The 1,059,014-nt window shown below is 32.8% G+C and overlaps 6 protein-coding genes, 2 long non-coding RNA genes, 1 other non-coding gene and 1 pseudogene across 17 annotated transcripts; 5 read left to right on the plus strand and 5 right to left on the minus strand.

The window, feature by feature from the left end:
• The first annotated feature begins 74,187 nt into the window (after window positions 1-74,187).
• LOC126890020 (SCAN domain-containing protein 3-like) lies at window positions 74,188-76,000 on the plus strand (annotated as a pseudogene).
• A 61,529-nt stretch (window positions 76,001-137,529) lies between these two features.
• On the minus strand, window positions 137,530-183,966 carry LOC126889518 (integrin-linked protein kinase). Its single transcript, XM_050657858.1, has 3 exons — window positions 183,637-183,966; window positions 171,804-171,969; window positions 137,530-144,538 (listed from the first exon to the last, which is right to left on the minus strand). Exons 1-3 carry the CDS (start codon window positions 183,723-183,725, stop codon window positions 143,444-143,446), a joined length of 1,350 nt encoding a protein of 449 aa, XP_050513815.1. The 5' UTR covers window positions 183,726-183,966; the 3' UTR covers window positions 137,530-143,443.
• A 3,502-nt stretch (window positions 183,967-187,468) lies between these two features.
• On the plus strand, window positions 187,469-190,589 carry LOC114335545 (uncharacterized). The gene is made up of 3 exons (XM_050659115.1): window positions 187,469-188,491; window positions 188,548-189,645; window positions 189,721-190,589. The coding sequence occupies exons 1-2, from the start codon at window positions 187,469-187,471 to the stop codon at window positions 189,583-189,585; spliced, it is 2,061 nt and encodes a 686-aa protein (XP_050515072.1). The 3' UTR covers window positions 189,586-189,645; window positions 189,721-190,589.
• Window positions 190,590-198,321: 7,732 nt separating this feature from the next.
• LOC126890822 (U5 spliceosomal RNA) lies at window positions 198,322-198,439 on the plus strand. The gene has a single exon (XR_007700475.1). It is a non-coding gene; the product is annotated as a U5 spliceosomal RNA (small nuclear RNA).
• Window positions 198,440-219,424: 20,985 nt separating this feature from the next.
• Window positions 219,425-894,535, minus strand: LOC126889519 (serine/threonine-protein kinase tricornered). Of its 8 annotated transcripts, none has more exons than XR_007700061.1 (8): window positions 894,072-894,535; window positions 294,676-294,811; window positions 271,066-271,324; window positions 253,652-254,033; window positions 244,211-244,520; window positions 237,946-238,133; window positions 222,381-235,724; window positions 219,425-222,348 (listed from the first exon to the last, which is right to left on the minus strand). XR_007700061.1 is itself a non-coding variant. In XM_050657859.1 (7 exons), the coding sequence occupies exons 1-7, from the start codon at window positions 894,223-894,225 to the stop codon at window positions 235,609-235,611; spliced, it is 1,545 nt and encodes a 514-aa protein (XP_050513816.1). In that variant the 5' UTR covers window positions 894,226-894,535; the 3' UTR covers window positions 219,425-235,608. The 8 variants fall into 8 exon arrangements, 1 of the variants encoding a protein (XP_050513816.1); XR_007700062.1 differs by lacking the exon at window positions 894,072-894,535 and adding an exon at window positions 710,032-710,384; XR_007700065.1 differs by lacking the exon at window positions 894,072-894,535 and adding an exon at window positions 571,597-571,934.
• On the plus strand, window positions 814,343-817,321 carry LOC126889521 (uncharacterized). Its single transcript, XM_050657861.1, has 2 exons — window positions 814,343-814,680; window positions 816,278-817,321. The coding sequence occupies exons 1-2, from the start codon at window positions 814,548-814,550 to the stop codon at window positions 817,273-817,275; spliced, it is 1,131 nt and encodes a 376-aa protein (XP_050513818.1). The 5' UTR covers window positions 814,343-814,547; the 3' UTR covers window positions 817,276-817,321.
• LOC126889520 (uncharacterized) lies at window positions 814,686-817,732 on the minus strand. Its single transcript, XM_050657860.1, has 2 exons — window positions 817,343-817,732; window positions 814,686-816,166 (listed from the first exon to the last, which is right to left on the minus strand). The coding sequence occupies exons 1-2, from the start codon at window positions 817,645-817,647 to the stop codon at window positions 815,248-815,250; spliced, it is 1,224 nt and encodes a 407-aa protein (XP_050513817.1). The 5' UTR covers window positions 817,648-817,732; the 3' UTR covers window positions 814,686-815,247.
• Window positions 894,536-946,118: 51,583 nt separating the features above from the next.
• Window positions 946,119-948,489, plus strand: LOC126890258 (transcription factor Adf-1-like). Its single transcript, XM_050659116.1, has 3 exons — window positions 946,119-946,478; window positions 947,333-947,345; window positions 947,494-948,489. Exons 1-3 carry the CDS (start codon window positions 946,345-946,347, stop codon window positions 948,370-948,372), a joined length of 1,026 nt encoding a protein of 341 aa, XP_050515073.1. The 5' UTR covers window positions 946,119-946,344; the 3' UTR covers window positions 948,373-948,489.
• Window positions 948,490-1,037,960: 89,471 nt separating this feature from the next.
• On the minus strand, window positions 1,037,961-1,040,410 carry LOC126889524 (uncharacterized). Its single transcript, XR_007700070.1, has 3 exons — window positions 1,040,173-1,040,410; window positions 1,039,920-1,040,114; window positions 1,037,961-1,038,142 (listed from the first exon to the last, which is right to left on the minus strand). It is a non-coding gene; the product is annotated as an uncharacterized LOC126889524 (long non-coding RNA).
• A 2,790-nt stretch (window positions 1,040,411-1,043,200) lies between these two features.
• LOC126889523 (uncharacterized) lies at window positions 1,043,201-1,046,213 on the minus strand. Of its 2 annotated transcripts, XR_007700069.1 has the most exons (4): window positions 1,045,169-1,046,213; window positions 1,045,023-1,045,114; window positions 1,044,765-1,044,920; window positions 1,043,201-1,043,478 (listed from the first exon to the last, which is right to left on the minus strand). It is a non-coding gene; the product is annotated as an uncharacterized LOC126889523 (long non-coding RNA). The 2 variants fall into 2 exon arrangements; XR_007700068.1 differs by having other exon boundaries at window positions 1,045,023-1,045,802.
• Window positions 1,046,214-1,059,014: the final 12,801 nt, after the last annotated feature.

Below are 1,059,014 nucleotides of genomic sequence, written 5' to 3' on the forward strand. Positions count from 1 at the left end.
TTTTTTGTTCTTCTTAATGGCGGTACAGGCTCCTTTTTGCAATATTTTATTTATTTATAGAGTAATTTCCACATACTAACATATTTCTCAAATTGGGCTCTGTACCGCCATTTTTTATTATATTACGAATATGTGTGCCAAATATCTCGTCAAAATATTCAAAATTACAGCCGCAATCTTGGACCGCGTTTGTTGCTACCTGTTGATCGCTACTGTTGGCGCTTAATATACTTATTTTGACATGTTTATGCACTTTTGGATGCATTTTATGCACTTTAAAGTGCAATTTATGCATTTCTACCCATTATTGTATAGTAGACTTTTTTCCTGACATCATCCTGAATAAACTGCAAAAAGTTAGTCTCTAGGTGCTGTATTTAAAAATCTATTTATTACGGTGTTTTAATGCTAAATTCCCTGGTCTAAAAGTCTCCATAATAAGTGATATTATATTAAGTAGCGATCAACAGGTAGCAATAAACGTGACCCAAAATTGCGGCTGTAATTTTGAATATTTGGACACCATCAGATATCAAATTTTATGAATATTATACGAGGTATGTCAAAAAATATGAATTTCGCTCAAGAGTAAAGTAGCTTTATTTTTCACAAAATTGAAAATTGTGATTATGAAAAGTTGTTTGAAATTAAGAACTATATTCTAATATTCAATTACGTCCTTCTACTCGAGAAAAAAAAATTTTGAAAATGTTTCTTAAATTATTATGGATAACCAACATTATTTTCCTCAGAAGAATCGTTGGACCTTATCACGACCCTAATAGCAACCAATACCGAATTAGAACAAATGCTTAGGTCAAGCAGATGTATAGGGCGAGTGACATAGTCCTAGAAATTAAATCTCAGCGTCTAAGACCATGTCCATAGACTCCCTAATAACCGTCTTACCAAACTGATCTATTAGGAAGCCCCCACAGGAAGAAGGCCCTTAGGACGCCCAGGAATGCGATGGAGAGAAAATATATGGTCAGATCTAAGAACAATGGGGCTACCCATTGACCCAACTATCATGGAGTACCGTTCGAGATGGAAGCGAGTTGTGCAGTCAGCCAATACCCACCCCGGGTTGTAGTGCTACCAGAAGAACATTATTTTCAGTTATTTCAATTATGATAACGTTTTTATTATTAATTTTACGAAAAAAAGTTATTCGTCATAACAAGTTCTGCATGGTCTAAAACCTAAAATACAACCATACTATATCAAATTTTATCAATTTTATACAAGGTCGCACGACTGTTTGTCGTAACGACCAAAGTTGTACTGTGTGAAAGGAGGGTTATAATAAGTTATAACACTCGAATGTATTATGATTCAATAAAATTGTGTTTTGACTAGGAAAGTTTTGGGGTAGTTCTGATTTTTTTCATTATATATGGATTTTGGGCTGCTGAATGCGAACATGAGGTTTGCGGACAAAATTTCTTGCCGGAACATTGAAAAAATCGCGAAAAAAGCGAAACATTTCAACTTTTTTCCGCTTTTTTGCACAAATCTCGAAAACTATTAACTTTTAGTAAATGGTCTGTTAACAGAAATTAAAGTACTTAAAATTATCTACAAATATCACTATTTACTTTTTTTTTCAGACGAACCGTTCGGTCTAAAGTACAAGTTGAAAATTTCCAATTTTTAACTGTCTCGGCAAAACCCACTTTTTACATTCCAAAACTTTAGTTTTAATTAGAATACTGTCATTTGATAAATTTGTCCTAGTTTTCTGTACAAATAATAAATGGTATGTCTCTTGTGACAGCTTCCATGAGTCCATTCCGTCCCTACTTTTGTCTCTGCTTTTCCCTTAGAGCCACAGAAGATCAGGCACAGATGGAGTCACAGTTTCAGTTGGTGTGAACATTTCCTTCAAATCTGTTATCTTGATTTCTGATAAACCTTGAGGTTTTGTCCTTTTAAAATGAATTACTTGAACAGCTCCCTGACTTCCATAAACCTCAGGCGCGGGTCTCTTTTTTATCCGAGCAATGGATTGCTTAGGACCTACTGCCTGTTTTGGTGCAATACAAGAAATGCCACATATGACGTGAAAAGTGTGGTACTTGTCGATTGTATGTACGTTAAAATCAGCGTTATCGTACACCTGCTGTGTAAAGCACGGCAGGTCAATTTTCTGCGGATCGCCTGCGAATGCTGACACTTCCAGGCGAACAGCTTTTGTATAGGATGAACAAAACCCCAAAGAGGAAACTACATCAACCTATTTTCTTGAGCCGTACTTTTTGTAGAGAAAACGGCCAACCCTGCAAGGAATGGTAAGACCAACTATCTGGGCCTTACTGCCGCTACAAGACTTTGAGCAAGCGCGTTGCTTATCTGGAAGTGTCAGCAATCGCAGGCGATCCGCAGAAAATTGACCAGCCGTGCTTTACACAACAGGTGTTCAAAAACGCTGATTTGAACCCTTTCTATGTCAGGCCTTAATTTGCATGTTAGTCCCTCAATCCCAAAGGTTTTTTCATGCTTAGAGTCCCATTGCCTTATATTTACGTCGCATATAAATAAACAAATAAATGACCAAAACATGTTTTTTTATGAGTTTTTTTTTAACCAACTTAAACTTGTAACTTAAAAATGTAACTAACTTAAAAAAAATAGTGTAATGTAAATTAACATTAAAAGTTTTCTTTTGTGTGGTACTCCTCAAAACATGACACTAGACAAAGACCGACTCCGCATCTTGCACACATGTATCTCGATTCGCTTCTTTTTTTTTTCTGGTCTTTTCTGTGGCTACAAACGCTTCAAATCCTAGCAGCTAACTATAAGCGTTGCAACCAGTGCTACAATATACAATATATATCTAAAATATGTGAACAAATATATACGGCAATGGGTCCGCATGACCTGTCTTAGGTGGCAACATTTTGAGGCTTTGGGAACAATAATCTAACATTTTCGGACATATTTCTACGGCATTGGGACACCAATGAGTCTAAAATTTTATAAGCAACGCATATTTTCGGCTTTGGTAAATTGAGACCATAACACCTTGAACGTATATATACGGCGGCTGGGAATACAGACCCACTTTTTCAAAAACATATATATGCAGCATTGGGACAGAAAGGGTTAACGTACATATAATGGACGGATACCACACTTTTTACGTCATGGGTGCCATTTCTTGTATTGCATCTAAACATGCAATAGCTCCTAACCAATCGATTCCTCGGCTAAAAACTAAACCCGCACTTGAGGTTTATGGAAGTCAGAGAGCTGTTCAACTAATACATTTTGAAAGGACAAAACCTCAAGGTTTATCAGAAATCAAGATCCGAAGGGAATGTTCAAACCAACTGAAACTGTGACTCCATCTGTGCCTGATCTTCTGTGGCTCTAAGGGAAAAGCAGAGACATTATCGGTATTTTAGAATGGAATGGATTCATGGAAGCTATGAGAAGAGACATACCATATTCATATTATGAACTAACATTTATTATTTGTACAGAAAACTAGGAAAAATTTATCAAATCTTAGCATTCTAATAAAAACTAAAGTTTTGTAATGTAAAAAGTGGGTTTTGCCGAGACCGTTAGAAATTGGCAATTTTCAACTTGCACTTTAGACTGAACGGTTCGTCTAAAAAAAAAGGAAATAGTGATATTTGTAGATAATTTTAAGTACTTTAATTTCTATTAACAGACCATTTACTAAAAGTTAATAGTTTTCGAGATTTGAGCAAAAAATCGGAAAAAAGATGAAATTTTTCGATTTTTTCGCGATTTTTTCAATGTTTCGGCAAGAAATTTTGTCCGCAAACCTCATATTCGGATTCAGCAGCCCAAAATCCATATATAATGAAAGAAATCAAAACTACCCCAAAACTTTCCCACTAGGGAGCTCGTAGGGTACAAATTCACTGAATCATTACTCGACCGTGTTCGAAAATTCAAGTGGTTATGATGATGTTCATATTATGTCAAAAAAGTATATTTTTCATATAATATTCCAATTACCTGTTATTTTGCTATAATAGTAGGGGAGGAAAGTATGCTAAATTTGCAGTTACTCGAGCGTTATGTGCACCTATTGGGCTGTGAAGAGTAGGTCCTAAAACCAAAAATAGGTAAGTTAAGTTTTTCAAAAAGTGGGGTACTTTCCATTTATTAATTTAATTTTCTATTTTCAGCAATCGTTTTTTCCGATTATAGCACCATCTATCCATAATCCGAAAAAATGTCTCGAATAAAAGTTGCTTATTTTTATGCAAAGAATTCAAATTTGCAATAATTTAAATTTATCCCCACCCCTCTCCGTGGGGATTGTGTTTGGTATCATTCGATAGATTTTTGAAAAATATTGAACGCGTATTTTTTAGTTTTTCGATCTGACGTTTATTTCGCAAAATATTCGCTTTTTTTTTAAACTTTAGGACTCGCCCATTTTCTTACGCCCCGCTGAAATCGTCAGATTTGTGACATGTACACTCTTTTGCATGTACTTAACTTACCTGATCTTAATCTGACGATTTCGAATTTTTCTAAGGATAGCTTTTTTTCGGACTCCCCTTAACGAACTCCCCTGTATTAAGAGCTAATATATTGTAGAGGTACATTTACAGGGTACAAGGTTTCTCCCCATGTGATAATCTGACGTGCTCTAGTAACTGCAAAAATCCCCACTTGCGCTCCCCTACCATAAATATAAACTAAAAATATGAATATTCAAACTAATATTATATTAACAAAATACTCAATCCAAGAAGGTACCACAAAATTTTTATTAAAATTTTAAGTATTAAAAATATTGGACGCGTTTCGGCTCAACACAAGCCATCATCATGAAAATACAGAAGGAACCAAAGAACTAACCCAACAGGAAGGAGGAAGAATCGATTAGATTCGATTAACAAAATTGCACGTACACAAACATTTTAAAAAATTACGTTTTTTGTAACGATTTACATTATGTTTTTGATAAATGGTGGTTTTTGGTGTGGATGATATGAAGAAACGGGTTCATCGGGAGGAACCATCTTGCGAACAACAACTGTTCAACTGTCCTACTAGTACATTGTTTGTCTCGGCCATCTCAGTTGTTTCTTACCCAAAATAACGGTATTGCTAATCTTCATTATCACTTCCTCTTCTTCGACTCCATCCCATCGTATATTAAAACTTTTTTTCGGATTTATCCTTTACTTTGGTCAATTTTCATAATATCATGACATTAACCTCTTCTTCTTTTCTTTTCCTCGGTCTGAAATTATCTAGTTACAAATTTTGTCATCATCAATGACACTTCATTCTATGGTCACGGTACTCTGTGTCATTATTGACAGTAATTTGACACTTCACCTTCTTAATGGCCCCAGTACCATAGATATAATAACATGTAGATTAGGCTAGCTATGGGCCGCTCTGTGCATCGAGGTGTAACGTCGATATCAATTGGTCAATATTCATTTTGAGTGGTCTAGCCATCTTTGTCCGTCATATGAGCTGTATCGCTTAGTAAAAAGAGATAGATAGACCACCGATCGACTGCCCGTACATTACGCTTTTTTGCTTAGTATGCCTTGTCTACGGTTAACATGTCTCTCTGCCCAGTAAACGTTGGCCAATTACTTGGGCCAACTTGTACAGGACCACTTGGCGTAACCTTGGGATTGGCGGCCGGCGTTGGTCTACAAACCGAATGTTGTCGGTTTTTCGTGCACACATCAAAGGATTTAGGTGTAAACTGCCAAACAGCGTTCACACGTTGGTCGTTGAGTTGACTTTTTCTCGGTCCTCGGTATTGTCATATTGTTTTATATTTTTACGACATAAAAAAGTAACTTACTCTTATTTCTGAATATGGCTGAAATAATGTCATGAAATAAAATAGAAAAAAATACTTATTTAAACTTTAAAGTTTAAATAGATCGGCAACAAAAGAAATGTTATAATTTATGTAATCGATCTGTTATTTCCTATTTTATATTAATGGTGCTTGGAATCGTAGGTATAGTCTTTTACGCTATTTGTTTTAATCACTCTCGTTTGGTGCACTTTTTTTTATAAAAGTTAATACATTGCGGTGGCTGCTACAGTCTCCACATCCATAGTCACACCACGGAAGGCCAATGCAGAATAAGCAACCCCACCGTCTTCAACAACGTGTAATCACTGTTCTTACTTAACCCAACTTATTGGCCCATCTCATTGGCCCAACTAGTTGGCCAAACATGTACTGGGGTACATTACACCTGAATTGTTCGCAAGATGGTTCCTCCCGATGAACACGTTTGTTTATATTTTCCACACCAAAAACCACCATTTATCAAAAACATAATCATTATGGAAAACGTAATTTTTTAAAACGTTTGTGTACGTGCAATGTTGTTAATCGAACCTAATCGATTCTTCCTTGTTCTTGTTGGGTAAATTTCTTGACTGAGGTGGGCGCTATCCCAACATATCGGTTTTTCATATCTAATTTGATTATATTACAGGGTGTAACAAAAATACAGGTCATAAATTAAATCACATATTTTGGGACCAAAAATAATTCGAATGAACCTTATGTAAAATATGCACATAAAAAAAGTTATAGCCAATTGAAGTTTCAAAATGAAAATTGATTTTTTCGAATATATCGAAAACTATTGGAGATTTTTTATTGAAAATGGACATGTGGCTTTTTATGGCTAGAACATCTTAACGAAAAATTATAGTGAAAATCGTGCAACCCATAAGAATTTTATGGGGGTTTTGTTCCCTTAAACACCCCAAACTTTTGTGTACGTCTCAATTTTTTTTTTTTTTTGGGAGGTGGGAATCTTCTTAAGACTGTCTGGGAAGGTGTCCCAGGTGTGTCGGATTCAGCCCGTCCTATCTCTATCTTGCCGGGCCGCCTACCGACTAAACCCACCTCCTCTTTCTCCAGCCGGCGGGTCCGGAACCGCTCTTAGCGAGCATATCTGACCCGTCGACCTTACTCATAGCTCCCCTCCGGCATGTATTCCACGGATTAGCCGGCCGCCTGGCCGCCCCCCGCCCCCGCGCGCCGCACCAGACCGGTCGCCGCGCGCGGGGTAGTGGGGCAGCCAGGACGCCACCCAAACCAAGATGGAATTAACCAAAGAATGTCAGTTGACAGTTACGAGCAACTCCAATCATTCATGCTTTCATCTATGCACGCCTTCTCATCCACCCATTCAGTCACTCACTCTGATATTAAGATGGGACAGTCTGTGTAGGTCGGATGTAAAAGGTCCTTCCCCACTGACTGCCCCACAACGATACGAACAAATATAACATAAGAAAAAGAAACAAGAATAAAAGAGATGAGGGAGAAAAAGAGAAAATAAAAGAAAGAGAAACAGAGAATAGAAAGAAAAGATAGAGAACATGAACAGGAAAAAGTAGAAAGTGAAAATAAAAGAACGGTAAGAGTTAAAAATAAAATTAAATAGATTAATTAATAAAATCCGATAAAATAATAAATAACAGATAAAATCAGCTAAAAAGTAAAATAGGTAAAATTAAATACGCAGTCAGCGTGGTTAGGGTGTATAGGGTCCTCTCCCCGCTGACTACCAACCACAACACAAACGATTTTTTGAAAATAAATAATATGATATGTAATATGGGTCATCCCGCCTGTAGTCGTCTCTCTTTTTCTTCTTTGTGCTTCATGGTTTTTGTGACAAAAGCAATGAACAAGTCGAAGTCCCTCTTGCTTCCGATAATTCTATCCATGAGCTCTTGTGGCTCACCTAGAGGAAACCCCAGATCCAGCTGCAGCTCAGTTCGCCCCGCACGATATGCAGGGCACACGAATACGACATGCCGCGCGTCATCCACCACCCCACATTCAGGACATAGATCATCTACCGTTTTCCTTATACGGAAGGTGTAGTTCCTGAACGATCCATGTCCCGTCAAGAACTGTGTGAAGTAGTAGTTGACGCGACGATGTCGGCACTCGCACCACTTCACTACATCCGGAATACGACATCTCGTCCAGGCAGCCTTTCCGACTTCAGTTGTCCATTCCCTCTGCCACATCTCCAAGCTCCTCTTTCTTTCTTGTGTCCCTGAACCAATTGCCCCGTTGCCCCTCTGATGCATTCGGACCCTTTCTCTGGCCAGGATGTGCACCGGCACAGACCCAGCCACCACTTGTAAGGCAATGGTTGAAATGGTTCTGTACGCGCTGCACACCCTGATCAGAGGTTTCCTCTGTGCTCTAAGAAGCATGTATCTGCATTTGGCCATCTCTAGAACCTCGTGCCACACTGGGGCCCCGTATAGTAAGATGGACATGATTGATTGTAACATTACTACTGATCCAGGACCCCCTATATTTGGCATTCATTTGTTTAGTGTGGAGGTCCTTTCTTCCGCTTTCCGACATGCCTCTTCTATGTGTGGTCCGAATTTCATTTTGTCATCAAAAGTTATTCCTAAGTATTTAACTGTTTTCTGTGGTCTTATTACAGAGTCTTTGTACTGGAATAATATATTTTCTCTATATCTCGGTCCCCTCAAGATTATCGCTTCCGTTTTCTCTACTGCTAGTTTTAGATCATTTTCTTCTATCCATTCCGCGGTTCTTTTTATTGCTCGGTTTACTTTTTCTATTATGCCCCAATCATTTTCGACTAGTAAGGCCAGGTCGTCCGCGTATGCAATCGCCCTTACTCCTCTCTCCGTGTTTACTTCTAGTACCCGGTTATATAATATATTCCATAGTGAGGGTCCCAGGACTGACCCCTGGGGTACACCCGCGGTCATTTTCATCTTCTTTTTCTTGGATATACATACGGTTCTTTCAGATAGGTAGTCTTTTATTATGTTGGACACATACTCCGGAGCCCCACTCTCGACTATTCTGTCTATAATGAGGCCCCAGTTTGCCGAGTTGAAAGCGTTTTTAATGTCCAACAGAACAAGGATCACCCACTTTTTTTGCTTACTCTAGTCGTGTCTCTTATCCAGGCCGCGGCATCGACTGCCGATCGGCCTTTTCTAAATCCATATTGCTGGTTTGATAGCACTCTCTCATCTTCCAACACGCCTTCCAGCCTCTTCTTGATAAGCGCCTCATAGAACTTACCAAGGCAGTCTAGGAGGCATATTGGCCTATAAGAGGATGCTGAATCGGGGGGTTTCCCAGGTTTTAGGAGCAGAACTATGTTCGCTTCCTTTAGGTCTTTGGGAAACTCTTGTTTCTGCAGTAGGTCGTTGCATATTCTTCTGATCAAACCTGGTTTCTCCGTTGCTACTATCTTGATTGCCTCTGGTGGCAGCCCGTTAGGGCCGGGAGCTTTCCTTGTCTTCATCTCTTGACCAGCGGTTTTTATTTCCTCTTCTGTAAACTCCTCCACCATATTTGGAAATATTTTTATAAAATTCTGGATGTCTTTGGTTGGGAAGAGGAGTTCAGCCGATTCCATCCGCTGGTCCTCATCCAATTTATATGGGGCGATTATTTTCAGGGCCTTCATGGTTATCTTGTAGGCATCGCCCCATACATCTTCGTCCAACGCTTTTATAAGGGTCTGCCACTTTTCCTTTTTTCCTGTTTTATTTTTTTATTTAATTCTTTCTTTAATTCCTTGTATATTCCTTTGAGCTCGAAGCTGCCCTGGCTTCTCGTATAATTCCTGCGAGCTCTGAGGCATCTCTCCCGTAGACTTTCAATCTCATCCGTCCACCAATAGGGGGATTTTTTATCATTTTTTTTCTTCACGGTGGCCAACTTTGCTGCATCTTTTAGTGCTCTTTTTAGTTGGCCAAGGTCAGAAATCTCTTCCTCGTTGATCTTTCTGACCTCCGATAGGTACGTGGTTTTGTTAAAATAGATGTCAGTGTGTCCTATCGACCGTCTTATTCCCCCCTTCACCTTAATTTTGTACCTAATGTATCGGTGGTGGGTAAACAGCTGGTCGTCGAGGACATCCCAGTCGTGTATTCTGCGGGATAGCCCTTCACTTGCTAATGTTACATCGATGTGTGTCTGGCTGGCCCCTCTCACAAAAGTTGGTTTGTTATTGTTCAGAACTTGGAGGCCAGCCTGGGCTATCCATTCATTCCAGAGTTCCCCCTTTTTATCATTTATGGGGGAACCCCACAACCTTGACTTCGCGTTGATGTCCCCAGCAACGATCACGTCTTTTTCGTTTGTAGCGGCACTCATTATTTCGTCTACGATGCTTTGGTATCTCTGCATAGGGATGTTCGGAGATACGTAGCATGCCAGAAGGCTGAAGTCCCTCAGTTTAATGAGGATATGATTTCCGCCCCTGACAATATCCCGCACTCCTTGATCTCTATTTCTAATGAGCACCGCCACATTTTTTCCGTTGTCTTGTACCCATCCACCTTCCGAGGTTATCTTTTTGTTCGGTTCGGGGACGATGAGCAGGTCAGATTCTAGCATGCAGGCTTTTGCGTTGACAAGGTCATGTGCTCTTCGAGCCCTGTCCACATTCACCTGCAATATCCGTATACCAGGTTGATCCTTGAGGTCCGTTTGGTTCAGTTCCCGAGAGCCGCCCCTAAATTTAAAATTATTAAAATTTTATATAAATAAAATGAATAAATAGATAAAAAAGTATAAATAAAGTTGACTAATAAATAAATATAAATAAATAAAAATATAGATAAAATAGTTAATAATATAAATAAATAAATAAATAAATAAAATATATACCCTAGGTGGGCTGTATATGGGCCCACCTTTGTTTTCCAAAGAATCTGTTGTTTCTTTATTATTCGTTTTCTAAGGGGGTTCTCCCTCTCCTCTCCTTCCGTAAACTAGGGCTCTGTAGGCTGGACAGGCCATCCTGTCCATCCTGTGCCCCTCCTCCTTGCACACTAAGCAAAAGGCTTTGTTTGTGCAATTTACTGCCGTGTGTCCATTTTTCAGGCAGTTGTAACAACAAGCTGCTCTACTTTCTTCTTTGCAGTCATATGTATTATGACCGAACTTAAGACACTTGTAGCACCGTATCGGGTTGTGCCTCTCCATGACTGGGCATATCACCCAACCTACCTTTATCGAGCCGTACTTCCTCAACTCCTCTGCTTTGGAGGGTCGTACGGTTATTGTGGCTACTTGCTCCCCATATTTATTTGTTCTAAGGACTCTTACATCAACTTCCTCCTCTGGGATGCCCGTGTAGCTTCTTATGGATTTTTTTAGGCTTTTTTCACTAACCCCCGGATCTAAATGCGTTATCGTGAAATACGTTTCTTTTCTACGTATTGCGGTGTCCATACCACTTATTTTTTGATCCAACTCTGTTCTTAATTTTTGTGCTGCCCCCCTCCCCTTTAGTTTTACTAGTAAATCTCCTCCGTTTGTTTTCTTTAATTTCTCTACCTGTAGGCCCATTTTCCCTATATCAATTTTTTCTCTCATCTCCGTTAAGACTTCAGTGTACTTCCTCCCTCCCATCTTTATTAGGAGGGCTTCCTCTTGCTCTCCTTTCCTCTCTACACCTATTTCCTTACCTCTTATAATTATTTCCCAGGAAATATCCTCGCATTGTCCTGCGTACTCGAGTGCTTTTCTTACTGTTTCTTTGTTCAGATCGTTTCCAATTACCACTCGTACGACCGTTGGGATTTCGCTTACACGTTTCATTGCTTTTAGTGCCTTCTCTGCCATGTCGTATAGGCTTCCTTTCCTCTCTTTCCCTATCCTGGCCACAAAGGTGTACCAGGTTGTCTTTTTGTTATCTCTTTTCTTGGAGGTCTCTAAGTGCTCTATTTCTCCTTCTTCACCTTTTTCTAACATATCTGCTAGGTCCTCCCCTGTCTCCTTTAAAATGTTTTCGACCCCTTTATCTTTAGCATTTTGTTGGATTATTATTAAGCTTGTTTTCTTTTCAACCGACTCCAGTAGCCCCCCTTGTTCCTATTTTGTTTTCGTAAATACCTTTTCCTCCCATTTACTATCGCATATGCTTAGGAATATTGTTTTCCCTCCCCTCATATGTAGTGCCTTTGTAATTCTTTCTTGTTCTTCTTTCTGTTTTTTTCTTTCAACTTTTAGTTTACATTGTTCACATTTTGTGTCTTCATGGGTTTTGTTGATTTCGTCTATGCTGTCGTCTATTTTATTGTTGGTAGATTTTATAATCCCAAACAGCTTTCTTATTTCAGTATCCATTCCCTCCCCTAGTTTATCGCTTACTTTCTCGAATAGTTCCTGCAATTTTCTATTTATTTTTTCTTTTCTTGTTTCGTTCGGGAATTTTATACTTTCCTCTAGTCTTTCCCTCTTGAGGTCATTTATCCTCTCTATGCTGTCCCCCTTTCTTTTTTTTGTGTTTATACTCCCTCCATCTCTTTCTTCTTCAAGCAAGATGGTGGCTAGCACACTCTGTTGAAGGGCATTTCGCCATCCTTCCTCCATTTCTTCTGCATCCGCCTGCGATTTTTCCTCTCCTATATCTTCCTTGTCGTCCTCGCTGTCTTCTAAATCGATTGTCTCCCCGACTAATGTTGACTGCTTTTGGACAGTCGACCTATTCATTCTCCTTCGTTCGTTGTGTGGGCTTAAGAGTTCTTTTTCGAAACTGGTCATTTCTTCTTTTTCATCCTTTCTAAAGTCGTCTAGCGATGTTCTCCCCCATTCGGTTGTGAATCGTTTTCCTTCTCATTTTCCTGTATGTTTTGCCTGTGTTCGTCATCTTTGTCCCCCATCGGTATTTTTTGTGTTGGTCTATCCATGTAGTTCCCACGCGTCGGGACGTGCTACACGTCCGACGCGGCAGTGCGCCCTTACCGCGTTAAGGCTAGGTTACTTCGGGAGGTCGCCAGGTATCCCGAAGGAATCGTTTGTGATGCTCTAACCCTCGCATCTCTCATATCTTTGGCACGATGCCTTCCACCGTGATAGTGGGGATTATTTTATTGAGGTTTACTCCTCTAGGCTTTTTATCACGGTTGCCTCCGGACGCAGTGACAGTCTGTATTCGCAGGCTACCTGGAATTTCCGCGAAACTGCTGCATTCCCTGTTACGCGTGATTAGGGGTGAGACATTTCGGCTACTCTTTATAGAGGGGTTAGTATCATTCTAATAATGAAAAAGTGTTTATCGATAGCCGACAATTAAATTATTATTGTGGTACCATTAGTTAAATTCAATATTTTTAAAACTTTTTTGTCCCTTAGTATTTTTTTGATAATGCAGTTTTTATCGAGTTGAGGCTTATTTTTTAATATGTTTACATAAAAAATTTATGGGGGTTTTGTTGTTTTAAACCCCCCAAATGTTTGTGTACGTTCCAATTATAATATTACTGCGGTACCATTAGTTAAACACAGTGTTTTTAAAACTTTTTTGCTTCTTTGTATTTTTTCGAAATCTCGATAAAAACTGACTTTTCAAAAAAGTACTAAGAGGCAAAGAAGTCTTAAAAACAGTGTGTTAAACTAATGGTACTACAATAATAATTTAATTCGAACGTACACAAAAGTTTGGGGGGGTTTAAAGGAACAAAACCCCCATAAAATTTTTATGGGGTGTCCAAATTTCACTATAATTTTTTCTTAAGATGCTACTGCCATAAGAATGCCACATGTCCATTTTCAATAAAAAATCTCTAATAGTTTTCGATATATTGGAAAAAATCGATTTTCATTTTGTAACTTCAAAGGGCTGTAACTTTTTTTATGTGCACATTTGTACTAAGGTAAGTTAGGTTCAATCGAACTATTTTTGGTCCCAGAATATGTGATTAAATTTATGACCTGTATTTTTGTTACACCCTGTATATTGTAGATCAATTCTTTGATTTTCACTGTATTTTGCTGATGATGGTGTTGTTCGCAAGATGGTTCCTCCCGGTGAACACGTTTCTTGATATATTCCACACCAAACACGACCATTTATCAAAAACATGATGTAAATCGTTGAAAAAAACGTAATTTTTTAAAATTAAGTGTTATTTAAGTGTTGCTGATTTCAAGTTGCAGTATAATAAACAGCACATTTTGATTTCTGGATTGAAAAATTTAATTAATTGTCGTAAAGTTTTATGTTCAATTATAAGAGATTTTTGCAATCTCAATATCGTTAGTCTGCGTTTTTAATTTCTTCTTTAAGATTTTATTTGGCCCAATGGAGAAAAAAAATATCAAAGACATAATATAATTTTTGGTGGACAAACGTCCACCATTTTATGTGATTTTAGAAATTTACGGAACGGACCCCTACTTTTTCAATGCAAGTATAGTTATTTTCCTAACAAGTGCAGAAAGTCATACTTTTCCGCACGCGACTGCAGTTTGAGTTCGGCAAACAGTCGAGTGCGGAAAAGAGACTTCTGCAAGAGTTAGGAACAATATTTTTTCTACGAGTCTTTAAAAAAGGACCAAATCTTAATCAATTAATTTAATTAATATGAAAATACATACACAAATTAATTCTTTGACAAGGTTGCCAAAACCAAACTTTCAATGTAATTAATTAGCAGGACTATCAGAATTAATCTTGGTTTCCATGACGATGATTCAAAACGACTGTTTATAGGTGCGTTCGCGGGTACAGTTGACAAATTGTCGCCGACAATTTCTAACCTCATTTAATATAAATAATATCGTTAATAGATAAATAAACTAGGTATATTTACTTTAAATTAATATTAATAACTAATTATTAAATTATAATAGGTAAATATACCTTGTATCTATTAACGATATTATTTATACCATTTTAAAGTGCGCATGCGTTTTGCTGCTAATTTGTCGCCGACTAGTCGCCGACAGGCACCCTCGAACGCACTTATTGTCTACCGATTTGACTTTCGAATATTATGTCAAAATAATTTTATTTCATCGAATTGTCAGTAGTAATTGCACAAGAGCTCTAAAATTATCGAATTTTTCCCGAGTGACACTTGGACAGTTTTAATTTCACGAGGCGAAGGCGAGTGAAATTATGTCAAAAGTGTCACTAGGGCAAAAATTATATATTAATTTTAGAGATCGAGTGCAATTTGTTGCGATTATTTCATGAATAAAACTGTTCAAAACCAAAATTTTATTCTAATTTATTTATGTAAGTACAAATTAGTACAATTAAACACACAGTTGTTATAAATATTTTACGGTTGAAAGTCATCACTTTTAAAATTTTTAAAACATTAATTGTCATTTATGTCACCGAATGTATTTTTTCGTAGCAACGAAGGGCATCTGACGTAATATACTTGACGACGGGAAATTATCAAAAATTATCGATTTAATTTAGATTTATGTAGCTTTCTATTGGTCAGAATCTCCTATGAATGAAATAATAAAAAATTATCAGTCTAATTTAGATTTCTGTAGCTTTCTATTGGTCAGAATCTCCTATAAATGAAATAATCTCGTTAATTTCATTAAAACAGGAACACAATAAGATACATTTCAAATAAAATAGTAAATAATATCTAAATATTAGTTTATTGCATATATTGTAATTATTTTTATCTATGAGCGTGCAAAAATGTCTACTTTCGCGCACGCATTTTAGTTTAGAAAGTTTCACTTTTCCGCACGCGTGTTACTTTTCCGCACGCGGTTTTTACTTTTCCGCACGCGTGTTAATTTAGATATGTTAATATGGCCTTAAAGTAATTATAATACATGCAATAAACTAATATTTAGATATTATTTACTAATTTATTTCAAATATATCTTATTGTGTTCCTGTTTTAATGAAATTAACGCGACAATTCGATGAAATAAAATTATTTTGACATAATATTCGAAAGTCAAATCGGTAGACAATAACAGTCGTTTTGAATCATCGTCATGGAAACCAAGATCGTCGTCATGCTAACTAATTATATTGAAACTTTGGTTTTGACAACCTTGTCAAAGAATTAATTTGTGTATGTATTTTCATATTAAATAAATTAATTGATTAAGATTTGGTCATTTTTTAAAGACTCGTAGAAAAAATATTGTTCCTAACGCTTGCAGAAAGTCTCTTTTCCGCACTCGACTGCTTGCCGAACTCCCGCTTCGCGTCGTTCGGCAAACTGCAGTCGCGTGCGGAAAAGAATGACTTTCTGCACTTGTTAGGAAAATAACTATAAGGCCATATTAAAATATCTACACGCGTGCGGAAAAGTAAAACGCGTACGGAAAAGTAAAACCCGTGCGGAAAAGTAAAACGCGTGCGGAAAAGTAAAACGCGTGCGGAAAAGTAAAACGCGTGCGGAAAAGTGAAACTTTCGAAACTAAAACGCGTGCGCGAAAGTAGACATTTTTGCACGCTCGTAGAAGAAAATGTTTTTGTACGTTCAATTTTGTTAATCGAACATAGTCGCTTCTTCCTCCTTCCTGTTGGGTCAGTTCTTTGGTTTCTCCTATATTTTGCTAATGATAGCTCGTACTGAGCTATCATTAGCAAAATGTCGGCGTCATGTCGACGCCGACAGGCGTCCTATATTTTTAATATTTAACATTTTAATAAAAATTTTGTGGTACCTTCTTGGAGTTGGGTACTTTGTTACCTCTAGACCACATTTGTGTAGTATGAATGCTTCTTTTCATGATATTATATTAGGCATATTTATTTTTCTTTGTTTTTGATAATTCACATTAAATAGTGGTAGGTAAATACAAAAGCAATTTATTTTTGCAACTGTAGAAAATCACGTTAATCATGTGCATCACGCGACGTTGTTTATATTTAGGCTGAGGGTCAACGCCGCCAGCAACGACGTCAGTGTCATGACGGTCAACGACGCGGCGCGGCGTCCCCGGCGTCGGGTCGACAATCGCACAAGAATATTCCAAGCTGGTCCAAGGTTTCGCTTTTAAAATGTCTTTCTTTAATACCTACAAGTAATTTCTTTAACGAGTTCATCAAAGCCTAAAGAATGCACTCGTGTTTTTATTTAGATATATTATTTAAGAAGGCGCTCAAAACAAATGTAATTAGTATAATACACATAGTTTTAAAAGTTATGCATCACCTAAAATTATGCGTATTTTCATAATAATTTTTTCGTGTGAACAGATTTTTCTTTGGTAAGATTGGATTTAGATTTTTCTTTGGTATTTACACAGTTGGGCACAGGTTTACTCAAACTTCTTTTTTGAGCTTATACCGGGTGGAAGAAAAGAAATGTTTTGCTTATGTTAAGTTGAGACACCCTGTAGGGGTTTACTGTAAAGAGACCGAAATCATTAGACCGAAAGCAGTAGACCGAACTCATTAGACCGAAAAGCACTTTACCGAAACCTCACTAGACCGAACAGTAGGAGACCGAAAAGCAGGAGACCGAAAAGCATTAGATACATAATACAGGGTACTCAAACAGGATTTTAATCTGAGCAAGGGAAACACCAACCTCCTTTCACCCTTTATCCATAATGATTGTTGTCATAATCATTAAATTCAAATTAGAAGTAAATAAAATTTACCCTTAATTTATTTTTACTTGTCGCAGTAAAAGACAAACGTAATTACAACTAAATCTTATTTGGATGGTTATTAGAAATAGTTAAAATGGTGTTAACGTCACTCTACCCTCAATTAATTTTTAGCTTCACTAATATGTTTAACGGATGAAAATGATTTCATATCAGACTGTACAGTACTGTACTACCGTACACGGTCTATATATAAAATAATACAAAAAAAAAACACAATAAACAAAAAGACAGATATAAAAAATCTTAACATAATTTACTGCAATCTTTTTTAATTTATGTACCATTTCGGTCTAATGCTGTTCGGTCTAATGAGGTTTCGGTAAAGTGCTTTTCGGTCCAATGAGTTCGGTCTACTGCTTTCGGTCTAATGATTTCGGTCTAATGATGTCGGTTTAATTGTCGTGTACCCCTGTAGGGACGCGAATTTACAAAACTTATACTATTTCAGCCATGGGGAATTCGTGTAGGTTTTGTATGCAGAATATTAGTTACATATCCTATACTATTTCGGTCCAGAAATTAACTGTATCGGTGTAGAATTTGTAAGCGAAATGTTTGATTATTTTGCCGTCCTAAGAAAGAAGGCAGTATCTCCGCAAATGTAAGTTTCGAGATAATGCAGATTTTAATAAACGGGGCTGAGCCACCATGAAAATATTTATGGATTCTGGAATTGTTTAACTGCGTTGTAGTTATTTTTCATGTCTTTCATATCATTGAATAAGTTTATTTTTTTATAAGATATTTTTGTAAATTTTAATGAAAATGTCGATTACTGCTTTTACGCAAAGTATGTTATTACAACCCTGCTGTCAAGCAGTTGCTAGATTAAAAAGCAGTATCTCCATTTTTTCTGTAGGAGATACTGCCTTTTAGGCGTGTATAAGATACTTACTGCCTTTTAACTAAGTAATGCCTAACAGCAAGTTGAGTTACTGCAATTTTAATAGTCTACCAGACCCAGGAATGAAGGCTTACTGCTTTCTAACTTAGTTAGGTATATTAATAATTGTATAAGAACCCATATAAACGAGCGAACTCGAAAATTGTAAAAATTGGACATACTGCCTTCTTGGTTAGGACGGCAGTATTATTGAGCAAATGTCTATACTGTTTCAGTCATGTAAGTAAAACTAATCAAATATTTACTAAGTGGATTTATTATTATATTATCATAAAATTTAGATATGTTTTGAAAATTAAAATGAATAATATATATTTGGATAGTATTAAAAATTAAAAACAAATGAATAATTACTAATATACGAATATATACAGTATGTCCCTGTAAGTTGGAACCATATGGAAAACTTTTTTATTATTGATTTTACGAAAAAAGATACATATTCTTCATAAAAAGTTCTGCATGGTCTAAAACCGAAGATGCACTCATCTGATATTAAGTTTTATTAATAGTATATGAGAGATGTCAAAAATATGGATTTTTGTCAAGAGTAAAGTATCTTTATATATTTCACAAGATGGCAAATTGTTATTATGAAAATTTATTTGGCCTTAAAAATAATGTTCTACTATGCAACTACATTCTTCTAATTAAAAAAAAATTGAAAATTTCTCAAATTATGTCAAATTAATTTTCTCGATATTATTAGTTTTACGAAAAAAAAGTTATTCTTTATAAAAAGTTTTGCATGGTCTAGAAACTAAGATACAACCATAATTTATCAAATTTTATCAATTGTATACAAGATTTGTCAAAAAATATAAATTTTGTTCAAGAGTAAAATACCTTTATAGATTACAAAATTTCAATTAAAAAGATGTAATTGTATACTCATACATATTTTTGAATTCTGAACAACTTTTTATAATAAAATTTTTCAATATTGTGCAAAATACAGGTACTTTACTCTTTAGCGAAATTCATATTATTTTTTGACATACCCCGTATAAAATTGATAAAATGTGAAATAATATTATTGAATCTTATTTTGTAGAACGTGCAAAACTTTTTATAAAGAATAACTTTTTTTGGTAAAATTAATAATTTCGGAGTTAAAAATAAAAATGATGTTAGGTATCTTCAATTTTTTTTTCAATTAGAAGAACATAATTGTGCATTAGAACATAATTTTTGATACCAAACAACTTTCGATAATAACAATTTTCAATATTATGGAATATAAAGGTGCTTTACTCTTGAGAGAAAATCATATTTTTTGACATACCTGGTATAATTTTAATAAAATTTGATATCTGATGATTGTATCTTAGGTTTTCGACCATGCAAAACTTTTTATAGAGAACAACTTTTTTCGTAAAAGTAATAATAAAAAAGGTTTCCATAAGGTTTAAACTTAGTGGAACATATTGTATAAGAATTAAAAAATATCTAACCTGGGTATTTACTAATATCAGATACTTACTACATTATTGAACAGAGTTAAGTCAGTATTTTTTGCACTAGACTCGTTTTTTTCTATGCTGAAACTAATGTTGTGAGGTTTCTTCTTTTTCTTTTTTTCCAGAGTAGTTGGTCTTCCAGACTGTATGCGATTCTGACCTTTTAGTCCCCTATCCTTTCTTCGAGCTATAGCGGTAGGTTGTACTCGAATTTTTCGGTTCCTGGCAAATCGAGTGGTGTGAGAAAACATAGATACTATTTGTGACGGAGTTTTCATTTTTTCCAATATTGTCACAATTTTTTTCAGCACTGTGGTATTCGAGGTACATTGATCTTTTTTTAATATATCTGAAAGTCTTATAAATGCGGCGTGCATTCTATCGTTTTTTTTTTTCAATTAGAAGAATGTAGTTGCATATTAGAAAATTATTTTTAAGTCCAAACAAATTTTTGTAATAACAAGTTTCAATCTTGTGAAATATATAAAGGTACTGTGCTCTTAAGACAAATTCATATTTTTTGACATCCCTCGTATACTATTGATAAAACTCGATATCAGATGATTGCGTCTTCGGTTTTAGACCATGCAGAACTTTTTATGAAGAATATCTTGTTTTTTTTTCGTAAAATCAATAATAAAAAAGTTTTCCATAAATATGGTTCCAACTTACAGGGACATACTGTATATATTTGTATATTAGTAAGTATTCATTTGTTTTTAATTATTAATATTATCCAAATATATATTATTCATTTTATTTTTAAAACATATCTAAATTTTATGATATAATAATAAATCCACTTAGTAAATATTTGATTAGTTTTATTTACATGACTGAAACAGTATGGACATTTGCTCAATAATAATCAAAAATTTCGCTTACAAATCTTACACCGATACAGTTAATTTCTGGACCGAAATAGCACAGGATATGTAACTAATATTCTGCATACAAAACCTACCCGAATTCAGTCGCCCCCATGACTGAAATAGTATAGGTTTTGTAAATTCGCTGTAGGGACGACAAGGTATAAGTGTGGGTATACATCGAAATCGTATATCGTCTTATGTTTTATGAACATTTTATTTTTGAATATCCCTGATATCTTTAGATACAAAGAAAAAAGGAGGTTTTATTCTTTAGCATGTGTTTTAACTGCAACAACATTAAATTAACAATAAAAAATAATAGTTAACAAAACTTTAAAAACAGAAAGGTGTATAACCTAAACAGTTCTGAATCGACATTCTTCAGTTTACATGATTCTAAATTGAAATACATAGACAATTGACCGAGATAATTGCAAAAAACTCTTATATTTGCACTAATTTATAAATGTTAATAAATTTTTTAAATAATGACATTCTTAAAACATGATGGAAAGTTGATCTTGGGTCCGGTAGAGCTATGCAACTTATAGAACAGATACGCTCAACTGCTGTTTGAAGACCAGAGATAGCAAAAAAGCGGAAAAAGTAACACAAAACATGCTACCGAAGAAATCAAGAGACGCATACGACAGAAAATATGAAAAATTACTAAACTCGTTGACAGAAAACTGTGTAGGACATATGAGTATTAATGAAACTGTACAGCTTGGATATTTCGGCGATCTCGTTCCTTATGGTCCAAATGTTCAATGGTAAAGAAGACTTTATAGTCCAGGGCGCATCTGTTTTGAGATGGACGTTGAGAGGTGACTCAAATTTTTTTGCAGAAATTGCTTGAAAATAACTCAAATAATAATATTTGAGTTATCCTCCCACTCAAAATGGTCCGGAACATTGTGTAAATAATCAAAATGTCAAAATATGAAGGAAAAAATCGATTTTTTTATTGGTTTTTTGATTATAACTTTAAAACTGTTCATTTCTGAGAAAAGTTGTACTAACATAAAAGTTGCGTAATTAAATTTCCTACAATATAGAATTGATTAAAAATTTAAAAAATAGTTACCCTTGTTGCAAAATAGCAATATGTAATTGCGAAAAAAACCATACAAAAACAAGTATTCGCATTTTACGTTTCTCTACCATTTATTATATACTTAGAACCTTCATATTTTATCCAGAAAAACTTTATGATATAGTAAAACAACACTATAAATTTCATTAAGATCGGTTTAATAGATTTTGCAAAATAAATTTTGCAATCCAGCTTTCGCAAAAAAAATTCATTTTTTTTTTTAATGTTGCAGGAATGAAAATAAAGCAGATAGCAAGTTGAATTTATTTTTTTTGCTTATAGAAGTGTACTGTACCTTTCATTTGCAAGTTGCAAAATTATAATCGATTATTTACCACGGCGTCAGGAAATTTTTTAAATAAACATTAATTTTTCTACGAGCGTGCAAAAATGTCTACTTTCGCGCACGCATTTTAGTTTAGAAAGTTTCACTTTTCCGCACGCGTGTTACTTTTCCGCACGCTTGTTACTTTTCCGCACGCGGTTTTACCTTTTTTGCACGCGTGTTAATTTAGATATGTTAATATGGCCTTAAAGTAATTATAATACATGCAATAAACTAATATTTAGATATGATTTACTAATTTATTTCAAATATATTTTATTGTGCTCCTGTTTTAATGAAATTAACGCGACAATTTGATGAAATAAAATTATTTTGATATAATATTCGAAAGTCGTATCGGTAGACAATAACAGTCGTTTTGAATCATGGTCATGGAAACCAAGATCGTCGTCATGCTAACTAATTATATTGAAAGTTTGGTTTTGACAACCTTGTCAAAGAATTAATTTGTGTATGTATTTTCATATTAATTAAATTAATTGATTAAGATTTGGTAATTTTTTAAAGACTCTTAGAAAAAATATTGTTTTTAACTCTTGCAGAAAGTCTCTTTTCCGCACTCGACTGCTTGCCGAACTCCCGCTTCGCGTCGTTCGGCAAACTGCAGTCGCGTGCGGAAAAGAATGACTTTCTGCACTTGTTAGGAAAATAACTATTTCCACCTACCTCTACCGAAAGTATACTTTTCCGGACCTGATTGTAGGGAGCAAAGTTGTACTTTTCCTCCCTAGGGAGGAAAAGTAAAAGTGACGTCATGGTATTTCATTCATGAAGTATAACTTATTGGCGCCCTGTACAATATCTATTTTCTATTACGTAAGTGTCTATACATTTTAACGTTTATTTAAAAACACTCTGTACTTTGCAGAATGGTAAAAAACAGTAAATTGTTATTCTGATTTAACAATGTTTACATTAATAATTTGACTTATCTTTGACAGTTGACAGTTATATTGTACCTACTTGTTAGTTTTAGTTTTAATAAATTTTGTTGGTTAGTTACATAAATAAAGTAAAAATGAAAAAAATTATTTGAGGAAGGTGTAAAAATCATATGTATAACATGGGAGTAAAGTGCCTTTTCCTCCCTTGAATGATAACTGCCCTCCGCTACGCGTCGGGCAGTAAACTTCATTCTCGGGAGGAAGAGTAGCACTTTCCTCCCTTGTTATACAAATAGCCATTTTGGTGCTAAGCGCAGGACAGCGGTGTTTGATTCACACAAGTTGACTTCCACCAAAATTTCTTCCAATCTTTATCTAATATATTATTTTCTTACTCTATATTTTGTTGTATTTTAATATTTTAATTCCACAAAAATCAAACTAATTTTATTATTGTTTGTGAAATATTGTTTTAAACAATTGCATATGTTTAAAAATAATAAACTTTTATTCTCTAAGTTAAAATATATGAACAAAGAAAGTTTTTGCTCAAAAAAGTGTTATTTCAAAGGATAGATTATGTGTTTTTATTTTGCAATAAACAAATTTATTTATTTATATCGAAATGTAATAAAAACTAAAATGTATCAATCATTATCAAAGGTCATTGGAATGCCCAATCAGAGCAAACTATCCGCTGTCCTGCGCGTAGCACCAATAATTAATGTTTATTTAAAAAAATTCCTGACGCCTTGGTAGTTAATCGATTTTAATTTTGCAAATTGCAAATAAAAGATAGAGTACACTTCTATACTCAAAAAAATTCAACTTGCTATTTGCTTTATTTTCAGTCCTGTAACATTTTGAAAAAATGAATTTTTTTTGCGAAAGCTGGATTGCAAAATTTATTTTGCTAAATTTAATAAACCGATCTTAATGAAATTTACAGTATTGTTTTACTATATCATAAAGTTTTTCTGCGAATACTTGTTTTTGTATGGTTTTTTCGAAATTTTTGCTATTTTGCAACAATGGTGACTATTGTCACCACACTTTTTAACCACTTTTATATTGTAGAAAATTTAATTATGCAACTTTTATGTCAGTACAACTTTTTTTGGAAGTGAATACTTTTAAAGTTACAATAAAAAAACTAAGAAAAAAATCGAATTTTTCCTTCATTTTTTGACATTTTGATTATTTAAACAATGTTCCGGATCTTTTTGAGAGGGAGGATAACTCAAATATTATTATTTGAGTTATTTTCAAGCAATTTCTGCAAAAAAATTTGAGTCACCTCTCAACGTCCAAATGTAAGATGCGCCCTGGTCTATTAATGGTAAATAAGAATATTAGGTCGCTAATATCCAAGTTAAGAGAATATTTGACGCAAGGTTCAAAAGGATACCAGCCAAAAAATTCTAATGTTCTATCTAGAGAAACTGTTTTAAAATTTATCCATGAAGCACCGAATGAGAGGTTTCTAATAAACAAAGTTGCATTAATATTTGGTTTAGTTGGTGGATGTCGACAGCAAGAACTGGTGAATATGCTAATTACTCACGTAGTGCTATAATAGTAGTAGTGCTATAATATTATAGTTACTCATATACCTGAGACAAAAGCAAACAAAATACGCGTTTTTTACCATTATTGACGAAGACAAAATGAATAGTTTGAAGCTTATAAGAGATTACATGATGTCCTTACGGCCCCGTGGTTGTTAAAAAATACTACATTGTGTACCTAGTAGGAAAAGCTTAACATTCCCGGACGATGTAAAGATTGCCGTCTAGGCGCAAGCCGAGACAAGGCAATACAGAGTCCGGGAATGTGGCTTTTCCTACTAGGTACACAATGTACTATTTTTTAACAACGACGGGGCCGTAAGGACATCATGTAATCATGGGAAAGAACAAAAATAACGCATGCAAATTAACGAACTATAAAAACAGTAACTAGTTGGGTTTGATAAGGTGACGTGCTTCTGAGCTTTTGAGGCGGGCTCGGCACTTTTTCGCAAACCGAACAGTTACAAAATAACGATTGGACTATTAAGTAACGGGAGTGAATAATACATGCACGCTGCGCCACAAAAAATGGCTTCGAATTTGTTAACACCGGTAAAAATAATGGATAGATACATAGTGGATTCGGACCACGACACATCCGAAGACCATAGAAAGAGGAACAGAGAAGACGAGGAAGAATTGTTCCGAAAAAGTAAGAAAGTGTCTAGATCGCCAAACAAAACCCTTAACGAAGATAATAAGCTCGATCAAATTATTAAAATGATGCATGACTTAACCAAAGAAACAAAAAATTTAACAACGGAAGTAAAAGAGATAAAGAAGGAACAGAGAAAGTACTGGGAGGAATTAAACAACCTGAAAACAGAATTAAAGAAAGTTAAACAAGAAAACCAAACTAAACACAAGGAGAAGGAAGAAATGAAAAAAGAGTTAACGATATGAAAATACGTGTACAAAGACTAGAAAAGGAAACCAAAGTAAATAATGTTGTAATACAAGGCTTGCCAATAGATACAATCGATAGAAACGCACTGAAACAAGCTGTAGGAAACTTCATGGAAAAAGAAATGAATATCAATGTTCAAATCGAAGAAGCTATCAAACTGGGAGAAAAAACATATTTAGTCAAACTACCGAACAAGTTTGAAAAAGAAAAGATCATGCAAAATAAAGCTAAACTAAAACACATAAAAGACTATAAAGTGTATATAAATAATGACATAACAAAAGAAGAACTACAAACACAGAAAAAAATAAGACAAGTCACAAATGAAGAATTAGTAAGGGTAAAAGTGTTACAATAAAATATAATAAATTAATAATAGATGGAAGAACACACAAATGGAATCAATATAGCAACCAACTAGAAGAAGACCAGGGAAACCCAAAAAACTAACAGAAGGTGAAAATACACAAACAAAAGCACAAATCACGACAGACAAGACACAAAAAAAGGAATTGAACAAGGACGAAAATAGAAATAGAGCAAAAACGAAAGATAAACATGAAATAGACATAAGAGAGAACATATTTATAGGTGCATGGAATGTAAGAACCCTACACGAAACCGAAAAATTGGAGCAGGTAAGCCAAGAGATTGATAAGTACAAATTAGACATTGTCGGACTAAGCGAAACAAGATGGAATGGTAGTGGATTAACCCGAGTAGGTGACCAACAACTAATGATATATTCTGGGAACACGGATGTAAATGACAAACACGAAAAGAGAGTGGCAATACTGCTAGCCCAAAAGGGGAGAAAGGCTCTAGTAGAGTGGGAAGCAGTGTCAGAAAGGATTATTTGGGCGAGACTGAAGGCAAGATATTATAACATAATAGTAATAAATATATACGCTCCCACAAATAAAAACGACGAAAATGAGAAGGAAGAATTTTACGAGCAACTACAAACAACGTTTAATAGGATTAATAATAAATATAGAAGAGATATAAAAATAGCAATCGGAGACTTTAATGCAAAAATAGGAAATGATAAAAAAGGACATGAACATGTGATGGGAAAGGAGGGAATCGGAGAGAGAAACGACAATGGAAATCCATTAATCGAATTTTGTGAGCAAAACGAGCTTTTAATAGGCGGAAGTATCTTTAAACATAAGCGGATACATAAGGAAACATGGAAATCACCAGGAGGGAGATACAAGAACCAAATAGACCACATAATAATTGAATCTAAATGGCGAAGCTGGCTGCAAGATGTCAGGAGCTTAAGAGGTGCTGATGTGGGATCAGACCACATGCTAATCAAAGCGAGACTAAAAATGAAATTAGCCAGAGATAAAAACCAAAAAATCAGCAGAAGGAACAAGTACAACGTTGATGCCGTAAAACAAGAATGTATAAGAAATAAATTCAGTGAGAAACTGGCAATTAACCGAACAGTATCACAACAAACTGGAGAGTCAGTCGAAGAAACATGGAAATATTTTAAAGAAGTGATGATGAATACAGCAAAAGAAACAATCGGACTAAAAAGAAGACAAAATAAAAAATGGATTACCAAAGATACTATACTACTGATAGAAGAAAGAAAAAAAATCAAAGAAGAAATTCTACAAAAGGAAGGATCGGAAAAAGAGAGGGCACTTGAAAGGAAATACAAGGCAAAAAACGCAGAAGTAAAAAAACAAGCCAGAAAAGATAAAAGAAACTATATAAATGAGATGCTAAATATATCAGAAGAAGCAGCGAAAGAAAACCACTTACGAACACAATATACAATCATACGAAACTTAACAGGAAAAGGACAACGAAATATACGAGAAGTAAAGGATAAACAAGGAAATAGAATAAAAAATGAGAAATAAATAATACAGAGATGGAAGGAATACTTCGAAGAGATATATGCTAAGCATGAAATAACTTTCGTCGGTTATGACGGTCCAGTTAGCTGGGGCTCAGTCTATCGACAAGTTTAGTGGATTTGCGATTTGCGGTCGCTGGTTCGAGCCTCAGCTAGGTCATGAAATTTATAAAAGGCCAACGCCGTAGTATAAAACTCAATAGAGTCTACGGCTTGGTCTGGATAAACTGGCGTCGGATCGGCCTATGGAGGAGCGGTACGGCAAGGGATAAGGGCTTGCGGCTTGGTGATACTCCTCCATAGATCCCTACCGAAGGGCGTTGACGCCTAAGAACGGTGTATACATACATGAAATAACTCAAATCATAGAAGATGAAGTAGAAGCACCAGAGCTAGAAGTGAATACTGGAGAAATTACAAGGGATGAAATTGGAAACACCCTAAAACTACTAAAAAATGGCAAAGCCGCAGGAATCGACAATATACCCATTGAAATAATAAAAGCAGACACCGAGCAGTCAGTAGAGATGCTACATACACTTTTGAATAAAATATGGACGGACGAAGAATTGCCAAAGGAGTGGAAAGAGGGATTGATTGTAAAAATACCCAAAAAAGGAGACCTGAGCAAATGCAACAATTGGCGTGCAATAACACTACTAAGTGCCACATCCAAAGTGCTGACCAAAATCATATTGGAAAGATTGAAGCCGGAACTATGTACTTCTTAACACGTATATCATACAATATTTTTTCTACAAACGTCTTATATATCAACAATTATAATTTATTCATTCTCAATTACAGGATAATATCTACAAAAACTTTTACTTGAACTTGACTGACATTCAATTTTTATATTTTTCTTGACATTACATCAAAACTGCCTATACTGTCAATACGTAAATTATAACGTGAATCGTAACAACATGTTAATGAATAACATCTTACTTTTATTGTTGTATATTCTAACAAATTTTCATAGTTTTTTTCTACAAACGTGTTAAATATGCAATAATACAGTTTAAATTAAATTTTAAAGAACCTTTTAAACCACCTTTTTCAAATTGCGCAAATTGTACTATTAATATTAATGTTAATAAATGAAATATAAATACTTTGACGCTTCACAATTTGACAATTCACTTTTAACTGCAGTGCCTTAAAAATTTTAAAGCACTAGTGCGTTAAAGTAGCATTTTTAACGCTCCCATGGAGTGCTAAAAATTTCATTTTTAACACGGTTGTAGAAAAAATATTTTAATGTCCGACTCGTATATTATTTGACAAATAATGACATGATTTCGAAGTCAGTTAAATATGATATAATGCCCTAGGGCGTTATTTTGAAAAATAACGCCCTTAGGCGTTAAATTTAAATAACTAGTTAAATACTGTCAAGTTGACAAATAAAAACCTAAGTAAAACTATGGTTACCACAATTACGTTACGACTATTGCTGCTAAATGTACTTATTTGAAAACTAATTAATTCAAATTTCATTCAAATTTTTTGCATATAAAGAAGAATTTAGTCGGACATTAAACATTGAATGCACCACGGGTATTATAGATAATCACGCTTTCGGTCAACGTATACACCATTGATCTCAAGCGTTATTATCCTTATAATACCCTTGGTACCTTAATAACTATAAAAAATAAAAATAAACTTGGTACCTTAATAACTTTTTTAAACTGGCGTTTAAAAATAAATGTTAATATCATTACTTTAAAATAATTATTTTTTTAATGTTTTGTATTTTAATAACGATTTCCGAAGTGGACATCGAAAGTCAAATAAAATTAATTTCAAACTAAAATTATTGTGGATTATAGTGCAGTCACTGAATGTGGGTATGAGCTGTTACCTCCGATTTCGTTGAACCTCCATCGATTTTCATGGAAATTGGTGAGTCGTTAGAGGACACCTTAAGGAACAAGGGTGACATGGTGCCAACTTGCTCCTTTACCCTGGGTGGATGCCACCCTTTTCTGGCGGGTGAAAATTATTCTATTAAAAATAATCCCACAAATCAATAGAGGGACAAATTCTAAGCAAAATTTGTTATATCATGCTACTAAAATTGCTACTAAAATAAATCAATATTTTTTGAGTTATTAAAGATCAATGAATTTAATTTTTCGTGAAAAAAATGCATCTTTTATAGCGGATTTTCATAAATAACTCAAAAACCAACTTTTTTGATAATAATTACTTTTTACAAAAATGTTCAAAATAATAAAAATCTCACATAATAAGCGATTTTAGTAATAATTACTTTTTTGTTAAAACTTATAGTTTTTGAATTATTTATGAAAAACCACTTTACACCATGCTTTTTTTCACGGAAAATTCAAATCTTTGATCTTTAATAACTCAAAAACTAGTGATATACTTTAATTACTTGATATAACAAATTTTTATTAAAATTTGACCCTTTGTGGGGTTATTTTTAATAAAATAATTTTCATCCCCGAGAAGGAGTGGCATCCACCCCCAGGGTAAAAGCCCAAGTTGGCACCATGCCACTTTTGTTTCTTGAGGTATCCTCTAACTCTTCACCAATTTTCATGTACATCGATGGAGGTTCAACGAAATCGGAGGTGAAAACCTGCAGTGACTGCACTTTATTCCCAAATAACATAGTAAATTTCATAAGATTTTTAGAACAACATTACATTAAAAAGTTACATTTCTACGATATATTCGAGTTTTTATGGAGATAAGACGTTAAAAATATATCAAGTTTATAGTTTGCTGCAGTCATGCATGATAATCGCTGTATGCCTCATGCTAAGAAATTTAAATATCTGTTGTCGTCTTTAATGAAAAACCGTTATGATTAGTTAGATCTTTGCCTATTACTTCTGATAACTATTACGAGCAAATTGCGTACGATAATCTCGTTGAAGGATGTTTAAATACCAGGTTATGCGTGCATTCACATTGATGAGAAATTTTATAAACCACACTAATTATTTTGCTATATATCTAACGAACCAATTGTACGTAATACGAAAACAACTTTTTGATTAGTATTCTTAATCATTTTATTTGTGACATACCTTCAGTTTTTTCTACTTTGGCAATTTGCCCTCTACTCTTTCGGTGATGTTTTTCTTCGATCTGACCTATCTTTTCAGTAATCCCTGCCGCTTTTAAGTATCCCTGCCCTGTACAGTAAGGGTATAAACCCTTACATTATAATATATATCATAAAATGTACATAATGATTTAATCATAATATGGTTGTTGTTGGTCGGTTAACAAGGTGATGCTTTGCTAAATACAAACAACGCGAAGGCTAGTTATATTTGTTTGTATACACAAACTTGCAGTAGAAAGCATTTTTCACGTATATCTTAAATACAAAGTTCGATATGAGGAAAACATAAAAGACGAGAATATTTTAAGAAGGGCATCATTATAATTATTATTGCTCGAGATGGATATCTGAACGGCTTAACGTAAAGCAACACCCCAGTAAGCCCTACGATCATGTGCGCGTATATTCATAAATAAAAGATAGTGAAGAATCAGTGGTTTTTCCTGAGTTCGAGAATTGGCCCTTTCCGTCCCTTAAAGACCAATACGACATGACGACCCTGCCAGAATTATTTAATATTTTTTTCGTTATGATCCACTTAATAATCTTCTAAATCACTTGTTACTGTTTTTATGTATTGTATTATTTCCATTACCATTAAACAAAACAGAAAAGCGCACGAACATCAACACCAAATAGAAATATTATTTATAGACTTTGAACAAGCCTTTGACTCAATAAAGAGAAAGGAAATAATAAAAGCCCTAAAATATCAAGAAGTAAAATGAACAAATCAAAAGTTAGTATTCTAACACAAAAAGGGGAAACAGAAGAATTCGAAATGCATAAGGAGTGAGAAAAGGTGACTCACTGTCAGTAACGCTATTTAATCTAGCAGTAGATTTTACGTTAAGAAAGATCCACAAGGGAAAACTAGAACATCAGTTTGCCAACTAATAGCCTTGCAGATGATATAGCGATAGTAACAAAAACAAGAAAAATCATGAAAAAATTATTACTTAATGGAGATTGAAGAAGAGGGGAAGAAGATGTGACTAAAAATCATTGAAAATAAAACAAAACTAATGACACTTGGAAAATCAGAACAAAACAGAGAGATAAGTATAGAAAATAAAAAATTCGAAGAAGTACAAAACCTTAAATACGTGGGCGTTATGATAAAAAACAAAGGGGAAAGAAAAAAGGAGATCGAAGAAAGAATAACTGCGACAAACCGAGTATACCAAAAAATAGAAAACTACTAAAGAGTAAAATATTGACCAACCAAACAAAAATGCATATTTATAAAACAATAATAAGACCAATAACAATGTATGCAGCAGAAACGATGACTATTGTAACGGGTAGTTCTTTCAGGTCAGGACAACAGACTCGGTAAAACACAGGTTAAAAATAAAATACATATTATTATATTTAGGATATTTATACAGAGTGCCCTGAAAGGATTTGTCATAAATTATACCACAGATTCTGGGGTCAAAAACAAGTTGATTGGACCTAACTTACCTTAGTAGTAATGTGCACATAAAAAAATGTTACAGATTTTTTATTGAAAATGGACATGGGCATTCTTATGGCTGGAACATTTTTAAAAAGAATATAGTGAAATTTGGGCATCCCATAAAAATTTTATGAGGGTTTTGTTCACCCCTCTAAACTTTTGTGTATGTTCCTATTAAATTATTATTGTAGTACTATTAGTTAAACACACTCTTTTTAAAACTTTTTGCCTGTTAGTACTTTCTCGAAAAGCCAGTTTTTATCGAGATATTATGAATATTTGTCAAATCCACCCCATATTTCTATATGGTTAAGAACGGTTATAGAGACCTGGTATATGGTATTTTTTATATGGTATTAATGTGGTAAGAGGTATATTTTGAAGCATATTAAACAAGAAGCCACATCTCAATAAAAGGTACCTTATCGAAAAAATACTATGAGGCAAAAAAGTTTTAAAAACACTATGTTTAACTAATTGTATAGCAATAATAGTTTAATTGGAACGTACACAAATATTTGGGGGTTTAAAGGAACGAAACCCCCACAAAATTTTTATATAAACGTATACAAAAGAAGCCGCATCTCGATAAAAACTGGCTTATCGAAAAAATACTAAGAGGCCAAAAAGTTTTAGAAATATTGTATTTAACTAATGGTACCACAATAATAATTTAATTGGAACGTACACAAAAGTTTGGGAAGGTTTAAGGAAACAAAACCCCATAAAAATTTTATGGGGTGTACAAATTTCACTGTTGTTTTTTTGTGGTATGTTCCTGCTATTAGAATACCACATGTCCATTTTCAATAAAAAATCTCAAGAGTTTTCGATATATGAAAAAAAAATCGATTTTAATTTTGTAACTACAAAGGGCTGTAACTTTTTTTGTGTGCACTATAGTATATAGGTAAGTGAGGTTCAATCAACCGATTTTTGACCCCAGAATCTGTGCTATAATTTATGACCAATATTTTCGTGACACTCTGTATATAGTTCAAAATTAAAAATAACAAAATAAAATATAATTTTATCTTCGCCCCGTCCCGGAGCGAGCTGCAAAAGAAATAAGTTTATATTTATAACTATTATCAAAAATATAATAACAACACAGTATTATACAATCACGATCTCGCTATACGGAATCAATCTATTAGGCCTGGATCCCGCGTACCAAGAAATTTTTATTAATAGCAAGCTGAAAATTTGTTAATAGCTTAAAGGTGTCTAGTCGGGCAAACTTTAATGTACGGGCACTGTATAATCTTCGAGCTCAGCTGCAGGATCTATCGTCTTTAGTGAAATACCATAATATGTGAAACACCATATACTCTGGGCTAATTAGCAAAATACAAGGAAAAGTTATTTACCAGCAATTTTATTGCTGGAATCGAATCTTATTATTGTATGTATTAATAATATAGATATGCAAAGTCCACAGAGAGTGTGCTACTTTTTTTATAAACAAAATGGCGCCCGAAAATCATGTTTTTTTCAATTTTTGCTCTATAACTCCAAAGATTTTAACTTTAGACCAAAAACACCCAAATAAAAATTCATCGCAATTAAATTCTGCATAGACATGTGTTTTTTCCGATTTACTTTGACGAAAACTTTCCCCGGAAAAAGCGGGTTTTTCCAACAAAATCTTTAATTTTCAACTAAACTTTTAGATAAGTAGTTGTTAATTAATAATTAAATAACTTAGTAACGTAAAAGCCCTTTCCGTATATATTATAATTCCAGAAGGCTATGGAAATTGAATGAACAGTTTAGCAACAATTAAAATGTTAATTAAAAATTTACGGTCGCTATAATAACGACAATAATTATGATGCATAAGAATAACAACGATTTTTTCATAAAAAGGCACTATACCTATCTAATGTAATTGAAATTGGTCTATTTAAGCGGCCTCAGTAATATTTTAAAATTATAAACAATTTTTTGGTTTATAAACAAATATAATATCTCGGGAGATATTAAAATAAATTAAATTATGAAAACGGTATTCGAAAGACAGCGGCAGGACACTTCTTTTAAAAGAAAAAACGTTTAATTATAATGAGTGGTTCCTGAGATACAACCGGTCAAAGTTGACCGGAATTTACGGCAAAGATATAAACAATAGGATCATAATTTTCAAACCGTCACCTTTTTATTTTTCTCCTCTTTCTCCACACCAATTTTCATATCTTTATAATCCTCATAACATATATTATTATAATAAAAACTATCGATAATACGTGTGAAAATTGCCAAAAATAGCAAAATTCCAATCAAAAATTAGGTTGGAGAAAATGTAACCCTCAAAGTTCAAAATCGGTATATGTTAACAAAATGCATTTTCTCGGCTTCCCATGGAGCAATTTCCTTCATTCTTTTTTTGTTCCCTAATAACTCGAGTAGAGCCATCGAACTAACGCATTATTAAATGTCAAACTTGCTTTTGTTTTGTTATAATAGATTAATTTATTTATAAGAACAGAAAATTACATATTTTTTCCAGTTGTAGGCTTTTTTTAGATAAACTTACTACAAGTGTACCTTTTAAAGTTAAAAACATAAATATTCTCATTTGAAAGCTGTATAATTATTTAAACAATTTTTATTTAAACAAATTAAAATATTGTGTTATAATAAATAAATAAATTTATTATAACAAAACGAAAGCAAGTTTGACATAATAATGCGTTAGTTCGATGGCTCTACTCGAGTTACTTGGGAACAAAAAAAGAATGAAGGAAATTGCTCCATGGGAAGCCGAGAAAATGCATTTTTTTAACGTATACCGATTTTGAACTTTGAGGGTTACATTTTCTCCAACCTAATTTTTGATTGGAATTTTGCTATTTTTGGCAATTTTCACACGTATTATCGATAGTTTTTATTATAATATATGTTATGAGGATTTTAAAGATATGAAAATTGGTGTGAAGAAAGATGACAAAAATAAAAAGGTGACGGTTTGAAAATTATGATCCTATTATTTATATCTTTGCCGTAAATTTCGGTCAACTTTGACCGGTTGTATCTCAGGAACCACTCATCATAATTAAACGTTTTTTCTTTTAAAAGAAGTGTCCTGCCGCTGTCTTTCGAATATTGTTTTCACTATTTAATTTAGTTTAATATCTCCCGAGATATTCTATTTGTTTATAAGCCAAAAAATTGTTTATAATTTTAAAATATTTCTCAGGCCGCCTAAATAGTCCAATTTCAATTCTGTAAAGGACATTAGATAGGTATAGTGTCTTTTTATGAAAAAATCATAGTTATTCTTATGTATCATAATTATGGTCGTCATTATAGCGACCGTAAATTTTTAATTAACATTTCAATTGTTACTAAACTGTTCATTCAATTTCCATCGGCTTCTGGAATTATAATATATACGGAAAGGGCTTTTACGTTACCAAGTTATTTAATTATTGATTAACAACTACTTATCTAAAAGTTTAGTTGAAAATTAAAGATTTTGTTGGAAAAACCCGCTTTTTCCGGGGAAAGTTTTCGTCGAAGTAAATCGGAAAAAACACGTTTCTCTGCATAATTTAATTGCGGTGAATTTTTATTCGAGTGTTTTTGGTCTAAAGTTAAAATCTTTGGAGTTATAGAGCAAAAATTGAAAAAAACACGATTTTCGGGCGCCATTTTGTTTATAAAAAAAGTAGCACACTATCTGCGGACTTTGCATATCTATATTATTAATATGTATAATCATAAGCTTCGATTCCAGCAATAAATTTGCTGGTAAATAACTTTTCCCAAAAATGGCCTATTCTCCGATAATCAGCCCAGACTAATAGTGAAACACCAGTTCAAGATGATAATTTATTTCTGTAAATGACACTAACTTCCCGGGAGACCTAATGACGCTACTTTACTGACCGCTTCGTATGATAGTTGAACTGAGAATCATATGATGATGAAACTACATGTTGAATGTTCGATTTGACTAGATTGAATGTATTTAAAGCACATCTTGACTCGTTGACTTGACTCGAATGAATGTATTTAAATTAAAAGCACATATTGACTCGTTGAAGTTACTCGAATGAATGTATTTAATGTATGCTCTTTCTTAGCTGCCCTAGTATTCCGGGCAGCCCACGCGTCTAATTAACAAAGACTTTTATTTAGTCAGCGCATTTAGTGTGTCCAAGCCAAAAATCTATTCTTCTTCTTCTTCTTATACTTGTTGTAGATCTGTCGATCTGTTAATTCCGACGTTGAAGTATTTCTTGAGAGGTAGACTGTCAGCTATCTCTCCATCTTTTTGGTGGTCTCCCCGGTCGACGCTTTCCTGCTGGTTTTCCTTCTAGAGCAATTCTTGGTAGTCTGTCCTCCTCCATTCTTTTTACGTGACTGAACCATTCTCTTCATCTTTTCCTGCCCCATCTGACTACATCTTGCACGCCACATTGTTCCCTGATGATGTTGTTTCGTATTCTATCTCTTCTTGTCTTCCCTGCTATTGCTCTTAGTGTCTTCATTTCGGCTCTTCGTAGCATGCTTTTGGTTTTATTTGTGTCTTCTCTTGATTCAATGCCATAGATCATAACAGGTCTGATGCAAGTTTTATAAATTCTAACTTTGCTGTCCATTCTCATATATGGGTTATTCCAGACCACATCTCTCAAACATCCGGACAAGACAGCGGCCTTGTGAATTTGTCCTCTTAGGTCTCTGGCTGGGTCATGATAACTTGATAACTCTACGCCTAGATATTTGAACTGGTTTAGCTGTTCTATGGGTTTCCCCTCTACCACTAGCTTGCATCTAATTGGGTCTTTCGCAATGGTAATGCATTTTGTTTTCTGCGTGGATATGTTCATGTTGAGTCGTCGATATGCTTGATAGAATCGATAAAGTTGCTTTTGTAGGTCATCCTCGTCCTCTGCAATCAGGGCTGCGTCATCCGCATAGCACACTATACTGATTCTACTGTGGCCGAGTCTGTATCCTAGTTGTAGCGATTCCACATCTTCTATTATTTCATCCATTAAAGCCAAAAATATTGTTTATAATTTGCAATAATTAAACTAATTCAATAGCCCGCACATGTTTGCAATATAATAACAATTGCGTTAGTGTGATATACGGGGTAATAAAAAGATTGTTTAATATTGAATATGAAAATTGAATGTTTGAGATTAAACAGACACACTGGAACAAGGGAAGTGTTAATTGTGAAACAGGTTACAGTTTTCGAACGTCAGACTACGAAAATGTCCCATGTATTTTGCCGGAGAGAACTTCCAATTGATTTGTTACCCTTTCATTAAACTCTCATGCAAAAATCAGACTGCTATTTACCACCAATATAATTCCTGTCATTTGACATATTCTACGTGTCGAACTTATTAAAATATCATACATATTTATCGGACAAACATTTTTTCATATATTATATAAAGTTTGCTATTGAATAAACCTAAAAACAACCTGCTAGTTTTCACAATCATAAACTTGTCAGGATGACGCGTTCAACAATTAAAACTTCCCCTGTTCCAGTGTTCCCATATATCAAAGTTTGTTCGACTAGACATCGTTAAGCTATTGACAAATTTTCAGCTTGCTTTTAACCATTTTTTTTGTACGCGAGATCCAGGCCTATATCCACATGATTACACAGTCAGACTCGTAGTCCCCAATCAAACATCGACCCATTGACACAGTTACCCATCAGTCACCTCTGGGCGAGGTGGCGGCTACCGCTCGCTATGGTTACGGTTCCGGCGGAACGCTTCCTCACTACAGAGCGCGCCCACCTCGACAGGTTCCAATTTATTCCATTGCATCTCCGCCGTTTGAGTTCTTCCCGGTTCACTACACCAAGAAGAATTGCCTCATGATTCTCCTTGCTCGTCTTAAATACACTCTCGGTAGCCATCACTTCTCGGTTTCGCTAGAGATATGGTACGAAGGGGGTTGCGCGAATATGGAAACTCGCTCGATCCTCTTCTGTTGATCTGCAGGCATCATATTATTACACTTGTCGACCGCCGAGTTGCAGGCATCATATCATGCCGTGACAAAAAAAGAAGAGAAATTAAGGATAAATGAACGAAAGATAATAACAATACTGAGTCCAGTGAGAATCAAATAACAAGAGTATAGAAGGAGAACGAATAAAGAAATTTTAGAAGAATTAAATGGAGAAGAGTATCCTCAACACCTAATGGTAAAAGAGGCAATCGATTATGTATGTATGTATGTAAATGGAGAAGATATAGTAAAGAAAATAAAGGTACAAAGAATCAAATGGCTGGTCATATATTGAGACAAGGACCAGAATCAGTATCAAAAGCTATGATTATGATATTATGGCAAGAGACGTGGTCGATCCAGATCCAAATGGTTAACTGAAGTAGACGAGGACCTAAAATGGAAAGAGAAGACAATAGACCGGACGAAATGGAGATATATTAGTGAACAAATACAATGATGATGGGGACTGATCCTCCCCGTAAAATGGATATAGAAAGCGAAAGCGGCAAAACCTCCCATATGGTGTTAAGTCATATACTATACTATTATTTGATACTACTATCACTAACTGACTACTATAATGACATACCTATGCGCTCCGTTAGCCAATTGGACCCTCGATAGTGGTTGCAAGACCTTGATGTTGGTTCGGGGGTTTAAGCTGACTGTTCAGACAGGGCTGTAATCTGGCGCAGGAAGTGGATCATGTATGTGTGTGTGAATGAATGGGATCTCCCTAATAAGGAGCTCTCCGATGAATGAAGGCACCTCCTATAAACGTACAAGCCTGGTGAAGATAAAGTATGAAAGGATGTGAAACGACCTCGCTAGAGCAGTTCCTGTCACAACTTAGCTCTCTGAAATATCTGGGAGTCCTTCCTAGGTAGTCAAGAGCCTAAGAATGGATGAATTGCTTCAGCGACCAAGAAACAACCTACCCAATACCACCATTCACAGCGTGGAGGATGGTGCTCGCCCCCTACAATGGAATCTCAAGACTGGATTAATGTCCAGATTTATGTTTTGTTGCGGAGGGAGACAGCCATCTGCGGAAACCTGCTTGGTATAAACCAATAAACCGTATCTATTACGTCATAAGACGAGCATAGATGTGGGGGCTTGCCTTAATCGGCCGGCCAAATGGAAGGGAACCACAATAAAAATCTTCCCAATTTCAAGGTGTAACAGCATAAGCCGAAGAGATGAATGGTTAGAGGGTATCTAACTAGTATTATGCGAACGCTGGGGCACCTGGCGCACCCCAGTTTCAATAGCCTTCCTGTAATATACGGGGCTCTGCTGCAGGCGATTTTTATTTCCCTAGCTTCTCGTGGGAACTTTTATGGAACCTAAAAATAAAGAAAACGAAGGGACATCCGACTCCCAAAGTTCGGAAACAGAAATGGAAGTTGGCGAACCTCATGTACAGGCCGAACAGGCCGTACAGCTTAAGTCCTTAAGTCCTGAACAAGGGCAAGAAAGGATAAAACTCAGTGGTGCCGCAAGAAAAAGGTTTAAATACCTTCTAAACAAAGGTCTCCGAAAGAAGCCCGAGAGAAAGCAGTCGAGCCCATAAAGGAGAAATCTCTGAGAAAAGGACCCTAAAGGGTCCGTTCCGAAGTTACCAACAATGAGATACTTCGGCGCATGAGCAAACAAAAACAACTGTGGAAAATACAATCTTCTCTTCTTTAAATGTAAATCTACTAATGGATGTTAGCAATCACATTTTTCATTAATTCTCTTTTTCTTGCAATATGTATCAGATATTGTATTTCGTCAATTCCTCTCCATTGCCTTATGTTTCGAAGCCAGGACATTTTCTTGCGTTCTAGTCCTATCCTGCCTTCAATTTTACCCTCGATTATAAGTTGAAGGAACTGGTATTTTTCGTTTCGCGTGGTGTGACACAGTGTAACTGTGAAGCAGAAGTTCGCAGAAGTTCGGAGACGTATTGGTATGGCAAAAAATGCGATGAGTCGCCTAACAAAAGTTTGGCAAGACAGATCTGTCTCTCAAAATATCAAGATGAGACTGGTGAATGCCCTTGTATTCTCAATATTTCTGTACGGAGCAGAGACTTGGACTCTTCGCGCATGCGAACGCCAAAAAATCGAAGCCTTTGAGATGTGGTGCTGAAGAAGAATGCTGCGCATACCTTGGACAGCTCATAGGACAAACGTTTCCATTCTAAACCAACTCAATATTAAAAAAAAAGGCTGTCTACAATATGTCTGCAACGAATTCTGCAATTCTTTGGTCACGTGGTTCGCAGAGGTGACGACAGTTTGGAGAGATTAATTGTTTCTGGAAACGTTCCGGGGAGAAGATCAAGAGGACGAACACCAACTAGATGGTCTGACCAAATAAAGCATTCACCTGGAAACTCATTCTGCGAAGCTCTTAGAGCAGCTGAAGATAGAGACCAATGGAGAAACATTGTTAGGAATATTGGAAGAAATCACGATCCTCAGTAATGGGGAAACGACAGGAGAGAGAGATGGTGTGACCCAAATATGCCATTTTCCTTTTCTTGATAATTTCGAAAATTTGGCGTTCTTGGTTGATTCTCTTGAGGACATTTACATTTCTCGACTTTCGGCGATAAAGCCACATTTCGAAGGCTTCAAATATGTTTATATCCCTCGTTTTGAGTATCCAGCTATCTCTGCCATATAACAGCACCGACCATACGTAGCACTTAGTAAACCTTAGTCTCGAGTAGTTGAAGATCGAACGCTGAACAGGTCAGTACCTTCCTCAATTTTACGAAAGCTTATCACGCTTGTTCAATGCGACATTTTACTTCCCTGTCCGACGCCCAGTCTTCAAAAAGCCACGTTCCCAGGTATTTAAATTTGCTCACTCTTTCAATGGACTTGGGATTCAGTGTTATAGTGGAGTTTTCAAGTGCATCCAAGTTTCTGGAGATGATCATGAATTTGGCGTTTTTGGTATTAATCTCTAATTCCATTCGCTTACTGTATTCTTCAATTATAGTGACAAGTTGTTGAAGATTGACTACGTTGTCACAAATTAAGACACCATCATTAGCGTATCGTATGTTGTTGATCAATACTCCATTCACTTTGATTCTCATCTTTGCATCTTCCAAAGACTCTTTAAATATGGCTTCCGAATAAATGTTAAATAAAAGAGGGGAAATCACACATGCCTGTCGAACATCCCCTTCTTATATGTATGGGTTTGGATATAGAATTGTCTATTTTTAATTGTGCCGTTTGATACCAGTAAAAGTTTGTGTCATTGTACAAGAAAATACAATGTTTGTGTCATTTGTTGAGAGGTGAAAGATATGAATCACTCCGAATCATATTAGAAGGTAAAGAATAGGGTAAAAGATCAGTAGAAAGATACCATAACTTATGGCTAAACCACATGAGGAGATGGTTTGACTGATTTTACATAATGATTTTTCGTGCAAAAGTTTCCAAAGGGATGTTCACAAAAAAATTAATAGTAATTTTAAACATATAAAACGATTAAGAAACACCCTAGGAATAATTGTCTAAAATATTAAGAAAATTAACAAAGCCTTTCTATGAAAAAACCTCATTAGAAATCTAGCATTATTTTAAATTTCAAGAAAACACTTCTAACGTCACTAGTCGTACTCGTATACTCCAGCGCGCGCCATGTCCATAAGTATTCTTTCTCTTTGGGTATTACCTGCTTGACGTTAGTTCAGGTCATTTTATTTTGTATTTTGTTCTCTTATTGTTTTATCAGGGCTAACGTGGAGTTTTATGGTGAATTTGTTTAGTTTAAAGTGGATAGACTGTTTCTAAGGACATATTTATTTTGGGTGGTACAAATAAATAAACAAAATGAAAGGTTTTAAAATAGCTGATTCGCTTAACCTACGTATTGTACATGTAACAATGGTGTCTGATTTCTTGTCATCTTGTAAAGAAATAAATCAACCACAGAGTAGCGGAATGTTTATTTTAATAAGGTACAGGGGTGAAAAAAAAAAGAGAAAATTTAGTGTGATTTTTAATTTCAAATATTTCATTCAAAGGAAACTTATTGTTTATTCTAATGGACTTTCGGCCCTCAGTAATAATGTAACCTTTAGTTCTGCGTTCAAATTGTTCAAAAATATTTATTAGTTTTCTCAGGATTCGAAAAAATGAATGCATTTAAATAGCATTTGCATAGATTTTGCCCTACTAATTTAAATGGTGTCTAGTTTATAGGGTATGTCGGTAATAAATAGGTACCTACTTTATTACTATGTTATGGACACCAAGTACTTTAAACCTCCAGACAAATTGAAAGATCAAAAACTATATAGGTACCTACTTTTTATTTTTGTAAAAAATTTCTTGCTAATCCATTTCGTTGCCTGGATAATTAGAAACACATATTTAGAAGTCCAAAATACGAAGTTTTCGACTGTAGGTATTAAGAATTTTTATAATTTATTTTTTTATAACCAAGCTAACTTAAATCTAAAACATATCATAGAATTCATAGAATCAAAACCCATTTATTTAGGAAAAGATCCATCATCAGCATTCTCTTTGCCTTATCCATATGCGGGGTCGGCTTCCCTAATTGCATTTCTCCACACAATTCTATCTTGGGTCATATCAATGTTAATCCCCTTTACCAACATGTCCTCCCTTATTGTCTCCCCCCAGGTCTTCTTTGGTCTTCCTCTCCTACTCCTTCCAGGAATCTGCACTTAAGCTATTCTTCGTATTGGGTGATTAACGTCTCGACGTTGAAAATGACCAAACCATCTTAATCTATGCTCTCTCATTTTGGCATCAATTGGTGCCACACCTAGACTTCCCCTAATATACTCATTTCTAATTTTATCCTTCTTTGTCACTCCACTCATCCATCTAAACATTCTCATTTCCGCCACATGCATTCGTTGTTCGTCTTTCTTTTTCACTGCCCAACATTCAGTTCCGTATATCATAGCCGGTCTTATGGCTGTTTTATAGAATTTTTCCTTTAGCTTCATTGGAATTTTTCTGTCACACAACACACCACTCGCTTCTTTCCACTTCATCCATCCAGCCCTAATTCTACTGCATGCAGCTCCATCTATTTCTCCATTACTCTGTAATACCGATCCCAGGTACTTAAAACTATTGCTTTTTACAATCAGTTCACCATCCAAAGATACCATTTTATTTGTAGTAACTCCATCTTTAAATGAACATTCCAAATACTCTGTTTTTGTCCTACTAAGTTTTAAACCTTTTTCCTCCAGAGCTTGCCTCCACTGTTCCAGTTTTTGTTCTAAGTCTCTTTCACTATTTCCTACTAACACGACATGATCAGCATACATTAAACACCATGGAATGTTACCCTGTAGTTTCGCTGTTATCTGGTCCAAAACTAATGAGAATAAACACGGACTAAGCACCGAGCCTTGGTGCAATCCTACTTTCACATGAAATTTATCAGTCTCTCCCACACCTGTCGTAACACTAGTCGTTACTCCCTCATACATATCCCTCACATACTTTACATATTCACCAGGGACTCCTTTCTTATTGAGTGCCCACCACAGAATCTCTCGAGGAACTCTATCATATGCTTTCTCAAGATCAATAATACCATATGAGCGTTTGTTTCTTTACTGCTGTATTTTTCCATCAACTGCCTTATAATTAAAATTGCATCTGTTGTTGATCTGCCCTGCATAAAGCCAAATTGATTCTCGGATATTTCGGTCTCTTTACGTATCCGTCTATCAATTACTCTTTCCCATATTTTCATGGTGTGGCTAAGTAGTTTTATAGCCCTGTAGTTTATGCATTGTTGTATATCTCCCTTGTTTTTGTAAACAGGTACCAGTATACTGCTTCTCCATTCGTCTGGCATTTGTCCAACTTCCATAATTCTATTAAATAGACCTGCTAGCTACCTTGTTCCTGTCTCTCCCAATGCTCTACATACTTCCCCAGGAATATCATCTGGTCCTACAGCTTTTCCATTCTTTATTTTTTGAAGCGCTTGAGCCACTTCCTCGTTTGTTATTTTGGTGACCATTGCTGCTACTGTCTCCGTTGACTCTACAGGCTGTCTGTCAAATTCTTCATTTAATAAGCTGTCAAAGTACTTTCTTCGTCTCTTCTTGACATCCCTTTCGTGAACTAGTATTTTATTATTTTCATCTCGGATACATCTGATCTAATTTAGTAAAAGATCCATAACTTACAATAAAGAAGTGATCTTCGCAACAGAAAAGCTTGGTTTTTATTGATACATATACATAATTCTTTTTAAGTTTCTTTTTACGATTTAAATTAGCTGGAACTGTAATAAAAATCTTGTCAGAATTGTTTTTAGAGGTATTTACACACCAAGGAACAAAAAACCATATTTATTTTATTTGTTTTCATTTTTGCTAATTAAATACGTAAAGAACTGCACACATTCAAATACACTTCGTAAATAAGTATACAAAACTAGTCGTCGATCAAAGACGATACGACTGCTGACGTCACAGACCGTAGCCTCGCTGCAGGGTACCGTTTTTCTAGCCTCCAAGAAAATCAACATTATAAACTCATTTATCTTAAAAAGTATTCATTTTTAAACAGTTTTATGATTGTTACGTTTTTGTATACCTTATAATCTATTGAATTTAACTATATTTCAAAATTAGTGAACATCCCTATTGCCATTTGGATTGCAACCTTCGAAAGGAGACGGCGCAATAAGAAGAAGAACAAGCTGGACGGAAATGTCAACAAAAATAAGTAGGTACAATGATTTAAAATGGGAATGAGACAATGGGAATTAGTGGCACAAGACCAACAAACATGGAAGGCAATAGTAAACGCGGCAAAGACTCACTAAGAATTGTAACGCCATTGATGAAAATGATGACAATGATTTGAAATCATACACTCTAAAAATTATACTAGAATAATGTAAGGCATATATTGCGGACATAATAGTTATTTTCCTAACAAGTGCAGAAAGTCATTCTTTTCCGCACGCAACTGCAGTTTGCCGAACGACGCGAAGAGGAAGTTCGGCAAGCAGTCGAGTGCGGAAAAGAGACTTTCTCTGGAAAAGAGTTAGGAACAATATTTTTTCTACGAGTCTTTAAAAAATTACCAAATCTTAATCAATTAATGTAATTAATATGAAAATACATACACAAATTAATTCTTTGACAAGGTTGTCAAAAACCAAACTTTCAATATAATTAGTTAGCATGACGACGATCTTGGTTTCCATGACGATGATTCAAAACGATTGTTATTGTCTACCGATTTGACTTTCGAATATTATGTGAAAATAATTTTATTTCATCGAATTGTCGCGTTAATTTCATTAAAACAGGAACACAATAAGATATATTTGAAATAAATTAGTAAATAATATCTAAATATTAGTTTATTGCGTGTATTATAATTACTTTAAGGCCATATTAACATATCTAAATTAACACGCGTGCGGAAAAGTAAAAACCGCGTGCGGAAAAGTAACACGGGTGCGGAAAAGTAACACGCGTGCGGAAAAGTAAAACTTTCTAAACTAAAATGCGTGCGCTAAAGTAGACATTTTTGCACGCTCGTAGAAAAAGAAAGTATCCTGGAAAGAATAAGACAAAATTTAATTTAATTTGGTATTTGTAAGTAGGTACTAGGTTTTCACCCAATCTGACCGAAAGTAGAACCGGAAATCGATACTTAAAGTCTTATAATATACTATTTCATTAATTTTGAGTCCTTTTTGCCAAACTTCCGATCATAATTTTTTGACCGGAAATGATATCAAAACTGGAACTAAATATGAATCAAAACTAAATATTCAACCTCGAGTTTTCAATACGCGTCGACTTCCAGTTACAACTTTTTAAACAGAAGTAATACAAAAACTGGAAGTAAATATATGTAGTCACATCTGTTTAGGGTGCGTTGAATAATATATCGCTTGTACTATTTCGGTGACTTTAAAATAATACTTCCGGTTCCAATTCTGGAACCGGAAATCCGGAAGTCCGAGGTCAAATGCTCACCATTAATACCATCTTTGGGTTATAAGCTCTCATTTGACATCTCATTTGCCATTCTATAATTTATTCATTATTTGAATGAATTGTTTAAATTTTACTTCTTGTTCTTCGTATGCCATGTGCTTGACTGCACGTTAAAGGTTATCTGTACTCTTCAAATCATTTGTAGAGTGCCGTTTTGGGCTTTTAAGCTCCAATAAGTACCGACGTTTTTAAAAGTTTCACTGGATTAAACTTCTTCTCCTTTTGGCACCATAACTCTGGATGGGCCATTTCCTGTCTGGCTATGTACTTTTCAGATCACTCTTGTGTTCTTCTCCTCCATTGTTTTCTATCCATGGCTTTCAGGTCGTCTTCCACTTCATCCAACCATCTCTTTCTGGGTTTTCCTTTTCTTCGTCTTCGTATCGGCTTCCATTGTAATTATTTTCTTTGCTGCCTTTGCATGTTCTTGTCTTTGGAAATGTTCCAACCATGACAATCTTTGACTTTTCACAAATCTTTTAATATCATATGGCATACCCTATCTTCAAATTATTAACCTCGTCGTTTCTCCTTATTCTCCAGATATACATTTCTCAGTATCTTTCTCTCAAATGTTCTGTTTAGCTTCTTCTTTTTTGTCATTACCTAGGTTTAACATCCACAGGTTACTAAATGTCTAATCAATGTTCTGCAGATAGTCATTTTGGTTATTTTGTCTAATAATTTCGATGTCATTAATCTTTTATTAGCATATAGTACGTTCTTTGACGGCAAAATGTTTCAAAACCTATAAATTTTGAAGAACCGCCTAGATTCACATGAAATTTGGCATACACATAGGTAACATGTCAATGAAGAAAAGTGATATTGTGCCGATGTGTGCTTTTGCCCTGGGGGTGAGTTTCACCCCTTCTCGGGGGTGAAAAAATATACGTTCAAAATAAGTCCGGAAATGGATAAACTGGCTAATTCTAAGCAACTTTTATCCGATAGTATTTGTTCATTAAGTTAATATTTTTCGAGTTATTTGCGAGTAAATATGTTCATTTTTCAATAAAAAACAGGTTTTTTGTCGGTTTTTTCCAAATAACTAAAAAGTAAGTACTTTATCGAAAAAAACATTATTATGAAAACTATAGACTATAGCCCATAAAAAAGTAAAAAAAATGGTGAATGTATGAGATCCCTAGACTCCGTAAAAGAAGAGTTGTAACTAATGAAAAATAGGTTAATACTCGCCAAATTCCAAATAGAATATTTCAACTTGAAATAACCAAAAAATGATGCACTTCTCGGGAAAAATTCATTACATATTTTTTAAAGTGTTTAAAAGAAACTTTATTTTTGTTTTTAAAAAAGTTTCTAGCAATACAAGTAAGGAAGTTATCGCTCAAAATAAAGTTGGTAGCTTGTTTTTTTTTGATAAAAAAATCGTGAAAATCACCCCCTAATTAGCATCCCAAATGAAATTAATCGTTACCACTTCACAAGTTGCTTTACTCGTGTATGTATTTTTTATATGATCTGTAAGTTTCATCAGTTCAAAGTGCTTATTTCTCTAAAGGGGCTGTGGTTGAAAGGGCTTGAACTAGTCAATAATCACGAGTGTATGCAAATTTTGAACAGCCATATGGTAACCAATGTTTGCCTTACAGAAAAACAAAAAACACTAATAAATTTGAAGTTATTTAAAAAAAGTATTTTATTCAAAATTAGAAATTAAAGAAAAATTACTTAAAACCAATTTTTTTTAAATAGGCCCTTTGAACCGATAAAACTTGCAGATCATATAAATAATATACAGAGTGGGCCAAAGAAAACAGTCCACCTCGATATTTGGCAGTATTTTTAGATTTTAAGGAAATGACGAAACAGGTCGATTTTTGGTATAAGGGGGACACATTTTTACGGTACATACATTTATCATTTTTCAACCCCCTCTCTTCCACTTCCTCCACCCATTATTTTTAAATAGGGAATAGGGGTCGTGTGCTAGCTCATTTAAAAGGTATTTCAATTCTCTGTGTAGTAATATAAACATTAACATAATTATTTATACAGGGTGTCCAAGAAAAAAATGTTTTAATTAAATTAATTGACACAAAAAAAGAATATATGTAATTTATTTAATTCAAAATACACTCTACTGCTGTCACAAAACAGAAAAAAATGTTTTTTGATACATAAACATTGCTTCTCGCTTAATATCAATGTTCAAGCCGCCACCCATCTGCCACTTGATAGGTTGAATATTGAATTTAAGCGGAGAACAATATTTATTTGTCAAATAAACATTTTTCTCTGCTTTTTGTCAGTACTTAGTAGTATATATTTTGATTTAAATGTGTACATTTTCTCCTTTTTGTGTCAATTAATTTAATAATCCTAATAATTTAATAATTAAAAAATAATTTTTCTTGTACACCCTGTATAAATTGTTCTGTCAATGTTAATATTACTGAATAGAGAATTGAATAACCTTTCAAATGAGGTAGCACACGACCCCTATTCCCCATTTAAAAATAAGGGGTGGGGGAAATGGGAGGGAGGAGGTTGACAAATGACAAATGTATGTCCCGTAAAAGTGTGTCCCCTTTAGACCAAAAATCGACCTGTTTCTTCATTTCTTTAAAATCCAATAAATACTGCCAAATATCGAGGTGGACTGTTTTCTTTGGCCCACTCTGTATATGTAAGTAAAGTAAATTGTGAAGCGGTAACGATTAATTTGATTTAAGATGCTAATTAGGGGGTGATCTTCCCGAGTTTTTTTAACCAAAAAAGAGGACCAACATTATTTTGAGCTTAACTTGCTTACTTTTGATGCTAGAAACTTTTTTAAAAAACAAAAATTAATATTTTTTTAAACACATTTTAAAAAGGTTTTTTCGTTTTTTCACTTTTTTAGATGCCATATTTTTGTAAGAATGTTTTTTCCGATAAAATACTTACTTTTTGAGTTATTTGCAAAACTCCGCAAAAAAGTGTTTCTTTTCTTTGTTGAAAAATGAACATATTTACTCACAAATAGCTCGAAAAGTATTAACTTAGTGAAAAAATGTTACGGAACAAAAGTTGCTTATAATTAATCAGTTTATCCATTTGCGGACTTATTTTGAACATATATTTTTTCATCCCCGAGAAGGGGTGAAAGCCACTCCCAGGGCAAAAGCACACATCGGCACAATATCACTTTGCTTCTTTGACATGTTACCTATGTGTATGCCAAATTTCATGTCAATCGAAGCGGTTCTTTAAAATTTAGAGTAGAGACCGTGAAACAATGTATTATGAATAATAGTATGTACGATTCCCACTAGAAATAGGTGCATTAATTTCGCTACTTAAGGAATTCGTCTGATTGATTTCTGTGCCCAGATATGTGAAGGCATCCACACGTTTAATGGTATATTACTTGCCTATTGAGATATTATTTTCATTGACAGGTGTTCCTTTGATGGTCATGTAATTCGTTTTTTTTTTTCGTTTATGTTAAACCCTCTTTTTCGTGCTTGGGATCAATTTCCTTGAACGCTTCCATTGGTCGTTGCTTGTCCCTACTAATAATAGCTACGTCGTCTGCATATGCAGTAATTTGTACTGTTTTGGTATTTATATGGCCGGTTACATTGGTTTTTCTGACGACTGCCTCAAGAACTAGGTTCGTCTCCATGTCTCACTCCCACATTGATGTCAAATATGGGAGTCCCTTCTCCATCTACTCTAACTACGGGTTTTGAATCATGCAACGTCATTTTCATGATTTTAGTTATACCTAGATTACGGAATGGGACGTTTCATCACCGCCGGTTCATCGCCGCCGTTTCATCGCCGCCGGTTCATCGCCGCCAGTTCATCGCCAGTCCATTTCGTCGCCGTCCGTTTCATCGCCAGTTAGTCAGTTGATTTTGTATTATGGGCGATGACACGACCCGACGTTAAATTCAGTTCAAAACTTATGACAATTGAAAAGATAAAAAATATTATTATATTAATTTACTGTTCTATTTCTACTTCCCCTAAATTTGATACTAAATAGTATTAAATTTGTATTGTTAAATGGCTTTGTAGAAATATATATGTTCAAATTTATGTAGTGTCAGGTTAGGTTAGGTTAGGTTAGGTCATTTCTTAGAATTCCTAATTAATATTAAAAATAAATAATAAATGTAACTGTAGAAAATTGGTCGGAAATTTGGAAATAAATCAGTTAGCGATTAATTAACTGGCGATGAATCGGCCGACGATGAACTGCCGGCGATGAAACGTCCTAGACCGCCTAGATTACGAATATCTTCCCAGTATTTTTTGTCTCTTCTCACACTATGAAAAGGTTCTTTAAGGTCTATACATATATTATTATGTACATATTATAGAGTTATGTATCGCTTTTTCTTGCATCATTTTTAGTATGAGTGGCTATGAGTTTATCGTCTGTAGTGGCTTTTTTTGGTCTGAGCCCATTTTGATAATCACCAATTATATTTTATTACAGTAGTACAGGAGTATTCTAACAGTCTATTGTAGATAATATAAACCAGAAAGAATTTTGTATACTACATTTAACAATGTAATTGGCCTATAATTCTGGCATTCCCTCTATCTTCTTTCTTATTTGGCTGTATAAGACCAGCTGCCCATTCCTCCGACATTTGCTCCTAGGTCCATATTAATGTTTTTAAATAGTGAATTCTTCCCCAGAGTTCCAATCCTCCATGTTTTAATAATTCTGCCGAAATTGCGTCCGTTTCTGACGCTTTATTGTTTTTTTATTATTTGAACCACTTCTTCATAACTCGGATTTTCAATGTACTGCTGCGCCCTATAATAAATATATTGTCTCGTTTTGATGATTTACATTGTCAGCATTTAGGTTTTCTTCTAAGTATTCTTTCCATCTCATAACTTTTTGCTTCTATGTTATTAGTTATCCGTCCTTATCTTTGCTAATCGTCAATTTTGGTCTAAATGACTAAATGATTTTATTTATTATTTTATCGAATTTTTTGCTAGCTGCCTTTTAGCCCAATAAATGACCGTTTTGGAGTGTAATTTCCAGGGGCAACTCCGAATTGCATGAAAATTTGGATTTAGGTTCTACTTACCCTCCACCTCAAAGTTGAATTTGTGCCGTTGGTTGCTTTTACTTGGGGGGTGCCATTTACCCCTTCTCGGGAGGTGAAAAACGCGTGTTTAAAATAAGCCCGGAAATGGATAAATTGACTTATTTTAAGCACCTTTTGTTCTATAAAGTTTTTTACGTAAGTCAATACTTTTCGAGATATGCGCGATTTAAAATGTTGATTTTTCGACAAAAAAACTACGTTTTCAGACCGTTTTTCCCAAATAACTCAAAAAGTAAATATTTTATCGAAAAAAATATTTTTGGCGAAAGTGTAACCTATTTTTCTTTTGAGTGAATTTGATGGCCTTGGCCGAGCCAATTAGCCAGACATTTTGTTATTTTAAAAACAAACAAATTTGATTTTTCAATCAGAGGAATCTGTATTTCTAACTCTAAAGACATAACAAACTAACATTATTATCTAAATAATACTCTGTTTTGGTTGTTCATTTTTTTTGTAAATTTTTATTTTTTTTTGTATTTTTTGTTGCATTTTTTTTATATTGTTAATTTGTTTTTTTTATTATTTTTTTTATTGTTATTTTTTATAAATTGGTTTTTTTTACTACGCTAAGACGTAAACCCGATTCATCCTCGCGGAGGTTTACATCTTCTTAGTTTTTTTTCTTTTTCTTTTCCTTTTTTTTTTTGTTGCTTTTTTTATTTTTTCTGTTTTTTTTTTTCTTTTCTTTTCTCTTTTTTTGTTCTTTTCTTTTTTCAATTATAATATACAATAATTACTTAAATCTACAGGGTTTAAAACAAAATAACAACAAAACAAACATGTTTGTTTTGTTTTAACAAACATGCCTGCTTTGTTTTAACAAAATTTCTTAAATACAGGGTAAATTTTATTGCTACAATCTATATTTACAGTTTTTGATATGTTCGTAAATTGTTTTTAATATATTAATATCTTCAGAAAATATCAAATTGTTCAGGTAGACGGGAAGTCGAATTTTTAATATATTAAGATTATCATAAAATTTGTTTATATTTACTGATTGATGTGAACATAAAAAGTGTAACCTATAAAAGAACGAAAAAATGGTGTATCAGTAAAGTCTACAAATTGAGTAGAAGCAAAGTTGTATCTCATGAAAAATACGTTCTTATTCGTCTAATTCCAAATCGAATAATTCAACGCGAAATCACCGAAGAAATAAGCGTTTTTGGGGAAAACCTTATTAACATTAACAAATTACACTGAAAAAAAAAAAAAAAAGTTGGCCCCTTTTTTTGGTAAAAAAAATCGTGAAAACCTCCCTCTATTCACCCTAAATGAAATTAATCGTTTGGCTTTACCATCTATTTTAACTGTATGTGTATTGTTTATATGATCTGTAAGTTTGATTGGTTTGAAGTGCTTATTTTTGAAAACATTTGATTTTATAGTACAAAAAAATTTTCTTAAAATTTTTGAAAAATTTCATTTTTTAACTATTTAGAATGGGAAATAAGCCACAATATTATTAAAAAATGATTTTTATTAACGTTTCGACGCCCAAATCGGGTGCCGTTGTCAAAATACAAAATACTATTAATATAAACAAAAATGTTGTTGCTTAGTAAAAAAATTCTTCTAATAATTTATTTAATTTGACTCATTTATATCGGCAATTCAGATACATATGATACATTTTAAAGTAGAAATAAAATAAAATAAAACTAAACCTAACAATGAACAAGAAAGGACAAAGAATTGTATTTATAAAATACCTTGTGAATGCGAACAGTTTTATATAGGTGAAACATCAAGACCATTAAACGTTAGAATAAGTGAACATCAATCTTATATTAAAAATAGAGAATTTGATAGATCTCAAATATGTCAACACGCATGGGATAATGAACATAGAGTTCAGTGGAGAGATTCAAGTATAGTCCTGAAAGAAACAGATAGTAAAAAGAGAAAAATCAAAGAAGCGGCTCTAATTATGCTAAACGAAACCAATTGTGTCGCAAATTCCTCGGTGGAATGCAGTAGGATGTGGATACCCATACTGAAAGAGGAAGTCAATAGAAAGAAAATACCACAATTAGTAAGTCAATAGTCGAGTTAGTACATATTTTATATTTTAGTATTACTTATATACCCATGTATTATTGATATTATTTATAATTTAAACAAAATTATAGTAAAGTCAGAATTTGGTATTAATTTTGAGAGTAAATTAAATGTAAGACCAAATACTTACGATGTCGGGATAGTATCACGAGGTTTTTCCTGGTTTTCCCTCGTGATTTACTATGAGATCTCTAACGCGAGAATTTTAATGTCACCGTTGCATGTGGTTGTCTTTTTAAAGACAGATCACATGCTATGATTTTTTTTTTTTTTTTTTTGTGACGGATATTCTTGAGTTGGGGTTGATTTCATGTAATCGAATGAACTATCTTTCAGTAAAGTCGTCCCAGGAACGCAACTCATAAATATTGGCAATATCATTTTAAAGTCTTCTACTTTAAAATGTATCATATGTATCTGAATTGCCGATATAAATGAGTCAAATTAAATAAATTATTAGAAGAATTTTTTTACTAAGCAACAACATTTTTGTTTATATTAATAGTATTTTGTATTTTGACAACGGCACCCGATTTGGGCGTCGAAACGTTAATAAAAATCATTTTTTAATAATATTGTGGCTTATTTCCCATTCTAAATAGTTAAAATTGTAAAAATGGCACAAGAAAATAGCTTCAGAACAACATTAAGAAACCGGTATGGGCCTAGTGTGTGTCAAAATTTTAGGAAATTGGAAACCTTCTACGAGAAACTGGCACACTGTCAAAATTCTATCAAATTCTTAAAACGATGTAGAGATAACAACTTAATACCGAAGGGCTTGAAGTTACGGCCAGCATACTCAAGCAGAAGACTCCAAAATATTCTACATAGAGCCAGTTTGTCAATGATAAGGGAAAGGTTACAATTTCACAGGTCAAATTTATTTTTTATTGAACAAGACATCGTAAGTATTAAAGATTTGCTTTTCGGCATGATATCAAGTTCTGATTTTGATCGAATTATTTTTAGTTTACACATAATTTATCAAAATTCATATCAGAAACAAAGAAATATACATTTAAATAAATTTAATATTCTTTTAGAACAAAATAGTATACATACTTTTGATAACCTAAATAGAAATAATGACATATTAGCGACAGTTGTCAATCTATCAAATAGACAGTTAAATGCAACGGAGAATTTGGTATTGTCAAAGGGTTTAAACTATGCTGTTACTCATCCATCTATTCCAAAATTAGACATAATTAGTTCAGTGGAAAAAATATCACAGTGTTTACCAACTCATGAAAAAGAACAGTATAGGGTACTATGTAAACTTGAATTGGAAAAGACAAATCAAATTGAACAGAACATCAGTAAAGAGGAAATTAAAGCTTTAAAAACTTTAAAAAATGATGACTCCATAACGATCCTACCAGCGGATAAAGGAAATGCAACTGTAATAATGGATAAAATACAATACGAGGACAAAATTACAGATCTAATTACAAATGGACCTTATACCAAATTAACGAAGGATCCAACGAAAACACTGGAAAACAAAATCTATAGAACTTTATTCAAATTTAAAAATGATCTAACATACTATCAAAGAAAATTAATTACACCTCATTACAGTAAGTCACCACATTTTTATGGAGTACCGAAAATTCATAAAGCGAACATACCACTTAGACCCATTTGTAGTACCATCAGTTCTCCTTGTAGTGAACTATCAAAATTTTTATTAAACATTATAAAACCATTTGCTAATAATGATGACACATTTATAAAAAATACAAAACATTTTGTAAACAAATTATCAACTATTGAGTTTAATCCAAATAATATTTTAGTAAGTTTTGACATAAACAGTTTATTTACAAATGTGCCATTAGATAAAACTTTAAACATAATCAAAACGAAATTAGAGAATGATGATACATTGACAACTAGGACAAAACTAAATGTATCAGCTATAATGGAGTTATTGACATTATGTACTAATAATACCTATTTTCAACTAAATAATGAATTTTATAAACAAAATTTTGGTCTAGCAATGGGCTCCTCTTTATCTCCATTATTGGCTAATATATTTATGGAGGATTTCGAAACTAATATCATTTCTAAACAAAATTTAAAACCCACTGTATGGTGGAGATATGTAGATGATGTGTTTTCAATATGGCCTCATAGATCAGAATTGTTGGATACATTCCTGAATATTATAAACGATCAAGAAGAGACAATAAAATTTACAATGGAAAAGGAATATAATAACACCCTGCCTTTCCTCGATGTTTTAGTCTTAAAGAAGGATACTGGATATGAGACTCAAGTGTATAGAAAACCAACACATACCAACAGATATCTCAATTACAAATCAAATCACAACATCAACGTTAAAAAGGGAATCATAAAATCCTTATATGATAGAGCCAAAATTACTTGTTCTAACGAAAATTCCTTTTTAGAAGAAAAACAATTCTTAACATCTGTTTTATTAAAAAATGATTATCCTTTATCGTTTATAAATAAGGAATTGTCAAGATTGGATCGAATGGAACAGAACAACATAGAACGGGATCTTACAACATTCACAAGAAATAATACGAGGAAAATATCAATACCATATATAAAAGGACTATCCGAGAAACTTAAAATAATAGGAAATAAATTCAACATTTCAACAACATTCAAAACAACCAACACATTGAGATCTATTCTATCTAAAACTAAACCTAACAATGAACAAGAAAGGACAAAGAATTGTATTTATAAAATACCTTGTGAATGCGAACAGTTTTATATAGGTGAAACATCAAGACCATTAAACGTTAGAATAAGTGAACATCAATCTTATATTAAAAATAGAGAATTTGATAGATCTCAAATATGTCAACACGCATGGGATAATGAACATAGAGTTCAGTGGAGAGATTCAAGTATAGTCCTGAAAGAAACAGATAGTAAAAAGAGAAAAATCAAAGAAGCGGCTCTAATTATGCTAAACGAAACCAATTGTGTCGCAAATTCCTCGGTGGAATGCAGTAGGATGTAGATACCCATACTGAAAGAGGAAGTCAATAGAAAGAAAATACCACAATTAGTAAGTCAATAGTCGAGTTAGTACATATTTTATATTTTAGTATTACTTATATACCCATGTATTATTGATATTATTTATAATTTAAACAAAATTATAGTAAAGTCAGAATTTGGTATTAATTTTGAGAGTAAATTAAATGTAAGACCAAATACTTACGATGTCGGGATAGTATCACGAGGTTTTTCCTGGTTTTCCCTCGTGATTTACTATGAGATCTCTAACGCGAGAATTTTAATGTCACCGTTGCATGTGGTTGTCTTTTTAAAGACAGATCACATGCTATGATTTTTTTTTTTTTTTTTTTGTGACGGATATTCTTGAGTTGGGGTTGATTTCATGTAATCGAATGAACTATCTTTCAGTAAAGTCGTCCCAGGAACGCAACTCATAAATATTGGCAATATCATTTTAAAGTTTTCTACTTTAAAATGTATCATATGTATCTGAATTGCCGATATAAATGAGTCAAATTAAATAAATTATTAGAAGAATTTTTTTTACTAAGCAACAACATTTTTGTTTATATTAATAGTATTTTGTATTTTGACAACGGCACCCGATTTGGGCGTCGAAACGTTAATAAAAATCATTTTTTAATAATATTGTGGCTTATTTCCCATTCTAAATAGTTAAAATTGTAAAAATGCCACAAGAAAATAGCTTCAGAACAACATTTCATTTTTTCAAAATAACTTAAAAAGTATTAGTGATAAGAACAATCTTACAGAATAAAAAATGTAGGTTTTGCTATTACAAATATGCTAGTTTATTTTGTTTCTTCGTAATACAAAAATTGGTTAAGATATGGCTGTTCAAAATTTGCATCTACTCGTGATTAGTGACCCATTCAAGCTTTCTCAATTATAGCCCTTTCAAAAATAAACACTGAAAACTGGTGAGACTGACAGATCATTATAAAAAATAGATAGGTAAGTAAATTGTTTGTAAAGCGGTAGCGATTAATTTCATTTGGAGAGCTAAACACGGCGAGATTTTCATGATTTTTCACAAAAAAAAAAGAGGGCCAACTTTATTTTGAGCGTAACTCGCTTATTTTTAATGCTAAAACTTTTGTTAACAATTAAAACAAAGCTTTTTATAAACACTTTAAAAAAGTTTAAATGGGTTTTTCCGAAAAGTGCTTAATTTTTCGGTGATTTCACCTTGAAATATTCGATTTAGAATTAGACGAATAAGAACGTATTTTTCATGAGCTACAACTTTGTTTTTATTTGATTGATAGACTTTACTGATACACCATTTTTTTGTGTTTTTCATAAGCTATACTTTTGCTAAGGATATTTTTTTGATAAAATATTTACTTTTTTAGTTATTTGCGAAAGACCGTCTGAAAACGTAGTTTTTTGTCGAAAAATCAACATTTTCAATGGCAAATAACTCGAAAAGTATTGACTTACGTAAAAAGCTCTATAGAACAAATGTTGCTTAAAATCAGTCAATTTATCCATTTCCGGTCTTATCTTGAACGTATGTTTTTTCACCCCCGAGAAGGGGTGACTGTCACCCCCAAGTAAAAGCAACCAACGGCACAATTTCAACTTTGAAGTGGAGGGTAAGTAGAACCTAAATCCAAATTTTCATGCAATTCGGAGTTGCCCCTGAAAATTACACGGTATCGCCGAATTTCCAGTTCATTTACTGGGCTATTTATCGAATTTTCTGTTTGCCTTTTAGTTTTTTATAACAGTTTTCTCTGCAAATTCCTTTATTATTGTTTTAACTGTCTCCATTCCTCCTCTGCAGTATTTTCCTATTTGCAACCTTATTACTGTCCTTTATACATAGACTTACCATGCGTCCCGGTTTGACCATGACGGTCCAGGTTTGAGATCCCTATCCCGGTGTCCCGGCCGGTCTGCATTACCGTTCCGGTCAAACTTATGTAAATAACACCGATACTCCTAAAGAACTTGAAAATGGCTATCCGTTTCTCAAAAAGCTTTGCGGTCATAACCATAACGATAGAGTGAAATGTCAAAAGTGTTTATTAGAACTTTCAATTGAACACGGTGGAAGAGTAGACATCAAGGACCACCTAAAGTGCCATTGCAAGCTCCTCTACCAAAACATCGTTTTTCAAAAATGTCGAACCCGCAGAAAAAGAACTTTCCATTGCTGTTAAAGAATCTACTTTTGCATTTAGTACGTTCTTTAAAGGTAAAATATTGCAAAACTTCTAAATTTTAAAGAATCGCTTGGATTGACATGAAATTTGGCATACACATAGCTAACAAGTCAAAGAAAAAAGTGATATTGTGCCGATGTGTGCTTTTGCCCTAGGGTGAGTTTTACCCTCTCTTGGGGGTGAAAAATATATGTTCGAAATAAGTCTGGAAATGGATAAAATCACTAATTCTAATCAACTTTTGTTTTATAAAGTTTTTTCACCAAGTTAACACTTTTTGAGTTATTTGCGAGTGAATATGTTAATTTTTCTACAAAATAATCACGTTTTCAGACGGTTTTTCGCAAATAACTCAAAAAGTAAGTATTTGGTTGAAAAAAAAAATTCTTATCAAAAATATAGCGCGTAAAAAAGTGAAAAACATGGTGTATATATTAGGTCACTATACCTAGTAGAAGCAGAGTTATAGCTAATGAAAAATAGGTTCATATTTGTCAAATTCCAAATCGAATATTTTAACGTGCCATAACCAAAAAACGAAGCACTTTTTTGGGGAAAACTCATTTTAACTTTTTTAAAGTGTTAAAAAAATGCTTATTTTTGTTTTTTTTTTAAATGTTTAGCATCAAAAGTAAACAATTTACGCTCAAAATAAAGTTGGTCCCTTTTTTTTGATAAGAAATCGGGAAAATCATCCCCTAATTAGCATTTCAAATGAATTTAATTGTTACCACTTTACAAGTTTTTTACTTGCGTATGTATTGATTATATGATCTGTAAGTTTCATCGGTTCAAAGTCATTATTTTTGAAAGATACGAGTGTATGAAAATTTAGAAACACCGAATTTTAACCAATGTTTGTCTTACAGAAAAACAAAAAAAAAACAAAATATTCAAATAAGTAAAGCCAACTTTCTTTATTGTTTAATATTTTTGGTATCTCTAACAATTTTTAAGTTATTTTGAAAAAAGGATTTTTTTCAAAATTAAAATTTTTAAAAATTTTACTTTAAAACCAAATTTTTTCAAAAATAAGCATTTGAATCGATGAAACTTACAGATCATATAAACACAACATAAGTAAAGTAACTTGTGAAGCGGTAACAATTAATTTCATTTAAGTTGCTAATTGGGGGGGTGATCTTTCTGATTTTTTTTTGCCAAAACAAAAGGGCTATCTTTATTTTGAGTGACTTGCTTACATTTGATGCTAGAATTTTTTTATATAACAGAAATAAAGCTTTTTTAAACAATTTAAAAAAGTTATAATGTGTTTTCCCCAATAATGCTTCATTATTTGGATATTTCACATTGAATTATTCTATTTGGAATTTTCCGAATATGAACCTATTTTTCATTAGCTTTAACTCTGCTTTTGCTAGGTATAGACACCTAATATATACACCGCTTTGTTCACTTTTTTATAGGCTATAGTTTTGCTAAGAATATTTTTTTCGACAAAATGCTTACGTTTTGAGTTATTTGCGAAAAACTGTCTAAAAACGTGGTTATTTTGTTGGAAAATGAACATATTCACTTGCAAATCACTCAAAAAGTATTGATTTGGTGAAAAACTCTAAAGAACAAAAGTTGCTTAAAATTAGTCAGTTTATCCATTTCGGGACTTATCTTGGGCCGGGGTTGAAAGTCATTCCCAGGACGAAAGCACACATCGGCACCATATCACTTTTTTTCTTTGACATGTTAGGTATGCGTATGCCAAATTTCATGTCAATCCAAGCGGTTCTTTAAAATATACAGCAAAATCCGTGAAAGAATGTACTAATTCCATACAACGATGCACGATAAAGTCTTAAAACATCTGCGATCATCACGGGAGTGATCGGACCGATGGTTAAGAGATGAACTACACAACGAGCTAAAAGAATGCAATTATTTGAGCATTTCAACGGATACATCAAACAGACATCATTGAATTGGCACCGGTAGTTTGTACCTGAGAGGTATCTCTGTAAAATTACTCGATTTTCGATCTGTCGTCGGAGCAACGTCTGAAATGTTGGCAAATCACACAAATGTCGATAATCAAAAAACACGAAATAGAATAGAATAGAAAACAAGGTGGCTGCTTTCTGTGTGGATAACTGAAATACGAATTTTGGAGGGGTAAACAGACGAGGCACCAACAACGTCCATTCCAGAATCAAGGAAGGTCTCGGCGTTAACATAAAAGATATTGGTTGCAGCGCACACATCGTTCACAATACAACATGCAGTTAATGGTCGTTCTGCCGAAATCAAGTCTATCGTTGTAAAAACATACAAATATTTTTGTATGTATACCATACAAACTTACAAAAAAGAGTTTTGTGATACAGCTGACATCGAGTACAAAAAATTAATACAAGATTTCTGTCTTTATTACCAGCTGTGGAAAGGATTCTGCAGCTATACGAAGGCCTGAAATCTTATTTTCTTACTCAAATAAACTGCCCGCTCGCATTGCGATAGTTATTCACAACAGAAGTTGGAGCACTTTACTTTTGGTTTGTGCTCGGACAGTTAAATGTATCTAACAAAACCATTAAGTCTATGGAGAAAGGAGAAGACCAACTCAACTGCGACAGATGTAGGATGTAGGTATGGAGTTTAAAAACTAATCTTAAAAACGGGATGTAAAACAAATTTCTTCCACAAGCAGCTAAACAACTCTTAAATAAAGTAAGTTGTCAATCGAAGTAGCATAGAAAACGACAATAAATATCGCCTCCGTACCACCAGATTGACAACAGGTGGAATACTTTCTTTGGTTATACCTCCTGAGATTTTCAAAATTTATAAATCATACAGGATGCCGAGGAAATTAAGATGACAGAATTTTAAATAATTCACAACTCATGTGCTCAGCGTGGTAAAAGTTCCAACAAGAAAGATTCCTTAATACTCCTACAAAGGAGTAGATGAATTAAAAATGTATAAACATTTTCAATTTCTTTGCAACACGAAAATGCAGCAGCTACATAATACTCTGGTTAAATCGGAGAGTCTAGGAAGAGTCTATACCGGTTTCGAAGGTCTTTTCCCCCTCATCAGTAGTCCCATATCCTCTTCTCTCCGATGTCCCCAGGCATCACACTTTGGGCCTTTCCGAATTGCAAAGAAAGAAATGTCACGGATGAACTAGAGCCATCTACCGAAAAACAAAGTAAGTTATCAATCGAAGTAGTACAGAAAACGACAATAAATATCGTTCCCATACCACCACATTGACAACAGGTGGAATACTTTCTTTGGTTACACCTCCTGAGATTTTCTAGTTCATCCGTGACATTTCTTTCTTTGCAATTCGGAAAGGCCCAAAGGGTAATGCCTGGGGAAATCGGAGAGAAGAGGATATGGAACTACTGATGAGGGGTAAAAGACCTCCGAAACCGGTATAGACACTTCCTGCACTCTCGGATTTAACCAGAGCATTATGCAGCTGCTGCATTTTCGTATTGCAAAGAAATTGAAAATGTTTATACATTTTTAATTCATTTACTCTTTTGTAGGAGTATTAAGGAATCTTTCTTGTTGGAACTTTTATCACGCTGAGCAGATGAGTTGTGAATTATTTAAAATTCTCTCATCTTAATTTCCTCGGCATCCTGTATGATTTATAAATTTTGAAAATCTCAGGAGGTGTAACCAAAGAAAAAGTATTCCACCTGTTGTCAATCTGGTGGTATGGGAACGATATTTATTGTCGTTTTCTGTACTAATTCGATTGATAACTTACTTTGTTTTTCGGTAGATGGCTCTAGTTCACCCGTGACCTTTCTTTCTTTGCAATTCGGAAAGGCCCAAAGTGTGATGCCTGGGGAAATCGGAGAGAAGAGGATATGAGACTACTGATGAGGGGGAAAAGACCTCCAAAACCGGTATAGACTCTTCTTGCACTCTCCGATTTAACCAGAGCATTATGCAGCTGCTGCATTTTCGTGTTACAAAGAAATTGAAAATGTTTATACATTTTTAACTCTTAAATAAATTGAAATATTCCATAAATGTCGAAAACTTCATGAGTGACGTTCACGCTTTTTATGAGCGCTGTATTTCGTATTTAGAATTGTTGGAAAAGAGCTTCGACGGAGCTGAAGATTTTAGTGATTCTGCTTAAAAAATGAGCTTATCTGCAGTGAAATCGAAAAAGCGGAAGAAAATATAAATAAAATACAAAAACCTCAATCAAAAACCCAAATAATGATTAATGGCCTATTAGATGAGATGCTATTGGCACAAGGCTTCTTTCAAGAAAATTCTAATGAAGCTAGTTACTCCGAGAAATGGGTCCAGTTATTCACCAATTTTCACAAGCGGCATATCGAGGTGCCAAATTAAAAAAAATGTGGAGTTTGCTATGTGTCCACCTGGTACTTTAGAGTGGAACGCATTTTTCACAGATGAAGAAAATGTGGTCTGACGATCGGGGGAGGATGGAAGAATGCGTTTAGTCCAGGGTAATAAGGTTTTCTCCATGACACTCGAGCAGCCAGGGTACTGAAGCGTTTTTTCGACAGGTAATACCTATAAGAGCAAATTGTAACTATTTCCTGCGTAGGATCTGGCGGCCATTTTTATTTATAAACAATTAAGTGTCAAAAAATGGCATTTTTCCCTTTTTTCAAATCAATGGAAAACAGTGAAACTTATGGTTCTTTTAGTACAAATATCTTTGAGATTATGGAAAAAGCTTTAAAATGACGTATTACAATATTTGATATACTCATTTATTGTTAATATAATTGCGAAAAAAGGTCGGAATTTCAAAAAAAATTAATTTTGCAATATCTATTGTAAAAATTAGTGTACAGCTTTGAAATTTTTGTCATATAAGGGCTCTTTGGTGATTAAAGAATTTCAAATCGATTCATTCAATTGTTTAAATTTTATTCAAATTGTTTATCCCAGAGAGTATTTTTTTGCAATAACATAAGTCAGAAAAAAATGACGTTAGAACCATTCCACAGATGTTAAATGAAAGAGCATGAGCTATATTTTCAACTTGGTTTAAAAAAAGCGAATAAAAAATGCTTTTATTAGTAATAAATAATTATGCAAAAGTATCGTAAATCTTTCCTTATAAACTTTTTATTTTGTTATATAAGAAATTATATATATTTATTACAATTTTTTATCAATTATGATATAAATAACATTACTTGGTAGTTGTGCACTTAAAACAGGGTAAAATAGTTAATTTTTGGAAAAAGTTATTCAAAAAGTTTATAAGGAGAGATTTACGATACTTTTGCATAATTATTTATTACTAATAAATGCATTTTTTATTCGCTTTTTTTAAACCAGGTTGAAAATATAGCTCATGCTCTTTCATTTGACACCTGTGGAATGGTTGTAACGTCATTTTTTTCTGACTTATGTTATTGCAAAAAAAATGCTCTCTGGGATAAACAATTTGAATAAAATTTAAACAATTGAATAAATCGCTTTGAAATTTTTATCACATATTAAGCACCAAAGAATCTTCATTTGACAAAAATTTCAAAGCTGTACACTAATTTTTACAATAGATATTGCGAAAATAATTTTTTTTGCTATTCCGGCCTTTTTTCGCAATTATATTAACAATAAATTATATCAAACTTTGTAATTTTCATTTTAAAGCTTTTTCCATAATCTCAAAGATATTTGTACTAAAAAAAATCATAAGTTTCACTGTTTTCCATTAATCTGAAAAAAACAGGGAAAATGCTATTTTTTGACAGTTAAACGTTTATAAATAAAAATGGCCGCCAGATCCTACGCAGGAAATAGTTAAATACAATTTGTTCCTATAGGTATTACTTGTCGAAAAAATGCTTCAATACCCTGGCTGCTGAAGTGTCACGAACAGGGTATATTTTTGTCTTATTACCCTGGCCTAGTTGTGGAAGAACTTACTTGCAGACTCAACTTGAAAATGTCATGCAGTAAATTTTATGACAAAATTAAGCACGACAAAAGTATTCTGAAGAAAGTGCGCTCTACCTAAAAATATTAAGCAAGCGTGAGCGAATAAAATTTGGGCAAATTGGGAACTGGGCTTTAGTGTTGTTTGTATTAATTGTACTTTTTTTTCTTTTTAATAAAAATATAATCGCATTTATTAATATGTTTCCAGTTCTTCATAATTTTATTGCATTTCAAATATGAAAAACACAAATTAAGCGAAAAGCAAAACGAAAATGAGCCTCTTCCTCTTCTGCGTCCAGGTTTGGCCCTTTGTAATTATGGTAAGCCTATTTATACATACCTTCACTAATGAACCATACAAGTACTAATGACAGAATATAGTACATTGTATCTTTCACGATAGGACAAAACATAAATCTTTACCAACATTTTAATTATCTCACGTATATCTTTATAAGCTCCAATAAGCACAGACGTTTTTAAAGGTTTCACTGGATTAAACTAATTTATTATAAAACCGAATTGTCGTTACGCACAGAGGGACATTCTCACCTGAGAAAAAAATATCACTGAAATTGGTAATCATTGAGCCATTACACTGATTGCTGCGGAAGTAACGCTTATTTGAAAAAAAATGTCAATAAAACCGATAAAAAGGTTCTAACAAGAAGCATAAATTTAAATTCTTCGTTTGTTGGTGAAAACTGTATCTTCGTTGATGTTACTTTAACGTGGTCAACAAAAGATTTGGCCTAATAAAATAAAATAAAATAAAAATGTAATTCCTTACAGGTTGGTACAAAATAGTTATTTATGAAACAGTTCGTGAAGTATGCTTTTTGCGAACGCACGCGATTTTTAGAGCACGAGCGACAACGGAGCGAGTGCTATAAATCGCGTAAGTTCGCAAAAAGTACTTCACGCACAGTTTCATACAATATTTTATCTACGATAAACAAATAAAAAAAGCTGTAACTCTTCGTCACTGAAATTCATTTCTATTCTACAATTTTTAGAACTTTGACATTTAAAAATTCTAACTACTTTCAAACCACCAAACTGTCAAAACTTTTGTTGTAATTCATTGCTCATATTGTCATCACCATGACAACGCGAAAGTTAAGGATTGTCACCATGACAACGCGAAGGTTAAAACAGTGCGAAAAAGTAAATCCATTTAAAATACATTGTTACTTCACGCACACTTTAAATCATTCACGCACTGCTATCTATAATGACAGTTTTCAGAAACTAAAAACTTATACATAATATGACATAGACTAGATAATAGTTATTTATGAAACGGTTCGTGAAGTATGCTTTTTGCAAACGCACGCGATGTTTAGAGCACTAGCGACAACGGATCGAGTGCTATACATCGCGTAAGTTCGCAAAAAGTACTTCACGCACAGTTTCATACAATATTTTATCTACGATAAACAAATAAAAAAGCTGTAACTCTTCGTCACTGGAATTCATTTCTATTCTACAATTTTTATAACTTTGACATTTAAAAATTCTTAACTACTTTCAAACCACAAATCTGTCAAAACTTTTGTTGTAATTCATTGCTCATATTGTCATCACCATGACAACGCGAAAGTTAAAGATTGTCACCATGACAACGCGAAGGTTAAAACAGTGCGAAAAAGTAAATCCCATTTAAAATACATTGTTACTTCACGCACACTTTAAATCCTTCACGCACTGCTATCTATAATGACAGTTTTCACAAACTAAAAACTTATACATAACATAATAGTTATTTATGAAACGGTTCGTGAAGCATGCTTTTTGCGAACGCACGCGATTTTTAGGCTATAAATCGCGTAAGTTTGACATTTAAAAATTCTAACTACTTTCAAACCACAAAACTGTCAAAACTTTTGTTGTAATTCATTGCTCATATTGTCATCACCATGATAACGCGAAAGTTAAGGATTGTCATCATGACAACGCGAAGGTTAAAACAGTGCGAAAAAGTAAATCCCATTTAACATACATTGTTACTTCACGCACACTTTAAATCCTTCACGCACTGCTATCTATTATGACAGTTTTCACAAACTAAAAACTTATATAGTATTTTTACTACAAAAGCGATATTACGTAGGTCAAAATTTATGACGTAAGAGAACTGTCAAAACATTAGAATGTGACTTTTCATTATTGCCATGCTTATTATAAACATGGCAATAATGAAAAGTCACATTCTAATGTTTTGACAGTTCTCTTACGTCAAAAATTTTGACCTACGTAATATCGCTTTTGTATTAAAAATACTATACATAATAAGTATGACATAGAGTAGATAATAGTTATTTATGAAACGGTTCGTGAAGCATGCTTTTTGCGAACGCACGCGATTTTTAGAGCACGAGCGACAACGGAGCGAGTGCTATAAATCGCGTAAGTTCGCAAAAAATACTTCACGCACAGTTTCATACAATATTTTATCTACGATAAACAAATAAAAAAGCTGTAACTCTTCGTCACTGGAATTCATTTCTATTCTACAATTTTTATAACTTTGACATTTAAAAATTCCTAACTACTTTCAAACCACAAAACTGTCAAAACTTTTGTTGTAATTCATTGCTCATATTGTCATCACCATGACAACGCGAAAGTTAAGGATTGTCACCATGACAACGCGAAGGTTAAAACAGTGCGAAAAAGTAAATCCCATTTAAAATACATTGTTACTTCACGCACACTTTAAATCCTTCACGCACTGCTATCTATATTGACAGTTTTCACAAACTAAAAACTTATACATAATAGAGTAGATAAACAGATTTTATGTCATAGATTACGTCTAAACAAAAGATATTTATCTATTCTATCTCATATTATGTCTAAGTTTTTAGTTTGTGAAAACTGTCAGTATAGATAGCAGTGCGTAAAGGATTTAAAGTATACGTGAAGTAACAATGTATTTTAAATGGGATTTACTTTTTCGCACTGTTTTTGGCACACTTTCATATTATAATCAAATATCCTTAACTTTCGCGTTGTTATGGTGATGACATGTGAGCAATAAATTACATCAAAAGTTTTGACAGTTTTGTGGTTTGAAAGCAGTTAGAATTTTTAAATGTCAAAGTTCTAAAAACTGTAGAATAGAAATGAATTCCAGTGACGAAGAGTTAGTTTTTTTATTTGTTTATCGTAGATAAAATATTGTATGAAACTGTGCGTGAAGTACTTTTTGCGAACTTACGCGATGTATAGCATGATAAACATCGCGGGCGTTCTCAAAAAGCATACTTCACGAACTGTTTCATAAATAACTATTAATAAAGTATCTAATTTATATAAGGGGATCATTGTTTAAATAATTAAAAATGGGTAATTTTTGCACACAATTTACATTTTTAATTGCTGCGGTATCTAATTCATCTTTTTATGGAGGTTTTTACGATTTTTTCAGCAAAGTTGAAAAAAAGCTTTTATTTAAGACTTACTAAATTAAATTTGATCCATTCTTTACTTATTTAAATAATAATAAGTATGTATAAAGCTTGAAAAACAAATTTGCAAAAAATTATTATTTGCATTATAAATAATAGTAACTTACCTTATCTTAATCTGACGATTTCGAGTTTTTCTAAGGATAGATTTTTTTTTCGGACCCCCCTTAACGAACTTCCCTGTACTAAGAGCCTATATATGGTAAAAGTACATTCACAGGGTACAAGGTTTTTCCCATGTGATAATCTGACGCGCTCGAGTAACTTCAAAAATCCCCGCTTGCGCTCCCCTACCGTAATCACTATAAAATATTTTATTTTGCAGGAAAAATTGCGTTCCGTTTCCAATATAAAGCAAAAAAATATGGTTGAAAACTATTCAATAGTTTTAGTCTAAGTCTTCTTCTTCTTCTTCTTTAGGTGCCGTGTCTGTATTCAGACGTTGGCCGTCATCATGTTTACAATTTCCTAAAATCTCTCTCTATCGGCTGCTGCGCGAAATAATTCTTCTACTGTGCAGCCACACCATTGTCTAATATTACGCAGCCATGAAAGTTTCTTTCGACCAATCCATCTCTTTCCCTCCACTTTTCCTTGTATTATAAGGCGAAGCAGATGGTATTTAGGTTCTCTAATTATATGGCCGAAGTATTCTGTTTTTCTCCTCTTTATGATGCTTATGAGCAGACGTTCCGAATTCATCATTTGAAGAACATCTTCATTGGAAGTGTGCGAAACCCACGATATCTTTAGGATTCGTCGATAGCACCACAATTCGAATGCTTCTATTTTGTTTAGCATTGTGGTTTTTAACGTCCATGTCTCACAACCATACAATAGGATAGACCACACATAACATTTCAGCACCTTCTTTCGAATATTCATCGACAGGTTTCTATTACATAAAACTGGTTTCCAGGTCATAAAAGCCTTCCGTGATATTTCGATCCTAGTTATTATCTCTTCATCAGAGTCACAATTTACATTTAACCAGCTGCCAAGGTACTTGAAATGATTTACCCGTTCTAACTCCTCTCCATCAAGAGAAAGCTGACCTTGATCTATATTAATCTTTCCAACTGCCATCCACTTTGTTTTTGAAATGTTGATTTTAAGGCCTCTCCGATAGCTTGCTTCACTGACTAGATTTAGTAGTGTCTGAAGATCTTGTAAATTTTCAGCAAGAATGGCTGTATCGTCAGCGTATCTAATATTGTTGATTACTTCTCCGCCTAGCCTTACTCCCTCTTGTGTGTCATCCAAAGCCTCGCTAAAGATTTCTTCAGAGTACAGATTAAAAAGGGTGGGTGATAAAACACAACCTTGTCGTACTCCACGTTTTATCGGCAGTTTTTCAGTACGACTGTCTCCAATTTGGATAGAGGCTACTTACTAGTCCAAGTAATGAAGCTTAAAATACGACAAAACCTCGCAATTTTTACAGAATGGATCGATTTCCTTGAAAATTTGAGAATAAGTAGTGGATAGTTCAAGGATCAAAATCTATATGATGCCGAAAGACGCTTTTACCATGGGGGTGGTTGCCACCCCATCTCGGGGGTGGAAATTTTTTTTATATTTTGAACACAAAAGTTGGTAAAAACATTCATTATAAGCAAAAAACGTTATATACATTTTTTTGATAAAATTAATAGTTTTCGATTTATTCGCTATCGAAAGTGTTAGTTTTATATCGAAAAAAATCAATGTTTTTAATAAGTTTTTTACTAATAACTCCAAAAGTTTTCGTTTTATCAAAACAGCTCTACTTAACAAAAATAAACAAAACTGGTTTCTTTAATTTTCTTTAAGACCAATAGTAATCGAGCTATACTTTATTATATGTTAGCTCTTCTTCGTCAAATTCTAAATATTGTAGTTTCAAAGTCAAAATACGGACAAACTATGCATTTTTCTAGGATAACTTGTTCAAACTAATTTAAATTAGACTTGCTTCCGTACAGCCATGATGTGAACTTGTCAGATAGAGCTCATTGGTACTTCGGGCGAAAAACATTGGATATTTTATTCATCCATGTTATAATTCACATCTTTGTCATATGCTCCGATGACGGATCAATTGTAAAGGGTTTTTACCCATATATTTTTACTTTGGTGGTTAGCGTGTAGATTCTAAGATTGCACTGATGATGATCGGTCAACCGATCGAAAACTAGTTCTGTCTCTGATGTAGCCCTGTATAGGGATTTTAACAAATATACCTTTTATAAAGGATTTTATGGTTTTATGGGTTTTATGTAACTTAAATTATTTAAAAATATCTATCTCCAGAAATTAAAAAAAAAGTCTCTAGCTCAAAAATTAAGAGACTTATAATGAAAAGAATGTCAGTCCCTATTTTTTTCAGCGAAAAAGTGATCGGAAGCAACCTCCTAATCACCACCCTAATTAAAATTAGTCATTGACCTTATTTAGTCTTCTTTATTTATGTATTATTAATAGGCTCTAGAAGTTTGACCGGCTAAGAATGGTTAGTTAAAAATGGAGTTAAAAGCAAATTACGAATTTTTGTAGTTTGAAAAAAATGGCCTTTTCTTCAGAATAGAAAGATTAGCATCAGAGATATAAAAAATGTTTAAATATGAAATTGTAGCTTATTTAATTCCCAAGAAACTGGTTTGCAAAAAATTTTTCTACGGCAAAAATTGAGTGAGCTATTGACAATTAAAACTTGTAATAACATGCAAAAACCACCTTTACCAACCCTTTCAAAGTCACCTCTTTTTGCAACTGAGCATTTTAAAAATATTTAATATTAATAGTCTTACAGATCTTGAAAAACCCTACAAAATTCTTTTTACCAAACTTTCTATGGGGAAAAATAAAAAAGTTACGGTAAAAAAATCAATATATTTTTTTGAAAAAACTAAAGGAGAAATCCAATTGGAAGCATAATAATGTAAGTTAGCGGTGTTTTTAGTCATTGACCTTATTCATTCTTTTTTAATTATGTATTGTTAATGGATTCTAGAAGTTTGACTGGCTTAGAATGATTAGTTTTAAAAAAACTGGAGTTAAAAGCGAATAACGAATTTTTGTAGTTTGGTAAAAAATGCCATTTTCTTCAGAATAGAAAGATTAGCATCAGAGATACGAAAAAATGTTTAAATATGAAATTGTAGGTTATTTAATTCCCAAGAACTTGGTTTGAAAAAAATTTTTCTACGGCAAAAATTGAGTGAATCGTAAATGAGTATATCGAAAAATATTGATTTTTTCGATAAAAAACTAACACTTTCGATAGCGAATAAATCGGAAACTATTAACTTTACCAAAAAATTTATAGAACACTTTTTGCTTAGAATGAATGTTTTTATCAACTTTTTTGGTCAAAATATAATAAAAAATTTCCACCCCCCAGATTGGGTTGGCAACCATCCCCATGATAAAAGCGCCTTTCGGCATCATATAGATTTTGATCCTTGGACTATCTACTACTAATTCTCAAATTTTCAAGCAAATCGATCCATTCTGTAAGAATTGCGAGGTGAAAAGCTTCGGTTCCTGGACTATTGTGAGAGATTTAATTTGTTTATTAAATCTTACTGTTTTGTCAGTTGCAAAAACGTGGTTGTTGCCGATAGAGTAAATATACACTTTTATAAGATGTCATTTTTTGTTTTTATGTATATCTATATATTTAAAAGAAAGTCGAGTTATGTTAGTTACACCATTTATAACTCGAGAACGGCTTAACAGATTTTTATGAAATTTTACACGTGTATTCTACCGGACTGGGAATAGGCATAACTCTGAATTCATGCCCGTACGTCATAAGGGGGCTTGCCCCCCTGATATATTTTTTTAATTTTTTGACAAACGGTTTTTTCTTAATTTTGTATGATGTAGAAGCAAAAGATACATAAATCCTAAATTTTCACTTTTTTATCTTCATCCGTTATTTTTTAATAGCCATTTAAATATTTTACATATATGTAGTATATATATAAAAGAAAGTAGAGTTATGTTAGTTACACCATTTATAACTCGAGAACGGCTTAACAGATGTTTATGAAATTTTACACGTGTATTCTACCGGACTGGGCATAGGCATAACTCTGAATTCATGCCCGTACGTCATAAGGGAGCTTGCCCCCCTGATATATTTTTTTAATTATTTGACAAACCGTTTTTTCTTAATTTTGTATGATGTAGAAGCAAAAGATACATACAATCCTAAATTTTCACTGTTTTATCTTCAACCGTTATTTTTTAATAGCCATTTAAATATCTATATATATAAAAGAAAGTCGAGTTATGTTAGTAACACCATTTATAACTCAAGAACGGCTTAACAGATTTTTATGAAATTTTACACGTGTATTCTACCGGACTGGGAATAGGCATAACTCTGAATTCATGCCCGTACGTCATAAGGGGGCTTGCCCCTCTGATATATTTTTTTAATTTTTTGACAAACGGTTTTTTCTTAATTTTGTATGATGTAGAAGCAAAAGATACATACAATCCTAAATTTTCACTTTTTTATCTTCAACCGTTATTTTTTAATACCCATTTAAATATTTTACATCTTTGTTGCCATACTCCTCCGAAACGAATTGACCGATTTTTATGAAATTTGGCAGGTAGACTCGAACAAAACGCTGCTATTTTTTCTTCTCTAGCGCAGTCCATTTCCGAAATAGCGAACCGTAAGCCGTAGAAAAATTCTGAGCACAGAAGAAGAACGAACGGAAAATTTCATAAAAGAAAAGTGCAACAGATTAACTTTTGGACTCAAATTGGATAAAATATGATTTTTTTAATTATACGCAATTTTCAAAAAATCTTGCTTTCGCCTGGGCAAACCATCCAGTTTATTTATGTTTATTAGATGAACTAACGAAAAATATCATGTACACTATTGCATGTATTAAATGATTGATAATATTTTTTGTTATTGTCATAAATAATTAATATTTAGAATTGTAAGCTTTAACTACCCGCGCATCAAAATATAACATAACTACACGCGTGGCGTACTTTATACGCCACAAGAAAATACACTTAAAAACAGCGGATTTGTTTATTTTTTTTTGAAAAATTACACTTATTTGTTTGTTATAAACCTTGCTCGGCGTCAGCGAATACTTGGAGTTCCTTCTCAGTAAGCAAATTGGGATATAAAACTGGAATCTGATTCCATGATAATTAAAATTACTAATAAAAATTTTTTTGAAATATTTTTACCTGAGAAAAAGTATTGTTTATAAATAATATAAGTATATTTTGTGCTATAATGACTAAAAACATTTGAAATATGTACTTATATTACTAATTGTATTACTATAATTGTGGCGTATGTTATCCACCACCGGAAACAACAAATAATAAACTGTAAATTACGATCTTCCTAGAATGCCGATTATAACGAAACTAAATCCAGTGTAAAGCACATTTCCAGTGATAGGTTAGATCAGTGGTTCCCAACGGGGGCGGTACCGCCCACCGGTGGGCGTTGAAGAGAGATAAGGGGGCTTTTTGGGTCCAAGGAAAATTTGGGGGGCGTTGAGGAACAGCTGCCGCCCCCCTAAAGTAACTCATTGCTTCTCTGCTTCTAACAACTTTGCTTTTCGCTCCTCACACAGAAATAGAGAAGGTGAATCCGAAAATATAAACGAAATGCACAAAATGCATTTTGGTTATGCACCGTGCAATTTTTTATTTATCACTCAGTCCAACACTGCAACAATTTCGACGTTGCAGTCGAACGTTTAAGTTTGGTTAGTATAATTCCACTTCCAGTAGAACCTTTCTGCTTTAAGTGAATTTTGGTTCCTTCGCGCAGCGGCATGATCAGGCATAACTTAATCATTCGAGATTGTTTCGCTAAAGCAGGGTGGTAAATTTTCTGTGTGTTATTTGCAGAAAGTTGCAGTGCATTTATTAGAAATATATTTTATTGTAATACATATTTGTCACAAAGGTAAGTATCTACGTGGCATTTATATCACTTACTATAATTCTTTATTATTTTTCCCTATCGTAATTTACGAGGTATTTGTAAAAATGTAATAAATCTAAATTCGTTTCCTTATATGTATAGTTATTGTAAAATATTCAAAAAGTACCAACTTGCACAAACTGGATCAAAGTAAAAAGTTAATTAGGACTTACCTACACTGAAAGAAGAATTGGGAAAAAAGTACAAAAAATCTTAATAAAATTTACTATACTGAATAGTAATCTGATCAGACTGCCAAAAATAAACTATTTACTGAATATAAAGTTATTTTTATAATATGTGTACAGTATGGTAATTTTTAATAAGTTGTTGTGTAATTTTTCCTCAAATTCTTCTCTCAGTGTATATTTATTTACTTGTGGCATGTTTTAAATTTCTCGACTACTTGCTTGGATATTCCGCCACTCTGAAATATTGATTTTGCTAACTAAAAAAATATTTAAAAGTTTATTATTTAAAATTATCAAAGCGGTGGCTACAGCATATTTATTTTTACAGATGTCCGATCCAAAGAAAAAGTGCAGACAATACAATGTAGAATATTTGAAGTATGGTTTTATTCAGTTGCCTTCTAATAAGGCATTACCAATGTGTTTAATTTGCCAGAGAGTTTTCTCAAATGAAGCCATGAAACCTTCACGATTACAAGAACATTTGACCAAAATACATCCCGACAGAAAAGACAGAAATTTATCATATTTTGAAATGCTCAAAAAACAACATTTCAAACGTCCAACTTTAGCTAGTATCTTTTCAGCAGCATCAAAGCAAGACGATGATGGGCTACGTGCTTCTTATAACATTTCCTTACTTATAGCTAAATCAGGAAAACCCCATACTATTGGCGAAGAATTAATACTGCCAGCTGTAAGTGAAGTTTTGCGGACTGTACTGCACCAGCCGGCATCTGATATTATTAAAAAAATTCATTCCATTAAGCAATAATACGGTACAGAGACGAATTGACACAATGTCTGAGGATGTGGAGCGTTCTCTAACTGATTATTTAAAGACTACTGAGTTTTCTTTACAGCTTGATGAATCAACTCTGCCAAACAATGAGTCTTTACTTCTTGCGTACGTTCGCTTCATAAAAAGTGAAAAAATCTGTCAAGAACTGTTATTTGTAAGAACACTGGAAACAGATACTAAAGGCAAATCGATATTTGATGTTCTGGAACACTATTTTACAGATAAAGGTATACCTCTGGAAAATGCCATAACTGTTGCTACAGATGGTGCTCCGGCAATGGTTGGACGACACCGCGGACTGATAGCATATTTGAAAAAAGCGGTACCAAATATACTCGCCGTGCATTGTGTAATTCACAGACAGCATTTAGTTGCAAAAAATCTTAGTGATCGCCTTCATTGTTCACTACAATATGTAATTACTGCAGTTAACAAGATCAGAAGCAGTGCTCTCAATGATAGATTGTTTAGAAAACTGTGTGATGAAAACGACGAGAATTTTAATCGTTTATTGTTGCACACAGAAGTTCGATGGCTTTCGAAGGGTACCTGTCTAAAAAGATTTTATGATCTCTTTGACTCAGTTTTAGAGTTTTTTGAAAGCAAAGATGATTCTTTGAGAGACAATTTATTAAAATTTAAGAGCGATATTGCTTATTTAACTGATTTATACGATAAATTTAATGAAACAAACCTACAGCTACAAGGTGATAATTTGAATTTGATCAAAGCAAAAGGAACTATTTCCTCGTTCGTGTTAAAACTTAATTTGTATAGGCAAAATTTGGGTCGAAGACAATTTCATCAGTTTCAAAATCTTTCCTCTGTGGACACAAATGATGAAGACATTCTGGTATATTGCCAGCACTTGGAAGCACTTCAAGAAGATTTTAGGAATAGATTTCAGGATATCCTTGGTCTGATTATTCCAGATTGGGTGCTAGAACCGTTCTCAAGTTTAGAAACAGCAGAATTATCACTACAGGAGGAATTGATAGAATTGTCAACAAATGAAGAGTTAAAAGTGAAATTTAAAAATGGATATCAAGAATTTTGGCTGCAATGTCAAATTTCAGTATTATATCCAGCTTTATGGGCTGCATCAAAGAAGTTTTTCATTGCCTTTCCTTCATCGTATTTAGCCGAAAGAGGATTTACCATTTTTTTTTTAATTTGTTGTTGCTTGGATTAGTTAAGGGGCCGTCCAATCATATTTAAGGTAGCCTTTGACCCAAAAAAGGTAAAACAATTGTGAATGAAAGTGCGTTACTAATTTTAAGAATGGAAGAGTTTTTTAAGGGGGGCGTTAAGTATTTTGTTTTTGGAAAAATGGGCGGTAGGCCGAAAAAGGTTGGGAACCACTGGGTTAGATAAATAAACAAAGACAAAAATTAAATTTTTAAATACATTTGTAATAGAATTCTTATATGTGAACAACCATATTGTCATCGAGAAAGCTCAGTTGCCTCAATTATCTCAATATAATACAATGTATGTATTTATGTATCTATCTAAATCTATATATTGTATGTTCCCTATGTCCAGCTGAATGATTTACGTACTGTATACGTGGAATATCATATAATTTGTCATATTATGTATCTTTTTTATGTATTGTACCCTCGGAGATCGCTGGCAAAATTTACACTGAAAATAACAAAATCCAGTTTGGCAACACTGTGTGAATGTTGATAGTAACATATCCCTTTTAAGAAAAACAGAACTGTAATTTAGTCCAGACAAATTAATATATTTTCTGCCAGCAAAAATGAGATTTTTCAACCAAATACTGTTTCAAATATGATGTGCAAAATAATTTTTAATTGGGTTCTGCTAATGAGTTTGCTTTTTTGTCATTAAAGTAGAAAAAAATTTAAATTTCACTCATTAAATCGTTATCGTCCAGTTATCGTCTTAATTGTTTTAACTTTTAATAACCGTCGACTAATTCTGAATGATTGAGTTGTTAAAACATTTTATCTGTAGCGGCTTCTGGAATGCCTTAAAACTATTGAATTTCATTCGACCATACCTACAAATTTTGCATTATTGTGAAAAAATATTTGGACATATAATTTTCTTTTTTATTCGAGCAAATTGCATTTCGATAAATTTTCATGTCTAGCAATTCATTTTCCAGCAGTTGATTTTGAGTAATTGATTTTTAGCAATTGCGTTCAAGCAACTGATCTAGAATCAAAATTATGACAGATTATCTAATTATGACACACTAAGGTGCAACGAAGTTCACCGGGTCAGCTAGTTTTTGATAAATACAGTTAGTCCATTGAAATGTTACATTTAGGGTTGCGTTTCTTAGAGGAGTCAATTTTATTTTTTTAATGTGTAGGGGGAGTCTGTAGAAGCTTAAGTTTAAGTTTTTGGGGTCGTCGCCCGTGTCCCCCGGCCGCCATCTTGGAAAAGGGGGTGCAAAGGGCTTTCGTGCCGTATCTCGTAAACTAGAAACCCTACAGAAAATTTAATTACACAGTAAATGTTGAAAATTAAATTTCCTATAATTTTATATCTATTACATTTTATCGTCAAGTGACCAACAAAAAAGTTATAAACAAAAATAAGAGAAAATTTTGTAACAAGTTTCCTATTGGAGATTATAACTTTTTTTCCTTTCATTTTACAATAAAATGATATCAAAGCAATTTTTTAGAGGGTTTTTCAACTGACAATTTCCAGTATAAAGTTGCTTAATATTATTTATTTGTCTAGGTTTCACAGCTCTCCAAACTTAAACAGATTCTCGAATGCTCATATGGATACAATAAAAGCAAAACCTTGAGCTTACTTTTCTATCTATTTTTTATTCATACAATTTATTATAATCTTAATATTCCTATGCTATTTTTAAACTATTTTTGCACCTTTTCCATTGGCATTATTCACATAGGATGGAATGAGAAAAGGTACCAAATCATCTTTGTTTAATGCCTTTACACCAATAGAACGACCCTATAATAACAGCCATAGAAGAAACTTTGTTATCGATGGTGGTTTTCTGATACATAAAGTGGGTTGGGATAGAAATTCCTCTTTTAACAACATTCTCGATAAGTATGTTCGGTATGTGCAATAACATTATATATATTGTCTACAAGTATAGTATTTGATGGCTATTCCGAAAATCCTGATATTATCGCAGGAACAAAGTCATGGGAGCGCTTGCGTCGCACTAAAAAGCACCAAGCGACAGAGGTACAGTTTGATAAGAGCACCCTACCAACATTATCGCAAGAAAAATTTCTTGGTAATGAAACGAACAAAGCTAACTTCATACGCCTTCTGAAGATTGCTCTATCAGAGATGTGGTTTTAGTGTCGACCAGGCTGAATGTGATGCTGATGCTGTCATCGTCCGTTGTACGCTTGCTGCATCAAAGTCATATGATTCGGTGACATTCATATGAGAACACATCGACATCCTTGTCGTGCTCACGGCAATAGGAAGAAACCAATCTAATGTATTTTTTTAAGCCTGCAGAAGGGCGAATGACGACGTAATTGCAGAGAATTTGCTGTTTGTTCATGCCCTCTCAGGATGCGTCAGCACTGAATAACATGAGCAAAGTAAAATTCATAAAAGATTTGCAGAAGCATCCTGAGTTAGCTAGTGGAACAACATTATTTATAAGTGAGAAAGTCGAGCCATCTTTACTTAGTGTTGTTGGCGAACGTTTTTTCGTCTATTTATATGGCGGAAATAAAGACGATTCTCTGGACACCCTGAGATACAAACGATTTGCTAAGACAGTGACAAAAAATTCATTTAATCGCTCCTCACTTCCTCTAACATCAGACGCAGTCCGTTTTCACAGTCTCCGAGTATATCACCAGATTCAGTCATGGCTCGGTAAATATTGTGATCCCAAAAGATTGGGGCTGGAAAAGGCATGGAAAATATTGGATACCAATCCAAACTTTCAAGCCTTCAGCACCCCCCCCCCCCCCCATCTTATGAAATTATTAATCTTTTGCAGGTGCAAAGGAAACTGTGGAAGTGGATGCGGTTGCCGAAAAGCAGCCCCCAAATTTTCACAAGTGTGCCTCCACTGTGGTGGTGAAAGCTGCAGCAACATCGTGGACATTTTAACATTAATAATTGAAGAAAATGAATTGGATGACGAATTACCGACAATGACGCCACCGCTAACTGCTATTATATCACAAAAACTCACCTCGGATACTGATTCAGATCTTAACTCGCAGCCTTTTTTTTTGGGAGGTGAGAATCTTCAAAAGACCGTCTGGGAAGGTGTCCCAGGTGTGTCGGATTCGATCCGTCACGCTTCACCGTGCCGAACCGCCTACCGACTAAACTCACCTCCTCTTCCTCCAGCCGACAGGTCTGGAACCGCTCTTGGCGAGCATGTCTGACCCGTCGACCTTACTCATAACTCCCCCGGGCACCCTCTGCGTGCACTCCGTAGATTAAGCGGCCACCCAGCCGCCCCGTCCCGCACACACCCCGCACAAAGACCGGTCGGTGAAGACAACCGTCCCGTGCAGCCCATGTGCGGGTGGGGCGACCGGGGTGTCCCCAATCCAACATGAACTAGCAAAAGGATACCAGTCGACAGTTACGAGCAACTCCAAACATTCGTGCTTTCATCAATTCGCACTCACACTCATACCCATTCATTCTACAGTTAAAAGGAAGCAGTCAGTGAGGTTGGGTGTAAAAATCCTCCCCCACTACCTGATACAAAACAAAAAACAGACTAAAAAAACAAGACAAAACAGAAAATAAACAAAACAATATAAAGGCGGTCAGCATGGGTCAGATGTAAAATGTCCTCCCCCTGCTGACTACCGCTTACAACACGTAACACATTTGAGTAATAAAATTGATTTAAAATGACAAATATTGTATAAATAAGATTGAAGAAGTAAATAAGGAGATAAAACAAGATAAAATAAATAAATAAGTAAAACTAGTTAAAATAAGACAGACAGCGCAGGTTGGATGTAAAGGATCCTCCCCCCACTGGCTGCCATCTGCGACACAAAAATAAAAACATTAAAAAATAAATAAATAGACGGTCATCCCGCTTGCAGTCGCCTCTCTTTCTCCTCTTTGGGCTTCATTGTCTTCGTGACAAAAGCAATGATCAGGTCAAAGTCACTCTTGCTATTGATAGCTTTATCAATTAGCTCGTGAGGCTCGCCTAGAGGGGATCCCAGTCCCAGCTGCAGCTCGGTACGTCCCGCCTGGTATGCAGGGCACACGAAGACGACATGCTGCGCGTCATCCACTACCCCACACTCAGGGCATAGATCGTCCACGGTTTTCCCTATACGATGAGTAAACTTCCTGAACGATCCATGTCCCGTCAAAAATTGTGTGAAATAGTAGCTGACGCGCCGATGCCGGCACTCGTACCACCTCACCACATCTGGAATCAGGGATCTCGTCCAGGCCGCCTTCTCGACTTCGGCTGCCCATTCCCTCTGCCACATCTCTAGACTTCTTTTCCGTTCTTGTGGACCTGAACCTATTGCCCCGTTGCCCCTCTGGTACATTCGGACTCTTGCTCTGGCCAGGATGTGCACCGGTACAGACCCAGCCACCACCTGTAAGGCAATGGTTGATACGGTTCTGTACGCGCTGCACTCCCTGATCAGAGGTTTCCTTTGTGTCCTAAGAAGCACGTCTTTATACTTTTTCATTCGAAGGACCTCGTGCCACACTGGGGCTCCGTATAAAACTATGGATAAGATGGATTGTGCCATCACTATTCTCTTCTGGGATCCATGACCCCCTATATTTGGCATAAATTTATTTAGTATAGAGGTCCTTTCTTCTGCCTTCCGACATGCTTCTTGTACGTGTTGTCCGAATTTAAGCTTGTCGTCGAAAATAATTTCGAGGTACTTAACCGTCTTTTGAGGTCTTATTACTGAGCCTTTATAGCCAAATATTATGTCATCTCTCTTTCTTGGTCCCCTCAAGATAATGGATTCTGTCTTCTCTACTGCTAACTTTAGATCATTTCTCTCTATCCAATCTGCGGTCTTCTGTATTGCTTCGTTTACTTTTTGTATTATTCCCCTATTCATGTCGTCTTCGACCAGGTCGTCGGCGTATGCAATCGCTCTCACTCCTCTCTACCTGTTTACTTCTAGTACCCCGTTGTATAGTATATTCCAAAGTAAGGGTCCCAGGACTGACCCCTGGGGTACACCCGCGGTCATTTCTTTCTTATTTTTCTTCGATATGCATACGGTTCTTTCAGATAGGTAGTCCTTTATTATGTTGGACACATACTCTGGAGCCCCAAATTCGACTATTCGGTCTACTATGTGACCCCAGTTTGCTGAATTAAAAGCATTTTTTATGTCCAACAGAACAAGGACCACCCATCTTTTTTTTACTTGCTTTAGCCGCGTCCCTTATCCAGGTCGCGGCATCGACTGTCGATTTACCTTTTCGAAATCCATATTGTTGATTTGATAACACTCTCTGATCTTCCAACACGCCCTCCAGCCTCCTCTTGATAAGCCCTTCGTAGAACTTACCAAGGCAGTCCAGAAGGCATATTGGCCGATAAGAGGCTGCTGAATCGGCGGGTTTTCCAGGCTTTAGGAGTAAAACTAAGTTCGCTTCCTTTAAGTCCCTGGGAAACTCTTGCTTCTGCAGTCGGTCGTTGTATATTCTTCTGATCAAACCTGGTTTCTCCATTGCTATTATTTTTATTGCCTCTGGTGGCAGCCTGTCAGGGCCGGGAGCTTTCCATGTCTTTATCTCCTGACCAGCTGTTCTAACTTCCTCTTCCGGGAACTCCTCTACCATCGTTGGAAATATCTTGATGAAACTTTGATGATCCTTGGTAGGAAAGAGGAGCTCAGCTGATTCCATCCGCTGGTCTTCGTCGAGTCTATATGGGGCGATTATTTTCAGCGTCTTCATAGTGATCTTGTGCACATCGCCCCATATATCTTCGTCCAATGCTTTTATCAGGGTCTGCCACTTTTCTTTTTTCTCTTGTTTTATTTTTTTATTTAAAGTTTTCTTTAGATCTTTATATATTTCCTTGAGCTCGAGGCTGCCCTGGCTTCTCTAACTCGCAGCCTGGACCATGGAAAAAAATGAAAAAATATTAACTATGATAGACCTTTTTCAATATATAATAATAAATAATATTATTTTGTCTAGAACTGGAGATACCACAAAAAACGCGCCTCCAGACTCTACCTCATGGGTAGTGGGAAAAGGGTCAAAAATAGTTTAATCATAGCATAGGAAGATTAAGATAATAATAAATTGTATGAATAAAAAATAAGGCCTAATGTTTTGTTTTTATTGCATCCCTATGAGCATTCGAGAATCTGGTCAAGTTTGGAGCGCTGTAAAACCTAGATAAATCAATAAAATGAAACAATTTTATAGTGAAAATTGTTCGCTAAAAAAATCTCTACAAAATTGATATAATGTTATTTTGTTGTAAAATGAACTGAAAAAATGTTATAACCTCCAAAAGGAAACTTGTTAAAAAATTTTCACTTATTTTTGTTTATATCTATTTTGTTGGTCACTTGACGATAAAAAGTAATGTAAAGAAAATTGTATAAAATAAAATTTAATTTGCTACATTTTGTGTGTTATTAAATTTTCTGTAGGGTTGGTTTTTTAGGAGATATAGCGCGAAACCCCTTTGCACTTCTTTTCCAAGATGGCGGCCGGGGGACAACAGTGGTGACCCCAAAAACTTGAACTTAAGCTTTTACTGACCCCCTACATATTAAAAAAATAAAATTGACTCCTCTAACAAATGCAAGGTATGGCCTAAAAAATGTAACATTTCAATGGACTAAGTGATAAATTAAAATTTTAATTAAAAGCTCCCCTCCAATTGTTTATACTTCACTTGTTTTTTTAATAACGTCACAGGGATTAAACATTTTGAAATGCTGTTTCGATATTCGTGTTTCTGATAATTTTCCACACATTTAAAAGAAAAATAGTTTTTCTAGAACCATTTTTTACCGAGATATCTTTTACAAATTTGAAAATTCATAATTTGTTTATTTATCAATATTAACATTTAAAACTGCGTGAGTACATATATCAACTCTACTATGTAACATTGCCATTTATACATATTATAGTAAAAAAATTGGAGAATATTTTGAAAAGTAAGGATTTTCGTAGCAACCTTAAATAAAAATTTCCTCCACCATTTTGCCTGAAAAATGGTGGAGGAAATAGTTTGCAATATCTCCGATAATAATGGACCAATTCCAATGATTTTTTTAATTTGGGGTAGCATATAAAAATAATAATATCAGCATGATCCTATTTGCAATAAATATTCATTATTTTATTATAAACTGTGAAAAAAATCACTAAAATTGGTATTCATCATTGAGCCATTACACTGATTGCTGCGGAAGTAACGTTTATTTGAAGAAAAAATGTCAATAAAACCGATAAAAATGTTCTAACAAGAAGCATAAATTTAAATTCTTCATTTTTTGGTGAAAACTGTATCTTCGTTGATGTTATTTCATCGTGATCATCAACAAAAGATAATGTTAGCTATCTTACGTTTAATATTTCTGACTGATTGTAGATTTAATTGTAATAGCAACAGTCGTTCTATTGCAATTAAAATTCTACTCTTTCTCGTAATCAAATATTTAATTATTTTCTCTTCGAATATCAGAAGAACTTTTACGACATTTTAAATGTAAAGTGAAATAAACTGAGTTAAAAAAACATATTTGGATGTATTTTAATATTTATACAGTGAGCACGTAAAGGTTGGAACAAATTCATTTTTCGACCGAAACAGGTCGATTTTATGTTTAAATTATAATTTTTTGGCATATTTATAACACTAGTGACGTCATCCATCTGGGCGTGATGACATAATCGATGCTTTTTATAATAGGAGCAGGGATCGTGTCTTAGCTCATTTGAAAGGTTCTCTATTCAGTATTATAATCATTAGTATCACTACATATTTATATAGGGTGTCAAAAAAATGTTTTTTTAATTAAATTAATTTTCACAAGAAGGAGAATGCATGTAATTTATTTAATTCAAAATACACTTTAATGCTGTCAGGAAACAAAAAAAATGGGTATTTGAAAAATAAACACTGTTTTCGCTTAAACTAAATGTTCAAATTTAAACGAACCCCCTCTGTGGCTCAGTGGTAAGAGCGCCTACCTTTGGATCGAAAAGTCCGAATGGTCGTAAGTTCGAATCTCACCAGGGTCGGAAATTTTTCGTTTATTGTAAATTAATGAATGAAAATAGTTTTTCTACGGCCGTGCAAAAGGAGCCACTTTCATGTACGCATTTCGTTTCCGAAAGTTGCACTTTCCCGCACGGCGTGCGTGAAAGTCAATTTTCCCGCACGGCGTGCGGGAAAGTAAAATGCCTTTAATATGGCATTATAATATATTATAATACATGCAATAAACTAATATTTAGATATTATTTACTAATTTATTTCAAATTTATCTTATTGTGTTCATGTTTTAATGAAATTAGCGCGATTATTTCATTCATAGGAGATTCTGACCAATAGAAAGCTACAGAAACCTAAATTAAATCGATAATTTTTGATAATTTCCCGTCGTCAAGTATATTACGTCAGATGCCCTTCGTTGCTACGAAAAAATACATTCAGTGACATTAATGACAATTAATGTTTTAAAAATTATAAAAGTGATTACTTTCAACCGTCAAATTAATATTTATAACAACTGTTTGTTTAATTGTACTAATTTGTACATATATAAATTACAATAAAATTTGGGTTTTGAACAGTTTTATTCATGAAATAATCGCAACAAATTGCACTCGATCTCTAATATTAATATAGAATTTTTGCCCTCGTGACAATTTAGACATAAATTAAAACTGTCAAAGTGTCACTCGGGAAAAATTCAATAATTTTAGAGCTCTTGTGCAATTACTATTGATTATTTCATTTATAGGAGATTCTGACCAATAGAAAGCTACAGAAATCTAAATTAAACTGATAACTTTTTTGATAATTGCCCGTCGTCAAGCATATTACGTCAGATGCCCTTCGTTGCTACGAAAAAATACATTCAGTGACATTAATGACAAATGTTTTAAAAATTATAAATATGATGACTTTCAACCGTCAAATACATATTTATAACAACTGTGTGTTTAATTGTACTAATTTGTACTTACATAAATAAATTACAATAAAATTTTGGTTTTGAATAGTTTTATTCATGAAATAATCGCAACAAATTGCACTCGATCTCTAAAATTAATATAGAATTTTAGAGCTCTTGTGCAATTACTACTGATTATTTCATTCACAGGAGATTCTGACCAATAGAAAGCTACAGAAATCTAAATTAAACTGATAACTTTTTTGATAATTGCCTTCGTTGCTACGAAAAAATACATTCAGTGACATTAATGACAAATGTTTTAAAAATTATAAAAGTGATGACTTTCAACCGTCAAATACATATTTATAACAACTGTGTGTTTAATTTTACTAATTTGTACTTACATAAATAAATTAAAATAAAATTTTGGTTTTGAACAGTTTTATTCATGAAATAATCGCAACAAATTGCACGCGATCTTTAAAATTAATATAGAATTTTAGAGCTCTTGTGCAATTACTACTGATAATTCGATGAAATAAAATTTTTGACATAATATTTAAAAGTCAGATCAGTAGACAATTACATTGGTTTTGAATCGTCGTCATGGAAACCAATATCGTCGTCGTGGTAACCCATTATATTGAAAGTTTAGTTTTGACAACCTTGTCAAAGAATTAATTTCTGTATTTTCTCTTCTAAATAAAAATTGATATAACTCTATTTTTGTGGCTTTTTTCCAAACGTACGGCGTTAACAAAAATATTGTTCCTAACTCATGCGGAAAGTGTCTTCCCCGCACTCGACTGCTTGCCCGAACTACGCTATCGCGTCGTTCGGGTCAACGGCAGTCTCGTGCGTGAAAGTATCACTTTCCGCACTAGTTAGGAAAATAACTACTCTGTCCTTGTGGGATCGGTACTCACCGGAGGGACCGCAGACGTTCGGATACAATTAGCGTCTCTTTGCGAAGACAATGACGTCGACTTTGCAAAATAACAAGACACTTACTCAACACACACACTACACATGACACTAGGTACCTAACTGCAAAAATTCACCGTATCTACCATGCCAATGGCCATTAGTTGTCGAGGCATTAGCTAAATAAAAAAAAATTAAACGAAAAATAATATTTATTTGTTAAATAAACATTTTTTTTCTTGTTTCTGGCAGTATTAAAATGTATTTTGAATTAAATAAATTACATACATTCTTTTTTTTATTTATATTAAATTTAAAAAAAAATTGGACTATTTTTGGACTAAATTTTGTATAAATGATTATATTAGTCATCAAAGAGATTTCCATCTGTTGTCAATCTGGTGGTATGTAGAACGATATTTATTGTCGGTTTCTGTACTACTAGATTGAGAACTTAGTTTGTTTCTCAGCAGATGTCGCTACGATATCCGAGACATTTCGTTCGTTGCAATCCAGGACGGCACGCGTCGAGGTATCTGGTTCAATCGGAGAGAAGAGGATATGGGTCTACTAATGATGGGGCAAAAAAACCCGAAATCGGTATAGACTCTTCCCGCACTCTCCGATTGAACTAGAATATAATGCTGCTGCATTTTCGGGTTGCAACGAAATTGAAAATGTTTATACATTTTTAATTATATTAGTGTTTAAATTACTGACCAGAGAATTACATAACCTTTCAAATGAGCTATCACACGATCCCTACGCTCATTTAAAAAATCATTGAATACGTCATCACGCCCATATGGATGACGTCACTAGTATTATACAGGGTGTTTCATTGGGAAACGAAATACTTGAATGGTGAATAGAGGTCACTGAGGCTATTCTAGATACACTACATTTATTGCCTCACCGATTTTTATAACCGAGGTACAGGGTGTTTTATCGATTTTGCCCATTTCTTGCTGGACCCAGAACTTTAGAACCACTTTGTATATTTTTTTTGATATTTGGTACACTTATGTCTCATTTAGAACCCAAACCACTTAACTACTAATCACAAGAAAAATCCAGGTCCGGACTAAAAAAAAAGTTATAAATTCACTGTGACGTGGAAAAAATACCCTGTGTATTGAAATTTTCAGAATCCTTTTGCATATTTGAAAACAGCACAAAAAACTAAGTTTAACGGTTCGCTTTAATTTTTTGGTCAGACAATCTAATGACTTTAATTTTGAAATTATTATATTGAAATTTTTAAGAACTCTGAGATTAAAAAGCACGTGTATAATACGTTTAATAACAAATTATTACAGTTAATGAAAAAATACTCCTTTTAAGAGTAACCAGTAGTTATTTACTACATTGTAATGACCCATTTAGTAGTCACAAGGAAAATCCAGGCCCGGATAAACAAAAAACATAAAGTAATTGTGACCTTGAAACAACATCCTGTATACGTACTAAAATTTGCAAAATCCGATTGCACATTTAAAAAGAGCGTAAAAAACTGAGTTTATAGGTTCGCTTTAATTTTTTGCGCAGAAAATTTAATGACTTTAATTTTGAAATTAATTGTATTAAAATTTTTAATAACTCTGAAATTAAAAAGCAGGTTTTTACGGCACTTTTAATAATAAATTATTAAAGTTAATGAATAAATACCTACTCATTTTAAACATAATCAATAATTATTAACTACATTGGAACAACCCACTTACTAATTGCAAGCAAAATCCAAGTCCAAATTATCAAAAAAATACAAAATAATTGTGACCTTCAAACAACACCCTGTATATTGAAATTTTCAAAATCCGTTTGCACATTTAAAAAGAGCACAACCATCTAAGTTTAATGACTCGCTGCAATTTTTTGCGCAGACAATTTAATGACATTAATTTTGAAATTATATCGAAATTTTTGTTTGAGTTCTCAGAGTTGTTAAAAATTTCGATATACTTCTAAAATTAAAGTCATTAAACTGTCTGCTCAAAAAATGGAACCGAACTATTAATCCTAGTTTTTATACTCTTTTCAAATAATGTGTAAACGGATTGAAAATTTAAGTATACAGGGTATTGTTTCAAGGTCACAATTACTTTATATTTTTTTGTTAATCCGGATCTGGATTTTTCTTGTGATTAGTAAGTGAGTCGTTCCAACGTAGTAAATAATTATTGATTATTTTTAAAATGAGTATTTATTCATTACCTTTAATAATTTATTATTAAAAGTGCTTTAAAAACCTGCTTTATAATCTCAGTTATTAAAATTTCAATGGATTTAATTTCAAAATTAAAGTCCATTAAGTTTTCTGCGCAAAAAATTAAAGCGAACATGTAAAGTCAGTTTCATGTGATCTTTTCAAATGTGAATCCGAATTTTGAAAATTTCAATATACAGAAGGTTGTTTCAAAATCACAATTACTTTATGTTTTTGTTAATTCGGACCTAGATTTTTCTGGTGATTACTAATATAAATGGGTCGCTCCAACGGCTCCAATGTAGTAAATAAGTACCTACTGATTATTTTTAAAATGATTATTTGTTCATTAACTTTAATCATTTATTATTAAAAGTTAATAATCTAATTATTATAAAATTAGTAATTGTAACACAATTTTCTTCAAAAAATTTTGAAAATTAAACGATTTATGTACCATCTACTGGCGCCTTGAAAATAAAAACGTAGCTCCACTGCTGCAGTGATTGGGACTAATATAGATCCTGAAACATAAAATTTCAAAGTTATTATTGAAATAATATTTGGGTCACATTACCAGAGGAGAAAAATATGAGTTGCTGAGAATTATTATGCAAGGAAGGATCCAAGGAAGAAGAAGCATAGGAAGAAGACCCATCTCCTGGCTGAGGAACCTTAGAGAATGGTTTAACTGTAGTTCATTACAACTATTCAGAGCAGCAGCCAACAAAGTGACCATAGCCATTATGATATCCAACCTCCGATAGGAGAGGGAACTTTAAGAAGAAGAAGATTGAAATACTAAGTTATTTTCTATACTAACTAGGGGTTTTTTAATGGGATAAAAATGTCAATTTGGCGGTTTTTGAAACTGAAAATGTTTTAATGTTGTTCTGAAGCTATATCCTTGTGGAATTTTTATAATCAACTATTTTCAATGGGAAATATGCCACAATTTTACCAAAAAATGATTTTATTAACGTTTCGACGTTTAAGTCGGGTGTCGTTGTCAAAATACAAAATAATATTAAATTAAACAAAAATGTTGTTGCTTAGTAAAAAATTCTTCTAATAATTTATTTAATCTGACTCATTTATATCGACAATTTAGACATGTATTATACATTTTAAGGTAGAAGACTTTAAAATGATATTGCCAATGTTGATGAGTTGCGTTCCTGGGACGACTTTACTAAAAGATAGTTCATTTAATTACATGAAATCAACCCAAATCAAGAATACCCGCGACAAAAAATGATAGCATGTGATCTGTTTTTAAAAAGACAACCAAATGCAACGGTGGCAGTAAAATTCTCGCACTAGAGACTCCATAGATATTCTTGAGTTGGGTTGATTTCATGTAATCAAATGAACTATATTTTAGTAAAGTCGTCCCAGGAACGCAACTCATCAATATTGGCAATATCATTTTAAAGTCTTCTACTTTAAAATGTATAATACATGTCTGAATTGCCGATATAAATGAGTCAGATTAAATAAATTATTAGAAAAATTTTTTACTAAGCAACAACATTTTTTTTAATTTAGTATTGTTTTTTATTTTAACAACGACACCTGACTTGGGCGTCGAAACGTTAATAAAATCATTTTTTTGGTAAAATTGTGACTTACTTCCCATTGAAAACAGTTGACTATGAAAATGTTTTAGCTAATTTAAAAAAAAATAACAATTCGTCATTTTTCTAAATTGTAATATTTTTCAAAAATCCTAGTTGATGGTATAGGAAATAACTTATATTTCAATATTCACTTTAAAATTTTATGTTTCAGGATCTCTATTATTAGTCCCAATCACTGCAGCAGTGGAGCCATGTTTTTATTTTCACGGTGCCAGTAGATAACGCAGAAATCGTTTAATTTTTAATATTTTTTTGTGAAAATTGTTTTACATATACTTCTTTTTACAGTAAATGCTCATGCAAATTTTCAAAATAATCGGTACAGTACTTTTTATTTTAGAAATTCCTAAAAAAAATATATGAATTTCGTACTTTTACACTAGGATAGCCCCTTGAGGTCATTAGATTGTCTGACCAAAAAATTAAAGCGAACCATTAAACGCAGTTTTTTGTGCTCTTTTCAAATATGCAAACGTATTCTGAAAATTTCAATATATAGGATATTTTTTTCAACGTCACAGTGAATTTATAACTTTTTTTTTAATCCGGACCTGGATTTTTCTTGTGATTAGTAGTTGGGTGGTTTGAGTTCTAAATGAGACATTCTTCTTCTTCTTCTTCAGCCTGTGTTTGTCCACTGCTGGACATAGGCCTCTTCCATTTGCTTCCATCGATTTCTACTCTTGGCAATTCTCATCCACTGTTTGCCCGCGACTTGTTTGATATCATCTGCCCACCTCTTCTGCGGTCTGCCTACTCCTCGCCTGTTCTCTCTTGGTCTCCAGTTTGTTAGTCTCTGTGTCCATTTTTCGGGATTATCTCGGGCAACATGTCCGACCCATTGCCACTTGAGCCTTGCTATACGTTCTGCGACATCAGTAATCTTTGTTCTTTCACGAATGTCGATATTTCGAATTTTGTCTCTCAAACTAATCCCTAGCATGGCCCTCTCCATCGCTCTTTGAGTTGTACTGAGCTGCTCTAAGGTTTTCTTTGTAAAGGCCATGGTCTCCAGTCCATATGTAGTTACAGGCAAGATACATTTGTCATAAACTCTACGTTTTAGACACATTGGTATATCTCTATTCTTCAAGATAAAGCTTAACTTGCCGAAAGCTACCCACGACAATTGTATTCGTCTTTTTATTTCGGCTATTTGGTTTTCTTTGCCGATTTTAATGGTATGTCCAAGATATATATAGTGGTCTACATTTTCAAGACTGACGTTGTCAATAACAAGATTAGTTTGTATATTACTCATTATTTTTGTTTTCTGAAAATTCATTTTGAGACCTATTTTATTTGACTGCTGGTTTAGCTCCTTCATCATTTGCTCCAGTTCCTTGATATCTATACTGAATAATACTATGTCGTCCGCAAACCTCAAATGACTAACGTACACCATCAATGTTTAGACCTTTTTCCTCCCAGTCGAGCTGTTTGAATACATTTTCCAATGCTAAGGTAAAAAGTTTTGGTGAAATAGTATCACCTTGTCTAATACCTTTACCAAGGCGTATTTTTCGGTTTTTTGGTCTTCATTGATTTTGATTTGGAATGTGGCCTGTTCATAAATGTTTTTAATGAGTGTAGTGTACCGTGAGTCTATTCGAGCATCTCTTAGGGCTGACAAAAAGGACCAGGTTCAAGGGCGCCCCCAGGGAGGGGCCAGGTGGGGCCATCGCCCCCCCTGAGAATTTGGCGAAAGCGTGTAAAAAATATTTAGCTCTCTCTTACTTTATATTATAAAATAAATTCCATATTAATCATAATCGCTCACGAGATATGCCAGTTTAAATGTATTTTTTCTCAATCACTTATCCCTTCTGACTGAGACGCATATGTTTGGATGGAACCGCATCGTTTTCGGTGCGCATGCCGCATGCACTGATGATGTCCGGTCTAGGCTTATCCAGTTGAGAAATGAAATAGGTGGGCTGAACGGCCGATCTGATACGTCTAGTAGTACGGTAGTGCTCACAATTGATATACTGTTATTCATAGAACTTATATTAACGTGTTGAAAGTGTTTTTTGTGCAACGTGTAAGTATTATATAATATACTTTATTTCTCACTTGACCTTAAATAAAATAGGCTTATTTTTACGAGGTAGTTATCTATTGTGTGTAAAGGTAAAAAATACTTTTTTATGAATTAAAATAACATCATTTACGTCTATGAAGTACAATTACAATATTTATTTCAAAAATTGTGCTTGAAGTAATAACATCTTTATAAGTACCCTTCCTACTTTAAGAAAATAAGTTATTCCTGTATCGCAGTTGAGATATTCAACTGTGCAAGGTATGTAGGTATTTTAATCTACAAATTTTAATTAACTTAGATGAATTTTTACTTCTCTAAAAGGTTTTAAAAATATTTTTCAATGCAACTAAATTATCCATTTGGTCTTATTCTGTCCATTTATCGGCCTACTCCCCGGTTAAATGCGTTAATTTATTTGACACCTAACACTTAGCTGATTGAATGCATCAATTTAATTAGCCTACTGTATTTGTAGAAAAATGGACATAAGGAAGTTCTTTAACAAGCCAAACAAGCGGCTGAAAATTGATGATGGATCTGACATACCGAACAGTACCGAAAACAGTAGTATAGTATGCAGTCAAAATGATTTAGCTGTAGCAGGGCATCTGAAAACTCAAGTAACTTTATATCTGTCATGAAAAATGAAAAGAAAAATGTTGAATGTCTTGCAAATTATGGTTTGGCCAAGCAAATTGAATCGCTAAAGCACTTCAGACTCTATCGACTGAAGGTAACCGTGACACAAGGCAGAAAGCTTTCCAGCTTCATTGCGCAGTTACAATACAGCATTTGTGATATGTCTACATGTGATTGCCAAATACTCTGCCAAGTTAGAAATCGTTACGCAAATGTTACAAGGTGTCAGTGTAGATATTTTGAAGATATCAAAACACATTCAGAAGGTTACTGAGCTATTCAGTTCAGACCGACAAAATGGAGAAAAAGAGTTTGATAACATTATGGCAAATGTTGAAACAACAGCAAACAAGCTTGGAATCGAGCTCACATGTCCTCGTGTTGCTGCGAGACAGGTTCACAGACCAAATCACTCTACCCAGACTATCAACGAATACTATAGAAAGTCCATTTTCTTGCCTCATTTGGATTCTTTGGTTCAATCGTTGAAAGATAGGTTTTCAGATAGAAACAAACCATCATTTGAAATTTTCAATCTGCACCCTAAAATCACGAAAGATCTTTCTAAGGAAGATTTTGAAAAGTCTATTAACAATATAAACAGCACGTATTGTGAATTGTTAGACAACTTTAAGGAGCAATCAATTCTGTGGTTCGACCTTTGGAATAACACGGAGATAGATGCCAAAGCCTTGGAAAAACTGAACTTAATAGAGGTTCTTGAGCATGAGCATGCCTGCTTTTTGCCGTCAGTAGCAAAAGCCATCCAAATAGCTCTTTGTCTGCCACCAACAACTTGCACCATCGAGCGATCATTCAGGTAACTAACTATAATTTTATTACGTTATATTCTTATCCATGTGTTTCAGTTCTTCTAAAACTTACATTACAATATAACAACCTCGATACTTTTTTACAGCACTCTCAAACGTGTGAAGACCTGGATAAGGAATACGATGTCGAACAATCGTCTAAGTGGGCTATGCCTGTTATCTGTACACAGAAGAAAAATAAAAGAAAATAAAGAAAACTTCATGCAGAAAGTAATTGATTTATTTGCGATGGACACCAGAAGAATTCAATTATTATTTAAGTAACATTTTACTGACACTAACCGTGTTGCGTTTTAAACAGCAAAACAATTTTTCTTGTATTTTTTGTTTCAATACCCTTTGCCCCCCCTGAGGAAATATCCTGTGGGCGCCCTTGACCAGGTTTCAATACTATCGAAAACCTTGTGAAAGTCAATAAATGCCATATGTAAGGGTACATTATATTCTGTGATTTTTTCTACCAGTGTTCTGATGGTTTGTAAGTGATCGTTAGTACCAAACCCTTTTCGAAATCCCGCCTGTTCAACCGGTTGATATAAATCAAGTTTTTGTGTTATGCGGTTGGTTATTATTCTTGTTAGCAATTTGTATAAATGTGACAACAAACTTATAGGCCTGTAGTTTTCAATATTAGTAGTGTCTCCTTTCTTGTGTAAAAGTATTATTTCGGCGTTTTCCCAAAGATTGGGTATTCTTTTTTCTATTAGACACCTATTCAGCAAGACTTCCACAACCTCTACAACGGTGTTGCCACCCATTTTTAACATTTCAGACGTTATAATATGATCCTCGCCAGGAGCTTTTTTATTCTTCATTTGCTGTAAGGCATGTCTAATTCCGAAGAAGTTATTTTAGGGAGAGTTTCCGAGCCGACGTTTAGAATTGTTCTATGGTCTGTTCCGGGGTTCTGTATAGTGGATGTATAAAGATTCTTGTAGAACGTTTGTATGAGACATAAGTGTACCAAATATCAAAAAAATATATACAAAGTGGTTCTAAATTTCTGGGTCCATTAAGAAATGGGCAAAATCGATAAAACACCCTGTAACTCGGTTATAAAAATCGCTTAGGCAATAAATGTAGTATATCTAGAATAGCCTCAGTGACCTCTAATCACCATTTAAGTATCTCCATCCACAAATAAAAATTACCTGTAGCTGGCTGTATACCATTAATTACAAAAAATTGAAGAAAAATCTTCTGTGAAGCAGGTATCTTTATTTTAAAAACCCCCAATAAAGGGCCACCATTACAAAACAGAACGTTTTCGCTGTAAAGAGAGCATCATCAGTGTTCTTTGTAAGCTCTACATGCTAAGCCACCAAAAATACATGGGTTAAAACCCTTAAAATGTCGACTAAAAGTCTTACATTAAAATTTTATATACTAAATCCTGACGATGGATGAAATTAACAAAGATACCCTAAGACATTATATGACTGTAATATAATGCCTTAGGGTATCTTTATTAACTTTATCACAGGGTGACATGTGTTCAGTGGAATCATGTTGGTTAGTAATAGCTGTTCCACAATTAAAACTTCCCCTGTTCCAGTGTTCCCGTACATCAAAGTTTATCCGACTAGACACCGTTAAGCTATTAACAAATTTTCAGCTTGCTATTAATCAACTTTTTTTGGTACGCAGGATCTAGGCCTATTTAGCTTTTAAAATTACTAAAAGTTTTTTAAAACTTTTCAATTTAAACTAATAGGTCTTGGGCCCACATATAAAATTATTATTTATGACTACACCGTTGAAACTTTTTGTACTTGTTATTTGGGTGGAGTCGGACAAATTTGGAGCTTGGCGCATTATGGTAGTGGGGCGTTTATCTGTCAAGCGGTGACGAAGTTTATCAATTTTATGCAAGAAAAAAATTTATAACCACATTGGTCATTTTATTTTAGTTAATGGTTTTTATCATATAAATAGCGAAAACAATTTTGTCGGACAAAAATATTGGGCCATATGACGCGTCGGACACGCTAAATATGTGAAATTTATGAAAATAATAAATTTATTACCACATGGATAATTTTAAGTGATTCTACCATAAAACCTTTTTACAATAATGTGGTAACCTTGTCGGGCAATTTTCACAAGGCATATGCGCAGTCGGATGCGCCGAAGATGTCAACTTCCTGAATTTTTTTTTATTTACAACCATTTTTCCGACAAAAATAGGAGGTTATATGTAATTATATTCTAAATCAAAAAATCTAAGTGTCGGACAAAAATATTGGGGCAAATCGACAGTCGGACAAAAAATTTAATTTTTATTAGTAAACTATACTTTTAAACTATGCTGGGTTCGTGCATCCCTTATCAATTTCCTGAAATTTTTTTATTCACAACCATTTTTCCGACAAAAATAGGAGGTTATAAGTAATTATATTCTAAATCAAAAAATGTAAGTGTCCGACAAAAATATTGGGGCAAATCGACAGTCGAACAAAAAATTTAATTTTTATTAGTAAACTATACTTTTAAACTATGCTGGGTTCGTGCATCCCTTATCTTCACAACCATTTTCCGACAAAAGTAGTAGGTTACAAATAATTATATTCTTAAACAAAACATGTAATTGTCTGACAAAAATGTTGGGGCAAACGAACAGAAAACTTAATTCTTTTAGGCTATCGACGAGGAGCTATTGTAAAAAAAAATTAAACAGTTTTTATTGGTTACTTTTGAATAGATTTAGCTGAAAATTGGTATACACATTAAGTACAACATTTAAAAGGGCATGACGTAGAGCTGTACCTAAAATTTTCCAAAAAAAAAATTTTTCGACAAGAGAGAAAATTTAGGAAAAATTGTGATCTGGAAATATGTGTGCTCTTTGAACAATGCCAAACATAGTTCTGTAGTTTTTTTCTCGAATTTAAAAAAAATCCGACAAAAGTAGGAGGTTATAAGTAATTATATTCTAAATAAAAAAAATCTAAGTGTCCGACAAAAATATTGGGGCAAAACGATAGGCGGACAAAAAATTTTATTTTTATTAGTAAACTATGCTTTTAAACTATGCTGGGTTCGTGCATCCCTTATCTTCACAATCATTTTTCCGACAAAAGTATTAGGTTACAAGTAATTATATTCTTAAACAAAAAATAAAAAAATTGAACTTATTAAATGAGCGCTGAAAGGCGTATGTGGCGCACTCTGGATAATATATTATTTTTGGTGGTAGAGTGAGAAATAAAGAAAATTGAACCTATTAAATGAGCGCTGAAAGGCGTATGTGGCGCACTCTGGATAATATAATATTTTTGGTGGTAGAGTGAGAAATAAAGAAAATTGAACTTATTAAATGAGCGCTGAAAGGCGTATGTGGCACACTCTGGATAATGTATTATTTTTGGTGGTAAAGTGAGAAATAAAGAAAATTGAACCTATTAAATGAGCGCTGAAAGGCGTATGTGGCGTCCTCTGCATAATATATCATTTTTGGTGGCAAATTTAGATTTCTTGTCCCGAAAAACCCCTGCTTACCAAATTTCGTGTTATTGTCCCACTCCTGTTAGGAGATATTATTCAAGAATAAATAAAATAATAGTTTAAGATTGGCACCTTGTATTTCGGTTATTATCAACTTTCGTACTAAAGCAAGTTAGTTTATATCGACCTATTTAAACCTCAGGAATCTAAGGTTAAGCTATGGCCCATTCTTTACCAAACACCCTGTATATGTACACTCTGGACCAAAATTAACCGCCAACCTTAAAAATGGGTCGTTTTTGATGGCTCGTATTTTATAAACCTCTTGTCCGATATTTAAGTGATTTTTTCAATACATTAGCGCCTACTCTTTAGCAATATCCCTGTAATAATATTGTTGATAAACACGTAATTTTTCATTGCAAACCTAGTGTACGAATCAAACTGTGTTTTTTTCTCAAAGTTCGCATCACCCTGTGGAATATTCTAGCATCTATAAAATACTAAAATTAAAACCTAACTATAGCCTCATGTTTTCACAACATTCTGTTTTTTCATTCATTCGTTTATGTTGGATAATAAAAAAGTTAAGGACTTTAACAACTAGCCATGTTTTTCATCGACGCAGGGTGTTTTTAAATAAGTATGGCAAACTTTAAGGAGTAATTTTGCATGACAAAATAAAGTCAGTTTGCTTTATAAACGTATGTCCGCAAATGCTTCGTTTCCGAGATAGGGGGTGTTGAAGTTTTTCTGACAAACTCACGATTTATTTATTGCTTTAAAACTAGTTGAGATATGCAAATGAAATTTGGTGGGTTTTAAGAGGTACCAAAACGCCCCATTATTTTTGTCCGACAAGCAATCCAATATGCATTACACATGTAAAAAACAGTACAAAATAAAAATGACATCTGTGGTAATAAATAAAAAATTCCAGGAAATTGACATCTTCGGCGCATCCGACTGCGCATATGCCCCATGAAAATTGTCCGACAAGGTTACCACATTATTGTAAAAAGGTTTTATGGTAGATTCCCAGATTCCGTTAAAATTATCGATGTGGTAATAAATTTATTATTTTCATAAATTTGGCATATTTAGCGTGTCCGACGCGTCATATGCCCCAATATTTTTGTCCGACAAAATTGTTTTCGCTGTTTATATGATAAAAACCATTGATTAAAATAAAATGACCAATGTGGTTATAAATTTTTTTCTTGCATAAAATTGACAACTTCGTCACCGCTTGACAGACAAACGCCCCACTACCATAATGCGCCAAGCTCCAAATTTGTCCGACTCCACCCAAATAACAAGTACAAAAAGTTTCAACGGTGTGGTCATAAATAATAATTTTATATGTGGACCCAAGACCTATAAACTGAAAAGAAAAAAATATTTTTTTGTAAACAAACACATCTGACAGCTAAACACTTGGCAAACTCGGTTGGATGATACTTGATACTGCACAAGACGAGTGTATGTAGTTAGCCACCCTCTCAGATATAGATCGGTGAAGTTAGTACCGGCACAGGTATCGGTGTTTATTCTTCCTTATACAGATTCGATAGTATCACTATTACCAACGCTATTACTATATTACGTACATACATAGCAGTACTCGCTTTATGTATTATTTCTGATACGTTAATAATTAGATCTTCGTGTTCGTTGCTGATATGTGTGCGACAGTGTGCGTGGTATAAATTCTTTATCTAGGTGTCTGATGGTTTTAAAAAGTTCACGCTATATACACGCTATTTAAAGCTCCCGTGTATTATCCTAAGGCTCTGAATTTTTTGTACGATGTAGTTAATGAACCTAATGGTACACAGAATGAAAACTAAGAAAATTGTCTCTTATTATAAAACTGGAATACAGATAATAACTCTTCTAATGTATTCTACTACTGTTATAATTAGCGTTTGATGGTCTATTTATAAAAAAACTTAGGTTACAATTAGGTACATAGATAATCAATAAAATCGTGTGCATATTCCGTCGTTTTAATCAGAAGTGAACTAGAACTTGATAGTTCAACTGTAGCTAAAAATAAACTATTTTTCATATTAAATCATTCATAAATATATTATCATATAAGTAGGTATATAAAATATTTTCTCTTTTCTAAACATTTTCTTCCTAAGTTTAGAACTTAGAATAATATAATAATTTGATTATTAATTCCTTTGTGTGTATAAGTAAACATAAATAACAACGTATATGCATTCTTCTTCTTTACGTGCCATCTCCGCGACGAAGGTTGGCAACCTCATTGCTATTCTAACTTTTGACACTACAGCCCGAAAGAGTTCAGTTGAGATGCATCTAAACCATTCTCTGAGATTTCTCAGCCAGGACATTTTTCTTCTACCTACGCTGCGTCTTCCTTGGATCTTTCCCTGCATTATTAATTTTAGGAGCTCATATCTGTCACCACGTGTTATATGACCCAAGTATTGCAGTTTTCTTATTTTGTTTGAATCCAGTGTCTCCCTGCTGTTCTCTATTATTCTTAGTACTTCTTCATTGGTTATTATGTCTGTCCAGGAGATTCTCAGCATTCTTCGATATGTCCACATTTCAAATGCTTCCAACCTGTTGAGACATTGTTTATTAAGAGTCCATGTCTCCACACCGTACAAAATAACAGAACTATATGCATTAGATATTATTAAGATTAGAGAATTATATGCATCAAGTTCCCTTAATTTTCCTAACTAGCTTGTTTATTGGGTTGAATTTGTCTTTCTGTGTCTCCTCGTAGATCCGCCACTGGGCCCAATATAGACATAAAACTACTGAAAGAAAACAATATCTAGAAAAAAGTAAAAACAAGAGTTAATATGAATTCTGCGAAAATAGTTGAAAATACTACTAGCGGCATGTAAGAACAGTGGAGCGAAATGAAGGCATCCATTATTCTATTACCATACTTTCGCCTGAAAATCGTAAATAAAAAAAGTATGACAGATAAAATATTGCAGATGATGGAAGAGCGAAGGAAATTAAAAGGTAGAAATGTCAACTAGAGATGTCAACTTCGATGTGTATATGTCGTAGGCAAGTATGAAATGCAGGCATTTAGTCCAGAGAAATAAGATTTTTCTCGTGACACATCCCCCTCCATGCCGAAATCAAATTTTTTGAGTAGTATGGACATCTATAATAATAACCTATATGTTTTCTGCAGCCGATTTTGATGATATATATAGTTATAAACAAATGAAGATCAAAAAACGGTAAATTTTCGCTATTTTCGTCTTTATAAATTTGGTAAATTACCAAAAAGTTAAGCACTTAAACAAATTTGAGAGTAAGAAACTCATAAATCGTATAATAAACTTCAATATGGCGTTCATTGAATATGTCCATCCTTATTGGTTGCTTAGAAAATTGCAAAAGAAATAATAAATTTTCAGTTTTTATAAATATACTTAACTTATGTAAAAATTAACTTAGAACCTTCTTATTACACGGAATGTTGAGACTTCTTGTTAGTCGAGGCGTTGAAGGATTGAAGTGTCGATATTTTTGCAGTAAGACGGATTTTAATGCGGATTGGTGCGTTGGATTCGTGAGAATCTCAGGAAATTTTGTGAACTAATTTAATGAATAAGAAATCTCAAATTGCATTTGTGCATAAGAAATATGCATTTCAAAAAATCATTTCGGTAAATAGTGGGAAAAATTGACTCAATTTTCTTACCCGGGGGTTTTTGGGGTCGCTGAAAACAAATATGAGGTCGGCGAGAGTGTGCAAACTACCTGGTGCCTGCAGCGGGTGTAATAAACGTCTTCCTCTGGAGTATTATGGCAATTTGTTAAATAATTGGCCCAAACTTGTAACTCGGGGGTTTTTGGGGTCGCTGAAAATGATAATGAGGTCGGCGAGAGTGTGCAAAGTACCTGGTGCATGCAGCGGGTATAATAAACGTCTTCCTCTGGAGTATTATGGTAATTTATCATATAATTAGTTTAAACTCGTTACTCGGGGGGTTTTTGGGGTAATCTATTTTCTTCGATGTAACTATATTGATCGAAAAGGGTGGTATTTTTATTATAAATAAACATAAATTTTTATTATAATATATTTATGGTTAAAAAAGTTCATTATATAAAATTTATCGTAATTTATCTTTAAAAATCATTTTCTTCATTATTATCATCTTCTTCTTCATTATTGCCTTCCTCTCTCGAGTCCAATGCAATATTTGTGCAATCAGAGCCTGCACAATTTTTGCAGGCTAAATTACAAACTAACCCATGCTTCCTGCACCCGCATGAGTTGCCGCAGTCTGACTTACAACTACAGAATATTAAATTTAAAATGTTTGGAGGACCAGGTGGCTGAGTCATTTTAACTGGAATTAACACATTATTTTGTAATTCCCATCCCCAATCGGTTGGGTTCATGTTACTGTCCTCTCCATGCAGCCAAATTTGTGTTTGTATATATACCCTTTTTAAATGCTGGGTAAATGCATCAACAGGTGAAAGAATTTTTCCAATGACAATCTTTTAATTTTTGGCAATAGTCATTAAGTACATTCTGTATCTAGTAATTTTCTCTCAAAGCAAAACCACATTATCCACTTGCGCCTTAATTCAAACTGCTTTAAATGATATGAAATTAGAATTTAGTCGTTGCGATATTTATTTTGAGTGACCCCAAAGACCCCCGAGTAACAAGTTTGGGCCAATTATTTAACAAATTACCATAATAGTCCAGAGGAAGACGTTTATTACACCTGCTGCAGGCACCAGGTAGTTTGCACACTTTCGCAGACCTCATATTCATTTTCAGCGACGCCAAAAACCCCCGAGTAATAAGTTTATGCCAATTATATGATAAATTACCACAATACTCCAGAGGAAGACGTTTATTACACCCGTTGCAGGCACCAAGTAGTTTGCACACTCTCGCCGACCTCATATTCATTTTCACCGAGCCCAAAAACCCCCGAGTAATGAGTTTAAGCCAATTATATGATAAATTACCACAATACTCCAGAGGAAAACGTTTATTACACCCGCTACAGGCACCAGGTAGTTTTCACACTCTCGCCAACCTCATATTCGTTTTCAGCGACCACAAAAACCCCCCGAGTAAGAAAATTGAGTCAATTTTTTCTACTATTTACCAAAATGCATTTTTGAAATGCATTTTTCTTATGCACAAATGCAATTTGAGATTTCTTATTCATTACATTAGTTCACAAAATTTCCTGACATTCTCACGAATCCAACGCACCAAACTGCATTAAAATCCGTCTTACTGCGCCAAAAATCGACAGTAAGGCCTATTTTTGTGCTTCAATGCCTCGACTATGTAATTAAGTTATATTTTAAAAGTTAAGTTTTATTTTTATATTTTAAATTTCAAAGCAATTGGTCAAATAGTTTAAAAGTTATTTAATTTGTTTATCCCAAATTCTTTTTTTTTGCAACACTTTTGCAAGTCAGAAAATTATGAGGTTACAATAATACTTCGGACAGTTTATGAAAGAAGAACATTTATACTATTACCTTAATTAAAAATAAATGACAAAAAAAATTTTAAACAGTGTAAAATTAGTTTGCAAAAACATGTCGATTTTTTGCTTACTTATAAACAATTAGAATAACTTTTTAACCGTTACCCGTAGAAAAATAATTTTTTCATATTTAGAAAGACTGAATTTTTATACATATTAAGAAAAAACATAACATATTTTGTGCTTCAATGCCTCGACTATGTAATTAAGTTATATTTTAAAAGTTAAGTTTTATTTTTATATTTTAAATTTCAAAGCAATTGGTCAAATAGTTTAAAAGTTATTTAATTTGTTTATCCCAAATTCTTTTTTTTTTGCAACACTTTTGCAACTCAGAAAATTATGAGGTTACAATAATCCTTCGGACAGTTTATGAAAGAAGAACATTTATACTATTACCTTAATTCAAAATAAATGACAAAAAATAATTTTAAACAGTGTAAAATTAGTTTGCAAAAACATGTCGATTTTTTTCTTACTTATAAACAATTAGAATAACTTTTTAACCGTTACCCGTAGAAAAATAATTTTTTCATATTTAGAAAGACTGAATTTTTATACATATTAAGAAAAAACAACTGTCCTATTAGCCCCCCCCCTCATTTTTTAATTCACATGTTTTTGCAAAATAATTTTACAATATTTATAATTATTTTATCTCATTTTTTTTTAATTAAATTAATACTGTAAATTTTCTTCTTTCATAAACTATCCAAAGTATTACTGTAGCTTTACCATTTTCTGACTTACAGTGTTGCAAAAAAAATTAATTTGGGATAAACAAATTAAATAACTTTTAAACTATTTGACCAATTGCTTTTTAGGGTATGATTTAAGGGGGGGTATGGTTTGAAATATTTAATTTTTTTTATTATTTCAAATAAAAGTGCATACTTCCAAGAATACTCTTTGAAAATTTCAAAATAATCGGAGTAAAATTACCAGAGATACAGGGTGTTGAATATCCCTACCTTCGACTCACGTTGCCGCGGCTTCGCGCCAGCACGCTTGAGCGTAGTGAGAAATGTTAAACAACTGTTCGCCTTCTCTTTTGTAGATTACTCCTCGATTTAAAAAACATATTCCAATGTGCATCACTTTACGATTTGGCAGACAAATAAGAAGATGAAGATGCAGTTGTCAAAACTTTAAACGCATTTTTCTCAAAACTGCTTTTTCAAATGCGGTGGACATTGTAACTGAAAAACTACTGGGCCGATCTACCTGATATTTTGCACATATTTTCTTTGGACATTTCATGAGGTAACAACGTCGAGATATTTTTCTTTTTTTTGCTTATTTTTTGTTCAACAATAATAAGTCTGTTGATTTTCACAAAATTTTTACCAAAAATTTCATTTTTTTGATTTCTGAGTGATACCAAAAATTCAAAAATCATTAAAAATAAAAAAACTCGACGTTGTGACCTTGTGAAACTCATAAGCTTATTAAATCTTTTTGATTTTTTTGTTTCATATGATCGAGTGATGAGTTCTGATGTCCACCGCAAAATCCATTTTTTGTGAGCTGCCTGTCAAAATTTGTCACCAATGGCTTATTTTCCAATATTTTGGATTGGATTTTTTTCTAAGTATTCTTTGAATTGTACTTAATATGCTTATATAATTTAAAAATAAAATATTTGTACCATAGCTTCGAAAAAAATTCACAAAAATGTACTTGATATGTTGATTTCAAACCATACCCCCTCCATAAGTCTCAGCATTCCTGGTAATAAGAAGGTTCTAAGTTAATTTTCACATAAGTTATGAATATTTATAAAAACTCAAAATTTAAGATCTATTTTGCAATTTTCTAAGCAACCAATAAGGATAGACATATTCAGTGAACGCCATATTGAAGTTTTTTATACGGTTTATGAGTTTCTTACTCTCAAATTTGTTTAAAATACCTAATTTTTTAATAATAGACGAAAAAAGCGAAAATTTACCGTTTTTTTGATCTTCATTTGTTTACAACTATGTATATCATCAAAATCGGCTGGAGGAAACATGTAGGTTATTATTATAGATGTCCATACTACTCAAAAAATTTGGTTTCGGCCTGGAGAGTGTTGTGTCACCAACAGGATATTTTTTTCCTTATTTCTCTGAACTAATTCTTGCAAAAGCCTAGTCATTTTCGTAATGACTTGGCAGTTTGTATAACGTTTTCATTTTTACGAAATGACTTCACCCTTTAGGCATTTTCGAAACTACCGGAAACAGTAATTCTATTTTGAAACAGTGTTTCAATTTAGGCACAGATCAAATAATATGAAAAAAGTTTGTCCTAACCTAATTTTCTAACCCTTCCAAGATTACAGCAGCGTCTTCAAAAGTTTTACATTGACAGCACCATTTACAGTCTAAGTGTACTATTAGGTCACATTACATTACAGATATTAGACATATAGACATGGCTAATCGGGAAAAATTCTATGAAGAATTACATAAATTTTACTCTATTAAGTTGACGTAACTTCTAAATTCTTCTAGATTTCTCGGGATTTTATTGAAACTCATTGTAGGAAAATAGGTAGTAATGCTTGATTGAAATTTTTTTATTTGTTGTAGAACTAAATAGCTTTAAAAAGCTGTGGAGTTTCGAAAAGCTGAGGGAGGTTTGTACGTTATTGAGAACAGCCAGAGAACAAAAAGAAATTGGCATTGGCGTTCGTAGTTCGTAGAACCAATGAACAACACTACTTTTTTTATTAATTATGAATTATTTGAAATTGGTGAGGTTCAAAAAGTTATAAAAAACGAACTGACGAAAAACAAGATCTCACCTTCGTATTGCCGATTGAAGAGTATGTATTACGAAAAACTCTTCTTGGTGGCTGTGTCTGTGCCTAAATTGTAACCATAGATATATTGCAACACTGTTTCAAAATAGAATTAGAATGAATTACCCATGATACCATGGAATTACCGTTTCCGGTAGTTTTGCAAATGCCTAAAAGGGTGAAGTCATTTCGTAAAAAAGGAAACGTTATACAAACTGACAAGTCATTACGAAAATGACTAGGCTTTTGCAAGAATGCCTGCATTTCATACTTGCCTACGACATATACATGTTTCATTGATTTCTAGAAGACATTGAACAAAGGACCACATGGTAAACTAATTGATTTATTACAAATATCAGCATTCGACAGTAAGGATATAAGACTAATCTCAAACTTATATCTCCAACAAATAGGTGATGTTTTGTTTGTATCATTCGAAAGAACCATCAAAAGCAGTGAGCACCAATGTGTAACAATATAGCTCCCGCAGAAAGTTGGGGATTAATGTGAACAATGAAACTCCCAAATATGACGGCCAATTATTTAAGGTTTCGTCTAGTAGTCCAAGCTGTGGATAAAAAGCAGGTCGATTTCAGGATATAATGCAGAAATTTTTGAAACTGTTACAATTAATGTAACATGTTTAATTTTTGTTTAAATTTAATTTCAAATTTCTTAAAAATATTTTCAATATTTCGAATTAATTGTTATATTGTAGTTAATCGTAGACAGTACCACTTTCTGTCAACTCGTTCCGATTCTGGCTTTTTAAACGCGTGTCGCTTCTGCTAAGAATTTAGTTGTGTTTTATCAATTCCTGGTGTCTAAAAAACACCAATCAGGTTAGAGGGTGAGCCCTGTATTCGTTAAAGCCGTTAAGTAGCCTAATCCAGTCTCTGGATATATTTTAAGGATTACCTGCTACCGGTATTATAATTATATGCTGGATGGAGTGACGAGTGCCTCTATATTGTTTCTCGTTTCTTCCCGTATTGGGGACATTTTGTATGGTTTCTTCCCGTATTGAGGACATTTGGTAGGAGTTTCGTTTGGAATATGGATTTTATGGCTTCTACCCGGCTTTGAGCCCGATTTTTTTTATGTTTGGCTGGGTCCACGTGGCATGGAGCATGGCAGATATATCCAAGTTAAGTACAACCTATTGTGTTAATTTTACGAGCCTGTTGGGATTTAATCTGAATTTTTAATTACAAGTTCTTTTAAATATATTTATAGCTATTCTGTGTGCGTTAGCATATGGTAACTATTTATTGAGGTAATTTTTATCGAGCGCCAAGGCAAAAAATTATCATATAATTTTTTTTTATCTGCGGTTGTTATAATATAGATCCTTGCACACATGAAGAAGCCGACACTAGAATTATAGTCTGGGCTGATTATCGGAGAATAGGCCATTTTTGGGCAAAGTTATTTACCAGCAATTTTATTGCTGGAATCGAATTATAAGATCCTATATATTAATAATATAGGTATGCAAAGTCCTCAGATAGTGTGCTACTTTTTTTATAAACAAAATGGCGCCCGAAAATCGTGTTTTTTTCAATTATTGCTCTAGAACTCCGAAGATTTTAACTTTACAACAAAAACATTCAAATAAAAATTCACCGTGATTAAATTTTGCATAGAAACGTGTTTTTCCCGATCTGCTCCGATGAAAATTTTCCTCGGAAAATGCGGGTTTTCCTAACAAAATCTTTAATTTTCAAATAAAGTTTTAGATAAGTAATTATTTACCAATAATTAAATAATTTGGTGACTTAAAAGCCTTCTTGGTTTAGATTATAGTTCCAGAAGCTGGTGAAAATTAAACGAATATTTTAGCAACAATTCAATTGTTAATTAATAATTTACGGTCGCAATAATAACCAAAATAATTATGATGCACTGATCAAACTTTGAAATCTTATAAAGATGAGATGCCTATTTAACATTTTGTCGACAAAATATAAATTTTTATTTTTTTACATAATCTTTAAATGTTTAAAAAAAATAGTTATAAACAAATTAACGTTTCTCAGAAAGTTTTTATTATATTATAATTTTAAAAAATAGCTAAAATGCGCATTTCAAATATCTTGAAAATGAATGCTTTAAAACTTTTTTGCAACCATTTGCAAAAAAGTTATCAAACAGCAAAGTAAACATACTATTACTACGGTGTTAATAATTTTTTTTAATTCTTTCAAAGCGTAGAAGTGAGTTTAAAGTACAAGCTAATTATTTATAAAACAATATCGATTATCAGCTTAATGATTATATTTTAATTAAAGATTATAAATATATTTTTTTGTAATTTACACGCGCGAAAGTAGAATAATACAGTACCGTAGGTACCCGCCCACATACACAACTCACGCGAGTTTAAGCGTGTCAGTCGCTTCGAGTGGACATTTTATCTCCGGCTCTGTATCAAGCCTACTTTCGCGCTAAAAATTACAAAAAAAAGTATTTTTAATCTTTGATTAAAATATAACCATTGCACTAATTTTTGACATTCTTTATGAGTAATTAGATTGTACCATAGACTCACTTTTAAGCTTTGAAACAATTAAAACAAATTATAAACAATGGAGATATCGTATATTTATTTTGCTGTTTCCTAACTTTTTTGCAAATGGTTGGAAAAATTTTTTAAAGCATTCATTTTCAAGACTTATGAAATACACATTTTAAGTATTTTTAAAATTAGAATATAATAAACAATTTCTAAGAAATGTTAATTTGTTTATAACAATTTTTTTAAACATATAAAGATTATGCAAAAAAATGAAAAATTTATATTTTGTCGACAAAATATTAAATAGGCATCACACTTTTATAATCTTTTTAAGTTTGATCAATGTCTCATGATTATTTTGGTTGTTATTGCGACTGTAAATTGTTAATTAACAATTGAATTGTTGCTAAAATATTCGTTTCATTTTAACCGGCTTCTGAATTTATAATCTATACCAAGAAAGCTTTTATTTCACCAAGCTATATAATTATCGATAAATAATTACTGGCCCAAAAAATTTATTTGAAAATTCGAGATTTTGTTGGGAAAACCCACATTCTCCGAGGAAAATTTTCGTCGGAGCAAATCGGGAAAAACATGCCTCTATGTAGAATTAAATTGGGGTGAATTTTTATTTGAGTATTTTTGGTGTAAAGTTAAAATCTTCGGAGTTATAGTGCAATAATTGAAAAAAATACGATTTGTCGGCGCCATTTTGTTTATAAAAAAAGTAGCACACTATCTGTGGACTTTGCATACCTATATTAATAATATATAAGATCTTATAATTCGATTAAAGCAATAAAATTGCTGGTAAAAAACCTTTCTTTGTACTTTACTAATTAGACCAACGTATTATAACTATTTTTTTTTCAAAATTTAAAGATTATGCAAAAAAAAGAAAAATTTATATTTTGTCGATAAAATATTAAACAAGCATCTCATCTTTATAATCTTTATAAGTTTGATCAATGTATCATGATTATTTTGGTTATTATTGCGATCGTAAATTGTTAATTAACAATTGAATTGTTGCTAAAATATTCGTTTAATTTTCACCGGCTTCTGGAATTACAATCTATACCAAGAAATCTTTGATGTCACTAAGTTATTTAATTATTAATTAATAATTACTTACCTAAAACTTTATTTGAAAATTATAGTTTTTGTTAGGAAAACCCGCATTTTCCGAGGAAAATTTTCGTCGGAGCAAATCGTGAAAAACATATCTCTATGCAGAATTTAATTGCGGTGAATTTTTATTTGGGTATTTTTGTTGTAAAGTTAAAATCTTCGGAGTTATAGAGCAATAATTGAAAAAAATACGATTTGTCGGCGCCATTTTGTTTATAAAAAAAGTAGCACACTATCTGCGGACTTTGCATACCTATATTATCAATATATAGGATCTTATAATTCGATTCCAGCAATAAAATTGCTGGTAAATAACTTTTCCATGAATTTTGCTAATTAGCCCAGAGTATTATACTGCATTTAAGTGATGCTGAAATAAGCTGAACTACCGGAGCTTCGCTGCGCATGACTTAACAAGAACTTTGGGTCGTGATCGCTGTACTGCCTTGTCATTGTTTAACGCTAAAACTGGATTTTGTACACCGTACCATTCTTTGGAGGAAGAGGGAAAAAGACTACATGGGACACCTGGAATGCATATTCAGACATTACCACAACGTGTTGTGCATTGTCCGACAGATTGGAGAGGTTTGTAGTATTTTTATATGACCGTACTAGCAGTCACGAGTAGGTTAATGATTCACGAAAACACCTGTTTAGCCAGAAATGTAGACCTATTGACAATCTTCCTTTGACACAATATCGTCTCATTCAGGACACAAAGAGAGCGATCTACCAGGCTAGTTTCTGCTGGGTCAAAATGATGGTCACAGCCCCAGTGATCTCGTCACCAGTGGATTGGGACTGGAAGAAAAAAAGATGCAGAGAACTAGTTCGGTGTGGCTGCAAGGCAGTGTCGTCGATGTAGGAAGGCTGCCTTGCAGTGTACTACACTTTGTGCTTGTGGCAATTGAACGAATGCAGTCACATTTGTGTGTGTCTCTTAAAAATTCAATTTATTACATCAAATATCGGATCTCATGTAAGTAATAAACAATTTACTTCCTTTACCCTGAATTTCACCCTTAAAATATGATAAGGCGCTATTGCTAAGGCACCCATATTCAAAATTCGAGGATTAGGGCGTGTTAGCCCGCCTTATCAGTAGGGGAGCCCAAGCGGGGATTTTTGCAGTTACTCGAGCGCGTCAGATTAGCATATGGGGAGAAACCTGGTACCCTGCAGATGTACCTCTACCATATATTCGCTCTTAACACAGGAAAGTTCGTTAAGGGGGGCCCGAAAAAAAATATATCCTTAAAAATACTCGAAATTGTCAGATTAAGATAAGGTAAGTTAATTACATGCAAAAGAGTGTATATTTCAAAAATCTGACGATTTGAGCGGGGTGCGGGCGTAAGGAAATGGGTGAGTCGTGAGTCAAAAAGTTTCACAAAAAAAGCGAATATTTCGCGAAACGAACGTCAGATCGAAAAAATAAAAAATACGTCTTCAATATTTTTCAAAAATCTATCGAATGGTACTAAACATGACCCCTCACGGAGAGGGGAGGGGGGGTAAATTTAAAATTTTAAATACAAACTCCGCGATATTTCGCAAAATGAACATCAGATCGAAAAACTGCAAAATACACTTTTAAAATGTTTTTGAAAAATCTATCGAATGGTGCCAAACACGTCCCCCCACGGAGGTGGGGTGGGGAGCTACTTTAAAATCTTTAATGGGACCCCCAAATTTTTATTGCAGATTTTTTTTTGCAGAGACATTTTTTCGAGTTATTGATAGATGGCGCTATAATCGGAAAAAACGATTGTTGGAAAAGGAAAATTGAATTAAAAAAATGGAAAGTCCCCACTAAAATGGAAAATTTTACTTAACTTTTTTTGGTTTTAGGACCTAATAATCACAACCCAATAGGTCCACATAACGATCGAGTGACTGCAAATTTAGCATACTTTGCTCCCCTACCATAACACAGGTTTTACCTGAGTAATTTTTCGTGGCAAACAAATGCATTATCGCATGTTAGAGCAATATTCAACAATGAACGGTACTTACCACACATCCACTCTCGACCACAGCGTGATGCAAAATGGTTTGTGGCGAGCTTACTAATGCTTCTTCTTCTTAAAGTTCCATCTCCTAGCGGAGGTTGGATATCATATTGGCTATGGTCACTTTGTTGGCTGCTGCTCTGAACAGTTGTAATGAACTACAGTTGAACCATTCTCTAAGGTTCCTCAGCCAGGAGATGCGTCTTCGTCCTATGCTTCTTTTTCCTTGGATCCTTCCTTGCATAATAACTCTCAGCAGCTCATATTTCTCTCCTCTGGTAATGTGACCCAAATATTCTAGTTTTCTTACTAATTGGCGCTCCCAGCATTACTAATGCATTACTAATGCTGGGAGCGCCAAAACCGGAAAAGGTAATAATGGAGTGAGGCACAATATCAAGATTTTAAGATAACTAAATTATGACAGTATTCCACAGTGAAGACAACACCTAAAGGAACGTGTTAGGCCAAAAAACGATTTTCCATTTTTTTTTTAGGGTTATGGCACTTACAAAGTCGGGTTGCGACTTGATTTCTTAACAGTGGTCTTGTTTCTCTCATATAAAAATTCTTGTATTTATAAGATACTGTTCTTTGATCTCCCTGTGTGTTGTTTCGTTTGGACAAAATAGATCTCAGTGTGTTGGTTGTTTTGAATATTGTTGTGATGTATTTATTTCCTATCTTTTTTCATTTTTCTGATAAGCCCTTTACATAAAGTATTGTTATTAGCTGTGAGAATTTCTTGATTGTTTTTAGTGATTTGTTGTTTGCTTTCTTCAATCTTGTAAAATTACTTGTTTATACATGACGATATATAAAGCGGGGTAAAACAAGGATGTGTGCTGTCCCCGACATTATTCATAATAATAACGGACTGGATCATGCAGAAAGTAAGCGATAATAAAACTTAGGTGGAACTTACATGACCAGTTGGAAGATTTGGAGTTCGCAGACGATATTTTTGTCTCTTAACCGAACATAGCAGTCATATGCAAAAGAAGATCAACAAGCTTGCAAAATACTCCAAGGTAATGGGCCTGAAAAAAATACAAAAAAAAAACAAAATTCTTAAGAAACAGCAACCAAGAAACTAAAATTGAAATAAGCGGAAGACAAATAGAGGAGGTAGATAACTTTACATATCTGGCATCAATCATGGAAAGAAAAGGCGGTAGTAGATGAGATGCAGAAAAAGAATAGTAAAGGCACAACACGCATATAACTCATTAAATAAAATCTGGAACACACGCGATATATCAAAATTAACCAAAATCAAAATATTTAGCAGCTGTATTAAGACTATATTGTTGTATGGCGCAGAATCTCAGAGACACGAAGAGACAACTAGCAAAAAATTACAAACCTTTATAAATAAATCCTTGAGAAAAATCCTAAAAATATACTGGCCGGATAAAATATCAAATATGCAGAATGGAGAAGAACAAAACAAGAGAAAATAACAGTCACGATTAAAAGAAGGAAATGGAAATGTATTGGACATACTCTGAGAAAGGACCGTAATAATATAACCAAACAAGCTCTCGAATACCACCCAGATGGAAAAAGAAGAAGAAGAAGAAGAAGAAGAAGAAGAAGAAGAAGAAGAAGAAGAAGAAGAAGAAGACCTGATAATAGCTGGAGAAGAACTGTAACAAGAGATCATGAAAAAATTGGCCTGAGATGGAGAGAAGTCAATCAGAGAGCGAGAAACAGAGAGGAATGGAAAATACTTGTAGAGGAAATTTCGAAAAAATAAAACAGAAGCGGATGCGCTGATCCATCAAATCAGTCATCTTTAACTTTTGGCTAAGAAACGCAATAGCTCCCAATACTCCATAAGGAGGGAAGCCATTAGAGAGATACATGACGATGGATAATAATTTTTGTTAAGACCTTTGTTAGCAGTTTTTATCTTTTTAAAATGCGTTTTCATTGGAACAGGTTTGTTGGGCTCTACATAGTGACTTAATAATTCCTTTTTTGTTTTTTATGGTATGGTTTGAGTGATAATTTAAATATCTGTTAGTGTGGGTTGGTTTTCTTTAGACTTTGGTTACATGTCCTGTATCATCCTTTATGATTAGCACATCCAGAAAAGTGAGTTCTTGTTTTTTTATTCATGGTGAATTTGATTGTCCTTTACAGTTTAAGTCCATCAAAAATTTATTTAATGCTTCTGGGCCGTGAGGCCAAATGGAGAACACACCATCTACATATCTCCACTATGCTGTGGGTTCTTGGTCGTGTTTGTACACATGTATTGTTCAAATTCTTTCATGAAAATATCCGCTAATAATGGAGATAATCAAGAGCCCATGACTAATCCAAAGTCTTGTTTCTAAAAATCATTGTCTATTGAAAATAGGTGTTGTCTGTGAATACAGAGATTAATCAGTTAATAGCTCCATTATAGATGACACATTCAGTTTGGCTTTTTTTTGTCAAGGTACCATCCTTCTCTAATTTGTTCCTATTATTTTTGAAGCTACAGTTTCCAAAGGTACATTGGTGTTAATAATTACTGTTCAATTCATTTTTTTAAACAATTTCCGGATTGGAAATCGAAACTCCACTATAAATGAGCAATTAATTTCGAACCAGATTGAATTTCTACAATTGAGCAGCACGTCATTCATTGTACAAAACTGTTAGCGGACTCGTACACCAAAGCAATATCCTACAGAAATCGCATACATTGCAGAAAATGGTTGAGTGTCACATCTGGTTTTCGATGGACGATCCTTATGGTCCGAGAGCTGTAAGACATTTTTGGGAAGGTATTTGTAGCAATAAATGAACGGGAAAGTCGGCGATACCGTGTAATTTTCAGGGGCAACTCCGAATTGCATGAAAATTTGGATTTAGGTTCTACTTACCCTCCACTTCAAAGTTGAAATTGTGCCGTTGGTTGCTTTTACTTGGGGGGTGACAGTCACCCCTTCTCGGGGGTGAAAAAACATACGTTCAAGATAAGACCGGAAATGGATAAATTGACTGATTTTAAGCAACATTCGTTCTATAGAGCTTTTTACGTAAGTCAATACTTTTCGAGTTATTTGCCATTGAAAATGTTGATTTTTCGACAAAAAAAACTACGTTTTCAGACGGTTTTTCGCAAATAACTCAAAAAGTAAATATTTTATCGAAAAAAATATCCTTAGCAAAAGTGTAGCTTATAAAAAACCCAAAAAAAATGGTGTATCAGTAAAGTCTATCAATCAATTAAACACAAAGTTGTAGCTCATGAAAAATACGTTCTTATTCGTCTAATGCCAAATCGAATATTTCAAGGTGAAATCACCGAAAAATTAAGCACTTTTCGGGAAAAACCCATTTAAACTTTTTTTAAAGTATTGAATGGGTTGCATATGTGAGTTCATATTAAATGTAGTAATGAAACAAAGACTTACTCACAATCATTTAATTATACTTTGACGACCGGTTTCGATCTCTGCATTATTCAGATCATCTTCAGGTCGGCGTTACAAGTAGTTAAATGCTACAATTAAAGAAAACCAGAGTTAGAACATTGTCTGGTTGCACAAATGTTAATAGAAAGCTAAATTCGAAAACATTTTTTTTTAAATAAAGGTTTGCAACTGTTGACATTTCAGAAATGCGATACATACAAATGCACACTTATGAGTAACAGATACTCATAAGCATGTATAAGTAAAGGGATGCATGCAGTTTATGAATATTTGTTGAAAAAGTTAAAAATAAAATTTTTTAAAAAAATTAAAAAACTAATTAAAATATTAATCAAAATTAAATATGCTTCCAAAATTCAAAAATAATAATAATAGATAGTAATATTGCTCTGATCTACTCACATGCCGTTACAAGGGATGCGTTGCCACTTAGTTGTTAACATGTTAATACGTCCAACTTATGCTAATAGGTTAGCTGGGAGAGGAACAGGGCAAACAGACATGTTACGTAGGTCAAAACACAGTAAATTTTTTGAAATTTGAATGGATCCTGAAGGAAGATGCGTGCTGTGAAACAAAGGATGTTGTGTTAGACAGGAGAAAGACAATGCTCGAGTGGATGTGTTTTAAATGTAGTTAAGTTTGAAATCACTTTATTGTAGACTCTTGTACTAATGTGATGGTCTTTGCTCGTTGATGTTTTGCGATATGGGCAGAGGTCAAAGTATGGGAAATGACAAATAGGAAAGTATTTAATTAAATTAAATTAAAATGTCTTGTTCCCGGTGAAAGGACTAAGGGATGCCACAAATTTAATAAATTGTAGGTGCCAAACACTTTGAAATCTATGAAATGTATAGAAATTATAAGAAGGCTAATTAGATGAAAAAATAGTAAAAAAATTGTCAAAAGAGAGTGGTTAAGAAACTGTAAAAAGTAAAAAATTGTAAAAAGATCAGAAAAAGGCAAGGGTTATTTTGTTTGAGTTATTGTATGATGGAATATGTTATGGATGGAGAGAAAGTTAATGGTAGGTTTAAAGTGTTTATAAAAAGCTTTGTTTTAATTGTTAGCAAAAGTTTTAGCATTAAAAATAAGCGAGTTACGCTCAAAATAAAGTTGGCCCTCTTTTTTTTTGTAAAAAATCATGAAAAACTCGCCGTGTTTAGCTCCCCAAATGTAATTAATCGCTACCGCTTTACAAACAATTTACTTTTACCTATCTATTTTTTATATGATCTGTCAGTCTCACCGGTTTAAAGTGTTTATTTTTGAAAGGGTTATAATTGAGAAAGCTTGAATGGGTCACTAATCACGAGTGTATGCAAATTTTGAACAGCCATATATTAACCAATTTTTGTCTTACGGAGAAATTAAATGAAACTAGCATATTTATAATAGCAAAACCTACATTTTTTTACTCCGTAAGATTTTTCTTATCGCTAATACGTTTTAAGTTATTTTGAAAAAATGAAATTTTTCAAAAATTTTTAGAAAATTTTTTTTTACTATAAAATCAAATGTTTTCAAAAATAAGCACTTTAAACCAATCAAACTTACAGATCATAATATAAACAATACACATACAGTTAAAATAGATGGTAAAGCCAAACGATTAATTTCATTAAGGGTGCTAAATAGAGGGAGGTTTTCACGATTTTTTTTGCCCAAAAAAAGGGGCTAACTTTTTTTCAGTGTAACTCGTTTATTTTTGATGCTGTAAACTTTTGTAAAAAACAAATAATAAGCTTTTTTTCGGTACTTTAAAAATGTTAATAAGGTTTTCCCGAAAAACGCTTCTTTCTTCGGTGATTTCGCGTTGAATTATTCGATTTGGAATTAGACGAATAAGAACGTATTTTTCATGAGCTACAACTTTGCTTCTACTCAATTTGTAGACTTTAGTGATACACTCACTATTTTTTTCCTTTTTTTATAGGCTACACTTTTGCTAAAAATATTTTTTTCGATAAAATATTTACTTTTTGAGTTATTTGGGAAAAACGGTCTGAAAACGTAGTTTTTTTGTCTAAAAATCAACATTTTAAATCGCGAATAACTCGAAAAGTATTGACTTACGTAAAAAACTTTATAGAACAAAAGGTGCTTAAAATAAGTCAATTTATCCATTTCCGGCCTTATTTTAAACACGCGTTTTTCACCCTCGAGAAGGGGTAAATGTCACCCCCCAAGTAAAAGCAACCAACGGCACAAATTCAACTTTGAAGTGGAGGGTAAATAGAACCTAAATCCAAATGTTCATGCAATTCGGAGTTGCCCCTGGAAATTACACTCCAAAACGGTCATTTATTGGGCTATTGAGGCAATCTGAAAATTTTTCAGGTAACTCTTCCATGATAGCGTGATAGAAAAATGCCCGTCTGGCTGGAGAGTAGCGGTCATTTTCCCCAAAAATCCCCCCAAAGTTAAAAAATGTTATGTAAAAGTGGAAACTTCTTTAGGGACGTTGTGCACTTTCTAGATGGGGAAAAAGTATTGAATTAGTGACCGTCATCGCTTCGGCAAAATAAATTTTTGAAGTGAAAGCTTCTTTAGGGACGTTGTGCTTTTTTTAGATCGGGAAAAAGTATTAAATTAGCGACCGTCATCGCTTCGACGAAATAAATTTTTGAAGTGAAAGCTTCTTTAGGGACGTTGTGCACTTTTTGGATCGGAAAAAAGTATTAAAGTAGCGACCGTCATCGCTTCGACGAACTAAATTTTTGAAGTGGAAACTTCTTTAGGGACGTTGTGCACTTTTTGGATGAGGAAAGATATTAAATTAGCGACCGAAATCGTCTTTAGGAACGTTGTACTTCTTGGATGGGGAAAAAGTATTAAATTAGTGACCGTCATCCCTTCGGCGAAATAAATTTTTGAAGTGGAAACTTCTTTACGGACGTTGTGCACTTTTTGGATGAGGAAAAATATTAAATTAGCGACCGTCATCGCTACGGCGAAATAAATTTTTGAAGTGAAAACTTCTTTAGGGACGTTGTGCACTTTCTAGATGGGAGAAAAGTATTGAATTAGCGACCGTCATCGCTTCGGCAAAATAAATTTTTGAAGTGAAAACTTCTTTAGAGATGTTGTGCACTTTTTGGATGGAGAAAAACATTGAATTTGCAACCGACATGACTTCGCCGAAATAAATTTTCGTACGCATATATATTATTATGTGTACGTGCTTATACACAAATAGTATAGGACGTACGCAACGCTTATATAATATAGGTGGTATAGCTCTTCCTTTTGGATGGGGAAAGACCATTGAGCTTGCGACCGTCATCGCTACGGCGGCGAGATATTAGTAAATATAGTATATACTATAAGTTGAATTGCGTATAAATTCGACCGAAGTTATAAAAGTTGTAAGAGGGATAGAGTTTGTACAAGAAGGCGCTTGGTTCGCCAGAAGTTTTCACTTCTGTCTGTCGGCACTCCGACGAGCGCCTTAATTTTTATTTTTCACAGACAGCAACATCCACTGATTGATGTAACGAGCTCAACAAAATCTCATTTTTATCACTCTTTCATTGGTATTCAGTAAGTGTTATTTTTTGTCGCTCTGGAATATAAGGGTAGTACATATATATGTTACAGTACAAGTTGATTCTCAGTTAGAGTTGACTATTCCTAGTTCGAGTCAACTCCAACTAAAACGAGCAGTAAAAGTTGATTTGAAAAATTTAATTCAACTTTTACTAGTTTGAGTTGACTATTCCTGGATCGATTCAGTAAATGTTGATTATACGAGTATAATCTCACGTGCTTTTTTGATGACTGTGCATCTCTTTGTTTTAACCGTTTCAACTACTTATCATGATTTGAACATATAGGCCAGGAAATGAAGCTGAAAAAATGGAAAAACCTCGCAATTTTTTCGTCCAGCATCGATTTGTACAAAAAATTTGGGATTAGGCGCATTTTACCCTCTAGTACCTTTTCTATATTGAGCCGTGGTTTTTTAAGGGTGATAACTACCCCTAATTATTGTAAAAAATTATAAAATAACATTTTAAACTTTAATGTGGTCAACATTCAGTTTTTATTAGTTAAATCATCATTGTTTTATACTTTAGGATATAATATTATAATATTTCAACTCTTAAAACCATCCTTGTTGGAGCTATATATAAAAAAAATTATTTATCCTAAAAGAATGATTTCGGCGTGCATCGATTTGCATAAAATTTGGGATTAAAATCATCTCACCATGTACTTCATATTCTATATCATGCCCAAGGGCGTTGATTATTTTTAGGGGTGTTAATAACTACCCCTTATTGCCAAAAATTATATAAAACATTGTAAACCTTAATACTGGTAAAATTTGGTTTTGATTGGTTAAATAATGCACTAATAATAACTGCAAGCACTGTATTATGCTTTAGGATATAATATAATACTTCAACCCTTAAAAATCACCCTTAATAACATTGCAATTTTTATAAGTAATTTAATAGATCTATACAGAAAAAAAAAGTAGAATTACGTACAAAAACATTTATTTACACAAAAATACGAATTTACAAATACAAATACAAATAGTTTTTTAGTCATCTTCGTCTTTTTCTATAACTGGTGGGCTATCTTATAGCTATAAGAGCTAAATTATATACAGGGTGATTGATTAGTAGGGTAAAGCTCAATAGCTCCGCTATAGTAATAGATAGCAATAAAAGTTAATAACAAAAATTTTAGCCACCTTTGAGCTTCACATTACAAAATTAGGTAGAATATTACATGGTGTTCGATAACACAGTGGCAGACCAAACTTTTGTTTTTTTAAATGGAACACCCTATATTTTATTTTAAATTCGAAATCCTGTTAACTTCTCCATAACAAAAATATAAAGGTTTGTTATGTTATACAGGGTATTTACAAAGCTATAACCAATTTTATATAAAAATCGTAACAAGTTCAACTCCCTGTATAAATAAAAATAAGCAAAACAACAATGGTTTATTAATGCCATATTTTTTAGCGTATTGTCAAAATTTTCAAGAATGGTCGATATTGCTAATTTTCTTTATATCAAATACAGGGTGAGTCAAACTGCAAGTACATTATTTTCTCAGTAATTTTAAATGGAACACCCTGTATTTTATATCACTATTGAAAAGTACCATTACCGTACTTTAATTTTTAGACAACATTCCCTATGTCTAAATTTATTAGTTTTCAAAATATTTTCATTTTTCAATGGACCAGTAGCGTGGCCACCCAAATCACCAGAATTTAATAAACTGGACTGATTTTTTTGGGGTTACGTTATTAATGAAGTTTATAAAATACCTCCAACAACAAGGGATGAGATGAAAAATAGAATACAAAGTGTATTTCGATGTGTTAATTTACAAATGCTCCGTAGAGTAAGTAGCTCATTCAATGATCGTTTTTAGGCGTACATAAATGTGTTAGGAGATAATTTTGAACACCTTATGTAATTAAATATTAAAAATATTTTATTAAAAGTAGCTTCTAATTTTTTCAAACATGTTTTTTTGCAAAATGTATTACTGATAAATTATGTTTCGTTCTTTATTTGTTACATTGTTACATTTACATACAAAAGTAGTGTTTAATTGTCTTCACAAAATATTGTATTTTGTGTTTGTGTGTTTTTTTGTAAAATTTATTACTAATTTTATTTGTTTATTTGTTGCATTTACATAAAAAGATAGTTTTTAATTGTTTCAAAAATGTTGCATGTAGTGGTTGTGTTTTTGTATGTAAAATGTATTACTAATAAATTATTTTTATTTCTTTATTTGCTTATTTGCTACAGTGTTACATTGATTACCGGATTGATAATCGGTAATCTTCAATTGTCAATTCAGTCATGGCTTACTTAAAATTTAGATAAATTTAAACACCTAAAATAATTTGCTCTGAAAAATGAAAATATCTCAAAAACTAATAAATTTGGGCATAGGTAATGTTATATAAAAATTAAAGTACGTTAATGTTACTTTTCAATAATAATATAAAATAGAGGGTGTTCTATTTAACATTACTGAGAAAATAATGTACTTGCGTTTTGACTCACCCTGTATTTGATATAAAGAAAATTAGCAATATCAATCATTCCTAAAAATGTTGACAATAAATAAAAAAATATGGCATTAATAAACCATTTCTGTTGTGCTTATTTTTATTTATACAGGGAGTTGAACTTGTTACGATTTTCATACAAAATTGGTTATAACTTTGTAAATACCCTGTATAACATTACAAACCTTTATATTTTTGTGATGGAGAAGTTAACAGGATTTCGAATATAAAATAAAATATAGGGTGTTCCATTTAAAAAAAACAGGTTAGGTCTGCCACTGTGTTATCGAACACCCTGTAACATTCTAACTAATTTTGTAATGTGAAGCTCAAAGGTGGCTAAAATTTTTGTTATTAACTTTTATTGCTATCTATTACTATAGCAGAGCTATTGAGCTTTACCCTACTAATCAATCACCCTGTATAAAGACTTTGTAAATTAAATTCCGTAAGATCCCTTAGTTTTTAAGTAGGGTGAGTGTGCAATGTGTGCGGCACACACAGGCGCCAGCAATTAAGGGGCGCCACTAGAGTTAGGCGGATCAAAATAACACTTACCTATTTTTTTCAGCTTCTACCAAACGTTAGGATATCATAAAACAACATTTTACAAGCATTTATCTAATACACGCTGGTCCAGCAGAATTGATGCTTTAAAGCCATTATACAAAAATTTGTCAGAAATTTATTATGCTTTATGTGATATAACGCATTAGGATAAAGATCGTGATTGAAATTATCAAGCGAGATGCTTCTTCTTCTTCTTCTTTCTCATAATCCTTAGTGCCCTTCAGGGCGTCGGATGTCGGGTTCCGCCTTTTATCCACTTCTTCCAATTGCTTCTATTGGTGGCCAGGTTCTTCATATCCCTCATACTGATGTGTCTCCTTTCACCTATATCTTGGATCTGGTCCATCCATGTCTTCCTCGGCCTTCCCTTTTTTCTTTTGTTTCCCATTTTGGCTTCATGTACCTTCTTTGTAAGTCTATTTTGCTCCATTCGTTGTATGTGTCCAAACCAGCTTAATTGTTTGTTTTCGATCTTCCTAATTATCGGTTCTTGTTCCAACTCTCTTCTTATATCTTCATTTCTGCATCTGTCAAACTTCGTAACTCCGGCTATTTTTCTCATGTATTTCATCTCCGTCGCGTTTATCATTGATTCATGTTTCTTTTGGACAATCCATGTTTCCGCCCCATATGTCATTATCGGATTTACTATGCTGTTATATACTCTGAGTTTAGTTTTGTTGCTTATTTCTGACTTTCCAAAAATTGTATTATTTAAAGAGTAATACACGCTAGTTGCCTTCTTCAGTTTATTACTTATTGCCAAGTCCGTTTTCCCATCATCTGTTATTATATTTCCCAGATATTCAAAAGTAGATACATGTTCTATTACTTTTTCCCTTACTATTATATTAGTATTCCTTTCTCTTTTCTCGAGATGCTTAGGATATAAAATATCAACATTTACATTCACATGTTCAGTTGTGCAGCCTACATGCTTATGCCTATGGTATAAAGTTCTGATGAAAGTTAACTTCGTTAGCAAAATTTTTCAATCAAAAACAATGAATATGCAGCTGGCATATTCAATTTAAAAGAGATAAAACAATTGTTGCTAGAGTTCCGGACAAATATCAAATTTAATGATGTAATTACTACAGCAAATGAAACTGCAGAGAAACTGGATGTGGAGTCCAGTTATCAGGGCCGCGTTTAGGTCAATTGACGCCCTAGGCAATTCTCTAGTAGCCGCCCTTCAAACATGTACCTACCATTTTTTGCAAAAAAAAATGCAAAAATTTTTATTTAAGTAAGAATACACTAAAAATGGATTTAAACTACGATGTTTATATACCTATAACAGAAAAAATCGTCTCTCCAGTTCGATCACATCAGAGAATTCTTTTCAAAAAAAGACTTTCCAAAAAAATTTTTCTTAACAAATTCGACTAATTGTTGATGCGTTCTTGCGTCATACTTGATGGGAAATTATTTTTAATTCTTGACATTTTCGAAAATGAGCTTTCAGCGGACACGTTGGCAATTGGGATGCACAAATAAATGTGCAAAGCAATGTCAAAATTAGGAAAAATATCTTTCAATCCACTTAGTGCAGTCACCGAAGGTTTTGACCTCCGATTTTGTTAAACCTCCATTGATTTTCATGAAAATTGGTGAGTAGTTAGAGGATAGCTCAAGAAACAAAGGTGGCATAATGCCAACTTGCGCTTTTACCGTGGTGGTGGATACCACCCCTTCTCAAGGATGAAAATTATTATTTTTTAAATAATACCATAAATCGATAGAGAGACAAATTCTAAGAAAAATTTGTTATAGTTATTAAAAGTTATATTAAAAAGTTATTAATATAAATCAATACTTTTTGAATTATTAAAGATCAAATATTTTATTTTTTTCGTAAAAAAAAGCATGTTTTATAGATGTTTTTCACGTATAACTCAAAAAGTATAAGCTTTTGTTATTATTACCAAAATTAAAGATAATAAAAATCTGAATACACTCCTCACTTAAAGAACTAAACTACTGTTAATTAAAAGTGAGTTAAGGGTAATTAAATGTATATTTTTTTCGACGAGTACGCAAATCTAAGTATTCAAGCTTAAATAACGGGAAAACGATGCATTTTATAAAAAATACCTGTAAAATTTAATGATTTCAACAATTTTGACCGGTTTACAATTCATATTTTTGAAAAAAAGATATAATTTAAAAAATCAGAATTTTTTAAATTATCGGAATTTTCATATTCTTTTTATAATAACTCCAAAAATACTCAATATACGTAAAAACTTATATACATATGTATAACCAAATTTTAGTTTTTTCTATATCAAATATTTTACCTTTTTACTATTTCTGTAGGGTAAAAAATAACCGAGATAGAAACGTTTAAAGCTTAAATTTTGCTGCGAACACCATGTAACCAGGGCCATTACAACTTTTTGGTTTTAAAAAAGTAAGGCTACGGCTCCACGGGCGAGAAATTGACGCTAGAAGTAGCCGTAAAACGAACTTAAGGTTCCGCGGAATGGAATAGGAATAGCCGAACTGAACCGACTACGCACAAGTCCTGTAGTCGGTACAGTTCGGCTATTCCTATTCCGTTCCGCGGAACCTTAAGTTCGTTTTACGGCTACTGCTAGCGTCAATTTCTCGCCCGTGGAGCCGTAGCCTAAGGGGTTTAAAAGATTAAATTCAACGTGGTTTAATAGCCCTTAAAATAAACTTTCTAGGTTTTGAAAAATTTTTAAAAGATAGGTTTTGAAAAATATTGGGTGCATAAATTTGAATGCTATCAACTTGTTCGAGGGCTAATTTTATAGATATTTCTAACTATTTTGACAAATGTTTAATAAGATTATGTTACAAAATGTATCATTTTCACGTTATTTAAGCTTGAATAGGTACTTAGATTTGCGTACTCACCGAAAAAAATATACATTCAATTACCTATTATAACTCACTTTTAGTTAACAGTAAAAGGTTTTTACAGTAAGGAGTTTATTTAATTTTTTGTTAGCTTCAATTTTGGTAATAGTAACAATAACTTTTTGGTAAAATCTTATAGTTTGTGAGTTATTTATGAAAAATCGGTTAAAAACATGCATTTTTCTCATGAAAATTAAAATTTTTGATCTTTAATAACTCAAAAAGTTTTGATTTATTTTAATAACTTTATGTAACAAATTTTGCTTAGAATTTGCCCCTCTATCTAATTTTGGGGATATTTTTAATAAAATAATTTTCACCCCCGAGAAGGGGTGGCATCCACCTCCACGGTAAAAGCGCAAGTTGACACCATGTCACCTTTGTTTCTTGAGATATCCTCTAACCACTCACCAATTTTCATGCAAATCGATGGAGGTTCAACGAAATCGGAGGTAATAGCTCATATCTACATTCAGTGACTGCACTAACTCTTCTTATATCAATTAGTGATTTTATTGTGATATCGAAATGACCCCTTAAGTGAATGCATTCATGTATGAATGATGTATTTTGGTCGTCTTTATTTTGTATCAGATTTTCAGCTTCTTTAATAATTTCTTCATTGGCTAATTTTGGCAAATCTGTTAATATGTAACACGAAAACGTTGATAAATAAGTCGATAAGATTCCAGACGTCTATTCAGGTGTCTTATCAGTGTGTTGATTATAATATAGAATGTGTTGATTTTCATCTCATCACTAGCTGAAAAGTTTAGTTCATCATCGGCCTCCTCGTCAAATTGAATTTTTCTTTTTCTCTTATTTCTTTATATGTTTTATTTGGGCCCAATTTTTTGGCTTAGAGTAAAGTAAAGTAAGTTTTGGAAAAGTAATTTGAAAGAGCTTCATAATCTTTATTGACAGAACCCAGATCCATAATTTTTATATACAAATATTTTTTGTTCAGTATTCTTGCCGCCCTCTCATAATGTGCCGCCCTAGGCAACTGCCTATATTGCCTAATGGATAAAGCTGCCCTGCCAGTTATCAACCAGTCACACAGTTAAGGCTTCGGGAAAAAGCGGACAGTTCGATTACTAACATAAAGACGAACCGATTTTGGATCCTAAAATGTCATACAAAGTTAATTTCTTTCATTGTGTTCTTGAGCAAGCATTAATGTCAGTAAACGAAAGATTTTCATATTGGAAAATAATGTTAATTCTTTAAAATCTTTATAAGTGTAATTTTAACGACAATACAGAAAACTCACAATTAAAACTTTTGTGTAGAAATTTGGAAAAAAACTGAGATTTAATGATCATCTATTGGGACCGTGCAAGTTCGGCAAAGCGACCTCTATTTCTACGCTCTGTACTTTTATTCGCACTTTTAATTATATTCGCCAATTATATTAGTCCTGGTTGCTGGATAATTGTCAAGACCATAGTCCAAAAAAATAATAAGAAGAAAAAATAAGATGCAGGTTATGTTTAGCAAACGTAAACAATTGTATGTAGTAAATAAAATCAGTTATTAAAATGCAGTACTGCAAGCAAAATACAATTAATTAAATTTACCTTTATATAATAATTGCATATCATATCAATATTGTGGAGCAATATATAATTTTTCTGCGTCAATGACAGAAGGTATGAAATATACGTCAATTTGGCAATTTCAATTGACAATATGAATTATTTAAGATAGTTGCAATATTTCTCCGCGACTCGCGCACAGTCGTTTCTCGTTTCCCTTTCCAAGTACTTGCACACCGCGAATATATTATGGAGGGAGACGATTTGTTTAAAGATTTATATTAATTATACAGCTTCAGCCTTTGTTAAAAGAATTAAATAATGATGTTTGTAAAATTTTAAAATATACAGGTTGTAACAAAAATACAGGTCATAAATTGAATCTCATATTCTGAGACCAAAAATAGTTTGATTTAACCTAACTTAACTTAGTACAAATGTGCATATAAAAAAAGGTACAACCCTTTGAAGTTACAAAATGAAAATCGATTTTTTTCAATATATCGAAAACTATTAGATATTTTTTATTAAAAATGAACATGTGGTATTCTCATGGCAGTACAATCTTAAGAAAAAATTATAGTGAAATTTGGACACCCCATAAAAATTGTATGGGGATTTGTTCCTTTAAACCCCCCAAACTTTAGTGTACGTTCCAATTAAATTATTATTGTAGTACCATTAGTTAAACACAATGTTTTTAAAACTTTTTTGGCTCTTTTTCGTACTTTTTCGAAAAGACAGTTTTTATCAAGATATTTTGAATATTTGTCAAATCCACCACATATTTGTATATGGTTAAGTACGATTATGGAGACTCGGTAATAATATGAAAATTTATGTATGATTTACATTTTTAGGTATATTTTGAACCATATTAAAATAGAAGCCACATCTCGATAAAAGGTGCCTTCTCGAAAAAATACAAAGAGGCAAAAAAGTTTTAAAAACACTGTGTTTAACTAATGGCATCGCAGTAATATTTTAATTGAAACGTACACAAACATTTGGGGGGTTTAAAAGAAACCCCCATAAAATTTTATGTAAACATATTAAAAAAATAAGCCTCATCTCGGTAAAAACTACTTTATCGAAAAAATACTAAGTGGCAAAAAAGTTTTAAGAATATTGAATTCAACTAATGGTACCACAATAATAATTTAATTGAAACGTACACAAAAGTTTGGGGGGGTTTAAGGGAACAAAACCCCCATAAAATTTTTATGGGGTGCACAAATTTCACTATAATTTTTCTTTAAGATGTTCCTACCATAAGAATGCCACACGTCCATTTTCAATAAAAAATCTCTAATAGTTTTCGATATATTCAAAAAAATCGATTTTCATTTTGTAACTTCAAAGGACTGTAACTTTTTTTATGTGCATATTTGTACTAAGGTAAGTTAGGTTCATTAGAACTATTTTTGGTCCCAGAATATGTGATTTAATTTATGACCTGTATTTTTGTTACACCCTGTATATTTTTAAAGGAAATAAATGTTCCTTCTTCTTGATGTGCCTATCCGTGACGAATGTTGGCGATTATCGTGGCAATCTTTATCTTAGCTATATCCGCGATATGCAGAGCGGAAAAGCTGCACAGATGTTGCGTTGAACCAGGTTCTGAGGTATTTTAACCAGGATCTTTTTTTTCTTGCTGGACCTCGCTTTCCAAATATTTTTCCTTGCACGATGGTTTGTAGTGGGGCATATCTGGATTCATTTCGCATAATGTGTACAAAGTATTCTAACTTCGAGATTTGATGGTGTTCAGTACCTTTCGGTTCTTCTTCATTTTTCTGAGGGCTTTCTCATTTGTGACCCGGTCAGTCCACGGGATTTTAAGAATTCTACGGTATAGCCACATCTCAAAGCTTCCAATTTTCTGCATATATCTTAGTTCAAGGTCCACGATTCAACACCATAAAAAAGGACGGAGAAGACGTAGCATCGCAGCATTCTTACTTGTTTAAGTACCAAGAGAGAGGTTGTGACCCTTGAAGAAAGGCCCCATACGGTTGAAGGTGGATTTAGCTTTTCCAATGCGCGCTCTTATTGCTTGGTTGTTAGTCCATTCTTCATTTACATATTATGGTGTTGAGGTAGTTGTGTGCGTCACTCTTTCTACGGGGTTTTGGTTGATTTAGAGTTGCCATTCTGTTATCTTTTCCTTGCTAATGATCATAACCTTTTTCTTCATTACGTTTATATTGAGTCCATATTATCGACTGTAATATGTGATTTTGTTCATAAGAACTTGTATGTCTTCTAGGTTGTCCGCAAATATTATGGTGTCATCTGCATACCTGATATTATTTAGCAGGTACCCGTTTAGTAGAATTCCTTTTTCAGTTTCGTTCAAAGCTTCTATAAATGTTCTTTCAGAGAGGTTGAAAATTACAGTGTACAAAATACAGCCTTGCCTCATCAGTCCACGCATTATGTTCACGTATTCGGTGTGTTCACGAAATGCGTATTTTTGGGCGCCATTAAATGTTTTGCACACAGACGCTAACACGTGGTGGCGCGGCACTGTTTAAAGGGCTCGAATAAGGAGTTGTGTGCTTGTAAATAGAAGTTTTAAGCAGCTATACCTCGCTAAATGTTCACTATAAAGAAAATCTTTGCAAAGGTTAATTTTAGTTATTAAAATAGATACAATTTAATACATACTGTATAATGTTTTTTGTATCTCTAATATTTTCGGAGATATTTTGAATAAAAGATAAGAGATATTTTGAATAAGAAATATTTGACGAAATTTCAAAAAAAAAATTATCTCTCCAATCTCCAATTTTATCTCTTTTAGCTCCAATTTTTCTAAATTTTAAATAGGTCAAACTTCTTGAGTGTATTGTTAATACATATATAAAAAGAATTACAGAAGGCCGAAGATCAATTTGAATTAGGAGGGTAGTTTTCACTGATTTTTTTCGTAGAAAAAAGTAGGTACCGACCTTATTTTGATCATAAGTCGCTCAATTTTTATGCTAGAAACTTTTTTTGAAAGGTCTAATTTAATACTTAAAAAAATATTCTGTAAGTTTTCCTCGAAAAATGCAGATTTTTCCGTTATTTGCCTTGGAATATTTCAAATTATGCATTTGACGAAAAAAACTAACCTTTAACATGCCGTATCTCAGTTTGTATTGGTTGTAGAAAAATTATAAAAAAAAACGATTTTGTTTCTGTTTTAAAAGATAGAATTTTTAAAGCTACAGTTTTTTTATTCACTGTATATTTTTTGAGTTATTCTCAAAAAACCCTCTAAAAAGTCGATTTTTTTGTCGAAAAACTGTTACTTTCAACCGCGAATACCTCGAAAACGTAAGGAACAATTTTTTTAGAAGTGCATTTTTTATGGATTTCCCTGGTTAAAATGTAATGAAAAATTCCATCCCCCGAGATGGGGTGGCAACCACCTCTAAGGTTTCATCGTACAGCGGCATGATATAGAAAATGATCCTTGGGCCATTCCCTATCTTCTGTGAAGATTTCAAGTAAATCCATGATAAACGAAAAAATTGCGAGCCAAAATGCTTCATTTCCTGAACTAACATCCAGTAACATTTAATTTCTAAATAGAATCGGTTGTTTGTGTGAATAAACTTTTACTAAATGGCATTGAGAAGAGTATACTTTAACTAGTTGGCAGGGCCGTCTTAATCAGGGGGTGCAAGCGGTGCGAAGCACCCGGGCGCCAAGTCCAAGGGGCGCAAGCCGAACCCTTGTTAGGCTCAAACTTGCGCTTCTTGTCCTTAAAAAAACTACAAATAACAAAATTATACAAGTGCACTTTCGGTATTTTTTGCAAAGGCATTAATGCTTATACACCTACGATATGAAAATGAAATATGAAACCCATTTAGATTAGGAACAAAGTTCCGATTCTGCTGACAAAAGTATAATTATTACGGTTTTGCGGAGCTATGTATGTAAAAGCGGCGCATTTATGTAGTCGTTATTTTTTAAAGGTGGCGGTAGAATCTTTTATGATGACCGAAGTTAGTCAGTTTTTTACCGGTTACTGATACTACCGAACAAGGATTAGCAAATTATTTGTTAAAATATTTGAAATTAATGAATATTGATTTAGATGATTTACGACGCCAAGGGTATGATAATGGGATAAATATCAGAGGAAAAAATATGGGCCTTCAAAAAAATGATTAGCCTTAGATTAATCCTGGTGCTCTTATGTTCCTTGTGCAGCTCTGCAGCTCACAGCCTTAATTTAGCGCTAAAGTTATGCTGATAAATGCTCATTGGAAATAACAATTTGTTTTTTCAATTGTTCAAGAAATTTATGTTTTTTTTTCTTCATCAACATTACGGTTGAATGTCATAATGAATAAGATACCCACTTTTACATTAAAAGCGCTTTCAAATACGCGATGTGAGAGTAGAATTGACTCATTAAAAATACTTCGTTTTAATATGGGGAAAATTTACGATGTATTATCCTCAATTGTTGACAACTACGACAATGACACGAAACATCGCAAGCTGATTGATGACAAAATTAAAGAACTTTAAGTTTATCGGCTCTGTCGTGACATGGTACAATATTTTAGCAAAGGTTTAATATTATTATCAACAAAACTTTGCAAACGAGCGATATTATTATTTCCGAAGCTGTCAAGATGCTTGATCAAGTCAATAAAGATTTAGCCAATAACCAGAGGAGGATTTGAAGATTTGCTGTCTCTGGGCTATCCACAATTTGCCGCCCTCCCCTCCGCATTTTTTCCTTTTTTACCAAAATTTGGCGCCCCCTAAATTCTGCCACCCTGGGCTATAGCCTATTCAGACCATATGTAAATCTAGCCCTATCAATAACCACACTGACACTGCGTTTGAGCAGATATTAATTGACTCAGTATATCAATTGCTAAAGAACTACATTGCGAAACTAAATTTTCTGAAACTGTTCGTCCATGTCCCCAAAAAATACATCTCAATCTCAATTACGAGGCTGCAGACGAACCTCTTTTAGACTCAGAACAAAATTTTAAAGTTAACTTATTATAATTTATTGAACATTGTCGTTGCAAAATTAGTTGAAAGATTTGAAATGTTGTGCAAACATAATTTTAATTTTTCTTTCCTGGAAAATGTATTGAGTTGGAGAAACTCAGAAATAAACTTAAAAACAACGCAATGTTTAAATTGAAAAAAAAACTAGCGCATGAAATGAGAATTAATTAGAATATCTTACCAATATTATTTTTTATAAATAAAGACATAACATCACTCGATATTATCAGTTATATGTATATTCTAATAATTTACTCTGTGTTTGCCCAAATTTTCTAGGTGTCTAAGGATATATTTAACACTTCCAGTAACAGTAGCTGAAGATAAAAGGTATTTTTCTAAACTTAAATTGATAAAAACTTATCTGCACTCAACAGTGGCCCCCGAAGTAATAAAAACTTTTGCCAAATTAAAAGCTAGAAAAATTGACTTTGATATGTGTTATAAAATTGATCTTGTTTGAATACTGAAACCACGTTTTTTTTTTAATATAGTTTCATTAGTTTTAATTTTACCGTAACTATAACCTATATAATCTTCTGGCCAAAGGGGGGCGCAAATATGAGTATTGCACCCCGGCGTCATGTGTGCTTAAGACGGCCCTGCTAGTTGGAGTCTACTTTTACTAGTAAATGTTGAATAAAAATCTTCATTTTATATTTATAATCAACATTTACTGAAACCAGCCGTTTGAGTTGTCTCGAACTAGGAATAGTCAACTTCAACTGGATAATCAACTTGAACTGTAACATATACAATAATTCTCCATTTTCACATTTTACGCTTAGAAAATCTTCCTTTCTGTTGCGATTCAAAGAACCTACAAGACTTGTTAATTTATTTTGCAATGCCTTGGCCAATTTCAACGAAGTGAAGTAGTATCTATCGCAACATTTTTGCATTTTCTCAGTTGATTTTCTATTATCCACAAAACAACGTATTCACCAACAATTGTATCTTTATTGCGTAGATGATCAGTACCAGTATAAGGGTAACCATTTATAATAAATAAACAACAAACATACATAAATATAAAGATGAAGTAGTTTTCAATCCTAATAGCAATATTAATAATATTTAAAAATATTAAAATATTACTAAAAGATTTTTAAATTGAAAAATTATTGGTCCATTTTCTTGGTAACACCTCCAAGGCTTCTAAAATTTGCAAGCCAGATGGATGCTGAAGCGAAGAAGACAAGAGGGAATTCAAAAAACTTACAATTCACGACCCCGTCTGTTCAGCTGGTAAATTCCAACAGAAAATGGACCTAGCTACTCAAAGAAGTAACGACCAATATAAAAATAAAATAAAAATTCCATTTCTATTCAGTTACAATGCGAAGGCAAAACAATCTTATTTTTCACTTAGAATACGGAGCGCAATCCAGCACTCTGAATCGACGATTTTCGACTCTTGTTGGAGTCTCATCGGAGAGAACGTAGGCCTGCTGCTCCATACTCTAAGTGACCAACACCGAGAGTTTATCCCCCACACCGCAACTGACGTGAATGGACTAGGTGACTAGCGTCATCTGGCAATTGAAAGATGAAGTAGTTTTCAATCCTAATAGCAATATTAATAATTAAAAATATTAAAATATTACTAAAAGATTTTTAAATTGAAAACTTATTGGTCCATTTTCTTGGTAACACCTCCAAGGCTTCTAAAATTTGCAAGCCAGATGGATGCTGAAGCGATGGATGCTAAAAAAATCTGGAGTAAAAATTGCCTGGAATAAAAAAACTACAATAACTTCAAATCGCAACAGGAGCCAAATTGGCCCCTCCGACTTTCTAGTGTTAATAATTAATAAAACAACATCTGAGAAATCTAAAATATATAATAATTACTGGAAAATTTTGAGGAACATGGGTATCGATCGTCAGGTCACATAATTTTGCTCGAGCGAATGGAATCGCTGCGATAGAGGACGCAAACAGCTATCGGTATACGCTCTTTCTCACACTGGAGCTTACATTGCGCTTTTCATGCACATGAACGCGTAATTTTTTTGATCACCTGGCAGGTAGAAAATTTTACCAAAAAAAAACTGTATTTTTTAGAATATTTATTTTTAATATTAAAAAATACCCTGTCAAAATAGCAATTGCACCCGAAATTGTCCGGAAAGAAAGTACCTACATAGCTGTACATGTATAGTTGTATAGTAAATGACGAAAATATGGCATTAGGCTGCTTGGGAAGGTATGGAGAAGAGACGATAAATATGAATAGTAGAAGAATGATAAGTTTCTGTCAAATAAATGACTTGTTCATAGGTAACTCTTTCTGGCATCAACCGAGAAACGAAAAATATACATACGTAGCAGAAGAAAGAAATGTGAGAAGCATAACTGACTATATATCTTCGAGACGCAGACCTAACGATACAAAATATAAAAACAGATAACGAAGCCGAACTCTGTACCCAACACAGACTAGTGACAGCAGAGATAAACATGAAACTAATGGAAATAATAGAGAGTCCTCAATATACAAGAATGGCAATATGTACATAAGATGAAAAATATGGAAGTGAAGATTATACCAAAGAGAGACAGATAAAATACTGGAACAGCATGAAAACAATGAGGAAATATGGAATATGGAAGAGAGATGGAAAAAATTGAGAGACACGTTATGGAACACTGCAAAACAAGTATGTGGAATAAGAAAGAATGGAAAGAATAATAAAAGAACTGGATGGTGGAATAAGGAAATAAAGCAAGCAGTAAAAAGAAGAAAGAAATGTGGAAACGATACATAAACACAAATGAAGAGCAAGACAGAGACGAATACAGAAGACAGAGAAATATAGTGAAAGAACTAGTAAAAGATGCGAAGAAGAAGAGATGGAAGGAATTCGGTGAAGAATTGAACGAAGGTTTTGGGAATAACAATAAACAGTTTTGGAATAAAATAAGAAGCATGAAAGGAACAAAAAGGAAACAAATAAGAGGATTTAGAAATGAGCGAAATGAATTGAAAACAAACATACAGGACATACTAACCATATGGAATAAGCACTATAAAGAAAAATTCGAGGCATGCAACCAACAAAATGAGGAGAGAGGACAGCAGGAAAGAGAAAAGGATAGGGACAATCGAGTAGACGAAATTCATATCACAGATATTGAAGAAGGATTGGCAAGAATAAAGATTGGAAAAGCGGGAGGTGCAGATGACTTAGATCCGGAGATGATGAAGTACGTGGGAGAACGAGGTAAGTTTTGGCTACTGGAAATAATGAGGGAAGCATGGAGAACAGAAAAGATACCGAAAGACTGGGAAGAAAATTTATTGATACCAATACACAAGAAAGGAGATGAAGCGGAATGTGATAACTATAGAGCTATATGCTTATCATCAGTGGTATATAAAGTCTACACCGGAATAATAGAAAGGAAGCACAGGAAAGAACTGGAGGGAAAATTAGAAGAAGAACAAGCTGCTTTTAGGAAGGAAAGAGGAACAACAGATAATATATACATACTGAGAAATATAATTGAAAGGAAAAACGAAATAGGAGAAGACTTATATATTACGTTTATAGATATTAAAGCTGCTTTTGATTCTATAAATAGAGAAGTAATATGGTCAGTAATGGAAGACCTGCAAATCCCACAACAAAAGATAGTAAGCGTGGTAAAAAGTACATATAGACACGTACTTGGTAAAGTACATATAAACGGAAACAGATCGCCAATAATAAACCTAAGGAGAGGAATAAAACAAGGGGACAGTCTCAGCCCAGTTTTGTTTATATTAGTAATGGACAGAGTAATGAAGAGTGCTAAAAGAAAGTAAAGGCAATTACAGTCAACAATAGGATACAGGAATTTGGTACCAGTGAGAATGGAGGGATTACTATATGCAGATGACCTAGTAATAATAGCAGACAATAAAGACAAAATGCAAAAATTAATCGATATCTGGGTGGAAGAAATAGAAAATTTGAAAATGGAGGTAAATGTAAAGAAAACGAAGTCCATGATAGTAGCCCAAAAGAAAAGGGAAGAAATAAACCAAACGATATTTAGGTGCAAAAACGATATAAGAGAAACAGTCTCGACGTTTGAATACCTGGGAGTAATAATATCAGAGGATGGAAAGCTAGATCAAGAAATCTCATACAGGGCGAAAAAATCAAATAAGATCTACTATGCACTAAATGAAACAATATTTGGAAAGGAAGAAATAGATAAAGAAATAAAACTGAAGGTATACAATGCAATATATGTACCAACTTTAATATATGCAAGTGAGACATGGGTAAACAATGCAAAAATAGACAGTACAATAAACGCAGCGGAGATGAAACAGCTGAGAAAAATAGCAGGAAAAACGAAATTGGACAGAATAAGAAATGAAGATATTAGACAAAGACTGAAACAGAAATCGATAATAACCAAGATCCAAAAAAGAAAATTAAAATGGTATGGACACATTAACAGAAGGGACCAAGGAAGACTACCAAAGCAGGTGATGGAATCAAAAAGATATGGTAAAAGAAGGAAAGGGAGACCAAGGAAGAGATGGATCGATCAAATTATAGAAATTGAACAGGAAAAAGGAAAAACACTTCAAGAAATGAAAGAGTTAGCAAAGGACCGCAAGAAATGGAAGATATGGATAGAGGATGAATAAAACCTCTGACGCCCCTGAGGGGCATAAGGAGTTTCGAGAAAGAAGAAGTATAGTTGTATATTTTATACTGGTTAATAGTATGTCCAGATTCAAATGCAATCCCCTAAAGTTCACATGCACCCACTGAAAATAATCCTGGGGCGCCCATGCAAGCATCTTGCAGAGTTGAACACCCTCGAAAATCGCCTGGCTTATTTATTTTCTTAATATTTGAATATTTAAATTTACTTTAGTCACCTCAAAGATATTTGTTAATAACAATTTTTACCCTATTATGGAAGAGTTAGCTGGAAAATTTTCAGATTGCCTAAAATACCTACCCAAGAATGTCTACCAGCTCTCGTGTTATTATCCCCGTTGCGCCGTTGAACAAATTTCCTGGAATCCTAGGTAGTTTAAGTGCGTTCAAGGGATACATATTAACCGCCGATATTTTATGGGATGTTCAGCGTTTCATGTTGCGTTTGGATATTGCTTTGGTGTACAGTGTACGAGCCCACTTAGTGCAACAGCCCAATTTAATCGTAGGTGTATATAGGACCTTTTATGCCAGTTTTTACTACATACACAATCAGCCCTGTGATGGATGACCGAAGTTATCTTTAACGTTTGTGTTAAAGTTAAGAAAACACTGAGGGATAACTATGCCCATAACTATTTACGTAAATCGGTGTGACGTAACCGTCACCGTTATGACATGAATTATTTCTTAAACGTTAAAAAACGAAATAAGTATTGGCACGTATTGGTTTCTCTAACAAAGAGAACCTTATGTAGAAATAGTACAAGTTGGAGAGAGAAAGTGAATCATGAGAAGACCTACACGTCATCGGCCACCACCGATGACCGAACAGCATGCAGCTGTTCGGGTTCGGTGGTGTATCAAAAAGTAGATAGAAATAGGTTTGCCAGATTGGGGTATTTTCCCACAATTTTGGGGTAATTTGAAAGCCTCTAGGGAAATTTTTCTAAGTAGAAATTGTAATGGATTTTTTCGGGGCGGAAAATTATGGGAGTATTTAAGGGGACATGGTAAATTAAATTTGCGAATGTACATAGAACTATACTCCCATATAATAGAAGACGATAGGAACTATGAATTATTTCCAGGACCCTCTTTGATAAGCAGTATAATTTTGGTTTACTGTTCTCTTCATTTGACTACTAATTTATTAAAATGTGGCAAACATTTAAATTTGGGGGATTTGAGCTTCAATTTGAGGGAATTTCAGTTTCTAAAAGGGGAATTTATAAAATCTCATCTGGCAACTCTGGATAGAAAGAACAGTAGGTACTTAAAATTGCTATGTTTATAAATTTCAACTTATATATCTCGATTTGATTTTTGTATAATGTTCAAAATTGTATTACCCTTCTATTTTTAATTATTAAATTAATAGCCTCTAAATTGACTTGATTTCTGTCTAAAAACAAGTCAAAAGATGAACCTAACCTTACATATCCTTACATAACTACAAAGTTATCTCATAACTTGAGGTTTAACGTCGCGTTATAAAGTGACAGTTGATATATCAGAAAACTCAACAACTGTCAAGAAATAGCGCAAGTAAATAAGTTAAATATGATACATCACACCAATTTGACGATTATAATTATAACTTAACTACAGGATAACTTCACGTTATATTTAACGTGAGTGATTCATCACAGGGCTGAATATCCTTTAGTCAATTTTTATAATCAACTATTTATAATGGGAAATAAGCCACAATTCTACCAAAAAAAGATTATTAACGTTTCGAAGCCCAAATCGGGTTTCGTTGTCAAAATACAAAATACTACTAAAATAAACAAAAATGTTGTTGCTAAGTAAAATAAAATTCTTCTAATAATTTATTTAATCTGACTCATTTATATTGGCAATTCAGACGTATATTATACATTTTAAAGTAGAAGACTTTAAAATGATATCGTCAATATTTATGAGTTGCGTTCCTGGGACGACTTTACTAAAAGATAGTTCATTCGATTACATGAAATCAATCCCAACTCAAGAATATCCGTCACAAAAAAATATCATAGCATGTGATCTGTCTTTAAAAAGACAACCAAATGCAACGATGACAGTAAAATTCTCGCGTTAGAGATTCCATAGTAAATCACGAGGGAAAACCAGGAAAAAACCTCGTGATACTATCCCGACATCGTAAGTATTTGGTCTTACATTTAATTTACTTTCAAAAAATACTAATAATTATGAAAGTAAATTAAATGTAAGACCAAATACTTACGATGTCGGGATAGTATCACGAGGTTTTTCCTGGTTTTCCCTCGTGATTTACTATGGAATCTCTAACGCGAGAATTTCACTGTCATCGTTGCATTTGGTTGTCTTTTTAAAGACAGATCACATGCTGATATTTTTTTGTGACGGATATTCTTGAGTTGGGATTGATTTCATGTAATCGAATGAACTATCTTTTAGTAAAATCGTCCCAGGAACGCAACTCATAAATATTGACGATATCATTTTAAAGTCTTCTACTTTAAAATGTATAATATACGTCTGAATTACCAATATAAATGAGTCAGATTAAATAAATTATTAGAATTTTTTTTTACTTAGCAACAACATTTTTGTTTATTTTAGTAGTATTTTGTATTTTGACAACGAAACCCGATTTGCGCTTCGAAACGTTAATAAAATCTTTTTTTTTTTGTAAAATTGTGGCTTATTTCCCATTATAAATAGTTGATTATAAAAATGCCACACGGAAATAGCTTCAGAACAACATTAAGTCAATTTTTAGTATCACACACACACACACACACAGAGACTTGGAGTCTGAAGTATCCCACGACTCCAAGTCTATGTGTGCCTGGGAATAAAAATTACCAATTTAAAATAAATTTATAACAATTTATTAATTTGATCTTTAAGTAACTACAATTAGCGGAAAACACACATTTATAAACAAATTCTTAAGTAGTTAACACCTACATTATTAAAACATCTTACAAAATTAAATACATAAATATATTATTATATTAATTTAAAAATCGTTAAAAAAATAAAAGCTATGTTACAATCCCTAATAAGGCAGTTTTAAAGGCACTTAAATATTTTTTAGTGTGAATTACAGATCAATTTTACATCTATAGATCGTTAAACGATTGTGCCTACGGTTATATCTTTTTAAATGGAACGATACATTAATAACATAAATATACTGAACATTGTCACATGTTAATAAGTAAGGTAAGACTCCTAAGATTGAAAAAATAATAATCTTGTCACCAAAATAAAAAATGATCCATATAAAAACGCAAAATGCATATTGTTTAGGCTGCAGTATGATGGCAGTCTATTCATTTTATGTTTATATACAGAGTGTCCAGAAACTCTCCTGGCAAACGAAGACCTGAGATTCCTCATATAATTTTAAGACAATTTAACCCCATTCACTTAGTCCGAAAATGCTAAAACTCCGAAAAGGGAGTTAGAGCTCTTTGAAGATGGCCCCTTGTAATTAGTTTTTTTAAATACCTCCAGAACGCTTCTATTTAGAAAAAGGAAAACTAGTACGCCTATTTATCTTTCAGAGATAAATCGGTTCCATCAATAATTGCGAATTTCTAGTACCGGTCATATACATCCGTTTTGGGCAGGGCAACGGTTATTTTATCGCATAACTTTTTGATCTTTAACTTTTAAGCATTTTTGCACTGGATTATTAAATTATGAGGTATTCTCGTACTAAAAGGTACTTTTACTTCAAGTCGGTACGATACATCGTGTTCTAAAAAAATCGATTTGAAAATTATTCGTTTTTTGAATTTGAAAAAATTTGAAACAATTTTTCAAAAAAACGTTGTATTTTACTGACTTAATCAAGAATAACTTTTAATAATAGAATGTCTCATAATTCAATAATCTAGTGTCAAAAATGCTTAAAAATTAAAGACAAAAACTTATACAAATAACCGTTGACCTACCCAAAATGGACGCATATGACATAGAAATTCGCAATTGGTGAAATTGATTCATCTTTGAAAGATAAATAAACGTACAAGTTTTCGTTTTTCTAAATAATCTTTTTTTGAAATTTTTTTTCAAATTCAAAAATTGAAAAATTTCAAATTGATTTTTCTAGAAAATGGTGTATCCTACCAACTTAAAGCAGGAGTACCTTTTAGTACTAGAATACCTCACAATTTAATAATCCAGTGTGAAAAATCCTTAAAAGTTAAAGACAAAAAAGTTATGCGATAAAATAACCGTTGCCCTACCTAAAACGGGCGCCTATGACCGGTACTAGAAATTCGCCATTGATGGAATCGATTTATGTCTGAAAGATAAATAGCCGTACCAGTTTTCATTTTTCTAAATAGAAGCGTTCTGGAGCATGGGCGCCCATACCCAAGGGCAGGGGGGCACGGCCCCCCCGGCTCTTCGGGTGCTTTGAACTATATATGGTTATCCAAAGTATACAAAATATAATTAGTCTGGGCTGATTATTATCGGAAAATGGGCCATTTTTGGGAAAAGTTATTTACCGGCAATTTTATTGCTGGAATCGAAGCTTATGATTATATATATTAATAATATAGGTATGCAAAGTCCGCAGATAGTGTGCTACTTTTTTATTAACAAAATGGCGCCCCCAAATCGTGTTTTTTTCAATTTTTGCTCCATAACTCCGAACATTTTAACTTTACACCAAAAACACCCTAATAAAAATTCACCGAAATTAAATTCTGCATAAAGACATGTTTTTCTCGATCTGCCCCGACGAAAATTTTCCTCGGAAAATGCGGGTTTTCCCAACAAAATCTTTAAATTTCAAATAAAGTTTTAGATAAGTAATTATCTACCAATAATTAAATAACTCGGTGACATAAAAGCTTTCTTGGTTTAGATTATAATTCCAGAAGCCGGTGAAAATTAAACGAATATTTTAGCAACAATTCAATTGTTAATTAATAATTTACGGTCGCAATAATAACCAAAATAATTATGATACACTGATCAAACTTTGAAATCTTAAAAAGATGAGATGCCTATTTAATATTTTGTCGACAAAATATAAATTTTTAATTTTTTTGAATAATCTTTAAATGTTTAAAAAAAATTGTTATAAACAATTTAACGTTTCTCAGAAAGTTTTTATTATATTCTAATTTTAAAAAATAGGTAAAATGCGTATTTCAAAGATCTTGAAAATTAATTCTTTAAAACTTTTTTGCATCTATTTGCAAAAAAGTTATGAAACAGCAAAATAAACATACGATTGCTACGTTGTTTATGTTTTTTAATTCTTTCAAAGCGTAAAAGTGAGTTTAAAGTACAAGCTAATCACTTACAAAAAATATCGAATATTAGTTTAATATTTATATTTTAATTAAAGATAATAAATATTTTTTTTGTAATTTACACGCGCGACACTCGACTAATACAGTACCGTAGCTAAAATTTTCACTCGAGACGACGACCGTCGCGCGACGTGCACTAGTTAATAAATAAAATTATGCCTACTTTCGCGCTTAAAGTTACAAAAAAAAAACAGTTTTAATCTTCGATTAAAATATAACCATTGAACTAATGTTTGGTATTTTTTGGGAGTAATTAGTTTGTACCATAAACTCACTTTTAAGCTTTGAAACAATTAAAAGAAATTTTAAACAACAAAGTAATCGTATGTTTATTTTGCTGTTTCATAACTTTTTTGCAATTGGTTGGAAAAAAATTTTAAAGCATTCATTTTCAAGACCTTTGAAATACGCAAATTAAGTATTTTTTTTTTAATTATAATATAATAAACAATTTCTGAGAAATGTTAATTTGTTTATAACTATTTTTTTAAACATTTAAAGATTATGCAAAAAAATGAAAAATTTATATTTTGTCGACAAAATATTAAATAGGCATCACATCTTTATAATCTTTCTAAGTTTGATCAATGTCTCATGATTATTTTGGTTGGTATTGCGACTGTAAATTGTTAATTAACAATTGAATTGTTGCTAAAATATTCGTTTAATTTTCACCGGCCTCTGCAGTTATAATCTATACCAAGAAAGCTTTTATTTCACCAAGTTATTTAATTATTGATAAATAATTACTTGCCCAAAAAATTTATTTGAAAATTCGAGATTTTGTTGGGAAAACCCACATTTTCCGAGGAAAATTTTCGTCGGAGCAAATAAAACAAGCCTCTATGTAGAATTAAATTGGGGTGAATTTTTATTTGAGTGTTTTTGGTGTAAAGTTAAAATCTTCGGAGTTATAGACCAATAATTGAAAAAAACACGATGTGGGGGCGCCATTTTGTTAATAAAAAAAGTAGCACACTATCTGCGGACTTTGCATACCTATATTAATAATATATAGGATCTTATAATTCGATTTCAGCAATAAAATTGCTGGTAAATAACCCTTCTTTGTACTTTACTAATTAGACCAGCGTATTATAACTATTTTTTTTTCAAAATTTAAAGATTATGCAAAAAAAGGGAAATTTATATTTTGTCGATAAAATATTAAATAAGCATCTCATCTTTATAATCTTTATAAGTTTGATCAATGTATCATGATTATTTTGGTTATTATTGCGATCGTAAATTGTTAATTAACAACTGAATTGTTGCTAAAATATTCGTTTAATTTTCACCGGCTTCTGGAATTACAATCTATACCAAAAAAGCTTTGATGTCACTAAGTTATTTAATTATTGATTAATAATTACATACCTAAAATTTTATTTGAAAATTAGAGTTTTTGTTAGGACAACCCGCATTTTCCGAGGAAAATTTTCGTCGGAGCAAATCGTGAAAAACATCTATGCAGAATTTAATTGCGGTGAATTTTTATTTGGGTGTTTTTGTTGCAAAGTTAAAATCTTCGGAGTTATAGAGCAATAATTGAAAAAAAATACGATTTGTCGGCGCCATTTTGTTTATAAAAAAAGTAGCACACTATCTGCGGACTTTGCATACCTATATTATTAATATATAGGATCTTATAATTCGATTCCAGCAATAAAATTGCTGGTAAATAACTTTTCCATGAATTTTGCTAATTAGCCCAGAGTAAATGTGCAACATCTTCACGTCTGCCCCACCCCTAAAAATTTTTATATAGGCGCCCGTGTTCTGGAGATATTTAAAAAAAAACTGATTACAGGGGCCATCTTCAAAGAGCTCTAGCTCCCTTAGGAAACATTTTCGGACTAGGTGAATTGGTTAGATTGTCTTAAAATTACCTGAGGAATCTCCGGTCTTCGTTTGTCAGAAGAGCTTCTGGACACCCTGTATAATTTAATCTGAAACTTGTTAGAAACATAGATATCGCCATTCATGATGAAGTGGTGCAAACGACGTACCTGCACCTCGAGTGACATGACACCCGCACCTACGAAACGATCGAGAACTCAGCATTCGCTTAGTGGCCTAGTAGATGGCGCCACTATCGCAAGAGAAATCTACTATCGTGTAGTACATTTTCATAGACGGTTACTGTCAAAATTTCAGCCAAAGCGGACTCGTAGTTTTGTTTATATCCTGATTTAATTTTGAGCAAGAGAACGTAATAGGTGCCGCATTTGCTCACTCTGGACAACCAGCCCAACCGTGAGACCAATTCAGAGCAGTTTAACGGTGTTTAAGCGCAATCTGGAGAAATTTCTGTGTCGTTTCGTGGCCGTCGACGAAACATGTATCCAATGGTAAACAACAGAGACCAAGGAAAAGTCGAAAGAGTGAAATTCACCTGCCGAACGTTCTCCGGAGAAGGCGAATATTGTCCTATCGACCGGAAAGGTTATGGTCATCGTTTTCTGGAATTCATAATGTGTGATCTACATCGACACTCTAAAGAGGGACAAAAAGGTCTTTACTATTAAACGCAGAATTGCAGAAAAAACGGCCCCTTTGCTGAAGAAAAAAGGGCTCTTCCACCATGAAAACATATCGGCTCACACCACTGCCGTCGCCACGGCCAAATTTTACTACGAACTGATGCCCCATCCACCGTATTCTCCAGATTTGGCAGCGGAGGACTTCTTTTTGTTTCCAAACTTCAAACCTCGCCGGGTTTGAGTCGAATGTGGTCATCGCCGCCATGGAGACCCACTTTGCAAACTATGAGAAAATGTATTTTTCAGACGGGTTAAAGAAGTTGGAGCATCGTTTGGTCAAGTGTTACAAGCTTACACAATTGACACGAGCGGCTCAAACCAAGTGCGGAAGTGCGATTAAAAGTTATTCTTGTCTTTTTCTTAATGTGCCATAATCAATTCTGAACATGAGCAACCACTCTGCATATATCTGTGTTGTGTATCATTAAGTGTACGAGATCTACAGAATGTTAAATCCGAATGACTAAGTATATGTAGAAGAGCTGTACTAGACAGAGTAAGACGTCGTGGTTTGTGAGGGCCTTCTAAGCATCGGCCTAACATTATACTTTTTGACTTTTATACTGATCTTCGAAGCTATATCATTGAGCACCAATGACAGATACACTCACTTCTGAAGTATCTAGGTGCAGCTCCTCTAGAGTGACAAAGTTTCAGAAATAAACACTTTCTAAACACTACAAGATTTAAAAAAATGGATCTATGGATCATTTTTTCCGTCAGTGTAAACTTGTGAAGTCGAGTTAAAGCTAGATTTAAATGTCCTTTATATAAAGAGTTACAGAAAAATTTATATTAATTCATGTGAGTAACAATCCAGATGAGACGATAACCGTTTTTTTAAGAAGACATTAAACAAACTTCCTAATCGATAATAAAATGGCAGGACGCCAATTATTAACGCACCATTCGGTCCAAAATTGGCAAAATCATATCGAAAGTGGGCCGTTTTCCTGGATCCTCGTTCATGCAAATATTGATTAATTTGGTCATATGAGATGAGATTCCTGGTTTGATACTAATTCTTAATCCTTCCAAAGCGATCCTCATGCCTACTTCCATCGGGCTTTGATCGGCAAATGGCACTTCTCTCGTAGCTAATTCCCAAAGTAAAATAGCATAACTCCACATATCAGAAGCTTCCCAATTTCTGTCAGTTATTTTTTTCTGTAGAGCTTCTGGAGACATCCAAGCAGGGTAGTAAATTCTACCTTTTTCTTGGAAGCTGAACTTGGCATCCGCCATACTAAGTCTGGCAGTCAGATCATCGTCGATCATGACATGTCGGCTGTTCAAGAAATATTCAGGCGTTGTTCTTTCCAAACTGTGTAAGAAGGCCATTCCTTTTGCAATGTCTATTGCAAAACGAAGAGCTTGTGCCGTATCTACAACAATACCTCCGCTTCCTTCATGTAGTACATTATACAATGATCCCAAAGGTAAAAGCTGACTAATAATAATTAGATGAGGAGGGCTATTGCAACAACCAATAACAGGCAATATATTTGGATGAGAAAATATACGCAGTTTTGGAAACTCTTCATTAAAGTCTCTAGATATTCTGGAAGTCACGTCTCTTACGTTAAGTATTTTAGCCACAATGTCATTATTTTGCCATCTTCCGATGTAAGTAATGCCGCTATGTGTATCAGCTATTTTCTTTTTCATTTCTAATTCTTTGATGTTAATGCCTTTATGACGAGATAAAGTCGCATCTCTAGATCTTGTTTTTAGACCTAGATAACTTTGATCCTTAAACTTAATTTTTTTCAGATCTTGTCCAGATTCGACGGCTATATCATGCAAGGCTTTGGCTAAGTTTCCTTTACTTTTGTCAAGTGCAGTTTGTCCATATTTGTTGGCTATAGCTACTTTTGCACCATGATGAACTAAATCTTCTGCTATTTCAATATAATTCCAGAAACATGCATAATGCAATGGCGAATTTCCATGTTCGTTTGTAAAATTTACGTCTGCCCTTTGACGGAGAAGCTGTAACAAATATAAGCATGTTAAATCTGTTGAAATAAACAAATACAGTAAGCAAGTTTGTCTATTTACCATTGCACTTTACAAATAACATTTATCAAATAAATCGTGAGTAATATACCACAAAGAGTGGGCCAAAGAAAAGAGTCCACCTGGATATTTCTCAGTATTTATTAGATTTTAAGGAAATGAAGAAACAGATGATTTTTTATCTAAGGGGGACACATTTTTACGGTACATACATCTGTCATTTGTCAACCCTCTCCCTTCCATTTCCCCCACCCCTATTTTTAAATAGGGAATAGGGGTCAATTCTCTATTCAGTAATATTAACATTGGCATAATTATTTATACAGGGTGTCCAAGAAAAATTCTTTTGAATTAAATTAATTGAGACAAAAAGAAGAAAGTATGCAATTTATTTAACTCAAAATACATTCTACTACTGGCAGAAAACAGAAAAATTCAACCTACCAAGAGACAGATGGGTGGCAGCTTGAACATTGAAATTAAGCGAAAAGCAATGTTTATTTATCAACAAACATTTTTTCTGTTTTGTGACAGCAGCAGAATGTATTTTGAATTAAATAAATTACATACATTCTTCTTTTTGTCACAATTAATTTAATTAAAATAGTTTCTTGGGCACCCTGTATAAATAATTATGTTAATGTTTATATTACTGAATAGAGAATTGAATAACCTTTTAAATGAGGTAGCACACGACCCCTATTCCCTATTTAAAAATAAGGGGAGGGGGAGTGGAAGGGAGGAGGTTGACAAATAACAGATGTATGTACCGTAAAAATGTGTCCGCCTTAGATCAAAAATCGACCTGATTCTTAATTTCCTTAAAATCTAATAAATACTGCCAAATATCGAGGTGGACTTTTTTCTTTGACCCACTCTGTATACATAATATTTCCACAGGCATTATATAGAACTGGTCAAAATTACTCTTGAATCAGCAAACAGTAGGATTACAATACGAGGAAGACTCTCACCAAGTCTAGAATTAACAATAGGTCTAATGAAATGAGATGTACCTACTATTTTTATTCACTGTGTTATTCAACACTCTCACCACCTCTAGGAATAACAATAGGTCTAATGACATGAGATGAACTATTTTTATTCACTGTGTTATTCAACAATTGCTCTTGAAAGAATCAGAGAAGGTTACCAGGTAATCTAGGTGGAACTCTGTTTAACAGAATGACTCAAAACCTAGCTTGTGCAGATGATATAGGGAAACTTTCAAGATCATTAGCATACTTAGAAAAGTTCTAGACAAAATTCAGAAGGAAAAATAATTTTCTTTATACCATTAATAAGAAAAAATTAATTAAAATCCTTTATAAAAGGTATATTTATATTAAAAAGACCCGGGTTACATCACAGAAAGCTTTCGAAATAAAAATTTCATCTATCAGTGCTGGTTATAGATGTACCTACATGCTTGAGCCACCAAAATATATGGGTGAAAACCCTTTAAATGTTATAAACTTGTAATAAAATTACATGTTTATAAACTGCTCGTCAAAAGTTAGGGATATAGAATTAAGTTGATTTTTTCTTGAACGGATTCCGCTAATTTGTTTTTATTATTTTAGATTTTTCTTTAGTATTTACACAGTTGTGCAAAGGTTTACTCAAACTTCTTTTTTGCACTTATACCGAGTGGACGAAAAGACACCCTGTAGGGAGGAGTGGACACCCTGTAGGGAGGACGAGGTACAAATGTTAGTATACATCAGAATGGTACTGTAATCTTATGTTTTGTGAACATTCTGTTTTTTGAATGCCCCTGATATCTTTAAAAACACAGAAAATAGGTGGTTTTACTCTTTAACATGTGTTTTAACTGAAACAAAACTAAATTAAAATTAAAAAATAACAGTAAACAAAACTTTAAAAACAGAAAGGCACATAAGGTAAACAGTTCTGATCGACACCTATAAGAGTTATTTGTTGACCAGGTAAGCGAGACGAGATTGTTTAATGGAGGCTCTGTGATGTTTTGAGGTGGAATTTCCTTGAGAATAAGTACGGATTTGGTGTCTACGTAGAGGCTCTTTATATAGCGAGAGGTACATTACACAAATGTTTTTTCTTTAAATACTCTGTTCCCTTCGCACTATATGTAGAAAATAATTTTATCTTAGTGGTATGATAAGACATGGGCTCATGACGTATCGCATGTCGTCAGTTAAAACACATATTAAAGAGTAAACCCGTGTTTCTTTGTTATTAACCCGGGAGTAGTCGCGCTCACTTCTGTAACGTGAACAGTCGCGTGTTAGATTTCATCTCACAATATGAATTTAAATACGAATTTACAACAAATTTTTATTTTATAGTATTTTTATTTACTTGCTATGTTAGAAATATTATTTCTAACAATTATTAACCCGACACCTGCCACGTGGGGTGCTACCAGCAGCCATAACATATTTTCATCAAATATTTGGTATTTCAAGTTTGTTAACCGTGATGTGCGTCACAGTAGCTTTCTATAATATTATATAGTATAGGTCTGTTTGCGTTTGAAGTGGTTATTTAGTGTCATTCTGAACTTGTAGCTCTAAAGTCGAATCGGGGTGTCATTATCTACCAGTTTAAGTTTTAAATTTTTTTGTGTTTTTGATAAACAGGTCAGATTTACATTTTTTTATTGTAATAACTGATTTAAATTATTAATATAGTCTCTATACTCAATAAATCTTAATTTTTTTAGATATTTTACTTCACTTCATTTATTATGGGTTGGTACTCGCTAATTTGCTTATTTGATTTTTAATTTGATTTTTTAACTTTTATAATATGGCGACTAAATGGTCGGGAGGGCCTCGGAGCGGGTAGAGGATGTCCAGGCCTCTACCCCACTAAAACTCTGAGAAATACCCACAGTGTAGCAAACACTAACCGATAAACCCTACCCCCACGTCCAAGAAGGCATGAGCCGCGTGGTCGCTGGGCAATGCACGGCATGCAATGGATGTATGTCGTGTAGCTGACGGGCAGTGTTGCCAGATGAAAATTTTTCGTAACAGTAGAATAGGACACAAAAAAACAGAAGAAAACAGGAGATTTTAATAATTTCAAATAAAACAATAAAATGTAGTTAAATTGAACAAAATAACTATCTTATGGCTATTTTTCAAGGCCATTAATTAAGTAATTAATTATTTAATTAATTAAGCAGTAATTAATAGAAGTGAAGCCAGACAGTCCATGACTAGTTTCTGACTGATTCGCATGCGCAGTTCCGTTTTCAAGCGCTTGAAAACGGAACTGCGCATGCGAATCAGTCAGAAACCAGTGATGGACTGTCTCCATGAACAAAGTTTGAATTCAGGTTTCACAAATGTTTAAACTTATTGTCTGATAACGCTAGATAATCTCTCAAATTTAATACTAACATACCATATTCTAGTGGAAAATATAACAGAAGATTTGGGATTGAAAACAGAAGAACAGAGAAGAAGTATGAAAACAGTAGATCTCCTGCTAAAACAGGAGATCTGGTAACACTGCTGACGGGGGAGGGTGAAAGGAGAGTCTCCGGCGCCTAAAAACAGGAGCAGCTGGACTAAGGGAGAAATCCCTGACAGAAAATCCCGTTCCTACAGGATGGAGGTTGAGGCGTTAGACTAGCTCTCTAACACTCTTAAAAAGTTTTATTGCTAAAAAACCTAACGAGAAGCCTCGGAATCGATCTGATGTTAATGGTAATCGACACACGCAACGACAAAGGACATTGAGAATTGGAACCTGGAATGTCCAGGGAATATCCACAAAATACAGGGAAGTAGTGACTGAAGCGAAACGAAATAAGATGGACTGCATTTGCCTAACGGAAACTAAAAAGAAGGGACAAGGAAATCAAAATCTTGAAGATTACGTACATATTTGGTCAGGGGTTCCCAAGTCAGAAAGAGCAAGCGCTGGAGTAGCTATTCTAATTAGGAAGACTTTGTTTCGGCACATTATTGACATACAACATGTAAATGAACGAATTTTACGAATCGTGTTACAGAAATTTGGAATGCAAATTGTAATCTTCTCAATATACGCGCCTACCGATGACGCTTCAATACAAGTAAAAAACGATTTCTTCCAGGAATTATGCGACCAATTGGATACTGTAAAAAATGAACAGTCTTTATATCTAGCGGGAGACTTTAACGGGAGAGTAGGTATACGAGATAACGACGATGTTGTGGGACAAATATGGAGACCCAGCATTCAATGATAATGGTGAACGAATAATAAATGTATGTAAGCAGTACAATTTAAAGGTTAGCAATACATTCTTCCCACATAAGCGTATACATCAATATACGTGGACACGGCCATCACTTAATCAGAAGTCTATAATTGACTTTGTTATTACGAGACAAGTATCGAAGGAAGTAGTCAAAGACACAGTGGTAAGAAGAGGGGCTAATTGCGGGTCTGATCATCTCTTAGTACGGTCAGAAATAGTTTTTCCCTTCTTTAGGCAACTACACCCCTGCAATGCTCAAGGAAAAAGTAATGATATAAATATCCCACAATACAATATACACCTCACTAGAGACGAGACTACTAAAAAGCTATATGGAAATAGACTTCAACAGCAGCTGGAGAATCGTGAAGTGGTGGACGACGTGGAAGAAGAATATAATAATTTGTTAACAGCGTTACATCAAGCCGCCAATGAAGCCTTTGGACAAAAAAGTAAAACGAAATACAATCCGCTCTGGATGTGTCCTGAAATAGAAGATAAAATAAGACAAAAGAACAAGCTTTATAATACTTGGCTATCAAATAGTACACAAGAAAATCGAATAAAATACAAAACCATCCAAAGGCAAGTTCGAAATGAAATAAAGAAATGCAAGAATGAAATGTGGTCTAGGAAGTGTGCTGAAGTAGAAAGCAAATTAGGTGGCACCCAATCGACAGAAGCCTGGAGACTATTACGAACGATGAAAACTAATAAAACAGATAGACGCCCATCCACAATCCGAACTCAAGACTGGAAAGAATACTATCAGGCCTTATTTAGTGAAGATCGACAAGAATTTATAAAGCAGGCGACACAGGTTGTACGTAGAGAAGAAGATAGCCTTATAATAACTGAGGCAGAACTAGTTAAAGCACTTAATTCGATGAAAAACGGCAGGGCTCCAGGCCCAGGAGGAGCCATGACAGAGATGATTAAATATGGAGGGAAAATGCTTATAGAACGCTTAACTAAGTTAATGAATAGATGTGTTGCAACTAATTATTTTCCTCGAGAATGGAAAATATCCTACATTTCGAGCATCTACAAAAAGGGGAAACATAGTAATCCGTCTAATTACAGAGGCCTTAGTGTTAACAGTACTATTAGTAGACTATTTAGCAGAATAATAAAGAACAGATTAGACGTAGAGACAAGAGGGAGAATAAGTGAAGATCAAAGTGGTTTTACTGCGGGACGCTCATGTGTGGACAACCTTTTCGTCATCCAACAAGTTATAGAGAAAAGGACGAGCGTAAATTAAGAAACTCACATTGCCTTCATAGACTTGGAAAAGGCATATGACTCCGTCCCTAGAAACAAGTTGTGGCATGCCCTTGTTGAAATGAAAGTTAGTCCGGCTATTATACATATTATCAAATCATTGTACAGCGATAATGTGGGATATGTCAAGATTGGCACACAACTATCTGAAGGAATAAAAATAGAAAAAGGACTGAAGCAAGGGTGTAGCTTATCACCGTTGCTATTTAACATATACTTGGAAGTCGCTTTAAAAGAATGGAAAAGAAGTTGTGGACTAATGGGAATCATGATCAGAGATGACTGCCTGTTTAACATCCACTTTGCTGACGATCAAGCAGTACTGGCACAAGATTCGTATGACATGGAATTCATGTTAACCCGCCTGTATTCAACCTACAAAAAATGGGGATTAAATATAAATATAGAAAAAACAGAATATGTAGTCGTGAATTCTGACGCCCACTTTGAAATCCTAATAACAGAGAACACATCAATTAAACAGGTTGAAAAATTCAAATATCTGGGAGCTGTAATAAACAGAGAAGGCCTAGGCAACAAAGAAATTCAAAGGCGAGTTGAACAAAGTAGGAAGGTAGTAGGTTGCTTGAATTCCGTGTGGTGGGATAAAAATATATCCAGAACTACAAAATTAAGAATAGGGAAGACATTTGTGGAATCGGTACTCATGTATGGAAGCGAAGTCTGGACATTAACAGCAGAGTCCAGAAGAAGGATCAATGCTGTGGAAATGGACTACATACGTAGAAGTGCTGGAATCTCCCGATTGGACAGAATACGTAACGAAGAAATAAGAAGAAGGATGCAGGCACACGATACAGCGGTAGACAGGCTCGAGAGAAGAAGCCTAAAATGGTTCGGTCACTTACTTAGAATGGACGACCAACGATGGCCAAAGAAACTTCTGAAATGGAAACCCCCAGGTAGGAAGAAAAGTGGAAGACCAAGACTATCCTGGAATGACACGATAAGGAAGGCCATGGAACACCGAGATTTGGAAGAGGAAGATGCCCAGGATAGAAATAGATGGCGGTTAGGTGTGGGGATGCGGCGTCAGCCGATATGACACCCCGTATATATATATATATATATATATATATATATATATATATATATATATATATAACTTTTATAATATATTAGTAGCTAATAAATTAATAAAACATGTCTTTTTTATATACTTGTGTAACTCAACACATTATTTTGTTTATAAACAAGTAGATCACAGAAAATTTTTAAGGGGTGCTGTGAGTACCCCACGTGGCAGTTGACGCCTTGCAAAGCCACGTGGCAGGTGCCGGGTTAAAGCTAATTGGCTCTCCCCAAGCCATAAAATCCACAAAAAGGAGAAGAAAAAAATACCTACGCATTACTATACACCCTTCCTCGAGGCACTTACAATTTTTTTTCAAAATTGCAAAATTTTTCATCATGTTATCGCGAAAAAGGATAAAATGTGAGATTCTACCTAACGGCGCGACTACTCGCGGGTTAAAGATATCAGAGAAATTAATAAAATAAAACATTCGCAAAATATGAGACTACAACATAATATCGATGTATACCCCTTTGTGCCTTTTCCTCCCTACAAGGTGCCTCAAAGTTTTGTTTCGGTTAAAACACATGTTAAACTACAAAACCTTATATTTTGTTTGTTTCTAAAGATATCAGGGACATTCAAAAAACAAAATGTTCACAAAATATAAGACTACAATACGATTCTGATGTATACTCACATTTGTACCTCGTCCTTCCTACAGGGTGTCTCAAACTTAATATAATAAAAACATTTCTTTTTTCCACCCGGTATAAGTACAAAAAAGAAGTTTTAGTAAATCTTTGCACAACTGTGTAAATACTAAAGAAAAATCTAAAATAATTTAAAATGAGCGGAATCCGTTAATCTGCTATATTTAATTATATCCGTTAATTTTCTATAGTCCTAACTTTTGACGAGCAGTTTATTATAGTATGTGTAGAAAATACACATAGTTCCAGTTGCATGGACGGTCTTGTTCAAACATCCTTTCAAACTGGCATTCAAATAACTTGCTATTTAGAGTCCATAACGTGAGGTTAAAAATAACAGAGATAGAAACGTTTAAATCTTAAATTTTGCTGTGGGAACCATGCAACCGGGGTCATTTAACCTTTTATTTTTTAAAAAGTTAGGGGTCTAAAAGATTAGGTTCAACGTGCTTAAATAGCACAACCTGATATCGTAAACACGAACGGAGTTATTAAAAAAAACAATAACATTTTTTGGAAAAATTTTTAAAAGATAAATTTTGAAAAAATTTTGGAACATAAATTTTAACGCTATCAACATGTTCGGGGGCTCATTTAATAGATATTTTTAAATACTTTGACAAATGTTTAATATGGTTATGTTATAAAATGCATCAGTTTCCCGTTATTTCAGCTTGAATACTTAGAGTTTTTTACTCGCTGAAAAAAATATACATTCAATTACTTATAACTCACTTTTAGTTAGCAATAAAAGGTTTTTGTAGTAAGGGGTTTATTTCATTTTTTATTAGCTTCATTTTTGATAAGAATAACTTTTTTGTAAAAACTTACACTTTTTGAGTTATTGATGAAAAATTGGTTAAAAACATGCATTTTTCTCAAGAAAAATTAAAATCTTTGATCTTTAATAACTCAAAAAGTTTTGATTTATTTTAATAACTTTATATAACAAATTTTGCTTGAAATTTATCCCTCTATCGAATTATGTGGTCATATTTAATAAAATAATTTTCACCCCCGAGAAGAGGTGGCATCCACCCCCAGGGTAAAAGCGCAAGTTGGCACCATGTCACCTTTGTTCCTTGAGATATCCTCTAACCACTCACCAATTTTCATGCAAATCGATGGAGGTTCAACGAAATCGGAGGTAATAGCTCATATCCACCTTCAGTGACTCCACTAACTGAGCAACACAAACCTTTGAAACACAAAGTATATCAGTATACTGAGCCTATTCGGTTCACTGTGTGTTACGAGGTTTAATGTAAATTTCTAATCTGGTTAACAAATTTCCACTTGTGCCAAAAATTATTTTATTTCAAATCAAGTCTAGTTAGTGGTGTTAGAAGACAATATTCTCAAGAGAATATTCTCGAGAACGAGAATATTCTCGGCCAGAAAATTCTCTCGAGAATATTCTCGGAAAAAATGTTCTATATTTTCAAAAACCGAAACAAAAATAAAAACTAGATATGGGTCAAATTATTATAATTTAAAAAATATGTAGGGATATTGTTTTTGCCAATTCCATGAACCACTAGAAAGGGTGTTTACAGTGTCAATATTTATTGTTTTGGCGCAATATTAACGTGCAAATATTTAGAATGGTGTTCATTTAAGCAGAGAAGAACAAGTTGAGGAAACTGAGTTTGTAGATAATTTAGCAACTTTAAAATATGGTGATGAGTCGGCTGAAATAATGGCTATTTGGCATTTTATCGGTCTAAGGAGGGATTTTTTGGAAAACCATACGTTGTAAAATCAATTGAAAAACTAGACTTAATCATATGGTGAAAAGGTACATGTCTCGGAACAAAATTAACTAAAATAGTAGCTGATATATTAAGCATGCCTTCATCCAGTGCAGCGACTGAAAGAAGTTTCAGTACTTATGGTTTTTTTATCCACTCTAAAAGAAACCGGCTCACTGCTGAACGGGCTCGTAAGGTAACTTTTATTGCTCACAATTTAAAATTGTTAGACGTAAACCAATCCATGACTGAGCTGACCACTCGTGAAAAACAAAATCCCCAACTCATCAGTACATTGAAATGCAGATTGTAGATGACTAGGATGAACTAATGATAGAAATAGATTCTGAATGTGAGGTCTCATCTTTTATCATACCACATCGATTATTTGTTGTTAAGAAGAAAATTTCATTTTTTTATCAAAGAAACTTTGTGTTTTCTGTTGTTTTTGTACTTTTTTATATACAAAGAACACTGTTGTTTCGTCTCATAATTTTGTATATAAGATCATGATTTTAAAACCCTATTTTTCATCTTCAACAATATTCTTAAGTGCGTCATGGGGTTCATTCTCAGAAAATGCTTCATATCGAGAATATTCTCCAATTTTTCATTCTCGAGAATTTTCTAACACTAAGTCTAGTCAGGTCAAGTCATTTATTCATGTTAATATACAAAAGTACTTACATACGTCAAAAAATAGTGTACAACTTTGGTTCACAGATATAAAATACAAATATAAAAACACAAGGCATAATATGAAATAATACATACATTAATTAAGACAAACACTTTCTGGGTTCCTAAGAAAAAACAAAGTACAATTCAACAATTCACAACCCAGTTCCAAACATTAAAGTTAAAATTTAAAAATTCATCACTGCTGTAACATGCTTGACTAATGAGAAAATTCTTTAGTGATTTTCTAAATTGTAAAATTGGCAATTCAGCAATTTCAGTAGGCAGCTTGATGTAAAATGTTACACCATAAGAGTTTGGTCCGTCTTTACTTCTTTGGAGCCTAGTGTAGGGCAGTATTAGGGCATGCTTATTCCTGGTTTCACATCGGTGTACATCCTCATATCTTTGATGACAATCTATATTTTGTTTTACATGAACAATACTCTCTAGAATAAATAGCGAAGGCAGAGTTAGTATGTGCAGTGCAATAAATGCTTGCCGACATTCTGATAGGACAGGCCAGCAATTATCCTTACTATTCTTCTCTGAATACGAAAGACATCTTTGCCTCCAGCACTGTGACCCCAATCCAAAATTGCATAGCTGATGTGTGAATGACACAGTGCAAAATAGGCCTGTTGTAAAGTGAACTGAGATACACACTCAGAAAGTCTTCTAATCAGAAAAGTTGCAGTTCACGACCAAGTACATTTCAAGACCTCCACCTCCAAGAACGTAATATTAGAAGGAATAATAATGTTAATAGGGAAATCCGAGTTTTATAAAGTTTCTTGAACAATAATAAAACATCCTAAAGTATAAAATATTTAGGAAATCAAGGAACAGAACAACCGTGGCAAATATAGGCCATTCCACGAATATACAACGGTTTTGGATTATCGTGACAACAAATATTTTAGTGTGCAACATAAGAAGTACGAAAGTAAATGGCTCTAATAATTATTTCAATAAGCAACAATGTAATTTGCAATTTATTTTCGTTCTTCACATTTTGCAAAAACAAAGTATGTATATGGAATGGACAAATAAGCAATTCATTCGGGGGCAATATATAACAATGAAAACAGCGAAGGGAACACAGTATAAATTTGAAGAAGTTGAAAGATTTGAGTACTGTCTTCACAATAGATCCTAACTGTGAAGAAGAAATACAAAAAAGAATTATGTGGGGCAACCGCGATATACAGAGTGTTCCAACGAAAATTTGACCGCTCCCCCAGAAACTCAGAAACCAAGAGTTTCTTCAGAATTAAAAAAAAGACATGTCAATTTGTATTAAAAGGGGAACGAATTTTCATGCAAAATTCGTTCCCCTTTCCCTACCCCGCATCAACCCTCAGTTTTTTGAAGTTATACTTGTTTACGCGCGATATGAGGGTGAATTTTTATATGTTAAAACCTACGATCCGGGCGCATGCGCATTATAACTTTGTTCTATATGGTTGTTACGTTTTAAAATTTGTGGGAAGAGAAACAACAAACAAAGGATAGTTAATAGTTATACTGCCTTTTTAAATAGTTTTCATATTATATTTTTGGACTTATTAACATATAAGAGATGCCTATTGCATGCCATTGTGGCATGCAAGCCCATCTACATCATAGTGTGAGTGCGATTTTCAATCACAAAATTACTGATAAAAACCTATTAGCTCGAAGACGTAGATAACTGTGGATAACATCAATCGACCGGGACGATCTACGATCTCACTTATTCAAAACTAAAGAATCGGACAGTCCAGTACTGGAGTCTTTTATTACTGGTAAGGTAAGTGTTTTAAAAATAGTTGATCAAATTTTGTTTAAACATAGCCACTTTACACGATGCAAGTAATTGCGAAATTTATTGCACAAGTTCTTGCAGCAAGAACTTCTGCAATAAGTTGCAACTAGCTTTCTGCAATAAAATGATTACAGGGTGCAAGTAATTGCATAAACTGACATGAAATAGACAGAAATTTTGACCTACCATAAATTTTAGGTTATGTTGTTTTTATAAATTAAATGTGATTTTTTGAGTAGAGATCAGATATTAGATTAAAAATGTTAGATTATTGAGAAAATTATAATATGTATTATACAGGGTGATTGATTAGTGCGAGGAAGCTCAGTAGATCTGTTATAGTAAAAATTACAAAAAAAAGTTATTAACAAAAATTGTAGGCAGCTTTAAACTCCACATTTTAAAATTAGTTACAATCTTACAGGGTGTTCCGTAAGATGGTGGCACACCAAACTTATGTTTTTTTAAATGGAACGCCCTGTATTTTATTTTAAATTTGAAATCTGCTTCACTTCCACATCACAAAAATGTAAAGTTTTATTATGTTATACCGGGTATTTAAAAAGTTATGACCAATATTACCTGAAAATCGTATCAAGTTTAACTCCCTGTATAATTAAAAAGGAGTATAGGAACATTGATCTATTGCAACCATAGTTTTTTAATAATTATTAAAAATTATAAAACATATTCGTTTTCATAATATTCGTTAAATCAAGTACAGGGTAAGTCAAAATGCAAGTACATTATTTTCTTGGTAATTTTAAATAGAACACCCTGTATTTTATATTCCTATCGAAAAGTACTACTATCGAACTTCAAATTTTATGAAGTACTCCCTATACCTAAAGTTATCAGTTTTCTAGATATTTTTATTTTTCCATCAAAGTATTAATTTGGTAGATATTTTAACGTTTACCAATAATTATTGTGAGTTGGACATTATTGATTTGTCAGAAACTGACAGTTTGACATTATTATTTATTAATTCAGGAACGAAATAACGACACAGAAAAGAAAACAATTTATTTCAAATAAAATTTATAAAAAATAACCGACGGAAAAAAAATAACACATAGAAAAATAAAAAACAACAGTAATTTTAACTTATCTTACTTAAGTAAGGTGTTTAAAATGACCTCCCAAAACATCTACAGTCGGAAAAATGAAAGAATACCCATGAACGAACATATAAAACACGCTGTATTTTCCTGTCACCGTGTCATAAAGAAAATTGTCCAGTGCAAGTACATGTAACAATAATTATTACATGTACTTGCGCTGGCTAATTTTTTGTGTGACACGGTGACCGGCAAATACAGCGTGTTTTATATGTTCGTTCATGGGTATTCTTTCATTTTTCCTACTGTATGCATACTTGAAAGCGGTCATTGAAAGAGTTGCTTACATTATTAAGCATTTGCAAAGAAATATTTTGAAAGGCAATTCGGATTCTATTTTTCATATCATCCCTTGTTGTTGGAGGTATGGAGGTCGTTCTTAACGTAACCCCAAAAAAATGACTCCATTTTATTGAAATCCGGTGACAATGGAGGCCACCTTACCGGTCCATCCCTTCCGATCCACCTTTCACCAAACTGATCATTAAGTTCACCACGTACTAATTCATTGTGGTGCGCAGGAGCACAGTCATGTGGAAACCACATTTGTTCACGTATATTAAGTGGAACCTCTTCTAGTAATATCGGTAACTGATTTACGATAAAATCTAAGTAAATCTCACCATTTAAGTTATCTTCAAAAAAAAAATATGGTCCTACTACATGGTTACCGAAAATACCTCCCCGCACATTTAGAGACCATCTTGTTTGACTATGTGTTACTATGTGGTATGGATTACTTGTTGAATCTTAGTGAAAGTTATGTCTATTAACAGAACCGTTTCGATGGAATGTAGCTTCATCACCAAATAGGACATAATCAAAAAAATCTCTGCTCATTAATTTTTTCTAAGTCCCATTCACAAAATACTATTCATTTCTGCTATTTTTGGTGCTTTTGAATATGATAAGGGTGCACCTTGTTTTTAGATAGAACGTTTTGAACAGAGTAGTAACTAAGTTCTTGTTCATTGGAAATACTCCTTATACTTGTGTGTGGGTTTTCTGTATCTGCCATCAACACACTCATTTCGTCTTCCTCTGTCACACTAGTTTTTGTTCGTTCGTGTTTTTCATAATTCACTGAACCAGTGCGGTTAAATCGATCTTTAAATTTTTCAAATGTATCTTGTCTAAGTTGTCGCCTATCTGGAAACCGTTCTTGATCAATTCTAGCTGATAGTAATGAATTTTTATTGCATTCCCCCAAAATCCAGATCATATCTACCATTTTTTCATCAGTAGTAAAATTCATTATTGCTAATTTAAATTAAATTAATTACTGAATTACTAAATAATAATTGTTGCTAATTTACGGTGTACCCCAATACTGAATTAATAAACAATAATGTCAAACAAATCAATCATGGCCAACTCACAATAATTATTGGTAAACGTTAAAATATCTACCAAATTAATACTTTGATGGAAAAATTAAAATATCTAGAAAACTGATAACTTTAGGTATAGGGAATACTTCATAAAATTTGAAGTATGATAGTAGTACTTTTCGATAGAGATATAAAATACAGGGTGTTCTATTTAAAATTACCAAGAAAATAATGTACTTGCATTTTGACTTACCCTGTATTTGATTTAACGAATATTATGAAAACGAATATGATTTATAATTTTTAACAATTATTAAAAAACTATGGTTGCAATAGATCAATGTTCCTATACTCCTTTTTAATTATACAGGGAGTTAAACTTGATACGATTTTCAGGTAATATTGGTTATAACTTTTTAAATACCCGGTATAACATAATGAAACTTTATATTGTTGTGATGTGGAAGTAAATCAGATTTCAAATTTAAAATAAAATACAGGGTGTTCCATTTAAAAAAAACATAAGTTTGGTCTGCCACCATCTTATGGAACACCCTGTAAGATTGTAACTAATTTTAAAATGTGGAGTTTAAAGCTGCCTACAATTTTTGCCAATAACTTTTTTTTGTAATTTTTACTATAACAGATCTACTGAGCTTCCTCACACTAATCAATCACCCTGTATATAACAAAATCAATTAATACCTAATGCAAGTACAGTGGAACCTCGATAACTCGGATTAATCGGGACCGCGGCCGATCCGGGTTATCGAAAATCCGAGATAGCCGGAGAATATGGTAAAAATTAACAAAATACGGTATACTTACAGATAAACTCCGTTAGAATTGAAATAACATGAAATATATTTATAAATATGCACAGTACCTACTCATTAAAATTATTAAAATTACTAAAAAAAACACCAAACACAAACGGAAGCAAACAATACAAGACACACAATACAGTCACAACGATATAATGTTATTTAAGAACAGTGAAAATAGTCTAAGAGCTAGTGAACCCTCCGACTAACGGTCGTCCTGTAAGGCTAGAAATTTTTCTAGTGATAATTCATAGCACATCAAGGCTAAAAACCATGACCTGGCAGGCCTCAGCGGTGCACGTGTATTTACCAGGTGAATCGAAAAGTGCAAATTTAGGGGGTAAAATAAACTTTCTCCTGTAAGGTTTAAATTTAAGTATGTGTTTGAGTAAGTCATTTAGAAGAAATGTGTACAATGACAGGCGATTCTGAAGAGCATAAGACCTTGCCAGGCGAGGGGAAAGATTAGGGGTTTTTCCTAAAATTATTCTTTTTGCATCGAACATTTTTTTTTAGGTTTTTTGAATAATTCCAAACAGAAGTTAATAGTCTTTGTTATATAAGCGATTGAAAATTTTGAAAATTGCGAAATCGGCCATTTTTAACCCTAGATCGGACATTTATCTAAAAATTTCAAAGTTGCCAAGGTAGGTAGATATTCTTTAAACATTGATTGATGAAATCCCAAAGAGTTTTTTTAATACAATATCGGAAACGCATTTGTTTTTTAATTGCTAATCAAGCGGGCGCGACACTGTGGTATAAGTGAGGACGTTTGAGTTGGCATAAATTCATTATCTCGAAAATGGGCAAATTTCGAGAGAAATCCTCAGACAGGTCGATTTTTATTTTTAAATTAGGACTTTTTGGCATATATGTAATACTAGTGACGTCATCCATCTGAGCGTGATGACGTAATCGATGATTTTTTTTAAATGAGAGTAGGGGTTGTGTGATAGCTCATTTGAAAGGTTATTTAATTCTCTATTCAATAATATAAACATTAACATAATTATTTATACAGGGTCTACAAAAAAATTTTTTTTATTAAATTAACTTTGATTAAATTTGACAAATAGAAGAAAAATTTTTTTGTACACCCTGTATAAATAGTTATGTTAATGTTTATATTACTGAATAGAGAATTAAATAACCTTTCAAATGAGCTATCACGCAACCCCTACTCTTATTTAAAAAAATCATCGATTACGTCATGACGCCCAGATGGATGACGTCACTAGTATTATGTATATGCCAAAAAGTCCTAATTCAAAAATAAAAATCGACCTATCTCAGGATTTCTCTTAAAATTTGCCCATTCTCGAGATAATGAATTTATGCAAACTCAAACGTCCTCACTTATACTACAGTGACGCGCCCGCTTGATTAGCAATTAAAAAAACAAAGGGGTTTTCGATATTTTATTGCAAATAACTCTTCGGGATTTCATCAACCAATGTTTAAAGAATATCTACGTACCTTCGCAACATTGAAATTTTTAGATAAATGTCCGACTTAGGGTTAAAATGGCCGATTTCGCAATTTTCAAAATTTTCAATCGCTTATATAACAAAAACTATTAACTTAAGAGAAAAATCACTAAAGACGTTTTCTGTTTGGAATGTATCAAAAAACCTAAAAAAATTTGTTCGATGCCAAAAGAATAATTTTAGGAAACACCCCTAATCTTTCCCCTCGCCTGGCAAGGTCTAATGCTCTTCAGAATCGCCTGTCATTGTACACATTTCTTCTAAATGACTTACTCAAACACATACTTAAATTTAAACCTTACAGGAGAAAGTTTATTTTACCCCCTAAATTTGCACTTTTCGATTCACCTGGTAGATACACGTGCACCGCTGAGGCCTGCCAGGTCATGGTTTTTAGCCTTGGTGTGCTATGAATTATCACTAGAAAAATTTCTAGCCTTACAGGACGACCGTTAGTCGGAGGGTTCACTAGCTCTTAGACTAAAACTAAAGACTATTATTTATAAAAGAATTTTTTTAAATAGTCTTTCCTAAACAATGCTAAGACAGTTTGAAATAAAAAGGAATAGGTACTACAGACAGGTGGCTGTTGTTTCTGCGGCGTGTGCTATGAGTCATTTTTAATATCGTATAGTTCAAATTACACACATACACATTATCTCTCAAATATTATATTACATACATTTTTATTGTTGAAAGGTTTGTCTGATAATTAACTATTTTGATGGGAAATAAGCCACAATTAAATTGAAAAATACAAAATATTGAAAATCAAAATGTTTATCTGATGAAAATCGGTCCGGGTTAGCCGGACTTCCGGGTTATCGGGGGCCGACTTACCGGGGTTCCACAACAAGTTGTTACAAAAGAAATAAAAATAGAAAATAGTTTCTTTAATCCTTATGTTGTATAATTAAAGGTATCCACCAGAATAATGTTATCTGTGAAGCGTGAAATTGGTAAAAAGTTCCTATAGTTTCCTTAAAAAATTGTTTAGTTTGAAATTTAGGCTGACAGAATGTCAAAACAAACAGTGTAGCCTTAAAAGTTGCTAAAGATATAACCAAATTGCATAAACATGTTCTATTTAGCTGCAACGTCTTGCAGCAAGAAGTTGCTGCAAGTGATTGCAGCTTTTCTGTTCAATTCTCGTGTGACACGATGCAATTTCTATTGCTGCAAGAAATTGCGCAATTAGTTGCATCGTGTAAAGTGGCTATCTCGTACATTCACATAACAATATTTTACATAAATCTATTAATTTTAGACGAACCTGCTTATTTAGAGAACGAAAATCATCCTGATCAAGTTCAATCACAGGAAATGGTACGCAAGCCTCAAAAAAGTGCGTAGGTAACATGATGTTGAAAGAATGGGGAGATTGGAAAAGAAGAAGTAAATTGAGAGTGAGTAAATCCAATAACACATTTATCTTATGCTTTTTCAAGTGGATATAACAACTAAAAAATAAATAATGAAGAATGTTGACAAATTTGTATAGAAATGTGATTTTGAGTTATCAATTCTAAAAACAGTCTTCTCCTCTCCAGTATAACAGATTTAATATTTTGATTTTTTGTTAAAAAATATTCTCAGCTAAGTACTGTGCGGTGGTAATAGACTGTCTCCTTCTATGCAATAAACCATCAGCTCATGTGATGCTCCAGCTACAATTTGGTTAATCCATATTTTATAACTTTTCCTCAGCTTTTCGCTTTCATGTATCACATTGTGGTTAGAATTAATGGTTCTGATTTAAGTCGAGTTGCAATTCCACTTTTTTTGAATAGCGTAGTTAACCATATATCTGTTATGTTTAAAGTATCCAAAAATGTTTCTTACGAACTTGGTGTTAGTGTTCTGCTGACTGCAAATTATATTCATATTTACCAGTTTCACGTGTAGCCCGATCAAAGAAAAATCTGACCTCAAAAAAAATAAAGGAAGGATGAAAATTTGGGAACAGGTAGTTGAAATTGTCTATTATTTTATAAAAAAAAGTTTACAATTCTACACCCCCTCCATTTTACAAAAATAGGGAAATAAAGGTTGGTTTTTCATTAAAAGTGCTGTATTTCGGAAAATAAGGCAATAATAACAAAAAATTTTATTTAAAAATCATCAAGGTACTTTTATCCTAACATTTTAACTAAAAACTTTGTTTGCATCTTGAGTCGTTTCTAACCTATAGCCCTTTTTAAAGTACTTAACAGGGGCGCTTATTTGAATTGCGCGCGCAACAAAAATGTCACATTTTAAAATTAACTAACTTTTAAATCGATAATTTGGGGCATTTATAAAACATTAAAATGTACGAAAAAAACACAATACCTTTAGAAAAATATAAATTTTAACGTAAATATATTTTCATTGTGAATTACACATTATTTAATTTAGAAAAATATGTTTAAAAATATACTCATACAAGTTTTGAGAGCAACACATATTTTTTGTCACAAAAATTTACATAATCATTTAAATTAAAATTCCTTTTAGATTTACGTTTTAAGATGGCTAATTAACATTTAGATTTAAAATTGCACAACGTTACTTTAAAGGATAAAAATTTGTATGGCGATAAAAAATTGATATTTTTTTGATTTTTATTTTAAGTAAATTTTCAAGATTTCAGTCAATAATATCTTTGTTGAAAATTTATAAAAAAACTTTTAAAATATGCTTGTAGGTACTTGAAAATGTACTCTTTCGAAAGCGGTATCTATTTTGCTTATGCATAGAACACTTTTTAAATAAGGCTCACTTATTATAAACAACTACAAAAAAATGTCATGTTTTAATAAAATCGATGTCATTCTTTTCTGAAAGCCTTTTTTTAAATGAAAATATGGGAACATTTTAAAAAAGGCTTGAATAACATATTACATATATATACAACAGGCCTATTGCAAAGGTAAAAATATATGGGGCACGTAAACACAGGTGAAAAAGTTGCTTAAAAGAGAAAACGGCGCGCTTCCTAAACACAGTAGACGAACATAACCTAAAAAATTGGAGCAATGTTCACGCTGCAATGTTTTGTTATCGTTTTCGGCTGTCAAAGTTTTTGATGTTTTATTTGTGAAAAACATTTAGAATGTGATAACGAAAAAATTGTAATTGTCAAACGTGGAATTGAAACATTAAAAAGTGTAAGTTTAGAAAGAAAAGATGATATACACAAATTGCTTTTGGACTGTGATGAAATTAGAATGTAGACAAAAATATGTATTAAAAAGAGGAGAAACGTTTTCATACTGCATGCGGAAGTTGTCAAACTGGTAATTGTACAAATCATAAAAAGGAAGACATTATAGTTTCTGATGATTAAGATGATAATAGTTTAGATGGTAACTGCCAAGAGACCCAAAATTATGATTTTACAGTTGATTCTATTATAAATGAAGTTGATTCAGACACAAATTTTACATCAGACGAAGATGAAAATGAACTTTGAATAATTTAGATTAACTAATTAAATGTAAACAGTGACGATCCAGTTCGATATACAATAAACAATTTTTCATTGCACCTTTTATCATTTTAGTACTTCATACTCATTTGATCCTTTATAACTTAGGAGGCAACATCAGCACGCGAAAAACGCGTTCCAAGATTGCAACTTCAATTTTGAATATTCTTTCGAGATATCTGGCACACATATTCGCAATATAGTAAAGAATTGTGGTACAGAGCCCAATTTAAGAAACATGTTAGTATGTAGAAATTACTCTAAAATTAAATTAAATATAAAAAACGAGTCTGTGCCGCTTTAAGAAGAACAAAAAAATACAGTTTCTTCAAATAAACTTTTTTATCCCATGTCTAGATTTTGTGTCACAATGGAATTACTAAAAAACGATTATCTATAACAAGAAATCGAACTTGACTGACATGGCAACATTTAGCGCGCCTATGAGTATAATAATTATTGTTAACACATTACTGTGCCTTTGTTTCTGATAGTATAGTATATAGTGTCACTGACACTGTAGTACTGCCGACACACTGTTGCCGTACTGTTGAAAGTTCGGAGAACTATCGAAAAAAAAATATTGACGCGCTGATGTAGCCTCTCAATAGAGTACATTTATTTTTAATTAAGTTAATTTAATTTTTAAATGAACTTTAGAAAACCTAATAAATATTTAGTAAAAGAAATATTTTTTTGAGAAATTTTGATATATTTTCATTTTATATGTTTATATTGAAATAATTAACTTAAAAATACAAGTATGTACTTTAAAATTATAGTTTTTCAAATTATTAACTTAATTCAAACAGAAAATAATATAAGATATGTGCACGCGCATGTAATTCGTTCAGGTAAGTACATACTTACAAGAAAAACCAAAGTTTTCAGTTCTTTTTCCAAATTTCAAAAAAAAAAAATTCCAAAATTTTTCTACTGGCCGTAAATTTTTTTTTGAAAATTTTTGGAAAATCTTAACCTCAAGCCCTTAATAGATCTGTAAAGAGTGCGTTCACCAATTTTCAGATTAATTGATACAAAACTAACCGAATAAGACCGTTTTAAAAATTTTTGGTTTTCAACCCTTATTAAAAATAGGCTATATCTCATAAAATAATCGAGATCTAAAAAAAAATTTAAAACCAATCTTTAAGGTTAAATCACTCTGATGACTATTTTATTTTTCACTGCTACCTTTTATTTGTATTATTTCATTATTTTTAAAATACAGCACTTTTAAGAGAAACCAGCCCTTATTTCCCTATTTTTGTAAAATGGAGACGGTTTAGAATTGTAAACTTTTTCTTGTATAATAATAGACAATTTCAACTACCTATTCCCAAATTTTCAGCCTTCCTCTAATTTTTTTGAGGTTTTTGTAAAGTCTTGTGTTCCTTGATCGGGCTAGTGGACTCATTTAACTTTTCTCTATTGTTTGAGAACATATAGGCCGTCCGCTGTAACTTTTCCCGTGCGGTACGATTCATTTTCAATCAAATTAATTTAAAACAGAAAGTGAAACGTACGCCCAAGTGTGTAGTATATAGTATAGTATGCAGTATACAAAATGTATATACACATCGACGTTCGTTTCAATTTATGTTTTGACTTTATTTGATTGAAAATGAATCATACCGCATGGGAAAAGTTATAGCGGACGGACTATATCTGCATAAGTATGCTCTACATAAATAAAAGTATGCACTCTGTTTAAAATGATCAGCTATTGCTCAAAAATTATTAAATGAATTGAGTCATTCTTTTTTAGATAATTTCGATTTACATTTAATGTTACATTTATCGTTACATCGAGGCCCCAATTCTCTCATTTACGTTAATTTTATAGTTTTTCTAATGTATTCTTGGTCAGAGTTCTTCAGTTTCTTCAAAATATTAATTTTGGAAACACTTGGATCTCTTTGTCTCTTCTTTCCAAGATTTTTCTTCTTTGGGAATTTTTTCTTAGCAGACGTATCTAATAATAAACTAATGCCTTTGATGCATGAAGGGGTTTCCGCTGTTGATGCTTCTTGAACATGTAATCACTGTGAACATCAGGTACCTTATTTTTATCGGTGGAAGTTAGTTCACTCGTAAATTATATAGATGTTACAATGTTTTTATAAAAATATTCATCAATTATAGAAATTAATAGTATTGGTAACATTGGTTACAAAGTTTTTTCCACAGAGTGATTCAAAATTTGCACTTACAATGAGGTTATTTTATTAAAAAACTTTATATTATTTATAGGTCTGGATCCCGCGTATGAAAAAAAAATTGATTAATAGCAAGCTGAAAATTTGTTATTAGCTTAAGGGTGTCTAGTCGGACAAACATTGATATATGGGAACACTGGAACAGGGGAAGTTTTAACTGTGGAACAGGTTAAAAATTTGGAACGGTCAGACCACGAAAACGGCACATGTATTTTGTCCGACAGAACAGACTTAAACTCTCCGAACGGAGATTAAACTCTCAAGCAAAAATCAGACTGCTATTTATCACCAAATTGGCGTTTTAATGAGTGGAACATGTAGAATGTCAAATGACAGGAATTATGACAGGTGATAAATAGCAGTCTGATTTTTGCATGAGAGTTTAATCTCTGTTCGGAGAGTTTATATCTGTTCAAAATAAATGTGCCATTTTCGTGTTCTGACCGTTCCAAATTTTTAACCTGTTTCACAATTAAAACTGCCCCTGTTACAGTGTTCCCATATATCAAAGTTTATCCGACTAGACACCCTTAAGCTATTAAAAATTTTCAGCTTGCTATTAATCAACTTTTTTTCCATACGCGTGATCCAGACCTATTAGGTACATAAGATAGGATAAAAGTTTTTAGATCAGAATGAAAGTTGTCCTTTATAGATGTCACTTAAGGCTATGGGTACATAATTCGCAAATATTTTACGTGTATCCCTACTTTTTCTGTCTTTACACGGCAAATTATGTGTAGTAAAATTCACACTGGTGTGGATATGTAAACATTACTAGAATGTCGTTCTACTTGAAAATGTCATAATTAATTTAAAGAGATGGCTTTTGAATGTTCTTGGATAACTGTTATTTTTATAATTGCAAATTATTAATTCAGTTAATAAATGTGATAATTTTTTCACTAACTATGTTTTCAGTGATTGTAATAATTTATTTGTACAACAAAAACTAATAATCAATCGAGAAAAGAGGAAAAGTGTTAAAGTGATTTTTTAATAATATGTAGTTATTTTGGAACGCTTACAATTTTGAACATCTCTAACAACAAAATACTTGGATCACAGGATATATCTGATGTATTCTCTGCTTGGATCTTCCACAAATAATACACAATAAATAACTTTTTATTAAGTTCACGTCTTAAATCAATTATTTATCAAATACACTATATATCAATAATATTTAATCAATTTCTCAAAATATTCCCGATGCAATGTCAAATATTTAAAATTGTCACTGATTGTCAGTGTCTGACTGACAATATATGCTGACAATATCATATTCGGTTGAGTGCGTTGTAAGACAAAGACAGATTTGGAAAATATTACCACGGCATTGTGTTCATTTTTTTCAAATCCTGAAAAAACCAATAAATATTTTTGAAAAATTTAAACGCAGAATGAAAGACTAAATTATTACCGAGGGCCGAAAGTCCCTTAGAATAAATAAAAAGTTTATTTTGAATGAGATATTTGAAATTAAAAATCACACTAAATTTTCTCTTAGTTTTTTCACCCCTGTAACTTATTAAAATAAACATTATAGAAGTTCTCAGGGACTTTCGGCCCTCGCTAATAACGTAATCTTTCATCCTGCGTTTAAATTTTTCAAAAATACTTATTAGTTTTCTCAGGATTCGAAAAAAATGAATCCCCATTTGAATAGCATTGCAGCCGAAAATACGTACCGATCCTCTTAAGCAATAGTTGAAAACATTATGAGTGGAGTTACAATGTTATTCTTATCAGGTGTAGTTGTGATCTAAAATTTAAATTGGATTAAATTTTTTTGTAGGCTGAACAGATAAATCAAAAAGTTAACATAGAGGACAATGATGCATTAGCGACTGGCATATTATCTCATACGGACAACACCACAGGAGAGTTTTTTTTTGTATTTGAACAATTGAGCTTCGTTTCAAAGAAAGTTGGACGCCTTGAAAAAAAAATTGGAAACTCAGCGTTTGGACTTACGGAAGATATTGAAAATGCTATAAAGTAGGGATATTATACGGGATGTGTATATACTTTTGTAAATAATATATTGTATGATATTTTAAAAGAAAATAATGAGTACCACTAGTGTTACTACAAATGGCTAGTGATTTTAGTAAGTAATTTTGCCAATTTTGTAAAATTAGCAAAAAAAATAATTTCTAAATAGTTAATAATTTTGCCAATTTTCGCAAAATTGGCCAAAACAAAAAAAAATATCTACTAAAAACACTAGCCATTTGTGTCTGAGTTTAGCGAACCGATTATAACTCTTGTTAAATTAAGGTTAAGTTTACACTTTTGACTTGCCTACTGATTTAAAAATATTTTTGTCATCCTGTAAGTTGGAACCATAATATGGAAAACTTTTTTATTATTCATTTTACGAAAAATAGTTGTTCTACATAAAAGGTTCTGCAATATCTAGAATCTATGATTCAACCATCAGATAATAAATTTTATGGGTAATATACAGGGTATGTCAAAAAATATAAATTTCACTCAAGAGAAAAGTAGCTTTATTTTTACAATATTGAACATTGTTATTATGAAAAGTTAATTGGAATTAAAACTATATTCTAATATGCAATTACATCCTTCTATTTGAAAAAGAAATTATTTTTTGTTATTTCAATTATGGTAACTTTTGTTATTAATTTTACGAAAGAAAAGTTATTCTTTATAGAATGTTCTGCATGATCTAAAACCTAAAATATAACCATCTTATATCAAATTTTCTCAATTTTGTATGAGGTATATAAAAAAAAATGTTTTTTTTTATCACGACAAAGAAGTATAACTTCTTACGTGCGTACACAAGTACACACACTCTTTTTTTTTAATATCAAGTGTAGTCGAGTGGCACATCATTTGAAAGGTATTTTTTTTTCTACAGGACCCTCTAATTTTTTTTAGGTTGCGGAATAACTTTAAAGATAATTTTGGATTTAACTAATTTATAATAAATTTGTATTTTTTGTATAAATTTGTATACCTAATAAAGTCCAAAAGTATCTTCAAACTTATTACGTAAAAAAAAAAGAGCGTCGTTTAGAGAAAAAATTACCTTTCAAATGATGTGCCACTCGACCACACTTGCTATTTAAAAAAAAAAAGTGGGGGTCGATGCTGGGCAGTAGGGGGTTACATTTGAGGGCAGGAATTTTGCATGAAAATTCGTCCCCCTCCCATTAAAAATTGACGTGTTTTTTTAAATTTTGAAGAAGCTCGGTTTCTGAGTTTCTGGGGTGGTCAAATTTTCGTTGGAACAGACTGTATTTGCTCTCAATGGGTTGTTAAGAAACAAACATATACCACGAAGAGCAAAACTAAAAACTTACAAGACCGTAATAAGGCCGATAGTAACGTATGCTTCTGAAACATGGGTCACAACAAAAAAACACCAAAAGTTGTTATTAGTTTGAGAGAGGAAAATACTGCGCAAAATCTTCGGTTGGAAAAACTTAAATGGACAATGGATCAGAAGAACAAATAAGAAACTAACAGCTCTATCAAGATCCTAACATATCAGCAGTAATTAGGGCGCAAAGACTTAGATGGTTGGGCTATGTGCAGAGGATAATTCCATCTAGAATTCCCAGAATGGTACTATCTAGTGCATTGGCAGGGAAAAGATGAAGAGGAAGACCGAGGTCACGATGGAGTAATGGAGTTAGAGAAGATATGAGAAGACTTAACGTATTTATTTATTTAGCGTATGGCTTAAGTATATCACAGAATATATTTAGATTTATGCATTATACAATGCATCACAAACAGATGTCCAATTTTTTTATATATTCGATTGACCCTTCGGTTGCCATTACAAAGTCTATAGGGTCGCCTGTGTATGCTCTGCGTGGGCAGTCCTGAACAATGTGACTGATCGTCTGTCTTGCAGCGCCGCAGTCACAAGAAGGCGAGGGGAGTTTACCCCATCTGTGGAGGGAGTCGGCGCAACTTCCACAGTTTGTTCGAATTCGATTAAGGGCTGCCCAAATCTTACGGGGACGTTCAAATTCGCCAGGTTTCCCTATGATGTCCGGTAGACTATGGTAATGCGGATCTGTCCTACTTTCCCAATCTTCTCTCCATCGGGTATTTAAGTCAAAGTTGGATTGCTGCAGCGCTTGAGCAGATTGTAGAGGGGGTAACCTGGATCGGAGACGGTTTCCAAGAATATCGGGGATGTCGTTGTGGACTAGAAGCTGGTGACTGTCCATTATTTTGTTATATTCTTTAACCAATGCATGTTCGCGGCGTAGGTTGGGTGGTGCTATATTACTAAGGGTAGGTAGCCACATTGTAGGAGTGGGCTTAATTGTGCCTGTTATCATACGCATAGTACGGTTTAGTTGGGTGTCGACCAGGTGGGTATGCCTGCTATTTAGCCACACTGGAGCACAGTATTCTGCCACCGGATATATCAGGCCAAGAGCAGAGGATCTTAATGTTGATGCTGTGGACCCCCATGTAGTGCCGCAGAGTTTCTGTATTATATTGTTGCGTGTTTTCAATTTTGCTGCTGTTTTCGTCAGGTGTTCTCTGAATGTGAGCGTTCTGTCTAGAGTAACCCCAAGGTATTTCGGGTATTTATTGTGTTTTAACAGCTTGTTATTAAAATACACTCGCAATTCTCTGTTTGCCAACTTGCTGTTTAGATGAAAAGCTGATACTTCAGTTTTTGTAGTACTTGGCTGTAGTCTCCATTTCTTAAGGTATTCGCTGAGGATGGATAAGTCATTCGTGAGAGTGATTTCTGTAGTTTCTAAAGATTGGTGGCTTGTTGCAAGGGTCCAGTCGTCAGCATATCCAAACTTCCGAGATTCGGTTTCAGGCATGTCAGCAATATAGAGGCTGAAAAGTAAAGGGGCAAGGACAGAACCCTGTGGAAGACCATTGTTAAGTTTCATCTGTCTACTCGTCTCCTTTCCCATTATAACCTGGAAGGCTCTGTTGGTCAGCATGTTGTCAATGAGGTTAATTATCTTTCTGCAGGGGATAATGCGGGCCAGTTTATATATTAATCCCTGTCTCCAAATAGTATTACCAAACAGACTTAACGTAAGGAACTGGGAAAGAAAAGCGACTGACAAAAGGGAGTGGAAAAGAATAGTACATCAAGCCATGGGCCTACTAGGCTCGTAGTGCTTACATATTATTATTATTATATTTTGCACAGTAAAATATTCGTTATCGATATAATCCAAAACAGTCATATATTCGTGGAATAGGGTATACACATGGTCATGGTACACAGTTGCAGTACAAAACTTACCATATTAACAATTTCCCTGTGACCATGAGCAGCTGCCATATGCAAAGGGGTATCATCTCCTCTATTAGTGGCATTTACTCTAGCTCCTCTAAGCAGTAACATTTCCACAATTTTGTTGTATCCTTTCATCGCAGCCCAATGAAGGGGGCTGAATCCATGATCATCACTAAAATAATATCAAGAATAAAGCATAGGTGACAAAATGTATATTCAGTGAAACTTAAATTAATTATCACTCTTTTAACCTTCAGTTTCTGTTAACTATCAGTGCTAAAAAAAAACATAAACAGTTATATACAGGGTGTCCCAAAAGTAGCGGAACGGTTGAGTATTTCGCGAAATAAACATCGGATCGAAAAACTGAAAAATATGTGTTCAATCAATTTTAAAAATTTATCGAATGACACCAAACATGACCCCTCACTCCACCCCCTTGAGGTGGGGTGTAGGGGTAACTTTAAAATCTTAAATGAAAACCCTCAGGTTTTATTGTAGACTTGGATTCCTTACGTAAAAATAAGTAATTTTATTAGATATTTTTTTGAATTGTGGATAGATGGCGCTATAATCGAAAAACTCGATTTATCCAGATACCATAGGTAAATTATAGAAACGAAATAATATCTCGAGAAATACACTTTCAAATGAAAAACCAAAAAATACATATTTAATATTTTTCAAAAATCTATCGAATAACACCAAACATGACTTTCCACCTCACTCCCTGGACGTGGGGTGGGGGGTAACTTTAAAATCTTAAATAGGAACCCCCATTTTTTATTGCAGATGTGGATTATTCGAAACATTTTTTAGAATTGTTGATAGATGGCGCTCTAATCGGAAAAATACCATTTATTAGCACCATCTATCAACAATTTTAAAAAATGTTTCATATAAATGTTACTTATTCTGTCCTAAGGAATCCAAAATTGCAATAAAAAACGGAGGTTCCTATTAAAAACTTTCGATAGGTTTTCGAAAAATATTACACATATTTCTTGTTTTTTCAGTTTTGTGATCTGACGCTCATTTCTCTATATCTCAATCCAAGGGGAGTAATACTTTGCGCAAATGCTACCATAGATTACACCTTCTTCTTATTGCTTGATCTTCTTTCGAAGGTTAGCGATCCGAATGCCATTGTCATAATTGCAAATAATTGCCATTTATTACAAATTATTGTAGCTTTTGAAACTGTTGCACGAAAAATTTCTGCAGATGAGCGGTCAAACCATTCCCTCAGGTCTTTCAGCCATGCATTCTAGTGTTTTCCTACTGACTTTTTGTACTGTACTTTACCTTCCGATATGATTCACAGTAAATATACCTTTCACCTCTCACATATTATGACCTAAGTATTATATTTTCTTCCCTTTCATTGTGCTTAGTAATTCCAGTCACATTAAGTAATAATTTTAATGAATATTTTTTAAATGCTGCTACACATCTTTTAGAAAATATACCAAAAATAGAATTCAGCGCCAAAATACAGTTTAACAAAAACTCATTTTTTCTAACGGCAGTAACTATAAATGAAGTAATTGAATTAATTAGAAAATTGAAAAATAAATTCACTTCTGGTTATGATGGGATACCTACAAATATAATAAAACTGTATGCATATGAGCTAGCTATACCATTATGTCATATAATAAACAATACTTTCATAAATGGGATATTTCCAGACAACTTAAAAATAGCTGTAGGATATTTCCAGACAACTTAAAAATAGCTGTAGTAAAACCAGTGTATAAAAAAAGGTGATGCCACTTTACTAGAAAATTATCGTCCGATAATAGGTCTGGATCCCGCGTATGAAAAAAAAGTTGATTAATAGCAAGCTGAAAATTTGTTAATAGCTTAAGGGTGTCTAGTCGGACAAACTTTGATATATGGGAACACTGGAACAGGGGAAGTTTTAATTGTGGAACAGGTTAAAAATTTGGAACGGTCAGACCACGAAAACGGCACATCTATTTTGTCCGACAGAACAGACTTTAACTCTTCGAACAGAGATTAAACTCTCATGCAAAAATCAGACTGCTATTTATCACCAAATGGGCGTTTTAATGAGTGGAATATGTAGAATATGTCAAATAACAGGAATTATGACAGGTGATAAATAGCAGTCTGATTTTTGCATGAGAGTTTATTCTCTGTTAGGAGAGTTTAAGTCTGTTCTGTCGGACAAAATAAACGTGCCGTTTTCGTGGTGTGACCGTTCCAAATTTTTAACCTGTTCCACAATTAAAACTGCCCCTGTTTCAGTGTTCCCATATATCAAAGTTTATGCGACTAGACACCCTTAAGCTATTAACAAATTTTCAGCTTGCTATTAATCAACTTTTTTTTCATACGCGGGATCCAGACCTATAAGCCTCTTACCATCATTCTCTAAGGTTTTTGAAACAGTCATGTGTGTCAGGCATCTCAGTTTTTTCTATAGTGAGGGACTGTTATGCCAAGCACAACATGGGTACCTTAAGAGAAAATTTATAGAGAGTGCCATTTATGATTTTATAACAAAGATAAATGAGGGTTATGAAAACAAAGATATATCCATGGGCATATTTTTAGATTTATCAAAGGCATTTGATACTTTAAATCAAAAAATACTAATGGAAAAGCTTTACAGATATGGAATTAAACGGCCAGGTTATAATTGGATAAAATCATACCTATCAAACAGAAAACAGAAAACAGAAAGAAAAATTTGAGTATGAGGGAAGAAATTGCTTCTCTGATGAAGGTCTCATTTCGGTGGGAATTCCTCAGGGAAGTATTATGGGTCCTCTTCTCTTTGTTTTTTATGTAAATGATTTAGCTTTAGACATTACAGATAACAATCGGAATACTCTTATTGTGGAATTTGCAGATGATACATACTAACATTGTAACTATAGGGTCATCCTTGAATAATTTATTGAATATCGCTAATAATAGATTAGATAAAGCACAGAGATGGCTCAATGTGAATAAACTCAAACTAAACAGAGAAAAAACAAATTATATCTGTTTCGTCACTAAAACAAATAATAGTACCTTACCAGAAATTGTCTCAATTCAATCGCAAATGGTTACTCTAAACCAAATCACAAAATTTCTGGGGGTACGTATTGACCAAAATTTAGATTTTGGAGTGCATATAGATAAGATCTGTAATAGGTTAGCATCTATCTGCTACTCTTTCAGAATAACAGCAAATTATTTGGACGAAAAATGTAAACGAGTTGTATATTTTTCAAATTTTCATTCTGTAATGCGATTTGGAATAATTTTCTGGGGCGGAAGTAGTAGCGATGAACAGGTTTTTATATTACAAAAAAGAGCAATCAGAACTCTACTTAACTTGAAATACAGGGATTCGTGTAGAGGTAATTTCAAAATTATACTACATAACATACTCAACATACTAACAATGGCTGGAACATACATATATAGTCGGTTCGCTAAACTCAGACGCAACTGGCTAGATATTTTAGTCGATAATTTTTTTGTTTTTTGCCAATTTTGCAAAAATTGGCAAAATTGCTAACTATTTAGTGATTATTAACGATTTAGTAATTATTCTTTGCCAATTTTACTAAAATTGGCAAAATTACCAACTGAAACTTGGTTAAATGACCAAATATTTGACTCAGAACTTGATCTTACTGATTATGTAATATATAGAAAGGACCGTTCTCACCTCACTAGTACTGCGAGCAGAGGGGGGGGGGGAGTTCTAATTGCAGTACGCTCATCTCTCCCTAGTAGACTGCTGGAATCTTTTCCAGGTATAGAACAAATATATGTGGCTGTTGGCAGTACTAATTGTCCGCTTATTGTGGGAGCGCTTTATTTTCCTCCTAAGTCTGCTTTAGAAAAATATATCTCTTTCAATAACAGTATCGATAATCTTTCAAATACATTTCCCACCTCTCATTTCTGTATTGCAGGGGACTTCAACCTACACTGTACTTGGTCTCATGATAATTTTTGTTCTACGCCAATTCCTGCTCCAGACATTCCTTTAATCGAAGAAGATACTATAAATATTATGAATCATATATGTTCCTATCAAAATCTTTTCCAACGCAATAACATCTATAATAATGTAAACTCATTACTTGATCTAGTTTTGGTTCATGATGAAAATTGCATTGTCGCAGAAGCTGATGAGGGATTAGTTGACCCCGATAGTTTCCACCCTCCTTTATGCTTTGATTTGGGCCGCGGAGATGTTTTAACTGATGAAATGAAAGCTGAAGGCTTTTTCTACGACTTTAAATCAGCAAATTTTCAAGGTATTTCTGATTACTTAGACACAATATACTGGGATGAAATTTTCAGAGACAAAAGTTTAGATGATATGGTCAATATACTTTATGATGTCTTATATGGCGCTATCGATGTTTATGTACCAATGAAAAAGTTTTATACCGGCAATTTTCCTAAATGGTATACCCGAGAGTTAAGAAACTGCATCATTGCTAAAAAGAAAGCTCATAAGAAATTTAAAGTGACCAGGTTACCTCAAGACTATAATGAATTTTCTAGATTGAGGTCGATATGCAAGTCCTTATCAGGTCAAGCATACAATCAGTTTGTAGCAAACGTTGAACATACACTTCCTAGTAACATTAAAAGCTTCTGGAGGTTCGTAAATTCTAAAAGGAACAATAATAGCATTCCGAACACTTTAAACCATAATGGCCAAACCAGTTCCGATGGTGCTACCATAGCCAAGATGTTTGCTCAGTACTTTGCTGCAGTATATAGTGAGGACGAATGTCCTATTCCAAATAGTGCAAGGGCTAACACTAGTTTCAACATTACTGGTTGTGACTTATCTATTTCAGAGGTATATACCAAATTATCCCAGCTAAACATACATAAGGGTCCAGGGCCTGATGGAATCCCACCCAAGTTACTGAAATACTGTAGTTTTAATCTTGCTCGTCCCTTATTCTTTATTTTTCAAAAATCATTACAAACGAGTGAATTCCCTCCCGTTTGGAAAGTTAGTTTTATATCACCGATATTCAAGAATGGAGATAGAAGCAGGGTACAGAGCTACAGACCTATTAGTATCCTTAATACTATACCTAAACTATTCGAGAGTTTAATATGTGACAAAATTAAGCCTACTATACAAAATGTAATCATTGAACAACAGTATTGTTTTGTTATGGGGAGATCGGCTGAAATGAACTTGTTAAATTATACCTCCTTCTTAAATGAAGCATTGGAAAGTAAACAATAGGTAGATGCGATTTATACAGATTTTTCCAAGGCATTCGATAGAGTCAACCATACGTTATTGTTACATAAGATCGAACAGTTGGGTTTCTCTGATCCTCTGCTTAGTTGGATTCGAAATTATCTATTAGATAGAAGGCAGATAGTTCGTATTAAGAATTATTTCTCTAATGAAATTATAGTTACATCGGGTGTACCTCAAGGCTCCCACTTAGGACCTATCCTTTTTAATTTATTTATAAATGACATAAATAAAAGCTTCAATTTTGCTCAATTTCTTCTATTTGCTGATGACCTTAAATTATTTCACATAATTACCTCTGATTTGGATCACTACAATTTGCAATCAGATCTTAATGGTCTTGTGGAATGGTGCTCACTTAATGGTATGGACTTAAATGCAAACAAATGCCATGCTATAACTTTTACTCGACTAAGACACTTTGAGAATAATTCTTACTTTATACGGGACACTAGGTTACAATTAGTTGACTCAGTTATAGATCTGGGTGTTATTCTTGATACTAACTTGAATTTCAACCTACACATTAACAGCATGGTTTCTAAGTCATTAAGGATGCTTGGCTTTGTTAAAAGATGCAGCTATGACTTTACGACTGATCGTTCTTTAAAATTTCTTTATTGTTCTTTGGTTAGACCACATTTAGATTATGCATCATGGGTTTGGTCACCTCAATATAACTGTCATTTTAATAAAATCGAACAAGTTCAGCGTAAATTCTTACGTTATTATGCTTATAAGATGCATCTCACTGGTCAAAGTTATGAGTCTTTACTGCAAATTATTCGACTTGACTCATTACAGAGTCGTCGTCAACATAAAGATCTTTGCTTCTTATATAACTTAATTCATGGTCATAAATTCTGTATCCCACTTTTAAATAAAATTGGTCTACATGTACCTTCAAGAACCACCCGTTCTGTGACCACCTTCCACGAGGTCATTAACCGCACAAATTATGGTTCAAGTTCCTATCTCTCTAAAACTATTAAATTAGCAAACACATTATCTCCGCAAATTGATTTCTTTGTGAACGACTTTACTGCGTTTTCCACACAATTACATTTATACTTAACTTAATGTTCTAATTTCAAGACTGATTTGTCAACTACTGTTACTGTTATTGTCTTTGTTCTAGGATAAGTTGTATTTGTCAATTTCAAAATGTTCTAGCTCTCAATTGTTAAATGAGAGCAAGTAATTTTATTCTTTATTATTGTTTGTTATGTATTTACCAATTTTGTACCTACTAGATCTTATTTTTCTAATTTGTGTGACATTTTAATTTAATTGTATCATGTACTAATGGACTTCGGTCCGTAAATAAATAAATAAATAATAATAAATAAAAATATCTAGAAAGTTGCGTCTGAGTTTAGCGAACAGACTATATGAATGCTTACTTTTCATTTTTAAAAATAGACATAAATTCTTGAAACACATAACAAACATAATACTAATACACAAAACAATCACATAAACTATAATATACCAATACATAGACTAACAGCATCTGAGAAAACCACAGAATATGCCTGTATTAAATTCTTTAATAAACTGCCTTACAGCATCAAAATAGAAACTGACATAAATAAATATAGAAAGTCTGTTCAACAGTTGCTCATACACCTTGAACCGTACAAAGTGGAGGAGTACCTTCAAGCTGGCCTGCGGGGAGACTGAGGGCTCTTATCTGAATCTCAATTGTCACTGTTATTGTTATTATAGTTTAATATTACTTTTATGTAGGTTGTTACAGCAACCATTATAAATTGTAATTGACACCATTCTCTCTATTGACAATTTATATTTGTATGTAACTTGTGAATCCTGAGAATAAAGCTTTTTTCTATTCTATTCTATTCTTTTTGTTTACTCATGCACCAAAGTACCTCATCGTTGGTAACTTTTTGAACCCATGAAATTCTCAGCATAATATGTCTGTAGATATACATACATCTCAAAAACATCTGCTCATCTACGTAAAGTGGTAGAAATTAAAGGATAAGGATTTGGCAAGGGTGTTTAAGAACAGAGTGCTGGAAGAGCTTGAAGAAAAAGATATGCTAAATGACTGGTGGGAAACCAACAGCAAAGTTCTGGTACAAGTGGGAGAGAAAGTGCTAAGAAAAACATCTGGTAAAGGGCCTCCTAGGGAAACCGGGACCCTTTACAATGTTTTATGAATACTTATTTTATCTTACTTTATTTTATTTCAGTTGTGTACACTTCCTTTTATTTTAACTTTGTTCATATACTCTTCTTTTTGTACACAGTACTCAATGTTTTATTTCTAGAACAAATAAAAGAATAACTACTCCTCACAGTCGGCTCCACCGACATGGAGTAGAGATAGGGTCAGCAGCAGGGCATCCGAAGTAACGTTTGTTAAAAATACGGATTGGGTGTCCACGGCTGGAATGAGGGGGTTTTAGTGGGTAGGCAGTTGCATTTTCACGATTGATTCGCTCGGCTTCGCGGGTGTCTGAATTGGGCAAGCGGACTGAATCCCACACACCAGGGTAGAGGGCAGAACACTCATTTCTTGGGGTGCTGCGGTCTACCCTGACAGTCTTATGAAGATTTCCTCCTTCCCAAAAAAGAAAAAAAAAAGGAAAACCGGGTGGTGGAATCATGACGTGCAACAGCAACAGCATTGCTAAAGCAAGGGACAAGTCATCACAGGACTTGACTCATGTACAGCAGAAGAGTGAGGATGAAAAAGTGTTAAGAAATAAAGCAAAGTTGGTACCAGTACTTTATAAAGTTGCAAAGAACACCAGAGGAGAGACAGAGGATAAGTGATTCCAAATGGGAATGTTACACCAGAGAAGAGGTTGTCGAGGTATAGGATGAATAATTGTCATTTTTTGTTAATGTTTGTTATTTATTTAATGTTCCTAGTTTGTATGATTAAAGTTTTTAAATTTACTTTAGGTTAGGTTATAAATCTCCTGTGATTAATGTTTATACTGTATTTTAATTGGGTGATTGCCCGTTGATAAATAAATAAATAAATAAATAAATAATGGTAAGGCAATAGGTGTGTATGGTGGTGGAGTCGGATTTGAGTCTAGCCCATCTCCTGGCTCTCATGCATCAGTCTTTGCGATCCTGGTATGTGCTCAAGAGAATACAGACAGGGCTTGCTCAGGCAGGCCATCTCTAACGGCTTTGACAGCCAGGCAGCGCTAAGGGCTTTGGAAGCACTCAAGGCGGTTCTTGAGCGCAAGAAGCACTGGATGATGTTTCTCTGACCAACAGGGTTAGGTTGGTATGGGTACCGGGACACACAGGTGTGGAACAGGCTGATGCCCTGGCAAGATAGGGCTCATCCACTCTGACTGTGGCACCCAAACCTGTGATTGGGGCGCCCTTCAGTACTTATCGGGGTAGTCTCAGGAAGCTTCTTCTGCGGAGGTTCCAGGACTCCTGGGCCAGTTGTGGAGGTTTGAGACAGACTAGGCTCCACATAGTGGGAACATCCAAAAGTCCCACAACCCAACTGCTTCTACTAGATCGTAGAAGATGCTCCCTCTATGGATTAGATGCACTAGAAATAAACAAGCACGAGGAGCACTCCCAAATCATGATTTGGGAGTGCTCCTCGAACATTCAACATGTCTTGGTTTGTTTATTTCTATGTCATTTTTATTGTGATTGTAGTGTAGACAGTTCTGTCTCAGATTAGTGAATCTACTTTATCTGGTCTTTAGAAGTAGAAGAGGACTTATAGATTGATTCTTTTCCATCTCCGCGATGGAGGTCAGCAATCATCATAGCTATTCGGACTTTAGAGACGGCTGCTCTGAAAAGTTCATTTGATGTACATCCGCACCATTCTCTCAGGTTGTGCAGCCATGATATTCTGCGTCTCCCTATGCTGTCTAGATCAGCGGTTTCCAACCTTCTTTAGCTTGAGGCACACTAACTTAAAAACTGGTTCAGCCACAGCACACTTGGGTAAATAATCTCTATAATGTTAGTGAGTATAATCAAATTTCACGGCACACTTGCAGGGACTTCAGGGCACACCAGTGTGCCACGACACACTGGTTGGGAACCACTGGTCTAGATAAAGACCCATGCTTCATGGGTTCTTCATCTGTCCTCATTTCAACTTTCTATGCAATACTCTAGAAATGAGTACCAAACAGAAAATCTGACCAGAAACCTTTGTAAGACAAATTAATGCTTTCATTAACCCTAGAATACGGGTCATTCGTAAATTTTACGACACTCATAATCGAGCTCATAATACATTGGGCATTTTTGTCCACTCTCGTTTATTTTAACAATTTCCCCAATTGAGTACCGTCCACATTAGTATTGAGCTTGATAATGTAGCAGACGGTTGTTATAATTTCCAATTCTAAGACCATTTTTGTAACTTGGTTCGTAAATTTTACGAAAGTCCCGTGTTTATATCATAAATAAATCAGCTGGTTATTATTGTTTGTATTTTGATTTTAAGTGTTTTAGTAACAAAAAATTAAGGTAAATTGTTTTTTCATACTCATTACATAATACACTATTTAATATTTGAGCTTTTCTTATTAGAATGTCAAATACAAAGTTTTTGTCCACAAAACAACTGGAGGAGGAAGCGTCACGTATTATGAACGGGGCAAAGACTGATCCAGATCCATTTGAAGATAGTAATAGTGACTGGGAAGAGGACAATTTGGAAACTGAATCCTATGGTTCCGATAGCAGTCTTAGTCATGGCGATAAACAGATACAACCCCGTAAGTTTACGTCAAAATATTTGCCAAGACATAGCTGAAATCCTCAACATAACTAAAGGAGATAATGCGAATATGACCCAGAAAAAGATGAGGAAGACTTGTTTCTACTGTCCAGGCAAAAAAAGGATCATGACCACCAACTATTGCAAGGAGTGCAAGAAGCCAATTTGCGGATAACACCGAGGAGATATTTGTACCCTATACCCTTTGTTCCTAAAAATACCCAAATTATGTTTGTTTCATAATTTTATGCTTTTATTTTTATTCTAAGAATCTTAATTGTTTTCTATACACTGAATAAAAAATTCAAAGTAAAAAATATAGGCTTTTTTCTATGGAGTAGTAAAATTTAGGATAGTCCCATATTTACGTGTGGCAAAAACGGTCCCGTATTCTAGGGTTAAAGGCAGCTTAGAGACACTTCTTTGAAAATAGTATAGTTAGGAGGAAAAAAGCAAGGCAGAACAATGGCTAGATCCTCCCCCATGAAGTAATGTCTTACAGAATAGTTCTGTGAGGGAAACATAGGCAAAAGACAGGGGACAGGTTTTAGTTATTAGTTATATTGTAACATATAACATATGAGTCTACATACCAATACCAACAGAGCTGGGTAATCCCAGGGTACAAGTACCCGAATTTTGTACTCTATGTACATTTTATATACTCAGCACCCAATACCCACGTACATTTTGGGTACTCAGTACCCAATACCTGAGTACATTTTCAATAAAGTACTTGGTACTCGTAATAACCGTAGCATACAGAGTAAAATACCCGGTACCCGTGTTTATTATACAAGTACATTTTCCGAGTACTTTTTGCAAGTCTAAACTTGTTGCTGCATGTGGGAGATTAAATTAATAGCAACACGCAAAAATTAGTGATGGGCGAAATGATTCATTTGAATTCTGCGATTCTGTAACTTCATAACTATCTAGACAGCAAAAAAAAGTTTTTTGAGTTCGTTAAATGAGTTTTCTATAATTAAAAAAGTTTTCCTAAGATATAATACATGCTTGCGTTCTTGCCTATTCTCTTATGCTACAATAATTAATACTTATCCCTCGAAGAAATACTCTAACTGATGAAAACTGTTACCTTAAAAGCCAATAAAATTAATCAGCGAGTGTGACTGATAATTTTTAAAATGCTAGACTGCTAGAGCAGATTTTAACAAAATGAGAAAAGTGTAAGACCGTCCGCACATGGGTCGATCGAAAACACGTCTCGAAGTTCGCACGTCTTGCTCATCTTGTACGAACCCTGCATCACAAGCGATTGCCCTCCGCAGACTAGTCGATTCTGTTTTTATAAATTAACGCATTTTTTATATAGTAACCAAAACGACTATTTCGATTTGTGAAGAGTACGGTATTATTACATTTTTATACAGTTGCATTATACAGTTGAGGATATTTTTAGGGAGAGATCTATGCGATTTGAATCGAGTCGAGTGCTTCGAGCGTCGCTCCATGTGCGAACGGCCTAAGAGTTAGGTTGGCTAGGTGCTTGGTTTTCTCGACTCTGTTTTATGAAAAGACTTTGTTTTTATTCTTTTATGTTTGAAGGTGTTATGTTTCTTAACTCATCTGTTCAGATCTTGAATTGATTCATTGCCATAAGCTATTAATTGATAGCCTTGATAAAATTAGAGTAATAATATAAACATTTCTAAAAATTAGCATAAAGGACAATTCAATAATATGGTTTTAAAACCCATGCACAGTCCCCACTCCATAATTATTTACAAATATTTATTGAACACTTGCCAAATATGGAGCTCAACACATGTAGTCAAAACCAATAAAAACCTACTTACCCTTGATTCATATCATGTTCCGGTTCATCCAGCCAAACCCTAACTTGTAGGGCATTCCCTTCTTTGCACCATTGAAATATATCTTCCATTTTATTTACTTACTTTTTCTTAAAATAAATACTTGGGCGTTCACTTCAAACTGGAATTCTTATGATACCTTTAAAATGCAATAATATTCAAGTAATTTTACAAACACTAATTCTAAAGGAAGCACTGTGTAACCACAAACACTGATAAAGTAGAATTACCAATTTTTCTTAATTTATTTTAAAAATTATGTCACTTCCATTTCAGGTGACATTTAGCTGCCATAACAAAATAATTTTATTTTTTTATTTGGAACAAACTGGAACAAACAGTGTTGCCAATGAAATAGGAAAAGTCATTGAGCGAACTTTGTTTATTCACTCAAAGATGGCCATATTTATTTTCATAGAGATGGCCATATCTATAAATATATATTTTTATAATTATAATCATAAATAAATAATCATAATTAAATTATGTATAATTATATATTTTGTTAGATATTAATTTTCTTATTTTTCATAATGTAGTCAAAAATTAATTACTAAATTCAATTAGTTTATGTTTATAAATGGTCTTCTGAATGTAGGCAACTATCATGGCATGGCTTCATTACAGACTAAATTTTTTACTCTAACAACAGAATTACGAGAATTACAATTATTGCTGTTGTTCTGAAGTTATAGACCAAGAGGCAGCGCTGAAAAATCTATTTGAATTTACTAAAGCTAGATTTTTCACAGTTGATTACTGTGAGTGTGTAGAGAAACATACTGCGGTCGGTCAAGTGAAACGTAGAACAGGGGTTACTGAGAGGGTATCAAAATTGCTTTCCTACGAAGGTAATTATTTCCATTTACTAAGGCTGAAAATCAGTACACACATTCTAAATTAAATATAAATAAAAGTTATTATGGTCGGTCAGCTGTATGACGGGACAGAGCCGGTCCGTCGGCCCCAATAATCGATCGAGGAAATGAAGCAATTTGGCTCGCAATTTTTTCGTCCAGCATGGATTTACTTGAAATTTTCACAGAAGGTAGGGAATAGTCCAAGGATCATTTTCTATATCATGCCGCTATCATTCGCTAAAACCTTGGGGGGTGGTTGCCACCCCATCTCGGGGGTGGGAATTTTTATTACATTTTAACCATATAATTCGATGTAAAATGTGATTCTAAGAAAAAAATGTTTTTTACATTTTCTTCGTAAAACTTATATTTTTCGAGTTATTCGCGCTTGAAAATAACAGTTTTTCGACGAAAAAATCGACTTTTTTAGAGGGTTTTTTGAGAATGCCTCGAACAATATGCATTTAATCAAAAAAACTGTGGATATCGAAATAGTATCTTTTAGTAACACAAACCAAATTCTTTTCCTATAATATCTTTAAGACCAATACAAACCGAGATACGACATGTTAAAGGTCAGCTTTTTTCGTCAAATGCACAATTTGAAATATTCAAAGCCAAATAATGGGAAAAAGGGCCTAGCCGGGTAAGATGGTGAAAAGTGCCCCCAAGCCGATTCGAATTCCATATAGGCCACTTTTTAGCACATATAGAGGATATCACTTTCTGAAATTTTTAACCCCCTAGGTGGTCACGTGACCCCCCTAGAGCCTAATTAAGCTTTTTATGTTTTTATTTTTTATCTCAGCCGCATCGAGAGCTAGCCAAAAACTTTATTTAAAAAATTTGTAAGTTTAAAAAAGATCTATATGAAAAAATTTTTTTTTTAATTTTTGGCGGGAAATTCGAATTTTTAGAACAATTTTAAACTTTTAAATAAGTCTGAAAAAAAAACTAAGACACTCGTTTTTACGAAAATCAATTATAATGTGTATTTTTGCACAATCTTTCACCCTGAAATTTTTCAGATTTTTAAAATTGGTGAAACGTACCTTTAGAAATGAAAAACCGCATTTTTTCGCTTTTTTCGGGTATTTTTTGAAGAAAATCCAGTATTAAAAATCAGAAAAAAAATTTTGCGCATTTAGCATAATTTTTAGATTGTTCAATACCTTCTATGTAAATAATATATTCTTCATTCTTAACGATAAAATCATTAGTTTAAGAGATTTTTGAAGTTAAAACCGAAGGGATATAATGCATTACTCAAAAAAACTCTGCGTTTCATTTTAACTTCAGATATCTCGAAAACTAACGATTTTATCGTTACGAATTAAGAATATATTATTTTCATACAAAGTATTGGAGAATCGAAAAATTGCACTAAAATAGCAATTCCGCCAGTGACGTAGAATTTAGGAAGGGTCAACCAATCATTCTCCCCTGTCGTACGCCTCTGGTAGTAGCCTGAAACATTTGTTTAACATAATTTAGTAGGGTGTATAGTACCTACACTTGCTGCCAAGTATGACAAGGATATGTCGAACAGTTTTTTACTTTTAGCGGGAAATTCGAATTTTTAGAACGATTTGAAAATTTTAAATGAGTCTATAAAAAACTAAGAAACTCGTTCTCACGAAAATAAATTATAATGTGTATTTTTGCACAATATTTTACCTTGAATTTTTTCAGGTTTTTAAAATTGGTGAAAAGTAGCTTTAAAAATAAAAAAACTCATTTTTTCGCGTTTTTTTTTTTCAGAAAACCTAACAAAATCAGAAAAAAAATGTTTTGCGAATTTAACACGAAGTGCTGCTGCTCTGAATTAGGTAAAGATACTAGATGGTTGTTTGTAGATGCTGTAAAAAATCAAATACTAATTTTTTCAATTTTTTTTTTTTTTCGTATAAAATGCACTGAAAATTCTGAAAACACTTTCTCACGTGTTTAACATAATATTTTAAGAGTCAATCAAATAGTCAAATAGATACCATAAAATATCAAAAATCGATTTTTCAAATATTTCTTATAATGCTATGTTTACAAAAAAGCCCCCATGAAACTCTAGAGTTCAGCCTTTACATTATTTCGGCGTATTCAGCTTAGTTTCACAGCGTGATATAATCCATCAAAACAAAATATATAGCAACATCTCAGGAGAGCGAAGTTTTCTGAAGAAGTTATATTTCTATTATATGATTTCAACGAAATATATATATATATATATATATATATATATATATATATATATATATATATATATATATATATATATTCTAAACAGTTTATTTGTATTTTGTTTAAACATTAGACCAATTTTAATACTTACTACTTTCAAAAAAAAAATTTTAAAATATGTAATACCAAAGATTAAAAGTGGTCACCCATCCAAAACATAACTGCACTCGACACTGCTTGATTCCGGTTGTGGATCGACAACCGCTTAAGTCAGTAGGCTATGATGCGCGTATGTATCTAGGTAGCAGTGGAATAAAATTGACACCAAAATGACATTTAGTCAGATTATATAAAAATAATTCTCAACATTTTTACTGTGCAACATTTACTGAAATAAGTTCAATTCGTGTTTTTATTTAAATTAATTTCAGTAATAGATCTGGACACTTGAAATATTGAAAACAAAAAGTGGTTAAAAAGCAAATTGGAGTCTGTGGAGCCAAGCTGTTTAGCAGTCGTTTACGTGTTTTATCCATTCACAAAAAATACTGGTAAAATAATTTTTCTTTATAATAATTTTACGAAAGAATGACTTGTCTTTATTGCAGTCCTGTATGAAAATGTGTGTTTGTTTACATTGTAAGTGAAAAAAAATGTTGATTAGTTTATAAGGTGGCATATAATTTATGGTCTCATATAATATTTTTCATTGAATCTCAATTTGCGCTAATTTTTTAGTCTAATACTAACTTTAATCTATTTATTTCAGGTTAGTAATGTCTGATAGCACTAGTAAAGGCAAATCATACAAAAAGTGCATCAAATGCGGTGCCGATGAAAGAAAAGCTACGTCGTATAAAAAATTCATTGTGTCTGATTCTTTAGCCAATCAAATAAACCAAGTTTTGAATCTAAATAGTGCACTCGGTGATTACATCTGCAAATCTTGTTATACAACGTTTCAATTTTTAAACCCAAAACCAAAGGAACAACAGGATTCATCGCAACAAGAACAATGTTCACAAAGTACACAAACTGATAGTCAAGGTTCAGGACCGATTACTTTGTCACAATCTTCTAGCAATGTCTCAGAGTTCGTACTTGAAGAGTATCCTAAAGAAGAAGAAGAGTGTATAGAATTGCCATTTCCTCGTCCTATTTCGACACATAAATATTGCTTCTTATGTGGAAAATCAACTATTATTGTCAATGTACCCTTTAATGCTCGCAAACAAGTCTTTACATCCAAGAAAATATTTATTCCTGATGGCAACCGGTGTTGTTCTACCCATTTAATAAAAAAACGCTTTTTTGAAGATGAAATAAATAATATTCAAGTATATACACATTATAGTTCAATTAAAAAATCAGACGTCATAAAGCTTCTTGAAAACTTGAGAGTTGATATAGACAAAGAACTAACAGACAAAATTGGCGAGTGCTCTCTATCCGAAGAGCGTTTACTTATTTTTACTGGCTTAACTTGGGAAAATATTATTATGCTACGTGATATGATGACGTCACTGAGAAATACGGAATCGAGAAATATAATTCAAGCATTGGTCGTATTTCTTTTTAAATTACGATCAGGAAACTCAAACAACACAATTGCAGCTGTACTTGGACTTGAGCGCCCTCAACAAGTATCGGATTTTTCTGCATCGATTTTAAGTTCTTTTGAGAAAGATGTTTTGCCATCTCGTTTTGGAATTCAAGCTGCTAATCGACAACATTTAATCGACCAAACCGCGCCGGTTGCCAAAATATTGTATGATATTCGGGGCGATCAGCTAGGTCTCGTATGTGATGGCACATATCTCCGTCACGAGAAAAGCAGTAATAATGAATATCAAAGAAAATCATACTCTGGACAAAAAAAGCTCCTCTGTGTAAACCTTTTACAATTTGCACTACCAATGGCTACATCATAGACATACTCGGCCCGTACTATGCAACTGACAACGATGCTAAAATTCTTGAGAGTATTCTCAATGACCCAAATGGATTGATAACGCTTTTGCAGGAAGGAGATAAATTTTTTTTGGATAGAGGGTTCCGCGACGTTATACAAAAACTGTCAAACCTTCAATTTCAAGCACTGATGCCTGCATTAAAGGGAAAAAGGAAGCAACTCACAAGTATAGAAGCCAATGAGTCACGTATGGTTACAATGGTTCGTTGGGTTGTCGAAGCTGTACATGGTGTAATAAGCCAAAAGTATAAACTTCTGCATAATCAGTTCGATAACAAGATGATTCCCAACGCAGCTCTATATTGTAAGATAGCGGGTTTTTTGATAAACACATTTGGAAAGAGATACGTTTCCGAAGTTTCAAGTAAAAACGAAATAATTGCACAAATCAACAAAATAAAAAGTTTAGAGAATACGTTGCTTCAAGAATGTGAAGAAAATAGATGGGGTAGGCGGAAAACTTTATTTCAACCACTCCAGTCCAATGATGTTTTAGATTTCCCCGAAATGACAGAACAAGATTTAATAACTTTCTTCACAGGTACATATCAACTGAAACAATCAATTTCATATTTGGCCGAGTTAATTACTGAAGATAATAAAGTGGATCTACAGTTCTTGAAAGAAACTGCAGACATAATTAAAATTCAAGTTCGTTCGAGACATATAAAGGCTAAAACATACAACTGTTACATTCACTATCAGCCTCATTCAATTGGTACCAGTGGAATCAAACGCCATTATTGCGATTGCGCAAATGGTGCCAGAACAATAGGATGTTGCTCACATGTAGCCGCTATCATCTACTACTTATCAAATGCAAGATATCTAGCTAAAATTGTAAATCCAGCAAAAATACTAACAAACATATTTGATTCCAATGTTATACCTGTTATAAATGAAGACAGTGATGAAGATTGAATGCAAAAACGATATTAAACTATTGCAACAGGGCCATTTCGCTCCCTACAAAAAATATAAGTAAGTACTCTTTTTAATGTTAGCAATGGAAAACTTTTTTCAACATAGGTTATTAAATTAAGTTAAAAATTTTAGATTACGAGGTCAAACAATTATTTCGACGTAACTCTCCAATGCTCAATCAATAGTGTCCAAATAGTGTTCCGTCATCATCTAGTATAACATAGAACAATGTCCAAGTGGCTTGGTCCCGGCTAGGATTTGTAACAGTTTCTAGCATCGGCGTCGACTGTATATTCAATTTATGTATTATAATATTATGTATATTGTTGCACTTATGTAAATAACTTCAATAAATATCTTTTTTAAAATACTGTTATAACTAATACGTACTATTAAGTGGGTTCTATAATATTATTATAGAATGTATTCATTATGTATATCGTTTATAAATATACAGGGTGTTTCATTAATAATTAGAAATATTTTAATAGTAGATTCTTGGGCTCAAAAGATTAAGATCCAATAACCAAATACCCAAATCACTTAAATAAAATGTGGCTAGTTACAAGGTGTTTTATTAATCAATTAAAAAATTATATTTGTACCCAGTACTTTAAGATTGTTTGACATATCCTTGTCATATTTGGCAGCAAGTGTAGGTACTATACACCCTACTAAATTATGTTAAACAAATGTTTCAGGCTACTACCAGAGGCGTACGACAGGGGAGAATGATTGGTTGACCCTTCCTAAATTCTACGTCACTGGCGGAATTGCTATTTTAGTGCAATTTTTCGATTCTCCAATACTTTGTATGAAAATAATATATTCTTAATTCGTAACGATAAAATCGTTAGTTTTCGAGATATCTGAAGTTAAAATGAAACGCAGAGTTTTTTTGAGTAATGCATTATATCCCTTCGGTTTTAACTTCAAAAATCTCTTAAACTAATGATTTTATCGTTAAGAATGAAGAATATATTATTTACATAGAAGGTATTGAACAATCTAAAAATTATGCTAAATGCGCAAAATTTTTTTTCTGATTTTTAATACTGGATTTTCTTCAAAAAATACCCGAAAAAAGCGAAAAAATGCGGTTTTTCATTTCTAAAGGTACGTTTCACCAATTTTAAAAATCTGAAAAATTTCAGGGTGAAAGATTGTGCAAAAATACAAATTATAATTGATTTTCGTAAAAACGAGTGTCTTAGTTTTTTTTTCAGACTTATTTAAAAGTTTAAAATTGTTCTAAAAATTCGAATTTCCCGCCAAAAATTAAAAAAAAAATTTTTTCATATAGATCTTTTTTAAACTTACAAATTTTTTAAATAAAGTTTTTGGCTAGCTCTCGATGCGGCTGAGATAAAAAATAAAAACATAAAAAGCTTAATTAGGCTCTAGGGGGGTCACGTGACCACCTAGGGGGTTAAAATTTTCAGAAAGTGATATCCTCTATATGTGCTAAAAAGTGGCCTATATGGAATTCGAATCGGCTTGGGGGCACTTTTCACCATCTTACCCGGCTAGGCCCTTTGCATTTTTCGAGGAAAACTTAAAGAATCTTTTTTCAAGTATACAATTAGACCTTTCAAAAAATAATAATAAAAAGTTTCTAGCATGAAAATTAAGCGACACAAAAAAATGTCGGTACCTGCTTTTATCTACGAAAAAATCAGTGAAAACAACCCCCTAACTACCTTCCTAATTCAAAATTGGTCTTCACCTTTCTGTAGTTCCTTTTATATTTATATTATCAATACACTCAATGAGTTTGACCTATTTAAAATGCCTAATTTTGGAAAAATTGGAGTTTAAAAAAATTGATTTTTTGCAATTTGGTATTTTTCACCATTTACTTTTCACCTTTTACTGATTAAAATTACCCTGTAGATAGGTTTTCATTACAGTGAATAGTTAGCCAGATATAGCTGTTTAAAACCTTTATTTACCAGCAAACACCCCCTTATTCGAGCCCTTTAAACCCGCCCCAATTAAAAACTAAGGCATCTTATGGAATTTAATTTACACAGTCTTATAGCTCTTTAAAAATCCTACAAAAGAGGGCATCAAAGTTGCTTTCCTACGAAGGTAATTAAATCCATTTACTAAGGCTGAAAATCAGCACACAGTGAGATATAATATTTTTCCAAAATTAGCCATTCTAAATAGGTCAAACTCCGTGAGTGTATTGATAATATAAATATAAAAGGAACTACAGAAAGGTGAAGACCAATTTTGAATTAGGAAGGTAGTTAGGGGGTTGTTTTCACTGATTTTTTCGTAGAGAAAAGTAGGTACCGACATTTTTTTAAGTCGCTTAATTTTCATGCTAGAAACTTTTTATTATTTTTTTTTGAAAGGTCTAATATTGTATACTTGAAAAAAAATATTTTACGTTTTCCTCGAAAAATGCAAATTTTTCCCATTATTTGGCTTTGAATATTTCAAATTATGCATTTGACGAAAAAAGCTAACGTTTAACATGCCGTCGGTTTGTATTGGTCTTATACACTGCGCGTCATAGAAAACGGGCACCCTAAAAAATGGGTAATTTTTGATGTCGCGTATCTCGTAAACCTGTTGTCCGATTTAAGTGATTTTTTGAATATGTTATAGCATTATTCTTTGTCAATATCACTGTAATAATATTTTTGCTAAGCATGTAAATTTTCATTGTATACCGGGTGTACGAATCAAACTGTGTTTTTTTCTCAAAGTTCGCAACACCCTGTGGAATATTCTAGCATTTATAAAATACTGAAAATAAAACCCAACTGTAGCCTCAGGTTTTCTTAACATTTTGTTTTTGATTAATTCGCTTATGTTGGATAATACAAAAGTTATGTACTTTAACAACTAGTCATGTTCTTCATCAGTAGGGAGCGGATTTTATGCTAAATGCATATTGCATGCATATTTCGCATATTTGAGAACTTTACTAAATTTTGCATATTTTTAAAGAAACATGCATATTTTGTACATATTTAAAAACATTTAAGTCCAAAAAAAATTAAATTTTTTAATTCGACACAAAATATTTCCCCGCACAGGCTGTCGTATCTATTAATTCGAGAACTACCTGAAGAGAGACGGTTCATTCAGTGCCTTTTAGATCAGATCCCGTCTTTAACCTTCCGATGACCAACCTTTTTTTGTTACACGGATGACCAAGGGGGGAAAAATGACCCAGGTCAAAAATGTCAAAAATGACAATTAACAAAAAAATTAAGTTTTTTTTATGGCATGGACTTAATATCATTCAGTCAGTCACAACATGAGTATTAGTGTCATGTGTAGTGTGTATATTGAGTAAGTGTCTTGTTACTTTGCAAAGTCGACGTCATTAGCGTAAAACTACTTGGAATTACACATAATAGACGGTATTTTACTAAACATCAACGTCAGAATATATTTTTTATTCGTAAAATATAGGGAATTTTTTTTATTTCAAAATATGAGGATATCTAGAATGATATTAAAGTCAAATAAAAAAATAATGAGTTAAAAATTGAAAAGACTTTTGAATTTATTAAAGAAAAACATAAGCTGGGGTCACAATTTCCCCCGCTTGGTCATCCGAAGGTTAAACGGCTTTAAAACTTTGGAGGACATAATATGCGAAATTTTTAATGGACATTTTGAAATTGATTTTGGTGCAGCATTTTCGGCTTATTTTGGAAAAACACAAATTTGTAAAAACACATTGTAGTGAATTATAATCGAAGATATACAGTATGTCCCTGTAAGTTGTATCCATATGGAAAACTTTTTTATTATTAATTTTACGAAAAAAAGTTATTCTTTATAAAAAGCTCTGCATGGTCCAAAACCTAAGATTTAACCATCAAATGTCAAATTTTTTAAATATTATACGAGGTATGTCAAAAAGTTTGAATTTCACTCAAGAGTAAAGTAGCTTTATTTTTCGTAATATTGGAAATTGCTGTTATGAAAAGTTGTTTGGAATTAAAAACTATATTCTAATATGCAATTACATCCTTCTAATTGAAAAAAAAAATTTTTGAGAAATTATGGATAACTATCATTATTTTTTCAGTTATTTCAATTCTGAACTCTTTTATTATTAATTTTACGAAAAAAAGTGATTCTTAATAAAAAGTTCTGGATGGTCTAAAACTTAAAACACAACCATTTTATATCAAATTTTATCAATTTTATACGAGATATGCCAAAAAAGATAAATTTAGATCAAAAGTAAAGTACCTTTATAGTTAAGAATATTTCAATTTATAAAGAATAACTTTTTTTCGTAAAATTAATAATAAAAAAGTTTTCCATATGGATACAACTTACAGGGATACTGTATATAGTGATATTGTTGTTTTATTTTAAATAGGTAACCATTGGTTACAGTTTTTGTAAAAAATGTGAATAAATTGCATATATAAAAAATAATGATTTTATTTGAATGATAATAAATAAGATTGCCGCCCCCCCCCTATAACAGAACCCGCTAGAATAGAATAGAACAGAAAATTTGTGGTTTCTCGAAATGCGAATTTTTTGAATTTTTATGCATATCTTGCGCATATTTCGTAATTTTTTACTGCATATATATGCGCATATTTCATCAAAATTGATCGCATATAAATTCGCTCCCTATTCATCAGTATAGGTTATTTGTAAATAAGTGCGACAAACTTTAAGGGGCAATTCTACATGAAAAAATAATGACCGTTTGTTTTATAAACTTATGTCCGCAAATGCTTCGTTTACGAGATACGGGATGTTGAATTTTTTATAGAAACTGATGATTTATTTTATTGCCCTAAAACCGGTTTCGATATGCAAATGAAATTTGCTAGGTTTTAAGAGATAGTTATTGCGAATTTTTTGACTTGCAACTAAGAATTTTATATTCACTATTGGCGTGCATACGGGTAATATGACCAATCATATTACCCGTATGCACGCCAATGGTGAATATAAAATTCTTGATTGTATGTCAAAAAATGTGCAATAACTACGTCTTAAAACCCACCAAATTTCATTTGCATATCTCAACCGGTTTTAAAGCAATAAATAAATCGTCAGTTTGTAAGAAAAAAATCAACATCCCGTATCTCGGAAACGAAGCATTTGAGGACATACGATTATAAAGCAAACTGTCATTATTTTTTAATGCAGAACTACCCCTTAAAGTTTGCCGCACTTGTTTAGAAACACCATGTACTGAAAAAGAACATGGATAGTTGTTAAAGTACCTAACTTTTGTACTATCCAACATAAGCGAATGAATCAAAAAACGGAATGTTAAGAAAACCTGAGGCTATAGTTGAGTTTTAATTTCAGTATTTTATAAATGCTAGAATATTCCACAGGGTGTTGCGAACTTTGAGAAAAAAAACACAGTTTGATTCGTACACCCGGTATACAATGAAAATTTACCTTTTTAGCAAAAATATTATTACAGATATATTGACAAAGAACAAGTATAACATATTCAAAAAATCACTTAAATCGGACAACAAGTTTAGGAGATACGCGACTTCAAAAATTACCTATTTTTTAGGGTGCCCGTTTTCTATGACGCGCAGTTTAGATATTATTGTAAAAGAATTTGGTTTGTGTTACTAAAAGATACAATTTTGATATCTACAGTTTTTTTTTGAATTAAATGCATATTTTTCGAGATATTCTCAAAAAAAACCTCTAAAAAAGTCGATTTTTTCGTCGAAAAACTGTTATTTTTAAGCGCGAATAACTCGAAAAATATTAGTTTTACGAAGAAAATGTAAAAAACCTTTTTTTCTTAGAATCACCTTTTCCATCGAATTACATGGTTAAAATGTAATAAAAAATTCCCACCCCCGAGATGGGGTGGCAACCACCCCCAAGGTTTTAGCGTATGATAGCGGCATGATATAGAAAATGATCCTTGGACTATTTCCTACCTTTTGTGAAAATTTCAAGTAAATCCATGCTGGACGAAAAAATTGCGAGCCAAAATGCTTCATTTCCTCAATCGACTATTGGGGCCGACCGACCGGCTCTGTCCGTTCATACAGCTGACCGACTATAATAACTTTTATTTATATTTAATTTAGAATGTGTGTACTGATTTTCAGCCTTAGTAAATGGAAATAATTACCTTCGTAGGAAAGCAACTTTGATACCCTCTCAGTAACCCCTGTTCTACGTTTCGCTTGACCGACCGCAGTATGTTTCTCTACACACTCACAGTAATCAACTGTGAAAAATCTAGCTTTAGTAAATTCAAATAGATTTTTCAGCGCTGCCTCTCCGTCTACTACTTTCTTGTGGCATTTTTATAATTAACTAGTTTTGATGGGAAATAAGCCACAATTTTACTAAACAATGATTTTATTAACGTTTCGACGTCCAAATCGGATGCCGTTGTCAAAATACAAAAAATATTAATGAATTAAACAAAAATGTTGTTGCTTAGTAAACAATTCTTCTAATAATTTATTTAATCTGACTCATTTATATCGGCAATTCAGACATATATGTATTATACATTTTAAAGTAGAAGACTTTAAAATGATATTGCCAATATTTATGAGTTGCGTTCCTGGGACGACTTTACTAAAAGATATAGTTCATTCGATTACATGAAATCAACCCCAACTCAAGAATATCCGCCACAAAAAAATCATAACATGTGATCTGTCTTTAAAAAGACAACCACATATTACAACGGTGACAGTAAAATTCTCGCGTTAGAGATTCCATAGTAAATCACGGGGGAAAACAAGGAAAGAACCTCGTGATACTATCCCGACATCTTAGTTTAGTTTTTTTAGTTTAGTTAGAACATTAGGTCTTACTTGTGTTTACTCTCAAAACTAATACCAAATTCTGACCTTAATATGTACATATAATATGTTATTTTAAATTATAAATAATATTAATAAGATAATACCAAATAATAATATTGTAGATAAATAATACCAAAATATAAAATCTGTACTAGCTCGATATGATATTGACTTACTAATCGTGGTATTTTCTTTCTATTGACTTCCTCTTTTAGTATGGGCACCAGAAGCGAATCAGACTGTCGTTTCCATTGATTTTGTTGGGACCGAAATATTTGATCTTGTGCACCAGTTACAGAATAGAACTTGATGTTCTAAAGAATAGACCATTCCAAACGATGTAATATTTTTGACAAATAGTTACTAAATAAATATGAATTATAAAATTTAACTATAGAAGTAAATAAAACATAAAATAAAACATATTATGTAAATATAAAATTTAACTATAAACACCTATAAGCAACTGCGTCACTGTCAGTCGCAGAAGTGAGGTTGCACCAGTTACGTGACGCATGAGCATGAAATTTATGTTACCGTTTTGTGCCTGAGTTTTGCTTCTGTATGGTTAGTTATTCTGTGGTATGGGTAACCACATCCTACTATCTTTCAGTAAAGTCGTCCCAGGAACGTAACTCAAATATTGGCAATATCATTTTAGTCTTCTACTTTGAAATGTATAATATATGTCTGAATTGCCGATATAAATGGGTCAGATTAAATAAATTATTAGAAGAATTTTTTACTAAGCAACAACATTTTTGTTTAATTCATTAATATTTTATTTTATATTTTGACAACGGCATCCGATTTGGACGTCAAAATGTTAATAAAATCATTTTTTAGTAAAATTGTGGCTTATTTCCCATCAAAACTAGTCAATTACAATTATTATTGCATTCAAATTTTTTTATTTATTTTATTTTAATTTATTCAAATCATATTACAACAAATGAGGCGACCCGTTCAGAACCATAGTGGATCAAGTCCACTTTTTACGAAAATTAAATTAGCGGTGTATCTATGTTCTAAAAATAGAAATCTTTTCGGTAAATATTATAACAGTCCACATCCAAAGTTACCACAATAATAAACAGATGGCGTTTATTGTAACAGTAGAGATCTATTAATATCGTTGATTGAGGTATTGGAGTTCAAGTTCAATCAACGTTAATATGTAATAGTGCAGACATTGATAATAAACACCCAGTGTGTGTTTATAATCAATGGTGCAGAACTTGCTAACTTTAACTCGAAATATCTCTGATTTATGTATTATATGGACTATGGACTTGATCCACATGGTTCTGAAAGCCTCAAATTATAATATATTTGAAATCTTCAGAGATGACATCAGTATTGGGTTGGTTGGTTGGTGTAAAAATTACCTTCACATTTCTCTACCTAAAGAGTGTAAAAACTACTAAACTAAATTAATACTGGACATTTATGTATCGAGTGTTAATTTTTGCCACATGTGTAATAAATCAGAATTTAAATATTATATCAATTTTAACCAGTGATATGATGGAAGAGAGATGATTTTAACACTTCATACGACATATTATTATATATCTTTTCGTGGCGCCATCGGGCCAAAAAATTCCAAACCTTTCTAGTAGAGAACTGCTGAAGTTTTAGTAAATAACACAAGATATTGCCTTAATGTAATAAAATTAACTACAATAGTCATTATAATTATGTTGTAACATATATTTTTAATTTTACTCAATGTGGATTTAAATTGTGTACATACCGTTGATTGTATAACCGAATTGTACTCAACTTTTTAAACTATAGAAAACTATATTTATCCTTTATTCAGTTCATTAATTATTTACGTACTACTCCAAGAGATGGCGATAATTTTTAAATGTATATGGTATTGTAAGAATAGTCTAGTAGATCTTTTTCGACTTTTTAATCGTCACTCTGGTTTCCCTTCAGAGCGAATAAATCTTTCGCCTTTTACTAAAGATTTCCGTGGAGGGGAACAACTCAAATGAGTCTATAACCAATTTTTTGTGCCCAACGAAAGTTGGGCTTTTAAAATAATCAAAACAAAAATGTGAATGTTATGGACGTTAGTGTAACAGATCTGTTTTAGCAGGAGATCTACTGTCAGTGAATAGTGATGCCACAGCTACCGATTTACCAATACTTTTATCAAAGAATACTAACACACCCACGTATTCTTGGCTTTTATGACCAGTCCTGTGTGCTTTTATATTATGATTTTGGGAGTAAAATGTATCTACTAACCCGGTCTATATAGACATTTGAAATAACAAAAATTGCCGGAGAGCCAAATTGTGGTGGAGAGCTAGGGTATACCATAACAAATAAAGTTTTAAAAGTCCCCATCGATCCCATGTGTGCAACAAAAGTTATTCGGGGTCAAAGGTCAAAATTTTAGATTTTTTGGATTTTTTTCGAAAACGGTAAGTTTTATCAAAAAAGAACCTTAAACCAAAGTTGTAGATCTTAAAATTCTCTACAAAAATAGTCCTTACTATTTTTTTCCTAAGAGTTGCCATTCCTGAGATATCGCGATTCTAATGCTGGCCATTCACTTACGGATATCGAAGAGGCCGGGCGACTGACAGGCGGTTAATTGAAGCCAAAATCACCACATATAATCCGGTCAACTTAGACATCAAAATGCTTGGCAAATAACAAAAATTGCCGGAGAGCCAAATTTTGGTGGAGAGCTAGGGTATACCATAACAAATAAAGTTTAAAAAGTCCCCATCGATTCCATGTGTGCGTCAAAAGTTATTCGGGGTCAAAGGTCAAAATTTGAGATTTTTTGGATTTTTTTCGAAAACGGTAAGTTTTATCAAAAAAAAATCTCAAAACAAAGTTGTAGATCTTAACATTCTCTACAAAAATTGTCCTTACAATTTTTCTCCTAAGTGTTGCCATTCCTGAGATATAGCGATTTTAAAAGTTACTTTATACATTATATGCACATATAAGCCACGTATATATGTGGCCCTTAAGACAAGTATAAATGCCTATTTGTGTCTCTTTTATATAGAATATTATACTATTCTGAAAATATTTCTTCAAAAGGTAATCAGTCCCAAACTGAATTTCCTCTATCCACGTGGCCTTGAAAAGCATTTGGCTATACCATTGTTTAAAAAAGAACAGATTGTCTATTATAGGCAATGGCTACAGTATTGTCCGTAGATCTGGTTCATAATATTATCTGTTTCTTTTAGTGCTAAAGGTTCAGTTCAAGTGAATATAAGTACTTATTACAAGCGTCTACCATTTAGTACCGTTACCGTTATTTGTATAATTTTATAGTTTTAAAAATGTCTCAGTTTTGCTTTATTTGCAATAAACTTTTTAGTGAAACTAAAACAGTTGTGGTTGATCGTGGAATGCCAAATTTAATCGAGGCTGGTGTCGAGAGAGGTGATGAGTTTATTGAGTATTTAAGAACTCAAAAATCCGTTACAATACACGTGAATTGCAGAAAATCATACATTCGGAAAACTTCAATCGCGACAGTGAAAAGACAACGTCAGGAGGAACAGGCTAGTACTTCAAAAGTAAGTCCACCTCATACTAGAACGTGAGTAAGTAAATCACATTTTTGTTTCAAAAAATACTGTTTATTTTGTGGGAATGAAGCCAATGAAGAATCTGAGATAAAGAAAGCACAGCATCTTCGAAAAATAATTCGTAACGTGACTACACTAAAATTCAAAGAATCCCTGTTGAAATTAGCTAAAGATCGTTCTGATGATGTTTCGAAGGCTGTTCTTGAACGTATTAATTTTGAGTATGATTTAGTCGCTGCTGATGCAAAATACCATGACAGTTGTTACAAATCTTTCTTAAAACCTAATACTGGTCGTAAAAGTGGCCGTCCACAAGATGAAACTGTAAACTCTGCGATGGAGAAAATGTTTCAATTCATAGAAACGAGTGATGATTGCCAGTTTTCGTTGGATGAATTAAGGAATGTTTGTCAAGATGTAGTTTTTAGATGACAGAACTATAAAAATACGATTGAAATTGAAGTATGGTAGTAGAATTATTATTACAGAAAAGCCTGGAAAATTAACATTTATTTGTTTTATTGACAATTACCAAGATATTTTAAGTCAAGTCTGGTCTGATAAAAAAGACTTGGATGAAAAAGACAAGCGGTTAAAAACTTTGAAAGCAGCAGCAGGAATCGTTCGTGAAGAATCTTGTGTTTTCGATAATACTATGTACCCCCCATCAGGTAGAATGTTCGAGGATATAAATAACGATATTCCCGAATCATTGTCATATTTTTTGGAACAAGTCATCTTAAAAAAAAAGCGTAATAATTTAGATCATCTAAAATTAGTTTGTACGAATATTAGCCACTGCATCATGACAGCTGTTCGACCTAGAACCTTTAAATCTAAACCATTTTAATGAGAGACCAATGACTCAGTCACATTTGAACAATTTTTGAACATCCAGCAAGAGGAAGAGGAAGAAGATGAAATCGAAGAAGACTTGGCTGTTGAAGTAGACTTTCAAGAATATGAATCTGATTAAAATATCTAAAGAAATCAAAACAATAGTTAACCTAATAATCAATAGCAATGTCAATAATCAATATCAATAATAAGGTAATATCTAGAACTTGACCGGTATTGTTTCCTTAAATTATCCTAAAATTGTCAAAACAGTTAGTGGAGTAGGCCTACAGGGGAAGCCACGGTAAAAAAAAACGTGCCGAGTACACTACCTCACAGGTGAGGTGGTGTGGAAACGTGTGCATATCATGTATAATGTGACTCTTTGAATCGCGATATCTCAGGAATGGCAATTCTTAGGAAAAAAATAGTAAGAACTATTTTTGTAGAGAATTTTAAGATCTACAACTTTGGTTTAAGGTTTTTTTTCGATAAAACTTACCGTTTTCGAAAAAAATCCAAAAAATCTCAAATTTTGACCTTTGACCCCGAATAACTTTTGACGCACACATGGGATCGATGGGGACTTTTTAAACTTTATTTGTTATGGTATACCCTAGCTCTCCACCAAAATTTGGCTCTCCGGCAATTTTTGTTATTTGAAATGTCTATATAGACCGGATTAATACACGCAGTTTTCGTAAAGGCGTTGGCACGCTCGATCACAAAACTGCATGTGTGTGGCGTCTCAACTGCAGTTCATTAACTTAACTACTCAAATAATGGCCTTCAGTCCTGTGCATGCCACGGCCTCTTCGATATCCGTAAGTGAGTGGCCAGCATAAGAGTAACATTATACATGATATGCACACGTTTCCACACCACCTGTGAGGTAGTGTACTCGACGCGTTTTTTTTACCTTGGTTTCCCCTGTAGGCCTACTCCACTGATTTCTTTAGATCTTTTAATCAGATTCATATTCTTGAGAGTCTACTTCAACAGTCAAGTCTTCTTCGATTTCATCTTCTTCCTCTTCCTCTTGCTGGATGTTCAAAAATTGTTCAAATGCGACTGAGTCATTGGTCTCTTCATTAAAATCACAGGAGTCTTCCTCTGTTGTACTAAACTGGACATTTGAGCAAGACTGACCTTGGCAGTTGGTACACGCTAGAGAACACAGCAACCCGACTTCTTTACATCCACATTTGGCACTACAACCTTTTTTGCAATTGCAAAAAATAGTGTTAAGGAGTTTATCTGGAGCAGGTGGGAGTAAGGTTTTAATCGGTTCCAGACTATTATCTATAAATTTCCAACCCCAGTCTTCTGAATTCAGTTCATTGCCTAGCCATGTTTGAACTTGATAATATACTCGATACAAATGTTGAAAAGCAGATGCTGATGTTGGAGGAAGACATGATAGTTGTACTTGTTTCTTGTTTCGCGTATTTTTTACAAAAGTGAAGTATCGGTATTTATCAAGACAACTAATTTTTTTTGGAGCTCCATAAACCGCAAGAAGAAAGCGAATTCCTTCCGTAATTATTGTTTGCGGTGTGGAATCAAGTTCTGTAAAAACTTTACTGCAGTCAGCCAAATCTTTTTTTTTCGAATAATTTAAGTACTGACGTTTTGCCCCTTCTGTACATTGCTGACGTAGTGTCGCAGCCGGTTATCGCATGTAAAAATAAAATGTACTTTTGGCATTTGGGATAAGCCGATAAACTTTTCGAAGAATATATCTCTGTTCGCTGTTGAGCCCTTCTAGGTTTCAGAAAATAAATAACTTTATCTACTGGAGTCCTTGCAGTAAGCGGTACTAACAAATCAACATTTTCACCAACTATAATTGTTGTGTTTGTTGCCTTAAATTTTTCAATTGCTGTCTCAATTATAAGGACATGTGCGTCATTTTTAGCTTGTTTCACTTCAATATTCGCAGCTGTTAATTTGTCAGTTAACATGGAAATGAAACGAGATTTATTATTAATGTTAGCGAAAAACTGTTGTTGATTCGCTGGAACTGTTATATTTTCATCAAAGATAATCTCGGAACCCGATGATGCTTTTGTAGTTCGACGACGTTGTTCTGCAGCTTTAATATTCTTTGTCGAGTCACTGTAGCCGTCAAATACCACTGTCACTGTAAGCCCGTAATGTCTGCTAAATGGTAGACGCTTGTAATAAGTACTTATATTCACTTGAACTGAACCTTTAGCACTAAAATAAACGTATATAATACGAACAAGACCTACGGACAATACTGTAGCCATTGTGTACAATAAACAATCTGTTCTTTTTCAAACAATGGTATAGCCGCCAAATGTTTTTCAAGGCCACGTGGATAGAGGAAATTCAGTTTGGGACTGATTATCTTTTGAAGAAATATTTTCAGAATAGTATGATATATTATATAAAAGAGACACAAATAGGCATTTATACTTGTCTTAAGTGCCACATTATGTATATACGTGGCTTATATCGCACCTTGAAAACCATAGGGCAGTAACTGCGAAAATCATAATATCGAGTTTTGAGCATTTTAAGTTTTTGTAAAGTTAATTTTATTTCCTGTAGTTCCAAAAATTAAACTACAAACCTGATATTTGGTATAATTGTCTTTAATTTTGCATATTTTTATATAAATTAAGAAGTACATACATAAAATTTGCTAAAATTAATAGGTATTTTAGCACATACGGCCATATGGTTTTAAAAAATATATCAATTTTCGCAAATGACGCAGTAAAAATGCATATCAAGTAACAGTTTTTTTATTTAAGATTGTACTTATTTATTACAAATTTTTAGTGTTAACACTTAATCAAAGTGTTGCATATTATAATCTGTCTGTTCATCTTCTATTGTTGCATTGGTCACGTGTAAATCTGCATAAAACCTATGATAGTGCTCTTGAATAACATTAGCCTTACATAGTGAGAGTCTACATCTTGTTTTTTGAGATTGCATATTCCTGGTGGATGCGAATATGCTTTACTTAGTGTCATCTTAGCCACCATCCCTCGTTGTTTTTGCCTTATATTAATGGTTCTGAACTGTGTATCGTTAAAGCTTGCCTTAACCTGAAACTTATTTTTAAATGTCTTCTCCACCTAGTTCATCTTATGTCATTCCAGACGACAGACGACCTGATTTCCTTCTTCGTCAATGTTATAATTATTCCCCATTTCTTTACATCGTTTTTTAAAGTCCAATATATCCGATGTACACTGTACACCTTTCATTAATTTTATATAAAGTTCACCTGTTTTTTTCGCTGTTTGAACTACTGTGAACCATTGAGCAGCCACGTAAATTGGTCATCTTTTAAAGCCCTTTTTTGTTTCTCAATCAAAGAATGCACGTTATCTACCGTATTTTGGGAGTGACCAGTTATCAAAAATTTGTGGGTAATTTTAGGTATGTTTTCAATTTCTGTACTGCATATTGATAAAGATAGACAATATACTTGTTCTTATTTCGCCCACAGTAGTTATCTGAGTATAATATTATTTCTTTTTCCCTGGCATGGTTCCTCAGAAATTGTAACAGGAACGACGCTATTTCATTTGAATCACGATTAGCAATTCGCTTGAACCAAAGACAGAAGTGTCCTGCATTTGTGGTCCGGTAAAAAATTGTGAAATTAAATAATGTTGATAATCTGCTTTTGTAATAAAATAAAGAGACTTCGCCTGAAGGCGTCGGTAGTAATGATTGTAAATCAAAACAAGAAGTGATGCAATTGTTGGATTTTGCAGATTTTAAGTCATTTATTTCTCTTTCCTATTGAGTTCCACTTCCTGACGGTGAGTATTATAGACTGTTTCTAATGTCGATTTATCTAATTAATTTCTGTAACTTTCTCACAACAAGCAAAGGTATTTTTAGGCTTGAAGGAGTGTATATTAAATTCTGTGTGAAATATGGTTATCACCGTAGCGTAATTTCCGAACACCGAAACTTTTTCTTTGCAAAATTTTATATAATCGCGATGAATATCAGCAAGAGTTTTGTCATCGCTGACGAATTATCTGGTAGTTTGTTTCCTTAGGCAGGCCGCACATGAAAGAAACATGAAACGTAAATTACGTTTCATGGAAATAAAACACTGCTAAACAAATATACGTCCGGCCATTTATGAAACTCTCCGAAAATAATAATGTGTCATGAGCATGAATCACACTCGTTTCATTGGTAGGCGGACTTTGAGATTTGTTTAGCAGTGTTTTATTTTCATGAAACATGTTTCACGTTTCATGTTTCATGTTTTTCGTTTCATGTTTCTTTGGTGTGCGGCTTGCCTTAGGTAGTTAGATTTCACTCTAAGAATGGACTCAATGTAAATCATTTTGTTTTGCTTCACGACTTCGTTGATTCTTTTTCCATTCTTATGAGTTCCTCGCTTTTCTTTTGGGATAAACCTATCTGCAGTACGACGTTGTATATTAATTTGTTATAGTCTTGTCGCTTATTTCCAGTGTTGCAATGAAATCTCTCTGCAGCACTCGTATGTTTAGTTGCATTTAAAAGATTTTTTCTTAGTACATCTCGCTTTTATTTTACGAGCGTGGGTCACATTTTGCACATATTGCCATATAGATCTAAGTTTTTGTTCCAATTTTAGAACCGTAGAGCATCAACTGCAGATAATGCCTGATGGTATAAAAAGAAGAATCGATTTTTGATAAAAGCCATAGGGATGTATCTTTCTGGTGCCGAACTTAAAATTTTTTTGCAGATTCTGCTATATAGCATTAAAAAATAGATTTTTTTTCCTATTAGACTGCATTCAAAGGTCATTTCATGAAAAAATTGCAGTTATTGCCATATGGTTTTCAAGGTGCGATATGTGCATGTAATGTATAAAGTAACTTTTAAAATCGCGATATCTCAGGAATGGTAACTCTTAGGAAAAAAATTGTAAGGACTGTTTTTGTAGAGAATTTTAAGATCTACAACTTTAGTTTAATGTTTTTTCTTGATAAACCTTACCGTTTTCGAGAAAAATCCAAAAAATCTCAAATTTTGACCTTTGACCCCGAATAACTTTTGTTGCACACATGGGATCGATGGGGACTTTTAAAACTTTATTTGTTATGGTAAACTGTAGCTCTCCACCAAAATTTGGCTCTCTGGCAATTTTTGTTATTTGACAACTATTTTGATGTCTAAGTTGACCGGATTATACCTGAATAGTGAAGGATTGTGGCTTGTTTTGATATAGAAGATAATTCCAAACTAAAAATAGTAGCTATTTATTTTAAAATCTTAAAACAGGAGAAACTTCTATACCTTTTAACTTTATTATTTATAATGAAATCTTGGTATTTCGACATATCTGAAGAACATTAAAATTTTTTCTCGTTATCAATAATTGCTTCAACATACGACATGACACATACGTACGTAAAGACGTACAGCTAATAATGTTGCTTTTTCTATGGATGCTATACCATGTGCAACTTCTCTCACTACTTACATACATTCAAAATGAACAATTCCTCAGGCAGTGAGAAAAGTCGGCCATTGCAGTGAGAAATATTTTTTCTCACGGGTTCACCGCCGGTTTACATACATATGATCGCCATTTCCATGGTAACATGCACAATACAAACACAATTATTTTTGTCAAACAAAATTCGTTTAAACTTGTCAAAACTTTATCAAAAATTACCTTTTAAGACTGTTCAACTGTGAATTATAATTTAAAATAAATAAAGTATATAAATATTAAGAATATTAAATACCTATTTGTATACATATATGTATTTTATTTCAATTCAGGCATATAATATACCTAAAAGCACCTAAATTATGTAATTTTAAAGTTTGAACTCTTGACAAAAACGCATCCATAGAAAAAGTACAGTGTACAACACGAGAGAAAATTACATATTTATCTCTCGCTTGATTTGCGGCTTCTGCGCTCGTGAGAAATATGTCTTTTTTCTCTCTTGTTGTACAATATACTATTGTTTTGATTATAAAGTGTAAAAAAATCATTTTTTTGCCTATAAAACGTTCCTTGTGGATTTTAGAGAAAAATGTTTCAAATAAATGTTGTAGGTAGATATTAATAGTTTCTAATTTGAAAAACAAAAAAAAATTATCGAGATAATTGCAAAAAACCCTTATTTTTGCAGTAATTTATAATTGTTAATAACTTATAACTGCAATTTTTAATAACATTATATTATAATATAAACATAACTTATAACAATTTATGAAAATATAACAGCAATTTTTAATTTGTTTAAACAAAGATTGTTTAAACAATTATACAGCTTTCAAATGAGAATATTTGTATTTTGAATGTTAAAAGGGACACGTTTGGTAAGTTTTTCAAAAAAGTCTACAACAGGAAAAATATTTCCTTTTTCGAAAAATAATTCGAAAAATTGATGTATAAAAAGCCGAGAAAATACATTTTTTTCTATGGATGCTACGAGTATACAATGTGCAACTTCTCTCACTACTTACACACATTCAAAACGAAAAATTTCTCACGCAGTGAGAAAAGTTGGCCATTACAGTAAGAAATAATTTTTCTCACTGGTTCACCGGTTTTCCATACGTATATGTAATAGGTAGCTGTTTCCATGGTAACATGCACAAAACAAATGTATCTATCAAAGACTAAAGCTTTTATAACCAGTAAATATAAGTACCTATAACAAAATCTATACCTATAATTTGTAGGCTACAAATAATATTAATTTAAGATTGAAATAACAATAAATATTAAAATAGGTAGGTACTTAGGATTTCAACTTGATAACACCCTTTCATTGGACGATCCTTTCTGTTCATCAACTTCAGACACCGATTGACACCTAGAAATTTAATGCTGAATACATTGAACTGGTTTTCGGTATAATCAAAGATTTCAATATTTTGCGTTAATTTTGATTTATAAAATTAAAAACAATATGGCGCTAGATTATATTTATATTTTCAGCAATTTATTAATTTCCTTAATAAACATGATACGAGAAATAAAAATGATACTGAACTCATTAACATTTAGAGGTTTCAAAGAATTCAATGAATTGCCTAATGCATAGGACTTTTCAACGCTTCTTATTTGTTTCGAGCTTGTGTCATATGTAATATATTAAGATTATACAAGGATTATACGATATATGACTGAAGCTCGAAACAAATGAGAAGCGCCTATTAAAAGACTTTAGGACAGTTAATAGTTTTGAAGATACATTAAACGTGAACAATGTTTTTATTTATTTTTATTGATTTTTTTTAGTTCTTGAACATTTTATTGATTGCATTTGTTATTGATTTTGAGAATAGATTGAAGGTTTACGTTAATGTATCTAGGTATTAATATATAAAATGATATTGGAATTGACAGTGAACGTAGATAATATTCTTGTATATTTTTATTGACTGTTTTTTTTTTTTGTTAAACATTTCATTTATTTCAATTTGTTATTGATTGATTTTCTTTTGTTTGTATGTAAAAAATACCTAGGTATTTAAAATAAAGATATCCACCTTATTTACTTTTTTACTATAAGTAATTTAGTGATACTAAAGTATCGCTTTTTTGCAATGTAATAGCAAAAAAAGCAAAAAATATCATCTACCGAAATTTGACAATTTCTACCGGAAAAAATCTACCGAAATTTGACGGTTTCTACCGCAAAGCAGCAGCCTACCGAAATTTTGTCCAAGACCTGTGGGCCTCCTCCTAGTACCCTACAAGAAGTAGAAAAAGTAGCTCTCGAGATTTCGAATAATGTTGATCAAGACTCAAGACCAAATAACAAACCTCATTTCGTGTGTTTCGTAGATGTGAAGCCATCACTAGAAGTAAAGGCGGAAACACTCGCTACTGACGCGCATTGTATTGATTTATTTTTGTTACTTTAATGGTGTTATAACCTCTGGTTCTTACGTTATGCTATTAAAAGCGTTTTGCATTATAAAAGTACATATCTCTTTTGCTTGAACCCACTTATCACGGGTTAAATTCCTTGTAGTACATTCCATTTCCACCAACCAAGAGAAAAAATTACGAACTTAATTGAAACTTTAAATAATAAATCTACTAATTTTCACAAAAAAACAGACATTTTTTGACTGCTGACGTCTATCAAATTGTTAATTTCTCATAGCCTACTTTAGGCTTGTTTATTACTAAGCAGAAAATGAGGATTTATTGATGAAAACCATAGCTAGTATACCTAACTTTTTTGTTATCCAACGTAAGCGAATGAATCAAAAAGGAAGATGTTAAGAAAACCTAAGGCTACAGCTGAGTTTTAATTTTAATAATTTATATATGGTAGAATATTCCACAGGGTGTTTTGGAATTTGGAATTGGGTGTTTTCCGAACTTTGAGGAAAAAGCACAGTATGATTGTTACACCCTGTATACAATGACATTTACCTGTCTAGCAACAATAATATTACATCGATATTCTTAAAGAATCAGGCTATAACATACTAAAAAAATCACTTAAATCGGACAAAAGGTTTAGGAAATTCGAGACATCAAAAATGTCCTATTTTCAAGGTGGTGCGTTAATTTTGCTGCTCAGTGTATTTTATTTATTCAATAAAAACCAAACCAAGGCCATACATCTAAACATACGCACACACATATTTATTCAATAAAATATGCGCTGGGGTCTGTTTGGGACCCCGCTTGACGATTAACGTTAGACATAAATTCAGTGCTCTATCGACTTCAAATATTTTGTCTTTCATTTTTTTCAACTTCCGCTTTAGAATTTGCAGTAAATAGTCCTCGGCCTGGATCCCACAGGCACATTATGAGAGGGCTGCACAAATACTGTACAAAAAATATTTGTATATAAAAATTACGGATCTGGGTTCTGTCATTAAATATCATGAAGCTCTTTCAAATTACATTACCGCAAGGAAGCCAAAAAATTGTGCCCAAATAAATAAAACATATAAAGAAATAAGAAAGAGAAAAAGAAAAATTCAATTTGACGAGGGGGCCGATGATGAACTAAACTTTTCAGCTAGTGATGAGATGAAAATGCACACATTCTATATTATAATCGACACTCTGATAAGAGACCTGAATAGACGTCTGGAATCTTATCGACTTATTTATTAACGTTTTCGTGTTATTAACAGATTTGCCAAAATTAAGCAATGAAGAAATTATTAAAGAAGCTGAAAATCCGGTACAAAATAAAGACGACCAAGATACATCATTCATGCATGAATGCATTCGGAATGCATTTGGATACCACAATAAAATCGCCAATTGACAATATTTAAAGATTAAAGAGAGTGCAGTCACTGAAGGTGGATATTAACTATTACCCCCGATTTCGTTGAACCTCCATCGATCTACATAAAAATTGGTGATTGGTTAGACGATATCTCAAGGAACAAAGGTGACCTGGTGTCAACTTGCGCTTTTACCCTGGGTGTGGATGCCACCCCTTCTCGCGAGTGAAAATTATTTTATTAAAAATATCCCCAGAATTCGATAGAGCGACAAATTATAAGCAAAATTTGTTATATAAAGTTATTAAAATAAATCAAAACTTTTTGAGTTATTAAAGATCAAAGATTTTAATTTTTCGTGAGAAAATGTTTTTAACCGATTTATCATAAATAACTCAAAAACTATAAGATTTTACGAAAAGGTTATTACTACCAAAATTGAATCTAATAAAAAATTAAATACACTCCTTACTAAAAAGACCTTTTAATGTTAACTAAAAGTGCGGTTATAGGTAATGAATGTATATTTTTTCGGCGAGTACCCAAATCTCAGTACTCAAGCTTAAATAACGGGAACATGATCCATTTAATTTTAACCATTAATTTGTCAAAGTACATACTTGGAAATATATATCAAATGAGCCCTCGAACAAGTTGATAGCATTAAAATTTATGCACCAAATATTTTTCAAAATTTATCTTTTAAGAATTTTTCCAAAAAAGTTATTGTTTTTTTTTTAAATACCTCCGTTAATTTTTGCGATATCAGGTTTGCCTTAACACCATTTGAAGTTAATTTTATTGACTATTAAACCACGTTGAATTTAATCTTTTAAACTCCTTACTTTTTTAAAAATAAAAGGTTAAATGGCCCCGGTTATATGGTTCTCGCAGCAAAATTTAAGCTTTAAACGTTTCTATCTCGGTTATTTTTTACCCTATAGTTTTATATAGTTATATAAAGTTAAAATATTTGATATAGAGAAAACTAAAATTTGGTTATACATACATCACTTTTTACGTATATTGAGTATTTTTGGAGTTATTATCAAAAGAAAATGAAAATTACGATAATTTTAAAAATTGTGATTTTTTTAAATTATATATTTTTTTAATATGCATTCTAAACCAGTCAAAATTGTTGAAATAATTATTTATGCTAATATAAAGAAATTTTTCTAAGGATTAGGTACTATAAATTTTAATTTTTGTGAAAATGGCGTATGTTTTATTTTTCATTTTTTCCTAAAAAGTTCTAAAGGGTTCTCTTATTTTCATCATAACTTGCTTAATTGTGATGATATTGACTTCTACTGGAGCTCATTTGATAGGTACTCCGAAGTACTTTGACAAGTGTTTAGTAGGTATATTTTATAAAATGCATCTTTTTCCCGTTATTTAAGCTTAAATACTTAGATTTGAGTACTCGTCGAAAAAAATATACATTCAATTTACCTACCATACAGTAGGAAAAATGAAAGAATACCCATGAACGAACATATAAAACACGCTGTATTTTCCTGTCACCGTGTCACACAAAAAATTGGCCAGCGCAAGTACATGTAATAATTATTGTTACATGTAGTTGCACTGGACAATTTTCTTTATGACACGGTGACAGAAAAATACAGCGTGTTTTATATGTTCGTTCATGGGTATTCTTTCATTTTTCCGACTGTAACTCACTTTGAATTATCATTAGTTTAATTCTTTAAGCAAGGGGTGTATTCAGCTTTTTATTATCTTCAATTTTGATAATAATAACTTTTTTGTTCAAGCTTATAGTTATTGAGTTCTACGTGAAAAACTGCTTTAAAATATGCATTTTTTTCGAAAAAATAAAATCTTTGATCTTTAATAATAACTCAAAAAGTATTTATTTATATTAATAACTTTATATAACAAATTTTGCTTAGAATTTATCTCTCTATAAATTTTTGTAATTATTAAAAAAAAATAATTTTCATTCTCGAGAAGGGGTGGCATTCACCACCACAGGAAAAGCGCAAGTTGGCATCATGTCACCAAGTATCCTCTAACTACTCACCAATTTTCATGAAAATTGATGGAGGTTCAACGACATCGGAGGTGAAAACCTTCCGTGACTACACTATGTGGATTGAAAGATATTTTCTCTAATTTTGACATTACTTTGCACATTTACTTGTGCATACCAGGTGCCAACGTGTCCGCTGAAAGGTCATTTTCGAAAATGTCAAGAATTAAAAATAATTTCTCATCAAGTATGACGCAAGAACGTGCAATTTGTCGATTTTGTCAAGAAAAAATTTTTTTTTTTGAAAAGAAGTCTCTGATGTGATCGAACTGGAATGACAATTTTTTCTGTTATAGGTATATACACATCTTAGTTTAAATCCATTTTTAGTGTTTTTGCAAATTTCTGCAATTTTTTTTTTCGCAAAAATAGTACCTACATGGTTGAAGAGCGGCTACTAGAGAATTGCCTAGGGCGTCAATTGACCTAAACGCGGCCCTGGTAACCACAATTAATACTTCCCCTGTTTCAGTGTTCCCACACATCAAAGTTTGTCCGATTAGACACCGTTAAGCTATTAACAAATTTTCAGCTTGCTATTTTTTGAAGTGAAAACTTCTTTAGGGACGTTGTGCGATTTTTGAATAGGGGAAAAAGCATTGAATTCGCGACCGTCATTGCGACCGTCATCGCTTATGCTATATATTATGTGTATGTATATTATATAAATTGTGTAGAGGTATTTAAATTTAAAATAAATGTAAAACCTATTTTAGGATGGGGGAAAATGATTTATTTCGCGACCGTTATCTCTTCAGCGAAATAAATTTTGTACGTATCTATATTATGTGTATGTATACATAAATTGTATATATAAGTATTTAAATTTAAAATAAAAGTAGAACTTATTTTTGGATGGGAAAAAGGATTTATTTCGCGACCGTCATCGCGACCGTCATCTCTTCGACGAAATAAATTTTGTACGTATATTTATTATGTGTATGTAAGTATACAGAGTGGGCCAAATAAAAGGAGCCACCCCGATATTTGGCAGTACTTATTATATTTTAAGAAAATAAAAAAACAGGTCAATTTTTTATCTAAGAGGGACACATTTTTATGATACAAACATCTGTCATTTGTCAACTCCCTCCCTTCCACTTCCCCCACCCCTTATTTTTAAATAGGGAATAGGGGTCGTGTGCTAGCTCATTTGAAAGGTTATTCAATTCTCTATTCAGTAATATCAACATCGACTTAAAAATGTGTACAGGGTGTCCAAGAAAAATTATTTTGAATTAAATTAATTGACACAAAAAGAAGAATGTATGTAATTTATTTAACTCAGAACACATTTTACTGCTGACAGAAAACAGAAAAAAATGCTTTTTGCTTAATTTTAATGTTCAAGCTTTCACCCATCTGCCTCTTGGTAGGTTGAATATTGAATTTAAGCTACAAACAGTGTATATTTATCAGATAAACATTTTTTTCTGTTTTTTATCAGCAGTAGAATGTATTCCGAGTTAAATAAATTACATACATTCTTCTTTTTGTGTCAATTAATTTAATTTAAAATAATTTTTCTTGGACACCCTGTATAAATTTTTATGTCAATGTTGATATTACTGAATAGAGAATTGAATAACCGTTCAAATGAGCTAGCACACGACCCCTATTCCTTATTTAAAAATAAGGGGTGGGGGAAGTGGAAGGGAGGGAGTTGACAAATGACAGATGTTTGTACCGTAAAAATGTGTCCTCCTTAGATCAAAAATTGACCTGTTTTTTTATTTTCTTAAAATCTAAGAAATACTGCCAAATATCGGGGTGGCTCCTTTTATTTGGCCTACTCTGTATATAAATTGTGTAGAAGTATTTAAATTTAACATAAATGTAAAATCTATTTTGGGATGGGGAAAAAGGATTGATTTCGCGACTGTCATCGCTTCGACGAAATAAATTTTGTACGTATATTATTATAATGTACCAATAATAATAGTAATATTATTGAAGTGAAAACTTCTTTAGGGACGTTGTGCACTTTTTAGATGGGGAAAAAGTGTTGAATTAGCGACCGTCATTGCTTCGACGAAATAAATTTTTGAAGTGAACACTTCTTCAAGGACGTTGTGCACTTTTTAGATGGGGAAAAATTGAATTAGCGACCGTCATCGCTTCGGCGAAATAAATTTTTGAATTGAAAAGTTTTTTAGGGACTTTGTGAACTTTTAGATGGGGAAAAAGTATTGAATTAGCGACCGTCATTGCTTCGACGAAATAAGGGTTTTGAAGAGAACACTTCTTTAAGGACGTTGTGCATTTTTTAGATGTGGAAAAAGTATTAAAATAGCGACCGTCATTGCTTCGACGAAATAAATTTTTGAATGAAAACTTCTTTAGGGACGTTGTGCACTTTTTAGATGGGGAAAAAGTTGAATTAGCGACCGTCATCCCTTCGGCGAAATAAATTTTTGAAGTGAAAACTTCTGTAGAAACGTTTTTAGATGGGGAAAAAGTATTGAATTAGCGACCGTCTTCCCAACCGTCATTGCTTTGACGAAATAAATTTTTGAAGTGAAAACTTCTTTAAGGACGTTGTGCACTTTTAGATGGGGAAAAAGTATTGACTTAATGACCGTCATCGCGACCGTCATGGCTTCGACGAAATAATTTGTGAAGTGAAAACTTCTTTAGGACGTTGTGGCCTTTTTAGATGGCAAAAAATATTAAATTAGCGACCGTCATTGCTTCAATGAAATAAATTTTTGAAGTGAAAGCTTCTTTAGGGATGTTGTGCCCTTTTTAGATGGGAAAAAGTGTTGAATTAGCAACTGTCATCGCTTCGGCGAAATAAATTTTTGAAATGAAGACTTCTTTCGGGACGTTGTGCACTTTTTGGATGGGTAAGAATTATTGAATTAGCGACCTTCATCGTGACCGTCATTGCTTCGACGAAATAAATTTTTGAAGTGAAAACTTCTTTAGGGACGTTGTGCACTTTGTAGATGGGGAAAAAGTATTAAACTAGCGACCATCATTGCTTCGACGAAATAAAATTTTGAAGTGAAAACTTATTTACGGGCGTAGAGAACTTTTTAGATGGGAAAAAGTATTGAGTTTGCGACCGTCATCACTTTGCCGAACTAAATTTCGTACGTAAATATATATATATATATATATATATATATATATATATATATATATATACATATATATATATATATATATATATATATATATATATATATATATAATTATGTTTGTGTATACATAAATAGCATAGAACGTACGCAACTCTTATATAATGTAGGTATAGCACTTCTATTTGGATGGGGGAAAAGCACTGAGCTCGTAAGTTATATACTATAAGAAGTTTTCACTTCTCTCGGCACTCCCACGAGTGTTTTAAATTTTTTTTTGGTACGCGGGATCCAGGCCTATCCTATCTGGTTTCATTGCTACTTTGTCTCTGATATTTTATGGCTCGGGTCGAGGTATAGTATAAGTCGAAACGGAAATCCGTCAGAATGCGCAACAAAGCGCCGATATCAATGTTTGGTATACGAAATTCCATATGTTTAAGAAATTGCAGAAGCCGCTTAAAGATAAGACATTTTAACATTTCATTAAATCATTGTAAATTAGTCGGTGAATATTATTACAGTTGAAATAATTGCACAATAAAGATTCTTTTTCTTCATCTACCATGTTATTTCAGAACGTTGGTTACCATCATAGCTATCTTAATTTTATTCGCTGCCACCCTAAATAGCATGATTGTATCAACCCCATACCATACCAATCTCGCAAGTTCTTCAACCATGAGGTTGAGGTTCTTCTTCGTCCTGGACTGTGTTTGCATGCTATTTTTCCTTGCATAATATTATGTAGCAACCTATTTTGGGACCTCTCATTGCATGTCCAATTACATGTACCTAATGAGAGGATAATTAATAAAAACTACACAAGAGAAAGTAAACGTATTTTGTCCTTTTAAGGACAAAAAAAGTAATCATTTGTTTGTAATCAACACAAAGAGAGGAAAACAGTTGTAAAGTGTATCATCGATATATAAAATAAATAATAACAAAACTTTAAAACAAACCTGTTTATTTTTAGTGAAATCTTCAGTTTTTCATGTAAACTATTTTTTTCTAAGAAAATAAAAGCTTTTAACATTGAATTTTGCATAACATGTTATTTAGGGCCTAACGTAACAAAAAAAATTTAAAAAAAAAACAAAAAAAGTCAATAAACAAACTGGGGTCCTTTTGGGACCCCGCTTGGTAAACAATGTAAATACATATATTTAATGTCTAATCATAATTATTCTCAACTCACTCTCACCTCTCACTGTCAGTATACAAATTTTGACACAAAATTTGAACATTCTATAAATGACAGATCAAATGGACAGATCATAAATGGCGAACATAATTTTTTAAAACTTAGAACAATTAGACATAAGAGTTTACTATAAAGGTTTTGATTTTTCTGAATACGAAATTGGTATCAAAAGTGAGAATTAAAATGCTGTATCCAAATGTTTCGGTTGTAATATTAACATGTGCAATAAAAATACAGTCGGAAAAATGAAAGAATACCCATGAACGATCACATCAATCACTTATTTTGTATTTGCTGTCTTTTTCTATAACGAACGTTTGTCATTTATAGAAAACGACAGCAAATACAAAATAAGTGATTGATGTGATCGTTCATGGGTATTCTTTTATTTTTCCGACTGTATGTAACCTTTTCAACCAGTGTAATAATTCTTTGTCAGCTTAAGAAATTGCAATCATCAATAAATATAATTTATTTATGTAAAACATTACAAATATTACAATCGTATACAATAATCTTTTTCATCTTTATGTTTTTCCACTCCGCTGTCATATGTAAGCGTTTCTTCAAAACCTCCATCTTCAATATGAATTGGTTTTTTTAAAGGGCGTCATCAACATTTTTCTCCATTTTTATTTTAATGAAGTTTTTGGTTCATTGTTATTGGAGCTATCAGTTTGTTTTAAAAGGGCAGTTGTTCAACGCTACTTTCTATGCCAAAACTTTTTTTCAATTTCCCAAAAGTTTAGTTTTGGTCACTTAGGCCTTTACAAAAAATACTGATTCATATAACTCCGGAATCTGTGGTTCCACAAACATCGTCTTCTGAATCATCATCGGTGTCTGACGCAATCGGAAGTGGGCAATCTAAGAAAGGTCTGGCTTCTTGTAATAAGCTTTTTCTTCGGTGAATATATCGAACCAGGGATATAGTTAAACAAAATACCTAACTGTTTCTGTAATATACTTCCAAAATTTTTTTATATCAATTTCTTCACCACTCGAAATTGTTTGTAAAGTAATATTAAACCGATAGATCAGTTCTTCGTCGATTCCGGTTCTAGGAGCTGATATATTCCTATTCTCAAATAAATGTCAAAGATATGTTTCCATCATTACTACTTACTCCAGTCAATGGGAGCAAGAAGAGGATATTATCTCCGAATTCGCTCCTACTGCATGGATTTTAATGAAATTTTGGGAATAGCCTCTACTTATCTCTTAATTGAAAATCTACCCTATGCCTATGTGCGCTTTTTTCTTGGGGGTGGTTCCCACCCCTTCTCGGGGGCGGAAAATTTTTTGGTTAATATAACCACGGAAGAGGCTAGAGAACATAATTCTAAGCAAAAACTGTTCTATAACTTTTTTTTGAAAACAACATTTTTTTGAGATATTCGCGGTTGAAAATTGGCCATTTTCATTAAAAATTGACACCTTTTCGGACGGTTTTTTGCGAATACCCTAGAAACTATGCATCTAACGAAAAAACTACAAAAAATATTTCTGTAGCTTATAAAACAACAAAGAGATTCGATCCTTCATGAATCTTCTAGTTATCACACAAAAAGAGACATGGTAGGGGAAAAGTTTGTTTTTTGGTGTATGCTCAAATCGTTGTATTTAACTTGAAATAGCAGAGAAACGGTCGATTTTAGGTGTATAATGAAACTAATACCTTATTTTGTAATACTTGAAAATACCTTTAAAATGAGCAATATTAAATGTCGATTACATTAACACTAAGCGAGATTTGCTGCAAAAAGTTGATGACTACTGCATTTCAAGAAAAAATGAGAAGTATATTTAACCCCCCATCCGTCAGAATTTAAATGCAACATTTTCCTTCTAAAATACTTTTTACTATAGTGTTATGTCTATGTTCAAAAAGTTGGACGGGTTAAAGAGATACAGTAATGACAAAGAAAAATTTTTTTATCTAAAATACCCTACTTTTTGTGTAGTACATATCTTTTGTTCCTATCTCTACCATTTCTAGTTACATGGAGAAAAAGGAAGATTTTTAAGAAAATTTAAAAATGCCCTCTATAATTTGATCTTATTTTTTTCAAAAACCATTAATTTTAAACCCCTTCAACTTTTAAACATAGAAATAACACTATAATAAAAAGTATTCTAGAAGGAAAACGATGTATTTGAATTCTGACGGATGAGGGGTTAAATAAATACTTCTCATTTTTTCTTAAAATACACTAGTCATTAACTTTTTTGCAGCATATCGCTTAATTTGAATGTAATCGACAATATTGCTCAATTTAAATGCCTTTTCAAGAACTACAAAAGGCATTAGTATCATTATACACCTAAAATCGACCGTTTCTCTGTTATTTCAAGTTAAATACACCGATTTGAGCATGCACCAAAAAACAAACTCTTCTCACCTACCATATATCTTTTTGTATTATAACTAGATTTATGAAAGAACGAATCTCTTTGCTTTTTTATAAGCTACAAAAATATTTGATATAGTTTTTTCGTTAGATGCATACTTTTTAGGGTATTCGCAAAAAACTGTCCGCAAAGGTGTCATTTTTCAATGAAAATGGTAAATTTTCAACCACGCATAATTTAAAAAGTATTGAGTTTTAAAAAAATTATAGAACAGTTTATGCTTATAATTAGGTTATCTAGCCACTTCCGTGGCTATTTTAACCAAAAAATTATCCACCCTCGAGAAGGGGTGGGAACATCTCTCACGATAAAAGCACACATCGGTATAGGGTAGACTTTGTTCCTCGATCTATTCCCTACTTACTGTGAAAATATCATTCAAATCGATGTAGTAGGATGGAATTCGGAGCCAAATACCCTCATTGACTGCCCTAACTGCCAAAACCGGGTTTTGGAATGTCTATGAGGAGTCCCAATTCTTTTCTGAAACCACCCTGGAGCATACGCTGTCTTTTTTGTTTCACATCTTTGTCTTCGGCTTTGCGCGCTTGTCATTTTTGTATGAAACTTTGGTAGGATTTCGACGCAATACAAAGTCACAGTAGGTTTGAAATAAATAAAAAGTCCAATAAAGCACAGAGGAGTTTATTTTTTAGTTATACACATTTTTGGAAGTAAACATATGTACAGTCCTGTTAGCGAGACCAACTATAAAATACAAATAGGAATAAATAACAAAGTATCCATAAATATACATTCTACTATAGGCTTATCTGAAACGTAGTCAAAACAGTTTGCAGGGCAATTATAGAGAGCTACTTTACATTAAACTTATTTTAAATTTTGTCTCCCTACATAGTTTTACAACCATAATCAAAGGCTATTTAACAGCCAAACATTGATATGTCTAGCAATCCATTAACAAAATGACATCTAGACTCGATACAAACATTTTTTTTAAAGGAACTAAGGTACAAAAAGTTAACGTTTAAGCTCAATCAAATTGCTAAACATCTAACAGTTTACTGAGTAAGTTTCCCGATACTCGTGGATATTAATTGCAGTTACACTACAAAAAACTCGATAAGCGTGCTACATACAACGCATTTGATGGTTATGTACATGAAATGCCGTCGTGCATGTCGACAGTATATACATGGCAATTTAGCGACATGTTGAGGAGGGCAGACACTTATCTGGTACAGTTGTACAGAAATATCTGAAATTGGAAGGTAACTCAGTTGAACGCGTTGGTGCAAAGAGTAAACATCAATTTAAAATGCATTGTGTACGAAATCAGTGGTTTTGCGACATTGCCAGATAAAATCGTCGAATAGTTGTTTATTTAGAATACATTGTTTTAAAATGTATGCAGGAAGAAATACATAGAAAGAAATGAAACAGGTAGCAAATAAAAAACAGAAAAATCTTTGAATTCCGATTGATCTGACAATATCGCGTAGCCAAAGTTTTCGATCGGCTGACCTTGGCAATGTCAGATAGTTCTGTAGTCTTGTACAGTACTACTGATCTGAAAAATTAGCAGAGGGTCGGAAATTTTGGGCTTCTCTAATGAATTGCGTAGAAATGAGAATAAATTTTATTGTGTGTACTAATAAACGTATAAATCTTTTTACTTCTTTGATAATAATTGACTATAAAGTACGCAAAATGGCTTTTTTTCTGTATCCTTGCATGTAACATTCCCCATTGATGTAATATATTCGAACTACCAGCCAACAACTTGTTTTATTTTAATGATTTTGCCAATCAAAAATTAACATTAATCGTGTTATTATACTGGGTATACACAACGCCATTAGATAGTGAGCACCTAAAATAGCGAATATACAAAGGTATTGAAAATTTTGAAAAATATCAAATCTTGAATGTTTTTATACTTAACTATGGTTTATTTTTTAACCAGGAGGAGTAAACTAAAAAGACAGATTCACACCCATGAAAGTCACTAGAATAATCACGAAATACATCTTCTTTTTTGATTGATCATGTCGGCCCTCGACGGTAATCCATAAATGTTATATTATATTAATACGTCGCTAAAGAGTTCTAAAAACAACTGCTTTTTATACCGGGTGTCCACTTATATTTTCCCCCATTTTAACTGCCTATAACTTCTAAACGGCTCAAGATAGAAATATGCGGTTTTCGCTGAAATGTTTTATTTTAGTAAAAGTTTTGTCTGAATGCATTGCATTTTTTATATCGCTGTCAATTACGAAAAGAAAAATGGCGGATTTTTGAAAAAACTTTGTTAATTTTTTTTTATTTGAATACCCAGTATATTTTTTTGTAAATTGAAAGAACGGTCATTCACCTATCCAGCGATATAAAGTTTTTTAAAATCGGTTGTTAAATGACTGAGTAATTAATTTTTAAAATGAGAGCTGCAACGTGGATATCACATAACTAAATAACATATAACTAAGCAAATTGGTGCACTACAAAAAAATATACTGGGTGTTTCAATAAAATAAGTCAACACCGTTTTTTTTTCAAAAATCCGCAATTTTTTATTTAACAGTGATATAAAAATTTAATCCATGCAAACAAAACTTTTACTAAAATAAAACATTTCAGCGAAAACCGCATATTTCTATCTTGAGCCGCTTAGAAGTTATAGGCAGTTAAAATGGGGAAAATATAAGTGGATACCCGGTATAAAAGCAGACTAAAAATCTAAAAATTAAAGGAATAACGCAGGAAATACAAAAAATCGCTGATATAACTTAATTAACCTATGAAATGCCAATTGTGTCAAAATTTGATAACTGTCATTAGTGTCAAAATTTTATAACAGTGGAGTAAACTTGCCTGCGATTACAAACAAGCATTACAGCGCGGTAAATTTGAATCACTCCTCTTGGTTTAAAAACAAACTATAGTATAAACTGTAATACAAACAAAATCTCACATCCACTGAAATAAACATATGTATAAATGAAAATATAATATTTTCAAACAATCAGGTGACTCAGAATCTTACAAAAACTGTAATGCTTTATTTTTCAATATATATATTGGGATTTTCAATTTAACAAGTGTCTATCCATACTGATATAAACACATCATAACCTTGAAGAAATACATCATCAAAAAAGCAAAAAAATCGATATAAAAAATGTGAGTTGTGATCGGATTGTTTTTAGTTTTTTTCCCATTTAGAACAATAAAGTTTTAATTTACAAAATAATAATTAGACCATTTTGGTTATACGGAGTGAAGGGGTAGCACAAGCAAAACTGACATTGCAATAATGGGATTAAAAATATTTCGTATACTAACTGAAGCTACATGTTACATAACCAAGTATTTATACAAAGCAAATTCCTGTTTCTTTATCATGAAAGGAATATTGCATTATGACAGACTACTGCTCCATCCAAATCCCTACTACAATCATTAATAGAACCGTAACCAACTAAAAGATCTAAAAAATATTCACCAGCTCATCTGAGGAAAACTTCAAGTAAGACTTTTCATTGTAGAAGAAACTCATCATCTCGCTCACTCGCTTGAGCAATAATACTCACTCTCCAGTTAATGACGTTTAACTTTCGTTACAAAGTTTCTTGTCGTTTCACTTTTTCCCATTTAGTTCCCCATCACGAAAATTAAAAAGCTTCGCTTCAAAAAATGTATTAGGTCGGACATACACGTAGAGCTTCAAGCAGTTGAGATCGACTGCTTGACGCTGAGACAGTACCGTGAACTATAATCTTATATTCGCTGCCATACACATGACAGCTTGAGCAGTCGCGACCGCTTCAAGCTGTCAACAGCACGATGAAATTTCATTATGATGTCGACAGCTCGCGAGCGGTTGCCCTGGCAGACACTGACTACTCGAGCTATTAACTGCGCTAGGAGCAGTCAAAAGCGGTGCTTGTGCTTCGTCGTCAGAATCCATTAGTACGGGATCCGAATAAGAGGTCAAAATGTACCCATCTGCTTGCCGGATGAAACATTTTTTTTTATTAAATTTCATATATAGACAAATATTTCTGGCATGGGTTGCCTATCAAAATCGTGTCATAGCTATCCTTCAGTGGGGCCGAAGTGGTTGAAATCAATATTTCAAACATATTTCTTTTTGAAGGTATGGTAGAATTATTTTATTTTTAAATTAAATAGGCATATTTAGTACAATTCATAGATTCCTCAAAAAAAAATTCAAGGAAAAATACTGAAAAATAAGCCAACGGTTGCCAATTTTTGAAAGATACCTCAAAATATAATGAACTTTGCGGTGGACATCAAAACTCACCATTGAATCACGGTAAACAAAAAATTCAAAAAGATTTTATTAGCGTATGAGTTTCTCGAGGTAACGCTGTCGAGTTTTTTTAGTTTTATCTAATTCTAACATTTTATTTTCACTTAGAAATCTAAACAAAGAAATTTTTTTTGCAAAAAAGGGTGAAAATCAACATATTTATTATTGTTAAACAAAAAATAAGCATTAAAACAAAAATATCTCGACAGCGTTACCTCAAGGAATTTTTGTAGAAAATATATACAAAATTCCAGGTGAGTTGGTCAAGTAGTTTTTGAGTTACAATGTCTACAGCCTGAAAAAAGTAATTTTGAGAGAAACGCGTTTAAAGTATTGTCAACTTTTATTTTCAATTTCTTTTTTGTCTGTCAAATCGTAAAGTGATGCACACCGGATATGTTCTTGAATCGCGGAGTAATTTACAAAAGAAAATAAGAACAGCTGTTGACCGTTTCTCACTACGCTCAAGCGCATTTGTCACGAACTTGCTATAAAACGAGTCGAAGGTATTAGGGAGGTAGGGAGATAGTGTTAAATAGCCCTACCTCCAATAATGAGTTCTTATGTCCACCTCAAAATTCATTATATTTTGAGGTGTTATTTAAAAATTTGCCACCGTTGGCTTATTTTTCAGTATTTTTCCTTGATTTTTTTCTTGAGTAATCTATGAATTGTACTGAATATGCCTATTTAATTTAAAAATAAAATGATTCTACCATACCTTCAAAAAGAAATATGTTTGAAATATTGATTTCAACCACTTCGGCCCCCCTTAATGATAGCTATGACACGATTTTGATAGGCAACCCATGCTAGAAATATTTGTCTATGTATGAAATTTAATAAAAAAAAAATGTTTCATCCGGCAAGCAGATTCGCGTAAAGTTGAAAACATTTTGACCTCCTATTCGGACCTTAGACTACATGATTCAACTGCGGCAGAAAGTCAATTGCTAAAGTAAAGCAGTTGCAAGTAACAGCTCGAGCAATTAATAATCGATCGCTCCAGCTGTCGGCGACGACCGCTCGAGCTCTCCGTGTATGTCACTCAGGGTAAACTACCCCAGCAGTCCCTGTACGGCCGCCCTTACAATTAACACGTATGTGGCAAAATATGTTTTACACTGGATACCTTTTTAAAACTTGTAATATTTCCTTCATAAACTAAAAACTTTCGTTTCTTCTTTCTTTTAACTAAATATGTTTGATCCATCATAAATCACATTTCTTCACTGCAAATATGCTTGGCTTGTGCCTTGAATTTCCAAAGTGTTTGAATGACAAAAATGATCTCACTGACAGAAGCAGAAAGGAATGTTGCTAACTTATAGCACAACCACACTTATGATTTGCCTTGACATGTCTCATATAATATCTATTTAAAAATTAGGGGAGTCAACATTGTTTTCGCAAAAATTGACTAACTGAACTGTTATACCGGAAAGTGTAGTAGTACAATAGGCTAAATTTGTAATATTAGAATGAAACCATAGACTCAAAAATTTTGTTATATCCTACTTTAACTCCTTTGCCTGTTTTTCTCTTTTTTAATCACATAAATGAAAATCATATTAATTATTAATTTTTATCGATAATTTAAGCGGTTGAAACACAAAACATTAGGTTTCATGTATCAGAAATAAATATATTCAGAATTTTAAATTTTTTTTCGTTGAAACGTGAAATTGAAAATAAAACTTGATACGGCTGCGATTAGTATGTTCAAAGAGTTGTTAGAATGTCTGTCACAAACTGTTCATAACTTCCATTTGGGATACATCTCTAAACATTAACTCTTGATTTCACAGACTTTCCCTTTACTGCAATTAACAGTGACTTCAGCACAATCCAACATGGGAATATGCTGTACCAGTGACAACAAGTGCCTAGTTTGTAATAGCATGTTTTCCCGTATCTCGGAAACGAAGCAATTGCGGACAGACGTTTATAAAGCAAACTGTCATTTCTTTTTCATGCAGAATTACCCCTTAAGCCGATGCCGCACTGCAGGATGCTAGCTGGTCGCTTGGAGGGTGGATTTTAAGGGTGGATGGTGGAGAGGCGCTGCATCCTGGACGCAGTGAAAGAGTGAAATGAAGTCAGTATCCAACTGACTGCTGAGGAATCGTTTGTTTCATTTGTTATGTTACATTTGGTTTGTTTTTTAGCATGTCGTCCAATTAGAGGTAAAACGTTAAACTCACTAATTACACTTTTCAGAAAGTGGAGAAAAATCGACTTAAAGGTATAAATTGTTTTTTAAATTCACCTGACTTGAATATTGGATTTTTTTAATGCAACTGCAAAGAATAAATAAAACGGATATTTTAAGCCATTTTTCGTCAAATAGTGGGTCTGTTGGGTCCCAAATTGCCCTTCTTTTATATACAGCACTTATTACGCTTTCCTCCATAGCCAGGCTACCCGGATGGAATATCAAACATGACTGATTTGGGTGGATAGACGCCTGGCGGACAACCAGATGGTTAGATGGTAGTGGGAGGCCACTGCGGCTACCGTCGTTGTATTATTCGTGGTATAAGTAGCTGGATGGTCGTCAGGCAGGTATCTACCATCCACCATCCTACCAAACTTCCTGCAGTGCGGCATCGGCTTTTTGTCGCACACACCCTATTGATAAAAAACATGGCTAGTTGTTAAAGTATGGTTCTTTTCATGAGCATTTTTCAGTGCATCACAAATGATAGAAAAAAAGGTTAGTCCGTGATAAATACACATTTATGACATTTATTCTAACATGACATTTTAGTTAAATCTGACAGTTGTCACATTTTATTTGCAATTTGGTATAAAAACAAATCAATTGTTTTTATTGCATTTATAAAATGGTATTTTCTTTGATTTGTATAGTCTTATAAATTGTACAGATTAAATTTTTTTTATATAGAATAATATAATATTATTTAATATTATATTATTAGCGCCATCTATTGACAACTAGATTAGATGTTATAAAAGTCACCGACGAAATGTAATCAGCGACGTGCGTTTTTTTCTGTCACATACAATTTAATGCGTTAGAGAAAAATCGAAAAACTGTGACGCACTGAAAAATGCTCATGAAAAGAACCATACCTAACTTTTTTATTATCCAACATACGCGATTGAATAAAAAAACAGAATGTTAAGAAAATCTGAGGCTATAGTTAGGTTTTAATTTCAGTATTTCAGAAATGCTAGAATATTCCACTGGGTATGGTGAACTTTCAGAAAAAAAAGCACAGTTTGATTGGTACACTCGGTATACAATGACAATTTAAATGTCTAGCGACAATATTAGTACAGCGATATTGTTAAAGAATAAGGATATAACATATTAAAACAATCACTTAAATCGGACGACAGGAAATTCGAGACATCAAAAATGACCCATTTTTAAGGTGGTGCGTTAATTTCTTGGATTTACCATCTTATGTTACTGAAGTTTCAGAAAAGCCCATGACTAGAACAGACATTTAAATAAGACCGACTTCAATCTTGTAAATCTTCTCTACAAAAATCGTTACGAAATTATGAGCCTTCAATGACAGTTTAAATGTGACACAGTTTTAGTGCAACGGTGTACCGTACGAATGAAAAATATAATGGCAATTAAAACGTTAACAAAGAAAAATACATATTAGCGACATTTTTGAATAATTTGACGTTTTCATACTTTCGGTGGGTTGTAGTTAATTCGATTAAAAAGAAATTAATACAAACTAAACCACTTCCAATATTCATCGGAAAACAAATCCATCCAAACTGTTTCCAAAATTCTATACCAATTTGTTGTTAAGCAGTATATTTGGTTTATCGATTGATAGGTGATTAATCAAGCTATAAACGAAAAATGATCAAATTAAGGACACATTTTGGATGGTTCCTTTTTTTATTTTTAAGTGCACACTTTCATTAGAAATGTTAGTTCTCTACTCTCCTTACACTTCATGTGAACTGTGACAGAATTAAATATGCAATGACTACGTATCATCTTAATTGTATCTAAGCAAATCACAAATTGGTTTATAATATTGACCATCATTATTATAAATCAAGCTACGTAATACAAAATATTTCTCGGCTGCTCAAGCCCGAAAAACACGATTCTATAAGTTAAAAACAATGTAAAATAATAAAAAGTATCACTTTGTAACAATGAACAAAAATTAACATATACACAAAAAATAAAGGCTTGCATCGAACTCGAAACCAACTCCCGTCTTCTGAAATCACTGGTTCGTAGAATTATTTGCGAATTAAAATGCATTTTATGAAAATATTTGTATGTAAAAATACCACTTTTTTCTATGTACAATAATTAAATTGACAATTAAGTTCAAAATGTCCGAATATTCGATCAACAATGTGTAAAACAATACATAAGAGTAGTGATGTACATTTTGGTTACTTTTGAATATTTGTAAAGATTCGTTACTTTAACTATCAATACCCGGTACTAGTTACTTTCGGTAGTTTTAGTTTTTAGGTAGAATACGCAAAATAACGCAAAAGATGGAAAACATAACACATTGTGAAGCAAAAAGAGATGAAACTAGCAGAGGTGGAAATTATCGATATAAACGTATAAATTAACATTACATTACATAGTTGCCACCTTTAGACGTATCGGAGGAGTATGACAACTGTCACTGTGACAGGATAATTTTTTTTCTCTGATTCTGGCCTTGGTTTAGAACTAGAACCTTTAGCCACGTAATTGTATAACTTATCACTATCTCAGGTGTAATGTGTAGTGTGTGTGTTGAGTAAATGTCTTGTTACTTTGCAAAGTCGACGTCATTGTCTTTGCAAAGAGACGCTAATTGTATCCGAACGTCTGCGGTCCCTCCGCAGGATAATTTTATAAAATACTCCTGTCACAGACGTCTAACGGTGGGAAACTATGTAATGCAATGGTAATTTATACGTTTATATCGATAATTTCCACCTCTACTAGTTTCATCTCTTTTTACTTCACAATGTTTTCCATTGTTTTCTCAATGTTTTCTATCTTTTGCGTTATTTTGCCGGTCATTATCGCGCTCATCACTGTATTTATGACTTTAAGGATTTGTATTTAAAAGGTAATGGTAATAATAGTTTTCGATACTTGTCTCTTTCTCGTCTTATCTCATTTATGTCTAGAGCGGGGTGTTTATTTTCATTTGTTTTTGTAAATTCGTAACACTTCCATTTTTGTAAGAATAAATGTTTTTACAAAATATATTTCGCTTTTTCATTGGAAATACTCTCGAAATGTAACCAAACATTTTTTGCACTCTTTTTTTGAAAATCCATTATGAAATTAGATAATTTTAAAAATAAGTCGAAACAAATTACAGAAGATATAGTTAAATGAAAAAATGCATCCACTCGAGGCAAACAATAATTATTATTATTTCAAACTAACAAAGTAAAATATTAGATTCTTTTTCTGGTTTCTGGACCATCATTCTGCCTATTTTTTTTATTTTTATATTATATTTGATTTCTTTTTATTACCGTTGTAGTAATAAAGCGATAAATAATAGTGTAATAGTTATTTATGTACCAAGTCAGTAAAGTGACTCTTTATCGAACGAGTCTTTATGTTACGAGAAGAGCGAGCGTAGCTAGCGAGGCGAGTAACAGACGAGTTCGATAAAGGGTCTTTACTGACGTGGTGCATATAAAATTTTTTCGCCAACATAATGTGATTGATATTTGATATTCGCACCTTAAAGTTGACTACGTAAGAGTTTGGGCTCTGTAATTATTTAAAAATAATATAAAATTTATAAAATAAATTAAATAAAAATCTGTCGTTTATTTAACTTCCTTAAAATCTCATTATAACACTATTTTTTTAAATTTGATTATCTTCATTATTTCATAAAATTAATTATCTTTAACTTTAATAATCCCTGAATGAAAAAGTGGAAAATGAAGTACTGAAAGCTGGACAGCTTGGATAATGCCAAAATATATTTTTCCACCTACCTCTACCGAAAGTATACTTTTCCGGACCAGATTGTAGGGAGCAAAGTTGTACTTTTCCTCCCTAGGGAGGAAAATATTTTTCCTCCCTAGGGAGGAAAAGTAAAAGTGACGTCATGGTATTTCATTCATGAAATATAACTTATTGACGCCCTGTACAATATCTTACATTTTTACGTAAGTATCTATACATTTTAACGTTTATTTATAAAACACTCTGTATTTTGCAGAATGGTAAAAAACAGTAAATTGTTATTTTGATTTAACAATGTTTACATTAATAATTTGACTTATATTTGACAGTTGACAGTTATATTCTACCTACTTGTTAGTTTTAGTTTTAATAAATTTTGTTGGTTAGTTACATAAATAAATTAAGTAAAAATCAAAAAATGACTTGTTATTTGAGGAAGGTGGAAAAACCATATGTATAACGTGGGAGTAAAGTGCCTTTTCCTCCCTTGAATGATTACTGCCCTCCGCTACGCGTCGGGCAGTAAACTTCATTCTCGGGAGGAAAAGTAGCACTTTCCTCCCTTGTTATACAAATAGCTATTATCTACAATTTCACTTTCTACAATAATTTGATATTGGTTTTAACACTTACTTGCAATTTATAATTTAAGAATTTTTAAAATTTTAGACGTCATAATAATTTCATGACAGTGATGACAGATAACTTTTGCAAGATGGCCGCTTTCGATTTTTAATCGATAGTTATCAATATTGAATAATTACTAAATCGGTGTAAAGTTTTAATTTATTTTATATGAATATATTTACAAAATGCTACAGAATTTCACTTTTTTTGACATAAATTTAATTGATAATAACGCAAATTGTGTACAATATTTTTAATAATTAAAGTAAATAAATTTTAAGCTCACTCAAATTCTCGCCATTCGATTAATCGCGGCAGGTAAAGTAAAATACTTCTTTCAGTACAATAAAGTGTTACGTTACTGTCGCAAATGAATACAATAATGAATGACTTTAGGCTAAGGCTCCACGGGCGACAATTTTACGCCAGCAGTAGCCGTAAAACGAACTTAAGGTTCCGCGGAACGTGATAGGAATAGCCGAACTGAACCGACTACAGGACTTGTGCGTAGTCGGTTCAGTTCGGCTATTCCTATTCCGTTCCGCGGAACCTTAAGTTCGTTTTACGGCTACTGCTGGCGTAAAATTGTCGCCCGTAGAGCCTTAGCCTTAGTGACGGTTGGCGATAAAATATAAAACCGTACACCTTCGGCGGGCCTTGTTACTGTTTACATTGTTATTAAAACTGTTATTACTGTTACAAGTTATTAAAAAAACTCGAGCCATAGTACTAAGTTTGGACTCATGGTTAACTATAACAAAACCAACATCATGATTATTGATCGCCAACAACACTTTCCTAAAACCCGAGCTCTAGTTAGCATCACAGGCAGTTGTGAACTGGCAAGAGCAGCAATGACTGAACTAAACGGGATATGGCGTGAACATCACATTACTATGAGAAACAAGAAGGGGCTCGTTTCAACTCTGGTCTTTTTTATACTTTACTATGCATGCGAGACATGGACAGTCACAGAATCATATAGACCAGCGGTTCTCAACCTTTTTGAGTCATGTACCACCTACAGTTATTTTTATTATTTTTGTTACCACCTATATTTTTAGATAGTATTATCAAGACTTACTAAGTACTATTATAGTCCAAGAGGCAGCGCTGAAAAATCTCTTTGAATTTACTAAAGCTAGATTTTTCACAGTTGATTACTGTGATTGTGTAGAGAAACATACTGCGGTCGGTCAAGCGAAACGTAGAACAGGGGTTACTGAGAGGGTATCAAAGTTGCTCTCCTACGAAGGTAATTAAATCCATTTAATAAGGCTGAAAATCAGTACACACATTCTAAATTAAATATAAATAAAAGTTATTATAGTCGGTCAGCTGTATGAAGGGACAGAGTCGGTCGGTCGGCCCCAGTGAATGTACAGGGTTATTCACTATATTTTGACCGCCTTGTAAACTGCTTTATTTACAGAATTAGAAAAAAATGTAAAATACAAAAGTTATTCGATTTTTTAATTATGATTTTTTGACAAATAAATATATTGTACTAGTGACGTCATCCATCTGGGCGTGATGACGTAATCGACTATTTTTTTAAATGGGAATAGGGGTCGAGTGCTAGCTCATTTGAAAGGATATTCAATTCTCTATTCAGTAATATAAACATTAACATGATTAATTATACAGGGTGTCCAAAAATTTTTTTTCATCAAATTAATTGTTTAATTAATAATTCAAATTGTTTTTGGACACCCTGTATAAATAATGATCTTAATGTTTATAGTACTGCATAGAGAATTGAATAACCTTTCAAATAAACTAGCAGACGACCCCTATTCTTATTTAAAAACATAGTCGATTACGTCATCAAACCCAGATGGATGACGTCACTAGTGCGATATACATGTCAAAAAATCATAAATAAAAAATCGAATAACTTTTGTATTTTACATTTTTTCTAATTCTGTAAATAAAGCAGTTTACAAGTGGGTCAAAATATAGTGAATAACCATGTACATTCATTGGGGCCGACCGACCGGCTCTGTCCCGTCATACAGCTGACCGACTATAATAAATCTTATTTATATTCAATTTAGAATGTGCGTACTGATTTTCAGCCTTAGTAAATGGATTTAATTACCTTCGTAGGAAAGCAACTTTGATACCCTCTCAGTAATCCCTGTACTACGTTTCGCTTGACCGACCGTAGTATGTTTCTCTACACAATCGCAGTAATCAACTGTGAAAAATTTAGCTTTAGTAAATTCAAAGAGATTTTTCAGCGCTGCCTCTCCGTCTATTATTTTAAATTTTTTTGTGTTTTGTGTACCACCGCAAATAATGATATGTACCACCAGTGGTACAGATTGAGAACCGCTGATATAGACAACTCATAGACGCTTTTGAAATGTAGAGACATGGAAACGACTGTTTCGAATTCCACGGACGGCTCACCGCACGAATGTCTCGGTTCTAGATTTAATTATTAAACCCAATCAACGTCTCTCTAGTACTGTTTACTCTAGAATTTTGAAGTTCTTAGGTCAAAGACCTCAGTAGGCGAATTCTATAATTTTCCTTATTATCGCGGAAACTAAGCTAAACGATAGCGAAGTTGATTTATGTTCATATTATATAAGGTTAGTTTTCGCTTTCGCTTCGTTATCATAGCGGCATACGATAATATACGAGTTTAAACGACGCATGAATAAATAATTATGGCAACATTGCAAATAAATGTGCAGGAAGTAAAAAAAGAAGAAGTAAAGAAAGAAGAAGAGTAACTAGATAGTTACATGACATATTTAACCACAAGTTTGATTGAATTATTTCCTTGAATAACTATATTTTTATTATATTTTAATAAAAATGTTGCCGGTGCAATTTGTTCTACATATATGGAGAACTCGAGCGAAGAAACCAACTGCGGTTAACGCGAGAGGAAAACAGGCTCCTTCGAGATAGAAGTGACCCATTTGGTTTAACAGATAGAAGGTTTATTGATATTTTTCGCTTAAGCAAAGAACTAGTTCGATTGAGGAGCTACAGGAACTTACGGAAGATGGTGTAAGAGCATCACGAATTCATTATCAACAATAATTCTTGTGGAATCAACAACAACGAACAACCCGCTTAGCGCTTGCGCTTGTGTGCCACGTGAAAATGATCGACCAATCACTACCAATACCAATAGTTATCGCTTTCGCTTTGTAATCGGCTTCGTGATCTGCTTCTCCGATTCTTCCCGAATGAGCTTACAGGATAGCAAACCGTGCGACAACGAACGTAATTGTTTCGCGTTGATCTTATAGAATCGGTCCACAGAGTCGACGCCAACGCGATAAATCTCTACAGTGATGGGCAGACATTGCGAAAAAGCTTCTCAACAAACAGTATACAGTACATGTAACAGATGACTTCGACCAAAGCTATCATTAATCAAACTATCCGAGCTGCTGAAGCTCAATGATGATCCCCAACAAATCTGCTAACATATTAATGTCTATGATGATGATGATGTTCTTTAACAAACTGTTTTCGTAGAATTTATAAAGAGCTGTTTAGAATCGGGGGAGAATCAGTTTAGAACGACACTCGAATCAATTGCAAGTATTTATTCACTTGCTGCCATACTGACACTATGTGAACAAGTCCAACCATAGCTCAGATGTTACCTGGGGCGTATTAACGAAATATTGCTAACATCCATGCTTAAGTTAGCATTTTTAACCGATGTTTCCTTGACGGATCACTTGTAAAAGGCCATGACCCACATATTTTTGTAAAAATATATCTTGGGGTTAGCATGTAAATTTCACGTAAGCACTGATGATGATTGGTCAACCAATCGAAAACTAGTTCTGTGATGTAGCCCTTTTTAGGGATTTTAAATATATACCTTTTATAAAGGACTTTATTGCTTTTTGTATTACATGGTATATAGCCAACTACAGGAAAACTTTTTCCTTGTGGATATTTATTTATTATGGCTCATTTACGATAATCAATGTGAAAGTAATCAGATAAATGATACAGGAAAACTCTAGACTTCGAGAACTCTAAAATTAGTACAAAAAGAAGAAAATTCAACTGAAAATATAGAAACACAGAAGGGATTTCGTCAGAGTTGTGTGCTTTCGCAATCCTGTTCAATATGAACTCGGAGGAATGAATAAAACATTGAGTGGTCAAGAATATATATAGCGTTAAAATTAACGGAAGCCGAGTTAACAATCTGAGATATGCAGATGATACAGTGATGATAGTCGGAACACTTCAAATACCTACAGGCGCGTATCAATACAGTCATGGAAGATAGTGAGGAATATGGACTACACTAAACATAAACAAAACCAAATCTATGCTTCTAACGAGTGAGAAAAAGCGAGAAAGTACAATTATTTAGGTACTCTTTTTAATGATAAAGTTGTCAGTTCTCTTGTAATAATCCGAATCAAAAATATTAGTTTTTTTCAAATTACCATTTCGATCATTTTGATAATCACATCAAATTTCTCATTTAAATAGAATGAAAGTATAAAACCAAAAATCTTTAATAATGTTTAAATATAAAAAGCAGATCTTTACATTAAAAAATAGGAAATAAAAATCTATTATTGTAAAAAATAAAAATTGTAACATAACTGATCACATAAGTTAAAATGTAAAATTGTTAATCGTGTAAGCGTAATGTATATTTAATATTTGACGAAACGATGTAAGTCTTGTACAGGAAAAGTGCTTATAATGAATTAAATAATTTTGAAGTGTACGATACTTCTAGAAGTATAGCGTCGAGAACAATGCAAGATACAGTTTTCACAGCTCTTAAAAAAGCAAAACAGTGCAAAACTGCTTCAGACCTATAATACACAAAATAGCTTATTTTTAGAAAACAATACAGCGCAATCGATAGAACATTTAACGATTTCGGCACAAACAAATTCCACATGTTTTATTTTTATTTAGTTTGCTAACGAGTCAGTAACTTCAACTGTTTAATGTATTTTTTAAAATTATTAATAATATATCTATGAAGCTAAGAAATTCCTTTTGTATTTTCAATTTTAGTAATATACTCTATTTATCTAATATATTTTATTTAATCTTAAATTAGAGAGACCTAATATACATTATTGATTAAGCAGTTAATTTAAAGATAATTTAATTGATAAATTAAAATCAGTAAATAAAAAATTGAAACAGTATTGGAACGTGAAGAACTGGAATCAAGGATTCAAATGGAACATCGTTAAGAATGTTACGGAGATAAAAAAAGCAGATACAATACAAGGCATTTTATCGATTTCGAGTTTTTTTTTTCAGTTAATAGTATTACTTCAGGATTTACGTGTAATCAAAAACGGTATGTCGTGTTTTATAAAAACATAAGTAAGATATTTAATAAGAATCCAATTTGCAATAAAATGACCAAAAAATTATTTGTCTCAAATGTAGAGCAGATTAGAAAGAATATAGTTTATTGATATAGGAAAAATAATGTTAAATTTCACTATACGAACACAACTTACAAAACATATTTGGTTATTTATAGAGCAAATGACACCAAACTCTTTAAAACCGCTGTAGTGACTTTATCAGAAATAAATGAGTAGAAGTAGACTACACTTGCAGTGTGGCAAAATGTATCCACTGTATATTCATTCATGTCTTGGATTTCCAACCTTGTATAAACCGTTTGAGTTGATGGTGCAATAGTTAAAAATTAAAAGAACACGATGAAACAAATAGCATAGTTTTAAAAATCAAATAATAAAGAAATAAAAATTAATAATAAACGGAATGATCGATGGCATGTAAAGATATTGTGGAATTTGTCTTTACCGAAACTTACTACTTTTTATTTAATATAATTAATAGAAACATCTCTTAAATGACTTTATTTTCTAAAAATAAGTGCTGGGCATTCAACTGCCTAGTATATCTTTATCGTGGTAAAAACTATTAACAAACAACTATTTCTTCGTTGGAGTACCTCTCTGGGTGAGTCCCTCGAATCTTTTGAATGTGTAGTTGATGAAGACCCAATCTTTATAATTGATCTCGCCGTCTTGAGGAAGGGGCGCAGAAGCTAGAAAAATATAAAATCTTTTAGTGTAACTCAATAATATACTATAATAATTTAATGAAATAAGGTAACGCTTTAATATACCATAAAACAAAAAAAAAACAAAATAATAGTCTCCCTTTTATACCGCTAACGCGACTTGTGATTATAGCAGGGTAGTCTGCTATCTCTAAGGCCTACGGTATAAAAGAAAAGTAACAGGGCCACTGGTACGCTTCAACCGCCTATTATTAACCCTGGTTTTATCCAAGGTACTTATTTTATTCAGGCTGAGTCGACCTGGGGCCCGCAGATATTTTTAAAAATATCTAGATGTTCTCGCCGGCGCTGGGATTTGATCCCCGACCATCGGCGTGGAAGTCAGACATTCTACCGCCTGAGCTATCCGAGCCATACCAATTGTTTTCGAGAGTTTATAGACCGTGGGTCTCGAATGGTTTCTGCTTTAAATACGTCTGGAAGTACGACAGGCATTATTAAAGTCGAAAAAGACTGTAAGACTTGTAAATATATTTTCAAAAAGCCTTTTTACCATATAGTGGTGTAAGACCTGTAAGACTTGTACACACTTCTAAGTAGGTCAAACCGGCAAACAGGTGTATGTTCTCAAAAACATTTGATAGTGTGTAAAAAATTATTAAAGTCGACACAGCAATGGTCCAACCAAACTGTTCTCTCGACTGAGGCTGATCGCTGCATAGGCTTATTGGTAAGTTATTTTAATCAATTGTCTAGCATGCAGATAGAATCTACTGTCTTATTATCGACTCTCATCTTGAAAATATAGTAGATGATTTCTGTTATTTTCTGGATACATTGTTAGTATTTCTCTTATCGTGCATGCTTTTACTGGCATCATGTACTTCATAACGTTTCATTGCTGCCTGGTTAGTTTTTATATAATATATCGTTTGTGGATACCTTCCTCTAGTGCCGTCAATATTATCTCATCTTTTATTATTTTCTGCATATTTAATTGCAACCCACTGTTTTTATATTCACAAGGGAGCCAAATCGGACCCGGAGAATTACAGAGGAATTAATTTATTAAACACAACGTTCAAATTAACGACCAAAGTGATAACAAATAAACTGAATGAAATTATAACATTAGCAGAAGAACAACAGGGTTTTAGGTCGGGAAGATCATGCACGCGCGCTATATTTATAATGAGGCAGGTTCAAGAAAAATCATTAGAATACAACAAGCCGGCGTATTTATGTTTCGTGTATCTTAGAAGGCATTACATGGTCAAATTCAAAGACGATATCTATTTACTGTAAGCAAGAGAGATACTTCTACGAATAATTAAAACAATCGAAAATATCTACCACAACAACACTACTACATCTACTACAACAAGTAAACGTAGAAGAAGAACTAATTGAAGCTGGCAATGGGATAAGACAGGGGGATTCCTTGAGTCCTCTATTGTTCAACCTGATCATGGATGGAATAATAAAAAGTAAGAACTAAAATAAAAGTCCATAACAACAATTTCATACAACCGTTAGAAAAGTTAACATGTTAATTTTCCAAAAAAGACAAAATACATTGCTATATCAGCAAATCTAAGATGTAAATTAGAGGCGGAGGGTGAGATAATAGAACAAGTGATGAAGTGATGGGGTTTCAATATCTAGACAGCTAATCTAGCTACGGAAAGCTCGAAATAAGTGAGCGATCAAGTGAATGGAACAAACAGAGCTGCAGGTTGCCTGAATGAAACAATATGGTAATATAGAGAAATAAAATTATTGGGAAAGAAATGAAAGGCAGAATTTACAATAGAGTCATCAGACTAATAATGACATACTAATTTCTCTATATTTATATATCTATTTCCCCAATAGGAAGACGATCACTGCGAAGACCACGAAAATGATGGAACAACTTACCGTAGGCACATTGAAAAAAAAGTCATGTCTGTCTTTTTCAAAAAGAAGAAGAAGAATAATAAGAAGAATAAGAAGGTTTTATATTGTAAAAAATATATCTGCATTCTCATTAATGTCTCCATATATCGGTTTCCATTCTTGGTACAACGTTGATCCTACAGTTTTGCACCGATAAATGTTTTTCTGTCTCTTTTCGTTTTTACTGACTTTAGGTAGTGTACAGGCCCTTGATAAGTTGACAGTAACACTTGATTTTAATTCGATGAATTTAATTCCATTTAAGAATTAGATATTCCAATACAAAGAAAAATAAACGAACACTTACGAATTTCAAGTTTAACATCAGGAAAATCATCAAAGTTTGATGTGTCATCAATTGACTTAACTTCTACTGGTATGGCTGCTGGCCTTTCCCTTATATGCTCCCAATCGACGCCTCGGAAAAACTGATTTAATTTTAGGTCTTCTAGACCTTTTTGAGATCCCAGTCTTCTGTCTGCTTCACAACAGAATCTGAAAATAAAAATTTATAAATAAATATATCGTAATCAAAATGCTATCGTAAACATTGGAGATAACTACACCGACGAAATCTCCATACAACGAGGAGTCAGACAAGGTTGCATTTTGTCCCCAACATTATTCAATGTTTACTCGGATCAGTTATCTAAAAAGGCACTTACGAGATAGCCATATGGAATAAAAATTAACGAGAAACTACTTATCAGTAATTGTATCAGAAAATATTGAAGGTCTCAAAATTCTCCTTCAGACTCAAAACTCTTTCAGACCCGGTGTCCATTGCAATGGACATACATTTACGTAAGCCCTAAAACAAAATTAAACTCCTGTAAATTGCTGACAACTACATATTTTTTATTTTGCATAATCTCAGTTACTGCTAAACATAACACTTAAATGGTATACATTTTTATTTTATAACACTTATTAGTTTAGTGTGAATCATAGCCAAGTTAAGTGCTGTTAGAGATAGTGTGACATGGCGAATTCAGGATATCCTAGAAAGCCCAAGTAAATATTATGTTTCTTCACGTTGTAAATTTGTTATATGTAACCAAATATTATTTTATGCAGTAGTAGACATATCAATTTATATACTACTTTTTCAACATTGATAATTTGTTGTTGTTTTTTTGTTGATAACAAACATTAAAATATGATGTCCATTGCAATAGACAACAGGTCTATATTGATATTTTTATTACAAGTTTTTATCCGGATAATCCAAAAGATCAAAAGATTTTAATGTTCTTTTTATATGATGATGAATTAGAACAATAATTATCTGATAATGTGCTGTCTCAAATTGAAGATCAATCAGATATTAATCTAATTGAAGTGGGAAAATCCATTAAAGATGCATTGGTCATCCCAAAATATCAACTGAGAATTCTCAGAAAAAACCAGAGTTGAAATGAGACCATTGAAGTAAATACGCATAGATAAAATAGATCATATACCAGATTACGATAACAAAAAGGAAGCATGCAGATGCAAAAATGTTGAGTGCAAAGGGAAAACTCATGTTTTTTTGTGAAAAATGTAATGTACATTTATGTTTGGTCAATGACAAAAATTGTTTTAAATATTTTCATTTAAATTAATTAACATTTGCTTGATATAAATATAATAAATTAAAAAAAAATATCACATGTGACTATTATCCTAATTTCTTATTATAGTCACAATGTCCATTACAATGGACATTCTGTCAAATGACTACCTATTAAACAAAAATGTCAAAAATGTGATTTTAGTCTATTAAATTTTTCCGTTAAGAAGATTCAATGAAATTTTTTTTCCTACAGAGAAAAAGTCAGGTCTGAAAGGGTTAAGAGGCTACAGTAGCGCGTCATCAAAACGGAAAACGCGTTCCAAGATTGCGGCTTTAATTTTAAATATTTTGTCGAGATATTTGACACACATATTCGTAATATAGTAAAGAATGGCAATACAGAGCCCAATTTGAGAAATATGTTAGTATGTGGCAATTACTCTATAATTAAATACAATATTAAAAAACGAGCCTGTACCGCCATTAAGAAGAACAAAAAAATACACTTTCTTCAAATAAACTTTTTTATCCCATGTCTAGATTTTGTGTCACATTCGAACTACTAAAATTTTTTATTTCTAACAAGAAATCGAACATTAACTAATAACTGATTAGGCAACATAGAGAAATAGTCACTGTCATTTTGACAAACCTGCGTCAGATTTCTAAGTATACCAGCACGATGGTCTTATCTGTTCTGTTATCTGTATCGATATCTGTTCAGTGCAGTAGTGTATTATTTTAAGAATTCGTTAGTGTTGATCCATAGGGAAGTATTGTTTGTTTTATAATTAATTTATTATATTTTTGTGTAATCGAGCTCAGTTGTTGGACTATTTGAAAAGATAGATTATTGTTAATTGTTAGTTTTACTTATACCTACGTAAGTATATTTACGTAAAAATATTTCGAATTCTAATGAGAGTAAATAAAGTTTTAGGAGGATTTTTATTCTAGAAATATCATCAATAGTTTAAAATTTTAATTTTAAATTTAAATAAAAAAACCAAAATACACGCTTTTAATAAAATTTTCACCTATTGGTTTATTTTTATAAAGATTTATTTACTAATAGTAAAATTTTTTCTATTACTTCCATTTAGCGCGCCTATGAGTATATTGTCAAAATATTGATCTTAGATAATGTCAAATATTGCCACTGTTGCCGAAGTTTCGCAGAACTTTCGAAAAAGGGTACCATTGATACTATCTCCCGAAGTTATATTGATGACGCGCTACTGTAGGCGCTTAATCGTATTCACGAAAAGCGAAAATACAGCCAAACCATATTCTAGTCCAATCAGAGAGTGCAGCAAGCACCTCTACCGGTTTCGAAACATATTAGTCTCTCATCAGGAGGCACATATGCTGCTCTATCTGATCCAACCAAAACAAACCCCAGCGTGCAGTCCCGGATTGCAACGAACGAAATGGCATAGATGCCCTAGGGGCAACTGCTAGCAAAAAGACTAAGTTTTCACTCTAATGGCATATAAAACAACATAATGCTAGTCTACATCCCATCAGAATGAAAACAATGGGAACCTTCTCTGGTTACACCTCCGAGGCTTCTACAATTTGCAAGCCATACGGATGCTGAGACTAAGGAAGATGAGGGAATTCTACAATTTACAATTAACGCCCCATCTGCTCAGCGTGGTAAAGTTCCAACGAGAATGGTTGCCTTCTTACTCCAATCAGAGTAAATGTAAATAAAAAATGAATAACCATTTTCAATTTCGTTGCAAAGCGAAAATACAGCCAAACCATATTCTAGTCCAATCAGAGAGTGCAGCAAGCACCTCTAACGGTTTCGAAACTTATTAGTCTCTCATCAGGAGGCACATATGCTGCTCTCTCTGATCCAACCAAAACAAACCCCAGCGTGCAGTCCCGGATTGCAACGAAAGAAATGGCATAGATGCCCTAGCGGCAACTGCTAGCAAAAAGACTAAGTTTTCACTCTAATGGCATATAAAACAACATAATGACATTAGAGTGAAATACATGCCATTAAAGTGAAAACTTAGTCTTTTTGCTAGCAGTTGCCGCTAGGGCATCTATGCCATTTCGTTCGTTGCAATCCTGGACTGCACGCTGGGGTTTGTTTTGGTTGGATCAGAGAGAGCAGCATATGTGCCTCCTGATGAGAGACTAATAAGTTTCGAAACAATTAGAGGTGCTTGCTGCACTCTCTGATTAGAGTAGAATATGGTTTGGCTGTATTTTCGTTTTGCAACGAAATTAAAAATGGTTATTCATTTTTGATTTACATTTACTCTGATTGGAGTACGAAGGGAACCATTCTCGTTGGAACTTTACCGCGCTGAGCAGATGGGACGTGAATTGTAAATTGTAGAATTCCCTCATCTTCCTTAGTCTCAGCATCCGTATGGCTTGCAAATTGTAGAAGCCTCTGAGGTGTAACCAGAGAAGGTTCCCATTGTTTTCATTCTGATGGGATGTAGAATAGCATTATGTTGTTTTATATGCCATTAGAGTGAAAACTTAGTCTTTTTTTCAGATTTTTAGCCTTTAGTCGTAACCCACATACAGATGAAGAGCTCCAATTATGGAGTTCATAGATCCGGACATAGAAACAAAACGCAGGATAGCAATAATTAAAACTACTTTTATGAAAATGAAGACATTTCTTTGCAATAATTATCTCAGTTTAGAATTAAAGCAAATAATGGTTAAGTGCTATGATGCTATGCTTGGTTTCTACTTTTGTATGATGCAGAAGTGTGGACACTAAAAGTATCAAGCGTGAACAGAATTGAAGCATTGGAAATAAGGATTCATAGACGAATGCTGAAGATACTTTGAACAGCAAGAAAAACTAATCAAGAAGTATTAAGGAGGGTCATCAAAGATAGAGAGCTTCTAAGGACTGTTTAATACCGGAGAATGTCTTATCTGGGACATACAGTGAGAAGAAATCGACATAAAATATAACTGATCCTTAAAGGAAAAATAGAAGGCCGTAGAAGTGTAGGAAGAAAACAAAATTCTTGGTTAAAAACGTTCATGAATGGTCCAGATATCAAATGCAGGACAATTATTCCACGTTGCAGAAGATCGAGAAGCCTTCGCAATTGTGATCGCCAACATCGGATAATTCTGATATGGCACGTGAAGAAGAAATAAAAAATGTAAACGCGGTCCAAGATTGCGGCTGTAATTTTGAATATTTTGTCGAGATATTTGGCACACATATTCGCAATATAATAAAGAATGGCGGTACAGATCCCAATTTGAGAAATATATTAGTATGTGGAAATTACTCTGTAATTAAATACAATATTAAAAAAACGAGCCTGTACCGCCATTCGAACAAAAAAATACACTTTCTTCAAATAAACTTTTTTATCCCATGGCTAGATTTGGAGTTATTTTGGACCTACTAAATTTTTTTATTTCTTACAAGAAATCTAACATATATTATAACTAATAACATACTTCAACCAGTAACCGATATAGATAATATCAGTAAAAACCATTGCAAACAAAATTGGCAACGTGTATATAACCAAAGTACAACGGAAATAAATTTAAAAAATTGCCAACCACTAATTCCCAATGAGAGATGGTTTAAATAGGAATCGAATAGGTTATTTATGAGAACAATTAACAGAATGAGATCAAATCACGCACTAACCCCGGCATACAAACACAGCATAGGTATCAGTGATAACCCATATTGCGCCTGTGGTAGAACTGGAGATCTACAGCACCTCATATTGGAGTGTGGACAGTACAGACAAAATATTAAAATAATGTATGAAAAATTAATTGATCTAAATTGTCCTTTACCTGTCAATTTAAACGAAATTATTTTTCCAAAAAATAAGCAGACGCTAAAATGTCTTTACGAATATGTAACGTCCTGTGAATTTAAATTTTCAAAATGCTTAGATAATAAAATTAAAAATTCACACAAAAAAAAACATCACACAAAATTGAAAAATGTATCCATTAATATATTATAACACTCTGTAAATTTAGTTATAAGTAGGCTTAGATATTAAATTAAAAATTATTATTGTAATACCATACAAAAAAAATAGTCTGGCTAAGCCAAAGCCATTATATAAAAAAACTAATTAGGCAACATAGAGAAATTGTCACTGTCATTTTGACAAACCTGCGTCAGATTTTCTCTTATCTGCTGTTCTGTTATCTTTATCGATATCTGTTCTGTGCAGTAAGTAGTTTTCATTCATTTTAAGAATTCGTTATTGTTGTTTCATAGGAAAGTAGTGTGTATTTATAGTTAATTTATTATATTTTTGTGTAATAGAACTAAGTTGTTGGCCTATTTGAAAAAATAGATTATTGTTAATTGTGAGTTTTAGTTATATCGTTGAGTTATATGTATAAGTATATTTTACATAAAAATATTTCGAATTCTAATGTGAGTATAAAAAGTTAAAGTGCCTTTGGAGCTGTATGAACTAAATAAAATAAGACGGCTCTTGTTTCGCTTAACAACTAAATGATTATTTATTATTATTATTTCGTGCAAATACTTATGTTAACATAACATTTTCACCCATTTTGGTTTATTTTTATAAATATTTATTTACTAATAACAAAATTGTTTTCTATTACTTCCATTTAGCGCGCCTATGAGTTATTGTCAGATTATGTATACTTTTCAGAAATAGTTTATCAATATACAGAAAGAAATATTATTACCGGTAATTTCGTTTTCGACCGAATATAATTAAATATATCGATGGCATAACATGAAAACCTCTTATCTCATTTTATAGACAATTTTACCGGAGAGACTTTAAACTGAATTTCTGCATACTTAACCTAAAAACAAAAAAAATATCTTTACATATTTTTGATTCTGAGCACATTTAGATTAGAGTATGCAGAACTTCAGTTTAAAGTCTCTATAAAAACGATAAAAAAGACAAGGAGAGGTCGTTGTTAAAAAGTGGATAGACTTAGATTCTTTCTTTCTAGTTTCAATTTATTCTTCTACTAATATAATACTTACTTAATGATTGTATCTTTGGCCTCTTCAGAGATCGGTACTTCAGCGGGGAAAACCAACGTATCCCTCCAATTCATCACTTTTGTGTATGTATCTTGAGGGTTTTCCGAACAGAACGGAGGATAACCTATCAACATTTCATACATAATAACACCTAGTGACCACCAATCGCAAGCAGGTCCGTATCCCGTTTGCATGAATACTTCTGGTGCTATGTAATCAGGTGTGCCTACTGTACTATAGGCCAGGGCTCTCCTATTTTTCTTCCAGCTTTCCGCTCTGCGTTTACTATCCATCGGACTTGAGGTAATAACTGAAAAAAAAACATAAATTGATTTGAAAATTAATTAAAATATAAAATACAATTTCTCATTAACAATCGACTTTTGGACATTTTGTAGTATGTATTTTAAACTATGCAAAATTGTAAGAGTTCTATAAGTGGATACGTCGGTATGTACTTGTAGATCACAATGAAAATTTATACAGATAAGATACAAACTCATCAATAACAAAAATAGCAAACACTCTCCTTGACGAAATTTCATTCAAATTCCAAGAAATATATTCCCAGTATATCCTGTTGTTTGTTCTACGTGGTTGTGGTGATTGGACTTGAGTCAAGTATGTTGATGCCAAAGTGCTGTTTCACATTATAAGAATTTAAACGTGCGAGGGTTAGAACGCACGACGACATTCCAATGGTGGCGCATGTAATCATATGGAGCTCTTCTCACTAGACGGTGGTTGGAACGTTCGGTGAAGTCACCGTGTTTATGCCGTCCCTCGCTTACAACAACAGATGGCAGCCGTGCCGTCTTTACGCACCCAGTAGCATAGGGTACTTAATGCATCCTTTCATATGATACTGTCGTTCAGTCGCACGAAGGTAGTTTCTTTGGTTGTTTAGTACATTATTTTCATTTACAATTTGTGGCTGTTTGAAGTAGGTGCATATATTTTATATTACGATGTCTCAGATTGACAGTGAAATATTAATAACATTAATTGAAGCGAGACCTGTTCATTGGGACAAAACAATAGAAATATATAAAGATGGTGTATGCCGTGCACTGAACAGTGCACGAATTAATTTGACGAATTAGGTGATAAAGGAAAAAATACATTTTATAATTACAGCAAAATTAATTATATGTTACTGATAGCAACAGTAATTAAAACTGCTAAGTATATTATAATAAATTTTATTTTACATAGTTGCAATTAACGTTGAGTATAGAGGGTGTTCCATCAATATGTGTGAGTATAAAAATATATAAATCGTATCTTTTTGTGTTAATAGGATGGACCCAATAACTTCGGTTCCTCTTATTTCTCTTTCTTCGACGATAAAGTGAACACAACGCTATAATTTGATTTCGCTCCATATAAAATATACCTTTTATTCTACGAAATTATATTTAGTTTTATAGGGTAAACAACTCGGTGTAAACTGGAGTAGGGCGGCGGTCACGTCTTGTGTGAAATTATCTAAAAACAACATTTACAACGAGGGGAACAATATTTAAAAATGAATGGATGACAGAGGGTCTTTTACATTCTGTACATGAAAAACATAGATTGTAATGTTGTTCTGAAGCTGTTTCCTTGTGGAATTTTTATAATAAACTAGTCTAAATGGGAAATAAGCCACAATTTAACTAAAAAAATAATTTTATTAACGTTTTGACGCCCAAATCGGATGTCGAAACGTTAATAAAATAATTTTTTTAGTTCAACTGTGGCTTATTTTCCATTTAGAATAGTTTATTACATATATTGTATGAGCTAATTAGATGAGCTAATCCAAGATCCCACAAATAATTTAGTAGAACAACGATTATAAAAACAAATTAAGGCTTTTAATTAAAAACATAAGAAATAATAACTGACAAAATAGAAAATGCAAATGAATTAAATACGCATTACAGTACATTAGGACAAAAAATACCCATTTGTAATGATACATCGTAATGATACATATCCGACATCGTATTATGTACCTACCTCAGCCGCAAAGTGTAAATAAAAATAATATACCAAACAACACAGCAAAATATCTTCGTGCTACTCAATTCTTATTGTGTGAAAAGGATAGGTGCGTCAAAACTATCGCACGAGAAAACCCTCGCACGTTAAAAATTCTTATAATGTGAAACAGCACAAAGGATCAAGAAAACAGCAACACACAAGATAATTGCCCACTGTAGAGTGTATTATGCATAGCAGTTGCGTGTCTAAACAGAACAATAATTGTAACGCACTCTACTGGAAACGCTAGGTCGCATACATATTTTTATATTAAGAGCCCGTTCACATGAGAGGCGCTTAACGCGCGTTAAGCGCCCCTCATGTGAACGGACTCTTATAGCTACTTTGGCAACGGAACTGTAGGTAAGCCTGTAGGTACGGAATCATATTTCTACTACACTTGTGGTACCAAAAGGGGAAAAAACAATAATACTAAAAAACGGGGAACTCATAAGAAAGTCTTTAAGAAAAGTTTATTCAACAAATAAAATGTTCAGCAGACTAAGGAAGAGATAGTTACTAGTCCCCACAATATCCAGAAATAAATAATATTCGCAAACTCTTACAGAAGACAGAGAGAAATTTTTCTCGGCAATACTTACCCGGAGCTGAAAGAAGTAAAGCTCAGGAAAATCAGCAAAGTCACCACACCACGCAAACCTATAACTTTTTCTCGAAAGAGAACAGATGTGACACAGGCTATTAAGCAAAATAGAGGTAAAAGAAAAATGTGGGAGATGAAATATTACATGGAAAGTGTACCTGAGAGTGTCGCAGTTAACAGAATTCTTAAGAGAAGAGATTAGAGCAGACTAAATCCAGTTGAACTATCAAATGAAAAGTATGTGGACAGTAAAAAGAAGACTATCGAGTTTATATTAAAAGTTTACTTTTCAGGGTTGGATCAGCTGACTTTATACTATAACGCAACCAGGGCTGACTGGTTGGGACCATACAAACCAGCAGGTATATAGATGTTATATTCACAAAACTCTTTCAAAAGAGACTTGATACAGACTGTTTAGTGTTTGGTTATATATATCTCAATGAAGGAAGTGCAAATTATGATTGAGCAACTCGCAGGCAGCTCCCAATACCTCGGCCTAAAAATGAATATGAGTAAAACAAAAAAAAACAAACAAACACAGATGACCCCAGACGTATAACTATAAATGGCAGTGAGATAGAAAAAGTCCAGGAATATATCTACCTAGGCCAAATCCTGAAACTTGACAAAGAGAACCAAAGTGCGGAAATTACTAGGAGAGCAAGACTAGCATGGGCAGGATTTGGAAAACTTGATGTATACTTAAGAACCGCAAAATACCCCAATACTTGAGGAGCAAAGTGTTCAACCAGTGCATCCTTCCTATCATGACATATGGACGTCAAACCTGGACCTTAACCAAGGCAAATATGAATACACTAGCCACAACAGAAAGAGAAATGTTAGGTATACGACTGGGTATGATGAAAAACAAAAGTCGAGGACTTAACAACAAAAGTTGCCAAACTTAAATGGAGCTTCGCAGGCCACACTGCTAGACAAAAAGACCAACGTTGGAATGCAACAATACAACACTGGAGACCTTACGAAAGTAAACGACCGAGAGGAAGACCACAGATGAGGTGGGTTGATGATATTAAAAGAGTAGCCGGAACACATTGGAAATATGTTGTTCAGGATAGAGACTGCTGGAAGGAGTTTGGAGAGGCCTATGTCCAAACGTGGACGATAGAAGGCTAAGAAGAAGGAGAAGGAAGCGCTAAAATCGGCAACATTTCTTATGAGAATGAGTTGCATTGCCACTGTAGAATGACAAATGACTGAATGAATCGGCGCGAATCACGTGCATTAGGTGGCCAGGAGGACGGAAGCAGTGTTGCCATTTATAGTGCGTATATCTAATTGAAAACTAAACAGTCTATATCATCAGAGGTCCCATTTATAGCGAGCCATCATCTGAGATATATATCCAAAATTCCACTCAACCAAAACCACACAGATCAATAAATCTATCGTCGAATAATTGATGGATTCGACCGTTACTTGATGGACGTTCATTTTATCTAACAATAAAACACTGAAAACGTTTGTTTTCTATACTTCCACAAAATTTATTACAACTATCTGACTACAGCTGTTTCGGCAGAGTGCCTTTCTTAAGTGATATAGTTTACAATGTGCTTGCCTTTTTAAGTCTTTAACTGAAGAGGTTGAGGAGTGGGGAGCTGTTTGTCTCGAGTTGGTCATTCAGAATTATATCTGTATTTTTCAGTTTATTAATTTCCATAGATTCTAAAAAAGATAGCTTAAGGCCTTTATTTTGAATATGCAGGATTTGAAAATCTTCATTGAAAGAATGATTATGATCTAGAAGGTGAAGTGCGTATGTAGAAGTTTCTGTTTTTCTATTGTTGAAAGCCCTTTTGTGTTCTGCTATCCGTTTGTCAAAAGTTCTGCCAGTTTGACCGATGTACGTTTTCGGACAGTCACCACAAGTTAGTTTGTACACACCACTCTGTAGTTGTTTTCTCTTTCGGCTTTTATTGTTCTTAATATATTTGCTTAAGTTGTTGTTAGTTCTGAAATCTGGTGTTATTCCTTTCTTTTCTGGCTATTTTTGTTGTTATCTTGCCAGTATATGTAAGAGAGCAGAAGGTACTGGGTTCTTTCTGTGGTGGTGGATACACTAATTTCAGGGCTTTCTTATGGAGTTTTTGGTTTAAAATTTTGTTAACTGTTTATTCGTTATAGCCGTTGTTTACTGCTATTTGTTTAATGATGTTTAGTTCTATCTCGAAGTTGTTTCTTGTCATGGGAATTTCTGTCAGTCTATGTATCATGCTATGGTAGGCTGCTTTCTAGATGTAACGATTACCAGACAACACAACAAACATGAGTTCTCCGTATATCATAAACCTACCCATACTGACACAACTATACACAATTCATCATCCCATCCTACACAACACAAATTAGCAGCCTACCATAGCATGATACATAGACTGACAGAAATTCCCATGACAAGAAATAACTTCGAGATAGAACTAAACATCATTAAACAAATAGCAGTAAACAACGGCTATAACGAATAAACAGTTAACAAAATTTTAAACCAAAAACTCCACAAGAAAGCCCTGAAATTAGTGTATCCACCACCACAGAAAGAACCCAGTACCTTCTGCTCTCTTACATATACTGGCAAGATAACAACAAAAATAGCCAGAAAAGAAAGGAATAACACCAGATTTCAGAACTAACAACAACTTAAGCAAATATATTAAGAACAATAAAAGCCGAAAGAGAAAACAACTACAGAGTGGTGTGTACAAACTAACTTGTGGTGACTGTCCGAAAACGTACATCGGTCAAACTAGCAGAACTTTTGACAAACGGATAGCAGAACACAAAAGGGCTTTCAACAATAGAAAAACAGAAACTTCTACATACGCACTTCACCTTCTAGATCATAATCATTCTTTCAATGAAGAGTTTCAAATCCTGCATATTCAAAATAAAGGCCTTAAGCTATCTTTTTTAGAATCTATGGAAATTAATAAACTGAAAAATACAGATATAATTCTGAATGACCAACTCGAGACAAACAGCTCCCCACTCCTCAACCTCTTCAGTTAAAGACTTAAAAAGGCAAACACATTGTAAATTATATCACTTGAGAAAGGCACTCTGCCGAAACAGCTGTAGTCAGATAGTTGTAATAAATTTTGTGGAAGTATAGAAAACAAACGTTTTCAGTGTTTTATTGTTAGATAAATCTATCGTCATCCATGTTAAAACACCGCAAAACAATCTTGAATGACTACATCAAGATATAATTTCAGTAGGAAACACAACTTACACAACTTACCTATACCACTTAGAACTTACAATGCAAAACAAGGAATTGTTTTTGGAATACAAAACGGGAACCTTACAAGGAATAATCAAAACGATCGAAAATATCTACCAGAACAACACAATAAAAGTAAAAGTAGAAGAACTAACTGGCCCAATTGAAGCTGGCAATGGGATAAGACAGAGGGATTCCCCGAGTCCTCTAGTGTTAAACTTTATCAGGATGAAATAATGAAAAAAGCAAGAACTAAAAAAGGATACCGAATGGGAGAAAACAACAAACAACTAATCTCTCAAAGTGAAGATAATTTACAACGTATTCTGTAGCAATTTAATGTTACTGCCAAAAAATTTAACATGTTAATTTCCTCAAAAAATGCAAGATGTAAATTAGAGTTGTACGGCCAGATAATAGAGCAAGTGATGGAGTTTAAATATCTAGACATCGCACTATCTAGGTACGGCAAGATCCAAACAGAAGTGGAAGATCAAGTGAATATAGCAAACAGAGCCGCAGGTTGCTGAATGAAATAATATGGACAACTAACAAATGAAAAGCAGAATTTGCAAAACAGTCATGAAACCAATAATGGCATATGCGGCAAAAACACAACCTGACACAGAGAGGACAAAGAAATAGCAGAGATGAAAAATCCATATTAATACACTATGGGACAGAGCTAGAAGTACAGATATACGACGGAGATGCAAGGTGGAGAACATTAATAACTGGGTAAGAAATGGAAAAGTCGAAGGAATATTCACAAAATAGGAAGAGGACGAAAACCGTGGAACGAAAACTTACTAGAGGCACATTGAAAAACAGACAGAGTCATGTCTATACAAATAGAAGAATAAGAAGAAGAAGAAGAAGAACTTAAAAGTTCTACACAACTATTTTAGAACTTTAGAAGAGTTCTAGTTACCAGCTGTGCCTTAAAACCAAAGGTAACCTGCTGGTTGTAAACAACAGTGATAAGACTAGAAGTAAGAGTATTGATTATAGTCCAGGGCGCATCTGTTTTGAGATGGACGTTGAGAGGTGACTCAAATTTTTTTGCAGAAATTGCTTGAAAATAAATCGAATGATAATATTTAAGTTATCCTCCCTCTCAAAAAGGTTCGGAACATTGTTTAAATAATCAAAATGTCAAAAAATGAAGGACACATTCGATTTTTTCTTCATTTTTTGATTATAACTTTAAAAGTATTCATTTCCGAGAAAAGTTGTACTGACATAAAAGTTGTGTAATTAAATTTCCCACAATATAGAATTAGTTAATAATTTAAAAAATAGTCACCCTAGTTGCAAAACAGCAATTATTGCGAAAAAAACATACAAAAACAAGTATTCGCATTTTACGTTTTTCAACCATTTATGCTACACCTAGGACCTTCATATTTCACCCAGAAAAACTTTATGATACAGTAAAACAATACTGTAAATTTCATTAAGGTGAAACAGTAGCGATCAACAGGTAGCGAAAACGCGTTCCAAGATTGCGGCTGTAATTTTGAATATTTTTTCAATATATTTGGCACACGTATTCGTAATATAATAAAGAATGGCGGTACAGAGCCCAATTTGAAAATATATTAATATGTGGAAATTACTCTGTAATTAAATATAATATTAAAAAAACGAGCCTGTACGGCCATTAAGAAGAACAAAAAAATACACTTTCTTCAAATAAACTTTTTTATCCGATGCCTAGATTTTGTGTCATTTTGGAACTACTAATGAAATAAAAAATTTTAGTAGTTCCAAAATGACACAAAATCTAGGCATCTGATAAAAAAATTTATTTGAAGAAAGTGTATTTTTTGTTCTTCTTAATGGCGGTAAAGACTCGTTTTTTAATATTGTATTTAATTACAGAGTAATTTCCACATATTAATATATTTTTCAAATTGGGCTCTGTACCGCCATTCTTTATTATATTACGAATACGTGTGCCAAATATCTCGAAAAAATATTCAAAATTACAGCCGCAATCTTGGAACGCGTTTTTGCTACCTGTTGATCGCTACTGTTTCCTCTTAAGACCTGTTCAATAGATTTTGCAAAATAAATTTTACAATCCAGCTTTCGCAAAAAAAATTCATTTTTTCAAAATGTTACAGGACTGAAAATAAAGCAGATAGTAAGTTGAAATTTTTTTGCTTATAGAAGTGTACTGTACCTTTCATTAGCAATTAAAATCGATTAATTTCGCATTAATTTTGCAAAATTAAAATCGATTAATTACCACGGCGTCAGGAAATGTTTTGAATAAACATTAATTTTTGGTGCTATGCGCAGGGCAGCGGTGTTTGATCTCCACCAAAATTTCTTCCAATCTTTATCTAATATATTATTTTCTTACTCTATATTTTGTTATATTTTAATATTTTAATTCCACAAAAATCAAACTAATTTTATTATTGTTTGTGAAATATTGTTTAAACAATTGCATATGTTTAAAAATAATAAACTTTTATTCTCAAGTTAAAATATATGAACAAAGAAAGTTTTTGCTAATAAAAGTGTTATTTCAAAGGATAGAGTATGTGTTTTTATTTTGCAATAAACAAATTTATTTATTTATATCGAAATGTAATAAAAATTAAAATGTATCAATCATTATCAAAGGTCATTGGAATGCCCAATCAGAGAAAACTATCCGCTGTCCTACGCGTAGCACCAATAATTAATGTTTATTTTAAAAAATTTCTGACGCCGTGGTGTTAATTGATTTTAATTTTTCAAAATTGCAAATGAAAGGTGCAGTACACTTCTATAAGCAAAAAAAATTTCAACTTGCAATCTGTTTTATTTTCAGTCCTGTAACATTTTGAAAAAATGAATTTTTTTTGCGAAAGCTGGATTGCAAAATATATATTGCAAAATCTATTGAACCGATCTTAATGAAATTTACACTATTGTTTTACTGTATCATAAAGTTTTTCTGGGTAAAATATGAAGGTCCTAAGTGTAGCACAAATGGTAGAAAAACGTAAAATGCCAATACTTGTTTTTGTAAACGCCAAAACAATACTTGTTTTTTTTTCGCAATTATTGCTATTTTGCAACAAGACTGACTATTTTTTAAATTTTTAACCAATTGTATATTGTTGGAAATTTGATTACACAACTTTTATGTTAGTACACCTTTTCTTGGAAATGAATACTTTTAAAGTTATAATCAAAAAACGAAGAAAAAAATCGAATTTTTCCTTAATTTTTTTGACATTTTGATTATTTAAACAATCTTCCGGACCTTTTTGAGAGGGAGGATAACTCAAATATTATTATTTGATTTATTTTCAAGCAATTTCTGCAAAAAAATTTGAGTCACCTCTCAACGTCCAAATGTACTAATATTTTTACAGATGCGCCCTGGTCTATTAGTATAGTCGTAAAACAGTACGTGCATAGCCAGTCTCTCCATCCTACATAGACTAGAGCTCATCTCATGAATATCACAGGAGCCCTTAGAAGTTACCAAGTTCAGTAATAAAAAAATATATTAAGGATTGATAACGATTTTTATTGTAAAAAAATCTGTACTTACTAAAATCCGAAGGCTTTGCTTGACTTAAGTCCCTATAAAAATCCGTCCGATGGGATTTCTTTAAACCAGTGCATAATCCGAAATCAGACAACTTCAAATGTCCTTTGGCGTCTAACAATAAATTATCCGGTTTGATATCTCTATGAATGAAACCGAGTTTATGAATCGAATCAATGGCTAGTGCTGTTTCTGTTATATAAAACTGCGTACTATCTTCAGAAAGGGTGTCTTTTTTCATGAGTAGGGTCATCATATCACCTCCCGGTAGAAATTCCATTATTAAATATAGATTAATGGGATCTTGGAAACTATAATACATTTTTACTACCCACTGATGATCGGCTTCTACTAAAATATCCCGTTCTGCTCTCACATGCGCCACCTAAAACATTAAGATTAATTATTATATTACTCAATTATTATTTTTACTAAAAAACTAGCTGACTCGGCGAACTTCGTACCGCCTTATGTCAAAGTTCAAAAAATAAAAACTCAAAAAAATACTTAAAAATATTATGTACATAAAAGAATCAATTTAATTCATTCTGATAAGCAATATTTTTTTACGGTGCGTAAATATACAACGATGGCCGTTTCCAACGCGCGGTTAATTTTGAATGCCCGAAACATGAACACTTTTATTTCGCAAACTTCCACAAAACTTGCAATTTGCTGGTCGTCGTGGCAAAAGCCAATTTCACGGGAATTTCACGCTTAAAATCAAATGGTACGTCTGTTGGAATCATTGGTATACGCGGGATAAAGACATTCCTTCCTTTGTATTTGCCTTGATGATGTATACAACAGAATATAAATAATTTTCTTAATTATTGGTAAAATAGGAAATAAATAATTATTGCCCTGTAAAATAATAATATATTTACATACTTGAGAATTGCACTGAGAAGGTGAAATGAAAATTATAAACGTCACCACGACGATCGATACACAAACAAATATATTGCTGTTACTGAGTATGGGCGCGTCCATAGTTTCCGAGTCAGACAGCCAGCGCTGAGTCGATGTGCGAATTATCATTCGTATTTAGTTGTCAGCGCGCTGGTGCACTTTAGACAGGACCATTTAAATACGAAGGATTTAGCTACACCGACTCGGTGTCGACTTTCTGACTCGAAAACCAGCGCGCACTATGTACGTGCACTATGGACGCGCCCTAAGAAGTGACACCGGTAAACGCCTGGTGGGGATAACTGGTCTCTGGTCTAGTGATAATTGGTCGGTTATCGAACGCGGTTAAAAATTATTAAATTACTAATATGGCTATTAAAAAATAGATGTAGGTGATAAAAGGGTGAAAATTAAGTGGTGTATGTATTTCTTAATTAGCGAGCCACATCTACTGCGATGGCTCCTCGATGCCGGACTCGGGAAGAACAGGAGCAGGATATGTCTCAACGTTCTTCAAAGGCTCCATAGCTGTGGGTGCCCCTCTCACCAACTACGACGGCGAAATTGCTGCTATACACGAAGCTGCTAGAAATCTTGAGAATTTCCAACACCCCCAAAAAGTTGCCTTCTTCATCGACTGCCAAGCCTCAATCCTCGCCCTGTCGACAAATCAATATACCGACTGTGCCAAAACAATATCTTGCCGCGTCCAGCTATCGAACTTGCTGGAAAAATAGTGGCTGGTTACTTTACAATGGATCCCTAGCTAGTCATGTCGGTGTTGAAGGGAATGAAGCGGCGGATGAACTTACAAAAGAAGGCACTACTCTTCCACAGCCCCATAGCTTCCAATCGAACACATCAGCAAAGTCCACCATTAGAAGAGGAATCAAAGCGAAGATAAAAGAGCAGCAAATACAAGCCGGTGCTGGAAAATCTTGGGCCCACCTAATAGAGTCACCAATCCCTCGCAACTTGCCGAGACCCATAATGGTTTAATGGACACTAATGATTAGTGTAGCCGTGTTCAGAACAACTACGAGACATGACTACCTGGCCTCACATCTACATCCCATCGGCGTCCGCGTAAATGACAACCGTCCACTATGCAGTCAGCCCCAGATGGATGCTGCTCACCTCCCAGTGTGCCCAGCCCTGATAACAGACCCACCCGAGGAGGATGAAGATCGCCTACGAGAAACGGCTCGTCTATACTGGTCAGCGCGCCACCAAATGGTTAACATGCCAAGCGTGGGCGTTGGCTGGTAAGTAAGTATTTTTTTAATTAAAAAAACCATGAAATCGTTTATAAAAGGTATATTTGTTAAAATCCCTATACAGGGCTACATCATAAAACAAACAGAACTAGTTTTCAAACGGATGACCGATCATCATCAATCATGCTAGCAAGAAATCAATCATGGTTTCTTGAATCAAACATGCTAACCACCAAAGTAAAAATATAAGGGTAAAAACCCTTTAAAATTAATCCGTCTTAGGCCCGGTTTTTCAGTGAGCGGTTAAAATTTTGGTTAGCTAACCTAGTTTAAATTTTAACCAATATTTTAACCCTTATATCGTTTTTCAGTGCTTTAAACCAAGATGTGCAATTCTATAGATTTTTGACAGAAAAATAAACAAAATAGAATTTCATAACCTATTTTATAAATAACAAATAACATAACATTACAAAAATGATTAATGCATTCAAGTTCCGATTCTTCATCTGATGATGAAGATATAATCAAGAATATAATAATACATAATACAATATTTCCCGCGATAACACAAAATGTCATAATTTAACTAACCTCTTCTGTCAGCAAATATAGATAAACGTCTGTCGGAAAATTCGGAGTTAAACCACCTATGATAGCGAGTATCGGTTAAAATCTTGGTCAACTTAAACGGGTTTAAGCGATAACCTAGTATTGAAAAACTGATTAACCATAAAAATTTCGGTGACCGAAAAATCTGGGTTAACCCAGCACTGAAAAACCGGCCCATAGGAACATATAAAAATGATGTGACTTTACACATGGATGTATAAAATATCCAATACTTCATGCTCGAGGTACCATAGAGCTAAATTCGACTTGTTCACATCATGGCTGTGTAGAAGCAAGTCACGAGCTTCATGCTCGAGGTACCATAGCTAAATTCGACTTGTTCACATCATGGCTGTGTAGAAGCAAGTGACTTGCTTCTACACAGCCATGATGTGAACAAGTCGAATTTAGCTCTATGGTACCTCGAGCATGAAGTATTGGATATTTTATACATCCATGTGTAAAGTCACATCATTTTTATATGTTCCTATGACGGATTAATTTTAAAGGGTTTTTACCCTAATATTTTTACTTTGGTGGTTAGCATGTTTGATTCAAGAAACACTGATGATGATCGGTCAACCGTTTGAAAACTAGTTCTGTTTGTTTTATGATGTAGCCCTGTATAGGGATTTTAACAAATATACCTTTTATAAAGGATTTCATGGTTTTTTGTAATAAATGGTATACAGCCAACTACAGGAAATTTTTTCCTCGTGGATTTTTTATTATTTATTTTTTAATTATCATTTTTCTTCTTTTGACATCATAATCCTGGATGGGTCTTTGCCTGTCTGGCTATGTCCTTCCATTTAGACCTTCTTTATGCCTCCTTATCCATTGTCTTACATTCATAGTTTTCGGGTCGTCTTCTATGTCAACCAACCATCTAGTTCTTAGCTTTCCTTTTTTTTCGTCTTCCTATCAGCATTCACTGTTATATTTTCGTTATTGTTTTTGTATTAACCTGAGTCATGAACATGAATCTTAGTCAACAAATAAGTGTAATAAAAAATATCACATGATTTTATATATTAAAAATCTGTTATCAATTTATTGGGATATTAGATAAGCAACTGATTTTTATATAAAATATTCAATTATTCCAACAAAACAATAATTTTGTAAAGTATTTGCGTATTTCCGCCAAAAGCTGTGTTATGTGTAATAAAAACGATTAAATACCGTATTATTGCCAATTGTTGATAAGATATGTTATATTCCTCGATTAGAAATATACACACCACTGTTAGTTTATTACGACACGAAACCACTTAAAGTACAACAAAATAATTTTTATGTTTTTGTCACTGTAAAAGATAGTTAAATCAAACAGACAATATTTTAATCTATCTACAAATAGTCCTGTCGCCAGGGGGTACAACGGCCTCCTTTATTCAGATGGACTTACCCAAGTTTTTTTCATGTATTTTGACCCGTAGAATACGAATTTTTTGGGTAACAGTTGATCCGGATGTCGATAAGATTGTTATTGACCAAAAACTTGAGGAATTACATAACAGAGATTTCTCGCAAAACAAAACATTTTTTTTGTATTTTTTGGGTCATTCTAAGTAAAAAATGTTCTAACAAGTTTTCCCGTAGGATGCACAGTTTTCGAGATAAACGCGGCTGAACTTTAAAAAAATCGAAAAACTGCAATTTTTAAACCCGAATAACTTTTGATTAAAAAATAAAATAGCAATTCTGCTTACCGTCTTTGAAAGTTCAAGTCAAATTATATCGGTTTTGATTATTTGCATTGCTAAAAATTTATTTTGTTATTGTTAAACAAAGCTACAAACACCTAGTGCGTTAGTGATGTTTTCAATGATTTCTCATTTAAAATCGAACGAGTAGGTAGAGTCGGTACTGGTGCAATCGAGGCTATTTCTACGTAGCATGCGTTAAAACGCATGTAAAGGCACGGGAAACACTATGTGTTTATAGCTTTGTTAAACAATAAAAAAATTAATTTTTAGCAATGCAAATAATCAAAACCGATATAATTTGACTTAAACTTTCAAATGCGGTAAGCAGACTTGCTATTTTATTTTTTAATCAAAAGTTATTCGCGTTCAAAAATTGCAATTTTTCGATTTTTTGAAAGTTCAACCGCGTTTATCTCGAAAACTAGGCATCCTACGAAAAAAATTGTAGAAACATGTTTTGCTTAGAATTACCCAAAAAATACCAAAAAATGTTTTGTTTTGCGAGAGATAACGGTTATGTAATTCCTCAAGATCTTGGTCAATAACAATCTTATCGACATCCGGATCAACTGTTACTAGATACGCTAGAATATTCCACAGGGTGTTCCAAACTTTGAGGAAAAACACACTATCATTGTTACACCCAGTATACAATGACACTTACCTCTTTAGCGATAATATTATTACGTCGATATTCTTGAAGAATAAAGCTATAATATACTGAAAAATCACTCAAATCGGACAACAGGTTTAGAAAATACGAGACATCAAAAATGTCCCATTTTTAAGGTGGTGCGTTAATTTTGATCCTTACTGTATATTGTTGAGATAAGTCGTTTGTTTTATTCCAATAATAATAAAAATAATAACAATAACCCTATAGGAAGGTTCATTACTGGCCATTCAGGATCAGGTTATACCTTATACCAACCAGAAATTACCTGAAATATATTGTCAAAGACCCTCAGGTTCAAAACGACAAATGTCGATATGGATGTCAAGCACAAGAAACCAACCAACATTATTACCGGGGGCTGCCAGGCATTTGCTGCAACTGAATACAAGGAACGGCATGACTCAGTAGGACAGATCCTTCATCAAGAGATAGCTATAAAACTGGGACTTCTCCAAACGGACCATCTCCCATATTATCAATACGTTCATGAGAGTATGCTTGAGAATGACAACTATAAGCTATACTGGGACCGCACTGTGCTCACAGACCAAACAGTGGCACATAATAGACCAGATCTCGTATTAGTCAATAAATTAATGAGACAAACAACACTCATTGATATGGCGATTCCTAACAACAATAATCTACGTACTAAATTTACTGAAAAGATCACCAAGTACGGAGATCTGTAAATTCAAATACGGAGACTATAGCGGATGCAAAGTACCCAGACAATACCGATTATTATGTCTACTACTGGAGTCCTTCCGAAGACCCTCCTCGAAAGCATAAAAAAGCTGGGTCTGAATGAACATCTTTCTAAGACCATGCAGAAAGCTGTACTACTCGCGACCGCCAGAAGTGTACGAAAATTTTTGGGAGATACACCTGCATTCCAAGTCACCTAGGGCTCGATAACATGGAAAGACTCCCACCAGAGCTCAATCCTTTTGATACCGTAGGTTTCTGTGATGAGTCAATTATCACCTTAGAGGGAGTGTGAGGCGTATGGCTAAACAACAACCCTATTTTATGTAAAAACTATCATTTATATACTCTTATAAAATGCAGGAATTCAAAATAATATCAAAATTTAGACCGTAATAATTATTACAATAATGGAATAAAGGTGAACGGAGTTCTCATTAACAATATTAGATATGCGGATGACACTGTCGTCTTAGCCGAAAATATTGAAGATTTTCAGAGACTGGTTAACAGAATAGCGACATATAGCCAAGAATACGGTTTAACAATGAACATCAAGAAGACAAAATTTATGAGAATATCTAAAACTCAAAGAAATAACGAGAATTTCCTCATAAACGGAACCAACGTCGAACAAGTAGACCAATATGCATATCTTGGAACAATGATCAACTCCACAAATGATTACTTCCAGGAGATTAAAATTAGAATAGAAAAGGCTAGAGCGAATTTTAACAAAATGAGAAAAGTGCTCTGCACAAGAGATCTAAGATTAGAGCTAAGAATAAGGTTGGCTAGGTGCTACGTTTTCTCCACTCTGTTTTACAGAATGGAAGCTTGGACCTTGAATGCGGCATCAATGAAAAAACTGGAATCATTCGAGATGTGGGTATATAGAAGAATTCTAAAAATATCATGGACAGAACACGTCACAAACAAAGAGGTTCTGAGAAAGATGAATAAAGAAATGGAAGTCTTAAATACAATTAAAACCAGAAAATTGGAATATCTCGGACATATTACACGTGGAGAGAGATACAGCTTGCTCCAATTGATTATGCAGGGAAAGATTCAAGGAAAGAGAAGCGTAAGGAGACGCAGAATATCGTGGCTGCGCAACCTGAGAGAATGGTACGGATGTACATCAAACGAACTTTTCAAAGCAGCCGTCTTTAAGGTCCGAATAGCTATGATGATTGCCGACCTTCGTCGCGGAGATGACACTTGAAGAAGAAGAATTATTACAATTTATGAATTAACATAATATGTAATCAGTTGTTTGTTGTTTGTTTATTTTATTATTTGTCTGTCATAATAAATATAATATAATCTCAGATCAATCAAATACACTGCTCAAAATGATCAAATCTTACTAAGAGTCGTATCAGTTTTTTTAGAAACCAGCTGTATGGTTCTTCTCAGAGGCTTTTTTCAGTGTGACGCAAGTGACATAAAAAAAGGCACGTCCGTGATACATACACATGTATAAAGTCGATTCGCTTTTCTGACACACAACTGTCTAGTGACGTTAGTAATTTTTTTTTTGGGAAATTCAGTTGCTAGCCGTGACTGGAATTTCTACACAACCAAACGTACCTGCTCATTAGCCAATAGTATTAATAGTAAACAGACATAAATGACAAACCTTACGACAATCAATAATTATTTATTTACACCATTATAATGTATTGATAACAAATAAGAAAATTATTTATTGTACAAAATAAAAATATTTTGTAGAAATAAACTCCACAAAATTTTATGAGATTAGTATACACTCCTACTATTTCTAATAATTCTTCCTTTTTTAATGAAAGATTAAGTTGATTTGAGCAGTTAATAGTGTGAGGTAGTAACTTTTGTGTTGTATGTTTCCTATTCCGAATGTGTCAAAGTGAATCTCGGTCAGAGACATGTTAAGGATAGACTTGGCCAGGGATATGCCACTCAATGCATGGAGGTATAACGTCGACATACGAGCCGTTAAATACCGCTATGAATTCCACGATTTTATTGGTTAGAACTACCCACGTGATATCTGTGTTCGTATTGGTCAGAGAATTAAGCAATAAAGACAAATGACAATCAGCTGTTAGACATCATTATGTGATGGAATTTTTATTTTGATGTAAATAAATATTATTACTGATAATTTGTATAAGCAAAATTATTGTACTGCACCTACAGTGACTCACAGCCTCAATTCTGAAATGATACAGTCGTTACTCAATAAAACTAGCTTGTGTCAGTGACCCAATATTAGAAAAAAAAATTACATACTGAAAGTAAGTTACTAAGTCCTCTAAAATAGCATAAGCTATGTTTTGGGTTTCAAATATACCATACTTAAATAACAATAGTTCTTTAATTATTTTGTGTACGATTTTGATATCAGCTAAAATGATGTAAACTTTTAAAGGAGAATATTAATAAAGAAAACAAAACTCCTTGTTGCTTATTTCTTTGGCTGATAGAAGATTTATTTCTTGCAGTTCAGCTATGTAGATTATTCTTTTGTAATATCCGTCTAATTATTTTAGGGTTACATCTTTTTCCAAACTGTATTTCCACCTCATCTCTCAATTTTGGTGGACTTTTTTGGGATTATTTGCTATTTCTCTGACAATACATCTTAGCTATTAGGACTTTGCAGACGACTGCTCTGAAAAGTTCGTTTGATGTTCATCCGTACCATTCTCTCAGGTTGCGCAGCCAAGATATTCTGCATCTCCCTATGCTTCTTTTTCCTTGAATCTTTCCCTGCATAATGAGTTGGAGCAAGTTGTTTTGGTCCATACATGGCAACATTTTTCATACGAATTTCTAGTTACATACAATCTATCTTTTTATGTCATAAGGCCAAACCCAGTTATACCAGGAAATTGGCTCAGGCCATAGCATTATTCTCTACATATAAAAACTTAGGAAAGTGTGTCCTTTTAGGTGACACAATAGATCGAACACAACGAGCCATGTGTATCTTTTTCGGTACACAGTGTTGAGGACAGTGTATATCTAAAAGGATACACTGGCGCTGAGGGTGTTAATTATTGCATATTTGAAACCCAAAACATAGCTTATGCTATTTTAGAAGACTCATACTAACTTACCTACTTTCAGTATGTAAGTTTTTTCTAATAAATATTGAGCGACTTACACAAGCTAGCTTTATTGAGTAGTGACTGCATCGTTTAAGCTGTGAGCCCCTGTATATGTTTATCAGTCATGGCCTAGCTACACATTAAACTTGTTTCGTTATCATTCCCTGTGTTGCTTTCTTCAGCGTGCACACTGATTTTTGTACAGCAACTTTTGTAGCCAATAGTTACTCTTGTTTGTTTTCTAGATTTTTCCTAATCAGGACTTGATTTCTTTTTGCTTTGTTACTAACTCCCTTCTACAATAGAGAGTTTGGGGCTTATTATTCGCTAAAGTGTTAGAATGCTTGTGGGTTTTGATATATGTACCTACTACCACAACTCTCAATATAAACTTTGATCAAACTGATAGTGTGACGACTAGATTTTTATAATTTGAACAAACTGCAGTTGTGACGTCACTTCCTGAGTTTGCTCAAACTGTTTGATCAAATTATTTGATAGTGAAACCACGACTTTAAGGATTTAAGTAACATCAATTTAATTTGCAATAAAAAAGATCATGAAGATTTGACGATGCTTGTAAATACATACACCCAATTTAGATAATTTAAGTGACAGCAATGTTTAGATTGTTTTGTCAAATATACCTACATGCAACAAAAAATTTAATAAAAATTTGCATAAAAAAATTGAAGTGTTTTAAAGGTTTCAATATGTAAAAACATTGAACCACAGAAACGGTTTTTCTCCACAAAGGAACAAAAATCGTAGCAACATATTAATAAGTGATACGTTTAAAAATCCAAATGTAAATGAAATTTCAGACTTTTTAAAAGGACACAAGACACAACATGCCCTATACTTCACAAAATGCCGAAGAAAATCATAATTATTATATAATATAACATATAATTTCTCCTAAATTACTTTTCCCCATATCCAGTATATTAACTTTTATGTAAATTATCTCTTTTTGATTTTCATGCATTTATAATTTAATTTATAAGATCTATTCTAGTGCTGCCGTGTTTGTATTGAACAACTGAAATAAATTAAAAGAATATTATAGCTATACAATAATTGTTTATATTTTTTATGAGATAAAAAGAAATATTTTATGAGACTAAGGTACAGTCTAGAAAGAAGACTAGTAGAAACGAATAAATAGTGTTTTTCAATCAATACCGTTTTTCAATACATATTGATTTTCTACCACACTTTTATTTCTCTCATAAAAATTGTCAATTGTAAGATAAACAAGAAATTAATATTTATCCATCATCCTCAGTCAGCTGACTTGTTTTCTTGAAACGACACTTTGCATACAATATTGGTATTTAAATATCCCGCTCTGTCATTCTTAATCATTTGACCAATACGAACACAGATATCACGTGGGTAGTTCTAACCAATGAAATCTTGGAATTCATAGCGGTATTTAACGCTTCGTCGTCGACATAGGATTGAGTGGTCTAGCCATATTTGTCAGTCGCATGCGCGGGATCGCTTGGTTAAAAGAGATAGATAGACCACCGATCGACTGTTTCCATGCTGTTTCCGCGTTACGCTTTTTTGGTGAGTATGTCGAGTCTACGCTTAATATGTCAATGATCTCGGTAGAGCGAATTCAGTATAACAGTTATTCCAGTTGTTGATAGATAGCACTATAATCGAAAAAAAAAAAAGATTTAGGTTTACCGATTTACTGATTATTTACCTATTACATATATATACGACTATAATTTAAAGTTCTTGTCAGTATTTCAGTGTGTCATTAATGATGCAGTGGTGGCCAAACTGTGGCTCGCGAGCCACATGTGGCTCTTTGAAGGATTATTTGTGGCTCTCAATAAATGTATCTACCTGAATTCTTTTAATTTTTGTGTTTCAAAATGTCTTAAATTACTGACAACAAATATAAAAGACTAAGTGTATCATCAGGACTTAGACAAGGAGACCCCTTATCACCGTTGCTATTGAGTTTGACCTTAGAATAAAAGTAAAATATCATCTGAGCTGACAGAGGGATTTGCAAATCGAGGATCAAAACGATTAGACCTGGATCCCGCGTACCAAAAAAAAGTTGATTATTAGTAAGCTGAAAATTTGTTAATAGCTTAACGGTGTCTAGTCGGACAAACTTTGATACATGGGAACACTGGAACAGGTGAAGTTTTAATTGTGGAACAGGTTAAAAATTTGGAACGTCAGACTACGAAAACGTTCCATTTATTTTGTCGGACAGAACTTCCCAATTGATTTGTTACCATTTCATTAAACTCTTATGCAAAAATCAGACTGGTGTTTATCACCAACTGGGCATTTTAATGAGTGTAACACGAAGAAAATGTCAAATGACAGGAATCGTGCTGGTTAGTAATAGCAGTCTGATTTTTGCATGAGAGTTTATTGAAAGGGTAACAAATCAATTGGATGTTCTGTCCGACGAAATAGTGAGACCTTTTCGTAATCTGACATTTCAAATTTTTAAACTGTTGAACAATTAAAACTTCTCCTGTTCCAGTGTTCCCGTACATCAAAGTTTGTTCGACTAGACACAGTTAAGCTATTCACAAATTTTCAGCTTACTATTAATTAACTTTTTTTGGTACGCGGGATCCAGGCCTATATTGTTGTTGCTGATGATCAAAGTGCAGTCGCTCATTTTACAAGAAACGGGAGATAGATGCTTTTCACAACTAGAGGAGGAAACAGGTAGTCTGAACTTTCGAATAAATGAAGAGAAGACGAAATACATGCTACTAACCAAAAATCCAAGACCAAGAGTTAGACAGAACATAACTAACAATGACTCCAACTTCGAAGTAGTAAAAGAGTTGAAATATCTAGGGGCGATAATAACAGATGATAATCATAATATAAAAAGATGTCTCAGCAAGGATAGCCGCGTGGAATAGAGCATTATACTCCCTGTCGTCATAATTAAGATCTAAGCTGCTAAAAAGACAATCTAAATTAAGATTGTGCATGCCAATTATTCGCCCAATTATTACATACGGAAGTGAAACATGGACTCAACATCAGCGGAAAATAAATATGTTGTTGGTTTTTTAGAGGAACGTTCTCAGAAAGATATTTGGCTCTCAAAGAGATGAATTGACAGGAGAGTGGAGAAGGTGTCGCAAAGCTGAATTGGTGACTGTATGGTACTGAAAATATCGTCAGACATACGAGTATAATAAAAGCTAACCGGATAAGATGGGCAGGTCATGTGGTAAGATCAGAGGAAGACAGAGTATTATAGACAGTGTTTTTTGATAGACCAGATGCTAGAAGATCAGTAGGCCATCCCAGAGAAATATGGAAGGATCATGAAGAATCGAGTTATCCTGAAATCACTTGCTTCCTACAGTCATGATGTGAACTTGTCAGATAGAGCTCATTGGTACCTCGGGCGAAAAACATTGGATATCTTAATCATCCATGTTATAATTCACATCTTTGTCATATGTTCCGATGACGGATCAATTGTAAAGGGTTTTTACCCTGTTATTTTTACTTTGGTGGCTTGCATGTAGATTCTAAGATTGCACTGATGATGATCGGTCAACCGATCGAAAACTAGTTCTGTCTTTGATGTAGCCCTGTATAGGGATTTTAACAAATATACCTTTTATAAAGGATTTTATGTTTTTGTAATGGTATACAGCCAACTACAGGAAATTTTTCCTCGTGGATTTATCCTGAAATAGTACCTAAAGGCTGCTTGTAGAATTATTGGCATATTTGAAACAACGATGTGAACCATTTTATTTCACCTTAAAATTCGAGAAATCCAAACACAGAGAAAAAAATTTAATACCATTAAAAATTTAATAAATTTAATACTTTTACACTTTTTAAATAATTGTTTAATTGCGGCTCGCGAAAAATTTCAAATTTTGACAAATGGCTCGGACTATCGAGGAGCTTGGCCACCCATATATGATTTTAATCATGTAGAGAATCATATCATATGATATGACATTTTAATTAAAACTGACAGTTGTCAGAATCGTAATCGTAATTTGGTATAAAAACAAATAAATTGTGTTTATTTCATTTATAAAAGGTATGTTCTTTGATTTGTATAATTTTATAAATTGTACAGATTATAGTCGTATAGATAAAACATAAAGATTTTTTTGTTCGATTATAGCGCCATCTATCAACAACTACAATAAATGTTATAAATGATTTTAATCACGGACGTACCTTTTTTCCTGTCACTTCCAACTTAATGCGTTAGAAAGAAATCGAAAAACTGTGACGCACTGAAAGATGCCTATGAGAAGGAGAATACATGTATTTATGCCGTTTGCTATTATTCCGGTAACAAATTTTTTTGGTTAGATGGCATTATACGGGGGTGAATGGAAGCATTGTTGTTTTCTCCTAACTTTAAAAAATTATGTGGAAAAATTGGAGGGCTGATTTTGTTTCCTACTCCTTTTGTTTTATCCTGGAGGTATCACTAAGGTTTTGTTTTTTGAATTATCCGAATATCTCTTTTCTTGTAAGAGCTGTAAATAAAAACACTGATTTGAAGGTTTATTTAATTAAAAATACCAAGCGCACTAAAATTAACAAAATACAACAAAATTAACAATAAAACAAAACAATGCAATAGGGGGTATGCCCACATCTTGCAGCAACGACTGCTCGAAATCTCTTTAGCATCGAATAAATATGTGTTATCCTTGCCTCGGGAATGGCCCGATATTCCTCTACCAGGGCCATAACTGTACCCATATTTCTGGAGTCCTAGGATGACGGCAAATAGCTTTTTAAATTCATCCCATACATGCTCAATAGGATTGAGATCTGAGCTGCATGCGGGCCATTCTAATCTTATTAATCCAACCTCTATTTTATGAGTCAATCAGTGTTTTTATTTACAAAAAATGGTACAGCAAGAGATAGTCGGATAATTCAAAAATCAAAATTTTAGTGATGCGTCCGGGATAATATGACAGGACTATGAAACAAAATCAGCTATTCCATTTTTCCACAGAATTTTTTAGAGTTAGGAGAAAATACAAGGCTTACATTCACCCCAGTATAATGCCATGCACGCAAATTTTTTTTGTTACCGGAGTAATACCAAACGATATTAATACATATACCCCAGGCTGTGGGTGAAAAAAATGTGATATAATTCAGGAATTTTTGAAACCTATCAGGTGTTGTAAAGGACGATGCCAGGAATAACTTCTACTAAAATGTGACCAAAAATATTGTGAGCTTTTTTTTAATTGCGATTTTCATTTGTTAAATTTGCAATTTTTAAAGATTTTTAATTTTGCAGCTTAGGATATTGATTTTAGAGAAAAACTTTTTAATAGAAAGTTGTAGTAAATTAAAAAACCTACAATTTCAGCTATGGTAAGTTTAATTTCGTTTATTGGTTATTGCAAAACAGCCTGCGAAAGGTCCAAAATGGCCGTTTTTTACAATTGCATTATTTATTGTACAAATCATTTTTTTTATTTTTTAAAGCTTTAAAATGAAGATCTTTCTATTCCAAACATAAAAAAATTGTAAGGCCGGATTAACGAATTTGTTGCTTAGATATTATAAATTGTGTATCCCAAGAGGTCAAATGTCGAAGGCTATAACTTTTTGAAACAAAATCGTAGAGAGTTGGTGAAACATCCAATCTCCTTCTAAAGAGTTATATTTTCATATTCTGATGTAAATAAATGCGTAAAACATTTTTAAACCTCTAGTTTTTGGGTTTGAAAATAAGGGGGCAGATTTCGTTATAAACATTTAGAGCTGAAGCGGCCCAGTACATCCTATGAGTTTTTAACTTACAGATTATTATTTCTGAAGACAAAACCAAGATTTATAAAAAAAATTAAAAATTTCTACGACCAACTGAAGCCGAGCTAAATGTTGGGTTTGAAAATAAGGGGGCAAATTTCGTTATAAACATTTAGAGCTTAAGCGGCCCTGTACATCCTATGAGTTTCTAACTTACAGATTATTGTTGCTGAATACGAAGCGAAGATTTATAAAAAAAATTAAAAAAAATTACAACCAACTGAAGACGAGATAATTGTTTCTTTTTTCTTAAATCGTAGTGCCTTTATTTATAAAAATTAAGAAATTATTTTACAGTCATTGACTAAAGAAAGACTTATATTATCTTAAAATAAAAATTATTATAAACTATAATTACATTTAATTATTAAAAATTACTTTTAAAATCGGTGCTTTTGCGAGCGGCCGAATTTTGCAAATCGCCCGGCTCGCTTCAAATCCGCGCGCTCGGAAAATTTTTACGTAACTTGTATTAAATTTTGACCGAAAACAATTTAATAATATTACCATTATAATATACAGTGTATTTACGGATGTTGGCGACCATCATGGCAATTTGGCAAACCCCATTTGGAAACTGAGAACCAGGAAGGCGAAGGATTACCTTGCTAGAAAATTTACGTACGTCGCGTCGTTCAACTCAACAACTACAAATCTTTTTAGAGCAGAAGTACCGATTTAGTGTGCAAGTACAGATTGCCATGATGGTCGCCAACATCCAAAACGGATAGTCACTACAAGAAGAAAAAGTTTTATATTGTATAATAAGAAGTAACATTCTTATTATTATATTTATATATCAATGAAAAAATTAAAAATATAGTTACAGTCGGAAAAATGAAAGAATACGCATGAACGAACATATAAAACACGCTGTATTTTCCTTTCACCGTGTCACAAAGAAAATTGTCCAGTGCAAGTACATGTAACAATAATTATTACATGTACTTGCGCTGGCCAATTTTTCTGTGACACGGTGACAGGAAAATACAGCGTGTTTTATATGTTCGTTCATGAATATTCTTTCATTTTTCCTACTGTATATATTTCATATATATGTATCATTTGTGTAATATTATTTCTTCAGAAATGAGATTTCACATATAAAAGTTTATCAAGAAAAACAAATACAGTGGTAAATAGACTGTATATTATAATGGTAATATTATTAAATTGTTTTCGGTCAAAATTTAATACAAGTTACGTAAAAATTTTCCGAGCGCGCGGATTTGAAGCGAGCCGGGCGATTTGCAAAATTCGGACGCTCGCAAAAGCACCGATTTTAAAAAGTTTTATAATAATTATTTTATTACGATAATCTTTCTTTGGTCAATGACTGTAAAATAATTTCTTAATTGTTATAAATAAAGGCACTACGATTTAAGAAAAAAGAAGCAATTATCTCGGCTTCAGTTGGTTGTAGAAAATTTTTATTTTTTTATAAATCTTCGTTTTGTCTTCAGCAACAATAATCTGTAAGTTAGAAACTTATAGGATGTACAGGCCCGATTCAGCTCTAAATGCTTATAACGAAATTTGCCCCCTTGTTTTAAAGCCCAACATTTAGCTCGGCTTCAGTTGGTCGTAGAATTTTTTTATTTTTTTATAAATCTTCGTTTCGTCTTTAGCAACAATAATCTGTAAGTTAAAAACTCATAGGATGTACAGGGCCGCTTCAGCTCTAAATGTTTATAACGAAATTTGCCCCCTTATTTTCAAACCCAAAAATTAGAGGTTTAAAAATGTTTTACGCATTTATTTACATCAGAATATGAAAATATAACCCTTTAGAAGGAGATTGGATGTTTCACCAACTCTCTACGATTTTTTTTCAAAAAGTTATAACCTTCGACATTTGACCTCTTGGGATAAACAATTTATAATATCTAAGCAACAAATTCGTTAATTCGGCCTTACAATTTTTTTTATGTTTGTAATTGATAGATCTTTATTTTAAAGCTTTAAAAATAAAAAATAAATTATTTGTACAATCAATAACGCAATTGTAAAAAACGGCCATTTTGGACATTTCGCAGGCTGTTTTGCAATAACCAATAAACGAAATTAAACTTACCATGGCTCAAATTGTAGGTTTTTTAATTTACTACAACTTTCTATTAAAAAGTTTTTCCCTAGAATCAATATCCTAAGCTGCAAAATTAAAAATCTTTTAAAATTGCAAATTTAACAAATGAAAATCGCAATAACAAAAAAAGCTCACAATATTTTTGGTCACATTTTAGTAGAAGTTATTCTTGGCATCGTCCTTTACAACACCTGATAGGTTTCAAAAATTCCTGAATTATATCCTGAAATCGACCTATTTTTCACCCACAGCCTGGAGTAATATATTAAATACAAACTGGTGCAAAAATCTTGAAAATCGGAGCACAAATAATAAAGTTATAAATTGTCAAACTTAATCAAAAATTTTGGGTGGCGGAATTTTGTGCCGGTGAGTGTATATTAAATACTACTTATCACTACAAATCCATTATTATTTATTCATAACAATTTAAGAAGAAAATACGTCTCTTTTTAAAAATATTCCCAGACTTTGCCGATGTGTGTATATTGACTTTTTTCTCAGAATACCAGCACCAGCTTTCACGGATATGACAGGGAAAGTTAAAACAAAGATTGAATCATTTACCTGTTCTTTTTCTAACATGTCTGCTTTCCTGAGAATTTTCATCGCATAAACGTGGCCAGTATCTTTCTTCTGCACTAATCTAACTTCTCCGAAGGCCCCTCTACCTATCACTTTGAGGGGTTCGAAGTCTTCAACGCCTAGTCGAGATCGTTTTAACCTAAGAAATTCGGTTTCTTTTTGGGCATGTTGTAGCCTCTTTTCATGTTTCTGCTCCTCAGAGAGACTGTCGTCTTTTAAGGATTCTTCTAATTTTGCTAACCTAAAAAAACGAATAATGAGATGGATGACATTATGCAAAGAATTGATAAAATTATTTAAATTTTAGTATTGTAGATGAAATCTTTATAGGATGATATACAGAGTGGGCCAAACAAAAGAGTCCACCTCGATATTTGGCAGTATTTATTAGATTTTAAGGAAATAAAAAAACAGGTCAATTTTTGATCTAAGGGGGATACATTTTTACGGTACATACATCTATCATTTATCAACCTCTTCCCTTCCACTTCCCCATCCCTTATTTTTAAATAGGGAATAGGGGTCGTGTGCTAGCTCATTTGAAAAATTTATTTAATTCTCTATTCAGTAATATCAACATTAACATAATTATTTATACAGGCTGTCCAAGAAAAAATATTTTAATTAAATTAATTGAAACGAAAAGAAGAATGTATGTAATTTATTTAATTCAAAATACATTCTACTGCTGTCACAAAACAGAAAAAAAATGTTTTTTATAAATAGACAGCCAGCTGCCACCTATCTGCCTCTTGGTAGGTTGAATATTGAATTTAAGCAACAAACAATGTTTATTTATCAAATAAACATTTTCTTCTGTTTTCTGTCCGCAGTAGAATGTCATCATCATTCTCTTTGCCTTATCCCTATGCGGGGTCGGCTTCCCTAATTGCATTTCTCCATACAATTCTGTCTTGGGTCATATCAATGTTAATCCCCTTTACCAACATGTCCTGCCTTATCGCCTCCCCCCAGGTCTTCTTTGGTCTTCCTCTCCTACTCCTTCCAGGAATCTGCACTTCAGCTATTCTTCGTATTGGGTGATTAACGTCTCGACGTTGAACATGACCGAACCATCTTAACCTATGCTCTCTCATTTTGGCATCAATTGGTGCCACACCTAGACTTCCCCTAATATACTCATTTCTAATTTTATCCTTCTTTGTCACTCCACTCATCCATCTAAGCATTCTCATTTCCGCCACATGCATTCGTTGTTCCTCTTTCTTTTTCACTGCCCAACATTCAGTTCCGTACATCATAGCCGGTCTTATGGCTGTTTTATAGAATTTTCCCTTCAGCTTCATTGGAATTTTTCTGTCACACAACACACCACTCGCTTCTTTCCACTTCATCCATCCAGCCCTAATTCTACTGCATGCATCTCCATCTATTTCTCCATTACTCTGTAATACCGATCCTAGGTACTTAAAACTATTGCTTTTCACAATCATTTCACCATCCAAAGATACCATTTTATTTGTAGTAGCTCCATCTTTAAATGAACATTCCAAATACTCTGTTTTTGTCCTACTAAGTTTTAAACCTTTTTCCTCCAGAGCTTGTCTCCACTGTTCCAGTTTTTGTTCTAAGTCTCTTTCACTATTTCCTACTAACACGACATCATCAGCATACATTAAGCACCATGGAATGTTACCCTGTAGTTTCGCTGTTATCTGGTCCAAAACTAATGAGAATAAATACGGACTAAGCACAGAGCCTTGGTGCAATCCTACTTTCACATGAAATTTATCAGTCTCTCCCACACCTGTCCTAACACTAGTCGTTACTCCCTCATACATATCCCTCACAATCTTTACATATTCACCAGGGACTCCTTTCTTATTGAGTGCCCACCACAGAATCTCTCGAGGGACTCTATCATATGCTTTCTCAAGATCAATGAATACCATATGAGCGTTTGTTTCTTTACTCCTGTATTTTTCCATCAACTGCCTTATAATGAAAATTGCATCTGTTGTTGATCTACCCTGCATAAAGCCAAATTGATTCTCGGATATTTCGGTCTCTTCACGTATCCGTCTGTCAATTACTCTTTCCCATATTTTCATGGTGTGGCTAAGCAGTTTTATAGCCCTGTAGTTTGTACATTGTTGTATATCTCCCTTGTTTTTGTAAACAGGTACCAGTATACTGCTTCTCCATTCGTCTGGCATTTGTCCGACTTCCATAATTCTATTAAATAGACCTGCTAGCCACCTTGTTCCTGTCTCTCCCAATGCTCTCCATACTTCCCCAGGAATATCATCTGGTCCTACCGCTTTTCCTTTCTTTATTTTTTGAAGCGCTTGAGCCACTTCCTCGTTGGTTATTTTGGTGACCATTGCTGCTACTGTCTCCGTTGACTCTACAGGCTGTCTGTCAAATTCTTCATTTAATAAGCTGTCAAAGTACTTTCTCCATCTCTTTTTGACTTCCCTTTCGTGAACTAGTATTTTATTATTTTCATCTCGGATACATCTAATCTGATTAAAATCTTTTGCTTTCCTTGCTCTCTGTTTGGCTATTTTATATATCTTCGTTTCGCCTTCCCTGGTATCAAGTTGATCATATAGGTTTGAATACGCTTCTGCTTTGGCTTTTGCTACTGCTACTTTCGCTTTCTTTTTCGCCACCATATAGTTTTGAAGATCTGTGTCGGATCTGGTTTCTTGCCACTTTTTATATAATTTTCTCTTCTCTTTTATTTTTCCTTGTACTTCGTTTGACCACCACCAAGTCTCTTTATCCTCAAACTTTTTTCCTGACGTTTTCCCAAGTATTTCAATAGCAGTCTCTCTAATACTACTGGCCATTTTTCTCCAAATTGTATTAGGGCTTCCTTTCATGTTCCAACATATTTTTTCTACTATTCTTCTCCTGAATAGACCTTCTTTCTCATCTTTCAGCAGCCACCATTTGATTTTTTGTGGTCCTCTCCGATATTTTTGTTTAGTTTCGCTTTTTACTTCGATGTCCAGAAGAAGCAGCTTATGTTGTTGGCTTACTGTCTCACTCACTATTACCTTGCAGTCCTTGCATTCACGTATGTCTTCTTTTCTTATCATGAAGTAGTCTATTTGGGATTGATGTTGTCCACTTTTGTAGGTAATAAGTTGAGTTTCTCTCTTTTTAAAGAGAGAACAATCTACTGTCCGCAGTAGAATGTATTCTGAGTTAAATAAATTACATACATTCTTCTTTTTTTGTCAATTAATTTAATTCGAAATAATGTTTCTTGAACACACCCTGTGTAAATGATTATGTTAATGTTAATATTACTGAATAGAGAATTGAATAACCTTTCAAATGAGCTAGCACACGACCCCTATTCCCTATTTAAAAATAAAGGATGGGGGAAGTGGAAAGGGAGGGGTTGACAAATGACATATATATTTACCATAAAAATGTGTCCCCTTAGATCAAAAATTGACCTGTTTTTTATCTCCTTAAAATCTAATAAATACTGTCAAATATCGAGGTGGACTCTTTTCTTTGGCCCACTCTGTATACGTGATATTGTTTTTCTCTATTAAACAATCATGCACAAGATAAAAAAATTTTAACATTTTTATATATCGAAATAATCAGTGACTTCAAGGATAGTGTAAAGATGCGTACTGACTTAAGCATTTTTCTCCGAACGAACCAAACGAGCAGAGCGCGCTGTAACAAACTGCTCTAGTCAGTATGTGTTCGCGATAGTCAATACATATAGTCAATACAATAGTTTCAATAGTCAATACATTTTTCATATATTTTTGGTTCAATTCCCCATTTTCTGTTTTATATTATAGTTTATGTTAAATAAATCTTTGTAGCTATTAGATTGTTTTAATGCTCAGAAATAACCGGGTCACTTTCTGCTGAACTCACTCATAAATCTCTGAGATGAGATAGGGAGATTAACTGAATTTTGTATAATATATTAATATTCATTTTATTTGTTCAGTAAAATCTCTCTTTAAAATCTTTATTTTATGTAACAATGTTTCGAATAAATGTTACTTATTTTTTTACGAGGAATAAAAATCTGCAATAAAAAAGCAAAGTTGATTCCTGTCCCACCACCAGAGGGTATTATTGAAGGGTCGTTTTTGGTGCCATTTGATAGATTTAAAAAAAATATTGAAATGTACAGGGTTATTCACTATATTTTGACCCCTTGTAAACTGCTATATTTACAGAATTAGAAAAAATGTAAAACACAAAAGTTATGCGATTTTTAAATTATGATTTTTTGACATATTATATATCGTACTAGTGACGTCATCCATTTGGGCGTGATGCGTAATCGGTAATCGACTATTTTTTTAAATGGGAATAGGGGTCGAGTGCTAGCTCATTTGAAAGGTTATTCAATTCGCTACTCAGTAATATAAACATTAACATGATTAATTATACAGGGTGTCCAAAAACATGTTTATTGAACAGATAAACATTACTTTTCACTTAAATGCAATGTTCAAGCTGCCACCCATCTGTCTCTTGGCAGTTTGAACATTGAATTTAAGCAAAAATCAATGTTTATTTGTGCAATAAACTTTTATTTCTGTTTTCTAACAGCAGTAAAATGTATTGTAAATTAAATAAATTACATACTTTCTTCCTTTTGTGTCAATTAATTTAATTTAAAAAAATTGTTTTTGGACACCCTGTATAATTAATCATGTTAATGTTTATATTACTGAATAGGAAATTAAATAATTTTTCAAATGAGCTAGCACTCGACCCCTATTCCCATTAAAAAAAATAGTCTATTACGTCATCACGCCCAAATGGAAGACGTCACTAGTATGATATAAATGTCAAAAAACCATAATTTAAAAATCGAATAACTTTTGTATTTTAAATTTTTTTCTAATTCTGTAAATAAAGCAGTTTACAGGGGGTCAAAATATAGTGAAAACCCTGTACTTACGTTTCTAATTAAAAGGTAAATGCTGGAACCTCAGCAATAAACGAAACGAAAAAAACTGTGATACTTAACAAACGTATATCTAGGGGTAACCAATATAAATGACATGTCAATTCTCATATGGAAATTGTGTGTCATATGGAAATAGGTATTCTGGCCTGATATGCTATGGATATGAATGTATATTATATGGATACTTAAAAAATCTAAGAAGCTGCAGAAAAAATGAGACAAAAAGGTTAAAAATTAAAAAAGTTTTTGTAATGGGAAAAGAAAAGTATTTTAAAAGTGTCAAATACCTAGCAAATACCTAGTTGAGCGCTTTCGGCTTAAGCCCACGTTATCTTACGACGGGACGTGGACGGCACGTGCGGTAGAACAATGCACGGCGCACGTCCTCGGTGTCGCTCCGTTCCGTTGCACCATAAACTAGCCAATACTTTTCATATCAGACGATTCTTCAACGTGCCCTGTAAGACAGGCGTATCGTCTACGTCCCCTTCGTAAGATAAATTGGGTTTTACAAGCCATCTTCAGTGTTATGGTCTAAATTGAAAAAGTGCCACTGCTAAAGAGAGATCCCATTGGTGAAAAAATTTATTAAAAAATTTCTTCTTTTTCTTAACGTGCCATCTCCGCGACGGAGGTTGGCAATCATCATGGCTATTCTGATCTTATCATCCGTACCATTCCCTCAAGTTACGCAAACCATGAGATTCTTCTCCTTCCTACACTGCTTTTGCCCTGGATTTTCCCTTGTATAATTAGTATAACATGCTCCAGGTATTCAGTTTTCATGACTTGATGGTTTCCAATAGTTCCATTCTTTTGTTGACTCTTCTCATGACTTTATTTTATTTAGCGTATAGACTTTCACAGTACGATAAATACACAAATATAATATATATTATTCAAACACTAAAATATAATGAATGAATCTAAACATTAATGATCAATTTACATAGCCATTCAATTGCTTCTGGGGAGCATTCCACAAAGTCTGGAGGTTTCCACGGTAGGCACGATTTAGGCAATCTGAAACACAATGACTTATGATCTGTCTAGGCGATCCACAATCGCACTGTGGACTTTCCGCACGACCCCATTTGAACAGAGAATCAGTACATTTACCATGTCCGGTACGTATGCGATTAAGCCTCGCCCAGGTGGACCGGGGCAGACCCGATCCGACGAAACCCTGGGTTGGGGTGGATATCTGAATATAGTCTGCTGCTATTGTCGGCATCCATCTTGTGGACCATTGCCTTTGTATATCATAGGAATCACCAATTGTTCGGACAGATCTGATTGGAGGATTTCTAGACCTCAGTCGCTGGTGCTCTTTTGAGATGTCTGGTATGCCTTGAGGGATTGTTAATTGTATGTTGGCTACAATTTTCTGATACTCTCTCACTAATGCTGCTGTACGGCGTAGATCTGGTGGAACAATATTGCTCAAAGTAGGCAGCCATCTCACTGGGTTTGATTTTATTGTTCCAGTGATTATTCTCATGGTTTGATTAAGTTGGACATCGATTTTGTTTGTATGCCACTGTATTTTTTGTTTGTATGTATATTCTGCCACTGAAAAAACCAAAGCTAGAGCAGACGTCCGAAGAGTATCTGCAGAAGCACCCCAAGTTGTTCCAGCAAGTTTTGTTATTATATTGTTTCTTGTTCTCAGTTTACCGGCTGCGTTTGTAAGATGGCTTTTGAAGATGAGTGTTCTATCAAGTGTGACGCCTAGATATTTGGGGTTGTTGTTATGTTTGATAGCTGCATCATTTAGAGTACATTGAGGGTATATTCTCATGACTTTGTTGTTTGTATTCGTTGTTTGTGAAAATTTACAGATTCTTTATCAGGAGTTAAAGAACTGGATAATTGTTGAAAAAACAACAAACAGCGCATTAAGGGGAAAGACGCAAAATGTCGCCTGTCAACAATGTTCAAAGTGTTAATATTCTCAAAAAACCTTCCTCAGAGAGACTGGAGAGAGACAGAGAAAGAATGAAGAGTCAAAAATGCTAAAAATATCACAGCATTGAAATTTGATTGTTTTTTGTATTTATTTAACATTCTCACTATTGAGATCCAAATATCTAATTTGAATCTTTTTGAATTATATTTTATTATTATGTTTGTTATTTTTTGAAAGTCGTATTGTTCAATCAAGTTTCAAATTGTAAAATCAACATTTTTATAGATTTTATTTATTTGTTTACGTTATACATAATACAAAAACACTTTACCGATTTACTACATTATCGATCAGCGAACCACAATTTAATGTTTTTGTTTTTGTAATATCAAAAGGTACTTTATCACCTTGAATAATTATATTGATAAACAACATATAAAAATAAAGAGTCTTTGTTTAACTTTAATAGAGCGATTTAAATGCAACTGTCTAATGCATTGCGAGATCTACAAAAATAACTTTTTCTACGAGCGTGCAAAAATGTCTACTTTCGCGCACGCATGTTACTTTTCCGCACGCGGTTTTTACTTTTCAATATGGCCTTAAAGTAATTATAATACATGCAATAAACTAATATTTAAATATTATTTACTAATTTATTTCAAATATATCTTATTGTGTTCATGTTTTAATGAAATTAACGCGACAATTCGATGAAATAAAATTATTTTGACATAATATTCGAAAGTCAAATCGGTAGACAATAACAGTCGTTTTGAATCATCGTCATGGAAACCAAGATCGTCGTCATGCTAACTAATTATATTAAAAGTTAGGTTTTGACAACCTTGTCAAAGAATTAAATTGTGTATGTATTTTCATATTAATTAAATTAATTGATTAAGATTTGGTAATTTTTTAAAGACTCTTAGAAAAAATATTGTTCCTAACTCTTGCAGAAAGTCTCTTTTCCGCACTCGACTGCTTGCCGAACTCCCGCTTCGCGTCGTTCGGCAAACTGCAGTCACGTGCGGAAAAGAATGACTTTCTGCACTTGTTAGGAAAATAACTATTTAGCAATGCCTATGTACTTTGACACTAAAAATGTTTTAGATCAAAATCCAAGACGAAAAATTTTCCTGTAGTTGGCTACACCATTAGTTACAATTTTTTATATTACGATAAATTCTGATCACAGACCGATCTTCGGAGGTTCAGATTTTTTTGGTTGCGAATTCCACATGATTTCCTATTCACTATTCAGGCGGAAAATAAAACCTAGACTCATCACAACTATCAACCAAAATATATTGAAATATTTTGGACACAACTAGAAGAAGAGAAGGCATGTAACGAATGACAGTTGAAGGCAATGTAGTGGGCAAAATATCCAAAGAAAGATCTCCAACAATATGGTCTGACCAAATAATAGTATAAGCACTCGGGATATTCACTTTTGAATTTTCTCGGACTGAATCGATTCAGTTGAAATTTGGTTAGTTGATAGGAAAGTGTCAAAATAACAAAAGTTACATAACGCCCACGTGTGCTTCCGCCACAGGGGTAGTGTTGCCCAAATGCACGACCAAGACGAGACTTGGACAGTCTTGGTCTTGGTCTTGCACCAATACACCTGGTCTTGGTCTTGGTATTGCACTCCCAGTCTTGGTCTTGGTCTTGCAGCAAGAGTCTTGCAAGTCTCGCAGTTACCCAGTAGCATATTGCTATTTATTAAATATTACTTTAGATCATAGAACAACGTAAACGTGTAGGTACATTTTCAGCTTGACTTAACATAGACATAGTAAAAACCAACCAAATTAATAAATGTCTAAACAACTTACATTGGGTAGGTTTGAACCCACGATCTGATCTAAACTATCCCTGCCTATAGTCTAACGTCTAACTAACTGAGCTATCTACCATGTCCCACGGGAGTCAGTCTGTTTCTTAATATAAGTTTGCATTTTGTGTTTGTTGTCCTTCGATAGATTTTTCAAAAATATTGAATACGTGTAATTTTCAGTTTTTCGATCTCATATTCTTTTCGCAAAATATCGTGAGGTTCACATTTACAATTTAAAATTTACCCCCCACCCCTCTCCGTGGGTGGTCGTGTTTAGTATTATTCGATAGATTTTTGAAAAATATCGAACGTACTTTTTAATTTTTCGATCTGACATTCATTTCGCGAAATATTCGCTTTTTTGTGAAACTGTGTGACTCACCCATTTCCTTACGCCCCGCTCAAATCGTCTGATGCTTTAAATATACACTGTTTTGCATGTACAGCTGGTTCCTAAAAAAACTGATACGACTCTTAGTAAGATTTGATCATTTTGAGCAGTGTATGATTGGTCTGACATTATATTATATTTATTATGACAGACAAATAATAAAATAAACAAAAAAAAACAGCCATATTTTTGGAGGTTGAAGTTATCTGACAAATTTTAAGATTTGGCAGTGACAGTGACAGTATGTAAATAATAATAATAAATTAAATATAATTAAACTCATATTCATTATATCACACCCACACCTCATCAAAAGCTTTTTACAAGAACATAGTCAGCGATTTTGATATGGCTTAGAGCCAGACTACATCAAGATCGCCTATAAATCGTGCTGGTAATTGCCTTGCAGCGAGACCAAAAACAAAAAGAAGAAGAAGAAGAAAGTACACTGCTCAATTTTCTACAAAATACGCTTTAAGAGTCGTATCAGTTTTTTTTGGAACCAGCTGTACATACTAAACTTACCTTATCTTAATCTGACGATTTCGAGTTTTTCTAAGGATGTATATTTATTTCGGGCCTCCCTTAACGAATTCACCTGTATTAAAAGCCAAATATGGTAGAGGTACATTTACAGGGTACAAGGTTTCTCCCCATGTGATAACCTAACGCACTCCGTCATCGTAACTGCAAAAATCCCCGCTTGGGTTCCCCTACCATTAAATGCATCATTTTATTTAAATTTTTTATAAGATATATTTTTGCTTAGAATATTTTTTTCGAGAAAATACTTACTTTTTGAGTCATTTGCGCAAAAACCGTCGAAAAACGTGTGTTTTTTTTTGGTTGAAAAATGAACATATTCAGTCGCAAATAGCTCGAAAAGTATTGACTTGGTTTATTTGTAGATGAATAAAATAGAGCAAAAGTTGCTTAGAATTAGTCAGTTTATTCAACCTTGACTTATTTTGAACCTTTGTTTTTTAACCCCCCAAGAAGGGGTGAAAGGTGAAACTCACCCCCAGGGCAAAATCACACATGCATCGGCCAATATCTCTTTTTTTGGTGTGTTAGCTATGTGTACGCAAACATGTCAATCCAAAATCCAAGCGGTCCTTTAAAATTTCAAGGTTTTGTAATATTTTACCGTGAGTGAATGGACTATACAGGGTAGCCGGGCATTATCTTATTTAGTGCTTTTTCAGCAAAAAATTTTGTTTGGCCTATTGATCTAATATCTAATTGCACACTCTGCAAAAATTTTATAAGTAGGACGTTTAGTCTTTACGATATGGTATTATTCCCACTAACTGATAAGGAAAAACAATTGACTGGGTGTCCGTAACAGTGGATATGCTATTCGTATTATATGTTTATCAACAAAGGCGATATTATATCTTTAAAAGTTTCAATGCGATATTATTCTCAAAATCTAGTACAATTACTTTCGGAGCGAAGGCGTTGTCTGATATTAGGAAAGAATGAAAATAAATATTTTATTTTTACATTGTAATAATTGACCTCTGAGTGTTCTTATATGGATATTTTAATTCGTTATATATGTTTATCGTATTGTTAATAATGCGCATAAATCCAATTTTCCGAATTTTTGTTATATATTTTTGCGTCTCTAAGCATACTAGGTCTGGATCCCGCGTATGAAAAAAAAGTTGATTAATAGCAAGCTGAAAATTCGTTAATAGCTTAAGGGTGTCTAGTCGGATAAACTTTGATATATGGGAACACTGGAAGAGGGGAAGTTTTAATTGCGGGACAGATTAAAAATTTGGAACGTCAGAACACGAAAACGTCACATGTATTTTGTCCGACAGAACTTCCAATTGATTTGTTACCCTTTCATTAAACTCTCATGCAAAAATTAGACTGCTATTTATCACTAAATGGGCATTTTAATGAGTGGAACACGTAGAACATGTCAAATGACAGGAATTATGACAGGTGATAAATAGCAGTCTGATTTTTGCATGAGCGTTTAATGAAAGGGTAACAAATCAATTGGAAGTTCTGTCGGACAAAATACATGTGACGTTTTCGTGGTCTGACGTTCCAAATTTTTAACCTGTTCCACAATTAAAACTTCCCCTGTTCCAGTGTTCCCATACATCAAAGTTTGTCCGACTAGACACCCTTAAGCTATTAACAAATTTTCAGCTTGCTATTAATCAACTTTTTTTTCATAAGCGGGATCCAGACCTATATTCCCGAACTAATATATTCCATAAAACGACTCTCAATCCTAACTGCAAGACGCAAGAGTCTCGCAGGATTAGTCTTGTTCTTGCTCAAGTCTTGCACGGTCAGTCTTGGTCTTGGTCTTGCTAAAATAAGGCGGTCTTGGTCTTGATCTTGCTAAAACGCAAGAACAAGACCAAGACTGCAAGACCAAGACCGATTTTGGGCAACACTACACAGGGGCGTCGCCCCCCCCCCTCGGAGATGGAAATTGTTTTCCTCAAAATAATCACGAGATGACAAAATGCTAAGCAACTGCTGTTCTATAGTTTTTTTCCGAAAGACAATATTTTTTGAGCGAATCAAGGTTAAAACCAGCGAATTTTCATTAAAAAACTCACGATTTTTTAGCCGGTTTTCATGAATAACTCAAAAAATATGGCTCTGATCGAAAAAGTATAAAAAATAAAAATGAGGCTTATAAAAAACAAAGAGATTGATTTTTTATAAGCTAAGATGCAATACAATGTGAGATATGGTATGTAAAAGGAGACTTTTTTGCGAATACTTGGATCGAAGTATTCAAAGTTAAATTATAAGAAAGTGGTTGATTTTTCGGGGATATTAAAGTTGCATGCGAATGAAAAAACTTTTAAACTGGGCACTGCTAACAGTCATTTGCATGTTGACTGAGTGAGTTACAGCTCGTAAAAGATGGACTCTTTGAATATTTTAAGAGCGTAGGTGCAAAATTTCGCGCCAATGTTTTTTAAATGCTTTCATTTTTTTAATCCTGAGAAAACCAAAATTATTTTTGAAAAAATTTTAAAACCATTTTACCGAGGGCCGAAAGTCCCTGAGAACTTCTATGTTTATTTTAATAAGTTACAGGGGTGAAAAAAAAAAAGAAAATTTGGTGTGATTTTAAATTGCAAATATCTCATTCAAAACAAACTTTTTGGTTATTTTAAGGAACTTTCGGCCCTCGGTAATAATGTAATCTTTCAATCTGCGTTTAAATTTTTCAAAAATACTTAATAGTTTTCTTATGGTTCGAAAAACTGAATGCATTTAAAACACATTGGCGCGAAATTTTGCGCCTACTCCCTTAAGGGAAAAATGGCAGTATAATTAACCTAATATCCTCCAGAATCAAAATTAATCGTTTTCCTTCTATGCTACATTTTATTTTAGTGTCCTTCATTAGATTCAGGACTTGTCTGCCTTAAAATGCACATTATCATACATTTATTTATTATTACAACAAACTTAACTTCGTTTATTGCGTTATTCTTTTCCTATTTTAAGGCATATCCTTAAGCTCTACAAGGTTTACATATTTTTTTTTTCTTTAAACTTTGGTTGTTTAGATTCCATGATCCATGCTGGATTTAAACTGTTCAGTATTAAAGAGAACAAATGAGAAAATGCGAGACATATATTCAACGACGGGTGTTATAGTCGATTACAAAAGTGGATATCAAGATAGACAACGAGAAAGACGAACATTTTTCAAAATTTGTTGATTTTACAGACTCTAATGTTTGACTGGAGAGTCTAAGTCTAGAGAGTCTGTAAGACTAAGTCGTTGGAATAAAAAAGGCGAGGAATTTCTGTCAATGGAAAGAACTTTTCATCTTAGATACGCCGATGATGCAGTTATAATAGCGCCCGACTAGAACGAAGTGGAGAGCAACAATCCCAACAAAAAGAACTTAAAATGAATCTCAATAAAAATAAACTTATGTCTAACGAAGATGAGAAAATCAGTGAAGGGAACCGTTGTGGAAAATGCAGAGGAATACGTCTATATGGATCAAAATGTAAAACCAAATAAAGATAAACAGACAACAGAAATAATTAGAAGAGTAAGAATGGGATGGGCTGCCTTTGGAAAGCTGCCGTATTTACTGAAAAATAAAAAAAATACCTCAGAAACTCGAACCAAAGTATATATTTAATTCTGGTATCTTCCCTGTCCCAACATATCGAGCTCAGACGTGGACATGGACATTCCTTAAAAAGAAAATTTGGAACAGTTGAGGAAAACTCAAGGAGCCATGGAACGACAGATGCTGGGCATCCTTCGGGAACAGGAAACTAATTTATTAATTAGAGAAAACAAAAGTAAAATACGTAATTGAACACGTAGCCTTATTTGAATGGAAGTGGACTGGACACAATGACAACGAACGTCTCGAGGATGGTAGACGGAACAGAGAAATAGGGACTTGGAGACCTTAACGGAGCGAAGAGATCACGAGGAAGACCCCAAATGCAGCGGAGGAGATCACAATTACAGTATTGCAGGACCAACATGGAAACGTTTAGCTCGGGACAGAGAAGCATGGAAGGAAATGGGAAAGGTCTATATTCGATCTATCTAATAGAAAAAAGGGTTTAAAAAATGGTTTGGCCTAAGTCCCTTACAATTATTTGCAATTGAAGAGATCTCTGTACAAGTGTTATGTGCAATTTACATATATTTTAAGAGAATGACAAAATGGTTTCACTATATAAAAAGTTTTTCTATTACAGTTCCATTATAAAAAAAATAGATATTTGTAAAAAAAAATTTGAGATGATGGTTTTCCGTTTTGATTGCATGTTTTGTATCGTTGATATCGGAATAGACCACAATAACATAAAAATACCACAAGAGAATAGTTTTAGAACCATATCAGTTATGGTGATAATTAAATTATGGTTGCGTTATTTCTCTACTGTTTTTATATTTAGGTTAAAAAGAAAAATTTAGGGACCTTAAATAAATTACATTCCTGGTATTAACCAACAACCATAAATGTAAATCATTATGCTGGGGCCACACTAGCGTCTAATGCCGTTAACAGAGAAATATCGCAAAGGCTAAAGTTAATACCGTGTCAAGACGTAAATAACGGATAACGGTCTATTTCAACACAGGCATCAAGAGAGTTATCGCAAATGTTCTGGGGCGGGGTTTAACGTTATAATGACAACCGACGTTTGGGATTACATGTAACCTAGAAATTAATGTTGAGGAATTATAAATGTTTTTTTCTACGACCGTTTAATAACATGCTCATTATTCGCTATTTTTTCATAGATAATAGCACCCATTACTGTACCCGTGAGTAATAATTCATTACTCACGGACTGAAGTTACTCACGGGTCATTACTCACGGGCTGAAGTTAGATTCAAGTGGCGCATGCCAATTTTAATATTAATCGTATATAAACTGCAAATAAAATTACTTAAACTTGTTTATTTAATACAATAATTATTGTAATTTATACCAATAATTAACTTCGAAAAATTTTTAAAGAAATTTTAACTGTAACAATGTCAGTATATTTTTTACTTTTATATTTTGTTTACTAAAAATTTTGACGTTTATCATTTAATTTAGTGACAGTGACATTAGCGGATTTTGTTTATGTTAATTGGAATTTATAACTAATATTGTGTTTGTTTTTAAGTTATATTGTGTTAAATATGTTATATTATGTATAGTTATAATATTATATTATATATAGTTAAATGTAAATATACATTATAACTATATTGAAATACGTCCACCGACACCAGCCATTTCCTATTTATTAGATTCACTGACAGTAGGTACAAATTTAAGCTTATAATTTCTCGGAAACGAATAGAACATATTGACTATTTTACTAGTTGTATTTTTACAATAAATAAGAATTTAGTAATAGTAGGCAACCGATTATTCAGCCACGTACTAGGGGTAAATAGCATTTAGGTATTTTTGTAAATTATTATAATTTAAATCTCAAGTAGTTGATAATTAAATTTTTTACTAATTAAAATAAAAAAGGGTCGTAGAAAAACTATAGTATTCTACTCGCATGTAATGGCTATTACTCACTCTGATGAATTACGACACTCGCCTACGGCTCGTGTCGCAAACTTCATCATCGTGAGTAATAGCCATCATTACATGCTCGTTGAATAATATACTATTTTTATTTAAAAATTAATTTAGATACTGATTAGGTTGACATGCATTTTAATTATTTAACCAACAATAAATATAAATAATCAGTATAAAACTAATATAAAATATTTGACTAACTAATATCCTAACCACAAAAAGTAGTGTATTGTAGACAAAATAAAAGCACGCGTGTTTTTCAACACAGGAAACAATAAAATATGGTTCACAGTTTTTACTTTATAAAATTTGTATTCTATAAATTATTTTTTGTTTCATCCCAAATGTCAAATTAGCGTTAATGTTATTACCGTCCCTTATTTCGACCTAAATAGCGGAACACGTTATCCGGTATTAGCGTAACATTCACTCTGCGCTTGCGTACATGTCAAAATAGCGTATTCCGCTATTGGCGTGCGATAAAAATTCCTTTGCGATATCTCTCTAATTATCGTATTATTTGACATATTTCTAATGCAAATAACGCGATAATTAATGGTATTAGATGCTAGTGTGGCCCCAGCATTGACGTATAAGCTGAGCTGGGCTAAGCTGGAGCTTAAGATCTGTTGGTGCAACCAGGCATAAGTAATTTTTTCTCTTTCATAAGTAATTTAAAGACAATTTTTTCTCCCTCTTGAGAGGAATCCCTGATCCAGGACCATAGATACGATAACACTTCTAGCTACATTTCTCCGCTGCTCTGGTGAAACTTTTGAGCCAGGACCTATTCCACAAGCGTTTGCCGCTTTTAGGAAGGTGCTTTGGGTTCAGTTATTCAAACTTCAGATACAGACTTCCTTCTATGTGCCTGCCGCTTCTAGGCACGCATAATAGGATTTTTTAATACGTAAGATATCTTCAGACCTCCTTTTTACACTCCGCGGAATATCCCCATGTTTCGTTCATCCACTGAGCACGTTCAGGGATATTCCGGGTCGGAAGAGGGGGTGGTTTTAGTTGGTAGGCGGCTTGTTATGGGGGGCACGCGGGACGCAAGCTGGCGTGTTCTCCGCTCCTGTCTGAGTCCAACAGTACTAGGGACATCTACCCTAGTCAGCTAAGAGCGTTCCACCTCAGTCCAAAAAAAAGGCATCAGTAATTTATGTATAGATTTTACAGCCTCTGCCGCCTTTCGATCTTTACCTTTTTCGGTCGGTCCATTCCTCCTCATTTATGGCCCTATCTCTCATTATTCCTCTGATTTTTTTCTTCATTATAATGCTGATCTTCATCTCCTTCCATGAAACATAGTTTAAGGCCTGTTAGAGTGCCTGTTTAAGCCAGTAAGAGAAGACAGTGATGATAACGTTGAAGAAGTTAGTAACCAAGAAAAACTTTCTCTATCTGACAATGACATTCAAAAATATAGAAGAAGTGTAGCAGAGAATCTTGTGGAATAGGCTAACAAAATGAAAGCAACTTCTGACAAGTCTCATCCACCAGCTAACATTGTAGAGAATTTGACTACACCTATTTCAGATATTGACAAAGGCAAAGGTTATTTCGGAAACATCGTTGGAGTTATTCTTCAGACAAATGACGAAGGATTTTACAAAGTTGGTCCAAACTTGGTCTATTTCAAAATCTATAGTCTGGGTTTTATTTTTCTTACTTAATAACTTATCTAACTTTTTGGGGTATTAAGATCTCTAATACGTTTTTAATATTTTTTTCTAGATCAGAATTCGACATTTGCTATCAAACTTTTTAGAGGTAGCAGATATAAACCAAGGCTTTAAAATGCAAGTGCAAGAAGATAATGATACTCCGCGATTCTAAGTGCAAAGCACTCCATGGAAAAATAAATAATAATTTTTTTCTTCAAACGTCAAATAATGATGACATTACTTATCTAACTTGATCCTGTCAAAGTTTGATGTCTCCGCCGGCAGCAGTTTTTTTTCCCATTTCTTTACGGCGGAGGGAAAAATGTTGTCATGGCAACAATATGAAACATGTCACAAAGCAACAATACAAATGTCATTAACAACAATTAAACATCATTTTTATTTATAGTAATATTAAAAGTACAATTAGTTGATGAGGCATTTTCAAAATTGAAACCGTGCAAAAATGTTCCCGACTCTTGATACGCATTGGTAATTGTTGATGATACTGATGGTCGAGCACAACTTTCAGCAATCATTCCCGGTGTTGGCGAATCATGACTTAATTATTTTAATTTCTAACATCTAGACGACTTTGATAGTTGTCACAGTTAATATCGAGTAAAAATAGCGTATGAATTGTACTATTTATGGTTGAAAATTGCTACGTTTGAAGAAAAAATAGTATACTTTATTCGGCAAAGAAGCGACTTTTCTTGACTTGCCCTCTATTACGCGCCTCACTTCGTTTGGCGCGCAATATCGGGCGCGTCAAGAAAAGTCATGCTTCTCCGCCTGATAAAGTAATATACTATTATAATTGAGGTATAATTTTTATTTCTATAAAAAACACTGGTTATTTTTTAAATTATGATTGTTTGTATTACCAATTTTGTCCATTAGTTTAAAGAACGAATCATTATCGTTTTAATAAAAATGATTATTTTCCAATTACAATGTATTTTATGCAGTTTATCTATTTATTTTAGCTTTGTAGGTATACTATAATGTTTATTCTAGGCCGTACTAGTTTATCCGCTAGTGTTTGTATTAATATCAGGATAAACTAGTTTGGCCTAGGCTAAACTAGTTTATCCTATCGCGATTAGGACAAACTAGTTTGGCCTAGGCAAACTAGTTTGTCCTGAAATCGGGTTTGGCCGGTACCATATCCATCACTTAGGCCTGCCTTCATCAATATTTCAAACAATGTTTTTAAGGGTACTGTATCTTATGCCTTCTCTAAGTCAACGACCACTAAATGAATCGGTGAATTTCTGGCTGTTTTTTTCTCTATAATTTGTGGAAATACAAATAAGTTATCAACAAACGATCTGCTAGCACGGAATCCACTCTGATCTTATATTTCCTCATATTGGTTTTCGATTCGTTCTTTTATCAATCGACCGTATAACCTCCCCAATGAGCTAATAACGCTTATACCTCTGTAATTAGAATACGACTGACTAACTTAAAACCTTGTAGAAGTTACCTTTGGAAATGTGCCAAAGATATTGTTCTCTCAAAGTTTACATCCCCTTACTAAAGAAACGGTGGGCATCGGGCCAAGCTGAGTTGTTCGTTACACATTTTTGCATTCAGTCACACTGAAATTTTCCTTAGTTAGAAATGGGACAACTTAATTATAGCAAAAAACCAAGTAACCCATTCGAAGGAGCAGTAAAATTATGCTAAGAGAATGCCACCGTAAAACTTAGAATTCTCAAGAGGTATTAGAAGTAGTCGACTAATATTTGATTATCCACGAGGATGTTCCCGTTTACAATAGGAAACAAAAAAAAACTTAAACAAGGATTAAGGACGGAAGAACGAGTATACAAATTATATGATAAAATAATTACACTTTTATAAAAAAAGAACATTTTATAATACCACGTTTTTATTTGATAGTACACAATATAAATAAAGAAATTGAAAAAATCTAACACATTCGTCAAAGAAAAGCGTCATCGAATAAACGGTTTTGGCACCACGCTTTTCTTTAACGAATGTGTTACATTTTATCAATTTTTTTTATTTTTTGCTTTTTAGTTGATTTTTTTATAATATGTTTAATTTTAGTCACTCATTTTTTAGTAAAAAAAGCGTTTCTTAAAAATATTTTTTCATACTTTTTAATTTTTTAATTTTTAGTCTTACACTTTTCAAACATTAAAATATATCGTCCTGTTTATCGTATATTATCGTCATCGTCATGTATATGTATAAAACATATGATGTACAAACATGAAAAGTAGCCGGAATCGGCAAAAAAATTGAAACTTTATTGTGTATTTATGAAGCATAACGTAAACAATTAACGTAAAAAGTGAAATTATGTATAGTTCATATAATTATCTACAATCTGTAAAAGTTTCAAGTTTCTTCAATGTAAAAACAAAGAGAATTTGAGCATTTTCCATTAAAATCGTTTTTTTTTATTAAAACAATTAATAAACAAAACAATATTTTAATGACTATTCGTGTATTGTTCCCGCGAATGCATATGTCTGCAAATTTTTAGTCATTTGCATTGAAGAAAAGGCAGTCAAATTAACGTCCAAAGATTTGACTCAAACGATTGAACTAAAGAAAAGCGTTTAATTAATTAATACGACAAAACGGATTTTAATGTTAATAGGGAACTTGCATAAAATTTTAAATTCGAAAAAACTGTTATAAATAACAACAGAACATAATTTAGAACCTGTATCAAAGATAAAAAAGTTTTGTTTGTATTTCGTTTGGCCCCTAAAGACGACTAAAAATGCAACTTATACCAGCCACCCCAAAACGCGTCGTGACGTCACGCCGTTGTATGTTTACATTCTACACCAATTGTATATATAATTTTAAATTAGACATTATAAACGTCAGTAAAAAATACAGTTATGTGACGTTAAAAGTGTTTTTGATCGTTTGAACTATTCATAGAAAATTTGTACTTTTACGAAATGGTTTTATTTTCAATAGTAAACCTTCTTTCCTTTCCTTCAAAAACTGTATCAAACTCCAATCTCAACAAACTGGTATATATTATTACAACGACATACGATAAATGTCATTAGGATATAAATATTTTTCCTTTATTCCCCGACGACGATCTGGCCAAATACCCAAGTAGGTGGAGGCCAATAAACTAAAGAAGGAGAAGAATATACCTAAATATAACACTGTGTCTAGGTACACGCTAACGTGTACGCAAATAAAAAAGTCAGAGTGTTGGAATTTGTTTAATCGCGTTGTGTTTACACTTAAATTTTAATATTGATTAGTAAAGAAATTTCTTATTTTTTTTATTTGTTTAGTGTTTGTTTTTAAATTAACTATACAGTGTGGACAATTATTTAGTTGTTTTAATGAGTTTAACAACATTTTAAAACAGTATGAAAAAGTTAAGAGACTATAAATTAATATATATTTTTTTAGTTATAAGTGGAATAGTAACGTCCAAAATTAAAATAAAAGGAAGACCTAAAGCTTTCACAATAATAATTAATTGTTCTGAAGCTATTTCCTTGTGGCATTTTTGTAATCAACTATTCTAAATGGGAACTAAGCCACAATTTAACTAAAAAAATGATTTTATTAACGTTTCCAAGTCTAAATCGGACGTCGTTGTCAAAGACAAAATATTATTAAATTAAACAAAAATGTTGTTGCTTAGTAAAAAATTTTTTCTAATAATTTATTTAATCTGACTAATTTTTGTATTTTGAGAATGACATCCGATTTGGACGTCGAAACGTTAATAAAATCATTTTTTTAGTTAAAATGTTGTTGCTTAGTAAAAAATTTTTTCTAATAATTTATTTAATCTGACTAATTTTTGTATTTTGACAATGACATCCGATTTGGACGTCGAAACGTTAATAAAATCATTTTTTTAGTTAAATTGTGGCTTATTTACCATTTAGAATAGTTGATTATAATAATTAACTTACGTATAAAAATTATTTTAACAATATTTTGTACGTGCCATGTCAACTAAATACATATATTTATTTTGCTAACCTAAATATATACTTTTATGTATACATTGATTTATTACAATTAAGTTTGAAACATCTGAATAGTTCTGCTTCCCTTCCCTTAACAAATATTTTTCTATCAAACAAACACTAAACATATCAAAATAGCATGTACCAAAATATACAGTCACTGCGCACGCTAAATAATGACGTCACTGGCTTGATGAAGTTTAATTCGCGTGTACCTAACTTTTTTATTTGCGTACACGTTAGCGTGTACCTAGACACAGCGAAATATAACCATAATAATAACTAATGTAAAACTATGTGACGTCACGGGTCGTTTGAACTATTTTATACCGCAGAAGACTTTAAATATGTATTTCTAAGTTATTACGAGTTTTTGAAGCGTGAAATTTTGGAAATCTCATTTTTAAACAAAACTGAACATTATTATGTAATAAAAAAAATGTGCAAGTTCCCTATTGTAGCACAAAACGTCTCTACCGGTGGTTTTTCTAAGACTACGATAAAAACACGAATTTTTTGAATTCGAGTTTTGGTTGAAGTTTTGTTTCGTATCGTATTGAAATTTTACATGAATAAACGCCGATTTATATATAAACAAATATATGGGCGTTCAAAATTTGAAACTTTATTGTTTATTTATGGAAGCATAACGTCGCCCTAAAGTGTTAACCTGCTAACTCCGTTTTACCAAATTTTACAGGAGAGGCAAAAAACGATTTCGCAGCGTGTACTTGTCAGGTCAAGTTTTACTATATAAATGCATGGCTGTCAAGGACTTAGCTGCGTTTACGCGGGAAAATCAAAGCAATCGGAGTTAGCTGATATACAAATCATACAATATTTTAGGTTTTAGATAAAAATTGTAACTTGGCTGTTTAACTAATCGATAGACTAAATTAATACTATTATGAAGATGTTAAAAACTCATTTTGCCTAAAATGTGGACTTAGCAGGTTAACACTTTAAGGCAACGATAACGTAAACAATTAACATAAAAAGTGAAATTATGTATACTTCATATCATTAGCTACAATCAGTAAAAGTTTCAAGTTTCTACATTGTAAAAAACAAGAGAATTTAAGCATTTTCCATTAAAATCGTTTTTTTTTTATTTAAACAATTAATAAACATAAAATTTGTATTGTATTGTTCGCGCCAATGCATATGTCTGCAAATTTTCATTAATTTGCATTGAAGAAAAGTCAGTCAAATTAACGTCTAAAGATTTGATGCAAACTATTGAAGTAAACAAAAAAGTACTACAAAAAAAATTATTTTTTAAATCAAAATGTCAATAATTTTAAAAACAAAAAGGATTTCCGATACCGGGAATCGAACTCGAGCCTCCTGGGTAAAAGCCAGGGGTCGTGTTTTCAAATTCAGTCGAATTTTTTCGTATACGAGTTAACTCGAATGAAAAATTTCGTAAATGTATATTTTTGAATATCCTTCGAAATGTTATACGTATACGAGAAGAATATGTACCGGCAACACTGCAAATTCTAACAATCAAAACTCAAATAAAAAAAGAGAAGAATAATTGACAGTTTTACTTAAACTATTTTATGGTGATTTTGTGTGAAGATGAGACGATTTTAGACCCGGAATGGTACTTCGGGGTCAATACATATTATTGCTGTTTGGATATGTTGGTTTCTTAAACCAAACAAAGGTTTCAAAGTCTCTGTGACTTGAGTAATACATATTTGAAGTATTGCAACTCGAGAAATTTCTATCATTTCCAAAGAGTAAGTCGAAAGACTAACTACTAAATACGATAAAGACATTTCATTTGATCTTTATGAACAGTTACATACTTGCTTTGCTTTATTACTTTATACTTTATTTTAATTTATATTTGTTGAATAATTTTTGTAGGTTGGATATAAACACATAATATTATGTAATACGCGTAACTGTATTTACAATTAAATTTTTTTTGAATGGTACTAGTTTTTGTTTATTTAAACAACGCTCTAGAGTGCGTAAATTGAGTTTTCTAAAACGCGCGTGTTTTAAAGTGACCATGGCAACATCAGTAGCCTTAGAAACGTAAAGTCTAGAGCTAACTTTTTAATTTGAACTGACAGAAAAACCTATAACATTACCAATTAATTCCGACGCCGAAATGGCCGACGCCGAAACGGCTGACGTCCACTTGGCTCGACGCCCAAATGGCCCCGAAATGGCAACGCCCAGATGTCCCATTCCGACCTTTAACAACGGTTAATAATGTAGTGGCTATTACAGATTTTTAAGTGAAAGAAAACAAGGAAAATATTCGTTATATTTAAACAAGGAGATTCAAGAGAAAGTAACAAGAAAAGTAGCGAATAACATCAGACGATATCACAATAGAAATAGAGCAGAATATGAAACCATCACACCTGTATAATGTGAGAGTTATCATTGAAGTTCTTGAGGTAGAGTATTAAAGAAAATAAGAATGGTAATTACAATAAGAATGGGAAAAATACAATAGTTTTTTTGGCGAACTGTGACCGGACAAATCAAGGAAAACAATAGAGACTTATCATTATGTTATATTTTAACTTTTTATGACAATAACACCAACTAAGCATGAAAAATAAATGTTTCTTGACATTTGTAGGTACTTCACAATCATTATGAGCAATTTTTGTCACCACAAGCCTTACAAAACCACTCTTACATTAACCAAACAGAGGAAATATTCTAAAAACGTGTTTAAACAAGAAATTGGCAGACATATTTTTGTTTTTTGTTTTGAATTTTTGATAATTTTTAACCTTACCTCTGCTTTCGTTCTACATGTTGGGCTATAAGATTACTGTAATAATTTTCTAAAGTAACTTTTGCTTTGGTTGCTTTGTCCAGGGTATGGACACTAAAACGGATGGTGTTCTCCGTGGCGGTCATGTCCAGGACCCCTGAAATAATAAAAAAAATATGATTATTAATAAGTTTTTTTAACAAAAAATGGCATAAAAAGAATTTATAGTAGAGTACACATTACATACACCGCTTATACATCGCTTATTAACAGAGCATATAATAAATTCTATCAATTATCTTGCTAAAGAGGCTCACTCCGGATACGGAAGATATTCTAGGTGACTACCAATTCTACTTTCGTGCTGGAAGGTCAACAAACAATATATTAGAAAAAAACTAAGAATTCAACCGAAATGTACGCCAAATTTTCGTGAATTTCTAGAAAGCATATGATTGGATAAAAAGAAGCAGACTATGGCCAGCAATGCTAGAAAGGGGAATACGAAGAAAATTAGTGGAGCTATCTCAAATGTGCGTGAGTCATATGCACAGGTAAAGGTAGAGATTTGCCAATCGAGGGTCAAAACTATTGTTGGTCTTTGCTGATGATCTAGAATTCTAGATGCAGTCGCTCATTCTACAGAAGACAGTGTTTTCACAACTCAAGGAGGAAACAGGAAGTCTGGGTCTTCGAATAAATGAAGAGACGACGAAATACATGCTAGTAATCAAAATCCAATACCAAGAGTTAGGCAGAACATCACTATTAACGGCCACAACTTCAAAGTACAGTATGTGCCAAAACAAACGACACTGAAAAACTAAAGCTTTATCAAACATGAAAAGTTAAATAACAACATTTCAAATAATGCGAATTTTAAGTTTTGCTTCTATACAAAATGTGTTCAAAGTGCTCGCCATTGCGTTCCAAGCAGTACTCATAACGCTAACAAGATTGCTTAGCATGCTATTAAAAATAGGCTGCTGCATTTTTCTGAAAAAGGTCAAAATTTTTTCACGGAGTTCATCAATAGTTGCCGGTGGACTTTCTGTAAAAACGGCTTGTTTCAGCATACCCCATACATAAGCATCAAGAGTTGTTAGATTTGTATCAAATTTGATAAAAATTTAGCATCAAATTAGGTCCATTTGATCGTCCATTCCCGTATGAGCGGAAATCATACTCAATAATAAATATTTTTTCTTGCGTTGTAAGCACCATTTCGAATCTTTTTGACAGTTTGTTAGAATAAACAATGTTTAAAAATACCATGACAACTATTGTCACTTGTTTCATATGACGCGATTATATTTCACAGGCTTCCTGATTTCAGTGTCCTTTGTTTTGGCGCATATCGTAGTAAAAGAGTTTAAATATCTGGGGGCGGTAATCACAGATGACAAACACATAGAAAAAGAGGTCTTAGCAAGGATAGCTGCGGGAAATAGAGCATTATACAGGCTCGGCAAAATGTTATGGTTGGTATAGCAAAATTTAATGTGATATCTAACAAAGATATCAAATCATGTTTTCAGCGAATAGACAAAGATATCAATTGTATTTCCCCTTGTCCTCCCTATTTGAAAGAGGAAGTCAATAGAAAGAAAATACCACAATTAGTAAGTCAATAGTCGAGTTAGTACATATTTTATATTTTAGTCATCATTCTCTTTGCCTTATCCCTATGCGGGGTCGGCTTCCCTAATTGCATTTCTCCATACAATTCTGTCTTGGGTCATATCAATGTTAATCCCCTTTACCAACATGTCCTGCCTTATCGCCTCCCCCCAGGTCTTCTTTGGTCTTCCTCTCCTACTCCTTCCAGGAATCTGCACTTCAGCTATTCTTCGTATTGGGTGATTAACGTCTCGACGTTGAACATGACCGAACCATCTTAACCTATGCTCTCTCATTTTGGCATCAATTGGTGCCACACCTAGACTTCCCCTAATATACTCATTTCTAATTTTATCCTTCTTTGTCACTCCACTCATCCATCTAAGCATTCTCATTTCCGCCACATGCATTCGTTGTTCCTCTTTCTTTTTCACTGCCCAACATTCAGTTCCGTACATCATAGCCGGTCTTATGGCTGTTTTATAGAATTTTCCCTTCAGCTTCATTGGAATTTTTCTGTCACACAACACACCACTCGCTTCTTTCCACTTCATCCATCCAGCCCTAATTCTACTGCATGCATCTCCATCTATTTCTCCATTACTCTGTAATACCGATCCTAGGTACTTAAAACTATTGCTTTTCACAATCATTTCACCATCCAAAGATACCATTTTATTTGTAGTAGCTCCATCTTTAAATGAACATTCCAAATACTCTGTTTTTGTCCTACTAAGTTTTAAACCTTTTTCCTCCAGAGCTTGTCTCCACTGTTCCAGTTTTTGTTCTAAGTCTCTTTCACTATTTCCTACTAACACGACATCATCAGCATACATTAAGCACCATGGAATGTTACCCTGTAGTTTCGCTGTTATCTGGTCCAAAACTAATGAGAATAAATACGGACTAAGCACAGAGCCTTGGTGCAATCCTACTTTCACATGAAATTTATCAGTCTCTCCCACACCTGTCCTAACACTAGTCGTTACTCCCTCATACATATCCCTCACAATCTTTACATATTCACCAGGGACTCCTTTCTTATTGAGTGCCCACCACAGAATCTCTCGAGGGACTCTATCATATGCTTTCTCAAGATCAATGAATACCATATGAGCGTTTGTTTCTTTACTCCTGTATTTTTCCATCAACTGCCTTATAATGAAAATTGCATCTGTTGTTGATCTACCCTGCATAAAGCCAAATTGATTCTCGGATATTTCGGTCTCTTCACGTATCCGTCTGTCAATTACTCTTTCCCATATTTTCATGGTGTGGCTAAGCAGTTTTATAGCCCTGTAGTTTGTACATTGTTGTATATCTCCCTTGTTTTTGTAAACAGGTACCAGTATACTGCTTCTCCATTCGTCTGGCATTTGTCCGACTTCCATAATTCTATTAAATAGACCTGCTAGCCACCTTGTTCCTGTCTCTCCCAATGCTCTCCATACTTCCCCAGGAATATCATCTGGTCCTACCGCTTTTCCTTTCTTTATTTTTTGAAGCGCTTGAGCCACTTCCTCGTTGGTTATTTTGGTGACCATTGCTGCTACTGTCTCCGTTGACTCTACAGGCTGTCTGTCAAATTCTTCATTTAATAAGCTGTCAAAGTACTTTCTCCATCTCTTTTTGACTTCCCTTTCGTGAACTAGTATTTTATTATTTTCATCTCGGATACATCTAATCTGATTAAAATCTTTTGCTTTCCTTGCTCTCTGTTTGGCTATTTTATATATCTTCGTTTCGCCTTCCCTGGTATCAAGTTGATCATATAGGTTTGAATACGCTTCTGCTTTGGCTTTTGCTACTGCTACTTTCGCTTTCTTTTTCGCCACCATATAGTTTTGAAGATCTGTGTCGGATCTGGTTTCTTGCCACTTTTTATATAATTTTCTCTTCTCTTTTATTTTTCCTTGTACTTCGTTTGACCACCACCAAGTCTCTTTATCCTCAAACTTTTTTCCTGACGTTTTCCCAAGTATTTCAATAGCAGTCTCTCTAATACTACTGGCCATTTTTCTCCAAATTGTATTAGGGCTTCCTTTCATGTTCCAACATATTTTTTCTACTATTCTTCTCCTGAATAGACCTTCTTTCTCATCTTTCAGCAGCCACCATTTGATTTTTTGTGGTCCTCTCCGATATTTTTGTTTAGTTTCGCTTTTTACTTCGATGTCCAGAAGAAGCAGCTTATGTTGTTGGCTTACTGTCTCACTCACTATTACCTTGCAGTCCTTGCATTCACGTATGTCTTCTTTTCTTATCATGAAGTAGTCTATTTGGGATTGATGTTGTCCACTTTTGTAGGTAATAAGTTGAGTTTCTCTCTTTTTAAAGAATGTGTTAACAATCGCCATATCCAATGCTGTTGCTAATTCAAGCATGTCATCTCCAGCTTCATTTCTAGTTCCAAAGCCTAATCCCCCATGTATTGTTTCATATCCTGTCTTGGTTTGGCCCACATGTGCATTGAAATCACCTCCTATTATAACTTTCTCCTCTGCTGGAATATCACTCAGTACGTCTCCTAATTGATCATAGAAAGCTCTTCTTTCATTCTCACCCAGACCTGTTTGGGGAGCATACACACAAACAACATTCAATACCTCTTTATCAATTACAAATTTCACTGACATCATTCTATCACTCGTTCTTACAACTTCTACTACGTTACCTTTCATTTCACTATCAGCAATTATACCAACTCCATTTCTAGTGTTACTACTCCCTACATACCACAATTTGTATCCTTCACCTAGTTCTTTCGCCCTTTGTCCTTTCCACCTAGTTTCTTGAATACAAGCAATTTGAACTCTTCTTCGTTTGAGCGCATCCACTAACTCCAGACTCTTACCTGTAAGACTACCAAGATTCCAAGACCCTATCCTGATTTTTCTAACCTGCAATGGTGTTCCCCCTGAGATAGTCCTCACCCGGAGATCCGAACGGAGGCTCATTTTACTTCCGGAACATTTTACCTCAGGAGATGCCATCATTTCAGTATAAGTTTTTACTGCGTTTGGAGAAGGTCTTTTCATTATTATGGCCTGAAAAGATTTTTGGATATTTGATGCCTGAATGCCTTTTCTATCAGCACCATACCCTGCCCTGCACGTTTAGCCAATACACCACCAATGCAACCAAAGTGCAGTATTACCCCACACCCGCCTGCATTTTTCTGTATAGGCCAGGATCCCTACTGTAAGGACTGCCCTATAAGCCAATGTATTGTTGCCCGTATCCCGCCGCTAGGAGGCACGTACTTTGGTTATTTCGGGATACATATTTTATATTTTAGTATTACTTATATATCCATGTATTATTGATATTACATATTTATAATTTAAACAAAATTATAGTAAAGTCAGAATTTGGTATTAATTTTGAGAGTAAATTAAATGTAATACCAAATACTTAGGATGTCGGGATAGAATCACGAGGTTTTTCCTGGTTTTCCCTCGTGATTTACTATGAGATCTCTAACGCGAGAATTTTAATGTCACCGTTGCATGTGGTTGTCTTTTTAAAGACAGATCGCATGCTATGATTTTTTTGTGACGGATATTCTTGAGTTGGGGTTGATTTCATGTAATCGAATGAACTATATTTCAGTAAAGTTGTCCCAGGAACGCAACTCATAAATATTGGCAATATCATTTTAAAGTCTTCTTCTTTAAAATGTATCTGAATTGCCGATATAAATGAGTCAAATTAAATAAATTATTAAAAGATTTTTTTTTACTAAGCAACAACATTTTTATTTATGTTAGTAGTATTTGGTATTTTGACAACGGCACCCGATTTGGGCGTCGAAACGTTAATAAAAATCATTTTTTAATAATATTGTGGCTTATTTCCCATTATAAATAGTTAAAATCTTTGTTTAAATTTAAAACTATGTTTTTAACAAGATAGAAACCACTTATTATTGTCATAATATTCTTACTTGTACCTGCTTGAAGGTTTAAAGTTAAAAATGGCAAATAACTGGAAAAGAAGCCCTCCCTCACCAGCCGCCACTGCATATAGGTATTTGATAATTCCCTTTTTGATATTTATGTTGAGGTTTGAGTGATAATTAAATTTTTTTGTGATTTATGATATACAGCCAGTTACAGGAATTTTTCCTTGTGATATTTTAATTTACCTATCTGTGTTGGGTTGGTGTAGATTGGTTTTCTGTAGACTTTAATTATGTATCCAATATCCTCATTTAACACATCAAGGACTGGTAATGAGTTGTGGTTTTCTTTTTCCAAGGAGAATTTGATTAATTCAAAAATTTGTCAAACGCCGAAACAAATGTAAAATGTAATTATTCTGATTACAACCAATCGAGGTTTAAGGGCACCCAAAGTCTGAAAATTTATTTTTTTTAAGTTTTTTGCGTTACATTGAAAATTATTCTCTGAAATCTTCTCTTTTCAACGATATATAACACATTATAGTACAAAATATCCATGGTTACGAAACTATTTATTTTCTGAACGTCTGCACTCAACTTACCGTGTACCAGTAGCTTTATAACCTATTAGAGTGTTTTATGTTTGTGCGATTTCCCGAATACTAGGTTTTTAACTTTTGATGTCAGATATCCCTGGATTCTTAGAAGATATAAGGTCCAAATTTTTACAGTGGTTGTAGATAGATAATGTCTAGTCCCGCGTAAAGTTTTATTGAAAAATGTATAAAAACACGTAAAATAAAAAATAAAATCCAAACTTTTTTGGGTTTTTTTTGTAAGAGTATTTTAAAAAAATTTAAAATAAATGTTTTTTTCACTCTAACTTTACAAAAATCTACGCGGGACTAAACAATGCATGTAGTTTCAAAATAAAACAAAAATTAGGTCTCTAAGTGCTTTGGTTGCAGAGCTATGTGACATAATGTTAACATTGTCGTTAAATGGGACTTTGGGTGCCTTAATCCCTAAATACAAATTTAATTCAAAATTGTCACAAAAATAACGTTTCAGAATATGTATCTTCAAAGTTAGGAATCAAGAAAGGCAAACGGTAGTATTATAGTAGCACGCTGATCAACTCGAATGTGCAACCAGCAAAAAATTCTAATGATGGCGTCAAATAGACTGCTATGAATTGGATTATTAAGCATTAAATCTTTATCCGCAGTATCTTCTATACCCACTTTTAACTCAAAAACACCGTTCTAAAAATGTAGAGTAAAATCACGAGTCGTGCAGATGTATACAAAAAGATATCGATAAAATCACAATCGACTTTTGAAATTCACAAAAACGATAACATTTACACACATATTGAGTAAATAAAGAAATGGAAAATATTTACGTAGAAGGGTATAGTCATTAAACAAAATATTAAATGCAATATACGCCAGGGAAATAAGGCAAAAATATACCATGTTCGGGACACTTGAGCAGCCAGGTTGCAAATGGGTTTTTTGGGTACTACATACCTAGTGTGACCAACTAGCCCGAAAAATCCGGGACATGGCCCGAATTACGAAGTCGTGTCCCGGCGTCCCGGAAAAGGTTTCTGGGCCATCCGAATTTTCAACTTTTTGGTAAAATTCAATTTTTTTCGTTATTCTTTTAAGAATACACATCAAATTCAATTTTTGGGACAAAAAAAATCGACAATAATTATGATTTTAAAAAATAAGCAATGTAAATAAAGAATTACATTGCAAGAATACATTATATATTTTATTTGTTGAGGTCAACTTAAAATATGAATGGATTGATTTTTAAATGTTTTGAAGCTGTTTTCTTGTGGCCTGTTTGGCAATTATATTTTTAACCTAAGGTTATATTTACATGGAAATGCAACATCACTTTATTTTCTAATTTTTTTCTTTTTTGAGAATGACTGGTAGTCGAGACGTCAAAAACTAACAAAAATATAATTATTATTACATATAACCAATTGTGGCTTAATCCCATTAAAAATATCATTGTCAACATAAAAATGTTAAATAATCAATAAAATGATGATATTAAAGTCCTATATTTAAAAAATAAAAAATGGCCCGATTTTCATTGAAAAGTCCCGGATTTCAAGTATTTTTTTCAGTCTTGTCCCGAATTCAACTGAATTGGAGTTGGTCACACTATACATACCTAATACATTATAAAAATGTTATAGTCAAAGCCCGAATTTCAGGCACTCCTAGGTTTGACTAGGCAATCCTCAGGTGTGACTGACGATCTTAGTCAAAGCACGAAATAAATTACAGTTTCGGCCATCGGCCTTTGACTAGTCAAACCTAGGAGAGACTAAGTTTGTCAGGCAAATGTCGAAATTTAATTTTATGAAATCGGGGTTTGACCAGTCAAACCCCGATCAGCTATTAAAATGTCGTAATTTGTTAGATTAGGTTTAATAAAACGTCATTTTTTAATTTTGATGTTTATTATTTTTATATTATCGTAATTAAAATAAAAAAAAAAGTTTTATTCTCACATGTTGAGGCATTATGGCATTTAGAGTTGCACAATACGTTAGACTTTTTACACTTTTGAAGAACATTTATATTGCAGTAGCATTTTATAAAGCCTTGTCCTCCAAATTTACAATATTTTTTACTAATTTCTCTTAGTCTTAGAGACAGCTTAACGTCTGGAACATCTTCGAAATTAAGAAAATTCTCTTTGCATTCTCTTATTCGATTTCTTGAAACAAGTTTGTTTATTGTTCCGTATTTCGTACCAACTCTATATAAACCGTCAATTGTTTTATTTTGTGTGATAATCAAAATATTTCGATCATAAAAATTGGAAAAAATCCTTTGTAAAAGGTATAAATTTTTTATTAAAAATCCCTTTAAGGGCTACATCACAACAAAACGTTTTCGATTTTATAAAAAATCATCATCAGTGTTAGACAGATTGGATGCCAGCTGAGCCACCAAAGAAATTTTCGGGGAAAAAACCCTTTAAATATTATATGGATGCATTAAAGGTGCATACTTAAATAAAATGCCTTAGGATGGATATATAGCAACAAGGATAATGCCCTTTGGTAAGGTATTGAATTTCCCAACACGTGGGATTTTTGTTTACATTACAATTGAGTTGTTTACATTACAATGACTTAATGGCAACTCTTAAGAGTTGGAAACACCCAAATTTTGTAGGAAACAACATGTAGTAGGCAATAAAAAAACCTACAAATTAAAAGAAAACAGGAGTTTCTTAGATGATTAGAACCTAAGATATCGTCAAAAAACGAAATAATATACGTTTTGAATTTTTTTTTGAGGTTATGTTCAGCTTCTAGGAGTATACAATTTTTTTGATCTTTTTTAGGATGTAGGTACTTGAAGGAAAATAAGGGAGAGAATGATTTTAAAATTGAATTAGGGGTCAAAACGGTTAAAGAATATTCCGAAAAGTGATTTTTAGGTATTTTGACCATGATGCTCCACCTAAAAATCTGAAAAAAAAAATCGTGAAGATAATATGACATCCAATAAATATTTTTTTTTCGGCATTTCGGTCGGCCTAATTTTTTTAAACAAAGTTTAAAAATTTCAAAAGCAAAAAAAATTGAATTTCGCATCAAAAATTTTGGAAAAAAAATACTATGCTACACTATAGCTAATAAAAAATCCTACAATATGAAAGAAAACCGAAGTTTCTACGATGATCAGAACCGAAGATATCGCAAAAAAAAACAAAAAAACACGTTTTAATTTTTTGGGGGGTTATGGGTGGGGCTAGGAGGCTAAAATTTTTTTTAGTCGAATACTTCTTGATGTAAAGCAGCATGGTATTTTTATTTTTGGAATATCGCTGGGAAATTTTTCACTGTCTTAATCAGCTAGGCTAGAGCCTTTGAGGGAGCCAAAAAAAATTTGAGAGTCAGAAAAAATTGGAGGGTGTCAGAAGAAATTGGAGGGTGCCAAAAAATAGGGGACCAGGACTAATCTGTAAAAAAACGTCTATTTTTGGATGTGAGAGGTGGCATTCGGATGTTTGCAGATAAAGTTAGGTGACACCTTCAGTAATAATAATAATTGACTTATGCTCCTTTTCACATATGCCCGGAACATTAATAAAAAAATTAAAATTTTTAAAAATTTCGAAAAACATCGATTTTTTTCTGCTTTCTTTGCTTATAACTTTAAAACGATTCGTTTTGGAACAAAGTCGTACAGAAATAAAATAAAGATCATTGAATTTTGTATGATATACGACTGGTCCAAAATGTCTTAAGGTATTACCTTTTCTGCAATATAGCAATAAATACAAAATAAGGGGACAAAATACGCCTGTTGTTATTCAATGTTTCTTAACCACTTTGGTGGCACTTAGAACCTTAGTTATTCGCTTAGAAAATTCTTATAACTTACTTAATGGTCTACCAAATTTCATTAAAATCGACCTAATAGATTTTGCATAATACATTTGCAATCTAAATGTTTTTAAAAAAGTTCAAATTTTTTAAAATCTTTCTGAACAAAAAGTAGACCATTTAGAAGTTGGCTAATATTTTTACATATTATAAAGAGGTGCTCTACCTATCTAATACACTTTACAGAATTAAAATCGGATTATTTAAGGGGCCTCAGCAATGTTTTAAAATTATAAACAATTTTTTGGCTTATAAACAAATAGCTTTGTTTAATAATAAAAAAATAAATTTTTAGCAATGCAAACAATTAAAACCGGTATAATTTGACTTAAACTTTCAAATGCTGTCAGCAGAATTGCTATTTTATTTTTCAATCAAAAGTTATTCGCGTTCAAAAATTGCAATTTTTCGATTTTTTGAAAGTTCCATCGCGTTTATCTCGAAAACTATGCATCCTACGAAAAAACTTGTAAGAACATTTTTTGCTTAGAATTACCCAAGAAATACAAAAAAAAATGTTTTATTTTGCGAAAAATCGATGTTATGTAATTACTCAACTCCTTTGTTTATAACAATCCTATCGACATCCGGATCAACTGTTAGCCAAAAAATTCGTGTTCTACGGGTCAAAATACATAAAAAACTTGGGTAAGTCCATCTAAATAAAGGAGCCGTAGCACCCCCTCCTGGCCACAGCACTAATTTGTTTATAAGCCAAAAAATTGTTTATAACTTTAAAACGTTGCTGAGGCTGTTTAAATAATCAGATTTCAATTCTGTAAAGTGCATTAGATAGATGGAGTGCTTCTTTATATGTAAAAAAATTGACAAATCTTTGTATGTTCTAGTTTTTGTTGTGCAAGATTTTAAAAAATTTTAATTTAAAAAAAAGTTTAGATTGCAAAATTATTATACAAAATCTAGTAAGTCAACTTTAATGAAATTTGGTGGACGGTTTTAGCACATTACAAAAATTTTCTAAGCGAATTAGGAAGGTTCCAAGTGTAACCTAAGTGATGGAAAAACATTGAATAATGACAGGCTTGTTTTGCCTCCTTATTTTATATTTATTGCTATTTTGCAGCAAGGGTGATAAATTAGGACATTTTTAACCAATCGTAGCTGATAGAAAATTTAATTATCTTTGTTTTATTCCCATACAACTTTGTTCCAAAATGAATCGTTTTAAAGTTATAAGCAAAGAAAGTAGAAAAAAAAACGAAATTTTTTTAAATATTTAAATATTTTATTTTTTTTATTAATGTTCCGGGTATATTTGAGAAGGAGCATAAGTCAATTATTATTAACGAAGTTATCACCAAACTTTATCCGCAAAAATCCGAATGCTACCTCTCACATCCACCTAAAATCAGATCCTTCCTGGTCTAACAATATAACAGGCAATAGAGAAGAAAAGAGCTAACAACAGAGATGTACACATGGCGTTTGTAGACCTTAGGAAGGCATACGACACCGTGCCAAGGAAAGAACTCTACAAAGCAATGACTAAAATAGGGATATCACCTAACCTAACACAAGCAATCAAGAACATATACAGTGGAAATGAAGTAAATATAAAAATCGGAAACAAGGTAGTTACTAACTTCAAAACAACAAAAGGATTACTGCAGGTATGCCCAACGTCACCAACTATTTTTTTAAAATATTTTTAGAACACGCACTAACAACTTGGAAGATAAAATGTAGGGGTACCGGGAATACCGATAAGGGACGATTATCTCTACACATTGTGTTTCGCAGACGATCAGGTGGTGATGGCTCAAGATGAAGATAATATCAGTTACATGGTAAGAAAACTAAAAGAGGAATAAAAAAAGGTGGGCCTGGAAATAAATCTGAAGAAAACGGAATACTTAGCAATATCGGAAAAAGACGTCAAAAATTTAGAAATAGAAGAACAAGTAGAAATAAAAGGAACGAAGAATTTTAAATATTTGGGTTTTATAATGTCGAAAAATGGAACAACAGAAGCAGAAATAAAAAATAGATTGGGACAAACAAGATCTTGCATCAGATAACTCCATAATGTAATCTGGAATAAGAACATTAAGGGAACAACAAAAAAAATGATATACCAAACAATGGGTGCGTTCGGACGACCATAGCGGCTGACTGTCAGCAGAAATAGGCTGAGTGGTTGTATCCAGCCGTGATAGGGAAAGCTTAGTAAATCTCTCAGCGGCTGACTTCCAGCGGTCACGTCTGACAGCTACTGCTGGCTCAGCTGTCCAGCCGCTGTGGTCGTCCGAACGCACCCATTAGTACGATTTAGAAAGTAAATTTTTCCCTGTGAAGTAGTAAGCCTAGAAGATGTTTTTAAAGTGATTACCTTTTATTGTTTGTTTTATTATTCCTCTGTGATTTACCGATATTATAGTTCACTTGGTACTCACAATTATTGGTTCACGCATTTAGATAAAATACTATAATAGCATTTAAATATTTAATTTGTTAAATAATCACTTATTTTTAATTACGTTTTTAGTTAAGTAAGTAATAATTACAAATGTACATACCAACACACTGTCCTTTTTTGTGGTTATGTATTTTTAGAAATAAGCCAAATCCATCACCGGAAGATATAAACTTCCTATTATGACAATTAAAAAATTTATTTGTTATATTTACCACAGAACTATAAATTATAGAATTATATGTTTATAAAAATAGTATAATAGAAAAATAATGGTCTACCTCTATCTCTAAACCAGGGAGCACAGAATCCATTCAAGAGACTGGACATTTTTATTAACTACAAAACACGTCGACCATTACAAAAAACCCGGTATCAATCCGAAAGTGTATATCTGACGATAAATGAGTTCATACTAAACAGGTAACCCTAGCAATAATACGGCGAGCTATTTCGACAATATTTTATCTAATCTTCTCTGATAATTTGCTAGTAAAATCAAGTCAATATTAAAACTCAATATTCATTATTTTGAAAATTCTTTATAGTTCAATCATTTGGTCGAAAAAAAGGGAGTTACCTGGAAAGTTTTCCGGGAGTTTTGAAAATTCGATATTTTATGGACTTCGGTATGCTTTTTTTGAATTTCAACTTTGCTACCTCGTATCTCCGCCGCTCGCGCCGCCATATTGAAAAAATGGCGCCTAATAACAGATTGTGGAAATATCTCGTTTCCGACGCATTTAAGAGAAAAACATTTCGGTACAAAATTAAACTAGAAAAAATTTCCTACAATTATCCGCGTACCAGCGCCAGAAAGTATTACATATTTATCTACACCACCACGTGTTTTTCGTATATTTTTCTAAAATATTCTACTATTGCCGCCGGTATTAATCCTTTACAGTCAGATGATCTCATTTATTTGATGATCTTTAGTTTCTGATGTCGTACTCTTTTGATAGAAAAGAGTACATCAAAAACTCTACTAGGGTAGAACTGTTAAAAGAGATGAATGTGGACAGTCGAGATATTTTATAGGTACGGGTTATTGTCAATCTGTACTTTAATCAAAAAGCAAAGGTTAGAATCGAAAATGTCGAAACAGAAACTACAGAAATCAAAACAGCTGTTAGACAGGGTTGCGTGTTGTCTCCATTGTTATTCAATCTGTACAGCGAAGCCATTTTTAAGGAAGCAATAGCAGAGGAATGAACAGGGTATATCAATAAAAGGAAAAATCTTGAACAACATTAAGATTCGCAGACCACACCGCTATTTTTGCAGACAGTCTAGAAGCACTGCAACTGCAACGATTAGTAAATAGATTACATCAAGACAGTATAAAAGATGAACCACAAATGAGCGTTAAGAAAACCAAGTTCATGATTATTTCTTAGCAACATACAGTAGGAAGGTTAGATGTCAAGTCAAAACAAGTAGAGAGAGTGAATAACAGCTGCAGATCATATTTTATTTTGCATGCCTTCACTGGCTGTGATAAAACATGTCGACGGTTAAACTGCAAAACCTCGTAAATCAGATTTATGTAACTTTAGAGGAGAGACGAAAAACATTTTGGCTTCTTTATGTAAAATTCAATTTATTAGTTTTCTGTGTGAAGGGTTCTTTTTAGGTAACGATTCCATTACCATTAAGTAAAATTCAGTAATATTGTTTTTTTTTTCCAAAGAGCGACTTACGATGTTTTGTTACTTAAAATCTTAAACTATCATTAAACTTATGAGGTTTTGTCTCATAAAAAATGCAACTTTAGGAGGTTTTGTAACTTAAAATCTTACTTATGAGGTTTTTGTTGTTACCATTAAATTTAAATATTGACTTTCAACAAGTTTTCGTAGTTTAACCCTGCTGTCCTGTTCGGGTCTATTTGACCCAAAAAATCCGTTAAAAATTACCTGTGTATGTATGTTTAGTTGGCAGTATTCATATTCTCTATTATTTATATATTCATATTATTATTATAATATATTATAATATGTATATTCATATGCAGAATAAACATATTCTATATTGTCAGTACCTGTGTGTTTGTCAGCCGGATACGTCTGTAAATAAAAACAGGTTTCTGCAAGCTAGAACTTGTAAAATAAACTGTAGTATAGCTGGACGATGTTGCAAACCAAATTATAAATATGACCAACAAGGACGGACAGCATGTCTTTGGAACTAACTGGAAAGGCATGAATAAAGTTGGTTTCCAAGCAGTGCCGTTTTATCCATTGGGCGCTTGGGGCGGGCGCCCATGGGCCCGGGCCCCGGAGGGGCCCGTATGGACCCTTCCTCGTATTAATAACAAATTAAAGTCCGCTAAATAATCGAAGACTATTTATTTAAATAGAGAAAAAGACTACGAAATACCTGCGATTTCGATATGGTCTGATTTTAAGGCTGATAAATAAGAACTGTGACAACTTTTAAACCAAAGAGTCCTTAGAAAATTGTAAAAAAATGTATATAGCTGGAGACAAAGCTTATTATAGAATATTAAATGAAAGCAACTCTTATAGAGTAAAACCCAATGGAGGCAAAGAGAAGTGTTAAAGCTGTTTATTGTTACCCGTGCAAATTATTTTCAATTGAAAAAAAAATAGTTTAACTGATTTTGGATATATTTTACCCACTGGAAATATTTGAATAGTTTGCTCAAATCTCACGAAGAAAGTAAATTTCATCTTAACTCTATGGTTACATTAATAACAAGATCATCAGTTGGAGTTAGATGGATCATCAGTTAAATTGTAGTTATAGACGCTGGCTTGACAGAGCAAGTAGAACGCGAAGCTGACTATTGAGTAAAGGTCCTAAGAAGAGTTGTTGTCACCTTTAAATTACTTGCTTCTTAAGGACTAGCTTTTCGTTGATCTCATGAGAATTTAACGAGTCGTCATAAGGGAAACTACTTAGGTAAGTTGTCTTGTATACTTTGCTTTTGACAACTTCTTAGCTCAGCATTTACAGCGGAATGCGAATAAAGAAAAAGGTTCGGTTAGCTATCTGTCTGACCAAACTTGCAATGAATTCCTGGAAGCGATGAAAACAAAACATGTAGAATCTTTTGATGCTGTACTTATGATGTTACTTAAAAACTACGGATCCATCAAACATATTTTTCCAGTTAAGCAATAATAGGGATTTTCATCGATTGTCATTTTTTTCGAGCTTATGTCGTATGTTGTATAATCTGTGTATAATATTAATATATACGGATTGTACGAGATATGACAGAAGCTCGAAACAAATGACTGTGAATGAAAAGCCCTATAGAGACAAAAAATCAGCAGTTAGAAGTGAAGCCAAGGCACTGTATAATAAAATGGATACCTTTAAGACAGGTTAACTTGGATTCTCTATTGACACTGGTTTGGGCAAGGATTTTAAAACGAGTGAATGCAACAAGCAAAACGTTAGAAATTGAACTAGAAGCCAAAAATATTTTTTTGTGAAGGCAATAATCTCAAACATATTCTATAGTCTATAGAATTGGCCTTCATAAAACAAAGAAAAAAACAGTTTTCGATGAAGCAGTTGAAAGTGAAATAATTTTAAAGGGGCAAGAGATATTCAGAATTGAAGTACCTATTTAATGTTATATCCGCAACATTTCTCAAGATCTTTTAAAGAGAATATAATGCTACAAATATGTAATATCAGCTGTTAGATTTTTTTTGCGCTAAATAAAGAAGAAGTCAAAAAGTGAATTAATATTTTATGCGAGGAATATAAAAAAGATGTTGATGAAACCAAAGAGTACTTGCATAATGAAATTATTAATTTTATAACGTTATGCCAAAATTTGAATAAACATTTGAAAACTTGGTGTCATCCAGGATGTAAAGGCAACTTTTGCCAATTTTTAACTTTACTGCAAGTTTATTTGACGATACCAATTTCTAATGCGTCAGACGAGCGGTCTTTATTGGCTTTAAAAAGAATAAAGATACATACATATATTAAAGGTCAAAGAGTCGAGAAAACCTAGACGCATTATCACTATCGTATTACAAAAAATGAAGAAGTGGAGCAACTGAATTTTGATAGTATTAATATGACAGTTTGCTAATGCCTAGTCAAGAAAAAAAAGTGAGCTAATTTTTGTCTTATATATTTTTTAGAATATGTTTTTTTGTTTGTCGTGTGTTGTTCTGTAGAACTTTCTGTTTTTTCATATTTTTAAATGTATCTTTTGGAATATTTTTACGTTTGCTATTTTTCTCGTTTGTTTTAAAAATATTTTTTTAAATTTTTAAAAATGTATGGGTTTTACAATAAACGTTTTTAGTTAATGCATGTGTTTTTTTGTTAAAAAAAAATGACAACGAATAGCAATCAAGGGGGCCCCTAATTCTCTAGTGCCCAGGGCCCGAAGTTAGGTTAAACCGGCACTGTTTCCAAGCATACATTGGCCTTTTATTTTTAGCTCGAGTTTATAAGTCCCATGGTGAATCAACTAAAAGTTTGTGGAATGAAGAAACGGCTCGTAGTATATTTCAATCAACAATGTCGCTTGACAATTTACAAAAAGTTTGCAAGTAATACGTTTTGATAACAAAACTACTAGACATGATGAAGACGTTTTGATAAACTTGGTACAATACGTGAAATTTATGAAACATAGGTAGAAAATGTACCAACATTTTTTAACCCTATTGAAAATGTTACCGTCTATAAGCAACTAGTTGCCTTTAGAGTCCAATCTCCCTTCAAATGGTACATTCCAAGCAAAGCGAAATATGGCACAAAAGTTTGGGTTTTATGCAATTATGAACAGTAAAACTTTTTATGCTCTAAAATTGCGGATCTATACAGGAATGCGTGTGATGTGTGATTTGAGTAGTGATTTGGAAGGCCACAATATTACGTGTAATAATTTTTCTACATCGTAAAATTTAGGACAATTTCTTCTAAAACAAGGTAGGTACAATGCCGGGGATTATAAGTAAAATAAACAGGAGCCTTCAGCAAAAATCGCTTATAAAGAAGTTCATAGCTCGTCTTTTTTATTTCACGCAAGATACCACTGTTGTTGACAATATTAAAATAATAAAAATGTTGTTCTTATGAGTACTTTGCATCATGCATCACTTTCATCAAATGAAAAAGCCAAAAATTATTTTGTATTACAATTCCAATAAGGGAGCAGTGGATACTCTAGATTAGCTTGTTGGCACGTATACATGTGAGAAGAGATAAATCGCTGGCCAATGATTGTTTTTTTATAATCTGCTGGACAAACCTGCCTACAACGCGTTCGTGTTATGGTCATCAATAACTATCCAATGGAATACCAATAAACTGGCAAAACGGCGAATTTTTCTTGAGGAATTGGGAAAAAACTAATGAAACCAGTCATCATTTCCAGAAAAAATATACCAATAACTAAAGGCTCTCATGAACTGGTAAAAAGGACACTAGCAGGAACAAATAGATAAGATGGAAATGCTAGTGAACCGTCTATGGACAATCTAACTCCGCCTGCTAAACGAGCACGCTGTAAACTTGCAGTAAAAACGATAGCAGGACTAATTATATAATATATCATAAATATATTTGTAAAATCAATTCTTTTTATTACCTACTGTCCTAGTTGTAAACTGAATTAAATTTTTGTAGATATTTGTTACTAGGCTTTTTTGAAAGAAAAAAATACTTTTATTTTTGTTAATGTTAAGGTTTAATTTACATTAACAACATAATTTTTGTTTAGTTAACCATAATTTCTTGTTAATAAAGTTTTATTTATCACCATTAGCTTATTTTTATTTCCATTAAGGAGCGTAAACCTTAGTTGGGTCATATTGACCCGAACAGTACATTTGTGTAGTTGACTCGAACGGGACAGCAGGGTTAAAAGATATGTAAAAGTATAAACCAACAAAGTATAAAAGTAATAATGGACCAAAAATCGACTTACGAGGTTTTGCAGTTTAACCGTCGATGTGTACTCTTTAACCAAGGAAAAATGTAATTCCAGAATCCGAAAAAATCCTGATTTGAACGAGGTTACTGAGGTATTAAAAAATCCAAACGTTGATCCAGAGATCATTGCTTAAACATGAGAACGTTTCCTCCTTCAATTATACGGTGGCAGTGATGTAAACGAATATGGATATATATGCTTCACAAAATCAGCATATAAAGTAAATTTAATATTGCGTGGCTACCACCAACAAAAGCAGCAGCACAACATTCATTCCCAACCTATCACCAGGTTCAGCAGTGGTACGAGAATGAAAAAAATGCAGAACAATGGGGACGGAAAAGAAACAAGAATGGACTATTTTACACATTTTACGAAAAAAAACACAAGAGCTTTCGTCGTAAGATAACCCAATTTATCAAAAAAACTAATTTAGAAGAGAAAAAACAATTTTTTATAATTTGCTTAAAAATATATAAATAAGTTACCATGGAACATTTTCGGTAAACTCTTAAACATAGCGTATTGGCATCATATTAGATAGAAATACTATCTGCCTGGGTCAATTTTTTTGTAATTCTTATAAAAAAATTCATTTTTTAATTATTAATTAATTATAGTCACAACAAAATTAGGTCGGGCACCTTGTTTTTTATAATTGTTTTTTTTTTATACGGGATACGGGATGCAGCCAGAAAGCAGTTTATTAACGAAAACTCTTAGATTTAAAATATTGTTTATTATATTTTTATTTCAATTATTCTAATTGTTTAAAAGGTAGTAAACTTTGTATCTGGGGCTTTTCGTTGTTTTCCTCGTAATACGAGAGATGTCGCTAAATTGCGTCTCAGAGGTGGGTTCATTGCATTGCGATGGTTTGCCTTAAATTGGCAGAATTGTTTGTATTTCGTTCACAGTTGAGATTTCTGAGCTTCACTGATGAGGCATAAGGATGCTGAAATAGCTATATGGAGATGGTGGTCCAACTCTGAATCAAATATAAACAAAGCCTGCCTTGATCTTTTTTATCTTTATGTTTTTTTTTGTTTTATGGCATAGACTTATGTGTCAATTAGCCAGTCACAACTCTTCTTTCCTATTCATACATAAAGAAGGCAATGCGGTCCTTACAAGTTCCATAGCAAACTCTTCCACAGCTTTCTACTCAGTTCAAAAGCTGTAGCTGGTTGACTATTCAACTTGCTCACCACATTTTCCATTATACATCTTCTTCTTCTCTTTTTGTAATTGTTAACATCCTAAATTACATATCCAATAATTTTTATCCATTAAACAGCTTGGTCCCGATCGACCTTATATCGTACCTTAGACTTTAGACTAATATTTTGTCCGCGATTGTAAGTAGGCTCACTAAAAAGATAGTGAAAAAAAAAACACTAAAAAAATCTTCTATAAACAATAGGAACCAAGATACCAATTTTTTTTAAATCATATTTTCACTGTTAATTAATATTGAACTGAAAATTGAGTATATTATAAACGACGATCTAAATATATTATGATTAATTTTACATATTTCCACATTATACTTTTTTCATTATACACATTTCCGCATATATCGGAAAGGAATAAAAAGGTATACTCCGTTCCAGTGACAGTACTCGTAAAATACCGCTCCGTTTTTTTTTGAGAATGGAACTTCAAATTGGAGCGCGTTGAAAACATTTATACACTGGCGGGCAAAAAATTTAGGTCACTAGATGAATTATACACGTTTGATGCCTCGAATTTCTAAACCTGTTGTCCGATTTGAGTGATTTTTTTAGTATGTTATAGCTTTATTATTTAAGAATCTCAATATGTTAATATTGTTGCTAGACAGGTAAATGTCATTTTATACCGGGTGTAACAATCATACTGTGTTTTTTCCTTTAAGTTCGGACACTCTGTGGAATATTATAGCATAGATAAAATATTGAAATTAAAACTCAATTGTAGCCTTAGGCTTTCTTAACATTTTCTTTTTTGATTCATTTGTTTATGTTGGATAATAAAAAAGTTAAGTACTTTAACAACTAGCCACGTTCTTCATCAATACAGGGTGTTTCTAAATAAGTGCGACAAACTTTAAGGGGTGATTCTGGATGAAAAAATAATGACCGTTTGCTTTATAAAAATATGTCCACAAACGCTTCATTTCCGAGATACAGGATGTTGAATTTTTTCTTACAAACCGGTTGAGATATGCAAATGAAATTTGGTAGGTTTTAAGAGGTAGTTATTGAGCATTTTTTGACATACAATTAAGAATTTTATATCAACCATTGGCGTGCATAAGGGATGTATCTAAAATATTTATACCCGTATGCACGCCAATGGTTTCATTTGGATATCCCAACCGGATTTAGAGCAACAAATAAACTGTCACTTCGTAAGAAAAAATTCAACATCCCGTATCTCGGAAACTAAGCATTTATGGACATATCTTTATAAAGCAAACGGTAACTATTTTTTCATCCAGAATCACCCCTTAAAGTTTGACGCACTTATTTAGAAACACCCTGTATTGATGAAGAACATGGCTAGTTGTTAAAGTACCTAACTTTTTTATTATCCAACATATGCAAATGAATAAAAAAGAAAATGTTAAGAAAGTCTAAGGCTACAATTGAGTTTTAATTTCAATATGTTATCTATGCTATAATATTCCACAGAGTGTTCCAAACTTTAAGGAAAGACGCAGTATGATTGTTACACCCGGTATAAAATGACATTTACCTGTCTAGCAACAATATTAATACATTCAGATTCTTAAATAATAAAGCTATGATACTAAAAAAATCATTCAAATCGGACAACATATTTAGGAAATTCGAGGCATCAAACGTGTATAATTTATCTAGTGACCTAAATTTTTTGCCCGCCAGTGTAATATCTCGGTTTCTATGGCACGCAGAAACTTAGTTATTTTTATTATGATAGCTCGATAAAATAAGAAAAACTGATATTTTCACCTCCCGGAAAAATAGGATATTCCTGGAAAAATCAACAAGTTAAATTTTTCAATAAAAAAGTTTAATTTTACGAGTACTATTATTTCGTAAGAAATATTTAATGCCAGATTAATTTATAAGACAATAATAATATGTACTGGTAGTAGCCAGTATACCCAGAAACTATAAATAAATCGTAAATATCTTCTTCTTCTTATGCAGTCTGTTTGCATCCACTCCTGGATAAAGGCCTCCCCATGAGCTCTCAACTTTTCTCTGTTTTGTGCTATTTGGTGCCAGTTTCTCCATACTTTGGCTTTGATGTTGTCTCTCCATCATTTGTGTGGCCTTCCACTACGTTGTTTTGACCCATATTGAGCTACGCCCCCCCCCCCCCCGCACTTACAAAAATTTAAAATCAAATAGCGCTGATTTATGAGCTATTTACGACTTTTCATATTCCGCAAATTAAAAATTTTGAGCTCGTTACCCTGAGCAGGAATTTAATATTTTAGTGGGGGGTTTTTACACCCCCAAACAACCCTTTAATTGATTTAACTTAAGAGAAATATGCTGAGAAAAATTAAAATATATCGTATCGCAGATATAATTGAAGTTGGTTAAAAAATAAACTGTCGTTAAAATATTAACTAAATAAATAAAATATAATTTGAAATCAATAATTTGACATTATATTTAACCTCCAATATTATGACAGACGTCAGTTACCATTTATCATCTCACCAATAATGACGTCATAATATATACTCGACACTACTTCTAGCCCATGAAATACTCGCTGTAATAGAAATGGCATCTTAAGAAAATCTGAGTATTCTCTATATTTTTTCAAATTTAAAATATGACAACAAGGGGAAAATTGCGTGCGAGCCGTATTGTTTGACTTCGACTCATAGCATTAAAATCACAAATATGAAGGTCTTTTGTCCAACATAGTACATATTAAAAAAGTAAATCACACAACAGCGCAGGAAACAGTAACCGATGCAGCTATTGAACCAGAACCTAGACCAGAACGCAGTTTACTGTTGTGTGTAGCGATGGTTAAGCGAACTCGAAAACACCGGAAGCAAGGGTTAATTTTACAGTGTGTAATCAGTTACTTTCTTATGCCTTATGCTGAATGGAAAAAGTTCCTGTCTGTAATAAAAACTATGTAATGAAAACCTATTAAAAAAAAACCAAGAATTATAATACTACACTTGCGAGCAAAAAAATCGACTCAATAGTAAAATAAGTTATATTTTTTGACTACGTTGTTTGGCAAGTGTGTGACCACATGTAGGTAAAATTAGAAGTAAAATATTGTGAACAGAAGTCACAGCTGCAATGGCAGTAATATTTAGAATTGCGCAAGTTTGACTTGAATGTTTGAAATTGACTTGAGTTTGACTTAATTTCAAGTCAAACTCAAGTCAATCCTTTTGACAAATAATTCAAGTCAAGTCAAACTGGTCAATGGTTACAGGTTTGAAAATTCAAACTATTGGTCAAACTAGTTTGAAAGAGTTTGAAAAATAATTTATCTACTCTATGTCATATATTATGTGTAAGTTTTTAGTTTGTGAAAACTGTCATTATAGATAGCAGTGCGTGAAGGATTTAAAGTGTGCGTGAAGTAACAATGTATTTTAAATTGGATTTACTTTTTCGCACTGTTTTTAACTTTCGCGTTGTCAGGGTGACAATCCTTAACTTTCGCGTTGTCATGGTGATGACAATAGGAGCAATGAATTACAACAAAAGCTTTGACAGTTTTGTGGTTTGAAAGTAGTTAGAATTTTTAAATGTCAAAGTTCTAAAAATTGTAGAATAGAAATGAATTCCAGTGACGAAGAGTTACAGCTTTTTTTATTTGTTTATCGTAGATAAAATATTGTATGAAACTGTGCGTGAAGTACTTTTTGCTAACTTACGCGATTTATAGCACTCGCTCCGTTGTCACTCGTGCTCTAAAAATCGTGTGCGTTCGCAAAAAGCATACTTCACGAACAACTGTTTCATAAATAACTATTATTTTGTAGATATACTTTTTGTTGAGATAGAAATGTTAGTTGCCAATTCAGATAACAAAATTAAAAATACAATTAGTATGGTACAAAACTAGAACAAACCCAAACTTTCATCCGAAGTGAAAGTTATCCTCCAACACCAGATTGTTCTATATGGTCCACATAATGTTCAGAAAAAAGTCACACCATTTTGAGCGTCGGGTTTGGGGGGAGAGGGGAGAGAAATCGGTAAATTCGTAGTTTTTTAAGATTTTCGTCAATATTTCTGAAACTATGCGGTTTAGCAATTTAGCATGAACAACCATCCATACAAAAATTTTCTACATTAAATTTGAAATAAAAAAGGCCCTATGCATAATCCTTCTAAAATGAACGGTTCCAAAGTTACGGAGGTAGTATAGTATAATTGGTCCAAAAAAAGGCCTAGGTCAAACATCCAAAGTAAAAGTTTTTCTCCAACACCAAATTGTTCTATTCTATATGGTCTACAGTCGGTCTAGATATTGTTCAGTAAAAAGTTACATCATTTTCACCCTCCGTACCTCTGGAACCGTTGATTTTATAACAACTATGCATAGGACCTTTTTTGTTTTGAATTTTATGTAGAACATTTTTGTATAGAACATTGTTTACGCTAAAGCATAGTTTTAGAAATATTGACGAAAAACGTAAAAAAACTACGAATTTACCGACTTCTTTCCCATCTCCCCCCAAACCGGACGCTCAAAATGGTGTAACTTTTTACTGAATAATATGTGGACCATATAGAACAATTTGGTGTCGGAGGAAAAATTTTACTTTGGATGTCTGGGTTAGACCTTTTTTGGACCAATTTGACTATACTACCTCCGTAATTTTGGAACCGTTCATTTTAGAAGGATTATGCATAGAGCCTTTTTTATTTCAAATTTAATGTAGAACATTTTTGTATAGAAGATTGTTCATGCTAAACCACATACATGGTTATAGAAATATTGACGAAAAACGTAAAAAACTACGAATTTACCAATTTCTCCCCTCTGTCGCCCCCAAACCCGACACTCAAAATGGTGCGACTTTTTTCTGAACATTATATGGACCATATATAGAACAATTTTGTGTTGGAGGATAACTTTCACTTTGGATGTCTGGGTTATGCCATCTTTTGAATCAATCGTATCATACTAATCCCATGTAAAAGTAAATTGATACGGGAGCGATTCAAGTCAAAATGGAGTCGTAAAATTGCTTGCTGGAAAGTGTCGTTTTATCGGTAATCGGTGATAATTTTATGCATTCTATTCACTTTTTTATATTTCTATTTGAGTGTTACCAGATTACAACAAAAAATTCGTTGGATGGTTTTTTTATCATACCAAGTGTAATTTAATCTACTTCAACAAAAATGTATGAAGGAACAGCAAAATATAAATATATTTTGACAGAGTAGGTTCAATGAATTTTTTGTGACTTTGCATCAGATGTCGCTTTAAAGAACTAGTTCCACTATTTGTCATTTTATAACGCTGTTCTTTATTTTTACACAACACGCGCTTTGCAATTTTCATTGTTTTGCAATCGCCTGTCGCAACATCAAGTAAATCAGTATACAGGGTGTCCCGGAAAATAGTGCGTTCCTTAAAGGTATAGGTAGAAGGCACCATGTAGAACAAAAAACTCTTATAACATTTTTTTCTAAATGCAACCGTTTGACCAAAAAATTAAAATGTATTTTGGTAGGCAAATTTAAATCTGACAACTATGTGCGGTACGCAAATTTAAGCATAGACAGTCCCATGTAAATAAATAGATAGAAGATAGATAGTAAACAGATAGTTTTAAAGAATCCTGTTTAGTGTCAATGCCGAAAATGTTTTCGAATAGTGAGTGTATTACCTATTATGTTATTACCTATGACTGGTGTTTGTGAAAGGTTACTCGAAACATCTATTCGGTATAATAATTATTTTCAAGTAAGTACAACTTAGTTATTTCAGTTCACAAGTAAACAAATTACTGAGACATTATCTGGTGTATGTAAGTTCCACTGTAAACTATTAAAACTATGTAATTCAGTTAAAGCCCTCAGCAATACTCAGCATTCAACCCATTTAAACCTTACTAAATACATAATACTAGTTCAGTTAAAAGATGTGTTTTTATGTTAAAAGATGTGTAATTCGTTTAAAATTATGCAATAGGTATTTCAATACATTTCAAAAGAAAATAATTTTAGTAAACAAATAGTAAATACATAAGTATTACCTACTATTAGGTTGGATTATTTTAAATACTGTTAATCACAATCACAAACGAGTTTTTATTATGTTATTATTCCGTAGTGAGTACGATGTTGCCAGTTTATTAAAATTTCCAAACATTAAAATACAGGTATATGGAAAACAATGTTAACTTTTTTTGGAAACGGTTAACTTTAGAAAAAAATGGTATAGGACTTTTTTGTTCCAAATTGTGTATTCTCTCCATACCTTAAAGGAACGCACTATTTTCCGGGACACCCTGTATTTTATTTTTCTTAATTACTTCTGTTTCGTTTACAGATTTGTTTCTCTTAATTTTGCAGTGGAAATACCTTCAAAATCAGACTCAATTTGTTCTGATACGTATTCTGAGCCGAAAAAGGTTCAGGTTCAGACATTATCGCATAAACCGATATACGATATACAAAGCGAACACTTCAAAACGAACGTAACAAACAAGCCAAGCATATACTTCTAATAAGAAATTATAAAGTGCAGCAATTCATGAGCTCAAAATATAAAAATTGGTTAGGCGAATGGATCCAGTAATCCGCAGTAATTTTTTTTTCAACTACACATACACACACATATATGTACTTCTAAATATGAACTACAGTAGAAACCCGCAAAACCGAACCCCGATAATCCGAACGTTCGGCAAATCCGAACCAACGCAAAGTGAAAAAAATTAAAAAATTCAAGACAAAAATTTAAAAACATGTTTATTATACAGAGTAAAACCAGAAATTTAAACAATGTAGGATTAATAGGACTTTGACATTTAAAATTTTCTTAATAAGCCTTTTTCTAAGAGGCAAAAGTTTTAAAAACACTGTGTTTAACTAATGGTACCACAATAATAGTTTAATTGGATCGTACACGAAACATTTGGAGGGTTTAAAGGAACAAAACCCCCACAAAATTTTTACGTAAATATATTGAAAAAGAAGCCGCATCTCGATAAAAACTGGCTTATCGAAAAAATATTAGGAGGCAAAAAAGTTTTAAAAACGTTGTGTTTAACTAATGGTACCACAAAAATGAATTAATTGGAACGTACACAAGGGTTTGCGGGGGGGGGGGGGGTTTAAGGGAACAAAATTCCCCATAAATTTTTTATGGGGTGGACAAATTTCACTATAATTTTGTTTTAAGATGTTACTGCCACAAGAATGATACATGTCCATTTTAAATAAAAAATCTCCAACAGTTTTCGATATATTAAAAAAAACCAATTTTCATTTTGTAATTTCAATGGGCTGTAACTTTTTTATGAGCATATTTGTACTAAGGTAAGTTAGGTTCAATCGAACTATTTTTGACCCTAGAATATCTGGTAAAATTTATGACCAATCTTTTCGGGACACCCTGTATAGTGTTTATATAGTGTATAAAACATAAACTTATTTCGGTTCTCTCGTAGTCAACACGAGTCCAAAAATATTGTCCACACTCTTTCGAGAACGTTTGGCGACTCAAAATCAACGACAATGAAAGCTTTGAACTACTAGTTACGTTAACTTTCGGATAATCCGAACTTTTCGGAATCCGAACAGGCTGTCCCCCCAATTAGTTCGGATTTTCGGGTTTCTACTGTATAACTAATTTGCGGAGTAGCAGTGTACAGGTTCAGATCTATCCAAATAAATCAAAACAAAAGGCTCTCAATTAGAATTGGAAATAAGCACGTTGCGAAATATGATATTCAAACTTCAAACTGTTTGAAGAAGTTTGATTTCAAGTCAAACCTAAAGATATCGAAATCAAGTCAAGTTTGTTGAGAAAATCAAACTAGTTTGACTTGATGCAACTCTACCAATATTTTTATAAAGTTAGTAACTAAAGAACATAACAAACCTAACTTAATATTGTATGTGAAAAAACATGTCATGAATGTTTGCCTCGTGTTATATCTATTGTTCTAGATGTTGTATTGTTGTAGTATGTGTTCTAGATATTGATTAAGAAAGTATTTCATTTCCAATTTTACAGATTTTATCTTCTGTTTCTAACGGTTTTCATTTTATAATTTTTCTCATAATTCCCATGAAGAGGATAACCCAGATTATTTTATTTAATACATTTATATTATTTAATTTACCTATATTGGGATAAATCATCGTAGTATATCCGACTTTACTAAGGTGTACTAATATAATAATTTCGATTTGCTGATATTAACCAACAAATGTTGCTGAATTGATTTGTTTTCACGAATATGTGGGTCAAGGTGCATCTACGTAATTTACATCATCGTATCGTATTGTTTCAACATTGATTATTTAATAACATTAAGAAAATATTTTCCTACCGCTTGATTATCAGTAAAGTTGCCACAATCTCTATAGAATATAATCCCTAGATGAATTCCAAGATAGAATTTTTATTTGTATTTTTTACACCTTTTAGAAATTAATTTAGATATTAGACTAAGAGCCGGGATAAGTAACATTTGCTTATCGCTATAGACACCATAAGAGAATATAACTTATGTAAATAGTAGAACCTAAAAGAAAACGTATGAGTACTATGCCGTCAATTTTCAGTGGCACATGCAAAATGGCCCCACTCTCAGACTTCAATTTTTTTTACATTATATGTGATAAAAAATACGACTCAGCGCAATTTTAACCCACCACCACCCTTCATGTACCAAAACATGTATATTTTTAATAGACGCGTAGGTTGAGTATACATAACTTCAAAAAAAATATATTTTTTTTTTTGGAAAACACCGAATAACTTTTTTTGGAGATGGCTACAGGTCTAATTTTTTTGTGTGTACTTCATTAAACACTATATTTCTAATTTTTTTCAGATTTTTCCGTAAATTTTGCCAGGTTCAAAACTCCGAAAAACTTTTTTTAGGGGGTTTGAACGTGTTTCTCCCACTTTTGAATTTTCTTAAGATCTAAAGGACTCAGTTCAATTTATATACCCTATAAAAAACCTGGATTTGATCTATTTCGAAGTCTATAAAATAGGGAAAATCACCAGGAACCCCCTAAAGAAATATTTTTGGAGTTTTGAAGGGGGCAAACCTTACGAAAAAATCTGAAAAAAATTAGAAATATAGTGTTTGATAAAGTACACAAAATAAAAAAATGAGACCTGCAACCATCTCCAAAGAACAAGTTGTAGGTACGCCTTAAAAAAACAGAAAAATTTGAGGTTGTGTACACTCAACCTACAGGTCTATAAAAAATCAACATGTGTGTGCCTGTGAATTTTTTGAAATTTTCAAATTGATTGCATCTCACCTACAAAAGTAAAAACGGAAAATGACGTTTTTGGTGGGGGGTGGAGAAGAGGGGTGGTGTGTTAAAATTTCGCTGAGTTTTATTTTTTAATCGCATACTATGTAAAACAATTTACCCTTTTATGTACTCTTTAATTTTTTTATCCCGTCCATAAGTGGAAAGTTTGTTTTTCCACTGGCGACGCATGTGCCACTGAAAATTGACGGCATAGTGTTCATACGTTTTCTTTTAGATTCTACTATTTAAGAGGCTATAGCAGGGCTTCCCAAACTGTGCGTCGCGACGCCCTGGGGCGTCGCTGAGTTGTCCCAGGGGCGTCGCATGTCAGAGCGGACTTTTAATACAGAAAATATATTTATTACAATACTCATATCCTGCAATTTGCAGATAAAGTTACTGGGTTTCAGAAGAAGTTGCTCTTATGGAAGAGAAAATTAGAAGATCAAGAAATTTACTGTTTCCCTGCTTTACAAAGTATTCTAGAAGAAAAATGGATAGAAATCCTCGATCCCCCTTTAAAAAATATGTTTACACAACACATGTTATCATTGAGCGAACACTTTAAGAAATATTTTCCCGAAGATCTGGAGTAATATGACTGGGTCAGAAACCCTTTCTAGTTATCCACATCATCGACACTTTCAACAGAGGAAGAAGAACAACTGACAGAATTGTCCTGTGATTCCAACCTAAAGCTTCAATAAGACAAGTTGTGTTTGAATTTTGGAGCTTAGTTTCTCATGAACATCATGCCATCAGCACTGCAACATTAAAGGTTTTATTACCATTTGCAGCTTCGTACTTGGCGAAACGGATTTTTCTGTAGTGGCAGTAAAAACAAGTACAGGTCAAACGTAAACTTAGAAAAAGAAATGAGAGTGGCAATTTCTAAATTGGAGCCCTGGTTTCGTAAGCTTTGCTCAAAAAAGCAAGCACATCCCTCACATTAACCAGCCAGTTACATAAAAAAATATCCCTTTTTATTTTTGTGCCTATGTTTTGATTTCATTCTTAATTTCTAATAAAAATATAAATGTTCAAATAGTTTTTTTGTTATAACTATAACCTGTTACTAGGCTAGTACTTACTAAAATTGGTAAGTTTTATTGGGGGTTGGGTTGAGGGGCGGCGCAAAAAATAGGAAAGTCTCAAGGGCGTCACAGTACGAATAAGTTTGGGAAGCCCTGGGCTATAGTAAAGCGGCATCAAAAACGGAAAACGCGGTCCAAGATTGCGGCTTTAATTTTGAATATTTTGTCGAAATATTTGGCACACATATTCGTAATATAGTAAAGAATGGCGGTACAGAGCCCAATTTGATAAATATGTTAGAATGTGGAAATTACTCTATAATTAAATACAATATTAAAAAACGAGCCTGTACCGCCATTAAGAAGAACAAAAAATACACTTTTTTCAAATAAACTTTTTCATCCCATCCATGACTAGATTTTGTGTCACATTGGAGCTACTCAAACTTTTTATCTCTTACAAGAAATCGAACATATTATACCTAATAACTGATTAGGCAACATAAAGAAATAGTCACTGTCATTTTGACAAACCTGCGTCAGATTTCTAAGTGTATTTTGGCTTATTTTTATAAATATTTATTTACTTATAATAAAATTGATTTCTATTAACTTCCATTTAGCGCAACTATGAGTATAATGTCACAATATTAAGTTATGTCAAATAATCCCGACGCACTGTTGCCAAAGTTTCGCAGAACTTTCAAAAAAAGGTGTGCTACTATCTCTCGAAGTTATATTGATGACGCGCTACTGTTGGCTCTTATGGTGCCTAAAATGATTAGCAACGTTTACCTACCCCGGCTCTTAGTCTATATTTATGTTCTTATCGCTGTATTCTTTTATACTCTTATTTTATATTCATTTCTACTCATTTGATTTTTTTTATTTGAGCGGTATGGTTAAGTTTCCGGCTCAGGTAGAAAATAAATGTTAATCTAACGTCGCTTTAATTAGTATACCTGCTATTTAGTATGTTTATTTCTCGAAACTTAAGGACGTCATTTTAATACAAAAATGACTTTGTAATATGATTAAGATACGGTTTTCTGCAATAATTTGATGGCAAGTATGTATACCTATCATTTGTGTATTCCTTTTTATCGTATTACAGCCAATTTTAAAATGTCAGCTCAATTATTACTAGCACAAATAATCAAGCATTATTTTTTATTTTTATTAAAGCTTCCCCTAATTAAGCGTATTAGTAAAAGTCGGTTAATATTGGAACACGTTGTTCTCGTTATCATTCAAGTAATGAATACTCATGCCCATTTTCATTAATGAAAAAGCATGCCCATTCTCTTAGGTTATTTTTGGTCCTCTCGATCCTATTTTGCCATTACTTTTTCTTTACAATATAAGATGCAAAAGCTTGTATTTTTCGCGTCGATAAATATGTACAAAGTCAAGTTGAATTATTGGGTTTATTCTATTGATTCGCATTCATAAGACTTTTCTTTAAAATTCTTTTAAAATTTCATCAGTCATTTTACTTCAATACTATTTTTAGTATAGCATAACTCCTGCGAAAAGGATTTTGAGAAAATAGACATACCAAGAGAGTTAAGTTCTTTATGTTCATTAAGTACCTGTTATTGTTTAACTCATATTCGGAACAAATAATTCAAAAATTACTTGAACAAACAATAATCAGAATACACGACTTACACAGATGTTATAGTTGGTAAAGTAAGAAATATGGTAGATTTATCAGAAAAATGGTACAATAAATAATTTGTCAGTCACCATAGCTGGTCAGTGTAATTCCTCTTCTTTCTCTCCTCTTCTTTTTGCATAAACATGACTGTCTGTATTTTCAATGTGCCTCTAGTAAGTTGTCGTTCCATCGTTTTCGTGGTCTTCCCACTGATCGTCTTCCTATTGGGGAACCGTCTCTCGCTGTCCTGACTACTATATTTGTTGTCATTCGGCTTATGTGGTCATTCCATTCTATTCTTCTATTTCTTACCCAGTTATTAATGTTATCCACCTTGCATCTCCGTCGTATATCTGCACTTCTAGCTCTGTTCCATAGAGTCTTACCATCGATTTTTCGAAGGGTTTTCATCTCCGCTGTTTCGAGCAATCTTTTTGTCCTTTCTGTGTCGGGTCGTGTTTCTGTCGAGTATGTCATTATTGGTCTGATGACTGTTTTGTAAATTCTGCCTTTCATTTCTTTTTTGATATTTTTATTTCTCCATATTGTGTCATTCAGCAAACCTGCGGCTCTGTTTGCTCTATTCACTTGATCTTCCACTTCTGTTTCGAGCCTTCCGTAGCTAGATAGTGTGATGGCTAGGTATTTAAACTCCATCACTTGTTCTATTATATGACCTTCCAGCTCCAATTTACATCTTATTGGATCTGCTGTTATAACCATGCATTTTGTCTTTTTCGGGGAAATTAACATGTTAAATTGGTGCAGCATACGTTGTAAATCATCTTCACTTTGAGAGATTAGTATTGCATCGTCTGCATAGCTTGTTTGTCTCCCTTTTTTTTTGTGACTAAAAAGTCAATAAACTTTTAGTAACTAAAAAAAGTGTAATTCCTAGGTACTTTATTTCCATTGCTTGCTCAATGCTAACTGCACCGACTACCAGTTTACATGTTATTCGTTCTCTATTGATTACTATGATTATAGTGTTCTGTTGAAATCGTCATGTTAAATTCTTTTGATTTTGTGTTAAATTTGTGAACTACTCTTTAAAATTTTAATTTTGGGCTATCAACATTGCATCGTCTGCGCGTAACAGGGATTTTTAATTCCATTTATCATCATCCATGATTAGATTGAATAACATATTATGTAGGTTTTAGTGAATCCGCTGTGTTCTTCCATTACCTATATCTATACGTTGTGAGCTTCGCTGGTACCGCTAACTAGCGGATTACGAATGCAGCTTTTGCTAGAAATTTAATGAGAAAAGTATTGCGAATAATAGCAAATAATTGTTTCAAATTTATTATTTCTTATCGTGTAATATTTACAATGTAAAGAAGTAATTAGATTATTTTTTTAAGATTTTGCTTATTATTTTAACGTATTGACTGGCGAATATTAGTTTCCTTCTTTCCTACTTCTGATACTTTGACAAGTAATTATCGTGCAGATGGCGCTTAGATTAATAGATTAATTATATTATAAAATGTAAAAAACCAAATTTTAATATTTAAAACGTAGGTATATTTAAGGTAAAAAATTATGTCACAGCTTTGGCCAAGTAATATTTTTTCCTATTAATTTTTTAATTTCAATATTTGAATGGAATCACTTTGACATTTATGTCAAATTTCCAGCAAAAGTTCACTGACTTGTCACTACTGGCGCTCGCGAACTTTTAATTATCCCCTCTACCTACGAGCTCGCAGCGGATAGATTCCGTAAGTTGTCCATCTGTTCTGACTTCCATCTGATTGTTTTGATAGACGGTTTCAATTACTTTTATAATATTCAGCTATTACATATTACTGTACACGAACCATGTAAACAATAAAATAATACAAGTGATGTAAATGAAATACTTGGGAATCAAATTGTTGAGCTGTGAAAAAGTGGAAGGAGAAATATAAAAACAAGTGAATAAGGCGAACAGAGCAGCAGGATGTAAACAACACAATATGACGAAACAAATCCCTCACAAAAAGATTACTAAAGACAGAAGAAATGAAAGTCTTACCAAAAGTAACAAACCAAACGCTAAGAGATAGATTAGGAAGTGAAGAAATAAGATTGAGATGTGGAATAGAGGAAATAAACATGTACACAAAAAGAAAAAATAGAATGGAATGAACATATAGAAATAATGATAGAAAACAAAACAGTAAGAATAGCAAGATGCAGATCGCCAATTGGAAGAAGGGCAATAGGAGGCCCGAGGAAAAGATGGTCTGACAACATCAGCTAAAATCCGAATAAAACACGCATGTGCCATAAATAAAACAGGGAGAAGAAGAGGACATTTAAAACCAAACTTTGTGTTTGAGATTATGACAGACGCCATGCGTTGGATGACAGATGCCAAAACTGAGAGCAATTCTTTCTAACACACCACCATCTACAATCTACAGAAAGAGAGATTAAGTAAAAAAAAACCCTATTAAAAGGCCCTGCATATATTCTATTATGTTAATGTGAAAATAAATTAAATATTGCAAATACAAATTAATACGACTACCATTAATTTAATTTAAAATTGGAAAAGTTTTAATTAACGATCAGAACGACAGCAATTGATCAATTAATACAAAATAGAAGTAGAACTGGTAGTTTGTTTACTGTTTTAATATCAGTAAATCAGGCACCCAAGGCCTAATTATAAATACCTAGGATTAGTTACGTTGTAATACCTCCAAACCCAATTAAGTACACGTTAATTAATTACGCAATAACGGATAGCGATGGGTGGTAAACTGGTGACACCGAACAAGATTTCGTTTAAAATTAGCCTATTTATGTTTCAAAGGTTTCTTTCTTATTTTTAGCTAATGTTATACGATATTCACTATACAATTACTTCTCAAAAATAGGTAAAAAAAAGATCAAAATACATTTCAGCTCTCATTCAGCTCTTAATAGCCTGCTATTAAGAGCATACAGTAGCGCGTCATCAATATAACTTCGGGAGATAGTATCATACCTTTTTTCGTAAGGTCTGCGAAACTTTGGCAACAGTGGTAATCTTTGACATTATCTAAGATTAATATTTTGACAATTATACTCATAGATAGACGCACTAACTGGAAGTAATAGAAAACAATGTTGTGTGTGTGTGAAAAAATGGCTTGGATGCGAGTCCGTTAGCCACAGATTTTTATTTTATTTTTACCTCAATTGTTGTTAAATAAATAATTATAAAAATAATCCAAAATAGGTGAAAAATGTATTAAAAGCGTTTATTTTGTTGTTTTTTTTTTGTTTAAATTTAAAATTTAACTTTTAAACTATTGATGATCTATCTAGACTATAAAATCCTCCCAAAATTTTATATACTCGCATTAGAATTCGCAATATTTTTACGTAAAATATACTTACCTATAAGTAAAACTCACAATTAACAATAATCTATTTTTCAAATAGGTCAACAACTTAGTTCTATTACACAAAAATATAATAAATTAACTATAAATGAACACTACTTTCCTATGAAACAACAATAACGAATTCTTAACACAATACACTACTGCACTGAACATATATCGATAAAGATAACAGAACAGATAAGAGAAAATCTGACGCATGTTTGTCAAAATGACAGTGGCATTTTCTCTATGTTGCCTAATTAGTTATTAGTTATAATATGTTCGATTTCTTGTTAGAAATAAAAATTTTTAGTAGGTCCAAAGTGACACAAAATCTAGGCATAAAAAGGTTTATTTGAAGAAAGTGTATTTTTTTGTTCTTCTTAATGGCGGTACAGGCTCGTTTTTTTAATATTGTATTTAATTACAGAGTAATTTCCACATACTAATACAGGTACAACTAAAAATTTTATATTCACCATTGGCGTGCATACATGGTATATACTGGGTTATATGACCCGTATGGTGAATGCCAATGGTGAATATAAAATACATAATTTTACGTCAAAAAATGCGCAATAATTAAAACCCACAAAATTTCATTTGCATATCTCGACCGGTTTTAGAGCAATAAATAAATCGTCAATGTGTAAGAAAAAATTCAACATCCCGTATCTCGGAAACGAAGCATTTGCAGACATATATTCATAAATCAAACGGTCATTATTTTTTCATGCAGAATTACCCCTTAAAAGTTTGTCGCGATTATTTAGAAACACTCTGTATTGATGAAGAACATGGCTAGTTGTCAAAGTACCTAACTTTTTCATTATCCAACATAAGTGAATCAGTCACAAAGCAGAATTCATTCTGCCTCCATATTGCAAAATGTAGTAATGTCGAAGCGAAGATCGGTCGGATATGCGCATTTTATCAATGAAATTCGATATTTTTAAGATATTCCAGAAGCCGCTATAGATAAAATGTTTTAACGACCTATTAATCATTTCAGAATTACTCGACGGATATTAGTACAGTTAAAATAATTAAGACGATAACCGGACAATAATGATTTAATGAGTAAAATTTAGTTTTTTTTACTTTAATGACAAAAAAAAAGCAAGCCCCTTAGCAGATCCCAATTAAAAATTATTTTGCACATCATATTTGAAACATTATTTGGTTGAAAAATCTCATTTTTGTTGGCAAAAAAAATATATTAATTTGTTTGGACTAAATTACAGTTGTGCTTATCTTAAAAAGGATATGTTACTATCAACATTCGCACAGTGTTGCCAAACTGAATTTTGTTATTTTGGGTGTAAATTTTTTCCACGGATCTCCGAGGGTACAATACCTACTGGCACTTTAATTTATCTGTTTTGTCCCTTGTTCAGTGTTTAGTTAGATGTTAATTTAAGTTTGCCAACAAATTATTTATTTTAATTAAATGAAATTCGAGGATACCTTCTTTTATTGACGAAATGCCCCTGAGGATGCTCTAGATAGCGAAAGTATATAGATAGCGAAAAATCTCATTTTTGTTGGCAAAAAAAATATATTAATTTGTTTGGACTAAATTACAGTTGTGCTTATCTTAAAAAGGATATGTTACTATCAACATTCGCACAGTGTTGCCAAACTGAATTTTGTTATTTTGGGTGTAAATTTTTTCCACGGATCTCCGAGGGTACAATACCTACTGGCACTTTAATTTATCTGTTTTGTCCCTTGTTCAGTGTTTAGTTAGATGTTAATTTAAGTTTGCCAACAAATTATTTATTTTAATTAAATGAAATTCGAGGATACCTTCTTTTATTGACGAAATGCCCCTGAGGATGCTCTAGATAGCGAAAGTATACTTGGGCAAGATTTAATAAATTCAGTGCTCGATATCTGCCTTTTGACTTTTAAAATTCATATATTCGAGCATTCAACCATTTCCTATTTTACAAAGCAGAATGTTAAGGCTACAATTGAGTTTTAATTTCAATATTTTTTAAATGCTAGAATATTCCACAGGATGTTCCGAACTTTGAGAAAAACACACAGTATTATTGTTACACTCGGTATACAATGCCATTTACCTCTACAGCAACACTGTTACTACATCGATATTCTTAGAGAATAAGGAAGGCTATAACATATTAAAAAAATCACTAAAATCGGACAACAGGTTTCGGAGATTCGAGATATCAAAAATGACCCATTTTTAAGGTGACCGGATTTTTTTGGCCAGGAGTGTAGAAATCTTGCAAAAGTAAACATTGATTTTTAAGATTTTTAAATAATATACTAGCGCAGCGGTCAAAACATTATACATACTGGTTTCAAACAGCAAAAATTAGAAAGCTCGAAGGCAAAGGAAATAAGTATTCAGAAGTGTGTACGACACGAATTAATTCTCCTGCCAATGTTATTCAATTTATACTCTGAATATATTTTTCATGAAGCATGGAAGATGAGTCAACTGGAATAGCGATCCAATGATGCACGGTTTACGTACCTATCAATATCAGGAAACCAAAATGATATCACGGTTTCAAAAAAAGTTAAAAGTACTATGACACTAAAAATCAGAACGGTTACATAGGTGTTATGTTTTCCATACTACTGTACGGGTTGGAAAGCTGGACACTAAATAAGGAATTCCTTAAAAATATAGGGGCCTTTTAAATGTGGGTATATGGAATATGGAAGCGAGTGTACTGGATGGATGGAGTAACAAATGAGGAAGTGCTGGATAGACTGAATATTGAAGAAGTTATATTTATTATAAAGAGGAAACTTGAGTTTACATGTCACGTCTCTAGAGGGACAAGACATGAATTCCAACAGCTTATAATGCAATAAAAGATAGGTGGACGCATGAATGACATTGGTCGAATTATTCCGAGCAGCAATTTCGAAAAAGCAAATAGCCATGTTAATTAGCAACCTCCACAAGAGATGCTGAATCCAAAAAGAAGAAGAGATATGTTAATCCTAAGTCTGTTGATCCAAAAAGGAAAAATGCTGGATAGTAGTTTTGCACTAGAAATGGGAGTTTTATAACACACTCTCCATCTGACTTCACTACCATAAAATATATTTTCTTCTCTTATTCCGGATTCTGATATTTAGAATACATATTTAGAACATATTTAGAATTTGCTATGTTTATTTTATAGACCTCGAAAATGACTTATTCGGTTTTAACGCGATACGATGTGATTCTAATATTTATTGACACTAACAGTTGAGATCATCCCAATTAGGAAATGCATAATCAAAATAATGGATTAGATTGTTTTGAAATAGCTCAACGAACGTAATAAAACAGTTAAAATTATCGACATATCTTGCAGATATGGCAGGACTATAAAGTTCAAGAGAGAACGGATTAGGTACTTTTATGGATTATCAAGGTTAGTTCCTTATTCGGAATAAGATATTAATTATTATTTCATATCTAGTGACCGATTTCTTAAAAATACAATTATTTCTACTGACCGATGTATTTTTTTAAGTGTATAATGCACTTAACGCAATGTAATGAGTTTTATTAGTAAATGTGATCCAAATAGGTACCTGATGATGAAGAAACAATGCAATCGCTGCAATAAATACCGTAATTATGAATAAATATACGTAGATATCATCAACGACATTAACATTGCAGTATCGCTTTCCGTTATATTTTACATGCTGTTCATATAACATAAAAAATTAGAAGGTTTTACCGCACTTGTATCAAGATTTGAATTAAAGTTTGCACAACGTTATAATTATTAATTATCTCTTTTAATAATTTTAAACAAGCTTGTGTAAAAAATTCTTTTAAAAGGTAATAATAATAATGAGTGATAAGCTAACTAAAATAGCCTTGGTCGAAATTATACAATTAATTCCAATCCGAAAAGATAACAAAAATTACATCTCTTTAATTCTCTTCAAATAACTTGAACTTGAAGGGCTATGGAAAAATTTGCAATATCTTGGGGTAGCTCGGGAAAATAATAAGAACTGGGCTAATTTCATATCCCGAAAAAATAGAGAAATCTAGGAAAAATATATAAATATATTTTCCATAAAAAAGGTTATTGAATTTTACTATTATTTCGTGTGAAATATTTAAATTTTAATAATTAATGTATATTATTTATATAAATATATAATATTACCTAATATAAATTAATACTCGAAATGTGTTTATTTAAATTGAAATATAGAACGTTTTTTTTTAAGAAATTTTTACTCTCTGAATAAATGGTTGTAAAATAAATTTTAAAACGAATTATTTTTTACTTCACAAAAATAATTAATAATACTTATCATACAGTTATATAAATAATACACAATAATCAATAAAATTTAAATATTTTTTACGAAATAATAGTAAAATTCAGCTTTTTATGAAACAATTTAACAATTGAATTTTCCGGGATTTTCCTATTTTTCCGGGAGGTGAAAATAGCACAGTTATTATTTTATCGAATTACCGCAATTAAAAAAATCAAGCTTCTGCACGCCATAGAACCCGGGATATTGCAATTTTTTTCGACACGCCCCAATTTAAATTTCCATTCTAAAAAAAACTCGAGCTCGAAAAAGCGGTATTTTATGAGTAAATTTTAAGCTCTCAACGTTTAAACAATGGAAATATATTTTAAGAAAAGTTTGCCACCTTAGTTCCTATTTGCCAGAGAAGGGTCTTTTTTAAGATTGTGTTTTTTCACCATCTTTTCATTGAGCCTACTCACAATTATTGCGTGACAAAAAATATAAAAGTTATTATAAATGTTTATAAGCTAAAAAATCCTTTTTCAATCGGATTTTTTTAATAATTATTTTGATAAAATGTTGAATTTTTTTAATATAGCCTAAAATTGAAGCTTCAAAGAATCGATTGCAATCTGCTAAATAACCATAGGGCCACTGTTTGGACAAGTATATTTGTTTAAATAATCACTCTTCGAGATAAACAAATTAGGTAAATAACTTATAAACTATTTGGTCCATTTAGCTGAGATTTACCACACCTCAATTACTCATTAATTTCCATAATTTCAAGTACCTATTAAACCTACTTATATTACATGTCATTTGTAAAATATAATATATATAAAATTTATAAATTATTGCAGAAATAAGGGTTTTTGCAATTATTTCGGTCAATTGTTTATGTAGGTATCTTACATAATTTAGAAACTCCGAAATTAAACAAGGTTTAAGATCTACAACTTTTATATGAACAAATTTTTTCTAAAATGTATAAAGAGAGTTTTATAGGGAAAAATACTTTTTTACTTTTTAAGACCGTTTAAAAAAACAAAGAAAAATCAGCTGTACGTCTTCAATAATTGGCAATCAGCTATTCCATACATTTTAGAGCCTTTAAAAATCTGTATAAGATTTATTAAGATCTTTTTTCTCTTTACTGGCCAATTTGTAGAAATTTGCCAAAACGTTACGCCAAAACACTTTATGAAATTTTTCATTCTGCAAAATTTCACTACGTGTTTGTTACAGGGGAGTTTTAATTTGTTTTTCTACGACCGTTTAATAAAATGTTCATTATTCACTATTTTTTAATAGATAATAGCGCCCATTACTTTACCCGTGAGTAATAGTTCATTATTCACGGCTCATTACACACGGGCTGAAGTTAGGTTCAAGTGGTGCATGCCACTTTTAATATTAATCGTATATAAGCTGCAAATAAAATTACTTAAACTTGTTTATTTAATACAATAATTATTGTAATTTATATTAATAATTAACTTCGGACAATTTTTAAAGGAATTTTAACTGTAGATAACAATGGGTCAGTATATTTTTTACGTTTATATCTTGTTTACTAAAAATTTTGACGTTTATCATTTTTAGTGACAGCGACATAACGCATTTTGTTTGTGTTAATTGGAATTTATAACTAATATTGTGTTTATTTTATAAAGTTATAAAAATGAAAATGATCAGTTTCATGTAATCATGTAATGGATATTACTCACTCTGGTGAGTAATAGCCATCATTACATGCTCGTTGAATAATATACTACAGTAGAACCCCGCAAATCCGAACCAATTGGGGGGGCAGCCTGTTCGGATTCCGAAAAGTTATGATTATCCGAAAGTTAACTAATAATTCAAAGCTTTAGTTGTCGCTGATTTTGAGTCGCTGCACCTGTCTCACTCTTTCCCTCTCCCACCCATCTCAGATTGATGTCACTGTTAACGGTCACTGGCAAATCTAAAAAACCACGAGCTTTGAATAACATGAACGCTTTGCCTGTTTATTATAGGGCCCAAAGGAAAGCATAGATGAATATTGCACTTTTTAAGGAATGATTTTAAAAACAAGTTGAACCATCCGTTTCGAAATTCAATAAGGAAGTGGGGCTTCCCAAAAGAGCCCTACTTTTCTTAGACAATGCTACTTCACAGCTACTTCGTACTATACAAAAAATTTGGTACGGACATATTAGGGCTTGTCCATATGAGGGCGGTTTGCCAACGTCGACTACTTACCTGTTTTCCCCCCGTTTTCCTTGATAACTTCAAAGGCAGCATTAGGGTGAGATCACGTGAAACAGGTAAACCGCGCAGTCGACGTTGGCAAACCGCCCACATATGGACAATCCCTAAGAAGGAGAGGAAAGTTTAATTACTGACAGCCTGAAAAAAAAATCACCGTAAAAGGTGATATTTACTGGTTGGCTGAGGCCTGGGACAACTGCCCTGATACTTTAATTAGAAAATCGTGGAAGAAGTTGTGGCCAAATTTACAATTTAACGAAGGTCTATTTTTCCAAGCTCCATTATAATATAACTTCCTAGAAGTCGTCCAACAACTTCCAGGATGTGAAAACGAAGAAAAAAGTGCAATTACAGAATGGATTGAAGTTGACGATAATGGGCACCAAGGATTTACGGATGAAGACATTGTAGACTTGCTTCAACCTCAAGGCAACCCTAATGAAGATGAAGAAAGCGAGGAAGAAGTTTCCCTGCCAGATCGAGTGATACACGTAGATGCCACTAAAGCTCTGGATGTTGCTCTACGTTACGTGGAGCAGAACTCTGCTGCATTACCGGTCGATGTAATGTTTATGAGTAAATGGTTCAACAACGCTGCGTCAAGTCGCTACACTTCCAGGCATCAGAAGAAAGGGATCGACTTCTTTAAGATGCGCCTTAGGGCTGTACACGTTCTTGTAAGAGTGTGGGCAATATTTTTGGACATAAGTTTATGTTTAACTTTTATAGGCACTACGTATAAAGTACGCATTTATTTCTAAGACATTTTAAAAGTCAAAGTCCTATTAATCCTACATTGTTAAATTTTCTGGCTTTACTCTGTATAATAAACATATTTTTAAGTTTTTGCCTTGAGTTTTTTAATTTTTTTTTCACTTTCCGTTGGTTCGGATTTGCCAAACGTTCGGATTAGCGGGGTTCGGATTAGCGGGGTTCGGATTAGAGGGGTTCTACTGTATTATTATGTTCGTTGCACTTAGTGATAGTTGTCAAATTCTATTTATAAAATGCTTCAATCCCAAGCGAAATAAATTTATCAATATGTGGCCCAGTTATTCGCGGCGTGCAAGTACTTGGAAGGGAAACGAGAAACGACCGTGCGCGAGTCGCGGAGAAATATTGCAACTATCTTAAATAATTCATATTGTCAATTGAAATTGTCAAATTGACGTATATTTCATACCTTCTGTCATCGAAGCAGAAAAATTATTATATAAAGGTAAATTTGAATAATTGTATTTTGCTTGCAGTACTGCATTTTAATAACTAATTTTATTTACTACATACAATTGTTTACGTTTTGATAGCATAACCTGAATCTTATTTTTTCTTCTTATTATTTTTTTGGGCTGTGGCCTTGACAATTTTCCAGTAACCAGGACTAATATAATTGGCCAATATAATTAAAAGTGCGAATAATAGTACAGAGCGTAGAAATAGGGGTCGCTTTGCCGAACTTGCACGGTCCCAATAACACGTTTCGCACATTATCGCGATTAATAATGACCACAATACACCTAATACACAAATACTAAATCTACTAACAATAATGGTATTGTATAGATCTAATAGTATATATATATATATATATATATATATATATATATATATATATATATATATATATATATATATATATATATATATATATATATATATATATATATCAATATGTGGCCCAGTTATAACACGTTTCGCACATTATCGCGATTAATAATGACCACAATACACCTAATACACAAATACTAAATCTACTAACAATAATGGTATTGTATAGATCTAATAGTATAGATATAGTAATGCCAGTTGTACACCAAATAGTATGTTAAAAATTATTAATGTCTTGTACATACAGTATGGTGCAAATGAAATGAATAAATTCGTTATTTCGTATGCTGGCGACTTTAAGGAAAAATCCCGAAACAGGTCCATTTTTATTTTTAAATTGTGATTTTTGGCATACATACCATATGAGTGACGTCATCCATCTGGACGTGATAATGCCATTGATGATTTTTTTAAATGAGAATAGGGGTCGTGTGCTAGCTCATTTGAAAGGTTATTCAATTCTCTATTTAGTAATATAATCACTAATATAATTTTTTATACAGGGTGGCCAAAAATTTTTTTTGAAATAAATTAATTAACAAAAAAAAAAGAATGTAATGTAATTTATTTAATTCAAGATACATTTAAATGCTGTCAGAAATCAGAAAAAATGTTCATTTCAATAATATGCTTTCACAAATGATTTTTCGCTTAAATTCAATGTTTGAGCTTCTACCCACCTGCCTCTTGGCCGTTTGAACATTTAATTTAAGCAAAAAGGAAAAAATTGTTTTGGACACCCTGTATAAATAATTATGTTAATGTTTATATTACTGAATAGAGAATTAAATAACCTTTCAAATGAGCTAGCACATCCCTATTCTCATTTAAAAAAAGGCATCGATCACGTCGTCACTCATGCTAAAATATCATAATTTAAAAATAAAAATCGACCTGTTTCGGGATTTTTCCTAAAAGCCGTCGGTTTAAGAAATAACGAATTTATTCCTTTCATTTGCTCAATACTGTATATTATGTATGTACAGTATTGTGATTGTTTTCTTATTATTGCAAATTCTTATTATTAGCATAAACTTATAGTTTATGTATATTTTATGGTCTCATTTATACACTGATCCAAAATTATTGTCATCATAGTGGGCTCTGAAGGACAGAGATAGCTCTATACAGCGCATGTCTATTATTAATTCAGATATACATACTTCTTGTCAGTTTACGTCAACTTTGACTTTTCAAATTTTAGTATACAAAATTATTATTAAAAATGGTTTTCACGGATTAACAAAATCGATCTATGGCACAGAATTAACGCAGAATGGGTTTACTCCATCCAACCGAGATGCTTTTGAAGATTTTGCTGGAGAATTTCCCAATGTTGCGGGTCTTTTGCAGAACTATTCGTCATTTCGTCGCGTTGTAGATGTTAATAGAGAAACGGGAAGCGTAAAACACAAGTCCGGGGCAGGCAGGCCTAATAGTCCATTCTTTCACGGTTTTTTAAATTTTAAAGAACCGCTTGGATTGACATGAAATTTGGCATACGCATAGCTTACATGTCAAAGAAAAAAAGTGATATTGTGCCGATGTGTGCTTTTGCCCTGGGGGTGACTTTCACCCCCTCTTGGGGGTGAAAAAGTATAAGTCCAAAATAAGTCCGGAAATGGATAAACTGACTAATTTTAAGTAACTTTTGCTATATATAGCTTTTTCGGCAAGTCAACACTTTTCGAGTTATTTGTGAGTGAATATGTTCATTTTTCAACAAAATAACTACATTTTTAGACGGTTTTTCGCAAATAACTCAAAAAGTAAGTATTTTGTCGAAAAAAACGTTCTTAGCAAAAATATAGCCTGTAAAAAAGTAAAACAAAATGGTGTACGCGTTAGGTCTCTGGACCTCGTAAAACCAGAGTTATAGCCAATGAAAAATAGATTCATATTCACCACATTTCAAATAGAATACTTCGAAGTGAAATATCCAAAAAATTAAGCACTTTTTGGGGAAAACCCATTATAACTTTTTTAAAGTGTTTAAAAAAAGCTTTATTTCTGTTTTTATAAAAAGTTTCTAGCGTTAAATTTAAGCAAGTTCTCAAAATAAAGTTGACCCCTTTTGTTTTGGCAAAAAAAAATCGGGAAGACCACCCCCTAATTAGTAACTTAAATGAAATTAATCGTTACCGCTCCATACATTATTTTACTTATGTTGTGTTTATTAAGTTTCATCGATTCAAAGTGCTTATTTTTGAAAAAATTTATTTTTAAAGTAAAATTTTTAAAAATTTTAATTTTGAAAAATATGTTTTTTTTTTCACAATAACTTAAAAATTGTTAGAGATATCAAAAATCTCGAAAAACAAAAAAGTCAGCATTGCTTTTCTGAATATCATGTATTTTTTTGTTTTTCTGTTAGACAAAAATTGATTAAGATTTGCTGTTTCTAAATTTGCATACATTCGTGATCAGTGACTCGTTCAACCCCTTTTAACTACAGCCCTTTCAAAAATAAGGACTTTGAACCGATGAAACTTACAGATCATATAACCAATACATACACGAGTCAAGAAATTTGTGAAGTCGTAACGATTAAGTTCATTTGAGATACTAATTAGGGGGTGATTTTCCCGATTTTTTTACCAAAAAAAGGGACTAACTTTATTTTGAGCGTAACTTGTTTACTTTTGATGCTAGAAATTTTTTTTTTAAAACAAAAATGATGCTTTTTTTAAACACTTTAAATAAGTTGTAATGAGTTTTCCCCGAAATGTGCTTCATTTTTGGTTATTTCACGTTAAAGTATTCCAATTGGAATTTGACGAATGTGAACCTATTTTTAATTAGCTATAACTCTGCTTCTACTAGGTATATAAACGTGATATATACATCATTTTTTTAAAATTTTTACAGGCTATATTTTTGCTAGGAATGTTTTTTCGACAAAATACTTACTATTTAAGTTATTTGCAAAAAACCGTCTAAAAGCGTGGTTATTTTGTTGAAAAAATGAACATATTCACTGGCAAATAACTCGAAAAGTATTGACTTAGGTAGTGAAAAACCTCTATAAAACAAAATTTACTTTAAATTAGTCAGTTTATCAATTTCCGGACTTACTTTGGACGAATACTTTTTCACCCCTAAGAGGGGGTGAAAACCACCCCCGGGGCAAAAGCACATATCGGCACAATATCACTTTTTTTCTTTGACTTGTTAGCTATGTGTATGCCGAATTTCATGTCAATCCAAGCGGTTCTTTAAAAATTAGAGGTTTTGCAATATTTTACTGTTAAAGAACGTACTATAAAGTGCGAACTGAAGAAAACATCGAACTGGCCAGAACAGTTATTGTAGGTAGATCTTTCATATGGAAATGGAACTTGCCAGCGAGCAGAGTATTCTTATAGCCACTTTACACGATGCAAGTAATTGCGCAATTAATTGCACAATTTCTTGCGCAAGAACTTGTGCAATAAGTTGCAACTAACTTTCTGCAATAAATCATTACACGGTGCAAACAATTGCATAAACTGACATGAAATAGACAGAAACTTTGACAAAATAGCATAAATTTTAGGTTATGTTGTTTTTATAAATTAAATGTAATTTTTTGAGTAGAGTTATCAGATATTAGATTAAAAATGTTAGATTATAATTTGAGAAAATTATAATAATATGTATTATAACAAAATCAATTAATACCTAAGAGGGCGTTCAAGTATTACGTAACGCGATTTTTGAAGATTTTTGACCCCCCCTCCCCCTACGTATCGCACTGTAATGGACGTTTAACTATTACGTAACGCAATCTTTAAAGATTTTTGACCCCCCCCCCAACCCCCAACCTGCGTTACGTAATACTTGAACGGTCCCTAATGCAAGTATACCTATAATACCTACATTCTTCATTTACAAAAGGAAACAAGTTGTAAGAAATATAAATAGAAAATAGTTTTTTTTAATCCCTATGTTGCATAATTAAGTTATCCACCAAAATAATGTTATCTGTGAATCTGTGCAGCGTGAAATTGGTAAAAAGTTCCTCTAGTTTTGTTAAAAAATTGTTTAGTTTGAAATTTAGGATGACAGAATGTCAATGTAGTAAAAACAAACACTGTAGCCTTAAAAGTTACTAAAAATATAACCAAATTGCAGAAAAAATTGCATGAAAAATAGGACATGTTCTATTTAACTGCAACTTCTTGCAGCAAGAAATTGCTGCAAGAAGTTGCAACTTTTCTGTGCAATTTTCGTATGACACGATGCAATTTATATTGCTGCAAGAAATTGTGCAATTAATTGCGCAATTAGGTGCATCGTGTAAAGTGGCTATTATAGCCACTTTACACGATGCAAATAATTGCGCAATTAAGTGCACAATTTCTTGCGCAAGAACTTGTGCAATAAGTTGCAACTAACTTCCTGCAATGAAGTGATTACATGGTGCATAAACTGACATGAAATAGACAGAAACTTTGAAAAAATAGCATAAATTTTAGGTTATGTTGTTTTTATAAATTAAATGTAATTTTCTAAGTAGATTAGTTATCAGATATTAGATTAAAAATGTTAGATTATAATTTGAGAAAATTATAATAATATGTATTACAACAAAATCAATTAATGCCTAATGCAAGTATACCTGTAATACATTTATTCATTTACAAAAGGAAACAAGTTGTAAGAAATACAAATAGAAAATAGTTTTTTTAATCTCTATGTTGCATAATTAAAGTTATCCACCAGAATAATGTTATCTGTGCAGCGTGAACTTGGTAAAAAGTTCATCTAGTTTTGTTAAAAAATTGTTTACTTTGAAATTTAGGATGACAGAATGTCAATGTAGTAAAAACAAACAGTGTAGCCTTAAAAGTCACTAAAAATATAACCAAATTGCAGAAAAAATTGCATGAAAAATAGGACATGTTCTATTAAACTGCAACTTCTTGCAGCAAGAAATTGCTGCAAGAAGTTGCAGCTTTTCTGTGCAATTTTCGTATGACACGATGCAATTTCTATTGCTGCAAAAAATTGTGCAATTAATTGCATCGTGTAAAGTGGCTATTAGGCACAACCTTTTTTACTGAAGAATGTTGGTTTCATCTTTCTGGGTAGACAAATTCTCATATGAGGATGCAGAGTGCAGATAACCCGCATTATTTTATTGAAACGCCTTTATAATATCCACAGAAACTTGGAATTTGGGCTGCTATAAGCAAGCGACGTATTGTAGGACCCATATTTTTCAAAGAGATTCTAAATGCTGAAAGATACCGTCAAGAAATTTTAACTCCATTTATAAATCAATTGATGGATGATCAATTAATAGAAGGATATTTTCAGCAAGACGGGGCTCGAATTCATACAACGCTGCAAAATTTGGACTTTTTCGACAATATGGCCATAAATTTAAATACGCCTATTATATTCCCCCCTCGATCATGTGATTTGACTCCCTGTGAGTTTTTTTTTTGTAACCACATTTAAAAATTCGATTTTTAAAACTCCTGTAGCGGATTTGGAAGATCTTAGACAAAGAATAGAGAACCATATTGAAGAAATAAATAATACTCTGTTGGTCCTAAACAATGTTGTAGACTCGATGAGAAGAAGAGTTACGTTCTGTAGAGATGTTGGTGGTGGACATCTTCTTTGATTTTATTATTGTTACTTATTATTTTTGTTATTTTTATTAAAGTTCTCTGTTAAAGGTTTTGGCTGATTTTTTATGTTTTACAATGTTAATCAATAGTAGATTATACCACGAGTCAATAATGATGGCTATTATTCCCGAGGAATATTATTCCCGAGAGAGTAACATTCCGAGGGAATGAGAGCCATTATTGCGAGTAGTATACTCTACTTTATCTACGACAAATTAATTAATTTAAGATTTTTAATGAACAACTTTATTTGTTAAAAACATTAAAATTAGTAATAGTACAATTAATAAACTGAATTGGTTGAGAATCATCATTAACTTTAGTAGAGTTTTTAATACAAATATTTACATAAGGTATTAAGGTAGATGCTGTTGCTGTAGCTAGTTCTACAATTTCTGGTGGTGTACAATTAAAAGATTCTTCATTTTCGTCCATCTCAACACAAACTGTCAAATATACTATTCGTTTGACAGTGACACTTTTTGAGGTTGATTATTTTGTTTCCGTGGTGAATTTTGTGATTGTTGTGCCAGAGGGATTAATAGCTATAATCCCTAAGGGATTATTATATGGCATTATATTGCAAACACCACAAGTATAATACATACATTATGTATCAGTCGTAGATAAAATTAGTTTATAAACCAATGACACAAATTCAGATTAAAACAAGACATAAGTAATTCTTTGCTCGGATAGCTTTGATGAAAATAATTGTGGATCGCTCGTTATTTATAACCAATAATTACAATTAGCTGAGCGTACTTACCGTTTATGTATATTTTATGGTCTCATTTGTAGGATTCGTTGTTACGGAAACTGATTATAAGTCAGTGTAGGTATTGTTCCCTTGACACCCACGTTGACTAAGAAGCTACAAGGCCGAAGTGATGTTATCTTCAAACGAATTAATTAGTTTCTTGTTTTAAACATGATTGTGAATTTATTTTAAACTTTTTTCACTTTTTAATTAAAATTTACTGAATAATACCTGCAAGAATAATAAATCACTTGAATAACTTTATCCTTATTCGATTCCGACTTGATTCCCATGTATAACAAGCACACAACGATTAACAACAAAACAATTGTTTCTAGAACTGATAACGACCGAGACACAACAACCTATTTCACAACGTGAACGTACGGTACCAGCGAACTCTTCAGGTGCACTAAACTGAAATGGTAGTAGTGGTACCTCTTGGGAAAGCCACTGACACAATCATCGACTCCGGTGCCAATTGTAATGTAATAAAATATAAACGTTGGGTTCGAGTACTACCTGAAGTCTGAACCCGGGCGACTGGAAAGTCAGCAGACGCGCCGGATACTGAATCACTAAAAAGCATTGTTAGTTTGAAACTGAACTATTCACAAGACTATTTTAACCAAACTGATATGGCAATAATAATAGACCAGGTAGCGTATTTCCGTTTACGTGTCCATTTCAAGACATTGCGGTTTTGAAACGGACACCGAAACGGTGATACATATCTAGTTCCAAAAAGGTGTTGATTTGAAAGCGGCAACCCCCGAAATGTGCACGAGTTTGTACCGAAACATGTGGCGTTGGAATTCTACAAATAGGTGCATAGAACTAATAGGTCTATTATCATTTGCCGTCTAATTTGTCGCAACTAAAAACTCCATCGAATATTATATCATTTATTTGTGAAAATAATATTATAAGAAGATCTCGAAAAATCCGTGTATGTACAGCTACAGCCTACATCGATCGCTCGACACAAAGATAGAGGCTTACCTTGTAGTGGAAGAATTCAATCAGGCAGACCTACAAAAGCAGAATCCCGAAAAAGAAAACATAATATTTCATTAAACATTAAAAACAATGAATCTGTTGCAAGAAACATTAATACTATTGTTATAATGTACGTTTGTAAAAAAAATTACTTTCAAATAAATGTACATACCTATTTGTGTTTCATACTACATACTTCAAACATTTTTACACCATTAGGTATAACAAACCGACTCCTTACTACCAATACCTCCTATATACCAATTTTATGCAAAATGATATATTTACATAAAAAAATTATAATTTTTCCCTCGATATCTAGCCTTCCTATTGTATGTTGCTTAGAATTAATCATGAACTTGGTGTTCTTAACGTTCATTCGTAGTTCATATTTTATACTAACTTGATGTAATATATTTAGGTACTAATCGTTGCAGTGTTTTTAAACTGTCTGCAAAAATAGCGGTGTCGTCTGCTAATCTTATGTTTTTCAAGATTTTTCCGTTTATTGATATACCCTGTTCTTTCTCTGATATTGCTTCATTAAAAATAGCTTTAAAAATAGCTAAATATATGTTTGCTGAACAATAATTGTTTAGCTGAAACTAAAATATGTTTTTAATATAACACTTTTAGTACCTACATATATTGTTGTGCATTACTACAAAATGTATACGTATCGTAATAGTTTATTTTGACAGGATATTTTGGCACTACTTTGAGTTTTTTTAACAATTATTAAATAAAAAGAAGGTAACTTTGGTAACAAAAAACAAAATTGTTTTATTTCCACAGATCCAATGAATGATAATTTGTTATTCTGCAGATAGGCGCTATTTGTGATAAACAGTTCAAATAAAATAAAATAATGTTACAACTTAACACATATTTGTGATAATTTTACGCGCGAAGTTCTTTTACAAACCAGTGCGCATTTCAAAATTAAACGTCTTGAAATGGACACGCATTTAAAAGCAGATATGCTCCGCCGTTTACGTGCCGATTTCAAAACTACCCAGTCTTGAAATGAACAAGGAAACGTAAATACGCGACCAGGTACAGGGCACACTTTTATGTACCACTTTCAATTACACTATATATGCATACCTACAAAGAATTTAGTCGATAGCGCTTAGTTCTTCCAAAGAATACACCATCCAGCTTGGTTCTTCCTTAGATAAAAAAGACTATTACGTATACGCGTAGAACCCAAGGACCTTTAACACTAGTCTTTTGAACTTATAATATGGTAATGTAAACAAAAGGCAACAATGGATAAGAAAATCATAATTACAAGCACATAATCATTTTACAGCAAAACAAATTAACAACAAATTTAATATTAAAAAAATTGTTTATTAAAATCTTTTATAAAAAAAAATCCACGAGGAAAATAAAATTCCTGTAGCTGGCTGTATACCATAAATCACAAAAAATACAAGATCCTTTGTAAAAGAAATATTTAAAAGACCCCAATAAGGGTTACATCACAAAACAAAACGTTTTCGGATTAATAGGTAATCCATCATCAGTGTTAAGCCAATAGCATGCATGCGTGAGCCACCAAAAAGTTATGGGTAAGAACCCTTTAAAAGTTTCAAGATCTTAAATTAAAATGAAAAAAAAATATGTATCATTTAAGATCTTGAAACTGTTAAAGGGTTCTTACCCATAACTTCTTGGTGGCTCACGCATGCATGCTATTGGCGTAACGCTGATGATGGATTACCTATTAATCCGAAAACGTTTTGTTTTGTGATGTAACCCTTATTGGGGTCTGTTAAATATACCTTTTATAAAGGATCTTGTATTTTTTCCTTTATAAAAGGTATCTAATTAATTAATAAGTCCCTTAAAGGACTACATCACAAATGCAGAACGTTTTCGATCTATTATAGATCATCATCAGTGCTGAACAGGATGTTCACATGCTAAACCACCAAAATTAAAAATATGTGGGTAAAGAACCTTTGAAATGTTACAATCATGGGAACATTGGCATTGTTGATTTTAAATAACATTGATGTTTTAAATAATCCTAGATTTAGCACCAGGCACCATTTGACTCCCCGCGTGAGTTGGACATGTCCTGATGTTCAGCGTCCTCACATAACGGACGGTCGGTAACAACTGAGAAAAGTTAGAAACAACTAATGAAATCGTTCAAGGAAATTGATCATGACGCACGAAAATGGGGGCTTAAAATAAGCGAAACAAAAACCAACTACACAGCCGTCAAAAGAATACCTGACAATGAAAATAATATCGAAATAGACAACGACACCAATGAACATAGGATGTCTTCATATACGTGGGCACAGAAATCCATAAGTACCGAAATATTGCACGTATTTCCAGTGGGAATCGCACACACTCATCATCATTCTCTTTGCCTTATCCCTATGCGGGGTCGGCTTCCCTAATTGCATTTCTCCACACAATTCTATCTTGGGTCATATCAATGTTAATCCCCTTTACCAACATGTCCTGCCTTATCGTCTCCCCCCAGGTCTTCTTTGGTCTTCCTCTCCTACTCCTTCCAGGAATCTGCACTTCAGCTATTCTTCGTATTGGGTGATTAACGTCTCTACGTTGAACATGACCAAACCATCTTAACCTATGCTCTCTCATTTTGGCATCAATTGGTGCCACACCTAGACTTCCCCTAATATACTCATTTCTAATTTTATTCTTCTTTGTCACTCCACTCATCCATCTAAAGCCACGGTTTGTTAGAACGGTGAGCGACGCACAACTCACAGTCAGTCGAACGCCGCGCACGTCAGTCGAAATCAAAGGAATGGTTTCTGTATGTTAACGGATTGTTAGGTTCACTTGCGGTTAGCGAAAACCAAATACTTTGGCTTCGGAGCTTCTAGACAATTGACAGTTATAATTATTGGGGACTTAGAAATTTTACACCCGTATTTTGAATTTCTCTAATAGATGGTTTGTTTAAACCCTAAATTTTCCTTTAAGGTTTTTCTTATTAATTGAAAACAATCATTTTTGTTTAAGAATATTTTTATTATGTGAAATATTTATGTTTTTCTTTGTTAGTAGGTACCTACTGTTTTTGATAATGTGGTAATAATATAACTTTTATAATATGGTTAATTATTTGACTGTAATTTATAACTTTCCTATGGTAAATTATTTTATAGAGAAATTCAAAATACTGGTAAAATTGCTAAGTCCCCAAGAGGTACCGAACTATAAGTAACATATCCTATACATATATAAGTACATATAAGGTACCTACATGACAAAGTTTTTATTTAAAATATTGCATATAATTAAGTTAATAAGTATATTTTGAATTTCATTTACATTTATATAGATAATCTACCAAGCGAATTGAGGTTTTTCATTTACTGTCTTAAACTCAATGATGTATAAGTTGTATATGATGTATAAGTAGTATAGGTACAATATATATACTTTTCAAATTGCCCGCCAAATCCAGAGAACTGTCAATTGTCTAGAAGCTCCGAAGCAAAGTATTTGGTTTTCTCTAGACGCAAGTGTTAGGTTCTGCTTAGTTGCGCGCTCTGAAGACCGACAGCAGTGTACGTCGACGGTGTGCGCTGGAATCAACTGCGATTTGATTTGGACGCAAACGTTCAGCTGAACTCACAGTGTACAACGTTTGCATGATTTGACATATTTTTAATTGCACAAAGTAAATGAAAAAGTCACTTGTATTAAATTGATATTATTAGTATTTAATTGCTATTTAGATTAATTGGTATTATTTATTAAACTGAAGCATGCATTATAATAAAACAACGTTTGTACAAAATAAAGTGTAATTAAGTGTATCGTTATTATTCAACAAATGACACAATTTTGTCTTGCCATTATCCCTGATCCCTATTTTAAAGTATGCTTTGAATATCTCATTTTTTATTATTCTATTTGCGTATTTTTAAATATGTACGTAGTTCTCTATAAATTGACCTGTTTTCAGGTCAATTATTTGGGGACATATTCAAAGAGAAAAGCAGCTTGCATTTAACAAAAGGTACCTACTATAAACCTTTCCCTTTCAGTAGTGCATTTCAAAGACACCATGTGCCTCACCGGAACCCAACATCTAATTTATATTACTACTGTATTAGACGATTTATTACTCTTTTTACACTTTTATAATACTATATTGTATTGGGTACCAGGAGCACCGAAAAAAAAAGTAAATGTCAAACAAGAAATTTCTCATTAATGAGCGAATTAAAAATGGGACGAGAGGAACGAACCGCTTTGATTGAAAAACTTGTTAAAAAGTCGGAAACATCATCGACATTGACTCAAAAATCAGGTGATCCACTTGTTTTTTGAAAGTGTTGCTTCCACAGTATCGAAATTTCCTACGATTGAAAATGCAAGAATAAAAGCTGAAGTAATGCATATTGTTTCGCGATATGAAATTGAGCTGGTTGCAAATTAATTAGGTACATGAATTGGTTCCTATTACAACAAAAAATAATTCTTGTGACGAAAATTCTTTGGAAATATATGTAGGATCTCAGAGCGTGAATTTGTTTGTATTTTCGCCAGAATCAAGCAATGTAGAAATGTAAGATACAATATAATATACTTTACATTTTTAAGAAGTTTTCTATTTTGTACTTAAGCACATATTTTTATTTTTTCTCTAAATAAAAAAAAATTATATTCAAATTTAGATAAAAATTCAAAGTTATGCTTAATTTTTCTTCTTTGATGTTGTCTTCTGTTGTAGGGTTTTTTAGTAATATTATCCCTTATAAATGGTAATACAGTTTCCAATAAATCTCTGGAAAGTCCAAAATATTCTCGAAATTTTTCCTCGTTCTGAAACAATTTTCTTTCGACTGTTAATATAAATGCACCTTCTGTATTACGACATGAAAACATTTTTAGTTTACATGTTTATTTCTTTGATTTAAATTTAATATTATTATCTCTTCTTCCTCCTCCTTTTCTAGGAGTAATAAAATTATTGCCTTGATTTTGTCAGAATTTGTTTTTCTACGTACACTCTCCGTGAGAATAAACGTCAAACTCAAACTATTTTGAGAGCGACAGAAGACAGAATAATATGCTAACAAACCGACTTACTCAAATCTGCCGTGCGTCGAGTACAACAGATTCTGCTGTACCCGTATGCCGTGCGTCGCTCACTGTTCTAACAAACCATGGCTTAAGCATTCTCATTTCCGCCACATGCATTCGTTGTTCCTTTTTTTTTCACTGCCCAACATTCAGTTCCGTGCATCATAGCCGGTCTTATGGCTGTTTTATAGAATTTTCCCTTCAGCTTCATTAGAATTTTTCTGTCACACAACACACCACTCGCTTCTTTCCACTTCATCCATCCAGCCCTAATTCTACTGCATGCATCTCCATCTATTTCTCAATTACTCTGTAATACCGATCCTAGGTACTTAAAACTATTGCTTTTCACAATCATTTCACCATCCAAAGATACATTTTATTTGTAGTAACTCCATCTTTAAATGAACATTCCAAATACTCTGTTTTTGTCCTACTAAGTTTTAAACCTTTTTCCTCCAGAGCTTGTCTCCACTGTTCCAGTTTTTGTTCTAAGTCTCTTTCACTATTTCCTATTAACACTACATCATCAGCATACATTAGGCACCATGGAATACTACCCTGTAGTTTCGCTGTTATCTGGTCCAAAACTAATGAGAATAAATAAGGACTAAGCACCGAGCCTTGGTGCAATCCTACTTTCACCTGAAATTTATCAGTCTCTCCCACACCTGTTCTAACACTAGTCGTTACTCCCTCATACATATCTCTCACAATCTTAACATATTCGCCAGGGACTCCTTTCTTATTGAGTGCCCACCACAGAATCTCTCGAGGAACTCTATCATATGCTTTCTCAAGATCAATGAATACCATATGAGCGTTGGTCTCTTTATTCCTGTATTTTTCCATCAGTTACCTTACAATGAAAATTGCATCTGTTGTTGATCTGCCCTGCATAAGCCAAATTGATTATCGGATATATCGGTTTCTTCACGTATCCGTCTATCAATTACTCTCTCCCATATTTTCATGGTGTGGCTAAGTAGTTTTATAGCCCTGTAGTTTGTGCATTGTTGTATGTCTCCCTTGTTTTTGTAGACAGGTACTAATATACTGCTTCTCCATTCGTCTGGCATTTGTCCAACTTCCATAATTCTATTAAATAGACCTGCTAGCCAACTTATTTTTGTCTCTCCCAATGCTCTCCATACTTCCCCAGCAATATCATCTGGTCCGACTGCTTTTCCTTTCTTTATTTTTTGAAGCGCTTGAGCCACTTCCTCGTTTGTTATTCTGGTAACCATTGCTGTTAGTGTCTCCGTTAACTGCACAGGCTGTCTGTCAAATTCTTCATTTAATAAACTGTCAAAATACTTTCTCCATCTCTTTTTGACATCCTTTTCGTGAATTAGTATTTTATTATTTTCATCTCGGATACATCTAATCTGATTAAAATCTCTTGCTTTCTTTGCTCTCTGTTTGGCTATTTTATATATCTTTGCTTCGCCTTCCCTGGTATCAAGTTGATTGATCAAGTTCACTGGTATCAAGTTGATCAAGTTGGGAATCGCACATACTATGCTAATAAAAAATTGATGACATCGAAATTATTAAACAAAATATTCAAAATGACTATCTACAGTAGTAATCTATGGTTGTGATAGCTGGGTAATGACCAAAAACGACGAAGCGCAAGACATTCGAGAGAGGCAGAGAAGGGCACGATATTATAACATTTGTTAAAAGTCAGAGACTGCCATCGCTGGGACAGTCCAGAGACAAGAAGATACAAAATGAACAAAGAAAATATTACAATGGAAGCCGATAGGTAGACAAAAAAGAATGTGTGTGTGTACTTTGTACGCACGTAAGAAGTTATACTTGTATTATATGATTTCTTAAAAATAAATATACTTTTTTGCACGATTGATCATTTTTGACTGTTTACCGTGACAGATTTTACGTCAGTAGGTGACATTTACTAGCAACTCGACGGTAAGTAATCCAACTCGACGGTAAGTACTCCAACTCGACGGTAAGTAATTCACTTACCGTCGAGTTAAAAAATCTCTCAATTTTAATTTATTTTTTGAAAGAATAAAGAAAACTAACGAATTATTTATTAATATTGAAACTTATGGTACAATTTGTTAAATTATTTTGCAGAATTTCTAAATATGGAATTTTATCGTCTGGTTTATTAACGACTGTAAAAGTACGCTGGATGTTCGTTTTTGTATTGGGTACTTTTACAATCATTAAACCATCGGTTTGTTGGATGCCATTCATAGTAATATTATATAATTCTTCCCTTCTACAAATTATGAAAAAATCTTCATTAGAGTATTTCTTTTACCTAAACTAGCTTATATTACCTGGTGAACTAGAAATTCTTCATCCGGTGCTTCCATCAGAAATTTTTCAAATTGCTCCCGTGTAAAAATGCTCGCTTTCTTAGGCCTACAGCCAACATTTTTTCTCTTCAAATACGCGATCAAAGTTGAAAACTTGGAAATATCAATGCCATCATAAAGAAAAAAGGTGGATTTAATCATTGAATATTCTGCCCAGAGGCTTTCAGGAGCTTTCAACTGCATGTGTTTGAACGAAATATGCCAATAGAGTCTTTTCTTCGATTCTTAAATTCTTGCCTTCGCACCATTTTTTAAAACTTTGGTAGGTATTTTGATAACGGATTTTGGATTTTTCGGGAATAATTGCGGAACACCCTTCTTCCCAAGCCCGTTCAATTTCTTCAATTTCACTTTCGCTCATATTTTAATTTATAATAATCAAAATTGTACTTAAAATTATTGACAACTAAATAAAAACTCAATTCTCCATTGTTGTTATGCACCCTATAGTCCAGAAAGCCACTGCGCATCCGCTAGTAAAAATATTCTAATTCGGATTTTTTGCACAATCTTACTCAAAAAGGACCCCTTTTAACAAATTTGCATGTTGCCAGGACCAAAAGTGGGTCAAAAATTTTTTAAACGTTTTTTTTGTTTTTTTTTCCTAAAATTATTTTTTTTGCATGGAACAAAATTTTTTTAGGTTTTTTGGATCATTCCAAACAGAAAAGGTCTTTAGTGATTTTTCTCTAAAGTTGATAGTTTTTGACATATAAGCGATTAAAAATTGAAAAATTGCGAAATCGGCCATTTTTAACCCTCAAAAACTATGTGAAAAACTGAAAATTTTAATGTTGCCAAGGTAGGTAGATGTTCTTTAAACATCGATTGATAAAATCCCGAAGAGTTTTTTGCAATACAATATCAAAAACCCCTTTGTTTTTTAATTGCCAATTAAGCGTGCGCGACACTATTTTCCACCGTTGCATGTGTATACAGTATGGTATACAAAAATCCCAAAACAGGTCGGTTTTTATTTTTAAGTTGTGATATTGTGACATTTATGGTATACTAGTGACGTCATCCATCTGGGCGTGATGACGTAATCGATGATTTTTTTAAATGAGAATACGGGTCGTGTGCTAGCTCATTTGAAAGGTTCTTTAATTCTCTATTCAGTAATATAAACATTTACATAATTGTTTATACAGGGTGTCCAATAATTTAATTTTTTTGTAATTTGTTAAATGATTTAATTTAATAAAAATTTTTTGGACACCCTGTATAAATAATTATGTACATGTTTATATTACTGAATAGAGAATTGAAGAACCTTTCAAATGAGCTAGCACACGACCCATATTCTCATTTAAAAAAATCATCGATGTCGTCATCACGCCCAGATGGATGACGTCACTAGTATACTATATATGCCACAATATCATAACTTAAAAATAAAAACCGACCTGTTTTGGGATTTTTGCTTAAAGTCACCGGTTTACAAAATAACGAATTTATTTCTTTCATTTGCACCATACTGTATACACATTCAACGGTGGAAAATAGTGTCGCGCACGCTTAATTGGCAATTAAAAAACAAAGGGGTTTTTGATATTGTATTGCAAAAAACTCTTCGGAATTTTATCAATCGATGTTTAAAGAATATCTACCTACCTTGGCAACATTCAAATTTTCAGTTTTTCACATAGTTTTTGAGGGTTAAAAATGGCCGATTTCGCAATTTTTCAATTTTTAATCGCTTATATGTCAAAAACTATCAACTTTAGAGAAAAATCACTAAAGACCTTTTCTGTTTGTAATGATCCAAAAAACCTAAAAAAAATTTGTTCCATGCAAAAAAAATAATTTTAGAAAAAAAAACAAAAAAAAAAAACGTTTAAAAAATTTTTGACCAACTGTTGGTCCTGGCAACATGCAAATTTGTTAAAAGGGGTGCTTTTTGAGTAAGATTGTGCAAAAAATCCGAATTAGAATATTTTTCCTAGCGGATGCGCAGTGGCTTTCTGGACTACTAGTTACTACCTAACAACCAAAGTATCTATCTTGATAAAATGAATGAAACTAGTCAATATGACGAAAATGTTTAATTTTATAATTTATAATGGTATCAATCGTGCAAAAAACGTTATAAGCATGTCGAAAGTTAAGGGTAACCGATCTCAGACAATAATTGGAGTCGTCGCTCCGCTCCTCCTCCAAACAATTGTCTTCGATCGGTATAAAACCCTTACCGTTCTCCATACTTAATAGAGTTTGTTTTAATTTTTTTAAACATCAAACTAATTTTGTGCTTATTGCTTTCAAAAAAATAAAAAAAGTATAGGATTGCTCCGGACTCGAACTCAAGACCTCTTGATCTCTGGCCGAATGATATACCAAATACGTTACGAGGACTGTGTCTGTATCGGTTCGGACGTACCTAATGACAATTCACGGTAACAAACAGACAAGTATAATAAATATACAATAAAATGTTTTAATAATACTCATCTTACTCCTAAGGAAGACAAATCCAAAGACACAAAAATTATAATAAATATATTTACTAAAAACACTAATATATTCTTTTCACACCTTTTCTTGCACTGATATTTATATTTATACATAACTAGAAAGATTTAGCAAATAAACGCCATACTGTCTGTGTGCGCATGCGCGCAGTATTATGAAATTTTACTCTCAATCGCGCCTAAAAAAGTATAACTTCAAAAAGGAAGACCCACAACGAATCGGTTTGGTGACGAGGAAGACGACCTGAAAACTATGTCAGGCAAAGACTCATCCAGAGTTATGATGCCAAAAGGAGTCTTATGTCAAGTCACCGTTACATCCAGAAAAGTCGACTGACAATGGTGACCGCCCTAGAGCCGTGATCACTAATTTTTTCGTTTCTGAATTATTGAATAACCGATATGTGGTGTCAACAAGACGGCGCAACATGTTTCACAGCTACAGCTCGTGCCACAGTTGATTTATGGAATGGCCACAGATGTTGCAAAAAGGGGGTCTAGATTAACCTATATCCAAGCAAGCCGCCGCAGTTATATACCAGAAATAACATTTAAATAGAAATAGCAAAAGATTCCCTTAGTACAATGAATCACGGTTTTTGCTCCAAATATTAAATAACCGCTTGGATTGACTTGAAATTTGGCATACGCATAAGTAACATGTCAAAAAATAAAAGCGATATTATTGATTTACCCTGGTGGTGAGTTTCACCCCTTCTCGAGGGTGACAAAATATACGATCAAAATAAGTCCGGAAATGGATAAACTGACTTAGTCCAGAAAGCCACTGCGCATCCGCAAGGAAACATATTCTGATTCGGATTTTTTGCACAATCTTACTCAAAAAGGACTCCTTTTAACAAATTTGCATGTTGCCAGGACCAAAAGGTGGTCAAAAATTTTTAAACGTTTTTTTTGTTCTTTTCCTAAAATTATTTTTTTTGCATGAAAAAAATAATTATGTAAATGTTTATATTACTGAATAGAGAATTGAACAACCTTTCAAATGAGCTAGCACACGACCCCTACTCTCATTTAAAAAAATTATCGATTACGTCATCACGCCCAGACGGATGACGTCACTAGTATACCATATATGCCACAATATCATAACTTAAAAATAAAAATCGACCTGTTTCGGGATTTTTCCTTAAAGTCGCCGGTTTACGAAATAACGAATTTATTCCTTTCATTTGCACCATACTGTCGGTGGAAAATAGTGTCGCGCACGCTTGATTAGCAATTAAAAAATAAAGGAGTTTTGAATATTGTATTGCAAAAAACTCTTCGGGATTTCATCAATCGATGTTTAAAGAATATCCACCTACCTTGGCAACATTCAAATTTTCAGTTTTTCACATAGTTTTTAAGGGTTAAAAATGGCCGATTTCGCAATTTTTCAATTTTTAATCGCTTATAATTGTCAAAAACTATCATTTTTAGAGAAAAGTCACTAAAGACCTTTTCGGTTTGGAATGATCCAAAAAACCTAAAAAAACTTTTTTCCATGCAAAAAAAAATAATTAAAAAAAAAACAAAAAAAACGTTTAAAAAATTTTTGACCACCTTTTGGTTCTGGCAACATGCAAATTTGTTAAAAGGAGTCCTTTTTGAGTAAGATTGTGCAAAAAATCCGAATCAGTATATTTTTCCTAGCGGATGCGCAGTGGCTTTCTGGACTAACTAATTCTGAGAAACTTTTATTCTATAGCATTTTTTCATTAAATTAATACTTTTCGAGTTATTTGCCAGTAGATATGTTCATTTTTCAACAAAGAAAACACGTTTTTAGGCGTATTTGCAAATAACTCAACAAGTAAGTATGTTATCGAAAAAACATATTCTTAGCAAAAATATAGCATCTAAAAAAGTTTAAAAAATGGTTTATGTATGAACTCTCTAGACTCAGTAGATTTTAGCTAATGAAAAATAGGTTCATATCCGTCAAATTTCAAAGCGAATATTTCAACGTGAAATAACCAAAAAATGGCGCACTTTTTGGGGAAAACTCATTACAACTTTTTTAAAGTGTTTAAAAAATATTTATTTTTGTTTTTTAAAAAGTTGCTAGCATCAAAAGTAAGCAAGTTACGCTCAAAATAAAGTTGGTCCCTTTTTTTGTTAAAAAAACTTAGGGAGAAAAATTACCTTCCTAATTAGCCTCTTAAATCAAATTAATCGTTACCGCTTCACAAGTTACTTTACTTATGTATTATTTATATCATCTGTAAGTTTCATCGGTTCAGAGCTTATTTTTTTTTTAAAATTGGTTTTAAATTAAATTTTTTTTAAATTTAAATTTAAAAAAAAATGCTTTTTTTTAAATAACTTATATTAGTGATACCAAAAATCACAAAGAGTAAAACATTATAGGTTTTGCTTTTCTGAATATTTTAGACTTTTTATTTTTAGTAAGACAATAATTGGTTAAGATATGGCTGTTCAAAATTTGCATACACTCGTGATTATTGACTAGTTCAAGCCCTTTCAACTACAGCTCCTTCAAAAATAAGTACTTTGAACCGATGAAACAGATCATAAAATACAAACAATACATACACGAGTAAAGCAACTTGTGAAGTGGTAACGGTTAATTTCATTTGGGATGCTAATTAGATGGTGATTTTCACGATTTTTTTACCAAAAACAAGGGACCAACTTTATTTTGAGCGTAACTTTCTTTTTTAATGCTAGAAACTTTTTTGAAAAACAAAAATAAAGCTTTTTTTAAACACTTATTTTAAAACGTAAAAAGTTGTTTTGAGTTTTCCCCAAAAAGAGTTTCATTTTTTGGTTATTTCACGTTGAAATATTCGATTTGGAATTTGGCGAGTATGAAAATATTTTTCATTAGTTACAACTTTTTTTTTATTGGGTCTAGAGATCTCATACATTCACAATTTTTTCACTTTTTATGGGCTATATTTTTGCTACAAATGTTTTTTTCGATAATATACCGTGTGTCCACGGATAGGGTGCCCAAGAGGAAAAACTTTTTTATTTTAAATTTTAGCGAAAAATGTCATTCTTGATAAAAAGTTTTGCTTGTTCTAAAACCCCATAAAACGAAATCAAATTCAAGTTTTTCAAAACCTGCTTAATTTTGTAGCCAATTTTATGTAAATCCTTATAAATTTTTGCACTAAGTTCAAAATCGTAACAATAATCTAGTGTTGCTAACCTACAATGTAGCTTAGTAGCTCTCAACTCCGATAAATAATTTGCGAATTATCATTTTTTTCGACAATGTTAAGCGTTCAACAAAGAATTTATTGTTGGATGGTTAACATTGTCTTGTCGAAAAAGAATGACAATTCGCAAATTATTTATCGGAGTTGACAGTTACTAAACTACATTGTAGGTTAGCAACACTAGATTATTGTTACGAGTTCAAACTTGGTGCAAAAATTTATTAGGATTTACATAAAATTGGCTACAAAATTAAGCAGGCTTTGAAAAACTTGAATTTTATTTCGTTTTATGGGGTTTTAGAACAAGCAAAACTTTTTATCAAGAATGACATTTTTCGCTAAAATTGAAAATAAAAAAGTTTTCCTCTTGGGCACCCTATCCGTGGACACACGGTACTAATTACTTTTTGAATTATTTGCAAAAAATCGTCTAAGAACGTGTTAACTTAGTGAAAAAATGCTATAGAACAAAAGTTGTTTAGAATTAGTCAGTTTATCCATTTCCGGACTTATTTTAAACGTATATTTTTTCACCCATGAAAAGGGGTGAAACTCACCCCTAGGGCAAAAGCACACATCAGCACAATATCACTTTTCATCTTTGACATGACCTATCTGTATGCCAAATTTCATGTCAATCTAAAAAATTCTTTAGGCTTTGTAATATTTTACCGTCAGAGAACGGACTACTTTCGAATGAAGATCTTTTTATGCCAATGTCTAATAACAATCCAAAATAATTTTTTATCGTAATGGAAAAAGGGGCTACCGGTTTTGGGGTCAACAATTTATCTTCAGGGACAGTAGAAGAAGCTGGTGGCCAAAATGATACAACTTCCAGTCAAATAGCTTAAAATATATAAAAAATGAGATTCTTAGTTTCCAAATCTGCGTCGAACTTGAATTTTATCCTCCGTTCCTTGGTCTATAAAGTCAAAGTCCTATGTATCTCGTTGTTGGCTCGGTCTTTCTCTCTCGTGGATGATGGTAATTCCAATTCTACGGATGATGGTCGCGAGTACGTTGCTCGATCAAAGTCCGTGAAAGAAGATACAATGGATTGCCAGTACGCTACCTGCGTGAAAGTTGCCAAACTTCGAGGTACGTAAATTAACATAAATGTTCCGTTTCCTACATATAAAATATGAAGTTTTCCCATACGTGTTATTAACATTATTGATAGTTCACATATAAAAATAATAATATTTGGCATTGCATCATTATATACAGCAGGATTGCAGGATTTCCTGTAACCCACAAAATATTGGTGTACTGAAAATTACATTTTTAATTAACTAATGTTTTACCGTTTCGGAAAATCGTTCTCGAAAAAGATTATTTTAAAAAGTTCTGGGAAGATACACCAGGGATATCAAATTCTGACTGCTTTTATGTGTTATTTTGTGTTGATTTGTTTTTGTAATCTGTATGGTAAAGTTAAAAAGGTCACTGGCTAGCTGAAGCCAGTAACGGGCGCACATTTGGAGGAGAAGCTATACTGGAGGATTCACCAAAAAAGAAGGTAAATAAGGGCGAAAGAAACTACAGCTACAGGGTAACATTCCCTGGTGCTTAATGTATGCTGATAATGTGGTGTTGGTGGGAAACAGTGAAAGCGACTTAGAACAAAAATCGGCTCTTGAGGAAAAATGTTTAAAACTTATTAGGACAAAGACAGATTATTTGGAATGTTTGTTTAAATTAAAGATGGAGTTAGTACAAATAAAATGATATCTTTAGATGGTGAAATGATTGTGAAAAGTGAGAGTTTTAAGTACCTAGGATCGGTATTACAGAGTAATGTGGAAATAAATGGATATTGCATGCAATAGAATTTGGGTTGGATGGCTGAAATGGAAGGAAGCGAGTGGTGTGTTGTGTGACAGAAAAATTCCAATGAAGCTGAAGGTAAAATTCTATAGAACAGTCATAAAACCGGCTATGATGTACGGACCTAAATGTTGGGCAGTTAAAAAGAAAGAGGAACAACGAATGCATGTGGCAGAAATGAGAATGCTTAGATGGATGAGTGGAGTAACAAAAAAGGATAATATTACCATCAAACGCATAAAACTGCAGTATCTGGGACACGTTATAAGAAATCAGCACCGTTACTCCCTGCTGCAGTCCATATTGCAAGGTAAGCGAGGACCCGGTAGAAGGAGAATATCATGACTGCGGAATTTGAAAACATGGTTTAAGAAAACTTCAACGGAACTGTTTCGAGCCGCAGCGAGCAAGGTTATGATTGCCAATACGATTTCCAACATCCGAAACGGATAAGAACCAGAAGAAGAAGAAGATTAGGGGAAGTCTAGGGGTGGCACCAATTGATGCCATAATGAGAGAGCATAGGTTAAGATGGTTTGGTCATCTTCAACGTCGAGACGTTAATCACTCAATACGAAGAATTGCTGAACTACAGGTTCCTGGAAGAAGTAGGAGAGGAACACCAAAGAAGACCTGGAGAAAGACGCTTAGACAGGACACATCGGTAAAGGGGATTGATGTTAATGTGACCCAAGATAGAAACTTATAGAGAAATGCAATTAGGGAAGCCGACCCCGCATAGGGACAATGGTAAACAGAATGATGATGATGATGAACAAGTAAAAAGTAGCATTCAGCTGAATGGAAGTACATATTATACGAAACAATTACGTTTTTGTGGTGGCGGTAGATATACACAAGGAAAATTAGCTAGAGTGAGAAATCGATGGCCTAGAAGCAATACCTCGTAAGTGCATCTGTCAAAATTTGTGGTTTTTTAGCAAAAAACTTTTTATCGATGGCCTAGAGGCAATACCTCGTAAGTACCAAAAATCACGCTTTTGGCGCTGCAATACATACACCTTTTCTACCAATCGCCAGACTGGTAAACTTTATAATATAAACTTGCAACACAAACTTTTACGTTATAATCGACATTAACTACCATAGCAAAATAAACACATACGAGATATTGCACGCAAAAATATTTAGGCGAAGTATTGGCACATGATGAAAAGTACGATATTCTTTGCTTTGCGCTTTTATAATTTTGGTGATTGGTGGAAAAGGTTTAAATCAGTACTGTGGCGCCAAAAAAGCGTGATTTTTGAATTTTTGGTACTTACGAGGTATTGCTTCTACGCCATCGAAATGTAAATGACGTGAATATAAATGGTGTGTCACACAATTATTAATTTTATAGGTATTTACTTTTTGGTATGAGGGGAAAATAATTGGATTAAACAGTATAGTCGAAGTATAGTATGAAGTGGCAATATCGACCTATTTGAAGTTATGTTGGATGAACTTATTTTGTCGACCTGTTTCGGGATTTCTCCTTAAAGTCGCCGGTTTACGAAATAATGAATTTATTCCTTTCATTTGCACCATACTGTATATAATTTATTATATAAAAAAATAAAAAGTTTATAAAGAAAAATTTACGATACTTTTGCATAATTATTTATTACTAATAAATGCTTTTTTTTAAACAAATTTGAAAATATATCTTATGTTCTTTCATTTGACACGTGTAGAATAGTTCTAACATCAATTTTTTCTGACTTATGTAATTGCAAAAAAAGCTCTCTGGAATAAACAATTTGAATAAAATTTAAACAATTGAATGAATTGCTTTGAAATTTTTGTCACATATTAAGCACCAAAGGACCCTCATTTGAAAAAAATTTCAAAGCTGTACCCTAATTTTTACTATAGTTGTTGCGAAATTATTTTTTTTTGCAATTTCAATCTTTTTTCGCAATTATATTAACAATACATGAGTATGGGCCATTCCACGAACATACGCCTGTTTTGGATTACTTCGACAATGAATATTTTACTGTGCAACATAAGAAGTACGAAATTAAGTGGCGCTAATAATTATTCCAATAAACAACAATGTAATTTGAAATTTACTTTCGTTCTTCTTATTTTGCACAGTAAAATATTCGTTGTCGAAGTAATCCAAAACAGGCGTATGTTCGTGGAATAGGGTATATATCAAACTTTGTAATACGCCATTTTAAAGCTTTTTCCATTCTCTCGAAGATATTTGTACTAAAAAAACCGAAGTTTCACTGCTTTCCATTGATTTGAAAAAAAAAAGAAAAAAAACCGTTTTTTGACACTAGATTGTTTATAAATAAAAACGGCCGCCAGATCCTATGCACGAAATAGTTAAAATTTGTTCTATAGGTATTACCTGTCGTAAAAACGCTTCAGTACCCTGTTGAAGTGTCATGGAAAAAATCTTATCACCCTAGGCCCTAGACCAGCGTTTCCCAAATAGTGGGTCGCGACCCGGTACCGGGCCACGAAAGCAAAATGCCGGGTCGCCTGGCTTTGACGAATAGGTTTTTTTTTTAAATAAAAAGAGAGAATTAATAGCTACCATAAAAAATATGTTTTTGATTTTTCTCAAAACGCTCAATCTGAAAACCTTGTACTGGCTTCTTATGAAATATCAAAATTAATTGCTGAAAAAGGTTATCCACACACAATTGCAATACAAGAAATTAATAGTTCTAGCAATGAAAATAGTAGCATTTCGGATAATATGTGTTCGGATATGTGAAAAGCAGGAAAAGCCAGAAGTGAATTCGCTGGCTCTATCAAATAACACATTGAAGCGTGGAGATTGCAGATAATATTGAAGAAACTGTTACATGTCACTTAAAGGACTAGAACTATTTTTCCTTGCAACTTGATGAAAGTACAGGCATATCAGATAATGCTAATCTAATATGTTTTGTAAGAAACGATTTTGAAAATACTATTCACGAAGAATTTCTATTTTGTAAATATTTGTCAACAAGAACAACACCTGAAGAAATATTTAATCTAATTGTGATACATTAGTGAATTTCTATTTTGTAAATCTTTGTCAACAAGAACAACACCTGAAGAAATATTTAATCTAATTGTGATACATTAGTGATAATGGAATTGAATAGAATAAATGTGTGGGACTTAGTAGCAACGGATCACGGATAATGACAGGCACTCTTACTGTACGTTTTCCGGGGATCAAAGCCTTAGCACCAGAATGTATTTGGGTGCATTTAGCATCCACAGAGAGGTATTAGCTTTTAAAAAAATGCTACTGATTTTAACCGAATCTATGAAGGGGAGAAATTTTTTAAAGTTCATAAAATCTCGCCCACTGAACTCACAAAGTATTCTCTGCTTTGTGCAGAGAAATGGGAAGTCAACATGAAGATCTTATTTTGCACTACGAAGTGCGTTGGCTATCAAAAGGGAATGTTTAAGAAAGAACTATTGAATTGAAGGAAGAAATTTGAACATTCTTAGAAGCACATCCACCAACGGCTAGGGATGCAATATTTCAATTTAAAGACAGTTTTCATGATGTCGATTGGTTAATCAAGGTAGCCTACTTTGTGATATTTTTGACTTCTTGAACAATTTAAATATGACATTATAAGGTAGCAATGTCTGTATTTAAAGTACAAGAGAAGGTGGAAGCTGCAACAAAAAAACTTAATTTGTAGACACGTCGCGCGGAAGCAGGAAATTACAAAACTTTTGCAGCTAACGGAACTACAAAAAAAAAATAATATCGTAAATTCATTCTCGGATGAGATTTCAGCGGCTTTCAAGAAACACCTGCTAGGACTGTAGGTCCTGCAAGAGGCAAATCTGAAGGAATACTTTCCCCCATCCACAGCAACAAAGCGTGGATAAGGTACTCATTTACAATGGACGTATGTTGAGTCAGTAATTGAACTATCGTGTGATAAAGCACTCAAAGACATATTAGAAAAAATACCACTGATAGATTTTTGGCTGTTTTGCCGCCAGGAGTAGGTACCCAGTTTTAGCAGAAAAAGCGATAACATTTCTAATTCCTTTTGTTACGACCTATAAGTGTGAGGTAAGGTTTTTAACACTGCTTTTCCTTAAAAATAAATATAGGAACCATTTGGAAGTCGAACCGGACCTGAGGATAAAATTAACATCTACTTCTCATTAATATTTGATTATTATTTTGTTTTATTACATTTGTGTTAGAGCAAATGATTATTTATTAAAATATATAAAACTGTAATAAATATTTAAATATGTTTTCTTGTACTACACACACCAGGCTATGCAAAAAATTAGTGGGTCACGAAGGATAAGCACAAAAATAACCGGGCCACGAAAAAATAAGTTTGGGAAACGCTGCCCTAGACTATAATACTTAAATTCGACAGGCCACAAGAAAACAGTTTGAGAACAATTCTTTTATTTTAATTTTTGTTTAAAATTTTTTAACTTCTGTAAAATATACATGAGATTCACATTAAAAGTAAAGGTATAAATTAATAAACATTACAGCGCTAAAACTACTGTATCTAAACGAATTTCATTAATTTTTAATTTTGATTTACATTAATTTCTTAGAAAATAAGCTATTCTAAGAACAACGTTAGGATAAAAATATATTATCTAAGGATATTCATGTATTTTAACAGTAAAAGTAATTAAAGGAAAACCACAACTTTACTACTCAGAGTTATTGTCCTTGTCTGTGTGTGTATCGATTTAGTACATACATATATTTTGTATGACTCACCAAGTGCAGCGGTTTCTCTGTATCAGTTTTTTAATAGTATGTATGTACAAGAAACACGAAACAATATTTTTAAAACACACCCAACATTTGCCCATGATTCAACATGACACAATGAGACTATGAGACACTTATGCCATCATCTAATCTGACTTCAGTAGTAAACTTGAATTTTTCTATTAGTCCATGCTGTGGTCGCTCCAGTATGAAATAATTTCGGATTAGGTTTCTTTGCGGATTCTTGTCAAAAATGCCCCCTATGGTCTAAGAGAAGTTACGTTTTCGAGAAATAAAAAAATACAAGATCCTTTGTAAAAGGTATATTTAAAATACCCCAATAAGGGTTACATCACAAAACAAAACGTTTTCGGATTAATAAGTAATCCATCATCAGTGTTAAGCCAATAGCATGCATGCGTGAGCCACCAAAAAGTTATGGGTGAAAACCCTTTGAAAGTTGTAAGATGTTAAATGATACTACATATTATTGATAATGATGATCGATGTTGCAAATATTCCTGGATATAACCCAGGGCAACACAGGACTCTAACCCACGTGGATATGATTTGCAAGCAATGAACCTTACATATTGAAAATTGAGTGTCAACTCTCAACGGTTGACACTCAATTTTCAATATGTAAGGTTCATTCCTTGCAAATCATATCCACGTGGGTTAGAGTCCTGTGTTGCCCTGGGTTATATCCAGGAATATTTGCAACATCGATCATCATTATCAATAATATGTAGTATCATTTAACATCTTACAACTTTCAAAGGGTTTTCACCCATAACTTTTTGGTGACTCACGCATGCATGCTATTGGCTTAACACTGATGATGGATTACTTATTAATCCGAAAACGTTTTGTTTTGTGATGTAACCCTTATTGGGGTATTTTAAATATACCTTTTACAAAGGATCTTGTATTTTTTGTGATTTATGGTATACAGCCAGCTACAGGAATTTTATTTTCCTCGTGGATTTTTCGAGAAATCATGTTAAGACGGCCGATTCTTTCATATTTTGTTCCCTATGCTTCCTCGAAAGCATAGCTAGGTGAAAAAGCTTAGTAGATCCGCTATAGTAATAGATAGCAATAAAAGTTAATAACAAAAATTATAGCTAACTTTACGCTTCACATTACAAAATTAGTTAGAATGTTATAGGGTGTTCGATAACATAGTGGCAGATCAAACTTTTGTTTTTTAAATGAAACACCCCATATTTTATTTTATATTAGAAATGTTCTTAACTTCCCCGTCACAAAAATATAAAGGTTTGTTATGTTATACAGGGTATTTACAAAGTTTTAACCAATGTTCTATGAAAATCGTAATAAGTTCAGCTCCCTGCATAAATAAAAATAAGCACAACAGCAATGGTTTATGGTTTATTGGTGACATATTTTTTTGTTGATTGTCAAAATTTATAAAAATGATTGATATTGCTAATTTTCTTTATATCGAATACAGGGTGAGTCAAAACGCAAGTACATTATTTTCACAGTAATTTTAAATAGAACACCCTAATTAATAACTTGCTCTGAAAAATGAAAATATCTCGAAAACTGACAAATTTAGGTATAGGGAATATTATACAAAAATTAAAGTACAGTAATGATATTTTTCGATAGTAATATAAAATACAGGGTGTCCCATTTAAAATTTCTGAGAAAAGAATGTACTTGCGTTTTGACTCACCCTGTATTCGATATAAGGAAAATTAGCAATATCAACATTTCTTAAAAATTTTCACAATCAACAAAAAATTATGGCACCAATAAACTATCGCTGTTGTGCTTTTTTTATTTATACAGGGAGCTGAACTTGTTACGATTTTCATAAAAAATTGGTGATAACTTTGTAACAGCTCTATATTACATAACAAACCTTTATATTTTTGTGATGGGGAAGTTAAGAGGATTTCGAATATAAAATAAAATATAGGTGTTCCATTTAAAAAACATAAGTTTGGTCTGCCACTATGTTATCGAACACCCTGTAACAATCTAACTAATTTCGTAATGTGAAGCTAAAAGTTGGCCAGAATTTTTATTATTAACTTTTATTGCTATCTACTACTATAGCGGATCTACTGAGCTTTATCACACTCTTCAATCACCCTGTATATTGAATTTAAATTATTTTAGGACGAAAATATTTTTGTCATTACTGATTAATTGCCACAGTTATAAACAATTTAAAATTGAAAAAAAAAACGAAAAATGGCGATATTCAAGGCTTAATAACTTGGTTAAAAGTTATTATTAAGAAAGTCAGAAAGAGACTAAATCAAAGTTTGATGCCCACCCTACAAGATCCTGAAGAAATTTTTGTCATTATTTTATTACTATTAAGAGAACAAAAATTCACGAACAGCTACATGCGCGCGCATTCGCACGTGCACACGTGCGCGGTGAATAGTTCTGGAAAATTTTTTCATGAGGAAACGACTGAGGAGGATGACTTCGAGTAGAATACAATAGGTTCCATCGTCAACTAGTACTACCCAATATTAATCAATGTATTTAGTAACCAATAAATCAGATTGAAAAAATAAGTTGTATCCAGTATTAATTAACCCCATAACAAAGTAAATCCACATTTATTCCTGTATACCTTAACTCTCACAAAACATCAGCTGAGAAATTGATAAGGACACAACGAAAGATGGAGAGACCAATGCTTGGAAAAAGCTTAAGAAATGTAGTAAGAAACGAGGAAGTTCGTAGACGAACTAGTGTGGAAGATATTATCGAGCGCATTACAAGGCAAGCAAAAATGGAGACAGGCGGGATATGTTGCAAGAATAAAAGACGACAGATGGAGAAAAAAATTGCTTGAGTGGAGACCACGATCAGACAAGCGAAGCCGAGGAAAACTCCCAATGCGTGACAATCCCAAAATGTCTGGCAATTACAGTTCATATTTCTAATAATGTTTAAAAAGTACATAATAACAAAAAATTTTTTCGTCTTACAATAATTTTAAATTCAATATGTTTACCTGTACAAGTGTGCTGCGCAGTAATAAACGCAACCTGTATCAGTAGCCAAATGGGTACGGTGGTCGAGGAAGCGTAGGGAACAATATATGAAAGAATCAGCCGTCTTAAAATGATTTTTTTTTTCGACGCGTTGCTAGCTCTTTGTCCATTAAGGGGTGGGGGATATTGTTTGAAATCAACATTTCAAGCACATTTTTGTGAATGTTTTTTGAGACTGTGGAGAATTATTTTATTTTTCAGTTAAATAAACATATTCAATACAATTCAAACAATATTCAAAACAAATTTTAAGGCAAAATATTGAAAAATAAGAAACGGTGGCAAATTGTTACAGACACATGGACTTTTCGTATCAGAGCTAGTCATTGGATCATGTGAAACAAAAAAATCAAAAAGATTTTGTTAGCAGTTAACTTTTATTGTACATTTTATTATTAACGTTTATTATTAATTTTATTAAGAGTTTCTCGAGTTAACGCCGCCGTGTTTTTTAGTTTTAACGATTTTTGAGTTTTTGGTATCACTCCGAAGTCAAAATAACGAATTTTTTGCAAAAAGGGTGAACATCAACATATTTATTATTGTTAAACAACAAATAAGCATATAAACAAAAAATATTGCGACAGCTTTACCTCACGAAATGACTAAACAAAATATGTATATGTAAACTTTCAGGTGGATCGCTCAAGTAGTTTTTGAGTTGCAATGTCCACCGTCTTTGAAAAAAGCAGTTTGGAGAAAAACGCATTTAAAGTTTTGACAACTTTTATGTTCAATTTCTTTTTTGTCTGTCAAATCGTAAAGTGATGCACTCCGGAATATGATTTTGAATCGCAGAGTAATCTAAAAAAGAGACGGGGAACAGATGTTGAACGTTTCTGACTATGCTCATGTGAGCTGGTGCGAAGCTGCTGCGAAGGTCAACATGCTATATAAAATAATAAAAAATCGGAAATTTCAAGGTTTTCGAACAATACCGCTCTCCTTAAATAAATCAGGAGGGTGCCGGCGCCGCGCAAAATGTTTGGACAGGAATTGTTTAAACAATCTTTTATCACCTTTTTTCTCATTTTAGGCAATTCTAAACAAAAAATATCTTGTGTCATTTTTCTAAAAAGTTGGCGGTAATCGAGTTATAAGCAATTTAAAATACGAAAATGTGCTTTTTCGAAGCTTGAAAACTCATATGTAAATTATTATTTTTGAGATTGCCAAGTGCCTAAATTGAAGTTTAAACATCCAATTTAAAGATTCTGGCGAATAATCAGTTATTTAAATTTAGACCGTTTTTTTATTTGTTAAATCTGCGCGTTCACTCGACTTTTAAGCCGCCGCGCGTCGCACTATATGGTACGTCTCTGTGGCACTTAAGTATACATATTATACGTAGTTATGCGAAAAATTCGAAACAAATACTTGATATTTAAAAAGTCGAGTGGACGCACATAATTAACAATTAAAAGACAACGGTCTTCAGAATCTTGAAACTAAATGTTTAAACTCCAATTTAGGCACTTGGCAACCTCAAAAATAATAACTAGTAATGGTGTTTATGGTACTCTCTGAACGAACTGAAATATAAGACGTCTCTTGGTTTCGTTTTACAACGAAATTATTATGTTCTATTAGTTTTACTCCTAACTGAGTATCGGGACCAATTTTTCGTTGGAATTTTGCCACGCTGGACAGGCAGGAAGTGAGGTGCAATTTATAGATCTCCCTTGGCCTTCTTTGTTTCCAGCATTCGTTTAGTCTGTAAATTGTAAAAACCACGAAGGCGTTACCAGAAAATTGGTATCAATAAAAGTTTTATTTTTAATATTATTTTTAAATTTATTAAAATAAAACTGTCGATTGTTGTATGCAGATGTCGCCACGGCATCCAAATCATGATATTTTGTTGTAATTTGGTACTAGCACTCGGATTTGTTTCAGTTCGTTCAGAGATAGTCGTATATACATTCTCCGATGAAAACTAACGAGCTTGAAACCGGTAGGGGTGTTTATGGCACTCTCTGAACAAACTGAAATATAAGACGTCTCTTGGTTTCGTTTTACAACGAAATTATTATTTTCTATTAGTTTTACTCCTAACTGAGTATGCGGGACCAATTTTTCGATGGAATTTTGCCACGCTGGACAGGCAGGAAGTGAGATGCAGTTTATAGATCTGTCCTGGACTTATTTGTTTCCAGCTTTTGTTTGGTTTGTAAATTGTAGGAACCACGAAGGCGTTACCAGAAAATTGGTCTAATAAAAGTTTTATTCTTAATATTATTTTTAATTTTACATATTAAAATAAATCTTTCAATTGTTTTATGCAAATGTCGCCACGGCATCCATATCATGTTATTTTGTTGTAATTCGGTACTAAATAGCAGTCGAATTTGTTTCAGTTCGTTTAGAGATAGTGATGTATACCGTTAAAACCTGATTTCAGTTAAAACCCGAACTTACTAGGAAAAACTAGTTGTAACTATGCGCTTTAGACAATTCTAGTTTTAAGTTAAAAAACGTTAGTTTACTATTAAAAAGCGCAAACTGCAATACTTGGGACATATAATGAGGGGACAAAAGTACCAGCTACTGCAATTAATTATTCAGGGAAAAATAATAGGTAAAAGATCCATTGGCAGAAGAAAACATTCATGGTTGAAGAATTTAAGAGATTGGTACAAGTGCAGCAGCTGCCAATTATTTAGATCTATGGTATCAAAAATACGCATAGCCTTGATGATAGCCAAACTTCGGAACGAGGACGGCACCTGAAGAAGAAGAAGAAGTTTTAAGTAGTCAAAACTACATTTGACTGCTAAATTCAGTTAAATCTAGAAATTCCGAACAAATTTTTTTCTTTTTATTTATCTCCTAACTGCATCGTTTTTGAAGTTATTCTTCTTTTGGCGCGATTGAGAGGAAACTTTCATAAATCTGCGCGCATGCGCACACAGACAGTATGGCGTTTAGTTGCTAATCTTTCAAGATAGGTATGTATGTATATTATGTATCAGCGCAAATAAGTCATTAAAAGAATATATTAGTGTTTTTAGTAAATGTATTATTTATTATAATTTTTGGATTTGTCTTTCTCTGTAGTAAGACAATAAAATATTATGTAGGTATAACATTTTTTTATGTCTATTTGTCACCGTGTTGTTAATTATATCCGAAACTTACGTGTCACTTAAAAGGAGCTCTGTGGCGTAGTTGGTAGAGCGGTGGGTCAGAGAACGAAAGCACACGGAAGGTCGCGGGTTCTAATCCTGGACGATTCATATTTTTTTTAATTTTTGGTTGTTTTAATAAAAAATTTTTGAAAGTGGTAGATAAGAAAGTTAGTTTAATATTTAAATGAAATACAAATAACCTGTTAAATATATTTACTTCGTTGAAATTATATAATAGAAGAATACCTTCTTAAGTGCGTACAAAGTACACACACATTCTCTTTTTATTGGTTATATTACACTACTGTGTATTATTCACTATGAGTGACAACGTCGAAGATCAGGTTGAGAGCAGAGATATAAGAACGTGAAAAGAACGTTTTTTGGAAAAGATGTTACAAAAGGAACAGAGCGAGAAGAAAGGAAGTCACTACAACGTTTTTACCAATAAATAATATAATATGTATAATAAATTAATGGCCGAAGTACAAGATGAGGAACTGTCGGCTAAGAAAACAATAAAACGAATTAGAATTGTTGAAGTTGGCTTCTAGAATTGAACCCATCAAATATTATGTACCTAATAAAGATATTTTTGACGTAATTGAAGCAGCCCACGTTGCTATTGGTCATGGAAGTTGGGATAGTTTGAAGACTGAAACCGACAGAAAATACACAAATATAACAATTGATATGTTCAATAATTTTATATCAATGTGTGAAACCTGCCACCGGAAGAAGAGTAAAGCGAAGAGGGCGTTTTGTGTCTAAATCTATATTGCATTCTGAAATTAATAGTCGCTGCAGGTATATTTGATCGATATGCAATCACAAGAGGCTCACGACAATTAACAGATATATTCTTGACTCTTGGCGCACCATGCATTTTACATTCCGATAATGGGGTCCGGACAAATAATCCCCGGACAAAAAATCCCGGACAAATAATCCCCACAAAATTTTTTGGACAAAATAACCCCACAAAAAATCCCGGACAAAAAATCCCCAAGAAATATTTGCTGTCGAACTAAAAGTTTTCCTGAAATTTTAACAAATTTCGAATTCCAATTCAATGCTGAAAACTTTAAATTTTACATGACAAAAGAGTGTGAGTTTTTTCAAAAATCGTGGAAGACATGGGGAACGAGCTAAGGCCTCGTTTTCATGACAGGCGCTTAACGCGCGATTACAACTACATACAGTTTACTGAAGACCGTTCACATGCTAACCCGCGTTTTAGGCCATTAAGACGCGCGTTGGCATGTGAACGGTCTTAAGTAAAATTATGTAGTTGTAATGGTGCTTTATCAAAATGAGCGTTAAGCGCCTGTCATGAAAACAAGGCCTTAGCTCATTCCCCATATTTTCCACGATTAAAAAAAAATCACACTTTTTTGTCATGTATAATTTATTAAAGTTTTCAGCATGTAATTGGAATTTGAAATTTGTTAAAATTTCAGGAAAACGTTTAGACAACTATATTCGACAGCAAATATTTCTTGGGGATTTTTTGTCCGGGATTTTTTGTGGGGTTATTTTGTCCAAAAAATTTTGTGGAGATTATTTGTCCGGAATTTTTTGTGGGGATTTTTTGTCCGGGGATTATTTGTCCGGGGATTTTTTGTCCGGCGATAATTTGTGGGGATTTTTTGTCCGGGATTATTTGTCCGGGGATTATTTGTCCTAGCCTCCCGATAATAGCCCAGAGTTCGTTCATGCAGTTATTAGATGAGGAAATGTTATACTGGCCTGAGGCAAAATTATTTCATGGAAAACCAACGCACTGCCAGAGTTAAAGGTTCAGTCGAGCGAGCTAACCAAGACATCGAGAAAATGTTAGCAGCCTGGATGTAAGACAAATAACACAGCAACGTGGTCAAAAGGACTGGCGTTTTTTACGTTTACGATCTTGTCCAGTATTTTAAGTTTTAGAGAAATTATTTGCAAACAACCAGGGTAGCAAATTATTTAACAATTTTTAGTTGAATCTGGAAATTACTGAAAAGTTTAGTCAAAACTAGTTTTGACTGAAATATGTTTAGTCTCAACTAGAATTAACTGAAAATATTAGATAATTCTAGTTTTTACTACACTTGAGAGCAAAATAATCGACTCACTTGCTGAATAATTGTACACGTGGAATTTCCTAAACCTGTTGTGCGATTTGAGTGATTTTTTTAGTATGTTATAGCCTTATTATTTAAGAAAATCGAAGTAATATTATTGTTGCTATACAGGTAAAGGTCATTTTATACCGGGTGTAACAATCATACTGTGTTTTTTCTTAAAGTTCGGAACACCCTGTGGAGTATTCTAGCATATAAAAGATATTTAAATTAAAATTCAATTGTAGGCTTAGGCTTTATTAACATTTTCTTTTTTGACTCATTTGCTTATGTTGGATCATAAAAAAGTTAGGTACGTTTAAGAAAAAAAAACACCCTCTGATATTTACACCCGGTATAAAATTACCTTTACCTGTCTAGCAATAATGATATTACATCGATTTTCTTAAATAATAAGGCTGTAACATACTAAAAAAATCAGTCGAATCGAACAACAGGTTTAGGAAATTCGAGACTTCTAACGTGTACAATTCAGCAAGTGAGTCGATTATTTTGTGCTCAAGTGTAGTTAAAACTAGAATTGTCTAAAGCCCATAGTTAAAACTAGTTTTTCCTAGCAAATTTGGGTTTTAACTGAAATCGGGTTTTACGGTAACATATGATGGTATTACGGTAACTCTGATGAAAGATAACGAACTTAAAAGGGTATTTAAGACACTCTCTGAACGAACTGAAATATAAGACGTCTCTTGGATTCGTTTTACAACGAAACTATTATTTTCAAAAATATTAATTTAATTTACATTTGAGTTTTCAAGGCTCGAAAATGCGTATTTTCACATTTTAAATCGCTTATACCTCGAAAACTGTCTACTTTTAAGAAAAATGACAAGAGGCCTTTTTTGTTTAAAACAACTTAATAAACATAAGAACATACATTTTTCAGAGCCAAAAAAGTAATCTTTTGAATTTGTTTAAAAAAATTGTTATGACAATTTCTGCCCAGCTCGGCACCTTTCTGATTTGTGGGGACATTTTTGAACAGAAATCCGCAAAGAAACCGAAATCAGAAATTTTTTCGTACGGAATCGGCCTCCAACATCGACTATTAGTAGTAAACTTGAATAATTTTCCTATGCATTGACGACAGCTAATTATTATGATACTCGTAGTCGAAACAAGTTTGGTCCGCCAACACATGACACACCAAAATTTATCTTTTCTTAATGACACAAAGGTTAGCTAATAGTGTAAACAAACAAAGAGAGGAAAGGTTAACACATTCCTCTTCCGGGATTAAACCACGCGTTTTTTCTAATAATTCACTATTTCGCGACTGGCGTGCTTAAAAAGATGCCGAAAAGCATGTGTTTTTTGTTACATCAAATTTATTTATATCAAATAGGTATAATATATAAACATAAATCTTATAAATAATCTAATAGGTACATATTCGGTGTTTGTAGTCAAGGTGATTTTAATGTCATCTGAGATTCCATATTTTTTTATTTTTTCTTTGTAATTACTAGTACTGGTAGTCAATCAGACTATGCTTCACCGCCAATAGACCAGGGCATGTGGAAAAAATAAATCGATTTTTAAATACAATACAGATATTTCGACTTGCAACTTTTGCATTGTATTCGGGATGACGTCACGAAAAACGTCTACAATAGAAAAATGGGTGGAAATGCATAATTGCATTTTAAAGAGCATAAGATGCACCAAATAAAATAATGCCCGGACAAATAATCCCGGACAAATTATCCCTGGACAAAAAATCCCCGGCCAAAAAAATCCCCGAACAAATAATTCCCGGACAAATAATCCCCACAAGTTTTTTGGACAAAACATCTCCATAAAAAATCCCGTACAAAAAATCCCCAAAAAATATTTGCTGCCGAATAGTTCTCTAAAAGTTTTCCCAAAATTTTACCCGAATTAAAATTCCATGCTGAAAACTTCAAATTTTACATGACAAAAGAGTGTTGAGTTTTTTTAAAAATCGTGGAAGATATGGGGAATGAGCTTAGGCCCCGTTTCCATGACAGGCGCTTAACGCGCGTTTTGATAACGCGCGATATACCTACATACATTTTACTTGAGATCGTTCACATGCCAACGCGTGTTTTAATGACCTAAAACGCGCGTTAGCATGTGAACGTCTTCAGTAAAATGTATGTAATAGTTGTAATCGCGCGTTAAGCGCCTGTCAAGAGAACGGGGCCTTAGCTCATTCCCCATATCTTCCACGATTTTTGAAAAAACTCACACTTTTTGTCATGTAAAATTTGAAGTTTTCAACATGGAAATGGAATTCGAAATTTGGTAAAATGCCGGGAAAACTTTTAGACAACTATTCGGCAGAAAATATTTCTTGGGGATTTTTTGTCCAGGATTTTTTGTGGGGATATTTTGTCCAAAAAAATTTGTGGGGATTATTTTTCCGTGATTTTTTGTGGGGATTTTTTGTCCGGGGATTATTTGTCCGGGTATTTTACCTGTGGGCACACAGTGGGAGCACAGTGTGGGGACGAGGTGCTGACTCGGTGCGGATATGTGTGTCCCGTCCTTTACTTGGGGGTTTTTAGGGTCGCTGAAAATGACTACGCAGTTAGAACTGACACCCGGAGCACCTGATACCCAGGGTAACTGCTGAGTAGCGATGTTGATTATAGTTACTTTCGAGTATCCGTTACAAATCGTTACTTTTGTATACAATAATCATTTACAGTATTCGTTACTTTGATTACTACGATTACTTTTGTTACTTTTGTATTTGACTACCGGTAATCATATCGAGAATCGTATTTCTCAGTAGGTACCTAGGTAGGTATTTTGTATAAAGTAATCATTTACAGTATTTGTTAGTTTGATTACTATGATTACCTTTGTTACTTTTGTATTTGAGTACCGGTAATCATATCTAGAATCGTATTTCTCAGTAGGTAGCTATTTTGTATAGGTATTCCGATATAACAACGACCTTCACCGATCTGTTTAAGGGATAAAAATGATTTGATTACTATGATTACTTTTGTTACTTTTGTATTTGAGTACCGGTAATCATATCGAGAATCGTATTTCTCAGTAGGTAGGTTTGTATAGGTATTCCGATATAACAACGACCTTCACCGATCTGTTTAAGGGATAAAAATGATTTGATTACTATGATCACTTTTGTATTTGAGTACCGGTAATCATATCGAGAATCGTATTTCTCAGTAGGTAGGTATTTTGTATAGGTATTCCGATATAACAACGACCTTCTCCGATCTGTTTAAGGGATAAAAATGATTTGATTACTATGATTACTTTTGTATTTGAGCACCGGTAATCATATCGAGAATCGCATTTCTCAGTAGGTAGGTTTGTATAGGTATTCCGATACAACAACGACCTTCACCAATCTGTTTAAGGGATAAAAATGATTTGATTACAATGATTACTTTTATTACTTTTGCATTTGAGTACCGGTAATCATATCGAGAATCGTATTTCTCAGTAGGTAGGTATTTTGTATAGGTATTCCGATATAATAACGACCTTCACGAAGTACGAAGTAATCCGAGTAATCAAAGTAATCAAAGTAGATACAATAGTCGTTACTCGCTCTGTTACGATTGGTACGAAGTAATCAGAGTAATCAAAGTAGATATAATAGTCGTTCCTCGCTCTGATACGATTGGTACGAAGTAACGAAGTAATCAGAGTAATCAAAGTAATCAAAGTAGATACAATAGTCGTTACTCGCTCTAATATGATTGGTATGAAATAACGAAGTAATCAGAGTAATCAAAGTAACGATTTGCCTCTTTGTAAAGTAATCGTTACTTTCGGTATTCGTAAGTAACGAGTACTTTGTAACGAATAGTTACTTTTTCAACATCACTACTGCTGAGGCACGTCATCTTCTTAAGTTTCGAGGATTTTCGGCAATAAATTTTGGTCCAAACAGATTACTAGGGCGTTTTTGGGGTTGCTGAACACAAATGTGACATTAGAACCGAACCTCGGAGCAGATGGTGCCCAAGGTAACTGATATGCACGTCATCTTCTGGATTTTCGAGGCTTTCCAATACTAGATTGATGCAAATAGATTACTCCGGGGTTTTGTGGTTGCTTAACACGAATACGCCATCAGAACCGACCTCAGAAAACCGAAAACACTCAAAAAAGTCCAGATAACGTGCCTTAGCAGTGCTCCGAGGGTCGGTTCTGATGACGTATTATTTTCAGCCACCCCAAAAACCCCCCGAGTAATCTGATTGCATCAATTTAGTGTAAAATAGTATAACATTTGTTATTTCATTATTTCTAATACTTTTTCTCTGATACACCGACTATAATACTGTGCATAGACGCCCACCGGCACCTTTAGAATCTGTGCACCGTAAGTATCGAACATATTTATTTTTTTGTATTCTCGAATCAACGCCCCCTGAAAAACAATTATCACCAGCCGCCACTACTAATACGAGTATTTGACATGCACATAAATGTTGAACAAATAATTTAGCGAACTAATTATTATCCTTGAATATTATTACTTGTACAACCAATTACGACTTTTAACAGAAATACCACAGAATCGATACATATTGGCTTTTAAACTTTTATACCATTAGTAGCCGATCATTTACTCACACTGTAATTAACTCATCTATCAAGAACATCAGTCATTGTAAATTTTTTACCATTTTTTTAACTAACCAGCATGAAACAGCAATTAATCAATATCATGCAATAAAAATTAGTTTATTGCTGATTTCAGAATGACCTTGCAACTCTTTAAATTTTTATTCAGTTCTGAACAGATGTTAAAGACAATTTTAACAAGAAAAATGACAAAATAATATATAATCATACAGAAGTAAAAACTTCGTTTGTACAATGGTATAAAAAAAGTTTAGTAAAAACCTTGTGACCTTGACGACCAGTTCCCTAGGTTGGCTGTATACCATATAGTTAAAAAACTCTAACATGAAATCAAAAACCACTTCCACGTAATTGGTATATTTATTAAAAATTTCAAAATTTAAAAATTTAAAAAATTTTAAAATTTTTTTTTTTAATTTTTAATAAATATACCAATTACATAGAAGTGGTTTTTACTTCATGTTAGAGTTTTGTTTTTAACCGCAAAAGTTTTGAACCACCAAAAATTATGCTCATTTTAAAAGTTGATTTTCTCGTGAACGGATTAACGGATTCCGCTAATTTTTTTCCATCCAAAAGGATTCATCCAAAAGGCCATCCAAAAGGATTCGCAAAACGTTTTCGATCTAGATCAGATCATCTTCAGTGCGTTTTGCTTAGTACATGAAACCTTATGGAATTGGTAACATCGAGAAATATGGTTTACATGATAACTATATAATATTTATAGCGACTCCAAGTCGATGTTAAAAGATTAAATGTGTTAGGAGTGCTCAAAGGGCAACATGGTTCCCTGCTCGATAAAAAATTGTAGTTCTTGCCAGTTCAATGGACACAGACCAACTAGTTTACAATAGTAAAATAATATATTTTTAATCTTTCTATAATAAACTTAACAGCAAAAGTTTTATGCCACCACAAATTATACTTATTTTCAAAGTTGATTTTCTCGTGAACGGATTAACGGATTGCGCTAATTTTTTTATTTTAGATTTCTCTTTGGTATTACCACTGCTGGGCAAAGGGTTACTCAAACTTCTTTTTTGAGCTTATACCGGGTTATCAAGAAAATAAATGATTTTTTTTTCGGTAAGTTTGATACGCCCTGTAGGTAGAAACAGGTATAAACGTGGGTATTTAATATCAAAATCATTTTATAGTCAACTGTTTTGTGAACATTTTTTAATTTCCCTTTAATCTTTAAGAACACAGAACATATACGAATTTACTCTTTCATGTGTTTTACCACACAATACATACTAAATTAACAATAAAAAGTTATAACAGTTAACAAACCTTTAAAAACAGACAGAAACATAACGTAAAAATATCACGAGTTCTCATAATGTGATCAATAGGATTCATGTCGGGACTATGAGGGGCCAATTCAATAACTGAACATTTACTTCATTTAAATATTGAGTAACGACACGGTTACGTGAGGCGGTCTTGGCTTATCATGCATTAAGGTGAAATTATGTCCTATATAAGGTAGGAAAGGAACAAAGTGCTCAAAGAAAAAAATCTCTGTAATATACCTTTCGCTATTCAAAGAGCCTCCACGTAAAGACGCCAAAGCTTTCCTTTCTGTAAAGGAAAAGTCCACCCCAAAACATCATAGAGCCTCCATTAAACAATTTCGTCTCTCTTATGTTGCATTGTGCATACCGCTTACTTGGTCGACAAAGAACTCTTATAAGTGTATATCAGAAAGGTTTACGTTATGTATCTTTCTGTTTTTAAAAATTCTGTTAACTTCTGTTATTTGTTATTGTTAATTTAGTATTGTTTCAGTTAAAACACAGCTTAAAGAATAAAACCGTATATTTACTTTGTATTCAAAGATATCAGGCAAATTAAAAAAAAAACAAAATATTCAGAAAACATAAGACTACAACACAATTTCTATGTGTACCCACCATTGCACCTTGTCCTCCCCACAGGATGTCTCAAACTTAACATGAGAAAAACATTTCTTTTCTTTCGCCCGGTATAATCTCAAGTAACTATTTGCCTAACAGTGTAAATACACAAGAAAAATCTAAAAAAAAAAAATTAGCGGAATCCGTTAATCCGTTCACGAGAAAATCAACTTTTAAAATGAGCATAATTTTTGGTGGTTCAAAACTTTTGCGGTTAAGAAAAAAAACTCTAACATGAAGTAAAAACCACTTCCATGTAATTGGTATATTTACTAAAAATTTTAAAAAAAATTTAAAAATTTTTAATAAATATACCAATTACATGGAAGTGGTTTTTACTTTATGTTAGAGTTTTTTAACTATATGATACACAGCCAACCTAGGGAACTTCCCTTTTAGTTTTGCGGTTAACTTTATATTATATTAATATCCTTGTAGTCAAAGAGCTGGGAGCGGATTTTGCTCGTGATAAGTAATATGGACAAACTATACGCGGATATGTTGAACTGGTTGTGTACATGACTTTCCCCAACGGGCAGAAACCAGAGTGGGGGACGAGGGTACTTATAAGGGGTCAAAATCGCGGTTTTTATTTTTTTTGTGACGCTCATGATCGAGATAGTGCACCAAAATTTGGGAATAAGTAGGTCATCATGTAACTAAGCAAAGGGGTGGGGACAGGGGTGAATATAAAAATATAAGGGGTTTTCTGTGACATTTGTGATCGAGATAGTGCATCAAAATTTGGAAATAAGTAGATTATGACTTATCTAAGCAAAATCCTCAGGGGCGCAACGTTGCGTGGGGGCCAAAGGAGTGAGGGTAGGGGTGAATATAAAAATTATAAGGGTTTTTTTGTGACGTTCGTGATCGAGATAGTGCACCATAATTTGGGAATAAGTAAATCATGACATAACTAAGTAAAATCTCCAGGGGCGGAACGTTGCGTCGGGGACAAAGGGTTGGTGGGGTGGGTAAGGGTGAATATGAAAATTACAAGGAGTTTTTTGTGGCGTTCGTGATCGAGATAGTGCTCCAAAATTTGGGATTAAGTAGATCATGACGTAACTAAATAAAATCTTCAGGGCGGACAAGGGTGAATACGCAAAATTTTTGGGTTATGCTCATAAAAAAAATAAAAACCGCGACTTTGACCCCTTATAAGTACCCTCGTCCCCTGCTCTGGTTTCCGCCCCTGGAGATTTTACTTATTTATGTCATGGTCTACTTATTCCCAAATTTTGGTGCACTACCTCGATCACGAACTTCACAAAAAACCCCTTATAATTTAAATATTCACCCTTGCCCCCACCCCTTTGTCGTCCACGCTGCGTTCCACCCCTGGAGATTTTACTTAGTTACATCATGACCTACTTATTCCCAAATTTTGGTGCACTATCTCGATCATGAGCGTCGCAAAAAAATAATAATAACCGCGAATTTGACCCCTTATAACGACCCTCGTCTGCCGCTCTGGTTTCCGCCTTTGGAGATTTTACTTAGCTATGTCATGATCTACTTATTCACAAATTTTGGTGCACTATCTCGATCCCGAACGTCACAAAAAACCCCTTATAATTTTTATATTCACCCCTGCCCAACCTTTTGTCGGCCACGCACCGTTCCGCCCCTGGAGATTTTACTTAGTTACGTCATGACCTACTTATTCCCAAAGTTTGGTACACTATCTCGATCATGAGAGTCACAAAAAAATAATAAAAACCGCGATTTTGACCCCTTATAACTACCCTCGTCCCCATTCTGGTTTCCGCCCCTTGGGTAAAGTCTAATTTAACATATCCCCGTATAGTTTGTCCATATTACTGATCACGAGCAAAATCCGCTTCTATCTCTCCGACTATTGTATTTGAATACAAATGTGTGCTCTCACACAAAAATACTAAATTTGTAAGCATCTCTAAACCTTAACAATGTATAAAAAAATTATAACCACAAATATAATAGTTTTTAAAAATAATATTTTCTTTCCAATTTAGAAAGTAAAAGTTCCCTTAACAACAAGAAGCGACATGATAAATTCTTTGGCATTCTCAATCTCAACAGTTAAGTGACAATTTCTAGTATAAATCTGAAATAGTATTTTAGAGCGAATAGAACGTCTATTCACTCCCAAAACAAATTCATGGTATCGAATCATCTGGAACGGATCCAAACCACCCTATCACCTCCATTGGTTATTGGTTATGCAGCATTTGGAGTTTTAGATGTAATTTCGGATTAATAATGTTGTTTTATAACTATGGTATACAGCCAACTATAGACCAGGGCATTTAGCACAAAATAAATCGATTTTTAATTACAGTCCCTAGAGCAGCAGTTTTCAACCTTTTTTAGCTTGAGGCACACTAACTTAAAATTTGGTTCAGCAACGGCGCACTTGGGTAAATAATCTCTATAATGGTGTAGTGAGTATAATCAAAATTCGCGGCACACCTACAGGTACTTCACGGCACACCAGTGTGCCGCGGCACACTGGTTGGGAAACTCTGCCCTAGAGACTTGCAAATTTTGCATTATGTTCAGAATGACGTCAGGAAAAAAGTCTACTACACAAAATTGGGTGAAAATGCATAACTGCATTTTAAAGTGTATAACATGCATTCAAAAGTGCATAAACATGTCAAAATAAGTATATTAATGGAACGGTGACCATATCTTTTTAAAGAAAAAAAAGTACAAAAAACAAAAATGTATTAAAAACGCAAAATGTATCCTGTTATTGGACAAATATAACTTTTTGGCATTAAAAATAAATAAACTATGTAGCTAAACATAAAAAAATTGTATCAATTAAACTAAACATAACACATTACATTAACTTTGAAAAAGTTACAAGCCTGTAATTAAGAGTTTTTAGATGAGGGACCTGGAATAGCCTCATCTTCTTCCGGTTTTTTGCATCATTCATATTTTTCTGAACTTAAAATTAATTTAAGAATGTCCGGTTTCGACTGGAAGTAAATGAAACATTTCATACAAATCTCATCAAAATTTGCGTACACTAGCATCGCTGCCTTGGGAGTGGATATGGACATTTGTGACTTTTCCGACGTCCAATAATAATTATTTATTACAGGAAATAAACGCTCGATAGCCGCACTAGTACCCGGAAGACAAAAAATAAATGCGCGTAATATTTGTAAGTTTTTCAGTTTGAATTGATCTACACACTTAAAAACTTTAAGCCATCGATCCTGACTATATTTATCTTCTCTGTTCCACTCAGCAATCTTTTCACTTGTAGCCACGTCTTTCAAAATTCCCAGTTCGCCAAAGAGTTGATCTTCGTTTAACATGGTTGCCTTGATATACAATTTAAAAGCTTCGGGAGAATAACAAACATCGTTCCATGTTATTTCACTTCTTATGCGAGCTCCACACTCTCGCCGAAGTCGATCGAGGTTCAACAAGTACGAGAGTGTAGACGGTCACCTTGTGTAACTTTGCCTCACTTCGTTCTACTTCCATTATCTGTAGGGTACTTCGGACTTCGGTCAACTTTGACGAAGTAACTTCGCCGAGAGTGTGGAGCCCGCTTTAGATCTATGCTTTTGAATAGTTTAAATTCACGAAAATTTGTACTCCAGTTTTCTAGGTAGGTTACACATTTTGTGTAAAAATGTTTCACTTGTGCAGTGAAGTTTTGTGTACGACCACCGCACCATAAGCCTGATGTCTCACACACTTAAAATGTTTTTAAAGATCATGCATAAACGCATTTACCAAACACTTGATATGGATATTGAAGAAACCCACTTTGGAGTTACACTACTAATTTAGAGATTCTTGGATGTGAACCAGGATATGTACGTCTGTTTCATAGATTACAACAAGGCTTTCGATAAAGTCCGCCACAAAGAGCTAATGGACGTCCTCAAAGCAAAACAATTACAATACAATGACCTTTGAATTATATCAAATCTATATTATAAACAGCAGGCACACATACGCATTAACGAACACACATCAGAAGAGTTCTAAATTAAAAGAGGAGTGCGACAGGGGTTTGTTTTGTCACTACTACTATTAAATGCATACTCTGAAGAAATTATGAAAACAGTTTTTGAGGGAAAAATAGCAGGAATAAAGGTACCTAAATGGAACGCCAATTAACAATATTAGACATGCGGACGACACTATCATAATAGCGGACAACCTCCAAGACCTCCAAAAGCTAATGAACAAGATAGTTGAGTTTGGAGAACAATATGGATTATCAGTAAACATCAAGAAAACTAAATTTATGAGGATATCAAAAACCAAAATAATGATAAAAGCCTGACAATTAAAGGTAAAACTTTAGAACAAGTTGAAAACTACAACTATCTTGGCACAATAATTATTAATCACACAAAAACGATTACTTCAAAGAAATAAAATGAGAAAGGTAGTTTGTGCAAGAGAACTGAAATAATTAAGACTTGAGAGTGAGGCTGGCAAGGTGTTACATTTTCTCGACTCTGCTTTACGGGATAGAAGCATGGTCAATTAACGCGTCGACTACTAAAAAGTTGGAAGCATTTGAACTGTGGGTGAAGTTATTTACCTGAAGATAGCATGGACCGAGCCTGTAACAAACAACGAAGTCATGAGAAGAGTCAACAAAACAATGGAAATATTGGAAACCATCAAGACACAAAAGCTGCAATACCTTGAATAGTATACAAAGAAATTTGTTTAAAAGTAGTAAAACATAAAAATATTCATTTTTTAGAAAAAATAAGTACATTCGCGTGTCCTTAGAAAAGTTTTAAAGTACATTAGGACAATATTTAAAAATAAGTACTATCCTACTTAAATAAGTACATATGGTCACCGTAATTAATGGTCACGTTTTGTTATTCAGGGAGTTTTCGGGGTCACTGGTGCTCAGAGTAACTGCTAAGGCACGTCATGTGGAGTTTCGAGGGTTTTCGACACTCAATTGAAGCAAATTGATTACTCGGAGGTTTTTGAGATCTCTGATACGTCATCAGAACCGGCCCCTGGAGCACCTGTTGCCCAGGGTCACTGCTGAGACACGTCATCTTCTGGAGTTTCGAGGGTTTTAGGCACTAAATTGGTACAAACAGATTACTCGGGGGGGGGGGTTTGGGGTTGCTGAACATGAATATGACATCAGAACTGACCCTCGGAACACCTAGTACCCAGGGTAACTGATATGCACGTCATCTTCTGGAATTTCAAGCCTTTCCGACACTAAATATATGCAAATAGATTACTCGGGGGGTTTCTGGGGTTGCTGAACATAAATACGTCATCCGAATCGACCTCGGAAAACCGAAAACCCTTCGTGCATATCCCCCGAGTAATATGTTTGTATCAATTTAGTGCCAAAACACCTCGAAACTTCAGAAGATGCAAGATGCACAATGCAAAAACTTGCAAGTCTCTATTAGGTGCTGTATACAGGGTGTCCAGAAACTCTACCGACAAACGAAGACAGGAGATTCCTCAGATAATTTTAAGACAATTTAACCCAATTCACCTAGTCCGAAAATGCTTCCTAAGGGAGCTAGAGCTCTTTGAAGATGGCGCCAAGTAATTAGTTTTTCTTAAATACCTCCAGAACGCTTCTATTTAGAAAAACGAAAATTTGTATACATATTTACTTTCCAGAAATGGATCGATTCCATCCATCCGAATTTGTAGTACCGGTCATAGGCGTCCGTTTTGGGTAGGGCAACGGTTATTTTATCGCATAACTTTTTTGTCTTTAACTTTTAAGCATTTTTGATACTCTTACTCTTACTTTAAGTTGGTAGGACACACCGTTTTCTAGAAAAATCGATTTGAAAGTTTTTAGTTTTGGGAAATTAAAAAAAAAGTTGAAAAAAATTGAAAAAAAAACGATATATTTTACCAACTTAAAGCAAGAGTAACTTTTAGTACTCGAATATCTCATAATTGAGTAATCTAGTAACAAAAATACTTAAAAATTAAAGACAATAAAATTATGCTATAAAATGACTGTTGACCTACCCAAAACGGACGCCTGTGACCGGTACTAGAAATTCGCCATTAATGAAATCGATTAATCTCTGGAATATAAATAAATGAACCAGTTTTCATCTTTCTAAATAATTTTTTTTTAATCTTCCTTTTTGAAATTCAAAGAACGAAAAATTTTCAAATCGATTTTCTAGAAAACGGTGTATCCTATCGACTTACAGTAAGAGTACCTTTTAGTACTAGAACACCTCGCAATTTAATAATCCAGTATCAAAAATGCTTAAAAGTTAAAGATAAAAAAGTTATGCGATAAAATAACCGTTGCCCTACCCAAAACGGACGCCTATGACCGGTACTACAAATTCGCAATGGATGGAATCGATTCATTTCTGGAAAGTAAATATGTATACAAATTTTCGTTTTTCTAAATAGAAGCGTTCTGGAGGTATTTAAGAAAAACTAATTACATGGCGCCATCTTAAAAGAGCTCTAGCTCCCTTAGAAAGCATTTTCGGACTAAGTGAATTGGGTTAAATTGTTTTAAAATTATCTGAGGAATCTCCTGTCTTCGTTTGTCGGTAGAGTTTCTGGACACCCTGTATAAAAAACGATTTATTACGGCGTTTTTAGTGCTAAATGCCGTAGTCTACTAATGGGATTTTTTTTTAATTTTATTGTTTTGTTTTTGATAAAAGGTTTGATGTTTGAATTTATTAGCTTCGTGGTGATTTTAACGGATGCGTCTGTTGTAATGCTTCCTAATAGGCGAAGCAATAAAGCACTAAAATCGGCCTTACCTCCGAAAAAAAAACGACAAGGCGGATCTTAATAATTCTTTTTACATTCGATTCGTGAATGCGTCAGGAAACTTTGTGACCCTGAGCCATGATACAATATTAATGAAAAACTGCGTTCTTAAATTGCATCTCAAACAGACAATAAAAAAAATTCATAACTCGTCAATTATCGGTGGAAATGAGTTCAATTTTGTTACTTGGGGGTTTTTGGAGTCGCTGAAAATGAATATGACCTCGAAAGTGATCTCCGTAGTACCTGCTGCCCAGGGTACCTACTGTTTACCTCGTCTTGTGGAGTTTTCGGCAAAAAATTTATTAAAAAATTAGTCAAAAATAATAACTTAAGGGGTTTTTGGGGTCGCTTACGACAAATATGACATCGGAAGTGATCTCCGGAATACCAGGTGCCCAGGGTACCTACTTCTTCTGGAGTTTTCGGCAAATTCATTAAAAAAATAGGCAAAAATCATTACTCGGGGGTTTTGGGTCGCTGACGACGAATATGACATCGGAAGTGATCTACGGAGTACCTGGTAACCATGGTACCTACTGTTTATCTCGTGACTAATGATTTTTGACTAATTTTTTAATGAATTTGCCGAAAACTCCAGAAGACGAGGTAAACAGTAGGTACCCTAGGCATCAGGTACTCCGGAGTTCATTTCCGATGTCATATTCGTCGTCAGAGACCCCAAAAACCACCAAAGTAATGAATTTGCCGAAAACTTCAGAAAACGAGGTAAACAGTAGGTACCCTGGGTACCAGGTACTCCGTAGATCACTTTCGATGTCATACTCGTCGCCAGAGACACCAAAAACCCCCCGAGTAATGATTTTTGGCTAATTTTTTAATGAATTTGCCGAAAACTCCATAAGAAGTAGGTACCCTGGGTACCAGGTACTCCGTAGATCACTTTCGATGTCATACTCGTCGCCAGAGACACCAAAAACCCCCCGAGTAATGATTTTTGGCTAATTTTTTAATGAATTTGCCGAAAACTCCATAAGAAGTAGGTACCCTGGGTACCAGGTATTTCGGAGATCACTTCCGATGTCATATTCGTCGTTAGCGACCCCAAAAACACCCGAGTAATTATTTTTGACTAGTTTTTAATAAATTTTTTGCCGAAAACTCAACAAGACGAGGCGAACAGTAGGTACCCTGGGCACCTGGTACTCCGGAAATCACTTCCGATGTCATATTTGTCGTTAGAGGCCCCAAAAACCCCTGAGTAATGATTTTTGACTAATTTTTAATGAATTTACCGAAAACTCCACAAGACGTGGTAAACAGTATGTACCCTGGGCACCAGGTACTCCGGAGATCACTTTCGACGTCATATTCGTTTTCAGCGACCCCAAAAACCTCCCGAGTAACAAAATTGAACTCATTTCCGCTAATAATTGACGAGTTCTGAATTTTTTTTTATTGTCTGTTTGAGATGCACTTAAGAATGCATTTTTTGTATGCAGTTTTTCAATATTATATCATGGCTCCGGTTTACAAAGTTTCTTGGCGCATTCACGAATCGAATGCAAAAAGAATGATTAAGATCCGTCTTGTCGTTTTTTTTTTCGGAGGTTCAGTGGTTTATTGCTTCGACTAAGTAAAATAACGATAAAAAATTACTTATAGGCAAGACATTTGTCTTCAAATTTACATTTGTTTCCTTCAAAGGAAGGATCGAATGAAATCATCTATTGGTTGGAAATTATTGGTCAATCACATTAACGTATTGCTTATATTATTATACTTACACATGTCAAATTGTATAGGAGTCAAAAATGCTTACCTGTAACAAAAAAAATTATTAAAAATAAAAAAGTTACAAAATTTCATTTCAGCGTAATAACTTGACTTCAGCCGAGACTAAAAAAATAAAAAATCAAATATTTTCCGATACATATTTGTTAAATATATACGATAGATAAAATGAGAACAAAAAAAAAGTTAAATACATACGATAGATAAAATGAGAACAAAAAAAAGTTTGTAACTTCATAAACGTCACATGTTTGCTATTTTTATTTAAATAACTATTTTAGTACAATTTCCGTTGATTTTATTTATTTGTTAACTTTCTGTTTCATTTTACTATTTTTATTCTAGAACTAGTTGGCGCTCAACTATTCTATCAAAGGCATATGTCAAATGTCTTAGCTATACTTCAAACGACAAATTATATTTGTCAGTTTGCACCTCCGTTCGGTCATGTCGGTTTTCGCTTTAATGTAAGGTTAATATTTTTTCTGTATCTTTCATCTATTTAATGACATATTTTAGTCGATAAATTCATTTATATTCTTAAATATCCACAGAGTAAGTCGATTTCTTTATATGTATTTAATATTTCACCAACATTCAGTGTCTTTTTTTTTGATAATTTCTTCCATTCTTTTCGACTTATTTTAGTTTTTTATTTTCGGGACGTTAAAACGTCAAAACATTAGATAATTCAAAATGTAATTTTTATACACCAATAATTATGGTTAATAAATCCCACATAAACATACTACTTAAATTGCTTTGAGAATTACAAATGAAATGTTTACATTTTTATAATGGACTCCCCTTTAACTGGAATAAATTAATTCTTCCTTACTCGAACTATTTACTACTTCATCCATAATTCAATTTTTTGAAAAATTGACAAAAAGATTGTTTACTTTATTAAGAAAATACTTTATATTCACTTGGTTTTCATGCAAGACGTTTATTATTTTTTTTTCTACGAGCGTGCAAAAAAGTCTACTTTTCAGCACGCGTTTTAGTTTGGAAAGTGTTATTTTTCCGCACTGAACTTAGATATTTTAATATGGCCTTAAAATAATTATAATATACGCAATAAACTAATATTTAGATATTATTTATTAATTTATTTCAAATGTATCTTATTGTGTTTATGTTTTACTTAGTCCAGAAAGCCACTGCGCATCCGCTAGGAAAAATATTCCGATTCAGATTTTATGCACAATCTTACTCAAAAAGGACCCCTTTTAACAAATTTGCATGTTGCCAGGTCCAAAAGTGGGTCAAAATTTTTTTAAACGTTTTTTTTTTATTTTTTCCTAAAATTATTTTTTTTGCATCGAACAAAGTTTTTTAGGTTTTTTGGATCATTTCAAACAGAAAACGTCTTTAGTGACTTTTCTCTAAAGTTGATAGTTTTTGACATATAAGCGATTACAAATTTAGAAATTGCGAAATCGGCCATTTTTAACCCTCAGAAACTATGTGAACAACTGAAAATTTCGATGTTGCCAAGGTAAGAAGATATTCTTTGAACATCGATTGATGAAATACCGAAGAGTTTTTTGCAATACAATATCGAAAACCCCTTTGTTTTTTAATTGCCGATCAAGCGGGCGCTTGATTGGCAACCATTGCATGTATTATGTAATATGCGTAAATATATGTGCGTAAAAATATTTCGATTCAATTTTTTTTCACCATATTGCTTGAAAATATCCCCTCTTAACAAATTTGTATGTTGCCAGGATCAAAAACTCAAAAAAATTTTTAAACGTTTGTTTTTTGTTTTTTCCTAAAACTAATTTTTTGCATGCGACAAATTTTTTTAGGTTTTTTGGATCATTCCAAATAGATATCTTAAGTGACTTTTCTGTAAATGTGATAGTTTTCGAGATATAAGCGATTGAAAATTTAAAAATTGCAAAATCGGCCATTTTTCACCCTCAAAAACTGTGTAAAACACCGAAAATTTCAATGATACCAAGGTACGTCGATATTTTAAGAATATCGATTCATGAAGTCCCGAAGAGCTTTTTGCAATACAATATCGAAAACCCATTTGTTTTTTAATTGTTAGTCAAGCGGTCGCTACACTATTTTTAACCGTTGCATGTATACAACATTGTATGTAATATGCGTAAATATATGTGCGGAAAAATATTCTGATTCAATTTTTTTTCACCATCTTGCTTAAAAAGGTTCTCTATTAACAAATTTGCAAGTTGCCAGGGTAAAAAATGTGTCAAAAAAAATTTTAAACAATTTTTTTAAACTTAAAATGTTCTCCGATTACATATAGTATAGGAAACAGAGGTTGAACCTTGCAAAATGGACACAAGTCCGGTTTTATTTTTTTTCTGGCATATCAAGGAGTGCTTATTATAAGACTAACTTTTTCTGAAAAAATTTCGCCCCGGAACCCCCCTTTTCACCCCTTTAAAGGGGGTAATTTATGGTTTTTGCAGAACGTAGCCCTTCCTGTACCTTTTACAAAAAATTTCTTTTATAGAAATATGAAGAGAACTATATTTTCTACGATTTATTTTCAACAGCATCTCTCTATCATCCACCGTTTAGCAAGGGTGGCGCCCCAAAGTTGACAAGTTTTTAAAAAAGATGTTTTTAAAAAAAATATATTTTTCCCTAACTGTAACGGAAATTAAAAAGAAATGCTGCGGAAATTATTCACAAATAGATGATTGATTTTTTGGTATAGGTTTCACTTAACGGTAATTGCCCTTTTTTTAATTACAGGGTGTTACATTTTAAAAAACCCCTGTTTATACCATCTGAACCGTATATGCTAGAGTAAAAAGACTTTCAGCGATTACCCATGTACTGGTGTTATTTACAAATTTGTATAATGCATCCCCATTTTTTCCCCGGGACCACCCAAAAAAAAAGAAGAATTAATAAATAAAGTGATTTTCTTGGAATCCTTCACACACAATGCCCTTCATTAATATGCTTCATATATCATTTTGTGCAAGTTATTATTACCCATGCATGGACACTAAAAGCGATTTCCTAGTGCAACCCCTGTAGCCAAAAACAATAAATAAAATGGGGGGTTGAAAATTTTTTTTTGTTTTTTGCTTTTTGATCCATATGGGCATATGCTTCATCAATAGTGCTTTTCAAAAATATATATGGTTATTGCAACATCCCTGCGCAAACCACCCCTATCCTTGAAAATATACTGCAGAAACTACCCCTATACCTTATCCAGCATGTTTTTACGATTTTCTCATTACCTATTCATTTTTTTTAAACAAAATTTATACAAGGTTAAAGACCATTATTTACTCTAAAAATTAGGTCGTATTCATTTTTTTCGTTTAAGCAACCGTTACGGCACAGTGGCGCCGTAAACCTCATATATGCTTTGACGGGCCCCAGTTTTTGTTTATTTTTTCGTCATCTGTTTGTTTTATTCATAAAGTACTTATGCAAAATAAAACAACACAGTGTAACCTACAAATCATGACCTATGCACATTTTACATTCTTTGCTCCCCAAAGCTACAGTGGTGGCCCAAAATAAATTTTTTCATATTTTCGCCACCTACACGCATTTTATTGCGTTAATGCTACCTTAATAGCACAATATTCACCCCTAAGTGGTCGCTAAGTAGTGGCGGATCCAGGGAGGGGTGATGGGGGCGATCACTCCCACCCCTCTCAAACCAAGTGATATTATATTTGAAGATTATAGAAATATTCATTTATTTTTATAGAGATACTTATATTATATTAATATTATTTTTATAAGAATGACTTTTTATGCTTTAGCGACAGTGGCGGATCCAGCATCGTTAAGAGGGGGGTGCCAATTGGTTAAATTTCTATAAAAATAAATGAATATTTTTATAATCTTTGAATATAATATCACTTGGTTTGAGAGGGGGGGAGGTGATCACCCCCATCACCCCTCCCTGGATCCGCCACTGCGTAGCGACCACCTAAGGGTAAATATTGTGCTGTTAAGGTAGCATTAATGCAATAAAATGCATGTAGGTGGCGAGAATATGCAAAAATTTATTTTGGGCCACCACTGTGGCTTTGGGGAGCAAAGAATGTAAAATGTGCGTAAGTCATAATTTGTAGGTTACACTGTGTTGTTTTATTTTGCATAAGTACTTTATCAATAAAACGAACAGACGACGAAAAAAAAACAAAAACTGGAGCCCGCCAAAGCATATATGAGGTTTACGGCGCCACTGTGCCGTAACGGTTGCTTATACGAAAAAATGAATAGGACATAATTTTTAGAGTAAATAGTGGTCTTTAACCTTGTATAAGTTTTGTTTAAAAAGAATACATAGGTAATGAGAAAATCGTAAAAACATGCTCGCCAAGGGATAGGGGTAGTTTCTGCAGTATATTTTCAAGGATAGGGGTGGTTTTCGCAGAGATGTTGCAATAACCATATATATTTTTGAAAAGCACTATTGATGAAGCATATGCCCATATGGATCAAAAAGCAAAAAACAAAAAAAAAATTTCAACCCCCCATTTTATTTATTTTTTTTTGCTACAGGGGTTGCACTAGGAAATTGCTTTTGATGTCCATGCATGGGTAGTAATAACGTTCACAAAGTGATATATGAAGCATATTAATAAAGGGCATTGTGTGTGAAGGATTCCAAGAAAATCAATTTATTTATTAATTCTTCTTCTTTCTTGGGTGGTTCCGGGGAAAAAATGGGGGTGCATTATACAAATTTGTAAATAGCACCAGTACATGGGTAATCGCTGAAAGTCTTTTTACTCTAGCATAAACGGTTCAGATGGTATAAAAAGAGGTTTTTTAAAATGTAACACCCTGTAATTAAAAAAAGGGCAATTACCGTTAAGTGAAACCTATACCAAAAAATCAGTCAATTATTTGTGAATAATTGCCGCAGGATTTCTTCTTAATTTCCGTTACAGTTAGGGAAAAATATATGTTTTCTAAAAACATCTTTTTTAAAAACTTGTCAACTTTAGGGCGCCACCCCCGCTAAACGGTGGATGATAGAGAGATGGTGTCGGAAGTAAATCGTAGAAAATATAGTCCTCTTCATATTTCTATAAAAGAAATTTTTTGTAAAAGTTACAGGAAGGGCTACGTTCCGCAAAAACCACAAATTACCCCCTTGAAAGGGGTGAAAAGGGAGGTTCCGGGGCGAAATTTTTTCAGAAAAAGTTAGTCTTATAATAAGCACCCCTTGATATACCAGAAAAAAAATAAAACCGGACTTGTGTCCCTTTTGCAAGGTTCAACCTTTGTTTCCTACACTAATATACGAGTACATACACATGCAACGGTTGAAAATAGTGTCGCTCCCGCTTGATTAGCAATTAAAAAACAAAGGGGTTTTCGATATTGTATTGCAAAAAGCTCTTCGGGATTTCATCAATAGATATTCTTAGAATATCTACAGTCGGAAAAATGAAAGAATACCCATGAACGAACATATAAAACACGCTGTATTTTCCTGTCACCGTGTCACACAAAAAATTGGCCAGCGCAAGTACATGTAATAATTATTATTACTTGTACTTGTCCCGGGCAATTTTCTTTGTGACACGGTGACAGGAAAATACAGCGTGTTTTATATGTTCGTTCATGGGTATTCTTTCATTTTTCCGACTGTACGTAACTTGGTATCATTGAAATTTTTGGTGTTTCAGATAGTTTTTTAGGGTTAAAAATGGCCGATTTTACAATTTTTAAAATTTCAATCGCTTATATCTCGAAAACTATCACATTTACAGAAAAGTCACTTAAGATCTTTTCTATTTTTATATATATATAAATCCCGTTCACAGCGTAATACGCCTTTGGGTTCCCGTTCGCCAAGCCTGTCTATTCTGCCAGTCTTCTTCAGATAGATTTCTTGCTGACATTGCTTTTGAGATTCCTTGGATCCATGTTGTTGGTGGTCGTCCTCGTTTTCTTTTCTCTGGTGGTACCCATTCTAATATCTTTTTGGGTAGTCTTTCTTCCCCCATACGTCTAACATGTCCGTACCATATTAGTTGTTGTTTTTCGATGTCTTCTATAATTGATCTTTGTACTTTCATTTGTCTCCTGATGTCCTCATTTTTCACATGTTCTAATCTAGACTTTCCCGCTGCTCTCCTCCAAAAATCCATTTCAACTGCCAATAGGTTACCTTTAAGTTTTTGTGATAACTGCCACACTTCTGAGCCATAGACGATTACTGGTTTTAATATGGTATTATATATTCGTTTTTTCGTTTCCGGTCTTATATTTTTTTGCCATAATACTGAATTCAACGCACCTATAACTTGTTTTCCTTTGGTTATTCTGTCTTTTATGGCTTCATCACTTCGTCCTGTCTTTGTCAGTTTTACCCCCAAATATGTACATTGGTCACATTTCTTAATAGTTTCATCTTCTAAGTCGAGGTCATCTGGATTATTTTCTCCTCCTACGCAAAGATATTGTGTTTTTTGGACATTTACTTCGAGGCCCCATTTTTTGTACTCTTCCATTAGTTTTCTAGCCATATACTCCAGGTCTTCTTTGTCTTGGGCAATAACTACCTGGTCATCTGCATAGTGCAACGTATATAACGTTTCATCCCCAATAGATAGCCCCATCCCTTTACACTTCTTCTTCCAGTGCCTGAGTGCTTCATCGATATATATGTTGAACAGTATGGGAGATAAACAACAACCTTGCTTAAGTCCTTTTGTTACCTGAAAACCATTAGACACCTCTTTTCCTATTTTAACTTTTGCTATTGTGTTCTTATAAAGCTCTTTAATAGCATCGATTAGTGTAACGCTGATACTGGTTTTCTCCAATACTTTCCACAACTTCGCAACAGGCACGGTGTCATATGCTTTTGTTAAATCGACTAAGAGTAAATGCACTTCTCGAGATCTCAGTGTTCTTTTCTCAAGTATTTGGGATAAGCAGAAAATACTATCTATTGTGGATCGTCCTGCTCTGAATCCGTTTTGTTCTTCTGACTCAAAAGGGCGGTATTCTTCGCATATGCGTTCTTTTATAATTCTTCCATATAATCTGCTAAGCGTACTCGTAACAGTTATACCCCGATAGTTATCTTTTCTATTTTTAATGATCCAAAAAACCTAAAAAAATTTGTCCGATGCAAAAAAAATTTAGGAAGTTTTAGGAAAAAACAAAAAAACAAACGTTTTACTTTTTGATCCTGGTAACATACAAATTTGTTAAGAGAAGATATTTTCAAGCAAGATGGTGAAAAAAAATTGATTCGAAATATTTTTCCGCACTTATATTTACGCATGTTACATATAAGTACATACATGCAACGGTTGCCAATCAAGCGCCCGCTGGATTGGCATGTAAAAAACAAAGGGGTTTTCGATATTGTATTGCAAAAAGCTCTTCGGGATTTCATCAATCGATGTTCAAAGAATATCTTCTTACCTTGGCAACATCGAAATTTTCAGTTTTTCACATAGTTTCTGAGGGTTAAAAATGGCCGATTTCGCAATTTTTGAATTTTTAATCGCTTATAATATGTCAAAAACTATCAACTTTAGAGAAAAGTCACTAAAGACCTTTTCTGTTTGAAATGATTCAAAAAACCTAAAAAAAACTTTGTTCGATGCAAAAAAAATAATTTTAGGGAAAAAACAAAAAAAACGTTTCAAAAAATTTTGACCCAGTTTTCGACCTGGCAACATGCAAATTTGTTAAAAGGGGTTCTTTTTGAGTAAGATTGTGCAAAAAATTTGGATCGGAATATTTTTCCTAGCGGATGCGCAGTGGCTTTCTGGACTAAATGAAATTAACGCGACAATTCGATGAAATAAAATTATTTTGACATAATATTCGAAAGTCAAATTTCAAGTTTTGTATCGGCGTCATGGAAACCAAAATCGTCGACATGGTAACCAATTATATTGAAATTTTGGTTTTGACAACCTTGTCAAATAATTAATTTGTGTATTTTCATATTAATTCAATTAATTGGTTAAGATTTGGTCATTTTTTAAATTCTCGTAGAAAAAATATTGTTCCTAACTCCTGCGGAAAGTCTCTTTTCCGCATTCGACTGCTTGCCGAGCTCCGCTTCGCGTCGTTCGGCAAACTGCAATCGCGTGCGGAAAAGTATGACTTTCCACACTTGTTAGGAAAATAACTATAAAAATTTAATTTTTAATTCTTTTGAGACTCTTTTGATACTAAAATTTTGGAAAAAAATGAGCGGAGTGACTGTATACGAGATACCAATGGTATCGTAGATACCAATTGATTTCCCAAATCGCGCGTCGCATGGCGACGGGCAAAATCACTAGTCGACTAATATTTTTGCTAAATTAATAGTAAAAAAATCGAGACTTAGATTGTACCACATTTCTCCATAATATGTGTTAAATTTGCAAGAATATATTTATCTTTGACCTACAAAACCCGTAATAATAAGTTTTGTTGATAAAGCGTGCTAAGTTGAAGGTTAGTGTGTTTAGGTGATATGTTTAGATTAGAACTGATAAGTTATTTAATTAAAATCGTGCTACAAGTGAGATAACACGTTACATTTGGAAATAAACATATGTTATTGTATGTTTAACATTTTTTTTTACTTCCACAATTGATCTACTTTAGTAATCCATATGTAAAAAAATAATAAATATTTATACTCTTCGAATAAACTGACAAGTTAATCTCCCTTGAAATATCTCTAACAAAGAAAATTCGTCACTTTAAATTTTCAAAATTGTATTGAAACACAATAAAAATATAATCGACTAATAAATTTTATTCGACGAATAACTATGTAACGATTTATTTGTTGTTAGTCAAACCGGCCCTTAGTAAGCAAAATTATACAAAATAATTTGCTGGTATACGCTGTAGCGACATCTGAACAAGAAGTCTTAAATCCGAAAAACTTAAAACTTCCATCGTTGGAACCAGCATTCTAGTGGCAACCTAAATCCGTGCCTTCTAAAATTTGCCAGGCAAACGAACGATAAGTGAAGCGGATTAGGTAAATGCTATTTACCTAGATAAATTGACGAGTTGAGGAATGCAATCTTAGATTTCCCCTAGTCTGATTCATTTCTCGTTTGTTTGCCTTGCAAATTCTGGAAGGCACGGATTTAGGTTGTAACCAGAATGTTGGTTTCAACGATAGAAGGATTTTCGGATCATTGTAAAAATGTATAAACATTTTCAATTTCTTTGCAATCCGAAAATGCAGCAGCATTATACCCTAGTTAAATCGGAGAGTGCAGGAAGAGTCTATACCGATTTCAGGTATTTTTTTATCCTCATCAGTAGTCCCGTATCCTCTTCTCTCCGATTTCACCAGGTACCCTGCTTTGGGCCTTTCCGAATTGCAAAGAACGAAATGCCGCGGATGTACTAGAGACGTCTACCGAAAAACAAAATAAGTTATCAATCGAAGTAGCACAGAAAACGACAATAAATAAAATATCTTTTACCACGCTGAACAGATGGGACGTGAATTATTTAAAATTCCTTCATCCTAATTTTCTCGGCACCCTGTATGATTTATAATTTTTGAAAATCACAGGAGGTTGTAACCAAAGAAAGTATTCCACCTGTTGTCAATCTGGTGGTATGGGAAAGATATTTATTGTCGTTTTCTGTGCTATTTCGATTGCTAACTTATTTTTTTGTTTTTACGTCTCATTGTGTTGAACAAATGTCACTACAGCGTCTACCAGCAAATTACTTTGTATAATTTTGCTTAGTACGACAGTTGGTTTTCGTTTTGATTCAGAGCAGATCACAGGCCTCTCTGAAAATCTCAATAGGGTGTAACTTTCGTAAGAAGAAGGTGGTTGCCTCTGAAATAGAATGAAATATTAACTATCTTTCTGCTGTCTAACTATTGAATGCAATCTTAGATTCCACTTTTTGAGTTGAAATCATCATGTTACATTATTTTGCTCTTGTATTAAATTTGTGACCTAGTCGTTGAAGGGTATCTTCATTTTGGGCTATCAATGTTATATCGTGTACGTAACAGAAATTTTCCATATAATTGTTCTCCATTATGTATTCACTTCCTTTATTGAAGCTTTTTATGACTTCCATGTATTCCATTGTCTATATCTATAAGTCTATCAATAAGTTTTAAGTTCTGTAAGTTGTCCATCTATTCTCTCTTCCATCTTATTGCTATACCTCTCTGTAATGTGTTTTATGAACATTACATCTGTACACGACCTTCCCGTACGGAAACCTTGTTGCTCATTTGCTAAGGCCCGGCGCAAATTGAACCTAAGCCAGACACAACCTGTGCCGGCGGGACGGGTGACCCGTGCATTTATTTTTCGAGCGTGCCGCATATTAAACACAACCTAACCCAACCGTTGTCTATCGAAGTGGCGAATAGAGACGGGGAAAATCAGTGCGGACATGTAACGGTTACTTTTGATACCGGTTCTCAGTGGTACAAAATACTGATGTATCTGATCCTTGTACTGAATTGAGTAGGCAACTTAGAATCGGTATTTCCGTACTTGTAACTAGTAACGTTTTAAAAATATCTTACACGTCCCTAGTAGTCGTAGCGGTATGACTTTCGAAAACATCGAATTTGATCATGAGCGGGTGCATAAAAAGGTACCTTACACTGAGTATTTTATTTCTGCACATAATACCTACATATTTAAAATAATCTCTCCCCTACTGCTCGGACATAACTCATATTCCTCAATTTACTGCTTTTACAATTACTGCAAGTAATAATAATTCATAATCCCTACGCTACTGATCGGTCATAAAAAATAACACTATCTGCATATTTCGTTTTTAATTTTTAAGCATAAAAATGTAATATGTAATAAACAAAAATGTAATGTATGCCGACAAGTTGAATTTGAGGGTAATACGATATTTTTATCGATCACGGTTTTAAGTAACAAGTAACATAAATAATATTTCACCTTATTTTTCTAATAATGTGTTTTTGTAAAGGCATAACTTTGATTATTAATTTCGTATCGCCAGGTTGTGTCTCGCTTCGGTTCAATTAGGGTCTAAGGCCGGGCGCAAATTGAACCTAAGCGAGACACAACCTGCACCGGCTAGCTGCGTAGACAGTTCTGCGCATCCTAGTATCAGTGTATTTGTTCGCAGGTGTCGCTTGGGAACGTTTGTCATCGGTGTACAGTTTTCTTGGGCCGTGGGGCGCGTGACTCACCGCCAGATGTTTAATTTTACTTGTTTTTGTTTGCAAAATGGACTTATCTGAAATGAATACGGATGGTACCTAAGTACAATTTATTATGATAAATAAAAATATTAGCATAGTCAACACCCCGAGTGAAAATTGCGTTGTCTGTGTCATTAAATTCTGATAACTTTTGGTAGACTAAATAAGCGGCGATACGAAATTAATAATCAAAGTTATGCCTTTACAAAAACACATTATTAGAAAAATAAGGTGAAAAATTATTCATGTTACTCAAAACCGTGATCGATAAAAATATCGTATTACCCTCAAATTCAACTTGTCGGCATGTTACATTTTTGTTTATTTCATATTTCATTTTTATGCTTAAAAATTAAAAACGAAATATGCAGATAGTGTTATTTTTTATGACCGATCAGTAGCGGAGGGATTATGAATTATTATTACTTGCAGTAATTGTAAAAGCAGTAAATTGAGGAATATGAGTTATGTCCGAGCAGTAGGGGAGCGATTATTTTAAATATGTAGGTATTATGTGCAGAAATAAAATACTCAGTGTAAGGTACCTTTTTATGCACCCGCTCATGATCAAATTCGATGTTTTCGAAAGTCATACCGCTACGACTACTAGGGACGTGTAAGATATTTTTAAAACGTTACTAGTTACAAGTACGGAAATACCGATTCTAAGTTGCCTACTCAATTCAGTACAAGGATCAGATACATCAGTATTTTGTACCACTGAGAACCGGTATCAAAAGTAACCGTTACATGTCCGCACTGATTTTGCCCGTCTCTATTCGCCACGTCGATAGCCAACGGTTGGGTTGGGTTGTGTTCAATATGCGGCACGCTAGAAAAATAAATGCACGGTAAAATGTATTTTATTTTTGCAACGAAATTGAAAATGGTTATTCATTTTTGATTTACATGTTTACTCTGATTGGAGTACGAAGGGAACCATTCTCGTTGGAACTTTGCCGCGCTGAGCAGATGGGACGTGAATTACAAATTGTAAAATTCCTTCATCTTCCTTAGTCTCAGCATCCGTTATGGCTTGCAAATTGTAGAAGCCTCGGAGGTGTAACCAAAGGAGGTTCCCATTGTTTTCAGTCTGGTGGGATGTAGAGTAACATAATGTTGTTTTATATGCCATTAGATTGAAAACTTAGTCTTTTGCTAGCAGTTGCCGCTAGGGCATCTATGCTATTTCGTTCGTTGCAATCCGTGACTGCACGCCGGGGTTTGTTTTGGTTGGATCAGAGAGAGCAGCATATGTGCCTTCTGATGAGAGACTAATAAGTTTCGAAACCGGTAGAGGTGCTTGCTACACTCTCTGATTGGACTAGAATATGGTGCGGCTGTATTTTCGTTTTGCAACGAAATTGAAAATGGTTGTTAATTTTTGTGTTGAAAATGTTTATCTTGATGCTCGTTCGTTAAATTGATGAACGTAATTTCAATTGTAACTGTAATAAAGGTTAGTTTTCACGTTAACAAAAATAAACAGAATAATTTAATTTTAACGTTACGAATTGTCCGTTACGAATATGTATAGTTACGAACTGTCGCGGTTACGAACTGTCATCGGTCATCGTTACGAACTCGCGCCGTTACGAACTGTCGCCGTTACAAACTGTCGACATTACGAATGGTCCGGTATCATTTGTGTGGTTACGAACTGTCGCGTTACGAGATGTCTGGTCACGATTTCTACCACCTGATAATCGTGACGAAACACAGATGGCAACCAACGCAACTTGTACTGCTTGTTTTCTTTCTAGGATAAACGCTCTCCAAAAAATTAACGGTATTCTCCAAAGCACGAGTCCTATTATAATCCACGGTATGTTTCAATTACACATTACAAAGTAAAAAACAACAATGGAATTATAGGTTTGACTATCACCCGGAAAGAGAGAACAAAACAAAAGCCGACCGCAAAAATTTTTTATACAAACGTGCGTGAACTATTGTGACACCATAGGCGGACTTATGATTATTTGCTAAATGAGTAATGCAGATTATTTTCAGTAAATACCGTTCTTGAGAATGTAGAAACAAACTAAACATTCTTACTTAATTAATCAGTTGTGTAGAAAAACCATTGTAATTATAAATGTATACAGTCAGTACAATATAGATACCGTTGCACGTCATTATCTACGTCAGAGATCTAAGTTGACATTGTTGCTCAATTACAAAAAATTCTTGAATTCATTTTAAATCAAATTATTGCGAAGTGGATTATACAGCAAAACAAATTAATATTCAATGTAAATAAATAAAAAAATTAGAAATATAAAACAAGAATTAAGTTATAATCTTACGTTAAAGTAAATAATAAAAACAATAAATATAATAAGACAAATCCTTACTTATAGTAAAGAGTAAAAACAAAACTGAAATGTCAACACCGCAACTGTCAAATAAATATTACCAATTTATGCCAAAATGCCATTTTTGTTCGATCGCAGTTAAATCCGAACGAATGTGTTGTATAAAAACGCTTATATTCCACTTATACAAATTAAATGAAACACGTTAGGGTATGTTTCTTTAAATTTACAATAGAAATCTTCCAATATTATCTCTACGCGTATTTAATAAAATATGTCTAGTGGCTGTAATTCCAGTGTACTCAGCTAAGCGATTCTAAAAAGGGACACACTTACGTCTTAAATATTTCGTGTTGGTATCATGTGACGTCACGTGCTATGACGCGAATGACGTTTAACGGTAATGCTACAGTTTGCCGAATGGTAATCCGTTGGTCAAGAATAATTTCGGGTATACTTAAACAACTATTCCAATAAATTCATTCGAACATATAAAACATTTAAAACTATTTTTAATTTTATAATAGATATATATCTCCACATTTGACAACATTGAAAATATTGTAAATATATAAAAGACAACAGTGTTTAGTGTTCACGTGTGCCTAAAAGACATATGTTTCAAAAAAACTTCCACCAGCCCCCGGCCTACCCTCAGAGTAAATTAAGACGTTGACCAAGCCACATCTCTGTTCTCAAAAATTTGTCATTAAGGGTTTTGTACTGTACACTGTACATTTACTCCACGTGTCCAATCTGTCAAGGATTGTCCGGTTTTGATAAAAAGCAATTAATTAACATAAAATGAAATGAAATTTGTGTCGACGACGATTCGAGTAATCTGTTAACCCAGGTGCTTAGTTAACAGTTGTGTAGTCTCCCTTACGTGTACCAAGTGTCAGAAATTTGTCTTCCCATCGTTTTCTTCATTTTCTTCTTAAACCTAAGGTTCCCACATCCCCACATCTCTACAGTCAGGATCTGCGTGATAGTAACTTCCGAACAAGAGTGCATATAGACATTCAAAAAACTTGTTAACTAGTAAGAAGTAATAGCGTCACTTAGTTACTTAGCCACTTAGTCATTTAAGCCTGGGTTTCGTCGAAAGCGGCACCGACAAACAGCGACCGTAGCACTGCGATGAATTACGTCAGATTACGGTGAAAAATTCAAGGTTCTTCACTGGGGCAATGGAATGTGCAAGCTCAGCAAGCGGTGGCTTCCAACGCATCCTTGGAAACCAACGCTATTATTTTGCATGGTACAGTTTTTTATGATGTCATTCATCGCAGTGTTACGATCGCAAGTTGTCGGCACCGCCTTCGAGGAAACCAGCGCTTTAGTCACGTAACGTAACTTTACGTCGTACTGACATATCTAAATATGTACCAGTTAGATTGCTAGCCACTCTGTGATGGTTTATTCCTAGAGTGGGCTGTTTTTGTTGGATAATACACCATACCTGATTTTACTACAACCAGCATCTTCACCCAGGACCTTACAGTAGAACTTACTCACCACAGCAGCCAACCAGCGTTATCGTGCCAAAAGAATTCATTTCTATGGACTTGCAACCCTACTTTTAACCGGCTGTTGTGTAAAAGCTAAGTTTATTTACTTTTTCATTATTTACTTTTGGGTACTATATATTTGCTACAGTGTAAACTTTTCGTATGCATACGATCAGGTAGAGTACATATATTTTCGTGATAGATAGGGTTTTAGGTCGTTTTTTGATTCAATATAAGTAGTAGTTTGTTCAAATAAATAAAATCAGGTCATGTTTAATAATCATTTTAAATAATTGTATCTTAAAATTTAATAGGGAATCGGGTTGTTCAAATTTCGTCGAGGGTTTTTAATAGGGAATATGTCTGGTAGGTTTGTTTGTTTAAATAGGATATAAAGAGTAACTGACCAACTCATTATATAATTATTAGTATTTTAGCTAGATGAAATACTTAATTTTTTTGGTAACGGTAGCGTTCTTGTCGTGTATCTCACTAGTCGAGTTCAATTTAGGGAATATTACTAACTTTTAGTTGTAAGGACTTCGTGGTATTCTAACGGACTTTGTTTTTGGATTGTGATAGTGATACCTTTGCTTCGCACAGTGTGTAGTGGATATCTGCTTGTTTCGTAACCATTAGGTCCTATTTGATATTTACCTTACCCACTACCACTGTTATTAAGTTTTGCTTTATATATTAATTGTTATATATATATCATATTTATAATAAATATATTTATTAGTAGTAAAGTTTTATGTTTTATTTCAGTCTATATCACCAGTATATAATATACCAAGACAAGGTTAGTATTTAATATTTTTGTATTTCAGGTGATTGTATCCAGTGTCATTTAGTTCCTGTCGTTCGTTACTTCCAAAAATCTCGATTTTTTTCTTTTTTGCTACAGTTAAGTAGAGTGAGCTTTCAAATACTGGGCCCAGGAAGCTGAGCTGTCCGAGTTGGCGCCCTTCTTCTTCTTTCTTTATCGTCCGATTAGATAGATCTAGTTCCAGTGGTCTTACCTAGTTTTATTAAGTTTTTGTATTAACAGGTCTCATCTTCTTCCTAGTTACTATCATTTCATTATCAAATCTTTGCTTTTATATCTCTAAAGCCAATATTCGGTGTATTGAAGCTAGCCCGAATACGCACTTGAGATTTAGTGTCTCTCTGCCCTTTTGATTTTTCCTTCAGCTAAGCCACTCTTCATTGTTGTCTTAAATCTCTTCTCTCCTATTTTCCCCATATTTCGTCATTATTTTCTTCAAAAATCTCTATACCCAGAGTATAGAGGTTTCAATTGGCTCTAGAATTTGGTTTATGTTGTTTTTGTTTCCCTTTATTTCAGAATAGAACTTTCATAACCGTCCCACAAAGATTTGAACACGCCATTTACTTGACTTTCTAAAAAAATATCGAATAAGGAATAAATTAACAATCAGTTGATGCACTATTATAATACGTAGGGCATTACTTATGCTTTCAGCTTGGACAACAGTGATTGCTGTTGGTCTATCTCAGGGTTTCTTAATCTTTTATATGGATAAATGGAAGCCTTTTAGTAGTCACTTTTATTGTGGAACCCCTGGTTTGCTTCCATAGTATGCTGTTAATATAACATATTGTAAATTTATTATATAAAACAAAAATGATAAGTATTTCAAAAAATATTTATTTTCTTCAAAAAATAATTTAAAATTAAGATAAAAATACTTATTTCAAAATTGTGTCCTAAAAAAAGCATGCACCTTGTCCCGTAACTCAAGAAAACGGGTTAGTATATTTCCTCGAGATAACCATCTGACTTCAGTATGCAAAAGAAGAGATGTATGTACACTTCCAATCTCCTCAGAGTATTTTGAATAAACGATTATTTAGCGGCCGAGATTTTATAAAGTTAATGATTTTGATGACCTCATCAAGATCATTCTTATAACTGAGGGATAATTTTTTAGCAGCAAGTCCTTGCCTACGGATCATGCAGTGGCTACTAAAACAGTTTTAGAACAGTTTTTAGATATATTTTTAATAAGCTATAAAGCTCCATAATTATACACTAATGGTTTTTGCTCCACCAGTAAAGATATCAATACAGTTGTCCCATGGTATTTTATTCTCTTCAAGAAAAGAATTTAGAACACCAAATATTTCGACTCCAGTAGTACGTGTTGGTAGAGATTTGCATAAAAGAAGATACTCCAATAATGCGTTTTCGTCCTGATATCTAACGATTACAATTAATATTGCGAGTCTAGCTACATCGGTTGAGTCATCCATTTGTAATGAAAATTTGCAGGATTTGAGACGAAAAGTTCTTTATTATGGCTGCTAAATTTCTGATACGCTGAGCTGCTGCGTCATTCGAAAGTGGAATTTTGGCCATTTCTTTTGCAGATTTTTCACCTAACGCCAATTTTACCATCTCCATACAAGAAGGTTTAATAGTATTTTCCGCAATTGAACTTTTGTGGAACCCCTGAGTGATCTCCACGGAGTTCCGCAGAACACAGTTTAAGAAACGCTGGTCTACCTGATCTTTCTACTGGAACACTTGAAATTTTTTTTATATCTTTCTACAGTTTTATTATTTGAGCGAGATTTGTGTTATTGACAGTCACTTTAAAATAGTCCCAGCGAAAAAATGGAATGCAAATACTTTGCCACTGTGAAACCCCGGTGCAAGAAATTTAATGGTCGTAACCGTTCACTTAAGTGAGTCGTGAAGATCGTCTAAATTTAGTTATCAAGTCAGAAAACATGTATCATGTATAAAGGCTCATAGTACAATATTAGTCTAGAAAGCCACTGCGCATCCGCTAGGAAAAATATTCTAATTCGGATTTTTTGCACAGCTCAAAAAGGACTCCTTTTAACAAATTTGCATGTTGCCAGGACCAAAAGGTGGTAAAAAATTTTTTAAACGTTTTTTTCCTAAAATTATTTTTTTTTGCATGGAAAAAGTTTTTTTGGATCATTCCAAACAGAAAAGGTCTTTAGTGACTTTTCTCTAAAAATGATAGTTTTTGACAAATACGCGATTAAAAATTGAAAAATTGCGAAATCGGCCATTTTTAACCCTCAAAAACTATGTGAAAAACTGAAAATTTGAATGTTGCCAAGGTAGGTAGATGTTCTTTAAACATCGATTGATGAAATCCCGAAGAATTTTTTGCAATACAATATTCAAAACTCCTTTGTTTTTTAATTGCTAATCAACGTGCGCGACACTATTTTCCACCGACAGTATGGTGCAAATGAAAGGAATAAATTCGTTATTTCGTAAACCGGCGACTTTAAGGAAAACTCCCGAAACAGGTCGATTTTTATTTTTTTTAAGTTATGATATTGTGGCATATATGGTATACTAGTGACGTCATCCATCTGGACGTGATGACGTAATCGATATTTTTTTTAAATAAGAATAGGGGTCGTGTGCTAGCTCATTTGAAAGGTTCTTCAATTATCTATTCAGTAATATAAACATTTACCTAATTATTTATACAGGGTGTCCAAAAAAATTTTATTAAATTAAATTATTTGACAAAAAAAGAAGTAGAAGGACACCCTGTATAAATAATTATGTGAATGTTTACATTACTGAATAGAGAATTGAAGAACCTTTCAAATGAGCTACAACACGACCTCTATTCTCATTTAAAAAAATCATCGATTACGTCATCACGCCCCGACGGATGACGTCACTAGTATACCATATATGCCACAATATCATAACTTAAAAATAAAAATCGACTTGTTTCGGGATTTTTCCTTAAATTCGCCGGTTTACGAAATAACGAATTTATTCCTTTCATTTGCACCATACTGTCGTGTCGGTGGAAAATAGTGTCGCGCACGCTTGATTAGCAATTAAAAAACAAAGGAGTTTTGAATATTATATTGCAAAAAACTCTTCGGGATTTCATCAATCGATGTTTAAAGAATATCTACCTACCTTGGCAACATTCAAATTTTCAGTTTTTCACATAGTTTTTGAGGGTTAAAAATGGCCGATTTCGCAATTTTTCAATTTTTAATCGCGTATTTGTCAAAAACTATCATTTTTAGAGAAAAGTCACTAAAGACCTTTTCTGTTTGGAATGATCCAAAAAACCTAAAAAAAACTTTTTCCATGCAAAAAAAAGAATTTTAGGAAAAAAACAAAAAAAAAACGTTTAAAATATTTTTTACCACCTTTTGGTCCTGGCAACATGCAAATTTGTTAAAAGGAGTCGTTTTTGAGTAAGACTGTGCAAAAAATCCGAATCAGAATATTTTTCCTAGCGGATGCGCAGTGGCTTTCTGGACTATATCGTCATGTGACATAGGTACCTCTTAGACAAGGCGAAAACGGCGGGTTCGAAGGGAAAAATATTCCCATGAGATTTTTTTGCATAATCACATTCGTGGGACATCCCAGAATAAGGTTCAAGAAGTCGCCCACGTGAAAAGTGGGCCAATTTTTTTTAACATTTTTTTTTTTTAATCAAATTGCAAGAATCAATATTTTTGGCCCAAACAATTTTTTCTTTAATTTTTTTGACCATTCTTGACAAAAAAGATCTCTTATAATTTTTCTCTAAAGTTGATCGTTTTCGACTTATAAGCAATTTAAAATTGAAAAAAACGAAAAATGGCGATTTTCAAGGCTTAATAACTCGGTTAAAAGTTATTATTATGAAAGTCAATATATGACTAAATTAAAGTTTAAAGCACCGCCTACAAGATCCTGAAGAAATTTTTGTCATTATTTTATTACTAAGCTGTTATTTTTAAGTAATAATAATAAGCGCCATGCACGTGTGCGGGGCTGTAAATGCTGGTGCGAGAGAGAAGCCATTCCAGCAGTCCAATTGTGCATCTTACTCGCACTCACATTTACAGCAGCGTCAATACGATCTAACCACTCATTGTTATTAATTAAAAATAACAGCTTAGTAGTAAATTAATGACACAGATCTCTTCAGGATCATGTAACGGCGATTTTAAACTTTGATTTAGTCACTTTCTGACTTTCAAAATAATAATTTTTGACCGAGTTAAGTCTTAAAAATGGCCATTTTCGCGTTTTTCAAATTTTAAATTGCTTATAACTCGAAAAAGATTAACTTTAGAGAAAAATTATAGGAGACCTTTTTTGTCCAGAATGCTCCATAAAATGTAAAAAAAAATAGTACGGGTCAAAAAAATTGATTTTTGCAATTTGATTAAAAGAAAAATTGTTAAAAAAAATTGGCCCACTTTTCTCGTGGGCGACTTCTTGAACCTTATTCTGGGATGTCTCACGAATGTGATTATGCAAAAATATCTCATGGGAATATTTTTCCCAACGAACCCGCCGTTTCCGCCTTGTCTATCTATGCACTTCAAAAGTCCATACTTTAAAATGTATAATGTATGTCTGAACTGTCATTATTATGTCATTAGAATATTTTTTTTGTTTTACCAAGCGACCCGAGCAAATAATTTGTATTTTGACAAAGATTTCCAAAGTGGAAATCGATATGTCGAAATAAACTAAAAATATTGTTAATTCCCATTAACGATGGTAAATAACATAAAAATGCTACAAGAAAATAGCTTCAAAACCATATTTAAAATAAAAGAGAAAGATACCAGAGATTGGTTGTGTAGGTACCATAGTTTAAAAAACTTCAGCGATGTAAAAAATTTCTAATGTAAAGTTGTCTGCTTTAATATTATTATATAAATAGGTTAATAATTAATTAATAAATAGGTTATTATACCTTTTCAAGTGGCTAGTTTCAATTGCTAATTATATTTGCACTGATGATGGTCTGATAAGATCGAATATGTTCTGAAATTTTAATCCGTATTGAAAATTTCAATTTTTTATTAAAATTATTTTTTAAATATACAGGGTGCGCCAAACCTCTGGTCTTCTTTGATTACGGCTAAACTATGAGATATACAAAAAAATGTTTATAACAAAACTAATGTGTATCAAAGAAGTCTATAATTTAAAATTATTTTCAATTATACAGGGTGAGTCAGAACGACGGTATGAACCAAAGTTGTATTTTTTTAAATGGAACACCCTGTATATTAAATCATTTTTGTATATATTATTTAAAAATATGAAAAATTTGTATAAGGTCTTATAGGTCTAAAGTTAATAATTTTCAAAATATTTACATTTTTATTGAGAAAAATGGTAATATTTATAGGGTTGTGGATTATGTTTCTAAGGAAATAAAAATTTAGGTGCTAGGTCAAAGTTTTTAAAATATAGTGTTATTTTTAAATAATTTAATATTTTTTACTTTTAGCCATAAAATATACAGTGTGATCACTATTTGCAAATACAAAATTTTCTCAGTTTTTTAAATGGGACACCCTGTATATTAGTTTTGCGTTTGGTAGTAAATATTACAACCTTTCTTTTGGTACAAGGTTGTATGTACCTAGCATATTTCGTTTTGTAGATATTTTAAAAAAACTATAGATTTTACGTTTTTGCGGATTTTTTATTTAAAAATTTTTTTGCAAAAAAAATAATTATAATCTGGTTTTAAAAACATACACTAAAATATAAAATATGAAAATAAAAATGTAATTAAAGATTAAAATAAATCGTATGCTAGTACAATTCAATTGAATTTAATAACTTTAAATTATTTTACAAAAAATATTTTACCTTATTAATGAATACATAAATTAGTTACTAAATTAAATAAACAACCAAATTTTAAATCAATCGTAGTAATTCTTCTACCGCAGCAACTTTCCTGTACCAAATTAATTGTTAGTTATATTGTATTTACGAGTAAGATCAGTTAATAACTTTTTAATTTGCCTACATCTTGAGAACGTATAAAGTATGCTTTGAAACAAATGAACGTTATGGAAGTATATTAAGAAGTAAATAGTATCTATGTACCTACTCGTGTCACAAAAGCTGGTAATATTTCTAATGGTTTCGCCCAAAACAAATGTCATATCCAAAAATTTTTCGGTTAAAAAATTAAAATTTAAAATATAAAAAATTGTTACAAAAATTTCAACTACAAAAGTATTACCAGTTTTTGTGACACCAGTAAATACTATTTATATTAATAAATAATCTGGATGATACATTTAACATTCATTTGTTTCAAAGCATACTTTATAATAATTTTTATATTCTCAAGATGTATGTAAGTAAATTTAAAAGGTAAATTATAAGTTTAACTAAATACAATTTAACTAACAATTAATTTGGTACAGGAAAGTTGCTGTAGTAGAAAAATTACTACGGTTGATTTAAAATTTGGTTTGGTTTATTTAATTTAGTAACTAATTTATGCATTCATTAATATGGTAAAATATTTTTTGTAAAATAATTTAAAGTTATTAAATTCAATTGAGTTGTACTACCATACGATTTATTTGAATCTTTAATTACGTTTTTATTTTCATATTTTATATTTTAGTGTATGTTTCTAAAACCAGATTATAATTATTTTTTTTGCAAAAAAAATTTTAAGTAAAAAATCCGCAAACACGTAAAATCTATAGTTTTTTTTAAAATATCTACAAAACGAAACATGCTAGGTACATACAACCTTATACCAAAAGAAAGGTTGTAATATTTACTACAAAACGCAAAACTAATATACAGGGTGTCCGATTTAAAAAAAAATAAGAAAATTTTGTATTTGCAAATAGTGATCACACTGTATATTTTATGGCTAAAAGTAAAAAATATTAAATTATTTAAAAATAACACTATATTTTAAAAACTTTGACCTATCACCTAAATTTTTATTTCCTTGGAAACATAATCCACAACCAGGGCCCCCGCTACCATATGTGCAAAGTGTGCAATGTACACTGGCGCCATCCTTTAGGGGCGCCAAAACCCGGGGTCAAAAATTGCAAAAAAAAAACAAACAAAAAAACAAAATTATCCAGTTACTGCCGATTCCCATTTGCGAGAACATGTCAGAAATCAGGCATTTTAATTTATTTTGTTATGATTTTATTCTGTTTGTTTCATATTGATATTTTAGTCTACAAATAATAGGCCATTTACTCACGGTTTTTGCTGTTAATTTTAAAGAACCGCTTATATTGACATGGAATTTGTCATACACATAGCTAACAAAAAAAGAAGTGATATTGTGCCGATGTGTGCTTTTGCCCTGGCGGTAAAAGGGGTATTTTCAGGGGAATACACCCGAGAATACCTGGGAGTATATGGCGGTGAAAAAACATACGTTCAAAACAAGTCCAGAATTGGATAAACTGACTAATTCTAAGCAACTTTTGTTCTGTATGTTTGTTAGTCAATACTTTTCGAGATATTTGCGAGAGAATATTTTCATTTTTCAACAAAAAACCCCGTTGTTAGAAGGTTTTTCGCAAGTAACTCAAAAACTAATTATTTTATCGAAAAAATACTCTTAGCAAAAATATAGCTTATAAAAAAGTGAAAAAAATAATTTACATATATATGAAGTCTGCAAACCCAGAGGAAGCAGAGTTGTAGCTAATAAAAAGTAGGTTCTTATTCGTTCAATTTTAAATCGAATATTTCAACGTAAAATAACCAAAAAATTAAGCACTTTTCGGGGAAAATTCATTACAACTTCTTTAAAGTGTTTAAAGAAGTTTCTAGCAACAAGAACAAGCAGCAAGCATCCTTTTTTTGGAAAAAATAATCGTAAAAATCACACTCTAATTAGCATTCTAAATGAAATTAATCGTTACCGCTTTACCATTTACTTTCTATGTATTGTTTATAATATGATCTGTAAGTTTCATCGGTTTAAAGTGCTCATTTTTGAAAAAATTTTGTTTTAAAGTGAATTTTTTTAATCTTGAAAAAATTCCTTTTTTCCAAATATCTTAAAAATTAATACCAAAAATCTCAAGCAGTAAAAAAATTTAGGTTTTGTTTGTCTCAATATTTTGGATTGTTTTGTTTTCCCGTAAGACAAAAATTGGTGAAGATATGTGAATTGGCATACACTCGTGATTAGTGACTCGTTCAAGCCCTTTTAACTACAGCATTTTCAAAAATAAGTACTTTGAATCGATCAAACTTCAGATCATATAAACAATACATATTGCAAGTAAAGTATCTTGTGGTGAAGCGGTAACGACTAATTTCATTTAGGTTGCTAATTAGGGGGTGATTTTCACGATTTTTTTACCAAAAAGGGTACCAACGTTATTCTGAGCGTAACTTACTTATTTTTGATCTTAAAAAAACTGAAAAAAAAAAACAAAAATATAGGTTCTTTTAACACATTGCTTGCGGATGTCTGATCCTAAGATTTATACTCTGAACGGACAAAAAAACACATATTAAAAATATGTATAATCAATGGCATACATGCGCGCCATCCGCCAAGTGGTGAAGGAATCATGTGGACCACATGTATGCTATCCACACGGAACGTGAAACACTTTAAAAAAGTTATAATGAGTTTTCCCTCATAAGTGCTTGATTTTTTGGTTATTTCACGTTGAAATATTCGATTTGGAATTTGAAGAATAAGAACATCCTTTTCATTAGCTACAACTCTGCTTTTACTGGGTCTGCAGTCTTCATACATACGTACTTACACCATTTTTTCACTTCTTTATAAGCTATATTTTTTTCGAGAAAATACTTTTTGATTTATTTGCAAAAATCCGTCTAAATTGAAAAGTATTGACTTAGTGAAAAACTTTATAGAACAAAAGCTGTTTATATAGTCATTTTATCCAATTCTGGACTTTTTTAAACGTATGTTTTTCACCCCTGAGAAGAAGTGAAACTCACATTTAGGGCAAAAGCACACTTCGGCACAATATCACTTTATTCTTTGACAAGTTAGCTATGTGTATGCCAAACGTTATGTCAATCCAACTGGTTCTTTAAAATTCGGAGGTTTTACAATATTTTACCTTGAGGAATGGACGATAAATACGACTTCTAAAGTTCAGTTTTTTGGTTTGTTTCAAGCACCTACCTACCTTCAAAAATTTAATAAAAAACATGATCCAAAATACCTTAACGGGCGTCAAAATCCTTTTTTGCACCCAGGCGCCAGTAACCCTTACGGGGGCCCTGTCCACAACCCTATAAATATTACCATTTTTCTCAATAAAAATGTAAATATTTCGAAAATTATTAACTTTAGGCCTATAAGACCTTATACAAATTTTTCATATTTTTAAATAATATATTCAAAAATGATTTAATATACAGGGTGTTCTATTTAAAAAAATAAAACTTTGGTTCATACCGTCGTTCTGACTCACCCTGTATAATTGAAAATAATTTTAAATTATAGATCTCTTTGATACACATTAGTTTTGTTATAAACATTTTTTTGTATATCTCATAGTTTAGCCGTAATCAAAGAAGACCAGAGGTTTGGCGCACCCTGTATACATACTGTTTTACATTAGAAGTTTTTTACTTCACTTACTATAAGTTTTTTATATTTAGATATGGTTCTGAACTGGTTCTGGTTACAGGGGAGTACGATGAGAATAAATTACTTTTGGTTTCCAATGAGCAATAATTCAAGAATATTGAAACTTTTGCAATCTGTAGAAAAAAGAAGAATTTAACACAAAATTTTTGTGTTTTGTATTTTGTAGGAAATTGAATTGTTTTGTCTTTTTAGAAATATGATTGAATAATATTGTCATTTTCGTATTACACTTTTCTGCCTTCAGCTCGGAAGCTGTTTTAATATTATATAAAACAAACTAAGAATATGACAGAAATAAAGTACGTGCATACAATATGCAAGTCTCTGATTAGGGGAGTGCATATAGATTTTCACTTCGGAAAAAATCAAACAAGATAGAACTTTTTGTAATTTCATTAAGAAATGTTTAATAAACAACATATCAAAAAGTTCTACTCGAGAAGTGGGTGCTTCATTTTTTATTAAACAAATGAACTACGAAATTAGATGTTTTTTTTAAATAACTCCGAAAATATAAATTTTAGAAAAAAACTGACTTGACCATTGAAAAATTCAGAAAGTTTTACAAAAAAAACCTTATATAAAGAATTTTCTAAAATTAAATCTGTATCTTCTATAATTTTTTATTTATAACGCTAAAGTCACCCTTCTCACAAACATAGGCGCACTGTAAACTAGCGTACGGCGAAGTGCATGGTTGAGTCATTTTAATGTAATTCTTTAACTAATGGATCAAATGAAATTTTACAAATTGAACATTAAAGAAGAATAATTAACCTATCTCATGGTTATAACAGAAAGAAATAAAATGTATGGTCATAAGTACGGTGTGGGCGGAAAGTGAGCCTTACATGAATTTTGTTTAAAAATGATTTAAAAATGTGTAACTAATACAATTTTTCTTATAAAACTCTCAATTTTGCACAACTTACCTTTCAAGCATCTTACTGAATGATGTTTCATTCAAAAAAACTCAAAAATTTAATTCAAATGATATGACGTCTCAAAAAATGTAATTTTTGAAATCTTCGTAGTTGTATAGAATTACCACCACTTTAAGACGGATTACCACCACTCAAGTTTGAACAGATCTATTACAGTTTTATAAGTGCTTTTTTAAAGCTTAGGATGTAATCTTTAAAATGCACTGAATTATTTTACTTTAGAAATGAAATAAACTATTTCTTTTTGAGAAAATTAAGAAAGATAACAAAAATGTAATACAAAAACCGAAAATTACCAGCTAAAAAAATGTTTATACAAAGTGATCAAAACTTTTTTCTGTAAAACTTACCTAAAATACATTTAATAATAAGCTTCAACAATAATAAATGTTCAGTAAAAAAAATTTTTTTTAGCTCTTATACAGTATCTATGCGTAACTTGGAATATATTGATAACTTTTTTATTATCAGTTTTACGAAAAAAAGTTATTCTTTATAAAATACTCTACATCGTATATAATCTAAGATGCAATCATCAAATATCAAATTTAATTAATTTTATACAAGGTATGTCAAAAAATATGAATTTCACTCAAGAGTAAAGTACCTTTACATTTCACAATATCGAAAAGTGTTATTAAGGAAAGTTGTTTGGAATTAAAAAATTTGTTTTAGTGTTCAATTACATCTTTCTAATTAAAATATTGTGAATAATAAAGGCACTTAACTCTTAAGAAAAGATCATATTTTTTACATACCTCGTATAAAATTTAAAAAGTTTGATATCTCATGATTGTATCTTAGATTTTAGACCAGGTAGAGCATTTTATGAAGAATAACTTTTTTTCGAAAAAGTGATAATAAAATAGTTATCATAATTGTAATAAAATGATGATGAGTATTCGTAATTTGAGAAAAAATTGATTTTTTTTTCAATTAGAATGATGTAATTGTATATTTAAACATAGTTTTTAATTTCAAACAACTTTTCATAATATCATTTTTTGATATTCTGGAATATAAAGGTACTTTACTCTTTAACGTAATTCATATTTTTGACATAACTCATATAAAATTGATAAACTTTGATATCTGATGGTTAATTTTTAGATTTTTGACTATCCAGAGCATTTTATGAAGAATAACTTTTTTTCATAAAATTGATAATAAAAAAGTTTTCCATGTGGTTCCTAGCTACGCATACATACTGTATAAGAGCTTCTGTACAAGAATTTTCAAATTGCAATGCCATATTCGGATTCAGCATAATCAAAAACAAAATAGAAACATATTTGATCAAAGTAAAATGATGAATTTAACGATATTTTTAAAATTATTTATACAGAACAATTATTGTTTAAACAATTAATAAACAATTAGCGGCCAAATCTGCGAGTAGAACTTTTTACTTTAACAAGTATAAACTAACAAAAAAAGTTTTAGAAAAATATAAGCTTGTTTGAATTTTTCCGAAACAATGCATATTTTTGTTCTAATTGCACTCCCCTAGATAAACAGATTCTTCCATTGTTATTTTAATTACGGCGTTTATAAAGCGTGCTTAAAAATCGACAGACAAACGACAAAGAAATTTTTGAAGACACACGTAAAGCAAAATATTATTAGGATATAAATAGAAAATCTTTTTTTGAACTCTTTTATAATTAAAACTTGGCACTTATTGAAAGCACTAATGTCCTACAATACCTACGGACGTGTGGTAAGTTAGACGAAAAAATAATACAAAAATAATTTTGGCAGCTAGTACACCTAATGAATGGTACGTCTCTTTAATGTCTAGTAAAATAAATATGATGTAATACAAATATTTTCGTTTTTTCAATAAACCACTTTTTCATTAATAATACTTTATATTCTGTCATTTCGATTTCCATCCTTTCTCAAAATATAATTACACAAGTCATGATGTTTTTAACTGGAGAGAATAATATTATAATATAGTTTAATTTTAAACACTTATAATGACAATTCAGATATGTAATGTAATACCTATATTTTAAAGTACGTTAAAAATGGTATAGGCCTGGATCCCGCGCACCAAAAAAAGTTGATTAATAACAAGCTAAAAATTTGTTAATAGCTTAACGGTGTCTAGTCGGACAAACTTTGATGTACGGGAACACTGGAACAGGGGAAGTTTTAATTGTAGAACAGTTTAAAAATTTGGAACGTCAGATTACGAAACCGTCCCATGTATTTTGTCGGACAGAACATCCAATTGGTTTGTTACCCTTTCATTAAACTCTCATGCAAAAATCAGACTGATGCCATTAAACAACATGATTCCTGTCACTTGACATGTTCTTCGTGTTCCACTCATTAAAATGCCCGGTTGGTGATAAACACCAGTCTGATTTTAGCATGAAAGTTTAATGAAATGGTAACAAATCAATTGGAAGTTCTGTCCGACAAAATACATGGAACGTTTTCGTAGTCTGACGTTCCAAATTTTTAACCTGTTCCACAATTAAAACCTCCTCTGTTCCAGTGTGCCCATACACCAAAGTTTGTCCAACTAGACACCGTTAAGCTATTAACAAATTTTCAGCTTGGTATTAATCAACTTTTTTTGGTACTCGGGATCCAGGTCATATATAATAGTATTGTCAATATTTTTGTCATACGTTCCAATTTAATTTTTGTTCCAATGTAATAGTTTACTACGTAAACAAGAAGTGTAACAGGTAGTAGGCAATCTTCCGCATTAGAAACCAGCGACTTTGTAGTAAGTCGTGTTTACATTCATCCCCTTGAATAGATTGCATAGAAAGTCCAGGTACAAGTACAGTGTACAGGGTGTTTGGAAACGAATGGGCCGTAGGTTAACCATAGATTCCTGAGCTTAAAATAGGTCGATTTAAGCTAACTTACTTTAGTACGAAAGTTGATAATAACCGAAATACAGGGTGTCAAAAGTTAAACTTTTATTTTATTTATTCTTGAATATTTCCTGACAGGCATGGGATAACAACTTTTATTCTCTTAATATTTTTACTTAAAAAAGATATACTACAATCATCTCGCTAAACTCAACCGTTTTCGAAATAAACTCATTTTAAATCTGCGATGCAACATAATTTTTTGCATAATATCTAATCTAAAGTAGATACACCCGAAAAATAAACTTGAAACCATAATAATTGTGCAAGTTCTCATATTTGTCATTGTACTTGTACATTATACTTGTACATTTTTGGAAATTATTATGGTTTTAAGTTTATTTTTCGGGTGTAACGACAATGTTCCTTACATCAGACGAAAACCCAGATAGAGCTTCTAACAGATTGCAAAACTATTTAAATTCACTTCAAACTTGGTTAACAAAATGGAAGATTAAAGTAAATGGTGAAACGTCTTCACCAATTACGTTCACAACAAGAAGGATCGACTGCCCACAGGATCATATTAACGACGTTCTACACCTTCGTTGCGGGTTATGCCTCTCAGAGGAAAGGGGGGAAACTTATATGCAAGCGAAAGTTGGTAACAATGCATTTATAGCAGAATACTCAAATCATATGTTTCAGTACTGAATACTTTATAAAAATAAATTATAATAAATTACGGAAATTACGGAATTAATTATAATAAATAAATTAAAAATAAATGGTACGGTAAACAATCCTCATTTTTTAATATGTTATTCCTTACAAAAAATCCTTTAATTTAACCACAAATAATTTAAAATCATAAATTTGGGTCAAAAGTTATTAACTTTTTAAGAATTCCCATAAGAGCCCGTGTTCAAACTTAACTTTGTCCCTTAATAGTAATTAAACGGCACGGTAAAACAATTTTTAAAAAATCAAATCTTAGTTTTTTGAAGTAAACTATAACATACTAAAATTTCATGCAAATCCTTAATTCTTTGCCGAAGGTGTAGAACGTCGTTAATAACATTCCTATCCCCTTAAAATCAGGTGTCAAGTACCTGGAACTCCATTTGGACCGAAAGCTGACATGGAAGCAAAGTATTAATATAGTCGGTTCGCTAAACTCAGACGCAACTGGCTAGATATTTTAGTCGATAATTTTTTTCTTTTTTTTCCAATTTTGCAAAAATTGGCAAAATTACTAACTATTTAGTGATTATTAACTATTTAGTAATTATTTTTTGCCAATTTTACTAAAATTGGCAAAATTACCGACTAAAATATCTAGAAAGTTGCGTCTGAGTTTAGCGAACAGACTATTTACAAAATTATACTAAAGCCGATATGGAGTTATGGTATAGAGTTATGGGGCTACAGCAAACCGAGCAACACTAAAATACTACAAACTTTCCAATCAAAGATTCTGCGCATGATAGCGAATGCACCATGGTACGTTTCCAATATAACTATCCATAATGACCTTGGGATACCATTCATCGAAGATGTTATTAAACTACACGCAAACAAAGCCTACGAAAAAAATTTCGCCCATGAAAGTCAAACTATTCAACAACTCTACCAGCCGCCACTTGTGGGAAGAAGACTGAAAAGGACATGGCCAGAGAACCTAACTGATTAGGTGTATTGGAGAACCATCGATGGATGGTGCCCAAAGCATGCCAGGATTCAAGACTGTTTGCTACTACATATTTGCTAAATACTCTGTGTTGTAATTTTAGAGTAGATTGTAAATTTTCACATAATAAAATGATAAAAAAAACTAACAGGCAAATTGCATCGCTGATTTAAAATGCGTTTATCTCGAAAACGGTTGAGTTTAGCCAGATGAATGTAATATACCTTTTTTAAGTAAAAATAATAGGGGAATAAAAGTTTTGATTCAAAAACTATGTAGAGTGGGCAATAAAAAAAATTGAACGTTTTAAATGAGCGCGTGAAAGACGTATCTGGCGCCCTCTGGGTAATACCTAATTTTTGGTCGCGAATTTAGATTTCTCGTCCCAAAAAACCCATGCTTACCAAATTTTGTGTTATTATCCCATGCCTGTCAGGAAATATTCAAGAATAGATAAAATCAAAGTTTAACTTTGACACCCTGTATTTCGGTTATCAACTTTCGTACTAAAGTATGTTTAAGTAACCAATACAGTGAAACGGGTCAGATTTGTAAGTCCTGCTAATAGTTCCCCTTTAATATAGTTCGGAGGCTGGTTGTTTTTTCTGGTGATTAAATATGTAATTAAAAATATTTATTTTTACTTAGATATACCGTTAAAGCAGGACATATCGTAGGTGCTAAAATTAATTATTAATTAATTAATTAATCTTAAATTAAACAACATTTTACACTCCATTATCGAGCTTTAAATCACACACCTATACTCCAGTAAGACATACTACTGAACTAAAAGTTTTGTAAAACTTGTAAATGTCTGAGGGGACCGATTATGCGGGTGTGAAAAACAGATGTCATCAAACGAACCGCCTCTTAAAACATCTTTGACAAAGAATACCAAATTTTGCCGACCTTAAAGCTGTTTCACAATATAAATTTCTCGAACATTAAGAGCTTAAATAGACCTATTTAACCTAAGGAATCTGGGGTTAAGCTATGGCCCATTCGTTACCAAACGTAATTCGTATATATGTACTTTTATGTGTTCTTGAAATTATTATCTTATTGACACATATACGTTGATTTCTTCTTTTTCTCCTATATTTAAACTGAAATCAACGGAACAATTCTCTACAATTTGAGACTAACAAAATGTCCAAATAGAAGATATGTAAACCGACAACCAAGGAAAGATGGTTAGAAAAAAATAAATGGATTCAGTAAAATAAATGCTTTGTATTAAAAGAGTATAATACGAAGAAAAAAGAAGAAAACTATATTAAATAGTCTCCATACAATTCTATCTTGGGTCATATCAATATTAATCCCCTTTACCGACATGTCCGGCCTAAGCGTCTCCCCAGGTCTTCTTTGGCTTTCCTCTCCTACTCCTTCCTGGTTGAACATGACCAAACCATCTTATGGTTACAACATGCATTCGTTGTTCCTCTTTCTTTTTCACTGCCCAACATTCAGTTCCGTACATCATAGCCGGTCTTATGGCTGTTTTATAAAATTTTCCCTTCAGCTTCATTGTATTTTTTCTGTCATACAATTCATCTATTTCTCCGACAATACTCTGTAATACCGATCCAAGGTACTTAAAAACTCTCACTTTTCACAATCATTTCACATTTCACCATCCAAATATATAATTTTATTTGTAGTAACTCCATCTTTAACTGAACATTCCAAATACTCTGTTTTTGTCCTACTTTTAAGTTTTAAACCTTTTTCCTCCAGAGCTTGTCTTCACTGTTTCAGTTTTTGTTCCAAGTCTCTTTCACTATTTCATATTAACACTACATCATCAGCATACATTAAGCACCACGGATTGTTACCCTGTAGTTTCGCTGTTATCTGGTCCAAAACTAATCAGAATAAATAAGGACTAAGCACCGAGCCTTGGTGCAACCTTACTGTCACATGAAATTTATCAGTTTCTACCACACCTGTCCTAACACTAGTCGTTACTCCCTCATACATATCTCTCACAATCTGTACATATTTTATTTTTTTATGCCTGTACTTTTCCATCAATTGCAATGTCCATTACGCCTTACAATGAAAATTGCATCTGTTGTTGATCTGCCCTACATAAAGCCAAATTGATTATCAGATATTTCGGTTTCTTCACGTATCCGTCTATCAATTACTCTCTCCCATATTTTCATGGTGTGAATAAGTAGTTTTATAGCTCTGTAGTTTATACATTGTTGTATATGTCCCTTGTTTTTGTAAACAGGTACTAATAGATATACATACTATAATATAATGGATAGGTCAATCTTTATGAATTCTCCATTCGTCTGGCATTTGTCCAACTTTCATAATATTGTAGCGGTTATTTGTGTAATTACTTCTAATTACAATAAAACTAGCGGTTCGTAATTTATATACGACTTTATTTTTTATTTATACAAGTTTACTTTACAAACTTTAGCTTAAGACTCAACTCTAATAACAGCGCGCTCCGCTTAAATAGCCAATAGGTCCTGTTCTCGAAATGTCTACATATCCCTCGGCCTAATGAATATTCTGGAGATCTTCACTCACAGCGCCGTCGCTTCTGTGACGTCACGGCTACTGTTAATCCGACGGTTGGAATTCTCCCAAGCCGGGGACTGTTTATTGCGCCGATTCGAAACTCTTTCGTTACACTGCTCCCCTCTTAAGATCTGAGCGTCCCGATCAGCAACTCTAGATGAAGGCTCAGGATGGCGGAATCTACACGACTCTCCAGCTTTGCATACACCCTTCAAGAAGAAATAACAGTCTACTGTCTTTGAAGGATCCGACATCTTCGGGTTCATGCAACACACAGTAATTCGTACGCCAGTTTCTCTGAAGACCACCTCAAGCATGTTTCTCACAATCTTCCAATCCAGATTTTCTACTGCATGGCCTATTTTTGGTAAAGCCAAATCTTTGATGTCATAATTACACACGATTTTCTTCAAATTAGTTAGAGCACGCCATATGTTCTCGTAGCTTGGCGTGTCCGTATAAGACTTCCTGGTCACCATATACAGCAAAGATCGAGGACCATCTTCCAATCGCAGTACTCTTCCAATTTTAGGTTGTTGATTTCTTAACTCGTCCAGGCGGCCGAACTTTCTATTGAATACGGACGAGATTCCTTTGGTCATCTCGAGGTCTTGGGCAACACAGTGGGCTAGAGAGACGTTTTCTGGAACACCAAACAGATCTTGCTGAACTTCTGTGGTCACGCCGAATCTAGCACTCTTTCTCGCTGCGTAATTTGACATAAATTGATTAAAACTTGGCTGTGCGGCGTCTTTCATCTCCTGTTGGAGGACTCGGGCTTCTTCTGTTTCATTTGAGCCAGCATATGGTGCAAGACGATTTATGTGAATAACTTTTGGTTTACCGTTTGGCAACTTCTTAATTCTGTATATTACGTCATTTATTTTCTTCTTAACTTCATACGGACCTTCCCATTGTCTTTGCAGTTTAGGACACAAGCCGCGACGACGTTGTGGATTATAAAGCCAGACAAGATCACCTACTTCGAAGCTTTCATTCTTGCATCGAGAATCATATTGATCTTTCATTCTGTCACTGGCTATCTGGATGTGTTGTCGGGCAAGTTCATGAATGTTGTTCATTCGTAACTTCAGGCGGTCGACGTATTCTTCGCCTGCAACATGTTCCTCAGAAGGTCTGCGGCCAAACTCTAGGTCGCAGGGCAAACGAACTTCACGACCCAACATCAGGCAGGTTGGTGTTTGACCTGTAGTTTCATTCACGGCCGAGCGGTAGGCCATCAGGAATAAATGAATGTGTTGGTCCCAATCTCGCTGATGTTCAGATACAACTTTGGACAAGTGTTTACCCATCGTTCGGTTCATCCTCTCGACCATTCCATCTGATTGAGGATGCAGGGGTGTTGTTCTGGTCTTATTGGCACCAATCAATTTACAAACGTTTTGGAAAAGAGCTGACTCAAAGTTTCGCCCTTGGTCGGAGTGGATCTCCAAGGGAACACCAAATCGGCTGAAGAATTCTTTAACAAGTACCTCTGCAACGGTAGCAGCTTCTTGATTTGGTAATGCATAGGCCTCGGTCCATTTCGTAAAATAATCCATGGCTACCAGGATGTATTTATTTCCAGCATCAGTTTCTGGAAATGGACCTGCAATGTCGATTGCTACTCTTTCCATAGGACTGCCAACATTGTACTGTCTCATGGGTGCTCTCTTTTTACCAACTGGACCATTACCGGATGCACACAGTTCACATTTCTGGCACCATCTTCTTACATCATCTTTACAGTTCACCCAATAGAACCGTTCTCGAACCTTTTGCAGAGTCTTCGTAATACCAAAGTGTCCACCTGATGTACCGTCATGCAACTGACGCAATACTTCTGACACTTTACTTTTAGGTACAATCAACTGAAGCTTAGATTCTGTACCATCATCGTTCTCAAAGGTTCTGTACAGAAGATCATCTTTTAGTATCAGGCAATTCCATTGGCTCCAGTAGGCCTTGACTTCCGGACTACATGCACTAATGTTTTGCCAACTAGGTCTCTCACCTCGACGCATCCAATCCAATACTCTTTTTATACATGGATCGTCTTCTTGGGCTTCTTGTAACTGTTGTGGCTGCCGTTGCTCATTAACGACGGTAGTTCGTCTCACAGGGCAAAGCTGTTCATCTACTTTAAGCCGGTGATTACAACTTTCACTGCATGGCCGTATCGAGGAAGCATCTGTATTTGAACCAACTCTTCCAGCCCTCTTCATGCGTCTCTTCGGCATCGTGTCACGAATCACCCTCCGTACCATTTCCACCAAACGTTCATCTTTTCTCTTATCGCCTTTTTCCACGGTTATTACTCGATTGTTTCGTGAAGCTTGGCTAGCTGCTTCGTGTTCCAAGGCAATAGCAAGTGCTTCATCTAAAACTTTCGGCCTTGCTAGTCGTAAAGCTTTCTGTAGTTCATTATCTTTCAGCCCATTGACGAAGGTATCTACTGTAATTTCTTCTAAAACGCTGTCTGGCACCTCTGGATAAGCCAACCGCACCACACGAGCCACATCTGCTTCAAATTCTTGCAGATTCTCACTTGCTCGTTGACTTCTACTTCGCAGTTGTGCTTTGTATACTTGTTGTAGATGGGCATATCCATAGCGTTTTTCTAGACGAGTGAACAAGGTCTGGTAACAATTTTCTTGACCCTTAGGAATTGATCTTAATATATCTGCAGCATCACCTCGCAAAGCAGCAGTCAAGGAAACAGCCTTTTCCTGTTCGGTCCAATGATTGGCGGTCGCAATAGCTTCAAATTGTCTAAGATATATGGACCAAGAGGACTTTCCATCGAATGGTGGTAATTTGAATCTCATATTATGCGACGTTTCGTCTCTCGGTAGTTCATCTTTCACTACAGGATCTAACGCTGCTGCATTAACTGATGGTTGTACTTTTGTATCGGTTATCATGCTCTCTAGTTGTTTGATCTTTTCTTCTACGGTCTCTACACTTTTCTGCATCTTATCGAATGTTCTAGAAACTTCTTCAAATTTCTCGTCATTCTGTCTACAAACGTCTTTAATTACTTGAGAAACACTTTCAAATTTCTCGTCGCTTTTTCTAGAAGTTTCATCGATCTTTTGAGAAACACTTTCAAATTTCTCGTTGTTCTGTCTACTAACTTCTTCGAGTTTTTCGTTGTTCTTTCTAGAAGTTTCATCGATCCTTTGAGAAAGACTTAGACTTATCTTAGACGTTTCATCGATCTTTTGAGAAACACTTTCGAATTTCGATAAGATCGCTTGTTCTGCTGACTGGAAGTGGAACGTCTTTGGGTCATCTCCATTCTTCTTGAGGACCTCCTCGAGTCGTGCTTTCAGGACTTTCTTAGACCCACTGGCATCTTGCTCGTACTCTTCTAATTGTTCACGGAGCTGTTTTAGCGAAAGTTCTTCTAGCAACATCTTTAGTCGGCACACACGTACTTTTCAAAATGTCTTTTAAAAGTCTTTCCGAATACCGAACAATTAACGCACTCCGATTATTCCCGACGAATAAAGTTCAAAAGTCTTTTTTTCACTTTTCATTTATTTACACTCCACACCGTTAACACCACTGTAGCGGTTATTTGTGTAATTACTTCTAATTACAATAAAACTAGCGGTTCGTAATTTATATACGACTTTATTTTTTATTTATACAAGTTTACTTTACAAACTTTAGCTTAAGACTCAACTCTAATAACAGCGCGCTCCGCTTAAATAGCCAATAGGTCCTGTTCTCGAAATGTCTACATATCCCTCGGCCTAATGAATATTCTGGAGATCTTCACTCACAGCGCCGTCGCTTCTGTGACGTCACGGCTACTGTTAATCCGACGGTTGGAATTCTCCCAAGCCGGGGACTGTTTATTGCGCCGATTCGAAACTCTTTCGTTACAATATCTATTATATAATATATTAATAGTCCTTAACCACTATTCCATTGAAAATATCAATGTTATGACATCCATCACGAATTCAGTGTTTAAAGACACACTTCTTGAAACTCCCAACTATAAAACAATAGTAAACCTCATTGTGCAGCGGTTAGCAGGGGCAGCATGAATGGGTGACTGCCCATCGGTAGATTGACTTCCGTCAACATAAATAGGTTTATAATAATGTGGATTAAATAATTAAAGGAAACAAATCAATGATGCAGAAAATTGAATGAATTATAACCCGTATTGTAAATACCATTATAAAAGAGTTCATTCTGCTCTAGACAATTTCCTGAATATGGGTCTGTGTGTGATATAAATGGTATGTTAATTAGTATGTTAATGTTAAATAGTACGTTAAGGTATGTACATGCCCTTCTTTTTATTTTCTTTCTCTAAATAGCGTCAATACGTCGAGAATAGTTAAAAAACTAAATATCTGAAAATCAGTTTGGATTTATAGTAATAAAGAAACAAAAACTCATGAGATGTACAGCTGGTTCCAAAAAAAACTGATACGACTGTTAAAGCGTATTTTGTAGAAAATTGAGCAGTGTATTTTGAAGGATAACTACTTATTATTTACATGCTGTCACTGCCACTGCCAAATCTTAAAATTTGTCAGATTATTTCATTCATAGGAGATTCTGACCAATAGAAAGCTACAGACATGCAAATTAAGGTGATAATTTTGATAATCTCCCGTCGTTAAGCATATTACGTCAGATGCCCTTCGTTGCTACGAAAAAATACATTCAGTGACATTAATGACAAATGTTTTAAAAATTATAAAAGTGATGACTTTCAACCGTCAAATACATATTTATAACAACTGTCTGTTTAATTTCACTAATTGGTACTTACATATATAAATTACAATAAAATTTTGGTTTTGAACAGTTTTATTCATGAAATAATCGCAACAAATTGCACTCGAACTCTAAAATTAATATAGAATTTTTGCCCTCGTGACACTTTGACATAATTTCACTCGCCTTCGGCTCGTGAAATTAAAACTGCCAAAGTGACTCGGGAAAAATTCAATAATTTTAGAGCTCTTGTGCAATTACTACTGATAACTTATTCTGTTCAACCTCAAAAATGGCTGTTTGTTTGTTTATTTTATAATTTGTCTGTCATAATAAATATAATATAATGTCAGACCTATCATACACTGCTCAAAATAATCAAATCTTACTAAGAGTCGTATCAGTTTTTTTAGAAACCAGCTGTACATTGATCTTGAGAGATCGTATGATCGTGTATCTCGAGGCGGTATGCAATGGGCACTCAATAAGAATTAGTTCCCGGTGAGTATGTGAAATATGTGAGTGAAAAGTAAGATGCAATAAGAACTAGTGTTAGGACGATAAGCGTCTAAATGCCAACAAAATACCACTATAGAGAAGCTGAGTAAGTCTCAACGACAAGCATGCTTATACGAGCATGCTTAATCATAACAGAAACGATGAAGATTACCCAAACCGCCCCCATGTAGGTCATACTTGACCTATATCTATAACGTATATTGATGGAGGAATTGGCATAGGTCCACAAGGTAGGAGCATACAGAAGGCGGTAGGAGCATACGGAAGAGCATAAACCAGGAAACAATGCGAAAGGATACCAGAGTTGGAAAAGCTACCAGATGTAGTGAAAGCTAAATATAATTTCGGAAAGCAGATCAAGCTCATAATGACAGATCAATGCTAGTATTCGTCTTATTGTAGTTCCTTCTCCTATCGGAGGTTGGCTACCATCACAGCTATCCGTTCCTTATTGGCGGCTGTTCTCAAAAGATCTACTGAACTGCAACTATACCACTCTCTTAGGTTTCTCAGCCAGGAAATTCTTCTTCTACCTATGGATCTTTTACCCTTAATTTTACCTTGCATTATGAGCCTTAATATCTCATATTTCGCACATCTGGTAATGTGGCCTGAATATTACAGCTTTCTTGTTTTTATGTTCTTTATAACCTTGCAATCCAGCTGTCCATTCCATACAACAAAGTCGAGAACACGTAGCATCTTAAGGCTCTTATCCTCAGCTCCAGAGGAAGGTTTCGATTAAAAACATTTTTTTCATTTTTATAAATGCCTGTCTTGCAATTTCAATGCGTGTCCTGATTTCTCTACTTTAGTCATTGTTTTCATTTAAAGTGCTTTCATATTTTCATTTTCATATTTTCATTGCTTTCATATAAAAAGTGGCAAGAAACCAGATCCGACACAGATCTTCAAAACTATATGGTGGCGAAAAAGGAAGCGAAAGTAGCAGTAGCAAAAGCCAAAGCAGAAGCGTATTCAAACCTATACGATCAACTTGATACCAGGGAAGGCGAAACGAAGATATATAAAATAGCCAAACAAAGAGCAAAGAAAGCAAAAGATTTTAATCAGATTAGACGTATCCGAGATGAAAATAATAAAATACTAGTTCACGAAAGGGATGTCAAAAAGAGATGGAGAAAGTACTTGACAGCTTATTAAATGAAGAATTTGACAGACAGCCTGTAGAGTCAACGGAGACAGTAGCAGCAATGGTCACCAAAATAACCAACGAGGAAGTGGCTCAAGCGCTTCAAAAAATAAAGAAAGGAAAAGCGGTAGGACCAGATGATATTCCTGGGGAAGTATGGAGAGCATTGGGAGAGACAGGAACAAGGTGGCTAGCAGGTCTATTTAATAGAATTATGGAAGTCGGACAAATGCCAGACGAATGGAGAAGCAGTATACTGGTACCTGTTCACAAAAACAAGGGAGATATACAACAATGTACAAACTACAGGGCTATAAAACTGCTTAGCCACACCATGAAAATATGGGAAAGAGTAATTGACAGACGGATACGTGAAGAGACCGAAATATCCGAGAATCAATTTGGCTTTATGCAGGGTAGATCAACAACAGATGCAATTTTCATTATAAGACAGTTGATGGAAAAATACAGGCGTAAAGAAACAAACGCTCATATGGTATTCATTGATCTTGAGAAAGCATATGATAGAGTTCCTCGAGAGATTCTGTGGTGGGCACTCAATAAGAAAGGAGTCCCTGGTGAATATGTAAAGATTGTGAGGGATATGTATGAGGGAGTAACGACTAGTGTTAGGACAGGTGTGGGAGAGACTGATAAATTTCATGTGAAAGTAGGATTGCACCAAGGCTCTGTGCTTAGTCCGTATTTATTCTCATTAGTTTTGTACCAGATAACAGCGAAACTACAGGGTAACATTCCATGGTGCTTAATGTATGCTGATGATGTCGTGTTAGTAGGAAATAGTGAAAGAGACTTAGAACAAAAACTGGAACAGTGGAGAAAAGCTATGGAGGAAAAAGGTTTAAAACTTAGTAGGACAAAGACAGAGTATTTGGAATGTTCATTTAAAGATGGAGCTACTACAAATAAAATGGTACCTTTGGATGGTGAAATGATTGTGAAAAGCAATAGTTTTAAGTACCTAGGATCGGTATTACAGAGTAATGGAGAATTAGATGGAGATGCATGCAGTAGAATTAGGGCTGGATGGATGAAGTGGAAAGAAGCGAGTGGTGTGTTGTGTGACAGAAAAATTCCAATGAAGCTGAAGGGAAAATTCTATAAAACAGCCATAAGACCGGCTATGATGTACGGAACTGAATGTTGGGCAGTGAAAAAGAAAGAGGAACAACGAATGCATGTAGCGGAAATGAGAATGCTTAGATGGATGAGTGGAGTGACAAAGAAGGATAAAATTAGAAATGAGTATATTAGGGGAAGTCTAGGTGTGGCACCAATTGATGCCAAAATGAGAGAGCATAGGTTAAGATGGTTTGGTTATGTTCAACGTCGAGACGTTAATCACCCAATACGAAGAATAGCTGAAGTGCAGATTCCTGGAAGGAGTAGGAGAGGAAGACCAAAGAAGACCTGGGGGGAGGCGATAAGGCAGGATATGTTGGTAAAGGGGATTAACATTGATATGACCCAAGATAGAATTGTGTGGAGAAATGCAATTAGGGAAGCCGACCCCGCATAGGGATAAGGCAAAGAGAATGATGATGATGAGTCATTGTTTTCATTTAACCAGATATTTGTAGTTATCCACTCTTTCTACTTGTTTCCCTCGATATCTAGCATTCCTACTTTATGTTGCTTAGAAATATCATCAACTTGGTTTTTGTTAACGTTCATTTGTAGTCCATATTTTATACTGACTTAATGTAATCGATTTACTAATCGTTGCAGTGCTTCGAGACTCTGCAAAAATAGCGGTGTCATCTGCGAATCTTCTGTTGTTCAAGATTTTTCTGTTCTTCCTCTGATATTGCTTCCTTAAAAATAGCTTCGTTGTATAAATTGAATAACAATGGGGACAACACGCAGCCCTGTCTAACATCTCTTTTAATAACTATAGTTTCTGTCTCGAAATTTTCAATTCTAACCTTTGCTTTTTGATTCCAATATAGATTGACAATAACCCATATATCTCGACTGTCCACATTCTTTTCTTTTAAAAGTTCTACGAATTTCTGATGTCGAACTCTATGAAAAGGCTTTTGATAATAAAATAAAAATGTATACCATTTGATAATCTTTAAAGCAGACAAAGCAGACATTTTGATAATCTTTAAAGCATACATAGATATCCTGGTTCATATCTAGTCGTCTTTGCGCGAGAACGTCAAAAGCGAACAGAGCCTCTCTCGTTCCTAGTCCTCCTGTGAATCCAAACTGGGTGTCATCTATATCTTCTTTTATCTTTTGTAGTCTTCCATGTATTATTTTGAGGAATATCTTAAGTGCGTGGAATCGTTCTTATTAAGGAAATCGTTCTGTACGGGGAGCATTCTGTTGCATGTACTGACTTGGGTAGTGTTACAAACGTGGACAGCAACCAATCATGGGGTATTACTCCTGTTGTGTATACCTTGTTGAATAGATCTAAAAGTGTATGCAGTGTTTCTTCGTCAATGCATTTAATTGGCTCAGTGGGTATCTGATCTGGGCCTACTGCTTTTGAGGTCTTTGTATTTCGCATTGCCTGTTCTAATTCGCACATTATTATTTTCGGTCCTGTTTGTTCTTCTTGTATCATTCTATCATCGTCGGATACTTTCGGCTTCAGTTTCAAAATGGTATAGTCACAGCTCTAAAACCGATGAAGGAGTTGGAGCTGGAGTATTTGGAGGGAAACCAAGGCTACACATTAGTCAAAGCCTACATTGCTAACAAACATTTAAGCAGTAGAACGTGAACTGCCAATGAGAATTGCATTTCCCAACATAACCGAAGTTCAAGGATGAACCTCAGTCAATTGAACTATAGATTAACTTGTTATGAGAAATTGTCGGACTAATAACTATTTTTAAAGAAAGCGGGCCGGACACCTCAGGCGGTAAGATGTCTGATTTCCATTCAGGTAGGCCGGGGATCGAATACCAGCCCCGCGACGGCGAGAACATCTTAGACATTTTAAAAAATGTCTATAGGCCCCAGGTCTACTCAGTCTGAATAAAACGAGTACCTTGGGTAAAACCAGGGGTGGTAATAATAGGCGATTAAAGCGTAGCGCTGGCCCTGTTACCTTCCTTGTATACCGTAGGCCCTAGATATAGCAGACTACCCTGCTATAATCCCAAAGCCGCGTTAGTGGTATAAAACGGGAGACTATTATTATTAAGAAAGTCTAGAAGTGAGTACGCTCAATACAAAGAATAGTCTATTCCCATACTCCCTACTCGAGGAAGGATAAAAAACGATCAAGATCTAGTCAGAGACTTTTAGATAAGATATGATTTTGGAGGGGATTAATGTTGGTGTGGAGTAAGATGTTATTAAAAAAAACCAATTTGACTCTTTAGTTAGATGATGAAGAAATATAATGACAATCGACTCCGCAAAGAGATACAGGCAAAGCTGATGATGATGATATGTATAAGCTGATGATGTTGATATGAATTAGAGCTCCATTTTTCCGGTCTCTTTTGATTTCCCGGGAATCGGGAGTCGATAATTTGGATTTCCCGGATCGGGAAATTTAAAAATAAAAAGAGGAAATTGTTTTTTTTTAATTCTTTATTTTTTTTAATGCAATTACTCAGTATAATAACGTATTTTGACGAAATATTAAAAGTTTTTATAAAAATTCAAAAATTTAAAAGAAAGTTCAAATTTTTAAAAATAGGAAAATTATAAATTTGTGTTTATTTTGAATTTTCGTTGTTTTTATTATTGAAATATTATGTTTTAAGAAAACAATAAGTTTTTTTTCATAATTTCAGGCTGGTTCTTTTTTTTGTACACAAATTTGCTGAAGTTGACAACGCACGTTCGCTTTCTGTTGATGTAGGTTTGATGGTTTTAAGTACTGTGAATAATTTTTTTAAAGGTCTGGTCAGCTTATTTGAATTGTCGTACAGTTTAATGACCTTTTATAATTCTTCATAGACATAGTTTTAATTGAAAATAAATATTTATGTTATAATAATTCTGGATGCTTCAAAATGGTTCGTCGCATAAACAATAGAGTGTTTATGCTAACCGATATGGTACATTCTGATTTAACGCCAAAAAAGGTTTAAAATATAATTGAAAAAGAAATATTTTAAGTGGAATAATTGAAAATGAGTTTAAGCAGACAGAGATAACTGTATCAGAATCATTTATTAATTTTGAGTTATTAATATCTATGCTCAAAATTTAAAATTAAATATTAAAAAAATCCAGGTAAATCTGTAAGAATTCCCGGGAATCGGGATTTCCATTTTTTTACTGATTTCCCAGGAAATTTGTCCCGGGAATCTCCCGGGAATGGAGCTCTAATATGAACCGATACACGATTACCGTGGATAAATACATATACAGGAATATACTGTTGTAGCATTGTTTTTTTTTGTAAAGAAATTCAGAAAAAATTAAATTTATATCGACGACCATGAAATGATAGTTTTTCATCACCCTGTATTTTCATCACCAAAATTGTTTAGAATTTAATTTTGCTATTAAGCAAGTGTTTCGGGAAAAAGTGAAACGACTAATAAGTGATTCGACGAAATGCACGGGACATGAACAAACATTTCGGTGATTAGAAAGTAGACATCGTTGACGAAAACAAAGACGGCTTTAAGATCCTTTCCGGGAAGGTTTTTAATGTGTTATACAAATTGTATGAGGTTTAGATTTTAAAGTAGAAAGTAGGAAAGAACTAATTATGATATCTCTTGAAATATGACAAAATGGGAAAGTTATGTAAAAAAAATTTGGTTCAGAAGAAATGGGTATGAAAGGTTTTGAGAGAGGCGTGGTTTTGATTGAGTGGGAAAGATGAGGTAGAAGGGAGTCGGAATTTGGCGAGAGACGAGAGGGCACTGTGTTATTAACATCGGTGGAAGGCAGTCCAGTTTTTTGTTTTAAAAAGTTTAGTAATCAGTGTAGAGTGTGTGTAATCGGCCTTTGCGAGCAGAATCAAGTTGAAACCAAATTGTCGACCGGTTGAAGAGTCAATTTTACTGGCCCGAGGGAGCTTTCTTTGTTTTGTCTAGAACGAGTAGCTGATTAATATCTTTTTGCACAAGATATCGAACAAGGAAAACTGAGTAACAGAATTCGAGCAAATCCTGTATGATTTTGGAAGCAGTCGTGACGAGAGGGACTTTTTCGCAACATCCAGAGAGTACACGTTTGGAAGAATCAAGGACGGCGCAATCCAGAGAACGAGGCAGTGAAGAAACAAAAAGGTCAGTCAAATTATTTGTCGGAATGGAGAAAATTTGTTTGTATCAAACCCATATTTGTTTATTTGTTTATTGAACTTTTCTTTTACGCAGTTAGTCATTTAAAATTTAAGAAATCAATTCAAAAGAAGAAAAGTAAATTTTATTTAGTATGAGTAAATAATAAATTAATTAAATAATTTTTTTGTCAAAACAAGGAGATATCAGAGTTAGAGTTTAATTGATTAAGTAAGAGATTGTTGCAACAAAGTTTAACTTTAATATTTTTTGAATCACATGTATACGGCTTATTTGATAAAAACAATAGATTACATTTATATGATATTGAGTGTTTTCAATTTCCCTGTTTCCACCCCGGAAGAAGTAAGCAATCAGAAATATTAGAAGCCACAGATCACAGGTATTGTCTACAATACAAAATTAGCCCTGAGAATAAAATTGATTGGAAAATTGAATTTGAATTTAGTTTTTGTTTTACATATGCAGTAAATAAAATAATTGAATAATTAACTAAAATAAGAATTTGCTAATCAATCTAATTAAATATATATAATAGAGCATAACAATACATAATAATATACTCTGTATATTTATCAATCAACGTTATAATAATGTACTTTAAGGCGACACAATGGCAATGTGTCAATTATTTGTACTATACCTATACAGAGAGGTTCTAAATTATGGAATAAATTCATTTTTTCGAGAATAGGACACCATGGAGAAAAATCCCGAGACAGGTCGATTTTTATTTTTAAATGATTTTTGACATATATGCAATAATAGTGAGGTCATCCATATGGGCGTGATGACTTAATCGATGATTTTTTTTAAATGGGAATAGGGATCGTGTGGTAGCTAATTTGAAAGGTTATTCAATTCTCTATTCAGTAATATAAACATTAACACCATTTTTTATACAGGGTGGCAAAAAAAATAATTTTTTAACTAAATTAATTGCCACAAAAAGAACAATTTATGTAATTTATTTAACTCAAAATACATTTTAATGCTGCCAGAAAGGAAAAAAAATTGTTTATTTGACAAATAAATATGGCTTTTCGCTTAAATTAAATGTTCAAACTGCCAAGAGGCAGGTGGGTGGCTGTTTATTTAATTTAAGCAAAAAGCAATGTTTATTTATGAAATAAACATTTTTTTATATTTCCTGACATCAGTAAAATATATTTTGAGTAAAAAAATTACATACATTCTTCTTTTTGAGTCAATTAATTTAATTCAAAAAATATTTTTTGGCCACTCTGTAAAAATAATGGTAATGTTTATATTACTGAATAGAGAATTGAATAACCTTCCAAATGAGCTACCGCACGACCCCTATTCCAATTTAAAAAATCCATCGATTACGTCATCACGCCTAAATGAATGACGTCGCTATTATGGTATAATATGTCAAAAAATCATAATTTAAAAATAAAAATCGACCTATCTCGGGGTTTTTCTCCAAAGTGGCCTGTTCGCAAAAAAATGAATTTATTCCATAATTATGAACCTCTCTCTATAATCCATGTATTGTTTCAGGTCAAATCATTCAAGTATTTTGTTTCTGAAATAGATATGAATAAATGCAAGAGGTAAAAACTGTATAAATATTTAATATAGTAACCATATAATTTAAGTTTGATACTAAATGAACTCTTCCGTTTATATTTTTAAATAAAATCAATAAACCGTTTGCTTTCAAGGTCAAATGGGGTTTAAAAGCTGTGTACACATAAACGATGCATTTTAAGATATTTTTGTGTCAAATAATAATTTTTTCAGTTAATTAATTTAAGTATTTAGATTCAAAAAGTTAGTAGAATTTATGGTGATAAGCAGAAATTAATGCAAATACTGAAAATGAGTGCATTGCAAAATCTAATTTTTATGAAGTTTGATTCTCAGTACATCCTCAACAACTGTACTCTCAGTTGTAGGTTGTATTACCTCAATTCTATACCTGTGATGCTTCCAAAAAAAGGAAATGCTAAAAAGTGCTCTGAATATAGGAAAATCAGTCTTATAAGTTAAGTCTTAAAAAGCTTTCTTTGGATAATTCACTATAGACTTTATGCTAGAATTAAAGGAGAGATTAATAAAACATAATTTTGATTCCTTAATGATCTTGGAACAAGAGAGGCGCCGCTATTCAGCGTGAAAGTACTGGTACAAAAGTGTTGAGATGTCAATCATCCTATGTAGATGTGCTTTATAGACTTTAGAACAGATTAGACAAGGAAAATGAGACAAAATTAGACATGGAAAATGATGAAAATTCTTGGACGAGGAGGAATAGGCGACAAAGATTTAAGAAGTATACAAAATCTCTACTATCATCAGCAAGCAAATGTCAGGATTGGCCTAGATACTCTTGAATCAATTGAAATTCTCTGTAGGGTAAGACAGGGGTACCTATTATCACCATTGCTTTTGAATCTATACTCCGAGCATATTTTCAAAGAGGCACCAGCCAGGGTGGACGTTGGTATCACAGTCAACGGAATTAAGATCAGTAATCTAAGTGAGATATGTGTGTGAGATATAATACTGTGTTGCTTGCGAGTTCTGCGGAAGAACGACAATTATTAATTGACAGTGTTAATACATACTTCAATCTGAGACACAACTGTCTACATTACAATCACAATAAAAAAGCACCATATAGAAATAAACAAACCAAAACACGTTGAATGTTCGAGGAGCACTCCCAAATCATGATTTGGGAGTGATCCTCGTGCTTGTTTATTTCTAGTGCATCTTTATTGTGATTGTAGTGTAGACAGTTGTCTCTCAGATTAGCGGATCGACACAGTCGACTACCTACATAAATACTGCATAATATGGTACTTAGATAGAAAAAACTGAGAACATTACTTATCTCGGTTTAAACATAAATGATATTTGGAATATGAGCAGAGATAAAAATCCCCATTGAGAAAGCCAAAGCAGTGTTCTTCCGAATGACAAAATTACTATGTGGACGGAATATTTATAATAACCTGAAAATAAGACTCGAATAATAGTTACTGCCTTTCAGGGACGATTTACAAAATATACTTATTTAAAGTAGGTAGGTATAAGAAATGAGAGAGAATGAACATTATTAACTTTCGTTTTTAACGGTTATAGTGTTATAAGTTATAAGGTTTGTTCCAACTCGATACAAAACCGTTCTTGAATCGTTACGCGCATGCGCAATAACGAATAATGATGCGCAGTAACACATTTTTCGTTACTGCGCATACTCGTAACCGTTCAAGAACGGTTTTGTATCGAGTTGGAACAAACCTATCATCAGACTGAATTTATAATCAATTAAAATTAATTACATTACATATTGAAAAAATAAATATTATTCAGAACTTACAGTTTTCGATTTAATATTCTAAATCCTAGATCAATTTACCGATAACGACCCTAACGACATACAGTTACGTAGGAGGCTGTGCTGCGAGCTATTAAAGTTGATTGGATGAAAATTAAAAGATCTTTTACCGATCATAATTCCTCCCCAGAACATGATCCTTCCTCTATTATATTTGTGAACAGATCTGAAAACCAAACACTAAATTGTGTGACCAACATAGAGTGATAAGCCTAATTAATGATATCACCACAATCATAATACTAGGGCAGTCCGATAAGTACTTAGCCTCTCCACCCGATGGCGCCTCGCAAATGAAGTGTACTGTCATTTAATGCGTTCTCGTAGACGGCTAATGTCAAAATTTCAGCCAAATCGAAATTATAGTATGTGAAAGTCAGAGCGTGTCCGCGGATTTTAATAAACTGGAAAAAGAGCAATATCGGTCGGTGATTCGATTCTTGTTTTTGAAAGTGACTCACGCAGCGAAATCAAAGAGCGCTTGGATGCTGTGTACGGTGACACTTCTCTTTCGATGGCAACTGTCAAAAATTGGTTTAATGAGTTTCAACGTGGATGAAGGTCGGTTTTTGATTAGCCTCGCGTAGGTGCCCCGAAAATGGCTACCATGGAGAATAACGTGACAAAAATCCACGATCTTGTATTGGCAGACCGCCGACTGAAGGTGCGTGAGATAGCTGACACAGTAAGCATCTCAAAAGACCGCGTAGGCCATATCCTGCATGAAATTTTGGGCTGAGAAAGCTGTCGGCATGATGGGTGACGCGTTTGCTCACTTCAGACAATAAGTGCAACCGTGAGGCCACTTCAGAGCAGTGTTTGAAGCTATGTAAGTGTGATCCAAAATAACAGAATCTACAAGTGTGAAGAAGAAATCAACGAGTCACAATTTGATTTTAGGAACGCTTTGGGCACAAAGGAGGCAGTGTTTTGTCTGCAAGTATTAGTACAGAGGTGAAGAGATATGAACAAGGATGTCTACATGTGCTTTGTAGATTACTCGAAGGCCTTTGACAATGTCAGATATGACCAACTAATTGAAATTCTACAAAACATAGGAATTGATGACACAAGGACATCCGAATTGTGACAAGTCTCTACTGGCATCAGACAGCCAGGGTAAAATTCGGCAATGCGTCCACAGAGAGCATTGATATCAGAAAAGGTGTGCGACAAGGATGTCTTCTCTCCCCTCTCCTTTTTATATTTACTCCAAACAAATTTTTAAAAAGCACTGGATGAAGCAAACGAAGGCATAAAAATCAATGGGGAATTGACAAATAACATCCAATATGAGGACGATACAGTCGTAGTTGCCAGTAGCATCGATAAACTTCAGTATCTTATGGACGGGGTACAAAGAGCGAGTGAAGAAAAAGGACTTAAACCTCAACATAAATAAAACAAAATGGATGCTGGTCAGCAAAACTCAAAAACCTGCCAGACACTTGAAAATAAAAAACCAATTAATTGAACACGTTGACTCGTATATTATATACCTTGGAACAGTCGTCAACTCGAAATGGGATCAAACAACCGAAATACGATCTAGAATTGAAAAGGCCAGAGCAACATTTTTAACCCATTCCGACATATCTCTCCCACTAAAAATACGGCTGCTAAAATGCTATCTATTTCCAGTCTTGCTGTATGAAGCAGAGGCATGGACACTAACGGAAACATTAATGAGGAAGCTGGAGGCATTCGAAATGTGGGTGTATAGACGTATCCTCAAAATATCCTGGACGACTCACACCACCAATGTAGAGGTATTGCGCCGAATGGGAAAAGAAAAAGAAATCTCTTTCACAATTAAGAAACGGAAACTTGAATACCTCGGTCATATTATGAGACATGATAAATATCATATACTCCAACTGATAATACAGGGTAAAATAGAAAGCAAACGCGGACCCGGAAGAAGAAGACACTCATGGATTCAAAACTTACATCAATGGTTTGAACTAACATCGATCGACTTATTCAGAAACGCCGCAAACAAAATTAAAATAGCTATGATGACATCCAAAGTCCGCAACGGACAAGGCACATAAGGAAGAAGAAGAAAAGTACTGGCAATTTCCGTTCTTGCTTGTCTTCCTCGTCCTCTAAGTACACGAATTCGTTAATCATCTGATTTTACATATTTTACTTTCGTTTGAAAATTTTCCAATTTTCAATGTTCCAGTTTTGGTGTTGAAGTAATCAATCTTGTGCTGCCGACTCGGGATCTCGTAACTTTTTCCTGCTATATAGTCCTTGGAGACGGCGTCCCGGACAAGGCTTCCGGGCCATCCAAATTTTCAAAGTTCTGGTAAAAATCTATTTTGAAATTTTGAATACGTTATTCTTCTAAGAATTTACATTAAATTGAATTGGTGGGACGAAAAAAAGTGGACAATTTGTAGAGTGTAATACTAATACCACATCCAAAACGCATGCATTTTATATCCTGGTATTAAAGTTCTACGAAAACTAAAACGGGCTTTTTTTTTCGTTTCTGTATTTTAATTATCGTCTTCTGAAAAAAATGGCCCGATTTTCATTGAAAAGTCCCGGATTTCAGGTATTTTTTTCAGCCTTGTCCCGGATTCGACTGAATTGTAGTTGGTCACACTAGTTATAAATTAAATATGCTTACGTACTGTTTACTGCTGAATTTCTGTTCCCTTACCTGAAAAAAAGGAAAAAGATAAATAACAAGCAATATTAAATAAATATATATAATGTAGTATGATTTATGCCACATATACAACAACAGATACACTTCCAATTATAAGGTCTTTTTTTTCCAATTCTAAGAAAACGATACTGCTAGAGCAGCGGTTCTCAATCTTTTTGAGTCAGGTACCACCACATACTTTTTATTATTTTTGGTACCACCTAACTAAAATACCTATCTAGCTAAGTGATCTAATTACCTATAATTGTGCCAATAGTGGTGCTGATATTTTGGCTGTTTTGAGTTTTGTGTACCACCTCAAATAATGAAATGTACCACCAGTGGTACATGTACCACAGATTGAGAACCACTGTGCTAGAGCACAGTAATGGCAGCACTGATGTTAATGATTATAATATTATCCGTAGTAATAGACCAATGCATTTAGCACAAAATATGTAGAATTATTATTTTATAGTCTTCATATTGGAAATACTTATAGGCCTGGATCCCGCGTACCAAAAAAGTTGATTAAGAGGAAGCTGAAAATTTGTTAATAGCTTAACGGTGTCCATCCACTGGAACAGTGGATGTTTTAATTGTGGAACAGGTTAAAAATTTGGAACGTCAGACTACGAAAACGTCTCATGTATTTTGTCGGACAGAACTTTCAATTGATTTGTTACCCTTTCATTAAACTCTCATGCAAAAATCAGAATATCACAAACTGGGCATTTTAATAAGTCCGACACGTAGAACATGTCAAATGACAGCAATTATGACAGGTGATAAATAGCAGTTTGATTTTTGCATGAGAGTTTAATGAAAGGGTAACAAATCAATTGGGTAACAAGTTTTGTCCGACAAAATACATGATATAATGACAATACATGACAAAATACAAAATACATCCAAATTTTTAACCTGTTCTACAATTAAATTTTCCCTGTTCCAGTGTTCCCGTACATCAAAGTTTGTCCGACTAGACACTCTTAAGCTATTAACAAATTTTCAGCTTGCTATTAATTAACTTTTTTTTGGTACGCGGGATCCAGGCCTATTATTATTTGTTTTTCATATGATTTAAATTAAAGTGCCTGATAATAAAATTTTACATTTATAATTATAATTTAATTCTAAAAATATCCATTACGGTTAACATTTTATAACCTTCATGCATTTAGTAACACTTTCAAATGCTGGTAAATTTTCACTATTAAAATTTTCACGCGCCTACCTGAAGCTTAGGTAACTTGATTACATATTATGTAATGATTGAGTATATTTATACAATAATGTATTTATTAATACAGGTGCACCATCTCATTTGCCTAATTAGATTCTCCTGGTTTTATTTTTATTATAAATTTAAATGTTTTAATGATCTTTGACCAAACGTATTACTTTTAATTGATGGAATTGATCTGGCCGGTTCGTTATAAATTTTCACTAAAAAAAAAATATTTTCAGTAGATACGGATTTTCTTTTATTTAGCTTAATTTCTCGACAACTAATTAGTCTCACAATAAAACACTGAAAAACGTTTGTTTTTCTATACTTCCACAAAATTTATTACAACTATGTTATTACTACAGCTGTTTCGGCAAAGTGCCTTTCTCAAGTGATATATTTTACAATGTGTTTGCCTTTTTAAGTCTTTAACTGAAGAGGTTGAGGAGTGGGGAGCTGTTTGTCTCGAGTTGGTCATTCAGAATTATATCTGTATTTTTCAATTTATTAATTTCCATTGATTCTAAAAGTGATAGCTTAAGGCCTTTATTTTGAATATGTAGAATTTGAAACTCTTCATTGAAAGAATGATTATGATCTAGAAGGTGAAGTGCGTATGTAGAAGTGTCTGTTTTTCTATTGTTGAAAGCCCTTTTGTGTTCTGCTATCCGTTTGTCAAAAGTTCTGCCAGTTTGACCAATGTAAGTTTTCGGACAGTCACCACAAGTTAGTTTGTACACACCACTCTGTAGTTGCTTTCTCTTTCGGCTTTTATTGTTTTTAATATGTTTGCTTAAGTTGTTGTTAGTTCTGAAAGCTGGTGTTATTCCTTTCTTTTTTATGTATCTGGCTATTTTTGTTGTTATTTTGCCAGTATATGTGAGAGAGCAGAAGGTACTGGGTTTTATTGTGAGATAAAATGAACTTCCATCAAGTAACGGTCGAATCCATCAATTAACTAATTAGTCCAGGGCGCATCTGTTCAGATGGACGTTGAGAGGTGACTCATATTTTTTTGCAGAAATTGCTTGGAATTAACTCATATAATAATAATTGAGTTATCCTCCCACTCAAAAAGGTCCGGAACATTGTTTAAATAATCAAAATGTCAAAAAATTAAAGAAAAATTCGATTTTTTTCTTCGATTTTTGATTATAACTTTAAAAGTATTCACTTCCGAGAAAATTTGCACTGACATAAAAGTTGCGTAATTAAATTTCCTACAATATAGGATTGGCTAAACATTTTAAAAATTGTCACCCTTCGTTGCAAAATAGCAATAATTGCGAAAAACCATAAAAACAAGTATTTGCATTTTCCGTTTTTCAACGATTTATGCTACACTTAGGACCTTCATATTTTACCCAGAAAAACTTTATGATATAGTAAAACAATACTGTAAATTTCATTAAGATCGGTTTAATAGATTTTGCAAAATAAATTTTGCAATCCAGCTTTCGCAAAAAAATTCATTTTTGCAAAATGTTGCAGGACTGAAAATAAACCAGATGGCAAGTTGATTTTTTTTCCATATAGAAGAATACTGTACCTTTCATTTGCAATTTGCAAAATTAAAATCGGTTAACTACCACGGCGTCAGGATTTTTTTAAATAAACATTAATTTTTGGTGCTACGCGCAGGACAGCGGTGTTCGATTCACACAAGTTGATTTCCACCAAAATTTCTTCCAACCTATATCTAATATATTATTTTTTTTCTATATATTTTGTTGTATTTTAATATTTTAATTCCACAAAAATCAAACTAATTTGATTATTGTTTGTGAAATATTGTTTAAACAATTGCATGTTTAAAAATAATAAACTTTTACTTTCTAAGTTAAAATATATGAACAAAGAAAGATTTTGCTAAAAAAAGTGTATTTTGAAAAGACAGAGTATGTTTTTATTTTGCAATAAACCAATTTATTTATTTATATCGAAATTTACTAAAAATTAAAATTTATCAATCATTATCAAAGGTCATTGGAATGCCCAATCAGAGCAAACGTATCCGCTGTCCTGCGCGTAGCACCACAAATTAATGTTTATTTAAAAAATTCCTGACGCCGTGGTAGTTAACCGATTTTAATTTTGCAAATTGCAAAATTTATTTTGCAAAATCTGTTAAACCGACCTTAATAAAATTGACAGCATTGTTTTACTATATCATAAAGTTTTTCTGGCTGAAATATGAAGGTCCCAAGTGTAGCATAAATGGTTGAAAAACGTAAAATGCAAATACTTCTTTTTTTATAGTTTTTTCGCAATTATTGCTATTTTGCAACAAGAATGACAATTTTTTAAATTTCTAACTAATCCTGTATTGTAAAAAATTTAATTACGCAACTTTTATGTCGGTGCAAATTTTCTCGGAAATGAATACTTTTAAAGTTATAATCAAAAAACGAAGAGAAAATCGAATTTTTCCTTCAATTTTTAACATTTTGATTATTTAAACAATGTTCCGGGCCTTTTTGAGTGGGAGGATAACTCAAATATTATTATTATATGAGTTACTTTCAAGCAATTTCTGCAAAAAAATATGAGTCACCTCTCAACATCCAAATGTACTAATATTTTTACAGATGCGCCCTGGTCTAAATGGCCATTAGCATGGTACAGTTGGTTTTGCAATCAGATGGTAGGTACCTAGTGTAGTGTGTAGTAATGTTGATTATAGTTACTTTCGAGTATTCGTTACAAATCGTTACTTCTGTATAAAGTAATCATTTACAGTATTCGTTACTTTGATTACTATGATTACTTTTGTTACTTTTATATTTGAGTACCGGTAATCATATCGAGAATCGTATTTCTCAGTAGGTAGGTATTTTGTATAGGAGTATAGGTATTCCGATATAACAACGACCTTCACCGATCAGTTTAAGGGATAAAAATGATGTGATTACTATGATTACTTTTGTCACTTTTGTATTTAGTACCGGTAATGATATCGAGAATAGTATTTCTCAGTAGGTAGGTATTTTTTATAGGTATTCCGATATAACAAGGACCTTCATCTATCTGTCTAAGGGACAAAAATGATTTAATTACTATGATTACTTTTGTTACTTTTGTATTTGAGTACCGGTAATCATATCGAGAATCGTATTTCTCAGTAGGTAGGTACTTTGTATAGGTATAGATATAGATCTAGATAAAAATATAGGGTTCTCGCATTCGATCTTTGTTAAGAGATACATTACATATTTTACGTATACCATTATACCTCCTTTTTCCCTTTTTCCCTGTTTCACCTTCTATCTTCTCCTCACCCTCACACCTTTAAAACGCTTTATACCGATAACGATATTCGATAACACTCGTAAAATACCGGTCCCGTCCGTTACTCGCTGGGATACGATTGGTAGAAAGTAATCAAGTATACTGGTTGTACATACAATAGTCGTTACTCGCTCTGATACAATTGGTACGAAATAACGAAGTAATCAGAGTAATCAAAGTAGATACAATAGTCGTTACTCGCTCTGATACGATTAGTACGAAGTAATCAGAGTAATCAATGTAGATACAATAGTCATTACTCGCTCTGATACGATTGGTACGAAGTAATCAGAGTAATCAAAGTAACGATTTGCCTGTCTGTATAGTAATCGTTACTTTCGGTATTCGTAAGTAACGAGTACCTTGTAACGAATAGATACTTTTTCAACATCTCCAGTAGTGTGCAGTGTGTGTGTGGAGTAAATGTAAAGAGATGCTAATTGTATCCGAACGTTTGCGGTCCGTACGGTAAGTACCGATTCCACAAGGATAGAAACTATTTCACTTATTAATTTTTAATAAATGAGAAACTTATCCTGTTGAGGTACATTTGCCCCTTCTTCTATCAGACGTTCTCGGAAACGAGGCGGCGTATATTATCTTACCCATATGTGGGGTAATTATTCGTTGAAGTATGTCCCATACATGCTCGATGGGATTCAGGTTGGAGGATTATGCTGTCCAAGGCAACACATCAATACCTTCGTTGGTAAGCCAGTCTGTCACTGGGCATGCGACGTGCGACATGTAGACAAGCATTATCATACATTAGGTGGAAGTTTTGACCAACCGCATCAGCAAACGGATGAACGATAGGTTGTAGAATGGTGTCCAGGTACTGCTGAGCTATAAGGAAGCGGTTTGGAAAAATGAGATCCGTTCTGCCATCGACTATTATGTCACTCCATAGCATTACTGTAGGTATTATACTACCTCTGTATGTGTAAACGTGCTGGATATGTTTGAAGCGTTCTATATTTCCAGAAAGTCTCCATATTCTTACTTGACGAGAATCTGGCTGAAATCCAAATCTAGATTCGTCGGAGAATAAAACTGTAGCTAAATAATTTACATCCCAGTTTTGATATTCTTGACACCACTCTAATATTGCAGCGCGATTGCCTTTGGAGGTAAGTAGACATCTCAATGGCCTTCGAATGTGGAGATTGTCTTCATGGAGACGATTTCGTACAGTACCATGGCCTATGGTGATCTGATGTGCCCGCTGAAGTCGCTAACCAATTCAGGTGCTGTAATTGTTGATTGTCTTCTAGCGGTTAACATTAAAAAGTTGTAGCACGCCCACGTCCTAGATGACGTTCGGCTCGACTTCCAGTGTCCCAAAAATGCCGCCACAATTGATTTGTAACACTTTGGAAGACTCTCATGTGTTTAACTACATTAGTTTGCCGCATGCCACATTAAAGAAGGGCTATTTATCTCATCCAAGTTAAATGACGTCATTTCAAGATAAAAAATAATATTTCCAGTGCACTAAGTCACTAAGTAAACAAGAACTTTCTAGCATGAATAAACTATCAGAACTCGAAACTATCAGAATATTCAGTATAATAGGGGAGTGCATATAGATTTTCACTTCGGAAAAAATCAAACAAGATAGAACTTTTTGTAATTTCATTAAGAAATGTTTAATAAACAACATATCAAAAAGTTCTACTCGAGAAGTGGGTGCTTCATTTTTTATTAAACAAATGAACTACGAAATTAGATGTTTTTTTTAAATAACTCCGAAAATATAAATTTTAGAAAAAAACTGACTTGACCATTGACAAATTCAGAAAATTTTACAAAAAAACCTTATATGAAGAATTTTCTAAAATTAAATCTGTATCTTCTATATTTTTTTATTTATAACGCTAAAGTCACCCTTCTCACAAACATTGGCGCACTGTAAACTAACGCACGGCGCAGTGCACGGTTGAGTTATTTTAATGTAATTCTCTAACTAATGGATCAAATAAAATTTTACAAATTGAACATGAAAAAAGAATAATTAAGCTATCTTATGGTTATAATAGAAAGAAATAAAATGTATGGGCATAAGTATGGTGTGGGCGGAAAGTGAGCCTTACATGAATTTTGTTTAAAAATGTTTAAAAATGTGTAACTAATACAATTTTTCTTAGAAATCTCTCAATTTTGCACAACTTATCTTTCAAGCATCTTGCTAAATGATGTTTTATTCAAAAAAAATCTCAAAAATTTAATTCAAATGATCCGTCTCAAAAAATGTAATTTTGGAAATCTTCGTAGTTTTATAGAATTACCACCACTTTAAGACGATATCACTCAAGTTCTAACAGATCTATTACAGTTTTATAAGTGCTTTTATAAGCTTAGGATTTAATATTTAAAACGCACTAAAATATTTTACTTTAGAAATGAAATACACTATTTCTTTTTAAGGAAACTAAGAAAGATAACAAAAATGTAATACAAAATCCGAAAATTACCAGCTAAACAAATGTTTATACAAAGTGATCAAAACTTTTTTCTGTCAAATTTACCTAAAATACATTTAATAATAAGCTTCAACAGTAATAAATGTTCAGCAAAAAAAATTTTTTTAGGTCTTATACGTCTGCGTAACTTGGAACCTATTGATAACTTTTTTATTATCAGTTTTACGAAAAAAAGTTATTCTTTATAAAATACTCTGCATCGTATATAATCTAAGATGCAATCATCAAATGTCAAATTTAATTAATTTTATACGAGGTATGTCAAAAAATATGAATTTCACTCAAGAGTAAAGTTCCTTTACATTTCACAATATTGAAAATTGTTATTAAGAAAAGTTGTTTGGAATTAAAAAAATTGTTTTAGTGTTTAATTACATTCTTTTAATTAAAATATTGTGAATAATAAAAGCACTTAACTCTTAAGAAAAATTCATATTTTTTACATACCTCGTATAAAATTAAAAAAAGTTTGACATCTGATGATTGTATCTTAGATTTTAGACCAGGGAGAGTATTTTATGAAGAATAACTATTTTTCGTAAAAGTGATAATAAAATAGTTATAGGTCTGGATCCAGCGTATGAAAAAAAGTTGATTAATAGCAAGCTGAAAATTTGTTAATAGCTTAAGGGTGTCTAGTCGGATAAACTTTGATATATGGGAACACTGGAACAGGGGCAGTTTTAATTGTGGAACAGGTTAAAAATTTGGAACGGTCAGACCACGAAAACGGCACATTTATTTTGTCCGACAGAACAGACTTAAACTCTCCGAACAGAGATTAAACTCTCATGCAAAAATCAGACTGCTATTTATCACCTGTCATAATTCCTGTCATTCGACATATTCTACATGTTCCACTCATTAAAACGACCGTTTGGTGATAAATAGCAGTCTGATTTTTGCATGAGAGTTTAATCTCTGTTCGGAGAGTTTAAGTCTGCTCTGTCGGACAAAATACATGTGTCGTTTTCGTGGTCTGACCGTTCCAAATTTTTAACCTGTTCCACAATTAAAACTTCCCCTGTTCCAGTGTTCCCATATATCAAAGTTTGTCGGACTAGACACCCTTAAGCTATTAACAAATTTTCAGCTTGCTATTAATCAACTTTTTTTTCATACGCGGGCTCCAGACCTATTATCATAATTGTAATAAAATGATGAGTATCCGTAATTTGAGAAAAAATTGAATTTTTTTTTTCGATTAGAATGATGTAATTGTATATTTCGACATAGTTTCTAATTTCAAACAGGTTTTCATAATAGCATTTTTTGATATTCTGGAATATAAAGGTACTTTACTCTTTAACGAAATTCATATTTTTGACATAACTCGTATAAAATTAATAAAACTTGATATCTGATGGTTGAGTTTTAGATTTTTGACTATCCAGAGCATTTTATTAAGAATAACTTTTTTCTGTAAAATTGATAATAAAAAAGTTTTCCATGTGGTTCCTAGCTACGCAGACACACTGTATAAGAGCATCTGTACAAGAATTATCAAATTGCAATGCCATATTCGGATTCAGCATAATCAAAAACAAAATAGAAACATATTTGATCAAAGTAAAATGATGAATTTAACGGTATTTTTAAAATTATTTATACTATTGTTTAAACAATTAGCGGCCAAATCTGCGAGTAGAACTTTTTACTTTAACATGTTCTATAAACTAACAAAAAAAGTTTTAGAAAAATATAAGCTTGTTTGAATTTTTCCGAAACAATGCATGTTTTCGTTCTAATTGCACTCCCCTATAAAACATATATTTGTACTTAGTTTTTTCCTCTCCTGTAAAAAGTCTTTGTCAAATATTCGTTATCGCTTTTGCCGTTATGTTTTAATCACAAAAATCTACAGCATGAGGAACTGTACAAATTCAACTGAAATTAAACGAACACGTGAGATTATTTTTATTAATTTTGTTATGTTATAACAATATCCCTAGACCTTTCCGAAGTGTGTATTTACAAACAATTCATGCATTTCTAAATCAAGTATAATACTTGTATAAAAAAAGTATGAACACAGTCCAGATTATGACTTCAGCAATCAATGAACAGTTGTTGATGAAAATGTACAAAGGAAACTGGTACAAAATGAAAACGTAAATCTTTCATTGTAAAGTAAATTAGTTAACAGCAACAAATCAAACGTATTTTCGATATTAAATTAGATTACCCCTTTTATCTGATTGCAAATTATTTGTGTTGAGTAATCGTAAGTCACACATCTTTAATAGGTCACCTTGACATATAGAAATAAGCATATACATTAGAGATTGGCTCATAAATTCCGTGTGACCAGTTTCCTATTTTAAGTCTTTTATACACAAAACAATTACTTTCCTACCTGCTAGGCTAATTTTAGCACGATAGAGCTATAAATATATCAAAAGCAAACGTACAAAATGAAGTAAGTTTTGAGAAAACGTTTTTCCGGTAATTTCTACACGTGGTTTTCTGATTTTAAGACTACGAAATTGATAAACAAATTATATGATTGATCAAAACTATTTATTAAATAGGTGAAACAGTCTCAAAAATTTCGAGAGTGGATTAATTTGGAAGATTGCCCAGTGGAGAAATTACTAATATTTTAACTAAAACTTTAAAATCTTAAAACAGTGGGAAATATTATTTATATTCGAGCATACAATTAAAAGAAATTTCAACTATAAAAAAATGGATTGCAATAAAGTTGTGGATAAAAATTATTCTTCAGAATCTTGTAAAATGGAATTTTAGGTTTAATTTGATGATTGTTAAACTTAAAAATATTAATTTTTCGAGCCTTGAAAATGACCATTTACACGTTTTTATAGACTTTGGTAACTCGAAAACGAAGCATTTTAGAGAAAAGTTACTAATATGTAAAACATGTAAAATATGTAAAAAGTTTCAAGATATTTAAAAAAATGTGACTTATCCCCTTTTTGAAATGACGGGTACAATTAGGAAAACCGATTCCGTATAGGGATAAAGGCAAAGAATGATGATTACTTAAAAAAATTTAAAGGAAGACCAACATGGACCTTTAGAAAATAAACTAAAAGCACAAACCAAAATATTCTCTCTTATTACCTAACCAACATGTTGAATAGGAAGAAGACAAAAAGATAAATGAAATATAAATATGATGGAATAAAACAAACAATAATCGAAAACTTCGATACATGGACATGGAAGATTGCAAAACAATATTGATCAATCATAGTTGAATTTACGTAGTGAAAAAAACTAGAAATAAAGGGGATATTTATGTCCAAAAGTGATCGTGGATTAAATAGGGAGATTAAAATTACGGTAACGAATCCCATAAATTAATAAAATTATAGGAGTATATAATTATTAGAGAGACTTACAATAACATCCTTATTTATTACTTACAAATTGAGAAACCTTGAAACCTAGTACTAATTTTTACAGGATATTCGAAATAAAAAGAAATATACCTGACATGTTTTCTTTTCGTCTTATAGCCTTTAACACTGAGGTAAACATAGATCACAAAGTACATAATATCTAACTAGTACAAAAAAGACACTATTATTATTCGTCCTTAAACATATTTCGCGAGTCACCTGAACCTTAGTAACAAAAACAGTTATTATATAATGCTTTCCACTGGCCTCAATCAATTTAATCAGAACCAAACAGGAAAAAATCCTAAAAATAACTTCCGCCTGACGTAACCTTAATACTGACATAATTTGTTTCAGCTGAATAATCTAACGAAAACAAACATGGCATGAAACTTCCCTGTAACGGGGTAATTTGCTCATCAACACATTTATAGCCCAACTTTAAGGCTGAGTGGAAAAAACAAGGATGTATAAAAAAGATTTTTCTTTGATAAAGATTAAAATAGATGATTATGTATCTGTATTAAAGAACATAATTTTATAACATCGAGATTTAATACAATATTTATGGTATTGGTACCTACTGTTACTTTACCGAAAGTTCAGTCTTTAAACTGCTGAATTAGTTTTGATCTCAGATTTTTTAGAAATCGTTATCTAATTTTTTTTCTTCTTCTTCCTGCTTCCTTAATAGGCTCGCGCCTGTTCCATCTTTGGATGCCTCCTAATCAAAAATCCAGGTTGTCACTCCATCTTTTCCTTGGTCTTCCTATACTCCTTTTTAAGACCTCTGGATTAAAAAGCAGGTATGTATTATTACCTTTTAATAATGCATTATTAAAGTTAATGAACAAATACCCATTTTAAAAATCGCAAGAAAAATCCAGGTTCGGATTAACAAAAAACATAAAGCAATTGTGATTTGAAACAACACCCTGTACATTGAAATTTTCAAAATCCGTGTCCACATTTTGAAAACAGCACAAAAAAAGTTTAATGGCTCGTTTAAATTTTTTGCGCTGACAATTTAATGACATTACTTTTGAACTTATATCGAAAGTTTCTGTAAGAAATTTATCCAATGACTATTCTTGAAAGTGGTATTCGCTGTGTGCAAGTACTTGGAGGGGATACGAGAAACGATCGTGCGCGTATAGCGGACAAATCTTACAACTTTCTTAATATATATTACTTAAATAATTCATATTGTTAATTGAAAGTTGAAAGTGTCAAATTGACGTATATTTCATACCTACTGTCAATAATGATATGATATGCAATTATTAAAGTGAATTTAATTAATGGCATTTTGCTTGTAGTACAATGTTTACCTTTTAATACCATAACCTCAATCTTACTTTTTCTTCTTATTCTTTTTTGGGCTATGGCCTTTGACAATTATCTAGTAACCAGGACTAATATAATTGGCCAATATAATTAAAAGTGTTAAAAATGTTGCCGAGCTATGAAACCAGATGTCGCTTTTCCGAACTTGAACGGTCCCAATATCAGAAAGGAAATAACGATAATTCCATCTCACAATACCAGTGGTTAATGCACAAGACACAAGACCCAAAAATATGTGAAAAGACGGAACATAAGTTAAAAAGAATTCGTCATAAGAGGACAAATTTGAAAAAAAAATAGTTTTAGAAATTTTTTACAAAACTCTAATGTACTTTTGTATAAAAGTAATGGCGAAACATAATTTGGAAATCAATAAAATTATTTTCAATAAGAATTTATACTTTTATTAAACATAATATCATCTAGCAACCCTTTTCAATAATTCAGAACAGGTAAATATGTAACCTTTATGTTTACGTTAAAAATTCTAACAGCCTTAATCAACTACGTCGTTAGAACATTACTAAGAGGATTAACATTTTACAAATTACCCCGGTATTAATGAAAATATTCATTTGGCAAAAAGCAAAAGGGCGAACCTTGACCTTCGGCGGCGCACGACCGCGACCGATGACGAATGGCCCGTAATGGTGCAATCTATGAATTAACACAGCTGACTATTATCCGCACTGCGCATAAGATCACCGGTTTCTCATTTCTCCTTCCAGATGTAATACCTACGTTTCGTCAAAATGATCCATATATTCAGAGACAGAATTAGCATATTTGTTCAAGGGTTTATCTTTAAGGATTGTCGATATAAGTTAATCTTACACAGTTTTTTCTGGCACTTCAGGGTTTAAGAAATTAATATCTCTTTTGGAAACACATAATAATATAAAATAAAATCTACATTTCACGATTCGGCTTTCAGATTAGAATCCGCTTTCAAAGTGTAACGTGTATTTTTTTACGTATTTTTTATGTATATGATGACTGATGATGATGATTGAAATAGAATAGATACAAGTTTGTTGTGAAGTAACAGTCAATGGTTTTGGTCTAGAAATTTAGAAAAACTCTTGAACTTTTTGTCTAGCTTTCGAATTTAATTAATTCTTCTTCAAAACATCTAAAAAAACTTACTATATTAGTAAGTAGATTTACTTATATAAAATGAATGATTTCGCAACTTACTCGTGGCAAGATTGGGTTTTAAGCTATGACTTCTACATGACATATAGTACAATCATTCAAGCTTAAAATAGATCCAAACCTCGCAATTCTAATTGCCTTCATCGATCTTCTTGAAAATTTGGAATTCAGTTCATTTTACCATCCTCTTCAAACCTGACTTGGTCGAAAAGTATGCTTTTTATTTTTAAGGGGTGAAAACTACCCCTTACTCCAATACATTGAAAACTAATGAATTAAAGCGGTAATAGGCTATAATTATATTCAAATATGTTAAATGTTGATTGTTTTGAATCGTGACTTTAATATTTTGATATTTTACAGCTCACAACCCTTAAAAACAACCCCTCATACAAAGATTATTAAAAAAATATGGTCAAGAAACATGAATTTTTTTTATTTTGGATCGTAATAGGAAAATTTCTTTCCTTTGAGTACAAGAAATCTGACACTTAATTTTTTGAATAATGCAACCACCAAAAACCACCCCTTAGAATGAAACTTGGGAAAAAATTGAAAATTAATAAATAGAAGCAGTTATAGACATCAATATGTTTAAACATGTTAAATTTTTGTTGTTTTTTACAATGTAACTAACTAATAGTTCGATAATTTATATATGTAATTACCCTTAAAAACTACCCATCATACAGTTATTAAAAAAATTTCTGAGATTATGAAATCATTTTATTTTTGATCTTAAATAGAAAAAATATATATTATTTAAATATAAAAAACCCGATGCATACAAGTTTTTAATTTGATTCAACCCCTAAAAACTACCCGTTATCATAAAAACTAGGGAAAAAATCTTTTTGAAAGCTTGAAGTAATGGAATTCGTTAAGAAAATGAAAATTAATTGTTGCTTATTAGTCTAGGCGCCAGAGGGGTCACCGTGTCCTTTTCAATTCTGATGGACAAACTCAACGGTTTCTTATGGATTTTTGGCTGATAATTACGAATTTCGAGGGTGGATTTCGATCCGAGTGGTCAAAAAATTGTTATAAACAATTTAATTGTTTATAAGGCTCTGGCTCATAAACTAAAAGAGATAAAAAAAAATGTTTCAAATAAAATTTGTTCGTTAATAAAAAACGAAGAAAAAAACGTTCACTAAACTTAAATCCAACAATTAGAACTCAAGATATTGTAAAATTAGTGCACAATGCAAATTGCAAAATAAGTATTTTTCGAAGCTTTATTGATCGTAACTCGGCTTCTGCACATGCAAATGAGCCTTAGAATGTCTCATTTCAAAGCTTCATTAATTGCATTCCAAACAAAGTTTGTTAAATTACTTTATCTTCATTTGTTTTAAAGTTATACCCTTTTGAAGTTATAATTTTCTTAAAAAAATTGTACATTAATTTGTTTATAAGGGTTTCAGGTAAATTTTAGCTATAAACATTTATACTTTAATTAACAATAATGATAGAAGAACTCAAAAGCAATAATTTCAGCTTAAGAAAATGCCCGTAAGTTTATTTTTGGTCAAGATATCGATATTTTAATGGCGCGCTATGACGCGCAATCGGCTCACAGTCAAGTATTTTTCGACGTTTTATCGATCGTAACTCGGCTTCTACGCATACAAATGAGCCAATATGTGATGTCCATGTCCATATAAAAAAGGATCGAGCATTTATGTTGTGGCGGCATACACACAATTGACGTGCCTTGATGATGCTGCAAAAGACGTGAATCCACTTTATATGGATACTATCCACTATCCACTGGATATCTATATGATATAGATTATATCTATATCATATAGATAATTAGACTCTGAAGCACCAGAAAGTTTTAGTTTTACTGCCTACAAGAACAGACTTAGTACCACCATGCAACTGTAAAAATTGCTCTAAGAACTTATGCAGATGTAAAAAGCTGAGATTCCCTGTATATCTCGTTTCAGATGCATAAAACAAAAAGTTTGTAAAAATAGTATGTATTAATAAATAATATCAACTTACTTTTAAGTTCTATTTCTGAAATATTAGTTTTTAATGTTTTTTTTCTCATTTAGTACAAAAATAGAAGACAGTAAATAGAATGAAAGGTGATACGAGGTACAGTGTGATGATTTAATTATAAGAATTATATGATAAAATTTTATTAGGATCTGCAAAAATGAAAAATGAAGATAAAGTATATATACATAGAAATTATAATTTGCATCAAGAAGTTAGCGCGTGAACCTTTACGCGGTGAGCCGATCTGGCGCCTCAGAGCGCACTATTAAAATATCGATATCTTGGCAAAAAATAAACTACAAACATTTTCGTAAGCTCAAAATGTTTCTTTTGAGTTATTCTATCAATATTGTTAATTAAAGTATAAATGTTTATAGCATAAATTTGCTTGAAACCCTTATAAACAAATTAATGTACAATGTTTTAAAGAAAATTATTACTTCAAATGGGTATAACTTTAAAACAAATGAAGATCAAGTAATCTAACAAACTCTGTTTGGAAGCCTATTAATGAGGCTTTAAAATGAGACCTTCTAAGGCTCATTTGCATGCGTAGAAGCCAAGTTACTATCGATAAAGCTTCGAAAAATACTTATTTTGCAATTTGCAATTTGCATTGTGCTCTAATTTTTACAATATCTTGAGTTCTAATTGTTTGATTTATGTTTGGTAAACGTTATTTTCTTCGGTTTTTATTAACGAACAAATTTTATTTGAAACATTCTTTTTTATCTCTTTTAGTTTATGAGCCAGAGCCTTATAAACAATTTATAAACAATTAAATTGTTTATAACAATTTTTTGACCACTCGGATCGAAATCCACCCTCGAAATTCGTAATCAGCAGCCAAAAATCCATAAGAAACCGTTGAGTTTGTCCATCAGAATTGAAAAGGACACGGTGACCTCTATTTGGCGCCTAGACTCCTAGACTATAATATGATATAATGATATATTTATAAAATTTATAATATAATAGTCTCCCGTTTTATACTGCTTTGTGGCTTTGGGATTATAGCAGGGTAGTCTGCTATATCTAGGGCCTACGGTATACAAGGAAGGTAACAGGGCCAGTGCTATGCTTCAACCGCCTATTATTACCCCTGGTTTTACCCAAGGTACTCATTTTATTCAGGCTGAGTCGGCCTGGGGCCTATAGACATTTTTAAAATGTCTAGTTGTTCTTGCCGGCGCGGCGCTAGAATTTGAACCCCGGCCTACCAGCTCTCGAGTCAAGCACACTACCGCCTGAGCTACGCCGGCCCTTATACGTTTATAAAATGTATATCTCATAAAAATATACCTTTGAGGGAAATTAAACTTTTTAAACTTTACATTTTGATGATAATGAAAAATATTTATTTTACAACATTAAATTAAGTATAAAATTAATATGATTTTTAAAGTATATATCAATAATTTAACTTCAACTTCCAAATTCGTCTATTTCTTCTGCATCAACTTCCTTTTCTTCTTGGACGACCGGAGGACAATTTTGGCAGCTATCACCAGATTAAAAACCGCAAGATTGATTGCAATATAATCCAAGTTTGCGACACCCACAAGTTGAGCCACATCCTTTCTTGCAATTGCAAAATATCATAAGTAGTTCTTCCGGTGCAGGAATATTCGTCAAACAATAGTTTGTAAGATATTTTGAAAAAATAACGTATTTTTTGAAAAATCAAAAAAAAAGAAATTTACTTAAAAAAAGTTTTTTTCAAAATGTATTTGTTCTAAATAATTCAAACTTCTGAAACGTATTGTCGGAACATAAATAAAGTTAATTTTACATGGACTACGATTAATAATAATTTTGACGCACATGGCATACATTTTACCGTCATTTTCTCTTTTATAAATTCGAGGCATTGACTAATTTTCGTCATAACTTGAATAATTTTTATGCTATTATAGAGGTTTTTATCAAAGCTTATTTTGAAGGCCTAAAAAAGTACTTTAAAAATGTTTATTAAAATTTTCTATGAAAAATTAATAATTTTTTCCGTTATTTGAGCTCAAATCTTTGCATAAATTTACGAAAAACAAAAAATTCGTTTTCAATGACTCATAAGTTGCTTAATATTATCTAAAATATTTAATTAAAACTGACTAGTTTCTTTGTTTTTTTTATAAGCTTCAATTTTAATAAGAATAATTTTTTCCTGAAATGCCCAATTTTCGAGCTATTCGCGAAAAACTATTAAAAACGTTGTTTTTGTGGAATCTTCAATCGCGAATAACTCAGAAATTATTGAGTTAATTAAAAAAATTTATTCTATATTTTCTTCATAAAATTCAATTCTCTATCGATTTCCGGTGTCATTTTGAAATTTCAAATTTCCACCCCCCGAGAAAGGGTGGCATTCACCCCCGGGGTGGAAGCATACATTGGCACCAAGTCAGGTTTGTTATTTGCATCATTTTTGAGCTACTTTCAAAATTTCAAACAAATCCATGAAGGCATTTAGAATTGCGAGGTGAATTGCTTGAATGAATGTACTATTAGATTTATTTTTTTTTTAAATCAAAGTACATAATATATTATGTACTTATATTTTCTGAATATTTTTAGGTGATTATTTCACTAGACTGTTTTTAACTGATAAAACGTCATAGCAACGCATCGTTTCCTACTGATAAACTCCTTAGCGACGTGATTTCTCAGCGACAAAATTATGACAGATCCGTCACGAAAGTGTCTGGTAATAACAAATAAATAAAGATTATATTTCGTTGATACGGTGCATTAATTGTCTCGTAAAATAGTCTTGTCGAATATCATTCGAGAGAAAATTATTTACCGGCAAAATTTTCTCCTGGTTTCATTCAAGTTCGTTGCCTTTTGGTAATTTTCGCTTATGAAATTTTGACAAAATCACTCGACTGACGTCTCGTGATTTAAGTCAATATTTAATTCGCGAAAATTGCCAGGCAACAAACTTTCATACCAGTCGAAAATATTGCCGGCAAAATTTTCTCTCTTGTGATATTATATACGAAAATTGTTTAGCTCTGCATATGATTTCTAAACAGACGTTTAGGTTATGTTATCAGAGTAAACTGATAAGATAACCGAGAGTACTTATCATAACATAAGGCTAATAATAGACATAACAAGAATATACTAGGTAAGCTATGGGCCTCTCTGTGAATAGAGTTGTAACGCCAATATCAAGAACGTCATTGGCCAATATTCACTTTGAGCGGTCTAGCCATAGACATGTTAAGGATAGACCTGGCTAGTCATATGCCACTCAATGCATCGAGGTGTAACGCCGACATAGGATTGAGTGGTCTAGCCATCTTTGTCAGTCACATGCGCGGGATCGTTTGGTTAAAAGAGATAGATAGACCACCGATCGACTGTTTCCATTCTGTTTCCGCGTTACGCTTTTTTGGTGAGTATGCCTTGTCTACGCTTAATATGTCAATGGGTCTAGCCGTCTTTGTCTGTAAGATACGCGGGATTGTTCGGTAAAAAGAAGTAGATAGACCACCTTACCACCGACCGACTGCCCGCGCGTTACACTATTTTACTCAGTATGCTTTGTCTATTCTTATTATGTCTATGAAGATAATATGTACAGTTGTGACCGTTGAATAGTTTTCACCCTAATATCCACAGTGGCCAATTTTTTGAATTTTTGCCTCGTTTAAACGCACCTTCTACATCAAAGTGAAGTTTCCAGTAGCCGACCCAGAATAGGTTGATTAAAATTAAAAAATCAAAATAAAATAAATCTATTTTACAAAATGTAACAAAATGGAAATTATCGAAAGAAGTTTTTTTGAATAAAATTGAGTCAAATTATTGAGTTTGACAATTGTTTTTTTTTTTTCATTTTAGACACGTTTAATAGCTTTTTTCTACAACCGTGTTAAAAATGCAATTTTTAGCACTCCATACGAGCGTTAAAAATGCTATTTTAAGGCACTAGTGCTTTAAAATTTTTAAGGCACTGCAGTTCGTGTTGACCGTATAGGCAATTTTGATGTAATGTCAAAAAAATATAAAAATGGAATGTCAGTCAAGTTCAAGTAAAAGTTTTTGTAGATATTGTCCTGTAATTACGTTTGTAGAAAAAATATTGTATGATATGCGTGTTAAAAAGTACACTTTTAAGGCACTCATGTGAATTGCAGAACTCGCTATCGCCCATTCTGCAAACTTTCACATGCGTGCCTTAAACGTGTACTTTTAACACTTATATCATAAATAACTATTTATTTTATTTTTCAATACGAGCGAAACCTTTGACAAGCAATTTGACATTTAGTAAATCCGTACGACATTGTGATTTTATAGTATTACAATGTAAAATAAAGGTAAAAACTATTCAGTGATCGCGACTGTACCAGTTAATAAAAAATTACCCACCCAGACGAACCCCATTAGCGGCACCAGTAGGAAATAGGAATAGAGGTAGACCAAGACTGAGATGGAGGGACGGTGTCTAGAGAAACGACTGGCAAAATAGATTTCTATATCAGATTTAATGTTAAAACATTTTTTTGTTCCAAAAATAAACGTTTTTGTTAATTTCTTTCCTTTCATAAAACGATTGGTTTAGAAAAATTAAAGTCATGCTTGAGATTGATTGCGTGATCTGTTAATTAGTGGAGTCACTGAAGGTGGATATGAGCTATTACCTCCGATTTCGTTGAACCTCCATCGATTTGTATGAAAATTGGTGAGTGGTTTGAAGATATCTCAAGGAACAAAGGTGACATGGTGCCAACTTGCGCTTTTACCCTGGGGGTGGATGCCATCCCTTCTCGGGGGTGAAAATTATTTTATTAAAAATAACCCCATAATTCGATAGAGGGACAAATTTCGAGCAAAATTTGTTATATAAAGTTATTAAAATAAATCAAAACTTTTGAGTTATTAAAGATCAAAGATTTTAATTTTCCTTCAGAAAAATGCATGTTTTTAACCAATTTTTCATCAATAACTCAAAAAGTGTAAGTTTTTACAAAAAAGTTATTATTACTAAAATTGAAGCTAATAAAAAATGAAATAAACCCCTTACTACAAAAACCTTTTAATGTTAACTAAAAGTGAGTTATAAGTAATTGAATGTATATTTTTTTCGGCGAGTAAAAAAATCTAAGTATTCAAGCTGAAATAACGGGAAACTGATGCATTTTATAACATAAACTTATTCAACATTTGCCAAAGTACTTAAAAATATCTATTAAATGAGCCCCCGAACATGTTGATAGCGTTAAAATTTATGCTCCAAAATTGTTTCAAAATTTATCTTTTAAATATTTTTCCAAAAAATGTTATTGTTTTTTTTTAATAACTCCGTTCGTGTTTACGATATTAGGTTCATCGAAAAACTGTTTGAAAGTTAATTCCAAGTGCTATTTAAGCACGTTGAACCTAATCTTTTAAACCCCTTACTTTTTTAAAAATAAAAGGTTAAATGACCCCGGTTGCATGGTTCCCACAGCAAAATTTAAGATTTAAACGTTTCTATCTCGGTTATTTTTTACCCTATAGAAATAGTAAAACAGGTAGAATATTTGGCACGGAAAAAACTAAAATTTGGTTATATATAATTTTTTACGTATATTGAGTAATTTTGGAGTTATTATCAAAAGAATATGAGAAGTACAATAATTTTAAAAATTATGATTTTTTTAAATTATATCTTTTTTTCAAAAATATGCATTCTAAACAGGTCAAAATTATCGAAAACATTTAGACCGGGAGATATTATACAGAAGTTCAGCCACGATTTTCTAAGTCCTGCCTTTTGCAATAATGGAAGAGTAGACGATGTACTTACAATCTGTGGAAACATCCACAAATTTCCTGTGACATTTTTCTGTAAAAATTAGATTTTCCCAAAAAATAAAAATAGGGTTTTGCGATGAATTTCTCTAAGTCCTGACATATCCGTAGATAGACAGGATACTATCGATTTTATGAAGAAAATTTTTTGGGCAGGAGGGTTGCAAACGGGGTAACGGAGTATATATGTATACAAACATGTAAGGAAAATAATGAAATTTTCATGATTTTCTAGGTCCTGCCAACTAAATAAACTTAACATATTTATTTCAAAATGCTCAAAAAAAATATTGGCATGACGTCTCCTAATGTTCAAGTAGACTTGTCCTTGGAAAATTCGGCGGAAAATTTTCACCCTGATTCCGTGATTTTCTTAGTCCTGCCTTTAAAAAGTTATAATACTTAAATACAACCAATACCTTTTCGGTACTCGGCAGGAAGGTTAAACGGTTCTTGTAAGACGGCAGGAGTCCTAGATTTGTAAGAAAATTCGTGAAAAAGTAAACGATTTTCTGAGTCATGCCATTTTGCACATGTTTCAAGAATCTTAATATAAGTCTATTTACAAAGAGGCAGGATGGTTTTATGGTTATTTTGTATACAGGGTGGGGCATTAGTGTGACAAAGTCCAATTACTCGTTTGTCGTAAGATATACGAAAAAAGTTATTTAGGTAAAACATGGGCCACAGATAGGACTATGATTTAACAGTATTTTCTAATATACAGGGCCACCCGTTTTGACAGGGTGACACAAATTTCTGTTTTTTTAAATGAAATACCCTGTATATTTTTACATTTTTGGATTCTACTCGATGTTCTCTTTAATAAAATATAGTATTTTGAAATATTATACGAGGTAGTTTAAAATATAATTACGTTTTTTTGTTAATTTTGTAGGAATATTCACACCCTATACATATTGTTAGTGATTTGATATCCAAACTTCTATTAATTTATGTTTAAACGATTTTTAATATAGTATACTATTGTCAATTATTAATAGTATACCAAAATGTTTAATTTTAGTATGCGGGGTTGGTTGAAACTAGGAATGAGTATTTTCTGAGTTTTCTTAAATGGGACACCCTGTATTTTAGTATTATAATAAAATTATATTTTATGGTACCTTTTTATTTGTTAAGCATTTTATATACCATATTTATATACTAATTTCGGCAGTAAATTGATACAGACAGATTACTCAGGTGGTTTTTGGGGTTTCTGAACAAGAATGTCACATTAGAACAGATCTTTACCTAGTGCTGGGGGTGACTGATAAACACGCCATATTCTTAAATTTCGAGGCTTTCAGACACTAAAGTGATGCAAGCAGATTACTCGAAGAGTTTTGTGGTTGCTGAACATGAATACGCCATCAGAATCGACCTCCAAAAACCCTCTAAATTCGAGATCAGTCCATCTGGGCACCAGGTGCTCCGAGGGTCGGTTGTAATGTCATATTCCTGTTTGGCCATCCCAAAAACCCTCGAATAATCTGTTTGCTTTAATTTATTGCCGATATCCCACGAAACTCCAGATGACGTGCCTTAGCAGCAACTCTGGGCACTAGGTGATTCGGAGGTCGGTTCTGCTTGCGTATTCGTAACTCCATAAACCTCCCAAATAACAAAATTTTGCCCTTAATACACTGATTTTGACAGGTTTATGCACTTTTGGATGCATGTTATGCACTAAAATGCAATTTCCACCCATTTTTATATTATACACCTTTTCCTGATGTTATCCGGAACACAATGCAAAAAGTTGCAAGTAGATAGGTGCTGTATTTAAAAATCGATTTATTCTGGTGTTGTTAGTGTTAGGACATTTTGCTATCAAATATAGGAAACAATATCAGGACAATATCTACAATCCTACAATATCAGGAAAACCAGTTGAGTGCGGCAACTTAGCACCTGTTACATGCGTGTGTATTTTGTGTTCGAACAAGTAAGAAGGCAGGATAAAATTGCTATGCAACAAAAATATATTGATAACAAAAAACAACGTTCCATGAAAATAAAACACCGCTAAACAAATCTTAAAGTCCGCCTACCAATGAAACGAGTGTTATTCATGCTCATAAAACATTTTTATTTTCGGAGATTCTAGGTCTGGATCCCGCGTATGAAAAAAAAAGTTGATAAATAGAGCTGAAAAGTTTAGAGCAGTTGGAGCAGTTAAGGCTGAAAATTTGTTAATAGCTTAATGGTGTCTAGTCGGATTAACTTTGATATATGGGAACACTGGAACAGGGCCAGTTTTAATTGTGGAACAGGTTAAAAATTTGGAAGGTCAGACCACGAAAAGGCACATTTATTTTGTCCGACAGAACAGACTTAAACTCTCCGAAGAGAGATTAAACTCTCATGCAAAAATCAGACTGCTATTTATCACCTGTCATAATTCCTGTCATTTGACATATTCTACATGTTCCACTTATTAAAACACCCATCTGGTGATAAATAGCAGTCTGATATTTGCATGAGAGTTTAATCTCTGTTCGGAGAGTTTAAGTCTGTTCTGTCGGACAAAATACATGTGCCGTTTTCGTGGTCTGACCGTTGTTCCCATATATCAAAGTGTGTCCGAGTAGGCACCCTTAAGCTATTAACAAATTTTCAGCTTGCTATTAATCAACTTTTTTTTCATACGCGGGATCCAGACCTAGTCGCATAAATGGCCGGACGTCTATTTGTTTAGCAGTGTTTTATTTCCATGAAACGTGATTTACGTTTCATGTTTCTTTAATGTGCGGCCTGCCTAAGGGAGCTAAAACTCTTTACAGATGGCACGTTGTAATTAGTTTTTTATATCTCCAGAACGCTTCCATTTCGAAAGACAAAAACTGGTCCGCCTTTTTTTCTTCCAGAGATAAATCGATTCCATCATAGGAATCTTTTTTGTCTTTCCCTTTTAGGTATTTTTGACACTAGATTATTAAATTGTGAGGTATTCTAGTAATAAAAGGTACTCCTGCTTTAAGTCAGTAGGATGCACGGTTTTCTGGAAAAATCCATTTTAAAATTTTTCGTTTGTTGAATTTGAAAAAAATTTAAAAAAAATTTAAAAAAACGGTGTGGCCGACTTAAAGCAAGAGTAACTTTTAGTACTAGAATACCTCATAATTTAATACTCTACTCTCAAAAATATCTAAAAATTTAAAGTCCAATAAGTTATGAGATAAAATATCCGTTGATCTACCCAAGACGGATGCCTATGACCAGTACTAGAAATTCACAATTGATAAAATCGATACGATTCATCTCTGGAAGAGAAATAAACGTAGCAGTTTTCGTTTTCCTAAATAGAATTTTTCTAAATTCTTTTAAACTCAAAAAACCAAAAAACGAAAAATTTTCAAATCGATTTTTCAAGAAAACTGCGTATTTTTCTGAGTTAAAGCAAAAGTACCTTTTAGTACAAAACTATCCTAAAATTTAATAATCCAGTGTCAGAAATGCTTAAAAGTTAGACAGAAAAGTTATTCGATAAAATATCCCTTTCCGTACCCAAAACGGACCCCTATGACCGGTACTAAAAATTGACAATTGATAATTGACATTTGACAATTGACCTCTGGAAGATCAATAAGTGTACCAGTTTTCGTTTTTCCAAATAAAAGCGTTCTGGAGCTATTTTAAAGAAACTAATTACAAGACTTCGATATGCTTCTTCTAGACGAAGCATATCGAAGTAGAGGTCGTCCGCCAACCAGATGGTCTGATGACATCAAACGGATCGACAGAAACTTGATGCAGACAGCACAGGACAGAAATGCATGGAGAAGACTGAAGGAGACCTATATCCAGCAGTGGATAGATCCGGGTTGAATTATGACGATGATGAATTACAAGACGCCATCTTTAAAGAGCTCTAGCTTTCCACGGAAGCATTTTTGAACTAGGTGAATTGAGTTAAATTTTCTTAAAATTATCTGAGGAATCTCCGGTTTTCGTTTGTTATGAGAGTTTCTGGACACCCTGTATAATATAATGGGTAGGTAAATTCTCTACAATAACCAATAAATTGTAAAAATCGTTTATTAACTTTTATTGCGTTTACTTAGATAAAAATATGATCTAATCACTTAAAATAAAGATGTTACAGTTTGCTATTAGATTTGAAAAGTGTGTAAAAATTCCGAGACATTATTCAGGAAAATAATATTTAATAGGATATGATTGGTTTAATGATATACAAATTAACTTTTTCTATCACATATTCATCTTTGCGGTTATCCTGCCAAGTTTTAAACGGTTTTAGATTAGTGTTTTTTAAGCATACTCGACATGGCATGACTCAGAAAATTGTGGTGATATGAATATGTTTGTATAACACCCTGAAATAATTTTACAGACACACAATTTAAATTTTTTATACGAAATAACTATACAACCATCCTGCCTCTTTGAAAATAGATTTTTATTAACCTTCTTGAGATATGTGCGAAACGGCATGCCTTAGAAAATCGTGTAATTTTCCACGAATTTTCTTACACATTTTTTAACTATATATAGTAAAAAAGGTGTAACTACACATCCTGCCATTTTGAATAATGTCTACTGAAATTATTTATTTTATAACAAAATTTATTTTATGACTTATAAAATCACGGAACCAGAGTGAAAATTTTATACAGAATTTTCCAAGAAACAAGTGCAGTTAAATATTAGGCGACTTCATGCCAACATTTTTTTTTGGTCATTTTGAAATAAATATGATTAATTTATTAAGTTGGCAGGACTTAGAAAATTATGAAAATTTCATTATTTTCATTACATGTTTGTATATCTGTATACTACCTTAGTTCTTTTGCAACCGTCCTGCCCAAAAAATTTTTTTCATAAAATAGATAGTATCCTGTTATTCTATGGATATGGCAGGACTTAAAAATTCATCGCAACTCCCAATTTTTTTTTTCATGGAAAATCTAATTTTCACAGGAAAATGTCACAGGAAACCAGTGGATTTTTCCACAAATTGTAAGTATCTTCTCTAACCTTCCAGTATTGCAAAGGGCAGGACTTAGAAAATCGTGGTTGAATTTGTGTTAATATCTCCCGGTTTAATTACTTATACTAATATAAAGAAGTTCTTGTAAGGATTACTATAAATTTTAATTTTTGTGGAAATGGGGTATGTTTTATTTTTCACTTTTTCCTAAAAGATGCGAAACGGTTCTTTTATTTTCATTATAACTTGCTTAATTTTGACACTATTACCTTGTTCTGAAGCTCATTTGATAGGTATTCCGAAGTACTTTGGCGAATGTTTAGCAGGAATATTTTATACATTGCATCGTTTTCCCGTTATTTAAGCTTGAATACTTATATTTGAGTATTCGTCGAAAAAAATACACATTCAATTGCCAATAACTCACTTTGAACTAACATTAGTTTAGTTCTTTATGTGAGGAGGAATGTATTCAATTTTTTATATCTTCAATTTCATTAATAAATTTCATAATAAATTTCGTAATAATAACTTTTTTGTAAAAGCTTATAGTTTTTGATTTATACGTGAAAAACCGATTTAAAACATGCATTTTTTTACGAAAAAATAAAGTCTTTGGTCTTTAATAACTCAAAAAGTGTTGATTTATTTTAATAACTTTATATAACAAATTTTGCTTATAATTTGTCCCTCTATCGACTTATGGTATTATTTTTAATAAAATCATTTTCACCCCTGAGAAGCGGTGGCATCCACCCCCAGGGTAAAAGCGCAAGTTGGCATCATGTCACCTTTGTTCCTTGAGGTATCCTCTAATTACTCACCAATTTTCATGAAAATCGATGGAGGTTCAACGAAATGGGAGGTGAAAACCTTCAGTGACTGCACTAAATGGACAAGCTTTTGATTTTTTTGTGTTATTTAATGGTAAAAGTGCAGTCACTCGAGCGCTTTGAGGACCTATTAAGTGATTATTAGGTCCTAAAACCAAAAAAAGTTAAGTAAAATTTTCCATTTTAGTGGGGACTTCCCATTTTTTAATTTAATTGTCCATTTCCAACAATCGTGTTTTCCGATTATAGCGCATCTATCCATAATTCGTAAAAATGTTTCGAATAAAAGTTGCTTATTTTTATGCAAAGAATCCAAATCTGCAATAAAAAGTGGGGGCTCCCATTTAAGATTTTAAAAAAACCCCCCATCCCACCTCCGTGGGGGGTCGTGTTTGGTACCATTCGATAGATTTTTCAAAAATATTGAATAAATGCATTTTGCAGCTTTTTCGATCTGATGTTTATTTTGCGAAATATCGCGGGATTTGTACTTAAAATTTTAAATTTACCCCCCACCCCTCTCCGTGGGGGGTCATGTTTGGTATCTTTCGATAGATTTTTGAAAAATATTGAACACGTACTTTTTAAAGTTTCGATCTGACCTTTATTTCGCGAAATATTCGCTTTTTTTGTGAAACTTTTTGACTCGCCCATTTGCGTACCCATCCGTAAAATTGTCAGATTTTTGAAATATACACTCTTTTGCATGTACTTAACTTACCTTATGTTAATCTGACAAATTCGAGTATTTTTAAGGATAGATTTTTTTGGGGCCATCCTGAACGAACTCCCCTGTGTTAAGAGCCAATATAGGGTAGAGGTACATCTGCAGGGTACCACGTTTCCCCCCGTATGATAATCTGACGCGCTCAAGTAACTGCAAAAATCCCCGCTTGGGCTCCCCTACCATAATGACTTCTGTATGATATAACCCTATTGTGCAATGTTCTAGAAGTTTTTCCTCTATATATTTTGTCACAATTTGAGCATGGTATTTCATACACAACCCTTAAAATTTTATTTAGTGTCAAAGGATCCTTAGTTTTGGTGTATATATTGAAGATGGTCTAAATTTTGTGGCGATTTTGAAGTGATGGTCCCTAACAAATTTTATATAGTTTCGGTGTTAATCACGAATGTACGTTAGTGATCCAAAAGTCGTTGGTAATTCTGTTATTGGACGGGATGTATTTGTTGTTGCATTGTTTAATGAATACATAGTTTGTCGGTGTTGTTTGTTCTATTTTTTTATTTTGACTAATCACAAAAAATATCCAATAAATATGTGTCAAAATTAAAACCTCACAAAATTCTGCAGTGATATAAAATAAAATTGTCTTCTAAACGTACCGCAGAGCATCAAGAAATAAATATATATGGCCTTGATCTCGGTGAAGAGTAATTTACAACCAGCATCTCCACGTGGTATATTATGTCTTATTAATTATTGGTTAATGGTAGATTAATTATTATTAACATACTTATTATTATGACATACATACATAATTATTATTATGACATACACGGCAGAAACACGACCTGATACAAAAAGGGCAAAAAATGCTAGAAACGGCAGAAATGAAAACCCTTCGAGAAAAATCGATGGTAAGATACTATGGGATAGAGCTAAAAGTTCAGATATACGAAGGAGATGCAAGATATGGACAACATTAATAACTGGGTAAAAAACGGAAGAGCAGAATGGAACGACCACATAAGCCGAACGACAACAAACAGAGTAGTAAGGACGACGAGAGACGGTTCCCCAATAGGAAGACGATCAGTGGGAAGACCACGAAAACAATGGAACGACAACTTACTGGAGGCACATTGAAAAAACAGAGTCATGTCTACACAAAAAGAAGAAGCAGAAGAATAAGAAAAATTATTAACATCGAATATACTAACTTCTATTTTCTTCTTTTTTCTCTATAAATTGTTTAGCGAGCCTGTATTTTTTTAATCATACTGCAAATTGTAAATCAACGCAGAAAAATAGGAGTATAACCATTCATTTAAACAGAATTCCAACTAATACGTTAACTGTATATCTAACAAAGGATTGTAATATGTATGACTTATAGCAATAATTAAGGCGTCTGTTTGCACAGTCTGTTATTAGTAGCAATGTCAAATCGATCATGTATTGTTAAAATAAATTCTATTCGATTGAAAAAAAACATTGAGCCTACTCGTAGATCTTTCACAATTACTATTGATAAATTTTGTATACTCACCAATATAAATAAAATTTTATCTACTCTATCTCATATTATTAGGCTATTGATTATGTACTATAGAAAGGAACTACAACGTTAACGGGGTTTTATTATTTCATATGGTCAACGAATCTCTATATATGAAAAAACCGCGGAGTGCTACCATTTAAAGGGGTGCGTTTTTGAGAAATGGGTGAATTAGTCCCTGGGCGCAGGTTACATTAGGGTGAGTTCTAAGCACTTTTGGTACAAACACGTCTACATAAAAATTGTTCCTGGTTAAATTTCCTATCTAAATATAACTTTTTAAAGTCAAAGATACTTTTTTTTCCAAAAATATATTCAAAAGAAAAAGCACAAAGAAACCCAAAAGAAAGAAATTTTGTTTTTTGTCCCATAACTTTTGTCCACGGGGATATAGGTATAGACATTGCTTCACAGAAAAAAAAACACATTTTCTCTTTAAAATGATGTTTGGTAGAGGTCATTGGGATTTACAGTTTTCGAAATATGATTTTTCAAATTTCGCCACTTACAGCAATTTTGGGCATTTTTCCTTGTTATTTCGCAAATATTGTTCTGTAATTTTTTTCTACGTAACTTTAGGCATATGCAATGGTACATGTAAGAGGAATAGAAATCAATTACCTTTAAAATGTTCTACTGTATAATATTGTACGACTTCTTTTAAAGAGGTTATCTTTTTCAAGACTTTATACTTTTAACTTGTTTTTATATTTTTACGATTATTTTTTAAATTTCCCATTATAACTTTTTTTTCTACATTTAGGTATATAATATATCATAAAAAAGAAATATTATTCTGTTTACTTTAAAATGGTGTATTATAAAAAATTCTATGATTATTTTTGAATAAGATATGCTTTTTCAAAATGTAATAAGTACTTGAAGCGATTTTTGATTTTAGGATTATTTTTTAAATCCCTTATTATAACTTTTTTATATGATTGTGTGTTATGATTGAATCTTATTTCTTATAGGTAATACTTTGGATCCACTTGACTCGGCCGGTCAAACTTCAAAATATGGATTAATTCCAATATTTACTGTCAAAGCTCCTGCACCACAAGCTTTGCTTGAAAAAATAGCATGTAAATGTACCAAAGGATGTACAAAAAACTGCGGTTGTAGGAAGATAGGAATTAGTTGTTCAATATTATGCAAAGGGTGCATGTGCATGGGTACTAATTATTGTGGGAACTTTAAGATAACTGAGGTGTCAGAGGAAGATTTTGAAGCTAATGCTAACAAAGAGATATACTTTGATTTTGAAAATTTTTTAAAAGTCAGCGTTTAAATAATTTTTACGTAAGTGATGTTTTCTAAGACTAATGTTTGTGTAATTTTTGTAAAAGAAATAATTTTAAATAATACAGGTAAAAAAATATCAAAGATTCACTCTGTTTCCATTACATATTTAAATATAGATGATACACCATTTTAAGAACAGAAAGTAAGCCCTCTTTATTGAGCAATATATAGTATATTCATGTACAAGAAAAAGAAAGTTATAATGAGAAATTTCAAAAACAATCGTAAAAAATGTAAAAAATAAATTTTTTTTTATATTAGGTATTATATAATATATAATATGTAATATATAATATATAATATATAATATATAATATATAATATATAATATATAATATATAATATATAATATATAATATATAATATATAATATATAATATATAATATATAATATATTATATACTATATAATAATATTATTTAATTTTTATATTATATTATAAAAAATCGTTAAAAGTATAAAACCTTGAAAAACCATAATCTCTTTAAAAAAAAGTCGTACAACGTTATATAGTAGACAATTTTAAAGGTAATTGATTTCTATTCCTATTACGTGTGCCATTGCATATACCTAAAGTTACGTAGAAAGAAGTTACAGAACAATATTTGCGAAATAACAAGGAAAATTGCCCAAAATTGCTGTGAGTGGCGAAACTTGAAAAATCATATTTCGAAAACTATAAATCCTAATTACCTCTACTAAACAACATTTTAAAGAAGAAATATGTAGGTTTTTTTTTCTGTAAAGCAACGTCTATACCTATATCCTCGTGGACAAAAGTTATGGGACAAAAAACAAAATTTCTTTCTTTTGGGTTTCTTTGTGGTTTTTCTTTTGAACATATTTTTGTAAAAAAAAGTATGATTGACTTTAAAAAGTTATATTTAGATAGGAAATTTAACCAGGAACAATTTTTATGTAGATATGTTTGTACCAAAAGTGCATAGAACTCGCCCTAATGGAACCTGTGCCCAGGGACTAATTCACCCATTTCTCATAAACGCACCCCTTTAAATGGTAGCACTCCGCGGTTTTTTCATATATAGATGTCCATTGACCATATGAAATAATAAAACCCCGTTAACGTTGTAGTTCCTTTTTGCTATCTTATTTTGAATATAATCAATAGTCTATATGTATAAGGTTTCAGTTTGTGAAAACTGTCATTATAGACAGCAGTACGTGAAGGGTTTAAAGTGTGCGTGAAGTAACAATGTATTTTAAGTGGGATCTATTTTTTCGCACTATTTTTTTGGCACACTTTCATATAATCAAATATCCTTAACTTTCGTGTTATCATGGTGATGCCATGTGAGCAATAAATTACAACAAAAGTGTTGACAGTTTTGTGGTTTGAAAGAAGTTTGCATTTTTAAATGTCAAAGTTCTAAAAATTGTAGAATAGAAATGTATTCCAGTGACGAACGAGTTGGTTTTTTTATTTGTTTATCGTAGATAAAATATTGTATGAAACTGTGCGTGAAGTACTTTTTGCGCACTTACGCGATGTATAGCACCCGCACCGCTCGTGCTCTAAACATCGCGTGCGTGCGTAAAAAGCATACTTCACGAACTGTTTCATAAATAACTATTATGTTCTAATATAATGATCTAAATTTATACATATCAAATTATGTGTTTTTTAAATATGAATTATTAATTTTAAATTATAGCACATTTGCAATATAAATATTTTTGCACAATTTTATCATTTGCGTGATTAGTCATAAATAAGCGAATGTTTTGTTGCATATTTTTGTCTACTAAACTACGATGCACGACCTATTTAAAATAACATGAGTACATAACGGTTGTATGTACATTTTTAGGAAAAAATAAATCGATTTTTAAATACAGCACTTGCAACTTTTTGCATTGTTTTCAGGATGACGTCAGGAAAAAAGTGTACAATAGAAAAATGGGAGGAAATGTATAGTTGCATTTTAAAGTGCCTAAAATGCATCCAAAAGTGCATAAACATGTCAAAATCAATATACTGAGAGTCAAATTTTGTTACTCGGGGGGTTTTTGGGGTCGCTGAAAATGAATTCGCCATCAGAATCGAACCCCAAAGCGTCTTCTGGAGTTTAGAGGATTTTAAATTGATGCAAACAGGGTAGGTACTCGGGGGGTTTTCGAGGTTGTGAGTACGATTATAACGTCGCCTCGGTGAAGGCCTGTGGAGTATCTGGTGTCCAGGGCGGATACATATAAAAAAGGATATAATAAATTAATACCCTTTGTTCTTAAAAAAACCAATTTTTCATTTTTTTCAATCAAGAATTTGAATATTAAAATGACTATGTTATTAATTTTTTTAATTATTTATAATTACAGTGCGCTGTAATAAGTGTTACCCCCCTCATTAACTTATTTATTTTTAGCACATAAGCAAAACGCTCGGACAGGTCGATTTTTAAAATATTCATAGTATATTATAGCATCAATGTTTCGAACTTTACGCGATCTCTCTTCAGGTGACAGGCATAACTTTGATTTTTTTAAATGGGAAAGTACATTATGTAACACCTCATTTAAAAGCTTTTGAAATACTGATTATAAAAATGTATAACACTTTAATCCTATTTGGGAGCCTAGGTGCAAAATTTCGGTTAAATTCTTTTTAAACGCATTCAATTTTTTCGAATCCTGAGAAAACTAATAAGTATTTTTTAAAAATTTAAACGCAGAATTAAAGATTACATTATTACGAAGGGCAGAAAATCCTTTAGAATAAAAAGAAGTTTCTTTTGAATGACATATTTGAAATTAAAAATCAGACTAAATTTACTCCTTTTTTCACCCCTGTGACTTATTAAAATAAACATTATAGAAGTTCTCAGGGACTTTCGACCCTCGATAATACTGTAATATTTCATTCTGCGTTTAAATTTTTCAAAAATACTTATGAGTTTTCTCAGGATTCGAAAAAAAAAATAACGCGTTTAAAAAGAATTCGACAGACATTTTGCTCCTACGCTCTCAAAAAGGATTGAAGTATTATACATTTTTGTAATCAGTATTCCAAAAGCTTTTAAATGAGGTGTCACATGATGTACTTTCCCATTTAAAAAAAATCAAAGTTATGCCTATCACCTGAAGACGCATCGCGTAAAGTTCGAAACATTGATGCTATAATATACTATGATTATTTTAAAAATCGACCTGTTCGAGCGTTTTGTTTATGTGCTAAAAATAAATAAGTTATTAAGGGGGGGGGGGTAACACTTATTCCAGCGCACTGTATAAACTCAAATTATAACCGACTATTCTAATTTGATCGTTATTATTAGGGATTGACGTTGTTATTCGTGATCCTGGATAACAGATACTCTAGAGGCCCTCGACTACGACATCTTCGTGTTCAGTCAACCCCAAAACTATCCAAGTGCTCTGTTTGCATCAATTTAGTGTCGGGAAACCTCAAAATCTCAGAAGATAACATGCATATCAGTCACCCTCGGCACTAGGTGCTTCGAGAGTCGGTTCTGTTCAGCATCCATATTCTGTTCAGCATCGTCAAAAACGACCGAATAATCTGTTCACATCAATTTAGTGCCGAAAATCCTCGAAACTCAAAAAGATGACGTACCTTACCAGTTACCAGTGACCCTGGATGCCTATTGCCTATATTAGCTTAACTAACCACTGTTACATTGTTCTTAGTAAGAACCAAGGTAACTAAACGTTTTGCTAGGTTTCGCTACGAAAATTACAAAATCTTTGATGAAAAAACAAAAGTGTGGAATAAAAAGGAATAAGGAATAAAAAAATATGAAAAAATATTTTTAAGAAACGTTTTTCTTTAGTTACGAGTAACTAAGATTAAACATAAACATATCATAAAAAAATCGACTAAAAAGAAAAAATAAAAAAAAAACACATTCGTCAAAGAAAAGCGTAGCGCGTCTTCATCGAATAAACGGTTTTCGCACCACGCTTTTCTTTAACGCATGTGTTAGATTTTTTCAATTTTTTTTATTTTTTGCTTTTTAGTTGATTTTTTTATAATAGGTTTATGTTTAATTTTAGTTACTCGTAACTAAAGAAAAGCGTTTCTTAAAAATATTTATTTCTTATTTTTTACTTTTTAGTCTTACACTTTTCAAACAGTATAATATATCGTCATGTTTATTAAAATATGTATAAAACATGATGTACAAACATGAAAAGTAGTCGGAATCGGCAAAAAATTTGAAACTTTATTGTTTATTTATGAAGCGTAAAGTAAACAATTAACGTAAAAAGTGAAATTATGTATAGTTCATATAATTAGCTACAATCTGTAAAAGTTTCAAGTTTCTTCATTATAAAAACCAAGAGAATTTGAGCATTTTCCGTTAAAATCGTTTTTTATTTAAACAATTAATAAACAAAAATTTTTTTATTGACTATTCGTGTATTGTTTCCGCGAATGCATATGTCTGCAAATTTTTAGTCATTTGCATTGAAGAAAAGGCAGTCAAATTAACTTCCAAAGATTTGACCCAAACGATCAAACTAAAGAAAAGCGTTTAATTAATTAATACGACAAAACGAATTCTAATGTTAATTGTAGTACAAAACGTCTCTACCGGTGGTTTCTAAGACTACGATAAAAACACGAATTTTTTAATTCGAGTTTTGGTTGAAGTTTTGTTTCGTAACGTATTAAAATTTGACACGAATAAACGCCGATTTATACAGGGTGTCCCGAAAAGAATGGTCATAAATTATACCACACATTCTGGGGTCAAAAATAGTTCGATTGAACCTAACTTACCTTAGTACAAATGTGCTCACAAAAAAAGTTATAGCCCTTTGAAGTTACAAAATGAAAATCGATTTTTTTCAATATATCGAAAACTATTAGAGATTTTTTTATTGAAAATGGACATGCATAATTCTTATGTCAGGAACATCTTAAAACAAAATTATAGTGAAATTTGTCCACCCCATAAAAAATTTATGGGGATTTTGTTCCCTTAAACCCCCCCAAACTTTTGTGTACGTTCCAATTAATTCATTATTGTGGTACCATTAGTTAAACACAACGTTTTTAAAACTTTTTTGCCTCTTAGTATTTTTTCGATAAGCCAGTTTTTATTGAGATGCGGCTTCTTTTTCAATATATTTACGTAAAAATTTTATGGGGGTTTTGTTCCTTTAAACCCCCCTAATGTTTGTGTACGTTCCAATTAAACTATTATTGTGGTACCATTAGTTAAACACAGTGTTTTTAAAACTTTTGTCTCTTAGTCTTTTGTTCATAAGTCACCTTTTATCGAGATGTAGCTTCTTTTTCAAAATATACCTAAAAATGTAAATTATAAATAAATTTTCAGATTATTAACAGGTCTCTATAACCGTACTTAACCATATACAAATATGTGGTGGATTCGACAAATATTCAAAATATCTCGATAAACACTGGCTTATCGAAAAAGTAATAAGAGGCAAAAAAGTTTTAAAAATAATGTGTTTAACTAATAGTGCCACAATAATAATTTAATTGGAACGTACACAAAAGTTTGGGGGGGTTTAAGGGAACAAAACCCCCATAAAATTTGTATGGGGTGCACAAATTTTACTTAATTTTTTTTTAAGATATTGCTGTCATAAAAATGCCACATGTCAATTTTCAATAAAAAATCTCTGAGAGTTTTCGATATATGAAAAAAAATCGATTTTCATTTTGTAACTTCAAAGGGCTGTAACTTTTTTTGTGTGCACTATTGTATATAGGTAAGTGAGGTTCAATCAACCTATTTTTGACTCCAGAATCTGTGGTATAATTTATGACCAATCTTTTCGGGACACCCTGTATATAAACAAATATATGAGCGTTCAAAATTAGAAACTTTATAGTTTATTTATGAAGCATAACGTAAACAATTAACGTAAAAAGTGAAATTATGTATAGTTCAGATCATTAGCTACAATCCGTAAAAGTTTCAAGTTTCTACATTGTAAAAAACAAGAGAATTTAAGCATTTTCCATTAAAATCGTTTTTTTTTATTTAAACAATTAATAAACATAAATTTTTTTATTGACTATTCGTGTATTGTTCCCGTGAATGCATATGTCTGCAAATTTTCATTCATTTGCATTGAAGAAAAGTCAGTCAAATTAATGTCTAAAGATTTGATGCAAACTATTGAGTAAAGAAAAGCGTTTAAAAAAACAGAAATCTCTTCGTTAGAAGCTTAATAGTAATAATCTATTAGTAATTTCCGAAGATAAAAGTTATCTAAAACTTTGAATGAATTAATATTAAGTCGGCGAGTGTATCTTAAGTTTTATTAATGATATAATACGAAGGTGAACGGTTGCCTACGTAAAAACTGTTCATTGTCAATTAACTTAAACTAAACACCTCCACATCTTTTGTTGGCATATAATCATACTCGTCTCCTGAAAACCAGCCAAATTAACTGCATTTATTACAATAGAGCGCATTTACAGATCTAGATTAAAATTTTTATTTCGGAATGTACATTGTTAGTACCTCCCTCAAATACAACTCTCAAATATTAAAAAGTAAATTTTAAAAATTACTAAAAATGTCGTCATTCGTTCATAATAAAAAAATAAATTCTAAATATCGCTAAAATCATTATAGTCCACAGAAACGAGATCAATATGACACCGGAGGGACCGCAGACGTTCGGATACAATTAGCGTCTCTTTGCAAAGACAATGACGTCGACTTTGCAAAGTAACAAGACACTTACTCAACACACATGACACTAGGTAGGTACCTAACTGTAAAAATTTACCGTACCTACCATGCCAATGGCCATTAGTTGTCGAGACATTAGCTAAAAAAAAAGATCAATATGAAATTTGTATCTCGAATAGTTATTTATAATCTTTTTAAAAAACACTGCTCATTGGTGTTGTTTGCCTTTGTTATTGTATTCTTCTTCTTTAAGTTCCATCTTCTATCGAAGGTTGGAAATCATCATGGAAATGCGGACCCTGTTGACTGCCGCTCTAAATAGCTCTGCACTACTGCATTCGAACCATTCCCGTAAGTTCTTAAGCCAGTACATGTCCCAAGTACTCAAGTTTTCGTCTTTTGATAGTTACTATTATTTCTGGTTGATTTCCTATCCTTCTAGTTACTTCCACGTTATTGTATAGATACATAAAATTGCATTGTTTAACTCCATTAGATCAGCTTCTGTGTTAATCTTGGTATGATCCAGAAGTATGCTGCAACTGGATAAATAGTATTTGAGTTTAATACGAATTTTTCGGCCTCAACACTGATTTCCTTCTTTCTTTCATTGACCTCACATGAAGATTTTGCTACTTTTATGTAGATATGCATCAGTAGTGCGACAGTTGGCGTCTAGTTTCTTAAAGATTGGCTAGCCGTAGCCATCGATATAGGTACAGAAGAGTCTCGGTTATCCGCCCATCGGTTATCCGCCGTTCCGTTTTATCCGCCGCACCATTTAAGCAAAAATTTTTTTTCAAATTTATATAACTTTGAACATATTAAAGAATGAGTAAAAATTTTTTAAGATGAGATAAAATACGCCGAGCAACAAGAAGCCAGAGCTGTCGATATTATGATGTTTTTTCGTTCATTCTAAATCATTCTATCTACAATGTCCAATGTCAGTGAAAATTAAACTGATTCTCTTCTTCTTCTTTTTATGCCACTCCTATCGGAGACTGAAAATCATCAAGGCCTAAACTTGTGTTTCATTTAACGCTCCCTATTATCCGCCATTTTTGCTTATCCGCCCTTCCGTCGGCCCGTTTATGGCGGATAACCGAGACTCTACTGTACCTGGAAATAATTATAAAAAATAGTTTTTCTTAGAACTATATGACAGAGAGGATGGACCAAGCCTCCGAATATGTCATTTAAACATAGAGGGACTTGGCACATCAAAATTTGAGGTACTGTAGGAGAGCCTGAGAGAAAATAGCATTGCCGTGGCTTTCAGAATAAGTATTCAGGACTCTCATGTAGGTGATGAAACTGATAGGCCTGGATCCCGCGTACCAAAGAAAAAGTTTATGCATATCAAGCTGAAAATTTGTTAATAGGTTAACGGTGTCTAGTCGGACAAACTTTGATGTAAATGAACATTAGAAGAGGGGAAGTTTTAATTGTGGAACAGGTTCCAATTGATTTTTTACCCTTTCATTAAACTCTCATGCAAAAATCAGACTTCTATTTACCACCAACATAATTCCTGTCATTTGACATGTTCTGCGTGTCGGACTTATTAAAATGCCCAACATATCTGTCGGACAAATATTTTTTCATATACAGGGTGATTGATTAGTGGGGTAAAGCTCAATAGATCTGCTATAGTAATAAATAGCAATAGAAGTTAATAACAAAAATTTTAGCCACCTTTGAGCTTCACATTACAAAATTAGTTAGAATGTTATAGGGTGTTCGATAACACAGTGGCAGACCAAACTTATGTTTTTTTTAAATGGAACACTCTATATTTTATTTAAAATTCGAGATCCTGTTAACTTCTCTATCACAAAAATATAAAGGTTTGTTATATTATACAAGGTATTTACAAAGTTATAACCAATTTTATATGAAAATCGTAACAAGTTCCTCCGTAACTCCCTGTATAAATAAAAATAAGCAAAACAGCAATGGTTTATTAATGCAATATTTTTTACGTATTGTCAAAATTTTCAAGAATGATTGATATTGCGAATTTCTTTATATCAAATACAGGGTGAGTCAAAACACAAGTACATAATTTCTCAGTAATTTTAAATGCAACACCCTGTATTTTATATCACTATTGAAAAGTACCATTACCGTACTTTAGTTTATAGATAACATTCCCTATGTCTAAATTTATTAGTTTTCGAGTTATTTTCATTTTTCAATGGACCAGTAGCGTGCCACCCAAATCGCCAGAATTTAATACACTGGACTGATTTTTTTGGGGTTACGTTGAGGGTTATAATGAAGTTTATAAAATACCTCCAACAACAAGGGATGAGATGAAAAATAGAATACAAAGTGTATTTCGATGTGTTAATTAATTTACAAATGCTTCGTAGAGTAAGTAGCTCATTCAATGATCGTTTTTAGGCATGCATAAATGTGTTAGGAGGTAATTTTGAACACCTTATGTAATTAAATATTAAAAACATTTTATTAAAAGTAGATTCTAATTTTTCCATACATGTTTTTTCTGCAAAATGTATTAATGATAAATTATTTTTCGTTCTTTATTTTTTACATTGTTACATTTACATACAAAAGTAGTGTATAATTGTCTTTACAAAATGTTGTAGTTTCTGTTTATGTGTTTTTTTGTAAAATTGATTACTAATTTTCTTTCTTTATTTGTTACATGTACATAAAAAAGTAGTTTTTAATTGTTTCAAAAATGTTGCATGTTGTGGTTGTGTTATTAAAAATTATTTTTATTTCTTTATTTACTACATTGTTACATTTATTACCGGATTGATAATCAGTAATCGTTAATTGTCAATTCAGTCATGGCTTACTTAAAATTTAGGTAAATTTAGACACCTAAAATAATTTGCTCTGATAAATGAAAATATCTCGAAAACTAATAAATTTGGACATAGGAAATGTTATATAAAAATTAAAGTACGGTAATGTTACTTTTCAATAATGATATAAAATACACGGTGTTCCATTTAACATTACTGAGAAAATAATGTACTTGCGTTTTGACTCACCATGTATTAGATATAAAGAAAATTAGCAATGTCAATAATTCTTGAAAATTTTGACAATAAGTAAAAAAATATGGCAATTATAAACCATTGCTGTTGTGCTTATTTTTATTTATACAGGGAGTTGAACTTGTTACGATTTTCATACAAAATTGGTTATAACTTTGTAAATACCCTGTATAATATAACAAACCTTTATATTTTTGTGATGGAGAAGTTAACAGGAATTCGAATATAAAATAAAATATAGGGTGTTCCATTTAAAAAAACATAAGTTTGGTCTGCCACTGTGTTATCGAACACCCTGTAACATTATAACTAATTTTGTAATGTGAAGCTCAAAGGTGGCTAAAATTTTTGTTATTAACTTTTATTGCTATCTATTACTATAGCGGATGTATTGAGCTTTACCCCACTAATCAATCACCTTGTATTCTATAAAGTTTGCTATTGAATAAACTTAAAAACAACCTGCTAGTTTTCACTTCTAGTTCTTGCCAGTTCAATGGTTGGTCTGTGTCCATTGAACTGGCAAGAACCACACGTTCTATTCGAGCAGGAAACCATGTTGCCCTTTGAGCACTATTAATATATACAGTGATGAGCGCACTAATAACCGGCAAAATAGCTCAAAAGATAGAAAACATAATACATTGCGAAACAAAAAGAGATGAAACTAGTGAAGGTGGAAATTATCGTTATAAACATATTAATTAACATTACCTTGGACAGTTTCCCACCTTTAGACGTCCGTGACAGGAGTATTTTATAAAATTCGACTGTCACATTGACAGTTGTCATATTCCTCTGATACGTCTAAAGGTGGGAAACTATGTAACGTAATGTTAATTAATACGTTTATAACGATAATTTCCACCTCCACTAATTTCATCTCTTGTTGTTCCGCAATGTATTATGTTTTCTATCTTTTAAGCTATTTTGCCGGTTATTAGCGCGCTCATCACTGTAATATTCATACAGGGTGTCTGCGTAACTTGGAACCATATGGGAAACTTTTTTAATATCAATTTTACGAAAAAAAGTCATTCTTTATAAAGTGCTCTGCATAGTCTAAATCCTAAGATGCAATCATCAGATATCAAATTTTGTCAACAGTATACGAGATATGTAAAAAAATATGAATTTCGCTCAGGAGCAAACTACCTTTATATTTCAAAATATCAAAAAATTTTATTATGAAAAGTTATTTGTAATTAAAAACCATATTCAAATATGCAATAACCGCCTTCTACTTGAAAAAAATTTCTGAAATTTTCCTAAATTACTCTTGTAATAATAAAATTACATGTAATAACTCTTTTATTAATAATTTTGGGAAAAAAAAGTTATTCTTTATAAAAATCTGTCATGGTCTAAAACTCAAGATGCATACATCAGTTATCCAAGTTTGTTAATTTTATACGAGGTGTGTCGAATAATATGAATTTAGAAAGAATTCTAGAATTCATATTATTTGACACACCTCGTATAAAATTAACAAACTTGGATAACCCACAAGGAAAAGAAAAAGTTTTCCTGTAGTTGGCTGTATACCATCAATCACAAAATTGGAAAGAAATCCTTTGTAAAAGGTATAAAATTTTTTATTAAAAATCCCTTAAAAAGGGCTACATCACAACAAAACGTTTTCGATTTTTATAAAAAATCATCATCAGTGTTCGATCTAAAAATAAGTATAACCGATTTAATGAATATAAAGTTAGTATTTAAATGTTGACAAAGGTTAGAGCAAGTTGGTTATACTTACAAACTGGATGCTAGCTGAGCCACAAAAGAAGAATATCCGGGTAAAAACCCTTTACATAGAATATAGATGCCCTAAAAGTGCATACTTCAATAAAAAATGTGACCATCACAGGCCTTTTTATTGAAGTATGCACTTTTAAGGCATCTATATTTTATGTAAAGGGTTTTTACCTGGATATTTTTCTTTTGTGGCTCAGCTAGCATCCAGTTTGTAAGTATAACCAACTTGCTCTAACCTTTGTCAACATTTAAATACTAACTTTATATTCATTAAATCGGTTATACTTATTTTTAGATCGAACACTGATAATGATTTTTTATAAAAATCGAAAACGTTTTGTTGTGATGTAGCCCTTTTTAAGGGATTTTTAATAAAAAAATTGTATACCTTTTACAAAGGATTTCTTTCCAAACTTGGATAACTGATGGTTGCATCTTGAGGTTTAGACCACGTACAGATTTTTATGAAGAATAACTTTTTTTCCTGAAGTTATTAATAAAAGAGTTATTACATGTCTGATAAATAAAAATGATGTTCGAAATCGGTAATTAAGGATAATTTTAGAAATTTTTTTTAAGTAGAAGGCTGTTGTTGCATATTTGAATATGGTTTTTAATTACAAATAACTTTTCATAATAAAATTTTTTGATATTTTGAAATATAAAGGTAGTTTGCTCTTGAGCGAAATTCATATTTTTTGACATACCTCGTATAATGTTGACAAAATTTGATATCTGATGATTGCATCTTAGGTTTTAGACTATGCAGAGCACTTTATAAAGAATGACTTTTTTTCGTAAAATTGATATTAAAAAAGTTTCCCATATGGTTCCAAGTTACGCAGACACCCTGTATATAATCTATTAACATCGACTTGGAGTCGCTATATTTTTCATAATCTTACTATGTAAATCATATATCTCGATGTTACCACTTTTAATAGTGTGCTAGTTTCATCTACTAAGCGGAACGCACTGAAGAAACTTTTTATACCATTATACAAACGAAGTTTTTAACTTCTGTATGAGTACATAAAAAGTATTCTGTATGAATACAAGTTCAGGCATGATATGCGATGCCTTAAATCCGTTGGAATGGAGTTGGGAGTTGGAAAACAAAAAAGTTATATCCCATACGGATGACTTAGGACGCAGGCCCCCGTAACTTAAAGTTAGTTAGTACAAAAAGCATTTTGTAACTGTCCTAGAGATTGTGGGAATATGTGCGAGTGTCGGCGACACGGATTATCATGTACAGTTGCATGTAAAAATTGTTTAGGCAGCATTTGCTTCACTTCCTCCTCTCTAAATGCTAATGACAGTGGTACTAGCGAAGACGAAGAAGAATTTCCCGACGAAGATTAAAATTAATGTGATAAATCATAAATGTGGCAATTAATTGTAATTGTAAAATCTCCTCTAAAATGTTCAAATTCTGGATTTTTTAAGAACGAACGATATTAATTATTACAAATATTCTTTTTTATTTTGTATCCGCCCTGGACACCAGATACTCTAGAGCCCTTCGCCTAAGTCATAATCGTACGCAGCAACCCCGAAAATACCTAACTACTCAATTTAGAGTCGGATCATCAATTTTGCATCAATTTAGTGTCGGAAAGCCTCGAAATTCCAGCAGATGAAGTGCACACTCAACGAAAAAGGTACGTAATATTAATAAAAATGTTAATTCAGACAACAAAAGCAATACTTAAAAATTTGTCCAATTCTTGGTTTTATTGGAACAACAAAGCGATGTTCATCAATTCATTATGTTCGTTAGTTGATCCAATGTATTACGTTTATTGAATTGATGAACATCCATTTATTAATATTACGAACACTGTTCACTAAGCCAATGAACACTATTCATTGAAACAACAACGTTGTAAATTGACCGACGAAGACTATTTGTTGTGTCAATAACAGTGTTATTTCTCCTAACGTATTTCGTTTATTTCTACAATTATTTCCGTTTATTCTTACAAGCAATTCTATTCATCCTTACTATGAACGTATTTTATATTGATAATTACTGAATGCATTAGCTCAATGTATGATATTAATTAATTAATATTTGTCCTAAACCTAATGGACTTTACACTGTGTGATTTCTCATATGATTTCACTTATACAGTGCGCTGGAAAAAGTGTTGTCCCCTTATTAACATATTTATTTTTAGCACATAAGCAAAACGCTCGGACAGGTCGATTTTTAAAATAATCAAACTATATTATAACATCAATGTTTCGAGCTTTACGCGATCCCTCTTCAGGTGACAACCACAACTTTGGTTTTTTTTTAAATGGGAAAGTAAATCATGTGACAGCTCATTTAAAAGCGTTTGAAATAGTGATTTCAAAAATGTATCACACTTCAATCCTTTTGGAGAGCGCAGGTGCAAAATTTCGATCGAATTCTTTTACGCATGCATTTTTTTTTGGAATCCTGAGAAAACTAATAAGTATTTTTGAAAAATTTAAACGCAGAATTAAAGATTACATTATTACCGAGGGTGAAAGTCCCTTAGAATAAACAAAAAGTTTCTTTTGAATGGTATATTTGAAATTAAAAATCATACTAAATTTTCTTTTTTCACCCCTGTGGCTTATTAAAATAATCATTATAGAAGTTCTCAGGGACTTCAGACCCTCGATAATACTGTAATATTTTATTCTGGGTTTAAATTTTTCAAAAATATTAATTAGTTTTCTCAGGATTCGAAAAAAAATGAACACGATAATAGACACACGAAAACTTCCTTCCAGTACGGACTACACTTGGAAACGAAATGAAATTATTCGGCACTTCGGCAGAGGTAACAGCATTGTTTAACAAAGAACGATAAGGAAAAGCCGTTACATTTCAAATGGTCAAGCAAACCATTTATTGTTGCAACAACTTCGTTTATTGTTACCATGAACGCATTGATTGTGGTTATTAAACGCAGTAGTAGATTGATTAATGCATTCGTTGTCACAACAATCAGTTTACATCTATGGAATAATCAAATATTACTCTATATTAACAACATTTGTACATTGTTTTAATTAAATATGTACGTTGTCACGATAAACCAAGGTAATTACTTATCATCTACGAAATCAAGAAAGTGCTTTGCTGCCACAATTACCATTATTTATTAAATATACGAAACTAACTTATTGTCTGAATAAATTGAGTGTTATTGATTAATGTACTCTAGTTATTTTCATAATTATTATTCAATCATTGTGACAATAACCAAATACATTCGTCAATGTCTAAAAGTTCGTTGAAACAAAAAATTAAATTGTTGTTACAACGAAATACTATTCAATAATCAATGTTAATCAATATTACGAACTAAATTTTTTTGAGTGCATAGTAACAATCCTGGGTAGGTTCGATGTCTATTCGTATTCAGCTTCCTAGTAATCTTCCCCAAAAACTTCCTAGTAATCTGTTTGCGTCAATTTAGTGCCGAAAACCCTCGAAATTCCTGAAGGTGGCGTGCCTTAGCAGTAACCTTGTCGTATTTGTGTTCAGCAACCCCAAAAGCCCCGAGTAACAAAATCTGGCCCTTAACATACTGATTTTGACATGTTTTCATTAAATTTGATTGGCCCCAAAAATTTCATGCACTTTTGGATGCATTTTATGCGCTTTAAATGCAATTAAGCATTTTCACCTATTTTTCTATTGTAGACTTTTTCCTGACGTCATCCCAAGTCGATAGGTGCTGTATTTAAAAATCGATTTATTTTTTCCTGGTGTACTAGTAAAAATAGTAAATTGTACTTTAAAAAGTTTGCTTTTATTTTTAGTATTAAATTGGTAAATTTATATTTCAAGTGCGTCATTGAACATAATATACTCTGAAATCTATATTCTTTCGTTAAGGAACTCACAGAAATCTGTGTATATTATTAATACAAATTCACGTCATAGTTATAGCAGTTTTAAAATTAATAAACAATCAGCCAGAAAACAAAAATAGTTTTTATTTTTACGACTTATCGTTTCTTATTACTAAAATGACGGCTGTGGAAATGAAACAGATTTTTTCTACGAGCGTGCAAAAATGTCTACTTTCGCGCACGCATTTTAGTTTAGAAAGTTTCACTTTTCCGTACGCGTGTTACTTTTCCGCACGCGTGTTACTTTTCCGCACGCGTGTTACTTTTCCGCACGCGGTTTTTACTTTTCCGCACACGTGTTAATTTAGATAATATGTTAATATAGCCTTAAAGTAATTATAATACATGCAATAAACTAATATTTAGATATTATTTACTAATTTATTTCAAATATATCTTATTGTGTTCCTGTTTTAATGAAATTAACGCGACAATTCGATGAAATAAAATTATTTTGACATAATATTCGAAAGTCAAATCGGTAGACAATAACAGTCGTTTTGAATCATCGTCATGGAAACCAAGATAGATCGTCGTCATGCTAACTAATTATATTGAAAGTTTGGTTTTGACAACCTTGTCAAAGAATTAATTTGTGTATGTATTTTCATATTGATAAAATTAATTGATTAAGATTTGGTAATTTTTTAAAGACTCTTGGAAAAAATATTGTTCCTAACTCTTGCAGAAAGTCTCTTTTCCGCACTCGACTGCTTGCCGAACTCCCGCTTCGCGTCGTTCGGCAAACTGCAGTCGCGTGCGGAAAAGAATGACTTTCTGCACTTGTTAGGAAAATAACTATTTGTAGTAGTTTAAGTGCCCCCGATGCGTTTTTCTAAAATACTTTTTATGCATTTTATTTTTCCCTTCTCTACTAAACAATTGCTATTGAATTACAAAATGAGGAGCATAACTGAAAATCAATACGAACTATTGTAATTAACTTTTTAAAATAGTATTTTTTCATGCACATATTAAATCTGAGAAATTATTTAAAATACTCCTGAGAGATCTTAAATACCAAACTGGGAGAAGAAGTAGTACTTATAAAACAATAATTGGACGAAACGGCACACACAATGAAAGACAATGATCAAAGATTTATAGACCTTCACAATAATGAACAACTTATTCACGAATACAACCAACAAAACAAAAAAATGCATTATAGATTTAATTATGTTATGTAACAAAATTCATTTGCTACAAGATTTCATACAGCTAATGGAAACTATCTGCTACATAGAGACCGTATACGATCATCAACCAGACGAACCAATGGCACATAGTACACCAGTTCTCATAGTAGTTAATAAACTAAATAAATAAAAAACACTCACACTCACATATAAAACCTCATATATCATCAGTCGTGATATCTAGTAAAGAAATCTTGGGAAAAATAAGGAGACAATGAAAAACGGAAGGACCCCAGACTACTGTCCTCTCTAGTACTGATTTTCGAAGAACCTCCTAGAGAACATAAAACAGCTGGGATTCGATACTTCAGAATAGCCCCCAGGTTATTTTAGCTATAATATGGTGAATTTCCCTATTAAGAGAACACACAGTAGCGATCAACAGGTAGCAACAAACGCGGTCCAAGATTGTGAAAGTTCTGCGAACTTTTAAAAGTGAGGCAACAGTGCGTCGGTAATTCGACACTGACACTGACGTTTATACTATCAAAAACAAAAATTTTTATACACATAGGCGCTAAATGTTGCCAAGTCAGTGACGTTCGATTTCTTATTATAAAAAAAATCGATTTTTAGTAGTTCCAATGTGACACAATATCTAGCCACGGGATAAAAAAGTTATTTGAAGAAAGTGTATTTTTTGTCTTTCTTAATGGCGGTACAGGCTCCTTTTTTCAATATTTTATTTAGTTATAGAGTAATTTCCACATATTAACATATTTGTGAAATTGGGCTCTGTAGCGTCATTCTTTATTATATTACGAATATGTGTGCCAAATATCTCGACAAAATATTCAAAATTAGAGCCGCAATCTTGGAACGCGTTTGTTGCTACCTGTTGATCGCTACTGTTTGCTCTTAAGCTTAAATCTGGAAATAATGTTAGTTATGTGCGTTCTAAAGTTCCTATCAAGTGTACCTATGGTTAAAATAATATAAAGTTTTAATATTTATAAAAAAAATACAAGAAAAAAGTTCATAGTTCATCTGGAACGGGTCCTAACCAACCTAACCTCTATTGGTTAAGCTTATGCACCATTTAGAGTTAATTTCAGATTAACAATGTTGTGTTTTTGATAAAATGTTTGAAAATTCAATTCATTAGCTTCGAGGTGATTTTAACTTATGGGTTAAGATTTTAACCTATGCTTCCTAACGATTAACAAATTACTTATAGATAAGGCATTTTTTCTATGGATGCTACTTCTCCCACTACTTACATACATTCAAAACGAAAAATTTATCACGCGCAGTGAGAAAAGTCGGCCAATTGCAGCTAGGAATAATTTCTCACTGGTTCTCCGTCGGTTTTCCATGTGTTTACATCGCGACGGAATGATAGTCGCGGTTAAAAAAACATATGATCGCCATTTCCATGGTAACATGCACAATACAAACACAATTATTGTTGTCAACTTTCCAAGACTGAATATAATTAATATTTTTTTAAAATATTTCATACCTACTAAAAGCAGTTCTCATTACATATTAATTTGTGTTAATCATAATTTTTTTCCTTCAACTTCGACTTTAGCTAATTTTTCAATTACCGAAAATGTGTTGAAGCAAAACTTACCAGGAATTAACTTTCAAAACTGTTCAAATATAACTGGTAATTATGATTTTAAATAAATAAAGTAAGTATATAAATATTAAGAATATTTATTTCAATTTAGGCATAGAATGTACCTTCTTCTTCTTAAAGTTCCCTCTCCTATCGGAGGTTGGATATCATAATGGCTATGGTCACTTTGTTGGCTGCTGCTCTGAATAGTATAATGAACTACAGTTAAACCATTCTCTAAGGTTCCTCAGCCAGGAGATGCGTCTTCTTCCTATGCCTCTTCTTCCTTGGATCTTTCCTTGCATAATAATTCTCAGCAATTCATATTTTTCTCCTCTGGTAATGTGACCCAAATATTCCAGTTTTCTAGTTTTTATACTTTTCATAATTTCTAACTCCTTATTTAAACGTCGTAGCACTACTACGTAACTAGAATGTACCTAAAAGCACCTAAATTATTTAATTTTGAAGTTTCAATTCTTGACAACAACGCATCCATAGAAAAAGTACAGTGTATAATACGTGAGAAAATGACATATTTCTCCCTCTCTTGATTTGCGGCACTCGCCTTCGGCACGTGCCAACAAACTTCTGGCGCTCGTGAGAAATATGTCTTTTTCTCACTTGTTGTACAATATACTATTGTTTCGTTCCAAAGAAGGATAGAATATCATTATTGGTTGGAAATTATTGATCAATCACATTAATATTGCTTATATTATTATACATACTTACATCAAATTGTAGGGGTCAAACATGCTTACCAAATTAACAAATTACTTATAGATAAGAATTTTGTTTCATTCCAAGGAAGGATGGAACGAAATCATCAAATTGTAGGAGTCAAAAATGCTTACCTGTAACAAAAAAAAAAATAATTATTAGAAATTACAACAGTTACTTTTTGCGTCATTTCAAAGCAATAACTTGACTACAACAATATTTACAATAAAATAGCGCGTTATAGGTCTGGATCCCGCGTATGAAAAAAAAGTTGATTAATATCAAGCTGAAAATTTGTTAATAGCTTAAGGGTGTCTAGTCGGACAAACTTTGATATATGGGAATACTGGAACAGGGGAAGTTTTAATTGTGGAACAGATTAAAAATTTGGAACGGTCAGACCACGAAAACGACACATGTATTTTGTCCGACAGAACAGATTTAAACTTTTCAAACAGAGATTAAACTCTCATGCAAAAATCAGACTGCTATTTATCACCAAATGGGCGTTATAATGAGTGGAACATGTAGAATATGTCAAATGACAGGGATTATGACAGGATTATAATATATCAAAGTTTATCCGACTAGACACCCTTAAGCTATTAATCAGCTTGCTATTAATCAACTTTTTTTTCATACGCGGGATCCAGACCTATTACTTTTAACACAGAGACTAAAAAATATTTGATAGATATTTGATAAATGTGATCGAGAGATAAAATGAGGATTAGTGCAGTCAATGAGGATATTTGGGTCCGAATTCCATCCTAATGTATCAATTCACTTGATACTTTCACAGTAAGTAGATATAGCTCAAGAAATAAAGTCGACCCTATATCCTATGCCGCTTTAGGGTGGTTTCCTATTTTTTGGTTAAAATATCCACGGAAGTGGCTAGATTCTGTGGCTAATTCTAAGAAAAAACTATTCTATAATTTTTTTTTGAAAACTAAATATTTCTTGAGTTGTTCGTGGTTGAAAATTTGCTATTTTCATTGAAAAATGACACATTCGGACGGTTTTGTGCGAATACCTTAATAGTTATTTATGTACCAAGTCAGTAAAGTGACTCTTTATCGAAAGAGTCTGGTATTACGAGCAGAGGGAGCGAAGCGAGCGACGCGAGTAACAGACGAGTTCGATAAAGAGTCTTTACTGACGTGGTGCATACCACGTCAAATTTTTTCGCCAATCATAAAAAACATTAACACTTAGTACTTAACCCTTACTTAATTACATCCTTCTAATGAAAAAAGAGTGTGTGTACTTAACAGTTTAATCGTATGTTTATTTAAATATTTAACTAATTTTAATACTTAAAATAAAATACCAAAATTCAAACATACCGTTAGTAGTTATGTGTTATGTCATTGTTTATGAAGTGTAGCCTCCCGCAGCGCAGTTGCTTTTCCCTTGATGAATAGTAGAAAATCTAAATAAATATATTTGATAACAAATTATCAATAAATATATTATCACCGTCCTACATAGAATCGAATTAACAAAAACACCATTTCATACTATATTATTAGCATTAATACAAAACTTAAAAGATTTAAGATTTTTTTTTAATTTTAGACGAAATAAAAATTTCGTATGACAGTAATGACAGTGACAGAATGCTTTGGAATGATGGCCGATTTCGATGTTTAATCGATAGTTGTTATCAATATTGAATACCTAATTACTAAATCTGTAAAGTTTTGATTTATGTTTTATGAATATAATTGGAAAATACTACAGATTTCACTTTCTGACATAAATTTAATTAACAATAACGTAAATTTTGTACAATATTTTTAATAAGTAAATTAAAAAAAAATTTTAAGTTCACTCAAATAAATAATCGATTACTGCCATCGATCACTTACATTCAATCTCAGTTAATTTGATTAATCGCGGCAGGTAAAGTAAAATTCTTCTTTCAGTACAATAAAGTGTTACTTTACTGCCGCAAATGGTTGCAAATGAGTACAATAATGAATGACTTTAGTGACGGTTGGCGATAAAACTATTATATGCATTTAACAAAAAAAAAACTGTATAAAACATTTTTGTAGCTTATGAAAAAACAAAGAGATCCGTTACCTCTGGAATTTTCTAATTATAATACAAAACGAAATATGGTAGGTGAACAGAGATTTTTTTTGGGTATGCTCAAATCGGTGTATTCAACTTGAAATATCAGAGAAACGGTCGATTTTAGGAGTATAATGGTAACAATATCTTTTGGAGTGCTTGAAAAAACCTTTAAAATGAGCACTGGTAAAATGTCGATTACATTCAAACTAAGCGAGATATGGTGCAAAAAAAATTGATGACTAATGTATTTTAAGAAAAAATGAGAAGTAGATATATTTAACCGCTCATCCACCAGAATTTAAATGCATCGTTTTACACGATGCATTTTTTTTAGTTTTTTTTTTAAATCTTTTCTTATATTTTTTTACTTTTTAGAGGTTTCTTCTAGTCTCCCAGTTTTGAAAAATTGTATTTCGAGAAAAACGCTTTAAAGTATTTTGACCGTTAATTTTGTAGAATAAAATGGAAATATCCATTTTGTTCCCCTAATCAGCGATTCCTGATGCATATTGGGAGCGCTCATTATCCAGCAAAAGCTGTAACTGATCGCTCAAAGCTTTTTTTATAATTCTGCCCTCTCTTGATGTCTCGATGCTCCTTTTATTGGGCTGAGCAATACGAGCTTCGTCGATATTTTCCGACCAACTCGTTGCTATTTCTCCAATTTTTATTCCCATAAGGTCAAGCAATTGTAACGTTCCGTTAACTTCTAATTATCTTTATAGTTATTTTATTTTTACTTTTAAATAACGCTTTTAGTGAATTATACTCAAAAACAATAATATCTAATTAATATATATATTATATATGTATATCTTTTCCAAATATTTTAATAGTTGGCTAGCCTGTTAAAGTTGGTAGTCGTCCCCTAGCGGTGAAACTAAGAAAGAATTTGACGTCTGGCTTTTGGCTGCCGAAAGGCGGAAACGAAGTGACACTGTCTTTTTGATACTTGTGGTTAAAAGTCGTGGAGTGGCGGAGAATTTCTCTAGAAATTCATTAATTATTCTTTTATCTACAGTTCTCAGTTTTTTGTAAAATAATATTCACATACGCAGCTGTGTTTTGAACCAGGGAAACGTCAGTCAACTAGGAGAATTCCCGGTAATTATTTACTTTTTATATACGTAGTCAGGTTTTTATATGACCGCTGATATTGTTTTTGTAAAATATTTGATTCTCATTGTTGGTTTCAAATCAATTTCTATTTGGATTTTATGTAGATTAATAGGTGTCTATTTAAGATTCCTTCCAGGAAAATTCTATATCCTTTTCCTAATATATTTTTTCAACATAACACATAACCAAACATCAAATTCTAAATTAATGTTGGAAATACATAATCCAATTTGCACATCCAATATTTTGTATAAATTGTCAAATAGATATTCCTGGCTGGTTCCACCTTATTCTGGTAATGCAATGGTTGATTATATATCATATTAATATCATGTTCTCTCAGATAAATTACATTCTGTAGTTACATTCCAAATTCATAGGCCCTTCAAGATCACAAGGCCAATATACTTGCTATCAGATAGACTTTTTTCCTGATTAATGATGTCGAGTTTTTAGATAGTTTATTCCTATTAGGAATAAAAGCTCTTCCACGTTCTCTTTTTCCTTTTTTTTTTCATTTGGAGCATCGAAGTAAATGGGAATTATGTTTTAGCCACTCCCATGAAACTTTAAGAAAAAACACATCTCATAACACCGAGAGTCCACCACCTCCAAGTATCAAGCGGTCACAGGGGCAAACCTGGGGTCTCGCCAGCCCCCAATTTTTCTATTGGATTGAAAAGGAAATTTCTGCGCCTCCAGAAGGGCAATTTTGATTAGCAGTGTAGCACCATATCTGTGCTAACTTCAAAGAAGGTTTTCGGATTACACTGCGAGGAACACTTTTGGGAACCATATCGGGTCAACCGGGTTTGTTTCGGGAACTTTTTACATTTATATTGCAATAGTTATCCACCTATACCATTATACCACAGTTTTTGTAATATCTAGAACATTTAATTCATTATAACCTTTTTCCCATACAGTAGTCCCTTACATTTATTTTTTATTATTGTTATTAGGCTTGTTTCCCATTTTTTTTCATATAACTACACTCAGGTGCAAAAAATCGATCCACTAAAAATTTGGTCATTTTTGAAGTTTCGAATATCCTAAACCTGTTGTTGTTTTTAACTGATTTTTAGCCTTATTCATTGACAATATCGCTGTAATAATATTGTTGCTAGACAGTCAAACTGTCACTGTATACCGGGTGTACGAATCAAACTGTGCCTTTTTCTCAAAGTTCGCATCACCCTGGGGACTATTCTAGCATTTATAAAATACTGAAATTTAAACCTAACTATAGCCCCATGTTTTCTTAACATTTTGTCTTTCGATTCATTCGCTTATATTGGATAATGAAAAAGTTAGGTACTTTAACAACTGGCCATGTTCGTCATCAGTACAGGGTGTTTCTAAATAAGTGTGACAAACTTTAGGGGGTAATTTTACATAAGAAAATAATCACAAATTGCTTTATAATCATAATGTCCGCAAACGCTTCGATTCTCAGATAAGGGGTGTTTAATATTTTTTTACAAACTGACGATTTATTTATTGCTTTAAAACCAGTTGAGATATGCAAATCATATTTGGTGGGTTTTAAGACGTAGTTATTGCAAATTTTTTGACATACAATTAAGAATTTTATATTCACCATTGGCGCACAAACGGGTATTATGACCCATAATATTACCCGCCCGCAACTTAGTCTATTTTATTTATCTCCTATATTCTTCTGTTTTTATTATATTATTATATTTATTCTATTTATTTTCTGAGCATCTATTTTTATCTTCATATTTCCCTTTCTAGTCATCATCCCTATCTATTTTTATCTACTGTCTTCGACAGGCATGAAAATTGGCCGTATCCATCCTTGAGTGTCAAGTTGCCGTTGACTTGCATATCGAGCTAGCCTAACTCCATTCAGTTTGCATTTGTCTATTCATACTCTTATTATCAGTTTATCTCACTCCCTTCATCTTATCACTTTTCTTTCTACAAATACTACTGCAAAGTAGTATTTTGTTACACAATGCATCACTAGATTTTAATTTTTTTTGCCAAGAACCTGGGTAACTTAGAATTGTTTTCTGCAGTAAACTGATTACCTTTAAACTGTCTTTTAATATTATGCTTATTCCGATGCGTCCCCTTACTTGGACTGTCTTTTAAATTACCATCATATTTAGGCATTTTTCAAAAAAAAAGGTATTTTGATAAATTTCAAGAATATAAACACGTGCTCGCTTTATAAGTTTTAGAAACCAACTGTCGCGTTGCAGCTGCACAGGTCAGGCGCCGCGCGCGTATTTTATACAAATGAGTTTTATCTCAGGTATGTACCGTTATAAATACTGCTACAACTTCGTTTCTATTTCGAATTTCTTAATAAAATTTTAAGGCAATATTTCTATACAACTAACGAATGTTTTTATTTAAAAAAACAAACATTATTATTTTTTTAAATTCAGAAAGTAAAAGTCTCTAAGAACTTTTACACTGCGAGCACTAATTTAATAGGGTACAAATCGAAAAAATGTATATCATGATTCATGAATATACCTTATACAAACTATACTCACTGTTGCTCTTTATTATTGTTAAACAACCGCATGTTGAGGATACTACGGAAACTTTTGGTTTAGTTTTGGCATTGGATAATTTTCCTGTATTGCGGTTTTAAGACAATTTGACGTAATTGCAATTCAAACTGCATAATTAAGAGTAAGGTCATCGGTCCGTTCACGAGAAAGTTTCCTAGAGTGTAAAACAAAATTATCGTGTATTTTACAGACCACGATTACACGTTTTCTAATTCTTCACTGTCTGCCTTGTAGCCATTAACGTGTTCAACAAATCATTATTATAAATTCCCGTTTTCCGTATTTTTCTTACTGTACTACAATTTTCGACGAGTCAAAGAGCACAATTTAACAATAACTGACGAGTTTTAATAGTGAGTCACTAATAATTTTCATTAATATTCTGTTTATATTTTATATCATCACTGTTAAATCTGTACTATTATGGGACACTCTAGTTTTTTAATATAAGCTGAATTGCAATAATTTACTTAATTATTTCAGCCTGCAGTCGTCTAAATTTGTAGAGAATTCAATTGTTTAAAAAATATCACTTGACGTTTCTTGTCGAGACAAAAAGTATACTGCAATAACTTAGGGGGAGAGGAAACAGTCCCCAAAGAATGAAAAACGGGACTTAATGACAAACCGTGGGGAACCAATGTTAAGAAGGAACAAGCCGGCTTTAGACCAAATCGATCATGCATAGACACATAAGAAATTAATACACTTAGAGTAATATGTACTAGAACAGTCGCATGAATTCAACTCTTCATTGTTTCTATGCTTTGTGGACTTTTAGCCCGACCGCACATCAAAGAAACATGAAACGTAAATTACGTTTCATGGAAATAAACCACTGCTAAACAAATATACGTCCGGCCATTTATGAAACTCTCCGAAAATAAAAATGTGTCATGAGCATGAATCACACTCGTTTCATTGGTAGGCGGACTTTGAGATTTGTTTAGCAGTGTTTTAGTTTCATGAAACATGTTTTTCGTTTCATGTTTCATGTTTTTCGTTTCATGTTTCTTTGGTGTGCGGCTTGGCTAAGAGATACTTCGATACGCTCACACATATGACCAAATGGAAAGCAATAGAGGAAATGGGAGTACCTACCAGAAAAAATTATAAATCTCATCAAAGAACTCTATAGTGATACAGAAAGCCAGGTTCTACACAACAGCATCTTATGCAATAGCTGTGCTAAACGAAGTAAAACGGGGCTGTGTTTTATCCCCCCCACCCCTACTATTTAACATTGTACTGGATTCTGTACTAATGGTAGGGGAGCCCAAAGGGGATTCTTGCAGTTACTCGAGCGCGTCAGAAAATCACATGGGGAGAAACCTTGTACCGCAACCATATATTGGATGTGGTTGGGGTACAGGGGAGTTCGTTAAGGGGGGTCCGAAAAAAAATATTTCCTTAGAAAAACTCGAAATTGTCAGATTAAGATAAGGCGAGTCACAAAGTTTCACAAGAAAAAAGTGAATATTTCGCGGAATAAACGTCAGATCGAAAAAATAAAAAATACGTTTTTAATATTTTTTAAAAATCTACCGAATGATACCAAACACGACCCACACGGAGAGGGGTGGGGGGTAAATTTAAAATTTTAAATTGGAACCCCGCGACATTTTGCGTAATGAACATCAGTTCGAAAAACTTCAAAATACACGTATTCAATATTTTTGAAAAATCTATCGAATAACAAACACGACCCCCACGGAGGTGGAGGAAATCTTACATAGGAGCCACCATTTTTATATTGCAGATTTGGACTCCTTACGTAAAAGTAAGTAACTTTTATTCGAGACGTTTTTCGAATTATGGATAGGTGGCGCTATAATCGGAAAAAACAATTGCTGGAAATGAAAAATTAAATTCAAAAGTGGAAAGTCCCCACTCAAATGGAAAGCTTTACTTAACTTTTTTTGGTTTCAGGACCCAATCGTCACAACCCAATAGGTCCCCATAAAGCTAGAGTAACTGCAAATTTGGTATACTTTCCTCCCCTACTATAACAAACAACGTAAACTCTAATAGAGGAATTTCCTGGAGATTAAGTCTAAAGATAATTTTTTATTTTACTCATAGTATATCAAAATGATGATATATCACTTTTTATGAATGTTAAGTTATTTATTATTTTGCCGATATGCATGTTCATATTACCGTAACGCTACGGTAATGTTAGCCAGTTACGGGTGTTAAATAAGAATTAATTTTTCAAAGCCCATAAGGAAAACCCATAGGTAATTTTAGACCAAAAGTAATACAATGATAAAGTCACTACTTTTCTTTTCAATAATAACTTCACTTTACTTTCGAAAGACCCTTCAAAAAAGTTCATAACCAAATTAAAAGACAACTTCAAACTTTTCACCGATTTTTTCTCAGAACATGATGCACCATACTATAAAATACTTAGCAACCCATTGACACCCAGACTGTATGGTTTACCTAAGATACATAAACAGGACATTCCCATTTGTCCAGTTGTTAGTTTCATTAATACTACATTTAATTAAAAAATATATTTCGAAAACGGAGTTCGATCTGAAACGACAAAACATATAAAAATAAGAGTAATAAAAGTAAGAGACTCGAATTGAATCGAAACGCATTCGTCTATGTTTATATGCATAAAAATATTTATTTATTATAAAGGGGTAATGATAGCAGATTTTATCGCGATACATGAAGTAACGTAATCAACAGAGCACTAAAATCTGCATTTTGCCCCGTACATAATACAATATTTTTTTTATAACTCGCCAGAAACACCAGAAGTTTAAACAATTTTGCCATAAAAAATAAATAGAATATCAAGAAATAATCACGAAAGCGGGGGACATTGCCTTGTTGCCTAGCTAACTACTAAAATAACAAATAAAATTGTGTCAAAGTGTGGTCAAAATAAAATGTGACGTTTCAGCAACTGACAATAGGTGGCAAATTATGACATTTCATGTCAGTTATAGAAAAAAATAATTTTTTGATTTGAATTATTCCCAATACAATATTCGTAAAACTTTAGGTTCTGCTCAGACATCTTGGAATCAATAAAAAGTCGATATTAACGATAAATGAATAAAAACTGTATCATATAACCGGCGAAATGAAATTCATCAGATTCGTTTTATAACGCCATGAAATTGGTCCGAATTTATTTTAGAGATTAAAAGTAACCATGAAATTTGTCCGATGTCACCATGAAATTTGTCCGATTTTAATTTTGTTCATTTTAACCAAATGCTTATTATCGGTATTTTTAATATAATATATTAAATATATTCATGCAATAGAGATGCATGCATTAAAAAATCATTAGAAAAACCAGGGCGTTTGTTTTTTGATTGTTTACTTTGGTAAGATAAAATTAATCTTCATTATTATAACATTCATGGCTCTAGTTGTCGCAAATTACTTTTTAAGTATTTGTTGTTTTGAACTATTGTTGTTTGGATGGGGGTAGTTTACAGGTAATTTTCATTGTCATAACATGCATGGCGCTAGTTGTAGCAAATTGTTGACTCTTTAAAAAAAATTCAGGTAGAAAGTTTTAGAACTTCTATTACAATTAGAGCAGATATTCTCAAAATTTCTGATTATATACCGAAACAAATAGATTTATATAATGCCGGTAGAAAAACGAGAAAATAATTTATTACAATATTAGCATATAGATATAAGTGTAGTATATGTATATAATTTATGTATTTCTATGTTTATAGCATATTTATTATGTGTGTAAAATAAAATGTTAATATTTTTTATAATGTGTGTACTACTTATTTCATGAAATTTGTTCGAATTTATATTACTTTATATTATTTCGGACGAATTTCATGGTCATTAAATGATTCTTATTGCCTAATCCTAAGGTTCAACTCAATCGGACGAATTTCATTGCAAGTCGGACCAACTGCATTGCGCCCCATATAACTACTTCATCGCACATACACTACACTTCCATTAAAAACCATAATAGTTATCGTTATGTTATCAGCCAAACTAACATAATATGTAGTTAAAAATATTCCGTAATATATCATTCGGTTTTTCTACTATTAGCAATGATTTTAGGAATCTCGTTTTCTTGTTAATTCATTATATTTTCCGACATGTGGTGATTAACCATTTGAGAATGTGCAGTGTTTACCTGACAACAATTTTATTGTTCTCCCAATCGTGGAACAACACAGAACCAATCAACGATGAAAACGTACACAATTATTGTCAATAACAATAAATCTTTTTAATACGCAAACAAACCACAAACTCTCGATTGTCTAACCGATCGACTAAAAATACATACTAATATTTTAACAACGGAACACGGATACGAAATCTCCAGATTGAATTTAGAACTTAAAAATATTTAAATATAAACTATTGCGATCACCACCACGGAGTTACCATGATCTACGAAAACGTAGTCCGAAGGAATTGGACATTCAACAGAATTAAATGACGAGTGCTTGGCAAATAACGCAAGTAAAAAGACATGATTTTAGCAAAATTTTTAAAATAGAATATGCATAGAAAAGTTATTTTTCTACGACCGTTTACTAATATGCTCATTATTCACTATTTTTGAATAGATAATAACACCCATTACTTTACCCGTGAGTAATAATTCATTACTCACGGTCTGAAGTTACTCACGGGTCATTACTCACGGGTTAAAGTTAGATTCAAGTGGTGCATAGCACTTTTAATAATATACGTATTATTAGCAAATAAAATTATTAGCTTATGCCTGGTTGCACCAACAAATCTTAAGCTTAAGACGTGCTTTAAGCTCTGCTTACGAAACATACGCGTTACACCATTGAGTCTTAGATCAATTTTCAGCTTGTCACAACAGACAGCCATGTGGATTGGATATATAAGAATCGAAATTTATAGTGCAAAGTAAGTTAAACTTAAAGCGGACCTATCTATAAGCTGAGCTGGACTAAGCTGGAGCTTAAGATTTGTTGGTGCAACCAGGCCTTAAACTTGTTTATTTAATAAATTAATCATTGTCATTTATCTCAATAATTAACTTCAATTCATGTTTAAAGGATTTTTAACTGTAACAATGGGTTAGTATATTTTTTACGTTTAAATTTCAACATTTGACATTTTAAGATTGACGTTATTAAAAGGTAAACATAAACATTTGGGTACTAATTCCGTAAAAGGGTTTACAGATGTGAAATTTATATCAATGAATTCTGTTTCACTTACTGTTGATTGTACAATAGATTTTTATTGGGAGCAAACGTTCTTTTTCATGTAATTGCCTTCAAATATGTCTTATTTTTAAAAGCCGCCGCCATTATACCATGACACTAATGACAACTACTGTTTCATAAACTCAAGAAGGGTAATTCTAACAGTGTTGCCATAGTTATATAAAATATGTTTTCCTATACAAAATAAAATCATACGATTTTAAATAATGTTAGTAGTTGAAAATTATATTTGTCTACTAATCCAAATAAAAAAGGTCGTAGAAAAAGTATAGTATTCTACTCGCATGTATTGGCTATTACTCACTCTGATGAATTACGACACTCGCCTACGGCTCGTGTCACAAACTTCATTATCGTGAGTAATAGCCATCATTACATGCTCGTTGAATAATATTCTATTATTACAAATATTACACAGATATTTAGTAATGCCATCATCATCAAGGCTTCACTCCTGATAGAGCGGGTGTATCGTCGCCCCCGTTAGCGAAATTATTCCGATTCGATTTATTTGCACAAACTTATTCAAAAAGAGGTCCTTATATCAAATCCACAGGGTGCCAGGCGATGCCGTAGTCGAAACTCGAAACATTGTTTAAACAATTTTTTTTAAACAAATTCACAAAAATAATGTTTTCATTTCTAACAACATTTTTTAGATAATTTGGGTCATTCTGAGCAAAAAAGGTCTCTTGTGATTTTTCTCTAAAATTGATTGTTGTCGAGTTACACGCGATTTAAAATTGGAAAAATACGAAAATTGCCATTTTCAAGGCTTAATGACTCGATTAAAATTATATTATGAAGGTCAGAAAGTGATCAAATCAAAGCTTAAAACCCCTCCTTCAAGATCCTGAAGAAATTTTTGTCATTATTTTATTACAAAGGTGTTATTTTTAATTATTAATAAATAGCGCTATAGTCCAGGCTTCATCGTCGCCCCCGTTAGCGAAATTATTTCGATTCGATTTTTTTTGCACAAAGTTACTCAAAAAGAGGTCCTTATAACAAATCCACAGGGTGCCGGGCGGTGCCGTGGTCGAAAAATTGTTTAAACAATTTTTTTTAAACAAATTCACAAAAATATTGTTTTTATTTCTAACATTTTTTTAGATAATTTGGGTCATTCTGAGCAAAAAAGGTATCTTGTCATTTTTCTCTAAAATTGATTGTTGTTGAGTTACACGCGATTTAAAATTTGAAAAATAAGAAAATTGCCATTTTCAAGGCTTAATAATTCGAATAAAAATTATACCTATTATCAAAGTCAGAAAGTGATCAAATCAAAGCTTAAAACCCCTCCTTCAAGATCCTGAAGAAATTTTTGTCATTACAAAGCTGTTATTTTTAATTATTAAAAATTAGCGCTATTATAGCGCGAAATTATTTCGATTAGATTTTTTTGCACAAAGTTACTCAAAAAGGTTCTTATACAAATCCACAGGGTGCCAGGCGGTGCCGTGGTCGAAAAATTGTTTAAACATTTTTTTTTTAAACAAATTCACAAAAATAATTTTTTCTACTGGGTCATTCATATAATTTTCATATAACTCGACAACAATCAATTTTAGAGCAAAATAACAAGAGACCTTCGTTTCTCAGAATGACCCAAATTACTTATCTAAAAAAATTTGTTCGAAGTGAAAAAATTATTTTTGTGAATTTGTTTTAAAAAAACTGTTTAAACAATTTTTCGACTAAGGTACCGCCTGGCCCCTATGAATTTGTTATAAGGACCTATTTTTGAGTAACTTTGTGCAAAAAAATCTAATCGAAATAATTTTGCTAACGGGGGCGACGATACAGCTTGGACTATAGCCCTAATTGTTAATAATTAAAAATAACAGTAAAAATAAAAATGTATACCATTTTTATTCATTCAGTTGCGGTGCGAAACCAAAACTGTCTTAATTTTTACTCAGATCAGAGAGTGCAGCCAGCACTCTTATCGACGATTTCACCTCTTGTTAGAGGTTCATCAGAGACTGCATAGGCTGCATTTCTCTGGCCCAGGTAAAAATCTTCGACACATCCATCTCCCACCGCAACTGACGAGATGGTAGTAGGTGCCTAGCGGCATCTGCTAAATAAAAGACTAAGTTTTTCAACCTAATAAAAATATTTGTAAATTAAATATTTTTAAAAGATTTTTAATTGAAAAACTTTATTGGCCCATTTCCTGGTGACAACCTCCAAGGCTTCAACAATATGCAAGCCAAATGGATGCTGCAGTGAAGACTAAAGGGAAGGAATTCTACACTATGCAATTCACAACCCCCGTCTGCAGCGTGGTAAAGTTCCAACGGAAAATGGACCTAGTTACTCTATAGGAGTAATACTAATATAAAAATAAAAATGTATACCATTTTTATTCATTCAGTTGCGGTGCGAAACCAAAACTGTTTTAATTTTTACTCAGATCAGAAAGTGCAGCCAGCACTCTTATCGACGATTTCACCTCTTGTTAGAGGTTCATCAGAGACTGCATAGGCTGCATTTCTCTGGCCCAGGTAAAAATCTTCGACACATCCATCTCCCACCGCAACTGACGAGATGGTAGTAGGTGCCTAGCGGCATCTGCTAAATAAAAGACTAAGTTTTTCAACCTAATAAAAATATTTGTAAATTAAATATTTTTAAAAGATTTTTAATTGAAAAACTTTATTGGCCCATTTCCTGGTGACAACCTCCAAGGCTTCAACAATATGCAAGCCAAATGGATGCTGCAGTGAAGACTAAAGGGAAGGAATTCTACACTATGCAATTCACAACCCCCGTCTGCAGCGTGGTAAAGTTCCAACGGAAAATGGACCTAGTTACTCTATAGGAGTAATACCAATATAAAAATAAAAATGTTGTAAACGCTGCAGACGGGGGTTGTGAATTGCATAGTGTAGAATTCCTTCCCTTTAGTCTTCACTGCAGCATCCATTTGGCTTGCATATTGTAGAAGCCTTGGAGGTTGTCACCAGGAAAAAGTTTTTCAATTAAAAATCTTTTAAAAATATTTAATTTACAAATACTTAGTCTTTTAAAAATAACAGCTTTGTAATAAAATAATGACAAAAATTTCTTCATGAGATTGAAGGAGGTGTTTTAGACTTTGATTTGATCACTTTTTGACTTTCATAATAATAATTTTTAATACTGGTATCTCCAGCATGTTTTGTTGCCTGCTAGTATTAGCTCCGTTATTTCATCACTTCTCTTACTTTTGCCATTCACAATTACTCCCAAATAAACTGCTCGTCAAAAGTTAGGGATATAGAAAATTCTGCTGAATTTTTATAGTAGATTTTTTCGTGAACAGATTAACGGATTCCGCTAATTTTTTTTTATTATTTTAGACTTTAGTATTTACACAGTTATGCAAAGGTTTACTCAAACTTTTTTTTGTACTTATACCGGGTGGAAGAAAAGAAATGTTTTTCTTATGTTAAGTTTGAGACGCCCTGTGGGAGGACGAGGTACAAATGGGAGTATATATCGAAATCGTATTGTAGTCTTATGTTTTGTGAACATTTTGTTTTTTGAATGTCCCTGATATCTTTATAATTAAAAAAAATAGACGGTTTTGTAATTTAACATGTGTTTTAACCGAAACAAAAGTTTGAGACACCTTGTAGGGAGAAAAAGGCACAAAGGTGAGTATACCTCAATATTTTGTTGTAGTCTCATATTTTGTGAATATTTTATTTTTTAATTTCTCTGATATCTCTAATAACAAAGAAACTAGACGATATTACTGTTTAATATGTGTTTTAACTGACGACATCACACATGTGAAACATAGAAAAACATATTAAAGAATAATACCGTCTAGTTCCTTTGTTACTAAAGATATCAGAGAAATTAAAAAAATAAAATATTCAAAAAATATGAGACTACAACATAATATCGGGGTATACTCACCTTTGTGCCTTTTTCTCCCTACAAGGTGTCTCAAACTTTTGTTTCGGTTAAAACACATGTTAAATTACAAAACTGTCTATTTTTTTGTTTCTAAAGATATCAGGGACATTCAAACAACAGCATGTTCACAAAACATAAGACTACAATATTATTCTGATGTATACTCACATTTGTACCTTGTTCTCCCTACAGGGTGTCTCAAACTTAACACAAGAAAAACATATTTTTTTCTTCCACCCGGTATAAGTACAAAAAATAAGTTTGAGTAAACCTTTGCACAACTGTGTAAATACTAAAGAAAAGGCTAAAATAAAAAAAATAGCGGAATCCGTCTGTTCGCGAAAAAATCAACTATGAAAATCAGCAGAATTTTCTGTATCCCTAAGTTTTGACGAGCAGTTTATTTAAATTGTTGAACACTTTCAAAAGTGTAGTTTTCTATATTGATTTCTCTCGTCTTGTTATCTTCTCTTCTAGAGCAGATTAGATATTTTGTTTCTCCTTCGTTAATTTCTAGACCTCTTTTCCGTGCTTCGTTTGCCAGGATTGTTACTCCCTCTTCTAATCTTTCCTTGTTTCTTTCCATTAGAACTATGTCATCTGCATATGCTACTATTTCTGTTGAGGAGTGGGCAATAGTTCCTTTAATACCGCTGGCCTTGACTGTTCTATCTACTACTATGTTGTATTTGTATAGTGCGGATGACAGGGAATCTCCTTTCGCACTCGTGCTTCTCTTGCAGTTGTGTTTGTGATTCTTTTTCTGTTGTTATCTTAGCTTGAGAACCATCCATGGTCATTTTTGTTAATCTAAGTAGCTTTGCCAATATATCTTAATTTTGAACTAATTTATTTTTTCCAATACAGTCAAAGGCTTGCTGGAAGTCTCCGAAGAGGGTGTGGATTTCTGTGTTGTGTTCGTGGCATTTCTATTGCTTGTGTGATTATGTGGAACGCATTTTAATCGCATTTAGTAATGTACGATAGTAAAAAAGTAAAAAAGCAACAACAATTATCTAATGTATACCACACGAAGTCCCACATCGCAATCAGTGCAGTAATATATTAAACTTCTTTCATTGATTGGGAAGTGTAGAAAGTCTTTTTACACTTCTATCTCTATCTCTTAGATATTGAGTTCGTTGCGTTATCAAGCCCATTCGAAATTCTAGATGCGTTTCAGTCCCTCATTTTTCTTATACGCTAGCAATGCACTCCACCCAGCGTGTTCGAGAAGATGGAAAATTGGAATATAATTACATTCTTTCCTCTCTTTTCCTCTGTACTCATTTCCTCATTATGTACTATCGACAGAATGCAAGCCTATACTCTATATATTTTTCTTTCAAATTAATATTTTTCGGATTTAATTTTTTTATTATTATTATTTTTTAATCGCCAAAAGTCGGAAATTTTAGTATTAGTATAGTATTTTAGTATGTATTTAGTATTTTAGTATTAGTTTTAGTATAGGGCGCGTGAGTTATTTAGACTTATTTTTGTTAACATTATCAATAAAGTTGGGTGCGCAAGTGTTTTTCTACCTTGACAATCCGAAATAATCAAGTACTTTTTATTATTTTATGGTTACAAATACGTATCTACCTATCATAACACATGTAAAAATTTGTTGGTCAATGTATATGGGTTTAAAGAATCATTTAATATGGTAAATTGTCTACAAAAGTCTCCATTTAAGAGACCTTTTTAAGATTGCTATAAAACTGCCTGCACTTAAAGTGTCTTTTAACATGGTTTTAAAAGCACCTTCACAGCAGTTTTAAAACCAGTTGCTTAAGAAAACAAAGTTTTAAAAAGGTTTTTATTTTTGGTTTTATTGCAACCTTAAGATGGACTTAAAAACCAATTGGCTTTAATTTTAGTTTTTGAAAGCATCCTTAAAAGACTTAATTAAGACTTAGCACCGTTCGGTGCTACTTGGGTTATCTTTAAAAGAGATAGGCGAGATATCCATCCATGGAGTGTACTTAGAAAGCCATGGAGCGTACATATTATAAGCAAGAACTACCTACAAATAAAAGAAAATGAAGGGGCTAGGATCTGAAAAGAGAATAAACGAAAGCCGACCACTCACGGTACTGCGGCGCCGTTCAACTTTGTCGAATTCGACTAATTGACAAAAATTTTGATCGTGTGTGACCGTGCAGACAGACTGGCCAGTCTGCTGCAGTACTGCAGAAACTGATATCATCGACCATCTTGTCGAACGACACCGCAGTACCGTGAGGCTTTAGCTAAAAAAATAAATAACTGTTTTATCTTTACTAAATAGTATTAGCGTTTAAAAAGTAAAATTGCAAAAAGTATTACAAAACCAAAAAGCAGAACTATGGTCCTTCTCAGAGGCATGTTTCAGTACGTCACAAGTGACCGAAAAAAAGGTAAGTCCGTGTTAATACACAGCTATAACATTTATTCTAACATGACATTTAAGTTAAATGTGACAGTTGTCAGAATCGTAATCAGCCAAATATGAAAAGTGTATTGCAGTATAACCCTTTTATTTGCAATTTGGTATAAAAACAAATCAATGTGTTTATTGCATTTATAAAATGGTATTTTCTTTGATTTGTATAGTCTTATAAGTTGTACAGATTATAGTTGTATTCTCCTTCTCATAGGCATCTTTCAGTGCGTCACAGTTTTTCGATTTCTTTCTAACGCATTAAGTTGGAAGTGACAGAAAAAAAGAAGGTACGTCCGTGATTAAAATCATATAACATTTATTCTAGTTGTTGATAGATGTCTCTACAATCGAACAAAAAATTATTTATGTATTATCTATACGACTATAATCTGTATAATTTATAAAACTATACAAATCAAAGAACATACCTTTTTATAAATGTAATAAACACAATTGATTGTGTGTGAATTGTGTGAATAATTGTTTTTATACCAAATTACGATTACGATTCTGACAACTGTCAGTTTTAATTAAAATGTCATGCTATTATATGATTCTCTACATTCTTAAAATCATATATTACATCATTAATGACACACTGAAAGAGTGAGAAGAACTTTAAATTATAGTCGTATAGATATGTAATAGGTAAATAATCAGTAAATCGATAAACCCTAAATCTTTTTTTTTTTCAATTATAGCGCCATCTATCCACAACCGGAATAACTGCTATACATGTGTATGTATCACGGACGTGCCTTTTTTCTGTCACTTGCGTCACACCGAAAAAAGCCTCTGAGAAGAACCATATATACCTCGTCCAATTTACTTACCGTTGCACGTCATCCGCGCCATAGCCTGTGACACGATACCAACACGAAATATTTAGGCGGTGGGTGTGTTCTTTTTTAGAATCAAAATGATTCTAAAGGGAAACACACCTACCGCCTAGATATTTCGTGTTGGTATCGTGTCACAGGCTATGGCGCGGATGACGTGCAACGGTAAGTAAATTGGACGAGGTATATATAATTCGTAAATCATTTTGTGTTCGATTATAGCGTCATTTATCAACAACTAGAATAATGTTATAAATGACTGTGATCACGGACGTACTTTCTTTTCTGTCACTTCCAACTTAATGCGTTAGAAAGAAATCGAAAAATTGTGACGCACTGAAAGATGCCTCTGAGAAAGAGTATACAGTGGAACCCGCTTATTAGAATACCGGTTATAGGAATATCCCGCTTTAAGTAATAGAAATTTGAGGTCCCAAAATGTTTCTACTAGCCACAAATGATCGGTTATTAGAATAACCTGGTTATAGGAATACTTTTGCTTAGCACGAGGGCTATTCCAATAAGCGGGTTTGACTGTATCTGTTATGGCGAGCACGCCACTGTGTGTGCTTTTATTTCAATATCTAGACTACATCGGAGAAGATAAACACCCACGCTGATAATTTCGAGGTGTCATTGATATGTTCCAGGACTATGAAAGATTTTAAGAAATAGTTTGTATTCATTAATTTAGTATCGTTTTGTACCCTAAGCTGTTAACATCTCAATAAACTTGTGCATTTCCTTCAGTGTTTCGTTACTTAATTCTCCAACGAACACACATCATTTTATACAGAATAAAAGTTATCTATGTTGTGTTATGCAATTCTCCTAATATAAATTTACTTCGAAAACCCTTTACAAAATCTGAATTCGTGTCGAAGAAAAGAGCTCGCTGAATAAGTATATCATTCCAGAAAGTAACAACACAAGCGGCCAACCCACAAAATAGGTCGACTAAAAAACGCAATATTTGCATGCAAATAATATTCTGCATTAGCTTTTATGGATGTTAGCCAAGCTTTAACATGTTATGGCGTATGGCGTAGAACACTATTAGCTAAGTAAAAAATAGGTTTCCACCGGTTTTTAGTTCATGAACTGAAAGTTACTGAGTTAACTAAAAACCAGTAATCAATCATAATAATATGAGTGAAATAATAGTTATTTATGTACCAAGTCAGTAAAGTTACTCTTTATCGAACGAGTCTGATATTATGAGCCGAGCGAGCGTAACGAGCAAGTCGAATAACAGACGACGTTTAAAAACTTTTTAAATTTTAAACGTCATGATAATTTCATGACAGTGATGACAGATAACTTTTGCAAGATGGTTGCTTTCGATTTTTAATCGAGAGTTATCAATATTGAATAATTACTAAATCCGTAAAGTTTTAATTTATTTTATATGAATATAATTGTAAAAAAAAACTACATAATTTCACTTTTTGACATAAATTTAATTGATAATATCGCAAATTGTGTACAATATTTTTAAATAACTAATCGATTACTGCCATCGACCACTTACTTTCAATCTCGATTAATCGCGCCAGGTAAAGTAAAATTCTTCTTTCAGTGCAATAAAGTGTTACTTTACTACCGCAAATGTGGGCAAATGAGTACAATAATGAATTACTTTAGTGACGGTTGGCGATAATAGCTATTTATGTACTAAGTCAGTAAAGTGTTTCTTTATCGAACGAGTCTTGATATTACGAGAAGAGCGAGCGTGTAGCAAGCGAGGCGAGTAACAGACGAGTTCGATAAAGAGTCTTTACTGACGTGGTGCATACAAAATTTTATCGCCAACATAATTTGATTGGAAATCAACTTTTGGAACAAATTGGAATTTGAATTCGCATCTTAAAGTTGACTACGTAAGAGTTTGGGCTCTGTAATAATTTAAAAATAATATAAAATTTATAAAATAAATTGAATAAAAACCTGTCATTTATTTAACTTCTTTAAAATCTCATTATAACACTACACAATTTTTTTAATTGATTATCTTCATTATTTCATAAAATTAATAATCTTTAATTTTAATAATCCATGAATGAACAACTGGAAAATGAAGCACTTAAAGCTTGACAGCTTGGATAATGCCAAAATATATTTTATCTACAATATCACTTTCTACAATAATTTGATATTGAACTTTTTAAAATTTAGACGTCATAATAATTTCATGATAGTGATGACAGATAACTTCTGCAATATGGCCGCTTTCGATTTTTAATCGATAGTTATCAATATTGAATAATTACTAAATTGGTAAAGTTTTAATTTATTTTATATGAATATATTTACAAAATACTACAGAATTTCACTTTATGACATAAATTTAATTGTTAATAACGCAAATTGTGTACAATATTTTTAATAGTTACAGTAAATAAATTTTAAGTTCACTCAAATTCTCGCCATTCGATTACTGCCATCGACCTCTTACATTCAATCTGGGTTAATTTGATTAATCGCGACAGGTAAAGTAAAATTCCTCTTTCAGTACAATAAAGTGTTACTTTACTGCCGCAAATGAGGGCAAATGAGTACAATAATGAATGACTTTAGTGACGGTTAGCGATAAAAGAAATTATTAGTCTAGGAGCCAGGGGCGTAGAGTATGCACTTTTATGTCCCCTCGATACCTTGACGATTTTTTATGTTTTTTTGGTGCGTAGACTCGATTTTTCGAGGGTACCAGGTTGAAAACCTGTCCGATAAATTTGTTATTAACAATTAATTGTTTAAATGATTGTATCTTCTAAAATGTTAAAGATATTTAATTTTACCAAAATGAAAATTGTTCCTTTAAAAAAATAAAATGGCGTTTGGTAAACTTTCATCCAATTGTTAGAACCCGAGTTACAATAAATTTCGTGAAAAACAATTGAAAAATAGACCTTGAATGGGGCTTTTTCAAGTATGTATAACTTAACCTCAGCTCAGCGTTATAACTGAAGAATAACTGAAATTATTGAACAATTGAACAGCACTCCCATAAGAGCAAATAATATATACGGCGTCCAAGATGATACCAATATCAACAGGAGTTGGTCAAAGGGATAGTCTCAGCCCAGGTCTTTTTAACGTCTTTATGGATCATATCATCAAAGAAGTGAAAACCGTGGGAAGAAGTTACAGAATGGACAATACAAAATTTAAGATAATTTGATATGCTGAAGTCGCGATGATAATATCTGAAGACAAGGATAATCTACAGAGACTCCTATACAGCCTTGAAATAGTTACAAAAGAATTAAATATATCCGTGTCCAGAAAACGCAGTCTATAGTAATATCAAGAGAACCCAGAAGATGTAAGTTAGCAATTTATAAAAAAAGTGTAAACCAAGTCATGTTCTCCCAAAATTTAGGCGCTAATATTACAAGCAATAGAAATCTAAAACAAGAAATGCAAACAAAAGAGATTACATCGGCAAGGGTATCAGATTTTCTCCGCGATGCAATATGAGCATCTAAAGCAAAACGAAAATTTACAAAACCTGTGTAAGACCTATTATGACCTGCACCATAGAAACAGCCACTACTAGGAGACCCTACAATCAATACCTGGCAAAATCTTGTGTAGCATCCAAGACCTCCTAGACTGGGTAAAAGAGAAACCAAACATCGACAAACCGCCCAAAAACTCCATCATACCCCCCTCCCTTCCAATGCTGGTATGAAATGGACATCGGAATCCCGCCTAGGATACAACTTTGAAAAACAAGATATTGTCTTAATATAAGAAGAAGAAAACTGAATGAACTGGTATTGTAAATGTTGAGTCAAACAAAAGTGTATTAGTGATTTCAAGAACGTAGGAAGTACTAGAAGAAATATGATTTGTTTACTTTAAACGCAACTTTAAAAATGACATTTTTATAGTCAAAAAAAATTTTAGGTAAGAAATACCTTGTTGCACCAACAGATCTTAAGCTTAAGACGTGCTTTAAGCTAAGCTTACGAAACATGTGCGTTGCACCATTAAGTCTTAGATCAGTACTTTAAAACCTTTTAACATATCCTTGATCATACTTGGCAGGAAGTGTAGGTACTGTATATTCTACTAAATTATGTTAAATAAAATAAACGTGTCTGGCTACTACCAGAGGCGTGCGGCAGGGAAAAGTGAATGGTTGACCCTTCCCAAATTCTACGCTACTGGCGGAATTGCTATTTGATCGCCATTTTTCGATTTTCCAATACTTTCTACGTAAATAATATACTCTTCATTCGTAACGATCAAATCATTATTTTCGATATATTTGACGTTAAATGAAGCGACACAGTTATTTTGACTAATGTAGGTATTAACTATGTCGGTGTTTTGGGTCACGAGATTACATTTATTACGCAAATTAATTTTTAATCACTATTAACAAAAAAAAAATAATGTTATTGAAATTTCTTAAAATGGATAGATGCATTCAAAATTTAAAAACGAATTGTGGTTCTAAAAAGAACAGCTTTGTTATAATCTAAATAAAAGAACAATTTTAATTAATAATGAGGTAAAACGAGATTAAGGTAAATGGGCGTAACATTGAACATTTTCTGTGAAAGGTTTAGTTAAAATGAGTTTTTGATATTTTCGTGTTATTAGAATTATACTAAATTTACAATCAAGATGCAGTAGAAATAAACAAACCAAGACACGTTAAATGCTATTAGGAGTACTCCCGAATCATAATTTACAATGTATAAACCTTAGACAAGGAAAGAGAGAGGACGGGTAACACTCATTTAATACACACGTTCCAAAAGTGAAGCCAGTTTTTGGTTTGTTTGTCACCAAAAACATGGCGCACGGTTCCCGGGAAGGGGGGTTATCGTGGAAGGTCTTGTCACTGGGAATTTTTCGGCGTCTACTTATTTCTTAATGATTCTTTAGTCAAAATTCACTGAGAGCGAAATCGCAACACGTTCTTTTTTTAACTAAGGGCGAAATGCATTTTTTCTGCACAAAGCTCTACTATTCCGTAAAAAATTTACATAGTTTGAAATGCACATTGTATTACCAATATTTTTTTCTTTCAAAAACTATCAGAAATAGTTTTGGGGATATTAATACATTAGCCTGAATTTTTTCAGATTCTTCTGACTACACTAAGACCACTTTTTGAGGCTTTGAAAATGATTTTTTTACTTTTTTGGCCCTTTTAAACGCTTTTGAGATAGTGCTCTTGTTCCGGGTGTGAGTATATAAATATACTTTCATCATCATCATCATCATTCTCTTTGCCTTATCCCTATGCGGGGTCGGCTTCCCTAATTGCATTTCTCCACACAATTCTATCTTGGGCCATATCAATGTTAATCCCCTTTACCAACATGTCCTGCCTTATCGTCTCCCCCCAGGTCTTCTTTGGTCTTCCTCTCCTACTCCTTCCAGGAATCTGCACTTCAGCTATTCTTCGTATTGGGTGGTTAACGTCTCGACGTTGAACATGACCAAACCATCTTAACCTATGCTCTCTCATTTTGGCATCAATTGGTGCCACACCTAGACTTCCCCTAATATACTCATTTCTAATTTTATCCTTCTTTGTCACTCCACTCATCCATCTAAGCATTCTCATTTCCGCCACATGCATTCGCTGTTCCTCTTTCTTTTTCACTGCCCAACATTCAGTTCCGTACATCATAGCTGGTCTTATGGCTGTTTTATAGAATTTTCCCTTCAGCTTCATTGGAATTTTTCTGTCACACAACACACCACTCGCTTCTTTCCACTTCATCCATCCAGCCCTAATTCTACTGCATGCATCTCCATCTATTTCTCCATTACTCTGTAATACCGATCCTAGGTACTTAAAACTATTGCTTTTTACAATCATTTCACCATCCAAAGATACCATTTTATTTGTAGTAGCTCCATCTTTAAATGAACATTCCAAATACTCTGTTTTTGTCCTACTAAGTTTTAAACCTTTTTCCTCCAGAGCTTGTCTCCACTGTTCCAGTTTTTGTTCTAAGTCTCTTTCACTATTTCCTACTAACACGACATCATCAGCATACATTAAGCACCATGGAATGTTACCCTGTATTTTCGCTGTTATCTGGTCCAAAACTAATGAGAATAAATACGGACTAAGCACAGAACCTTGATCCTACTTTCACATGAAATTTATCAGTCTCTCCCACACCTGTCCTAACACTAGTCGTTACTCCCTCATACATATCCCTCACAATCTTTACATATTCACCAGGGACTCCTTTCTTATTGAGTGCCCACCACAGAATCTCTCGAGGAACTCTATCATATGCTTTCTCAAGATCAATGAATACCATATGAGCGTTTGTTTCTTTACTCCTGTATTTTTCCATCAACTGCCTTATAGTGAAAATTGCATCTGTTGTTGATCTACCCTGCATAAAGCCAAATTGATTCTCGGATATTTCGGTCTCTTCACGTATCCGTCTATCAATTACTCTTTCCCATATTTTCATGGTGTGGCTAAGCAGTTTTATAGCCCTGTAGTTTGTACATTGTTGTATATCTCCCTTGTTTTTGTAAACAGGTACCAGTATACTGCTTCTCCATTCGTCTGGCATTTGTCCAACTTCCATAATTCTATTAAATAGACCTGCTAGCCACCTTGTTCCTGTCTCTCCCAATGCTCTCCATACTTCCCCAGGAATATCATCTGGTCCTACCGCTTTTCCTTTCTTTATTTTTTGAAGCGCTTGAGCCACTTCCTCATTGGTTATTTTGGTGACCATTGCTGCTACTGTCTCCGTTGACTCTACAGGCTGTCTGTCAAATTCTTCATTTAATAAGCTGTCAAAGTACTTTCTCCATCTCTTTTTGACATCCCTTTCGTGAACTAGTATTTTATTATTTTCATCTCGGATACATCTAATCTGATTAAAATCTTTTGCTTTCTTTGCTCTCTGTTTGGCTATTTTATATATCTTCGTTTCGCCTTCCCTGGTATCAAGTTGATCGTATAGGTTGGAATACGCTTCTGCTTTAGCTTTTGCTACTGCTACTTTCGCTTCCTTTTTGGCGACCATATAGTTTTGAAGATCTATGTCCGATCTGGTTTCTTGCCACTTTTTATATAATTTTCTCTTCTCTTTTATTTTTCCTTGTACTTCATTTGACCACCACCAAGTCTCTTTATCTTCAAACTTCTTTCCTGACGTTTTCCCAAGTATTTCAATAGCCGTCTCTCTAATAATATTGGCCATTTTTCTCCAAATTGTGTTAGGGCTTCCTTTCATGTTCAATAAATATACTTTATTCAATTTAATGATATTGGTATTTATATAAACACAAAATACAAGCTTAAATTAGGCGCCAATTTGAAAAATAAACTAATATACACTCACGGACAAAAATATTTCATATTTTGAAATTAGCGTGTGAAATAAAAAAAAATTTGTGCTGCCCCCAGTGTCATAGAAATAGGATTTCTTTTCAGAATCCGATGTTTTAATGTTTCGTATAAATGGTATAATCGGATTTAAATTTAATATGGGCTATATGGTGGCCAATATAATTTTTAAATTCAATCTCATCAAGGTAAATATTCACTATTCTACCGACATTAAGACCTGCGTCATGGTACACGAATTTGTTATCCAATATGGCTCGTAAATGGCAAAACCTGATCTTCTAAAATGTTTTTAATGTACATATCAGCTGTCATTCACCCAATCACCTCCACAAGTTCAGTATCTCCTTACCAAGGAATACCACTCCATAGCACTATGCCGCCACCACTAAAATTAACCTTTTGTATGAGGTTACATCTGGCATACCGTTCACCATATGGAAGCAAGATTTACAAGACTTCGTCTACAGAAGAGTTGGCGAACAGTATGTCAGTTGTAACCTCATACAGAGCGTTAGTTTTGGTTGTGGCGACTTAGTGCTACGGAGCGGTACTGCTTTGAAAGGACATACCGAACACGTGAAGGTGATTAGGCGAATGCCAACTGATATGTACATTGAAAACATTTTAGAAGATCATGTTTTGCTATTTGAGAGCCATATTGGATATGACATATTGGTGCTAATGCACTTCTTCTTGTCGCTAGCATAGTGAATACTTATCTTGATGAGATTCAGTTTAAAAATTATACTGGCCACTATATAGCCCAGATCAGATTTAAATCTTTATGTAATACTTTAAAAAATGGCATTCGTAAAAAAACAAACATTCCACATGCATATGCAATATTTTTGTCCAAGAGTGTATAAGTGAGATACGTATTTTTGCATTATAGATGTTACAGGTAGAAATTCGATAACATACATAATTATAATATATTATTTATTTATTATATAAATAAATATGCAGATATATGTTGACCGCAAAATATTAACAATTAGAGATATTAGATGTATAATAAATTGGCAAAGTGTTACAACATTTTTTGTACTAAAAAAGAAAAAAACATGTTTAATAATAATATTATTATGATATTATAATGCCATTTTAAATATGCGTTCATGGCATTTTAAACATGGTTATTGAATTTCTACCTCTAACACATGTAATGCAAAAATACGTCTCTCTTATAATATATTAGTTAATTTTTTATATTGGCGCATAATTTAAGATTGTATTTTGTCTTTATAATACTAAAAATATCATTAAATTGAATAAAGCATATTTATATACTCACACCCGGAAAAAGAGCACTATCTCAAAAGCGTTTAAAAGTGTCAAAAAAGTGAAAAAATCATTTTCAAAGCCTCAAAAGTCTTAGAGTAGTCATAAAAATCTGAAAAAATTCAGGCTAATGTGTTAATGTCCTCAAAACTACTTCTGATAGTTTTTGAAAGAAACAAAATATTGGTAATACAATGTAAATTTCAAACGATGTAAAATATTTACGGAATAGTAGAGATCTGTGTAGAAAAAATGCATTTCACGCTTAGTTAAAAAAAGAATGTGCTGCGATTTCGCTCTCAGTGAATTTTGACTAAAAAATCATTAAAAAATAAGTAGACGCCGGAAAATTCCCAGTGACAAGACCTTCCACGATAACCCCCCTTCCCGGGAACCGTGGGCGGTCATGTCAAATATAACAATGGGTTGCCAGTGGTGGGGGTTCGTTGAAGGTTAAAATTTCATAAAAAATAAAGTAAATCCTCATCTAAAATTCGTAATAAAAACATATGTATGTATTGAAACATATGTACGTAATATGAGCAACTTAATAAAACATTTACCGTACACAAATTCTTCATTTTAAATACATTTTTGCACGATTGATCATTTTTGACTGTTTACCGTGACAGATTTTACGTCAGTAGGTGACATTTACTAGCAACTCGACGGTAAGTAATCCAACTCGACGGTAAGTACTCCAACTCGACGGTAAGTAATTCACTTACCGTCGAGTTAAAAAATCTCTTAATTTTAATTTATTTTTTGAAAGAATAAAGAAAACTAACGAATTATTTATTAATATTGAAACTTATGGTACAATTTGTTAAATTATTTAATGAAATCCCACTTGTTTGGGCTGTGGTTTCACTTCTAACAGAAACTCCTGCAGAATCGCATACATTAGTAGTATCCAACATTTTTTCTCTTTAAATACGCGATCAAAGTTGAAAACTTGGAAATATCAATGACATCATAAAGAAAAACGGTGGATTTAATCATTGAATATTCTGCCCAGAGGCTTCCAGGAGCTTTCAACTGCATATGTCTTTGAACGAAATATGCCAATAGAGTCTTTTCTTCGATTCTTAAATTCTTGCCTTCGCACCATTTTTTAAAACTTTGGTAGGTATTTTGATAACGGATTTTGGATTTTTCGGGAATAATTGCGGAACACCCTTCTTCCCAAGCCCGTTCAATTTCTTCAAATTCACTTTCGCTCATATTTTAATTTATAATAATCAAAATTGTACTTAAAATTATTGACAACTAAATAAAAACTCAATTCTCCATTGTTGTTATGCACCCTAGTTACTACCTAACAACCAAAGTATCTATCTTGATAAAATGAATGAAACTAGTCAATATGACGAAAATGTTTAATTTTATAATTTATAATGGTATCAATCGTGCAAAAAACGTTATAAGCATGTCGAACGTTAAGGGTAACCGATCTGAGACAACAATTGTCTTCGATCGGTATAAAACCCTTACCGTTCTCCATACTTAATATACTATTTATGTTTTCATTTTAAATACTGAATGCATAACAATACCCCAAAGATACGTCGATGATCAAAATCTCTGGTGACGGTTTGGCTTCACTTTTGGTCATAGGATTACTCGTCCTCTCTCTTTCCTTGTCTAAGGTATAAACTTTGAAAATCATGATTAGGGATTTAAAATGTACTTGTTACCGTAAAAACCCGATTTCAGTTAAAACCCGAATTTATTAGGAAAAACTAATTTTAACTATGTGCTTTAGACAATTCTAGTTTTAACTAGTCAAAACTACATTTAACTGCTAAATTCAAAACTACATTTGACTGGAAAGAACGTTTTTTGGAAAAGATTTTATAAAAGGAAAAGACCGAGAAGAAAGAAAGTCACTACAATGTTGTGACCAAAACAGTATGAAAGTCACTACAATGTATAATGAGTTAATGGCTGGAGTATAAGAAAACACCGTTACAAAATAGAAGACTAAAACGATTTAGAATTGTTGAAGTTGGCGAAATAAAAAAGTTGGCTTCTAGAATTGATCCCATCAAATATTATGTACCTGCCGAAGACATTTTTGACATAATTAAAGCAGTCCACATTGCTATTGTTCATATGTTCATGAAGGTCAGGAAAGGTTGAAGACTGAAACTGCCAAAAAATACTCAAATATAACAATTGATACATATGACCAATACTTTATTTATTTAGATTATAACAAAATGTTCCTCTTTAGGATCACTTTTTAAAACATTTGTTTTTAAATGTTGAATGCATCTATTCGTTTAAAGAAATTTCAATAAATAACACTATGCTTTTTTAATAGCGATAAAAATTTCATTGGCGTAATAAATTAATGTAATCCTAGAACCCAAAAACACCGACATACAATAATCAACAACTGTGCCACTTCACTTATAACTTCAAATATCTAGAAAAATCATGACATTATCGTTACAAATTAAGAGTATATTATTTACATAGAAAATATTGGAGAATCGAAAAATTGCGCCAAAATAGTAACTCCGCCAGTGGCTTAGAATTTGGGAAGGGTCAACCATTCACATTTCCTTGTCGTACTCCTCTGGTAGTAGCCAGAAACGTTTATTTTAACATAATTTAGTAGTGCGTGCCAAGTATGACAAGGATATGTTAAATTGTTTTGTAGTATTGGGTACAAATAATTTTTGTATAGATTTTAAAGTGATTTGGGTTCAGCCTTACTATTTTGAGCCCAGAAATCTGCAGTCAAAATATTTCCAATTATTAATAAAACACCCTGTAGAGTTTAAAATGATTAATTATTAATATCCCACCAGTATTGTATTAATTTTACTGAACTACAACGTTTATACTCTTTAACCACTATCTGTAACAAGATAATTGTTAAATATTTTATAAATAATAAAGTGTGTAAATATTTATAGAACCAATGTACCAGAAATTCACGACCTATGCCCTCGACTGGATTGAATAAATGACCATAACACAACTTTATAATATACATGTTGTATTCTGAAGATATCCACTTTTTGTGAATATAAGAAATACTCATTGAACTGGTATTCAATAATTGGTATTAGAATTTTCGGTGTCAGTGTGAGAGGTTTTGCATTTTCTACGCCTGAGACCTACATACTCAAACTGTTGAAACTTCTGGTGTATCTGGCGAGTTATAGAAAAAGAATAATATTGTATTATACATGGGGCACAATGAAGATTTTAGCGCTCTCGTGATTCGCTACGCGTCGGGACGTAATACATATGTATCGCGCTAAAATCTGCTATTTTTGTCCCTTATATAATGAATAACCACATTTCAGCAGATTGGTAATAATTAGTAATTTATCACAAGAAAAAAAATACTGTAACTGGCTGTATACCATAAATCACAAAAATAAAAACATTATCTTGTAAAAGGTATACAGGGTGCGGCATTAGTGTGACAAAGCCCAATTACTCGTTTGTCGTAAGAGATACGAAAAAAAGTTATTTAGGTAAAAGTTAAGGCACAGATAAGGCCATAATTTAAAAGTCTTTTCAAATATACAGGGTCACCGGTACTGACAGGGTGACACAAACTTATGTTTTTTTAATGGAACACCCTGTATAATTTTACATTTCTGGATTCTCCTCGATGTCTTCTTTCATAAAATGTAGGGTTTTGTAATATTATACGAGGTAGTTTCAAAGATAATTACGTTTTTTGTCAATTTCGTAGCAATATTCACACCCTGTAGAATTGTAGTGATTTAACATCAAAATTTCTATTTTTATGTTCAAAAAAATTTTAAGATAGTCTACTATTGTTTAAACATCATTGATACAGCGGAATGTTTAATTTTAGTATACAGGGTTGGTCGAAACAAGGAATGAGTATTTTCTGAGTTTTCTTAAATAGAACACCTTGTAGTTTAATATTGTAATGAAATGATATTTTATGGTACTTTTTTATTTCTTAAGCATTCCCTATACGTAAGTGCTTTAATTTGTGAGTTATTCGTGATTCTTTAAGCCAAACATTAATTGCAACAAAAATTACGTGAAATTTTATTAGATGACCGTGAAAATATTCAATCAAAAAATAATTTTTCCAATAAAAACCATATTAATGACAGTGCGTCAAATGTATAAGCAAGTGTTGTGATACTATATGTATTTTGCAAAGTAGAATAGGGAAAATGCAACGTCTATAGACGCTGTGTCACATTACATCAATCGAAATTACACGTCTCTAGACGTTCTGTCCGTCAACGTGTTAAATCACCGTCAATGTGTTTCAGTTAAATTAAGATCTAAAAAAGCTATGTTTGTCTCCCCTGAAAAACGTTGGTTTTTGACTTGGGACACTTTTCTTTCGGATGAGCGATTTCGAAATTTATGGGCTACCCCCACCACAATAACTTTAAAAAATTTCCTAAACCCTTTTAATTTTTCAAAGTGCGTTTGAAAGCTTGTGCCTTTTTTATATGTAAAAATAATTAGGATATTTAAAGTGCCTATTCTGGGCAAAGCCAAATTTTACTTTGCAATTTTTTGTGGACCCTGGATTGCAAAATTTACGCAGAAACTATAGAATTGATCCCAACGAAATTTAGCTTTCGTTTCAGTCATATTATAAATTTTTATGTGGAATATAAAGGCTGTATTTGTTTAAGAGGTCAATAAAATTTAAAGGAAAAACTCCATTTATTTGCACAATTCTTGCTATTTTTAAAGAAGACACATTAAAGTTTATATTTTTAGTTAAGTACTCCAATATTGTGTAAAATTGAAAAACGAAACTTTTGCCTTGTATAATTTTTTGTAGTAGTAGCATACTCCTGCAGGAGTAGTATCTCTCGAGTTATAGGCGAAAATAATATGGGCGCAAAAAGCACAACTTTTTTGATGATTGGTGATTATTGGAACAAGGTAGATACATCCTGAAAACTCACCACAACTATCGACCAAAATATACTACGATATTTTGGACATATAGCTAGAAGAAAAGAAGGCATTGAGTCATGGAGCGAATGATAGTTAAAGGCAACGTAGAGGGCAAAAGATCCAGAGGAAGATCTCCAGTACGATGGTCGGACCAAATAAAGGACATGACTGGTTACTCATTCTCCGAAGCAAAACAACACGCACGGGAGAGAGATAATTGAACAGAAATAGTTTAAAAAATAACATAACGCCACTACATCCTTACGATCGAGAAAAGATAGAGGAGGAGGACATGCTGAAGTGATTCCAGTAAAAAAATAGACTGCTATGGAAAATATCGATTGTAGTCTGCTTTTCGACAGATCCTGCCTGGACTAATACGATAACTCTTTTATATTGAAGCATGAATTGAAATGGCATAAAAATTAACTTCGATAATATAGTTGGCGAGTTTCAAATCTAATAAGAGTTTCAAATAAACAAACCTAAAATATTATTTTAAAATTTTACTTTTGTTGATATACAGGGTGTAACAAAAATACAGGTCATAAATTTAATCACATATTCTGGGACCAAAAATAGTTCGATTGAACCTAACTTACCTTAGTACAAATGTGCATATAAAAAAAGTTACAACCCTTTGAAGTTACAAAATGAAAATCGATTTTTTACAATATATCGAAAACTATTAGATATTTTTTTATTGAAAATGGATATGTGGTATTCTTATGGCAGTAGCATCTTAAGAAAAAATTATAGTGAAATTTGGACACCCCATAAAAATTTTATGGGAGTTTTGTTCCTTTAAACCCCCCTAAAATTTTGTGTACGTTCCAATTTAATTATTATTGTAGTACCATTAGTTAAACACAATGTTTTTAAAACTTTTTGGCTCCTAGTACTTTTTCGAAAAATCAGTTTTTATCAAGATATTTTGAATATTTTTGTCAAATCCACCACATATTTGTATATGGTTAAGTACGATTATGGAGACTTGGTAATAATATGAAAATTTATGTATGATTTACATTTTTAGGTATATTTTGCACCATATTAAAAAAGAAGCCACATCTCGATAAAAGGTGCCTTCTCGAAAAAATCCAAAGAGGCAAAAAAGTTTTAAAAACACTGTGTTTAACTAATGGCACCGCAGTAATATTTTAATTGGAACGTACACAAACATTTGGGGGGTTTAAAAGAACAAAACCCCCATAAAAATTTTATGTAAACATATTAAAAAATAAGCCTCAACTCGATAACAACTGCCTTATCGAAAAAATACTAAGAGGCAAAAAAGTTTTAAGAATATTGAATTTAACTAATGGTACCAAAATAATAATTTAATTGAGACGTACACAAAAGTTTGGGGAGGTTTAAGGAAACAAAACCCCCATAAAATTTTTATGGGGTGCACAAATTTCAGTATAATTTTTCTTCAATATGTTCCTGCTATAAAAATGCCACATGTCCATTTTCAATAAAAAATCTCTAAAAAGACTAAGTTTTCACTCTAATGGCATATAACATATCCCACCAGAATGAAAACAATGGGAACCTTCTCTGGTTACACCTCCGAGGCTTCTACAATTTGCAAGCCATACGGATGCTGAGACTAAGGAAGATGAGGGAATTCTACAATTTACAATTCACGTCACATCTGCTCAGCGCGGTAAAGTTCCAACGAGACTGGTTCCTTTCATACTCCACACAGAGTAAATGTAAATCAAAAATGAATAACCATTTTCAATTTCGTTGCAAAACGAAAATACAGCCGAACCATATTCCAGTCCAATCAGAGAGTGCTGCAAGCACCTCTACCGGTTTCGAAACTTATTAGTCTCTCATCAGGAGGCACATATGCTGCTCTCCCTGATCCAACCAAAACAAACCCCAGCGTGCAGTCCCGAATTGCAACGAACGAAATGGCATAGATGCCCTAGCGGCAACTGCTAGCAAAAGACTAAGTTTTCACTCTAATGGCATATAACATATCCCACCAGAATGAAAACAATCGGAACCTTCTCTGGTTACACCTCCGAGGCTTCTACAATTTGCAAGCCATACGGATGCTGAGACTAAGGAAGATGAGGGAATTCTACAATTTACAATTCACGTCACATCTGCTCAGCGCGGTAAAGTTCCAACGAGACTGGTTCCCTTCATACTCCACACAGAGTAAATTTAAATCAAAAATGAATAACCATTTTCAATTTCGTTGCAAAACGAAAATACAGCCGAACCATATTCCAGTCCAATCAGAGAGTGCTGCAAGCACCTCTACCGGTTTCGAAACTTATTAGTCTCTCATCAGGAGGCACATATGCTGCTCTCCCTGATCCAACCAAAACAAACCCCAGCGTGCAGTCCCGAATTGCAACGAACAAAATGGCATAGATGCCCTAGCGGCAACTGCTAGCAAAAGACTAAGTTTTCACTCTAATGGCATATAACATATCCCACCAGAATGAAAACAATGGGAACCTTCTCTGGTTACACCTCCGAGGCTTCTACAATTTGCAAGCCATACGGATGCTGAGACTAAGGAAGATGAGGGAATTCTACAATTTACAATTCACGTCACATCTGCTCAGCTCGGTAAAGTTCCAGAACTTTACCGCGTTCCAGAAGATGGAACTTTACCGCGCTAAGCAGATGTGACGTGAATTGTAAATTGTAGAATTCCCTCATCTTCCTTAGTCTCGGCATCCGTATGGCTTGTAAATTGTAGAAGCCTCGGAGGTGTAACCAGAGAAGGTTCCCATTGTTTTCATTCTGGTGGGATATGTTATATGCCATTAGAGTGAAAACTTAGTCTTTTGCTAGCAGTTGCCGCTAGGGCATCTATGTCATTTTGTTCGTTGCAATTCGGGACTGCACGCTGGGGTTTGTTTTGGTTGGATCAGGGAGAGCAGCATATGTGCCTCCTGATGAGAGACTAATAAGTTTCGAAACCGGTAGAGGTGCTTGCAGCACTCTCTGATTGGACTGGAATATGGTTCGGCTGTATTTTCGTTTTGCAACGAAATTGAAAATGGTTATTCATTTTTGATTTACATTTACTCTGTGTGGAGTATGAAGGGAACCAGTCTCGTTGGAACTTTACCGCGCTGAGCAGATGTGACGTGAATTGTAAATTGTAGAATTCCCTCATCTTCCTTAGTCTCAGCATCCGTATGGCTTGCAAATTGTAGAAGCCTCGGAGGTGTAACCAGAGAAGGTTCCCATTGTTTTCATTCTGGTGGGATATGTTATATGCCATTAGAGTGAAAACTTAGTCTTTTGCTAGCAGTTGCCGCTAGGGCATCTATGCCATTTCGTTCGTTGCAATTCGGGACTGCACGCTGGGGTTTGTTTTGGTTGGATCAGGGAGAGCAGCATATGTGCCTCCTGATGAGAGACTAATAAGTTTCGAAACCGGTAGAGGTGCTTGCAGCACTCTCTGATTGGACTGGAATATGGTTCGGCTGTATTTTCGTTTTGCAACGAAATTGAAAATGGTTATTCATTTTTAAAAAATCTCTAATAGTTTTCGATATATTCGAAAAAATCGATTTTCATTTTTTAACTTCAAAGGGCTGTAACTTTTTTTATGTGCATATTTGTACTAAGGTAAGTTAGGTTCATTTGAACTATTTTTGGTCTCAGAATATGTGATTTAATTTATGACCTGTATTTTTGTTACACCCTGTATATGTTACCGACCAAACCCGATTTCAGGACAAACTAGTTTGGCCTAGGCCAAACTAGTTTGTCCTAAGCGCGTTAGGTTTGTCGCGTTTGTTACAAGCGCGTTTAAACTAGTATGTTTGTCCTATCGCGCGTAGGCCAAACTAGTTTATCCTAGGCCAAACTAGTTTATCCTGATATAATTACACACACTTCAGGCCAAACTAGTTTGACCTAGGCCAAACTAGTTTATCCTGATATAAAGACGCACACTTTAGGCTAAACTAGTTTATCCTGAAGTGTATGTTTTTATATCAGGATAAACTAGTTTAGCCTAGTCTAAACCAATTTAATCTAGTCGAAAGTAATTGATTACCGATTGGTTGCTGATTTAAACGTAAGTTTAGAAGACACTATTAAGAATTGTAAGACGTTTTTAGTATTTAGGGTAAATGATAAACCGAGATGGCACTTGTATGAAAGATATAGAAATGAAAATAGTGCTGAATATAGAACATAGTGCTGAATTTTACCCTACAAGAGCGAAAGAATGGCCAGTGACAATAATAATACGAAATAAAATACGAACAGTTGAATTGGAGTTTATGAGAAGGTGTCTACAAATTACCAGGTAGGATAGAATAAAAACAGAGGAAATATGAAACAGAATAGAAGTAGAATGCTCAAAAAGTTGTGGTAGTAAAAGTAGAGCCCTGAAATGGTACGGGCATGTACAAAGAATGTCGGAGCACAGGTGGCCGAAAAGATTACTGGACTAGATTGGCCTAGACCATACTAGTTTATCCTAACGCGCTTAGGACAAACTAGTTTGGCCTAGGCCAAACTAGTTTGTCCTGAAATCGGGTTTGGCCGATAACATATACACTCTGGACCAAAATTAACCGGCCACCTTAAAAATGGGTAATTTTTGATGTCATATATCTCCTAAACCTGTTATCCGATTTAAGTGATTTTTTTTAATTTGTTGTAGCCTTAGTTCTTGACAATATCGCTATAGTAATATTCTTGCTAAACAGGTAAATTTTCATTGTATACGGGGTGTACGAATCAAACTGTGTTTTTTTCTTAAAGTTTGTATCACCCTGTGGAATATTCTAGCATTTGTAGAATACTGAAATTAAAACCTAACTATAGCCTCATGCTTTTTCAACATTTTGTTTTTTGATTGATTCGCTTATGTTGGATAATAAAAAAGTTAGATGCTTTAACAACTAGACATGTTTTTTATAAATACAGGGTGTTTTTAAAAATTTTTGGCAAGTTTTGGTTTAAGTTTTAATTTTAGTATTCTACAAATGCTGGAATATTCAACAGGGTGATGCAAACTTTAAGAAAAAAAACCCAGTTTGATTCGTACACCCGGTATACACTGAATATTTACCTGTTTAACAACAATATTATTATAGCGATATTGTCAAGGAATAAGGCTATAACATATTAAAAAAATCACTTAAATCGGACAACAGGTTTAGGAGACTTAAAACATCAAAAATGACCCATTTTTAAGTGGCCGGTTAATTTTGGCCCAGAATGTATATTCGAAATAGTTATTTTCCTAACTAGTGCGGAAAGTGATACTTTCACTTTCACTCACGGGGAAGACACTTTCCGCATGAGTTTTCCGCATATCAATTTTTATTTAGAAGTGAAAATACACAAATTAATTCTTTGACAAGGTTGTCAAAACCAAACTTTCAATATAATGGGTTACCACGACGACGCTATTGGTTTCCATGACGACGATTCAAAACCATTGTAATTGTCTACTGATCTGACTTTTAAATATTATGTCAAAATAATTTTATTTCATCGAATTATCGCGCTAATTTCATTAAAACATGAACACAATAAGATAAATTTGCAATAAATTTGTAAATAATATCTAAATATTAGTTTATTGCATGTATTATAATATTATAATGCCATATTACAAGGTATTTTACTTTCCCGCACCCCGTACGGGGAGATTTACTATCACGCACGCCGTGCGGGAAAGTGCAACTTTCGGAAACGAAATGCGTGCGTGAAAGTGGTTTTTTTAGCACGGCCGTAGAAAAAATAAGTTTTTCAACTAATCGTTTATAAGTAATCCGTTTTGGTACAATTTAGTTTCTATTGTTCATCGTGATCTGAGCTGCGAGCTTTACGAAACAGCAATCGATTGTGTTATGTGACCGAGTTGCGACACAAAAACGAATGATTTGTTTCTTTTTTATAGTTAAATGAGAAAGTGGCGTGAGTGAGTCTTGCGATACACAATCAGTAGAGGAAATATAGGTTATTCTTTGTAAGTACGCAGCCACATTAAAGGCACACTTTCTAATAATTGAAGTTTTATAAAAAATAATTAAACCCATGACGAATAACTAATGCGATTTCAAGTGCTATAATTTAAAATGAAACGTGGTTGAACCCAGTTGACTTATTATTTTAATGTATTAGTTGGTTTTTTTGTCTACAAATATCTAAACATACATGCAAAATAGAGAAACGGATACAAAATGGTTACTAATAAAGATAGAAATAGATAAAAGTCGAAAAGAAATTCTGACACCAATCACATACAAAAAGAACCAATGGATGATGGAGAAAATCTTAGATGTAACGGAAGAAAGACGCCAACATAAAAACAAAGAAAATCAAATGTATAAAAAAGTGAATAAACAAACAAAATACAAAATTAAACAGGCGAAGAAACATTAGTTAAAAGAACAATGCGCAGCAATAGAAGAATACCAGACAATATAATATGATAGTTTCAACACATATCAACAAATTAAAGAATTCATTCACAAGAATAGAAAAGAAAATCGGAATTATTGAAAGATACAAATGGGAAACTTGAGTTGAATACTAACCAAAAATTAAAGAGATGGACAGAATACACTAATAAATTGTTTAAAGACAATAGAAAAGAGCAGGTGGAAGTAGAAGCAGAAGATGATAAGGTTTTAAAGATATCTATTAAAAGAGGAAATTAACATCAACAGCAAACATGGTAAAGCAGTAGGTCTAGGTCTAGACCAAATCCCAGTAGAAAGAAGAAATCTTAAAATGCATAAATGATGAAATCTTAGGCATTATAATAGACTTGATTAACACAGTATACAAAACAGAACACATACAGACACATTTGTGTTATCCCTAAAAATACAAACGCTAAAGATTGCAGTGAATACAAAACAATATCAATAAGTCATGTTCTTAAATTATTCTTGAAACTAATGCATGGTCGTATAAATAAAAAACTGAAAGAAGGAATAAATGATAAGACAGTTTGGGTTCAGAAACAGACTAGAAACCAGAGAGGCGTTATTTTCTTTTAATGTGATAGCTCAAATATGCATCGATATGATTGTGGATGTGCATGGAAAAACATGGACAAAAGGGACTTACGCATAATAACAAACCTTTACTGGAATCAACGGCAGTCCAGAAATTGAATTCAGAATAGTAGGTAGGCATGGATGTATTATGTCTCCATTACTATTTAATGTATACCTATAGTGAAGCCATTTTTGAATAAGCATTACTATCTCAAAGTGAAGGCATAATAATTATCAGAAAATCTATTAACAACACATGCAGATGACACCGTGATTATGGCAAGCTCCGCTGAACAACTCCAATTACTAGTAAACAAAACAAATAGTTTCTGTGAAACTAGTAGTTTCTGTGAAACTATTTGTTTTCCTACGTGCTACGTGTTTTCGATACTGCAATATGGACTTGAAAGCTGGACATTGAAGCAAGAACACATAAATAAGCTACAGTCATTTGAAATGTGGTGTTGCAGGGGGATCCTTAGAGCGGCATGGACATAGAAGAAAGCGAACAAGGAAGTATTGCGAGAAATGGACAAAGCGAAATGATACACAGAATAAAAATAAAAAAGTTACAATATCTGAGACACGTAATGAGAGGATGGCGATATGAAATGTTGACTGATAATACAGGAAACTATAAGAGGAGAAAGGAATATATGAAAAAACAGTGTGTCATGGTTGAAGAATTTAAGGGACTTGTTTAAATGCAGTTCTATAGAACTCTTCAGAGCAGCGGTAGATAGAGTTAAGACAGTGATGATGATATCCAACCTCCGACTGGGAGAAGGCACTTAAAGAAGAAAAACTTACGGGATATATTATCCATAAATATTAGTGAGGAGTTGGCAAATGTGGAGAAAAATGAATTTTTTTCTGGAAGCCATTTGTGATAAACTGACGTTACTGCAGCCAATTACTATTGTACATACATCTTCCACTTAATCATGATACCCATTCCAGAATTCTGCAACCCTGTATCAGCTTATACAGCGAACGTGAAGCGATGCAGTGCGAGAATGACTCGGGACAATTCACGATTGGACTCTTTCCCTTTCACTGTATACTGTATAGTACGTTCTTTAACGGTAAAATATTGCAAAATCTCTAAATTTTAAAGAACCGCTTGGATTGACATGAAATTTGGCATACACATAGCTAACAAGTCAAAGAAAAAAAGTGATATTGTGCCGATATGTGCTTTTGCCCCGGGGGTGGTTTTCACCCCCGGTTGGGGGTGAAAAAATATTCGTCCAAATAAGTCCGGAAATGGATAAACTGACTAATTTTAAGTAACTTTTGTTCTATAGAGTTTTCTCACTAAATCAATACTTTTCGAGTTATTTTCCAGTGAATTGTTCATTTTTTTAACAAAATAACCACGCTTTTAGACGGTTAGTGGCAAATAACTCAAATAGTAAGTACTTTGTCGAAAAAACATTCTTAGCAAAAATATAGCCTGTAAAGAATTTAAAAAAAATGGTGTATATATCACGTCTCTATATCTAGTAAAAGCAGAGTTATAGCTAATTAAAAATAGGTCAAATTCCAAATGGAATACTTTAACGTGAAATAACCAAAAATGAAGCACATTTTGGGGAAAACTCATTACAACTTATTTAAAGTGTTTAAAGAAAAGCTTCATTTTTGTTTTATAAAAAAAAATTCTAGCATCAAAAGTAAACAAGTTAGGCTCAAAATAAAGTTAGTCCCTTTTTTTTTTGCTAAAAAAAATCGGGAAGATCACCCCCTAATTAGTATCTCAAATGAACTTAATCGTTATGACTTCACAAGTTTCTTGACTCGTGTATGTATTGTTTATATGATCTGTAAGTTTCATCGGTTCAAAGTCCTTATTTTTGAAAGGGCTGTAGTTAAAAGGGATTGAACGAGTCACTGATCACGAATGAATGCAAATTTAGAAATACCAAATCTTAATCAATTTTTATCTAACAGAAAAACAAAAAAAATACATGATATTCAGAAAAGCAATGCTGACTTTTTTGTTTTTCGAGATTTTTGGTATCTCTAACAATTTTTAAGTTATTTTGAAAAAAAGCATATTTTTCAAAATTAAAATTTTTAAAAATTTTACTATAAGCACTTTGAATCGATGAAACTTATAGATCATATAACCACAACATACCTAAGTAAAATAATTTGTGGAGCGGTAACGATTAATTTCATTTAAGTTGCTAATTAGGGGGTGGTCTTACCGATTTTTTTTGCCAAAACAAAAGGGACCAACTGTATTTTGAGCGTAACTTGCTTAAATTTAATGCTAGAAACTTTTTATAAAAACAGAAATACAGTTTTTTAAACACTTTAAAAAAGTTATAATGTGTTTTCCCCAAAAAGTGCTTAATTTTTTGGATATTTCACTTCGAAGTATTCTATTTGAAATTTGCTGAATATGAATCTATTTTTCATTGGCTATAACTCTGGTTTAACAAGGTTCAGAGACCTAATAACGCGTACACTATTTTTTAAAAAATTTTACAGGCAATATTTTTGCTAAGAACGTTTTTTTCGACAAAATACTTACTTTTTGAGTTATTTGCGAAAAACCGTCTAAAAATATAGTTATTTTGTTGAAAAATGAACATATTCACTCGCAAATAATTCGAAAAGTGTTGACTTGGCGAAAAAGCTCTATAGAACAAAAGTTACTTAAAATTAGTCAGTTTATCCATTTCCGGACTTATTTTGCACTTATATTTTTTCACCCCCAAGAGGGGGTGAAAGTCACCCCTAGGGCAAAAGCACACATCGGCACAATATCACTTTTTTTTCTTTGACATGTAAGCTATGCGTATGCCAAATTTCATGTCAATCCAAGCGGTTCTTTAAAATTTAGAGCAAAAACCGTGAAAGAATGTACTAGTATCAGTTGCGACGGTTTACGTTATGGGACTAATCTCACTTGCGTTGTCAGAATGAAATCAGAAGAGGAAATTGAAAAAGACATGGGAAAAATCTTTTTGAAGAGAGATATACATTTGTTAACCATAAAAATGAAGAAAGTGGTGTGTGGGCGAATTTTGAATTGGCAATTACAAAAAAGCAAAATATACAGACTAGTATAGGAGAGCAGTTGGAAAAAGTAGAAAACTATAAAAATTTGGGGACGTTGATACACAACAATGATAAAATGAGGAAGAAAATAACAAGTATCAAAAAGTTCCGTGATTGGATCTTTTAAAGCAACTGGGAACAACTAAGGGCCGGTTGTTCGAACGCTAATCAAAAATGATCATTATCAAATATTTAATTACTGTCACCAACTGTCAATGTCAACTTTGTTTGGGTTGCTGAAAACATAATTATGGATTACAATTATGAAATTAGTTAATCAATTATGTTAATAATTGTTATGTTAATTGATTAACTAATCTCATAATTATAATCAATTAGGTTTTCAGCAACCCAATCAAAGTTGACATTGACAGTTGGTGACAGTAATTAAATATTTGATAGTGATCATTGTTGATTAGCGTTCGAACAACCGGCACTAAATCTATTAAAAGAAGGAATCTTTAATACGTAGGATATGCGATGAGTCATCACTTGTGATAATACTGGGAAAATAAAAGGAAGAAGAAGCACAGATTGAAGAAGGGATGAATTTGAGGGAGTGGATACAGAACTTACAGCAGTGGATAAAATAAAAATAATCACGAAGGTGAGAGAGAAAATACAGTTTTTGTTTTTATTTGATTCAGAGTTGGACCACCATCTCCAGATAGCTATTTCTGCCTCTCAGGCGTTATCTATGGAGAGCTATGTAGTCACAACTCTGAATCAAACATCAACAAGCCTGCCTTATTTAAGGGAAATTTGAGACGCAAATCAGCGACATCTGTCGTAAAACGAGAAAGACGAAAAGTCTCAGATACAAAGTTTATTACACTTAAACAATTAAAATAACTGAAAATATTTTTGTATCTTAATTGTTTAATTTTTATTTCAGTTATTTTAATTGTTTAATTGTAGTAAACTTTGTATCTGAGACCTTTCGTCTTCCTCGTTTTACGAGAGATGCCGCTGATTTGCGTCTCAAAGGTGGAATTATTGCATTCGCGGTAATTTCCCTTAAATAAGGCAGCCTGTTAGTGTTTGATTCAGAGTTGTGACTACATAGCTCCATTGATAACGCCTGAGAGGCAGAGATAGTTATCTGGAGATGGTGGTCCAACTCTGAATCAAATAAAAACAAAAACTGCCTTTTCTCTTTTTCATCTTTTCTCAGATTTTTGAGTACTTGAAACTGTCTCTCGGTCCTTTTCCTAGACGAAAAGAAAGTAGATACGTGACCGTGTCCTTTCTGCTTTCTTCTATATTCGTCGTCTTCGTGTTTATAAAGCCATAGATATGGGATGCAACCAGAAAGCAGTTTCTTAACGAAAAGTTTTAGATTTAAAATATTGGTTATTATTTTTATTTCAGTAATTTTAATTGTTTAATTCTAGTAAACTTTGAATCAGGAAAGTATTTCGCCTACGCCTACGAAAAGTATAACTCCGAAAAATGCCGTTAAGAATAGAACTTTCAATGAACGCCGCAAAAAATATTATTTTCGATTATATGATTGTGAAAATTATAATCCCCAATAATGTGTTAACGAAAAAATTTATTTTTTGAGGAGTATCAGCAAAAAACATCATTTCTGTTGGTGGGTCCACGAAAATTATAATTACTAAAAAGTTCTCAGAAATAATTGTTTTCTTCGGCAGAAACAGAAACAGAAAGGGAAATAATTGATTTCGTCGGCATCTATTATGAACTAAATTGTTTCGTTATAAATATTTTGTGAGTTATAATCTTCGCGGACACGCATATAAAAAAAATTGTATCGCCAACACTTATCAAAGAGTTATTATTTTCACTGGAAATGTATTAGGAATCATATTAATCATAGGTACCAGCGATTTAACCTCTGCTAGGAGACGGGACTGGAAAAAGAATCAGATATATAAACTAAATAATACGTTTTATTAAAAAAAAAAACAGAAAAGGTTACAGATGAACTGGAGCAGCGTTTCTCAATCTGTGGTACATGTACCATTGATGGTACATTTCATTATTTGAGGTGGTACACAAAACGCAAAACAGCCAAAATAAGCACCACTATTATAGTTAATTAGATCACCTAGCTAGATAGGTATTTCAGTTAGGTGGTACCAAAAATAATAAAAAGTATTTGGTGGTACATGACTCAAAAAGATTGAGTGACACCGAACTAGAGTAAGATTACGATTCGATGACAAATTAACATCGTAAAAGGTACCTACATGTAAGTGACAAAATTTGTATTCAATAATGCATGGAAAGAACAGAAATAGACCAAAGGAGGGGGTAAATAGTTATTTTCCTAGCAAGTGGAGAAAGTCATACTTTTCCGCACGCGACTGCAGTTTGCCGAACGACGAGAAAGGGGGAGTTCGGCAAGTAGTCGAGTGCGGAAAAGAGACTTTCTGTAAGAGTTAGGAACAATATTTTTTCTATCAGTCCTTAAAAAATGACCAAATCTTAATCAATTAATTTAATTAATATGAAAATGCATACACAAATTAATTAGTTAGCATGACGACGATCTTGGTTTCCATGACGATGATTCAAAACGACTGTTATTGTCTACCGATTTGACTTTCGAATATTATGTCAAAATAATTTTATTTCATCTAATTGTCAGTAGTAATTGCACAAGAGCTCTAAAATTCTATATTAATTTTAGAGATCGAGTGCAATTTGTTGAGATTATTTCATGAATAAAACTGTTCAACACCAAAATTTTATTGTAATTTATTTATGTAAGTACAAATTAGTACAATTAAACACACAGTTGTTATAAATATTAATTTGACGGTTGAAAGTCATCACTTTTATAATTTTTAAAACATTAATTGTCATTAATGTCAATGAATGTATTTTTCGTATCAACGAAAGGCATCTGACGTAATATACTTGACGACGGGAAATTATCAAAAATTATCGATTTAATTTAGATTTATGTAGCTTTCTATTGGTCAGAATCTCCTATGAATGAAATAATCGCGTTAATTTCATTAAAACAGGGACACAGTAAGATACATTTGAAATAAAATAGTAAATAATATCTAAATATTAGTTTATTGCATGTATTATAATTATTTTAAGGCCATATTAAAATATCTACACGCGTGCGGAAAAGTAAAACGCGTGCGGAAAAGTAAAACGCGTGCGGAAAAGTAAAATGCGTGCGGAAAAGTGAAACTTTCTAAACTAAAACGCGTGCGCGAAAGTAGACATTTTTGCACGCTCGTAGAAAAATAATTTTTTTTAATTGAACACCGAGTATTTGTTACATTCTAGCATCTAGAATTAGAACTAAAACCATTTATTTGTTTGGGTGATGTTCACTTTCATTGCCTATATTATTCCTTATGACTAATTTCAGACAAGTAATTGACGCCTTCTTCTCATAACCACCCATAAATAGCACAGCACAGTTTGAAATATATTGCCTTAAAGAAATGTTCGTCGATTAAATGCCATCACTAGAAATGGATGCTATTATAGAAACGGCAACAAGTTAAAGCAAATAAAAATGAACTGGTCGACTTAATTCTACAATATGCTCATCACAAAATATAACGGACATTTCGATAGTCGATTTTTCTTGAAAATATGCCAAAAGCAAAGCTTATTTAAATAACACTGATGTTTTTGTTGAACCAATATACAAAATGATTTATTGTTATTTTGACTTTTTCCGGAAGTAGGTAACGTTAAATAAGCTGCGTGTGATTGGTATTTTTATTAGCACATATCTTAGCATATACAATTACGACAGAATCATTAGGTTTGTTCTAGCCTGTAGTTTTGTATGGTTTGACACCAGGTTTTATACTGCTTTACTGCTCATGTTTAATCCACAAACTGGTAGCAAACTGTTTTTTGCTAGAACGCATTTATATTACAATTTTGAGGTTAGATTAGAAATATGTACATTCTTCTTATAAGTATTAAAATTTTCAATATTTATGCTAAATATGTATTGAAAATGGATGTTATATTAGTTATTAAGGTACCAAGGGTATTATAAGGATAATAATGCTTGAGGTCAATGGTGTATACGTTGACCGAAAGCGTCATTATCTATAATACCCGTGGTGCCTTCAACGTTTAATGTCCGACTAAATTCTTCTCTATATGAAAAAAATTTGAATGAATTTTGAAAATTAGTTTTCAAATAAGTACATTTAGCAGCAATAGTCGTAACGTAATTGTGGTAACCATAGTTTTACTTAGGTTTTAATTTGTCAACTTGACAGTATTTAACTAGTTATTTAAATTTAACGCCAGTTAAGGGCATTATATCATATTTAACTGACTTCGAAATCATGTCATTATTTGTCAAATAATATACCAGTCGAACATTAACGTAAATAATGATAAGTAATAGTCAAAACATATTTTTTTTAAATTTATAAACCTCAAACAAATAATTCAACTGCGCAAGTCGCAAACTAAATATCTGAACAAAATCCACAAAATCTTTTTACCGTTTCAAGCCAGTTTCCAAATCAAGATTTACTTTCGTTAGAACGCCTAGTAGTTTCAAACTAATAATTTTGTGTGCTTGAACGCCATCAAACAAATGCGCATGATTCTGATAATTTCAAACTGTTTGAAACTGATGCTAGAACAAACCTGTTGTAAATCATCAACAGCAAATTGTATTTCACTTTCAAAATCACATAAAAACAATTTTTTTTACAAATAAATACCATCCTGTACACTGTACATACACCAGGAAACGAAGCATTAAAAAATCGAAAAATTACTGGCCGCCATTTTTTAACTGGAGTATCTGGGGGAAGTCAATAGAAAAGGCGTGTTATCTCGTGGTTATCTACATTTATACTCCGTCATGGTTTTTTTATTAACATTAAGTAAAAAAGCGGCTGAAAACATTTAGTAGACGACTTTCTTGAAAATACTTTCTCTCTAAAATGATATTTTACAAATTAAAACATGTTTATAAACAAAAACGTTATTGTAAATTAAACACGAAAGTAAGTATTTTTCGATTGTTAATAATTACTAAAATACACAATATAATAGTTATTTTGAAACAGTTCGTGAAGTATGCTTTTTTGCGAACGCACAGTAAGTAAGTTCGCAAAAAGTACTTCCCGCACAGTTTCATACAATATTTTATCTACGATAAACAAATAAAAAAACTGTAACACTTCGTCACTGGAATTCATTTCTATTCTACAATTTTTAGAACTTTGACATTTAAAAAATGTAACTTCTTTCAAACTACAAAACCTTCAAAAATTTTGTTGTAATTTATTGCTCACATGGCATCACGCGAAAGTTAAGGATATTTGATTATATGAAAGTGTGGCAAAAACAGTGCGAAAAAGTAAATCCCATTTAAAATACATTGTTACTTCACGCGCACTTTAAATCCTTGACGCACTACTATCTATAATGACAGTTTTCACAAACTAAAAACTTATACATAATATGAGATAGAGTAGATAAAAATATTTAAAACATATTTCACAATATGAGTTTTTATGTACCTAGTTACTGGATAAGCAATAAATGGGTCCGATCGGTCCAGTAGTTTTTAAACAATTCTGTTTATCTCATTTCAGAAAAAAAGGTAATTTTCAAATGGCTGCACAGGTGCTTTGTCAATTATTATTTAAAAGGGCTTTGTTAGTCTCATTCATTTTTAACCATCCTTTCTATCTCATTCATTTTAAATTTTTTATTCATTTTAATGCAGAATAAAGTACCATTTTTCGCCCTATAAAAAATTAAATTATCTACGCCGTATTAACCTTTACAAAAGAACAAAATACAACATTGAGTTTTTATGGAATGTGAATGACTAATGCCTGGTTTCACCAACAGATCTTAAAGTCCAGCTTAGCTAAGCTCTACTTATAGATAGGGCCTCCTTGAGTATCACTTACCTTGCACCATAATTTTAGATTATTATCAATCATATCTATTATTATATTATGGTATTCTTATTGTGATATATTATAATTATATTATTTTAATTCTTATGATATTCTCGACTTAAGCTTAAGATCTGTTGGTGCAACCGGGCATTATTATTGTTCTGAAACTATATTGTGGCGTCTTAATACAATTTCCTATTTTGTTGGGAATAAGCCACAATTTCACTTTAAAATAATTGTAGTTTGTTCTTCATAATAGTTATTTATGTACCAAGTCAGTAAAGGTACTCTTTATCGAACGAGTCTGATATTATGAGCAGAGCGAGCGTTAGCGAGTGAGGCGAATAACAGACGAGTTCGATAAAGAGTCTTTACTGACGTGGTGCATACAAAATTTTATCGCCAATCATAAAAAACATTAACACTTACTTAACACTTACTTAATTACATCCTAATGAAAAAAGGGTGTGTGTATATACTTCTATTATTATAATTTCAACGAAATAAATATATTTTAAACAGTTTAATCGTATTTTTATTTAAATATTAAACCAATTTTCACACTTAAAATAAAATATCAAAAATTAAAAATACCGTTAATAGTTACGTTATTGTTTATGAAGTGTAGCCTTCCGTAGCGTAGTTGCTTTTCCCTTGATGAATAGTAGAAAATCTAAATAAACATACCTATATTTGCTAACAAATTCTCATTAATATTTGTCACCGTCCTATATATAATCGAATTAACAAAAACACCATTTCATAATATATTTGCATTGATACAAAACTTAAAAGATTTAAGAATTTTGTTAATTCTAGACGAAATAAAAATTTCGTATGACAGTAATGACGATGACAGAATGCTTTTGCATGATGGCCGATTTCGATGTTTAATCGATAGTTGTTGAAGTTATCAATATTGAATAAGTACCTAATTAGTAAATCTGTAAAGTTTCGATTTATGTTTTATGAATATAATTGCAAAATACTACAGAATTTCACTTTCTGACATAAATTTAATTAACAATAACGTAAATTTTGTACAATATATTTTTAATAATTAAAGTAAATAAATTTTAAGTTCACTCAAATAAATAATCGATTACTGCCATAGACCGCTTACATTCAATCTCAGTTAATTTGATTAATCGCGGCAGGTAAAGTAAAATTGTTCTTTTAGTACAATAAAGTGTTACTTTACTGCCGCAAATGGCATCAAATGAGTACAGTAATGAATGACTTTCGTGACGGTTGGCGATAATAGTTATTTATGTATCAAGGGCGTAAAATTGGCGTTTTACCCCAGGCTGTGGGTGAAAAAACGTGATATAATTCAGGAATTTTTGAAACCTATCAGGTGTTGTAAAGGACGATGCCAGGAATAACTTCTACTAAAATGTAACCAAAAATATTGTGCGCTTTTTTTTTAATTGCGATTTTCATTTGTTAAATTTGCAATTTTTAATGATTTTTAATTTTGCAGCTTAGGATATTAATTTTAGAGAAAAACTTTTTAATAGAAAGTTGTAGTAAATTAAAAATCCTACAATTTGAGGTATGGTAAGTTTAATTTCGTTAATTGGTTATTGCAAAACAGCCTGCGAAAGGTCCAAAATGGTCGTTTTTTACAATTGCATTATTTATTGTACAAATATTTTTTTTTTATTTTTTAATGCTTTAAAATGAAGACCTTTCAATTCCAAACATAAAAAAAAATTGTAAAGTCAGATTACCAATTTGTTGCTCAGATATTATAAATTGTTTATCCCAAGAGGTCAAATGTCGAAGGCTATAACTTTTTGAAAAAAAATCATAGAGAGTTGGTGAAACATCCAATCTGCTTCTAAAGAGTTATATTTTCATATTCTGATGTAAATAAATGCGTAAAACATTTTTAAACCTCTAATTTTTGTGTTTGAAAATAAGGGGGCAAATTTCGTTATAAACATTTAGAGCTGAAGCGGCACTGTACATCCTATGAGTTTTTAACTTACAGATTATTGTTGCTGAAGATGAAACGAAGATTTATAAAAAAATAAGAAAATTCTACGACCAAGTGAAGCCGAGATAATTTTTGGGTTTGAAAATAAGGGGGCAAATTTCGTTATAAACATTTAGAGCTGAAGCGGCCCTGTACATCCTATGAGTTTCTAACTTACAGATTATTGTTGCTGAAGACAAAACGAAGATTTATAAAAAAATAAAAATTTTCTACAACCAACTGAAGCCGAGATAATTGTTTTTTTTTTTCTTAAATCGTAGTGCCTTTATTTATAACAATTAAGAAATTATTTTACAGTCATTGACTAAAGAATGACTTATATTATTTTAAAATAAAAATTATCATAAAATATAATTACATTTAATTATTAAAAATTATTTTTAAAATCGGTGCTTTTGCAAGCGGCCGAATTTTGCAAATCGCCCGGCTCGCTTCAAATCCGCGCGCTCGGAAAATTTTTACGTAACTTAAATTAAATTTTGATAGAAAACCATTTAATAATATTACCATTATAATATACAGTCTATTTACCACTGTATTTGTTTTTCTTGATAAACTTTTATATGTGAAATCCAAAACGAATAGTCACTACAAGAGAAAGTTTTATATTGTGTATTATAGTAAGAAATAACATTATTATTATTATAATTATATAACAATGAAAAAATTAAAAATATGGTTATATATTTCATATATAAGTATCATTTTTGTAATATTATTTCTTCAGAAATTAAATTTCACATATAAAAGTATATCAAGAAAAACAAATACAGTGGTAAATAGACTGTATATTATAATGGTAATATTATTAAATTGTTTTCTGTCAAAATTTAATACAAGTTACGTAAAACTTTTCCGAGCGCGCGGATTTGAAGCGAGCCGGGCGATTTGCAAAATTCGGCCGCTCGCAAAAGAACCGATTTTTAAAAATAATTTTTAATAATTGTAATTATATTTTATAATAATTTTTATTTTAAGATAATATAAGTCTTTCTTTAGTCAATGACTGTAAAATAATTTCTTAAGTGTTATAAATAAAGGCACCACGATTTAAAAAAAAACAATTATTTCGGCTTCAGTTGGTTGTAGAAAATTTTTATTTTTTTATAAATCTTCGTTTTGTCTTCAGCAACAATAATCTGTAAGTTAGAAATTCATAGGATGTACAGGGCCGCTTCAGCTCTAAATGTTTATAACGAAATTTGCCCCCTTATTTTCAAACCCAAAAATTATTTCGGCTTCAGTTGGTCGTAGAAATTTTTTATTTTTTTTATAAATATTCGTTTCATCTTCAGCAACAATAATCTGTAAGTTAAAAACTCATAGGATGTACAGGGCCGCTTCAGCTCTAAATGTTTATAACGAAATTGCCCCCTTATTTTCAAACCCAAAAATTAGAGGTTTAAAAATGTTTTACGCATTTATTTACATCTGAATATGAAAATATAACTCTTTAGAAGGATATTGGATGTTTCACCAACTCTCTACGATTTTTTTTCAAAAAGTTATAGCCTTCGACATTTGACCTCTTGGGATAAACAATTTATAATATCTAAGCAACAAATTCGTTAATCTGGCTTTACAATTTTTTTTATGTTTGGAATTGAAAGATCTTCATTTTAAAGCTTTAAAAAATAAAAAAAATTATTTGTACAATAAATAATGCAATTGTAAAAAACGGCCATTTTGGACCTTTCGCAGGCTGTTTTGCAATAACCAATTAACTAAATTAACCCTACCATACCTCAAATTGTAGGTTTTTTAATTTACTACAACTTTCTATTAAAAAGTTTTTTTCTAAAATCAATATCCTAAGCTGCAAAATTAAAAATCATTAAAAATTGCAAATTTAACAAATGAAAATCGCAATTAAAAAAAAAGCGCACAATATTTTTGGTTACATTTTAGTAGAAGTTATTCCTGGCATCGTCCTTTACAACACCTGATAGGTTTCAAAAATTCCTGAATTATATCCTGAAATCGACCTATTTTTCACCCACAGCCTGGGGTATTTATGGACCGCGACGTGTAAGTAAGAGCCCGAGCCGATAGGCGAGGGCTATTAACACGTAAGGTCCATAAACGCTGTTTACGCCCGAAATACATACAAATTTTTATGCACGACTCTGTTTTAATGATCATTTATTAATAAAGATACAAAATTCCTTGCACGATCGTCTTAGTAATTATTTTTTAATGCTTCTTTTTCTTTCCACCTTTTGCGAGCAATTTATTATAAATACCGTTTCAAAAGTTGCATGAATTTTATAGCTCAATTTATTAAAACTCATCCTTTATAACAATTTACCGAATCATTTGTATTGGTTAGTTAATAAAAAATGTAATATTGAAAGACATATGTGTAAGAAATAATAATATGATAGAACAGTAATCTCTATACCTATGTTCGCGTTACCCTAGCAACAAAGTAAAAAGTCAAGAATAGTAAGTCGCCATTATTTATCGTATTGAAAGTTTCAAAACACATTTCTTAAGAAGTTCTTTTATAATGGAAACTAGTGACGATGAAACATTTTCTGTAACACCACCGGAAATTTTTAAAGCAGCAGAAGATGCAAAATTAAGTTTACTACCCGCTAAATCTAAGAAAATATACGATAAGTAATTATAGATGTAGGAAACTTATGTTTGATTGCTTAAGTTATAATTCCTTTATTAAAATAAAATACAATAAATAAAAACTTTGTGTTTCACTAACCACACCCGCCATCTACATAACATTACAGCCCGACGGGCGATAAAGAAGCCCATGGGCGCTAAAGTGGTACTTTACGCCCGCCAAATGTATACATAATATGGACTTTATCGCCCGGTCGTGCATAAAATAATTTAAAGTAAAATTATGGTTTATTCTCAGTAAAGTTGTATGACTTGTTATTTATTATACAAATAAAAAAAATTCTAGAAATTTTAAAAACGGGAAAAATTTTAAGAAGAATTTATATGTTTCTTCTACAATCATGTTCTTATTTATTTACATATTCAAAAATTTAATCAAAACTCTAAATTGGTGCACATAAAATATGCAACACAGTAGTTTGGTATTTCAAAAGCCGTCCGCCATTAGAACGATTGGTAGACTGCCAAAATTCCTCTAATAAAATGTACGATATGTTTATGAGAAAGTAGATGATTTAAAATCAGTTAAAACTTTTACTTAACAGTTCTACCCACATTTAGATATAAATATTCTTTTTATTATTAATTTTACGAAAACAAAATTTTCTTCATAGAAAGTTCTGCATGGTCCAAGACCTAAAATGCAGCCATCAAATAACAAATTTTATTAGTCGTATACGAGGTATGCCAAAAAATGTGATTTTATATCACATATTCTCATAATAAAAATTATCTTTATATTTGATATCGAAAATCTTTAAAAAAGAAAAGATATTGCGAATTAAAAATATTCAACATTGTTTATTTACATTAAAAAACTATTTCAACAAAAATTTTCCTCTTCTGAAGGTATACCTTTTACTTTAACAAGAAAAGAATCGAGTGGATTTAAATCTGGAGAACGAGTACGCCAAGGAATTTCCGAGAAACGATGAGAAACTCTTCTATATATAAACAGTACTCCATAATATAATATTCGTGAATTGATTGGCAATTTTTTTTATTTGAAACTGCTTCAACCACAAGTAGGCTATTGATTATATTCAAAATAAGATAGCTAAAAGGAACTACAACGTTAACGGGGTTTTATTATTTCATATGGTCAATGGACATCTATATATGAAAAAACCGCGGAGTGCTACCATTTAAAGGGGTGCGTTTTTGAGAAATGGGTGAATTAGTCACTGGGCACAGGTTACATTAGGGTGAGTCCTATGCACTTTTGGTATAAACATACCTACATAAAAATTGTTCCTGGTTAAATTTCCTATCTAAATATCGCTTTTTAAAGTCAATGATATTTTTTTTTACAAAAATATATTCAAAAGAAAAAGCACAAAGAAACCCAAAAGAAAGAAATTTTGTTTTTTGTCCCATAACTTTTGTCCACGAGGATATAGGTATAGACCTTGCTTTACAGAAAAAAATCTACATATTTCTTCTTTAAAATGTTGTGTAGTAGAGGTAATTAGGACTTATAGTTTTCGAAATATGATGTTTCAAAGTTCGCCACTCACAGCAATTTTGGGCAATTTTCCTTGTAATTTCGCAAATATTATTCTGTAACTTTTTTCCACGTAACTTTAGGTATATAAAATGGTACACGTAATAGAAATAGAAATCAATTAGCTTTAAAATGGTCTACTGTCTAACGTTGTACGACTTTTTTTTAAAGAGATTATGGTTTTTCAAAGTTTTATACTTTTAACGATTTTTTATAATATAATATAAAAATAAAATTATATTACTATATGATATATTGTATATTATATAATATTATATTATATATAGTATATATAATATAATATTATATTATATAATATATAATACCTAATATAAAAAAAATATTATTTTTTACATTTTTTACGATTATTTTTGAAATTTCTCATTATAACTTTTTTTCTTCTACATTTAGGTATATATTATAATATAATAAAAAAAGCTTATTTTGTTTACTTTAAAATTTTGTATTACAAAAAATTCGAGGATTATTTTTGAATAAGATATTATTTTTCAAAATGTAATAAGTACTTGCAACGATTTTTGATTTTAGGATTATTTTTTAAATTTCTCATTATAACTTTTTTTTTGTACATTAATATACTATATATATTGCTGAATAAAGAGGGCTTACTTTCTGTTCTTTAAAATGGTGGATCATCTATATTTAAATAATGGAAACCGAGTGATTCTTTGATATTTTTTTACCTGTATTATTTAAAATTATTTCTTTTACAAAAATTACATAAACATTAGTCTTAGAAAACATCACTTTAGTTAAAATTATTTCAACGTTGACATTTAAAAAATTTCAAAATCAAAGTCCATCTCTTCGTTAGCATTAGCTTCAATATCTTCCTCTGACACCTCAGTTATCTTAGAGTCCCACAATTAGTACCCATGCACATGCACCCTTTGCAGAATATTGAAAAACTAATTCCTATCTTCCTACAACCGCAGTTTTTTGTACATCCTTTGGTACATTTACATGCTATTTTTTCAAGCAAAGCTTGCGGTGCAGGAGCTTTCACAGTAAATATTGGAATTAATCCATATTTTGAAGTTTGTCCGGCCGAGTCAAGTGGATCCAAAGTATTACCTATAAAAAATAAGATTCAATCATAACACACAATCACATAAAAAAGTTATAAGGAGAAATTTAAAAAATAATCCTAAAATCAAAAATCGTTGCAAGTACTTATTACATTTTGAAAAAGCATATCTTATTCAAAAATAATCCTAGAATTTTTTTTAATACACCATTTTAAAGTAAACAGAATAAGCTTTCTTTTTTATTATACAGGGTGGTGAATCGGAAAACGGGCCATAGGATACTCAATGTAAAATTCTAAACTGTTGAATTTCTGCTTCCCTAATTATGTTACATCAAAAGTCATGAGAAGTTATTTGTAGAGGATTGAAATCTGTATTAGAAACAGAAGTTACAGTTGTTCTACGATTTAAACACATTCCAAAATTTTGAAAAATATAATGTATTTACCGCAGTAGGTATGTGTGGGCATGTTAGGCCACACGTTACTATTTAACTGACAGTGAGCACATTATTGACTGAAGAAGATATCTTTATTATTAATACTTCTCCTTAACTAAAGGTATCTTATCAACTTTATTGTGTTTTAAACAGTAAGTGATAAAATAAATAAAAAAATTGACAGTTCAAATTGTTAATATAATAAATTTATTGTCAACAAATGCAACCTTATACACATTATGGTATTGCGTGTGGCCCAACTTTGGCGTATTACTCTGAAAAATGTATTATATTTTTACAAAATTTTGAATAATTATTGTTCGTAGAACAATATTAACAGTTGTTTTCAATACAGATTTCAATTCTCTACAAATAGTTTCTTATGACTTTTGATGTAAAATAATTAGGGAAGCAGGAATTCAACAGTTTAGAATTTTACATTGAGTTTCCTATGGCCCGCTTTCCAATTCACCACCCGGTATAATATATACCTAAATGTAGAAGAAAAAAAATTATAATGGGAAATTTAAAAAATAATCGTAAAAAATATAAAAACTTGTTAAAAGTATAAAATCTTGAAAAAGATAACCTCTTTAAAAGAAGTCGTACAACATTATACAGTAGAACATTTTAAAGGTAATTGATTTCTATTCCTCTTACATGTACCATTGCATATGCCTAAAGTTGCGTAGAAAAAAGTTACAGAAAAATATTTGCGAAATATCAAGGAAAAATGCCCAAAATTGCTGTGAGTGGCGAACTTTGAAAAATCATATTGCGAAAACTGTAAATCCTAACGACCTCTACTAAGCATCATTTTAAAGAGAAAATATGTAAGTTTTTTTTCTGTGAAGCAATGTCTATACCTATATCCCCGTGGACAAAAGTTATGGGACAAAAAACAAAATTTCTTTCTTTTGGGTTTCTTTGGGCTTTTTCTTTTGAATATATTTTTGTAAAAAAAAGTATCTTTGACTTTAAAAAGTTATATTTAGATAGGAAATTTAACCAGGTACAATTTTTATGTAGACGTGTTTGTACCAAAAGTGCATAGAACTCACCCTAATGTAACTTGTGCCCAGGGACTAATTCACCCATTTCTCAAAAACGCACCCCTTTAAATGGTAGCACTCCGCGGTTTCTTATATATAGAGATTCATTGACCATATGAAGTAATAAAACCCCGTTAACGTTGTAGTTCCTTTCTATAGTACATAATCAATAGCCTAAAGGGTTATTAGCAATGATAATAAACACAGAGAATACAATTATTAGATTTTGTTAATTAGTACTGAGGAAACAAAAAAATATGGTACGATTGTGGTCACTATGTTCACTTAGGCCGATGTCAGATTATGCGTTTTGACCGGATGCGTTTCCTCCGCATCCGGTGAAAACGCATAGTGTGACAGATCGGTCCGATTGCGTTGGAAACGGATGCGTTTTGAGTCATCGGTACGCGCTTACAAACTAGTGCTACACCAGACTAAACGCATAGTGTGACAGGTCGGTCCGGTTGCGTTGGAAACGGATGCGTTTTCACCGCATCCGGTCAAAACGCATAATGTGGCATCGGCCTTAGAATGTCTTTTATTGTTGTAGGTAATTGTTCACGTTGTCTTTCCAATGCGTACAACGGGCACTCCACTAAAAAGGGGTCTAGGACGTTTCGATGCCGCCAGTTCATCGCCGGCCGATTCATCGCCAGTCAGTTGATCGCTATCTGATATATTTCCGAATTTTCGACAGTTACATTTATTATCTATTTTTAGTATTAATTAGGAATTCTAGGAAATGCGAGATATGACCATTCCCGTTGCCATACTTAATCTTTTAATAGACTTTTAAACTTTTATAATATAAAATATATTATAATGACTATTTCATTCATAGGAGATTCTGACCAATAGAAAGCTACAGAAATCTAAATTAAATCGATAATTTTTTGATAATTGCCCGTCGTTAAGTATATTACGTCAGATGCCCTTCGTTGCTACGAAAAAATACATTCAGTAACATTAATGACAATTAATGTTTTAAAAATTATAAAAGTGATGACTTTCAATCGTCAAATATTTATAAATACTTTGTGTTTAATTGTACTAATTTGTACTTACATAAATAAATTACAATAAAATTTTGGTTTTGAACAGTTTTATTCATGAAATAATCGCAACAAATTGCACTCGATCTCTAAAATTAATATAGAATTTTAGAGCTCTTGTGCAATTACTACTGATAATCTTTTAAATTTCACGGCCAACATTTCCAACCAAGAGAAACTGTTTCTTAAATTCGAAAAGAACCCAAAATTTCTGTACAAACATTTAGGGAAAGTAGAACAATAAATATAATAATATTTTTTATATTTCTAATTGTCATAAGTTTTGAACTGAATTTAAGGTCGTGTCGTGTCATCTCCCATAATACAAAATTAACTGACTAACTGGCGATGAAACGGACGGTGATGAAACGGACGGCGATGAAATGGACTGGCGATGAACCGGCGGCATCGAAACGGCGGCGATGAACCGGCGGCATCGAAACGGCGGCGATGAACCGGCGGCGATGAACCGGCGGCGATGAGACGTCCCATTCCGCTAAAAAGTCATGCACTGTTAAATCACTATCACACGCGTAACAGAAAGGTTTGGGTTGCTTCTGCAGAAGGAAATCATGTGTCATCTTGGTGTGTCCTAATCGAAGTCTGGAGATGATAACTTGATCTCTTCTTTTCATAGGTAGCCTCAGAACAGTTTGTTTTATGGATCTAAGTTTAGAATTTGAGACATCCCATGTTACCTGCCATTTGTTCAAAATGTCCGTTTTAAAATATTGTTTGACATAAAGATGGTAACAAGTAAACATCGACGATGAAATTGGTTTCCCAATTGCTTGTTTTGCAACGTTAATGGCTCTTTATTTTCCTCTTATTCCACAATGTGAAGGGGTCCAAAAAATTGAACTGTTCGGTGATTGGTTTGGCATATCATGAGTTCCGACTTAATTAAACTTAAGATAGGGTGTCTAGTAAAAAGTTTGTTTAAGGGGATGGGTACGAACTTTCAGTATGAGATCCTGAGAAAACTAAATAAGTATTTTGAAAAATTTAAACGCAGAATGAAAGATTATGTTGTTACCGAGGGATGAAAGTCCCTGAAAACTTCTATAATGTTTATTTTAATAAGTTACGTAAAAAACTAAGAGAAAATTTAGTGTAATTTTTAATTTCAAATATCTCATTCAAAAGAAACTTTTTATTCATTCTAAGGGACTTTCGACCCTCGGTAATAAAGTAATCTTTCAATCTGCGTTTAAATTTTTCAAAAATACTTATTATTTTTCTCAGGATTCGAAAAAAAAATAATTACATTTAAAATACATTGAAAATTTTGACAGGCATCAAAATTTTGCATTTTATTCCTTTCCCCTTAATGAGGATAATGAATTCAATGAATCAGTAATTATGAGACTATTAACAATGTTATTTTCATTGACGAATTGTATTGCCTGAAGAATGGCAAACAGTTCAGCAGAGTGAATTGCTTAGGGAGATTGAAAAATTTGATTACACATAGTTAAATTAATAGTGTTTTAAAAACGGCTTTCAAAGAAACTCAAACGATAAGTAAATAACTGTGACGGTACTCCAGATGAAAAATTATAGAAAATAGATGCTGAAAATTGTAAAAGTTTTAAGAACATTTACAATAAACAGGTATATAGTGATAGTATGGTATAATTAGACCCAAATCCTGACATCCAAAGTAAAAGTTATCCTTCAACACGAAATTTTTCTGTATGAACCACATATACTTCAGTAAAATTTACACTATTTCGAGAGTCGGGTTTGGGGGAGGGGGGAAGTGGGGAGAGAAGTCGGTAAATTAGTTCGCAAATATCTTAAGTGAAGAAGGTTCTATACAAAAATATTCTACTTTAAAACAAGAAAGGTCTTATGCATATTTCTTCTAAAATCAACGGTTCCGGAGTTACGGAGGGTTTAAAAGTGGAGATTTGCCATATTTTTTATATTGTTTGGGCAAATTATAATATTATTATGAAGGAAACTAATTTTTTTAACAGGATTGTGTTTTGTAAATGTAATTTTTCTATTACAGTGGCCAGTGGTATGTTAGTGATAAGTCCTTGAAGCAACGTCAACCTCACCACCTTCTCAAGGGGCGGTACTTTTTAAGGGAAAAGACGCTTCCACATGCCTAGACTATATAAACCTGTGGTACGGAGAAACCCACTCTGAACTTCTTATGGACAATGTCGCATGAATATCTTTCCAACAGTAAATTCCAAGAAAATAATTTTTAAGTACCCAAAATATTTCTTGCATGGTAATGATGATTATAATGCAATGAGTTTCAAGTAAACCTATTCATCAGTTGGAGTAAACTTATTCATTAGTTTCAGTCCTCTTCAAATACAACAAGCTCCTGTTCTACATCTTCGTCTATGATGGTTGTGCCCCTATTATCACATCCTAGGCCTGATCTATTCCTGCATATATGTTTTAGAAGTTTAGACCACTCTTTCTACACTCACAGTTACGGATGCATTCATCTTTGCAGGTATACACTATCAGAGAACGTAATTCCTCGGGAGCTGCAGCAAGTACTGTAGTAATTGGTGTGAGGTGTTCGTTAATCTTCTTCCAACCCACTCCAACATATTCTTCAGGGGTAATTGAAGACGAGAAATTTTATACGAAGAGCGTAAGATATCTTGCAGATAGCTGATACCGTGTCACATCCTGTAAAGGCGTATATTACAAGGAGAACATCCTTCATATTCCCAATGCCTCGCTGATTTTTTCCTGCTGATTTCCTTTCTTTGGTACCACCATTTTCAATTTCTTTTCTGATGGTGCTTGGAGACTGGACAGTCAACAAAACTAGTACGTTCGTGTCATCACCAATAACACAAGATTCAACGTCTTTTAACAGCCTATAGTAAGAAGTGAAATAAGGTCATTTTGTTGTTAGAATTAGCTAAAAATTAACTTTGGTTTATATTTACATGGATTGAGTCTTCAACTTTTACTTCAATGCTAGGACGTGCTCTGCGTATGTGTTCTTAATCTTTTGTATTTCCTCGTTGGTATCCATCAAATACAACAGTCGCTGTTCCGTAATGAGTAATTACGTAGTCTCTGGTTACTCGCAAATCTGTTTGAAGGTAGCTGGGCGTCGCCAGACAACACGATGATGAAGGATATAAATAACCTCCATCAATGATGTATAATGACATTTTCCCTGAATCCAGAGTCTGAAACCAAAACATTGAAGATTTGCTTCCACCACAGCTTGTCTTATAGCAGCGCTTGTCCCAGTATTTCAAATAGGTACGCTGCTAACCATCTGTTGTGCATCTTATCCTCTATTGGACAACAATATGATTGCACAATATGGAAGTTTAATAAAACCCATTAGTTATTTCTATTCAGCATTATTTTACTGAAAAATCTAAAAATTACAATAATGTCTAATGTCTACATGTACTCACTTTAGAACCATTCGTTTTAGAAGGATTCGATAGATAGTACCTTTTTTGTTTCAAATTTAATGTAGAACATTTTTGTATTAGTGCGGCAGATTCGTGCAAATATTTGTAAGAATTGCACATTTAATGATACAAGCATATAAATTGGGCCACATATACTGCACATATAAAGGTTCAAATTTAGATATGACGCCATCTCAGATTTTGTCTTTTACAAAAATGGCGGACATTCAAAATGGGCGACTATACATATGTGACTAATAGCACGATATCTTTTGAATGAAAAGTCCGATTTCAACCAAATTTGGTACATATGTTCTTTTTGTGATTTACAAGGTCTATGTCGTGAACTGGAAGAATCGGTTTACCAGAAGTTGTGTTTTTCCTGGTTTTTCATGTAAAACTATTTTATATTATGTAAATTATTTATTTTCAATTTTTTTACCCTGTATATATTAATTTTTCATAATGGTAATACCACCATTGAAAAGAGCGTAAGAATATGTTTTAGAAAATATTTTGAACTTTTTAGTTATGTTAATTACCATTTAATAAATGCATAACGTATCTTCACATGTACCTTTGTGTGGCAGATTCGTGCAAATATTATAAGAATTATTGTGAATTTAACGGTAGAAGCATATAATTTGGACCACATATACTACACATACAAAAGTTCAAATTCAGATATGAGGCCATCTCAGATTTTGCCTCTTACAAAAATGGCGAGTATTCAAAATGGCGGCTATACATATGTGAGTAATAGCACGATAGCTTTTGAACGAAAAGTCCGATTTCAGTCAAATTTGTCATCAAGGTTGTTTTTTGGATGAATAAGATCGAGGTTTTGAACTGGAAGAATCGGTTCACCAGAAGTTGTGTTTTTACTGTTTTTTTTTTATGTAAAAATCTGTTGTTTTTTTCAATTCTTTCACCCTGTATATATTAATTTTTCAAAAAGTTAATACCGCCATTGAAAAGAGTGTAAACATAATTTTTACGAGAGATTTTGAACTTTTTAGTTATGTTAATTACAATTTAATAAATGCATAACGTATCTTCAGATGTACCTTTGTGCATCAGATTAATTTTGAATGCCCGCCATTTTTGTAAAAGATAAAATCTGAGATGGCCTCATATCTAAATTTGAATCTTTGTATGTGTAGTGTGTGTGGTCCAAACTATATGATATAACCATTAAATGCACAATAATTCTTAATATTATTTGCACGAATCTGCCGCACATAGGTTTATAGGTACATGTGAAGATACATTATGCATTTATTAATTGGTAATTAACGTAACTAAAGAGTTCAAAATATTGCCTAAAAATATTTTTACGCTCTTTTCAACGCCGGTATTAACTTTTTGAAAAATTAATATATACAGGGTGAAAGAATTATTAGAAAAACAACATGTTTTTACATAAAAATCAGGAAAAACACAACTTCTGGTAAATCGATTCTTCTGGTTCAAGACTTTGGTCTTGCACATCAAAAGAAGAACCTATATGTACAGCAAATTTGGTTGAAATCGGACTTTTCGTTCAAAAGTTATCGTGCTATTAGTCACATATGTATAGTCGCCATTTTGAATGCCCGCCATTTTTGTAAAAAGTAAAATCTGAGATGGGCTTTTATCTAAATTTGAACCTTGATGTGTGTAGTATATGTGGTCCAAATTATATGCTTCTAAGATTAAATTCACAATAATTCTTATAATATTTGTACGAATCTGTCACACATAGGTACATGTGAAGATACATTATGCATTTATTAAATGGTAATTAACATAACTAAAATTTTCAAAATATTTTCTACAAAATAATTTTATGCTCTATTCAATTGCGGTATTACCTTTTTGAAAAATTAATATATACAGAGGGAAAAAATTGAAAAAAAAAACATTTTTTACATAAACAACCAGTAAAAACACAACTTCTGGTAAACCGATTCTTCTGGTTCACCACATCTATCTTGTAAATCAAAAAAAGAACCTATATACCAAATTTGGTTGAAATCTGAAGTCTCGTTCAAAAGTTATCGTGCTATTAGTCACATATGTATAGTCGCCATTTTGAATCCCCGCCATTTTTGTAAAAGGTAAAATCTGAGATGGCCTCATATCTTGAACCTTTATATGTGTAGTATATGTGGTCCAAATTATATGCTTGTATCATTAAATGTGCAATTGTATCACATATCGGCCGCACTATATAGAACATTGTTCAAGCAAACCGAAATCAGAAATATTGGCGAAAAACTACTAATTTACCAACTTTTCCTCCCCACTCCCCCTCAAACGCCACGCTCAAAATGGTGTAACATTTTACTGAACAATAATGTGAACCATATAGAACAATTTGGTGTTGGAGGAAAACTTTTACTTTGGATGTCTGGGTTAGGCCTTTTTACACCAATTGTATCATACTATGAAGAGACTATTACGTCAATTCTAATTTTAAACGCAAATCAAATTTATCAAAGAAACAATACGCATTTTGTTTACCTAAAAAATCGGCATGCAACATCTACCTAGCCTAGCATTAGAAATCCTCGTGAAATAATCACGCAATACAAAGCCAATGAATCACTATTGACGTATATACGACAGTTATTTACCAAATAATTAGCACCCACGTTTTGTTAAGTACTAAATTCAATATTCCTTTAATTAGACACTTCAAATGTTATTGTATTAAAATTATTAGAAGAAATGGTGTTGTCAATTATGAATCTACCACGTACTCTAAATAACCAATTAATTGGACGTAGGACTATCCTTAAGAGTACATAATACCAATTATATAATTAAACTAAAAGTAAGAATTGAAAACCACTAACATACTCGTATAAAAATTAAACAATTCTTCTGCACCAAATCGTTGACTCATTCTTAAAATCCCATTCAAAATTTTAATTAAATGAGCTATAATATGTTGAGCATTGCCAGGACATGCTACATATTTATAATCAATGAGAGACTGAAAACATTCCTTCAAAGAGAAATTCCATAAGAGCAAACTGGATTTACCAAAGGTAGAAGCACTCTAGAGCACCTGTTGAATATAAGACAGAAAAAAGAAAAATCTAGGGAATTGCATATTCCACTATACATATGTTTTATAGATTATCGTAAAGCGTTCGATAGGGTCAAGTGGAGACACTTATGGCGAATTCTAAAAGAAGTAGGCGTACCACAACACATCTATGCGCACACACTACTGGATCAATTAAAGTGCTTGACACACTTTCAAACGAATTTCATCCAGAACGGGGTGTCAGACAAGGATGTATACTATTTCCACAATTATTCAATATACCAAAGGTAGAAGCACTCTAGAGCACCTGTTGAATATAAGACAGAAAATCGAAAAATCTAGGGAATTGCATATTCCACTATACATATGTTTTATAGATTATCGTAAAGCGTTCGATAGGGTCAAGTGGAGACACTTATGGCGAATTCTAAAAGAAGTAGGCGTACCACAACACATCTATACGCACACACTACTGGATCAATTAAAGTGCTTGACACACTTTCAAACGAATTTCATCCAGAACGGGGTGTCAGACAAGGATGTATACTATTTCCACAATTATTCAATATAACTATATGGGGAGCATATTATGAGAAGAGCACTTGAAGGATGGGAAAAGGGCATCTCAATAAATGGTCATAAAATAAACAACCTACGTTTCACAGATGACACAGCCATTCTTGCAAATAGTCAATTGCAGATCTGATTGAACTTATACGATTGATCGAAAACGAAAGTCAAATATTTGGTCTGCAATTAAACATATTAAAGACAAAGATTATGATAGTGGATAGACTACATAAACATAACATTCATCCACACATAACCACCGGTTTGAGGTTGTGAGATCATACTTATATCTGGGATCATTAATCACAAACACAGGGTAACTACAGAAAGAGATTAAACGTAGATGTGATCTAGCAAAAGTCGCCACATCAAAAATGACCACAATATGAAAGAACTGTCAAATTTCAAGAGCGTTAAAGATGAGGTTGATAAACTGCTTAATATTCACAATACTGACCAACGGATGTGAATCTTGGACCCTCAGACAATCGGAAAGAAGAAAGATATACGCCACTGATGTTCTGTTGGAGACGAATGTTACGAAGTCCGTGGACCGACGAGAGCTAAAAGTTAGCCAACGACTCTCCAGTAAAGTCCATTTCCAACCATTAAAATACTTCTGACATGTTCTGAGAGCATACACAGAAAACATGGAAAGACTCATTATACAAGGAAAGATGGAAGGCCGAAGATAGAATAGAATAGATATGCTTTATTGTCACTGAAAATTTTTACAATTTTATGGACAAAGCTTACATACAGTCAAAAGAAAAATAATATCAACAACAAATAACAAAAATAACAACAACAATTTACTAAAATTAGATAAATCGTCAATATACAGTAAATATGATATAAAACCAAAGACAAAAATAATTAATTGTAAAATTTATATAAATTGCAAATTGAACATACAACATTAGGAATTCACAGTTTAAGCTACTGCGTATGAAACCCAATTTTCTTAGTTATTCATTAAGAAATGATTCTATTGAATAATATGGTCTTTTAGATAGATAGGCTTTGGTCATTTTACGGAACTTTGGGAAAGATGTTACAGATTTAAGTTGTACAGGGAGATGGTTGTAAAGTTTTTTTGCGGAATATAATATAGATTTCTTTACTAACTCAGTGGATGGGATCGGTAAATAAATATCAAAGATTGAATTTCTGGTGGAGTAAATATGATTGGGCCTTGCTGGAAAGACATGAAGGTGTTTACGAATTAAACAAACCGTTTCTAGAATATATAAAGATGGAAGTGTTAAAATTTCGTGATTTCTGTAGTAACTTCTGCAATGTGTAGATCTTCTGAGGCCAAACAGATATCTTATTGCTCTTTTTTGCAATTTAAAAATAACATCAAATTGAGCAGCTGTACTAGAACCCCAAAAAGGAAGACCATATCGAAGATGAGACTCGAACAACGAAAAATATGTTATTTTAGAAGATGCTAAATTGAGTTCCCTTGAAACGGATCTTATTGCATAGCAAGCTGAGGCGAGTTTCTTACTTAATGAATCGATATGAAGGGACCATTTGAGGTTGCTGTCTAAAAAAATACCAAGAAATTTTACAGAATCAACGGTACTGATCTGGCTGTTATTAAGAGGCAAAGGTTGAAGAGCTCCTTTATAGGAAAATGCTACTGTTTTGTCTATATTAAAAGAGAGTAAATTATAGTCAGACCAGGTCTTTATCGTCAGTAGATCCGAAGTTATAGTTTCATGAAGAGATGCAATAGTTGAGTTGCTCCAAGTGATACGGGTATCATCAGCAAAAAGAAAAATTTTCTCATCGATTTTTAAATTAGTGATGTCATTTATAAAGACAAGGAACAGAAGAGGACCCAATACTGAACCTTGCGGTACTCCACATACAATGTTTTTGAGACTAGAGTCAGTATCATTTGCTCTAGCTCTAACTAGTTGTTTCCTATTATTCAAGTAGGATTGGAACCAATTCAAAGAAATACCTCTAATTCCATAGAAATTTAGTTTTTTAATCAAGATGTCGTGATTTACACAATCAAAAGCTTTGGCATAGTCACAGAAAACAGTGGCAGTATAAAGATTATTGTTTAGTGCTTGATAAACCTCATGTAGTACAGAAAACATGGCATCAGTGGTACATTTATTAGTTAAAAAGCCGAACTGATTTTGAGATAAAATGTTGTTATCAACGATAAAGGACATAAGTCGAGTTTTAATGAGTCTCTCAATTAGTTGGTCTATAGTTGCAGGCATTAGATTTTTCACCACCTTTATGAAGAGGAATAATAATGGCTGTCTTTAGGCACTCTGGAAATTTACGTTTTTGGAAGGAATCATTAATTAGTGAGACGAGGATTTCCAACACATTTTCTGTGAGATTAGAGAAAATTTTTATAGATAGTCCATCAGTACTACAAGATGATTTGCTTTTGATACTACTGATTGTTTGGGTCAGTTCAGAGTTATCGACTAGTTTTAAAAATAATTTTTAAGTTTTTTTTAAGTTTTAAAGAGATCACGAGGAAACGCTTAGCTGCTGAGCGATTTTTCGCTAAGCGTTTTTTGGTTATGGCCACTCTCTAATATTTATTGGGTTTGAAATATTTTTTGTAGTCCAGTCGTCCACGATTTATCTCGTCTCAAGAAAAATCGCTCATAAGTCTGGCTGTACCGTAACAAATGGCAAAAATCGCGCATCGTTTATATATTTAACAGCTTTATAGAAACAGACTTCATTTGCAGCAAAATGCAAAAACTGCAAAGGAAACCTGCACATTTCACCCTTAAAGACATAGACGCAAAATTTCGCGTCAATGTTCTTTAAATGCGTTCATTTTTTTCGAATCCTGAGAAAACTAATAGGTTCTTTTGAAAAATTTAAACGCAGAATGAAAGATTACATTATTATCGAGGGCCGAAAGTCCCTTAGAATAACCAAAAAGTTTCTTTTGGATGAGATATTTGAAATTAAAAATCACACTAAATTTTCTTTTTTTTTTTCACCCCTGCAACTTATTTTATTAAAATAAACATTTTAGATTTCAGGGACTTTCGGCCCACGGTAATAATGCAATCTTTCATTCTGCGTTTACATTTTTCAAAAATATGTACTTATTAGTTTTCTCAGGATTCGAAAAAAATGAATGCATTTAAAACACATTTTCGCGAAATTTTGCGAATACGTCCTTAAAACGCATTTTCATTTTTGTCGATGGTTTCGTTCAAAATGATGTCAGCTATGGTAGGGGAGCAAAGTATCCTAAAAGTGCAGTCACTCGAGCGTTATGACCTATTGGGTTGTGGAGAGTAGGTCCTAAAACCAAAAAAAGTTAAGTAAAGTTTTCCATTTAAGTGGGGACTTTCCATTTTTTAATTTAATTTTCCATTTCCAACAGGCGTTTTTTTTTTCGATTACACCGTCATCTATCCATAATTCGAAAAAATGTCTCGAATAAAAGTTACTTATTTTTACGTAAGGAATCCAAATCTGCAATAAAAAATGGGGGCTCCTATTTAAGATTTTAAAGTAACCCCCGACCCCACCTCCGTGGGGGTGGTGTTTGGTGCCATTCTATAGATTTTTGAAAAAATTGAGCACGTATTTTTTAGTTTTTTGATCTGTCATTCATTTCGCGAAATATTCGCTTTTTTCTTGTGAAACTTTGGGACTCACCCATTTCCTTACGCCCCTCTCAAATCGTCAGATTTTTTAAATATACACTGTTTTACATGTACTTACCTTACCTTAAATCTGACGATTTCGAGTTTTTCTAAGGATATATTTTTTTTCGCCCCCCCTTAACGAACTCCCCTGCATTAAGAGCCTATATATGGTAGAGGTACATTTTCAGGGTACCAGGTTTCTCCCCATGTAATAATCTGACGCGCTCGAGTAACTGCAAAAATCCCCGCTTGGGCACCCCTACCACTACGATTCTTGTTTGAAACTTTTTTTTATACGGTGTACAAATTCTTGGTAAATATACGTTTTTCGATTCACCCGGTTTCCGGGTTTTAGGGGAAAGCCCGAGGGTAGGAGTCGTAAAATTCTTGCATCATTTTGGGTCTAGGACGTTTCATCGCCGCCAGTTCATCGCCGCCGTTTCGATGCCGCCAGTTTATCGCCGGTCGATTCATCGCCGGCCGATTCATCGCCAGTCAGTTAATCGCTATCTGATATATTTCCGAATTTTCGACAGTTACATTTCTTATTTATTTTTAGTATTAATTAGGAATTCAAGGAAATGCGAGATATGACCATTCCCGTTGCCATAATTAATCTTTTATTAGACTTTTAAACCTTTATAATATAAAATATATTATAATGATCTTTTAAATTTCACGGTCAACATTTCCAACCAAGAGAAACTGTTTCTTAAATTCGAAAAGAACCCAAAATTTCTGTACAAAAATTTAGGGGAAGTAGAACAGTAAATATAATAATATTTTTTATCTTTTTAATTGTCATAAGTTTTGAACTGAATTTAACGTCGTGTCGTGTCATCTCCCATAATATAAGATCAACTGATTAAACTGGCGATGAAACGGTCGGCGATGAAACGGACGACGATGAAACGGACGGCGATGAAATGGACTGGCGATGAACCGGCGGCGATGAAACGTCCCATTTCGATCATTTTTGGGGTCCCAAAATTAACATTCGTAGCAAAATGCAGCTTGTTCGTCTTGATTTTGGAGATCAAATCTCTTGCGGTTTATACATAGACTTTCTGTGAGAGATTACCAAATATACAATCTTTTTATAATATGTAGTTTAAATGATATATTCTTTTCCTCAGTATTTATCTTGATTACTTCCTATTGATTTATTTGAATTCAAAATTCCATGTAAATAATTTTTTGAGTCTTCTACTAACGACATGTAAAATATATTCATACATTATAACGTTCATATTTTTATTTTCAGCTAATGCGCTGTAAAGAGATTTGAAATTCTGTATAATATGTGTAATGTTACAATTAACCAAGTTTTAAAATGTAAATAAGTTTCTAATTACATAAATACTTTCCATAGTGTATATATGAATAGTTTTTTCCGGTTTATGTTTATAAAATTACTGCTTACCTGTCTGTCACACAAATCAGCATAATTGACTGACGCAAATCAAATAAAGTTGACTCACCTGAAACAATTAAAAATTATTAATATTATATTAAAGGGTAATTAGACACAAAAAAATAGCATCTAGCACCGAATGCTGTTTTTCCAAAGTAACAAAATTTAAAATACACTCACAGACAAAAATATTGCATATTTATATTATTTTGTGTCTGTTTTTGAAGTACAATAAAAATATTGTACTTTCCCATTGATTTTGTTTTAATAACAATATTCTTTTTCCGCAAATCGCCAGGAAATTTTGACATTCCTGTCAAAATTTCTTGAAGAAAAAGTCAGGACTTCCTTACTGTAAGGAAATGTCATTTCCTTACTGTAAGGAAATGATATTTCCGTACAGTTGTTAGTGTTCTACATAAATGATAGAAAACACATTGCTTATAAGGAATTAATTTATATTTTGAAAACATCAAGTCATTACTGAATACATTTTTAAGATCAATTTGTTATATTTACAGTAATTTTATAAAGAACTCGTATTTTTACTCATGCGATAATCCATAAAACGTCTGTATGCATTTTCGTACTTTTCTCTTGATTTCTTTGGCAATAATTCTAATGAAGCAGTATTCACTGCCTCAACCAGCTCTGGAGGAGTCCCAGGAATGGAAATTTCATCATCACTTATCATTTTACTTTCGAGAACACCAGCAATTAAATTTATAAGCGTCAAGTTTGACAATTCAACCTCAATACGTTTCCATAGTAACCCAAGTAATTTTATTAGGAATTTCAAAGCACCATTTATTTGCGAATAAAATTATCGCGTTTTTTTTAAATCAATCAATATCTGTCGAATTTTAAACGATTTGCGGAAAAATAGTATGTTTACCTCGTAGGAAAAGCCACATTCCTGGACTCTGTGTTGCTAAGTCTCGGCTTGCGCCTCGACTTAGCAATCTTCACAGTCGTCCAGGAATGTTAAGCTTTTCCTACCCGGTAAACAATGTACTATTCCTTTCCTAGATTTTTTTTACTTTTATTGCTAAATAAGTTCTTCTTTTCATATGTTAATATTTCATCGATTTAGAATCGTAATATCTTGAAAACTTTTGCACACAAAGAGTAGGTAACGTTCTCTCAGAAATTTACATCAAAATGGAATTTCTAAATAGAGGATGTTCACAATCAATACGCTATTTTTTCTTTAAACTTAAAACCCAGTAAGTTAATAATTTCAGATGAAAAACCCCGTATTTTATAATTTTAATGAAAAAAGAAATCTTCCCTTTCAAATAGTTATTAATACTTTTGGAAATAATTTTGGTTTAATGTTAAAGGTAAGATATATAGATGAGGTAGTTTTATTTTAGCAGTCCGTGTAAAAAGATGTCACACTTGTAATTATTTGTGGTTATGGCACTTTTACAAAGTGATAACAATGGCTCGTTTAAATAATACATAATACACTCCGCGGCACAAAATTCTGCCACTAAAATTTTTTGATTAGGTTTGACAATTTATAACTTTTTACATGTACGTATTCTGATTTTCAAGATTCTTGCATCAGTTTGTAAGGAAATATATTGACATTGATTGATATTATTCTGTACTCTGGGCTAATTAGCAAAATTCATGGAAAAGTTATTTACCAGCAATTTTATTGCTGGAATCGAATTATAAGATCCTATATATTAATAATATAGGTATGCAAAGTCCGCAGATAGTGTGCTACTTTTTTTATAAACAAAATGGCGCCGACAAATCGTATTTTTTTCAATTATTGCTCTATAACACTGAAGATTTTAACTTTACAACAAAAACACCCAAATAAAAATTTACCGCAATTAAATTCTGCTTAGAGATATGTTTTTCCCGATTTGTTCCGACGAAAATTTTCCTCGAAAAATGCGGGTTTTCCCAACAAAATCTCTCATTTTCAAATAAAGTTTTAGGTAACTAATTATTAATCAATAATTAAATAACTTAGTGACATCAAAGCTTTCTTGGTATAGATTGTAATTACAGAAGCCGGTGAAAATTAAACGAATATTTTAGCAACAATTCAATTGTTAATTAACAATTTACGATCGCATTAATAACCAAAATAATCATGATACATTGATCAAACTTATAAAGATTATAAAGATGAGATGCTTATTTAATATTTTATCGACAAAATATAAATTTTTCGTTTTTTTGCATAATCTTTAAATTTTGAAAAAAAAATAGTTATAATACACTGGTCTAATTAGTAAAGTACAAAGAAAGGTTATTTACCAGCAAATTTATTGCTGGAATCGAATATTATGATCCTATATTAATAATATAGGTATGCAAAGTCCGCAGATAGTGTGCTACTTTTTTTATAAACAAAATGGCGCCGACAAATCGTATTTTTTTCAATTATTGGTCGATAACTCCGAAGATTTAACTTTACACCATAAACACTTAAATAAAAATTCACTTCAATTTAATTCTACATAGAGGCATGTTTTTCCCGATTTCCTCCGACGAAAATTTTCCTCGGAAAATGTGGGTTTTCCCAAGAAAATCTCGAATTTTCAAATAAATTTTTTGGGCAAGTAATTATTTATCAATAATTAAATAACTTGGTGAAATAAAAGCTTTCTTGGTATAGATTATAACTGCAGAAGCCGGTGAAAATTAAACGAATATTTTAGCAACAATTCAATTGTTAATTAACAATTTACAGTCGCAATAACAACCAAAATAATCATGAGGCATTGATCAAACTTAAAAAGAATATAAAGATGTGATGCCTATTTATTACTTTGTCGATAAAATGTAAATTTTTCATTTTTATTCAAAATACTTAAAATGCGTATTTCAAAGGTCTTGAAAATGAATGCTTTAAAATTTTATTCCAACCATTTGCAAAAAAGTTATGAAACAGCAAAATAAACATACGATTACTGCGTTGTTTATAATTTGTTTTAATTTTTTCAAAGCTTAAAAGTGAGTTTATGATACAAACTAATTACTCTCAAAAAATATCAAACATTAGTTCAATGGTTATATTTTTTAATCAAAGATTAAAAATGTTTTTTTTTGTAATTTTTAGCGCGAAAGTAGGCTTGATACAGATCCGGAAACGGGTTATAATACATAATTTTATTTATTAACTACTGTACGTCGCGCGGCGTTCGTCGCTTCGAGTGAAAACTTTAGCTACGATACTGTACTAGTCTACTTTCGCGCATGTAAATTACAAAAAAATATATTTATAATCTTTAATTAAAATATAACCATTAAACTAATAATCGATATTTTTTGTAAGTAATTAGCTTGTACTTTAAACTCACTTTTAAGCTTTGAAAGAATTAAAAAAAATTATAAACAACGTAGAAATCGTATGTTTACTTTGCTGTTTCATAACTTTTTTGGAAATGGTTGCAAAAAAGTTATAAAGCATTCATTTTCAAGATCATTGAAATACGCATTTTACCTATTTTTTAAAATTAGAATATAATAAAAACTTTCTGAGAAACGGTAATTTGTTTATAACTATTTTTTTAAACATTTAAAGATTATTCGAAAAAATTAAAAATTTATATTTTGTCGACAAAATATTAAATAGGCATCTCATCTTTATAAGATATCAAAGTTTGATCAGTGTATCATAATTATTTTGGTGACTATTGCGACCGTAAGTTATTAATTAACAATTGAATTGTTGCTAAAGTATTCGTTTAATTTTCACCGGCTTCTGGAACTATAATCTAAACCAGCGTTTCCCAACCGCTGGGTCGCGACCCACTAGTGGGTCGCGAGCGGATTTCAGGTGGGTCGCGGCTTGGCTCTTACAGTAGCTGAATAACGTACATATATGTATCATCATGGGTGTGGAATGGGTCGCGAACATGAAAAAAAACATCAGAAGGTGGGTCGCCAGACATAAAAGGTTGGGAACCACTGATCTAAACCAAGAAAGCTTTTATGTCACCGAGTTATTTAATTATTGGTAGATAATTACTTATCTAAAACTTTATTTGAAATTTAAAGATTTTGTTGGGAAAACCCGCATTTTCCGAGGAAAATTTTCGTCGGAGCAGATCAAGAAAAACATGTCTTTATGCAGAATTTAATTTCGGTGAATTTGTATTAAGGTGTTTTTGGTGTAAAGTTAAAATGTTCGGAGTTATGCAGCAAAAATTGAAAAAAACACGATTTGGGGGCGCCATTTGTTAATAAAAAAAAGTAGCACACTATCTGCGGACTTTGCATATCTATATTAATAATATATAATCATAAGCTTCGATTCCAGCAATAAAATTGCTGGTAAATAACTTTTCCCAAAAATGGCCTATTCTCCGATAATCATCCCAGACTATCTGGTAATAAACAATTTTTGATTAGATGACATTATACGGGTGATACGGGGGTGAATGGAGGCGTAGTATTTTCTTTACTTAAAAAAAAACTGTGGAAAAATTGAAGAGCTGATTTTGTTTCATAGTCCTTTCGTATTATCTCGGAGGCAACCCTAAGATTTTGTTTTTTAAATTATCCGAATATTTCTTTTCTTGTAAAAGCTCTAAATAAAAACACTGCTTTGAAGGTTTTTTTTTTATTTAAAAATATCAAAAGCACTAAAATTAACAACATAAAACAAAAGTATTAAGAACAAAACAATTCAATAGCGGGTATGTCCACCTCTCGCAGCATAAACTTCTCGCAATCTGTTTGGCATCAAATGAATAAGATGTGTTATCCTTGCCTGGGGAATAGCCCGATATTCCTCCACCAGAGCCAACATTAACTGTCCTAGGACGACGGCGAATAGCTCTTTTCAATTCATCCCATCGCTCCATCGGATTGAGATCTGGGCTGCATGCATTCCAATCTTATCAATTCAACCTCTTCCAGATAATCATTTACAATATGGGCAACGTGAGGTCTAGCGTTATCGTGCATTAATTTAAACTGGTTTCGAATGGCAGGTGCAGATGGGACTACCATATCTTGGAGAACTTCTTCAATATAGCGACGGGCAGTCATAGCTCCATTTTCAACGAATACTGGGCGACCTCAAACAAATCCTTGATTCGTCGGGGAATAAAGCGTTACCTCCATTGTTGTTAAGTCCAGTGGATATGCAATCTTGCAAACGCCAGTCGCTGCTATCGGTGCCGAGGAAGTAGTTGTGGTGCTGTCACCGGCCTTCGTGAATGAAGCCCAATTTCTGCCAATCTTCTTCGTATCGTTCTTTTACTTACATTTACATGGCGTAAAATTTGCAATTGATTTGTTAGAGACACGTCTAGTATGTTTTCGATCTCTTAAGGATCTAACAACGAAAAAGCGATCATCAGCTGCAATAGTTGATCTCCTTCTGCCAGAGTCTTGGCGCCTTGTGAAATTTCCAGTCTCCAAATACCTACCTGTCCTAAGCCACATAACTTTTGGTTCACATAACTTCGTTTAAAACGAAGTTCATGCCACGATAACTTTTGGTAAGACCTCCATTTATCTCGGTCATTCCAAAGGTTTTCTTCAACTCCCCTCTCCCTTAAGTCTGTATCGATTCCTTCTCACCAACTTAATCTCGGTCTACCTTTCTTTCTTCTTCCATGTGGTGTCCAGTTCAATACTTTCTTTGGTATTCTGTGTTCATCCATTCTTTGGATGTGACTATACCATCTTAGTTGATTTATTCTTATGTCCTCTGTTATATTGTGTTTAACACCCATAATTTCTCGTATTCTTTCATTTGTAACTCTGTCCCAAATTATTCTTTGGTTACTTTGTCCGCTAGACCATTTTGATGTGTGTACTTAATATAATTCACTTATATAGTATCGATTCAAATATTTTCACACTCGAAATATCTAGCACATATGTGAGATCTTTGCTCGTTACATTCTAACCCACTTTGTAGAAAATGGGAATATAACGGAAACAAAATATCATTCTAATACAAATATTTATAGGCTTATAGATACGTCCGAAACTAAACTTCTGTGCAAACCAAATAAATGTAAGTGTTTTTGAACTGGACAAGCAATTTCCACCGAAACTGAAACAAGAAGTAGGTCATAAAGATGTAGGTCACGAAATCAAAATATAATAGAAAAATATGTCCGGGTAAATAGAATTAAAAATTATTTCTTGATACGCTCTAACGTTAAATAAACTAGATTTATAAAAACTCTTCATTTGACGTATTCGGGTCTACTTTTAAATCAACTACCGATTTTGGAGCCTGAATCTCAAGTAACAGTTTTTTTGGAATTATTCGTAAACAAATATCTCAAAAAATTGTTTTAATTTTCATCTGATATTAAAAATGCGGAAATAAAATAGCTACAGAATGTGTATAGTGTATAAATTAAATAAAGTTTCCTGAAAATTGTACTCGTTCACAACCAGGGGCGGTTTCTCCATTGGTTCACTTGTGCAGTGAACACCCAATCAAATTTCATTAAAATACATATTTTTAAAAATCTCATAAATATCATTAAAATATTTTTTCTTAAATCTCATAAATATCATAGTATCATTAAAATATAACTGTATTTATTAATCACATAATTTGTTTGCACCACACCGCTACGCTAGATGCACGTGGTAAGTGCAGAATTCAAATTGAACCCAGCCACTATACAGTAACCCTATAGAAGAACGAGAGCTCTTAAATCCGTGAACCAGGGATTCTCCTATCTTAAAACATTGACGATTTGTGCACTGCACACAGAGACCGGGGCGAAGCGTTTCGATTCACAGTTTGGCATTTTCTGTTGTGGGATTTTATTAAATACAATATTGGTAGGTAGTTTTTTTAGGATGGTGGAGCCTTATTCAGTGAAGTTTATAAAAGAAAATGCAAATAGTTTTGAAAATCGACTTCTTATAAAAAGAATGGACCAACTTGGCCGGAGATAAACTTGGTACAAGAATGTGCAATAAGAAACAATAAGTTTAAACATTGTTTTAAAGTTGAACAGTGATTATGTGGGTGTGATAAACTACATTCTTTATTTTGTTTTCCATGTTTAGTATTTTCAAAGAATAAAACTATAATTTCAATCTCGGTCTTTGGATGCCGTTAAAATAAACGAATTTTTAAACAGTTTTGACAAAGCCATTTCATTATTCGTAACTTCTGCCTCCACCTTCACCACCGAAGAAGCGCCATCATTCAGTAGGTATCATAATCTGCACAAAACAAAAAAAGTGCGTGACATCCTGACTAATCGGGTCAAAGATAGGTTTCATTTTACAGAACATCTTTTGGCAAGGCCCCAAAAATTTTTAGCCTGCGGCGCTTATTCACCGTTTATATAATTACATTCTTTAATTGAACACCTTCCTTAAATTACCACGAGCCGCCACTGTTCACAACCTTAAGAGGCTACATACAGTAGCGCGTTATCAAAACGGAAAACGCGTCCCAAGATTGCGGCTTTAATTTTGAATATTTTGTCGAGATAGTTGGCACACATATTCGTAATATAGTAAAGAATGGCAGTACAGAGCCCAATTTGAGAAATATGTTAGTATGTGGAAATTACTCTATAATTAAATACAATATTTAAAAAACGAGCCTGTACCGCCATTAAGAAGACAAAAAAAATACACTTTCTTCAAATAAACTTTTTTATCCCATGCCTAGATTTTGTGTCACATTGGAACTACTAAAAATTTTTATCTCTAACAAGAAATGGAATATATATAACTAATAACTGATTAGGCAACATAGAGAAATAGCCACTGTCATTTTGACAAACCTGCGTCAGATTTCTAAGTGTAATAGCACGATTCTCTTATCTGTTCTGTTATCTGTATCGATATCTGTTCAGTGCAGTAGTGTATTATTTTAAGAATTCGTTAGTGTTGATCTATATGGAAGTAGTGTTTATTTAAAATTAATTTATTATATTTTTGTGTAATAGAACTAAGTTTTTGGACTATTTGAAAAAATAGATTATTGTTAATTGTGAGTTTTACTTATAGGTAAGTATATTTTACGTAAAAATATTTCGAATTCTAATGCGAGTATATAAAGTTTTAGGAGGATTTTTTAGTCTAGAAATACCATCAATAGTTTAAAATTTAAATTTTAAATTTAAATAAAAAAACCAAAATACTCGCTTTTAATAAAACTTTCACCTATTTTGGTTTATTTTTATAAATATTTATTTACTAATAATAAAATTGTTTTCTATTACTTCCATTTGGCTTAGCGCGCTTATGAGTATAATGTCACAACATTCAGCCTTCATCTTAATTATGTCAAATAATGCCGACGCACTGTTGCCAAAGTTTCGCAGAACTTTCGAAAAATATATGATATTAGTAATAACCGATCTTGCCCAGGATGGCAATTCGCCGGGCGATTCTATCACCATCTTATTCGTTTTCTAAATCATTGTAATCACTAATCACTAATAAATTCTACATCCGATTGCTCAAGATCATTCTCCTTATCACTTTCATAAACTATAATATGTTTTAGGGTACACGAAATAAAAAGGAAAATGTAAATGTGTTGAAACAAATGTATATCCGTGCTTCAATTGTTACCCGGTCACCTGTCGTGTTAAGAAATTGGCGCAACGCATGCGCATTCACACAGGCGCGACGCATGCTCACATTACTGCAAGATAATCACCAGCCATATATTATAATATGTTCAATTTCAATGACGAGTCAGACTCGTCATGTGTAACTTTGGTTATTCATATAGATGACGAGTCTCGTCAAATGTACCCAAGGGGTTAAACGTCAAATTTTCAAACAATAGCAATAATAATAAACATTAATGTTTTTTGAAGAATACGCAACAGCTACTCGATTCCTTTTCAGATTATTACGCAACTTATATAATATAATTATGAACCCAGATTACCAAAATTGGGTTCATAATGTTTTTTTTTCGATGTAATCGCTAATGAAATATATATTTCGAAACCTTGTATTTGTTCATGGTGATCAGTAAGAGGGGTAAAGTCGTATCAAGGATCCAGATAAAAAATTAAGATATCGAACAAGTGGACAAAATGAAATACTTGGGAGTCTGGATTACAGAAGATCTAAATCAGAAGTTCGATCAAGAATAGAGTAATCAAGAACAACCTTTTCGAAGATGATGAAATTTCTGAGTAACCAAAGACTCAATCTGCAAATCCGATATCGCATGGTAAAATGGTATATCCACCCTATTCTTCTTTACGGCGTTGGAGCTTAGAGTATTAATGCTGACAAATGACAAATGAGAAAGCTAAGCTTTTGAGATATGGCTTTTTAGGAAAATTTCATTAGGAGCACCTTCATTAGTGGAGTCGGCACAAGAAGAAGAAGAAGTATTTGTTCATCAATATGAAGACATTACTAATTTAGAATCGTGGGAATATGTCGAGGGAGCGCGATAAAAAAATACTGCGTTTATTTTTATAGGATTGACCTCATTCGTCATAACTTCTAAATTTGTTTGTTTTCTCTTAAAACGTTTCGATAAAAGTCGCTTGATGAGGCGATAATCTAACTTCTCGTAAAAGTTTTCTCGTAATCATTTTCTGTTTGGAAATAGACTTTTAAATACCTACTTAGGAGTTTTATAATCACGAACGTAAAGATATAGGAAATAGGGTCAAAATTGTAATTTCGTATGCGACTATCAGAGCTTAAAATAGATTATGCCGCAGAATTCATATGCATACTTTGAATAATATTTTAATTAAGACTTTAAATATTTCACACCAAGAATAACATTTGCATTTTAATTTAGTAACGTGTCTACTACTTGCCTTCACTATTGTGTTTCACGCCTTCGTGATATACAGGGTGTTAGTAAATAAGTATGAAAAATTTTAAGGGCTAATTCTACATGAAAAATTAATGCCAGTTTGCTCTATAAACATATGTCCGCAAATGCTTAGTTTCGGAGATACGGGGTGTTGAAATTTTTATTTCAAACTGCCAATTTATTTATTGCTCTAAGACCAGTTGAGCTATGAATATGAAATTTGGTGAGTTTTAGGAGGTAGTTATTACGAATTTTATGACATGCAATTAAGAATTTTGTATTCATCATTGGCGCGCCTACGGGCAATAGTCTGAATTATTTTAAAGAAAAAAATAGTACGCCACTGAGATATTTCGAATTAGAAATTATTTTTAAATTACACGTCTAATTTATGATAAAAAACCTTTCTTGACTTTTTTTCATATGATGCACCGTTTTTATGCAGAAAAATAAAACATCTTGGGGCATATTTTTCATTTCTTAATACATCATCAAGAACTATCCAATATAATAATACTAAACTAGAACAATAACAGAAAATATTACTAATACCATTTCAACTAGGTGCAAAGCTGCAAGAAATGTTTAAAATGATCTCCTTTACAGGTAACAGAAGAATTTTATATTCATCATTGGCGCGCGTACGGGTAATGGTCTGAATTTTTTGAAGAAAAAATAGTACGCCACTGAGATATGTCAAACTAAAAATCATTTTTTGAATTCCCCGTTCAATTTACGACAAAAAATCTTTCTTGCCTTTTTTTCATATGCGGCGCTGTTTTTATGCAAAAAAAGTAAACATCTTAACGTTTACAAAGTATTTGAACTAAGTTTCTATGCATATGGAAACTACCTCAAATACTTGGTAAGCTTAAGATGTTTTATTTTTTTGTAGAATTGCATATGAAAAAAAGGCAAGAAAGATTTTTTGTCGTAAATTTAACGAGGAATTCAAAAATGATTTTTAGTTTGACATATCTCAGTGGCGTACTATTTTTTTCTTCAAAAAATTCAGACCATTACCCGTACGCGCGCCAATGATGAATATAAAATTCTTCTGTTATCTTTAAAGGAGATCGTTTTAAACATTTCTTGCAGCTTTGCACCTAGTTGAAATCTTATTAGTAATATTTTCTGTTATTGTTCTAGTTTAGTATTATTATATTGGATAGTTCTTGATGATGTACTAAGAAATGAAAAATACGCGCCAAGATGTTTTATTTTTCTGCATAAAAACGGTGCATCATATGAAAAAAAGGCAAGAAAGGTTATTTATCATAAATTAGACGTGGAATTTAAAAATAATTTTTAATTCGAAATATCTCCGTGGCGTACTATTTTTTTCTTAAAAAAAAATCAGACCATTGCCCGTAGGCGCGCCAATGATGAATACAAAATTTTAAATTGCATGTCAAAAAATTCATAATAACTACCTCCTAAAACTCACCGAATTTTATTTTCATAGCTCAACTGGTCTTAGAGCAATAAATAAATTGGTAGTTTGAAATAAAAATTTAAACACCCCGTATCTCCGAAACTAAGCATTTGCGGACATATGTTTATAGAGCAAACTGGTTAACTTTTCATGTAGAATTAGCCCTTAAAATTTTTCATACTTATTTACTAACACCCTGTATATTAAAAAAGTTGTTTTGATATTTTAAAAAATTAATTGTTTAGGGATATTAAAAAGGTCTTTCTACAAATTAAATGTTTATTTAAATTAATAGTAAAAGTATTGATAATAAATTAATACTTTTTATTTGTATTATTTTTAAAACTATTGTAACCAAAATATTGTCGTTCCATCGATTTCCTTTGTTCTTGAATTGGTGGAAAATATCGATTATTTGTGTTACACATTTCGATTGATTTTGAAATCGAAATACCAAATATAATATAAATAATAAGTTACATTCAAAGATTAAATTCTAAAACATTATACTAAAAGGGACGGCCAAGGGGTGCCATCCAGGGGGTGTATTGTCACCAACATTAAAGAATATAGTCGTTGTTGACCTGATTCATTGGCTAGCTGCCAATAAATCTGGGTCTAGGGTCTCGCAGACTACATTGTAATAGTGACTACGTGAAAATTTCCCAGTACTGTTCCGGAAAGAGAAATGTTAGGTATACGACTGTCAGATAAAAAGAGGAACGACTGGGTAAGATCAAAAACAAAAGTCAAGGACATAACAACAAAAAGACCAACGTTGGAATGCAACAATACAACACTGGAGACCTTCGAAAATAAACGACCGAGAGGAAGACCACAGATGAGGTTGGTTAATGATTTTAAAAGTGTAGCCGGAACAGATTGGCAATATGTTGCTCAGGATAGAGACTGATAAAAGGAGTTGGGAGAGGCCTATGTCCAAACGTGGACGATAGAAGTGTGGCGACACGTTTTAATTACTACTTTTTAAATGCTAATTTTAATTTTTAATAACTTTTTTCAAAATGAAATAATACGTCCCATTTAAAATTCACATTTAATATACAAACCATATATGTACATAGAAGGGCCTGTTAAGTTTTAAGAAACGAAATCTATCCCTATTCAGGTAAAATGTCTTGGCAGTTTTTAAAACACCAGATCTAATAAATTGTCGCCTGTCTGGCCATATGGTAGAAACACATAAGACAGATTAGTGTTTGTGGTCTAGTTCAGTAGTCACAGCGGGCACCCCGTGCGGACACACCCTCGCTAAAATAACAAACCCTCTTTCGAGAAATTTTCACGTTCTTTTTACCGATTGAAATAAATATATTATTGACAGACAGTTGGTTGTTTTTACATGTATTTTAATTTCATTTAATTGTTTCCGTGGACAATAAGGTTATTACACGCAACTCAACCACCACCACGGAACAGAAGGCTAAGAAGAAGAAGTGAAGAAGAACAGAAGATCAAATGCGATATGCCCTTAAATACATAAAATTGGTGTCTGAAAGAGAACCTTTCTGTGAACCTTACTAAAACTAACTTAGTAGCCTTCGGCGGTAACCTTTATGACCAACCTGAAATTTAAAGCAAACAATACTCAGAGGCCGAATTATGTATTAAATAGCCACATCAATATACTACCGGGACTATAGTTAAGAACCCATCTCATCTGTGGTCTTCCTCTGCTTCTTTTATATTCGTGTGGTCTCCAGTGTAGTATTTCTATTCTACACATTATATGTATTGGTTTATCTACAGTACAAGTTCGATAATGAAATTCTAAATAAAATAAGTCTTGAGATCTGGTGGCCCTACAGAGAGTAAGGAAGTAAATCTTCTCCAAAAGAAAATTTAAATTTATAAAGAAATGCTACATCTAGCAATATTCGCCTTTCTTAAGGCCAACATTTCGCTAAGGTTAGGAAATTTAAGTAAATATTGTAAAATATTTGATTTCATTTAAAGGTATTCTGAATTTAAAAGCTATAAATCTTAAGAACTTTTTCTGCACTCTTTCCAACAGTTCTTTGTAGCACTTATAATGCAGAGACCAGATATTGCTACCATATTCTAAATCGATAGAGAAAGAGTAGATGTTTTTGAGACAATAAATATTATCAAGTTCAGATAGGCTACGTTTTATGAAACCTAAAAGAAAAATGGTCCTTAAAGCTTACTCTAGGGTCAAAAATCACCCGAAGATCCTTACATGTTATTATTACCTCCAAAATAGTTGGTCCAATATTATGGACCAATATGGATCCAATATATGGTATTCAAATGTAATTGGATGTTTGTTCCTAACTCATTACCTTACATGTATGTATTCATGTTCAAATTCAACGCATTTAAGTTACACCAATCCAATAATTTACTCAAATGATTCTATAATAAATTACAATCAATGGAATTTTTTAAGACTATACATTTTTAGATCATCAGTATAGAGAAGAATACCTATTACAATGATAAAAACAATAATTTTTAATATCATTTACCAAACAATTAAAAAGCAATGGAGATAAATGTCCACTCTGTGGAACGCCAGAGGTTACATATTTTAACGAAGTAAATTTTGACAAATAACTTATACAGCAGTTTTTTTCATTTTTATATAATATAAACTATAAAAAACGAAATATTTTGTATTTTACTACTCAGACAAAGATACAAAATGAAAAATTGATGTCTTTATCAAAATACAAAACAACGTACGGCCATTACAAACCTTTAAATCACGTCATCTGAAAACCAGGTCTCAAGGTCACAGCAATCGAATTTCGAATAAACGACGAAGGCGCCGCTGCCTTCACAGCTGACTAGATGATCGAAAAAGGGGGGCGGCGACAACGTAACAAAAGTTCCGCGTTCGCGGCGATCAGGGTCGACCACGCGAAGAAAGAGCCACAGATATAAACACAGAACAGGATGGCGGATCGCGTAGTTGCAGGAGACGAATCTATGTGATACGGAACAGTTTGGGAGAGAATTGTATTCTTCACTACGACCACGGTGCATGGGACTCGCGCCGTGAGGAACGAGATCAGATAGGAGTTATGTATTGTGACAACGCCGTACACGAAAAGCGACTGGAGCGCGGAAACATCTCGACGGCGGCGAACGTGTCAGATTTCCACGAGAATGGAAACGCGACGTTGCACAAATTGATGCAAATTATATTTTTAAAGGATGCACTACTTTTTTACATGATGTTACAGAGATATATTTTCACTAACCTAAATTTTCTTTGCAATCATTAAAACATTGCTGTTATATGCTTAGTTTCTAAAGAAGTTTTTTTCTTGTTATATTATTAGGCCCGTTTATGTCTGATCTTAAGGCTTTACGAACCCTAACAACTATATATTATTGGGACAAATTAAAATATACAGTATGGCAGAGGCGGCTTTACCTATTGTGCAGGGTGTGCGGTGCACACGGGCGCCGGGATGTTAGGGGCGCCGAGCACCAAAGAGCGGGTCCTTTACTTTATTTCAACATAAAATATGAAAAATTTTTAAATAGGAGGCGGAAGATGAATCAGTAGCTGACGCGAAAATACATTCTAAAGTAAACTTTTACTATTACCTATTAGATACCGCAATTACTAAATTTGACGAACGCTTCGAACTTTTAAAGCGAAATAATGACACTTTTTCGTTCCTTCAAAAATTAAAACACTGGAAGGATAAAACACTGCAGTAAGTGGAGCCCCGCATACTGCAGACTTTTTATCGGCAGATAGTTTAGTCGGGATGGGCTGTTAGTGCGCATACTGAGCCAACTAAACAGTCGGGTTGGTGAAGAAGGCGCACACTATCAACAGCCGACCGACTATTCTCGAACGGTTTAGTACTAAAGTTCTTATTTGACTGTTAAAGTTAGTAGTCGCACAATGAAAAAATTATCCAGACATGTTATTATCGCTCTCATATAACGGAGGAGGAAATCCAAGAAGAGATTCCGAGAGTATTGAGTGCATCATAATTTACAGTGAAAGAAATAAGACGCCGTGACGGTTAAAAGTAACAGACGTGATCCAGAAGATTGTCATGTTAAAATGGAACTGGACAGGACACATAGGAAGAATAGAAAACAACTGTTGGACGAAGCAAATTCTTAAATGACGACCAAGGACTAGCAAAATAAGTAGAGGCAGACCTCAAACAAGATGGACTGATGACATCAAGTGAATGGCTGGTCACGAATGGATGCAAAAAACAACAAACTAAAATGAATGGATACACCTAAGGAAGGCTTCCTTCTGGCGATGGATGAAATAGCTGTTGATGATGCTGATGATGAATTCTCAGTGATAGATTATTTAGTGGAAAATTCTACACAATGTATTCTAAATTACTTGATTACCCAAAAAAGTATTTCGCCTTTTATTGGATGATCTTAGTCACCTTCAATGAACTAGTCATGCTAATTGGGCCATGCAGGTTTCTACAATTAACGTTTGTGAATTAGACGATGCCATTTTTTAGCAAAATATTCAAAAAATATTCGCACTGCACAAGTATTGGATATAATACCTTAACTAGGAGAGAATTGAACTATCGACCGATAAACAATCGTCGTGTGTGCGCAAGTTCTAGTTAGCTCACAATGATTAAACTTTCGGCCGATATCTGGCCGACAAATTAGTTTGAAGGCAAACTATCTGCCGATAAAAAGTCTGAAGGGGCTCTTTTGGGTAGGTTGTTCTGACGCCGTAAATACCCATTGGCTCCCGACATCATTTAATATTGGACTATTTACATCTGGATTTTTGTTTACAATATAAGTGTACCTAATACTCTATGTACTAGTACTAGGAATAGGTAGGTACCTATTCGACTATTCCATTTTGACTGCGCGTCTACCAAAGGGCGCCAGAGCATCGACTGCACACGGGCGCTACATGTGCTAGAGCCGCCTCTGCAGTATGGTGGAAATGTCAGGAATACATTCGTTATTTCGTAATCCCTGCGAATTTAAGGAAAAATCCTGAAATAGGTCGGTTTTTATTTTTAAATTGTGACTTTTTTGACATTATATCATACTGGTGATGTCATCCATCTGGGCGTGATGACGTAATCTATGTTTTTAAATGAGAATAGGGGTCGTGTGCTAGCTCGTTTAAAAGGTTATTCAATTCTCTATTCAGTAATATAAATATTAACATAATTATTTATACAGGGTGCCCAAAAACATTTTTTTGAATGAAATTAATTGACACAAAAGAAGAATGTATGTAATTTATTTAATTCAACTTAACAAACTGTTTACACATGTTAGGATACTTTAACTAGTGTTAAAAGATAATTTTCCGCTGTAACCAGAGGCGTGCTGTAGGGATGTATACTTCATTTTCCCCCTTTTCCCTCTCACAATCTACGCCACTGTCGTAATAATCATTTCAGCATCTTTTTTTGATTCTTCGTTACTTTTTACGTAAATATCATCCTTTTGTCTCAATGCGATAGAGTAAGTTTTCAAGTTATTTGCGTTTAAAGATGATGAATTCAATAAGATTATGTATTTTAAACAACATTCAATAAGATTATATATGTACAATAATCCTATTGAATCCATTACCTTAAGAAACGCAAATAACTTGAAAACCTTACTCTATCCCATTGAGACACAACGATGATATTTACATAAATAGTAACGGAAAATCAAAAAAGATACTGAAATGGTTATTACGACAGTAGCGTAGATTGTGAGAGGGCAAAAGGGGGGAAACGAAGTATATATCCCTACAGTACGCTTCTGGTAACAGCGGAAAATTGTATTTTAACAGTAGTTAAATCATCTTAACGTGTGTAAACTGTTTGTTAAGTTTGAGCAAAAAATATTGGAAGGCGTTAAAACAATGGGCTAAAATCATTTTAGAACATTTGAAATAAAACACTCTGGATCTCGGCAAGGAAGAATATTTTATTTAAGTGTTTTAGGTTAAATCTTCGTATTTTGTGTTAAGGTTTCTCCAGTTACTATTGACAATTCTTAATGAAACCCCCTGTTTAGTGGGACAGTATAACGTAACTGTTAAACCAAACAAGATAAGACAAGTAGGTTGATAAAACAATGCAGCAGGACATTCCAACAAACGGCACTATATTCTATAATTAATTTTGGTGTGCAGCAACTATATTCTATAATCAATTTTGGTGTGAAATGGTGTGTGGTACATCTACAAATTCAAACACATATTGCCCCAATAAAACAATCAGTGATATGAAGTGGCCGATGAATTTAATATTTCTAAAAGAACAGTGTGGAATATAATTAGACATTATGGGATATGGAAGCATAAAGTATCTTGGGATAAAAAAGGTAAAGCCCAAAAGGTAAAAAAAGTAAAATGTCCAAAACTAGATTCTGATAATAATAGAAGAATATTAATAAAATTTGGCGTAAAGAAAGGTCGAAGAAACAACCTAACACTAAGTCAATTTATAACTAAATGGAATCATGGAACTGGATTAAATTTGTCAAGGGAATGCTGTCACAAGTAGATACATAAATCTGGATTAAAGTTTAATAAGGTTGAATTACAGATAACATTAATAAATGAAAATAGTTTATATCCTTGTAGGATCGGTACTCACTGGAGGGACCGCAGACGTTCGGATACAATTAGCGTCTCTTTGCAAAGACACACATAAAATTTGCTAAGTAACAAGACATTTACTCAACACACACACTACACATTACACTAGGTACCTAATTGGAAAATCCACTGTACCATGCCAATGGCCAATATTATCAAGGATTCGGCAATAAGCTAATTAAAAAAATATTTAAACATGTACCCAGTGGCGTAGCTGACAGGCCCGCAAGGCGGGGGGGGCGACGTTAGGAGGGGCCCCTTAAAGCCTTCAAGCTTGATACTTCTACATTCTTTACATTAGGGCCCAAAACATATTTTCCAGAGAATTTGGAAGGAAGTAATGAAGCGGGTAATTGACGCAACTCTTACTCTTTTCGGGTGCAATTTAGCGTTTCGTACTTTCGTGGACATGTTGTTAGTTTAGATGAAAGTGAATCGCAAAAAGGTAATTTTTTGTCGGTGGTTCTTTTACTAGCTAAATATGATCCTGTTTTGGCGAAATTAATCGATAAAAACAATAACTTAAAAAAACAAATTACTTGAACCCCCAAATACAAAACGAAGTTATAAATTTGCTGGCTCAAGAAACTGAAAACAAATTGATTAATTTAATTAAAAAAAGTTGTTATTATTCAATAATTCTTGATACCATTAAAGATATTTCAAAACACGATCAGCTTAGTTTTATTTTTCGTTATGTAAAAATAACTTGCGATGAAAATAATTTACCTTCCAAAGCAGAAGTTGTTGAAAGTTTTTTGGGTTTTATTTGCATATTAGACCAAAGTGCAGAAGGTCTTGTAAATTTTGTAAATTTTAAAATTTATACAATCAAAGCACCTTTCCATACACAACTGCAGAGGAAAAGGGTATAATGGGGCAAGGGTTATGAGTGGTGTATATTCAGGCGTACAAAGGCGTATAACTGACGTTGAAAAAACAGCTTCCTACGTTCATTGTGCATCCCATAATCTGAACCTAGTGTTGAATGATGCCGTTGTTGGTGTACAGGAGTTGGTTTTTTTAGGATATAATTAAAAAGATTATGTTTTTTTAGTGCAAGTATTAAAAGATATGATGTCCTATGTACTATTATGACTTTGGATCCATCGTGTTTGCCAACTCTTAAAAGGTTTTGTGAAACCCGGTGGTCATCCGGACATGATGCTGTTATGGCTTTGCGTCGAGCTTTCCGAGAAGTAATGAAATCTTTAACGAAAATTTCATTGCTATCTAAAAAACGATGAAAAATTATAAGTTAATGCATTATTAGAGCATATGAATAATTTTGAATTTTTCGTTAACATTACTATTCAATCTAAAATACTTAACTTTATTAATCCAACATCAACGGTCGTCCTTCAACTTTTTGAGAAAATTCGTGATAATCTTTTAGAAATGAGAAATTCGTTTTCCGAAACTTTAGCAAAAGCAGCAGGAATAGCAGTATAATCGGGGTATCATACCGGAATTTAAACAGATAAAACGTATAAAAAAAATTTACGATGAGCTCAGCTGCAACGAAAAAATAACTTTTAGCAAAAAAAGTTTTGTAGTTAATGTTTTCAATGTAAATTTAGATATAAAATTGCAACAACTTACTAATAGGTTTGTCGGATTAAGATACATGTATGTATAATAGGTTTTCATGTCTATTCATAAATTAATGAAGACTTATTAAATAAAGGCCAAATATTGTCATTTACACATATTTTAGTAATTGTACTGTTATTAGTTGTTATGTACCACGGGGGCCCACAAAAATTGTCGCGGGGTGGGCCGGCAATCTTCAGCTACGCCACTGCATGTACCCGTAGTTTAAAACATATTTTCTTAGAGATAAAAGCCACTGTAAATAGCAAAACAAAAGTAAACCAGGCTCAAACATTTCAAACGCATGCATAAATTTAAAAAAATGGTGGAGGTTCTTACAAAATCCTTTATAAACTGAATTACTCGTACAAAAAAACGTATTGGTAACTCAAAAATAGTAAAATAGTGCTGCTTTCCACTTGAAGGTAGAACAACTGGATGAACTTGCTGCCATAATAATAGCGAAAGAAGACACTGGACTGCCTTTAACTATAGAAATGTAAACACTGACGTGCGGTACTTGGTACCGCAAGGAAACTTTATGTCAACGTAGTTTACAGACTAAACCATACTAAAACTGCAGCAGTTGGGAGTAGGTACAATTACACACCACTTGAAGGTACACAGATGGTGTTCTAGGAATCTAAAACACGTTTTACAACAAAATATATTTTTGGCAAGGTATGACATACCGCATGTCGGTGATTAAGGGTTAATACAGATCATTGAAAACATTGCTTAAATACTTAAAACCTAGATGGATATTAATAATTATTATCGTTTATGAGTATTGTATTAAGCAAAAGATAATTATCAAAATCTATTAACCCAATTGATGACCAGTTTAGATTACTACGAAATTAACGACTGTCATATTATTATACTGGAATATTAATAGAATTTACTGTTTTTAACCGGATCTTTTAATTACTTGTTTCACGAAGACGTCGCCATTTAATAAAAGATTGGATACACTATGCAGGCTATTATGTTAAATAGGATCTGTATATAATAAATTATATAATATACAGTGAAGAGTTCACCCTGATGAGTTCACTTTACTTATCAATATTCATTAGATTTTTTGAAAATGCTGAATCGATTTTTCTTCCAACTTGGCCATAGATATAGACATCTGTCATACTGTCATTTTTCATTCCCATCCCTTCCATATCCATATATTCCAATGCAAACCCTCACTTTTAAATAGGGAATATACCATGCATTATACATCAGTAGACAGGTATTTTGCTGGCAAATTCAGGCATTCATTATTTTTCTTTTCAATATTAACTATGTTCTTGTGAAAAAGTATCAATTTATTAAAAGTGATATACCTCTTAAAAACTAAACGTAAAGCCTATGTGTTGCTAGTGTTAACCCCTTCAGTACGGTGATGCACCCGTGTGCATAATGTTTAGACTGGCCGCTCAGTACGGTGATGCACACGGGTGCATCATGGGTTTTCGTTCACCATATACCTACGGCGGGCCACCATCTGAATCATATTTCAGGTATTTTTGTTCCGTCCGAATTACCTCATTCAAATCTAAAAGTGGGGAAACCACGCCCAAAAGTGGGTGATGTCCAGAAGAAGATTAGATTTAGTTAATTTGATTGGTGATAAAGTGATAAGGTTGTTTGGATGTTTGACTGATGGGATTGTGTGGGAGGTGAAGTTACTGTGCTGCTGTTTACAACTTACCTTACTATCCCTTGCAAGATAATTCGGATAGAATTTCCCAGATTAGGAGACTGGGGCGATATCAAGCACAAAATAATCTGGGGAATTCCATCCGAATTATCTTATTTATCTTTTTTAATAATTTTTGTTTAAAATGGCATTTTATGGATAAAATTTAATTTAACTCACATACCTACTATGTAGAATAATAAATTTATTAAAAATAGTTTTATTTCTAAAATTAGTGTTATTATTCCATTAACTTTAATTAGTTATAGTGTGATACTGTATTTTAAACGACCGCGCGAAGACGTCCGGCAAGCGCTCGAATCCGTGTATAGGAGCCGACTTGCCGAATGACGATCCGGCACGAAGGGGTTAATGACAATTTTTTTCGGTCACGTCAAAAACTACATTGAAATAAATTTGCAAAAAGTTTAGTTATTTGCAAAGGAGAGGTAAGAAGAACAGAGAACAGGAGAACATGCGCACCTCCGCATTGTAGTACAAACAGCAAGGTCTCCCGATTTAATTCCCATCGACTTATTTCTATAGGGTTATTTAAAAAGCAAGATTTATTCCAAAGCAATACAATTCCTGCTTCATTGAAAGAATAGTGATGGATGTACGAGTAGTTTCATGAATATAAACCCTGAAAACCTTAATAATGTTCGCCTTAATTTCGAACAGCGAACATTTAATTAAATAATTATGGCTAATGAGCAAATTGTTCTCCTGTATACAAGAGTGATATATTATATAGGTACATTAGCTACACCCCACTACAACAGGACATCGCACCTATAAGTCGCACCTACGGAGTCCCAAATATACACAAAGAAATCGTACCTCTCAGACCAATTTGCAGCATCATGGGTTCTCATTGTATCAAAAGTTCCTCCTAGATATAATACAGCCATTAACATATAATACAATGACATGGGCTCATTTAGCAGATATTTAGCACTGAATAAATGTTTAATGGACATCAACTGTACCAAAAGATCAATCAAATTCACCATGAATAAAGAAAACAATAACTCACTAGCTTTTCTGCATATATGTTGATCACAAAGGAGGATACAGGATACACACCATACCATAAACTTTTAAATCACTATATTATAGAGCCCAAGACACGCACTTCAGCGCATTTCAACGCATTTCAGAAAGAAAACACCTGCTTACAAACGTCTTAACCATCCATTGTCATTTATAAACAAGGAATTTCAAAATATTGAAGAAAGAAAACAACAAAACACCAAAAATAATCCAGAAATGCTAACAAGAAGGCATTTGAAAATAACAATAATATCATAATTATGTAAATAATTTATCAGGAAAATAAAAGGAATAGGAAATAAATACAATATCACAAGAACATACTAACATACATTAAGGTTCAAAACAGACAGGCCACGCTGCAGCGCTACGCTGTGGATCCACAAAAGTAGTTTCCGATGTTTGACCGTGGGTTCTTATGTGGAGTGGACGTTCCATCACAGACGAGCGACTGTGGCCGGCCACAGTCGGTCACAATATTGATTAAGGGAAAGGCGCAAAATGTCTACTGTCAAAATTTTCAATGTATTTTAAATGTATTAATTTTTTTCGAATCCTGAGAAAACTAATAAGTATTTATAAAAAATTTAAAGGCAGAATGAAAGATTACGTTATTATCGAGGGCCGAAAGTCCCTTAGAATAAATAAAAAGTTTCCTTTGAATGAAATATTTGCAATTAAAAATCACACTAAATTTTTTCTTTGATTTTCACGCCTGTAACTTGTTAAAATAAACATTATAGAAGTTTTCAGAGACTTTCGGCCCTCTGTAGTAATGTAATCTTTCATTCTGCGTTTGAATTTTTCAAAAATATTTATTTGTTTTCTCAGGATTCGAAAAAAATTGACACATTTAAAATACATTGAACATTTTGACAGGCGACATTTTGCGCACATGCCCTTAAATAAGCACATAAAAATCAGAATTTAATATCAATCCCAGGTAGCGTTACCAGGTGTCCCGATTTTCAGGGGTCTGGGGACGCGTACCGATTTGTACCTGATCGGGACACTAAATGTCCCGATTTTCACCCACGAAAACTACTAATTTCAAGAGGACTTGCAGTGACTATGTTATAAAAACTTGTTATAAAAACAAGGGACTCCTAAAAGCAGCAAAATCGAATGAAAAAATTTATTATAATTTTTAATAAAAAATAAATAATTTACTTAATCTACGTTTTTTTTTTTTGTAATTTCGTCTGATTATTATTATTATTATGTAGGTTTAAATACAGATTATAGAAACACCTTGTAGTCCAGAAAATGAACGGGAAATACGGTGATACCGTGTAATTTTCAGGATCAACTCCGAATTGCATGAAAATTTGGACGGCTTGTGCTGTTGGTTGCTTTTACTCGGGGGGTGACAGTCACCCCAAGTTGATGGTGAAAAACCGCGCGTTTAAAATAAGTCCGGAGATGGATACATTGACTAATTCTAAGCAATTTTAGTTGTATAGAATGTTAACTTAGTTAACACTTTTTGAGTTAGGTAAGGTAAAGGTAAGGTTAAAAATGGAATTTTTATTTTACTTTTTGAGTTATTCACGATTGAAGATCTTTATTTTTCGACAAAAACATCACGTTTTCATGCAATTTTCACAAATAACTCAAACAGTAAGTAATTGATCAAAAAAATATTGTTAGCAAAAATGTAGCATGATATAAAAAAAAATGGAAAAAATTGTGAACTACTCGTAAAGTCTATAGACCCAGCAAAAGCAAAGTTGTAGCTCATGAAAAATACGTTCTTATTCGTCAAATTCCAAATCAAATATTTCAACGTGAAATAACCAAGAAATGAAGCACTTTTCGGGAAAAACCAATTAAAACTTTTTTAATAAAGCTCTATTTTTATGTTTTAAAAAAGTTTCTAGCATCAAAACTAAGCGAGTTATGCTCAAAATTAAGTGGACTCTTTTTTTTGGTAAAAAATCGTGAAAATCTCCCCCTACTTAGCACTCCAAATGAACTATTTACTTTACTTATTATGTATTTTTTACATGCTTGAAAGGGCCTAAACGAGTCACTAATCACGAGTGTATGCAAAATATGAACAGCCATATTTTAACCAATTCTTGTCTTACAGAAAAACAAAATGAATCTATCATATTTATAAAAGCAAAACCTACCTACTTTTTACTCCATGAGATTTTTAGTATCCCTAATAATTTTTAATTTATTTTGAAAAAAGGGTATTTTCCAATATTTTAGGAAATTTTTTTTTACTATAAAACATTTTTTTAAACTAAGCACTCCCAACCGGTAAACCTTACAGATCGTATAAACAATACACATATAAAGTAAATGGTAAAACGGTAACGATTAATTTTATTGTCACGATATATTTATAGGAGGAGATTTTCACGATTTTTTTTTATCAAAAAAGGGGGTCAACTTTATTTTGGCGTAACTCGCTTACTTTTAATGCTAGAGACTTTTATATAAAACAAAATTAAAGATTTTTTTAAACACTTTAAAAAATGTTGTTCTGAAGCTATTTCCTTGTGGCATTTTTATGATTAATTATTTATATGGGAAATAAGCCACAATTAAAATGAAAAAAATAATTTTATTAACGTTTCGACGCCCAAATCGGGTGCCGTTGTCAAAATACAAAATATTACTAAAATAAACTAAAGTGTTGTTGCTAAGCAAAAAAATTCTTCTAATAATTTATTTAATCTCACTCATTTATATTGGCAATTCAGACATATATTATACATTTTAAAGTAGAAGACTTTAAAATGATATTGCCAATATTTATGAGTTGCGTTCCTGGGACGACTTACTGAAAGATAGTTCATTCGATTACATGAAATTAACCCCAGCTCAAGAATATCCGTCATAAAAAATTATAGCATGTGATATGTCTTTAAAAAGACAACCAAATGCAACGACAGTAAAATTCTCGCGTTAGAGACTTCATAGTAAATCACAAGGGAAAACCAGGAAAAACCTGTGATACTATCCCGACATCGTAATAATGAACATAGAGTTCAATGGAGAGATTCAAGTATAGTCCTGAAAGAATCAGATAGTAAAAAGAGAAAAATCAAAGAAGCGGCTCTAATTATGCTAAATGAAACCAATTGCGTCGCAAATTCCTCGGTAGAATGCAGTAGGATGTGGTTACCCATACTGAAAGAGGAAGTCAATAGAAAGAAAATACCAAAATTAGTAAGTCAATAATATCGAGCTAGTACATATTTTATATTTTAGTGTTACTTATATATCTAGTATTATTAATATTATTTATAATTTAAACATGTTACAAGTCAGAATTTGGTATTATTTTTTGAGAGTAAATTAATGTAAGACCAAATACTTACGATGTCGGGATAGTATCACAGGTTTTTCCTGGTTTTCCCTTGTGATTTACTATGAAGTCTCTAACGCGAGAATTTTACTGTCGTTGCATTTGGTTGTCTTTTTAAAGACATATCACATGCTATAATTTTTTATGACGGATATTCTTGAGCTGGGGTTAATTTCATGTAATCGAATGAACTATCTTTCAGTAAGTCGTCCCAGGAACGCAACTCATAAATATTGGCAATATCATTTTAAAGTCTTCTACTTTAAAATGTATAATATATGTCTGAATTGCCAATATAAATGAGTGAGATTAAATAAATTATTAGAAGAATTTTTTTGCTTAGCAACAACACTTTAGTTTATTTTAGTAATATTTTGTATTTTGACAACGGCACCCGATTTGGGCGTCGAAACGTTAATAAAATTATTTTTTTCATTTTAATTGTGGCTTATTTCCCATATAAATAATTAATCACTTTAAAAAATTGTAAATAGGTTTTGCCCGAAGATTGCTTAATTTTTTGGTTATTTCAAGTTGAAAAATTCAATTTGGAATTTGACGAATAAGAACGTAATTTTGATGAGCTACAACTTTGGTTTTACTGGTTATATAGACTTTCTCAACATACAATTTTTTTTGCTTTTTTAAAAGCTACATTTTTGCTAAGAATATTTTCTTTGATAAAATTACTCGAAAAGTATTGACTTACTTTAAAAATTATATAGAACAAAAGTTTTTTAGAGTTAGTCAGTTGATCCATTTTGGCACTTACTTTAAACGCGCGGTTTTTTTTACCCCCGAGAAGGGGTAACTGTAACTGTTACCCCCCAAGTAAAAGCAACCAACGGTAGGTACACGTTCAACTTGGAAGTAGACAGGAAGTAGAACCTAAAACCACATTTCCATGCAATTCGGAGTTGACTCTGAAAATCACACTCCTAAACGGTCATTTACTGGACTATTGTTGTTTATTTGTCCCGATCTACAACCCTAAATCCCGATTTGTTTTTGCTTATGTACCGATTAAAAACAAATCGGACCTGGCAACACTAAATTCCTAGGGTACATCATTCTCATAATTTTAATTAAAAACATGGCTATTTGCCTGCAAGTAAGTCAACTATCAAATTGGCTGCCACAAAGCGTCAATAATTGTTAAACATTATTGGTAACGGTAACATAATTTCTTGATTCCTAAAAGTTGTTTGGAAATAATTTCCGGATTGAAAATCAAAACTTCAACAACAAAATAAAATGTAATTTTGCATTTAACGTAAAATGTAATTTTCATTAGATTTTAACTTAAACGTGCCACAAGAAATTTCCTCTTTAACATTGTTTTTTAGGTAAGTAACTTTTTGTTGATAAATATAAGATTTTTTTTGTTGATAACGAAGGAGATCCTTCTTTATTTATTCTTTACATCAGCGACTAACCGGAAGAGAACAGTATTTCTCTTCTAATAACAGAGGAAAATAATATATATAGGATAATTTTATTTATAGAAGTATTTATATGGTTGATGCATTAGGTTATATAGGTCAACCACCTATAATTTAAAAATAGCTCTTATAATTGCAAACCTTCGAAACATTAACAGCACTTAAAGTATATGTAATAAAAAATAGGCATCAATTATGATTTAAGAATTAGTCAGAAGTTCAATGACACAAAATACGCAATATCAAGTATAAACTTATATTATGTACATACATACGTTGGTATTTTTAATACATAATATTATCAACAACTTGGTTTTGCCAGAAAGAGAAAACACATAATTAGTGCAGTCACTGAAGGTGGATATGAGTATGTGAGCTATTACCTACGATTTCGTTGAACCTCCATCGATTTTCATGAAAATTGATGAATAGTTAGAGAATACCTCAAGGAATAATTTTTCGTCAAAAAAATGCTTGTTTTAAAGCGAGTTTTCATAAATATCTCAAAATTTATAAGTTTTTACAAAACAGTTATTATTACTAAAATTGAAGCTAATAAAATATCGAATAAATTCTTTACTCGAAAAACCTTCTATATTAATTCAAAGTGATTTATAGGTATAATGGATTGTATATTTTTTTCGGCGAGTAGGTACTCAAATCTAAGTATTCAAGCTTAAAAAACGGAAAAACGGTGCATTGTATAACATAATATACTTACTAAACACTTGTCAAACTACTTAGAAATGACTATCAAATTTAATGAGCTCCAGAAGTAGTTGATAGCATCAAAATTATGCTCCAAATTTTTTTCGAAATTTATGCTCCAAGGATTTTTACAAAAAAAATGGTATTTTTTTACTCCGTTTTTAATAACTCCGTTCATTTTTATGATATCAGGTTTGTGGAAAAACCATTAGAAGGGTAATTTTAAGGGTTATAAAGTCGTATAAAACTTAATCTTTTAAATCTCTTTTTTTAGGATAAAAGGTTAAAGGGCCCCTTTACATGGTTCTCGCAGTAAGATTTAGGCTTTAAACGTTCGGTTAAAGCCTAAACGTTCGGCTTAAAACGTCAATCGATTATTTTTTATCCTACAAAAATAAAAAACAAGTAAAATATTTGCTCACAAAAAAACTCAAATTACGTCTTGTATAATTTTTTACATATATCGAGTATTTTTGGTATTATTATCCAAAGAAAATGAAATTTATTTGAATTTGAAAAATTCTGATTTTTTCAAATCAAATTTTTTTGTTCAAAAATATGCATTCTAAACCGGTCAAAATGTTTGAGGTCATTACTTATGCTAAAGTAAAGAAAGTCTTAGATATAGGGATTACTATAAATTTTAATTTTTGTGGAAATGGCGTATGTTTTATTTTTCACTTTTTCCTAAAAAATTCGGAGGATTTCCTTATTTTCATCATAACTTGTTTAATTTTGATGCTATCAACTTCTTCTGGAGCTCAATTGTTAGATATTCCTGAGTACTTTGACAAGTGTTAGGTTTAAGTAAGGAATTTACTCGATTATTTGTTAGCTTCGATTTCGATAATGACAATTTTTTTTACTTTTTCACTTCATGTTCCAGTTTGTTTAACTATAAGGTATACAGCCAACCCAGGGAACTACCCCTTTTTAGACAATTTTTTTTCTTAAAACTTGCTTCTGAGTTATTTATGAAAAACCGCTTTAAAACATTTATCGATTTATTAGGTTATTTTTAATAAAATAATTTTCACCCCCGAGAAGGAGTGATAATATGCACCCCAGGCTAAAAGCGCAAGTTAGCACCATGTCACTTTTGTTTATTGACGTAGCCTCTAACTACTCACCAATTTTCATGAAAATCGATGGAGGTTTAACGAAATCGGAGGTGAAAACCTTCAATGACTGCAGTAAATATAATTAATTTAATATTTCATTATTTTCAGAAATAAATATTTATAATGCGTGACAATAATAGTCAATAAACAAATATGAACGGTTTTAAAATATAAACAGAGATATAACTTAAAACTAAAATGTGGAAAATCCAATTAAATATTACCTTTTTCTACAACCACTATTCAAAGTGCACTTTTCTGCACGGTTTTATGTTAGCAAACTTGATATTTTCTCACAGTATAAGATATTTGACATTAGTGTGCAGAAAAGTGACGTTTCTGTGCCGCAAAGTGACGTTTCTGTGCCGCAAAGTTCTTTTCTGCACAGTTGACTACCTCATTCTGAGTAACGTTATATTCTGTTTACATCCGTGGACTACCGCATTCTGAGTAACGTTATATTCTGTTTACATCCGTGGTTAAACTTTAGACAAATATATAACCTATAAGACAATTATTATATTTAACTATAGCATAGAAACTAAATTATGGATGTTACAACTGTTTTATTTTACAATTTTATTCTTATTAAACATTTTATAAGTATCAAATAACCAATAAGGATTTATCAACGTGTGCAAGAGACGTCGAATGAAGTAGGTTTTGTGTAAATCCGTGACTGCATAAATATAATGTCAGTAATGTGTAATAATTGTTTAAATTTAAACAAATTAAGGCAGTGCATTAATTTTTTAACTGATTTCTGTGCAATTTATTTAGGTATAAGGAATTTAAATTGATTAGTAGGTATTAATTAAATACAGTTTAAAATTTATCACATAGGTACCTATTATAATTAATCGTCGTTTGGAAATTGTGATTTTTATTTTTAGGAAAAACTGTGCTTGTAGAAAAAGTATAGTGTGAAACACGTGCAGAAAGGTAATTTCTCACTCGTTTGAATTGCGGCACTCGCTTGCGCTCGTACTGCAACTTTTCAAACTCGTGAGAAATTAGTACCTTTCTGCACTTGTTGCACAATATACTATTCGTCTTCACATTGATTCGTTAATTCATTCACAATACATACCGGGCGGTGAATTGGAAAACGGGCCATAGGAAACTCAATGTAAAATTCAAATTATTGAATTCCTGCTTCCCTAATTATTGTACATCAAAAGTCATGAGAAACTATTTGTAGAGGATTAAAATATGTATTAAAAACAAAAGTTAAAATTGTTCTACGATTTAAACAGAGTCCAAAATTTTGAAAAATAGAAAACATTTGCCATACCTTAATAAAGTACGTAAAAGTAAGGCCACACGCTACTATTTCTGACAGTACGCAAACTATTGACTGAATAAAACATCTTTATTATTACTACTTTCTCCTCAACTGAGGACATCTTTTCGACTTTATTGTTTTTTAAACAATAAAAATAATAAAATAAAAATACTGACAGTTCAAAATATTGTCAACATAATAATTTCATTGTGACCGAAGGCAACCTTATACACATTCTTGCACTGTGTGTGGCATAAATTTGGCAAATACTTTGATAAAATTTATTATATTTTACAAAATTTTGGAATGTGTTTAATTCGTAGAACAATTTTAACAATTGTTTTCAATAAAGATAATCCTCTACAAATAGTTTCTCATGTCTTTGATGTAGAATAATTAGGGAAGCAGGAATTCAACAGTTTAGAATTTTACATTGAGTTTCCTATGGGCCGTTTTTAATTCACCATCCTGTATATCATTAAGAATATTCCTAGAATTTTGGTATTTATTATTGTAGAATCAATTCCGAAATTTCCTGTCGCAAGCACATATTTGATCGGAAAAGGAAATGGCCAATGACTGGGTCTTAACTCCTTGCCAGATAGTACTGTGGGATAAATGCCAAGCAATGCCTAAGTCTACATAGCTAAAAGATACTGGCCAATTCTGCTCACGATGAAATGGATGAAGGCAGCTCCAAAGCATTAAATATTCATAATATTGGCTAAGGTTTCATAACCCCGAAAGAAAAGTAATTGGTCCTTTAAGTATGAAGATTAAGCGAAGGCTTGCACTTAATTGTTATGAACAGAAGATGTTTATTATACAATCGAACGCATCACTGAATACGTGGCAAAGGAAATTTGGAACTTGAAATGCTCGAGTCCTCTTAAAATGCGGGATCCATGATTAGTCTGGTAACAGGTAGGTATCGACAGTACGAAATAAGATGTAAGAGCAAAGCTAGACTCAGGAAGGGCTGAGATTTGGAGCTCCTGTTGATTCGAGCGGATATAGGAGCCCGGAACAGCCTGGGTCCCAGAAACGCCGAACGTCTTTATGGGCCTAGTCCAAATGATATGGGTGATACAATGGACCCGCCCAGTGGCGTAGCTAGCCTCACAGGGGCCCCCTATCAAAGTTTGTCGCGGGGCCCTTTTCAACAACTGATATGGGATAGTGTTAAAAAAATGTTCAACAAAAGCAGCAAAAACGGGTGTATAGAATAGAATAGAGTAGAATACTTTATTGTCACTGAAAATTTTACAATTTTATGGACAAAGCGTAGGTACAAAGAGTAGGAAAAAAAAAACAACAACAAATACAGTTTACTGAAATTACACAAATCGTCAATATTATTACACAATAAAATATATTGAAATAAAACAAAACAGTATAGGGTGTTTCATTAATAATTGGAGATATTTTAACTGTAGATTCCTGGGCTCAAAATATTACTGTTTAACCCAAATCACCTACTCCAAAAAGGTTTCCTAAGGGAGCTGGAGCTCTTTGAAGATTTTATATTAGTTTTTTTGAAATACCTGTAGAACACATCTATTTAGAAAAACTAAAACTGGTACGCCTAAAGGTGTGTTTTAACAACCTAAAGCAAGAGTAACTTTTAGTACCTCATAATTTAATAATTTAGTGTCCAAAATGTTTTAAAATTAAAGACACAAAAAATAATGCGATAAAATACCTGTTGACCTACTCAAAACGAACGCATATGACCGGTACTAGAAATTCGCAATTGATGAAATCGATTCATCTCTGGAATAAACGTACCAATTTTCGGTTTTTGTTTTTATAGTTTTTTTGACAATTTTCCTCACATTAAGAAAAACACCAAATTCTCAAATCGACATTTCCAGAAAACGGTGTATCCACCGAGTTAAAGCAAGAGTACCTTTTATTACTAGAATGCCTCATAATTTAATAATTCAGTGTCAAACAGACTTAAAAGTTAAAGATAAAAAAGGAAGTTAAATAGGCGTACCAGTTTTGGTTTCTCTAAATAGAAGCATTCTGGAGAGGTATTTAAAAAACTAATTACAATACGCCTTTTTCAAAGAGCTCTCTCTAGTTTACGTAAGAAGCATTTCCAGACTAGGTGATTTTGGTTAAATCTTAATAAATATTTTGAGCCCAGGAATCTACAGTTAAATTATTTCCAATTATTAATGAAACACCCTGTATATTGCAAACTTTAATTAAATTGCAAATTGCATAATACAACCTTAGGAACTAATAAGTTCAGCGTATAACACTCAAATATAGATAATAATAATAAATCTAATAAACTCTAATAATCCAAAGTCGAAAAACAGATTTGAAATGAGATTCATTGTTTTAAAACAGATTCAGTTTTTTCAAGCCAATGGTGAATAGACATTGAAAAGGAGTGTAAACAAAGAAGCTCTGTTGTTTAACAGCGAGCGACCGGCAAATAGATATACCTAAATACAATTTATAGATAAAGAACAGATTACACGAAAATATACGCAAACAATACACAGTGTTTCAATGTTTCAAATTATCAAAGGTAAAGCGATTACAAATATTGCAATTTCGCATTATACATTATACAATGTCTCACACAGCCAACGGTGAATGCACAATAAAAAGTAGCTTGAAAACAAAAAACCTCTGTTGTTATAGAACGGCTAGAGTCAGAAAATAGATAGGTACCTGTACAGTACATAAATATAGTTTATAATAAAGAATTCATTACACGGAAATGTCGATATATCCCAACAATATATTATGTACCTACAGTCGGAAAAATGAAAGAATACCCATGAACAAACATATAAAACACGCTGTATTTTCCTATCACCGTGTCACAAAGAAAATTGTCCAGTGCAAGTATATAACAATAATTATTATTACATGTACTTGCGCTGGCCAATTTTTTGTGTGACACGGTGGCAGGAAAATACAGCGTGTTTTATACGTTTGTTCATGGGTATTGTTTCATTTTTAAACGCTTTTATTTAGTTCAATAGTTTGCGTCAAATCTTTAGACGTTAATTTGAGTGCCTTTTCTCCAATGCAAATGAATGAAAATTTGCAGACATATGCATTCGCGGGAACAATACACGAATAATCAATAAAAAAAATTTTTTATGTTTATTAATTGTTTAAATAAAAAAAAACGATTTTAATGGAAAATGCTTAAATTCTCTTGTTTTTTACAATGTAAAAACTTGAAACTTTTACGTGTTGTAGCTAATGATATGAACTATACATAATTTCACTTTTTACGTTAATTGTTTACGTTATGCTTCATAAATAAACAATAAAGTTTCAAATTTTTTGCCGATGTTTTATACATATTTTAAGAAACATGACGATATATTTTAATGTTTGAAAAGTGTAAGACTAAAAAGTAAAAAATAAAAAAATATGAAAAAAAAATTTTTAAGAAACGCTTTTCTTTAGTTACGAGTGACTAAAATTAAAAATACATATTATAAAGAAAAATCAACTAAAAAGCAAAAAATAAAAAAATATTGAAAAAATCTAACACATTCGTTAAAGAAACGTGTGGGGCGAAAACCGTTTATTCGATGAAGACGCGCCACGCTTTTCTTTGACGAATGTGTTAGATTTTTTCGATTTTATCAATTTTTTTTTATTTTTTGCTTTTTAGTTTATTTTTCTTTATAATATGTATTTTTAATTTTAGTCACTCGTAACTAAAGAAAATCGTTTCTTAAAATTTTTTTTTTCATATTTTTCCTACTGTATACTGTTTGAAAGCATTTTAATAGTGAAATAATTGCAGAATATTTTGTTCAATTTTTTGAATGGAATTTTGTTTCGATAGGCCGCGTTGGGGCCCCTGAATGTCGGGGCCCCCCTATAATCGATACGGCTGATACGGCGGTAGCTACGCCTCTGGACTCGCCTTAGGAGTCTCTAAAGGGCTCACACATGGGCCCTGTCCCGATCTACCATAACTGTAACCATAAAGAGCAAAGAAGGAATGTATAAAAATGCAGATATGTAGTCAATGTAGATCTCGTTGGAGAAAACTACTGCAGAAAATGAGGACAGTTACGAAATAAACAATAAAGAACATAATAAATGAAATGTGGAACTATTTAAGAACTTACCAAAGAAACATACAAATATACAACTACAGTCCGTCTAATTTACTTACCGTTGCACGTCATTATTTACGTTAGAGATCTAAGTTGACATTGTTGCCCCAATGACAAAAATTCTTGAATTCATTTTAAATCAAATAGATCACACAATTTTTGCGGAAGTGGATTATACAGCAAAACAAATTAATATTCAATGTAAATAAATAAAAACTTTAGAAATAGAAAACAAGAATTAAGTTATAATCCTACGTTAAAGTACATAATAAAAACAGTAAATATAATGAAACAAATACTTATAGTAAAGAATATAAACAAATATGAAGTGTCATCACCGCAACTGTCAAATAAATGTTACCAATTTATGCCAAAATATCACCTTCGTTCGATTATAGTTACAGTGTATTCCGAACAAATGTGCTTCATAAAAACGCTTTATAATCCATTTATACAAATTAAATTAAACATATTATTGTGTATTTCTTTAAGTTAACATTAATAGAAATCTTTAAATATTATTTCTACGCGTATATAATAAAATATGTCTAGTGGCTGTAATTCCAGTGTACTCGGCAAAGTGATTCTAAAAAAGAACACACCTACCGCCTAAATATTTCGTGTTGTTATCATGTGACGTCTCGGGCTACGACGCGGATGACGTGTAACGGTAAGTAAATTAGATGAAGTATATAAAATATTTTATATGATGATAATAAAAGTTTAATATTGGTCCAAATCCACGACAAGGCAAAAAATCAACTCTGTCAAATTTCGATAACGAAGCATTAAATGTATAATCAATGATGTCTGTTTAAATCAATGAACACGAATTCTCTTCATCATCATAAGTGGCTCGACAATCCGTTGTTGATCTTGGCCTGCTCGCAAAGAAGTCGCCACTCCTGTCGATTCCTGGCAACTTCCCTCCATCTTTTGACCCCTAGAATTTTTAGGTCTTCTTCAACATCATCAATCCATCTTCTTCGTGGTCGTTCTCTACTTCTTGTGCTCTCTGGTTTTGAAAATGTTAATTTCTTAGTGTATTCGTGATCTGACATCCTAGCAATGTGTCCAGCCCATCTAAGTCTCTGCACTTTAACGAATTTCACAATATCTGGATCGGTGTATAACTGATACAGTTCAAAGTTGTATCTTCGACGCCATAGCCCATTTTCATTTATGGCCCCAAAAACCTTTTTAAGACTTTTTCTCTTAAAAATACCAAGAGAAGTCTTTCATCATTTTGAGGTAAGGTCCACGTTTCAGCCCCATATATCAAAACCGGTCTTATTAAGGCCTTGTATATATTATTGAGCTATTACTGCACGTTTTATATTTTTATTTTTTCAATGTTACGAATACAAGTAATTTTTGTTTAATGCATGAATTGACAAACAAATAAAATATTTTCTGTGTAAAACTGTGTAAAAATAATTTTCGCACGAATTGTCCTCAGTTTAAGCTCTTCATATTAATAGGAAATAAAAAATATTCTAAGAAAGACAGTTGAGATTTAATGTCGATACAAGGTACGCGTTTATACGCATTTCAATCTTTTGTAATCATCAGAGCGAACTGCGATAGACTCTCTGGATCGAAACAAAACCTTTCTGTCGTGTTAGCAACTTATTTAAAATAATATGCAAAAGACGCTACAACTACCTACATAATATTAAAAACAAACGAAATCCGAAGATTTCTTAAGGCACGTATCCATTATGTTGGTGCTCTGCGCTACTGCAACTGCTCCAAATATTGGATACGTTGGCGCTCCCCTCGGTGCGCGATTCACCTCGGTGCTCCAATCGGTGGCTGTTTATATGTAGAGGAGCGCATGGCGTATCGATTGGAACAGTTCCACCGAGCGCGGAGCACCAACATAATGGATACGTGCCTTTACGTTTGTTCTTACCTAATTGATTTGAATGGTCCAAATATAAAGTATAAAATCCCGATTATGGTGGAGGTATGTACGTAATTTGTTCTCCGTATGGCCTCATGGATTAGAATCATTAGACATATTCTTGATGGATATAGACATAGACCAAATTCAACATTGTGGGAAATGTGAATAGAATAAGGCCGTCCGCACATGGGTCGATCGAAGACGTCTCGAAGTTCGCGCGTCTTGCTCGTTTTGTACGAACCCTACCGCACAAGCGATTGCTCTCTGCACACTTGTCGATTCAGTTTGCTCACATCTTCCAACCAGGAAGAACGCATTTTTTATATATCAATCAAAACGACTATTTCGATCTATGAAAAGGACGGTATTGTTACAATTTTAGTATAATTTGAATACAATGAGCATTATACTGAGGACATTTTTCTACTTCCCCAACGAATTTTATACGAGTATTAAACACCTAGAAACAGAAGTTCAATGTTTTCAGAATTTTATATTACAAACAATATATTTCCACAAAGTTAGTAGTTAGTACTACAATCAACGAACATAACAGGCACCGATCTTTAAATAAAAGTAAAATTTCATTCAGCGCAAAAAACAACAAAAAACGTAGGAAACAAACAAAATAAACTACCTATATGACTGGAAACGTGCGTCTCACTCGAACTTTCTCGTGCACTACGGATCGCAAGCGACGAGAGTCGTACAAGACGAGGAGATTTATTTTGCAATCCTAAACGCTCCGTGTACGGAACTCAATGCCACAACGAAGGAACTTTACTGGCGGGGAGAGACCTACGTGACTGGAATCGAGTCGAGTAGTTCGAGCGTCGTCCCATGTGCGGACGGCCTAACTCACTTCTGGATGTAATAATCTCAAAAGAAGATATGTAACGAAAATATACAAAAACTAATGCTTATTTAGCAATATTATCAGAATTACATATTAATAGTCTGGGCAGATTACCGGAGAATTAGCCATTTTTGGGAAAAGTTATTTATCAGCAATTCTATTGCTGGAATCGAATCTTATGGTCCTTATACAGGGTGTTTCATTGGGAAACGAAAATACTTTAATGGCGAATAGAGGTCACCGAGCCGGTTCTAGATATAGTACATTTTTTGTCCTATTGACTTTTATAACCGAGTTACAGGGTGTTTTATCGATTTTCCCCATTTTTTCCTTAGCCATAACTTTAGAACCACCCAGTATATTTTTTTGATATTTGGTACACATATGTCTCATTCAAAACCCAAACGACCGACATACTAACCATAAGAAAAATCCAGGTCCGGATTAACAAAAAATTATAAAGTAATTGTGACCTTAAAACAACACCCTGTATATTGAAATTTTGAAAATCTGTTTGCATATTTGAAAAGAGCACAAAAAAGTAAGTGTAATGGTTCTCTTCAATTTTTCGGCCAGACAATTTTATGACTTTAATTTTGAAATTATATTGAATTTTTTAAGAACTTTGACATTAAAAAGCAGATATTATTAACCTTTAGTTATAAATTATTAAAGTTAATGAATAAATACTCATTTTAAAAATAATCCATATTTATTTACCACATTGGAACGACCCAATTACTAATGGCAAGAAAAATCCAGGTCCGGATTAAGAAAAAATTCAAAGTAATTGTGACCTTGAACCAACACCCTGTATATTGAAATTTAAAAAATTTGCCTGCGCATTTTGAAAGAGCATGAAAAACTGTGATTAAAAGCTTATTTTAATTTTTTCGCCGTGGATTTAATTACATCAATTTTGAAATTATATTGAAATTTTAAAGAACTCTGAGATTAAAAACCAGGCATTGTTAACTTTTAATAATAATTTAGTGTTAATGGATCAATACATATTTTAAAAATACTTATTACTTATTTACTACGGTGGCTTCATATATTCTCTGGATTTGTAGCTATATGCACATCATTAAAAATTAGAATTGCGAGAATTGGGATATTTTAATGATTTACTAAAGAATTAAAAAAACTGCTATATCTAATAAAACAAAACTTCGTTACAATTCAACAATTTAACATAAATTAAAAATATTTGAACTATAACAGTTGCTCAAAATGTCCGCCATTTTGTTCGATGCATTTCCTTGCTCGTTTTAAAATATTTCTAATCGATTTTCTAATTACATTGGGATTGTTCTTCATTTTTCTGGTAGCTTCTTGTGACATTGACAGAATTAATCAATATGATTTCAAAATTGCCGTAATTAAATTATCTGCGCAACAATTTGACATGCACCTTTTAACGCAGTTTTTTATGATCTTTTAAAATACACAAACAAATTTTCAAAATTTCAATATACAGGGTGTTGTTTCAAGGTCACAATTACTTTATATTTTTTTCTTAATCCGGACCTGGATTTTTCTTGTCATTAGTAATTGGGTCGTTCCAATGTGGTAAATGAGTATTGATTATTTTTAAAAGTAGTATTTATTCATTAACTTTAATAATTTATAACTAAAAGTTAATAATACCTGTTTTTTAATGTCAAAGTTCTTAAAAAATTCAATATAATTTCAAAATGAAAGTCATAAAATTGTCTGGCCGAAAAATTAAAGCGAACCATTAAACTTACTTTTTTGTGATCTTTTCAGATATGCAAACGGATTTTCAAAATTTCAATATACAGGGTGTTGTTTTAAGGTCACAATTACTTTATAATTTTTTGTTAATCCGGACCTGGATTTTTCTTATGGTTAGTATGTCGGTCGTTTGGGATTTGAATGAGACATATGTGTACCAAATATCAAAAAATATACAGGGTGGTTCTAAAGTTATGACTTAGGAAAGAAATGGGCAAAATCGATAAAACACCCTGTAACTCGGTTATAAAAGTCGGTAGGGCAAAAAATGTACTATATCTAGAACCGGCTCGGTGACCTCTATTCACCATTAAGGTATTTCCGTTTCCCAATGAAACACCCTGTATATTAATAATGTAGGTATGCAAAGTCCGCAGATAGTGTGTTACTTTTTTTATAAACAAAATGACGCCCGAATATCGTGTGTTTTTCAATTTTTGCTCTATAACGCCAAAGATTTTAACTTTACACCTAAAACACTCAAATAAAAATTAACCGTAATTAAATTCTGCATAGAGACATGTTTTCCCGATTTACTTCGACGAAAATTTTCCTTGGAAAATGCGGGTTTCTCCAACAAAATCTTTAATTTTCAACTAAAATTTTAGGTACGTAACTATTTATCAATCATAATTAAATAACTTGGTAATATAAAAGCTCTTTGGGTATAGATTATATTTCCAGAAGGCGATGAAAATTGAATGAACAGTTTGGCAACAATTAAATTGTTAATTAAAAATTTACGGTCGCTATAATAATCACAATAATTATGATGCATAAGAATAGCTATGATTTTTGTATAAAAAGTACTGAGAAAATAATGTACTTGCGTTTTGACTCACCCTGTATTCAATAAAAAGATAATTAGCAATATCAATCATTTATGAAAATTTTGACAATAAATAAAAAAATATGGCATCAATAAACTATTGCCGTTGTGCTTATTTTTATTTATACAGGGAGTTGTAGCTTGTTACGATTTTTATATAAAATTGGTTATAACTTTGTAAATACCCTGTATAACATACCAAACATTTAAATATTTGTAGTGGAGAAGTTAAGAAGATTTCGAATATAAAATAAAATACGGGGTGTTCCATTTAAAAAAAAACATAAGTTTGGTCTGCCACTATGTTATCGAACACTCTGTAACATTCTAACTAATTTTGTAATGTGAAGCTCAAAGTTGGCTACAATTTTTGTTATTAACTTTTATCGCATCTATTACTATAAGGGATCTACGGAGCTTTACCCCACTAATCAATCACCCTGTATGTACAGGGTTATTCACTATATTTTGACCCCCCTGTAAACTCCTTTATTTACAGAATTAGAAAAAAATGTAAAATACAAAAGTTATTCGATTTTTAATATATGATTTTTTGACATATATAACATACTAGTGACGTCATCTATCTGGGCGTGATGACGTAATCGACTAATTTTTTTAAATGATAATAGGGGTCGTGTGCTAGCTCATTTGAAAGGTAATTCAATTCTCTATTCAGTAATATAAACATTAAGATAATTATTTATACAGGGCGTCCAAAAATGTTTTTTTTTAATTAAATTAATTGACACAAAAAGAAGAATGTACGTAATTTATTTAATTTAAAATACATTTTACTGCTGTCAGAAAACAGAAATAAAATGTTTATTTCACAAATAAACATTGATTTTTGCTTAAATTCAATGTTCAAACTGCCAAGAGGCAGATGGGTGACATATTGAACATTGAATTTAAGGGAAAAGTAATGTTTATTTGTTCAGTAAACATTTATTTCTGTTTTCTGACATCAGTAGAATGTATTTTGAATTAAATAAATTACATGCATTCTTCTTTTTGTGTCAATTAATTTAATTAAAAAATATTTTTCTTGGACACCCTGTATAATTAATCATGTTAATATTTATATTATTGAATAGGGAATTAAAAACCCTTTCAAATGAGCTAGCACTCGACCCCTATTCCCATTTAAAAAAAATAGTCGATTACGTCATCACGCCCAAATGGATGACGTCACTAGTACGATATATATGTCAAAAAATCATAATTTAAAAATCGAATAACTTTTGTATTTTACATTTTTTCTAATTCTGTAAATAAAGCAGTTTACAGGGGGGTCAAAATATAGTGAATAACCCTGTACAGTCCAATCTAAGTATGTTTGAAAAGTTTTGAAAGAAACATGGTAGAAAGAGAAAAATAAAGGAAGCAGCCCTCATTTTACTAAATGAAGCAAATTGTGCGCGCAAACTAATCAATAGAATGCAGTAAGATCTCGTTACCGATACCGAAAGAAGACGTTATCAGTAACAATACACCTATCAACATTAATGAGGTAACGATATACCAGATACACATAATCTATAATTAACAATATCATAACACACAATTAAACACAGAAATATCAGAATTTAGTATCAATTAACGGTGTAGCATTCTTTTAAGACTTTCAGCTCTAAAAGATACAGCAGTGTAAAACATGGCTGATACCTTCAAAACCGAGGCCAAGTATGTTTGAACTGTCAACATTTCATTTACCGCCAATTAAAAATAACATACACGTTATATCAAGGATTTAGATATGTTTAAATTTATAAGTTGTGGGTAATTGGATATAAAATGTGACATTGTTTTATTATTACACCAAAAATAAGCTTGGTCTTATTAGTCGAGGAAATGAAGCTGGAAAAATGGCAAACCTCGCAATTTTTTCGTCCAGCATCAATTTGTACAAAAATTTGTGATTAGGCTCATTTCACCCTCTAGTTCATTTTCTATATTGAGCCGTTGTACGCTTTTGGTTTTTTAAGGGTGAAAACCACCCCTAATTGTAAAAAATTATAAAATAACATTTTAAACTTTAATACTGTCAACATTTGCTTCTTATTAGTTACATAATGATTGTTTTGTGCTTTAAGATATAATATCACAATATTTCAACCCTTAAAACCACCCTTGTTGGAGCTATATATGAAAAGTTTACTTATTCTAAAAGAATAATTTTGGCTTGCATCAATTTACATAAAAATTTGGGGTTAGGATCATCTTACCCTGTACTTCATATTCTATATTTTTAGGGGTGTAAACTACCCTTATTGTCAAAAATTATATAAAAACATTGTAAACTTTAATATAGGTAAAATTTGGTTTTGACTGGTTAAATAATGACTGTTTTATGCTTTAGGATATAATATCATAATCATAATATTTCAACCCTTAAAAACCACCCTTAATAACATTGCAATTTTTATAAGTAGACAATTTAATAGATCTATACAGAAAAAAAAGTAGAATTAAAGAATTACAAAAACATTTATTTACACAAAAATACGATAATATAAATATATAAAAATACACAAACAAATAGTTTTTTAGTCATCCAGTATACGAACCGGCTCTGTGATATTATATAGGTACATTGAAAATGCTCTATAAGGGGACTATTCGAATCTTTCGAAAAAAAAAATTAGTTTTATAAACATAGCTCCTTTATTTTTGGCGATAAAAAGTTTTTTCAATAATAATTTTGTAGGATTTTTAAAAAGTAATAAGACTGTGTAAACTAAATTCCGTAAGATCCCTTAATTTTTAATTAAGGTGGGTTTAAAGGGCTCGAATAAGGGGATGTTTGCTCGTAAATAGATGTTTTAAACAGCTATATCTCGCTAACTGTTCACTGTAATGAAAATCTATGCATAAGGAAATTTTAGCTATTAAAAAAGCTACAATTTAGTAATCTATCATTTTTTTCGTATCTCCAGTATTTTCGGAGATATTTTGAAGAAAATGATAAAAAATGCAAAATTGCAAAAAATCAATTTTTCTAAAATTAGGCCTTTTAAATAAGTCAAACTTCTTGAGTGTATTAATAGTAAAAATATAAAAGGAATTACAGAATGGCGAAGACCAATTTGTAGTTACACGGGTAGTTAGGGGGTTGTTTTCACTGTTTTCTTCGTAGAGAAAAACAGGTACCGACATTTTTTTAATCATAAGTTGCTCAGTGTTTATGCTAGAAACTTTTTATTATTTTTCTTTGAAAGATCTTATTATTGGTATATGCTTGAAAAAACATCAGGTAAGTTTTCCTGGAAAAATGCAAAGTTTTCCCGTTATTTGGCTTTGATTATTTCAAATTATGCATTTGACGAAAAAAGCTAACCTTTAACATGCCGTATCTCGGTTTGTATTGGTCGTAAACATATTATAGAAAAACAGTTTCGTTTGTGTTACTAAAATATACAATTTTGATATCTACAGTTTTTTTGACTACATGCATATTTTTCGGGTTATTCTCAAAAAACCCTCTAAAAAAGTCGTTTTTTCCATCGAAAAACTGTTACTTTCAACCACGAATAACTCGAAAAATATTAGTTTTACGAAGAAAATGTAAAAAACATTTTTTTCTTAAAATTACTTTTTACATCGATTTACATGGTTAAAATGTAATAAAAAATTCCCACCCCCGAGATGGGGTGGCAACTACCCCCAAGGTTTTAGCGTACAACAGCATGATATAGAAAATTATTCTTGGGCTATTTCCTACCTTCTGTGAAAATTTCAAGTAAATCCATGCTGGACGAAAAAATTGCGAGCCAAAATGCTTCATTTCCTCGACTATATAGAAAAATGTTTACAATAACAATGTGAATACAATGGGTCTATTGAATAAAAACAAGTATGTATTTGCTTTTACTTCCTCGTATTTAAGTATTTACTTAATAGTAATTGAATAAAGCATTAAAGAAATGACTTTATTCAATTACTATTAAGTAGATACTTAAATACTTGTAAGTAAAAGCAAATACTTCTTTTTATTCAATAGACCCAATGTGACTATATTATATATTTTATATATTATATAATACTAATATTATATATTTTCATTATGTCTTACCATCTGCTGATGAAAGCTGAGTTTTATTTGAAAAGCAACATCGAATGCCTAATATTTTGCAGTCGCTTTTCACGAAATTACTTAACTATATCGGATTAAAGTTCACCAAACGGCATTTTGTTCATTTTGTCAAAAGGAAAAATTTTCATTTTGGTAAAATTAAATATGATCACGGACAAAAATAGTAGTTCTGGATCTCGCGTATGAAAAAAAGTTGATTAATACCAAGCTGAAAATTTGTTAATAAATAGCTTAAGGGTGTCTAGTCGGATAAACTTTGATATATGGGAACACTGGAACAGGGGCAGTTTTAATTGTGGAACAGGTTAAAAATTTGGAACGGTCACACCACGAAAACGGCACATTTATTTTGTCCGACAGAACAGACTTAAACTCTCCGAACAGAGATTAAACTCTCATGCAAAAATCAGACTGCTATTTATCACCTGTCATAATTCCTGTCATTTGACATATTCTACATGTTCCACTCATTAAAACGCCCATTTGGTGATAAATAGCAGTTTGATTTTTGCATGAGAGTTTAATCTCTGTTCGGAGAGTTTAAGTCTGTTCGGTGGGACAAAATACATGTGCCGTTTTCGTGGTCTGACCGTTCCAAATTTTTAACCTGTTCCACAATTAAAACTTCCCCTGTTCCAGTGTTCCCATATATCAAAGTTTGTCCGACTAGACACTCTTAAGCTATTAACAAATTTTCAGCTTGCTATTAATCAATTTTTTTTCATACGCGGGATCCAGACCTATAGTGCATATGCATGTGAAATGAAATTTTTTCTGCTGCTATTCTTAGCCCCCCCAGTATCATGTTTTAAAGTGTCGTATAAATGCTATAATCGGATTTAAATCTGATCTGGGCTATATTCTGGCCAATTTAATTTTTATCCAACGTAAGTATTCACTGTTCCAGCGACATGAAGACATGCATTCGCACCAATATATTATGTCATATCCAATGTGGCTTGCAAATGGCAAAACATGATGTCCTAAAATGTTTGCAATGTACATGTCAGTTGGCATTCGCCTAATCACCTCCACGTGTTCGGTATGTCCTTTCAAAGCAATACCGCTCCGTAGCACTATGTCGTCACCACCAAAACTAACGCTCTGTATGAGGTTACAACTGACATACTGTTCACCAACTCTTCTGTAGATAAAGTTTTGTCAATCCTGCTTTTATATGATGAACGGTATGCCAGATGTAACCTCATACAGAGTGTTAATTTTGGCTGTGACGGCATAGTGCTATGGAGTGGTATTTCTTGGACAGGAGATACCGAACTTGTGGAGGTGATTGGGTGAATGATAGCTGATATGTACATTAAAAACATTTAAGAAGATCATATTTTGCCAATTGCCAGAGCCATATCGGATAACAAATTCGTGTATAAGGCGGCACACATAGTGAAAGCGGTTTCCGCTAGCGGGCAAACCGCGCGGTTCTCGCGCGCGGGTATGGTAACACAGTGAATACGGGTAAAAGCGAGAGAAATCGTTCAAATCTGGCAGTTGCGTCTACTACTTGTAGCAAAATGTCGTCTTCCGATGATGATATAATTGCTTTAGATTCTGTTTTGATTAAACTGAAAACAAAGAGAGTTGATGTACATCCAATTAATCGAGAAAGATTAATTTATGGAGAATATCATCATCTATTTCAAAAATTAAAAGATAATGAACGATTCTTCCAGTATACGAGAATGACTCAAGAGACTTTTAAATGTATTTTGGAGAAAGTGGAGTATCGTTAAAAACAATATTAAACGCTCAACTTACAGTCAACCAACAGAATATCGAAAGAGTTGAGAATATACATATCTGGGTACGAATTTAAATAGCGAATGGGACTACTCAGATATTAAACAGCGAATAATAAAAGCGAAAGCAGCATACTTTAGAATGAGACCCATTTTCAACAGTCGAGACATATCATTAAAAACAAAATACCGTCTGTTGAAATGCTATATATTCACAGTTCTGCTCTACGGAATGGAAGCTTGGACACTAACTGTTACATCTATGAATCGGCTCGAAGCTTTCGAAATGTGGTGTTATAGAAGCATCTTACGTATAGCCTGCGTTGACCGAATTACTAACGTGGAATTCCTGCGTAGAATGGGGAAAGAGTGTGAATTTCTCATAACCATCAAAACAAAAAAATTAGAATATCTAGGACATGTAATGAGAAATCAAGAACGTTACGGCCTTCTACAACTGATTCTCCAAGGGAAGGTATGTAAATGGTAAAAGAGGACCGGGAAGAAGACGCATTTCCTGGCTTCAAAATTTACAAAAGTGGTATAATACCACTACCACTGAACTGTTCCGCGCTGCGGTAGACAAAGTCAAGATTTATCTTGAGTCAAGATAGCCATGATGATCGCCAACATCCGGAACGGATAGGCACTTTAAGAAGAAGAAGGAGTATCGTTTAATTAAAAACTGGTGTAATTTACATAAGCAGGCTATCCTTCCGGAAGAAAGGCTTGTTATAACATTGAGGTAAGTAGTTTTGTTGTAAATTTATTTTTCAAGTACTGATTTAGTTAATAGTTAATACTGGAATGGTTTTAGAAATACCTAAGTCACACAAAATTACGGTTTCAATAAGATTGACTTTATTACTTTTGTTTATTATAATGTACAATTATTTATAAAATTAATCCATGGAGAACTATTAATTCTTATTATAAAAGAGCGAATAAACTAAATTATCATTGCAGTAAACATTAAAACCGCGCGGAAAAAACTAAATTCTCATTCTAGCAAAAGCGGTCAGGCGGGTTGAGGCGGTTGGCCGGCGCGGACCTGCTTTGACTATGTTCGTGTACATTTAAAGACGTGCATTCTTTTTGAAAACGTTTAAAAGCGGGTCCCGCTAGCGTTGCCCGCTAGCGGAAACCGCCTCCACTGTGTGTGCCGACTAACGGAGGTCTTCATGTCGGTAGAATAGTGAATACTTACCTTGATGAGATTCAATTTAAAAATTATATTGGCCACCATAATATAGCCCATATCAAATTTAAATCCGATTATACCATTTATATGATACTTTAAAACATCGCATTCGGAAAAGAAATCCTATTTCTGTGACACTGGGGGCAGCACAAAAAATTTCATTTCAAACGTTAATTTCAAAATATGCAATATTTTTGTCCGTGAATGTATCTCTAATAGTTTTCTTCTTCTGCTTCTTCTTCTTTTTATATAGACATTACTCTGTCTGTTTTTCAATGTGCCTCCAGTAAGTTGTCATTCCATCGTTTTCGTGGTCTTCCCACTGATCGTCTTCCTATTGGGGAACCGTCTCTCGCCGTCCTTACTACTCTATTTGTTGTCATTCGGCTTATGTGGTCGTTCTATTCTACTCTTCTGCTTTTCACCCAGTTGTTAATGTTGTCCACCTTGCATCTCCTTCGTATATCTGCACTTCTAGCTCTATCCCACAGCGTCTTGCCATCGATTTTTCGCAATGTTTTCATCTCTGCTGTTTCTAGCATTCTTTTTGTCCTTTCTGTATCAGGTCGTGTTTCTGCCGCGTATGTCATTATTGGTCTGATGACTGTTTTGTAAATTCTGCCTTTCACTTCTTTTCCGATGTTTTTATTTCTCCATATTGTTTCATTCAGACAACCTGCGGCTCTGTTTGCTTTATTCACCTGATCTTCCACTTCTGTTTCGAGCTTTCCGTAACTGCATAGTGTGATGCCTAGATGTTATTTAAACTCCATGACTTGTTCTATTATTTGACCCTCCAGCTCTAATTTACACCTTATTAGATCTGCTGTTATAACCACGCATTTAGTCTTTTTTGGGGAAATTAACATGTTAAATTTTCTAGCGGTTATACAGTGGACTCGCGTTACTTCAAACCTGCGACAATTCGAAACTCTCTATAATTTAAAGTTATCACGAGTTCCCTACAAAATCTCTTTATATTTCGAACTAAATCAATACATTTTTATGCACTTGGTAATTCGAACGAAAAAAATCATTTCTATATAACAAAACGACGCGTTAATTCGAACTCATCGGCGTCCAGCACTCGACAATTCAAAGTTGCAGAGAGAAAGATGCGGAAAGATTGTAGTAAGTACAGTTTTCTGTACTATTTCTTCTGTACTTTCTTTTTCAGGAAAATCTTCCAATACTTATGGATTATGAAGAACCAGCAACTGAACCATTAGTTGACATCAGCGGTGTGAGTTTTTCTGACTTGTTCAAGTAGATGAAGATGTTGCTGTCTCAGGTTCACTAACCGATGGCGAAATTTTATCTGCGACAGATACGAATGAAAAAAGTAACGATGAAGATTAGTACGATACATAAGAACCTTTGGCAGAGGTGTCAGTTAAGGGAGCAAGATCCTCATTCGATACCTTACAAACCTTCTGTCTACAAAACGAAAATGATGAAAAAGCATTTCAGGCACTTTTTTCTCTTAAAAAAATTATTGAGCACTCGGAGCAGCAGCAATGTGCTTTGAAGCAAACCAGTATAATACAGTTCTTTCGAAAGATTGATTAATTCACATTATGAATACATACATGTATGTACACGAATGTACCTCTAAACTTTTGTCATCGTTATAGAATAGCAGTTAATAAATAATAATTGATCAACACTTAATAATTCGAAGATTTATTTATTTTCTCTCACAAATTTCGATCCATGTGATATTTCAAACACTCAATAATTCGTAATATTTTAAGAGTCCTTCGAGTTTCGAATTAACGAGAGTCGACTGTATTAAATTCGTGCAGCATACTGGTGATTTTCTATTTTTTAATTTCCTTAATGCTTCCGTTACCTCTGCTTCTTCAATATTTATTTCTTCGTTGGTTGTCACTTCAGGTGTTGGTGGTTCGTTATCGTTATCTTTAGCAAACAGAGATCGAAAATAGTCTGCCCAAGTTTCCTTCTGAACGTGTTTCATTTTATTTTTTCGTTCATCTCTTTTCTTTGTCCTCTCATCATTATCCGTATTTCCTTTTGTGTTCCGTAGAAGTCGTGTTCCATCTGTTTTGAGAAACTCTCCTTCTCTTTTTATTTGTCTGACTAAAGTGTTTGTTTCGTTTCTAATTCTTTTATGGTGGTTGTATGCCTGTTGCGTTTGTTGTGTTCTGTATTGTAAAAAGGCTTTTTTTCTTTTCTTCACATTTTATCTTCACTTCCTCTCGAAACCATGGGGTTTTCTCTAATAGTTGGAGATACAATTTTTTAAACAGTTAAATTGTTAATAACAAATTATCTGATAGGTTTTCAGCTTTTGAAAAATCGAATCTAGGCACCAAAAAACATAAAAAAAACGTCAAGGTACCGAGGGGACTGAGAGGACCCCTGGCTCCTATAGTCCGTCCCATCTTTACTTTACAGTATAAGGAAGATAGGCAATGCAGTTCTTATGAGAGTTTTAGCGCCGTGATGCCGATTTTATCAAAAAGAATTTGTAATCGAACATTAGAGAGATTAAATTAAAACCTGTTTTAGAAAGGCAATATCTAATTATTTTAGGATTCATATGCGTTTAAGTTTATTTGATATACTATAGTTATTACGCATATAAATCCTAAAATTGTAGATTGCCTTTCTAAAAAAGTTTTAATTTAATCTCTCTAATGTTCGATTACAAATTCTTTTTGATAAAATCGGCGTCACGGCGCGGCGCCATAACTCTCATAAGAACTGCATTGCCTATCTTCCTTATACTGTAAAGTCAAGGTGGGACGGACTGTAGACTAATATTAGTTTTTAATGGCATATAAATTTTGGCTACTAATTTTTTTATTAAATATTGTATCGTAATAATTTTGCCACATATTTACATAAGAACACGCCAAGATTTCCATGGGTCGATATAAAACAGGGTCATATCTAAATAGTCCTGTCGCCAGGGGGGGTACAACGGCCTCCTGTATTCAGATGGACTTACCCAAGTTTTTTTTATGTATTTTGACCTGTAGAACACGAATTTTTTGGGTAACAGTTGATCCGGATGTCGATAAGATTGTTATAAACAAAGAAGTTGAGGAATTACATAACAGCGATTTCTCGCAAAACAAAACAATTTTTTGTATTTTTTGGGTCATTCTAACCAAAAAATGTTCCTACAAGTTTTTTCGTAGGATGCATAGTTTTCGAGATAAACGCGGTTGAACTTTCAAAAAATCGAAAAATTGCAATTTTTGAACCCGAATAATCTTTGAACAAAAAATAAAATAGCAATTCTGCTTACCGCCTTTAAAAGTTTAAGTCAATTTTTATCTGTTTTGAATATTTGCATTGCTAAAAATTTATTTTTTGATTGTTAAAAAAAGCTATAAACGCATAGTGTTTCCCGTGCCTAATACATGCGTTTTAATGCATGCTATGTAGAAATAGCGCCGCTTGCACTTTTACCTCATCTACCTACTCATTCGATTTTAAATGAGAAATCATTGAAAACATCACTCAAGCACTAGGTGTTTATAGCTTTGTTTTAACAATAAAATAATAAATTTTTAGCAATACAAATAATTAAAACCGATATAATTTGACTTGAACTTTCAAATGCGGTAAGCAGAATTGCTATTTTATTTTTTAATCAAAAGTTATTCGGGTTCAAAAATTGCAATTTTTCGATTTTTTGAAAGTTCAACCGCGTTTATCTCGAAAACTATGCATCCTACGAAAAAATTTGTAGGAACATTTTTTGGTTAGAAAGGCCCAAAAAATACAAAAACATGTTTTCTTTTGCAAGAAATCGCTGTTATGTGATTCCTCAACTTCTTGGTTTATAACAATCTTATCGACATCCGGATCAACTGTTACCCAAAAAATTCGTGTTCTACAGGTCAAAATACATAAAAAAATCTTGGGTAAGTCCATCTGAATACAGGAGGCCGTTGTACCCCCCCTGGCGACAGGACTAAAAAGGGTAATGTTTGTTTTACGGCAGAATTTCAAATTTGCATACAAAAGAGACCAGGTCGAGTAGACGTTATAAGAGTGGCTGGCTAAAACTGTGTTGAACGTAAGGCACATAATATGCTATTTCAATAGGATACAGTATCAATATTATTCTGTTCAATATTTTTTATTAAACTTATTGATTCAAAATTTTTTATTATTTATTAAAACGATCAGCGTCTTTTTAGATACCTTCTTCTTCTTCAAGTGTCATCTCCGCAACAAGGTTGGCACTCATCATAGCTATTTAGACTTTAGAGACGGCAGCTCTGAAAAGTTCATTTTATATATTTAAAAATTTACTATTATACGGATCTAGCGCCGGACTCCACTTGCGATTTGTAGTCGCGCGATTGTTTTGTCACGAAGATTGAACACTTTGTTTCAAATACAAGTCAATCCATGAATACTTAGTCGCAAGTGGATTGACTTGTATTTGAAACAATGTGTTCAATCTTCGCGACAAAACAATCGCGCGACTACAAATCGCAAGTGGAGTCCGGCGCTTAATGCTGTTTTATTTACTTCTGGGCACAAGACAATAATGTATCTGGAACAAGTAATCTCCTTCGCCGATTAGGGCCCTGCGATCTCCAAAATAAACATTAGTTCTAGAAAGTCTAAACTTTTTAGGCAACATTTTTTTGGAAACAGGTATTTGGAAAAATCACGTATACGCTGTGAGCTCGTACGTAGAGGGGATATTTAAAAATTCGCGAGCGCCAGTAGTGACAAGTCTGTAAACGTTTACTGGAAACTTGACATAAATGTCAAAGTGATTAATTTAAAATTAAAAATAAAAACATTAATTATAAACAATATTAGTTGTTCAAAGCTGTGGTATATATTTTTACCTTAAATATACTTACGTTTTAAATACTGAATTTAAGTTTTTTTAATGTTCCGCAATATGTAATTATAAATTAATCTATTAGTGCTATCTACACGATAATTGTGAAAGTATCCGAAGTAAGAAATTAATATTTCATCAATAGAACGTCAAAAATGATTAGCAAAATCTTAAAAAAATCGATTACAATTTAATTACTGTTTTGCGTTGTAAATATTAAGCGATAACAATTAAATAATAAATTTAAAAATTACCGGTGAAAGTTGCATTACTAATCCGCTAGGAGCGACACCAGCGAAGCTCAAAGCGTATAAGGAAAAAAAAAACGATTTTTGATAAACGAACATTATTATTTGAGAAATAAAATAGCGAACGAAACCAAAGAAAATCTTGATATATATTATAAGACTATTGCTTGTTTAGACCTTCAGACTACAGTGTTAAATTTTAGTTCTCGAAATTTCGTAGTGGTGGTATATCTACATTGGATGAACCATATATTGGACGGTCCGCCGAATAGTCTAAGAGCTGGGAGCGGATTTTGTGCGTGATAAGTAATATGGAAAAACTATATGGGGATATGTTGAATTAGTTGTGTACATACCTTTCCCCAACGGCCGGAAACCAGAGTGGGGACGAGGGTAGTAATAAGGGGTCAAAGTGGCTGTTTTTATTAATTTTTGTGACGCTCATGATATTGCACCAAAATTTGGGAATAAGCAGGTCATGACGCAACTAAGTAAAATCTCCAGAGGTGGAACGCTGCGTGGCCGACAAAGCGGTGGGGCAGGGGTGAATATAAAAAATATAAGGGGTTTTTTTGAGACGTTCGTGATTGAGATAGTGGACCAAAAGTTGGGAATAAGTAGACCATAACATAACTAAGTAATATCCCCAGAGGAGGAAGCCAGAGTGGCGGACGAGGGTAGTTATAAGGGGTAAAGTCGCGGTTTTTATTATTTTTTTGTGACGCTCATGATCGAGATATTGCACCAAAATTTGGGAATAAGTAGGTCATGACGTAACTAAGTAAAATCTCCAGGGATGGAACGCTGCGTGGCTGAGAAAGCGGTGGGGCAGGGGTGAATATAAAAAATATAAGGGTTTTTTTGCGACGTTCGTAATTGAGATAGTATATCATAATTTGGGAAAAAGTAGACCATGACAAAACTAAGTAAAATCCCCAGAGGCAGAAACCAGAGTTAAGGACGAGAGTAGTTAGAAGGGGTCTATGTCGCAGTTTTTATTATTTTTTTTGTGATGCTCATGATCGAGATAGTGCAACAAAATTTGGGAATAAGTAGGTCATGACGTAACTAAGTAAAATCTCTAGGGGCGGAACACTGCGTGGCCGACAAAGGGGTGGGGGTTTATAACCTTATAACAATATAAAAAATATAAGGGGTTTTTAGCGACGTTCGTGACTGAGACGGTGCACCAAAATTTGGGAATAAGTAGACCATGACATAACTAAGTAAAATCCCCAGAACAGGAAACCAGAGTGGGGACGAGGGTAGTTATAAGGGGTCTATGTCGCAGTTTTTATTATTTTTTTTGGTGACGCTCATGATCGAGATATTGCACCAAAATTTGGGAATAAGTAGACCAAGACGTAACTAAGTAAAATCTCCAGAGGCGGAAACCAGAGTGGCGGACGAGGGTAGTTATAAGGGGTAAAATTCGCGGTGTTTATAATTTTTTTTATGACGCTCATGATGGAGATAGTGCACCAAAATTTGGGAATAAGTAGGCCATGACGTAACTAAGTAAAATTAGCCAGGGGCGGAACGCTGCTTGGGGTACAAAGGGGTGGTAGGCAGGGGTGAGTATAAAAATATAAGGGGTTTTTTTGCCGTTCGTGATCGAAATAGTGCACCAAAATTTGGGAAAAAGTAGATCATGACATTACTAAGTAAAATCTCCAGGGGCGGAACGCTGCGTGGGGGACAAATGTTGTGCTGAGTCACAAAAAAAAAATAATACAAACTGCGACTTTGACCCCTTAAAACTACCTTCATCCCCAACTCTAGTTTCCGCCCCTGGAGATTTTGCTTAGTTACGTCATGATCTACTTACTCCCAAATTTTGGTTCACGATCTCGATCACGAATGTCAAAAACAATCCCTTATAATTTTTATAGTCACCCCTGGCCCTACCCCTTTGTCGGCCTGAGCGTTCCGCCCCTAGAGATTTTACTTAGTTACGTCATGGCCTCCTTATTCCCAAATTTTGGTGCACTCTCTCGATCACGAACGTCACAAAAAAATAATAAAAACCGCGACTTTGACCCCTTTTAACTACCCTCGGCCCCAACTCTGGTTTCCGGCCGTTGGTGAAAGTCATGTACACAACTAATTCAACATATCCCCGTATAGTTTTTCCATATTACTTATCACGCACGAAATCCGCTTCTATCTCTCCGACTAGAAGCAGTTACACCGGAAAATGTGAAGAAAGTGGATGGAATGGCTAATCATGGTTAATAATTAGCTAATCGTAAAGTAAAGGTATGTGATTTCGCAGAGGACACAAGAATGAGTAAAGACCGCAAAACCTGAAGGAAGTTTTGAATGTGAAAAAATTATCATGCCGATGGATGCCGCGTTTGCTAGCCATTGACCAAAAACATGATCGTGTTGCCACTTCCCACTTCTCAGCAGTGCTTGGACCTTATGAAGCACAATCCATCGGGAATTTGGCGTCGATGGGTAAGCGTTGAAGAAACCTCGAACTACTACTAGTACACACCAGACAACATAAAACGCACCGCAGTGGACTGAACCGGCAAAAGTGCTCCAAAGAGTCAAAAAGTGGCCTTAATGCATCGAAGAGGTTATGTCCACTGCATTTTGGGATTGCATAGGAATACTTGTAAATACCTATTTTGAAACTATCAACAGCCAATACTATTGTGCATTATTAGACAAATTGAAGCAGGAACTCCCCCATATGCAGGAGAAAAAAATTCACCTGCTTACAAGAGCGTTGTGACAATGGCACTTATTGAGTTGGGCTTGGAATTGTCTCCTCATCCGGCTTATTCTCCTCATTTGGCATCTTCCGATTATTATGTGTTTCTAAATCTAAAGAGATGGCTCGTAGATAAAAAAAATAATGTCTATTTTGCAGAGCTTCCACAATAATATTATTCGCGCGGCATAAAGAAGTTGGAAAATCGCTGGAGTATTTGTATTGAGCTAAAAGAAAATAGTCTTACTGAATGAAATAAAACAATTTTCTGGAAAAACCCATTTTTTATTTCAAAGGAGAATACTTATTAGTACAAATACGATAGTGATGAGTTTATAACGGAACACCTATTCTTATTTCAAAAATCAAGTTGATAATTGTGAAGAATTCCATAAACGTAGTGAATTCCATAAGCACAGAATCAACCCTAAAATCTTGACACAAACAATGACTAGATACATTTTACTGGAACAACAATCTCTTTGAATGGCCTGTTAAATTACCTAAGAAATAAGAACATTGGGAAAAAAGTTTTAAACTACACTTTAATGTTTTACGTTATAGTAATATAGTCGGAGAGATAGAAGTGGATTTTGTGCCTGATAAGTAATATGGAAAAACTATACGGGGATATGTTGAATTAGTTGTGTACATGACTTTCACCAACTACCGGAAACCAGAGTTGGGGCCGAGGGTAGTTATAAGGGGTCAAAGTCGCGGATTTTATAATTTTTTTATGACGCTCATGATCGAGATAGTGCACCAACATTTGGGAATAAGTAGGTCATGACATAACTAAGTAAAATCTCTAGGGGCGGAACGCTGCGTGGCCGACAAAGGGGTGGGGGTAGGGGTGAATATAAAAAATATAAAGGGTTTTTTGCGACGTTCGTGATTGAGATAGTGGACCAAAATTTGGGAATAAGTAGACCATGACATTACTAAGTAAAATCCTCAGAGCCGGAAACCAGAGTTGGGGGTGTGGGTAGTTATAAGGGGTCAAAGTCGCCGTTTTTATTATTTTTTTTTGTGACGCTCATGATCGAGAGAGTGCACCAACATTTGGGAATAAGTAGGTCATGACGTAACTAAGTAAAATCTCCAGGCGTGACACGCTGCGTGGCCGACAAAGTGGTGGGGCAGGGGTGAATACAAAAAATATAAGGGGTTTTTTGCGACGTTCGTGATTGAGAGAGTGTACCAAAATTTGGGAATAAGTAGACCATGACATAACTAAGTAAAATCCTCAGAGCCGGAAACCAGAGTTGGGCATGAGGGTAGTTATAAGGGGTCAAAATCGCCGTTTTTATTATTTTTTTTGTGACGCTCATGATCGAGATAGTGCACCAAAATTTGGGAATAAGTAGGTCATGACGTAACTAAATACAATCTCCAGGGGTGGAACGCTGCGTGGCCGATAAAGGGGTGGGGGTAGGTGTGAATATAAAAAATATAAGGGGTTTTTTGCGACGTGCTAGATTGTGATAGTGTACCAAAATTTGGGAATAAGTAGACCATGACTTAGCTAAGTAAAATCCCCAGAGCCGGAAACCATAGTTGGGGATGAGGGTGGTTTTAAGGGGTCAAAGTCGCAGTGTGTATTATTTTTTTTGTGACCCGGCACAACATTTGACCCCCACGCAGCGTTCCGCCCCTGGATATTTTACTTAGTAATGTCATGATCTACTTATTCCCAAATTTTGGTGCACTATCTCGATCACGAACGGCAAAAAACCCCCATATATTTTTATACTCACCCCTGCCTACCACCCCTTTGTATCCCAAGCAGCGTTCCGCCCTGAATATTTTACTTAGTTACGTCATAACCTACTTACTCCCAAATTTTGGTGCACAATCTCCATCATGAGCGCCACAAAAAAAATAATAAAAACCGCGATTTTACCCCTTATAACTACCCTCGTCCGCCACTCTGGTTTCCGCCTCTGGGAATATTACTTACTTATGTCATGGTCTACTTATTCCCAAATTTTGGTGCACTATCTCAATCACGAACGTCGCAAAAACCCGTTACATTTTTTTATATTCACCCCTGCCCCACCCCTTTGTCGGCCACGCGGCGTTCCACTCCTGGAGATTTTACTTAGTTACGTCATGACCTACTTATTCCCAAATTTTGGTGCACTATCTCGATCATGAGCGTCACAAAAAACATAATAAAAAACGGAACTTTGACCCCTTATAACTACCTTCCTTCCCTACTCTGGTTTCCGGCTCTAGGGATTTTAATTATTTATGTCATGGTCTACTTATACCCAGATTTTGGTGCACTATCTCAATCACGAACGTCGCAAAAAACCCCTTATATTTTTTATATTCACCCCTGCCCCACCGCTTTGTCAGCCACGCAGCGTTCCATCCCTGGAGATTTTTACTTAGTTACGTCATGACCTATTTATTCCCAAATTTTGGTGCAATATCTCGATCATGAGCGTCACAAAAGAAAATAATAAAAACTGCGACATAGACCCCTTATAACTAACCTCGTCCCCCACTCTGGTTTCCGGTTCTGGGGATTTTACTTAGTTATGTCATGGTCTACTTATTCCCAAATTTTGGTGCACCATCTCAATCACGAACGTCGCAAAAAACCCCTTATATTTTTTATATTCATCCCTACCCCCACCCCTTTGTCGGCCACGCAGCGTTGAGCCCCTAGAGATTTTACTTAGGTACGTCATGACCTACTTATTCGCAAATTTTGGTGCACTATCTCGATCATGAGCGTCATAAAAAAAATAATAAAATCCGCGACTTTGACCCCTTATAACTACCCTCGGCCCCAACTCTGATTTCCGGCCGTTGGTGAAAGTCATGTACACAACTAATTCAACATATCCCCGTATAGTTTTTCCATATTACTTATCACGCACAAAATCCGCTCCCAGCTCTTAGACTAATAGTATACAGTCATCCACTGGTCTCCCGTGATAAATTTGATTTGATTTTTTTTTAAATATGTCACCCCTCATTTAAAAAAATCTAGAACTGTTTGTATCCATCGTTCACGGTTGTTAAAAGGCGTACAACAAATATGACGATTTCACGTTTCATTACCCTTTTAATATGCTTTTAATAATTTTGAAGTTTTAAAAGTACACTATCAAACCTTTTCAGATGTTTAAAAAATATTTTTTACAGCTCTAGCTTCAAAAGTTTGAAACTGTTTTTAATGCATATACAAATCTGTAGCACAAAATCCGTATTACGTTCATATTCTCATTAATACGTCTTTAACTGTAGTCGATTTTATTGACCTGTAAACAGTAACTGTTTCTTAAGAAGTCTGGTAAATTAAGTTTAATCTTAATGTCTAAATACGACCTTATTTTATCCATAAACGGTTATAATCAACCGTTCCGTGTGTCACTTGCTGAATACATTGTCAGTTTGGGATATATTCTTTGTCTGCATTGCAACACATAGGTACCTAATACATATAAAAAAAGGCCATTTCCGTATAGAATACAAAAGCATTGTTTATTGTTTACAATCGTTAATTTATTCTACAAAGTATTATTCTGAACTGAACGTTTTTTATCGGTTCTAACGAGTAGTGTCTCACTAGTTTTAAGCGGACCGAACTGAAGTCAATTTTTACTAGGTTAATGCAGTAATGATTCATTTGATTAGACAAAGCGTATAGTCCAGGACGCATCTGTTTTGAGATGGACGTTGAGAGGTGACTCAAATTTTTTTGCAGAAATTGCTTGAAAATAAATCAAATAATAATATTTGACTTATCCTCCCTCTCAAAAAGGTCCGGAACATTGTTTAAATAATCAAAATGTCCAAAAATTAAGGAAAAATTCGATTTTTTTCTTGGTTTTTTGATTATAACTTTAAAAGTATTCATTTCCGAGAAAAGTTGTACTGACATAAAAGTTGCGTAATTAAATTTCCTATAATGTAAAATTGGTTGAAAATTTAAAAAATTGTTACACTAGTTGCAAAATAGCAATAATTGTGAACAAACCATACAAAAACAAGTATTCGCATTTTACGTTTTTCAACCATTTATGCTACACTTAGGACCTTCATATTTCACCCAGAAAAACATATGATACAGTAAAACAATACTGTAAATTTCATTAAGATCGGTTCAATAGATTTTGCAAAATAAATTTTGCAATCCAGCTTTCGCAAAAAAAATTTATTTTTTCAAAATGTTACAGGACTGAAAATAAAGCAGATAGCAAGTTGAATTTTTTTTTTATAGAAGTGTACTGTACCTTTCATTTGCAATTTGCAAAATTAAAATCGATTAATTACCACGGCGTCAGGAAATTTTTTAAATAAACAATAATTTTTGGGCTACTTGTCAACCGCACTGCATATTGAGTTTATATTTAACACGCGAATATTCTTTTAGGTGTCCAATCAATTAATTTATTTACAATTATAAAAAATCCAGGTCCGGATTAAAAAATATTGTATAAATGTTCCGACCCAAAAAAATACCCTGTATATTAAACTTTTTTTAAATGGATTTTGCATTTGAAAAGCATATGAAAAACTAAATTTAGGAGTATACATTGAATTTTCGGCAAAATGATTTTTCTGGTAAAATTTTGAATTTGAATTATGAAATTATGTGCATTGCGAAGGTCAAAGTAAAATAAATTAAAATATGACTTAATTTTAATTAATACCATTATTTAATCTAAATTGGTAAAATATTAACATTTGCACACATAACAATAATTTTTTATGGTGGTAATTTTGAATAAGTGCTTTAGTTTTGAATAGTTATTATACTGCAAATTTTCGCTGTTTGTTATAATTTTTAGATACTTTGTTGATTAAATTGATGTATTCTTTATTGACCCTTTATTATTTATTCATTATTTAAAGATGAATATTCGCCATAAACTATTTGTCGCACATAATTAAAAAACACTGAAATGTAAACATTTTACCAATTTAGATTAAATAATGGTATTAATTAAAATTAAGTCGCATTTTAATTTTTTCTGCTTAGAGCTCTCGCAATTGACATGATTTCAGAATTCAAATTCAAAATTTTATCAGAAAAATCATTTTGCCGAAAATTCAAAGTATACCACTAAATTTAGTTTTTCATCCTCTTTTCAAATGCAAAATCCATTAAAAAAAAAATTAATATACAGGGTATTTTTTGGGTCGGAACATTTATACAATATTTTTTAATACGGACCTGGATTTTTTATAATTGTGAGTAAATTAATTGATTGGGCACCTAAAAGAATATTCGCGTTAAATATAAAATCAATATACAGTGCTGTTGACAAGTTGTAAGCTGTATTGCAATTTTTTTCTTTAAATAATGAATAAATAATAAAGGGTCAATAAAGAATACATCAATTTAATCAACAAAGTATCTAAAAATTATAACAGACAGCGAAAATTTGCAGTATAATAACTATTCAAAACTAAAGCACTTATTCAAAATTACCACCATAAAAAATTATTGTTTTGTGTGCAAATGTTAATATTTTACCAATTTAGATTAAGTAATGGTATTAATTAAAATTAAGTCATATTTTAATTTATTTTACTTTGACCTTCGCAATGCACATAATTTCATAATTCAAATTCAAAATTTTACCAGAAAAATCATTTTGCCGAAAATTCAAAGTATACTCCTAAATTTAGTTTTTCATATTATGCTTTTCAAATGCAAAATCCATTTAAAAAAAGTTTAATATACAGGGTATTTTTTTGGGTCGGAACATTTATACAATATTTTTTAATCCGAACCTGGATTTTTTATAATTGTAAATAAATTAATTGATTGGACACCTAAAAGAATATTCGCGTGTTAAATATAAAATCAATATGCAGTGGGGTTGACAAGTTGTACGCTGTATTTCAATTTTTTTCTACTTAGAGCTCCCGCAATTCACATAATTTCAGAATTCAAACTCAAAATTTGACCAGAAAAATCATTTTGCCGAAAACTCAAAGTATACCACTAAATTTGGTTTTTCATCCTCTTTTCAAATGAAAAATCGATTTTAAAAAAATTTAATGTACAGGGTGTTGTTTTTGGGTCGGAACATTTTTCAAATATTTTTTAATCCGGACCTGGATTTTTTACAATTTTAAATAAATTTATTTATTGTACACCTTAAATGATATTTGCGTGCCAAATATAAAATAAATATACAGTGTGGTTAAAAAGTTATGAACCAATTAAGAAAATGGCAAAATAGATAAAACACCCAGTATCTTTGTTATTAATGGAGTAAGACCCATTAAGTATAGTATTTTTGAGACCGCCTAAGTGTCCTCTTTCTACAGTTAACGTATGTTAATTTCCCAATGAAACACCCTGTATAATTCATTTATGTTGTTCTGAAGGTATTTCCTTGTGGCATTTTTATAATCAACTATTTTTAATGGGAAATAAACCACAATTTTACCAAAAAAATGATTTTATTAACGTTTCGACGCCCAAGTCGGGTGTCGTTGTCAAAATACAAAATACTCTTTTAATGTATTTTAGGTAAGGTGTACAGAAAAAAGTTATGATGACTTTGTACAAACATTTTTTTAACTGATATTTTTCGGTTTTTGTATTACATTTTTTTATCTATCTCAATTTTCTCAAAAATAAGTTATTTATTTTATGTCCAAAATAAAATAATGTAGTGCATTTCAAAGATTACATCTTAAGCTTTAAAAAACACCTATACTATAAAATTGTAATATATCTGTTCAAACATGAGTAATACCATCTTAACCCTCGTAAGGCGGTGAGGGGTGCAGCTGCACCCCAGACCTCGTTTTTCTCACCTATATTTTTTAATATATTTTTTTTTATTTTTGTCCATTTTTTATTCGCATTAAATTCAATTCTAAACGCATTCCACCCATTACAGCATTTAAAACCCTTTGCGTTTACGTGTTTTTTTTTTTTGGAAAACTGACTGTAAGGTGCAAATGATGAAAATGTCATCCTGAATTAGACGTTTCTGCTGTTCCACCCGGAACTAACAGAGCTATGGGACAATGTCGGTGTTATTTATGTCAGAGAAAAAAGACCGAAAGTCCCGGCATAACTGTATTGTGTGTAAAAACTTTGTGTTGCTCAATGCTCACACTGTGAAAAATTTCATGTGTTTGTCTTGCAGCGATAATAAATATTGTTTTTAAGAAGAAATGAGTACCTACTTTGTAAAATTATGTTTCATAATACGAAAAACAAGTCCTAATTATCTTTCAAATCAATTTCCCCAACGTTCACATATAAAAAATGGATATACGGATGGAGTGCAAATGCACCCCTCACCGTTGTTTACGTAAGAATCTAAGCACCGCCTTACGAGGGTTAAAGTGGTAGTAATTCTGTAAAACTACGAAGTTTTCAAAAATTACAATTTTTAGGGCGTGTATCATTTGAATGAAATTCTTGAGATTTTTTTGAATGAAACATCATTTAGTAAGATGTTTGAAAAGTAAGTTGTGCAAATTTGAGAGTTATATAAGTAAAATTGTATTAGTTACACATTTTTAAATAATTTTTAAACAAAATTCATGTAAATCTCTCTTTCCGCCCATACCGTACTTATGCCCATACATTTAATTTTTTATTACATATAACTACATATAAGATAGCTTAAATGTTTTTCTTTCATGTCCAATTTGCAAAGTTTCATTTGATCTATTAGTTAAAGAATTATATTAAAATAACTCAACCGTGCGCTTGGCCGAACGCTAGTATACAGTGCGTCAATGTGCGTGAGAAAGGTGAATTTAGCGTTATAAATAAAAAATTATAGAAGCTATAGTTAATTTTAGAAAAATCTTTATATAAGGTTTTTGTGTAAAATTTTCTGAATTTTTCAATGGTCAAGTCAGTTTTTTATTGTTTATATTAATTAAGATTATCTTAATATCATTAATATTAATATTTTCGTAGTTATTTAAGAAAACAATTAATTTCGCAGTTCATTTGTTTAATAAAAAATTAAGCAGCCACTTCTGGAGTAGAACTTTTTGATATGTTGTTTATTAAATATTTCTTAATCAAATTACAAAAAGTTCTATCTTTTCATTTTTTCCGAAGTCAAAATCTCTATTGACTCCCCTAGATTCTTTATCGCCAATTTGATACAAATATATCCCCTTCTAGCTACAAATCTCACAGAACTCCATTTCATTTTGCCAATTCTTTTTATATTTTAATATATGCGTTACGTACGATTTTGTTTGATGTCCTAATCTTTATTCTATACGTGCTAATTATTCTAACCCAGTTAGGTAGAAGGTCATTCTAACATTTCCCATAATTGTATTCTTGCTCGGTCGGACATTGACTTGAACAATATGTGACTTGGTAAAAAAACTACTGTTTGGTAATTTCAGTTGTCCCCATAAAAAGTTACGTACGAAAACTAAAATTAAAAATTCTTTTGTTGTATTTGATGTTGATGGTTGATTTTGGGAATTGTGCTGTCCATTTAGGTGAATGGACAGTTATTATACTGAATTACAAAATGCAAGCTGGATGTATTGCGTGTGTCTTAACTCCCACGTTTTCCACATTGAAGCAGAGAATCGAAATAATGCTTACATCGCGATGTACTTACAATACGATCGCTTACAATACATCGCTTACAATACGATGCATCGTATAGAAATATTTATAGGTCTGTGGTCATAAGTCAAAGTTAAATTTGTGGTAGATATTAGATATTACTGTGAAAACTGCAAAATAGCTAGAGCTAAATAATATAGTCCAATGGCTAATAGAATACCTTTTCACTATGTTCAGATCTGCATTTAAGATAAGACGTATACTAAATTTACAATCAAGATGCAGTAGAAATAAACAAACTAAGGGCCGGTTGTTCGAACGCTAATCAACAATGATCATTATTAAATATTTAATTACTGTCACCAAAACTGTCAATGTCAACTTTGTTTGGGTTGCTGAAAACATAATTAATTACAATTATGAGATTTATTATTAATTATGTTAATAATTATTTTTATATTAATTGATTATAGTCTCAGAATTGTAATTAATTAGGTTTTGACAACCCAAACAAAGTTGACATTGACAGTAATTATTTGATAATGATCATTGTTGATTAGCGTTCGAAAAACCGGCCCTAAGACACGTTAAATGCTACTAGAAGCACTCCCGAATCATAATTTACAATGTATATACATTGTAAATCCCAAATCATGATTTTCAAAGTTTATACATTGTAAATTATGATTCGGGAGTGCTCCTAGTAGCATTTAACGTGTCTTGGTTTGTTTATTTCTACTACATCTTGATTGTAAATTTAGTTTAGGTACTTACACCTGAGACATTGAACTAGTCGAAGCCTCAACAATTAGCATCGAATCATATAGCTACTGACTCGACTGCTATACATTGGTTGATATATTGTATGTACACATAACCAAACTTAAGGAATGTTTAGGAGTATAATAAGGAACTACAAGGAATCACCATGTAATTCAAAGTATGTAATATTTATTTCTTTTGAAAAAACTTGTTATTGTTGCGAAGAATAAAGGTTTTTTATTGAAAATAAACAAATCTATAAGATAATCAGATAGTACAGTTCGGCACGGTATAGGTTTTGCAAATTGAACAAAAATAAATAAACTAACTTTTGCGTCCAAAAACGAAAATATGCCTCATGTGGGGTTATAGAACTTATAACGGGGAAATAACTAGGAAAGCTAAAAAAAGCAAGGGAAAGTCGCCAAAAAGTAATAACGGCTCGCCACCATCGTTTAATTGTCCAATCAGCTGGAAGACACCCAACCATTTCTCACATGCAGCTCCAAAGGCAGCTTTTGGAAGCTACAGGTGTAACTGTTTCAGTTGAAACGATAAGAAGAAGAGTTCGTGCCAAGAAGTATACAGCAGGATACAGTTATGGGTTCCCGAATCCAGGCAGCACAAGATTGATCGCCTAAATTGGTGTCTTCACCACCAAAACTGGAACATTGGGAATTGACAAATGTGCCATTTTCAGAAAAAGTCAGGATTTGTGTAAAATCAGATGACCCACGAAATCGTGTACTTAGAGGTCGAAGAAGACAAGCAAGAACGAAAACTGTCAGATCTGTTCACAAATATACAAGGGGAAGTGCAATGTTCTGGCGAGGAATTGTGATCCGTAAAAAAACTCCTTTTCATTCAATTTAACATCCAATCAACTTTAACTGCTCACAGGTATGTTGATAACCTGTAGTTAGGCTCTGGAGAGGTGCAACAGGAGAAAATTTAATTTTCTTGCTTGATAATGGACCTCAACATACCATTAGATTGACATTGACTAGAGACATCATTGAAGCAGAAGGTATCCCTTGTTTGGAGTGGCCTACTTGCTCATCCCGAGCTTAACCCTATAGAGTATTTGTGGGATATGCTTAAATTAAAAGAAAAATTAGAGCTCGCCGGGATAATCCACAAAACACCGCACGGCTAGTACAAGCTGCTCTTGAAGGATGGAGCAACCTATCACAACAAAATGTTGATAATTTGATTAGGAGCGTTCCCACGCAAACTGAAGCTTGCAAAACAATTTAAACATTATTTGTTTTACATTGAAATTTTTTATGATATTGACTTTAAAACGACTAGTTTCAATTTGTTTGTTAAATACTTTATTTTTTTATTTAATTGTCATGTATTTGTTATTAAATTGCTTTAAAATAAATCTTTTTTCTACGAGCGTGCAAAAATCTCTACTTTCGCGCAAGAATTTTAGTTTAGAAAGTTTCACTTTTCCGCACGCGTGTTACTTTTCCGCACGCGGTTTTTACTTTTCCGCACGCGTGTTAATTTAGATATGTTAATATGGCCTTAAAGTAATTATAATACATGCAATAAACTAATATTTAGATATTATTTACTAATTTATTTCAAATATATCTTATTGTGTTCCTGTTTTAATGAAATTAACGCGACAATTCGATAAAATAAAATTATTTTGACATAATATTCGAAAGTCAAATCGGTAGACAATAACAGTCGTTTTGAATCATCGTCAAGGAAACCAAGATCGTCGTCATGCTAACTAATTATATTGAAAGTTTGGTTTTGACAGCCTTGTCAAAGAATTAATTTGTGTATGTATTTTCATATTAATTAAATTAATTGATTAAGATTTGGTAATTTTTTAAAGACTCTTAGAAAAAATATTGTTCCTAACTCTTGCAGAAAGTCTCTTTTCCGCACTCGACTGCTTGCCGAACTTCCGCTTCACGTCGTTCGGCAAACTGCAGTCGCGTGCGGAAAATAATGACTTTCTGCACTTGTTAGGAAAATAACTAGTTTGACTTCCTGTGTTTGTTTTTTTAAATACGCACGAAATAATAAGAAATATCAGATGATTTCATATAAGTTTGGTTGTGTGTATAATAATAATTATCCCTTACTTGTTACGGTGACATTTTTATCAAAACTTTCGAAACGTAACGTTATTTATATCGTTTTGAAAGCTAGTTTATTGTGGTATCTTAGTACAATAATTTAGCATTTTTACTGGGAATTAATCACAATTTTAGTTTATGTTTATTTTGACGTTTCGATTTCCACTTCGGAAATCGATCTTTCGAAAAAAAATTCGAACGATTTCCGAAGTGGAAACATTAAAATAAACATATTTTAAACAAAACTCGTGGTTAATTCCCAGTGAAAATAGTAAATATGTACGTTATTTACGTATTCGAAGTTAATTAAGCACACAACTGATAGTTTTGTCATAGACAGAATAAAATACATTTTTAAGTTAAAATGTATTTTTAAAACTATATTTATTCATTTTAAATATTCTAGTTTTACCATTGTCATATAAGGAAAAACGACCTTCGTCTGGCATAAATAAATACTGATGCCAAATATTAAAATTTTATTTTTTGTTAATACGGGGGGTTTTCGGTAATTGTTTGTAGTTATAAAAAAATTACTTACGAAACAAATTTTTGAATCAATAACTTTAAAGAGTAATTTTGGAGCAAGGTGCAGTGAAAGGACATCGCACACATCTTATGGAACATATAATGTCACTCAAATTCAATAAAATTTATACGAATAGATTCGTTTTAAATTAACGGTCAAATCTTATCATTGCGCCAACTCTTAATTATGATTAATTACGGCGCAAATTGCAATTAAAGTTTATCGAAATCACATTTTTGGAGTCAGTAAAAGTGTCACTATTGCTCTGGGTGCTATTCAAAAGGAGCTTAAACCCCGCTGGGCCTAAGAGGATTAGTGAAACTAATCCGCTGATTTATGGAGTACCAACAATTTGGGTATTTTAAAATATTTTTTCTCTCTCTAACTTATGTACGTACCCATTTGATTTCAGATTTATTTATATCAATTTCTGCTCTTATTATTGAAAATATAGAGTTGGCGCAATGATAAGATTTGACCGTTAATTTAAAACGTATCTATTCGTATAAATTTTATTGAATTTGAGTGACATTATATTTTCCATAAGATGTGTGCGATGTCCTTTGGATTAAATTGATTACCTTTTATATCAATAGGTTTGAAAACCACGAGAGGACTTTAATGTTACTGTCTCCAAACAAACCATTTTTTGTTGTTTTAGCCGAATGGCATGTAGTATCGTCCTGTTGGAATATAAAATTGAAGTCCGGGTATAAACCGACTTGGTACAATACCATTTTTGAAAATGTCTTGGCACAGTGCTATGTTAATTGTGCCTTCCACCAACTCATATTTTCCTAGACCCGCTGATGATGATGTGCAAAACCACTAAATCATAATTCCTTTGGGAAACTTCACAGTTCTTTTGAGGCAATCTTTATTTTTAATTCAATTTTTAATTCTAATAACCCGTTTTCGAAAGTCCCCACGCAAAAATTTCGATTCTTCACTGAATATGACTCTATAGGCCAGGAACCGAAGCTTTTCACCTCGCAATTTTTACAGAATGGATAGACTTGCTTGAAAATTTGAAAAAAAGTAGTAGATAGACCAAGGATCAAAATCTATATGATGCGGAAAGGTGCTTTTACTATGGGGGTGGTTGTCACCCCATCTCGAGGGTGGAAATTTTTTATCATATTTTGACCGCAAAAGTTGATAGAAACATTCATTCTAAGCAAAAAATGTACTATATAATTTTTTGATAAAACTAACAGTTTCCGATTTATTTTCCATCGAAAATGTTAGTTTTATATCGAAAAAATCAATGTTTTGATAGGTATACTCATTTCCGATTCACTCAATTTTTGCCGTAGAAAAAAATTTTTCAAACCAAGTTCTTGAGAATTGAATAACCTACAATTTTATATTGAAACATTTTTTCGTATCTCTGATGTTAATCTTTATATTCTGAAAAAAATGACATTTTTTACCAAGCTACAAAAATTCGTTATTCGCTTTTAACTCGAGTTTTTTTAAAACTAATCATTCTAAGCCAGTCAAACTTATAGAATGTATTAATAGTACATAATTAAATAGGAATAAATAAGGTCAATAACTAAAAGCACCGCTAACTTACATTATTATGTTTCCAATTGGATTTCTCCTTTTTTTTTTCAAAAAAATATATTGATTTTTTAACCCTAACATTTTTAATTTTGATCCTAGAAGTTTGGTAAAAAAGAATTTTGTAGTTTTTTATAAGTTCTATAAGGCTATTAATATTAATTCTTGTTAGAATCCTCAGTCGCAAAAAGAGGTGACTTTGAAAGGATTGGTAAAGGTGGTTTTTGCATGTTATTACCAGTTTTAATTGTGGATAGCTTACTCAATTTTTACCGTAGAAAAAACTTTTGCAAACCACGTTTTTGTAAATTAAATCGGCTACAATTTCATATTTGAGTATTTTTTCATATCTCTGATGCTAATCTTGCTATTCTGAAGAAAAGGCAATTTTTTCCAAACTACAAAAATTCGTTACTTGCTTTTAACTCCATTTTTTTTTAAACTATTCATTCTAAGCCGGTCAAACTTCTAGAACCTATTAATAATACATAAATAAAAAAAGACCAAATAAGGTCAATGACTAATTTTAATTAGGGTGGTGATTAGGGGGTTGCTTCCAATCACTTTTTCGCTGAAAGAAATAGGGACTGACATTCTTTTCATTATAAGTTACTTAATTTTTCAGCTAGAGACTTTCTTTTATTTCTAAAGATAGATATTTTTAATACTTTAAATTAGTTTGAACAAGTTGTCCTCGAAAAATGCATAGTTTTCTCGTCTTTTGACTTTGAAATTACATACAATATTTAGCATTTGACGAAGAAGAGCCAACATATAATAAAGTATAGTTCGATTACTATTGGCCTTAAAGAAAATCTAAAAACACCTTTTTGTTTATTTTTTTAAAAGGTACATTTTTGTTAAGTAAAGTTGTTTTGATAAAACGAAAACTTTTGGAGTTATTAGCAGAAAACTTATTAAAACATTGATTTTTTCGATATAAAACCAACACTTTCGATAGCGAATAAATCGAAAACTATCAATTTTATTAAAAAAGAATGTGTGTGTACTTTGTACGCACGTAAGAAGTTATACTTCTATTATATGATTTAAACGAAATTAATATACTTTTTATTTATATTTTGTTTAAATATTAAACTAATTTATACTTACTACTTCTCAAACATTTTTATTAGAACAGTGCCAAAAATTAAAATAATAAAAGAATAAAACACACACAAACACATTAAACAAGCCACAAATGATGTCTGAACATTAATTGTCGAAAATTTTTTTAACTAAATACGTATTTTCTGAAAATACAATTATATAATAAATATACTTACAATCATAAAATGTATTAAAAAAAACAAAAAAGAAAGTTTCTATTGGGATTCGAACTAGCGCTGATAAGAGCGGTTGGTATTGGAATTCATTCGCCTTCTCCGCTTAGCCATGGACACTATGTGTCATTATTTACGAAGCTTGACTAACTAAACGGATTAAACTTGTGATATTTTGATATTTTGAAAATTGATCAAATTATTTTAATTTTGAATTGAAATGATTTAGAATTGAAAAAATTCAACAAAACATAGAGTAAAAAAACAATATATTAGGTGAATATTGATAGAAATTTTGATGGTAATCATACTATGATTAGAAAAGTATGACATACTATGTTACTATGTATTTTGGCAGATCAAATAGGTAGGTTTATACCCATGATACATTAACAATTATTACGTACCTGTTGCTTTTAAAAACTATTTAAAAGTCACTACAATATTATAAACTTTTTTGTTTCTGTCCTCACAACAATAAAACTAATATATTATACATTTGTTTACCTTTACCTTTACCTCCAAACCACAGCTGCCATATCGGATAATTTTTGACATGTCATTTGAACATCCAATCAGAACAAAGTTATAATGCGCATGCGCCGGGCTGATAGGTTTTAACATATAAAAAAATCACCCTCTATCGCCGGTAAAGAAGTATAACTTCAAAAAATGTATAGAATGTTTTTTGCTAAGAATGAACGTTTTTACCAACTTTTGTGATTAAAATATAATAAAAAATTTCCACCCCTGAGATGGGGTGGCAACCACCCCCATGGTAAAAGCGCCTTTCGGCATGATATAGATTTTGAGCCTTGGACTATCCACTACTTATTCTCGACTTTTCAAGCAAATCGATCCATTCTGTAAAAATTGCAAGGTTTGTTCCCATTTTAAGCTTCGTTACTTGGACTACTAGACCAGCCATCGACGGTCCATGAAATCTTCGATCTTGCCGCATATCGTGGCTTAAAAATCTAAGAGCGCTTATGTAATGATTTAGGGCAGCGTTTCCCAACCGGTGGGTCGCGACCCACTAGTGGGTCGCTGGCGGATTTCAGGTGCGTCGCGGAGTGGCTCTTACAGTAGCTGAATAACGCACATATATATCATTATGGATGAGGGATGGGTCGCGAATAGAAAAAAACATCAGAAGGTGGGTCGCCAGACATAAAAGGTTGGGAACCACTGATTTAGGGTAATGATCGACAATCTGTTTGTTAACAATTGCTAAGCGGATATGTCACTCAAAGAAGAAGAATAAATTAATTATGGCGATTATTTCATTCAGAGAGTCTGGCCGATAGAAACCTCAAAAAATAAAAATTTTAGAGATTATTTTTTAATGATTTTAATTTCTAATCATGTAGTATTAGTCCAGAAAGCCACTGCGCATCCGCTAGGAAAAATATTCTAATTCGGATTTTTTGCACAATCTTACTCAAAAAGGACCCCTTTTAAAAAATTTGCATGTTGCCAGGACCAAAAGGTGGTAAAAAATTTTTTAAACGTTTTTTTTTGTTTTTTTCCTAAAATTATTTTTTTTGCATGGAAAAAAGTTTTTTTAGGTTTTTTGGATCATTCCAAACAGAAAAGGTCTTTAGTGACTTTTCTCTAAAAATGATAGTTTTTGACATATAAGCGATTAAAAATTGAAAAATTACGAAATCAGCCATTTTTAACCCTCAAAAACTATGTGAAAAACTGAAAATTTGAATGTTGCCAAGGTAGGTAGATATTCTTTAAACATCGATTGATGAAATCCCGAAGAGTTTTTTGCAATACAATATTCAAAACTCCTATTTTTTTTAACTGCTAATCAAGCGTGCTCCACACTATTTTCCACCGACAGTGACAGTATGGTGCAAATAAAAGGAATAAATTCGTTATTTCGTAAACCGGCGACTTTAAGGAAAAATCCCGAAACAGGTCGATTCTTATTTTTAAGTTATGATATTGTGGCATATTTGGTATACTAGTGACGTCATCCGTCTGGGCGTGATGACGTAATCGATGATTTTTTTAAATGAGAATAGGGATCGTGTGGTAGCTCATTTGAAAGTTTCTTCAATTCTCTATTCAGTAATGTAAACATTTACATAATTATTTATACAGGGTGTCCTTCCACTTCTTTTTTTGTCAAATAATTTAATTTAATAAACTTTTTTGGACACCCTGTATAAATAATTATGTAAGTGTTTATATTACTGAATAGAGAATTGAAGAACCTTTCAAATGAGCTAGCACACGACCCCTATTCTCATTTAAAAAAATCATCGATTACGTCATCACGTCCAGATGGATGACGTCACTAGTATATCATATATGCCACAATATCATAACTTAAAAATAAAAATCGACCTGTTTCGGGATTTTTCCTTAAAGTCACCGGTTTACGAAATAACGAATTTATTCCTTTCATTTGCACCATACTGTCGGTGGAAAATAGTGTCGCGCACGCTTGATTAGCAATTAAAAAACAAAGGAGTTTTGAATATTGTATTGCAAAAAACTCTTAGGGATTTCATCAATCGATGTTTAAAGAATATCTACCTACCTTGGCAACATTCAAATCTTCAGTTTTTCACATAGTTTTTGAGGGTTAAAAATGGCCGATTTCGCAATTTTTCAATTTTTATTCGCTTATATGTCAAAAACTATCATTTTTAGAGAAAAGTCACTAAAGACCTTTTCTGTTTGGAATGATCCAAAAAACCTAAAAAAAACGGCTTTCCATGCAAAAAAAAATAATTTTAGGAAAAAAACAAAAAAAAAACGTTTAAAAAATGTTTGACCACGTTTTGGTCTTGGCAACATGCAAATTTGTTAAAAGGAGTCCTTTTTGAGTAAGATTGTGCAAAAAATACGAATTAGAATATTTTTCCTAGCGGATGCGCAGTGGCTTTCTGGACTATATTGTTCGTTACGTGTTTAATTTTGTCCACTCAGATTATTATTATACTGGGAATAATGTTTAAGTATTTTGTCTCTGTTTAATTAGAACGAATTTTATAGTCTTGACAACTGTCACACTTAATAAAAATTAACAAAAATAAACTTTTAGTTCTGCATCTAATATCAAATTGTCATGAGGACAATACAAATCGGCCAATTTTAAGAGCTTGAATGTAATTCTGTAAGATTATTTCATGAATAAAACTGTATTTATAAATGATTTTAATTAATATGTTCGTCTGAATATTTCTTTTATTTTGTTTATTGTGCTAAACTGTGCTGTTCACAATGACAAGTTGAAAAACATTAATTGTGATAAATGTCACTGAATGTTTATTTACAAAGACTTGAATTTTGTATGTAAGTATTAAAAAATAATCTTTCGAATATCAAACGATAGTAAGAATAAATAAGAAAATAATGCTCCAATTTTCTTTCTTAAACTTGTTTCCATTCGGCAATAGTCACTCGAGCCCTGCGGGCTCTCGTGTCTACTGCAAGGCAACAAGTTTTCGAAAAACTGTCGCATTATTTTCAATTTATTCTCACTCTCTTGTGCTTGTGATATTAATGTTGATTATTTCATTCATAGAGATTCTGACCAATAGAAAGCTACAAAAATAAAAGTATTACGTCAGATGCTCTTCGTTGCTACGCAAAAATGAACATTCAGTGACATTAATGACAATTATGTTTTACAACTTGTCAAATGGAACACCATGAGCAGGTTTAGCAAATATTCAGGCGAAGATATCAATAAAATATTAGTTAAAATTATTTAAAAAACAGTTTTATTCATGAAATAATCTTATCAAATTACACTCAAACTCTTAAAAATTATCGATTTGTTTTGCCCTCGTGACACTTTGACATAATTTCACTCCCCTTTGGGTCGTGAAATTAAAACTGTCAATGTGTCACTGGGGATACAAATCGATAATTGTAGAGCTCTCGTGTAATTACTACTGATAATTTTTTATGACAATTTCCCGTCGTCAACTAGCACGTCAGATGCCATTTGTTGCTACACAAATTTAAAATTAAATAAATATTCAGTGACATTAATCCATTGACATATTAACCATAGACCAGGCTAACCAGGCTAGGTATATGCCGCTCAATGCATCGGGGTGTAATGCCAATATCAAGTACAGTGGTCTAGCTATCTTTGTCTGTCGTACGAGTGTGAGCGTATCTACCAAGAGGTGGGAGTAATGGAACGACACAGATACAGAGGCAGCGGCCATCATATGCTAGAGTGAGAAAGCTAAGCGCCGGTAGAGAGAGATAGATAGACCACCGACCCGAACTGCTCCGCGTTACGCTATTGTTCGTACCTTGCCTAATCTATGTATTATTATATCTATGCATTAATCGCAATTAATGTTTTACAACTTTTCCAAGTTATTCTCGTTTATAATTTTTAGTGTTCGCTCAATGGGCGAATGCATACCATAGTTTGTTCGATGAAAAGGTATATAAAACAAATCAACATGTCTGAAATTACCGACCAATCTCTCTAACTTCTACTATGTGTACAGTACTAGAAAAAATGGTAAGCAACCGACTAACGTGGTACCTAGAAGATCGACAGCTACTTAGCCCTATACAAAGTGGATTTAGAAAGTCCAGGTCTACATTAGACAACATAGTGGATATTGAATCCGTAATTCATGAGCCATTTGGATGTGGTCAAGTATGTTTGGCTGTATTTTTTGATATAACGCGTGCATGTGATACAATTTGGAGATCAGATATCATAAGAATTCTGTCAAGTTGGTCGATTAAAGGAAATATTATCAAATTTATTAGCAATTTTTTATATAGGCGAAACTTCAAAGTTCGAATAGACAACTTTCTTTCAGACTCCAAAATCCAATTAAACGGTATTCCTCAAGGGTCTACTCTTAGTGTTGTACTTTTCCTTATTGCCATCAATGACATCGCTAAGTCACTTAGCCCATTAGTCAAATGCTATTTGCTGATGATCTTGTTATATTCTGTCGTGGTAAAAATATATCAACAATGACGACCCATATACAGCAAGCCATTTACAAATTAGAGAACTGGTCTAATACTACTGGCCTAGAATTTTCACCTACTAAAACGAAATCAATGATTTTTAGTAAAACTCCAAAGAAATACATAAATCCACCGAAACTCTACCTAAAAAATATACCAATAAAGTATTCAGAATCGATTAACTTCTTGGGAGTAAAACTAGATAGCCGACTATCTTGTAAAGACCACATCCACTCTCTTCGTCTCTCAGTTCAAAACGGCCTTAACTTAATGAAAAGTATATCTCATAAACAATGGGGTGCAGATTTCTAAACTCTTATGACTGTATACAAAACCCTAATCCGTTCAGAACTAGATTATGCTGCTGTTGTCTACAACTCAGCCAAAGGTTCACTATTGAAAGTGCTAGACACAGTTCATAATTCAGCAATTTAAGTTATAGAATACTAGATTAGGCTTGTAACCTTAAATGTCTTTCCTTTTGATTTCCTACATGCCTGCCTTACCGTGTGGGGTGGGTATATAGGTAATCAATAATTATTAAGAAAAAAGAAAAACCCTTGAATGAGAAAAGTGTGACCCTTGTCCTTATCCCAAAATTTTTATTAAGATTAATTTAGCAAAAATTCACTTTGAAAATAAAATGTTTATTATATCTATTCTTAACAAAAAGGTCGGTCAGACTAAGATAACCTTAACTTAGATTAGTAATTAGATAGTTTAGATAAGATATATATTATGTTTATGTATGTACTATTTACTTTGTTTCTGGCCGCATGGTCTAATCCTAAAGCCAATAAAAACAAGAATTGCACTGGGAGCGCACTAGACAAGCTCAGTTGAGAGTATGTATGTTGAATCAGGTGAACCATCCCATTCAACTCAGGAGAGAATAACTTAGCCTCATGTATGCCTCAAGAGTATCAACTAACCCACAGCTACCTGTTTATAAAAACACATTTACAGATAGATTTCCATCGACATTTAATAGGGGGAAAAGATTGGATCCTCCGTTTTATCATCGAGTGAGAGCAACGTTACAAAGCTTAGACACAATTATTCCACCCACTTACAATATTTTTAAAGTTAGTCAAAGCATGCTACCATGGACAATTGCTCTCCCTGATTGTAATACAAACCTATCTGCATTCAAGAAATGTGACACACCAAATATTCAATCAGAAATTATTAGATATATTAAATGGTTTTAATGATCACATCCATATTTTTACCGATGCATCCAGATCTGCAAATGGAGTAGGAGTGGCTTTCACAACAGATAACTATAACAGTTCCTACCAGCTCCCTCCCCAAACCTCCATATTCTCAGCTGAACTATTTGCTATCCTCCAGTCATTAACGTTTGTTAACACACATGACATATAATTATCAATAATCATTAGCGATTCCCTAAGTGCATTAACAGCCTTAAAGCAAGTATACCCCAAACATCCTGTCCTGCTTTTAATTAAGGCGGAACTCTTGATATGCCAACAAAATCAAAGATTAGTTCAGTTCCTCTGGGTACCTTCACATTGCGAGATAAGTGGAAATGATAAAGCTGACACATTAGCAAAAAATACGAGTGAGTTTCCGTTAACAGACATCATAACTACTTGCGTTCATATTGATCTAAAGCAATATTTTAAGAACAAGATCATGAAAAAATGGCAAACAAATTGGAACAAATCAAACTCTACATTAAGAAAAATCAAACAAAGTGTATTGCCGTCGAAACATCCTACTAAGAGAAGAGACCAAGTGCTCATGTCCAGATTGCGACTTGGTCATACGAAGATCACCCACGACTTTATATTAATGAAGAAAGCCCCTCCGATGTGTTATGTGTGTGATAGTGAACTAACAGTGCAACATATACTAGTAGACTGCCCCCTCTACGTTATAGAACGACAACATCAATAGTTACCAAATACATTTAAAGAATTGTTCAAGTGAAAATAATTCATCCAAGACTCTCAATTTTTTACGTACTATAGGACTCATTAACCAAATTTAATATAAACTTTGTATATTGATGTCAATACAGTTCATTGCTAATAACCCTTTGTGGTTAAAGCAAATTGTAAATAAAAAAAAACATGTCTGAGACTACTGGAGGGAACATATAAATTAATAGATTGGAGAAGTTCAAAACAACAAATTAAACCATTTATTAATTTAAACACAAATACCAAATCAGAGTTATCTTGTCGAGTTTTTAATAAATTCATGTTGAGTGTTTTTAAAATATAGGTATAATCATGATTAGTAATGCGTATGTTTAATTTGTATACACAATATCTCAAAAATTTATTCTGCAATCTCTCCAACGTAGTAGAATGAGCTTGGTATTGTGGAGACCATACAATAGATGCATATTCCACTTTAGATACAACCAAAGCATAATATACCGTTCTTAAAGCCCATACAGATAGACTCAGACAGTTGCGAATGATAAAGCCCAAAGATTTTAATGCATTTACTGTTACATTATATGTTTAGTGGAGTCACTGAAGGTGGATATGAGCTATTAACTCCGATTTCGTTGAACCTTCATCGATTTGCATGAAAACTGGTGAGTGGTTAGATGATATCTCAAGGAACAAAGGTGACATGGTGCCAACTTGCGCTTTTACCCTGGGGGTGGATGCCACCCCTTCTCGGGGGTGAAAATTATTTTATTAAAAATAACCCCACAATTCGATAGAGGGACAAATTATAAGCAAAATTTGTTAAGTATATAAAGTTATTAAAATAAATCAAAACTTTTTAAGTTATTAAAGATCAAAGATTTTAATTTTTCTTGAGAATAATGCATGGTTTTAACCAATTTTTCATTAATAACTCAAAAAGTGTAAGTTTTTACAAAAAAGTTATTATTATCAAAATTGAAGCTAATTAAAAATGAATTAAACCTCTTAATAGAAAATCCTTTAATTGTTAACTAAAAGTGAGTTATAGGTAATTGAATGTATATTTTTTTCGGCGAGTAAAAAACTATACAAGTATTCAAGCTGAAATAACGGGACATTGATGCATTTTATAACATAAACTTATTAAACATTTGTCAAAGTACTTAAAAATGTCTATCAAATAAGCCCCCGAACATGTTGATAGCGTTAAAATTTATGCTCCAAAAATTTTTCAAAATTTATCTTTTAAAATTTTTTCCAAAAAATGTTTTTGTTATTTTTTTAATACCTCCGTTCATGTTTACGATATCAGGTTCATCTAAAAACTTTTTGAAAGCTAATTCCAAGTGCTATTTAAGCACGTTGAACCTAATCTTTTTAACCCCTTACTTTTTTAAAAATTTTGTTGCATGGTTTCCACAGCAAAATTTAAGATTTAAACGTTTCTATCTCGGTTATTTATTACCCTATAGAAATAGTAAAAGAGGTAAAATATTTGGCATAGAAAAAACTAAAATTTGGTTATATATAATTTTTTACGTATATTGAGTATTTTTGGAATATTATGGAAAGAATATGAGAATTACAATAATTTTAAAAATTATGATTTTTTTAAATTATATCTTTTTTTCAAAAATATGCATTCCAAACCGGTCAAAATTATCGAAAATATTACTTATGCTAATATAAAGAAGTTCTTGTAAGGATTACTATAAATTTTAATTTTTGTGGAAATGGCGTATGTTTTATTTTTCACTTTTTCCAAAAAAATTCGAAACGGTTCTTTTATTTTCATTATTACTTACTTAATTTTCACGCTATTACCTTGTTCTGAAGCTCATTTGATAGGTATTCCAAAGTACTTTGACAAATGTTTGGTAGGAATATTTTATACATTGCATCGTTTTCCCGTTATTTAAGCTTGAATACTTAGATTTGAGTACTCGTCGAAAAAAATACACATTCAATTGCCTATAACTCACTTTTAACTAACATTAGTTTAGTTTTTTATGTAAGAAATGTATTCAATTTTTTATTATCTTCAATTTCTATAATAACAACTTTTTTGTAAAAGCTTATAGTTTTTGATTTATACGTGAAAAACCGATTTAAAACATGCATTTTTTTACGAAAAAATAAAATCTTTGGTCTTTAATAACTCAAAAAGTGTTGATTTATTTTAATAACTTTATATAACAAATTTTGCTTATAATTTGTCCCTCTATCGACTTATGGTATTATTTTTAATACAATAATTTTCACCCTCGAGAAGGGGTGGCATCCACCCCCAGGGTAAAAGCGCAAGTTGGCATCATGTCACCTTTGTTCCTTGAGGTATCCTCTAATTACTCACCAATTTTCATGAAAATCGATGGAGGTTCAACGAAATCGGAGGTGAAAACCTTCAGTGACTGCACTAGTTGCACAAAACGCAACTGCTCTTCAAATGTGACTCCTAAGTCTTTTATTGTTTTAACATAAGACAATTCATTTTCATTAATTGTGTAAGAAGTATCATATTTTTTATTACCTCTAAAAAAGCTTATATAACAGCATTTAGCAACATTTAAATGCAAAATATTATTCTCAAACCAAATATTATTCTCAATATTATTCTCAACCGGTCTAAATCTTCTTGAATTAATGTTACATCAACATTTGAATCTACGGATTTAAATAATTTCAAATCATCTGCAAACATCAGGAAATCGCAATTTCTAAAACACTCTGATATATCGTTCACAAATATATTAAATAACAAAGGTGAACAGTGAGTTGCTTGGGGTACTCCTGATGTCACATGAATTATATTTGAATTAAAACAACCTATTCTCACCTGCTGTGTGCGGTCTCTTAAAAAGCTATTGAACTATTGTAAGGATTGATGACTGAAGCCAAAAGCATTTAGTTTAAGTCAACACCATGAGGAGGTGTAGCAAATATTCTGATAAAGATATCAATAGAATATTAGTTAAAAATTACCGATTCGTATTGCCCTCGTGACACTTTGACATAATTTTACTCCCCTTAATTAAAACTGCCAAAGTGTCACTCGGGATACAAATCGGTAATTTTAGAGCTCTTGTGTAATTGTAATTTGTAAGAGAATATTTGTACAGTGAGGTTTTATCTTTTCCAAATTTATAAAGACATTCATGTTTGGTTTACTACATTGTGGGACGTATTGTGTTAAAAGGTATCGATTACGATAAGAAACATCATCACAAAGACATCAAAATATAAAAAAAAAGTACGCAATAGGAAACTTGCACAAAATTTTAAATTCGAAAAAATGTTATTAATCACAACAGAACATGATTTAAAACATGCATCAAAGATAAAAAAGTTGTTTTTGTGTTTCGTTTGGCCGGTAAAGACGATTCTAAATTCAAATTATTGCAGCCAGCTTAAAACGCGTCGTGATGACATATGGTTGTGTTTTTACATTCTGCACCAACAAAGTAAACAAAATTGTATATAATTTTAAATTAGACATTATAAACGTCAGTAGAAAATACGTTTCATCGTTTGAACTATTTTAAATTCATAGAAAACTTGTACTTTTACAAAATGGCACTAACAACAATTATAGTGTTTTCTTTTATTTTCTATAGTAAACCTTCTTTCCTTTCCTTCAAAAACTGTATTAAATTAAAATCTCAACAAACTGGTATATATTATTACAATGACGTACGATAAATATCATTAGAATGTAAATATTTTCCCTTATTCCGCGACGATGTGCTGGCCAAAAACCCAAGTAGGTGGAGGCTAATAAACTAATTAATAAGAAGAAGAATATACCTAAATATAACCATAAATATAAATATAACCATACAGTTCAACTATGTGACATCACGGGTCGTTTGAACTATTTTAAATCACAGAAGAATTTACATTTGTACTACTAAGTTATTATGAGTTTTTGAAGCGTGAAATTTTGGAAATCTCATTTTTAAACAAAACTGAACATTATTATGTAATAAAAAAATGTGTAAGTTCCCTATTCTGAGGTACATAGAAATAATTTTTATACGAAAATGTAGGGATTAAAGAGTTTCACCGTTTACTCTAGAATCTTCCAAAAACGAAATTACCCGAGTTTATTTAATAACTGGTTTTGACAATTTGTTGTAGCTAAGAGAAAGTATGTTGAGAGAAACATTTAAGTTAAATTTGCAAAAAGTTGTAGTTCTCTTTTTATTAAGAATCTACTTTACGGAATAGGTCCCCCGTATTTACGTGTTAATACTTTTGCCGAGTCACTTGCTAAATTTTTGTGACAAACAATATTAACTGAAGCGTAACTACCTTGTATTTAAATTGATAATATGAGATAAAAACGAAAAAGAACATTAATTTTTAAATAAGGAAATCCACCAAGGCGACAATAACTTAATAATTCTTGATATGTTTCGGACGTTGAATAAGTTTCAGGGTAAAGATAATAAATATAATAGAAGCTAAACAAGATTTTTGTTTTAAACTAGGTGTGACGTATTTTGCTGATGGTTTATTGTTCCAATAAAATGCGACTTTAAGAGGAACTACGAGGATATCTGTTGTATGATTGAAGCGGAGAAAACGCAAGTGCGTTTAAAATTTAATTAAAACGCCATTGGATGAAATTAGTAAACCAAAATTCATTCACTCAACCAATAGTGTATACAATTGATCCAAAAAAGGCATAACCCAGACATCCAAAGTGAAAGTTTTCCTCCAACACCAAATTATTCTATATGGTCCACATAATGTTCAGTCAAAAGTTACACCATTTTGAGCGTCGTGTTTGGGGGGAGGTGGGGGAGAAGTCGGTAAATTAGTAGTTTTTTTAAGTTTTTCGTCAATATTTCTAAAACTGTGCGGTTTAGCATGAGCCATGTTGTATACAAAAATGTTCTACCTTAAATTTTAAACAAAAAAGGTCCTATACAATACAATCCTTCTAAAACGAACGGTTCCAAAGTTACGGAGGTAGTATAATATAATTGGTAAAAAAAGGCCTAACCCCGTCATCCAAAATAAAAGTTTTCCTTCAACAAAAAATTCTTCTATCTGGTCCACACATTGTTCAATAAAAAGTTACACCATTTTTAGCGTCGGCTTTGGGGGGGGGGGTCACAATTAGCTTGTAATGACAATTACCTACATATTTTACCTAAAAATCCACTCCGGAAATGGTTATTATCAAGTGAAAATTAAGTGAAATTTTTGGAAAAGGTGTGTATAACCGTCAATTGTTGTTATTGAAGATTATGTTATATCACTTTCAACAAATATTGAGTTTTAAATGTACTTTGCGTATGATGGTTGTAGGCAACAGCCAGCTTTGACTGGAAAGATATGAGGGTGTATAATTTTCATGCTCTTACTCCAGGGAAATAAGGCAAAAATATACCATGTTCGGGACACTTGAGCAGCCAGGTTGCAAATGGGTTTTTTGGGTACTATATACCATACCTCATACATTATAAATACAAAAACGCCCGTCACAGTTTGGACGAGAAATTTAGTTATTAGAAAACAAAGAAGGGTCAAAATGGGAGTTTTTTCGTTTAAATCGCTACAGGTAAAAATAGGGCAATTAAATATCGTATTTATATTTTTCTTATAGTAGATGAGCCCAGGTTTAAAATAGCGCTTTTTGAATTGTGGTCCGATCATTTGTTGCTTCGGATATTGCAGAATAAAACTAAAATTTCGAAAATAAAAAATTTGTTATAACTTTTGCGAAAATGAATTTAAGACTTTCATATTTCAAGAAAGGTTGAGTTAAACAGTCCACACAATGCACAAAAAATTTTAAGACGATTCGTCAATTAGTTTAAATTTTATTCAATTTGTTTATCCCAAATAGGAATTTCGCAATGTTATTGTTCAGAAAATAATAATGATATAACAATTCTGTGGAAACAGCATGAAAGAAGAATAGTCATATTTTCAACTCATTTAAAAAAATCATTAAAAAGTCATTTTTATAACCTGGAAAATATTTTACTACAATAGAGTCATTTTTGGCTTATAATCAATTTGAATAACTTTGTTAATATTGACTGTAGGCTAAAACTACAATGGGATTTGAAAAACTGGTATTTTTATACGAATTTTCAAAACTTTTTTGACTAGGTTAATTACGGTCAAAGTTAGTCACTCTTTTTTATTAATTGACGGCTACTTTGTTTATAACAATTAAGCAACCTAACTAGAGCCATTTTGAAGTTGAAGGTATATAGTTTATGTGTAAAAGTTTGAGTAAACTTTGAACCTCAATAGAGGGGTTAATAAAGTTTTAAAAATGGCGTCCTAACGGAACGGATTAGTGGTCGGTGGAGGGGAATTATTAAAATCAGTGCACTCAAAAAATGAAACTGACTCTTCAAACATATGCTACGATTAATATCGCCGGAGCTTGTTGATGGATTTTGATCATAATTTTTTAAATTTGTTTGTACTCATAGTCTTACAGAGTACGTTATGTACGCACATCCCCACCTAACATTACAAAAATGTTAGGGGGAACTCCGCTTATCACTCATATGAAAAATATATTACGACCGATTCTAAGACCTACCGAATATACATATATAATTTCATAAAAATCGGTCAAGCGGTCTCGGAGAAGTATGGAAACTAGCAATGTGACAGGAGAATTTTATGGATGTAAATATATAGATGGTTATTAACAAATAGGGGTTGGTGATAGAAGAGTAAAAATTATGGGTTGTATGTATTTTTTAATTCTATATAATATAAAATTAAGGTAGATAATTTTGTCCAAAAAAATTTAAAAAAATGTTAGGAGGGCAATCCCCCTTATAACTTATGGGTATAAACAAAGAATAAAACCTATTCTCCGTCCTATAGGATATACGTGTAAAATTTCATAAAAATCGGCCAAGCCTTTTCGGAGTAGTATAGTAACTAACACTGTTACAGGAGAATTTGATGTATATAGAAGAAACTGTGAATTAAATAATAAAAGTAGCTAACTTTGACCCTAATTAACCTAGGCAAAAAGTATTTTTCTGAACATTCGTGTAAAAATACCAGCTTTTGAAATCCTAAAGTATATTTACTCTATAGTCAATATTAACAAAGGTATTCAAATTGTTTATAAGCCAAAAATGACTCTATTTTACTAAACTGTTTTCGGAGTGATTAAAACGACTTTTTAATGATTTTTTTTTCAATACTTTGAAAATATAACTATTGTTCTTGCACGTGATTTCCACAGAATTGATATATCATTATTATTTTCTGAACAATAACATTGCGAAAAAAAAGCTCTTTGAGATAAACAAATCGAATAAAATTTAAACTAATTGACCAACTGTCTTAAAAATTTTTGTGAATTTTACGGCATATCTGACCAAACTTTTTATGCAATATGAAAGTCTTAAGGCCATTTTCGCAAAAGTTATAGCACATTTTTTATTTTTGAAGATATTCTGCTTTAGGCGCGATTCGATTGAGGGTAAAATTGTACATAAATCTGCGCACCTGCGCACACAGACAGTATGTAGTTCCTTGCTAATCTTTCAAGATAGGTGTTTATGTATCTGTATCCGTGCAAATAAGTCATTAAAAGAATATATTAGTGTTTTTAGTAAATGTATTATTTATTATAATTCTTGTGTTTTTGGATTTGTGTTTCTCTGTAGTAAAATAATAAAATATTTACACTATTTGTCGCCGTGTTGTGTAATTATATCCGAAACTTACATGTCAATTAGAAGCACCTCGCTGGTGTATAGTCCTGTCGCCAGGGGGGGTACAACGGCCTCGTTAATTCAGATGGACTTACCCAAGTTTTTTTTATGTATTTTGACCCGTAGAACACGAATTTTTTGGGTAACAGTTGATCCGGATGTCGATAAGATTGTTATAGACCAAGAACTTGAGGAATCAAATAACAGCGATTTTTGGCAAAACAAAACAATATTTTGTATTTTTTGGGTCATTTTAAGCAAAAAATATTTCTACAAGTTTTTTAGTACAATGCACAGTTTTCGAGATAAACGCGGTTGAACTTTCAAAAAATCGAAAAACTGCAATTTTTAAACCCGAATAACTTTTGATTAAAAAATAAAATAGCAATTCTGCTTAGCGCCTTTGAAAGTTCAAGTCAAATTATTTCGGTTTTGATTATTTGCATTGCTAAAAATTTATTGTGTTATTGCTAAACAAAGCTACAAACAACTAGTGCGTGAGTGATGTTTCTATGATTTCTCATTTAAATTCGAACGAGTAGGTAGAATAGGTACTAGTGCAATCAAGACTATTTCTACGTTACATGCGTTAAAACGCATGTAAAAGCACGGGAAACCCTACCTGTTTATAGCTTTGTTAAACAATAAAAAAATAAATTTTTACCAATGCAAATAATCAAAACCGATATAATTTGACTTAAACTTTCAAATGCGGTAAGCAGACTTGCTATTTTATTTTTTAATCAAAAGTTATTCGGGTTCAAAAATTGCAATTTTTCGATTTTTTTAAAGTTCAACCGCGTTTTTCTCGAAAACTGTGCATCCTACGAAAAAACTTGTAGAAATATTTTTTACTTAAAATGGCCCAAAAAATACAAAATATTGTTTTGTTTTGCCAAAAATCGCTGTTATTTGATTCCTCAAGTTCTTGGTCTATAACAATCTTATCGACATCCGGATCAACTGTTACCCAAAAAATTCGTGTTCTACGGGTCAAAATACATAAAAAAAACTTGAGTAAGTCCATCTGAATTAACGAGGCCGTTGTACCCCCCCTGGCGACAGGACTAGTAGTTGCTAGGGCGTTAGCTCCGAGATTGGAATGACGCGGGTTCGAATCCTGGGCGATTCATATTTTTTTTATTTTTGGTTGTTTTAATAAAAAATTTTTGAAAGTGGTAGATAACAAATAACCTGTTAAGTATATTTACTTTGTTGAAATTACCTATATAATAGAAGAATATCTTCTTACGTGCGTACAAAGTACACACACATTCTTTTTTGAAATTTTAGTCTTATTTTGCAATTTCTGAAGTAAAAAAATGATCGGACCAAAATTCAAAAAGTGCCATTTTAAACCTTGGCTCATCTTCTAAAAGGAGAATATTATAAATATTCTATATAAAAAACTGCTATTTCTTACCCTTATTTGTTAATAACTAAGTTTCTCGTCCGAACTGTGCCGGGCATTTTTGTATTTATAATGTAATAGGGCGATTCATATTCGATTCAAATTCGAATCCTGGGCGATTCATATTTTTTTTATTTTTGGTTGTTTTAATAAAAATTTTTTGAAAGTGGTAAATAAGAAAGTTATTTTAATTTTTAAATAAAATACAAATAACCTGTAAAATATATTTACTTTGTTGAAATTACCTATATAATAGAAGAATATCTTCTTACGTGCGTACAAAGTACACACACATTCTTTTTTGAAATTTTAGTCTTATTTTGCAATTTCTGAAGTAAAAAAATGATCGGACCAAAATTCAAAAATTGCCATTTTAAACCTTGGCTCATCTTCTAAAAGGAGAATATTATAAATATTCTATATAAAAAACTGCTATTTCTTACCCTTATTTGTTAATAACTAAGTTTTTCGTCCGAACTGTGCCGGGCATTTTTGTATTTATAATGTAATAGGTATATAGTACCCAAAAAATCCATTTGCAACCTGGCTGCTCAAGTGTCCCGACAAAAACCTTATTTCTCTGGACTATCTGTGATACATCAAATTCTGATTATTCTGGGTATTTGTGCAATAATTCTATCGGAGTGTTCGTAATAATTAGTTTTTGGGGTAAAAAAGTTGTAAATTATCTTTTTATTTTTATGTATTTCACATTTTCCTATCCTCTATTGTTGGTATGTTTTTGTTGTTTACTTCTTATTTAAGTATTGGTAACCAAAGTCTGCAAGAAGAGGTGAACAACAAAAACATACCAATATCATCAATAGATGATAGGAAAATGTTAAACACACATTTCTATCATACACGACACGTATGCGAAACACAATACATAAAAAAAAATAAAAAACATAATTTACAACTTTTTTACCCCAAAAACCCATTAATACGGACACTCCCAAACATAAAATGACATAACACATAGACTTATTGCACAAATACATAGAATAAATCACAGAGCTTAAAAAAGATCAATCCTCATATCTTTCTAGCCAAAGCTGGCTGTTGCCTACCACCATCACAAAAAAGTACATTCAAACCTTCCATATTTGTTGATAGTGATTAACATAATCCTCAACAACAACAGTTGGCTGTTATACACAGCTTTTCAACAAATTTCTCTTAATTTATTTTTGGTAACTATTTCCGGAGTGGAAATCGAAACGTCAAGTATTTTTTAGGTAAAATATCCAATTGTCATTACAACCAAACTGTGGCTAATCGCATATAAACATAACATTTAACTTACACATGCCATGCGTCAACAGTTTTAGAACCCTGGCATTAGTTAGGTTGCGATTTAGATGTAACCCCGCAAAGTGAGTTTTGTTAATTTTGCTGCGTTTATTTTACGTGAGTTTTGTTAATATTACTCGCATCTTTAAGTTATTCTATAAACAAATTTTTTTTGTTCTCTGTATAGTTATTCTAGAGCTTCCCGAGTGTCCTCTAACCTTCGCTAGGTATGTACACCTATTGTAGCTAGTGATTCGTTAAAAATTAGTAAAAAACAAAGCAATTAGCCGAATCTATCTACATAAGTTATAATAGTAAATTGCAAATTAAACGTTAAATACAATCATTGTTAAAAATATCCCGAAAGAAAAACAAAATATAAGTCAAGGTTAATTTTACTAGCCTGTGCGTATGATTAGGGTAATTTGACAAACGACCTAAAGTGCTGTGACTCATAATTTGATTGCTAGAGTAAAAACAATTGTTCGTTTTAAACTACGTATGTTACCTAAGTCTACCATTGTGTTTCATTACATACAGTCGGAAAAATAAAAGAATACCCATGAACGAACATATAAAACACGCTGTATTTTTCTGTCACCGTGTCACAAAGAAAATTGCCCAGCGCAAGTACATGTAATAATAATTATTACATGTACTTGCCCTGGCCAATTTTTTGTGTGACACGGTGACAGGAAAATACAGCGTGTTTTATATGTTCGTTCATGGGTATTCTTTCATTTTTCCGACTGTACATGCTGTTATTTGAATTAAAAAAGTAAATTGTGTTTTAATCACAAAGTCTATTTCTTCTTGCTACATATAAACCATTGTTTATATGTAAGAAAGTTAACACCTTATTTGTAGTAGTAACTTAATCTTTAAATAAAATATACTAGATATTGTTTTTGTCTTACTAAATCTTAAGCTGACCAAGAAGATCATGCGAACAGTAAGCCAAGACTGTACTCTTTTCAATATACAGTGCTTTTCAGATAAAACTATCCATCTTAAATAACTTTTGAACAACTGATTTTTAGAAAAAGCACAAAAACTCGTCAAATAATATTTGAAGGGGGAGACATTATGACATATTTAAGCTTGCCGGGAAAGGCACCTTCTCACCCCCCGAATCATCCCTTAATTTTTTTTTAAATTACTTCCACCTTTTTTTATTTGATATTTGGATTCTCATCTTTGTACTGATTTCAAAAATGTATAACACATGATGCTTAAAGTGATTAGGTTATGAGAAAAATAAATACAAAAGCAAGAAAAATGGATTGAAAAAAATTATGTTTTTAACAATTTTATTACAAACATTTAGAATAAACTTTTCACTACCAAAAATTTTACCTTATTGATAAAATTTTAACAAAAGTCTTTTTGAATAATAATTGTTAAAATTTTTGGTAGTCAAATGTTCATTCTAAATGTTTGTAATAAAATTTTTAAAAACATAATTTCTTTCAATCAATTTTTCTTCCTTTTGTATTTATTTTTCCCATAACCTCAAACATATTTTTCTCATCACTTTAAGCATCATGTGTTACACATTTTTGAAATCAGTACAAAGAGAGAATCTAAATATCAAATAAAACAGTTGGAAGTAATTTAAAAAAATTAAGGGATGATTCGGGGGCGGGGGTGCCTTTCCCGGCAAGCTTAAATATGGCATAATGTCTCCCCCTTCAAATATTATTTGACGAGTTTTTGCGGTTTTTCTAAAAATCAGTGGTTCAAAAGTTATTTAAGGTGGATAGTTTAATATAATATTTTAATTTTAATATTTTAATATTTAATTAAATATTATTTGTGGATATTTAATAATTAAATTAAATTTTTACCGAAGCGCTCACGAACCTAGAGATGGGAATCCGAATTAATGGAGTATACCTATATCAAAAATCAACGCAGACACCGAAAAAAGAAACGCGACTGAGAAAACGGCCTATTAGAACGGCTTGAAAACCATAATATGAGTCAAGAAGGAATAAGAAAATTATATCACCAAATAAACATTATTAGAAAAGAATCCATGCTAAGAATCAACCTCTGTAATAAGGATGGCAACTTGCTTGTCAACAAAGAGAATATCCTATTATGATGGATAAAACACTTTGGAGAGTTGCTGGAAGGAGAACCTACTAATAACATAGAACTGGAGTACCGAAATAAGGAATTTGTGGCCCCAGTTGGTAGAGGGGAAAATATCTACAAAAAACTAAAAAAACCTTAAATCTCCAAGCAGCGATGGTGTCCCAGCAGAGTTAATTAAACACGGTGGAGAGCAGATCGCCAATGTGATGTAAAAAATAGTTTGTAAAATTTGGTCCAAGGAGAAAATGCCTGAGGAATGGAGCTTAGGCTTAATATCCCGTTATACAAAAAGGTGAACTAACTAGAATGCGCTAATTACCGCGGAATAACTCCTAACTCCGAAATACCTAAATACACCATAAAAGATATTGTCAAATATCTTGCATGAGAGTAAAATGGGAAGCCTTATACATGGGATTACATATAAATCAAAATAAAATGAAATTCATGCCCACTAACAAAAACACGAGAGCTGAAAATTGCTGCAACAAGCAGATCTAATTATTGTCAAAGACACAAACTTAAAAGCAGTCAAAGAGTTCATATATCTAGAGTTAACCCTAATAATAACACATTAGGGGAAATAAGGCGAGATATGATTGCAAATAGGTGTTATTATGGTCTATCAAAGTACTTAACTAACAAATGTCTGTCGTAATGTAAAGCTATATTGATTAATATCTAAGAATCTTTGAATAAGAATATTAAAAGTACATAGTGATTCTATTGTGTCCACACCATATCATATGCACATGATTCTTCGTATTCTGTTGAATTTGCTTTCTTTTATTAGTCATACAAATGTCAATTTCTCACAAATAAATAAAAATATTCAAAATTAATAAAAGATGACTGATATATTCGTAGTTCTTCCATTGTAACTTAGCACATGCATGAAATTATTCACGAATTATTTTTACACTAGGTATCTTTTTTACTCACAGAAACTAGTATCCCAAAAATTAAGCCGCTTGGCCATAGAAACCACAATAAGATAAACAATGATAAACGATACATTGATACCTTGTTTACTACCTATGCATTTTGACGTTTGTCATTTTCAGTGTCAGTGACATTTGCGCATTTGTTGTATTTATTGGTTTATTTACATTATTATTGTTTATTTTGTTTTTCATATTATTTAAACTTTTATTCTTTGTAGATGTCATTGTAATTTTTATTTTCAAACATTATTGTTAGAACGATTAACTGTTGCTCTAATTTGATTACTTCCGTTAAGTATTTATTTTTTACGCTAATGAGACAACTAACATTTTCTCACCTACAAATTGTCATTACATTGACAATACATATCAATGATATAGTTGTTCCATTTTATCTTTTCCCATGCGTCAAGATTCATTTTCAAACAAGTTAAATCAAAACATAAAGTGAAGGGTACGTCGATGTGTAGTATAGTTCTTCCACTCTAACTTGTCCCATGCATGAAATTATCCACGAATTACCTTTTATACTAGGTCCCTGTTTTACTCACAGAAACTAGTATCGCAAAATTAAGCCGCTTGTCCATAGAAACTACAATAAGTGAAACAAGGATAAATAATATGGTATGTCGCTGATACTCCGGTCAACTTACGCATCCGAGGCTACAAAAATTACCATCAAGCTGAAAATTGGCAGGATTGTTCAAAATACCATCATAAATGAAATCTAACAAGTCCTCATAAATCCGACCCCTGCTAAAAATTTTACGCGGGGTCAAAGGTCACCAAACATGGTTTTTAGCGATTTTCAGCGAAACGGTAAGTTTTATCGTAAAATTAGTTCTAACAAAAAAATGTAGATTAGATGATTATCTATAAAAAATGTCTTATTACTTTTTCTCCTGAGAGGCACCGTTTTTGAGACATAACGATTCAAAAAGTGGTAATCGTCATAATATGCGCACACGTTTCCACGCCACCTTTGAGGTAGTGTACTTAGCGCATTTTTTTAACGTGGTTTCCCCAGTAGGCCTATTCCACGGATCTGTTATGATTCTGTTTAATTTAAAGCTATTTAATAATTGATATTGGCAAGGGTTAAAAATGATAAAAGTTATATAAAGCGGTATAAATTAAAAAAAGGGAAATTTATCAAACTGGTTCATAATTTTCTAATACTTCTGCTTGTTTTCCTTCTCATTGTTCTTCTTCCTCTTCTGCATCTTCTAGTTCTTCTTCTTGTTGTTGTTGTTCTTCTTCTTCTTTTTCTTCTTCTTCTTCTTGTTCATCCTGGGTGCAAGTAAATTGTCCCAATAATGACACATCGCATAGCTCCTCGATAGAATCAAATGAATCCTCAATTGTTGCTGATTCAACATTGGAGCACGACCGGTTTTGACAATTAGTCCCTGCTACCGAACAAAACAGTCCAACTTTTTTGCAATCACATTTAGCGCTACATCCCTTTTTACAGTTGCAAAAAATTGTGTTCAGGAGTTTTTCCGGCGCAGTGGGGAGTAAAGTTTGAATTGGTTCTAATGAACTGTCGACTAATTTCCATCCCCAGTCTTTTGGATCTAGCTGATAACCAAGCCACACTTGAACGTGGTAATATACCCGAAAAAGATGTCGATGAGCAGCCGCTGAGGTTGGAGGAAGACAAGATAACTGCACTTGTTTTTGTTTCGAGTACTTTTAAAAAAACATGCATATCGAAACTTATCTAAGCAGGTAGTTTTCTTAGGCGTTCCATACATAGAGAGAAGAAAGTTAATTCCGTTGGAAATAACTTCTTGTGGTGTTGAATTAGTTTTGACAAAAACTTCAGCACATTCAAGTAAATCGTGTTTTTCAAACATATTTAAAAACAGTCGTCTTACCCCTCCTGAAAAATGCAGATGTCATATCACAGCCAGTTATTGCGTGTAAAAATAGTATATGATTTTGACATTTTGCAAAAGTAGATAAACTTTTCGATGAATATATTTCCGATTGGTGTTGAGCTTTCCAGGTTTTAAAAAAATATAGTTTTTTTCGATTGGAGTTCTACCAGTGAGTAATATGAGCAAGTCTACATTTTCACCTACAACAATAGTTGTATTTGTTAAATTGAATTGCTCTATGGCTGTTTCAATTATCATTATGTCAGCATCATTATTAGCTTGTTTTACCGATATATTTTTAGCAATAAACTTATCTTTCAGCATTGAAATGAACCGAGATTTGTTGTGAGTATTTGCAAGAAATTTCTGTTGAGTGGTAGATACTGTCATAGATTGATCAAATAAAATATTAGAAGATGAAGATGGTGCTGAAGTTCTACGACGTTGTCCTGCAGCTTTAATATTTCTCGTAAAATCATTATAGCCATCAAATACGACAGTAACTCTGGGACCAAAATGACGCCGTACATATGGTAGGGGAGCAAAGTATGCTAAATGTGCAGTCACTCGAGCGCTTTGGGGACCTATTGGGTTGTGAAGAGTAGGTCCTAAAACCAAAAAAAGTTAAGTAAAGTTTTCCATTTTAGTGGGCGCTTGCCATTTTTTAATTTAATTTTCCATTTCCAACAATCGTTTTTTCCGATTATAACGCCATCTATCCATAATTCTAAAAAATGTTTCGAATAAAAGTTACTTATTTTTACATAAGGAATCCAAATCTGCAATAAAAAATGAGGGCTCCTATTTAAGATTTTAAAGTAACCCCCCACCCCACATCCGTGGGTGGTCGTGTTTGGTACCATTCGATAGATTTTTCAAAAATACTGAATAAGTGTATTTTACAGTTTTTTGATCTGATGTTCATTTCGCGAAATATCGCGGGATTCGTATTTAAAATATTAAATTTACCCCCCACCCCTCTCCGTGGGAAGTCGTGTTTGGTATCATTCGATAGATTTTTAAAAAATATTGGGAACATATTTTTTAGTTTTTCGATCTGTCATTCATTTCGCGAAATATTCGCTTTTTTCTTGTGAAACTTTGGGACTCACCCATTTCCTTACGCCAGGCTCAAATCGTCAGATTTTTGAAATATACACTCTTTTGCATGTACTTAACTTACCTTATCTTAATCTGACAATTTCGAGTTTTTTTAAGGATAGATTTTTTTTTCGGGCCCCCCTTAACGAATTCCCCTGTGTTAAGAACCAATATATGGTAGAGGTACATCTGCAGGGTACCAGGTTTCTCCTCATATGCTAATTTGACGCGCTCGAGTAACTGCAAAAATCCCCGCTTGGGCTCCCCTACCAATATCAATTTACTATTTTTGTTGGGATTAAGCCGTAAAATTCAAATAATTCTTATTATTTTTGCGTTACATTAACTTTGTAAAGATTTTTTTATTGGCACTGTAATATAATACAGCTTATACATTGCATCCCTCGGTAGACCGCAAGATGTATAGTAGAAACATTATCATATTTATAATTTTATATTATTGTGTGTAATATAAGTTAAGTTGACCGATAGAATATTATGTTTACTTGTATTACAGCTTCAGTGATGTATATACCTGGTGTACTAATAATATATATTATGACGATTAGAAGTCTTTCAACTCTTTGAATCGTTGTATCTCAAAAACAGTGGCTCTAAGGAAAAAAACTATTAAGATATTTTTTATAGATAATTATCTAACCTACATTTTTTGTTAGAGCTAATTTTACGATAAAACTTACCGTTTCGCTGAAAATCGCTAAAAACCATATTTGGTGACCTTTGACCCAGCGTAAATTTTTTAGCACGGGTCGGATTTATGAGGACTTTTTAGATTTCATTTATGATGGTATTTTGAACAATCCTGCCGATTTTCAGCTTGATGGTAATTATTGTAGCCTCACTCCTATTTTTGAGTCTAACTAGACCGGTCTATGATGTCTTGTTTACTATGAATTTTGACGTTTATGATTTTAAGTGACAGTGACATTAGCACATTTTCGTGTTTGGTTTATTTGCATTTATTGTTTATTTGGTTTCATAAATCAATAAAGTTTTATTTATTTATCAATAAAGATTATTTGGTTTTATATTTATAAAAAATAAATATAATATTTCAGTTAACTAAAGGAAAAGTTGCAATTCTGACTTTTGAGTCCCCAGACAAAGACGAGTATTAGTAATATCGTAGTGTTGACAAATCAATTTGTGAAAAATTTGCAGTTATATCACTGTTTCGTCAAAGGTGCGATATATTAAAAATATTAATTATTTTTTTTTATGTAATTCACTCGAATATTTCATTCATAGGAGATTCTGACCAATAGAAAGCTACAGAAATAAAAGTTAAACTGATAATTTTTGATAATATCCCGTCGTCAAGTATATTACGTCAGATGCCCTTCGTTGCTACGAAAAAATACATTCAGTGACATTAATGGCAATTAATGTTTTAAAGACTATAAAAGTGATGACTTTTAACCGTCAAACATTTATAACAACTGTGTGTTTAATTATTGAACTAATTCGTACTTACATAAATAAATTACAATAAAATTTTGGTTTTGAACAGTTTTATTCATGAAATAATCGCAACAAATTGCACTCGATCTCTAAAATTATTATCGAATTTTTATCGGAAACTCCCCTTCGGGTCGTGAAATTAAAACTGTCAATGTGTCACTCGGGAAAAATTCGATAATTTTGGAGCTCTTGTGCAATTACTACTGATAATTTTATATTACTCAACCTTAGGTAATATTAAATCTTCTCAACAACTACTTAAGTTACTTTGTTGTTGTGATTTTTTTAAAATTTATTTATTACCGTTCTATATTTATTTTTATAGTAATAGTCTGTATGGTGTTTAAGCTGTTTAATGTTGAGTCTATCGATCTCCTCAATAGTGAAAACAGATGAAACACTTAAATAAAATAACTTTTTAAAATACGTTCACGGGATAATAACTATTTCCTAATTATTAGGTTTGTTCCAACAAGCGGCCAAACCAGTCAGAAACTATCAGCGAATAGTCAACCAGCGCGAGTAGAGGGGATAGCACTGATAACTGTATTATCTATGGTGAAAGTTCCCAACCTCCCATCTAAATTTTTGGCTACTTTGTTTTGTTACCCTGAGGGCCGGTTGTTCGAACGCTAATCAACAATGATCACTATCAAATATTTAATTACTGTCACCAAAACTGTCAATGTCAACTTTTATTGGGTTGCTGAAAACATAATTGATTAAAATTATGAGATTAGTTAATCAATTAACATAACAATTATTAACATAATTGATTTAGTAATTTCATATTATGTTTTCAGCAACCCAAACAAAGTTGACATTGACAGTTGGGGACAGTAATTAAATATTTGATAGTGATCATTGTTGATTAGCGTTCGAACAACCGGCCCTTAGGGCCCTTCTAAGGGCCGGTTGTTCGAACGCTAATCAACAATGATCACTATCAAATATTTAATTACTGTCACAACTGTCAATGTCAACTTAAGTTGGGATACTGAAAACATAATTAATTATAATTATGAAATTAGTTAATCAATTAAAATAACAATTATTAACATAATTGATTAACTAATTTCATAATTGTAATCAATAATTATGTTTTCAGCAACCCAATCAAAGTTGATATTGACAGTTGTGACAGTAATTAAATATTTGATAATGATCATTTTTGATTAGCGTTCGAACAACCGGCCCTAAATTAAAGAGAATATGTTGAATGGGTTGCATGTGAGAGTTCATTTTGAATGAAGTAAAAAACAGACGTACTCTCAATCATTGATTGTAACTTCCGACGACCGGTTTCGCTCTCTAAAGTATGCAGAGCATCTTCAGGTCAACGGTTACAAGTCACTAAATGATTCGGTTACAAGGAGCTACTTCCTGAGTATTCATTAACATGATATCTTGCTTAAGTTATGCTAACGGGATACGGTGGAATCTCTGTCTATCCCACCATATCCCGTTAGCATAACGTAAGCAAGATATTATGTTAATGAATACTCAGGAAATAGCTCCTTGTAACCGAATCATTTAGTGACTTGTAACCGTTGACCTGAAGATGCTCTGCATACTTTAGAGAGCGAAATTGAGAGTACGTCTGTTTTTTACTTCATTCATTTAAAGAGAATACGTATTTATACTGTTTAAAAGCTCCTATGTCGTTATTTCATTAATTGGCTTCTTGATGGCCATATACAGGGTGTTTCATTAGTAATTGTCCGCATCGTAACTGGAGAAACCTTAGCACAAAATACGAAGATTTAACCCAAAACACTTAAATAAAATATTCTTCCTTACCGAGATACAGAATGTTTTATTACAAATGTTCTAAAATGATTTTAGCCCATTGTTAAAGCACCTTTTAATATTTTTTGTTCAAACTTAACACACAGTTTACACATGTTAGGATACTTTTAATTAGTGTTAAAAATAGTTTTCCGCTGTTACCAGCGGCGTACCGTAGGGATATATACTTCATTTTCGCCCTTTCCCCCCCTCACAATCTACGTCACTATCGTAATAATCATTTCAGGATGTTTTTTGATTTCTTGTTACTTCTTACATAAATATCATCCTTTTGTCTCATTGCTATAAAGTAAGTAGTTTTCAAGTTATTTGCGTTTAAATATAATGGATTCTACAAGACTATGTATTTTAAACTACATACATTCAATAAGAATATTGTGTCTGACTCCATTACATTAAAACGCAAATAACTTGAAAACTACTTACTCTATCGCATTGGGACAAAAGAATGATATTTACGTAAAAAGTAACAAAGAATAAAAAACATGCTGAAATGACTATTACGACAGTGCCGAAGATTGTAAGGGGGAAAAGGGCCGAAAAGGAAGTATATATCCCTACAGCACGCCTCTGGTAACAGCGGAAAACTATCTTTTAACACTAGTTAAAGTATCCTAATACATATGTGTAAACTGTGTGTTAAGTTTGAACAAAAAATATTAAAAGGTGCTTTAACAATGGGCTAAAATCATTTTAGAACATTTGTAATAAAACATTCTGTATCTCGGTAAGGAAGAATATTTTATTTAAGTGTTTTGGGTTAAATCTTCGTATTTTGTGCTAAGGTTTCTCCAGTTACGATATGGACAATTGTTAATGAAACACCCTGTATATGAAATAACGACATACGAGCTTGTAAACAGTACAAATACATAATTTTCTCTTTAATTTAGAATATCAAAACAAAATACATATCCAAAAATTGACATAGGTGGTTGGGAACTTTCACCATCGTTATGTTCTCTCACTGGCCAACCGTTTGCTGACGATTTTTGACTAGTTTGACTGTTTGTTGGAAGAGACCTATTACCACTGACGCTCTGACAGTGCCATCAATACTACACATCGACGTACGTTTCACTTTATGGTTTGATTTAACTTGTTTGAAAATGAATCGTGACGCATGGGAAAAGTTAGAGTGAAAGAACTATAGCATTGATATGTAGGTACTGTCAGTGGTAATAATTAGGAAATGGCTATTATCCCGTGGACGTATTTTAAAGTTACTTTATTGAAGTGTTTTAATCTTTTTTCACTATTGAGGAGATTGATCGATTCAACATTAAACAGCTTGAACATCATACCGACTATTACTAGTATAAAGATATATATAGGATGGTAATAAATAAATTTAAAAAAACAAAAATTTAAACAGCAATCTCGAAAATAAAAAAAGTCTCCTTTCGACAGACCTATAGCCACACTCATAAATATTACTTGTCACTTTTCCTTAAAGAATAAATAGGTACTTACAGGGAGTAATGAAATTAAGAGAGGACAGTAGGTGGTCGTTCTAACAATAATTATGTGTGAAAATAAAAATTACAATAACATATATAAAGAATAAAAGTTAAATAATTTGAAAAACCAATAAACAATAAATTCAAATAACCAACAAGTGCGCTAATGACACTGCCACTAAAAATCATAACGTCAAAATTCTTAGTAAACAAAGTAAAACGAAAAGTTATATCAAAGACATACCGTATTGTTTATCCTTGTTTAACTTATTGTGGTTTCTATAGGCAAGCGGATAAAAAAGGAGACCTAGTATAAAAAGTTATTCGTGAATAATTTCATGCATGGGAAAAGTTAGAGTGGAAGAACTATATTACATATCGACGTACGTTTCACTGAATTTTTTGATTTAACTTGTTTGCAAATGAACCATGACGTTTGTGCAAAGATATAATGGAACAACTATTACGCGTCTATTAGTTAAGGCCATCGGTATATAATTCGCAAATATTTTACGGGTATCCCTACTTTTTCTGTCTTTACACGGCAAATTACGTGTAGTAAAATTCACACTCGTATGGATATGTAAACATTACTAGAATGTCATTCTACTTGAAAATGTCATCATTAATTTAAAGAGATGGCTTTTGAATGTTCTTGGATAACTGTTATTTTTATAATTGCAAATTATTAATTCAGTTAATAAATGTGATGATTTTTTCACTAACTATGTATTCAGTGATTGTAATGATTTTTATATGTACAACAAAAACTAATACTCAATCGAGAAAAGAGGAAAAGTGTTAAAGTGATTTTTTAATAATATATTGTTACTACGGAACGCTTACAATTTTGAACATATTTAACAACAAAATACTTGGATCACAGAATATATTATCCTGATATGTGTTCTCTGCTTGGATCTTCCACAAATAATACAGTAAGGTCTCGTTTTATGCGGTGGATACGTTCTTCAGAAAAACGCATATAAAAAAATCGCATAAAAAAAGACTTTACTTGCATTGAAAAAGTAGGAATACGTTCCGTAATTTTCTAAAATCACATAAAAGGGTGGATGTTTGTCCACCAAAAATTGTGTCTTTTATGTTTTTTTTTTCATTGGGCCAAATAGAATCTTAAAGAAGAAATTAAAAACGGAGACTAACGATATTGAGATTGCAAAAATCTCTTCTTATGGAACATAAAACTTTACGAAACTTAATTAAATGTTTCATAGGTCTGGATCCCGCGTATGAAAAAAAAGTTGATTAATAGCAAGCTGAAAATTTGTTAATATCTTAAGGGTATCTAGTCGGATAAACTTTGGTATATGGGAACACTGGAACAGGGGCAATTTTAATTGTGGAACAGGTTAAAAATTTGGAACGGTCACACCACAAAAACGGCACATTTATTTTGTCCGACAGAACAAACTTAAACTCTCCGAACAGAGACTAAACTCTCTTGCAAAAATCAGACTGCTATTTATCACCTGTCATAATTCCTGTCATTTGACATATTCTACATGTTCCACTCATTAAAACGCCCATTTGGTGATAAATAGCAGCCTGATTTTTGCATGAGAGTTTAATCTCTGTTCGAAGAGTTTAAGTCTGTTCTGTCGGACAAAATACGTGTGCCGTTTTCGTGCTCTGACCGTTCCAAATTTTTAACCTGTTCCACAATTAAAACTTCCCCTGTTCCAGTGTTCCCATATATCAAAGTTTGTCCGACTAGACACCCTTAAGCTATTAACAAATTTTCAGCTTGCTATTAATCAACTTTTTTTTCATACGCGGGATCCAGACCTGTCAATCCAGAAATCAAAATGTGCTGTTTATTATACTGCTACTTGAAATCAGCAACATTTAAACTCTTAAAAACTTAAACATTTAAATTTAATTTCAAAACAATTACAGGTTATACCTTTCAACTTTCAATGCGAAACTCAGATTGATGTAATAGCTACACATGCTACATCATGTAACAAGGTGAATACCCGAATTGCAAATCCTCAGATTACTGACATCTGGATGGGGAATAATTAATTATACTAGTTGTTAATAATATAAATTTTTGTATGAAATACAAACCGCACAACTTCAAAATCGCATTAAAAAAATCCGCATAAAAAGAGACCTTACTTGTACACAATAAATAACTTTTTATTAAGTACACGTCTTAAATCAATTATTTATCAAATACACTATATATCAATATTATTTAATCAACAACTCAAAATATTCCCGATGCCATGTCAAATATTTAAAATTGTCACTGATTGTCACTGTCTAACAAACTGACAGTATGCTGACAATATTCTATTCGACTGAGTGCGTTGTATGGCAAAGATTTGGAAATATTACCACGGACATTGTGTTCATTTTTTTCGAATCCTGAAAAAACCAATAAATATTTTTGAAAAATTTAAACGCAGAATGAAAGACTAAATTATTACCGAGGGCCGAAAGTCCCTTAGAATAAATAAAAGTTTATTTTGAAAGAGATATTTTAAATTAAATATCACACTAAATTTTTTCTTAGTTTTTCACCCCTGCAACTTGAAAAAAAAAATTTTTCGATTAGAATAATGTAATTGTATATTTAAACATAGTTTTTAATTTCAAACAACTTTTCATAATAGCATTTTTTGATATTATGAAATTTAAAGGTACTTTACTCTTTAACGAAATTCATATTTTTGACATAACTCGTATAAAATTGATAAAATGTGATATCTGATGGTTGAGTTTTAGATTTTTGACTATCCAGAGCACTTTATGAAGAATACCTTTTTTTTATAAAATTGATAATAAAAAAGTTTTTCATGTGGTTCCTAGCTACGCAGACATACTGTATAAGAGCTTCTGTATAAGAATTTTCAAATTGCAATGCCATATTCGGATTCAGTATAATCAAAAACAAAATAGAAACATATTTGATCAAAGTAAAATGATGAATTTAACGATATTTTTAAAATTATTAATACAAAACAATTGTTGTTGTTTAAACAATTAATAAACAATTAGCGGCCAAATCCGCGAGTAGAACTTTTTACTTTAACATGTATATAAACTAACAAAAAAAGTTTTAGAAAAATATAAGCTTGTTTGAATTTTTCCGAAACAATGCATGTTTTAGTTCTAATTGCACTCCCCTACTCGGTGAAACGTAAGTTTAACAAAATTTACAAATATGTCTACCCTTACAAAAAGTTATCGTTTTCGAATAAACTCTTTGAAACATGTACAATGAGTTCTTGGTAAAGAGATTTAGGGAAGGAGATAATTATTGTTAAGTTTGTCGTTACGAATGTTTTGTTCACCCTTTGTTTACCATTATTTAAAGAGAATATTTAAAGAAGCATTTTAAAAGCGAACGAGGGGACATTCTAAACGAAGTGAGGGTGAATAATACAGGCACGCAGTGATGCTGGCTATGAAATGCCATCTTTGATAGAGAATTTAATAAATACAATGAATGAAACTATCTAAAAAGCGAAAAAGCAAAACAGAAATTTGTTCTATTAATGGGTGACTGAAATATGTTAATTTTCATTTAAATACAGAATTTTGTACCCAATTAACTCATTCAACGCCGCCTCGGTCAATATGACCGAGAAAGTAACTAGAATTTTTTTTATTTTCATTCCAGAGACACATTTCCATGAATTTCTTAATATGGGAATAAAATTCTTTAAATTTCAAAATTTCTGTCATGAGACTTCATTATCCGTCGAAATCCACCTCTGTGCAGCTTGGTTCATCCATTTTTCCCACCTGCAATATACCGCCAGGCCTGAACGTAAAAAACCATACAAAACACTCTGGCAGTGAACGAGTTAAACAAAACTCGTCTAATCATACAATTATATTTATCTTCCTCGTTTAAAATAACAATCTCGATATATACAGGATTGGGACAAAATATGGAACCAACTAAATATTTTTGAAACGAAAAAGGCGATACTTATGAAATATTGCATAATGGTATAATGACACATACCTCATCCGATGCCATGATTATTGTCACTACTCCACCTCCGATTTCACCAGAAATACTCTCAACTTATTTCATTTAATTGGGATACCCTGTATATTTTTTGAGATCAAAAAAACTTGTTATCCATAATTTACACATACCAATGTCGATATAAAACATTTGTTTAACCGAGAAATAAAAATTACTTTACAGTTAAAGAACAGGTAAATGTATTTACTAAGATCAATGAGAATAATACTTTTAGACCAGGGCGCATCTGTAAAAATATTAGTACATTTGGACGTTGAGAGGTGACTCAAATTTTTTTGCAGAAATTGCTTGAAAATAACTCAAATAATAATATTTGAGTTATCCTCCCCCTCAAAAAGGTCCGGAACATTGTTTAAATAATCAAAATGTCAAAAAATAAAGGAAAAATTCGATTTTTTTCTTCGTTTTTTGATTATAACGTTAAAAGTATTCATTTTCGAGAAAAGTTGTACTGACATAAAAGTTGCGTAATTAAATTTCCTACAATATAGAATGGGTTAATAATTTAAAAAATAGTCACCCTTGTTGCAAAATAGCAATAATTGCGAAAAAACCATACAAAAACAAGTATTCGCATTTTACGCTTTTCAACCATTTATGCTACACTTAGGACCTTCATGTTTCACCCAAAAAAACTATAATACAGTAAAACAGATCGGTTCAATAGATTTTGCAAAATAAATTTTGCAATCCAGCTTTCGCAAAAAAATTCATTTTTTCAAAATGTTACAGGACTAAAAATAAAGCAAATAGCAAGTTGAAATTTTTTTTTGCGTATAGAAGTGTACTGCACCTTTCATTTACAATTTGTAAAATTAAAATCGATTAACTACCACGGCGTCAGGAATTTTTTTGAATAAACATTAATTATTGGTGCTACGCGCAGGACAGTGGATAGTTTGCTCTGATTGGGCACTCCAATGACCTTTGATAATGATTGATACATCTCAATTTTTATTACATTTCGATATAAATAAATAAATTTGTTTATTGCAAAATAAAAACACATACTCTATCTTTTAAAATAACACTTTTTTAGCAAAAACTTTCTTTGTTCATATATTTTAACTTAGAGGATAAAAGTTTATTATTTTTAAACATATACAATTGTTTAAACAATATTTCACAAACAATAATAAAATTATTTTGATTTTTGTGGAATTAAAATATTAAAATACAACAAAATATAGAGTAAGAAAATAATATATTAGATAAATATTGGAAGAAATTTTGGTGGAAATTAACTTGTGTGAATCGAACGCCGCTGTCCTGCGCGTAGCACCAAAAATTAATGTTTATTTAAAAAATTTCCTGACGGCGTGGTAATTAATCGATTTTAATTTTGCAAATTGGAAATGAAAGGTACAGTACACTTCTATAAGCAAAAAAAAAATTCAACTTGCTATCTGCTTTATTTTCAGTCCTGCAACATTTTAAAAAAATGAATTTTTTTTGCGAAAGCTGGATTGCAAAATTTATTTTGCAAAATTTATTAAACCGATCTTAATGACATTTACAGTGTTGTTTTACTATATCATAAAGTTTCTCTGGGTAAAAGATGAAGGTCCTAAGTATAGCATAAATGGTTGAAAAACGTAAAATGCTAATACTTGTTATTGTATGGTTTTTTTCGCAATTATTGCTATTTTGCAACAAGGGTGACTATTTTTTAAATTATTTAACCAAATCTATATTATAGGAAATTTAATTGAGCAACTTTTATGTCAGTACAACTTTTCTCAGAAATGAATAGTTTTAAAGTTATAATCAAAAAACCAATAAAAAATCGAATTTTTCCTTCATATTTTGACATTTTGATTATTTAAACAATGTTCCGGACCATTTTGAGTGGGAGGATAACTCAAATATTATTCTTTGAGTTATTTTCAAGCAATTTCTGCAAAAAAATTTTAGTCACCTCTCAACGTACATCTTAAAACAGATGCGCCCTGGACTATTTAAAAAAGTCACTTCAAATGTTCAAAATGCTGGCCGTTCATCACCCCACAATGTGCAAGTCTATTAATTAATTCATGAGTCATTCTTTTCAATACTTCTCCACGTATTAGTACACATTAATCCATAATTCTTTCTCAAGTCCTGCAAAGCATGCTAACCGCCTAAAACGGGCACCACACTCTCGGCGAAGTTACTTCGCCAAAGTTGACCGAAGTCCGAAGTGCCTCTCTACACATTCGTTCTACTTCGCGAGGAACACGTTCAAGCGGTGCGATACCGACAAAGATCCCTTTGACTCGGACTCGCCAGACCGACAGATTTCGGAAGTAGAACGAAGTTAGGCAAAGTTAGACAAGGTGGCCGTCCAGACAAGCGCATTAAACGACTTCCACACTCTCGCCGAAGTCGATCGAGGTTCAACAAGTACGAGAGTGTAGACGGCCACCTTGTCTAACTTTGCCTAACTTCGTTCTACTTCCAAAATCTGTGGGTCTGGTGCGACGGCACCGCTTGAATGTGTTCCTCGCGAAGTAGAACTAGTGTGTAGAGAGGCACTTCGGACTTCGGTCAACTTTGGCGAAGTAACTTCGTCGAGAGTGTGGTGCGCGTTTAATATAAACACGTGATTTTAATAACTCCGAAGAAAAAATCTAACGGGTTGAGTCAGGAGAACCGACAGACCACTCTATGAATTCTGTCCATTTAATCCAACAACTTCGCACCGGAAAATTTGCATTCAAAATATCTTTAACCCTGTTAGGGGAGGCACTTCATCTTGTTGAAACCAAAAATTTTGTAGTAACTGGCCATTCTGTTGACGTTCAGGAATAATTTGGTTATTTAGTAAATCTATGGATCAGGAATCTGATGTTCCAGTGGAAGTTGTTTATTTTTTCCATATGCTCATTGTGCGAGTGAGTCTCCGTCCCCTTTTATCAGTTGTGCACTAATATTGTCTGATCCAACAGACTTATTCTTTTTTTAGTCTTTTGACAGCTGCTTTCACTTCGACTACTAAGGGTGTAGGTGTAGTGTGTAAGGTGTAGTGTGGTGTGTAGCGTCCATAGTGCACGCTGGCGGAGTCAGACAGCCAGCGCCGAGTAGGTGTGCAAATTATCATTTGTATTCGTATTTTATTTAGTTGTCAGCGCTATTCTTCTCTCTTTATATCCATACATTCGTGTTCTTGGTTTAAAATCCTATCTATTCTTGTTCAATTTTTGGAACAGTTTTCTAGTTTCTGACGTTTTGTTCAATTCTTCTAGTTCGCGAAGTTCCCTTTCTCATCTTCTCTTGTATTTGACAGTTCCCTGCTAAGATACTACAAAACCAATGAAAATATTCGGTACATAAATACCTTAAAGACAAGTTTATTACGAAATTTATCTACACAAATTAGTTTTAAATTACGTTTTAGATATTCTCAGAAAATATCATTACATAATAATATTTGACCCTTTGGTGCGCGTTTAAAAGTAAATTTTGTATTGTTTTAATACTATAAATACAACTTTCTGTAATTAAAGACTACTTACTGTCCTTCGTAGACAAATTAGCACAATTAACGTAAGCTGACTCACCTGAAACAATAGAAAAATGTTTAAATAGGAAAAAATGTTAATTGTAAATACCTTTGTGTATAGGGAGAATATTACCCAATACAGGTATCGAATGCTTTATTATAATAACAACTAAGGAATAATTGCTTAGCCAATTTTAGTGTGTTTTAATAATTTATAATTTAAATTAAACGTTTCATTATTTTAATCTACTATATTATCAGTTGCACAGCGAATATGATTGTTAGTACATTCTTTCACGGTTTTTGCTCTAAATTTTAAAGAACCGCTTGGATTGACATGAAATTTGGCATATGCATAGCTTACATGTCAAAGAAAAAAAGTGATATTGTGCCGATGTGTGCTTTTGCCCTGGGGGTGACTTTCACCCCCACTTGGGGGTGACACTTTTCGAGTTATTTGCGAGTGAATATGTTTATTTTTCAACAAAATAACTACATTTTTAGACGGTTTTTCGCAAATAACTCAAAAAGTAAGTATTTTGTCGAAAAAAAAACCTAACAAAAATATAGCCTGTAAAAAAGTGAAAAAAATGGTGTACGCGTTAGGTCTCTCGACCTCGTAGAACCAGAGTTATAGCCAATGGAAAATAGATTCATATTCACCAAATTTCAAATAGAATATTTAGAAGTGAAATATCCAAAAAATTAAGCACTTTTTGGGGAAAATCCATTATAACTTTTTTAAAGTGTTTACAAAAAGCTTTATTTCTGTTTTTATCAAAAGTTTCTAGCAATTAATTTAAGCAAGTTACGCTCAAAATAAAGTAGATCCCTTTTGTTTTGGTAAAAAAAATCGGGAATACCACCCCCTAATTAGCAACTTAAATGAAATTAATCGTTACCGCTCCACAAATTATTTTACTTATGTTGTGTTTATATGATCTGTAAGTTTCATCGATTCAAAATGTTTATTTTTGACAAAATTTGGTTTTAAAGTAAAATTTTTAAAAAAATTTAATTTTGAAAAATGTGCTTTTTTTCAAAATAACTTAAAAATTGTTAGAGATACCAAAAATCTCAAAATACAAATAAGTCAGCATTGCTTTTCTAAATATCGTGTATTTTTTTGTTTTTCTGTTAGACAAAAATTGATTAAGATTTAGTGTTTCTAAATTTGCATACATTCATGATCAGTGACTCGTTTAACCCCTTTTAACTACAGCCGTTTCAAAAATAAGGACTTTGAACCGATGAAACTTACAGTACAGATCATATAAACAATACATACACGAGTCAAGAAACTTGTGAAGTCGTAACGATTAAGTTCATTTCAGATACTAATTAGGGGGTGATTTTCCCGATTTTTTTACCAAAAAGAAGGGACTAACTTTATTTTGAGCGTAACTTGTTTACTTTTGATGCTAGAAATTTTTTTTATAAAACAAAAATGAAGCTTTTTTTAAATACTTTAAATAAGTTTTAATAAATTTTCCCCGAAATGTGCTTTATTTTTGGTTATTTCACGTTAAAGTATTCCATTTGGAATTTGATGAATATGAACCTACATTTAATTAGCTATAACTCTGCTTCTACTAGGTATAGAGACGTGATATATACACCTTTTTTTAAATTTTTTACAGGCTATATTTTTGTTAAGAATGTTTTTTCGACAAAATACTTTCTATTTGAGTTATTTGCAAAAAACCGTCTAAAAGCGTGGTTATTTTGTTGAAAAAATGAACATATTCACTGGTATATAACTCGAAAAGTATTGACTTAGTGAAAAAACTCTATAGAACAAAAGTTACTTAAAATTAGTCAGTTTATCCATTTCCGGACTTAATTTGGACGAATATTTTTTCACACCGCCGGGGAAAAAGCACATATCGGCACAATATCACTTTTTTCTTTGACTTATTAGCTACGTGTATGCCAAATTTCATGTCAATCCAAGCGGTTCTTTAAAATGTAGAGGTTTTGCAATATTTTACCGTTAAAGAACGTACTATATTTGAAAATGATATTGTTAATATCTCTATACCTTAGTAAGGTTTTTGACATTTTATGTTTTAGTCCAATATCTAAGAAATCACGGTACAGTTTCCTCTTAAAAATCTAGCACGATTTCCTTCATTCCGTTCCTCTACATATATGTCCAAAAGTTTGGAATATTGGAATATTTCATGGTTTTTATATATAAACTCTTCTGAATAGTTAAACACCATTTTGCTTCAATTCTCATCAATACTAAATAAATCTCAGAACTGGATAAACGATATGCAAAAAAAATATTTAATCTCTTGGGGTGAAAAATTTACAATTATACGTATAACTTATATTTAAAAATAAATTAGTATAGATAAAATTAATTTTTAATAAAACTAATAATCAGTATTTCCTCCATTGACCTGCATGCATGCGTGTAGGCGATTTGGCATGCTGCCGATTAACTGGTCGAGCTGGGCTTGCGGAATTCTCTCTCATTCTTCACGAGCAGCATATTTTAGTTCTCGAAGTGTAAAGAGGGATTGTTTCGCTTCTTGGTGCGTTTTTTGAGAATGTCCCAAGCATGTTCAATGACGTTCATGTCGGGAAAATTCGAGGGCCACTGTAATGTAGATATTCCTTCTTCTTTCCGAAAATTTTGTACTGCTGCTGTTCGATGAGGAGGTGCGTTGTCATGCATAAACACAAATCCATCACCTACTGCCACTCGGAATAGACGCACGACAGGATTTAAAACTTCCTCGATGTACACAGCACCAGTGACTCTTCTCTCCAGAACCAGCAGTGGCGTCCATTTACCACTCATAATACCACCCCAAGCCATAATACTGCCACTTGCAAATGGCATACGCGGTTAAACTGTTTCTAGTAGGACTTGTCGTCCTGGGGCCCTCTAAACCAGTGGTCTTTTCGAATCAGAAACCAAGCCAATTTTTGATTCATCAGAGAACATCACGTTATTCCAGTTAAGACCATGATGCACCATTTCTCTAGCCCCTTACAACCTTACTATTGTGTTGGTAGGTTAGTTAAGGGACATTTAAGGGTCTTCTACGACACAAATTTACCGCATTTAGTCTGCGTGATATTGTTTGCCGTGAAATATTCAGTCCTTGAGACCTAGCAATTTCTCTGGATATACCACTTGTAGATTCCAGATGATTTCTTCGAGCTATCAATGTTATCTGCCGGTCTTGTGCTGCTGTTGTACATCGACTTCTGCCACTTCTGGAGCGACCCTTCACGTCATTTATATCTTGGAATTTTTTTTTAATTTTCGATACATCACTCTCAGTAACATCAACAATATTCACGATATCACTTTGAATAAAGTCCTGTTGTAACAAAGCAATTACTCTAGATCTGTCAAAATGAGATGTTATGTTTCTAGGCATTTTTAAACGGCTCAATTCAAATTTAAACAAAAACTGAAATAATGTGCAAATACGCTAATCAGTTGAATGTGACCAAAATGTTACAAAAACGATTCAAATCTTTTATCATTTTCTTTTAAAAACGCTCTAGAATGCTCAACAACAGTTGAGTACGCTGAAAACGCTCAACAACAGTTTTGAAACCACCATAGGCGTAGATATATTATTTGTAAGTATTACAAACTTTTGGACATGTGTGTATATTTCTAAATTACCTCTTTGTATCCTGCGTTTTTTTGCCCTTGGGAGTTATGCCCATTTAGCCAGCACCAAATCCTAAACTAAAAACTATCTAATCCTAACAAGCAGCGAGATTATGACGAAACCAAAACGAGCAAGGATGGGAAAAGGAAAAACACTTTTCACACCCAGGGATCGATCAGGGTGACTAACCACAGAATAGGTAGACCATGGAGGCAAGGGATATTATAACTACCAGGAGAAAAACAGAGGTTATTCAAAGCTAATCCTAATCTAAAGTTTTAATTTACACGACTTGAGAAAACCTAAAAGAATATTAAAGATTGAAATTTTATTTAGAGCCAGTAAATTTATGAGATTGTAATAGGCTATTGATTATATTCAAAATAAGATAGCTAAAGGGAACTACAACGTTAACGGGGTTTTATTATTTCATATGGTCAATGGACATCTATATATGAGAAAACCGCGGAGTGCTACCATTTAAAGGGGTGCGTTTTTGAGATATGGGTGAATTAGTCCCTGGGCACAGGTTACATTGGGGTGAGTTCTATGCACTTTTGGTAGAAACATATCTACATAAAAATTGTTCCTGGTTAAATTTCCTATCTAAATATCACTTTTTAAAGTCAATGATACTTTTTTTTACAAAAATATGTTCAAAAGAAAAAGCACAAAGAAACCAAAAAGAAAGAAATTTTGTTTTTTGTGCCATAACTTTTGTCCACGAGGATATAGGTATAGACATTGTTTTACAGAAAAAAAACCTACATATTTCTTCTTTAAAATTTTGTTCAGTAGAGGTAATTATCATTTATAGTTTTCGAAATATCATTTTTCAAAGTTCGCCACTCATAGCAATTTTGGGCAATTTTCCTTGTTATTTCGCTAATATTGTTCTGTAACTTTTTTCTACGTAACTTTAGGTATATGCAATGGTACACGTACTAGGAATAAATATCAATTACCTTTAAAATGGTCTACTGTATAACGTTGTACGACTTTTTTTAAAGAGATTATGGTTTTTCAAGGTTTTATACTTTTAACTATTTTTTGTAATATAATATAAAAATAAAATAATATTATTATATAATATATTATATATTATATATTATATATTATATATTATATATTATATATTATATATTATATATTATATATTATATATTATATATTATATATTATATATTATATATGTAGGATTGTAAATATTTTATCTTAATTTTTAAGATACCCTGTATATAATATTTCTTTAATTATTCGTATTTACAAACACGAAACGAGCGGTTGTCGGCGAGGCTCTAAAATGCACAGATGGGTGGGCGTATCTAATCGAGGGGTAGTTTAAGTGAGCAGTTTCTGTTTATTTTTAAGACATAAAAATAACAAAGTAGAGCCCTTTGACCCAATTTTTATTACTAATAGGCTAGTTCCCGCGAAAGCGAATTAAACCATGAAAATGGGAAGATTAGCAGTAAGGGAATTTTGGTTGTGTGGGAACGAATACATTTAGTCGATGATAACACCATAAACGCGACGGACCTATGTTCTTAGGTTAAGGGATAATACTTAGACGGGTATTATATTGATTAGACGCAAATTATTTATAAATGCATTTCCCTTTTGTAAGAGTAAGAACATGTAAGATTTTTGGTCGCAATTACACAAGTACTTTTATATTTCGATAATTTAATAGTAACAATAATTTAGACATCTATTTTATTAATTAAAACTATTAAACATCAAACGGACTTTTATTACGATCGTCTTAAAAGAAACCTACATTTTGGGGGCTCAAACCGGGAGCTAAGAAAGACAATTTCGTCGTAAAATTCGCGAAATACCGTAAAGTGAAGTGTAATTAAAAAATCGACTCAAGTGACGAGACGTAATTTTTGGAAACTGTTTATGACTGTTCGGGAAACGTGGAAACTGTTGGTTATTTTCGGACTTTGTAAACTGTTGGTGAATGGTTGTGTTGGTGGAGTAGCAGGCTAATACAGTGTAGACGACGCTGTTAGGCAAATACGACGGCTGTTTGGGCAGTGACGACGACGACGACGACGAGACGCAATCATAGCAAGCAGTATTACCAAGGAGAAATCAGGTGTGTTTGTTCCAATATTTTAAAAATAGTCAAGACACTTTGGTCTTGTGTCTGGAAATTAGAAATCTGACCAAAGATTATTTTTTCGAGGAGCTGTGAACTGGAACTTTGACGATAAACAGTGAATGTTGCGAAAGAACTATCATAAATCATTTAACGATTAACCTCTTTTTGTTTTTCATTGTTTTTTTTGTTCATTTATTTTAATAAATCATAACTTTGTTAGTATTTGTAGTAAATATTGATAATTTTAAAGTAAAAGCGACTACAATTCTACAGTTCACAAGTACAATTTGCACACGGGAAAAAATAATCTAACTTTTTAGTTAAAAGATAATTTATCTTTTTATTTTTGTTTTTTTTTTATGTATTATTATTATATACCTTTTTAAAATGCAGTCTAAACAAACTCTTAACGATTTTCCAAAAATTAGTTTAAACCTTAAAAATTCGGCATTAAGTGCTGTTAAAGCGTTGCATGTTGTCGCGTACGGTGATAAAGGGTTGCCGCGACAAACTAGGAAGAATTTGCGGAATTTCACAAAATTTTCGTGGGATAAAGAATCCGAGGAATATTCCACAAAAATAGAAGACGTGAAAAACAAAATAAGTATGCCGGACTTAGTAGCAGTTTGCAGTATTTTAGATCTGAACTACACTGGTTCAGAAGACGACGTGATTGAACGTATTTGTTCATTTTTGAACGACTTCAATCTTGAAGACGAGAATGACGATGAAGACGAAGACGCTAGCGATGATGACGGTGATAAAGACGTTTATCACAAGGAAAACGGTAAAGACGTTACCGAAGACGATCGCTATAATGAAGATAACGACGCAAATAGTGATAAAGACGCTTATCACGAGGAAGAAGGTAAAGACGTTACCGACGACGATAATAATGACGATATGGATGATGAAAGGACGACGGATTTATTTACGAGGAATAGATCAAAATCAAACAAAATGACGAGAGGTAGATTGAATGATTCATTTGCCTTAACTTTTAGAGACGTAGAGGATAGTATAAGAAATTTCGACGGAAAAGACGATTATCCTATAGGAAAATGGATCACTGATTTTGAAGAAATTTCCAATCTGATGGGATGGAATGATTTGCAAATGCTAATTTTTGCTAAACGATCTCTAAAAGGAATAGCTAAACTGTATATACAGTCAGAGAAAGGAGTTAATAGCTGGAAGCTCCTGAAGAAGAGACTGACAGCAGAGTTTGAGAACAAAATAAGTAGTGCTGAAATTCACAGAATGCTGATGAATCGAAAGAAGAAACAAGGTGAAAGCGTACAGGAGTATGTACTAAGAATGAGAGAAATCGGTAGCAGAGGAAACATCGAAAATGAAGTCATAATGCAGTATATAATTGAGGGAATTATGGACGACCCTGCTAATAAAGTAATACTTTATGGTGCAAAAAATTTCAATGACTTTAAAGAGAAGATTAAACTGTACGAATTGATTAAAAAACAGACGACGCAAAAATCAGTTAAAACCGAGACGCATAAAAAGACGTGGACGAACGAGGAAGTAAGACGAGATGAAAGAAGAGCGCCTCAAAGTAGGAATAAAAAGGAAGAAAAATGTTTCAATTGTGGAATTGAGGGACACAGATCGATGGATTGTCCTGACAAAGCCAAGGGAGTAAAATGTTTTAGATGCAATCAGTTTGGACACAGGTCTTTTCGATGCAATGAGAAAGAAGAAGAACCATCAACTTCTGGACATGTAAATGTTGTTAACTTGGGGTATAAAAACTCGGTAACATTGAAGGTTGGAAAATTATCACTACGTGCATTATTGGATACAGGAAGTGACATTAGTTCAGTACGAGAAGATAGTTTTGAAAAATATTTTGATGACGTCATTCTTTCACAAAACTTATTAGATTTAAGTGGATTAGGAGGTACGAGAGTTAAAACTTTAGGTTCATTTAATAAAATGGTAGAAATTCAAGGAGAGGATTTTAATATTTTATTTCATGTTATTCCAAAAGAAGCACTAGACGTTGAAATTATTCTCGGAAACAATATACTGAGACAAGCAGAAGTTACAATAACAGAAGACGGAATAATTTTATCTAAAAAAAGAGTAGATACTTTTATAAGGAGGATTACAGTAATTAGCGAGACAACAATCAATAATCATTTTCAGCTGAACCATACCGAAGATAAAAAAATAAAGAGGGATATAGAGGAAGTAGTCAAAAGTAACGAACCTGACAAGACAAAGACGACGGAAGCATACGAGGACTTGTTTATAAAAAACAATATTCTGTTTAAATACGAAGACGGCAAGGAAGTGTTAGTCATTCCGAAAAGAATGAAAACAGAAATAATTAGAAACTTAAACGAGGTAGAACATTTTGCTGTAACAAAAACACCAAATGTTACATTCCAAATCGTAGAGAAGAATTCGAGCACTGTATAGGGAATTGCGTTAAATGTATACTTGGAAGCAAAAAAGAAGTTATAGAATGCGTGAAGAGACATCAAAAGGATTTCGGAAATCCGCTCCGTATAATATCTGACAGAGGTACCGCATTTACTGCGAAGGAATTCGAAGACTATTGCGAACAAAGAAGCATAAAGTCGACGCCGTTTGAAGTACTGTTCGAAACGAAGATGAAGAACAAAGAAGATCTGAGGATGAAAGAGATCATAGAACAGGAGATAATTAAACAATTTGATGAAGATAGAGAGATGCTGAGAAACGAGAGTCGTCAGTTAGTCAAAATTCAAGAGGAAAATAGACGCAGATATGATCTACGAAGAAAAAGGCCGAGAAAGTACAAAAAGGAGAACTTAGTGGCAATCAAGAGAACACAGTTTGGTGGAGGACTCAAACTGCAGAAGAAATATTTAGGACCGTACGTGGTAGTACAAGTGAATCCAAATGACAGTTACGAGGTAAAGAAATCTGGATACCATGGTGGACTTCAAAGCACTTCAACGTGTGCAGAGTACATGAAGTCGCGGATAGGTAACTAAACGGAATTCGGGTCGAATTCGAACAGGATGGCCGAATGTAGGATTGTAAATATTTTATCTTAATTTTTAAGATACCCTGTATATAATATTTCTTTAATTATTCGTATTTACCAGTGTTGCCAATCGCATTTCTCTAGATTATCCGACAATCACTCGAAAAATATCCGATTTGTCACGAAAAGGTACGCTAGGTCAAAAAATATTCTGTTACTAAAATCAATGTTGCCAATGTTATTCTTTTAGTCCCCTTAACAACCATCAAATTACAAAATCCGTTGTTCGTACGCCAATCAGTTGATTGTAATCAATTATCATCATGATAATTACCATAATTGATTGATTAATTAATTATTAATTATCAATTAACGTAACAATTATTAAGATAATTGATTAATTAATCTAATCTCATAATTGTAATCAATTATGTTTTCAGCAACCCAATCAAAGTTGACATTGACAGTAATTAAATATTTGATAATGATCAGTTGATTCCATTTCTGATTAGCGTTCGAACAACCGCAACCGGCCCTTTAATCTACTGGATTCTCTATTTCAAAGTTTATAAATTTTCGTTTATAGATGAAAATCTCGTATCCTAGCTGATTATTACCTAATTCATGTATGTAAATACTATTTACTTACTATTATTATATTATTCATATTTTGTATTATCGTAAGTGTTAAATTATAAATAAATAAATAAATCTAAATATTTCATTATTTGGATCGTTATATTAATTTATTATAATTATTTAAGTAAAAAAAAACACTTTTAAATGTTATTTTATTAAAACGTAATAACTACCTAAAACTAGGTACTGGAAAAATAAATAATAAATAAATCAATACAAAATAAACTACAGCTACATTAACAGCATAGGCGCAAAATTTCTGGTCAATGCTTTTAAAATGCATTATTTTTTCGAGTACTGAGACAGCTAATAAGTATTATTTAAAAATTTAAACGCAGAATGAAAGATTACATTATTACCGAGGGCCGAAAGTCTCTGAAGATTTCTATAATTTTTATTCTAATATGTTAGAGGGGTAAAAGGAAAACAGAATATTGAGTGTGATTTTTAATTTTAAATATCTCATTCAAAAGAAACATTTTGTATTTATTCTAAGGGACTTTCGGCCCTCGATAATAATGTAATCTTTCATTTAGTCCTGTCGCCAGGGGGGGTACAACGGCCTCGTTAATTCAGATGGACTTACTCAAGTTTTTTTTATGTATTTTGACCCGTAGAACACGAATTTTTTGGGTAACAGTTGATCCGGATGTCGATAAGATTGTTATAGACCAAGAACTTGAGGAATCAAATAACAGCGATTTTTGGCAAAACAAAACAATATTTTGTATTTTTTGGGCCATTTTAAGTAAAAAATATTTCTACAAGTTTTTTCGTAGGATGCACAGTTTTCGAGATAAACGCGGTTGAACTTTAAAAAAATCGAAAAATTGCAATTTTTGAACCCGAATAACTTTTGATTAAAAAATAAAATAGCAAGTCTGCTTACCGCATTTGAAAGTTTAAGTCAAATTATATCGGTTTTGATTATTTGCATTGGTAAAAATTTATTTTTTTATTGTTTAACAAAGCTATAAACACGTAGGGTTTCCCGTGCTTTTACATGCGTTTTAACGCATGTAACGTAGAAATAGTCTTGATTGCACTAGTACCTATTCTATCTACTCGTTCGATTTTAAATGAGAAATCATAGAAACATCACTCACGCACTAGTTGTTTGTAGCTTTGTTTAACAATAACACAATAAATTTTTAGCAATGCAAATAATCAAAACCGACATAATTTGACTTGAACTTTCAAAGGCGCTAAGCAGAATTGCTATTTTATTTTTTAATCAAAAGTTATTCGGGTTTAAAAATTGCAGTTTTTCGATTTTTTGAAAGTTCAACCGCGTTTATCTCGAAAACTGTGCATCCTACTAAAAAACTTGTAGAAATGTTTTTTGCTTAAAATGACCCAAAAAATACAAAATATTGTTTTGTTTTGCCAAAAATCGCTGTTATTTGATTCCTCAAGTTCTTGGTCTATAACAACCTTATCGACATCCGGATCAACTGTTACCCAAAAAATTCGTGTTCTACGGGTCAAAATACATAAAAAAAACTTGGGTAAGTCCATCTGAATTAACGAGGCCGTTGTACCCCCCCTGGCGACAGGACTAATTCTGCGTTCAAATTTTTCAAAAATATTGATTAGTTTTCTCAGGAATCGAAAAAAATTAATAAGTTTAAAGATTATTGGTCCGAAATTTTGCGCCTACGCTCTTTTAACAACTAAAGATTTATTACAATTAAAACAATAGAAATGTATTTGACAGTCTTGTAGTTATTAAGGTATCAAAGTTATTATCCATAATACCCGTGGTGCGTTCAACGTTAATGCCCGACTAAATAATTTTTATAGGCAAAAAATTTGAAGGATTTTTGAGTTAATTAGTAGATATCTAGATACTACTAGTTTCAAATAAGTAGATTTTTCTACAACCCCTATTCCAAATGCATTTTTCTGCACAATTTTATGTTAACAAACTTAATATTTTCTCACAGAATAACTGACAGTAGTGTGCAGAAAAGTGACGTTTCTGTGCCGGAAAGTCCTTTTCCGCATAGTACCATTACATTGCTCAAAAAAATCATAAATATAATTAGGTATAACATTAGCTTCTAATAACACAAAAATATACTGGGTGATTCATTAAAACTAAAGATCATGGACTATGCTAGACTTTCGTGACGCACCCTGTATATTTAAATCTATGTTTATAAAGCGCCCATTTGAATTTAAAAGTTAACGGGTACAGCATTTTTTAATAATTTTCTAAAATAAGTACACAAAAAATTTTATTCCATAAGTAGTTTCCATACTTTCTAATTTCAAAATTTCACCCTGTATTATTGTTAATTATATTTCGTTAAAATTGGTTGTTAAGCAGCTTTTAAAAATATAAAAATATATAGGGTGTTCCAATAAAAAAAACATATGGACTCTGCCAGGCTTGCGTCAATCACCCTGTAGATTTAAATTTATATTTAAAAAAATGCACATTTATATATATTAAAATCGACGAGTCCCAGCGCTTTTTATAATTCTTTAAAACAAGGACACAAATAATTTTATTCCAAAAGTGCCTTTCACACTGTATAACGGTTTTTGAAATTTGAATTGGATTAGTATGCCTTAAGTGGACGCACTTGTGCATTTAAATTCTAAACAAAAGAATCGGCACATGTCCCTTTCGTCAAAAGATGAAAAGTATCGGATGTCACTAACATTCATCCAGTATAGGCTATTTATAAAAATTTGGGTGGCACCAAACAAAATAATGTGTTGTTGATGTTGGGAATATATGAATGAGAAAGTTTTAGTCAATGGTAGATACACTGAAAAATATCCGCAAATATCCGATTTATTTAAAGGTACGAAGAAGATACGACAACTCTCCAAAAGGTACGCAAATCGGATAATTATCCGCCGATTGGCAACACTGGTATTTACAAACACGAAACGAGCGGTTGTCGGCGAGGCTCTAAAATGCACAGATGGGTGGGCGTATCTAATCGAGGGGTAGTTTAAGTGAGCAGTTTCTGTTTATTTTTAAGACATAAAAATAACAAAGTAGAGCCCTTTGACCCAATTTTTATTACTAATAGGCTAGTTCCCGCGAAAGCGAATTAAACCATGAAAATGGGAAGATTAGCAGTAAGGGAATTTTGGTTGTGTGGGAACGAATACATTTAGTCGATGATAACACCATAAACGCGACGGACCTATGTTCTTAGGTTAAGGGATAATACTTAGACGGGTATTATATCGATTAGACGCAAATTATTTATAAATGCATTTCCCTTTTGTAAGAGTAAGAACATGTAAGATTTTTGGTCGCAATTACACAAGTACTTTTATATTTCGATAATTTAATAGTAACAATAATTTAGACATCTATTTTATTAATTAAAACTATTAAACATCAAACGGACTTTTATTACGATCGTCTTAAAAGAAACCTACATATATTATATATTATATATTATATATTATATATTATATATTATATATTATATATTATATATTATATATTATATATTATATATTATATATTATATATTATATATTATATATTATATATTATATATTATATATTATATATTATATATTGTATAATACGTAATATAAAAAAATATTATTTTTTACGATTATTTTTGAATAAGATATATTTTTCAAAATGTAATAAGTACTTGCCACGATTTTTGATTTTAGGATTATTTTTTAAATTTCTCATTATAACTTTTTTTTCTTGTACATGAATATACTATATATTGCTCAATAAAGAGGGTTTACTTTCTGTTCTTTAAAATGGTGTATCATCTATATTTAAATAATGGAAACCGAGTGATTCTTTGATATTTTTTACCTGTATTATTTAAAATTATTTCTTTTACAAAAATTACATAAACATTAGTCTTAGAAAACATCACTTTAGTTAAAATTATTTAAACGTTGATATTTAAAAAATTTTCAAAATCAAAGTCCATCTCTTCGTTAGCATTAGCTTCAATATCTTCCTCTGATACCTCAGTTATTTTAAGAGTTCCCACAATTAGTACCCATGCAATGCACATGCACCCTTTGCAGAATATTGAACTACTAATTCCTATCTTCCTACAACCGCAGTTTTTTGTACATCCTTTGGTACATTTACATGCTATTTTTTCAAGTAAAGCTTGTGGTGCAGGAGCTTTGACAGTAAATATTGGAATTAATCCATATTTTGAAGTTTGCCCGGCCGAGTCAAGTGGTTCCAAAGTATTACCTATAAAAAATAAGATTCAATCATAACACACAATCACATAAAAAAGTTATAATGAGGAATTTAAAAAATAATCCTAAAATCAAAAATCGTTGCAAGTATTTATTACATTTTGAAAAAGCATATCTTATTCAAAAATAATCCTAGAATTTTTTATAATACACCATTTTAAAGCAAACAGAATAAGCTTTCTTTTTTATTATATAATATATACCTAAATCTGGAAAAAAAGTTATAATGGGAAATTTAAAAAATAATCGTAAAAAATATAAAAACTCGTTAAAAGTATAAAGTCTTGGAAAAGATATATATATATATATATATATATATATATATATATATATATATATATATATATATATATATCCGGGGTGTCTAGGGGAAAGATAACCTCTTTAAAAGAAGTCTTACAACATTATACAGTAGAACATTTTAAAGGTAATTGATTTCTACTCATCTTGCATATACCATTGCATATGCCTAAAGTTACGTAGAAAAAAGTTACAGAACAATATTTGCGAAATAACAAGGAAAATTGCCCAAAATTGCTGTGAGTGGCGAACTTTGAAAAATCATATTTCGAAAACTGTATATCCTAATGACCTCTACCAAACATCAATTTAAAGACAAAATATGTAAGTTTTTTTTCTGTGAAGCAATGTCTATACCTATATCCCCGTGGACAAAAGTTATAGGACAAAAAACAAAATTTCTTTCTTTTGGGTTTCTTTGTGCTTTTTCTTTTGAATATATTTGTGTAAAAAAAAGTATCATTGACTTTAAAAAGCGATATTTAGATAGGAAATTTAACCAGGAACAATTTTTATGTAGGTATGTTTATACCAAAAGTGCATAGAACTCACCCTAATGTAACCTGTGCCCAGGGACTAATTCACCCATTTCTCAAAAACGCACCCCTTTAAATGGTAGCACTCCGCGGTTTTTTCATATATAGAGATTGATTGACGATATGAAATAATAAAACCCCGTTAACGTTGTAGTTCCTTTCTACAGTACATAATCAAAAGCCTATAAGGGGGGAAAAGGTTTTCTTGCATCAGCTGAATGTATAGTTTACTTCTATGTATGTTACATGCGCAAAAAAATGTGATTTAAATCGCTTGGTATATTACATATTTCACATAAATCAGACTCTATCAGACCAATCTTGAACAAGTGAGACGGGAAACAGGCATGTCCAAATTTTAAACGGCTTATGGTAACTATATCATATCTCGACAAGTCTTGATTTTTGTGCCAGTACTGCGTTGGGATCTCTGGATGTAACAGTGTGTAACTTGTCGGGTGGTTTAAGCAATATTGTTTCCATCTTAATTTCCAGCTATTCTTTAAATTATATTTACTTATCGAAATGCATTCTTGTAGCCCAATATCATTTGAAATTTCCTCTCCGTTTAGACTACCGTCTTTCGCTAACTCATCTACTTTTTCGTTATTTTGGAGACCAATGTGCGCTTTAACCCAAGTAAAAATTATATTGAATTGTCTGCTCGTTAGGTCAGATATTAGTATTTTTAAGTCTACTATAAATGGATTACTGATTACAGAATTTGCATCTAGTTGGCTAGAGAAACTTTTTAGGACTGATAAAGAGTCAGACAGTATGTTTATTTTTTTGATATCATGGTTGTCAGCGTATTGATATGCTTTTATAATAGCTATAGTTTCAGCGGAAAATATTGATGTCATGAGATTAAGTTTGAATTTTTTTTCAACATTAAGTGCTGGTATATAAAAAGCACAGCCTACTCCATGTGTTTGTTTTGAAGCATCCGTGTACACTTGTATATGGTTAGGGTATCTAGCAGTATAATTATTAAGGATGCATTTGCTAAGTAGCATATTTTCAGAGTATATCGGAATTTCGATTTTTAAGATCTCTAAGGACTTAAAAAATTCGGATTTCGGTGGATTTTTAATAATGTTACTAATATTACATGTATTTCGAAAAGCTGTGCATAAAGTGGGAGACGGCTTTTTTGACCAATACTTTATTGTTAGATCGAAAGTGTTTAACATAGAAATTTTATGGATCAAATTCGGTTCTTTTATATATGATTTTAGAACAAACTTTTCCGCTAACATTTGTCTTCGGAGATCTAAAGGAGGTTCCAAAGCTTCCGCTCGCAAACGCAGTATCCTGCGTTCTGACACTTGCTATTCCCTACAGAATTATCCCTATCAAGGCCGGTGTTCCAAATTAATTTCTCCACATTATGATTCTACCTTATACCAATACCAGTCATACCAATATCAATGATCTTTACCGACATGCCCTGCCTAAGCTTCTCAATCCAGGTCTTCCTCTCCTACTCGCCTACTCCTATCAGGAACTTTCCCAGTTTCGATTTTGAACATGCCCGAACAATATTAATATAATATTATGCTCCATCACTTTGACATAAACTGGTGCAAGTCCTAGACTTCCCCTAATATACTCATCCTTAATTTTATATACTTTATATTGATGCATCAATTTAATATAACCGCCAGAAAATTTAACATGTTAATTTCCCCAAAAAACAAAATGGGTGGTCATAACAGCAAATCCAATAAGATGTAAATTGGAGCTGGAGGGTCAGATAATAAAAAAAATCAGTGATGGAATTTAAATATCTAGGCATCAGACTTCTAGTTACGGGGAGCTTGAAAGGGAAATGGAAGATCAAGTTAATAGAGCAAATAGAGCCGCAGGTTGCCTGAATGAAACAATATGGAGAAATAAAAATAAAAATATCGGGGTATAATGACATACACGGCAGAAATACGATATCACACAGAAAGGAAAAAAAGAATGCTAAGATTCTGAAACTGTTTCGTCGAAAATCGAAACGTCAAACAATAGTTTTATTTAAGAAATGTAATTTTCATTACAACAATTGTGGCTTATTCCCATAAACACAATATTATAAAAAAGAATGCTAAAAACAGCACAGATGAAGACCCTTAGAAAAATCGTGAATAGGACACTATATAGGGTGAGGCAGATAACTGGCCTATTAGAAATATCTCGAGAACTAAAGGTAATAGAATCATGAAAATTGGAATGCAGGGGTTTTGAGGTATGAACTATTTAATGAAAATATTTTCATCTCTTTGCAACTTCCGGTTATACCGGAAGTTGCTTATAAGTTCGTTTTTTTAAATGGGACACCCTGTATATTTTTACATTTTTGGATTCTCCTCAATATCTTCTTTCTTTAAATATCTGGTTTTGTAATATTATACAGGGTATTTTAAGAGATATTTACGTTTTTTATTAAGTTCGTAGCAACATTCACACCCTGTAAATTTGTAATAGTTTGACATTAAAACCTCTGCTTACGTTCAAGAGCTAATTTTGAAATTTTAGTATACAGGGTTGGTTGAAACTTGGAATGAATATTTTCTGAGTTTTCTTAAATGGAACATCCTGTATTTTAGTATTGTAATGAAATGATATTTCATGGTACTTTTTTATTTTATAAGTATTCCCTATACCTAACTGTTTTAATTTGTGAGTTATTGGTGATTTAATCTAAACATTAATTGCAACAAAAAATACGTAAAATTTTATTAGGTTGGCCGTGAAAATATTCAATCACAAATAATTTTTCAGAAATAAATACATATTAATCCAGACTAACCCTTAAAATTACCAATAATGGTTTAGCTATCAAAATACCTACGTAGTTAAGATTGTTGGTGCGATTAATAATTAAGCACAAATTAAAGCAGTTAGGTATAGGGAATGCTTAAGAAATAAAAAAGTACCACAATAATTCATTACAATACTAAAATACAGGGTGTTCCATTTAAGAAAACTCAGAAAATATTCATTCCGAGTTTCGACCAACCCTGTATACTAAAATTTCAAAATTAGCTATACTAATGATTCTTAACAATAGTAGACTATATTAAAAATCACTTAAACGTAAGCAGAGTTTTTAATGTCAAACTATTACAATTCTACAGGGTGTGAATGTTGCTACGTAATTAATAAAAAAACGTAAATATCTCTTAAAATGCCTTGTATAATATTACAAAACCTATATTTTAAGAAAGAAGACATCGAAGAGAATCCAAAAATGTAAAAATATACAGGGTGTCCCATTTAAAAAAACGAAGTTATAAGTAACTTCCGGTATAACCGGAAGTTGCAAAGAGATGAAAATATTTTCATTTAATAGATCATCCTTCAAAACCCCTTTATTCCAATTTTCATTATTCTGTTGCCTTTAGTTCTCGAGATATTTCTAATAGGCCAGTTATCTGCCTCACCCTGTATATGGGACAGAGTACAGAGCCAGAACTACAGATATACGACTGAGATACAAAGTGGGTATGGGAAACAACATTATGAACTGGGTAAGAAAGAGAAGAGTAGAATGGGACGATCGCATAAGCCGAATGACAACAAATAGAGTAGTAAGGACGACGAGAGACGGTTCCCCAATAGGAAGACGATCAGTGGGAAGACCACGAAAACGATGGAACGACAACTTACTAGAGGCACATTGAAAAAACAGACAGAGTCATGTCTATACAAAAAGAAGAAGAAGAAGAAAACTATTAGAGATACACTCACGGACAAAAATATTGCATATTTTGAAATTAACGTTTGAAATGAAATTTTTTGTGCTGCCCCCAGTGTCACAGAAATAGGATTTCTTTTCCGAATGCGATGTTTTAAAGTATCATATAAATGGTATAATCGGATTTAAATTTGATATGGGCTATATTATGGTGACCAATATAATTTTTAAATTGAATCTCATCAAGGTAAGTATTCACTATTCTACCGACATGAAGACCTCCGTTATACACGAATTTGTTATCCGATATGGCTCTGGCAAATGGCAAAATATGATCTTCTTAAATGTTTTTAATGTACATATCAGCTATCATTCACCCAATCACCTCCACAAGTTCGGTATCTCCTGTCCAAGAAATATCACTCCATAGCACTATGCCGTCACAGCCAAAATTAACACTCTGTATGAGGTTACATCTGGCATACCGTTCATCATATAAAAGCAGGATTGACAAAACTTTATCTACAGAAGAGTTGGTGAACAGTATGTCAGTTGTAACCTCATACAGAGCGTTCCACTCCTGGAGATTTTACTTAGTTATAAAAAAAATAATAAAAACCGCGACTTTGACCCCTTATAACTACCCTCGGCCCCAACTCTGGTTTCCGGCCGTTGGTGAAAGTCATGTACACAACTAATTCAACATATCCCCGTATAGTTTTTCCATATTACTTATCACGCACAAAATCCGCTCCCAGCTCTTAGACTATAAAGTCAAGATGGGACGGACTATAGGAGCCAGGGGTCCTCTCAGTCCCCTCGGTACCTTGACGTTTTTTTTTATGTTTTTTGTTGCCTAGATTCGATTTTTCAAAAGCTGAAAACCTATCAGATAATTTGTTATTAACAATTTAATTGTTTAAAAAATTGTATCTTCAACTATTAGAGAAAACCCCATGTTTTTGAGAGGAAGTGAAGATAAAATGTGAAGAAAAGAAAAAAGCCTTTTTACAATACAGAACAAAACAAACACAACAGGCATACAACCACTATAGTCCTGTCGCCAGGGGGGGTACAACGGCCTCCTTAATTCAGATGGACTTAATAAGTTTTTTTATATATTTTGACCCGTAGAATACGAATTTTTTGGGTAACAGTTGATCCGATAAGATTGTTATAGACAAAGAACTTGAGGAATTACATAACAGCGATTTCTCGCAAAACAAAACATATTTTTGTATTTTTTGGGTCATTTTAAGCAAAAAATATTCATACAAGTTTTTTCGTAGAATGCATAGTTTTCGAGATATCCGCGGTTGAACTTTCAAAAAATCGAAAAATGGCAATTTTTGAACCCGAATAACTTTTGATTAAAAAATAAAGTAGCAATTCTGCTTACCACATTTGAAAGTTTAAGTCAAATTATATCGGTTTTGATTATTTGCATTGCTAAAAATTAATTTTTTTACTGCTGAAAAAAGCTATAAACACATAGTGTTTCCCGTGCCTAATACATGCGTTTTAACGCATGCTACGTAGAAATTACCTCGCTTTCACTTGTAGCTACTCTACCTACTCGTTAGATTTTAAATGAGAAATCATTGAAAACATCACTCACGCACTAGGTGTTTATAGCTTTGTTTACCAATAAAATAATGAATTTTTAGCAATGCAAATAATCAAAACCGATATAATTTGACTTAAACTTTCAAATGCGGTAAGCAGAATTGCTACTTTATTTTTTAATCAAAAGTTATTCGGGTTCAAAAATTGCAATTTTTCGATTTTTTGAAAGTTCAACCGCGGTTATCTCGAAAATTATGCATCCTACGAAAAAACTTGTCAGAGCATTTTTTGCCTACAATGACCCAAAAAATACAAAAAGATGTTTTGTTTTGCGAGAAATCACTGTTATGTAATTCCTCAAGTTCTTTGTCTATAACAATCTTATCGACATCCGGATCAACTGTTACCCAAAAAATTCGTATTCTACGGGTCAAAATAAATAAAAAAACTTGGGTAACTCCATCTAATTTAAGGAGGCCGTTGTACCCCCCCTGGCGACAGGACTAGTATAAAAGAATTAGAAACGAAACAAACACTTTAGTCAGACAAATAAAAAGAGAACACTGGTAGAGTTTCTCAAAACAGATGGAACACGACTTCTACGGAACACAAAAGGAAATACGGAGAATGATGAGAGGACAAAGAAAAGAGATGAACGAAAAAATAAAATGAAACACGTTCAGAAGGAAACTTGGGCAGACTATTTTCGATCTCTGTTTGCTAAAGATAACGATAACGAACCACCAACACCTGAAGTGACAACAAACGAAGAAATAAATATTGAAGAAGCAGAGGTAACGGAAGCATTAAGGAAATTAAAAAATAGAAAATCACCAGGAGAGGACCGAATATCAAATGAACTCCTAAAGTATGGAGGACAAGACCTGACCAAACAATTATTAAAACTAATCCAAAAAATAATAGAACAAAACAGAATACCACAAGAATGGGGATCAAGCTAGTACCTCTCTTCAAAAAGGGAGAAAAATCGGACCCGGAGAATTACAGAGGAATTAATTTATTAAACACAACACTAAAATTAACGACCAAGTGATAACAAACAAACTGAATAAAATTATAACATTAGCAAAAGAACAACAAGGTTTTAGGTCGGGAAAATCATGCACCGACGCTATATTTATAATGAGGCAGATTCAAGAAAAATCGTTAAAAAACAACAAACCGGCATACTTGTTTCGTGGACCTTAAGAAGGCATTTGGCAGGGTGAAATTAAAGGACGATCCATTTATTGTACGCAAGAGAGGTACCTCTAGGAATAATTAAAACGATCGAAAATATCTATCAGAACAACACGATCAGAGTAAAAGTAGATGAAGAACTAACTGACCCAATTGAAGCTGTTAATGGGATAAGACAGGGAGATTCCCTAAGTCCTCTGTTGTTCAACCTGATCATGGACGAAATAATAAAAAAAGTAAGAACAAAAAAATGATACCAAATGGGAGAAAAACAACTTAAAATAATCTGCTATGCAGACGACGCAATACATACTAATCTCTCAAAGTGAAGATGATTTACAACGTATGCTGCACGAATTTAATATAACCGCTAGAAAATTTAACATGTTAATTTCCCCAAAAAAGACTAAATGCGTGGTTATAACAGCAGATCTAATAAGGTGTAAATTAGAGCTGGAGGGTCAAATAATAGAACAAGTCATGGAGTTTAAATAATATCTAGGCATCACACTATGCAGTTACGGAAAGCTCGAAACAGAAGTGGAAGATCAGGTGAATAAAGCAAACAGAGCCGCAGGTTGCCTGAATGAAACAATATGGAGAAATAAAAACATCGGAAAAGAAGTGAAAGGCAGAATTTACAAAACAGTCATCAGACCAATAATGACATACGCGGCAGAAACACGACCTGATACAGAAAGGACAAAAAGAATGCTAGAAACAGCAGAGATGAAAACATTGCGAAAAATCGATGGCAAGACGCTGTGGGATAGAGCTAGAAGTGCAGATATACGAAGGAGATGCAAGGTGGACAACATTAACAACTGGGTGAAAAGCAGAAGAGTAGAATGGAACGACCACATAAGCCGAATGACAACAAGTAGAGTAGTAAGGACGGCGAGAGACGGTTCCCCAATAGGAAGACGATCAGTGGGAAGACCACGAAAACGATGGAACGACAACCTACTGGAAGCACATTGAACACAGAGTCATGTCTACACAAAATGAACAAGAAGAAGGAGAAAAATAAGAATTTATAATATACGAAAATGGCTACCTTAGATTGAACTAGTTAAAAATTATCAAAAGAGGCAAATGTGTACATGGATTAGGAGAATCAAACGCAGCGTGGAAAAGACAGAAATAATAAAGATGATATAGAATATAGAATAATAATGTTTTGTATTTCGACAACGATTTCCGAAGTGGAAGTCGAAACGTTAAATAAACTTAATTTCAAACTCAAATTGCGGCTTATTCCCAAATAATAGTAAAATGATATAGAAATTTAGTCCATTCTTTCACAGTTTTTGCTCTAAATTTTAAAGAACCGCTTGGATTGATATGAAATTTGGCATACGCATAGCTTACATGTCAAAGAAAAAAAGTGATATTGTGCCGATGTGTGCTTTTGCCCTGGGGGTGACTTTCACCCCCTCTTGGGGGTGAAAAAATATATGTCCAAAATAAGTCCGGAAATGGATAAACTGACTAATTTTAAGTAACTTTTGTTCTATAGAGCTTTTTCGCCAAGTCAACACTTTTCGAGTTATTTGCGAGTGAATATGTTCATTTTTCAACAAAATAACTACATTTTTAGACGATTTTTCGCAAATAACTCAAAAAGTAAGTATGTTATCGAAAAAAACGTTCTTAGCAAAAATATAGCATGTAAAAAAGTAAAAAAATGGTGTACGCGTTAGGTCTCTGGACCTCGTAGAACCAGAGTTCTGGTTACGTTCTAGTAGAACCGTAGCCAATGAAAAATAGATTCATATTCACCAAATTTCAAATAGAATATTTCGAAGTGAAATATCCAAAAAATTAAGCACTTTTTGGGGAAAACCCATTATAACTTTTTTAAAGTGTTTAAGAAAAGCTTTATTTCTGTTTTTATAAAAAGTTCCTAGCATTAAATTTAAGCAAGTTACGCTCAAAATAAAGTTGGTCCCTTTTGTTTTGGCAAAAAAAAATCGGCAAGACCACCCCCTAATTAGCAACTTAAATGAAATTAATCGTTACCGCTCCACAAATTATTTTACTTATGTTGTGTTTATATGATCTGTAAGTTTCATCGATTCAAAGTGCTTATTTTTAATAAAAATTTGGTTTTAAAGTAAAATTTTTAAAAAAATTTAATTTTGAAAAATATGTTTTTTTTTTCAAAATAACTTAAAAATTGTTAGAGATACCAAAAATCTCAAAAAACAAAAAAGTCAACATTGCTTTTCTGAATATCATGTATTTTTTTGTTTTTCTGTTAGACAAAAATTGATTAAGATTTGGTGTTTCTAAATTTGCATACATTCGTGATCAGTGACTCGTTTAACCCCTTTTAACTAAAGCCCTTTCAAAAATAAGGACTTTGCACCGATGAAACTTACAGATCATATAAACAATACATACACGAGTCAAGAAACTTGTGTGAAGTCTTAACGATTAAGTTCATTTGAGATACTAATTAGGGGGTGATTTTCCCGATTTTTTTACCAAAAAAAAAGGGACTAACTTTATTTTGAGCGTAACTTGTTTACTTTTGATGCTAGAAATTTTTTTTATAAAACAAAAATGAAGCTTTTTTAAACACTTTAATTAAGTTGTAATGAGTTTTCCCCGAAATGTGCTTCATTTTTGGTTATTTCACGTTAAAGTATTCCATTTGGAATTTGACAAATATGAACCAATTTTTAATTAGCTATAACTCTGCTTTTACTAGGTATAGAGATGTGATATATACACCATTTTTATAAATTTTTTACAGGCTATATTTTTGCTACGAATGTTTTTTCGACAAAATACTTACTATTTGAGTTATTTGCGAAAAACCGTCTAAAAGCGTGGTTATTTTGTTGACTATTTCACTAGACTGTTTTTAACTGATAAAACGTCATAGCAACGCATCGTTTCCTACTGACAAAACTCCTTAGCGACGTGATTTCTCAGCGACAAAATTATGACAGATCCGTCACGAAAGTGTCTGGTAATAACAAATAAATAAAGATTATATTTCGTTGATATGGTGCATTAATTGTCTCGTGAAATAGTCTTGTCGAATAATAATATCATTCGAGAGAAAATTATTTACCGGCAAAATTTTCTCCTGGTTTCATTCAAATTCGTTGCCTTTTGGTAATTTTCGCTTATGAAATTTTGACAAAATCACTAGACTGACGTCTCGTGATTTATGTCAAAATTTAATTCGCGAAAATTGCCAGGCAACAAACTTTCATACCAGTCGAAAATATTGCCGGCAAAATTTTCTCGTTGTGATATTATATACTATATACGAAAAAATGAACATATTCACTGGCAAATAACTCGAAAAGTATTGACTTAGTGAACAAAATCTATAGAACAAAAGTTACTTAAAATTAGTCAGTTTATCCATTTCCGGACTTACTTTGGACGAATATTTTTTCGCCCCCAAGAGGGGGTGAAAACCACCCCCGGGGCAAAAGCACATATCGGTACAATATCACTTTTTTTCTTTGACTTGTTAGCTATGTGTATGCCAAATTTCATGTCAATCCAAGCGGTTCTTTAAAATTTAGAGGTTTTGCAATATTTTACCGTTAAAGAACGCACTAATTGTAGAAATAATATTTTCAAGAATATTATTATAAACTTAAAATTTTAATTTTCTTTGTTTCTAAAAAAATTTTAAAGTCTTTACTTACAATAGTATATTGTACAACAAGTGAGAAAAAAACATATTTCTCACGAGCGCAGAAGTTTGTTGTTGAGCGCAAATCAAGCGAGGGAGAAATATGTCATTTTCTTATGTGTTGTACACTGTACTTTTTCTATGGATGCGGTTTTGTCAAGAGTTCAAACTTCAAAATTAAATAATTTAGGTGCTTTTAGGTATAGTATAAGCATAAATTGAAATAAAATACATATACATGTAGGTATTTAATAGTCTTAACATTTATATACTTACGTTATTTATTTAAAATTCTAATTAACAGTTATTTTCGAACAGTTTTGAAAGGTAATTCCTGGTAAGTTTTGCTTCAACACATTTTATTTGACAACATTAATTGTGTTTGTATTGTGCATGTTACCATGGAAACGGCGATCATATATGGAAAACCGTAGGAGAACCCGTGAGAAAAAATATTTCTCACTGCAATGGCCGACTTTTCTCACTGCATGAGAAATTGTTCGTTTTGAATGTATGTAAGTAGTGAGAGAAGTTGCACATTGTATAGCATCCATAGAAAAATATACTTGACATATATAGTAATATACTTGCTATAGTAATATATATTACTACAGTAGAACCCCGCAAATCCGAACCCCGCTAATCCGAATTTTTGGCAAATCCGAACCAACAGAAAGTGAAAAAAATAAATAAAAAATTCACGACAAAAACTTACAAACATGTTTATTATAGGTACAGAGTAAAACCAGAAAATTGAACAATGTAGGATTAATAGGACGTTGACATTTAATATTTCTTAAAAATAAATACGTACTTTATACGTAAACTTCTTATTCTTCTTCTTCTTCTTCGTGCGACTAGGATTACTCCTGTTTGTCTGCCTCTTATTCTGTTTCAGTTGTTGTTGACTGTACATTGTCTTTCCACCTTTTCGGCGGCTTTCCAACGGGTCTTCTGCTATATGGCTTGTTGTTTTTACAGATGTTCGCTAATCTATCTGGTTCCATTCGATTTACATGTTCGTAAACGTATGTGCGTAAACTACGTAAACGTAGTGCTTATAAATGTTAGATATAAACTTACTTCGGTTTCCTTGCAGTTAACTTAGTCCAAAAATATTCTCCACAGTCCACACTCTTGCGAGAACGTTTTGTGACTCAAAATCAACGAAAACGAAAGCTTTGAATTATTAGTTAGGCTAACTTTCGGATAATCCGAACTTTTCGGAATCCGAACAGGCTGTCCCCCCATTTAGTTCGGATTTGCGGGGTTCTACTGTATAAAAAATACTGGCATGCTCAAATCTTATACCGTGAATATATAAATCACATTGTTTTCCGTATTTCATTACAAGTTGCATCAGTTTATTACATTTTGACAATTAGTTTCAATATATTCTGCAATATTATATTAAAACTACAAAAATAATAAAGGCAATTATATTTTACCTAGTGTCGCAATAATTAATGGAAGTAATACATACCTACCGCATAAAACAATATTAATTGCCAGTACCGATTGGTTGTAAGTGTAGGCGCCAGGGCCAAAAGCTGAATAAAAAGTAGTCATTTATTTAGGCGTACTACATATACAGGAGCGTAGTTTACTTTGTCATGTTTTATAGGCTATTGATTATGTATTATAGAAAGGAATTACAACGTTAACGAAGTTTTATTGTTAATATAGTCAATGGACCTCTAAATATGAAAAAACCGCGGAGTGCTACCATTTAAAGGGGTGCGTTTTTGAGAAAGGGGTGAATTAGTCTCTAGGCACAGCGCGAATTAGGGTGAGTTCTATGCACTTTTGGTACAAACACGTCTACATGAAAATTGTTCCAGATAGCAATTTTGTTTTTTGCCCCATAACTTTTTCCCATGGGGATATAGGTATAGCCATTGCTTCACAGAAAAAACTACCATCCTTCCTCTTTAAAATGGTTTTTAAAAGAAGTCTCTATAATTTATAGTTTCCAAAATATGATTTTTCAAACTTCGCTACTCACAGCGATTTTGCCCATTTTTCGTGTTACTTCGCAAACATTGTTCTGTAACTTTTTCCTACGCAGCTTTAGATAATATGCAATGGTACATTTTGTAGAAAGAAAAGTCAATTACCTTTAAAATGGTCTATTGTAGAAGGCTGTTTGACTATTTTTAAGCAAGATATGGTTTTTGAAAATTGTATACTTTTAATGATTTTTGATATAATTTTCGATTATTTTTAAATTTCTCCTTATAACTTTTTTTTTCATTGTATATTTAGGTATACACATTATGCAATAAAAAAAGCCTATTTTCTTTACTTTAAAATGGTGTATTGTAAAAAATTCTAGGACTATTTTTAAACAAGATATGCGTTCTCAAAATGTGACATATACACATGCCACGGGTCCCACTAAGCTGGAACCATATGGAAACTTTTTTATTATTAACTTTATGAAAAAAAATTATTCTTTATAAAATGCTCTGGATAATCTAGAATCTGAGATGCAATCATCATATATAAAATTTTATCAATAGTGTACGAGGTATGTTAAAAAATACGAATTTCGCTCAAGAGTGAAGTACCTTTATATTTCACAATATCGAAAAGTGTTGTTAAGAAAAGCTATTTGGAATTAAAAATTATGTTAGAATATGCAACTATATTCTTCTAATTAAATAAAAATAAAAAATTTTAAAATTTTTCTCAAGTTACGGATACCCTTGGATATCCTACGGATATCTTGTTTAAAAATAGTCCTAGAATTGTTTGCAATGCACCATTTTAAAGTAAAGAAAGTAAGCTTTTTTTATTGCACAATGTATATATCTAAATGTACAAGAAAAAAGTCATAATAAGAAATTTAAACAATAATCATAAAAAATATCAAAAATCATTAAAAGTATAAAACCTTAAAAAAGCATAACTTGCTTAACAATAGTCGCACAACCTTATACAATAGACCATTTTAAAGGTAATTGACTTCTATTTCTACTAATTGTACCATTACATATACCTAGAAATGCGTAGAAAAAAGTTACAGAACAATGTTTGCGAAATAATGGGGAAAATATCTAAAAATGCTGTGAGCGGCGAACTTTGAAAAATCATATTTCGGAAAATATAAATCCTAGTGACTTTTACTAAACGTCATTTTAAAGAGAAAGGACTGAAGTTATTTTTTGCTGAAGCAATACCTATACCTATATCCCTGAGGAAAAAAGTTATGGGGCAAAAAAGAAAATTGCTTTCTTTGGTGTTTTTTTTCTTGCTTTTCTTTTGACTATATTTTTGTAAAAAAAACATGTTTGACTCTACGATGCGATATTTTGATAGTAAATTTAACCTAGAACAATTTTCCTGCAGACGTGTTTGTACCAAAAGTGCATAGAACTCACCCTAATTCATCTTGAGCCTAGGGACTAATTTGCCCCTTTCTCAAAAACGCACCTATTTAAATGGTAGCACTCCGCGGTTTTTTTAAATATAGAGGTCCTTTGACCACATGAGACAATAAAATCTCATTAACGTTGTAGTTCCTTGTAGCTCTCTTATTTTGAACATAATCAATAGCCTATTACATGAAATATCTTCTTCTTTCTTCTTCTACTTCTTGTGTAGATGTGACTCTATCTGTTTTTTTAATGTGCTTCCAGTAAGTTGCCGTTCTTTAGTTTTCGTGGTCTTCCCACTGATCGTCTTCCTATTGGGGAACCGTCTCTCACCGACCTTACTTCTCTTCTCGTTGTGATTCGGCTTATGTAGTCATTCCATTCCACTCTTCTGTTTCTTACCCAGTTATTAATGTTCTCCACCTTGCATCTCCGTCCTATATCTGTACTTATAGCTCTGTCCCGAAGGGTTTCATCTCTGCTGTTTCTAGCAACATTTTTGTCCTATCTGTATCAGGTCGTGTTTCTGCCGCGTATGTCATTATTAATCTGATGACTGTTTTGTAAATTCTGCTTTTCATTTATTTTCCGATATTTTTATTTCTCCATATTGTGTCATTCAGGCAACCTGCAGCTCTGTTTGCTCTATTCATTTGATCCTCCACTTCTGTTTCGAGTTTTCCGTAGCTAGATAGTGTGGTGCCTAAATATTTAAACTCCATCACTTGTTCTATTATCTAACCCTCCAACTCTAATTTACATCTTCTAGTCGGTTCGCAGAACTCAGACACAACTGACTAGTGATTTTAGTAAGTAATTTTGCCAATTTCATAAAATTGGCAAAAAAATAATTACTAAATAGTTAATGATTACTAAATAGTTAGTAATTTTGCCAATTTTGGCAAAATTGGCAAAAAAAAATACCTACTAAAATCACTAGCCAGTTGTATCTGAGTTTAGCGAGCCGACTATAGTATATTAGTTGTTATAAACATGCATTATGTCTTTTTTGGGGAAATTAATATGTTAAATTTTCTAGCCATTATATTAAATTGGTGCAGATAACGTTGAAAATCATCTTCACTTTGAAAGATTAGTATTGCATCGTCTGCATAGTAAATTATTTTAAGTTGTTTTTCTCTCTTTTGGTATCCTTTTTTAGTTCTTACTTATTTTTCATTATATCCCTGATCAGGTTGAACAATAGGGGACTCGAGGAATCCTCTCGTCTTATCTCATTACCAGCTTCATTTAGGTGAGTTAGTTCTTCTTCTACTTTTATTGTGTTCTGGTAGATTGTCTTGGTAGATGTGTTCGATCGTTTTAATTATTCCTAGATGTATACCTCTTGCGTACCTACAATAAATGGATAACTTCCTTTAATTTTACTCTGTCAAATGTCTTCTTAAGGTCCACGAAACATAAATATGCCGGTTTGTTGTATTCTAATGGTTTCTCTTATAACTAATGATTTCTTAATTATAAATATAGCGTCGGTGCATGGTCTTCCCGACCTAAAACCTTGTTGTTGTAGTAATGTTATAATTTAAATCAGTTTGTATGTTATCACTTTGGTTGTTAATTTTAATGTTGTATTTAATAAATTCATTTCTCTGTAATTCTCCGGGTCCAATTTGTCTTACTTTTTGAAGAGAGGTACAAGTATTGCATTTTTTTGATTAGGTTTAATAGTTGTTAGGACAGATCTTGTCCTTCCGTACTTTGAGAGTTCATTATTTGTTCATGATTTCTATTTTTTTAATTTACTTAATGTTTCCTTTACCTCTCCCTCCTCAATGTTGATTTCTTCGTTTGTCGTCACTTCAAGTATTGGTTCATTATCCTCACCTTTAGCAAATAGAAATCGAAAGTAATCTGCTCATGTTTCCCGTGAAATGAAATATGTTGGTATGGTAAAAAATATCATTTGAGCAAGTACTGCTCTATTCTCTAATCGTTCTGTTCTATTCGCATTTAATCCAACATTTTTACATCGTGTTCCTTATATCATTTTCACATCCGTATGCCACTTCTAACTTGTATAATAATTCCTATACCCAAATCAGCGACTGTCTTGATGGCACAGTGGCAAACATTTTTTTTCAAAAAAATCTCTCCTTTGTTGGACCGGCACTCATCCGAGGCACTGTAGTCGTTCGGTTTTAACCCATTTAGGCCGAGACAATAAACAAAGAGAAATTTGACAATTTATTTATTAGATTGGATCAAAAACACATAAATTAAGACTAATTTACAACCAAAAAGATTTTTTTCTCTCGTGAAAGGAAAAACAGATGGGTGCGTATTGCGTATACGCACCTTTGGCCGAATACGGGTACAGTTTGTAATAAAGGAACATAAATATTGTATGTTAAATGTAAATTAAATTTTAAGATGGAAATTTTCGAAACTTTTGGGGTGTAGATTAGTCTAGGCGCCAGAGGGGTCACCGTGTCCTTTTCAATTCTGATGGACAAACTAAACGGTTTCTTATGGATTTTTGGCTGCTGATTACGAATTTTGAGGGTGGATTTCGATCCGAATGGTCAAAAAATTGTTATAAACAATTTAATTGTTTATAAATTGTTTATAAGGCTCTGGCTCAGAAACTAAGAGATAAAAAATAATGTTTCAAATAAAATTTGTTCGTTAATAAAAAACGGAGAAAAAAACTCAATATATTGTAAAATTAGTGCACCGTGCAAATTGCAAAATAAGTATTTTTCGAAGATTTATCGATCGTAACTCGGCTTCCACGCATGCAAATGAGCCTCAGAAGGTCTCATTTTAAAGCTTCATTAATAGGCTTCCAAACAAGGTTTGTTAAAGTAAGTTTATTTTTGGTCAAGATATCGATATTTTAATGGCGCGCAAAGAGGCGCAAGATCGGCTCACAGTCAAGTAAGTATTTTTCGACGCTTTATCGATCGTAACTAGGCTTCTACGCATGCAAATGAGCCAATATATGATATCCATATAAAAATGGATCGAGTTCTTTTGCAGCATCATCATTTCATATAAAACGAGCATTTATGTATGTTGTGGCGGCATACACACAATTGACGTGCCTTGATGATCCTGCAAAATAACTAGATCCACTTTATATGGGCCCTCTGCACACTCTGAAGCCCCAGAAAGTTTTAGTTTTACTGCCGACAAGAACAGACTTAGTAGCACTATGTAACTGTAAAAATTGCTCTAAGAACTTATGCAGATGTAAAAAAGCTGAGATTCCCTGTATGTATCGATGCAAATGCATGAAAGAAAATGTTTGTAAAATAGTATTAATAAATAATATCGACTTACTTTTTAGTTATATTTCTGAAATATTAGTTTTTAATGTTTTTTTTCTCATTTAGTACAAAAAATAGAAGACAAAGTAAATAGAATGAAAGGGGATACGAGGTACAGTATGATGATTTAATTATAATAATTATATGATAAAATTTTATTGGTATCTTCAAAAATGAAAAATGAAGATAACGTATAATATATACATAGAAATTATAATTTGCATCGAGAACTTAGCGCGTGAAACTTTACGCGGTGAGCCGCGCCTTGCTCCCCAGAGCGCGCTATTAAAATATCGATATCTTGGCCAAATCTATTATCTCTTTAGTGGTTAGTGCCCTCTTCATTTCATATTTTGAGAATTTACTAAACGAAACAAAAAAAAATTCACTACTGTATACATTCACATGATAATAATTTAGCTTACCTCATTTTAATTTATATGGAATGTCAAACAAATAAACACAAGGAAAGTGTCAAACTGATTTAAGTTAAAAGTAAAACAAATATAACGTTTACAACACAGAGAAATTCTATAAATAGTGAATGAAGTGTAATGACGTCTACGGAAAAAAATTTAGAATGATTTCGGCCAAAGGTGCATATACGCACCCTTTCATATAAGAGATATCAGCTTTTATGACAGGTATCACAAAGGTGTGTTAACTAATTATACACTTACAGACAAAAATATTGAATATATTATTTTGAGTCTGTTTTTGTACACACATGACAAATGAATGAATTCAGTATTCATTCAGTTGAATGAATAGAAAAGTATTTTTGAAGTGTGTAAAATATATAATTCCTAGATGAGAGCTTTCGGCTTATAAAGCCATCTTCAGAGCTATGGTCAAAAACTATAAAGTACCAGTACTAAAGAGGGATACCATTTTTTATTATTGAAAAAATTTATTGAAAAAATTCCTCATATAGTAGAATTCCTTCTCTAAAGTTTAAGAAACTTGGAAAATATTTGAAAAATGTTTTCAGTCAGTCGCTGTCAGCCGCCTCGACTCCAGAGGGGCACCTGAACCATGTTCAAAGTTTTTAATGTGTTTTTTGTGAAGTTCTAAAGTGCCGTTTGTATATGGTTTTTCACTTTTAAAAAAAAATCAACCATCCTCCAAGTTTCTGTAACTTTGAAAGAAGAATTATAAGGAATTTTCTCAATAAATTTCTTAAATAATAAAAAATGGGATCCCTCTTTGGTAGTGGTACTTTATAGTTTTTGACCATAGCTCTGAAGTTTTGTAAGCCGAAAGCGCTCACCTAGGAATTTAATATTTTACACTGGCGAATGGATTTAGTGTCCGCAGTCATATAAACCCAAATAAACAACAATATTTTACACGTTTCAAAAGGAAACTCTGTTAATAGCTTAACTTAGGGATTAGTCGGGAACACTGAAACAGGGGAAGTTTTAATTGTGGAACAGGTTAAAAATTTGAAACGTTAGACTAAGAAAACGTTCCATGTATTTTGTCGGACAGAACTTCCAATTGATTTGTTACCATTTCATTAAACTCTCATGCAGAAATCAGACTTGTGTTTATCACCAACTGGGCATTTTAATGAGTGGAACACGAAGAACATGTTAAATGACAGGAATTTTATTGGTGATAAATAGCACTCTGATTTTTGCATGAGAGTTTAATGAAACGGTAACAAATCAATTGGAAGTTCTGTCCGACAAAATACATGGGGCGTTTTCGTAATCTGACGTTCCAAATTTTTAAACTGTTCCATAATTAAAACTTCCCCTGTTCCAGTGTTCCCGTACATTAAAGTTTGTCCGACTAGACACCGTTAAGCTAGTAACAAATTTTCAGCTTGCTATTAATCAACTTTTTTTTGGTACGCGGGATCCAGGCCTATTCATTTATTATACTTAAGAGGAAACAGTAGCGATCAACAGGTAGCGAAGACGCGTTCCAAGATTACGGCTGTAATTTTGAATATTTTTTCGAGTCATTTGGCACACGTATTCGTAATATAATAAAGAATGGCGGTACAGAGCCCAATTTGAAAAATATATTAATATGTGGAAATTACTCTGTAATTAAATACAATATTAAAAAAACGAGCCTGTACCGCCATTAAGAAGAACAAAAAAATACACTTTCTTTAAATAAACTTTTTTATCCGATGCCTAGATTTTGTGTCATTTTGGAACTACTAATGAAATAAAAAATTTTAGTAGTTCCAAAATGACACAAAATCTAGGCATCGGATAAAAAAGTTTATTTGAAGAAAGTGTATTTTTTTGTTCTTCTTAATGGCGGTACAGGCTCGTTTTTTTAATATTGTATTTAATTACAGAGTAATTTCAACATATTAATATATTTTTCAAATTGGGCTCTGTACCGCCATTCTTTATTTTATTACGAATACGTGTGCCAAATATTTCGAAAAAATATTCAAAATTACAGCCGTAATCTTGGAACGCATTTTGGCTACCTGTTGATCGCTACTGTATCACCTTAAAACCAAAATTATATAATATTATCAAAACTTTATGTTTCTTGTTATAAGACGTCGTTAATAGTACGATTAGTATTCATTAGTACGATATTCAATTTAAAACCTTTTCTAAAATAATAAAACACACATTATTCTTTATGGTAGAGATTGAAACGATGATATTAATAAAAGATTCCACATGTCATACATAGATTAATAAATAACCCATACATGAAATTGTTTTTTGTACTACCGTTACCATACAATTCGTTAATTTTACTTCAAATAAAAAACGGATCTACAGTTAAAGTTAGAATAGAGATGTAATTTTGAATAGAAAAAATACAATTCAGTATCTGACTATGTAAATAATCAAATCAAAAACATTTTGTGAACGGTCAACTGTAATGATCAATACACTTTCTTCCTTAACCCATTAGCGCCGTGCGTTGCTTTAAAGCAACGGCAGACATGCCTGTATTTGGGAGGAGCTTGAAGTCATAAGACAGTCATAAAAGAGGTGTGACCTTGCAAATTCCATCAACCACAATCGCTCACACTCGGTTATGCCTATCTATTTGCGGTGTTAAGAACTGTTTGTAAGTTTGGTGCATTTGAAGTTGAGCATAATATTAGAACGTGAAAATAATGGACTTTCGAGTTGAGTAAGTACCATAATTTCGATATAAATGAAACTTATTATTTATATATGTTAAATTTGTGTTGATTATACTTCTAACAAAACATATTTTAAATAATTTATATGAATTGATCAATAACTACTTGTCAGTGCCTGTTGTAACCCAGCCGTTGCCTTAAAACAACGCTAGGCGCTTGTACTACCTATATTTTAAATTTTATCATTTTTGTTCTAGACGAGGATTTTCGCTTGCTCAAGCCCTTGATATAATTTATAATGATGAACTAGGTGGCGATATTTTTGTAGAACCTCCAGATACAAATAATGTAGACACTGATGAGAATTAATATGAACCATTCGCGAAAACCGAGTTCCCAGAGGATGTCCGTTAACTCCTAAAAATGAGTTTCTGAAAAAAGATCGAGGTTATTTTGAAACAGCTATTGAACAAAATGATGGACAATTATATGTCCGGTGGATGGATCATCCTGCGGCACTCAAAAAGTAGGTCAAGTAAGAAGATTTTCTCAGAAACTCAAACGAAACGTACTTGTTTCTAGACCCAAATTGATCGCCAAGTAAAATACATTTATGGGAGGAACTGACCAAATGGATCAGAATATAAGTTGCTACCGGATCAGTATTCGTGGCAAAAAATGGTAATGGCCAATTTTTACGTGGATGCTCGATGTTGCATTACAAAATAGTTGGATATTGTATAATAAAACGGACAGAGAAAAGGTATCGCAATTAGATTATATAAGAGAGATTGTAAGCACATATTTAGCGAAGTATAGTGTACTTAGTAAAGGAAGTGGAAGACCGCCGGCTTCCTTGACAGCACCTGTCGACAGCCGAATATCGGATGACATTCTTTTGGACACCATACCATCAATCATTTGATACAGTACATTCCAGATGGGAAAAAGAGAAGATGTGCGTCTAAAACATGTAAATCTATCGTTAGAACAATGTGTTTAAAATGTGATATTGGACTATGTACTTCTTGTTTTATACCGTTTCACTCTCGATAGTGTAAATTTTTATAATTAATCACATCGAATTACATTTTTTTATGAATAAATATCTATTTTTCTTTTATTGCCTACTTTATTGTATCCCAAATACTTTAATTTTTTGGTTTATTACTTTCAACAAAAACTAGGTAGTGTAAGCGCCTAGCGTTGCTTTAAGGCAACACTTAATATCTCAGAAATGGAACATCTCAGAAAAAATATTTTATGAAGTTTTTTATTATTTAAACACAGTTCATTATTAATATTGCAAAAAATAATACAAAATCAATAATTTATTAATCTCGGCGCTAATGGGTTAAGAATCAAAAGACGGTATCTACTGTGTTTCAGACCGAAACTTCTACATCGTTTTTAAAATTTGACATAACTTGTTTCTATCGTAAGGAGATAAACACCACGAAAGTAAAGACTATAACAAATGTAATAATAATAAGTAAAATTTCATATACATTATAGCTTGTTCTTTCTGAAACACAGCCAGCAAAAAGACTTTACAGGGTTACCACATACCACATGTTACTGAGAAACAAACACTCCATGCATGGAAACAAATTGATCATCTGGATTGTACTCAAAATTTTACCACATTTTTCGTACACTTGATTTATTCAGTCAATCAAACTACAGTTAAACTCCGAAAAAGGGCTGACTTTTTAGCTTACAAACATTTATAATAACTTTGACATCTTTTACATACCACGCTTGTAAGTATGCTTAATGAAAAGATGGTGAAAACACAAACTCCAAATAAACAGAATCTTCTATGACCTAATAACAAGGAACCCACTTAGACAAGGCGAAAACGGCGGGCTCGTTGAAAAAAATATTCCCATGAGATTTTTTTGCATATTCACATTTGTAATTTAGACCATTGTGGACAAAAAAGATCTCTTCTAATTTTTCTCCAAAGTTGATGGTTTTCCAGTTATAAGCAATTTAAAATTTGAAAAACGCAAAAATGGCCATTTTTAAGACTTATTATTAAAAATGAATAACCATTTTCAATTTCGTTGCAAAACGAAAATACAGCCGAACCATATTCTAGTCCAATCAGAGAGTGCAGCAAGCACCTCTACCGGTTTCGAAACTTATTAGTCTCTCATCAGGAGGCACATATGCTGCTCTCCCCGATCCAACCAAAACAAAGCCCCGGCATGCAGTCCCGGATTGCAACGAACGAAATGGCATATATGCCCTAGCGGCAACTGCTAGCAAAAAGACTAAGTTTTCACTCTAATGGCATATAAAACAACATAATGCTATTCTACATCCCACCAGAATGAAAACAATGGAAACCTTCTCTGGTTACACCTCCGAGGCTTCTACAATTTGCAAGCCATACGGATGCTGAGACTAAGGAAGATGAGGGAATTCTACAATTTGCAATTCACGTCCAATCTGCTCAGCGCGGTAAAGTTCCAACGAGAATAGTTCCCTTCATACTCCAATCAGAGTAAATGTAAATCAAAAATATATAACCATTTTCAATTTCATTGCAAAACGAAAATACAGCCGAACCATATTCTATTAACTTTTATAATAACTCGGTTAAAAATTATTATTATGAAAGTCAGAAAGTGACTAAATCAAAGTTTAAAGCCCCCTCTAGATGATCCTGAAGAAATTTGTGTCATTAATTTATTACTAAGCTGTTATTTTTTATTATTAACAATAAGCCGTAAGAGCGTATTGGCGCAACTGTAAATGTGAGTGCGACTAAGATGCCCCATTGGACTGCCGGAATGGCATCTCTCTCGCACTCACCATAGACGGCCGCCTAATACGTGGTGACGCTCATTATTATTACTTAAAAATAACAGCTTAGTAATAAAATTATGACAAAAATTTCTTCAGGATCTTGTAGGGGGGGCTTTAAACTTTGATTTAGTCACTTTCTGACTTTCATAATAACTTTTAACCAATTTATTAAGCCTTGAAAATCGCCATTTTTCTTTTTTTTTTTCAATTTTAAATTGTTTATAACTCGAAAACGATCAACTTTAGAGAAAAATTACAAGAGACCTTTTTTTGTCCAGAATGGTCCAAAAAACCTAACCTCAACCTCAGGTTCTCAACCTTATTGAGTCATGTGCCACAATTGTCAAAAAAACAATAACAAATACAATGTACCGAAATTAGATAAATCGTTATTAAAGTTATTAAAGTAAAGCAAAAACAAAAACAATATATTGCAAAAATTTAAATAAATTGCAAATTGAACATAACAAAATAAAATAAAAACATAGGAACTAATAAGTTTAGCTGCTGCATGTGACACCCAAATATAGATAAATATACTTTAGTTACTGTACATTACTGTACTTTATTATTAACTTAGTCATTAAGAAACTCTTCTACTGAGTAATATGGTCTTTAGACAGTCATTTTAGCATAGTAGCTTTTGTCATTTTACGGAACTTGGGGAAAGATGTTGCAGATAGAAGTTGTAAAGGGAGCTGGTTTTGCGGAATATAATATACAGGTCATAAATTAAACCACATATTCTGGGACCAAAAATAGTTCGAATGAACCTAACTTACCTTAGTACAAATATGCACACAAAAAAAGTTACAGCTCTTTGAAGTTACAAAATGAAAATCGATTTTTTCGAATATATCGAAAACTATTAGAGATTTTTTGTTGAAAATGGACATGTGGCATTCTTATGGCAAGAACATCTTAAAGAAAAATTATAGTGAAATTTGTGCACCCCATAAAAATTTTATGGAGGTTTTGTTCCCTTAAACCCCCCCAAACTTTTGTGTCCGTTTCAAATAAATTATTATTCTGGTGCCATTAGTTAAATTAAATATTTTTAAAACTTTTTTGCCTCTTAGTATTTTTTCGATAAGGCAGTTTTTATCGAGTTGCGGCTTCTTTCTTAATATGTTTACATACAAATTTTATGAGGCTTTGTTCCTTTAAATCCCCCAAATGTTTGTGTACGTTCCAATTAAACTATTACTGCGGTACCATTAGTAAAACACAGTGTTTTTAAAACTTTTTTGCCTCTTTGTATTTTTTTGATAAAGTATCTTTTATCGAGATGTGGCTTCTTTTTTAATATGGTTCAAAATATACCTAAAAATGTAAATCATAAATAAATTTTCATATTATTACCAAGTCTCCATAATCGTACTTTACCATATACAAATATGTGGTGGATTTGACAAATATTCAAATATCTCGATAAAAACTGACTTTTGGAAAAAGTACTAAGAGACAAAAAAGTTTTTAAAAACTTGTGTTTAACTAATGGCGCTACAATAATAATTCAATTGAAACGTACACAAAAGTTTGGGGGGGGGGTTTAAAGGAACCAAACCCCCATAAAATTTTTATGGGGTGTCCAAATGTCATTATATTTTTTTCTTAAAATACTACCGCCATAACAATACCACATGTCCATTTTTAATAAAAAATCTCTAATAGTTTTCGATATATTGGAAAAAATCGATTTCATTTTGTAACTTCAAAGGGCTGTAACTTTTTTTCCGTGCACATTTGTACTAAGGTAAGTTATGTTCAATCGAACTATTTTAGGTCCCAGAATACGGGATTAAATTTATGACCTGTATTTTTGTTACACCCTGTATATTTCTTTACTAACGCAGTATATGGGTTCGGTAAATAGACATCAAATGTTGAATTTCTGGTGGAGTAGTCATGATGAGGCATTGCTCGGAAAGACATGTAGGTGTTTACGAATTAAACAAACAGTTTCTAAATCATATAAAGATGGAAGGGTTAAAATTCCGTGATCTTTAAAGTAACGTCTGCAATGTGTTGTTCTTCTGAGACCCAACAGATATCGTATTGTCCTTTTTTATTGGTAATTTAAAAATGACATCAGATTGTGCAGCTATACTAGAATCCCAAAAAGGAAGACCATATCGAAGATGAGACTCCAACAAAGAATAATATATGTTATTTCAGCAGATACTAAACTGATTTCCTTCGAAACGGATCTTGTAGCATAGCAAGCTGGGGCGAGTTTCTTATTTAACAAATTGATATGAAGGGACTATTTGAGGTTGCTTTCTAAAAAAATACCAAGAAATTTTACAGAATCAACGGTAGCGATCTGACTGTTATAGGAAGTAAGGGTTGAAGAGTACCTTTCTAGGATAATGCTACTGTCTTATCCACGTTAAAAAAGACCAGGTTTTTATCGTAAGCAGATCAGACGTTATAGTTGCATGGAAGAGTTGCAATAGTTGAGTTGCTCCAATTGATACTGGTATCATCAGCAAAAAATGAAAAAATTTTCCATCGATTTTTAAATTAGGGATGTTATTTATAGAGATAAGGAAAAGTAAAGATCCACATACTGAACCTTGTGGTACTTGACATACAATGTTTTTGAGACTACACTCAGTATCATTTGCTCCAACCAGTTGTTTCCTATTATCCAAATAAGATTGGAACCAATTCAAAGAAATACCTCGAATTCCGTAGAAATTTAGTTGTTTATCCAAATGTGGTGATTTACATAATCAAAAGCTTTGGCATAGTCACAGAAAACAGTGGCAGATAAAAATTATTGTTTAGGGCTGTTTTTCACCAGATTTTTATTAAGCCTTCTTACAAGCGCGTGGCAAAAAAAGGTCAAAGTTATTATAGATGTTTAAGCTTAAAAGTCAGCCCTTTTTCAAACATTTTTTATGACAAATTTAATAAAATATTGAATTTTTTTATATACCCTAAAAATTAAGCCTCGAAGAATCAATTACGATTTAAAAAATACCTCTAAACCTCTGGGATAAACAAATTGAATAACAAACTATTTGGTCGATTTGTTTGACATTGAGCACACTTTAAAAATTCATTAACTGGGACAATTTTGAATTTGAAAATTCTACATCGTTTCTAGTCTAGGAACCGAAGCTCTTCACCTCGCAATTTTTACAGAATATATCGATTTGCTTGAAAATTTGAGAATAAGTAGTGGAGAGTTCAAGGATCAAAATCTATATTATGCCGAAAGGCGCTTTCCTTGGTGGACATTTTTTATTATATTTTGATCGCAAATATTGATAAAAACTTTCATTTTGAGCAAAAAATGTTCTATACATTTTTTTGATAAAATTAATAGTTTTCGATCTATTCGCTATCGAAAGTGTTAGTTTTATATCGAAATAATCAATGTTTTTGGATATTTTACCACTTACGATTCACTCAATTTTTGCCGTAGAAATTTTTTTTTTAAACCAGCGTCTTGGGAATTAAATAACCTATTTCATATGGAAACAAATTTTTGTATCTCTGAAGCAATTATTCTCTGAAGCTCTATTCTGAAGAAAATGGTATTTTTTACCAAACTACAAAAATTTGTTATTCGCTTTTAACTCCAGTTTTTTTAAAACTAATCATTCTAAGCCACTCAAGTTTCTGGAATCTATTAAAAATACATAAATAAAGAAGAATGTATAAGGCCAATGACTAAAAATACCGCTAACTTACATTATTATGCTTCCAATTGGATTTCCCCTTATTTTTTCAAAAAAATATAATAATTTTTTAACCGTAACTTTTACATTTTTTATCCTAGAAAGTTTATTAAAAAAGAATTTTGTAGGTTTTTACAAAATCTATAAGGCTATTAATATTAGATCCTTTTAAAGTCCTTGGTTACAAAAAGAGGTGACTTTGAAAGGGTTGGTACAGCTGGTTTTTGCATGTTATTACAAGCTTTAATTGTCAATAGCTCACTTAATTTTTTACGGTAGAAAGTATTTTTGCAAACTAAGTTCTTAGGAATTAAATAAGCTACAATTTTATATTTAAATATTTTTGCGTATCTCTGATGCTAATCTTTCTATTCTGAAAAAAGGGCATTTTTTACCAAACTAAAAATATTCGTTATTCGCTTTTAACTCCATTTTTTTTTAAACTAATCATTCTAAGCCGGTCAAAGCTCTAGAACCTATTAATAATACATAAGTAAAGAACACAAAATAAGGTTATTGACTAATTTTAATTAGGGTGGTAAGTAGGGGGAAGTTTCCGATCACTTTTTCGCTGAAAAAAAATAGGGACTGACATTCTTTTTATTATAAGTCACCTAATTTTTTAGCTAGAGACTATTTTTTTATTTCTGAAGATAGATATTTTCAAATACTTTAAATTAGTTTGAACAAGTTACTCTCGAGAAATGCATAGTTTCCCGGCCTTTGACTTTGAAACTACAATATTTAGCATTTGACGAAGAAGAGCTAACATATAATAAAGCATAGCTCGATTACTATTGGTCTTAAAAAAAATTTAAAAAAAGGATTTTGTTTATTTTTTTAAAAGGTACATTTTTATTAAGCAAAGTTGTTTTGATAAAACGAAAATTTTTTGAGTTATTAGCAGAAAACTGATTAAAAACATTGATTTTTTCGATATAAAACTAACACTTTCGAAAGCGAATAAATCGAAAATTATTAATTTTATCAAAAAAATGTATAGAACGTTTTTTGATTAAAATGAATGTTTTTATCAACTTTTGCGGTAAAATATAATAAAAAATTTCCACCCCCAAGATGGGGAGGCAACCACCCCCATGGTAAAAGCGCCTTTCAGCATCATATAGATTTTGATCTTTGGACTATAAACTACTTATTCTCAAATTTTCAAGCAAATCGATCCATTCTGTAAAAATTGCGAGGTTTTGTTCTATTTTAAGCTTCATTACTTGGACTATTCCAAATTTTACATAACTTAGTTCTAACGGAAAGAGATAAAAACCACAAAAGTAAAGACTATAACAAGTATGTACTTATTAAATAGGAATTTAAAAATTATAAAATAAGTCAAATTTCATAAAAATATACACTATGGTAGGGGAGCCCAAGCGGGGATTTTTGCAGTTAGTCGAGCCAGTCAGATTATCACACGGGGAGAAACCTTGTACCCTGTAAATGTATCTCTATCATAATATATTGGCTCTTAATACAAGGGAGTTCGTTAAGTGGGGTCCGAAAAAAAATCTATCCTTAGAAAAACTTGAAATCGTCAGATTAAGATAAGGTAAGTACATGCAAAACAGTGTATATTTAAAAAATCTGACGATTTGAGCGGGGCGTAAGGAAAAAGACGAGTCACAAAATTTCACAAAAAAAAGAACGTCGCATCGAAAAACTAAATATTACGTATTCAATATTTTTCAAAAATCTATCGAATTATACCAAACACGACCCCCCGGAGGGGGTGAGGGGTAAATTTAAAATTTTAAATACGAACCCTGCGATATTTCGCGAAATGAACATCAGATCGAAAAACTGAAAAATACGCGTATTCAATATTTTTGTAAAATCTATCGAATGACAAACACGAGTGACCCACGGAGGTGGGGTGGGGGGGATATTTTAAAATCTTAAATAGGAACTCCCATTTTTTTATTGCAGATTTGGATTACTTACGTAAAAATAAGTAACTTTTATCCGAGACATTTTTGCGAATTATGGATAGACGGCGCTATAATTGGAAAAAACGATTGTTGGAAATGGAAAATTAAATTAAAAAATAGAAAATCCCCCACTTTATGAAAAACTAAGCTTTTTTGGTTTTAGGACCTACCCTTCACAACCTAATAGGTTCCCATAACGCAAATTTAGCATACTTTCCTCCCCTACTACTATACCTTGTTTATTTTGGGACACAGCCTGCAAAAAGACTTTACAGGGGTACCACATGTCACTGATAAACAAACAATCCATGCATGGAAACAAATTGACCATCTGGATTGTACACAAAATTTCATCACATTTTTTGTACACTTGACTTAATCAGTCAAACATACTACAGTTAACCCCCTAAGACATCAATATTTTATTATTTGTTTTTAAAAAACAGTTTAAAAAAGAGCTGACTTTTTAGCTTACAAACATTATAATAACTTTTGATATTTTTTGTGTCACACGCTTGTAAGTAGGCTCAAGAAAAAGCTGCTGAAAAAACAAACTTTCCAAAAAAATAGAACCTTCTATGACCAATAACAAGAAACCAGATATTGCAGCTGACAGTTCTCCCCTTCATTTTCCGTGGCGGTATTTTACGAGTACCATCACTTAAACGGGTTGTAACTTTTTACTCCTTCGCTGTACATGCTATCTATAAGTTGGAGCATAAAATTTGTTGTACAAGATAAACATTTGTAAAATGTTCATCTAGAATTCGTTCAATTTTCTGCTTTTAATATTAATAAACAATGGAAATATGATTTTAAGAAAAAATGCTATCTTACTTCCTATTAGTCATAGAAGGTTCTGTTTTTTTTTTTGAAAAAATGTGTTTTTCCACGGTCTTCTTATTGAGCCTGCCTACAAGCTAATGATATAAAAGATGTCAAATTTATTATAAGTAAATGTTTATAAGCTAAAAAGTCAGCCCCTTTTTAAACTGTTTTATAATAACAAATTTAATAAAATGTTGAAGATTTTTAACCCATTTGGTCCCACTGTACTCGTCTAAGTACAGCAGCAAAAATGGCCTATTTAGTAGTGACACATCTGGTAAAAAAGTGGTACTCCATGTGTATGTCCGATTCTATTAGGAAGTGTTCTACTAGATTTTTACAAATTATACCCTAGGTGGCGCTCTTCTTCGTAATTTTTGCCGCAGTAATTATAACCTAACCTCGATATTTCTGTATTGAAGTGCTTGTTATTTTGATATTATTTATCATTTTTTTAACTTTTACTGTTGTAAGGGTAAGTACTAGTAATGTTTATTTATTCAGTATAAGATTTTTTTTATTATTTTTGTTTTTCTGTTACAAAATAGACCTGTACTCATCTGAGTACAGGTCATCACTTTAGCATCAGATGACCTAGCGAAATCCACTCATAAAGATGTATCGGTGGTAGTTATTCCTCCTGAGATTGACTATCAAACTGACAATGAGGACATAGATGAGATGAGATGATCTTCAGACTCAAAGCTTTCCGAATGTCGTTCCCGGAGAAATGGAGGTTAGAAGACAATCAATAGAGGAGTAGAAGAAGACAATCTTCCTCTTGCCATTAGAAGAGAAAATTTACTGAAGGGTCAAAATAAAACCAAGGAATCTGACTGGACGAAAGAAATTACTGACATCAGTATGACATCTACAACAGGTTACGAGGGTTGTCTGGATAATATGAAAGAACAAATCTGAGGTAAATATCCTATAGAAATATTTGAGAAATTTTTCGACAATGAAATTATTTAATATATTACACAGTAGACAAATTTATATGCCGCTCAAAATAATAATCATCAATTTCATGTAACGCAGGAGAGAGAAAGATATTTCTGGCTATTTTACTTTTTACTGGATACCATAGATTGCCACGAGAACGCAACTACATAATATTAGTGTTTAGATGGGGATCTTCAGATTCCCCTCGTGACTAATGCAATTTCAAGGAACCGTTTCCAAGATACCTACATTTGGCAGATAATCCAAGATACCTACAAAAAATACCTACATTTGGCAGATAATTCGCAAATTGATACAAGGGACAGAATGTATAAAGTGAGGCCTCTCATGAACAAACTAAATAAAACATTTCAACAATTTGGCATATTTCACAGACTTATCAATTGATAAAACGATGATAAAGTATTTTGGGCATCACTCATCTAAACAGTTCTTAAGTGGAAAGCCAGTAAGATTCGGGTACAAGTACTGGATGCTTTGTAGTTCAACTGGTTATTGCTACAATTTTGACACATATTGTGGAGCATCAGTGGATAAATCGAAAGTCGCGGCGTTGCCTTTAGGATCACAAGTTGTTCTAAAAATGCTTGATGTCGTTGATGTGCCTACTGACCACGAAGTATTTTTTGACCATTATTTTACTAGTTACAATTTGATGGAAACTTTAAAAGAGAAGGGCTTTAGAGCAACAGGCACAGCAAGAGAAAATCGTATAAAAAAATGTCCTTTGTTACCTTCCGCTGTAATGAAAAAGAAGAATCGTGGATATTTCGAATATCGCTTTGACAAGACAAGTCTACTACTTTTTGTAAAATGGAAGGACAACAATGTGGTCACAATGGCATCAAATTACGATAGTATTGAACCACTTTCAAAAGTGAATCGTTGATGTGCTACTGCCAAACGAAAAATTGATGGACCCCAACCAAAACTTTTCTCATCATACAATGCTTCAATGGGCGGTGTTGATCTCTTTGACCAATCGGTTAATAACTACCGAGTCAGTATACAAGGTAAAAAATGGTGGTGGCCAATTTTTACCCACATGCTCAACTGCTCTTGTTAACTCGTGGAAGTTACAAATATTTGCTGGAAATAAAGAAATGGATCTTTTGGCTTTTCAACGAGAGGTAGTACGTCATTATTTAAGAAGTTTCGGGAAATCTACTTATTCTAGAAAACGACTGGCAGGATCTGTACCAATTAGTCTAAAAATGGATGAAAGCGGTCATTTTCCAAAGAAAATAGACAAACAATTTCGATGTCGCTTATGCCATCAAAGAGTACGTTGGACTTGTATAAAGTGTGAAGGTACTATGTGTAATGAACGTGATTGTTGTGTACCATTTCACAGTAGTTAGATTATAATACAGGATGTACCCAAGTATGTACCTATATTGTAAGAAAATAAAATATTTTCATTTTTACACAATGTTTTATATTTTTGACTCCCGATCAGCCCATTGTACTCGTATGAGTACACCTACTTTTTGCTAAAAATTTAAATTTTTTATGTCAAATAACAATGAATTTTTACTATTTAACCCAGATCTAACAAGGACATTCAAAAAAATCAAGTAATATCGAAAAAAAAAATGTCGTGGGATCAAATGGGTTAATGCACTTCAATTATGCACCTCAAAGAATCAATTGCAATTTACAAAATACCTCTAGAGCAGCGGTTCTCAACCACCGTGTCGCGACACACTGGTGTGCCGCAAGAACCTATCAGGTGTGTCGCGAGATTTACGAATACGATATTTTTTTTATATTTTTCACTTGTTATAATATACCAATCATGTATTCAACCATTTTTTAACTATTAGGTATATACCACGTTATAGGAAAAATACTAAACAGAATTTTAGAACTTAAAGACGAACTACTCGAATTTTTTAAAACAGAAGATGGCCAAAGTGACTTGTAAAAATCTTAAAAACCCTCTTTGGTGTGCTTAGTTGGCTTACCTTTCTGACATTTTTAATAAGCTAAATTCTTTGAATGCAACGATGCATGGACGAAAGGAAACCATAATATCATCAACTGATAAAATAAGTGCCTGCTCCAAAAAACTGACATTCTGGAACTCGGTTATAGAAAAAAACGATTTGACTACTTTTCCCGAAACCTTTATAACTTTAATTAATTTGAAATCTGAAGAACAGACTCTACTAAAGTAGAGCATGAAAGAGCACTTATGTAAGTTGCAAGAAGGGATAACTAAATACTTTCCCTCTGTCTTGAGTGCTAACTGTGAATGGTTGATTGCACTTGACGAGAACAACGTAAACAAGGCAGAATTAACCTATTCTGAAAAGGAACAACTTATTGAAGTGTATTCTGACACAGTTTTAAAATCAAAATTTAGTGAAGTAGCTCCGGATGTTTTTTGGATTTCAGTTAAGAATGAATACCCAAAATTAGCAAAGATAGCAGTATCCCTTTTACTGCCGTTTTCGACCTCGTACTTATGTGAATCTGCATTTTCTGCGATAAATAATATAAAATCTAGCTACTGGTCTCGACTACTTGATGTGGACAGCGAGCTGAGAGTGTGTCTGTCTACAATTCGTCCTTGGATAGATATACTTTGCAAAAGTCATCAGGGTCAAATTTCACACTAATTTTATGTATTCTTTCTGTTTTGTTTTTTGCTTGTTATGTTCTTACGAAATAAAAAATAATATGCTTAATATATTCATCTGTACTTACCTACCACTAGCAAAAATTTGTACATATAAGGGTGTCGCGAATCTGTAAGGAGAACGTTAGTGCGTCGCTGAGCAAAAAAGGTTGAGAACCGCTGCTCTAGAGTGACTGTTGGTGCAGATACAGTTGTTGATATAATCGCTCTCCGGGATAAATAAATTTAATAACATAACTATTGGGTCGATCTGTTTGAAATTTAAGCACACCATACAATTTTTAATTTGGAAATTTTACATCGCATCGCTTTCAAAATTTGACATTTCTTATTTCTTATTACTTATTTCTATTGGAAAGAGATAAAAACCACAAAAGTGGAGACTATAACAAGTACCTATAACAGGAATTTAAACGTTATAAAATAAGTAAAATTTCATATATACTGTACCTTGTTCCTTTTGGGACACAGCCTGCAAAAAGACTTTACAGGGGTACCACATGTCACTGATAAACAAACAATCCATGCATGGAAACAAATTGACCATCTGGATTGTACACAAAATTTCACCACATTTTTCGTACACTTGATTTAATCAGTCTAAACAAACTACAGTTAACCTCCTAAGACACCGTCCAACACGATGCACATACGAACAATATCTACACTAACAGGACCCAATGATTTTTCCAGGTCAAGTGCACGAAATTGATTTAATACCGCTACTAAACATTTTTCCCACAAACAGTTTGTTTTTCGTGACGGAAATCGATGGAAATAATGTCACGAGGAATTTATAAACGTTTCTAGTGGTATCACACACCGGCGAAGCGCGAATTTCAACTAAAGGACCGAAAATTATCGCGGATGTGCTAACTTATATTCTATTTCATATCTACAACCAATTAAGGTACTGGCTTGACTATATTTGTTTTAATTGAGCACAATGAACAACCAACGCACTGCCGATATTTTTATTTATGTATGAGCTATAATACAGGCACGTCGTAGTTCGTATTATAAAGTGTATCAATAAAAATAAAACTAAACCCATAAAATATGCAATGAAGATTAACGCAATGTATTTATGACTTTTATATGTTTAGCATTAAATTTCCGTTTTTATTGTAGATAATATTACACATAGTTTCAAAAGTTATGCATCGCCTAAAATTATACTACTCATTTTCATAGTTTATTTTTTCGTGAACACATTAACAGATTCCGCTTATTTTTTATATTAGATTTTTCTTTAGTATTTACACATATCGGCAAGGGTTTACTGAAATTTTTTTGTGCTTATACCGGGTGGAAGAATAGAAATGTTTTCCTTCTGTTAAGTTTAAGACACCCTGTAGGGAGGAATAGGTACAAAGGTGGAAAAACATATAAATTATGTTGTAGTCTCATATTTTATGAACATTTTATTTTTAAATTTTTTTTATAATAATAGTCTCCCGTTTTATACCGCTTACGCGGCTTTGGGTTTATAGCAGGGTAATATGCTCTCTAGGGCCTACGGCATACAAGGAAAGTAAACAGGGCCAGTGCGACGCTTCAACCGCCTATTATTAACCCTGGTTTACCCAAGGTGCTCATTTTATTCAGGCTGAGTCGACCTTGGACGTATAGACATTATTTAAAATGTCTAGATCATCGATACTCAACCTTTTTTTCCCTGAGCCACATAGTAGCTATTGCCACAGCTGGCGGGCCACAATCTAGGTGAAGTAATACGTATACAGTATGGTGCAAATGAAAGGAATAAATTCGTTATTTCGTAAACCGGCGACTTCAAGGAAAAATCCTGAAACAGGTCGATTTTTACTTTTAAATTATGATTTTTTGACATATATGTTATACTAGTGACGTCATTCATCTGACTGTGATGACGTAATCGATGATTTTTTTAAATGAGAATAGGGTTCGAGTGCTAGCTCATTTGAAAGGTTATTAAATGCTCTAATCAGTCATATAAACATTTTTTGAATATTTCATTTTTGAATATTAGGAATCGTACAGGTATGATGAAGCAAACAACGTGAGGAACAAGTAAGCGCAACTGTTGAGAGCTTTATAGTTATTCGGTACTAATTTCCAGAATTCCTCATATTGATTTGCGTATATTTTTTCTTTAAAAATTGTCTTCAGATTTGTATCTTTCAAATCAATTAGTTCATTTGACAACTTTGTGCTATTAAATCCCAATGCCGCAAGTTGTGTAGTAGCCTCTACTTCTAAGTGCCAGGGATTTTCCACTTATAGAAGACATTTCCTAATTTTTCGCAAATCGCTAAATCTTTCCTGAAATTCATTGCTCAAGGAAACTAAGTGATTAGAAATAGTAGCACAGTTTTCTGGAGATACATCAATTCCATCTTGTTGACCTTTTACCAATGTCGCAAAGTTATCCAGATCTTTTATATTTATTTCCTCGATGTACCTACATCTTGTCCTCGAAAGCAAATACTTTATTCTTCGACTACGAAATAATTTTATGTTTACCTTTTAATTAGTGCAGTCACTGAAGGTTTTCACCTCCGATTTCGTTGAACCTCCATCGATTTTCATGAAAATTGGTGAGTAGTTAGACGATACCTCAAGGAACAAAGGTGACATGATGCCAACTTGCGCTTTTACCCTGGGGGTGGATGCCACTCATTTTCTGGGGTAAAAATTATTTTATTAAAAATAATACCACAAATCGATAGAGGGACAAATTCTAAGAAAAATTTGTTATATTAAGTTATTAACATAAATCAATACTTTTTGAGTTATTAAAGATCAAAGATTTTATTTTTTTCGTAAAAAAATGCATGTTTTAAAGCTGTTTTTCACGTATAACTCAAAAAATATTAGCTTTTACAAAAATGTTATTCTTACCAAAATTGAAGACAATAAAAAATTTAATACAATATTCACTCAAAGTACTAAAATAATGTTCATTCAAAGTGTGTTATGGGTAATTGAATGTATATTTTTTTCGATGAGTACTCAAATCTAAGTATTCAAGCTTAAATAACGGGAAAACGATACATTTTATAAAATATACCTGCTAAACACTTATCAAAGTACTTTAGAATACCTAACAAATGAGCTCAAGAAGAAGTTAATAGCATCAAAATTAAGCAAGTTATGATGAAACTAAGAGAACCCTTTCGAATTTTTTAGGAAAAAGTGAAAAATAAAACATACGCCATTTCAACAAAAATTAAAATTTATAGTAATCTTTACAAAAATTTCTTTGTATTAGCATAAGTAATGATTTTAACAATTTTCACCGGTTTAGAATGCGTATTTTTGAAAAAAAAGATATAATTTAAAAAAATCAGAATTTTTAAAATTATCGTCATTTTCATTTGCTTTTGATAATAAAACTATAAAAATTTTCAATATACGCAAATAATGGTAAATAACCAAATTTTAGTTTTTTCTATATCAAATATTATATCTTTTTTACCATTTCTGTAGGGTGAAAAATAACCGAGATAGAAACGTTTAAAACTTAAATTTTGCTGCGAGAACCATGTAACCATGGCCATTTAATCTTTGATTTTTAAAAAAGTAAGGGGTTTAAAAGATTAAATTCACCGCGTTTTAATAGTCTTTGGAATTACCTTTCAAAATGTTTTTAGGTGAACCTGATATCTTAAAAATTAACGGAGTTATTAAAAAAAACGATAACATTTTTTGGAAAAATTTTTAAAAGATAAAGTTTGAAAAATTTTTGGACCATAAATTTTAATGCTATTAACTTTTTCGGTATCTCATTTGATAGATATTTCTATGTCCTTTCACAAATATTTAATAAGTTTATGTTATAAAATGCATCATTTCCCCGTAATTTAAGCTTAAATACTTAGATTTGGGTACTCGCCGAGAAAAATATGCATTCAATTAACTATAACTCACGTTTTATTCAATATTAAAAGGTGTTTTTAGTAAGAAGTTTATTTAATTTTTTATTAGCTTCAATTTTGGTAATAATTTTTTTGTAAAAACTTATAGTTTTTGAGTTATCTATGAAAAATCGGTTAAAACATGCATTTTTCTTACGAAAAATTAAAATTTTTGATCTTTAATAACTCAAAACGTTTTGATTTATTTTAATAACTTTATATATATGTAACAGATTTTGCTTAGAATTTGTCCCCCTATCTAATTATGTGGTTATTTTTAATAAAATAATTTTCACCCCGAGAAGGGGCGGCATCCACCCCCAGGGTAAAAGCGCAAGTTGGCACCACGTCACCTTTGTTTCTTGAGATATCCTTTGACCACTCACCAATTTTCATGCAAATCGATGGAGGTTGAACGAAATCGTAGGTAATAGCTCATATCCACCTTCAGTGACTCCACTAAATTTGTAAACGACGATTAAGTTCGCCAAGTTTTCCTGTTAGGTCGCAAATAGATGCTAAAAGCCACCATCAACTATCTTACTCAAGTTCAAAATAATTTTATCGTTTACAAAGCCCATTAGTTAGCCTTCGGGCCACATGCGGCCCGCGAGCCCGCGAGCCGCGGTTTGAGTATCACTGGTCAAGATGTTCTCGCCGGCGCGACGCTGGGATTCGATTCCCGGCCTACCTGCGTGGAGATCAGACATCCTACCGCCTGAGCTACACGAGCCGTGTATTATTAGATTAAATTTTTCTGATATATTTAAAAACAAAATATATTTTTTCTGATCTCTTCAACATGTGTTTTAACTGAAAAATACTAAACTAACAATAATAAATAACAACATTAACAAAACTTAAAAAACAGAAAGAAATATAAGGTAAATTAATATACATATCTAATATCGCGTGTTGTTTCTCTTATTCTAATAACACATTGACTAGGCATGCTGGATATTAAGCAGGCTATTGTATTTTGATCTATGGAGTTTTAGATAGCAGTAACCATAGTTTCTATATCTTGCAGGGAAACAGGAAGGGGTTGACGAAGTCTTAATTGTCTACCGACAATATCCTATAAGTGATTAATACTAGTCATATCGAGACTGTGAGGGGGCCAATTCAATATCTGAATATTTAGTTCACTTAAATATGAAGTAATGACATGCGATACGTGATGTCTTATTATACACTAAGATGAAATCAGTTCCTACATAAAGTGCGAAAGGAACAAAGTGTTCAAAGAAAGAAAATCTGTGTAATCTACCTGTGAAATCTGTGAAAGAGACACGTAAAGACACCAAATCCGTACTTACTCTCAAGGAGATTCCACCCCAAAACATCACATAGCCTCCATTAAACAATCTCGTCTCTCTTATTTTGCGCTGTGCATACCGCTCACCTGATCGACAAATAACTCTTATCCTATAGGTGTTGACCAGAACTGTTTACGTTATATGCCTTTCTGTTTGTAAAGTTTTGTCAACTGTTTTTTTTTATTGTTAATTTAAAACGTGAGACTACGTAAGACCACAAAACGTTAAAGAGTCAGTGTACTTTCATATCTAATGAAGCCAGGGAATATAATTTCGATAGAGGGGTCCATTTTACGTATCTGGGGGTTATTATAGATGAGAAAGGTCATGAAGAATCGGAGCTGAATGCCAGATTAGCAAAGGGAAATAAAAAAGATGGGAAGCCTAAGACCACTGATGAAATTCAAATATGTATCGAGAAAAACAAAGGTAAGGATGTATGGTAGCGAAGTATGGACAATGAAAAAAGCAAATATGGAGAAATTGGAAAGATGGGAAAGGAAAATACTCAGAGCTATATATGGAGGCAAAAACGCGGCTTCATAATTGCACAGAGAGTGAGATAGATGGAACACGTGATGGGAATGGAAAGGAAGAGGATGCCAAAGATGATCCTAAAACGGGGCCCAATCACGAAAAGAAGGCCTAGATAAAGATGGTTTGACAGCGTACAGGAAGATCGCATAAATGAAGGAATTATTAGTTGAGAAGAAAGAGCAACAAACAGGCATGAATGGGGAGAACAGTAAGTTAATTTAGTAAACAAGGAGCATGATTGGATAAGAAGCCACCTCACTATAAGTTTTGAAATATGTAAGTAATAACATTATTGTATTATATACTCAGTGACATTAGAAGTGTTACACTCAGAAGGAATCATTTCTTGAACTTAATTTTTTGACAGCACAATAACTATATTTAACTATAACAATATCAATATTTTATCTTCTATAGTTTTAAAAAAATAAAAACCTTATTTTGTAAAAGGTATATGTATTTAAAATCCCTAAAAAGGGCTGTATCACAAAACGTTTTCGGAATCAATATTCCATCATCAGTGTTATCACCTAAAATAAGTACCTATAACTCTATAAGTAAAACAAACGTGAGGTTAAATTTTGACAAAGGTGAAAAAAATTGAATAGATAGTTATACTTACAGGTTTACATGCTTTAAGCCACCAAAATGTACGGGTAAAAACCCTTAAATAGATTTTCAACAATTGGGGTTACATTATATTATCTAATTTTGAAAGATGTTTAAAATATTTCCAGATTAACCCCTGGCATCACATGACATCAACCATATTGGTTGTAAAATTTAAGGTAGACCTTACATGGCAGAGTTTAGGTGACAACTGATCGGAATGACCCCCGGAAGGATTTCATTACCAGACTGACACCGCACCTTGACAGAATCTAATATGTGTAGTTAATTCAGCCAAAAGAATATAAATTTTATGTTAATATTATATTTGTTGGGATTAAAAATAATTTACCCTAAATAAGTATGATGGATGAAAGTTAAATTATAGAATCAAACAGAAGTGAATTAATACTTTCTTTAGGGTAGGCAATTATCATTACATTAGATGGGAAATTATGTTATTGGGTAAGCCGATGTTATGAGCTTAATATTTGGTGTAATTTATTAATAGGCGGATCTAACAAAATAGATAAAAATATGATATACAGTATGTCCCTGTGAGTTGTATCCATATGGAAAACTTTTTTATTATTAATTTTACGAAAAAAAGTTATTCTTTATAAAAAGCTCTGCATGGTCCAAAACCTACGATTTAACCATCAAATATCAAATTTTTTGAATATTATACGAGGTATGTCAAAAAGTTTGAATTTCACTCAATAAAGTAGCTTTATTTTTCACAATATTGAAAATTGCTATTATGAAAAGTTGTTTGGAATTGAAAACTGTATTCTAGTATGCAATTACATCCTTCTAATTGAATTTTTTTTTTGAAAAATTATGGATAACTAACATTATTTTCAGTTGTTTTAATTCAGATAACTCTTTTATTGTTAATTTTACGAAAAAAAGTGATTCTTAATAAAACGTTATACATGGTCTAAAATCTAAAATACAACCATCTTATGTCAAATTTTATCAATTTTATACGAGGTATGTCAAAAATATGAATTTCGCTCAAGAGTAAAATACGTTTATTTTTCACAATATCGAAAATTGTTATTATGAAAAGTTATTTAAAATTAAAAACTATGCAAAACTATGCAAAACTTATGTAATTACATCCTTCTAATTGAAATATTCTGAACTATAAAGGTACTTTACTTTTGATCTAAATTTATCTTTTTTGACATACCTCGTATAAAATTGATAAAATTTGATATAAGATAGTTGTATTGTAAGTTTTAGAGCATCTAGAACTTTTTATTAAGAATCACTTTTTTTCGTAAAATTAATAATAAAAGAGTTATCAGAATTGAAATAACTGAAAAAATAATGATAGTTATCCATAATTTTTCAAAAATTTTTTTTTCAATTAGAAGGATGTAATTGCATATTAGAATATAGTTTTTAATTCCAAACAACTTTTCATAATAGCAATTTCCAATATTACGAAAAATAAAGCTACTTTACTCTTGAGTGAAATTCAAACTTTTTGACATACCTCGTATATTATTCAAAAAATTTTATATTTGATGGTTAAATCTTAGGTTTTGGACCATGCAGAGCTTTTTATAAAGAATAACTTTTTTTCGTAAAATTAATATTAAAAAAGTTTTCCATATGGATACAACTTACAGGGACATACTGTATATTTAGTTTGGCTGAAGAAATATGTATTACTAGATGTGAATATAAATGAGAAAAGTATTAATGAGGAGACTGAGAAATCCAGAGACCCGACATTAAAGTATCTGACAGGAAGGATATAAGGTTATTGGTGTGTAAGAAAGGAAAAAGAAGTGGTGATGAAAGAAGGGATGTAAGTTTATATTGGTGAATTGGTCTGTTACAGAAAATTAGACTGTGAATGAGGTTTAATGAGTGTGATAAGTCATAGGTATCACTTATCGAAAATGTGGTTTAGAGTCGAAGTGTAAATGAAGATGGATATGTAAAGAGGAATAGATGAATAGTGGATATCTTGACTATGAGAAAAGTTGGCGATGTAATGGAATGAAGTCTCGATTAAACGATACATGACGGTTGACGCAATTAGGACTATTTTGTTTCTCGTTGACTATTTCTAGGTCCTCATACAGGTCCAATTTTAGACCTAAAATTGGATTATTTACTGAATTAACTAATATATTATATTATTTACTGAATTAACTACACATATTAGATTCTGTCAAGGGGCGGTGTGAGTCTGGTAATGAAATCCTTCCGGGGGTCATTCCGATCAGTTGTCACCTAAACTCTGCCATGTAAGGTCTACCTTCAATTTTCCAACCAATATGGTTGATGTCATGTGATGCCAGGGGTTAATCTGGAAATATTTTAAACATCTTTCAAAATCAGATAATATAATGTAACCCCAATTGTTTAAAATCTATTTAAGGGTTTTTACCCGTACATTTTGGTGGCTTAAAGCATGTAAACCGGTAAGTATAACTATCTATTAAATTTTTTCACCTTTGTCAAAATTTAACCTCACGTTTATTTTACTTATAAAGTTATACTTATTTTAGGTGATAACACTGATGATGGAATATTGATTCCGAAAATGTTTTGTGATACAGCCCTTTTTAGGGATTTTAAATACATATACCTTTTACAAAATAAGGTTTTTATTTTTTGTGATTTATGGTATACAGCCAGTACAGGAATTTTTCCTTGTGATATTTTTATAGTTTTTGTAACCAACTAAATTCGTTCAGAGCCGATAGGCCAGACTACGAAATGATTGAGAATATGATTGATCAAAACTATTTATTAAATAGGTGCAACAGTCTCAAAAATTTTGAGAGTGGATTTGGAAGATTGCCCAGTGGAGAAATTACTAATATACTCAGTGACATTAGAAGTGTTACACCCAGAAGGAATCATTTCTTGAACTTAATTTTTGGCAGCACAATGACTATATTTAATGCATGCTATGATAATGTTTTATCTTTTATAGTTTTTGTAAAAATAAAGTTTTATCTTTAAATTTTTGTGTGAAAAGACCCATTTATGAAGACCAGTTGGTACAGAAATTTTTAGTTATTATTCCTCAGTCTAATTGTATTCAGTGCAAGAATATGCCTCGAGTTCGAAGACACCAAAATTACCACCATTTTAGCGATTTTGACAGGGGTAGAATTATTGCCTATATGTAGAGATATCGGTTTGTCGTATCACGAAATTGGTCGTCGTGTTAATTGTACAGCAATGATAGTTATGCGAGTGTGTCGTGTGTGGACAAACGAAGGTAGAGGAACACGAAGAAGACCAACTGGCCAACTGGCGCTTTAGACTCCTGGCTCTGCGTGATCGTTTTGCTAGTACGCGTTAAATCGCTGACCCACGGCTTGGAGTAGAAGGTAGACTTGTTACTATACGTACCCTATACCGTAGCATTCGAGCCTTTGGACTGTTTTCATTCCTCCCACGACGAGTGCTTCCTTTGACTGCGGACCTCTATCATCAACGATGAATCGCGATTTTGTTTAGGTATGCATGATGGTTGTAAGATGATAAGACGCCGCGTGGAGAGCGACGAGATATCGGGTTTGCTGTTGAGGGGCATCTACAGAGGCCAGTTGGAGTAATGGTTTGGGGGGTTATTGCCTATGACAGCGGATCACCACTTTTGTTTATTCGAGGCAGTATGCCAGATGATCGTTATGTTGATGACATCTTACAAACCACTTTACTACCTTATCTAGACGACCATCGAAACGCCCTTTTTTAGGAAGACAACACGCGTCCCCATATTGCTCGTCGAACTATGGACTTTCTCCAAGAAGCTGGCGTTAATTTTTTGCCATGGCTGCCCCGTTCACTGGGTTTAAATCCTATCGAACATGTGTGGGATATGATGGGGAGGAGACTGTCCATTTTGCACCATCCTCCACAGACTCTGCCACAGTTAATCCATGAAATTCAAGGTGCCACAAGCAGACATCAATCATCTCATTTTGTCAATGCCTAGACGTATACGGGGTGCTTTCAGCTAGGAGGTCGACAAACACATTATTAAGTTTTTTTTGATTACATGTCAATAAAAAGTCTTGCCAATGTTATAGTTTCAATCTTGATTAAAATGTACTATGTTGCCAAAAAATTAAGTTCCAGAAATGATTCCTTCTGGGTGTAACACTTCTAATGCCACTGAGTATATTAATTGTATTTTAGCCCTAGGCCTACGAGTCCTGTTGAGCTTTGTAAATAAATACATTTTTAACCAATAACAAAAGCAGCACCCGTGCTAACTTTTACGTCCTATAAATCTCTAACTTGATTACTGGAAGACTGTCTTTACTGTAGGATGTAGGTGTCGGTACAAGTTACTCAATTCCAAGTTACGTTTACGCCTCCACATTCAGTTCTTAAAACCGTTTTTTCCGAGTACCTAGTGATTAAATGTTTTGTTTTGTGCCATAGTGAATTTCATGATTACATGAGTGGAATTAAACGTATGTAATAACCATTGTTCAACATAAGGTCATCATGAAGGCAGCGGAGGATGAAATGTGTTTTTCTTTTTATATAACCGTTAACTTGGTTCTGTTTCTTTTCTCGAACCGTATAACATATGGCACTTGCGGACAATTACCGACGAGTAAGCATCTCTCTATTTATGTAGTGACTTCAATGACCGTACTGTAATCATTATTGAACTTTGATACGCTCGTAAGTTTATTTGAAAACTTAATTGCCTAGCCTAGAGTGCAGTTCCGTACATCCAAAAATAATATTGAGTTCTGGATTTGTTCAGTTATTTTTAAAAATGGCATGAAATAGCCGTTAGATTTTTTTCATTTAGCCACAGGATGTTACTATCCATTTTAACACTTAGTGTTTATAATTAATCATATTTAAAACACTTGCCATAAAAAATAAATAAGTACTAGATTGATTTATATTAAAAATTCACGAGCAGTGTCACTGTTCAAATAACTAACAAATACAAGTGTTATAGGCAAGCCGTTTTTCCCTATAAAGACGCTTAGAAACGGAATATACCGACTAAATTTTTTTATGCTTTTCTACTGCACCACACCTTTTTTTTATTCGATTCTATAATACTATGTTTCAAAGTTCAAATGTATTTTTTTTAATTGTAACGTTACAAACGTCTTAACTTTGCTATTTTATTTTGAAATACTTAATTTTTTTATTAGAAAAAGAAGTCGCATCCACCAAAAGGTTATTAGCGACGGAACAAAATTTTAATAACAAAAGTAAACAACTATATTGTCATCAACTATATTGTCCTAGGAACAGTTTTGCCCTAGAGTCTCTGGTAGAGCGTTTGGAATATTTTAGCGCTGTCTTTCTTGGTCATTTTTACTACAACTTATTAAAAAGTGTTCGACTGTTAATCGGACGTTACACTGATCACCTATATGTGGATTATTATTTGTGAAAAGGTAAGAGTGCGTTAACCTGGTATGTTCTAGACGTAAACGCGCAACCACAATTTGTTCTCGTCTATTGCGCTACGATGGAATCCACTGAGACACATTATTTTTGATTTTTTTTAGCTTAGAACTATTTTGAGATCACTCAGTTCGCCACAAACACAACACTTTATTTTTAAAATAAGCTTTTAAGTCACTGGAAACACACTTGCCTATCGGCTCCGAAAAATCACTTAAAATTGCCTCTCGTGCAGTCCTGTCAGCTTCTTCATTTCCTGTTATTCCGACGTGTGAGGGAACACATACAAATTGGACGCTTCTTCCATGTTCATGAGCTTGGGACAGCTGGTATTTTAGCAACTTTTCACAAGGATGTTTCGGAAAAATGTGTTTTAATGAGTTCAAAGAGCTAAGGAAATCTGTTATGATCAGGGCTTTTGTGAGTGTAAGCTCGTTAAGAAGTTTCACAGCACGGTATATGGCGTAGAGTTCAGCTGAATATGTGCTACATGCTGGGGTTAAACGGAGAAGAAGATTGTTTTCTGAAGAAACGATTGCTATTGCTACACCACCGCTTGCACAACTTGCATCTGTACAGTCTTTGCACTGGAAAAACTTTCTATGGAAAAATCTATCAATGTTCCATTGAAGTATCGAGTTGAATGTTGTTAACAGATTCGGAGTTAGATGATACTGAACAATTGTCTACAGAAGAGCCACTGTCTAAGTCAGAACTCTCTTTCCCTAAATGAATGTATAGTTTCTTTTGAAGTTTTGTAAACTTGGTTTTCGTAGATCTATCATTTGCATATTGATAGCTGCTTTGTAAAAGATGGAGTAAACCAGCCATATCAGTTGTAAATTCTTTAACGACGCTAATAGTGTCGGGGGAGCCTTGGACATTGTCAATCTGTAAGGATAATAATTGGTGGTAATTTAAAACGAATGGTGGGGTATGATTATAAATAAAATTTTTAAGAGTTTCCCGTGTAGATGGGACTTTGGACGAGCGCGATTTTTTTGGTTTAGAGGATTTGGCTTTTGCAAACAGATTTTGTGATGAAATTGCTGAGTCTGAAGGAGGTGTATCGATCTCACCAATACTGCGTTTTATGGAAGAACTTGCGTTTTCGAAAGTGCTATCAGAGTTTTCACTTAGATGCTGTGGCTTTATTACATTTGGAAGTACTGGAGCAGACTCATTGGTAGTGACAGAAGTCGAGCTTGAAGTTTTGTTTGTAAGTGTGGTTGAAATGGTTGTTGCAGAAGAAGAAGAGGTGCTGATAGATTGGAGGATATTGCTTCCGAAGTTTGTGAAAACGGTATTACCGCTGAATGAGGTTGATTGAAAGTGTTGCTATGAGTAGAAGTATTAGTAATTTCTTGGTCATGGAGATTTGTAGGTGTAGGTGATATGCTCGGGTTTGATCATGGATAACTTGATGACTGCTGAGTGTTTGGTACCTTGTGTAATATACTTGTTGGAGCTGTTTGATTTGGTACTTCATTGTTTGAATAAATATGAGTTGATTCCGTTACTGAACTGTTATTGCATTGGGATGAAATATGTCCTGTATTTTTTCAAATAAAGCAGGTGAGTGTACCTTGTGACAAAAATATGCGGTAAGGTGTTTGGTCGAAATTTATTAGAATAGAATCTGGAATTGATGATGTTATAGTGTAGCAGTCCCACGAAAGGGCGCTATTTTGGAGCATTAGCGTCATGGGTGGACGCTATTTTGTAATATTAACACGTCAAATGCCAAAGCCTCGACGGTGGAAGCCATTTTTGTATAACAGCCCCAGCGTGGATAACAAAGGCAAAAAAAAATAATATGCACTCGACAAATTAAACAAACATGAAAATATATTTGGTGCTACGTAACTTTACGAGTACCTCGGTAGCTCTAAGTCTTCAGAGATCTAGGGGTGTGGATTCTTAATAGATTTTAAATAAATATAATATAAACTCAAATTCTCGGGGGCGCCATAATTAAAAGAAAATAAAAGACGAAACATGCCTAAAACTTAAAAAAAAATAAATAAAGTAACAAGTTAATAAAAATATATAGTCATCATAAAATACAAACACATTTACACAAACATAAATATATCATGACCTTACCTTAGTGTTCTCAGTTGAATATCATTTAGAAACAAGAGAAAGGGATCAAATAACAATATTATCAACAAAAAACATTATTGCAAAATGAAATAAATTTTATTAAAATTTAAAAAAAAAATGAAATGATGGATCTCTTGTAGACAATAAAAGAGATTCTGTTTACAAAAACATTAAAAAGGTTTACAAACAATACCTTGGCATATAGTCCTGTCCTTATCTTCACGTTGTGGATGTCCAAAGCACGCACTTTTCACTGAATTTAGATAAAGAATAGTACAAAAATGTTTATTATTTATGAAAAGTTTCAGCAAAATTAAATAAACTTCCAAATAATTGTTCCAAAATAAATAAAATTCGAAATGAGTCTGCTCATATTGACTTTTTAAAATATTTAAATAACTTCTATTTAACTTCTTGAAGTATTTATTATTAATATTGGCACCTAACGCATGACTTTATCCATGGCTCTGGTACTTAATCCATAACTGCTTACAAATAGAAACTTAGGTAGTGTAGTATACACTAAAATAAACTGGCTTTTTGCCTAACGGCGGCATTTGGCTTGTGACTAGGAAGTCACGAAAGGAGAACCGTTTCTAACACTGCATGTTCAGGAACTTTAAAAACTTGATTAAGAGCTATGTCGGAACTTAATATTCGAACTTAACTTTCTCAGAAAACTAAACTCTTCAGAAAACCGCGTCGTGGCGGCTCCTGCCGAGGCTCAACAAACCTCTCTCTTTGAAAGCTCGAACTTGAATTCTTTTAATCTCAGAACTTGAATGTCTCCTCCCAAACCAAAACGATGGCTTCCAAAAACCCACTCCATTTCTCATTCTACCCTACTCATCCAATCAACCAATAAGAAAAAAGTTTAATCCTTCCCTCTTTCATCATTGACTAATAAAAAAATAACTAAGCTTCCTACACTTTTTTATTAACCAATAGGAAAATCGAAACACATTTTAAGCCCAACCTACATAATAGGGAAACATCAAAAAAGCATTTCGCAAGTCAGCAAACCTCTCCCAGTTCCACAGTTCTAAGTAAAGATATTGCTGAGTCCACAATTAACACATGTGCTCCCTAATAATGATATGAGCACGTTGTGTGTATCTAAACTCCAAAAAACCCGGCGCCAAAGGCCATTATAATATACAATGTAACTATTGTTTTTACATCACGGAACACAGGGAATCGAATATATGACCGTAAAATACAATAACGTCTTTCCGTAACAAGACAGATAAACTCAAATTCTCACGTATTTTTTTGAAACAGAGATAAATTCAATGAATATACTTAGCATATGAAGCAATATTTTTATGTCTACAGGGTAAGACAAAAATATGTTACGATAAATTTAAAATTTGTGGTTTCTGCATAAGGAAAAATAATTGCGTTCTTTTGAACCGTTTCAATAGGGCTTACATAAACTTGCCTCCGAAAGCTCAATATGTGACTATATTCGGGAAGAGTCGAGCTAATTTTCAGAAATGTTATTGGGGAAATAAGCTTTAAACCGATATTCTGTAATTCTTCAACTAATACCGTCAATTCATGAGGAATTGACGGGCATACAGCAGACAAGACCAGTCTTTCTGCTGGAGAGACAAGTCTTCGTGCTGTTATAACTTCGCCGAGTACTTCTATAGAGCCATGTTGTGTCATGAAATTATCTACTACGGTTTTGTTTGCCATTTACATGCAGATTCTATTATGAGATAATCTAGATGAAAACATAATATTTTTTGGGTTGATGATTGTGCCCAACGGAATTAAATAATCCTGCAGTTTAGCATTATCGATACAACTAAATACAATTGCTTGGGTCTTACTCGGAAAAGAATGTGAAACGGCTGATGCATAACTGTTTGTGATATTCGAATGTTGACAGGGCCGCCCAGAGCCAGGCCGGGCCCCGGGGATGAGACCCGGCCGCCCCACCCCCCAAACCCAGTTGAACGAAAATTCCCAAAAATCTGATAACTCATAAACTGGGATATGTAATAGTGAACACTCATGCTATTGACACAGGAAGGAAGAAAATTAAAACAGTTTTAACAATTAAACTTTGTTTTTAATTATTTACAATAGAACTGTTAGTTACAACATAAATTTTCTTGCTTTCATATCCGCAAAGTTTTGGATCACGTGGTCGAAATCAAGAGTTTTTGCAAGTTTCGACTCTATGCTTAACACTCCCAAATCAGATAATCGTTGTTGACCCATAGTAGATCTTAAACAATTCTTAATTCGGCTCAAAACACTAAATGATCTCTCGGCCTGAGCAACGGATACTGGTAGGCAACAGAATATGCCGAATATAGACGTCGCGCCAAGGTCAGCGCTTCTGCGAATCGTGTGGCAGTGGCCGATAGAGCGAGCTTCCGATCAGGGGCTCCCACGCGCAATGTATTCCCGATATATTTTTATTAATTGTAACTTATACAAAGAAATAATTTCTTGCATATTGCCTTTTCCAAATGCATAATATTCCTTATAATAATTTCATAATTAAAACCGCAAGCAAATTCAATCTGTTGTAAAATATTTTAATAAAAGGAATTTTTTTAAATTTGCTAACGGCCGGGCCCGGGCCCCCTTGGGCCCCGGGCCCCGGGGATTTTGCCCCCCCTGCCCCCCCTCTGGTCGGGCCTGAATGTTGATTTACTGGACTGGTTAGATCGGAAGGTGTGTTTACATTGTGTGAAGTCATTTTAAGCTGCGGTGGCGAAAGCTTCACTCCGACTCTGGTAAGTGACAGACCAACCGCATGCTAGCTAACCTCACAAAACGATTGTACGGTGGTGTATATTTCTATTTGACGTTTTCTTTCCACAATAATAAAATAATAATTACGTATAGATGACTTACGCAGTAGTATCTAGTAGATAAACACTTTAATTTTAAAAAACTATTTAATAAAACCACTTGTTTTTATTAAAAACTAGGAGTACAATATCAGTACAACTTAACCATACCTTGCCAGGGCCGGTCTCCAAAAATACTTAATTATTTCATTTTATTTCCTTTAATGTTTCATTAATTATCTTCTGTAATTTATTTTACCTGTTTTCCCCGTTAAAAACTTGTTTGGCACCCTCTTTCGTTATCCTCTATTTCCTATCTCTATTTTCATCTAACATCTAAGTCATACTGAACATACTTCATATTCTTACTCTCTAGATATCTGTCTTTTAATACGGAACACGAAACACGCTTGTCGATCTTCTTATGTCAATGAAAGTGACAAGTATCTAACCTCCATCTCCAAAAAGCACGTGGTCAATTTTAATTATTTCTTTTTACTTAATTCCCATGCACTTAGTGATCAAATAATTTTAGCTAAATCAATAATAATTCCATTTAATTTATTCTTGCCATCTGCTACTCTTTCTGATTATTTCTTGAAGAATGGCAGAAGGACATACTTTTGGTTTCTCTAGTTCTTGATGTCTGATAATATGTATTTTATCTTCTAGTTTTTGGGAATAAAACCACTTTTCTCCCTCTGGGAGCCTCAACAATCCTCAATCGCCGGCGATACAACAACGAGGACCATATCATCTAGCTAGACTGTAACCATACAATGCATGTCACCTAGACTGCAACGACCAACATCGGTAGACCTGGTAGACAGCATCTAGGACCTCAGCGCCAGTTGCAGAAACAGCAGTACCATTCTACATCAAGAAGTTACCATCAAACAGATACCAAAAGCCACATAAGTATAATCCAAATACCTAAATACGTATAAAAGCTTTAACGATATTAGTTAATTTATTATTCGGGGTTGAGGCGAATCCAAAAAACCAAATATCATTACAATCGGTACAGTCATACTTGAGTTATAAATGGTCTAACAGGATTTACGACTTTGGTTTTTATATTATATTATATGCATCACATTACTTTTAAAAAGTTGTTTAGTTGCTTCAGCTTAAGATCTTTATCATCTTTAATCTGCAGGCTAATAATATTGTCGACATGATTTAGTTTTCATTTTTGGCAGCCAACCAGATAAGTATCAAGAAATTATTGTTAAAATTATAGAAATGTCTTACCCAAAATTTTGAGCAGTGTATGAACTCGAAAGAAAATAAGCATTCAAATGACAGATGTACGTAACGTAATTTTCCGCACCTCGAATATTTTTGACACGCTTTCATTCCCAGTGTAAATGTGTTGACCTTAACAGTCATTACCGTTTCAAAATAGTTCAGTGCAAAATTCGCATTGTTCCACTCAAACCTAAACCATTGTCTATTAAAACAATCACTAGCTTTTATTTCCGCCATGTTACGCATCCTTTGCTTTCCATACTCAACACAAGGCACATGATTGACGTTTTTATTATATACATACTCCCGAAAAGTTATGTATCGTTGTCCTTCATTTTAATGGCCGTTAGGTATTGGCTATTAATACCATACTTAGTGTGACCAACTAGCCCGAAAAATCCGGGACATGGCCCGAATTACTAAATCGTGTCCCGGCGTCCCGGACAATGCTTCCGGGCCATCCGAATTTTCAACGTTTTGGCAAAATTCTCTTTTGAAATTTTTAATACGTTATTTTTTTAAGAATTCACATCAAATTGAATTCTTCTCATTTTTACGTAAATTCAATCGGTCGACAAATAATATAATAGTAACAAGTAACCACATAAAAATGTTCAGAAACTGTTTTCTTATTGTATGTTTGACAATTATATTTTCGATGGGATTAAGCCACAATTGATTGTAATGATAATTTCGTTACATCAGTTGATTTTCTAATTTTTCGTTTTTGAGAACGATTTTCGGATTGGAAGCCGAAACGTCAAAAACTAACAAAAATATAATTATCATTACAACCAATTGTGGCTTAATCCGCTTCATCCCATCAAAATATAATTGTCAACATAAAAATGTTAAATAATCAATTCTTCTTCTTCTTCTTCCTTCTTGTATGTAGGCTTTAAAGCCTGTTTCTTCTTCAATATTAGCCTCCTAAATTGTTTAAGTTATCGCACCATCTTTTTCTTGGTCTGCCATACTTCTTCGTTCATTTGGTGACTTTCGTTCTATTCGTACTATCCTATCCTCTGCCTCTGCCATTCTACTAATGTGTTCGTTCCACTCCTGTTTCCGTTTTGTCACCCATCCATTTATGTCTTCTACATTGCATGATCTTCTTATGTTTTCGCTTCTTTCCCTATCCAACAGACTTTTCCCTGATATTCGTCGTAGTATGTTCATCTCTGTTGTTACTAGTAGTCGTCTCGTTTTAGAAGTGTCAGGTCTTGTCTCCGCTGTGTATGTCAATATAAGTCTAATTGCTGCTTGATAGATTATTGCTTTTGCGTCTTGTGTTTGTTCTTCCAGATTGTGTTATTAAGAGATCCCGCCGCTTTACTTGCTTTTAAGCTTTGTTGTCGTACTTCCTCTTCAACATCTCCGTAACTGGTTATATCTATTCCCAGATATCTAAATCTTGCTTCCTGCTTTATTATTTTCCCATCAATTTCGATTTTACATCGTAGGGGGTATTTAGATGTTGTCATACATTTGGTTTTTTCGGCTGATATTATCATATTGTATTTCTTGTCTATTGTATTGAAGATGTGTGTTAATCTTTGGAGATCGTTTTCTGTCTAGGCGATTAATGTGGCGTCGTCTGCATAACATAATATTTGGATTTCTTTGTTCCCCATTCTGTAACCATGACCTTTACGTACTGCTTCCATTATTTCGTCCATTATTATATTAAAGAGCTGTGGGCTTAACGAGTCACCTTGTTTGACTCCGCTCTGTACTGGTATAAACTGCGTTTATTAATAAAAATATCAATTAATTAAAATAATTAATTAAAAGATGATATTAAACTTGTATTTAAAAAAATGGCCCGATTTTCATTCAAAAGTCCCGGATTTTAGGAATTTTTTTCAGCCTTGTCCTGAATTCGACTGAATTGGAGTTGGTCACACTAACCATACTTGTACGTAAATTAGTAATTGACGAATGACTTTGTTAATATCAATTAAGCAGAAATTCGTTAAGAATGCTTAACTTATTAAGCTTTGTTTCCACCAAAGCAACATGCCGCAACGTACTGCAACAACAACATAAAAGTTGGCTGTTGTTGTAGTATGTTACACTGTGTTGCAGTATGTGTATGTCACAGTTGGAGTATGTTGTGTGTTTTTAAATCTCCATAGTACAGAAAAGGTTTTTGTACAATTCAGACAATCCGTTTAAGACAGAGTTTCCCAACCGGTAGGTCGCGACCCACTAGTGGGTTGCGGGAGGATTTCTTATTGTTTATATCTGAAATATTTTTCATATCGTAGTTTCCACAAGAGAACACCTAAAATCAAAATAGGTTTCATTATTTTTAAGGAATTTAATTTTTATTTAATATAATTAAATAATTATCAAGTCACGTGGCTTCAAACATAAATCACGTTGCATGACGTCACTTGTTCAGCAACATTATCGCTGTCAAAGGTACGGTGTTCAACTAACATCATACTAATTTTTATGCAATCACTTTGAAATTTGCCTATTAACAATTAAAAACACTTTCCCATCATAGAAAGTGGATGTATTAAGGTAAACAGTTCGAAGTTGTAGATAATTATTTTACAGTAGCCAATTTCTTAGAAACAAACAGTAATTTTTGCTCTGTTGAATCTAGAGATGTGAAGACCTCCACGTAAATAAGATCCAAAGAATTTTTATTTCTGCGGCCGATAATGAATATCTGCGGTAGCTAGCCAAATTTCTTCGAAACAAAGAGTTTATGTTTCTCTTTTGCTCTGCTGAATTTATGTAGAAATGTAAAAGTTAATTGTTGCTAAAGTTCATTCAATTTCCATCGGCTTCTGGATATATAATCTATACCAAAAGGGCTTTTATTTCACCTTTTTATTTTATATATATAATAGTTATTTATGATATAAGTGTTAAAAATACAATTTTAAGGCACGCATGTGAAGGTTTGCAATTCACATGAGCGCCTTAAAAATGTAATTTTAACATTTATAACATGTAATATCATACAATTTTTTTCTACAAACGTCTTATATATCAACAATTATAATTTATTCATTCTCAATTACAGGACAATATCTACAAAAACTTTTACTTGAACTTGACTGACATTCCATTTTTATATTTTTCTTGACATTACATCAAAACTGCTTATACTGTCAATACGTAAATCATAACAACTATAGAATAACATCTACTTTTATTGTTGTATATTCTAACAAATTTTAATAGTTTTTTTCTACAAACGTGTTAAAAATGTAATAATACAGTTTAAATTAAATTTTAAAAAACCTTCTAAAAACCTTTTTTAAATTGCGCAAGTTGTACTGTTAATATTAATGTTATAGGTCTGGATCCCGCGTATGAAAAAAAAGTTGATTAATAGCAAGCTGAAAATTTGTTAATAGCTTAAGGGTGTCTAGTCGGACAAACTTTGATATATGGGAACACTGGAACAGGGGAAGTTTTAACTGTGGAACAGGTTAAAAATTTGGTACGGTCAGACCACGAAAACGGCACATGTATTTTGTCCGACAGAACAGACTTAAACTCTCCGAACAGAGATTAAACTTTCATGCAAAAATCAGACTGCTATTTATCACCAAATGGGCGTTTTAATGACTGGAACATGTAGAATATGTCAAATGACAGGAATTATGACTGGTGATAAATAGCAGTCTGATTTTTGCATGAGAGTTTAATCTCTGTTCGGAGAGATTAAGTCTGTTCTTTCGGACAAAATAAATGTGCCGTTTTCGTGTTCTGACCGTTCCAAATTTTTAACCTGTTCCACAATTAAAACTGCCCCTGTTACAGTGTTCCCATATATCAAAGTTTATCCGACTAGACACCCTTAAGCTATTAACAAATTTTCAGCTTGCTATTAATCAACTTTTTTTATGCGCGGGATCCAGACCTATTAATACATGAAATATAAAAAATATTTTGACGTTTGTTTTCAAAATTTGACACTTCAATTTTAACTACAGTGCCTTAACATTTTTAAAGCACTAGTGCTTTAAAGTAACATTTTTAACGCTGCTATGGAGTGCTAAAAGTTGCATTTTTAACACGTTTGTAGAAAAAGTTATTTAATTATTGATAAATAATTAAGTACTTAACTAAAATTTTAGTTGAAAATTAAAGATTTTGTTGGAAAAACCGCATTTTCCGAGAAACATTTTCGTCGAAGTAAATTGGGAACACGTCTTTTTGGTGTAAAGTTAAAATCTTTTGAGTTATAGAGCAATAATTGAAAAAAACACGATTTGTGGGCGCCATTATGTTTACAAAAAAAGTAGCACAAAGCACACTATCTGCGGACTTTGCATACCTATATTATAAATATAGGGTGTCCCAAAAGTAGCGGAACTGTCGAATATTTCGCGAAATGAACATGGGATCGAAAACTGAAAAATACTTGTTCAATAATTTTCAAAAATCTATCGAATGATACCAAACACGACCCTCCACTGCACCCCCTGGAGGTGGGGTGGGGGTTAGCTTTAAAATTATAAATGGAAACCCCCAGTTTTTATTGCAGATTTGGATTTCTTACGTAAACGTAAGCAACTTTTTTCGAATTTTGAATAGGTGGCGCTATAATCGGAAAAAACGATTTATCGTGATACCATAGGCCATAGGTAAATTATAGAAACGGTCTAATATCTCGACAAACTAATAACTAAAAACACGGGTTTAATATTTTTCAAAAACCTATCGAATGAGACCAAACACAACCCCCCACTCCACACCCTGAAGGTGGGGTGGGGGGTGGGGGGAAACTCTAAAATCTTAAATAGCAACCCCCGTCTTTTACTGCAGTTTTGGATTCCTCATGAAAGAATAAGTAATATTTATTTGAAACGTTTTTCAGAATTGTTGATAGATGCGCTAATAAATCTTATTTTCCGATTATAAATTATAGCGCCATCTATTAACAATTCTAAAAAACAAATGTGAGAGGAGTTTTAGTCCAATGACTATCAATCCCTAGTAGGTTTATTATTAATAACTAAACTAAGTCACTTATTTTCACTAAAAACTTCAAACACTTTAAAACACTTATTTTCTAAATGGCAAGTCAAGAGAAGTTCTAATGTTCAGTCTATTTAGTTGTCCAATAAATTCACTGCTAATTTGTTGGGGTGCTTTTCCAGTCGTTTGAAATATTTATCACTGCATTTGACGATCATCTGCTTCACTGTCTCGATCTTCAAGTCCCTGTAAATGCCTGCATTTGGAATGAACCACGGTACATTTGTGATAGCACGAAAAATCTTGGATTGAAATCGCTCCAGTGTTGCTAGGTTGCTATCTGCTGTAGTTCCCCATAGTTCAATCCCGTATGTCCAGATGGGCCGGATGATTGCTTTATACACTAATATTTTGTTAGATAAAGATAAGGGGGATTTTCGGCCGAGTAACCTTTGTGTTTTTTGAATTTCATTCCTAATTGCTTAAAGTAGATAAAATAAAAGATTGGTCAACGAAGGAAATATTTCATTTCCTCAGGATTCTTTTAAGTCGGAATTACTTCAGTTAGCCAGAAGGAATGAAAAACCAAAAATATTTATAGGAGACGAGATTATACACAGTTTTGGACATAATTTGTTAATATTGTGAAAATTCAATGGTTATTTGTTTTGTTGCCATTTTTTTTGTGGTTTGTGCATCTTTATCAATATAGTGTATGATAAGTTTGATGGCTGATTACTACTGGACCTTGAAGAGACTGATTCATAAAAACCCACAAAACCGACAATACAAAACGCAGTTTTCACGGAAAAAGAGGACGATTTCATTAAAAAAAACCAACGATTGTCTAACATAGATTATACTGCATTGTTTTTTATGGACAACTCAATTTTGAAGTGTAATTTTCTAAATATTACTTCTAGTAGTGCAGTCACTGAAGGTTTTCACCTCCGATTTCGTTGAACCTCCATCGATTTTCATGAAAATTGGTGAGTAATTAGAGGATACCTCAAGGAACAAAGGTGACATGATGCCAACTTGCGCTTTTACCCTGGGGGTGGATGCCACGCCTTCTCGGGGGTGAAAATTATTTTATTAAAAATAATACCATAAGTCGATAGAGGGACAAATTATAAGCAAGATTTGTTATATAAAGTTATTAAAATAAATCAACACTTTTTGAGTTATTAAAGACCAAAGATTTTATTTTTTCGTAAAAAAATGCATGTTTTAAATCGTTTTTTCACGTATAGATCAAAAACTATAAGCTTTTACAAAAAAGTTATTATTACTGAAATTGAAGAAAACAAAAAATTGAATACACTCCTTACATAAAGAACTAAACTAATGTTAGTTCAAAGTGAGTTATTGGCAATTGAATGTGTATTTTTTTCGACGAGTATTCAAATCTAAGTATTCAAGTTTAAATAACAGGAAAACGATGCAATGTATAAAATATTCCTGCTAAACATTTAGTACAAGTATAGTATAGTATAGTTGATCCAAAAGATGGCATAACCCAGACATCCAAAGTGAAAGTTACCTTTCAACACCAAATTGTTCTATATGGTCCACACAATGTCCAGAAAAAAGTCACACCATTTTGAGCGTCGGGTTTGGGAGGGAGAGGGGGAGAAATCGGTAAATTCGTAGTTTTTTAAAGTTTTTCGCCAATATTTCTAAAACTATGCGGTTTAGCATGAACAACCTTCTATACAAAATTGTTCTACATTAAATTTGAAATAAAAAAGGCCCTATGCATAATCTTTCTAAAATGAATGGTTATAAAGTTACGGAGGTAGTATTGTATAACTGGTCCAAAAAAGCCTAACCCAAACATCCAAAGTAAAAGTTTTCCTCCAACACCAAAATGTTCTATAAGGTCCACATATTGTTCAGTAAAAAGTTACACCGTTTTGACCGTCCGGTTTGGGAGGGAGATGGGAGAGAAGCCGGTAAATTAGTAGTTTTTTTTACGTTTTGTCGTCAATATTTCTAAAACTATGCTTTAGCACTTTAGCGTAAACAATGTTATATACAAAAATATTTTACATGAAATTTAAAACAAAAAATGTTCTATACATAATTGTTATAAAATCAACGGTTCCAGAGTTACGGAGGGTGAAAAGTCGAGGTTTTCGATACTTTTTATATTTTTTGGGCAATATTTATGAAATAACTATACCAAAAACCCAGACATCCAAAGTGAAAGTTATCCTCCAACACCAAATTGTTCTATATGGTCCACATAATGTTCAGAAAAAAGTCACACCATTTTGAGCGTCGGGTTTGGGGGGAGATGGGGGAGAAATCGGTAAATATAAAAAGTATCGAACACCTCCACCTTTCACCCTCCGTAACTCTGGAAACGTTGATTTTATAACAATTATGTATAGAACCTTTTTTGTGTTAAATTTTAAGTAAAACATTTTTCTATAGAACATTCCTTACGCTAAAGCATAGTTTTTGAAATATTGACGAAAAACGTAAAAAAAACTACTAATTTACCGACTTCTCCCCCATCTCCCCCCCAAACCGGACGCTCAAAATGGTGTAACTTTTTACTGAACAATATGTGGACCATATAGAACAATTTGGTGTTGAAGGAAAACTTTTACTTTGGATGTCTGGGTTAGGCCTTTTTTTGGACCAATTATACTATACTACCTCCGTAACTTTGGAACCGTTCATTTTAGAAGGGTTATGCATAGGGCCTTTTTTATTTCAAATTTAATGTAGAACAATTTTGTGTAGAAGGTTGTTCATGCTAAACCGCTTAGTTTTAGAAATATTGACGAAAAACGTAAAAAACTACGAATTTGCAGATTTCTCCCCCCTCTCCCCCCCTAAACCCGACGCTCAAAATGGTGTGAGTTTTTCCTGAACATAATGTGGACCATATAGAACAATTTGATGTTGGAGGATAACTTTCACTTTGGATGTCTGGGTTTGGGTCTAACTATACCATACTAATTTGCCAAAGTACTTTGGAATACCTATCAAATTATGAGCTTCAGAAAAAGGTAATAGCGTCAAAATTAAGCAAGTTATAATGAAAATAAAAGAACCGTTTCGAATTTTTTAGGAAAAAGTGAAAAATAAAACATACGCCATTTCCACAAAAATTAAAATTTATAGTAATCCTTACAAGAACTTCTTTATATTCGTATAAGTAATGTTTTCGATAATTTTGACCGGTTTAGAATGCATATTTTTGAAAAAAAGTATACACGTAAAAAATTATATATATCCAAATTTTAGTTTTTTCTATGCCAAATATTTTACCTGTTTTACTATTTCTATAGGTTAAAAAATAACCGAGATAGAAACGTTTAAATCTTAAATTTTGCTGTGGGAACCATGCAACCGGGGTCATTTAACCTTTTATTTTTAAAAAAAGTAAGGGGTTTAAAAAATTAGGTTCAACTTGCTTAAATAGCACTTGGAATTAACTTTCAAACAGTTTTTAGATGAACCTGATATCGTAAACACGAACGGAGTTCGTTATTAAAAAAAAAACAATAACATTTTTTGAAAAAATTTTGAAACATAAATTTTAACTATCAACATGTTCGGGGGCTCATTTAATAGATATTTTTAAGTACTTTGACAAATGTTTAATAAGTTTATGTTATAAAATGCATCAATTTCCCGTTATTATTATTATTATTATTATCCCTCTGTGACCCTGTCTTACAACCAACTCTGTCGTGGGATGTGACATCCCATTTGCATGGAAGCGATCATTTTCCTATCCTAATTACGAACAATAACCATATCTCCTCATCAATTCCATCCAATAAATGGTGTCTGAAAAATGCAGATTGGTCTCTATATTCCTCTTTAATTTCACAAAAAATTTCTCAGTTGGTTCAGCCCTTTGATACAGACATTGATATTAACTCCAAAGTACTCCATCTCGTACAGTTTTTAACGTCAATAGCTCACGAGTCCATAGGTTATTCAAAATTTCCAAAAAAACGTGCTCCAGTCCCGTGATGGAATTCCCACTGCGAAGCAGCAATTAAAGAGTCAAAAAAGGCGTTTTATAAATTAAGAAGGCACCCAACTTTAAATAACCAGCTAGAATTCAAAAGATTAAGGGCGTATTGTAGATACACCTTAAAGAAGAGTAAGAGAGAAGCCTGGAAAAATTATGTATCATCTTTAAATTCATCTACCCCGACTTCTGAGGTTTGGCAAATGATAAGCAGAATGTACGGGAAAAAATCATTTAACACCATTCATTACCTAGAACATCATAACCATATTTATTCAACTAAGCAAGAAATAGCCTCCGTACTAGCAAACGTATACCAACAACATAGCAGTGACGAAAATCTATCTACAAGTTTCCTAGCCCATAAAAATAAATTTAATAATGCATGTATAAATCTTGATGACCACAATAATTTACCTCTAAATGCCATATTTACGATGGATGAACTGTTAGAAACTTTAAACAAAGTTAAAGACACTAGCCCAGGGCCTGACAACATCCCTACGACATTTTTAAAAGCTATGCCAACGGAAGGAAAACAATATCTTTTGGATCTTTATAATTTCATTTGGACAAATAATGTTTTCCCCATTGATTGGTACGATTCCATTATTGTACCAGTTCTTAAACAGGGCAAGAATAAATCGGACCCAGAGTCTTACCGACCAATCTCCCTAACATCTAATATGTGCAAAGTACTTGAAAAAATGGCAAGCAACCGACTAATGTGGTACCTAGAAGATCGACAGCTACTTAGCCCTATACAAAGTGGATTTAGAAAGTCCAGATCTACATTAGACAACATAGTGGATATTGAATCTGTAATTCATGAGTCATTTGGATGTGGTCAAGAATGTCTGGCTGTATTTTTTGATATAACGCGTGCATATGATACAATCTGGAGATCAGATATCATAAGAATCCTGTCAAGTTGGTCGATTAAAGGAAATATTATCAAGTTTATTAATAATTTTTTATATAGGCGAAACTTCAAAGTTCGAATAGACAACTTTCTTTCAGACTCTAAAATCCAATTAAACGGTATTCCTCATGGGTCTACTCTTAGTGTTGCACTTTTCCTTATTTCCATCAATGACATCGCTAAGTCACTTAGCCCATTAGTCAAAGCCCGTCTATTTGCTGATGATCTTGTTATATTCTGTCGTGGTAAAAATATATCAACAATGACGACCCATATACAGCAAGCCATTTACAAACTAGAGAATTGGTCGAATACTACTGGCCTAGAATTTTCACCCACTAAAACGAAAGCAATGATCTTCAGTAAAACTCCAAAGAAACAAGTAAATCCACCGAAACTCTTCCTAAAAAATTTACCAATAAAGTATTCAGAATCGATCAACTTCTTGGGAGTAAAACTGGATAGCCGACTATCTTGGCAAGACCACATCCACTCTCTCCGTCTGTCAGTTCAAAACGGCCTTAACTTAATGAAAAGTATCTCTCATAAACAATGGGGTGCCGATTTCCAAACTCTTATGACTGTATACAAAACCCTAATTCGTTCAAAACTAGATTATGCTGCTGTTGCCTACAACTCAGCCAAAGGTTCACTATTGAAAGTGCTAGACACAGTTCATAATTCAGCAATTAGAATTGCACTGGGAGCACACTACACAAGCTCAGTTGAGTGTATGTATGTTGAATCAGGCGAACCATCCCTTCAACTCAGGAGAGAATACCTTAGCCTCATGTATGCCTTAAGAGTATCAACTAACCCACATGTACCTGTTTATAAAAACACATTTACAGATAGATTTCCATCGACATTTAATTGTGGGAAAAGATTGGATCCTCCGTTTTATCATCGAGTGAGAGCAACGTTACAGAGCTTAGACACAATAATTCCACACACTTACAATACTTTTAAAGTCAGCCAACACATATTACCATGGACAATTGCTCTCCCTGCTTGTAATACAAACCTATCTGCATTCAAGAAAGGTGACACACCAGCAAAAATCTTCAATCAGAGATTATTAGAGATATTAAATGGTTTTAATGATCACATCCATATTTATACCGATGCATCCAGATCTGCAAATGGAGTAGGAGCGGCTTTCACAACAGATAACTATAACAGTTCCTACCAGCTCCCTCCCCAAACCTCCATATTCTCAGCTGAACTCTTTGCTATCCTCCAGTCATTAAAGTTTGTTAACACACATGACATCAAATTCTCAATAATCATTAGCGATTCCCTAAGTGCATTAACGGCCTTGAGGCGGGTATACCCCAAACATCCTATCCTCCTCTTAATTAAGGCGGAACTCTTGATATGCCAACAAAATCAAAGATTAGTTCAGTTCCTCTGGGTACCATCACATTGCGAGATAAGTGGAAATGATAAAGCTGACACATTAGCAAAAAATGCGAGTGAGAATCCCTTAACAGACATCATAACTACTTGCGTTCATACTGATCTAAAGCAATATTTTAAAAACAAGATCATGACAAAATGGCAAACAAATTGGAACGAATCAAACTCTACATTAAGAACAATCAAACAAAGTATATCACCGTCGAAACATCCTACAAAGAGAAGAGACCAAGTGCTCATGTCCAGATTGCGACTTGGTCATACGAAGATCACCCACGACTTTTTATTAAAGAAGGAAGCCCCTCCGATGTGTTATGTGTGTGATAGTGAACTAACAGTGCAACATATAATAATAGACTGTCCCCTCTACGTTATAGAACGGCAACATCAACAGTTACCAACTACAATTAAAGATTGTTTAAGTGAAAGTAATTCATGTAAGACTCTTAATTTTTTACGTACTATAGGACTCATTAACCAAATTTAATATACCTAAATTTTGTAATTTGATGTAAATACAGTTCATTGCTAATAACCCTTGTGGTTGAAGCAAATTGTAAATAAAAAAAAAAAAAAATTTCCCGTTATTTCAGCTTGAATACTTAGAGTTTTTTACTCGCTGAAAAAAATATACATTCAATTACCTATAACTCACTTTTAGTTAACATTAAAAGGTTTTTGTAGTAAGGGGTTTATTTCATTTTTTATTAGCTTCAATTTTGATAACAATAACTTTTTTGTAAAAACTTAAACTTTTTGAGTTATTATTAAAAAATTGGTTAAAAACATGCATTTTTCTCAAGAAAAATTAAAATCTTTGATCTTTAATAACTCAAAAAGTTTTGATTTATTTTAATAATTTTGTATAACAAATTTTGTTTGAAATTTGTTCCTCTATCGAATTATGGGGTTATTTTTAATAAAATAATTTTCACCCCCGAGAAGGGGTGGCATTCACCCCCAGGGTAAAAGCGCAAGTTTGCACCATGTCACCTTTGTTCCTTGAGATATCCTCTAACCACTCACCAATTTTCATGCAAATCGATGGAGGTTCAACGAAATCGGAGGTAATAGCTCATATCCACCTTCAGTGACTCCACTATAGCATTCAAAAGCAATACTTTCTGCCATTGAACTAATTGGGCATTTGTTCTGACCTATTTTTTTAAAGTCATTACGTAAGAAACGTCGACTTGTATTTGTTTTGTAAAAAGAATTGTATGTAAATTTTAAACACTTACATAATCTTGGCGTTTTATCTACCCGTGAAGAAACAACATCGTACGATTATATTTACCTGAAACAAATAAATTACTCTGTTAGTGTTATTTCATGAAAACGTCAGATACAAGTTATAAGATAAAAATTTCCAGTTAATTCATAAACAAATTTTTTTTTATTTACATAAAGTACCTCCACAACATGGCCATTGGTACAAAAACACTAACATTAGATACATAGAATAGAATAGAATAGAAATATGCTTTATTGTAACTGAAAATTTTTACAATTTTATGTACAAAGCTCTTTTTTGCAATTTAAAAATAACATCAAATTGAGCAGCTGTACTAGAACCCCAAAAAGGAAGACCATATCGAAGATGAGACTGGAACAACGAAAAATATGTTATTTTAGAAGATGCTAAATTGAGTTCCCTTAAGACAGATCTTATTACATAGCAAGCTGAGGCGAGTTTCTTACTTAACGAATTGATATGAAGGGACCATTTGAGGTTGCTGTCTAAAAAAAATACCAAGAAATTTTACAGAATCAACGGTACTGATCTGGCTGTTATTAAGAGGCAAAGGTTGAAGAGCTCCTTTATAGGATAATGCTACTGTTTTGTCTATATTAAAAGAGAGTAAATTAGAGTCAGACCAGGTCTTTATCGTCAGTAGATCCGAAGTTATAGTTTCATGAAGAGATGCAATAGTTGGGTTGCTCCAAGTGATACTGGTATCATCAGCAAAAAGAAAAATTTTCCCGTCGATTTTTAAATTAGTGATGTCATTTATAAAGATAAGGAACAGAAGAGGACCAAATACTGAACCTTGCGGTACTCCACATACAATGTTTTTGAGAATAGAGTCAGTATAATTTGCTCTAACTAGTTGTTTCCTATTATTCAAGTAGGATTGGAGCCAATTCAAAGAAATACCTCTAATTCCATAGAAATTCAATTTTTTAATCAAGATGTCGTGATTTACACAATCAAAAGCTTTGGCATAGTCACAGAAAACAGTGGCAGTATAAAGATTATTGTTTAGTGCTTGATAAACCTCATGTAGTACAGAAAACATGGCATCAGTGGTACATTTTATTAGTTAAAAAGCCGAACTGATTTTGAGATAAAATGTTGTTATCAACGATAAAGGACATAAGACGAGTTTTAATGAGTGTCTCGATAATTTTGGAGAGTGCCGGTAGTAAGGCAATAGGTCTATAGTTGCAGGCATTAGATTTTTCACCACCCTTATGAAGAGAAATAATAATGGCTGTCTTTAGGCACTCTGGAAATTTACCTTTTTCGAAGGAATCATTAATTAGTGAGACGAGGATTTCCAACACATTTTCTGTGAGATTAGAGAAAATTTTTATAGATAGTCCATCAGTACTACAGGATGATTTGCTTTTGATATGTACTATTGATTGTTTGGGTCCGTTCAGAGTTATCGACTGGTTTTAAAAAGAATGAATTCGAGACCTTTCTTGAATTAGGGAGATAAGAAACGGGATCTTGTTGCGGCAAAATAGTTGATGTTATATTTTTACTCACATTAACAAAGTAATCGTTTAGACTTTCAGGATTTGGAAGGGAAAATGATTGAGCTGTATGAGTTTTATTTCGAAGATCGTTTATTTAGTCCAGGGCGGATCTGTTTTGAGATGGACGTTGAGAGGTGACTCAAATTTTTTTGCAGAAATTGCTTGAAAATAAATCAAATAATAATATTTGAGTTATCCTCCCTCTCAAAAAGGTCCGGAACATTGTTTAAATAATCAAAATGTCAAGAATTGAAGGAAAAATTCGATTTTTTTCTTCGTTTTTTGATTATAACTTTAAAAGTATTCATTTCCGAGAAAAGTTGTATTGACATAAAAGTTGCGAAATTCAATTTACTACAATACAAAATTGGTTAAAAATTTAAAAAGTAGTCACCCTAGTTGCAAAATAGCAATAATTGCGAAAAAAACCATACAAAAACAAGTATTCGCATTTTACGTTTTTCAACCATTTATGCTACACTTAGGACCTTCATATTTCACCCAGAAAAACTTTATGATATAGTAAAACAATACTGTAAATTTCATTAAGATCGGTTCAATATATTTTGCAAAATAAATTTTGCAATACAGCTTTCGCAGAAAAAATTCACTTATTCAAAATGTTACAGGACTGAAAATAAAGCAGATAGCAAGTTGAATTTTTTTTTGCTTATAGAAGTGTACTGTACCTTTCATTTGCAATTATCAAAATTAAAATCCATTAAATACCACGGCGTCAGAAAATTTTTGAAATAAACAATAATTTTTGGTGCTACGCGCAGGACAGCGGTGTTCGATTCACACAGGTCGATTTCCACCAAAATTTGTTCCAATCTTTATCTAATATATTATTTTCTTACTCTATATTTTGTTGTATTTTAATTTTTAATTCCACAAAAATCAAACTAATTTTATTATTTTTTGTGAAATATTGTTTAAACAATTGCATATGTTTAAAAATAATAAACTTTTATTATTTAAATTAAAATATATGAACAAAGAAAGTTTTTGCTAATAAAAGTGTTATTTCAAAGGATAGAGTATGTGTTTTTATTTTGCAATAAACAAATTTATTTATTTATATCGAAATGTCATAAAAATTAAAATTTATCAATCATTATCAAAGGTCATTGGAATGCCCAATCAGAGCAACCTATCCGCTATCCTGCGCGTAGCACCAATAATTAATGTTTATTTAAAAAAATTCCTGACGCCGTGGTGTTAAGCGATTTTAATTTTGCGAAATTGCAAATGACAGGTACAGTACACTTCTATATTCAAACAAATTTTCAACTTGCTATCTGCTTTATTTTCAGTCCTGTAACATTTTGAAAAAATGAATTTTTTTTACGAAAGCTGGATTGCAAAATTTATTTTGCAAAATCTATCGAACCGATCTTAATGAAATTTACAATATTGTTTTACTGTATCATAAAATTTTTCAGGTTGAAATATGAAGGTGATAAGTGTAGCATAAATGGTTGAAAAACGTAAAATGCGAATACTTGTTTTTGTATGTTTTTTTCAAAATTTTTGCTATTTTTCAACAAGGGTGACTATTTCTTAAATTTTTAACCAATTCTATATTGTAGGAAATTTAATTACGCAAGTTTTATCTCAGTACAACTTTTCTCGGAAATGAATACTTTTAAAGTTATAATCAAAAAACCAAGAAAAAAATCAAATTTTTCCTTAATTTTTTGACATTTTGATTATTTAAACAATGTTCCGGACGTTTTTGAGAGGGAGGATAACTCAAATATTATTATTTGATCTATTTTCAAGCAATTTCTCCAAAAAAATTTGAGTCACCTCTCAACGTCCAAATGTACTAATATTTTTACAGATGCGCCCTGGTCTAATTATAGACCAGGTTTCTTTTGCAATACTTTTAGAGCTTCCCAGACGATTTTGATAATAGGCTTTTTTAGCTGATTTGACAAGTTTTAGATATGTTGTCCTGTACTTCGTGATATATTCAGTTACAGAAACATTGGTAGTAAATTTCTTGATGTATAGAAGTGAACGCATATTCTTGGCTGATATGCGGAAACCTTTCGTAATCCAAGGTTTCCGATGTTTTGGCTTAGGCCAGTATTATATTAGGCAACTGGTGACGCCACCAAGTTGCTCCACCAGTGACTCATTACGTCACGGGACATTTAAGTAAATGAGACCTATTAGACTACGGTAACTGGTTGTGCCACCAGTTGCCCATATCGGCCACCAGTTGCCCATAATATTTTGTGTGCTTTAATTTGGTGGAGCCACTAGTTGCGCCACCAGTTGCCCCACTAGTTGCGCCACCAGTTACCTAGTCTAATAATGGCCTTAATAGGAATTAAAGGAAATGCCTTATAGAATGATGCGGAGAAGCTTATCTAGAAAAACACTGAAATTATAGTCCACGTCTATAGAAGGAAACTGCCACTCACAAGTTAAGAATAAATTTTGGAATTTACGAAAATTCTGGGCGAAAAAAATACTACTTAAAAGTCGGGTTTTTGAGGAGGGTTTGCTGAAGATGTTAAACTTCGTATACACTGCTTCATGATCAGATAGTCCTTCATTAATAACTGTAGAGCAGACATCAAGGGGTGAGAAATCTGAGATAATATAATCGATTATGGTAAATGTAGTTTTTGTAATCCTTGTAGGAGAATTAACGTGCATTGAGAGACCATACGATTCAAATATGTTGACCAGGGACACTTGGGTAGCACAAGCAGCAGCATAATTAATGTTAAAGTCACCGCATAGAATTTTTCTGCTTTTATGAGGCAGGTCATCTAACAAATTTAGCAGGTTCTGAAAAAATAGTTCCCACTGTAGAGTCAGGTGATCTATAAATGCAAATAATGTAAAGATTAAGATTTTTATTATACCTAAACTACGGAAAACTCAAAGACGGATTCACTTAACAAAAAGTCATATTTTGTTACCAGAGAAAAATCATTATTTCTGGAGAGAATTAGGGTGCCTCCATGAGCCGAACTTGGACATCATACCTGGCAATTGTGGTATATTTTTCTACAAAAAAAGGCTCGTTGACTTCAAGCCAGTGCTCTGTAACCGCAACTATCGGGGGAAATCCTAATTCCTCCAGAAACAAAAATAATTCATCAGTTTTATTTCTTATAGAACGAATATTAATCAGAACCATGCCAAAGTTGTCATCACTAAAATAATTTGAGGTTTCTAGTCCCTCAGAACACGTCGTGTTGTTTAAAAATTTCGCTTTGGAGAGCCAGTGGAATAATAACTTCGGTGACATTCCCTTAACTTTTGTAGGTGTATAATTCTTTCCGAACTGAGATAGGACCTATAAGCGGCAAGATCAGCTTCCACTTCAGCTGGACCAATTCCGTAGGCATGGTTAAATTCTAGAAGAACTTTTCGTAGTTCTTCGGTCTTAGTAGGTAGTCCTTCGGAAGCCAAAAAGAGTTTCACGCTGGTGTTGGTGTATCCATCATAAAATACAGAAGAAGGCTGGTCGTGTAGAAAAGCAAGCTGTAGTTTAATTGCTTTTAATATATCCGGTTCCCTTAATCTTGCAAGAAGATATCGACTGTTCGAGTTATTAGTTTGCCTAACTCTTGGTGGTATTCAAGGATCCAAATTTATGGATGGTTCCAAAGTATCTTTCTTAACAAAATTGATATGGGAACGGAAAGGCTCTTTTGATTTGCAAACTGTGATGGCCTGCTTGTCTGTAAATATATTTGTGTTTTCAACTTCATTTTTATTGTTGCTTGGAATGGTAATTGGATTTTCAAAGCTAACCGGGCTTCTGATGTTTTTCGGATTCATATTTTGTTCAGATGAAGTCTTTGGTTCAGAGTATGATGATTCTGTGGACCATTTAATGTTGACACCAGGTGACCAAATTTCCTTATTAAATAATAAGTCGATAGACGTTTTAGATTTTATGCCTATTTTGAATGAGGAACCAGTTGCTGTGTTGGCGTCTTGAAGTAGGGCGTAACATCGAATATATTCCTTAATACCTAGCTTCTCTTTAATGTAGTGAACTACTTGAATAGGGGTGTAAATTGGGGTTAAGTTACTAATAACGACAAAGTGACATTTATTTTCTGCAATTTTTGATTTTTTGACTGGACTAGCTTCGAAATGAGTGTCTTCAGTTCGGGTACATAATTAAATAACGAAAACATATAATAATTATATAACTTTAATTAATGTCTATGATATTAAATCTTCTTGTAGAGCTGAGTGGTTTTTAAAAACGATATAGTTTTCATGATCTCTGAAGGGTTGTTGAGCATTTCTTTAACAGTAGGTTTCATATCAAGTGATGTATACAGGTTGGTGAATGAGTTACATTCGGTGAGGATATATTTCACAGTCAGGAAAACATTGCAATGGAGGCAAGTTGGACGAGTTTCTGAGGACATCAAGAAACCATGAGTAAGTTTGATGTGGTTAATTCGGAGTCTTCTAATAATCGATGCTTCTCTTCTAGTTAGAAAGTCGAAGGAGAAATGACCAATATATGGTTGGAGTTCATGTAGAGTTATTTTACTCTGTTGCCATAAGTTTTGCCAGGCATCAATTACTGACTTTTTGAAAACGAGTTTGAGATCGCTAGCTAGTTGAATTGTGGTTATTCCGGTATTGAGGTTGGTAGCTTTTTTGGCAAAATGATCTGCTGTTTCATTACCAGTAATTCCAATATGAGAAGGTAGCCATATGAGAGAGACTGTTAAATCTTAAGCAGAGAGATTTTGGAAGATGTCATGAATGTTTTGAACCAATGCCTGGTCAGTAAAAATTGTATTGATTGAATGGATAGATGAAAGGGAATCCGTACAAATGGCAACATGTCTGTTTTGATGGGAGATGCATTGAAATGGTAACAGAATACTATATAGTTCACCTGTGTAAACGCTACATGTAGAGGGTAGCCGAGAAGATCTTACAAGTTCATGTTTAGTGGTGACAGCACAGCCAACACCAGTGGTAGTTTTAGAAGCATCGGTAAATAGAATTAAATCATATGATTTTTTTGTATACTTTTTAAAAATGCTGTCTTTACAAGACTGTTGGGTGATTCATGTTTGTTAAATATGGTGAGGGAGATGTCTATTGAAGGAAGATGTTTAGTCCAGGGGGATTGATGAAGGAAGAGGAAATGAACTAGTCAATATTTTTAAGTAGTGGAGTAATTAGTTGAGGTATAAGTTTTATGATAACATGTTGAACATTGTTAGTGGTAGAAGAGGGTATTGTGGTAATTAGAGAATGGACAGGATTAAAGGGATTTGCGGATGTTGATGCTGTATATGAGAGTAGAACAGATTGCCGTCTTAAGGAGAGAGGAGGTTCATTGGATTCACGGTATATAAACAAAATGAATTTGATAAGAAAGTGGAAAATTTAGATTTCCATTATAGTGGAGTCAGTGAAGGTTTTCACCTCCGATTTCATTGAACCTTAATCGATTTTCATGAAAATTGGTGAGTAGTTAGAAGATACTTCAAGGAACAAAGGTGACATGATCCAACTTGCGCTTTTACCCTGGGGGTGGATGCCACCTCTTCTCGGGGGTGAAATTTTTTTTATTAAAAATAATACCAGAAATCGATAGAGGGGCAGCTTCTAAGCAAAATTTGTTATATAAAGTTATTAACATAAATCAATACTTTTTGAGTTATTACATATCAAAAATTTTATTTCTTCTTAAAAAAAAATGCATGTTTTAAAGCTGTTTTTCACGTATTACTCAAAAACTATAAGCTTTTTTTAAAAAAGTTATTATTTACAAAATTAAAGATAATAAAAAATTTAATACACTCCCCACTTAAAGAACTAAACTAATGTTATTTCAAAGTGAGTTATGGGTAATTGAATGTATATTTTTTTCGACGAGTACTCAAATCTAAGTATTCAAGCTTACATAACGGGAAAACGATGCATTTTATAGAATATACTTGTTAAGCACTTGTCAAAGTACTTCGGAATACCTATCAAACGAGCTCCAGTAGAAGCTAATAGCATGAAAATTAAGCAAGTTATGATGAAAATAAGAGAACCCTTTCGATTATTTTAGGAAAAAGTGAAAAATAAAACATACGCCATTTCCACAAAAATTAAAATTTGTAGTAATCACAAGAATTTCTTTAAGGTTAACATAGTTAATGATTTCAACAATTTTGACCGGTTTAGAATGCATATTTTTGAAAAAAAGATATAATTTAAAAAAATCAGAATTTTTAAAATTATCGTACTTTTCATTTTCTTTTGATAATAACTCCAAAAATACTCAATATACGTAAAAAATGATAAATAACTAAATTTTAGTTTTTTCTGTTCCAAATACTTTACCCGTTTTACTATTTCCGTAGAGTGAAAAATAACCGAGATAGAAATGTTTAAAATTTTAATTTTGCTGCGAGAACCATGTAACCGGGGCCATTTAACCTTTTATTTTTAAAAAAGCAAGAGGTTTAAAAGACTAAGTTTGACGTTTTTTAATAGCTCTTGCAATTAGCTTTTAAGTAGTTTTTAGGTGAACCTGACATCTTAAAAATTAACGGAGTTGTTTACAAAAAAACAATAACATTTTTTGGAAAAATTTTTAAAAGATAAATTTTGAAACATTTTTGGTGCATATATTTTAATGCTATCAACTTGTTCTAGGGCTTATTTGATAGATATTTCTAAGAACTTTGACAAATATTCAATGTTTATGTTATAAAATGCATCATTTTCCCGGTATTTAAGCTTGAATACTTAGATTTGGGTACTCGACGAAAGAAATATACATTCAATTACCTATAACTCACTTTTACTTAACATTGAAAGGTTTTTCTAGTAAGAAGTTTATTTGATTTTTTATTAGCCTCAATTTTGATAATAATAACTTTTTTATAATTGATGGATTCGACCGTTACTTGATGGAAGTTCATTTTATCTAACAATAAAACACTGAAAACGTTTGTTTTCTATACTGCCACAAAAATTTATTACAACTAAGTGACTACAACTGTTTCGGCAGAGTGCCTTTCTCAGGTGATATAGTTTACAATGTGTTTGCCTTTTTAAGTCTAACTGAAGAGGTTGAGGAGTGGGGAGCTGTTTGTCTCAAGTTGGTTATTCAGAATTATATCCGTATTTTTCAATTTATTAATTTCCATCGATTCTAAAAAAGATAGCCTAAGGCTTTTTTTGAATATGCAGAATTTGAAACTCTTCATGAAAGAATGATTATGATCTAGAAGGTGAAGTGCGTATGTAGAAGTGTCTGTTTTTCTATTGTTGAAAGCCCTTTTGTGTTCCGCTATCCGTTTGTCAAAGGTTCTGCCAGTTTGACCGATGTAAGTTTTCGGACAGTCACCACACGTTAGTTTGTACACATAAAGTTGTACACACTCTGTAGTTGTTAGCAACTTAAGCTATCTTTTTTAGAATCGATGGAACTTAATAAATTAAAAATACGGATATAATTCTGAATAACCAACTTGAGACAAACAGCTCCCCACTCCTTAACCTCTTCAGTTAGACTTAAAAAGGCAAACACATTGTAAAGTATATCACTTGAGAAAGGCACTCTGCCGAAACAGCTGTAGTCACTTAGTTGTAATAAATTTTGAGGAAGTATAGAAAACAAACGTTTTCAGTGTTTTATTGTTAAATAACTTTTTTGTAAAAACTTAATAGTTTTTGAGTTATTTATGAAAAATGGTTTAAAACATGCATTTTTCTCATGAAAAATTAAAATCTTTGATCTTTAATAACTCAAAAAGTTTTGATTTATTTTAATAACTGTATATAACAAATTTTGCTTATAATTTGTCCCTCTATTGAATTGTGGGGTTATTTTTAAATATAATAATTGTCACCCCCGAGGAGGGGTGGCATTCACCCCCAGGGTAAAAGCGCAAGTTGGCACGATGTCACCTTTGTTCCTTTAGATATCCTCTAACCACTCACCAATTTTCATGCAAATCGATGGAGGTTCAACGAAATCGGAGGTAATAGCTCATATCCACCTTCAGTGACTGCACTATTAAGAGATGATATTTTAGCAAGCAAAATCTAATACACTAATTAAGGTTTGCAAATTCGTCTCTATCTTCTGCTTTTCTTAAAAGCTTAGGACCCCTTTTTCATCATCTCACTTATCAGTTCTAAGTATGTGCCCCAAATCGGCGCACATGGATTCGCTCCCAACCCCTATAAAACCACTTTTATTGTACACGAGTTGGCTCCGAAACTCATACCCGAAAGTTAAGTTATGACCGAAGGGTTAGGTCTTCCTACCTGAACCCGGGAGCGAATCCATGTGCAGCCCCCCAAATATGCTGTCTTTTGGCTTTTAATGGTGGTCCAAAGTTATCTTCCCATTCTGGGCAACACCATTTCGTTCGTAATATGATCGGTCCATGGTATTGTTACGAAAATTACCTGAATCACCCTCAATATTTGTTTACGACCGCTCGGCGCCACTTCATAAAGGGGGAACCAATAGCAAAAAAAAACCTGATCTGGAGACATTGATGAATGTTCGATTTGCTCGAGAAGATTCGAATTAAGGTTTCTACATATTATCATGCACTCATCGTTTCCGGCACGTAGCGTAGTCTCCGAAAAACCTGATTTTACAAAGAGGTGTCTGATACGATACGTTCCGGACAGTGTGAATTGTTCATATTTAAAACCATTAAAATCAATATTTTTCGGAAACTAAACGCTACGTGCCGGAAACGATGAGTGCATGATAATATGTAGAAACCTTTACCTGTCAAGCAAGGTTCAAGCGAAGAGTTCGCGATACGGAAGGAAGCTTCTGGATGTTTGCGGTAGGTACTATAAAACCGGACAAATTTGTTTTGTAAATTCAGTAGTTATCGCCGCGTGATTGTAACTAAGGTGACCAACAATTTTTTGTTCAAAAAGAGTACACTTTGCAAGTACATATTTCATAGGTGAAAAACAAGAAGAAAAAACGATAAAACCTTTATTTTCTTTTAAAAACATATTTTTCTTCGGAGTGGATTTTTTTTGCTAAATGAGGATGTTTGTTTAATAATGTAGCCACATCTGGACAACTTTCATTTTGCATATTAAATTTGACTGTTGCGACTTTTTACCGATCCAGTAATAATCATTCCCTAGTGAAAATACTCTATCAACAGCAGCATTAGTGCCTGGACAACAGGCTCAACAGGACAAGGAAATTTCCATTGTGGGATATGCTCTACTCTAAAATGCCGAAAGATTTCCACCTATCTTTGTCAAGTTCTATTTTCTCATCGTTCCATTTCTTCAATTTTTCTTCATTTAAATAAATATAAATTTACTCTTCAAATTTCTTCAAAGAAACTACAATGAACGGAGACTATTTTTACCGCCAAGAAATATGCGCGCGTAAAATGCAAATCAATGTCAAAAATTTTTAAATATTTATTTAATAAAATTGAAACAAAATAATCTAAAAAAATGTGTTAGAAATACAAATGAGTATAAAATTATATAAATGAGTAGTATTTGAAGTAGTAAAAGAGTTTAAATATCTGGGAGCAGTAATCACAGAGGACAATCACATAGAAAAAGAGGTCTCAGCAAGAATAGCTGCGGGAAATAGAGCATTATACTCCCTATCATCATTATTAAGATCTAAGCTGCTGAAAAGACAATCTAAATTAAGACTGTACATGTCAATTATTCGCCCAGTTGTTACATATGGGAGTGAAACATGGACTCTACATCAGCGAGAAATAAATAAATTGCTGATATTTGAAAGGAAAGTCCTCAGAATGATATTTGGTCCTCAAAGAGATGAATTGACAGGAGAGTGGAGAAGGCGCCGCAATGCTGAATTGGTGACTCTATATGGTACTGAAAACATCGTCAGACATATAAAAGCTAATCGGATAAGATGGGCAGGTCATGTAGTAAGATCAGAGGAAGACAGAGTGCTAAAGACAGTGTTCTTCGAGAGACCAGACGGTAGAAGATCAGTGGGCCGTCCCAGAAAAAGATGGAAGGATGATGTTGAAACCGATCTATCTAGGATTGGGGTACAACAATGGCAAATCGAAGCGCAAGATCGCAGACGATGGAGGGCCATAGTGGATGCGGCGAAGACTCACCCCGAGTTGTAAAGCCAGTCAAGAAGAAGAAGAAGAAGTACTTTCAGAGTACAGGATTTGAAAAGAGTACAGTTTGCAAAAAAAGAGTACAAAACTCAGTAAATGAGTACAGTTGGTCACCTTATTGTAACGAATTCGAGTTGTGATATAAATTAATGTAAATTGGTATTTTGATTGTATTGCATTTTATTTTTATTTTATAAATGTATATAAATTAAGTTTTTAAATTAAATAAATAATTAGGATAATTCTAAATCTTGTAAATAATAAATGAAATCTATTTCAGTATTTTGATTTAATATAAGTGTCTAAAGAAATATTTATAACTAATAATCAAATCACTCGATACGTGTAACAGTATTTTTAAAATGCTCCTAAAAAGCCATATCTCAAAATCTTTCCGCTTTCTCATTAAGTCAACATTGACTGCGTTCACCAGATGCAAACACGTTCACAAATGTTTGCGCTTTGATTCTAAACTTGTTGACAGCGAGCTGAACGGTTGGTTGTTTAGGTTAAAATTTGACAATTTGCTTGCTTGGTTTGAACGTAACCTAAAATAAATTTTCTCAATAAATACGTTTTTGAATTTATTTTTTTTATTAAAGGAAAAAAGAAAATTTATTTAATAAATAATAAACTAGCAGAATATCTTCAGTATAGCCTTTATTTTATATATAAAACCCTTATCAATATATTCTACAATATATACAATTTAAATTCCCGCCATATTTTTTCAATATTCAACATGTTTGCAAAGTTCAACTTAAATATCTTATGTTTGCAAAAATGGCGACCGCTTTCCAAACATGTTTGACGTTAGCAAGTCGTTTAGAACCATAAAGCGCAAACTGATTGCCAACGTTTGCATCTGGTGAACGCGCCCATTAACAGTCCAAGTTTCGGCACCGTAAAGAAGAATATTACAGTGGACATACCATTTTACCACCCGATATCGGATATGCAGGTTGAGTCTTCGGTAACTCAGAAATTTCCTCATCTTCAAAAAAAGCTGCTCTTAATAGCTATATTCTTGATCGAAATTCTGATTTCGGATTTAGATCTTCAGTAATCCAGACTCAAAAGTATTTCAATTTGTCCACTTGTTCAATATCTTCATTTTTTATCTGGATCGTTGTTACTACTGTACCCCTCTTGCTGATAACCATGGATTTTCTTTTCTTTGTGTTTATTCTTAAACATAACTGTTTGCCAGTATAGACCAGGGCGCATCTGTAAAAATATTAGTACATAGAGAGGGGACTCAAATTTTTTTGCAGAAATTGCTTAAAAATAAATCAAATAATAATATTTGAGTTATCCTCCGTCTCAAAAAGGTCCGGAACATTGTTTAAATAATCAAAATGTCAAAAAATTAAGGAAAAATTCGATTTTTTTCTTCGTTTTTTGATTATAACTTTAAAAGTATTTATTTCCGAGAAAAGTTGTACTAACATAAAAGTTGAGTAATTAAATTTCCTATAATATAGAATTGGTTAAAAATTTAAAAAACAGTCACCCTTGTTGAAAAATAGCAATACTTGCGAAAAAACCATACAAAAACAAGTATTCGCATTTTACGCTTTTCAACCATTTATGCTACACTTAGGACCTTCATATTTCACCCAGAAAAACTTTATGATACAGTAAAACAACACTGATAACTTCATTAAGATCGGTTCAATAGATTTTGCAACATAATTTTGCAATCCAGCTTTCGCAAAAAAAATTCATTTTTTCAAAATGTTACAGGACTGAAAATAAAGCACATAGCAAGTTGACATTTTTTTGCGTATAAAAGTGTACTGTCCCTTTCATTTGAAATTTTGCAAAATTAAAATCGATTAACACCACGGCGTCAGGAATTTTTTTAAATAAACATTAATTATTGGTGCTACGCGCAGGACAGCGGATAGTTTGCTCTGATTGGGCATTCCAATGACCTTTGATAATAATTGATACATTTTAATTTTTATTACATTTCGATATAAATAAATAAATTTGTTTATTGCAAAATAAAAACATATACTCTATCCTTTGAAATAACATATTTTTTAGCAAAAACTTTCTTTGTTCATAACTTAGAGAATAAAAGTTTATTATTTTTAAACATATGCAATTGTTTAAACAATATTTCACAAACAATAATAAAAAATTAGTTTGATTTTTGTGGAATTAAAATATTAAAATACAACAAAATATAGAGTAAGAAAATAATATATTAGATAAAGATTGGAAGAAATTTTGGTGGAAATCAACTTGTGTGAATTCGAACACCGCTGTCCTGCGCGTAGCACCAAAAATTAATGTTTATTTAAAAAATTTCCTGACGCCGTGGTAATTAATCGATGTTAATATTTCAAATTTCAAATGAAAGGTACAGTACACTTCTATAAGTAAAAAAAATTTCAACCTGCTACCTGCTTTATTTTCAGTCCTGTAATATTTTAAAAAAATGAATTTTTTTTGAGGAAGCTGGATTGCAAAATTTATTTTGCATAATCTATTGTACCGATCATAATGACATTTACAGTATTGTTTTACTGTATCACAAAGTTTTTCTGGGTGAAATATGAAGGTCCTAGTGCAGCATAAATGGTTGAAAAACGTAAAATGCAAATACTTGTTTTTGTATGGTTTTTTTCGCAATTAATGCTATTTTGCAACTAGGGTGACTATTTTTTAAATTCTTAACCAATTCTATGTTGTAGGAAATTTAATTACGCAACTTTTATGTTAGTACAACTTCTCTCGGAAATGAATACTTTTAAAGTTATAATCAAAAAACGAAAAAAAAATCGAATTTTTCCTTCATTTTTTGACATTTTGATTATTTAAACAATATTCCGGACCTTTTTGAGAGGGAGTGTTTCAAAATGTTATGAAAACTGCAGGAAATATGAAAACTGAGTTGTAAAAAAATAGAATTTAAAAATTATGTTTCCACAAGCTTTGCACAATATCGCTTACCTGGAAATCGGTGATGTTTAGGATATGGTAAACTTGTAGATCCAATGGGTGACTCAATTCTGGACTCCTTCCATGGAATTCGCGATGCACGTGGAACGCGGGACGCATATTTACAGATGCTTGCGTGTGTAGACACCAGGGTGTTGAAATCAGTTAGGGTTTGGAAAAACAGTACATTTACACATGCTAGCGCGTGTTGACACCACGGTGTTGAAATCAGTTAGGGTTTGGAAAAACAGTACGTTTACAGACGCTAGCGTGTGTTGACACTAGGGTGTTGAAATCAGTTAGGGTTTGGAAAAACAGTACAGTTACAAATACTAGCAGATTTGGACACCAGAGTGTTGAATCCAGCTAGCTTTTTTAGTAATTAATATACATGCATAAATGCTAACGGCTATTGAATTTGATTTTATATACCTACTGCTGTGGAAAAATATTTAAGTGATTTAGGTATTAGTAAATAATTAAACGTTGTTGGGATATAAACAATAATATATTAACACAAAAGAACAACATAAAAAATAATGTTGCTTTCAAGCTATTTGCTTGTGGAATTTTTATAATTAACTATTTAGATGGGAAATAAGCCACAATTAAATTGAAAAAAATAATTTTATTAACGTTTCGATGCCCAAATCGGGTGTCGTTGTCAAAATAAAAAATACTACTACGGGGTGTTTGGTAAAGAATAGCTTAACCTCAGGTTCCTGAGGTTAAAATAGGCCGATTTAAGCTAACTTACCTTAGTACAAAGTTTATAATAACCGAGATACAGGGTATCAAAGTTAAACTTTTTTTTTTATTTATTATTGAATATTTCCTGACAGGCATGAGATATCAACACGAAATTTGGTATGTGGGGGTTTTTCGGGACGAGAAAACTAAATTCCCTACCAAAAGTTACGTGTTGCCCAGAGGGCGCCACATACGCCTTTCAGCACTCATTTAATACGTTCAATTTTTTTATCCGTCACTCCGTATAATTTTGACATTAAAATTTGTATTCCCCTATTAGTTTTACTTAAAAAAGGTATACCTCTTTCATCTCCCTAAACTCAACCGTTTACGAGATAAAGCATTTTAAATCTGCGGTGCAACATAATTTTTAGCATAATATCATTGTAGTTACATCAGAAAAATAACTTAAAACCATAAAATTATCCAAAAATGTATCGCAAATTTCTTCAAATGGAATTTGCGATGCAATGCCATAAATTTGAGAACTGGCACAATTATTATGGTTTTAAGTTATTTTTCGGGTGTAACTACAATGATATGCTAAAAATGATGGTGTATCGCAGATTTAAAATGCGTTTATCTCGAAAACGATTGAGTTTAGAGAGATGAAAGAAGTATAGCTTTTTTAAGTAAAACTAATAGGAGAATAAACATTTTAATGTCAAAATTATACAGAGTGAGGGATAAAAAAAATTAACGTAATAAATAAGTGCTGAAAGGCGTATGTGGCGCCCTCTGGGCAATACATAATTTTTGGTAGGGAATTTAGTTTTCTCGACCCAAAAAAAACCCCACATACCAAATTTCATGTTGTTATCTCATATCTGTCAGGAAATATTCAATAATAAATAAAAAAAAAGTTTAACTTTGACACCTTGTATCTCGGTTATTATAAACTTTGTACTAAGGTAAGTTAGCTTAAATCGGCCTATTTCTAGCCTATTTCTAAGCTATGGCCCATTCTTTACCAAACACCCTGTATATTAAACAAAAATGTTGTTGCTTAGTAAAAAATTCTACTAATAATTTTTTTAATCTGACTCATTTATATTGGCAATTCATACATATATTATACATTTTAAAGTATTTTTTACTAAACAACATTTTTGTTTAATTTAGTAGTACGTATTTTGTATTTTGACAACGACACCCGATTTGGGCGTCGAACCGTTAATAAATTTTTTTTTATTTAATTGTGGCTTATTTCCCATCTAAATAGTTAATTATAAAAATGCCACAAGCACATAGCTTCAGAACAACATTATTTTTTATGTTAATATGTTTTTTGTGTTAATATATTATTGTTTATATCCCAACAACGTTTAATTATTTATTAATACCTAAATCACTTAAATATTTTTCCACAACAGTAGGTATATAAAATCAAAGTCAATAGCCGTTAGCATCTATGCATGTATAACCACTAAAAAAGCTAGCTGGTTTCAACACTCTGGTGTCCAAATCTGTTAGTATTTGTAAATGTACTGTTTTTACAAACCCTAACTGATTTCAACACCCTAGTGTCAACACACGCTAGCGTCTGTAAACGTACTGTTTTTCCAAACCCTAACTGGTTTCAACACCGTGGTGTCATCACGCGCTAGCATCTGTAAATGTACCGTTTCTCCAAACCCTAACTGATTTCAACACCCTGGTGTCTACACACGCAAGCATCTGTAAATATGCACACGGGACGGTACCGTCAAGATCACGAAAGGGAGTACCTTTTTCGTTGAAAGCTTGAAGCGAAATCACAGTAGTGGTACCTTGTCCTTAAAGTACTTAACGCATGTCCAGTTTTATACATGCGTACCGAAAGCGATAAGCTTTGAGCTTGTGGATAATTTTAAAAATTGACATTAAGAAGGTTATTCCGCGTCATTTTACAGGGGGCATACCAAAATAACTAAATATAATTAAATTGTCTAAAGCTTATTCTACCCGAAAATAAATAAATAGTAGAATCATAGCAATATTAAAATAAAGAAATAAGGATTCCCGAACATTCACCCCGCCAAGACGAATGTTTTCAAAGTAAGAGAGAAAGAAAAAAAATAAAACTAAAGTTAAACTCAATTAAACTTAATTAAAAAAGGCAGTTACATTGCCTAATTGCCTGGAAGAGGACAAATCTTGACCACCGGTCGTTTCATCGTGCCGCGAGAAGTTTTGACTTCGACAACGCGAATTACATCATCCTGTCCCGGAAATACGTTAACAATACGACCAAGTTCCCATTGCAAAGGAGCTTGCTGCTCATTCTTAATAACTACCAGATCTCCTTTAGAAACCGGAGGAGACTGTTTAGTCCACATCGCTTTGGATACGTTGCAGTAGCTTGTAACGGTCCTAATGGAGTACCTATATCTTTCTTTTTACTTTCACTCCAACAGAAGTTTTCTCATTTTTGTTACACTGGCTGCCCAATGCGTGGTGCCAACCGTTTTATGGTTCTAAGACAGTAGTTCTTTTAGTTCAATTTTCTTTTATTGGAATTTTCTGTTTTATTAACTTTTTGATATCTTTGTATACATGTTACTTCTGATTTATTTTTGGTCTTTAAAACGTTACGAATACTAAACAGGTAGACTTATGCTGCTTTTGGTTTTGATTAGTTTATTTCGATACCTCATTTTTAGTTTTAGTGGTACAGCTCATATGTTAGTTTGGATTTTGTATTTTTATTGGAAACTTATTTGTGTATTTAGAATGAGTATACATGACTGACATTATGTTCTATTATTATGGATTTTTAGTCCTTCTACCAATGGTAGTATGTTTGCACGTACAATTAATTATTGACTATATGCATATATTTTTTTTCTAGTGTGGTTATATTTTACACCTAACTAGAAATTATTTTCAGTATTTAGGTATTTTATTTACTTTATTGATTTGATTATTTATATATTTTGCTGGCATTTTTGATTTGTTGGTGTGTCGCTAATATTTTCTCCATATGTATCTTTGTCTTACAAACTTTAGATTATATTTTATATTTGTTATTTTTGATATTTGGGTTGTTTGGTAAGACAGGCACACACCACAAAGCAATATCGGTCCACAACATTAGCTTCTATACATGATACGTTGAATTCGCATGGTTCGGATGATTATAGATCCAATTTTTTTTCATCCCATTTTTTTTCTTTAATTGGTAGTGTTAAGATAATCATTATTGTATAGTAAAGTAGTTCCATTATCCATCTCATCTTCTAGTTTGTTAATGTTGATAATAATATTATATCAAGGTGGGTACCATAATATAATGCTTATATAAATCAGATGCTTTGGGTTGAGATTTAAATATAAATTTTTGTTAGCTAAGAAGCATTGATAATAGTCCTTATTTGTCTATTAAGTTTTAGAACAATACTCAGAAGAAGATTGACTTAACAGTGGTTGAGCCAATCTCTTCTTTGGTTTGCCTTTAGCTCAATTTTTATTGTTATATTTTAATCTAATGTTTTTAATCATCAGGTAGTGCAGGTACCTACATTACTCGATTTTATCTTTTGGCTTTGTTGTCGATGACTTTTAATTTATTATTTATTAATTTAATTATTATGTAGTACTCTCGTTTATGAGCTTATCATTTTGTTGCATTATTAATGGTGCACTTTTCAATATGTAAGCTCAGACAAGTACGTTGGTTTAATATTGATATTTTGTATGGAACTATGGAACTTATCATAATGTACACTACTATATCTCAGTTTATGTGTTATATTTTGAATATTTGATTACTTACTTTTTTTTTTATATTATTTCTATATCTTGTTCTTGGATTTGCCATAGTGGAAAGATGTTGTGGTTTATAATTTGTTATTGGGTTACTCTATTAACATTTGTCTCCAATATCTTAAACACTTTATAATAATTTATATCCTTATATCCTACACACTATGATTCTGGAATTAGTTTGGAAGTTTGAGGTATGTACGGATTCTTAAGTCTCTAAGTCTGAATGTATGCATGGTATGTGGTTGTATGCATAATGTATGTATGTATGGATGATGTATGTAGGTATGGATAATGTATGTATGTATGAATGAGATAGGTATGTATGGATGATGTATGTATTGATTTCTTCTTTTGGACTAGTTTGTCATTACTCTGTTGATACTCTGATTTGTGAATGCGTGGGTTCGAGGTTGTTGCTCAGCAACTGATCACTGCTGTTCAATTGACTTCGTGATCTATGTCTTTCATGGCTGAGTACGCAGATGTTTTTTTTTTTCATCATAATATTTCTGGTCAGGAAATGTTGGCCACATTTCCTAACCATTCTTCTGTAATTAGTCCAATTATTCCAGTTACATTTTTACCATTAGATAGGGAAGTATTTAGTTCATATTAGGTCTTTTACTTCATAGTATGTTTGTACTTTGAGTTGATGAATAAACAGGGATAAATATCTTGCGCACTTGTTTATAAATCAATGCTTAGGCCATCCCTATACATAGTAGGTTCGTTAAGTCAGTATTTGGAGTGTTTAGACAGATGAGTTGTTCATTTGAGTATATTCCCACTTCTTTCCTTAGGCATTAGTTTTGTTATTTAGATTTTGAAACATTTCCTGAATAATTCCATGTATGTGAGAACGCATGAATCTGCAGTTTTATTTAAAACTTGTTGCTCGTTCTCGTCAATTTTTTTTCTTATCACTTATCCTATTTTTTTTTTCCTATCACCTATCACATATTTTTTTTCCTATCACGTATCATAGTGTCATAGAACTTATGAGTTCATCATGTATTCTTTTTCTTTCTTACTTATTCTTACATTATTGGTACTTTATCTACGTCTGGTTATTCTCACATATCTGTTGTAGCAACATGCTATAGTTCGCGAATACCAGCACGAATTAGTTTATGTAGTTTCTATAATATTTTAGTCAATACACATTAGGTATTTATCTTACTTTTGATTTAGTTAGGTTACATCTCTGTTACTTAGTCTGTTAGCAATATATATTCTGACTTATTTTGATTACTTAGTTTGGATAGGTTCATATTACCGGATGAGGGTGTATGTAGACCTAATTTATTTATTTGGTGCAGTATTAGTTACCATTGGATCCAATAATTTAGTTTATTTAGTATTAGTAAGAATTGGTCCATAAATTTGCCTGATCGTTCTTCTTTGGATATACTCTTATATAAATCTGGTGTCCATTGATAGTCCGATTCTGGATAAGTGTCCGATTCTTCATTTATTTTGTGTATTTGGTTGGATAGGTTCGTATCACCGGATGTGGGTGTACGTAGACCTGATCTGTTTATGTGGTTTAGTATTGGTGTGAATTGGTCCATAAATTTGCCTGGTCGTTCTTCTTTGGATATGCCTTTTATGAATCTGGTGTCCACTGATAGTCCGACTTTGGATTAAGTGTCCGATTCCACATTTATTTTGGTTATTGAGTTTTGGATTCCTTTGGTATGTTCAGCATTGGTATTATTTGGCATTAGTGAGAGTTGTTCCATAAATCTTCCTGATTGTTCTTCTCTGGATATACTATTATGAATCTGGTGTCCATTGTTAGTTCAATTTTGGATTAAGTGTTCAATTCTTTACTTATTTTAGTTACTGATTTTTTTTATTCACTTTAGTACATTTACTTTTGATATGGTTAGAATTTGCTCACACCTTTTCCTGGTTGTTCCGTCCTTGGATATATCCTTTATAAATCTGATGTCCATGGATAGTTCAATTTTGGTTTTAGTGCTCAATTCGACACTTAGCATTATTATGAACTTTAGTGCAATATTTAGTTCTGTTTTGACTTTTAAGCAATATTATGTCAATATTTGGTAGCAGAGAGTAACAGTAACATTTTAGTATGAGTTTGAGTCATGTATTTATTTATTTCTCCTTGAACATTAGTTTATGCTTATTGGTAATCTTGCGAATCAACGTGGATTGTTAGACTGTGTATTGCAAAGTTAGTTGTTATTATTTTGAAGTTTAGAAAAAAAAATTTTATGGATAAAATTTTTTTTTCCCAAGTAGAAGGGGATTGTAACGGTCACGTTACGAAAGTAGCTCTTTAATAATAATTATTATTATTTTCCCTCGGTCTCTCATTTAAATTCTCGTATAGGACCACTGAGGTGACGTCATACCTCGGTGATGGAACGTACTCCACCTATCGAGCATTATTCGGGTTCTGAGAGAATTTGACGTTTACCTTGGCGGAGAAACGCCTCTCGTTCTTTACTTGACTGTGAGCTGTGGTGTCGAATAGATATACCATATAGAATGGCGGATGATTTCCTCCAACTTATTTTATCACATAAGAAATTTAACGTAAAGTAAAAAGTTACCACCAGGGATTGTCTGGAGTGAGGAGACATGTGGGTGACAACTCCTGTTGGAGTATAAATAGGAATCATTCGCCATTTGGAAGAAACCCTAACATGAAAACGTAGCCCTTTGACCACCCAGGGAAACTTTGACTCCCATCATGGGAGTATGTCTAATTGGGAGCAAGCTATGGGAGCGTTCCAGCTCAATTTTCGTCTTGGCACCTGGGCCTACAGGAGTCATGGGGTCGCACCATCCTGGTGCATCATTTTCTAGGATGCAACCGCAACCTCGTTTGGGAACATTTAGTGAGGTGTTTTAGTAACTATTGGTTTTTTTTATATTACAGACTATCTGTTAAATACACTATGTTTTTTTTCCAGATTTAGGTTACCTCTGGTTTTTTTTTTGACATATTTGTATATTAGATTATTTGGTTCCCAAACTTTGTATCTACGGTAACTTCTTGTGCACAGGAATAAGCCTAGAGAAAATTAGGTTTTAATACTTTATTATTGCTTTGATATTGGTTTATGTAATTCGGGTAAATTTATATTTTAATATTACTAGCTTGTTTCCCAAATATTTTACTGTTATTTGCTTTATTCCATTTGTTCGGTTAATTTATGTCATCGTCGGTATTTATCTCAACTTCATTTCTATTTCATTCCTTGTATATTTAACTTTATTTATTCATTATTGTATTTTCCCTTAGTGAGGCTTGGGCCTATTTATTTGTAGTATTTTCATCTTTGTCAGTTTCCTTTAGTTGTACGTAGCAGGCGTACTATAACCATTTGGTAGAAGACTTATGTAATTTTGTACACTATATGTAAGTAAGAGGTACTTATACCTGTAATTTTGTAACAGATAACATTATTGTTGTTATCTTAGAGATAACTTTTTGTATAACTTATATCATTTTAGAGTCACATGATATACACCTTGTGTAACTCAGAGATTGTCAAAAATCTAGTAGTTATTTTTAATAAATATGTATTTATTTTGTATATCAATTATTTTATTATTCCTTTATGTTCATTATTACAGGTTTAATATATTTAATATTTGACAGCAGTGTAAGATACCTGGGAGAATGATCGAAGATCATTTTCATGGAGCCCATGATTAGTTAGTTTTATTTATTTTGTTCGTTTTTAGTCATTATTCATCTCCATTCATTTTCAGTACATTATTCTTATTTTATTATTTCATCTTTTAGTCATCATTACTATCTATATAGAGCTACTGTTCTTCGACAGGCATGCAAACGAGCCGTATCCATCCTTGAGTGTCAAGTGGTTTTCTTGCATCTCTTGCTAGCCAACTCTATTCAGTTTGCCTCTGTCTCTTCCCACTTCTACTTCTATCCCTTCTAATTCCCCTTTCTTCAGTACAACTGCAAAGTAGTATTTTTTCCTATTGCGGCTTCTCAATGTAGAAGCCACTTCACCCTTTTCTGTACACACCCCACTCTGTCTTCATTTTTATACCAGTTCTTTTCTTTCTTTTTTTTTCCTTACTTCTGTTGGAGTATATCTTTCTTTTTACTTTCACTCCAACAGAAGTTTTCTTCTTTTTGTTACAAGCTGCCAACGACTTAGTTTGTTAAGACTTAAATGCTCTAAATTGGGTTCAGGAATCGGATTATTTAACGATTCGAAAATCAGAAAATGTCCAGGCGTAAGTGGCTGCAGATCACTAGGATCTGAGCTAATGGGACACAAGGGACGAGAATTTAGAATAGCCTCGACTTGTGTTAGAACTGTATAGAATTCTTCAAAGGTTAAAATTTGATTTCCCATAACTCGGTAAAAATATGATTTAAATGACTTGACGCCAGCCTCGGCCAATCCATTCAAATGCGGAGAAGCGGGAGGATTAAAATTCCAAGAAATGTCTAATTTTTGTGCTGTAATTTGAGCAAGTTCTATTAATTGATTATTAGCACCCTTAAAATTAGTGCCCTGATCACTTACAATATGATTGCACCTACCCCTTCGGGCAATGAAACGTCTAAAAGCTGCTAAGAATGACTCTGAACTAAGATCAGATGTGGCCTCCAAATGAATGGCCTTAGTAGCGGTACAAACAAATAAACAGACATAACCCTTAAAAGTTTTTGCTCCTCTGTGTTTGCTCATCAAAAGCGAAAATGGACCAGCGAAATCAATGCAAACTGATGAGAATGCCTTTAACTGAGAAACGCGGAACGAGGGTAAATCAGCCATATACGGATTATATGACTTGGGTTTAGAACGAAAACATGTAATACATCTAGATAAACATTTATAAATTGTTGCTTTAGGGGATAAGATCCAATATTGTTGAAGCAACAAGTATTGCAAAGTCTTTAAACCAGGATGAAAATATGAGCTGTGAACTGATTCTATTATCAATTCTGTCAGTCTGTGTGTTTTGGGCAAAAGGATAGGATGTTTAATGTCATAACTAAAAGAAGATCTTTTAAGCCGACCACCAACTCTAAGTAAACCATCTGGGTCCACAAATGGGGCCAATTTACGAAAAGGTTTTGACAGTAACTGATTTTGATTAATCTTAAGAAAAATATCAGAAAAAACATCCAGCTGAACATATCGAATGATCGGTATAAGTGAAGAATTTATTTCCTGAGGAGTAAGGATTTTGTTTTCGTTGAGTCTTTGTTTAGACCTAGAATTTTTTATAAACCTTATAACATAAGCTAAAATTCTTTGAATTTTAAGCAAAGAAGACAATCGGTTAAGTAAATTAAATAGAAAATTGTCACTATTAACTGTCACCGCAAGTGCAACTTGTTTTTCTTCCTTTTGGATCTCTATTGATAAATCAGAGTAAGATTCAGTTGCAGGCTGACAGGGCCAAGTGGTTCTAGGCATAGAAAGAAAAGGAGGGCCTGACCACCACATAGAAGTATTTAGAAGTTGAAGCGGACTTTGACCACGACTTGCATAATCGGCAGGATTCTGTGAAGACGCCACATGATGCCAACTAGAATTAGGGACAGTTTCTTGTATATGACTTACTCTGTTAGCTATAAAAGTCTTCCATCGACTTGGTGAAGAAGACAACCAAGCCAAAGTTATCATAGAATCTGACCACGCATATACAGCGTCAAACGTTATGAAGCCCTCATAACTTCTTTGAACAAAATTAATTAAGTTAGCCAGAAGAACTGCTGCCAAAAGCTCCAAACGAGCAATAGACTGGGTCTTTAATGGAGCAACCTTGCACTTAGCGCTAACCAAAAAGGTTTTGATATTACCAGTGGTTTCTTCAATTCAAAAGTAAACAACACTAGCATAACCTACTTGAGAGGCGTCACAAAAGCCATGTAACTCGACGCGAGATATGGCTTCAGAACCCAAATAACGAGCAATTTTAATATCAGCGAGATTTGGTAATTCCGTTTTGAATTTTGTCCAAATTTCGGTAATCTCGTCGCATAAGATTTCATCCCAAGGGACATTGAGCTCCCACAATCTTTGTAGCAGACGTTTTGCAAACAGAAGACAGGGTGAAATAAATCCGAGAGGATCAAAAATACTACTAATTTCAGACAAAATGTGTCTCTTTGTACAAGAGCGATCAAAAGGGACATAGGAATAGGAAAATATGTCTGATGACGGATCCCATTTTAATCCCAACAGTTTGATGAATGAAGGTTCGTCCTTATCAAAACTATAAGATGAGTTCTGACAATCGGAAGCAGAAAGATGAGTAATTAGATCAGGGTGATTACTAGCCCATTTTCCAAGTTCAAAACCTCCTCTTTTCATAACTGCGATTAAGTCAAATTGAAGAGTCAAGGCTGAGGGAATATCATTAGCTCTCAGTAAACCATCGTCCATATAAAATTGAGTTCTTAAAGCTTTAGCTACATGAGGATAATTATTTTCTTCAGAAGCTGCGAGTTCATACAAGGTACGTAATGCCAAATATGGTGAAGAAGATATACCATATGTCACAGTGCGTAAATGATACTCCTGAAGAGGTTCGGATAGGGAGAAACGCCATAGAATACGTTGATAGTCCCAATAGTCGGCAATCACATTAATTTGTCTGTACATTTGCTTAATGTCGCAAACAAAGACATAGGCATAAAATCGAAATCTAAGTAAAAGACTAGCAATGTCCTTCTGAAGCTTTGGACCTACAAGTAAGGTGTCATTTAGAGATACACCGTTTATGTCACGCAAACTTGCATCAAAGACTACCCTTATTTTAGATACAATCTCGAATTCGGAAATTTGTTCCTTAAATATAGCATGATGGGCGATATAATAGGCCGAAGGAGAATGGTTATGCTCTGTAGGAACGAGAGACATGTGACCCTTATTTAAATAATCTTGCATAAAATCACAATATTTTGTGCGTAAATCAGGATTTTTTCTAAAACGATTTTCAAGCATCGAAAAACGTCGATGGGCTTGAGAATAAGTATCAAGAAATTTAGGTTTTTCTTGACGAAAAGGTAACGGGACAAAAAATCGACCTGTAGAATCTCTAAGAGTTAAAGACTTATATATTTCTTCACATTTTTTATCTTCAGAGGATAAAGGTAAGGATTTAGAAATCTCCTCAAGCTCCCAAAATTTTCTTAATTGCGTGTCGATATTTGTTTCAAGAGACATATGACAATTAACAAGAGTATTTATAGAAGAATCATTAGGGAGGCAATTTACTTTACCTTGAAGAACGTATCCAAAAACAGTTTCTAATGCCACTGGTTGATTTGGATTTCCAAAAATTCTACCCGATTTTAAAATAAACGGAGTGAGTTCTGCACCAACTAACATGTCTATAGGACCAGGTATGTGGAACTTAGGATCTGCCAATTTTAAAGTTTGAAGATGTGTCAACTCAGAAGGATTAATTAGGAATTTTGGCTGATTTGAACATACTTTAGGAAGAACAATGGCTTCAAATGAAAATGTTGGATCGATTTGTCCACACGGTTTCATTGTGCACTGCACTATACCACTGTTTGCAGCCAATGATATTCCATTGAGACCTTCAACAGGAATCGAAAAATTTCTTTTTGAAAGGCCAAGGCGTTGAACACAAGATTCAGAAATAAAATTCGCCATAGAACCTGTATCAAGAAGAATTCGTATTGTGGTAAAGTTACCTCGAATATCCTTTACTTCCGCTTCACAGGTTGACAATAAAATAGTTGATTGAGGAAGTGATAAGGTGCTTGTAATACAGTCAGAATTGATGTAAGTATTTACAAGGGTATTGGTAATCGAAGAACTAGTAGACGGGTTGCAACCCACTGACGGACCAACAGAGGGGTTGGAAGAAGTAACCTGAACGTTTGAATTCTGCTCAGAAGCTGTATCGTTTGATTTTTTATCAAAGTGCAATGTTGTATGATGGGGGAATTTGCAAACACGACATTTGTGAGATGACACACAATTCCTCATAGAGTGTGGCGAAACTAAACAATTAACGCAAAGTTTGTGTTGTTTAGCAATAGAAAACCTCTCTTGAGGGGATTTAGAAAGAAATATTCCGCACTTATATAAGGCATGAGGCGAAGAACATAAGATGCACTTAGACTGCTCAACTGAATTAGGGCTGGACTCCACCAGAAAACTAGATACGTGTTTTTTATTGTTCACCTTTGGATTGTGAGATGACGAAGCAATATACTGAACAGACTCCAGTGCGATGCATTGTCTATCTAAAAGCGACATTAATTGCCTATAAGTTGGCAATTCCTGGCTAAGGCTATGTTCCAGTTCAAAATTGGTTCTGGTTTTTGAATCTAATTTATTAAGAAGCATGTTAAATAGCAAAAAATCCCAATGATCTACAGGCAACTTCATTACCCTGAGAGCAGCAACATTTTCTGAAAAGACACTTAATAATTTTCTTAGTTCAAAAGAATTTGCCTTTGAAATTGAGGGAGCATTAAAAATTTCATTATAATAGTGGCTAGCTAAGATACGTGTATTTTTATATCTTTTTTCCAGCTTTTCGTATGCTACAGTATAATTGCCCTCAGTAAGAGGAATGCCTTTGATTAAAGCTAGGGGTTCATTACCCAAAGAAGTAAGCAGATACTGAAACTTTTCAACATTAGATATGTCAGGATTATTGTGGATTAGACTGTTAAAGACATCAAAATAAGTAGGAAAATCTTTATAAGAACCTTCGAAACGCATCAAGGAAAGCTTTGGAAGGTTTACGACACTTCTACGGTTAGAAGAATTAGAATTATCTACAGTAGACATGTTTGCCGCTTGAGAAGATGAGTCATTCAACAAAAAATCATGTTTTAGTGATAAAACTCCATAAAAGGCTTTATCAGCATTTAATCTCATCTCATCATAGGAAGAAAATTCACCATCATTGATTAATGAAATAACAGTGTTATGATTACTTTGAAATTCATTATAAGTGCCATCAATAGCAGTGGCTCTAGCAAGAAATTCAGGCTTTAAAGACTCATCATTCGAAACTTTAAGACCACACTCGTAAGTTTCTTGTAATCGTTTAAAAGCAGTAGTCCGCTTTAAATTGGCTTTTGTTAATTTATCAGACATGTTAGAAAGTTAATTTACCAAATTAATATTCTAATAAAATATACTTAGATTTGATTGATTTGTATTCTAAATAGCGAATAAAAAATTTATTAATCAAAGACACAAGTGGTTTAAATAATAAACGTAATTCAAATAATAATTGTTTTGTTATAAATAAGCGAACAACAGCAAGTAACTTTATTTATCAAAATCGACATAAAAATAAACAAGAAAACCTAATTAACGTGAACCCATCAAATTAACCGATAATAATAATTAGCGACAGGTTTAGAAAAGCAAAAACTAGAAAGCGATGTACCGTTCAATTTCTCGATTCAAAAATATGTGCGAGAATTTACTTTAGGTATCGTATTGTAAAGTTTTTAAAAGTTACAAAAAAGTGACTGTTAATAAAAAGCCTATAACGTTTGTCGTTTATAGAAGCTTACAAGGTTTAAAAATGACGCAAAATAAGCTTATATTATGTAAAATAAATAGAAAAAAGGCTCAAAATCCGGCTCGAAGGACCAAAATGTTTCAAAATGTTATGAAAACTGCAGGAAATATGAAAACTGAGTTGTAAAAAAATAGAATTTAAAAATTATGTTTCCACAAGCTTTGCACAATATCGCTTACCTGGAAATCGGTGATGTTTAGGATATGGTAAACTTGTAGATCCAATGGGTGACTCAATTCTGGACTCCTTCCATGGAATTCGCGATGCCCGTGGAACGCGGGACGGTACCGTCAAGATCACGAAAGGGAGTACCTTTTTCGTTGAAAGCTTGAAGCGAAATCACAGTAGTGGTACCTTGTCCTTAAAGTACTTAACGCATGTCCAGTTTTATACATGCGTACCGAAAGCGATAAGCTTTGAGCTTGTGGATAATTTTAAAAATTGACATTAAGAAGGTTATTCCGCGTCATTTTACAGGGGGCATACCAAAATAACTAAATATAATTAAATTGTCTAAAGCTTATTCTACCCGAAAATAAATAAATAGTAGAATCATAGCAATATTAAAATAAAGAAATAAGGATTCCCGAACAGGGAGGATAACTCAAATATTATTATTTGATCTATTTTCAAGCAATTTCTGCAAAAAAATTTGAGTCACCTCTCAACGTCCATCTCAAAACAGATGCGCCCTGGACTAGTATAAGAAATTATGTTTAGTAGCGTCTGCAGGTCTTTCTCACTTTCAGCGATAATGACTGTATCATCGGCATAACGAATGTTATTAATATTTTCACCATTTATCTTGATCCCTTCTGTACATTTTTCAAGTACTTGTGTAAATAACTCTTCGGAGTAAATTTAATAGCGACGGTGAAAGTAAACAGCCTTGTCTCATTATTGTGTTTATCTGTTGCCCATCCGTGATATTTCTATCTAATGTTTCCACAGCCTGTTAGCTCCAATAGAAATTTCTCACTATGTTAATTTAATTTTTGCTGAGTTCTTTTCGCTTAAGATATTCCATGATAATGTTATGTTTAACTTTGTCGAAAGCTTTCTCATAGTCTACAAAGCCTTTACGAAAGCCAAAATGTCTATTACTCATATCCTCTTCACACTTTCTGAATATTTTTGCATATATAACCTTTAAAAAGTGTTTAAAACTGATTAAGGTGTTTGTTCCTGATTTTCCGGATAATTCTCTAACTTTTTTTAACTCTAACTCAATGCATGTTTTCATCACCCACTTTTCCTTGGCCACTTTTATTTTGTTCCTTATTAATTTATGTTTTCTTTGTATTTATCTGGGGTTTTGTTTCTATATTGAAATAAATAAATTATATTCACGAAAACTTCAGATGTAAATTATAAGACAAAAATTTCCCGTCAATTCATAAACAAAATTTAATTAGAAAGTAAGTGGAAAATTTAATTTTCCGTTAAGAATTTTTGATATTTAAGCGAGCAGTCACCATTAAACGTCTAAAAAATTAAAATTCTTTCGGTGTACGCTATTTACCCTTGAACTGACAGAATATTTCCCTCAGGGTTATTAATTAATAACCAACTAGATGTCCTTGTATTTTTTATATTTTAATGGCAGATCTCTACGACATTTTATAAAGCACACATAGACCAGTGCATTTAGAGCAAAAAAACACCGGAATAAATCGATTTTTAAATACAGCACCTATATTTGACACTTTTTGCATTGTATTCGGGATGACGCATGACGTCAGGAAAATGCACTGTAAATGCAATTATAAATTTCCACCCATTTTTCTATTGTAGACTTTTTTCCTGGCCTTATCCCGAACACAATGTTAAAAGTCGGTAGATTAGGTTAGGATAGCTGTATTTAATAATCGATTAATTTTTTTCCTATATCCCTTCCCTGGTCTAACAGTTAGCATAGAACAGTGGTGCTCAGACTTGTACTGCGTGGGATCTACCACACAAACTGCATGTGTCCAGCGATCGACTGCTAGTAAAATAAAGCAATTTTGAAAATAAAAAATTGATTGCACATTTCTATTTGATAAAAAGTGGTAACTACGGGGAGTTGTAATTAAAGTCATGTTTTTCATGTTAATTTTATTTGAAGGTTGATGCATGTCACTGCATATCATCCAACAGTTTTTCATTGTATTATGATATTACGTAATTACCGAGGACCAAACGCAAGCATGATGAGAGATGCTCATCAGCCGATTACGATACTTTGATGGCACTACCTTCATTTGGGAAAATGCAGACTCACAAGTATGTTGATCCAAAGAATGCTGTGTGTTCCAGAGCTACTTTTCTCAAAGACGGATATTTGTCAGACGATATGAAAGACCAAAATTTCGTATCGGTCCCTCTGGACTTAAGGTGTATATTCCAAATTATTTTCAGTACCTCATTTTGGATGGAAATGATCTTCATATTGAAAGTAATGGATATTTCACTGGCAATTTTTCCACGTCTTCAAAAGAAAATGAATTAGACATAGACATGAATATTACAATATCTGTCAGTTTTTTAAAATCAGCGAAGAGTCTTTCAAACTCGCTATGAACTGCTTGCAGCTCCGTCTCGTAATAAACATAATTCAAATAAGCGGTTACCCTTTTTTCAACGATGGAAAGCTGTTTAAATCCTTTCTGTTCATTTGATTAATCAATAATTTCCATTTGTTGACAAAAGAATGTACCTACTGCGCTCATCATATCGATAATTGTTTTATTTTTACCCTGTAGTTTCTGTAGACTGGCACAGCGCAGTCCTCGTCTTTTCCATTTGTATTTTTTCCGTGAATCGCGATCGACTTAAAAAACTTTGGCGATCGACCGGTCGATCGCGATCGACCCTTTGAGCACCGTAGTCCTGTCGCCAGGGGGGGGTACAACGGCCTCCTGTATTCAGATGGACTTACCCAAGTTTTTTTTATGTATTTTCACCTGTAGAACACGAATTTTTTGGGTAACAGTTGATCCGGATGTCGATAAGATTGTTATAAACCAAGAAGTTGAGGAATCACATAACAGCGATTTCTCGCAAAACAAAACATTTTTTTGTATTTTTTGGGCCATTTTAACCAAAAAATGTTCCTTCAAATTTTTTCGTAGGATGCATAGTTTTCGAGATAAACGCGGTTGAACTTTCAAAAAATCGAAAAATTGGAATTTTTGAACCCGAAAAACTTTTGATTAAAAAATAAAATAGCAATTCTGCTTACCGCATTTGAAAGTTCAAGTCAAATTATATCGGTTTTAATTATTTGTATGGCCAAAAATATATTATTTTATTGTTAAAACAAAGCTATAAACACCTAGTGATTGAGTGATGTTTCAATGATTTCTCATTTAAAATCGAACGAGTACGTAGAGCAGGTAAAAGTGCAAGCGGGGCTATTTCTAAGTAACATGCATTAAAACGCATGTATTAGGCACGGGAAACAGTATGTGTTTATAGCTTTTTTTAACAATCAAAAAATAAATTTTTAGCAATGCAAATATTGAAAACAGATATAATTTGACTTAAACTTTTAAAGGCGGTAAGCAGGATTGCTATTTTATTTTTTGTTCAAACGTTATTCGGGTTCAAACATTGCAATTTTTCCTTTTTTTGAAAGTTCAACCGCGTTTATCTCGAAAACTATGCATCGTACGAAAAAACTTGTAGGAACATTTTTTGGTTAGAATGACCCAAAAAATACAAAAAAATGTTTTGTTTTGCGAGAAATCGCTGTTATGTAATTCCTCAACTTCTTTGTTTATAACAATCTTATCGACATCCGGATCAACTGTTACCCAAAAAATTCGTGTTCTACGGGTCAAAATACATAAAAAAAACTTGGGTAAGTCCATCTGAATTAAGAAGGCCGTTGTACCCCCCCTGGCGACAGGACTACCGCTGGCATAGAAGATCTAAAAAAATTCACTTTGAGAAACTTCAGATTTCCACAAATTTATTCAATCAACGAAACAACCACTCTTGCTCTTTTTTAGTCTCGATGGTTCAGCGAGCTGGCCGAGATCTGGCCTATTTGTTCGAGATCTACACAGGTCACAGAGACATGTAAAGAAAATAGACTTGGCTAGGGATATGCCACTCAATGCATCGGGGTGTAACGTCGATATCAAGTACGGTGGTTTAGCTATCTTTGTCTGTCGTGCGAGTGTGAGCCGTGAGCGTATCTACCAAGAGGTGGGAGTAACGGAACGACAGTGACACACAGGCGGCGGCCATATGCTAGAGAGAGAAAGCTAAGCGCCGGTAGAGGGAGATAGATAGACCACCGACCCGAACTGCTCCGCGTTACGCTATTTTTCCGAGTTGGCCAAATCTATGTGTATAAGATCTTTGGATCTACACGGCGAAGCTATTATAGTATTTTTACTACAAAAACGTTATTATGTAGGTCAAAATTTTTGACGTAAGAGAACTGTCAAAACATTAGAATGTGACTTTTCATTATTGCCGTGTTTATAATAAACATAGCAATAATGAAAAGTCACATTCTAATGTTTTGACAGTTCTCTTACGTCAAAAATTTTGACCTACGTAATAACGTTTTTGTAGTAAAAATACTATATATGGGTCGGCCTAGATGATTAGGGAACAAAATTAAAAACATATAAGACGGTAACTTGAAACTTGAAACACGAACTCAGTTATAATTTCGATGTTACGCGCTAGGTTATTGACACATGTAAAATAAATTATAGGTTTTTTTTTTCAATTAAAGTAAAGTGTTAAAAATTTAATTCGGAGTTAATTATTCGGGGCTTACTGACGATCATTGGTTCATCATTTTCGGAAAGGTTTAAGACGCTCGAAAGCCAGAAAATACATACACCTTGTACTTCAGTGGATATATGCCGTTTTTAAAATGACCGATTCAAGTGCTTTTCTCCGTTATTTTTCATAATTGTTCTAATTTCAGTTATACAACGGCCACTATAGTTTACGTCATTCAGGATCAGCGCAGCGGATCATTCTCATCTGATATAATAATTTTTGTCCAGAAGCGTTTTAAAAGTGAAATTCATATAATTAACTAAAAAAATAAACACGTACAGTCAGTCCATTCTACAAAAAGTTTCTATTTCAATATCCATCTGTAATAATATAATATCTAGAAAATTATCTCATTCAATAGTAAAAACATTATAAACTCTCATTATTGAAAACCATACACCGCTATCGGCGATCACGAAACAAGTGAAAGATCCGAGAAAGCTTCGAGATTTACAAAAACATACAAAAGTACAAATTAAAATGAAATAGACTTTATCCTTATACAGTTAAGAACAACAAACCATTACATAAAGACGTTGAAACAATGAGCAATTGCTTTCAATATTCAAAAAGGGAGACATGACATTAAACTTGTGTTCAAAACAAGCTGGAAACGTATTTTTCCACCTACCTCTACCGAAAGTATACTTTTCCGGACCTGAGTGTAGGGACCAAAGTTGTACTTTTCCTCCCTAGGGAGGAAAAGTAAAAGTGACGTCATGGTATTTCATTTATGAAATATAACTTATTGACGCCCTGTACAATATCTATTTTCTATTACGTAAGTATCTATACATTTTAACGTTTCTTTATAAAACACCCTGTATTTGGCAGAATGGTAAAAAACAGTAAATTGTTATTTTGATTTAACAATGTTTACATTAATAATTTGACTTATATTTGACAGTTATATTGTGCCTACTTGTTAGTTTTAGTTTTAATAAAGTTTGTTGGTTAGTTACATAAATAAAGTAAAAATGAAAAAATGACTTGTTATTAATTTGAGGAAGGTGGAAAAACCATATGTATAACATGGGAGTAAAGTGCCTTTTCCTTCCTTGAATGATTACTGCCCTCCGCTACGCGTCGGACAGTAAACTTCATTCTCGGGAGGAAAAATAGCACTTTCCTCCCTTGGTATACAAATAGCTATACTTGTAGGTATAATAGGGTGGTTCGAAATTTTTTTTTAATTCAGATCGCTATAGTGCACAAAAGTTGCCATTGGTATATACGTGAAAAAAGCACTAATTATTATTTTTTTATTAATTTGTCTTCCGGTTGCGCAATGCCAGCAAAAAATTGTGAAAAACCTTAATTTTTCATATTTTTCTTAAGCAGGCCAGATGGTTTTAATTTCGTTCCTATACCACGAATTAAGTACTAAAAGTATGTAAAATCAATATACAGAGTAAGTCTGTAATTTGGAATAAATTCAATAGCTCAAATACTAATTGTTTTTTGAAAAATTCTCAGACCTGTCGATTAGTATGTATTTCCATGTCCCAGTTTAGAAATATGACGTCATCGTTGATTTTCTTAAATGGCAACACTTTCATTTTAATAGCTATTTCAATAGAGTGTGTTATATTATTATTCAATATTATTATTATTCATATAATAGGCCTATTGAATAATATATTATTCAATAGGCTATTTCAATAGTTATACATAACTGCAAAATATCAAATTTTTATTCCCTAGCATTTACAAGATAATAAAAAATAACATTAAATCTCTAAATTGGGACAGCCTGTATACATTATTATGGTATGTAAAAAATTAGATTTGAAATACTAATCGACAGGTCTGAGCATTTTTCAAAAAAAAACAATTAGTATTTGAACTATTCAATTTATTCCATATTACAGACCTAACTTTATTTTTTACCCGTGTTGAGCTGCCCCCCCCCACTTAAATGCCCCCGCAAAAATTAAAAATCAAATAGCTCTGATTTATGAGCTATGTATGAGCTTTCATATTCCGCACATCAAAAATTTTGAGCTCGTTCGTTACACTGTTACACTGAGCAGGAATTTAATATTTTAGTGGGGGGGCTGTCCCCACTACTTAAAAATAGAGATATTGAATCGATCTTTGCGGCAGAATTACGAGCTATTTATGAGCTCTTGAAATGATATGGTTTCGATTTTTGAGCTCATCCCCTTCACCCTCAAACAACCCTTTAATTGATTTAACTTAAGAGAAACATGCTGAAAAAAATTAAAATATATCGTATCACGGGTATAATTGATATAGCTTATATATATTCTAAGAATAAACTCTTAAACCACGCGCATTTCGATTATTGAGCTACAACCCCTTCGCAAGAAAACCACCCCATCTTCCCGGTTTAAGAGAGAGTTATACTTAATAGTTATTTATGATATAAGTGTTAAAAGTACACGTTTAAGGAACGCATGTGAAAGTTTGCAAAATGAGCGAAACGAGTTCTGCAATTCACATGAGTGCCTTAAAAATGTACTTTTTAACACGCATATCATACAATATTTTTTCTACAAACGTAATTACAGGACAATATCTACAAAAACTTTTACTTGAACTTGACTGACATTCCATTTTTATATTTTTTTGACATTACATCAAAATTGCCTATACGGTCAATACGAACTGCAGTGCCTTAAAAATTTTAAAGCACTAGTGCCTTAAAGTAGCATTTTTAACGCTCGTATGGAGTGCTAAAAATTGCATTTTTAACACGGTTGTAGAAAAAATGCATTAAATTAATTATTTGCCGACTATATCATTTAATAATTTATGAGCTCCCAAAATATACGCCAGTCAATGAGAGCAAGAACAGGTTATTACCTCCGAATTCTATCCTACTGCATGGATTTTAATGAAATTTTAAGAATAGCCTGAAAATATCTCCTTATTCAAAGTCTACCCTATGCCGATGTGCGCTTTTGTCTTAGGGGCGGTTCCCACCCCTTCTCGAGTGTGAAACATTTTTTGGTTAAACAACTACGGAAGTTGCTAGAGAACCTAATTCTAAGCAAAAACTGTTCTATAATTTTTCTTTCGATATCTCAATACTTTTTGAGTTATTCGTGGTCGAAAATTGGCCATTCTCATTGAAATGTTTTTTTTACACCTTTTCAACACCTTTTAAAACGTTTTTTTGCGAATACCTTAAAAACAATGCAACTAACTAAAAAAATTATATAAAACATTTTTGTAGCTCATAAAAAACAAAGAGATTCGTTCCTTCTTCAATTTTCTAGTTATAACACAAAAAGAGATATGGTAGGTAAAAAGAGTTTGTTTTTTTGTGCATGCTCAAATCAGTGTATTCTACTTGAAATAACAGAGAAACGGTCGATTTTAGGTGTATAATGCTACCAATACCTTTTATTGTGCTTGAAAGTCCTTTCAAATAAGCAATATTAAATGTCGATTACATTCAAACTAAGCGAGATATGCTGCAAAAAAATGATGACTAACGAATTTTAAGAAAAAAATTGAGAAGTATATTTAACCCCTCATCCACAAGAAATTAAATGCATCGTTTTCGTTCTACAATACATTTTACTACAGTGTTATTTTTATGTTCAAAAAGTTGAGCGGGTTTAAAATGAATGGTTTTTGAAAAAAATAAGATCAAATTATAGAGCGCATATTTAAATTTTCTTAAAAATCTTCCTTTTTCTCCATGTAACTTGAAAATGATAACGAGATACTGTTATAAAAAAATAAAATCAAAATGTTTATCTAGAAGAAACCTACATTTTTGTATGGCATCTCTTATCATTTTCGAGTTACATGGAGAAGTAGGAAGATTTTAAGAAAATTTAAAAATGCGCTCAATAATTTGATCTGATTTTTTTCAAAAACCATTCATTTTAAACCCGCCCAACTTTTTGAACATAAAAAGAACACTATAGTAAAATGTATTTTAGAAGGAAAACGATGCATTTAAATTCTTGTGGATGAGGGGTTAAATATACTCCTCATTTTTTTCTTAAAATACGTTAGTCATCAAATTTTTTACAGTTTATCTCGCATAGTTTGAATGTAATCGACATTTAATATTGCTTATTTTAAAGGTCTTTTCAAGTACAACAAAAGTTATTAGTAGAACTATACACCTAAAATCGACCGTTTCTCTGTTATTTCAAGTTAAATAAATACACTGATTTGAGCATGCACCAAGAAAACAAGTTTTTTTCACTTACCATATCTCTTTTTGTGTTATAACTAGAAGATTTATAAAGGAAAGAATCTCTTTGATATTTTATAAGCTACAAAAATGTTTTATATAGTTTTTTTAGTTAGATCCATATAGTTCAGAGAAATAAGGAAAAAAATAGCCTGTTGGTGACACAACCCCCTCCAGGCCGAAACCAATTTTTTTGAGTAATATGGACATCTATAATAATAACCTATATATTTCCTGCAGCCGATTTTGATGATATACATAGTTATAAACAAATGAAGATCAAAAAACGGTAAATTTTCGCTTTTTTCGTCTATTACTAAGAAAATAGTCATTTTAAACAAATTTGAGAGTAAGAAACTCATAATCGGTATAAAAAACTTCAATATGGCGTTTGCTTAATATGTCTATCCTTATTGGTTGCTTAGAAAATGGCAAAATAATTAATAAATTTTGAGTTTTTATAAATATTTATAACTTATGTAAAAATTAACTTAGAACCTTCTTATTACACGGAATGCTGAGACTTATGGTGCTTAATTCATACCCTAAATTTAGAAGAAATTGGTCAAATAGTTTAAAAGTTATTTAATTTGTTTATCCCAAATTTATTTTTTTTGCAACACTGTAAGTCAGAAAATGATGAAGCTACAGTAATACTTTGGATAGTTTATGGAAGAAGGAAATTTACAGTATTAATTTAATTAAAAAAAAATACAAAAAATGATTATAAATATTGCAAAATTATTTTGCAAAAACATGTGAATTAAATAAATGGGGGGGCTAACTTTGTCCCTAATTGTCATAGGACAGTTATTTTTCTTTCTAAATGTGTATAAAAATTCAGTCTTTCTAAATATGAAAAAATAATTTTTCTACAGGTAACGGTTAAAAAGTTATTCTAATTGTTTATAAATAAGCAAAAAATCGACATGTTTTTTCAAAATAATTTTACACTGTTTAAAATTATTTTTTGTCATTTATTTTTAATAATGGTAATAGTATAAATGTTCTTCTTTCATAAACTGTCCGAAGTATGATTGTAGCCTCATAATTTTCTGACTTGTAGTGTTGCAAAAAAAAATGAATTTGGGAAAAACAAATTAAATAACTTTTAAACTATTTGACCAATTGCTTTGAAATTTAAAATATAATTTAAGTACAAGAAGTATCAGCATTCCATGTAATAAGAAGGTTCTAAGTTAATTTTTACATAAGTTATGAATATTTTTAAAAACTCAAAATTTATGATTTATTTTGCAATTTTCTAAGCAACCAATAAGGATGGACATATTCAATGGACATATTGTTTAAAGTGCTTAACTTTTTGGTAATAGACGAAAAAAGCGAAAATTTTGCGTTTTTTGATCTTCATTTGTTTATAACTATGTATATCATCAAAATCCGCTGCAGGAAACATATAGGTTAATAATATAGATGTCCATACTACTCAAAAAATTTGGTTTCGGCCTGGAGAGGGATGTGTCACGAGAAAAATCTTATTTCTCTGGACTAATAGTTTTTAAGGTATTCGCAAAGAACCGTTTGAAAAGGTGTTATGATTCAATGAAAATGGCCAATTTTCAACCAGGAATAACTCAAAAAGTATTGAGTTTTCGAAAAAAAAAATTATAGAACAGTTTTTGCTTAGTATTGGGTTCTCTAGCAACTTCCGTAGTTATTTAAGCAAAAAATTTTCACCCCCGAGAAGGGGTGGGAACCGCCCCAAGACAAAAGCACACATCGGCATAGGGTAGACTTTGTTTCTTGGGCTATTCCCTACTTACTGTGAAAACATCACGTAAATCGATATAGTAGGATGGAATTCGGAGCCACATACCCGCATTGACAGCCGTGTGAAGTTGGCACCTCTAAATACGATTTTGTCAAAAAAAATTTTTTTATGTCCATCAAATGTCCACTCTTGTCCAGCAAAATTTTTTTTTGTCCACCTTTTGTTTACGAGATACTAAAAAAACGTGTAATAAGGCCCAACACTCCGAAGTCAAAAAAACGTCGTAAAAACTGATACGTTTGATTGTCCAACTGTTGTCCACACTTGTCCAGGCATTTTTTTAAATTGTCCACCTTTTATTTATTTAAATTTTAAATTAGCAATAATTATCGTTTGTTAGTAAAAATGCCAAAAAATGAGAATTTTTGGAAATTTTTTTTCACGTTTGATTGTCCGTCGAATGTCCACCCTTGTCCAGCAAAATTTTTTTTTGTCCACCTTTTGTTTACGAGATACTAAAAAACGTGAAATAAGGCCCAACACCCCGAAGTCAAAAAAACGTCGTAAAAACTGATACGTTTGATTGTCCAACTGTTGTCCACACTTGTCCAGGCATTTTTTTTAATTGTCCACCTTTTATTTATTTAAATTAGCAATAATTATCGTTTGTTAGTAAAAATACCAAAAAATGAGATAGAAAATGAAAAAATGATTTAGGCTCAGACGATTTGACGGCTCGGCTACGCCTCGCCTTAAAAATTTCGTCTTCGCCAAAATCGACTTCTTGCTCACACGTACGAAAATAGCTATTTATCCGTGGTGCAAAATGTACTACCATTGATTTTGTTTGACTAAGTTACGACCAAGATATTTAGTCTCTTGTAAATATTACTGAATTTGGCATGATAGTTGCTGAGAATATACGTCTTAATTACCGTTGGGGCAAGCTTCTTGGATAATCATACCTTTCGATTTTGAACGACTATTTCCAAAGTCGAATTGCTGCGCTTTTTGTCAATCTCAAAATATTGTTGAATCCATATTTTTCATAAACGGTGAACAGAAAAAACTTCCTGCTGGACAAGAGTGGATCGATAGACAATCAAACGTAAAAGACAAATTTTTCAAAAATTTGCATTTTCTGAAGATTTTGATAACAAATTAAAATTATTGATATAAAATGTAAAAGAAAGATGGACAGCTAAAAAAAAATGCTTGGACACGTGTGGAAAACTGTTGGACAATTAAACGTATCGGTTTTCACGACTTTTTTTTTTTTCAATTCGGAGTGCGGGGCCTTATTTCTTGTTTTTTTTTTTAAATCTCTTGAACAAAAGGTAGACAGAAAAAACTTTTAGCTAAACAAGGATGTAAATTCGATTGACAATCAAATATGAAAAAAAATTTAGTATATTACATAACTAGGACTTATTTTATTTATACCCCAGGCTGTGGGTGAAAAAACGTGATATAATTCAGGAATTTTTGAAACCTATCAGATGTTGTAAAGGACGATGCCAGGAATAACTTCTACTAAAATGTAACCAAAAATATTGTGCGCTTTTTTTTAATTGCGATTTTCATTGGTTAAATTTGCAATTTTTATTGATTTTTAATTTTGTAGCTAAGGATATTGATTTTAGAGAAAAACTTTTTAATAGAAAGTTGTAGTAAATTAAAAAAACCTACAATTTGCGCTATAGTAAGTTTAATTTTGTTAATTGGTTATTGCAAAACAGCCTGCGAAAGGTCCAAAATGGCCGTTTTTTACAATTGCATTATTTATTGTACAAATAATTTTTTTTTATTTTTTAAAGCTTTAAAATGAAGATCTTTCAATTCCAAACATAAAAAATAATTGTAAGGCCAGACTAACGAATTTGTTGCTTAGATATTATCAATTGTTTATCCCAAGAGGTCAAATGTCGAAGGTTATAACTTTTTGAAAAAAAATCGTAGAAAGTTGGTGAAACATCCAATCTCCTTATAAAGAGTTATATTTTCATATTCTGATGTAAATAAATGCGTAAAACATTTTTAAACCTCTAATTTTTGGATTTGAAAATAAGGGGGGCAAATTTTGTTATAAACATTTAGAGCTGAAGCGGCCCTGTACATCCTATAAGTTTTTAACTTACATATTATTGTTGCTGAAGATGAACCGAATATTTATAAAAAAATAAAAAATTTCTACGACCAACTGAAGCCGAGATAATTTTTGGGTTTGAAAATAAGGGGGCAAATTTCGTTATAAACATTTAGAGCTAAAGCGGCCCTGTATATCCTATGAGTTTCTAACTTACAGATTATTGTTGCTAAAGACGAAACGAAGATTTATAAAAAAATTTAAATTTTCTACAACCAACTGAAGCCGAGATAATTGTTTTTTTTTTCTTAAATCATAGTGCCCTCATTTATAACAATTAAGAAATTATTTTACCGTCATTGACTAAAGAAAGACTTATATTATCTTAAAATAAAAATTATTATAAAATATAATTACATTTAATTATTAAAAATTATTTTTTAAATCGGTGCTTTTGCAAGCGGTCGAATTTTGCAAATCGCCCGGCTCGCTTCAAATCCGCGCGCTCGGAAAATTTTTACGTAACTTGTATTAAATTTTGACAGAAAACAATTTAATAATATTACCATTATAATATACAGTCTATTTACCACTGTATTTGTTTTTCTTGATAAACTTTTATATGTGAAATCCAAAAAGAATAGTCACTACAAGAAGAAAAAGTTTTATGTAAGTACAAGTTACGTAAAAATTTTCCGACCGCGCGGATTTGAAGCGAGCCGGGCGATTTGCAAAATTCGGCCGCTCGCAAAAGCACCGATTTTAAAAATAATTTTTAATAATTAAATGTAATTATATTTTATAATAATTTTTATTTTAAGATAATATAAGTCTTTCTTTAGTCAATGACTGTAAAATAATTTATTAATTGTTATAAATAAAGGCACTACGACTTAAAAAAAAACAATTATCTCGGCTTCAGTTGGTTGTAGAAAATTTTTATTTTTTTTTTATAAATCTTTGTTTCATCTTCAGCAACAATAATCTGTTAGTTAAAAACTCATAGGATGTACAGGGCCGCTTCAGCTCTAAATGTTTATAACGAAATTTGCCCCCTTATTTTCAAACCCAAAAATTAGAGGTTTAAAAATGTTTTACGCATTTATTTACATCACAATATGAAAACATAACTCTTTAGAAGGAGACTAGATGTTTCACCAACTCTATACGATTTTTTTTTCAAAAAGTTATAGCCTTCGACATTTGACCTCTTGGGATAAACAATTTATAATATCTAAGCAACAAATTCGTTAATCTGGCTTTACAATTTTTTTTACGTTTGGAATTGAAAGATCTTCATTTTAAAGCTTTAAAAAATAAAAAAAATTATTTGTACAATAAATAATGCAATTGTAAAAAACGGCCATTTTGGACCTTTCGCAGGCTGTTTTGCAATAACCAATTAACAAAATTAAACTTACCATAGCTCAAATTGTAGGTTTTTTAATTTACTACAACTTTCTATTAAAAAGTTTTCTAAAATCAATATCCTAAGCTACAAAATTAAAAATCAATAAAAATTGCAAAGTTAACAAATGAAAATCGCAATTAAAAAAAAAGCGCACAATATTTTTGGTTACATTTTAGTAGAAGTTATTCCTGGCATCGTCCTTTACAACACCTGATAGGTTTCAAAAATTCCTGAATTATATCCTGAAATCGACCTATTTTTCACCCACAGCCTGGGGTATTACGAGTGTGAAGTTTATACACAGAGGCGAAGCCGAGATTTACAATCATACGAGTAAATATTAGATTTGTTTTTTTTTCTTGACATTTTTAATAAAAAACTACAACTATTCCTATAATGAAGAAAAAAGTGGAAAAGTAAAAAAAATGCCTGAACACGTGTAGACAAATATTGGACAATCGAAACCTGTCAGTTTTGACGACTTTATCTCGAATTCGGAAAACTGTACTTTTTCCCGGTCCGAAAAATGATTTTAAACTATATTTTTCAAAAAAGGTGGACAAAAAAACTTTTTGCTGGACAAGGGTGGACATTCGACGGACAATCAAACGTGAAAAAAATTTTTAAAAAATTCTCATTTTTTGGCATTTTTACTAACAAACAATAATTATTGCTAATTTAAATAAACAAAAGGTGGACAATTAAAAAAAAATGCCTGGACAAGTGTGAACAACAGTTGGACAATCAAACGTATCAGTTTTTACGACGTTTTTTGACTTCGGGATGTTGGGCCTTATTTCACGTTTTTTTAGTATCTCGTAAACAAAAGGTGGACAAAAAAAATTTTTGCTGGACAAGGGTGGACATTCGACGGACAATCAAACGTGAAAAAAATTTCCAAAAATTCTCATTTTTTGGCATTTTTACTAACAAACTATAATTATTGCTAATTTAAATAAATAAAAGGTGGACAATTAAAAAAAATGCCTGGACAAGTGTGAACAACAGTTGGACAATCAAACGTATCAGTTTTTACGTTTTTTTTTTACTTCGGGGTGTTGGGCCTTATTTCACGTTTTTTTAGTACCTATCTCGTGCAAAAGGTGGACGAAAAAAAATTTTTGCTGGACAAGAGTGGACATTTTTGATGGACAATTAAAAAAATTTTTTGAAAAAATCGTATTTAGAGGTGCCAACTTCACACGGCTCGCATTGACTGCCCTAATACGCGCATTCAGATTATTAAATTGCAATTATTTTTGTATAGTGCAGTCACTGAAGGTAAAAATCAACTATTACCATCAATTTCGGTGTACCTTCGAATCGATTTTCACGAAAATTGGCGAATAGTTATAGGATACCTCAAGAAACAAAGGCGATATGGTGCTACCTTGCGCCTTTACCCTGAGGGTGGATACCGGCCCTTCGCGGGGGTGAAAATTATTTTATTAAAAATAACTCCACAAATCGATAGAAGGACAAATTATAAGCATAATTTGTTATATAAAGATAGTAAAATTAGTCAATACTTTTTGAGTTATTAAAGTTCAAAGATTTTAATTATTCGTGAAAAAAATGCATGTTTTAAAGCGGTTTTTCGTAAATCACGCCTGAACGACACAATATGGAGAAATAAAAATATCTGAAAAGAAATGAAAGGTAGAATTTACAAAACAGTCATCAGACCAATCATGACATACGCGGCCGAAATACGACCTGATACAGAGAGGACAAAAAGATTGCTCGAAACAGCGGATATGAAAACCCTTTGAAAAATCGATGGTAAGACACTATGGGACAGAGCTAGAAGTGCAGATATACGACGGAGATGCAAGGTGGATAACATTAATAACTGGGCAAGAAACAGAAGAGTAGAATGGAATGACCACATAAGTCGAATTTCAACAAATAGAGTAGAAAGGACAGCGAGAGACGGTTCCCCAATAGGAAGACGATCAGTGGGAAGACCACGAAAACGATGGAACGACAACTTACTGGAGGCACATTGAAAAAACAGACAGTCATGTCTATACAAAAAGAAGAGAGTCGTTTTTAGGTACTCTTGAGCACAAAACTCTGCTAGTGTGATTTATTATCTTTAATTCGCGAATTAACCACAATTTGAGTTTAAAATACGTTTTCTTTGAATCAATAAAAAGAAACTACCAGCATTAATAAATCAATAACATATAAGGGCACATAATTTAAAGCCACGCACATATAAAATTAGAGTTTTATGTTAATATTGAGAGTAAACTAAATATAAAACCGAATACATACTCACTATGTCGGGATAGTGTTTTATCCTGGTTTTTATGGAATTACTAACGAAACAACTTTACTGTAACGATTGGATGAGGTTGTCTTTTTACTATCTACATTTTTCACACAATAATTACACAAATAAGATATGAGAACACATTATTTATATATTTCAGATCAAAACACTTTTTTGAGATCAGAATAGCCACACAGATCTTGCAAAAAGGTAAATAGATTATAGACCAATGATAACACATCGACACAAAGATAACAAATGTTTTAACATTTTGGCCTGATATCATGTTGGGAAACAATAAAAGTAATTTATGGCATGTTTGGAAATGAATATCAATAACAATTCATAATAAAACTGTCTATATAAGTACTGTCTCTAAACTCTCACTAGTTTCTAACATGTATTGCCTGGGCGATATGAACGTTTCAAGATGATTCAAAATAAATTAATATTTGCACGACACTGAGCACCCACTTCTCAGTTAAATATGCACAATCGGGTACGCATATAGAAAATGTAACGGATTTTATGAGAGTTACAAAGTAGACCACAGACATACATAAGAACTTAATGATTTTATAGATCAGTTAAAAACACTTCTGCAAAGTACAGTTTTATCATATTTATGCAAAAATAAAAATCGACACAAAATGATCTTATATTATGTATAACTAACTAGTAGTGACATAAATAAATAAATCTAAATTTATTTAAAAGAGATTTAATACATACGAGCCCTAACAACTATATGTTGGAACAAGCAGTTATTTGGCGAATAAAATGCCAATTTACCGAAATTCTTTTATTTACATTTTTTAATGTAAATATGAAATTAGCAACATTTTTTATGATGTATGGAATTATTTCTACGGTTTAATTATATATTTTATATTGAATACTGTTCAATTAATTGTTTAATAATCGAAAACTGCTGACAACTAAATATTGGAACATTTTAAATTTTCCTCGCGTCTTAGCGTGCCTGGCGAGAAACGAGTGAAGTTTTATAAGCTTGACGGAAAGAAGGCTTTGAAATCAAACATACGAGTAGATAGTTTGTTGTCAACAATAATTATAACGCGTAATTTAATTTGAATAAATTAACAACTGTCAGTTTTATTATCAGTAAAATACAATAATGGCACGCGGAAAAACTACTGATCCAAAAGTGCGAGAAATTATTATTCATCAGTACCACAAGGGGAAAACAATGCGTGAAATTTCCAGTGAATTCACGGTAGCAACAACTACTGTGTTTAATATAATTAAGAAATATGGTGAAACTGCCAGTATTGATGTTCGCGGCAAAAGCTCAGACCGTCCAAAAGCTGTTTCTCAAAGGAGTGTCAGACATTTAATCAGAATATGTAAGTCGGGCAGAAGAAATACACTACGAGAAGTGACTGCTCGATGGAATAGAGAAACTGGGATAATATGATTCCAGAGAATGCTGTCGCAAATATATCCACAAAAACGGTCTTAGTTTTTATAAGGTATGTTTGATAGATTCTTATTTGCGATATAAATTTTCTATTTTTTTATTTATTTGAATAGGCCAAAGAAAAACCATTGTTGACGGAAGCTCAGAAAAGGAATCGTTATATATGGGCTAAATCTAAACTTTCGTGGACCAAACTTGACTGGGACAAAGTTATCTATAGCAACGAAAGCAAATTTGATGTCTGTTTGGGAGATTACCTAAAACGTGTGATTAGGGAAAAGACAGAAGTATTTCATAAAAATTGTCTCAAAAGGACTGTAAAGTTTCCACAGGATATCATGGTGTGGGGTTGTATGTCGTCCAAAGGGGTGGGAACTTTACATTTTATTGAAGGCATAATAAACGCAATCAAATATCGAGATATCCTTGAACATTCGTTTTTATCAAGTGCGGCAACGTTATATTCATCTGGAGATTTTATCTTTCAGCAGGACGGAGCCTCATGCCATACGGCTAAATCTACCAAAAAATGGATGGGAGAATATGACATTAAAGTTTTGTCACATCCTTCTACTAGCCCTGATCTTAATCCAATAGAGACACTTTGGCACAAAATGAAACAACGCCTAAGAAATATCCCTCAGCGAACTTTGCCACAACTACGTACTAAATTGCAAGAAATATGGGATAGTTTCACTCCTGAGTTCTGTGAAGGCCTAGTTGAAAAAAATGCCTAATAGAGTTCAGGCTGTTATTCAAACTAAGGGCGACGTTACGCCTTATTAATTTTTATTTTAATTTGTTAAAAACCGCTTGTTCCAATATTTAGTTGTCAGCATTGTTTGATTATCTAACAATTAATTAAATAGTAACCAACATAAAATATATAATTAAATTGTAAAAATAATTCTACACACAAAAAAAGTTGTTAATTGCACATCTACAATTATTAAAAAAAATTAAATAAAAGAATTTCGGTAAATTGGCATTTTATTTGTAAAATAAATGCTTGTTCCAACATATAGTTTTTAGGGCTCGTAATAGGTTTAATTGGTCCTGAAATTGTTTTCTTGTGGCATGTCTAAACTAAATATTGTGTTTATATGAGATTAGCTACAGTTGTTTGTAATGACCATTACAGTGTTACTTAAAACAATTTAACGTTTCGATTTCCACTCCGGATATCGTTTTCAAAAAGATTAATAAGAAAAATTGTATTGCAAGTGTGTATAACCGCCCAGTTGTTGAGAAGGATGTGTATTGTCAAAAAAACTGAGGTCTCTATACTTGGCCCTGGTGTTGTAGGCAACAGCCATGCTTTGGCTGAAAATATCTGAGGATGGATATTTTATGCCCTATGGTATATCAAATTCTAATGACTCTGTGTGTTTCTGCATTACTACTATGGATAAAAAAGCAAGAAACATACATAAAAAACAGGGATTTCAACAGATCACATATATGCAAACATGCCAGGGGCAATAAACATAGAGTACAATGGAAAGATGCATCAACAATCATAAAGGAAACAGACATGAAAAAGAAAAATGAAAGAAGCCTTTGTAGTAAACCCAGTGGCAGAATGCAACAGGTTTTGGTTGGCAATACTTAAAGAAGTGAACAACAGGAATATGCCAACAATAGCGGATAAGAAAATGTGAAACAAACGTCTCCAATCACATAAAATACATATGCAAATCACTGTTCTGTGTTGCATACGTGCGACATGTTGCTCAACTCAATACGAACTTTTCATACATAGAACCGCATAAAGCACATATTAATACCTAATGCAGAAACACATAGAGTAATCAGGATTTGATGTACCATAGGGCATAAAACATCCACCCTCAGATGTTTTCAGCCAAAGCATCGTTGTTGCCTATAACACCAGTACCAAGTATATCACCCTCAATTTTGTTCTGAAGCTATTTTCTTGTGGCATTTTTATAATCAAGTATATTCAAATGGGAAATAAGCCAAAATAAGCCGACACCCGACTTGGGCGTCGAAAAGTTAATAAAATCATTTTTAGGCAAAATTGTGGCTTATTTCCCATTTGAATATACTTGATTACCCTCAATTTTGTTGACAACACATAACCTCCTCAAAGACTGGCCGGTAGGTACTTTTAACACAGCGGTGCTCAAAGGGTCGATCGCGATCGACCGGTCGATCGCCAAAGTTTTTTAAGTCGATCGCGATTCACGGAAAAAATACAAATGGAAAAGACGAGGACTGCGCTGTGCCAGTCTACAGAAACTACAGGGTAAAAATAAAACAATTATCGATATGATGAGCGCAGTAGGTACATTCTTTTGTCAACAAATGGAAATTATTGATTAATCAAATGAACAGAAAGGATTTAAACAGCTTTCCATCGTTGAAAAAAGGGTAACCGCTTATTTGAATTATGTCTATTACGAGACGGAGCTGCAAGCAGTTCATAGCGAGTTTGAAAGACGCTTCGCTGATTTTAAAAAACTGACAGATATTGTAATATTCATGTCTATGTCTAATTCATTTTCTTTTGAAGACGTGGAAAAATTGCCAGTGAAATATCCATTACTTTCAGTATGAAGATCATTTCCATCCAAAATGAGGTACTGAAAATAATTTGGGATATACACCTTAAGTCCAGAGGGACCGATACGAAATTTTGGTCTTTCATATCGTCTGACAAATATCCGTCTTTGAGAAAAGTAGCTCTGGAACACACAGCATTCTTTGGATCAACATACTTGTGTGAGTCTGCATTTTCCCAAATGAAGGTAGTGACATCAAAGTATCGTAATCGGCTGATGAGCATCTCTCATCATGCTTGCGTTTGGTCCTCGGTAATTACGTAATATCATAATACAATGAAAAACTGTTGGATGATATGCAGTGACATGCATCAACCTTCAAATAAAATTAACATGAAAAAACATGACTTTAATTACAACTCCCCGTAGTTACAACTTTTTATCAAATAGAAATGTGCAATCAATTTTTTATTTTCAAAATTGCTTTATTTTACTAGCAGTCGATCGCTGGACACATGCAGTTTGTGTGGTAGATCCCACGCAGTACAAGTCTGAGCACCACTGTTTTAACACAATTATTTTTCAAGGTCAAATCTTTTTCTTCTTCAAGTGCCATCTCCGCGACGGAGGTCGGCAATCATCATTGCAATTCGGTCTATGTCATCCGCATATCTAATGTTGTTAATGGAAACTCCATTTTCCTACCTCTTTTCTACCTTTATTCCAGCTGCTTCACCCTCAAGAGGATCTCTTCCGAGTAGGCATTAAAAAGGACTGGCGACAATACGCATCCCTGTCTCACCCCACGCCTAATTTCAATTTCCAAATATTTTTAAGAAAAAATATTTTTTTTGTCATTTCAAAACAACTGTGGCTAATCCCATGTAAACACAATTAGTCCTGTCGCCAAGGGGGGTACAACGGCCTCCTGTATTCAGATGGACTTACCCAAATTTTTTTATGTATTTTGACCTGTAGAACACGAATTTTTTGGGTAACAGTTGATCCGGATGTCGATAAGATTGTTATAAACCAAGAAGTTGAGGAATCACATAACAGCGATTTCTCGCAAAACAAAACATTTTTTTGTATTTTTTGGGCCATTCTAACCAAAAAATGTTCCTACAAATTTTTTCTTAGGATGCATAGTTTTCGAGATAAACGCGGTTGAACTTTCAAAAAATCGAAAAATTGCAATTTTTGAACCCGAATAACTTTTGATTAAAAAATAAAATAGCAATTCTGCTTACCGCCTTTAAAAGTTTAAGTAAAATTTTATCTGTTTTGAATATTTGCATTGCTAAAAATTTATTTTTTGATTGTTAAAAAAAGCTATAAACACATAGTGTTTCCCGTGCCTAATACATGCGTTTTAATGCATGCTACGTAGAAATAGCGCCTCTTGCACTTTTACCTTCTCTACCTACTCATTCGATTTTAAATGAGAAATCATTGAAAACATCACTCAAGCACTAGGTGTTTATAGCTTTGTTTTAACAATAAAATAATAAATTTTTAGCAATACAAATAATTAAAACCGATATAATTTTGACTTGAACTTTCAAATGCGGTAAGCAGAATTGTTATTTTATTTTTTAATCAAAAGTTATTCGGGTTCAAAAATTGCAATTTTTCGATTTTTTGAAAGTTCAACCGCGTTTATCTCGAAAACTATGCATCCTACGAAAAAATTTGTAGGAACATTTTTTGGTTAGAAAGGCCCAAAAAATACAAAAAAATGTTTTCTTTTGCAAGAAATCGCTGTTATGTGATTCCTCAACTTCTTGGTTTATAACAATCTTATCGACATCCGGATCAACTGTTACCCAAAAAATTCGTGTTCTACAGGTCAAAATACATAAACAAATCTTGGGTAAATCCATCTGAATACAGGAGGCCGTTGTACCCCCCCTGGCGACAGGACTAAATATTTAATAATGTTTAATTTTAGTCCGTATACAGGGTGTAACAAAAATACAGGTCATAAATTTAATCACATATTCTGGGACCAAAAATCGTTCGATTGAATCTAACTTACTTTAGTACAAATGTGCACATAAAAAAAGTTACAGCCCTTTGAAGTTACAAAATGAAAATCGATTTTTTCCAATATATCGAAAACTATTAGAGATCTTTTATTGAAAATAGACATGTGGCATTCTTATGGTAGTAGTATCTTAAGAAAAAATTATAGTGAAATTTGGACACCCATAAAAATTTTATGGGGGTTTTGTTCCTTTAAACCCCCCCAAACTTCTGTGTACGTTCCAATTTAATTATTATTGTAGTAACATTAGTTAAACACAATATTTTAAAAACTTTTTTGCCTCTTAGTACTTTTTCGAAAAGTCAGTTTTTATCGAGATATTTTGAATATTTGTCAAATCCACCACATATTTGTATATGGCTAAGTACGATTATGGAGACTTGGTAATAATATGAAAATTTATTTATGATTTACATTTTTAGGTATATTTTGAACCATATTAAAAAAGAAGTAATATCTCGATAAAAAGTGTCTTCTCAAAAAAATACAAAGAGGCAAAAAAGTTTTAAAAACACTGTGTTTAACTAATGGTACCGCATTAAAAGTTTAATTGAAACATACACAAACATTTGGGGGGTTTAAAGAACAAAACCCCCATAAAATTTTTATGTAAACATATTAAAAAAGAAGCCGCAACTCGATAAAAGCTGCCTTATCGAAAAAATATTAAGAGGCAAAAAAGTTTTAGAAATATTGAATTTAACTAATGATACCACAATAATAATTTAATTGGAACGTACACAAAAGTTTGGGGGGGTTTAAGGGAACAAAACCCCCATAAAATTTTTATGGGGTGCAAAAATTTCACTATAATTCTTTTTTAAGATGTTCCTGCCATAAGAATGCCACATGTCCATTTTCAATAAAAAATCTCTAATAGTTTTCGATATATTCGAAAAAATCGATTTTCATTTTGTAAATTCAAAGGGCTGTAACTTTTTTATGTGCATATTTGTACTAAGGTAAACTAGGTTCATTCGAACTATTTTTGGCCTCAGAATATGTGATTTAATTTATGACCTGTATTTTCGTTACACCCTGTATATTATGTTACCGGTCAAACCCGATTTCGGGATAAACTGGTTTGGCCTAGACCAAACTAGTTTGTCCTAAACGCGTTAGGATAAACTAGTTTGTCCTAAATGCGATAGGATAAACTACTAGTAAGGCCTAGTATAAACATTATAGTATACCTACAAAGTCAAAATAAATAGTTACATTGAATAAAATACTCTGTTATTGGAAAGTAATCATATTTATTTAAACGATAATGATTCATCGTTAAAACTAACGGACAATTTGGTAATACAAACAATTATATTATAATAAATATTAAATGTTTTTTTATAAAAGCAATAATTATGCCTCAATTATAAGAATTATTAATTATTTTTCCATGGAGTGCTTTCGTGATACTTACATAGATTGCGGAGTATCATTGCCTTCCTGCACTTGCATCTGTTTGTGGAACAGTTTCTGTTGCAGCTGCATTTGATAAAACCTTGTCCTGACCCAATTGAAACTCTCGGAAAAACGTATTTGAGACCTTAATATCCCAAAAAATAAGATACATTATTAAGAAAAAAAAAATAAAACCCAGAATATAGTTTCTGAAGTACACTAAGTTTGGTGCCAACTAAGCAGATGTAAACCAAGGCTCTGAAATATCTTTAAGGGTTGCAGCTGTTAGGTCAAGGTTTGTTAGTCAAGGTTTCAAGATACAACTATTCAGTTGGATCAGGACAAGGTTTGTCAAATGCAGCTGCAACAAAAACTGTTCCACAAACAGATGCAAGTGCAAGAAGGCAATAATACTCCGCAATTCTAAGTGTCACCAAAGCACTCCATGAAAAAATATATAATAATTTTTATAACTGAGGTATAATTATTGCTTTTATAAAAAAAACTGATTATTTTTTACAATATGATTATTTGTATTTGTCCATCGTCCATTAGTTTCAACGACGAATCATTACCGGTTAAACGAAAATGATTATTTTCCAATTACAGAGTATTTTATTCGCTTTATGTATTTATTTTGGCTTTGTAGGTATACTATAATGTTTATACTAGGCCATACTAGTTTATCCTGCAGTATTCGTATTAATATCAGGATAAACTAGTTTGGCCTAGGCAAAACTAGTTTATCCTATCGCGTTTAGGACAAACTAGTTTATCCTAGGCCAAACTAGTTTATCCTAACGCGTTTAAGACAAACTAGTTTATCCTGAAATCTGGTTTGGCCGGTAACATATATATTATGATAGAAAGTAGAACAAAATTCGAATTATTCCTGAATGTAATTGTAACAAAGGACCACACGCATTCTCGAACGAAGCCACGATAAGACATAAAGTCGCACTTTTGTTTATTTAACATCCAGAAAGATATCAATTTTATGAGCTAAAACTTAAAAACGTCGAATAGGCGTACGAAAACAGGAACCGATGTTTTGGTTAACCAAAATTTATCAAGTCTTTGAGTCGTATTGAAAATCATATTTCAAAGTACCAAAATGCAAAACCAATAAAGCTTGTGGCCTACTTACTGGGTTACCAGAAGTTTACTGTAAAAAAACCATTACAAACCTTTTAAGAAGATTAATAAGATGAAGATTGATTCAAATAATTTTTTGCTATTAATTCTACCGCATGCTTCTTTAAAATCAATGAATATTGTATATTTTATTTTATACTCATAATAACTTGTCTGAATTTTTTAGGGTTCCCCTCACCCCTAGGGCCCAATTAAAATACACTCCTGGCCAAAAAAATCGGGACACCTTAAAAATGGGTCATTTTTGATGTCTCGAATCTCCTAAACCTGTTGTCCGATTTTAGTGATTTTTTTTTAATATGTTATAGCCTTATTCTCTAAGAATATGGATGTAGTAATAGTGTTGCTGAACAGGTAAATGTCATTGTATACCGGGTGTAACAATAATACTGTGTTTTTCCTGAAATTTCGTAACATCCTGTGGAATATTCTAGCATTTAAAAAATATTGAAATTAAAACTCAATTGTAGCCTTAGTATTTCTTAACATTCTGCTTTTTGACTCATTCACTTATGTTGGATAATGAAAAAGTTATGAGAACTAGCCATGTTCTTCATCAATACAGGGTGTTTTTTTTTAAATACATAAGTGCGACAAACTTTAAGGGGTAATTCTGCATGAAAAAATTATGTCTGCAAATGCTTTGTTTCCGAGATACCGGATGTTGAATTTTTTCTTACACACTGACGATTTATTTATTGCTCTAAAACCGGTTGAGATATGCAAATGAAATTTGGTGGGTTTTAAGAAGCAGTTATTGCGTATTTTTTGACATACAATCATGTATTTTATATTCACCATTGGCGTGCATACGGGTCATATTACCCGGTCATATTACCTGTATGCACGCCAATGGCGAATATAAAATTTTTAGTTGTATGTCAAAAAATGTGAAATAACTACCTCTTAAAACCTACCAAATTTCATTTGCATATCTGAACCGGTTTTAGAGCAATAAATAAATCGTCAGTTTGTAAGAAAAAATTCAACATCCCGTATCTCGGAAACGAAGCATTTGCGGACACATTATGTTTATAAAGCAAACTGCCATTATTTTTTCATGCAGAATGAACCCTTAAAGTTTGTAGCACTTATTTAGAAATACCCTGTATTGATGAAGAACATGGCTAGTAGTCAAAGTTCCTATGTTTTTCATTATCCAACATAAGTGAATGAATCAAAAAGCAGAATGTTAAGAACGGCTAAGGCTACAATTGAGTTTTAATTTCAATATTTTTTAAATGCTAAAATATTCCACAGGGTGTTACGAACTTTCAGGAAAAACACAGCATAAATTTGTTACACCCGGTATACAATGACATTTACCTGTTCAGCAACACTATTACTACATCCATATACTTAGAGAATAAGGCTAAAACATATTTAAAAAATCACTAAAATCGGACAAGTTTAGGAGATTTGAGACATCAAAAATGACCCATTTTTAAGGTGTCCCGATTTTTTTGGCCAGGAGTGTAGTTGTTCGACACTGCGTATGAGTGTCCAATCGCGAATGTTCTGGAGTTATGACATTTGCTTCATTCCAATTCCTCTATGGCCCTCGATGTTATCTTTCATGATAAGCTGAAGGATTATGTACTAGTGTCAGAATCTATACTAGTGTCAGAAATATACTAAATATGAATTTTATCTTATTTTAATAGTTTTCAATAAATCACGAACGGCATTGCTTTAAGTAACACAGCTTTGTTGGTCTGCACTTCTGTCCGGGGTATTCGGAACATTCTTCTATGCAACCACATCTAAAACGCCTCTAGATGATTAATCGTATCAGCCTTCAGAGTCCATGTTACAACACTGGCCAAATATAGCATTTGATCATTCTTTGACGTAGTTTTAGATTTAAACTGTTGTTGCAGAAGAACGATTTTATTTTTAGAAATGTTATGCGAGCTGCTTCAATTCTTTATTTGATCGTTTTAGTTGGATCTAGTTGGTCTGTAATGTAGCATCCCATATATTTAAAGTAACTCTGTCAATGTTTTGTTGATCTATCTGTAGGGAAGCATTGTCGTGAGGTTCGCTACTAAATATCATAAATTTTGTTTCAGAAGCATTCCTTTGTGGACTTACACTGGGGTGCAAAATTAACCGGACACCTTAAAAATGGGTCATTTTTGATGTCTGGAATTTCCTAACCTGTTGTCCGATTTAAGTGATTTTTTTAATATATTATAGCCTTATTCTTTAGCAATATCGCTGTAATAGTATTGTTGCTAAGCAGCTAAATTTTCATTGTATACCGGGTGTACCAATCAAACTGTGTTTTTTTCTAAAAGTTCGCGTCACCCTGTGGAACGTTCTAGCATTTATAAAATACTGAAATTAAATTCCAACTATAGCCTCATGTTTTCTCAACATTTTGTTTTTTGATTTATTCGCTTACATTGGACCATAAAAAAGTTAGGTACTTTAACAACTAGCCATGTTTTTCATCAATACAGGGTGTTTTAAATAAGTATGGCCAAATATAAGGGGAAATTCTGCATAAAAAATGAGAGTTTGCTTTATAAACTGTATGTCCGAAAATGCTTCGTTTCCGGGATAGGGGGTGTTGAAATTTTTATTACAAAATGACGATTTATTTATTGCTTTAAAACCGGTTAAGATAAGCAAATGAAATTTGGTCGGTTTTAAGACGTAGTTATTGCACATTTTTTGACATACAATTAAGCATTTAATATTCACCATTGGCGCGCGTACGGGTAATATAACCGCTCATATTACCCGTATGCGCGCCAATGGCGAATACTAAATTCTTACTTGTATGTCAAAAAATGTACAATAACTTCGTCTTAAAACCCACCAAATTTCATTTGCATGTCTCAAGAGGTTTTAAAGCAATAAATAAATCGTCAGTTTGTAAGAAAAATTTCAGCACCCTCTATCTCAGAAACGAAGCATTTGCGGACATAGGTTTATAAAGCAAACTGTCATTATTTTTTCATGTAGAATTTCCCCTTGAAGTTTGCCACACTTGTTTAACAACACCCTGTATTCATGGAAAACATGGGTAATTGTTAAAGTACCTAACTTTTTTATGGTCCAACATAAGCGAATGAATCAAAAAAACAGAATGTTGAGAAAACATGAGTCTATAGTTGGGTTTTAATTTCAGTATTTTATAAATGCTAGAATATTCCACAGGGTAATGCGAAGTTTGAGATAAAGCACAGTATCATTCGTACACCGGTATACAATGAAAATTTACCCGTTTAGTAACAATATTATTACAGCGATATTGTTAATGAATAAGGCTATAACATATTAAAAAATCACTTAAATCGGACAACAGGTTTAGGAAATTCGAAACGTCAAAAATGACCCATTTTTAAGGTGTCCGGTTAATTTTTAATACACCCCAGTGTATTTCTCTTCCTGTCGTATTTATCCAATAACTCTTGAGGTCCTGGAGACTATGGCATAATATAACTGTCGTTAGCCTATCTAAGATTATTATTAATCAGTTTACCATTGATTTTCACTCTAAAGTCTATATATCAGGGTAGATAGAATGGATCCCTGTCTGATACCTCTTTTAACGTAACATTCATCGGTTAATGTTCCATCGACGCGTACGACTGCTTTCTGTTGATCATACAAGTTTTCTATAATACGTACGTCTTTACTATCAATGCCTTTGATTCTTAATATCTTCAAAAGCGTTCCATGCTGTACCCTGTCAAAAGCCTTTTTGTAATCGATGAAAGTCATATAAATGCCCTTATGATGGTAATGACATTTTTGAAGAAGTAAATGTAAGCCAAAAAGTGCCACACGATTACACAGCACATTCCTAAACCCAGACTGGGTTTCATCTTGGTCTCTTTCGCAGTGATTTCTTATTCTACAATAAATATTGCGAATATAAGTGTTTAATGGCCCATCAGACTAATTAACTTGTATTCGTCACATTTTTGTCTGTTGTTTCTTCGGAATTGCTATAAAAGGACCCAGTAGTATACACGTCAAAAGTAGTTACAAAACTTCACTTTCGGAGCAACAGTGTACTGTACTCATAGTGCCGGATTAACCAATAGGCAAAGTAAGCAGTTGCCTAGGGGCCTCGGCCCCAAATGGTGCCTCTCAGTGCCCAAAATGAAAAAATAATAAATAGATTTAAATAAAAATTATAAACCATATTATGTTGAAAAATTCAGATATCGCGCAATACCATAAAAGTGATGGTGAACGCATAAAACTACATTACAATGCATACTTTTGTTCACATAGAAAGCCTATGCTGTGGGAATAAGTCGCTAATGAATGCCGTTTTGGTAGAAGGAACAGTATTGCCTAGCAGTCTACACGGTTTCTTAGAAAAGTAGTAAGAGCAAGAGCAACGAATGAGTCAGCGCCCCCTCGCTATCCTCTCCTGCATTACCCATGCCTTTCGCTACATGTCAGGCAAATACAATGGTCTCCAGGCTCATTTATCTAAGATTACCAAACTTTCAATTTACATTTTTTGTGCCGCACACTCGCTTTAGTTGGAGTAAGTGGTGCTAAAGGTAGCGCTGGACCCGTTGGAGCAATATCGTATTTTGGATATGTTTAGTCCGTGTACAACTTTTTTTCACAAATGCTTAAATAAAACTCCCTAAGCCATCCCGTTCGTCACGATCTAAATCTTGTCCTTAAAAGAACAAGCAGGACTAAAGAGTTTTGTCTAAAGGTTACAACGCCTTCAAATCTGATCTTTATACTCTTGCTGAAGACCCTAATCAGAAAGCTGAAACAGTTCATGAGCTAAGTGTTTGTTGAAAGAAATGTCAAAACAAAAACACTCGTAATGAATGAGTTTTGTGCAACAATTTTAGAACTCATCAACTCTGTCAGTAAATAAGTACAGAGAGAAAAGATTGAACTTGATAAACTGCAGTTCAGCTTCTAAATTAACTTTTGGAGTTCTTAAAATCCCAAAGAGATAATTTTGTTTACTACGAGCAGGTCTGCGATGTACAATACTCTGAATATACCGACGAGAGTAAACAAACGCGAGCAAGAAAACTATATGTTGATGATGCTAATTTCAATGAAGTTTTTTTACAGGGTGGAGAAAAGTGGAGAAAAGTTAAAGGTTGAAACCAATAGATAAACCAATTTTGGATAAGCTAATTATTGAGCTTAGTCGTCAGTTGACAGCGTACGAGTGTTTTGTGTGTGGTTCCAAAACTGAGTGATGCTCAAATAAAATAGTATGACTCAGTTCCAAAACTGCATGAAAACTATTATACTTATTGATGATATTGAACCTGAAATTTAAGATAAACTACTGCAGTTCAAATATTTTATAGTTCATCTTCAGGACTTGTAGAAAAAAACAATTTATTCCTGCTTCATAGTCTTTTTGGGTTATTTATGAGAACAAATTTGAATCGAAGCTTCGAAATTTGTAATGATTACAAATACAACAGACGAACGGTCATTTTCAAAAATTAAAATTATAAAAAATTGTCACCGTTCGACAGTGGCACAAAGTAGACTAGCATTTCCCTCAATTATGGTTATTGAGAATGATGTGCTCGAAAATTCGGAAGTTAAATATATTTGAAGTAGGTTTGTTTCTATGAAACTCAGAAAAGTTGCTTTATAATAATTATTAGGCTTTGAAAACTCAAACTAAATTTAATTCATAATTATTTATTATTACATAATTATGTAATAAGTAATAATGATGGATATTTACTCACGATGATAAAGTTTGTGACATGAGCAGAATGCTAGTGTCGTTATACATCAGAGTAAGTAATCGCAATTACATGTAAGTAGAATACTATACTTTTTCTACGACCTCCTTTTTTTTTTTCCTCATTAGAAAAATTATTATACTTTAAAATAAATCGTTCGTTTATTGATAACTATAACAAAAAAAAACTAAAATAATTTTTTACTCCAAAATTTAAGCAAAATTAGATAAATTATTATATGTATAAATTATACAAAAAAGTTTCTTGACTACTTCTTTGTTTTATTTTTTAAAGCAACACGTTTTACAAAATGAAACAAAAATTTAAGTTTAAATCTACAAAATGTCCACTAAAACACAAAAGTTTCTTAAAAGGGCCCCTGCTGGCTTGGATTGCCTAGGGGCCTCAAGATTCTTAATCCGGGACTGTTAGTACTCAGTGTATTTTAAATAACCTACTGGTAAATTTACTTTTTCGAAAAATTTTCCTTAACTATTTTTTTGTGATTCAACCAAGATTTGAAATATTCCTTTTGTCTTCGTAATTTTTAGTATCAATATACAATATTTTTTTTGTCTTATTCACTGAGCCATTTTCTTGGCAACAGTAACCTAATAAAGCAACTTCCTGTAGCGACGTTGATGTTTATTCACTCATAAACATTGTTACTTAACTTTTTGAAGAGTGCGATAATGTTATTATTATCTTGTTCAACACTAATTATAATTTCCTAATTTTTATGTGGTTTTTAATTTCGTATCACGCGTTTTGTTTAATTTAACGAATTTTATTATGTAAAAGAGAAAGTCTTTGATACATAATGTCTTATGTGTATTGAGCAAACATTGGGCCATAAAACGTAACCTCTATAAACATCGGTTGTTTTTTTATGAATCAGTTCCATATGTAACCAGTATATAAACAATACGCGAGCCTGGTAATTGTAACTGTACTGTAGTAGATAATTGGATAATGTTGAGAACATAGGTATAATTTTAATCAATCCTACATATTTTACTATTAAACCGGGAGATATTGACAGAACTTCAACCACGATTTTCTGAGTCCTGCCCTTTGCAATACTGGAAGTTTAGAAAAGATACTTACAATTTGTGGAAAAATCCACGGGTTTCCTGTGACATTTTCCTGTGAAAATTAGATTTTCCATGAGGAACAAAATGGGGAGATGCGATATCCATAGTCCTGCCATATCCATAAAATAACAGGATACTATCGATTTTATACAGAATTTTGTTTTCAGCTGGAGGATTGCAAAAGGACTAACGGAGTATATAGATATACAAACATGTAATGAAAATAATAAAATTTTCATAATTTTCTGCCAACTTAATAAATTAAACATAATTATTTCAAAATGATCAAAAAAAATGTTGACATGACGTCTCCTAATGTTTGACTGCGTTTGGAAAATTTTCAAATAATTCTTATGCGATTTTGTAAGAATAAATAATAGTGTATGTTTAGATAATGTCGGGCTATAGAAACTAACTCACTACTGTTATCCTACTAGGCGCACCTTAACTGGCTCCCGAGCCCTTTAAAACCACTTTAATCCTACGCGAATTACTCCCAACCCCATACATTAACTGGCTCCCGCTCATTACGAAATTCACAGAAATTTAACCTTCTTCTGAAACTTCGATTTTGAGGAAAACGGGTATAATATCCATCCGAAGTAAGAAACGTAGTCGTAAACAATATAATATCTATGTATTATTAATATTATTTATAATTTAAAATAGTATATACAGGGTGTTTCATTAATAATTGTCCATATAGTAACTGGAGAAACCTTAGCACAAAATACGAAGATTTAACCTAAAACACTTAAATAAAATGTGGTTCCTTACTGAGTTACAGGGTGTTTTATCTAAAAATTTAAAAACTATTTTTGCTCAGCATTTTAAAACTTTTTGACGTATCTTTTTCATACTTGACAGAAAGTGCGACTACTAGACACCCTACTAAATTATGATAATCAAACGTTTCTAGCTATTTCCAGAGGCGTACAACAGAGGATGGTGAATGGTTGACCCTTCTCAAATTCTACGCCACTGAATTAATTACTATTTTAGTGCCATTTTTAGATTCTCCAATACTTTCTACGTAAATAATATACTCTTCATTGGTAACGATAAAGTCATTAGTTTTCGAGATATTTGAAGTTAAATATGAAACGGCACAGTTATTTTGATTAATTTATGATATGATTCGTATGATTAAAATTTAAAAATTATTTGTACTCAGTACTTTAAAACTATTTGGCGTATCCTTATCATACTTGGCAGAAAGTGTAGGTACTGTAGACCCTACTAAATTAAGATAAATAAACGTTTCTAGCTACTACCAGAGGCGTACAACAGGGGATAGTGGCTGGTTGACCCTTCCCAAATTCTACGCCATTGACAAAATTGCTATTTTAGTGTAATTTTTTGATTTTGCAATACTTTTTATGTAAATAATATACCCTTCATTCGTAACGATAAAATGATTACTTTTCGAGATATTTGAAATTAAAAATGAAGCGACACAATGCATTAATCAAAATAACCGTGTCGTTTCATTTTTAACTTCAAAGATCTCGAACACTAATGACTTTATCGTTACGAATGAAGAGTATATTATTTTCATAGAAAGTATTGTAGAATCTAAAAATTTAACTAAAATAGCAATTTCGCCAGTGGCGTAGAACTTGGAAAGGGTCAACCATTCACTTTCCCCCGTCGTACGCCTCTGGTAATAGCCAGAAACGGTTGTTTAACATAATTTAGTAGTTTGTACAGTACCTATACTTCCTGCCAAGTATGAAAAGGATAAGTCGAATAGCTTTAAAATGCTGAGCAAAAATAATTTTTAAATTTATAGATAAAACACCCTGTAACTCAGTAAGGAACCACATTTTATTTAGGTGATTTAGGTTAAATATTCGTATTTTGTGCTAAGGTTTGTCCAGTTATTATATGGACAATTATTAATGAAACCCTGTATACATTAAAGTCAGAATTTGGTATTAGTTTTGAGAGTAAACTAAATGTAAGCCCAAATACTTACGATGTCGGGATAGTACCACGAGGTTTTTTCCCTCGTGATTTACTTTGGTATCTCTAGCGCGAGAATTTTACTGCCATCGTTGCATTTGGTTGTCTTTTTAAAGACAGATCACATGCTATGATTTTTTGTGGCGGATATTCTTGAGTTCAGGTTGATTTCATGTAATCGAATGAACTATCTTTTAGTAAAGTCGTCCCAGGAACGCAACTCATCAATATTGACAATATCATTTTAAAGTCTTCTATTTTAAAATGTATAATATATGCCTGAATTTCCGATATAAATGAGTCAGATTAAATAAATTATTAGAAGAATTTTTTACTAAGTAACAACATTTTTGTTTATTTAGTATTATTTTGTATTTTAACAACGACACCCGACTTGGGCGTCGAAACGTTAATAAATTCATTTTTTTGGTAAAATTGTTGGCTTATTTCCCATTTAAAATAGTTCATTATAAAAATGCCACAAGGAAATAGCTTCAGAACAATACTATAAATGTGATGCATTTTTGACATATTTTTACATAATATTGTTTTAAGTTCTTACTTTAATGCAAGTATCCATTTGAACATTTTTCAGAACGGCCAAAAATTGGAAAATGTTCGGATGGCAAGGGCAAGTAAAAAAAAAATTGATTTTTGAATGGAAGCTCTCGTCAATATTTGTAGAGACGTACTATTCTCGGCCCACATTGTAGGTGGAAATTTGGCGTCTTCAGTGATGCAGTTCTCCACTAAGAAATCTGCAAATTTTTGAACTGCCGGATGTTTGGGTAAGATTGCTCCAAAATAAATCACAAGAAAGACCAAACACGTATTTTAAGTAACAAGAACAAAAAAAAATATTTAAGTTTAATAAAATAATTCGTTCATTTTGTCGAGGAGTTACCGTACATACCGAACGTGTGTTTAAATATTTATACGGTTTTAATTTTCTATACTCAATATTTTTAATAATCATGTAATCTTACACTATTATTATGCATTGAAACTATAATTCAAGTTCAATTTACAGAAAAAATTTCCTAAGATATTGTATCTTATTCTAGAAATTAAAAACAGCGAGTAGCTAAAAGTGAAAGTTTCACGATTATCAATTCAGGTTTGGACTCAGTCATATTCTAACTAGATACACAGGTACGAAATTAGATAATATAATATACAGGGTATCCAGAAACTCTCCTGAAAAACGAAGATCAGAGATTCCTCAGATAATTTTAAGACAATTTAACCAATTCACCTAATCCGAAAATGCTTCCCAAGAGAGGTAGAGCTCCTTAAAGATGGTTCCTCGTAATTAGTTTTTTTTTAAATACTCCAGAACGCTTTTCTTTAGAAAAACGAAAACTGTACGCCTATTTATCTTCCGGAGATAAATCGATTTCATCAATTCCGAATTTCTAGTACCGGCCATAGGCGTCCGTTTTGGGTAGGGCAACGGAAATTTGACATTGGATTATTAAATTGTAAGGTATTCTAGTACTAAAAGGTACTCTTAAGTCGGTAGGATACACCGTTTTCTAGAAAAATCGATTTGAATTTTTTTTAATTTGTAAAAATTTTTCAAAAGGAATCCATTTGGAAAAACGAAAACTGGTACGTTTATTTATTTTCCAAATATGAATCGATTCCATCAATTGTGAATTTCTACTACCGGCCATAGGCGTTCGTTTTGGGTAGGGCAACGGTTACTTTATCGCAAAGTTATTTGTTTCTAATTTTTATGCATTTTTGACACTAGATTATTAAATTATGAGGTATTCTAGTACTAAAAGTCACTCTTGCGTTAAGTCTGTAAAATGCACGTTTTTTTTTAAATTGTTTTTTAAATTCAAAAAATTAAAAATTTTTATAGAAAACGGTGTATTCTACTGACTTAAAGTAAGAGCACCTTTTAGTACTAGAATACCTCAAAATTTAATAATCCAGTGTCAAAAATGCTTAAAAGTTAAAGACAAAAAGGTTATGCGATAAAATAACCGTTGCCCTACCCAAATCGGACGCCTGAGACCGGTACTAGAAATTCGCAATTGATGGAGTCAATTTAAGTCATAAAAATCATAGAAAGGAGACAAACAGAATATTTCGGCCATATAATTAGAGGACCTAAATACCATGTACTTCGCCTTATAATACAATAAAAAGTGGAGGGAAAGAGAAGGATTGGTCGAAAGAAACTTTCACGGTTGCGTAATATTTTTCGCGCAGCAGCCGATAGAGATAGGTTTCAGGAACTTGTAAACATGATGAAGGCCAACGTCTGAATAAGGACACGGCTCCTAAAGAAGAAGAAGGAATCGATTTATCTCTGGAAGATAAATAGGCGTAAGAGTTTTTGTTTTTCTAAATAGAAGCGTTCTGCAGGTATTTAAAAAAATCTAATTATGAGGTGCCATCTTTAAATAGCTCTAGCTCCCTTAGGAAGCATTTTCGGATTAGGTAAATTGGGTTAAATTGTCTTAAAATTATCTGAGGAATCTCTGGTCTTCGTTTATTAGGAGAGTTTCTGGACACCCTGTATAACTTGCAATAATACAGCTCCCTCAACGTAAATAATTGTCTATTAGATTTCTAGACCATAATTTAAAAAAATGCATCTGAATAGACGGAAATGTAGTCAGCATACAGCACTCTTTATACAAATAGAAATGAGGAAAAGTGTTTTCCAGAGGAAAAGCATAAGGTTGTCCTAACAAAACAACCGATTAGCAAATCCATAAATCAATAGTTCAAATTCTTACTCGCTACTTGTCTGTATTTCATGCGAAACTGGTTTTTCAGCTTATCTTCTTCTTCTTGATGAGCCTATCCGTGATGCATGTTAACGATTATCATGGAAATCTTTACCCTGTCTGCAGTAGGGCGGAAAAGCTGCACAGATGTTGCGTTGAACCAAGTTCTGAGATTCTTTAACCTAGGATGTCCTCCTTCCTGGACAACGTTTTCCAAATATTTTTCCATGTGGGATGGCTTTTTAGAAGGGCATATCTCTTTTTTTTTAGGAGGAAATCTTCTTCATAAGACCCTCAGAGGAGGCAGCAGTATCCCAAGATAAGCCTGGGGCACTGCCCTCTCCTTCGGTGTGTGAGATTCAGTCCGATCGCCAGGTCCAGATAGTATGGTATAGTTAGACCCAAACCCAGACATCCAAAGTGAAAGTTATCCTCCAACACCAAATTGTTCTATATGGTCCACAGTCCACATAATGTTCAGAAAAAAGTCACACCATTTTGAGCGTCGGGTTTGGGGTGGGGGAGAGGGGGAGAAATCTGCAAATTCGTAGTTTTTTACGTTTTTCGTCAATATTTCTAAAACTAAGCGGTTTACCATGAACAACCCTCTACACAAAATTGTTCTACATTAAATTTGAAATAAAAAAGGCCCTATGCATAACCCTTCTAAAATGAACGGTTCCAAAGTTACGGGGGTAGTATAGTATAATTGGTCCAAAAAAGGCCTAACCCAGACATCCAAAGTAAAAGTTTTCCTTCAACACCAAATTGTTTTATATGGTCCACATAAGGTCGACATATTCTTCAGTATAAAGTTACACCATTTTGAGCGTGTGTGAGCTCAAAATGGTGTGACTTTTTTCTGAACATTATGTGGACCATATAGCACAATTTGGTGTTGGAGGATAACTTTGACTTTGGATGTCTGGGTTTTTGGTATAGTTTTATCATAAATATTGCCCAATAAATATAAAAAGTATCGAAAACCTCGACTTTTCACCCTCCGTAACTCTGGAACCGTTGATTTTATAACAATTATGTATAGAACATTTTTTGTTTTAAATTTCATGTAGAACATTTTTGTATATAACATTGTTTACGTTAAAGCATAGTTTTAGAAATATTGACGAAAAACGTAAAAAAACTACTAATTTACCGGCTTCTCTCCCATCTCCCTCCCAAACCGGACGCTCAAAATGGTGTAACTTTTTACTGAACAATATGTGGACCATATAGAACATTTTGGTGTTGGAGGAAAACTTTTACTTTTGATGTTTGGGTTAGGCCTTTTTTTGGACCAGTTATACTATACTACCTCCGTAACTTTGGAATCATTCATTTTAGAAAGATTCTGCATAGGGCCTTTTTTATTTTAAATTTAATGTAGAACAATTTTGTATAGAAGGTTGTTCATGCTAAACCGCATAGTTTTAGAAATATTGGCGAAAAACTTAAAAAACTACGAATTTACCGATTTCTCCCCCCTCTCCCCCCCCCCAAACCCGACGCTCAAAATGGTGTGACTTTTTTCTGGACATTGTGTAAACCATATAGAACAATTTGGTGTTGAAGGATAACTTTCACTTTGGATGTCTGGGTTATGCCATCTTTTGGATCAACTATACTATACTAAGACACCCGCCTACCCACTAAAACCCCCTCATTTCCAGTGGCAAACACCCGGTACGTGCTTTTAGTAAACGCAAGGACGCGTCCATAGTGCACGCTGGTTTGCACGCGTCAGACAGCCAGTGCAGAGTCGGTGTGCGAATTATCATAAGTATTTAGTTGTCAGCGCGCTGGAGCACTTTGGACAGGCCCATTTAAATATGAAGGATTTAGCTACACCGACTCAGCTTCGGCTTTCTGACTCGGAAACCAGCGTGCACATCGTCGAATGCCCCGGTGCAGACCCTATCTATACTCAATGTCGGTGAGACCGACATGGTAGTATGTACATAGGAAGGTTATCTGGATTAATTTCGCGTAATGCGTCCTAAATATTGTAACTTTCGAGATTTGATGGTGGTCGGTACCTCTCGGTTCTTCTTCATTCTTCTACGAACCTCCACATTTGTAAGTCGATCAGTGCACAGAATCTTAAGTATTCTCCGACATAGCCACATCTCAATGCTTGCAATGCGCGCTCTTATTTCTTAGTTGTTGGTCCATTCTTCATTTGGTGCCGAGGTAATTGTAGTGCGCCACTCCTACTGGCGTTTGGTTGACGTAGAGTTGACCTTTTTTCTTGCTAATTATCATGAGATGTATCTTCTTTACATTTATGTTGAGTCCATATTGTTGACTGTAATACGTGATTTTGTTCATAAGGTTGTCCATACATTTAATTTATGACTGCACCAAAATAAAGTTTAGAGCTATACTAGATGTATAATAATTTAACAAAACGATGAAGCAATTTTATTTTTATTCTTTACATTAAATAAATATTTTCAAAATATGCAGTGCGTGCTCCTACAATGTATATTTTTCTTAAAGACTGAATTACATTATATTAGTTGCGGTTCTATCAAAAGAATGATCATTTAGAGTTTCGTGGCGAAAAAAAAAAATGGAAACACCTACTGTTATATTATAGCGAATAATCTACTACAAAAAAAGTTTTCCGGAACTTTCTCACATTTTCGAGAGTACGACTCTGATTTTATGTACAAGGTTATTTCATTTAGATTGTTCTTTAACTTTTTGAATTTATAATAATATTATGTAGACACCAGATGATAAATTAATTAGTTGCAAACGGATCACAAGAATACTATTATACCTGTCTGACTGGTTTTTATTATATATCTTTATGAATAAATTGATAAGTTTACTTTTAAAAATGTTTAATTAAAATTATTATTTGGTGACAACAACTGGACTTTTGTGTTTACTAAATTTTATTTAAAAAATGAATGTGTGTGTACTTTGTACGCACGTTAGAAGTCATACTTCTATTATAAATATTATGATTTCAACGAAATAAAAATATATTTTTTCTACAACCGTGTTAAAAATGCAATTTTTAGCACTCCATAGGAGCGTTAAAAATGCTGCTTTAAAATTTTTAATGTCCGACTGGTCTATTATTTGACAAATAATGACATTATTTCGAAGTCTATTAAGTACGATATAACGCCCAAGGGCGTGTTATTGAAAAATAACGCCAATATATAATAGGGCCTATTAAATTTAAATAACGAGTTAAACACTGTCAAGTTGACAAATAAAACTCTAAGTAAAACTATGGTTACCACAATTACGTTACGACTATTTCTGGTAAATGTACTTATTTGAAAACTTCAAATTTTTTGCATATAAAGAATAATTTAGTCAGACATTAAACATTGAATGCACCACGGGTATTATAATAATAACGCTTTCGGTCAACGTATATACCTCGGGCCGAAGGCCCTCTGTTTATACACCATTGGCCTCAAGCGTTATTATCCTTATAATACCCTTGGTACCTTAATAACTATAAGGCACTGCAGTTAAAAGTGAATTGTTAACCGTGTTAAAAATGCAATTTTTAGCACTCCATAGGAGCGTTAAAAATGCTACTTTAAAGCACTAGTGCTTTAAAATTTTTAAGGCACTGCAGTTAAAAGTGAATTGTCAAATTGTTAAACGTCAAAATATTTATATTTCATTTATTAACATTAATATTAATAGTACAACTTGCGCAATTTGAAAAAAAGTGGTTTAAAAGGTTTTTTAACACGTTTGTAGAAAAAAACTATTAAAATTTGTTGGAATATACAACAATAAAAGTAAGATGTTATTCTATAGTTGTTATGATTTACGTATTGACAGTATAGGCAGTTTTGATGTAATGTCAAGAAAAATATAAAAATGGAATGTCAGTCAAGTTCAAGTAAAAGTTTTTGTAGATATTGTCCTGTAATTGAGAATGAATAAATTATAATTGTTAATATATAAGACGTTTGTAGAAAAAATATTGTATGATATACGTGTTAAAAAAGTACATTTTTAAGGCACTCATGTGAATTGCAGAATTCGCTTCGCTCATTCTGCAAACTTTCACATGCGTGCCTTAAAATTGTACTTTTAACACTTATATCATAAATAACTGTTAAACAAATATCGTTTGACTTGATATTGTTTTTTGAAGATATTCTTCTTTAGCGGCGAATCGATTGAGGGTAAAATTGTACATAGATCTGCGCGCCTGCGCACACTGACAGTCTGTAGTTCTGACAGTATGTAGTTCATTGCTAATCTTTCAAGATAGATATGTATGTATCTGTAACCGTGCAAATAAGTCATTAAAAGAATATATTAGTGTTTTTAGGAAATGTATTATTTATTATAATTCTTGTGTTTTTGGATTTGTGTTTCTCTGTAGTAAAATAATAAAATATTATGTAAGCATAATATTTTTACACTATATGTCGCCGTGTTGTGTAATTATATCCGAAACTTACATGTCAATTCCTAGGGCCTCGCTGGAGTAGTGGGTAATGCGTCAGCTCTGAGATTGGAATGACGCGGGTTCAATTCCTGGGCGATTCATATTTTTTTTTATTTTTGGTTGTTTTAATAAAAAAATTTTGAAAGTGGTAGATAAGAAAGTTAGTTTGATTTTTAAATGAAATACAAATAACCTTTTAAGTATATTTACTTCGTTTAAATTACCTATTATATAATAGAAGAATATCTTCTTACGTGCGTACAAAGTACACACACATTCTTTTTTTTTACTTGAAATAATAAGAAATATCAGATGATTACATATAAGTTTGGTTGTGTGTATATAATCTACTTTAATCTTTAATCTACAGCAAAAGATAAATATGTTTCTCTGTTTTGTGCCGCATGTATCATCAGCTTTTGGTATTTGGAGTAGTACATGAATGTACACACACCCAAACTTATATGTTTTCGGTACATACACCCAAACAATCAGATAGTACAGCTCGGTACGGTATAGGTAATTTGCTTGAGTTGCGAATTGAACGAAAATAAATAAACTAACTTTTGCGTCCAAAAACAAAAATATGCCTCATGGGGGGTGATAGAAATTACAACGGGGAAAGATATTGGTCTTTTGGAGAAAGTAATGTTCTCAGAGGGACATAGCTGTAGAGCTAGGCGTAACACAGGGCGTTCTGTCCAAAACCTATACCTATGCTAGGTAACAGGAACTAGGAACGCTTAAAAATAAAGCAAGGGAAAGTCCTAAAAAGTAATAACGACTCGCCACGATCGTTTAATTGTCCAATCAACTGGAAAACACCCAATCATTTGTCACCTGCAGCTCCAAAGGCAACTTTTGGAAGCTACAGGTGTAACTTTTTCAGTTGAAACGATAAGAAGAAGAGTTTGTGCCAAGAAGTATACAGCAGGAGACATTTATGAGTTCACGAGTTATACAGGCAGCACAAGATTGATGGCTTAAATTGATGTCTTCACCACCAAAACTGGAACATTGGGAATTGACAAAATGTGCTATTTTCAGAAAAAGTCAGGATTGGTGTAAAATCAGATGACCCACGAAATCGTGTATTTAGAGGTCGAAGAAGACAAGCAAGAACGAAAGCTGTCAGATCTGTTCACAAATATACAAGGGGAAGTATAATGTTCTGGAGAGGAATTGTGATCCGTAAAAAAACTCCTTTAATTTTCATCCAATCAACTTTAACTGCTCACACGTATGTTGATAACCTGTAGCTAGGCTCTGGAAAGATGCAACAGGAGAAAATTTAATTTTCATGCATGATAATGGACCTCCACATACCATTAGAGTGACTAGAGACATCATTGAAGCAGAAGGTATATGAAGAAAATGTTTGACTTCGTGTGTTCGTTTTTTTAAATTCTTACGAAATAATAAGAAATATCAGATGAAAAAACTCTAACAAGAAGTAAAACCACTTCTATGTAAATTGGTATATTTATTAAAACTTAAAAAATCCCAATGGATTGAATAAAATATGTCCAATTCAGAACGTTTTCAGACCTATCGGTCCATCATCAGTGAATGTGCATACTTGCTAAATAGCCCCAGAACCAAACAATGGTTGAATTTAAAATTCAATTTACATTATTTAAAAATAATATTAAACAGGCTAAACGCCGATGTTAAAGGATATAGCCTACGGGAACATGGTGAAACCCTACCAAAAACTCAATCAACCATCTTAGGCCAACTTTGACTATAAAGTATACTCACTTTATAGTCAAAGTTGGCCTAAGATGGTTGATTGAGTTTTTGGTAGGGTTTCACCATGTTCCCTTAGGCTATATCCTTTAACATCGGCGTTTAGCCTGTTTAATATTATTTTTAAATAATGTAAATTGGATTTTAAATTCAACCATTGTTTGGTTCTGGGGCTATTTAGCAAGTATGCACATTCACTGATGATGGACCGATAGGTCTGAAAACGTTCTGAATTGGACATATTTTATTCAATCCATTGGGATTTTTTAAGTTTTAATAAATATACCAATTTACATAGAAGTGGTTTTACTTCTTGTTAAAGTTTTTTAACTATATGGTATACAGCCAACCTAGGGAACTTCCCTTTTAGTCAATATCAGATGATTCCATGTAAGTTTGGGTGTGTGTATAATATAATAGATAAAGGGATTCTCCAAGTACACTTCCCTGGTGTACTCGCCATTATTTTATGGTGACCCGAAAATTTATCATCGACAATGAGGATTCTGTGACATTGCTGAATTAAAGAGAGTGGTTTTCTTGAAATACGCATTAGTGGGACATGTATAATCAAATTATCTAACTGCTGTGTTTCTGTTATTATGTTTACAAGTATTTCCAATATTTTTGAAATATTTGGTACTTATCGGTCTAGTATAATTTCACAAAAATACTTTCAACAGATAGAGTTACATGGATATCGCTTAAAAATAGAGGCATCCCGATAAAATGAATAAACCCAATCAAAGAAAGCTATAATAATTATAAAAATGTAGTACAGCACCGTGGCAAACTATCTAGTTAATTTTAAACAGTAACAGGGGTTAAACAAGGATGTATACTATCGCCAATACTGTTCTCCATACTATTAGATGACGTAATGAGGAAATCATTAAATAACAAGAAGAGAGGAAAATAATGGGGATTAACGGAAAACCTTGAAGATCTAGATTTTGCAGATGATATAATGTGCTTACGATCGCAGAACAGGCAACATATGCAGGAAAAGATAGAAGCGTTAGAAACAAAAGCGAGCAAAGTCGGATTAAAAATAAATAAAAAAAGACCAAATCTATGAGCTTGAATACGACACAAAATATACAACTAAGAGTAAGAGAAGGAATTATAGAAGAAATAGACGAGTTTAACTATGCAGGCAGTACGATGTCGAAAAAGAATGGAGTACTCAGAGACGTCGACAAAAGAATAAATAAGGCCAGGAGCACTTTCGCAAGACAAAATAAGATATGGCGTACAAGCACCCTGACAATCCATACAAAAATAAAAGTCTTAATGGTTAAACCAGTCTTACTCTATGTCGCAGAATCGTGGACAATTACTAAAACAATAGAAATAAACTCCAGGTTTTCATAAATATGGCGGCCCGAAGTTACAAGCAACCGAGAGCTATGTGCCCGAGCAGAAGAAGAGGAAATTGGAAAAGACATACATACCTTAACAGATAAATATATTTGAATAATTGTACATTTGAGTAACTTTAATAAGTAAAAGCACATAAGCAAGATATATTTCTTTAATTTTATAATACCTTTCCTTTACTTAAAACATTTTTAAACGGGAAAGAAGTTTTAGAACGTTTTTTCTAGGTTTTATACTTTCATATTATTTACTGTTGAGAATTTTATCATTGTTACTTCATTTCTGGTTTTTACAGGTTCACCTTGATCTAAAAAATGGTTCACTTTATAACAAAGTGGTCATTAACCGCAAAAAATCAGTGTATTTCCATGATTGTTACATTTCGTACTATTTCCGTAACCGCTCGCTAAAATATAGAACGACTGTTACGGCTCCACTGAAATATTTTAAAACGGTGGCTTAATGACACGCTAAGCAAAACATTTACTGGTACGATTTATATATTAACCCGTGAATCATGCGGAATGGTGCAACGAAAATCAAATCGATGGCTGCCGTTAGGCAATTTTACCGCGAAAGGCCTAACTAGTAACAAAAAAGAATGATTAAAGGAAATAATATACCAACAGTTATATTTATTCCATCGGCATGTAATTGAAATAAATGCGAATATTAAGCATAACCTTGTAACACTCAGGGTGTTAACACAAAAATGAACGAAGACCACGTTCTTTGGATCTTTCTTACTAGCTCAGAAAAAGGAATAGAATTGACAAAAAAAATAAAGGAGAGCTACTAGGGCTAAACTAGAAATAACGAATAAAGAAAACGAAGAAAACAAGTTAGCAACAACTTGGCAAAGAGGGCGCCACTTTGTCTTTTCTTAGAGAGACAAACATAACTCTTAAAATCAAAATACAAATATAAACAAATAAAAAGTAAATCTTGAATGGGTTGCATGTGAGAGTTCATTTTAAATGAAGTAAAAGTCAGACTTACTCTCAATCTTTATTATAACTTCCGACGACCGGTTTCGCTCTTTAAAATATGTAGAGCATCTTCAGGTCAAAGGTAACAAGTTACAAAATGATTCGGATACAAGGAGCTACTAACTCAGTATTCATTTTCATGATGTTTCTGTTAAAGTTATGTTAACGGGATGTGGTGGAATAGACGCAGGATGCAGCAAAGGTAAACAAATTTATGGGATTTGGGAATTCTTGATCTATCTCATCACCCTCAAGAATTCCCAAATCCCATAAATTTGTTTACCTTTGCTGCATCCTCCGTCTATTCCACCATATCCCGTTAACATAACTTTAACAGAAACATCATGAAAATGAATACTGAGTTAGTAGCTCCTTGTATCCGAATCATTTTGTAACTTGTTACCTTTGACCTGAAGATGCTCTACATATTTTAAAGAGCGAAACCGGTCGTCGGAAGTTATAATAAAGATAGAGAGTAAGGCGCGCCGCACATTGAGACGCAGGTGACGCAGGTAACGCAGCGTAGGACAGCACAGGTTTCTGTTTTCCGTACAATTACATTACGCCGCGCAAATTGAAACGCAGGGCAGTGCAGCACAGAACTGTGTTTAAGAAAACCTGCCAGCGCAGTCGTCCGGACACAGATTCCTGTGCCACGTGCAGAGCAGTTTGTTTGTTTCTAGTAAAGTTTTGTGTGGTTATATTCGAAATGAATGAACAATTAATTGAATTGGTGAGAAGCCAGACAATTCTTTACGATACCAACGATCCCAATTATTTAAAAGCAAAATTGAAGGATGAATTATGGAATGATATAGGAAAAAAACTAAATTTAAAAAGCGGTAAGTTAAACAAATACTTTTAATTATATTAATTATATCAGAACAGTAAGTACATAGCTACGTTATTTTTAAGGGCATAGGCGCAAAATGTCGTCTGTCAAAATGTTCAATGTGTTTTAAATGCATTCATTTTTTTCGAATCCTGAGAAAACTAATAAATATTTTTGAAAAATTTAAAAGCAGAATGAAAGATTATATTATTACTGAGGGCCGAAAATCCCTGAAAACTTCTATAATGTTAATTGATTTTAATAGGTTACATAGGTGAAAATCAAAGAGAACATTTAGTGTGATTTCTCATTGCAAATATTTCATTCAAAAGAAACTTATTATTAAATAATACGTTATTACCGAGGGCTGAAAGAATAAAATTTATTCTAAGGGACTTTCGGCTCTCGGTAATAACGTATCCTTTCAATATGCGTTTAAATTTTTCAAAAATACTTATTAGTTTTCGCAGGATTCGAAATAAATCAATACATTTAAAACAAATTGAATATTTTGACAGGCGACATTTTGTACCTTTCCCCTTAGACCACTACAAGATTTTTCTGCGTAAATAAAATATTAAAATTTTCCTTGTAAAACGCTTGATTCTTGCCAAGGTATTTGCCCTTCTGTATTAAAATATTGCGTAAAGTTTTGCCTTATTAGGAAAGCGTTTGATGTACTTCGGATATTATTGTTTCGTAATGAAAGTAGCTGGCTTGTAGGGAGTTCGGTATTGGTTCCATCCACGTGGTTACAGGCTTCTTTACAGCCTCTTAGGTAGTTGTGCAGGACACAGGCTGCTTTTGTAACATTCACAACACTTTCAACTTTTATTTCAAAAGGCTTTCTGAACACACGAAATCGAGAGGCGAGAATTCCAAAGGCACATTCAACACATTGACGAGCTCGCGACAGCCTGTAGTTAAATATTTTATTTTCAAGATTACCATTACCAATAACGCTTCGTCTCGGATAAGGTCGCATTAAATTTTCTGTTAGCGGAAATGCTTCATCGCCCACAAAAACGTATGGTAAATGCACTTCAGCTGTACTGAATAAAGTCGGGTGTGGAAGACCCAAAGTTTTTCTCATCATTCTTTTCCCAAGTGGGCTGCTTGAGAAAATATTACCATCGCTGAATCTCCCCATTGACCCAACATCAATGGTAGTAAATTTATAATTTGCATCAACGGTAGCCATTAAAACAATGGAGCAATGTTGTTTATAATTGTAGTATGAGGAGCCAGTTTTTGGTGGTTTTTGAATTACGATATGTTTCCCGTCGACAGCTCCCACGCAATGAGGGAAATGCCATTTCTTCTCAAAATCCAATGACATCGCTTTCCACATTTCAGTAGTCGGTTTTGCTAAGTACAGTGGTTGCATGTTGGTCCATATTGCAACAGATATCTCGTTTACTATTTTAGCAACTGTTCGATCCCCCATTCTATAGCTGTACGCTATGCTTCTATAGCTATCTCCAGAACCAATATACCTACAAAAAAGTTACATCTGTGTTACTATTTTTCAACACATCATGCAATATTGCATAAGTCTTTTATCCCCTTTACGCCTGAATTTATTTAAAAATAAAATTCTGTTACAGGAAATGAGGCGAAGACACTTTGGCTTAAGCTTCGTAACTGCCACCGCGATGCACTGCGAAGACAGAAAAAGTGTCTAAAAAGCGGAGCTGCTGCTGTCGTCATCAAAAAATGGAAATTTCAAAAACAGATGAATTTTTTGATTCCATATATGTCCAACAGATCACGTGAAGGTAATTTACAAGAAGATAGTGAAGATGAAGACCTACAACAGGAAGACTCCATAGTTGATCCAGACAGTGAAATTTTTGACGAGGTGGCCAGCGACATTCGACATGATACCGAAGAAATCGAGAGTGTTAAAAATGATATTGTTGATGAGCCGTCTACGTCTGGTATTGTTATACAAAAAAATAACGAAAAAGAAAATGCCAAACGTAAGGCAACTGCAGACCAATCAATCACAACCAAACCAGCTAAAAATAATAAACCTAAAAATGATGATATACAGGAAGTGATAAAGCAGTCAATTATCCAACGTCAAAAAAGGGCCGAAGAAAGAGCAGTTGAAAGGGCAGTACAGAAGCCTTTGGATGATGATCTCTATCATTTTTATATGTCGATGTACAAAATAACCAAAAAAATGTCTCCTAAATTTCAACATCGTGCAAGAAATGATGTGTTTCAAGCTATATCGCAGCTGGAAGCTGCATATCTAGAAATGCAGGATCCCAGTCAAGAAAACTACACTTATCGTGAACAAAGAGTTTTTACAGGTGCATATGTTAATACTCATATTCAGCAGCCCTCTTATTCGTCAACACCTCTTCCATCACCAAGTTCCAGCCACAGTAGTCAGAATACTGAGAATCAACATTATAATAATCCTCTAGCTCCTATGACCAACAACTCTTTTTTATGCTCGAGTGCTTACAACTCTAGAAGCACCAATAATAATTATTCATCTACCACACTCACCCCCAGGTTGTCTACTGAGACATCTCCTCAAACCGCCAATACCGGTAATATTCGTAATTTTGTGGAAAATTATAGAGTATAGAATTATGACTGTTTAAATGGACATTTTTGTATTTTTTAATAAAACATAAAATTAATAAAAATAATACCTTAAAAAAACAGCTAGTTTTTCTTTAGTTCCTATTGGTTTTTGGGCATTACAACCATCTGAATAAATACTGTTTTCTATTAAATTATGTACTTCATCAACTTGTTTTCTGCTTAACCGAAAATAATTTAAATAAGCAGGGTCAGAGAATTCGGATGATAGTGCAAATTCCCCGTGAGTACTTCTCTTTTTCATATAGTCGCTTTTCCAAAATGATTTTTTTCTCTTTGACATGTTGAATAATAAAATCGTTTCTTCAAATTCAGCGTCTGACTCTGACTCGGAACTGTCCAGAAATACCGCCATTATTTAAATTATAAAATTCTCTTTCTATGTTCAGATAATATATTTGATATTCACACCTCAAAATTTTCGAGAGGACTGCTTCCAAATATGCGCTCACACTGCGTGACACGTATATTTTCTGACCTGTGTAACCTGTTCTGCATTGCGTCGCCTGTGTCACCTGCGTCCCAATGTGCTGCTTACCTAAGTCTGACTTTTACTTGAAATAAAAAGTAAAAAATAACAAGTAACAACCACATCTACCTTATTTAGTTTTAGGCCGGCCGCACATTGAACCGCAGGTGACGCAGGCGACGCAGTGTAGGACAGAACAGGTTTCTGTTTTCCGTACAATTAACTATCCCGCGCGAATTGGAACGCAGAGTAGGGTAGCACAGAACTGTGTTTCAGTAAACCTGCTAGCGCAGTCTTCCGGATACAGTTTCCTGCGCCACGTGCAGAGCAGTTGTTTGTTTCTGGTAAAATTTTGTGTGGTTATATTCGAAATGCATGAACAAAATAATTGAATTGGTAAAGCCTTACAATTCGGTACACGACAATTAGACCGAAATCATTAGACCGAACTCATTGGACCGAAAAGCACTTTAACGAAACCTCACTAGACCGAACAGCATTAGACCGAAATGGTACATAAATTAAAAAAGATTGCAGTAAATTATGCTTAGATTTTGTATATTTGTCTTTTTGTTTATTGTACTTTTTTGTATTATTTTATATATAGACTGTGTAAATTGTTACTCTGTACAGGTTGCTATGAAATAATTTTTTCCACCTACCTCTACCGAAAGTATACTTTTCCGGACCTGATTGTAGGGAGCAAAGTTGTACTTTTCCTCCCTAGGGAGGAAAATATTTTTCCTCCCTAGGGAGGAAAAGTAAAAGTGACGTCATAATATTTCATTCATGAAATATAACTTATTGACGCCCTGTATAATATCTATTTTCTATTACGGAGTATCTATACATTTTAACGTTTATTTATAAAACATCCTGTATTTTGCAGAATGGTAAAAAACAGTAAATTGTTATTTTTATTTAACAATGTTTACATTAATAATTTGACTTATATTTGACAGCTGACAGTTATATTGTACCTACTTGTTGTTTTAGTTCTAATAAATTTTGTTGGTTAGTTACATAAATAAATTAAGTAAAAATGACAAAATGACTTGTTATTTGAGGAAGGTGGAAAAACCATATGTATAACATGGGAGTAAAGTGCCTTTTCCTCCCTTGAATGATTACTGCCCTCCGCTACGCGTCGGGCAGTAAACTTCATTCTCGGGAGGAAAAGTTACACTTTCCTCCCTTGTTATACAAATAGCTATTTATCTGTTAAACAAATTAGTGAAGGTAAAAATAAATTAAGGGTAGAGTGACGTTAAGATCATTTTAACTGTTTCTAACAACATAACCATCCAAATAACACTTAGTTGTAATTACGTTTGTCTTACCTCTTTTACTGCGACAAAGAAAAAGAAAAAAAGAAACAAAAAACAAAGCAAAAAACACAACCTCTAAACTCGCCAGTACTTTGTGCTGAAAGTCCTAAGACTGGATAAAGGGTGAAGGGACGTTGAAGTTAACCTTGCTCATATTACAATCCTGTTTGAGCACCCTGTATACTGCTTTCGGTCTAATGATTTCGGCCTCTTTACAGTAAACCATACAATTCTTTACGATGCTATTATATTATGTACTTCATCAAATTATTTTCTGCTTAACCGAAAATAATTTTAAAAAACAGGCTCAAAGCTCACAGCTCCTTTTCATATAGTTGCTTTTCCAAAATGATTTTTTCCTCTTTTATATGCCTATAATAAAATTGCTTCTTCAAATTCTGCGTCAGACTCCGACATGGAACCGTCCAGAAAGAAAGCTATAATTAAAATTAAAAAAAGTCTCTTTCTATGTTCCAATAATACAGACAACCAAACTTATATGGAATCACCATGTATTTCAAATCATAATTTATTTCTTTTGGAAAAACTTGATATTTTTGCGAAGAATAAAGGTTTTTATTGGAAATAAACAAATCGATAAGACAATCAGATAGTACAACTCGGTACGGTATAGTAGTGTAGGAAACAGAGGTTGAACCTTGCAAAATGGACACAAGTCCGGTTTAATTTTTTTTCTGGTGTATTAAGGGGTGATTATTATAGGACTAACTTTTTCTGAAAAAATTTCGCCCAGGAATCCCCCTTTTCACCCCTTTAAAGGGGGTAATTTGTGGTTTTTGCGGAACGTAGCCCTTCCTGTACCTTTTACAAAAAATTTTTTTTATAGAAATATAAAGAGGACTATATTTTCTACGATTTCTTTTCAACAGCATATGTCTATCATCCACCGTTTAGCGGGGGTTAGTTTAGCCCCAAATTTGACAAGTTTTTAAAAAATATGTTTTAAAAAAAATATATTTTTCCCTAACTGTAACGGAAATTAAGAAGAAATCTAACCGCAATTATTCGCAAATACTTGATTGATTTTTTGGTATAGGTTTCACTTAAGGGTAATTGCCCTTTTTTTAATTACAGGGTGTTACATTTTAAAAAACCCCTTTTTATACCATCTGAACCGTTTATGCTAGAGTTTAAAGACTTTCAACGATTACCCATGTACTGGTGCTATTTACAAATTTGTATAATGCACCCCCATTTTTTCCCCGGAACCACCCCAAAAAAAAAGAATTAATAAATAAAGTGATTTTCTTGGAATCCTTCGCACACAATGCCCTTTATTAATTGCTTCATATATCATTTTGTGCACGTTATTATTACCCATGCATGGACACCAAAAGCTATTTCCTACTGCAACCCCTGCAGCCAAAAAAAAAATAAATAAAATGGGGGGTTGAAATTTTTTTTTGTTTTTTGCTTTTTGATCCATATCGGCATATTTTTCATCAATAGTGCTTTTCAAAAATATATATGGTTATTGCAACATCCCTGCGGAAACCACCCCAATCCTTGAAAATATACTGCAAAAACTACCCCTATCCCTTGGCGAGGATGTTTTTACGATTTTCTCATTACCTATGCATTCCTTTTAAACAAAAGTTATACAAGAATAAAGACCACTATTTACTCTAAAAATTAGGCCCTATTCATTTTTTTCGTATAAGCAACCGTTACGGCACAGTGGCGCCGTAAACCTCATATATGCTTTGGCAGGCTCCAGTTTTTGTTTTCTTTTTCGTCATCTGTTTGTTTTATTGATAAAGTACTTATGTAAAATAAAACAACGCAGTGTAACCTACAAATTATGATCTATGCACATTTTATTGTCTTTGCGCCCCAAAGCCACAGTGGTGGCCCAAAATAAATTTTTGCATATTTTCGCCACCTACACGTATTTTATCGCCACCTACACGTATTTTATTGCATTAATGCTACCTTAATAGCACAATATTCACCCTTAAGTGGTCGCTAAGTACTGGCGGAACCAGGAAGGGGTGATGGGGGTGATCACCCCCCCCTCTCAAACCAAGTGATATTATATTTAAAGATTATAAAAATATTCATTTATTTTTATAGAAATACTTATATTATATTATTATTTTTATAAAAATGGCGTACTTTTTATGCTTTAGCGACAGTGGCGGATCCAGCATCATTAAGAGGGGGGTGCCAATTGGTTAAAATTCTATAAAAATAAATGAATATTTTTATAATCTTTAAATATAAAATCACTTGGTTTGAGAGGGTGGGGGGTGATCGCCCCCATCATCCCTCCCTGGATCCGCCACTGCTTAGCGACCACTTAAGGGTGAATATTGTGCTATTAAGGTAGCATTAATGCAATAAAATGCGTGTAGGTTGCGAAAATATGCAAAAATTGATTTTGGGCCACCACTGTGGCTTTGGGGCGCAAAGATTGTAAAATGTGGATAGGTCATAATTTGTAGGTTACACTGTGTTGTTTTATTTTACATAAGTACTTTATCAATAAAACGAACAGATGACGAAAAAAAAACAAAAACTGGAGCCCGCCAAAGCATATATGAGGTTTACGGGCTTTAGTCTACGGGCCTACTGGGGTTTAGGAATAGGACCTAATTTTTAGAGTAAATAGTGGTCTTTAACACTGTATAAGTTTTGTTTAAAAATAATGCATAGGTAATGAGAAAATCATAAAAACATGCTCGCCAAGGGATAGGGGTAGTTTCTGCAGTATATTTTCAAGGATAGGGGTGGTTTCCGCAGGGAGGTTGCAATACCCATATATATTTTTGAAAAGCACTATTGATGAAGCATATGCCCATATGGATCAAAAGGCAAAAAACAAAAAAAAACAATTTCAACCCCCCACTTTATTTATTTTTTTTTTTGGCTACAGGGGTTGCACTAGGAAATCGCTTTTGGTGTCCATGTATGGGTAACGTGCACAAAATGATGTATGAAGCATATTAATAAAGGGCATTGTGTGTGAAGGATTCCAAGAAAATCACTTTATTTATTAATTTTTCTTTTTTTTTGGGGGTGGTTCCGGGGAAAAAATGGGGGTGCATTATACAAATTTGTAAATAGCACCAGTACATGGGTAATCGCTGAAAATCTTTTTACTCTAGCATAAACGGTTCAGATGGTATAAAGAGGGGTTTTTTTAAAATGTAACACCCTGTAATTAAAAAATCAGCAATTACCCTTAAGTGAAACCTATACCAAAAAATCAATCAATTATTTGTGAATATATGCGGTAGGATTTCTTCTTAATTTCCGTTACAGTTAGGGAAAAATATATATTTTTTTAAAACATCTTTTTTTAAAACTTGTCAACTTTGGCGCACCACCCTTGCTAAACGGTGGATGATAGACATATGCTGTTGGAAATAAATCGTAGAAAATATAGTCTTCTTCATATTTCTATAAAAGAAATTTTTTGTAAAAGGTACAGGAAGGGCTACGTTCCGCAAAAACCACAAATTACCCCCTTTAAAGGGGTGAAAAGGGGGGTTCCGGGGCGAAATTTTTTCAGAAAAAGTTAGTCTTATAATAAGCACCCCTTGATATACCAGAAAAAAAATAAAACCTGACTTGTGTCCATTTTGCAAGGTTCAACCTTTGTTTCCTACACTATAGGTTATTTGCTTGAGTTGCAAATTGAACGAAAATAATGCCTCATGTGGGGTTATAGAACTTACAACGGGGAAATATTATTGGTCTTGTAGAGCAAGTAATGTTCTCACAGGGACATAACTGTAGAGCTACGCGTAATACAGGGCGTTCTGTCGAAAACCTATGCTAGGCAACAGGACTTTCCAGTAGTCTTTGTGTTGTTGCTATGTCGCATGTCGGGTAAATTGTTTCATTATTGGTCTTACAGTGGCTTTATAAATTCTTGATTTCATCTCAGTGTTTATCGTAATATTATAGTGTTATTAATGCATCCTTCTAGCTTTGTGTAGTTGATTTCCCACTTCTTTGTCCAGGTCTCCATAGCTGGACAGTGTAATTCCAAGATATTTTATTTCTATTACTTGTTCAATACTGATGCCATCAATTTCTATTTTACATCTGATTGGTTCTTTGCTGATTATTATTGTTTTAGTCTTCTGAGATGAGATTATCTTTATTCTTTTGCTCTTATGTTAAATCTGTGGACTTGTCTTGACAGACTATCTTCATCTTGGGCTATGAATATTGCATGACCTGCGTAGCAGAGTATTTTTAATTCTTTGTTTGCCACTTACTTTGTTGACACTTTTGATGATTTCATCCATGATTAAATTGAAAAGCTCAATGAGTCCCCCTGTATTATTCCGCTGCCTGTGTCTATACGTTCTGTAAGTGGTCCATCTATTCCGACATTGTTTTGGTAGAAGTTTTCAATAGGTTTTATGATATTTAAGGGAACTTCTTTCTCTACATGGATGGATTACATATTTTAGTCTTACTCTGTCAAATGCTTTCTTCAAGTCAATCAGACACAGAAATGCTAGTCCATTATACTTTAGTGATTTCTCAGTCATTTGCTTGATGACGAACATTGAATGCATCTGTACACGATCTTCCAGTACGAAAATCCTGTTTTCATCTGCTAAACTTATCCTATGACTTATTAGTTCTTGTAAAATTTTAGTTGTAAGTTTTAGGGTGATATTAACAGGTTTATACCTCTGTAGTTTTATAGCTGTTCTTATCTCATTTTTGAATAGCAGACTTAGTTCGCTCGTTCTTCATTCTCTTGCTCGTTCTTCATTGCGTTTTATAATTTTGTTAATTAATATTGTTAATTGTCCTGTCATTGCTTCTCCACAATATTTCAGTAATTCATTTGGTTTTCCGTCTTTATTCGCAGCTTTTCTGTTTTTCAGCTTTTCAAGTGTTTTCCGAACTTCCTGTAAGTATATTTATATTAACTTCTTCATTTGTCATAATTTCTAATGCTTCCGGTTCTAATTCTAAAAATCATCCAGCAGAGAAAGCTCGAGTATTTCGGACACGTAATGAGAGGTCCCAAATATAGGTTGCTGCAAAATATTATTCAAGAAAAAATATCAGGCGAACGCAGTCCAGGACGAAGAAGAACCTCATGGTTGAAGAACTTGCGAGATTGGTATGGTGTTGATACAAGCATGCTGTTTAGGGTGGCAGTGAATAAAATTAAAATAGCTATGATGATAACCAACGTTCTGAAAGGACATGGTACATAAAGAAGAAGGTTCTAACGTCATTTGTTCTTCCTCTTCATAAACCTTTTTTAGATAGTCAATCCATTGTATCCTTTTCTATGTGTTTTGGTTATAATATTTCCTTTACATCCGTTCTTTGACCTCTTATAAAAAGCCATATTTCTTTTTTCATTGCTCTCAGGGACACTTTTTTTGTTCTTATAAGTCTTTTCTTCTTATAGTATTGTCAAAAGTGCAAATTTTCATATGGAAAATTCGATTATTTGCAGTGATATATCTAATGTTCGGTCTGCGTGAACCATCCTGTAAAAACTTATGACAAAGATCTCAGTTCATAGTGAATGAATGCAGTTTAGTTTTATATAACTCTTTTTTTACTATAGCCTTGTTTGTAATGTCAGGAAAAGAAAACGGTAGCATCTTCCTATAACCGACTAATGTGTTCTGCAACCGGTAAATGTTGCATTAGATCTATATTTGAGGTTAACTGGTGTGTAGTAACGTCCATTATGGGTATTGTATAAAAGCGGTTCTTGACTATAAATGCGGTACTTGTTCCGCAATGCGATACTCGTTTGTATACCTGGAAATAACAGAACAAATGCGGAAAATAAAATCTTTTTATTGATATCTTGAGGTATAATTTAAACGTGTATGTTCTTAAACTGCGTCTGGTATTCTTTGTGTTCTATAATTAATGAAACACAGCTGCTAGTTAATTATTTTTTATACAATCCGTTATAATCCATTTTGTTTGTTGTGGTAATTGTTGATGTATAGTAAAAATGTTATTTGTTTGTTTTATAGTTTTAATTACAAACACAAAGGAAAGGAATAAAAACCGCTAAAATATCTTTCGGTAAATGCTTAGTAGCACAGAGTATCTTCTATTGTTATTGTTACTAATAATCCAGTATGTACTTGATAAAGGTCAGTGATTTGCATATATTAATTTTTGCCTACATATTAAAATGTCCTTTAGACAATTTTTTGTCATTTGCTGTCTCGTCATTAAAAGATGTCTACTTTAAGAGCAGATTTTTAAACGGTGCCCTCTTAAAGGTTTATACCCTGCGACATAGACAGTTGGAACCAACGCGGCCATTTGCGCAGCAAAGTGAAGAGGGAAGACTCAGTACGTTATTCTTCACTCTTCACACAGTCAATAGTACTACCAATCCCAAGACCGCATGACGGTCGTGGGCCTTGCCGCAATGACGGCTTTCTTGCCTAGCTCTTCAAGCACGTCAAAGCCTTATAATTTATAATATAATAGTAAATATCTGGAATGAAAAATAAATACCAGAAAAATGGTGTACTGTAATTATCTGTCAACTGTCACGAAATCAAGGAAGTCAATACTTTTATCCATTTAAGTGTCAGAAGTAAGACCAGCTTTTTTTATTGAAATGAAGAACCATCGGTCTCCTGGTGATAATGGACTCATTATTGAGGCAATAAAAGCAGGAGCAGAAATACTAATAAAAATCAGAAAGCGAACTGTTTAATAAATGCTTACACGAGGGTATGATTTCAAATAACTGGAACAATGCAATGATAGTCCTGTTACATAAAAAATGTGACAGGACAAATTAGAAAATCATAAAAACAGCCTATATACAAACTCTTTATAAAAAAATTAACAAAGAAACCAACACCTAAACTTGATTTTTATTCGCCCAAATAACAGGCAGGATTCAGAGCAGGATATGGCACAAAGACCATTTACATAACAAAAAGATATTTGAAAAATGCTTCAAGTAATCCATAGACAGGACCTATCAATTACAAGAAGGCTTTTGATTTTGTAGAGTTTAAATAGTACTGGAAGCACTAAAACGAACAGATTACAGGTATACGTCACTAATTGGGTACATTTATAAACCCTAGACTCAAAATTTAAGAACATGCAATCGCAAGATTTGAGCATCAATATAGATGGAGAAATATTAAATCATATAAAGTTTGCGGATTACATTGTATTAATTGCAGACAACTTAACACATTGCTGCCACGTCGCTCATATATTATGAGAGACACAGATACTTTGCTAGAGACCACGTCGCTCATTTTTGATATACACGTATGACTAACTTGCATGTCCGTGGATATCAGTGGCCCATGATGAGAGTAGTATCTTAAAGCGTGGCACGCAATGTGTTAAAAGACACAATTTCTATGATACATTAACCTAAAACACTTACTGAAAAGGTAGGATTAAAGATCAACTTCGAGAAAACTAAAGTTATGACAAATCTCGTAATGAGCGGAAATATAACCACAATTGGCAATAATACCACTAGACTGGACTATAAAATAAATTTGATAGTTTCCAGCCTGTTGAACAAGGGGGACTCCGCAAAAGTTATAGTACCATAGAACACCTACAGACAATAAGGACACTTATTAAAAGTGTAACGAATACAATGAACCTCTTCGTTTGGCATTTGTGGATTACAATAAGGCATTCGGTTCCATAGAATTCTGGGCCGTATTAGAAGGAATGAATAACGCAAGGAATGATTCTAGTCTAGATATAGAATACTCCTCAAATACATTACGACAATGCAACTATGCAAATAAATGTATCAGAAGGTCTAACATCAAGCAAAATAAGAACAGAGAGAGGAGTTAGACAGGGAGACAATATCTCTCCAAAATGATTTACTCTTGCATTAAAGGACGTGTTCAAGAAGTTAAATTGGGAACAACTTGGGATTAAGATCGATGGCAGATTTTTAAGTCATCTAAGATTTGCCGATGACACAGTCCTCATAAGCAACAATACCGAAGAACTAATGTATGTACATGCTAAAGGAGATTAACCCGGGAGCAGTCGCGCCGTTAAAAAAAAATCTAAGATTTTATCCTTTTCCGTGATAACTTGATGAAAAATTTTGCAATATAACTTTCCACTCGTAAGTGCCTCGAGGAAGATTGTAGTAATGCGTGGGATTTTTTTTTATTTTTTTTGTGGAATTTTATGGCTTTGCTGAGAACCAATTAGCTTTAAAATTGTTAGAAATATATATTTTTAACATAACCAGTAAATAAAAATATTATAAAATAGAAATTTGTTTTAAATTCGTATTGTGAGATTTTTTCTCTGCGCGCGACTGCTCCCGGGTTAAGCAAGAATCTGAAAAAGTCGATTTAAAAATGAACTTAAATAAAACAAAAGTGATGACAAATCAAGATATCACAATCGACTTAGAAGGAAGTGAGATCGAAAGTGTCGAAGAGTATTTATATACCTAGGTCAGGTCATACGATCAAACTAGGTAAACAGAATCAAACGGCAGAAATAACTAGAAGAATCCGAATGGCTTGGGCAGCAGTAGGAAGACTCAGTGATGTGTTGAAAAACAAAAAGATACCAATAAATCTAAAGAGAAGGGTATTCAACAGTTGTATTCTACCAATTAGGACCTACGGAATGGATCCGATGACACTTACAGAGGTATCAGCCAATATATTGAGAACGACACAAAGGGCGATCGAACGAGATATGTTAGGAATATCCCAGAGGGAACATATACGAAATGAGGACGAAGGTGGAAGATGTAATTGGAAAAATTGCGCATATGAAATGGAACATCGAAAGGTGGACGAGAAAGATTGAACATTGGAGACCACGCGAGCACAGTCGTAGTAGAGCAAGACCACAAAAACGATGGCTAGACGACATCAAAGCAAAAATGGGGAGAAACTGGCACCAAATAGCACAAAACAGAGAAGAATAGAGAACTCATGGGGAGGCCTTTGTCTAGGAGTGGATGAAAAAAAGCTGAAGAAGAAGAAGAAGAAGAATGCCACACAATCAACAGACACAAATATTTGGGACACGAAATCACAATATGCAGAGGCAATCAAATACATGCAATACGTAAGAATAGGCCTGGCATGGGCAGCATTTGACAAACTAAGCCATATTCCAAGAAGTTCCATTCCCATGTGTCTCAAACGAAAGGTTTGGCGTACAAACTTATCAGGCAGACACTTTAACGCTGACGCAAAGATCCACAACTAAACTCATGAGTTATACAACGAGCCACGGAAAGTGCAATGTTGGCCTGAACCTTCGAAACCACATACCAAATCAACAAAGCAGGCAAGCATTCAAAACGTCATTGAAATAATCACGACGCTTAAGTGGAACTGGGCAGGGCACTTAGCGAGAACACAAGATGAACGGTTGACAAGACGAATTATGGAATGGAGTCCCAGAAACTATTTAGAAACCGAGGACGAACACTGCGTGAAGTGTATTTAGAAACCGAGACGTAAAAAGAGTACACTGCGCGTCACAAAGTTGGTCATTTTTGATGCCTCGAATTTACTAAACTTGTTGTCTGATTTAAGTGATTTTTTCAACACGTTATAGCCTTATTCTTTAACAATATATCTGTAATAATATTTTTACTAAATAGGTAAAAACTGTGTTTTTTTCTCAAAGTTTGCAACACCCTGTGGAATATTCTAGGAATTATAAAATACTGAAATTAAAACTCAACTATAGCCTCAGGTTTTCTTAACATTCCGTTTTTTGATTTATTCGCTTATGTTGGATAATAAAAAGTTAGGTACTTTAACAACTAGCCATGTTCTTCATCAGTACAGGGTGTTTCTAAATAAATGCGACAAACTTTAGGGGTAATTCTGCATGAAATAATGACCGTTTGCTTTATAAACATTTGTCCGCAAATGCTTCGTTTCCGAGATACGGGATGTTCAATTTTTTCTTACAAACGGACGATTTATTTTATTGCTCTAAAACCGGTTGAGATATGCAAATGAAATTTGGTGGATTTTGAGAATAGTTATTATTGCGCATTTTTTGACATGCAATTAGGAATTTTATATTCTCCATTGGCGCGCATAGGAGTCATGTTACCCGAAGTCATATCTTTCGCAATAAGTCGTTGCGTGAGCAGAGTCCAGACCAGATACCATCCGCCGAGGTCAATAGATCTCAGGTTACTCGTGCCCGAATCGTGCCTAAAGCCAGCGTCGTGATGTCGATTTAGGTCGGCGTCGACCTGGAACCTGCCAATGAGCTTCGATGCTAATCGCTCCCGCTAATTAACATATTTCAATAAAAGAGGTAAGTGATTTCTTTGTAGAGAAGATTATTTATGAACTCTCATATTCATTCTTGCCTACTGACCTATATTTTTATGCATACAATTATATAAAGAAAACGTTATTTATGACGGGAGATGCAAAATTACGTATTTTCTTTTGGGTTTACAGGACTCCTTCGACCTGCGAAACATTCATAAACTCGGCATTCAAGCAGTGGCGTATCTGCGTTAGTGTTAGTTAATGTTACTTGTTATTCAAACAGACTTGCGCTTATCAGTGTTTCATCGCCAAGATGTACTTAAGAGGAAACAGTAGCGATCAACAGGTAGCAAAAACGCGTTACAAGATTGCGGCTCTAATTTTGAATATTTTGTCGGTACAAATATAAAGAATGGCGGTACAGAGTCCAATTTGAAAAATATATTAATATGTGGAAATTACTCTGTAATTAAATACAATATTAAAAAAACGAGCCTGTACCGCCATTAAGAAGAAAAAAAAATACACTTTCTTCAAATAAACTTTTTTATCCGATGCCTAGATTTTGTGTCATTTTGGAACTACTAAAATTTTTTATTTCATTAGTAGTTCCAAAATGACACAAAATCTAGGCATCGGATAAAAAAGTTTATTTGAAGAAAGTGTATTTTTTTGTTCTTCTTAATGGCGGTACAGGCTCGTTTTTTTAATATTGTATTTAATTACAGAGTAATTTCCACATATTAATATATTTTTCAAATTGGGCCCCGTACCGCCATTCTTTATTATATTACGAATACGTGTGCCAAATATCTCGAAAAAATATTTAAAATTACTGCCGCAATCTTGGGACGCGTTTTCGCTACCTGTTGATCGCTACTGTTTCACCTTGGCCGATGCCGCAGTGCAGGAAGTTTGCTAGGATGGTGGATGGCAGATACCCGCCTGGCGACCATCCAGCTACTTATACCACGAATAATACAACGACGGTAGCCGCAGTGGCCTCCCACTACCATCTAACCATCTGGTTGTCCGCCAGGCGTCTATCCACCCATATCAGTCGTGTTTGATAATCTATCCGGGTAGCCTCGCTATGGAGGAAAGCGTAATAAGTGCTGTGTATAAAACAAGGGCAATTTGGGACCCAGCAGACCCACTATGTGACGAAACATGGCTTAAAATATCTGTTTTATTTATTCTTTGCAGTTGCATTAAAAAAATCCAATATTCAAGTCAGGTGAATTTAAAAAACAATTTTTGCTTTTAAGTCGATTTTTCTCTATTTTCTGAAAAGTTTAGTGAGTGAGTTTTACCTCTAATATGACGATATGCTAAAAACAAACCAAATGTAACGTAACAAATGAAACAAACGATTCCTCAGTAGTCAGTTGGATACTGACTTCTGACTTCATTTCACTCTTTCACTGCGTCCAAGATGCAGCGAACCTCCACCATCCACCTTTAAAATCCACCCTCCAAGCCACCATCTAGCATCCTGCAGTGCGGCATCGGCTTAAGAGCACACAGTAGCAGTAGCGATCAACAGGTAGCAACAAACTCGGTCCAAGATTGCGAAAATTCTGTGAACTTTCAAAAGTGAGGCAACAGTGCGTCGGCAATTCGACACTGACAGTGACGTTTATACTAGCAAAAACAATAATTTTTATACACATAGGCGCGAAATGTTGCCAAGTCAGTGACGTTCGATTTCTTGTTATAAAAAAATCGATTTTTAGTAGTTCCACTGTGACACAAAATCTACGCACGGGATAAAAAATGTTTATTTGCAGAAAGTGTATTTTTTGTCTTTCTTAATGGCGGTACAGGCTCCTTTTTTCAATATTTTATTTAGTTATACAGTAATTTCCACATACTAACATATTTCTGAAATTGGGCTCTGTACCGCCATTCTTTATTACGAATATGTGTGCCAAATATCTCGACAAAATGTTCAAAATTAGAGCCGCAATCTTGGAACGCGTTTGTTGCTACCTGTTGATCGGTACTGTTTGCTCTTAACCAATGCCGCTAAACTGACTCTTGTTCAAAAGCTACGTCACGAATGTTTTTCTTAATTGGAGTTTGCCGAGCATATAACACCTTTGATTAAATACAATAATTTTAATGAACCATTCTAATTACCTGTAAAAGTTATTCGTATTTTTTAATCACAAAATATCATCATCATCATGGCATCTACGAATCCATCCGCATTAACATTTTGGTTTTACAATTAGTTGCGTGACTTGGCATCTTCTACAATTTTTCTCCATTCGTTCCTGTTTTTGCTTATGGTTACCCATTCTCTGACTCCCATCTAGTTTTGGGTCTTCCTCGTGGTATGGGAAATTTTCTTGCTGACGGCTTCTGGAATTCTCCTTTCTATATGCCCCATCCATCTGAGTCTCTGGGCCTTGATAAATCTGACGATGTCTTCTCCTTTCAGAAGTTCTCTTACTTCGTGGTTCATGAGTTTTATAATTTCATTATTACCTATGTTTAGTGGGCCTGCTATCATCCGAATAATTTTCCTCTCTAGGATCCTCAATCTGTCTTCCTCTTTCTGGGCCAGACACCAGGTATATATGATTACTGGTCTAATTGCGGCTTTGTAAATTTTCAGTTTAGGATTCTGAGTAAGTTTCTTATCTTTGAGGAAGTTATTGTATTTCCAGTAGGTTCTGTTTCGTGCCTGGATTCTTTCATTAATTACGATGCTTTTGTCAAGATATTTAACGTGTTCTACCTTTTCAAATTCATATTTACCAATATTTAAACTTGTCACAGTAACTGGATTTTTTCTTGAACATATTAGGTATTTTGTTTTGTTTTGATTTATTTCTAAACCCCTTTTGGATGCTTCCTTGCATAACTTCGTAAATTCTTCCTTTAAACTGTTTAGGTTTCTGCTAATTAATGCTATGTCGTCAGCATACGCCACAAGTTGCGACGTCGATGTTATAATTGTACCTTTTATTTCTGTAGCTCTTATTGTTCCTTCTATTGCGACATTAAATAATGATGTTGATAGATAGTCGCCTTGTCGTATTCCACTTGCTATTTCTATATTTTTGGTGATTCCGTTATCGGTAATTATTGCTGCAGTCGATCCTTCCATTGTCATTTTCGTAAGCTTTATAAGTTTCATTGGTATATCTAGGTTGTTCATGTCTTCTATTAGGTCCAGTCTTGTTAAGCTGTCAAAGGCTTGCTTGAAATCTACGAAAAGGGCGTGTAAGTCGATACCATGTTCGTAACATTTCTCAATTGACTGCGTGATTATGTGAACTGAGTCTATTGTTGACCTTCCCTCTCTAAATCCGTGCTGGTAGTCTCCTATTTTAGTTTCAATGTATTTTGAGGGTTTTTGTCCGATTATTGGTGTCAATATTTTGTAGCAGCTGTTTAACAGTGTTACTCTTCGATATTTGTTGCATTTTGTGGTGTCCCTTTTCTTTAGAATCGGAAATATCCATGCAGTTTTCCATTCTTCGGGCATTCTTTCTTCTTCACAAATCCTTATTATTAGGTCGTATATTTTCCGTTGTAGTTCTTCTCCGACTCGTTTGAAAATGAAACTATTTATTCGTTTTTAACACAGTATTTCAATAAAAGAGGTAAGTTATTTTTTTGTAGGGAAGATTATTTATGAACTGCCAAATTGTTTCTTTCATATTCATTCTTGCCTACTTTGTATTTACAATTCGACGTATTTATTTCACTGCTCCCAATTTACTTAATTAACCAGCTTTGTTCAACTTTATGCATACTGCTAAAAATATAGAAAACGTTATTTATAACGGGAGATACAAAATTACGTATTTTCTTCTGGGTTTACATGACTCCTTCGACCTGCCAAACATTCATAAACTCTGCATTCAAGCAGTGGAGTGGCGTATCTGCGTTAGTGTTAGTTAACGTTACTTGTTATTCAAACATACTTGCGCCCATCAATGTTTCATTGCCAAGATGTACTTATAGTCCTGTAGCCAGGGGGGTACAACCGCCTCCTTTATTCAGATGGACTTACCCAAGTCTTTTTTGTATTTTGACCCGTAGAACACGAATTTTTTGGGTAACAGTTGATCCGGATGTCGATAAGATTGTTATAAACAAAGAACTTGAGGAATTACATATAACAGCGATTTTTCGCAAAACAAATTATTTTTTTTGTTTTTTTTGGGCCATTTTAAGCAAAAAATGTTCTTACAAGTTTTTTCGTAGGATGCTTATTTTTCGAGATAAACGCGGTTGAACTTTCAAAAAATCGAAAATTTGCAATTTTTGAACCCGAATAACTTTTGATTAAAAAATAAAATAGCAATTCTGCTTACCGTATTTGAAAGATCAAGTCAAATTCTATCGGTTTTGATTATTTGCATTGCTAAAAATTAATTTTTTTATTGTTAAACAAAGCTATAAACACAGTGCTTATGTGATGTTTTCAATGCATTTCTCATTTAAAATCGAACGAGTAGGCTAGCCTACAAACAGGCAATTTCTACGTAGCATACATATAAAACGCATGCATTGGGCACGGGAAACACTATTTGTTTATAGCTTTGTTTGACAACAAAAAAATTAATTTTTAGCAATGCAAATAATCAAAACTATAATTTGACTTGAATTTTCAAATTCGGTAAGCAGAATTGCTATTTTATTTTTTAATCTAAAGGTATTCGGGTTCAAAGATTGCAATTTTTCGAAAGTTCAACCGCGTTTATCTCGAAAACTATGCATCATACGAAAAAACTGGTAGGAACATTTTTTGCTTAGAATGACCCAAAAATACAAAAGAAATGTTTTGTTTTGCGAAAAATCGCTGTTATGTAATAGTTCTTTGTTTATAACAATCTTATCGACATTCGGATAAATTCGTATTCTACGGGTCAAAATACATAAAAAACTTAGGTAAGTCCATCTGAATAAAGGAGGCCGTTGTACCCCCCTGTACCAATGCCGCTAAACTGACTCTTGTTCAAAACCTACATCACGACATTATATCTTAATTGCAGTTTGCTGTACATTTAACACCTTTTATTAAATACAATAATTTTAATGAAGCATTCTAATTACTTGTAAAAGTTATTCGTATTTTTTAATCACAAAATATGTATCGAGTAATTATTTAATTGCAATAACTACTATTACAAACAGATGCATGATATGATTATTATGAAATTGCATAATTAAACATGAAAGTTTTCAGTGTTCTGCACTGATTGATTAAGAGAGTTCTCGGGAAATGTCGTTAATAGTTTTACAATTCATAATCATAATCGTTAAGAGGCAAATTAAAGTTATAAACCAAGTGTGAAAAAAATTAACGGAAATTATATGTTAAACAATAAGCACGGTTTTCGTTAATCAATTACCGAGTCTGGTGAATTCATAACTTAATTATTTTACGCTTAGAAAAGTTTTCTCGAGGAAAAATTTCTGTGCGGGATTTTCACTCACTTTATAAGCATAAAAAGAGCATTTGAAAAGAGCAGTTCCCATTCAAATTTTTTTAATTCAATATATTTAAAGTCTGGGTCTCCTCTTTGAACTGATGACTGCGGGAACTGAACCCACTTGCCAAACTACACTTATTGTTGTCTATATGTCTGTGACTAAATGTTATTATACAGGGTGTTAGTAAATAAGTATGAAAAACTTTTAACACTAGAAGCACCAACATTTCTGCATACCTAGAAGCACCAACATTTCTGCATACCTAGAAGCACCGCAGCGGTCAAAATGACGGGTATTAGAATTTCTATTGCCAGCCGTTTTTGAATTCTTTTTTACTTGATAAAAACCTATATTGAGTGAATAACTAATAATAAAAGACATATGTAATTAATTTAAATGAATTATTTAATTATTTAAGCACGATTTATGCAGTAGCAAAATTTTTCAATTTTGCTTGTACAAGAGCCACACAAATTTTATTTACATTTATGTATATGACAAATTTCACATGTTTTTCACTTTCACCTCCTACGTCTTCTCTGTTGTTTTTTGTGGTGTTGAATCGTGGACCTTGAACAAAGAATATGTGCAGAAAATTGGAAGCATTCCAAATGTGGCTATATCGAAGAATAGCCACAAAAGAATCGGAGAGTCACAAATGAGGAGGTACTCAGAAGAATGTAGAAGAACCGAGAGGTACCACCATCAAATCTCGAAAGTTCGAATACTTTGGACACATTACGCGAAATGAATCCAGATATACCCTTCTAGAAGCCATCCTGCAAGGAAAAATATTTGGAAAACGGGGCCCAGGAAGAAGAACATCCTGCGGATAAGGTAAAAATTCCCATGATGGTCGCCAACATTCATCACGGATAGGCACATAAAAAATAATATGCTCAAAAATATTATATGCCTAAGTGAATACATAAATATAAGCTAGTGAAGCTACTAATATAATATAGTTGCTAACCTGGTGTACTAGCGCTATTGCAAAAGTAACTCCCATCCTATAGTGTCGATGGAGGAATTCTCTAAACTGCTTCCGCGAATTCCTCTTACCTGGTTGGTAATAACTCCTAAAGAGGTATTGAAGTCAGCATTCGAAGTTGAAGCAGAAGTACTGAGCATATCCTCAATCTCAACTTCATCTTCAAAATCGCTACCCGATGAATGTCCTTGATCAACTTTATCAGGCACATACTCGTCTTCTTCATTATTGGATACATTTTCATCACATAACTCTACTTCATATTCATTATCTGACAAATTCTGTAACCACTCCAATAGTTATTGCTCAGTCAAATATCGACGAGACGTGATAACAGCAGAAAAGAGAAAGATCACAATGAAAATTCAAAATACATATTGAGCACGCACTTGCAAAGAGTATACTCAAATTACCTCATAACAAATGAGGAGCAGATTTTCTAAATGCATTTTGTCCATTTTTTGTAATTTTGGCAAATAGAGGAAAACTGCTACGCGTTTGGCAAGAAATTAAACGAAAAACGGATAGACCTAAAAAATGGATAAAAAATCATTAAAATATTATACCTATATGCCAAAAATCTAGTACTAATAATATCCCAAAAAACTTGAAAAAACTGTTGGACAAACTGCATTTAGATTGTCATCCTTGGACAAAACGCATTTTGATTGTTTACACAAAGCGGTATGAGACTGACTTTTGGTAGTAACGATGTAATAAAGCTCAAGTAACTTCATAAAAATAGTATTTTATTTTTAAATACAAAATATTGTTTAAGAATGAATGGAACAATAATGATATTTTACATGTCATAAAGGTCCCCATTGTCATCATCGTTGCAATCACAGCACTCAGCTCCTTCAATAACATCATCATCCTCAGTTTAAAAAGAAAATTATATTAAAATATTAACGACAACAACATAAGAACTTAGATGATATTGTGTAAAATATACCAGAATACAAACGTAACCATAAGTCTTAAAATCTTACCTAACATTGCTTTTACGCTCTTTAGAAGTTAAATTTCTTTTTCTGCTACCACGATCCGTATCACCAACTACATGATCCCCTGTCACAACTACATCCATTATTTTATACTGTTTTGTTGAAAATTGGAAAAACAAATGCACATAAAACAAACAACAGTACAGACACCAAGTATACAACGACACTGGCTGCCAATGACAAACAAATCGCAATTAGTCCATAGCGCACGGACAAACTCCTTTTAGTTTGTCTACCGTCAATGGACATAAAGCACATAGAAAGTCCAAGGTATTTTGTTTATTTAATTTTCAGACAACAGAATGCACTTAGAACCTATTTTGTGACACAAAATGGTGGCTTTATACATATAGTTTGCGATGCTATATTTAGTTGAAAATTTGAAAAAATGGACAAAATGCATATAGAAAGTCTGCTCCTCAAATGTTTTCGATGCATTTTATACATAAAATAAGTAAAACCTTCCCAGAAAAATAGAACAAAATGTAGAATACCTTGTCATTACTACCCAATTTTTCTAGGTAGACATTAATTAGGGCGATGCCACATTATGCGTTTTGATCGGATGCGGTGGAGACGCATCCGTTTCCAACGCTACCGGACCGACCTGTCACACTATGCGTTTAGTCTCGTGCAGTTGTAAGCGCGTACCGATGTCTCAAAACGCATCCGTTTCCAACGCAACCGGACCGACCTGTCACACTATGCGTTTTGACTGGATGCGGTGGAAACGCATCCGGTCAAAACGCATAATGTGGCATCGCCCCTAGAGTCCCAAATTATAAATTTTGTAAAATAAATATGAATGAGTAATACAAAGGGGCAAAAAGAGAAAGCAGTCAAAATGACTGCTCTGGTGCTTCTAGGTAGACAATAGCATATCTTAAAAAGTAATTCCGCTAAGTAGCTGTAAAAGAGAAATTATAATCTTCAAATAGATCTAGGAAAAGTCATAAGTTATCAAGTTTCTAAAATAACTACTATGAATGAGTAAAACAGAGTGTCAAAAATAGAAAGTAGTCAAAATGACCGCTCTGGTGCTTCTAGTGTTAAGGGATAATTCTACATGAAAAAATAATGGAAGTTTGCTCTATAAACGTATGTCCGCAAATGCTTTGTTTCCGAGATACAGGGTGTTGAAATTTTTATTTCAAACTGCCAATTTTTTTATTGCTCTAAGACCGGTTGAGATATGAAAATTGCATTTGGTGGGTTTTAAGGGGCAGTTATTGCGCATTTTTTGGCAAGCAAATAACAATTTTATATTCATCATTGGCGCGCCTACGGGTAATGGTCTGAATTGTTTTAAAGAAAAAAAAATGATACGCCACTGAGATATTTAAAATTAAAAATTATTTTTGTATTCCACGTTTAATTTATGAAAAAGAACCTTTCTTATATTTTTTTCCTATGGTGCACCGTTTTTATGCGAAAACATCTTCGACCGTATTTTTCATTTCTTAATACATTATCAAGAACTCTCCAATATAATAATACCAAAGTAGAACGATAACAGAAAATATTACTAAAAAGATTTTAACTAGGTGCAAAGCTACAACAAATGTTCAAAATTACCTCCTTTAAAGGTGACAGAATAATTTTATATTCACCATTGGCGCCCGTACAGATAATGGTCTGAATTTTTTAAAGAAAAAAAATAGTACGCAACTGAGAAACGTCAAATTAAAAATTATTTTTGAATTCCTCGTTCAATTAATGACAAAAACATCTTAACGCTTACAAATTATTCGAGGTAGATTCCATATGCATAGAAACTTATTTCAAATACTTTGTAAACGTTAAGATATTTTATTTTTTTGCATAAAAGCGGCGCCTCATATGAAAAAAAGACAAAAACGATTTTTTGTCGTAAATTTAACGAGAAATTCAAAAATGATTTTTAATTTGACATATCTCAGTGGCGTACTATTTTTTTCTTTAAAAAATTCGGACTATTTACGTGCGCCAATGGTGAATATAAAATTACTCTGTCACCTTTAAAGGAGGTAATTTTGAACATTTGTCGTAGCCCTGCACATAGTTAAAATCTTTTTAGAAATATTTTCTGTTAGTGTTCTAGTTTGGAATTATTATATTGAAGAGTTCTTGATAATGCATTACGAAATGAAAAATACGCGCGAAGATATTTTATTTTCTTGCATAAAAACGGTGCACCATATGAAAAAAACAAAGGTTCTTTATCATAAATTAAACGTGGAATACAAAAATAATTTTTAATTTGAAACATCTCAGTGGCGTACTATTTTTTTCTTAAAAAAATTCAGAACATTACCCGTAGGCGCGCCAATGATGAATATAAAATTGTAATTTGTTTGCCAAAAAAGAGCAATAGCTACCTCGTGAAACCCACTAAATTTAATTTTCATAGCTTAAAAGGTCTTAGAGCAATAAAAAAATTCGGTTTGAAAAAAAAAATTCAACACCCCGTATCTTGGAAACGAAGCATTTGCGGACATACGTTTATAGAGCAAACTGTCATTATTTGGTCATGTAGAATTACCCCTTAAAGTTTTTCATACTTATTTACTAACACCCTGTATAAACATATTATTATGTTTATTCTTACTTTTTTCTTTTATTTATTTTTTTTGTAGCCACGACAAAGACGTGAGCAATTAGTGAAAAGCATAGTCAGTGCTGTGCTGTGTAGCCACAACAAAGAAGTGAGCATTTTATGTAAAAAAAGCTAGGATGGACCAGGTGACATCTAGTTTACAAACATTTTTAGGGAAATTAGGTTAAAGAAAAAATACTGATTAATCTTGTAGATTAGGTGTACTTATATTGTTTAAATTAAAAAAATATATATTTTTTTACTTTTTTTAATTTATTGTTTATTCTTAATTTTTTTTTGTTCATTTATTGTATTTATTATTTTTTTTGTTGAATTATTTTATTTTTTTTTTAATTAAGTATATTTATATCTTTTTTAAATTTTTCATTTTTTCATTATTTTAACATTTGTTGGGATCGACATGGACACTAAATACGCTTATGGGTATTTAGTTAATTTATTTTGTTAATTCTTAGTACTTTCTTCTTACAGAAGAAATGAGCGTGCAAACAAAAGCGAACAAGAAAAATGGTCAAATTAATACTTATACGTAAACTTGAAGAACCATATTTATGATGAACCAGCTTAATACTGCATTTTAAATCGTATTTTCAAGTGATATGAGAAGAGAAGAAAAAAATACCTGTCGTTATAACAGTGCGGATTCCGTAAATTTCGACCCACTATATATGTGATTAAGTGAAGCACACAGAAAAAATTATACAAGAAAAGATTTGTTGCCTTGCTAGCATTATATGATGGTATTTGATGAGTAGTTTTGTGCTGCAAAAAATAAAAATATTTCTGTGTCTGGTCTGGTCCAATGCAGCAAGAAAGTTAAGCAAAGTTACTAAAACTGCGGTGTCTACTGAAAATTATTTCAAACTTTGAACAGCTTCTTGCTGAAATGTAAGTAAGCTTCGTCATCAAAAAGTTAAAAAGCTAGCTTAGCTTTTTAAATAAGTAAAATGATGATAAAATAACTAGAAGCAATAGTTTGCGATCAAGATTTGTAAAAAATGTAGAATGGTAAGGTAGAGGGACCTGGTGTTACACGTTTGGAGGTTTGGAGGCTTTAGACGATGAAGGGGGTTAACATTTTGTGGCAAATGGGGAGGATATAATATGAGGAAGAAAAGATGATCAATGTATGGAGAAAGGGAGATGTGATGCTATCAGCATATAAATATAAAGGGTACATTCATCACTATAAGAACTACAGACGGATAACGTTAATGTCGCACTGAAAATTGTTGAGGGGTGAAAAATTACTAGTCGGTAATAAATTTGTAAAAACCTAGCAGAATACTGTGGTATTTCACAAATATTTTTTTTTTAATTCTGCTGGCTTGAATGCCTATTAGCTAGCGGCAACATTTCCAATTAAGATTAGTTTAGGGGTAGAAAATTGTCAGGAATGTGTCAAAGTTTAGACACTTTCTTATTTCAGTTAAGTAGAGTGCAGTGAAATTAAAAAAATCACCTTAAATTTAAACTAGCAGAATTATTGACTCCCTACAAGGGGAAGTCGAGAGGTTAAAAATTACGTAATAAATCCGTAAAAACCTAGCATAGCACTGTGGTATTTTAAAAAATATTTTTTTAAATTCTGCTAGCTTGAATATTACCTAAACTGACGAAATCGCTCCCATTAAGGGTTGTTTAGGGATAAAAATTAAAATTAAATTAGTAAAAATTTAGGTTGAAAATTAGTGAAAAAGGGGTGAAAAAATATGTCGTAGGTTAAGTTTGATTCCGCTCATGTGTCCCCGCTAGCTTAAGGGCCCTCTATAATTAATTAATCGCGTTATTCCCAAATCATAACACCCCGAACATCCCAAATGAAGCTTTGTGGTACCAGCAAGACGGAGCTACTCCCCATTAGGGGACCGTTCGTAATTATTCAAACAAAATATTTCCAAATCAATGGTTCAATCAGAGAAGGGGCTTCATAAAATGGCCAGCTCGGTCGCCAGACCTTACTTCGTCAGATTTATTATTGTGGGAATATATTATATCAAAAAAATATATCACTACAATTGATAAAAAAATTCGTAAAATTCGTACTATTCGACCTAAACTCTTGAAAACGTGCTACTTACGTGAATACAAGCAAAGAGTAACTTATTGTCAAGAAACGAGGGGATCTCAAGTTTAGCATCTTATTTTAACTATTAATTATTTAAATAACCAACACTTTTGTTTCTTCAGCTGTTAAAAGTTAAACTAGTTTTTGAGACCGTCTAACTAATTTTTGAAATTTCAATGGCTTGTATTTAAAAAACTACTAAATTTAGAATAATAGCAGTACATTCGTTCTTAGAATTTCATTGTCTATTTAATTTTTGACGAAAAAAAAAAGTAGGTTTCCATTTAAAAAGCAAATGATGACGTCATCGCCACGTCATGGTGATGTCATCATACTTACGGTAATCCAAAATAAAAGCAAAATTAATTTGAAAAATCGATCTGTCTCGTCGTTTTTTGCTTAAATGGAGATGCTACCAATAACGGAGATATTTTGAGGTTTTCAACCTAAACGTTCACACCGTATATTATGTAATTGTGTTTACAGCTCTTTTTTGACACACGTTTATGTTCTGGTAATACAAGAGATTAACAGGTATTACTACATAAATTTTTATAATATAAAACCTATAATTAGGTTTTATCGTATCTTTTATCTATAGGTATAATAATTTTTTGTACTTTTTTTTAAATTTATTAGCTCAAGTAGTTATCAGTCTTGTATTAAAAAAAACAATTTTTATCAATTATTTATCGACTCAACTGAAATAATGAGCTCGGCTGTTGAACGTGGACTTTTCACATCAATCTTTATTTATCTCTGTACTTCCTCCTCTTCACGTAGATACCAGTAGAAACCTTGCAGTGGAAAATTGAGTTAGTTATTCTTTTTTGTAATACACTTGAAAAATAATAAATCGCACCCGTAGCAAGTTAATTTAGTCCTTAACGAGGACGATTTTTATCGAAGAGATTCTGCGAAGCAGCACTATATTGATGTAACAACGACTACCGTTTCGTAATTAGTATTATGAAGGGTTGCGTATTTAATTGCCCTATAAACTTAATATTGTAGAGAACATGGCTGGGAAAAGGTTTATAAAATCATATTAATTATACCTTTTGTGCAAAAATTGATTAATAAATTTTTATTAAATGTCGATTTAAAGACCTACATGTTTATGATTTTAAGGCTTCTTTTTATGCTAATTATGTACCTAGATACGTAAACTGAAGTTGTAAATTATTGTAAAAAAATTGATTAAAAAAACGTATATTAGTAGAATAATCAAACAGATGAGAGAAATCATTAACGGTCAAAAAAAAAGTTAAATCCATTAAGTAGAGATTGTTATACAGGGGCGTAACTAAAAGGCAGGCCATAAATTCACATATCACATATTCTGGGACCAAAAATAGTTCGATTGAACCTAACTTACCTTACTAGAAATGTGCACATAAAAAAGTTACAGCCCTTTGAAGTTACAAAATGATACTAGATTTTTCCAGCATATCGAAAACTATTAGAGATTTTTTATTGAGATTGGATATGTTGCATTCTTATGGCAGGAACATCTTTAAAAAAATTAAAGTGAAATTTGTGATAAAATAAAATTTTTATGTAGGTTTGGCTCCCTTAAACCCACCCAAATATTTGTGCACGTTCCAATTAAATTATGATTGTGGTACCATTAGTTAAACACAATGTTTTTAAAACTTTTTTGTCTCTTAGTACTTTTTCGATAGGCCAGTTTTATCGAGACATTTTGAACATTTGTAAAATCGAATAGATATTTTTAAATGGTTAAGTAAGATTATAGAATATTATGCTCATAATATTATTACCAGGTCTCTACAATCTTACTTAACCATGTAAAAATATGTGTTGGATTTTACAAATGTTTAAGATATCTCGATAAAAAAATGGCTTATCGAAAAAGTAGTAATGGACAAAAAACTTTTAAAAACATTTTGTTTAGCTAATGGTACCACAATAATAATTTAATTGGAACGTACACAATTATTAGAGGGGGTTTAAGTGAACAAAACCCCCATAAATTTTTTATGAGGTGCACAAATTTCACTTTTATTTTTTTTAAGGTGTTCTTGCCATAAGAATGTGACATGTCCATTTTCAATAAAAAATTTCTAATAGTTTTCGATATATTGGAAAAAATCGATTTTCATTTTGTATCTTCTAAGGACTGTAACTTTTTTTAAGTGCACATTTTTTACTAAGGTAAGTTAGGTTCAATCGAACTATTTTTGGTCCCAGAATACGAGATTTAATTTATGTGATTTAATATAATATAACAGCTGTATTTTCGAATATACTACAGATTTTAATTTACAAGTGCTCTTGTCAAAGGTATTTAAAACAACCCTTTCAGTTGCAGGTTTCTACATTTTTTCCTCGTTAAGTTAAATTTTGACAATTGAAAATCATAAAATTTTGTTTTCTTTTCGTTCTTCTTAGCCTATAAAATACAACGTATCTTTTACGGTTTTGCAAATTATTTAATTATTTCATCAAAAAGTTGACATTAAAGCAAGAAAAATGAGACCTTGTGAGACAAAATCGGTTCTCTGACCTCAGAGATATAGCTCTTCAAATATAGCTATAATTTTACCCTTTCGATGGGAATATCTCAGGCTCAAGGTCACCTAAGAGCTAAAAAATACCTATGGGCTACTTTTTTAAGGTACAATAATATACTAAAATTTGGTAAAAATCCGCGGACTCACATCCCACAAAAGTGGTCGAAAAGTAAAAATATTGCTCATATACACGGGTAACAAAAAGGCAAGTCATAAATTAAATCACATATTCTGGGACCAAAAATAGTTCGATTAAACCTAACTTACCTTATAGTATGATATAATTGATCCAAATAATGGCATAATCCAGACATCCAAAGTGAAAGGTATCCTCCAACACCAACTTGTTCTATATGGTCCACATAATGTTCAGAAAAAAGTCACACCATTTTGAGCATCGGGTTTGGGAGGGAGAGAGGGGAGAAATCGGTAAATTCGTAGTTTTTTAGGTGTTTCGTCAATATTTCTAAAACTATGAGGTTTAGCATGAAGAACCTTCTATACAAAAATGATCTACATTAAATTTGCAATAAAAAAGGTCCTATGCATAATCCTTCTAAAATGAACGGTTCCAAAGTTACGGAGGTAGTATAGTATAATTGGTCCAAAAAAGGCCTAACCCAGACATCTAAAGTAAAAGTTTTCCTCTAACACCAAATTGTTCTATATGGTCCACATATTGTTCAGTAAAAAGTTACACCATTTTGAGCGTCCGGTTTGGGGGGGGGGGGAGATGTGGGAGAAGTCGGTAAATTAGTAGTTTTTTAAAGTTTTTCGTCAATACATATTTCTAAAACAATGGTCTATACAAAAATGTTCTACATAAAATTTAAACCAAAAAAGGTCCTATACATAATTGTTATAAAATCAACGGTTCCAGAGTTACGGAGGGTGAAAAGTGGAGGTTTTCGATACTTTTTATATTATATGGGCAATTGATGATGATTATGTGTGGTGAGGTTGACGTTTCTTCAAGCTCACTTTTCACAAAAACAACTATAAAACTAAAAACATCTTAAGAAGAGCAAGCCTGGCGCTTATTAGAGAGGCAATCCATGATACCAGACGAGACATCGACATAATGAATGCAGAATCATTACAGCTGCATCTTAAACTAAGTAACACAATAGCATATCATCGGCCATTGAAATAGCAAATTTTATTCACAAAACACAATCCTGTTAAAGAAAATTTCTATAAATTGCCCAAAGAATATAAAAAGTATCGAAAACCTCCACTTTTTACCCTCCGTAACTCTGGAACCGTTGATTTTATAACAATGGCAGCTAATCTGGAAAGCTCAACGTAGGTGGCGCTCGTGTAGTTGGAGGTCATGTCAACTTACGTCAATACTTCAAATTAATTCTATTTCCAAGTAAATATTGCATATTTGTTTCGCTGTGTGAATTAAACTTGAGAAAATAAAATCCCTCAATGTTGTGCTGTGCATTTGTGCTCATCGAGAACATCAGGACACAGGTTTCCCAAAGATATTCTGATGAGAAAAAAGTGGATTGTAGCAATAAGAAGGGATAAATATGTGCCGAAAATAAATGCACGTATCTGCAATAAACATTTTGTTGAAACAGATTAAGTATTGCCCCCAGATTCGACTGTAAAAAATAGAATACTTCACTATAAAATTCAGATCAAAATTTATTATAAACGCACGGATTAAGATATGCAATTTTATATACATTCACACTGTTGCCACATCTACAATCGCTTTTTATGGAGTGAAAATGTAAAAAAATTATATTTGAAGTAATAATATAGAAAAATGTGAAACACTACTAATTTTAAATATTTCAAGTTCTCAATATTTTTTAGTGACTAAAACATAACCTGAGCAAACCTAACCTAATCGAAAATAATATAAATAAGTTAATAACTGAAAATTAAAGTGACCTAGTACCATTCAAATATTCTTTAGTGACTAAAACATAACCTGATCAAACCTAACCCTAATTTTTTCTAATTTCACCTTAAATTTAAGGTCGCCTTTCACGTAGACAAACACCCAAATAATTATACTTAATTAAATTAACACATTCTATATTTCCATAAGGAATTATATTTTTTTTAAATAAGACAACATTGCAGAATCAACTGCGCTCACCCCATGCTTAAACCAAATTTACACCAAATGCGCAACTGTCATGGCAGCCATATTTTGAAAATATCACATTTTTAAATAAGATAAACACAAAAATTATTGCTTAGCGCACTTAATTGTGAATTTTAAATTGATAAAAAATTTCATATTTCATTTACATTTGGATTTTTAAACGTATGTATCACTTATTAATATGTTGCTACGATTTTTGTTTTTTGTGGAGAAAATCCGTTTCTGCGGTTCAATGTTTTTACATATTGAAACTTTTAAAACACTTCAATTTTTTTTATGCAAATTTTGATTCAATTTTTTGTTGCATGTAGGTATATTTGACAAGACAATCTAAAAATTTCTGTCACTTAAATTATCTAAATCGGGTGTATGTATAGGGCTTTTCATTCACGGTCATTTGTTTCGAGCTTCGGTCATATGTCGTATAATCCGTGTATATTAATATTATACACAGATTATACAACATATGACAGAAGCTCGAAACAAATGACAATCGATGAAAAGCCCTATTTACAAGCATCGTCAAATCTTCATGATCTTTTTTATTGCAAATTAAATTGATGTTACTTAAATCCTTAAAGTCGTGGTTTCACTATCAAATAATTTGATCACAGTTTGAGCAAACTCAGGAAGCGACGCCACAACTGCAGTTTGTTCAAATTATAAAAATCTAGTGGTCACACTATCAGTTTAGTTTGATCAAATTTTGTATTGAGAGTTGTGGTAGTATGTACATATATCAAAACCCACAAGCCTTCCAACACTTTAACGAATAATAAGCCCCAAACTCTCTCTCTATTGGAGAAGGGAGACACTAACCAAAAAGAAATCAAGTCCTGATTAGGAAAAATCTAGAAAACAAACAAGAGTAACTATTGGCTACAAAAGCTGCTGTACAAAAATCAGTGTGAATGCTGAAGAAAGCAAAGCAGGGAATGATCAACGAAACAATTTTAATGTGTAGCTAGGCCACGATTGATAAACATATACAGGGGCTCACAGCTTAAATGATGCAGTCGCTACTCAATAAAGCTAGCTTGTGTCAGTGGCTCAATATTTATTAGAAAAAACTTACATACTGAAAGTAGGTAAGTTAGTATGAGTCTTCTAAAATAGCATAAGCTATGTTTTGGGTTTCAAATATGCAATAATTAACACTCCCAGCGCCAGTGTATTCTTTTAGATACATACTGTCCTCAACACTGTATACCGAAAAAGATACACATGGCTTGTTGTGTTCGATCTGTTGTGTCACCTAAAAGGACACACTTTCTTAAGTTTTTATATGTAGAGAATAATGCTATGGCCTGAGACAATTTCCTGGTATAACTGGGTTTGGCCTTACGACATGAAAAGATAGGTTGTATGTAACTAGAAATTCGTATGAAAAATGTTGCCATGTATGGGCCAACACAATTTGCTCCAACTCATTATGCAGGGAAAGATTCAAGGAAAATAGTCTAAGAGCTGGGAGCGGATTTTGTGCGTGATAAGTAATATGGAAAAACTATACGGGGATATGTTGAATTAGTTGTGTACATGACTTTCACCAACGGCCGGAAACCAGAGTTGGGGCCGAGGGTAGTTATAAGGGGTCAAAGTCGCGGATTTTATTATTTTTTTTATGACACTCATGATCGAGATAGTGCACCAAAATTTGGGAATAAGTAGGTCATGACGTACCTAAGTAAAATCTCTAGGGGCTCAACGCTGCGTGGCCGACAAAGGGGTGGGGGTAGGGGGTGAATATAAAAAATATAAGGGGTTTTTTGCGACGTTCGTGATTGAGATAGTGCACCAAAATTTGGATATAAGTAGACCATGACATAAATAATTAAAATCCCCAGAGCCGGAAACCAGAGTGGGGAAGGAAGGTAGTTATAAGGGGTCAAAATTCCGTTTTTATTATTTTTTTTTGTGACGCTCATGATCGAGATAGCGCGCCAAAATTTGGGAATAAGTAGGTCATGACGTAACTAAGTAAAATATCCAGGAGTGGAACGCTGCGTGGCCGACAAAGGGGTGAGGCAGGGGTGAATGTAAAAAAATATAAGGGGTTTTTTGCGACTTTCGTGATTGAGATAGTGCACCAAAATTTGGGAATAAGTAGACCATGACATAAGTAAGTAATATTTCCAGAGGCGGAAACCAGAGTGGCGGACGAGGTTAGTTATAAGGGGTAAAAGTCGCGGTTTTCATTATTTTTTTTTGTGGCGCTCATGATGGAGATAGTGCACCAAAATTTGGGAGTAAGTAGGTTATGACGTAACTAAGTAAAATCTTCAGGGGCGGAACGCTGCTTGGGGTACAAAGGGGTGGTAGGAAGGGGTGAGTATAAAAATATATGGGGGTTTTTTTGCCGTTCGTGATCGAGATAGTGCACCAAAATGTGGGAATAAGTAGATCATGACATTACTAAGTAAAATCTCCAGGGGCGGAACGCTGCGTGGGGGACAAATGTTGTGCCGGGTCACAAAAAAATAATACACACTGCGACTTTGACCCCTTAAAACTACCCTCATCCCCAACTCTGGTTTCCGGCTCTGGGGATTTTACTTAGCTAAGTCATGGTCTACTTATTCCCAAATTTTGGTGCACTATCACAATCTAGCACGTCGCAAAAAACCCCTTATATTTTTTATATTCACACCTACCCCCACCCCTTTATCGGCCACGCAGCGTTCCACCCCTGGAGATTGTATTTAGTTACCTCATGACCTACTTATTACCAAATTTTGGTGCACTATCTCGATCATGAGCGTCACAAAAAAAATAATAAAAATGGCGATTTTGACCCCTTATAACTACCCTCATGCCCAACTCTGGTTTCCGGCTCTGAGGATTTTACTTAGTTATGTCATGGTCTACTTACTCCCTAATTTTGGTACACTCTCTCAATTACGAACGTCGCAAAAAAACCCCTTATATTTTTTGTATTCACCCCTGCCCCACCCCTTTGTCGACCACGCAGCATGCCACGCCTGGAGATTTTACTTAGTTACGTCATGACCTACTTATTCCCAAATTTTGGTGCACTCTCTCGATCACGAGCGTCACAAAAAAAAATAATAAAAACGGCGACTTTGACCCCTTATAACTACCCTCACCCCAACTCTGGTTTCCGGCTCTGGGGATTTTACTTAGTAATGTCATGATCTACTTATTCCCGAATTTTGGTCCACTATCTCAATCACGAACGTCGCAAAAAACCCTTTATATTTTTTATATTCACCCCTACCCCCACCCCTTTGTCGGCCACGCAGCGTTCCGCCCCTAGAGATTTTACTTAGTTACGTCATGACCTACTTATTCCCAAATTTTGGTGCACTATCTCGATCATGAGCGTCATAAAAAAAATTATAAAATCCGCGACTTTGACCCCTTATAACTACCCTCGGCCCCAACTCTGGTTTCCGGTAGTTGGTGAAAGTCATGTACACAACTAATTCATCATATCCCCGTATAGTTTTTCCATATTACTTATCACGCACAAAATCCGCTTCTATCTCTCCGACTAAAATGAAGCATAGGGAGATGCTATACGCTGTACGGATGTACATCAAACGAACTTTTCAGAGCAGCCGTCTCCAAAGTCCTAATAGCTATAGTTCGTCTGCTACAACTTTTCCCATGTGTCACGATTCATTTTCAAATAAATTAAGCCAAAACATAAAGTGAAACGTACGCCGATGTGTGTAGTATATAGTATACAGTATACAAAATGTATAAATATACACATCACCATTCGTTTCACCTTAATGTTTTGACTTATTTTGCTTGAAAATGAATCGTGACGCATGGGAAAAGTTATAGCGGACGAACAATAAGATGTATTGTCAGAGAAATAGCAAATAATCCCAAAAAAGTGCACCAAAATTGAGAGATGAGGTGGAAAGACAGTTTGGAAAAAGATGTAACCCTGAAACAATTAGACAGATATTACAAAATAATAATCGACATAGCTGAACTTCAAGAAATAAATCTATCAGCCAAAGAAATAAGCAACAAGGAGTTTTGTTTTCTTTATTAATTTTAGCTGATATCAAAATCATACACAAAATAATTAAAGGATTATTGTTATTTAAGTATGGTATATCTGAAACCCAAAACATAGCTTATGCTATTTTAGAGGACTTATAGTTAGTAACTTACTTTCAGTATGTAATTTTTTTCTAATATTGAGTCACTGACACAAGCCACAGTTTTATTGAGTAGCGACTGTATCATTTCAGAATTGAGGCTGTGAGTTACTGTAGGTGCAGTGCAATACAATAATTTTGCTTATACAAATTATCAGTAATAAATATTTATTTACATCAAAATAAAAATTCCATCACATTATAATGATGTCTAACAGCTGATTGTCACCAATTGTCACTCTGACCAATACGAACACAGATATCACGTGGGTAGTTCTAACCAATAAAATCGTGGAATTCATAGCGGTATTTAACGGCTCGTGCCATTATGTATTAGACCAGTAAGGATCTGTTTTTAGGTGGATGTGAGAGGCGGCATTCAGATTTTTGCGGATAAAGTTAGGTGATAACTTCGTTAATAATAATTGATTTATGCTCCTTCTCAAATATGCCCGGAACATTAATAAAAAAATTCAAATATTTAAAAATTTCGAATAACATCGATTTTTTTCTACTTTTTTTGTTTATAACTTTAAAACGATTCATTTTGGAACAAAGTCGTATAGGAATAAAACAAAGATAATTAAATTTTCTATCAGATGCGATTGGTTAAAAATGTCTTAATTTATCACCCTTGCTGCAAAATAGCAATAAATATCAAATAAGGGGGCAAAGCAAGCCTGTCATTATTCAATGATTTTCCCTTAGGTTACACTTGGAATCTTCCTAATTCGCTTAGAAAATTTTTGTAATGTGCTAAAACCGTACACCAAATTTCATTAAAATTGACTTACTAGATTTTGAATAATAATTTTGAAATCAAACTTTTTTTAAAAAATTAAAATTTTTAAAAATCTTGCACAACAAAAACTAGAACATACAAAGATTTGTCAATTTTTTTACATATAAAGAAGCACTCCACCTGTCTAATGCACTTTACAGAATTGAAATCGGATTATTTAAGCAGCCTCAGCAATGTTTTAAAGTTATAAACAATTTTTTGGCTTATAAACAAATTAGTGCTGTGGCCAGGAGGGGGTGCTACGCGCTCCTTTATTTAGATGGACTTACCCAAGATTTTTATGTATTTTTTGACCCGTAGAACACGATTTTTTTGGGTAACAGTTGATCCGGATGTCGATAAGATTGTTATAAACAAAAAACTTGAGGAATTACATAACATCGATTTTTCGCAAAATAAAACATTTTTTTGTATTTCTTGGATAATTCTAAGCAAAAAATGTTCTTACAAGTTTTTTCGTAGGATGCATAGTTTTCGAGATAAACGCAGTGAAACTTTCAAAAAATCGAAAAATTTAAATTTTTGAACGCGATTAACTTTTGATTAAAAAATAAAATAGCAATTCTGCTGACAGCATTTGAAAGTTTAAGTCAAATTATACCGGTTTTAATTATTTGCATTGCTAAAAATGATTTTTTTTATTATTAAACAAAGCTATTTGTTTATAAGCCAAAAAATTGTTTATAAGTTTAAAACATTGCTGAGGCCCCTTAAATAATCCGATTTTAATTCTGTAAAGTGTATTAGATAGGTAGAGCACCTCTTTATATGTAAAAAAATTAGCCAACTTCTAAATGGTCTACTTTTTGTTCAGAAAGATTTTAAAAAATTTGAACTTTTTTAAAAACATTTAGATTGCAAAATTATGGAAAATCTATTTGTCCATTTTAATAAAATTTGGTACACGGTTTAAGTATGTTACAAAGAATTTCCTAAGTGAATTACTAAGGTTCTAAGTGCCACGAAAGTGGTTAAAAACACTGAATAATAACAGGCGTATTTTGCCCCCTTATTTTGTATTTATTGCTATATTGCAGAAAAGGTAATACGTTAAGACATTTTTGACCAGTTGTATATCATACAAAATTTAATTATCTTTATTTTATTTCTCTACGACTTTGTTCCAAAACGAATCGTTTTAAAGTTATAAGCAAAGAAAGCAGAAAAAAATCGACGTTTTTCGAAATTTTTAAATATTTTAATTTTTTTATTAATGTTCCGGGCATATTTGAGAAGGAGCATAAGTCAATTATTATTACTGAAGGTGTCACCTAACTTTATCTGCAAAAATCCGAATGCCACCTCTCACATCCAAAAATAGACGTTTTTTCACAGATCCTTACTGGTCTAATAGGATCTTTTTTGTTTTAAATTTCACGTAGAACATATTTGTATAGAACATTGTTTTTGATAGAGCATAGTTTTAGAAATATTGACGAAAAACGTAAAAAAACTACTAATTTACCGACTTTTCCCCCATCTCCCACCCAAACCGGACGCTCAAAATGGTGTAACTTTTTACTGAACAATATGTGGACCATATAGAACAATTTGGTGTTGAAGGAAAACTTTTACTTTGGATGTCTGGGTTAGGCCTTTTTTGGACCAATTATACTATACTACCTCCGTAACTTTTGAACCGTTCATTTTAGAAGGATTATGCATAGGACCTTTTTTATTTCAAATTTAATGTAGAACATTTTGTATAGAAGGTTATTCATGCTAAGCCGCATAGTTTTAGAAATATTGACGAAAAACGTAAAAAACTACGAATTTACCGATTTCTCCCCCCTCTCCCCCCAAACCGGACCCTCAAAATGGTGTGGCTTTTTTCTGAACATTATGTGGACCATATAGAACAATTTCGTGTTGGAGGATAACTTTCACTTTGGATGTCTGGGTTTGGGTGTAGTTATACCATACTATTAGTACAAATGTGCACATAAAAAAAGTTACAGCCCTTTGAAGTTACAAAATGAAAATCGATTTTTTCCAATATATCGAAAAATGTTAGAGAACTTTTTTGTCTCTTAGTAATTTTTCGATAGGCCAGTTTTTATCGAGATATTTTGAATATTTGTAAAATCAACCACATATTTGTAAATGGTTACGTAATATTATAGAATATTATTTTCATAATAATTATTACCAGATCTCTATATCTTACTTAACCATTTACAAATATGTGGTGGATTTTACAAATGTTCAAAATATCTCAATAAAAACTGGCTTATCAAAAAAGTACGTACTAAGAGGCAAAAACAGTTTTAAAAACGTTGTGTTTAACTAATGGTACAGCAATAATAATTTAATTGGAACGTACACAAATATTTGGGGGAGGGGGTTCAAGGACATAAAACACCCACATCTTTTTATGGGGTGCACAAATTTCACTGTTATTTTTTAAGATGTTCCTGCCATAAGAATGCCACATGGCCATTTTCAATAAAGAATCTGTAACAGTTTTCGATATATTGGAAAAAGTCAATTTTCATTTTGTAACTTCAAAGGGCTGTAACTTTTTTATGTGCACATTTGTACTAAGGTAAAATAGGTTCAATCGAACTATTTTTGATCATAGAATATGTGATTTAGTCTGTGACCTGCCTTTTTGTTACACCCTGTATATAATATTTTTTTATTATTAGAACTGAATATTATTTGTTGCATGTTGAAATATATTTCTTAACTTGGTAATATTAACTAAAACGTGCTCCTATTACTGATGCAGTTACGATTTTAACAAAACAAAGCCAACTCATTTGTTATTCATAGATAACGACGAATGTAACATGCAAAATACAAAGAAATTTTAGTTTGAGGTTAATTTGATGACCTGTATACCACAGGATGTTGGTCACTGGGGTTAATACCGTAATATTCTTTTTACAGATAAACTTATTTAGTTATCGGTACTTTAATTGCCAGTATAAACATTTTTTGGTGGTTTACTTACGTTTTAATGAAACTAGGATAAGTGACGTACCTGAAACAAGAACAACAGTTATTATGATTTATTATGCACAACTTAGCAATAACATGTATTGAAAATATTCGAACACAGAATATAATAGTCTCCCGTTTTCGAACATAGAATATTATGGTAGGGGAGCAAAGTAAGCTAAATGTGCAGTCACTCGAGCGCTTTGGGGACCTATTGGGTTGTGATTATTAGGTCCTAAAACCAAAAAAGGTTAAGTAAAATTTTCCATTTTAGCGGGCGCTTGCCATTTTTTAATTTAATTTTCCATTTCCATTAATCGTTTTTTCCGAATATAGCGCCATCTATCCATAATTCGAAAATTTTTATGCAGAGAATTCAAATCTGCAATAAAAAATGGGGGCTCCAATTTAAGATTTTAAAGTAACCCCCACCTCACCTCCGTGGGGGGTCGCGTTTGGTACCATTCGATATATTTTTCAAAAATATTAAATAAATGTATTTTGCAGTTTTTCGATCTGATGTCTATTTTGCTAAATATCGCGGGATTTGAATTTAAAATTTTAAATTTACCCCCCACCCCTCTCTGTGAGGGGTCGTGTTTGGTACCTATCGATAGATTTTTAAAAAATATTGAACGTGTAGTTTTTAGTTTTTCGATCTGACGCTGTTTTCTCGAAATATTCACTTTTTTCTTGTGAAATTTTGTGACTCACCAATTCCCTTACGCCCCGCTCAAATCGGCAGATTTTTTAAATATACACTGTTTTGCATGTACTTAGCTTACCTTATCCTAATCTGACAATTTCGAATAGTTTTAAGGACAGATTTTTTTTTCGGGCCCCCCTAAACGAACTCCCCTGTGTTAAGAGCCAATATATGGCAGAGGTACATCTGCAGGGTACCACGTTTCTCCCCATATGATAATCTGACGCGCTCGAGTAACTGCAAAAATCCCCCATTGGGCTCCCCTACCATTATGTAAAATGAAAATATGCTTCATTATAGAATTTTTCCGAGTAACTTGCATCATTTCTAGACCAGCACCAAAGTACTGGTCTAGAAATAGGGAAAACATAAAAAAACATACAGGTAAAAGAAAGTTGTAAAAGGTTTAAAAGTCATACCTACACATTTTTTGGGAGTAGCTGATTTTGCCTTCTTTTTTTAACAATCATAAAGAGTAAAATAGTTATTTATGTACCAAGTTAGTAAAGTGACTATTTATCGAACGAGTCTTGATATTACGAGAAGAGCGAGCGAGGCGAGTAACAGACGAGTTCGATAAAGAGTATTTACTGACGTGTTGCATACAAAATTTTATCGCCAACATAATTTAATTGGAAATCAACTTGGAATTTGAATTCCGATGATTCGCAACTTAAGGTTGACTAGGTAAGAGTTTGGGCTGTGTAATAATTTAAAAATAATATAAAATTTATAAAATAAATTGAATAAAAACCTGTCGTTTATTTAACTTCTTTAAGGGGGAAGTCTACTGTGACAAGGGAAAAAACAGGCCGATTTTCCAGATTTTTTTTCTAACAAAATATGACTCCTACATTAAATTAAATTAAACCGACATCTTTATTATATATTCAAGTATTTGTAGAAAAATTTTCAAGTCGAAATATTCAAAATGGCCGTCGTGGCACTCCTTCAAGCGCAGGTCCGTTTTTTTAGGTGCCCAAACGGTGTACATGAAATCTCACGTCTGGGTGATCTGAAACAAAAAACAAAATATGGTTATCATCTACATAGTATTGACTACCGTCTGACGGAGGATTTTGTCGTTAAAAAATTTTGGCGCCGAAAAAAAAATTCTTGAAATTTTTTTATATTTTTTTGCCCAAATTTGATGTTATTATTGTTTATAATAATTAAACAAAAAACGATATCAAAAAAATCCTCCGTCAGACGAGAGTCAATACTATGTAGAGGATAACCATATTTTGATTTTTGTTTCAGATCACCCATACGTGAGATTTCATGTACACCGTTTGGGCACCTAAATAAAAACGGACCTGCGCTTGAAGGAGTGCCACGACGGCCATTTTGAATATTTCGACTTGAAAAATGTTTTACAAATACTTGAATATATAATAAAGATGACAGTTTAATTTAATTTAATGTACGAGTCACATTTTGTTAAAAAAAAAATCCGGAAAATCGGCCTGTTTATTCCCTTGTCACAGTAGACTTCCCCCTTAAAATCTCATTATAACACTACACAATTTTTTTAATTTGATTATCTTCAGTATTTCATAAAATTAATCATCTTTAATTTTAATAATCCCTGAATGAAAAACTGGAAAATGAAGTACTGAAAGCTTGACAGCTTGGATAATGCCAAAATATATTTTATCTACAATTTCACTTTCTACAATAATTTGATATTGGTTTTAACACTTACATTTAAGAACTTCTTAAAATTTAGACGTCATAATAATTTCATGACAGTGATGACAGATAACTTTTGCAATATGGCCGGTTTCGATTTTTAATCGATAGTTATCAATATTGAATAATTACTAAATCGGTAAAGTTTTATATGAATATACATAATTTACAAAATACTACAGAATTTCACTTTTTGACATAAATTTAATTGTTAATAACGCAAATTGTGTACAATATTTTTAATAATTAACGTAAATAAATTTTAAGTTCACTCAAATTCTCGCCATTCGATTACTGTCATCGACCACTTACATTCAATCTGGGTTAATTTGATTAATCGCGGCAGGTAAAGTAAAATTATTCTTTCAGTACAATAAAGTGTTACTTTACTGCCGCAAATGAGGGCAAATGAGTACAATAATGAATGACTTTAGAGCCGGTTGGCGATAAAAATCTTTTTTGCCTATAAAATGTTTAAGGAACGTTTTAGAGAAAAATGGTTCAAATAAAAGTTGTAGATCTTTCATTTTCAAGTTTCTAAATTAAAATACATCAACAATTGACCGAGATACTTACTAAAACCCTTATTTTTGCAGTAATTTAAAAATCTTAATAACTTCGTATTTTGCAAAATGACGTACAATATAAGTACCTGATATTATGGGAATTAATGAGTTATTGAGGTGTGCTAAATCTCAGCTAGATCGACCATATGTTGAGTGACTATTTAAATAACTCTACTTGCCCACAGAGTGAATTAGAGGTATTTAGCAAATCGCAATCGATTTTTTGAGGCTTCAGCTTTAAGATATATATTAAAAAAAATTCAACATTTTATTAAAATAGTTATTAAAAAAAACCGTTTCAAAAAGAGCTGACTTTTTAGCTTATAAACAATTAGAAAAACTTTCGATAGATTTTATGTCACACGACACGCTTTTAAGTAGGCTCACTGAAAAGCTGGTACAAAAATATACATTTAAAAGTAAAAATAATTTTCCAATAATCTATAACCAAAAGAAATACCAAATATTTTAAGGCTATGGCTACATAATTCGCAAATATTTTACGGCTATCCCTACTTTTTCTGTCTTTACACGGCAAATTACGTGTAGTACAATTCTCACTGGTATGGAAACTGCAGATGTAAACATTAGGTTGACAGTGATATTGTCATTAGAAAGGTAGAGATGGCTATTTCGGTTTCGTTCAGTTTTTGAATGTTCTTGGATAACCTTTACTTGTATAAATGATAGGATGATATTTTCACTAATTATGTATTCAGTGGTTACCATTATTTATATACTATACAAATAGTCGAAAAAGAAAAAAAGTTGTAAAGTTATTTTAATAATATCCTGTTACCATGGAAAGCCTAGATAAGGTTTGAACATGTGAAGAACTGCGTTGTATAAATGTAGTATTATTCAATTAATTTATAAAGACTTTATTTATTTCTTTATCTGCGCAAATTAAAATATGGGACGTTGTTACAAGAAATGTGTTACTGAAAAGCGAAGAAATAGACGGTTAGCTCAATTGAAGTAAGTACTTTTTTACATAAATCAAATTAATTACTTTTGTATTTTTCAAATTAATTTTAAATTTATAGTGAAAATATGATCTATAAAATCTATCGGTAAACCAATAATTTTCGAATTAAATTTTATTCTCGTTTAAAGAAGTAAACTATAAATGTTGGATTGTTGGAAGTTTTTGCCGATTGTAGATATGTTTGTGGTCATATCAAATGATCACATCAAATGCTTTATTACTATGATCACTACAAAGCGTAGCGCCAGCCGTGTCTGCATTACACCAATCGTGATGGAATTAGTTTTCCATGTGCTTGTGATTTGTGAATTCACATTTTTACGTACCAAATTATTAGAATTGTACATGAGTAAAAATGAGTGACTCAGATCCGAAGCGACAAAAGAGTTACGCGAGGATAAAAATGAACAATTGTTATTTGTTAATCTTCTTCACAATTATTAAATTTTATTTGATAAAAGAATGACCCCAAAAATTAAGAATCTTCTTCTTAGTTTGTAAATTTTTCTATGACACACATTCATAAATGCTGCCATATTGTAACAAAAAAACACCTACGCCGAAGACGTCCACCCACCAACTTCACTTAAACTGAAGCAAAATACTACTAAACAAGCACATACTTTAAAAGCGTAGTACATTGTTCTATGTAGACTGGTAAATAGTAGCAAATACTACGGAGAAAAGCAAATGCTTTTTAAGTGTAGTGAAATCTTCAAAAATGTAGTACGTAGTTGAAGCATTAGCATTTACTACATTTTATGCCACCATGGGCACTTTACTTTATAGCTAAACTCGTACCTATTTACGGTTATCGGAACAAACTCTTATAAAATAATTCTTTTATTTGAACTTTAATGACTTGAAATACTTGGATTTTCCATAAATAATATAAAAACAATAAATAACTATTTATTAATTGTACGGCTTAAATCAATTATTATTTTTCAAATACACTATCAATACTATTTAATAAACAACTCTTTGATTTATTTTATTATCATCGTAAAAGCGTTAAAAAGCAGTAGCAGAATGAACTGCGATATCAAAATAGGGCGGTCGGACACGTCTCTACTTGTCACTGTCTTGAGTCTTGTCATAACATTAAGGCGGGTATACATATGCGCTCTGCTCGGTATGCGCTCTGCTCGGTGTGCGAGCCGCTCGCGCGCAGCATATTTGTTAGATTAGTACGTGTTTTCAAGTGGCACACAAACGACTCGCACACGGCGCACCACGATCTAACTTCTGTCGGCTTTTCAACAAATGCTTTGATGGTTCGCAATACGTATTTGGACGGGTTTGCGAGTGGTTTGTTGGTTTTGTGGTCGGAAGGAAATATGTATCAAACTTATTGATGTTTACCGTGGAAAATGAAAATGAGATGATGACATTGAATATATTTAAACATGTTAGCTTGCAACCCCCAACTTGCAACCATCTTGTAACCAACTTACTGTTCTTATTTAATGTGTCCAACCATTTAGATTGTAGTTAGGACCTTCATAATGCGCCCAGAAAATCTTTGTAATATACACTGCGCGTCATAGAAAACGGGCACCCTAAAAAATAGGTCATTTTTGATGTCGCGTATCTCCTTAACCTGTTGTCCGATTTAAGTGATTTTTTGAATATGTTATAGCCTTATTCTTTGTCAATATCCCTGTAATAATATTTTTGCTAAAAAGGTAAATTTTCATTGTATACAGGGTGTACGAATCAAACTGTGTTTTTTTCTCAAAGTTCGCAACACCCTGTGGAATATTCTAGCCTTTAAAAAATACTGAAAATAAATTCCGACTGTAGCCTCAGGTTTTCTTGCTTGTTTCCCTCCTCTTGCCTAATCACATAATTGTTGTTTACTTAGTTAATTAATTATATCAAGTATACCAATTTCTTTTGATATTTAGAGTTATTCTGACCGGAAGGTCCTTGATATTTTATCTGTTTATATATTGAGCAATATAGTCCTGGATCCCGCGTACGAAATAAAATATTATTAATAGCAAGCTGAAAATTTGTTCACAGCTTAACGGTGTCGAGTCGGACAAACTTTGATGTATGGGAACATGTATGGGAATATAATTAATTCACACAATAATACTAGTAGAGAATCCGATATAAGGTCGATTTGCACCCATCTGTTTAATGGATAAAAATTATTGGATATGTAATTTAGCATGTTAACAATAAAAAACAACAAGGGTTGCCCGATCTATTCTTGTTCTAACTATAATTAATTAATAATGAAAAAATGTCATTTTTTATGAATTTAAAAAAAATTCGACCCGGGCAGAGATTACTTCAGATTTCTTGGATCGTTCTAAACAAAACAGGTCTTTTGTAATTTTTCTTAAAGTTGATGGTTTTCGAGTTATAACAATTTAAAACTGAAAAAAGAACGAAAGATGACAATTTACAAGGCTCAAAAATACATGTAAAAAATATTATTTTTGTAATCATCAAGTATATAAATTCAAGTTCAAACCTTTTTCTATCAGATCTCGATAAGAATTTTAGCCATGTTTTATTCTAAAATATATTTTTTAATTGTTAATGAGGAAGGTTTCTTATGGGGAGACGGGCATTAACGACTAAAAAACAATGTTTCAGAATGAAATAAGTCCAAAAGACTTAACAACAATTGATAGAATAAGGTTTGAACTTGAATTTAGGTACTTCGTAATTTCAAAAATGATATTTTATACTTATGTTTTTGAGCTTTGAAAATCGTCATCTTTTGTTCTTTTTTCAGTTTTAAATTGTTTATAACTAGAAAACGATAAACTTTAAGAGAAAAATTACAAAAGACCTTTTTTGATTAGAATGACCTAAAAAATCTGAAATAATATCTGCCCGGGTCGAATTTTTTTTAATTTATAAAAAATGTAATTTTTTAATTAGTAATTAATCATAGTTAGAACAAAATTCGGGCAACCCTTGTTTTTTGTAATTGTTAACATGCTAAATTACATATCCAATAATTTTTTTCCATTAAACAGATCGGTGCAAATCGACCTTATATCGAATCTTAGACTATACGTGTTATAAATAAACCATCTAATCTAAAGTGACTCATTTTAGCTCAAAATAATATTTTCACATGTGACAAGTTATCTTTGAAGTATAATTTTTACATTTACTATGCTAAGCTTTGGATAATTCTTTATGGCCGGTTAAAAATATCTGAACCCAATATAGAGCGATTTCCACTCTATAACAAAACCGTTAACTTTTTCTATTTCTTCCTATTTCTATATTTTTTTCTTCAATGTTTATTGTTTCTTTTAATCATCTTTCTCCGTATGGGAGATGTCACGTCATAGAATTTTTCTGATTATTCTCCTCTAAGTTTTTTTTTGCTTTTTTATTCTACACTGTTATTTTCATCATGTATGGGGCATATTTTCATTATGTGAAAACTGGGCATATCAGTGTGTTGTCTATCTTTATTTTTGTTTGTTTGCTTAGTTTGCTGTGTTTAAGCATCTTTCCGTTACTTCCGATTGATGATTGATTTTCCTTTACAATTTTTTATTGTGCCCTTTTCAGTTTTCAGCTGTAACCCGTGACTTCTATGTAATCAAATTTTTCAAATTTGAAGTTGTCTTCAAGTCTTCAATTTTTAGTTCATTAATTGCCTTGTTCACACTAGTTTTTGTCTTTCCTATGACTACTAAATTATATGCCTATGCAATTATGTGTACATATCAGTTGTACAGTTACAAATATATTCTTCTTGTTCATATTTGTTTTCTTTAGTTTTTGCTCAAGTACCAGATAAATAGTGTTGAGAAGATAGGCTACCTGCTTTACTTCTTGGCGCGTGTTAAACTTCTGGGTTAATTTTTCCTTAAAACTGCACCAATATTATAGTTTATTTCTAGTGTCAAATTTGCCAGTTTCCGTAGTCTCTTATTCTTTCATCATCTCTCTTTGCTAATTTTTGCAAATTCAAACACAGAGCCCGACAAATAATTTTGCTCCTGAGGTATATAAGGGCCTATTTACGTATCGTTAAAAGGATAAAAAGGTACGTGAAGGGGAGATACGAAAAGATGACAAAAACGGGAAAAGGTGGACGAAAAAGAAAAGAAAGAAAAAGGACAACAGTATTACAAATAGAGTGAAATAAGTAGCATACTTGGGGCAAAAATTTTCTCCTGAGAGTAAAATATTTTCTCCCGAGAGTAAAATATTTTCATCCCCCAAAATAAACAGGGTTTAGCAATAGAACTTCACTGCTTAATGAAGATGTCTTTCGAATTTACTGGATAAAAACTAGCTTGGCTCTTCTTAATTTTTTAAAACAAATTAAGTCTGAAGAATTCAACTGGCAATTAAAACAGAAACTGTAGAAAGAGATGAACCATAGAGCTATATATTAGCATAGAGAGAGTGTTATTCAGAGCGAAGTGACGACACCATCTTTTTTATTTGGATTAGTGCTGTTTCACTCTTACTCATAGTAAAGCTGCGACAGTTGTCCTCCCCTTCCGTACCTATACTCTCACTTAAGGTCATCTTAGTTTCTCGATACAATGTGTTAGAAAGAGATGCCGCAAACCAGTCCATGAGATCTTGTCGTAGGAAGCGCCGAAGGTAGGCTCACTCTATGTTAATATATACCTACCTCTATGGGATGGACAATTGCCTCGAAAAAAAGTAAAAATTTCCTGTCTTTCTAACAATGGTAGGGGAGCCCAAGCGGGAATTTTTGCAGTTACTCGAGCGCGTCAGATTATTACATGGGGAGAAACCTTGTACCCTGTAAATGTACCTCTACCATATATTGGCTTAGAAAAACTCGAAATCGTCAGATTAAGATAAGGTACGTTAAGTACATGCAAAACAGTGTTTATTTCAAAAATCTGACGATTTGAGCGGGGCGTAAGGAAACGGGTGAGTCACAAAGTTTCACAAGAAAAAAGCGAATATTTCGTGAAACGAACGACAGATCGAAAAACTAAAAAATACGTGCTCAATATTTTTCAAAAATCTATCGAATAATACCAAACACGACCTCCAACGGAGATGGATGGGGGTAAATTTAAAATTTTAAATACGAATCCTGCGATATTTCGCGAAATGAACATCAGATCGAAAAACTGAAAAATACACTAATTCTGGTGTGGGGTGGGGATAACTTTAAAATTTTAAATAGGAGCCCCCATATTTTATTGCAGATGTGGATTCCTTACGTAAAAATAAATAGCTTTTATTCGAGACAAAAAATGGAAAGTCCCCACTAAAATGGAAAACTTTGCTTAACTTTTTTTGGTTTTAGAACCTACTCTTCACATCCCAATACGTCCCCATAACGCTCTAGTGACTGCATAGTTAGCATACTTTCCTCCCCTACTACAAAGAACGGAAAAATAATATAAAGGAGAACTTAAGTCACAATAAAAAAAGAAACATTATTTTGTGCTGGTGACCAATTCCTACAAAATACATGATTAGTACACTATTCTGAAAAATCTGAAAGATTGAAAGAAACGCATTAAAAATTGCTTACAAACTTTTACTGCAATAACTCGTGAAATACAGGAAATAAAAAATTTGTTTCATTTCACGCATCGGTATTGGATTTAAAGAATAACACCATGAATTATTTTCAATTTCTGAAATTATTTATTACTACATTCACGGAGGTGAACAAAGAATTTATTTCAATTAAAATTAATTAATAGAGCTAGGAAAACTTACATCCGTAGTTTTTTAAAATGCCTTCTTTTAATTTAAGCAGCTGAAACTTTTAAACCTTTTTGAAGTTATATTTCTTTAGGCGCGTTTAGAGTAAATGAATATATGCGCGAATTATGCCAAATTCTTGGTTCTGGGGGCAGCTGAAGTGTTATACGTGCTCTGATTGGGTAATTACAATGACCTGTCAATAATTGTTCAATATGTCGGTTATGGGTCAACAAATGTTGTGTATATTAGTTTTTATTATTGTGAGGACAGAAACAAAAGCAAGTTTATAATTGTAGTGACTTTTTAAATAGTTTTTAAAAGCAAGAGGTACGTAATTGTAAATGTTTCAGTATTGTAATAAAAAATTACATAGGTACCTATTTGGAAAATGTAAAATGTAAGTACCTACCTTGTAGGTAATGCTTTGATTTACATAATTTGATTACCAACAAAATTTCTACCAATCTTCATATATTATATTGTTTTCTTACTCTAAGTTTTGTTGTATTTTAATATTTTAATTCCACAAAAATCAAACTATTTGATTAAATTCAGAACTGTCAAAAAGTTTAAAACGTTGTGTTTTTCTATCTTCACACATGACGGGCGTAGATAAAAGCTAAGGCGCTTTGATTTCCAACCAAATCACCGCAACATAAGCGGGTTCGACCCCCGATATAATAGAGGTATAACTTCTTACGTGCGTACAAAGTACACACACATTCTTTTTTTTTATTATCATAGAACAGCGATACTCAACCTTTTTTTCCCTGTGCCACATAGTAGCTATTGCCACAGCTGGCGGGCCACAATCTAGGTGAAGTAATATACAGTATGGTGCAAATGAAAGTAATAAATTCGTTATTTCGTAAACCGGCGACTTCAAGGAAAAATCCTGAAACAGGTCGATTTTTACTATTAAATTATGATTTTTTGACATATATGTTATACTACTGACATCATCTATCTGAATGTGATGACGTAATCGATGATTTTTTAAATGAGAATAGGGTTCGTCAGCTAGCTCATTTGAAAGGTTATTCAATGCTCTAATCAGTAATATAAACATTTTTTATTTTGTTTTACTTTATTTATAAACAATTTCATTTTTGAATATTAGGAATCGTACAGGTATGATGAAGCAAACAACGTGAGGAACAAGTAAGCGCAACTTTTGAGAGCTTTATAGTTATTCGGTACTAATTTCCAGAATTCCTCATATTAATTTGTGTCTCTTTTTTTCTTTAAAAATTGCCTCCAGATTTGTATCTTTCAAATCAATTAGTTCATCTGACAACTTTGTGCTATTAAATCCCAATGCCGCAAGTTGTGTAGTAGCCTCTACTTCTAAGTGCCAGGGATTTTCCACTAATAGAAAACATTTTTTCATTTTTCGCAAATCGCTAAATCTTTCCTGAAATTCATTGCTCAAGGAAACTAAGTGATTAGAAATAATAGCATAGTTTTCTGGAGATACATCAATTCCATCTTGTTGACCTTTTACCAATGCCGAAAAGTTATGCTTGCCCTCGAAAGCAAATACTTTATTCTTCAACTACGAAATAATTTTATGTCTACCTTTTAATTTGTAAACGACGATTAAGTTCGCCAAGTTTTCTTGTTAGGTCGCAAATATATGCCAAAAGCCACATCAACTATCTTACTCAAGTTCAAAATAATTTGATCGTTTACAAAGCCCATTAGTTTAGGGTGACCAAACGTCCCGTAGAAACGGGATTGTCCCGTTTTTTAACGATTTGTCCCGGGGTCCCGAAAAAGTCTCTCGGGACTCCTAAATGTCCCGTTTTGCGTTGGGTTGATTTTTTGTATCTGCCTATATTTTCTCTCTTTAATATTTCTTCAATTTCGACATTATTTGTTTTCATTCTTTTTTGTTTTGTTACATTGTGGCCCAGTATTGTTCTCATTATTTTTCTTTAAAATTTCAGAAGACTGTCTTTCTTTCTTATTAATCGTTGTTATTTCCATCCCATACGTAACAACAGGTCTTATTAAGGTCTTACATAGGTCCATTTAGAGTCTTGCTTCTCAGCTGATTTCTATTCATTCCATATGTTTTTCAGCCTTTCAGAATTCTTTCCTCGGTTCTCTCTTTTCCAGTTTTCCCTATTGTTACTTCCAAGTAGCTAAAGGTGGATACATTTTCAAATTTACGGTTCTGTGTTATTAGATATTTCTGAGTTGTTGTGTCATCCTTCCTGATAGAGTCACCTTGTTTCACGCCTTTGTTTACATTAATCTCCTTAGAAATTCTTCCGTTGAAACTGATCCTAGCTCTGGTGTTCTTTAGGCTCTGTTAGCATTTGTTTTAATTTTTGTGTGATTCCAACATTCTCTAGCTTCTCTATATAGGTACCTACTACCTGCGTTCCAATCAGCTGCTAGTCTGTTTTGTTCATATTTTTTGTAGTAGCTGGTTTATTTCTTTACGTAATTCTCTTTTTCCGTATTTTATTCCACTGTTATTTCATCTTCTTCTGCTGCTTTTCCGTTTTCTAGTTTTTTAATTTTGCTTTTGTACGGCCAGAATATTCTTATATTCTGATGATTTGTTTGTCTTCAAATACGGTTTCTCTTTTTTGATTTTTTAGTCCTTTTGTTTTAATCCTGGGCGTATTTTTTGTAAAATTGTTGTATTTGTTGGTTTTCTCTGTCTTTTTCAATGTCTTCCAGCGAAACCAGTCATTTTTCTTCTTTTGATTTGTTAGTTGGTTTGTTTCTAGCTATTTTGTATTCTTCCCTGTTTTGTTCTGACGGGTTGTTGATCCATGTCATTCTGGCGGAGTTTTTTTTTAGTTTTCTGTCTGTTTCTGTCTGTTCTGTCTGGGGAGGGCGGGGGTTAAACCCCCTAAGCTTGTCTTTCACAAACAATACAAAAAAATTTCGACGTCCAAGCCAACCCTCTTCCCCCCGAGAAAAATTCTAGGTGCGCTACTGCTCCTTGGATATGTCCCGTTTTTTTAAATTTATGATTTGGTCACCCTACATTAGTTAGCCTTCGGGCCACGTAAAAAACGCAAGAGGGCCACGTAAAAAACGCAAGAGGGCCACATACGGCCAGCGGGCCGCAGTTTGAGTATCACTGTAGACTGTAGATCATCATTAATCAAATTACTGTGATAAAACATTCAGTTCGCGCTTTGTAACGTGTCAAAATTTCGATACAAATGTCATCTTGTTCAAAGGAGCCCGCAACACTCCTTATGAAAAAGTGGCTCCGGTCAAATTTAACGAAAATTTGGTCAATGATAGTTCTATACTAAATTTACAATCAAGATGCAGTAAAAATAAACAAACCAAGACACGTTAAATGCTACTAGGAGCACTCCCGAATCATAATTTACAATGTATACACATTGTAAATCCCAAAGCATGATTTCCAAAGTTTATACATTGTAAATTATGATGCGGGAGTGCTCCTAGTAGCATTTAACGTGTCTTGGTTTGTTTATTTCTACTGCATCTTGATTGTAAATTTAGTATAAGTGTGTAGATTAAAAGAGTCCATGGGAAAGTCCTAGGTCTGAAAACTATTATTCTGAAGCTACAGCCTTCGTTTGCTTGCAAAAGGGGCTTCGTGGCAGATACTTTCACTATAGGTATACATTAAATAGCAGTGGTGACAAAATGCATCCCTGTTGTACTCCTCTACGTATTTTTATTGCTTGTGATGTCTCGTTTTCTTTTTTGATGTTAGCTTTTTGATTCCAATATAGATTGAGAATTATTTGCAGATTATCTATGCCCTCTCTTTCAAGAATGTCTCTTAGCTTATCATAGCTCACTCTGTCAAACGCTTTTTCAAAATCGATAAAACATGCATATGTACTTCTTGATTAACGTCTAGGTATCTTTGTGTAAGAACATTCAAACCAAAGAGAGCTTCTCGAGTACTTAGTTCTTTTCTGAACCCCATTTGTGTATTTGGATCACCCAACCCCATCTTGGTTGCTTTTCAACCAACCAAGCCGAATCTGGGCCACACTAAACAGAATAGAACTGTGGCAAAATTCTCTGTTGGGTGCTGCAAGACAAAAAATGGTTACAACATCTAGTGGAAGAATGCTAGATCAGATCCTTCAGTGGCAAGTGGCAATCCGTCCGATTTCTTAGTTGTGACCAGAATCAATTGAATTTTGTTAACTCAATGTTTGTTTATAAATTATTAATTATTGTTATTTACTGCTTGTAATGTATTATTCTCTTTGTTTATGCACAAAACTGAACTGTGTATAGTGTTTGGGGTCCTCCTAGTATAAATGCTTATTTCATTGTTAACAAATTACTGTAAAATATCGGTTATGGTACAATTGGAGGGAGCTTTTACATATTATTGATTTTTGAGGGAGCTGGTGCCGCATTACTTATTCTAAAAATAAAACATAATACATCACTTTTCTTTTAATGAAACTTCCCCTGCTTTAAGGTCAGAATATTGAATTTCCAAGGGTAATTTAGTCCAGTATTTCGTTTTTCTAAAATTATTTTTAGAAACATTTTATCCAAAAAAAAAACAGACGTAATCGTGCACGTATGTATATTATTTTATTGATTTAGTGTTACGTGAGACCACACTATTCCCATATTTATTATTGTGGGAGATGGATTAGATGAAAGAGATATTGAGCTATACCAAGAAATTATTTGATGTTCTGATGCTTGTAGAAAAATTAGCCCGATCAAAGAACACAAAACTTTACGAAAACCTCAAAAAAAAAGAAAGAATGAAAATTTCCGAATACATGGTTGATACTTTCTATTATTATTAAGAGCGCTTTACAGCTTGCAATTCTACATGCAAGACGCAAGAAAGTTGCCTAAAGGCATGCGCAGTATGTCGTCAGTTGACTATTGCATGCAACTTCTTGCAATTGCGCGATAATCGGTTTGGTGCCATTTTTTCTGCAAGTTTTCATGCAAGTCTAGGGGAATTTGATTTTTCCACAATATCAAATGTCATTGACGACACGGATTCACGAATACATGCCGATCAGCTGTTTTCTGTTTGTGAAATATATCAACGATGGAAATGAATGAATAATGAAATGTCACTTTCTGAGATTCTATAATTATTGTAAATTGTATATTAAGCTACGGAAGCTCTCTCTCCTCTAGCTAAGTACCTTAGGATAATAATTAATTTGTGTTTCGCAGAAATAGTATTTCGAAATATAGATTTCTTTGTAATTGTTCAATTTTTCCCAAGGGTTTATTAAAATGTACATTCATTCCTAGAAAATTAGAGTCATTTTCATCATCTACTTGGATAAATTCTGTTGGAGATACATTATTACCCCTCTTCTTGTTCAACTAAGATCTTACTCACCAGCTCCGATCTCGGTGTTCTAAATTAGTGACTAAAAGGCTGGCTGCAGTAATAATAATACTTAAAGTTGCTGCTACCGCCTTTTTCCTTTTATATTTGGTTATTTCTGATAGTCTTGGCATTTCGAAATTTACCAAGTTAAATAAACAGCAATAAAGTAATTAAAAAAAAACAAAAGTTTATAAGTTAGGTTAAGGGTAAAATTTCAAATTGCATGCAAGCCGGGTTGCAAGCTGTAAAAGACCATGCAATTGACTTGCATGAAAGTCTTGCATGCAAGAGTATTGCAGCAAGTTTTCTTGCAAGCTGTAAAGCGGTCTTTAAGTATGTATATACGAAAAAGTTTACAATTCTACATCCCCTCCATTTTACAAAAATTGGGCAATAAGTGTTGGGTTTTCATTAAATGTGCTGTATTTCGGAAAATATTGCAATAATAATTAGAAACATTTTTTTGTCATATAGACCGGGCAGTATCGTCGCCCCCGCTAGCGCAATTATTCCGATTCGATTTTTTTGCACAAACTTACTCAAAAAGAGGTCCTTATAACATATCCACAGGGTGCCGGGCGGTGCCGTGGTCGAACAATTTTTTAAACAATTTTTTTTAAACAAATTCACAAAAATAATTTTTTTATTTCCAAAAATTTTTTTTCAGATAATTTGGGTCATTCTGTGCAAAAAAGGTCTCTTGTCATTTTTCTCTAAAATTAACTGTTGTGGAGTTATACGCGATTAAAAATTTGAAAAATGCGAAAATGGCCATTTTTAAGGCTTCATAACTCGATCAAAAATAATTATTATGAAATTCAAAAAGTGACAAAATCAAGATTCAAATACCTTATTCAGCGTTCTGAAGAGATTTTTGACATTAATTTATTACAAAGCTGTTATTTTTAGTTATAAACAATTAGCGATATAGTCTAACTGTATCGTCGCCCCCGTTAGCGGAACAATTTCGATCAGATTTTTTTGCACAAACTTACTCAAAAAGGGGTCCTCATAACATATCCACAGGGTGCCTTGCGGTGCCGTGGTCGAAAAATTTTTTAAACAATTTTTTTTAAACAAATTCACAAAAATAATTTTTTCATTTCCAAAAATTTTTTTTAGATAACTTGGGTCATTCTGAGCAAAAAAAGCCTCTTGTAATTTTTCTCTAAAATTGATTGTTGTCGAGTTATATGCGATTAAAAATTTGAAAAATGCGAAAATGGCCATTTCAAAGCTTCATAACTCGATTAAAAATGAATATTATGAAATTCAAAAAGTGACAAAATCAAGATTGAAATACCTTCTTCAGCGTCCTGAAGAGATTGTTGTCATTATTTTATTACAAAGCTGTTATTTTTAGTTATTAACAATTACCGGTATAGTCCTACTGTATCGTCGCCCCTGTTAGCGGAACTATTTCGATTAGATTTCTTTGCACAAACTTACTCAAAAATAGGTCCTTATAACATATCTTATAACATAACTTATAACATATAAGTGAAAAAATTATTTTTGTGAATTTGTTAAAAACAATTGATAAACAATTTTTCGGCCAAGGTACCGCCTGGCACCCCGTGGATTTATTATAAGGACCTCTTTTTGAGTAAGTTTGTGCAAAACATCTAATCGAAATAGTTTCGCTAACGGACGTAACTCAACAACAGTCAATTCTAGAGAAAAATGACAACGAGACCTTTTTTGCTCAGAATGACCCAAATTATCTAAAAAAAATTGTTGAAAATGAAAAAATTATTTTTGTGTATTTGTTTAAAAAAATTGTTTAAACAATATTTAGACCACAACACCGGCCGGCACCCTGTGGATATGTTATAAGGACCTCTTTTTGAGTAAGTTTGTGCAAAAAAATCTAATCGAAATAGTTCCGCTAACGGGGGCGACGATACAGTTGGACTATACCGCTAATTATTAATAACTAAAAATAACAGCTTTGTAATAAAATAATGACAAAAATCTCTTCAGGACGCTGAAGAAGGTATTTGAATCTTGATCTTGTCACTTTTTTAATTTCATAATAATAATTTTTAATCGAGTTATGAAGCCTTGAAAATGGCCATTTTCGCATTTTTCAAATTTTTAATCGCGTATAACTCGACAACAGTCAAGTTTAGAGAAAAATGACCAAAGACCTTTTTTACTCACAATGATCCAAATTATCTAAAAAAAAAATTGTGGGAAATGAAAAAATTATTTTTGTGAATTTGTTTAAAAAAAATTGTTTAAAAAATTTTTCGACCACGGCACCGCCCGGCACCCTGTGGATATGTTATAAAGACCTCTTTTTGAGTAAGTTTGTGCAAAAAAATCGAATCGAAATAGTTCCGCTAACGGGGGGCGACGATACAGTTGGACTATACCGCTAATTGTTAATAACTAAAAATAACAGCTTTGTAATAAAATAGTGACAAAAATCTCTTCAGGACGTTGAAGAAGGTATTTGAATCTTGATTTTGTCACTTTTTAAATTTCATAATAATAATTTTTATTCGAGTTATGAAGCCTTGAAAATGGCCATTTTCGCATTTTTCAAATTTTTAATCGCGTATAACTCGACAACAGTCAATTTTAGAGAAAAATGACAGGAGACCTTTTTTGCTCAGAATGGTCCAAATGATCTAAAAAAAATTGTTGGAAATAAAAAAATTATATTTGTGAATTTGTTTAAAAAAAAATGTTTAAAAAATTTTTCGACCACGGCACCGCCCGGCACCCTGTAGATATGTTATAAAGACCTCTTTTTGAGTAAGTTTGTGCAAAAAAATCGAATCGGAATAATTGCGCTAGCGGGGGCGACGATACTGACCGGTCTAATAAAAATTTATAATAATCATTTTAATTAAAATTCCATTTAGGTTTACGTTCTAAAATAGCTATAAATAATATTTATATTTAAAATTGCACATGGTACAACAACGAGTGAGTATGTTCATTTTTCAACAAAAAACACGGTTTTAGACAGTTTTTCGCAAACAACTTTTCGCTAAAGTATTTTTTCGAAAAAAAATATTCTTAGCGAAACTATAGCCTATAAAAAAGTGAAAAAAATTATGTAAGTATTTATACCTATATGAAGTCTGTAGACTCAGCACAAGCAGGGTTTTAGCTAATGAAAAGTAGGTTCTTATTCGTTAAATTAAAAATCGAATATTTCAACGTGAAATAACCAAAAAATGTTTTACAAAGTTTTTACATTGTTTAACAAAAGCTTTTTGTTTTCTAAAAAAGTTTTAAAAGCCTTAAAAGTAGATAAGTATGTTACGCTCAAAATAAAGTTATGGTGTATTCCACGAATATACGACTGTTTTGGATTATCGCGACAACGAATATTTTAGTGTGCAACATAAGAAGTACGAAAGTATTTTGCTCTAATAATTACTCCAATAAACAACAATATAATTGGCAATTTACTTTCGTTCTTCATATTTTGCACAGTAAAATATTCGTTGTCGCGATAATCCAAGAGGGTCGTATATTCGTGGAATGGGGTATATGCATATTTTATTTTCTTTGCACCCTAAAGCCACAGTGGTGGCCCAAAATCAATTTTTGATTATTTTCTTTATTAATTCTCCTTTTCTTTGGGTGGTTCCGGGGAAAATATGGGAGTGCATTATACAAATTTGTAAATAATACTAGTACATGGATAATCGCTGAAAGTTTTTTTACTCTAGCATAGGCGGTTCAGATGGTATAAAAAGGGATTTTTTTTTAAATGTAACACCCTGTAATTAGAAATTTTGCAATATCCCTTAAATGAAACCTATATCAAAAAATCATCCACTTATTTTTGATTAATTGCCGCAGGGTTTTATCTTAATTTTCATTACAGTTAGGAAAAATAATTTTTTTTAAACATCTTTTTTAAAAATTTGTCACCTTTGGGGCGCCCACACCCGCTAAACGGTGGTGGGTGATAGACATATGTTTTCGGGAAATAAATAGTAGGAAATATAGTTCTCTTCATTTTACTATTGTTGTACACAAGTGATCTTCCTACTACACCTATGGTTACAATAGCCACATTTGCGGACGATACAGCTGCTCTCTCTTCACACGAAGACCCAAAGATGGCATCAAGACAACTTCAAATCTGCCTTAACAAGATACAAAAATGGCTGTCGAAATGGCGCATGAAAGCTAACGAACTAAAATCTACACATGTAACATTTACACTCCGTAAAGAAACTTGCCCACCAGTACAACTAAACAACAACAATTTACCTCAAGCCGAAGATGTAAAATACTTGGGAATCCACCTAGACAGAAGACTAACATGTAGAGATGCATCAAGTCAAACTAGTTTGATTTTACTCAACAAACTTGACTTGACTTGAAAATCAAACTTTTTGTATAAAAAAGTTTGACTTGACTTGATTTCGATATCTTTAGGTTTGACTTGAATTCAAACATCTTCAAACAGTTTGAAAAGTTTGAATATTACGCAACGTGTTTATTTATTCAGTGGTGGATCAACGGGGGGAGTAATGGGTGGGGGAGGGGTAGGGGAAATTCCCCAATCCCAACAAGGTCCAAAAATTTTTTTTTGACAAATGTCAATAAACAGAAATGTATTGGCTGATATGATATTTAAACCGCAGACAGACAAATAAAACCCAATAAGCGCGCCAGTTAGAATAATAATTATTAAGAAAGCTTATAGCGTCTTACGAAACCAGACATCCAAAGTGAAAGTTATCCAACACCAAATTGTTCTATATGGTCCACATAATGTTCAGAAAAAAGTCACACCATTTTGAGCGTCGGGTTTGAAGGGGAGAGGGGGGAGAAATCGGTAAATTCGTAGTTTTTTACGTTTTTCGTCAATATTTTTAAAACTATGCGATTTAGCATGAACAACCTTTTATACAAAAATGTTCTACATTCAATTTGAAATAAAAAAGGCCCATTGCATAATCCTTCTAAAATGAACGATTCCAAAGTTACGGAGGTAGTATAGTATAACTGGTCAAAAAAGGCCTAACCCAAACATCCAAAGAAAGAGTCTTCCTCCAACACCAAATTGTTCTATATGGTCCACATATTGTGCAGTAAAAAGTTACACCATTTTGAGAGTCCGGGTTGGAGGGGAGATTGGGGAGAAATCGGTAAATTAGTATTTTTTTTTACGTTTTTCGTCAATATTTTTAAAACTATACTTTAGCGTAAACAATGTTCTATACAAAATTGTTCTACATAAAATTTAAAGCAAAAAAGGTCCTATATATAATTGTTATATAATCAACGCTTCCAGAGTTACGGAGAGTGAAAAGTGGAGGTTTTCGATATTTTTTATATTTTTTGGGCAATTGATGATGATTTTGGGTGGTGAGGTTGACGTTTCTTCGAGGGCTTATCACTAACATGCCACTGAAATAGCAAATTTTATTTACAAAACAAAATCCTGTTAAAGAAAATTTCTTTCATCAGTAATAATATTATAAATTTCCCAAAAAATATAAAAAGTATCGAAAACTTCCACTTTTCACCCTCCGTAACTCTGGAACCGTTGATTTTATAACAAATATGTATAGGACCTTTTTGTTTTAAATTTTATGTAGAATCCTTTAGAAACCGCATAGTTTTAGAAATATTGACGAAAAACGTAAAAATCTCCGAATTTACCGATTTCTTCCCCCTTTCCCCCCAAACCCGACGCTCAAAATGGTGTGTGTGACTTTTTTCTTAATATTATGTGGACCATATAGAACAATTTGGTGTTGGAGGATAACTTTCACTTTGGATGTCTGGGTTTGGGTCTAGTTATAAGTTATACCATACTATTAATGCATATTTATATGTTACAGTTCAAGTTGATTCTCAGTTAGAGTTGACTCCAACTAGTTGGAGTCAACTCCAACTGAAACGAGCAGTAAAAGTTGATTTTAAAAATTTAAATCAACTTTTACTAGTTGGAGTTGACTCTTCCTGGATCGATTCAGTAAATGTTGATTATACGAGAATCGCAAGTGCATTTTTGATGAGTGTGCGTTTCTTTGTTTTGACCGTTTCAACTACTTATTAGTATAGCCTCTAACGTCGCCCCCGTTAGGTAAATTATTCTGCTTCGATTTTTTGCACAAACTTACTCAAAGAAATACATACATCCGTATAGCAATCCTTATAACAAATACACAGGGTGTCACGCGGTACCGCGGTCGAAAAATTGTTTAACCAATTTTTGTTAACCAAATTCACAAAAATAATTTTTATCTACTCTATCTCATATTATGTAAAACAGCGGTTCTCAATCTGTGGTACATATCATTATTTGCGGTCCTGCCAAAGACAAACCATTTTCATTTCCAATAATGACACGAGCCGTCTCACCGTGCCTCGGAGAGCACGTTAAGCCATCGGTCCCCCTGGGCTAGTGTACATCGACACTAGTTACTTGAAACAGGGTTAAAGATGTAATTGGCGCCGGAACTGTCCGAAAGGCCAAAATGCCATACGATATTATATATGTATTATGAAAGTCAGAAACTAAAAAAAATCAAAAATTAAATCTACCTCTATAAGATCCCGAAGAAATTTTTGTCATTATTTCATTAATAAGATATTATTTTTAATTATTAAAAATGAGCGCTAAGCGTGTATTGAGGCGGCCGTCAATGCGAATGCGAGTGAGATTCATCATTGGACGGCCGGAATGGTGCATCTCTTTAGCACTCACCATTGACGGCCGCCTAATAAGGACTTAGCGCTCATTGTTAACAATTAAAGATAAAGATTAGTAATAAAATACAGTCCTCTCTCTCTCTATAACGATATGCAAGGGACCGGGAATTTTCATCGTTATAAGGAGAGATCGTTATACAGAGAGAGAAAAAAATCGTTCTTGTAATAGTAATCATACTGTACTAAATACTAAATAACTTGTGTTAATTTTCTCTATTGCCCGAGTTATCGATAACTTTTCTTTAACCGAGAGTACTCTTCGCTTTTAAGAAAACATCCTGACTGTTCACAGACCGAGATACAACCGAAATTGAAACTTAGAAATCGTCAATAGTCAATAGAGGACAACATCTGTGTGAAAACATTTAAGGCACACCGCCCGGACGATAAAAGCGTGTATTACTCAACTTTCTGCATATCGGATTGAAATTTGAACCACCAATTTTTTGCTAAATTGGAGCCACAAAATGAATCACTCACTAATCACTTTTTATAAAGTTACACCTACGCAAGAGCTTTTTCAGTAATTCCCTGTGTTTCAAGTAAGTGTTATCTTTAATTGGTAAAATTCCTACCGTTTAGTTATCTTAGTTATTGCCAAACGCAAATGGTTATCAGTTGTTTCTTGAAAAGTGAGGTCATCGAATATTGAAAAGTTATCGTTATAAAGAGAGAACGATATCGGTATAGAGAAAGAATTAATACATTGTCCTTATGACGAACCAAACAATGTTTAGTATTTTGATCGTTATAGAGGAATTATCGTTATATAGGGGATCGTTATAAAGAGAGACTACTGTAGTGACAAAAATTTCTGCTGGATCTTGTAGAGGGGGCTATAAACTTTGATTTGGTCACTTTCTGACTTTCATAATAATTAATTTTAACCGAGTTATTAAGCCTTGAAAGTGGCTATTTTCGCATTTTTCAAATTTTAAATCGCGTATAACTCGACAACAATCAATTTTAGAGAAAAATCACAAAATACTTTTTTGCTTAGACTAACCCAAATGATCTAAAAAAAAATTGTTCGAAGTGAAAAAATTATTTTTGTGAATTTGTCTAAAAAAAATGTTTAAACAATTTATCGATCAAGGTACTGCCTGGCACCCAGTAGATTTGTTATAAGGACCTCTTTTTGAGTAAGTGTGTGCAAAAAATTCGAATCGGAGTAATTTACCTAACGGGGGCGACGATACAGCCTAGACTAATTTGAACATATTCAGTAACATTTAATTTCTAGAATCGGCTGTTTGTGTGAACCAGAATCAACTTTTACTAAATGGCATTGGGAAGAGTATACTTTTCCTAGTTGGAGTCTACTTTTACTAGTAAATGTTGAATATAAATCTTCATTTTATATTTATAATCAACTTTTACTGAAACCAGCCGTTAGAGTTGACTCCAACTAGTTGGAGTCAACTCCAACTGGATAATCAACTTGAACTGTAACATATACATTAATTTTTAAAAAATTTAAACCCAACATTTGTAGCCTGTCTCCGAAAGAAATTTAAATTGTAGATAACTGTAGGTAAAACCATATAGACCTGGATCCCGCGTACCAAAAAAAGTTGATTAATAAAAAGCTGAAAATTTGTTAATAGCTTAACGGTATCTAGTCAGACAAACTTTGAGTTATGGGAACACTGGAACAGGGGAAGTTTTAATTGTGGAACAGGTTAAAAATTTGGAACGTCAGACTACGTAAACGTTCCATGTATATTGTCGGATAGAACTTCCAATTGATTTGTTACTATTTCATTAAACTCTCATGCAAAAATCAGACTGGTGTTTATCGCCAACTGGGCATTTTAATGAGTGGAACATGAAGAACATGTCAAATGACAGGAATCATGTTGGTTAGTAATAGCAGTCTGATTTTTGCATGAGAGTTTAATGAAAGGGTAACAAATCAATTGGATGTTATGCCCGACAAAATACATGGGACGTTTTCGTAATCTGACGTTCCAAATTATTAAACTGTTCCACAATTAAAACTTCCACCGTTCCAGTGTTCCGGTACATCTAAGTTTGTCCGACTAGGCACCGTTAAGCTATTAACAAATTTTCGTCAACTTTTTTTGGTACGCAGGATCCAGGTCTAATAACCCAATGGTTAGTTTTGAATTTTAAAGAAATACCAACAAATATACAGCAATACGTTTGTATTGTATTTTCGAGTGAACTAGCAGATTGGTAATACCAGATGTTTTTTCTAACTGGCCCTTAAATGCCTTTTTTAATAAAAGAAAGTCATAAAAATTCCAAATCATTTTATTTTGAGCTGTCCATTGAGACACATGTTACTGTGCTTGACTGCTAAATACAAATTTTAAGATTTTTTCACTTGAATACTATTTTATCCTATTGTAGCATGAGCGGAGGTGAGGGGGCAATATAATACAATCCAGGGGTTCTATGTAAAATATAAACGAAAGTTGAAAAGGTGGAAGATTGTGATTCGGTAGTTTTTTTTTATTTAAGTTAAAAAACAATGTTACGTAATAGTGATGTAACGAATATTCGTATTCGTATTCGCATTCGGGAATATCCGCATCTTTTTGCATATTCGCATTCGCGTTCGCATTCGTAAAATTTGTGCGAATGTTTTGCGAACATGAATATCAGAGAAATAATAATTTGAAAATAAAGTTAGATTAATAAAATCAAAATCTATTCTCTTTCTCATCTTTTTTATTAAAAAAAGGCAACTTAACCTCGTATAATCAGATTATCAGCCTTCACGTTGTTTTATTATTTGGCATAATGTAATAAAGCTTAAGATTCAGATTGATTTACACTAAATATCAATTAACTTCTCATTACAAATTTAGAAAACATTTCAAAAATAAAAACAAATTAAAAAAAAAACTGAGCATTCGCATCCGCATTCGTATTCGCGAATGTTCAAAAAATGACATTCGTTACATCACTATTACGTAATCCGCTGTTCGAACCATCCTACCCCCTCCCCGTGTAATGCGCCGTAACGTTTTACATGACCCCCCCCCCCCCCCAACTTGCGTTACGTAATACTTGAACCTGAACGCTCCCAAAGTAGATTAAATTACACTTTGTATGATAAAAAAAACTATCCAACGAATTCTTTGTTTTAATCTAGTAACACTCAGATATAAAAAAGTTATATGGATAAAACGAAACTTGCCAGCAAGCAGTTTAAGCATTCAGGAATCATTTTCAAGAAATTTAAATTTACGACCCTATTTTGATTATAATCGCTTCCCGTATTAACTTGCTTTTATGTGGCACTCATTGTATTATTAATTTTCTTATTTTAATTGGCAACTAACATGTCAATCTCGACAAAAAAGTATATCTACTAAATAAATTATTTTTCAAACTCTTTCAAACTAGTTTGACAAACAGTTTGAATTTTCAAACCTGTACGATTGACCAGTTTGACTTGACTTGAAATATTTGTCAGAAGGATTGACTTGAGTTTGACTTCAAATTAAGTCAAACTCAAGTCAAGTTCAAACATTCAAGTCAAACTTGTGCAACTCTACTAACATGGCGAAAACATATTTTCACTAAACGCAAACAGTTAGGACTAAAGCTAAGCCGTCTATATTGGATTATCGGCAGAAACTCGAAGTTGTCTCTAGAAAACAAACTACTGGTCTACAAAGCTATTATAAAGTCCATTTGGACCTACGGTATCCAGCTCTGGGGAGCAGCTTCTAACAGCAACCTAAATATAATACAGAGGTTCCAAAACAAGACGATAAGGCTGATTCTTGATGCTCCATACTACGTACCCAACTATGTGATCCAACGAGACTTAGCAATTCCAACAGTGCAAGAGGTGATAAGTGAATATAGTGCAACATATCGCGAAAGAGTATCTGAACATCCTAACGAGTTAGCTAAGCGGTTGTTTGAAGACTTACATGAACATGAAGAAAGAAAATTAAAAAAATTCAAACCAAGAGACTTAATAGGTTTAAGTAATTAGTAATATACATATTTTTGTAAATAATAACATATTGTAAATATTAGAGGTAATGCCACAAAGTTAGCAATAGCTACATTATAAAACAGGATGCTTAATGGAGCATCCTGTACATGTCATAATCATTTATCAACAAAGACGCTTATTGTCATTACTGATAGATTGCAGAATAAAGGAGTTAAAAAAAATTTTACTATTAAGTAAATTTTTTGCAGAACGTACGGGAAGGGCTACGTTTCGCAAAAACCACAAATTACCCCCTTTAAAGGTGTGAAAAGGGGGTTCCGGGGCGAAATTTTTTAAGAAAAAGTTAGTCTCATAACAAGCACCCCTTGATATACCAGAAAAAAATAAAACCGGACTTGTGTCCATTTTGCGAGATTTAACCTCTGTTTCCTACACGAATTTACGAATAAACGAAACTTCTAGGAACTGATGGTTTTGAGAACTGTGGGAACTATTGTAGTGTCCTAAAGAGTTTCTGAGATATCTTTACACTGGCCTCGTTACAGTCAAATGTATTTAATAGAGATGGAAAAGTATCGAAAGTATGCTCAGATTGTTATATTTCTGGGAAATGGAGCAAGCCAAAGCAGCTACTATTCGGTGCATTGTGAGACTAGACTGATCCAAAGCAATAATCAGCAAGCCCAAGGATCAGTACTCAGCGTTTCTACTGTTTGACGAAGGTTAAGAGAACAGGATTTGAAAGCTTACAATCCAGCGACGGGGCCATAGTACGGGATCCGAATAGGAGGTTGAAATGTACCCATCTGTTTGCCGGATGAAACATTTTTTTTTATTAAATTCCATACATAGACAAACACGACCAGCTTGGGTTGCCTATCAAAATCGTGTCATAGCTATCCTTAAGGGGTTGAAATCAACAGTTTAAGCATATTTTTGTGATTTTTTTTAAGTATGAGAGAATAATTTTATTTTTAAATGAAATAATCATATTAAGTATAATTCAAAGAATATTAAAAAAAAATTGGAGAAAAAATATTGAAAAATAAGCCAATGGTGGCAAATTTTTAAAGACACCTCAAAAAAAACAATGAATTTTGCGGTGGACGTCAGAATTGATCATTGGATCATATTAGACAAAAAATTCAAAAAGACTTTATTAGCTATTCGGACTAAGTGAATTGGGTTAAATTATCTTAAATTTACCTGAGGAATCTCCTGTCTTCGTTTGTCGGTAGAGTTTCTGGACACCCTGTATAGGTTCCTTTGTCTATGGTTAATGTAGTTAGCTATCTTTGACTCTCGGTTTTTTGAGTTTATTTATGTGTATGTCGAGAAAACTTATTCATATATTTATTTATACTTGATATTTTTACATTCATATTTTCACTTACTTTTCATATTTTGTTTCTCGAGGTAACGCTGTCAAGTTTCTTTTAGTTTTAATGATCTTTGACTTTTTAGTATCACTCAGAAGTCAAAACAACGAAACTTTTTACAGAAAAATGGTCAAAATCAACATATTTATTATTGTTAAACTAAATATAAGCATAAAGCACAAAATATCTCGACAGTGTTACCTCAAGGAATGTCTATAGAAAATATGTACAAGATTCCAGGTGAGTTGGTCAAGTAGTTTTTGAGTTACAATGTCTACAGGCTTTGAAAAAAGCAGTTTTGAGAAAAACGCTTCTAAAGTATTGTCAACTTTTATTTTCAATTTTTTTCTGTCAAATCGTAAAGTAATGCACCCCGGAATATGTTTTTTAATCGCGGGGTAATTTACAAAAGAAAATGAGAACAGCAGTTGACCGTTTCTCACTACGCTCAAGCGCGCTGGCGCGAAGATGCTGCAAAGCGAGTCGAAGGTAGGGAGATAGTGTTGAATATCTCTGTCTTCGACTCGCTTTGCAGCAGGTTCGCGTCAGCACGCTTGAACCTAATGAATAACGGTCAACAGCTGTTCTCATTTTTTTTTGTAAATTACTCCGCGATTCAAAATGATAAACCGGTCTGCATTATTTTACGATTTGACAGACAAAAAAGAAATTGAAAATAAAAGTTGACAATGCTTTAAACGCTTTTTTCCCAAAACTGCTTTTTTCAAAGGCTGTAGACATTGTAACTTAAAAATTATTTGACCTACCCACCTGGAATTTTGTATATATTTTGTTTAGACATTCCTTGAAGTAACGCTGTCGATATATTTTTTGTTTATACTTATTTTTTATTTAACAATAATAAATATGTTGATTTTCGCACTTTTTGTGCAAAAATTTCGTTGTTTTGATTTTTGAGTGATACCAAAAGTCAAAAATCGTTATAACTACAAAAACTCGACAGAGTTATCTCGATAAACATATATAAGCTAATAAAATCTTTTTGAATTTTTTGTTTAGCATGATCAAATGATAAGTTCGGATGTCCACCGTAAAATCCATTTTTTTGGAGGTGTCTTTAAAAATTTGCCACAGTTGGCTTATTTTTCAATATTTTTCAAAAAAAAATGTTTCATCCGGCAAGCAGATGGGTACATTTCGTCCTCCTATTCGGATCTTAGACAACCACTACTTACTGCTGCTCACAAAAGACTCAGATTTGCATTTGCCCGTGAACACCTCAATAATTATACAATAGGCGATTGAGAAAAAGTATTGCTTAAGGATGATTGTAGAATATCAATTTATGGTAAAGATGGTGGATGTAAGGTCTACAAAAGGGTTGGAGATCCTTATGCTGCCTGCAGTGGTCACACTTTGTTGCATTAGTTGGTGACTAAGTAATGTTTTTGGCAGGGATTTCTTTTGAGGCACACACAGATCTCGACTTGATTGAGAGAGGCGCATTAACAGCACACAGATGCATAACGGAGATCTTCCAAAATCATGAGATGTTATATGCCGGTTTATTGGCAATGGTTTTCTGCTAATGAAAGATACTGCGAGACCACACACGACACAGATTGTAACACAGTATCTTGAACTTGAAGACGAGAAGAGTATTCCAGAAATTATTCCAGAAAGTATTCCAGACTGGCCTGCTCAAAGTCTAGATCTCAATCCTATTGAGCTTGTACGGGGTGCTCATAAGGCGTGTAAGACATTGTATACCTGCTCGAACAACATGTGAACAGCTTCGAATGGCTTCCATTGAGGAATGGATCATTTCCCCTAAAGGGCATCGAAAACGTAATCAGTTTTATGCCAAATCAGAGTGACATCCAGAACCGTAGTGGCAACACACATATTAAAACGACTGATCTGCCTTTTCTTGACTCTATAATTCAATTATTGGTATAACTGTAACCTAGTTTTCCATGTCTTACTAATGATAATGTCGGGTTACGTGCTACAAGACTAACTGACTCAATACACAATAGATTTAAATTGATATATATATATATATATATATATATATATATATATATATATATATATAAAAAATAAAAAATTTCTTAAATTTTGTGGGTGGTCTTTTTCTCTGCAGTGTATTTTAAAAAGAATGTCTACAGAGTTAAAAAAAGTGGCGCTTGCCACACATACTTTCCAATTTACCTCTCTTTGGTTGTTGTTTATTCTGTCCTGATATTTTTTCGTTGCAATCAAGTTTGTAATTTTTCCTTACTTTTATTCATTCGTCTCATTTGTTCCGTTTTGCTTCTTTTAACTACTTATTCAATCTAATATAATATGGGCTTGATTTACATTTTCTTACTCAAATCTTTTCCCTCTCTGTCGTTTTAAAAAGAATTCTTACGGGGCGTGTTGATGCGCGCTTTGCGAAATAGAAAAATATAACAGAAAAAGATAAAAACTGAAGACGGGAATCAGCGTAACGTGAAATAGCCAAATTTCTCTCAAAATGTTTAATTTATGATCCTTAAGCTAATACTGGACCCTAATTTATGGCCCCTGTGGAGCGGCGCGTTTTTCCCGTGAATTGTCGATAAAATGACACGGTTCAAAGAAATTTAACATACAGGTACAAAAGCGTCCACCCTTCCAACGGAGCTAAGATGCTGATACGATGAGTGCCGTGGTAATTTTTCTATGTAGTGGTCCAACTACGTTGTGTTAAGATGTGTGTGAAGATTATCATTGTATGCATTAACCAACTTAATAAAATTTCTACCGCTCACACTGGTGGTGTACCGTCCATAGTCTGGGTTCGATTAATTTTATCAAAAAGTAGATATTTATTAATTGTACAGTAACATGGAGTGCTAACTGGGTTTTCTTTCCTTTGTACCATTATTATATTTTCTATCTCTTTTTGCCGACGTTTAAATTGGTAAACTGGTGAAGCGCAAACCGCATGCGACGCAAATCCTTTGATCTTCGCTCAAAAACCGACAACCGATGGAGCGTGCGCGTTGTGTGCGTCGAAAATTCTTGCGTCCGATTTATGCGACGAACACGTCCACATTAGCACAATTTACCTTGAGCACGCAAATATTTGCGACGAACAACTGGTTCGTCATAAATTTTTACCAGTGAGGACGCGGCTTTAGATTTACGTTTTTTTTTTCCTTGAACCATACTAAACTATAATAGACGCACACATTGTATTGGTTTTTTGCCACGGTATAATATATTATTTTAACAATAATTTCGATCAATTCAAACAAACTGCGTATTTTAAAGTGTATTTGAAATGAAAACTGTTTGGTTACCTTGGACTCATAAACCCCAACCGCAATGGCTATTCATTTATAGAAATTTACTTAAAACGTAACTTATACCTTGGCGTTTTATTTATATGATTTTCGTTCTATGTTCTATGACTTCAAATTTTACAAAAATAAAAAAACAAGCAACAATTTTTCAATATTAGTGTTCTTGTAGTTGCAAAACTCGTTCTACGGTAATGTGAGATTAGATTTGTTAATTAGCTTCGACATGACATTCATCATTCTCCTTGCCTTATTCCTATGCGGGGTCGGCTTCCCTAATTGCATTTCTCCACACAATTCTATCTTGGGTCATATCAACGTTGATCCCCTTTACCAAGATGTCCTGCCTTATCGTCTCCCCTCAGGTCTTCTTTGGTCTTCCTCTTCTACTCCTTCCAGGAATCTGCACTTCAGCTATTCTTCGTATTGGGTGATTAACGTCTCGACGTTGAACATGACCAAACCATCTTAACCTATGCTCTCTCATTTTGGCATCAATTGGTGCCATAGCTTCGACATCAATCATCCTACATAAAGTTGACAAAGATGTTTATATTTCATTATTTTTATTGATTGAAAAAAATATCTTCCTTGAATGTATATTTTTAGTCCATGTTGTGAAGCCGCTCTCGTATGAAAAAATTTTCTGATTCAGTTTCATTGTCGATTTCTGTTCAAAAATGTCCTGTTTTAGTACGTTCTCTGACTAAAATATTGCAAGACCCATGGATTTTAAAGAACCGCTTAGATTGACATGAAATTTGGCATACACATAGGTAACATGTTAAAAAAATGTCATATTGTGCCAATGTGTGTTTTTGCCATGAGGGTGAGTTTCACCCCTTCTCGGGGGTGAAAAAATATGCGTTCAAAATAAGTCCGGAAATGCATAAATTAACTAATTCTAAGCAACTTTTATTTTATAGCATTTTTTCACTAAGTTAATACTTGTCGCGTTATTTGCGAGGAAATATGTTTATTTTTCAACAAGAAAACACGTTTTTGCACGGTTTTATGCAAATAAAACAAAAAGTAAGTATTTTATGGAACAAATATTCTTAGCAAAAATATAGGCCATTATATACTCACGGACAAAAATATTGCATATGCATTTGGAATAAAATTTTTTGTGCTGTTATCCTTAGCCCCCTGTATCATAGGAATAGGATTTCTTTTCCGAGTAGGATGTTTTAAAGTATCATATAAATGCTATCTATAATCGGATTTAAATCTGATCTGGGCTTTATGCTGGCCAGTACAATTTTTAAATTGAATCTCATCAAGGTAAGTCTTCACTCTGCTAGCGACATGAAGACGTGCATTAACACCAATATGTCATATCCAATATGACTTTCAAATGGCAAAACATGATCTTTTTAAATGTTTTCAATGTACATATCAGTTTGCATTCGCCTAATCATCTCCACGTGTTCGCTATCTCCTTTCAAAGCATAATATCCGTAGCGCTATACCCCCACCACCAAATTTAACGCTCTGTATGAGGTTACAACTGACATACTGATCGAAAACTCTTCTGTAGATGAAGTTTTGTAAATGTTGCTTCCATATGATGAACGATATGCCAGATGTAACCTCATACAGAGTGTTAATTTTAGTGGTGGCGGCATAGTGCTATGGAGTGGTATTTCTTGGAAAGGAGATACCGAACTTGTGGAGGTGATTGGTTGAATTACAGCAGATATGTACATTAAAAACATTTTAAAAGATCATGTTTTGTCATTTGCCAGCCATATTGGATAGCAAATTCGTGTTAATGCATCATGACCATGACGCAGGTCTTCATCTCGGTAGAATAGTGAATATTTACCTTGATGAGATTCAATCTAAAAATTATATTGGCCACCATATAACCCATATCAAATTTAAATCCGATTATACCATTTATATGATACTTTAAAACATCGCATTCGGAAAAGGAATCCTATTCGTATGACACTGGGGGCAGCACAAAAATTTTTAGTTCACACGTTAATTTCAAAATACATATGTAATATTTTTGTCCGTGAGTGTATATGCAAGGGTGGCCAAATTGAGGCTCGCGAGCCACATGCGGCTCTTTGAAGTATTATCTGTGGCTCTCAATAACTGTATCTCAATTACTTTCATTTTTGTGTTTCAAAATATCTTAAATTACTGACAACAAATATAAAAGACTAAGTGTAACATCAAGACAGACAAGGAGACCCATTATCACCGGTACTATCCAATTTGGCCTTATAAGGCCATTTGGCCTTATAGAATATGTAATAAGTAAAATATCATCTCAGTTGACAGGACGATTTGCGAATCGAGGATCAAAACTATTACTGGTCTTTGCTGATGATCTAGGTGCAGTCGCTCATTCTACAAGAGACGTGAGAGAGGTTTTTTCACAACTCGACGAAGAAACAGGTAGTTTGGGCCTCCGAATAAATGAAGAGAAGACGAAATTCATGATAGTAACCAAAAAAACCAAGACCAAGAATTAAGCAGAACATAACTATTGATGACTACAACTTCGAAGTAGTAAAAGAGTTTAAATATCTAGGTGCGGGTAATCACAGATGACAACCACATGTAAAAAGGGGTATCAGCAAGGATAGCTGCGTGGAATAGAGCATTATACTCCCTATTATCATTATTAAGATCTAAGTTGCTAAAAAGACAATCTAAATTAAGACTGGACATGTCCATTATTCGCCCCATGGTTACATATGGAAGTGAAACATGGACTCTACATCAGCTGGAGATAAAATGAACTGCTAGTAAGTATTTGAAAGGAAAGTTATTAGAATGATATTTGGCCCTCAAAGAGATGTATTGACAGGAGAGTGGAGAAGGCGCCGCAAAACTAAATTGGTGACAATGTGCGATACTGAAAAGATCGTCAGACATATAAAAGCTAAGATAAGATGGGCGGCAGGTCATGTGATAAGATCAGATGAAGACATAGTGTTAAAGACAGTGTTTTTTGAAAGACGGTAGAAGATCAGTGCGCTGTTCAAGAAAAAGATGGAAGAATGATGAAGAATCGAAGTATCCTGAATTGGTAAAGGCTGCATGCTTGTATAGAATTATTTACATATTCGAAACAATGATGTGAAACATTTCATTTCACTTTAAAATTCGTGAAATTCAAACAATGAGAGAAAAATTTAGTGTCTTTTTTACACTTTTTAAATAAATGTTTAATTGCGACTCGCGAAAAATTTCAAATTTTGAAAAATGGCCCGGACTATCAAGGAGCTTGGCCACCCTATATAGGATTATATAGGATTTGATTACTTCACAGTTATCTTCACACGAAACAAACTAATTCCATACAATACAAATATGTACATAATTTTCGAAAACATGGAAAGTTGGCAGTACAAAGAGTCATTCTCGAAGAAATGCTACATAACTTGTGACAAACATTTCTCGGGATTTCACAGTTCTAGTGTTCAGTAAAGTCAACTGTATTTGCTTAGAGATACGACTGCAGTTCAGTGCCTCTACCCAGGTGCTCCGATGAGGAAATGGTTATTCCGAAATACGTATAAGCACATAGTAGAGGCTCTGTACTGTAATCAAATCTAAAGCATCTTTTCTATTTGTTTTAGTTTATACTTTATTCACATTTGTGGATATTAAAGGAAATAATTCGCTAAAATTATTATCATGGTGAATGACAGGACATGAAACGCAATTTTAGATTTCCCTTGTCGAATATGTCGCCACTCTGTTGTGCTTTATTTTTCCAACTTAAAAAGCTCAGAGGATAAATAATTTCGAATTTTATTTCCTGACTTATTTGACTTTAGATTCATACATGATGCTAGTAGCATCTTTGGTAATTATTTTGATAATTACCCCTAAAGGATGAAAGGATTTGATTGCAGTTCAGTGCCTCTACCCAGGTGCTCCGATGAGAAAACGGTTATTCCGAAATACGTATAAGCACATAGTAGAGGCTCTGTACTGTAATCAAATCTAAACCATCTTTTCGTTTTGTTTTAGATATCAATAATTTTTACTTATCCCGTAGTATGGAATACCGCGAGAAAGTTTTTAATTGCTTTTCCATCTTCATACCTACTAGAAAGGGGTTTCAGCTTAGTTATAAATCTCAACAAAAAAGGAACAATCTGGACATCATTAACCGAGGAGATATGAGATTAACCTAACTAAATTAATGCCAATGTTGATAATTTGTTATTAAACCATCAAGTTCATTCTTCCCACTAAATGAATTTATTTTTTGCTTAGATTTTTTGATGTAACAGTTACTATATTTAGATTTAAATTTAATTGATAAAAGTGTCAAAATGTGTTGTTTTTTTACATTTTCACATTATGGGTATAGGCAGGCCCGCCGAGAGGGCAGTACAGCCGGTACATTTTACCGGGGCACGGCGATGTAAGGGGCCCGGCGATGTAAGGGGCCCGGTGTCGACCTGACCAAAGACGTAATTTTACCGTAAAATCAGAAATAAAGGAAAACGGCGCAAGAAGCCTGCCAGATTTTTTGATGATTTGTTTGGGCCTAGTAGTGACTGATAGTTTCGAGCCCGATGCAATAGTTGGCTGTGAAATATTTGACATTGTTATTGATTGAATATTAAGAAATTTTACCATAAGATTTAATGCAGCAATGAAATTTATTCGCTATTTGAGATTTTATGGACACTCCGAGATGAAGATGACGACAATATTAAGAAAAAACATTGATATATTGCTCGAGTTTTATAAAGAAGACATCAATGAAGAATTATTCTTCTTGTTCTTCTTCATTCTTGTATGTAGGCTTTAAAACATGTTTCTTTTTTAATATTAGCCTCCTAAATTGTTTAAATTATCGCACCATCTTTTTCTTGGTCTGCCAATACTTCTTCGTCCATTTGGAAGAAAAGTGAAGAATAATAATTGATATACATATTATTATGACATTTTTCATTTGAAAGTGATATACAAGGATAATATTGGTGAATATCAAATTTCCCCAATAGATTTACTTAATAAAATTGAACATCTCAAATTGGATTCATTATTTTTTAAGCTTCGACTTCGTTATTGCGTTAAAAGAATATTATTTTGCACATTACCCGTGACAGTCGCAGAAGAAAAAGATGCTTTTGTTGACGTTCTCGTATAAAAAATACTATAAGAGCTACAATGAAACAGGATCGGTTAACTGGCCTAGCAACTTGTGCATTGAGAATGATTTGGTAAAATGATGCCATTTCGAAAATTATAGACATCTTTGCCAAGTAGAAAACTTGAAAAGCACCTGTATTATAAATATGTTTGCTATTATAAATATAATCAAAACTTAATAAAATTTATATTTGAAATGTTTCTTATCCATATTTAGCCATATGGCCCCACACTCGCTCTATGTTTCTTAGTATTATTGATAATTTTATTTGTATACAAATTAAACAATTATTTTTACTCTTCACTTCTTCCCGGGGGCCCGCTCTTCACTTCTTACCGGGGCCCGCTCATTCCTCTCGGCGGCCCTGGGTATAGGTACTCCAATACTGTTAGAAATTTAAATATTTCAAAGTGAATAGCAAAGGATCTATCTAAAATTGAAAAACATGACAAGGTATACGAGAGAAAAAAGTTTGGGAACTTCTGGTCTATACCAAATACATTGTTAGATTACACAGGCCAATGATAAAATAACTTTTTTCATTAAATTACTATGTATTGTAGTGTGTCGGGTCCGAAAATCATATTAAAAATGTTGTATCACCCACCATTCTTTCACTCAGTTTTTTAGCCAGGAAGGGAATTTGGTCTACTGTCATGATATTGGTGGTCTAATGAATGAGTTTGATATTGAGTATAATAAGGATGATTGGAGGCTTTTTAATAGACTCTTCAACAACAAGTTAAAAAACTGTACTCTTTCACAATGGGAACACTTATGCTTCACTTCCTACGTATTTTTATTATATTCGGTCCATATGAAAGAGACATATCAAAATCTTCACACAATTCTACAGAAAATCAGCTATTCAGCTCACAATTGGATGATCTGTGGAGATTTAAAAATTGTTTGCATGCAACTTGGTCAACAAAAGGGATTTACAAAGTTTCCATGTTTTATTTGTGAATGGGATAGAATAGAGCAAGAGATAAACACTGGTCCACAAAACAATGGCCCATAAGAAATTTGTTTTAACACCTGGCTAGAAGAACATTTTGTACAAAACTTTGGTAGATCCAAAAAAGATCTTTTCAGGTAGATTAGGAAGATTTTTAGGTAATGTGAAAGACCCTAACTACGAGTTTATAGTAGCTAATTTATTAGATAAGTTTAAAAAGATTTGGGATATCTAATGAGCCTGAAAATCTACTTTTTGCATAAATGTATCCATCTTGACTTTTTACCTGAAAATCTGGATGATGTCAGTAAAGAACAAGGCGAACAATTCCACCAGGATATCAAGGTGATGTAGAAACGGTACCGGGACGTTGGAACACCAACATGATGGGTGATTACTGTTGGCCACTTCATCGTGAACACTAGAGTGCCTCGCATAGGAGAAAAGCTACTTGAGAAGTTTTACAGAAAAAAGAAAATACAAAAGCATTGACTCCTAAAATGATTGTACAGACCTATACTATTACAGGATAAGAATTAGATAAAAGGTATTATTCCAATAATGTATCATTTTATTGTATTTGGGTATTTTGTCTTTTTCAAAATATTATAATGTAGAATAAACCAGTGTCATATTAAGGCCATCGGTACATAATTCGCAAATATTTTACGGCTATCCCTACTTTTTTTCTGTCTTTACACGCAAATTACGTGTAGTAAAATTCACACTGGTATGGATATGTAAACATTACTAGAACGTCATTCTACTTGAAAATGTCATAATTAACTTAAAGAGATGGCTTTTGAATGTTCTTGGATAACTGTTACATATTTGTATTGTTGCAAATTATTAATTCAGTTAATAAATGTGACAATTTTTTCACTAACTATGTATTCAGTGATTGTAATAATTTATATGTACCTTCAACAAAAACTAATACTCAATCAAGAAAAGAGGAAAAGTGTTTTTTGTGATTTTTTAATAATATATTGTTACTATGGAACGCTTACAATTTTGAACATCTTTAACAACAAAATACTTGGATCACAGAATATATTATCCTGATAAATTCTCTGCTTGGATCTTCCACAAAGCCACAAATAATACACAATAAATAACTTTTTATTAAGTTCACGTCTTAAATCAGTTATTTATCAAATACACTATATATCAATATTATTTAATCAACAACTCAAAATATTCTCGATGCCATGTCAAATATTTAAAATTGTCACTGATTGCCACTGTCTGACTGACAATATTCTATTCGACTGAGTGCGTTGTAAGACAAAGATAGATTTGGAAAATATTATCACGGACATTGAAAAAACCAAAAAATATTTTTGAAAAATTTAAACGCAGAATGAAAGACTAAATTATTAAGTTTATTTTGAATGAGATATTTGAAATTAAAAATCACACTAAGTTTTTGTCTTAGTTTTTCATCCCTGTAACTTATTAAAATAAACATTATAGAAATTCTCAGGGACTTTCGGCCCTCGCTAATAATACGCCAGTCAATGGGAGCAAGAATAGGATATTACCTCCGAATTCTATCCTACTGCATGGATTTTAATGAAATTTTGGAAATAGCTCTACTTATCTTCTAATTCAAAGTCTACCCTATGCCGATGTGTGCTTTTATCTTGGGGGTGGTTCCCACCCCATCTCGGGGTGGAAAATGTTTTGCTTAAAATAAACACGGAAGTGGCTAGAGAACCTAATTCTAAGCAAAACCTGTTCTATATTTTTTTTTTGAAAACTCGATACTTTTTGAGTTATTCGTGATTGAAAATTAGCTATTTTCAGTGAAACATAACACCTTTTCGAACGGTTTTTTGCGAATACCTTAAAAACTATGCATCTAACTAAAAGAACTGTATGAAACATTTTTGTAGCTTATAAAAAAACAAAGAGATAGGTTCGTCCTTAAATCTTCTAGTTATAACAGAAAAAGAGATATGGTAGATGAAAAGAGTTTGTTTTTTTGGTCCATGCTCAAATCGGTGCATTCAACTTGAAATAACAGAGAAACGGTCGGATTTAGGTGTATAATGCTACCAATACCTTTTGTAGTGCTTGAAAAGACCTTTAAAATGAGTAATATAAAAGGTCGATTACGTTCAAACTGAGCGAGATAGGTATGCTGCAAAAAACATTGATGACTAATTTATTTTAAGAAAAAATGAGAAGTGTATTTAACCCCTCATCCAACAGAATTTAAATACATAGTTTTCCTTCTACAATACCTTTTACTATAGTGTTATTTCTATGTTCAAAAAGTTGGACGGGTTTAAAATGAATGGTTTTTGAAAAAAAAAAGATCAAATTATAGAGTGCATTTTTAAATTTTCTTAAAAATCTTCATTTTCTCCATGTAACTTAAAAATGATAAGAGATACAGTAATGAAAAACAAAAACAAAATTATTATCTAAAAAACTTACATTTTTGTGTGGTGTCTTTTTTTCGTACCTATCTTATCATTTTCGAGTTTCATGGAGAAAAAGGAAGATTTTTAATAAAATTTAAAAATGCGCTCGATAATTTGATCTTATTGTTTTCAAAAACCATTCATTTTAAACCCGTCCAATTCTTTGAACATAGAAATAACACTATGATAAAAAGTACTGTAGAAGGAAAACGATGTATTAAAAATTCTGATGGATGAGGGGGTAAATACACTTCTCAATTTTTCTTAAAATACATTAGTCATCAATTTTTTTGCGGCATATGTCGCTTAGTTTGAATGTAATCGACATTTAATATTGCTCATTTTAAAGGTCTTTTCAAGCACTACAAAATGTATGTTCAGCATTATGCACCTAAAATCGTCCGTTTCTCTGGCATTTCAAGTTGAATACACCGATTTGAATGCATCAAAAAAAACAAACTTTTCTCACCTACCATATCTCTTTTTGTATTATAACTAAAAGATTCATGATGGAACGAATCTCTTTGTTATTTTATAAGCTACAAAAATATTTTATATAATTTTTTTCGTTAGATGCATAGTTTTTAAGGTATTCGCAAAAAAACGTCCGAAAAGGGTTAATGTTTTTTCAATGAAAATGGTAAATTTTTAACCACGAATAACTCAAAAAGTATAAAGTTTTCAAAAAAAAATTATAGAACAGTTTTTGCTTAGAATTAGGTTATCTAGCAAGTTCCGTGCTTATTTTAACCAAAAAATTTTCCACCCCCGAGAAGGAGTGGGAACCACCCCCAAGATACAAGCGCACGTCGGCATAGGGTAGACTTTGTTTCTTAAACTATTCCCTACTTACTGTGAAAATATCAAGTAAATCGATGTAGTAGGATGGAATTCGGAGCCAAATACCCTCATTGACTGCCCTATAACGTAATCTTCCATTCTGCGTTTAAATTTTTCAAAAATACTTATTAGTTTTCTCATGATTCGAAAAAAATGAATCCCCATTTGAATAGCATTGCAGCCGAAAATACGTACCCATCCCCTTAAGGGAAAACTGTGGGTGATACGTAAAATATAATTTCACATTCTTTTTTAGCGCCAAAAAATACATAGGATTCACATAAATTTGTAAGAAAAGTTTTATACATCTTTTTTTTGTTGTCCTGTGTTATTTGTTACCTAAATAATTGTCGAATAAATATCACTTTGGCAATAATAACAATCACTAACCTAATCCTTGTTTATTAACGGGCTGGGGACTCAATTTGGATATCCACCGCAAAAATCTGCAAGCACTGGTCGGTGAAGGTCTACACCCGGGTGATGTTTGCAGAACCAATCCATCAGGGCCTGGTAAAGGCCGGTATCTACTGTAAGGGGACATTCAACAATAAACTGCACACATGACACTTAAACGCACTTTTTTTCCTAAAACATTTTTGAAGTGAAACGGCACTAAAAACGAATCGTTCGAATCCTTCAAAGGAAAAGTATTAACACGTTGTGTTGCGACCTCCCCTTTTCACCGCGTTGTGTAATTTCTCGCTCGCTGCTAACTAACAGAAATACGCGGAATCACCTGTTGCACTCGCTATCCGTCGTCGTCGTTATTGACGTTCTATATTGCGACGCTTCGAGCGCTTGCCTCCTAACTACCGCCGTGTAAATGTTGCTAAAACTGAATTGACTCGACGACGACTAACTGCTCGCTAGTGTTTTGGTTTGGTAATATAGTTAGGTGGATTAGCTAGCGGTACCTTGTTCCATTCTCTCACTCTTTTACTAGAACACGCGCCATTTTACGGGGTGGCCGCTGCAGCGCTCAGGTGTGATTTATTGCGAGTAATTGACATTTCAGTGTGAAGCTGACTGGTTCTAGTCTATTAAGGATTTATCAAAATAGATTTTAATTAAGGATTTATGCAAAACCATAACCTAGGTCAAACTCAATAAATTCAGAACGTACAAGATTGAACGGCATTGGAGAGATCATAATGTAAACAAGGGTTTCGGGTCAAAACACAAAGTGGTGAACCAAACTGTTGTATACGCAAAAAAGAAGGGTGAAAATTGTATCAAGCGTTACTATACCTTAAAAATTTAATAACAAAATTTAAATAACATGAATTTTAAGTTTTGTTCTTAACAAGATTGTCACGGTGTGAGACGATCGCGCCGATTTTACCTTAAGTGCATTAGGGTAAAAACATGCCGAAGATACATGGATGAGCGCGGTGTAGGTCGCGATCGCGGTCGAGGTTTACATCGATGACGGGCAGAACATACCGAAGATACTTTCAGTATCCTGTTTTGGCATCGACATCGCTGTAAACCGCGATGCAAGGTCGCGAGGGTGAAAGGGTGACACATCCTTGGTATGTGCGATCTCATAAGAAACTGAAGGTTTGTTTTGACATCGATGTAGCGATCGCGACCTACACCGAGCTCATCCATGTTAGTCCATTCTTTCACGGTTTTTGCTCTAAATTTTAAAGAACCGCTTGGTTTGACATGGAATTTGGCATACGTATAGCTTACATGTCAAAGAAAAAAAGTGATATTGTGCCGATGTGTGCTTTTGCCCTGGGGGTGACTTTCACCCCCTCTTGGGGGTTAAAAAATTTATGTCCAAAATAAGTCCAGAAATGGGTACTCTGACTAATTTTAAGTAACTTTTGTTCTATAGAGCTTTTTCGCCAAGTCAACACTTTTCGAGTTATTTGCGAGTGAATATGTTCATTTTTCAACAAAATAACCACATTTTTGGACGGTTTTTCGCAAATAACTCAAAAAGTAAGTATTTGGTCGAGAAAAACGTTCTTAGCAAAAATATAGCACATAAAAAAGTAAAAAAAATAGTGTACGCGTTAGGTCTCTGGATCTCGTAGAACCAGAGTTATAGCCAATGAAAAATATATTCATATTCACCAAATTTCAAATAGAATATTTCGACGTGAAATATCCAAAAAATTAAGCACTTTTTGGGGAAAACCTATTTTAACTTTTTTAAAGTGTTTAAAAAAAGCTTTATTCCTGTTTTTACAAAAAGTTTCTAGCATTAAATTTAAGCAAGTTACGCTCAAAATAAAGTTGGTCCCTTTTGTTTTTGCAAAAAAATATCGAAAAGACCACCCCCTAATTAGCAACTTAAATGAAATTAATCGTTACCGCTCCACAAATTATTTTACTTATGTTGTGTTTATATGATCTGTAAGTTTGATTGAGTCAAAGTGCTTATTTTTGAAACAATTTGGTTTCAAAGTAAAATTTTTAAAAATTTAAATTTTGAAAAATATGCTTTTTTTCAAAATAACTTAAAAATTGTTAGAGATACCAAAAATCTCGAAGAACAAAAAAAGTCAGATTTGCTTTTCTGAATATCATGTATTTTTTTGTTTTTGTGTTAGACAAAAATTGATCAAGATTTGTTGTTTCTAAATTAGCATACATTCGTGATCAGTGACTCGTTCAACCCCTTTTAACTACAGCCCTTTCAATAATAAGGACTTTGAACCAAGGAAACTTACAGACCATATAAACAATATATACACGAGTCAAGAAACTTGTGAAGTCGTAACGATTAAGTTCATTTAGAGACTAATTAGGGGGTGATTTTCTCGATTTTTTTACCAAAACCAAAAGGGACTAACTTTATTTTGAGAGTAACTTGTTTAATTTTGATGTTAGAAATTTTTTTTATAAGACAAAAATGAAGCTTTTTTTAAACACTTTAAATAAGTTGAAATGAATTTTCCCCGAAATGTGCTTAATTTTTGGTTATTTCACGTTAAAGTATTCCATTTGGAATTTGACGAATATGAACCTATTTTTCATTAGCTATAACTCTGCTTCTACTAGGTGTAGAGACGTGATATATACACCATTTTTTAAAATTTTTTACAGGCTATATTTTTGCTAAAAATGTTTTTTCGACCAAATACTTACTATTTGAGTTATTTACGAAAAACCGTCTAAAAGCGTGGTTATTTTGTTGAAAAAATGAACATATTCACTGTCAAATAACTCGAAAAGTATTGACTTAGTGAAAAAACTCTATAGAAGAAAAGTTACTTAAAATTAGCCAGTTTATCCCTTTCCTGACTTTCTTTGGACGAATATTTTTTCACCCCCAAGAGGGGGTGAAAACCACCCCCAGGGCAAAAGCACATATATCGGCACAATATCACTTTTTTTCTTTGACTTGTTAGCTATGTGTATGCCAAATTTCATGTCAATCCAAGCGGTTCTTTAAAATTTAGAGGTTTTGCAATATTTTACCGTTAAAGAACGGACTATGTATCTTCGGCATGTTTTTACCCTTTGAGGACACGATTGCGCCGACCTAAGGCAGATGGTTCCTAATCCCTGGGTATGATTGCGGCACCTCCCATGGTGACGTACTATCTTAATACCTTTCTTGTATAACTGTGCCGCCGCGTCGTAATACCACGTCGTAATAGACCAAATAGGTTGGGTGCGCAGTACTAGCCAAAAGTCCCCTCACCACCTCGTATCTTTTGATCCTTTACTGTCGAAAATAAGAATTATCCAAAGAACCCCCCCCCCCCCCCAATCTCTTTCGATTCTGAGTAACGTGGCCTTCGACCATATTGTGTATACTGTATACCAATTGATGTGCTACACTTTAATAGCGCCCCAGTGTGTTACAACAAACGATCTAAAGCCGGCCACCGGCCGGTTTTAAACTGCTTCTTTTCGATTGCACAAGTGCGTTTTTCAAAATTACACATAGCTACAAATTCCACTCAATGCCTTTTTCTTTGAAGCATTTCCCATGACGTGAGATCATTTGTAATGTGAAAATTTAAATTCAGCGTTTGTTAGGCATTCGGCTCGAATAAATCGAGCCGAGCCAAGTCGAGCTAGAAAACATAATAATGAATGTAAAATGTAACATTATACATTGTAACAATGACACACTGTATCTTGAAAATACATATTATGTAGTTTGTAGTCTGAATTACTTATTCTCAAACAAAACTATCATTCACAGCAGAAATAAACGAATTAGAAAAAGTATTAGAGTATTAGCTAAATTATTGACGAACTCGTTAAGAAAAGCTCGGCCCGTTTTACTCCAGAGAAATAAGACAAAAATATACCATGTTCGGGACACTTGACCTACCAGGTTTTAAATGGGTTTTTTGGATACTATATACCTAATACATTATAAATACAAAAATACCCGTCATAATTATATAGCGATTTTGCGGATACCACATGAAAGAAGAATAATATTTGCGTTATTTTTAATAAAAAATTAACAAAAGTCGTTTTTACCATTGCAAAAATATTTTAGTCAAGTAATGTCATTTTTGGCTTATAAACAATTTGAATAACTTTGTTAATATTAACTGTAAACTAAATCCACTTTGTTATTGTTAAAGCTGATATTTTTACACAAATTAAGTATAGCAGCTAACACTGTGACATGAGAATTTTATAGATGTAAATATATAAATGGCTATTAAAAAATGGGGGTTGTCGGTAGAAGGGTGAAAATTAAGGGTTGTATGTATTATTTAATGATACATCATATAAAATTAAAGTAGTTAATTTTGTCCAAAAAAATAAAAAAAAAAGTCAGGGGGCAACTCTCCTTATAACATATGGGTATGAAAAATAGATTACAACCTATTCATAGGCCTACAAGATATACGTGTAAAATTTCATAAAAATCGGTCAAGCCGCTTCGGAGGAATATGGTAACTATTAACACTGTTACAGGGGAATTTTATGTATATAGTAGCAACTCTTAATTAAATAAAAAAAGTGGCTAACTTTGACCGTAATTAACCTAGACGAAGTTTCTTTTTTGAAAATTCGTGTAAAACTACCCGCTATTCAAAATCCCAAAATAGATTTAGTTTGAAGTCAATATTAACAAAATTATTCAAATAATTTATAAGCCAAAAATGATTCTACTTTAGTAAAATGTTTTTCGGAATGTTAAAAACGACTTTTCATTGATTTTTTTTTAAATACCTTGAAAATATAAGTATTCTTCTTTCATGGGGATTCCACAGAATTGCTGTATCATTATTATTTTCTGAGCAATAACATTTCAAAAAAAAGCTCTCTGGGATAAACAAATTGAATACAATTTAAACTAATTAACGAATCGTCTTGAATTTTTTTGTGTATTATACGAACTCTTTGACTCTACTTTTTATGCAATATCAAAGTATTAAGTTCATTTTGGCAAAAATTATAGCAGATTTTTAATTTTCGAAATTTTAGTCTTACTTTGCAATTTCCGAAGCAACAAATAATCGGACCAAAATTCAAAAACCGCCATTTTAAACCTTTGCTTATCTACTAAAAGGTGAATACTCCAAATCAGATATTTAATTACCCTATTTTTGCCTGTAACGATTTAAACGAAAAAACTGCCATTTTTGACCTTTATTTGTTAATAACTAAAATTTTCGTCCGAATTGTGACGGGCATTTTTGTATTTATAATGTATTAGGTATATAGTACCCAAAAAACCCATTTGCAACCTGGCTGGTCAAGTGGCTCGGCTCGAAGCTCGGCTCGCAAGAAATAATAGCTCGAACTTGTGACCATCTCTAGTTCAAATTTACCTTTAAAACACATTTGGATTTTTGTCAATAGGACCCTGATCAAAAGATATCGAATTTTTACTGTCGTGTTGATACAAATTTATGTAAAAACTTGATTTCGCCCGCGTAACGACCTTCAAAATATCCGGTCGTTTCAAGCGTTTTTTTGGCAGAAAGGTTAATTCTACGCAAAAGTACTGATAAACATTATTGTTCAAAATTATTTCTAGGCATGGAAATAAAGCATTACCTCAAACTTTTTTTAAAGTAGGACGGATCGTTATGAAACCTTTTGCATTCGATTCGCGAGAGCTTCATGAAAATTCTTGACCACTTGGCATGAGGGACAAATGAAATTTGCATTGTTGTAGGCCGAAAAATGCATTTTCCAAAGTGCATATCAAAGTGTTCAAAAAATAAAAATTTACAACTCGGAAAATAATCATGGAAATAAGTTCAATTATCATACTCGGGAGGTTTTTGAGGCCGCTGAACAGAAATATCGGGTCGTTGAAATAGGTGCCCGGTAATCTCCTCCTCAGTCGTCTCCCCCTCCTGGAGTTTTATGGAAATTCGTTATGAAAATAGTTGAAATTTATTATCTCGGGGTTTTTGATGTCGCTGAACACGAATATCGGGTCGGCGAAGCTGTAAGAGGTACCTGGTGCCCAGTATCAACATCGTCTCCTGGAGTTTTATGGAAATTCGTTATGAAAATAGTTGAAATTTATTATCTCGGGGTTTTTGAGATCGCCGGACACAAATATTGCATCGAAGATGCTGTACTGGTGCCCCTTATCTACGTCGTCTCCTGGAGTTTTATGGAGATTCGTTATAAAATTTTCATAATGAATTTCCATAAAACTCCAGTAGGCGACGTAGATACCGGGTACCAGGTACCTCTTACAGCTTCGCCGGCCCGATATTCGTGTTCGGCGACCTCAAACCTCGAAAAAATAAATTTCAACTATTTTCATAACGAATTTTCATAAAACTTTAGGAAATGACGTAGATACCGGGCAGCAGGTACATCGTACAGTATGGCCGAAGCAATTACGCGAGCGACCCTTAATTTGAGGCTTAAAAATCGAAAAAGCGACCATGATAGGTGAATGGCAAATTTTTGGCCATTCGTTATGTTTTCGAGATCGCTGAATTCGAATATGAAGTTTATTTTTACCTATAAATGGTAGAACATGTTCAAAAATCAAATTTTATGCAAAAGTGCGAAAAATAAATTTTGAAAATTTGTTGTTGATTGTTTTGAAAAGAGAAGTTGTTGATTTTTAAACAATTTGTCGTCAGATTTCGTTAGTTTCATGTTTACTTGACAAACTTTACTTTATAATTTTAATTAACACAGCGTTAAAACATAAGCCATGAAGTTATCGTCATTATATATATATATATATATATATATATATATATATATATATATATATATATATATAATATATACAGATATATATAATATATATATCTGTATATATTATATATATAATATATATATAATATATATATAATATCCACAGAGAACGACAGTTCTCACCAGTGGCGCACAACACCCCTACAAGCGACACTATATATACACGAAATTTTCGATTTTCTAAACCTGACTGAATTGAAAATTGGGCCAAATCCCATCTTAAAGTTTAGGAAAAGACTCGTCCATCCATATGTTACCTCTCCATTTTGGTCCAAGGGTGTGGATTTTACGGCCCTTCCCATTTAAAGCCTGTTTTTCGTTCTCGTCCCCAAAACTTCCAAAAATTTCAAAAATTTAAGCCCGACCTTTGCGGCTTCTGATAGCACAGATCATTACCTTTCCAACGCATGTTTAATTTTGAAAATCGGTTATACCATTCAAAAGTTATCGAGCTCAGAAATATGACTCAATTTTTATTTAAAAAATGGAAAATGTTTGTGGATATGTATGTATGTATGTATGTATGTATGTATGTGTGTGGAAAAGTTACACCGATCTGAATTTTTTTTTCTGTGTTTCAAGAAGGTGTGAGGGCCGATTCAGAACCTGTCTAATTTTTGACTTCTGACTACCCGTAAGCAAGCTAGAGGACTAGGTAGATACAAAATAGCATATTTTTTGGGCGTATATATTTTAGGTTCAAGGAAAGACAGGAAAACCGCAAATACACCAAATCAATAGGGTTGAGTTAAGCTTTCAAATGGCGTTTAAGCGATCAATCTGAGACATATATACTGCTCACCAGAGCCAAAAAACTGAAAAATTAAACTTTGAAAATTTTGGCTTTTCGACAATTACTCAAAATTTCAACCTACGAATTGCGCCAATAACTGAGCGTTTGTAGAAGGACTCAGGACGCGTCTAACGGTGTATACCTTATATCTGGGAAAATTCGAATTTTTAAGTTATAGGCTTCATAAGTATAATCAAATTTATTTCTTATTGGAAAAACGGTTTTTCAAGCTCAATAATTCCAGTAATACGTTCAGTTATCATACTCGATCTTGGATGCGTCAGATACTACTTGTCAATACGTTTTAAATTCATGTTTATTGATCAACATCAGGTAAACCGTTCAGAAGTTATAGAGCTCCAAAAGTATAATTAGTCCAGGAACTGAAATTTTTCACTTCGCAATTTTTACAGAATGGATAGATTTGCTTGAAAATTTGACAACAAGTAGTGGATAGTCTAATGCTGGCCACTCACTTACGGATATCGAAGAGGCTATGGCATGCAGGCCAGGACTGAAGGCCGTTATTTGAGTAGTTAAGTTAATGAACTGCAGTTGAGACGCCACACACATGCAGTTTTGTGATCAAGCGTGCCAACGCCTTTACGAAAACTGCATGTATGTGGTGATTTTGGCTTCAATTAACCGCCTGTCAGTCGCTCGGCCTCTTCGATATCCGTAAGTGAGTGGCCAGCATAAGGATTAAAATCTATATGATGCTGAAAGACGCTTTTACCATGGGGTGGTTGCCACCTCATCTCGAGAGTGGAAATTTTTTATTATATTTTGACCGCAAATGCTGGTAAAAATATTAATTATAAGCAAAAAATGTTCATTATAAATTTTTTTGATAAAATTAATAGTTTTCGATTTATTGGTTATCGAAGCTGTTAGTTTTATATCGAAAAAATTACCAGAGAACGGCAGTTCTCGCCAGTGGCGCAGAAATACACCCCCCTACACGCGACACTATTATATACACGAAATTTTCAATTTTCTAAATCTGACTGAATTGAAAATTGTGCCAACTCCCATCTTCAAGTTCAGAAAAAGACTCACCCATTCATATGTCAACCATCCATTTTGGTCCAAGGGTGTCGATTTTACGGCCCTTCGTATTTAGGGTCTGTTTTTCGTTCTGGTCCCCAAAACTCCCAAAAACTTCGAAAATTTAAGTCCGACCTTTGCGGCTTCTAACAGTACTAATCATTACCTTTCCAACGCATGTCTAATTTTGAACATTACCAGAGAACGGCAGTTCTCGCCAGTAGCGCACACCCACACCCCCCTACACGTAACACTATATATACACGAAATTTTCGATTTTCTAAATCTGACTGAATTGAAAATTGGGCCAAGTCCAATCTTAAAGTTCAGAAAAAAAGTCACCCATTTATATGTCAACCATCGATTTTGGTCCAAGAGTGTAGATTTTACGGCTCTTCTTATTTAGGGTCTGTTTTTCGTTCTTGTCCCCACAACTCCCAAAAACTTTAAAAATTTAAGTCCAACCTTTGCGGCTTCGAATAAAACTGATCATTACCTTTCCAACGCATGTCTAATTTTGAAAATCGGTTATACTATTCAAAAGTTATAGAGCTTAGAAATGTGACTTAATTTTTATTTAAAAAAGGGAAAATGTTTGTGGATATACAGGGTGTCCCGAAAAGAATGGTCATAAATTATACCACACATTCTGGGGTCAAAAATAGTTCGGTTGAACCTAACTTACCTTAGTACAAATGTGCTCATAAAAAAAGTTACAGCCCTTTGAAGTTACAAAATGAAAATCGATTTTTTTCAATATATCGAAAACTGTCAGAGATTTTTTATTGAAAACGGGCATGTATCATTCTTATGGCAGGACCACCTTAAAACAAAATTATAGTGAAATTTGTCCACCCCATAAAAAATTTATGGGGATTTTGTTCCCTTAAACCCCCCCAAACTTTTGTGTACGTTCCAATTCATTCATTATTGTGGTACCATTAGTTGAACACAACGTTTTTAAAATTTTTTTGCCTCTTAGTATTTTTTCGATTAGCCAGTTTTTATCGAGATGCGGCTTCCTTTTTACTATATTTACATAAAAAATTTATGGGGGTTTTGTTCCTTTAAACCCCCCAAATGTTTGTGTACGTTCCAATTAAACTATTATTGTGGTACCATGAGTTAAACGCAGTGTTTTTAAAACTTTTTTGCCTCTTAGTCTTTTTTTGATAAGTCAACTTTTATCGAGATGTGGCTTCTTTTTCAAAATGTACCAAAAAATTTAAGTTATAAATAAATTTTCAGATTATTAACAGGTGTCTATAATCATACTGAACCATATACAAATAGGTGGTGGATTCGACAAGTATTCAAAATATCTCGATAAACACTGGCTTATCAAAAAAGTACTAAGAGGCAAAAAAGTTTTAAAAATATTGTGTTTAACTAATGGTTCCACAATAATAATTTAATTGGAACGTACATAAAAGTTTGGGGGGGTTTAAGGGAACAAAACCCCCATAAAATTTTTATGGGGTGCACAAATTTCACTATAATTTTTTTTTAAGATGTTGCTGTGATAAAAATTCCTCATGTCCATTTTCAATAAAAAACCTCTAGGAGTTTTCGATATATGAAAAAAAATCGATTTTCATTTTGTAACTTCAAAGGGCTGTAACTTTTTTTGTGTGCACTATTGTATATAGGTAAATGAGGTTCAATCAACCTATTTTTTGACCCCAGAATCTGTGGTATAATTTATGACCAATCTTTTCGGGACACCCTGTATATGTATGTGTGTTTGAAAGTTAAACCGATTTGATATATTTCCTCTGTGTTTGAAGAGGGGGTCAGGGACGATTTAGAACCGGTGTAGTTTGTGACTTTTGACCACCCATAAGCCAGCTATAGGACTTGGTAGGTACAAAACGGCATATGTTTTGGGGGTATATTTATTCGGATCAAGAAGAGCCAGGAGAACCGCAAATACATCAAATTAATAGTGTTGACTTAAGCTTTCAAATGGTGTTTAAGCCGTCAGGATCAGACATACACACGGCTCAGTATAGCCGAAAAACTGAAAAACTAAACTTGGAAAATTTTGGTTTTTCGACAATTACTCAACATTTCAACCTACGAATTGCGCCAATAACTTAGCGTTTGTAGAAGGACTCAGGAATAATTTAACGATGTATACCTCATATCCCGGAAAATTTGAATTTTTTAGGTTATAGGCTTCATAAGTATGATAAAATCTATTTCCTGTGGGAAAAAACGGTTTCTCAAGCTCAATAATTCCTGTAATAGCTTCAGTTATCATACTTGACCTTAGATCCATGAGACACTACTGGTCAATACGTTTCAAACTCATGTTTACTAATCAAAATCGGTTAAGCCGTTTAGAAGTTATTAAGCTACAAAAGTATAATCCAATTAACGATTATTCCCGAAATGGTTTATGTAGTTGTAGTGGTTACGACGCTAAACTTGATCTGGCAACGGGCAATCCGACTTCATTTACCGGCCATCTGAATATTTTTTTTTCAATCTATTTCGAATAAAAAAAATCTAGTGTACATTCGATGGACACTAGATCATTTGGGAGATAATGCAACAAAGGTGACCATTTATAAAGCTTGACGTGTAATAGAGGAACATTGTATTCAACTTCATACATTTAATTTATAAATAACTTTGAAAAACTCCTGATACAAGAATAAAAAACCGCTAAACGCCGTAAAAATGAGTGGCGCATAAAATATTCCAGCTACAAAAGATCTGATATGAATATTACGTGGCGCGAAAATGGATTTTCATTTGATGCAAAACAAAATTCTAGTTTTATTTTAAAAGATTTTTCCATAATATTTGCTAAATTTGAAGTAAACGCGCCACAAAATAGTTTCAAAATTCAAACTGTATCAAAGTTACTCTTTTGTGGCGCGTTTACTTCAAATTTAGCAAATATTATGGAAAAATCTTTTAAAATAAAACTAGAATTTTGTTTTGCATCAAATGAAAATCCATTTTCGCGCCACGTAATATTCATATCAGATCTTTTGTAGCTGGAATATTTTATGCGCCACTCATTTTTACGGCGTTTAGCGGTTTTTTATTCTTATATATCTATATATATATATATATATATATATATAGACTTTAGTTTTTTATTGAGGTTGCAGTCATTTATTTCTAAGGGGCAGGGTAAGAGAAACTCTGTGTTATAATCAAGCTTTCGCAAAATTTATTTGCTTCGTCAGGATTAGCTAAAATTATTATATAGTTATAAATAAATACAACGAAATGAAAGAACATTGCATAAAAATTAGTACAAAAACTTACAACGTGAGGTTTGTTCCTTAATTTGACATTTCTACAAAACATAAAATATCTAAAAAAATCTTTATCCTAATGGTTTTCAAGTTTCAATGTTTTAATTTTTACAATTCATGATAAAAAATATGATTTAATAATTTAATTACGTTGTAAGTTTTTGTACTAATTTTTATGCAATGTTCTTTCATTTCGTTGTATTTATTTATAACTATATAATAATTTTAGCTAATCCTGACGAAGCAAATAAATTTTGCGAAAGCTTGATTATAACACAGAGTTTCTCTTACCCTGCCCCTTAGAAATAAATGACTGCAACCTCAATAAAAAACTAAAGTCTACATATTGTCAGTCAATAATACCAAACTTCTTTATATATATATATATATATATATATATATATATATATATATATATATATATATATATATATATAGTTTCACGTCAAAATATGCAATAGGAAAAAAGTTGTGTGACTTTATAGACGAGTGTCACTCCCCCCCCCCCAAAATAAACTTATCGAGATACTGACCATGGTGTGGTTAATGGCTAATTTTTATCATGCTTTATGTTTTTGATGGTGCTGAAAACGAAAATGAGGTTTATTTTGATTTTTATATGGAGAAGCATTGTCAAAATGGCAATTTTACCCGAAAAAAAAAAAAAAATTAAATCACCTTTTTCTTAAAATTAAAAGTTGCACCATTTTGTCTATACAGTGTGTCAATTTTAAAACTTACAATGGCTATATCTCACGAACAAAAGCTGAAAATGAAAAATACTTGAAACCGTTTCTAGGATAGTAAGGGGGAACTAAAATGACATGAAAGAGAACTCACCCCCATCAACCCCCTAGGCCCCACCCACCACAACCAAAAAAGTTTAAATTGCAAACCCCTACTTGTGATACATCATTGAAAAGGCTATAAAAAATGCTATCCAATGGTATAAACAATAATTATACAGGGTGAAGCAATAATTGTGAAACTTTGGCTTAAATGAAAAATTTAATGAGGTTTTGTTGAACTGCAAATTTGATAAAAATGTCAATTAAGTAAATGTGCAAAGTGGGTTCCGTTGTTTTGTAAACAATAATACAGTATATTTTCAAATTCTGCACGAAATTTGGCAAATGTTTTTCTAGTAATAGGGCGACATGCTTGAGTAATTACTTCTCGCAATTTCCCAAGTGACGCAAGTTAAGTTTTATAAACTACTGATTTAAGGCAAAAATAGCAAATTAAGTTTTAATTCAACAAAAAAAGTTCGAGCGGACATTTACCATTTAAAAGAATAGTTAGGAAGATAGCATTACAAATCCAAAGTCATGGTAAGCCAGCTGATATTAACACCCTGTATAATTATTATTTATACCATTGGATAGTATTTTTTATAGTAGGATAGTATATTTCTTTTTTCTATGGGGTTACCTTAAATCAGTTGTTTATAAAACTCAACTTGCATCACTTGCGGAATTGCGAGAAAGAATTACTCAAGCATGTCGCCCTATTACTAGAACATTTGCCAAATTTCGTGCAGAATTTGAAAATAGGCTGTATTATTGTTTACCAAACAACGGAATTCACATTAAATATTTACTTAATTGACATTTTTAATCAATTTGTAATTCAACAAAGCCTTAGTAAATTTTTCATTTAAACCAAAGTTTCGCAATTATTGCTTCACCCTGTATAATTATTATTTATACCATTGGATAGCATTTTTATAGCCTTTTCAATGATGTATCACAAGTAGGGGTTTGCAATTTAAACTTTTTTGGTTGTGATGGGTGGGACCTAGGGGGTTGATGGGGGTGAGTTATCTTTCATGTCATTTTAGTTCCCCCTTACTATCCTAGAAACGGTTTCAAGCATTTTTTGATATCAGCTTTTGTTCGTGAGATATAGCCATTGTAAGTTTTTAAATTGACACACTGTATAAAACAGTTAGTTCTTTGTAGGTGCTCTATATTTTAACACAAACTTGATTAACGTGATTTATTTTTTTTAGGGTAAAATTGAGATTTTGACTATGTTCGCACACGTAAAATTCAAACTAAACCTAATTTTAGTTTTCAGCACCATCAAAAATGATCAAAATTAGCCATTCACCACACCGTGGTCAGTATCTCGAGAAATAATCGGTTTTTTGGGGTGTGCCGCTCGTTTTTAAGGTCACATAACTTTTTTCCTATTGCATATTTTGACTTAAAATTCTCCAGAAAACTTCTTCATGATTCATGAATTATATTTTATTGCTGTGTTGGTTAAAATTATACACTAAAAAGTTTGTCACTCAACTTTTTTAAGTAAACATGAAACTAACGAAATCTGACGACAATATGTTTAAAAATTAACAACTCATCTTTTAATATGTTTAAACATTTTGGACGAATCTCATTGTTATCTGAATACATCAAAGATGAGACCGTAAAATTTTCAAAAAGGAAATATTTACAGCGACCAAAGATACAGCGAGGTAAAGTTGAAAAATCATCAAAATTGATTTTTCGCATTTTGGCATAAAATTTGATTTTTGTACATGTTCCACCAATTCTAGATAAAAATAAACTTCATATTCGGATTCATCATTCTCTCTTTGCCTTATCCCTATGCGGGGTCGGCTTCCCTAATTGCATTTCTCCACACAATTCTATCTTGGGCCATATCAATGTTAATCCCCTTTACCAACATGTCCTGCCTTATCGTCTCCCCCCAGGTCTTCTTTGGTCTTCCTCTCCTACTCCTTCCAGGAATCTGCACTTCAGCTATTCTTCGTATTGGGTGGTTAACGTCTCGACGTTGAACATGACCAAACCATCTTAACCTATGCTCTCTCATTTTGGCATCAATTGGTGCCACACCTAGACTTCCCCTAATATACTTATTTCTAATTTTATCCTTCTTTGTCACTCCACTCATCCATCTAAGCATTCTCATTTCCGCCACATGCATTCGCTGTTCCTCTTTCTTTTTCACTGCCCAACATTCAGTTCCGTACATCATAGCTGGTCTTATGGCTGTTTTATAGAATTTTCCCTTCAGCTTCATTGGAATTTTTCTGTCACACAACACACCACTCGCTTCTTTCCACTTCATCCATCCAGCCCTAATTCTACTGCATGCATCTCTATATGCAACTTCATATTCGGATTCAGCGACCTCTAAAACATAAAGAATGACCAACATTAGTCATTCACCTTAAAGTAGATTTTCGTGGTGGGTATAACGTAATTTTAGGGGTTTCTGCTGCTCGCCTAAATATTCGTGTTCAGCGACCTCAAAAACCTCAGAATCACAAGTTTCAATGATTTTCATAATAAAACGGTGTTTTCCGTCCCCCCTGCGAGCAGATGTTTTAGGGGGAAGCCCAGGATAGGAATAGCAAACTTTTTTGCATTTTTGGTGCCCCAAAATTGACATTCTCAGCAAAATTCAGATTGTTCGTATGTTTTTTAGAGGTTCACTGGCGTTCAGAGTACATTGCATTAAAACTCCATAGTAGTTATTATTTTTATTCTTAGGTACTTGTTTATTAATTATCCATGTGCTGTTTTTTCTTTTATCTTCCTTCTTTCACTAAGTTATTTTTTCAAAAGTGTAGAATTAATAGTTTGCATTAGCATCGAAACGCTGTTGGTGAATCCGTAATTTACTACCTAATTTACATTCGTATTTTTTCGTTTAACTATAATTTAACAAAATTACCTAATTAGTAGATTTAAATTAAAACTATTTGTTCAGAAATAAACCTCTCTCATTATCTAATTACACCTATAGTAACCGTTGTCTAAGAGTCAAGACTAATAGTAGATAATAATCTTAAAACCTAAACCCCCCATTAAGTCGTTGCCTGATAAGTTAGAAAGTAAAAAATACACACCATGGAGGACTTCTGTATGAGCTTTCGTAACGTTCGGTTGTGTGACAGTTCAGTGTGGAAGTGATAATTCAAAAAAAACGCAGGCGGCAAAAACAAAATAGGAACTATATAATAGAGGTAACTAACAAATTTCCTATCTGTTGAATTCCTAAATTTCCTGTACTTTCTTTGAATAAAATAAATTATACATTATCTAGTTAGGTAAAAAAGAGACAGCTTTGCATTACACGGTTAATTATGGGGGATACTACCGGGGGGGCTAACCCCCCCGGTGATGAGGAGATGTTAGATAATATAGAAAACACTGAAAATAATAGTAGTTTAAATAATACACCATTACTTGATAGCAATGCTAATTCAATCACTAATAATAACAATGAAATAAAAAAGGGAAAAAAACATTTCTATTATCAGTACACTGATACCGGTCCCTTTGAGGTATTTATGGAGTCAAAAGGCGATAACGTCGGTAATTATAGTTTTTTGAAATTAGCAAAATACATAAATGACAAAAAAATCGAGAATGTACTTAAACTTAGCAAAAAAGGAAAAAACCGAATTAGCGTTGCTTTCAAGAAATGGGAGGATGCTAATAAATTTGTTTTAAATGACGTGGTCAGAAATGATGGATATGAATTGTTTATTCCGGCAAATAACGTAACATGTAGGGGAGTCGTTAATAATGTAGATACTAGTATATCGGATGCAGATCTAATCAAATTTTCGGGATTGGCTTCGGCCAACATTAAAGTACTAGAAATAAGACGATTTAAACGGAAGTCTAAATATGACACGGAGAAATATATTGATACAGAAACGGTCGCATTTACCTTTTCGGGAAAAGTAATCCCGAAGGAAGTGAATATATATGGGATCCCTTTTAGGGTAAAACCATACATGATACCAGTGGTTCAATGTTATCGGTGTTTTCTTTTTGGACACACAAAAAATCTTTGTAGAGGGGGAGAAAAATGCAAAAACTGCGCGGAAAAAATACATGAAGGGGATTGTTCGATGAAATGTTTACATTGTAATAGCAGCTTTCATATAAGTACCTATGAGGAGTGTCCAGAGTATGTGAGACAGCGGAATATTAAGGCTGTCATGTCTCTGGACAATCTTTCATACTACGAGGCATGCGAGAGATTTCCTTATGTTTCTACTAGAAAATCGCAAGAGAATAATATATTCAGAATGAGCCAGGAGGAATTCCCAACATTACATAAAACTCAAACAAATAATTTAGAGACAATTCCCATCAATATGCGATGGATAGAAAATGTAAAGAGTAACCCTGAACACCTGTTTAGTAGAAAAATTGAGAATAACTCAAACAAAAATAAAAGAAAGGCTAATGAAACAAATAAGACATACAATAAAGAAGTACACAATCAATATTTATTATCTCCAAATGGGAGAAGCGAAGAGAGAGCTCGTGCAGTAAACAATGAGACTCCTGGATGTTCCCGTACAGAGCAACTAGAGAGGGACACAGAAAAAACACTGAATGCGATATTAAAAAAACTAGATTGGAAACATAAGGAACATATAATCAATTACTTGAACCAGCTATTTATACATGAAAGCTCATCGAACCAAAAGTTGCTAGATTTAGATGGATATCAAGAATCCACTTATTATCCAATGGAACATAAAAAGTTTAAGCAGTAACTATAACAGTCTGAAATATTTCATAAGCGAACATAGACCCAAATTAATTCTATTAAATGAAACTTGGCTAAAAAATAATCATCACTTCTATCTAAGAGGATATGAAATACATAGGTTGGATCGAGGGGATGGTTATGGTGGCCTAGCTACTGTGGTTCATAATAGTCTGGATCACAAAATAGTATATAGGTATAATAATAATGTTAGTAAAATTCAAATTTTAGCAATAAAAATAATAGATTGGGACATTACAGTTATTAACATTTATATCCATCCTAGGGCAAAAATAAATTTAAATAGTTGGGTTGGACGCATAAATAAAATCAGGGGAAATAAAATTTTAATGGGGGATATGAATGCACATAATGCACTTTGGGGAAGTCAAGTGTCTGTTAATGTTAATGGAAGAATAATTGCTGAATCCTTAGAGGATTTGGATCTAGTTTGCTGCAATGATGGGAGACCCACGCGGATTACCCTACCTGGACAGAATGCCTCAGCGGTAGACCTAACACTAATTTCCTCGGAAATTGCAAATATATGCCAATGGGATGTGTTAGAGGATTCTGGAGGCAGTGATCATTTTCCAACTTCTTGCAAAATCGCAATTGTAAATGAAAATATAGTAACACAAAAAAGTCATAAAAGAAATACAAAGAATGTCAATTGGGAGAATTATGCTTCAAAAATGGAAGACTTGATGAAGAATGGGTGTGAAGACTATAATTCATTTACACAAATTATGGAAATGGTGAGTGATGAGGAAATACCTCTCTTGAAAACAGAAAAATCTATAAGAAAAAAGAAAAGCCCTCCCTGGTGGGATAAGGAATGCTCTAATTTAATAAAAACAAGAAAAGAAAAAATTAAAAAATATAAGGAAGAAGCAAGCAATGAAAATTATATTGAAATCAAAAAAATATTTGCATACAGTAAAAAAATATTTAAAACAAAAAAAAGAAATAGCTTCAAAAGCTTTTGCAATGGATTGACAAGGGACACTCCTCTATCTGAAATATGGCGAACAGTTAAGCTATTCTCCACATATCAAAATGCTGTAATCCCTGCTAAACTTCCCAACAAAAACATAGCTCAGAACATATTAAATAATTTGGCAATTGACATAACAGATCCTGAGTTCACGGTTACCCTAACTAACGAGGATGTGGAGGACATTTCAAGGCAAGAAATAATAAGTGTCATAAATAAAAAGGATAAGGCTACTGGCTTAGATCTTGTAACATATAGCATGATAAACAGACTTCCCCTGGTGGCGCTAGATGCATTGTCAAAAATATTTAATCAAATAGTTAAAAGAAACACAGGTTTTCCACAAGAATGGAAAAACACCCTTGTCATTCCCTTTTTAAAACCCAATAGAGACCCTTTATGTGAGGATAATTACAGAAACATAGCTCTAGAGTCATGTGTAGGCAAAATTTTGCAAAATATAATTAAATTAAGAATAGAACAAATAACGGAAAAAAAATCGATACTAAGCCCTAAGCAGTTAGGTTTCAGAAGAAACAAAGGGTGCAACGATAACTTAGCTTTAACAATTAATTATATTAGAACTGGATTTAGTAAAAATTTAAATACAATTGGAATTTTTTTGGATATCAGTAGGGCATATGATACAGTCAATATATATTTGCTATATAAATACTTATTAAAGTATGACATCCCAATAACTTATGCAAACTTGATCTTGCAATTTTTGCTCAACAGAAATATCTACGTTAAAGACAAATCAAATAATATATTAGGCCCAATGCAAGCATCCACTGGATTGCCTCAAGGGTCTCCACTCAGTCCAATATTATTTAATCTCTATACTAGATCCCTACATGATTTAATAAACCATGAGATGGAGTGTTTTCAATATGCAGATGATTTTGTAATTCTGGTGCAAGGATCTGATATATACAAGCTAATTAATTCCTTAAATACCCATATAATAAATTTACAGGAGTGGTTTGAGAAACACAACTTTAAAATTTCAGCACACAAATCAAAAGCAATAATATTTAGAAAAAGAAGTCAGGCTTATAACTTCCCACATTTGATATATCAAAATATGGAAATTCCATGGAAAAATGAAATAAAGTATCTGGGATTTCATTTACAGTGCAATTTGAATATGACAATTCAAATTAACGACATGATAACTAAAGCAAACAAAGGAATAAATGTCATGAGAGCAATTTGTGGTACAAAATGGGGAGCTGACCCGAACATTCTTTTGAGTTTATACAAAGGAATAGTTAGATCTCATTTAGATTACGCAGCCAATCTTTTAAACCCCTGCAGTAAAAGTTTGATGATGAGGTTGGAACAAGTACAGAATGTTGCCTTGAGAATCGTAACGGGTTGTCTACGTTCTACACCCATCTTAATATTGCAAGCCGAATGTTCAGTAACAACGTTACAAGTTAGAAGGGAGATACTAGCACATAAATATATACTCAAACAAATGCCGGAAAAAAACAATATCATAGTAAAGAGTCTAAATAAGCTAAACGAAGCAATAAATGCAAACAATAGATTCTGGAGGAACAAGGTCATACCAGATTACTCACTAGCATATACAAATATACTCAAAAAAACAAAAAACATAATTAGATATAAAATCAATCCTATATATGAGGTAGAAAGAAAAACTCTTCTATACCCCATTACAATTAAAAGTCTAGAATTTGAAAAATATGAAATTGAATCGAACGAAAGGTTCATAGCTAAATATGGTGGAATATATAATAATCATACCCACGTATATACAGATGGATCAATAGACCCACAAACAAATCAATCGGGATTTGGAATTTACATCCCAAGCATCAATTATAAATATTCGTCACGACTCCATAACTACACACAAATCTGCACAACTGAAATAATAGCGGTATACAAAGCCATGTCGGTATGTATTGAAAAGGAAATCATGAAAGCAGTGATCTTTGTAGATTCAAAAAGTGCCTTATCCAAAATATCTAGTCACAAATGGGACCAAATGGATTATGTAACTATAATGACCAAAAAACTACTGGTAGATGCAAATAATATGGGATTTTTAATAGGATTAGAATGGGTACCGGGACATCAGGGGATTAAAGGCAACGAGGTGGCAGATAGCTTGGCCAATATTGGGAGAGAATTAAGAGTACCATATGATGTAAAAAACATCAGCACAGATATCTTTTGTGTTACAAAAAAGAACATCTTGACTCAATTTTACAATAACTGGTATTCCCAAATTAAAGGTAAATATCCGGACTATTATGGACTGCAGGATAGTTTCCCTATAAAACCTTGGTATAACAAATGTGGATATTTGGGTAGGAACAATATTACTAACCTTAATCGTTTACGAAGTGGACATTGCAAAACTCCTTGTTATCTCCACAAAATAGGCAAAACGGAAACACCGATATGCGAATGCGGTACTATGGGAACATTGGTACACATCATCTTTGAGTGCCCCATAAATAAACATAAAGATATGGATTTGTATCTAGAACTAATAAAAGCTGGAATAGACAGTCCAATATCTTTACAGAGCATTTTATATAAACCCTCGAATAAAGTTATTAAGATAATCAATAAATTTATCAAATTTTTTCAAGTAGATCTATAGAATTTTCAAAAAATAATAATAATAACAATAACAATAAATAAATACTTCAGAAAATACAGGGAATCTCCTAAAATGTCAAAAATTATATTGGTATCCTTAAAATCCTTAATTCTAACCGAAGGTAGCCAGCCCTAAACCTATGTGAAAATGTTTGGAAGCTACCCCCAAACGAGAAAAGTCTTAAGTTAACCTTAAATGTTGTAACACTTTTCCCCCTCTATCTACAGAAAAACAAGAAGAAGGACAAGGACCACATAGGACCAAAAAAAAAAAAAAATAGATCTGAAGTTGACAGGACACCTGGTTGTGCATTGCCTTGAGCAAGACGCGCATAACCAATAACATGTACTGGGTAAATGATTAAAAAAAAATCGAAACCCAAAAAAAAGGAAGAAGAAGAAGAAGTACACACCATGGAAGAAATGATTCTGGGAAGTTATGATCGTTAATATTATTCAAAAACATAATAAATATACTCGTAACATGAAAATTACAAATAGTAATTAGTCCACGTTGTGAGACCGCTAACGTATGAAAAAATGTCTGATTCTGAAATCCTGTCCAAAAATGTCCCCTTAAGCCAATCGGTACATAATTCGCAAATATTTTACGGCTATCCCTACTTTTTCTGTCTTTACACGGCAAATTACGTGTAGTAAAATTCACACTTGTATGGATATGTAAACATTACTAGAATGTCATTCTACTTGACAATGTCATCATTAACTTTAAAGAGATGGCTTTTGAATATTCTTGGATAACTGTTATTTGTATAATTGCAAATTGGGTAATAATTCAGTTAATAAATGTGATAATTTTTTCACTAACTATGTATTCAGTGATTGTAATAATTTATATGTACAACAAAAACTAATACTCAATCGAGAAAAGAAGAAAAGTGTTAAAGTGATTTTTTAATAATATATTGTTACTATGGAACGCTTACAATTTTGAACATCTTTAACAACAAAATACTTGGATCACAGAATATATTCTGATGTATTCTCTGCTTGGATCTTCCATAAATAATAAACAATAAATAACTTTTTATTAAGTTCACGTCTTAAATCAATTATTTATCAAATACACTATCAATATTATTTAATCAACAACTCAAAATATTCCCGATGCCATGTCGAATATTTAAAACTGCCACTGGCTTGTCATCATAATATTCTATTTGACTCAGTGCGTTGTATGACAAAGATAGCGAATGTTCGATTTGAAAAATATCACCACGGACATGGTGTCCATTTTTTTCGAATCCTGAAAATACTGATAAATATTTTTAAAAAATTGAAACGCAGAATGAAAGACTAAATTATTATCGAGGGCCGAAAGTCCCTTAGAATAAATAAATAGTTTCATTTGAATGAGATAGTTAGTTCACAATAAAACACTGAAAAACGTTTGTTTTCTATACTTCCACAAAATTTATTACAACTATGTTATTACTACAGCTGTTTCGGCAAAGTGCCTTTCTCAAGTGATATATTTTACAATGTGTTTGCCTTTTTAAGTCTTTAACTGAAGAGGTTGAGGAGTGGGGAGCTGTTTGTCTCAAGTTGGTCATTCAGAATTATATCTGTATTTTTCAATTTAATAATTTCCATTGATTCTAAAAGTGATAGCTTACGGCCTTTATTTTGAATATGTAGAATTTGAAACTCTTCATTGAAAGAATGATTATGATCTAGAAGGTGAAGTGCGTATGTAGAAGTGTCTGTTTTCCTATTGTTGAAAGCCCTTTTGTGTTCTGCTATCCGTTTGTCAAAAGTTCTGCTAGTTTGACCGATGTAAGTTTTCGGACAGTCACCACAAGTTAGTTTGTACACACCACTCTGTAGTTGCTTTCTCTTTCGGCTTTTATTGTTTTTAATATGTTTGCTTAAGTTGTTGTTAGTTCTGAAAGCTGGTGTTATTCCTTTCTTTTTTATGTATCTGGCTATTTTTGTTGTTATTTTGCCAGTGTATGTGAGAGAGCAGAAGGTACTGGGTTCTTTCTGTGGTGGTGGATACACTAATTTCAAGGCTTTCTTATGGAGTTTTTGGTTTAAAATGTTGTTAACTGTTTGTTCGTTATAGCCATTGTTTACTGCTATTTGTCTAATGATATTTAGTTCTGTCTCGAAGTTATTTTTTGTCATAGGAATTTCTGTCAGTCTATGTATCATGCTATGGTAGGCTGCTAATTTGTGTTGTGTAGGATAGGATGATGAATTGTGTATAGTTGTGTCAGTATGGGTAGGTTTATGATATACGGAGAACTCATGTTTGTTGTGTAGTCTGGTAATCGTTACATCTAGAAAGTTTATGGAATTAATCTGTTCTGTTTCTATTGTGAACTCAATATTACTATGAAGTGAATTAATATATGATAAAAAATGGTCAAGTTGTGTGTTAGTTCCTGTAAAGCAGACTAGTATGTCATCCACGTATCTCCACCAATATAAGAACTGTTTAAATACGGGGTGCTTAGAAATTGTTGTTTCAAGTTGGTTCATAAATATATCTGATAGTAATGGGCTTAGAGGATTACCCATAATAAGTCCTGCACTGTTGTTTGTGTAAATTTGATTATTGAATTCAAAATAGTCTTGATTTATGCAAACAACAGTGCAGGACTTATTATGGGTAATCCTCTAAGCCCATTACTATCAGATATATTTATGAACCAACTTGAAACAACAATTTCTAAGCACCCCGTATTTAAAAAGTTCTTATATTGGTGGAGATACGTGGATGACATACTAGTCTGCTTTACAGGAACTAACAGACAACTTGACCATTTTATATCATATATTAATTCACTTCATAGTAATATTGAGTTCACAATAGAAACAGAACAGAATAATTCCATAAACTTTCTAGATGTAAGGATTACCAGACTACGCAACAAACATGAGTTTCTCCGTATATTCTAAACCTACCCATACTGACACAACTATACACAATTCATCATCCCATCCTACACAATACAAATTAGCAGCCTACCATAGCATGATACATAGACTGACAGAAATTCCTATGACAAAAAATAACTTCGAGACAGAACTAAATATCATTAGACAAATAGCAGTAAACAATGGCTATAACGAACAAACAGTTAACAACATTTTAAACCAAAAACTCCCTAAGAAAGCCTTGAAATTAGTGTATCCACCACCACAGAAAGAACCCAGTACCTTCTGCTCTCTCACATACACTGGCAAAATAACAACAAAAATAGCCAGATACATAAAAAAGAAAGGAATAACACCAGCTTTCAGAACTAACAACTTAAGCAAACATATTAAAAACAATAAAAGCCGAAAGAGAAAGCAACTACAGAGTGGTGTGTACAAACTAACTTGTGGTGACTGTCCGAAAACTTACATCGGTCAAACTGGCAGAACTTTTGACAAACGGATAGCAGAACACAACAGGGCTTTCAACAATAGGAAAACAGACACTTCTACATACGCACTTCACCTTCTAGATCATAATCATTCTTTCAATGAAGAGTTTCAAATTCTACATATTCAAAATAAAGGCCTTAAGCTATCACTTTTAGAATCAATGGAAATTAATAAATTGAAAAATACAGATATAATTCTGAATGACCAACTTGAGACAAACAGCTCCCCACTCCTCAACCTCTTCAGTTAAAGACTTAAAAAGGCAAACACATTGTAAAATATATCACTTGAGAAAGGCACTTTGCCGAAACAGCTGTAGTAATAACATAGTTGTAATAAATTTTGTGGAAGTATAGAAAACAAACGTTTTTCAGTGTTTTATTGTGAGATAAAATGAACTTCCATCAAGTAACGGTCGAATCCATCAATTAGATAGTTAGTTAGTTTTTAGTTTAAGTTTTCACCCCTGTAACTCATTAAAATAAACATAGAAGTTTTCAGGGACTTTCGGCCCTCAGTAAGAACGTAATCTTTCATTCTGCGTTGAAATTTTTCAAAAATAGTTATTTCTCAGGATTCGAAAAAAATGAACCCTCATTTAAATAGCATTGCAGCCGAAAATCCGCTTAAACAAATCAGAAGGGTGCTAGGCAAAATTTTTGGACAATAATTGAGGCCATGAGAGTCAGAGTGGCCTCACCAATTTTAACATTACTTTACATAATCAAAGAAAATGATCAGAAGCTATCAATATCAGATTCTGTCAGTAATTGTATATAAAATTACTAAAACAATCTGACATTGTTAGCTTCTAATCATTTTCTTTGATTACGTAAAGTAATGTTAAAATCAGTTAGGCCACTCTGGCTCTCATGGCCTCAATTATGTGATACATTTGATTTCAAAATTAATTCAGGATTTTTTTGTAATTTGACAAGATATCAACTTAGATCTCTGAAGTAGAAAATGACGTGCAACGGTATCTTAACTGTACCAACCATACTAAAGTGGCCCAGTGGCGTACTGATAGATCAGCGGGCCCTGGTTCCAGTTGGGATGCGGGCACGCTCGCCCAATAAAATCACACATTGTATATCAAAGTTTTTAATAAACATTAAAATTTAATGTTTATTAAAAAATAAAAAGTAATTTCTGAAGCAGTAACCATTAATTTAATTTTTGATGCTAATTGGGAGTGATTTTCACGATTTTTTTACCAACAAAAAATGAACCAACATTATTTTGATCGTAAGTTACTTACTTTTGATGTTAGAAACTTTTTTAAAAACAAAATAAAGCTTTTTTCAAATACTTTAAAAAATTTGAGTCTTCCCCGAAAAGTGCTTGAGGATATTTCACGTTGAAATATTCGATTTGGAATTTGATTAGTAAGAACTCACTTTTCATTAGCTACAACTGTGCTTCTACTGGGTGTACAGACCTTATACATATACATACACCATTTTTTTCACTTTTTTATAAGCTATATTTTTGCTAATAATATTTTTTTGATAAAATACTTACTTTTTGAGTGATTTTCGAAAAACCGCCTGCAACGTGGTTTTTTATTGAAAAATAAACATTTTTACTTGCAAATAACTCGAAAAGTATTGACTTAGTGAAAAAACGGTATAGAAAAAAAGTTGCTTAGAATTAGTTAGTTCATCCAATTCCGGACTTATCCAGTCCCTGTGTTTCTTAATAAATATTGTTTTTAAATTTTTTGATTTTGTTATTGGTAGGTATTCTTCGTTTTTATTTATAAGTAACTACACAAAAATTAAAATTTATTAAGCAGTTAGATTTCCTAGTGTTAGGGGAGTGTAATTAGAACGAAAACATGCATTGTTTTGAAAAAATTCAAACAAGCTTATATTTTGCTAAAACTTTTTTTGTTAGTTTATATACACGTTAAAGTAAAAAGTTCTACTCGCAGATTTGGCCGCTAATTGTTTATTAATTGTTTAAACAATAACAATTGTTTTCTATAAATAATTTTAAAAATATCGTTGAATTCATCATTTTACTTTGATCAAATATGTTTCTATTTTGTTTTTGATTATGCTGAATCCGAATATGGCATTAAAATTTAAAAATTCTTATACAGTATGTCTGTATAGCTAGGAACCACATGCAAAACTTTTTTATTATCATTAAGTATTTTCCATGGGAAATAAGCCACAATTTTACCAAAAAAATGAATTTATTAACGTTTCGACGCCCAAGTCGGGTGTCGTTGTCAAAATACAAAATAATACTAAATAAACAAAAATGTTGTTGCTTAGTAAAAAATTCTTCTAATAATTTATTTAATCTGACTCATTTATATCGGCAATTCAGGCATGTATTATACATTTTAAAGTAGAAGACTTTAAAATGATATTGTTAATATTGATGAGTTGCGTTCCTGGGACGACTTTACTAAAAGATAGTTCATTCGATTACATGAAATCAACCCTAACTCAAGAATATCCGCCACAAAAAATCATAGCATGTGATTTGTCTTTAAAAAGACAACCAAATGCAACGATGGCAGTAAAATTCTCGTGCTAAAGATTCCCTAGTAAATCACGAGGGAAAACCAGGAAAAAAACCTCGTGATACTATCCCGACATCGTAAGTATTTGGGCTTACATTTAGTTTACTCTCAAAACTAATACCAAATTCTGACTTTAATGTATATATGCTATTTTAAATTATAAATAATATTAATAATACATAGATATTATATAAATAATACTAAAATATAAAATATGTACTAACTCGATATGTTAATGACTTACTAATCGTGGTATTTTCTTTCTATTGACTTCCTCTTTTAGTATGGGTAACCACATCCTACTGCATTCTACCGAGGAATTTGCGACACAATTGTTTTCATTTAGCATAATTAGAGCCGCTTCTTTGATTTTTCTCTTCTTACTATATGTTTCTTTAAGGACTATACTTGAATCTTTCCACTGAACTCTATGTTCATTATCCCATGCATGTTGACATATTTGAGATCTATCAAATTCTCTATTTTTAATATAAGATTGATGTTCACTTATTCTAACGTCTAATGGTCTTGATGTTTCACCTAAATAAAATTGTTCGCATTCACAAGGTATTTTATAAATACAATTCTTTGTTCTTTCTTGTTGATTGTTAGGTTTAGTTTTAGATAGAATAGCAACGTGTTTGTTGTTTTGAATGTTGTTGAAATGTTGAATTTATTTCCTATTGTTGTAAGTTTCTCGGATAGTCCTTTTATATATGGTATTGATATTTTCCTCGTATTATTTCTTGTGGATGTTATAGGATCCCGTTCTACGTTTTTATTACCAATTTTATTATCAATTTGTTCTTTTTTTATTATCAATTTTACGAAAAGAAGTTATTCTTCATAAAATGCTCTGGATAGTCAAAAATTTAAAACTCAACCGCCATATATCAAATTTTATCAATTTTATACGAGTTATGTCAAAAATATAAATTTCGTTAAAGAGTAGTACCTTCATATTCCAGAATATCAAAAAATGCTATTATGAAAAGTTGTTTGAAATTAAAAACTATGTTTTAATATACAATTACATCATTCGAATCAATTTTTTTTTTCAATTTTTCCTCAAATTACGGATACCTATCATCATTTTATTACAATTATGAGAACTAGTTTATTATCAATTTTACGAAAAAAAAGTTATTCTTCATAAAATGCTCTACCTGGTCTAAAATCTAAGATACAACTAACAGATATCAAACTTTTGCAATTTTATACGAGGTATGTAAAAAATATAAATTTTACTTAAGAGTTAAGTGCCTTTATTATTCACAATATTTTAATTAGAAGGATGTAATTGAACACTGAAACATATTTTTTAATTCCAAATAACTTTTCTTAACGACAATTTTCGATATTGTGAAATATAAAGGTACTTTACTCTTAAGTGAAATTCATATTTTTTGACATACCTCGTATAAAATTAATAAAATTTGACATTTGATAGTTTCATCTTAGATTATATCGGATGCAGAGTATTTTATAAAGAATAACTTTTTTTCGTACGACTGATAATAAAAAAGTTATCGATAGGTTTCAAGTTACGCAGACTGTATAAGAGCTAAAAAATTTTTTTTTGTTGAACATTTATTATTGTTGAAGCTTATTATTAAATGTATTTTAGGTAAGTTTTATAGAAAAAAGTTTTGATCACTTTGTATAAACATTTTTTTCACTGGTAATTTTCGGTTTTTGTATTACATTTTTGTTATCTTTCTTAATTTTCTCAAAAAGAAATAGTTTATTTCATTTCTAAAGTAAAATAATTTAGTGCATTTCAAAGACTACATCTTAAGCTTTAAAAAAGCACCTCTAAAATTGTAATAAATCTGTACAAACTTGAGTAATAGCGTCTTCAAGTGGTGGTAATTCTGTAAAACTACGAAGTTTTCAAAAATTACATTTTTTGAGACGTCGTATCATTTTAATTAAATTTTTGAGACTTTTTTTGAGAGAAACATCATTTAGTAAGATGTCTGAAAGGTAAGCTGTGCAAAATTGAGAGCTGTATAAGAAGAATTGTATTAGTTACACATTTTTAAATCATTTTTAAACCAAACTCATGTAAGTCTCATTTTCCGCCCACACCATACTTATGCCCATACATTTCTTTTCTTTTTATTACAACCATAAGATAGCTGAATTATTCTTCTTTCATTATCAATTTATAAAATTTCATTTGATCCATTAGTTAAAGAATTACATTAAAATAACTCAACCGTGCACTTCGCCGTACGCTAGTTTACAGTGTGCCAATGTTTGTGAGGAGGGTGATAGAGTTATAAATAAACAAGCTGAAAATGCGAGCATTATCATAACGAAAACTTTGTTTATTTACGTATTTTAATTCGTAATATGGAAAATTGCTATTATGAAAATTAGCTTAGAATTATGTTTTAATGTGCAATTATATCATTCTAATTTAAATGTTATGAACTATAAAGGTAGTTTACTCTTGATCTAAATTTATATTTTTATATACCTCGTATAAAATTAATAAAACTTTATATAATATGTTGGTTGCATCATAAATCTTAGAACATGAATAGATTTTTATGAAGAATAACTTTCCTTCGTCAAATTAAAAATAAAAGAGTTATAAATGAAAATGTTGGTATCCATAATTTGAGAAAAATCTTCAAATAGTTTTTCCATTAGAATTGCACATGTCAGACCATACTTTTTTATACCAAACAATATTATTTCATATAATGTCGGTCCGCTAAACTCAGACACAACTGGCGAGTGATTTTAGTCAATAATTTTGCCAAAAAAAAAAAAAATACTAATTACCTAGTTAATAACTAAATAATTAGTAATTTTGTCAATTTTGGCAAAATTCGCAAAAAAACAAAAAATTACCTACTAAAATCACTAGCCAGTAGTGTCGAGTTTAGCGAACCGACTATACAGGGTGTCCAGAAACTCTACCGACAAACGAAGACAGGAGATTCCTCAGATAATTTTAAGAGAATTTAACCACATTCACCTAGTCCGAAAATGCTTACTAAGGGAGTTGAGCTCTTTGAAGATGGCGCCTTGTAGTTAGTTTTTCTTAAATACCTCCAGAACGCTTTTAGTTAGAAAAAACGAAAATTGGTACACATATTTATCTTCCAGAGATAAATCGATTCCATCTACGGTGACTTTGGGTGGTGGTTTTGGGTGGGGCAACGGTTATTTTATCGCATAACTTTTTTGTCTTTAACTTTTAAGCACTTTTGATACTGGATTATTAAATTGTGAGGTATTCTAGTACTAAAAGGTACTCTTGCTTTAAGTCGGTAGGACACACCGTTTTCTAAAAAAATCGATTTGAAATTTTTTCGTTACCTGAATTTGAAAAAATTTTAATTAAAAAAAAAACGGTGTATTTTACCAACTTCAAGCAAGAGTAACTTTTAATACTAGAATACCTCATAATTTAATAATCTAGTGTCAAAAATCCTTAAAAATTAAAGACAAAAAAGGTATGCGATAAAATAACCGTTGATCTACCCAAAACGGACGCATATGACCGGTACTAGAAATTCACAATTAATAAAATCGATTCATCTCTGGAATATAAATAAATGTACCAATTTTGGTTTTTCTAAATATTTTTTTTATTGAATTTTTTTTTTTTGATATTCAAACAACGAAAAATTTTCAAATCGATTTTTCTAGAAAACGGTGTATCCTATCGACTTAAAGGAAAATTACTTTTTAGTACTATAATACCTTACATTTTAATAATCCAGACTCAAAAGTGCTTTAAAATTGAAAACAAAAAAGTTATGCGATAATATAACTGATGCCCTGCCCAAACGGACGCCTATGACCGGTACTAGAAATTTGCAATTAATGAAATCGATTTATCCCTGGAAGATAAATATGTGTACCAATTTTCGTTCTTCTAAATAGAAGCGTTCTGGAGATATTTAAGATAAACTAATTACCAGACGCCATCTTCAAATAGCTCTAGCTTCTTTAGGAAGCATTTTCGGACTAGATGAATTGGGTTAAATTGTCTTAAAATTATCTGAGGAACCTCCGTTTGTCGGTAGAGTTTCTGAACACCCTGTATTTTAATTTCATAACAAATGGAACAGTCCATTTATTATAAAGGGTAGGCCGTATACTCGTAAATATATACCTACTTAATAAATTATTGCTTTTAAAATATACTCAAATTGTATTTTTGAACATCTTATTTATTTTATATAATAATTAAATTCACTATCGAATGTCACTGATGTTTTATTAATACTTAATTTAAAATTTAGTTTGACATTCACGAAGTGTCAAACTCAAATGTAAATAACCTATGCTTGGCAAATCGAGATTAAAAAAGTAGCCTACTTCCTAATCAACCATTTGAGCTGACGTTTAGTGCGTCGCCGGTAGGAAATAACCGGATTGTGACGTCACATTTTAGACTTTGAGGTCGATTATCTCGAAGACGGTTAGAGATATCGAAATGCCGTTTTCAGATTTGGATTCAGAAGACAAAACTACATAAGAATCCATCTATACACCTGCTCTAAGTATTGCAGGAGCGGCAACGCAATAACACACAGACTTTTGCAAATTTATAAACGAAAAGTTTTCGTTGAAAATTATAGAAGATACAGATTTAATTTTAGAAAAATCTTTATAGAAGGTTTTTTTTTTGTAAAATTTTCTGAATTTTTCAACGGTCAAGTCAGTTTTTTCTTTATTTAAAAAAACATCTAATTTAGCAGTTCATTTGTTTAATGAAAAATGAAGCACCCACTTCTCGAGTAGAACTTTTTGATATGTTGTTTATTAAACATTTCTTAATGAAATAACAAAAAAGTCGAGTGGACGCGCATAACTAACAATTAAAAACACGGTCTATATTGAAATAAGCCCCGATTACTGGTCATAATTTTGAAATTTAATGTTTAAACATCAATTTAGGCACTTGGCTAGCTCAAAAATAATAATTTGTAATATGAGTTTTGAAACCTCAAAAATGATAGTTTGTATTTTTCAGATCTTAAATCGCTTATAACTCAAAAACTATCAACTTTTGAGAACAATTACACGAAATCATTTTTGTTTAAAATGACCCAAAAACCCTAAACAATATTTTTTGGAGCAAAAAACTTGATCTTTTGAATTTGTTTACAAAAATTGTTTGAACAACTTCTGCCCAAAAGTTTCAACCGGCACCCTTCTGATTTGACAAAAGGGAACATTTTTGAACAGGAATCCGCAAAGAAACAGAATCAGGAAATTGTTCATACGGGAGCGGCTTCACAACATGAACTAAATATAATGTTTTAAACGTTATAAAAATTTTTTCGCCCCCCCGTTAATTCCATATAGACACGAGGCTGTTTTTTAACGAACTATTTTATTGACGTTTTGACCTTCACTTCAGGTCGAAAGCCAATTCCAAAATAGAAGCTTTGAAAAACTAAATCAATTTTGTTTTTGTTTTGTTGCACAGTACAGAAGGTTCTGAACGAATTAACTATGGTTTTTCAATGAAAATATATTATTTAACAAATTCAATTCACTCTTTAATCAATACATAAATATGCCGCTAATAAAATGTATAAAAACAATATCTAACTCTACGTTATAATTGAACCGCCGACCTTGAGTGATTGTTTGAATGGATCAAACGGGTGCAGGGCAGCTATTTTTAAGCTTGCCACTTCGTAAGCTCAGCAGATCTTAAATTATGTGTATCACCTAGGGCCGAGTATTGCCAAACAGAAGAATATTACCACTTTTTGTAAGTTTATTAAGTTTAAGTTTTAAGTTATACGGTGCTAGCCAAAATCCCCCTCCCCGCCTCGTATCTTTGGAACGATTCATCATCATCAGGGCTTTTCATTCCGGGTGGAATGTTTGCCGCTCTTGCGCTCTTTTAGAGCTCTCTGATTCGCTTATTGCGGTGAATCACTCCGCATTCCACTTGTATGTTGTCAAAGTTTGTTGTATGACTTGGCTTTCGTTACAATTTTCTTCCACTCATTTCGATATAGGCATAGTTCCCTCCAGTTTCTCACTTCCATAATTTTGATATCTCTCATGACCTGGTCCTCCCTCTCTCTGGGTCTTCTCCTTGGTCTTTCAGTTTCTGGTTTCCATCTGGTGATCTTCTTAATCAGTAAGTCGTTTTTCCTTCTCTCTATGTGTCCCAGCCATCTCAGCCTCTGTGCTTCAGTAAATCTAACTATATCTTCTCCCTTCATTATGTCTCTTAGTTCATGGTTCATTCTTCTTCTCATTTCTCCGTTGTCCATTCTTATCGGGCCCATAATCCGTCTGAGGATTTTCCTTTCGAATATGCTCAATTTTTCTTCATCTTTTTCCGTGAGGCACATTGTCTCAGCTGCGTACGTAACTACTGGTCTGATTGCAACTCTGTATATTTTCAGTTTTGTATTTCTGGATAAGTTCTTGTCCTTCATAAGCCTATGATATCCCCAGTATGTTTTGTTGCCTGCTAGTATTCGTTCCGTTACTTCTTCACTTCTCTTGTTTTGGCCATTCACTATTACTCCCAAATATTTAAATTGTTGGACTCTCAAAAGTGTAGTTTTCTATTTTGATTTCTCTCGTCCTGTTATTTTCTCTTCTAGAGCAGAGTAGATATTTTTTTCCTTCGTTAATTTCTAGACCTCTTTTCCGTGCTTCTTTTGCCAGGATTGTTACTGCTTCTTTTAATCTTTCCTTGTCCCTTCCCATAAGAACTAAATCATCTGCATATGCAACTATTTGTGTTGAGGCGTGGGCTATAGTTCCTTTAATTTTGCTGGCCTTGACTGTTCCTTCTACTGCTATGTTGAATAATGTGGTTGACAGGGAATCGCCTTGTCGTACTCCTGTTTCTATTACAATTGATTTTGTGCTACCTTCTTCTCTTGTTACTTTAGCTCGAGATGCATCCATGGTCATTTTTGTTAATCTGATTAATTTTGCTGGTATATCTTGATTTTTCATTTCAATAAATAATTTATTTCTTCCAATTCAGTCAAATGCTTGTCTGAAGTCTACGAAGAGGATGTAAAGTTCTATATGTTGTGTTCGTGACATTTTTTCGATTGTTTGTGTAACTATGTAGATCGCATCTGTAGTGGATCTAATTATATAAAACAATATCTACCTCTACGTTATAATTGAACCGCAGACCTTTTAGTGATTGTTTTAATCGATCAAATGGGTGTAAGGCAGATATTTTTAAGCTTGCCACTTCGTAAGCTCAGCAGATCTTAAATTATGTGAATCACCTAGGGCCGAGTATTGCAAAAAATTAAGTTATACGGTGCTAGCCAAAAGCCCCATCCCCGCCTCGTATCTTTGGAACCATTATAGATACTTTATAATAGTGAAATTTGGTGGGAGGAAATAAGCGGATGTAGTGTTCTCAACCCGTCATAACAGGTGACGTAATAGTGATAGATGACGTTACAGAGCCACTGTGACCGATAATTTTAAATTGGACCTTATGGCAAGTGATATCTCGTTTGAAAGGTATTGAAGAGTATGTATTCAATGATACTAATTTTCAAATGATGAAAGGGTTGCTCGTGTGAGCACACATTCATGTATGTTAGGGACTCACAATCCTTTAATGCGTTTTATTAACTTGAAAGAAAGATTGGGCGACCTTTTTCGCTGTTTACAAATTATACCTACAGGATCTTCAGGTCCACAAGAAACTAAGGATATCAGTTTTTACATAGTTTCATTGAATAATAATGGTGAACGTTAATAAATGGTGAAGTAAATTGGTACAAAAGCCCCAGCCTTCCGGTCACTATTTTTTTATGTATGTTATGTTACATTATGTAGTATGTTATGTTATATTACAAACAAAACACAATACAAAACATACGCAAATACAGACACATATATGATTGATAGATGAATTTCACATTATATTTAATGTATGTCGTTCCCCTTTTTTATTTTAACATTTAAAAAACTTAATTAAAGCATGGGGTCTTAAATCGAGGTCTTTCAAGATGACATGTTATTTTTTTATACAAATTAATTTCTGTAAATTGAGTATATTTTTCACGAAACAGGTGAGGATTTGTGTCACTCCAATAACACACATTGTGTGTGTTAACATTTCCATTGAGGGAGAAAGTACTTTCGTCACTAAGGGAACATCCATACACTACGTCGTAAAAATTTCGGACTTTTTAATACCCTCCCCCCTTCCGTCGTAAAGCGTCGTTTACAGTTGACCCCCCTCATATCGACGTCGCAATTGCAACTCATGACCCCCCTCCTTTTTAGTGATTTTTTTAAAAGTCCATATTTCTGGATTTTTTAAAGTTAGCTGTCAAAGTTTATTTACTTACTAAGTAGTTCATTAATACCCGCGTACTTTTTTCTCTCAATTTACTGTACAACTAATTAGCTTTATTGGGACAAAAGACAATACTTTTATCGAAGTTCCGATATGCTTTCTTAACTGCATCATATAAATCTTGATACTTATTCTGTTTTGCTTTCAATACCATTTCTTTTATTAAGTATAAATACAATGTACTAACTAAATAAAATAGAATATATTTTATTTCTATTCATTCTTGTAGAATTGTTTTACACAGAGTATCCAGTAAATAAATGAACAGTTTAAGGGGGGGGGGGGTATGGTTTGAAATCAACATATCAAGCACATTTTTGTGATTTTTTTTCGAAGCTATGGTAGAATTATTTTATTTTTAAATTAAACAAACATATTAAGTACAATTCAAAGAATATTTAAGAAAAAATTCAATCCAAAATATTGAAAAATAAGCAATTGGCGACAAATTTTGGCAGGCAGCTCAAAAAAAAATGGATTTTGCGGTGGACATCAGAACTCATCACTGGCTCATACGAAACAAAAAATTCAAAAAGATTTAAGATGATGGGTACGTATTTTCGGCTGCAATGCTATTCAAATGGGGATTCATTTTTTTCGAATCCTGAGAAAACTAGTAAGTATTTTTGAAAAATTTAAACGCAGAATGAAAGATTACGTTATTGGCGAGGGCCAAAAGTCCCTGAGAACTTCTATAATGTTTATTTTAATAAGTTACAGGGGTGAAAAACTAAGAGAAAATTGAGTGTGATATTTAATTTAAAATATCTCATTCAAAATAAACTTTTTATTTATTCCAAAGGACTTTCGGCCCTCGGTAATAATATAGTCTTTCATTCTGCGTTTAAATTTTTCAAAAATATTTATTGGTTTTTTCAGGATTCGAAAAAAATGAACACAACGTCCGTGGTAATATTTCCAAATCTATCTTTTTCATACAACGCACTCAGTCGAATAGAATATTGTCAGCATACTGTCAGTCAGACAGTGACAATCAGTGACAATTTTAAATATTTGACATGACATCGGGAATATCTTGAGTTGTTGATTAAATAATATTGATATATAGTGTATTTGATAAATAAAATTGATTTAAGACGTGAACTTAATAAAAAGTTATTTATTGTGTATTATTTGTGGAAGATCCAAGCAGAGAATACATCAGGATAATATTATATCCTGTGATCCAAGTATTTTGTTGTTAAAGATGCTTGTAAGCGTTCCATAGTAACAATATATTATTAAAAAATGACTTTAACACTTTTCCTCTTTTCTCGATTGAGTATTAGTTTTTGTTGTACATATAAATTATTACAATCACTGAATACATAGGTACTTAGTGAAACAATTATTACATTTATTAACTGAATTAATAATTTGCAATTATAAAAATAACAGTTATCCAAGAACATTCAAAAGCCATCTCTTTAAATTAATGATGACATTTTCAAGTAGAATGACATTCTAGTAATGTTTACATATCCATACCAGTGTGAATTTTACTACACGTAATTTGCGGTGTAAAGACAGAAAAATTAGGGGTACCCGTAAAATATTTGCGAATTATGTACCGATAGCCTTAATTAGCTTATGAGTTTCACGAGGTAACAACGTCGATATTTTTTATTTTTAAAGATTTTTGAATTTTTGGTATCACTCAGAAGTCAAAAATACGAAATTTTTTATAAAAATTTTGTGAAAACCAACAGATTTAATATTGCTGAACAAAAAATAAGCACAAAACGAAAAATATCTCGACGTTGTTACCTCACGAAATGTCTAAAGAAAATCTATGCAAAATTTCAGGTAGATCGGTCAAGTAGTTTTTCAGTTACAATGTCCACCGCATTTGAAAAGCAGTTTTGAGAAAAATGCGTTTAAAGTTTTGACAACTGCATCTTCATCTTCTGATTTGTCTGCCAAATCGTAAAGTGATGAACATTGGAATATGTTTTTTGAATTGCGGAGTAATCTACAAAAGAGAAGGCGAACAGTTGTTTAACGTTTCTCACTACGCTCAAGCGTGCTGGCGCGAAGCCGCGGCAACGCGAGTCGAAGGTAGGGATATTCAACATCCTGTATCTCTGGTAATTGTACTCCGATTATTTTGAAATTTTCAGAGTATTCTTGAAATGCACTTTTATTTGAAATAATAAAAAAAATAAATATTTCAAACCATACCCCCCCCCCCTTAATATGTGTATTATAATAATTGTACTCCGATTATTTTGAAATATTTAGAGTATTCTTGAAATGCACTTTTATTTGAAATAATAAAAAAAATAAATATTTCAAACCATACCCCCCCCTTAATATGTATTGCTTCCAGACGTTGTTCTTTATAGAAGCGTTTGTTTAAATACATAGAACAATGTTTTATTGTTTGTTATTCTATACAAAACTGCTATTAGCAATATTATTAAGGCTGTGAGTGATAAAAACGAAATGAAAAGTATGCGATAAAAGTAATATACCTAATAATTCTTTTTAATTCTAAAATAGGGTAATTTTTTTATATTCGTGACCATTAAACGACGTCGGATGTGCACTCATGGCCCCCTCCCCCCTGTCGTATACCGTCGTAATAAGCAAAGACCCCCTCCCCCTTTTCAACGACGTAGTTTATAGATGTCCCCTAAAACAAATTGTTTCGCTGTAACCTGGCTGTTGGTTAATTTGATGCGAAGCTTATTCGGAGTGCACACATTCTGTATTTCTTATAATCCCGTGAAACTAACGATCTAACCTAACCTAACCCCGTGAAAGTAACACATAGTTCTATATATTCGCCACCCACGTGAAAGAACGAGATTCCAGAAGCCTAATTCCAGAGTTCATTGCACTGAAGAAAGAAGAAGAAGCATATATGCATCATCAAAGGCACCGTAACGTATAATTTACATACACACACTTGATAAATTTGTATTTAACTTATTTCATCGTAAAATGTAACAACCAGTAGGTACCTATTAAACAAATTTTGTGATAAATGTAACTTTTCTCTAGTTCAGCGATACTCAACCTTTTTCTTTCCTGGACCACATATTAGCTATTGCCACAGCTTGCTGGCCGCAATGAAGATGAAGTTGTATACAGGGTGTTTCATTGGGAAACGGAAATACTTGAATGGTGAATAGAGGTAAATGATGCGGTTCTAGACATACTAAATTTATTGCTCCACCGACTTTATAACCGAGTTACAGGGTGTTTTATCGATTTTGCCCATTTCTTTCTGGACCCATAACTTTATAACCACCTTGTATATTTTTTGATATTTGGTACAGATATGTCACATTTAGAACACAAACCACCCAACTACTAATCAGAAGAAAAATCCAGGTCCGGATTAAACAAAATTATAAATCCATTGTGACCTTGAAACAACATCCTGTATATTGAAATTTTCAAAACCCGCTTGAACATTTGAAAAGAGCTTTAATGGAGCTTCCATGTTTTGCGTAGATAATTCAATGACTTTAATTTTGAAATTATGTCGAAATTTTTAGGAACTCATACTTTCAAAACAGAAACTTCGATATAATTATTTCAAAATTAATGTCATTAAATTGCCTGCGCAAAAAATTGAAGCGAGCAATTAAATTTAGTTTTTATGCTCTTTTTAAATGTGCAGACGTATTTTGAAAATCCACAGAGAACGGCAGTTCTCACCAGTGGCGCACAACACCCCTACATGCGACACTATATATACACGAAATTTTCGATTTTCTAAACCTGACTGAATTGAAAATTGGGCCAACTCCCATCCTAAAGTTTAGGAAATTATTCGTCCATTCATATATCAACCATCAAATTTGGTCCAAGGGTGTGGATTTTACGGCCCTTCCCATTTAAAGCCTGTTTTTCGTTCTCGTCCCCAAAACTCCCAAAAATTTCAAAAATTTAAGCTCGACCTTTGCGGCATCTGATAGCACAGATAATTACCTTTCCAACGCATTTTAAATTTTGAAAATCGGTTATACCATTCAAAAGTTATCGATCTCAGAAATATGACTCAATTTTTATTTAAAAAATGGAAAATGTTTGTGGATATGTATGTATGTATGTATGTATGTATGTATGTGTGTGTGGAAAAGTTAAACCGATCTGAATGTTTTTTTCTGTGTTTCAGTAAGGTGTGAGGGCCGATTCAGAACCGGTCTAATTTTTGACTTCTGACTACCCTTAAGCCAGCTAGAGGGCTAGGTAGATACAAAATAGCATATTTTTTGGGCGTATATATCTTCGGTTTAAGGAAATACAGGAAAACCGAAAATACACCAAATCAATAGGGTTGAGTTAAGCTTTAAAATGGCTCTTAAGCGATCAAGCTGAGACATACACACTGCTCACCATAGCCAAAAAACTGAAAAATTAAACTTTGAAAATTTTGGTTTTTTCGACAATTACTCAAAATTTCAACCTACGAATTACTCCAATAACTAAGCGTTTGTAGAAGGGCTCAGGACGCGTCTAACGGTGTATACCTCATATCTGGGAAAATTCGAATTTTTAAGTTATAGGCTTCATAAGTATGATCAAATCTATTTCTTATGGGAAAAACGGTTTTTCAACCTCAATAATTCCTGTAATACGTTCAGTTATCACACTCGATCTTGGATGCATCAGATACTACTTGTCAATACGTTTCAAATTCATGTTTAGTGATCAACATCAGGTAAGCCGTTCAGAAGTTATAGAGCTCCAAATGTATAATTAGTCCAGGAACTGAAATTTTTCACTTCGCAATTTTTACAGAATGGATAAATTTGATTGAAAATTTGACAATAAGTAGTGGATAGTCTAAGGATCAAAATCTATATGATGCAGCTTTGAATGCGCTTTTACCATGGGGTGGTTGCCACCTCATCTCGGGGGTGGAAATTTTTTATTATATTTTGACCGCAAATGCTGGTAAAAACATTAATTATAAGCAAAAAATGTCCATTATACATGTTTTTGATAAAATTAACAGTTTTCGATTTAGTGGTTATCGAAGCTGTTAGTTTTAAATCGAAAAAATTACCAGAGAACGGCAGTTCTCACCAGTGGCGCAGAAATACACCCCCCTATACGCGACACTATTATATGCACGAAATTTTCAATTTTCTAAATCTGACTGAATTGAAAATTGTGCCAACTTCCATCTTCCAATTCAGAAAAGACTCATTTACAATTCATATATCGACCATCCATTTTGGTCCATGGGTGTTGATTTTACGGCCCTTCCTATTTAAGGTCTGTTTTTCGTTCTGGTCCCCAAAACTCCCAAAAACTTCGAAAATTTAAGTCCGACCTTTGCTTCTTCTAACAATACTGATCATTACCTTTCCAACTCATGTCTAATTTTGAACATTACCAGAGAACGGCAGTTCTCGCCAGTGGCGCACACCCACACCCCTCTACACGCGACACTATATATACACGAAATTTTGGATTTTCTAAATCTGACTGATTTGAAAATTGGGCCAACTCCCATCTTAAAGTTCAGAAAAATACTCACCGATTTATATATCAACCATCGATTTTGGTCCAAGGGTGTAGATTTTACGGGCCTTCCTATTTAGGGTATGTTTTTCGTTCTCGTCCCAAAAACTTTAAAAATTAAGTCCAACCTTTGCGGATTCTAATAGAACTGATCATTACCTTTCCAACCCATGTCTAATTTTGAAAATCGGTTATACCATTCAAAAGTTATAGAGCTTAGAAATGTGACTCAATTTTTATTTAAAAAAGGGAAAATGTTTGTGGATATGTATGTATGTGTGTTTGAAAGTTAAACCGATTTGATATTTAGAGAGGGTCAGGGCCGATTTAGAACCGGTGTAGTTTGTGACTTTTGACCACCCATAAGCCAGCTATAGGACTTGGTATGTACAAAACGGCATATTTTTTGGGGGTATATATATTCGGACCAAGACGATGCAGGAGAACTGCAAATACATCAAATCAATAGTGTTGACTTAAGCTTTCAAATGGTGTTTAAGCCGTCAGGATCAGACATACAAACAGCTCAGTATAGCCGAAAAACTGAAAAACTAAACTTTGAAAATTTTGGTTTTTCGACAATTACTCAACATTTCAACCTACGAATTGCGCCAATAGCTTAGAGTTTGTAGAAGGACTCAAGACGAATCTAACGGTGTATACCTTACATCCGGGAAAATTAGAATTTTTAGGTTATAGGCTTCATAAGTATGATAAAATTTATTTCCTGTGGGAAAAACGGTTTCTCAAGCTCAATAATTCCTGTACTAGCTTCAGTTATCATACTTGACCTTAGATCCATCAGATACTACTGGTCAATACGTTTCAAACTCATGTTTACTGATCAAAATCGGTTAAGCCGTTTAGAAGTTATTAAGCTACAAAAGTATAATCCAATTAACGATTGTTCCCGAAATGGTTTATGTAGTTGTAGTGGTTACGACGCTAAATTTGATCTGGCAACGGGCAATCCGACTTCATTTACCGGCCATCTCAATATTTTTGTTTCAATCTATTTCGAATAGAAAAAAATCTAGTGTAGATATATTCGATGGACACTAGATCATTTGGGATATAATGCAACAAAGGTGACCATTTATAAAGCTTGACGTGTAATAGGGGAACATTGCATTCAACTTCATACATTTAATTTATAAATAACTTTGAAAAACTCCTGATACAAGAATAAAAAACCGCTAAACGCCGTAAAAATGAGTGGCGCATGAAATATTCCAGCTACAAAAGATCTGATATGAATATTACGTGGCGAGAAAATGGATTTTCATTTGATGCAAAACAAAATTATAGTTTTATTTTAAAAGATTTTTCCATAATATTTGCTAAATTTGAAGTAAACGCGCCACAAAAGAGTTTCAAAATTCAAACTGTATCAAAGTTACTCTTTTGTGGCGCGTTTACTTCAAATTTAGCAAATATTATGGAAACATCTTTTAAAATAAAACTAGAATTTTGTTTTGCATCAAATGACAATCCGTTTTCGCGCCACGTAATATTCATATCAGATCTTTTGTAGCTGGAATATTTCATGCGCCACTCATTTTTACGGCGTTTAGCGGTTTTTTATTCTTGTTTTAATATACAGTTGTTTCAAGGTCACAATTATTTAAAAAAAAATTTTGTTAATCCGGACCTGAATTGTTCTTGTGATTACTAAATGGGTCGTTGCAATGTGGTAAATAAGTATTGATTATTTGTAAAATGAGTATTTGTTCATTAACTTTAATAATTTATTAGTAAAAGTTAATAATACCTTGCTTTTTAATCAGAGTTCTCAAAAATTTCAATATAATATTTAAAATTAAAGTCATTAAATTGTCTGCCTCACTCCAAAAGACGCCTCAAACACATCGGCACACTATCAAATAATTAGAAAAAACACGTGAAATTTGACAAATAATTTTATGGCAGGGCCATTAGTTAGCATTCGGGCCGCATAAAAAACGCTAGAGGATCGCATGAGGCCCGCAGGTTGGGTACCACTGCTCTAGCTGATACATTTATGGACTCATAATAAAAATAATGGTTACCATATACATGCATACTTTTTTTCGATTCTAGCTCGTATTGATAACACCAAGACATTTTCATCTGATGAAGTAATGCGGGAAGGCCAAGATTCGTCAAATTACTAGTGAATTCTCTTGTCAAGCGATGACATGCGCCATCTGACCAAGTATTGTTGGACTGACATGGTTTTGTTATTATTTACTTGTGGATAGCAGAGAAAAATATTTAGAATTAAAACAATGTCTTTATTGTTTTTAAAAATATCCACCGTTGTATACACTTTTGTATGCGAGTAAACAATAATTGTCAAAACGTTGTTTGCCATTAAATGTCTTTCAAACGCTTCGACGTCTTCATCTTGTGTTGAAAATCGTTGATCGCGCAATTGATTTGTGACTTTTGTAAATGTAAAGAAATCATTAAGGCTTAAGTCACGACTGCACGAAGGATGGGACATCACTAGTGTGACCAACTAGCCCGAATTACGAAGTCGGGTCCCGGCGTCCCGGACAAGGCTTCCGGGCCATCCGAATTTTCAAAGTTTTGCTAAAATTATATTTTGAAATTTTGAATACGTTATTCTTCTAAGAATTCACATCAGATTGAATTCGTGGGACGAAAAAAAGTCGACAATTTCAAGAGTGTAATACTAACACCACGTCCAAAACCCATGCATTTTATATCGTGGTATTATAGATTATAGTTCTACGGACTATAGGATATCCTATAGAACTCCTTTAGTTTTATAGGACTGATCGGGTTACAAATGAGGAGGTCCTTAGAAGAATGGGGAAGAATCGAGAAGTACTAACCACCATCAGATCTCGAAAGTTGGAATACTTTGGACACATTATGCGAAATGAATCCAGATATGCCCCCCTACAAGCCATTCTGCAAGGAAAAATATTTGGAAAGCTAGATCCATGAAGGAGAAGAACATCCTGGTTAAAGAACCTCAGAACCTGGTTCAACACAACATCTGCGCAGCTTATTCGCGTTGCTGCAGATAAAGTGAAGATTTCCATGATGATCGACACCATTCGTCAAGGATAGGCACGACAAGAAGAAGAAGATAGTTCTATAAATACTAAAATGGTGGATTTTTTCGTTTCTGTATTTTAATTATCGTTTTCTTAAAAAATGGCCCGATTTTTATTGAAAAGTCCCGGATTTCAGGTATTTTTCTCAGCCTTGTCCCGGATTCGAGTGACTTGGAGTTGGTCACACTAGACATCACCTCCAAGTTTTCAACAGTCAAAAATTTCCGTTTGTTCTGTATAGGAGCTTGTATTGTCTTGATAGAGAACAATTCGATGTTTTTATTCCTTTTTCGCATTTCTGCACAAACTTCAGGTAAAGTACGTGCCTCCTAGCGGCCATACGGGCAACTATACATTGGCTGGCAGGGTAGTCCTTACAGTTGAGATTCTGGCTTGTATAGAAAAATGTAAGCAGGTTTGGAGCAATACTACACTTTTGTTGCATTAGTAATATGTTGAACATGCTTCTTCTTCTAGTAGCAGTACAACCCGGGGTGGGTCTTGGCTGACTGCACAACTCGCTTCCATGTCGAAGGGTCATGTCGTCCATGGCCTGGACGACATACGAACAGAGCAAATAAAGAACTTTGGACTAAAAACCGTAGAGTGGCTCGTAAAAATGATGAATTGCTGCATCCGTACATTACAAATCCCCAAAATCTGGAGAAAAGCTAGAGTGGTAGCCCTCTTAAAACCAGGGAAGGATCCGGCGGATACAAAGAGTTTTAGACCTGTATCTCTCTTGTGCCACCTTTTCAAGGCCTTTGAAAGAATGATACTGAACCGGATCGCAAAGTATGTGGAGACTAAAATTATTCCAGAACAAGCAGGATTCAGGCCCGGAAAGTGCTGCTGCAGTCAAATTCTTAATCTCACCCAACATATTGAAGATGGTTTTGAACGGAAGGAAATAACAGGAGTAGCGTTCATAGACCTAACTGCCGCCTATGATACAGTTAACCATCAACGGCTACTCGCAAAACTCTACGAAACTACAAAGGATTTCCGACTAACAAGGTTAGTGAAATGTCTCCTCCAGAATAGACGCTTCTACGTAACGCTCCAGTCCAAGAACAGTCGGTGGAGGGACCAAAAAAATGGGCTACCACAGGGAAGTGTCCTCGCGCCGATTCTATACAACATACACACCAAGGACCAACCCATACACCAACAAGCAAGGCAATTTATTTACGCTGATGATACAGCGGTGGCAGCTCAGGGAAGAACCTTCAATGAAGTCGAAGTGAAACTGACAGATGCCCTGGGAGACTTAGCTCTATACTATGATAAAAACCATCTGAAACCCAATCCCACAAAAACCCAGGTATGTGCTTTCCACCTGAGAAACAAGCATGCCCGAAGGTCGCTGGAGGTGGAATGGCGTGGTCAGATGCTGGAACACAACAAGACGCCAAAATACCTTGGCGTCCGTCTGGATAGAACTCTGTCTTACCGATACCACTGTCAAGATGTCAAGAAGAAAGTAAGTGCCAGAAATAATATCATCCGCAAGCTAACTAATACAAAATGGGGAGCACAACCACACACTCTCCGCACTTCTGCCTTGGCATTATGTTTTTCGGCCGCGGAGTTTGGAGCACCAGTATGGGCAAACTCTGCTCACGCAAAGAACGTCGACGTGGCTCTAAATGAAACGGTCCGTATAATATCGGGTTGCCTGAAACCGACACCTATCGAAGAGGTATACCCCATTGCTGGAATTGCTCCACCACCTATCAGGAGGAAGGTCACGTCAGAGGTAGAACGGAAAAAGCAGGAGACGGACCGAAGACACCCCTTATATGACCACCAAACTCAGCCAAGCAGACTAAGATCTCGGAAAAGCTTCCTGAAAACATCAAGATCCATCCCCGAAGCGCCAGAGACGCGTCGAATACACCTATGGCAAGCGTCAGCTACCGCGACACATTTTCCTCCCTCAGAGGAAATGGCTGCTGGACACAATTTACCGTATCCGACTTGGAAAGCGCTAAACAGACTAAGAACCGGCGTTTCACGTTGTGCCAGTAACCTGAAAAAATGGGGATACCAGGAGGACGATACCTGCGACTGTGGCGCGGTTCAGACCAGCCGGCATCTACTATCATGGACAGAGATGAGAGAGACCTGCACAGAACAAGACTTAATTATGGCAAGTGACAGGGCCATCTATGTGGCCAACCATTGGAAATACAGAATTTAAAGTTGTTGGTGTTCCGGACACGGAAAGTAAGTAAGCATGTCGTCCATGGTAGTTAATTCAGTGTTGTAGCCCCATTGTTCTTAAATCTGACCATATATTATGAAATATTCGGTACAAAAACACTTGGATGAACCCAAAACAAATCTTTATTTGACTACATATCAAATACAACTGGTTAATTCTTTTACCTGTAAACTACTAAAATATAATCCGATAATTAGCAATACATGAGCGTCGCGAGTGGGGTTTATAATTACATGGCCAATACATTACATCACCCCACCCTAAAATCCTACTTATAACTAAATTTAGGAACACAACAAAACTAAACTCCTAAATACTATATTTCGAATCCAAAACGTTTTGGTTCTTGTCTAGATCTTATTGGACGTCTATGTGGGATGTCTGACTCTTGGATAACATCACTATCATTTTGAGAGTCTAGCTGAGGCTCCCCACCTAGATTTCCTGTTGAGTTTGTAGCGGCTTGGATAACATTTTCCTCGTTATTTTGAATATTATTTTCCTCTGAACTATCGTGCATCGTCTCCGCAAATGTAATACCTTCTAAATTATTATTAAAAACTATTTTAATTTGATTACAATTAGTGTTGCCCAAATGCAAGACCAAGACGAGACTTGGACAGTCTTGGTCTTGGTCTTGCACCAGTACACCTGGTATTGGTCTTGGTCTTGGTATTGCACTCCCAGTCTTGGTCTTGGTCTTGGTCTTGCAGCAAGAGTCTTGCAAGTCTCGCAGCAAGAGTCTTGCAAGTCTCGCAGTTACCCACTAGCATATTGCTATTTATTAATAAACAACTCACATTAGGTGGGTTTGAACCCACGATCTAAACTATCCCTGCCTATACTCTAACTAACTGGGGTATCTACCATGTCCCACGGGAGTCAGTCTGTTTCTTAATAAACGTTTGCATTTAATAACCTGACATGTGCTAAAACATGGTGAAAACACAAAAAATCAAACAAATGACATAAACTTATCTAGACTGTATTTTAAAGAACATTATCTGTCTAGAAAGGAATTGATGGACTCTCACATTAGGTATATGAAATGAAATGGAATAAAAGAGTTCTACAATTTGCCATTTATTCAAATAAAAAATAAAAAAAATACAAATTAAATTACAGCACAGTACGCAATAGCTTTGACACTATTATTAGTTGAAAATTTTTGTTTGCTATTAGTTGAAAATTTTAAGATTGACTTTTTTTAACAAGAATTAATACAAAGTAATACACACAGTTTAATTATATAATATTTATACAGAGTGAGTTTTATGTATGGAACGCCTCAAATATCTCGGAAACGACTTGAACGATTTTTATAGAATTTGGTGAGTAAAGGTCTTCTAATGCGGCCGATATTATAGTGGTAATTACAGATTGTTACCAGATCTTGCGTTTTTTTGAAAATATAATGAACTTTAGTATTTCGAATAGAACACCCAGTATATTTTTGCATTTTGAACCATAATAACTACTAATTAATTTTCATGTAATATTTCCTATACCGAAATGCCATAATTTCTGATTTATTTCTATATTTATTAAAAAAAAATTAAACAAATTATAAAAATCAATTGTTTCAGCCCTGGCAGACTTATTTTAGGTTCTTTGAATCATATGGAACAAAAAAGGTCTTCTGTAGTTTTTGTCTAAAGTTATTCGTTTCCGAGTTACAAACAATTTAAAACTGAAAAAAATCGAAAAATGACGATGTTCAAGGCTTAAAAACACAAGTAATAGCTATTTGTATAACAAGGGAGGAAAGTGCTTCTTTTCCTCCCGAGAATGAAGTTTACTGCCCGACGCGTAGCGGAGGGCAGTAATCATCCAAGGGAGGAAAAGGCACTTTACTCCCATGTTATACATATGGTTTTTCCACCTTCCTCAAATAACAAGTCATTTTTTCATTTTTACTTAATTTATTTTATGTAACTAACCAACAAAATTTATTAGAACTAAATCGAACAAGTAGGTACAATATAACTGTCAACTGTCAAATATAAGTCAAATTATTAATGTAAACATTGTTAAATCAAAATAACAATTTACTGTTTTTTACCATTCTGCAAAATACAGTGTTTTATAAATAAATGTTAAAATGTATAGATACTTACGTAATAGAAAATAGATATTATACAGGGCGTCAATAAGTTATATTTCATGAATGACATATTTCCCTAGGGAGGAAAAGTACAACTTTGCTCCCTACAATCAGGTCCGGAAAAGTATACTTTCGGTAGAGGTAGGTGGAAAAAAATATTATTTTCGAAATCTCGAAGTGCCTAAACTGAAGTTTAAACTTCATTTATCAGTTGTCGTTAAGTAATTTGTTTATTTCATTTTAAAAAACATTGTTTTTTAGTTTTTAATGCAGTCCGATCGCCCATCCTCTCATAAGTTCTTCATTAACAATAAAAATACAATGGCCAAATCACACATCGGCCAATATCTCTTTTTATATAATAATAAATCTCTTTTTTTGAAATTTGAAGGTTTTTTAACATTTTACCGTGCGCGAATGGGCTATACATGGTAGCCAGGCATTATCTTATCTAGTGCTTTTTCAGCAAAAAATTTTGTTTGGCCGATTGATCTAATATCTAATTGCACACCCTGCAAAAAGTAGGACGTTTAGTCTTTACGATATGGATAAGAAAAAACAATTGAGTGGTTGTCCGTAACAGTGAATATGGTATTCGTATTATATTTTTATCACCTTATAGGCGACATACTTCTTTAAAAGTTTCAATGCGATATTGTTATACACACAACACAAGAAGATTATTTTATGAAAGGTTGCTATTCTCAAAATCTAGACAATTGCTCAATTGTAATTAATTTCGGACCGAAGGCGTCGTCTGATATTAGGAAAGAATGAAATATTGTATTTTTACATTGTATAATAATTTATTATGACCTCTGAGTACGTATCCAATAAATAAGTGTTCATATTTTTAATTCGGTAGGTATGTTCATCGTATTGTTTATAATTCGGATAAATCCATTTTTCCAAATTTTTGTTACATATTTTTTTGTATCTCATAGTCTCTAAGCATATACCCGAACTAATATACAGGGTGTAACAAAAATACAGGTCATAAATTAAATCACCTATTCTAGGACCAAAAATAGTTCTAATGAACCTAACTTACCTTAGTACAAATATGCATATAAAAAAGTTACAGCCCTTTGAAGTTACAAAATGAAAATCGATTTTTTCCAATATATCGAAAACTATTAGAGATTTTTTATTGAAAATGGACATGTGGCATTTTTATGGCAGGAATATCTTAAAGAAAAATTATAGTGGGGGTTTTATTCCTTTAAACCCACCCAAACTTTTGTGTACGTTCCAATTAAATTATTATTGTGATACTATTAGTTAAATTCAATATTTTTAAAACTTTTTTGGTTCTTAGTATTTTTTCGACAAGGCAGTTTTTATCGAGTTGCGGCTTCTTTTCTAATATGTTTACGTAGAGATTTTATGGGGGTTTTGTTCCTTTAAACCTCCTAAATGGTTGTGTACGTTCCAATTAAACTATTAGCCAAGCCGCACACCAAAGAAACATGAAACGAAAAACATGAAACATGAAACGAAAAACATGTTTCATGAAAAGAAAACACTGCTAAACAAATCTCAAAGTCCGCTTACCAATGAAACGAGTGTGATTCATGCTCATGACACATTTTTATTTTCGAAGAGTTTCATAAATGGCCAGACATATATTTGTTTACAAGTGGTTTATTTCCATGAAACGTAATTTACGTTTCATGTTTCTTTGATATGCGGCCTCTGCCTTACTGCGATACCATTAGTTAAACACAGTGTTTTTAAAACTTTTTTGCTTCTGTGTATTTTTTCGATAAGGCACATTTTATCGAGATGTGACTTCTTTTTTAATATGGTTTAAAATATACCTAACTATGTAAATATAAATTTTCCTATTATTATCAAGTCTCCATAATCGTACTTAGCCATATCACAGATGAACATAACATATACGTGGCCATATACAAATGTGTGGTGGATTAGACAAATAATATGCAAAATATTTCGACAAATACTGACTTGTCCAAAAAGTACCAAGAGGCATAGAAGTTTTTAAAGTATTGTGTTTAACTAATGGTACTACAATTATAATCAAATTGAAACGTACACAAAAGTTTGGGGGGGTTTAAAGGAACCAAACCCCCATAAAATTTTTATCGGGTGTCTAAATTTCACTATAATTTTTTCTTAAGATACTACTGCCTTAAGAATGCCACATGTTCATTTTCAATAAAAAATCTCCAATAGTTTTCGATATATTGGAAAAAATCGATTTTCATTTTGTAACTTCAAAGGGCTGTAACTTTTTTTATGTGCACATTTGTACTAAGGTAAGTTAGGTTCAATCGAACTATTTTTGGTCCCAAAATATGTGATTAAATTTATGACCTGTATTTTTGTTACACCCTGTATTATTCCATAAAATGACACTCAAACTGCAAAACGCAAGAGTCTTGCAGGCTTGGTCTTGTTCTTGCTCAAGTCTTGCACGGTCAGTCTTGGTCTTGCTAAAATAAGGCGGTCTTGGTCTTGGTCTTGCTAAAACGCAAGAACAAGACCAAGACTGCAAGACCAAGACCGATTTTGGGCAACACTAATTACAATGTCTTTTCCACGTAAGTTTACTACCTAGCGGATTTACCAAATATGCTCTTCTACCTAAAATTCGTAAAATCTTTGCTTTGCACCACGACACCTTGGTGTTTCTATATAGTCCAGGACGCATCTGATTTGAGATGGACGTTGAGAGGTGACTCAAATTTTTTTGCAGAAATTGCTTGAAAATAAATCAAATACTAATATTTGAGTTATCCTCCCTCTCAAAAAGGTCGGGAACATTGTTTAAATAATCAAAATGTCAAAAATTGAAGGAAAAATTCGATTTTTTTCTTCGTTTTTTGATTATAACTTTAAAAGTATGTATTCATTTCCGAGAAAAGTTGTACTGACATAAAAGTTGCGTAATTAAATTTCCTACAATATAGAATTGGTTAAAAATTTAAAAAATAGTCACCCTAGTTACAAAATAGCAATAATTGCGAAAAAAACCATACAAAAACAAGTATTCGCATTTTACGTTTTTCAACCATTTATGCTACACTTAGGACCTTCATATTTCACCCAGAAAAACTTTATGATACAGTAAAACAATACTGTAAATTTCATTAAGATCGGTTTAACAGATTTTGCAAAATAAATTTTGCAATCCAGCTTTCGCAAAAAAATTCATTTTTTCAAAATGTTACAGGACTGAAAATAAAGCAGATAGCAAGTTGAATTTTTTTTTGCTTATAGAAGTGTACTGTACCTTTCATTTGCAATTTTCAAAATTAAAATCCATTAATTACCACGGCGTCACAAAATTTTTGAAATAAACAATAATTTTTGGTGCTACGCGCAAGACAGCGGTGTACGATTCACACAAGTTGATTTCCAAAAAAATTTCTTCCAATCTTTATCTAATATATTATTTTCTTACTCTATATTTTGTTGTATTTTAATATTTTAATTCCACAAAAATCAAACTAATTTTATTATTGTTTGTGAAATATTGTTTAAACAATTGCATATGTTTAAAAATAATAAACTTTTATTATTTAAATTAAAATATATTAACAAGGAAAGTTTTTGCTAATAAAAGTGTTATTTCAAAGGATAGAGTATGTTTTTTTATTTTGCAATAAACAATTTATTTATTTATATCGAAATGTAATAAAAATTAAAATGTATCAATCATTATCAAAGGTCATTGGAATGCCCAATCAAAACAAACTATCCGCTGTCCTGCGCAAAGCACCAATAATTAATGTTTATTTAAAAAAATTCCTGACGCCGTGGTGTTAAGGCTCCCCCAAACCAACGCGGAAAATTCGCATTACCTGCGGAATTCCGTACCGCATACGATTCGCATTGAATTGTTTCCACTGTGGTAAGTATACAAGTTCAGACAAGTACGATTTTCGTCGTTCGGGCATGCGTTTTGTCTGCGTATTTATTCGTCCGGAATCTTAGTTCGCACTCGACAGCGTTTTTATCAGTTTCGCAGTGGTTTCGCATGTGAAAAAATTGAAAATGGAGAGAATTATTGAGTTGGTTCGAAAGTATCCTATTCTCTATGACCTTTCTCATGAAGATTATAAAAATGTAAGGAAAAAGGACAAGATTTGGACTAGAATAGGAGAAGAAATAGGCGAAAATGGTGAGTAGTTTTACGATTTGTATTGGTTTATTTTTCTACATCTAAGACTAAAGAAAAGCAGAGGCCTAAACAATACTATATTTACTGCAAGAAGAGTCCATTATTTTCATCGTGAACAATTTATTCATAGTCCTGAATTAAAATACGTGGCAAATTTTTCTCGAACAGAAAATGCCAGTCTTGCAGCTCTCCTTGGGTCATTGTCCAAATTTTGAAATGCTCCAAGTTCAGGCTCTGGTGGATCTAAAAGTTCTATGAATCTATCATCACATTTTTTTGTCCTTAGAAAATTATGCAAAATACATGCAGTTTTCATAATGAGAATACTAGTATCAATTTTTGTTTCCATTGGTCTGTAGAATATACGCCATTTTTGTGCCAATATTCCGAAAGCGTTTTCTACTATTCTTCTCGCTTTACAGAGCCTCACATTATAATTTTCCTTGAAAATATCTGTTCTGCTTTGACTGTATGGAAAGGGCCTCAACAAGTATGGTTTTAGTGCAAAGGCTTCGTCTCCAATTAAGACATGGGGGGAAAGTTCATTCTGGCCTGGGAGATTTTTCGGCTCAGGTACACCCATCTGATTTGTTTCAAATCTTCTTCCCATGTTGGAAGCTTCGAATATTCCACCGTCGCTGTTTTTACCAAAACCGCCAATATCAACTGAAATGAATCTATAATCTGGGCCAACAATAGCCATTAATACTGTAGAAAACTTATTCAAATAACACCAATAATTAGATCCTGTTTTGTCTGGACACTTGATAGTAACATGCTTGCCATCGATGCTACCAATACAATTTGGGAATCGCCAGGTATTTCTAAAACCTTCTTCAGATTTTTTCCATATTTCTGTAGTTGGTTCGGGCAAGTAAATATGTTGCAAATTTCTACATAAAGCTTCACAAACTTCTACAACTATGGCACTTACAGTCGAAAGCCCAACTCTAAAACTATGGCCTATTGTATAAAATGTATCTCCGGTAGCCAGATAACTAAAAAAGAGTATTTTGTTTCAGGGGATGAGATTAAAAAAAAAATGGAGGAATCTGCGCGATACGTACGCTAAGTACATAAGAACTAATAAAACTAGAACTGGACAAGCGGCAAGCGATAAAAAAAAATGGATATGGGCAGATCATATGGAATCGTTCAAACCGTTCCTAAATTTTGCTAAGACTGCATCCAATGTCACAGATGTTGATACACAAGAATCTGAAGCATTCCCAAATATAGAATCACCCGAAAATATATTAACGGATGAAAATTCCGCAGTACAGAAACCAACGTGTAGTAAAAATCTACTAACAACTCAGACAGATGATTCCCAGAATAAGATTCAACCCTCCTCATCGAAACCTACTCGAAATGAAGCTCCTAGGGTTACTCTTTCAAATGAAACTCCTTCTACAGGCAGAACAAACAGAAAACGCAATTCTGAGCCATCCACATCTGTGAAAGATATGATCAGTTATTTTGAGAGCAAAAAGAGAGTAGTGCATGATGCTACCGATCAACTGTTTTTGGCTCATGCTTCTACGGTAAAATCTTTCTCTCCTAGAAGGCAAATTGAAACAAAAATGAAGATTGCGCAAGTTATCATGGAGCAGGAGTTGCTTCAATTGGAGGAAAGTTCTTTGAATAGCCATCAATCTAGAGCTGAAAGTACAGACACCTATCAAAACCCCTCTTCCGTCGGAAGTATTTCGGTTGTATCCCTACCTTCACCAAATGATACTGCATTACCTAAACAATCGAATACTTCTGGGTTCTATGAAGTGAATTGTGAAAATAATTATATTACACTACACAACTTGGCGCAGAGTTGCAACCAAGCAGCTTCTCATAATCCATCAGTTTCCAACTATGTCAATTCCTTTGACCCTTACAATACATAAAGTATATTTTAGAGTTATTTTGATCCTTATTCTCTTTTACTGTAGTAAATTAATGATATAAATAATGCCTGCAGTTTTTTTTTTCATTTTCTTACCTTAATGTTATGGCCAACCGTTCTTCGGGAGATAAAGCTTCTCGGTAATTCGTGTCTGATTTTCTAATATCATTTTCTACAAGGTGCAACAGTTCATCGAAACAATCTATTGTCATTCTAAAATAAATGTAGCATCTTTTATCGTCTTTTCGTAATTGAGGCATCAGCGTGTGATATTTTCCCCACATTTCAGTCTTTCTAGATTGATATCATGAACCCATTTTCTTCTTTTCCTAAGATTAAATTCATAATATAGTCCATATTGTTGTTTTAGGATAACTATAGATAATAATTTTACCTTGAATTGTCGTCCTCCATTGCTAACATTACAAGAGCTTCTTCTTCATCTGATGATGTATACATTTTTGTGAAGAATTGAGATCACTGAGTAGTATTCTTTGTTTTTCGTTGTCACCAACTCTTCTCAATACTAGACACATACGAGTATGACGCGAATATATTCGCTTCAATATGAAGTTCTTTACGAATTCCGTCAGGAATTCGACTGCGAACTTTCCGTCACGAATCCGCTACGAATAATTCGCGTTGGTTTGGGGGAGCCTTTAATCGATTTTAATTTTGCAAAATTACAAATGAAAGGTACAGTACACTTCTATAAGCAAAAAAAGTTTCAACTTTCTATCTGCTTTATTTTCATTCCTGTAACATTTTGAAAAAATGATTTTCTTTTTACGAAAGCTGGATTGCAAAATTTATTTTGCAAAATCTATTGAACCGATCTTAATGAAATATACAGTATTGTTTTACTGTATCATATAGTTTTTCAGGGTGAAATATGAAGGTCCTAAGTGTAGCATAAATGGTTGAAAAACGTATAATGCGAATACTTGTTTTTGTATGTATGTTTTTTTCATAATTATTGCTATTTTGCAACAAGGGTGACTATTTTTTAAATTTTTAACTAATTCTATATTGTAGGAAATTTAATTACGCAACTTTTACGCCAGTACAACTTTTTTCGAAAATGAATACTTTTAAAGTTATAATCAAAAAACCAAGAAAAAAATCGAATTTTTCCTTAATTTGTTGACATTTTGATTATTTAAACAATGTTCCGGACCTTTTTGAGAGGGAGGATAACTCAAATATTATTATTTGATTTATTTTCAAGCAATTTCTGCAAAAAAATTTGAGTCACCTCTCAACGTCCAAATGTACTAATATTTTTACAGATGCGCCCTGGTCTAATAATCTTTAACTAAAACGATATCTCCCACTACAAACTCTACCTGTCTCCTCCCCCTATAATATTTCTTATTATTTTTTTGCGCTTGCATCAAGTTACGTCTAATTTGTGTTAAATCAACTGGGTTTGATTGTTGGTTTTGTAAATCATCAGGTTTAATTAAATCTAGACGCGTTCGCAAAGCCCTTCCAAAAAATATCTTAGCGGGAGAAGTACCTGTCGACAGGTGCACTGTGTTCCTATATGTCAATAAAAATTTCGACAATGATAAATTAATATTCCTTTGATCAATATCTTTTAACAAAAATGCTTGACTGTTTTAACGCTATTTTCAGCAGCACCGTTGCAATGTGCTGAAAATGGAGGTATTGTTATATGTTTAATACCATTAATCAAAGTAAAATGTTTAAATTCTTGCGATGTTAGCTGCGGGCCATTATCGCTGACAAGTACTTCCGGTAAACCATAATGAGCAAAACACTCCCTAAGTTTAGCAATCGTAGCCATTGAGGTGATTGAAGACATTGGACAAACTTCTACCTATTTAGAAAAAGCATCCAAAATTATAAGAAAATGAGTTTTTCGTGTTTCGGCAAAATCTATATGCACGCGTGACCAAACATTTTGAGGAATGCTCCAGCCTTGTAAGGGAACCTTAGGAGGATCTGCCTGCATCTGCTGACAAGGAATGCAGTTCTTGCTGAGAACTTCAATTTCTGTATTTAATGATGGCCACCAAATATAAGACCTAGCTAATAATTTCATCTTAACTATACCAAAGTGAGCTGAATGCAATTCATTCAGTAATTTATTTCGTAGTTTACTAGGAACAATTACTCTTTGTCCCCACAATAAGACGCCATCTTCAATAGATATTTCATTTCGTTTAAGGAAATAGGGTTTAATTTCTAATTCAACATTTGTGGGCCATTTGGCCATAACATATTTAGTTCCACGAGACAAAATCGGATCTAATTCTGTTTCTTTCCTTATATCACTCACATTAATAGGAATTTCTTCGCTTTCTGCTAAATAATTTAAATTAACAGTTTCCTCTATATTAAACTTAGAAGAATCTAGCCTTATCGACTTATTTGAAGGCAATCTACTTAAAAGGTCAGCTACATTTTTTTGTGTCGATACATGCTTTATATTAAAATTGAAACCACTTAAAAATACTGCATATCGCTGCAATCTATTTGCCGCCTTAACCGGTATCCCATTTTTAGGGCCAAAAATGGATACTAACGCCATGTTATCTGTGATTAAATTGAACTCCTTCCCATATAAAAATTGGTAGAAACGTTTGATTCCCCACACTATAGCAGTTGCTTCTTTATCTAGAGTCGAATAAGCCTTTTCGGTATCGCTGAGCGTTCTACTAGCAAAATAGATTGGTTTCTCCGATAACAGCTCCGATCCCATAATCTGAACTATCAACCGTTAAATTTAATTCTAAGGTTGGGTCGTAATGAACTAATACTAGATCTGAAGCTAACATTTGTTTAATAGTGTCAAAAGCTAATTGACATTCTTCATCCCAGTGCCAAACAACATTTTGTTTTAAAAGCTTATATAAACAATGAACAATGTTTGGGAGATTTGGAATGAATCGATTATAATAATTTATACTTCCCAAAAACGATTTTAGTTGTGTCACATTCGTAGGTTCTGGGATTTAGTCAATAGCCCGAATTTTATCTTGACTTTTATGCAAGCCCCTTTTATCAATTATAAATCCAAGATAAGATACTGATTCCGCGAAAAACGTACATTTTTCTTTTTTTACTGTAAGACCACATTCTTGTAAAATCGCTAAAACTTTACACAAATTCTTAGTGTGTTCTTCCCTATTCCTTCCTGTAATTAGAATATCACCTAAGAAAATAGATATACTTGGCATATTGAGAAATATTTGTTCCATAATACGCTAGAACTGGGATGGACCTGATACAACTCCGTACGGTAGACGATTAAATGCAAATAATCCCTTATGAGTACTAATAACCGTATATTTCCGAAAATCTGGATGAATCACAACTTGCTGATAAGCTTGACTCAGGTCAATTTTAGAAATCTCTTGACCACCCTGTAAATTAGCAAATAAATCATCGATCCGTGGTAACGGATATTTATCCGCTTCGATAAAAGGATTGATAATTATTTTGAAATCACCACAAATCCTAACACCTCCATCATTTTTTAAAATCGGTACTATGGGCGTTCCCCATTCCGAAAATTCAACTGCAGATATAATGCCCTCCTGGACCATTTTATCTAATTCCATCTCTACCTTGTTTCTTAAAGAAAAAGGAACCACTCTGGGTTTAAAAAATTTAGGTCTGGCATCTGGTTTAATATTAAATTTTAACTGAAATTTATTAAATGTGCCCAATTTGTCAGAAACTACAGTGGGAAAATCTTTCATTAACCACCCCATTATTTCATTATTTTTATCTGCTTCAATAAAATTTAGTTCCCTGAAACCCATATTACAACACCTAATAAAATTTGTACCTAGCAAGGCTGGAGTTTCTCGATGCATAACATAAAAATCCAAATTATTTGTTTGTTTTGAAAAAGTTACTGGTAAGTTAATTTTGCCCTTAGGATGAACCTTGTCTCCCGAAAAATTAACTAACGATACATTAACTTGAGATAACGGTTGTGTATTAAAATATTTGTTATATATACTAAAAGGTAGGACAGAGACCGCGGCGCCCGAATCTAATTCAAATTTAAACATTTTACCTCTAATACTGATATCAATATAAATTGGCGGATCATTATTTGCTGATATACATAATACAGATGATTCAGTTCCTTCTTCCAATAAATTTAAAAATCTATTTCTACATACCCGTTTTAAGTGTCCTCGAACGTTACATAAATTGCAGATATAATCCTTATAGGGACATACTGAAGGCGGATGTCTTTTAGCACACCTGAAACACTTTTGAACACTACCACTGAACTCATCACGATTAAAATCCGAACTATGTCTCTGCATCCCTGAAGTTGAAGGTCTAGTCTCCTTAAATCGCCGTTCTTGTTGATGTGCTCTGCCATCCCCACGCTGTGATACTTGCAATATTTTCTTACTGCAACTTCCACTCGTTATTTGACCCACCTCTCTTTCTTCTACTGGTTCCACTTTCACCACACTTCTGCTATCTACTTCGTTAATGCCAGTTATTGCTGCTTCTTCAATTTGTGCTGTTTCCATAGCTTTATTAAATGTGATATCTGACTTCAGTGCAAATAGCGTATTCTTTACTTTTCCATCATTATATTTTGAAATGAACATATCTGTTAATTTTGTTTCCAAATTATTTCCAAATTCACAAGTACCGGCTAGTTTTTTTAAACGTACACTCCAATCTTTTACCGTTTCACTTTTTGTTTTCGAAGCACCATAAAACTTTGCCCTTTCTACCCACACTAAACAAGTTTTGTTATAGTAGCTATCTAGGCTTTTTACAATGACATTAAATTCACATTCTTCAGGTTTTTTAGGCACGGACAAGTCGGATAACAAGATATAAGCTTCTTCTGAAAGGCTATATAACAAAATAGCTCTTTTTATATTAATATCTGTAATTTCTCTAGCGATGAAATATTGTTCTAGACTTTTTATAAACACATTCCATTCACAAATCCTGGGATTAAATTCCAAATTTAACGATAAATCTAATTTTCCGTTTTTCGACATTTTGTATTCACTTATACACACTTTAAAACGTTTTTATCCTCGTCGCCATGAAATATTCGGTACAAAAACACTTGGATGAACCCAAAACAAATCTTTATTTGACTACATATCAAATACAACTGGTTAATTCTTTTACCTGTAAACTACTAAAATATAATCCGATAATTAGCAATACATGAGCGTCGCGAGTGGGGTTTATAATTACATGGCCAATACATTACATATTATCTCTCCATCCCATTCGTCAACGTCCTAAGGGCCTCCTTCCTGTCGGCGCTTTCTCCCATAGTAACTTGGCAAAGCAGTTATTATGGAGTTTATGGACATGGCCAGCCCATCTAAGACGCTAGGATTTAATATTTTGGACTATATCGCTAGCCCTGTACATCTGTTTGACCTCGGCATTTATTCGCATTCGCTATTGGTTACTATTCGGGTCGTGATAAGGTCCAAAGATTCTTCTGGGGATTTTTCTGTTGTGGAGGCTATACATACATACCTACGTCTGTTTGCTGCCTGAATTCTCCCTTTATCTCTTCCGTGATATCGTTATTTGCGGTGATTGTCGCTCCGAGATATTTAAAACTCCCCACTCTTTCAAAGTTATATGGGCCTATCCCACAATGTCAATGTCATCCGTGTATGCTAGTAATAATTTACTGTTAGTAGTTCTGTTCTAATTTGTGCTGTTCTTACTGCGTTCTCCAGGATTATAGGAGAGTTGACAGCGCGTGTCCTTGTTTCAGACCACTGCTTACGTATTTCAAATGATTCTGGTTATCTATCCGTATTCTGGATCTACTGCCACTTATAATGGAGTCACTGAAGGTTTTCACCTCCGATTTCGTTGAACTTTCATCGATTTTCATGAAAATTGGTGAGTAGTTAGAAGATACTTCAAGCAACAAAGGTGGCATGATGCCAACTTGCGCTTTTACCCTGGGGGTAGATGCCACCCCTTCTCGGGGGTGAAATTTTTTTTAATTAAGAATAATACCAGAAATCGATAGAGGGACAACTTGTAAACAAAATTTGTTATATAAAGTTATTAACATAAATCAATACTTTTTGAGTTATTAAATATCAAAGATTTTATTTTTTCTTAAAAAAAATGCATGTTTTAAAGCTGTTTTTCACGTATTACTCAAAAACTATAAGCTTTAGTAAAAAAGCTATTATTACCAAAATTAAAGATAATAAAAAATTTAATACACTCCCCACTTAAAGAACTAAACTAATGTTATTTTAAAGTGAGTTATGGGTAATTGAATGTATATTTTTTTTGACGAGTACTCAAATCTAAGTATTCAAGCTTACATAACGGGAAAACGATGCATTTTATGGAATATACTTGTTAAGCACTTGTCAAAGTACTTCGGAATACCTATCAATTGAACTCCAGTAGAAGTTAATAACATCAAAATTAAGCAAGTTATGATGAAAATAAGAGAACCCCTTCGATTTTTTTAGGAAAAAGTCAAAAATAAAACATACGCCATTTCCACAAAAATTAAAATTTGTAGTAATCCTCAAAATAATTTCTTTAGGTTAACATAGTTAATGATTTCAACAGTTTTTACCGGTTTAGAATGCATATTTTTGAAAAAAAGATATGATTTAAAAAAATCAGAATTTTTAAAATGATCGTACTTACTTTTCATTTTCTTTTGATAATAACTCCAAAAACACTCAATATACGTAAAAAATTATATATAACTAAATTTTAGTTTTTTCTGTTCCAAATACTTTACCCATTTTAGTATTTCCGTAGGGTAAAAAATAACCGAAATAGAAACGTTTAAAATTTCAATTTTGCTGCGAGAACCATGTAGCTGAGGCAATTTAACCTTTTATTTTTAAAAAAGTAAGAGGTTTAAAGACTAATTTCGACGTTTTTTAATAGCTCTTGGAATCAACTTTTAATTAGTTTTTAGGAGAACCTGATATATTAAAAATTAACGGAGATATTTACAAAAAAACAATAACATTTTTTGGAACATTTTTTAAAAGATACATTTTGAAACATTTTGGTGCATAAATTTTAATGCTATCAACTTGTTCGAGGGCTTATTTGATAGATATTTCTATGAACTTTGACAAAGGTTTAATAAGTTTATGTTATAAAATGCATCATTTTCCCGGTATTTAAGCTTGAATACTTAGATTTGGGTACTCGAGGGAAGAAATATACATTCAATTACCTATAACTCACTTTTAGTTAACATTGAAAGGTTTTTCTAGTAAGGAGTTTATTTGATTTTTTATTAGCCTCAATTTTGATAATAATAACTTTTTTGTAAAAACTTATAGTTTTTGAGTTATTTATGAAAAATTGGTTAAAAACATGCATTTTTCTCACGAAAAATTAAAATCTTTGATCTTTAATAACTCAAAAAGTTTTGAATTATTTTAATAACTTTATATAACAAATTTTCCTTATAATTTGTCCCGCTATCGAATTGTGGGGTTATTTTTAATAAAATAATTTTCACCCCACGAGGAGGGGTGGCATCCACCCCCAGGGTAAAAACGCAAGTTGGCACCATGTCACCTTTGTTCTTTGAGATATCCTCTAACCACTCACCAATTTTCATGCAAATCGATGGAGGTTCAACGAAATCGGAGGTAATAGCTCATATCCACCTTCAGTGACTGCACTATTAATAGTTATTTAACCAACAAGTGTATTAATAAGGGCGATTAACAATTGATATTTTTTTAACGCGTGAGCGGGGCGAGCGCGTTAATGTTCGAGATTGTTAATCGCCATTTTAATTCACGAGTTCGTTACAAAACTTTTCCGTCGACCGTACTTTTCAGAAATAAAGATATATCCATCTTTTGATTTTTCAAATACACAGAATTTTAAACAATAAAGTAAATAATGACATACAATGACAGATAGTACTAACAGGGGCTACTTGATTTTAAATTTTTTAGTGGGAATATAAATAGGTATATGTTTGGTTGCCTACACCACAGGTCACTGCCAATCACAGAGCGTTTAATTAAGTTATGTAAGCAATGTATGTTGTGTTGCCTATAGTGAAATCGTTCATTAATAGAAAATCATTCATTAATAGGGGTCATTAATCAATGATTTTGAGGGTGTTAAAATTTATTATAAATGGACGGTCGACGGAAAACATATATTAATTAACAAGCTGGATAAGTTTTTTTGGAACTGAAATTTCTACCATTGCATTCCATATCTAATCCCTTTTAATGCTGTCGTACGCTTGTCGGAAATTTATGAAGAGATTATAGTCCTGTCGCCAGGGGGGGGTACAACGGCCTCGTTAATTCAGATGGACTTACCCAAGTTTTTTTTATGTATTTTGACCCGTAGAACACGAATTTTTTGGGTAACAGTTGATCCGGATGTCGATAAGATTGTTATAGACCAAGAACTTGAGGAATCAAATAACAGCGATTTTTGGCAAAACAAAACAATATTTTGTATTTTTTGGGTCATTTTAAGCAAAAAATATTTCTACAAGTTTTTTAGTAGGATGCACAGTTTTCGAGATAAACGCGGTTGAACTTTCAAAAAATCGAAAAACTGCAATTTTTAAACCCGAATAACTTTTGATTAAAAAATAAAATAGCAATTCTGCTTAGCGCCTTTGAAAGTTCAAGTCAAATTATGTCGGTTTTGATTATTTGCATTGCTAAAAATTTATTGTGTTATTGTTAAACAAAGCTACAAACAACTAGTGCGTGAGTGATGTTTCTATGATTTCTCATTTAAAATCGAACGAGTAGGTAGAATAGGTACTAGTGCAATCAAGACTATTTCTACGTTACATGCGTTAAAACACATGTAAAAGCACGGGAAACCCTACGTGTTTATAGCTTTGTTAAACAATAAAAAAATAAATTTTTACCAATGGAAATAATCAAAACCGATATAATTTGACTTAAACTTTTAAAGGCGGTAAGCAGACTTGCTATTTTATTTTTTAATCAAAAGTTATTCGGGTTCAAAAATTGCAATTTTTCGATTTTTTTAAAGTTCAACCGCGTTTATCTCGAAAACTGTGCATCCTACGAAAAAACTTGTAGAAATATTTTTTACTTAAAATGGCCCAAAAAATACAAAATAGTGTTTTGTTTTGCCAAAAATCGCTGTTATTTGATTCCTCAAGTTCTTGGTCTATAACAATCTTATCGACATCCGGATCAACTGTTACCCAAAAAATTCGTGTTCTACGGGTCAAAATACATAAAAAAAACTTGAGTAAGTCCATCTGAATTAACGAGGCCGTTGTACCCCCCCTGGCGACAGGACTATTATGGATAGTTCCCTTGAATAATTATTTATATGGGAAATAAGCCACAATTAAAATGAAAAAATAATTTTATTAACATTAATTGTGGCTTATTTCCCATATAAATAATTAATCGTAAAAATGCCACAAGGAAATAGCTTCAGAACAACATTAAGTTCCCTTGAATTCCCATCCTTTTTCAAGCAACTGCCTTAGAGAAAAAATCTGATCTATGGTCGGACATGCTGCTAATAGAAAAGGTATTCAGGCATCAAATGGACGTAATGATGATAATTCTACAAAATCATACTTCTAAAATAAAATATCTGGTAAAATCATACAAAAATAAAGTTTCACAATAAAATGCCCCAGTTTATTAACTAAATACATAGTAGTATATCGATCAGATTATCTATCACACGTAAAATAGTAAAATGCATAGTATCGCTTTCTGCATCTACATAATTTTTTGATGCCGTATTCCGTATTCCTCATGTCACTCAACATAATTAAATCATATGTTTCGATTGGTAATAAACTAAAATTCTCTGGTAGCTGTTTTCAACAAAGTCTAGTTCTATGCTTGCTTTTAAAATAAAAAAATAATTTGAATTTTATCATTTTAAAAAATAAACTAAGTAACCAATTAAATTAAAAAAAAATGATCAAAATGTTTAAACAATTAGAATAAATAAATGTTATGCAATGTTATATTTATTAAAAATATTATTGTATCATTTATGAAGTAAGAGTTCATTAATTAAGTAAAAATGTCAGCTAATGCTGGGTCCTCACTAGGAAAAAATTGCGTCGAACCAGCTGTTCGCCGCAAAATATTTGCGTGCTCGAGGTAAATTGTGCTAAGGGACCGTTCAAGTATTACGTAACGAAGGTTGGGGGGGGGGGGGGTCAAAAATCTTTAAAAATCGCGTTACGTAATACTTGAACGCTCCCTAATGTGGACGTGTTCGTCGCATAAATCGGACGCAAGAATTTTCGACGCACACAACGCGCACGCTCCATCGGTTTTCGAGTGAAGATCAAATGATTTGAGCACCGCGTTCTCACTGGTAAAAACTTGCGACGAACCAGTAAGGATGCGGCTTAACACAATAATGTTGATCTGAATAATAACACAATAATATTCTAAAACTGGATTTCGTCAGTGGTATAAAAATTTCAAGAAAATATTATGATTTCACTTCTACGTCTAGGATAACAGAGAGCAAATAAAATATTGTTTCTTTGAATGCTAATATCCTCATTGTCTTTGAATTTATCCCTAGAGCGCCTTTCTCATCCTTTAACGTCCACCATTTGATTTCTTGTGATTCTCTTCGAAATTTCGGTTTAGTTTCGCTTTTTTACTTCGATGTACAAAAGTATCATGCAAAATATGCAAATAATATGCAAAAGTAACATGTCAGCTCACAGCCTCAATAACCTATTACCTTGCAGTTCCAAAATTCTCCTTTTATCTTTTTTTCTTTTCATGAAATAATCATATATTTGAGAGTGATTTTGTTCAGTTTTGTATGTGATAAGTTGACTTTCTCTCTTTTGTAAAAATCTGTAAACAATTGCTTTTACTAATTTCAGCATGTCGTTTCCAGGATCATTTCCAATTGTAAAGCCTCTATATATTGCTTCATTTACTATTTTTGATGGGAATAAGTAACAACTTTACTTCAAAATTAAGTATATTTGATGTTTCGATTTCCACTTCGGAAATCGTTCTCAAAATACAAAGGATTAGTGCTGTGTGAATGTCAAGATAGTCAATGACATTGTTCTGTATATAGTAAATAACCATACTTCAGGCAATGTTTTCTCTTTATATACTGAAGTAGTAGACTTCAGTTGTCACTGTATCGAGCTCACTAAGATGGTTAGCCATGAATACCTTAGGCTCGATGCACATTTGCATATTTTCAGGTAGTGTGCACGCTGCAGACGTTTGGCTTGTTTCCAAACTAGACCAGGGCGCATCTGTAAAAAAATTAGTACATTTGGACGTTGAGAGGTGACTCAAATTTTTTTGAAGAAATTGCTTGAAAATAAATCAAATAATAATATTTGAGTTATCCTCCCTCTCAAAAAGGTCCGGACCATTGTTTAAATAATCAAAATGTCAAAAAATTAAGGAAAAATTCGATTTTTTCCTTGGTTTTTTGATTATAACTTTAAAAGTGTTCATTTCCGAGAAAATTTGTACCAACATAAAAGTTGCGTAATTAAATTTCCTACAATACAGAATTGGCTAAAAATTTAAAAAATAGTCACCCTTGTTGCAAAATAGCAATAATTGTGAAAAAAACATACAAAAACAAGTATTCGCATTTTACGTTTTCCAACCATTTTTGCTACACTTAGGACCTTCATATTTCACCATGAAAAACTCTATGATACAGTAAAATAATACTGTAAATTTCATTAAGATCGGTTCAATAGATTTTGCAAAATAAATTTTGCAATCCAGCTTTCGTAAAAAAAATTCATTTTTTCAAAATGTTACAGGACTGAAAATAAAGCAGATAGCAAGTTGAAAATTTTTTTTTGCGTATAGAAGTGTACTGCACCTATCATTTGCAATTTTGCAAAATTAAAATCGATAAACACCACGGCGTCAGGAATTTTTTTAAATAAACATTAATTATTAGTCCTACGCGCAGGACAGCGGATAGTTTGCTCTGATTGGGCATTCCAATGACCTTTGATAATGATTGATACATTTTAATTTTTATTACATTTCGATATAAATAAATAAATTTGTTTATTGCAAAATAAAAACACATACTCTATCCTTTGAAATAACACTTTTATTAGCAAAAACTTTCTTTGTTCATATATTTTAACTTAAATAATAAAAGTTTATTATTTTTAAACATATACAATTGTTTAAACAATATTTCACAAACAATAATAAAATTAGTTTGATTTTTGTGGAATTAAAATATTAAAATACAACAAAATATAGAGTAAGAAAATAATATATTAGATAAAGATTGGAAGAAATTTTGGTGGAAATCAACTTGTGTGAATCGAACACCGCTGTCCTGCGCGTAGCACCAAAAATTAATGTTTATTTCAAAAACTTTCTGACGCCGTGGTAATTAATCGATTTTAATTTTGAAAATTGCAAATTAAAGGTACAGTACACTTCTATAAGCAAAAAAAAATTCAACTTGCTATCTGCTTTATTTTCAGTCCTGTAACATTTTGAAAAAATGAATTTTTTTTGCCAAAGCTGGATTGCAGAATTTATTTTGCAAAATCTATTGAACCGATCTTAATGAAATTTACAGTATTGTTTTACTGTATCATAAAGTTTTTGTGGGTGAAATATGAAGGTCCTAAGTGTAGCATAAATGGTTGAAAAACGTAAAATGCTAATACTTGTTTTTGTATGGTTTTTTCGCAATTATTGCTATTTTGCAACTAGGGTGACTATTTTTTAAATTTTTAACCAATTCTATATTGTAGGGAATTTAATTACCTTTTTGAGAGGGAGGATAACTCAAATATTACTATTTGCATTGAAAAATTGAGTCACCTCTCAACGTCCATCTCAAAACAGATGCGCCCTGGACTAAACCAAGTTTCCCGTCAATACACATTTGAGCGGTTTTTAACAGCAGAAATAAACGGCTACGAATCTACGTTAAAATCCTTCGCACGGTCAACGTGTACTCACTCATTGACTAGCACAGACTTCCAAGCCGCCGACTTGTTTGCAAGCCGCGTGCACGTGGCGGCGTAGCAGAAACTGGCGTGCTCTCAGCTCGAGTGTGCAGCGCCTAATTACAACTCATGTACTGCTACTGCTGAACCGCCAGCGATCGCACGCAGCTGGGTCTAGGACGTTTCATCGCCGCCAGTTCATCGCCGCCAATTCATCGCCGACCGATTCATCGCCGACCGATTCATCGCCAGTCAGTTAATCGCTAACTGATTTATTTCCGAATTTTCGACAGTTACATTTATTATTTAATTTTAATATTAATTAGGAATTCTAGGAAATGACCTAACCTAACCTAACCTAACCCAACATAACACTACATTTTGAACATATTATTTCTACAAAGGCCATTTAACACTACAAAGGCTATAGCGGGATAAGATGGTAAAATCTGCACTCGGCTGGATTCTTAGTTGGGGTTGGGCAATCGAAAGTACATAATTCAAAAACCCCCTAACCAAATTTTTAGCTTTAAAAAATGTGAAAAAAATTGTGAATGTACATTATTATACCCTAAATCCCACTGATTTTTTTCAGATTTTTTGGATCAAAATTGACGCCAGAAAAAATTTTTGAAGTTTTCAAAAAATTTTTAGGTTATGAAGGTTTTTGGCTAGCTCCGACAAAATTTTTTTTAGTGTATTTTTTTACGTTCTTTTGAATGGCAGGGATAGTTTTGCCATTTTCTCGCCAGAAATTACTCAAAATTCGAAAATACCCATTTTTTTGGTTACCCCCCTCATATTTTTAGTGTTTACTGAGCGATCTTTTCTTTAAAAAATCTGAAAAAAATTATGAACATACATTGAGGCCCAAAAATATACCATTTTTTTTCAGATTTTTTGGATCAAAATTGAAAAATTTTGAATTTTTCAAAAAAATTTTTAGGTTATGTAGGTAATTTTTGGCGAGCGCCGACATAATATTTTTTAGTGTATTTTTTTCCGTTATTTTGAATGGCTGGGATAGTTTTGCCATTTTCTCGCCGGAAATTGCTCAAAATTCGAAAAAACCCAGTTTTTTGGTTCCCCCCTCATATTTTTAGTGTTTACTGACCGATCTTTCCTTTAAAAAATCTGAAAAAAATTATGAACATACATTGATGCCCAAAAATATACTGGTTTTTTTTTTCAGATTTTTTGGATCAAAATTGAAAAATTTTGAATTTTTCAAAAAATTTTTAGGTTATGTAGGTAATTTTTGGCTAGGTCCGACATAATTTTTTTTAGTGTATATTTTCCCGTTCTTTTGAATGGCTGGGATAGTTTTGCCATTTTCTTGCCGGAAATTGCTCAAAATTCTAAAAAACCCATTTTTTTGATTCCCCCCTCATATTTTTAGTGTTTACTGAGCGATCTGTTCTTTAAAAAATCTGAAAAAAAATTATGAACATACATTGATGGCCAAAAACATACTGTTTTTTTTTATCAGATTTTTTGGATCAAAATTGAGGCTAGAAAAAATTATTGAATTTCTCAAAAAATGTTTAGGTTATGTAGGTAATTTTTGGCTACCTCCGACATAATTTTTTTTTAGTGAATTTTTTTCCGTTCTTTTGAATGGCAGGGATAGTTTTGCCATTTTCTCGCCGGAAATTACTCAAAATTCGAAAAAACCCATTTTTTTGGTTACCCTCCTCATATTTTTAGTGTTTACTGACCGATCTTTCCTTTAAAAAATCTGAAAAAATTTATGAACATACATTGATGCCCAAAAATATACTATTTTTTTTTTCAGATTTTTTGGATCAAAATTGAAAAATTTTGAATTTTTCAAAAAAGTTTTAGGTTACGTAGGTAATTTTTGGCGAGCGCCGACATAATTTTTTTTAGTGTATTTTTTTCCGTTCTTTTGAATGGCTGGGATAGTTTTGCCATTTTCTCGCCGGAAATTGCTCAAAATTCGAAAAAACCCATTTTTTTGGTTCCCCCCTCATATTTTTAGTGTTTACTGAGCGATATTTTCTTAAAATAATCTGAAAAAAATTATGAACATACATTGTTATGCCCAAAAACATACTGATTTTTTTAGATTTTTTGGATTAAAATTTTACTCAGGGAAATTTTTTGAATTTTTCAAAAAAAATCGTTTATGTAAGCCATTTTTGACAGACTTCGAAATAATTTGTGTATTCTTTTTTCGTTCTTTTGAATAACTGGGTTAGATTTGCCATTTTCTCTCCGGGACTTCCTCACAATTCGAAAAGAGCCATTTCTTTGTGTCCCCCTATGTGTACACATAAACTCAATTGCATGTCAATAAATAACGATTTTTGATGTCAATAAATAACGATTTTCCGTTATTTTGAATAGCGTGATCAGGTTTTTTGAGAAGAGAAGGTAGCCATTTTGAGAAGAGAATATGCATAAAATACGACAAACTCCCTTTGTTGATATTTTTCCTATGTTTTTAGTAGACAACCTTAACCCTTAACTATAGGTACATGGCTACCTTAATTACATTATGTATAGATCAGCGGTTCTCAATCTGCGGTACATGTGCCACTGGTGGTACATTTCATTATTTGAGGTGGTACACAAAACTCAAAACAGCCAAAATCAGCACCACTATTGGCACAATTATAGTTAATTAGATCATCTAGCTAGATAGGTATTTTAGTTAGGTGGTACCAAAAATAATAAAAAGTATTTGGTGGTACTTGACTCAAAAAGATTGAGAACCGCTGGTATAGATCAATTCATAGATATTTCTTCGTCTTAGTTGTGTTTTCCGATTTCTCAATTGAAATTACCATATTAATATTACCTTTTGCGTATTTATTAATTAAGTTAAGGTAATTGAAAGTTAATTTTTTGATAAGCTAGAGTACGTATTTTAAAAAATATATCAATATTAAAAATATTTAAATATATATAGACATTATTAATGTTATTAATAAGTAATTATAAGTAATTAATAAGTAATAAGTAATTATTAAAAACGTTTTCACAGCATGAAATATGCCATACAGTTATAGGCAAACGTTTATTTTCAACTTTATTTGATTTATTAATTTTACTTTTCAAAGGTGTAAAGTAAATAAAATTATTCGTTAAAAGTTACATTTTAAATAAGCAAACACGTTTGCACCGTAATCAAGTTATTTCCATAAATGTAGCTTACTAAATAAGTATGTGAATATCTACATATTTATATTTTCAATCCATGATATACATAGATAGAATAATAATACAATAATACTATAGGTAAGTATAAGCCAATTCGTGCTCGATTTTCCACGTGCTGCACACTGTGCCGGCGAGAAAATGGCAAAACTATCCCAGCCATTCAAAAGAACGGAAAAATATACACTAAAAAAAATTATGTCGGACCTAGCCAAAAATTACCTACATAACCTAAAAATTTTTTGAAAAATTCAAAATTTTTCAATTTTGATCCAAAAAATCTGAAAAAAAACCAGTATATTTTTGGGCATCAATGTATGTTCATAATTTTTTTCAGATTTTTTAAAGGAAAAATCGGTCAGTAAACACTAAAAATATGAGGGGGGAACCAAAAAATGGGTTTTTTTTTAGAATTTTGAGCAATTTCCGGCGAGAAAATGGCAAAACTATCCCAGCCATTCAAAAGAACGGAAAAAAATACACTAAAAAAATTATGTCGGCGCTCGCCAAAAATTACCTACATAACCTAAAATTTTTTTTAAAATTTCAAAATTTTTCAATTTTGATCCAAAAAATCTGAAAAAAAAATAGTATATTTTTGGGCATCAATGTATGTTCATAATTTTTTTCAGATTTTTTAAAGAAAGATCGCTCAGTAAACACTAAAAATATGAGGAGGGTAACAAAAAAAATGGGTTTTTTCGAATTTTGAGTACCTTCCGGCGAGAAAATGGCAAAACTATCCCAGCCATTCAAAAGAACTGAAAAAAATACACTAAAAAAAATTATGTCGGACCTAGCCAAAAATTACCTACATAACCTAAAAATTTTTTGAGGAATTCAATAATTTTTTCTAGCCTCAATTTTGATCCAAAAAATCTGATAAAAAAAAACAGTATGTTTTTGGCCATCAATGTATGTTCATAATTTTTTTTCAGATTTTTTAAAGAACAGATCGCTCAGTAAACACTAAAAATATGAGGGGGGGAACCAAAAAATGGGTTTTTTCGAATTTTGAGCAATTTCCGGCGAGAAAATGGCAAAACTATCCCAGCCATTCAAAAGAACGGAAAAATATACACTAAAAAAAATTATGTCGGACCTAGCCAGAAATTACCTACATAACCTAAAAAATTTTTGAAAAATTCAAAATTTTTCAATTTTGATCCAAAAAATCTGAAAAAAAAACCAGTATATTTTTGGGCATCAATGTATGTTCATAATTTTTTTCAGACTTTTTAAAGGAAAGATCGGTCAGTAAACACTAAAAATATGAGGGGGGAACCAAAAAATGGGTTTTTTCGAATTTTGAGCAATTTCCGGCGAGAAAATGGCAAAACTATCCCAGCCATTGAAAATAACGGAAAAAAATACACTAAAAAAAATTATGTCGGCGCTCGCCAAAAATTACCTACATAACCTAAAATTTTTTTGAAAAATTCAAAATTTTTCAATTTTGATCCAAAAAATCTGAAAAAAAAAATAGTATATTTTTGGGCCTGAATGTATGTTCATAATTTTTTTCAGATTTTTTAAAGAAAAGATCGCTCAGTAAACACTAAAAATATGAGGGGGGTAACCAAAAAAATGGGTTTTTTCGAATTTTGAGTCATTTCCGGCGAGAAAATGGAAAAACTATCCCTGCCATTCAAAAGAACGTAAAAAAATACACTAAAAAAAATTTTGTCGGAGCTAGCCAAAAATTACCTACATAACCTAAAATATGTTTGAAAACTTCAAAAATTTTTTCTGGCGTCAATTTTGATCCAAAAAATCTGAAAAAAATCAGTGGGATTTAGGGTATAATAATGTACATTCACAATTTTTTTCACATTTTTTAAAGCAAAAGATCGCTCCAAAAAAATGTTTTCCGAAAAAACACATTTTTTTCGATAGGGGACACCTGGGGTCACATAGGGAGCTAAAAATTTGGTTAGGGGGTTTTTGAATTATGTACTTTCGATTGCCCAACCCCAACTAAGAATCCAGCCGAGTGCAGATTTTACCATCTTATCCCGCTATAGCCTTTAGTACTATTTATTATAAAATTTAGGCGAAGTAGAAATAGAACAGTAAATATAATAATATTTTTTATCTGTTTAATTGACATAAGTTTTGAACTGAATTTAACGTCGTGTCGAGTTATCTCCCATAATACAAAATCAACTGACTAACTGGCGATGAAACGGACGGCGATGAAACGGACGGCGATGAAATGGACTGGCGATGAATCGGCGGCGTCGAAACGGCAGCGATGAACCGGCGGCGATGAAACACGCTGCAAGAAAATACACAATTGTGTATCGAGCCTTAGAGTTAGACTCTATGCATTGGGAAAAGAGTGGAGTGAAAAAGTAATGCTACTTCAAAATGGCACGAACTAACTAATTTTTGAACTTTGTGTAAAAAACGTAAATTGTTTTGTTAATATACCTACATTTTTGTAATATATAACACAAATAATAAACATCCAAATTGAACCCTCAACAATTATTTTTCTTCTTCTTTTTCTAAAAATTTATTTACCAAATTATGTTGTAAAATTAATTTTAAAAAAGTTGATTGATAAAGGCTTAGATGCTAGAAACAGTGCTGCCGTGGCCTGTCTGCGCAATAAAAAAGTATTTGTCATTACCTAGTTTCGAATTAGTCTCTATCACATCAAAAACAAGTCTCTATCAAAAACAATCATTTTTCAAATCAAAATGTCAATTTTAAAAACAAAAATGATTTCCAATGCCGGGAAGCGAACCCAAGCCTCCTGGGCGAAAGCCAGGTATTGTAGCCACTAGACTATCAATAGGTTTGTTCCAACATGAACTTTTGGACGGTCCAGAAACCGTCACGAAACTAATTGTACCGTTTGTTGTGCGCATGTTCGTAATTGTATCGCCCAGTTATCGTCCCATGACGGTAATTTGGAAACCGATGTTGGAACGGTTATCTGACTCATAACTGTATTATCTATCATTATCATATATTTGTCATTTTTGTTGGTGACAGCTTGTGTGCTTTTAGTCGATCAAAGGCTCAAAAAATTTAAAGAATTAAATCCTAGTGCGCAAGTCAGTCCAACCAGCACATTATGCATTTGCCCGATTACTGAAATGATTATCACGAAACCGTCACCGAAAGATCACAATTCTTGTTGGAACAGTGGGAAGGACGATCCGATGACGATCATATTTTTGTTGGAACGGATTTTGTTTACTGCGCAGGAGCGTTACCGTTTCGTGACGGTTCTCGGTCGTGTTGGAACAAACCTATTATTTGATTTGCTATATTGAGATAAATATTTGACATATAAGTTAGATCTAAATGTTACTGCATTATTTAGATTTAAAATGAATTAAAATAAAAAATAAAACTCAATGCATCTATACAAAAGCTGTTAAATATTGCATTTTAATGGAGTTCTGAGCTATTCTGAAAATTTCGGATGTCTACGTAATCTGAAAGTACAGTAAAACCTCGATACAACGGACCCCTATTTAACGTACTTCTACTAACTGCCCGTTTATACTATAGAACTCTAATAAGCTTGGTTCACCACAGATATTTTCAAAAATTGGTTTTGTAAAAAATGTGTACCTGCAGTTAGAGAATTTCAAGAGAAGAAACTGGAAATAACGCCGAAAGAGGTGAAATGTTTATTGATTTTAGACAACGCTCCTGCCAATCCCACTAAAATATTCGACATACAGAAGATGGCAACTTTAATGGTATCTTTTTGCCAAAAAATTGATCGCTTATTCAACCCATGGATCAGTGAATAATTTTGGCATTGAAACGAGTATATTGCAGAAAGTTTTTATATGAAGTAGAAAAGTAAAAAGTAGCAAACAAAACTTGACGCCTTTTTTAACTTACAGATTTGTAGGCTCTGTATCTAAATACAGTACATATTTTCAAAAAGAAATTTTGATTGATTTTAAACCAACTTTTATATAACGGACTTTCGGCTTTAACGGACATCCCGTCCCCCCAATTAGTCCGTTATATCGAGGTTTTACTGTATGTTTAAAATGGATTACAAGACTCCCCGGACATAGTGACAAAGACCAAGTCAAGTATATAAAAACGTTTTAAAAATAGATGGATGGATCGACGGATGTACAAGTCATTACTTTATGTCAAGTTAATGTAATTCTGCACATAAGTATATCTTTTTTGTTATTATTTTGGTATAAAACAATCGTTTTTCCTAGTTACATGCTCAAATTGATAAAGCTACTCCCAAACTTCCTTAGACCATGACATAAATCATCAATAAAGCTAACATAAGTGATATCTTTCAAAATTTTCTTATACTGAGCAAAGTTTAATTTGCAAATTGGTGCCCCTTTATTTTTCTCCGCCGAAAAATAGCGCCCTCTAGCAGTGATTTTGACCTCTAGGTTATTTAACCCTCCGGTAGCCACGTCTCGTAAAGTTACATGAGTGGAGACACTGCGGTACCTAATGCCGCACATATAAAAACCTCATTAGATGTTAAAAATATCAAAAATTTGTCAGAATAACAAAAGAAAAGCGTCATTTTTAACATTATATTGTATGACTTTAACATAATGAACAATTCAGGCGCAAAATAAAAAAAAACGAGTAGTCAGTCTTACAATGTAATCTGAACAAAGAAAACGTTTACTACAAAAAAAAATTTCATAAACATCCCAAAAGTAAAATACCTAAATACAAAATAATTGAATTAGTCTTATAAACACATATTGCACTGACTGTTTTTTCTCACTTTGATTTTTGCAAAAAAAAGTTATTGAACAACTCTCACTTCAACGCTCAATATCAAACTGATAAAACACTTCAGAAAATGCAATAGCCGCAGGTTTTAAAGATAGTCAGTCGCACGTATCCAAATTGATAGTGGAGTAGTAAGTACGAAAGAATATTGTTGTAGACCAGGGCGCATCTGTAAAAATATTAGTACATTTGGACGTTGAGAGGTGACTCAAATTTTTTTGCAGAAATTGCTTGAAAATAACTCAAATAATAATATTTGAGTTATCCTCCCTCTCAAAAAGGTCCGGAACATTGTTTAAATAATCAAAATGTCAAAAAATGAAGGGAAAATTCGATTTTTTTCTTCGTTTTTTGATTATAACTTTAAAAGTATTCATTTCCGAGAAAAGTTTTACTAACATAAAAGTTGCGTAATTAAATTTCCTACAATATAGAATTGGTTAAAAATTTAAAAAATAGTCACCCTTGTTGCAAAATAGCAATAATTGCGAAAAAACCATACAAAAACAAGTATTCGCATTTTACGTTTTTAAACCATTTATTGTATACTTAGGACCTTCATTTTTCACCCAAAAAAACTTTATGATACAGTTAAACAATACTGTAAATTTCATTAAGATCGGTTCAATAGATTTTGCAAAATAAATTTTGAAATCCAGCTTTCGCAAAAAAAATTCATTTTTTCAAAATGTTACAAGACTGAAAATAAAGCAGATAGCAAGTTGAAATTTGTTTTGCATGTAGAAGTGTACTGTACCTTTCATTTGCAATTTGCAAAATTAAAATCGATTAACTACCACGGCGTCAGAAATTTTTTTAAATAAACATTAATTTATTGGTGCTACGCGCAGGACAGCAGATAGTTTGCTCTGATTGGGCATTCCAATGACCTTTGATAATGATTGATACATTTTTAATTTTTATTACATTTCGATATAAGTAAATAAATTTGTTTATTTGTTTATTTATTAAAATAAAAACACATACTCTATCCTTTGAAATAACACTTTTTTTAGCAAAAACTTTCTTTGTTCATATATTTTAACTTAGAGAATAAAAGTTTATTATTTTTAAACATATGCAATTGTTTAAACAATATTTCACAAACAATAATAAATTTAGTTTGATTTTTGTGGAATTAAAATATTAAAATACAACAAAATATAGAGTAAGAAAATAATATATTAGATAAAGATTGGAAGAAATTTTGGTAGAAATCAACTTGTGTGAATCGAACACCGCTGTCCTGCGCGTAGCACCAAAAATTAATGTTTATTTAAAACATTTCCTGACGCCGTGGTAATTAATTGATTTTAATTTTGCAAATTGCAAATGAAAGGTACAGTACACTTCTACAAGCAAAAAAAAATTCAACTTGCTATCTGCTTTATTTTCAGTCCTGCAACATTTAAAAAAAATGAATTTTTTTTGCGAAAGCTGGATTGTAAAATTTATTTTGCAAAATCTATTAAACTGATCTTAATAAAATTTACAGTTAAAAAAGATCAAGGCAGGTTTTGTTTATATTTGATTCAGAGTTGGACCACCATCTCCATATAGCTATTTCAGCATCCTTATGCCTCATCGGTGAAGCTCAGAAGTCTCAACTCTTTACAACAAACAAATTTACAGTGTTATTTTACTATATCATAAAGTTTTTCTGGGTAAAATATGAAGGTCCTAAGTTTAGCCAGTGACGGTTTAAGGCATCACGGGGCCCTAGGCGGCCATAAGAAGTAGGCCCCTTTATAGCGACCATTTACTTAAAACAAATTTACAGATATTTATGTTGTTTTTGGAAGTAGTTACTCCAAAAATAAATTACGACAATGTAAAAAAAATCATTTTTCTTTTTTTTACATTTCGCAACAACTGCTCATTAATAGTCCATAGCTAATATCCCAAAGAAAAAAAAGGATATTGTGCCGATATGTGATTTTGCCCTGGGTATGAGTGCCACCCCTTCGGGGGTGAAAAAACATACATTCAAAATAAGTGCGGAAATAGATAAACTGATTAATTCTAAGTAACTTTTGTTCTATCGAGTTTTTTCACTAAGTCAATACTTTTTGAGTTATTTGCGAGTGAATATGTTCATTTTTAAACAAAAAAAACACGTTTTTAGACGGTTTTTCGCAAATAACTCCAAAATTAAGTATTTTATCCAAAAAATATTCTTAGAAAAAATATAGCATATACAAAATTTAAAAAAATGGTGTATGTATGAAGTATGTAGACCCAGTATAGACAGAACTGGAGCTAATGAAAAGTAGATATTTATTCGACAAATTACAAATCAAATATTTCAACGTAAATATCCAAAAAAATAAGCACTTTTCGGTGAAAAATCATCACAACTTTTTTAACGTGTTAGTTTTATTTTTGTTTTTTTTAACAAGTTTCAAGTATCAAAATTAAGCAAGTAAAGCTTAAAATAATGTTGATTCCTTTTTTTGTCAAAAAATCTGGAAAATTTATGAAAATCTTGAAAAAAATTATGAGTATATTATTTAGATATATGATCTGTAAGTTTCACCGGTTCACAGTGCTTATAATTCAAAACATTAGGATATAAAGTAAAACAAATTTTTTGAAATTTTGAAAAAAAACTTTTTTTATTTTCAAAATAAGTTAAAAATTATTAGTGGTACCAAAAATCTTAAAGAGCAAAAAAATTTAGGTTTCGCTTTTCTGAATATTTCAGATTTTTGCTTTTTTGAAAGATTAAAATTGGTTAAGATATGACTGTTCAAAATTTGCATGCCCTGGGTAGAGAATTTTTCATTTATTAAAAATTAATAAATGAAAATAGTATCTATCCTTGTGGGATCGGTACTCACCGGAGGGACCGCAGACGCTCTGATACAATTAGCGTCTCTTTGCAAAAACAATGACGACTTTGCTAAGTAACAAGACATTTACTCAACACACACTACCCATTACACTAGGTACCTGATTGGAAAAATCCACTGTACCATGCTAATGGCCATTAGTTGTCGAGACATTAAGCCAAATAAAAAAAATTGCATACAGTCGTGATTAGTGACTTGTTCAAGCCGTTTCTACTACAGCCCTTTTATAAATAAGTACTTATACCGATAAAACTCACAGAGCATATAGACAATACATAAACAAAGTAGCTTGTGAAGCGGTAAGGATTAATTTCATTTGGAATGCTAATTAGGGGGTTATTTCACCAGTTTTTTTTACCCAAAAAATGGGATCAACTTTATTCTGAGCGTATCTTGCTTACTTTTTGTGTTAGAATTTTTTTTTTAAACAAGAATAATGCTTTTTTAAATATTTAAACAAGTTATGATGAGTTTTCCATGAAAAGTGCTTCATTTTTTGATTATTTCGCGTTGAAATATTCGATTTGGAATTTGACGAATAAGAACCTACTTTTCATTAGCTACAACTCTGCTTCTACTGGGTCTACAGACTGCACACATACACATCTTTTCATTTTTTTAAAAGCTATATTTTTGCTAAGAATATTTTTTCGATAAAATACTTACTTTTTAAGTTATTTGTGAAAAACCGTCTAAAAACGTGTTATTTTTTGTTGAAAAATGAAGATATTCAATTGCAAATAACTCGAAATGTATTGACTTGATGAAAAAACTCTATTGATGAAAAGTTGCTTATAGTCCAGAAAGCCACTGCGCATCCGCTAGGAAAAATATTCTAATTCGGATTTTTTGCACAATCTTACTCAAAAAATTTGCATGTTGCCAGGACCAAAAGTTGGTCAAAAATTTTTTAAACGTTTTTTTTTTGGTTTTTTCCTAAAATTATTTTTTTTGCATGGAACAATTTTTTTTAGATTTCTTGGATCATTCCAAACAGAAAAGGTCTTTAGTGACTTTTCTCTAAAGTTGATAGTTTTTGACATATAAGCGATTAAAAATTGAAAAATTGCGAAATCGGCCATTTTTAACCCTCAAAAACTATGTGAAAAACTGAAAATTTGAATGTGGTCAAGGTAGGTAGATATTTTTTAAACATCGATTGATGAAATCCCGAAGAGTTTTTTGCAATACACTATCAAAAACCTCTTTGTTTTTTAATTGCCAATCAAGCGTGCGCGACACTATTTTCCACCGTTGCATGTGTATGCAGTATGGTGCAAATGAAAGGAATAAATTCGTTATTTCGTAAACCGGCGACTTTAAGGAAAAATCCCGAAACAGGTCGATTTTTATTTTTAAGTTATGATATTGTGACATATATGGTATACTAGTGACGTCATCCATCTGGGCGTGATGACGTAATCGATGATTTTTTTAAATGAGAATACGGGTCGTGTGCTGGCTCATTTGAAAGGTTCTTCAATTCTCTATTCAGTAATATAAACATGTACATAATTATTTATACAGGGTGTCCAAAAAACTTTTATTAAATTAAATCATTTGGCAAATTGACAAAAAAATTAAATTATTGGACACCCTGTATAAATAATTATGTAAATGTTTATATTACTGAATAGAGAATTGAAGAACCTTTCAAATGAGCTAGCACACGACCCCTATTCTCATTTAAAAAAATCATCGATTACGTCATCACGCCCAGATGGATGACGTCACTAGTATATCATGTATGTCACAATATCATAACTTAAAAATAAAAATCGACCTGTTTCGGGATTTTTCCTTAAAGTTGCCGGTTTACGAAATATCGAATTTATTTCTTTCATTTGCACCATACTGCATGAGTGCATACACATGTAACGGTGGAAAATAGTGTCGCGCACGCTTGATTAGCAATTAAAAAACAAAGGAGTTTTGAATATTGTATTGCAAAAAACTCTTCGGAATTTTATCAATCGATGTTTAAACAATATCTTCCTACCTTGGCAACATTCAAATTTTCAGTTTTTCACATAGTTTTTGAGGGTAAAAAATGGCCGATTTCGCAATTTTTCAATTTTTAACCGCTTATATGTCAAAAACTATCAACTTTAGAGAAATGTCACTAAAGACCTTTTCTGTTTGGAATGATCCAAAAAACCTAAAAAAATTTTGTTCCATGCAAAAAAAAATAATTTTAGGAAAAAAACAAAAAAAACGTTTAAAAAATTTTTGACCAACTTTTGGTCCTGGCAACATGCAAATTTGTTAAAAGGGGTCCTTTTTGAGTAAGATTGTGCAAAAAATCCGAATTAGAATATTTTTCCTAGCGGATGCGCAGTGGCTTTCTGAACTATTAGAATTAGTCAGTTTATCCACTTCCGGACGTATTTTGACGGTATATTTTTTCACCCCCGAGAAGGGGTGGACTCAACCGTAGAGCAAAAACACACATTGGCACAATATCACCTTTTTCTTTGGCATGTTAGCTATGCTTATACCTACTAAATTTCATGTCAATCCAAGCTCTTGTTTCAAATCCAAAGGTTCTTTAAAATCCCGGAGGTTTTGCAATATTTTACCGTGAGTGAATGGACTATAAGGCCCATCAGTGGGTAGAAATTTAAAAAAAACGTACCATACCAAAATAATTACCAGCTTCTAAGCAACATTTGCTTGCAAAATTTATTACCAAATTGAGGGAATGATTAGAACATGGAATATTAAAATGCCTTTGAAGATAACTTCTTAATTTGTCTTTGTCAAGTCAGTTGTATTTTCCTGATAATTGACAGAAGACAAAGCAAAAAACTGAGTTTAATTGGAAATCATAAATTAACCATTCTCTTTTTTTTTTGTCTCAGTTAGCCCTATTTGATTTTTTTAACATTTAATTTTTTTTAATTACTGCTTAAATAAATTCAATATTAATTAATGCATTTGTGTGGGATGCGGGCCCATCAAGTGCCCGGGCCCTAGGCGGCCGCCTAGTCCGCCTAATGGTTAATCCGGCACTGAGTTTAGCAGAAATGGTTGAAAAACGTAAAATGCGAATACTTGTTTTTGTATAGTTTTTTCGCAATTATTGCTATTTTGCAACAAGGGTGACTATTTTTTTAATTTTTAACAAATTCTATATTGTAGTAAATTTAATTACGCAACTTTTATGTCAATACAACTTTTCTCATAAATGAACAGTTTTAAAGTTATAATCAAAAAGCCAATAAAAAAATCGAATTTTTCCTTCATATTTTGACATTTTGATTATTTAAACAATGTTCCGGACCATTTTGAGTGGGAGGATAACTCAAATATTATTATTTGAGTTATTTTCAAGCAATTTCTGCAAAAAAATTTGAGTCACCTCTCAACGTCCATCTCAAAACAGATCCGCCCTGGACTATTGAAACTTATTAATTAAAACTTTAAAATGCGGCACGGAGTACCGCAGTGTGGCCACCGGAGGGTTAATAGAACTCAGTGACTATAATAAATAGTCTATTAGTCGCAACATAAGGGGTCCGGTGGGAAATTTTAGCTTGCCCTGATTTGATGGTGGTATTATAGGTTTTTCGGGTCGCTGAATCCAATGGAAGTGGTTCGGAAGCCCAAATATTACCCGTTTAATTGTTATTAACAAATTATGGTAAAATTAGGTATGTTTCCGGTATTATTAGAAGCCCTGTAAAGAAATTGATCGTGTTAAGGTCTTCTCTGGTGTATTTTTGCTTGCTGAATCGAATGCGACTAGTCGCGATTACTTAAAGTATGTTCTTTTTTGTTAACAACAAAATAATTGTTTATTCGCCGAAAAGCTCGAAATAATGCGCTATCTACAGCAAGTTTCTAGTCTTTTTCATAGTATTTTTATACGCTAAATCGATTGCCACTAGTCGTAATAGCTTAAACCACGTTCCGACTTTGTTATTAATAAATTATTGCAAAAAACAACTGTTAATAGTACGTTTACTCACGGTTTTTGCTCTAGATTGTCTAGATTTTAAAAACCACTTGGATTGCCATTAAATTTGGTATACACCTACCTAATATGTCAAGCAAAAAAAGTGATATTGTGCCGATATGTGCTTTTACCCTGGGGTTGAGTTTCACCACTTTTCGGGAAGTAAGTCTAGTCCGGAAAGTGGATAAACTGATTAATTCTAAGCAACTTTTGTTCTATAGCATTTTTTTCACTAAGTTAATACTTTTCTAGTAATTTGTGAGTAAATAAAGTCAATATTTTTCGAGTTATTTGCGAGTGAATATGTTCATTTTTCAACAAAAAAAAAAACACATCTTTAGACTGCTTTTCGCAAAAAACTCAAGAAGCAAGTGTATTTTCAAAAACAATGTTCTTAGCAAAGATATACATAGACTATAAAGAAGTGAAAAAAATGGTGTATGTACGAGGTCACTAGACCCAGTAGAAGAGGAGTTGTAGCTAATGAATAACAGGTTCATATTCGCCAAATTCCAAATTTAATATTTTAACATAAAATAACCAAAAAATAAAGCACTTTTTGAGGATAACTCATTAAAACTTTTTTAAACTTAAAAAAAACTTTATTCTTGTTTTTAAAAAAGTATCTAGTATGAAAAATAAGTGAGTAACGCTCAAATATTTTTTTATAAAAGAAAATCAGTAAAATCACCCCCTAATTAGCATCTCAAATAAAATTAATCGTTACCGCTTCACAAGTTGCTTTACTTATGTTGTATTTATATTGTAAGTTTCGTCGGTTCATAAGTGCTAATTTTTTAAAAAATTTGGTTTTAAAGTAATTTAAAAAAACAGTAAAATCCTGTATAAAAGGTATATTTAAAAAACCCTCAAACGGGCCACATCAAGATCACATAACTAGTTTTCGACTGGTTTACCAGTCATCATCAGTGCTTACCTAAAATGAATATAACCTCATAAAAAAGACGAAGATGTTGAAATTTTGACTAGGGTTAAAAAATAGTCGGTTATACTCACGTGCAATGTACATGCTAACCACCAAGATAGTATTATACAAAAATATGTGGGTCAAAGCCCAGTAAAATTAGTCCGTCAAGGAAACATTGGTTTAAAATGTTACCTTAAGCCAGGATGTTTAAAATATTTTCTAATTTGCCCTAGGTAACATCTGAGATGTAGAAATATGACTTGTTCACATGTTGGAAGTGAGACGGCAAGTGACAATGAAATGGTTGGGAACCTCGGAACGATGACAAGACAAACGACAGTTCCACAGGTAGTTAAAAATAACCTGTCATATTTAAAAATAAGGTACATATTATGCAGATTGTTAAAATTAGAAATGATATAACAACACACTCCATTGTGAAAATTATCATTTAAAATTCATTAAACTAGTTGTTATAGTAAAAATGGATTCACGTAAACTGACGTTTACTATAACAACTAGTTTAATGAATTTTAAATGATAAGTTTCACAATGGAGTGTGTTGTTACATCATTTCTAATTTTAACAATCTGCATACCTTATTTTTAAATATGACAGGTTATTTTTAACTACCTGTGGAACTGTCGTTTGTCTTGTCATCGTTCCGATGTTCCCAACCATTTCATTGTCACTTGCCGTCTCACTTCCAACATGTGAACAAGTCATATTTCTACATCTCAGATGTTACCCTAGGGCAAATTAGAAAATATTTTAAACATCCTGGCTTAAGGTAACATTTTAAACCAATGTTTTCTTGACGGACTAATTTTACTGGGCTTTGACCCTTATATTTTTGTATAATACTATCTTGGTGGTTAGCATGTACATTGCACGTGAGTATAACCGACTATTTTTTAACCCTAGTCAAAACTTCAATATCTTCGCCTTTTTTATCAGGTTATATTCATTTTAGGTAAGCACTGATGATGACTGGTAAACCAGTCGAAAACTAGTTATGTGATCTTGATGTGGCCCTTTTGAGGGTTTTTTTAAATATACCTTTTATACAGGATTTTACTGTTTTTTTTGTATTACATGGTATACAGCAAACTACAGGAAAACTTTTTCCTTGTGGATTTTTAATTTTTTTTTATTTTGAAAAAAATGCTTTTTTTCAAAATTACTTAAAAATTGTTAGTGATACCAAAATTCTCAAAGAGTAAAAAAATGTAGGCTTTGCTTTTCGGAATATTATGGATTTTTGGTTGTTCTGTAAGACAAAAATTGGTAAAGATTTGGTGTTTCTAAATTTGCGAAAACCGTCTAAAAACGTGTTTTTTTTATTGAAAAATGAACATATTCCCTCGCTAATAACTCGAAAATTATTGACTTAGTGAAAAACTCTATAGAACTAAAGAGCTTAGTGTGCTTATAATTAATCAGTTTATCCACTTCCGGACTTACTTTAAAGGTATTTTTTTACCCCAGAAAAGGGGTGAAACTCACCCCCAGGGTAATAGCACACATTGGCACAATATCACTTTTTTTGTTTGACATGTTAGCTACGTGTGTGCCAAATTTCATGTCAACCCAAGTAGTTTTTTTAAATTTAGAGCAAAAACCGTGAGTAAACAACGTACTATAAACAGTTATTTTTGCAATTATTTATTAATAACAAAGTCGGAACGTGATTTAAGCTATCACGACTAGTGGCAATCGATTAAGCGTATAAAAATAATATGAAAAATACTACAAACTTGCTGTAGATAGCGTAATATTTCGAGCTTTTCGGCGAACAAGCCATTATTTTGTTATTAACAAAATAAGAACATATTTCGAGTAATCGCGACTAGTCGCATTCGATTCAGCGAACAAAAATACACCAGAGAAGACCTTAACACTATCAATTTCTTTAGAGGGCTTCTAATAATACCTGAAAAATACCTAGTTTTACCATAATTTGTTAATAACAATTCAACGGGTAATATTTGGGCTTCCAGACCACTTCTATTGGATTTAGCGACCCAAAAAACCTATAATACCATCATCAAATCACGGCGAGCTAGAATTTCCCACGGGGCCCCTTATGTTGCGACTAGACTAAAATAGCCAATGGGCCTTACACGCTAATTTATATACTAGTATAGTTTTTATGATGTAGAAAAAACGTGCTTATTTGGAGTATTACAAATTATTATCCTTTCAGTTATCTACTATCTACCTGCGTACTACTACTAAGATTTATAATGATCTAAATTACAAAGTTAAATAAACAAGTAAAAGAATCTGTGTTTAACATTAACTTCGTAAAATATTAGTTTGTAAGTTTCTGGTAATAAAATTTCAAGAAAAACAAACTAATGAAATGTTATTTATTCGCCTGCTTTTATACAAATATTAAAATTAAAACTTGTTGACATTGTTGTAACTAATTTTCCGTGAATTAAGCGGAGTTTGTAGTCGTGTTGTCTTTGACATATCCAATCTAATACAGTTCACGTGAATACGACATAACCTTAATTGATCTGAAAGACTTCGTTCATTACCAATGCTAATGTATTGGTTAATTTACATTTCACTCCCACGTACAGCGGCCTTTGCACCAGGTTTTTAAAATTGAACGATGGTGCAAGAATCAAAACTATTATAAGTAGTTGAGTATACGGATATTTACTCATCTTTCAAGACAAATTCATGTTAAGATGGAACAAAATTTGATAGAGTATCATATTGTACATATTTATGTACACCATTGGGCGAATCTGTGTACTAGGTCAAGTTTCGTTTCGTAATGAAAATTGGAGAGGATAAGAATAAAAGATAGTTGATGTTTAGAGTACTTATAGTACAAGTTTTACGCGTTTATGGTATAGTTCACTATAGTTCTTCCATTATATCTTTGCACATGCATGAAATTATTCACGAATTACTTTTTATACTAGGTCTCTTTTTTACTCACAGAAACTAGTATCACAAAATTAAACCCATTGTCCATAGAAACCACAAGAAATTAAACAAAAATAAATAATTTGATAGGTTATCTCACAATAAAACACTGAAAACTTTTGTTTTCTATACTTCCACAAAATTTATTATTTACAACTATGTGACTACAGCTCTTTCGGCAGAGTGCCTTTCTCAAGTGATATAATTTACAATGTGTTTGCCTTTTTAAGTCTCTAACTGAAGAGTGGGGAGCTGTTTGTCTCGAGTTGGTCATTCAGAATTATATCTCTATTTTTCTGTTTATTAATTTCCATAGATTCTAAAAAAGATAGCTTAAGGCCTTAATTTTGGATATGCAGAATTTGAAACTCTTCATTGAAAGAATGATTATGATCTAGAAGGTGAAGTGCGTATGTAGAAGTGTCTGTTTTTCTATTGTTGAAAGCCCTTTTGTGTTCTGCTATCCGTTTGTCAAAAGTTCTGCCAGTTTGACCGATGTACGTTTTCGGACAGTCACCACAAGTTAGTTTGTACACACCACTCTGTAGTTGCTTTCTCTTTCGGCTTTTATTGTTCTTAATATATTTGCTTAAGTTGTTGTTAGTTCTGAAAGCTGGTATTATTCCTTTCTTTTTTATGTATCTGGCTATTTTTGTTGTTATCTTCCCAGTATATGTAAGAGAGTAGAAGGTACTGGGTTCTTTCTGTGGTGGTGGATACACTAATTTCAGTGCTTTCTTATGGAGTTTTTGATTTAAAATTTTGTTAACTGTCTGTTCGTTATAGCCGTTGTTTACTGCTATTTGTTTAATGATGTTTAGTTCGATCTCGAAGTTATTTTTTGTCATGGGAATTTCTGTCAGTCTATGTATAATGCTATGGTATGCTGCTAATTTGTGTTGTGTAGGATGGGATGATGAATTGTGTATAGTTGTGTCAGTATGGGTAGGTTTATGATATACGGAGAACTCATGTTTGTTGTGTAGTCTGGTAATCGTTACATCTAGAAAGTTTATGGAATTATTCTGTACTGTTTCTATTGTATCAGAAATTTCTATCATACATTAATTCACTTCATAGTAATATTGAGTTTACAATAGAAACAGAACAGAATAATTCCATAAGCTTTCTAGATGTAACGATTACCAGACTACACAACAAACATGAGTTCTCCGTATATCATAAACCTACCCATACTGACACAACTATACACAATTCATCATCCCATCCTACACAACACAAATTAGCAGCATACCATAGCATGATGCATAGACTGACAGAAATTCCCATGACAAAAAATAACTTCGAGATAGAACTAAACATCATTAAACAAATAGCAGTAAACAACGGCTATAACGAACAGACAGTTAACAAAATTTTAAATCAAAAACTCCATAAGAAAGCCCTGAAATTAGTGTATCCATCACCACAGAAAGAACCCAGTACCTTCTGCTCTCTCACATATACTGGCAAGATAACAACAAAAATAGCCAGATACATAAAAAAGAAAAAAGAAAGGAATAATACCAGCTTTCAGAACTAACAACAACTTAAGCAAATATATTAAGAACAATAAAAGCCGAAAGAGAAAGCAACTACAGAGTGGTGTGTACAAACTAACTTGTGGTGACTGTCCGAAAACGTACATCGGTCAAACTGGCAGAACTTTTGACAAACGGATAGCAGAACACAACAGGGCTTTCAACAATAGAAAAACAGACACTTCTACATACGCACTTCACCTTTTAGATCATAATCATTCTTTCAATGAAGAGTTTCAAATTCTGCATATCCAAAATAAAGGCCTTAAGCTATCTTTTTTAGAATCTATGGAAATTAATAAACTGAAAAATACAGATATAATTCTGAATGACCAACTCGAGACAAACAGCTCCCCACTCCTGAACCTCTTCAGTTAGAGACTTAAAAAGGCAAACACATTGTAAATTATATCACTTGAGAAAGGCACTCTGTCGAAACAGCTGTAGTCACATAGTTGTAAATAATAAATTTTGTGGAAGTATAGAAAACAAAAGTTTTCAGTGTTTTATTGTGAGATAAAATGAACTTCCATCAAGTAACGGTCGAATCCATCAATTCTTTGATAGGTACTTTGTTTACTATGACTTTTGACGTTTATTATTTTCAATGACAGTGACAGCGCATTTGTTGTGTTTATTGGAATTTATAACTTATATTGTGTTTATTTTATAAAGTTATAAGTTTATAAGTATAAATTATTATGCCTTAAAATCTGGACACTGTTGACAAATTATTCGTTTAAAAGTAAAAGTCTTATTGGACGTTCTTGCAGATCTACATCTAATTGGGATGATTTTTAAAAATGCAACTTTGTGATAATTCAAGAAAACAAGTTTCATTGTTATGTTCTTTTTAATATTTGGTCACTAAGTTTCATTGAATACATTAGTGGAAAGATAGAAATTATTTTATTTTTATTTTAAGAAATTCTGAAAAAATTTTATATAAAAAATTAAATAAATAATAAAAACATGATATAATAATTTAAAAAAAAATCGAACTTAAAATAAAATTGATTTATGAAAATTGTTATGTTCTTTTTAATATTTGGTCACTAAGTTTCATTGAATACATTAGAGGAAAGATAGAAATTATTTTATTTTTATTTTAAGAAATTCTGAAAAAAATTTATATAAAAATTTAAATAAATAATAAAAACATGATATAAAAATTTAAAAAAAAATCGAACTTAAAATAAAATTGATTTATGAAAATTACATTTATACGTAAAATTACTATTTAATAATTAAATTCTACATTTAACAGGAATTTTTTTATAAATTAAAAATTGGTAAGGCGGTCATTTTGTAGTTCTTTCAAATCTATAAAGTTTTTTCTCAGAATCACTTTTCTATCGTACATTTTCACAACTGTTTGTATCTATACTTTCAGGTTTGATATAAGTATCTAATTGAAAATGTCGAAGAACATGAATCAACTGGTTAAAATTTGGATGTGTATTGTAAATTGAAGCATTATAGCGATAGTGAAAAGACTCACATGCATTTCTTGTCCTTTGTAACGACGAAGCATTTTCAGCCCAAATATGAGGAGGAAATGTTGACGTTTCTTCAATATAGGTTTCAACTAAATAGTCACTAACTTAACCACTCTTTCTTCTTCAGGTTGAATTGCAACAAGATCTATGGCAAAGCAATCCCCAGCGTCCTCTGCTTTAAGAAAGATTAAACCAAATATATGAGTAAGATTTATTATATCTGTTTCTGCACCGTTTTTAACTGATATTTAATATCAACTTGGTTTTCGCCAACAACTTGCTATTCGCAAACAACTCTGTTTTGCCGAGATATTTTCAACTGCTTTAATTTTCACTAAATTACTTAAAGTTTGTCTGTTAAGAACATCTTTATTTTTTGGATAAAAGTACGATTTGGCAACAATGTTTAAATTTCAGAAAAATAATATCCTTTAATCATCCTTGTTGTAAAATCGCTTGGGTGTGAATTCGAGTAGCGTCGAGAGTGAACTCGACTAATAAAATAATTACTTGCTCAAGACGGGAGTGAACTCAAAGGTGCCCATTGAAGGTTCTCCATTTCGAGGTTCTTCGAAAATATCCAGCCTTTAAAGAGCAATAACTCAGTCGTTACCTAGGTTTACCTAGGTCTTTCCGACGCGAATCTCTTTGTTTTTTTATTAGCTGCAATTTGGTTCTTAATGATTTTTTCTATAAAATTAAAATTTTCTAAGTTATTCACGAAAAACGATTATAAAACGTCAGTTTTTTCAATGAAAAATGTATAGTTTCAATCGCTAATGAATTGGAAAGTATCAACTTTGCAAAAAAAATTTATAGAACAAAATTTACTCAGAATTGGTCAATCTATCGACTTCCATAGTTATTTTGATTGAACAAATTTTCAACCCCTAGATGGGGTTGTTTTCACCCCCAGGGCAAAAGCCCGGTTCGGCATAGAGTAGATTTTGAAGAAGAGGGTCAACCGAGCTTAAATTCAAATGTTCATTAAAATCGATGTTGATTCTCATAATTCCACGGTTTTACATATTTTTACCGCTGATGACTGCTCTTATAACACAAACTTTCTTTTCAGCCACAAAAAAATGACAAACGTTTAAATATACAAACAAATTAGGTTTCTTTTTTTTTATATTTTGACCTTACAATATCAGCGTCAAAGATTAGAATCGGCTAGAGCATATTTAAATTGGAGAGATGAATTGCATTCAGTATTGTTCAAAAATGAGTCACGAGGCACGTGTATGGACAAGACCAAGGGCCCTAAGAAATCACAGACAGTGTCAAATGGTTCATCCATTTGGAAGTGGTGGGTTATGGTTTGTGCTGGAATCTGTTTCGGTGGAACAACAGATCTCTACCTTTGTCAGGACATTATGAATGGTGAGGTGGGCAGACGTGACATTAATGAGCATATTATTCTCGAAGATAATGCTCGATCACATAGATCTGCAGTTTTGTCGAAGAAGTACAGATTTGCATGGAATTCCTCATTCGGCATTTTTATACTCCTGCGCTCTCCAGACCTCAATCCCATTGATCATGCATGTCACATGCTACAAAGAAGTCATACACATACAGATCACGTATCCCCTCCGCAGACCCATCAGGAACTTCGTGAACTCTTACCGCGTTTATGAAGAGAAATTGCTCAAGAATCTCTTTATAATTCAATAGACAGTATGCCATGTAGAAGTCAAGCAATTATTGATGCCAATGGTGGATTTACCACTTAATAAGGCCACAAAGTCTATTAATGCAAAATTTAATTTTTATTTTTTATGGATAATTATTATTCTTTTTTAAACGCTTTTATTGTTTACTTCTTCATCAAATCTTTAGACGTTAATTTGACTGACTTTCCTTCAATGCAAATGAATGAAAATTTGCAGACATATTCATTCGCGGGAACAATACACGAATAGTCAATAAAAAAAATTGTAAAAGACTAAGTTTTCACTCTAATGGCATATAACATATCCCACCAGAATGAAAACAATGGGAACCTTCTCTGGTTACACCTCCGAGGCTTCTACAATTTGCAAGCCATACGGATGCTGAGACTAAGGAAGATGAGGGAATTCTACAATTTACAATTCACGTCACATCTGCTCAGCGCGGTAAAGTTCCAACGAGACTGGTTCCCTTCATACTCCACACAGAGTAAATGTAAATCAAAAATGAATAACCATTTTCAATTTCGTTGCAAAACGAAAATACAGCCGAACCATATTCCAGTCCAATCAGAGAGTGCTGCAAGCACCTCTACCGGTTTCGAAACTTATTAGTCTCTCATCAGGAGGCACATATGCTGCTCTCCCTGATCCAACCAAAACAAACCCCAGCGTGCAGTCCCGAATTGCAACGAACGAAATGGCATAGATGCCCTAGCGGCAACTGCTAGCAAAAGACTAAGTTTTCACTCTAATGGCATATAACATATCCCACCAGAATGAAAACAATGGGAACCTTCTCTGGTTACACCTCCGAGGCTTCTACAATTTGCAAGCCATACGGATGCTGAGACTAAGGAAGATGAGGGAATTCTACAATTTACAATTCACGTCACATCTGCTCAGCGCGGTAAAGTTCCACGAGACTGGTTCCCTTCATACTCCACACAAATTGAAAATGGTTATTCATTTTTAAAAAAAATTGTGTTTATTAATTGTTTAAATAAAAAAAACGATTTTAACGGAAAATGCTTAAATTCTCTTGTTTTTTACAATGAAGAAACTTGAAACTTTTACAGATTGTAGCTAATTATATGAACTATACATAATTTCGCTTTTTACGTTAACTGTTTACGTTATGCTTCATAAATAAACAATAAAGTTTCAAATTTTTTGCGATTCCGACTACTTTTCATGTTTGTACATCATGTTTTATACATATTTTAATAAACATGACGATATATTTTAATGTTTGCAAAGTGGAAGACTAATAAGTAAAAAATAAAAAAAAATACTTTTAATAAACGCTTTTCTTTAGTTACGAGTGACTAAAATTAAACATATAAAAAAATCAACTAAAAAGCAAGAAATAAAAAAAAAATGAAAAAATCTAACACGTTCATTAAAGAAAAGCGTGATACGAAAACCGTTTATTCGATGAAGACGCGCCACGCTTTTCTTTGACGAATGCGTTAGATTTTTTAAATTTTTTAAATTTTTTGCTTTTTAGTTGATTTTTTTATGTTTAATTTTAGTCACTCATAACTAAAGAAAAGCGTTTCTTACAAATATTTTTTTCATATTTTTTATTATATATTTATTTGGAGGGAATACAATTTTTTGTAAATGACTATAAAATATGGTAAGTTGATTATAATAATGTATTGATAATATCTCTAACTTATGTCGCCAGTTTAGTTGTCACTTCAATGACTGGACTATAAGAATCGAGGATTCCTGAATAGATAACGATTAAAAAATATTGATTAGTGTACCAATTTTATACTTTTACATAATTTTATGCCTTTACTTAGAACTCTCATAAACTGTGAAGTTGAAAACTCACGATGAAGTTACAAGATGTATATAATTAATTCTAACTTATCTAATATAATAGATCTACTGCTGTTATGTAAATCTAACCATTAGAGCCATCTAGACGAGAAAGGATAAAGCACAACATTTAATATTCAATATTCAGCTTGTATCACAATAAAGAGTTACGATTTTTTTATACAGGTGGATTTTTATGTTAAAATGTGTATAAAATAACGTCTTTGCTTATTACAAAAAAGGACTTATTACATCACGGCTTATTACATTATTATGTACCTTAATAAACTAAATCTTATCAGTGGCGGATCTAGAAAAGTGCTTTAGGGGAACTTGCCTTGGGGGGGGGGGAGGCTTTCAATAAAACACCAACCAAAAGACATATAAAAGATAAACCCTAACTACACACAAGGCATAAATAATAACTTATATGCAATAATGCATTAATGTCTGGTTGCACCAACATATCTTAAGCTTAAGACGTGGCTTAAGCTCAGCTTACGAAACATAAGCGTTGTACCATTGAGTCTTAGATATATTTTTAGCTTGCCACAATGGATAGCTACGTGGATTGAGATGATAGAATAAAAAATAATTATGGTGCAACGTAAGTGAGACTTAAAGCGGCCCTATCTATAAACTGACCGGGGCTAAGCTGGGGCTTAAGATCTGTTGGTGCAACCAGGCATTAGTTCCTTTAATTTTTCTAATTAGCGGGTTTATTGGGTTGAATTTGTCTGTCTATAGTCTATGGCAGGGGTGGGCAAAGTGCGGCCCGCGGGCCGCATGCGGCCCTTTATACATTTTTTGTGGCCCGCGGAAAAAAGTAAATTATTTTCATTTAAAGATTTTTTAAAATTATTGCAAATATTAATAAATCAATATAGCTAATGCAGCTATTAATTAACAATTTCGCAGAGGGTAATTTTTCCGCAAATTTTCAATATAACGCAGGCAATTATTTGGGTTTCAGGCACAGTATTTTGTCGGCTCCCTCAATGAAATCCATGAAATTTCAACAAATGGAAACGCTATTTTTAAAGTAATCAGGAACTGTTTGGAAAATTTTAAATTATCCCGTAACCACCTAGTAAGAGTAACAACTGACGGAGCACCAAATTTAAGAGAAGCAAATATTACAATGTTGAGAAAATTTAAAGCAGACAACGCCATTTCAATTTATAACTAATATTGTTACATACTTTTATTCGTTCAAGAGGATGATTATCGTGCATTCATAGCATTCCTGGTAGAGTTAGAAACAGAACATCCTGATATCTTATTTATACCACAATCATCTTCGTTGGTTAAGTTTAGAAAAGGTCCTTAAATGATGTGTTATAAATTAGGGGAGGAAATTGCTTTATTTTTAGAAAGGAACAACTGCTAGTAATTTGCTAAATTTACAAGTTTTGAACGCAAAATGAAACTTTTAAAATGAAACTTTCGACATTTTTTTGCGAAAAGTATTTAATGCTTTCAAAGAAAACGAAAACAATGAAGAGAATCAAGATCAATCGAAGTGAAATCAATCGTCAAATAAATTTAATTTCACACTTAAATTGTGGCATATTCCCAAATAAAATAGTAAATTGCATAAAATGTCACAAGAAAATAGCTTGAGAACCATATTAATGAAAAAAGAAATAGGTTCCTAGATAAACTAAAAATAAATAAATATATACCTATTATATACCTATTTGAGGAAAATAGCATGCTTAAATAAGGACGAATGTTATTTAGGGGGAAAAGATATGATTCGAAAATTTTGAAAATTTCGATTTTTTTATTATTTTAAATGAAAGTATATACATAACTTCAGGAACAGTCTCTAAAAATTTCTGTTACCTAAGTAAAATTACCGCAAAAACAGCATGTTTGATATCCCGATTCGCTTTGCAGCAGCTTGAACGTAGTAAGAAAGGTTCAATAACAGGTTTTCTTTCTCTTTTGTAAATTACTCTGCGATTCAAAAACATATTTCAACGTGCATCAATTTACGATTTGACACACAAAAAAAGAAATTGAAAATAAAATTTGTCAAAAGTTTAAACACGTTTTTCTTAAAACTGCTTTTTTCAAAGGCGGTGGATATTGTAATTCAAAAGCTACTTGACAGATCCACCTGAAATTTTTCATAGATTTTCTTTAGATATTTCATAAGGTAACTCTGCCGAGATATTTCTTGTTTTAGGATAATTTTTTGTTAAACGATAATAAATACGTTGATTTTCACCCCTTTTACAAAAAAAAAATCGTTATTTTGACTTCTGGATGATATCAAAAACTCAAAAATCGTTAAAACTAAAAAACTCGGGAGCGTTACCTCAAGAAAAAACTCATGCTAATAAAATATTTCTGAATTTTTTGTTTCACTATGATCCCATTACGAGTTCTGATGTTTACTGTAAAATCTTTTTCTTTTGAGGTGCCTGTAAAAATTTGCCACCGTTGGCTTATTCTTCAATATTTAGTCTTGAATTTTTTTTGAATATTCTTTGAATTGTACTAAATAAGTTTATTTAAAAACAAAATTTAAAAAATGGTACTTGAAATATTGATTTCAAGCCACCCCCCCTTATACAAAATTAGTAAAAAGTTCAAAATTCGAACATATTAAGGTAAGTAACAAATATTGCGGCCCTCGGTAATAGACGAAAAACATTTTGTGGCCCTTTCTAGAAAAAGTTTGCTCACCCCTGGTCTATGGTATAAGTATTATAGACGGAGAGGCAGCGCTGAAAAATCTCTTTGAATTTACTAAAGCTAAATTTTTCACAGTTAATTACTGTGATTGTGTAGAGAAACATACTGCGATCTGTCAAGCGAAACGTAGAACACGGGTTACTGAGAGGGTATTAAAGTTGCTTTCCTACGAAGGTAATTAAATCCATTTACTAAGGCTGAAAATCAGTACACACATTCTAAATTGAATATAAATAAAAGTTATTATAGTCGGTCAGCTGTATGAAGGGACAGAGCCGGTCGGTCGGCTCCAATGAATGTACAGGGTTATTCACTATATTTTGACCCCCTTGTAAACTGCTTTATTTACATTAGAAAAAAATGTAAAATATAAAAGTTATTCGATTTTTTAATTATGATTTTTTGACATATATATCGTACTAGTGACGTCATCCATTTGGGCGTGATGACGTAATCGACTATTTTTTTAAATGAGAATATAGGTCGTGTGCTAGCTCATTTGAAAGGTTATTCAATTCTCTATACAGTACTATAAACATAAAGATCATTATTTATACAGGGTGTCCAAAAATTTTTTTTGAATTATTAATTAAACAATTAATTTAATTAAAAAAAAAAATTTTTGGACACCCTGTATAATTAATTATGTTATTGTTTATATTACTGAGTAGAGAATTGAATAACCTTTCAAATGAGCTAGCACTCGATCCCTATTCCCATTTAAAGAAATAGTCGATTTACGTCATCACTCCCAAATGGATGACGTCATTAGTACGATATATATGTCAAAAAATCATAATTTAAACATCGAATAACTTTTGTATTTTACATTATTTTCTAATTCTGTAAATAAAGCAGTTTACAAGGGGGTCAAAATATAGTGCGAATAACCCTGTACATTCACTGGGGCCGACCGACCGGCTATGTCCCGTCATACAGCCGACCGACTATAATAACTTTTATTTATATTTAGTTTAGAATGTGTGTACTGATTTTCAGCCTTAGTAAATGGATTTAATTACCTTCGTAGGAAAGCAACTTTAATACCCTCTCAGTAACCCGTGTTCTACGTTTCGCTTGACAGATCGCAGTATGTTTATCTACACAATCACAGTAATCAACTGTGAAAAATCTAGCTTTAGTAAATTCAAAGAGATTTTTCAGCGCTGCCTCTTGGACTATTAAGTAAGTAAGAATTTTGGAGAATCTTATCACTACTCTTTTTTTTCAGTGTCTCTCATAATTATGCTGATTATTTTATCAAAATATTATTGTTTCCTTCCCAGAAACTGTTATCTTTTATATACATTTAGTTTTCGGAAATATACAGTCGTAGAAAAGATATCGTTTTGCACCCTTCGTATGTTACAGATGTTTCAAACCCTGGCGTAACCAGGGGGGGGTTTGGGGGTTATAACCCCCCCCCCCATTGGGATGTACTTTGAGCTCTCTACGCTTAAAACCATACCCCCAGAGACTTTCCAGTAGTTGTAACCCCCCCCCCGGATCATCCTGGTTACGCCGTTGGCCAAATGTAGCCGCAAATCTATTACTACAGAATACGTTGAATTGGATTCAAATTACAGAAATAACAATTTAAAACTTCAGTCAGTAACAAAAATCGGTGATTGCATCACAAATTTTTTCTGTCAATTCGAGCACAATCAGTTTTTTTTTTAACTAACAGCTAATTTGATTATAGCAATTAAGAAACATAATTTACGCCATTCAAATATAAATATTCAAAGTTTTAGAGCACAAATTGCAAAAAAGGTTCACTTTAACAGGAATTTTGAGAGTGCGGTTCAAATGACGAATAGTCGGGAGTGAGTGGAAGAGGAATTTTATATCTCCAGATTTTGTTGACGGATTTTGATCTTTTTCTAAATTTGTAACTAAAAACGTCATTGAAAACACATCTTTGTTTAATACTTGCATGTATTAGAAATGTAGAAATGTACATATATGCATCTATTATAGGCAAAAATTTTACTAATAAATAATTTTGTTTTGTTCAACGACAAGGAGATGAAAACCATTATGTACATTGAGATCTAAGAATTTGAACTTTACAGCTGTTGCAGAAATCTAAATAAATGATATTTACGTTTTATGAAATCAGTTTTCATAAGTATGTGATGAGTTCATCAGTTAATAGGATAATATAAAGAGTGGGCCAAAGAAAACAGTCCACCTCGATATTTGGCAGTATTTATTAGATTTTAAGGATGTGACGAAACAGGTCGATTTTTAATCTAAGGAAGACACATTTTTACGGTACATACATCTGTCATTTGTCAACCCCCTCCCTTCCACCCCAACCCTTATTTTTAAATAGGGAATAGGGGTCGTGTGCTAGCTCATTTGAAAGCTTATTCAATTCTCTTTTCAGTAATACTAACATTGACATAATTATTTATACAGGGTGTCCAAGAAAAATTATTTTGAATTAAATTAAATGACACAAAAAGAAGAATTTATGTAATTTATTTAACTCAAAATACATTCTACTGCTGACAGAAAACATAAAAAAATGTTTATTTGATAAATAAACATTGTTTGTTGCTTAAATTCAATATTCAACCTACCAAGAGGCAGATGTGTGGCAGCTTGAACATTCAAATTAAGCGAACAGCAATGTTTATTTATCAAAAACATTTTTTTCTGTTTTGTGACAGCAGTAGAATGTAATTTGAATTAAATAAATTACATACATTATTCTTTTTGTGTCAATTAATTTAATTAAAATATTTTTTTCTTGTATAAATACTGTAAAAATAATTATGTTAATGTTTATATTACTGAATAGAGAATTGAATAACCTTTCAAATGAGCTAGCACACGACCCCTATACCTTATTTAAAAATAAGGGGTGAGGGAAGTGGAAGAGGGGTTGACAAATGACAGATGCATGTACCGTAAAAACGTGTCCCCTTAGATCAAAAATCGACCTGTTTTGTCATTTTCTTAAAATCTAATAAATACTGCCAAATATTGAGGTGAACTGTTTTCTTTGGCCCACACTGTATATACGATGATGAATAAAACAAGAACATTTAAGTAATTAATTGTTATTAGTTTTATTCTATCAATATAATAAAAATTACATGTTTTACTATTAGAATTATTGCAAATATGTTTAATTATATACTAATTGCTAAATAATCATAAACATTTACCTTCTGAATTTAGCGGGGTAATGGTGGTGGTTGAAGTAGGAGCCAGTGCAAAAAACCTTGGGGCAAAACAAGCCCCATCCAATATTGTAAGGTCTTGAAGTAAACCTTAGAGGTCCTGCAAAAGATATATTTCTTTATTTCTTAAAATAATTTATCAAAAAAATTAAATAGCAATATTATATAAATATTTTATTAAAATAACATTGACACAGGCAAAATGTACAGTACATATTTATAACTAATAGATAATCAGAATATGTGTCTTGTGTCCACTATATCGAATATCTGGCCAATAACAAGTTAACTGTTTTTGGTTCTCAGAATCCTAGTTGAGAAAGACCTACTTAACCCTTATCCGGCAAGGTGGGTCCAATGGACCCGAGACGCCACTTCCCGAGACGCGTATTATAGGCCAGTAAATGGAAGCAAGAATAGGATATTACCTCAGAATTCTATCCTACTGCATGGATTTTAATTAAATTTTGGGCCTAGTCTCTACTTATCTCCTAATTCAAAATCTACCCTATGCCGATGTGTGCTTTTATCTTTGATGTGGTTTCCACCCCTTCTTAGGGGTAGAAAATTTTTTGGTTAAAATTACCACGGAATTCGCTAGAGAACCTAATTCTAAGTAAAAACTGTTCTATATTCTTTTTGAAAACTCAATACTTTTTGAGATATTCGTGGTTGAAAATTGGCCATTTTCATTGAAACATAATACCTTTTCGAACGGTTTTTTGCGAATACCTTAAAAACTATGCATCTAACTTTGTAAGTTATAAAAAAAACAAAGAGACACTTGCCTTCATAAATCTTCTAGTTATGATACAAAAAGAGATATGGTAGGTGAAAATAGTTTGTTTTTTGGTACATTCTCAAATTGGTGTATTCAACTCGAAATAGCAGAGAAACGGTCGATATAATGCTACTAATACCTTTTGTAGTGCTTGAAAAGACCTTTAGAGCTATATTAAAGGTCCATTACATTAAAACTAAGCGAGATACGATGCAAACAAAATTGATAATTAATGTATTTTAAGAAAAAATGAGAAGTAATTTTAACCCCCATCCACCAAAATGTAAACGCATCGTTTTCCTTCCACAATACCTTTTATTATAGTGTTATTTCTAGGTTCAAAAAGTTCGACGGGTTTAAAATGAATGGTTTTTGAAAAAAAAATCAAATTATAGAGCGCATTATTAAATTTTCTTAAAAATCTTTCTTTTTCTCCATGTAACTTGAAAATGATAAGAGATACAGTAATAAAAAAATAAAAAGGAAATTTTTATCTGAAAAAGCCCTACATTTTTGTGTGGTATATTTTTTCGTATCTCTTATCTTTTTCGAGTTACATGGAGGAAAAGAAAGATTTTTAAGACAATTTAAAAATGCGTTCTATAATTTGATCTTATTTTTTCAAAAACCATTCATTTTAATCCAGTCCAACTTTTTGAACATAGAAATAACACTATAATAAAAAGTGTTGTAAAAGGAAAACGATGTATTTAAATTCTGATGAATGAGGGGTTAAATATACTTCTCATTTCTTCTTAAAATACATTAGTCATCAGCTTTTTTGCAGAATATCTCGCTTAGTTTGAATGTAATCGACATTTAGTATTGCTCATTTTAAAGGTCTTTTCGAGCACTACAAAAGTTATTAGTATCATTATACACCTAAAATCGACAGTTTCACTGTTATTTCAAGTTGAATACACCGATTTGAGCACGCAGCAAAAAACAAACTCTTCTTACCTACCATATCCCTCTTTGTGTTTTAACTAGAAGATATATGAAAGAACAGATCTCTTTGCTTTTTTATAACCTACATAAATATTTTATATAGTTTTTTTTGTTAGATGCATAGTTTTTAAGGTATTCGCAAAAATCCGTCCGAAAATGGCCAATTTTCAACCACGAATAACTCAAAAAGTATTGAGTTTTCAAAAAATAATTATAGAACAGTTTTTGCTTAAAATTAGGTTCTCTAGCCTCTTCTGTGGCTATTTTAACCAAAACATTTTTCACCCCCGAGAAGGGGTGGTAAGCGAGAATATCATGGCTGCGGAATTTGAGAACATGGTTTAAGAAAACTGTTTCGAGCCGCAGCGAGCAAGGTTATGATTGCCAATATGATTTCCAACATCCGAAACGAATAGGAACCAGAAGAAGAAGTTTTATGGACCTCCTATATTTAAAACTACCATGGGGATAAAGCGATTTAAAAATTTGCTAATATTTGTTCTATTTGACGACAAAGGCACAAGGTCTGAACGAAGAAGGAACGATTAATTGGCAGCAATTCGCGATGTATGGAGTCAACCGAAACTTTCAGAAATACTATTTACCAGGAAAAACATAACGGTAGATCCGCAACTTGTTTGGTATCGAGGAAGGTGTCCTTTCAAGCAAAATATGTCTTTAAAGTCAGATAAATATGGCATGAAAATATGATGGAATTATGACTCGGAAACATATTACCTTTTAGGTGGATTACCATATACAGTAAAAAACAGAAATAGAGTAGCAAACGGTCTTGCATCTTAAGTTGTAAAGCAACTCGTTGAGCCATATTATAATTCCAACAGGAATGTGACTGGTGATAACTCTTTCACTGATCTTCCTCTTGCACATGAATTACTGGCAAACTCACTAACTCAGGTGGCCACAGTGAAAAAAAAATAGGTGGTTTGTTCCTTAGGAATTTTTACCAAACAAAAGCCGTTTGGAGAAATCATCAATTTTCGGAAAACATCTCTTATTTCCTACGTTCCGAAAATACAAAGAAGTGTCCTAGTCGCATCTACCTTGCATCACAATGCTGACTGAAAAGGTGATATTTACAAAATACCAGATATTATGATACATAAGGTTTGTTCCAACTCGATACAAAACCGTTCTTGAATCGTTACGTGCATGCGCAATAACGAATAATTATGCGCAATAACACATTTTTTGTTACTGCGCATACTCGTAATCGTTCAAGCACGGTTTTGTATCGAGTTGGAACAAATCTTCTATTATCATCGTACAAAACGTGGTGTCGATATGGTTCATGATAGTAAGGGAGGAAAGTACGCTAAATTTGCAGTTACTAGAGCGTTATGGGGACCTACTGGGTTGTGAAGAATAGGTCCTAAAACCAAAAAAAGTTAAATTAACTTTTCCATACAGTGGGGGACTTTCTATTTTTTAATTTAATTTTCCATTTCCAACAATCGTTTTTTCAAATTGTTTTAATCCCAAAACCTAATAAGGATCACGCGGAAGTATCTTCATATCGTCCAATAAGCTTGTTGCCTATTATATCCAAAGTGTTCGAGCGGCTTTTCCTGAGAAGACTAGAGCCTACATTAGACAACAACAATGTTTTACCTAATTATCAGTTTGGCTTTAGGAAACAACATGGTACCATCGAGCAAATTCATAGGGTAGTAAAAACTATCAGAAATTCGCTCGAACACAAAAATTACTGTACAGCTGCATTCCTAGATGTCTCACAGGCATTCGACAAAGTTTGGCATGTAGGTCTTATCTCCAAGATTAAATCCATATTTCCTTATCCCGTAAGTTCACTATTAAGATCCTATCTGACAGATAGATTTTTTCAAGTCAAAAGAGGAGGGGAAATTACTAACCTGTTTCCAATACGTTCTGGAGTTCCACAAGGAAGCATATTAGGACCAACACTTTACTTAATATACACATCGGATCTTCCAACCACCATTAATACAACAATTGCTACATATGCGGATGACACAGTTATAATGGCTTCAAATCCTATAGCAACAGAGGCATCCGAGGTATTGCAAAATCATCTGACTGAACTAGAGAGCTGGCTTAAATTGTGGCGAGTACAAGTCAACAGTTTAAAATCCACACAAATAACATTTACTTTAAAAAAAGGTGTGGCGCCTCCGGTTTCTATAAATAACACTCCACTACCAGTCAATACCGCCGTAAAATACCTGGGAATTCATTTAGATAGCAAACTTAATTGGGGCACCCACATCTGGAAGAAACGTCTTCATCTCGGCCTAATCTACAGGAAAATGTATTGGTACATGAGTAGGAAATCAAATCTTAACCTGGAGAACAAAATTATGATTTATAAATGTATTTTAAAACCGGTGTGGCTATATGCAGCACAAATATGGGGAACAGCAAGTAATACCAACATTCAAAAACTTCAACGGTTCCAATCAAAAGTGTTGCGCCAGATCTGCAATGCCCCTTGGTATGTTACGAACCAGAGATTGCACCACGACCTACAGCTACCGACAGTTAGCGAAGCAATATCTGCTGTAAATTCTAGATACAAGACCAGACTATCCTGCCATCCAAATCCACTCGCCACGGACCTGCTCAACATTTCTCATGAAAGACGATTAAAAAGACCTGACCCTTTGGACCTCTAGTACATCTGGACATCAGAGCAACAACAGAGTGCAGTGTCATAGTGCAGTGAAATAATCATGTTTTAGTTTTAGTGCTTTTTTAAACTTCTTTCATATTTTTATTCATGTTCCTTAGACTTTTAATAATCATATTTTTATTGTCTGAACTGTCCACTATACTAAATTTTATCTATGTATTATGTTCCAAGTAATTGTTATGTCTTATTTTAAAATTATAATGTTATATGTCTTACTGGGTGCTCGCCACTGGGCGGCTTCCATCTGTGTTATTTTTCAATAATTATATGTATTGCTTATTGTTTGTGATCAGACAGATTGCAATAAACGTTGGATGTTAAAAAAAACAATCGTTTTTTCCGATTATAGCGTCATCTATCCATAATTCGAAAAAATCTCTCGAAAAAAAGTTGCTTATTTTTACGTAAAGAATCCAAATCTTCAATAAAAATTATGGGCTCCTACTTAAGATTTTAAAGTAATCCCCACCACACCTACGTGGGGGGTCGTTTTTGGTGTCATTCGATAGATTTTTCAAAAATATTGAATGCGTGTATTTTGCAGGTTTTCGATCTGATGTTCATTTCGCGAAATATCGCAGGGTTCGTAATTAAAATTTTAAATTTACCCCCCACCCCTCTCCGTGGGGGTCGTGTTTGGTATCATTCGATAGATTTTTGAAAAATATTGTACTTATTTTTTAGTTTTTCGATCTGACGTTCATTTCGCGAAATATTCGCTTTTTTTGTGAAACTTTGTAAACTCGCCATTTCCTTACGCTCAAATCGTCAGATTTTCGAAATACATATACACTGTCTTGCATGTACTTAACTTACCTTCGAGTTTTTCGGACCCCCCTGAACGAACTCCCCTTTATTAAGAGCCAATATATTGTAGAAGTAGTACATTTACAGGGTACAAGGTTTCTCCCCATGTGATAATCTGACGTGCTCGAGTAACTGCAAAAATCTCCGCTTGGGCTCCCCTACCATAAGTATACATAGACGAGCGGAACACCCCCAAAAAACGCTTATTTCTCGAGATTTTAGTCATATTGTATGTTTTTGATGGTGCTGAAAACGAAAATGAGTTTTATTGTGAATTTCATGTGGGGGAACATTGTCAAAATCGCAATTTTACCCCAAAAATAAAAAAAAATCACGTTTTTTTGCGTTTCCCTCGCTACAACTCTGTTCCATTTTAATATTTTTTTTCTGAAATTTTTACAGTACTTAGGTATATAGGGTGAGGCAGATAACTGGCCTATTAGAAATATCTCGAGAACTAAAGGTAACAGAATCATGAAAATTGGAATAAAGGGGTTTTGAAGAATTATCTATTAAATGAAAATATTTTCATCTCTGCAACTTCCGGTTATACCGGAAGTTGCTTTTAACTTGGTTTTTTAAATGGAACACCCTGTATATTTTTACATTTTTGGATTCTCCTCAATATCTTCTTTCTTAAAATATGAGATTTTGTAATACTATACAGGGTATTTTAAAAGATATTTACGTTTTATTATTAATTTCGTAGCAACATTCACACCCTGTAGAATTGTAATAGTTTGACATTGAAAACTCTGCTTACGTTCAAGTGATTTCTAATATAGTCTATTATTGTTAAGAATCATTAGTATAGCTTATTTTGAAATTTTAGTATACAGGGTTGGTCGAAACTCGGAATTAATATTTTCTGAGTTTTCTTAAATAGAACACCCTGTATTTTAGTATTGTACTGAAATGGTATTTCATAGTACTTTTTTATTTTATAAGTAATCCTTATACCTAACTGCTTTAATTTGTGAGTTATTGGTGATTAAATCTAAACATTAATTGCAACAAAAAATACGTAAAATTTTATTAGATTGGCCGTGAAAATATTCAATTACAAATAATTTTGCAGAAATAAATACATATTAATCCAGACTGATCCTTAGAATTACCAATAATGGTTTAGCTATCAAAATACCTACGTAGTTATGATTGTTGGTGCGACTAACAATTAAGCACAAATTAAAGCAGTTAGGTATAGGGAATGCTTAGGAAATAAAAAAGTACCATTAAATATCATTTCATCACAATACTAAAATACAGGGTGTTCCATTTAAGAAAACTCAGAAAATACTCATTCCGAGTTTCGACCAACCCTGTATACTAAAATTAAAAATTTAGCTATACTAATTATTCTTTACAATAGTAGACTATATTAAAAATCATTTGAACGTAAGTAGAGTTTTAGTTGTCAAAATACTACAATTCTACAGGGTGTGAACATTGCTACGAAATTAATAAAAAAAACGTAATTATCTTTTAAAATACCCTGTATTTACAAATCCTCACATTTTAAGACAGAAGACATCGAAGAGAATCCAAAAATGTAAAAATATACAGGGTGTCCCATTAAAAAAACGAAGTTATAAGCAACTTCCGGTATAACCGAAAGTTACAAAGAGATGAAAATATTTTCATTTAATAGATCATCCTTCAAAACCCCTGTATTCCAATTTTCATAATTCTGTTGCCTTTAGTTCTCGAGATATTTCTAATAGGCCAGTTATCTGCCTCACCCTGTATAGCTCTAACATTTCTGAAGACAACGGTACCTGTTTCAAGCTTTTATTCTTATCCTGATAAAGGTTATGAATTTTTCAAAGGAAAAGGTGCGGATTTGTGCATTGCAAAGTTTAACGCAAAAGTTGTGTAACGAAGTTTAAAATTTAGTTTCTTAATCACGTTTATGTTAAAATAGAGAGTACAAAGAAGTTTTCCAGTAAGTTTTAGATCAAAATGTTTTATAGAAAAAGAAAATAGTGCAACTTTTGATGTCGAAGTTAGAAATCCCCAATATAACGCTTATTTTTCGAGATACTGACCATGGGTGGTGAATGGCTAATTTTGGTCTTAGATTATGTTTTTGACCGTGATGAAAACGAAAATGAAATTTATTTTAAATTTTAGGTGGGGGAATATTGTCAAAATTGCAATTCTGCCCTAAAAATCAAAAAAATGAAATCACGTTTTTTGCGTTTAGCTCGCTACAACTCTGGTCCGTCTTAATATTTTTTTCTAAAGTTTGTACACTATACATCGCTCACTTTTTTGAAGACAATGGTCTCTGCTTTAAACTTTTGGACTTATTCTAGTAAAAGTTATAGTTAGTAGTTATAGTTAATAGCAAAATTTGACTGACAAAATTTGAAATATAGATTTTAAATCAAATTCAAAAATAAAACATGAGTACAAAGAAGTTTTTTCTAAAGTTTTGGATCAAAGTGTTTTATAGAAAACAAATGGTGCAACTTTTAACATTTACGTTATAAATCCTCAAAATAACGCTTTATTTTCGGGATACTGATCATTGGTGGTGAATGGCTAATTTTGGTCTTACTGTATGTTTTTGATAGTGCTGAAAACGTTTATTTTGAATTTTAGGTGGGAGAACATTGTCAAAATCGCAATTTTGCTCTAAAAATAAAAAAAATTAAACCACGTTTTTCTTAAAATTAAAAGTTGCACCATATTTTTTCTATAACACATCTCTAGACCTAAAACTCCCCATAAAACTTCTTTGAACTCTATGGTTTAACATAAACGTAATCAAATAGATAATTTTTAAATTTTGTCACTTAATTTTTGCGATTTAAATTTGCAATTCACAAATCTGCACCTTTGATTTTTTTAAATTTATAACTTTTATGAAGAAAAGACTGAAAGACTACAATTGCTTTTATAGTCTTCACAAAGGTGAGAAATATATGCTGTAGAAATTTTAGAAAAAAATATTAAAACGGAACAGAGTTGTGGCGAGTTAAACGTAAAAATTCGTGACTTCACTTTTTTTTCATTTTAAGGTTAAAATTGCGATTTTGACAATGTTACCTCACATAAAATTCAAAATAAACCTCTTTTTCATTGTCAGCACCATCGAAAACCTAAAATAAGACCAAAATTAGCCATTCACCGCCCATGGTCAGTATCTCGAAAGATAAGCGTTATTTTGGGGGGTGTATAACGTCTATATTAAAAGTTGCGCCATTTTTTTTTCTATTAAAACATTTGTAACTAAAACTTTCCAGAAAACTTCTTTGTACTCTGTTTTAACATAAACGTGATTAATAAGACAAATTTCAAATTTTGTCACTCGACTTTTGCGATTAAACTTTGCAATTCACGAATCTGCACCTTGTACTTTAAAAAATTCATCTTTTACTAGAATAAGACTAAAATATTAAAACAGATACCGTTGTCTTCAAAAAAGTGAGCAACATAGTGTACAAACCTTGGAAAAAAATATTAAAATGGACCAGAGTTGTAGCGAGTTAAGCGCAAAAAACGTGATTTCACTTTTATTATTTTTATGGTTAAATTGCGATTTTGACAATATTCCCCCACCTAACTATTAAAATAAATTTCATTTTCGTTTTCAGCACCGTCAAAAACATAATCTAATACCAAAATTAGCCATTCACCACCCATGGTCAGTATCTCGAAAAATAACCGTTATATTGGGGATTTCTAATGCCGATAATAAAAGTTGCACTATTTTTTTTTTTCTATAAAACATTTTGATCTAAAACTTGCTGGAAAACTTCTTTGTACTCTTTATTTTAACATAAACGTGATTATAAGGCTAAATTTGAAATTTCGTCACTCAACTTTTGCGATTAAACTTTGCAATGCACAAATCCGCACCTTTTCCTTTGAAAAATTCATAACCTTTATCAGGATAAGAATAAAAGCTTGAAACAGGTACCGTTGTCTTCAGAAATGCTAGAGCTATATACTGTAAAAATTTCAGAAAAAAATATTAAAATAGAACAGAGTTGTAGCGAGGTAAACGCAAAAAAACGTGATTTTATTTTTATTTATTTTTAGGGTAAAATTGCGATTTTGACAATGTTCCCCCACATGAAATTCAAAATAAATCTCATTTTCGTTTTCAGCGCCGTCAAAAAAATACAGTATGTCTAAAACTGGCCATTCACCTCTCCGTGGTCAGTACCTGGTCATTTTGGAGGTGCCTGCCGCTAGCCTCTACACTCTACAGTGATGAGCGCGCTAATAACCGGCAAAATAGCGCAAAAGATGGAAAACGTGTATTAAATTGTGAGATAAAAAGAAATGAAACTAGTCGAGTTGGGAAATTTAGCGATATTTACCAATATTTTTCATTATATTAATTGTTTCCCACCTTTACACGTATCAGAGGAGTATGTCAACAAAAACTGTCACTGTGACAGTGGTAGTTTCCAAACTAGTGCGATACGTCTAAAGGTGGGAAAAATCAATATAATGTTTCGCAAGGCATCCCAATGTTTCGTTCACCGATTGAACTCGTCCGGGGGTGCCTTGTCAGAAGAAGGGGTGGTTTTAGTTGGTAGGCGACTGGTCAGGGCTGCATTCGGCGCATATAATCCATATTTTTTGGATGCTATGTGCTAGCATGTGTTCCTCTCCGGATCGAATCCAACAGTACTAAAGACACCTTCCCTAGTAGGTTTAGAACCTTTCCACCTCAATCCAAAAAAAATTATACTAATGGGCCTGTGCCTCTAATTATTATTCACCAATGAATTATCTCCCGCTTTATAAATAAGTACTCATACAGAAGTAAAAACTTCAAGTTGTATACTGGTAGAAAATCGTTTATTTTATAACCCTTTTATATTTAGTCTAGGCGCCAAATAGAGGTCACCGTGTCCTTTTCAATTCTGATGGACAAACTCAACGGTTTTTTTGTTGATTTTTGGCTGTTGATTACGAATTTCGAGGGTGGATTTCGATTCGAGTGGTCAAAAAATTGTTATAAACAATTTAATTGTTTATAAATTGTTTATAAGGCTCTGGCTCATAAACTAAAAGAGATAAAAAAATGTTTCAAATAAAATTTGTTACGAAGAAAAAAACGTTTACTAAACTTAAATCTAACAATTAGAAATTAAGATATTGTAAAAATAGTGCACAATGCAAATTGCAAATTGAAAAATAAGTATTTTTCGAAGCTTTATCGATTGTAACTCGGCTTCTATGCAAGCAAATGAGCCTTAGAAAGTCTCATTTTAAAGCTTAATTTTAACATGCTTCCAAACAAAGTTTGTTAAATTACACGATCTTCATTTGTTTTAACGTTATACCCGTTTGAAGTTATAATTTTCTTTAAAAAATTGTACATTAATTTGTAATGATAGAAGAACTCAAAAGTAACAATTTGAGCCTATCAAAATGTTCGTAAATTATTTATTTTTGGCCAAGATGTCGATATTTTAATGGCGCGCTCTGAGACGCAAGATTGGCTCACAGCGTAATAGTACATTATTTGACGGTTTTTGCTCTAAATTTTAAAGAACCGTTTGGATTGACATAAAATTTGGCATACGTATAGCCAACATGTCAAAGAAAAAAAGTGATATTGTGCCGATGTGTGCTTTTGCCTTGGGGGTAAGTTTCACCCTTTCTCGGGGGTGAAAAACATGGTCAAAATAAGTCCGAAATTCGATAAAATTCCTAATTCTAAGCAACTTTTATTCCATACAGTTTTTTCACCAAATTAATTCTTTTCGAGTTATTTGCGAGTGAATAAGTTCATTTTTCAATAAAACAACCCCGTTTTTAGACAATTTTTCGCAAATGATTCAAAAAGTTATTACTTTATCGAAAAACCGTTACTAGCAAAAGCATAGCTTGTAAAAAAGTGAAAAAAATGGTGTATACATGAAGTCTCTAGACCTAGTAGAAGCAGAGTTATAGCTAAAGAAAAATAGGTTCATATTCGCTAAACTTCAAATAAATATATTTCAACGTGAAATAACCAAAAAATGAAGCACTTTTTGGAAAAAACTCATTACAACTTTTTTAAAGAGTTTAAAAAGCTTTATGTTAATTTTTGTAAAAAAATATTCTGGCATCAAATGTGACTTGCTCAAAATACAGTTGGTCCGTTTTGATTTGGCATAAACAAATCGGGAAAATCGCCCCCTAATTAACAACTTAAATAGAATTAATCGTTACCGCTTCACATGTTGCTTTATTTATGTTATGTCTATAAGATCTGTAAGTTTCATCGATTCAACGTGCTTATTTAAAAAAAAAAATAGTTTTAAAATAAAATTTTTAAAATTTTTAGTGTTGAAAAAAATCCTCTTTTTCAAGATAACTTAAAAATTACTAGTAATACCAAAAATCTCAAAAAGTAATAAAATGTACGTTTTGCTTTTCTGAATATTTTGGACTTTGTGTTTTCCTGTTAGACAAAAATTGGTTATGCTATGGCTGTTCAAAATTTGCATACACTCGGGATTAGTGACTCGTTCAAGCCATTTTAACTACAGCCATTTCAAGAATAAGCACTTTGAGCCGCTGAGACTTACAGATCGTATAAAGAATAAATAAGTAAAGTAACTTGTGGAGCGGTAACGATTAATTTTATTTGATATGCTAATTAGGGGGTGCTTTTCGCGATTCTTTTTACCAAAAAATAAAAGGTACCAACAATATTTTAAGCATAACTCACGTACTTTTAAGGTTAGAAGTTTTTTTAAAAAACAAAAATAAACCTTTTTTTAAACACTTTAAAAAAGTTAAAATGAGTGTTCCCCGAAAAGTGTTCCGTTTTTTGGTTATTTCTCTATGAAATATTCGATTTGGAATTTGACGAATAAGAACCTACTTTTCATTAGCTACAACTTGGCTTGTACTGGGTCTACAGACTTAATGTATGCACCATTTTTTTCATTTCTTTACAAACTATATTTTTATTAAGAATATTTTTTTCGACAAAACACTTACTTTTTGAGTTATTTGCGGAAAACCGTCTAACCACGTGGTTATTTTGTTTAAAAATGAACAAATTCACTCGCAAATAACTCGAAAAGTATTGACTTTGTGAAAAAACTATATAGAACAAAAGTTGCTTAGAATTAGTCAGTTTATCGAATTCCGAACTTATATTGGACATATACTGTTTCACCCCCGAGAAGGGGTGAAACTCACCCCCAGGGCAAAAGCACACATCGGCACAATATCACTTTTTTTCGTTGACTTATTAGCTATGTGTATGCCAAATTTCATGGCAATCCAAACGGTTCTTTAAAATTTAGAGGTTTTGCAATATTTTACCGTTAAAGAACGTACTATAAAGGTTGACGCGCTAACTTCTCGATGCAAATTATAATTTCTATGTATATATTGTATACAGGGTGGTGAATCGAAAAACGGGCCATAGGAAACTCAACGTAAAATTTTAAACTGTTGAATTCCTGCTTCCCTAATTATGTTACATCAAAAGTCATGAGAAGTTATTTGTAGAGGATTGAAATCTGTATTAAAAACAGAAGTTACAATTGTTCTACGATTTAAACACATTCCAAAATTTTGAAAAATATAATGTATTTACCGCAGTAGGTATGTGTGGGCATGTTAGGCCACACGTTAGTATTTAACTGACAGTGAGCACACTATTGACTGAAGAAAATATCTTTATTATTAATACTTTCTCCTTAACTGAGGGTATCTGATCAACTTTATTTATTGTGTTTTAAACAATAAATGATAAAATAAATAAAGAAATTGACAGTTCAAATTGTTAATATAATAAACTCATTGTCACCGAATGCAATCTTATACACATTATTGCACTGTGTGTGGCGTAACGTTGGCGTATTTCTCTGAAAATTGTATTATATTTTTACAAAATTTTGAAAAATTATTGTTCGTAGAACAATATTAACAGTTGTTTTCAATACAGATTTCAATTCTCTACAAATAGTTTCTTATGACTTTCGATGTAAAATAATTAGGGAAGCAGGAATTCAACAGTTTAGAATTTTACATTGAGTTTCCTATGGCCCGTGTTCCAATTCACCACCCGGTATATACGTTATCTTCATTTTTCATTTTTGAAGATCCTAATAAAATTTTATCATATAATTTTTATAATTAAATCATCATACTGTACCTCGTCTCACCTTTCATTCTATTTAATTTGTCTTCTATATATTTTTTGTACTAAATGAGAAACAAAAAACCATTAAAAACTAATATTTCAGAAATACAACTACAAAGTAAGTTGATATTATTTATTATTACTATTTTTACAGACATTTTCTTTCATACATCTGCATCGAGATATACAGGGAATCTCAGCGTTTTTACATCTGCATAAGTTCTTAGAGCAATTTTTACAGACACATGGTGGTACTAAATCTGATCTTGAAGGCATTAAAATTAAAACTTTGTAACGTTGCAAACGTCACATCTTTGATATTTTATTTTTAAATAATTATTTTACCTTATTTCCTTTAATATTTCATTAATAATTATCTTCTTCTATTTGGCTTACCCATTTCCCCTTTAAAAATTGGTTGGCGTCCGTTCTATAATAGGCAACCCTATTTACATTGTATCATCTCTTGTGTTCCAGGTTCGTTATTTCAAATTTCGGTCCAAGGTTCGTTGTCATGTCATTTTAATGACAGTGACAACCCCCATATCTCATTCTCAAAATGGAGGGGTAATGTTTTAAAAGGCAGAGCAGCTTCAAAAATAAATCATTTCTATTTCAACAAATCTTCCTCTTGGGTTTTTGGAAAGAGATCAACCTTTCCCTCTTCGGGAACCTAAGCCTCACATCACCGGTGATGCACACTTGAAGGCGAAGACAATGACATCCAGACTGCAACGACCACCATCTCTAGCTGCAGGGGCCTAGGGCCGAAGATCCGCCCAGGCCTACAAGAAGTCTACAGCAGTACCATACGACATCAAGAAGATACCATCAGCTACCAAAAGCCATAAGTATAATCCAGAATTGTTAGTTTTTGGCAAGAATTTGAATACATTTGTTAATGCAATTTACTAAGTCATTTTATTTATTATATCTTTATGAACAATAAACATGATTGGTTAAAATATATTGTTTTGTTTGCTACCATTCTAAATTTTCAGAGTTCATATCTAAGGTTAGGGCAAGACGAACACACACCTGAGTGACTGAGCTAAGCTAAGGGTGTGACGATGGCTATCTTGGTTGATTGGGGTAATATTTTCGAATGTTATTTCAATTAGCGGGGGTAGTCCATCGCTTACTCGTTTCAACTTTTAGTAGAAGCCGAAATACGATCGATAAAGCTTCGAAAAATATTATTTTGCAATTTGCTATTTGCATTGTGCACTAATTTTACAATATCTTGAGTTCTAATTGTTGGATTTATGTTTAGTAAACGTTCTTTTCTTCGTTTTTTATTCGGGAACAAATTTTATTTGAAACATTTTTTTTATCTTTTAGTTTATGAGCCAGAGCCTTATAAACAATTTATAAACAATTAAATTGTTTATAACAATTTTTTGACCACTCGGATCGAAATCCACCCTCGAAATTAGTAATCAGCAGCCAAAAATCCATAAGAAACCGTTGAGTTTGTCCATCAGAATTGAAAAGGACACGGTGACCCCTTTGGCGCCTAGACTAATTACTATTTTATAACTTATGTATAACATTTTTAATCTTATAACATCCACTGGTAGTAGTGGTAGTCACCATATTTTCATAAAATTTAACATGTAAACCATATATTATGAAGTTACCACTTTAAAATAGTGTGCTAGTTACAACTACTTAGCAGAATGCACTGAAGATGTTCTGAATTAGAACGAAAACGTTTTGCACGACATTTTATGAAGTTTTTTAATAAACGATTTTATACCAGTATACAACTTGAAGTTTTTACTTCTGTGTGAGTTTTTAAACTATGGTATACAGCCAACTATTGGAATTTTTCTATTGATTTTATAAATAAGTGTTAAAAAACTATTTTTCCAACATTCTGGAAATTCACCCTTATTTAAGGACAGATTAAAAATGTGAAAAAGAGATCTGGATAATATAAAACAACAGTTCTTGAGAAAGCTGCGAGGCAATCCATTAGGACCAGGACCCTTATTCACATCCAGTTCTGATAATTTTAGATAAATATCAGATATAGTTATGTTGAAACCAGTCATGTTAGTAAGACCAAATGAAGGTGGGTATGACACATATTTGAGTGGAATATACTGTAAAAAAATATTCTGCAAAAAGATTTACAATATCTGGTCCATGATTGGATTCAACACCACCATACCTCAACAAAGCGGGCAATGAGGACTTTTCCCTCAGTAAATTCACAAATGACCAAAATCCCTTCAAAGTATTTCTTAGTGATAAGTCAGTTAAATAAATATGATTTCTGTAGCTTTCAGCTTTTAACAATTTACAATTGGCCCTCAACTGAGAAAAGTCAGATAATCCAGACCTGATTTAGATAAGATATTTTTTGTGAGTTTTCTTTTTCTTAACTATCAGGTTCTTTAACTCTGAAGAGAACCAAGGAGGAGATCTACGTTTTAAATACCTTTTTAGGGGGATGAATAATTCTATAGTTAAGTAAACTATAATTGTGTTATTTATTGTATTAGTATATTGATTCTGTTTAATTTTGTATTAGGGATAGGATTGTATATTCTTTATTGCAACTTTCTGAATGACTAATGTCTATGCCATTAAATAAAAAAAAATAAACAAAGTAAACTATATCATGAAAAATATTTACAATTTGACTCGGTGGTTTTCCTAAAAATAAATTATCCCAACAGAACTGTGACAAAAAAATCAGTTATTTTCATAGTCAGCCGACTGTCCAAGAGCTGTGAGACATTTTTGAGTAGGTATTTTAGGCAACCTGAAAATTTTTCAGGTGACTCTTCCATGATAGCCTAATACAAAAATGCTGGTCTGGCTGGAGGGTAGCGGTTATTTTCCCCAAAAATCCCCCCCAAATTTAAAAAAGGGTAAAAATTGTTATTACAAAAAATGTTAGTGACGTGACTTTAAAGTAAATTTAAATATTCAAATATAAAGAAAATAAACAAGCCAGGCGATTTGAGGGCGATTTTAACTGTGCAAGATACTTGCACGGGCGTCCCAGGATTATTTTCAGGGGATGCATCTGAACTTCAGAAGATTTCATCTGAATCTGTACATACTATTAACGAATATAAAATATACAACTGTACATACATAGCTATATATATGTATATTTCTTCCGGACAGGGAGGTGCAATTGTTATTTTGACAGGGTATTTTTTAGTATTAAAAATAAATATTCTAAAAAGACAGGTTTTTTTGGTGAAATTTTCCAACTGCCATGTCGTCAAACAAATTACGCGTGCATATAAATGAAAAGCGCTATAGGTAAGCAGCACTGTGAGAAAGGGCGTATACCGATAGCTGTTTGCGTCCTCTGTTCTAGCGAAGCGAGTCCGTTTGCTCGAGAAAAATCACGTGACCTGGCGATACCCATGTTGTTGTGCCTTGAAACGTTAGAGTAATTATTATATATTATAGTTTTTTAAGTAACTTTTCCTTAATTAAAGGAAAATAATACGTACTATACAATAGATTTTGCAAATATGATAGAAAAAGACAAATTTATTATTATAAATATATAGGTAGAAAAGTATAAAACTATAAGCTAAATAAATTCGGTGTCCGAATCTTGTACTTCTTCTTCAAACTCCTCATCAGAGCTTAAATATTCATTCTCTTCTTCTTCCTCAGACTCGTCAGTCGAAGCCTGCACAATCACGGGCGCATCTGAAGAAAGACTTGCCATTGTTGAGATGTGGTGTTATCGAATAATGTAAAAAATATCATGGACACAACACGTAGCAAACACGGAAACATTAAGAAAGATGAAAAAGGAAAAAGAAATACTCAACGCTATGAAGGAAAAAAATGAGCTACTTTGGTCATATCATCATCATCATCATCAACCCGTACGCGTCCACTGCTGGACATAGGTCTCCCTCAGCTCTTTCCATTCATCTCTATTTTGTGCGGCTTGCATCCAGTTACCGACAACATGTTTCAAATCATCGGCCCATCTGGTTAGTGGGCGTCCTCTGCTCCGTAGTGCTTCTTCTCGCGGCCTCCACTCGACAATACGTTTTGTCCATATACTAAGAAATAAAAAACCTGATGTGATTGGTTATATAAGGAAAGGTATTAAGTATTGGTTATATAAGTAATAATACGTAGCAACTCAATTAATTAATCACTAATTAATTTTTAATTAACTCTAAATACATATTACAACTATTTACAGATCAGGTAGAAGAGGAATCTGAGTCTCGAGGGGAGTCTGACGAAGAAAAAGGGAATGAATATTTAAGCTCAGATGAGGAGTTTGAAGAAGTACAAGATTCGAACACAGAATTAATTTAGTTTATAGTTTTATACTTTTTTACCTATATATTTATAATTAATTTAAAAAAAGTTACTTACAACAACATAGGTATCGCCAGGTCACGTGATTTTTCTCGAGCGAACGGACTCGCTCAGTTACAACAGAGGACGCAAACAGCTATCGGTATACGCTCCTTCTCACACTGGTGCTTACCTATAGCGCTTTTCATTTATAATGCACGCGTAATTTGTTTAATCACATGGTAGTTGGAAAATTTCACCAAAAAAACCTGTCTTTTTTAGAATATTTATTTTTAATATTAAAAAATACCCTGTCAAAATAACAATTGCACCTCTCTGTCCGGAAGGAATGTACATAGCTATGTATGTATAGTTGTATATTTTATATTCGTTAATAGTATGTACAGATTCAGATGAAATCTTCTGAAGTTCAGATGCATCCCCTGAAAATAATCCTGGGACGCCCGTGCAAGTATCTTGCACAGTTAAAATCTCCCTCAAATCGCCTGGCCTGTTTATTTTTTTATATTTGAATATTTAAATTTACTTTAAAGTCACGTCAATGATATTTTTTGTAATAACAATTTTTACCCTTTTTTTAACTTTGGGGGGGATTTTTGGGGAAAATAACCGCTACCCTCCAGCCAGACCGGCATTTTTGTATTAGGCTATCATGGAAAAGTCACCTGAAAAATTTTCAGGTTGCCTAAAATACCTACTCAAAAATGTCTCACAGCTCTTATACTATATAGAAAGCGTCACTAACCAAATCACTATCATTGGGGCGCCTTTTGGTCATCTTTATCTCAAATTCCAGGGGTGGGTGATGCATACCCTCCCTCAAAAGAGCTTTATCTGCTATGGACACAGTTACATCAGCATCATCAACCAGCACCAAATCCAGAATATTACCAGTTGAACTCACAATACTGAAAATATTCCAACACCGGGAGGAATTAGACAAGGAGACAGTTTACGCCCCTTCTTGTTTGACCTACTCATGGGCAAAATTATAAACAAAGTATTATCTCTTAATCTCGGATATAGAATGGGCAACAAAAGAATTGGTATGGTGTGTTACGCAGATGATGCAGCAATTATTGTTGAATCAGAAGATGATCTTCAGAGACAGCTCTTTCAGTTCTTTCAAGTAAGCCGACAACTAAATATGAACATTTCTACCAACAAAACTTAATGTATGACAATAGCAAAAGATCCGCTCAGATGTAAGTTAGTGATTGAGAACAACCCCATAGAACAGGTGATGCAATTCAGATATCTGGGCATAGATATATCAAGCAATCACGACCCAGTAAAGGACCTGAGGAGTCAGATCAACAAAGCATCTGTATTATCAGGATGTCTGCAAGAGATAGTCTGGTCAAATCCGTATATGCGCACAGATAGTAAAATTAGAATCTACAAGACTTGCATACGACCGATCATGGCATATGGCATAGAAGTGCGCGAAGACACCAACAAAACGAAACAGATGCTAAGAGTTGCCGAAATGAAAACCCTAAGAACAATAGTGGGGAAAACAAGAAGATACAGAGTTAGAAATACAGACATTAGAGAGCAATGCAAAATTCAAGATATTGTAAGATGGGGAAGGCAACGCAAGAGGATGTGGTACAACCATGTAAGACGAATGGATGAGAATAGACTCCCAAAAATTGCCCTAGAAATAGGGTTACCATACGTCCGGATTTAATCCGGACAGTCCGGATTTGAAATACATGTCCGGATTGGCGTACGAATATGAGAAACGTCCGGATTTTTTCTTTACTAAAAAAAATATTTAAAAAAACATATTTAACAAATTACTCGAAGATCTCAAACAGGCAAATTTTATTATGGTTACAATTGATAGTTCAAACAGAAACGAAATCAAACTGACTCCGGTATGTGTTCGTTATTTTAAGAAAAATGAAGGCGTCAACGTGAAACTTTTATTTTTTGATGAACTTCCGGGTAAAACATCTGGTCTTTTAGTAGAACATGTTTTAAAATGTATTAAAAAGTACTCTATTGATTCAAAAGTAGTTTGCCTTTGTGCTGATAATACTAATACTAACTTTGGAGGTGTCAAAAGGCAAGGGCAAGGATATGTTTTTTTCTTTGGACTACCCCTGTCCGGATTTGGCCTTAATAAATTATGGTAACCCTACCTAGAAAACAACCCACCCGCTTCAAGACCCCCCGGAAGACCACCTAAAAGATGGAGGGATAGTTGGCAATCTACCTCCCAAGAAATTAACCACAGACAGCTTCAGAATTAACCAGATCAAAAGATCTCCAAGAAGTAAAAGAAGAAGAAGAACTCACAATAGTGTTGGACTGAAACAAATTGTGGTATGTACACATACCAGACACAACCTGCAGGGCTTCTACTTCAAAAGCTGTATAGTCCTGTCGCCAAGGGGGGTACAACGGCCTCCTTAATTCAGATGGACTTACCCAAATTTTTTTTATATATTTTGACCCGTAGAATACGAATTTTTTGGGTAACAGTAGATCCGGATGTCGATAAGATTGTTATAGACAAAGAACTTGAGGAATTACATAACAGCGATTTCTCGCAAAACAAAACATCTTTTTGTATTTTTTGGGTCATTTTAAGCAAAAAATATTCCTACAAGTTTTTTCGTAGAATGCATAGTTTTCGATATAACCGCGGTTAAACTTTCAAAAAATCGAAAAATTGCAATTTTTGAACCCGAATAACTTTTGATTAAAAAATAAAGTAGCAATTCTGCTTACCGCATTTGAAAGTTTAAGTCAAATTATATCGGTTTTGATTATTTGCATTGCTAAAAATTAATTTTTTTATTGTTAAAAAAAGCTATAAACACATAGTGTTTCCCGTGCCTAATACATGCGTTTTAACGCATGCTACGTAGAAATTGCCTCGCTTGCACTTGTAGCTACTCTACCTACTCGTTCGATTTTAAATGAGAAATCATTGAAAACATCACTCACGCACTAGGTGTTTGTAGCTTTGTTTAACAATAAATTAATAAATTTTTAGCAATGCAAATAATCAAAACCGATATAATTTGACTTAAACTTCAAATGCGGTAAGCAGAATTGCTACTTTATTTGTTAATCAAAAGTTATTCGGGTTCAGAAATTGCAATTTTTCGATTTTTTGGAAGTTCAACCGCGGTTATCTCGAAAACTATGCATTCTACGAAAAAACTTGTAGGAATATTTTTTGCTTAAAATGACCCAAAAAATACAAAAAGATGTTTTGTTTTGCGAAAAATCGCTGTTATGTAATTCCTCAAGATCTTTGTCTATAACAATCTTATCGACATCCGGATCAACTGTTACCCAAAAAATTCGTATTCTGCGGGTCAAAATATATAAAAAAAACTTGGGTAAGTCCATCTGAATTAAGGAGGCCGTTGTACCCCCCCTGGCGACAGGACTAGTAGCAGCTGGTAGAAGAATTGTTGTAGTAGCGCTTAAACATAACAACAAGTGCTTTCAAATGATATTATCATTTGAAAACCATTCACAGTTTGGTAAATTGAAGTCAGCAGCCAGATAATAGTGTGCAGATGGATAATCTTCAGCTATTTGTTCCAAGGTTTCATAAAGTATGGAATATTTGTCAAATGTAGACTTCAAGGGAAAAAACTGATTTGCATCTTCAGTCACCAAGACAAAAAGTTGTTGTGCATTATGATAGAGTCAATGCAGCCAACAGTGAATCTAATACAAGGTCTATTTGTCTCGTAACGCAGCCAAGCTGTTAAAATTATTGAGGTATTAAGTCTTCTCTAACAAGGTGTAAAACCAAAGTTATGATTCTTTGATAGAACACTCTTTGATTTAAAAAATGAATTCTCTATTTTTTCCTGATTACAATAACATATCAGGGATAAAATGGGAAGTTTTAATATTCATGAGCAGTTGTGTTAATAAAATGTAAATATCTGATCAAACTGTTTAGTTGTATGTGATAATTACTTTTATTAACAATTTTTTTTTTATATAGGTATTATTATTTTACAATAAGTTCTGTTCAGTCGAGTCGATTAGTGTTATCACTACCTAGGTATATCACAAAAGTTAATAACATGAAAATGAAACTTTTTGGTAAAATAAAATATTTACTGATGCCCACATAATTTGAGGACATGCGACTGTCCCATTTACACTTAATCAAATGTTTGCAAACAATAATTTAATTTAAAATTAGATATCTATGCTACTGTTCAGTAAAATATGACACTCTACATTGTTGCCAATTTGCTAGTATCTTACTGGCTCTTGTTGGCTTAAAGTTTCCAACGAAATTACATGTTTACTTATACAGTACCGGCCCTTCAGTTTTTTAAAATTTGTATTTTGTGTACAACAGAAAAAAGCTCATTATGGCGCCCCACAGTGGTCCAAAGGGACAAAAAGCTGGCCAAAACTAAATAACAATTTTTTTTATTTTTTAATTTTACCTTGTTTTATTGTAAAGGGGGATATTCTACGTATTATCCTGAAAGAAATAGGCAGGTAGCTTTAAAACTCTCTCTTGTGTGTCAGTCAGAATCCGGCTCCGCCGGAGTGCATCTCGTACGCACCTCATTTGTCTATCTTTACGCAACAGTGTTGGTGGGAGCAAAATTCAACGGTGTGTCGGATTGTAAATCCGTAAAATAAAGGGGAATCCTGAAGGTATGTTAAAAAATTTCAATCTTTAAAAATCTGAAGTATAATTTTTTTTCATTTATGAAAGTCGCGTTAAAAAGAACCTGTAATAAATTGACATTTATTTATTTATCTTCACAAAATCATCAAAATAGTTATGAACCCGCGAGATCCCACGCTGTAGTTATGTTTTTAGTAAAAGTAATGCTATTTGAAATCAAAATCATCCAAAATTTCTTGCTACTTTTTGCTACTTTGGCTGTAGCATGAAATTGTTTCGCGCCGCACGCGTTTATCCAATCGTCGAGCGACGACGACCGCGACAGTCAGGCGCGCCTGTACTTGTATACCTGGCGTTCTCTCAGAAAAAGGCTCTAGACATTCTAAAGGGTGTTCTTTTTAACGCACTAAATTTCAATAATTGTGATTTTCAGGATAATATATGATGGAATTTTTCTTTTACTTTCCAGTACCCTGCTCTGTGACTTACAGGGAAATTTGTGTTATACTCACAGGGAAATTTTTGAAGTAGTGAAAAACGATCTGCCAAATGAATTAAACGAGCAGATAATACTTTTGGAAAAACATTTCAATAAAAAACTTCCCGCATCCTGCATGATACATTTGGATGCCATCAACGATGTAAAAAAGTTGCTGTCCAAATTCAAAGAGAAGTGGAAGAAATCGTGCAGAATAAAAGAAAAAAACTTATTCATGGTCACGCCATCAACGAAGCTTTGTCATTACCTATTGGAAGATTAGCTGAAGATGCGCAGGAAGCCAGAAACAAAGACATCAGACGTTATCGTGAAAACTTTTCTCGTAAGTATTCACGAGAAAAGACAATGGAAGATGTTTTTCACCGGCTACTCACATCTTCCGATCCCTTCATCTCCAGCTTGCAAAATTTTGAAAGCAAAGTGAGCAAACCATTTCCGCCTGAAGTTCAAGATTTATTTGTTCAAACATCTGCGAAATTTCATGTTGAGAAAGAAAGTGACAGTGAACGTTCTAATAACGATGAATGCGAGTTGGATTACGATTTTTAATGTCATGTACTTTTTAAAAACTATCTTGATATGTATGTAATACACAATAAAAACTTGTTAAGTATTAAGTAGCGACTGTAATATTATATTAATTAATGAATAAATATTTTTTTTGCACAGTCATTTTGTTATTTGCAACTCTAAACATATGTGCTTTTCAAAATCCCAACTCAAAATGTTCCAGATTTTGATTTTCACTAACAACCGAAATACGAAACTTATCAACTATTTTTATGGTTAAGACAACCATACATTCGGTTTTAAACTATAACTTAGTTGAATTTTAATTGATAATACAATGAAAATTTCTGAAATATAGTGAAAAATGATATATTATCAAATTTCACAAACATAACCTCTAATTTTTTATCCGCCATTTTGTTTTTCGAAAATTTGACTCTATTTTCGTGATGAGCGACCCCTCAAACCACACTACCTAAAATTTCATCAAAATCAAACAACAACTTCATTTTTGGCCAACTTTTTCATCGTTTTGGACCACTGTGCACCCCCTAAACAACGGAGGATAAAATCAGAAAAATTATTATTTTTATTTTACAAATTAATAATTTGTCATATCCATTTACTATTTTAGTTAGGAATAAGCCACAAAATTAGTTTATTTTGCACACTACTTATAATGGGTAGGGATACGCGAAACGATCGTGCGCGAATAGCGGAGAAATATTGCAACTTTCTTAAATAATTCATATTGTCAACTGAAATTGTCAAATTGACGTACATTTCATACCTATTGTCATTTAAGGAGAAAAATTATATATTGCTTCACAATATTGATATGATATGCAATTATTATATAAAGGTAAATTTAATTAATTGTATTTTGCTTGCAATACTGCATTTTAATAACTAATTTTATTTACTACATACAATTGTTTACGTTTGACAAACACAACCTAAATCTTATTTTTTCTTATTATTTTTTTTTGGACTATGGCCTTGACAATTATCCAGTAACCAGGACCATATGATTGGCCAATATAATTAAAAGTGCGAATAAAAGTTCAGAGCGTAGAAATAGGTGTCGCTTTTACGAACTTGCACGGTCCCAATAGTAGCACCGATTTGTTTTTATCCTACAGTAATTTGTGTCCTTTTTTATTTTTGAATATTTTATCCATGACTACATTATGTATATTCACTATGAGTCAGTCAACTATGATCTTTGCCCTGTTAATTCCTTTGTTTATTTGAAACATATGAACTTAACATTTATTTTAGCTTGTTATTTATTCTGTAGGTAGGTATGGTGTACTCCACGAATATACAACTGTTTTGGATTATCGTGACAACGAATATTTTAGTGTGCAACATAAGAAGTACGAAAGTATTTTGCTCTAATAATTACTCCAATAAGCAACAATATAATTTGCAATTTACTTTCGTTCTTCATATTTTGCACAGTAAAATATTCATTGTCGCGAAAATCCAAGAGGGTCATATTATATTCATGGAATGGGGTGTATACTGTCAGCTCTTCCAAGCACAAAATTTACAAAATGAGATTTAATTTCTTTGTATATATCTTCTTAATTACACACTTCCTAATAAGAATACAGCACTTTTTTTTTAATATAAACCTAGTAATCTTCCATTATACCAAATTCAATGTTGTGAAAGAACTCTGTTTTTTAGGAGTTATGTCAAGAAAGTTATAATACAGTAGAACCCCGTAAATCCGAACCCCGCGAATCCGAACTTTCGGCAAATCCGAACCAACGGAAAGTGAAAAAATTTTAAAAATTCAAGACAAAAACTTAAAAACATGTTTATTATACAGAGTAAAGCCAGAAAATTGGACAATGTAGGATTACTAGAACTTTGACATTTAAAATTTCTTAAAAATAAATATTATACTTTAATATATAGGTTTATAAAGTGTTTATAAAGGTTAAACACAAACTTACTTTGGTTCTCTCGTAGTCAACTTGAGTCCAAAAATATTGTCCACACTCTTGCGAGAACGTTTGGCTACTCAAAATCACAATGAAAGCTTTGAACTACTAGTTAAGGCTAACTTTCGGATAATCCGAACTTTTCGGAATCCGAACAGGTGTCCCCCCAATTAGTTCGGATTTGCGGGGTTCTACTGTATTAATAATGTCATTTATGAGAAAAGAACATAAAACTAAAATCAGCTTTTTATAAATAAACGAGTAATATTCGGACAAAATCCTAAGGCCCCAATGTAAATAACTGATTTTAACATCTACATAAATCCTAATTGTACTACGAAAATCCTTTCATACTAATTTTCCAGAACAAAAAAAATTCTCTTAAAGCAGTGGCTAATTGAGCCAAGTTAGCCTAAAGATCTTCAATAAAAAATTAAGGGTAGTATGAAAAGAAGAATAGAAATTCAATTTTATAAGTAATCCTTAATAAAGATCTAAGGAACAGAACTAAATGATGAAGTATAGTGGACCAAACAATAATGTTAAACTAGACATAGACAAAGCACATAGCACAATAATAGCATCTGGACAGTGGAGTAAGGAAATATTGTAGTGGAGAAGAGATATGACTAACGTAGTATAAAGCAATGTATTTAAGTCTTAATAAAAGAGGATTGAAGCAACTCAAAATCCAAAAAATGAAAATATTAACTAGGGAAGCCCTGTGTGTGGATTATTGAACCAAAAGACGATGGATGATGAAAGAAGACGAAATTGGCCTATTACTTACCGGTTTTAATTATAATCTGGTTGATAACAGCACTACTGCATTGTCTATTTAATCTTATCACAAAAAGATACACAAGAAAGCTGTACACTTTGTTTAGAATGCAAAAAAGCTAAACCGGTACCGTTTTAATATCACCTCTAAACAAGCGATACTGCGATAATATTCAGGACGAATTGAGCAGCACTTTCAGTTATTTTACAGAAAATTAAGGTATATCATTATTAAACTATTTTATATTCTAAAATTTTCAGAATATCGACTGAAAAGTGACATTAATATCAACTAACGGAACGGCGTTGCCAGATTATAGTTGTCACTTATGTCACTGTCATTAGATTTTTTTAATTTAATAATTATTGGCACTAAATTAAGGTAATTTTATACGTGTACTTTCGGAAAATTTTATTTTGAACTTCTTTAATAATTTATCGTTATTAACAATAACATGTTTGTTAACATGAAAAACCAAACAAAACAAAAACACCCAAATACTATTTCTTAGGGTTAAATATTAGGCAATCAATATTACACTTCTACGGAGATAAGTAGAGATACATTATTAGGCACCTCAATCTTCAAAATTAGACCGCAAGATATGATAGATGTAGCATTCGAAGTGATTATTAATTTATAGTTTTTGTACTTTAAAATTACAAATTCAAAAGTTGTCGATATTTTTTGGAAAAGATGTTTTTCTCTAAATATCTCAAATAGTCCCAATATGTAGTTTAAGTTGAAATATGGTTTAAATACTAGTCGAGGAAATGAAGCTGAAAAAATGGCAAAACTTCGTAATTTATCGTCCAGCATCGATTTGTACAAAAATTTGGGATTAGGCTCATTACACCCTCTAGTTCATTTTCTATATTGAGCCGTTGTGTTTTTTTAAGGGTGAAAACTACCCCTAATTGTAAAAAATTATAAAATAACATTTTAAACTTTAATATTGTCAACATTTGGTTCTTATTAGTTACATAATTATTGTTTTATGTTTTAAGATATACTATATTAATATTTCAACCCTTAAAACTACCCTTGTTGGAGCTATATATAAAAAATTTACTTATCCTAAAAGAATAATTTCGGCATGCACCTATTTACATAAAAAATTGAGATTAAGATCATCTCACCCTGTACTTCATATTCTATATCATGCTTAAGGGCGTTGATTATTTTTAGGGGTGTAAACTACCCCTTATTGTCAAAAATTATATAAAAATATTGTAAACTTTAATATGGGTAAAATTTGGTTTTGATTGGTTAAATAATGATTGTTTTATACTTTAGGATATAATATCATAATATTTCAACCATTAAAAACCACTTTTAATAACATTACAGTTTTTATAAGTAGATCTTTTAATAGATCTATACAACTTTGTAGGATTTTTAAAGAGTTATAACACTGTGTAAACTAAATTCCGTAAGATCCCTTAGTTTTTAATTATTGTGGGTTTAAAGGGCTAGAATAAGGGGGTGTTGTCTCGTAAATAGAAAACAGCTATATCTCGCTAACTGTTCACTGTAATGAAAATCTATGCACAAGGGAATTTTAGTTATTAAAAAAGTTACAATTTAGTAGTTCATCTTTTTTTCCTATATCCAGTATTTTCGGAGATACTTTGAAGTAAAAGGTGAAAAATGGGAAATTCCAAAAAATTAATTTTTCTTTAAGAATTCCAATTTTTATAAAATTTGGCCTTTTAAATAGGTTAAACTTCTTGGGTGTATTGATAATACAAATATACAAGGAATTACAGAAAGGTGAAGACCAATTCTTAATTAGGAGGGTAGTTAGGGGGTTGTTTCACTGATTTTTTCATAAGAAAAAGGAGGTACCGAAATTTTTTTGATCATAAGTCGCTTAATTTTCAGGCTAGGAACTTTTATTATTATTTTTTGAAAGGCCTAACTGTATACTTGAAAAAAGATTATTTAAGTTTTCCTCGAAAAATGCAAAGTTTTTCAGTTATTTTACTTTGAATATTTCAAATTATGCATTTGACACAAAAAAGCTAACTTTTAACATGTCGTATCTCGGTTTGTATTGGTCTTAAAGATATTACAGAAAAAGAATTTGGTTTGTGTTACTAAATGGTACAATTTTAATACTTACAGTTTTTTTGATTTAATGCATATTTTTCGAGGTATTCTCAGAAAACCCTCTAAAAAAGAGTAGATTTTTTCATCGAAAAACTGTTACTTTCAAGCGTGAAAAACTCGAAAAATATTAGTTTTATGACGAAAATGTAAAAAAACATTTTTTTCTTAGAATTACTTTTTACATCGATTTACATGGTTAAAATGTAATAAAAAATTCCCACCCCCGAGATGGGATGGCAACCACCCCCAAGGTTTTAGCGTACAGCGGAATGATATAGAAAATGATCCTTGGACTATTCCCTACCTTCTGTAAAAATTTCAAGTAAATCCATGCTGGACGAAAAAATTGCGAGCCAAAATAGAATAGAAAAGAATAGAATAGAAATATGCTTTATTGCCATGAAAAATGTTACAATTTTATCGACAAAGCTTATAAATAGTCAAAAAACAAAACAGTAACAATCCAATTTACTAAAATTACATAAATCGTCAATATATTTAAAGAATAATAATAATAATGAAGTTAAAACAGAAATAATCAATTGCAAAAATTTAAATAAATTGCAAATGCATAGTCTACCTAATAATTAATAAAAAAGGTTTAAAAGTTAAAAAGTTACGCTGCTGCATATGACACCCAAATATAGATAAAAAAATAATAAAAATACTACTTGTGCAAAGGGTACTGTAATTTCTTAGTTATTGACTAAAAAAATCTTCTACTGAATAATATGGTCTTTCAGACAGGTAGGCTTTTGTCAGTTTACGGAATTTGGGGAAAGATGGTGCAGATTTTAGTTGTAGGGGGAGATGGTTGTACATTTTTTTTGCGGAATATAATATCGATTTCTTTACTAACTCCGAGGACGGGGTCGGCAAATAGACGTCAAACGTAGAATTTCTCGTGAAGTAGTCATGATTAGGTCTTGGTGGAAAGACATGTAGATGTTTACGAATTAAGCAAACAGTTTCTAAAATATACAAAGATAGAAGGGTTAAAATTCCGTGATCTTTGAAGTAACTTCTGCAATGTGTTGTTCTTCTGAGGCCAAACAGATATATTATTGCTCTTTTTTGTAATTTGAAAATAACATCGAATTGGGCAGCTGTACCAGAACCCCAAAAAGGAAGACCATAACGAAGATCTGACTCGAACAAAGAAAAATATGTTATTTTGGAAGATGCTAAATTGAGTTCATTCGAAACAGATCTTATAGCATAGCAAGCTGAAGAGAGTTTCTTCCGTAAAAAATCGATATGGAGGGACCATTTAAGGTTGCTGTCTAAAAAAATACCAAGAAATTTTACAGAATCAACGGTACTGATCTGGCTGTTGTTAAGAGGTAAGGGTTGAAGAGCTCCTTTATAAGACAATGCTACTGTTTTATCTACGTTAAACGAGAGTAAATTTGAGTCAGACCAGGTTTTTATTGTAAGTAGATCAGAAGTTATAGTAGCATGAAGAGTTGCAATATTTGAGTTGCTCCAAGTGATACTGGTATCATCAACAAAAAGAATGATTTTTCCATCGATTTTTAAATTAGTGATGTCATTAATAAAGATAAGGAAAAGTAGAGGACCCAATACTGAACCTTGAGGTACCCCACATACAATGTTCTTGAGACTAGAATCATTGGCTCTAACCAGTTGTTTCTTGTTTCCTATCATCCAAGTAAGATTGGAACCAATCTAAAGAAATGCCTCGAATTCCGTAGAAATTTAGTTTTTTTATCAAAATGTTGTGATTTACACAATCAAAAGCTTTGGCGTAGTCACAAAAAACGGTGGCAGTGTGAAGATTATTGTTCAGTGCTTGATAAACCTCATGTAGTACAGAAAACAATGCGGTGCATTTATTATTTAAAAAGCCGAACTGATTTTGTGATAAAATGTTGTTTTCAACTAGAAAGGACATAAGTCGGGCTTTTATTAGCCAAGCCGCACACCAAAGAAACATGAAACGAAAAACATGAAACATGAAACGAAAAACATGTTTCATGAAAAGAAAACACTGCTAAAAAAATCTCAAAGTCCGCCTACTAATGAAACGAGTGTGATTCATGCTCATGACACATTTTTATTTTCGGAGAGTCTCATAAATGGCCGGATATATATTTGTTTAGCAGTGGTTTTTTTCCATGAAACGTGATTTACGTTTCATGTTTCTTTGATGTGCGGCCGGGCTTAGTCTCTCAATAATTTTGGAGAGTACCGGTAGTAGTGCAATAGGTCTATAATTGCAGGTATTAGATATTTCACCACCCTTATGAAGAGGAATAATGATGGCTGTCTTCAGGTACTCTGGAAATTTACCTTTCTCAAAAGAATCATTAATTAGTGCGATGAGGACTTCTAACACATTTTTTGGAAGATTAGAAAACATTTTTATCGATAGACCATCAGTACTACAGGAAGATTTGCTTTTGATACTATTGATTGTTTGGATCAGTTCAGATTTATCGACTGGTTTTATAAAGAATGAATTCGAGACCTTTCTTGAATTAGGGAGATAGGAAATGGGATCTTGTTGTGGCAAAATAGTTGATGTAATATTGTTACTCACATTAACAAAGTATTCATTTAGATTTTCAGGGTCTGGAAGGAAAAATGTTTGAGCAGTGTGGGTTTTATTTCGAAGATCGTTTATTATGGACCAAGTTTCTTTCGCAACACTTTTGGAGCTTCCCAGACGGTTCTTGTAGTAGACTTTTTTAGCTGATTTTATAAGTTTAAGATAGGTTGCCCTGTACTTGGTGATAAATTCAGTGATAGAGACGTTGGTAGTAAATTTCTTGATATAGAGAAGAGAACGCATATTCTTGGAAGATATTCGGATACCTTTAGTAGTCCAGGGTTTGTGATGTTTTGGCTTAATTGCAATTAAAGGAAATGCTTTATTGAAGATACAGATAAGCTTATCTAAAAATTCACTGAAATTATTATCCACGTCCATGTTAGGAAAGCGCCACTCAGAGGTTAAGCATAAATTTTGGAATTTACGAAAGTTCCGGGTGGAAAAAATCCTGCCTAGACGTCGGGTTTTCGAGGAGGGTTTGCTGGAGGTATTAAACTTCGTATAAACTGCTTCATGATCAGATAGTCCAGCATTAATAATTGTAGAGTGGACATCAAGGGGTGAGAAATCTGAGACTGTATAATCAATTATGGTAGATGAAGTTTTTGTAATCCTTGTAGGAGAATCAACGTGCATTGTTAGACCATACAATTCAAATATGATGACCAAGGATATTTGTGTAGCACAAGCAGCAGCATAATCAATGTTAAAGTCCCCGCATAAAATTTTTCTACTTTTATGGGGCAGGTTATCTAACAAATTTAACAGGTTCTGAAAAAATAGATCCACGGAAGAGGCAGGTGACCTATAAATGCAAATAATATAAAGATTAAAATTCTTATTGTAAACTAAGGAAAACTCGAAGGAGGCTTCACTTAACAGAAAGTCATATTTTGTTACCAAAAAAAATCATTACTCGTAGACAGAATTAGTGTCCCCCCATAAGCTGAGCTTGGACGATCATACCTAGCAGTTGTGGTGTATTTATCTACAAAAAAGGCTCGTTGACTTCAAGCCAGTGCTCTGTAACCGCAACTACCGGGGGAAATCCTAATTTCTCTAGGAACAAAAAAATTTATCAGTTTTGTATCTTATAGAACGAATATTAATCAGAACCATGCTAAAGTTGTTATCACTAAAACAATTTGAGGATTCTAGTCCCTCAGAACACGTCGTGATGTTTAAAAATTTCGTCTTGGAGAGGCAGCGGAATAGTAATTTCGGTGACATTCCCTTGATTTTTGCAGGTGTATAATTCTTTCAGAAGTGAGAAAGGACCTATAAGCATTAAGATCAGCTTCCACCTCATCTGGACCAATTCCATAGGCATTTTTGAAGTCTAGCAGAATTTGTCGTAGATCTTCTGTCTTAGTGGGAAGTCCCTCGGAAGCCAAAAAGAGTTTAACGCTTGTGTTGGTAAATCCATAGTAAAACACTGAAGCTGGTTGGTCATGTAGATAAGAAAGATGAAGTTTAATGGCTTTTAAGATATTCGCTTCCCTTAATCTGGCTAGAAGATATCGACTATTAGAGTTATTGGTTAATCGAACTCTTGGTGGGGTCAAAGGATCCAGATTTATCGATGGTTCTAAAGTATCCTTCTTAACGAAATTTATTGGCGAATGGAACGGATTCTTAGATTTACAAACTTCGATGGCTTGCTTGTCTGTACGTATGTTTGTGTTTTCTACTTCATCTTTGTTCTTGCGAGAATTGGTAATTGGATTTTCCAAGGTGACAGGGCTTCTGAGATTCTTCGGATTCTTATGTGACTGAGATGAAAGCGTTGGTTCAGAATAGGAAGATTCTATAGACCATTTAATGTTAACACCAGGTGGCCAAATTTCCTTATTAAATAATAAGTTAATATATGTTTTAGATTTTATACCTATTTTGAACGAAGAGCCAGTTGTTGTTTCGGCATCTTTAAGGAGTGCGTAATATCTAATATATTCCTTAATGCCTAGCTTCTCTTTAATATAGTGAACCACTTGTATAGGGGTGTACGTTTGGGTCAAGTTACTAATAACTACAAAGTGACATTTATCTTCTGTACTTTTTAGCTTTTGCTCTGGACTTGGTTCTAAATGTCGGGACTCTTCAGTTTGGGTACTTGCGGTGGCATAAGATATATTTTTCTTCAATATCTCTTTTTTAGTTGGTATAGTTGATAGATTTTTAGTAAGACTGCTCATTTGATTTAAAATTTCACCGATATTTGAAGAGAGTCTTTCTAATCCCAACTTAATCTCAGTTGAATTTGTGTCTTGAATTTCAACCTTGATAGTCTCGTCTGAAGAGCCGAAAAAAACTGACGATATATTGAAAATGTCGTGTTCCATCTGCCTTAGCGATTTTTAAACCTTTTCAGGATTCAGCACGTTGTTTAGTTTGTGGATCTCGTCCAGTTTACCGTCATTTTTAGTTAATAGATCATAAGTCTCGATGAAACAGGCAAATTGTCATTTAGTTTTTTAGTAACTTGAATTAAGGCCTCAAAGTTCTCTAAAGGTATTTGATTTTTTGATAAATTTGTAATTTTGTCGTTTAAATATCTTAAGCTTGGAGAGTCACATATTGTACAAAAGAATCTAAGATGGGAAAACTTTTGGTCCAATAGGGCTTTAGTGGTGGTCTTATTTAATCCCGTACATTTCATACAAAAATTTCTTCGGCAATCTCCGTTACATCTTAACTGATTGTATTTATCCGAGTCATTTCCTCGACTATATTGTTCTGAAGGATAAATATTTATGAAAATGGAAAATGGATATGAAAATGGATAAATATTTAATAATTTACTATTGTAAATATTTAGATGGGAATAGGCCACAATTTTACTATAAAATTAAGTTCATTTGACGGTTCGATTTCCACTTCAGAAATCGTTCTCAAAATACAAAACATTAATAAAATTAAACCAATTTTGTTTTTGTTGCTTAGTAAAAAACATAGGCGTAACCAGGGGGTTTTGGGGTTATAACCCCCTCCCCCCCATTGGGATGTACTTTGAGCTCTATACGCTTAACACCATACCCCTCAGAGACCCTCCAGTAGTTGTAACCCCCCCCTTCAGGTAGTTGTAACCCCCACTTAGGATCATCCTGGTTACGCCTATGGTAAAAAATCGTTCTAATTTAATTTTTTCTGACTCATTCATATTGACAATTCAGACATATACATTTTAAAGTAGATGACTTTAAAATAATATTGCCATTATTTATGAGTTGCGTTCCTGTGACAACTTTATTGGAAGATACTTCATTTGATTACAGGAAATCAATCTTAACTTAAAAATACCCGTTATAGCATGTGAGACAACCACCCTCAAAGATGACAATAAAATTCTCGTGTTAGAGATCACAGAAAATCACGAGGAAAAACCTCATGATACTATTCGGACATATGGTAAGTATTTGGTCTAACATTTAGTTTACTCTTAAAATTAACACCAAACTTTGATTTTATGTATGTTATTTTAAAATATAAATGATGTATCCTCGACATGTTATTGACTTAATAATCGTGGTATTTTCTTTCTATTGATTTACTCTTTTAATATGAGTAAACAGATCCCATTGCATTCTTCTGAGGAATTTGCGACGCAATTGGTTTCATTTAACATGATTAGAGATGCTTCTTTGATTTTTCTCTTTTTACCAATGTTGAAATAAATTCAACATTCAAAGCAACAAACACATTGAGATTTATTGGATCTAATACTATATCTAACAATGAACAAGACAGAGGAAAGAATTGTATTTATAAAATACTTTGTGAATGCGCACATTTTTATTTAGGTGAAACTGAGACCATATTAAACGTTAAAGTAAGTGAACATCAATCTTGTATTAAAAATTAAGAATTTGATAGTGATAGATCTCAAATATAGGTATGTAAACATGCATCGGACAATGAACATATAGTGTTCAGCGGAAAGGTTCAAGTACCTATAGTCCTGAAATAAACAGATGGTAAAAAGAGAAAAATCAAAGAAGCGGCTCTAGTTATGTTAAATTAAACCAATTGCGTCGCAAATTCCTCGGCAGAATACAGTAGGATCTGGCTACCCACATTAAAAGAAGATATCAATAGAAAGAAAATACCCCGATTAGTAAGTCAATAACATATTGAGGATACATCATATACACTAATCACAAACAGTATCGCATAATTTTTGAAACAGACAAAAGGTTAAAAATAATTTTTAATTTTTAGCGGAATGTTATAATACTCGTCTATCGTTTTCTTTAGGTGTCTGAAAACACATAACATTTCAAGTTAAAGCATGTTTTTGCAGAACAAAAAACAGCAAACAAAACGTTGTTAAAAGGGAATATTTATTTTGGATATTTGTTCGAGAATTTGATCTGTGCGCTATGTCTGCTTGAGTTTTCAATGAGGAGGTGCGTTCTTACAAAAATGAGTAATATAACGTCAAAACAAGCAGCTCAAATTGTAGCTTTAATTGGAGATATAGAATCGCAGCAATATCTTGCGGATGTTATGGGAATCCACCAATACAGCGTTTCAAGTGTGTCAAGAAGGTATAGAGAAATTTATTTAGCGTATGGCTACATCACAGGTTCATATATATACATATATATATATATATATATATATATATATATATATATATATATATATATATATATATAAGATTATGGTATTCTTGACTGTATATTCAAATATCAAGCAGTGATTCTTGAGGATGCAGTCTATTTTGGCCCACAAGACAAAGAAAACTCTTTGACTTACTGTCAAGCTTTCGAATTTATTTTAATTCTTTTTCAAGACATCTGTTGACAAAAATATACAAATATAAAAATTATGTAGGTACTTACAATTTTCTTAATTACTTACTAGTCATGAGATTACATTGAAAAAATTTGAAACTTTACCAAAAGGACAATTATGCACATAGGTATGAAAAATTATTTTTAAAAAATAACTGAAGTTTTTAAAAATAATTTTTCATACCTATGTGCATAATTGTCCTTTTGGTAAAGTTTCAAATTTTTTCAATGTAATCTCATGACTAGTAAGTAATTAAGAAAATTGTAAGTACCTACATAATTTTTATATTTGTATATTTTTGTCAACAGATGTCTTGAAAAAGAATTAAAATAAATTCGAAAGCTTGACAGTAAGTCAAAGAGTTTTCTTTGTCTTGTGGGCCAAAATAGACTGCATCCTCAAGAATCACTGCTTGATATATATATATATATATATATATATATATATATATATATATATATATATATATATATATATATATATATATATATATATATGTTCGGAAAGATTTCCGCGGTCAGGTAAATGAAAATTACTAAGTTCTCGGGAAGAACCGCGTTGAGAATTTATAACTCGACGTTTCGGCACCCTTTTTGGAGCCATTATCAAGAGGGGTATGGTTCCGTTCGAGTTCGGGGTCTCAATCTGCCTACTCCCCTCACTCGTGACGTACCAGTAGTGTCTTGTTCTCTAGGAGAACGGTCAAGCGGCACTGAGGTCTCAATCTGCCTACTCCTCAGTGTCGAGTGACGACCTGTCTTCGCCTGTGTAGCTCCTTTTATACTCTCAGTGCGCGCGGGAACTGTATGCGCGGGAGAGGCCTGAGTGGGATCGACTGACGTGGGGATTCGCCGAAGCAGCGGTCGCCATGTTGCCGGCAGTCTTTTGGCGTCATCGCGTGTGTTTAGGCTGTGAGGGCGTTTTTCAATTTCGATGGCTTCACGGATGATTCTCGATTTTAAGGAGCGGACAGGGGCGATGGTTTTTGCTTTCTCGAAATCTATTTGGTGACCTGTCTGAATATGATGTTGGGCAAGGGCTGAAGTAGTGTCGGAATGTTTTACAGATATGGAATGTTCGTAGATACGGTTTTGGATTCGTCGGTTTGTCTGTCCTATGTATGTCCGTGGGCAACTGGAACAAGGTATCTCGTAGACACCATGGTCTTCATTGGGGATTTGGTCTTTTACGGATCTGACAAGATTGCACAACTTGGAGTGAGTAGTGAAGACGGTTTTGATATTTAGAGGGGTAAGAATTCTACTAATCTTGTCAGTGACACCTTTGATAAAAGGTAGAAAGATTTTGGGTTGATCGAGCGGCAAGTTTTCTTTGAAAAGAAAACTTGCCGCAAGTTTGGAGTAGGCAGAGGAGTAGGCAGATTGAGACCTCAGTGCCGCTTGACCGTTCTCCTAGAGAACAAGACACTACTGGTACGTCACGAGTGAGGGGAGTAGGCAGATTGAGACCCCGAACTCGAACGGAACCATACCCCTCTTGATAATGGCTCCAAAAAGGGTGCCGAAACGTCGAGTTATAAATTCTCAACGCGGTTCTTCCCGAGAACTTAGTAATTTTCATATATATATATATATATATATATATATATATATATATATATATATATATATATATATATATAAATTACAAACAACAGTAAATACAAAAATATTCTACAAACAAACATCTAGATTATAAATATATTCGATTGACTCTTTTGTAGCAACCAGGAAATCCGAAGAGTTGCCGTTATAGGATCTAATCGGGCATTCCTCTACCATGTGTTTTACTGTTTGCCTTTCGGCGCCGCAGTCGCAATTTGGTGATTGTATTTTTTCCCATCTGAAAAGTGAGTCGGAACATCTGCCACAGTTCGTTCTTATTCTATTGAGTGTGGTCCAAATTCGTCTCGGTTGGTTGAAGCCCTCAGGTTTGCTTGTAATACATGGCATGTTCCAGTTAGCTGGTGCAGCGTTATTCTCCCATTGTTCTCTCCACCGTTCAGTTACATTAAAGTTTTGATCTACTAGCCTTTTTGCTGTTTTTAGAGGCGGGTGTCTTGAACGGAGCCTATTTATGTCTCTGGCGGAAGTTCCGACATGGGAGCGGAGCTCAGGATCAGTATTGATTTTTGTAAATTCTCTGACAAGGGCATGTTCCCGGCGGATGGGTGGTGGAGCTATATGACTCAAAGCTGGTAACCAGTAAGTGGGCGTGGCCTTGATTGTGCCCGATATAGTTCGCATGGCTTGGTTGAGTTGGACATCAACACGGTGAGTATGTGGACTGTTTATCCATACTGGTGCACAGTATTTCGCTACGGGGTATACCAGTCCTAATGCAGTCGATCTAAGTGTGGGTGCTGAGGAGCCCCATGTAGTGCCGCAGAGCTTTTGCAGGATGTTGTTACGAGTTCGGAGTTTTGCAGCAGTCTTAGTAAGATGCTCTTTTAAGTTTAGCGTTCTGTCAAGTGTAACACCCAAGTATTTTGGGTGTTTATTATAGTTAAGGAGTATGTCCTCAAAATGGATTTGAGGTTGATAGTTGGCCATCTTGTTGTTCAAATGGAAGCAGGACACTTCTGTCTTAGTTGGATTGGGTTGCAATCTCCATTTGCGGAAATAATTCCCTAGGGCATTTAAATCGTTTGTTAGAATACGTTCAGTGACCTCGAATTCTTTATGACTTGCGGCAAGCGTCCAGTCGTCTGCGTATCCAAACTTTTTTGATGTGGTTTCTGGCATGTCTGCTATGTAGAGGCTGAAAAGCATGGGAGCCAGCACGGATCCTTGTGGAAGTCCATTATTCAGTTTTCTTTGGGTACTAATCTTGTCTCCCAATATAACTTTAAAACATCTGTTGGATAGCATGGCGTTAATAACCTCAGTGGTCTTTCTGCATGGGATTATTCGCATTAATTTATATATTGCCCCTTGTCGCCACACAGTGTCGTAAGCAGCAGATAGATCGATGAAGACAGCGGTTGTTTTTAATTGCTTTTGAAAGTTTGATTCCACATAATTGGTCAGGGCGAGTACCTGGTCTGTGCAGCTGCGGTTTGGCCGAAATTCTGCCTGTTCCACTGGTAAGTGTTGGAATATGGTTTTGCTGATTCTATTATACAACAGTCTTTCGAACAATTTGTACACCATACTTAAGAGTGCGATGGGGCGGTAGTTTTTCGGTGAATTATTACTTTTCCCTGGTTTTAAAATGGCGACGATTTTTGCATTTTTGAGTTGGTGGGGGACGTTTCCCGTTTGAAGGATGTCAGAAAAGAATTTTGAGAGCCATTGCCTAGTGAATCTGCCGCTATGTTTGAGGAACTCAGCGTGAATGGCGTCGAAACCCGGCGCTTTTCCTGTTTTCATTTCATTTAGGGCTTGCGATATTTCTTCATGCGTAAATGGGTTGGAATATTCTGTTGAGTGTGCAAGACTAGATTTTATGGTTTTGAGGTCTTTTTTTACTTTAATTGTATGTAAACGATTTTGAGGTGCCCTAGAGGTTGACACTATGTGCGTAGCTATTTGGTCTGGAGTTACTAGGTTGGTTTGGCGAGCGGGTGGGTTGCTACTTCCGAGTTTCCGTAGTAGGGACCAGGCTTGTCGACTTGACTTCTGAAAGTCTAGGTTTTCTATTGTCTGGGTCAATTTTTCACGCCTGGCAGCATCAATGCTGTGGAGTAGTTCGTCTGCAATCTCCTGCTTTCCATCTTCGCAATATTCTTCATACAGTTTTTCGCTCTGTTCTGTCCAACCAGGGATATATTCTTTGCGGTATCCTCTAGGGATTGTCGCTTTTGCTGAGGTGATTATTGCTCCTGTTAGTCTCCCGTAGTTCTGGCTCTTTGGTGGAATCCATCCTAGGCATTTGTCATGGTTACTGGTGAAAGCAGACCAGTTAGCTTTCTTGAAGTTCCATCTGGGGCGTGGGAACGATCTTATAATCGGAATGCTGATACCGATCTTGATTAGGACGGGGCGATGTTGACTATGTGGAAAGTCAGGCATAACCCTTCGTGATGCTGCTAGCGGTTGGCCTTTGTTGTCAATGGTAACAAAACAGAGATCAGGGTTATATTCTCTCCTCCAGGCCGCAGATCTGAAAGTGCCTCTATCTTTGGCGTCGAATAGAAGGTGGGCACCATGATCCTCTGCCCATTCCACAAGGGACATGCCATTTCTGTCAGTGTCTGAGTATTTCCACATCTCATGGTGGCTGTTGAAATCCCCTACGTATATGGCTGGGTGTTCATAGGGATTAAGAACTTGGACAGGCCAGGTAATAGCAGGAGGTTTGTATATGTTAGCTATTATGACATTGCCTATTTTCACAGTTACCTCGTGGATGTTGTTCTCGGTAGAAGTGGCGATTAATGCTGCATTTTCTATGTTTGAACGGACATATGTTGCCACTCTGTAAGCTCTATCGTAGGTAGCGCCCAAAAGATCATAGCCGGGGATTTTTCCTCTTGAGCTTAGTTGACCTTCGTTTTCTGTGTGCGTTTCCTGAAGTGCTACTAGGTCAACTTCGTTGTCTTTTAAAAGTCTGTGCAGGATTTGACATTTTGCCCTGCTTATGCCTTCTATGTTAAAATGGCAAACTCGTATGCTTGGTCCGAGTTCTTTGGTCAAGTGGTCCTGATAAGGTCCATTTACAAGTGTCATTTCTGGAAAGATTTTCTGTGATATTTGAATTGCCAGGAGATTCAAGATTGTCTGGCGCCTTTTGTGCTAGTTCATTTAGCGTTACCCAGGGTGCACGTGTAGTTTTTTACTACGGACGCGAACTAGCTTTACACCCCGGTATAGAGAAAGTGGAGGATACACAAGAAGACCAGTTCCAGGACTTCCCAGGTGTACGAGCCCCGCAGATGAACGTTATTTACATCTGCAGACTTTGCATACATATCATATTACAGCTAGATAACTACGAAATAATATTTCCACAGCTCGTGGCCCGTAATTTTCGGTTCGTAAAGTGCTAATTCAGTTAGAAACAGATTAAGGGAATTTGGAATCAGAGCGAGAATGCCTGCTACTGCTCCACTGTTAATGAGTGCACACCGTATAGCACGTTTAAGTTTTGCACCAGAACATGTCAATGGGGATATTAAGGACTGGACTAATATTCCTTTTACTGATGAGTCAAGATTAGCACTTTGTGAATCCGACAGACACTTTGCACTGTCGGATCCACAAAGTGCAAATCTTGGCTCATCAATAAAAAGAATATTAGCCTAGTGGTCTAGCCGTTAATATCCCAATTGACATGACATGTCCTGGTGCAAAACTTAAACGTGCCATACGATGTATCCTCGTTAACAGTGGAGCACTAGCAGGCATTCTGGCTCTGATTCTAAATTCCCTAAATCTATTTCCAACCGAATTGGTACTTATCCGAATATTACGGGCTGTGGAAAGATCATTTCGTAGTTACGTCTAGCTGTAACATGATGTGTATGCAAAGTCTGTAGATGTAAATAACGTTCATGGTTCATCTGTGGGGTTCGTGCACCTGGGACGTCCTGGAACTGGTTTTTTTGTGTATCCTCCATCAGCAAAGATATTGCTGCGATCGTCTATCTCCAATTAAACCTACAATTTGGGCTGTTTTTTCTGACGTTATATTACTCATTTTTTGTAAGAACGCACCTCATCATTGAAAACTCAAGTAGACATAGTGCACAGATCAAATTATCGAACACAAATGTCCAAAATAAGTATTCTCATTTAAGAACGTTTTTTTACTGTTTGTTTTTTTCCGCAAAACACGCTTCAACTTGAAATGTTATGGCTTTGTAGACACCTAAAGGAGACGATAAACGAGTATTATAACATTCCTCTAAAAACTAATTATTTTTAAACTTTTTTTCTGTTCCAAAAATTATGCGATACTTTTTATGTGCTTAGTGTATTTTAAAATAATATAAGTACATATAAAATCAGAGTTTGGAGTTAATTGTGAGAGTAAACTAAATTTAAGACCAAATACTTACTATATCGGGATAGTATCATAAGTTTTTTCCCTAGTTTTTTTCTCGGAATTTACTATGGGATTACTGTAACACGAGAATTCTACTGCCATCATTTCATATGGTTGTTTTTTTTAAGACAAAGCACATGCTATGACTTTACACTTTACTGAGGGGTATTCTTAAGTTAAAGCTGATTTCATGTAGGTAATCGAATTGACAATCTTCTAATAAAGTCGTCCCAGGAATGCAACTCATAAATATTGGCAATAACAAAAACAACATTTGTTTAATTTATTAAGCTTGTCGCGCACGGGGAGCTATATTATAATATATTATACCTTATATTATTGTATTACATCTTATATCGCCCAATAGTAATGAGTGAGTCTGCATACCCGGAACCATAATATGTCTACATGATTCCATGTGTGCAGGCACACTCATTACTGTAGTGAACGATTTGAGATGTAATATGTGGGAATTATGGGATGTAATATATATTATAGTATAGCTCCCCGTGTGCGACAAGCTCTAATGTTTTGTAGTTATAGATTTCGAAGTGTATAGTTAGATAACGATTTCCGAAGTGGAGTCAAATAAGCCTAATTTTATAGTAAAATTGTGGATTATTCCTTATTCCTACCAAAAACACTAAAATGGTTCAAATAGTCATTTGAACGTTTCCTTGTCTAAATTTAACAAAAAATGTAACATCATCATTCTCTTTGCCTTATCCCTATGCGGGGTCGGCTTCCCTAATTGCATTTCTCCACACAATTCTATCTTGGGTCATATCAATGTTAATCCCCTTTACCAACATGTCTTGCCGTATCGTCTCCCCCCAGGTCTTCTTTGGTCTTCCTCTCCTACTCCTTCCAGGAATCTGCACTTCAGCTATTCTTCGTATTGGGTGATTAACGTCTCGACGTTGAACATGACCAAACCATCTTAACCCATACTCTCTCATTTTGGCATCAATTGGTGCCACAACTAGACTTCCCCTAATATACTCATTTCTAATTTTATCCTTCTTTGTCACTTCCCTCATCCATCTAAGCATTCTCATTTCCGCCATACATACATTCGTTGTTCCTCTTTCTTTTTCGCTTCCCAACATTCAGTTCCGTACATCATAGCCGGTCTTATGGCTGTTTTATAGAATTTTCCCTTCAGCTTCATTGGAATTTTTCTGTCGCACAACACACCACTCGCTTCTTTCCACTTCATCCATCCAGCCCTAATTCTACTGCATGCATCTCCATCTATTTCTCCATTACTCTGTAATACCGATTCCAGGTACTTAAAACTACTGCTTTTTACAATCAGTTCACCATCCAAAGATACCATTTTATTTGTAGTAACTCCATCTTTAAATGAACATTCCAAATACTCTGTTTTGTCCTACTAAGTTTTAAACCTTTTTCCTCCAGAGCTTGCCTCCACTGTTCCAGTTTTTGTTCTAAGTCTCTTTCACTATTTCCTACTAACACGACATCATCAGCATAGATTAAGCACCATGGAATGTTACCCTGTAGTTTCGCTGTTATCTGGTCCAAAACTAATGAGAATAAATACGGACTAAGCGCAGAGCCTTGGTGCAATCCTACTGTCACATGAAATTGATCAGTCTCTCCCACACCTGGCCTAACACTAGTCGTTACTCCCTCATACATATCCCTCACAATCTTTACATATTCACCAGAGACTCCTTTCTTATTGAGTGCCCACCACAGAATCTCTCGAGGAACTCTATCATATGCTTTCTCAAGATCAATGAATACCATATGAGCGTTTGTTTCTTTACTCCTGTATTTTTCCATCAACTGCCTTATAATGAAAATTGTATCTGTTGTTGATCTGCCCTGCATAAAGCCAAATTGATTCTCGGATATGTCGGTCACAAGAATCTACAGGTCGAGCAAGTCTCGTAAATTTCACGATTGCGAGCCACGCTTCACGCAACCGTGTTTGCGTACTTGTGTTTCGAGTTGCGTGGTCGTGCGGAGTTATATTTACCAATTCGCGCAATCGTACTTGAGACGCTGTGTCAGGTGAGGTGTTTGAAAATTTGTGTAACTTGATTGCTTGATTCTGTGGTGTGAAGGTGGTTAAACTTTTGTTTTATTTTTTTTTTGTTTTGTTTGTTTTTGTTGTTGCGAATATATCGCAGAAAGTTTTTAGATGAAGTAATTGTATGATGAAGATAACACAGAAAATACAAGAGGGCAGCATACTTTGCAAAACAACTGTTACAATTTGAAATCAACAATTTGTTAAGTTGTTGTCTTGCAGGTAAAAAAAGTGACTTTTTAAAAAAATTATATCTTGGAAACTAAAAATTATTTTTATTTATAATTGAAACATGTAAAAGTATAGTACTCTCAAAAAAATTTCAGCCAAAAATATTCATTTTTGTAGAGTTGACTGCAATTTTTCGACAACAGCCCTTTTTTTCGGTGAGCAGCATAACAAGTCCAGTCTCATCTGAAATCAAAGTTTCTTGTAGTTTATACCTCTGGCTAGTGAATGAACAAAGGATTTTTTATTAGATGAGGTCATTTTTGTTTTATAAAAAAAACTACTTTAAAAATGAGAAAAATTGGGGTCAAAAATGTGTTTAAACTTATGTAAAATCTTCAAATTTCATTTTTTTAAATTCCTTCGTTCATATTCTAGCCAGAGGTATAAACTACAAGAAACTTTTTGATTTCAGATGAGACTGGACTTAGTTATGCTGCCAACGCAAAAAAACTTAAACTCTACAAAAATGAATATTTTTGGCTGAAACTTTTTTTGAGACTACCTTAAGTACTATACTTTTACATGTTCCAATTATAAATAAAAATAAATTTTAGTTTTCGAGATATAATTTTTTTAAAAAGTCACTTTTTTTACCCACAAGACCTATGTAACCCCTTAAAAAAATGTTTGGAAGAATATGTTTGATGGCCAAGATGCATACATATATTTAGAAGGAAAGTTCCTGATTTCTGTAGTATAATACATAATATCGAAGAGGAAGTAGCCCTAAGCGCCGGACTCCACTTGCGATTTGTAGTTGTGAAGATTGAACACATTCTTTCAAATAGAAGTCAATCCATGATTATTTAGTCACAAATGGATTGACTTGTATTTGAAACAATGTGTTCAATCTTCCTGATTACAAATCGCAAGTGGAGTGCGGCGGTAATAACACCAAAATATTCCATATAGGTCCATAGAAGGTACACAGACATTGAAAAATTCCTGGAATATCCCCGAAAACATGTTCCCTGAACATCCCAGGAAAATCCTGTGTCAGCATTTTAAACATTACCTGAATGTCCTATTGGAACATTCCATGAATGTCCTCTGGACATTCAAAATATATTTTGTAGACATTCCCTGGATATACCAGAAATACAGTGATGAACGCTCTAATAACCGGCAAAATAGCACAAAAGATGTATTAAGTAGTGAGATAAAAAGACATGAAACTAGTCGAGCTGGGAAATTTAGCGATATTAACTTATACATTTAGATTGTATTGATTGTGTACCACCTTCAGACGTATCAGACGAGTTTGGAAACTACCACTGTCACAGTGACAGTTTTAGTTGACATACTCCTCCGATATGTGTAAAGGTGGGATCAATATAACGTAAATTTAAAGGTTAATTTCGCTAAATTTCCCAGCTCGACTAGTTTCATTTCTTTTTATCTCACAACTAAATATGTTGCCCATATTTTGCCGGTTATTAGGGCACTCATCACTGTACATCCTTGCTGATGTGACAATACCTCCTATCTGTTTTTTCATGAGTTTTGTATGAGAGATGAAAAAACATGTTTTAAGGTCACCTCCTGTGTTCATATGTAAGTTTTGACTTGTTTTGTAGTTCATAGATAGTTTAATTTACTACAAAACAAGTCAAAAAATATCATATGAAAACAGGAGGTGACCCTAAGACAAGTTTTTAGTCTCTCTTACAAAACTCATGAAAAAACAGATAGGATGTATTATTACATCACTGACGATATGTGGCCATACCAAATAATACATCCTTGATAAATATAAACATTTTTATTGAACAAAATCTTTTCATACATTTTTTTAATGCAATTTACTGATACTCCTAAATATTTCAAAAAAATGTGTCACATTTGCTTTGTAAACCTTTCTTTTGCCTTTCGTAGCCACATATTCCGTTTCCTTCCTGGTTTTTTGTAGACCACTTCTCTCAGCTGATTCTAAAAAAAATAAAATAAATGGTAATTTTTCTATCCTTTACAATTAACAATCCGAAGAAATATTATTTACAGATAATGATATGCATAATAATAATAGGTTTGTTCTAGCATCAGTTTGAAACCATCAGCGAATAGTGGACCAGCGCGAGTAGAGGGGATCGCACTGGTGACTGTATTATGTTCTTTTACTGACCAACTGTTTGCTGATGGTTTTTGACTAGTTTGACAGAACAAACCTAATAATAATGAATATTTTGTATTTTGACAATGACATCTGATGTGGAAGTCAAAACATTAATAAAATTATTTTTTCAAGTTAGCTTTCACATGCGCGTCTTAAAATTGTACTTTTAATACTTATATCATAAATAACTATTAAAACTGTCTTAAGAGGAAACAGTATCGATCAACAGGTAGCGAAAATGTGTTCCAAGATTGCGGCTGTAATTTTGAATATTTTTTCAAGATATTTGGCACACATATTCGTAATATAATAAAGAATGGCGGTACAGAACCCAATTTGAAAAATATATTAATATGTGGAAATTACTCTGTAATTAAATACAATATAAAAAAACGAGCTTGTACCGCCATTAAGAAGAACAAAAAAATACACTTTTTTCAAATACAACTTTTTTATCCGATTTTGTGTTATTTTGGAACTACTAAAATTTTTTATTTCATTAGTAGTTCCAAAATTACACAAAATCTAGGCATCGGATAAAAAAGTTTATTTGAAGAAAGTGTATTTTTTTGTTCTTCTTAGTGGCGGTACAGGCTCGTTTTTAAATATTGTATAATTACAGAGTAATTTCCACATATTAATATATTTTTCAAATTGGGCTCTGTACCGCCATTCTTTATTATTTTACGAATACGCGTGCCAAATGCCTCGAAAAAATATTCAAAATTACAGTGACAATCTTGGAACACGTTTTGGCTACCTGTTTATCGCTACTGTATTACCTTAAAACATTGTAATTTGCTAAACCAGTATATTTTACTCTACTACTACTCTACTAGCTACCTCATTTTCCACTGTTTCTAAAGACTTGTTTACATGGGTAGAGTTTTGAGGAGAGTAGAGTAGTGGTAGTACTCTACCAAAAATGGCTTGATACCATTCACATGAGGAGAGTACAAGTATAGTACTGATGCTAGTATAGCGAAACCGATTTTTGTATTTTTAAACACTCTTGATTATAAGTGCACCTTAAATTCTTAATTTTTTGCTTAAGCTCGTTTACTCCAAAGCCCCCTTTGCCATTCTTTCGACGATTTCATCCTCCGCAGCTTGCTGCAAACTTTTATTTCTGTAGTATACACTACCTAAATTCCATAAACACTGGTATTCGCCGTATTATAGCTCTACAAGTTTTAAAGTTTCATCTTCAGTGAACTTCATTTTCACTATTTACACAAAACACAATTCCAGCCAGAATGACAGCGTTCCCATGTACTCTCCTACCTACTCTATTCTGCCATAATTGAGCGTGTTCCATGGGTAGAGTGTGCAGCCGAGTAGACATTTTGGCAGTAGTGGTGGTCATAGAGTAGTTACTTTGCCATAGGTTGCTAGTCAGTCTACTTTAACTCCAACTATACACTCTACCAGCTATTCTACTGTGCTGAGCATTTTTACAGGTAGAGTTACTCTACTCTATCAAGTACTTGCATCATTACTCTACCCGTGTAAACAAGTCTTAAATCTACTGAATGAAAATCTACTTAATCTTAATCTACTCTTAATGAAAAATGTCTAAAATCATTTACCCACCTAGTATTATTGTAGAATTTAAGACAGTCCAGTGCCTTATAAATAATTTCAATATGAATATTTTTCCCTTTAATTCTCCTTTGATACCACTCCATTTTAGATTTTGGGGAACTTATTTCATTGTGTTTATAGCCCATATTTATTGAAGGAACCCAATCTGGAGATTGTTATTATCGATTAAGTCGGCTGGTTTTCCTATAAGATTAAAATGTTAACATCTTCAAAAATCGTTACTGTTGTAATTGTAACTTACCAGATATAGGTGCCGTGGCCGTTAGTAGGCATCCGCTATGAGAGAAATTTTTTGGAAAATACGAAAATATACATTATTTTAAGCTATTCTCAAAAAAAAATTTTGCGGATTATCCATTAGTTTTCATAATAAAAGACTTTGAAAATTGGATTTTATACACTTTTTTAGACCGCCATATTGATAATTACATGTGACGTTGCTGGATGTTGCCAAATCTATAAAAAAATTTAGTTTTACAAGTAACAAATTTTGACGCATTTTTGTGGGGAAATGCACCTAACCTAACCAAACCTGGACCGTACGGGCATCGGTACAGGAGGGATTTTTCTCGATTTATCTTTGAAATCTAGGGATTTTTAATGTGTGACATAATTTTTATATTTATTGCTAGTGCCACCTACTATGTAGTAATTAAACAATTCAAATTTAACAATACAGTTTTCTTCAACTTTGTTGGCGTTTATTGTTTTGTTACAAATTGACAGCTGACAATGACATTTTCTTATTTTTTTGTTAACATTGACAGCTGACAGTGACATTTATAATATTTAACAAAAGGTAATGACAGTTTCTTCTTTTTTTTTTGTTGACATTGACAGCTGACAGTGACATTTTCTTCTTTTTTTGTTGACATTGACAGCTGGCAAGGACAGTTTTTTTGTTGACATTGGCATCTGACAATGGCATTTTCTTCTTTTTTTGTTGACATTGACAGCTGACAAATGGTACTGACAGTTCTTTCGTTTTTTTGTTGACATTGACAGCTGACAAATGGTAATGACAGTTTCTTCTTTTTTTTGTCGACATTGACAGTGACATTTTTTTGTTAACACTGACAGCTGACAATGACAGTTTTTTTTGTTGACATTGACAGCTGACAATGACATTTTCTTCTTTTTTTGTTGACATTGACAGCTGACAAATGATAATGGCAGTTTCTTCGTTTTTTGTTGACATTGACAACTGACAAATGGTAATGACAGTTTCTTCGTTTTTTGTTGACATTGACAGCTGACAAATGGTAATGACAGTTTCTTCTTTTTTTGTTGACATTGACATTTTCTTCTTTTTTGTTGACATTGACAGCTGACAATGACATTTTTTTCTCTTTTGTTAACATTGACAGCTGACAATGACATTTTCTTCTTTTTTTGTTGACATTGACAGCTGACAAATGGTAATGATAGTTTCTTCTTTTTTTTGTTGACATTGACAGCTGACAGTGATATTTTTTTCTTTTTTTTGACATTGACAGCTGACAATGACATTTTCTTCTTTTTTTGTTGACATTGGCAGCTGGCAAATGGTAATGGCAGTTTACATAATAAATGGCAGTTTACAATTAATAAACGGGCAGACTGCAATTGCGCGCAGCGGTCAGAAAGGAGGAAGACCTAACCCTTCGGTCCAAACCTAACTTACGGGTAACAGAGTGAGAGAACCGCAGGAGGTATTTGACCGCTGCGCGCAATCACAACCCACCCTAATAAACATAGTTTAATTTGTATCTCTCCATTGACCTCACCGTACATAAACGGCGACACTGTCTTTCTTTGCACTTAAACTGTTTTTTAATTAATCAAACACTTTGCAAATGTTGGATTAATTCTAAATCGCTTTGTGATATTATTAATATCAAAATAAGAAGTTACATCCATTTTTCGATACTAAACGTGAATGACAACTAATCTTGTTTTGACAAATTTTCAAATTCCAAAGATATTTTGATTTATTTAGGCCCGGTCTTTTCACCTCAGGATAAATAGTTAACGGGAAGTTTATCTGACAGATAAAAAAAGTAGCGTCTTTTCACTCTGGAATAAAGTTATCCGGCAGATAAATTGACGTTAAATATCAAATATTTAACTGCCGAATAAAGTACCGAATAAGAAGTTATCTGGCAGATAAACTTTGATTTTCGTATATTTCATGGTTTCTGATTACCAGGAAACTAAAAATATAACCTAAAATCTTGAGGGTCTGATTGAATTTATTGCAAAAGTAAAATTTTGTTCTTTCTAAAAATTCTCAATCACAAATTTTATGTTATTTTGTTTTTATACATACCTACCTACTGTAATTTTTTAAGCAGAGTTATTAGATATTAAATTAAAGATGGGTTATAATTTGAAAAAATTATAATAGGTATGTATTATTGTATACCTACCCAACTATATTCATTTACAAAGGAAAACAAGTTGTAAAAAATAAAAATAGAATAGTTTCTTATCCCATCATTTCTTTGAATTGCCAAATATTTTACGATTCCAAAATGAAAGGTATTGATATATGTAGGTAGTAACTAGAATTATGTATGCACATGGTTCTCAGAAACAGTAGATGATACCTACCTTGAAAAAAAAGCTGCTGTTAAGTATCCAAAACATACTGGGTGTATCATGAAATTCTAAAAAAATAGAATATAGGAAGACTGATTTTATATTCTGAGAATTTCGTAATACTCCCCGGATATGTTTTAAATAGGTACCTTCTTACTAATATTTTTTTGTGCCAAATATAAGTAATTCTGTATTATTGCTGTTTAAATTCAGATCATAGCAATGGGTTGTTACTTTTTTAATGAGTCCGCAAATACATCCCTTTTTGTATATAGCAGAAAACAAAATGATTACATTGATTCAGTTGTCCTACACTGAAGCAATATATTTATAACATAGAGAGAGATGAAAATGAAGACAATTTTGAAAATGAATTGCTAAGTATAGACCAGGAATAAGCTAAATTATTGAATTTACTGAAGTTATGATGTTTGATAACCTTATAAAAATTTTTGTGTTAAGCTTGTCACGCACGGGGAACTATACTAAAATATATCTCATATCACTCACTATAGTAATGAGTGAGGCTGCATACACGGAACTATACCTAATGTATATTATGGTTCCGTTTATGCAGGCTCACTCATTATTATAGTGAGCAATATGAGATGTAATATATCTATTATAGTATACCTCCTGGTCAGTAACAAGCTTTATGGGGAAATAGAAGGATCATTAATATACATGTATAATTTTTTATTCTTTATTTAATTGTCCTTTGTATAATTTAATTATTAAATTTAATAAATCAATGAATTTTTGTGTCTCTTCTGCCCTTTAATTTTCTCTGGCACGCTTGTGTTCTACCCTTTCCTCCTCTTTTTCTATCTGAAGCAATTGAGCTATGTTGGGTATTAGCGTTGTTCTTTCTTGTAATACATTCTCTAGTTTATTATTGGTAGCTTATTTCTGGAACTAGCTTTTTCTTTGAGAACACAGGATTCCATCTTCTAGGTGTTTGTCATATCTGTAACCAATTTTTTTTATTTAGAAAAGTGAAAGATATCTACTATGGGCCATTCCACGAACATACGCCTGTTTTGGATTATTTCGACAACGAATATTTTACTGTGCAACCTAAGAAGTACGAAAGTAAATGGCACTAATAATTATTCCAATAAATAACAATGTAATTTGCAATTTACTTTTGTTCTTCTTATTTTGCAACGTAAAATATTCGTTGTCGAAGTAATCCAAAACAGGCGTATGTTCGTGGAATGACCCATAACAAATATTAAAATTAGGTTTTATTCTTGTTATTGGGATTCTTCAATTTACCATGTAAATTATCCAATCTTTAAAATATTGTGTTTTGATATACATAGTTGGTTTATCCCTAGTTTACTATTCAATATACCAGTTGGATGGATTATAAATCTGTAGCGTTTTGACAATGATTGATATGTCCATCTAGCCTAATTTTTCAGGAGGGCATTTTGAAAGTTTAAATCATGTTTTGTCAACCCAAAAACGAAAAGTAATCAACATAAGAAATCAAGTAATATATCAAGTTCTGGCCTACCTAATACAGTAGAATCCAGATTATCCGTGCTCCTCGGGATCGAAGGTGGCACTGATAATCCGAACATGTATTTCTTATGTATAATAAGTACGTATACACATACATATTATAATATTATGTACCTACCATAAAAAGATAACAGAAAAAATAAATCTTTCATTATGAGTCTCTCTTTCGTCATATAGAGTTTCCGTTAAGTGATTTACAATGACGCTATGTTGATAAAACCTCAAAAATGCAACTTGAGTAATAGAAAATCATAGCACGGGTAATTAGGGTTCTACTGTAAGTTAAAAGGGGACATGTGGGACAAAGGGGGTTTTACCTTCATCATACACATACCAAACTATACCAACTTGAAGAAATGTTACTAAATAGCATATCAAGCAAATAATCTCATTATGGCTAAAATCAGACGTAACATCAAGTTTTGCCATATTGCATGATATTTACAGAAATATAGTATTGAATTTAAATAAAAGTTTTCCCCACATTAACAAATTTTTACATCATTGAACAGTCATTAGGTTTGTTCTAGGATCAGTTTCAAACGGTTTGAAACCATCAGCGAATAGTCGACCAGCGCGAGTAGATAGGGGATAGCACTGGTGACTGTATTATGTTGTCTCACTGAGCAACTAATTGCTGACGGTTTCTGACTGTTTGCTAGAACAAACCTAATATTAATAATCATATAATATGTACATATATAATTATGTAAACAAAATTACCACTGCATCTGTTTCATTAGCTAGCTTGTCTTTATTTAAACTTGTCTTTGTCTTCTATTTTACATACAAATCAACAGTTTTCCTCTAATTTAAAATGGATTTACCTCTTGTTCAAGCTCTCCAGTAAACTATTTCAGCATAATCAATGTTTTCCTTCTAAAACAATATTGTTGTCTGATTAAAATATGGAAATGTATTTCTAAACCTTATGACTTTGTATACCTATTTTTTTAAGTTGTAATTCTTTGATTTACTTACATTTCCTTCATTCCTTCTTCCAAAATGGAAATAAAATCGATAAAATCATCTTTGAAATACTTTGAATCTAATTATGTTAGGTTAAGTTAAAGCTGAAATTATAAAAATAAACATAAAAGTCAGGTGTGTTCGGAATCCAAACTTACTTTTAAGCTTATCTACCGGATAACTAACTGGAACATAAATTGACGTGAAAAGACGGGTACATTTTATCTGGCGAATAAATATTTATCCTCCAGATAGCTAACTGCCAGATAAGAGCATATTTATTCGGAGGTGAAAAGACCGGGCCTTAAAATTTTAAATTACATCAATATTTGAAACAGAAAACCTTACGATAAAAATTGGCAACCTAGCACAGTCGTTGTCGAATGTCGATCTAAATGTCATAAACATTTTGTGATTTTGTGTTGTGATTTTGATTACTTGATTGCAAAAATGTTGACAGAGAGAATTTAAAATTTTGTTGGATTATAATATTTTCAATATAATCCAGTATTCTAATAAAAATAATGAATTATACCGCACTAATATGGATTAATAAGATATAAATAAAAGGTCAGTACCTACAAATATAAAATATACACTTCTATTTGGGGAAAATATGTCTGAAATTAGTAAGGTTATGTATGGAAAAAACCAATTTTTAAAGTTGATTTTTATTTAAATGAATGAGTAATCCGCAAATTTTTTTCGGGAAAATAGCTTAAAACAATGTATATTTTCATATTTTCCAAAAAATTTTACCCGATGCGAATGCCTACTAACTGCCACGGCACCGTTCCTGGAAATATAACAATATAATATACATGATGTTATTAATTTGTTATACAATTTTACCTGGAAAGTAGTTCTGGACATACGAAAATGTTCTCTAAATTGGATATTGAATTATGGTTTATATATATTTAATTTCATCTCATCCTTCTGGAATAATTTGAGGTAGGTACATCTGCTAAATGTATAACGGCATTTGCTAATTTCGTCCCCAAACAAAAGTTCTTCAAGAATATTATCCATTTTAGTTTAGACAGTTTCAGTTTTATTTAAAATAAAAACAAAACTGTCTAGGTTTAGGTTATAAATTATATAAACAAAGAATAAAAACATAAACAAATGGAACACAGAACACTCTCAATCGAATGTCAAACGTCAGTCGTTCACTAGTAAAAAAACTGTCAGCGTTTCAGCGCAAATTAATCGGATTGCACTCGGATTATTCTGGTGAACGCGACCGTTATATACCAATAACGTATGACGTAGATATATTAATATTATGTGACACATGACAGAAGCTCGAAACAAATGACTGTGAATGAAAAGCCCTATACTGAAAAAAGTAATACTTTTGAAAATTTTAAACGCAGAATGAAAGACTAAATTATTACCGAGGGCTGAAAGTCCCTCAGAATAAATAAAAAGTTTCTTTTGAATGAGATCTTTGAAAATAAAAATCACACTAAATTGTCTCTTAGTTTTTCACCCCTGTAAATTTTGTCTCAGAATTCGAAAAAATAAATCCTATTTAAATATAGTATTGGAGCCGAAATTTTGCGACCTATGTGAAATAAAGATATCTATCATAAATCAATAATTCAAAAAGTTTGCTTTCGTCACATCCCCTAATTCCTAATCCTGTTTTATTTTGAGTGGGTATAAAAGTTTCAACATACTAAAATACTGTTATTTGTTTCAATCTTTCTATGTAAGCCATGCATAATATTGTGTAATTAATAAAAATAGAAAATTGAACTAAACCTACGAGCAATATTATTTAATTATGTAGTTTTATATAGTTTCTTCTGGCCTACGCGATACGCCACTGGCACTCGTGTTTGGTTCTAACTTGGTTTTGGCTTCAGTTTCGTTCTCGTTGCGGTCACTCCAGGGAGAGGGTAAAAAATTTTCCATACTCTAAGTGTAACGGTATAATTATGGAGACCTGTAAGAAGGAGTGGAAACGCAATGCATCGTTTGTGGGCTAACTTTTCAACCTCTAATTCAACTTTCAGCAATCGCCGCTAGAGGCGCAAGTGTTCGAATAGGTGCTACAAATACATTAGCTCTTATGGACTTATTTAATATTTAACTCATTTTATTTTTGTTTTTAGCGTAATTAGACATTAATTTATTGGTGGATTGTAGCTGAATATGTTTTATGCCAAAAATAAATTATTTTAACCTTATAACATATCGACGTGTGGTAAAAAGTGTATTCTTTATATACCATTGTAGATGGAGATGTGACATCAAATTTAAATTTGTCATTACTTTAATATGTAGGACAGCTTATTTTGAAGCGGAAATATTTTGTCACATTATCTAACTGCCACATTTATATACCAATGGTATTTCAACTGCAAATTAATTTTTTAATATCTTTGTAACTGATATCAAAAAGTTTGTTAGTTGAAAAAATTGACTTAACTGTACGTAATTGTTTTTAAAAAGTTTTTTAAATAATTTGAAGTTTATTGATCAATTTTTTTTAATTATTCTTTTTATCAAAATTTAAACTGCTTTTTTTTTGAATACTTCATTTATCTATATTCTGAAAGCTTACCTATCAGATGTTTAAATTTAGTTAATAAAAATATATAAACTACGCAGACGATAGTCTGACTTTTATAAAATTAATGGTAATTTTTGTGAAATATTTTGTCTCAAAAAATGCATTGTTTCGACAGAAAAACTTTCAAGATCGTCCTACTATTATCACTATAATTTTCAGGTTAAAATAAAAACCAATAATAGGCACAAATTTTATTTACACCGAAGGAAATAACATACAAACGAATAGGTTTAATCCACGAACGTTATAAATAACATAAAGACAAATCTTTATAAAAAGTCTTTATTAACTTCGTTAAGTTCCCTTTTGAATTTTTTATCGGAACGATAACTCGATATAAATCCCGGTACGAAGCAAGTTCTTTTAGTGTAAGCTTTCTTGGCACTCATATTTAAATAATATTAACCACCAAAACCAATAATCTTATATTAACTACGAATAATTAATTATTTTCGAAATTTTCACATTCACTCCAATGCAAAAGTAGCATCTATTTCTACGCCACCGCCGCCCTAGCGAGAAACCAAGCAAACAGGCAAAATTGTGCACAAAAATTTCAAGGTCGTCCTATCTCGATTCCTCTCCTCTGTGTAGGTCTCCATAGGTATAATATTTTCGCTAAGAATTTTTTGACATTCCCTTCGAGTGTAGACAACCAGTTCTACCTTTTACGAGTCATAGGTTTCATGGTTTCAGCAATTAACAAAAATATTGTATTTTATAAATTTAGAACGTTTGTAGAAAAAACATTGTATGATATACGTGTTAAAAAGTACATTTTTAAGGCACTCATGTGAATTGCAAACTTTCACGTGCGTGCCTTAAAATTGTACTTTTAACACTTATATCATAAATAACTATTAAAAACAGTCACAACAAAAAAGTTAATATTGTTAAGAAGATTTCCTTTGAGGAAACAGTGATACAAGTGCAAATTTTTCACAGATTGAGTTATCAACACTACGATATTACTAATACTCGTCTTTGTCTGGGGACCGATAAGTCAGTATTGCAACTCTTCCTTTATTTAACTGAAATATTATATTTTTAATTTTTTATAAATATCAAGCCAAATAAACAATAAATGTAAATAAACCAATAAACTGTCACTGTCATTGAAAATTATAAACGTCAAAATACATTCTATGTTTATCCTTGTTTAACTAATTGTGATTTCTATGGAAAAGCGGCTTAATCTTGCGATAATTTCATGCATGGAAAAAGTTAGAGTGGAAGTACTAACGAGCGATCCACAATTATTGGGATCAAAGCTAGCCGTGCAAAAATTACGTATATCTTGTTTTGAATATATCATATTATATATCATTGATCTGAATTTATTGAATCTGAATATATATCATTGGTTTATCAATTAATTTTGTTAAACATTATAAAACATAAAAAATCAGTCAAAACCTTTAACACAGAACTTTAATCAAAAATAAAAAGAATTAACAAAATTATAAGTAACAGTAATAAATAAAATCAAACAAGGTGCTGTATATGTCCACCACCAACATCTCTACATAACATAACTTTTCTTGTTAAGTTGACGTAAACCTGAAAGTATATCTGAATTAAGAATAGACATGCACTGTATAGCTATCTCTGTCGTTCAGAGCCACCTATGACGACAATAATTTTGGATCACACGCAGTGCCGCGCCAGCATGTGGTAGCGCCTGTGTGCAAAACATTTAATGGCGCCCAAAATATACGCATTTTTTTAAATCGTCTCGTTATGTAAAACAATGTTAATTCTACGGAAGCCCAAGCGGGGATTTTTGCGGTTACTCGAGCGCGTCAGATTATCATATGGGGAGAAACCTGGTACCCTGCAGATGTACCTCTACCAAATATTGGCTCTTAACACAGGGGAGTTCGTTAAGGGCGGTCCGAAAAAAAATCTAACCTTATAAAAACTCGAAATCGTCAGATTAAGATAAGGTAAGTTAAATACATGCAAAACAGTGTATATTTCAAAAATCTGACAATTTGAGCGGGGCGTAAGGAAATGAGCGGGGCGTAAGGAAATGGGCGGGTCACAAAGTTTCACAAAAAAAGCGAATATTTCACGAAATGAACGTCAGATCGAAAAACTAAAAAATACGTCTTCAATATTTTTCAAAAATCTATCGAATGATGCCAAACACGAAACCCCACGGAGAGGGGTGGGGAGTAAATTTAAAATTTTAAATACGAAACCTGCGATATTTCGCAAAATGAACATCAGATCGAAAAACTGAAAAATACACCTATTCAAAATTTTTCAAAACTCTACCGAATGGCACCAAACACGACCTCCCACGGAGGTGGGGTGGGGGGTTACTTTAAAATCTTAAATAGGAGCCCCCAATTTTTATTGCAGATTTGGATCCTTGACGTAAAAATAAGTAACTTTTATTCGAGACATTTTTTCGAATTATGGATAGATGGCGCTATAATCGGAAAAAGCAATTGTTGGAAATGGAAAATTAAATTAAAAATGGAAAGTCCCCCACTTTATGGAAAACTTAACTTTTTTTTGGTTTTAGGACCTACTCTTCACAATCCAATAGGTCGCCGTAACGCTCGAGTAACTGCAAATTTAGCATACTTTCCTCCCCTACTATTATGTTCGTTATCGAACCGTTTGCTTTTCGACACCGTACCTAGCTGGTTAAAAAGTAGGCTCCACGTCCAGTTTCTCTGCAGTTTCATTCACTGTAGTAATAACATCATTAAATTTGTAGTAACAACTGTAGTTATAACATCATTTACCCTGGTATGTAAACCATTTAAGGTCAGCTGCATATTCAATTGTTTTTGATTATAAAATTTTGCTAACGCAGTTACTTCAGACCTTCATCAGAACTTCAGACCATATGTGGACTGAGCATATGAAGGGAAATGTTGATATTTTATCTCCTAAACATCTAGCTTGATATTTTGAATCAAGATCTTTATCCGAATTTGTTATATCACATAGCACCATAGATTTTTGTCAAATTTTTATACAATGGCTTTAAACCATCAATTCTGCTGGACCAGCGTGTATCAAATAAATGTTTTGAAGTCAGATTTGTGAAGTGTTGTTTTATGATATATGATATCCCAACGTTTGGTAGAAGCTGAAAAATACAGGGTGTCCCGGAAAATAGTGCGTTCCTTTAAGGTATGGATAGAATACACAATTTAGAACAAAAAGTCCTATACCATTTTTTTCTAAAGTTAACCGTTTCCAAAAAAAAGATTACATTGGTTTCCATATACCTGAATTTTAATCTTCAGAAAATTAAATAATCTGGCAACATGTTACGCACTGGTGAATAAGAACTCGTTTGCGTCTTACAGTATTTAAAATAATCCAACCTAATACTTACTATTTTTGTTTACTATAATTTTTTTAAAATGTAGTTGAAATATGGCATAATTTTAAACGAATTATACTTACATATTTTAAGATGAAAACACATGTTTTAAATGAACCACCACTTTTGCGAACACACGAATTCAATGCACTCATACGACGAAAAATTCCAGCAAAACATTTTGAAAGAATTTTAGTAGGTATTATGCCTCTCCATTTATTGATCTGCCATAAATAAACAACATAATATCATAATATTACTCATGAACACACGATTCAAAAACATTTTCGGCGTTGACACTAAACAGGATTCTTCCAAATTATATGTTTACTAAACATGGGACTATTTACGTTTAGATTTTTGTACTTCACAGAGTTGCCAGATTTGAATTTGCGTTCCAAAATGTTTTATAGTTTTTTGGTCAAACGGTTGAATTTAGAAAAAAATGTTATAAGAGTTTTTTGTTCTACATGGTGCCTTCTACCTATACCTTTAAGGAACGCACTATTTTCCTGGACACCCTGTATTTATATAATTATTTGATTATACTAAAAAAACCGATTGTTTCGTGATTGAACTTCACACCATCATCAACTACTAAATTTAACGTGTGAGTAGCACATGGCATATACATAATAGATCGTGGATTCAGATCTAAAATAATAATCTTTTGCAAACCGTTATTTTTGCCACGCATATTCGAGCCATTATCATAACCCTGACCCCTCAAGTTATTGATATATAAATCAAAATTTTTTAATTCCTGTAATATTTTATAAAAGAGCTCAAACCCATACCTGTTATGTCGAAAATTGGACAAAAAGCTAAAAAATGTTCTCGTATTTTTAATTTTTTTAGAGCAGTCGTTAAGTGGACAAATCTAATGTTAATGCTTACTTGCTTCATATGTGCAATATCGGGAGTGCAATCTAATATGAATGAAAAGAATTTATTCTGCTTGCAAAGCTGGAAAATTAAATTTTGTATTTCTTTAGTTAACTCTAGTAACTTTGTAGGTACACTAGTGGCGCCCTTTAATTGCTGGCGCCTGTGTGCGCCGCACACATTGCACACGTGGACGGCGCGGCCCCGATCACACGATATATATACATAAAGAAAACTACCTCGAATACTTTGTAAGAATTAAGATGTATTATGTTTTTTTTTTGTAAAAAACGGCGCCTCATCTGAAAAAAAGGCAAGATATATTTTTTGTTACAATTTATAAGAGGAATTCAAAAATGATTTTTAATTTGACATGTCACAGTGACGCACTATTTTTTTCTTAAAAAAATCAGACCATTACCCGTACGCGCGCCAATGTTGAATATAAATTCTTCTGTCGCTAGTGAAGGATGTCATTTTGAATATTTATTGTAGCTTTGCGCCTATTTGAAATCTTATTAGATAGTGGTTCTTGATAAGTTATTAATGAAATGAAAAATACGCGCTAAGATGTTTATTTTTATAGGTACCTACATAAAAACAGTACATCATCTGCAAATAAGACAAGTGAGGTTATTTATCATAAATTAACCGTGGAATTTAAAAATAATTTTTAATTTGAAATATCTCAGTGGCGTACTATTTTTTCTTTAAAAAAATTCACACCATTACCCGTATGCGCTACAATAATGAATACAAAATTCTTACTTGGATGTCAAAAAATGCACAACCTACCAAATTTTATTTTCATTCCTCAACCGGTGTTGGAGTAATAAATAAATTGGCAGTTTGAAAAACATTTTCAACATCCCGTATCTTGAAAACGAAGCATTTGTGGACATATGTTTATAGTGCAAACTGCCATTATTTTTTATGTAGAATTACCCGTTAAAGTTTGTCATACTTATTTAGAAACACCCTGTATGTAGAATACATACATTACACTTACTTAAATATACTGTAATCTGAATAGATCAATTTTAAGGTAAGGTGCTCTGGAGACGGAAATATTTGAGGTTGGGGAATAATTGAAATAATAGCAATTAAAATGGATCTTGATTTTATTACTCGTATATTAATTTACTGTTTTGAACTACAAATATGCAGAATCTAATTCAATATATAGTGTTTAACCTGTAACAATTTTAGTTTAATTTCAACAATGGTTTTAAAGCCTAGTAAACTAACTTCAACCAAAAATAGACTATATAAACATAAAAACAATCAACAAAAGAAATAACCTGCATTTGTATAACAGACGAAGCTACCACATTTTACAGGCAGCAATGTTTCAAAAACGTTTTTAGTTCTTGTCGAAAAATACTTGGCGATATATTTTAAGTTAGGTCAATTCTAATATAGAATGTATATGACCACAATGACATATCAATAACAAAAAAGATAAAAATGTTCACAGCAACAATAAATGGTAACTGTCTATGACTGGTATCATCAAACAATTTGTCTACAAAAAGTAACTTTTGTAAAGTGTTTCATATGCAATAACTTAATAAATTTTTTTCATAAATCTGAAAAAAATTATGTATAAATATAAAAACTCACAGTTTCGACGAGAAATACAAATTTGTTAAAATCTTCACGAACTATGCCTACCTATTAATTTATAAAAATACCAAAAAAGTAGTATAATTTACTAAGTGCGTTTCTAATTAGTGCAGGGTACAAAATAACTCAGACACAAGTAATGACCAAAAGGTTCGTGTTCCCTACTAAACAAATAACTGAAAATTTAACTTTTTTTAAGATGTATACTGTATTCTAGTTGTTAATAAACTTTCAGTGTTTATACCAATAATTTCAACGCCAACGTAAACAATAAAGACCAAACAACCCGAAAAAAAAGCGTAGAACAATAAAATTCAATAACTTCTGGTAAATAATTTCCAAAAAGTGTTTATTTCCAAAACCCAAAATAAATCGATATAATCATCACAGAGAAGCTCAGAGCAAAGAAAGTCTTAGAGTAAATTGTGGGAATAGAGTATAAATTAATGTACCTATACATATATATATATATATATACAAATGGAAAGGATTAATGGGTAAGCAGCTGAAATAACGGAGCCAAGAGTACTCTTTTTTCAATATCAAATATATTTCGGTATTGCCTTTATACCATCATCAGTGATTGCTACAAATGTGTTATAAGTGAGTTGCTTTGTGAAATAATTAAAAATGTTATTAAACTTACAAAGTTGAGATTGCGGCTCTATGGTTAAAATTTTTTGTAAAAAATCTTCCAAAAGGGGAAACATCAAACATGTTAAAATTGTAAAAACACAAGAAAAAACAAAACATTTAAATGAAAAAAACTGTAACAATGCACATTTAAAAAAATAAATTAAGTTTTAAAATCTTTTTTGAATCTTAAGAAACCAAAACATCAGGTAGGTACAACCAGTACTTTTTTTGTACAAAAAAAAAAAAAAAAAAAACTTGAAATTAAAATGAATTAGCGGTAATCCTAAATGTTATGTTCTATGTTCTATGGTAGAAACAAATGATAGCTGACAATGACATAATGAAATTTTGTTTTGTGGTTTTATTCACCCTAACCTAACCTTACTTTTTTTCCACTTAAAAAAACATAATTCTCAAATGCAGATATTCGAGATGGAAAGAAATACGAAAAAACCTACAGCCTACAGCTTATATGCTTTTGGTTTATTCATATTCATCAGAAACCATGGTGTTACGATGTAGTTTGTTTGTATTGAATTCTTTATCTAAGTGAAGTAAGTGTGAGTAAATCTCACTTAAGTGGCTGATGTCTGATTTTTTGTTTATAGTTAAATCAGTCTCAGAAATAAAAGCCATTTCAAGAAACAACCTTTTAAAATAATTGTTTTCCACTGCTAGAACTTTAGCATCTGTATAGTTCATTTGGTGATCATTTTCATGGACATGCATGGATAAACTACATCTGTCTGGATATCTTCTGGCATCACTTCTGTGCGACGTGATACGATCTTTCAATCGTCTCGAAGAATGGCCTATGTACTGCAGATTGCAATTTGTGCATGGTATACTATACACTATATTTGACATATTGTCTTTCAAAGTTTTGTCTTTAAGTTTTGAGAAAACTGACTTCATTGTTACAGCTGTTTTTGTAGCAAACTTAAAGTCACCAACAGAATTGAAGATTCGTGTCAGTTTTGGTGTTACATTATGTATGTAAGGTAGTGTATAATATTTGGTGGGCATGGATGTTATGGCTACAGTATCAATTTCTTGATCAACAGTGGTACTGTTTACAGGAGAAAGGTTTTGTGTAGTGTTAAGTGTAACCGATGGTGTGCTAAACAAAATTTTCTTCAAAAGAGCTGGTGGATAGCCATTATCTAGGAACAACTGGTATAAGATTTTTAGGTTTTTTTGTTGTAGTGATATATCTGAGATTTGTATGACCCTACATTTCATTTGTTCAACTAAATTTAATTTTATGGAATGTTTATGGTAGGACATATAGTTTAAAAACCTACCTGAGGCCATAGATTTTCTGTACCAGTCTACTACTATTTTGTTATGATTTGAACGTATTAGCTTTGTATCTAAAAATGGGACAGACTGTAATTCATCTTCTACCTCAATAGTGAATTGAATGTAAGGGTCATAGCTATTAAAAAAGCTATGACCCTTACATTCAATTCACTATTGAGGTAGAAGATGAATTACAGTCTGTCCCATTTTTAGATACAAAGCTAATACGTTCAAATCATAACAAAATAGTAGTAGACTGGTACAGAAAATCTATGGCCTCAGGTAGGTTTTTAAACTATATGTCCTACCATAAACATTCCATAAAATTAAATTTAGTTGAACAAATGAAATGTAGGGTCATACAAATCTCAGATATATCACTACAACAAAAAAACCTAAAAATCTTATACCAGTTGTTCCTAGATAATGGCTATCCACCAGCTCTTTTGAAGAAAATTTTGTTTAGCACACCATCGGTTACACTTAACACTACACAAAACCTTTCTCCTGTAAACAGTACCACTGTTGATCAAGAAATTGATACTGTAGCCATAACATCCATGCCCACCAAATATTATACACTACCTTACATACATAATGTAACACCAAAACTGACACGAATCTTCAATTCTGTTGGTGACTTTAAGTTTGCTACAAAAACAGCTGTAACAATGAAGTCAGTTTTCTCAAAACTTAAAGACAAAACTTTGAAAGACAATATGTCAAATATAGTGTATAGTATACCATGCACAAATTGCAATCTGCAGTACATAGGCCATTCTTCGAGACGATTGAAAGATCGTATCACGTCGCACAGAAGTGATGCCAGAAGATATCCAGACAGATGTAGTTTATCCATGCATGTCCATGAAAATGATCACCAAATGAACTATACAGATGCTAAAGTTCTAGCAGTGGAAAACAATTATTTTAAAAGGTTGTTTCTTGAAATGGCTTTTATTTCTGAGACTGATTTAACTATAAACAAAAAATCAGACATCAGCCACTTAAGTGAGATTTACTCACACTTACTTCACTTAGATAAAGAATTCAATACAAACAAACTACATCGTAACACCATGGTTTCTGATGAATATGAATAAACCAAAAGCATATAAGCTGTAGGCTGTAGGTTTTTTCGTATTTCTTTCCATCTCGAATATCTGCATTTGAGAATTATGTTTTTTTAAGTGGAAAAAAAGTAAGGTTAGGTTAGGGTGAATAAAACCACAAAACAAAATTTCATTATGTCATTGTCAGCTATCATTTGTTTCTACCATAGAACATAGAACATAACATTTAGGATTACCGCTAATTCATTTTAATTTCAAGTTTTTTTTTTTTGTACAAAAAAAGTACTGGTTGTACCTACCTGATGTTTTGGTTTCTTAAGATTCAAAAAAAGATTTTAAAACTTAATTTATTTTTTTAAATGTGCATTGTTACAGTTTTTTTCATTTAAATGTTTTGTTTTTTCTTGTGTTTTTACAATTTTAACATGTTTGATGTTTCCCCTTTTGGAAGATTTTTTACAAAAAATTTTAACCATAGAGCCGCAATCTCAACTTTGTAAGTTTAATAACATTTTTAATTATTTCACAAAGCAACTCACTTATAACACATTTGTAGCAATCACTGATGATGGTATAAAGGCAATACCGAAATATATTTGATATTGAAAAAAGAGTACTCTTGGCTCCGTTATTTCAGCTGCTTACCCATTAATCCTTTCCATTTGTGTTTAATATTGTTCAGCTGTGATCAAAATTGGATATATATATATATATATATATATATATATATATATATATATATATATATATATATTAGAGTAGGATACTTATAATTACATTATAGTTTATTACAGTAATATTAAAGAAAGTGTAAAATTAAAGACCTCAATTGTATGATTAATTTGAGATAATCTAAAAAACTATAAGGTCACTAAATTAAAAAATCGACCAAAACTTGATATGAGCGTTCATGCTGAACTGTCGTCCTCAGAGATAGGGTATCCTGAATCATTATCTTCTTCTTCTTCTCGTTATCCTTATGTCCTATAAGAGCGTCGGACTTTGGTATCACCTATCCATCTTTTACCCATTTCTTCCAACTGTTGCACTGTTTTCCCTCTCTTTGTCCCGATTTCCTCGATTTGTTCCATCCACCACTTTTTAGGTCTGCCCCTTATTTTTTCCCCTGTCTTTTGGCATCTGTCTCCTTCTTTACTAGTCTGTTCTCGTTCATCCTAGTTATATGTCCAAACCAATTCAGTTTTTTTTTCAATTTTGCTCTCTATTGGTTCCTGACTTAGCATGCTTCTGATGTTTTCGTTCCTTTCCCTGTCCATCTTCGTCTTTCCAGCTATTTTTCTCAGCTGCTTCATTTCTGCTGCATTTATGGCACTTTCATGTCTTTTATTTGTGACCCATGTCTCGCTTGCATATTGGAGAATCTTTATCAAAATCTGAATTTCTTTATTTTTATTCTATACCTACCTACTTATAATATACGCTTGTTCAATTGAAATCCATCTTTGGTTAGGGTAGCATTGGAAGCTATTGTAATCATTTAACTGACATTATGCAGTGTTAGCTATGTGTGTAAACGCCACACTGATCAGTTCCTATCATTTGTATTTGACTGCGATTTTAAGTATTGTGGCTTAACACACGCGTTTTTTGTTCAAAATCCATCCAAATATAATTAGCGTGCGGTGATTAAATTTTTGTGTGCTGAAGGTTTGCAACAATTGCAAATTCGTACACGAATGCCAATACATGCGTGTTTTGCATATCCATTTGTGAAGGAATTGTGTCGGAAATTTAACCTTGCAGCGGGCGCTCTGTTGTAAATTTTACGACAAAAGCTTATGATCCTTACCCCCACTCATACCACACAGTCTAGCGCATCGGACTTCTGGGGTTATGAGGTTCGATATGTTCCTAAACTCATAACGTATCTTGTGTTGGCACAGGTATCTCTACAAAATTCTAGTTATTTGTAAAATTTCGTTTCATGTAAGTATATTAATATTATCCTTATACCTATTTTACTTTGAAACCATATTTATTACAATGAAACCAAAGGTGGACTAGATACTGTAGACAAGATGTGTGCTGTCTAGCGGCCACTTCTAAATATTGAATAGTTTTCCTGAAAAGTCTATCAGGTCAACCCTCAGACAGTTACCTCAAGGTTCAAGTGATTTCCTCAAGGTGACTTATAGTCGGACGGTTGAACCTAGTGACGAAGAACAAAAAAGATTACGTGTAGGAAGAAGTTTGGGATTATTTTATGAATGCGAATGTCGATTCTGACCAATAGTCAGATTCTTTCAAAATAATATATTATTGAAATGTTGGTTTTTTTTACAAAAATAAAAAAAATATTAGAGTAAAATACCATAAAACATAATTTTTTTATATCCTTATAACAATTCCCAACATTAATTTAAAGGAAACCTTTATACAAAGACGTAAAATTTACGATATGCGCCCGCTCATATGAAATTAAAGGGCGCGCCCGCTGGAAGGTTAAGAGTGAAAGAGGGGATATGACTGTGACTGATAAGCCGCAATCACGTGCATTGAGCACTGCATCAACAGACAGGAATGTGACA

This window comes from Diabrotica virgifera, chromosome 8 (assembly GCF_917563875.1).
Source record: "Diabrotica virgifera virgifera chromosome 8, PGI_DIABVI_V3a".
Lineage (NCBI taxonomy): Eukaryota > Metazoa > Arthropoda > Insecta > Coleoptera > Chrysomelidae > Diabrotica > Diabrotica virgifera.

Coding starts and splice junctions, on each gene's coding strand:
- LOC126889518 (XM_050657858.1), bottom strand. CDS start 183,725: ATGGAAGATATATTTCAATGGTGCAAAGAAGGGAATGCCCTACAAGTT. Junction 171,970..183,636: donor GAACATGATATGAATCAAGG/GTAAGTAGGTTT, acceptor ATATTATTTTAG/TGATGATCATGGATTCAGCC. Junction 144,539..171,803: donor ACAGGGAAATTGTTAATATG/GTAAGTTTTGTA, acceptor TATTTGTTACAG/CTTCTCCGTCAAAGGGCAGA.
- LOC114335545 (XM_050659115.1), top strand. CDS start 187,469: ATGTCTGATAGCACTAGTAAAGGCAAATCATACAAAAAGTGCATCAAA. Junction 188,492..188,547: donor GGGGCGATCAGCTAGGTCTC/GTATGTGATGGC, acceptor TGAATATCAAAG/AAAATCATACTCTGGACAAA.
- LOC126889521 (XM_050657861.1), top strand. CDS start 814,548: ATGAATGAACAATTAATTGAATTGGTGAGAAGCCAGACAATTCTTTAC. Junction 814,681..816,277: donor AAAACTAAATTTAAAAAGCG/GTAAGTTAAACA, acceptor ATTCTGTTACAG/GAAATGAGGCGAAGACACTT.
- LOC126889520 (XM_050657860.1), bottom strand. CDS start 817,647: ATGGCGGTATTTCTGGACAGTTCCGAGTCAGAGTCAGACGCTGAATTT. Junction 816,167..817,342: donor AAACTAGCTGTTTTTTTAAG/GTATTATTTTTA, acceptor ACTTTTTTGTAG/GTATATTGGTTCTGGAGATA.
- LOC126889519 (XM_050657859.1), bottom strand. CDS start 894,225: ATGTCCCCTTACAGTAGATACCGGCCTTTACCAGGCCCTGATGGATTG. Junction 244,521..253,651: donor AGCAAAGCCTTCGGATTTTA/GTAAGTACAGAT, acceptor TTTTTTTTTCAG/TTATTACCTCAAGTCCGATG. Junction 238,134..244,210: donor GCCAAAGATACAATCATTAA/GTAAGTATTATA, acceptor TTTTATTTTCAG/ATTCTGTTGTGAAGCAGACA.
- LOC126890258 (XM_050659116.1), top strand. CDS start 946,345: ATGGAGAGAATTATTGAGTTGGTTCGAAAGTATCCTATTCTCTATGAC.